The sequence below is a fragment of the Acomys russatus genome, chromosome 2 (genome assembly GCF_903995435.1).
Source record: "Acomys russatus chromosome 2, mAcoRus1.1, whole genome shotgun sequence".
Taxonomy (NCBI): domain Eukaryota; kingdom Metazoa; phylum Chordata; class Mammalia; order Rodentia; family Muridae; genus Acomys; species Acomys russatus.
The window spans coordinates 23682348-24835780 of NC_067138.1; the positions used below are offsets into that span (position 1 = coordinate 23682348).

Sequence of the window (1153433 nt, forward strand, 5' to 3'; positions counted from 1 at the left end):
AGGGGAGTAAGGGGAAAATGGGAGGGAGAGAGGAATGGGAGGATACGAGGGATGGGATAACCATTGAGATGTAACAAGAATAAATTAATAAAAAATTAAAAAAAAAAGCAACAAAACTGCCAGGCCTTGAATAGTGGTGGACAGCAGCCAGCTGCAAAAGCTTGTTGGATTTTATACTCATACATGTAGGGCGTGCGTGGTGTGTGTGTGTGTGTGTGTGTGTGTGTGTGTGTGTGTGTGTGTGTGTGTGTGTCTTGAGAGCTAGAACAGCCAGGTCACTGGTATGGGGACATTTTCAGATAACAGAGGGGCTGACAGTCACAGTTAGGAGCAGTCAGCCAGCCCTTAAGGGCTTCTGTGAAATGGTTTTAAGTTTCTGTTTTCTGGCAAAACCCAGCCAAAGTTTGGGCCAAGCCCTTACTCTAAAACAGTGCTACCAGCGCTGCCATTTTGGGGTCCCACTTTCTCACCTAACAGTAACCTGACTCTGGAGGTTTGATACAGCAGTTCTTGAAGCTTGCACAGTGTCCCAAGTACTCCTGTGCCAAGATTTACAGGACTTTTCTGTCATATTAAAATTTTTTAATGTTTTATTTATTTATTTATTTTTAAATTTTTTATTAATTTATTCTTGTTACATCTCAATGGTTATCCCATCCCTTGTATGTCATATTAAATTTTTTTTCCCCAATTGAAACTTTTTTTTTTCCTGGAAGAAAATGGAGGTTCTGGAACTTTGTGTTGTGTGGTAACTATAAGTAGGCATGCCAAGGAAAAAGTCAACAAAGATACGCTGTGGACAGAAAACAGTTTATTAAGAGCATAAAAAACTGCCAGGCCTTGAATAGTGGTGGACAGCAGCCAGCTGCAAAAGCTTGTTGGATTTTTTTATACATATACATGTGACGCAAAAGGTCACAAGGGCAGGAGAACAGAAACACATCACATCATTGAAGACTGCTACCCAAAATAAAACGAAGTAAACAGTTGGTGGAGAGTCTGATCAGCTAATTTGCAGAAAGAGATGCTTCTATCCTAACTGTCTATTTGCCTTCAAGCTGGGTGGAGAGCTCCAGGTTTGCATGTTACCAGATTTACCTGTGTTGACTTGGGCTTTTTGTGATGCAGCTGAATTTGAGTTATCCATGAACCTTGTAAATAGCCCCTCACTCACACTCTTATTACTAACTACAATAAAAACCTCATTGGTTCACCACATTGGACATTGTTGTAGCCGTTACTTTGGTCTGCAATAGGTTCTCTTCTGTGGTGTGTTGTGTCTCAACAGGAAATGTCTGTAATGGCACAGGCACACTCTGATAATTGTATCTGGGATTGTGCACTGCCCAGAACCAGCCTCAAAGGGACACAGCAGAAGGCTGTGCAGGTTGCCTGCCATCTTACAAAGTATCAACTGGCATTTCGACTTTTCATCTTCAAAATTGACTATTTCTGTTTACTCACATTATGCATTTGAAGAATTCCTTTCTGAACTTGAATTTTCCTGTAGGTTTGGGTTGTTGTTCAGTATTAGAACACTTGCGCAGTGTGCAGAAGGCCCAGGGATTTACCCCTTTACTAAAAGAAGAGGAAAAGAACTGCCCTTCTCTGAGCCAATGTCCTGTCCGACCGATTCTCTTTCCTCACATATCTCCAGTTCCATGTGAAATTTATTTTTTCTAAATCATGTCAAGAATTTCCCCCTCATAGCTAGACATTATTTCTTTCACCCTGTTCATACCTGCAGGTCTACCTTAGGTTCTTTGATTTTTTTCACTGAGGTGACCACAGTTTCCTCATTGATTTAGTTATTTCTGCCAGGCTTCTGAGGAATTTATCTTCCACCTTTACACGTCTATGCTGCTCCCTTTCTCCATTATCATAAATAATGCACCTGGGTTTCTCCAGGGATTTAAATTCAGAGAAAATTTGTACAAGTATATCCACTCCATTAATTTCTTCAATCATTCCATATAACATGTACATTAAATTCTTAATTTTCTTAAAAATATATCTACCATAGCATTTGTCTGGTACTAACCATAGTTCAGAGATAAAGTCTTAGGTGGATATAATTATTTCCATTAATCTAATAATTCAAGCAATATCTAGAAATTGATTAATTTTTCAAAATTTGTATAAATAAATGTGTGTGTGTGGGTACACATATGTGTGTGTATGCATACATGAGTGCACTATCTCTCCACCTTTTTTAACTTAGGAAGAACCTGGACTTTTGTGGCAGTCATTTTCACAGATGTGATCAATATGGATAAACTTATTTTCATGTAACATTTTGTCATAGTCACTTCTTGTTTTCATATGACTATCCTGAACCTTTTCATAATAAAAGCATAATTTTCAATAAAAATAAATACAAACTCAAAACTTTCTCACATTCTGTATTTGATGCATGTTATATTTTTATTTTAGAGAATTCTTATTTGCTTTATAAGTAATAAATGCATTAGTAAATTTTTTAATAAACTTTAAGTTTTAGACTAGTTTCTCATTCTCAAAAGTTGAGATGGCAGAGAGACTTTTTACATACCTCACATTAGAATCCATGTTGTTGAATTACCAGTTCATAATTTCTCAGATTTCTCCAGCTTTTTAAAATTTTTTTTTATTAATTTATTATTGTTACATCTCAATGTTTATCCCATCCCTTGTATCCTCCCATTCCTCCCCCCCATTTTCCCATTATTCCCCTCCCCTATGACTGTTCCTGAGGGGGATTACGTCCCCCTATATATTCTCATAGGGTATCAAGTCTCTTCTTGGCTACTTGCTGTCCTTCCTCTGAGTGCCACCAGGTCTCCCCCTCCAGGGAACATGGTCAAATGTGAGGCACCAGAGTACGTGAGAAAGTCGTATCACACTCTCCACTCAACTGTGGAGAATATTCTGACCATTGGCTAGATCTGGGAAGGGGTTTAAAGTTTACCTCCTGTATTGTCCTTGGCTGGTGCCTTAGTTTGAGCGGGACCCCTGGGCCCAAATCTGCCTATCATATTGTTCTACTTGTAGATTTCTAGGACCCTCTGCATCCTTTTATTTTGCTGTTCTCCCATGCGTCTCTCATTTAGAGTCCCAATAGGATGCCTTCCCCTCTGTCCCAGTTTCCTGGTAAGTGAAGGCTTTTGTGGGACATGCCCCTTGGGCTAGTATGCAGATATAAGTGAGTATATACCATTTGATTCTTTCTGCTTCTGGGTTAACTCACTCATTATGATCATTTCTAGCTCAATCCATTTATCCACAAATTTTGGGAATTCCTTGTTTTTAATAGCTGAGTAGTATTCCATAGTGTATATGTACCACATTTTCTTTATCCACTCTTCTACTGAGGGACACTTAGGCTGTTTCCATGTTCTGGCTATTATGAATAAGGCTGCTATGAACATGGTATAGCAAATTTTCTTGTTGTGTGCTGGAGCATCTTCTGGGTGTACTCCATGGAGTGGGATAGCTGGGTCTTGAGGAAGCCCTATTCCCATTTTTCTGAGATAGCACCAGATAGATTTCCAAAGTGGCTGTACTAGTTTGCATTCCCACCAGCAATGAAGGAGTGTTCCTCTCTCCCCACATCCTTGCCAGCATGTGGTGTCGCTTGAGTTTTTGATCTTAGCCATTCTGATGGGTGTAAGATGGAATCTCAGAGTTGTTTTGATTTGCATTTCCCTGATGACTAAGGAGGTTGAGCATTTCTTTAAGTGTTTCTCAGCCATTTGATACTCCTCTGTTGAGAATTCTCTGTTTAGTTCCAAGCCCCATTTCTCAATTGGGTTATTCGGTTTGGTGGTGTTTGATTTGAGTTCTTTATATATTTTGGATATTAGACCTTTGTCAGATGTAGGGTTGGTGAAGATTTTTTCCCAGTCTGTAGGCTGTCGCTTTGTTCTCTTGACAGTGTCTCCTGCCTTACAGAAGCTTCTCAGCCTCATGAGGTCCCATTTATTAATGGTTGACATTAAGGCCTGGACTGTTGGTGTTCTGTTCAGGAAGTTGTCTCCTGTGCCAATATGTTCCAGGCTCTTTCCCACTTTTTCTTCTAAGTGGCTTAGTGTCTCTGGTTTTATGTTGAGGTCTTTAATCCACTTGGATTTGAGTTTTGTGCAAGGTGACAAATATGGGTCCAGTTTCATTTTTTTACCCATAGACATCCAGGTAGACCAGCACCATTTGTTGAAGATGCTATCCTTTTTCCATTGAATGGATTTGGCTTCTTTGTCAAAAATCAAGTGACCATATGTGTGTGGATTCATATCTGGGTCTTCGATTCGATTCCACTGATCAACCAGCCTGTTGCTGTGCCAGTACCATGCTGTTTTAATTACTATTGCTTTATAGTACAGTTTGAGATCCGGTATGGAGATTCCTCCGGAGCACCTTTTATTGTACAAGATTGTTTTAGCTATTCTGGGTTTTTTGTTTTTCCATATGAAGTTCAGAATTGAACTTTCAATGTCTTTAAAAAATTGTGTAGTTATTTTGATAGGGATTGCATTGAATCTGTAGATTGCTTTTGGTAGGATGGCCATTTTTACTATGTTAATTCTCCCGATCCATGAGCAAGGAAGATCATGCCATCTTCTCAGGTCATCTTCAATCTCTTTCTTCAGAGTTTTGAAATTTTTTTCATACAAGTCCTTCACTTGCTTAGTTAGGGTAACTCCTAGATATTTTATATTGCTTGTGGCTGATGTGAAGGGTGTGGTTTTCCTAATTTCTTCCTCTGCAAGCTTGTCATTTGTGTATAGGAAGGCTACAGACTTTTTTGAGTTAATTTTGTATCCAGCCAATTTGCTGAAGGTGTTTATCAGCTTTAGGAGTTCTCTGGTGGAATTTTGAGGGTCACTTATGTACACTATCATATCATCTGCAAAGAGGGATAATTTGACTTCCTCCTTTCCCATTTGGATCCCCTTGATCTCCTTTTGTTGTCTTATTGCTCTGGCTAGAACTTCGAGTACTATATTGAAGAGATATGGAGAGAGTGGGCAGCCTTGCCTTGTTCCCGATTTGAGAGGAATTTCCTTGAGTATCTCACCATTTACTTTGATTTTGGCTATTGGCTTGCTGTATATAGCCTTTATTATGTTGAGGAAAGTGCCTTGTATCCCCGATCTCTCTAAAACTTTAAACATGAATGGGTGTTGAATTTTATCAAATGCTTTCTCTGCATCCAAGGAGATGATCATGTGGTTTTTTATTTTCAGTTTGTTTATATGGTGGATTACATTGATGGATTTCCGTATATTAAACCATCCCTGCATGCCTGGAATGAAGCCTACTTGGTCATGATGAATGATATCTTTGATGTGCTCCTGTATTCGTTTTGCAAGTATTTTATTTAGTATTTTTGCATCTATGTTCATAAGAGAAATTGGTCTGAAATTCTCTTTCTTTGTTGAGTCTTTGTGAGGTTTAGGTATCAATGAGACTATGGCCTCATAGAATGAATTTGGTAATTTTCCATCCATTTCTATCTTTTGGAGTAGCTTGAAGAGTATCGGTATTAGCTCGCCTTTAAAGGTCTGGTAGAATTCTGCACTGAAACCATCTGGCCCTGGGCTTTTTTTTGGTTGGGAGACCATCGATGATTGCTTCTATTTCTGTAGGGGAAATGGGACTATTTAGCTTGTTTATCTGTTCTTCATTCAACTTTAGCAAGTGATTTTGTTCGAGAAAATCGTCCATTTCCCTTAGATTTTCAAATTTTGTGGCTTATATGCCTTCAAAGTAGGATCTTATGATTCTTTGAATTTCATCAGTGTCTGTTGTTATGTCTCCCTTTTCATTTCTGATTTTGTTGATTTCAATACTGTCTCTCTGCCTTTTAGTTAGTTTGGCTAATGGTCTGTCTATCTTGTTGATTTTCTCAAAGAACCAGCTTTTGGTTTTGTTGATTCTTTGGACTGTTTTCTTAGTTTCTAATTTGTTAATTTCAGCCCTGAGTTTGATTATTTCCAGGCGTCTACTCCTCTTGGGTGTTTCTGCTTCTTTTTTTTCTAGGGCTTCCAGTTGTGTTGTTAAGATGCTTATGTGCGATGTTTCCAATTTCTTTTTAAAGGCACTTAGTGCTATGAATTTTCCTCTTAGCACTGCTTTCAATGTATCCCACAAATTTGGGTATGTTGTTTCTTCATTTTCATTGAATTTCAGAAACTCCTTGATTTCTTTCTTTATTTCTTCCCTGACCCAGGTGTCATTTAGCAGAGAGTTGTTTAGTTTCCACATACGTGTAGGCTTTTTGTTATTTCTGTTGTTGTTGGATTGCAGCCTAAGAGCATGGTGATCTGATAGGATACAAGGTATTATTTCAATCCTCTTGTACCTATTGAGGCTTGCTTTGTGACCTACGATGTGATCAATTTTGGAGAAGGTTCCATGGGGTGCAGAGAAGAAGGTGTATTCCTCCTTGTTTGGGTGAAAGGTTCTATAGATATCTGTTAGATCCATTTGACCCATGGCATTGGTTAATGATGTTATTTCTTGGCTTAGTTTCTGTTTCAATGACTTATCCTTCAGTGAGAGTGGGGTGTTGAAGTCTCCCACTATTATTGTGTGGGCACCGATGTGTGGTTTAAGCTTTTTTAGGAGATCTTTTACAAATGTGGGTGCCCTTGTATTGGGAGCATGGATGTCCAGAATTGTGATGTCATCTTGGTTGACTTTACCTTTGATGAGTATGAAGTGTCCTTCCTCATCCCTTTTGATTAATTTTGGTTGAAAGTCTATTTTGTTCGATACTAAGATGGCTACACCTGCTTGCTTCTTGTGACCATTTGCTTGGAATATTTTTTTCCAACCTTTTACCCTGAGGTAATGCCTTTCATTATGGGTGAGATGTGTTTCTTGGATGCAGACGAATGTTGGATCTTGTTTATGTACCCATTCAGTTAGTCTGTGTCTTTTTATTGGAGAATTGAGGCCATTGATGTTGAGAGATATTAATGACCAGTGACTGTTAAAAGTCTTAATTTTGATGTTGTTTCCAGTCGAGCGTTTGTGTAGTTGTGTTTTTGCCATGGGATAGTTATCTATTTCCTGGGTAGTTTTGGTTGTAGCTTGACCCTTTGGGATGGAGTTTTCCTTCTAGTACCTTCTGTAAAGCTGGGTTTGTGGATAGGTACTGTTTGAATTTGTTTTTGTCATGGAATATTTTGTTTTCTCCATCAATGGTTATTGATAATTTTGCTGGGTAAAGTAGTCTGGCCTGGCATCTGTGTTCTCTTAGGCTTTGCAGGATCTCTGTCCAGGCCCTTCTGGCTTTTATGGTCTCTGCTGAGAAGTCGGGTGTAATTCTGATAGGTTTACCATTAAATGTTATTTGGCCCTTTTCCCTTGCAGCTTTTAATATTTTTTCTTTGTTCTGCATGTTTTGTGTTTTGATTATTATTTGGCAGGCAGTTTTTCTTTTCTGGTCAATTCTATTTGGTGTTCTGTAGGCCTCTTGTATGTTTATAGGCATCTCTTTCTTTAGATTGGGGAAATTTTCTTCTATGATTTTGTTGAGAATAGTTTCTGGGCCCTGGAGTCTGATGTCTTCTCTTTCTTCAATGCCTATTATCCGCAAATTTCTTCTTTTCATGGTGTCCTTAATTTCTTGGATGTTTTGTGTCAGGAGTTTTCCAGATTTGGCATTTTCTTTAATGGTTGATTCAATATCTGTGATTGTATCTTCTAGCCCTGAGATTCGTTCTTCCATCTCTTGGATTCTGTTAGAAAAGCTCACCTCTGTGTTGCTCGCCTTCTTCTCTGAGGTCTCACGTTCTCGTTTTTCTTCTGTCTGTGTGTTTATCATTGAATCCATTTTCATTTTCAGATCTTGAACTGATTTTTTGATTTCTTTCATCTGATTTTTTGTATATTCCTGAGTTTCTTCCATTGCCTCTTTATAGGTCTTCAGAGCTTGAACCGTTTTACTTATTTCTTTCATCTGGTTGTTTGCATTTTCCTGCAATTTTTCCAGTTCCTCTCTATGTGCTTCTTTTATGTCTCTCACCTGTTTGTCTGCGTCTTCCTGCATTTGATTACGAATTTTATTTGTTTCCTCCATTATCATCCTCATTACTAAGGATTTGAGGTCATTTTCTTGTATTTCCATTGTATTTGAGTTCTCTGGGTTGTTTTCTTTGGGATAGCTGGAAACTGGAGACGCCATGTTGTTTTGGGTTTTTTTGCGTATGCTTTTGTGTTGTCCTTTAGACATCTTGCCGTCTTTCTTTTTGTTGGGTAGCTTCCAGAGTTGAAGGGAGGGTGTCTGAAGATAGATTCACTTGTTTTCTCACGATTTCCCTAAGCTGGGAGCTCAAAGCTTCACTGGTGTGGATGTTAGGAGGTTAGCCCTGTTGTTCTGGTCTCTCACAGCCAGTGATCCTCAGCCCCCCTCTGCTGTGGATCTTGCAATTGTTCTGGGTCTCTGAATGAGCGTTGGGTCAGGCCAAGGTATCCACAGCCTTCTGTGTTCCCTGCCAAGTCCAGCCAGGAGCACTGGGACCGAACCACGGGCAGAACTCAGCTAGATTCTCAGGGCCTGAACCGTCTGCCAAGGTCAGCTAGGGATTTTGGGCCCAAAATGCACACAGGGTCCAGCCAGAATTTTTGGGCTGGGACTATGCACCAAGCTCCGCTAGAGCCTTTTGGCCCAAAGTGCGTGCTGTGGTCAGTTATTGACTCAGGGCCCGAACTGACCACCAATCTCAGCCAGGAATTCTGGATTCAAACTGCACACTGTGTCCAACCAGAGTCTTAGAGCTGGTGGAACCGAGAGTTTTGTCCAGCCTGCGCCACAGCAGGAGAACTGCGGCTGCTCTGAGTTAGCGCCAATGGTGGAACAAGTGCTCCGCCCGGACTGTGTCACCGCAGGGGAGCTGCCGCTGAGCTGAGATGGTGCCTAGGATGGAACCGAGCACGTCACCAAGCCTGCGCCACAGCAGGAGAACTGCGGCTGCTCTGAGTTAGCGCCTGTGGTGAAACCAAGTGCTCCGCCCAGACTGTGTCACCACAGGGGAGCTGCCGCTGAGCTGAGGTGCTGCCTAGTGTGGAGCAGCAAGCTCAACTAAGCCTGTGCCACAGCAGGGGAGCTATGGCCACGCTGAGTTAGTGCCTCAGGCAGAATTGCTTGCTGGGCCGGGCCAATACCCAGGACTCTGGGGCCGAACTGTCCGCCGAGTCCAGTCTGGGTCCAAAGGCTCCACGCGACCCAAATCCTGCCCTGAGTCCCCTCTCCTGCAGCAATTCCCACCAGCCACCACACCAATCGCCTCCACCGGAAGGCTATGAGCTGCAAACCTCAGCCGCCGCTGCTGGTGCCGCTGGTGCTGCTGCCTCTGCCGCTGCCGCTCTGATCAGAGAAAAACCACGCTCCTCCCGTGTGCCGGGGCACGCAGGTCCTCCGCACCCTGGTCCCTCCGAACCGTGGAGCACTCCCGCTGCCGTGATGTTCGGACCTCGGTGTTCCTGGCTCAGAAATCTGTGCAATTCCCTGAATTGTTCACTGGAGCCTCCAAACGCGGTCCACACTGCTCGCCGCCATCTTGGATCCCCCTTTTTTAATTTTTAAATTTATTCACATCACATCCTGAATGTTAACCCCTCACTCTTTTTTCTCATTAAAATTTTTTTATTTTTAAATAATTTAGTCACATTACATTCTGATTGTTATCCCTCATTTGTACCTTCCCATTCCCCCTCTTTCCCTCTTTCACCCTAGTCTCCTCCGCTCGGCCTGTGACAGAAGAGGGCCTCCTCCCTCACCATATGGTCATAGTCTATCAAGTCTCATTAGGGTACCCTGCTTCCCCTTCCTCTGAGTGCCACCAGCCTCCCCACCAAGGGGGAGTGGTCAAATAGGGTGCACCAGAGTTCACATCAGAGGCAGTTCCCACTCTCCCCACAACCGTGGAGAATGCGCTGTCCATTGGCTAGATCTGAATAGGAGGTCTAGGTTTTCTGCATGCATTGTCCTTGGTTGGTACAGCAGTTTGTGCAGGTCCCTCTGGGTCCAGATCCACTAGCCTTGATGGTCTTCTATGGTTCCTGGACCCTCTGGGTTCTTCTAGCTCCCCATTCTTCCTTACCACTCTTACCTGGAGTCCCAACAGCGAGCCCCAGCATCTGTCCAGATCTCCCACTGGATTTCTCCAGCTCTTACTCCCATTTTTTCTTCTTTCAGCATCCCACAAAGATCTTGTGTTGCATTTATAAACCTAGTGAGATATATATGGGGTATACATTTAAGAGAAAACATTAGTAAGTCTTCCCTTTAGAAAAAATAATATACATGTTAATTTATATCGCAAATGACATCTCTTGATGTCAGATGTTACCACAGTAAAAAAAAAAAAAAAAAAAAAAAAAAAAAAAAAAGAAACACAAATACACTACTCAGAGTTGACTAGGCCCCTACATGGAAATTCGAGACAGTCAATTCTCAAAATAGTTGGACTTGAGTGGATACTGGAGCTAGGTGTATTTTAGTTCCTGTGTCCCTCACTGTATCACAGGCAAAAAACATCAATTTATGGATTCCTCCAAGATACCACATGGACTGGAGCAGTACAGGTAAAGGGAAAAGGACAGTCTAGCCTTTGTGGTACTTCTGTTTTCCTAGCTACGTGTCGAAGAACAATGTCCTATTGCCACACCTACTCCGCTGGAGTCTGTGTGACATGCAACCTTATCAGCTCGGAGGATGCTCCGACATCGATCAGGTGATGGGCAACCAGATTCGCAAGGGTCCCTGGCAGAAGCCCAGGTATTTGTTGAGACGAGCATCCCGAGTCCTGGGTGTACAGAGCCTGGTTATTGGCCTACTTCTGCTTTTCCTCCTTCCTTGCTCTATAATCACTCACGCATTCTTATTAAGTCCACCTCCAGGGCAAGGCCGTTCTTACCCTCTGAACATCTCAGTAACTGAGAAACCTGATGTGAGTCCATCGGGAAATGAACCAATGGTGGCCATGGATGAAGTAGTTCCGCAGAAAACTGAACGTCTCATATTAAACATTACCAGAAGCATGACTGTAAATGAAACTACACCTTGGGGGTGAAGGTGTTTGTGCAGTTGATACAGAAAGAAAATGCAACTGTGCAGGAGGCACTTGACAAATGGCAACAGCTGGAGTATAGGCTAAAGAATTCTAGGAAGAGAAGGCATATCCAGGAATGTGAGGATAGCGAGGAGAGTGAAGCAGTCCTGGGAGTTCCCAGTAAAACAGAAAATGGGACAACTTAGGACTGGATTGAAGGGAAATGGTGGCAGAGACCCAAATACAGAAGACCCTAGCTCTAGGAACCACTCCCTACCCTCCATTACCATATATAGGAGTGTATGATGAGGATTTAACACGATGGGTTACTAAGGATGGTAAAAAGATAAGATATTAGGACCTGAGTCCCTGGGAAAGAATCTTGAGGGCCAGACCTCCATGGTGCACTTTAACTGCAGCAGAGAAAAATGACATAATTATACAACTCACCAAGGTGGTAGTAAAGTATGGCACCCCATGGGACTGTTTTGGTTTACAATGTATGGGACTACCAGAAAGATTAAGATGTGTAAAGGAATGTAACAACTTTATCTAAGTATGGGCTACAGATGTGCAGACTTGTACTTCTCTCATGGGTAAAAACTGTTAATAATAACATGCCTGAAAAAGGAGCCAGCTTCGCCTAGCTGACTGCAAATTCTAAGAAAAGCTCATGCCACCTTCTGAGGTGATTAACCGCAGTCTGTCTCTGGCCCTTGTGCATAGCCAGAGGACCTTGTTGTACTTTTAGTTTCTGATTATTGCTGTACTTTGCACTTTGTAACCTGATCTGTATCTTTTAAACTGTGGTTTGTAGCTAGCAGAAGTTCCTGTCATGACTGTATAAACCACTGTGCTCAAGTAAAGATTTGGGCAGCAGCATTGAACCTCCCTTGTGTTCGTGTCTGTCTGTCGCGCAGAATCTGTCCCCACCCGATATCCTAGGACCCTTGCTCTCCACGGCTAGAAGCCCCGTCGGTGGTCCGTGGCAACCTATGACCAGACCAGCTGCCTGCTCATCAGATGAGCTCTGTTCCCTGTCAGTATGACATTCCTCAGGAGGAGGGCTGAGCAGGGTACGTGTATTTTCAGCTCAAAATTCCAGCCAGCCACTCCTCTCCTGTTAGGTACCTTTAGGCAGTTCTGCCCTAATTACACATGGCTTCAGGGGCTGAGGGCTCCGATGTGGTAGAGTCTGTGAGCTTGGAGAAGTTAACTGAAGTGGGACTCCGTCTCTGCAGCTTTGCAGACTCCATCATTCATGATGAATAAGGAGCTACTACTGTGTCAGCTTTGGGGTCCCCCATGTGCCCAAGAGTAACCACTCACCCATGCTCTATATGTAAGACTAGTAAACTCAGTGATTCTCTGGAGTGAACTTTGGTTTAATTGCACTTTGCTTTGTTGTTGAGACCTCATGAGGAGGAGGTGGACATTATTTAGGTCTCCTCAGGGAAGAAATTCCTATAACATTTGATGTAATCAGCAGGACAGACAAAGGTGCACACAAATATGGGAGGGGGGAACAGTGTCATTGATCACACTATTGGGGACACATAGAAAACTGAAGCTGTGCTGAGGGACACTTGCAGTGAGATCTTGACATGCCCAGTGATCCCCCTATGATATAAGGAAGTGTGTGATGCAAAGTAATTGGGTGAGCTAAGACTGAGTTAACGAGAGGATTGAGAAAAGGACAGTACAGCAAGGATCTCAGGACCTTGTTGTGGCTTTAGAGGCTTTGATGGTCTCTACCATGTGGCCTGCTGTGGAGGTGAGAGCTCTTGTGAGCCATTTCCCTAAGTAGGCAGCCAGAGGTGCCTGTAGGTGAGGACCACACAGGGTTGACTAGGCTGCCACATGGAGATGTAAAATAATCAGTTCTCCAAATCCCTGGGCTTAAGTGGCTACTGGACCTAGATGTGTTTCAGTTCCTGCCCCACCCCAACCCTTAATATCACAGGCAATAAACATCAGCTTATGGATTTCCCCCCAAACATCACACAAACCAGAGCAGTACAGGTAAAAAGTGTTAAGCCTGACCCAGCAGTGGACAGCAGTTTCCCTTGAATAAGTCATGTACATTTATCTCCTGGAGGTAGAGATTGTTTTCTCAGCCAGGGCCCCTTTCAGCAGGTAGGTGTGGCCAGTGGAGACATATAAGCTGTCTGTAGCTGCAGTGCAACATCAGCCAAGTGTCTCATAGCCCTGGGTGTTGGAGAGGCAATGCCTGGACTGGCAGGTGAGTACAGACTGCACTTGTGGGTAGGGAAAACTGGGCCAGAGCAGCTGTGGCAGCCAAGTAGATGCAGTGGTGCTACTGCTATTCCACATTAGCTTTGGATCTGAACAAATAGCTTAAGCCAGTCCCACTGTGATCATCCATCAGGAGTGGTCAAGTGCACAGTGCTTCCTTTGAAGTGTCTCAAGGAAGGAGACACTAAAATAAACTGTTAGTAAGGCATGACACAGCATGAAGAGCTTGTGTCTATTGCTATCACCCGGGGCTTGCTTGGAATGGATGACAATGGATTTTCAGAGTGTTTCAGCAAGGTCATCTCCCTAAGCCCACTGTTTTGTCATGGCCTATGCCAAAACCTTGCTTGGTTTTCCTACTAAGTCTCTATGAACAGTTTTTCATTGTACTGATGACATAATTCTAAACTATGAATATTTTATAATTTTTTATAACTCCTTCGAGAGGCGTATAAGTGTACCTAACAGAACAAGGAATTGTTATATCAGTTCACAGAGGGTTCAGGAGGCAGGCACAGCTGGAGGTTTGGGAGCTTTACAGTTGGGTAAGGCACAGAAGGTTTCCACCAAGGTGACTCAGAAAACACTGCAACAGTCTATATGTGTTCATGTTAAAAGTAAACAAAGGGAGGCAGGCGGATCACTGTGAGTTCGAGGCCAGCCTGATCTACAAAGTGAGTCCAGGACAGCCGAGATAACACAGAGAAACCCTGTCTTGAAAAAACCAAAAAAGAAAAAAAAAAAGTATACAAAGATAAACAAAGGTTAAAAACTGATGCTCTTGGAAGCCATATAGTTGTTGAGATTTCCATTGCTTTGGCTTTCTAGGATTGTTTATTTGAGAGTTGTTGGCCAAGGAGGCCTTCAAAGCCCCCCAAACAATAGAGGATATTACAATCGCTGTTCTTCGCATGCCAGAACTATATAACGAGTCCCTATTTTTGAAGATATTATATGCTGTGGTTGAAACACTTAGATAAATCAATTTAAGACTGAACTGAAAGTATCCACGTGCTGTGGGCTAGCTTTTGTATTGCCAGAAAATGTGATGAAGACTACTGGGGTGAATTACTGTCAAAAGTCCTATTTAGTTGTGGATCCTGTGTGCTTCATGATGGAAGTTCCAGGAAAGATGAGCCAGCTAGTAAAATAACAGCATGAGCAGCTATGGGTACAAATAACTTTCAGATTGAACTTAAGGCCCATTCCACAGGGATATTCACATTTGGTACTGTGAGCTCAGATAAAATCCTATGGCTGGGACAATCATAGGACTCAGTAGGGAAGCAATTACTCCTGTTTTGTAAAATGAATAGCTGTACAAGATAAGGTACTTTCCAAACATTGTGTTTAAGCCTATCAATAAACTACTGTTAACTTCTGTTAGGATGTATTTTGTTTGCCCTCCCTCATTTTCTCACTTTAAAATTAAAAAACTTTTTTTATTTAAATAATTTATTCAGATTACACCTAGATTGTCATCCCCTCACTTGTATCTTCTCATTCCCCCTCCCTCCCTCTTTCATCCTATTCCCCTCCCCTAGGCCTGTGACAGAAGGGGACCTCTTCCCCTATCATATGATCACAGCCTATCAAGTCTCATCTGGGTAGCCTGCTTCCCCTTCTTCTGAGTGCCACCAGGCCTCCCCAACAAAGTGAGCACCAGAGTTCATGTCAGAGTCAGTTCTCACTCACAACTTTGGAGAATGTACTGTCCATTGGCTAGATCTGAATAGGATGTCTTGGTTTGCTGCATGCATTGTCCTTGTTTGGTACAGTAGTTTGCGCAGCCCCATCCCCTGCCCATCTAGATCCACCAGCCTTGTAGGGTTCCAGGACCCTCTGGATCCTTCTATTTCCCCATTATCTCATACCTCTCTTACCTGGAGTCCCAACAGCAAGTCCCATCATCTGTCCCAATCCCCTGCTGAGTAAAGACTCTCAGAAGACATCCATGTTGGGCTAGTATCCAATTCTAAGTGAGTATATACCATGTGTATCTTTCTTGGTCTGGGTTGATTCACTCAGGATGATCATTTCCAATTCCGTCTATTTGCCTGCAAATTTCAAGATTTCCTTGTTTTAAATAGCTGAGTAGTATTCCCTAGTGTAAATGTACCACAGTTTCTTTATCCATTCTTCAACTGAGGGAAGTTTAGGTTGCTTCCAGATTCTGGCTATCACGAATAAGGCTGCTATGAACATAGTTGATCTGGAGAAATGGGAACAGTCCTTCATTGCTGGTGGGAGTGAAAACTTGTACAACCTCTTTGGAAAATAATCTGACACTATGCTAGAAAATTGGGAATAGGGCTACCTCAAGATCCAGATATTCCACTCCTTGGAATATACCTGAAAGATACTCCACCACACATCAAGGGCGATTTTTTAAATAGTAGAAAGTCTGTCTCTGAGGCTCACCACTAGTTATGCTTTTGAGATAGAGGTGTTGATGAGAGGGCACAAGAGTTCTGTACCACAGGAAACTTGGAAGAACATAGCTAGAAATCTGTGTTACCCCATCCAAGGTTCAGGAACCCATTGCAGAATAAGGGGGTGGAAAGAATATAAGAGTTGGAGGAGGGAGTGGTGTATTGGAGAATGAGATCCTATGAGTGGAGCAGCTGCAGTCTCTACCATATTGTCTGCCTGTTTGTAAACCCATCATGATCCAGCTTGTTGAATTCCAGAATAATGCATTTTATTATAGAAGGTGTGCCACTGAACTCTCACCTGAGATTACGTCTGTTTCTTGAAGACATTTGTGTGTCAGTTCTCCCTAATTATGTATGGCCTAGCAGCCTCTGGAGGTGCTAGACTGTAGAGGACTGGGAAAATCAACTGAAGAAGGGCTCCATTTTTGCAACTATGGAGAGGCCATCATCTACATTTCATGAAGGTTTACAAGTTCATCTGCTTTGGTTCACCTAAATGTAGTCCCTCAGTCATGCTCTAGGCAAATACACTCGTTGTTTTCTCCCGGGTAAAGTTTGGAGAAGCTGTACTGTGGTTGGTTGCTGGGTATCTAGTGAGAAGTTGGTAGCTATTGCTCAGGACTTCCTGGAGAAGAAATTCTCTCTACATTTCATGGTATCTGAGAGGTGTCATCCAGCAGTGGATGGAAACAGATGCAGAGAACCACAGTCAAACAATAGGCTGAGCTCTGGGAGTTCTGTGGAAGAGTGGGAGAAAGGCTAGAGGGAGCTGGATGGGCTCAAGGACACCACAAGAAGACCTACAGAGTAAACTAACCTGGGCCCATGGGGGCTTCACAGAGACTGAACCACCAAGCAAAAAGCATGCATGGACTGGACCTAGGCCCCTGCACATATATAGCAGATGTGCAGCGTGGTCAACATGTGGATCCCCTAACAATGGAAGTAGAGGCTGTTTCTGACTCTGTTGCTTGCTTCTGTATCTCTTCCCTCTAGCTTGGCTGCCTTGTTAGGCCCCAGTGGGAGAGCATGTGCTTAGTCCTACTGTGACTTGAGTGGTCATGGTGGGTTGATACCCCTTAGGGACTTCCTCTTCTCTAAGAAAAAGGAGAGGAAGGGATAGGGAGAGGGAATGAGAGTGGGATTGGGGAGGAAAGGAGGGAGGAGGCTGGAATAAGGCTGTAAAGAGATTAAATAAATAATGAAAAAAATGAGTGGATTAAAAGAGTAAAATAAAAGAAGAGTATCTTCACCATCAAGTTAAAAGATACATAAGTTTGTTGGGACTAAGTTGGACACCATTATTACTCATAAAAAAGAGAATTCAGCTCTGCTGTGATGTGCATAAGACAGGAACCTTCTAATGATATGGCCTAAGTGCAGATCTTCATCTCCTCCTCATCTCTTCTAAATACAACCCCTTAGTCTCACCCTTAACTCTGTAGGAGACTACCTGCTGCATATTGCTCCTCCTCTCTGCTCCCATCTCCTGTGGATCATGTAGATCTTCTCTTCTCCCCACATATTCTGTTATCACAGCCTCCAAATCCATTAGGCATTCTCTGAAAATACAACACCAGCCCTTCCAAAGAGGCAAGCTGGCCAGCAAAGTAGGTATCTTGGGTTCAGATCTCCACACTCCCTCTTTTCCATACTCAAGCACCCAATCTCATCCTCAGCTCTGTAGCAGATTAGTTGTGGGCACTTCTCTGTCCCCATTTGCAGGGAACTGAGCATATCCTAGTAGAACACCCTGTTTTCTCTCCACCAGTAGAACTACTTAGTTTCCCTCTCCTAGGCCACCCCCCACTCCTAAGTGTAATCCCCCAATACGTAGAAACACATTTTACTAGGAATTGTCAGTGGCACTAACTAGCAGGATCTCAGATGTATTTTTTTTTGTTACCAGACACACATGGCTACCACAACCTTCTAACCATCAGAGAGGAAACAGAAACAAATGAGCAAAACACACACTCAATAAAGATCAGTACCTTGAGTTACAATCTTCCCAATCCCAGATGCCTAGATACTAGTATGAAAATTTAATCAAAAACAGTCAGAAAAATATGTCTCTACTATAGCCCAGCAACTCTACCACAGTAGGCCTGTGTATTGCAACATAGATGAATCACAAGAAAAAGATCTTGAAATAACCTTTTATCTATATAATAGAGGTCCTTAAAGAGGAAATGAATAAGCCAGGTGTGGTGCAGAGGCAGGTGGATTGCTGTGACTTCAAAGCCAGCCTGGTCTACAAAGCTACTCCAGGACATCCGAGGCTACACAGAGAAACCCTGTCTCGAAAAACAAAAACAAAAACAACAAAAAAGGGGAAATGAATAAAACTATTCAAGACCTAAAAGTGGCAATAGAAACAATAAAGAAAGTCCAAACTGAGGGAAATTTGGAAAGAAAAGAATTTAAGGACCCCAACACAATCTTGAGAGGCAAGCCTCATCAACAGAATTCAAGAGATGGAAGAAATAATCTTAGGCATTGAAGACAAGTTAGAAGAAACAGAGACCTTGGTCAAAGAAAGTGTTAAATCTAAAAAGTCTAACCACAAAATATCCAAGAAATATGGAATATCAGAAAAGATATTCAACAAAATCATAAAAGAAAATTTCTCTAACCCAAAGAAGGAATTGTAAGAAGGATACAAAGAATCAAATAGGATAGACTTGAAGGGAAATTCCTATGGCACATAATAATCAAAGCACTAAATGTACAAAACAAGGAAAGAATGTTTAAATAGAAAAAGACCAAGAATCATATAAAGACAGGCTCATTGGAATAATACCTGAGTCATCAATGGAGACTGTAAAAGCTAGGGGGACATGAACAGATATTCTACAGACTACAGACACTGGCTCAGTTTACTATTTCCAGCAAAACTTCCAATCACAATAGATGAAGAATACAAGACATTTCATTATAAAACCAAGTTTAAGCAATATCTAGCACCCTACAGAAGGTACTAGAAGGAAAACTCTAACCTAAAGAAGTTAACTACATCCAAGAAATCAGAGGATATAAGCAATCTCAGACCAGAAGATCAAATGAAGGAAACACACATACACACACACACACACACACACACACACACACACACACACACACACACACACACCCCACCACTACCACCACCACCACCACCACCAACATGACCAGCACTACAACAGAATAACAAGGATAAAAAATGCTACACATTGACATCTCTCAAGTTTAGTGATCTTAATTTCCCAATAAAAATGGACCTAGTAAGAATCTGAATATGAAAACGGATCCATCCTTCTGCAGCATCCAAAATAAACATGTGCACATCAAGGATAAACATTAACTCAGGGTAAAAGGATGGAAAAAGATTTTCTAAGAAAATGGACCTATTTTTTTTTCTTTTTTTATTAATTTATTCATATTACATCTCGATTGTTAGCCCTTCTCCTGTTTCCTCCCATTCTTCCCTCCCTCCCACTTCCCCCATTCTCCCCTCCCCTATGTCTGTGATTGAGGGAGACCTCCTCCCCATATATATGCTCTTAGAATATCGAGTCTCTTCTTGGTAACTTGCTACCCTTCCTCTGAGTGCCGCCAGGCCTCCCTGTGAGAGTCAGATCTCACTCTCCACTCAACAGTGGAGAATATCATGTTCGTCGGCTAGGTCTTGGTAGGGGTTCGAAGTTTAATGCCTATATTCTCCTTGGCTGGTGCCTTAGTTTGAGGAGGACCCCAGGACCCAGATCTGCCTGTCATAAAGTTCTTCTTGTAGGTTTCCAGGACCCTGTGGGTCCTACTATTTCCCCACTCTTCCATGCTACTCTCACCTAAAGTCTCAATAGGATGTCCTCTCCTCTGACCCACTTTCTTGGTAAGTAAAGTTTTTCATGGTACATATCCCTTGGACTAGTGTTTTGATATGAGTGAGTATATACCGTTTGTCTCTTTTTGCTTCTGGGTGAACTCACTCATTATGACAATTTCTAGATCAATCCATTTGTCCACAAATTTCGGGAATTCCTTGTTTTTAATAGCTGAGTAGTATTCCATAGTGTATATGTTTCTTAGTTTCTTAGTCCATTCTTCTACTGAGGGACACTTAGGCTGTTTCCATGTTCTGGCTATTATGTATAAAGCAGCTATGAACATGATTGAGCATATGTCCCTGTTGTGTGGTAGGGCATTTTCTGGGTATATTCCAAGGAGTGGGATAGCTGGGTCTTGAGGAAGCCCTATTCCCATTTTTCTGAGAAAGCGCCAGATAGCATTCCAAAGTGGCTGTACTAGTTTGCATTCCCACCAGCAATGAAGGAGTGTTCCTCTCTCTCCACATCCTCGCCAACATGTGGTGTCATTTGAATTTTTGATCTTAGCCATTGAGAAGCCATTTTTTAATATTTGACAAAATAGATCTTACATCAGAACTAATCAGAAGAGATAGAGAAGGACACCACATACTCATCGAAGGGAAAATCCACCAAAAGCAGATTGTGATTCTTAGCTCTTTTCACATGTGTGTCTGTAGGTGGCAGACATGAGAGAGGTTAATTCTATGCTCAGTGTGAATATCTGACTGATTAGTAGCCTAAAACATTCCCTGAAAAAAAAAAAAAAAAAAAAAAAAAAAAAAAAGCAACCCTGAGACAACCACCAATCTGGTGCCAGGGCCCAGACAGGGAGATAGGCTGAGACAACCACCAGTCTGGCACCACGCAGGCCTGGATAGGCTCCCAGGATTGGGAGCAATCCAGAGACTAAAAGAACCCCATTTGGGACTGTAGTAGGTCCCAGGCCAGACTGAGCCCAATACAGACCACACTCATATGAGACTTCTTAGGTGGGCTGAGTGAGAAGTGAGCCTAAGACAACCACCAGACCACTGCAATGGGGCCTAGAGAAGGATCTAGTCTTGGTCCGTGGCCTTGCAGTATCATGGGTCTGTTACCACCAAAGGCCAGGCAGGTGTCGCTGGTCTAGGCTGCCACCTGGGGAACATGTTGACGTCTGAGGGCTGTGCAGAACTGCCCCACCCCTTACATGGGCATCATGGAAGAGCTGGCTCTGGAAGCATGAAAGCAGGAGTGCTGACTCCCATTCCTAGCAGCTATACTTAAAAGAGCAGTGAACCGACCCCTCTCTCCTCCCCCCGCCCTGCCCCATTGCAGAAGTTGCTGGAAAGCCATCTCTGGATGATACAAGCACAGGGGAAGACCTGGACCTAACACTGGTTTCCTGCTGTGGCAGAGTGGAGAAGGGGGAGATACTATTCTCCCCACTTCCCCCTCCCCCTCACCACCTGTGGTGGAAGAGAGACCTGGCTCTGGGTCCATGAGAGCAGGAGAGCTGTCCTGACCCTCACCAGCTGTAGCACTAGGGAGAGCAGGCCTTGAACCTTTCCTGGGCAGCACAGCAGACCTGACCCTGTTGGTGGGTATAGGGCAAGTCAGTCCTGGGGAGAGCTAGCCCCAACATTTGTTTGGCATGCAGTGACAAGGGAAAGAAAGAGATGTCTCCTCTTGCTCCTTGCCACCTAGGGAAAGCAGGAAAGCTGGCCCTATCCTTCTCTTTCTGTAGCACTCAGGAGAGCAGGCCCTGCACCTTTCCTGGACTGCACAGTAGATATGGCTCTGGATGTGGTGATGCAGGTGAGCCAGCCAAGAAGGTGTGAGTACGGGGAAGTCTGCACCTGCTTCTTGTCTACTTCATGTGGCACAGTTGAGGGATAGATGGTCTCTCCTCCTCCCTTGTCCCTCACCACCTATGGCAGGTGGGACAGCTGGCCCAGGGTTACAAAAGTGGGAGAACTGGCCATGTTCCTCACTGGCAGCAACACTCAGGAAAGATGGCTCTGCACTTTGCCTGGGTATCAGGGTAGAGCAGGCCCTGACTGTGTGTTGCTGGTGAGCTGGACTGAGGATTTGAGAGTGTGGGAGGTGGCAGGCTGACCAGCTTGGATACCTCTCAGGCCCAGATGCAGGGTTTGAATTGGCCCACCCCAACATCTACCCCATTGTTGAGCTGCTGGAGGCATGAAAGGACCGGTCCTAAAGAACCAAAAACTAGAGGATCTCCATGATATAGGGCAACAGTCCAAAGTAGTTCCATTGATATTTCAGTGTTGGTAGAGTAGCAGAAGCCAGAGGCCTTGTGCCAAACCAACAAGTCATTGCAATGAACATTTCTAAGCAAAGGAGTGTGGACAAAAGGGTGTACTGTGAGACACACTGTGACACACTACATGAGATTTTTTTTCTCTGCTGAGGGAAGTTGCAAGGGTGCATGGAGGTATGAGAGGAGGAGGATGGGGTGCATGATGAAAAATTCACAAAGAACCAACAAAAGTCTAAAAATACCCAACATTCCTTCATAATAAAGGTTCAGAGAATTCAGAGATATCAGGGACATACCAAAACATAATAAGGGCAGTTTACAGCAATTTCACAGCCAATATCAACTGCAGTGGAGGGGCACTCAAAGCAATTTCACTAGGATCTGGAACAAGATAAAGTTGTCTACTCTCTCCATACTGATTAAAGTCTTAGCTAGAGCTATAAGACATAGAAGGAGATCATGTGGAAACAAGTGGGAATGAAGAAGTTAATATATCTTTATTTGTAGATGACATGTTGGCAAACATAAGTGACCCTAAGAATTCCACCAGGAAACATTTACAGCTCATAAATACTCTCAGCAAAGTAGCTGGATTAAAACAACAACAACAACAACAACAACAACAACAACAACAACAACAACAGACCTCACAGAAATCAATAGCCCTCTCATAAATAAATAAAAATGGCCCAATCAAGAAATCAGGGAATCAACACTTTTTACAATAGCATCAAATAATATGAGATATCTTATGGTAACTTTAACTAAGCAAGTGAAAGAACTGAGTGATAAAATATTGAAGACATTGAAGAGAGAATTTGAAGATATCAGAAGATAGAGAGATCTCCTATGCTCATGGATATGTAAGATTAATACAGTAAAAATGCCCATCCTACCAAAGGCCATCAGTGCTATCCCCATTAAAATCCCAATAAAATTCTTCACAGATTCTGAAAGGATCATCTTCAGCTACATATGAAAACACAAAAATCCCAGGGCAGCTAAAACAAATCTTAATAATTAAAAAAAAAATCCTGCTTGAGGTATCAGCATGCCTGATTTCAAGTTGTATTAGAGAGCTATCATAATAAAAACTGTATGGTATTGGCACAAGAAGTGACACACCAATAAATGGAATCAAACTGAAAACCCAGACATAAATCCACATATAGGCAGACACTTGAATTCTGATAAAGAACCCAGAAGTACACACTGGAAAAAAGACACCATCTTCAACAAATGGTGCTAGTAAAACTTTATGACCGTGTAGAAGAATCCAAATAGATACATGTTTATCATCCTGCAAAAACTCACCCCCACAAGTATCAAGGACCTCAACATAAGGCAAGATACAGCAGATACAGCAGAAGAGAAAGTGGGGATAAGTAAGGATAAATCAGCAGGTTTTAGAATAGAAAAAGATTTCTACTATATATACATTGGATAGAGGGATAAGACCTCAAATATATGAAGAACTAAAAACACTGGACACCAAGAAATTAAGTGAATTAAAAATGGGTAGAGATCTTTATATATTTTGGATATTAAACCTTTGTCAGATGAAGGGTTGGTGAAGATCTTTTCCCAGTCTGTAGGCTGTTGCTTAGTTCTACTGACAGTGTCTCCTGCCTTACAGAAGCTTCTCAGCCTCATGAGGTCCCATTTATTAACTGATGACATTCAGGCCTGGGCTGCTGGTGTACTGTTCAGGAAGTTGTTTCCTGTGCCCATGTGTCCCAGGCTCTTCCCCACCACAAAACCAAACAACCCAATTGTGAAATGGGGCTTGGAACTTAACAGAGAATTCTCAACAGAGGAATACCAAATGGCTGAGAAACACTTAAAGAAATGCTCGTCCTCATTAGTCATCAGAGAAATGTAAATCAAAACGACACTGAGATTCCATCTTACACCCATCAGAATGGCTAAGATCAAAAACTGAAATGACACCACATGTTGGCGAGGATGTGGAGAGAGGAACACTCTTTCATTGCTGGTGGGAATGCAAACTAGTACAACCACTTTGGAAAGCTATCTGGCGCTTTCTCAGAAAAATGGGAATAGGGCTTCCTCAAGACCCAGCTATCCCACTCCTTGGAATATACCCAGAAAATGCCCTACCACACAACAGGGACATATGCTCAACCATGTTCATAGCTGCTTTATACATAATAGCCAGAACATGGAAACAGCCTAAGTATCCCTCAGTAGAAGAATGGATTAAGAAATTGTGGTACATTTACACTATGGAATACTACTCAGCTATTAAAAACAAGGAATTCCCGAAATTTGTGGACAAATGGATTGATCTAGAAATTGTCATAATGAGTGAGTTCACCCAGAAGCAAAAAGAGACAAACGGTATATACTCACTCATATCAAAACACTAGTCCAAGGGATACGTACCATGAAAAACTTTACTTACCAAGAAAGTGGGTCAGAGGAGAGGACATCCTATTGAGACTTTAGGTGAGAGTAGCATGGAAGAGTGGGGAAATAGTAGGACCCACAGGGTCCTGGAAACCTACAAGAAGAACTTTATGACAGGCAGATCTGGGTCCTGGGGTCCTCCTCAAACTAAGGCACCAGCCAAGGAGAATATAGGCATTAAACTTCGAACCCCTACCAAGACCTAGCCGACGAACATGATATTCTCCACTGTTGAGTGGAGAGTGAGATCTGACTCTCACACGAACTCTGGTGCCCCCTTTCTGAACACGTCCCCTGGATGGGGAGGCCTGGCGGCACTCAGAGGAAGGATAGCAAGTTACCAAGAAGAGACTCGATATTCTAAGAGCATATATAGGGGGAAGAGATCTCCCTCAATCACAGACATAGGGGAGGGGAGAAGGGAGGAAGTGGGAGGGAGGGAAGAATGGGAGGAAACAGGGGAAGGGCTAACAATCGAGATGCAATATGAATAAAATAATAAAATGGAGAAAAAAAGAAAAGATGATAGAGATATAGCAAAATAATTAGCAACAATAAAACTTTACTCAGCAGTCTAATTAAATTCAATTTGGTAGTTAAAAAAAATGGATAGAAATCTAAACAAATAATTCTCAAAAGAGGAAACTCAAATGCCCAAGAAACACTTAAAGATCCAACATGCTTAGCCATCAGGGAAATATAAATCTGAACACTTTTATATTTTATCTTAACACCTATCAGAATTGCCAAGGTCACCAAAACAAGTGACAGCTTCTGCTGGTGAGGATGTGGAATAAGGGGAGCAGTCATCCTTTGCTGCTGGAAGTGCAAACTTGTACAGCCACTATGGAAATCATAGTGGAGTTTCTCCAGGAAGATATGACTCAATTTACCTCAAGACCCAGATATATCACGTTTGGGCATATACCCGAAGGATGTCTTATCTAGCACAGAGACATTTACTTAACCATGCTCATTGATGCTCTAGTTTTAATAGCCAGAAACTGAAAACAACCTAGATTTTCTTCAACATATATGGATGGATAAAGAAAATGTGGTTATTTGCACAATGGAGTATTACTCAGAAGTTGACAAAAAATAAAATGGATGAAGTGAGAAAATATCATCCTGGGTGAGATAACCCAGACCCAGAAAGAAAATTTGATATTTATTCTCTTATAAGTAGCTATTAAGTCAATGATAACCATACTACAATCCCTGCAACTACAGAGGTTAGGTATAGAGTAAGGGACTAGAGGACAAACTGATAGATAGATAGATAGATAGATAGATAGATAGATAGATAGATAGTTATGTGTGGATTAGCAAATCTGAGACAAGAGGGCCAAGTGCGGAGGGGGGTGTGAGAGAGGGCATATGGGAGGGGGAGGGCAATTAAGGCTAACCTGAGAATAGTATGGAAAAATAATATAGTAGAAGGATCCTAAAATATACACGTATATGAAGAGGTTCTATGTGTATTAATATTTTCCTGCACATATGTTTGTGTGCCATGTGCATGCCTGGTGCCTGCTATGAAGTGGTTCTAAAAAAATTAAATCATCAAATACTATCCTGGACATCTAATGTCACCAAGTGATGCTTCCAGTACTAGGATTGCATTGCATCTAATTAAGATGTTGGCCAAAGAGGTCACAATGGAGTCCCCAAACAACCCAGACTTTGACAAGAATATAAGTTGCTCTCCACAAGTTGACTACAAGGCACCATTGTTGACGAATATGGAGAAATCAAGCTGGTGCCTACATAAGGCCTTCACCTCTATGTGCTAGGATCTTTGGAACTAGGATGTACTCTGCATGCCACCAAAGGAGACACACAAACACCAACTCAGCTACAGACCCTTTGATCTACAATGCTGTCCTACCTGCAAGATATGCTTGTGTAATGGTGGCACAAAGCTTGTGAGAGTAACCAACCAATATCTGACTTATCATAGGACTCACTCCACAAGATGGAACCCCAAAACTGACATTTTTTGGGTTACCAAGAACTTGAGAACATGGTCCATGGTCTTGGGGTGATAACAAATACTATTGTTCTAAAACAACAAAAAAGTAGCAACAAAGTGACTCTTACTGACAGTCTGGTATACTCATAATCAGTGCCTTGGTCAGACATCAGTGCAGAAGTTTCCTCTGTTGTGGCAGATGTGGAGACTTTCAGTGACCCACAGCCAGACACTATGTAGATAGTGACACCTTGGAACATTCAGCCCAAAACAGGATGTCTCTATCAAATCCCTCCCCTCAGAGCTCAGGGAATCCTGTTGAAGAGGAGATAGAAAGAGTGTAAGAGCCAGGTGGGATTGAGGGCATCAAGAAAACAAGGCCCTGTAAATCAACAAGGTTGAAGCGCATACGAACGCACGGAGACTGAGGCAGCATGCTCAGGGTGCTTGGGTCTGGACCAGCTGGGCTTCTAGAGCTGAAAGTTGAAAGGGACACATGTCCTTCTTCCTGACCTAGAAGCTATCTTCACTTGATAACCATTGGCAAATTAAAATTTTGTTTTCTTCAATGAAGTCTCATTGGGGAAAATATCCCTTTCATCATCATCATCATCATCATCATCATCATCATTATTATTATTATTATTATTATTAATTTTTACCCCACAGGTCATTTGTGTACATATTATGGCTTGTAAGTGCCAGTGTTTTACTTAAGTCAGGAATATCTGATTATGAAAACCAGGCCAGAATGTAGGGGTCTCAGCAAAACTGAGGCTGAGACGAGTTTACTGAAAGCAATCACACTTTTTTATACCTTTATCAGAAACAGAATATGGTGGTGGTTGCCAGGATGAATGCAATTGTAGTTGTTAGTGTTCAATGATATTTGTGAACTATATAGGGTACATAAGATTAATGTCTAAGGCCAATTGCCCTGTCACGCCTCCATAAGTTTCACTGACTTTTAGGGAACACAGAGATACAGAAGGGCCTGAATGCCTGGACGAGGGCCCCAGTTTCTCAGGAGCTGAAAGGCACACAAGTGCCCCAGGAGCCACAACTCCAACCTAAGAAACCTATGATGCATACCTCTCAAGGCAGCTAGACCAGGCCAACTCTGATACCTGACAATGGCTCCAGTTTAGTGTTTTTATGTGACTAACATAAAAAAAAGTGTGTGAACAAGTGGGTCTCTGCATCGGTACCTGTTTAATGTGCCTTTTCTTGTTTTCTCCTGTTTGTCTTGTCCTATTCCAATGCATTAGTTTTTGTCTTATCTTACATTGCATTTTCTTTTATTTTGCTACTATCCCTTCCTTATAAGCCTGTTTGGAAGGGGAAACCATAATCACAATATATTATGGGAGAAAAAATATTTTCAATTAAAGGGAAAAGAAAGATGGTGACAGTCACTAAGGAAACTCCCCCCCTCATCTCCTCATTGTTTTTCTCTTCTTTCCATTCCTCTAACCATAGGTTTTCCTTCTCTCTGTTTTTCCCTTCCTCCTTTTTCTTTCTTCCTCCCCCATCTCCTTCCTCTTCCTTTATCTCCCCCTTTCCCTGCTGTCCACCTTCCTCCTCCTTCTTCCTTCTCCTCCTTGGAGGTAACTTTTTTTTTTTTTTTAACCACAATAAGGTGTAGTGATTAGCATTCACTAAACCACACTGATAAATGGGGGATAATATGAATTTGAATGAAGAATAAATGGTTTCACTTGCAGCGATTTCTTATAAAGTTTAGCACATTTTACCAAAGTTAATGTAAAAAGACACTGTTCCTTTTGATCTAGAAATAAAACCCATCGAGATTTTAATTTTATTTTTGTGCGTAATTAAAGACATTTCAAAATATCATCTCACTCCTCACCACAGTGATGACATTTCTCAAATGAAGCAGACTTTATTAAATTGTGTTCTTTATTAATCCACTGTTGGTTCTTGTTTAATGTAGTTAGGAAGTACTACTAAAATTAATTTCAGTTTACTGTGTGCATTTCAGAAGGGGAAGCACACCATGAAGAAAGGCCTTAAAATTGACATTTGTTTTAAGACATGAATATTAAGAAGACTCTTATTAAACTGACGACATTGATGAGAGAGACATCAGAATGCAGACACTTCTGGGAATTAACTGGCCTGCCAGGGACAGGAAGAAGTTCATTTTTGAACTTTTTCAGTATTCATGAAGTGAGTAGAGATGGAGCCACAAGAAGGAGTGAATGGCACCTTTCAAATTTGTCTTTGTTTCCATATCCTGGCTATTATGAATAAGGCTGCTATGAATATGGTTGAACATATGTCCCTGTTGTATGCTGGAGTATATTCCAAGGAGTGGAATAGCTGGGTCTTGAGGAAGCACTATTCCCAGTTTTCTGAGATAGTGCCAGATAGATTTCCAAAGTGGCTGTACTAGTTTGCATTCCCATCAGCAATGAAGGAATGTTCCTCTCTCTCCACATCCTCGCCAGCCTGTGGTGTCGCTTGAATTTTTGATCGTAGCCATTCTGATGGGTGTAAGATGGAATCTCAGAGTTGTTTTGATTTGCATTTCTCTGATGACTAAAGATGTTGAGCATTTCTTTAAGTGTTTCTCAGCCATTTGATATTCCTCTGTTGAGAATTCTCTGTTTAATTCTGAGCCCCATTTCTCAATCGGATTATTTGGTTTGGTGGTGTTTAATTTCTTGAGTTCTTTATAAAGTTTGGATATTAGACCTTTGTCAGATGTAGGGTTGGTGAAGATCTTTTCCCAGTCTGTAGGCTGTCACTTTGTTCTTTTGACAGTGTCTCCTGCCTTACAGAAGCTTCTCAGCCTCATGAGGTCCCATTTATTAGTTGTTGACCTTAAGGCCTGGGCTGTTGGTGTTCTGTCCAGGAAGTTGTCTCCTGTGCCAATGTGTTCCAGGCTCTTCCCCACTTTTTCTTCTAACTGATTTAGTGTCTCTGGTTTTATATTGAGGTCTTTAATCCACTTGGACTTGAGTTTTACGCATGCTGACAAATATGGGTCTAAATGCATTTTTCTGCATGTAGAATCCAGTTAGACCAGCACCATTTGCTGACGATGTTATCCTTTTTTCATTGAATAGATTTGGCTTCTTTGTCAAAAATCAGGTGACTATATGTGTGTGGGTTCATATCTGGGTCTTCAATTTGATTCCATTGATCAACCAGCCTATTGCTGTGCCAGTACTGTGCTGTTTTAATTACTATTGCTCTATAGTACAGCTTGAGATCCTTTACACGATCTCTGGTGCCCCATATTTGGTCATGTTCCCTTGTTGGGGAGGCCCAATGGCACTCGGAGGAAGGATAGTAGACTGCCAAGAAGAAACATGATACCCTAGCGTCATACTCAGGGGGAGGAGGTCCCCCTCAATCACAGTCATAGGGAAGGGGAATGGGGTGAAAGTGGGAGGGAGGGAGGAATGGGAGGATGCATGAGATGGGATAGCAAATGAGATGTGATATGAATTGTTTTATTTTTCAATAAAAATGTGTTAAAAAATTAAAAAAATTGCTTTTTTCTTTAACAATTTCACACATGCATACTACAAATTTTAGTTATTTTCATCCCCTCTTAATTCTTTCTTCTGATAAGTACACATGGAACTTGAAGTCCATCTGATAAATGTGGATGCCTCAGGTTGTATGCTGAGTTCACACAGGTCTAGCACTGAGAAGACAGGCTTGAGTCATATAATTGACAAATTGAATGGCATTGAGATGCTGTTTTTAGCTCACTCTTTTAGGGCTTGGTGAGAAAAAGCATTTTAGGAAATAGGAAGGTATTTATATAATTTACTTTTCAACCCATGGCACTTTTAAACTAAAATGAGGCAATTTTTATTAATCTAGGATGAAAGGTATAAATCAGGGCTCTCTTTGTCCCTGATTTAAAGAAAAAGAGCTAGAGATTTGGGTTTTATTAAATATGTGGGCTCTGTGTGTGTGCCTTGATGAAGTGTGGAGGAGAAGCTGAGCATTCCTTTCTGGAAGTGCTGCTGGGGAGACAGATGCATGTGCACACTTTGTTCAGATGCCAGCTGCAGGGCTGGGCGTAGAGTGCACTGCTGACAGCCTGTATTCCGGTTCTGCTTGGGCTTCTCTCCTTAACCTTCTAAAATAGTTGAGCCGCACTTTACAGCTTTATATCCCAAAGTCAATGAAGAAAGAGGAATGCTAAGGAACAGACTATAATTGACTATCTTAAAATTCATTGCTTTTACATACATTTTTGTTTGCAATCTTGTTTACATATGCTTGGCTTGCCATTTAAAAATTGGAATAAGAAATATGTACAGTGACTAAGTTTGATTTTTTTTCTTTTTTAAAAAGGAACTCCAGTGATATTTGGAAACTCTGTCAAAATTAGCACTAGCATTTAGAATTTCACAAATATCTACTCTTTAAGAGATAAATCTAGAGTTGAAAAAATATGTTCAATGAAAAGCAGTTCTGAATTACTACATTTCACTATAAGCTGAGGACAGAAATTCAAGGTGATGACATGTACTATTGAGTAGTGATGGTTTCTTAGTGTTCCTTAAGAAGTAACACTGATAACTGATTTTTTTTTCCATTAAATTTGGAATTTAAAACTTAGGAACAAACTCATGTATTCTAGCCTTACCACTGAGCTGCAGTCCTAGCCCTTAGAAATAAGAACTTTAATTCCTGTGTTTAAAAGTATCTAGCTGGGCCGTGGTGGTGCACACCTTTAATCACAGCACTTGGGAGGAAAAGGCAGGCGGATCGCTGTGAGTTCGAGGCCAGCCTGGTCTGCAAAGGGAGTCCAGGACAGCCAGAACTACACAAGAACCCAGCCCCCGCCCTAAAGTATCTCAGTGTGAGTTTTGACCTTCCATGCAGTCTTTAAACATCAAATTGCTGTGTACACATATTCAAATAGTACATTGCAACCATCACCACTAACATACAGTAATGCATGCATATGAGAAAAGTAAATGATTATAGACCACATTGTGGAAAGTCATTTTATTTCTCAATATTTATGAGAGATTGGTACATAAATACATTTGATTAATTTGTCAAAAAGATTACTTTAACAGAGAAAATAATAATATGATAATATCAAAACTAATGGATCAAATAGGTTATTAAAGCATTAGAACCATAAATTTTAATAGAGTAGAATAAATCACAAAAATAATAATGTATTACAAAACTGTCTTCACAAGGTTTAGTTGCAACAACATTTACATAATATAATTTATGTAATCATAATGAAGTGCATACTTTATGGCATAGTCATAAAACTAAGTAGGCAATCACTCCATTTTATGAAAAATAGATGAACTCTTTTTAGATGAACTTTAATTTTTATCTCAAATGCCATAATTTGTCTCATAACTCTTTTTCAAGTCACTCTTCTATCTCTTTGTCTGCTGCAATGTCAGCTTATTGTCACTAATAGATTTGTATAACTGTATTTCATTGCCAAGTGTCATCATTTTAAAAAACCCTAAGACCACTTTATACTTAAAAAGTCTCCTGATATTTATCACACAATATTTGTTTTATATAACTAAAACTTGACACAAGTTAGTTTCCCTATAGCATTTATAAACAACAGAAAAACTTGTAGGTTGTCTTCTGTCACTCAGTGCTTTGGCCTTCATCATGGCTTTCATACCACCATCATCATCATTATCACTATTATCAGTTATACTCCACTGAGTAGATTGTATGGCTACTTTCTGTTTGTGATTTTTATATCTTTATATCCTGGTGGACATACCCCTTCATGTAGACCTTTGATGACATTGAGTTATCTAGAGTCTTGTGAAAAGAGATTTATTCCTGTAGCATTAGAAAAGAGATGAAGTACTCTACATTGTCACAATTGAGAGGGAAAATTAGTGTCTGACTTCTTTTTAGTGAAATGTTAGTATAAAAAATAGTCTTGAGAAATCTTAAGACATGAGTTCTGATAGCTTACATGTTATAAAGGTATAAAAGGTACACTAAGAAAGCAATGAACACACTGTAGGTAAATAAGCAGACATTTTAAATTCTGTCTACAATGCATAAACCATGAAGAACTGATGACCAGTTAATCTAAGGGTCCACTAGGATCAGTCAACACCTTCCACAATGACGTGATTTTGGAGGTGGATGAGTAGAGATCTTTTCGATAGAAGACTGTAATTAATAAGTGTATCTTGGCTTCACACTCAGATGTTTGGGTTTCTAGAAAATGTTTCATATTCTTTGCCATGTGCCTGCTGTCCAATGAAGCCAACTGGACAATTTCTTCAGTGTTCTGTCATAACAGACATCCTCAGTTTGTTTATGGCTGCCTAAGGCTCTATAATGATTGCCACTTTGGTACCCTTTCCAGCTCTCCTTGAGGTTTAATTGAGCAAATCAGGAGCAGTCTCCCAAAGGCCATATTGGAGGCTTGGTTCCCAAAGGAGAGGGAACTTTCTAAAGCCTTGAAGAGATGGAGCCAACAGGAAAGAAATTAGGTCATTGCCATATGTGTCCTTCAATATGATATCATGGCCTGAGTCTGTTCTCCTATGTATGTATGTATGTATGTATTGTATGTATGTATCATCTATCTCTCTATCATCTATCTATAATATCATATCTATCTATCTATTTATCTATCTATCTATTTATCTATCTATAATTTTGCATGCTGGCTACCAGGAAGTAAAAATATTTTTCCATCATACAACCCTGCCATTTTTCTTCCTTTTAATGAGCTCAGAGTTCAATGGTCATTGCAATTGGACTGTAACTATGAGACAAAATGTCCCCTTCCACTAAATTGATTCCATCTTGATATTTTATTTAACATAAATGTCTTTCTATTTTAACTTCACTTGCTAAGAAGAGTAGTCATATGGTTCCCATATATGAGGACGTCATTCTGTGCATTACAACCAATGTCTGTTAAAGCCTCCCTATAGAAACAGAAGAATGTGGTAGATCACAAGACATTCCAGAGAAGCACTGTGGTCTCCCTCTAAGAGTGAAGGGGTGACTTTATTTGAAATGGGATCACTGGGCATGGTGGTACACACCTTCAACCTCACCACTCAGGGAGGCAGAGATAGGTGGATTGCTGTGAATTTGAGGCCAGCCTAGTTTATAAAAGAGTCCAGGATAGCAAAGGTTATACAGAGAAACCTTGTCCGGAAAACCAAACCAAACCAAACAAAGAAATAGGATCACTATCACACACTGTCTCCCGTAGCTGTTGGGAGGTTTTTGGTATTAATAATCTTCCTAGAAGCAAAGCTTCATGGACTCTGCTCAAGAGTGTTGCTCATTGTTTACACATCCTTAGTTAGCACCTCTGCATCCTATTGTTCATGTACAGAAAGTTAGGAGTGTGTTTATTCTCAGGCAGTATAGTCCAGGCAAAGGGCTAAGGTTTGCGATCATTATCACTCACAGTTGCTGCATTCACAGTTGGATTTGCAAGAACAGATTTAAATGGAAAATATTATTGAATACTTTTGGCTGATCAATATAAAGAAAAATACAGATTGAGATTCAGTCAGTATAACTCTCAGGCTCTCTACCTTTAGGAGATAAAAATGCAAACAATAATAGAATCAGCAAATGCTTTTTGAGAACTTACATTGTGTTAGCACTACACAACCTGTGTTATGTGCAACAAAGTTTTTTTTTTTTTTTACTGTCACCATTAATGCAGATCCTGTAATGAAGGTTTTATTGTTGTTGTTGCTGTGGCAAAATATTAGAAAACTGTTTAACCAAAGAGTGGCTTATTTTGGTAAGATGGGCAATTCTTGCACCATATTCTTCTTTCTCCCCCTTTCATTCAATCATATTTCTAACATATTGGATGGTAGTTTTCATACTGAGGGACTATCTCCCTTAATCCTCTCTTGAAATGTCCTCATGAACATTTCAGAGATGAACTACAAATCTCTTAGACTGGTGAATCTCAATCTAGTCAAGTTGACAACCAAGATTAACAATCAGAATACTTACCCACACACCATTTGTGAAATGAGATGGGGCTCAAAGTTAGAATGAAAACAGTAATAGGATTGGATCAGCATTCAGTTTGATGGTATTTTTGTTTGTTTTTATTGTTGCTATTTATTTTATTTTCAAGACTGCATGTTTAAGCTGCTTTGGAACTCATGATTCTCCTGTTTTTGCTCCTAATTCTTTTTTTAAATTTAATTTTTTAATTAATTTATTCTTGTTACATCTCAATGGTTATTCCATCCCTTGTATCCTCCCATTCCTCCCTCCCTCCCATTTTCCTCTTACTCCCCTCCCCTATGACTGTGACTGAGGGGGACTTCCTCCCCCTGTATATGCTCATAGGGTATCAAGTCTCTTCTTGGGAGCCTGCTATCCTTCCTCTGAGTTGCTCCTAATTCTTGAACTTACAAGGATGTGACACCATACTGGGCCAATGGAGCTGGAATTTTGCTGCATGCTAGTCTATGCATGCTGCATGCTAGTCCATCAGAGCTCTCTTAACCACACCATTCTAGAGAACATTAAACAAGAAATAAGATTTTGGCACTCATATTGACTTTAGATATTATAATTTTACATAAATTACCTTGTGACATTCATCAAAGGATTTCTTAGATGCCAGACTATTTGAGGAGAGTATATTAAAACTGTTTCTTGAAAACTAGATGATTTGAAATAAAAATGCTTAGACTTTAGTTCCTCATATTCACAAGCTATTTCAGTATATGACTATATACATGTGTGTTTTAAATACGGTATTCCCATATTAAAATAAAAGTTCTGCCTTTTTTCATGGTAATTCTCTTAAAACTTAACATAATAAAGAGGAAAATAGACAACCAGGTAGACCAGGAGGTCACTATAAGTAGAAGCATTATGTTGCACAGAACATTTTTCACTGAGGGTATTGATGGCCAAGAGACAGCAGAGGACTCTGCCTGCAGTACTCACAGGGAATGGAGTGTGGCCAGGCCAGAGTGATGATTCTCAATGCACTCTTATACACAAAATATGCTGAGTGTAACAGTTCTGTCATGATATATGCTGGTGCCAGTTTGGAACAGCATGTATTGCTTAATAAAAATGAAGATCAGAACTTTTGCCATTCACAACAGTGTTTTTATTGCATTCATAAAATTACAGGTACTACTAGTTTGCAGAAGAAAAATTAAGTAGATTTTGTGTGTTGTCATTTGGGAATTGGACCCATTTCTCAATATTGCAGGAGTCATGATAGCAGCTGCATTAAAAAGCACTTCAGCCATCAGAGGCATCCAACTAGACCACAGGGAAGCAGGTACTTGCTGTCCATGACCACAGCTTAGATGAAAGAGGCTAAATCTTGCAATAACAGCTGTCTAGAGAAAAAAAAAAGGAGAGTGGCTTCTATGTGGAGGAGGACTGAAAGAGCTTAGAGCACAGGGCTTTTTCCAGAGGAGATGCCTTAGCAGAAAGAATGCATGTTACCTGGCCATCTTTCCTACTGAAAAAGTGGATGGAGCCTTTAATATGGTACTCTCATATGAAATAATAGCTATGGCTTTTATTACAGTAACTCTCTTAAAACTTTGCATGATAAAGGGACCATAGACAACCAGGAAGGCCAGGAGTTCACCATAAATAGAAAGCCTTGACCTCACCAGCACGATGCTGCATAGATTTTTCTTTACTGAGAGTGCTGATTTTGCTCATATTTTATTGAGTATTTTATAGCTATTTTAATAAGGGAATGGTCTACACTTCTCTTTTTGGCAGGATCTTTGTGTGGTTTGAGTATCTGGGTGGCTGTTGACTCATAAAATGAATCTGGCAATAGTCCTCCTGTTTCTATTTAATGGAATAATTTGAGGAGTATTCACATTAGCCATTCTTTGAAAGTGTATTAGAATTCTGTGCTAAAACAGCCTGCCTCCACTTTGAGATTTTTAAATTTTATTTCCTTAGGGGTTATGGTTCTATTTAAATTGCTTATTTGATCCTGCTTTAACTTTGGTAAGTGGTATCTATCGAAAAAGTTATTAATTTCTTATAGATTTTTCAATTTTGTGGAGCAGAAGGTTTTTGATTCTTTTAATTTTTTTCATTGTCTGTTGTTATATCCTCCTTTTTGTTTCTGATTTTGTTTATTTGGATATTCTTTTTTTTTAAAGAAGTGAGCAGTTTTTTAATTATAATTTATTCAGATTACATCTACTCACGTGCTTCTTCCCGTTCCCACCTTTCCTTCCTCTTTAGCCCTCCCTTAGACCTCTGACAGAAGAGGACCTCCTCCCCCACCATGTGACCACAGCCTATCAGGTCTCATTTGGATAGCTTGCTTCCCCTTCTCCTGTGTGCTGCCAGGCCTGCCCACTAAGGGGAAGTGGTTAAATCGGGGCCACCACAGTTCATGTCAGAGGCAGTCTCCACTCTCTCCACAACTGTGGAGAATGAGCTGTATATTGGCTACATCTGAACAGGATATTCTTTCTCTGTCTTTTAGTTTGAATACCTTTTAATCAGCTTTGTTGATTTTCTCAAACAACTGACTCTTTGTTTCATTAATTCTTTGTATTGTTCTCTTTCTAGTTTGTTGATTTCTACCCTCAGTTTAATTACTTCCTGAAGCCTACTACTGTTTGATATGCTTGCTCCTTTTTTTCTAGTGCTTTCTAGTGTGCTGTTAAGTTTCTAGTATGAAATAGTCCCATTTAAAAAAAATGTACGCACTTAGTGCTATGAACTTTCCTCATAGAACAACTTTCATTGTGGCCTGTTATATCAGGTACTCATTTTCATTGATTCTAGAAAGACTTTAATTTCTTGACCCAGATGTCATTCAGTAAAGAATTATTCAATTTCTGTGAGTTTGTAGGCTTTTTGTTGTGTTAGTTGTTCTTAAAATCCAGTTTTAATTTGTGGTGATCTAATAGGATGTAAGGAGTAATTTTAATTTTCTTGTACCTGTTGAGGCTTGATTTGTGACCAAGTATGTAGTCAGTTTTAGGGAATGTTCCATGAGGTGCCAAGATGAAGGTATATCTTTTGTGTTTGGGTAAAATGTTATGTAGATATCTGTAAGGTACATTTGATTTCTAATATTTGTTAGCTCCAATAATCTCTGCTTAGTTTTTAGCTGGATGTCTTGTCCATTGGTGAGAGTTGATTATTGAAGTCTCCCACTAACAATTAGTGATGGTCAACCTGCGATTTAAGGATTAGTACTAATTCTCTTACAAACATGGGTGCTTGAGTTTGGTGAATAGATATTAAGAATTAAAAGATCATCTTGGTGAAGTTTTCCTTTGGTGAGCATAAAGTACCCTTCCCTGCCTCTTTTGTTTAATGTTAGTTTGAAGGCTATTTTGTTAGATTAGATACACCAGCTTATCTCTCATGTCCCTTTGCTTGGAAAATATTTTTCTAAGCCTTTACTCTGAAGTAATGTCTATCTTTGGTATTGATGCATGTGCTTTGTGCAGAAGGATGGATCCTGTTTGCACATCCATTTTGTTACTCTGTGTCTTTTTATTGGGTAATTGAAAGCATTGAGAGAACTTAATAACCAGTGGTTGTTTATTCTCATAGCTTTTGTTGTTGCTGTTGGTGTGTGTGTGTGTGTGTGTGTGTGTGTGTGTGTGTGTGTACACATGCATGCACACATGTGCATGTCTCCTTCTTTTGTTAGGAGTTAGATTATTATTTTTTGTGTTTCCCTGGGTGTAGTTTGCCTCCTTGCGATGTAGTTTTTCTTCAGTACCTTCAGTAGGGCTGTGTCTGTGGATAGATGTTGTTTAACTTTGAATATATCATAGAATATCTTTCCCCCACTGTTGTGATTGAAAAGTTTGCTGAGTATAGTAGTCTGGGATGGCACCTGTAGTTTCTTGGATACTGCAGCACATCTTCCAGGCCTTCTAGCTTTTAAGTCTTTATTGAGAAGTTGGGTGTAATTCTAATAGGTCTTTTAAAAAAATGTTACTTAGTCTTTCTCCCTCACAGCATTTAATATTCTTTGCTGTTGATCTGAATGTTTAGTGTTTTGATTTTTTGTACAGCAGAAGGACTTTCTTCAGGCTCAATCTATTCGGTAATGTGTAAGCTTCTTGCATCTCTGTTAGCCCATACTTCTGTAGATTGGGAAAGGTTTCTTCTGTGATTTTGTTGAAAATACTTTCTGGGTTTTTGAACTGGGATTCTTCTTCAATTCATGTTATTCATAGGTTTGGTCTCTTCATAGTACCCCAGTTTTACTGGGTGTTTTGTGTCAGGAATTTTTCAGATTCAACATTTGTATCAATTTTTTTTCTATCATATCTCCAATGCCTGAGATCCTTTTTTCCATCTCTTGTATTATGTTGCTGATATTTGCATCTGCAGTTTCTGTTCCCTTAGATTTTCATATCCAGAATTCCTTATTTGTGTTTTCTTTATTGCTTCTCTTTCTATTTTCAGGTCTTGAACAGTTTTATTTGCTCCCTTCAACTGTTTGTTTTTTCTTTGCTTTCTTTAAGGGATTTAATTATTTCCTCCAAATATTTGTTTGTCTTTTTCCTTGATTTTGTTAAGGGATTTACTTATTTTCTCTTTAAGAACTGCCATCATTTTCACAAGTTTGGTTTAAGGCTGTTCTCTTGTGCTCCAGCTGTGTTGAAATATTCAGGGCTCGCTGTACTAGGATAGCTGAGTTCTAGTGGTGACATATAGCTTTGGCTGTTATTGTGTTTTTACATTGAAATTTCAGCATCTGGGTTTGGAATGGTTATAGGTCTAGGTGCTGATTTCTGAGGTTATCTTCAATCAATTTATGTTTTGTTCCTTGGTTTCTATTTCCTTTCTGGTCTTCTGGCTGGTGTGGTCTGTGGTTGAGCAAGGGTATTCTCCCAAGTTTGGGACTGGACTTCTAATGGCTGGGTGGCCTCTGGTTGAGCAGATGGTCTCTGCTCAAGTTGGGGCTTAGGACACAGAATGAGGATGGGTTAGAGGATTAGGGTTAGGGGGAACCGAGAGAGTGAGGTGGGTCACCAGGCTTCCTACCTGGACTTCTGGCATCAGCTGTAGCCTCTGGTCAGTCAGGGTGTCTCTACTGGAGGTGGGGCTCAGGACACAGTGAGGAGAATGGGAGCAGAAATTGGGGGGTAGGGTGGATGAGTATTGAGAGAATGGATATGGTCCTCAGGCAGGCATCCTATCTGGAGTTCCAGGAGCTGGTGTGGCCTCTGGGTGAACTGGCATTTGGGTTTATGCTGTTCTTTAGCTCTTGGGAGAGCATTATCACCCTAAATGACATAACTTTAATTTAAAATGTAACTGTATACACTTACATTTAAATGCATTGTATATGTATTTTAAGCACACATAAAATATTTTTATAAAATTTTCATTCGTTCTTGATATTCTTTATCCCTCCTAATATGCTTTACCTCAGTGTTTCCCTCTGTTTACTTTTCCCAGATAAAGTTGAAGACTTTCAATCCAAATAGTTAAATAAGCTAGTATAGCAACAAAATCCTAAGGTTATGAAGATGAACTATTTTGAAGTGTTAAGTGATAAATGTTGAAGAAGCTGAAAGATGTGGTTCAGAGATGAATGTGGTAGTGAGGGAATTCATGAAAGAAAAAGGTACTCTATACAAAACTCTAGCTGATAGCTGTCAGTGCATCAGAAGTCCCTGGCTGCTCATCTGAGGGCTTAGCCCTACATGACAACACTTCTGTGTGCTGGGAAGGTCATGCTCAGCCTTGTCTTTGAGGAGAGGGAGCTGAACCAGTGACTGGATCACTTCTTGTGTGTAGCTGGAAATAAGACTGAAATGCTTAAAAAGGTGAGCTCTTGGAAAAGACTAGGCTTGAATTCGGACTGCTACTGGTCTTGGGACCCTTGGAAGATTAAACTTTCCACTTTTCATGTGTAAAATGAAAATAAAATCATCCTTTACATCAGAGAACTAAATGTAAAATAGAGTGGTTGTTGCTAGGAGACAGAATCACATAGCAATGTCCCTCATCCTTTGAATCTAATAATCTTTCTGCCACCTCTTCCCATTGCTCAGTGAGCCTTAGGTGTTAGAGTTGTTTGTGGATTTGTACCATTTTGGGACTGAGCTCTACAACTCTGCATATTGGTTAGTTGTAGTTTACTGTAACAGTTTCTATCTGTGGCAAAGGGAAGCTTCTTTGATATCAGCTGAAGACTACACTTGTCTGTGGTCTAAAGACAAATAGATTCATAAATTGTTGTCTGTGAGTATGCTGGTTTGGTAAATTAGTAGTTTTATATTTTCCCATAGTAATGAAAATTTCACTAGAACTAGTTAGTTAGGTTTAGAGTACCAGGAACAATATCTGTCTTGAATGGATCTTAAATCTAATTAGAGAGCTATTGGCTACCACGAAGATTTGTGTGCTATAAAAGTACTTGTATCATTAAAAGTCTCACCAACATGACTACCCAAACAGGAGCTGAACAAAGATAACACTAACGAACATGCCAAACTATGTGAAGAAAATCCCATAAGGCCTGACTCCACAAAAGAACTAAAGAAAATTGAGTAAATCTGGGAACAGGACAGGTAGCCCTCCCTAGGGAAGAGAACATTGATTGATTACCTAGTGTTGAACAGTCAGTCCTGAAACAATATATTCAAGCAACCTTTTATGGAGTCAGAAGGATATATATATATATTAACAACTGATGAAAAAAAAGACCATTGATTTGAAGGAACTTGGGAAGGAGTATATGGAATAAAGTGAAAGGAAGAAAGGGAAGGGAGAAATATCACAATTAGAATACAATTTCAAAAATAAGCAGGCAAACAAAAATTCTTAAAAAACAAATTGGTTGCACAGATAAATCACTTAGAAGAGGGCATATTTTGATGCAAGCATGCTATTTACTGCTATTATTAGCCAGGGAAAGAAGGCCCTAACTGTCTTTTAAAAAGTTTTTTATATTTTAAAATTTTAATTTATTATAATATATTCAGATTACAACTTGATTGTTATCCCCCCATTTGTATGTTCCCATTCCCACCCTCTGTCCTCTTCTACCCTATTCCCCTCACCTAGACCTCTGACAGAAAGAAACCTCCACCCACAACCTATCAGGTCTCATCCGGATAGCCTGCTTCCCCTTCCTCTGTGTGCCCCCTGGGACTTTCCACCAAAAAGAACTGATCAAATTGGGGGCACTAGAGTTCATGTCAGAGGTAGTCTCCACTCTCCTCACAACCATGGAGAATAAACTACCCATTGGCTAGATCTGAACAGTGGGTCTAGGTTCACTGCATGTAATGTCCTTGCTTGGTGCAACAGTTTGTGAAGGCCACCTTGGGTCCAGATCTGCAGGCCTTAATTGTGTCCTCATGGAGCTCCTGAACCCACTGGGTCCTACCATTATCCCATTCGTCAATACTATACTCAATGCTCCATTCAGAGTCTAGCTGCAAGTCTAGCATCTATCTCTATCCCCACCCCTGCTGGATGGAGTCTCTCAGGAGACATCTCTGTTTGGTTAATATCCACTTATATACCATGCCTGTCTTTCTGAGTCTGGGTTACTTCACTCAAGATGATCATCTTTGGTTCCATCCATTTGCCGGCAAATTTCAAGATTTCCTTGTTTTTTTAATAGCTGAGTAGTATTTCATTTTATAAATACACCACAGTTTCTTTATCCATTTTTCAGTTGGTGGAAATCTAGGTTGTTTCCAGATTCTCGTTATTATGAATAAAGCTGTCATGAACATAGATGTGGAAATATCCTTGTCTTATGGTTGAGCATCTTTTGGGTATATGCTCAGGAAAGATATAGCTGAGATCTTGAGGAAGCACTATTCCCAATTTTTTGAGAAAGGCCCAGATTGATTTCCAAAGTAGTTGTACAAGTTTGTACCCCTACCAGCAATGGAGGAGTCCTCTCCTTTCTCCACATCCTCACTAACATGTGCTGTCACTTGAGATTTTGATCTTAGCCATTCTGATGGGTATAAGATGGAATCTCAGAGCGATTTTGATGTGCATTTCATGTTGAACATTTCTTTAAGTGTTTCTAGACCATTTGTTATTTTTCTGTTGAGAATTCTTTTTTTAGTTCTGTACCCCTTTTTTAATTGGATAATTTAGTTTAGTGGTGTCTAATTTCTTGAGTTCTTTATATATTTTGGCTATTAGCCCTTTGTCAGATATAGGGTTGGTGAAGATCTTTTTCCAGTCTGTAGGTTTTGTTTTGTTCTGTTGACAGTGTCCTTTGCCTTATAGAAGCTTTTGAGTTTCTTTTTTTTTTTTTTTATTAATTTATTCTTGTTACATCTCAATGTTTATCCCATCCCTTGTATCCTCCCATTCCTCCCCCCCCCATTTTCCCATTATTCCCCTCCCCTATGACTGTTCCTGAGGGGGATTACGTCCCCCTATATATTCTCATAGGGTATCAAGTCTCTTCTTGGCTACTTGCTGTCCTTCCTCTGAGTGCTACCAGGTCTCCCCCTCCAGGGGACATGGTCAAATGTGAGGCACCAGAACACGTGAGAAAGTCGTATCACACTCTCCACTCAACTGTGGAGAATATTCTGACCATTGGCTAGATCTGGGAAGGGGTTTAAAGTTTACCTCCTGTATTGTCCTTGGCTGGTGCCTTAGTTTGAGCGGGACCCCTGGGCCCAAATCTGCCTATCATATTGTTCTACTTGTAGATTTCTAGGACCCTCTGTATCCTTTTATTTTGCTGTTCTCCCATGCGTCTCTCATTTAGAGTCCCAATAGGATGCCTTCCCCTCTGTCCCAGTTTCCTGGTAAGTGAAGGCTTTTGTGGGACATGCCCCTTGGGCTAGTATGCAGATATAAGTGAGTATATACCATTTGATTCTTTCTGCTTCTGGGTTAACTCACTCATTATGATCATTTCTAGCTCAATCCATTTATCCACAAATTTAGGGAATTCCTTGTTTTTAATAGCTGAGTAGTATTCCATAGTGTATATGTACCACAGTTTCTTTATCCACTCTTCTACTGAGGGACACTTAGGCTGTTTCCATGTTCTGGCTATTATGAATAAGGCTGCTATGAACATGGTTGAGCAAATTTTCTTGTTGTGTGCTGGAGCATCTTCTGGGTATATTCCAAGGAGTGGAATAGCTGGGTCTTGAGGAAGCCCTATTCCCATTTTTCTGAGATAGCACCAGATAGATTTCCAAAGTGGCTGTACTAGTTTGCATTCCCACCAGCAATGAAGGAGTGTTCCTCTCTCCCCACATCCTCGCCAGCATGTGGTGTCGCTTGAATTTTTGATCTTAGCCATTCTGATGGGTGTAAGATGGAATCTCAGAGTTGTTTTGATTTGCATTTCCCTGATGACTAAGGAGGTTGAGCATTTCTTTAAGTGTTTCTCAGCCATTTGATACTCCTCTGTTGAGAATTCTCTGTTTAGTTCCAAGCCCCATTTCTCAATTGGGTTATTCGGTTTGGTGGTGTTTAATTTCTTGAGTTCTTTATATATTTTGGATATTAGACCTTTGTCAGATGTAGGGTTGGTGAAGATTTTTTCCCAGTCTGTAGGCTGTCGCTTTGTTCTCTTGACAGTGTCTCCTGCCTTACAGAAGCTTCTCAGCCTCATGAGGTCCCATTTATTAATGGTTGACATTAAGGCCTGGGCCGTTGGTGTTCTGTTCAGGAAGTTGTCTCCTGTGCCAATATGTTCCAGGCTCTTTCCCACTTTTTCTTCTAAGTGGCTTAGTGTCTCTGGTTTTATGTTGAGGTCTTTAATCCACTTGGATTTGAGTTTTGTGCAAGGTGACAAATAAGGGTCCAGTTGCATTTTTTTACACATAGACCTCCAGTTAGACCAGCACCATTTGTTGAAGATGCTATCCTTTTTCCATTGAATGGATTTGGCTTCTTTGTCAAAAATCAAGTGACCATATGTGTGTGGATTCATATCTGGGTCTTCGATTCGATTCCACTGATCAACCAGCCTGTTGCTGTGCCAGTACCATGCTGTTTTAAGTACTATTGCTTTATAGTACAGTTTGAGATCAGATATGGAGATTCCTCCGGAGCACCTTTTATTGTACAAGATTGTTTTAGCTATTCTGGGTTTTTGTTTTTCCATATGAAGTTCAGAATTGAACTTTCAATGTCTTTAAAAAATTGTGTAGTTATTTTAATAGGGATTGCATTGAATCTGTAGATTGCTTTTGGTAGGATGGCCATTTTTACTATGTTAATTCTCCCGATCCATGAGCAAGGAAGATCACGCCATCTTCTCTGGTCATCTTCAATCTCTTTCTTCAGAGTTTTGAAATTTTTTTCATACAAGTCCTTCACTTGCTTAGTTAGGGTAACTCCTAGATATTTTATATTGCTTGTGGCTAATGTGAAGGGTGTGGTTTTCCTAATTTCTTCCTCTGCAAGCTTGTCATTTGTGTATAGGAAGGCAACAGACTTTTTTGAGTTAATTTTGTATCCAGCCAATTTACTGAAGGTGTTTATCAGCTTTAGGAGTTCTCTGGTGGAGTTTTGAGGGTCACTTATGTACACTATCATATCATCTGCAAAGAGGGATAATTTGACTTCCTCCTTTCCCATTTGGATACCCTTGATCTCCTTTTGTTGTCTTATTGCTCTGGCTAGAACTTCGAGTACTATATTGAAGAGATATGGAGAGAGTGGGCAGCCTTGCCTTGTTCCCGATTTTAGAGGAATTTCCTTGAGTATCTCACCATTTACTTTGATTTTGGCTATTGGCTTGCTGTATATAGCCTTTATTATGTTGAGGAAAGTGCCTTGTATCCCCGATCTCTCTAAAACTTTAAACATGAATGGGTGTTGAATTTTATCAAATGCTTTCTCTGCATCCAAGGAGATGATCATGTGGTTTTTTACTTTCAGTTTGTTTATATGGTGGATTACATTGATGGATTTCCGTATATTAAACCATCCCTGCATGCCTGGAATGAAGCCTACTTGGTCATGATGAATGATATCTTTGATGTGCTCCTGTATTCGTTGTGCAAGTATTTTATTTAGTATTTTTGCATCTATGTTCATAAGAGAAATTGGTCTGAAATTCTCTTTCTTTGTTGAGTCTTTGTGAGGTTTAGGTATCAATGAGACTATGGCCTCATAGAATGAATTTGGTAATTTTCCATCCATTTCTATCTTTTGGAGTAGCTTGAAGAGTATCGGTATTAGCTCGCCCTTAAAGGTCTGGTAGAATTCTGCACTGAAACCATCTGGCCCTGGGCTTTTTTTGGTTGGGAGACTATCAATGATTGCTTCTATTTCTGTAGGGGAAATGGGACTATTTAGCTTGTTTATCTGTTCTTCATTCAACTTTGGCAAATGAAATTGTTCAAGAAAATCGTCCATTTCCCTTAGATTTTCAAATTTTGTGGCGTATATGCCTTCAAAGTAGGATCTTATGATTCTTTGAATTTCTTCAGTGTCTGTTGTTATGTCTCTCTTTTCATTTCTGATTTTGTTGATTTCAATACTGTCTCTCTGCCTTTTAGTTAGTTTGGCTAATGGTCTGTCTATCTTGTTGATTTTCTCAAAGAACCAGCTTTTGGTTTGTTTGATTCTTTGGACTGTTTTCTTAGTTTCTAATTTGTTAATTTCAGCCCTGAGTTTGATTATTTCCAGGCGTCTACTCCTCTTGGGTGTTTCTGCTTCTTTTTTTTCTAGGGCTTCCAGTTGTGTTGTTAAGATGCTTATGTGCGATGTTTCCAATTTCTTTTTAAAGGCACTTAGTGCTATGAATTTTCCTCTTAGCACTGCTTTCAATGTATCCCACAAATTTGGGTATGTTGTTTCTTCATTTTCATTGAATTTCAGAAACTCCTTGATTTCTTTCTTTATTTCTTCCCTGACCCAGGTGTCATTTAGCAGAGAGTTGTTTAGTTTCCACAAACGTGTAGGCTTTTTGTTATTTCTGTTGTTGTTGAATTGCAGCCTAAGAGCATGGTGATCTGATAGGATACAAGGTATTATTTCAATCCTCTTGTATCTGTTGAGGCTTGCTTTGTGACCTACGATGTGATCAATTTTGGAGAAGGTTCCATGGGGTGCAGAGAAGAAGGTGTATTCTTTCTTGTTTGGGTGAAAGGTTCTATAGATATCTGTTAGATCCATTTGACCCATGGCATTGGTTAATGATGTTATTTCTCGGCTTAGTTTCTGTTTCAATGACTTATCCTTCAGTGAGAGTGGGGTGTTGAAGTCTCCCACTATTATTGTGTGGGGATCGATGTGTGGTTTAAGCTTTTTTAGGAGATCTTTTACATATGTGGGTGCCCTTGTATTGGGAGCATAGATGTTCAGAATTGTGATGTCATCTTGGTTGACTTTACCTTTGATGAGTATGAAGTGTCCTTCCTCATCCCTTTTGATTAATTTTGGTTGAAAGTCTATTTTGTTCGATACTAAAATGGCTACACCTGCTTGCTTCTTGTGACCATTTGCTTGGAATATTTTTTTCCAACCTTTTACCCTGAGGTAATGCCTTTCATTATGGGTGAGATGTGTTTCTTGAATGCAGAAGAATGTTGGATCTTGTTTATGTACCCATTCAGTTAGTCTGTGTCTTTTTATTGGAGAATTGAGGCCATTGATGTTGAGAGATATTAATGACCAATGACTGTTAAGAGTCTTAATTTTGATGTTGTTTCCAGTCGAGTGTTTGTGTAGTTGTGTTTTTGCCATGGGATAGTTATCTATTTCCTGGGTAGTTTTGGTTGTAGCTTGACCCTTTGGGATGGAGTTTTCCTTCTAGTACCTTCTGTAAAGCTGGGTTTGTGGATAGGTACTGTTTGAATTTGTTTTTGTCATGGAATATTTTGTTTTCTCCATCAATGGTTATTGATAATTTTGCTGGGTAAAGTAGTCTGGCCTGGCATCTGTGTTCTCTTAGGGTTTGCAGGATCTCTGTCCAGGCCCTTCTGGCTTTTATGGTCTCTGCTGAGAAGTCAGGTGTAATTCTGATAGGTTTACCATTAAATGTTATTTGGCCCTTTTCCCTTGCAGCTTTTAATATTTTTTCTTTGTTCTGCATGTTTTGTGTTTTGATTATTATGTGGCGGACAGTTTTTCTTTTCTGGTCAATTCTATTTGGTGTTCTGTAGGCCTCTTGTATGTTTATAGGCATCTCTTTCTTTAGATTGGGGAAATTTTCTTCTATGATTTTGTTGAGAATAGTTTCTGGGCCCTGGAGTCTGATGTCTTCTCTTTCTTCAATGCCTATTATCCGCAAATTTCTTCTTTTCATGGTGTCCTTAATTTCTTGGATGTTTTGTGTCAGGAGTTTTCCAGATTTGGCATTTTCTTTAATGGTTGATTCAATATCTGTGATTGTATCTTCTAGCCCTGAGATTCGTTCTTCCATCTCTTGGATTCTGTTAGAAAAGCTCACCTCTGTGTTGCTCGCCTTCTTCTCTGAGGTCTCACGTTCTCGTTTTTCTTCTGTCTGTGTGTTTATCATTGAATCCATTTTCATTTTCAGATCTTGAACTGATTTTTTGATTTCTTTCATCTGATTTTTTGTATATTCCTGAGTTTCTTCCATTGCCTCTTTATAGGTCTTCAGAGCTTGAACCGTTTTACTTATTTCTTTCATCTGGTTGTTTGCATTTTCCTGCAATTTTTCTAGTTCCACTCTATGTGCTTCTTTTATTTCTCTCACCTGTTTGTCTGCGTCTTCCTGCATTTGATTACGAATTTTATTTGTTTCCTCCATTATCATCCTCATTACTAAGGATTTGAGGTCATTTTCTTGTATTTCCATTGTATTTGAGTTCTCTGGGTGGTTTTCTTTGGGATAGCTGGAAACTGGAGACGCCATGTTGTTTTGGGGTTTTTTGTGTATGCTTTTTCGTTGTCCTTTAGACATCTTGCCGTCTTTGTTTTTGTTGGGTAGCTTCCAGAGTTGAATGGAGGGTGTCTGACGATAGATTCACTTGTTTTCTTATGATTTCCCTAGGCTGCGAGCTCATAGCTTCACTGTTGTGGTTGTTAGGAGGTTAGCCCTGTTGTTCTGGTCTCTCACAGCCAGTGATCCTCAGTCCCCCTCTGCTGTGGATCCTGCAATTGTTCTGGGTCTCTGAATGAGCGTTGGGTCAGGCCAAGGTATCCACAGCCTTTTGTGTTCCCTGCCAAGTCCAGCCCGGAGCACTTGGACCGAACCACGTGCAGAACTCAGCTAGATTCTCAGGGCCTGAACCGTCTGCCAAGCTCAGCTAGGGATTTTGGGCCCAAAATGCACACAGGGTCCAGCCAGAATTTTTGGGCTGGGACTACGCACCAAGCTCCACTAGGGCCTTTTGGCCCAAAGTGCGTGCTGTGGTCAGTTATTGACTCAGGGCCCGAGCTGACCACCAATCTCAGCCAGGAATTCTGGATTCAAACTGCACACTGTGTCAAACCAGAGTCTTAGAGCTGGTGGAACCGAGAGCTCTGTCCAGCCTGCGCCACAGCAGGAGAACTGCGGCTGCTCTGAGTTAGCGCCAGTGGTGGAACAAGTGCTCCGCCCGCACTGTGTCACCGCAGGGGAGCTGCCGCTGAGCTGAGGTGGTGCCTAGGATGGAACCGAGCACGTCACTAAGCCTGCGCCACAGCAGGAGAACTGCGGCTGCTCTGAGTTAGCGCCAGTGGTGGAACAAGTGCTCCACCCAGACTGTGTCACCGCAGGGGAGCTGCCGCTGAGCTGAGGTGGTGCCTAGGATGGAACTGAGCACGTCACCAAGCCTGCGCCACAGCAGGAGAACTGCGGCTGCTCTGAGTTAGCGCCAGTGGTGGAACAAGTGCTCCGCCCGGACTGTGTCACCGCAGGGGAGCTGCCGCTGAGCTGAGGTGGTGCCTAGTGTGGAGCAGCGAGCTCAACTAAGCCTGTGCCACAGCAGGGGAGCTATGGCCACGCTGAGTTAGTGCCTCAGGCAGAATTGCTTGCTGGGCCGGGCCAATACCCAGGACTCTGGGGCCGAACTGTCCGCCGAGTCCAGTCTGGGTCCAAAGGCTCCACGCGACCCAAATCCTGCCCCGAGTCCCCTCTCCCGCAGCAATTCCCATCAGCCACCACACCAATCGCCTCCACCGGAAGGCTATGAGCTGCAAACCTCAGCCGCCGCTGCTGGTGCCGCTGGTGCTGCTGCCTCTGCCGCTGCCGCTCTGATCAGAGAAAAACCACGCTCCTCCCGTGTGCCGGGGCACGCAGGTCCTCCCCACCCTGGTCCCTCCGAACCGTGGAGCACTCCCGCTGCCGTGATGTTCGGACCTCGGTGTTCCTGGCTCAGAAATCTGTGCAATTCCCTGAATTGTTCACTGGAGCCTCCAAACGCGGTCCACACTGCTCGCCGCCATCTTGGATCCTCTCCGCTTTTGAGTTTCAATAGATCCCATTTATGAATTGCTGAAAAAGAGTGTGAGCTGTGTTCTTCTCAGGATGTTGTTTCCTATGCCAATGAGCTCAGGGCTCTTCACCACTTTTCTTCTAATAGATTTAGTGTGTCTGATTTTATGTTGAGGCCTCTAATCCACTTACACTTTAGTTTTCTTCAGGTTGATAAATATGGATCTATTTGTACTTTTCTACATGTAAACCAGCACCATTTGTTGAAGATGCTATCTTTTTTTCGTTGTATGGATTTGGCTTCTTTGTCAAAAATCAAGTGTCCATAGCTGTGTGGGTTTTTTTTCTGGGACTTTTATTTGATTCCATTGATCAACCAGCCTATTTCTATGCCAGTACCACTGCTGCTTTTATTACTGTTGCTCTATAGTATAGCTTGAGGGCATGAATGGAGATTCCTCTGGAAGAACTTTTATTGTACAGGATTGTTTTAGCTATTCTGATTTTTGTTTTGTTTTCTTTTCTCATGTGAAATTGAGAATTGATCTGTCAAAGTCTGTAAAGAATTACATAAATATTTTGATAGGGACTGCATTTAATCTGTAGATTGCTTCTGGTAAGATGTCCATTTTTACTATGTTGATCTACCTGATTTATGAGCATGAGAGATCTTTCCATCTTCTTATATCTTCTTTTCTTTCTTCAGTGACTTGAAATATTTTTTTTTTAATACAAATCTTCCACTTGCTTGGTTAGAGTTACACCAAGATACTTTATATTATTTGTGACTATTGTGAAGGTTGTAGTTTCCCTAATTTCTTTCTCAGCCCATTTTTCATTTGCATACAGAAAGGCTACTGATCTTTTTGAATTAATCTTGTATCAGGCCACTTTACTGAAGGTGTTTATCAGCTGTATGCATTTTGTGGTAGAATTTTGGGGTTCACTTATATACGTAATTAAATTATATGCAAATAGTAATACTCTGACTTTCTCTTTCCCATGAGGATCCTTTGATCTCCTTTTGTTGTCTTATTGATCTAGCTAGAATTTCAAGTACTATATTGAAGAGATATGGAGAGAGTGGTCAGCCTTGTCTAGTCTCTGGTTTCAGTGGAATTTCTTTGAGTTACTCTCCATTTAATTTGATGTTGGCTGCCAGATTGCTGTATATAACCTTTATTATGTTTAGGTATGTGCCTTGTATCCCTGATCTTGCCAAGATTTTAAACATGAATAGGTGTTAGATTTTGTCAAATGTTTTTGGCATCTAAGGAGAAGATCATGTAGTTTTTTCCTTTCAGTTTGTTTGTATGGTGGATTACATTGATGGCTTTCCATATATTGAACCACCCCTGTTTGCTTGGGATGAAGTCTACTTGGTCATGATGAATTATATCTTTGATGTGTTCTTAGATTCAGTTTGCAAATATTTTATTGAGTATTTTTGCATCAATTATCATAAGAGAAATTGGCCTAAAATTTGTTGGGTCTTTGTGTGGTTTGGGTATCAAGGTGAGTATGGCCTCATAGAATGAATTTGGTAATGTTTCATTTCTATTTTGTGGAGTAGTTTGAAGGATATCGGTATTAGCTTTTTGAGTGTTTGGTAGAATTCTGTACAGAAACCATATGGCTCTGGGCTTTTTTTGGTTGGGAGACTTTTGATGACTGCTTCTATTTCTATAGGAGAAATAGAACTATTTAATTTGTTTACCTGATTTGATTTAACTTTGGTAAGTGGAATTAATCAAGAAAATTGTTCATTTCATTTAGATTTTTCAAATTTTGTGGTGTATAGGATTTTGAAGTAAGACCAAATGATTCTTTGGATTTCTTCGGCATCTGTTGTTATGTCTCCCTTTTCATTTCTAATCTTGTTGATTTGGATAGTGTCTCTCTGCCTTTTAGTTAGTTTGACTAAGCATTTGTCTATCTTGTTGATTTTCTCATAGAACCAGCTCTTAGTTTCATTGATTCTTTGTTCTGTTTCTAGTTTATTGATTTCAGCCCTGGAGTTAGATTATTTCCAGCAATTTACTCCTTTTGGGTATGTCATCTTCTTTTTTTCCCTAGGGCTTCCAGTCTTCCAGTGTGCCATTGTTACTTGTATCAGATGTTCTTAATCGTTTTATGGTGGAACTTAGTGATATAAACTTTCCTCTTAGCATTACTTTCATTGTGTCCCATAAATTTGGGTATGTTGTACCTTCATTTTCATTGAATTTTAGGAAGTACCGAATTTCTTTTTTATTTCTTTTCTGAACAAGTTATCATTGAGTAGAGAGTTGTTCAGGTCTATGTGTATGTACACGGCTTTTAAAAAAAATTTTGTCATTGTTGAGGTCCAGCTTAATCTATGTTGGTCTGGTAGGATACAAGGTATTATTTCAATCATCTTGTATCTGTTAAGGCTTGCTTTGTGACCTACTATATGGTCAATTTTGGAGAAGGTTCAGTGAGGTCTGAGAGGAAAGTATAACCTTTTGTGTTTGGGTCAAAAGTTCTGTAGATATCTGTTAAGTCTATTTGATTCATTACATCTGTTATTGTCATTACTTCTTCATTTAGCTTCTGTTTCATTGACCAATCCTTTGGTGAGAAGAGGGTGTTGAAATCTTCCACTATTAATGTGTGGGGATTGATGTGTGGTTTAAGCTTTATTAATGTTTCTTCCATAAATGTGAGTGCCCTTATATTTGGGGCATAGATATTCAGAATTGTGATGTCATCTTGTTTGAATTTTTCTTTGATGAGTATGAAATTTCCTTCCTAATCTCTTTTGATTAATTTTGGTTGAAAGTATATTTTATTAGATATTAGAATGAATACTCCAGCTTGCTTCTTGTGTCTGTTTGCTTGGAAGACCTTCTTCTAGCTCTTTACTCTCAGGTAATGTATATCTTTGTGGCTGAGGTGTGTTTCTTGTAAGCAACAGAATTTTGGGCACTGTTTACACATCCATTCTGTTAGTCTGTGTCTCTTTATTGGAGAATTGAGACCACTGATGTTAATAGACATTAATGACCAGTGTCTGTTAGGTCCTTTTATTTTGATGTTGGTTTTGGTAGTGTGTTGGTGTGCTTGTCTAATTATTGTTTTTCTAAAGTGAAGTTATCTAGTTCCTGTGTTTTTCTGAGTGTAGTTAGCCTTCCTGAGTTGGAATTTTCCTTCTAGTATCTTCTGTATAACTGTATTTGTGGATATATACTTTTTAAATTTTTTTTTTTCATGGAGTATCTTGTTTTCTCCATCCATGGTTATTGAAAGTTTTGGTGGGTATAATATTCTGGACTGGCATATGTGGTCTCTTAGGGTTTTCCCAGGCACTTCTAGCATTTATGGTTTCTACTGAAAAGTTGGGTGTGATTCTGATAGGTTTGCTATTGTATGCTCCTTGCCCTTTTTCCCTTGCTGCTTTTAATATTTTTCTTTGTTCTGTATATGTAGTGTTTTGATTATTATGTGGTGGGAGGATTTTCTTTTCGGTCTATTCTATTTGGTGTTCTGTGGGTCTCTAGTACTTCTATAGGCATCTTTTTCTTTAAATTAGGGAAGTTTCCTTCTACGATTTTGTTGCAAATATTTTCTGGGCCTTGAAGCTGGGCATCTTCTCTTTTCTCAGTTCCTGTTATCCTTAGGTTTGTATTTTCATGGTATCTTTGATTTCTTGGAAGTTTTGTGTCAGGAATTTTTTAGATTTAACATTTTCATTGATAATTGTATCAAATTCTTCCATTGTATTTTTTACGCCTGAGATTCTTTCCTCTGTCTTTTGTATTCTGTTGACAATACTTACCTCTGCAGTTCCTGTTTTCTTCTCTGAGTTCTCTCTTTCCAGGCTTTCCTTAAATTGTGCTTTTATTATTGTTTATATTTTCATCTTCAGATCTTGGGCCATTTTACTGATTACCTTAATCTGATTGTTTGCATTTTTCTGAATTTCTTCCAGTGATTTCTTCATTTCTTCTCTATAAGTCTCTGTCATGACCTCTCCAGGGGCCTCAATCTGTTTGACTGTATCTTCTTGTATTTCTTTATAGATTTTATTAGTTTACTCTATTATCATTGTCATAAGGAAAGATTTGAAGTAATTTCTTGTGTTTAAGTTGTATTAGAGTTTCCAGGGCTGATTCCTTTGGGATAACTGGCTTTTGGAGATGCCAAATTATTTTGGCTTTTGTTGTTTATGTTTTTACTCTGGCCTTTAGCATATTGCTGTCTCTGGCATTGGGTGGTAGTTTCTGGAGTCCTTCATTGGCCATTGAGATCAACTCATAGGTGAGTGGCTAGAGGTTGAGACCCTTCATCTGTGGAGATCAGGGAACTCTTCAGGTGGATCAGGTAGGTGACTTGAGATCATATCTGGGAACTTTCTGTGGATCAGCTGAAGTACCTGAGGTCAGATCTACCTGTGTTCCACACTGTGGTGCCTCCTCTAAGCAGGGAGACTCAGAAACTGGTATTTTGAAGCCCATAATTCTTTCTGAGACATAGATTACAGGTGCTTCATGCCACATCAGGTGTGTGGTTAGACTTTAGAGCCCATGCCTATACCTGCATGGACCCAGGAACTTTCCTTGAATTGTCCGGGTACTTCAGATCAGATCCACTTGTATTCTAGCTTATTGGGACTCCTCTGGTCTAGAAGACCCAGGAACTGGTGTTTTGTAGCCCACAGTTCCATCTGAGACCCAGAGTTCAGGTTCTGTGTGTCTCACCTGGTATGTGCCTAGACCTTGGAGCCTGAGCCTGTGCCTGCTTGGAACTGGGACCTTTCTGTGGATTAGCTGGGTGACATGAGATTGGATTCACTTGTATTCCAAACTGTGGGGTGTCCTGTGGGCTAGAAAATCCAGACACTGGTGTTTTGTAGTCTCTAGTTCAGTCTGATACTCAAAGTGCAGGTGATGCATGCATGTAGGCTAGACTTTCATAACTGCAGAAGTCTGCAGGGACCCAAGAACTTTCCTGTGTATTAGCCAGGTGGCCCAAGGCTGGACCCACCTGTGCTCCACATAGTGTGGCCTTGTATCACCTGGGAATCACCAGCACTGGTGTAGTTCTCAGCTTGGTCCTTAGGTCGCTGTGTAGTCACTGCTGTTTTGCTGATCAAACAATGTGTGTGTTTGGTGCTTCCATCTTGGATCCCCATTCCTAACTGTCTTTTTAAGAATAGATTCCAGTGAAAGAAAAAACGGTATTTATTTAGAACCATGCCGAAAATTGTACTTATACAGCTTAGATAGTCATCACACAAAAAATAAATAAGAATAAGCATAATTGAAAAAATACTACACTAGGAAAAAAGAGAAAAGAGAAAAAAAGAAAAAAGAAAAAATACTACCCTAATTCAACAGTTTCTGATAGGTGACCATGTATTGTTCCAAAGTTTCTAAATTCTAGGCATAGTATCCTGTTTTAAATCCACTTATTTTTTTGGAGGGTGAATAAATGAGGATTAGATTGATTCTGATTCTTCTCCACACTGAGTATGCAGCATTGCCATGAACTGTCACATATCTTTCTTCTTTATTGGGGACTCTTCTATTTTCATTCCCCCAAATGTTCCGCATTGCTAGGAGAGCATTTGCCCAACCAGCTTTTGGTCCTTCACATCCTTTTGAGAATGAAGACAATGGGCACTTTTCAGGCCTACTTGCATCTCAGAGACTGGCTTACAAACCCACAGGTCAGAAGAAAGAATAATCTTAAGACATGAATTTATGGGATGGTTTAAAAAGTCAATTTTATTATGTGAACATATAATAATGTTAAAATATGTGAGAAAGCAGTCTAATATTTTTCTCTGGATGGTCAGTGGATGTATGAATTTGGCATATATTTGTAATTGATTTTAAAGGGCAATCTAGTAGATTTTTGTGAGCTATACTTTACTTTTGAATTAACGCTAGATCATATCTCACTTAAAAGTGAACATAGCTGGAGATGGCTTCAAATATGGCAAACCAGCTACAGGGCAAAATGTTCTCATTGCAACCACTGACTGAATTCTGCCTAAAACTTGGCAAGCTTGGATGTAGGCAGGGTCGATGGCCAAATTCTGCCAAGATATGGTAAGCAAGTTCTCACTGGTTCCTGCTCCACAAATATGTCTGTCAGATATCCTGGGCTAGAAGGTAGAAGATGATGCTCCAATGTTTTAAAGAGCGATTGGTGACTCTTCAGGCAGCAAACTATCTCTGCCAGTTTTTTTCTCTTTTTATTAAATTAGGAAGCTGCTAACCTGCACTTCCTGTTTACTCAGGTAATTAATTTTACTCCTCAAGTCTCTGATTGGGTTGAAGACCAAATAGTTGAATGTCACATTTGAGCCTAGTTGTTTGGGAATTGAGATGTCTTTAGGTCTAGATAGATGTTTTAAGTTAATAGAAATGAGATATGATAGATACTGATTTACATTTAGAATTTTAGACTCACTGAGATAGAAAAATATTTTCTTCAAGGTTGCCAAATACAAACAACCAAAACACTATGAATGTAACATGAATGTAACTCCTGAATGTTCTGTGGTTCTTTTGCTGTATGTAGTTTGTTTTATGTAGGTGTAATAATATAGATGTACATGTAAAAATAAAAGAAATTAATAAAAAAGTGAGCATAACTGAAATAGTTGAATAGTAATTATACTAGCTGTGATATACTAAAAATTCAAACTTGGTTTCTTACTAAAGACAATAAAAGATGAAATTAAGACAAGAAAATATTGAATTATTCTTAAGCCTTCTTATAAACTAAATTATGAGACCAAAATTCCTTTAAAATAGTCATCTAAAGTTGCTTTTGCTAGGAGGGCACTTGCTTATTAGAAAGCAAGAACCAACAAGAAAACCAAATGATGCTTGTCAGTAAGTTGGTTAGTAAATACTCGTAAATAAATTCAGTGTCTCAATAACAACCAAGAACATGCATGTTAAGGTACATTGGCATGCTTTATATAGACACTGCATTTGCTGAAACTTAAAAATTGTCAAAGTAATACCGAACAAAGAAAATGGTAAGAATGGTATTTTATCATATACACAAAATTCACAAATCCAGGTCTAAGAAATTCCACTTGGGATGTATGTTGAAAGAAACTATTGTGGTGTTAGTCATTTGTTCCAACATAAACTTACCACCCATGGTGGACGTTTAAAACAGCACACACTGATGTTCTCACTTGGCCTTCAGTCAGGAACCTGGAAGAAACTTCACTGTCTTGTCCCTGTTTAGAATTTCCCACCTATTGACAGTTCTGCTTTCAGAGTATGACAGTTACTATCCCAGGCTCCACTTTAAATCCATACCAAAAAATTAGTTCCTCCCAAGGTGGTCTTACCACCTCCATGGGTGCTACCCTCAGTTTGCTGGGATTAAGGTTCCTTTATAGACTTGCTTACAATGTAGCAATAGGATCATCTATAGAAAAACACTAAAAACAGAAAACAGAAGTGATGGGAGAGGAGGGGAGAAGAGGGGATAAAAGAGGAGAAGGGGGGAGAGAGGAGTGGTATATTCAGAGCAGATGAATCAGCACCAGTGAAGACATTGATTATTGAAGTATGTCCTTACTTGTGTCCAGAATACAAAGTATGAAAAGGAAGAAAAGGCTTACAGGTAGGACGATATCACCAGACAGTAAAAAGTGGTCCATAAGCAGCAATATGTTGGTCCTTCTCATCCACATAGGTTGTAATAGACTCAAATTAGAGAAATCTAAATGGCAGTCAGTAGGATGAACCATCTCTACTATCTTCACAGATTATATTATGCAGCAATGAAGCTAAAATAAATTCTTTTAGACATGATCTAGAAAGAAATACATGAAAAAGAGTTTGATTGAAATCTATAAAGTAATAAACAGATAACTCTATCTGACTTTAAATTATATATTTCTCTCTATATAAATTTTCTATATATTTATATATAAATTTATATAATTTCTACATATTTATATATAAAAATTTCTTCATATATATGAGAAAAATTATTAAGATATAAGGAGTTAACTATAACAGTCAAGATAGAGACTATATCACTGAGGTGGGAAAGAATGTTTTTGAAAGAACAGATTCATTTCTGAGAACTGGTAATGTACTTTTAAACCTTGGTTTGGAGATAAAAACTCTGATATTATGATGCTTATCCTTCTCCCCAGAGACATCGGAGATGTTAAATTTGTCCAACTCACGTGAGTCACATATACTCTAGTCTTCCTGTTAATAGAGAAAGTCTCTGACACATCCTTGTGGTTAGTAGGTCACAAAATCCTCTACACACAAAGGGCTAACATTCTGTGTTTAGAAAAAATGATAACAAAGAAACCAGGAGTGTATGGGCTGTTTATGTATCTCAGTTGGTAAAACATGTATATAAAATGCATAAAGCCCTGAGTTTGGTCCCCAGTGTCATACATACCAGGTGGCACATTCCTGAAATTCTAGTATTGAGGTGGTAGGAACAGGAAGATCAGATGTTTGTGGTCTGCTACATAGCAAGTTCAAGGCTAGCCTGAGCTACATAAAACCCTTTCTAAAAATTAAAAAAAAAATAGATATGAATAGGTAACCATTCTGAACTTTACAAAGCAATCTGCTGACCACCACACTTTTACATCAAAGTCCCCAGAGAAACCTGGAATCCTGAGCCCTTCTGGATTGCTGAACATGAAGGGTTGCCAGGAAGGAGACATGTCCAAGAGATCGGGGGAGTGCTGCAGGCCTTCAGATCCAGCACTCAGCGTATCTTTTTACTTGAGCCCATTTCAGTAGTCTTTTAAATAAAGGTAGTAAATGCAAAGAAATGTTCTCCTGCATTGTGTGAGCTACTTGAGTAAATTAACATGAGTAAAGTAATGGAAAAGCTTGTAAACTTGATTTTTGATCAACTCTTACATGGACAAAACTCACCTGGGGCTGTGGCTGGGATCTGAACTAGTCTCAGACACCGAGTCTCCAGCTCATAGCACTGCTCTTCAGGTAAGCAGTGTCAGCATTGCACTCAGTCAGAGGATACTCAGCTCGCATTGCATGTCCTGTGGACTGTTTGTTGGGGTCTCCAATGCAACCCAGGCTTTACTTTCAGAGCTTCACACATAGGCTCACAGGGCTTCCATATAGGAACTCTCCTGCCACAGGCCTGGACTCAGCAGCTCTCCTCAACCATGCAGGAAGACTTCACAGCCTGTATTCACACTCCTGTATTCTGCATGACTCTAAAACCAGAGCAACACAGGCAACACTGTTAAGTTTGACTAAATTCTCCAGACCTTTCTTTTTCACAGGTTAAAAACTGGCTGGGTGAGGTGTCGCCCTGAGGCATCCTCCATTTATTCCATTGATCAAGCTTCTCCTTATCTCTTTTAACACACGCGTTGTCCCTAGCATTAAATGTATGGCACTTATTTTCACTTCAAACTGTACATTTTGTTCAGTTTTTCAGAAAAATTAATTTTTTTATCTTACATTATGCCAAGAATTCTCCACAATGTTATTTGATGGGAGTCTAGATAATAGCCATTACTCTGCTTTGGGTTAAGCCTCCCCTCCACTCCCCCCCCCCCTTTTTTTTAGCAAGAGCTAACATTTTCATATTGAAAACCCACGTAAAATGGGAGAAATTAATGGTAGTATAAAAGTTGCTTTAAAATGCAATTATTTTCTCATTTATGAGGTTGGCAAGGTTTGCTGCCACTGAAGAGTAGCCCCCAAGGAGGGAGAGGAGTGTTTTCAGAAGTTGACAGAGCACATAGAACTGACTGATAAAGTGCATATTGCTGATTTCTTACAAGCCCAGAGTGAAAAGAACAGCATCTTTTCTGTTGCATTTACACAAGACATATTTTTTCATTTGTGCTCAATTTAGAACGGAAGAAAAAAAAAAAAAAAGGAGACATTGATGCAAGCACCAACACCAACAACCACATGCAGCAGGGATGCCAGCATATAAATTGTCAAAAACGAAGCAAGCATGCTGTTAGAGAATACTATTTCTCTTCAAAAGAATCTTTACAGGAACATGTTCGTCAGCCAGACAGCAAGCTATCAATGCCAGGGCCAGCTGTAGCTGAGCACTCAGTTCTTAGAATTATCACTCAACTTTTACATGCAATAGCTATTACAGTATACATTTTAATGGCAGTTGTAGGAGGTTTGTTTTGTGGTATTCCTAGTTCATTATGTTTAAAATATCACAAAGACTGGTGTGTATTTTCCCACAAATGACTCTGGAAGTCTGTCCCTTCTAGACTTGGATATGGCAGGGAGGATAGAAGCAACAGAGGCCTAAGGTGACAGTATCACATGTGGCTCTTGACATTTTGGAGCTTGACTTTATAATTATACTTCTTTTTCTTTCTCATTAATTATCTATTCACTTTATGTCTCTATCTCAGCCCCCTCCCTCTCCTCCCAGCTCCACTCTCTCACTCTCTTCCTCATTCCCTCTCCCTCCCTTTCTCTTCAGAAAAGAGGAGCCCCTCCACTCCCATACCCAGGCACATCAAGTCGCATTAGGACTAAGTGCATCCTCTTCCACCGAGGTCTGACAAGGCAGTCCAGTTAGGGGAAAGTGATCCAAAAGCAGGCAATAGAGTCTGGGTCAGAGCCAGCCTTGGCTCTGATTGCTAGGGGATTCTCATGAAGACCATGCTGCCCATCAGCTATATATGTGTAGGGGGCCTAGGTCCAGAATTCCAATGTTTATTTTCTATCTATCTATCTATCTATCTATCTATCTATCTATCTATCTATCTAGTTGATTAAAACACTGCTAAAATACACACACACACACACACACACACATACACACACACACACACACAGCATTACCAGGTTTTTGATGATCCAATTTTTTTTTTCAGGAATTCATTTAGCCTAGAGTTTGTATTTGGTAACACTCTGATTTTGATCTATTGTGATTCTCTGGGTTCTGCAAGTCGGTTGAGAAGCACAGTGCTAGTGCAGCCCATGGCTCTGGGATTCCTCTATCTTGAAGGACTGATGGTCTTTGGGACTGATGGAATATTACAATCAATAACTACTTGGTTAAGAATGGGGGCCCTCTGAAACCCTCCCCACTCCACTCTACAGTGTTGACTGGCTTGGTCTTGTATAGGACTTATTCGGAAAAGCACAGATTCTCTAAGGTCATGAGTACAGTGGTCCTGTTATAACTAGATGGCAATATTTGTTCCTGTCCCCTCTGACCTGTGGCTCTTGCAGCCTCCTCTGCTTGCTCCATCTTCTTCCATTCTAACTGAAACTAAGAAGAAGAGGGTGTGACATATAACTCCTATTTGGGACTGATCATTCCAGAGACAATTATTCTCTGCACTTTGACTATTGTGAGTTTCTGCATTAGACACTATCCACTGCTCAAAGAAACTTCTCTGATGATGTTTGAAAGCTTCATTAATCTACAGGTATAAATATATGAATTTACAGGACAACTGACAGTGTGACCATTTAGCAAAATAATAATAATAGGTTTAGCTCTAGGAGTTATGAGCTTCTCACTGTAGGTTCTTTGCTGTATTTAAAGTATAAGGCATTGGTTTCTGCCATGGACCACTAGTTCAGTTGGGGAATTGGTCCTTGGGATTGGGAGTTTTTGGAGCATTGGTGAGCGGAGATAAGGTGTTGTGACAAACAGAGGTGACTTAAGTTTGAGTTTTTATCTGAGTGTTTTTTTTTTATTTGAGTGTTTTATCTTAGTATTTTTTAGTCAAGCAATCTAGTATTTTATATATATAAATATATGGAGTTTGGTTACATTTTTTCACAGTACTTTTTTACAGAGCAGATTTGTGGAAGTCAGTGAGTAATCAAGGATACATGGTACAGGTACAGATAGTTTTGTCATCTGGAAGACAGACTGGATTTCTTTGTTCCTCTTTTCAATGTGTTCACATTGAATAAATCTTCCCTTTCTTCTTTTCACTTTAATTTGGCTTTTTAAAATTGGTGCATTGAGGTAAAGTTTGTTAGGGTACAGGATAAATCAAAGTTTGATAATAAAATAGAGACCATAAAGAACAAAGATCCATTTTAGGGGGTGGGACCTGCTACTCAAAGAAGGCTTCTCCAGGTGGAGAGGAAAGGAAGAAATGTCCAGCCTTTCAGGAGCCATTTTACACCATGGACATTTTTCTGTTGAAGGACTAGGAGTTAAACAGACTCATTGGTAGGAAGTCAGACAGTAGGAGTGGCCATGATTAGGTGGCTGGATTCTCCCTCATCCTTTTAACCTGAGACAAAAGTCTGGCAGCTTAACACAAAGGCATTGTGGGCTTTTCCTTCTGTCAGTAGGGAGCTAATAAGGGGCTGGCTCAGCAAGTCCAAGGTGAGAGCAGAACAACAGTTGGGGACTATTGTTTTAAAATTATCTCCATTATCTGTAGGCCTGGCTAGCAATCAATCAAGACACAGACACTTGTTATATTTTAAAATAGCCTTAGTTAACCTAGGGCAGGGCAGATATCAATCTTCTAAACTACCTCCCATAGTGGGGCAAGCATGGGATCCTTGCCTTAATCCCATGCCATCTGCTTCCAATAACTTCTATCAAGCTACCTCCCATCCATAATCCCAAATACTTGTTAATGTTCTTTATCTGGGCTGAATTCTCCATCCACACCAGCCATGTGCTTCTCCTCCAGCTAACCCAAGGTGGCCTTCCTCTCCTCTCCTCAGGTCTCCTTCTTCCTCGTGTCCACCTATTTTTTTCTTTCCAGGATTCCTCTTTTTCTAAGCCCCACCTATCTCCTTTGCCCTGCCTAGGTGGGATGGCTTTATATTAAACAAAAGGTGGGTCACAGAGAGAACAAACAGTAATTAGCATAAAAATACATCAGACCATCCCCCAACAAGGGACCAATCAGCCATTGAATCTTTCTTCCAACCAACCAAACCTAAATCAGGGGATGAAACTTTTTCAAAGACTCTAAGACCACCACCATCAAGGATAAACAGGGTTTTGGCTTGTTGATTTACACCACCTGCTGCAGTGCACACACCTTTGTAGAGGGTCTTTTTCTCTCTGTGCTTGTTGTCTGTGAGAATTTCTTCAACCTTAATAAAAAACCTTTGCTTACTGCTTGATTCTGTCTGTGGTGTTCAAACATTTCTTGGCACTACTTGTTGTGTTCAAGAATTTTCCTGCATTTTTATTCTTTTACTGGAAGAAAACAAACAAACAAATAAACAAACAAACAAACATGGGCTAACTTTGGAAATACTTGCTAAGAGTTGATACACTGTATTGTATATAATGTATTCTAATAACCAGATGCATTGCTAGGGTTCGCCTTTCTTGGTTTTGAGTTGCCTTAATGTCAAAATTTGAAAATAGAGATGGGGGTAAGTCTTGAAGACCATTTAGTTTGAATAAGAAAAGTGGGGGAAGGAGACCAATGAAGACATGTTGTTGGTGCTTGGAGGTCTTACTACTTGAAGGCACCATCATTGATAGAGAAGAGAGTTTCCTGGCTTGGGAAAGTGGATTAAAGACTATATGCAGCACCCACTTTCAAAATGGGAAGTAGTCCCAGGAAATTTCATGGGGAAAATAAGTTAAATTCTTTTTAATGTTTAGGTAAGTCCTCATTCTTCATTTGAGGTTCCTTAAGGGTTGAAATTTGCACTGACTCTCCTGGATTTTCACAGGCAAAAGGAGGATATCTTAGAAAGGTAGAACACTGGGCAGGAAACAAATAGTTGCCATATCAGTGACAGTGTCAGGTGAATCAATGGGTAAGCTTATGAGTTTGTTTCCTTTGAGTATCAATGGTTAGTTAGCAAAGGAGACAGATTTGCTGTCAGATACATTAATTAAAATTTTATTTTTGTCACTTTTAAATATTAATCTACCCATGTTATAGTAAAAAAGAAAATCATTTACAAAAGAGAGAGAGAGAGAAAAAAAAAAAAAAAGAAAGCTCCTCTAGTTCATATCAGTTCCCTGGAGGGAGAGGATCAGGGAAGTTCCAGTATTTTGCAGGCAAGACAGGGAGGGGTGCTCACTCACAGGACAAGATACTGTCTGTGCAAAATCACAGCACTCATCTTAAAGGGACTAAGAGATAGCTTATGCTGAAGCCATTTTTTAAAATTTTTTATTAATTTATTCTTGTTACATCTCAATGGTTATCCCGTCCCTTGTATCCTCTCATTCTTTCCTCCCTCCCATTTTCCCCTTATTCCCCTCTCCTATGACTGTTCCTGAGGGGGATTTCCTCCCCCTGTATATGCTCATAGGGTATCAATTCTCTTCTTGGTAACCTGCTATCCTTCCTCTGAGTGCCACCAGGTCTCCCCCTCCAGGGGACATGGTCAAATATGAGGCACCAGAGTACGTGTGAAAGTCATAGCCCACTCTCCACTTAACTGTGGAGAATATTCTGACCATTGGCTAGATCTGGGTAGGGGCTTAAAGTTTACTGCCTGTATTGTCCTTGGCTGGTGCCTTAGTTTGAGCGGGACCCCTGGGCCCAAATCTGCCTATCATAATGTTCTACTTGTAGGTTTGTAGGACCCTCTGGATCCTTCTACTTTGCTATTCTCCCATGCTTCTCTCATCTAGAGTCCCAATAGGATGTCCTCCCTTTTGTCCCAGTTTCCTGGTACATGAAGGCTTTCATGGGACATGCCCCTTGGGCTAGTATGCAGCCATAAGTGAGTATATACCATTTGAGTCTTTCTGGCTGAAGCCATTTTGAATGATCATGACCTTGGAACACAGATTTAAGTTACCCTAAATTCCATATTCCAATGTGAAAGCAGTTTTATATTTTTACATGACAAAAAAGAGTTATAAATCAAGGTAAGTTTAAAATATATTGGTGGGTACACCAGAGAAGCAGTTACAGAAAGATATGGGAAGCTTTTCCCTAGACTTTAGATACTATTGAAAGATCCCCGAAGGGAGACCCTCACTCAAGCCTCGGGATGGCGTGCACCCAAAGACCCACAAACGACCGTCTTGCTGTAAACGCACGAGGTAGTTTATTGGCGGAGCTCTGGGTCGACACATATCTCACGCAGGAGACAGAGGAGTCGACCCAGAAGCCCAGGAGCTTAGGATTTATATGCACAAGGGTCGGGGGGAGCGGGAAGTTTTGGCAGGGCCACACACGATTGGTTGTTTCAAACAATTGAATATCAGCAAATTGCGTAGGCAGATCTGGGGTAAGGTTAGACTTAATCATGCGGGAACAGTCCTTGGTTCCTGTTTTTCTCAGAACCCGAGGGTAGATGTTTATCTGAGCTAATGACACATCTGGTTAAACTCAAACCTGGAGCATTGTGTGCGGGCTTCAAGGGGGGATTAAGCAAACACCATAAGATCGGATGAGGGGACTTGGCTCATTACTCACTCGATCATGTCCGATACCTGTTTCTCTCTGGAATTTGTCCTTGTGTATCCTCCCTATCTTTTACGGCCAGCCGGTCCCTGGAACACTCAATAGGCCTTTGTCTCCTAGCTCCGCATTCTTTGTGACTTATCATCTGGGGCCTTGGGCTAGCATACCTGCTGACCTACACCTCAACTATTTGGGCTTATGAGTTAGAGAGCTCTGCTGTTCTGGTTGCTTTAATGCTAATTAAAAATTTTCTCTCTCACTATCTTGTGTGGGAGCTAGTAGTGTTCTAAATTAATAGATTGCCAGAAGTTGGTATTTGTTAACCACACTATGCTAGTTCCAACAATAGAAGTGGGCAGGAAATGGCTATTCTGGAGGGCTAGAGCCAGCCCTAGATGAGGTACTTGGTCTCTAGACATGCAACAGTACAGTCTTTGCACAGTACTTCAGTTCTAATCAGTCTCTGCAGACACAGCTTCTTTTCGGTAGTTTTTGTTCATAGCTATTTCCACTGGACAAGTATCACATCTTATGCATACAGGGGCCATGCATTAGTTATTAAATATTGTATGATCCCTTGTAGCTAGGAAGGCTCATTCCTAAGGTCTGGAGTAGGTAAAGCTCCATAGTAGGCAGGAAGGTAGACTTTAGAAGAGAGAAATGGCTGATAAAGCACATTTAAAAAGTGGGTAATTTCAAAACTGTTAGCCATCATGATCATGATATGAAAAATTTCCCCCTCTTCTGTATCTAAAAATTTAATATATACAACTCTGTCTATAAAATTAAGTACTCAAGAACACAACTTGAGTGAAAGTATCATGAATCAAACATATCTAAAATAATCAAAATTTACATGTTTTAACTAGATTGAAAAATGATATATATGTAGCCCCTATATTTACAGTTATTTGTGCTCTATGAGCTATCTCAGTTATATTTAAACAGTTAGAAATAGGACTTTGGAAGAAATCACTGTAGTATTGTTCACTTTATTTTTTTTTAATTTGAATGATAAGCAGATTTGGGCCCAGGAGTCCCGCTCAAACTAAGGCACCAGCCAAGGACAATACAGGAGGTAAACTTTAAACCCCTTCCCAGATCTAGCCAATGGTCAGAATATTCTCCACAGTTGAGTGGAGAGTGTGCTACGACTTTCTCACGTACTCTGGTGCCTCACATTTGACCATGTCCCCTGGAGGGGGAGACCTGGTGGCACTCAGAGGAAGGACAGCAAGTAGCCAAGAAGAGACTTGATACCCTATGAGCATATACAGGGGGACGTAATCCCCCTCAGGAACAGTCATAGGGGAGGGGAATAATGGGAAAATGGGGGGAGGGGGGAGGAATGGGAGGATACAAGGGATGGGATAAAAATTGAGATGTAACAAGAATAAATTAATAAAAAAAAAAAAAAGGAATCATACATGACAAAAAAAAAAAAAAAAAAAGAAAAGCATAAATACTGTTTAATTAACTTTTCAACTCCAGATAATTGTTCTATAAGATAACTTTATATTAATTACATCAAGAAAAATCAAAACTTAAGATATAAACCATCACAAATGTTGTTGTTATTATGTCATAGAAATAATATGCTTTCCCAATGAGAAATCACCTCTCATCTTTAGAAATTAATCAAGAAAAATATCTTTAATAGTACATTTCTGGTTCTGGCTTGTTGAAAGAATATTAATACTTAATATGGAATTATTATTTTAATGAAATCAGTGGTTACCCTTTAACTAGCTTTATACCCAAATAACCACACAGAGAGACCAGGATCTATTTAATTAGCCTATAGCACAATGCTGTGCAATAATTACTCCATCCTAAACCTCCATTCTAGTATAGTTTCCTCCCATTCTTATTTCCCACTTTATCCTTGCCTCTAAATCATCTCTTAAGCCCAGTTCAATTCTCCTGATACTCCCCAGTCTTCTCCTACTGGTTCCATCCTCTCCTTCCTGCTGTTTCTCCTCCGTTCACTGACCAGGATGTTCTACCCTATTCTCTGTTATTGCTCAGCATGGGCTAGTTTGTTTTATCAGCAACACAGAGAACAAATGGTGACATGTTTACACAAAACTGAAACAGAAGATACTTAGAATAAACATCACAGTGCAATGTTGGGATTGATCCAGATAGTGTGGTAGAGAAATCAGCATTTGAATGATCAAGGGTAAACTGTACACAGCCCACAAGAACATTATGCCAGCACTGGCTAATGTTCAAAGGGAAACCAGCCCCACACAGGAGAATCTATTAACTTATATATTTTCATCTTATATGTGTATATTATTCTATAGCTATTATAAGTTATTCTATAGCTTCTATATAAACCTCGAGCTTATATGTTCCTCATATGCTGTCATCCTTAAATTTCTTTTAGGTTCTTCTGGCTTTGGTTAAATAGAGGTAGGCGACTGAAAGTCTGGTCACTTGGGCAGATGGGAGATTCACACAGCACAGAAAACAAAACAAAACAAAACCCAATCTTATTCTTTTATAATAGTTATTACCCACGTTACCTGTCCACCGGGCAGAATTATGCTTTTTCTGATAAGAACAGAAGGGACTTAATGGCCATCCAGGCCTTGATGATTGTTGTGATCTTGCACTGACCCCTGGAGTTCCCAGCTTGAGGAATGTTCTTTGATAAAGAGCTGTAGCTACTGGCTGGTGATACCTCAGGGCTGTCTCCTTTTGTGATGGGAATGATGCATAACTGGAGGTCAATCTTGGGAAGTAAACAGTAGCAGAAACTCTTTCAGCAATCCTAAACATCAATTATTGTACCAAAGTTTCTTTCTCTCAGTTCCTAATGAGCCTGGTTAGTGTACAATTTATCTTCCAGTTGTGTTGGATGCAGCACTCCTCAGCTAATTTCTACTTCATGGAGCTTAATATTTCCTAAGCAGTTCATTAGAAAATCCTTTATAGCATCAATTTTACTGCTTCACATTTCTTTTGCATCAATTAGAGGTTGATGTCATTCCTATAATTAGGATAAGAAGAGTTAACCCAAATCTTTGAGTATCTCTAGCTAGAGTAAATGGAGTTAAAATTTAATATATAAACCATTTTTTTGGTTTATACAAATTATACTGGATAATGAAAAATATATGCATAAACTTAATCTTTCTTTGAACATTAATTTTAAATAAGGGAGGAGTTTAGGCTAAGCAAACATTACAAAAAGGCACGATCAAATGAAAAGACATATTTTCATCTGTAACCTCATTAAAATCAATGTTATTATTATTTAGAAATATATCCAGTCCAATATTAGATGTTATAAACAATTTAAAAATTGAATTACAAAAATATTTAAGCAACATAAACAGTGACAGGAATGTTTGGTTATTGTGAGAATTTGATTGGCAGTGGCATTGAAGATGACTATCAGTGAGCCAGTTCAAAGTTCATATAAATACGCTCTGAGACAATATCAGAAGGCTCACTGCCTCCTAGGAGTGAGTCAGAAGTACCTGGAAACAGTCCTGACTCTTTAATCGGAATAGAGTCTTTGATGTGATGTCTCTGCTTTTCTTTTTTCTTTTTTTATTAATTTATTCTTGTTACATCTCAATGTTTATCCCATCCCTTGTATCCTCCCATTCCTCCCCCCCCCATTTTCCCATTATTCCCCTCCCCTATGACTGTTCCTGAGGGGGATTACCTCCCCCTATATATTCTCATAGGGTATCAAGTCTCTTCTTGGCTACCTGCTGTCCTTCCTCTGAGTGCCACCAGGTCTCCCCCTCCAGGGGACATGGTCAAATGTGAGGCACCATAGTACGTGAGAAAGTCATATCACACTCTCCACTCAACTGTGGAGAATATTCTGACCATTGGCTAGATCTGGGAAGGGGTTTAAAGTTTACCTCCTGTATTGTCCTTGGCTGGTACCTTAGTTTGAGCGGGACCCCTGGGCCCAAATCTGCCTATCATATTGTTCTACTTGTAGATTTCTAGGACCCTCTGTATCCTTTTATTTTGCTATTCTCCCATGCATCTCTCATTTAGAGTCCCAATAGGATGCCTTCCCCTCTGTCCCAGTTTCCTGGTAAGTGAAGGCTTTCGTGGGACATGCCCCTTGGGCTAGTATGCAGATATAAGTGAGTATATACCATTTGATTCTTTCTGCTTCTGGGTTAACTCACTCATTATGATCATTTCTAGCTCAATCCATTTATCCACAAATTTAGGGAATTCCTTGTTTTTAATAGCTGAGTAGTATTCCATAGTGTATATGTACCACAGTTTCTTTATCCACTCTTCTACTGAGGGACACTTAGGCTGTTTCCATGTTCTGGCTATTATGAATAAGGCTGCTATAAACATGGTTGAGCAAATTTTCTTGTTGTGTGCTGGAGCATCTTCTGGGTATATTCCAAGGAGTGGAATAGCTGGGTCTTGAGGAAGCCCTATTCCCATTTTTCTGAGATAGCACCAGATAGATTTCCAAAGTGGCTGTACTAGTTTGCATTCCCACCAGCAATGAAGGAGTGTTCCTCTCTCCCCACATCCTCGCCAGCATGTGGTGTCGCTTGAGTTTTTGATCTTAGCCATTCTGATGAAAGACACTTTCTTTAGGCATGAAAGTTAAAAGAGAAAAAAAAAGCCACTCAAGAAAAACTATACAATAGGTAAAATATAAAGAAGCAAGGCCAGAGAAGGAGAAGAAGTGGGAGTTATTTTAGAATTTATCATTAGTTTTGAAATAAGTTCTAAAAAGTTTTTAATTACTTTTTATTTTAACCACAAATTTAACTCACCTGTAGCTTTTTTTGAAGAACTCTTTTTCATTTAAATTTTCAATTTTATATTTTTTGAGATCATTTTCATTTAAGTTATAGTAAGGTATGTATTTAAGTTTAAAATTTTTATTGCCTAGAACTTTTGTTAAGTGCACAAGTTAAAGCACTTTGAAGGTAATAATGTTCCTCCCCATTTCCCCCAGTACTTCCAAGTTAGTAATTACCACACATAAAGCCAGCTATTATACCAGATGGCTCTAATCTTCAAACCTTTTCTCCTTTTTGCAAACACTGGAAATGCACTTCGGGTCACTTTCATGTGTTACTCTTGGGATCAGCTTTCTTAGTTTTTACTCTGACATCATTTTCTCCCACTGGGACTCAGGGTTATCTTGCCCATTCATGCAAATGTGAGGGACTCAAGACCTCTCATGTGCCAAGGAGAGCCAATATGGTTCCTTCTGACCCAAGAATGATATTTGTGGTTTGGGTTTCTCTATGAGCCCATTGCACATGGTGAGGTGTTTTCTCTGACATATCCATACTTTGAGGTAGGAGGAAACAGATGCCTTTCAATGTTTTTATAATCAGTCACCCATAGAATTCCTAAGCTAAAGGTTTAACAAAGTCACAGGAGAAACTGCAGAAAAAAGCAGAGTGTTTAAAGAGGAATGGTAAGGGTAAAAGTAATACTAAGTCAGAGTGTTTCGAGGACAAAGAAAAACAAGACAAACAAAACAAAACCTCAAATGCATCAAAGTTAAAAAAATCAAACAAAATCCAAAATACCTTTAGAGATCTGAATGCAAGCAAATAAACAAATAAATTGAACAAAATGTCTAGACCAAACTGTTTTCAAAACAAACAACAATAGATACTTTAAAACAAACATTTGGAAAGTAAACATAGTATCCAAACAAACACTCTAAACTTCAACTCAGAATAGTGGATGATCTACCAAGTCAAGAGAAGGCCAGAGCTCCAGAAAGATCTCACCAACTATCTCCCTGGAGGAGTAGACGAGATAGCTTCAATTGGCCCATGGATGTACCTGGGTGGTTCCTGTGGTGAAAGATCATCATTCTTGGAGTCCTATGTTATGGTGCCATAATTATCAACATAAAGCCCACAGGTCTCATCTTAAAGGAAAAAAAAAAAAAGAAAAAAAGAAAAAAAGAAAAAGCTTATTTTGGAGCCATTTTGAGTGACCACGAGCTAGGAACACAGATGTTCCAACATAGAAGCAGTCTTATAGTTTTGTAGAAAACAAAAGAATGTCATGACTCAAGGCAAGCTTAAAACACATTGGTAGATAAGTCAGAGAGGCCATTGCAGCAAGTTGGGGAAAGCTTTCAATAAGCCCAAGCCAGAATTTTCTGATCAGGTTCGTAGGCCGTTTTTAGTTGCATTGTTTTCTTAGTATCCAGGTTTTACTTTTGATTATTTACACATTTGGTATGTTAGCCATCTGTAGTTGGTAAAGAAAAGGATCCACCTCTGTAGGCTGCAGTTGTGTCTGAATTGATGCTGTTCTTTGTACTAAAAAAGCTTTTTAATTTCATGAGTCCCATTTATTAATTGTTGATCTTAGTGCCTCTGTTAACAGTGTTCTGCCAGGAAGTCTTTTTCTGTGCCAATGAGTTCAAGAATATTCTCCACTTTCTCTCTATCATGGTCAGTGTATCTGATTTTATGTTGAAGTCTTTGATCCACTTGGACTTGAGTTTTGTGCGGGTGATAAATATGGATCTATTTGCACTCTTCATCTTGCGGGCATCCAATTCAACCAGCACTATTTGTTGAACATGCTGGTTTTTTTCCAGTGTGTATTTCCGGATCCTTCATAAAAAATAGGTTGACTTAATTTCAATTCCACTGATCAACATGTCTGCTTTTGTGTCACTGCCCTGGTATTTTTATTACTATATCTCTGTTTTAAAATGTGATGTTTGGGTGGTGATATTTCCAGTTTTTCCTTTATGGTTCAGAATTATTTTAGCTATCCTGGATTTTTGTGTATCTATATGAAGCTGAAAAATGTCCTTTCAATATATGCATAGAATTGTTGGGGTTTTGATGATGATTGCATCGATTCTTGTTGGCCAAATGGCCATTTTTACTATATTAATCCTACTATTCCATAAATGTGAGAGATATTTCCATCTTCTGATGTCCTCTTCAATTTCTTTCATTACTGTTTTTACTTTTTTTAATGAGAGACATCCTAAGATGTTTTATATTTTTGAGGTTATTTTGAAAAGGGGGTGCTTCCCTGATTGTTTTATCCACTTTTCATTTTTATATAGGAAGGGCACTGACTTCTGTTACCTAATTTGTATCTGGCTGCTTTGTATCTTTGCTGAATGTGTTTATCAGCTGTAGTAGTCTCCTGGTGGAAGTTTTGTATACTATCATATCAATAGAAAATAAAGATACTTTGATTTCATCCTTTCCAGTTTGTATCCCCTTCATATCCTTCAGTTTTCTTATTGTTAAAGCTAAGCTTTCAAGTACTATATTGATTGGGTATAGATACTGGAAAACCTTGACTTGTTCATGATTGTCATAGAATTGCTTTTTGCTTCTAATGAGATGACCATACAGGTTTTGTCTTTCAGTTTGATTACATGATAGATTATATCTATTGATTTACAGATGCTGAACCATCCCTGCATCTCTGGAATACAGTTTACTTGATCAAGATATTTTTTTTTAATGTATCTTGGATTTGTTTTTCACAGTATTTTATCAAGTGCTTTTTCATTTATATTCATGAGGGAAGTTGGTATGTAATTCTCTTTCTTTGTTCTTTCTTTAAGTGGTTTAGGTACCAGTGTAACTATTGCCTCATAAAACAAATTGGGCAATGTTCCCTTCAGTTCCATTTTGTGGAATAATTTGAGGAGTATTGGCTTCAAATTCTCCTTTGAAAGTCTTGTAGAATTCTACATTAAAACTCTATGACTCTAGGCTTTTGCATTGGGTCATTTTTAATTACTGATATTTTAGTAGGAGTTAGAGGTCTGTTTAAATTGCTTGTCTGATATTGACTTGACTTTCTTAGACAGTATGTTTTAAGAAGGTTATCCATTTCTTTTAATTTAAAAATTATGTCACTATGTTGCTCTGGATTTTCTCAGTGTCTATTGTTATGTCTTTTTTATTCATTTCTATTTTTGTTAACTTGTACATTTTAGTTAGCTTGGCTAAGGTAATCTTAGTGATTTTCTCAAAGAATCAACACCTTTTTTTGGTTCTTTGTATTTTGTTGTTGTTGCTTCTATCTTGTTGATTTCAGCCCTAGATTTATTTTGCTTTTCATTATCTACTCATTTTGCATGTGATTTTTTTCTTATTGTTCTGAGCTTTCAGGTTGATAGTTATCACTGAGCAATATTTGTTGATCTCCATTATTTTGCTGTTGTGTGTGTTTTCTTCCTCTTTTGATTTGGGATTATTTATTTCTTGTGGCATTTTCCTTGACTAGTTATTCTCCTTAGGTTGGAGTTTTCTTTCTAGTGCCTTCCATAGGACTAGACTTGTAAACTGACATTGCTTAAATTTTGTTTTATTACAAAATGTCTTTTTCTCTTCATCTATTATGATTTAAGGTCTTGCTGGCAATAGTAATCTAGGCTATTGTCTGTGGTCTCTTAGAGTTTGTAGAATTCCTGTCCAGAACCTTCTAGTTTTAGAGTGTCCATTGAGAACTGTTTTTTTTTTCTAATGAGTCTGTGTTTATATGTTACAGGGTCTTTTTCCTGTGTAGGTTTTAATATTCTTTATTTGTTCTTTATATTAGCATTTGGATTAGTATGTACCAAAAGAAATTTCTTTTCTGATCTGGTCTATTTGGTGTATGCTTCTTTGACATTTGCCCACATCTCTTTCTTAGATTAGTGAGATTTTCTTCTGTGATTTTGTTAAAAATATTGTCTATGTCTTTGACTTGGGTTTCTTTACCTTACTCTGTCATTCAGTGTCTAGTAGGTTGGCCTGGGTTCCATGACAGGAGGGTTGGTACAGGTGCTGCTTGCCTTTGGACAAGAATGGAGGGACCTAGGGACTTTTGGTCCCAAGGTCCAGTTTCTTGCTCAGGGGCAGCATAGAGCACTCAGGGTGAGGCTCATATCCTAGGCACTAAGCCAGCTTCCCTGATCTTTCTGGGGAAGGTGGAAAGTGAGTTTTCCATGGGGGTGTTACAGTTTAACCCTTTTAGAATGAGACTGAAAAATCTCAGAAGGCAGTGGAGACTCAGGAGTACCACAAGCCCATGCTGATACCCAAAGTCATAGCTCCTTTTCGAGCTGCTGTGCTAAGCATGGCAGAGAAAACAGGCAGATGTTTGAAATCTGCTGGTAGGCAGGCCCAGTGAGACACAGACCCAGCAGCCCCTCTGGGTGCTTCACCAGTGGTCAGCACTGCAATAGTGCAGTGAATCAGGCCCCAGTGGCTGCAAAGGCAGTTCCATCATTGCTGCTTGACCCCCAGGCATCCAACAGTGGTTCTCCCTGGAATAAATGGAGTCTCAGATGGTGGAGAGATGAAGAGCAAAACTGTGTGCACCTGAGCATGCCAGCCAGACTTTATTTATGAACATTGGGAAGTGTGAGGTGGTGATAGAGTTTGAGGGTTAATATGTCTGATTCAATGGGGATAAGGGTGCCAGGATACTTAGTCTACATATAGTAGTGCAGTACGTCATTTACATGCAGTAACAGAGGGTCCTATCACAAGAAGTAGAAAACAGAATTTAATTATTCTAGGCTTGAGCAAAAGACTTCTAGGTATGATTAAAGGTCTTCTGCTGGAGGCTAGGATATTTTCAGGAATTCTCCGTGCTTGAATAAGTTCCTTATCAGGAAAGGGTAGGGCTTGTAATCTTTCTTGAGGGCTATGTTATACTCCTTACAAGATCTGGGGTTACCAGACCAGATAGAGTGGGAACCCTGCTGAGAAAAGGGTGCCCACCAACATAGACCAAGCACAAATGGCTATCCAGAGAAGTCAGACTTCATCCTTATACAGCAGAGCCACATTACTCTATTACTATTATTCTTAGATTTTATCTTTATTTTTATAGTGCCCCATATTTCCTGGATGTTTTGTGCCTAGACCCTCTTATATTTAACCTTTTCTTTGACCAAGGTATTCATTTTTTCTATTGTATCTTCTGAGACCAATGACCAATAGCCTCTTGGAAAGGAGAGGGCATCATCACCACTCCCCAAATCATGAAAGTTGACACATTCTAACTTGTGCATATCTTATGTACACAACAGAAGCTGCAGTGAGTTCATGATTGCAATAGCTATGTCAGGTCCAGAAGATGTTTTTATTTAGCACACTCCCCCATCCTCTGGCTCTTAGATTCTTTTTGTCATATATTCCATGATATTCTCCAATCCCTGGGGAGGGTTTGCACAGTTGTTCCTTTAAGGACAAGTAGTCATCCATCACTCATTTTTGGCCCTTGATTAGTTGTGAGACTCTGTGTTAATCTTCACTTGCTGTAATAAATAGCTTCTCTGACAAAGACAGAAGCAGTAATCTGTGGATGTGATATGAGTATTTATTTAAAAGGGAATTTGGCAATACGTCCAATTAGAATAATAGCAGTACAGTTTTTCCCTAGGGTCTATACCTCCCTAATCTCAGGATCTTCACCAAGTTTACAGTAAACATACATTCTCTCTCCTGTGTAAGAGCTTCAAATGCAAACAGAATGCAACAAATGCAAACAAATGCAAGCAGTTTGTTATCCTCATAATAATTGTGTCACTATTGTACTTGTGAGCATATTTTGCCTTAAGGCAATTGCTATGGAGCAGAGGGTTTACAATTCTTTAACACTGATGGTGATCTTACGCTCCTAGCTGCCTGTCCAGCACATTCTAGTACTACGAAAGTGTAACTTCCCACCGGCTTTATTTCACTATGTCCTGGGACTAAAGTATAAAGTACTTTATCCATACTGGGGGGCCTGTCCATGCCATTTGACAGGATGTATTGAGAGGAGATAAGATGTCGGCAATGGAGGGGTGACTCAGGCATAGTGGTCAGGGAAATCTTGCCGTTCTGACTGACTGGCAATCAGGTTGGTTGCCTCTTTATTTATATACATTTCACAGAACAAAGACAGACCAATAATTATGTAAGAAATGCAGATTATGTCATTTTGTCTCTGAGCATGTGTTTGATTTTCCATTATATACTCGGGCTTACAAGTTCAGTCACAAGTACAAAGTACAGGGGGATTCCAAGATGGCATCGACCTGTATGCACCATAGCTGATCTACTCCGAGGAGACCAGGGACATAAATGGAGCCACAGACTGCTGGATTTTGAGAACTGTGGGGAATGTCACTACAAACCACCTCCCAACATCAGAGTCACCAAAATGACAAGAGGACAGCGAAAGAATGCTAACAAAATCCAAAACAGGTTGGCATCTCCAGATCCCAGCAATCCCAATGAAAACAACCTGGAGAACCCAACAACAATTAATATACAAGAAAATGACCTCAAGTCCTTAGAAAGTAAGATGATAATTGAAGAAACAAATAAAATCTGTAAACAAATGCAGGAGGAGGCAAACAAGAGGACTGAGGAATTAAAAGGGTCATATACAGAGGCATTTGAAGAATTTCAGAAAAATACAAATAACCAGATGAAGGAAATCATTAAAACAGTTCAAGACCTGAAGATAAAAATGGAAGCTATCATAAAGAAACACATGGAAGAAAAACATGATCGAGAAGCATCAGAAAAGAAAGCAAGCGTCTCAGAGGTGGCCTTATCTAACAGATTGCAAGAAATGGAAGAATGAATATTGGGACTTGAAGATACAATCGCAGAACTGGAAACATCCATCAAGGGAAATTCTAAATTTGAAAAGTGCCTGACACAGAGCATTCAAGAAATCAAGGACACCATGAAAAGATGAAACTTGAGATAATAGGGATAGAGGAAAGAGAAAGCAACCAACTCCACAGCCCAGAACATATCTTTAATAGAATAATAGAAGAAAATTTCCCCAATTTGAAGAAGGAGATGCATATGAGCATACATGAGGCATACAGAACACCAAATAGAATAGACCTGAAAAGAAAATCTTCCCGCCACATAATAATAACAACACAAAATATATAGAACAAAGAAAAAACATTAAAAGCAGCAAGAGAAAAAGGCCGAGTAACATATGAAGGCAAACCTATCAGAATTACTCCTGACTTCTCAGCAGAGACTGTGAAAGCCAGAAGGGCCTGGACAGAGGTTCTGCAAACCCTAAGAGAACACAGATACCAGGCAAAATTACTATACCCAGCGAAATTATGAATAACCATTGATGGAGAAAACAAGATATTCTATGACAAAAACAAATTCAAACAGTACCTAGCCACAAATCCGGCTTTACAGAAGTTATTAGAAGGAAGACTCCATCCCTAAGGGTCAAAGTACAACCAAAACTACATAGGAAATAGGTAACTATAACATCGCAAAATCACAACCTCACAAAATCTCGACTGTTACAAATACCAAAAATGAAGGGACTTAGCAATCATTGGTCATTAATATCTCTCAACATCAATGGTCTCAATTCTCCAATAAAAAGACACAGACTAACTGAGTGGATGCATAAACACGACCCAACATTCTTCTGCATTCAAGAAACACATCTCAACCACAAGGACAGACATTGCCTCAGAGTAAAAGGTCGGGGAAAAATATTCCAAGCAAATGGTCACAAGAAACAAGCTGGGGTAGCCATTCTAATATCTAATAAAATGGACTTTCAATCAAAATTAATCAAAAGGGATGAGGATAGACACTTCGTACTCGTCAAAGGTAAAGTCAATCAAGAAAACATCATGATTTTGAACATCTATGCTCCTAATACAAGGGCTCCCACATTTGTAAAAGAGTTATTAACAAAGCTTGAACCACTTATCGATACCCACACATTAATAGTGGGAGACTTCAACACCCCACTTTCACTCAAGGATAGGTCTTTGAATCAAAAACTAAGCCGGGAAATAACTTCATTAACCAATGTCATGAATCGTATGGATCTAACAGATATCTACAGAACTTTCCACCCAAACGCAAAGGATTATACCTTTTTCTCAACATCCCATGGAACGTTCTCTAAAATTGATCACATAGTTGTCTACAAAGCAAACCTCAACAGATACAAGAAGATTGAAATAATACCTTGTATCTTATCAGATCACCATGGTCTAAGGCTGGACTTCAACAACAATAGAAATAACAAAAAGCATACTAACACGTGGAAACTAAACAACTTTCTACTTAATGACACGTGGGTCATGAAAGAAATAAGGGAAGAAATAAAAGACTTCCTGAAATTCAATAAAAATAATGGAACAACATACCCAAATTTGTGGGACACATTGAAAGCAATGCTAAGAGGAAAATTCATAGCACTAAGTGCCTTTAAAAAGAAAATGGAAATATCCCACATAAACAACAACACATCTGGAAGCTTTAGAAAAAAAAAAAAGAAGCAGAAACACCCAAGAGGAGTAGACACCTAGAAATAATTAAACTCAGGGCTAAAATCAATAAATTAGAAACAAAGAGAACAATCTAAAGAATCAACAAAAGCAAGAGCTGGTTCTTTGAGAAAATTAACAAGACATACAAACCGTTAGCCAATCTAACTAAAAGACAGAGAAACACTATGCAAACAAACAAAATCAGAAATGAAAAGGGAGACATAAAAACAGACACTGAAGAAATACAAAGAATCATAAGAACCTACTTTAAAGGCATTTATGCCACAAAATTTGAAAATCTAAGGGAAATGGACAATTTTCTCAACTGATTCCATTTGCCAAAATTGAATCAAGACCAGATAAACAAATTAAATAGCCCTATTTCCCCTATAGAAATAGAAGCAACCATTGATAGTCTCCCAACCAAAAAAAAAAAAAAAAAAAAAAAAAAAAAAAAAAAAAAAAAAAAGCCCAGGGCCAGATGGTTTCAGTGCAGAATTCTACCAGTCCTTCAAAGAGGAGCTAATATCGATACTATTCAAGCTCTTCCGAAAGATAGAAATGGACGGAATACTACCAAATTCCTTCTATGAGGCCACAGTCACATTGACACCTAAACCTCACAAAGACCCAACAAAAAAAGAGAAATTCAGACCAATTTCTCTTATGAACATTGATGCAAAAATACTCAACAAAATACAGGTAGGCTTCATTCCAGGCATGTAGGGATGGTTTAACATACGGAAATCTATCAATGTAATCTGAAAGAGAAAAACCACATGATCATCTCTTTAGATGCAGAAAAAGCATTTGATAAAATCCAACACCCATTTATGTTTAAAATTCTGGAGAGATCGGGAATACAAGGCACTTATCTAAACATAATAAAGGCTATATACAGCAAACCAATAGCCAACATTAAATTAAATGGAGAGATACTCAAGGAAATCCCTCTAAAATTGGGGACCAGACAAGGCTGCCCATTTTCCCCATATCTCTTCAATATAGTTCTTGAAGTTCTAGCCAGAGCAATAAGACATCAAAAGGAGATCAAGGGGATCCAAATGGGAAAGGAAGAAGTCAAATTATCCCTATTTGCAGATGATATGATAGTGTCTATAAATGAGGCCCAAAATTCCACCAGAGAACTCCTATAGCTGATAAACACCTTCAGCAAATTGGCAGGATACAAAATAAACTCAAAAAAGTCAGTAGCTTTCCTATATACAGATGACAAACAAGCAGAGGAAGAAATTCGGAAAATTACTCCCTTCACGATAGCCACAAGCAATATAAAATATCTAGGAATAACCCTAACCAAGCAAGTGAAGGACTTATTTGAAAAAAACTTTAAATCTCTGAAGAAATAGATTGAAAATGACATCAGAAGATGGTGGGATCTACCTTGGTCGTGGATAGGGAGAATTAACATAGTAAAAATGGCCATCTTACTAAAAGCAATTTACAGATTCAATGCAATCCCTATCAGAATACCTACAAAATATTTTCAAGATATTGAAAGAGCAATTCTCAACTTCATATGGAGAAACAAAAAGCCCAGAATAGCAAAAACAGTCCTATACAATAAAAAATCCTCTGGAGGAATCTCCATACCTGATCTCAAGCTGTACTATAGAGCAACAGTAATTAAAATAGCTTGGTACTGGCACAGAAATAGGCTAGTGGATCAATGGAGTCGAACTGAAGACCCAGAGATGAATCCATACACATTTGGTCACTTCTCTATCTCTTCTGATTAGTTGTGATGTAAGATCTATTTTGTCAAATATTAAAAATGGCACTCAGAGGAAGGACAGCAGGTAGCCAAGAAGAGACTTGATACCCTATGAGAATATATAGGGGGAGGTGATCCCCCTCAGGAACAGTCATAGGGGAGGGGAATAATGGGAAAATGGGGGGGGCGAGGAATGGGAGGATACAAGGGATGGGATAAACATTGAGATGTAACAAGAATAAATTAATAAAAAAAAATTTTAAAAAATGTCTTCTCAATGGCTAAGATCAAAAACTCAAATGACACCACATACTGGCGAAGATGTGGAGAGAGAGGAACACTCCTTCATTGCTGGTGGGAATGCAAACTAGTACAACCACTTTGGAAAGCTATCTGGTGCTTTCTCAGAAAAATGGGAATAGTGCTTCCTCAAGACCCAGCTATTCCACTCCTTGGAATATACCCAGAAGATGCACTACCACACAACAGGGACATATGCTCAACCATGTTCATAGCTGCCTTATTCATAATAGCCAGAACATGGAAACAGCCTACATGTCCCTCAATAGAAGAATGGATAAAGAAACTGTGGTACATTTACACTATGGAATACTACTCAGCTATTAAAAACAAGGAATTTCTGAAATTTGTGGACAAATGGATTGATCTAGAAATTATCATAATGAGTGGGTTCACCCAGAAGCAAAAAGAGACAAACGGTATATACTCACTTATATCGAGACACTAGTCCAAGGGGTACGTCCCCATGAAAAACTTTACTTACCAGGAAAGTGGGTCAGAGGGGAGGACAGCCTATTGAGTCTTTAGGTGTGAGAAGGCTGGGAGAATGAAGAAATAGAAGGATCCAGAGGGTTCTGGAAAACTACAGGCGGATCTGGGTCCTGGGGTCCTCCTCAAACTATGGCACCAGCCAAGGAAAATATAGGCAGTAAACTTCGAACCCCTACCCAGACTAGCCGATGGACAGGACATTCTCCACCGTTAAGTGGAGAAGGAGATCTGACTTTCACACAAACTCTGGTGCTCCATATTTGACCATGTCCCTTGGAGGGGGACGCCTGGTGGCACTCAGAGGAAGAAGGCAGGTTACCAAGAAGAGACTCGATACCCTATGAGCATATACAGGGGGAGGAGGTCCCCCTCAGTCACAGACATAGGGGAGGGGAGTAGTGGGGGAAGTGGGAGGGAGGGAGGAATGGGAGGATACAAGGGATGGACTAACAACTGAGATGTAATATGAATAAATTAATAATAAAAAAACAAGTACAAAGTACAAATAAACAGATTTTATTTTTATTATTAGCCCTATAATTCCAATTCAAAGAAGCTAATGAATATCTGTACCAAAGCAAAAACATTTATTATTTGACAGACTGCTTTTAGGCTGGTAGTATTTGCAATTTGTTTATTAATTAATTAATTAGTATATTTATTTTGGTATTTGCAGTTTTAAAGCACTCCAGACAAACAGAAAATATCTGAGCCTGTTTTTTTATGAAAAGAAAACATAAATATCGAATTCCCTTTACCATATCATTTCATCACCTACGCTATAAAGTAGGATAGGGTTATTTTAGTCGATCTATCTTATTTACAGGGTTCTATTCCTCCAGGGGTGTACCCCATACCACTCCTATCTTTAGACTACATTTTCAGGAAGCACTCAAGCATACTGTAAAAAAAAAAAGCTTAAAATCTGTTACTTCTTGCCAGTCACAGAGTTTGTCAATTGCCTCTGTTTACCCTGCACCAATTATACTGTTTGAATTTGCTTAGGGGCAGATACCCCAAAAAGATTCCTGGAGTCATAGCCTCATTTAGAAATTCCCAGTTTAGTGATTATTTTACACAGTCTCCAGGACATAAGGAAGACTTCCAAATAAAGCCAGATAAAGTTATTTTCCTAACAGCAGACAGGATAGAAAGTTTAGGACTGTCCTAGAAAAGACCGAGACATAATTTTCTTAAAAGAGATAAGACGAATCATAATGTAGAAAGTCCTCAAGAATGCAGCATGCAGAGACCAAAACCCAAAAGTCAGAGACAGAATGATAGTTACTACAGCATTTGGCTCAGCTTTATAGGCATTGTGTTAATGAACTGTGCTGACTTAGTGACTTTTGCCATTTCCAGAGGATATGGCTGTGCCAGAGTCCTACCACTAGTTCTGGAATGTAGCCAAAAACAATAGAATACTTTATTATTTGGGGGACACCTGGGACCCTCTGGTTAACAACTTACAAAGAGGTATCTTGCACCAATCCTGGGATTTTCATTTAATAAACTTGGGAAGAATAGTATCTACTCATGCAGTATATCTTCATTTAAACTAATTTTTAAATTGTATTTTTAATAAATCTACAAAATTAAGGCTTCCTTATGGCTTTTTCTGACTTCCTTCATTCTGCTTACACCTTCTATTTTCCTCCTCTTATCTCCACTCTTTCATCATCTCCCATTTTAAACCTTTACACTCTCAGTACTTTTCTCCATTTTAATGTCACATGTTTTCTCTATCACTCCTCCATTAAGGACTCTTTTATTTTCCTCTCTTTCTATTGGTCTCTTTGTAAAGAACATGTGTGTGGTGTTTCTCTTTCTGAGTCTGGTTTATTTCACTCAGCATACTTTCTAGTTCTATCTACATTCTTACAAATGTCACAATCTCATTTTGTTATATGTGTGAAAATTTTATTTTATATATGTAGCACATTCTATTATCAAGTGATGGAAGTATACACTGTTTCCATTTTCACTTTATGTATAGAGCCACAATGATTGTGATTGTTCAGTCTCTGGTTATTTAGTTTTGCTTTTGTGGTCCAGTTTATCTGTCTAACAGTCCTAATGATGTATCAATGTCATCCACCATTACTTTGTTGGAGTTAATTGGTGTCTTTGTATATAATGGTATTTTTGTTTTTATGAAACTAGATCAACCTATGTTTGGTGTATATCTATACATTGTCTTTTGAAACTAAATGACAGGATGTTAGTAAAAAACCAATTACCCACGTTTCAGTTTTACACTTCCAATATTTTAAATTTGATGTTCTTTCTAAAATGGCACAAGGACTTGCAGCTCCGTGAATTTGTATTTGATTAACCCCTCTTTGAGAGGTCAACTTTTGAAATCTCAAGGATGAAAGGAAATTATTTTCTCTGCATTTTCTTTTAGCAAGATTAATTTCTCTTTCTAGTAATTCTCTCTAATCTAGGTCCATGAGAGCTTTTCTCATATTTTATCAGTATTTCTACTTATTTTTACATTTGTATTTTTTTCATTTCTCTTTCTTACTTTTAAATTTGTATTATTTTTTTCAGACAATATATTTTGATCATATTCTCCCCCCTCTCTCAACTTCTCTCATATTCTCCGTACCTTCTTACCCACCAAACTTCATGTTTTTAAATTTCTCTCAAAGCAATATCTAGGAAAAACACCAGCAGAAAAATAAAAATAAAAATAAAAGAGAGTGAGAGAAAAGAGAACCAATAAGACAAAGCCATAAATAAACAAAAAATGCTACCCAAACCAGACAAAACAACAAAAACAAAAAAGCGTGTGGCCGCTGCACATGACCTGTACTAGGCTGTGGTTGGTACACTTAGTAACACTCTATGGGAGAAAAAACCCGATGTCCTCTTTACCAGCAGGCATTAATTGTAAGTATCTTCTTAGTTCAGGTTGGAACTTTGTGTACACTTCCTTTTCCCAGTCTTTGTGTTTTGTCTGGTTTTACTGTGCAGGTCTTGTGTGAGTAGTCACCATCTTTGTGAGCTCATGTGCATCAGTTCTGTTGTGTTTGAAAGGCACCATTTCCTTAGAATCCTCTGTCATTGCTATCTCCTAAAATCTTTCTGCCTCCACTTCTACATAGATCCCTAAGCCTTGAAGGGAAGAGTTTAATAAAGATGTGCCCTTTAGGGCTCAGTTCTCCAAAGATTCTCACTCTCTGCATAGTGTCCAGTGTGGGCAATTCTGATAATATCGTCTGATGCAGGAAGAGGCTTCTCTGATGAGGGACGAGCAGTACTGGTGCTCAGTCCTATGGGTATATCACTATGCTATGCCATCATGTTAGTGCTGTGTTCTGTTAGCAGAAAAACAGTAGCAGGCATTTCCTAGGCCCATGGCCTACTAGCCTCTGGGTGTTTGTCACATTAGATTATCAGGTATGGATTTTATATCAAGAAGTAGTTTGTGCCATGATTGTACCAGTATGTACAGTACCCTTGTATCCTCCTATTCCTCCCTCCCTTCCATTTTCCCCTTATGCCCCTCCCCTATGACTGTAACTGAGGGGGACACCCTCCCCCTGTATATGCTCATAGGGTATCAAGTCTCTTCTTGGTAACCTGCTATCCTTCCACTGAGTGCCACCAGGTCTCTCCCTCCAGGGGACATGGTCAAATATGGGGCACATTCTTCACTTTTTACCCTATTGAGAGGTTGAGTTCTGAAGGTCAAAGTCTTAAGTGTGAGCAATGACTACTTAGTAGCTGCATGAACCTTGACATGACAAGCAATTTCACTCTACTTCTTTGGATGCAGTTTTGATCGGCATCGGTAACAAGGAGATAATGGAAGGTAGATAAAAATGGTTGGCACTCAGAAAACTCCAGCATAAAGGGGCTAGTGTCACCATTGTAGTGATTTTTAAAAATTTAGTTTTTTATTCTCTTTATATCCCAATCATAGCCCCTCTCCTCCCAGTCTCATCTTCCTTCCCTCTTCCCCATCCTCCTTTCCCTACCCCTCAGTTAAAGGGAACTCCCTCTTAGTAAGCCACCCCAGAACATCAAGTCATATCAGGATTGAGGCATTCTCTTCCACCCTGGCCTGGCAAGGCAGAAGGTGCCAGGGAGAAGTGATCAAAAAGCAAGCAATAAAGTCCATGTCCACTTACTAGGGTACCCACATGAAGACAAAGGTACTGATTGGTTATATATGTTTAGGGGGCCTAAGTCCAGTCCAGTTTCTGTAGGTGGGTTGGTGTTCCATTCCCTCAATTAGGAGTTCTATCTAGTTAGAGGGTAGCCTGTTCAGTCTCCATGACCCCTGCTACTATGGATCTCAGCTAGAGTCACCCTATATCCTTCCAGGAGCCTTTCCTGTTGCAGGTCTTCAGCTTGTCTCAGAGATGCTTCCTCCCATGGTTTCTGTTCTCTCTGCAAGCCCTCTGTCCTCTGGCCTCCACTCTCCCTGTATTGATCCCCACCCTTATTTCTTTCCACACTCAGTTTCCTATCCTTTCTGTTTCTTCAACCACTTCCTTTCTTTATTCTATTTCTCCTTCTGAGTGTGATTCAAGCGTCCTTGTTGGGCCTCTTTGTTACTTAGCTTCCTTGGGCCTGTGAATTATAGTATAGTTACTCTGTACTTTATGGCTAATATCCATTTATAAGTGAGTACATACAATGTGCATCTTTCTGGGTCTAGATGACCTCACTCAGGATGATCTTTTTGACTGCAAATTTTATGATTTTCTTGTTTTCAATAGTTGAGTAGTATTCCATTGTGTAAATGTACCAGTCTTAGGTTGAGAGACACTTGGATTGTTTCTAGTTTCTGGCTATTACAAACAAAACTGCTATGAACATAGCTGAGCAAGTATCCTTGTTGTATAGAAAAGCATCTTTCAGGTATATGCTCAAGAGTGGTATAGCTGGGTCTTAAGGTAGAGCTATTCCCAGTTTTCTGAGAAAGAACCAGATTGATTTCCAAAGTGGTTGTAGAAGTTTGCACTCTCTCACCAGCAATGGAGTAGTGTTCCCCCTTTTCCACATCCTTGCCAGCATGTGCAGTCACTTGAGTTTTTGATCTTAGCCATTCTGATGTTTGTAAGATAGAATCTCAGAGTCATTTTGATTTGCATTTCCCTGAGCATTTATTAAGTGTTTCTTAGCCTACAGTGATTATTATTGCTGTCATTTTTGCACTTAAGCAGCAAGTACATGAGAAGTCTTACACTAGGTGAATTTAGAGCAATTGAGGCACTTCTTAAAAGTCAATGATAATTCTTGAAATAAGGGTGTTTGAATGGCATAGTATAAATTGAGTAATGAATTTATTTCATGGTCTTATCATGGCTATTTTAGAGGCTCACAATTGTGTCCATTTTTATCTAGAAAAAACATACAGTTGTTATCTAGAAATTCATTTTTAGACTCAAGGTGTTCATAAAATTCTCAATTGGGAAATTTACCTGGAATATGTATTTGCATGTAGCACACACTTATGCTTTACCATTTGGAATAACTTTAAAACCTTTGTGGCAGACTGTGACCATAAGTAATTACTGATCAGAGTAGGAGAGTGTCAAGCTGTAACGTCAAGTGCTGAGCAGTCCTTGACTGCTTGTTCGGCTTCGTGTTGAAACTGTAATTACAGGTAACCATTTTGCTGTTAAGGAGAGCAAACACCTTCTGAGCTTTCACCAAGAATACTTTGAGGCCAGGCATGGTGACACATGTCAGTCACTAAGCACTTAAAAAAGAGAAACGATGATGAATTCCTGGACAACCTGATTCCATGTCATAAAACAACAGAAAAAAAAAATCAATTAAACTCACAAAAGCTTCATGGGGTGTTTTAGCAGTGACATATCTTTTTTCAAATCTCAGCGACTATCACCTGTGTGATATTCCCGTTTGACTATATTTTCATTTTTTCCCTTTGCATTTCTTTACATACTCAGCTAAAAAAATAAAATTCTACTCAAGGTTGTTATTGTAAATTAATCTTAAAAGGAAGTAAACAAATACATTTTATTAATACAATTATATGATCATACATTTCAGAGAATGATAACTTGGGCTAGGACATATGTGATGACATATTGAAAATGACCTTTTTCTGGGAGTGCTGGTGCATAAATGTAACCCCGGCAGCTGAGAAGTGGAAGCAAAAGAGTCTGGAGTTCAAGTCCAATTTGAGATACATCAGTATTTGAAAAAGAAGACCTTGTTTATCTCAAGAAAGATTTTTTTTTTCTCTCAAAACCATACACAGTAACCCAACAGAACAGATGGAGTTTTTTCTAAGTTAATTTTTTGTACATGACTTTTATTTTCTCAGAGGAAAGTATGAGATGAGAGCTGTACCCAAGTTTTTCAAATTCATGGCTTCAGCTGAGCCCTCACATTTCTGTCTAACTATCCCTAGGCTAGGCTTAGAATGTTTCAGCTGCTGAGACTTGCTGCTGAATAAGCTCACCCTTTCTAGTTCTTTCGGAACTCTGGCTGGCTGGTTCAACTTGGATATTCTGGTTCAGAACTGCTTTTCAAGCTGACTGATTCAAAATGACTTTTTTTCGCCTTCTGACTGAAGTGCTCTGCTTGGCCTCAAACTAATTCTATCTTTTGTCTCCTCATTCTCTGGCTCATTTCGTCTTCACCTGTGTCTAGCTTGTTCCCTCTCTCCAACCTGTCTCTGTACCACTGTCCCAGTAAAAATTGCCTCTGAACTCCACCAACTGAACTGTCATGAACTGAATTCTACTCTACTGCCTCTCAAGTAACAGACTGTCTCACTGAATTCAGCTCCATTGAACTCTACTGTGAACTGACTGATTCCCAACTTTACTGTACTGTCTCCACAAACTTTACTTTATTTCTGTACTGTATTGTCTTCTCTACTCTCTCTTTACTGTACCCTACTCTTAAGTACTCTCTTTCCTGTCTGCTTTCTTAAGAGTTGGGAGTATCCTAGTCTGTCAAGTCTTTCTCTGATTCATCACTTTGGCTGTCCGTCAACTAGACACCATTGTTTGGGATTAAAACTGTATACTCAGAGTGTGTCATTGTACATCAGCCACGGGGACTAAAGGTTTGTGGCCTGTCTTCATTTTAGCTGGATCACACAGACCTAAGTCTTTGGGTGTGATGTCTTGCCAGAGCATCCATGTTTAAAACTTTAGAAAACTATACGTTATGGGAAATTTCTCTTCTAGATAACTTTTATATCTATACTTCAGTGGATTTCACACTGTGCAACACACACACACACACACACTCACACACACAAAATAAAAATGGATTAAAATACTTTATAAAAATCTTTTATTCCTTTCATGATTGACACTGCAGAGCAAAGAAGATACATGGAAAAATGTGACAGAAGGTGAAATTACCCAGGAGACTGTGTGGTGCTCCCAATCCTCAGCTCAGACCTCTTTTTACTTACCTGGCTCAATAGATGGCAAACAGGATACATTTCATCTTCATATTAAGTTATTTTTTATTGAGATTATAATATAATTACATCAATTCCAGTGGTGATAAGGAAGTAGAGGAAAGTAATGGTATAATATAATAGATTTATTTTCTAACTGTTCTAGTATGAATGACTCAGTAGCTATCTGTACAAAAGGATTGAAGAGGAACCAGTTCTTCTGTGAGACCTAACCAAATATTTTAACTCATGAGTTTTGAGGGTTTTTTTCATGGTGGAATGATTTAGATTCAGCACTTTTAAATGCTAATTCTGTAAACTAAAGCTAGGTAAAAAAAAGTTTTGCAGAATTAACAAGAAGTAGCTGATCTTATAAAATATGTATTTTAGAGAAACAGAAAGCAACTAAAATAAAGTTGGTGTAAACCAGCATTTTTCTGGAGACATGAAACTCTTGCTAACTTTCAAAATTCTGTACCACGCACATAGATTTAGTTTAGGATTTTCTTTATGAAAGGATTTTAGAAATTATTTATATATTTATTGTAGCAGTCAAAGTAACAGGAAACAAAGACATTAAAAAGTATCAGTAGTATCAGAACGATGTGATTGTAGGACGTTTGGTTATAAAAGGACCCAATAGTTTTACAAAGCTATGAGCTCTGCAATCTGTTCTATCACAATGCCAGGGAAGATGTGGCCAGCTACGTGAGCACAACAATAATGAGGATAACAAAGTGCACTGTGAGGGGACTTGAGACTCACTATACAGGAGGGGATCCAAGCTTGATGCTGTAAGTTCTTGTCAAAAACTCCTTGACTGTGGAAGTAATAGATCTTGAGGCAGAACCCCTTAAGGTTGTGTAGCTAAATTGACACACCTAAAACTGTTTTATTTGCAATTGTTTGTTTCTTATGTCTTGCTATATAGCCTTGGCTGGCCAGGAGATTACTACATAGATCAGGCTGATCTTGAACTCAGTGATCCACTTGCCTCAACTTCCTGAGTGTTGGGACCACACCTGGATTAAAACTGTCTTCTAATTATTTATGTATAAATCCTACTCTCAGCCTTAACAAGTGATTCAGGGACAAACACTGCTCAAGGTGCTATGAATAAAGGAAAGTGGAATGATCTGTCATAAAAAAGACATTTATACCACTCCCTTTAAGGGTCAGGAAACATTTCCATAAAGGAGGAACAAAGAATTGAAGAATCAGGGGATAAGAAGAAGAGATAAAATGCCTCTTTCTGGGCACTGTACAGTCATTTCAAATATGAAGCCAATGCACAACAAGCTTACTCAAGAATGGGTCTGTCCATGGCCAATCATGGGAGGGCCTCAAGGGACAGAGCTCCAGGCTCTTAACCTAGTGGTTATTGGTAGCTTCCTGGACTTGGTGACTCACTGCCACCAGTGGTATATTTTCTGATGGACCCACCAGGTTCCAATACAGAGTTCTAAATTCGTGGTCACAAATGTGGCCCTGGCATTAAACTCACTGTATCTAAAAACAAAACTGTAATATATAAATGTGGAAAGGGGACTTTTAAAAAGAAGAGGTGGTTGGTAAGGCCAGAAGGAAGTAAAGAGGTAGGGGATGGGGTAATAGCAAAGTTATATACATTTTTGGAAATGTCAAATAACAAATTTAACTTTTTAAAATCAATTTTCATTCTATCTTTAATTAACCACCTTACTTTTCTTTCTTTTTAAAATTAATTTATTCATATTACATCTCAATTGTTAGCCCTTCCCTTATATCCTCCCATTCCTCCCTCCCTACCATTTTCCCCTTGCTTCCCTCCCCTATGACTGTGACTGAGGGGGACCTCCTCCCCCTATATATGCTCTTAGGGTATCGAGTCTCTTCTTGGTAATGTGTTATTCTTCCTCTGAGTGCCAAAGGGAATCCCCATCCAGGGGACGTGGTCAGAAAAGGGGCATCAGAGTTCATGTGAGAGTCAGATCTCACTCTCCACTCAACGGTGGAGAATATCCTGTTCATCGGCTAGGTCTGGGTAGGGGTTCGAAGTTTACTGCCTATATTTTCCTTGGCTGGTGCCTTAGTTTGAGGAGGACCCCAGGACCCAGATCCACCTATCATAAAGTTCTTCTTGTATGTTTCCAGGACCCTCTGGATCCTTCTATTTCCCCATTATTCCATCCTACTCTCACCTAAAGTCTCAAAAGGATGTCCTCCCCTCTGACCCACTTTCCTGGTAAGTAAAGTTTTTCGTGGGGACATACCCCTTGGACTAGTGTCTTGATATAAGTGAGTATATACCATTTAAGTCTTTTTGCTTCTGGGTGAACCCACTCATTATGACAATTTCTAGATCAATCCGTTTGTCCACAAATTTCAGAAATTCCTTGTTTTTAATAGCTGAGTAGTATTCCATAGTGTAAATGTACCACAGTTTCTTTATCCATTCTTCTACTGAGGGACACTTAGGCTGTTTCCATGTTCTGGCTATTATGAATAAAGCAGCTATGAATGTGGTTGAGCATATGTCCCTGTTGTGTGGTAGGGCATTTTCTGGGCATATTCCAAGGAGTGGAATAGCTGGATCTTGACGAAGCCCTATTCCCATTTTTCTGAGAAAGCGCCAGATAGCTTTCCAAAGTGGTTGTACCAGTTTGCATTCCCACCAGCAATGAAGGAGTGTTCCTCTCTCTCCACATCCTTGCCAACATGTGGTGTCACTTGAGTTTTTTATCTTAGCCATTCTGATGGATGTTAGATGGAATCTCAGTGTCATTTTGATTTGCATTTCTCTGATGACTAACGAGGACGAGCATTTCTTTAAGTGTTTCTCAGTTATTTGAAATTCCTCTGTTGAGAATTCTCTGTTTAGTTCTGAGCCCCATTTCTCTATTGGGTTGTTTGGTTTGGTGGTGTTTAATTTCTTGAGTTCGTTATATATTTTGGATATTAGACCTTTGTCAGATGTAGGGTTGGTGAAGATCTTTTTCCAGTTTGTAGGCTGTCACTTTGTTCTTTTGACAGTGTCTCCTGCTTTACAGAAGCTTCTCAGCCTCATGAGGTCCCATTTGTTAATTGTTGATGTTAAGGCCTGGGCTGTTGGTATACTGTTCAGAAAGTTGTCTCCTGTGTCTATGTGTTCCCCACCTTACTTTTCTATTAATGTGATAAAACACTATGACCAAGAGAATTTTTTTTTCAATTTTTAAAAATTAATTTATTCATATTATAAATAAATTGTTCTCCCATTACTTGTATCCTTCTGTTGCTCCTACCCTCCCACCCCCATCTTATTACCCTCCCTTAGGTCCATGTCCGAGGAGGATCTCCTCCCCTACTTTATGGTCGCAAGCTAACATGCCTCATCTTGCTTGTCTGCCTATTCTTTCTTTGAGTGCCACCAGGGTTCCCCTCCTAGGGGAGGTCGTCAAATATGGGGCCCCAGAGTTAGTCCCTGCTCTCCACTAAATGTCCTGTATATTGGCTAGATCAGAGTAGGGGTTTGGTGTTTACTAGTTGTATTGTCCTTGGTTAGTGCAATAGTTTGAGCAGACACCTCTGGGCCCTGACCCACCTGTTACAATGTTATTCTTGTAGGTTTCTAAGATCCTTTGGATCATTCTATTTCCCCATTTCCTATATTTCTCTTACCTAGAGTCCCAGTAGGATGTCCTCACATCTGTCCCAGTCTCCTGGTAAGTGAAGACATTCATGGGACATGCCTTTTGGGCTAGTGTCCAATTATAAGTGAGTATATACCATATGAGTCTTTCTGTTTCTGGGTTGACTCATTCAGTATGATTGTTTCTAATTTCATCCATTTGTCCACAAATTTCTGGATTTCTTTGTTTTTTTAATAGCTGACTGTTATTCCATTGTGTAAATATACCACAATTTCTTTATCCATTTTTCTACTGAGGGACATTCAGGCTGTTACCAGATTCTGGCTATTATGAATAAGGCTGCTATGAACATGGTTGAGCACATGCCCCTGTTGTGTAGTGGAGCATTTTCTGGGTATATTCCAAGGAGTGGAATAGCTGGGTCTTGAGGGAGCCCTATTCCCAGTTTTCTGAGAAAGCACTAGATAGATTTCCAAAGTGGTTGTACCAGTTTGCATTCCCACCAGCAATGAAGGAGTGTTCCTCTCTCTCCACATCCTTGTCAGCATGTGGTGTCACTTGAGTTTTTTATCTTAGCCATTCTGATGGGTGTAAGATGGAATCTCAGTGTCATTTTGATTTGCATTTCTCTGATGACTAACGAGGACGAGCATTTCTTTAAGTGTTTCTCAGTTATTTGATATTCCTCTGTTGAGAATTCTCTATTTCTCAGCCCCATTTCTTAATTGGGTTATTTGGTTTGGTGGTGTTAAATTTTTTGAATTCTTTATATATTTTGGATATTACATCTTTTTCAGATGTAGGGTTGGTGAAGGTCTTTTCCCAGTCTGTAGGCTGTTGCTTTGTTCTCTTGACCGTGTCTCCTGCCTTACAGAAGCTTCTCAGCCTCATGAGGTCCCATTTGTTAATTGTTGATATTAAGGCCTGGGCTGTTGGAGTTCTGTTCAGGAAGTTGTCTCCTGTGCCAATGTGCTCCAGGCTCTTTCCCACTTTTCTCCCTAACCGATTTAATGTCTCTGTTTTTATGTTGATGTCTTTAACACACTTAGACTTGATTTTGACCAAGAGAACTTATGAAAGAAATCATTTAACTGGCTTACAGTTTCAGAGACTTAGAGCACACAGTGGAGTAAAGGAATAGCTGAGAGCTAACATTTGGTTCTGCACATGAGTCTTTTAAAACCTTAAAGCCCTCTCTCTTGACACTCATCCTCCAAAAGTGCCACATGTCCTAAATGTTACCAAATAGTTCTATTAACTGCTAACCAAGACTTCAGACATATGAGCCCATAGGGGACGTTCTCACTCAAACCAGCACATTCCACTGCTGGTCCCCATAGACTCAGAGTCACATTATAATGCAAAATGAATTTAGTCCAACTTCAAAACTCCCAATAGTCTTTTACAGTCTCAACACAGTTGAAGAGTCCAAATCTCTTCTGAGACCTAAGGTAATATCTTAATTGTAACATTAATTGTAAAATAAACAAGGCATATCACATACTTCCCACATAGTTTGGCAGAGAATACACATCACCATTTCAAAAGGGAGGAATCAGGTCATAGTGGGGAACTACCTGACCAAGGAAAGATGGAAAACAGGGCAAACTCCAAATTCCACAGCTCCAGGTCTGATGTTACAGGGTTTGTTCAATGGGTCTTCCCTTCCAGCTTTGTTGACTGTAGCACACATCTCTCTCCTTGGCTGGCTCTATTCTCTGAAGCTCTTGCAGGTACCCCATGCCTCCAGCAGCTCCAACATCTTGGGGATTCCAACACAATTCTGGCTTCACTTTCACAGCTTCACAGATGGCCTCTCAGGGCCTCTACGCAGGGATTTTCCTGCCACATGCCTTGCCGCAGTGGTCCTCCTAATCATGAATCAATATTCCTAAGCCCTTCACTCTTAGGTCTCTCATGATTCTAAGGCCAGAACCATGCGGACAACACTGCCACGTCCCAATGTCTGCTTTTGGTGGAAGGTCGCTCCCTACATTTGCAGAAGATTTTCTTTGTTGTTACTTTTTAGAGCAGAACATTCCTCAGGCTTCTCCATTTTCCATGTTAGAAGCTCACGTTGGGTGTGTCTTTCCCTGAGCACACCCTTTCCTTTATTTCATTTTAAATCTGGCCTCTGCTCTCATTATTTATTCACCACAAATCTTTGCTCAAACATTAAACTTTTTGGTGTTGTTTTTGTTTCAAAGTACATTTTTGTACTTCTTTTTAACATTGTAGGAGAATGGTCTATTAAGCCCCACTTACAGTGTTCAACCATTTTTCTATTCCTAGTCCCACAGTTTTTCATATTTCTCCAAAGCCAGCCTGGCTAGGCCTGTCACATTACCAGCCCACTACCTGGTATCAAGTTGTGTCTCAGTTACTTTTCTTTTGTTGTGATAAAATAACATCATCAAGACAATTTATATAAGAATCTATTTAATTGGCTTATGGTTTGTTGGGGTTAGAGTCCATGATAGTGGAGTGAAGGAAGAGCTGAGAGCTCATGTTTTTTCCCCCCAAATAGCAGGCAGAGAATCACTGAGAATGGCGTTAGTCTTCAGATTTTTTTTTTTTATTGTTTCATATACTACATCCTCGCTGTATCTTCCCTGCCTTCACTCCCTCCAGTTTCTTCCCCCTTACTCCCTCTGAAATCCACTCCCCCTCCACTCAGGTTAGGGGAGGGAGAGAGAACATATTGAGAGAACTGCCTGGAACTGGGGCCAAGATAGACACCTAGTGCAATGGAAGCTTCATGGAGTCTATGAAAGTGACCTTAGCAAAGACTCCTAGTAAAGGGAGACACAAAGCCTGAACCAGCCGTCCTCTATAACCAGAAAAAGTGAGTCCAGGACAGCCAGGGCTACACAGAGAAACCCTGTCTCAAAAAACAAAACAAAACAAAAAAACAACAACATCAAAAGAAAAGCCTCAAGTGGAGGGGATTAGGACACCAACCCAGCCATAAAACCTTCAACCTGCAGTTTGTCCTGCCTCCAAAGTGTTCTGGGACCAGAGCCTAGAGGAATCATCAGAGAGACTTTATCCAGGAAGGGATAGGAGCAGATGCAGAGTTGCACAGCCACACATTAGGTAGAATTTGGGGAGTCCTGTGGAGGAGGAGAAGAAAGAATTAGAGAAACCAGACGGGTTAGGGACACCACAAGAACAACAGAATCAACTGACAGGGGACTTGCAGAGATCAGAGAGCCTGTAGGGGTCTGATGCAGGTCCTCTGCATACATGTTATGACTAAGTACCATGATGTTCTTGTGGGGTTCACAACATAAGGAGAGGGGCTATCTCTGAGTTCTTTGTCGGCTTGTGGGATCCTTCTCCTGTAGGGTTGCCTCATATAGCCTTGATGTGATGGTATGATTCTTTTGAAACCTTGAAGTCCACCCCAGCCTATGACACTCTTCCTCCAACAAGGCCATACCGCCTACTCATTCCAAACACTTTTATCAGCTGAGGACTAAATATTTAACTATAATGATCTTGAGGTGGTGAGGAATTCTCACTCAAACAACCAACTAGGGAAACTTAAAATGTGAATTTAAATGATTCATTTTATGATTGGTTTATACGTATAGGTAGTTGTATTTGATTTGTTACCCTTGGTCCATATGAAGTACATATATATGTTAGTGTTGAAATAATGCTGATTGGTAATAATTTTTTTGTAAATACTATCTGATCTGGTGTGTTTATATAATTGTGACTTCTATAAAATTATGTTTCCTACTGATTTTATCAGGTTTGTTACTACTTAGAAAGCTGTCTTTAAGAAGCCAAAATTTATGTAAATATTTTTTCATGTTAAAGTCCTTTAAATGTCTACCTTATAAGAAACCATTTATAAATAATTTCAACTCTGGTTAGTTTTAATTGTCAGATTGCCACAACCTGTAATCACCTGGGAAGAGTCTTAATAAAGACTTTTCAAGATAATATTAGCCATCAGTAATGTCTGTGGGGGGTTGTTTTGGTTGTTAATTGATATATAAAAAGTCAGCCCATTGTGAATGATATTATTCTGCAGGTACAGTGTCCTGAAACGTATAAGAGAGAAGAAAACTAGCTGAAAGCAAAGAATTCTACAAGGAAATATTTATTTCCTTTTCCTCTTGGCTATTGATGTGAAATGAATAGCTGAGTTTATGCCTAGATTTACAGAACTTCAGTGACGGATTGTAACCCAAACCTTTTACCTCCTAAGTTGATTCTCCTCGGGAACTGTCACAATAACAGAAATAAAACTAGATTGAATTACAGATGTCTTGTTTGGGCAATGATCATCAGACACTCTTGAACTACAGTGATTCATAATATATTGGACATTGTTCACCTAAGGAATACATCTATAAGCAAGTATCTAATGCCCAGAATAGTTGTCTTGGAGACTTTTTTCTTTCTTACTGTGTTTGTATAAAGCTTTATATTTTTTGTTTTATTAAAATTCTGAAGAAGTAAAACCTCTGTCAAAAGAACCCGAGTGAGATTTTTTTTGAGATGCTAGAATATTATTCAGAGAGCAGATACAATTAAAAATCAGGAATAGACTCTAGGTAAAAGAGACATAAGAGCCACTACTTTCACACTTCTCAGTTGCTTAAAATCTCATATAAAATATTTTAGTGGTAGTAACTTCTTGAGGTCTGTCATTCCTACACAACCCTAAAGTGAACTCAGATTGGACCAACAAGGTAAGATCTTATCACATAAACAAGAGACAGGTTACATCAAACTATAAGACTGTTAATCGTTGATGTCCTCAGAAAATAATGTTCTGAGACAAAATAGGGAAGGTTTTAAACTTGAAAACAACTCTTACTGAGCAGGGAGAACAAAGCAAATGGATTATAAACTCCAGTCCAGCTTACCTATCCCTTCCAAAAATAACTAAGCCAGAAGGTCATGAGGTGACAATTCTTGATTATTATGCATGAATACTTAGCAGTAACTGAATATTTGTGTTTCCTGTTTACATATTTGTAATAGTTGTTTTCAGACATCAATATTTTCACCTCAAGATTGAGATGTTAAAGCAAAAATTAGGGAAGTGTAACTACTCCCATAAGATAAAGACAGTCTGGATACTTATGCTTTCCCTTTGACCATCAGACTGTTGAAAGAAAGTTCTTCAAGAAATTGAAATGTCCCTAGTAGTCTGTTGCACAGAGAAGAGGAAGCTTGGGGCTCTGCTGCAAATCAAAGAGGAAGCTTGTCTTTGAGAAAGAGTTTTCTCAGTTCTATCAGCTTATGAGACCATGTTGCAGGAGAGGGCAAAGCCAGACAAGGGCCGTTGGTAACCTATACCTGTTTCCCGCTCCTTCTATTGTCACTGTGCTGAAAAAGGCAACCAAGAAGACTGGGTTCCTGGACCTTTGTGTCTTGTCTACCCAATGTGGCCACATTGGATAAATTCCTTTTCTCTGTCATTATTGATTGTGACTTTAAGTGGCCTGTTGAGGGTGTGTAGCTCAATCTAGCTTGTTGGAGCTGTCAAGGTCCGGCCTGAACCACTAACATCTCCAGTTACAATATCACTATTGGGAAGGACTAAATTCAAGAATTTTCTTCCATCAAGCTTCATTAGTACAGTCTTCCAAGAGGTTTGTTATACAGTTATTCCTGGAAAGATTGTATTAAACAAAGGCTGTTGCCAGACCTATAGGAACTCTATGAAGCATATTTAGAATGGGTGGTGTGTGTGTGTGTGTGTGTGTGTGTGTGTGTGTGTGTGTGTGTGTGTGTGGTGGAGGGACTTATCAGGTTCCATTTGTGTGAATCCATCTTGAACAAAGGTACAGAATAAACGTGACTCACATATCATACCTTAAATGAAAAAGAGAGGGAAGCAAGCACCCATATCTGGAAAATAAAGTCTTTTTGATACCAAGTCTGTGTTTCATTTTGGTTTGGGGAGACTGCTAAAGATCCATCACCTGAAAGTTTAGTTGCGCTATCAATAGGAGAGGGCTTCAGATATTTTCCTTTTGATATGATTCTTAAAAGCCAAAACAAGGCAGGGTAAGAAAAGGTTAAAGTAATACTTTAAAATTTTAAATTAATTTCCACTTTATAGTTTTCACACACAAGATTCACACTTATGGTTACTTTTCTGTCACCTCTGATACAAAAGGGTTAATGGTTGAGAGAATAACATATATATTGTATGAATGCAACACCTGTCAATAAAAAACTGATGTCCTATAGCTTAGGTAGGTAATAGGAGGTGGAACATATGGCAGGTAGAAAGGATTTTGGGATAGAGCCAGGTGAACAAGATTCTCTTAGCAAGATGTGAGGAGGACATATCCATAGTACCTGAACAGAGGTAACCAGCCATGTTGCATAATGTAGATTAGAATAAATAGGTTATTAAGTTATGAGCTAGTTAGAGAACAGCCTAGCTATATGGCCTACCTATTTGTTATATATATTTGTTATACATATATATGTAACAAATATATGTCTCATGAGTCTTTATTTTGGGAGCTTAGGACCTGAGGAAAACCAGATTACTATATAATGGCTTACTGACCATGGGGCTTGAATCTGAGTTTACAACCAAAGCAGTCCCCATGAAAAGGTAGTTTCTGAGCCTAAGAGCAGGAAACTGAAACTGAGTGCATTTCGGAGGAGTAACCCACTTGAGAGAAGCCTGCTGCCTTGCAGCAAAGCCGGTAGGGGGTAGTCTGGTGCTGTGGTCTCTGTCAGACTGGAGCTTGAGTGTACAGCAGCCACAACTCCTCCCAAGCACGGCACAGTTCCAGAGAATGGTCAGAGAGAGCTAGGTGGCCTGTGGAAAAATCGCAGCCCAATTTGGGTCTACTCCAGAGAAGTCTACAGCTGTGTCTGGGTTGAGACAGGCACTGACTTGAGGGGTGCAGAGCCAGCAGCCTACTCAATGAGCTAGCTTAATACCTGGCTTAGGGATAAGGACAGCACTAGATACAAACTGAGAAGCCCCAAATGTCTGAACCAGTAAGGTATTGAGTTTAAAAATCAGTAAAAAAGAAGGGAAACTGGGTAGAAAAAAATCATAGGAAAAATATTTGGTTTGAAAACTGGGAAATTAAACCTTTGTCATGATATTCTCCACCGTTGAGTGGAGACTGAGATCTGACTCTCACATGAACTCTGGTGTCCCTTTTCTGACCACGTCCCCTGGATGGGGAGGCCTGGCGGCACTCAGAGGAAGGATAGCAAGTTACCAAGAAGAGACTCGCTATTCTAAGAGCATATATAGGGGGAGGAGATCTCCCTCAATCACAGACATAGGGGAGGGGAGAAGGGGGGAAGTGGGAGGGAGGGAAGAATGGGAGGAAACAGGGGAAGGGCTGACAATCGAGATGTAATATGAATAAATTAATAAAAATTTTAAAAAAGGTAAATTGTCATGTGCTCAGCTGTTTGTACAATTAGTTAGGAAAGGGGTTGAATATTATCAAAGACATTGATTTGAATTAGCAAAAATAATAAAATATCCTTAAAACATGAAAATAAAAATAAAAATAAAAGCAAAAAAAAAAAATGGGAAAATAAAGTCCTTAAGAAGAGAATTAGAGATTAAAAAGAAAAATATTGTCTTTGTTAAAAAAAAAAAAAAAAGGAAAACATACCGGGTGCAGTGGCACAGGCCTGTAATCCCAGCACTCAGGGAGGCAGAGGCAGGCAGAGTTCAAGGCCAGCCTGGTCTACAAAGGGAGTCTAGGGCATCCAATGCTACACAGAGAAACCCTATCTTAGAAACCTAGCAAACAAAGAGACAAACAAACAAACAAAACAAACAAACAGCCCAAAACAACAAAAGATGGAAAACACAAGACACAATGCATCTGGATTACTTACAACTTTGTGTTTGCTTGTCAGCATACGAATGGTCATTTATTTTCAATGATGATTACAGTTTTATATATGCTCTTTAAGAGAAATAAGAATAAGTAAGGCAGATTTGGAATAAGAAGAGACTGAAGAAATAGATGCTGGATTAAGGGCAATAGAATAGATGCTGGAGAATCTTTGAGTCAAGGTAGGAAACCTTCAGAGGAATCCAGTCTGGAACTTAAGAGAACATTGAAAGAGGTGACGAAAGTCTACAAAGGCACTTGAGGGATTAAAATGGAAGATCATAGAGATGATAGATCAAACGGCTGCAGTTATAAAACAACATGGAAAGACTGGATATTATATTTATATTGTCAAGGATCAATTACTAGGTAAAGGTCTGTGTTCTGAGTTCAGAGTACAGATTACATCTGATGCTACCTTAGAACAATGTTATACAATAGATTATGTGTTTCATTTTTCAGAGTTTGGAGAGTTGAGATATGTACAAATATTGATGCATCATATTGATACATATTCAGAATGCCAATGGACTTTTGCCTTGAACCTTGAGGAGGATGATACTGAGATTGCATATTTGTTGGAAAAACCTTGCAGATTGGTGCCTCATCATGTGTATCTACTGGAATACAAGCATTTTTGGACATTATGGCACAGAAAATATTACAGGTATAATTTACAATCCTACAGGTCAAACAATTATGGAGAGATCTAACAAAACTTTAAAAGAGATGCTCATAGAACAGAAAGGGGATAAAGACTATCCCAGAGACAGATTAAATGGCTCTTTGTTGACTTTGACATTTTAAAAAAGTAGTGAGACGGGTAGTACAACTGTTTAAAAAAACCTGGAGTTTAGAAAGGACTGCTGAATTAGATTATCATATAAAGGTACTAACTTCAAAATGGAAGAAAGAAGGCATGTCATGTTGGGAAAGTACCTTTATGTTTATGCCAATAAGGAAAGAAAAATGATACTAAAAGTGTTCCGTATTTTAGTGGACCAATTCTAAGATTTTTCCCATTCATTTTTTTCAAACAAATATGTTAAAACATTGACGATACTAACATTAATATGTATTTTCTTCTCAGACAGTAAGTTCAAGGCTATTTCTCATTTTCTCTTCTGCCAGGCTCAGTGTATCTGGTTTTATATTGAGGCTTTTGATTGATTTTTGTGTCTTTGATTCTTGTGCTTTCTCTTGGGACTCTTTTACTTTTGTTGGGTTGCCTTCTCCATCCTCACTCTGATAGGCTTTGTTTTTTTTTTTTTTTTTTATCATTTATTTAATCATGTTTCATTAAGACGAGGAGGATGAGATGACGGGGGAAGTTTGAGAGTAACTTCACCACAAGATTGGGTTATTACTTTAATCTCATTTCTGCTCCTGACAAATCATTCATGAGCTGATAATGCCCTTAGATGTTTCAGAAAATGCACAGGATAAGATGTAAATGTGAAATTACATTGGAAGGAAGGGATTCAGGCAAATCCTTTGTGGTTTCTATACAGGTCTACCCAAAATAGATCTACTCATTTCAGAACTGGGTTAAGGTGCTGGTCCAGGCTTCATGGTTCAGCTGTGTGTTATTTCTAAAGTGGCTCTTTCTTTCTTTCTTTCTTTCTTTCTTTCTTTCTTTCTTTCTTTCTTTCTTTCTTTCTTTCTATTATCATGTATACAGTGTTCTGCCGGCACATACACCTGTAGGCCAGAAGAGGGCATCAGATCTCATTATAGATGGTTGTGAGCCACCATGTGGTTGCTGGGAATTGAACTCAGGACCTCTGGAGGAGTAGTCAGTGCCCTTAATCTCTGAACCTTCTCTCTAGCCTTGAGTTCTTTCTTATATTCACTTCCCTCACCCTCAATTTTTGGAGGCCAGGAATCTTTAAGGGCTTGGGAATGTGGCAAACTCTTGCTGATGGAGATATAAGAGATAATAGAAAATAACTTTAATGACTCTGTTTTGCATTCCTCACAGATGGCCATATTAAGATCTTATATAATTTTAGTTTAAATTAATTGACATTTAAACTATGAATCTAATAAAAAAATTTTCCCACTGAAGAATGCAAGCATCCTATGAAATATTTATTCCTGATAATTTGTCATTTTAGGAATTAAAATTTTTGTGGTTAAAAAAAGACACATTTTCTCTAGATAGAAAATATATAGGCTAAGGAATATTTAACCAATGTCTGGCTCAACTGAAAACCACCCCATGGGAGAAAGGCAATTCCTGACACTATTAAAGATACTTTGCTACGATTACAGTTGGGAGTCTTGCATTGCTGTTCTCTGAGAGGCTCCACCCAGCAGCAGATCAAAAAAGATACTGAGATTCACAGCCAAACATTGGGTGGAGCCCAAGGAGTCTTGTGGAAGAGTTGGGGGAAAAATAGAAGGACCTGGAGGGTACAGGAGCTCCACAAGAAGACCAAAAGAGCCAACTATCCTGGGCCCCTTACATATATGCAGCCTATGGGTAGCTTGGTCTTCATGTGGGAGCCCCAGAAAAGGGAGAGGGGCCTGTCTGTGACATGGACTCTGCTGCCTGTTTTTCAAACACTGTTTTTAGTCTTCCCCTTTAAAGACCAGAGGGGAAGAAGATGTGCTTAGTCATGATGTGACTTGATATGCTCATATAGGTTGGTGGGGATGGGTTTCCTTTTATCTGAGGAGTAGGGGACAGAGGGGAGAGGGAGGGAAGGTGAGACTGAAAGGGGTCAGACAGCAAGCAGTAATTAACATCAAAATACATCAGATTATCCCCCAACACTAAAGTCCTATGTAAAAACAAAGAGCCTTTATTCTAGCATGCTGGGGTTGAGTGCTCAAACAAAATGGTTGAAACCCTTATGGGAACTTGCAGGCCTCTTTTAAAGGCCAGAAAGGGGAATTTCTACTGTGGCTACATGATCTCAATTGAGATTGGCCAGTGCCCAAGGAGGCTACATGACTCTGGTCAGTAGTTAGGGTTTGTTTTTTTTTTTTTTTTAAGCCAGAGCTAAGCAACTTTATCTTCCTCAGGCCAGGTATCCTGATGGTCTCTGGTTGGCTGTCTGTTTTCTTGTGGTATTTCCAGTAACTGGTGAACTCATTTCTGAGGACTGGAGGCTCAGGCCTGTTCCAAGCTAACAAGAAACTGAAGCCTGTCATGGAGTTGGCTAGACTTATTTAACCAGACCTCTTCAGACATACAGGTGACTAAAGAAAGAAAGCTTTGCTGCATGCAGTGGTTTCACAGATTTCATGAAGCTGTTTTCCATTTTTAATATTTTTCAGAAACCAAAACATATCTTAACTATAAATTGAAAACTTACATTTTTGGCTTTATTGTAAAATGTAATCTTAAGTTCAAATTTCTAAATTTTGGAAATGATAAGTCTCAGAAACAGCTGTTTTGTGTTAGGTACAATTTCTGTTGCCTTTTGTGGCAGTTTGGATGAGAATAGTCCCCATAATTCATATATTTAAATTCTTGGTCTCCAGTTGGTGAAACTGTTTGAAAAGGATTAAGAGGGAAGCCCTTGTTGAACTATGTGTACTTTGTTTAAAGGAAGACCTGATTCAAAATGGTACACAGAGTATTGTCTCCTCAGGGCAAGATCCACCCAGCTAAGCTTCCAATTCGTGAAAAGGAATTAAAGGATAGCTTAAGCATTGCAATTCAAGGCCAGGAGGCCAGGTTCTATAACAAGCAGGCTATGACCTTGGCAGCTTTGCCCACAAGATTCTGAATTTACAGTTAAAAAAAAAAAAAAGAAGATACGGAGAGGGCACTGTAGACTGTTTCTCTGAGGTTAAGGAGAGCTGCTGAGAAAAGACATGTGATAGAGGAGTGCCTGCACGGAGGCCTGGAGAGGACACTGAAACTTTGAAGGTGAAGCATGGATTTTGTTGGAGACCCCAAGAAGATATTGGAGATGGCAGAGCCGTCAAGCAAATAGCTGTCAACTAGAGCAGCTAACAAGATGTGAAACTAGCCCAAGGGATAGAAGTGTTTCAGTCAGCGAAGCTGGAAAGGAAGAGGCATCTTGTAAACCCTTTAATACCAGATGTGGAGTTATGGAATGTGGAGTCTGCCCTTGGTCTTGCTTTGGTCTAGTGTCTCCTCACTATGGCCACAGTCTGGAGGGGTATTGTATTATCTGTGCTATTGTATGTTGGAAAAATGGCTACTTCCCCCAAATACTCTTTTTGTATAGGTTATAAAAAAGCGTCTAGGGTCGTTTTTACTCTCACACGTGTGTCTTTCTTATTAATGCTTCTCTTTCTCCTTAACCCTTTTGACTTAGATTCATACTAAAATATCTTTAATAAAATCTACATCTCTCCTCTTAATAAACCAGCTAGTTCTAAAGATACCAATCTTGATTGGCCTGAGTTGAGGTTTTTAAAAGATTGGAGAAATTCCTCAGGCTGATGAGGGAGGAAATGTATTGCTGTGTCTTCCTCCTCTTGCTGATGATAGTTCCTGGAATTCTAAACACATTGTCTAACACTAGTGGAGACTTTCAAATAAAGAAACAATATAATATTGGTCCCTCTTGTCAGAGTTATTTATAAAGGGCCTCACAATTATCCAGGTGGGAAAATATCCTTTAAGGAAGCTTTCTGTTCCATAGATTTTAGGAGTAGCATACCATCTGCCTAAGATATAGTTTAGCACAGCTCTGGATTCCACAATTTTCTTCCTGGATGCCTCAGAGCTTCCTCCACAATGGCCTCTCTGTTTACTGCTCACTCTTATCCCTTTAGAGTATTCTTCACAATGATCTTTCTAGCCATTGGCCACTCTTATCCCTTGGGAATATTCCCCTTCACAAGTCTCTCCAGCCATTGGTCACTCTAATCTCTCAAAAGCTTTGGCCTCCTCTATGATCTCTCTTGCCACAGATGACATTATTGAGAATATTTCCTCCATAATGGTCTCCTTGGTCATTGCCTGCTCAGATCTCATGAGGCTGCTCCACCAATTCTATAGTGGCGCGTGTTCTTCTAAACTACCTTCTGTGTGCTATGCTTGGATTCTTTTCAGGAAGATCTCAGGACTTGGAAACAAGGTAAAGTCACAGCATGATCCTTTCAACACTGCTCCCTGCCTCTTAGATATATTTTACAAAAAGAATCTGATTCACTGTAGTGTGATAGTGATATTTTACCACTTAAGCCTTTTCTTTTCTTTCTTTCTTTCTTTTTATTTTTTTGAGACAGGGTTTCTTTGTGTAGCCTTGTCTGACCTGGGCTTGCTTTGTTCAGCAATCCACCTGCCTCTGCCTCTCTGAGTACTGGGCTTACAGGCATGTTAAGCTTTTCTTTTCAAAGCTGCAAGAATAATTTGGATCCTAATATATGTTGGTAGGAGGGTCCGGTCTTTCTTCCACTGTTTTGCAAATGCTTAGGATGAAGTTTCTCCTAAACTATGCAGTAAGGTGGTAAGCAAATAAAATCGTCATCTAGAATAAACTGTACACAATTGAGAATAAAGAAAATTACATTTCACCTGAGGCTAATAAGGATGAAAATTCAGCCTGATGGTCTAAGAGGTCTTGAAAGTGTGCTGTAATACTTTACAAAATGACAAGTGTATTTATAGCTTTAAACACTAAGGCAGTTGGAAATAAAATGTATTAGACAGAAATTATGACTGCGGCTAGTAATTGTTGAGATCTTGTTAGAAAGGGAATGAGTACAATCTGTTTAGGGGCATTTGTGGGGAAGAAGTTTCTTTTCCAAGTCATCAGAAGTTAACAGTATCTCAAACTCTTAGAGTATGGGCTGCCATTTTACAGTTTAGAGTCATCTTCTGACTAAACATGTCCTCCTAATTTTCACTTAAGAGACTCAACAAACGATACAGTTACTATAGAGTCATGATACTGTTAACTATTCTGGCAGGAAAAAGAATATTCTAAAAATACATTGTGGCCTACCTATTGGGTGTTAGACTATTGAAACAATGGCCCTCAATATACAGGAATTTTCCATGATAAAAGAAGATAAAGTCTGAACCTGTTGCTAGCCCAGAGGAGAAACTTATTTTACAGATATAGATATAGATACAGGTACAGATACAGGCACAGATAGAAATGCAGATACAGATTCATACACACACACACACACACACACACACACACACACAGGTAGAGGTAGAAATACAGATACAGATACAAATATAGATACAGATAGAGATTTCATTCAGCGCTCATAATTTGTCAGATCACCTTGCAGGATAGACTGGAACATAGACAATTGTCCCAGCATGATTTTCTGTTGCTGCGATTAAATACTGACCAAACCCAACTTAGGGAGGAAAGGGTTTATCTCAGCTTACAGGTTACAGTTCATTGCTGAAAAGAGCTCAAGTAGGAATCTAGAGACAGGAACTGAAGTAGAGGCCAAGGAGGAACACTGTATTGGCTTGCTTTCCCTGGATCATCCAATGTCTTCCATATTCCAGGACCCCCTGCCAGAAGGTCACATTACCAATAGTGGGTTGGCCTCCCCAGGTCAAACATTAATCAAAAAATTATTCCCAAAGACATTTCCAGAGTCCAATCCGATGAAGGCAATTTCTCAGTTGAGTTTGCTTCATCCCAGGTGACTCTAGTTGAATTAAGTTGACAAAAAGTAACCAGAACAACAACGATGTATCAGTAGTTTGTATAGCCATACTTAGACCAGGACAGCTCAGCTTTACATAATTTTTCTTTCTACCCATATATAAATCTCTGGTCATGATCTGGAAGGTTGTGTGTGTATGTGTGTGTGTCTGTGTGTTGTGTAACCACATTAAGTACATCTCTTTTCTGTGTTTTTAGTTCCTTTCTCTTTAGTAGGAATATTGAGGACAGGTGACTAAACCTCGTTGTTGGGTCATCTATGGTCCAAGCTTTGTCTCATGACTCCATTCTATTTGGAGGTTTTTCTTTTACCAGTAGGTCCAAAAATATTCACTAGATGAATTTTGAATAAAATCATGAAAGAATCAAATAAATGTTCAACACACATTGCTGCTTCAGCCGAGGAAAATTTCCAGTCATTGTATCTCTCTTGTCTAGCAGAAGGCTCACTCTGCACAGTATGTTTTGCTCTGCCAAAGTCACCATGACTTCTGATAACACAAAAGTCACAGAAATATTTTGGTCTGAAAGTATAAATCTGCATTATTTATGAAGCATATGATGCATTTGAAGCAGAGGTGGGGGATGTAATTTATTTTCCCAACTTTCATAGGCTTTTAGTCAGAAAAGAGTCCTGTTAACAAAAGGTAGATTAACAGGGGAAAAAAACCAGGCAATTTTAATAACAGATGCATATGAACAGATGCATACTGAAGCAGAATTGCTTCCTTGAAAACTAATTTCCTCTCAAAACAGTGGCTTGGAATTCTGTCTTAAGTAGGATTCCAACAAAGAGCAATGTATCTTAGAATGACAAAGGACCAAAAGATGCTAGCCTCAGAAGGAATGTTCTAGAGCCCACATTGGATTCTATTGGCTATTGTGGTCTAGCCTCTAAGAGGCTATATAGCCTCCCCTCACCCCCTGTGGAGCATGGTGACATGGGGGCTGAGGGGTGGGGTTGTGGGGTTGGGGGAGTTGAATTTCTTCTATGGAAAGGAACTGGAACAGATTTGAAAGGCCTTTTGTCTCTATGAACCTCTGTTCTGTAATTAGGTAAACAGAAAGGAAGAAAGCTCTTTCACACATTAACTATCTTTTTATTCAATGGTGCTTAATTGTTTTATTTATAACTTATTTTCATTGTATTGAGGACAGAACCCAGGCAGGGCCTTGCACATTCTAAGCAAGTATTCCTGTGCTGAGCCCCATCCACAGCCCCACATTTTAGGGAGAGAGAGTTTGTTTCCATCATATATTTCTATACTTCACCCTATAGAAGAAGAACTGAAAAGGAGGGCAGAAGGAAGAGAAGAAGATGAGAAAAAAAAAAAAAAAGGAATGAGTAAAAAATTGAAGTCTAAGCAAAACCTGGGGAAAGAAAACCAATATATTCCATGACAAACAAATATGGCCAATATTTGTGTAGTCTGCTTACTGCAGCTTTAGGGATTTGGGAGTACAGAAATAGTAATATTTACTCAAAGAGCCAGAAATAAAAACATTTCTCCCTGAACATATGAATGTTTTATATCTGTTGATTTATAAAACTATAATATTTAATTCTCACATACCATAAATAAGTGTTCTTCTAATGTTGAAGCAATATCTGGTCTTCAAGTGTGAGATTCTGAAATGTAAGACACTGCTTTTGCAGGGATGAAACTATTCCTTTTTATTATGAAGGGTTTCTTTGGACTCCCCAGTGGAAATTTCTTAGGTGATAAAGAGGAGGTGGTTCTGAGATTCACTAGGGGGAGCATGGGGACTCTGGGCCTGTAGCTAGTCCCATTTGTGGGATTTGATTGAGAGAGTGGTATGCTCTCAGCTGATGACAAGAGTTATTACTGAATCTAAGGAGTCTAACAGCCTGCTGATTTAAACCAAGAAGGGAGGGAGGTGGATACATTGATGAAAGGAAGTGGATTTAGTAAAAGTTGGGCCTGAGGAAAACAGAGACTTTTCTTTTTTGAGTTTCCGTTGTGGGTAGTGGTGGTGATGCGAAGTGTGGGGTGTGAAGGGCTTTTGTGGGACACAGTGCACTACCAGGAGACAATGGACACAACTAAGATCTCCACCTTCAACAGAGCTCTTTTCTCCAGAGTGTTGTGTCTTGTACTTCTTTTGGAAAGTCAACTAAGATCTAGAACCTTGACCTTCTGGGACAGCATACACATTATATTTTCAGAAAAGTTAATTATTTCTAAATGTCAATTCCTATGAGCTGAGGCAAAAAGAACATACTACGAAGAGGTCTCAGGTTAAAATTTATAATTATTTTTAAGGAATGCAAAAATGACTGTTTTCATCCACCTTGCTACTGAGAGACAACACATACATACACATCATGTAGAAAACTTGGGTGAGCATCTGTGATGAATAATTTGTGAATCTATAGCTCTACTTGAGATTCAAAGATCCTCAGATTCCAGCTGTCCTTCCATTATTTCTTAGTGGGCACAATATAAAAATAATAAATACTTTTCAGGTGGGCTTGATGAATGGGGATCTAGATCTAACTTTGCCTTGTTATTTAATTAAATGTTTGGAGAAGCTAGTCAACTCAGAGAAAGATTGGACAACACAGAGTGACAATATCTGTACTAGACTTCAGCCCTTAGCACATCAAAATTCCTGGACCTGTTTCTCTGGAATTCTCAGATAGAAATGATAACGCAGTCACCTATTTTATTTTTCAAAAATGACAACAGAAGTAAAGGAGTGATAACTGATGTGAAACATATTATATTATCATGTATTTGGGTTCATTGCATCCATGCATTTTATTCAATTTCTGTACAGAAAAAAAGAGGGGAAAAAGATAGTGAGGGAGATTGTGTTCTCAATCAGATTGTTGCTAAAGGATTTGTGGCAGGTCGTGAAGATGGTTCAGCAGGTAAAGGTGCCTGTCACCAAGAATGGCAACTTGGGTTCAATCCCTGGGATCCACACGGTAGGAGAGAACTGACTCTCACAAGTTGCCCTCTGACCTCCACACATGCTCCATGGGTACTATGTTCACACACATGCACACTGGTACATGGGATAAACAGATAAAATGTAACAAAATGCTTTGAAGGCTTAATGGGAAATGTGTAAATATCTTAAAAATATGAGTCTCACTCATATAATCTCAGATGGGTTTGTATGTCAATAGTAAATTGGAGAACTGATGTGTAAGTGTTTTGTTTTTTTGTTTTTGTTTTTGGTTTCATTTTTTTTTTTTTTTGGCTAATCATTTGGGAAAACAGAACACTGCTCCTTTTCACACCTCATCTTTGTAGCAGGTTTTGTGGGAAGAGGTCTGTGGGAGAGCTCAACTGTCCGCATCTTGCTATACTGTGCTAGGAAAAGCAAATTCCAAAGCTACACTGAGTCAAGGGGTGAAGAAATAGATCACACGCATATGGAAACTGCAAAGATTCATTGTAGAATGTACACAGAGTCTATTATTAATTAAATTTATTATTTCAATCACTCTACAACCAGGGGATAGAGATGGAAACCGATACGTAGATACATTTCACACATCTGTGTGTCTGACTAGCAGACTTTCACACGATGTGGCACAAAGGCAGTCAGTCACAACAGAGCAGATAGTTGGGTCCCTTCAGCGAGTTGCTGCTTTCCATGTGTGGAGGCAGAAACAGCAGCGAATCAGCATTAAAAGGGTATGATATTTACACTACATGCAGCAAACAGTTTTGAAATTCATCACAAATTTATATTTTCATATGCTGCACTCCAGATAGTGATTCCAACATTTCTGAAGAAATAAATATATTTAAGTATGTTCCACTGCTCCCTTTTGAATAAGAGTGCATACTCTATGATATTGGATGTTAGCTTAATGTAATTTAAAATTTTTTATAGGGGTTCACAGTCATGAGATTGCCTAGGGTCTCAGAAGATACTTTGGACTTTGAAATGTTGAGACTTTTAAAAACTCTGGTTATTTTAAAAGTTAGATTGAATATACTGTGCATTGAGAAATAGTGATAACCATGTAAGAGCCAGGAGTGGATGCTTTAGTTTGAATAGTAAGTGTTCCTGATAGGTCCATATTTCAAAATTTGGTCCCCAGATGGCAGCACTGTTTCTGAGGATTTCAAGAACCTTTAGAAGGTGAAACCTCAATGGAGGAAGTGGTCAAGTCAAATATTGAGGTGTCAAATACGTAGCCTCTCTATATTTGTAGCTCAATGGCTTGGTCTGATGGTGTTGTTGTTGTTTTGCTTTTTTTGTCAATCAAGTTGTTTATGTCGTATATGAATTGTATTTAAAAATAATGGGAAATAGAGCATGGTAGTGTATATCTGTTATTGCAGGAGGATCAAAAGTTCAAGGTCATCCTTGGCTGCATAGTGGTTTATGATTTGAAAGCTAGACTGGTATACATAACAGTCCACCTCAAAAAAAAAAAAAAAAAACCCAATAAAAACAGTGGGATAGGAACAGCATACATAATTTTAGCCAAATGCAGGTAAATAAAAACAGAGGGGTAAGAAGCATCAAAGACCGAGGGAAACATCTTTGTGTAGGTAAAGAATCACCTCGGAGAAGAGAAGAGTGCTTTAGTGAGGAGGCAGTGACTGGCAGATGTGTTAAAAGTTGACTGCAATCAGGTAGAATGCAGTGTATGGGGAGGACAGAAAGCGTTTTGGAAACAGTGAACTCATCAGGGTCCCTGACAAAGATGCCAGATTAGAAGAGTCTAAAGAGGAAATGGTGTTATAAGAGGTAAGGAAAAATAAAATAATACAAGACACATTTCAGAAACCATTTTCCAAGTTGTTTTTTTACCCTTTGGAATAAATGACTGGCAATTACCTGGATGCATATCCCTAAATATCCATATGGCATTCATTTATTTTTGTTTATATATATCTGCATGCACAGTCACACAGATCCATGTAGAGACACAGATACTTACACATGTACACATGCAGAAATATAGAAACGTCTTTTCTTAAGAATTTTGATAACAAATGGTTGTCTATTAGAAGATAAAATGCTACAAATCATTTAATAAATATTTAATGAAGCTTGGCAAAATTGGTGATCTGTCTCTTGTTTTCTTTTTTTTTTTATCGATTGTTGGTAATCATTGTTTATAAGCTATAAAGGCATTTCCATTGTTCTAAAATCAATCACGTTATGACATTTCTACCCATCTGTGCTTGGTGCTAAGGAACCCAAGATGTACATGGAGGCATAGTTCCTGCCAAAGAGATGTAGAGAAATGCTTCTGTGAAGCTGTTTCCTCCAGTATAAAACCTTTTATCTCAGAGGGAACCTTCTCAAGGCATAGGATTCCCTGGAGTGGAGAACACATCCTATCCTTCATGGAAGATCTTTACGATTTGGGATGTTCTAAAGGGAGATGACATCCCTTCCTTTGAGGAAGCTCAGATAATTAACTACTCAATGACTTCAAGAAGTCCCAGAAATGACAATATATACTAGGCGTCTCTGTTTCCAAGCTTATATAAGCAATACGGACTATTGAGAGACACTCTCAGGCAAATTTATTAGTCTAGAAGACTCCTGGACAAGACAAGCTGCCTGGAAGAGGCGGGTCACCTTTGCTGCCTTGAAGCAGCTGAGATCATCTGAGCTGCCTGGAAGAGGCTCAAACCAACTGTTGTGCCTGGATAAAAACACTCTGCAACCTGTTGAGATACCCTCAAGTTGTACAGTGCATTCTGTTTTCAGCTTTTGTGAACTGTCACCCATGCTGGATTGGGTTTTTGGTGATAGTTGTTTTTCTCATGCTATCTGCTGCTGTAATGAACTTCTCATCCATATTCCTGTAATTAACCCTGATAAAACTAGTTGTCTCATTAATCTGGACTTGGGTGCTAGTCATACTTTGGTTTGTCCTCATCTTGTTTGGCGTGAGTAGACAGTTGCTCATGTCTACCCAGAAAGAGTGCCACATGCTAAAGATGCATAATGTACTATTAGGAGCTAGTTCACGACCTTGGTCCATATGCCATGTGCTAATTCTATGAAGTGTGTTGCATCATTTCCATTTAAGAATAATAATAAAAAAACACAGCTGGAAAAACTGCTTACTTAGTTAAGTGCCCATCATTGCAGTACCTACCTTTAATCCTACTGCCAGGGGTCAGGGTCAGAAGGCTTCTTGAAGCATACTGGCCAGCAAATCTACCTGAATAGGTCAAATCTAAGTTCAGTGAGAGAGTCTCAAAAATTGTGGGGGCTGATAAAGGAGGCCTGCATGTCTACTTGGCTTCCACACACATGTATATGTGTACCTGTACACACACATGCACACACACATGAATTCATCCTATTAGGTCATGAATGATGGAGGTGACATGGAAATAAAATATGGCAGATGGTCATATTCAGAAGCAGAGCTGTCCTTTTAATTAGAACAAGTGAAGGGATGGGTGATCTCCTGGGAAGTAGAGACTGTGAGCTTGTGGGGTGGGGGCCTTGGGGCTTTACAAATGAAAGCGGGGCACTTTGGAGGCAGAAGAGCACATTTGCAGGTCAGTTCCCCTTCAGGCTGGAAGTGGTAGGTACCGGCAGGTTTGGTATGTGGATCTCCTTATCTGAATCTTCCATGTGTGATATCAGTCAAGTCAACTTTCCTGTCTGGAGTTTCTCTGTTCACACAAGGCTTTTAAGTAATGAACTCATCGCACACTAACAATAATAAAACAGAATGGAGAAATAGACTAAAAAGTTTACACAACTTCAAGTCAACTTTCCTGTCTGGAGTTTCTCTGTTCACACAAGGCTTTTAAGTAATGAACTCATCGCACACCAACAATAATAAAACAGAATGGAGAAATAGACTAAAAAGTTTACACAACTTCAAGTCAACTTTCCTGTCTGGAGTTTCTCTGTTCACACAAGGCTTTTAAGTAATGAACTCATCGCACACCAACAATAATAAAACAGAATGGAGAAATAGACTAAAAAGTTTACACAACTTATTTGAGTGGCAGAGACTAGCACTCATTTTTCAAGTGGGTCAGCACTCAAGTCAGAGCTACTTAAGAGAAAACATAAAAATAAAGCAGTATGGAATGGAATCTCATGGATCTTGCTGGTGGCTGTGGCTGGGTGATTGATTTTCTTATACTTCTCTGACTGCAGCTTGTCATTTGACCCGTTCTACCCACAAACAACATCAAGCAAATTGGACTGAGTTTTGTACCTCAGTCAATGTGGTCCCTTTGTCTTTATCTGAAACCAGCTGTGCTCACTGCTCTAAGCACAAGCACACAAGAAGTCCTGAGGCTTACCTGGACCAGTTCCTACACAGAAAAGGAGTAAAGAATGCAAAACGCTGCAAGACTTTATGGCAATTGTTTCATTCCAGAAATAGTTGCCTACAGGTAGTTTTACTTGCATTTGATACAATAGAAACAAAGAGACTAGAATTAAACTGAAAACTTTCAGTTGTGCATGGTGCCAGTGTAGATGCTGCTTCTTCAGCTTGAACTCAAAACAGGAACACAGATATGGTTGCAAATATCTGTTGACACAAATAAAGTCCTTGAATTGCCTGTCCTTTTAATCAAGTGTAGAAGCAGCACGTAAGGGCCATGCAAGGGATGATAATACTCTGTTCTTTCCAGAAATATGCAAAGCATATGACAATTTTCACAAACATTGGTTCCATAGGGCAATGAAATCAAGAGAGCAGAAATCATCACCAGTTCATCCATAAGACCAAGAAGACTAAATAGTTAGCAGGGTTAGAAAAACTGTGCAGACAGCAGCGAAGGTTATAGTAGTCTGTCCCATTGAGCTGTCACTTTGCATCCTTGACATGACTTGATATTCCTTGTTCCCAGAATGTGCTTAACTACGCGATGTTTTTGCAGAGTGAGGCTGTGCCTACATTTTGTAAATTGAGGATTGACCAGGCCAGTTGAGGACTCTGGTCACTGCCTGCTCTTTACAGGTTGCTCTTCTGACTTACCTTCTACACTTTACATATGCACTTCTGTATACGGATATTTTAGAACATAAAAGTAACATTTTAAGAGTAAAAGTGATTTAAATGTTTTTCTTTGACAAATCCTATCCGTGAGAAAATTTTCTTAAAATAGCTTTTAATCTGGCTCAGCCTACCTGGCCCTGCTTTACTGCACTTCACACTCACGCACAGCATCGGACGATCTGCTGCATTTGCTCTTCATCATCTTTACTCCACAATGCTTTGCACAGGTTGATGAAGAGAAACGTCCAACAGATTTGCTTCTTCCAGAAAAGACATCAAACTACCATAATCTGTTAGTTCTGACAGCTCAAATTAATCAACCCTTTCTTTTTCCTAGGTGGCAGGAAGAGAGGGAGGAGGGGAGGATTGAGAGGGAGGCTCTGTATTAACATGAATCTGTGCTCTACAAAGGGAAATCTGTCCCTGTGGTTGGATAATGAAGTGCATATGCATTCAATTAGCGACATCTTTGTGCCTCACTTGAAGGCTCTTATTTGTTGTGCTAATTTCCTATGATGATTCATGTTTCTATATGTACAAAAAATAATTTAAACAATTACTTGAATCAGTTGAAATATGCATGTCACACAGCAAAGAAAGCCTGTTTATTTACAGTTGGCTACAAGAGACAAACACAGCCTTTGAAGAAGCTATTTTCATCCTCTGACAAAAACGGGATACCTTCTGAAACTTATTTGGATGAACACGTATTTGTTTGCGTGGACGCAAGAAACACGTGCTTGCATTAGTGGAAGGAAGTGGAAAACATAATTTACCACAATCCTGCCTGGAGAATGTATTTCCCCAGGAACCGGAAAACAGAAAAAATCCAGCTCTTTTAAAATTAGCTCCTAGTCCCAAATTACATCTTTACGTCCTGTATTCTCTGGCCTGTCACTAGCCATGGCCTTTGGACTCCCAAGTTATAACGCACCCTAGAGTCAGGTTCAGACTTGGAGAGAGTGCCTGGTCCCTTGTGCTTTTTCCTGTGAGGATAGCTCCAAACATCTTCCCTAAATGAGCTCTGTGCTTTGCTCAGGCCTCTCCCGGTGCGAGCGAGGAGGAGCAGCTGCTGCAAGGAATGGCCCCAAGCCACAGAAAGGAAGCCCCCACCCCCCACCCCCGCCCCGCCAGAGGGAGGACCCTCCTGAACTCTTTTCTGGACTCCCTAGTTCTTCTCTGGGCAATCGCCCGGTCCTTCGTAGCGCTGCTGCCTCCGGCGCTCATCCTGCATCCCAGTGAGCCCCGCAGAACGTCGACTGACGACTCTCGGGACCAGCAGGCACAGAGGCTCGAGGCTCCGGCGGAGGGGTCGCAGAACCACGGCTGGCACGCGCGTGTAATTATCCCAAGACTTCCCCAGTGCGGTTGGAGGCGGAGAGGAGCAGTGCGAGTCGGAAGCGGGCATCTAACAGCACCGGATGAGCCCTAGTGCTCACTCGGTGCCCCTGCACTCTGGACTGCACGCCCCCTAGGTCGGAACAAACTCGGGGTGTAGAAGTCTGCCCTGCACAAGTTCTTTGGCTGGGCGCTGCCCAGGCTCACGTTAGCGGGTGCTCTTCAGTTTTACCATGGTCACTAGAAGCTCCGCAGGGGCGCAGTTTTAAGGAGCTTGCCCCATTTTCCATGCTGTGTATTTCAATACCCTCCCCCTCCCCCCCGTCTCGCTCCATTCGTGCTGCACCAGTTGCCATGTGTGGGTGGTGGAGCCCTCATCGGTCTCCTATAGGGCCACCAACGCGACCCCGTGTCCAGCCCCACAGAAAGCTCCTCTGGTGGAGAGGGGTCTGAATGAAGCTTCCAAGCGTCTCGGCCCTGTGCCTAGGCCTTGCTGGAGTCTTTTAGGGATGGCCCGACTTACCTGATCCACTACCCTCATCTAGGCTTTTGTGCGGCGACGCCCCCGCCCCTGCGGGAACCCGGGCAGTGGGCGGTGGGAGGGCCGGCGCTGGAACGCAGTCTCCTTGGCCCAGCCGCCCCCGCCTACTCTCGCGGCCAGGGCCAGCTCTCCGCCACGCAACAGCCTCTCGGAAACAAAGGTATCCCTAGCCTTTTCCTGTCCCTTCCTCCGGTATCTTCATTCTTTTGCAAGAATTTGTCTGTGTGTCTGGGAACTGAGCATCCTTACTCTGTCATCTCGGAATTCCACAAGGGGCTTTGAAATGTGAATGTGTCTCCGCCCAGACTGGGAAGCAAGATTGCAGGAGCCCTCCAAAATAGCCCTTCTCGTCTTATGTAATTAAGAACCAGGAGCTTTCCAAAGCACCTCTACAGTTTCCACAGTGCTCAGCTTCTCTGCTCTCTTCCCTCTCCTCCCCCCACTCTCTCCCGGTCTCTTTCTCTCTGCCCCCCACCCCGTGCGCGCCTGTGCTGCGCGCCCATGTTCGTGCGTTCTTTTTCATTTCTACCATTAGGAAAGCCACTCAGAGCCACTGTGAACTCAGAAGAGGCTCAGATCTTATTTCCCACGGATTCCTGCCTCTCCAGAAACGCTGCCAACGTATACATATGGGGGTACCAAGCTGAAGAGACCATTAATCCCTGAGAAATGTGACAAGCTAGAGGAACTGAAAAGCTGGACGTCTGGAAGCAGCGTTAGCGGGAGTGTAGGATCTGGAATTGGCAAAGAGGGTCCCCGTCCCCTCGCTTCAGCACCGGAAGGAATGGACAGCGTCTCCCAGCTGGGCCGCAGCCTCTGGGACCAAACTGTGCTCCCGCTGCTGCCGCTGCTGCCTCTGCCGCTGTTCTCAGGGCCACTGTCATCCACAAGAGCTCTTAGCAGCTAAAAGGCGGTGCCAGTGCCTCTGGTGCCCTTCCTTGATGGACGAAAACCAGCCCTCCTCATCCTTTGCCTCTCATAAGAAGCCGGCTCCGCGGAGTTAAACTCTAGGCAACAACTTCAAGATTAATTTTCTCTACGGGGCTGGAGGGTACGCAGGCAGAAGTGTGGAATTGAAGTTCTTAGAAGCACCAAGGAATCATGGGCGCTGCAGTAGGAGTTGAAATACTCAAAGGCCCACAGTTTTTAAAATAAGAACGTCCCAGAGTGGATTGCAGCTGTTGTGGAGATAGCTTTGTGAGAGATTGGAGATCCTAAACTCCAACCTTCCATTCGAGAAGCTGCAAAGACTTCAATTCCTCTGCTCAGCAGGTATGTGATAATACCATCATGTCCATTGTTTCAACACACACACACACACACACACACACACACACACACACACACACACACGACAGAAAAGATACAAACATTACATGTTGAAGATTAAGGAAAATGAGTAATTCTGGTTGTTTAAAAATAATTATTTCTAGATTGGTATCTTAGGAAATCTCTTCCTTAATAAATTAGTCTGGAGTTTTACTTTTCTGGAGTCTCTTATGTGACAGAAGTGACAACAATGTGTAGCTGACTTACATTAGTTTAGCAAACTTTTGCTTGGACGTTTTCTTCCTGCTCAACTAATATCTTTGGGGAATCTGTGTGTGTCTTGTTATTTTCTTTAGAACTAATGAGCATTAGTGTTCAGTGATCATAGGCATTAGGTTAAAAATGATTCTAGTTGTGTCATATTGCATCTGAAACTCAAAAAGTTGGACATAGCCCAATCATCTCTTCCAATATTTTAGACAGTTATAATTTGCTAAAATGTTTAGTGGCACAAAATATGTATATATTAATATCTTGTCCCTTTGGAATCAGGGTCCCCAAGTGTAGCTAGACCTGTAGACTTATCAGCAGATGTATCAAGGCTGCTCTATCAGCCTTGACCCTCTAGAAGGCAGCTTTCTGTACATCTTTAAGAGAGTGGGGTTTCCCTTAACGCACTCACTGATTAGCTCTGCAAAACATACTTGTTTCTGAAATCAAGTGATAAAGATGAATCAATTCTTAAAAAACATAAATCGTAGCATGGCAAGTTTTTTCCCCCCTTGATACTTCTTTCTAGACTCCTTCTCTAGAGCTTTAAAATTAGAGCTTCCACAGTGACCTTGATAAAAGCATTGTGCTTTAATGAAAGGGGCTTTCCGTGTGAAATCAGTTATACACATGTATAGTCCACGCCTGGCATTTCAGAAAGAACTCATTCAATCACAGTGAGCACACTCTCCTCATCTGAGAGCGTTGGCTCACAGGAAGATTTCTCATAGTCATGACGCTATATGCTTAACCAAGTCTGTGCAAACAGTTTGCCTCTTGAAAAATTGCAGGAGTTCAGAAGATTTCTTTTAAAAATAATAAACTACATATATCTGCAAATAAAATACCTTTATGTCATACTCACACGGACTCTCACTTTCTTGATTTGAATACCTAGTCCTGTGAGCCAGGGTGGTACTTGTTGGCAGACTAATAGCTGCCAGTTTTATATTGGCTGAGAGTAACGATTCTTCTCTGAGGAATTGCCATTTTTAACTGTTACTCACCACTCACCAAGAAGCTGCTTGCATCACAGATAGAGAGCAGAACCTCCTTGGGGCATGTTTGCCCTAGATAGGTCAGAAATGATCACCAGAGGACTAGAAGGCTGCATTAATTGATGTGAATCCCTCCAGTGTACCCCTTATAGAATCCTTTTCTTTTTCTAGTCCAAGAAATGTGGAAGCAGATTACCACATGGAAGATGTAATCACATTTTAGGAGAGTTACAGCATGCGAGCAGACTGTTATTTTGGTTATTAATTAATTCATGTAGATCAACTCCCCCAGTCAGTGGAGCATAAGATGAAATGTGGGACCGTGTTCTGAAGTGTAGCCTGTGTGTCTTATGACCGCAGTTCTCTCCAGAGTGGTGGAGGGGGCAGGCTTTCTCTATGTGGAATAGAAACTAACTGGGTTAGGTAAAAATTACCTTTGGCTAGTCCTTTGCAGAATTGGTTATTGAAATAAATAACTTTAACTCACCACTCCAAACCCAAGAAAGGGTACTGAAGCTCTTGGTGGCTGCTGCCCCTGAAGAAATGTAATGCTGAGATAGAATTTTTGTAAGCCTATTTAGTAGCTGTCCTAAAGGCTAATAATCTCTAACCATAATTAAATGAATAAACAACTGGCCAAGCAAATAAGTGAAGCAAGAGAGGAGTAATAGGGTTACTGGAAATCAGCCTCCATTTTGATTCCACTCATCTCTGAAAAGAAATCAGCACTTTCAGAAAGTGTCTCCCATCCTTGGAAGCAGTTGCTGCTTAGTGGATACTTTGTTTTACAGTGTAAAAATGATGTCGGATTTTATGAACATCAACTCAATTAGCATCTCAGTACTAAGAGGTGGTTTGAGCCATAGAATTTGTTCCAGTGTTTTCCTTTTCATGCCTGGAGATAGAGTGATAGCAGGTTGGAAAGAAATTTTGACTTGTATTTAAATTACAAATTATTATAAAAACAGGACATAGATGCTGGGAGTGGTAAATCATACTTTAACTTAAGCATTGAAACAAGACAATTGTGGGAAGTCTGAGGCCCATGTGGGATACACAGTGAGCTGCAGGTTAGCTTGGGCAGAATATTGACATTCTGTCCCAAAAATCTGTAAACCCAAACCCAAATACAAACTAAGCAATACTACTAAAAACTATTTGGTTACACTTTTCTGTAGGCTACCTAAATTTTAATAAACTATCTCAAGGTAATTATCACTAATTCCATATCATTTTAACTTTGAGTTTTCATGGTTTGACTTTAATGTTGTTCATTTACTTGAGTCTTAATAAATTTGAAAACGTTTAAAATATGAGACTGTTGTTTTGGAGATTTAAGAAAGTTCTTTGATAATTGGCGTTATTTCAACATTTAAAAGCTGTGAGTTATAGACAATGAATCTATTCATTTTAGCCTGACACATGAAGCAAAAGCTACTAATTAAGAAAAGAATATTCTTAGCCAGAAATTGTTCATCATACCTGCCCCAAACCCTGTACAGTGAGCAATAGTAGAGCACTCAGATGGAAAGCACATTTACTTAGCATTTTCTTCCTCTGTAGCTGAATGTGATAGACATGGCGTACTGCAGTGTCAAACATGCTATGTGCAGTGATGAAGAAAAACTAGTGCTGTTTGGCAGTAAGATGGCAAATCTTCCTGAAATACTGATTTGAGGTGTAGGACAAATCAATCCACTCATGCTTCATTTTCTTCTCTCAGTTGGGTAAATTTCATCAGTCAACAATAAGCAGATCTTTACATATAGACACGTATATTTCTTCACTGTTAGTGAACTGCTTAAATGATATTCATTTTATGAAAAATTAGGAAGTGTAAATATGATGCTCTGAGAGTCTCCTGGGAAGTTCAGGCTGTATCTGGGTGTTATTATAAAGGGTTTCTAACAGCATCATTCACTCATAGAAAAGTTCCCTGCAAATGGATACATATCAAGAATGTAGGTTAAAAATTATCTTGCTGAAAATGTAATGTTTTCTTGATAATACTGCTGATTTTTTAAACTTATTTTTTTGTATAAATATTTTGAAGTAGGCAGAATTTGGTTTAAAAATATTTGTTATTCAACATCAGGGTCATGTTTTCTATTAATTGGTCAAATTTAGGTCAACACAATCCTACTTCAGTATAACAACTTTTATTTTGACTTTTGATATATTATTGTCCTTGTGTCATGATTTTCTTCATATGAAGGATTAATTTTTATCACTAATTGTATGGACATAGAAACTCACAAGACTAGGTGGCCTTTGAAACTACCTGAAAATATGCGGAGAGTGCCTTTGGTTTCATTGCTGGTCAGTGGGCATGGAGTGGAATGCAGATTCTGTGGAGCTGATGACTGGGACTAAACTGCAGATGCTATGAGAGTGCAGTCTTCATGTGGCCTGAAGCCTATGTTATGGTCATATGTCTCCTCAGGACTCTCAAGTTTCAACACATGGCACAATTTGTTTTTGTCAGATGTCATTTTGTATAGTATAACACATTAGCATTTTTATTTGTATAGACTTCTAGACTATAACTAAAATATACTGAACTTATGTTTAAGAAACATAAAGTATTGTTTGGCACCATAGTTATTTCTAATATGTTTTGTGGTCAAACTATAATTGGTCCAGAAAACAAAAATGTTGTAATTATTTGGACGTAGTATTTTTAGTTGTGAGAGTTGCCTTGTTCCTTACATAAAACAGAAGGAATAGATGATGAAGATCTAAGGAAAAGAATAGAAAGTGAAATGAAATAATTCCTTGTGCCTGAGAATTTTGTCTCTTATCATTGTGAAGCTTGCACTTAAAGAATTAGAGATCATTTTGGTTTTCAGTAACTTGACCTTCAACTTGCCAGGACAGTCAAGTACTGAAGTTTATTAAACAGTAAAATCTGCATTAAACAATTCATCAAATAATTGACATTTATCAACTTTAATTTACATATGTGTATATAGCTAAAACAAACATTTACAATGTAATTTCAGGTTTATTACTATATAATTATTATACTTAGCAAAATATATTACCATTCATTCAGTATTTTAGCTAAAGATTTCCTTTTTTTGGCAAAGGATACTTGGTACTTATTCATAATAAATGAATAAGAAATAATCTTTTATAGATTGTACCTGAATTTAACAGCATTGTTTTAAAAACCTATAAAACATGTTGTAAAATGCTTAAACAAAAGAGAACAATGCATCTTATCCTCAAAGAAATCTGTGGTAAAGGATAGGTATCAAATGTGAAGTGCATTTAATGGTAGAGGTGAACAAAGAGTGTGGCATGATGGAAACCACACCAAGGTCACACCACTTCTGGGTCCCAGCATGTTTTTATTTCATTCATGGCTATGTGGTCTTGGGTAAATTAACCTCTTTACTAGCTTATATGAATTCTTGATCTTGTAGCAAAGTAACCATTGTGCCCATAAGGAAAATCCATGAAAATCCATAGGTTTATGTGAACTCACATTTTTCTTCATGTTCTAGTATTCTCATGGTGGGCAGAACATAAGCTTAGGATCCGTTGGCCTTTTCCTAGCTAGATTATACTGTGTGTAACTGGATTCAGTTGTAAAGACACCACTTCCACCCCACAGTCCTGTCTTCATCTCTCTCTCTCTCTATCCCTGTTTTACCTTCCTTCCTTTTTTACATTTATTTGGCTTATTCTAGGTCAATGTGATTTTCATTTCAAATCCACTTTTCTTCTTTTCTTTTCTTTTCCTTTTTAACTGCCCAAGTCTTACATACCAAGACTTGAGTGCGGAAGGCTCTTCCAGAACCACACTGATTGAGGGACTAGGTGGTCTTTAACTGAGTGTCATGGTGCGTTTGTCAGAAGACAGTGCAGCACAGGATGTGATAGAAAAGAGTCATGCCCTGAAATCCTCTTGACGACTCTATCAAAGATTTCCAAGTTACTTATATTTACTTGTAAGCAGCAAAGGCAGTTTCATTTGTTGTCATATCTCTGGAAAGTTTACTGATCTTAGTGAGGAGTTAAGATGAAATTCTTAGTGTGGCCTTCTCTACATGAACCAATGCTTTGTGGGTTTCCATTCGCTTTGTTATTCAGAAACAATAGCCAGAGGTACAGAAATGGAAAATAGACAGTAAGGACAAGAGTAACTAATCTTGAATAGACTTTTGTCCTGTATTAGTCTCTTTAACCATCAAGTTCAAATAATAATACTTAATTTGTTATATGTGAGACCTGTTGAAAATTAGCTAGACGATTGACCCTTTGATGTCCTGATATCTTTTAAAATTTGATATTAGACCCTAAAAATAGATTGATCTCATTGCCTACACTTAACACCAAGGTGTAATGTATAGGTTGAATTTACAGTCAATCTAAGTCAGCTTGTGCTAGTCTAATTTAGTAAATTGCTTTTTACACTAAGGGTAAGGGCTGTTCTTTTTTCTTTCTGAGCACATAATTAAAAAAAAATTAAGAATCATTCTCATGAATTATAAAATAAAATTCTGTTCACCCAATCAGTTTATTTTTAATTTATATATTGTATTTTCATTCTAGTTAGTCTCTTAGAGTGAGTACATCTTATTGCTATTGAACATTTCATTGAACATAATAAATAGAATCCAGAAAACTTAGCCCTATCTTTCAATCAAATCATTCCATGGTATTTGGCACAGTGTTAATGACTTCTAGAGCTCAGCTTTAGGGCATCTCATGCAGTTCTGACATCAGGACTACGAGGCTGACTTTCATCACTAGTTTCAAATGTTATGACTGAAACTGAGACCAGGGAGTGGTCCCAACACATACGCCAACCTTACAATTTAAGGACGCCTTTTCATCCTTTTCCATTTTTTTTTTTTTTTTTACTTGTGGCTTAAGAACTCTCTCTTCTCTTGCTTATTACATTAGCCCTTTAAGTTTTTATTTGTATTACTTCAATTGCACGTATATGTTTGTTGAGGGCGTTATATGTACACATGGATGCCAGTGTTTGTGAAGGACAGAAAAATTAGACCCTTTTGGAACAGGTGGTTGTAAGCCACGTTTTGTGGTTGATGGGAAACCTTATATCCTTTGTAAGAGCATGCTCTCGGCTGCTGAGCCATCTCGCCGGCTCGCATTCTTCCCCTTTTCAGATTGTGATAATATTTTTTTAAATAACAAAAGGAATGAACACACAAAAAATGCTATTGTGACCATATTCTATTGAGTTTATATCTGGGTGACTAAGTCGCTGGAGACGCTGAGATGTGCAAGGATCTTGAAAGGATCATGTGCTATCTTGGCTTTAACAACACGATCAAGTCTTGAAAGTGACCATTCAGGGGCGTCATCCAGTCACAGTGAGCCAGGCTTAGTGCTGTTGCAGAGTCCAGGTATGGGACGAGGACACACACACACACACACACACACACACACACACACACACACACCTTTGTAGGAAGGAATTTAAATATACTTTGTTTTCTCTGAGTTGAATGCTCATTTTTAGGTAGTCGTGTAAAATACATATGAAGGACAAAGAAATTATTACTATAGTCACTAAAGCACTTGTTTTACTAGTAACACATAAGATCCTATTGACTTGAGAAGTTAAAAATAATCTGGAAAAGTAATGTGTCTCGTTTTTATTATACATCCCCATTATAAACACACATATGCTATTATTTTTCTTTGTTTCCAATGCGGAAAACTTAGAAAAATTCTGAACATACAGAATGCACCCAAAGAGAGCGACATACTAATCTCAATTCCTGCAACTTTGTTTGCTTTAAAACATTTATTACTTTTATTTTATTTATTATTTGTATGGGTTCAGGGGGGGAATACGCAAGTCTATGAATATGTGTTCATGCATTAGTGGAAACATGAAACATGCCTCATGGGAAGTTAGGGAACAACTTAATGTGCAGAAAGGGATTCTCTCTTTCTGTCATTTGGGCATCAGCGATAATGAACCCTGATCCTCAGGTATGGCAGTAAGCATATTTGCCCTGTGACCCAGAAGGCCAATAGAAGCTACTTCTATAGGAATGGCTAGCAATCCCCAGGTGGTTCATGCAAAATGCAAATTTCTATTTGTCTGATGCTCAGGTTCTTTTCTTGAGCCACTTAGACTCTCTGTGTAACAGTCTGGCTTTATCATGAATCCTGCAGGAGTAAATTATCTACTTTTCTTAAGGCCAATTAAGTTTTCTAAATCAACAATGTACCATTTAGCAAATTGCCTTTCAGTACACTAAAAGACTCCCCAGTAACCCAAAAGAGTTAATGTACCACCAAGCAGTGGGAAATTTATTCCATCCTTGCTGAGAGACCAGACAGCTGTAAGCATTAATGGGACCTGTTGCAGATTACCACTGTGGAGCACAAAGTCACTGTCTAAGCCATGTAAGGTGGGGAGGTCCTGATGGGTGTGGAAGGGTTTGGGGAGGGGGTAGAAGGTGTAATCTTCAGATCAAAAGCTAGCTAGGTCTCGGTGGCACCCCCACAGGTCGTATGCACACCACCTGTAATCATGAAAGCATAGATAAGTCAGCAACCTGTAATCTCAAAGTCTTATCTGGTTGTAGATTTATATACAAGTGCTCCTTTTGAAATAATCAGCACCCTCATTATTCTTGTAGTGACAATTGGCTATATATATTTTCACCTTGTGTGAGAAATGGAATAATTTATTCTCTCTGAATTAAAAATAATTACATGTAGATGAATGTACTAAGTGTAGTCCTTTTGTATACAACCTTTTCATAAACTTTCTGAAAAATGTAGTGACTCTGGCCTCCCTGCCATTAGTTATTATTGTTTTTTATTGCTATTGCCGTTCTACTAGAAGAATCTGGAAATCTAACTAGAAAAAGCTTTTCAGTTCTTTTTTCTCTTAATTATGGCTATTATGAGAAAACATGAACATAAATGAGTATCAGATATCTGGCCAATTTTATAATTTTGGAGCAGTTGTCAGAATTATGGAGGAATGCTGAAAAATGTAATTAGGTATAAAGGGAAGTAAGTGTGTTGTGACACAAGAATTTCTATTATACTCAATGGCCTTTTTCTCAACAATGAAATTTCTTGAGAATATTGTCCTACTTTCATTTTGATTTGAAACTTTTGGGAGAGGATATGGATAAGTAAGGCATAATCATAGAATAACAAATCAATCAAATTCTAGAAACAATATGCATTACTTTTACATGCATATAAAGCTTTAATAGGGTATTTTTTTCATACCACAAAATTAATGAAATTACAAACCACATAGTTTTCTTCTTTGGTACGCAGCCTCAGAGTATTTGCATAGGAACCTTAGTGTAGTATGCTCAGCTAAGCCAATTACTGTCTTTCTACATGTAGAGGAAGGCTGCATTTTAAGAGCTTGAACCTTAGGAGCAACATGGCAATCAGATTTTAAAAAAAAGTGTCAATCTGAGACTACATCATAATTATTCCTGATGAATGTGGACTTTGAACATTTGGACCAAGGCAACTATGTGGGAAAAAAAAAGGTTGGCACGTGATGAATTACTTAGCATTTCTTTTTGTAAAGAATAAAAGCTTCCTGGCTGGCAATGAAGGATTTGTGGTCTGTATGGCAGTATTTTGAACAAGGAGATCTTTTATAAATGCTGTCCTTGTACTTAGGAAATAATTATGGGACGCAGCTGCAGGTTTTAATGGCTTTTAATAAAATATGCTATAAATGCATTAGCAATAAATGTATAACATGAGAACCAAGACATTATAAAGCATCATTAAATGTACCTATTGGTGTGCATCATTAGATGTACATATGTAGCATAAGTGCTCTAGTAACACTAGTGGGTCTGTAAATATCTAGGGTATTTTGAAGAAAATTTCAAGGCAAATAAACTTTAGTTATTAAGATTAATATGGAGATGAAATCTTCTAAAAGTAATACAATTTCAGATATATGTCTGATAAAGGATTGAAACATTCAAATTACAATCATATGTAGAATTGTAATTATCACATGCAGAACATCAAATTATAATATTTCAGCAGTTTTTGATTAGTTAGTCTTTCATTAAGAAAATGGGTGTACTTCATAGGAGAAGGTAACTTACTTAAAAAAAAAATCTTTGTTTAATACTTATCTTGTTTTGCTTACTGCAATCCTTGTTTACAATATCAAGTTGCCAGAATACTAATGAGAAGGCAAGCACAGCTCATCACTCAGGGACTTCCTTTTGGTAGTTATTTATTTATACAGTAAAGATTCATTTTAAAAACTAAGGTTGGTCACCAAGTTCAAGAAGACTGGAGTATAAAGAAGCATGGCACAGCCATTGCTCAGTCAAGACGTCATTAACAGACAGAGCTGGAAAAGTGCTTATTGATTGTCAGAGCCAGTTGACTCTCAGGGAGTAGTTGATATTTGTTATAATTTTCAAGTTTAGTTCATCAGATCCCAAGAGTAAACAGAACCAGTTACTTAATGATTACGTTAGAAGAATGGTGAGAGTTGACTGATTATCAATGGGCACATGCTTTTAACTTATAGGATAGAAAAGGTAGCTGAGTAAAGGAGCTGGAAAGGAAGCAAGATGGGGCACACACTTTCCTAAGCAAGGATGGATGCAGACAATTGCTGCACTTCATTTTCTCGTTAAATTTTGAGATCATTATAAACTTTAAGGAAATTATAGAGATAGTTTCTTGTGGGACCTCATCCATCATGCCCTGATGTACTATCTTATGCAACTAGAGTTTGGAGTTAGACCCAGGAATTGATACTTGTGCAGTACTGTAAAAATAGATACAGCCCTTCTTTGGGTTTCCCCACTGTTCATCTGGACTCATGTGCATCTGTGAGTATGTGTTTCAGTATAGTTACTTCACATGGAATTCTCTAGGACCATGCTAATAACCAAGATACATGGTGCTTTGTCAACACAGAAATTTTCTCTTTATAGTGTGGCTCAGTCCACACTTCTCTGTCTCTCTAACTCTGCTACTTTGATGTGACTAAATTAATGGGATCATTTAGTATCTAACACTCCATACTTACTAAGCTACTGCCTTTGAGACTCAGGACTTTGCACATGTAAGTAGCTTGTACTTTAGTGACAGAGAACCTTCCAATATGTGGATTTGCTAGTTTGTATGCCTGTTTACAGTTGAAGGACATTTGCATTGTTTTTAGTTTGAGGTTAATACCTAAAAAGGTGTCAAACATATCCACACAAAGTTGTTTGCTATATAGTAACATAAATAAAAGTCTCCTTTCTCTCTCCTATTATTTCAAAGATGGTAGGAATATACGTTGAACAGGTTAGCAATGTACTCAGAGCCTAGACTTTGACCCAGTCATGCTATGCATTTCAAATGGTGACTTTCCACCACTCAATGGTAATTTCATGCAATGCTAGTTTCTTTTGGTCTATAAGCACTGATTTCTGATATGTAGCAAGTATAAAACAGAATAATTTTTAAATAAAAGCCGGATACAAATATTGTTACATTGGTATCTTGAGATTCTAAGGGCCATATTTTTTCAATTTCATAATCTACATATATTGCAACAACAAAAGAGGATGAGTTTGTTTAAAAATCTGTACATACTGTGTCCAAATAAATGTTATTTACAATGTATATTCTTAGGAATCTCACAAATATCTTTATAAAGTTGAACTGTATATTTTTCTATAAAATAAACTGTGTCAAACTTAAAATTACTGCAGTACTAAGGCATAGATTTTCATCAAGAGTCCTGTTATTTCTCTTCTGGGGATTGACCCAGAGCCTCTCATATGCCAAGCAAAGGCTCCACCTTTGAACTCTTGCTAGTTCTCACCAAAAGACTTGTTCGTTTACAGATAGCGCATGCCAGGGTGGTATGAAATTCATGTTCCCTCTACCTCAGCTGAGATTACATATTTATATCAAAATAGGACTTATTTAAAAATAAAATGAAAATCACTAGTCTTTAACAAATGGCTTTGTACACCTGAACATCCACATGCAATAACAAAAAGGATTCTGACCATTACCCTTTCCTGTCAAGTCAGCTTTCAGTGAATCATCCACCTAAATGTAAGGCACAAAGATAACAAACTCTTTAAATTAATGTAGGTGGAAATCTGTACAGCCTTGGATATGTCAGTGACTTTTCTTGGTGTAACACTGAAGATACCATCTGAGCAAGGACTGAGCAAGATAACTTGGATTCATCCAAATTAAAAGCTTCTCCGAGAAGCCAATGTGAAGAGAAAAGGAAGGCCAGACACTATATGGGAAAGAAAATTTGCAGTACTACACCTGATAAAGGAGTATTACCCAACACACATAAAGAACTCTTAAAATACAACAACAACCAAAAAAAATCAACCCAATTAAAATTATGTAAAAGAACTTAAAAAATAACTCAAGAAGATATTGTAGATGGCACATAAGCACATGAAAATGTTTTCATATCACATGTAATTAGAAAAATAATTAGAATAGAACTCTAAAATAATAAATACTAGTACAATTAAAATATTTACCTGAAATAAGTAAAACTAGAAAGTTAAAACAGCCAGATTCCACAGCACTGACAATACAGGAGAGGCCATACAAAAATGGGTGCCCTCATTCAGTGCCCTCAACCCAAATGAATGGAAAACTTACCTACACACAATATTTTCATAGAAATATCTATAGCATCTTTATTCATAAATGAGCTTTGGGCAACCAATATACCCCCAACGAGGTTAATTGATCCATAAAGTATAGCACAGACAGACAAAATACACCAGGCGACACTAATAGTGCACACATGTGTTTATACCCACAGATTGGTGCAGCTCTTAACTGTTGTCAGCAAAGCTTCTTTTTGTATTGGGGATAGTTATTACAGAGAACATTCTGTTCATTGTGGAAAACAATCAACTGTGAGTCCTGAGCCTTAGATGGTATATCTATATCAAGTCCCCACCTTCACAGCTTAGGGAACATTGAGTAAAAGGTGCACAAAGAGCTGGAAGGGTGCTGTGCAGTGCTGTCACCCTAACATCACATGTCTGTTTTACACAGGGACCAATAGCAGCAGAGATTACCTGCACAAGATCTTGCCAGTCAAAGCTTGCAAGCATGCAGAAGTGAAGGGCTCCCAGGGCCACACCCTGGCTGAGGAGCTATTGGCAGTTGATGACTGCTGGATGAAGGAGAGCCACGCCACATTTATTTAGGAGTAAAGTCCCTGGAAGGCTGTCCATGCTCCGGTGGATGGTCGAATGCATGTTGGTTCAGCAAGAGGAGGAATGATAATACAGAGCACAGGGATAAGACAGGAACTTTTGAGGGCAGTGACACCAATCTGTGGGACTGTGATTGTAGACACATTTTCATACATTGTCTAAGCCCATAAAATATTCAATGCTAAGAACAAAACCTAGAAAGCACCATCAACTGGAACAAATAGGTGTTCCCGTTAGTGGCAGACATCAGTCACAGGAAGGTTGTGATGGGAGGAGAGCACTTATGAGAACTTCATATTTTCTGCTCGGTTTTTCTGTGAATATAAAACTGCTCAGTTGGTAGAGCGCCTACCTAGCATGGCAAAGCCCTGCATTCACTGCTAGCACTGAACACTGCCCTAATTCTGCACACCTGTAATCCTATCACATAGGAAGCACACACAGGAGGATTAGACATCCAAGGGCAGCCTAAGATTCATGAAACCCTATCTTAGAAAGAGCCTTTAATTTTTTTCAAAACTAGAAAATTCCCATATGTTTAAAAATGAACATGTTACCTGTAGCACAACAAAATCTTTTAAACAGGACAATAATAAACACCATACATAAGACATTATAAAGTACAGATAATTTAAAGGTAAATTTCAAGCCTTAAAATATCCTTGGAAAGTAAAAAAAGGATAAGAATGACTAAGAACACAAATGTAAATTCTAAATACATGAAAAGTCACATGCAAAATTGAAGAAAGACTATAATTAATATCAGAATTTAATTAATATAAACAAAGAAAAACATAGTATAAAAAAGCCAATACTGGAAAGATTGGTTTTTTAAAACACTTTAAGGACAACCTGTGATTTGCCATTAAGAAAAAAGAGAGTGTAAATGAATAATAAGGGTGCTGAGAATGAGCGCACACTGAGGCTAAATGCATTCTGTAGGTAGTAGTGGCATAAGAAACAGTTTACAACACAGTGGATCTCTCATTTGCGACTTGCAGATTGTAAGAAAACATAATTTAATGTAGAAGAACAATGAACATGCAATTCACTCCTCTGTTGACTGCACGTTGTTGACTCATTCTGGTCACTTCATGAGCAGGCAGGAGTCCAGCCTCCGCAGTGCCGTTTGTTGGCAGAATGCTGCACTTGTGGAGGAGCTGCCCTGAGCTAGGACTGGCTGGAGCAAACAAGCGTGGTGGCCATCATCGCATTCACTGAGTTCCCTCGCACTTCAAGATCTCCCGTACAGTGGTCTAGTGAGTGGCCGCTATAAAAAGAAGCAATCGACGCAGGCAGGAATAAAGCCATTTCGCGCCCGAGACTCCTGATTGAAGCTGTCATGGCTGTAGTTATTAGAGCTTGAATCTGGCTGAGTTGCCTTGGCCGTGGGTATCTTATTAAGCAGCTCATCCCTTTGTTTTAACTCACCTAATGGAGTGTTTCATGAAGAGGCAGAACATTGAAAACCTGACCAAAGGGAAACATAAATCTCTGTGGGCAAAACCAGAATTGAATTCTTATGGAGCGGGAAATAAAACTCCCATTCTATATAGCTTTAAAATTAAGTTGCACTGTGTAGTTTAAGAGAATATCCCAGAGAATATAAAAGGGAAGGTTGTCGTGAACGGTATACAGGTGTTATGGCTGACTATGACATGTCTCCAGCAGGTTTGTGCATTATAATCTTGCCTCCCAGCTAGTGGGGCTGCATTCCTAGCTGGCGGAAACATTGAGAAGTGAGGCCTTGCCTGAGCAAATACGGCACTGGGCTGTGCCTTGAAGCTTCTTTGTGGTCCCCAGTCCCCTTCCCTCTAGTGGCTCCTTGTTCTCCATGAGATCTGTATCTGTCACATACTGCTTTGCCATGATGCTCAGCTTCTCTAAGGCCAGAATCAATTGAGCAAAGGACTACACACAGACTGAACCTAGGAAGCCATTAGCGAAACAAAGCTTTCCCCTCTCTAGGGTGTTCTCCCAGGTACTTCAGTCATAGAAGGATAAAGCTGACACATACTTTAGATGTGAATTTTGTCTGCTTACTCATGAAAAGAATCAAATGCAGAACGCAGTACAAAAAGTATTAACACATCAAACCCAAGAGCATAAAGCAGGATTCTTATGACCAAATTACATTTGGATCAGTAAGGAAAAACCATCTCAGTTATTTATAAACTCACAGTGCTCTTAATAATTGTGAGAGGGCCAGCAAGATTGGCCCGTGGGTCGAAGCACGCGCCTCCAAACTTGATGACCTGAGTCTGACTCCTGAGACTCACATGGTACAAGGAGAAAACTGATTCGGACAAACATTCCTTGACCTCCACATGCACATTGACAAGCATATGTCAACAGATATGCATGCACACACACAGTGGAATAAATTTGCTTGCTTAATGTGATGAGGTATATATAGATACATGCATATTCATATAGTTAAGTTATTAGTGGTATATTGTATATGGGGAACATATATTCATAAGTATTATAGCAATCAGTCTAATTAGTTTTCAGGCGACCATAGGAATTAATAGATGTTGTTGTGGTATTTCCACATGTGTGTGTGATCGTATTTTGTCCTCATGGGTTTCCCATCCTCACTGTCTTCCTTGTTCCATCTGTCTTCTTCTGGTTGTTTATCTTTCTTCAGATAGTCCCATTTCCTGCTTTATTATTATTTGTGGTACATTATCCTCATTTACCTTTTTTGTTAAACTCCTTGCTCCACATTCATGAAGTTATCTTTGGTTTTATGCTCTCATATGAACACACACACACACACGTTTTTTTGAAATATTTTTATTGAAAATATTTTTCCAGAAATATACTCTGATTATAATTTCCCCTCCTCCAAGTCCTCTCCACCTCCCTCTACACCCAATTCTATGCCCTTTAAACCAAACCAAAAATCACAAAACCAAACTAAACCAAAGACCAAGAACACACACACACACACACACACACACACACACACCTCAAGAAAAAAATCTAGAAACCATAATTTACAAGCAAAAAACCTGGAAGAAAAAAAAAATACCCAAACAAAGCAATATGAGACAAAGACTCTATAAAAATACACTTGAGTCCAGTAATTGTTTTGGTTACCTAATGCTGAGCATAAGTCCTACCCTGAACTGTGATTAATATAGTCAGGGAGAATGCACTGGAGAAAATTAATTTTCCTTTGCCAGAGGGTACCCATTGGTTAGGGGTGAGAGCCTCTGACCATGTTCCTTTCTCAGTGGTGGGACCCAATGTGACTAGAGCCTGTTCAGGCCCTGTACATGCTGCCACAGTCTCTGTGTGTTCATATGTTATTGGTCCTGTTGTTTCCGGAAGACATTGTTCCCTAGAGTCTTTCAGCACATGTGTCTCTAATAATCTTTGTGACACCTCTTCTTCATAGATCCCTGAACCCCGAAGGGGGATTTGATTTAGGGTTGAGTTTTCCAAAGTCTCTAACTGTGTACATTTTCTAGTTGTGGGTCTGTGTGATCATTCCTATACACTGCAAGAATAAGCTTTTCTGATGACAGTTGAGTACTTAGCTATGGGAATAGCAGAATGTCATCAGGAGACTTTTTATAGCATTAAGAGGTGGCCTTATCAGAATAATAGTATTTGTTTTTCCTAGACCCAGGTCTATCAAGTCTCAGGTTCTTGGCCACCCTAGAGGTGCCAAGCGTGGGTTCCATCTCATGAAATAAGCCTTTAATACAAGAGAGTGTTTGGTTACTCACACAGTGTTTACTCCACTGTAGTGACAGTATATTTTGCAGGCAGGTCACTGCTGCAGATCACAGTGTGTGTAGCTGGCTGGCTGGCTATCTTTCTCCTTGGGGAAGAGTAACTTCCAGTACCATAAATGTTTGCTAGTAGGGTTGAAACCTCTAGTTAGGTTGGTGCCTCTGTTTTTTGTTGAGATTGTAAGTGGTACACACAGAGAATTTTTAATTTTTTAACCATCTAAGAGCAACCATGGAGTTTGCCTTCCTGAGTCTGGCTTATTTTACTTAAAAGACAATCCTTTTCATTCTATCTACGTCATACAAATGTCATAATTTCATTTGCTTTACAGCTGAATAAAATTTTAATGTGAATATGCACTACTTCTTTCTTATCTGTTAATCTCTTGATGGATGTTTAGGTGGGCTCTCTTCCATGGCTGTTATGAACAATGTGACATTAAACATGGGTGTGCTGGTATCTCTATGCTACATCGACTTAAGAGTCATTCTTGTACATAGCCCAGAGTGGTACAGTTGGGTCACACTGTCACTCTATGTTTCACTTTTGTAGCAGCACTGCACTGATTTCCTCAGTGAGTCTTGAGGCTTGCATTCACTTCTCTCAGTTTTGAAGAAGTGGTCCTCTTTCCCCATCGGCCTCAACAGAACTTGAGGTTTATTTTCTTGATGATATCCCTTCTGATTACAGTCAGATAGTCTGAAAGCTATTTTAATTTGCATGTCTCTGATGGCTCATGGTACAAAATGCTTTTCAGCTCTTTATCAGCTATTGAAATTTTTTAGTTATTTAATATTTTATTGTTTGACTGTTTAATACCTTTAGAAGATTTTATTTATTTTCACGCCCTCATTTTTTCTCTTACTCCCCTCCCCCTACCACTGGAAACTCTGTGTGTGTGTGTGTGTGTGTGTGTGTGTGTGTGTGTGTGTGTGTGTGTGTGTGTGTGTTCCAATGAGTTTAATTAGAGTTTAATGCAGAAGCATAGGTGGGGCAACAGCAATGAACAAGATGGCAACTCTTCCCCAAGAACTGTTAGTTGCCAAAAGTCTCTAGAAGGGGTTGTGGCCTCACTGGACCCTCGTTTGCCCTGATAATAGGTCAACAGGCCCTGTTTGGTGCAAACACTGTAGAGATAATGACAGACATTTACTGTGTATCTCCCTATCCTGTGGCTCTTACATTATTTCTACACCCTCTTCCTCAGTGTTCCTTATACCTCAGAGGGAGTGATATAACTGACCATTAAAAAAGTAACACTTCACAGTCACTTATTCTTAGAACTTTTGGCCAGTTATGGCTTTCTGCTGTAACTGCCTCCCACTTCAGTAGAAAGCTACTCTGGGCTCCTAAAACAATGCAGGCTATTTCCATTGCTCTTGGATGATGAGACATGGAGAAACCAAGCTGGATCTGAGCTGAAATTTTCTTCCTACAGACATTTAATGACAAAGTTCATGGGAAAACCAGCTTCTACTCATTCCAGACTGACAACAGATCAAAGCACAGATGTTATCCAAGAGCAACTTGGAAGGCTGCAGTTACAGGAACAGAAATTGTTTAAAAATATCTGCATTACCAAGGCCCAGACCAGCATGGTGACAGCTCTTGAAAGCTGGAAACCTGGAGAACACTGCACGACTTACAGGCTCTGCAGGTGGCTCGGCTGGTCTCAGCATCTTCTAGGTGGTCAGCTGGTCTCAGCATCTTCCAGGTGCTCAGCTGGTCTTAGCATCTTCCAGGCACTCAGATGGTCTCAGCATCTTCCAGGCGCTTAGATGATCTTTTTCCTTCTAGTCAGTTTGACTGCTCTGTTTCTCCCAGGCTGCTTTACTAGTGTTTTCCAGGTGGCTCTTCCTGGTGGCTGGTTTGGGTTGAACCTCTTCTATGCAGCTCAGCTTGTCTGAAGATGTCTCTCAGAAGCCCTAACTTCTTATGTATACTCAGAGAGGAAGGGTCTAGTGGATCTGGTCATTTTTCAGTGACTTTCTGAAGCAGTTTTACTTTTCTACCTTCTGAAGATAAAACTGTTTCATTTTCTCTTGGAATAATCTGGTTGTTTCAACTCCCTGTAAACATCCTATTTTAAAAACTCTGATCTTCACTCCCCCCCCCCCCCTTTAACATCCTGTGTCTTAAAGATGTTCCCTCAAAGATACAAGGTTTTACTCTTTTAAGGGAACTGATACACAGCTTAAGCCTTGTAGTTCCCGAAGGAGAAAGGTCATTGTCTGAACAAGCTGTGAGCTCAGGTAGCAGCACGCTACTACTATGAGAGGGTGTGCCCTCTAGTGCAGTACTGGCCTGGCAGTTGTGTTGTGGGTCAGGGGTACTTCAGAGATTCACCAGTCTAAGTTTTGGCTTTTATAAATTAGAGGCTTTTTTTTTTAAATATTAAAAAGAGGCTGGCAAGGACCAAACCATAACTAGTTCTCTAGGTAAGGCCAAAGGATTATAAAAGCAAAAATGATGAAGTTATGATTTTGGGGAGGCAAATTAACTTATATCCTGTCTGGGTGCTGCTCAGACTTGATTTTGTAACAGACGTCTACCAGATGCCTCAGCCATCCAAGCTAGCATTTCATACAAAAGCAAAACTTAGTGTTAGCTTGTTTAATCTTCTTTTACCCTGTAGGAATAGCTGAGGCAACAATTTTTTTTTTTTTTGCAACAATAGCAATCTTTAAAAGAATAGCCCAACCACACCAGGAAATGCTTCATCTCTGGCCAGCCAACAGGGTACATTCAAGGTAGGAGCAACTTTCTCATGGCTTATACAGGTTAAAGACAATTTTGTTTTTACAAGCCTAACGTAGTAAATTTATCCTCTAAACATGATGTTCATCGTCAGAACTGTGGGATAACCAACCACTTTCTGATTATATTTGAGTCTTAGCCAGTAAGAAAGATCTCAAGATGAGCACGGAGAACCTGATCAAGGGCCTCAAAGCTGGGGAGGTCATAGGTCTTAGTGAGGAGCCTGCATTTACTGTTTTGTTAAATGGTCGTGTTGTCAAACTGCGTTCTAAATATACGTTTATGCCTATAGATAAGTGATACATTTATTCAATTACTGAATTTCTTGTTTGGGGGAAATTTCTCTTTAGTTTATTAGTCCATGGATTGATGGTATGACATTTTAGAGTTTGTCCTGTCTTATTTTGTTGGCTTAGTTTTATTTTTTTAATTTTTTAAAATTTTATTTTATTAATTTATTCTTATTACATCTCAATGGTTATCCCATCCCTTGTATCCACCCATTCCTTCCCCCCTCTCATTTCCCCTTACTCCCCTCCCTGAGGGGGACTTTCTCCCCCTTTATATGCTCATAGGGTATTGTATATTCTAGATATTAATCCCCTGTCTGATATGTGGATGATGAAGACTGTTTCCTCGTTCTGTAGGCTGTGTTTTCACTCTGGTGATGGCTTCCTTGGGTGTCCAGAAACCTTTCTCTTTCAGGTAATTTCATTTGTCAGTTCTTGAGATAATTTCCTGTAGTTTTAGAGTCTTTTATGGAAAAATCTTTGTCTATGTCTATATATTGAATTGTTTTCTGTGTCTTTCTTAAAAACCTCCAATATTTCAGGTCTTAAGATCTTTGATCCAAGCTGGGCTTGGCGGTGCCGGCCTATAATACCAGCACTCAGGAGGCAAAGGCAGGCAGATCACTGTGAGTTTGAGAGCAGCCTGGTCTATAAAGCAAGTCCAGAACAGCTAGAGCTACACAGAGAAACCCTGTCCTGAACACCCCTAAATAAATAAATAAATAAACAAATATCTGTGATCCATTTGGCATTGATCCACTTCAAGGTGTGAGATATGAACCTAGTTGCATTTCACATTAAAAATTCAGTTTTTGCAGCAGCACCGGTTAAAAGAAGCTGTCATCTCCTAAGCGGGTGTTAGACTGATTTGTGCAGTGTTGTGTGGCTGTAGCTATAGCTTGTTGCAGTTATTATTATTGTATTTTCATTTTAATAAAACTGTTTTTCTCTTAGTTTATTTCTTTTTTTAGTTATTTAATTAATTTTTTCAGATTACATATCAATTGTTATCCCATCCCTTGTATACTCCCATTGCTCCCTCCGGTTTCATCCTATTCCCCTCCCCTATGTCAGCGACCAAGGGGGACCTCCTCCCCCACTATATGATCATAGGCTTTCAAGTCTCAACTTGGTAGCCTGTCTATCCCTTCTCTGAATGCCACCAGGCCTCCCCACCAAAGGGCAGTGGTCAAATATGGGGTACCAGAGTTTGTGTCAGAGTCAGTTCTTGCTCTTCACTCAAGTGTGGTGAATGTCCTGTCCATTGGATAGATCTCAGTAGAGGTTCACGGTTTACTGCATGTATTGTCCATGGTTGGTACAGTAGTTTGAGCAGAACCCCTGGGCCCAGTTCTGCTCATCCTGAAGTTCTTCCTGTAGGTTTCTAGGACCCAAGGGATCTTTCTATTTTTCCATTCTCCCATACTTCTTTCATCTAGAGTCCAAATAGCATGTACTCACATCTATCCCAATCTCGTGGTAAGTGAGGACTTCCATGGGACATGCCTTTGGGCTAGTGTCCAATTATAAGTGAGTATATACCCCGTGAGTCTTTTTGCTTCTGGGTTAACTCACTCAGTATGATGGTTTCTAGTTCCATCCATTTATCCCCAAATTTCTGGATTTCATTGTTTTTAATGGCTGAGTAGTATTCCATAGTGTAAATGTACCACAGTTTCTTTATCCATTCTTTGACAGAGGGACACTTAGCCTGTTTCCAGGTTCTGGCTATTATGAATAAGGCTGCTATGATCATGGTTGAGCATATGTTCTTGTTGTATGGCAGAGCATCCTCTGGGTATATTCCAAGGAGTGGAATAGCTGGGTCTTGAGGAAGCCCTGTTCCCAGTTTTCTGATATAGCGCCAGATAGATTTCCAAAGTGGTTGTTCCAGTTTGCATTCCTACCAGAAATGAAGGAGTGTTCCTCTTTCTCCACATCCTTGCCAGCACATGGTATTGCTTGAAATTTTTATCTTAGCCATTCTGATGGGTTTAAGATGGAATCTCAGAGTCATTCTAATTTGCATTTCTCTGATGACTAATGATGTTGAGCATTTCTTTAAGTGTTTCTCAGCCATTCAATATTCCTCTGTTGAGAATTCTCTGTTTAGTTCTGAGCCCCATTTCTTAATTGGGTTATTGGATTTGGTGGTGTTTAATTTCTTGAGTTCATTATATATTTTGGATATTAGGCCTTTGTCAGATGTAGGCTTAGTGAAGATCTTTTCCTAGTCTGTGGGCTGCCATTTTGTTCTGCTGACAGTGTCTTTTGCCTTACAGAAGCTTCCCAGCCTCATGATGTCCCATTTATTGATTGTTGACCTTAAGGCTTGGGCTGTTGGTGTTCTGTTCAGGAAGTTGTCTCCTGTGCCAATGTGTTCTAGGCTCTTTCCCACTTTTTCTTAATTTAGTGTCTCTGGTTTTATGTTGAGGTCTTCAATCCATTTGGACTTGAGTTTTGTGCATGGTGACAAATATGGGTCTAATTGCATTTTTCTACATGTAGACATCCAGTTAGACCAGCACCATTTGTTGAATATGTTATCCTTTTTCTATTGAATAGATTCGGCTTCTTTGTCAAAAATCAAGTGACCAAAGGCTGTGGATTCATTTCTCAGTCTTCGATTCAATTCCATTGATCAACCAGCCTATTGCTGTGCCAGTAGCATGCTCTTTTAATTACTGTTGCTTTATAGTACAGCTTGAGATTGCGTATGGATAGTCTTCCAGAGGATATTTTATTGTACAGGATTGTTTTAGCTATTCTGTTTGTTTTTTTTTTTTGTTGTTGTTGTTGTTGTTTCTCTATATGAAGTTGAGAGTTGATCTTTCAATGTCTTTAAAAAACTGTGTGTTTATTTTGATAGGAATTGCATTGAATCTGTAGATTGCTTTTGATAAGATGGTCATTTTTACTATGTTAATTCTCCTAATGCATGGAAAAGGGAGATCTTTCCATCTTCTGATGTTATCTTTGATCTCTTTCTTCAGAGGTTTGCAATTTTTTTCAAACAAGTCCTTTACTTGCTTGCTAAGAGTTACTCCTAGGTATTTTATATTGCGTGTGGTTATCGTGAAGGGTGTAGTTTCCCTAATCTCTTCCCCTGCCCAATTGTTCTTTGTATATAGGAAGGCTACTGACTTTTTTTTTTGAGTTAATTTTGTATCCAGCCATTTTGCTGAAGGTGTTTTTCAGCTGTAGGAGTTCTCTGGTGAAATTCTTGGGTTCGCTTATGTACATCATCATATCATCTGCAAATAGGGATAATTTGACCTTGTCCTTTCCCATTTGGATTCATTTGATCTTTTTTGTTGTCTTATTGCTCAGGCTAGAACTTCAAGTACTATATAGAAGAGATATGGAGAGAGCTTGTCCCCTATTTTGGAGGAATTTCCTTGAATATCTTTTCATTTAATTTGATGCTGGCTATTGGCTTGCTGTATATGGCCTTTATTATGTTGAGGTATGTGCCTTGTATCCCCGATCTCTCCAAAACTTTAAACATGAATGGGTGTTGGATTTTATTAAATGCTTTTTCTGCATCTAAGGAGATGATCATGTGGTTTTCTTCTTTCAGTTTGTTTATATGGTGGATAACATTGATGGGTTTTCATACATTAACCCATCCCTGCATTCCTGGAATGCAGCCTACCTGGTCATGATGAATGATATCATTGATGTGTTCTTGTATTTGTTTTGCAAGTATTTTATTGAGTATTTTTGCATCAATGTTCATCAGAGAAATTGGTCTGAAATTCTCTTTCTTTGTTGGGTCTTTGTGAGGTTTAGGTATCAAAGTGACCGTGGCTTCATTGAATGAATTTGGTAATGCTCCATTCATTTCTATCTTTTGGAGTAGCTTGTAGATTATCAGTATTCTCTTCTTTGAAGGTCTGGCAGAATTCTGTGCTGAAACCATCTGTCCCTGGGCTGTTTTTGGTTGGGAGACTAACAATGGTTTCTTCTATTTCTGTAGGGGAAATGGGACTATTTAGTTTGTTTATCTGATCTTGATTCAATTTTAGGAAGTGGAATCAATCAAGAAAATTGTCCATTTCCATTAGATTTTCAAATTTTGTGGCATATATGCCTTTAAGGTAGGACCTTATGATTCTTTGTATTTCTTCAGTGTCTGTTGTTATGTCTTCCTTCTCATTTCTGATTTTGTTGATTTGGATAATTTCTCTCTGCCTTTTAGTTAGTTTGGATAATGGTTTGTCTATGTTGTTGATTTTCTCAAAGAACCAGCAGCTTATTTTGTTGATTCTTTGGATTGTGCTCTTTGTTTCTAATTTATTGATTTCAGCCCTGAGTTTATTTCCAGACGTCTACTCTTGGGTGTTACTGCTTCTTTTCTTTTCAGGACTTCCAGATGTGTCATTAAGTTGCTTATTTAGGATGTTTTCAATTTCTTTATAAAGGCATCTAGTACTATGAATTTTCCTCTTAGTACTGCTTTAAATGTGTTCCACAAATTTAGGTATGTCGTTTCTTCATTTTCATGGAATTCCAGGATGTCTTTAATTTCTTTCTTTATTTCTTCCCTGACTCAGGTGCCATTAAGTAGAGTGTTGTTTAGTTTTTATGTATGTGTAGGCTTTTTGTTATTTCTGTTGCTGTTGAAGTCTAGCCTTTGACCATGGTGATCTAATATGATACAAGGCATTATTTCAATCTTCTTGTATCTGTTGAGGCTTGCTTTGTGACCTGCCATGTGATCAGTTTTGGAGAAGGTTCCATTGGGTGCTGAGAAGAAGGTATGATCCTTTGTGTGAAATGTTCTGTAGATATCTGTTAGATCCATTTGATTCACGCTGCTGGTTAATGTAGTTATTTCTCTGTCTAGTTTCTGTTTCAGTGACTTGTCCTTTGGTGCAAGTGGGGTGTTGAAGTCTCCCACTATTAATGTGTCAGGATTGATGTGTGGTTTAAGCTTTGTTAATAGTTACAAATGTGGTGCATTACAAATGTGGTACAAATTGGGAGCATAGATGTTCAGAATTTTGATGTCATCTTGATTGACTTTAACTTTGATGAAGTTTAACTTTCCTTGTCCTTTTTGATTAATTTTGGTTGAAAGTCTATTTTATTGGATATTAAAATGGCTACACCAGCTTGTTTCTTGTTACTGTTTGCTTGGAAAAAATTCCAGCCTTTTACCCTGAGGTAATGTCTATCCTGTGTCTGAGATGTTTTTCTTGAATGCAGAAGAATGTTGGATCTTATGCACCCATTCAGTTAGTTTCTGTCTTTTTATTGGAGAATTTGGTCCATTGATGTTGAGAGATATTAATGACCAGTGACTGTTAAGTCCCTCAATTTTGATGTTGGTTACAGTAGGGAGTTTGTGTGGTTGTGTTTTTGCAGTGGTGTAGTTATCTATTTCCTGTGTAGTCATGGTTGTAGCTTGTCCCTTTGGGTTGGAGTTTTCCTTCTAATAATTTCTGTAAAGCCGGATTTGGGGATAGGTACGGTTTGAATTTGTTTTTGTCATGGAACATTTTGTTTTCTCCATCAATGATTACTGAAAGTTTCACTGGTCATAGTAGTCTGGCCTGGCATCTGTTGTCTCTTAGGGTTTGTAGGATCTCTGTCCAGGACCCTCTGGCTTTTATGGCCTCTGCTGAGAAGTTGGGCGTAATTCTTATAGGTTTGCCATTAAATGTTGCTTGGCCCCTTTCTCTCACCACTTTTAATATTCTTTCTTTGTTCTGTATATTTTGTGTTTTGATTATTATGTGACAGGAGGTTTTTCTTTTCTGGTCTATTCTATTTGGTGTTCTGTAGACCTCTTGTACGTTTATAAACATCTTTAAATTGGGGAAATTTTCTTCTACGATTTTGTTGAAAATATTTTCTGGGCCTTGGTGTCTGGCATCTTCTCTTTCCTCAATGCTGTCCTTGATTTCCTGGATGTTTTGTGTCAGGTATTTTTCAGATTTAGAATTTTCTTTGATGGGTGCTTCAAGACTTACTATTGTATCTTCTAGTCTCAGGATTCCTTCCTCCATCTCTTGGATTCTGTTAGAGAAACTCGCCTCTGTGTTGTTTGCTTTCTTCTCTAAGCTTTCTCTTTCCCGTTTTTCTTCTGTCTGGGTCTTTATCATTATTTCTATTTTCATCTTTAGATCTTGAATTGTTTTATTGATTTCCTTCAACTGATTGTTTGAATTTTCCTGGATTTCATCCGGAGCCTCTCTATAGGCTTCTTTTATATCTTTTACCTGTTTGGCTGTGTCTTCCTGCATTTGTTTATGGATTTTGTTTTCTCCATTATCATCTTCATTACTAGGAATTTGAGGTAATTTTCTTTTATTTCAGTTGTGCTTGTGTTCTCCAGGTTGCTTTCTTTGGGATAGCTGGGAACTGCAGATGCCATATTGTTTTGTTTTGGTTTTTTTGTTCATGTTTCTATGCTGACTTTTAGTCATCTTGCTGTATCTGATATTGGGAGGTATCTTCTGGAGGCCTTCGCTGGTCTTTGAGAGCAGTTTTTTTTTTTGGTGATTAATCGTAGGTCGAGGTCCTTTGCCCATAGTGGTCAGGGAACTCTTCCCTGGGACAGGCAGGTGCCCTGGTTGGCTCCTGAAGACTTTGTCCCACACTCTGGGCTCCCAACTGGGTTGGCCAAGGTATGTGCTGGTGCTCTGCAGCTCCAGTATCAGTTCTAGGCAGTGTATGTAGAGCCAGTTTTCCTATCTTTGGCTGAGCTTTGAATATCCTGTTCTTAGTCCCTGGGGCTTTGGGTCCTAGACTCTGATCACCCTAAAGTGTCTGAACCCTTGCTGGCTTCTGTAAGATGTTTAGGATTCTGTCTGCTCCAACCAGGTAGTGGGGCATACATTCTGCTTGCCATGGAGAGAGCAGCTATTGCCTTTTGATTGTTGTTATTGGCTAGATTTTTTCTCTATCTCCTCTGACCTGCCTAGCCACTCCCAAGAGTGTAAGAATCCGAGCTAGGCTGTGGAGCCTGGATAGGCTGGGTCCATTGTGACCAGTTGTGCCAGGGTAGTCCTCTGGGGCTAGCTGTTTGGCTTCTACCCAGCCATGCTCAGAGGGCTGCTGTGGTCCTTGACTCCTGGAAAGATCTCCAGTCTTAGATCACAATGCTGTGACTGTGTATCCCTGGCTTCAGCAGCTCGCAGCTTGCAGGTGGGGTCCTGACAGGTGCTGGGGACTGGATTGCTGTCTGGAGATTCTCCTTCTCAGAGTGCACAGCAGCTGTGGAATGTACCCACAGCCATCTGGGTGCCCTTGTGGCACCTAGTCTTTCTTTGGATTGGCGTGAGGCAAGTTGGGGGGGGAGGTCTGTGGCCCCAATCCACCTGTTTACCATAGATTTCCCTAGTCTAGGTAATTTGAAGCACACCCACTGCAGTTTCAGTCCCAAATCCTGAGTTTGCCTGCCAAGGAAGGCCTCCGTGTGTCCTTCTCAGATTGTGCAGTCGCTGGGGACCATACTCATAGCTGACTGGGTGCCTGTATGGCACCTTGGCTTTCTGTGGACTGGTATGGGGTAAGTGGGGGTCTTAGTCCCCACCCCACCCGTTTCCCAGGGCTTTCCCTAGGCCAGGAGGTTTTAAGCAATCCTGCCACAATTTCAGTCTCTAGTACTGAGTTCGCTAAGCAAGGCTCACAGCTCATCACTTACAGTCTGGGTTCTGTCCAGGCCCTGGGGACGGGTCTGTTGTCCTTCCTGGGACCAGAGGTCTGACTCATCTGTAGTCCATACTGTGTGGATCTTTCTCAACCAGTTATCTGCAACTCTCTTGGTCCATGGGTCCAGTTAGTATCTGTGGTCTTTCCCCTGCAGATGAGAGAGCGTGCGTGTTTGTCGCTGTCATCTTGCCACCCCCCCAAAAATAATTCTTAGTTTATTTCTTAACCTGGCTATCACACAAATAATTGAGACTCTTTTATATTTGTTTATAATGCTTTACAACACAATCTTGAGCAGTTTAACTCTGCTCTTAATTCTCTATATTATCCTGACTCTATCTTTGCCAAAATCCCCAAGTTACTTGCTTTTTAGTTCTTTCTTTGCTCCAGCTGAATCTTCTTCATCAGTCCTGCACCTCTGCCTGTGGCTGAACTCCCTGGCTGCATCCCCTACTTCCACTTCCAACTCCTCCTCCCCTGACTGTCAGGAAGTCCAGTCCTATTCTCTCCCCTGGTCATCGATTGGCTGTAAGTTGCTTTATTGACATATCAGGGGGACAACTGGGGAGAAGAATTTATACAACATTTAAACAAGAAATTTTCAGAACAAGGCTTGCAACCAGATATGGGGAGGGTAACAGAAATCGAGATTTGAGTTACACAATAACCTTATACTAACAATAGCTGTGTGATTTCTTTTTGGTACCTCTTGACCTTTTGTTATATCGACTTATTGATCTGTTTCCATGCCAGTATCATGCTGCTTTTTACTAGGAAAGGGTTGTATAATTTAATATCAAGTGTTAAGATACATCTGGCATTTATCTTTTTCTGTGAGGTTGCCACGACTATTCAGGATCCTTTGTCTTTCCATGTGAATTTTAGAGTTGCCTTTTCTAGTTCTGCAAATAATATTGTTCAGGTGGAGGGATGTGTTGAATTTGTACACTGCTTTATGTGATATAGCCATCTCATATAATGCAAATTTTGCTCATCCATGGGTGCCTTCCTCATTTAATTTATTCTGTAGCACATACTTCATCATAAAAGCACACCAGTTCTTTGGCTGAGTTTATTTCCAGAAAATTTTGAAGATATTATAAATGGGATTGTCCTCTGGTTTTTTTTCCATGGCATGTTTATTGTTGATATAGAGAAATGCTACTGAACTTGTATGTCAATGCTGTCTCTTACTAATGCTGAAAGTGTTTGTTAGGTATGAGATTTTTATTCTTAAAATTTTATCGTGTGTGTGTGTGTGTGTGTGTGTATTTGTAGAGGACTACTTGTGTGTCATGGCATACATGTAGAAGTCAGAAGACATTCATTTCTGGAAGTCAGTTTTCTTCTTCTCCTGTGATTCCAGGGATTGAACTCAGGCTGTCAGGTTTGTTTGGCTAGAGACTTCTACCCTGAGAACCATCTCCTTGGCCTGTATAAGCGTATGATGTTTGGAGATAGGGACAATATGACTTTATCCTTTTCAATTTCTTTTGTTCATTGGAATCATAAAACACTGGAACTAGTCAAGGCAATCATTCACAAAAAGATTGATGACAGACTCAATCTCAAATTATATTACAGTGCCATAGTAACAAAAGGAGAGATTGTATCATAGGAATGTAAATTAAAACAGCAAACAATAGGCAATTAAAACTTTAAAACATGAAAATTGGAATAGATGATGTTGGATGGACATTATGATAAATGAAGTGAACCAAGAATAGAAAAGACAAGTATTATATACTTGTACACAGGACCTGAACAAGCCACAAATCATAAAAACCTAGAGTTGGGTGTTGTCTTCAGGATTTCTAATATGGGAAATAGGTAAATATTTGTATGAGCAGGTACAAAGCATTAGTTGTAAGATGGCTGAGTAGCCTGTGACAATGTATATACTCGAATCTGTGAAGAGTAAAAGTATTATATATTCTTATTGTGTGCATACAAGTTAGCTTTATGAGGCTCATTAGTTGGTTATGGTAATGTTCACCCTGGGTGCACCGCATCGTCATGCTATATACTTAAAACAATTTATTTTTAGCAGCACTTTTTCATTTATCCTTTCCTCCAGCGACCAAACTAATCTATATTCTTTGTCAGAATTTGCCTACTCTCATCATTGGATATGATTGAATCATAAAAATTTTAAGTATCTTCTTTCAGTACCCATACTTTTGCCAAGTTTCACTCAAATTATAGTATGAATGAGTATTTCAATCATGTTGTAGATGGGTAATATCCTATGTTATGATTTTACCCGTGCTGGCTAGTTTTATGTGAACTTGACATAAGCCAGATTAATCTGAAAGAAAGGAACCTCAGTTGAGAAAATATCTCCATAAGATCTGGTTGTAGGACAGTTTCGTCATCTGTGATTGATGGAGGTTGGTTCAGACCATTATGGGTGGTATTATCATTGTGTGCTGTAAGAAAGCAGGGTGAACAAGTAATGATGAGCAAACCAGTAAGTTTCATGTCCTCTTCATCAGCTCCTGCCTCAAATTTCCTGCCTTGTTTGAGTTCCTGTCTGGACTTCCATCAGTGATGGACTGTTAATATAAAAGCAAACACAAGCAAAATAAATTCTTTCCTCTATAACTTGATTTTAGTCATGGTGTTTCATCATACCCAATCTAGGTTATTAGCCATATAACATTTATACCTCTAACTCTCTATTTCTTTTGTTCAATTTTTATCTATCTATCTATCTATCTATCTATCTATCTATCTATCTATCTCCTATCATCTATATCTATTCATCAATTGATAAACTTTTGGTCTATTTATTTTGGTTTGTTTTTTGGTATTTAAACCAGTAACTTGTACATGTTAGCCAGGGTAAGGAGGCCTCCACAGTTACTTTTCTTTTTTACTATTATTATTACAACATTTTATGTAATTACATAAGTTTTAGATAATTATATATTTTCAATTTTGGGGTATAAACTTAGCTGGATCATATAAGTAGTATTTTAAAAGTGATCTTTCAGAATGTTTTAGCCCAACTGATTTTTATCAGTTCCTCCACCTTTATTTGGTATTACTTCTGTCATTAGTTTGACTTGATCTTGGAGGCAGATCTTTGAAGGTCTCTTATTCCAACAGATATTTCACAGTAAATGTCTGTTCACATTTCACATTTTTCTTATTAAAAAGGAAAAGTGGAGGGCAATGCATTACTTGGCTTTGTGGTGCTTTCTGTGGGCTGAGTCTGGAATTCTACTGAAACATTTATTCAGTTCACTACTCCTCTTTGACAGGTTAGGAAGAAATGATGAGAGAAAATACCTGTGACTATTTTAGCATTTATTCTCAAATTTCTAATCTGGATTTTAACTTTATTTGTATTGTTATAAAATTCTAACATTACAATCTTAATTTCAGGAGCTTGAGAGACAGCTCAGTGGAGAGTCCCAGGTTATAGTTTTCAGCACTCTATGGTTCATAACATATGTAACTCCAGATCAGCATATCTAGCACTTTCTTATGGTCTCCAGAGGCATTGCACATGCCGTGTGTGTGCACACACACACAGACAGACACACACACACACACACACACACACACACACACATACACACACACGTTGGAGGTTGGTCTGATGTATTTTGGTGCTAATTGCTGCTTGCTGTCTCTGGGTCCCACCTAAGAGCCTAACCTATTTGACCAATAAAAGGCCATCACGTTGGACAGGGCAAATGGGATAGGTATGGCTAAAGGATAAACATTATTAAGCCATACTAGTAAATTAACAATACACAGATGCGATACCCATATGCATAAATAAAAATAAATAAAAGTTAAAAATAATTCAAATGTCATGCAGTGTGCTCACATGATATAATAAGTGTTAAAATAGACAAGTAATAATTAAGAATTTGTTACCTTACTTACAGTTTATCAATTTATTCCATCTTTTGTTATAATGTTAAATTACTAGAAGTTCGCTAAATTAATTTTTGTCCTAAAAGGTGCAACACATGCACATGCACATATACTCACAGGCTTATGTGTATTTGTTCTTTGTAAGGTTCTCCTTCCCATGTAAGAAACTGGAATCTAACTAATGACTAAGTTCTCATTCTTGGAATTATTTCTCATGTCTTTCTCTAGCATTTTCTCTCTGTGTGTCTTCTTTTTCTTTGCCTCTCCATTGAAAACAGCATTTCAGTCTTATCTGTCATTTTTCTTACTTTTCTATCATTTCTTTGTATACACCTATCCATCATTTTATGTCTGTACAGTCATCTTTCATTTATTTTTAAGTGCTGGAAATGGACTCCTAAAGCTTTGTTTTTCTTCAGCTTTACTGTTCTGTCAAATTATTTTCAGCATCCCATCACTGGGTTTTTTTTCTTATAAATATAACTCCTAGCTACAGTAGTCAAAATTATTCCAGACTCTTAAAACTAGTAAAATTTATTTCTACTGAGTTTATCATCATATTAACAGAATAAATGTTGCACAGAATTTGGTCCACAGTTATATTGCCTATTGAAAGGTCGCAAACTATATACTAGCAGAGGTTTCAAGTGTTCCTAAATCCTCTGATGGTTCTTGAAATTTTTTAGGTACTTCAGACACTGTCCAAAAAGTAACCAGTGCTAATCTGTTGCAAAAGTCAAGAGGAGCTGATTTAAAAAAAATCCATTTTATCACAGAAAATATTTTCTTTTACTTCATTTAAGACAGAACTGAATGTTTCTTTTTCAACAGGGAAGAAAGTGGCTTAAAATTGAATTAACTTTCACAATATTCATTTTGGCTTTTAGATATAATCAGAAATGGTCACGCTGGTGAAAAGTAGTCATTATGCAACATACTATTTTTATCTAGATATGAAAAGGCCAACCATTCATATCCAGGGTATAATGTTTAGAAAATTAGATTAAAATTAATATCAGCAGCACAGCATTCTACTACTTAAATGGAAATGTTCGTGGCTTTACTTTTCATGTAAGAATTTCCATTTATTATGTTTACTACTTCATTAAATAGACCTCAGGTGTTATTAGAAGTATAAAAGTGAATAAAAATTAATGGTTTCTTTCCTTGGTTAAAGTCATAACTCTTTCTGAGTCATAAGATAAATATAATGAACGGATGCTTCAATGAAAATTGTCACATAAAAAAAGAATGAGAAAATTACACCTTGATTGGTTTGGTCACAAACACCATTTCCTGTTGAGTCCTGGAAAAGTAGCTATCTCTTATAAGTTTCATGTGACTCATTTTACTAAAACTATAAAGTTGTTAGAAATTTGTGACAAGGACACAGACTGATGATTTTTCTGTACAGATTTCTACTGTGGGGATGCTTAGTAAATATTAGCTTTCTGTGAGCAGTATAATGCATGTGTTTCCTGAAATTCAAAGCCAAGAAATGTAGATGAGAGTGTAGAGTACTAGCAAGGCTTTGATTCCTAGAGTGTATCCATAAATTACTAATATTTATATAAAACTAGTCATCAAAGTCATCATAAACATGAGTCAAAGCAGACGTTTCTGAACTCATGTTACAGGGACTTAAATTTAGGTATATTTATAGTATTAATATTTCTAAGTATTAAAATTTTGAAGCATTACTTTTTCTTTGAAAGGCTGACTGCAGATCTTCATCTTTTTCCTCTGTTCCTCCAAATCCAATTCCCAAGTCTCATTTCCAGCTCTGCGTCTCTGCAGCACAGCTGCAGGCTCTTGTACCCCTTTACCCCTATTCCAAGTGGATCACACAGATCATCCCTTTCTAATATCCTTCTCCTGACTTATTGCTCTATCCTAGACCATGGAAGCAAGTAGGTTAGCTGCAGATCTTCAGCAGAACACCTGCTGTAGCTTTCCTTCTCACCTGTTTCCATCTTCATTGGATCACACAGCTCCTCTCCTTCTAATACCTCCCTTCCCCACTAATTGCGCTATCTTAGCTCCCACCTCCAGCAGACAAGCTGGGAATGCAAGAGCACTCTCACTAAGGAAGGAAGCAGACTAACTGCCGATCTTTACATCCCCTTTGCTCCTCTAAAGATGATCGCACAGTCTTATCCCCAGCTCTGTAGCTGACTTTCTGCTGTGGCCCCTCTTCACTCTATGCCACCATAACCGGGGGACTAAGCAGATTTGATGGAACACACTGCTTTCCTCCTTCATGTGGACCCCATCACCCATCCACAGCTCACCCTCATTTTTAAGTATTAGTGCCCAAAACCCAGAAACACATTATAACTGGAACCCCCAGTGGTCAAACACATCTGGCTCAAAGAATTTCCTAGCAGACAGCACACAGCAAAGACACTAAACTAGAGAGGGCAAAGAATCTACACCCACCCAAAAAAGCCAAGACCAGATAGCAGCATATAGAATTATGATCTTCCCAGTCACAGATGCCTAGACTCTAGCATGAAAAGACAATAAAAAATGAAAACAACTAGAGTTCCACTAGAGCTCAGCAACCCTAGCAGAGCCGCCCCCGAGTATTGCAACATAGTGGAAGCACAAGAAACAGTAGCCTTTATCAATGTGATAGTGGTCCTTAAAAATGAAATGAGTAAACCCTTTTACAAATTAAAAATACCCCAAATAAACAGAGGAAATAAATGAATAAAATAGTTCAAGACATAAAATGTAAATAGACTCAATAAAGGCAACCCAAAATGAGGGAATCTGGAAAGGAAAAATTTAGGGACTCTAACAGGAAACAGAGAGGCAAACCTCACTGACAGGATACAAGATATAGAAGATAGAATCTCAGACATTGAAGAACTGATAGAGGAAATGGATATGCAAAGAAAACATTAAATATTAAAAAAAGAAAACAAACTCCTGGCAGGAAACTCTAGCAAATCCAGGACACTATGAATAGACCAAATTTCAGAATAGTAGGAAGTGAGAAAGGAGAAGAAATCAAGATCAAAGGCACAGAAAATATTTTTATCAAGATGACAGAAGAAAATTTTCTTTTTGATTTTTGTTTTGTTTTGTTTTTGTTTTTTAAATTTTATTTATTTATTAATTCATTCACATTATATCTCAATTGTTGTCCCATCCCTTCTATCTTCCCATTTCTCCCTTCCTTTCACTTTCACCCTATTCCCCTCTCCTATGACTGTGACTGAGGGGGACCTCCTCCCCCTGTATATGATAATAGGGTATAAAGTCTCTTCTTGGTAGCCTGTTATTCTTCCCCTGAGTGCCAACGGGGCCTCCCTATCAAGGGAACGTGGTTAAATATGGGGCACAAGCGTTCATGTGAAAGTCAGTCCCCACTCTTCACTCATCTGTAGAGAATGGCCGGTCCATTGGCTAGATCTGGGTAGGGGTTCAATGTTTACTGCACTTATTGTCCTTGGTTGGTGCCATAGTTTGTGCAGAACCCCTGGGACCAGATCTGCCCATTATAATGTTCTACTTGTAGGTTTCTACAACCCTCTGGATCCTTCTATTTCCCCATTCTCCCATACATCTCACACCTAGAGTCCCAAAAGGATGTCCTCACATCTATCCCACTCACTTTCTTGGTAGATGAAGACTTTCATGGAACATGTCCCTTGGGCTAATTTTTAGTTGTAAGTGAGTATATACCATTTGAGTCATTCTGCTTCTGGGTTAACTCACTCAGTATGATCATTTCTAGTTCAATCCATTTGTCCAAAAATTTTGGGAATTCCTTGTTTTTAATACCTGAGTAGTATTCCATAGTGTAAATGTACCACAGTTTCTTTATCCATTCTTCTACTGAGGGACACTTAGGCTGTTTCCATGTTCTGGCTATTATGAATAAGGCCATTATGAACATGGTTGAACATATGTCCTTGTTGTGTGCTGGTGTATCTTCTGGGTATATTCCAAGGAGTGGAATAGCTAGGTCTTGAGGAAGCCCTATTCCCAGTTTTCTGAGATAGTGCCAGATAGATTTCCAAAGTGGTTGTACTAGTTTGCATTCCCACCATCAATGAAGGAGTGTTCCTCTTTCTCTACATCCTTGCCAGCACATGGTATTGCTTGAATTTTTGATCTTAGCCATTCTGATGGGTGTAAGATGGAATCTCAGAGTTGTTTTGATTTGCATTTCTCTGATGACTAAAGAAGTTGAGCATTTCTTTAAGTGTTTCTCAGCCATTTGATACTCCTCTGTTGAGAATTCTCTGTTTAGTTCTGAGCCCCATTTCTCAATTGGGTTATTTGGTTTGGTGGTGTTCAATTTCTTGAGTTCTTTATAAAGTTTGGATATTAGACCTTTGTTAGATGCAGGGTTCGTGAAGATCATTTCCCAGTCTGTAGGCTGTCACTTTGTTCCTTTGACAGTGTCTCCTGCCTTACAGAAGCTTTTCAGCCTCATGAGGTCCCATTTATTAATTGTTGACCTTAAGGCCTGGGCTGTTGGTGTTCTGTTCAGGAAGTTGTCTCCTGTGCCAATGTGTTCCAGGATCTTCCCCACTTTTTCTTCTAACCGATTTAGTGTCTCTGGTTTTATGTTGAGGTCTTTAATCCATTTGGACTTCAGTTTTGTGCATGGTGACAAATATGGCTCTAGTTGCATTTTTCTACCTGTAGACATCCAGTTAGACCAGCACCATTTGTTGAAGATGCTATCCTTTTTCCATTGAATGGATTTGGCTTCTTTGTCAAAAATCAAGTGCTCATAAGTGTGTGGATTCATTTCTGGGTCCTTGATTCGATTCCATTGATCAACCAGCCTATTGCTGTGCCAGTACCATGCTGTTTTAATTACTGTTGCTTTATTGTACAGCTTGAGATTCCTCCGGAGGATCTTTTATTGTACATGATTGTTTTAGCTATTCTGGGTTTTTTGTTTTTCCATATGAAGCTGAGACTTGAACTTTCAATGTCTTTAAAATATTTTGTAGGTATTTTGATAGGAATTGCATTTAATCTGTAGATTGCTTTTGGTAATATGGCCATTTTTACTATGTTAATTCTCCTGATCCACAAATAAGGGAGATCCCTCCATCTTTGTTGTCATCTTCAATCTCTTTCTTCAGAGATTTAAAGTTTTTCCAAACAATTCCTTCACTTGCCTGGTTAGAATTATTCCTAAGTATTTTATATTGCTTGTGGCTATTGTGAAAGGTGTAGTTTTCCTAATTTCTTCCTCTGCATGTTTCTCATTTGTATATAGGAAAGCTACTGACTTTTTTGAATTAATTTTGTATCCAGTCAATTTGCTGAAGGTGTTTATCAGCTGTAGGAGTTTGCTGGTGGAATTTTGGGGTTCACTTATATATATTATCATATCATCTGCAAATAGGGATAGTTTGACTTCCTTCTTTCCCATTTGGATCTCTTTGATCTCCTTGTGTTGTCTTATTGATCTGGCTAGGACTTCAAGAACAATATTAAAGAGATATGGAGAAAGTGGGCCACCTTGTATGGTCCCCACTTTTAGAGGAATTTCTTTGAGTATCTCTCCATTTAATTTGATGTTGGCTATTGGCTTGCTGTATATAGCCTTTATTATGTTTAGGTATGTGCCTTGAATTCCCAATCTCTCCAGAACTTTAAACATGAATGGGTGTTGATTTTGTCAAATGCTTTCAGAAGAAAATTTTCTAAAGAAAGAGATGCTTCTCAAGGTATAAGAAGCATATGAAACACCGAAAAGACTGGACTAGAAAATAAATTCCTCTCGGCACATAATAATCCAAACTTTACATATACAGAACAAAGAAAGAATATTAAAAGCAGCAAGGAAAAGAGACCAAGTAACAGATAAAGGCAGACCTATAGAATTACACCAGGGGCTTGACTGATGGCTCAATGGTTAAGAGCACTGTCTGCTTTTCTAGAGACCCTGAGTTCAATTCCTGGAAATTACATGGTAGCTCAAACTCATCTACAATGTGATCTGATGCCCCCTTCTGACATGCAGATGTACATGCAAATAGAGGACTCATAAACATAAAATAAATAAATCTTTAAAAAAAGAAAAGAATTACATCTGCCTTTTTTATTAATTAGTTTACATATTCACTTTACATCCCAGTTGTAACCTCCTTCTTCTTCTCCTCTTAGTCTTTCCCTCCTTCCCACTTCCCCCTCTCCCCTATATTTTAGAAAAGGGAGACAGCCCCACCAACACACTTCAGCTCATCAAGTTGTATCAGTCCTGGCAAAGAAGTCCCTTCAGAGGGAAGTGATCAAAAAGCAGGCAGTAAAGTACATGTCAGAGACAGCTCCTACTCCCCATACTAGAGGACACACATGGAGCCTGAGTTGCCCATTGGCTACTTCTGTATTGGGGACCTAGGTACAGTCCACGCACAGTCCCTGGTTGGTGCTTCAGTCTCAGAAAACCCCTCTGGGCCCTGACTAGTTGGCTCTGTTGGTATTCTTGTGGTGCTCCTATCATCTCCATATCCTTTTCTCCTTCTTTTCACTTTTCCACAAGACTCTCTACACTTTACCCAATGTTTGACTACGAGTCTCAGCATGTGATTCAAACTGCTGTTGAGTGAAGCCTCTCAGAGGACAACTCCTCTAGGTTTCTGTCTGTAAGCATAGCAGAATATCATTCATAGTGTCAGAGGTTGGCTCTCTTCCATGGGGGTGGGTCTTAAGTTGGGCCAGGCATTGGTTGGACACTCCCTCAATCTCTGCTCTACCTGCTCTATCTTTATCCCTGCATGTCTTCTAGACAGAGTAAATTTTGGGTTGAAGTTTTTGTTGGTGGGTTGATGTTTTCCTCCATCTAGTAGGAGACTTGTCTAGTTAGAGGGTGTCCTCTTTAGTCTCTATGGCCCCTGCTACTAGAATCTCTTTCATATACCCCAGGGAGCCTACCATGACTTAGGCCTCCACCTTGTCATTAACATGCTCACATTTTTTCTTTTCTTCTGCATGCCTTCTGTCCTCCTGACCCCGCTTCCCCCGGGTCTGCTCTTCCCCCTTATTTTTCTCTGTATTTCCCCTCATAGCTTGTCTCCTCTCTTCAACCACTACATCCGTCTGTTCTATTTCTCATTCTGAGTGAGAATAAAGCATCTCCCTTGGGTTCTCCTCGGTACTTATCTTCTTTGGGTCTGTATATTGTAGTATGTTTATCCTATAGTAAATGGCTAAAATAGACCTATAAGTGAGTATATACCATGTGTGTCTTTCTTTGTCTAGGTTACCTCACTCAAGATGATCTTTTCTAGTTCCACCCATTTGCTTGAAATTTTCATGATTTCTTTGTTTTTAATTGCTGGGTAATATTTCATTGTATAAATGAAACTGTGGTACATTTATACACCTGACTTCTTAATGGAGACTCTAAAGGCCAGAAATACTTGAATAGATGTGCTGTAGATTCTAAGAGACCACAAATGCCACCCCAGACTACTATACACAGAAAAACATTAAATTATAATAGATGGAGAAAATAAGACATTCAATGTCAAAAAACAAACAAATATAAGCAACCTATATCTACAAATCTAACCATACAGAAGAAATTAAGCTGGAAAACTAATACCTAAAGAAGCTATCTACACTCCCAAAACACATGGATCAAATAACCTCAGATTAGCAAATCAAAAGAGATCATACACACACACACACACACCCCACCACCACCATAAACAACAACTAATGATAATAATAATAGTAACAATAACAATAACAATAATAATGATAATGATAATAATAATAATAATAATAATAATAATAATAATAATAATAATAATAATAAAGTCTTTGGTCATTGATGACTCTCAACATCAATGGTTTTAATCTCCTATAGAAAGTCACAGACTAAGCAAAATGAATACAAAAGCAGGATCTATCCTTCTGGTCCATGCCAGAAACATACTTTAACATCAAGGATAGACATCACCACAAGGTAATGGGTTGAAAAGAGTCCCAAGCAAATAGATTTATAAAATTGATATAGCCATTTTAATAGCTGACAAATTAGTCTTCAAACCAAAAGTAACCATAAGAGGTAGGAAAGTATACTACATACTCATCAACAGGAAAATCCACCAGGAGTTCATTTTAAATCTTAAAATCTATGGCCAAAACACAATTATGAAAATGCCTCCATAAGACTGGGCTATAGGCAAACATGTAGGTACTTTTAAAATTAATTATTAATGATTAATGATGGAGGGTTCTGACCATTGTGGGTAGTGCCATTCCTGGCCTAGTGGTTTTGATTTCTATAAAAAATCAGGCTAAACCATTTCATTGACTTTTTTTGTTTTTCTAGTCATGTTTGAGTCTATCCCCACATTCTATTATACTCATAGATTGGCCCATGGTCAATTGTCATCAGAGAGGCTTCACCCAGTAAACAGATGTAGAGACCCACAGCCAAACATTAGGCCAAGCTTGGGGAATCCTGCAAGAGAGGACAAGGAAAGATTGTAGGAGACAGAGGTGTTGTGGTTAATTTACCAGCAAGGCCTAATAATGTTTATTATTAGGCCTATAATTATTATTATGACAGTATTTTTTAACCCACTAGGAATCAATCAAAACACAGACACCTGTTATTCCTCTCCTCTTGTCTTTCTTCTTAAGATTCTCTGTCCCTCCTAGCCCTGGAACCTTAGCCATGTCTATCCCATTTGCCCTGCCCAGGTGTGATGGCCTTTTATTGGTCAAATAGGTTAAGCTCTAGGCAAGATACAGGTTGGGCAGAGACAGTAAGCATTAATTAGCATCAAAATACATCAGACCAACCTTCTACACAGACATGTCAAGGACACCACAAGAAAATCCACAGACTCAAATAACCTGGGTTTATAGAGGCTCACAGAGACTGAACTACCAATCAGGGAGCCTGCGTGGGACCAACTTACAGTTGTGTGTTTTGGTCTTCTTGTGGGGGGCTGCTAATAGTGGGAGCAGGGGCTATCTATGACTCTGTTGCCTGACTTTGGGACTATTTCCTCCTACTATAGAAGAGGTTCCTAGTCTTGCTGCAACTTGGTATGTCATAGCTGGTTGATATCCACTGGAGGCCTACCCTTTTCTGAAGAGAAAAAAAGGAGGAGTGGACTGGGAGGAAGGAATGTAATGAGGAGGGACTGGGAGAAGAGGAGGGAAGGGAAATTGAGGGTGGGGTGTAAAACACACACACACACACACACACACACACACACACACACACACACACCTACAAAAGCCTACTGAACAAACAATGATGAGTAAGCCAGTAAGCAGCACCCTTCCATGGTATCTTCATCAGCTTCTGCCTCAAGGTTCCAGGGTTTTTTTGGTTCTTACCCTGGCTTCCTTACATGATGGGATACAATATGGAAGTCTAGGCTAACTAAACTAATTCCTCCACAACTTGCTTTTTGGTGATTGTGTTTCATAGAAGAAATAGAAATTGTAACTAAGACAGTGGTTTACTTTCTACATACCAATTCAATACAGAACTTGATGTTTTGGCAAGAGTAATAAGACAAACAAAAGAGATAAAAGGAGATATAATTTGGAAAAGAAGAAGTCAAAGTGTCTTTATTTGAGCATGATATGTAACTAGGAAAATTACTGGGAAAATTCTACAGCTGATAAACAGTTTAATCAAAGTATCTGAATACAAAATAAACTCACAGAAATCAGTAGCCCCTCCCACAGACAAATGACAAGTGGACTGAAAAAGAAATAAAGGAAACACCATCTTTCAAAATAGTCTCAGATAATAAAATGTATCTTGGGTTAACTCTTAACCAAGCAAGTGAAAAACTTGTATGAGAAAAACATCAGGACAGTGAAGAAATAAATTGAAGAAGATATCAGAATATGGGAAAATCTCCCATGCTTAAGAGTTGGTAGAATTGCCTGGTGGTGGTGGCACACGCCTTTAATCCCAGAACTTGGGAGGCAGAGGCAGGCAGATCTCTGTGAGTTCAAGACCAGCCTGGTCAACAAAGTGAGTCCAGGACAGCCAACGCTACACAGAGAAACCTTGTCTTGAAAAAAAAAAAACCCAAATACAAACAAACAAACAAAAATGGTAGAATTAATATAGTAAAAATGGTCATTCTATCAAAAGATACAGGTTCAATGCAATCTCCATCAGAAATCCAATGCAGTTCTTCACAGATATTGAAAGGACAATGTGTGAAGGAATGCTGAGTGGATGTATCAACCATCAATAAAGCACTGTTTAGCCAATCAGCTGGCAGAAGGACAGGAAGTGGAAGGTGGAGCTTTCTGGGGAGGAAGAGCAAGTTTGGCAGTTGGGAGAGAGAGACAGTTGACTGGAAGAAGGACGAAAGAGAGAATGACCGGATGAGTACCTTAGTAGCAAATGCTTGGGGTATTTGTATTATATATCAGTTTAGAGTACTTTGTTTATCAAAGTATAGGAATTGATTTGTATTAGTTTAGATTTCTGCCCAGTGTAGAGCTGACAGCTTTAAAGTACTATGCTTCAGACTCTGTGTCTTTATTTAGCATCGTAAGCTGAACCAATACATTTTTACTGTAACAACAATGTTCAGCTTCATATGGAAATGCATAAAATGCAAGATTGCTAAAACTATCCTGAATAATAAAAGAACTACAGAATGTATCACCATCCTCGATTTCAAGTTGTACTACAGCTTTAGTACTAAAAACAGCGTGGTATTGGCATAAAAACAGACACACTGATCAATGGAATTGATCCGAAGACTCATACATAAATCCCTATAACTATGGATAACTGATTTAAAAAAGGAAACTAGAACTACACACTGGAAAAAGACATAATCTTCTACAAATGGTATTGATCAAATTGGATGGTAGTATGTACAAGAATTGAAATGGGTCCTTACTTATCACCCTGTAAAAAAACTCCAAGTGGATCAAAGACCTCAACAAAAACCAGATACACTGAACCTGATAGAAGAGAAAGTAAGGAGTAGCTTTGAATTTACTGGCACAATAAGAGACTTTCTGAACAGAACTCCATTAACACTAGGGTCAACAATTAATAAATAGCACCTCATGAAGCCGAAACATTTCTGCATGGCAAAGGACACCATTTCAAAACAACAACAACAACAACAACAACAACAAACCAAAAACAACAACAAAAAAATAAGATATCAAGAAAACAAATACAATTAAGGAATTGGGGCCAGAACTACAGAATTCTCAAAACAGGAAACTTAAATGTCTGGGAAACCCTTACAAATGTTCAAAGTCTTTGACCATTAGGAAAATGCAAATCAAAACTACTTTGAGATTTTATCTTATACTTGTCAGGATGACTAAGACCCATAAAACAAGTGCTAGCTCATGTGGGGGAGTATATGGAGCAAGAGAGAGACTCCTCCATTGCTGGATGGGAAAGCAATCTTGTAGAGCTACTAAAGAAATTACTTTAGGAAAATAGGACTTGATCTACCTTACGAGCCAAAGAGGCTTCTTTTTTACTATAGAGACATTTGCTGAACTATATTCATTGCTGCTTTATTCATAATAGTAAGAACTGGAAAAAGCCAAATGTTTCTCAAAGAAGAATGGGAAAAGAAAACATGGTATATTTACATGACAGAGTATTACTCAGCCATTAAAAGAGTGGCATCAAAAATTTTGCAGGTAAATGAATGGAAAGGGAAAAATCATCCTGAGTTAGATATCCCAAAGGCAAACATAGCATGTATTCACTTATGCATGTACATTAAATATTAAATCAATGATAACCAAGCCCCAACTATTAGAACCATAGAGTTTAGGTATAGAATAAGGAACAGAGAGAACAGATCGATCATGTTGGGGAAGGGAAATGAAATAGATAATTATGGATGTATAGGAGGGTTGCAATGAGAAGATCATTTGGGCATGGGAAGGAGAGAGACAGATGAGTGAGGGAATATGGGGAGACACAGCTAAAATTAATGACCATTTGAGGGGTAGTATAGAAACCTAATACAATGGAAGCTTCCTAAATTTTATACATATATGAAAGCAATCTAAATGAGGTTGCAAAAAGGGGGGATATTGACCATATCTTGTCACAAATTGGAATTTTCAATATTGAATTACATCTAGTTTTTTTTTTTTTTTTTTACCCAAATGGGGTCTATGGGAATTCTCAAACATTGACAATTATTGCCAACACTATAGATTGTTCTCAACAAATGATGGCAATGCCCTATTCCTAGAGACAACACTCCTACAACTCAATGGACAAGAAGATGGTGTCTAAATAGAACCTTCACCGCTGTGTTCTAGCGTCTTTGGTACAGAAAGGTACCTTGCATGCTACCAAACAAGAAATATAAATACCAAGTCGGCTAAAACCCCTTTTTGTCCTTTCTACAGAATATGCAGTCAATGGTGAGATAAAACTTATTAGAGTAATATCTGATTTGACTTAAGGCTTATTCCATGAGAAGTAACCCATATCTGATACTGCTTGGGTGATCAAGAGCCAGAGACAATATAACCAGGATAAAACCAAATATTACTATTTAGAAAAACCACACAGATATTAATGACAAAATTCATAGCAATAAATTGACTTTCAATGACATTTTCTATACTCATTGATCAGTACCTTGCTCACCCATCATCAGATCAGAGAAACTTCAGATCAGAGAAGCTTCCTCCTCCAGCAGATGGAAACAGATACAGACGCCCACAGTAAGCTATTATATAATAGTGAGGGACCCTGAGCACTCATCCCTAAATGAGATCTCTCTATCAAACTTCCCCCCTTAGAGCTCAGAATCCTGTATACTACAGGAGCATGCTCTGGCTTAGATCTCCAGCTTGTCACAGAGATTGCCTCCCCCTAAAGTCTCTCTTTTAAGGCCTTTTGTCCTCCAACTTCTGCATTCCTAGGTCTGATCTGCTCCCTCTTATCCCTCTGTGCTCCATCTCCTACCTTGTTTCATCTCTTCAACCACTATCTCTGTCTATTCTACTTCCTTTTCTGAGTGAGATTTAAGTATCATCCTTGTTATTTATCTTCTTTGAGTCTGTGCATTGTAATATGTTTTAATTTTTATTTTGTTCACTTTACATCCCAATTGTGGCTCTGTCTTTCATCACCTCTCAGCCCCATCCTCCCTCTCTTATACCCCCCTTCCTGCTCCTAGTCCTCTGAAAGGGGAGCACTCCTCCCATCACACATGACCTCAGCTTATCAAGTCTTATCTCGACTGCTTGTATTCTCTTCCTTTGTTGCCTGGCAAGGCCACCCTGCTAGGGAGAAGTGATCAACATGTGGGGTCCAGAGTCCATCTCAGAAGTAGTCCCTACTCCCCATATTATGAGACCTACAAGGATACTGTAGGGTCTAGGTCATCATCATGCATGGTTCTTGGTTAGTGCATCAGTCTCTGCAGCATCCCCTCCTCTGTCTAGAACTTCAGGTACTATATTGAAGAGATATGGAGAGAGTGAGCAGCCTTGTCTTGTCCCTGATTTTAGTGGAATTGCCTTGGTTTTTTTTTTTTTTTTTTTGTATTTAATTTGATGTTCATTAGTGGCTTGCTGTATATAGCCTTTGTTAAGTTTAGGTATGAGCCTTGTAAGTGTGATCTCTCCAAAACTTTCATCATGAATGGATATTGGATTTTGTCAAAGGTTTTATGTGCATCTAATGAGATGATAATGTGATTTTTTCCTTCATTTTATTTATGTGGTAGATTATTTCATGGATTTTGCATGTTGAACCATCCCTACGTAACTGGCATGAAGCCTTCTTGATCATGGTGTATGATGCATTTGGATCATCATGCTGAATCCTGGACTCACTTAGAGTTTTTTGTTGAGTATTTTTGCGTCAATATTCATGAATGAAATTTGTCTGAAATTCTTTCTTTTTTTGAGTCTTTGTATGGTTTTGGTATCAGGGTAACTGTGGCTTCATAGAATGAGTTTGGCAATGTTCCTTCTGTTTCTATTTTGTGGAATAGTTAGAGGAATATTCATATTAGCTCTTCTTTGAATGTCTGGTATAATTCTGCACTAAAACTAACTGGCTCTCCACTTTTTTTTGGGAAGGGGGAGCTGGGAGAATTGATGAGTGCTTTTATTTCCTTAGGGGTTATAGAACAGTTTAAACTGTTTATCTGATCTTGATTGAACTTTGTTAAGTGGAATCTACCAAGAAAATTGTCCATTTCCTTTAGATTTTCCAATTTCGTGGAATATAGACTTTTGACATAAGAACTAATGATTCTTTGGATTTCCGCAGTGTCTGTTGTTATGTCCCCATTTTCATTTTTGATTTTGTTGATTTGGATACTCTCCCTCTGCCTTTTAATGAATTTGTCTATCTTGTTTATTTTCTCAATGAACTAGCTCCTGGTTTTGTTAATTGTCTGAATTCTTTTCTTTGTTTCTAATATATTGATTTTGGCCTTGAGTTTGATTGTTTCCGGTGGTCTACTTCTCTTGGGTGTGTCTGCTTCCTATGTTTCTATGGCTTCCAGGTGTGAAGTTAAGTTGTTTGTATGAGATGTTTCCAATCTCTTTATGAAGGCATTCAGTTATATGATCTTTCCTCTTAGCATTGCTTTCATTGTGTTCTAGAAGTATGGATATGTTGTACCTTCATTTCACTGAATTTTAGGATGTCCCTAATTTCTTTTTGTTTTTATTCCTTTCCTGACCAAGTTGTCACTGAATAGAGAGTTTTTCAGTTTCCATGTGTGTGTAGGCTATTTGCTATTTCTCTTGTTATTGAGTCCCGCTTTAGTCAATGGTGGTCTGATAATATACAAGGTATTATTTCAGTCTTCTTGTATCTATTGAGGCTTGTTTTGTAACCTGCTATGTGGTCAGTTTTGGAGAAGGTTCTGTGAGGTGCTGAGAAGGTATAACATTTTATGTTTTGGTAAAAGTTCTGTTGATGTCTGTTAGGTGCACTTGATTTGTGACAACCCTTAGTGTCATTATTTCTCTTTCCTTCACCTATCCTTTGGTGAAAGTTGGGTATCCTAGAGCTTGAGGTGTGCTGTTAAGCTGCTAGTATAGCTTTTCTCCAATTTCTTTATGAAGGTGCCTAGTGCTATGAATTTTTCTCTTAGCACTGCTTTCATTGTGTCCCATATGTTTGGGTATTTTGTGTCTTCATTTTCACTGAATTCTAGAAAGTCTTTAATTTAGTATTTCATCCATGACACAGTTGTCATTTAGTAGGGAGTTGTCCAGTTTCCATTAGTTTTTAGTTTTTTGTTGTTGTTTCTGTTCTTGTTGAGTTTCTTTAATCTATGGTGGTCTGATAGGATACAAGGGGTAATTTAAGTGTTTTTGTATCTGTTGAGGCTTGCTTTGTGACCAACAGTATGGTCAATTTTGGAGAAGTTTCCATGAGCTGCTGAGAAGAAAGTATATTCTTTGGTGTTTGGGTGAAAAGTTCTGTAGAAGTCTGTTAGGTCCATATGATTCATGATGCCTGTCAGTTTCATTATTTCTCTGTTTAGTTTCTGTCTCAGTGATTTATGCACTGGTGATTGTTGAGTGTTGAAGTTTCCCTCTATTAATGATGGGGTTTGATATGTGATGTAAGCTCTACTAATGTTTCTTTTATGAATGTGGGTCCCCTTGTGTTTGGGGCATAGATGTTCAGAGTTGAGAAGTAATCCCAGTTATTTTTTCTCTGTGAGTACCAAGTCTACTTTCCCATCATTTTTGAATGATTTTGTTTGAAAGCGTATTTTGTTAGACATTTGAATGCCTACTCCAGATTTCTTTTTGGGTCTGTTTGCTTGGAAACCTTTTTCCAGCCCTTTACTCTGAGGTAATGTCTATCTTTATTGCTGAAGTATGTTTCTTGTATGCAGCAGAATGATGGGTCCTGTTTTTGTATCCATTCTGTTAGCCTTTGTCTTTTTTACTGGTGAGTTGAGGCCATTGATGTTGAGAGGCATTAATGACCAGTGGTTTTAAATTCCTGTTATTTTGATGTTGGTGGTGTTAGCAAATGTATGTGTGCTTCTCTACTTTTGGTTTTGCTGATGTGGCGTTATTTATTTCCTGTCTTTTCTTGGATGTAGTTAGCCTCCTTGGGTTGAGTTTTCCTTCTTGTATCTTCTGTAGGGCTGGATTTGTTGATGGGTACTGTTTAAACTTCTTTTTGTAGTAGAATTTCTTGTTTTCTTCATCTAGAGGGATTGAAATGTTTTCTAGGTATAGTAGTCTAGGTTGACATCTGGAGCATCTCTTGGTGCATGTATGATATCTGCCCAAGCCCTTCTGGCTTTCAAAGTTCCCTGTCAGAAGTCAGATATAATTCTGATAGGTTGGCCTTGTATGTGAGTTGGCCTTTTTCCTTGCAGTTTTCTATATTTTATTTTACAGTTTTTCTATTTTATTTTTATATTTATTTTTAAATATACATTTATATTATTACACACAAATAAAATAAACTACATAAAGCAAGAAGAACCATAAAACAATTAGGAATTTTATTAATGTTACATAATAGTTTTGGCTATTTGTATTTGGAAATCTTGAAGAAAACACTTTTCCTATCTTGGTGAGTCTAAAATTCTGAATGTAAATCAATATCTATCATATCTCATCTCTATCAACTTAAAACATCTATCTAGACCTAAACACATCTTAACTCCTAAAGAACTAAGCTAAATTGTAAAACTAAATTATCTGGTCTTCAACCCTGTCAGAGACTTGAGAAGGAATAAAACTAAATTATCTGAGTAAACTGGAAGTGCAGGTTAGCAGCTCCCAAAATGAAAAAAAAAATGACAGAGATGGTTTGTTCCTGAACAGTCACCCAAAACTCATTATAACAACTTCAGCCTCCCGGCCCAATATATCTGACAGACATATTTTTCAGTCAGAAACTATTGAGGACTTGCTTACCCTGTCTTGGCAGAGTTTGGCCGTTGACTCTGCCTGTATCCAAGCTTGTCCATTTTTACACAGAATTCCATATGTGGCAGAAATGAAGACATTTTGTCCAGTCTCTTATTTGCTGCATTTGAAGTCATCTCCATAAGGAGGTTCTTTGATACCTATCATTTTATTTGAGGTGGGCTGGGTGTTTCCAGGAGTTAACTTGTTTTGTGGTCAAAGAATCTCTAAAATAACAAAAACATCTTTAAATGCCACATTCTGTAGGTCTTTGAGACTTTTGAAGACCTTATCTAACTATTTTACCTTATGTATCTATAGACTCATATCTATCTGTTAGATCTAGGATGTATATTCTTGTGATAAAAATAGACTAGTAATTAACACTATCATGGTTTGACCAACTAACAATTTGCTTGTATTATTTAATTATCCTAAATAGCATGCAATAGCACTTTCAAGGCTTTGGAAGTAAACCTTGTATTATAATTGAGTTATATGGACATAATACCTCATATTATAGTATAAATAAATATATAATGTATGAAGAATAATCTTAAACTTGAATTCTATACCAATGTATTGAAATTCAACTTATTTTGCATCAATCTACAAAATTCTATACCAATGAGTTAAAAATTACCTCATTTGTGAGTAACAATTAAGGTCTTAATTTGAGGAGTAGATTCAATAATCTACTTTTTGTCCTATAATCCCTGTATATTTCTATATCCCCCTTCTTTATTTTCAAGCCCTTTCTCCATACCTATGAAAGAAAGATAAAGGAAAAAGAGACATCCCTGTGTCCAACCTTTTTTCTCTCTGAATAAGGCCAATAAGAACTTATAACCAACTCCCGATGAAAACAAACATCCCTAGCACAAGAGAGCAAACAAAAACCTAACCAACCCTCCTTAGGGAAAATGGAGTTCTTAAGGATTTTCCTGGCTGATTTGGGGCAAACAATACCTTTGTAAGAGCCCAAATAAATTTGTGAAAAATGGTTAAACAAGCCAGTAACAGCATTTGTGATCCAGTTTCTAAATATTGAGAAATTCTAGGCTTAAATAGTAGTCCTGTTCCTTGCAGCTTTTAAAATTCTTTCTTTATTCTGCACATTCAGTGTTTTGATCATTAGGTGTCATGGGGATTTTCTTTTCTGGTATAACTCTGGTGCTCTGTAAGCTTCTTGTACATTTATAGGCATCTCTTTCTTTCAGTTGGAAAGTTTTCTTCTAAGATTTTTTGAAAATATTTTCTGGGCCTTGGAGTTGGGAGTCTTCTTCTTCCATTCCTATTATTCTTAGGTTTTGTCTTTTCATAGTGTCCTGATTTCTTGAATGTTTTACAGGAACTTTTTAGATGTATCATTTTCTTCGACTGATGTATCAGTTTCTACAATATTCTCTTCTATACCTGAGATTCTTTCTTCCATCTCTTGTATCTCTTAGTGGTGCTTGTGTTTGTAGATACTGTTCTCTTCCCTAGGGATTTTTAATCTACAGGATTGCCCCAGGTTGTGTGTGTGTGTTTTATTGTTTCTATTTGCCTTTTTGAGTCTTGAACAGTTTTATTCATTTCTTTCTTCTGTTTGAATTTTCTTGTATTTCTTTAAGGGGTTTATTCAATTCCTTTACCTGTTTGATTGCATTGTCCTGTATTTCTTTGAGGGATTTCTTTTCCTCCTTGAAGGTCTCTAAAATTTTCATAGCTACAGATTTAATATAGTTTTTATGTACTTCAGGTGTGTTAGTATCTCCGGGGCTTGCTGTGGTACAATAGCTGGTTTCTCATTGTGTCACATGGCCTTGGATTTTGTTGCTTTTGTTCTTATGCTGACCTCTAGCCATTTGGTTGTCTCTGGTGTTAGCAGACCTGGTGGTCCTTGATGGTCAGACAGTTCTGGAAGAGGCAGTGAGGGCTCTAAGCTGAGTGCTGTTTGTGGCCCCTCAAAGGCCTCCTCAGGATGGTGGTTGGATCTGTGTCAGAGTTCGAGTTCAGCTCACTTCTTCTGACCTTATCCTTGGTGGGTCAGGAAGATCAGGATTCAGCAGGGAGAGGGCTCTTTACTGAGTGTTGCTTGGGCCTTCCACAGAGGGACCATGACCACATTCTGGAGGGTAGATTATAAGTACCTGTTAGTGGGTCAGGTGGGCCATGCTTTAGAATAGATGAGACAGTGGGAAAGCAAAAATCACAACAGAGAATCAACCAAAGACACCATGTCCAGAAATGTGGTTATTATCTTAAATATCATAATTCCACCAGCAGAATACAGCCAGAGGTTTATCAAATAGCTAAGTGACTTGTGATTTCTTAGCAACTGGGCCAAACATGAAAGTCACCACCAGCTCTCTACTGGAATTAGTGTAGGCTGTAACACATAAGAATCCCATCAATCAGAGCCAGCCTTTACATATTGTTATTAAAAGTAATCAGTTTGCATTTTCCTAATTCTGTGTTGTTTTTATGGGAAAACATAGAGCCAAAAGCCAAACTAAAATAATTAGAAAGTTTCTTTCTTTCTTTTTTTTTTAACTTTCCATCTTTAAGACATGATTTTGTTGTTTGGTTTGCCCTTGAAGTAGTTCAAAACTTTGCCACAACAGAGCAGGGGGAAATTTTGCTGTTCCAATTTCAGCGTGATTCTGAGACGGTCATTCTACCAGTAGTGTTTCTATTTGTTTAAAAAGAAAAAGCCTATGAATTTATTCATGTGCAACATTGTTTTATGCAGTATATGTTTTCACTCTCTTGCTCTAAAGAAATTCATGAACTACACTATTTTCACTAGTGCTCCAGCTATGCTGATTTAGATACACAGTAATTCGTTAGGGAGAAGTACTCTTTGTCATGCTCCTTGTCAGTGTTACCAATGGCTACAGAAACGCAAACTCTTGAAGAGTTTCCATGAACAACTAAAGGGGAATTATTCTTGCAGTCACTTTAATTTTTATCTTTACTTTTCTAATTTTGAGACTTGGTCTCATATTTCCTAGGCCCACTTCCAGCGCATAATACTCTTGTGTGGGTCATGCCTCTGCTGGGACTAAAGTTGTGTCACCATGCCCAGCTCTTTGAACCTTTTAAATATTATGTGTGATTTGTATTCTTATCTTTTTGTGGTTCACAATACACAAGTGCCAAGAATTCTCAGCTGGAAGATATAACTTCCCTTAAAGTTCAAAGACCCCACAGAATGTATTTCAATGTATGTTACATTGTCTTCTGAGCCCATTGTGGCCTTTGTCTAGAAAAATGATACTTTGTTTTTTAGCTAGCCAAGAGAACAGTAAACATCCATGGCATGCCAACAGGCACAAGAGTACTTTGCTTCTGCAGCAAGGCTACAGGGTTCAGTGGCAAGCGTGTTTAATGTTAATTCTGGTAGGGGATTGTCCTGATGTCTCCATTGAGGCAAAGCTCTTCTCTTCCATACAGCCCAAGTACTTTATGCCTTTACTGCATATTCAGGTGCACAGAGAGAAGAATCTCAGGGGTATCTTTCATCATTTACTTCTCTCTAATGTGAAATGAAATAATGTGATATTTACCAGAACTTTTGTCGTATTCCTTGGACTTTAATGAATTTTCTGTTTACAAATGTTCACTCACAAGAAAAAGTAAAGTTCTTAGCATTCCCCATATTCTCTTTCGTAAGTAGAGCCAATTGTTATTTGTTCTGGCCTGAGACACTACCAGGGCCTGTGACACATACTGATTACCAAAACGAGGATGGTCACTCTATATACTCCAGTTCAACATAGACCTTGACATTATAGCTAGAGCCATGAAACAAAGGAAATTATTGCCTGTGGGGATCCAGATAAAAAACAAAGAAGACAAATATATTCATTCATAGATTATATGGTTCTAATACATAAATAACCAAAGACTTTATCAGAGAACCCCTAAAGCTGATAAATATGTTCATCAAAGTAGCAAGATACAAAACATACAAAAATTAGAAGCATTCTTAAATGCAATAAACAATCACACTGAAAAATAAATCCAGAAAACGATACCATTCACAATAGTAGAAATGTGTCATATATAAATGTCTTGGGTTTTATTACATATTTTAGGACAATTACAGCACATCATACAAACTTGACTAATAAAGTTCCTAATAGTCTTATCATTTATATTAACTAGAAAACTGATTTTAAAGTTTAGTTTGAGCCCAAGACTGAAAATATGGCAATCAAAGCTCCTATTATATATACAAATTCTATTTCAAATGGTTCTATAAGTTACTTGTGGTATTCACACACATGTACTGTCATATGATAAGCAAGGGCAGATGTTCACATATGTCCCCTGTTACGGGGAGGTTCAGAATCAGCTGTAGAAAAAAATTATGGCAGGCACTGGCTCTCATTCCATTTTTTTCTATTTAAGAGCTCAGAACCAACCTAAAATCTAACTATATTTGTATAGCTAGGGTTAGGCTCTTCCACATTCTCCCACAGTGCAAGGGAACTTTTATCTAAAGGGATGTATGGAAGAGTGGTTAGGACCCATCACAGATGTCATTATCAAAAGAAAGAATGACCAGTTTTCACCCACTCTGGAGGGGATCATTTAATGTTGCTCTTGGTTCCCAATATAATGCTCACATAATGTACAGAACCTTGATGGGCTACAAATGAAGGGGGAGAATTCTGTAAATTCTCTACTACAGAAACCCATTTAGGTGTCAACAATCTTGACTTCTAGATGGAACAGCACATCTAAAAGGAATAGTGATGGCATCTATGTCATAATTATAAGAAGGAGCTGGGAGAAGCTGCTGGTGCCAGCTCAAGCTATTGTTGCCACTGGGAACACTGCTGACATAAACATTATTTCCTCCAGGAACCCTGGCCAATGAGCCATGCTAATATCATCAGAGCCATTCCAATTGATACCTGCTTCACTCCTAGGACCTTCATTAATTATATCCAAGAAACTTTCAGGGAGCCATATGTTCAGGTGGTGACCACTCCTAGGGCTGACCACCAGCCCTTCAGAAGGGTCTTCTGCAATCTGCCTGCCCTCATTCTGCTCTGTACAACACAGATTCCTTTCTGCAGTATCTAACATTATCATCCCATTCAACAGTAACAGAATTCACTCAGTGGGTCTGATATGGTGGATGCTGGCCATGGAATTTCTGTGCAGGTATGACATGAGTATCCATGGGAAATGACACTTGAATTCTACTTCTGCAGAGATTTTGAAGAGATGGAGAAAGAAGAGTAAACTGCTCCTGAAAAGGCTGTAACCAAAGAATTATTTTAGGGTGGATGGATTGCTGTACCACTTTCTAGTTCACCCCTGATAAATTAGAAGAGGAAGGCTGATCATGTGCAAGTGCCCTCTGTGCCTATCTACTAATTCTCTAGTAAAGACTAATGGCCATCCATCCACTAAGGACTGATCTGCAGCTCTCAGAGTTCAGGACACGGGATGGATCAGAAGCACCACTGAGTGTTTCTGAGTACTCTGAAGACATGTTCAAAGGGAATGGTAAATTAAAATCAAATACTTTCTGAAAAAATGAGAGATTTTCTACCTCTAAAAAACTTTTGTTTTTTATTTCACTGGATAGTCATTTCCTGTATCAGCAAAGAGGTGCCAACATGGACAAGATAGAGCAATTGGATCAGGGGCCAGCCTGCTTCAGCTGAAGCTGAGTCATGTGGACCTACGTAGGTCCTGGTTTCTGCAGGCTCCACTTCACAAACAGCGGTCTCTGTCCTCTGTTCAGCTATGCCAGAGTTCTTTCTCCTTTATAGTGAACTCTGCTCATGTTTATTGGTTAAGCAAGAATAGTTTGTAGAAATACTACATATTTAATTCTACCAATATTATCAATAATGAAAATAGTTTCTCAGTTATTTGTGACCTTCTAAAACTTGACAGTACAATCCTTTTTCTAAAATCACCATGGATTTGAGGCAAGACAGCTAGCTTTTGTAGTTCTTGGAGATGTTAAGCAATCAATCAGAGGAGGATGTAATCCATAGGCCTAACTTGGTTCAGAACTCTGAGAGTTACAGTGATGATCAGTCTGGAAAGACATGCTGATTTTTTGATTGTGGAAGTTCCATAGGATGAAACTCATACCCTACACCATAACCAGGACCAAAGACCTGTGGTTAGATTCCTGTGAGGGAGAATCTGTTACTGTTGTTTTTGCTAAATGGCCGCAGTATTCATCTGACTCCTAGTAAGTTTTTTTTAATATACTCAAAAGTTAGTGTATCTCTCAACCATCACCAGACATATCTTTCTTCACTAGATGGCAATTTACAGAGATCCATAGCTGACCCAGCTGAAGAGAACAAAAGACTGCAGAATATTTCACCCTAAATGTACCATCTATATCATACCCATCCTACCAAAGCTAAAACTTCATTGCAGAAAGATTTGTAACAGAGGTAGTGGTTGACTATAAGGAAACAGTATTTTCTGCACACAACAAGGTAGTTGCACATATGAACTCCCAGGAGTTATGGTGGTATGAACAAGATCCTTGTGAGCTTAAGACAGAACAAATCTCAGCAAGGAGAGACGAGGTGGGCATGACATCATAACTCTTGCTAAGGAGCTGTTGGCAATTGGCAGCTGCTAGGAGAGGGAGAAGGAGTTTTGTTTAATAATGTGGACACTAGTGGCTTGACCATGCTTCTGTAGAAGGCCACACATCCAAGAGTATATGGACCATGTTGTTTGGACTGGATGGGCTTTAAAAATATGACAGAAGGATAAGAAGTAGAGGGTATATCTGGGTGAAGTTGGAGTAAGGGGAGTATGATCAAAACACTTTGTATGAATATAACTAATAAAAATTGAAAAGAACAAAAGAAAGAAAAGAAGAAAGAAAGAAAAGAAGGAGGAAAAGAAGCCCAATTCTCACCAACTCCAATAGACCCGGTTTCCATTGTTAACTGGAATCTACTAGTTGTGTGAACCAGAACAGTTAGGGCTTTCCAACTTGCAAAGCCATGGAGACAACTTTCAGTCTATAAGAACAAACTGTTCTTAGATTCTGAACCTTTCTTTCCTGAAATAAAACTTTTAAGTTTTACTTTTAGTTGTTGATGTTAACAAAGTTATTTTCTGTGGTAAATTATAATCAGAAATCCCTTCACTCCCATGATGATATTCTACTGGGATTCTTTGCAGTAAGAGTCTTTAGAATAAATCACTTGTCAGATGCTTGATAGACTAGATAGCAGCACTGGCCACACATTGGTAGAGGCACTGTATGGTTTAGGTGTCCTCACTAGTCAGTATCCCAAGGATCACATTTACCTTCTGAATCTGGGTCTCCTGTCACCTCTTTCCAATGTAGAACAGTAACACTTGGTAAGGCTCTATGATTTGCTAGAGCTGCGGAATTAAAATATCAACAGTTCACCTCTTCATATTACACCAGTTGTAGAAAACAGTGTATTTTCTACTGAAGTTTTCAACAATAAAAAAGCATGATTGACTTATTGGGATTCTGAGAATGGAAAGGAAAAGTATTCTGCCAGCATCCAGGCAGTTCTTCCCAACCTTCCCTTTGCCAGGAGCTCCATTCCAGGGGGCCATGCAGAAGCAAAGAAAGTCTCATGGGTGTGCTGCTGATGCTGTGGATTCAGGGAAGAAGGGGAAGGTGGGCATGACACAGGCTTGGTCAAAGGAGGGGCTTAATGGTTCAATCAGAGTAGATTAGTTGGAGTCCTAAAAACTGAATGTCCCAAATATCATGCTTTCTGGACCATTTGTGATGAAAAAAGAGCAGAGCAATTTCAGACATCAGATAGCACATCCATGATAGACACAAAGCTGGGTGGAATAGGAAGCATTTGATAGAAGCTTCTGTGCTTTCTCTCACACACTTCTGCCACAGTTGTGTAGTAGAAGACTAAAGAATAGGTGATGAATAATAACCTAATAAAAAGGATTAAGGAACATACTTCTTTCTCATCCTTCACTGCCTCCCTGATTGGCGCACACACCTGCCAACATGACACACTGTGAACAGCACTCTGGAGCTTGAATGACTCCTGGGAGGAGAACCAGTTAGAACTGGAGATGGGGAATGACCGGTTCTTAGGTTCTTACCTTGGCAGAGATGGTTTGGTCTTGATTCCTGTCTTACTCTTTTAGTATTCACGTATTTGCTAAACATTCCCATCATTTGTTTTGTGTGTTAGTGTATGGGTACATAACAACCACAAAACATGTGGATGCCACAGACAACTTGCAGGACTGTTTTCTGTTTCTACCATGAGAGGCAACAAACTCAGGGCGGCAGTCTTGATACTTGCTGTGCCATCTTGCTGGCCTTCAATATTTATTTTATGCTGCTATTTCACGATCTTGTCTTCACTCTTAGTTTGTGCCCCTCCCTCCCTCCTTTCATGCCTCTCTTGCTGACTTGCTGCTGGCTTTCTGGTGTTTGGTATGTTGTCCAAAAGAAATTAAGAATCACTGGGTGTTGGTGTCTCACACCTTTAATGCCAGCACTGGCGAGGCAGAAGCAGATGGAGCCCTGAGTTTGAGGCCAGCCTGGTCTACAGAATGAGTTCCAGGATATCCAGGGGCTGCACAGAGAAACCCTGTCTTGAAAACCAAAAAAAAAAAAAAAAAAAAAAAAAAAAAAAAAAAAAAAAAAAGGCAAAACAAAAAATCATTGATCTGATTTCTTATTTCCTGGGGAGTGTTTCTGACAAGTTGATCATGCCTCTTATCATGTCAGAGGAGAGACTCAGGGCCAAGTCCTTGCTGGCTGGGGTTTCATTTTTGGTAGTCTGTAGTTTCTGTTCTATGCTTTCTGTGCCTATTGGAGCTCATGCGCTTGTCTTAGTGGTGGGAACAGAACAAACCCTGCCTCACTGATTGTAAAACTTTTGTAGTATGAGGTCACATGTAGTATGAACTCACATATCATATGAGGTCACATGTAGTATGAGCTCACATGTAGTAACACTGCCTTCTTCTTTGTTCCCCAGGGCAGATGAAACAAAATACTATTGTGAACTTGTTAATTAAAAAGAATTTCTCCTTGGATTTCCACAAATATTTAATTTTAACAACCTATTCCTGAAGATTAAACTGTTGAAACAATCTTCAGTCAGTTCAATTAAATGCCAGGGTTTATGTATCAACCTGCTAAATGGAAGATGTGTTTCACATGTGCTCTGCTCACTGCATGTATGACATGTTGAAGCCCCCCATTTTTTCCCTGACTTTGTCCTGACTATTTTTTTTTTTTTATCATCTTTCATTTTCTTACATTGGAACCAACATGAGTCACTTTACTGAGATTTTGTTCTGGCTTTGTGGTGTTTCTCAGATTGAGTTTCCTGCATTTTTGTATGTCTTTCCTGAGCAACTTCTCCTTTTGTTACATCCTCCTTAGAATATGTTAGAGTTATAAATTGGCTGGCTTAAATTCTTTTAACCTGCAGAATAGCATTTTAAATATTTAGCTACCCTCATCATTTTTCTTGTTGAAAAGTCTATTGACTATTTATCATCTTCAAATAATTTACTTTGGGTTTATTCCTGTGATAAGTTTTTGTGATAAACGCAGAGAATGATGAGTTGGGAAATGGTTTTCATTACTATTTAGTCATGTTTTGCATATGCTGTTCTGTGTGCACCTAGCACACACTAAATGGTCAATGAATAAATGTGTTAAGATTGTTCTTCAGTGCAAATCAATAAATTATGGAACACATTTAGTATCACAACATGATTGTCAACAGCTTCTTTCCAATATTTCTATATAAACAGTGCCAATGCTTATTTTTGTACCCTATTGACTAGGGAGACACACTGAGTGTTTAAATGACCTACTGCTATGTCACACCCCTAATGAAGTGGCATAGAACAACATGGAGAGAAATAGCCTTGTTTTGGTTCTATGTTTCTAATGATGACTCTTCACACACATGGCAAAGCCTCTGTCTTCAGAAAGATTGCGATTTTTCATGCTGTGGTATTTGTTATTACACAGCATGGCTATTTATTGTATCTCATTCGTTGCCTTATAAAAACCTATAGTTCTTGCTATGAAGCTAAAAAGTTGCCTTTGTTTAATTTTAATTCTGATATACAAACTCACTCATTTCCTACTTGTTATCAGCACTTGTTAATTCATTATAATGTATGGACTTTTGCTTAAGTTCCAAGGGGCGAACTTAAGGATGCAATTTCGAGGTGTGCTCGGCCTACCGTTGCCATGTTAGCAGCAGATGTTCCGAGTCCATCCCTTTCTCTGGAGTATCTTTCCCTTGTAGTGAGAATAGTTAGGTGTTAATTATCCCTGACAACAAGGGTAAAGCTCTTAAATGTTCCATTCAGCAGAATGAGTCACTGTGTTGACATTTTGCTGAAAGGGTTTAAGCAAATACTATAAGGATCTTCTTACGACATTTTACTAATATTCTCTGTAGTTTAAGAAGTGGTGATTAAATTCTGGTTTTTCATGACCTCTTCCCTCTAATTGTCTGTGTGGGAATGCATTTCTTTGCTTTTGGCTTTGTACCACATATATACTGTAGTACACAGCAGTATCACCCAACGGATGGTCATGTCTTTTGATACTCTTATCTGTGGGAAAACATTATTTGTTTTATATGTTAAAGAAATGGAATGGTGCTTGTCTCATGTGTATTTTTTCTATCTGTAGCATTTTTTTCTGGAAGAAAAGATATCCCTGGAAGGCAGGACATGATTGACATCCTTTTTGTTTTTATTTTCTCCGTGTCTAAGTCATACCTCACACATGCCACTGACACAGAAGATTTGAGATTTATTATTAATATTGGTGGCATTTAACACATCATATGCTACTTTCTAGAATGTCAGCGTTATATTGTACCCAATCATCACAGAACAGAGATTTTAACCCCACCTTATAACACTTTTTCCTTTTGTAATTATTTTGGAATTTGATAATACCAATAAAACACACACACACATACACTCACACATACACACACACACACAGGAGAGAGAGAGAGAGAGAGAGAGAGAGAGAGAGAGAGAGAGAGAGAGAGAGAGAGAGAGAGAGAGACAGAGACAGAGACAGAGACAGAGACAGAGACAGAGAGACACAGAGAGAATAAACAACCCCCAGAACTTCTGGCATAGTAAATAAAAGTACATGAAATTTTAGCCACAATATTTCAGGAAAAAATAGACTAGTAGATGAGTAATAAAAAATGCAAAGTAAACTTTATGTTACTTTTGCCTTGTGAGAAATGAGAGAGTGAAGCATGCAGACTCTCCCAGCTGAAGCCTTCTTCATAGGACAACACATGGTTTCTTTGGACTCGGATACATCTTGGGGGCAAGCAACATCGACTCAAGATCTGAGGGGACGATGACTGTATCCTCATTGGAGAAAGCCTCCCACCCCAGGAGAGCACCTCTATTCTGATAATTTATGAGAATTTCATTCTTAGTTGAGATTTACTATAGGTAATGTGCAGTGTTCAGGCAGATGAGCAAATCCAGGCTGCATGGGAAACTGGGGGGCGGGGGAGGGGATTGGCTGCCAAGCGAATGTGTCTGGACAATTCTGCAGGGATGGGATGGGGGAGAACATTTCCAAGACTCCAAATGTCAGTTTGAACCACGTTCTTCAAGTGAGTTGAAGCAGAAGAGGAGATGAGGTATGCGGCAGTTTGTCCATCTAAGTAACTAATGGAGTAGCATCTTGGATGGATGCTGCTTACCTGAATTAAAGTCTTTTGTTTTGATTATTTTTCTCTGTAATGAGATGGTGAACTATTTTTTTTTAACAAGCTCAGTTCGCTTTTCAATTTCCTTATTTTAATTAGTTTTAAGACTACAGAAAAATTTGAGAAACATTAATACAAAGAAACTCTGAGTTTCTTTAACCACAGGGCTCATCAACTACATTATGGGGACTTGAAGACCCTAGAGTGATTCTCAAGAACAAGGTTGCTTTAAATCACTTGGTTTTCAAAATTCTCTCTGCCGTATGTGGTACGAGGGGCACGTTCAGAGAAAAGAAAACAGTGCGTTATCAAGTCAGAGACCTTACAGTAGTGCTGATTCAAGCTTTCAGAAGTTGGAAGGTAGTTTTCCTTTGCATCTCTTCAGCCACACTCCACAAATCGCCACTGAGCTATGTGCTAAGAAATGTTAATTACCGATGGGAGGAGCTATTTGTGTTTTTTTGCATGACTGAGGACTGACTTCAGAGTTTACTATTTATTTTAACCAAACTGCTATTACATTTACTGATCCTTGAGACCACCTGCAAAAACCATGGGAAGATTAGAGGCTGGAAATGGGTGGTATAATGCTGTTCCTAGTCTAGACAATGCCAGGTTATTAAAGGGTTCAGTGGTTTTAACAACCCTAATAATAACATCTCCATGTCTCCCTTTTTTGAAAAAGTTCCCAATGACTGATTGGTGGGGAACAGAGTCTGCATAGCCATTAGGCAATTGTGAGTGCCAAGGAAGAGGGTCAAGCATGCTTTCCATCAGTGGGCTCTGTTCTAAGCCCTTGCATTGGCATCCTTTCAGAAGGATGCCTTGTTTCGATTTCATTAAAAATGAGACCTTGTTGATCCTGTGTGATCTGAGCACTGACTCTCTCTCTCTCTCAGGACACATAAAGCTGGTTGCTTCTGTCCTTAAGCATCCAAAATAACCATTGTTAAATTGTCCATGTTATTATAAACATAAACGTTCACTTCCTTAAATTCCAAACTTGCACAGCTCCTCCATGTCTCTTGAGAACATTCTGCTGCCCTAGATTCTGCAGCTAGTAAGCTCAGAGAAGAGCTTATTTATAAATGCTAAAGACTCCTTTCTTCCACCTTGAACAGTTGGCAGCTGTAGTTAGGGAGTGATGCCAGGTACAAGCAAAGTTGATTTAAAGGTACAGCAGATCTGGCAAAACCAATAGTGCTCAGAATGCATGGAGAATCCAGCTCCCAGCTTGCTGTAGAAGGAACAAGACTGGCTATGCTTCAGAGGAAAGGAAATGCTCTGCTTCATTTTGACGAGTCTTGGCTTTCATAAAATATGTACCAGCATATCATAAAGAATTCACATAATTCAAGCAAGGTCTTAAAATGTATAAAAGTACATTAGAAACAGGAGTATTCTTTCAAATTATCTAGCATACATCAAATCACTTGAACTTAGCACTTTGGAATGTAAAAATCAGTGACTCAGAGGTCACTAAGGAATATTTATAGAAAGTAGAACTGCAAAGAACCATAATAATTCTGACCCCATTTGATAACCTATATAGCACTATGTATTGCAGTTGCTCTAGCATCTACACTGGCTCCCGGTTTCTGTCTGAAGTAAGACAAGAACCCTGATATCTATCCTGTCATCCATAGCATCATTTAGAAGAACCTGATTTCCTGTGAGCCTGTTTGGTTGACTACAGTTTGGATTCACAGATTTTATCTTCCAGGTCCTATCTTTATGCTTACACTGGTGTGTATGCTTCTCTTCACAGTGAATGAGCGTGTGCACCAAAGTTCCAAACTGTTCCTCTTTTCTAACCTACAAGCACAACCCCATTGCCAAGCAAAAACTAACTATGGGCTGAGAATATTAATTACTAAAACACATATTTTTATTTCTCGATGGTTGGAGGTCAGTAAAATACCAGAGCCTCCAAATTCTCCGTGAGGAGATGGGTATGCTTCTTGGCCTTATGTCATGCTTTGGGCTGATATACTTTTCACCTCTTGGAACCTCTTAAGAATTCTGAAAGATTAATAAAATACAACTAACTCTTATTTATTAATCTAAGGAATATGTATACCCAGTTTAAATATATTTAACAAAGAGTACAATTGTCCTCATATTTTTTTTGAGCTCAAATTCTATAACTGTGTCAACAATGATGGCCTGGAGAGTTAAAAGGCACAGCCCTTTTGTGTCTGATCAGCTCACCCACATGTGTGAACTTATGGTTATCCTTAAGTTGTAGAAGGAACACTTTGAACCAAATCTTTAATTATGTCCAGCTAAGGAGTTCAATGATTTTACTTAGAATAATATTTCATAAAATTGCAAATAAAATATTATAGTGTGTTTCTCAGGGTTGCTTACAATATATTTTGTAGACAACAGCAAAATGTGTCTTCATATGTATTATGGGAATGATTGTAGGCATATGACTTTGAGAAATCCAGGTTAAAGAATGTAAGATCTGTCTCTCCCTAAGATACAACTTTTATAGACAAACTTAGTTTCTTTCCAAACTGATTTTGAACTAAGTGCTATGTATTTAATAACATGCTTGATTAAATGGAACTATTACAATATCTTCAGCTCTTTCAGTGCCCCCTCAACTGTCCAGAATTTTAGGCAATATTCAAAAGAGTTTTTTTCATTTATCTCTACTTTCAATAGTGTCCCTCTGTGCACATCACTTTCAGCGAGTTCAAAAAGGTGGTCATTGTCATAGTTTGAGTACAGCTTTGGCCTGCCTTCTGTCGTTACAAAGGCATATACAGCATGCAAATGCTCCATTTGTTGGCACGTAATTTGAATACTTTTTGTCTTTTTGAAAGAATCATTCAGTGGAAATTTCACTACCAGTCCTGTATTTCTGCATTTCATTATTTAAATCTGTTTATTAGATTTATAGAATTGAGATTGACTTATTTTTCAATTAACAAATCCGTTCCTTCCCCATGAGTTATTTATTACTTGTATTTTTATTTCAGAAAATAGAGAAAAGGAAGACTAGAAAGAAAACCAACTAGCCTTCTTGACAACTGTTATTGATTTTCAAGATGAACACTCTAATTTGCTGCAGAACAATTATTCAAATAGATGTACCTTGCAATCAGAGACAACTTTAATTAGATTTTCTATCATATTTAAAATCAAGTATAAGTTTCCTTGAAGGCACAGTGTTGAAATATTTATATAAAAATAGAAAGGAATAGGGAGAGAACTGGTTCTCTGTTTTGCTTTTGAAGGGCAATTTTACATAAACCTATTCTGGCTGAGCCGCTTTTATAAAGATAGGCAGTTGGGGTGGCAAGGTTTGCTGTCTGTGCTTCTGCATTTATTTGTATTCCCTAAATAAGCATAAAGCATACTTTATGACAGTTCAGGAGGATGAATAAGTCTGTTTTTGTTTCCATGAAGCATATATCCTAGTGTATAGGATTTAGATTTAGATTAACCAGAAATAAACAGAATTAGAATGCAGGTGGTTTCATAAAAATGATGCAGAATATTTATAAATATCAGGCAAAAAAAGAAATAACATAAATTTGCCCAGGAGATCCTTATTTGAGGAGGTAGGTTGAAAACTGGTGTAATTCACAAAACAAAGCATCCATGTGAGGATCAGGGGAAGAAGTAAGGAAGCATAGAAGAAGTGGGAAGGAGGAAGCGAGTCCACAGGTCAAAGGGACAGAAGTGGCAACCTGGGCCCTGATCATGTGGAAAACTGCAAGCCAAGAAAAGGATCTTGACTTCAAGTGTATGTATAAAAAGCCATCCATCATTGGGTGTTAAGATTAGGTGGTATTCTGTCATCTACTTTTATATTTTCTCAATTGGTTTCTAAAATTTAAATTTTGAGGTTGTCATACAAAGTGATGACCTTTATAATGGCATGTCACAACCTGTGTGTACATGTACATATTGCATTTGTTTTTCTCCTGTCCTCCCCATCACCTTCCTTGGGGTTACTTTCCTCATGCTAATTAATTTTCCCTTTTCCACTTCCTGTCACATGTGTTCCATTACCCTCATATCCCTCACTTTCCTTTGTCTTTTCTTAACTATTATGCTCTCCTTTCTACTTTCATGCCCTAAAATTAACATAAACATGTACACATAACTTTAAACATGGCTGTCACATATGACAAAGAACATGTAATATTTTGTGTTTCTGAATCAGGCTTATTTTGCTTGGCATAATGGTCTCTAGTTCATCTGGTTTCTAACAAGTGCCATGATATAATTCTCCTTTATGGCTGAAAACAATTCCAAGCGTGCACCCCAAGTGTGCACCCCATTCTCACTACTACGTGCAGAAGGATCTCATGGTGACAAGAAGGCTGTTGACAGTGGTGGGAGCATATTGCTGCGACCGGGGAAAGACCTGGCAGCTTGCGGTTCTCACTGGCAAAGAACAGTGGGCATATCTGGCATTTGATTCCTTAATTAAATGGTGAACTATGGAGAGGTACAGGCCAGGTCATACAACCTACCCACTTAAAGGAGACTTGAGACCAGACTGAGATGGATTGGAGAATAGACCTGGACCGAATTGGTGGGCCTGTGTTCTAGAAAGTTTAGGTAAATATGAGCTTTAGTTCATCTTCAGTAGATCACGTTAGAATGAAAAAGACATAAAATTGGGCACACAATTACAAAACACTTGTGAGGACTTGTAATACATCTCTAGAAATGGCACTTTCCTTTAGATATAGAAACCACGTTCAAATATAGCCTTGAAGGAAATGCAAGTGAGAGGGAGCTTGTGGCAAAACTAATCTCCCTATGGGTAGAGTGAGAAGGACAAGAAGAAAGAAGACACTGCAAGCAAGAGGATCTGGAAACTTGTTTCTCCTTTTGGTTCATGGAAATTTTTACACCCAAAGAGGCTCCATAGCACATGATGTCACCTAGCCAGGCCCCTAAGACCCAGGCCAGTTGGTTAATGGTAAGATTTCACATTTCCAGACTGTGTAACATTAATGAAAAGGGTTTTTTGTTTGTTTGCTTATCAAAAACAGGCATTAGAAAGGAAATCGTCGCAAGAAGACACTGGAGTTAAGAGGCTGGTTATGCTAATGTGGGCACTGATGACTACAACAGTCTTTCGAGGGGGGGGTGTCAGCTGTCACTTTTCTTTCACCAAAGGAAGAAAATAAAGAGATAGCTTTTTTTTCTTTTTCTTTTTTTATTAATTTATTCTTGTTACATCTCAATGTTTATCCCATCCCTTGTATCCTCCCATTCCTCCCCCCCCCCATTTTCCCATTATTCCCCTCCCCTATGACTGTTCCTGAGGGGGATTATGTCCCCCTATGTATTCTCATAGGGTATCAAGTCTCTTCTTGGCTACCTGCTGTCCTTCCTCTGAGTGCCAGCCAAAGAACAGAGAATCCAAAGAGAAGTGCTGAACTTAAAGCTATCTCTTTATGTCCTGGTGGCACTCAGAGGAAGGACATAAAGAGATAGCTTTAAGTTCAGCACTTCTCTTTGGATTCTCTGTTCTTTGGCTGGCACACGGCTCTTGGACTGGCATTCTCTCCAGTGCCGGGTCTCCACATGTGACCTGCAGTTCTGCATCTTCACATGTCACCTGTGTGAGCCTATTGGGTGTCTACTGTCTGCAGACGTTAAGATCAGAACTTCACCTTGGTCTTTCTGCTTCTTCCTCCCCTGCTTCACTACACCATACCTGCCGCCTTGCATTCCCTCATTCTTCTGTTTCTGGGGGACCCAGCATGTAGCTTTTCTTGATACTTGATAAATGTTATGTAATGGGTTATTCAATGGCCTGTTTTCAATTTTATTCTATCTGTACATGGGGTGGGGGAGTCTATATTTGTTAGCTATATGGAGACTATGCATTTAGTCAGAGAAGTATAAAGTGTCCACACTCAGATTGAAAGAGCATGCAAGGAGTGTGGGACTCAGTATTTAGAGCATGGTGTTTGTGCATGAGCTCCTGTATTTATGAATTTGTGAGTATCCCCCCACCTCTCACCTCTCTCTCTGCATGTGTGTATATACGTTTATATGTTTACATATATTTTTGTGTTTGTTGGTATAGACAGCTATGACTGGAAAAATGCATATAGTTATTTTTATATATCTTCACATTACTTCCATGGGTAAATTCTCCACTGGTAATGGAGCCAGCTGGAAAATAATCACTGTACTCATCTAGAAGGCATAGAAGTCACAGGGTATTGTTGGATAATTATATGTCTTAGTGTCAGGTTAAAAGGAGGCCAGAAGCCACTTTGACATGCAGATGGCAACAGAGCCAATAAAGGGAAAAACACAGAACAGGAACTTTTTGTATTGTTCTTAAGTTGTTTAAAGAAATATATTTCTTCTTTTTTTTCTTATTCATTCTTTGAGAATTTCATATGTTGTGTTTTGATCATAGTCATGCACTCCTCAAATTCTTCCTGACCTACTCCCTCCATATCCATTCAACAATGTGTCCTCATTTTGTAAATCCATCAAAATCAATTTGTGCTGCGGTCTGCCACCACATGTGTGGTCTGCCACCACATGTGTGGTCGGCCACTGCATGTGTGGTCTGCCACTGCATGTGTGGTCTGCCACCGCATGTGTGGTCTGCCACTGCATGTGTGGTCTGCCACTGGAATGTGTTCTATTCCAGGGTCCACACTCTGACTACTGACTCTTTATCTCCCATCTCCTAACACTTGCCGATAGTTCTTTGAGATATCATGTCAATCTCCCGTCTTCAGACTGAGGTTTGTTCTAGCTTGAACTTATACTGGTCTTGTACATGCTGTCACACCTGCTGTGAGTGCTAAATTGACCTACAAAATTCGCATCTTCCTAATGTAAGTTGTCCTGTTATGTTTAGGGGATGCCGCTTTCTTGTAGTAATTTACCACCCCTGGTTTTTATAACCTTTCCTGCTTCTCTTCCACAATTATTTGTGAGCTTTAGGAGGAGGAGATGAGCTATTGATAGCCCACTTAGGAGTGAGCCTTCCACAGTCTCCTCTTCTCTGGATCTGGCCAGTTGTGAGCCTCTGTGTTAATTTGCTTCAAACGAAACCTCTCTGATGAGAATTGAGAGATGTATCAATCTATGGGTACAGTGATAAACCACATGATGTTCATGTGACAATTGCACCAGGGGATGTCTTACCACACCAGTCATTATTTTACCTTAAAGGGTTCATGACAGAGGAATATGGAATATACAAATAACTCAAAAATAATACCGAGGGAATTAAACCACTCAATTAAAAATACAGTATGGGTCAGGCAGTGAAGGTCTATGCCTTTAGTCCCAGCACTTGGGAGGCAGATCTCTGTGTGTTTGAGGCCAGCCTGGTCTACAAAGCAAATTCAGGAAACGAGGACTACACAAAGAAACTCTGCCTCAAGAAACCAAAACCCACCAACTGAACAAAAAATATAGTATGGGAATATAAACAGAGTCCTCAGAAGATGAAATACAAATGGCCAAGAAACATTTTTTAAAATGTTCGGCATCTTTAGCCATCAGTAAAATGCAAATGAAACTGCTATAATATTTCATCTATCCTAGTAAGAATGGTTAAAACAAACCAAACCAAAAAAGACCAATAAACCCCACAATAAATGAAGACAAATGTTGTCATGGATACTGGGAAAGAGGAACACTTATTCTGGTGGGAGTGCAAACTGGTGCAGCTACTACGGAAATTACCGCGAAGACTCCTCAAAAAACTGAGAATGAATCCAGCACATGACTCAGCTATAATAGTCCTGGGCCTGCATCCAAGGAATTTTTGTATCTTCCTGTAGAGATACCTGCTCATCCTGTTTAATTGGTATTTATAACCAGGAAATAGAAACAGCTTTGATGCCCACCAACTGATGAATGAAAAATGAAAGCATAGTATATTTCACCATGGGATATTATTCAGCTATTAGGAGAAACAAAATGTGAAATTTACTGGCTAGAAGATGGATCTGGAAATAATCACTATGAATGGGGTAACCTAAACAAGAGTATTTTGCAATTAAATTTCTAATCTCCTTAAATTTGTAACATCTTTGCTGGTGTTGGATCTAGACCATTATGTTAGGACTGAAATCTCGTTCCTCAGTTTAGTTTTATTTTTAAAACAAATTTTGTTAAAAGTACAAGTGAAAAACACACACAGAGTAAAATTTACTAACTTCACCATTTTAGGTGTCCAGTGAAGTGGTATTATTATATTCAGATTACCATAACACAAGTTTCCATAGTGGGTGATCTCACAAAACTGAAGTGGTACATGATGAAGCATCAGTTCCTCTTCTACCTCTCCCCTAGGAGCTCCTAGAAATCACAGTTCTGCTCCCTGTCTCTATGTGTTTATTCCTGTGAGAGTGCTTTGTGTTTTCATTATAATGTGCGTGACTTCTTTTAGCCAAGCAACCCTTCTCCGATAAGCAGCTGTGCTCCAGGCACCACTATAAAACTCCTGGTAGCTTAAGCTTCAGCAGCCTAAGTTCTTTTTTAAAAAATTAATATTTTATTAATTTATTCATATTACATTCAATTGTTAGCCCATCCCTTATATCCTCCCATTCCTCCCTCCCTCCCGTTTCCCTCCTACTTCCCTCCCCTATGTCTGTGACTGAGGGGGACCTCCTCCCCCAGTATGTGCTCATAGGGTATCAAGTCTCTTCTTGGTGACCTGTTAAAGCCCTCCTTTCCCCCTATCTTTTGCTCAGGGTTCCTGCTTTGTTTGTCCTTTTGTCCCAGATAATACATTGTGATGCAAGCTCTTGGTCCACACCTATGCTGCCTCTTCTCCTGGGCAGCTGGACTCATGAAGTGCAGCAAGTACAGTGGGTCATTCTCAGTGAAAACTAAAACTGACATCAATATATTTATATCTGGGCATTATTATTATTCATACCCGTATGCTGTTGAAGTGGCATTAATTTCAGGTATTTTTTAATATAACATGGTTGTGTGCCTCACACCAAAAAGTGAAGAGTCAATAAAAGACTCTTTATCAGAATGTGTTCCTATACCTTTTAGATTAAAAAAAAAAAACACCTAAATTCTGGTGTCATATACCTATCCAATATCTAAATAAAGCATTGAATTGACTTTCCTGTGTCCCAATACCAAGGCAGATGCCAGCACTTGAAGCACAGTGAGCAAAATTTCTAAAAATTAAGAGACTATCAGCTAGCTGGAAGGATCAACCAGCAGAGAGACCCTTGTGCATACTGGAGGTGACACATGGCACAAAGGAAAGCACAGAGCCTTGTCTCTAAGCTCCAATCTCTGTCCCACAGGTTTTGAGCTCCACGATTTCACCCATTTCTTTGCTATACCCTAGAAGTGTTTGTTCTGTTTATGTTGGAGGCAGCTAGAGTAGGCTCATAGAGAGTGAGCATGCTATGACATGCAGATTTGCAGTGCTAAAGGGTTGTTTTTATGTACATTAATGATTACAGCAAGACAAAGAACTGGGCCAATATAATTTAATTTGGTTATGTCTGCCATTCATCACTTGTTTATGTAGATTGCCATCAACTGTGGTAAACATCACCTCAAGAAAAATAATATGACTATTATTGTTGTATCTTAAAATAAATGAAATTGTTTTATAATTTGGGGTGCATATTATTAGTTGAAATAATACTATGTGCATTTATATGTATGTATCTTCTTTCCTTAAGTAAAAAATCAAACACACTTTCCTGGCTAGTTTTATGACAACTTGACAACCTCAATTAAGAAAATTCCTTTCTATGAGTGACTTGTAGGCCTGTAAGACATTTTCTTAATTGATAACTAATGGGGGAGGGCCAACACCATTGTGGGTGGGACCACCCCTGGGCTGGTGGTTCTATAACAAAGTAGGCTGAGCAAGCCACGTGGAGCAAGCCAGTGGGCAGTACCACTTCATGGCTTCTGCATAAGCTCTGGCCTCTACATTCCTGCCCCGTTTGATGTCTTGTCCTGACTTCCTTCCACAACAAACAGCAATATGACAGTGTAAGCCAAATAAACACTTTCCTTCCCAGTTTCCTTTTGGCCATGGTGTTTCATTGCAACAATAGAAACCCTAACAAAGATGTACAATATAAACCAGATGTAATACCCTTACCTCAGGACTCTTAGGAGACATACAATTGCTAAATATTTTTGTAGTGAAATAATAGTACCAAAAAGTGATATTCTGCCTTTAGAGTATCTGTATGGCTGCTATAATAGTGTGTTTATTGTTGGGATGTAGACAATGTTTGCATTCTTACTACAGATTATTGTAAAGAAGGTAACAAATAGACATTATGATCATCAGAGAAAATAATAGCTTTAGAAATAGTCTTTGGAAAAATGTATGATTTTAAAACACCTTGGCTCAATTAAAATATATTTCTTGTAAAAAGCATACTAGGTGCCCAGTTATGTATGAAATAATTTATAGCAGTAAAAACATGTCTATGATCTGGAGAGGTGTTTGACAAACATTTAATGTTTTTAGTTGTAACAAGTGTGAGAAAATGAAAATACCCAGTCCTTCATGGTGTTCATCTGCTCAGCAGTTGGCATTTAAATATTTCATGTTGAGGGTTCAAAATATTGCAGATTAAAGTTATCTTATTTTTTTAGCAGATTTTTACACATTTTCAAATTATTGAACCCATCCTAAGTTTTATAAATGGGAAAATACAAATTGAGCCATGATTGTTACATAATATTGATGTATATATTCAAATATTTCCTATTGAAAAATATTATGAACACATATTTACAAAATATTGTTTGTGATTATAAATATAGAATTATATGCATGTTACCATAACCTCTAATTGCCTTGAGAAATTTGATAGCAGATTTTATAAAAGCAATCAAATGGATATTCATCTGGGAACACTGTGCCTTCAAGTGTCTCATAGTTATTCAGATTCTGTTAGAATACTTCAGTCATTGTTAAATAGCAAGAGAAGGAAAATACAGTGTCATTGGTATGGTTTAATTTAACTGAGTTAGATTTTTTTAATTAAGAAGAAAAAAATTAAACAATATGCACGATTTGATGATATCATAAAGGCTGAAAAGCCTGTCTAAAAGCACTTCATAGATACAGATCTCTCTCCTTAGCTAGAGAATGGTGCCAGAAAAGGAGGATTTATGTCATACTGTTTCATGGGCCATAAAGCTTTCAGTAGCTGCACAGCTCTGCCATCACTCTGAGGCTTGGCCACTGTCTGTGATGGATAATTTTCCTTTATGGGAGCTTAACTCTAACTGACAAGGGAAACATTTAAAGGAGAAACTTCTGATTAATCTTTATAAAGAGAGAGTTGTCTACACATCAAGTAAATTTCAGATGGCCTCAATAAAATAAAATATTTTTATTTTTAAAGTGAAATAACCACTCTACAAAATTACATTTATTGTGTGACCCCCATATAGATGATACAATGCATTTTCTGGGTAGTTTAAAGGACTGGACTCAATCTTCAACAGAGTGAGTATGACTGTTACATATTTAAAGATTCCTTTAATGTTTTGTTTCAGTGTTCTAAAATTTTAAAATAGCCTTATTTTACCCTTTTTGCTGGATATTTATGAGCAAGATAAACATAAGTAACCCAATGAGATAACATATATTAGAGCACCAAGTGTAGTGCCTGAATGTCCAGGAACTTGACGTCTTCTTGCTGTTTCTAATGGAGGACAGCATTAACTTTTATCTAAAGAAGAAAGGCTGCAGTGCAGGCACGGCTGCCCAGAGTGGCCACTATGGTTTCCCTCCACCTGGCTAGTTTGAGGCTTTTCTAGGTTTGCAGAAAAGCAACACAGAGAAGAGCTGGAGTTATACACACCCCTTTCTTTGTCCTCCTCCAAAGAAATCAGCACACACTGGTCTAGTGAGCATCAGATCTATGTGTCTAAACTTATGTATGCAATTGTTCATCACAGTTAGATGGGTGGGACTGTGGTGTCGTGGCCCTGTAGGGTATGGCTTTGGAGTGTGTGCAGTGTACAGCTTGGGCAGTTCTATCTCAGTTTCTTCAACATTGATGGTGTCTAATTCTTGATGTTGCCAGTTTCCTTTGGGGTATGTTTTATCTTCTAGATAGTAGATTGAAAAGCTGACTTGAACTAATGTATAAACATGGTAAAACTCGTTCTATGATAAACCCTTGCTCTTTCATTTCTACGCAGCATATTTCTCTTGGAGGGGAGTGAGATCCATTTTGAATCATTGCCAACAATATCAGTGATGCCTCAGCTCTCAATGCACAATCTGTCTTACTCAGTTACTATAGTGGTTAGTTCCTTTGTTTCATTCTTTTTTTTTTCAGGGGAGGAAAAGGTTTATTTCATTAAAAATATTTTATTAATTTATTCATACTACATCTCAATTGTTATCCCATCCCTTGTATCCTCCCATTCCTCCCTCCCTCCCACTTCCCTCCTACTCCCTTCCCCTATGACTGTGACTGAGGGGGACCTCCTCCCCCTGTATATGCTCACAGGGTATCAAGTCTCTTCTTTTAACAGCCATCAGGGTATTCCATGAAAGAAAAACCGAAGTACTGATACTTTGTAACAGGGACAGGGTCTCATTCTAGATTGAGTACAACTTGAAGAAATTCCTGCCTAACTGATTTCACTAATGAAATGGCACACGGCCCACAAGATACCATTAAAAATATTTGGCTGGAGGTGTGCCACCAAAGCTTAGTTGCCTCTGTTGAGTTAATCTCGTTAGCATGTCGTTGGAGTACCATTCCCCACTCTTGCCTTTGGTACTTCCAAAATGGAAATTGTCTCAAACGCATTTTTGATTGAATTGTAACTAATCAACTTTTCCCTCTGGTGCTCAGGATTAGATTCCAAAGGAAATAGAACCCCAGAACAATGAACTCAGGATGGAAGGTGCAGAGGCACAGATTGATAGCTGGCACACACCCAGCCCAATATGAAAGTGGAAGCAATCAGTGCTTGGTTCTTCCAATACAAAATATCAAAGGTACAATTCCTATTATTAATCACAAATGTTATCTATTTTAACTGAAGAAAATTTTATCCTTACACTTAAGGGTTGAGTAGTTAATGTCTCAAGATATTTTATATAAGTTATAGAACAGACTAAAGTAACGAAAAAACACATTCAGGAATAATAGCAGCTTTTGACAAAGTAAGTCAAGTATTTCCAATCGCCACACAAAAGGAACACTGGCCTCCAGTTCTCAGTGGCTTGTCTCTCACCCCAGGGGCCATGTCTTTATGAGATTGCCTTCTAAACAAGCTACATGCAGCTCCTTGTTTGATAGCTTCCCCTCTGAATACAATATTGGTGTCCCTTAATCTGAGACAGTATTTTATAAACATATATATTTTTGTGATAAAAATCTTATGAAATTCACTAAAGTTATTCATTTTAATAGCAAAGACTCCATCAGAAATGTTATATGGTTAATTGATCTAGAATAATTTGCAGTTATTGACATGAACCTTATTTGGGGTCTAGATATAGCCCGCTACTTTACGTTCTAAAACACACAAAGAAATTTCTAAACAGTTGGTGTAGTGGTAGATGTCTAGAAGTAATTTTCTGGATTTAGTGTTATGCAGAGCTGTGAGTCATTTTTACTAGTGACTTTGTTTCAGCCTAGAAATCTTACTGTAATTACTATGTGTGTGTGTATGTGTGAAATACATACATACATATTAAGCATTTGCTGTAAACCAATAAGAATTTAATTTAAATAAGTCACTATGTAAAGATACAAATTTGTTGTTCAGTTAAAATGAAAGAAAATGTACATACAAATAAGATACATATATTTTTAATTATTATACAAAAACTTATGCTTTGGCACAATATCTGGTGCTTTAGGGTCCAAGGCATCTGCAACATTTTTCAGAATTGAATGAGTTTTTTAATGCTAACGGTGCCACTCACATGAATATGTTGCAGAAGATGGCAGAAGCATATTCAGAACCATTTCAGAAGCTGTTTGAGCTGGGCATGGTGGTGCATGTCCTTAATATCAACACCTGAGAGGAGGGCACAGAGGCAGGCAGGGGAATTTCTAAGAGCCTGATGCCAGTCTGATCTACTTGGTGAGTATACATTCTAAACTGTATATATTTCAAAAGCTCACAACGTACCTCGCATACTCATATTTTTATGATTTCATATATCAGTTAAAAATAAATCTAAATTTTGTGAATCTGAATAAGATCCCAACTGTTAACCAGATCATCTATGCTTAAGCTAACCATGTCACATGCATTCTGCATGGACAAAAATAGATCCATTTGCCAGGGGTGGTTTAGATCCATAATCCAAGCACTTATGGTTTACCTTGTAAAATTATGAGTTTAAGGCAAAACTGCATTATAAACTTAAAACATATCTCAAAACAAAACAAAGTCTCCACTGAAGACTTTTCATCAGGAAAAGGGAAGCAGGTGTAGCTCCTACTCAAATGGCCTATAAAAGATAGCCAAGAAAGGATAAAAATATTTTTTTATTGCAACTAAGATTAAAAAATCCAGAAGTGAAAAATAAATTAATTAATTCTATTTGCCCTTAGCTTATGCTAGAAAGGAGAAATGGGCTGTGTGTAGGGAGACATGAGCAATTGTGCTAAGGGAACGTTGAACTTGAATCACATGCCTGCACTCATGAGGGAATACAGTCACACTGAAATGAGCTGTCTGGCCTAGAAGAAGCGGAGTCATGTCTATATGGAGTGACTATGTAGATAGAAAATAGTATAATACTGTATATAATGAAAAAGCATGAGGTGTTTGAAAGTTGGTATACATAAAGTCACGAGACTAAGAATGTCATGACAATGACTTCCAAATGGCACGATTAAATAGTCATATAGGGGAACTAATGAAATAAACATACAAAAATAAATAAATTTTAAAAAATTTCTGGAAATTAACCTAGGTGCCATGAAGCCAATGAGGAAACACGTCAGACGTTTGCCAGATCGTTTGTTTTTTTTTTTTTTTTTTTGCCTGCATAGTTGGATTTACTGAGAGTAAATAGAGAAGGTCTTATTTTGTACCCTGTTACATAGTCACACAGCAGAATATTGGGAAAAAAAACCCTAGAGACTCTCCACATGAAAGTTTAATATTTTCTTCCCTCTAAACTCCATTTCTTTTATTCTAGTTTAAACTGGTAAGGTTCCTACTTGGATCCTGCAGTACCAGTTTTTTTTTTTTTTTTTTTTTTTTTACTGTTTTTCTTTCTTAAACAAAGACTTTAAAGGACCTGTCAAGTTCCTTGTCTGTGGTCTTTACTCATCTGTGTTTTCTGAATGGTTGCGCTGCACAGAGACCTTCTTCCATAGAATGCCTTGACAGTGAAGCTGACAGACAGGGACAGGGCATACATGTACTGAAGGGTCTGCAAGAGTCATCTTACTGAGTTATCATCCCAGGCACGCAAAAGGCAGACTCAGTTGGTATTATAACTTGCAGTAATGTCACATAAACAATCATGGAGCATCTTTAGTTTGTGGGGATATAAACATTGTTTCCTTTGTTGTGAACATGTTTTCTTTCTTTTTCTCCAATAGTCTCTCACTGTGTCTTCTCATATCAACGAATTCTTCTCTAGTCCCCATGTGCCATAGTGGCTGTTGTTATTTGGAAAGCATCCTGAGTATTGTGATTTCCTTAAAGAAACTCAGAAGTGTTTTCCCACTGATGTTAGGGTATAGAGATTCATACTAATGCTGCAAGAACTGCGTTTGCCAGATCTTGATAACAAGATTGGAAGTCTACATTTGGGTAGTGACCAACTACTCTATCACCCTACTACACAATAACAAATGCTTTACCTACCCTGGCGCAGCCAGGAATACAGCTCTCTTTCCACCTAGCTCCAATCGTTCTCCTTTGGAGGCACAGACAAACCACATTTCTCATCTCCTGCAGCTGTTTTCTGTAACAGCTCCATTCTAGTCAAGAAAAACTTCAGGTCTGTGTCTCATTTTCTCTATCCACCCCTACAGATTTGGTCTAGAAATTCCATGTAAAATATTGCTGGTCCCAAATACTGGGACCCTGATTTTTTTCAGTCCCAGGCTTGTCCTCATCATAAGATCAGCACCTCTTTCAGAAACCAAGAAGGGACTGCAGAACAGTTATGTATCAGAAGGGGACTGCTGTTCCCGTCTAACTGCTGGTGCAGTGGCACACTGGATTTCCAAGGAAGACATGAAACCTTGAGGCATCATCCCCTAAGACATTTTAAAAGGGCATTATTCCACTTTGTACAGAACAGGGACAGGAGAAACCTATGTTCCAAAATATTATTGAAAGGCATAAAGATGTTAGTTGCAAGCAATTAAGCAGACATCGGGAGCTCTATAAAAACAAAAATCTAGAGCTGGTGTTGCTTAAAACAAAGAGACCTAAAGGCTTAGAAGGACCTGCCTGATTCAAAATAATGTGAAAATATTGCCTAAAATCACTGATGTTGATTTGTTCAAAGTAAGCATATGTGGAAATGTCACAATAAAATTAATTTGTAAAATTAATATGCACTAATAAAAATCTGTGCCTCCCTAATTTTAATTGGAATAAATTATGTAGTAATTGGTACCCAGGGGCTTTTTTTGTATAATGGAGAGATAAATTTAAGAAGAAGTGCTTTCACTTATAAGATGCCTTGGTCATGGTTCTTTGTCACAGCAATACAAAAGTAAATAGTAAATAAGGCAGAAGTCGGGACGAGAATTAGGTTTTATTTGGAGTTCACAGTTTCAGAAGTTTAGAGCCCATGAAGGCAGAGCCAAGTCACGGCAGCAGGAACAGATAAAAGCTTATAATCTGGTGTTCAAGTTGGAGGCAAAGAGTAGAACGGTACACGTCTTTTGAAACATTAAGGCCAACCCCCAGTAATATATCTATCCCAACAAGGCCATACCTTCTAATCATTCTTAAGGAATCTTCTGCCAATTGGGAACCAAGTTTTCAAATACTCAAACATATGAGCTAATGGAGCCTATCTCACTCCAACCACCAGATGTGCTCTATGTTTTGCAAATGGGGAGGGATGTTATGGGAGGCATTTTATACTGAAAATCCTACTATTTTTAAATCTTTGCCACATTCTGTAGCAGGGTCACTTTTCAGCACTTCTTATTAAGGGGAAAGTACCAAGGGGGTAAAAAAAAAAAAAAAAAAAAGAATATTCACATGTGTAAAGCTGTAGCCCACTCCAAATCACTGAATGAAGCCCACTGTAAACTCAGGTGGTTAGAGAAGTGACCCCCCCCCCCACCAAGTGGAGGTAGCTTTTAGTATAAACAGGTGTGGAAGGCTATTAGACTGTTTAGGAGGTTTCCCAAATAAAGGACATTAAATTTGGTACTTGGGCAAGGGAAAACACCAATGAGAAGGGCTAAGATAAAAGTAAGGGGTGTTTGTCACATTTCTATTCTTTGGGTGAAAACCATGGGCCACGCAGAATGTGGAGAGAGTTAGCTATATGATTGCACTTTGAAGGAGAGGTTGAAGAAGCATAGAAGTAAGGGGGAAAGAGTTCAGCTTCTTCAGTTCTCCAGTTCTTAGACCAAGTTACTGTAAGGAAAAGTGTGTGGGGGGGGGGTTTGGAAATGTAGGTCCCATAGGCTTTGCCCCAGACTCAACTTCCCTACGTGGATATAATTAAAAGACACATTAGAAACATAGCCACTGTGTCATTCCTTGCTCTTGTTAATTTTATGTCAACTTAACACGGGCTGGAGTCATTTGTGAAGAGGGAACATTAATTGATAAAATGCCCTTACCACATTGGCTTGTGGGCAAGCCTGTGGTACATTTTGTCTTTCCTTCTCTTTCCTACCTCTGTATGTTCCAATAGACCTTTCCCCACTCTCCTTCAAATCCACTGCCTCATTTTCACTAATTAGTTATTGTATGCATATATGTATATATTCCTAAATACAACCTGATGAGTTCATATAATTTTACTTGCCTGACCATTTGGCACTAGACAAGGAGTAGGTGTGCTTTTTCCTGGAGAAAGTCACCCCCTCCCCACGAGTCATAGCTTTTCTTGTTGTCTATAGTACTCTGAGTAGAACTGCAGCCTCATGGCCTTTCCCATGTCCAATTTGACATATTCACTGTTGTGATCCTTGGTACACTGAAGACTTTGTCAGGGTGACCATCCCACAAAGAAGCGATGCCATCTCTGGGTCCTAGATTGTATAAGAAAGCAGGCTGAGAAAAACACTGGGAGCCAACAGCATTCCTCCATGGTTGGTCTCTGCTTCAATTCTTGCCTCCATATTCCTGCTTTGAGTTCTTACCCTGACATTCCTTAGTGATGTATGTCACCTGAGAGTTATAAGTTGAAATAAACCCTTTCCTCCCCAAGATGCTTATGATCATGGTGTTTCACTATAGCAATAAAAACCCTAACTAAAACATACATTAACACAGAGCCTCATGCTGTTTTCCCTCTGCCATTTGTTTTGGATTCTGTGGGTTAGATCACTTGAACATGAAAAATCAGCCTTCTCCCAAGTTTCTCACCCTAAATATGGTTAGCTGTACAGAAGTGAGTTTACTTCCCAGACTCAAGATAAATTTGGCCATGAGTTGGGTGACAGGGTTTTCATTGTCACTTTCCTCAGTATCCATGTCCAAGCTATCAGGCAAGTCAGGCCAAGTATGACACATAAATCCAATCTGCATCTCTGTCTCTACAGGTAGCAGGGGCAGTATCAGAGCAGCAGCTGTTTCCTCCTTCTTCATCACCATAGTAATTGTCTCTTGGAGATAAGGACTCAATTGTTTATACTCAAGGGGCAAGAAGTGTGAAGCCAGTGTTCACCTGGATCCAATTTGACAAATTCATTTTTATGAGAAAATGGTCTCAAATCTATAGAAAAATGTATAAGATGCCATAAAACAGAAATAAAAATCAGAAAATATCTGGGGTCTTCAGCCATGTATCATTCCCTTAATTTTCCTTTAGTTTCCCCGCAAGCATCCAAAGTTCTTGTCCTTCTTTTGGAAGCTAAGCGATGTCTTCTGAGCATAGTCTAAGAACTGAAGAAGCTGAACTCTTTCCCCCTTACTTCTATGCTTCTTCAACCTCTCCTTCAAAGTGCTAATCATATAGCTAACTCTCTCCACACTCTGCGTGGCCCATGGTTTTCACCTGAAGAATAGAAATGTGACAAACACCCCTTACTTTTATCTTAGCCCTTCTTGTTGGTGTTTTCCCTTGCCCAAGTACCAAATTTAATGTCCTTTATTTGGGAAACCTCCTGAACAGTCTAAGAACTGAGGAAGCTATAATGTTTCATTTTTCCGCCATAGTTCCACAAAATGTTCTCCAAATAATAAACATAACCCAATGCATAAAAGTATTCTCCCTTACTTTCATTTGATGCTTCTCACAGGGCTTTCTGCACAGTCATGGTCCTTGTTCTGGCCCCATTTCCTGCTAACTGCACAAAAGTTGACCTAACTGGGGTGATGGAGAATAAATACATGACAAAACCAAGTAGCATAAAGCTGGGGTGGGGTGGACCATGTGCTCAGATTGAGATGCACCAACAGTAATCTGAAAACTCGGGCATTTCCATTCTTATGGGTCTAACACATTGGTATCCTTGAGGTGGCCACACTCATATCAACAATAGGTATTTAGCCAGGACTTCATCACACAGACATTGAAAAAATGAGAGCTTGGCAACATTCAGGTAAGTGTGAAAGTCAGCTCCCAGTGGGTACTGATCTGAGCTTCTTTCTGAATTGTTGGAATGCATTTAGATGGCCTCTCTAAAACAAACAAATTGCAGCATTTTAATTGGTGGTCATTAGGGTATATGTGTATTTTCATTTCCTGATTTTATTTTATTTTATTTTTTTGTTTTATGGAGATAGGGTCTTACTACATACTCCAGGCTGGCCTCAAGTGCTCAGTATTCTTGCTTCAGCTTCCTGAGTCCTGATATTATTCACATTGTGGCTGGAACATTATGTGAATTCTATTTGATTACATCTGCAAAGAATAAAGGAATCTGAAAGGAGAATTCCTGTATTCTTTCTTTTTCTTCCTTCCCGTACTGTTGTACTATATTCCTCTGCCCTAGGTACAGCAGTATTTCTGTACAGGAACAGACTTTGAACATCCCACAGTTCCCACTCTAAGAATCTAGAAAAACAAAGGACATTTAGAAATGGTGCTTTATTAGGAAACAGAGAGTCCAAATTGAGGAAGCGTAAGAGTGACCCAGCACTAGGCTACAATGACCTAGCCTATCACAATAATCTTTAGTGATTTTGTTTAATTTACTTTTTAGAATTTGATGTATTTAAACCTTTTTATTTTGTATCTCTGCACCATATGGGTGCACATGGTACCCAATGGAGGCCAGATGAGGGTATGAGATCTCCTAGAACTGGAGTTATAGATGGCTGTGAGCCACTGTATGGCCTCTGGAATTGAGCCTAGGTCCTGTGGAAGATTATCCAATCCTCTTATCTGCTATGCCATCTCTTCAGCCCCTTGATGTATTTTTTGATTAAGAAAATTCTGTTGGTTCAAATACAGATTGAAAACAACTATTTAATTCTATAAGGTTGTATACATGGATTTGAAGAACGCTTAACGTGAAGCCTGTTAACTTTTAGATTACTGGCCTCTTGCTACAAAAGGGATAGTCAAGCAGGAGAATCACAAATTCAAAACCTACTTAGGCTGCAGACAGAGCAGGTTCAAGACCAGCCTGGGAAATTTTGCAAGACTCTGTCTCAAAATAAAAAGTAAGGTCTGGGTATACACCCCAGTGTAGAGCACTTGCCTGGCAAGAGTGAAGTCTTTGCTCTGAAGAACCCGATGAACCTTGTGATTATTTGAGGCAGGCCCTTAGCACTTAGGTAAATCTTAGTGAAGAAAACATAGGCACATACAATCTCAGAAAGCTTGCCAATGGGAATCTAATTCCACATGTCCGCATAGACAAATGGCAGTGTCAGAAAAAGCTTGAATTGGTTTCATGGAAGTGCTCACCATCATCATAAAACTTGAATTCTAAGTAGAAATTTCCCCTGATCTCAATAGTTTTTCATCCCTGGTAGGGTAAAAGAGGGTTTCATCTAGCCATAAGCCCCTTAAGAGCAGTTACATTTTGTTTACTTCCTTAGCCATTAATTTATACACATAATGCAAGGTATAATTTTAAAAATATATTCTTAGTGAGTATAAGCCCCATAGAAATAGTTCAGCCTGACTTATATAAATGCAGTTGGTGATGTTTACATTATTGTTTTGCATTTACTCACTTCCCTGGCCAGTGCTCAACTACACACTGGGGAGTTGAAAATAAAGTGATATTTTTTTTCTGAAAAATGCCCATGTGTAATATTTTCATGTTGGAAATCACTGGATTCCTGAAAAAAAAATCCCACTAGTTATTGCATGCATATGTGTGTGTGACTTTGTGCGTGTATGTGCACATGCATGTATGTGTGCATATGCTTCCATTCACATAAACTGTGGCTTTTACATCTGTGGCTGTCACATCTGTGGCTTTTAACAAAACCAAGGCACCTAGGTGAGGAGTCTTTGCCACCGTGAAGGTAAGGATGCTGACTTCTCTGGGCTTTTGTTGAGGAGAATGAAGACAACTCAGGGTAAGGAGTGCATGTGATCTTATTGAGAACCGAGAAAATGTGAGGAAATTCACTTATATCTGGTTCTCTTTTCTTCTATTAACATGGTAGATCCATGTGTCCTAGCATAGTCACTGATCACTCCTGATCTTGCTACCTATCTTTAGTGTTTGTTTTATATGTGTACTTCTGTCCATATATAAATTATATAATATAAATACACATTATAAACTTTCTCTTAGCATAATTAAGACACACAGAAAGGTACTTTTTAACTGTCTGGCTGCTGAACATAAAATATCGACAAGATTCTTTTTCTTTTCTTTTCTGCTCTGTATTTATTTGTTTGTTATTTTTTTACATCCTGACTACAGTTTACCCTCCCCTTCCCTACCCCTAGCTCTTCTCTTCCCCCTTCCCCCCCACCTCTTCTCTTCTCCCAGACCCATCCATTCCTCCTTTCTCTTCAGAAAGAGAGGCTTTCCATAGATATCACCCAACCCTGGCATATCACGTTGCAATAGGACTAGGTGCATCCTTCCTGTTAAGGCTGGATGAGGCAACCCAGTAGGGGAAAAGGGTTCCCAAAGCAGGCATCTGGGTCAGAGACAGCCTCTGCTCCCACTGTTAGGAGGTCCCATATGAAGACCAAACTGCACAACAAGTATAACATATGTGCAAAGGGCCTAGGTTAGTCCCATGCAGGCTCCCTGATTGGTGGTTTAGACTCTAATGCCCTATGAACCCAGGTTAGTTGATTCTGAGGGTTTTCTTTTGGTGCCCTTGACCCCTCTGGCTCCCATAATCCTTTCTACTCCTCTTCAGCAGAATTCCTCCAGCTGCACTTACTGTTTGGCTGTGGATCTCTGCATCTGTTTTCATCAGTTGCTAGGCAAAGCCTCTCTGATGACAATTGGGCTAGACACCAATCTATCAATATAGCAGAATATCATTAGAAATCATTCATTGTCTTGTTTGCCGTTTGTGTTTAGTTCTATCCTAGGCCTCTGGGATATCTAGCCTCTGGTTCCTGTCCCTCCAGGCAGTGTCAAGGGTAGGCTTCCTTGCATAGCATGGTTCTCAAGCTGGACCAGTCAACGGTTGGCCACTCCCGCACTTTTCTGTGCCAATTTTACCTCAGCACATCTTCTAGACAGGATAAATTATAGGCTGAAGGTTGTGTAGTTGGATTGGTAGTCCAATCTCTTCATTGGGACAAAGGAGATGATCTGTTCAGGTTCCATATTCCCTGTTGCTAGGATTCCTCACAGAGTCCTGGGAGTTTTCATTGTCTTAGGTTGCCAGGTAGTCCGAGAGATGGCTCACAATTCCAGTTGTTTCTCCCAGTACTCTCTCCCTCTTTCCTCCCCCAACGTGATCCCTCCATGTTCCCATCCTCATTTCACCCAATCCAGTTCCCTCCCTCCATCCATCCTCAATGTCTATTTTTTCCCCCATTTCAGTGAGATTCAAGCATCTACCCCCTCCCCCTGGGCTCTCATTGTTACATAGCTTCTTTAGGTCTATGCATTGTAGCATAGTGATCCTTTACTTTATAACTAATATCCTATTATAAGTGAGTGCATACCATGTTTGTCTTTCTTGGTCTGAGTTACCTCACTCAGGATGATACTTTCTAGTTCCATCTATTTGTCTGCCAATTTCACAATGTCATTGTTTTTAATAGCTGAGTAATACTCCATTGTATAATCATACTACATTTTCTTTATCCATTCTTCAATTGACAGGTATCTAAGTTGTTTCCAGTTTTTGACTACTGTGAGTAAAGCTTTTATGATCATATTGGAGCAAGTGTCCTTGTGGTACAGGGGAGCACAATTTGGTTATATGCCCAGGAGTGGTATAGCTGGGTTTTAAGGTAGATTGATTCCAAATTTTCTGAAAAACTGCTATGCTGATTTCTAAAGTGTCTGTTCAATTTTGCACTCCCACCAGAATTGGAGGAGAGTTTTTCTTGTTCCACATCCTCACCAACATGAGCTATCACTTTTGTTTTTGGTTTCAGCCATTCTTACAGGTGTAAGATAGAATTTCAGAGTCATTTTTATTTGCCTTTCCCTGATTACTAAAGATGTTGAAAATTAAGTAATTCCTGACCCTTAGAGATTCTTCTGTTGAGAATTCTTTATTTAAATGCTCAGAGTAAAGTTTGTAGCCCTTAGTACCTTCAGAAAGAAGTTAGTGACCTTTCACACTAGTGACTTAACAGCACACCTGAATGATTTAAAACAAAAAGAAGCAAACACACCCTAGAGTAGTACACAAATAGACAAGAAATAATCAAACATGGGAATAAAATCAATAACATAGAAGCAAAGAGAACAATACACAAAGAATCAATGAAGCAAAGAATTGGTTCTTTGAGAAAACCAACAAGATAGACAAACCCTTGTTCAAACTAAATAAAAGGCAGAGAAAGAAGACCAAAATTAACAAAATCAGAAATGAAATGGGAACATTACAACAGACACTGAAGAAACCCAAAGAATCACTAGGTTTTACTTAAAAAACCTATACTCCACAAAATTGAAAAATCTAAAAAAATTGATGATTTTCTAGATAGATACCACTTACTAAGGCTAAATCAAGATCAATTTAAATAAGTCTATAACACCTAAGGAAATAGAAGCAGTCATTAAAAATCCTTCCCTCCTCCTCCCTCCCACCCACAAAGCCCAAGGTCAGATGGCTTTAACACATAATTCTACCAGACTTTCAAGAAAAAGCTAATACAAATTCTCCTCAAACTATTTCAGAAAACAGGAACAGAAGGATCATTTTCAAATTCATTTTGTGAGACCATAGTCACCTTCATACCTAAACCACACAAAGACTCAACAAAGAAAGAAAATTTCAGAGCAATTCCTTTCAAGAACATTGATGCAAAAATACTCTGTAAAATATTTGCTAACCAAATCTAAGAACACATCAAATACATCATCTACCATGATCAGCTAGGCTTCATCCCAGGGATGCAGGCATGGTTCAGCATACAGAAATCTATCAATGTAATCCACCATATAAGCAAACTGAAAGAAAAAAATCCATATGACCATATTATTAGATACTGAAGAAGCCTTTGACAAATTTTAACACCCCTTTATGTTCAAAGTCTTGGAGAGATCAGGGATACAAGGCACACATGTAAATATAACAAAGGCAATAAACAACAAGCCAATAGCCAGCATCAAATTAGATGATGAGAAACTTAAAGCAATTGTACTAAAATCAGGGATAAGACAAGGCTGTCCATGCCTTGTTGATTATTTAAACTATATTTACATAGGCTATACTTATTGGTAGAACAATAAGAGAACTAATGGAGATCAAGGGGATACAAATCGGAAAAAAAGACGCCAAAGTATCACTATTGGAAAATACTATGATAGTATACATAAGCAACACCTAAAATTCTACCAGGGAACTCCTAGATCAGATAAATATTTCAGCGAGGTGTCTGGATACAAAATTACTCAAAATATCAGTAGCCATCCTATATACAAACAACCAACAGTCTGAGAAAGAAATCAGGGAACTAACATCCTTCACAGTAGCTACAAATAATATAAAATATCTTGAATTAACTCTAACCAAGCAAATAAAAGGCCTGTATGACAAGAACTTCAAGTCTCTATAGAAAGAACCTGAAGAAGATGGAAAGATCTCCTATGGTCATAGATCAGTAGGATTAACACAGTAGAATGGCCATTTTACCAAAAGCAATCTACAAATTCAATGCATTTCCCATTAAATTCCAACACAATTATTTTACAGACCTTGAAAGACCAACATTCAACTTCATATAGAAAAACAATAAGCCCAGGATAGCTAAGACAATCATGAACAATAAAAAACTTCTGGAGGTATGATTATCCCTGAATTCAAGTCACATAGTTGATCAATGGAATTAAGATGAATACCCAGAAGTAGGGTTGGTGAAGATCTTTTCCCAGTCTCTAGGCTGTCGCTTCATTCTGTTGACAGTGTCTCCCGCCTAAAAGAAGCTTCTTAGCTTCATGAGGTCCCAGTTATTAATTGTTGACCTTAAGGCCTGGGCTGTTGGTGTTCTGTTCATGAAATTGTCTCCTGTGCCAATGTGTTCCAGGCTCCTCTCCACTTTTTCTTCTAACTGACTTAGTGTCTCTGGTTTTATGTTGGGGTCTTTGATCCACTTGGATTTGAGTTTTGTGACATCCTATTGGGACTCTAGGTGAGAGAAGCATGGGAGAATGGGGAAATAAAAGGATCCAGAGGGCCCTAGAAACCTTCAAGAAGAACATTATGATGGGTGAATCTGGGCCTAGGGGTCCTGCTCAAACTATGGCACCAGCCAAAAGACAATACATGCAGTAAACTTCGAACCCCTACCCAGATCTAGCCAATGCACAGGACATTCTTCACAGTTGAGTGGAGAGTAGAGTCTGACTTTCACACGAACTCTGGTGCCCCATATTTGACCATGTCCCCTGGATGGGGAGGCCTGGTGGCACTCAGAGAAAGGATAGCAGGCTACCAAGAAGAGACTTTATACCTTATTAACATATACAGGGGAAAGAGGTCCCCCTCAGTCACAATCATAGGGGAAGCGAGTAAGGGGAAAATGGGAGGGAGGGAGGAATGGAGGATACAAGGGATGGGATAACAATTTAGATGTAATATGAATACATAAATAAACTACATTTTAAAAGTTTACATCCTTAAACAGAAAAAACCCCTAAAATTCTTGATTCTACAAAGTCCATGCCCAAGACTACTGAGTAGACAGACAAGGGAGACAGGCCAAGTAGAAATCTTAAGAACAGCAGTGGGGACCACAGGGACCAAAAACTGTTAGAAAACAGGAGATGCATGCTAACTCATTTACTGTAATTTAGCATTTCAGTCTCTCTCTCTCTCTCTCTCTCTCTCTCTCTCTCTCTCTCTCTCTCTGTAACAGGGGTGCCATTAAGAAAACCAAGTCTGAATGTACCACAGTTTCTTTATCCATTCTTCTACTAAGGGACACTTAGGCTCTGTCCATGTTTTGGCTATTATGAATAAGGCTGCTATGAACATGGTTGAGCATATGTCCCTGTTGTGTGCTGGAGCATCTTCTGGGTATATTCCAAGGAGTGAAATAGCTGGGTCTTGAGGAAGCCCTATTCCCAGCTTTCTGAGATAGCACCATATAGATTTCCAAAGTGGCTATACCAGTTTGCATTCCCACCAGCAATGAAGGAGTGTTCCTATCTCCCCACATCCTCGCCAGCATGTGGTGTCACTTGAATTTTTGGTCTTAGCCATTCTGATGGGTATAAGATGGAATCTCGGAGTTTTGATTGCATTTCCCTGACGACTAAGGATGTTGAGCATTTCTTTAAGTGCTTCTCAGCCATTCGATATTCCTCTGTTGAGAATTCTCTGTTTAGTTCTAAGCCCCATTTCTCAATTGGGGTATTTGGTTTGGTGGTGTTTAATTTTTTGAGTTCTTTATATATTTTGGATATTAGACCTTTGTCAGATGTAGGGTTGGTGAAGATCTTTTCCCAGTCTGTAGGCTGTTGCTTTGTTCTGTTGATAGTGTTTCCTGCCTTACAGAAGCTTCTCAGCCTTATGAGGTCCCATTTACTGATTGTTGACCTTAAGGCCTGGGCTGTTGGTGTTCTGTTCAGGAAGTTGTCTTCTGTGCCAATGTGTTCCAGGATCTTCTCCATTTTTTCTTCTAACCGATTTAGTGTCTCTGGTTTTATGTTGAGGTCTTTAATCCACTTGGACTTGAGTTTTGTGAATGGTGACAAATATGGGTCTAATTGCATTTTTTACATGTAGACATCCAATTAGACCAACACCATTTGTTGAAGATGTTATCCTTTTTTCCATTGAACAGATTTGGCTTCTTTGTCAAAAATCAAGTGACCATAAGTGTGTGGATTCATTTCTGGGTCTTCAATTCAATTATTTACACAATGGAATACTACTCAGCTATTAAAAACAAGGAATTCCTGAAATTTGTGGACAAATGGATTGAACTAGAAATGATCATAATGAATGAGTTAACCCAGAAGCAGAAAGACTCAAATGGTATATACTCACTTATATCTGCATACTAGCCCAAGGGGCATGTCCCATGAAAGTCTTCACTTACCGGGAAAGTAGGACAGAGGGGAAGACATCCTATTGGGACTCTAGATGAGAGAAGCATGGGAGAATGGGGAAATAGAAGGATACAGAGGGTCCTAAAAATCTACAAGAAGAACATTATGATAGGTGGATCTGAGACCGGAGGTCCTGCTCAAACTATGGCACCAGCCAAGGACAATATGTGCAGTAAACTTTGAACCCCTACCCAGATCTACCCAATGGACAGGACATTCTCCACAGTTGAGTGGAGAGTAGGGATTGACTTTCACATGAACTCTGGTGCCCCATATTTGATCATGTCCCCTCAATTGGGAGGCCTGGTGGCACTCAAAGGAAGGACAGCAGGTACAAGAGGAGACTTGATACCCTATGAGCATATACAAGGGGAGGAGGTCCCCTTAGTCACAGTCATAGGGGAGGGGAGTAGGGGGAAAGTGGAAGGGAGGGAGGAATGGGAGGATACAAGGGATGGGATAACAACTGAGATGTGATATGAATAAATTAAAAAAAAAGAAAACAAGTCTGTGACTTTTTAATTATGGGGGGAGTTTTAGCAAAAACATCTTCTTTTTTAATTAAAAACTTTTTAAATTTTTTATATATACATTTATATTAGTACACATATATACAATAAACTATCTATAGCAAAAAGAACCATGACACAATCAGGAGTTATATAAATGTTACATTCTTAGGTTTTTGGCTATGTGACTTATTTTTAGTTTTTCATGCTTTGAATTCTTTTTTCCAATTTTGCTAATGAAGATGGATAAAGTAGAAGGACATAGTTCATATTTTACCACAATCACTTTAATCTCTCTAGCATTTCAGGTAATTCTGAAGACAGCTGTCAAGGCCTCTGCTGCACTGAGCATCCATGCTGTGAGTGCAATGCAGTTCTTACTTCACAAACCTACAACTAAATGAAAAGTTGAAGAGGCAGCAACACGTCGCTCTTTTCCCTCTGTAATACTTGTTGAAGCACACTTGTAAAGAGTGAACACTTTGGCCTGTGTGCGTTTACCCTTCTACATTTCCTTTTTATGATTTTTAAAAAAATTTTTATTATTAATTTATTCTTGTTACATCTCAATGGTTATCCCATCCCTTGTATCCTCCCATTCTTCCCTCCCTCCCCTTTTCCCCTTATTCCCCTCCCCTATGACTGTTCCTGAGGGGGATTACCTCCCCTGTATATGCTCATAGGGTATCAAGTCTCTTCTAGATAACCTGCTGTCCTTCCTCTGAGTGCCACCAGGTCTCCCCCTCCAGGGGACATGGTCAAATGTGAGGCACCAGAGTATGTGTTATCACTAAGAAACTCATATTGCATTCTATAGAGGATTTCCTGTCACTCCAAAGCTTGAAAATAAAAACAAACTTGAAAATAAAGAATCACCTCTCTGGAATTAAGTGTTAAAATACACTAGTCAAAAAGCATTTTGTTTGAAAAACGGTTGTGGCCTGCCGAAATCCCTTAGCAGATAAGGGCATTTGCCTGTGTTTGGCTCTCAGAGCCCAGCCAAAAATGAAGAGATAGAATAAACTCCACAATATTGTCCTCTGACATCCATGCAAGTGATAGCATGCTCACACACATTTTTGAAAAAAAAAAATCTATTTGCCCCACCTTGCTCTGCAGCCAAAGAAAAGAGAAAAAAGAAACAGTCCAGACAGAATCTTTAAAAATTAAAACATCTGGGTGTGGTGGTATATGCCTTTAATCCCAGTACTCAGAGGAGGCAGAGGCAGGTGGATCTCTGTGAGTTCGAGGCCAGCCTGGTCTCCAAAGCGAGTCCAGGACAGCCAAGGCTGTCCTGAAACAAAACAAAACAATTTAAAATAGTGATGTTGAACTGAAGCTCTTCCAAGTTTATAGCTTCTGATGGAGGTATGGGGGTGGGGAATGGGGCAAGATTCCGTTTTCTTTAAGGGACTGGACACTCAGTTGACTGTTTTTTGGTGGTGGGGAGTTGTGGGAAAAGCAAAAGGATAGGAGTGTTGACTTGGAGCAATGGGAAGCAAGTATGGTTGAGGTGGCTAGCATGAAATTCTCAAATAATTATTAAAAATATTATGTTGGGGGAAAATAGCATCAGGAAAATGTAAAAAAAAATTAAAAGAAAAAGATGGACAATAAAAAAAGCCAGCAGAGTTTCTTTTGTTTTCCTATAATCTCTCCAGTCACTCTCCAGTTATCATGGTAGTTCATTTAGTGTGGAGCACGTTGATCCTGAAGTCTTGTGACGTCCCAGGACTTAGTATTTCAAGGGAAGACATTCCTTCCACTTTTGTGGCCATGGAATTTTGTTGTCACCTCAAATGAGGTGCAGCTGTCCTGTGAGATAACTCAAAACCTCAAGACTGGATTTCTAAATATTTCCCTTTGAAAGTTTTTACTTGCATTTTTTTTTCATTTTTTTTTTTTTTGTCTACTGAAATCTTTCTTTTCTATGTTTCCTTCGTCTCCTTGTGTTTCTTTGAGAGATCAGTTCATCCTTAGTCCTAGCAGAATGCACATGTAGCTCACTGCTCATATCCCCACATCCTAATCAGCCTGAGCCTGGTCATTACTGCATCCTCCTGGCTAGAGGCTTGGTGTCTTTCCTGTCTAGGCCCTTAGCCACCCTTTCCTACCATTTGGTACCTTTGCATCTCCCAGAGAAGACAGATTCTGGCATGGCCTCTAATGAGTTTGGCTGCCTATCCCTTTGCTCAGAACCCTATGTCCTTCCTACATAGCATTACAGTCTCTATGTGGCACTTTGAACTTACTATCACCTCACATTTGACACTTTGCTCTGACACATTTACATGGCTCTTGCCTTCCCTCTTCTTAGGTCGACTTTAATGCCACCTATACAGACAGCAGTAAGCAGCGTCATTGCTGAAATTGAGTTTCACTGCCCTGTCACACCATGACATACCATTTCCATACTGCGGCGTATTTTCTTCTTTGCACTTATTACTACTTTGTACAATAGCAATGCTAAACACTGCTTAATTTTATCTGTAACTCCCCAAGGAGAACTCAAGTTCCCAAAGATCTGGAATGACCTTGGCTGTCTAGTCACTGTGCAGAATACACAGAGCTGCAGCAGAGCTGTGGAATGGGGCACACAGATATTGATACACTGACGGCCCGTCTCTTTCTTACACAAAGTGTTGTGTTTGCACACAGCTATGATACCTTCTTAAATACTTGACATCAACTTAAGATGCCCTTACACCTCACCAGATGCCAATACTTCTGACCACGGGCAAAAGAAAGATGGGGAAGAAGAGTTTATTTGGCTTTCTATCATAGAAGGAAGTTAGGACAGGAATCCAAACGGGATAGGAACCTGGAGCCAGTAGCTGATAATGAGGAGTCCATGGAGATGTCCTGCTTATGAGCTTGCTCCTCTTGGCTTGCACAGCCTGCTTTCTTATAGAACTTATAGGATTACTAGTCCAATTGAGGCTTCCTCCTTTCCAGATGACTGGAGCTTGTGTCAAATGGATGTAAAACTAGCCAGCGCAGCTGGTAAATAATTGTACTTTACTGTTTATAAAGCAATGCCAAAATGTCCACATGTATTCAAAGTGAGTTCAGTTTTTCTTTGTTTATATATTATTGGTGGCCAAATCTATAAATAGACTGTTAATGAAGGCCCACTGTGCTTTGTTCTCAGCTGTGTCCCAGGAGTCACTCTACTGCTTCGATAACCATAGCTGGTGTGAGTTTTCAATCATCCCCTGGGCTGAAGCAGGAAGGCCTTCCCCTGGGCTGCACAAAGCATGTGTGCATTCTCCTCACACCTTTGTAGTTGAGTGCTGGCTGCTGTCTGTCTGTGCATCAAGCTCCCCGCATTGCTTCTGTTCTTGATTCCTGCCATTTGTCCTGAAATGATCAGTTGCCTGGCTCCCAGAGTTAGTGTTTGGAGGAAAGCATCCAAGTTCTTTCCTCGGCTGTATTCCTAGTACAGGTTTTGAGCTCAAATGTTATCGTATCTGAAATGGTTTCAGTGTCAGTTTCCCCAGGCTCTTAAATCCATGAAATGATGAAGTGCCAGGAGCCCCCATATGCGCCGATAACCCTTACCCTTTCCTGTTAATCCACAGTGGTTTTCCTTATTGTCACTTTAGGATTCCCCTCTGCAGGCCTTATTCTCAGATATGCCTGTTTTAGCTGTTGTGAAAGCTTGAGGGAAAAACTCTTGCCTTTTAGCAAAAATAAATAAACTCGAATATTGAGCCTTATCTGAAAGAAGCCAGCTCATAATGCAGATATCACAACATACTGCTTCTCAAGAACAATCTCAAATATTGTCCTTGGTGCCAATAAACGGAGCTTTGCTTTTTCTGCTCCTAAATATCATACAAGACAGCAGAGAACACCCTTGGCAAGCCCTTGATACCTGCCCCTGCTGCTTATGAAATGCCTTCCGTTCTGTTTTATTAGAGCTTTGTAGATATGGACCCAAAACTATCCCTCATACCAATGGCAGGCAGATTTATTTCAGGTGACTGAGTGATATTTGTCTAGCCACTTTGAAAGCATCGGAGCTCCCTGGCTGAGCCACAGTGCTCAACTTGTCTCAGCAGTAAGAACAGGACTTGGGATGAAGGGGGATCCCAGATGTTAATGTGTAGCATGTCTCTGCACTACTGAACTCATCAATCTCAGACTGGGCAGGGATGATGCAGGATTAGGAATGCCACCAGAAGGAGTTCAGGAGAGTCAAGTGTGTGCATCAGCTTCCAATTGCAATTAAAAAAAATTGCAGAGACAAATCAACTTAGGGAGAGGAAAGGTCTGCTGTGATTCAGTTGCACAAGGTTCAGTCCACTGTCATTTTGCCTGTTGAACTGAGCATCACACATTGACTCACACCAAGAACACTTGTCACCCCAGAGAATTATCTGGCCTTATAAGGGCCAAAAAACAAAACAAAACAAAACAACAAACAAACAAACAAAACAGAGAAGAGGGTTGGGCATCCCATAAAGCTCTTCCACAGCATACCTCCCATGACTTACTTTCTACCACTAAGCTCCACCTCTCAAAAGGTCCATCACCTCCTACCAGTACCAAAGACTGAGGACCAAGTCTTAAATTCCAAGCAGATTTAAGCAACACAACAAGGGACATGAAACCTTACCCAAACACGGCAGTAGGAAGGACTTGGTCATGGCTTGAGTCTGGAGCATGTCCATTGGCCTCACGCTTTGATTTAAGCTGGTGCCTCTTCATGAAGACTGTGGAGACTTTCGGATAGGGCCTGGCTGGTGGCGGTAGTTCCTTCTAGGAGCAGGCCTTTGAAGGGTGTCTGAGCTTATATGTCAGGCCTGCTTTGTCTGCTTCTGAATCTGTCACAAGAGGAGACTGGGCCACGTGCTCTTGCCACAGGGAAATTCTTCACACCCAGCAGGGCTTTGCTGGTCATTGGTCAGGGGGCAATTGGTGTTACATCCCATCAACTATTTTTGATACTTCCTGCTTCCCACTTCCACTAAGTAGCTAGCCAGCCTGGATCTTCTGCAATTTCTAGCAAGCCCTTCGAAGAAAAAGACAGGTCTCCTAAAAGCCAGCAGGTTCCAAGACTTCTGTGTTAAGTCCTCGCAGTGTACAGGACTTCTGCAAATCCTTTACTTCTTATGAACATACAGTCTTGGCCTCCCTCTCCACTGAACACCACACCTCTTCTCCAAGTTGAACAATGATTTTTTTCAGTCAAGCTTATGATTTGTAAAGTAATTTTGCAAGTATCAGTGTAGGCTATTTAAGCAAGCTTTCTGGGACAAAAGCAGGGGCCAGGGCTATGTTTTACAGGAAGGGCACTCACCGAGTTCAAGGCAAGTGCATGGCAAAGGTAACAAGGCCCTTAATGTAGGGACATCTGTGGGGATAAAATCTAGGTTTTATGGCCTATAGCTGTTTCCAACTTGGCATCATCTTACATCAGGCTCAGCCTGTGCTTGGCTTCTTCATCCTTAGATGCGGTTAGTCACCGTTAAAGCTTCTGTCAGTGAATGCTGTCTGGAAGCTATGAGAAAGCTTCTGGCACATTGCATAAGGTTACACAGTTGTCACAAAGTGATATGTGACAAAGGGTGTATTTAAAAGGTCCAATTTCAGATCTTTTCTTCCTCCTTTAAACCCAGAACTACAACGTCAGCTCTGTTAAGCCTACACAGCCTTTCTCTCGCCCTCCTCTATGTCTCTGTTACTTTTCTAGTTTGAGATCTGAATATATGTTATATTTCTTTGTATGTTATTGCTATGGATTTATTTATATCTTACTTAAAATATTAGGAGAAACTTCTCTTCAGGGCTATCTAACTATCAATATTGTGGAATGTAAATTATTTAGGTTAAGAATTACAATATTGCCCACAAATTAGGTAGAACTGTGCATAGCTTGTATAATAAACACACAATACAGTTCAGATATTTCACTCCTGATTATATATCCAAAAATTTAAAAATGCAACCACATAAAACTTGTACAAAACCTTATGCAAATTATTGTAACAGCATTAATCATAGCAGCCATTGCAACAAACCAATGTTCATTAATATATGTTGTATAAGCAGATATAGTACATCAACCATATAATATATATGTATGTATGTATGTATGTATGTATTACAAAGCCATGAAAATGCAGAGTTGATACATGCTACAGTAGTTATAAACCTTAGCAGCAGTATGCTGAGTGAAAGAAGTGAGTCACCAAGGACCACATGCTGTAAAGCCCATTTGTATTCTATACTAAGAACAGATAAATCCAGGGAGAGTAGGTATAAATTTATGTCTTTCCTGTGTTGGAAGGATGGGAGAATGGGACGTGGTTGTTTGTGGAAGATTATTGATTTCCTGGCATGATGAAAAATTTCTGGGATTAAGTTTAGTAGTAGATACACAATATTGTCAATTTAATAGCATTGTAATTACAACTCTTGCATTTAAAAAGATAGTTACATTATATATCTGTTTAAAGGACAAGAAATTTACCATTTATTGTTATTTAAAACATAAATGAAAGATACACATTAGTGTTTTATTCCCAGCAGACGTCTGAATCTTTTGGGAAATTGAGAAAGTTTAGAAGAACCTTGCAGAGCCTACCCAATGTTGATTTGTAGTTAATTGTTCAAACCAAATGTGTACAGTTTTGTTAAAGTACACATTTTGAATTCAAGGATTGATTAATATATCTCAAACATTGATGTAATTAAAATATTTCATTTCACTTTAATCAAGTTTTGTTGATTACTTTTAATTAAAAGACTAGATAATAGCATGAAATTGACATTTTCCCTAAAGAACCTCTGAGGAGAAAAACTCTATTTTATAGCTGTAATTGATGGATTTTTTTCCAAAAGGAGCTGTCTGTGTATGTATTTAAACATTGTGCTAATGTATTTAGAGGGAGTAAAGATGATTTGGTCATTTTCTTTCTGAAAAACACCTAAAGGAAAGCTACTTGCTTACTTGGCACTAGCAGTTAGAATTGAGTCAGCTTCCAGGTGTCTGCTTATTGCTGAAGTCTAGCCAGGACCCAGACCCCAGGGAGTATATTGGGGGTGGTGAATTTTACTGTGTTTACCCTCAAGTTATTGTTTTAGCTCAGACATTTTGCCAAAAACCAAAATAAAATTTTGTTCTTATGTTGATCTTGGAGATTGGCCAGATGATGCAGAGGATGTTGGGTGAGCCTTGGGTACACTGGGGTCGGGAGGATGCTCTGCTGTGTCATCATGGCAGGCTGCTGCTCAGTTGCTGGATAGAAAATGAAGCTACTGGCAAATATTTTTAAGGTTTAAAAGCAAAAATGGACCAGAATCCTTAGCACTTTTAATATTGGGGCGTGGGGCAAAGACTTCGATTCTATGCATTCTGTCTGCAGGGGATTCTTTGTGTGTGTTTAATTAATTAATTAATTAATTAATTAATTTTAAGTCCCTATTGCTGCCTCATCCCACCCACCTCTTTCTCCTTTCTCTCTTCCCCTTCTCCTTAGAAAAGGTTAGCCCTTCCTCTACCAACCTGCAACGGCACATCCAGTCACATCAGGACTAAGTGCAATCTCTTCCACTGAGGCCACACAAGGCAGCCCAGCTAGGGCAAAATGATCCAAAAGCAGGCAAGAGTCCATGTCAGAGACAGCTCCTGCTCCAATTGCTAGGGGACCCACAAGAAAAACAAGCTGTCCATTGGCTGCATACCTGTAGGTCCAGACCATGCATGCTCTTTGGTTGTTGGTTCAGCCTCTGTAAGTCCCCATGGTCCTTGGTTAGTTGGGTTTGTTGGCCTTCTTGTGAATCTCTTGTCCCCTGTGGGTTCTTATGTCCCTCCTTCAACTCTTCCATAAGATTCCACGAGCTCTGCCTAATGTTTGGCTGTGGGTCTTTGCATCTGTTTCAATCCACTGCTGGGTGGAGCCTCTCAGAGGACAGTTATGCTATACTCTTGTCAGCAAGCATAGCGGTGTATCCTTACTAGTGTCTGGGGTGTCAAACTGGGCCAGTCATAGTTTGGCTTTTCCTTCAATCTCTGCTCCATCTTTATCTCTGCATACCTTGTAAGCAGGGCAAAGCTTTGGCTGGAGGTTTTGTGGGTGGATTAGTGCCCCCTCCCTCAACTTGGAAGTCCTGCCTGGCTACTTCAGTCTCCATATCCATCTGCTCCTAGGAGTCTCAGCTGCAGTCACCCCCATGTCCTCACAGGAGCCTACCCAATTGAAAGTCTCCAGCTTGTCCCAGAGAAAAGCAATGGGGAATTGGCCGGAGCCATAACGCCCAAGTTAAGAACCACTGCTCTAAAGGAACAGAAGTAATAGACTGAATATATGAATACATGTATAGAGGGGATTTATTAGAGTGGCTTACAGGCTGTGGTCTGTGTAGCTCAACAATGACTGTCTCCTGACTGAAAAGCCAAACATCTGGCGTTCTTCATTTTACAAGCCCGGGAGACTCAAGTACCAATCTGGTGATGAAGTCTCAGGGAAGTTCTAGAGAGCTTCCTGAAGAAGTAGGTTCTAACACGAGAGAAGGAGTGTCTCAGCAAAGGATAGATAAACTTCAAAGAGAGGGAAGGCAAGGAGGCTAAAAGCCAATGATGTTTTGTTCCATGTCTTTTATGTGGACTACCACCAAAAGGTGTGGCCCAGATTTAGGGTAGATCTTGCCCCCTCAAATGATCCAATCAAGAAAAGCCCTCACAAATGGAACTAGTTGTCACAGTTGTTAAATAAACATCACTGAAATGTATTTTCATTAAAAATGAATGTATGAAACATGAGATAAATACATCATGTCTCCTTGCATCATCATCTTGGGAGTTAATGAGTGTGGTGTGGACGTTCACAGGTCCTCCGTCAATACCACATGCTAACTACTTGACATTCAGTACAGAACAACCTGAGCGGTAGGCATCGATTTGCTCCCTGGGTGGTTGCTGTTAGTACCCTTGGGTTTCTGATTCTGTATACACAGGGTTAAGTCACTGCTTGGCTGAAGGGACCAAACTCCCCCACCCCCAGCTCCCTCCAATGATGCCCTGCTATCTCACCCTGACACTGAGCCAATCCATGTACAAGGTATGTACATTTCCACTTTTCATTCTTAATTTCAACATTGTGCATTTTATAACTTATCTTCTCAGTTGAAATGTTCTGTTGTAATAAGACTTGAAATAACTTGAAATATGTTTTGTGAAAGTTCTTTAAGCATTCTGTCTGATTGACATGTGTAAGTCTAACAATTGCTGTTAGATAACCATCATTTCTTCTTCCATATTGTAGCTTTCCTAGTTGTCAGTGAACCGCAAATTTTATTGGCTCTGTTCTTTGTACTTATTATGCTACAGCACTCTGGGTCACAATTAACATGCATATACACGTGCACACACGCATGTGGGCTGCGGGGACAACACGGCTTCTAAGGTATAGTACTTTTGTAGGTGTCCCTGAGCAATGGTGCCTTAGGGGAGGGATCCTAAAAAAAAAAAGACGTTCACTCCCAAAGGCTCTTTTTTTGTTTTTGTTTTTGTGGGTTTCTCTGACCAGAGGCTTTTAATGTAATGACTTACTGTTTAGTACCATTTACTGTTTGTTCATAACTTGCCTGGTGCAGGGTGGCTCCATCTCTATCCAGTAGTGATGTGAGCCTGGCTCATCTGCTCTCTGTTTTTAGGTTGGGGGTGGTGAGATGCTAGGCCTGGGAATCTGTCTTTTGTTGAGTAGTGGGATAAGGAGCCTCTCCTATGCTCTACTCATTAAGTTCTGCACCTACTGCCCCTTTCCCTTTCTGCTTCTGCAGGGTCTATAGTACAGCTTATAGATAGGATCAGGGAGTGCAAGTCATTACCACATTGCCTGGAATTGAGTTTCTTACTTTTTTTTTCCAGCATTGCTATTCCACTTATACTTTAGCAACACTGCATAGAGGGAAAATAAAATAAGTGATAAGATTTGGGGACCTAAGCTTCTGAAACCATGTTAGACTGAAATTCAAAGGAAAGCAGAGCAAACATTGTGCAATGCACATTTACGACTCTGGGGGTAGTTCCAGGTTCTAGTGCACTGAGTGGCAGCTATGACAGTCCCCAGTGACCATAGGAATAAGATGTGCAATACTGTGGGAAAAAGAAATAGAACAGTGGGTTAAAAGAGCAGGGCAATTTTATTGAAGAAATCCATTTCCATTGGAAGACGTTCCAAGGAACAAAAAAGCATCTCATAGGATGTGTGAAAGAGCAGCAACATTATTTTTTAATGTAGAAAACAGTAATTTGTTGTTAAGTTCAAGAGAAGAAGCGTGAAGATTCCCGGATTACAACAATGCACATCCTTCTCCCAGTGTATGGTGACCTGAAGAATTTTACTAATCCCTCTACACATCAGCTTCTTTGCATGAAAATGAGCTCATATGCACATCTGCCTCAAGGGCTGCTTGGGTAATTAAATGAGCCAATGTGTTCACATTTATTTTATTACATTTTAACATTTTTATTTACATATTTTTTGTGATAGCAATGTGTTAAAGAAAGTCGTTTATATACAAGTTTATGCTGTATGTTAACAACATACCCATTGACCTCCCAGTGGTCACTTTTTGTATGAGTACCATCCGTGGATGGTCCTTCATGAGTCAGGCTATGTATGCTGTTCACATCTCTAGCTAGTCCTTCCAGGGCCTGATGCAAATAGTGTCCTGACCTTTGCCCATTGGTTTCCAAGTCTACATGCTTGGCTTGGAAGCTGTGTTCATATTATGCAGACTCTTTCTTTGACCAGGTTTCCACCTTGCTGAGTACCGCAACATTATGTTGCAAAGTTTCTTTCCTTGCGGTCTAAAGATATTCCCCTGGCCAGAGTTTTGCAGATCAGCCCCTGATACCTGCTCTAAGCATCCAAAGAGTGATATTTATATAATGTCTGGGCCACCAACAGAGATCATTTGGACATAACACCTCACCATTGCTTCTGCTTAGTGCTGAAAAATGTTTTCTGGCCTCTCTTCAAGCCCATCATTATCTCCCCTACTCATCTTTTCCTCTTTAAAATGTGTTAGTGAGAGTCCTGTGCCAGTTCACCAAGGCTATCCCTTATGCATGGTTTCGGAGGTGGAGTGCTTCCAACTTGCCACTCCTAGTAGGTAGACTGAATTTTTTTCATGTTTTAATTTATACTAGATATTCTTGTCCATCATCTGCCTCTTCTAATAGTTGTTATCCAGTTTACTCCAGAGAGTCTAGCCAACTTTTAGAATATCTATGCTCATAGTCCTTAATTCAAGATTCTGAGTAAAATCTGATGATTGATATATTTCTATTAGGTATATCGTGCAGGAGAAAGCACTTTATTTTTGTATCTAAAGCTCATGGATCTAAAAGTTTTTGTATCTAAGGCTTCTGGGGTGGGTGATTAGGAAGACGGATGAATGATTGGATGGATGGATTGACACTGAAACATTCTATTAGCTTCACAGTAGTTAATTCAAGAAAATGCTTTGCTTCTTAAGTTACACCTAAGCTTATTTCAGTAAATAAAATCACATTTCAACCACCTGTTCTGCCCTATAGCTGATTAATCAGAATGATACATTGGATTTTTAAAATAGGATTTGAAGATAAGTGTGCTAAGGTTTACCCATATGCATTGCTTAAATGCATATTGTATGTAGTTCCAGTTGCTAATTAAAAACATATCCACAGGCAGAAAATTAAATAGGCATTGTGGCATTTTCTCACATGTACATTCTTATTTTGGATATTTTTCAAGTATCTTTAATTTTTGTTTTTCTCCTCCACAACTTACCTCTTATGGAGAATCAGTTTTCAATTTGTGTTTCAACTAATTGTTAATTATCATAATTTAAGTCAAATGATAATTTGTTATGTTAGGTTACCCAGTTCTCCCTCTTTGACTCCTGTGCACCACCAGTTTGTATGGCTTGCATGCAAATAGCAAAGGCTGATTGTGAGATGGCACACAGCTCCCATTTACAGCTACCACTTGGTTTATTTGCCATTTTCTTATTTAACAGTGAGCTCCATGGAGTTTTGTACTTTCCACAGAATAAGTGAGATTGTGCCATGGTCAAGAACCCTGGCTGATCTGCAAGAGGACCTGGGTTTAATTTTTAGTACCCATATGGCAAATCACAACCATCTAGTCCTCAATTTGGTTATCTGGCATCTGATTTTCTGGCGGTTGTAGGCACCTCATTCATTTGTGGCATAGACATACATGCAGGCAAAATTCTTACACATGTAATATAAAAAGGAAGAAAAATGAATCCTGTATTAGAACGATGCTCATTATTCCTTTGTGTCAAAAGTACATGGGCACATGTCTGCTATCTTCCCCATGAAAACACTCTTACAGGAAGTTCTACAGCCTGAGTGATGTCAGCATTTTGCTGATAGTTTTGAGGCACGATATTGTTTCACTGTATACTGTGGTCTGAGAACCACTTCTTGTCATAACTAATTGTATATATTTGATTATTTTAAACAATTGATCATTTTTTTTCTAAGAAATATTATGGGGCATGTGTATATGCATGTTTTCATATGTGTGACAGGCGCACATTTGTGCATGTGTATATGGAGATTTGAAGCTGATGTCACTATCTTTCTTGATCACTTTCTACTTTAGGCACTGACTGAGGCAGTGTCTTACACTTGAACCTAGAGCTTGCTGATACAGTTGCTTTGGATAGCCAGCTTGCTCCAGGGATCCTCTCTAACTACTTTCTGATTACAGGTGGTCACCATGCTTACCGAGACTTCAAGTGATGCTGCTGAGCCATCAGCTTGGCCTCTGCTATTGCATATATTTATCTAGAAAATCCACGTGAACACTTTTTTGTTTTATATAATATTCAAAAATCTACAAAAAGGTTATTTTAGTATACCAGAAAAATATATTACAGTGTGCTAGTCACTACTTTAGAAATGAGTATGTGGAGCACCTGAAAGCTATTACGTATTTTTGATCTTCCTCTTTTTTCTTTTTTTTATCAAGTCTTTTCAGTTAAGCTTACAATTTTATGGTGTTTTATGTAATTTTTATTATCTTATTATTTGAGAATTTTATATAATGTAATTTGATCATTATTCACTGCTCACCTTCCAAGATATCCACAGTTTGAACCCTCAGTTTTCTACCCAACTTTGCCTTCTTATCTCCCAACTATGCCTATGGAATACAGTTGTTGCCCTAGCATTCTCTGGAGTGGCGCTTGATCTAGGGTGTGGTCTACCTATCAGGGCTCATGCCATTAAGGATACCCAACATTTCCTCTCTCGTCAACAGACACTCAGCTGGTTGGATCCCACTCCATGCTGGGGTTTTGTCTAGTTTTAGTTGTGCAGAAATGGTAGATACTGTCATAATCACTGTGAGTTCACATTTGTAGCTGTCCAGTTATATATATATATATATATATATATATATATATATATATATATATATATATATAAAACTATTTCCTTTATAGAGATTTTTCCATTCTGTATGTTAGAATATTTCCACTTCTCTTCCACTAAGTCCAATGAGAACTGTGGAGAAGGGTGCCATTTAGGGACAAGATTCTGAAGTCTCATATTCTTTACATATTAAGCAGTTGAGAGTCTGTTAATTGCAATCTACTGGAAGAAGCTTCTTTAATGTGGGTTGTGGGACATACTGATTTGTGGATATAGAAATGTGTCACTAGAAATAATTTTACTATCATGTACATTTAACAAAATAATACTATAAGGCTATCTACTAGACTTATGACCTGCTTAGACATAATTCTTGTCTCTATTAACACTGTCTGGAATAGGCTCATATCATGGAGCAGGTCTCCTAACCAGTGGGATAGTGGTTGGTTATTCCCTTAATGTTAGCGTCACTATTGTACCAGTGATCATATATTTTCAGGAAGACAATTGTTATATCTTGTAGGATTCATTGCTTGGTTAATACTGATGTTTACTTTCCCTTTCTGTCACATCAATTGTAAATTTTGCACTATATTATCCAGTCGGTAGGGATGAAACTTCAGATGAGTATCAGCTTGATTTCTCCATCTTTAATAAATCTATTATGTGATATTATCAGCAATAAAGACTTATCTTCAAGTTCTATAGGATAACCAACAGCATTGACAACAGCTAGCACTGCTTGGGACTCTATGGAATCCCGTTAGCCAGTAACTAACAAAGAGGTAATCCATTCTTGCCACTGGAATTTTTATTTTCTAGCATACAGTGTCTACAGTGTCTAATTGGAGTATTGTTCCCACAATGTAGGGTAACTTCATTAAACTCTGTTTATATATGTATATGCATTGATATATACATATATATATACATATGCATATATATATATATATATATATATATACACACATATTTTGAGAAAGCTTATACAGTAGTGGGATTCCATATGAGTTTGCCAAAAGGCCTTTAGTATGAGTTATATGTTCCCATATTCCCTTTACCTTGCCCTCCCATGTCCCACCCCAATTTAATCCTTTGTGTTTCATTATTCCTCTTTTTCCCTTTTATATCACTGTATTCTGTCTGCCTTTCCTTGAAAGCCCCCTACATGGATCCTTACCAATTTCCTTACCCTTATAAGTATTTCAAATGTACAAGACAACTGTAGATTCCAAGGTGCTATTCACAAAATGATAGTATACATGAGCTATATGGCTTTCCCAGCTACCTCACTCTGAAATTTTTTTCCAGCTCCATCCACTTATCCACAAATTTCATAACTAAGTTTTCTAGTATCTTAATAATAATAATAACAAATTGTATAAAACACATTTTAATTATCCATCTATCAGTTGATAGACATATAGGCTGTTTTTATTTCCTGGCTGTTATGAAAAGTGCAGCAATGAACGTGGATGAGCAGATATTTCCATAGTAGGATAGAAAATCTTGTGCTTATAGTCCCAAGTGATACCTTAGTTTGTTTTCTACTGCTTTTGTAGGACATTGTGACCACAAACTTGAGCAGGGAAGGATTTACTCCAGTTTACTGCTTATCAGAAAAGGAAGTCAGGTCAAGAATATGGAGGCAGGAACTGAAGCAGAGGTAATGGAAGAACTCTACACACTTATTTTGTCCACATGGCTTGCTCAGCCTGCTTTCTTATACAACCTAGGACAAAATGTTCAGGAATGATAACTCACAGGAGGATGGGCCCTCCCATATCAATCATCAATCAAAAAAGAAAATGCCAGACAGAGTTTTCCAAAGGGAAATCTGATAAAGGCATTTAATCAATTGAGAGTCCCTCTTCTTAAATATATCAAGTTGACAAAACAAAACAAAACATCAAACAAACAAACAAACAAAAATCCAACTAACCCAAACAATCAAGTCATCATCATCTTGTCACATAAACATAGCACCATCAAGCGATAAACTTTCCTCTCTTGTTTGTTCCCAATATGTGACATTAACATTAATATAAAAATATAAAACAGCATAATTTTAACAATTTTACCATCTTTAAAAGATTCTAAAATAATCTATAGAAATATTATGTATGAAAAAATCCAAAGCCCTATAGAATTTTATATCCATATTTTCTTCAAATATGTTAGAAAATTAGAGACTTGTTCAAAAGAGTGTTTTTAGTTTACCTGATGCAAATGCAAATCTGTGAATTTATAGCAAATGACAATTTAAGTTTGCAGTAAGTTATTATACAGTGCATAAAGCAATGGATAATAAACTTGAAAAGCACATAAAAATACAAGATTCAGACACTTTAAAAGTTATGGCTCTTTAAAATATTCATATTCTGTAAAAGCTCAGTCTCCCTAAAAGTCTAAAGTCTCTTAACTAACAACTTCTGTAAAAAAAAAAAAAAGTTGTGTATTTCTTATTGCAAAAGGGAAGAAACCAGCTATGGTGCCTCACATTTGACCATGTCCTCTGGAGGGGGAGACCTGGTGGCACTCAGAGGAAGGACAGCAGGTAGCCAAGAAGAGACTTGATACCCTATGAGAATATATAGGGGGAGGTAATCCCCCTCAGGAACAGTCATAGGGGAGGGGTGCTGGTCACAGCTGATTTTTCTGCCCCCATGTAGTCAGCACTGACTGTCCCAGTAAGGTGAAGATTTCATCTCAGTGGTGCTGGTCTTGTATTAGTTGATTCTGTAGACCCAGGTAATCAGAAGTCAACCTTTTCTTTCAAAGTATCAAATTAAATACAAATGGTCTTTGTAGGACTCTCAAATTTTTGATATATCATAAGGCAGGCCTCCATCATGTACATTGCTCTCAGAATCCTTGCTTTTTTTTTGAGACAGGGTTTCTCTGTGTAGCCTTGTCTGTCGGGACTCACTTTGTAGACCAGGCTGGCCTCGAACTCACAGAGATCGGCCTGCCTCTGCCTCCCAAGTGCTGGGAATAAAGGCATGTGCCACCACCTCCAGGCTGCTCTCAGCATTCTTATCTTCAAAGTTCCCATGGCTCATTAAGCTCTGGGTACTCAATGACTTCAAGCATAAATTTTCAAATTCCTTTTCCAATCTTCTCCAAAACAATAGGATCAAGTCAGTCACAGGAATCAATACTGTGATCCTCGTGCCAATTATTAACTTAGTTACTTTTCTGTTGCTGTGATAAAGCACCATGACCAAGGCAATTTATAGAGCAAAGAGTTTACTTGGGCTCAGGATTACGTAGGGATTAGTATGCCATGACAGGAAAGCGTGATAGCAAATGACAGGCATGTTAGTTGAATCAGAATGCTCACAGCTCATACTCATTGCCAAAGCACGAAGCAGAGAGAGTGAACTGGAAATTACACAAGTCCCTAAATGCTCAAATCCTGTCTCCAGTGACATGGTTCCTCTAATGAGGCCACAGCTCTTCAATCTCTCCATACAGCTCCATCAAGTGGAGACCAATTATTCAAACACATGAGCCTAAGTGTGGAGGGGGCTGAGGGGTGGGATTATTCAAGCCACCGCAAATGGGATAGCTGGATCATGCGATCAACCTATTTCCAACTGTGGAGGATTATCAGCCCCAGCTTCTTCAGTGTTTTGTTTTGTTTTTTTGTTGTTGTTGTTCTTTTTGGTTTTCTAGTTTGCCTCCAAGAGAGCAATGAATGACTGCTGCTTCCCATTTCAGTGCCAAAATCTACTGTCATTGTTATATATGTTTATATATCTTGGCCATTCTAACTAGGCTTATATGAAGCTACAACTTTGAAATCTTGTTTTCTTTAAAACCACAAAATATGTTTTCATTTAATCCCAGGTATGGGGATATGGGCTACTTCTCAGTAGCTGACTATGGTTTGCTTCATGCTTTAGCAGAGGCATGATTTTTGACAGCTGTAGATAGTTTCTGAGATTGTTTGATATTTGGAATTCTGGGAACTTTTCAGGGATATAGAAAGGCTATAGCCCTGATATGTGGGTTGTTGGTTGATTGGTTGCTGTTGGTCATGGTTTGTTAAGTAGTTGTGAGCAAAGAGGAAACAATAACAAGAAGAAATTATATATCCTGACAAATAATCTAATCAAACTTGCCACAAGGAACACAATGTTCCTAATTAGCATAAAGTAGTTTAATGATAAGGCTTCCTGTTCTTGACCCTGACTTTATTCAGGGATCTCTTCCCTTTCATCTCTATTCTGTTTCCTCTTTTATGTAGTGTTAAGGGTTTGCAGGGTGGAAGAAAAGGGGTGGAGAAGGATGGAAGAAATAAGAACCTACAAAATATCTAACACCAGCTCCAAAACTTTACCTCTGGATTTTCCTGATGTGGAAAGGTGATTAACATATTTACACTTGTTTCAGGGAACTTGGTATAATCTATGCCCCACATTTAACTCTGTTGTTTTTTTCCTTGATGTTTTATTTTTTGATTGTTTAGTTTATTCTAGATACTAACCCTCTGTTAGATGTGAAGCTTATAGATAATTTTTTCTATTTTAAAGGCTGCTTCTGATGGTATATCTTTTGCTAAATTGAAGATTTTTAAGCGTATGAGGCCTCATTTATTAATTGATGGTTTTAAATTCTGCAGAATTATGGTCCAGTTCACAAAGTATTTTCTTATGGAAATCAATTTCAATGTATTTCTCTTTTTCAGAATATTTTAAATGTTCCTCTTCTTATATTTCACGCTACTTTCCATTTTTCAGGTTCAGAATATCAGGGCATATTTAAAGGTCATTGATTCATTTTGAGTTAATTTATTGCAGACTTAGAGATAAACTTCTATGTGTATCTATTTAGTTTAATCAGAACCATTTGTTGGATATATTATTTCTTCAATGTGTAATATTAGCCTCTTTGTCAAAAACTAGGTCTATGTATATGTATATACTTCCATTTTGTTCTTCTAATATATTCTACTGATCAATGTGTCTGTTTTTATGTCAGTAACATGGTACTTTTACTACTATATCTCTGTAGTATAATTTAATATTGGAGATGGTAATAGTTCTGGAATTATTTTTTGTTATTCATGGCTACTTTGGCTATCCCGGATCTCTTGTGTTTTCAAATAAAATTTGAGATTATTTGTTTCAATTTCTGTGAATGAGCGAGAATTTTGATAAATATTGCATTGATTCTTCAAATTGCTTTGATAGGACAGCCATTTCATATATTAATCATAACAATCAATAAGTGTGGGAGATCTTTACATCTTCAATACTCTTTACTTTCTTTCTGCCATGTCTTAAAGCCTTTCAATTTTTTCTCTTAGATTTATTTCAGGACTTTTATTTATTTCATTTTAGGCAATTGTTAATGGGATTAGTTCCCTGACTTTTTACTCCATGTGATTTTTTTTTTTTTGTAAATGGGAGGGCTATTTATTTCTGTAGGTTTGTATCATGATACTTTGTTGAATGTGTTTATTAGTTCTCGGATTTTTCTGCGGGAGACTTTGCATGTTTTTTGTTGTTGTTGTTTTTGTTTGTTTGTTTTTTTCGATACAGAGTTTCTCTGTGTAGCCTTGACTATCTGGCCTCACACTTGCAACGATCCGCCTGCCTCTGCCTCCCAAGTGCTGGGATTAAAGGTGTGCGCCACCACCGCCCACCTACTTTGTGTGTTTAAGTATGGAATCATATTATCTTTGAATGAGGATAACTTGGCTTCTATTTTTGTGTTTTATTTCCTTATTTTTCTCTTCTTAGACACCAAATATTATATTGAATAGGAATGGTGATAATAGGCATTCTTGGCTTATTCTTAACTTTAGTATAAATGCTTTGAATTCTTCTCTGATAATCAAGGTGGCTATAAGCTTGTTGTATATAGCATCTTCATTATGATATGTTTGTTCTATCCTGAGATATTGGATTTTGTTAATTGCATTTTCTGTACTGAATTAGATAGGCATGTGGTTTCTGTCATTTATTGATGTGGTGGGTTGTATTTATTGATTTAAGTTGTTTGAACAATCTTTGCATCTCTGTGAAGAAGTCAACTTGATCACAATGGATAATCTTTTTGATGTGTTTTTGAATTCAGTTTGCAAGTATTTTATTAAGAAATTTCACATCTACGTAATCCACCATAAATATCTATTTTATTTCCCATTCTAAGTGAGATTCAAGCAGATTCATTTTTAAAATTCAATCTGTTAGTGTCTTTTTGTTGGAGAATTAAGACAGTTAATAATGAGAATTATTCTTGGGTGCTTATTAATTCCCATTAATTTATTGTTATATTGTTGCTTTCTTAAATATAATTTGATTATCCATTCTGGGATTATTTATTCTTTGTGCCCTCCTGACCATGTTTAATTTTCTCTTCAGTCTGATAGTTTTTATTATAGTATCTTCTACAGAGCTTAATGAACATAAAATTCCTTAAACCAGTTTAATCATGGAAATATTTTCTTTCTTCTTTCATTATTACTGGTAGTTTTTCTGGAAATAGTAGTATAGTTCGTCATCTGTGTGTGTGTTTTTTAAAAACAGAATCCATAGAACTTCTGTCCATTTGCTACTGGCTTTCAAGGTTTCTATTGTGAATAGAGGTGTTATTCTGGGGTCTGTTTTATATGTCACTTGATCTTTCTCTCTTGCCACTTTCAGTATTCTTTCTTTGTTCTATTCATTTGTTGTTTTGATTATTATGTGACATGGAAAGTTCCTTTTCTGCTCCTGTCTATTTGGTGTTCTGTATGCTCTGTATGCTCTGTATACCATAATAGGCATTTTTAAATATGTACATTTCTCTATAATTTTGTTGAAAATATTTTATGTGTTTTTGACAGGATTTCTTTATTTTTGATGCAGCAATATATATATATATATATATGTGTGTGTGTATATTTGAATTTAAGGTTTTAATTTTTTACATATACATTTATATTATTACACATATATACAATAAACTACCTATAGCAAGAAGAACCATGAAACAATCAAGAAGTATATAAATGTTACATTATAGTGTTTGGGCTATTTGTATTTGACAGCCTTGAAGAAAACATCTTTTCTATCTTGGTGGGTCTAAAATACTGTGTGTAAATCAATCTCCACCACATCTAGTCATTATCAACTTAAAACACCTATCTAGACCTAAAAACATCTTAACCCCTAAAAAACTAAGCTTCATTGTAAAACTAAGCTACCTGGTCTTCAATTCCATCAGAGACTTGAGAAGGAATAAACTTGATTATCTGAGTATGCTGGGAGCTCAGGTTAGTAGCTTCCCAAATGAGAAGATGACTGAGACAGTTTGCTACCTGAATAGTCACCCAAAACTCTCTATAACATTGGAGCATCTTCAGCCTTCTGGCCCAATATGTCTGACAGAAATATTTTGACAGGATTTCTTTCTTTCATATTGTCTACACCTATTACTTGTAGGTTTGTTTTTTTTTTTAAATGTCACAGATTTCCTGCATATTTCATTCTTGGGAAATTTTTTTAGTATTTAACATTTCTTTGATCAAGTTATTAATTTTTCCACATTTTCTTTTCAAATTTCATTTCATTTTGGCTCTACATCAGAGACTATCTTTATTAATTTTATTTTTATAACTTGATTTTTTAATTGTTTCATTCAACTGTTTATTTTCATTTTAGGTTCATCGTCTAGGAATTTGTTCATATCCTCATTGAGTTCCTCGGGTATGTTTTTAATTTCTGTTTTGAAATCATTGCCCTGTACATCACCTGAATTACTTTCCTCAGGGAGCAATACAATGCTTTGTTAATTCGTTTTGTGTTTTTGCTATGGGATCTTTGCATCTGGAGTTAGGTTATTGGGAGTGGCTTGCCTTTCATGAGTAGTCATTTGGATGCTTGTTTGTTATTACCTCCAGGTTGTCAGGACTCTAAACAGTGCTGGCATCAGTTGGGGTGGTGGATGGATGCCCAAGAATCACAAATTTGGGGAATTTGTGGCCTACCCTAAGTTAAAAGGCAGCCTCTGTGTGTTGGTAGTGTCAGATGGGGTGGTTGATGGAATGAGAGTCAGATGAGTGATGGGACTGATCCAGATGCGCTTCCTGGAGTTCTGGAGCAAACTTTATGCAGTACCAGTACTGGGAAGTGTGGTGAATGGTGTCACAGGTGTCTGGTATTGAAGCCTAGATAAGTAGGGTAGGTGGGCAACATTCAGACTGTGAATCCAGGAAGGAGGAGACCGGCTGTGGAGCAGTTGCTTTGCAAAGGAGAAATGGTGTCACATGAATGAGTTAGTTATTTATCACAGGTAAACAAAAAGGGAGCTGGGCATACCTTTTAGCATTGGAGCTAAGTCTCTGTTGTTATAGTATTCAATAGACAGATGTGGACAATGTGAGCCCAAGAATTTTGCTCAATAAGTGACTATGGAATGCATGAATGGATTTGATTCATTAGTCACTATATTGCAACATTATAAATGTTTAATCCTGGAGGAGAGGAACAGCATTATTCTTGAACAGAGCATTAAGTGTACAAATTGCAACTCTTAAAAAAGGTTTTTCTTCCCACAATGAAAACATCAAATAACAAATTTCAATTTGGTTTCTCAGAACAATTTCTCTAAGAATATATTTGGCTGACTTCTATGAACTTTTCTGACTTCTTTTTAAGTTTATATTTTTTCTTTTAGTAAATGTAAAACCTTCATAGTATATTAAATATATGCATTATTATAAATTTTGTTAAAATAGGTCCCAAGACAAATCAGGTAAATATAGTTTTAATTGTGTTTGTATTGAGTTCTATAAAACTTTCTGTGTATTTGTTGTATTTTTCTGGGGCAATTGTAAAGAGAAAAAATGGCCATAATCATGATGTGAGTAATTTTATGGATAGGCATATTAATGAAGACAGAGTTGGCCTCTAAAACTGCTGCCTGGAAGGGTGAGGGAGGATGGGTGTACCTCTGTTGCCAGCCAGAACAGGCATATCAGTGGGGTAATGGATGTTACAGTCAGATCATCTTCATATCTGAAAACGCATTTTGGAAATTCATCAGTTACTAAACAAACTTGTACACATCCAACCCCAAAAGAGTATGAGCAGAATTACTTTGCACGGGTGAAGAATGTCGCTTCTAGAAGATTTGGATTATTAATTAAAAGTTGCAGTACAAGGCAAGAAATACCTTGTCTTGTCACCAAAATCACCCAAACTGTTGCTATTACCACTGTTATCCACTGTAACTACAAGGTATAGACATCGTGGAAGATAGCATACATTTTGGCTTTATGCCATTGAAAAATACAACTCAAACCCACTGGGAAACTTCTTTCTTCGTACCTAGCTTTCACAGTGCTGAAGGTACTGTAAGGGAAAAAAAAAGTATCAAAGCAACAAACAAAACAAATTGTTTTTACTGAAGTGTAATATTTCATACATTTTCTTGACAGTATTTCTGTGCAGCCAACAGTCCAAATGATGCAAAAAGACAAATGGAAATATTTGTATGAGCATTTTAAAATATAAAAGTACATTCATTCTTACCCTTCCCTGACACAAAATAGAAACCAATTTCACATTAAAGAGGGTATATTCATTAATTTATTTATAATTAAGTTTATCATTTATCTTAGTCCTCATTCATGTAAACTTCTAATTCCTATGTATATTTTTCAGTACTTTTTTACTGTGCACATCTGTGTCTGTCAAGCTACTAATTAACTCAGAAGCTAAGTATATCCTGTTAAAATTGATGGAAAGAAAAATATTTGGTTCTGTGAAATATTTAGTTCTTTTCAGGAAGTGTGTTTTCCCTTACTAATGACACCCATACACATACAATATAGTAAAGCAAAGAACTATGAAATGAGGGTCTGAGGGAAAAGTATGGGCAAAATAATGCCCCCAGCAGGACAAATCTATCCTGGTAGTTTTGAACCCTTCAACAGCATTTGAAGTTTTCTAATAGTTTAGAAAATACTCTATCTTCGTAAATCACACCGTATTAAAAATTTTATGGCAATTTCAGGTTGGTAAAAACAGTAAGCTCTTCTCTCAGTGATACATGGCCCTCACTCCTATTCATAGATTCCATGCTGTGCTGGGCAAAGGACTTGTCACTGGCTACATTGAAGCCACTAACTGCATCTCATACATTGATAAAAATGATGGCATAGTGCTTATGTAAGCACGACTGCAGGCAGCCTGGATTCCTCCCCAGAACTCTGTATTTAGGTTTGTGGCCCAGATTTTCTTAAAGCTGAGGCTGCTATATATTCAGAGTAGAATACAAATGAGTTTCACAATATAAATTGCCTAAAGTTGAACTGTACCAAAGGTCACTTATTTATTCTCACGTTTTATTTGACCCTGTCGTGACATTGTCTGCCAGCTTGAATTTTATTATGGCCTAATATAAAAGCTCCATTACATTTTTCCAAGTCTGATTTCTTTTATATTTTGATACATGCATGTTTTATCAAGATGGTTTTGCCTTATGTGTAGAATTTTAAAAACAGTATGTGCAGAGGAGTCTAGTACTGACTTTCTGAGTCTTCTCTCTGGGATATGTTTTCTATTTTAAATATGCAGTGTCCTAGAGCATGTGTTATGTGCACAAAAGAACCTGACGCACTTTCCTTCTCTAACTGTCGTGTGCACTTCCTTCCTGTAAACAGAACAACATGTGTGGAGCTTTACCAGAGACAATACTGGACTTCTAAAACTGGAGATGGTTGAATGCTGTAATGTGGATGCCAGGGATTGAACTCAAGTCCTCTGGAACTGAGTCAGTGCTTGCTGCTCTTTCCTTCCAGCTCCCTCCCTGTCCCCTCAACAATGGAAGCTCACCTCCTTTTTGCATTTCTCTCTTCATATCACTCATATACTTTTATTCCTCTCTCTAGTGATCCTTCCCTGACTCAAGAACACAGATTTTTTTAAAGTATGACCTTATGAGTCTCTCAATTTCCTCACTTTCTACTTTTGTGTTAATGAGTTTGAGGCCTCTATTTTCTCTGGTTAATTTGGCTAAAAGTTTGTGAATCATGTTGACCTTTAAAAAAAACAAACTCTCAATTTTATTGATTTTTTTTTTGTCTTCTTGTTGTTGTTTGAGTTTAATTATTTCATTCTATCTACTCTTTGGGTGTTTCTTGGTTTTATTTCCTAAGGTTTTCAAACACATCATTAAGTTATTAATATGAGATCTCTGATGTTGATACTTAGAGCTATGACCACTATTCCTAGGACTGCCTTTATTATATCCTGGAGATTTGTGCATGCTGTATTTTCATTTTGATTCAATTTTAGTTTTATTCCTTTCTTAATATCTGACTCCACTCAATTTTAATTCAGTGATATTTTATAACCATGGATTTGTGTATTTGCTGTGATTTCTATTGATATATGGCCTTATCCCCTTGTGATAATGTAGGCTGTAGACCCAAAAGAAGTCTCAACAAACATTGGAAAGTTGATCTTATTGTTTATATATTTAAATAACACAAAATTTGGGTGTGTTTTTGTAGTGGGAGGAACCAATAAAAGGTCATTTTCATACTAACGTGTGAGCTCATCTTATGGAACCATATGCTGTCTACGCCTTATTCTGGGATAGAAGTCTTGTTTACATCTTTCTCTCATCACTATTTCCCCATTTCCTTTTCAGTTGGAAACTAAGTGTGAGCACTAGTCATATTCAGATACTTCCTATAGTTTTTATGTAATTATACTGGCTCCAATAGTGTCCTTCAAAAGTCCCTGTCATCTTAGGATCTTCAAATATGTCCCACTCAGAAATAGAGTTCAGAGACAGATGTAGTCACACTGAGACAACAATTATTAGGGTGTGCTGTACAAGCTAAGCAAAGACACGCAGGAGAATTGTGATAACAACAACAGGGGATGATGTGAAATAACTATAAGCCAAGAAATGGCAGGGCTTTTTGGCTAACCAGATTTTGGCAAAGGTAAAGAATGGCTTATCCAGATGAAAAGAGGTGGGTGGGTCTTTGCTATGCCTTGCTGATTCCAGACCATTTGTCTCTATCGTGTTGAAGGGCTACAATGTGATATGGCTCTCTTGATTTCTCTACGGTTCCTATTCTGAAGCTGAAGTCAATCATCAACTATTGAAATAGGTGGCACTCAGAGGAAGGGGAATCAGTATACCAGGATGAGACCTGATAGACTGTGATCATATGGTGGGGCAGGAGGTCCCCTTCTGTCACAGGCCTTGGGGACAGGAATAAGGTGAAAGAGGGCGGGAGGGGGAATGGGAAGATATGAGTAAGGGGATAATAATTGAGATGTAATCTGAATAAATTATTTAAATAAAAAAAGAAATAATGGGAACTTTAAAGTGCTGTTCAGAGACGAGATGATTAAGAAGTGAATGGTATTATTTGAGATCTTCATGGTAGGATCTCCATCACGGAATCTTGTAAGACTTTTAAGAAAAAGACTGCTATGTAGATAAATAACATACTCAAATTTCCTGTCTTCTGTCCTATGATTCTATGCGGCCTGAGGCTCTTGAGTTCTAAAAGGGCATCATGAAATATAGCCCTTTGAAACTGGAAGTTCATAGTAGGTATTCAGTAATTAGCAATGAAAGAACAGACCTAAGGGAATATGATTTTTTTGTTCATTTTTGAGACAGGGTTTCTCTGTGTAGCCTTGGCCATCCTGGACTCTCTTTGTAAACCTGACTGGCATCGAACTCACAAAGATACGCCTGCCTCTGCTTCTCGAGTGCTGGAATTAAAGACATGTACCACCACATCTGGCGATTTATTTTTTGTCACAATAGACATGCATAGTTCTGTATACCACTTCTCAGTAGATAACTTAACTAGTTATTCTCCTATTCCCTACTCTCCTAATTCATCCAATAACTTCACTAATTAATGTTAGACTTTCTACTTTGATAAAATATGAAGTAAGAAAAAGTCACAAAAATAGTATGTGTGGCTCCCATAGTTTTCCTCCATTTGCCTTGATGGTTATGTCTTAGAAAGTAAGGTGTGAGTGAGCTGTATCAAATTGCCACTAACTCTTTATTCTTTTCTTCGTTTTGATTACCCTCACTATATATGTCACTGTATTGATATCTCTGAAGAATCAACTTTAATTTTGTTTTCTATTATTTTTGTAAAGTTTTATCATTTGTCATTTTTGCCAGATTAGTGCCTGCTGTGCTCTTATTTTAATTTCTTGTACCAGAAGCTTAGATCATGCGTTTGTGATGTTTTCTCCTTTTGAAATGTAAATATTTAGTGCTATAAATTTCCCTTTCAGCACTTCTTTAGCTGTGCCTCATATGTTTTATGCTATTGTTAGTTTTTCTCCAGTTTAACTACTGAAATACTCAAAGTATATGTTTTAGGAATCTTCCTTCTATCTTTCTGTTCTGGATTTTTGCTTTTTGAATCCACCCTTATCATACAGCATGCCATCTAATATTAAAATACTTCCAAATTTATGACTTTTTAAATCTCTTTTTTTCATATCCAAATTCTTTTTAATATATTTTATTAATTTATTCATATTACATCTCAATTGTTATCCCATCCCTTGTATCCTCCCATTCCTCCCTCCCTCCCATTTTCCCCTTACTTCCCTCCCCTATGACTGTGACTGAGGGGGACCTCCTCCCCCTGTATATGCTCATAGGGTATCAAGTCCCTTCTTGGTAGCCTGCTATCCTTCCTCTGATTACCACCAGGCCTCCCCATTGAGGGGATGTGGTCAAGTATGGGGTACCAGAGTTCATGTGAAAGTCAGACCCCACTCTGCACTCAACTATGGAGAATGTTCTTTCCATTGGCTAGATCTGGGTAGGGGTTTGAAGTTGGTGGAAGACATAAGAGAGGCCTATAGAGAGTCACTGGAAGAGCAGACTTTTAAAATCTTTAAATGTGGTCTATCTTGGCATCTTTCACAAGCTCTTATGTGAGTCTGTTATGAAGTGGTTTGGCATATTCTGTTGGACACATTGATCACGTTCTGTGACTTGATGAGTTGAGGAAAAGCTGTGTAATTGTCTCCAAACATAGATGTAATGACAGCCTGCCAATCAGGCTTATTCTTCATAGACTTTGAATCTTTAGTTTGATATGCACACAGAAAGAATGGCACCTGTTTCCTCTTTATGACAGTGTCATCGGCAATTATCTCTATCTGTTAGCATCCCATCTACCTTCGTTCTATTTTGATTCCTGATTTCATGACATTCCTTTTCCAGAAAGTTCTTAGTTTGGTAACTTTGTTGTTATTTTTAAACATACAGCCTCTCTTTGCCATTTGTTTTTGAAGACATGTGCTCATGTAACTCCATCTGGCCTCAAATTTAGTTTGTAGCTGAGGATAAATTTGAACTAAACCTCTAGGTTTCCTCCGAGTTATCAAAAACCAGAAAGTTTGTTTTGTTTATTTTTGTTGTTGTTTCTTTAATTGGTCTCTTAAAAAGTAACACATGGAAAATATAAACAAAAAGAAGGGACATTATATTTTCAGGAACAATAGTGTAAAGCTTATTGTATTACTTCATTATGGAAGTCAGAAACCAACAAAGGGTAGATTGGGGCTATAAACTTTTCTTCAGCCCATTTACCAGACAGCATAGAAATCTATAATAGTCAGGCATATCTACTGGACTTGGACTCTGAAAAATATTATCATGATTTTCCTTCCCAGTCCACATAAATTCAGATATCAGATCACACACATCTTGCAGGAACATTTATAAAACATGCTTGCTCTCATTCACTTGTTCAACTCCATCATCAATGTGCTTTTCTTCATGATGACACTGCTGTCTGCAGTAAGCAGTTCTTAGGACACTTACAATCATGACCCTCACAGCCTTTTTGTGTCTGTCTACTCTCTAGGTGAGAAGTCACAGTGTGAGGGGAAAGAACCTCACTTGCTGGTCATCATCAGCTCACCATTCTCGAGGAATGCAATGCGTCTCAAAATGTGTGGCATCTCTGCAGACACAGTGTGCATGCTTATGTGTCTTTATATATAACCTGGCTACCCCCAAGCTTATTTTCTTTAGTCAAACCAAACTTTTGCCCCAAAAAGACTGCGGTTTCTTTCTCTCTTGATGAAATGTCATCTTTTATTTTGGCTAAAAATGTGTTATAACAATAGGTTTTGTTAACTAAGGGGCAGACTATTATGAGACTACACACTTATAAAATATACAAAAACTATGTATGAAAAGTAAAGATTGTATAACCTGCAACATTGGTTCACACATATCTGTGCAAAGTGAATGATGTAAGTTCATATGTTTCTGGACACCTGGAGCTTCCTCATCTTGCCCTATTCATAATGCTCATAATTTTTGTCTTGGATCATAAATTTTGTCTTGGTCCAGATTTTTTTTTAAAGTAAGTACATATGACAGTGAGCTAAGAGAGCTATCATGTTTGTTTTCTAAGCTTAGAAAACAACCAGCATTCTGTATATTTTTGCAATTGGCTCCTTGGCAGCTTTTTAAAATTACCTTTTCATTTGTATGATTTTACTGCAGGATATTTTTGAAGTACTTTCTGAGTCTATAATCAAGGATCTTCTTGCTAATCCTCTGACTCACCCATGTCCTCCTCCATCCTTCTCCTCCTCCTATTTTCCCCTTCTTCCTTTTCCTCTCCTTTCTTTTACTATGGGAGTGTTTTGCTATGTAGGCCAGGCTTTCCTCAAATTCACCATCTCCCTGCCTTGCATCACAACCCCATGTGCTAAGATTGAAGGTGTGTATCCAAAGGCCTTGCTAACCCCTCCTAATCTCCACATTGTTACAATCAAATAGAAGCCTTGCACAAATGAGGCAACTATTTTGTGACTGAACTACAACCTCAGCCCCTAAAACTACTTTTAGTTAGTCAAAGAAGGGAAATGGGCCCTAAATTTAAGACTATCTTAGTAAAATTAGTTAAAAAGCTGGAAGAGATGCACCAAGGGACTGCATAACCTTGCTCTTTGAAATCATGTGTAAAGCACTATCTGCCCTGCATTCTCTTGCAAACAGTTGTGAGGAGAGCCTAAAATATGTATTGACTTCATATCCTGGGCCATACTGTGAGTGTGGTCAGAGACTGAATGCTTCCTCTGTGCAATTAGGGCAATAGTTTTGCATCAAGAGATGAGAGAAATCGACTGAAACCTTGCTGTTGACTGTCACAAACTCATAGGTAAGTAAAGTCCTAGGCAGACACAGAGAGTGGGAGGATGAAGCTTACTGGGAGAAAGTAGTTGCTGTAAGAGAGTGGCTCTACGTCTTGACAATGAATGCTGAATTCACAGCTCCTTGAATCCCATCTTAACATAACAAGTGTTACAGTAGTGCTTTATGCTTAACTGAAGTATATTGGACAAGACTGTTCCCTGAACACTTGATTGGGGTTACTCAAAGTGCTGGTCTCCTGCCTATCCTGATTATAATTTTTTAGGTTTCATGAAATCATGTGGGATCTGGCATAAGCATCCAAGACGAGAATACATGTGCACTTAGTAGCCTGAGTCCCATGTTTTCTGGGATTGGACTGTAGTCTTAAACTTAATGAAAATCTGTGCCATGAGCTTAAAATGGGTACAGCTGTTCTGTGTATTTATCTTAATCTCCAGCTGAATATGATCGTTTTTTTTCATAAACTATTCTCAGAATGAACATTCAGCACAATTAGCAGCCAGTCCTTGTCTAAAGTGAGATCTCGCACACATGGGACCTGGTAACTGGAGCATATTAACTGGTGCTTAATCAGATGACCACATTGCCATAGTTCTCTGTTGTTAGAGCATCAAAGACTGCGCTGTTTATTAGGAAAAAATTATAGTCTCCACTTCTGGAAACAGGGAAGTAGGTGGTTCAGAGGCCACATCAAGCAACAGCCTGGTGAGTATTTGCAGTCTTCAGTCACTGTGCATTGGCATAGGCAGGTAGGCACTTACAAGATGGTTTTCCCTCAAGGTCAGATCAATTATGAATGCATGACGTAACCATTTCAAGGCAACACAGCGTCATCACCCAATCAGATGACCAATCTTTGAATAACATCAACATATGTATTTGAGGATTAAGTTTACAACAAACATTATTCCAAAAACATGTGGCATCTTCCTTGGTTATTTTTCAAGTGATTTTTAATTCTTATTAATTAGTAAAGTAATCAATATATTCCCTATTAACTATGACAATTCTGTCATTGGAGTCTCATACACTTCAACAGACAAAATTTTCTAGTTTCTTTGCTTGTGTTTTAGCTTAATTGGCTATGCTCCATGACTTTTCTTTTCTTTCTTCTTTATTTTTAATTATGCGTATACCTGTATGTTTGTATGAGCTTATATATCCATGTGTGCAGATAGCAACAGAGGGAGGAAAGCCAAGGGTGATAGATCTCCCAGAGATCAAGACTCAAGTGGTTATTGGCTACCCAACATGAGTCCCAGGAACCCAAAGAAAGCTAAACTCAGGTACTGTGCAAGAGTAGTACTTGCTCTCAACTGATGAGCTATCTCTACAGCCATGATGATATATCTTTTCTATCCACATGAACAGATAAGGGTAATCAGCCTGGCAGAAATTAAGATCTTCTAAAGAACCACTTCTGTTTCTCAATCTGACTATCAGACCACTGAAACAGTGGACACTGGGTAAATTACAGGTGCAGAATCCAGCAGTTGAAAAGGCCTTAATTTTACCTTTCTTTACAAATGAGAGGTGAGCATAGAGTGTATGTGGTCTTTGCCTTTGCTGACAGATTTCAGGGTGAGGTCATGGCATGTCTGTGAGGATGAAGCCAATTGACAAGCAAAGTGACTGCCTCACAAACACAGGGGTACCTGCAAAAAAATCTCTGAAAGAGCACTAATGTCTTCTGTGCTGCTCACAGGATCACTAGATTGCAGCATTGACTTCTCACCCTTGCCTCAGATAAGCACTGCATCTCATCTTTTCTTGAGTTATGAACAGGCTATGGTCTTTCACCCCAAACATTGAATCCCAGTGTATATTACTCCATATCTCTGTTTTTTTTTTTTACAAAATCATTTGCTTTTATTTTATTTTTAATATATTTTATTAATTTATTCATATTATATCTCAGTTGTTATCCCATCTCTTGTATCCTCCCATTCCTCCCTCCCTCCCATTTCCCCCTTACTCCCCTCTGCTATGGCTGTGACTGAGGGGGACCTCCTCCCCCTGTATATGCTCATAGGGTATCAAGTCTCTTCTTGGTAGCCTGCTATCCTTCCTCTGAGTGCCACCAGGCCTCCCCTTCCAGGGGATGTGGTCAAATATGGGGCACCAGAGTTCATGTGAAAGTCAGACCCCGCTCTCCATTCAACTGTGGAGAATGTCCTGTCCATTGACTTTAAAAAAAGGAAAATAAACCCTTCCTTTTTGCTATGAAATTTGACAAAGTATATATATATATATATATATATATTATATATACATACATATACATATAACTAAATATAAATATTCAACAATATATAATTACATAAAGTGTATATATATAACCAATAACTAATATATGTTATTAATCATTAGCTTTCTTAATTAGTATAAAATTAATATTACAGTTCCAGTTGTAATTTGGCAATCATCAATTAAAATGTTTTAAACTTACAAAATTAAAATTGTAACATTAGATGAGTGGTGTGGAGCTTAGATAGAGGTCACAGAGAAATTGCCAAGTTTTCCATCTGGGAAATATGCATTGTGAGTTATGCTAAAGGACAAAGAGCATGATTTTTTTCAAATGATACATAGCACAAGATAAAAGAGGAAGATTGGCCTGTGCGAGAGCTCATTTGTCCGTAAACCTGAGGAGCTGAGTCAGATCTTCAGAACCCAGTAGTCCTGGAAGTAAGAACTGTCTCCTACAGTTGTCCTCTGACTTCAGCATATCCACACTGCACCCTCTGTCTCTATAGTCTCTCTTCTTCCCTTCCCTCTCTCATACATACCATACAAATAAGTAAGTACATGTTAAAAACTATTTATAAAAAGAGGGAAGGTGATGATTATCACATGGTTCTTAAGTGACAATGTAAACAAACATAATGCATCGACATTGTTTAGATCTCAATTTAAGCAACCATTTTAAAAAGAGATCTGGGAGATTAGGAAAAGTTTACAGGTGAGCTAGGTATTTGATGGTATTAAACAACTGTTACTGATTTTATCATGAATTTCATCACATTGTAGTTGTTTCATTTAGACACAAACCAGGAATTTCCTATTTTAAATATAGTGGCACTACTGCATTACTTTAGCATTTAATGGACATTGTTGGAGGAGGAAGGCAGATGATAGACACATGAAATAATGGGAACAAGCGGGGGCACCAGCTCATTCTAATCTATAATTTTTGAAAAAAATTATATATAATAGATTAACGGGGATATTATTAATAGCTTTAAGTATTGAATTTTATAAAACCAGTGACAATTACTCCTTCTTAATGTGCACACATCTTTCAAAGCTTATGAATTCTTTTATCTGAGCATCTCAGGGAAATGTCATCATTTCTGGTCCCTTAAGAAGCTGTGGTGCTAACTGTGCACTTTAGTTGAAGGGAAACTGCCCCCACATTCATTTCTGTTTGTCTACTGAGAGTAGTTTCTGCATTTAGAATTTGATGGCTTTCTGAAGGTGGGTAAAGTACACTGGCTCTATAATGCATTTGTCTACATGCAAAATGAGATGATCTCCCTCTCCTGGGGACCATGTCTTTCAAGTTCTTAGCTGTACCTGAACACTGTCCTGTTATCATTTCCAGGTTTGATCTATATTTATGACTTCTATTTTTTTTGTTGTCGTCAGTGTCTATATATGGTGTAGCTCATTGACATTCAACTCTCTTAGTCTCCAATATACAACAATTAAATACGATATTGTTTTTATTCTCCCTACTCTAAAAAAATTGAAATCACTAAGTTTATATACTTTATCAAATTTTAGTATGCAAAATAACAACTTGTAAACATCCCATTGAAATAGAAATTTTGTGTTATCATTAAAGTCTATCTTAGTTAGCTGGGAATGAAGCCAGGGATCCGATATTGTTTTGAGTATAGGAAGTTCATGTTCTTATCCAGAGGCCACTATCTCAAAGCCTATTACAATCATTTACTACATATTAGGAAATTTTATTTATTTTTTTGAAAAAAATCTTTAAATACATAATTTTTTACCACAGAATATCACCACAGCAAAGATAAAAACATTAAAAAGAGAATAACTTAAACTCTTTATATTGTTTTGGATACTTATTCATGTGATGTTAATAAAAGTAATTATATTAAGTGATTTTCTTCTTTTATAGAATACACATTTTTTTACTAATTTATTCAGATTACAACTCAATTGTGCTCCCATCACTTGGATCCTCCCGTTCCTCCTACCTTCCACCCCAACCCTATTACCCTCCCTTAGGTCCATGTCTGAAGGGGATCTTCTCCCTCACTTTATGGTCACGGGCTAACAAGTCTCATCTTGGTAGTCTGCCTATTCTTTCTTTGAGTGCCACCATGGCTCCCCACCAAGGAGGGGTTCATCAAATATGGGGCACCAGAGCTCATGTCAGAATTAGTCCCTGATCTCCACATAACTATGTAGGATGTCCTGTCCATTGGCTAGATCAGAGTGGAGGCTCAGTGGTTACTGCTTGTATTGTCCTTGGCTAGTGCAACAGTTGGAGCAGATACCCCTGCCCCTGATCCATCATTATGGATCATTATGATGTTCTTCTTGTAGCTTTCTAAGATCCTCTGGATCCCTCTATTTCCCCATCTCCTATATTTCTCTTACCAAGAGTCCCAGTTGGATGTCCTCACATCTGTCCCAATCTCCTGGTAAGTGAAGACTTTTGAGCTAGTGTCCAATTATAAGTGAGTATATACCATGTGAGTCTTTCTGTTTCTGGGTTAACTCACTCAGTATGATCATCTCGAATTTCCTCAATTTGTCCACAAATTTCTGAATTTCCTTGTTTTTTTTTATAGCTGAGTAATATTCTATAGTGTATATGTACCACAGTTTTTTTATCCATTCTTCTACTGAGGGACACTTAGGCTGTTTCCATGTTCTGGCTATTATGAATAAGGCTGCTATGAACATGGTTGAGAAAAGTTTCTTGTTGTGTGCTAGAGCATCTTCTGGGTATATTCCAAGGAGTGGAATAGCTGGGTCTTGAGAAAGCCTAATTCCCAGTTTTCTGAGATAGTGCCAGATAGATTTCCAAAGTGGCTGTACTAGTTTGCATTCCCACCAGCAATGAAGGAGTGTTCCTCTTTCTCTTCACCAGCATGTGGTGTCACTTGAATTTTTGATCTTAGCCATTCTGATGGGTGTAAGATGGAATCTCAGAGTTGTTTTAATTTGCATTTCTCTGATGACTAAAGATGTTGAGGATTTCTTAAGTGTTTCTCAGCCATTCAATATTCTTCTGTTGAGAATTCTCTGTTTAGTTCTGAGCCCCATTTCTCAATTGGGTTATTTGGTTTGGTGGTGTTTAATTTCTTGAGTTCTTTATGTATTTTGGATATTAGACCTTTGTCAGATGTAGGGTTGGTGAAGATGTTGTTGCTTTGTTCTGTTGACAGTGTCTCCTGCCTTACAGAAGCTTCTCAGCCTTATGAAGTCCCATTTGTTAATTGTTGAGCTTAAGGCCTGGGCTGTTGGAGTTCTGTTCAGGAAGTTGTCTCCTGTGCCAATGTGCTTCAGGCTCTTCCCCACATTTTCCTCTAACCAATTTAATGTCTCTGGTTTTATGTTGAGGTCTTTAATCCACTTGGACTTGAGTTTTGTGCATGGTGAGAAATATGGGTCCAATTGCATTTTTCTACACGTAGACATCCAGTTAGACCAGCACCATTTGTTGAATATTCTATCCTTTTTCCATTGAATAGATTTAGCTTCTTTGTCAAAAATCAAGTGACTATATGTGTGAGGATTCATTTCTGGGTCTTCAATTCAATTCCATTGATCAATCACCCTATTGCTGTGCCAGTACCATGCTGTTTTAATTACTATTGCTCTATAGTACAGCTTGAGATCAGGTATGGAGAGTTCTCCAGAGGATCTTTTATTGTATAGGATTGTTTGGTTGCATCCTCCTGCAGTTATTTACAGACTTTATTAGTTTCTTCTATTATCATCTTCCTTGAAGTCATTTTCTTGTATTTCGGTTGTGTTTGGGTTCTCAGGGCTGTTTTCTTTGGGATACCTGGGATCTGGAGATGCTGAACTGTTTTGGTTTTTGTTTGCATTCTTACACTGTCCTTTTGTCATTTTGGTGTCTCTGATGTTGGGAAGTAGCTTCTGGTGTCCTTCACTGGTTATTGAGTGTGTATAATTGGTGAATGATTACAGGTCTCGGGCTCTTGCCTGTGGGGATCAAGGAGTTCTTCCCTGGAACAGGCAGGTGACCTGGTTTCCACTCCTGGAGACTTTGCTCTACACCTTAGGCTCCAGACTGAGTCAGCAGAAGTAGGTTTCTGTCTGGACCCTTTCACTGTACTGCTGTGATTCACATCAGCTGTTTTGGAAACAAGGCCATGGTTGGCACACACTCTTGTTGGGCAGGTTGGTCCCAGCTGCCTGTCCATTCTGCCTCCTTGTAGCCAAGATGCCACCTGGGTCAGACCCTCTGAGCTGTGGTTGCCTTTTAGATCAGTGTCTAGACACTGCAGGGGTATCCAGTCCCTTCTGAAAGCATGGGAATCCTGCCAGGCCTGTGGGACCTGATGCAGTTATGTTCTGTCTATTGGAGTGTGCAGAATCAGTATACCGGCCGAGAGACAGGACAGGACCATGGGCTGCATGCTATGGTTTTGTAGGTCATTTCAAGCTGCCTGCACTTCCTGAGGCCCTATAGCCAAGACCCCATCTGGGTCAGACCCTCTGAGCTGTGGTCGCCATTTAGCTCAGCGTCTAGACACCACAGGGGTGTCCAGTCTCTCCCAAGAGTGTGGGAGATCCTGCCAGGCCTGTGGGAACAGTCCAAGCTGGGTTCTAACTGCCCGTGTCTGTGGGCTCAGTCCATTGTGTATGACTCTAATTTGGACCCATTCCACCCTGCGAGCTGCATGTGTGCTCTTGCTATTTTAGGTGGGCCCAGCTGCCTGTGTTTCCTCTAGGCCCCGGGCCCTTCACAATTTGGCATGGGGAGGGTAGAGGGATCCAAGGGCAGTTTCAACCATTTCCCTGAGACTCGTCAGGCCAGGGCTCTGGTGTACCACCGCCCCACACAATGAATTTGTGCTTTATAGGCCAGCTGCAGCCACAGGTGGGTTCCATTCGAGGGTCTGGAGAGTGGGTTCAGGACCTCTGTGGTATGTTGTTTGACCTGAGGCCAGGCGCGCTGGTGGTCTGCAGTGTGTGGGACCCTACTCACCTACAGTTCTCTAGATCCAGCAGTCTGTGGCTCCATTCAAGTTCCTGGTCTCTGTGCAGTAGATCAGATACAGTGCATACTGGGTGCCGCCATCTTGGAACTCCCCTATTAAGTGATTTTCAAAGGTTGTGTTATATGGCAGAATAGTTGAAGTGAAGTGTGATGATGATGATGATGATGATGATGATGATGATGATGATGATTATGATGATGATGATGATTTGTCTTAGTTATTTCAAGTGACCTGGGCAAAATCTCCAAGGTCTATTATGTGTCCCTGCAATTAAGAAACCAGACAATTCCCAAACTGGCATATGGCTATCTCGTCAACAGCTGACTTGAGGCTGCTATGGACCACACTGTAAAGTGCCTGTAGAGAAAGAACACAATACTCAGCACTAAACATCTGTGTGTTCACAGCATCCATATGTGCACACCCCTAGAGACCAGACTGAGAAGACAGGATATTGTCTTCTGGAAAGCCAATTTGCTACAGTAACATAAGTTCAGAAAGACCTTCTCAGTGAGAATTTATGAAGAATACTCCCAGGCATAGGGAAGAGAAACCATATAGTACAATTCCAACCAATATAATTATTTTTCTTCCTCTGGATGCTTCCCTGAGCACTAGCACCACTACTGAACACCAAACAGATTTTTTTAAAAAGTCAGTTTGAAAACTTGAGACAAGACACAGGAGAAAAGGCTGCAAATCTCCCATATTAGGGAAAGAAGTGGCTGTAAGATTAAATCATGTTCAGTATTAATTCATTCAATCTATTAAGTTGGAAATGAGTCTAAGGTGAAATACTCATAGAATTTCAAAGCAAACAATCTGAGAATTCTTTACATTGTTAACATGTTTATCTAATAGCAATACAAGAATTTATCTGGTTACATTTAAGGGAAAATTATAGTCACTGACTGCTACTATTTCTAGATAAAAATATCTCCAATCATAGTTGTGTATTGTGTACTTTTAATCACAGCACTCAAGTGGTAGAGACAGGAAGATCTCTAAGAGTTCCAGGGCTCCACGCCACCCAGGGTTATCAAGTAAGACTCAGTCTCTCTCTCTCTCCCTCCCTCCACCTTCCCTCTCTCCTCCTCCTCTCTCCTCCTCTCTCCTCCTCTCTCTTCTCTCTTCTCTCCTCTCTCCTCTCTCTCTCTCTCTCTCTCTCTCTCTCTCTCTCTCTCTCTCTCTCTCTCTCTCTCTCTCTCTCTCTCTCTCTCTCTCACCCACACACACACACACACACACACACAAATAAATAGCCTTTACCTGTTTGGAAAGCATATAACAAAATTATATTAATGTTCTCTAATGAGGAAATGAGACAAACAAATAGCAAAATAGAATTTAGACTGATAATTTGCTACTAGAGCCTGTGAGTTTTGTTGCTGCTTTAAGTATAGTCTTCCATGACCTTATCCAGAATCACCCATGATTTAGGGACTGTGGCAAGTAGCCCAGAACCTGTACTTCTTAATAGCTCTTAAGTAAACCAAAATGCACTCTTAGTTGAGAAATGTGATTTATATAAAGTTTTAGAATTAGATTTTTCTTCTATTGTTATAATAACCATATATATATATATAAAATTAAAAAAATACAGTTAACAAATTGTTTCATCAAATTAGTCATTAAAAACACGTAACCTTCTAAGGACAGAAAGAATTGTTGAATTATCATGACCATCTGAATATTAAAATTTAATAACTGTCTTTATATCCATAAAGGACATTTGTAATTGATCAGCGGGTTAAACAAGAATATGCTTATCAAACAGAATACTGTCAAAAATATCGACAGTGTTTTACTAGCTATATAGATAGGTGAGAAAAAGCACAAAGATAGTAGATAGTTAGACAGATAATAGAAAAAGGTAGATATTCACAGTCTGATGATAAAATCTAGATGTAGTATGCACCTCTCTCTGGGCCCTATAGATAGAGACCGAATGTGCAGAGGTATAGGACATGAGACTGCATTGACAGCTTTCATGCCAAACCCCCTGCCTAGGTTGAGACTTCTTTCCATTTTGAAGCTGTTTTTGTATTATTACCAACACATGTAATGATCAAATTAAGTAAGAGACATACTTCAGACAATGGACCATACAGTAGCGTAAATGCTGAGCAGAATTCAAGATTACCTTCTGTCACTAAGTTCCATTGCTATGTAATTTCATCAGGACTAAAGAGATGAAGGGTCATCACAGGATTCTAGAAAGTTCCCAGAGACAGACAGATCGGAAAGACTCTGACTACAATCCTGGTAGCAGCTGTTTGCAGGATATTGGACAGTTCAGCATATCTCTGAAATGTAAGCAATTTAGTGAAAACTTCAGTCAAAGACCAAAGTATTCATGTTTTGGGTGACACACAAAATTTGTTTCAGTAACTTTAATTTATCACTCCAAGAGGAAGCAAACCAGCATTCTGGGGTTCAAAGAACTGGATAAACAGATGCTGAACTATGTACAAAACTATTGTTGTTAAATGGTGTGTTGCTTGCATTTGATCACAAATATAGAAATGCAAAGGAAACACACAAAAACAAAAATAACTTTTTTCTTCCCTTGCAGGCCATTAACAAAATAGATAAATTCCATCTAGTGTTGAAGCTGAAGTTGTCTTAACTGAAGTAGATTATTTCCAAAAGTCATTGTCCTCTTGAGTTTTCAATCCTGTTGTGACTCCACACTGTTCTTTGACCAGGTTCCTTTATTCTCCTCACTAATTCAATGTTTGTATATTTGTCTGATATTATTCTAAAAAACCTTGATAGTTGCAAGATAAAAGTTTCCCTAGGGCAGTAACCACCCCAAAGACCCATTCTTTTTACATTTAACTCCTACATATTCATTAGATAATTACTGTTCATTTTTGAACAACAAATATAAAGGCTACTTAGCTAAATACTATCAATAATTATTTTGTCAGTGTACTAGAATCATCAATTGAAAGTCAGAGACAGACTGGTGCAGATACCTCAATCCATGGTATGCATGCAGTGCAAGCATAAAGATGTGATTTTGATCCTAAAATCCACATAAGCACTTGGGAAAGGTGCTACACATTTGTGATCTTGCATTAAGGAGAAAGAAACCTAAAGCTTCCCAGTGATCTCAACAAGCCCTAGGGAAATTAAAGACCCTGTCTCAAAAACAAGATGAGGTCTGGGGCTTGGTGGTGTATACCTTTAATACCAACCAGCACTCAAAAGGCAGAGACAATTGGATCTCTGAATTCAAGGCCAGCCTCGTCTACAGAGTGAGTTTCAGGACAACCAGGGATAACCAGAGAAACAAAACAAAACAAAACAAACAAAAACAAAACAGAACAAAGCAAGATGAGTGGTTGAAGAGGTAACTACTCTGACCAAGACAAAAGTTCAGTTCAGAGCACGCCACTGAGAGGCCCATAACCACCTATAACACCAGCTTCAGGAGATCCAGTGCCTTTTTATGGCCTATGTGGTCACTTTCACTTACATGCATATACCTCTTCCATATACACCACACAATTAAAGATAAAAACAAACCTAAAGCATTTCAAGAGGGGTAGGTCCTGAGGAAGGACACTTCTAGTCTCCACAGGCATGTGTACCATGTGCACACTCATCTACTTACTCCCAAACAACCACGTACGCATCCAAACCAGCACCCCTCTCCCACTGAGGCTCACAGAAATGAAAAACAAGGCAGACAAACAGAAGAGGTAAAAAAAAAAATTCTCAATGTAGTGTTACTGACCAACACTGCTATATGGATTCAGGAAGCTATACTATGCTAACACTAATCAAAGGGTTGTGAACGTAATAAATTATTGTATGATAAAGCAGTTGATTACCCAGAAGATGTAATGATTTTTAACGTACATGCACTTAAAAGTAGATCAGAAAAATCCATGAGAGAAATCTGGAGAGAACAATAAGGAGAAATTGATAAGCTCACTATTGTCTTTGGCAGCTCACTCTTTTTTCATTTTTTATTAAAAATTTTTTATTTTTACATATACTTTTATATCATCACACATATATACAATAAAATACCTACAGCAAGAAGAATCATGAAACAATCAGAAATTATATAAATGTTACTTTCTGACTGTTTTTGCTATTTGTATTTTGCAGCCTTGAAGAAAACATCTTTCTTATCTTGATACATCTAAAATTCTGAACGTAAATCAATATCTATCATATCTCATCATCATCAATTTAAAACATTTATCTAGACCTAGACATATCTTAATCCCTAAACAACTAATCTTCATTGTAAAACTAAAGTATCTGGTTTTCAACCCCATCATAGACTTGAGAAGGATTGATTACCTGAGTATACAGGGAGTATACAGGCTTAGCAGCTTTCCAAATGAGAAGATGACAGAGACAGTTTGATACCTGAACAGTCACCTAAAACTCTCAATTACATTGGAGAATCATCTTGAGTCTTCTGGCCCAATATATCTGACAGACATATTTGTGAGGCAGGAACTATTGAGGACTTGCTAACCTTGTCTTGGCAGAGTTTGACTGTTGCCTCTGCCTGCATCCAAGCTTGCCTTTTTAAAGGTAGAATTCTGTCTATGTTAGAAATGAAGACATTTTCCCCCCAGTGGCTGTTTTGCCATATTTGAAGCCATCTCCGTAAGGAGGTTTTTTGATGCTCATCTTCCTCTGTGAAATAGGCTGAGTGTTGCCAGGAGTTAACCTGTCTCATTGTCAGTGAATTGTTAAAATAATAAAAACATTTTAAAATGCCATATTCTGTATGTCTCTCATGTTTTTTGAATATCTTATCTAATTATTTTACCTTATCTTACTGTAGAATCATATATATCTGTTGCACCTAAGATGTATATTCTTGTGATAAAAATAGACTAGCAATTGATATGACCATGATTTGATCAACTAACAATTAACCTGGGTAACTTACTTATCCTAAACAGCCTGCAATAGCACTTTCAAAGTATTGAAAGTAAACCTTGTATTATAATTGAGTTATATAGGAGAAATTAATAAGCTCACTATTGTCTTTGGCAGCTCACTCTTGCCACATCAGGATGTACAATGCAGAGAATGAGGGGAGATTGGAACTAAGCCACTGCATCAGTCACATGGGGCTGACAGACTTCTATAAAGGACTTCAGCCAAGAAAGCTTTAGCTCACATAGAAGGCTCTATAAACTGATTGCATTCTGGGTCACAAAGCACATTATAGGAAATATGAAGTAGTCAAGTCATGCAAAGAGTACTTCAGACCACAAGAAAATTAAATAAAAATCAGTAACAGAAAGACAACTAGAACACCAAAAAATTTGGAGGCTAGTCAACTTTTTATAAAAATGGGACAAAATAAGATGTCTTGGAGAAATTTTAAGCCATTTTGAATTAAATGAAAATGAAAAAACTACTTGTTAAAATCCTTGGGATTAAGCTAATAATGCTAGAAAGAAACTTAAATCAAACTTAAATGTACTAGAGAAAAAGAAATATGTAAATTCAATATCTAAATTTCCATCTTAAGAAATGACAACAAGAAGAATCAACTAAATAAAAAATGAAGGTAGATAAAGAAGTAATAAAATTCTATCAGAAATTAATTAAATTGAAAACCAGAAATCAACAGAGAAAAAATCCAATAAATTAGCAAATGGCTATTTGAAAAGATGTATAATTAATGAAGTACAGTTATTATAGGAAGAAAATGGAAAAATATAAAAATTAAAGAAAATATCTGCCAGTTAGAGTTATCAAGGGTGTAATGGGAGTTATTCAAATCAACAACCATAAGATAACCCAACTTTGGAAACTAAGGGGTTTGAATGGATAATTCTCCAAAACTGATATAACAATGAATCATAAATAGGCGAACATTGCTTAAAATCACTAGTCATCTCTGAAACGAAAATAGAAACTACATTAATATACTGACTGCTATTCATTAGAATAATTACCATAAAATAATTAGACATATATGGAGGTCAGCATGCAGTGGATGGATTGGAGACTTCCTATTTTTCTGGGGAAAATACGCAAAATGATGTAGCTACTTTGAAAAATTGTTGGCCATTCCTCAATTATCAGCTCCAAGTTCTTTAGGACTTAGGAATCTTACCATTGTAGTAAATGAAAATATATCCAATGGGGAGCCAGCACAAATGGCATGTGCAAAAACTACTACTACAGTATAGCACTACTACAGATAGTGCTTTAAAGGAGCACTATCTATAGAGTCACAATGTGTCTTGAGGAAGCCCTATTCCCATTTTTCTGAGATAGCACCAGATAGATTTCCAAAGTGGCTGTACTAGTTTGCATTCCCACCAGCAATGAAGGAGTGTTCCTCTCTCCCCACATCCTCGCCAGCATGTGGTGTCGCTTGAGTTTTTGATCTTAGCCATTCTGATGGGTGTAAGATGGAATCTCAGAGTTGTTTTGATTTGCATTTCCCTGATGACTAAGGAGGTTGAGCATTTCTTTAAGTGTTTCTCAGCCATTTGATATTCCTCCGTTGAGAATTCTCTGTTTAGTTCCAAGCCCCATTTCTCAATTGAGTTATTTGGTTTGGTGGTGTTTAATTTCTTGAGTTCTTTATATATTTTGGATATTAGACCTTTGTCAGATGTAGGGTTGGTGAAGATTTTTTCCCAGTCTGTAGGCTGTCGCTTTGTTCTCTTGACAGTGTCTCCCTCCTTACAGAAGCTTCTCAGCCTCATGAGGTCCCATTTATTAATTGTTGACATTAAGGCTTGGGCTGTTGGTGTTCTGTTCAGGAAGTGTTCTACTCCTTGGAATATACCCAGAAGATGCTCCAGCACACAACAAGAAAATTTGCTCAACCGTGTTCATAGCAGCCTTATTCATAATAGCCAGAACATGGAAACAGCCTAAGTGTCCCTCAGTAGAAGAATGGATAAAGAAACTGTGGTACATATACACTATGGAATACTACTCAGCTATTAAAAACAAGGAATTCCCGAAATTTGTGGATAAATGGATTGATCTAGAAATTATCATACTGAGTGAGTTAACCCAGAAGCAGAAAGACTAAAATGGTATATACTCACTTATATCTGCATACTAGCCCAAGGGGCATGTCCCATGAAAGCCCTCACTTACCAGGAAACTGGGACAGAGGGGAGGACATCCTATTGGGACTCTAGATGAGAGAAGCATGGGAGAATGGCAAAGTAGAAGGATCCAGAGGGTCCTAGAAACCTACAAGTAGAACATTATGATAGGCAGATTTGGACCCAGGGGTCCTGCTCATACTAAGGCACCAGCCAAGGACAATACAGGCGGTAAACTTTAAACCCCTACCCAGATCTAGCCAATGGTCAGAACATTCTTCACAGTTGAGTGGAGAGTGGGGTATGACTTTCTCACGTACTCTGGTGCCTCACATTTGACCATGTCCCCTGGAGGGGGAGACCTGGTGGCACTCAGAGGAAGGACAGCAGGCTACCGAGAAGAGACTTGATACCCTATGAGCATATACAGGGGGAGATAATTACCCTCAGGAACAGTCATAGGGGAGGGGAATAAAGGGAAAATGGGAGGGAGGGAAGAATGGGAGGACACAAGGGATGGGATAACCATTGAGATGTAACAAGAATAAATTAATAATAAAAAATTTAAAAAAAGAGTCACAATGTATAAATGATTTAAATGTGTATTCAGTTGTGAATGGAATAAAATTACAGTATGTTCATATATTGGAACGAAGACAATTCTAATAAGATGAACTTTGACAACATTAGGATAAATAAAGGAATTAAGGTTCTTGTGCATGAAATGCACAGAGCCTATGGTTTATATATTTGAAATGTTCAAAAACTGCTCCATCAAGACATAAATAGATTAAGGTCTTCAAAGAGAAAAGGTAGGAATGACAAGAGAGTGGCTGCTAATTGGCTAATGGCTCATTAGATCTGATTTCATCACCCTTGGGAATGTACTAACAATTACCAAAATTCAAGCTTCAAAGAATAAACTTAATTCATTTTATGTGATCTATCTCAACAAGGCACTTTTTAAAATTATGCTCTATGTGTGTGTGTGTGTGTGTGTATGTGTGTAGTATATTCCCATGTCTTTGTATTTGAAAATTTGTGGGCTTGTTTAAGTTTTCTCAACTCATAACACTGAAGATGGTCATTTGTTATCTTTAAAAATAAACTCAAGTAATTATGTTCTTGTGACATACTCAACCAGAGTAGAAGATGTAAACAGTTTTTTCATGAGAACCCAGATATTAACAGTCCATGTTGCCTCTTCAAACTAATTTGTAAGACACTAAAACTGTTGAGTTGTGTTGGATGAATAAGCAATTTCAGGAACCTCTATGAGGCATAGTGTTTGTGTCTGGCATCTCAACCAATCTAAGAAAATCTAGATGCATTGTATGGGTACTGTTGAAAAGAAAGTTTCTATTCTTGCTTTTGATCTGTTTCACTTCCTAGAATCTGGACTCTTCATAAAGAAAACAAAAATTTTTGTCAACATTATGCTAGGTATTTTCAAATGTCAATGTACTCCTCTGGCCTCTTTCTTGAGTTATGGTCATAACTCCACTTGTACACAAAGTGACTTCTTCCTGGAATCTGGATTACCTCTTACCAGGTGGCTCCCAATTTGCAAACACTGGAAAAACTTGACTACTCCCTCTTTTTATTTAAGGCCTATACCCTGTCACCATGTCCTGAGACCTTTATCTTCTGAAGAGGTTTTGGATTTTTCCATCTTTCTCTTTACCCACAACTTCCATGGTAACTCAACACTAATAACGCGTTTTTCATCCTATTACACAAACATCCATACACATCAATGTATTTGTTCATTAGCTTCCAATACTCAGAGAGATCCAGATTCTGCAGCATGTTCTTGAATAAACTGTCCCATGTCTAGGATTTGGGCTCAGCCAAAACCCTTCTTTCACTGCACATGGCTGAAGCACTCCACTGTCTTCTGAAAGAGGGCCGCAATCCTCCCAACAATCCAACCCACCCACAATCCATTCCCTTTTTCTCACATTGACATCAATCGCTTTTATGCCCAACGGGCTAATTCAACTGAATATGTGTGAATGTCTTCTAAACTTAAGCGGCTCATCAGGATCATTCCTGACATTCCTAGCTTGGTGGCACATTTTTTTTTTTGCTGTGAATTTTTCATGTTTTTTTTTTTTTTTTTTTTTTTTTTTTTTTTTTTGTCATTGTGTGTTCTATTTTTTAGTTTTTCTAGTTAGTAATGTTTGTGGAGCAGGAATGACTCCTATTTCACAATACCTTGTTTTGAACATAAGATACTACACAGTAACATTTCAGATTGATCTGACATAAGTTATTCTGAAAGATTTTCTCTAAATTCAGGAAACTGAGAAATATGTTATTGCTCTTGTCCCTTACCATCTTATAGTGAAGAAGTCCATCATACATGACTGCACAGCAGAAGAGAGAATGAGAGCAGGGAGAATAGGTCGTGTCCTTGTTAGCAAGTTAAGAAGTATGTCTGAATCACTACTTCCTTTTCTGTAGAAGGCATGGTAATGCAAAAGGATAAAAGAAATGTTGTATAAAACATACTAATTTAGTGGACATCTCTTTTCTCCTGCCTCTGTTCAATGGCTCTCCTCTCCTAGCTAGTCTTAACAAATGGTATTTCTGGTATGTATGGGGAAATGAGTCATTTGTATTATTTGTAAGAAAAGTTATAAAAATAATAATTATATATTCTGTCATTTAAAAAAGTTTCATTTTATATATTGGATTGAACTTTTTTCCGTAGAAAATATGCATGAGCATCTTTTTTATCAAGAACAATGAATAATGCACAATGACGTGCAATTTTCTTTGACCTCATCTTGTCCTTTCTGTTCTCAAGAGCTTGGAATCCCTTCCAAGGGCAGGGAAATGAATCATCAGCTTTCCATACACGCATCTCAGATTGTCAAAGTGGTTTTGAAAATAGCCCTACATTGTTTTATTCCACAATAGCTAAACCATGGGTTTCTACCAGCCTCGTGATCTTCTTGGTTCACTCAGTACACCTGCTTGAGTGTAAGGATTATTTGTTCTTGGCTCAAATATTGGTAGGGCTAGAGAAAGGTTATAAAAGACTAAATGTCCTACAATGTTCTGCGATATCAGTTCTGGTGTGAAGGTTAGACCTGCACAGGAATGGTGATATTGGACCTAGAACTAGCCTTAGGCACTTTAATTGTTTTTAAAAAAAGTGTACCTTACTTGACTTGAGGCTACATAGGCTACCTCCTCCTGTTACTATGGAGCTTTTCTCATTTATTTTTCAAGTACATCAGCCAGCCAAATGACACAGCAGGAAAGCAGAGGTGAATGGTGGTGTCAGCAGATGGGAAATACACCGTGTTTCAAATATACACCAGCCTATGTACCAAGCACACAAGGTTTGTGTACTCATTACATCCTACAGGGAGGAGGAGAACTGAGAACTGTGCAAGGATCTTCTTGGAGTGTGCTATGGGGCAGAACGTTGTATATAAGACATTGATTAGAACAATCTATTTTAGTTGTTGTTATCAACTTCTCCCCACCCCCACCAAAAAGGTCAAGCAAGACAAATGAGTGTGTTTGCCACATGGAGGGGTATAAGACTGATATACAACAGTGCCCTGGACAGTCTGCATGGTGACCAATTTTATGACAGAGTAATGAGTAAGCAAGCATATTCCCAACTGAGCCTCCAGGCTTAAGTGTGCAGAGAGAAAGCTTGTCATCTCCACTGCACTTTATATTTATCTTCTAATTTACTATATCTTACCTAAATAGCTTGTCATAAATGGTAATGCAGTAGGTCATATTTCACCATGTGTTCCTGAGTCCTGTGGTGATTCAGCCATATATAATTTTGAGGAAATGGGTATTATTATTAGCAATCTACTAAGAAGTAGATTACTGAGATGACTGGAAGAGTTCTCTTTGTTTCTGTCTCCTCCCCTCACCTCTGTCTCCATCTCTGTCTCTCTGTCTCTGTTTCTTTCTCTCTGTCTCTGTCTCTGTCTGTCTGTCTGTGTGCCTGTCTCTCTCTGTCTGTCTCTCTCTCTGTCTCTGTCTCTCTCTCTGTCTCTGTCTCTCTCTCATGGGTGTTGAGAGGAACTGGTTTGCTTAGTATATGCTGTTTTCTACCCTAGGACATTGATTAATGCACAGATTATATTTCTATGGTATGTGTCAGGTCATTCTCAGTGGAGCTGCGGCTGTCCCAGACTCATCCAGCCAGGACACCCGAAAACACCCAAGATAATGATGACTATATCGATGTGAAGGGATGCCTGAATAGTGTTTGTTGATTTTCTATTTTTGACATCTTGAAGTTATTTTTATTTTATATTATTTTAATTAAAATGTCTTACATCATATGTGCCCCCTTTTCCTCCCATCAACCCTTCCTAGGTCCCCTATTCATTCTAAAATTCATGGGCTCTTTTCTTTAATTAGTTACATACACTTATACACACGTATACATAAATGTATAGCTACAACCTAGTGAGGCCATTTAGTGTTGCATATGTGTTTAGGGCTGATCACTTGGCATTAGAAAACCAATTAGGGGCTTATCCATTAGAAAGACCAATTTCTCTTCTTTCAACAGTCATTAATTGCCTGTAGCTCTTAATCTAGGAACTGTAGCCTCGTGTGATTTTTCCCCAATAAACATTATTATGCCAAGTAGTTGTGTCAGTAAAGATCTCATTTAGGCAGCCATAGGCTCAGATTTCATGGGTCTGTTTTCCTCCATGTTGAGAAAACACAATCTTCCAGCAGACTTCCTCTTCCTCTGGTTCTCACAGTTGTTCTATGCCCTCTTCTGTAGTGCTCACTGAGATTTTCGTATAGGCATAGTGTTGTAGACATATCCATTAGTGTCTAACAGCTCATAGTAAATTGTTCTCTGTGATGGTCTCTTTTTATAGCAAAGTGAAGCTTTATGAAGGGCTACACTTAGTTGTGGGTATAAGGATACATATTTAGAATACAGTTAAGAATCATGAGGTTTTGGGAAAGTAACAATAGTAGGTTTTCCTCTAAGATTCACAACCTACTTAGCTATTAATAGTTGGCTAGATTTCCAGCACCAAGGATTATTTCTGTTCTGTTGAGCAGTCCTTCAGTCCATTTAGACAGCTGTTGGTTAGCACTAAGTTTTAGTTACCACTATTTTACCCTTAGAGATACCTTGTCCTGCTCGTCAGAGCTGTGTCTTATAGGCATTATAGCTGGGTAAGACTATTTATTGTTTTTTTTTCCCCTTTGGCTACTTGCATACCAGCTCCTCAACTATTCTTCAGTCAGGAGGCTTTCAGGTATGTTCCATCTCAAATTGTTGTAGTTCTGTGTCATAAGTGTGTACTGTCTTTAGCAATAGAAACTTAACCTTCAACCTCTGGTAGCCAACAATAGCATATATTGTTTTGGGAATTGCTTTGACTGTTGTGACCAATAAATCAAACTGAGGTTTCTGATGATTGGTACTGAGGATTTTTGGGGGTAGCATCGTGAGCCCTAGTAGCTTGACTTTGTTTAAAGATATATTCATTTTATTATGTAATTAATATGTAACTTTAAGTGAATAAAAATGATTCCTTATGGGTTTTTCAAACATTCTTGTGTTATTTATCCTTCATCTGTCCTTTCCTTTCCTTATATATTATCCTTCCCTCCAGTTAAAGCTCCCCAATCTTTCCCATTCCTCCTTCATATTGCTTGTACCATGCTATTCTCTTCTCTGTTGCCTCTCCTCTCATGATCCCTTTCTTCTTTCCTGGATTTTGTGGCCACTATGTATTACATTCTCATAACTTACTATTCAGAGCTAGGAACCACAGATAAGAGAGAACATGTGACATTTGTCTTACTGGGTCTTGGCTTGCTCACTAATATAATATTTTCTCACTTCTATTCTGAAATTTCAGTTTTGCAATAAACATGTGGTGATCACATTGAGAGAGAAAGCAAGTCAAATCCCATATACAGTACGTACCTGTGAAAATTACATGATTTCTCCAGTATTAGAGCTAGTATTTATGAAGCTAGGATACTCTTGAATGGTGAGGAATGCTTTAAGATTATGTGATGAAGTAAATTCTATGTTTGTTCACAGCAGGACGGGCATCTCATGTGTCATAAACATGAACTTCCTACTCTCATGTTTTAGAATCAAGTTATTTTGAGGCGAAACAGTGGCCATTCCTGCTGTCTTGTTCAGCAGCAGTGGTTGTGCCTTTCCACCATGTATAGATTGAGGAGCCTATGATCCTATTCTGGTATGCATGATCATTTCAGTTTAGGGAATAATATGTTCAAAACACTCCTGACTGATGGTGTGGGCCTTGAGATAATAGCAACATCTGTTAATGCTTTCTAACCTGTAGGTATAATCAGCTTACAATTTGTTAGTCACTTGCAGATGTTGTCAAATGCGAGCCATATACAAACTACATTCATAGACCATCAGAATTTTAATGCAGTTTTATAGTTGATAATCCACAGTCCCCCTCCATAGAATTCTAGCTTTGAAAACAACCTATAAGTTATTTTAGCCTATCTTATTGAATTTGTAAACAGTGCACTGTGAGCCTTAAGGGGTTGAAGAATTACAGCAAGGGAGCTCTTGGCCAAGCAGGCTGCAAGAACACAGACATTCATAGAAGAGTTCATTTTAAATGTGAAAGTCATCATTAATAGATCCTAAGCAAATAAATATGCTTGGGTGCTTTGCTAGTGGTGGAAGCAGCTATAAAATTTTTTGCAACATAATTATTTACCATACAGTAGACATTCATCACACCTTCTATCTAATTCAGTTCATTTTTTGGAGATGATGATGAAGCCCAGAAAGGTAAAGCTGTTTTTGAGACAGTATAGATAAACACATGCAGAATAGAATTTATAAGCCATGTCTTCACACACAGCCCACTCTTGCTTCCATAGGTATCTTGTGTTTATGCTCTTTATTCAAGACATTACATGTTCATCCTTGCTTCTACAGTATAAAAACAATGACATGGAGGCGGCCACATGGACCTCTTACTGAGTTACAGCTTTACTTAAAGAGGTCTATGAGCACCTGAACGTGACTGCATTTCTGTGACTGTGTATAAGTGCAGGAGTTTGTGTGAGTGTGTGAATGTGAGTGTGGATGTGAGTGCATGTGTTTGAGTGTATCTGTACGTGAGTGTGAGTGTGTTTAAGTGTGCATATGAGAACGGAGATGGTAGACATAGACAGTATAGATAGATGACAGATAGATGACTGAAAGGGAGAAAGAGTGTGTGATACTGTACAGTTTTATCACAGGCTTAATGGTCTTCTTGTCTCTTACTGTGTCATCAGCTCTCTATCATTATACCAAATAACCTGGTATAATCAACCTAATAAAATAAAAAATGGACTCTGGCACATGGTTTTGAGTTTCTCATTAGTTGGGTCAATGGGTGTGGTTGTGTGTTGAAGCTGCTAGAGGTGTGCCAGAGCCAAATGCTCACTCACCTCAGGGCTAATTGAAAGAAAAAAGAAGACTTAATCCAAGAAATCCCCCTAAGGGCAGTCTCCATATGACCCCCGAAGATCCCACTAGACCCCACACCTCTGAAAAACATCTCCCAATAACAACAGACTAAGGACTAAGACTAAGACTATTAGAGAAATGCTCTCAGCTCTTTCTAATTTTGTGAGCTGCTTTTGGCTTTCTAGAGTATGAACTCTGAAATGTTTTGAGGTAAAACAACTTCCATTTTTCTTAGTACCTAGTTAATTCAGTCTGGTCTTTCTGTCTTTTGTACTCTGCCTGAGGAATTGTTGTCATCATCGTCATGTACAGTAACATTCTTCATTTTCAGTTTTACTCTTAGATCCTTGATCCACTTTGTATTCATTTTTTTTAGGCAGGAAAGATAAGAGATGTTTTGCTTATGCTTTCTTATTGTTATCAGAGAAGAGGGAACATAAAAGACATTCCTTTAAATGAACTTTGTAAGTGCAATAACACTTGCCTGCTTCTGATTTATACCTGGTAGGGCTGTATCTTTTGCCATCAAGTGAATTGTTAGCTGCCAGGTTTTTTTTTTTTTGATTATTTATGTATTTTATATTTTATTTACATATTTTCCTTTCTTGTTTTAGTTGACTACGAGTTTTCCCACCAAGTATGTATTTAAAGGTTTTCTTAAAATGACATCTTCAAGCAGTTGAAATAACCATTACTTTTCTTTCTTAGCCTGTGCACATAGTAGCTGTTTTACATGCAAAAGCCATCTGATATAACTGTAACAAGTACCAGTAGGTTTCAGTTGGTGGTTCTATTTAAATGTTGTTAGATTAGATTCAACTATACTTAGCTTAAACTTTATCTGAGAAAACTCATGACAAGCATTGCCCGGTGTGGGATATCACCCTTCCAGTTGCTGGGCAGATATGTCTCAGAGACTCCCACAACAATACAGTCTATTGCCACTACCCCTTGTTATCCACCAGAATTTGAAGTAAAAAGTGTTGCTGACCTCACCATGTACTTTGGCTGTAGAACATGGACACAGCAAGTCAATATTGACCAGGAAGATTTCTTCCTGTAAGGTAGCCCTCATAGAACTAGAAGTTGCTGTGTAGGCTCTGAAGGGAAAGCTATCAACATTCTTAAAAAGCTAGGAACCCTGTGTCCTGCAATAGCACCTGTGTGGCAGGATATTCCTATGAGTGCAATAGTAAATAGATATTGTGTGGTAACTAACTACCTTCTAATGAGTTTTAAGAGCTGTCCCACATACCTGTCACCATACATATGGCTAAGAACCCATGCTTGAGGAGCTCGTAGGATCCAGCTTTGACACTTTTGCCATTGTTTTGCTAAGTCAATATAATAATAAACAAGTGTTTAAATTTATATTTTTGTACATGTACATAGTTCAACACTCAGACTTCAACAGAAAATTTTCTTTGTGCAGTGGATAGTAGTTAACACAAAAATTCACAACTGGCCAAATGGCCCAGAATAATTGACTAAGACATGCTAAGACACAAATAAGACATCTCTATCACATCCCCTTGACAAGGCTCCTGTACCATTGTGAAAGAGGAAGTGGAAAGGTTGTCAATGCCAGAGTACAGGAAGGACTAGAATGAAACAATGTCTTCTAAAATAAATAAGATCTTGGCATCCATGAACTCACAGAGGCCTTGGATGTCTGTATAAGATTTGCAAAGGATTAAGTCAGTCAATATTCTAGCATTGAGGAGCTATACCCAGTTGATAGCTTGAGAAGGAAGAATCAGTTTTCTTTATTATTATTACTATTATTATTATTATTATTATTATTATTATTATTATTATTATTATTATTATTGTTAATTTATTCAGATTACAACTAAATTGTTATCCTATCACTTGTATCAGTTTTCTTTAATAGTGGCTCCTGGCATGTTGACCAAACTCCAGAGGATAGTGTCACACTCAAAATTCTATGGATAGTATAAATTGTAGCCAATGAGTTTTAAAAGAATGGACATAAAGTTGGGAGGTTAGGGAGGCTGGAACAGATTAAAGGGAAGAGTTAAGGAGAGAAATCAGAGGATAAATATGATAAAAATATAATGTATTAAATTCTCAAAGGATTATAAAAATATTTTTGAATAAGTCAACAAATTTTTTATTTTTGAGGACTGATTTGCAAAACTATTGTAACTATTTTCTAGTGTTTCATTGAATTCAAAAGTGAGAAAAGTTGGCTTTAGAGAGTTTGCCAGGAGTAAATATGATTTTAGTACAATTTATTAATGGTATTAAAACTATTAATGGCACTAAAACTTTGGTTTGGTTTATACTTTTCAAAGATATGATCATCTATTTTTATTTGCACAGTTAATGAGCATGAATTTGTGTATTTGTTCCATTATTACCCTATTTATAAGCTCAGTATTTATTGTAATCAGCTATGCTTCATTTTTGCTTTTAGTCATTTGTGACATTTCTTTGTTCTTTCGGCTTTGTTGGTAATAAATCTTTTCATTCTGTTATTTATACTTTTTATTCTTTTTGTTGTTTTCATGCTCTTAATTGCATTTACTTTCCATCTTATCTTCATTATTTCATATCTTATATTTGATTTGTCAGTTTTTATTTCTAACCTTTAAATTTTGAACTTAAACTATAAATCTGAGCTCTTTCTATATTTTTATTTAACCATTTACTGATACAATTTTCATTTTTATCAAAATATTTTCAATCAGTTTTACAGAATTCTTTTTGCTTTTAAATATTTTTATTACATATATCATTTTACTATTTTTTTTTAATATATAAATTTTCAGAAACTTTTCTATCAGAGACTTTTGGGTTATATTTTACAACCTTGCCCATGGATTGCATTGGTGAAACTATCATGCTCTTTTATTAAGTTGGTATAAAGTAACTGCATTCTTTGTCTTGTTGAAATGACATTCTTACATAAATCTCATTATGCATGTTGTAATGCACATTTCTTTCTGTTTTTTGCTAGTGATTTATTATGTGCTCTTAATTTTTGTTCTATATATGGAAATGATCTTAGAAAGCAAATATAAGTTATTTTCTTATTCTAGTTCAAATGGCTACATCAGCAACATATGTGAGTCAGAAATTGCTATGGTAGTGGTTAAAGGTGTTTTGCAAAGGAGGTAAGAACCTGGCTGGGCATTTGAAATTGACAATGATTACTTTAGAACAGTTATTAAGCCTGAGTCTCTTTGAGGTTGTCATAAAACACAACATGGATGTGGACCATACAATAGTCACTTAGTGTTTAATGCAAACTGGGAGGGTGGAAATGCTCAGTAAGTTCACTTCATGAGTTGAGTGAAAATTAAACAACCCCCTTTTATTTTTTAAGTATTGTCTTATATTATTTTACTTAGTAACAACAGACAATTTTATAAGTTTGTAATGGTCAGTGAAAAATTCATTGTATGGTTATAATGAGTGGTTGGAACCAGGAAGCTTCTAAATACTTCCTATAGCTAATCTTGTACAAAAAGCATGGCCATGATCACTGTTTGGTAGTCTGCTCTAAGTCAAAGCTATTAGAGCTTGCTTAATCTTAGCTTAATCATCTCACCCCCTTTTTTTTTTTCAAGACAAGGTTTCTCTGTGTATCCTTGGCTAGCCTGGACTCTCTTTGTAGACCAGGCTGGCCTTGAACTCATAGAGATCTGCCTGCCTCTGCCTCCCGAGTGCTGGGATAGAAGGCTTGTACCACCAGGCTTGGCTAAACTGTCACATCTCTGAAGTTGCTCAGAAAAATTGTTGAGATACTCTTAGAACTCAAGATTTATATCTGTAAAGTGGTCAGTGAAATGGTCCTAATTTTTTTGTCATACAGCCCATACTTAAAAAACTGAACAAATTGTGACTTGAAGCTTTGTTTCCTTCACCATATTCACTGGGCCTTTCACCCACCAACTATTCTTCTTGAAGCATCTTGAAAACATTTCAGAGGCAAGATGATTTCACAACCAGTAGGATGCAGATGCTTTTCAAGCATTCTTCTAACCCTAAAATTAATATTTTACACTTTAGGAACACACTTATGTATTGTTGACCAAAAAATGTATTGATTGTATGATTTTTATTTTGATTAAAGATGATAGGTTTGACTTCAGTTATAATGATTTAATATTCATGGCCTGACTTCAACTGTTCTGGCTGTCAGCTCTATTTCTCCTGCCTGCAAGGTGTGAACACATAAAAATAGAGCAGAGATTGATGGAATGTCCAACCAATGCCTAGCCCAACCTGAGATCCATGCCATAGAAGAGAGTCATCTCACCCTCCGACACTATCAATGAGGCTTGCAGATGGAAACCTAGCATAGCTGTCCTCTGAGCAGCTTCACTCAGCAGCAGATCAAAACAGGTGCTGCGACTCACAGCCAAACATTGGTCAAAGTGTATGGAGCCTTGTGGAAGAGTGAAGGGGGCAAGGCTAGAAGGACCTGGAGGGGACAGGAGACCCACAAGAAGACCAACAGAGCCAACTAATCAAGTCCCAGAAAGGCTTGCAGAGACTGAAGCACCAATGTAGGACCATGTATGGACTGGACCTAGGCCCCCTTCACAGATGTAGCAATGGGCAGCTTGGTCTTCACAAGGGTCCATTAATAATGGGAATAGTGATTGGCTGTGACATGCACCCTGTTGCCTGCTTTTTGATCAGTTACCCCTGGCAGGACTGCCTTGCCATGCCACAGGGAAGAGGACAAACTTAGTCCTGATGTGCCTTGATGAGCTGGGGTGGGTTGAAGGAGGCTCTCCTTTTCAGAGGAGTAAGGAAAGGGTATAGGTGGAATAAGGAGGGAGTGTGGGGGTGGAGGGAGAGAAGGGTAGGAGCTACGATCAGGAAGTAAAGTGAATAAAACACTCATAACCTGAAACCACAATTTCTTTTGCATCAACAGAATCAAAATCAAAGAAAAAATTTAGATCATGTTACACACATTGAGAACAGTTTGTGATTGTGTTGTCTTCCTCTACTTATTGTCTGTTCTGTCAGTATCACGGAGATATAACACAATGGTTGTGAATACACCAAAGCCTGGATTCAGAGCCTCAAAACCTAAGTTCTAGATACTCAAATTTATCAATTTATCATTACAATTAGAATATGTCCATGTTAGATGATGGAAAGAGTAGACAACCTTGGGTGTGGACACATAAAAGCAGTGACTGTTCGATACTGACTGTCTTCAGAGCATCCAGGATACTGATTATTGTAAGGATACACACTTGTGGATTTATGACAAATCACATTGTGTGTCTATATCAGTACACAAAGAGGAATATTCAGAAGGAAAAGAGGAGAGTGAATGATAGGCTTCAAGTGATCTTATCAGGCTGAGAAGTAGCCTGCAGGATTGGCCTTAAGTCTCACACTAAGCTGAGGCTCTACTGGTATTTGACAGCTACCAGGAAAGGCAGTTTCCGTTTTCATTAACAGCATGACATTGATCACATGCCAGGCTGACTCACACCCAAGAGCAACTAGACAACAGAAACTGGACTTGATGGTTTTTTTTTTTTAAGAAATAGGATGATGATTAAAATGGAGTCCAACTCTTTAGAGCACCTGGTGCTCTTTCAGAGGACCTGGATTAATATGGGAGCTCAATTCTAACCCCAGGGGATCACTTTTTCCATCATCTTCAGGTATCAGGCAGCATGTGCATACTACCCTGAAATACACGTAGGAAAAACATTCATGATACATAAAGTCTTTTAAAATAGAGACAGTGGGTGTGTAGAAACAAGATTTTAGGACAGCCTGGGCTAATCCAAGAAAGCTTGTCTCAAAAACAAAACAAAACAACAACAATGCATGAAGCTGGATAGGCAGGGAGGAGGTAAGGGTGGATCTGGGAGGAGAGGAGGGAGAAAAAGTGATATTATCAACATTTCCCTGAGAAACAATATAAGCGTTTTGAAAGCTCACAAAAATAATGTTTGCAATAAAAATACAATGACATTTGTAACAATAATTGATTTAAGTTTCTTTACATTTTTCTCTCTTCCATTTGTGCTTATCAACATGATTATAGCAATTGAAAAATTCTTAAATTCACAAATGATTGAAGATCATCAAGCAATTAGCTGTTTATTTATAATTCTGGCTCACTCCATGGTAAGCATGTTGTGAGGGTTAAAGAGAAGCTGTATTACTTTTCGTGTTTAAAATATTTAAAATTTTAGTAGGAGTTTTCTAATTGAACGATTTCATATATCTGAATGGGTGACTTTCTGTGGTAAACTCTGTCCAAATACCTATGTCCTCCTAAATTCTAGCTCTTACTAATCTATTAGAACTCCCCTGAATAGAAGTAAAAGTTAGAAAGAAAATTATGAATTAATTTATCCAACCTAACTGGGACAACAGAAAAATGAAATCCATACATACTTGTACATGCATGAGATGAATGAAGCTGAGCAGCAGTCTTCTTTTTTTTTGCATGTTTTCTTTGTAAAGGCAGAGTCACTATTGTCAGGTGTGTCCACCCTGCCCATTTCCATTGTTTTCTGCTATGTGTCAGTGTTAGTCATTTCAAAGATCTTTTACAGAGCTGAAAGCATTCTTATTGTCCATATACATGATTTTCACCAGTTTATTGCAAAATCCAAACTAATGCCATTGCTTTAACAATGAAACTATTATTTTACACACCATTTAACTTCCAATTGCGTTCTGAACCTAATTTAACTTTAAATTTACCTTTAAGCCATTAGGAGAATAAGATTAGAGGAAAGAGAATTGAATCCCATATGGTTGTTCCAGGTCTCTCTATTTTGATGCAGAATCTGATTTCAAATGGGCTTGTTTACTTAGCTTAGTGTGGATGCAGTCATTTTCTGAAACTACCCTTCCAGCCCTTACATTTTATTAAACCTTTTTAATCTTCTCTTTAACCATTTGTAATTCGTTTTCATTTGAATCTTAAAAAAAAAAGCAATTTCCTTAATCTCCATTCATGTCCTATCTTTCCTTGGTGGCAATCTGCATTGACCCACTGTCTCTTTCTGTCAGAGCTCAAGAATTTGCAGTTTGAGGTTTATTGCACGTAAATGCACAAAGTCTTACACAGGTTCACTAGCAGTCTAACCACTGATGAGACTTTAGTCTGTACAATATTTAGGGACCTCGTGAACCTCTGACACTTGGTCATACCTGATCATGGGGGTGCTCAAGGCAGCATCTGTATCACCAGTTATTGCTTGAAGGTTAGCGAAGATCCCTCTAGAAATGGTCATCTTCTTCCTACATATTATGGCTAAGCACACCTAAATATTCCTGACACACAAAAGCCAAATTACATAGAAAATGTGTATGACTAAATCTTGGGGTTTCATGTGTGAAAAAATGCAAAGCTTTGATGATAAAAATAGAGGAGGCAAAGAAATGTAGAATGCTCTGCTATGTGCCCATGTACATTGTCACAGTTTTCAAAGAATTTTCACTGTGAGCTGCATGGGGCCTGAAAGTAGCAGAGACAGAAGTTCCATCCAATTCTTTTGTCATGGCTTAGCAGCAGCATGTGTGTCCATCACCTCCCATCACAGCGTCTCTTGACACTTGACTTTCAGCTTCTTTTCTTTAACAGGGATGTGAAGCTACAGTAGTCCAGTCCTGAGCAGAAGATTCCTTACAAGTGTATCCAAGGACAAAGAAATCCTGAGGTACTTGCTATGGCCACCATTAAAATGTTCAGATGCTTAGAACTTCTGTCAACTAGGACAGTTTCTGGTCTATTACTTCGGAATTATGATTTTTTCCAGAAGCACAGGGGCTTCTTAATATATTCTGTGCTAATTCATCATTTTTGATACCTCCTATCTCTCCCAGAAATGTCAGATCATTTTCAGTAGATTCTTTGCAATGTCTATAGTACCTGAAACTGCCTGATAAATAATGGTGAGAAACTGAAAGAATGACTCTTGCTAATGCTCACTGTCCCTTTCTCTTAATCCTGCCTGCCTTTCCTAAATGTAGTCATAACATCCTATTAGTTAATAAGTGATATTTAGATTTATTCATTTTACAAAATTATCGCAGTCTATAGTTAATGACAGAACAGAAAATAGAACAATAGAACACACTTTTTTTTTTGGTCTACAATGTACAATTTTCCTGTTTCTTCCAATTGCCACCACTTCTTATGAGGTTTTATCCATGCTATCCTTCAAGTGTCATTTTTGAGGGAATTTTTTTTTTTGTATAGAGCAAGCAGGGAACGTTTGGAAATCAGATTTCAATAGCATACGCAAAGGCAGGCCTGCCCTTAGAGCTGAAAATAACCTCGGTACTGTGGAGGATGACTTAGATTGGCTCAGAAGAGCTGTCCATGGTACAGCATCCTCCCTGAGTTCTGTTTCATGACCTAGGCTGATGGAACCTCGTCATTGAACTTGAGGATCACAACCCATGCCTCAAGCCATACCTGGCAACTGGTTCTCAGGAAGTCAATAAAAAAAGCCAAAGTAATATTGAAAAGCAGAAAAAGGAGATTTGCATAATGTGTCTACAGTGGGCCAAAGAGCAAAGAGATCAAACAAATAAGTTCAAGTTCGTCTTGGAGTTCTAAAGTGAGATGGAAACTTGATTACAGGCACAAGGATTTATGCATCTGAGCTGGCCCAGCCAAAGTCCAGTCACACCCACCATTGCCCCATTGCTATCTGGGTTAACTGTCCTCTTATAAGGTATTACGATGAGTTATATGAATTGTTTGGAGTATCTTTCTGGAAGACAGTTCATCCTCTGGATGGTGTTCCTTTTCTATTCCTTGCTTGAGATTCCTTGGAAAATTACCCTTTATTTGGGAGCCATTGTTTAAAATAGTCTGATAGTCAGATTGGGAGACACAAGCGTTTTTTTGGAATATCTTTATTTTTGCAAGAGCAGTTATGTGGAACTGTATCAGTCACACACACCACAAATGCTGCAGATCAGATTTTCTCCCTCAAAGAAATAAATCTCATCTTTCTTTTGTCCACTACTAATTTGGTTCTTTTTATTGATTTACTGAGGACTAGTGGCCCAATATGACTGGGGCATGGGTTGTGATCCAAGGCTGCGTTTGATTGGTGATATGGTAAATTGTGAAATATTTGCCACAGGGTTTTCCAGGATGCTAATGAAATTAATTCAGTCTCTCGAATTGCTTTGCACACAATATCAGACTGGTGTGAGACAATGTTTACTATAAAAAATACTGCACAAAATTAAACTGCCAAATTTGCTTATCAGAACAAGTGTTTTAATATGGTACTGGTATTGCTCCACCATCTGTCCTCATCAGGCTAATTAAATAAAGCTAATAGTGAAAGTTGAACACAGAGATTTAGTTGAGATTTTTGCCATGTTGGGTAAAGTAATGTACAGGTCAAGTGTCTCCTTCCGACTATCTATCCTTGTGGTGGAGCATAAGGTTTTACAGTTAAGCAGAAGACAAGAGGTGTGCATAACTAAGTAGTCTGCATCAGTGCTGTGCAGCTCATCATTGATCTATTGCTGTTGATGCTCTACCATCTTCTGAAAGGTGATTTGATAACTTTGCAAAAAGTTTCCACCTGACCATTGCTAAACTTTAGTTTTCTCCCCTTCCCAGCATGAACTTCCTGAGAGAAATTCTAACTTCTTGTGTCCCATTGTCCTAGCAGTTGGACATCCAACCAAGAGGGGTACCAGCATCTCTTAGGATATCTTCATGCCTACCAAGGCAGGTACACTTGTGAGTCTCCCTGAGCTGTGCAGTTAGGTAAAATATTTAGTTTGTTTGTGCTGTTTCTTCTTATACAGAAATGCACAGTCTCCTTTAATTTAAAAAAGCCCTTCTTTCATCTGTTAAGTGCATGGTGTGCGCTTTCTTTTTCTCTCTATCTTTCCATGGTACTCCCATGAACACCTGGTATGGTCTCGCCTGTACTTTATCCCTGCCCTGTTATTTACTCCATGTCCAGATTAGTGTCTAATACCCAAGACTTATTGTTGCTGTGCTCAGGATTCTCTATGCAAAGCTGGGGGCAACAACACTTACCTCCTCCTGTAAATCTTCATTATGGCAAACACACACACACACACACACACACACAGAGAGAGAGAGAGAGAGACAGACAGACAGAGAGACAGAGAGAGAGAGAGAGAGAGAGAGAGAGAGAGAGAGAGAGAGAGAGAGAGAGAGAGAGAGAGAGAGAGAGAGAGAGAGAGAGAATTGTTTCAGGATCTGCTCTCCTGACAGTACATGTACCTGGAGAGCAGGTGTCTATTTTTCAACTTGTCATTTTTCCCCTGTGATTGACAAGCTTGATGCTGAATCCTAGAAAATGATCCAAAATGCAAAGAGTACCTTATAATGCTTGGCAAAAACATGAGCAATTAATATATATGTCTGTAAAAGTATACTCATTATATTAGTTAATGCTTTATAAGGTCTATCTTTTAATAAATATTATTAAAATTAAAATTAAAAAGAAATGAAAGTGGATATTGATGACCTTAATCCACATCTGTACTGATGTTTCTGCACCCTGACAGACTACAAGTTTCATGATTATGTAGATGAAATACTACCATATGAGAGCCAAGGTGATCTCACACAAGTACTTTGTGGATGGCCCATGGTGTGAGTGCCAGGTTCTATGTATTGGAGCAACAGTTTGGACAGAGACATGTGGATATGTGGATAGTTACAGACAAGGAGGAAGTTTATTAAGGAAGACAAATACTTCCTAACTTGGAAATGGGTCTGTTCCGCAGATAGATCAACCCCAAAAGTTCTATGAGCCTTTCTCTGGTAAGGGCCATTGCCATATTATGGAGAGTTTTTGTATTTGTTTTTTTGGTGTGTGTGCATGTGTGCGTGTGCGTGTGTGTGTGTGTGTGTGTGTGTGTGTGTGTGTGTGTGTGTGTGTGTTGTATGTGCATGTTTTGTTTTGTTACATGTAGTCTACCATGAGGGCCATCAGAGGGTTTCAGACTTCCTCTGCCATTGGTGTTTTGATGTCTTGATGTCTTTGGAGTTTCCTTTTCTCCTCGTCTACCTCACAAGCTTTAAAAATACTTAATACTATTAGGTAAAACCCCTGTGATGTGATTACACAAAAGACTAATAGCTTTTACAAACCAAAAAAAAAAAAAAAAAAAAAAAAAGCTAAGAATATCATTCTATAGCATCTGAAAACTGCTTTGATGTAACCTAACCTTCTAACATCCCCTACAGTTTATTTGATAAAATATATTGCTTTGTGACATTATTTTGTCACCATAAAAGTTCTTGTGATTTTTTTTCTCTGGGTTCCTTGACTCTATGTTCCTTTGGGTATGGTTACTCATGTTTAGCTCATAATAAATTATTCTTTACCTACTTTAAGCAAAGGGATATCTAGTAACAGTGAGATAGTTAAAAGCCACTTTTAGAAATTTCTGGGTTGATTTTCCCCCCCTTCACTTCAGGAATTGGGAAGAGAAAACAAAATTATTCTTTTGCTGTTGTTCTTATCATCTGTAAATAACAACAGCAGCAGCAGCAACAACAACAATAGAAATATAATTTTTGGTGGCCTTATTTTTATATGGTTTGAAAACTTCACTGAAAATTTATGTAACTAGACCTTAAAGCATTTATAATCTTCTTATAAACAGGTACAACCATAAGCTCAATCTGTTTTTTTCTGTTACTAATGGCCTATGAAATCAGACAACTGTACATCTATGCAGGCATAAATGACTGGTCACGTCAAATGAGATGTCTCTTTAGCTGGAGCTCAGGAAAGCAGACAGGATAGGGCTTTCCAGAGAAGAAAAGAAGAAACCTGAAAACTGACAGTACAATGTCTTCAATGACATTGTGCAAATTACCTTAAATATTCAAGAAGATTCTGCACTGCTCTATAACAAGTTATATTTCCATGTTGCAAGTTAAAATCTTTATTTTACTTCATCGAGTGAGGTTGTGGGCCATGGATTCAGGCAGGGCATTGGTTGTCTATTTCTCCTGTCTTTCGTTTTGTCAATTACGGTCAAAATCTGACAAGTTAGTCACAGACTATGTTAACTGCGAGATTAGCCAGAAAAATGAACTCATTAATTTTGGGCCAAATTTAAAGCAAGCTTTATTAAACATTAAATACTGACCAGGTGATGGACTTTGATCAGGGCCATTCTTGGGAATTTCCCACCAGAGAATGGCCTTAAGCCACGTGTTGCAGGGGCTTATAAGGACATCATCAGGCATTGTTATTTCCCAAGAGCTACAACTCCAAGCATTTAGGAGGTTATCTGTTTCCTAGGAATGTGGGGCTTATAGGTTAATTTGGGCATTACAGCTAGAGAGAGAACTACAGCTTTGCTTTCATGTATGTGGGTCTATTAGAGAAGCTGGAGTCTCTGTCTCTCCATCTTACTTGTGTCTCTTTGTGTCTCGTGTCTCTGTCTATGTGTCTCTCTCTAGTCTCTTTGTAAACCTGGGCTTCCCATACTGGTCTTCTTAATGAAACATCATAACTATAAACGGGTATCACTTGAGAGAGATTGCAAGTGGAAACCACCTGTGTGGTCATTTTTATCACTCCTGATTGACTGGTTACATTAATTTTAGAGTTGGGACACATCATGTATACCTGGAAGAACATCATGCAGGAGATAGCTGCTTACTTTATGGAATCCAGGAGGCAAGAAGAAGAAGAAGGTTCTGGAAAACCAATATCTTAACAAGAGTTCACCAACTCAAAGTGTCTTCTTTCAAATAGGTCTCATATACTAAAGATTGCAGTAGCATTCACAGACTGGGGACTAACTCGGAGGCACATGACTTTTGAAGAACGTATCACATGCAAACCATAACAACCCATGAATGCAACTCTGAAGATATCATGACTATTAAATTATTCTTTGGGATGCCTCAAATGACACTAAGAACCTTATAATACTGGATACTAGGGCAAATATAAAAATATTCTGCTATCTTGTGGAAAGCAGAGCTTCTACAGAATATATGTCTATCTTGAGATCTGTAAATGCCCATTCAAATAGGCTTTATTTCTTGCTCCTTATGGGAAAAAAGAAATGTGATAAATTGAGGTTCAAACCTATATAAAGTAATCAGCAAAGATGAGCTGAGGGGTTTCCAGCATAGCCAGTTAGTCTCCATGTATCTAGGAATTGTTTTATACTTGTGGTTGGCCTGTGCTCTTATAAGGAGTTTAGACATGTCAGTCTAGGGTCTAATCAGTAGTTTTATGCTAAGTCAGGAATGGAGGAAGACATGATTATTTGTAGAAAACTGATTCTTTGCTTTATTGAACACCAGTGAATTACAGGGAGGATAAAGGGTTCTGAAACTTTTAATCAAGTAAAAATGTTTTGGGCCTAGCTGAGAGATATACAAAAGTGGGGTTAAATAAAGGGAAGTAACTTTTGGCTCAAGCCCCAGATGTGGACATCTGGATGAATGAGATGTCCAGAGTCTAAGACAGGACCAGCATCCTAATGAATCAAGAACTGCTGAGTGCAATGAAACATTGTTTTCAGGCCTTGAGATCTGGAAGAATTTAAGCTAGTAGATATTAGACTTTAAGGAACACATGGCCTGTTTTTAATTTTGTCAATTCCCAATTGGATATCAACTCTGTGCCAGATCTACTACTCTATTTCAGAAGCAAAGTCCTTGTCCAGCCCCTCAAGGTCACGTATAGAGAAGACTTTGTCTGTAATAAAGCACATCCTGAGCGTCACTCAAAACTGATTAAAATGTGCTTGGCCAAAATCGATTTTATATTTTATGAGTTGAGTGGATTTATGTGCGTTTTTGTATTTAGATTTGATGTTGGGTTGTAGGGGCATTCAGACTGGCTGAAGATAGTTTTCGTCTAGGGGAGCATGAGTCTTGAGAAGCCAGCAGTGAACATCCCCTAAAGAGAATACTAAAGCCCCAACCCAGCTAGAGACAAAAGCTTGTTGAATTGAGAAAAATAAAACAGGTACTTCATTCCACTCCACTCTCCACACCAGCCACTCCATGGTGCCTCTCTGTTTCTCTACCTCCATGTGGACTTCTCTCCCTTACAGAGAAGCTAGTCATATTAGATTAAGCCAGCAGATGATGGCCTCAGATTATCTTGGTTCCATATTCAGTATCCTATTTCCTAATAAGGGAAAGGTTTAAAAACTATGAGTTGGATTTCAACATATCTTTTTTCGGACTTCCTTATAAATATCATATCTATATGTGGGGGTGAAGTTCCATGATGATTGAGGCTTTTTAGGGGAGAACAAGTGTCCAGTGAGAATCCCTCACCAGGCATTTCTCCGTCTTTCATTAACTTCATCTTCAAGGACAATATCCTCTGTCACAGTGGTTGATATGTATCGCCACATTATGTTACCTCAGCCCTTAAGCATGTGGTACAAACTAAAGAATGCCCCAAGCCCTCCATCTTCCATCAATCTCAAACCCACTGGAGACAGGTTAAGGTTTTAACATTCTGTCTTTACCCCATTATCAATTGTATAAACAGTTTAGATTCTGTTCTTGGGTTTGCTATTCACTTGAAAAGGATTTTAGAAAAACAGATCTGTCTGGCTGACCACTGTCAGCTGACTTAAAGACAGTGTACAAAATCATATTATTTTAATTATCATTAAAGCAGTATGACCAGTTACAAGAAAAACAATAAAGCAAGAGTGAAAATGAACCTAAGATCAGACCCACATATTGCAGGATAAAATTACTAAAAAAAATTCTATGTGTCTGACCAACCATTCTGAGACCACCACATCTTGAGATCATCAATCCCACTATCATTCAATTCTTTTCCTGATGCTAACATTAATAGAACATGGAGTTCTTCAGGGATTTCTAGTGCCATCCACAGAGATGGTGATAGGAGCTGTTCTTTACCTGGTGTAATAACGTGTGTTCCCTCCCATCTCACACTTAGTGGAAACCAATTCTAATCAGCGCAGTCTTCTAGAACATGATAACTTTGTTATGGTTGCTAGCTTTCACTTCATGGGACATTTTGAGATATACATATTCAGAGTTCATTCTGGTAGCCATCGTAACAGCTTTAGGCTATAATTTATTTAAAATACCATTCACCCATTGTAGTGATCAATTCATAAAATTCAACAATTTTTGGATTGCTTTACAAAGGAATTCTTGAAATGACATTTGAGATTAATTATGCTTATTCAGAAAGAGTCTTGTACTCACAATACCAAATCTTTGGTATATATATCTAAGACTCTCTTCCTGAATAAATACCACAGTGATTTTCCTGTGTGTGTGTGTGTGTGTGTGTGTGTGTGTGTGTGTGTGTGTGTTACATACACATATTTTCTTCTTGGAGTTTTATAAATTTAGCTCTGGCCTGTATATCTTTATTTTCATTATCTTTTGTTAAATAGCTTATAAATGTATTGATTCTGAATATTTATACATTTGTAATATATATATATATATATATATATATATATATATATATATATATATATATATATATATAATCACTGAAAGGATTTCTTTTTATTCATGGCACATTTGGCAAAACTCATTTGAAAAATAACATAATGTGTTGCTGAACTCAATTCTATTCACTGATTTTCAGCTTTAGAGGAGGCCACAGTCTCTGTTGCTGCAAGAAAAGCAAGCCTAAAGACTGGGGATTCGCCTTCCACATTTATTCTCATCAAATTTTCTTTTAATTGCTCCTCCTTTGCATTCAGAAGTAAGCTGTCAGTCCACCATGCATGAGCATCTGTTGGGCTTGGAGTAGAAACTGAATTAATTCTGTGGGTGCAAACGCAGAGGAATACACTTAGCGATACTTTATGACCGGAAGAGCATTTTGTGTTTATTTCAGTTTTCCTTGATATGTCTCAGCAGTAGTTTGTGTTCTTTAGTGTGCAGCTGTAGGTTTCTTTCCTGGTATTTTGTATCTTGATTGCTGTATGAAAGATTGTTCTTCCAGCCTCCTTTTCTAATACCCATCCCTATTATTTGGAAAAACGACATGCGCTTATGGGGTTCTGTGAATCTGAGCCTTTATTAGTAATGTTTATTGAGGGTTAATTGTGAATTCCTCAGCTTTTCCTGTATTCTTCTGTCACATTAACAAGTTAATAATTACAAAAAATGTCCTGTTTATTTTTTTCTTAAATAGCTTAGATAATTGTTTGATATGGATGAAGCTGTTTCTGGTCTCAGATAGCTGTACCACTTTCTGGCCTTTTATCTTTAATCCTCAATTTATTTATGTCCTTTGATACAAGCTGTATCTCTTGTTGGTGACATCTAATCACATCTTGGTTTTCTGCTAATGACAGGATCACTGATTCACTTGAACTTAACGTTGCTTTTAATATGTTTAAGTCTGCCATTTCCTCACTTTACAAAATCAAACCTCATTTCCCTCAGTACCTCTTTCTCTCCATTTCTGTCCTGCTTTGTACTAAATCAGCACTTTTCTTGTGACATTTCAATTTCTCTGTTTATAACTCACCTAAGTTATGTTGACTTGGGTTCTTTAATATCTATAGAGAATTGACAGGTGTTTTTATAAAGGGAATGATGATACAGAGTCTGTGGCATCTTTAGGGCATCTGCTCATGTTTCCATTGACCAACTCTGTGGCTGTGGTATGAAAAAGTCTTCAGACAAGGAAGGAGCAAACTCTCCTACCACTTTCCAGGAAAAAAATTCAAACAGGTTGCAGACCAGCTTAGTCTAAGAACCATAGCTTCCTCTAACTTGTTACAATCTACTGCTGAATCATAATGACTTAATTTGGGTTGGATATGAAAATTATGTTATGCATCAATATGGCGGTTTTCTCCCACATTATTTGGGCTAATATTGTTATATGTGTTATAGTTATAAAATGTAAACTCAAAAATATGGTGTTATAAATATTGACTTATGTCACTTTATATATTTTAAGGAAGTTAATGAGGACATGACAAAATATGATACTACCCTTAGTTTCCATTAAAAAGCAAGTTTCATCTGATGATTAATTTTTACCCTAGAAGATTGTAATTCTTGTACTTTCACTACTAACAAATTAGTTTTGTGTTTCTTTGGACTTTATGTTGGTTCTCTTGGTTAAAAAATTCTTCATGGGTGAGTCTTTTCAGCTGCCAGTTTGGGAGCACATTATTTTCTGTCTTATTTCAGAGATGTCAGGCATCAATCATGTTTATGATTGCTGATCTATTTCTGCTAAGAACTCTTTTTGTCTCAGCTTTCAGAAACTGTACTATTGTGTGTGGTGTGTAGTTTCTTCATTTTAATTTTATTTGCACCTATTGGATTTTCTATTTACAGGTGAAACATTGTGGTGAGATTTTGCAGATTTTTGTCTTTTCACCTTTTTCTCTCCTCTGTGCTATCCTTCTCTTCTTGGCTGTTTTGTGATGTTGTTTTACATTTTCTCATACATTGTGCAAGTTGGATTTTACTTTAATTTATTCCTGTTCCAAAATTGGATAATTACTTAGTGTTATCTTTGAAGTTTAGTGAATCAAATTCATGCTAAACTCCTCTAAAATTTCATTTATTTTTCCATTATTTTCATCTGATCCTTTTTAACAAAGTATATACCCTTTGAAATTGCTAGATGAATCACTGATTTGATTCACTGCTCTTTAACTCTTTAGATATGTTTTACCCTCTTTTCTTTTCTTTTTTTTTTTTTACCCTCTTTGAAACAGACCTAACTCTCCTTACTTTTTGAATCCCCATCCATTGAAAAAGAAAGTATCTGTGGGCCTTATTTTTATAAACACCAGTGTTCCTTTCTAATCTGCTTCTATAAGCATTTCAATGAACAAATTCTGGATTCTGACTTCCATTCTGTGGATTGTCTTGTTTATTGACTTGTCTAAATTATTATAAACATTTTGTCTTTTTAATTTTTTTTACATATACATTTAGGTTATTTTTCTTTTTTATTAATTTATTCATATTACAACTCAGTTGTTTTCCCATCTCTTGTATCCTCCCATTCCTTCCTCCCTCCTGCTTTTACCCTATTCCCCTCCCCTAGGTCAATGACTGAGGGCGACCTCCACCCTCACTATATGGTCATAGGCTTATTACACATATACAAAATAAACTACATAAAGCACAAAGCAAGAAACAATCAGGAATTTTATTAGTGTTACCTTCATAGTGTTTTGGCTATTTGTATTTGGTAATGTTGAATAAAGCATTTTCCTATCTTGAGGAGTCTAAAATTATGAATGTAAATCAATATCTACCATACCTCATCTCTATTAACTTAAAACATCTATCTAGACCTAAAAACATCTCAACTCCTAAACAACTAAGCTTAATTGTGAAACTAACCTATTTGGTCTTCAACCTCAGAGACTTGAGAAGGAATCATATTAATTACCTGAGTAAACAGGAAGTGCAGGTTAGCAGCTTCAAAAGTGAAAAAACAGACAGAGACAGTTTGCTGTCTGGACAGTCACCCAAAATTCTCTGTTATGTTAGAGCATCATCTTCAGCCTTCTCTCTCAATATATCTGACAGACATATTTGTGAGGCAGGAACTACTGAGGAATCACAAACCCTGTCTTGAAAGGTTAAGGTCGTCACCTCTACCTGCATCCAAGCTTGCTTATTTTTAGGCAGAATTCTGTCAGTGGTCAAAATGAGGACATTTTGCTCATTGGCTGGTTTGCCACATTTGAGGCCATCTCTATAAGGAGTTTCTTTGATGTTCATCATCTTCTTTGAGGTAGGCTTGGTATTGCCAGAAGTTTACTTGCTTATTGTCAAAGAATCCTTAAAACAGTAAAAAAATCTTTAAATGTCATATTCTGTAGGACTCTGATGTTTTTGAAGACCTTATCTACCTATTTTATCTTAGCTATCCTTAGAATAATACCTATCTGTTACACATAGGATGTATATTTTTGTGATATAGACTAGTAATTGACATCACCATGATTTGATCAATTGACAATTAACTTATCTAACTTACTTATACTAAACAGCCTGCAAAAGCACTTTCAAGGTATTGGAGATAAACCTTGTATTGTACTTGAGTGATATGGCTACAATACCTCATAGTAGAGGAGAAATATATAGAATGTGTGTGAAGGATAATTTTAAATTTGAATTCTATACAAATGTATCAAAATTAAACTTATTTTGAATCAATATACACATTTTTGTACCAATGAATTTAAAATAACCTTGTGAGCACAATTAAGGCCTTAGGTTCAGGAGTCAACTCAATAATCTACTTTTTATCCTATCATCCCTATATATTTCAATATTCCCCCTTCTTTTTTTCAGCCTCTATCTCCAAAACTAAGAAAGAGAAATAAAGGAAAAGAGAGACATCCCTGAGTCCAACCTTGTTTTCTGTCTGGATAAGACCAATAGTAACTTATACTCAACTCCCAATGAAATAAACATCTATAGCCCAAGAAAGCAACCAAAAACCTACCCAAGCCCACTTAAGCAAAATGGAGTGTCATCCTCTTAGGGTTTCTTCTGGCTGATTTGGGATGAGTAATACCTTTATAAGGGCCCAAACAAAATTGGGAAAAATGGTTAAACCAGCTAGGAATAGCATTTGTGATCCAGTTCTAAATGTCCTGTGTGGACAGTCTGAAATTCAGGGCCAATTGGGAACTGAAGCTTTCTCCTAAGCTGTCCTGGGAGCTGTCCTATTCTGATTGAGAACAGCAACTGAAGCACTTGGAGCTGGATCAGGAAGGATGTAGGATGTCAGCCTCCAGCTTGCTGAGAGGAATGAATTCTGTCATGTCTGATCCAGCTTCAAAGTTCAGTTCTTTTGTTTTGAAAACATATAATGTCTCACATGCATTATTTAGTCTTAAAATTATAAGTATATGAGGTGTGCAAGGTGCACATAACAATTAAGGCTAGTTCTCTGCTCTTTGCATGAACAGAGGAAATACATATGTAAATCTTCATTCATGCCATAGGAAGAGTGGCCACACAGTGGAGGGGATGCAGACTATCCTGATGAGACATAATAGGCTGTTTCCAGAGATCTAAGGGGAGTGGAATAAACAGAAGAGGGAGGGAGTGTGGCCATGGGAAGATAAGAGGGAGGGGAAAGCAATTGGGAGGTAATGTGAATAAATTATAATAAATAAAATATACATTTAAATAATCTGGGTGGATAAGGTGGTTGCTGAAGAGAATGATGCACCAACCAAGGACCATGCATGGCAAGGACCTAGACACTCTGCTCAGTGACAGTGCGTAGGCAGCACAGTGTCCTTGTGGGTCCCACAATATGGGACTGCTTCTGACATGGCCTCTGGTCCCCCAATATGTATTGCTTTCTGATGGCTGGGTGGCTTGGCCAGGCCACAGAGAAAGAGGATACAGGGAGTACATATGAGATTAGAAGAGTTGAGGTCAGGTATTAAGGGAGGAGGCCCCCCTTTCTGGGGGCTAGGGGAGGGGAGGAGAGAGGATGAGGGAGGGAAAGTCAGCTCAGGAGATGATGAGGGAGGGGACTACAATCAAGATAAGAAGAGTTAAAACTGTAGAACAAGCAGGTAATTTATATTTCTAATCACACTACATGGGAATAGCCCTAAGACTGGCTGAGACATGAATGTCTATGCACAGACAATGCTTCTTATTGGTTATAGAATCCCTGTGATTTAGGATTAGATGCCATTCTTCCTATATCTTTTGTCTTTTTTGATTATTTTGTGTGAATATGTGTTTTGTTTCATGTATATCTGAGTAGCACATGTGTGAAATACTCTCAGAGGTCATAAGAGGGCATCAGACACCTGATATTGAAGTTACAGATGATTATGAGTCAACATATGGGTGCTAGAAATTGAACTCAGGCCTCCTGAAAAGCATCCAGTACTCTAACCACTAAGGCATTGCTTTAGCCTCACAAAGCCTTTTAAAAATAGTGTTCAGTGAGAAGCTTCTGTAAGGCAGGTCACACTGTCAAGAGAACAAGGCGACAGCCTACAGACTGGGAAAAGATCTTCACCAACCCTACATCTGACAAAGGTCTAATATCCAAAATATATAAAGGATTCAAGAAATTAAACACCACCAAACCAAATAACCCAATTGAGAAATGGGGCTTGAAACTAAACAGAGGATTCTCAACAGAGGAATATCAAATGGCTGAGAAACACTTAAAGAAATGCTCAACCTCCTTAGTCATCAGGGAAATGCAAATCAAAACAACTCTGAGATTCCATCTTACACCCATCAGAATGGCTAAGATCAAAAACTCAAGCGACACCACATGCTGGCGAGGATGTGGGGAGAGAGGAACACTCCTTCATTGCTGGTGGGAATGCAGATTAGTACAGCCACTTTGGAAATCTATCTGGTGCTATCTCAGAAAAATGGGAATAGGGCTTCCTCAAGACCCAGCTATTCCACTCCTTGGAATATACCCAGAAGATGCTCCAGCACACAACAAAAAAACTTTGCTCAACCATGTTCATAGCAGCCTTATTCATAATAGCCAGAACATGGAAACAGCCTAAGTGTCCCTCAGTAGAAGAATGGATAAAGAAACTGTGGTACAGTTATACTATGGAATACTACTCAGCTATTAAAAACAAGGGATTCCTGAAATTTGTGGACAAATGGATTGAGCTAGAAATGATCATACTGAGTGAGTTAACCTAGAAGCAGAAAGACTCAAATGGTATATACTCACTTATATCTGCATACTAGCCCAAGGGGCATGTCCCACGAAAGCCTTCACTTACCAGGAAACTGGGACTGAGGGGAGGACATCCTATTGGGACTCTAGATGAGAGAAGCATGGGAGAATAGCAAAGTACAAAGATCCAGAGATTACTAAAAACCTACAAGAAGAACATTATGAAAGGCAGATTTGGGCCCAGCGGTACCGCTTAAACTATGGCACCAGCCAAGGACAATACAGGCCGTAAACTTCAAACCCTTACCCAGATCTAGCCAATGGACAGGACATTCTCCACAGTTGAGTGGAGAGTGGGGTATGACTTTCACACGTACTCTTGTGCCTCATATTTGACCATGTCCCCTGGAGGGGGAGACCTGGTGACACTCAGAGGAAAGATAGCAGGCTACCAAGAAGAGACTTGATACCCTATGAGCATATACAGGGGGAGGTAATCCCCCTCAGGAACAGTCATAGGGGAGGGAACTAAGGGGAAAAGGGGAGGGAGGGAAGAATGGGAGGACACAAGGGATGGGATAAACATTGAGATGTAACAAGAATAAATTAAAAAAAAAAAGGATTAAAAAATGCAATAGGGTATCAAGTCTCTTCTTGGTAACCTGCTGTCTTTCCTCTGAGTGCCACCAGGCCTCCCCCTCCAGGGGACATGGTCAATTGTGAGGCACCAGAGTACGTGAGAAAGTCATATCTCACTCTCCACTCAACTGTGGAGTATGTTCTGACCATTGGCTAGATCTGGGTAGGGGTTTAAAGTTTACCACCTGTATTGTACTTGTCATAGGGGAGGGGAATAATGGGAAAAATGGGAGGGAGGGAAGAATGGGAGGATACAAGGGATGGGAGAACCATCGAGATGTAACAAAAATAAATTAATAAAAAATTTTTTAAAAATGCAATAGTTAAAGTAAAAAAAATAGTGTTCAAGTACAGCCTGTGCATATTTATGTCAGGATATATTAATATTTCTGGTCCATGAGATACATCAGTCACCAAGAAGATGGAAATTTTTTGGTTATTCTTCGTGCACTTTGCTGCACTCTTTTATTACTCAAGTCAACAGTCATGCAATATCAGATTATTCCAAGATGTGGGTCTTCACCTATAAAAGTCATCACACAGTTTTCTTATTTTGTAATTACCATAGAAATAAATATAACAGAGATTTGAGAAATGGGTTAGGGGTTAAAATCACTAGCTCCTCTTCCAAGAGACCCAGATTTGAATCATAGCACCCACATGGAAGCTTACATGCTTTTGTATTTCTGGTCCCAGGGGATTCTATGCTTCTTCTGTAGTATTCAAGAACCATAAACAGGTGGTATGCAGACATACATGCAGGAAAAATATCAATACACATAAAGATAAAAATAGGAATTTTCTGAGGTGAGAAACTGATGTATATGCCAACTTATCATGACCAAACAGTTCTTTCAAATCATGATCATGGTTCAGACAAGCATCACAAGGCAACAGATATGGAGTAACACCCTAGATGGAGGAACATTGGCAGCTACACTTGGTTTGAGGTAGGTCTGAAAGAATTTTTGGAAAATTGTCAGGCAATTTGGCAAAACCGGAACTTCAATGTCTGTCCCCCACTCTAGTGTCAATGCAGAAATAGTCATCAGTGTGGGGGACCATAGGGACGCTGCAGGTGCAGACATCATTAAGAAGTACAATGCATTTAATTCATACATTTGGAAGAAATAAGAGGCAGGACCATAGACAGGAGAGATGCATAGGAAAATGAACAATAAGAGTAGTTACTGGGTAGTGTTACTGAACATGATATAGAAAATAAAGTTCACAAAAAGCAAGCTAGTTTCCTATTTAAGTAGATAAATGAATCCATCATTTGTGGAGACAGAAAGTACCACCGTAAAGAAGAGCCTGGAGGACAATAACAAGGGTAATGATTGAAGTTCCCAAGTCATGCTATAGGTCCATGTCCAGAGGAGAAGTAAAGTAATGGGAAAGAACTGGGCATAGTTGCAAGGTGCGGATATCTGTGTTGAGTGCAGGAATAGGTGAAAATATAGGCATAATACCCAACTGCAGAAGAAAAACAACTCATGTACCTTGTTTAAAAGCTTTCAGGACTTTTATCCATCTTAAGAATTATGAGTAGGTGGGGGAAAGGTTGGAAAACCAGTAATGGCAGGTTTTAATGTGGTTGTGGCTGGGGCTTGGTGGAGTTCTGAGAGTGGTAGTTGGAAGTTTGTTGAGAACACTGTGAGACACAGTGGGATCTTTGATGTGTGCTTTTTTTCTTTTTCTTTTTTCTATTATATTTTATTATATAAACAATTTTAAAAAATTAATATGTTTTGATCATATTCTTCCACTCCCACTAATCTTTACAGATCCTCTCCCTCTCCCTCCCCACCTAATTTAAAATTATTTCTTGAAAATCTAATAAACAAAGCCCTCCAAATCCAAGAAAACAAAATAAAATGACAACCAAGATGAAAAAAACAAAACACCAAACTCTAAATAAGTAAACACACACACACACACACACACACACACACACACACACACACGCACACACCATGGAGTTGCTAATATGTTGTTAAACTACTCTTTACCATGAGGTCTGCCCTGGAGTAGTTGATATACCCAGTGTCATTCCATTGGAGAAAACTATTGTTTTCTCCATGTCAGCAGGTATAAATGGCAGTTTAGTCATTAAACTTTACCCTAGTGGCTAGGTTTTTATTCATTCACTCACTATTTATTTTCCTAAATATAACAAAAGAAAAAATAATAAGATAAAACAAAAACCATCACATTGCAGTTGAATAAAACAAACCAACAGAAGAGAGGGCACAAGAAGCAGAGACCCTCTCATTTGTATGTTCAAGAATCCCATAAAACCACTAAACTGGCGCTGTAATATGTACACAGAGGATGTGATGCAGAGCTGTGCTGGTCTTGTGCATGGTGCTTCAGTCTCTGTGAGTTCACATGAGTTTTGGTCATGTTGATTTGGAGGCTTTTGTTTTCTTTGTGTCTTCTATCCCCTCTGGCTCTTGTACTCTTTCATCCTTCCCCTCTGCAGAGTTCCCTGAGCTCTGAGGAGAGGGATTTGATGGAGCTATCCTATGTAGGGTTATGTCAAGGTCCCTTACTTTGTGCATAATGTTTGACCGTTGGTTTCTATATTTCTTTCCATCTGCTGGAGGAGGAAGCTTCTCTGATGATGGCTGAATGAAGCACTGATCTAGCAGACTTTCATTAGGAGTCATTTTACCACTACAGTTTTTTTCTACTTTTAGACCAGTAGGATTTGATTTTACCCTAGGTCCCTGGTTCATGGTCACCCCAGCAGTGTAGGGGATTGGTTCCATCTCACTGAGTGGACATTAAGTCCAATTAATTATTGATTGGCTACTCCCACAAGCTTTGTGCCACAACTCGTCTAGCATATCCTGAGGCAGCACACCATAGTAGATACAGGTTCTGTGGCTGACTTGGTGTTTATCTTTTTCTTTAGAGAGCAGTGCAGAGTATATTCCTGTACCAAAAATGCTTGAACACAGGGGAAAAGGTTCTATGTAGGCACCGGCTTAATAGTTTCATGTCCAACAAGTTGTGTAGATATTTTATTCAGCATTGTGACCTAGCTGTCAGTTATGAGAAGGAAACCTGGTCTCGGCAACAGCCTGGGATATTTAGAGATTACCTTGGGGCCACATCAGTCAAAACCTTGATTAGAAATAATCCAATCTAATTGGCATTGAAAGCGTCTTTGATGACAACACATGGCCACTTGGGGCTCGGTCTCCTCCATTATTAGGAGATTTTACATAGATTGTCTTCTCATGTGCATATATTTTAGGAAGTTTATACTATATTAGGGTTCCAAATTACCCTTCAAATGGCACTTAATTTCAGCTGTTTATCGCTACATTCTCTCCTAAACCCTCCTCTTTGCTCCCGCTTCCCACTTAATTTTCCCGTTCTAGTTCTTCTCTTTCCATCCACATCTGTCTATTCTATTTCATTCTAGTCCCTTACTTTATACTTTATACACATCCTCTGTGGTCCTGTCCATTGTATTTGGTTATCATTGACTTAAGAACTAACACCACAATATAAGTAAATACATACCACATTTGTCTTCTTGGGTCTGGGATATCTCACGCAGGATTTTTTTTTCTATTTTTATCCATTTACCTGTAACTTTTATGATCTGTCTTTTTGTTAACATGATAAGTAATACCCCATCGTGTAAATGTACCACCTTTCCTTTGTCCATTCTTCTGTTGAGTGACATTAGGTTATTTCCAATTTCTGACCATTATGTATGAATATAGAAGCTATAAACATGGTTGGGCATAGGTCTCTGTGGTAGAATGAAGCATCATATGCCCAAGGTGCCCAAGAATGATATTAGCTGGATCTTGAGGAAGATCAATTCTCATCTTCCCAAAGGAACTGCCACACTGAGCACAGTTCTATCATAGCTGTACAAGTTTGCTGCTGTATTTTTTAAAATCCCACACAGTAAACCCTTCCAGATCTTGCTCATATTAAGAATACTTTGGTAAGTGAAGACTTTCATGGGACATGCCCCTTGGGCTAGTGTCCAGATATAAGTGAGTATACACCATTTGACTCTTTCTGTTTCTGGGTTAACTCATTCATTATGATCATTTCTAGTTCAATCTATTTGTCCAAAAATTTTGGGATTTCCTTGGTTTTAATAACTGAGTAGTATTCCATAGTGTAAACATACCAGGAAAGTGGGACAGAGGGGAAAACTTCCTATTGGGACTTTAGGTGAGAGAAGCAAGGGAGAACGGGGAAATAGAAGGATCCAGAGGGTCCTAGAATCCTACAGGAAGAACATTATGATGGGTAGATCTGGGCCTAGGGGCCCTGCTCAAACTATGGTACCATCCAAGGATGATATGTACAGTAAACTTCGAACCCCTACCTAGATCTAGCCAATGGACAGGACACTCTCCACAGTTGAGTGGAGAGTAGGGACTGGCTTTCACATGAACCCTGGTGCCCCATATTTGACCACGTAGCCTGGATGGGGAGGCCGGACAGCACTCAGAGGAAGGATAGCAGGCTACCAAGAAGAGACTTGATACCCTATGAGCATGTACAAGGGGAGAAGGTCCCCCTCAGTCACAGACATAGGGAAGAGGAATAAGGGGAGAATGGGAGGAAAGGAGGAATGGGAGGATACAAGGGATAGGATAACAACTGAGATGTAATATGAATAAATTAATAAAATACATTTTTAAAAAAAGAAAAGAAAAAGACTTGGGATAGATGAAGGAAAAACTTCCTGATAATTGGTTCCGTGCCACACTGAAATGGAAGACAAGTAGATGCCATGAGTTCTCCATTCTGGATGTCCTCAAAGCAAATTCAGGTGGAGAACATTGAAAAAGATACCTACACTGAAGGCAATTACACTGAAATTATTTTGGGTTATTTTAGGTATTTAAAAAAATAAAACATTTTTTTCTCAAAAAAAAAAAAAAAAAAAGAATACTTTGTAGCAACACAACATTATTTATTGGGTAGCTTTTGCAAAATAAGTGAGGTTGTCGTGTCTCTTTTCTTTTCTTTTCTTTTCTTTTTTTTTTTTTTTTTTTTAACTTCCCCCTGTGGTTGACCTATTGTGAAAAGATGTTTTAGAAAGATTTAAAAATTCTTATCTCAAATGCTTCCCTCTACTGTGATTTTCTGGGGGAATAGAGCTTCTCCTGAAATGGACAAATTTGCTTCTATAGCAAAGCTGCTGCTGGAATAGCCTTCCACCCCCACCCTTACTCTGATATCCCAGGTAGATTACTTCCCAGTCCTCAGAGGTCTGGAAGTCTTAGCTTCACTTAAGTTTCTACTATAGTATACTGATGATTTTGTCAGACATATCTTTCACATCACTACGTGTCATCAAATAGAGTCAGGCTCTACTATATCCTGGTTGAAGGAGATAATTTTTTTTTTTTTTTTACAAATTCTCTTCTTCTGTTTATTTGTGTTTTTATGTGTTTATAAGAAAGAATTTTCAGTGGATATAGTCCTTTTAGGTTTATGAAAATATATGAAGAACATACAAACTTTAGATTCTTTGCAATTGTGGAGTATATAAGTATATGGATATTATTAATTGTTAGTCTATGAATCCAAATCAGGAACACATCTATGGAAAGTTATGATATAATTTCAAATAAAGCAGAATGTCTCCTCAGAGGGGAGAGTATGTGTAATTTCAAGACCCATGATACTTCTTTATTCAGATGATAAATATTATCTAAACACAGTATTTTAGAAAAAATCCAGTTACATAAATAATTGTCCAATTATTTGCATTCTTCTGCTTCCTCTGAATAACTGATGAATAATCATTTATAGTAACTTTAATATTAGCAAATCCATCATGAAATCATGGAATTCACCCCAGTACATTGGCTTATTTGGATCTAAGGCATGAAAAAAAAATGCTTGGTGTTTAGTAGTGCTTCCTATAGCTTGTTCAGTAAAATTCTGGCTTGAATCTTCAAAGAGACGTAGGATGCCTAGGATGCCAGTCCCTCTGAAAATTGCTGTAATTTATCCAGAATACTTTGACTAAGTGTCATGAGCTGTAATGCTCAGACATTTCTTTCTTTCTTTTTCTTTTCTTTTTTTTTGTTTTTTTTTTAATTTTATATTAGTTTTTACATATACACTTATATTATTACACATATATACAGTAGATTACCTATAGCAAGAAGAACCATGACACAATCAGGAATTATATAAATGTTACATTTTTAGTGTTTTGGCTATTTGTATTTGACAGCCTTGAAGAAGACATCTTTCCTATTTTGGTGCGTCTAAATTTCTGAATGTAAATCACTCTCCATCGCATATTGTCATTATCAACTTAGAACACCTATCTATACCTAAAAACACCTTAACCCCTAAACAATTAAGCTTCATTGTAAAACTAAGCTAACTGGTCTCCAACTCCCTGAGAGACTTGAGAAGGAATAAACTAATAATGCGTCTCTTAGTTCCTCTACCTCTCGCTGAACTTTGTAAGGGTTTTGAGCCTCTATCTCATGGTCATTTATTGTCCATTTATTCATGCAATCTCTTTTAAGTGACAAAGCCACTTCTAAGTAGGCTTGAACACACACACAGACACACACACACACACACACACACACAGACACACACACACTCCATATAGGGTGGATAGAGACAGAAGGTACAGTGGAAAACAGTAACAACCATTAATGTCCAACTAGCTATGGGGGATGGCGACTACATTTGTTGCTTTTCTTGTTTCTGTGATCAAATGTGATAAAAGCAACTTAAATGGTTTGTTTTGGTTTATAATTCTAGGGAAACAGTCCATCATGGTAGAGAGGGCATGAGTGCAGGAAGAAGACACAGCAGGTCATGTTGCATTTAAAATTAGGAAGTGGGAGCAAAGGAAGTTGGTGCTCACCTTTCTGACCTCTTTTTTATTGTATCTGGAGTACCAACAGATGGGATAGTGTTATCCACGTTAAGTAGGGAGATCTGTCACACCAGTTTACTTAATCTAGATAATCCCTCACAAACATTCACAGAGATTTGTTTCCACAGTGATTCTAAATCCCACCAAGATGACAATCAAGATTAACAGTCACTACAATTAATTGGATATTCTAAATAGCTTGTTTGAGAATATTCCAAATAATTCAACACAAACTATATAGACTACCCTGATCTGATCAGTGTATATTGTGTAAACATATTGATCTGCCACAGTGCATCCTATATTGCGTACAATGACTACAAGTTAAGTATAAGAAAAAATAGTATAGAAGCTATAGAGGCAACAATGAATGAAATTTACTAATAAACAAATAGATTTGAGCATGTTGTCATGTGCCTGTAATCCTGTCACTTGAAAGGTGAGAGTAGGATGACCAGGAATTTGAGATGATCCTCCGGGGCATAAGAAGCTCAAGGGTCACATGAGACACTATCTCAAAAATAAATAATTAGGAACAGAAGTAACTAACTAATAAAATGAATTGTCTTCAGCTAAAGTGATTGCCTTGTGATACTTGAGAGTTTAGTCACCAAGCTCCATCTATTCATTTTACACGAGGCTGAATGAAGAACACGTGACTCCACTGGGTCTAACCTCCTCTGCCTAGCTCTTCTCCTAGATGGCTTAGATGTATTCTCACAAATCCAAGCACAGCAGGGCAGAGAGGCCCAGTTCTTAGAGCACGGGACAGCAGTTCTTGAATAGAATTCAGAGTCTTTTGAATGCCAGGCAAGTGGTCTACTGCTCAGTTGTAACTCTTATCCACTTTAGTTCTTTGTCTCTACTTGTTCATTTTAACCTCTTTGAAATGTAAAGCTTTAAGCAAGTGAGTACTTTCAAAATAAATGAAGTCTTTTTATTCACTATGAAAATTTCAGACTGGATCCAGGCAGATTTTTAAATTATGAGCAGGGTCAGTTGATGACAACACACGAATTGCATCCTGTACAATAATTTGGGTGCTCCCTTTCTTCTAATTATTCTGATTGATAGCCGAGAAGGAGATGAGCTCCCAGACCTACTCAGAAGAACCTATGTTTCTCATGGTACATCATGTGCTGCACAGTGATGCAGAGAGTATGAGTGAAGTGTACTGAATTCAGGGAAGGGAATGAAAGAAAAGTGATGCATTGTTTTAAAACCATATTTTCTGTGCGATACTTTAAGCTATTGACCCATTTTTCCAAGACTGGTGGTAACAGTTTTCTGGAGAGCATGAGAATATACTCCTTTATGCCTTTGGTTAATGTTTCTTCATTTTTCTCTGCTGCAACAGCTGTTTAGGACACTCTGCTCTGTCACTTTCTTCCTTTACCTTAGAATAGATTGGATATCCTCAGCCTTCCTAATGTTGCAACTCTTTAATACATTTTTGCCATGTTTTAGTGACCCCCCCAAAATAAAATTATTTTCACTACTACTTCATAACTGTGATTTTGTTGTGGCTATGAATCTTAACATAGTATCTGATATTCAGGATGGTCTTGTGAAAGCCCTGTGGAAAGGGTCATTTGATTCAGAGGAGTCATGGCCCACAGGTTGAGAACGGCTGTTCTAGACTTGCTGGGATTTCTTTACATTTTCTCATGTCAGTTGTTTCATGATTAAACTTCTGTAGCATTTGCTTCTTAGAAGATCTGGAAAAAAAAGCCCAGCCAAAATCAGATCAATGACAACCTCTGCGAAATTATAATGATTACAGAAGTGTAGATATGAGAAAGAAAAGACACCAAATGAAATCTTACTCTACTGGGAGAAAGTGCTACTCAATCTAATGAAAAAGTGATACCTCATACTGCACAGATTATCAAAAGGGAAATGTGCATTGTGTACTGCTTATTCATATAGCAATATATACCTGTGGAGCAATGTGCGTGACTTTAGGACTATATTTGAAAGAAAATCTAAAATCTATCATTCTTTATAGTAATTGTAAAACTTTAATATGAAAATAAACAATGTGAGTTCTTACAAAAAAACTCAGCTGAGCTTCCATAAGAAAAAGTGGGGAAGAGCCTGGAACATATTGGAAAAGGAGACAACTTCCTGAACAGAACACCAACAGCCCAGGCCTTAATGTCAACCATTAATAAATGGGACCTCATGAGGCTGAGAAGCTTCTGTAAGGCAGGAGACACTGTCAAGAGAACAAAGCGACAGCCTACAGACTGGGAAAAGATCTTTACCAACCCTACATCTGACAAAGGTCTAATATCCAAAATATATAAAGATCTCAAGAAATTAAACACCACCAAACCAAATGACCCAATTGAGAAATGGGGCTTGGAACTAAACAGAGAATTTTCAACAGAGGAATATCAAATGGCTGAGAAACACTTAAAGAAATGCTCAACCTCCTTAGTCATCAGGGAAATGCAAATCAAAACAACTCTGAGATTCCATCTTACACCGACTAGAATGGCTAAGAGCAAAAATTCAAGTGACACTACATGCTGGCGAGGATGTGGGGAGAGAGGAACACTCCTTCATTGCTGGTGGGAATGCAAACTAGTACAGCCACTTTGGAAATCTATCTGGTGCTATCTCAGAAAACTGGGAGTAGGGCTTCCTCAAGACACAGCTATTCCACTTCTTGGAATATACCCAAAAGATGCTCCAGCACACAACAAGAAACTTTGCTCAACCATGTTCATAGCAGCCTTATTCATAATAGCCAGAACATGGAAACAGCCTAAGTGTCCCTCAGTAGAAGAATAGATAAAGAAACTGTGGTACATTTACACTATGGAATACTAGTCAGCTATTACAAAGAAGGAATTCCCGAAATTTGTGGACAAATGGATTGAGCTAGAAATTATCATACTGAGTGAGTTAACCCAGAAGCAGAAAGACTCAAATGGTATATACTCACTTATATCTGCATACTAGCCCAAGGGGCCTGTCCCATGAAAGCCTTCACTTACCAGGAAACTGGGACAGAGGGGAGGACATCCTATTGGGACTCTAAATGAGAGAAGCATGGGAGAATAGCAAAGTAGAAGGATCCAGAGGGTCCTAGAAACCTACAAGTAGAACATTATGATAGGCAGATTTGGGCCCAGGGGTCCCACTCAGACTAAGGCACCAGCCAAGGACAATACAGGCAGTAAACTTCAAACCCCTACCCAGATCTAGCCAGTGGACAGAACATTCTCCACAGTTGAGTGGAGAGTGGGGTATGACTTTCACACAAACTCCGATGCCTCATATTTGACCATGTCTCCTGGAGGGGGAGACCTGATGGCACTCAGAGGAAGGATAGCAGGTTATCAAGAAGAGACTTGATACCCTATGAGCATATACAGGGGGAGGAAATCCCCCTCAGGAACAGTCATAGGGGAGGAGAATAAGGGGAAAATGGAAGGTAGGGAAGAATGGGAGGATATAAGGGATGGGATAACCATTGAGATGTAACAAGAATGAATAAATTAATAAAAAATTTAAAAAAAGACCTAAGAAAACCATTTTGCTAAGATATAATTGACATCTCTCGAGTTAACTGGTCAAATACATAGTTCTTTGGTGTTAGTATATTCAAAGTCCCACATCATTATTCTTGTGTGACATTAAAGGGTATCCATCAGCAAGTTACATCTTTAGTACCAAAGGTGAAAGTGTGTGGCTCAGCAGTCACTGCCAAGTCAAAGAACTCCATACTAAAGAGGTTTCCCTGAGACCAAGCATGGAAAAGCCCAGAGTTCCACATGGAGCTGGCCTCAATAGTGCTAGAACTTTCCATCCTGGACTGCCTTTTATTCCAATCCTTTAGTGAGAGTATGGTGAACCCAGAAAAGGAGGGTTTGTTCAGGATGAAATGAATTCAGTTGGGAGAAAGGAAATTCCTTTTGGATTTAGTATAAAGCTCTGGAGATATTTTGGCATGGAAGAATATGTGCTTAAAAACCTGCAAAATGTTCACTGCTGGGAAAACATGTCAGTGCTTCAGAATTCTGACAAGGAATTAACTTTAATGAAAACTTAGGCTGCTTGTATTTTGAAGGCATTTTGGTCTTTATCTGAATATGAAGAAAGATATATATGCTTAGCTATTACAAGATTAAAACCCATTGTAGAGAGGTCAGAAGGCTAGAAGATTGTTATTTTAAAATTGGGATTATTGCAGCAAGATCAATCAGATATGTTTTCCAGCAATCAGAATGTAATTGTAAGTCCCCTGATAGTCCAACTGCATTTCACTTTTTAAAAAAGTGTTGTGAGTGTTTGAACCTGGCTAAGACTCAAAAATATGTGTTATTTATAATTTAGTTATATATTTTAGGGGGCTATTGTAAATAGTACTATATAGCTTGAATATTTTTTGGTCTGAGTCATGCCGATAATGTGTCACATCTGAATTGGTCTGAGACACAAAACTGTGCTCTTTTCAGTGGGCCTTGTCCTCAGAAGCCATTTTTTAAAAACAGAACAAAGTCACCCTCATATCAAGGAAAGAGATATGGCCTTTTTTCTATAGCAACAGGGTAATTTTTTAATCCACAGTAAATGTGATATGTAAAACACAAGAGTCATGTACAACATTCAGGAGCCTGTTGTTGTTTGCAATTGTACTGAATCCTCAAGCAGAGAAATATGTAACTCAGCTGTATACCAGGATCTGTTCTTCCCATTTGTTTTGTCTGTGCTGGTTGATTGCCATTAAATGAAAGGGAGAAAATAGTCTCTTAGTTAAGACTTAGCTTTTCAGGATCATTCCTTGGTGTGTTATTGTTTTTAACTGGTCTACTTTTCAAAATTTCCCAAAAGAATAAGAGCATATCACAAACATTTGCATTTGATACAAAAATATATGTATATGTTATCTTGAAATGTGAAACAATACAAGCCTGTAAGTTGATATCTTAATTATCATTATTCAAAATATAAGGAATAATTCCATACATTACAGGCAACAAAGTCTTTTTAGTCAAGTAAGTTGTTAAATGTAATGATTTCAGTGTAATGCATTTTATCATTTTAATCTTTGCACTGAAGTTCAGTTCCATTATCTTCCCTTCTCAAGGTCAGATGGCTAGAAATTTCCAAGACCAAAGTTAGGCATTTAAATTTCAATGCATGTCACTATCCATCTCCATCAGCAATGCTTCTTGACAGTATATTACATGTGAGAGAATAAATAATTATAGAGGATGTCAGCAAAAATTTTAAATTATTATACTTAACTTTGCCACATTGAAAATCTGGCATCACTCTGTAGAGAACAAAGTAGAACCTTGTGGTATCAACCATTTCATAAAATGAAACCTAAATGATTCTACCTTGAAAGAAAAATAAGACAGACTTTGGGCATGTTCATAACATCTTTGCTTTAATCTTACTAAAAATTAATATTATTTCAAGTAAATAGAAAGCTATATTTGCTCATTCATAATATTAAGCACTGAAAAAGGTCATGAAATTTGCATAACAAAATACAGAGATATAGTACAATATTTGTGAACCAGATTAGACCATGTATATTTTAAAGTTAGTACTTTTCGCTTTGTGTACATTTGGGTTTGTTTTCAGGTCAGCACATGAGGAAGTCTTGTGAGATGATATACAGTGACTTCCATGGCAAGGCCTGTGATCACATTCAGAGCAGCCATTCAGGATATAAATGGACAAACTTCTCAGACATTTATATGTGAAGATGGAAGTAATAACAGTAGCAGTGTTGTTCCTTAAAATAGTCAAATGAAAGGCACATTGCAATATAGAGTTCTTACTAGATTAAATTACTTATATAAAGGTTAGGACAAGGTTAATAAAGGTCAATACATTTAAGTTTAGTTAAATTTGATATAGCTTATGTTCAAGAATTACTCTCTGGTAATTCCTAGTAGTTTTAGAAAGATCTGTCATTTTGGAAACTAAAAAAATGTAACAGTCTGCTTTTGACAATGTCTTGAGAAACATATTCCTAATCACACTCTTCCTTCTTCTTGAAATTATTTAGTTGTAAAGTCTCAAAAAGTTGAATTTTTAAGACAGAGAGAGGTTTTCCTACAATGTGAATTATATATACTTTCTATAATATACAGAACACTAGGTAAATTCAAAATGAATATGGGAAAATTAAAGAGAGTTCCCACCTGTCATAAACTTTAGCAATTAGCAGAGTCAAACCAAACTTATCTATGGCAGATGCATCATGCTTTAGTGTTCAAACTTGCTCACAATACAGCTTCAAATGATTGCACCCATCCTGCCAAAACATTTGGGAAACTCAGCCTGAATACTTTGAAAGCTATTAATACTTTATCTGGAAAGACTGGATTCTTTCTCTCATTATTCTCTCCAAACCTCTAATTGCCACCACTATTCCTCATATTGCAGTAGGAGAGTTTCTATGAACTTAAACACAGTTTTATTTCAAGGCAAACCTGGGACGAAGGCAGATCTTTATCTTTATCATTAGGAACACTAGGACTCATAGTGATCACATGATATCACTGCCTTGGTCTTACTAATCAAAAAGAGGCTGTGTGCCGTACTGACCTAATACAAACCAAAGAGAGCAAAAGTCCTTCTATAGGTATTGCATTTTGAAAGGAATAAATAGGATGCTTTGTCAATGACGAGGTGTGGACTTCGTACTGAGGCAATGAGATTTGTGTAACATTGGTGTGAAGATGCTATTTTTTTAAGCATCAGTTCTTATTCAGAAATTATACATATTGGGGAAGGTTTAACAAGAATATGTGCATTCACTCACTCCTCAGTACAGTGGGCTTTGGAATACTATAGAACAAAAGTTCAAGTTCAAGTTCAGTATACAGATGGCTGCTGGGGTCCTGCCCAGGGATGAGGAAGGGCTTGAAGAAGGGTGGATGCAAGAGCGAGGAGGGAAGAAAGGGAGGAAGAAGCCAGGCATGGGGGTCTGGGGAGTTTTACAGCATGATTGTCTGGCAGTTAGAGTGCTTCCGTATTTATACAGAACTCAGTAGGCAGGGATGGATGCATGCTGTTCCAAAACATGGAGCATATCATTTTTTTGTGCCCAAATACATGTTTTAACTTCTATTTAGTCATAAGTTTAGTCATCATTGATAAACTGTAACAGAACAAACTTATTTTTTACAGCAATTTTTCCTCATTAACCTTATAACCCAAAATTTAACAATATTGAATTTTCAAGGGCATATTTTGTCAAAACATGACAGCCTGTTCTCAGGCTTGTAACTCTTGTGGTCTCAAAGGCGGTAGACTGAAAGAAAATCTCCAAGCCAGCCGGGGCAGATTGTTATGTCCCAAGCAGTGTATTATCAATTTTTCATAGTCAGAGTACAAATTGTCACTAGACCCTAGAAACTACAGGCCAAGTTGCTGCCGTTATTATTCAATTTCTGCCATAATGCAATGTTTATGTTTTATATATTTGTAGACTTTATTTACATGCCTAATCTTGGTATGCTTTGTTGCTTGGCCATACAGCACCACAGTGGCCCTGTGTGAGTTAACTTTTTCTAAGAAAATAAGGCCTCAATATTTTATTCTTTTATCATTTATCCACTCCATTCTTTGTCCATCATTATAAGGAAGAGGCTTTTAATTTGATCTGCTGCCAACTTCTCTAGCCTACCACTGGATATTGTTTACCTTTATAAGTTTGCTTTGTTTTGATTATCTTATTCCTGAGTAAGAAACATGCAGGGGCAGATGTGCCAATGGGCATCTTTGAGTCACCACCTCATAGGAAGTCTCTGCATAATTATTTGAGTCACAACCTCTAGTGCATAAGGAAGATCTCCAAGTGGGACCAGATAAGGATATTTCCTTAAAAATGGGAGGGGTTTTATGGTCAGGGCATTCCCAGGGATGTTTAGAAGCAATGTTTCTCAGAGAGGGCATAAATGATTCATAAGAAATACTTTGCCAGTCCAATATACCCAAGTTGGACAAATAATACAAGCCCCCAAAGCATTCAATGAATAGAGATCAAGGCCAAAAAGTGGGGGACTACACCATAGTGATTGCATCATTCAGCTCAGCTTTGCTGGACCTTTGTCATACCGCTACGGTGACCTTATGACTTTCATGTTCCCATTAGATATAGCTGTGGCAATTGGCGTTTACACACAATACTGTATAAACCACACTACCACACTACGATAGAATGGATGCCACCATCTAGAGAGTACAGATGAGTTTCTAGGATTGTCGACATGCTATATTCATCTTCTTTCAATTTTAATAGTTACATTCTCAGAAACACATAGACACATAGCCAGACATACACACAAACTCATTTACACACACACATATAAACATATATATACACAAGTGCATGCATACACACACACACACATTATGACCTTTTGTTCTCACAAGATAAGTAACTGGTTGAAGAGAAAATTTTCTAAAGTGAAATGGTACCAAAATAAGTAGTTGATTATCATCACAAAATTATAATTATATAGTTAGTCTTTTTTAGTAATTCCTTTTGTAGTAAGCCTATGTCATTTAAAAACAGAAATTTGTTTATTAGAACTTTATCTCTCTCCTATATTTTTCATTTTCTTGCATATATGGTATATTTTTTAAGGAATTGGGTTATTTTGGGGGTGAATTTATGTACAAGTCATAGATTCTTCTAAAGAAATTTAAATATTGTTTATTTGTTTTATAAATTTTACTTAGAGTTTGATATCATCTGTGTTTGACACTTGTGTCTTTTACTTCTATGCAAATATATTTATTACATAGTTCTCTCTCTACCATAGTTGCTAATCTTGTGTTTTGAGTATTGTGTATATGTGACTATACCAAGTCAGTAAAGCATAAAAATATTTAGCAAAAAAATCACACCATACTAATTGCTGCTACTCTAATGAAAATTTTATGATTGACATTAATGGAGTGGAAGTGCATTATTGGCAGGAATCTTACAGTACTCCAACACATCCTTCAACAAAATTAAGACCACTTTAGAGTTTTAAAATTTTTTAATTAACATAATTTTAATTAAAATTTAAATTTTAAATATGTTTAAAAAATTACTCTTAGTGCCTTTATCTTCTATCTATCTTTTCCTTCTAAGAACCACTTCAGAGTGTTGTAAGGTTCCAAAACAAATTATAATTTGACTGAAATATAAGGAAATAAGTACCTCTCCCACATCTCTATTAATACAATATGCAGAATATTAGCAGCATGCAGAATTAGATATAAAGACAGATGACAACTGTTATATTTCCACACATTGATATTAATTAAAGGTTGAGTTCTTATAAGATAAAATTTTATAAACTCCATTAGTATTCTTTATCACTTTTATCACTAATTCTTAAGTTACCTTGAGGGTTATTTTAAAGTTTAAAATAACATAAATTAAGGTCCATATTTTTAAAAGAAAAATTTCACTAGCAGTTACCTAAGTTGAATGAGTGTATGTGTGTCAGTATCACACAAGTAAATTCCCTTATACACAATGGTTTCTTTGCATTTTCCATAAGCATGTCTCAAAGTCAGACTACAAACAGTGCATCAATGTCCATGAAACCAATCACATCATAACTAAGATATTGACATTTAGTCTTTGCCACAGGTGAGCTTCCAGATTTGACCAGGACAGCCTAGTCCATGGCTCACACAGATCCCAGCTTGCATGGTTTTCTGTCTTTCTAAGTAGTACCACTCTCTTAGTTAGATTATCTGTCTCTGTGATCAAACACCAAAACCAAAAGTAGCTTGTTGGAAAGGATTGATGTTACCTTGTAATCATCTGGGCCAATTAGGGCAGGAATTCAAGGCTGCAGCCTGAAGGTATTTACTAGCTTGTTCTTTATGGCTTTTCCACCCTCTCTTTTAATAATATCCAATGCCAAAGTGATCGGAAACTTCCCACATCAATTAGCAAGAAAATGTAACATAGTTTAGCTCACAAAGCAGTATGGTAGAGGCACTTAATCAATTGAAGTTTTTATTTTTCAAAGTGACTCTGGTTTGCCAAGTGGAAATAAAACTAACGAGCACAACCATTTCTTTACTAAGTGCAACTCTTTTCAAATTGCATTGAAGCAAAACAGAGCATTAAAAAATTGAAAACAGCAAGATTAAACAAACATATAGGTCATTGTCATTTATTGAATTTACCATGCTGAAAAAACATCAGGTTTCCTTCAGCAGAAGAAAAAAATTTCATAAAATGGATCTCAGGTATTCTGGCATTTCAGAGGGCAGGCCAAAGGGCGGTTCAAATAATATGCATTTGACAATGCTAGAAATAAGTTCACATGGAATTTAGGATTGGATATCATGTTGTAGAAAGCAAAACAGTAAGAGAAAAGAATGTAGAAGAATTATCAGTGATACCAAATGGCAATCTACAAAAAAAAAGACTTTTTTTTGACAAAATATGATAAAATTCAAGGTAAGATTTGCTCCCAAATAAAACTATTACAACAATGACTAGGTAGTTCATTTCTTCTCTCAAAATAGCATGCATTATAAGCTATTGTTTCATGTGTAGAGTAAGTTGGAAACCTGTGTGCCACCACTGCAGTCATTTATTCATGAGGTGAAGTCTGGTGACAGAGTGGGAGAAATAATGTTTCTTCAGTGTTGCTGTAGACAATGCATTGCTCAGGAAACTCTTACTTGAAGTCTGAGAGAGACTTTGTCAGATCAGCGCCTGAGTATTTACCAAGTTTTAGATGATACTTTAGGATTACTTCTGCAAACATGCATTGCCCAGAGGTGGGTGAAGTCGTGAGACTTGGATACACCTGTCATAGGTCGAAAGGACTCTAGCTAAGCACTTCTGTCAACCAACAGCTTAAGCATCCCCCACTGCTGCCTACCACTGTGAATGCCTTCCTCTTTGCCTGGTCTTAGGACGCTTCCCTTCTTCTAACTACCAGGACCATAGGCCTAAAAGTTTCAAGTGTATACCCAAAATAAAATTTCTCCTTAGTTCCTTTGCTATACCTTTTGTCTTTGGTCTTAACCTGTCCCAGCAGATTCCAAGCAACTGAAGGCCAGCCCTAGGTGCGTCTGATTGAATTTCTGGGCAGCCAGAGTCTCTCCATCCCAGACTGCTCCAAAGCAGCTAGCCCCAGGTCCTATACAACATAGACAGAGGGAAAAACAAGTGTCTCAACCCCACACTCCTCTCTCAGGTTACTACAACTTTTCTGGTCCCTCCTGGATGTCCTATTTGGGGCTAAACAACTAATAGCTCCATATTTTCTATATTTTCTGTAGTTGTTGATCCAATAGACTTAGCTTGATGTAAAAGGAAGACACATGTCCAAGAGTATATGGATGAGGATTTAGAAGGTATTTGGAATCTATTTAACTTATTATCGTTGTACTAGTTTCTACGCTAGGGTCTATGAAATCTCCAACCATGGGTTTGAGGATATATTTACAGTATCAGGCATGGGTTCCCACCTACTGAGAATTAGACAGCTGTTAATTGTTTCCTAGACATGAATGATGCTATTACACTGTTGGAGAAATATCTCACTCTTTTCATCATTGTTGCACTTCTCAGGGTCTACAGCTGGGTCCAGAAATTGATAACTTTTCTCACCTGTCAGCTTGCATAGAAACTTCTGATATTCTATTACTAATACCCAAGGAGAATGATTTATACACTTCATGAAATTTTTTGATGAAGAAGAGATGAATACAAGGATAAAATCCTACTTATAAAAACAACAGGTTAGGAGATAGCTCATCAGCCAAAAAAATGCTTGCTATGCAAATATGACTATCAAAATTGGATCCCCAGAACTGGTGGTAGAAAGAAAAAACCAATTCTATAAAGCTCTCTGACCTTTACACGTACACACACACACACACACACACACACACACACACACACACACACACACACCATGAGCACACCCTGATAATTAATAAAATAAAAATTTAAAGGGTGTATTATTTTAAAATAAAAAACAATGAAGGATATATTGTACTATTTCAAGCAAAAAACTTCAGGTAGTAGAAAACACAAGTGAAAAAAGACCAGAGAGAGAAGAAATGCTATGGTTAGAAATAGGAGTAAAAATGGAAAACTAGGGAAAAAAATTAAATACCCATCGATGGTAGAGTTTTTTAAAAGGAAATCAATTACAAGGGATACTATAGCAATAAATTTAAAAAGAAACATGTATTAGTTCAAGAAAATTATACTTTATCAAAATATATAAATAAAAGAAGAAAGCTTTTATAAAAAATAATACTTAAAAATGATCAGATAGAAAAGATGAACTTTGTCTTTCAAGTAATACACAATTTCCGATGATTTTGATGTCATCGTACTAAGACATGACTATGAGCCCACGACACGCAAGGCTATGCAAAGGAACCCTATTTTGAAACCACAACAATAACAAAAAGACATGACTAAACTTGCACGTTATTTAATAATTTATATGCAGTAGTCCTATTTGTAATGCCAATAAATTAAAAGGATATGATAGCAATCCCAGAAGGCTTATATGGATGATTCAGTAGTAAATATTGAAAGAGAAGTGCAAAGCAAATATACATTTACCAAGTCCAAAAGCTAATATGATGCCAAAAACTGAATAGAGATCAGTTGTGCCTGAGATTGAAGTATAAAATTTTAATTAAAGCGCTAATTCATAAAATAAAATATTATCAAAATACTTTTACAGAATTACCAAATATTTAATTCTCAGTATTCATAGTCATCTCAATTTCATAGAATTCATCATAGGAAAGTCACAACATACAGTAAAGAAAGCCCCAGCTGGTGAAAACACAGAAAACAAGGGTTCATGTGGTGCTTGCCTTTGCTACGAGGCTGAGTATCCCAGGAGTGGCATAAATGAACCCATGATGCCTCATCAACATGACTGCCCAGATAAGACCTGAACAACAACACAATCAATAGATATGCTAACCAGTTACTTCTTTACCTCTCCTCCTTTTCTTTTTACATTGAATTTTTTGTTAAAATTTTTATACTATATTTTGATTGTGTTCTTTCCTTTTGCCCAATGCCTCACAGTCAACTTCATGGATCTCCCCCAACAATGAAACCATAAAATAAAATCTAAAAAATTTGGATTGTAGTTGATATACTCGTTGACACTCCATTGGAGAAAAGATTTCCCAGCAGATATCAGTTAAAAATTGTTTCTTGATTAGGAGTGGAGTTTTGTGTTTATTTTTCCTTCTCAGTGCTGGTGTTTTTTTCCTAGTTTGTGCCTTGTGCTGCCACAGTTTCTGTGAGCTCACATGTGTATCAGTGTGTCTAAAAGATGCTGTTTCCTTGGAGTCATCTATCATATCTGGTTCTTACAGTCTTCTCATGTCTTCCTCTGCACAGAGCCTAAGCCTTGAAGGAACAGCTTTATGAACACATTCTATTCAGATCCTACTGCCCCAAATCATCTTACTCTTTGCAAATTGTGCTGTTGTGGGTGTCTGTGTTAATTCCCATCCACTTCAGGAAGCTTCTTTTTTTTTTTTTTTCTTTTTCTAACTTTTTTTTTTTATTAATTTATTTTTGTTACATCTCAATGTTTATCCCATCCCTTGTATCCTCCCATTCCTCCCCCCCATTTTTCCATTATTCCCCTCCCCTATGACTGTTCCTAAGGGGGATTACGTCCCCCTGTATATTCTCATAGGGTATCAAGTCTCTTCTTGGCTACTTGCTGTCCTTCGTCTGAGTGCCACCAGGTCTCCCCCTCCAGGGGACATGGTCAAATGTGAGGCACCAGAGTACGTGAGAAAGTCGTATCACACTCTCCACTCAACTGTGGAGAATATTCTGACCATTGGCTAGATCTGGGAAGGGGTTTAAAGTTTACCTCCTGTATTGTCCTTGGCTGGTGCCTTAGTTTGAGCGGGACCCCTGGGCCCAAATCTGCCTATCATATTGTTCTACTTGTAGATTTCTAGGACCATCTGTATCCTTTTATTTTGCTATTCTCCCATGCGTCTCTCATTTAGAGTCCCAATAGGATGCCTTCCCCTCTGTCCCAGTTTCCTGGTAAGTGAAGGCTTTCATGGGACATGCCCCTTGGGCTAGTATGCAGATATAAGTGAGTATATACCATTTGATTCTTTCTGCTTCTGGGTTAACTCACTCATTATGATCATTTCTAGCTCAATCCATTTATCCACAAATTTCGGGAATTCCTTGTTTTTAATAGCTGAGTAGTATTCCATAGTGTATATGTACCACAGTTTCTTTATCCACTCTTCTACTGAGGGACACTTAGGCTGTTTCCATGTTCTGGCTATTATGAATAAGGCTGCTATGAACATGGTTGAGCAAATTTTCTTGTTGTGTGCTGGAGCATCTTCTGGGTATATTCCAAGGAGTGGAATAGCTGGGTCTTGAGGAAGCCCTATTCCCATTTTTCTGAGATAGCACCAGATAGATTTCCAAAGTGGCTGTACTAGTTTGCATTCCCACCAGCAATGAAGGAGTGTTCCTCTCTCCCCACATCCTCGCCAGCATGTGGTGTCGCTTGAATTTTTGATCTTAGCCATTCTGATGGGTGTAAGATGGAATCTCAGAGTTGTTTTGATTTGCATTTCCCTGATGACTAAGGAGGTTGAGCATTTCTTTAAGTGTTTCTCAGCCATTTGATACTCCTCTGTTGAGAATTCTCTGTTTAGTTCCAAGCCCCATTTCTCAATTGGGTTATTCGGTTTGGTGGTGTTTAATTTCTTGAGTTCTTTATATATTTTGGATATTAGACCTTTGTCAGATGTAGGGTTGGTGAAGATTTTTTCCCAGTCTGTAGGCTGTCGCTTTGTTCTCTTGACAGTGTCTCCTGCCTTACAGAAGCTTCTCAGCCTCATGAGGTCCCATTTATTGATGGTTGACATTAAGGCCTGGGCCGTTGGTGTTCTGTTCAGGAAGTTGTCTCCTGTGCCAATATGTTCCAGGCTCTTTCCCACTTTTTCTTCTAAGTGAGTTAGTGTCTCTGGTTTTATGTTGAGGTCTTTAATCCACTTGGATTTGAGTTTTGTGCAAGGTGACAAATATGGGTCCAGTTTCATTTTTTTACACATAGACCTCCAGTTAGACCAGCACCATTTGTTGAAGATGCTATCCTTTTTCCATTGAATGGATTTGGCTCCTTTGTCAAAAATCAAGTGACCATATGTGTGTGGATTCATATCTGGGTCTTCGATTCGATTCCACTGATCAACCAGCCTGTTGCTGTGCCAGTACCATGCTGTTTTAAGTACTATTGCTTTATAGTACAGTTTGAGATCAGGTATGGAGATTCCTCCGGAGCATCTTTTATTGTACAAGATTGTTTTAGCTATTCTGGGTTTTTTGTTTTTCCATATGAAGTTCAGAATTGAACTTTCAATGTCTTTAAAAAATTGTGTAGTTATTTTGATAGGGATTGCATTGAATCTGTAGATTGCTTTTGGTAGGATGGCCATTTTTACTACGTTAATTCTCCCGATCCATGAGCAAGGAAGATCACGCCATCTTCTCAGGTCATCTTCAATCTCTTTCTTCAGAGTTTTGAAATTTTTTTCATACAAGTCCTTCACTTGCTTAGTTAGGGTAACTCCTAGATATTTTATATTGCTTGTGGCTAATGTGAAGGGTGTGGTTTTCCTAATTTCTTCCTCTGCAAGCTTGTCATTTGTGTATAGGAAGGCTACAGACTTTTTTGAGTTAATTTTGTATCCAGCCAATTTGCTGAAGGTGTTTATCAGCTTTAGGAGTTCTCTGGTGGAGTTTTGAGGGTCACTTATGTACACTATCATATCATCTGCAAAGAGGGATAATTTGACTTCCTCCTTTCCCATTTGGATACCCTTTATCTCCTTTTGTTGTCTTATTGCTCTAGCTAGAACTTCGAGTACTATATTGAAGAGATATGGAGAGAGTGGGCAGCCTTGCCTTGTTCCCGATTTGAGAGGAATTTCCTTGAGTATCTCACCATTTACTTTGATTTTGGCTATTGGCTTGCTGTATATAGCCTTTATTATGTTGAGGAAAGTGCCTTGTATCCCCGATCTCTCTAAAACTTTAAACATGAATGGGTGTTGAATTTTATCAAATGCTTTCTCTGCATCCAAGGAGATGATCATGTGGTTTTTTATTTTCAGTTTGTTTATATGGTGGATTACATTGATGGATTTCCGTATATTAAACCATCCCTGCATGCCTGGAATGAAGCCTACTTGGTCATGATGAATGATATCTTTGATGTGTTCCTGTATTCGTTTTGCAAGTATTTTATTTAGTATTTTTGCATCTATGTTCATAAGAGAAATTGGTCTGAAATTCTCTTTCTTTGTTGAGTCTTTGTGAGGTTTAGGTATCAATGAGACTATGGCCTCATAGAATGAATTTGGTAATTTTCCATCCATTTCTATCTTTTGGAGTAGCTTGAAGAGTATCGGTATTAGCTCGCCTTTAAAGGTCTGGTAGAATTCTGCACTGAAACCATCTGGCCCTGGGCTTTTTTTGGTTGGGAGACCATCGATGATTGCTTCTATGAAGATTCTTTTTTTTCATGAGTGCCGAGTGGTGCACTGACCTATGAGTACAGAGATGTATCACTAAGAGCCATTTTATTGCTATGTTCCCTCAGAAAAATAAGGGCAGTAAGTTTCCCCCTCGCCTATGGCCTATCTAGTCTCAGGTACTTTACATATTATTGAGTGGGCCTTGAATCCAGTTAAAAAGTAGCTGGTTACTACTGTAACATTTGTGCCACTATTACACCAGTATATTTTTCAGACAGAGTTCTATTGCAGGACAAAGAATTTATAACTGGGTAATATTGATAATTACCTTTCTCTTCTGGTAATGTGCAGAAAACCTTCCAGAACCATGAACACTATTAAATAGAGGTGGAACTTCTAGTTAGGCACCAGTTCCCTCTCTCCATGTTTGACAATTTAAGTAAGTGTTGTCCTCAGCAATAGAGTAATGGAGAGCATCAGATGGTAGACAGTAACCAATAAGCTTTGTGATAGCCTGTGCTGTTAGGAGGGATAAAAGTGCTGTTTGGAGGGATAAATTCCTTCTGTGACTAATTTTGGTCAATGATATGTAACTCTCTCCTGACAGTGGAGGTCTCAAGTAGTTGCCAAAGATATTTCCATGTATTTACAATTATAAAGCGATTCCATTTAAGTTCCTTTCATATATGTATTAGGAAGCCTCTACAGCAGTAGGTTTCCATATGGGGTTTGAATAGTCTTTTACTGTTAGTTGCACTTCTTTATATTCTCTCATTTTCCTGACCTTCCACTTCCTTCCCCATATAATCCTCCTATTCTTGTTCCTTCTTTATCCACCTCTTTATAATACTGTGCTATATTTACCCTACCTTGGAAGATCCCTCCTCCTCTCTGGTTCCTTGCCCAAGGCGATGACTCATCAGGTAAAAGTGCTTTCCCTTGCAATCCTGACTACTTGAACTGGATCCTTGGAATCCAGGGTAAAAGGAGAAAATTAACTCTACAAAGTTTATGCTTGCATGCATAAACACATAACAATAACATAACATAATAATAACATAACAATAATTAATGGAATTAAATTTAAAAGACTGTGTTAGTCTTTCATAGGGAACAATGGAAAATACATGGCATATATATTTTTATTCTTCAAAATGACAATCGTAGAGAAGCTAGTTAAAAAGCAAGAAAATCCTAGTATTTAAGGCAACACATAGCCCAAAGGACATTGTACTAAATGAAAATTTTCTTTAAAATTTTTTCTTTTTAATTTATAAAAATTTATAAAAATAATTCTTTTAAAAATTTTATTAATTTATTGCAGATTACAAGTCAATTGTTATCCCACCATTTGTATTCTCTCATTCCTCCCTCCCTCCCTCCCACTTTCACCTTACTCCCCTCCCCTAGGTCTAAGACTTAGGGGGACCTCCTCCCCCACTATATGGTCATAGGCTATCAAGTCTCATCTTGGCAGCCTGCTTATTCTTTCTGTGAGTGCCACCATGTCTCCCCACCAAGAGGAGGTGGTCAAATATGGGGCACCAGAGTTCATGTCAGAGTCAGTGCCTGCTCTCCACACAGCTGTGGAGAATGTCCTGTCAATTGGGTAGATCAGAGTAGGGGTTCAGTGTTTACTGTTGTATTGTCCTTGGTTAGTGCAATAGTTTAAGCAGACCCCCATGGGCCCCGACCCACTCCTCATAATGTTCTTCTTGTAGGTTTCTAGGACCCTTTGGTCCCTTTTATTTCCCCGTCTCCTATATTTCTCTTACCTAGAGTCTCAGTAGGATGTCCTCACATCTATCCCAATCTCCTGGTAAGTGAAGACTCTTGTGAAACATGCCTTTTGGGCTAGTGCCCAACTATAAGTGAGTATATCCCATGTGAGTCTTTCTGTTTCTGGGTTAACTCACTCATTATGATCATTTCTAGTCCCACCCATTTGTCCACAAGTTTTGGGAGTTCCTTGTTTTTAATAGCTGATTAGTATTCCATAGTGTAAATGCACTACAGTTTCTTTATCCATTCTTCATCTGAGGGACAGATTTTAGCTACTATGAATAAGGCTGCTACGAACATGGTTGAGCATATGTCCTTATTGTGTGGTGGAGCATCTCTGGGTATAGTCCAAGGAGTGGAATAGCTGGGTCTTGATGAAGCCCTATTCCCAATTTTCTGAGAAAGTGCCAGATAGATCCCAAAGTGCTTGTACCAGTTTGCATTCCCACCAGCAATGAAGGAGTATTCCTCTTTCTCCACATTCTCACCAGCATGTAGTGTCACTTGAATTTTTGATCTTAGCCATTCTGATGGGTGTAAGATGGAATCTCAGAGTCATTTTGATTTGCATTTCTCTGATGACTAAAGATCTTGAGCATTTATTTAAGTGTTTCTGAGCCATTCAATATTCCTCTGTTGAGAATTCTCTGTTTAGTTCTGAGCCCCATTTCTCAATTGGGTAATTTGGTTTGATGGTGTTTAATTTCTTGAGTTCTTTATATATTTTGGATATTAGACCTTTGTCAGATGTAGGCTTGGTGAAGATCTTTTCCCGGTCTGTAGGTGGTCATTTTGTTCTGTTGACAGTGTCTCCTGCCTTACAGAAGCTTCTCAGCCTCATGAAGTCCCATTTATTAATTATTGACCTTAAGGTCTGGGCTGTTGGTGTTCTGTTCAGGAAGTTGTCTCCTGTGCCAATGTGTTCCAGGGTCTTCCCCACTTTTTCTTCTAACTGATAGTGTCTCTGGTTTTATGTTGAGGTCCTTAATCCACTTGGACTTGAGTTTTGTGCAAGGTGACAAATATGGGTCCAATTGCATTTTTCCACATGTAGACCTCCAGTTAGACCAGCACCATTTGTTGAATATGCTGTCCTTTTTCCATTGAATAGATTTGGCTTTTTTTTTTTTTTTTTTTTTTTGTCAAAAATCAAGTGTCCTTAAGTGTGTGGATTCATTTCTGGGTCTTTGATTCAATTCCATTGATCACTCAGCCAATTGCTGTGCCAGTACCATGCTGTTTTAATTACTGCTGCACTATGGCACAGCTTGAGATTGGGTATGGAAATTCCCCCATAGAAGAAAAATACTTTATAAGCTCATTTATGCTTGGAATCTTAAGAACTTTTGTAAAAGCAGTAGCTATCAAGATTTGGGTGTAGGAGAGTCAGACCTTGGAGTTAATTTCTGACAAGAGACAGATGAGTTGCTTTTGTGAATATATTAATAAGATGCATAATTCAAAATTTGAGCATATAAAATCCTTACAGATTTAATATTTAAAAATAAAACAGGTCTGCAAAGATAAACAAATAATGAAGAATAATTATACTGGAAATATCACTGCTTATATTAGAAGACTTATGTTTGAGACCTTGTACTTGAAGTGAAATCAGTCATATTATAGCCTGATTTCTTTTCCTGAAAATTGAGGTAGTCAGCTAAATTGAGATAATACTGGAAGATATGATGAGTTGAATTGAGTATGTGGCTTTGTTACTGAGGTTTCTAGAATTCTTCTATGATGCATTTTCCTATTCTTTGAGTCCTGGGCAAATGACTGAAGAAAATTCAAAGACCAGCAAAGCATGTGTAGCTTTATTAAAAGTGATAAAACAGAGAGACTCACACAATGGAAGGACTAGGAATCATGTACATCTACAACCCTGACTATTTTCTAGGTTATTTTTTATGAATTTACACAGAAGGTTGAGGCAATTGCAAGAGCACAATGGACGGAGCCTTACTTCTTACCTAGAATGACAGACAGTCAGCTATTGCACAACTTTGAGTGATATATACAGGTGTGGGGCATATATCCAATAATCTTAAGCATATATATATACATCATCATGCATATGCATGAGATAGTAAACAGAGACTTCATGACAAGCTCTGCTTGAATGCAAGCCTTGAATTCAGTGTGAACTGAAGGTCTTTCTTACTCTCTACAAGGATGCATCTGAACACTTATTACTAACAGGAGAGGCAATGCTGGGTGTTGCTCCAGAGTAAGAAGTATGTGTGTGTGTGTGTGTGTGTGTGTGTGTGTGTGTGTGTGTGTGCGCGCGCGCGCTCGCGCGTGCGTGTGTTTGAGGAGAAAACTCTAGAGGAGACCTCATTTTGTTGTTCCTATATCATGACTACCAACAATTACTAAGAATTAAGGACAAACAAGAGCTGAGAGATAAGAAAAAGAAGCATGGGAGGTCTCTATCGGGTCATGGGGCAACCCTGTGGAAGAGGGAGAGAAAAGATTGTAGGTGTCAATGAGGATGGAAGAAACAAGAATATGGGCCACTAAATCAATTAAGCAGGGCTCACATGGGTTCACTGAAACAAAGCAGCAGGAATGGAGCCCACGTGGGTCTGCACCAGGTCCTCTGCATATGTGTTATAACCGTTAGCTTGGTGCTTTTGTGGGATTCCTAATAGTGGGAGTGGCTGTTCCTCTGACCCATTTGCTGGCTCTTGGGACTATTTCCTCTTATTGGGGTTGCCTTCTGCAGCCTTAATAGTAGGACTTTTGCCTTGTCTTATTGTATCTTGTTTTGTCTTGTTTGGTGGTCCTCTAAGAAACAGAAGGAATGGAGCTGGCATAGAAGGGAGGTAGGGAGGAAGCTGGGAAGAGTGAAGGGAGGAGAAACCATGCTCAGGATGCATTGTATGAGAGAAGAATCTGTTTCAACTAAAAGAAAGTCATAGTGGAGCATAATAATAAAAATAAGCAAGCTTAACTTTTATTCTGTCCATAGCATTTTAAACTATACTTATACATCTTTTTTTATTTTGGTAAATTATGAATCAAGTTGATAGGTGCCATTTTAATCCATGTTTTATGTCAAAGGAAGCAGCATGTGAGCAGACATTATTAATTTCCAATTAAATCTTGTTAAATTTTATGTGTCTATGTGATTATATAACACATGTGTACCAGTGCTCACAGAAGCCAAAGTGGGGATCAGTTTCTTTGGAGCTGGAGTTATAGACATTTGTGAGCAACCTTACTTGGATGCTGGGAACTGAACTTGGAACCTTTGAAAAAGTGTCAGATGCTCTTAACCACTGAGCCACTTCTCCAGACCAGCATAAATTACTCAAAGTGATTGCACCAGTTTCCAGACCCCATGCTTAAGACCACCAGTCTAATCTTTCTAGCATTTTACACTTTGCATGTGACAAGTATAACAAAATCCTTCGCATGATGTAATGAAATAGGATTTTATTCAGAAATATTTTTAGCACAAGATCAGTCTTTCTACTTGATCCTCGCTGATCAAAGGTTTTTCCATCTTCCATCTCAGTTCTGGGGTCTCTGACATTTTTCCTGCCCTTCACTCTACTTTGTTTGTGGTTTTAATGCTTCATTAACTCCCACAGGATGAGATTCTTACCCATCACTTCATCCTCAGTCTGTAGGATGAAACTTCTTTTAAGTTTCAAAGCATATAATAATTTTGAATTTACAATTCTTGTAGGAATAGAGGTTGCCTCTGGAGTGCATGCCTATTCAAAATCTTCTATTTTTAAATTTTAGTCTGCGTTTTACTTTTATCATGACGTTAGGTCGGTAGCATGCCAGGCTTTATTTTAACCTCATTCCCCTGCACATTCAGCCAGAGGCTAATGTGACTTCTGATCCTATTCCCACACAGATGCAGGAGTCATGTCTTAATATATCCTGAGTGCACTTTGGAATGCTGCATTAGAGTCTACCTTAGCATGCACTGGTGGTGTCACTTGCAAAATTATGAAAAACCATTCACATAACATAGGCACATGGAGTCCTATCCCCTTGAGAGGCACACTCTTGTAATCCCTATGTTGTGTATAAAAATGTCCAACTGTTTATACAGGGCCATGCAGGAAATATATATTACGTGAGCTGACTTAAGGGTTCTATTCTTTCCCTATTCCACACAGCTGCATAGATGCCTGGGATCCATGAACAACAACAGCTATGATTTGAAAGCAAACACAAAGTTAATAAAAAGCTAGTTTTCAAATGATAAAATAAGTCATTTTTTTATAGTAGAGAATAATATGTGGCATAGTACTGCAACTATATTCATTTAGGAAAAACAAAAAAGACTCCAGAGGCAAAGCCATGACTCTAGAACCCCTCTGTGTTCAATTCACAGAGGCTCCTGTGTTCTGCCTGAGAGCATAATTATACCTCCAGCTGGCTCAGAAAGAGTCCAGATGAAATGGCCCCCAAAAATAATGAATGAGAATTCCTTGGATGGCTGGAAGTGTGTGGAAGTACACAGTGAGGCCTCAGAAACAATGGCAAAGGAAAGTAAAACATACTAGAGGCCATTTTACAGTCATCATTCCTGGATTTTTTTCTCTCTCTAAGATTGGCCTTTTTCTATCTCACACTACCTTCTCTATGTGACAGAAACACAAAGCCAGTGAAAGTATACCATCTCACTGCCACCATAGAAACAGGAAGGAATCTCTTTTTCTAAGCAGCAATTTGGAAAAGTTTTCAAAGGCTCTCAGACTAACAGGTGAAGACAGACTCCCAGATTAACCAAATGCTCTTCAAGGTTACACTAGACAAAGAAGCTTTGGAGATGAGGTTGGCTCCTAGGAGCCCTGTCCAGGAGTTGGGGGAAGTGCACAGAGAAGAGCCAGGGCACTGTGTTCTGTAATCTAGCAGAGCTAACACAATCCAGCCAACAGCCTGGATTAAAGAGATATTGAAACAATAATTGAAATTTCCATCCAGCTAAACACTCTGTGGCATTGTCAAATTCCTCACTGTGCCCTACTCCAGAGCAACTGATTCATCCATAAACTGTTGCCAGAAACAAGGCAACCGAGAAACAAGCAGTGACTAAAGCTGGGAGGTGACTTAGCTTGACCAGGCTTATGATGAACACGCAGCCTGTGGAATGGAGGAGTTAAACGACCCTCTCATAGATTTATATTTGAGAATCCGTCAGTTAACATGGCACATGTTCAAATAGATTTGCCCTTGGATAACATGAACTTGAGTAACAATGCTCAGAGGGATTACATAGTGCATGCTCCTGTGAGAAGGACTTAGACATACCAGGACTGTAAAAGGCCCTCACTAGCCGTCTATCCTGTGCTTGGTCACAGAACATCTACCTTGAGAAAGGGAGAACCTAAAAGTAGGCATTCAAAGCTATTCTTCTGAGTTACTATAAAACAACAATGAATGAATACTTGTAACAGTTAAAGTGATAGCTGGTCCTTATTAAATCCTCAAGAATTAGGGTCTGATCACCAGTGGCCCCCAACACTGTCCCCTCCATTTTCACTGACATCAATGTGGAAAGCAGTAGCATAGTTTTGTATTGTCACCTTCAACAACCTTAGTTATTCCCTTAGTCTTCTAAAGACCTCAACTCTGGCCAAACTAGGATGCATGGCATTCACATATTAACTCATTTTATTTTTGCTAACTAAGGGTTTTATTGAAAAGAGAGAAAGATATTCAAGAGAAAAAGAACACAATAGTGCTTGCTTGTGGGCTATTCAAAAAGTTATAGTTTATTAGAAGCCATTTAAAACATAGATTTAAAGAACAAAGGTTTAGAGAAAAAGAGATGCTTGAGGGAAGACTAAGGCACATCTACATGTGAGTATGAGATTTCCAAAGAAGAGTTACATTCATTGACTTAAGACATTTTCTATACATACTACTTTGGTGCCTCTCAAGTTACATGTCAAAAAATTGCCAAGAAACCTCTCTATCTTTGTCTCTATGTCTCTGTCACTATTTCTTCTTTTCATAAATGAGAATATAGGGTGGCTCTCGAGGTACCTTGGGTGTGACTTTAATCTGATAAGGCAACAACAGGAGCTACCAGGGTTGCAGCAGGGATTTCTGATGATATTCCCAGAAAATGGCAGATTGAACACTGGAAAGTGGGGAAGGCCTGAAGCACAGATTAGCTGTGTGTAAGAATTCTTATATCTCAACTTGTGAGAGGTTTCAGTATGACTTCTGAGGTACAAGTCCATCCTCTTTCTATAATTTTTGTCATTTTCCCCCTCTCTCTATCCTGCTTCACCCATTACAAGTACTTCTCATAACAGTAACAATACTGTCCAACACTATTTCCTCTGCTGCCAGTGATTTTCTCATCACTAACACTAACATTAGTACCATCACAGCTACCGCTACTACTGTCACTTGTATGTGCAACACCACTGGTACCAGACCACCACCATAGTGTTAGGACACCCTTTTCTGTGATCATCGCCACTGCACTGCTATGGCTGCCTTTCCTACCAACATCACTATGACACTACTGCATCAGCGTCTCCTGCCAGCATCACCACTGCCATGAAAGCCCATCCTTCCAAACTTAGCACTGCAGTGTTATGACTTCCTTTTCTTCAAGAATCACTAGTGGACTACTGTGACAACCTTTCCTGGCAGCATCACTAGCACACTGCTACGACAGCCTTTACTATTGCTAAATACTTGCTCACTATCTGCCACTACAACTGCTTCTCCTACTCTATTTCCTGAATATCTATAACATTGCTGCTACCACACCCTCTGTTGATATAGTCATGAGCTACTTTTAAACCTACAATGTTCTCATCATGCTTTCACTTCCACATACTGATTTAATCTTTATACCTGGAATTTTATGGATGTCTACGACTACATGTCAGCTTTGAACCTATACCACAATGATAAAGAAGAAGTGTTAGATATGTTAAAGACACAGAGTGTTTCTGGGCAGCTTGTGGTTTCATTTGAATGTGTTACGAGGGAATTTGACCTTTGAGAATCACCGAGTTGCACCCTCAACCCTCACTGCCTTCCTATATGCTATCGTTTCATGAGCACATCAATCTCTAAATATTAAAATGATACTAACTTTTTACCTTTTCATAGTCTGGTGATATTAGGCCACCCTACTGCCTTATTGCATCTACAATATATACAGTTTCCAAAACTATTATTTCATTTGAAAAGTAGGTCTACTTTCAGAGTTAGGTTTCTATTACTGTGAGGAAACACCATGATTAAATGCAAGTTGGGGAAGAAAGGGTTTATTTGGCTCATAAGTTATACCGAATAAATTATCAGGGAAAGTTGAGCAAGAGCATGGAGATAATAAGTGAAACACAGACTATGGAGGAACACTGTTTAGTGGCATGCTCAGTTACTTTTTGCATACAGCTTAAGTCCACCTGCTTGGACTTGGCAGTACGCAAAACCCCATAGACAAATCTGTTGGGAAAAGCCAGCTTAAAAGGGTCTCCTTCTTCACAAATGACTATTTTAAAGAGACTCTATATTTACAGAAAACTGTTCAGCATACCCCGTGTCTTATGTTAGAGTGAAAATTCTACATGCTGGATACTCAAACTCTCCATTGAGATTCCATCTTTCTGAGTTTAAGCAGGTTATAAGTTCCAAGGCCTAGTTTTATGAGACAAAAGACTTCAATTTGATGTTCTTTAAGTCTCACTGGAGTCTCTCCTAATCATATACACAATGCATAGAAAACAATTAAGTAAATAATTCTTCTCTTGAGTTTAGCAGATATTTTCATAGTGAACTAAACAAGAGGAAATTCTAATTCTGCATATTTACTAGACATGTTCATGAATATTATAAACTGATTTCTATTTAAAGAAATTAGCTTTATCTAAACAACTTAGGAGCAGAACAGTTTGCTTCACTTCACAGATTCAGAGAGATGTCAGTCTTCATGGAGAGGAAGGTATGGTATGATCCAGGAGCTAGCCTGTGGTGAAAGCTTCTATCATCATGACCAGGAAGCAGAGTTCAGAGAAGAGCAAAAGGGCTGAGTATAACCTTGGAAAGCTGTACTCTAATGGGCTACTTCCAGGAGTGAGGTTTTACCCATTAAAGGCTCCACAACTCCATTCCTCTAACATACACATGTTAGCACTGTTGTGGGGAATAAGGACTCAGAAAAAGTACCTTTGTGGTGTATTTCAGATTCAAACTATAACAGAGGCCTACCAATTTTTTTTTGTATTATGACTAGATTTTAATAAACACTCATAGCTAAATAATTAGAAATCATAACTTCAAACATTTATCTAGAACTATTTGGAAATAAAGGGATATCATATCTGTTGTGCTTTGTTGTATTTTTCTTTTTTCTTTTTGATTTACATTCCAAATTTTATTTTATTTTTCATTATGACATTTTCTTTTTTTTCATTTTTTATTATTTATTAATTTATTCATATTACATCTAAATTTTTATCACATCCTTTTTATCCTCCCATTCCTCCCTCCCTTCCACTTTCATCCTATGCCCCTTGCCTATGACTGTGACTGGAGGGGGTCCTCCTCCTCCTATTTATGATCATAGGGTATCAAGTCTCTTCTTGGTAGCCTGCTATCCTTCCCCTGAGTGTCACTGGGCCTCCCCATCCAGGGGGCGTGTCAAATATGGGGCACTAGAGTTCATGTGAAAGTCAGTCCTCACTCTTCACACAACTGTGGAGAATGTCCTGTCCATTGGCTAGATCTGGGTAGGAGTTCAATATTTACTGCATGTATTGTCCTTGGTTGGTGCAGTAGTGTGAGCAAAACTTCTGGGCCCAGATCTGCCTGTCATAATGTTCTTCCTGTAGGTTTTTAGGACCCTCTAGATCCTTCTATTTCCCTATTCTCCTATACTTCTCTCACCTAGAGTCCCAATAGGATGTCCTCACATCTATCCCCCTTTCCTGGTAGGTGAAAACTTTCATGGGACATGCCCCTTGGGCTAGTGTCCAGATACAAGTAAGTATATACCATTTGAGTCTTTCTGCTTCTGGGTTAACTCACTCAGTATGATCATTTCTAGTTCAATCCATTTGGTCACAAATTTTGGGAATTCCTTGTTTTTAATAGCTGAGTAGTATTCCATAGTGTAAATGTACCAAAGTTTCTTTATCCATACTTCGACTGAGGGACACTTAGTCTGTTTCCGTGTTCTGGCTATTATAAAAAAGGCTGCTATGAACATGGTTGAGCATATGTCCTTGTTGTGTGCTGGTGCATCTTCTGGGTATATTCCAAGGAATGGAATAGCTAGGTCTTGAGGAAGCCCTATTTCCAGTTTTCTGAGACAGCACCAGATATATTTCCAAAGTGGTTGTACTAGTTTGCATTCCCACCAACAATGAAGGAGTGTTCCTCTTTCTCCACATCCTCGCCAGCATGTGGTGTTACTTGAATTTTTGATCTTAGCCATTCTGATGGGTGTAAGATGGAATCTCAGATACTGCATTTATAAAAAACCCAACAACTTGATGTTTGTAGAAACTCTGTTCAAGTGATTCTATAGGGACAACTTTTCTGAAATAGCCCTCACTTCCTGCCTGATGTCACATGTTGATAAATCAGAATACTGCAGGCTGTCATTATTATATCTCTTACAGTGGTCTCCTATCAGAAATCTTTGATGCTACTGTGGTTCCTTTGAAGTATTGTAAATATGCTCATATAAAATGGTTGCAAACTTAATAAATACTTGTGTTTTCTATAAATCAGCTATTCCATCTAGAGATGAGGCCAATTAATAATCTCATGTTAAGCCTTTATGTAAGAAAGTCATACATCTCTTACTTTAAAAGACAAGCTAGAAATGAGGAATCTTAGTGAAGAGGAGCAGTGCTCAAAGTCTAAATGCCAGGTCCCTTGCACTAAATCAGTGTGACTCCAAAGGGCACATTCTTGAAGGGACTTACCAGTGCTCTACTACATGATAGCACATTAACAGTAAGCAAACCGTGGCCCTATCTCAGTTTGGAGACTTTTGATGGCCTGGATAGAAGCTTGAAGAAGCCACTCCATTCCAGTAAGCTAAAAGTTAATCCAAAGCAGAATTTTCACTTAGATTCTGTGAATCTGAGGGTCAGGAAACTTGGGACCATAAGAGTAAAGCCAAGCTGAGGCTGTGTCTGTGAGATTTAGCGAGGAAGGCATTTCCATAACACAAAGGTGCAAGTGAGTTAGAATGGGCTGATGTAGAAGCTATAGGTGAGCTATCCAGAAGATCTAGGTGAGAGAGTTGATGTGTGTGGCTATAGTACATAAGATCTTTTCTTTATTATGGATAGCCTAATGTTGGAAGGACTTTCATATTTGGGGGCGAGATGCCAACAACTGGCTTCAATGCATCAAAAGACAGGCTGACCATACAATGGTGGGTTTGAGTCGACTCCCAGGACCGTTTAACACTGAGAAAATACTACAGCCTTTAATAACTGGGAAATCTACTCAAGATGGTGTTTTATAAATATAACAATAAAGCCCAAATGGCATCATTGATATATGTATTGCTCAGAGAATGGTTTAAAAATATTACTGTTTCTTTATCCACTCTTCTACTGATGGACACTTAGGCTGTTTCCATGTTCTGGCTATTATGAATAAGGCTGCTATGAACATGGTTGAGCAAATTTTCTTGTTGTGTGCTGGAGCATCTTCTGGGTATATTCCAAGGAGTGGAATAGCTGGGTCTTGAGGAAGCCCTATTCCCATTTTTCTGAGATAGCACCAGATAGATTTCCAAAGTGGCTGTACTAGTTTGCATTCCCACCAGCAATGAAGAAGTGTTCCTCTCTCCCCACATCCTCGCCAGCATGTGGTGTCGCTTGAATTTTTGATCTTAGCCATTCTGATGGGTGTAAGGTACATATACACTATGGAATACTACTCAGCTATTAAAAACAAGGAATTCCCGAAATTTGTGGATAAATGGATTGAGCTAGAAATGATCATAATGAGTGAGTTAACCCAGAAGCAGAAAGAATCAAATGGTATATACTCACTTATATCTGCATACTAGCCCAAGGGGCATGTCCCACGAAAGCCTTCACTTACCAGGAAACTGGGACAGAGGGGAAGGCATCCTATTGGGACTCTAAATGAGAGACGCATGGGAGAACAGCAAAATAAAAGGATCCAGAGGGTCCTAGAAATCTACAAGTAGAACAATATGATAGGCAGATTTGGGCCCAGGGGTCCCGCTCAAACTAAGGCACCAGCCAAGGACAATACAGGAGGTAAACTTTAAACCCCTTCCCAGATCTAGCCAATGGTCAGAATATTCTCCACAGTTGAGTGGAGAGTGTGATACGACTTTCTCATATACTCTGGTGCCTCACATTTGACCATGTCCCCTGGAGGGGGAGACCTGGTGGCACTCAGAGGAAGGACAGCAAGTAGCCAAGAAGAGACTTGATACCCTATGAGAATATATAGGGGGACGTAATCCCCCTCAGGAACAGTCATAGGGGAGGGGAATAATGGGAAAATGGGGGGGGGGGGGAGGAATGGGAGGATACAAGGGATGGGATAAACATTGAGATGTAACAAGAATAAATTAATAAAAAAAAAATATTACTGTTTATTGGCAGTGCATCTGGCCACCAAGGATTCCATATGGAGATGTATAAGAAAATGAATTCTGCCTGTAAGCCTGTGAAGACAACGCCTATTTATTAGCCCATGGGTCTCTGGATTCTTTTTATACTCAAGTTTTATTTAAGAAACATTTTGTGAAGTATTGTTGCTGAAATAGGCTAAGAATGGGCTCATCATTGTAGATACCATTGAGAACATTTATGACTCATGGATGAAGTTAAAATAGCCAGTAAGTTTAGGAATTGACTTCAACACACATAGATGACTTCGAGTCTAGAATTTCAATGAAGAAAATAACTACACATGTGGTTGAAATATCAAAAGAATCATAATTAAGAGTGAACCATGGTGATCACTGAAATCTTATGATAAAACTTAAAACTGTGCTCACCATCTCATGGTTGATCACAGGAAGTGATCTCTGAGGTGGTGTCTCATGGCTGAATATGCTGTGAACATTGGTGAACTTAAAGTAAGAGATCTAGAATATTACATAGGTTCAAATTTAAAAAGTGGCTGGTTTTGATTAGTTAATTCTAATTTGGAAATGTTTAGGATCAGCAGAAAGAATCATGACAAGGGTACACTCTGACTGGCCACATAACTTTTGATGTCACGACCTAAGGACTATTGTGTGAATCCACCATAATGTGCTCATGTCAGTTGGCTTTGGTTAATATACCAGCAGACAATTGGATCTGCACTGTAGAAGGAAAGAACAGAGGCTGGAATGACTAATGTAGTTTATGTATCTACATTACTTAGTACAGAAAATCATCTTAAGGTTTAGAAGGGCCACATGGGTAAATATAGAGGACTACAAAGTAAGGTTTTTAGATTCACATTGATTATCTTCAACAAACTGTAATTTTATGAGGTCATTTACAATAGGAATCAGAATATAAAATAGAAGAAAAATGGGAGTTTTGTTTTCACAATAGTTCATTAAAATGTACATAAACTTGTTTTTAAAAGTAGCAAATAATAAAATAATAGTAATTTTATTAGTATATTATTTTAAAAGCTTGGAATTGATATAAAAGAAAGGAATGAGAGTTAATTCTGGAGGATAGATAGTCATGGCATCTGTTATGGTATCTGTCTGTTACTTATATACACTCTACCCATCCTCTTCCTCTCCAGCTTCCTCTCCCTCCCTTTCTGTCTCTTTTCCATTCTCTACCCTTTTCTATCTATGTTACTCATATCTCTCTAATAGATATCAATATTGATGGTAGTCAATGGGCTATATTGGAAAAGGGTATATTATTGCCATTATAGTTTCAAAATAAATAACAGAAATATCATCTTAGATATAAATGTGAGTGAAAACTAAAATATTCATGAGATAGCTAGACCAGATGCATAATAAATGTCAAAGCCAGGCTCTACAATGTAAAGCAGAGAGTTCTGGGGATAATGTGGTTTTGAATTAATAACTTCATTTTGCATCATGAATGTGTATTAGAACCTCTGCATCAAGGAGAGACAGTTTAGACATACTAATTGAATGAATATTTAACATAAACACATCAGAGAGATGTGATATGTCTTTCTTTTTTCTTTTGTTTTTTTTTCAGACAGGGTTTCTCTGTGTAGCCTTGGATGTCCTGGAGTCACTTTGTAGATCAGGCTGGCCTTGAACTCACATTGATCCACCAGCCTCTGCCTCCGCAGTGCTGGGATTAAAGGCCTGCGCCACCATGCCTGGCTGAGATGCTCTATGTCTTCATTCATCATATGACAATTGCTTGTAAAAGAATGAGAAGGACCCTGAAAAATAAGGGAGCAGGAGCAACTTTTAGATAAAAAAATGTGAACTGAGGCCCAGTCTCACTTCTCAGATTGTGAAGCTCATGATCTAATCAATGGAGCTCTTTGTAATTCTCTTATGTTTTGTTTCCTCTCACAGAACAGGATAGAGGCAGTCCATGGACTCCTCACAGCAGTGTGTTCCCTTTCCTCACACTTCCATAGAACTTTGGCCTTAAGTCCCACCCTCCCTCCTCCATTCCCCTCTCCTATTTCCCAGAAAAGGGGAGCCCCCCCATTTTTTGTGAGCAGAAGGCTTATCAAAAGGCATTTAATACATTGGTTTTCAACAAGCCCTTGGTGGTCCACATCAAGGGGAGCCCTTTTATGAACCCACCCCAGCTGATCAAGTTGCACCAGGGCTGATTTTTTTCCTCTTCCCCTGTGGCCTGGCAAAGCAGTCGTATCAGGGGGAAGTAATCGAAAAGCAAGCACCAGAGCCCATCTCAGAAATAGGCCCTCTTCCCCTTATTAGTGGACCCATATTAAGCTTGAGCTGCCTATTGGCTACATCTATGTGGAGGACTTAGGTCCAGTCCATGTCTGGTCCTTGGCTAGACCTTCAGACTCCACAAGCACTGTTGGTCTTCTTGTGGAGCTCTTGAAATCTCTAGATCCATTTCTCTTTCCACCCACTTTTCCATTAGCCTCCCTATGCTTAGCCCAATGTTTGGCTGTGAGTCTCAGCATCTGTTTCAAAACACTGCTGGGTGGAGCCTCTCAGAGGACAACTCCGATAGTCTCCTGTCTGCAAGCATAACAGAGTATCCTTCATAGTGTCATGGGTGGCCTCTTCCATGAGGTGAGTTTTGGGTTGGACCAGGCATTGGTTGTACATCCCCTCAATCTTTGCTCTATCTGTTCTATCTTTATCTCTGCATGTCTTATAGGTGGGGTGAATTTTGGATGAAAGTTCTTGTAGCTAGGTTGGTGTTCTCCTCCCTCCACTAGGAGTCTCATCTAGTTAGAGGATGTCCTCTTCAGTCTCCATGGCCCCTGCTACTAGGATTTTCAGCTATAGTTCCCCTCATATCCTCCCTGAGGCCTGTTCTGACTTAGGTCAACTTGTCACAGAGAAGGTCTCACCCACAGTTTCTTTTTTCTCTGCAAGCCTTTTGTCCTCTTGAAGCACATTCCTCCCTTTCTCTCCAATCTGATTTCCACTTTTATTTCTCTTTGTGTTCCCTCTCCTACCTTGTTATCTACCTCTGTCTATTCTATTTCCCTTTCTGAGTGAGATTTAAGCATCCTTCTCTGAGTCCTCTTTTTACTAATTCTGTGCATTGTATTATGTTTATCCTGTACTATATGGCTAAAATCCACTTATTAGTGAGTACATATACCATTGTGTGTCTTTCTGGGTTTGGTTTACCTATGTCATGGTGATCTTTTATAGTTCCATCCATTTGCCTGAAAATTTCATGATTTCCTTGCTTTTAATAGCTAAGTAGTATTCACTATGTAAGTGTACCACAGGGCAGGAATCTGAACAAGACAGGACGCTGGAAGCAGGGCTGATGCAGAAGCCAAAGGAAGGCACTGTTTCTGGATTGCTCCTTATGGCCTGCCAAGCCTGCCTTCTTATATATCTGAGAACCCTCTGTCTTCAACTCAGAAATCATACATTTTCCACTGTTTCTATATTTATCTGTTCTAACTATCTAAACTTGCCTGTCATGGTATTTTGGGCATTACCTCCCTCTGAACACCCAACTTTCTTATAGCTGTTTGCAGACTACCACTGATGAGCCTCTCTTTCTTTCCTTGACCTCTAAATTAGAAAGCATCATTCTCTTATCTTACGCATATTCTAACTTGTAACAGTTGTCATCATCTCTAGCTTTCCTGTCCTGTAGGATTTTCATTCTGTCAAATTCTGGAAACATTTCCTTGACTTTACTTTGGTTTGTTTTTGTACTCTTATCTATAGCCTAAGAAGCTGTAAAAGGAAGTCTGTGTTTCCTGGTAATGGTTTTGTTATGTTCCAAGAGCAGCCACACTGGGGACCAGGCCTACCACACTGGGACCATTTCAGATTCAAACTGTAGCCCGCTCTAAAGAAGTTATTGTTCTCCAGTGTGCTGCTATATCCAAGCTCTTTTCATGCGCTTCTTTTGGCAGGCCTGAATTTCACTTGTTCTAAGTCTATGCTTCCTTAGTAAAGTTGAATGGTGTCTGTTTTAAGTATCTCTCACCTAACCATGCTCAAAATGGCAAGTCCTCTGTGCCCCTTGTCTTTGCTATGAGATATATAGCCTGCTCAACATGAAATCCTTGAACTTGAGAGTAAGTCATTCTTTTCTGTAGGCTTATTATATCTCAGGCTTACAAATAACAGTACTTCATGATAATAATGGAAATGTGAATATAAATATTAAAGTTAAGGGGAACAGAAGGCAGAGAAATGAGAACAATGGGTAGAAGATAAAGGAAACAAGAGGAAAGGGAGAGTGGTTATTGAAATGCTGTAGCCTTATGACATCATTCTTGTAGAAGATGGAGATTATAAACAAGGGATGTCAAATTACTCCAAATATGGGTCCTATCCATGGCAGAGTGGGAAAAGCAGGAAGTATTTCTATACATGGTGCAAAAGATGAGCCAGGAAGCTTGGAAAGGAAAGGGTTCCCAAGGAGGTAGTATTCCAATGGTCAGACATTATTTTTAAAGAATTCAATAAGATAATCTTTCCAAATAATCAAACGATCTTGAAATTAGTTATATTTTATTGTTTAGAGATAATTGTTGAGTTTGAGAGTTATAATTTTCACAGAATATAAAGACTTTCTTTTCTGTGAGTGTTATCATTTTGTTCTATTTAAGTAAAATCATTACCAACAAAGACTTTTTAAATTATTTTTTTAATAATTATTCACTTTACATTATGGTCATAGCTCCCTCACTCCTCTTCCTCGAGTCCCACCCTCTATCCCTGTTTCCCCCATCCCCCTTCCCCTACTCCCCAGACAAGGAGAAACCTCCATGCACCCACCCAGGATATCAAATCACATCAGGTCTCAGGGCATTACCTTTACCTGTGGTCCAGAGAGGTAACCCTGCCAGGTGAAAGCAACAAAACTAAACAGAACAAACAATAAACAAACAAAACAAAACAAACAAAAAACAGACAGCAGAGTCCATGTCAGAGCTAGTCCCCACTTCCCTCACTAGGGTATACACATAATGAAGCTGTGCATCAGATACATCTGTTCAGGGGGCCCAGGTCCAGTCCATGCATGATCCCCAGATGAGGCCACAGATTCTGCAGCCCGCCTTGGGCCCTGGTTAGTTGGATCTGTTGGTGTTCTGTAAAGCTCCTGCTCCCTCTGAGTCATCCATCCTTTCTCTGTGATCCCTCTCTTCCCATGTTCCCTAGCTTCAACCACTTCTTTTGCCTATTCTATTGCCACTTCAGGAGTGAGATTTAAGCATCCTCTTTTGGGTCCTCCTTGGTCCTAATCTTTGGGTCTGTGAATTGTAGTATGGTTATCCTGTATTATATGGTTAAAATCCACTTATAAGTAAATACATACCAAGTATGTCTTTCTGGTCTAGGTTACCTCAGTCAAGATAATCTTTACTAGTTCCATCCAATTGCCTGCAAATTTCATGATTTCCTTGTTTTTAATAGCTGAGTAGTATTCCATTGTATAAATGTACCAGCTCCTTATCCACTCTTTGGTTGAGGGACATCTGGGTTGTTTCCTGTTTCTGGCTATGATGAATAAACTGGCTATGAACATATCTGAGCAAATGTCCTAGTTGTATGATGGAGCATCATTTGGGGATATGCCCAGGAGTGGTATAGCTGGGTATTGAGGTGGAGCTATCCCAATATCCCGAGAAAGCACCAGATTGATTTCCACAGTGCTTGTACAAGTTTGCACTCCCACTAGAATGGAGGAATGTTCCCCTTTCACCATGTCCTCACCAGCATGTGCTGTCACTTGTGTTTTGATCTTAGCCATTCTAATGGGCATAACATGAAATTTCAGTCATTTTGGTTTGCATTTACCAGATGACTAAGGACATTGAGCATATTTTTAAGTGCTTCTCAGCCATATGATATTCCTCTGTTGAGAATTGCCTGTTTATCTCTGTACACCATTTTTTTTTTTACCATTTCAAATGCTTTTATTAGATAATGAACTATCCACATGAAATCAATAATTTCAGTGATACTATTGATATATTATTTTAAAATTAATTTTTAAAATTTAACATACAAGTAATATTTTTCATTGTGACACTTTCATGTATCTGTGTCATTATACCTTTTTCTTTTTTCTTTTTTTTTTGATGTGTTATTTTTTTTATTAATTTATTCTTGTTACATCTCAATGTTTATCCCATCCCTTGTATCCTCCCATTCCTCCCCCCCCCCGCATTTTCCCATTATTCCCCTCCCCTATGACTGTTCCTACTCAGCTATAAAAAACAAGGAATTCCCGAAATTTGTGGATAAATGGATTGAGCTAGAAATGATCATAATGAGTGAGTTAACCCAGAAGCAGAAAGAATCAAATGGTATATACTCACTTATATCTGCATACTAGCCCAAGGGGCATGTCCCACGAAAGCCTTCACTTACCAGGAAACTGGGACAGAGGGGGAAGGCATCCTATTGGGACTCTAAATGAGAGACGCATGGGAGAATAGCAAAATAAAAGGATACAGAGGGTCCTAGAAATCTACAAGTAGAACAATATGATAGGCAGATTTGGGCCTAGGAGTCCCGCTCAAACTAAGGCACCAGCCAAGGACAATACAGGAGGTAAACTTTAAACCCCTTCCCAGATCTAGCCAATGGTCAGAATATTCTCCACAGTTGAGTGGAGAGTGTGATATGACTTTCTCACGTACTCTGGTGCCTCACATTTGACCATGTTCCCTGGAGGGGGAGACCTGGTGGCACTCAGAGGAAGGACAGCAGGTAGCCAAGAAGAGACTTGATACCCTGTACACCATTTTTAATTGGATTTTTTGGTTTGGTGGTATTTAATTTCTTGAGTTCTTCATATATTTTGGATATTAGCCACTTGTTAGATGTGAGGTTGGTGAAGATCTTTCCCCAATCTTTAGACTGACATTTTGTTCTGTTGATATTGTCTTTTGCCTTATAGAAGCTTTCCAGTTTCAATGGGTCTCATTTATAAATTGTTGATCTTGGAGCCTGAGCTACTGCTGTTTTGTTCAAGAAGTTGTCTCCTATGCCAATGAGTTCAAGGCTCTTCTCTACTTTCTCTTTAATAGATTTAGTGTTTTTGATTTTTATGTTGTGATCTTTAAGCCACTTGGATTTGAATTTTGTGCAGGGTTATAATATGAATCTATTTGCATTTTTCTACATGAAGACATCCAATGAAACCAGCACCGTTTATTGAATATACTATCTTTTTTCCATTGTATGGTTTTGGCCACTTTGTCAAAAATCAAGTATGTGTAAGTGTGTGGGTTTATTTCTGGGTATTCAATCTGATTCTATTGATCAACCATTCTATTTCTTCGCAGTATGATGCAGTTTTTTTATTACCATTGCTCTGTAGTATAATTTGAAGTCGGGGATGGAGATTTCTCTAGAATTCTTTTATTATATAGGATTGTTTCAGCTATTCTGGGTTTTTTTGTCTTTCCATATGAAGTTTAGAGTTGATCTTCCAAGGTCTATAAAGAAGGATGTTGATATTTTGATGGGAATTGCATGGAATCTGTAGGTTGCTTTTGGTAAGATGACCATTTTTACTATGTTAATCCTACTGATCCATGAACATGGGAGATCTTTCCATCTTCTGATATCTTTGTAAATTTCTTTCTTCAGAAACATGAAGTTATTTTCATACAGTCCTTTGACTTCCTTGGTTAGAATTACACCAAGCTACACTATATTATTTTTATGGCTATTGTAAAGGGTGTATGTTTTCCTAATTTTTTCTCAGCCCATTTGCCATTTGTATACTGGAGGTTTACTGAATTTTTAAAATTATTCTTGTATCCAGCCAGTTTGCTAAAGGTATTTATTATCTGTAGGAGTTCTTTCATGGAATTTTTAGGTGACTTATGTATACTATCATATCATCTGGGAATAACATTGTTTTGGGTATTTTAACTTATTCCTTTCTAATCTGTATGCCCTAAATCTCCTTTAGTTGTCTTATTGCTCTAGCTAGAACTTGAAGCCAGAACTATATTGAAGAGATATGGAGAGAGTAGGAAGCCTTGTCTTGTCCCTGTTATCAGTGGAATTGCTTTGAGTTCCTCTTCATTAATGGTGATATTGGCTATTAGCTTGTTGCATATAGCCTTTATTATGTTTAGGAATGAGCCTTGTATACCTGATCTCTCCAAGTCTTTCATCATGAAGGGGTGTTGGATTTTGTTAAAGTTTTTTTTCTGCCTCTAATGAGATGATCATGTGATTTTTCTTTCAGCTTGTTTATATGGTATGTTATATTGATGGATTTTTGTATGTATATCTTCCCTGTATCACTGGGATGAAGCCTACTTGATCATGATGGATGTTGTATTTGATGTGTTTTGGATTTAGTTTGCAAGTGTTTTATTGAGTATTTCTGCATTAATGTTCATGAGTGAAATTGGTCTGATATTCTTAGTTGAGGCTTTGTGTATTTAGGAATCATGGTGACTATTGCCTAGAATGAATTTGGCAATGTTCCTTCTTTTTCTATTTTGTGGAATAATTTGAGCAGTATTGGTATTAGCTCTTCTTTGAATGTCTAGTAATATTCTGTACTAAAACCGTCTTGCCTTGGGCTTTTTTTTTTTTGTTGTTAGGAGAACTTTGATGGATTATTCTATTGCCTTAGGGGTTATTAGACTGTTTAAATTGTTGGCTGATCTTGATTTAACTTTGGTAAGTGAATTCTATCAAGAAAATAATCCATTTACTTTAGATTTTCCAATTTCACAGAATATAGGCTGTTGAATTAAAATTTATTGATTCTTTGGATTTACTCTGTGTCTGTTGTTATGTCCACCTTTCCATTTCTGATTTTGTTAATTTGGTACTCCCTCTGCCTTTTAGTTAGTTTGCCTACAGGTTTGTCTATCTTGTTGATTTTCTCAAAGAACCAGCTGATTCTTCATATTGTTCTCTTTGTTTCTAATTTATTGATTTCAGCCTTGAGTTTGATTACTTCCTGTCATCTACTCTTCTTTGATGTGTTTGCTTCTTTTTGTTCTAGAGTTTTCAGGTGTGCTGTAAAGTTGCTAGTATAAGATCTCTTCAATTTCTTTATGAAGGCAAGTGCTATGAAATTCCCCCTTAGCATTATTTTCATTGTGTCCCATTAATTGGGTATGTTGTGCCTTCATTTTCATTGAATTCTAGAAGGTCTTTAATTTCTTTATTTCATCCCTGACCCACTGGTCATTGAGTAGAAAGTTGTTAAGTTTCCATGAGTTTGTAGGCTCTTTGATGTTTCTCTTGTTGAGCTCTATCTTTAATCCATAATGGTCTGTTAAAATAGAAGGGATTATTTCAATCTTTTTGAAAGGAGGAAAGCTGTGACCAGGTGAGCTGGCCAGCCCTACAGCCAGTGAAAGAGAAAACAGGACTCTCACAAAATGTTAATTTTTAGTATGACAATGTGAAGAAAGAATTGAAATTGTGGAGCTGATTCTCAATAAGATCATGGAAAACATCCAGTTCCAGATCAGACACACTCTCTTTTCTTTTCATTGTAAATATCATGAAAGAGATCTTAAAATATTTCTCACAACCATTGAAAAAGTATTATCAAAGCCAGATAATTTTTCACAGTAGCTTTGAATGCTGATAGCCCACTGTGCAAGGAACCTTCTGTATCTGTACTCTGTATGTGTCACAGTTTTTGCAAGGATCATATTGCATTCTTAATTCATTCATGCCCTTCATTTGTTTATTCCAACTCCTCAACCGTGTCTTAACCTTATCTCAGTGCCTCTCTTTTTGAAAATATAGAAAAACGAAAAAAGGAATGACTCAATCAATCAGGTTCTCTAAGTAATTTCTCTCTTTTCTACAGAACAAAGATTGTTGACATTGATATTTGCGTGCTGGTAATTCCATGAAACAATTCTCCATGAGTCAGGAAAGCCCATCTGTTATGCCAAATACTAGTCTTTCTGTTAAGCTACTATCTCTGTCACCTGGAATCATGATGGGCTAATAGTGGCAGTTGTTTTTAATCTGTATAGATAAACATGGTTATCATATTTTATATTCAATGTTATTTCTTTAAATATATTGCCTGTATTTTGCATGCAATCATTCAAACATCTGATAAGAAATTATTTATATATTTCAGAATTTGTATTTTGCTTTTATTCTTACCTTCAGTAAAGCCAAGTTTCAGGTTTGCCTCTTGCTATGTTGTGTGTAATTTTTGCTTATGATTTGCAGAATTACATTTGGTTGTAAGATTAAGATTCATAAACATGTAAGTTGGACATCATTTAATAACACAGTGTGTGGGATTTTAAAGAATGAACTATTTCTCTACCAGTAATGTGTAGAATTTCAAAATTGTAAATATTATGATTTATGAACACTATCTTTATGGTTTTGTGGTCTATATTTGGCATTTTTGAGACTGCTGTCCTTAAAGTTATAGTTCAAAATTATATAGGTGTTGATTTTTTTTAACCTTCAAATTGTCAATTCAAAGCTAGGTTTTCTTCTGCTTTGTTATAAACCATTGGAAGAGGAATTCATTCTGACATCTGTGTTTAACAGAATACTTTACATTCTATTGGATCAATCATCCTCTACATTAAAGTAACCATATGAAATCTTAGCAATAGTAAAAAGCAATTTTTACTTTATTCATTTATCTGTTCCTAGTACCTATATAATATTTCATACTTCATAATCATTGAGGAATATTAATTACATAAATAAACCCTTCATGTCCTAAGTTATGGGTGATTTCATGGATTAAAGGGGATTTTTTTGTCTAATATTCTATTCAGTTGTTTATAATTTAATGACTGTAAATAATATCTTTTGGTTATAACTAATCCCCACTTCCTGTCAAACCCTTCTCTAACCATGTTTTCCATGTCTCAATCCCAAATGAGTCCATTCAGAATAAACTGAATGTAAATGAGTGTAGCACCATTAGCTGAGGTATGGACACTTTACCAGGGGTCACTTCCCTATGCAACACTGACTCTCCCTACCCTAGCAGTCTTTATCTTTCAAATCTCTTTAATTAGACATGGGATCTGTGATTCCCTTCCCCATCAGTGTTGGAATTATGACTGATTTCATCTTGTAAAATCTTGTGTATGCAAACATAACTTCTATGAGTCCATGAGTACAATGAACCTATCATGTCCATTAGACACTGTGTCACAGCAATCTTCATTAGCTTCTAGCGCTATTGTCTTCCTGTTGTTTCTTTTGTAATGTCCATTGAGCTATATAGGGAAAGAGTATGATACAAATGTCCCATTTAGGGGCAAGCATGTCACATTACTCGTTTTCTGTACTCTGACCAGTTGTGAATTACTGAGTCATTTTATAATTTTTGTCCATTGATAAAGAAGCTTCCTCAATGCCTTGTATACTGGTGAGTATTAAGAAGGTAGTTATATATTTATGCCTAGAAAAATATTAGTCCTAAGTTCTCTGTTAGGGTCTCTGACTTCTGTTGTCACAGGTTCTTAGCCACATCTATAATACCAAGTATGAGGCCCAATCTGGGATTAAGGTTGAGCTGTAACAGTCCTTAAATCTGAAAAGACAACAGCTCTAAAACTTTCAAGCTACCATTGCACTAATGGGAATATTTTGCCAGGTTTGCATTATTGTAGCTTTCATGAATCAGTAGCAGGCAAGGCTATAGATGTCTCTTCTCTACTAGAAACCTACATAATAGTTTCTAGCACTATAAAAGCTTGTCTTTAGAAATAGCATCTTATCATCTATCATAGCATCTTGGACTACCAAGAACGATGTCTATGCCTATATGGTTTAAGGGAGTCTATGGAACTCCTTTGACCAACAACTTAAAAGAAGGTATCCCACACTTTTTTACTTGGCTTCGTGTCTGAAAATCTTTTCACATCACGGGGAACTATTAGCTCCTCCTTATAATAAATCTATTATACATTGAACACATGTGTGCATAAATAAATAAAAGCTCCTGTAATATTTCCATATAGATTTTCGACATCCCTGGTATTTGTTAAGTACTGAGAAATTTGAGCTGGCATAGCAGTAAGAATTTGTAACTACATGTACTAAGTGAACAACTTTTAGGTGTGTAAGAAAAAATATGTCTCATTAAGTGGATAAACATTTCTTCCATTAAAAAACTATTTGTATAGAAAGTAGCTGACTTGCTGATGGCATACTCATGAGTATGGTTGGTTCTATATCCTATCTTATCCAATCTTCCTACTTTCCCTACTTTTAGCTTTCCCCTAACACATATACCTCCTTACAGTGTAATAGCTGATATATTCCCTTGTCTTCTTTACTTCTTCCCTTAGCATATCTTACTCTGAGTCACATTGGCCCCTTTCTAGCATTTTTTTTGCATTTACTCATATTGTACTCTCCTAATTAAACATATTTAATAATTACCTATGGTTCACATATAAAAATGTAGGAATTTGTCTTTCTGTGCCTATTACCTTGCTTGGTCTACTTTTTCCAACTCCATTTATTTAATTGCAATTTAAAGACTATTTTTTTATAATTTATACACATTAAATCCCAATTTTTTGACCCTTGCTCATATTCTCCCGATCATACCCTTCCTCCCTCTTCTTCCCCCAACCATCAGCAGGGATATCCCTCCTCTCTCACCATCAGACCACAGCCTATTAGGTCTCATCAGGATAGCCTGCATCCCTTTCTGTTATGGTCCACAAAGTTGCCCCACCAAGGGAGAGTGATCAAGTCATGTGCACCAGAATTCATATCAGAGGAAGTCCTGGCTCACCATATACCATGCTTGTCTTTCTGGGTCTGGGTTTCCTCACTAAGAATGACCTTTTCTAGTTATGTCCATTTTCCTGCAAACTTCATGAGTTCCTTGTTTTCGATAGCTGAGTAATATTCCATTGTGTAAATGTTCCAATTTCTTTATCAATTCTTTGGTTGAGGAACATCTGCGTTGTTTCCAGTTTCTGGCAATTATGAATAAGTGGCTATGAAGACAGTTGAGCAAATGTCATTGTTGTAATATGGAACATCATTTGGGAATATGCCCAGGAGTGGTATAGCGTGGTCTACAGGAAAAGCTATTCCCAATTTCCTGAGAAAGCACCAGGTTGATTTCCAAAGTGATTGTACAAGTTTGTCCACCCACCAGCAATGGAGGAGTACTCCCCTTTCTCCACAGCCTTGCCAGCATGTGTTGTCACTTGAGTTTTTGATCTTATCCTTTGTTATAGGTATAATATGAAATCTCAGAGTCATTTTGATTTGCATTCCCCTGATGACTAAGGACACTGGACATTTCTTTAAGTGTTTCTCAGCCATTTAATATTCTTCTGTTGATAATTCTCTGCTTAGCTCTATACATCATTTTTTAACAGTATTATTTGGTTTGTTGGTGGTTAGTTTCTTGAATTCTTTATATATTTTGGATATTAGTCATCTATCTGACTAGGGTTGGTGAAGATCTTTTCCCAGTCTGTAGGATGGATCTTTGTTCTGTTGACAGTGTCCTTTGCCTTACAGAAGTTTTCAGTTTCATGAGGTCACAATTATTAATTGTTGACCTCAGAGCCTGAGCTGTTGTTCTGTTCAGGAAGTTGTCTCTTGTGCCAAGGAGCTCAAGGCTCTTCTCCATTCTTTCTTCTAACAGATTTAGTGTGTCTGGTTTTATGTTGAGGTCTTTAATCTACTTGGACTTGAGTTTTGTACAAGGTGATAAATATGGCTCTATTTGCATTTTTCTTTTTCTTTGTGGTTGTGGTTCTTGTTGTTGTTGTTCTTCTATTTCCTCTTCTTCTTCTTCTTCTTCTTCTTCTTCTTCTTCTTCTTCTTCTTCTTCTTCTTCTTCTTCTTCCTCTTCTTCTTCCTCTTCCTCTTCTTCTTCTTCTTCTTCTTCTTCTTCTTCTTCTTCTTCTTCTTCTTCTTCTTATTCTTATTCTTCTTATTCTTATTATTATTATTATTATTATTATTATTATTATTATTATTATTATTATTATTATTATTAATCAGAGACAGAGTTTCTCTGTGCAACCTTGGCTGTCCTGGATGCACTTTGTAGACCAGACTAGCCTTGAACTCACAGAGATCCTTCTGCCTCTGCCTCCCACGTGCTGTGGTTAAAGGTGTGCACCACCACACCCGGCAGTTCTATTTGCATTTTCCCACATGTAGGCATCCATTTGTTGAAGATGCCATCTTTTTTCCATTGTATGGTTTGGCTTCTTTATAAAGATCAAGTGTCCATAGGTGTATAGATTTATTTCTGGGTCTTCAGTTTGATTCCATTGATCAACCAGCCTATTTCTATGCCAGCACCATGCCATTTTTATTACTGTTGCATTATAGTACAGCTCGAGATCAGGTATGGAGATACCTCCAGAAGATTTTTTTTTATTGTACAGTATTATTTTAGCTACTCTGGGATTTTTTGTTTTTCCATATGAAGTTGAGAATTGATTTTTCAAGGTATGTAAAGAATTCTGTAGGTATTTGGATAGGGATTGCATTGAATCTTAGATTGCTTTTAGTAAGATGGAAATTTCTACTATGTTGATCCTTTTGGTCCATGAGCATGGGAGATCTTTTATCTTCTGATATCTTCTTCAATTTCTTTCTTCAGAGTCTTGAAATTCTGGTCATAAAAACCTATCACTTTCTTTGTTATAGTTACATCAATATACTTTATTTGTGGCTTTTCTGAAGGGTATGGCTTCTATCATTTGTTTCTTAGCCCATTTGTCATTTATATACAGAAAGACTACTGTTTTTTTTTTTTTTTTAATAATCTTGTATCCTGCCATTTTGATGAAGGTGTTTATCAGTTCTAGGAGTTCTCTCATGGAATTTTGGGGGTCACTTATGTATACTCTCATATCATCTGAAAATAGTGATACTTTGACTCTTCCTTTCAAATGTGGATCCCCTTAATCTCCTTTTGTTGTCTTATTGCTCTAGCTAGAACTTCAAGTGCCTTTTGATATTTGTTGTGGTAGTGTGTTTGTGGGATTGTCTAATTTTTGTTTTTGCTTAAGTGAAGTTATCTAAATTCTGTGTTTTTCTGGGTGTAGTTAGCCTCCTTGGGTTAGAATCATTCTAATATTTTCTGTAGGGTTGGATTTGTGGATAGGTATTGTTTAAATTGGTTTTGTCATGTAATATCATGCTTTCAACATCTATGACTATTTGTTGTTTTGGTGGGTACAGTATTCTGTACTGGAATCTGTGGTCTGTTAGGGTTTGCAAGACATCTGCCTAGGCCCTTCTGGCTTTTACGGTCTCTGCTGAAAAGTCAAGTGTGATTTTGATATGTTTGCCATTGCATATTATTTGGCCTTTATCCCTTGGCACTTTTAATATGTTTTCTTTGTTCTGTACATTTAGTGTTTTGATTATTATGTGATGGGAGGATTTTCTTTTCTAGTTTACTCTATTTGATATTCTGTAGGCCCCTTGTATGTTTATAGCTTTCTCTTTCTTTAAACTGTGGGAAAATTTCTTTTATTCCCTTTTGCTTTCCTTGAGTTCTTGGATGTGTTGTATCAGTAATTTTTTTTTAGATTTAACATTTTCTTTGATGGTTGTATCAAATTCTTATATTCTATCTTCTACATCTAAGATTCTTTCCTCTGTCTCTTGTATTCTGATGATGATGCTCACTTCTGCAGTTCCTGTTTTCTTTTCTAAGGTCTCTGTTTCGAGAATTTTCTCAGTGTGTGCATTTTTATTATTTCCATTTCTATCTTCAGATATTGAACAATTTTATTGATTTCCTTCACCTGATTGTTTGGATTTTTCTGAATTTCTTCCAGTGATGTATTCATTTCCTCTCTATAGACCTCTCTCATGGCCTCTCTAGGGGCCTCAATCTGTTTGATTGTATCTTCTTGTATGTTTTATGAATGTTATTTATTTCCTTCATTATTATCTTCATAAGGATAGATTTGAGGTCATTTTCTTGGGTTTCAGTTATGTCAGAGTGTCTAGGGCTGATTGCTTTGGGATAACTGCCATAATAACTTGGCTTTTTTTTGTTTGTGATTTTTTTTTTTTGCTGGCCTTTAGCCATTTGGCTATCTCTGGCATTGTATGGTAGTTTCTGGTAACTTTTGCTGGCCATTGAGAGCAGGTCGTAGGTGAGTGGCTCTAGTCTGAGGCCCAGCACCTGTCGAGACCAGAGAACCCCTCAGTGGATCAGGTGAGTGACCTGAGGTCAGAACTGTCTGTGTTCCTCTCTTCTTGGGAGATTCAGACACTGGTGTTTTGTGGTCCATAGTTCAGTCTGAGACAGAGAGCACACGTGCTACTAGTAGGCAAGTTGTTTAGTTCGAGGGTGTCTTCTTCAGACACCATAGCCCCTGTTACTGGGAGTCTCTGCCAGAGTCTTTCTCATATTCTCTGATGAGCCAATCCTGACTTAAGTCTCCAGCTTGTCACAGAGATGCCCCCACCGACAGTTTCTTTAACATGCCTTTTTCCCTCCTACCCTAGCTTTCCCCAGGTTTGATCTCCACCCTCATCTCTCTCTGTGTTTTCTCTACTAGGCTATTTCCTCTTCTGAGTGAGATTTAAATACCTTCCTCTGGATCTTTCTTGTTACATATCTTCTTTGGGTCTGTGCATTTTAATATTTTTAGCCTGTACTGTATAGCTAAAATCCACATATAAATGATTACACACCATGTGTGTCTTTCTGCATCTGGATTACTTCACTCAGGATGATCTTTTCTAGTTCCACCCATTTGCCTGCACATTTCAAGGTTTCCTTGTTTTTAATAGCTGAGTAGTATTCCATTGTGTAAATGTACCATAGTTTCATTACCCATTTTTCAGTTAAGGGACATCTAGGTTGTTTCTAGATTCTGGCTATTATGAATAAAGCTGCTATGAACATAGTTGAGCAAATGTCCTTGTTGTATTGTGGAGCATCTTTCAGGTATATTCCCAGGAGTGGTATGGCTGGGTCTTGAGGTAGAATTATTCCCAATTTCCTGAGAAACTGCCAGATTGATATCCAAAGTGGTTGTACAAGTTTGCACTCCTACCAACATTGGAGGAATTTTCTCCTTTCTCCACATCCTTGCCAGCATGTGTTGTCACTTGAGTTTTTGATCTTATCCATTCTTATAGGTATAAGATAGAATCTCAGAGTCATTTTTATTTGCATTTCCTTGATAACTAAGAATATTGAGCATTTCTTCAAATGCTTCTCTGCCATTTGATATTCCTCTGTTGAGAATTCTGTTTAGCTCTGTGCCTAGTTTTTTAATTGGGTTATTTTGTTTGTTGGTGTCTAATGTTTTGAGATCTTTATATATTTTGGATATTATTGCTTTGTTGGATGTAGGATTGGTGAAGATCTTTTCCTAATACGTAGACTATTTTATTCTATTGACAGTGTCCTTGGCCTTACGGAAGCTTTTCAGTTTCAAGAAGTCCTATTTATTAATTGTTGATCTTAGAGCCTAAACTGTTTTATGTTTATTTTTAGAATCCTCTAAACTGATTTTCATAGTGACTATACTACTAACATTCCCACAAACAGTGGATAAATTCTCTTTCTCCTCCATATATTTGCCAGAATTTTATTTTTTGTACCATTTTTTTTTTCATGTAGCAATTCTAACTAGGGTGAGATAGGCTCTCAAGATAGTTTTCATTTGCATGTCTTTGATGACTAAAATGTCAAATACTTTTGAAAATGTGTATTTTCTTTTCATGTTTCCTCTTTTATGAATTGTCTGTTCATTGGCCTACTAATTGGTTGGCATCTCTTTCTTTTTGGTATGTACTTCCTGCAGTTTCATATATATATTTTTATATTTATAATATGTTTGAAATATAGGTAATAAAATTATACTTTCTATTGTGTTGGCTCTGTTTACTTTTTTGATAGTTTCTGTTGCTATGTAGACAACTTTAAATTTCATGCAAAATTTACTCATTCTGGAGCTACTGGGGTTTTATTCAGAAATGTATTTCCTATATATAACACAAGAGTAATTTCTTTATGTTTGCTTTTAGCTTTTTTAGTTGACCTTTTTCAATGGTGAAAGATATGAATCATCCTTCTGAATGTTTTGCAAACAATATTCATAAAAAAGGGTATTTGAAGAGTGTGATTTTAAGTCATTAAAAAAATTAGGTGCCTACATTTTTAGAGTTAATTACTGGGTCTTCCTCTAAGTTTCACTCATCTATGTGTCTGTTTTTATGAGAGTAGTATGTTGTCGTTAACATTAGGACACACACATACACACACACATACACACACACACACACTGCTCATCATGATGGGGTGCTTTTTTAGAAGCCATAGGCAGACAGCCATCAATCATGGAGTGTAACATGTGAAGCAACATGTTAAACACTGATATTCTTCCTTTAAATTTATAATATCAGATATTATGCTATAATAGCCAGAACCTGATTATTAAAGATGTCAGTTTCAGCAAAGTTCTTGTCACATGGTTCCCATATGGTGCTTGGAGAGCTGGGAATATTGTCTCAAGTTCAAGGGACTTGAAATTTTTCCCTAAGCAACGTGAAGGATAGACTTGGTTAGGATTAATGAGACTGTAACATTGTATTGTATTACATAAATAAGTACAGTTAACTTAATATAAAGAATAAAATCTATGAAGAAATGAAATGAGGAACCTAACATAAAATCTTCAATCTATTTATTCATCTTTAGTCTCTTGCACCTGACTAGATCTGAGTTCCTCTGTCTCACTGTATTTGTATACTTTATTTACAACTGGTCCTCCTGTCCACATTCTACCTCCTCCAAAAGCAGATCCATTAAACATCCTACCCCCTGCAACAATGTCCTTCTTTTTAAAATTAAAAAACCTATCAACTCCTGTTTATGCTGTCCATATAATTGTGGGTGTGGGACCAACTGTAGGAGTGAGGTTGATTTACCAGGAAATATATTATTCAAAAAACTCTCTTCTACAGAAGCCATCAACTGGCTATATGTCCTCAGTTAGGGGTGGGGTGCTCATGAACCCTTTCCCTTTCTGTGCTAGAATGTTGCCTGACTCAATCCAGTGCAAACAATCACAGATGCTCTTATTGCTGTGTGATTGCTGTGGTTGTGTCATGTCAGAAGAAGTTTATTGAGCTCTTCTCTAACCACTCTCTTCACTATTCTTCCTTTCCCTTCTTTTGTAATGCACCCTAAACCTTGCAGGGGGAGGAGTAACAGATGATATCAATGCTCCATTTGTGCCTTAGATAGCTGTTGTCACTTATTCTCTGTACTTTGACCTGTTATGAAATTTTGTGTTAACCAGCATGCACTAGATAAAAATGGTGCTCTGATGCGGCATGGTAGCTGCACTAATCTATGTGTAGAGAAATAGGAATTTAGATGTCAGTTTCATACTATGATCATTTAGCAAATAATAGTATTTGGCTTACCCCTGGGTTGCCTGAGCTCCCTAATTATGAGTTCTTAGACAGATTCTCAGGGTAAAGCATGTGTTTCCTTCTTGTGTAGCTGAAAAAATTTCCAATTCTCTAGGCTGCTTTTTCTATTAGTTAACAATTTTCCTCACAGTGCAGAAGCTCTTTAATCTTACCAAGTCTTGCTTATTGATCGTTGATTTTATTTCCCAGGTAATTGGATTTCTACTCAGAAATTCTTTTCTGAGCCTATATCCTGAAATGTATCCCCCTCCCTTTCTTCTAGATAATTCAGGTGTAATATTCAAAAGCGTATGTGGAACTATGTATGGACATATACTGTATGTGTGTATGAACATGCATGAATGCATCATTGTTCTGTGTGCTTCATATGCACTTTGTGGTTATGTATATATGAGGTATAAAATATATGTGCAAGCTCTGGTTTGCGTGTATGTGTGCCTATATGCAGAGTGTGGACTTAAGTGTGTAAAGTAGTATGGTATGTATCAATTTCTATGATTTTATGTAGACAAATATAATAAAAATATCACACTAACCTGAAAAGCCCCAATGCTATGTCTACCTATCTCTGAATTTAAATACTGAAGCATTAAGTTCACATAATAGCACATTGCTTTATATGTGTGCTTTTACCAAAGCATGGCCATTTCGGGGGAATTAAGAAGACTTTTTTTGTGGTGCCCTGTTGAGTCCTGCTTCTAAGGCCAGAGTGGCCATGGTGCTAACACCAAGTAAATGCTCAGCTAAACTCAGGTAAAAGCAATAGTAATGAAACATAGTTTCCATCTTCCTCAGCAACGTGGCTCTTGACTGCCAGTGAGGTCAGAGGGATGCTGGAGGGTTTGGGAGTTGTCCATTTTTATAGTAGTAACATTCAAGTTAAGATCACTGTGATGTCTTTGCTCAGCTTGGTTTAGCACTAAGATGCCCATTTCCGCTTGGTGGTTAAGAGAACTGTACAGTCAAAAAAAAAAAAAAAAAAAAAAAAAAAAAAAAAAAAAAAGACTTTTTAAAAATTAAATCATAGATACCACTGTAAAAATGTTATATGTAAATGTGCTATTAAAGAGTGTGGATCAGGGGATTAGGGATATTTTAAATCAGTGGTGCTGATTGGTTACCAAGGCAGCCATTTTAATATAGCCTGAGGCCTTGTTAGAAATTCTAGTGATTATGTGTATCCACTGCACCCATGCTCACATAAACAGTGAACTTATCTGCATATCTGTACAGAAATGAGTTTGGTAGATTGGGAATTAGCCTTCAGGAAATATTCTATGTGGAACTTCTTGTAGGTTTATGTCTCTCTCTCTCATTTAAATATCTATGAATGGGAAGTTGAACTTTGTGATAAGCATATGAATTAGTATGGATTTTCTAAAGGAACAGGATTTATGGAATGGATATATTTATATCTATTTAATATCTTTAGTAGCACCTGAGTAGCTGTTGCTCATTGTCACTAACTCATACTCTACAATTTTTGTCTACAATCATATATACATATGTGTGTGTGTGTGTGTGTGTGTGAGAGAGAGAGAGAGAGAGAGAGAGAGAGAGAGAGAGAGAGAGAGAGAGAGAGAGAGAGAGAGAGACCGATCAAAGTGGCTTACAGACTGCAGTCAAGGGAGTCTAACAATAGTTTCCTGACAACCAAAAGGCTTAAATTCTGGCACTTGAGTCCATAAGGTTGGGTGTCCTAGCAGTCTCATTCTGACCGTGGAATCCTGGATTTCTGGACAGTTGCTGATCTTCAGTCTATATTGGAATCCAGAAGGAGTTGGAATTAATACATGTGGCAACAGGATAGACTATTTTGTCTGCAGGAGTTATGGCAAGCAAGCAGAAGATGTTTCCTTCTTCCACATCCTTTTATTTGGATTGTCACTAGAAGGTATGGACCAGATTTAGGGTGGAACTTGTTACTTCAAGTAGTCTAACAATGAAAATTCCTAGCAAAAGTGCTATGCAGCTTGGGTTTTAGTTGATGCAATTAATCATGGAGCAGGAAAGAATATGGGCAAATATATTGCATAAAATTAAATTGAAAAGGAAACCCTGCCAGCAGAGATGAACAATACAGTATGTTATATAATATAGTAATATAAATTTCATAGCAATTGTGCACAAGGAAAGCTGTGAGAAGAGTACGGGGCTTTTAAAAAATTCATAGTGAATATTCATAGGAAACAAATGTTTAGTTTTAAGAAAATTCAATAACAATATCAGTAAGTATTATTATTCATGTTTCCTTGAGGAAAGCCGTGCATTGCAAATGAAGACGTTGGTAAAGGAATACAATTTCCTAATGACATATTTTATTATGGAAACTGGGACAGAGGGGAAGGCATCCTATTGGGACTCTAAATGAGAGACGCATGGGAGAATAGCAAAATAAAAGGATACAGAGGGTCCTAGAAATCTACAAGTAGAACATTATGATAGGCAGATTTGGGCCCAGGGGTCCCACTCAAACTAAGGCACCAGCCAAGGACAATACAGGAGGGTAAACTTTAAACCCCTTCCCAGATCTAGCCAATGGTCAGAATATTCTCCACAGTTGAGTGGAGAGTGTGATATGACTTTCTCACGTACTCTGGTGCCTCACATTTGACCATGTTCCCTGGAGGGGGAGACCTGGTGGCACTCAGAGGAAGGACAGCAGGTAGCCAAGAAGAGACTTGATACCCTATGAGAATATATAGGGGGAGGTAATCCCCCTCAGGAACAGTCATAGGGGAGAGGAATAATGGGAAAATGGGGGGGGGGGGAGGAATGGGAGGATACAAGGGATGGGATAAACATTGAGATGTAACAAGAATAAATTAATAGAAAGTAGAAGCATTTAGTTTGATAGAGTTAATTCATCTTTTAATGTTTTCAGTGAAAAATTGTAATCTTGCAGCATGTTAAAAATGAAACAGTGCTTCACTGAGGGCACAGTGGCACCCGGTTCCTGAGCGAGGGCATTTCATGGGGAGGAAGCTCACAGTTCTTATCTGTAATTCCGACTACTACTAGTACAACTCCAGTCTGGGGCAATCAAACCTTTCCTGTTGAGATTTTAAGGTTTACCTTAAACTCCTATGTTACTTAATTATTTTTAAATGAAAGTGTTGTCATTGTTCAACTTCCTACTTTGAAATTGCAATGACGGATAGAAAAATACGATACAACTTAGTGCAATTGTATTTTAGCAATGTAACATTTGATTGTGTGAGGTACTTCCTTTGTATTAGGGCCAGTGGATTGCTGAGTGACAGGAAGTGATCCTATCCAGTGCATATGTATTACATCGAAGACAGCCCTTTAAAAGAACCCCTTTCAAATGCTTTTGAATCAATGCAATTATAGATGCAAATCACTTATAAGAGAGCATGTGAAAGCGATTTTTGCAAACAGACATGCCATCGTTTGGGTGCACAATGCTCTGGTCCAGTGGATTTTCAGGGTCCATTTTAGTGTAGTTGAAATAAAGGAAGCACATTCTTGAGAAAAAAAATCCATTAAGAATACCTTTTGCTTTTCTAGTTATAAGGCATAAAATCTCAAGAGTTGATCTCTTAAAATGGGGGGAATAAACATTTGTTCTTTGGTGCTGTTCAGAAGTAATACCGCAACCAACACTAAAGTTTGGGGCCTCTTTAACAAGGACTGAGGTGTCAAGAGAAATGTACTTGTATAAACTTAAATTAATCATGTGAGAAAACTTGACCCACAGTTGGACAGGACAGAAATGCTGACAAGTGAACACAGACCTCACATATTGGTCTATGCACACATGAGCCTAGAACATCTAAAATTTTTTTATTTAATTAATTTACTAAGATTACATCTCAATAGTTATCCCATTCCTTGTATCCTCCCTTTCCTCCCTCCCTCCTGCTTTCACCCTATTCCCCTCCACTATGTCTGTGACTGAGTAGGACCTCCTCCCTCATTATATGGTCACAGCCTATCAAGTCTCATCTTGGTAGTCTGCCTATCCTTTCTCTGAGTGCCACCAGGCCTCCTCACCAAGGGAAAGTAGTCAAATGTGGGGCACCAGAGTTTATGTCAGAGTGTCAGAGTCAGTCCCCACTCTCCACTCAACTGTGGAGAATGTCCTGTCCATTGGCTAGATATGAGTAAGGGTTCAACGTTTACTGCATGTATTGTCCTTGGTTGGTGCAGTAGTGTGAGCAGAACCCCTGGGCCCAGATCTGCCTGTCATGATGTTCTTCTTGTAGGTTTCTGGGACCCTCTGGATCCTTCTATTTCTCCATTCTCCCATGCTTCTCTCACCTAGAGTCCCAATAGGATGTCCTCACATCTATTCCCATCTCCTGTTAAGTGAAGATTTTCATGGGACATGCCTCTTGGGCTAGTATCCAATTATAAGTGAGTATATACCATGTGAGTCTTTCTGCTTTTGGGTTAACTCACTCAGTATAATCATTTCTAGTTCCATCCATTTGTCCATAATTCTGAAAGGGGCATCATCTGTTTAAAATACAAAGGAAACTCTAGGTGAAATATCAATTTAGTAAAAACCATACATATAAGGACACTTACTTCAGATAGTGGTAATTTCTAAGAGGAATAAAAGTAGAGCTCAACTTTAGAGATAAGAAAGAAGTCAGCTGGGCATAGTCTAGGCCACTCAATGGGCCACTCCTCTGAGGTATTGAAATTGAAGTGAGGAGTGAGTGATGGGGCTGAGCCTGCTATGCATGCATTTTCAGGCAAGAATATTTTGTGCAATAGAAGGCACTAAGTGCAAATGTTGAAATGGGAATAAATAAAACTATTTTTTTAAAGGTAATAACACAGTGAACAACATAGAAGTGTTTTCTGCAGAACTCAGGGGTTTGAGGTGTTTAGGTAAAGTAGCAAACTTTTACCACGTAGTCAAGATGGCACTGGAGCCATTTAAGGCAGGGAGCATGCTAACATGACTTCCATTTTTATGTTGGTAATTGTGATCAGGTGTCACATGATGGTGGGGATCACTGTGATGGAGAGAACATGTGCCTCCAGTTCTGCTGCATGTATGAACAAATCAGAAAGAAAGCACTGTAGTTAAGACTGGGCTGAGAACATGGTGTGTCTTAGTTAGGGTTGCTATTGCTGTGAAGAGGCACCGTGATCACGGCAGCTCTTGTAAAGAAAAACCTTTAATTACGCTGGCCTACAATTTCAGCGGTTTAGTCCATTATCATCATGGTGGGAAGCATGGTAGCGTGCAGACAGACATGGTGCTGGAGAAGGAGCTGAGAGTTCTACATCTTGATCTGCAGGCAGCAGAAGGAGTCTGCCATACTAGGCATAGCTTGAGCATATAAGACCTCCAATCCCATCTCTACACTTGACATACTTCTCCCAACAAGGCCACACCTGCTCCAACAAGGCCACAACTCCTAACAGTGCCACTCCCTGTGGCTAGACATTCAAACACAGGAGTCTATGTGGACCATACCTATTGAAATTACCACATGGTGTGCTTTGGGAGTTAATCAGTGGGTCAGTGGGTGGGTTGCAGTTCTATTTAAACACACACACACACATACACACACACATACAGTCACACATGCACACGCATGCATGCACACACACATTCTCTCATTTTATATGTATACCCTATTTATCTCGGTAGTCACCCTAGGAGGAGCAGAATAAAGTTTATACTATTACAAAAGGAAATGTTCCCATATATTAAAGTGGTGGTATAAAGTTAGCAGACCTAATAATCTTGAAGAGATCTCAGAAATGACAAGAGGACTTAGAAACCCCTGGCATATAGGACATATTAAGTTACAGACCTGTGGTAATTCTTAAAGAGCTAGACAGCACTATTTGGCCCCATCCCAATGTTTACCAGAATTTAGACTCAGGGTTAATGTTAAAAGTTACAGAGACATCAAACAAGGCAGGAATAGCACAGTCACGTGACCCCCTCAGTCCCTCAAAAGGCTTCAGGAGCCTTGAAGCAGAAACTGAAGTGGAGGCCTTGACGGAGAGCTGGTTATTGTCTTGCTCCTCATGACCTGCTCAGCCGGTTTTTTTTTCAGAACCCAGAAACCACCACTCCCAATGGGCTGGGCTCCCCCACATCAATCACTAATCAGGAAAATGGCTGACAGTCTTGCCTATGGGCCAATATTTTAGGTTTCATTTCCCAGATAATTCTAGCTTGTGTCGAGTTGCCATAAAATTAATCAGCACATGATGATAAGAACTATAGCTAAATCTCAGTAATGTTTAACACAGATAAATATGAAACTCAGTCACACAGCTCACTAAAGGAAATTATTGACTTTTGTTTGATTTGTTTGCTCTTTTATCTTGGAGAAGAGACCTGATAGAAATTTTAATATGTTAAAAGTTTACTTGTACAACAATTCATTCGTGACTGTTTATCATGCAAATAAATTAACACCAAGGCTAGAACATATTTTCAAAGCTTGTTAAAGTCAGAGTTCAGCAAGAATTTGGTACAAATGTTGGAGCCCATTTGTGCATTTACTGACATTAAACATATATGTGTGTGGTCTAAATGCCCAGACCACATTAATCATTAGATAAATGAAGGCATAGTACAAGATTTTATTGAGAAACTAGTGCTATGGAATCTAGATAAGTGTATGGAAAGAATAATTAAAACATTCTTTTATTTTTATTTGTTCTTTGATTATTGAAAATAAATTTTTCTCATATAAAATATCTTGATTTATGGTTTCCCCTCCTTCTAGTCCTCCCAGTCCCTCCTCACTTACCCTCCTTTCTAAATTCACTCTATTTCTTTCTCTTATTAGAAAAGAGCAGGTTTCTGTGAGATAACAAACAAAGATGACTACACAAAATATAATAATATAAAACAAAAAAATAACATTGTACCGAGGCTAGAGGAGGCAAACCAACAAAAGGAATGAGGCCCCAAGAGAAGGCACTAGAATCAGAGGCCCACTTATTCACACACACACAGGAGGCCCATGAAAAAACTAAACTGAAGGCCATAATATATAACCAGAGGGACCTGGTGTAGACGCATGTAGTCCCTGTGGTTTTTGCTTTAGTCTCTGTGAGTTCACATTAGATTTTCTCAGTTGATTTAGAGGACCTTGTCCTCCTGGTATCCTTCAACTCTTTTGGATCTTACACTCTTTTTTTTTTAGCAGTTGGAAATTTTTATTTTTTTAATTTTTCTCTCTTTTTTTAATTAATTTATTCTTGTTACATCTCAATGTTTATCCCATCCCTTGTATCCTCCCATTCTTCCCTCCCTCCCATTTTCTCATTATTCCCCTCCCCTATGACTGTTCCTGAGGGGGATTACCTCCCCCTGTATATGCTCATAGGGTATCAAGTCTCTTCTTGGTAACCTGCTGTCCTTCCTCTGAGTGCCACCAGGTCTCCCCCTCCAGGGGACATGGTCAAATGTGAGGCACCAGAGTATGTGAGAAAGTCATATCCCATTATCCGCTCAACTGTGGAGAATGTTCTGACCATTGGCTAGATCTGGGCAGGGGTTTAAAGTTTACCGCCTGTATTGTCCTTGGCTGGTGCCTTAGTTTGAGTGGGACCCCTGGGCCCAAATCTGCCTATCATAATGTTCTACTTGTAGGTTTCTAGGACCCTCTGGATCCTTCTACTTTGCTATTCTCCTATGCTTCTCTCATTTAGAGTCCCAGTAGGATGTCCTCCCCTCTTTCTACCTACTCTTCCACAGGAGTTCCCTGAGCTCTGATAGAAGGATCCTTGTGGAGAAAACTGTGTGTTACATGGTTGCTCTTTTTGTGTGTAATGGTTGGCTGTGGGTCTCTCTCTCTATATATATATTCCCATCTGTTGCAGGAGGAAGGCATTTTGATGATGGCTGAATGAGGCACAAATCTATGAGTATAGCAGAATATCATTAGAGGTCATTTTATTGTTTCTTCTTCTTCTTCTTCTTCTTCTTCTTCTTCTTCTTCTTCTTCTTCTTCTTCTTCTCCTTCTTCTTCTTCTTTGTCTTCTTTTTTGACTGGTAGTATTTGATTTTACCCAAGGTCTCAGGATATCTGGTCTCTGGTTCTTGATCACCCAGTTTTAGGTATCAGTTCCTTCTTGTTGAAGGGAAGTAAAATAGATTTTATGTGTGGACTAGGGGTGAGTAATGACACAAATGGGAGTATCAGGTGGGGAGGGGGAGGAGAAATAAGGTTGAGGGAGAGAATGTGGAAAGACACAGCTAGAACTGAATGGTATTTGAGGGATGGTACAGAAACCTAGTGCAGTGCATACTCCCTAAAATATATGAAGATGATCCTAGTGAGGTATCCTATTAATGGGGTGATAGAGTCCCAACTGGACATCTCTTGTGACAAAATAAGTCTTTCAGTACTAGGGCTGGGTTGCATTCAATTGAGTTGTTGGCCAAGGGGGTCCATGGAAGTACTCAAGCAACCCCAGCTGTTGCTAAATAAAGGGTTGTTTTCTGCAGAACGACTACAGGGCTTCATTGCAAAGGACAACACCTGGATAAATCATTGAACATGGAGAAGTCAAACCGGTGCCTAGATGGGGCCTTTGGTAAAGGAGGTACACTAAAGACTTCTAAAAGAGAAATGCAAACACCAACCCAGCCAGAAAACCTTTGACCTACAGTCTGCTCTGCCTTCAAGATGCACTCAGGCAATGGTGGCCCAGAAGTTGAAGGAGTAACCAATACATGATTTATTTAAAGTATTATTTCCACTAATTTACTTCAATTCAGAGAATGGAAAAATGATTTCTTGTTCTAGAATGATAAAAAGCATGGGCTTTTATTTGGACTTCTTTGTATCTCAAAACTTGCAAAGAAGTTTTGTTACTTAAATAATTTGAAAGTATGAGTTTAATTTCCAGTCAATAGGTAGAAAAATCGACAGGCAAGAAATTTAAATGTCTTCAAAGGGCAAACAAAATATGCTTATTTAAGTACAAATATATACTTATCTTTATATGGAATGTTAAGGGGAAATTAAGTGAAAATAGATAAACATATACAATGATTTAGCTGATTTTATTAAGGCACTTAAAAAAGAAGCAGAACAAACACTACATTTAAAACTTTTTTATACAAAAGAAGCTTTTAATGGAGTTTTCCTATGTTGATATATGCACACCAGTATTCAGTTCACGCATGTGAATGGCTAAGCAGATGCCTGAAATCTGGCTCTGAAGGCTGGTGTTATTGACACAGGGTGCTGCAGTCATATTCTGTGGTTAGATCTTTAGAGCTTTAGATTCCTAGGCTATTTTCCTGTTGAACTTCAACATGTGTTTAGTTATTCTGAATAGAACATTAAGAAACATATGAGATATGTGATTTCCAATTATTTCTCTTAGTATATGACTTTTCTTAGCTTTTTAGCACTGTTTTGCTGAGCAAAAATTTCATACTTTCTTTTGATTGTCTGGGTTTTTGCTTTGTTGTATTTTGCTTTTCTTATTACATTTGTACTGACATTGGCTATAAAGCTAAAAATAGAAGTGGCTGGACACAAGCACAGGGCTTTGAACATGATAAGCTATTATGCTGTAGGTGGTGTTTTACTGATAGATAACTTCATGCCAATGCAAATAGTGAACTTACAAACCAAGTAAACTGTCAGGTACTGTTGCATTTAAGCAAGAGAATACAAAGCAGAGAAATGGATGATTACTCAAATACTGTACACACACACACACACACACAGAATAACATATCTGCACAGCAATATATAAACACATGTAATATATAAACACACACAGTATATGTATATGTATATGTATGTGCCCCCATGCATAGCATGAGAGGGACTGAAGGAGAAAACCTTCAAAAAATCCCTCCAGAAAAAAGCAACCAGTAGAAAAAGGTCATGCCGACTTTTATAGGTTTTAAGGGAGTGATGGTAGTTTCCATACTACATGATTTTGTCTGGCCTGGTCCATACAGCAAGGGACATAGACCATAAATATCTGACAGTGGTAAAAGGTAGATGCTGGGGCTGGTTCCTCTCGCAGTCAGATGAGTTCTGGGTACCTGTAGCAGGGCCTGTCAAGGAACAGACTATAGGAGTTATGCCTTGCTCTGAGTGCCACCAGGTCTCCCCCTCCAGGGGACATGGTCAAATGTGAGGCACCAGAGTACGTGAGAAAGTCATATCACACTCTCCACTCAACTGTGGAGAATATTCTGACCATTGGCTAGATCTGGGAAGGGGTATAAAGTTTACCTCCTGTATTGTCCTTGGCTGGTGCCTTAGTTTGAGCGGGACCCCTGGGCCCAAATCTGCCTATCATATTGTTCTACTTGTAGATTTCTAGGACCCTCTGGATCCTTTTATTTTGCTGTTCTCCCATGCATCTCTCATTTAGAGTCCCAATAGGATGCCTTCCCCTCTGTCCCAGTTTCCTGGCACTCAGAGGAAGGACAGCAAGTAGCCAAGAAGAGACTTGATACCCTATGAGAATATATAGGGGGACGTAATCCCCCTCAAGAACAGTCATAGGGGAGGGGAATAATGGGAAAATGGGGGGGGGGGAGGAATGGGAGGATACAAGGGATGGGATAAACATTGAGATGTAACAAGAATAAATTAATAAAAAAAAAAAAAAAAAAAAAAAGAAAGATACTCGGGAATCCAAGATGGCAGCGAGCAGTATGGACCGCGTTTGGAGGCTCCAGTGAACAACTCAGGGAATTGCACAGATTTCTGAGCCAGGAACACCGAGGTCCGAACATCACGGCAGCGGGAGTGCTCCACGGTTCGGAGGAACCAGGGTGCGGAGGACCTGCGTGCCCCTGCACACGGGAGGAGCGTGGTTTTTCTCTGATCGGAGCGGCAGCGGCAGAGGCAGAGGCAGCAGCACCAGCGGCACATAGCAGCGGCGGCTGAGGTTTGCAGCTCATAGACTTCCGGTGGAGGCGATTGGTGTGGTGGCTGGTGGGAGTTGCTGCGGGAGAGGGGACTCGGGGCAGGATTTGGGTCGCGTGGAGCCTTTGGACCCAGACTGGACTCGGCAGACAGTTCGGCCCCAGAGTCCCGGGTACTGGCCCGGCCCAGCAAGCAATTCTGCCTGAGGCACTAACTCAGCTCCAGCCACAGCTCCCCTGCTGTGGCGCAGGGTTAGTTGAGCACGCTGCTCCACACTAGGCAGCACCTCAGCTCAGCGGCAGCTCCCCTGTGGTGACACAGTCTGGGCGGAGCACTTGGTTTCACCACAGGCGCTAACTCAGAGCAGCTGCAGTTCTCCTGCTGCAGTTCTCCTGCTGTGGCGCAGGCCTGGCCTAGCACTCAGTTCCATGCTAGGCGCCACCTCAGCTCAGTGGCAGCTCCCCAGCAGTGACACAGTCTGGGCAGAGCACTTGGTTCCACCATTGGCGCTAACTCAGAGCAGCCGCAGTTCTCCTGCTGTGGCGCAGGCTTGATGACGTGCTCAGTTCCATCCTAGGCACCGCCTCAGCTCAGCAGCAGCTCCCCTACGGTGACACAGTCTGGGTGGAGCACTTGTTCCACCACTGGCGCTAACTCAAAGCAGCCGCAGTTCTCCTGCTGTGGCGCAGGCTGGACAGAGCTCTCGGTTCCACCAGCTCTAAGACTCTGGTTGGACACAGTGTGCAGTTTGAATCCAGAATTCCTGGCTGAGATTGGTGGTCAGTTCGGCCCTGAGTCAATAACTGACCACAGCACGCACTTTGGGCCAAAAGGCCCTAGCGGAGCTTGGTGCGTAGTCCCAGCCCAAAAATTCTGGCTGGACCCTGTGTGTATTTTGGGCCCAGAATCCCTAGCTGAGCTTGGCAGGTGGTTCAGGCCCTGAGAATCTAGCTGAGTTCAGCCCGTGGTTCGGTCCCAGTGCTCCTGGCTGGACTTGGCAGGGAACACAGAAGGCTGTGGATACCTTGGCCTGACCCAACGCTCATTCAGAGACCCAGATCAATTGCAGGATCCACAGAAGAGGGGGGCTGAGGATCACTGGCTGTGAGAGACCAGAACGACAGGGATAACCTCCTAACATCCACACCAGTGAAGCTTTGAGCTCCCAGCCTAGGGAAATCGTGAGAAAACAAGTGAATCTATCGTCAGACACCCTCCATTCAACTCTGGAAGCTACCCAACAAAAACAAGACGGCAAGATGTCTAAGGACAACGAAAAAGCATACACAAAAAAACCCCAAAACAACATGGCGTCTCCAGTTTCCAGCTATCCCAAAGAAAACCACCCAGAGAACTCAAATACAACGGAAATACAAGAAAATGACCTCAAATCCTTAGTAATGAGGATGATAATGGAGGAAACAAATAAAATTCGTAATCAAATGCAGGAAGACGCAGACAAACAGGTGAGATATAAAAGAAGCACATAGAGTGGAACTGGAAAATTGCAGGAAAATGCAAACAACAGATGAAAGAATAGATAAAAACGGTTCAAGCTCTGAAGACCCTAAAGAGGCAATGGAAGAAACTCAGGAATATACAAAAAATCAGATGAAAGAAATCAAAAAATCAGTTCAAGATCTGAAAATGAAAATGGATTCAATGAAAACACAGACAAGAAGAAAACGAGAACGTGAGACCTCAGAGAAGAAGGCAAGCAACACAGAGGTGAGCTTTTCTAACAGAATCCAAGAGATGGAAGTACGAATCTCAGGGCTAGAAGATACAATCACAGATATGAATCAACCATTAAAGAAAATGCCAAATCTGGAAAACTCCTGACACAAACATCCAAGAAATTAAGGACACCATGAAAAGAAGAAATCTGAGGATAATAGGCATTGAAGAAAGAGAAGACATCAGACTCCAGGGCCCAGAAACTTTCTCAACAAAATCGTAGAAGAAAATTTCCCCAATCTAAAGAAAAAATGCCCTAAAACATACAAGAGGCCTACAGAACACCAAATAGAATTGACCAGAAAAGAAAAAACTGCCTGCCACATAATAATCAAAACACAAAACATGCAGAACAAAGAAAAATATTAAAAGCTGCAAGGGAAAGGGCCAAATAACATTTAATGGTAAACCTATCAGAATTACACCCGACTTCTCAGCAGGACCATAAAAGCCAGAAGGGCCTGACAGAGATCCTGCAAACCCTAAGAGACCACAGATGCCAGGCCAGACTACTTTACCCAGCAAAATTATCAATAACCATTGATGGAGAAAACAAAATATTCCATGACAAAAACAATTCAACAGTACCTATCCACAAACCCAGCTTTACAGAAGGTACTAGAAGGAAAACTCCAACCCAAAGGGTCAAGCTACAACCAAAACTACCCAGGAAATAGATAACTATCCCATGGCAAAAACACAACTACACAAACACTCGACTGGAAACAACATCAAAATTAAGACTCTTAACAGTCATGGTCATAATATCTCTCAACATCAATGGCCTCAATTCTCCAATAAAAAGACACAGACTAACTGAATGGGTACATAAACAAGACCCAACATTCTTCTGCATCCAAGAAACACATCTCCCATAATGAAAGGCATTACCTCAGGGTAAAAGGTTGGAAAAAATATTCCAAGCAATGGTCACAAGAGCAAGCAGGTGTAGCCATTTTAGTATCGAACAATAGACTTTCAACCAAAATTAATCAAAGGGATGAGGAAGGACACTTCATACTCATCAAAGGTAAAGTCAACCAAGATGACATCACAATTCTGAACATCTATGCTCCCAATACAAGGGCACCCACATTTGTAAAGATCTCCTAAAAAAGCTTAAACCACACATCGATCCCCACACAATAATGTGGGAGACTTCAACACCCCACTCTCACTGAAGGATAAGTCATTGAAACAGAAACTAAGGAGAAATAACATCATTAACCAATGCCATGGGTCAAATGGATCTAACAGATATCTATAGAACCTTTCACCCAAACAAGAAAGAATACACTTTCTTCTCTGCACCCCAGGAACCTTCTCCAAAATTGATCACATCGTAGGTCACAAAGCAAGTCTCAATAGATACAAGAGGATTGAATAATACCTTGTATCCTATCAGATCACCATGCTCTTAGGCTACAATTCAACAACAACAGAAATAACAAAAAGCCTACACGTACGTGGAAACTAAACAACTCTCTGCTAAATGACACCTGGGTCAGGGAAGAAATAAAGAAAGAAATCAAGGAGTTTCTGAAATTCAATGAAAATGAAAAGAAGAAACAACATACCCAAATTTGTGGGATACATTGAAAGCAGTGCTAAGAGGAAAGTTCATAGCACTAAGTGCCTTTAAAAAGAAATTGGAAACATCGCACATAAGCATCTTAACAACACAACTGGAAGCCCTAGTAAAAAAAAGAAGCAAAACACCCAAGAGGAGTAGACGCCTGGAAATAATCAAACTCAGGGCTGAAATTAACAAGTTAGAAACTAAGAAAACAGTCCAAAGAATCAACAAAACCAAAAGCTGGTTCTTTGAGAAAATCAACAAGATAGACAGACCATTAGCCAAACTAACTAAAAGGCAGAGAGACAGTATTGAAATCAACAAAATCAGAAATGAAAAGGGAGACATAACAACAGACACTGAGAAATTCAAAGAATCATAAGATCCTACTTTGAAGGCATATGCCACAAAATTTGAAAATCTAAGGGAAATGGACAATTTTCTTGAACAATTTCACTTGCCAAAGTTGAATGAAGAACAGATAAACAAGCTAAATAGTCCCATTTCCCCTACAGAAATAGAAGCAATCATCGATGGTCTCCCAACCAAAAAAAGCCCAGGGCCAGATGGTTTCAGTGCGAATTCTACCAGACCTTTAAAGGCGAGCTAATACCGATACTCTTCAAGCTACTCCAAAAGATAGAAATGGATGGAAAATTACCAAATTCATTCTATGAGGCCATAGTCTCATTGATACCTAAACCTCACAAAGACTCAACAAAGAAAGAGAATTTCAGACCAATTTCTCTTATGAACATAGATGCAAAAAATACTAAATAAATACTTGCAAAACGAATACAGGAACACATCAAAGATATCATTCATCATGACCAAGTAGGCTTCATTCCAGGCATGCAGGGATGGTTTAATATACGGAAATCCATCAATGTAATCACCATATAAACAAACTGAAAATAAAAAACCACATGATCATCTCCTTGGATGCAGAGAAAGCATTTGATAAAATTCAACACCCATTCATGTTTAAAGTTTTAGAGAGATCGGGGATACAAGGCACTTTCCTCAACATAATAAAGGCTATATACAGCAAGCCAATAGCCAAAATCAAAGTAAATGGTGAGATACTCAAGGAAATTCCTCTCAAATCGGGAACAAGGCAAGGCTGCCCACTCTCTCCATATCTCTTCATATAGTACTCGAAGTTCTAGCTAGAGCAATAAGACAACAAAAGGAGATAAAGGGTATCCAAATGGGAAAGGAGGAAGTCAAATTATCCCTCTTTGCAGATGATATGATAGTGTACATAAGTGACCCTCAAAACTCCACCAGAGAACTCCTAAAGCTGATAAACACCTTCAGCAAATTGGCTGGATACAAAATTAACTCAAAAAAGTCTGTAGCCTTCCTATACACAAATGACAAGCTTGCAGAGGAAGAAATTAGGAAAACCACACCCTTCACATTAGCCACAAGCAATATAAAATATCTAGGAGTTACCCTAACTAAGCAAGTGAAGGACTTGTATGAAAAAAATTTCAAAACTCTGAAGAAAGAGATTGAAGATGACCTGAGAAGATGGCGTGATCTTCCTTGCTCATGGATCGGGAGAATTAACATAGTAAAAATGGCCATCCTACCAAAAGCAATCTACAGATTCAATGCAATCCCTATCAAAATACCTACACAATTTTTAAAGACATTGAAAGTTCAATTCTGAACTTCATATGGAAAAACAAAAACCCAGAATAGCTAAAACAATCTTGTACAATAAAAGGTGCTCCGGAGGAATCTCCATACCTGATCTGAAACTGTACTATAAAGCAATAGTACTTAAAACAGCATGGTACTGGCACAGCAACAGGCTGGTTGATCAGTGGAATCGAATCGAAGACCCAGATATGAATCCACCACATATGGTCACTTGATTTTTGACAAAGAAGCCAAATCCATTCAATGGAAAAAGGATAGCATCTTCAACAAATGGTGCTGGTCTAACTGGAGGTCTATGTGTAAAAAAATGAAACTGGACCCATATTTGTCACCTTGCACAAAACTCAAATCCAAGTGGATTAAAGACCTCAACATAAAACCAGAGACACTAAGCCACTTAGAAGAAAAAGTGGGAAAGAGCCTGGAACATATTGGCACAGGAGACAACTTCCTGAACAGAACGCCAATGGCCCAGGCCTTAATGTCAACCATTAATAAATGGGACCTCATGAGGCTGAGAAGCTTCTGTAAGGCAGGAGACACTGTCAAGAGAACAAAGCGACAGCCTACAGACTGGGAAAAGATCTTCACCAACCCTACATCTGACAAAGGTCTAATATCCAAAATATATAAAGAACTCAAGAAATTAAACACCACCAAACCGAATAACCCAATTGAGAAATGGGGCTTGGAAGTAAACAGAGAATTCTCAACAGAGGAGTATCAAATGGCTGAGAAACACTTAAAGAAATGCTCAACCTCCTTAGTCATCAGGGAAATGCAAATCAAAACAACTCTGAGATTCCATCTTACACCCATCAGAATGGCTAAGATCAAAAACTCAAGCGACACCACATGCTGGCGAGGATGTGGGGAGAGAGGAACACTCCTTCATTGCTGGTGGGAATGCAAACTAGTACAGCCACTTTGGAAATCTATCTGGTGCTATCTCAGAAAAATGGGAATAGGGCTTCCTCAAGACCCAGCTATCCCACTCCTTGGAATATACCCAGAAGATGCTCCAGCACACAACAAGAAACTTTGCTCAACCATGTTCATAGCAGCCTTATTCATAATAGCCAGAACATGGAAACAGCCTAAGTGTCCCTCAGTAGAAGAGTGGATAAAGAAACTGTGGTACATATACACTATGGAATACTACTCAGCTATTAAAAGCAAGGAATTCCCGAAATTTGTGGATAAATGGATTGAGCTAGAAATGATCATAATGAGTGAGTTAACCCAGAAGCAGAAAGAATCAAATGGTATATACTCACTTATATCTGCATACTAGCCCAAGGGGCATGTCCCACGAAAGCCTTCACTTACCAGGAAACTGGGCCAGACGGGACGGCATCCTATTGGGACTCTAAATGAGAGACGCATGGGAGAATAGCAAAATAAAAGGATACAGAGGGTCCTAGAAATCTACAAGTAGAACAATATGATAGGCAGATTTGGGCCCAGGGGTCCCGCTCAAACTAAGGCACCAGCCAAGGACAATACAGGAGGTAAACTTTATACCCCTACCCAGATCTAGCCAATGGTCAGAATATTCTCCACAGTTGAGTGGAGAATGTGATACGACTTTCTCACGTACTCTGGTGCCTCACATTTGACCATGTCCCCTGGAGGGGGAGACCTGGTGGCACTCAGAGGAAGGACAGCAAGTAGCCAAGAAGAGACTTGATACCCTATGAGAATATACAGGGGGAGGTAATCCCCCTCAGGAACAGTCATAGGGGAGGGGAATAATGGGAAAATGGGGGTGGGGGGGAGGAATGGGAGGATACAAGGGATGGGATAAACATTGAGATGTAACAAGAATAAATTAATAAAAAAAAAAGATAAGTATAAAAAAAAAAGGAGTTATGCCTTGATTTGGGTAAGTGGGACAGCTAGAGGGAAAAATAAAAGAACATTCTTTGAGGAAAGAGGAAAATGTAGATCATGCATGATTTACTCCATTGTTATGCTGATATTACACAGTATCTTGCATTGTCATGTGTTGTGTGAACCTTAAGGAGAGCTGGGTCTAAATTACAGGGGAATGTTCTTCATTATCTTGGAAACTTTTCATGTGATCATCTCTTCTTCTTCTTCTAAAATGAAATATAATTTAAAACAATTTAAAAATATTTTGTGAAGGAGCTTGAAGTACCTTTCAGGCAAGATATATTAACTGAAACTAAATTTACCATCCCAGAAGAAGCAGTGTAATTAGACATCCCATTTCAAAGCATGATAGAAAGCAAAGGAAACGAAGACCATGCCATACTGATGGGTAGACACATAAAAAGATGACTCTGGTTTGAATGCAGTGCTTCCTCCTAGATCCATGTTTGAATGTGTGACCCTTAGTAGATCGCATAATAGTCACAATTAATGACCTTGGGGTTAACACACTGCCTGTGGACATTGTATATTCCTTTTTTCCCTCCACATTGGCATAATGTGATGCCTAAATCATTGGAACAGATTAGAATGACTGAGTTAGAACCACATTCTAATGACAAAGCCACACAGCCAATTCACTGAGGCAAGGGTCATTTTCACCCAGTGCTAATGGAGTGCTCAGCTCTCCACAGGCCAGTAGGATGAAGCTCAATTCACAAAGTACTCCCTTTTAAATAGTAATTCAACTCTACTAGAGACCAATGCATGCCCTTATAGGATAAGAATAGAGAGAATGCTTGTGACTTTTGGATCTATATCTATATCTATCTATCTATCTATCTATCTATCTATCTATCTATCTATCTTAGGATTTCAGAATTAAGTAAGAAATAAATATCTAGAAAATTCTGTAAATTATAACTCACAAAAAACACTTGACTAAAAAAAAGCAACTAAAAGTCAATTTTAAAATCATAAGTCCTTTGGGATGCATCTGAAGTAATAATTAGAGGGAATGATTTATTCTCAGTTTTTAAATATAAGGAAAAATCTCAGCTTTCTTTTCTTACATGTAAAAAGTCTAATAAAACATGAGGAAAACAAGTAGTAGTGATAACAGCAAATAACCAGCTATTCAGAAGATTTTATCATGGAATATTTTTTCGTCAAAGCACACCTCACAACCCATAAAAGGCTAATACCTCATGGTTGTTTTATCACCTCTTCCTGTTTCTGTGATAAAATCCTCTGACAAAAACAATGCAAGCAAGCACAAAATTCCAGATTATAGTTTATCATTGTGGGGGACATAGTGTGGCAAGAACTTAAAAGCAGTTGGACATACCACATCTCCAGACAAGAATTGAGAACAATGAATTAATGGATGCATGCTTACTAGTGCTCAGCTTGCTTGCTAGACTCTTAAACAGACCAAGATCCTCTGCTTAGATGAAGGTCTGGCTTGCAGAAGGTAAAGTGTCCTATCTCAGTTGACAGTGATCAAGATAACACTCCACAGGCATCCTCTCAGGCCTTCGCAATCTAGACAATAGTTCACTGAGACTCCCTTCCTAGAGTCTAGAGTATCACAGTTGTCAACGTGACACACAAACACATTACATTTAAGACATACTCTTTCACCACATTTCCCTACAATTTCATGCTTTTCTCACAATCTAAAATATAACATAACTCTTAAAGTCTCTGTAGTCTTTGAAGATCCCCACACTTTCAAAGTCACTTAACTGTGAGCTCCTATAAAATAAAATAAAAATGGTATATACATACAGTGCATAGTATTATAGAATAAACATTACTGTTTCAAAATAGAGCTGTCTGGGTACAAGGAAGGATCAATCTAAGCACCAGACTCAAACAGCAAAAACAAATCTGGAGGCTTTGTCTCCCTGTCTGGAGCTTATGATGAAGAATTCTGCTGGGCTCCAAAGGGTGAAGTATCCCTACCTCTCCAGCCCTGCGATCTACAGGGCACACAGCTTCTCTTGTACACTCATGCTGCTTCCTCCTCGCACTTGCAGCTCATGTTGTCAGATATCTCCTGGTTTTGGCATTTTCAACTTCCTGAGGTTGCCACTGCAGTTTAGCTTTCACCTTCATAACTTCCCACAATGACTTCTCAGGGCTTTCTCTGCAGGGACTCCATTTCTGCCATGAAGTGCCTGGCCTCGGCTGCTGTCCATGACTCCTTCAGTCTTGCACCTTCTATGCCTCGACAAGTTTGGCCAGTGGCTGAGAGCCATCCAGCCATACAGCCTTGTCAGCATTTGTGGGGGATGCTCAGGAATCATTTTCTCCATGGAAAAGCATTGGATTTCTCTTTAAGGACACTAATTACTACAAGACTAATCACTTCTTTCTTGTCTGCACTTTGTCCAAAACTTAAGCTTGCTCACATGCTCTTACCCTTCAAATCAATTAATCCATTATCTCTAAATGCAATTTCACATAGGTTCTTAATATATATGCAGAAGAAAGCAAGATTCTCTGCTAAAATATTACACACAGAGTCAGTCCTTTGCTCAGTTACGGATAGTTCGATGGTTCTCAACTTTCTTAATGCTGCACCCCTTTAATACAGTTCCTCATGTTGTAGTGGCCCCACCATACAAATATATTTGTTGCTACTGCTTAACTATAATTTTGCTACTGTTATGAATCATAACATAAATGTTTTTGGAGATGAAGGTTGGCTAAAGAGATCATGACTCACACATTGAGATCATCTGGGATAGAGCATCTTCATTCCTCCTCGAAGCCTCATGTGCTGGGCCCCCCAACATGTTTTATCAATATATTTGGAGTGAGTTTGCAGGATAAGAAAAGTCACTAATAAAAAGCAAACAACTGAATTAAAACCAGACAAGGTCAAGGATTTAGACATACCATAAAGAAGATGTACACCAGATGAATAAACACATGAAAAGATGCTGAAGATTTCATCATTAAGATGAATGCGAATTCGGCCATCCTGAGGTTTCCCTTCTCATACGTGAGAATGAGTAAAATGGAGAAAGATATTATCAAATATGGCCAAGGATATGGATCTACTGAGCTTTCAATCATTGTCTGGAGCATGTTCTTGAGCCTTTTCCAGAAATAATAAGATCAAACGTTCATGACTTATACGAGATCCACTCCAGGCTTTTATACTATAAATTAAATAAAATTACATTAAAAGCCTCACATGTACAAATGAATGGATAAATACATTATGTCATATGAGATACTTTCAGAAGCAAAATGAGTTAGTGAAATGTGAAATGTCTCTCAATCTCAAAGCAAGTTTGTGAGGCACAAATGTCATATTGAACCATAAAGGTAGATTAATGATGGTTGAGGCAAGATTGTTTCTTTTTTTTTTCTTTCAGTGTAAGCTAAGGGGTGGTGGTGATGATGACGATGATGATGATGATGATGATGATGATGATGATGATACTATATTGGTGTCAACCCTGGTAACATTGGGAGTATAAACTATGGCTCTTTAGAAAGCTTTAAATGATGGAATTTCTCCACATTTGTAGCTACAGCATTTAAAAGAAATGATATTTAGGAGTTTTCATTATCATCCATAAAACCAGAAGACAGAGTGTAAAAATTCAGGAAGGAAGAAAGGAAATTTTACACATTTTGGGTGGGGGCATGGCATTGGTGCATTGCTTTTGCCCTGAATTTTCATGCTTGAGATAAGCAAATCAACAGAGATGAGCATGATGGAAAGGTAGAAAATCAACATTCTTCAAAAACCCAGGAGTAATATTTATTGTATAAAACCAAAACAGCAAAACATGTGATTGTGAGTGTTGTGTAAGTTAAGCGTATGTTCCTTTCCCCTGGATGTCCCTGGTTTTTAACTGTTTTCTTGACAGAGAAGCTATGCCTCTCATCATCAGTGGCCTTATTTGGGTTTGGGAACCATGCCTGGCTTGGAAAGGCTGGCCTATTGTAGGTATCAATGTGGACCCTGTTGATGGATGTGTATCTTCATTAGCAATGCATCTTCTCACTCCAAGGTGAGGTTATTGCGAAATCATTATAACCAAAGTTGATCTCATATTTTAGTGTCATATAAATTAAAATTTAGAACATATAGAAATCATAAGCTTTATATGAAATTTATTCATTCAGGAAGACAAAAGCATGCCTTTAATCCCATCATTTGGGAGGTAGAGGCAGGCAGATCTCTGAGTTTGAGACTAGCCTGGTATATAGAATGATTCTAGGACATTCAGGGCTACACAGAGAAACCCTGTCTCAAAACAACAACAACAACAACAACAACAGTGGTGAGGAGGAGGAGGAGGAGGAGGAGGAGAGAGAGAGAGAGAGAGAGAGAGAGAGAGAGAGAGAGAGGAGGAGAGAGAGAGAGAGAGAGAGAGAGAGAGAGAGAGAGAGAGAGAGAGAGAGAGAGAGAGAGAGAGAGAGAGAGAGAGAAACAAAAACAAAACACTCTATACATTCACTCCTGTCCATGGTAGCTTTTTTGGCCAAGTTCTAGGTAATATCAAATGAGTACATTGGCTTTGCTAACTGAGCTGAGAGCATCTGCAGAGCACGAGGATTAATTACAGTGTTAACAGCCCTCACTGATGTGATACGAGAGTGATCATATTAGTTGTATTTCTTTTTTGTATAGAGGAATTAAAAAATAATTTATTCATATTACATCGCAATTATTATCCCCTCACTTGTATCTTCCTGTTGCCCCCTCCCTCCCTCTTTTGCCCTATTCCCCTCCCCTAGACCTGTGATAGAAGGGGACCTCCTCCCTACTATATGATCACAGTCTATCACATCTCATGCAGATAGCCTGCTTCTCCTTCCTCTGAGTGCCACCAGGCCTCCCCACCAAGAGGAAGTGATCAAATTGGTGGCACCCAAGTTCATGTCAGAGGGAGTCCCTGCTATCCCCAAAATGGTGGAGAATGAGCTGTCTGTTGGCTTGATCTAAGCAGGGGGTCTAGGTGTTATTCAGAAGTTTGTTAATTTTTTAAACACTGAAATTGAACAGTTGTGGGCATTCTCACATCCCTGCACGGATCATGGTCCCTTCATTCTCACATGGCGATCAAAATTGCAATGCCATAACATTCTATGATATGATTTTTCTATTATTTAAGCCATAGATTTTTTTCTAGTGTTTCACTATGATAAAAATCATTTGAATCTGACAATTTATAATCCTATTAGAGGAGTGGTTCTCAACCTTCCCAATGCTGTGACATTTTAATATAGTTCTTCAAGTTGTGGTGACTTTTGACCTTAAAATTACTTTTTTCTTAGTTCATGTGTGTAATTTTGCTACCATTGTATCATAAAAAAATATGTTTGGAATAGTGGTTTGTCAAAAGGTTCATGACATACAGGTTAATAACACTGTATTAGAGGTTAAAAGTCAGTGCTGGAAGCCTAGTGATCAATGAACACACAGTTTTGACATGATTACTGGGTTCTCCCTTTTATTTTCTTCTCAGGTTAGATTATTTAACTATTTATTATTTTCAGAGGACTGTCTATTTAAATACCTCTCTCAATAAGTTGCGCTTTATTGCAATCATTTTCCATGACTTTATTGCTATCTTGCACTTAGTTTTGCTTGTTCAGTGTTTTCAGAGACATCAGTTTCTGCATTTACTAGTCTTCTAGGAGTTGTGTGCTGTAATCATTTTATTTCCACTCTTAGGCAGCTGTTGGCCTGGGGCAGATCTCAGCATTCTTCAGCGTTCTAGAAGAGTTTTTCATGATTCATCTGATTCCCTAAATGTTGTTCTACTATTTCCCGTTCTTTGAAATTTCTTAGTGCTTCTCAATGGCATTTTGGATGATGGTAAAAAGAAGTTTTGTAACATTAATTTATCATACCATACTTAGTTACAAAGTGCTTGCACTCCTTAACCAACATGTCACAAAGAGACCTTAATTGTCATTGTTTTGAAGGTTTGAGGAAGCTGTAGGCCACCTGTCCACACATGAAGATTTGACCCCGTCCATATTGTACTTCTGTGACTTCTCCTCAGACATTTGCTCAATCCGCCCTATTATAAGCCTCCTCAATGTTCTTACCCATGAGTTCTAAGGCATATAAGGACAAAGCATAACTGAAAATTCCAATTGTCCTGACCTGATACATTGTTGGTCATGAGGGCCAAGCAATGAAAAAACCTTTCAGCTTCTTTTGAAAAAATGCGCCCAAAGACCTAAAATCAGAAATTCTCCAATAGTGAGAAATCAGCTGTGAGCAATTGTAATGCACAACAACAACAACAAAAACAAACCAGAAAAAATGTGTGTTTGGTATTCATGTACCACATTGTACTGGACTACATGTTTGCTGATGTTTCTCTCTATATATAAAGTCATGCTCCTTGCCAAGGCACTTAAGTTTTGTTGCAGTTTGCTCCAAGTAATTTCAGGGCATCCATTAATCTTTAGGTTCATGAGGACTGTTTTTTAGATCATACTTATCTGGAGCCTTATGAGATTGAATTTATTGTTTGACACACAAACTTAGTTTCAGCAATTGACTTTCAATGATATGGGAAAAAATTTTGTGTGCAAGAAGTGATATAAACAATATCTGTTCTAATGGGAATCACTGACCTTTTGTTGACTTCTGAAATGATTTTCAAAGAGAAAAGTCTAATGCTATAAAAATCTACCTCCTTCCCAAATGAAAATCTCTCTGCTTTCCTTAAGAGCCATAAAGATTATTCATGATTATCCCTACTTGAACAATTAGAGATTCTAATCTGTTTATTTTTTTTTCTTTCTTGTAAACCTTGAAGACAAGAGTGCTATTTAGATTTTACATTGCCTGATATATGACATGTAAATAAACTGTCATATCATATCACTGTTTTCAGAAAGAGGAAAGGTGTGATTAGTGATTTCGTTAATAACAAGATGACTGTGATACCTTCATGAGAAATTTTGAATGAAACTCAGCACTGTTTCTAAGGTGTCCTGTGTATTGAAGAAAGGATCACAAATATACATGAGTTTACTGTCTTGATACTTGCGGGGCCCTTGTAAAAGTACAGACTAGATGAAGTATTTCAGAAATGTAAACTGCGAATGGAACATATTCATTTTTTGGTGGAATTTTAAGGAACAAGTAGGTAGAAGCCTAAATGAAGGAAAGAGATCTGGCGATGCAGGGACAGAGGTGAAGCAGATACACCAAAACTACTAAAAAGACTCTTGATGTGACCAGAGCCCATCACTTGGGAGGGTGAAGGGACTCCTGAAAATGCTGGCAACAACGTGGGAGCCCAGTGCTGAGTTCAGAAACACCATGGTGTTCAGAACTTTTAAATCATGCTGTAGTTCAACAAGTTTAGGAAACCTTGCTTAGCATTTTTTGCCTGGGTATCTGGGAGTGATCTATTATTCACTCTGGAAGACCTTGACAGGCACTCAGAATGGAGCATAAAGGGGACATTCTGTATATGTAACACACCTGGCACTTTTATTACAGTATTATGCAGACGAACATTAAAGTACATATCGCAGAGAAAAGCATACAAACTTTTCTGCCAGAGACAGTTAAAGAGATAGAAGTGTACAGCACCTCACTGTTTAATCAACTTGTGCAAGCAAAAAATAAGAGGATAAACTGTTTTTTTTTTAATGTGTACAACTAGACACCTCAAACAACGTTTTCTGATTTATTCAGATTATAAGATTTTATCATGGAGTTCATTTCTTATAGATCATGTTCAATTTTGAATAGCTTGAAGATAACAACAAAAGGTAAAATAGAAAATCCAAGATTTTGGGGGATAGAAAGTGTCTGTGATATGAAGGGTGTGTGGCAAATGTCAAGTGGGCATTGTTGGTCTCTGTGCCCACTGCTGCTGCTGGGCAGAAATGCAAGTGGGTGATTCTCTGGTGGAAAAAGATGAAGTTCTGAGTGGAGCTTAAGCCAGGCAGCAATGAGAACCTGACCTGACTTGGGCGGATCAGTGGCTGCTTCATGGGCAGCCAGTAACAGAGGCTTGCTCAGAGCTCCGAAACCAGGAGAGGCAGAGAAAGGAGCCTGGATTTGTCTGGGTGGACAAAATGGCCGCTTCAGGAACAGCTGCTTGCTTAGGGAGGAGGGAGCCCTTCCTTCCTGATCTCAGATGGCTGTGGTGAAATAGATGATGCTGGTCACCTTTTATTGAGTGTGAAACAGGGAATTATAAACCTTGGAAAGTGGAAGGGGTTTTGAGGGTGAATGTGTTTGATTCTGGGGCTAGAGGTGCTAGGGATACTTGATTTACATACAGTAACACCGTCCTATTATAAGAGGGGGAACACAGTATTTAATTATCCTATGAGTGGGGGAAGAGCTCCAGGTACAGTTAAAGGTCATTGGTTGAGAACCGAGACACTAAGACATCTTATTATCATAGAGTGGATATCTCCAGAAATCCCCAGGTGCTTGCTGAACACATTTCCTATGAGGAAAATGTTAGTCTTGTGATTTCCCTGAAGGCTATGTGATGCACTTTAGAGGTTTTGGGGTTCCCATATTAGGCAGAGAGAGAACTTTGCTGAGAAAAGGAGTCCATCATCTTATACTGAGCACAGGGGCTATCCAGAAATGTTAGACTTCGACCTTACAGCATATTAAAGCATTGGTTACCATAAAAGAGTCTGTTGTCATCATTTGCTGCTAAGAAATAAAACACCTGTTGCTGATGTCCTTTGGAAGGGTTTGCCACTCTACGTCATAGATGTTTGTGACTGTACTGGTGATATTATCTACTTCAACGTACCTTGGGGAATTGATTAAGTTTAATCTCTGTATTTGTAACCATTCTGTGTTGGTGCATGGCTTTAATCCCATAACATGGGATTCAGAGACCAGCTGATCTCAGAGTTCCAGACCAGGCTGGTCTATGGAGTGAATTCTAGGAATACACAGAGAAAACCTGTCTCAGAGAAAAAAAGAAAAAGGAAGGAAGGAAGGAAAATGCTTTTGGTAGACCAATGGGGAGAAAAAAATCAATACAATATTTTACAAGGTACACATCTTTTTCAAAGGTATTAGTAGTGAACTATCAGTAGATTTTGGAGATTAGATTTTTAAGAATGGTAGAAGAAATCAATACACAGGGAATGTCACATAGTCATTCCCTCCAAATTGATATGCCATTCCTGGAGGAAGGAGAAACACTCCTAGAGTCAGGAGCTAAGGAAACTTATGAAGACAAAGAAACTGAAAATGGTACAGGATGCCCAAATTTCCACAAACATTAATAATTGCTAAGGATAGGAGACTCTTAGTGGACCTGTTTGTACATTGGCCATGGAGCTCCAAGGATGCAAATTTTATGAGTTGTTAATCTTGCTGGGGTGAAATTTTCAGCTATGGAGCTACCTCTGAGTCATTCGTGTTTATACATGTAAATCACCAGCCAAGTTCCTGTATGTAACTCCAATAAAATAATTGGTTTACCATACAGACATGGGTAGAGACATTCATTTGCTCTGTGGATCATATCTTATTAGTGGCTGCCACAGTGGGATACAGTTCGGCCCTACTTCCCCTTAGCCTTGAGCTGGGTTTATCAATGCAAGCTGCTTCTGCCAAGATCAACAGCAGTAAAGATTTTCAGCTGCACCACATGAAGATTAGGGAGGCTGGATGGCACCTGGAAATGAATAGTGAGACTCTGAGGGGATAAATGGGGAATTCTCCCATCAGTGATGCTCTAATCATCATCAGAGGCATGATGGGACTTAAAAAATCCCAGCAGACCAAGAACATTCTATGGTTTTTCTTGTGGGAGAAAGCATAAATGTAGTAATGGCTACTGATCAAATTATTACTTCAACATCACATTAAATACACAATCTTTAACCTAGAGTCCAAGCTTGCTCCAACATGAATGTGACATCATGATGCATTAGTTTGTTTGTTTGTTTTAAAACTCATCACCAATGACTACATTTTAAAATATTAAGAAACTACCATCTTATTATTACTCTTATTCTTTCTTATTATTCATCTTATTATTCTTCCTTCTCCGTCTCCAATGTCTCCTTTTGAACTACATAGTAGCCACTTTACTCTGCAGAGTCACATGCTTGGTTATAACATGACAAATTAAAATATCATAAGATATATGCTATATTTTTGTACATGTCCAAAATAATATATAATGCATGCATTATCCATTCCTAAAGGGTAATATGTTTCAGTGTAGGGCCTTATGATGAGTTTAAAAATAAAAGAAACAAACAAATACACAAACATGCAAACTAAAGGATCATGCTGTCATACTCATGTGAAAGCAAGCTTGGACTCCAAGTTAAAGAACAGTCATAGGGTAGGGGAATAAGGGGAAAATTGGAGGGAGGGAAGAATGGGAGGACACAAGGGATGGGATAACCATTGAGATGTAACAAGAATAAATTGATAAAAATTTTTTTTAAAAAGATTGCATATTTAATTTGTTGTTGAGGAAATCCTTACTCCTCATTATTGGTGGACATTACTACATGATGCCACCTAGCTTGATCATCAACATTTGTGGAAGATACTGTCTCTATTTCTAGTGTGTATTTATTGACTATCAAAAACCAGGCATGCACAGTAGGCAGATTTATGTCTGGGTCTTCATTGAGATTTCATTGATCAGTATGTTTGTTTTGTGCCATGTTGTTTTAATTAATATAGCTTTGTAGTACAATGTGAAATGTAGGATGTGCTACTTTCAGTTGCTCTTTTATTTATTGAGGATTGTTTAAGCAATCGGTTTTGTTTTTGTTTTGTGTGTGTGTGTGTGTGTGTGTGTGTGTGTTTATGTGTATGTGAGTATGTATGTGTATCAATATTAAGCTGAAGATTTTCCTTTCACAATATGTGAAGAGCCTTTCCCACTCCCAGCAATAGGCAAAGAGATATCTTGCTGATAACAGTCAGGGACAGTCCTTTGTTCATCCTAGGGTAATGCCTGGCTTAGTGGCCAAAGCTGATTTATGCCTTGGACACATACAAATCAAATCATCAAATCAAATTCAGGCAGCACATGTTGTAGCATGTTATGCAATGTAGTCAAGGGAAGACTCCTACTGACCTGTCCTCTGCCCCACAGCACAGGAGGGCCATAGACACACAGAGCCTTGCCTACCACCACACAGTAAGAACTTGGGAGGAGGAAGACAGAAAAAGACATGATGACCATCATGCCACTCCCGGACCTCTTCTCCAGTGCAAGGTGGATAGAGGAGATCACCTAGAGGCCCACCAACTGGGTGGCCAGCCTGTAGCAGGAGCCACTGCAATGTGCGAGTATGGGGTGATCAGATGGAAGAGAAGGAGATGTGGAGGAGCTTGAGCACTATGAAGAGAAATGGTATTGGAGACTCAAGGGTTGAGAGAACTAGCCTACTGTGAGTGGCCAGCTCTGCCACCTGGAGCCATGTTGAAGTCCCCACCCTAGCTGCCACTGAAGGACATGTCTGGGCCTGTGGCTATGCAGCAGCTGGAGTTTGTGTCAATGTCCTTGGCTCATATTACCACTACAGAACATGTGGATGTCTTTGGTCTGGGCACCTAATATGGGACCATATGTATTTGTGGGGGAGGAAGGTGGCTGTACAGACCTGGCCCCATCCCTCACTGGCTGCAGCCCTCTGGAGACCAGGCTCCATCTCTCACTGGTGGCAGCACTCTGTAGAGCAGGTCCTATGCCTTGCTCAGGTAGCACAGTGGAGCTGGCCTTGGGACAGGTGAGCCAGCTGCGAGAGCATGAGCACATGTCATGAAGTTGTACAGGCACAGAGATGATACGCTCCCCCCACTCCAGGAGCTGGCCAAGCCCACAGGATCATGAGTGTGGGAGAACTAACCTTTCCCACAAATTGCAGCACTAGTGATATCACCTGAGCAATACAGGACAGCTATTCTTGGTGGAGGGAGTGCAGTTGAGCCAGGGAAAACCTAGAATGTGGGAGAACTGGCTATACCACTCCTAGTGCAGAGGGCAGTACCCTTCATCCCCACCTGCAGTAGTTGGGAGAACAGGTCCAGAGGGCATGAGAGCAGGAGGGCTATTCGTAACTTCTCACTGGCTGTAGCACCTGGGAGAGTGGGCCCTGAACCTTCCCTGGGCAACACAGTGAGTGATCTGTCATGGGTGAGCCTGCCATGAAAGTGCAAGTGCAGGGGACCTGTCCCAGCCCTTCCTCTAGTGCAGGCTGTAGCATATGGGAGAGTAGGTCCTAGGCCTTGATTGGGTATCACACTGGAGCTGGCTCTGGAGACATGGGTGCAGCTGAACAGGCCTGAGAGCTAACCCTGCTTCCTGCCAATGGAATTGCTAATGGTCCTGGGCAGCCCAGCCAGAAAAATGCTGCAGAGCTTGCTCTGGTGGTTGTGGATAAAGGAGAGTTGGCACTCTAACCAGATCCAGGGCTCTGACTCTGAATTGGCCACCCCCAAATCTATATCATCTGTTAACAGTGGGGACTTGTGATAGAGCCAGTCCTGCTGATCCAAAGCTGCAGGATATCTATGACATAGGGCAACAACAGGATAATCGAGACGAGTTCTGGTGAGGATCCAATATGGATTATGTCACAGAAGCCAAAAGTCTCAACCAGAGCAATGATTCATTGCAATTAACATTTGCATGTGAACATGTATGAATAAAGCAGTATACTGTAGGGCCTACTGTGACATACTACCACTTCCACAATGACATTTTTTCTATGCTTTTTTTTTTTGTTTGTGTTTGTTTGTTTTTTGTTTTTTTAATTTGAGAGGAGGTTGCAAGGTCAAAGGGCAGATATAAGGGGACTGGAAGATGAGTAGGACTGGGGTGCATGACATGAAACTCACAAAGAATAAATAAAAGTTTAAGAAATCACGAAGATATTATAAAGTTCAGACTTAGAATGATCTGGTGTTAGGGATAATGTGATAGTTATTGTGTGTCCAAATCACATTTTTGGATGAAGATGGATATATCTTCATCAAATAAAAAAATCACATGGTCACATATTTGAGAGTGTAAAAGTTTGTTAGTCAAAAAGACAACTTCATCAGCAGAAGATAGACAGATTCAAGATTTCTGTACTAAACACTGTATGATCAGTATTTTTATAATGATGGAAATATAAGCAATGCATAAGAAAATAGATTAAATCGTCATCAAAGGTAATAGGAAGATTTAAGAAATATGTAAATTTTTGAAGGTATGTATGGAAAGGATGTTTTTGTTTTTGTTTTGTTTTAGTTTAAATCATATTTGGCAAATATTTTATACTCCTAGCCTAAGGAAGAGATTTTAATGGAACTTGATGACTCAGTGTGGCAGCTGATGGAAAGAAAAAGACAGCTTTGAAACATTTTCGTAGTATGGAGGATGGGCATATGACACCATTATTGATAAGAGACTGTGGATGTGGAATGGTGTAAGTTTGGATTGGGGAAGGTAAACATCCCATTTTCTCATCTTGATTCTGAAATATTTCTCTAAGGATCTTCCTGGACACAGATAACATGAATCTCTAGAATTGAGAAAATACTTTTACTGAGAGGTGTTAGCCACTGACGTATTGTTGAGTAACGAGGCAATGCACACTATTGATCTGAAGCCTGGTATAGTGAGAGGCAAGAGATGAATTCCCAGAAAATAGGTCTGAAAAATCAGGGGAAAATGACTCAAAATCCTCAGTAGCAACAATATTTAGTGGACAGAACAAAGATTCAAGTAAAAGCAATGGGGGCTCACCTTTTCCAAAAACCCAATTCAGCATTGTGCATATATAGGATGCATTATCCAACCTAGATATCTTAAAGTTTCATCTGCCGTAAATTTTCATCAGGCTTGGCCAACATAAATGAGAGGGAAGTGAAAGTAAAAACAGAAGGAAGGGACGAGGATGAATAGGGAGGATAACAAAGGTTGTGTGGTTGATCTGAGTTGTGGAAGCAACTGACAGGGAAGGTGAAGAACTACTAAAATATTTAGGATATTTTAGGTCAGGAAATTAGTAACTGTAGTTCTTATCAGGACACCTCAGTAAGAAATGAGGCCCCCTTAGGATGACTCCTGTCCCTGCTAGTTATTGAAAGCCATCAGTTCACTAATAGACATTTCCCCCTGTCACTAATCTTCCCCACAGCCTGCTCAGTTTCTCTCCAAGTCTTTACTGTGTCTGGAAAGCCAGGATGCGAAGGAGCATTGATACCTCCTATGTGAAATCAAAGCCTTCTAATACGAACAGATAAATTCTGCCCTTCCATAACACTACAGTAGCTTCTGCCACCTGCCTCACTTTCCCATGAGAAGAGATAACTTCTATCCCATTTTTCTCAATGATGGCATCTCAGACATAGTATTTTCTCACATACTCCACTTCCAGAAACAAATAAGTTCTTCAAAGATTTAGGATGGCTGAATCAAAGGGATGAGCAAAGGGGGTAAAGAGGGTGTGATCAGACTACTTTAGGTTTTGTCAACTCAGTTTCCATGTGAAATTTTGAGCAAGGGGATTCCAGATTCAACTGCAAGATTCTTGTGACCCAGTCTTCCACCTTAGTGTTCCACAAAGTCTTTCCACCTCTCTCAATTCTTGCTAAGTCAGATCATGCTAATTGAGAATAAAATGTTTCCTCTCAATGCAACCGAGTATGGCCCCTCTGCTTTGTATCACAGATTCATTTTGGACAGTAGACCCATATTTTCAAGTTTGGCCTTTTAATGGGTATATACTTAGTTATCAACTACAGACTCTGGTTGCAGAGTATTTTCTGTGTTTCTTCTGTTACTTAGCCAGCTTCCTAAGTAGAATTTTTTTTGAAACATGACTCTTGGTTTCTCAGAGATTGCAAAGTGTTACAAGTTGGTTTCTAGGTCTCCTTGTGTTTTTTGTTGCTCTTTCTTCTCTTTCTATATTTACATTTTTGTTGACTTCAGAGGCTTTAGTGGAATTATACGGATTGCCTTCTGTGCTGCACATCATCACTGGCTTGCTGACTGTGTTTAAATAGCACCATAAGAAAAAACTAACAGAAGTTTATTTGTAAAGCAACTTTTATTTGCCTGATGTAATTGTCATCTCCAAGGCTTACTTCCTCTCTCTTCTAACCTAAGCTTAATTCTGGAAGCTTCTACTTTACGTACAATCTAATCTAGGCTTAGAATGTTTTCAGCCTCTGAGACTTACTGCTGAATAAGCTCATCCTTTCTAGCTTTTACTGAACTCTAGATGGCTGGTTCAAGTCAGCTGTTCTGAGTTAAACTCCTCTACAAGTTGACTGATTCAAATTGGCTTCTGTCAGTTTCTCACTGAATTGCTCTGCTTGGCTTCAGACTGACTCTAGCAATCTGTTCTAACATTTGGCTGCTTCTCACTCTCTGGCTTGTTCTCGCCTCAAGCTCTTTCTGTAGAACTCTCCTGGTAAACTCTGCCATGAACTCAACTCCATCGCACTGCCTCTCAACTCACTCTCAACCAAACTGCCTACACAGTATTCAGAGATCTGCCTGCTTCTGTCTCCTTAGTGATGGGATTAAAGGTATGTACCACCATACCTATACTATGCTTCTCTTTACCTGAAACTTGTTCTATACCAGACTGGCCCTGAAATCAGACATCTGTTTGCCTCTGTCTTCTGGGAATAAAGGTGTGTCTGTATTCCAGTCAGATCCTACAGACCTAGAAGGTCCTTGCCTGTGATCTCTTGCCAGAACAGCCATGTTCTGAATTAAAACTCTTCTACAGTTTTTTTTGTTAATACCAGGTTAAAGTGTTTACCATTCAGATATTTCATATGGCTAAGTTAAGGAGATGTTCCTTTGAAAGGAGTGTCATTTCTCAGTTACAGCTCAATTCATCCAAGCCCTTATTCTAAAGTGCATGCTATATTCAGCCTTTGTTCAGGTTCTTGGAGGCAACCAAAGGCAACAACAATGCCCTTCACTGTTTTGGGAGTTTCTTAGAGTCACCGTGATCAATAAATCAAATGTAGATTTTTCATGTCTGACAAAAAAGCGTTTGTTGGTCTGCAGATTTTTGTGAAACACTGGGACCTAGCTCTCTTAGTATCTAAATATGATATGCAAGCTGTCATTGGAGGAAATTAATCAAAAGTCCTACCCATCTGAAAAAATACTATTCATCTTAATAAGCACTGAGCTGGTTAGAATTCCCAGTAATGCAATAGGCAGTTTTATCTTGAGGTAACCAAGAGCTATATAATTGGACTTAAGGAAGGCTCATCCATTCAATAAGAGGGCATTTCTTCCTGGTATTACAAACCTACCTAATTTCTCATGGCTAAGGAGGTGATAGACTCTAGAGAAGAGCAAGTACTGGCAGTTTCTTAAACAAATATTATTTCTAAATTTATTCTATGTACCTATTTTTATACCTACAGATAACTGTAGTTCTCATCACTCATCAAAAAAGCATCTCTTTACAAGAGATGTACGTGGCTATAGAGGTCCACACCTGGTCAAAATGCACAGAATATGTAACTATGTGGTTCAGAGCCCCAATTAAAAGATCTACAATAAAACCTCTACATCTTAGGATGAGAGAAAATTGTGGAAGAAAGAGCTGAGGGATTGTAAGAGCCACAGGACCAGGATGTCTACTGCTAGGTTGTGTTTCCTCGAATCTCAACAATTTTGTTGCCTAAGCAAAATCTGCATAATGACATGACAACATGGATTGTGGAAATTGAACAAGGCTCTGTCCCTAAATGAATAGTAACAGGGCAGCAGTGGGTGCTAAGGGACGAAGGAAGGATTAGATTTCCCAGGGAAAAACTCCCTGATAGTTTATCTGATCACAAGTGATAAGTGATAAGTCAAGTACACGCACAAAATTGTTCATTTCTTCAGTAAATTGTGTGTGTAATTAAAGAAGAAATGGGCATGAGAAGGACACAGGAGGACTTGGAGGTGGGAGAGGAAACATTGAAAATGATACAATGCAGAATTTATGTATATTACATTCTCAAGAAAACTTAAAATTTTAAGTAAAAGAGAATGTTACACATGAAGATATTCTGCTTCAGTGTCAAGACATGAAGGCGATGCCTGTCTAGAGAAATCTCCTGGTTCTCAGCTCACAAGCATGCAGCATGAGTAGAAATCCACACTGGCAGGGTTAAGTGGAAGGATATTTCAGACACGAAGACTCTTAAAACTATATTGCATTTCAACTGAATCACACGATCATACCTTAGTCATTAGATGGTACTTGGTTGCAATTTTCTTCATGCTATGTCACATAGGACATGCCGTGGCACAAGCCTTATAGGTATTTTTTCTTTGTCTATTTTCTTTCCTCATCCCAGCATAGACTCCTAGTTTCCCAGTAGCAACTCAGGTTCGCCAATATGCAAGTAGAAAAAACTGTTCAAAGTATACAAACTGTTTCATCATTTATTCTTTAGCTGTATTAAAAGAGTGGCCATGTGACCTCAGGGGATATAGCTCAAACTTCTGAGCGTTTATTCTAGTATTCTGACCAAGCAATGAGTCATCTCCCCTTTACAGGTTTTTAATTTGCCTTGACCTCATTCATGTGTACCATGAATTAAGAAAATAATGATTATTGCAACATGGAGAAACCACACTTCAATTGTGAGAAAACTATAATTCCTCATTCTTAAATATCTCTTGAACTCTGTGTTCAATTTATAATATTTAGCAAAAAAGAAAAAATTCTTTACGTTTTGCTTTAAGTGAGCTTTATAGGCAAGGCCGTGTTTACGGAAATGGAAACAATTGACTTAATATTTCTGATTCAATTAATAGACATCAACCTCACTTAAAGGGGGCTCTCTGTGTCCAGCCAGGTCCTCCCATTCATGAGGTGCTAACAAACTGTACAAATGTCACAATGACAAAAATGAGGCCAGAGTGACTGATGCATCGCTGGCAAGACAGTGCTGCTGGGGGTGATAACTCAAACAAGGGCCAGGTCAGAAAGCTCTTTTAAGCACAGAGGGGTACTCTTGCCTTCACAAAGCAACCCTTAGCTCACCAGTGGATTTCTCTGCATAGCTTGGAAATTGTTGCCGTTATGCCTGTGGCACTTTTTTTCTCCATTCTTGGTCACTTAACATACATGGGCTTTAGAATGTAAAAGCAGCTCAGAATTGGAAAATACCAGAATATATGAGAGTATCCTGTAGTTGTTGTTTTATAACTAGTATGGCTTTGCAAGTTCAAATTAAAATGAAATTTAATTCAGCAGCACTCAGTTATGCAGCGTGAACTGTTTTTCAAATCCAGCAAAACCCAAGATGTTCTAATTTTTGTGTATTTATTAATCCGAACTGTATAAATACAACCTTTTTTGGCTTGCTCATTAAGGTTTCTAAATATAAGTCATAATTTAGTATTATGTGGCTAATACTTATATTTCATTTTTTCTTATTAAAAAAAAAAGGTCTTTTTAAAAACCTCATCATAAATTTAGGTAAATCATTTACACGTGTATTTTCTAAAATATGCCCAACTTTCTCCCAGTTCAATGCATCTCCAGGATCTATTGTTTCACCTTATTTAAAGGCCTTGTTTTCCTGGTGTCCTCTATCCCCTCTTGCTTTTACATTTTTTTCTGACTCCTCTTCCACATGGTTTTCTGAGATCTGAGAAGTAGGATTTGATGGAAACATTGCTGGAGCTGTATGTTCCAAGGTCCTCTCTCTCTCTCTCTCTCTCTCTCTCTCTCTCTCTCTCTCTCTCTCTCTATCCCTCTCTCTCTCCCTCTCCTCTCTCTCTCTCTCTCTCTCTCCCTCTCTCTCTCTCTCTCTCTCTCTCTCTCTCTCTCTCTCTCTCTCTCTCTGTCTCTCTGTCTGTCTGTCTCTCTTTCTCTCTTTCTCCATAATGTCTGGATGTGAGTCTCTGTATTTGTTACCATATGTTTCAGGAGGAAGTCTCTCTGATGATGGCTGAATAAGTCACCAATCTATGACTATAGTAAAATACCATTAAGCATTATTTTATTATTACTTTTTTTCTTTAGACTAGTAGTATTTGGTTTTACCATAGGTGTCTGGGCTATCTGATCTGTGGTTCTTACTCACCCAAGCAGTGTTTCATGTGGGACCCATCTCTTAGACTGACTGACCCTTAAATGAAATTATTTGTTGGTTGTTTACTCCCACATGCTTTGTACCACCATTGCCCTAGCATATTTTGCATATAGGACAGATTTTAGATCAAAGATTTTGTGGTTGGGTTGGTGTGTATATTTCTATTTTAGTAGCCTGCAAAGTACGTTCCCTTACAGACACTAGAATGTAGGGCTTAAGGTACTATGTAGGCACCAACTCTACCTCTCCATGTTCAATGAGTTGTATGGTTATTATCTTCAACAGCAGCACTTAGCTGTCCATTTATTCTCTATGCAACTGGATTGTTTGGTGATTTCCATGGGACCCCTGTGGTCAACAACTCAATTGATTTTTAAATCTGACTAGCCTTGCCTACTAGGGTGCTTATGATCAGCACGTCACATAATTGTCTTTATCCCTTTATACATTGTTAGACTCCTTTGAAATTTACTTATGAAGACTTTTGTACATGTAACAGGTACTGCTTCTAGTGTGTGTGCATGTATGTGTGTGTGTGTACATGTGCATGCATGTACATTTTACTGTGTATAATGACTTTATGTTAGATTTTTTTTACTCTTGAAAAATCATGAATTCAAATTATGTATTTCAGTTATCTTAAATTTGTTATTGTTGGTTTTATGTACTATGGTGTGACTTCTCTTGATCATTGTTGTGTGGACATAAAAAACAAGTCTATCTGACTTCACTAGGGTGCCTTTGCAAATCCATGGGGTCCTATTTTTTTGATGGAACTATTCTCTTTGCAGGGTTTTATTTTGTGTAAGAAGTGAAGAACACAAGTCCTATGCTGTAACTGTGGATTTATCTACTTCAATCATTAACTCTACTGGGACATTAACATGGGATAATATATTTATTGTCCCTCAATTGCTTGATGATTAGCTGATTTTCACTTTTGTTCCTGGCAAAAGCTTGTTCTGAATTCCAGTTAATCTAATGACAGAACCCCTCCAACATTTTGTCATTTTCACTTTACATTGTTGGCTACATTAACTTCAATCAAGCTAATCTTTCTACTTGGGTTGCATTTAAATTTTTTGACAGGATTTAGTGTATATATATATATATATATATATATATATATATATATATATATATATATATATATTTATTTATTAAAGGAAATATCTCTAGAGGTAAAAGAGGCAATACATAATATTTCTGTCTGAGGGAATCGTTTCAGGCATAAAATATTTGCTCTTTCAAAATCTAGATTTTAGTTGAAAATAATAGTAATAATAATAATAATAATAATAATAATAATGATAATAATGATAATAATAATAATAAATTCTCCATGTAGAAGGGTCAGAATAGAAGAAAGACATTTTTTGAAGAGTACAATTTCTTCCCCAGTGAATTTCTCTTTCACCTATTAGTCTCTTGCTCATGTTTATGCATCAGTCACTCCAGGTTAAGAGTGCTTTACCAACAATTATGCCTCAGTGTGTCAAAACTCCAAGCTCAAGTTTTTGTTTCCACTACTAATGCACTGAAAAATTGCACTGAGGACAGGAGGATGAAGTAGTTGTTGCCTATAATATTCCTTGTCGTAGTGCCAGCAGTAAGAGCCACCACAGTACCAAAGAAACAGATCCTTAAAGCTCCAGTCTGGATAAGGTATTATTGGTCAACACAAATCACTTTGTAAAGATGAAATGCAATTGTGAAGGCAAGTATAAACTTTAACCAATGAGGAAAAATTTTAGTAACCAATATCATGACCCAGTGCAGAAGGACATTCACAGAATGTGTATATGTACCACAGTTTCTTTATCCATTCTTCTTTTTTTTTAATTTTATTTTTTTTAATTTATACTTGTTACATCTCAATAGTTATCCCATCCCTTGTATCCTCCCATTTTTCCCTCCCTCCCATTTTCCCATTATTCCTCTCCCCTATGACTGTTCCTGAGGGGGATTACCTCCCCCTGTATATGCTTATAGGGTATCAGGTCTCTTCTTGGTAACCTGCTGTCCTTCCTCTGAGTGCCACCAGGTCTTCTACTGAGGGACACTTAGGCTGTTTCATGTTCTGGCTATTATGAATAAAGCCGCTATGAACATGGTTGAGCAAATGTTCTTGTTGTGTGCTGGAGCATCTTCTGGGTATATTCCAAGGAGTGGAATAGCTGGGTCTTGAGGAAGCCTTATTCCTAGTTTTCTGAGATAGATTTCCAAAGTGGCTGTACAAGTTTGCATTCCTACCAGCAATGAAGGAGTGTTCCTCTCTCTCCACATCCTCGCCAGCATGTGGTGTCACTTGAATTTTTGATCTTAGCCATTCTGATGGGTGTAAGATGGAATCTCAGAGTTGTTTTTATTTGCATTTCCCTGACGACTAAGGAGGTTGAGCATTTCTTTAAGTGTTTCTCAGCCATTTGGTATTCCTCTGTTGAGAGTTCTGTTTAGTTCTGAGCCCCATTTCTCAATTTGGTTATTTGGTTTAGTGGTGTTTAATTTCTTGAGTTCTTTATATATTTTTCACTTTAAATTTCTTTAGAGGGGAATATTATGCCTCTCTAAAGAAAATGATATCATAAAATTTCCTGGTGAATTAATGGAGTCTAGGATATGTAATGTTAAGTCAAGTGACCCAATGCCACAGGAAGAGAAGAAAACCAGGCACTCTTCGTCATGTACTCATCCTAGCCTATGTATACACACAATGTAAACAAATGTACATGTGGATAGTCTATAAAAATTAAAAAGGTGGAAAGAGTAATATTAGGTGCCAAGGAAGGAGAGAATGTGACTAAAAAACATATGAGTCATGAAAGAGGATATGAAGCTTGTTTTTGTTTTTGTTTCAGTTTTAATTCTGTAGTTTTTTCTTTTTCCCACTCTGGAGGGGAAGTTCATAAAGATGTAACTGATAGCAAAAGTGCCCCAAGTGAAGCCCAGTGACTTCAGAATGGCCACACTAACTATGCAGAGCTTCATTAAGTGACTAGAGTTCTAGGCTGGCCAATTGTTAGTTTGCAATCTAGCCATGTGAGGTTTTATCCTTTATTTGTGAGTTCATTATAATAAAGTGGGTCTCATATTAAATTTGTTCTTTCAAGAGAATCAGTAATCATTTAACCTTTTCAAATCCATTTGAGTATTTTTTATCATTTGATCAATCTTTGTGAATGTCAGATCATTTGTGATGGCCCTAGGCATGGTGAGCTCATTTTTATTATATAACGAGCATTTTATATAATATGTAGGGTAGGACTGATTCTGTTTAAATCTTCTTTTCCTTCAGACAACCACTTTATTCGGTATGTAGGTTGTATCCATTTTTATGAGTCACATGTGGAGTCTGTGGTTTTTAATTTCCAGAGTGAACCCTGTTCGGATTGTCTTATTTCTCTGGTGTACATGCTTAGAATCTTGAGTATAGTATCTGAGAGCTACTTTCCTTGGTTGGGACTTTGGGACTGGTCACTAAAACTTGGTGAATAGGGCTCACAGGCATTTTAGGTGCACTGGCCTGGTTCACCTGGAGTTGTAGCAGTAAAGCCTGATGTTGCCTTTGTGAACTGGAGCCCCTCCCATGCTGTCTTCTCAGCAGACTAAATCTATTGCTGTCATCATTGCCGAGAGGCTATCTCAGTAAAGATCAGCAACAGCAAAGCAGATTGCTGCTGCTTCATACAAATAGTTGAAAAGGCCTCTAATACTGGCTCAATTGTGGTGACGATGTCGTAGGTCAGTTTAAAATTGTTCATGTTTGAGGCAGAGCAATCTGATATGTGAAGGGGACTGGCCTTCTGTGCAAGAGTAAGTAGGATCAGCCCTGACTTCATCACAGTTCCTATCACACTGTCACTGTCAGGGATCAGAAAATTGACTTGTGAGGCCGCAGACACCCCCTGCATTAGACTTCCTGTAGGCAGCCTGCAGTGCTGCCACACAGTAGGTTCATGGGTCTACCTGTGACACTTCTGTTGCACTGATGATTTTCAGCTCTCTGGATAAAGGGAGCAGGTGTTTTCTTCAGACTGTTTGCTTTATTTGTATTGTATATGCCAGCTGAATTGGTGGTTAGGCGTTAGAGATTTGTCTTGCACCCCATCTAGAATATATAAAACACTGTAGTGTTCCAAAGGCTCTAGATCCCTAGAAACTCACTCTTTCCTATTTTCTACTTTACTATTATGATTTTAGACTGAATTACTTTGGTGAAATTTAGTTGCATATAAAGGGATCATCAGGGAAAAATGAGTCTACTCTATTGTGTTCAGAGTAGCAAGCCTTCCTTTCAGAAAGTAGCTCTTTCAAAGCTTGTTAGTTTTCAATTTCCTTTTGTTTTAAACATACAAAAAGGTTATTAGAAAAAACCAATTTCTAAGGATATGATATTTCTTTAACTTTATTTTGAAAACCTAAACAGTGTCTCTTTGGGCTGCTTATCTTTTTGTGTATAGATGTTCTGCATATTATTTTTATATTTGTCTCAGTGTTTTCCAAACACTAACTCAAGAACATAGAAATGAATCTATCTGATTAATGAAGAAAATTGACGTCTGACTTTTGTTATAATTATATGCAAATTTATTTTGTTGTGGTACTGATAAAAATATAAGACCTAAGCATATACAGTTTTAATATCTTGATATGTCATAGATTGACACACACACACACACACACACACACACACCCATATATATAATGTACTTTTAGATACTGCTCTTTTCTAAAGGGAAATGCACTGCTCTTTTCAGAAGGGAAACAGGATCAATGGATTTAGGGGAGGGGAGGTGGTGGTGGGGAAATTGGGAGGAGTAAACAGAGAGGAGCACGCAGTCCAGATGCATTGTATGAGAGAAGAATAAATATATAATATTACATACACATACATATAATCATTGCTCACCAACAATTCCTCTCAGCCGTGAGTTCTGTGATCTACAATAACCCTGACAAGATAGACCCATGGATAAAATAGTGTCATGGTTGTTATGAAGGTAGCTAACTGCTTTTTGATTGATTTTGAAACTTGCTCCATAGGAAGAAACCCATGGCCAATATTTGTTGAATCCCAGTTGCTAGATGAGCACACCTTCCATACTACTGCACATACCTGACCCAGCCTTGTTCAGATGTACTTGACATGCAGCTGGGCAATGCTCTGTGAAGTGCCATGTGGGAAGCTGAAGCTATCGCCCTCACTAAGATGGCACCTGGCAACCGGCCAGGCAAAAGGACTTGCAATTCTGCTCCTGGTAAACAAGTCCTTATTTGGGTTGTGGGCTGTGCTTTGCTCTGACGTATGCATCCCGCCTTGTCGGGAACCAATTGGAGCTACCGACGTAAGGGCTGCTGATTGGTTGAGGCAGAGGATATAAAGGGGCACGGAGGTGTTGGGGGAGGAGAAGCGAGAGCGGAGAGAAGCGCGAGCGGGAAGAAGAAGCTTGCTAAAAAGGTTCCTGAATAAACTGCCTAGAGAAGAACGCTCGGGTCGTGTCCTTATTTTCCGCTGGTAAGCAAGGGACAGGACAAGTGGTGGCCCGTATGGGGACACTTGTCATTTACGAGCGCTCAGAACTCCTGGTGGTCAGGACAGTCGACTGAAAGGTTCCCTGGTAAGCAAGGGACGAATAAAGTTCTCGGATACAGAGACTATAAGGTTCCGGTTAGGACTATAAAGACTCGGTACGAGCAATAAGGTTCCCTGGTAAGCGAGGGACGAATAAAGTTCTCGGATGCAGAGACTATAAGGTTCCGGTTAGGACTATAAAGACTCGGTAAGAGCAATAAGGTTCCTGGTAGAGGACGGAGTGAAACAGAAAGTAAAATGGGAAATTTACCATTCAGCCCTGTGTTTATCTCACTTAAGGACTTGTTAGGTGCAAAATCTGTAACATCATCAGATTCAGAGGGGGAGGACTCAGAAGAGGAAGTAGAAAAGCTAATCCGGAAAATGGAGAAGCTGGAATCCGGAGTGGAGCCTTCGGCTCCTGGGCCGCCTCTATCTGAGTTGCCTCCTCGGCCTCCTCCCTACGTTTGAGAGAACGGCTCGGGGACAGGACAGTAGATAAGGCCTCCAGGCCGGTGGCGCGGCAGGCTGCCCGCGGGAGCGCAGCGGCTGGCGGCGCGAGGTGTCTCTGCTGAGAAGATGCTCCCCTTGTTGTTGCTGAAGACAACACAGAATCACCCCATGCTGGTGGAGCTGAAAAATGGGGAGACATACAACGGGCGCCTGGTAAACTGCGACAACTGGATGAACATCAACCTGCGGGAGGTCATCTACACGTCCTGGGATGGTGACAAGTTCTGGAGGATGCCTGAGTGCTACATCCGCAACAGCACCATCAAGTACCCACGCCCCTGAAGAGGCTGGAGATCAGACCTCTACTCCCGCCTGTTGCATTTTAAAATAAAGAAGGGAAGCTGAAGCTATCGCCCTCGCTAAGATGGCGCCTGGCAACCTGCCAGGCAGGATGACTTGCAATTCTGCTCCTGGTAAACAAGTCCTTATTTGGGTTGTGGGCCATGCTTTGCTCTGACGTATGCATCCCGCCTTGTCGGGAACCAATTGGAGCTACCGACCTAAGGGCTGCTGATTGGTTGAGGCAGAGGATATAAAGGGGCGTGGAGGTGTTGGGGGAGGAGAAGTGAACGAGCGGGAAGAGAAGCGAGTGAGTGGGAGAAGAAGAAGCTTGCTAAAAAGGTTCCTGAATAAACTGCCTAGAGAAGAACGCTCGGGTCGTGTCCTTATTTTCCGCTGGTCGGAAGGGTCGCGACAGTGCCACAGAGTCTTATTCCATTGAGGTCTACAGACAGGTAAAAAAGTAAGAATGTGACTATTATTATTGGGCAGATTAGGTTTTTTTTTTTCTTCCAACATGACACAGTTGGAGTCACTGGAGAAGAAAGATCCTCCATTGAGGAAATGCTTTCAGCAGATTGGATTGTAGGCAAGTCTATGAGGGCATCTTCTTGATCAACTGCTGATGTGGAAAGTTGTAGCACACTACAGTCAGTGCTACCCATGGGAAGGTGGTTCTAGGTTGTATAAAATGTAGGTTGAGCAAGCCTTGAGAAGACAGGCAGTAATAGCATTCCATTGCTTCAGGTCCTTTCTCCAGTTCCTCACTTCCCTCCACGACGGACTACTGTAAGCTAAAAGCAATGTTTTCTCCCCAAATTGTTTTCTGTTGTGGTGTTTATAACAGAAATAGAAAGAAAGCTATGGCACTTATAATTTCCTCTGTGACTCTGGAAACATGATATTCCTTATTTATATGAGTAAATGACAGATCAACTTATTCACATGGCATAATAATCCTCCAACAAAGCAGTCTGACATTACAAATCAATAAAATATAATCAACAACCCTTTTAAATTAAATATTACAGAATAATATTTGCTATTCTAAGAGAAAATTCTTTAAAACCATTAATAACATTACTATAATCTTCTAATGTGCAATATCTTTTAGCATGTAGCTTCCTCTGGTCCCCTGGTATCCTTATCTTTTGGTGACATAGGCCAGCAGGCCATTCTCAGTGAAAGGGTCTTGAGAGAAAGGACCAGGAGATCAGAAGAGAAAGAGGATATAAGTTACAGAATATAAGATTGTTTGATATTGCAATGTCTTGCACAAGCTATGCCTTATGCCAAGCAAGCTTATTTAAGAAGTGAGCATCTTACATGCTCTATCCAGGGAGAAATGAGACTGAGTTATGACAATACAAGGGGACTAAGTCAGTAGGACGTTAACCAAGCAACACTACACAAAGAGAGCACAGCATATCTCAAGAGCATTACAGACTAAGCACACAGTGACCTCAGAACTGATAACCAGTGCCACCTATGGTGGGAAGAGTTGAGCTTTCTGGATCTGAAGCCATAGTTTCCCCCAAGTTGCTAGACACGAGGCAATACTGCCTCTGCTGAATCATTTTTCTGATTTTCAAGAGAAGTTATGTTCCTTTCCATATATCAGAGACTCAAGGAAAGCCTTAGTTGATCAGTTCAGCCTCAACACCCTGGTCTTAGCCCTAAGTTTTTAGCCCAGTGCAGTATGCATACTTACATGAGGTCCAAGACATTATGTCCTATTTTTAATAAGGTGACGAAGCTTGGAAGACATATATATATATAGATATATCTCCATCCATCTATCTGTCTATCTATTATCAATCTGTCTATCTATCATTTTATCTTTTATGACTGAATAAATAGAAACTCTCTGTCTCTTCATCTCACTTATGATCTTTGACATCATCTTGAGAAGAACACACAAAGGCTTGGGAAGATTGGGATTCAAGAGACACAGCACTTGGAAGGATAGTGGCTTCTTTCATTTATGATATTTATATATTTAAAAACCCATAGCCTGATTGGAGAGAAACTGTGACTTCCCCTACTTATTGTTTATTAACAAATTGATTAATATATTTACTTTCTTCTCAAAAAATAGATTTTTATGTGTATGGATGTTTGCCTGCATGTATGTCTGTGCACCATGTGCATGCAATGCATGCAAAGACCAGAAGAAGACATTGGATCTTTTTGTTTGGAGTTATAATAGTTGTAAGTTGTCTTGTGGGTGCTGGGAATGGAACCTACATCCCCCAAAAGAACACTATATGCTTTAAAAATGATTTATTTTAGTTTTTTGAGATTATAATATAATTACATCATTCCCCCTTTGGCTTTTCTCCCTCCAAATCTCCTGCTGTCCTTGTTCTCTCTCAAATTCATGGACTCTATTTTTTTTATTAATTCTTGTTATACACACACACACACACACACACACACACACACACTGAAAATCTAAATTCCTAACTACATAGGTACAGCCAGCTCATCTGATCAGTCTGTATAAAACATACAAATAAATTCTTCATCACTGAGCCAACTTTTCAGTCGTGGATTTTTATTTGCTTTCTTACTAGAAGTGAGGTTTATTTCCTTTGTCGGTATTTTTTTTTTTTAAAGCATGGATACTTTGCTTGATCATTTGTTTTCCCACAGACTGTGCCGTGTTACATGTAAGGCTTTGATGAACTCCCAACAACTTCTTAAAGCAGAACATAAGTGGGAATTATGAGATTGAGTCTTAATGTGCAAGATACGGGGAAATGTTGAATTGAGGCTGATAAATATGTGGATAAGAGACAGGAGCTAAAACATTCATTCACTGAGTTTGCTTGTCCTGTTTTGGACTTCAGGTCTGACAGCGAATGCACCAGAGGCTGTAAGAACAAGCAGTCAACCTGGGTTCCTGCAGCCAAGGTAAGGCCAGTTGTCCTCTGTGCCTGTGGGAACCAGGCGTGGGCAGAGAATGGGGTTTTGGGTGAAGACTTCTCAATCCACACCTCAGCTCTGAAGATGGAAAGGGGATGTTTCTTTTTTAAACTGAAGAGGTTTAATGTGCCCCTGAAATAAACCCTGTTGGATTACTGTAAACCAAATAAGGAAATAACATTGAATTAGACCTAAATTGCTATTTCTTATAACTTTGTCTAAAAAAGCAGCCCTGACAAACCCTTCATCTAAAGATAAAACAATGGCAGTGGAGATACAACTAATATTATTTTGGTAAAATAAGTAATTCTGATCACTTCATTTATAGTTTTTAGATAGTTTAAAAAGTCCTGGAGCCATTTTGAGTGACTATGATGCAGGAACACAGATTTAGGTTATTGCAAATCCCATGTTCCAATGTGGAAGCAATTTCATCAAGTTTTTATCATTTTTCCAGAACAAAGGAAGCCATAAAACAAGGCAAATTTAAAATACACTGGTATAGACATCAGAGAGGCAGAGAGGTCCTTGATGCCATCTGACATCATTCTTAGCTTTTATGTTGGTGGACACTAGTAGTCGGCTAAGTCGAGAGATTCTAAAAGATTTTGTTTATTATTCACAAGATATTAGTTCTAACATGGGTGTGCAAAAAATGACTGTTTCAGAGGGCAAGAGCTAACCTTTGAACCTGCGACATTATAATTTCACCATAGTACTGAAACTCTAACGAGCAATTAGTCCCTGAAGAGAGCTTCTTTTCAGAACTTTTCATTCCTAGCTACACACAGCTTCTTTTCAGTTTTTCCTCATATGTTTATTTAGCTAACCACCATATTTTGTGCATGCAGGGACATTATACTATTTAATATTTAACAAATAATATGTGGCTCATGTATGCACAAAATGTGATTGAGGTCACTCATAGCTAGGAATGGCACTTCTTAGCATGTGATGTAGATGAGGCTGAGTTGTGCTCAGAGAAAACATCTTCAGAAGAAAGATGTCTATGAAGGCAATTAAGAGAAAAATTTGTCAGTCATATCAAAACTATTAGCCTTCATGGTTTTGCTCTGAATTTTTCTATACACTCCTTGTATCTGACATAACATTTATATGGGAGAGGGATTACTATATTTAAATTTAAATAATCAAGAACATATTTTTGTCCTAGTGAAGTGAAGATTGCAGGTGAAGTAAACATCTACAATTACCAAAAATTTACATAGTTTTAACAAGATTGACCATATAGTTTCTCTTGTGTGTATAGTTATTTGTGTTATATGAACTATCTTATATTTAAATGATTTAAATGACTAGAAATAGAACTTTAGAAGAGGCACTGCAGTATTCTGTCCCATTTTATTACTAAAATACAAATATTGTTTAAATAATTTTTTCCTATAGCTAACTATATTATGGAACATTTAGATACTAATTAAATCAAGAAACATCAGTGCTTATGTTATAAGTCATTATGAGTGTTGTTATTAGACATTGGTTTCTTTTTGTATAGCTCAACTCAGACACAAAGAATTAACCAAAATCTTTGGGTATCTCTAGGTGGAGTAAATGAAGTTAAAGTTTAATTAAAAAAAACTAACTATTTTTGTTTGTTTTATCCAAATTATATTGAAAATTTCAAACACTGCTTTTGAATATGTCAGGGGTTTAGAGTAAGCAACCATCTATAACAAAAATGTGTGGTCAAATGAAAAAATATGATATCTTCATTTGAACTTCATTAAATGTAAGACTAACATCATTTCATCATTTAGATATAAAAGAGGCTAACTATTATAGATCATAAACATGTTTTAAGACCTAATTAAAAAGTATTTTAGAAACAAAGAGGGAGAATGTTTAGTTACTCTGTGTCAGTAGTGTGGAAATTGAGCATCAAGAACTTTGGAAGTCCACACGAATGTTCTCTCGGATGATTTGTGAACGTCCACTGCCTCCCTGGAGGGTGATAGATGCACCTGCGTGTAGTCTTGGTTTTTAAATCGTGATATGGTCTTCAATGTCAAATTTTTTCTTTTAGACATTGGAAATCATCTAGCGTTTTATCCTTTGAAGAAAACTCTGTAACTAATTTTGAACTTTAGTTCATAGTTTTACAATATTGTGCATTGTTTATCGAAGAGACCAAATTTTATAAAGAGATTTAAATATTTGTACAATAAGCAAGTTTTCAATCACTACATAGACTAGTAAGAATATTCTAAGTAGGCCTCACTCCCTAAACAGACGTTTAAATTACGATTAAAGTAATGACTGACTATGTAAAAGGTAAAAGTTTGTATGGTACGAAAACATTTAATTATGGGCTTTAAATATTCATTTAGAAAAAGAAAACAAAAACAAATCAATACTTAAGAAAATATTGTTGTAGAAATTCAAGCATTATATCTCAGGGTATTGAATTAATCTATAAAACTTTTATATTAGTTACAATAATATTTACTTTTAAAAATAACCATTTCCTAAATACTTTAATCTTAACATTATTTTTTTGTTATAAATTTTAGAAAACAGTTTTAATGAGATAATTTTATGGACTTAGAATGCACCTGCTATGCCATGTGACTACTTCTAATGATATAATTTTATTTGTATTATTATTTTATTAAATTTTACAACCTAAAATATAAGATTTGATTATGTAGGAAAGAATATAGATTTTTACAAGATGTATGATATTATATAGCGGGTAGTACTTTTTTGTTATAACATATACTTGTGGCAAACTAATTTTATGAAGAGAACATATAATTCCTCTTGCACTCTGCAGCTTGGATATTACCCTGATTTAGTGAGGACCGTGTCATGGTGCCTCATGATGCCAATAACAAGCTTAAGATTGAGCAATCATACCTTCAGTTGAAAGCTAAAGAGTGACTGCATTGGTGACAGATCTGGCTCTCCTCAATCTGTTGTCATGACAGTCCTCTTCTTCCATGTGTGAGGAGACTTTTCACTTCTGTTAATACAGATTCCTGAAATCTGAACGCTTTGTGAATAATGTTTATAAGACTAGAGCTGTTACCATGTCTTCCTTTTCAGATCTGCCCTTGGTGTCTTTTGTCATTCACACATACATTTTATGGTGCTGGACTGGAGCTATTGTCCATTTGGTTTAATTATCAGTAGAAACAGCATGTTAGATATTCACCAGTTTTCTGTTGCCATGCCACAAATAAAAGCAAAACTATTAAAAATATGCAGATTTATTACATTGAAGCTCCTGGGAGTCATACGTGGAAGAGCTAATTCATTAGTTTAGATTTAAGGTCTCAAGAATTTGTAGCCATAGTTATCTAGATATTAGCAGGACATCTTCCACATTTGCATGAGCAGTTGTTAGCAAGATTAGTTTTTCAATAGATCTCATCTATAGACCTCATTTATTTGTCAAATAGGCTGTTACAGAACTCCAATAAATCTTTTCTATTTGAGTTGTCATGTGACAAAGTAATGGAAGAGAAAGGAAAATTACCCTGTTAGAAGAATTGATAAAAGAAGACTTCATTGCTTAATCTATGAAGCCACGCCATTGTGCTTTATTCCTCTTGATATTCTACTTTAGCTCATTGATGGTACCACAACAAAGTGACACAGACAATGCGATTCATAGGGAGTAAACATTTACTTAAAATTCCATGCAGGACCAGGTGGTTCGCAACAAGTGCTTTCCTGTACTGTATCATCGACAGGGTGAGAAGGTGAGAGATAGATAGTCAATCTAAATTTGTCCTTTTGTGCTGCACATTTTCATAAAATAGTAGTTGCAATCCATTCATGCTAATGCTGCTGTGGTGTCAGTTAGGTACCCTAATTATATTGGTCTGTACTGACATCCAAGTAGTCATTTTCCAGGAACTCAGGATCAGTGAGGAAAATGAAAGTATGAAGATGCAGTGATCTTTGAGGGCAGTCTTGGGGTGCTTACTGCATTGAGCTAAGCAGTGTTCCTCTCTAAGCTTCTGCAACAGACCAAATTGCTAGTTAGATAAGTGATTCCAGAAAAGATAGAAGCCTTCTGATATTTCAGTTTCACATGTCAAGAAATTTGTGACACAAGTTCTGATGACTGCTAGCAAGGATTCATTTTTGTGAGTCATTGAACTTAACATAGATATTTTTCTTAAAATAAAGAGACTTACTTTTCAGAATAGAATGTAGTGAACAGAAACTATAAGGCCTAACCTATTTTAGTGTTAGACTTTCTATATTGGTTTTAATAAGAGTCAATGTTACTGTGAACTTACATACAATATAAATATTAAACACAGGCTGACTTTCCTTCTGGCCATGTGCATTTATAATATCCCAGTTGGATTGCTTTAAACCTCATGAGTCATTATTTTTAATTATTTTTATATTTATGAAATTGATTTTACTTTCCAGCATAGTAAATAAACACTTTAAAGGACGCCTACATGAATATGGGATTGACTGGACCTGTGAGTCTTGTAAAAACAGAAGTGTGTGTGTGTGTGTGTGTGTGTGTGTGTGTGTGTGAGAGATATCTTATACACCATATATAATTTTAAATAAAATGGTATGCTTCATAATTTAGAAGATAATTATAAAAATCAGCTATCATAACCTGCGCAAGATCTGCCTAACACAAAGCCAAAGTTCCAGAATCAATGGGAGAGAAAGTTATCAGGCCCCACCTCTAACTGAAGAGCTATTGGCCACCGATAGTCACTCTGTAATGGATCATCATTCTCCTTTTAGTGTTTGGTTACTGGAAAGAGGCTTGTACTCTTGTGCATGGCCCAGTGCCCATGTAAAATTGATAGTGGGCTGGTTTTCTGTTATTTTGTTTTGGTTTGTTTTTAAGGTTTTTTTTTGTTTGTTTGTTTTTTTGTTTTTGATCTTTGATTCAAATTCACTTAAAAAGCTACACTCAGGGCATCAAATTTGGTATATGAGGGATGTAGTGGATCTGAGAGGATATATTAAAAATACATTGTATGAAATTCTCAAAATGCTTAATGTTTTTTAGATTTTGTAGTTTGTATGAGCTTTGCCCAGTTGATTTAGAAGACCTTGTCCTGATGTCATACAACTCCTCTGGCTCTAACACTGTTTCCACCTCCTTTCCCACAGGGGCTCCCTGAACTCTGAGTGGTGGGATTTGATGAAGACATTTCATTTAGAGCTGTGTGTTCTAAGGTGTCTCTGTGTAATGTCTGGTTCTGGGTCCTTGTATTTTTGTCCATGTGCAGGAGGAAGAAGCTTCTCTGATGACGGCTGTAGAGGGCACTGATCTATGAGCATAGTATCATTAGGAACATGTTATTGCTACATTGCTTTCCTAAACCAACAGTGTTTGTTTTTTCAAGGTTTCTAGGCTAAAAACCAGAGACTGGACTGCTTGGCTCCAAGGCCTAGAAAATATTTTCAACAAAATCATACTAGAAAATGTCCCCAGTTCGAGGAAGGAGATGCATATAAGCATACAAGAGGCCTGCGGAGCCACCACATAATAATCAAAACACAAAATGTACAGAACCAAGAAAAAATATTAAAAGCAGCAAGGGAAAGGGCCAAGTAATATATATTAGCAAACCTATCAGAATTACATCCCACTTCTTAGTGGAGACCATAAAAGCCAGAAAGGCCTAGACAGAGGTCCTGCAAACCCTAAGAACCAGAGATACCAGGCCATATTACTATACCCAGCAAAACTTTCAATAACTATTGATGGAGAAAACAAGATATTCCATGACAAAAACAAATTCAAGCAGTACCTACCCACAAATTCAGCCTTACAGAAGTTACTAGAAGGAACACTCCAACCCAAAGTGACAAACTACAACCAAAATTACACAGGAAATAGATAACTACACTGATGCTAAAACATAACCACACAAACACTCTACTGCAACCAACATCAAAATCAAGGGACTTAACAGTCACTGGTCATTAATAGCTCTCAACATCAATGGTATCAATTCTCTAATAAAAAGACACAGACTAATTGAATGGATGCATAAACAAGGCCCAATATTCTGCATTCAAGAAACACATCTCAGCCACAAGGATAGACATTACCTCAGGATAAAAGGCTGGAAAAAGGTATTCCAAGCAAATAGACACAGGAAGCAGGCTAGTGTAGTCATGTTAATATCTAATAAAATAGACTTTTAACCCAAATTAATCAAAAGAGGTAAGGAAGGACACTTCATACTCCTCAAAGGTAAAGTCAACCAAGATGACATCACAATTCTGAACATCTATGCTCCTAATACAAGGGCACCTATATTTATAAAAGAAATTTAAAAAAAGGTTAAACCACACATTGACCCCCACACAATCTTAGTGGGATCCTCAACACCCTACTTTGATCAAAGAATAGGTCAAGGAAACAGAAACTAAATCGAGAAATAATGACACCAATGTAATGAATCAAATGGATCTAACAGATATCTACAAAACTGTTCACCTAAATACAAAAGATTATACCTTCTCAGCACCTCGTGGAACTTTCTCCAAAATTGATCATAGAGTAGGTCACACAACAAGCCTCAACAGATACCAGAAGTTTGAAATAATACCTTGTATCCTATCAGATCACCATGGACTAAAGCTTGACTTCAACAACAGAAATAACAAAAAACCTACACACACATGGAAACTAAACAACTCTTTACTTAGTGACAACTAGGTTAGGGAAGAAAGAAAGAAGGAAATTAAGGACTTCCTAAAATACAATGAAAATGAAGGAAAAACATACTCAAATTTATGGGACATATACAAAACAGTGCTAAGATGAAAATTCATAGCACTAAGTGCCTTTATAAAGATTTTGGAAACATCTCATATAGGCAACTTAACAACACATCTGGAAGCCCTAGGAAAAAAGAAGCAGAAACACCCAAGAGGTGAAATCAATACATTAGACACAAAGAGAACAATTCTTGGGAAAAGGTAGTATGTTCAATGCAAGAAACCATTGCTTCCATTTTGAATACTTACAAGGACTACTATTTCTTACTCTTCTTCTTCTCCTCCTCTTCCTCCTCCTCTTCCTTTGTCTTCCTCCTCCACCTTCTTCTTTTTAATTTTTATTTAGGCTTCTAATCTGTTCTCTAGGATGTTGAAATTGCCCAAGAAGTAAACCTGAAAAATAAAAATACCACTATAAGTTCAAGTAAGATATCACCTGCAATAAAATACCATGAATGAACTTGAATTAATAAAAAATCACTATTTTCCACATCTCTCTAAGACAGTCATTATCTTGGATATTATACTTTTTAAAACATCACTGGCTGCTTTGAATAAAAATCTGGGTGGTTTCACACTTGTTCTGGTGTGATAAAGACAGTGGTACTCTGAACATACTTAGATTTTAGACACAGTATGCATTTGGATGTGTTTTTCTATGGTACGCACTGAGAGAACAACATTGGTTGTCTTCCTTCCTTCCTACCTACCTTTGTTCCTTTAATCATTTTACATCCTGATCCCAACCCCTGCACTTCTCTCTTTCCAGTCTTACTCTTATACTCCTTTTCCCATTCTCCTCTCTCCTTCTCAGAGGAGAGAGTCCCAAGGGTGCTAACTTACTCTGGCACATCAAGTCTCAGCAGGACTAAGCACATCCTCTCACATTGAGGCCTGGCAAGGCAGCCCAGCTAAGGAAAAGGGATCCAGAGGCAGGCAACAGAGTCAGAGACAGCCCCTACTCCCTTGTTAGGTGACCCACATGTTGACCAAGCTGCACATCTGCGACATATGTGTAGGTGGTGTAGGTCTAGCCCATGAAAGCTCTTTGGTTGGTGGTTCAGTCTCTGTGAGCCTCATGGGTCCAGGATAGTTGAATCTGTAGGTCTTATGTTGTCCTTGACCCCTCCGGCTCATGTTTGCAATCATAGCAGGGTATCATTAATAGTGACAAGGATTGGCTCTCTCCCATGGGGTGGTTCTCAAGTTGGGCAGATCATTGGTTTGCCATTCCCTCGATCTCTGTTCCATCTTTACTCCTACACTTCTTGTAGGCAAGACACATTTTGGGTCAATGGTTTTATGGTGAGGTTGGTGTTCCCCTCCCTCCACAGGAAGCCCCTCTTGGCTATAGGAGGTAGCAATTTCAGATTCTTTAAACCCTGTTGCTAGAAGCCTCAACTAGGGTCACACCATAGACTCCCTCTTGTTGTATATCCTGAATGCACATTTTAAAATCCTGCACACATATACTCATATACAAAAGAACATGGTTCATTCTTTGATGGAGTATGGCTCCTGAACAGTAGCTGCTTGCTGTGAATAGCTGTCCACATCACCTGACCTCCCTGTGTTCATTGTTCTTTCTGCTTGATGAGATGGTCACTCTGACATCCTCAGCATCTTCCCATTGTCAGAACAAGATTATTCCAGGGATCAAATATTTTAATTATCAGATTTTATGTTGCTGCTCCCTTTGTGCTGCTGGGGTGTTTGCAGCATATATGTTTTCTTTGCTTTGTTGTATCACAATCTTTTTTTTTTTTCTTTCTGTGTACAAAAGAGGTGCTCACAGGATGGTTCTTCTCTTGACTCATTTGTCACTAGAATTGTTCAAGTTTGTGATCATTTCCCATATGTTAATGATTCTGGAAGTCACTGGTTTTCCTGTGAAAACATATTTGTTTATAGTCTGGCTGACTGGCTGTTGTTCATCTTGGAGAAAGTGGCATATATTTAGTATAAACAATCTTAGCTTGTGGTACTGCATTCATGTCCTGTGCAACTTCCTTTTCCCCTCTTAGGGAGGGTTTCTATGGATAGCCCTGTCTGCCCTGGAACTCACTCTGTAGACCATGCTACCCTTCAACTCAGAGATCCACTTGTCTCCTCCTTCCAAGTGCTGGGATTAAAGGCATGTGCCACCACAGTCCTGCTTTGTGCAGCTTTCCTAATCTCTTGTAAATGGCACACTGTGTAGGTGCCTTGTTGACAGTACTTCACCAAGCTTCTTAAAAGGAATGCAGGCACAGCTCCTGGGCAGGAGCTGAGGCCTGTCAGGGACTAGAATTAAAGACGCCAACTCGGGCTTCAGTTGTTTGCTTTATTTTTATCTCCATGAAAGTTTAAAGGAAGACCTTTAGTTTCCTTTTGTGATCTCGGGACTTCCCATTATTCCAAAACACGTAGCGACCCTAGCAACATGGTAGGAAAGTTAATGAACTGACTGTAGAATATTTAGTTATAATCTATGCATTTCAAAGATTTTTCTTTAAAAGTTGCAGACACTGACTATATTTAATTTTAAGAATGATCTTGCTCTTGTAGAGTCTGCTTTAGTTGACTTTCTGAAAATTAATGAAATTTCCTCCCTCACTAAGTAAATTCATCTATGCTACTTTGGGACTTATTAAATTCCCTTTTCTTAGAAAAAATGGCCAAAAGGAGGTCTCCATAAGAGACTTCAACTGGCAGCCTTTTAGAACAACAATGGTCTATTTGAGTATTTGCCCATGGGGATTTATGATTGCACACTTTTGACAATATAGGAAAAGCAACGAAGATTTCTAAAGAAGTTTGGTTTTTTTTTTTTTTTATAAATATTACATTGAATATGAGTTCAGTACTCAAAATTGAAGAGCAGAATTAGTAAAACTCTGGAACAAGCAACCAAATGATGTGCACATAGATTGTTCCTGTGCATGGGGACCAATCCATCATTTCTCCACTTGCCACCTCTGATATCTGCCAATTTTTCAGCCTTGTTGTAGTGTGGTGCTAATGCACAGGATAGTGCTGTAATCATACAGACTCACTGCAGGGAAGCCTTCATGTTAACATCTTTACTATCCTTTCTTGTGGACAGCAAGGCCAGCCAGTAGCAAGAGTACTAGATCTAAGCTGGCTGAGATCACAGAAGTCCTGCTTTGTTCAGGGCAGTTGGTTATTTAAACAGAAGTTTAGGGCTTTGGAGTTCATGGATCAAATGCTAACAGTAAAGCAAGAGAAAGGCTGCCTGCATGGGAATATCACTGTATTTTGAAATCCTGAACCTTAATGAACAGCTGTTTTGCTCTTTTTAGGGCATTAGGTTCTTCAGAGAGCATCATCATTTATTTCCTATCTGTGTAATGGAGGCAGGGGAAACTTCAGACTCAACAAAAATCTCACATACACCCTGATATTGCTTTATTACTACTACTCTTCTTCTTCTTCTTCTTCTTCTTCTTCTTCTTCTTCTTCTTCTTCTTCTTCTTCTTCTTCTTCTTCTTCTTCTTTTTCTTCTTCTTCTTCTTCTTCTTCTTCTTCTTCTTCTTCTTCTTCTTCTTCTTCTTCTTCTTCTTCTTCTTCTTCTTCTCCTTCTATTCTTCTCTCATACATTAAATCCTGACTGCAGTCTACTCCCTCAACTACTCCCAGTTCCCTTCCCTCACACATGCCCCACCTCTCTCCCTCAGATCCACGCCTCCTTTTTTTCCCTTTATAAAAAGCAGGGATATCAACTGAACATGGTACAAGTTACAGTAAAATGAGGTGCACATGTGTGCATGTGCGCGCGCGCACGAGCGCGCACGCGCACGCACACACACACACACACACACACACACACACACACAAACAAGACTAGGCACAAAACCATCATATAAGGCTGGACAAGGCAATATACTAGGAGAAAAATTCTGTGTAGTTATCCTGCCTAATATTATGCAAAAATGTAAGCATAACAAAAGGACACACATCTCTTAATGGTTTTCTGTCCATTTCATAGACCTTTGTTTTGTTTGTGACTTTCAGACATGTTTGTAATGACTTTTGATCAAAGACACCCTATTTCCTCCCTCCAACTCCTGCCAGCTCCACAATTTTTTTTAAATTTTATTTTATTATGAGCAGTTCCACAATTTTAACTCAAAACTTTTCATGATATTTTCGTAAACCCACTTAGAGGTGCTGTAAGTGCATGCATGTATGATTACACTAGGGCATCGGTAAGGATACATCTTTCAAGGGCTATGTCATTGAAAACTGACATACATACCCTCAGCATCCATCAGTCAGTCAGCAATAACTGCATAGCCAGGGGTGAAAATTAGTAAATGCCTCCAAGCATGCTGGGATTTTGTTTGGCCTGATCCAGGACAGGTATTGTGAGTATAGTCAGAGCCAATGTGAGCTCATGTGTGTAATGGTCCTGTTATGTCAGGAAAATACTGTTTAGCTTTAGACCCTTTACCTCTTGCTCTTACCATCTTTCTTTTTCCTCTTCCTCAGTGATCCTTTGAGGAAAAGTGTATGTTATAAATTTTGTATTTTTAACTGAGTCTCTAAATCTGTGCATGTTGACCAGTTTCCAGCCTCTGCATTAACTACTATCTTCTGCAAAAAAACAAAAAACAAAAAACAAAAACAAAAAAACCCAAAACAAAACCAAAACAACAACAACAACAACAAAGCCCAACCATCTGTGATATCAGTTGAGAGATGTAGTAATCCATGGATGTAGCAGTTAGAACTTAGGGTGCAGTTTATTTCTATTTCAAATTAGTGGAATAAGAGTAATAAGTTCTCTCCTAGGATCTATGACCTAGACAGCGAGGAGGTTTGGTCCAGTTAAGTTTCCAAGTCAGTAAACATTTATTGTTTGCATGTTCTATGACTCAACTATGCGTTCTTTTTTTTTACATATACATTTACATTATTACACTTATATAAAATAAACTATATACAGCAAGAAGAACCACAGAACATCCAAGAATTAGATTTGTGTTACATTTATAGTGTTTTGGCTGTTTGTATTTGGCCACCTTGAAGAAAACATTTTCCTATCTTCATGAGTCTAAAATTCTGATTGTAACTCAATATCTATCATATTTCATCTCTTTCAACTTAAAACATCTATCGAGACCTAAAAACATCTTAACTCCTAACAACTACGCTTAATTGTGAAACTCAACTCTTTGGTCTTAACCTCATCAGAGATTTGAGAAGGAGTAAAATTAATTACCCAAGTAAACAAGAAGTGTGGATTAGCAGCTTCCAAATTTAATTTAAAAAATGACAGAGAAAGTTTGCTGCCTGAACAGTCACCTGTAGTTCTCTAAAATGTTGAAATATCATCCTCAGCCTTCTGGCCCAGTATATCTGATAGACACATTTGTGAGGCAAGAACTCTTGAGGACTTGTTTACCCTGTCTTGTCAGAGTTAGGCCATTGACTCTGCCTGCACTCAAGCATGTCAAGCTTTAGGCAGAATTCCGTCAGTGCTCAAAAGGAGGACATTTTGCCCAGTGGCTTGTTTGCCATATCTGAAACCACCTCCATGAGGAGGTTCATTGATGCTCATCATCATCTTTGAGGTAGGCTGGGCGTTGCCAAGAGTTAAGCTGTCTTGTTGTCAAAGAATCATTAAAACAATATAAACATCATTAAATGCCATATCCTGTAGGACTCCGAAGTTTTTAAAGACTAACTATTTTACCTTATCTGTCTGTAGAATCATACCTATTTGTTACATCTAGGATGTATATTCTTGTGGTATAAATAGACTAGTAATTGAGTATATGTTGTCTTAAGTCAAGTTCTTACTGTCAAGTTCTGGAGTGTAATCAAGAACAATGACAGCAGCCTGTGGTATTTGGTGGTCTATGGAACCCCAGTGACCAATAACTCAACAAGAGGTACCTAGTATGCAGCACTGGGCATTTTCGATTGATAGGCCATGGTGTGTCTTGGAAAGGCATTGTCCACCCATCATAGGGTAATTCAACTTAGGCTGTATATATTATATATCATATGTTATATTATAACATATGTGATACACATATATGTGTGTGTACCTATTTATATGCATACATACATGTTTATGTATTTTACAGACTTTCCACAATTGTAGTTTCCATATGGCTTTTGTACTAGTTACACCTCTCCAAACTCTGTTCTCTACCTTGTTCTCCCATTTCACACCCCATGTAGCCCTCCCAGTTCAGTATTTCCCATTCCATTTTCATTTTACTTGTGTTCTATTCCTATATCTTAAAATTTTCTTCATGGATCTTTATTAATTTCCTGACTCACATGGGCACTCCAATTTAGCATACACATTTGAATACTCAAATCTGTCATCAACATAGAAGGGATAACATTTGTTATCTTTTTCTAGGTCTAGATTACCTAATTTGGAGTTATTTCCAGCTCTGTTCATTCACCTAAAAATTTATTTACAGCTGAATAGTATTCCATTCCAAATATGTAGTGTATTTTTGTGATTCATTCGTCTATATTTCCTGGATATTGTTAACAGAGTACCAATGAACATGAATGAATGTATACATTACATATACATTACATACATACATACATACATACATACATGTAAAATATATTGAATTCTTTGAGAATATGCCCTGGAGTAGAATAGCTGATGACATGGTGAATATATTTTCTGTTATTTATTGACAAGTTTCTGTATCTATATAGTAGTTCCACCAGTTTGCATTCACATCCAGAATGAATAAATGTTCTGCTTCCCACACATCTATGCTAGCATTTACCGATTTGCTGTGAGGCTTTTTTTTTTTTTTTTAATCTTAGTCATTCTCACTGGGATGAGATCAAAAAAATAGATATTGGAGAAATGGTAGCATCTTACACAACTGTTACGGTTCCAATGGGATAGTTATTTTTAAAAGAATGAATTTCTCACCCTATATAAAACTCAACTCCAAGTACCTCCAAAATAAGACCTTAAACACAGAAAAATCAGAGCTGCCTTTGAAGTTATAGGCAAAATAAAGGTCTTGAGGAATAGGTTCTCAGTGACACAAGTACTGAGAAAGACAACTGATAAATGGGAGCTCATTACATGACATAGTTTTTGTACAACAAATTATACCTTATTTGACTGAAAAGAAAGTCTAGAAAATTGGGAAAATAATCTTTACTAGCTATACCTCTGATGGGGGTTAATGCGTACAATATACAATAAACTGAAAAAAAAATGTAATCACGCAGAAAACAAATAACTCAATAAAAATCAGGGGCTAGTACTGGACAGAAGCTTCTTAAGAGAAGGAATACAAATGACTGGGAGATGGTTTTTTAATGTTCAGCATCCTTAGCCATCATGGAAATGCAAATCTACTTTCACTTCCCTTTGGATACTGTATTGGGCAATTCACCTTTTAGTAGTTAGTTTTTGCATTTTTTCTCTCAGGATTGTGAGAATTTGTTTCTTTTAATGTAGATCTATAGGATTAGTACCCTCATTGACATTTAGGATTATGGCATTTGGAACTATGTTTTGGGAATCATAATTGACACTATAGTTCCTGCACTTGATTGTATATTCAGACATTATTGAGGTTTCTTACTTAATATACATTATTATTGACTTGGTACTATAAGGCTCTACAGGATTTTGCAAATATATAATGTCAAATAAGAGTGACTGCAATCCACTCCTCTCCTTATTATGTATGCATGGATCTCTTTGGTTAGTTGGAAACATTTTGTTTCTCCAAATGTTGAATAAAGAAATATATTGTCTTCCAGGCTGGTTCCCTTCATTCGTTGACACATATGCTACATTTATCTACAATCCTTCCTGGTTTGATAGGTAATGTGTTTAATATTGAATTCTTTGGCAAACCACAGTATATTCATTACTCCTCTCAAAGTTTTGAATAAAGCTCCTGTGCACACTCATATTGGGGCTTTATATAGTCTTCACATTTGTTTTTTGAACTAGTGGTGCATCATAGGTAAGGTCTGTAAGAAATGGCTAAACTTTTGCAAAAGTGAAGCTAGTGTTAAGAATTCTTTCCTATAACCAGGCAGTGGTGGTGCACATCTTTAATCCCAGCACTCAGGAGGCAGAAGCAGGCAAATCTGAGTTCAAGGCCAGCCTGGTCTACAGAGTGAGTTCCAGGACAATCAGGGCTACACAGATGTAGTGACAATTCAGACATTTTAGTTTCTTAAAAAACCCCACAGAAATATTATAAGAATGATTTTATTTTAATCCCGGGTATGAAGATTATGGTGCTGCTTCAGCCCGTCAGAAGCAGCTGACTGTGATTTGCATTGTGCTCTAGCAGATTTGCCAGCTGCAGATAGTTTCTGAGATTGTGTAATGTTTGGAATTATGGAAACTTTTCCAGAGCATATATAAATGCTAGGGCCCCGAGAGGCAGAGTAGGTGGCTGTTGGTCATTTAGGGAACTTGGTTGCTGTTCATTAACACTCATGCTCAAAAAAGAAAGAAATTAGATTCAGGGACCTGTCTCTATCTCTTCCCTCTATCCTTTTTTCTCTCTTATCTGGTGATAGGGGGTGAAACTGGGGGAGGGAAACTGGGTGGGAAAATAAAGAACCAACAAAGTAGCAAAGACCACGGACACCCAGAGAAATCCTGTTTAGAGAAACAACAAACAAACAAAAAATTCTTTCCTTGTTTTTATTTTTTCCCTTCATTTCTTTTATCAACTGCCTTTCCTACTTTCTACACACACACACACACACACACACACACACACACACACACACCACCACCACCACCACCACCACCACCACCAACTGAGAGAAGTGAAATTTGAGAAATTCTATGTAGTTTTATCTAACAAGTAGTTAACCTGACATGCAGATTAGTTTTAGAATTACATTTTAAAAATTCTATTACAAGTAAGAATGCAGACAGCAAAAGGCCAATGTACCTACTGTTAGTTAAATAAGAACCACACAGTCCAGAACCAGGTGCTTCACCATCCCCCACGATGCCTTTAATCATCACCATCACTAAAGGCTAATGTGACAGGTTTCCACCTTCACCATTGTGTCGCATATTTTCCCCCTATAAAGCCTCTGCCATTAAATTATTGCCTGTTCTCTCTCTCTCTCTCTCCCTCTCTCTCTCTCTCTGTCTCTCTCTGTCTCTCTCTCTTTCTCTCTCTCTCCCTCTGTTTTATGCCCCCCAAAGATGGCCTTTGTGCCCCCCTCATTCTTCCCAATAAATCTCTTGAATGAGGTCTGTTGTATGGTATGATTGTGTGTATGTATGTGTGTGTGTCTTTCTGATTGCTAGGATACTCTTTCATGGCAAAACGTTTCATTGGTTATATGACTTAGATAGGCTTTCCTGGTGCCTACACTCTCAGTCACAATGGGACTCATCTCCAGTCCTCCTGCAAAGGACCTCCTTGTGGCTCACTAATGCCTGGGCCCTCCATCCATCACTGATAATTGGTAAGTTTCCCCTTTGGTCAGTAAAAATGCTTCCCTGAGACTGAGGAAGTGTCAATTGAGTGTCTGGTACCCCTTTGATACTCTGAGATGGAGATAACCCCGGCTACGGTCTTGAAGGCCATAGGTGACCCTCTTCACTGACACCCCACTTCCTACCCTTTCCCTTTGTTGACAGCAAAAGTTCCAAATGTCATAAACAATATTTCACTGTTTTTATTCACTAGAACTAAAGGCTAAGATCCCATTGCAAAAGATCCCAGTGCACCATTCACTTTGTATATAGGACATAATGAAATCATGCTAAAATATTTTCCCTGCTGGCTAGCTTTCACTGTGTTGGAAGTTGATAAACAGGAAATCAGAAAAGAAAAAAAATTACTGTTCTTTCTCATCTGTAGACCTTGGATGACATACTGCCAACCTGCCAATCAAGACATGCTCATTGGTGTAATAGTGGCATGAGTGTCATGGGGGAACTGTGTTCTGTATGCAATTGAGGCCTACTTCTCAGGATCACGTTCATGGATAGTATTGAAAAAAAGAAAGCCCATCATTGCATTCTTCTGTTGCTTAATGACATTTTGTTAAAGTACCTGCTAAATATGTATGTTTATGTCCATAGAGTAACTAGGCCTACAGAATTATTCAAAGAAGCTTTTTATTGTAGTAAATGGTGGTTAGTCAAAGTTACTGAAATTAAATGACTATTGAGTGCTAAACTCTCAACTGAACATCCATAGCAGGAAACATCTTGGAAAATGGGGTGGCTTGAAAAACATAAGAGCCAGATGATGGCAAATATGGCTGTGAAACCCTGTATTCTCAGTGTGGTATGACAGCTGTCCCCATAATTCTTAGAGACTGCATAATACTGGACTCTTTAACATTCAATTTTAGATAAAGAATGGGTTCACTGGTCTGGCCTCTCTCTGGAGAGATATTGAGAGTTGGTGGATGCTGGAGAAGGGTAGTCATTGTGTTTAGTGATGAATTACCAGTGCTCCAGAGGACACCTCAATAAAATTCAGCATGTCATAAAACAAAACCACACACACACACACACACACACACACACACACACAGAGAGAGAGAGAGAGAGAGAGCAAAATGACATGATAGTTGTCTTGGTTACTTGTCTTTTTGTTGTCAACTTAACACAAATCAGAATCACCTGAGAAGAGGGAACTTCATTTGAAGAATTGCTTCCGTCAGACTGACTGTGTGTATAGGAGATGGTCTTTGTTGATGGGTGGTGTGGGAGAGCTCAGCAAACCAAAGGCAGTACCATCACTAGGCAGCTGGGCTTGAGCTTTATGAGTGAACATGGGAGAATGAATTCATTTTATGGCTTCCGCTTCAGTTTCTATTTGAGTTCCCATCCTTGACTCTCCTCAGTGATGGACTGTAGCCAGGGAGAATAGGCTGAACAACATCATTTCCTCCTTTAAGATACACTTGGTCACGGTGCTTATCCCAGCATGTAAAAAGGAGAGCAAAGCAACAGCGAGAGGAAGACTTTTCAGGAGGAAGAAGGATTAGTGATTGTGAGACAACAGAGGATGGTATTATGAAATGTGATGAAAATGTTTATAAGAAATCATAAAAAGAAAATAAATTAATAAAATATAAGCAAAATAGTTTTATTTCAAAACCACTAATCAAGAAAACTCAAATTATAGCCTCACTGACTATTTTTAACTCTTTAGGATCCCGATGGTTTGTGAAGTTTGTTTGTTCAGCAGTACCCTGAGAAACTTCATCCTCTGACTTTTACCGTGCATCCCAGCTTTGTTTGAGGGAGGTTTCGGATCAGTGATTTAACAATCTCCCAAAACCACAATAATAGGGGTACTCTTAGAAAACACTCCTAAAGATGAACCATTTCAATTGAAAAGGAAATCATGCAGTTATGAGGATCAGCATAGAAGTTGGGGTTTTAAAAACAAGGAACTGCTGGACTTAGGGAGAGAAGTATATAATGTGACCTGTTGGAGGAAACTGTGGAGAGGCTTTCCTTCTCCCCATTAAGTGCTGGGTATTCGTCCTTCAAGAGAAGGCTGTATCACCTTAGGATACCAGGGCCCTGAAAATCAGAAGAACTATACAAAAAGATGCACAGATCCCATAACAGAGTCACATGAATCATGAAAAAACAAGGTAATGTGACTCCTCCAAAAGACCATAATGCTGCACCTTCTAAACTCAAAGCTACTAGAGTAAAAAGTGAGGTGAATATTTCAAAAAATTCAGGAGTGTATTTTAGCTGGTAAAATGCTTACCTATCATGCTCAAAGCCCTGTGTCTAAAACAACAGCATGGTTGCATATGACTGTAATTTTGGATTTTAAAACATAGAGTCAGGAATATCAGAAGTTCAAATCATAACTGGCTACAGTGCTTGTTCAAATTCATTCTGGTCTATATAAGGCCCTGGATCCAAAACATTAAATTATTTCTTTAAAAAAAAAATGACACAAAAGAATTTTTTTGTGTAAAAGAGAGAGTATTGTCAGACCAGGGTCTAGAGAAGAGAATCAACAACATAAAGAAAAGATTTTAAAAAGAAAAAAAAAAACAGAACAAAAGAAAGAAGAAAATTTAAAAAGTTTTTAAAAACATGGAAAATAAAGTTAGAAAAAGATCAGTATTTTTGAATAAAATTCTTTAAGTAAAAATGCTGATAATAATAATACCTAAACCAAACCAAAGAGTCACCAATATGTTAGACCAAAGAGCGCAAGAGCACCAGGAATAGAGAAGAATGATTAAATATTGCATTAAAATATTAATAAGGGAGAGAATAATGAGCATGATCACTCACCTTATTCTTCAGAGCTTGCTTATTTTCCTTCTCTATCTCATGCCTTGTGCTGTGTGTCCTGGCATCATGGAGTCCTTCAAACATTTACCTGCAGAGACTGACATCATCTACTGAACACCTAGTACGTCCTGTTAATTTGCTAGAGATTTTATGCCCCAACTCACCATGTGAGTTATGGATGTACATTGCTGAAGTGCTCATGCATCAACAGGCATGTAGCAGCACCCTAGTTCACAGCTATTGTCACTTTCTCCTTGTCTGTCTGTCCGCTCATCTACAGTTGTGTTCTAATTCCAGCCTGCGACTGTGGTCTATGGATTCTTGGTATTTCAGCTGCGTGTGTGATCACCCTCATAACTCTTCTGCTATGTTCCCACTGCTCTGGAGTCTAAGGATTTGTAGTCCATCATCCCTTTTCCTTGTCAGCATCCTCAAGCCTTTTTGCCTCCAGGCCATTCTTACAGAGCTTATATCCCATGACATATCACCATAGTCACCACCAGCAATACATCATCCTCTTGCATTCCCCCCAATTAATGCAGTCTTCAATGGAAAGCTTTAACTTGTGAAAGGTGAGATTTCCACCTACTTATGTCGTTAACTGATGATACTATAAGGAAACATAGAATAACATGGAGCTCATGACTCTATGCTCCCAATTATTAATTGTCTACTCACCAAAATGTATTTTAAATGCCTGTCCATGTTTTTTGTAGATAATACTTACAATATTACTTGTCTACTAAAATTAAAACAAGAACACGGACACCCTCAACTGTCAGACAAGGAGTCTGCTCCACTGCCTGCATGGATACTGTAGTGTCTTGTAACTGAGCAGGATACAGGTGTTCTACATCAACCAACACTTTTCCATTTATCTACTGGTTTTACAATTCTGTATCGCCCTGAGGACGTAACTTCTGAATCTGCACCCTAAGATCTTCTGTATCACCAAGTGTCCTCTGTGTTTCCTCTAGTCCCATCACAACATAAGCCTAATTATTTTTTAATATTACACTTTAAGTTACTTTACCTCTACTTATCTTTAGCTTTAAGCCTAAACCTTCTGCCTTCCATAGTACCAAACTCTCCATAGTGTTCATAATTGTTCCATGTTTCTAAGTTTTCATGGTTTATTTACTCTTAATTCTGTTTAATTCTGCTCAAGCCTTCATCCATACACTCTACAGCAGCCATTCTCATCAGGGTGGCTTATGGAATACTACACATGTCCAGCTCTTTACCCTCCTTGTGTAGGCTCACCTAATGCTACTCATGTTGCCTAGGCAGTGTAAAATAATATAACAAATTTAAAAATAAAGTTATTGAATGTAAAAGTGATCTGGCTGCAATGTCTGTCACTCCACTGATGGCCAAGTTTGATACAGTTGATTTGAATGATTAGGCATGTTGCCTCCTCCTCACTCACCACTCCACAGGCTTCTTCTTTGTGGTGCTTTGAATGAGAATGGCCACCATAGGCCCATATGTTTACTTGGTCCACAGTTAGTGGAAATGTGTTGAAAGGAGTAGGAGGTATAGCCTCACTGGGGTGTCAGTGGAGTTGGGCTTTGAGGTTTCAAAATTCCACACCAGGCCCAGGATTTCTCTTCCTGTGGATCAGATGTGAGTGCTCAGCTAGTGCTCCAGTGCCATGACTGCTTGCCTGATGCTATGCTTCTTGTCATGATAACCATGGGTTAACCCTCTGAAATGGTAAATGAGCCCCCAATTAACTGTTTTCTTTTTAAAATTGCCTTGGTCATGGTGGCTACTCATAACAATAGACAGTAACTAAGACACCTCCTTAAGCTGCATGTGAGCAAATGGATGCCTTCCACAAATGGAGGACACGTCTTTAGTCAAGGGCATATGAGTAGCTGTGCTTCCCTGCTAGAACCTCTAAAAGTACAATTACTCTTTCTCATGGCACCTCATAGGTGGACAGTTGTGCTTAGATGGAGCTGAATATCTCTTTTTCAACCACCAGCTTGTTAGAACTCATTGAGTGAATGATGAATGCTAGCTTCACACTCTGTGTGAGAAGTGCATATCCTCAGAAATAAGTGCTAATGCACGTAGAGGAAGGATAGCAGGCTATCAAGAAGAGACTTGATACCCTATGAGCATATAAAGGGGAAGGAGGTCCCCCTCAGTCACAGTCATATGGGAGGGGAGTAGGGGGAAAATGGGAAGGAGGGAGGAATGGGAGGATACAAGGGATGGGATAAAAATTGAGATGTAATATGAATAAATTAATAAACATTATTTAAAAAATAAAAGGGGGAGGAGAAGAAAAATGCTCTAGATAAAGAGTAGAAGGGCTATTTGGTCTGAATCAGTGGGAGTGACAAAGTTTTCCATAAACCAAGGTTTCTTCCCCCAGGGCAGAATGCACCTTCTGTTGAGGAAGGGAACTTCTTATTAAAGACCAAAGAGAACGGAAGAGAAGAAGCTCAAGTATGTTCCAGGATGTTACTTTTTTCCTTTACATTTTTAAAATTAATTATTCATTTTACATCCTGATCATAGGTCCCTGGCATCTCTTCCCCATTTCACACCTTCCCTCACTATTTTCTCCATCCCCATTCTACTCTGCAGAGAAAGCAAACCCCTATTCACCCCAGTATATCTAGTTGCATCAGAACTGAGGGCCTGTGGCCCCTGTGGCCCAGCAAGGTAGCCCTGCCAGGGGAAAGAGAAACAAGGGTAGAAAGCAGAGACCATGTCAGATCCAGCCCTTACCTCCTTTACTAGGGTACCCACATGATGACCAAGCTGCCTATCAGCTACATCTGTGCAGGGGATCCAGGCCCAGTCCATGAATGGTCCCTGGATGGAGCCCCATTTTCTACAGACCACCCTGTTGGCTCTTCTGTCCTCCTGTGGATCTCTTGTCCCTTCTGAGTCCTCTACCCTTATCACCACTCTTCCCCAAGGCTCCATGCACTCCACCCCATGTTTGTCGGTAGGTTTCTATGTGTTTTCTTCCATCAGCTGCTGGGTAGAGCCACCCAGAGGGCAGCCATTCTAGGCTCCCTTCCACAAGCACAGCAGAGTATCATCAATAGTGCCAGGGGTTGGCTATCTCCCATGGGTGGGTCTCAGGATGGGCCTTGTACCTGCTGGACATTTCCTCAATCGCTATTCCATCCCTGTCCCTGCACATATGTAGGAAGAGGAAGTCCTGGGTCTATGTTTCCCTGGTTGGTTGGTGTCCCCCTTCTTCCGCTGGGCATCATGTCTAGTTAGAGGATGTTCTCTTGAGTCTCCATGACCCCAGCTCCTAGGAATCTCAGCTAGAGTAACCCTCACATCCTCCTGGAGCCTACCCTGTCATAGGTCTCTAGCTTATCACAGAAAAGCTCTTGTTCAAGGGGTCTCTTATCTCTGTGAGCCCTTTATCTGCCTGCCACCACTCACTCAAGGTCTAATATCAGCCCTCCTTTCTCTCCCTGATCCCTCTCTTTAAACACCTAGGCTATTGATTCTATTTCCACTTCTGAGTGAGATTTAATCATCTTCCTTTGAGTTCTCCTTGTTACTTATTTTTTTTTTTCAGTCTGTGAATTGTAGTGTGGTTATCCTGTATTATATGGTTAAAGCCATTTATAAGTGAGTACATACCATGTGTACATTTCTGGGTCTAAGTTACCTCACTCAGGATGATCTTTTCTAGTTCCATCCATTTGCCTGAAAATTTCAGGATGCCCTTGCTTTTGATAGCTGAGTAGTATTCCACGGTATAGGTGTACTTCAGTTTTTTAATCCATTCTTTGGTTGAGGGACATTTGGGTTATTTCTAGGTTCTGGATATATAATATGCTATATAATAAAGCTGGTATGAACATAGTTGAGCAGATGTCCTTGTTGTATGATGGGGTATATGCGCAGGAGTGGTGTAGCTGGATCTTGAAGGACAACTGTTCCCAGTTTCCTGAGAAAGCCCCAGCTTGATTTCCAGAATGGTTGTACAAGTTTGTTGACCCACTGGCAATGGAAGAGTGTTGCCCTTTCTCAGCAACCTTGCCAGCATTGCTCTCATTTGAGTTTTTGATCGTAGTTATTCTGATGGGTATAAGATGAAATCTCAGAGTTCTTTTGATTTGTTATTTCCTTGATGAATAAGGAAGTTGACTATTTCTTTGTGCTTCTCAGCCATTCAATATTCCTTATTGAGAATTCTGTTCAGCTCCATACCCCATTTTTTAATTGGGTTATTTGGTTTGATGGTGTTTAATTTCCTGAGTTCTTTATATATTTTAGATATTAGCCTTTTGCCAGATGTTGAATTGGTGAAGTTTTCCCAGTCTGTAGGCTGCTGCTTTGTTCTGTTGGTAGTGTTCTTTGCTTTAAAGAAGCTTTTCAGTTTCATGAGGTTCTATGTATTAACTGTTGATCTTAAGGCCTGAGCTGTTGGTGTTCTGTTCAGGAAATTATCTCCTCTGCCAATGAGTTCAAGCTCTTCCCCACTTTATCATCTAAAAGATTTAGCATTTCTGGTTTTATTTTGAGGTCTTTGGTCCACTTGGATTTGAGTTTTGTGCAGGGTGATTGATATGGATCTATTTGCATTTTTCTACATGTAGACATCCGGTAAGACCTGCACCACTTGTTGAAGATGCTTTCTTTTTTCCCCATTGTATTATTTTGTCTCCTTTGTCGAAAATCAACTATCTGTAGGTGTGTGGGTTTATTTCTGCATCTTCAGTTCAATTCCATTGATAAACCAGTCTATTTCTATAACAGTATCATGCAGTTTTTATTACTCTTGCTATGTAGCACAGCTTGAAGTCAGGGATGGAGATACCTCCAGAAATTCTTTTATTTTATAGTTATTTTTACCTATTCTGGATTTCCTGTTTTTCCATATGAAGTTTCAAATTGTTCTTTAAAGTCTGTAAATAATTGTACTAATATGTTGATGGGGATTACATTGAATCTGTATATTGTTTTGGTAAGATGGCTATTTTTACTATGTTAATCATATCAATCCATGAGCATGGGAGATCTTTCCATCTTCTGATACCTCATTCAATTTCTTTCTTCAGGGACTTGAAGTTTTTGTCATACAGGTCTTTGATTTTCTTGACCAGAGTTACAGGAAGATATTTTATATTATTTGTGGCTATTTTATTAAGTAGTCTGGTAGTCAATAATAATATGACTCCTGGAAATCAGTTTTAAATGCATAGCAATTATTGATTTAAAAGTTTCTTCTGGCAAAAATAAGAATTAACTATCAGTAATTGACCTGTTATGCTGTTAATGCTCCAAGAGAGGAAAGTGACAGAAAGTTTTCTTTAAAAATATTGCTAGTGGCTTACAGAGGTAAATTGTTTCAATAAAGCAACTTTCACAATCTTATAGAAGCCTTAGAAACCACTTCATCATATCCTATTGACAAACAGCAAGGTGCTTTCCCCAGCATAGGGGTGACATGCTTGGTAATTTTAGGACAAGCAGTCCAACTGACTCAAGCAACAGGGCAGCCACCTGTCCCTTCTTTATACACAGGGAGAAAAGCAGCTTGAGGACATGAAGGGAACAGGTGGCCTGACAAGATCATAAAGGTAAATTGGGCTGTGAGAAAATGGTGCAGTTGTAAAAATGGTGTCTGCTATTTCAGTGAAGCATCTGTCTGGCAGTGGTTTTTTGACAAGCATTTCATTGTTGTTTTCTTTCATGTTTTTTTCTTTCCTTTGCATGTAACTGTTTTAATATTTCCTGTCAATATCTTTCTTGCTTAACTTCAAAATGTTCTTTTTGTCAAAGATAGTATGTCAAGGGTTCATTTGTTTATTTTGTGCATGCTGTGTAGGGCTATAATTTTTTTTCCAAGGACAAAAGCAAAGCCCTCTACCCTAAGCATGTATGGACAGCCTGTGCCATTTTGATCATGGTTAGACAACTAAGATTTTCTTCTAAAGAATTTTTATTCTCATTCTCGATCGCTACAAGAAACATTATGAATAAGAGCAGAACAGTATTTGGTAAATGATATTAATTCTGAAACATTAAGGACTTGATACATCTTGGTCCAAACTGCAAAATGAATCTGCATCCTTCCATGTTGAGGAGAAAATTATTTCTGTTAGCTCAGCAAACCTTGCTGTCCTAAAAGTTCAGCCTTATACGCAGTTGTGAAGGACAGCCTCCACCCACGAGGCTCCAGAAACCAGTTACTGTTCACTGTCTAGCCTTTATCAGTGCATTAGGCTATTGTGACAGAAGGGAGTTTCCAATTGTCCCCCATACTGTTTTAATTCCTTAAGCTCTACAGAGATAGGGGCACAGAGTCAGAGAACTTGAAAGAGGCTAGGTGGCATTGGGCCATCAAGTCAGGGGCCTAGACTAGAAGAGGCCCAACCACTAATCTCCTCATGAACATGAGAAATTTACATGTTCACTTGCTTCTTTATAGTTTCACTGGTGAAATCCATGGTTTTCTCCTTCCACTACTAGATCCTCCAATGCCAACCTCCTCTTAGGGACTTGAACAAAAAGTTCCTTCCTGCTGAAAGGAAGTATTCTCCTTATCTCTGGCAAATGTGAACTCTGGCTCTTTCATTAACATATGCCTGTAGTGCCTACTAGCATAATAAAGTCTATGCTAACTTCTAGGCTTGTACAAGCCCTGCTCACAAATACCTCCACTTCAGTTTACAGGTTTCCCTCCTATCAGGTATCCTTTCCTTTAAAAATAAAATCTGAAAATCTCACCTCCTCTTTTTCCAAAAGATGGCCTTGGCTGTTGAGAATAAACTTTTCTCTTTTTACCCACGGAGCAGCTATTTTGGTTTCTTTAATGCACCAATCTCATTCATCATGGTCTATGGATTCACCTACAAAATCATTTTATGGAAACATTAAAGGGACTATTTTGATATTAATAATTTACATGTAAATCTTAATCCATTTGATATATGAATGTTTATGTTGTTGGAGTTCAAATGGGTATAAAGTTGCTATCTTCACTACTGACATTTTAGCTCTTAACACTTCTGAATTTGCTGGAATTGTTCCAGGAAATCATAGTGGACACCTACTTGAGAGGCCCAGTATTCATGAAAGTTTTGAACAAAGTGTCATGAGCTGACACAGTAGTCAGACTTTGATAACTTTTGATGGCAAATCAAATTTACAGCCCCCTAATTAATGTGGACATGGATTCTTATCAAAGTTGAAGGATATGATTTTGACAACTGAAGTGCTCTGTTGACCAATTATCTATTACACCTTTTAAGACTTAGAACATGTCTGAAAATGACCTTCAAACTAGTTTTACCTCTTTTGTGATGCAGACAAGGCAGGTTGAAAAATCTATCCCATATTAGTGATAAATTTTTATAAGGAAATACATGTAATCATCTTAATACGCTTAGACTGAAGAAAAGCTCCTGGGGACCAGAGGTTGCAAGAAAGATGAAAAAATATTTAAAGTACAAGAAAACGTGGAAGTGGAAGTGCAAGTGCAGGGATGGGCAAGCAAGGAAAATAGGGAAGGAAAGAGGAAGAGAGAAAGAAAGAGAAAGAATTATCTAATCAAGGTAATTCAAAGTTATTTTCTTGAAGATTAAGCATTGTGTGATTGCACTATAGCAAAAGGATTGCTATTTATTTGTATATTTATTTTTTTAATATGGTTGTCAGTTGCAAAACTTAGATTCATTTTGGTCTATGCACAAAATCACTTCTCAAATCTTACTTGAGTATGTATATCTGTTTAGTGTGACTATGTAATACATATGCAAAATATTAATATATACATTTGAATATAGCTATGGTTTGAATTATTAATTGTCCTTTAAAATCTCCTGTGGTATAAATACATGATACCTGGGTATTGGGAAATGGTGAAGCCTTTAGGAGCTGGGGACTAGTAGAGAGTTCAAGTAACGGGGATTAGGTACTTGAAGGGAAAAGTCGGCTAATAGTCTCCTTGTGTCAATTCCTGGCCATGGTGAGTAACTCTGTCACACCACACACACACAAGTTATACTTAATACTGTTTTACTTTATTTTTTTGTTTTTAGTAGCTGTATACTTGAGATTGAGTCACTTATAAATGGGGAAGTGAACCCCTCTTATGGTTGGGGAGTTGGAACAAATGGGTGGCCTGTAGTGAAGACCCTCTTGTTGCCCTGTAGTAAAAGTTTGTGTTTAGCTCTTTACTTTGCCATATATCTGCATTTTTGTTGCATGCAGGGCAGAAGATGAAGCAAGCCTGCTTTCCCTGTATCCTTTCCAAACCATCGTATTGTGACGCTTTCCTATTGCCCAATGTAATCCTATTTTTTTCTCAATCTATATAGCATCATCATTTTAATTTGGGGGCATCTTCTAACACATGACATTTGGGGGTTTACAATCAAATCTTGTCAGTATTCAAAATTTCTTCACATAATATTCCCAGGATTGAACTCTGGAGCCTGTGGACTAATGTGTCTCTTGACCTCATCAGAGAAGTTTCCATTTGTAGATGATCATTAGCACAGCAACCGTCAATTGGCAAAATTACACTAGAATAAGAGACTGTGGAACACTCTTCTCTAAATAGGATATTTGTGTCTTACCCTTCCTCTCAAGGTATAGGAATCACTGCATAAAGGGGACGGAAAGAATGTTAGATCCAGAGCTGGTGAATGATGATTGGGACACAGTAGGGCATCTGGACGTGAGAGCTCACAGAAGTTATGACAGCAGGCAGAAGACCTGCACAAGCTCAAGGATGACCAAATCCAAGCGAAAAGAAAGGAAGTGGACACAGTGCCCATCTTTAGTCGAGGAGATATTGCTAAATGATTGTTATTAGGAGGAGAGTTAGTTTTACTTAAGAAAGTGCCCCCTGACAACTTGTTCTCCTGGTGAGTAGGCAATATATCTAGACTGTATAGAACAATCATCCTGTGCATGATGACTCCTTTGGGGTCAAATGACTCTTTCACAGGGGTTGCTTAAGACCATTGGAAAACACATATGCTTACATTATGATTTATAACAGTAGCAAAATTAGAGTTATAAACAAGCAACAAAATAACTTTATGGTTGGGGATCACAACAACATGAGGAAGTGGATTAAAGGGTCACATCATTGGGAAAGTTGAGAGTCACTGGTATAGAGTACAGAATGGAATTCTAGGTTTAAAAAGAAGTTACACAAAGGCGGTCAAAGAAAAAAGTAGAAGTGGGTCTAGGAGTGATTGGAGTGATGGTAAATATGATCAAGTCACATTGTATTAGAGTCTCAAAAAGCTGAAGAGAACAACAAGAACAGAAAGTAAAAACAAAACAAAACAAAAACTCAAGGGAAGCCATTGTGTGGCATATTGAACTAAAATGGTATACAATGATATCCTCTGGTTCAAATAGATACGTTATTAAATAACAGTTACACAGCTAGAATTGTAATATGTATGTTTGTATAGTATTCTCTGTGAAGTGTGCCTCAGTTCCTGGACCCATTTCAATGTACATTGCTTAGTTCTGGTATTTTAGCAACTCATTTTAAGGGTTTGCAACCAATTTTTTATCACCCAGGGGTATTACTAAATTTTACTAAGCTATACAGCTATACTTAAGTTCTCAATTTTTAATAGAATCTTTCGAAGGGCAAAAGTTTCAATTTTAATAGAAAAGTCCAATTTTGTAATAGTTCTTTTCAACTTTGGGAATTATATTTAAAATCTCATCATCAAATTGAAACTCACTGCTTCCTCCTGTATTTTCCTGTGGCAGTGCCATGGCTAAATTTTTTATGCAGGTGTGTCCCCTAGTGTGGTAGTTTTTGTCTATTAGGCATTGTCTCTTTCTAGGTCTAGGGTTTTGTTCTTTGTATCTTTGAAGTGCACATTACATATCATGGACAGTGTTGTTGAAGAGACTGTTCATGAAATATTTACTACTTGTCTACGAATTAGTAAAAGTAGTAGAAATAGACTGTTGAGTCTATCTCTGTGTTTTAGTCTGCTTTATTGACCTGTGTCTGTTCTTTTGCTCTGACCTAGCCTTCCTGATATAGCTTTATATGAACTTTATATAACTTAATATGAATCTTTCTCTTCCTCCACTTCCTCCTACATTATTTTATCTACTCTATCTCTTTAATCTTTTCATATAAACTATAGAGATTTCATAACTACTTATTAAAGAGTTCACAGGGAGTGTTAAATGGAGTGTTTTGATTGAGTCTGCAGACTGCTTTAGGAAAAGTAGCATCTCAGAAAGTTTAGGACTTCAAGCCCAGAAAGACAGAGTGGGAATGCACAACTCTTTTACCATAGTATTTTACTTTACCTTCTACCAATGTGTATATGTTTTGTTAAAATCACAACTAGATATTTCACTTTTTTTTTCTGCTTTATCTAAACATGCAGTTGTTTCTTTCATGAACAACTTAAGAAAGGAAAGATTTATTGTGGCTCATAGTATCAGAAATTTTACCCATAGTTTCATGGCTTTCTTGACCCTAGACCCAAGCAGAGGCAGAACTTCATGGAGAAAGGAATCTATGGCTGACTGGAAGAAGAAAAAAATGAAGGATCAGGTCTCAGTTAAATCTGTTAAAGGTGCTTTTCACATTCAGGAAGGCTCCACTCGTCAGCTTGCACTTAATACATTCCAGCTCGCTAGCTACTGCCTTCAACAAGCCCCAACAGCTGGGATCACAGATCCCATAGCTCCATCTGCACAGAACATTTTATATTTAAACTATAAAACTAAATTTTTTTCTTGTGATTTTGCCTTTTGCAAAGTTTTAGTTCCAGAATATTTTGCAGAGGGGAAAAGGGTCAATTTCTTGTAACTGGCTAATTAATTATATCATTGGAAAGCAGAAACAATTTTTAAAAATTTGAATCTTATTACTAACTCATTGTCTATTTGTCCTAAACCCATAAGGCTGAAAAATTACAATAACAAAAGATTAAATCACTCATTTGTTCCTTATAATAGTGGAAAAAAATCCATTCCTTTCACCCAGAACCTACCATTTCTTGCATGTAATCTTTATTGTCATGAACAAGTGTTAGGCATTTATTGCTTTGTATTTGTATTCTGCCTTGTCATTGGAATTTTCAATGTCAAGTCTAATGAGGCTGTAGACATTATTACTTACCTTCTTATGTAAATAAGCCTTTCATTTGACAATAGTGGTTCATAGTTCTTTAAGTTATTGGGCTTTATTGTTGATATTTGTGTAAAGTTAAAATCTATACTCATAGGAGATACTGACTCCTGGGATTCCTTCTTGGTCCAACTGATTTTGCTACTAAAGTAGTCCTCAAGGAAGCCTTAAGAAATCATGTTTATGCTTTAATTTTCTGGAGATTGTAGAGATTTGATTTTATTTGTCATGTGGTAGACTGCCCCAGAAACAATTTTTTTTAGAAAGTGATGTGTTACTTCAGTTTCCCAGTTATTTGTGTCTATTTAGCATATTTCTCACAAAAAAATAAATATGTATTCTCTATTAGTTTTATTGTATTGTGTATTTCAAGTTTTGATTTTTTACCAAAATCGTCAGGGTTATGAGTATATGTTCAACACATACTCCCTAGTTATTCTTTGAGCCAACGGATTAATAAGCCTGCCTTTATGTCTAACATTAGACACTTCTTTCTTGTCCGTGTCCTTGAGTAATCTGCTCACAGGATTATTATGCTGCCTAATTTTAGAGTCATTTCTAAAGAAGGAACTTCAATTGAGAAAATTTTCTTACTAGATTGGCCTGTGCACAGGCTTGTGGTGCAGTTTCTTATTTCGTGATGAAGAAGGTCCCAGCCCACTGTGGGTGGTGCTCCCCCTAGGCAGGCGATCCTGGGGTACACAGTGAGAAAACAAACCAAGAAAGGCACTTTTGGTCATGGTGCTTTATTAGAGCAGGAGAAGCCACAGACAGTCATAAATTTCTTCATGTTTCAAAGAACAAGATGCCAATTATATTCTATCATTTTCCTGTTTTCTGCTCCACTGTTTTTTGGCTCTAATTTTTATAACTACTTTTCTTAAATTGCTTTAAACTTATATGGGTTGTCCTTCTGTAATTTTCTCAGGTGCACATTTAGGCACCACTTTCTGTCATTCTTTTTTAATCAATGCAATTTCATGCTATAGTTTATAAATGCTATAAATTTCTTTCTTTTATTTGCTCCATATAATACTTTATAGTATCTGGATAGGGAAGACAAAGGATATTGCTTACCAAAAACTGAGAAAAATTTATGCATCTTTGTATTATAAAGATGTTATTATGATTTCAATATGATCTGAAGGCATGCTTTTAGTGTTTTTAAAATGAATCAAATGATATGTCTGTCTTTGTGAGTGTTCCACAATAACTAGGCTAGAGTGGGTACAGTTTATGCCAGCACCATCCATGTCAATGGCATCTTCCCTGGACCAGACTTGTGAATTTCTAGCTGTGGAAAGAGGGTGCAATTGTGAAATTAAGTTTATTTTCTATTTGGTGTTTTTGAAGCTTCATAAATTTTCATATTAGGTATTTAATTTTGAAGAGCAAGTGTGTTCTTCAATAAGTGACCTTAGGAAAAACATGGAATTTTTAATCATAACTTCCTGTTGTTTTTAATTTTCTGTATTATAAGTAATATTTATTATCAGTATTATCAATATTCCCTTGCTAGCAATCCATAAAGACACAGACACCTGTTATATTTTAAAATAGCCTTAGTTAACCTGGGGAAGTGCAGACATTAATCCTCTAAACCACTTCCCATAGTGGGGCAGGTATGGAATACCTATCCCAATCCCATGCCATCTGCTTCTAATAATTTCTATTAAGATACCTCCCATCCATAATTCCAAATACTTGCTAATGTTCTTTATCTGGGCCAAGTCTTCCATTCACGTTGCCTCCACCTAACCCATAATGGTCTTTTTATTCTCTTCCTCAGGCCCCTCTTCTTTTTTTCTTCCTCTTTTTCCTTTTTTCCCCTCTTTTTCTTTGTCCGTCTCCCTCTTAGCCACACCTCTGTCTCATTTGCCCTACCCAGGTATGTGACCTTTTATTAATTAGCATCAAAATACATCAGACCATCCGCTAAGAACTTTACTTTTTGATGAGTGTCTACACATCCATGCCATCTTTCCTCTGATTCACGGCAGTGAGAGAATTTCATTATTACAACTACCAATGATAGCCTATTACATTGATTTATGTAAGATAATATTTTCATAATTTACAGTTGAGTTTTTGTTTGACTGTTTGTGTTTGGTCTTCTTTATGCAGTTTTTTACTTAAAAAAATTAGACCAATCAATCATAAAGCGACTGTTGAATGTCTTTCATTATGTGTACTGTCCTTATGGTAATTTGGCATTCATTGCTTTGGGTCTTTTTTTTTTTTTTTAATTGGGGTTTCTCTGGTTTCAGACACACATTTTAAAAATGATTATATTTTCCTCTCTTTCTAGCGTTCCTAATTTATGTTTGCAATAATTTCACAGGCTGAAATACCATCTGACTTGCCAGTCTTGTCCTGCAGAACAGTGTCTCCCTTCCACACACCTACCTCTAGATCCATACTGTTCACTGTACTTCCATATAGCTTGTTGTCTCCAATGGCATTGTCACAGTATTTTACATCAAATTGTACTGGACTAGATGAAAGGTTTAGTAGGAAGTGTGCCTCACCTCCATGCTTTTTGGCTCATTTTCCCCCTCATCTTGTGCCGTTCCCACACGATCCTCTTATAACATACTGTACAAGATAGATTTGTTGCACTCAGTTCAGTCTCTTCTTTCATTGACTTGATCTTTTTCACCCTCCCTTTTTTGTAATATGTTTGTCTTTTACTCACATTTGAAGGAAAAATTTCCATGTCACAAAGCCAAAATTTTTACATTTTTTCTTTAAAAATCTAAATATACACGATGACAATAGTAATGCACAGTTTTGTGTGAAAAACAAAATATAAATCTTACCTTTGCTTTTAAATTCTTTTTTTACCTTTACATATACATTTTTATTATTACACATATATACAATAAACTACGTACAGCAAGAAGGACCATGAAACGATTAGGAAATATATAAATGTTATATCCATAGTGATTTGCCTATTTGTATTTGGAAACCCTGGAGAAAACATCTTTCCTATCTTGGTGAGTTTACAATTCTGAATGTAAAGCAATATCTATCATATCTTATATCTATCAACCTAAAATCACCTATCTAGCCTTAAAAAACCATAACGCCTGTGGTACTGAGCTTAATTGCAAAACTAAACCAGTCTTCAACCTCATTAGAGACTTGAGAAGGAATAAAATTAATTATCTGAGTAAACACGAAGTGCAAGTTAGCAGCTTCCAAAATGAGAAAATTAGAGACAGTTCGCTGCCCGGACAGTCACCTAAAACTCTCTACAGTGTTGGAGCATCATCTTCAGCCTTCTGGCCCATTATATCTGGCAGACATATTTGTGAAGCAGGAACTATTGAGGACTTGCTTACCCTGTCTTGGCAGAGTTTGGCCGTTGACTCTGCATCTTTCCAAAGTTGCCCGCTTTTAGGCAGAATTCAGTGTCAGCGACAGAAACAAAGACATTTTGCCCAGTGGCTAGTTTGCCTACATTTGAAGCCATCTCCATAAGGAGGTTAATTTATGCTCATCATTTTCTTTGAGGTAGACTGTTGTTGCCAGGAGTTAACCTGTCATATTGTCAAAGATGCCTAAGATCATAAAAACATCTTTAAATGTCACATTCTGTAGGACTCTGAGGTATTTGAAGACCTTATCTAACTATTTCACCTTATCTATCTATATATCTATTTGTTAAACCTAGGGTGTATAGTTTTGTGATAAAAATAGACTGATAATTGACATGACCATGAGTTACCTTTGTTCTTAATGATGAGGGCCATTCTCTATTTCCCAGTTGGTTTTTTTTTTCAAGACTCTCCCTTTTAGCTTTTGTGTAAGATTCTAAACACTGCCTGAGTGTGAATACTTTTGGTTTTGTTTGTTTGTTTTTTGTCTTACTCCATGTTGGCTGTGCCTGTGTCTGTGACTATAGGTCTGCGCATCACTAACTGTGAACATCTCACAGACATTTAGCTTCAGATCAATTTACTTATTTAACACAGCTTATTCTCTCAACCACAAGATTCTGATAAGTGATCATAGGCATATTTATTTTGCAGGTTTTGGATCTGTCATTCCTTTGATTCTTCTTAAAGGACTTCTTCATGTCAAGTGCCCCATTATGCTCCCATTATGCACAGCTTCTTTAAAAGAGTCCCAGACTTGAGTCCACCAGTATCTCTCCAGTTGGATTGACCTTTCTGCATCTGCTCATCTCTCCAGACTTAGAGAGGCATTTCTGAGATGGTGCAATGAGCCACTGATTCCAGTGTACTTTAATTTTTTTTAGAAGGATGGAAATGATTTTTAAATTTTATGCATGTCAGGGCTAAAGAAAAGCAGCCATTAATTTTGAATTGTTTATTTACTTAGAGATATTACACACAAAAGTGTACTTGTCAAAGCATCTAACTACTATTAGTGTGGTGAGTCTAATTAAATAATTTATTTATTGATTGATTCACTTTACATGCTGATTGCAGTCCCTTCCCAGTCTCCCTCTCATATACCCCTCTCCCCATTCTTGCCTCTCTTTCCTCTTAGACAAGTTGGAGGTCTCCCATGGGTACTAATATGCTCTGGCACGTTAAGTCCCTACAGAACCAAGTGCACCCTCTCCCACTGCGGCCAGACAAGGCAGGCTGGTTAGGTGAACAGGGCAAAAAGGAAGGTATCAAAATTGGAGAGGACATTGGCTTCAGTTGGCAGATCTACATAAAGACCAAGCTGTGCATCTGCTACATATGTGCAGGGGGCTTAGGACCAGTCTGTGCATGGTCTCTGGTTTGTGGTTCAGTCTCTTGAGTCTCCGTGGGCCCAGGTTAGCTGACTCTCTGGGTCTTCTTATGCTGTCTTTGATGCATCTAGCTCCCTCAATCCTTCTTCCCCACTCTTGCATAGGACTCCCAAAGCTCTGTCTAATGTTTGGTTGTAGGTCTCTGCATCTGTTTCCATCAGCTGCTGGGTAAAGCCTATTGCAGGAGTTATGCTACACTCTTGTCTACAAGCATAGCAGAGTAACATTAATGATGTCAGGGATTGATTCTCTCCTATCGAAGTCTCAAGTAGGGCCAATCTTTAGTTGGCCATTCCCTCAATCTTTGTTCCATTTTTGTTCCTGCACATTTTATAGGCAGGACAAATTTGGGGTCAAAGGTTTTGTGGCTTATTATCCTTATCCCTTTTTTAAAGTCCTGCTTGGCTACAAAGATGACCCCCCCCCATAGATTTTCTGGGGCCTCCCCTATTCCAGGTCTCTAGCAAATCCCAGAGATGCTTTCTGTCTCTCCCCTCAAAGATTGGTCCTTGAGTGTTTGGGACCAGCCTTCTGGGTGATGAGTTTGTTTCATTTTATATCATTACTTTTTATTTTAAAGTTTTGTTTGTCTTTTTGGTTATTTAATCTACATTTTAATTTTTTATTTTATTTCAAAAGTATAATTATATCATTTTTGTTCCCCTTTCTCCATCCAAACCATCTCATATACCCTTCTTTGCTCTCTATCAAAAATGTTGCTACATGCATATAGGTATATTTATATACATATGTATTCCTAAATATACCTGTTCAGTCTGAACTGTGTTATTTGTTTGTTTGTTTTCAGGGTTGACCATTTTGTATTGGATAACTAATTGGTATGTTCTTCCCTGGAGAAGACTGTTGTCCTTCTCTCAGCATTCTGTAGTTGCCTTTAGTTCTTTGTGTAGGGTGAAGGCTTCCTGGCCTTTCCCTGTTCACATTAGCATGCCTTTGCTGTCATCCTCATTAAGCTCATGTTTAGACAGTCATATTGGTGTCTCTTTATGAATGTACTTTCTGACATTACTGGGAGACACAGTCTCTCACCAAACTCCCTGATTCTTTGGTACTTGCAATCTTTCTTTCCACTCTTCTGCAATGTTTCCTCTGCCTAGGGTTCTGTCGTCTTTTGTAGATGTATCCATTGGGACAGAGCCCCAAAACTCTGCATTTTGATTAATTATGGTTTCCTCTAATGTTCTCCATCTCTTTAAAAAAAAAGAAGTTTCTTTGATGAAGTGTGAGGATTGCACTCATCTGTGGGCAGAGGGACAAACTTTGAGAATGTACTTAGGGATTATGTTGGTTAAGTAAAATGGTGACTGTAGGTTCTCCACAAAGATCTTGGACTTAACTATGTATTTGCCTAGGTTTTTAGGCCAAAATATGATTAATTTCTTGTTGAATGGGCCTTAAGTTTAACTGAAGAGCTTTTGGCTACTACCAAGGTGGTATTCATGCCACTAGTGCATCCAAAGGACTATGGTTCCATGTTGGGCATTGTTGTGGCTCCTAGGCGTCATACCTGGGTAGGACTGTTGGTTGTCTTCCTCATTTGAAAGCTGGCATGTTGCCTTTTGAACTGAGACTCAGGGAGGAGGCATTCAAGTCAGTTCCTGCTCATGTTCTCTGTTACCTGTGCCATGTCCATGGTGTCCACTGCACTGAAGAGTTACCTGTTTCATCTTGGGGGCAATCACAGGCAATAATAATAGAGTATATGTTTTTGAAGTCATTTTGACAATCCTGATCAACAATACAAAATATGGATTCTTTATGTTGAGTTTTTGTTAGGTGATCATTAGCTTTTGGAGGAGGCACTTTCCAACTAGATGAGAAAAGTTCACTCAAACTAATCATGTTAAAGAACTGGACACTGACATTAGATCAGACCTGACAGGATTCATTCTTCTCAGCATGCTGGACAGTGACATTCTGCATCATTCATGTTCTAGCACCAAGTGCTTCAGTTGCTGTTCCTCATCAACAAGACAGCTCCCAAGACACCTTTGAAGAAAGCTTCCAGTCCAGTCCCATTTGACCCAGCATTTAAGACTATCCTACACAGGACTCTAATTAAGCCTGAAATTTCTCAACATTTAGAAACTGGACCACAAATGCTATTACTAGCTTATTTAACTACTTCCCCAAAATTATTTGGGCCCCTGGAAAGGCATTATTCATTCCAAATCAGCTGGAAGAAACCTTAAGAGAATGATGTCCCATCTCCTTTAAGGGGGGCTTGGGTAGGTTTTTGGTTGCTTTCTTGGGCTATAGAGGGGTATTTTCAATGGGAGTTGGTTATAAGTTATTATTGATTTTATTTAGAAAGAAAACAAGATTGGAATCAGCTATTTCTCTCTTCCATTCTTAGGATTAGAGATAGAGGTTGAAAAGAAAGAAGGAGAAATATATAAATATGTAGGAAAGCTTGAACAAAAGTAGAATAGTGAATCTAGTCCTCAACTTAGTGCCTCAATTGTCACTCACAAGGTTATTTTTAATTTATTGGTATAGAATTTTGTATATAGATACAAAATAAGTTTAATTTAAAATACAGTGGTATAGAATTGAAATGTAAGATTATTCTTCATTATATATATATATATAACTACTTTATTATGAGGTATTGTGCCCATATAACTCAATTATAATACAAGGTTTATTTCCAATACTTTGAAAGTGCTATTACAGGCTGTTTAGGATAAATAAGTTAGAGAAATTAATTGTTAGTTGATTAAATCATGGGCATATCAATTACTAGCCTACTTTTATCACAAGAATATATATCTTAGGTGCAACAGATAGATATGATTCTATAGAAAGATAAGGTAAAATAGATAAGGTCTTCAAAAATCTCAAAGACATACAAAATATGGAATTTAAAAATGCTTTTATTATTTTAAAGATTCACTGACAATGAAATAGGTTAACTCCTGGTAACATCCATCCTACCTCAAAGAGGATGATAAGCATCAAAGAACCTCCTTATGGAGATTGCTTTAGATGTGGCAACCAAGCCAATAGGCAAAATGTCCTTATTTCTACCACAGAAAGAATCCTTCCTAAAATAGGGCAAGTTTGGATGCAGGGAGAGTCGATGGCCAGACTCTGCCAAGGCAAGGTAAGCAAGTCCTCAATAGTTCCTGTCTCACACATATGTATGTCAGATGTATTGGGCCAGAAGGCTGAAGAGGATGCTCCAATGTTATAGAGAGTTTTGGGTGACTATTCAGGTAGCAAACTGTCTCTGTCATCTTCTCATTTGTAAAGCTACTAACCTGCATTCCTGGTATATTCAAGTAATCAAGTTTATTCATTCTCATGTCTCTGATGTAGTTGAAAAGTTTTACAGTTAAGCTTAGTTCTTTAGGGGTTAAGATGTTTTTAGGTTTAGATAGATGTTTTAAGTTGATAATGATGAGATATGCTAAATATTGATTTACCCCCAGAATTTTAGATGCACCAAGATAGGAAAGATGTTTTCTTCAAGGCTGCCAAATAAAAATAGCCAAAAAAGCTAAGAATGTAACTTTTATATAATCCAGATTGTACCATGGTTCTTCTTGTTATAGTTTATTGAATATATGTGTAATAATATAAATGTATATGTAAAATAAATAAAATATTTAATAAAAAATAAAAAAACTAATCATGTGTATTTATATGCAGACTTATGTATATTATAAAGCTTTTTTTAGGTAAATAGTCAATAGTATGATTCCTTTGGAATTTTCAGATAGCATTACTCTAATTTCACCATCTTCTTCTGAACTTATCCTCCATTCCACTCCCTAACTAAAGCCACTTTTTTTCATATTTCCCAGACCAGATCACCTATACCCTGTTATTTCCCTCTCTATTGTTCCCCAACTCCTGTACCCGGCAATGATCCCTTTGTACTTTCATGGTTTCTTCAGTTACTCCATGCTGTATGTAAACATATGAAATTTGGAGCTAGAAGTCTCTGATGAGAGACAAAATTCAGCATTCCTCTCTCTAGCTCTGGGTTACCTCACTATGATCTATTCTAGTTCTATCCACTAAGCTTGTGATTCTTTTCTTTACAGCTATTATGCATAGAGTAACAATGAACATGCCTGTTCCAGTATCTGGGGAGTGGGATATTGAGTCCTTTGAGTATATGCCAAGGAGTGGTATGGCTATGATTTTTTAATGGCAGCATTTATAGTTTTCTTTGTGAATGCATTCTATCTGTAAAACCTAAGCAGTATAAATGCAAAATGTATACATATCAACCTATATTCTATTGGTTCTTAGAACTAGAAACCAAGGGTTTACCTGGGATTAATTAAAGGTTTTATTTATTGCATGATTCTTAAACTATTGTCTGGTAGATATTTGTATATCTATTTGCTGCAAGCCTATTCATAATGTATACATGTGTATGATTTAAGTTTATAATTAAATCATAATAATTTTAGTGAAGAATAGAATAACATTTTGAGTTTTAAAATGAATTATAAAAAGAAATAAGATGACTAGAATGGCTACAAGATGTCAATACAATGTTGCAGCAAATTTATAATTTTTCAACCTAATAAATTTGTTGTTATTGATGGTCTCTATAAAGGTCAATCCTGCCTTCGTGACCTTTCAGTTTCAAAAAACTCTGAAAACTATCATGATAGTGTCTGAGGAAAAAGTAGCTTCTGTATTTTGTGTACAGACATAACGTGTAAGCTAAATCCAACAGTATTTTAATACATTAAAGAAAAAAACATGAATATCTGGATTCCCTGATTTAACGTTGCCCAAATGGAATAGCAATGACTCTCCCAAATCCCCTATAAATGTCTACAGTTGAGTCTTTTTTCTTTCAATGAGGATATGCTAATGTTTATATATTATACTCTGTTACATTCTGCACTATGTATGTAACAGATAGCCTTTTGTTATTAGTGAATGTAATTCTGAGATGAACTCAAGCGAGCAATGCATTTTCTGGATTCAAACATTGCTCTAGTGGATTATTCTGATACTATTCATTTTCCTTTGCCACACAGATGTGTCTCTAACCTCACAGATGTGAATGACCTATACCTCTAGCATTTTTTTTTTTTGGAAATTATCAACATAGAAATTACATGAATATAAAAACAAATGTTGGAAATCATTTTATTTAATTGTATAATCAAGTAGACTTTTTAATGATATATGTAATTTTAAAATAGAGCTAGAGCATGTGCAAATGATAGGAAAATTTCTGTACTTGAGTTTGTAAAAAATCCCAAATGTTAAGAAATATCTCAGATGAGTAATGTGGTTTTAGAAACACAGCTTAAGAACAAAATTGAATTTGTGGTGCTTTGATTAATATAAATGACAGGATAAAAAACAGGCCAGATTATCAGCCATATTATACATATGCAATGCTGACTTTGTACATGTTTAAAATTATCCTTTCTAGATGTCGCTGGCATTGTGAAACATTCAGCAAACAGAGGTTTCTCACTGACAGTTTATGGCCTTATTCACAAGTTAATATTGTAGAATCTATTACTTGTAATGTCAAGTGGGAGGATATGGTAATAAAATTTATTTTAAAACTACTTAAAATGAGCTACTAAAAAATTTAAAAGCCTTTACAAAGGATTTGTACAAAGTTTTCATTAGTATATGCTAATCTCAAATTATGTAAGTTTCATTATGAATTTTCTACAGATATATAATGTGTTTTTAATTTTCTTATTAAATATTTTATATTTTACATCTACATTTATATTATTATGCATATATACAGTAAATTACCTATAGCAAGAAGAATCATGACACAATCAGGAATTATATAAATGTTATGTTTTTAGTGTTTTGGCTATTTGTATTTGGCAGCTTTGAAGAAAACATCTTTGCTATCTTGTGTGTCTAAAATTCTGAATGTAAATCCGTATCTATCATATCTTGTCATCATAAACTTAAAACATCTATCTAGACCTTAAAACATCTTAACCCCTAAACAACTAAGCTTAACTGTAAAACTAACCTATCTGGTCTTCAGCCCTACCAGAGACTTGAGGAATTAAATTGGTTACCTGAATATATCAGAAGTTTTAATAATACTCATGTCCTCATTATTTTCATTTGGTCGTTCTCACTTTTTTTTTTCTGACAAGCCCTCTTTCATCTTTTTTTTTTTTTTTGTATGTTACTTAACTGATTTTCATCAGTGCTATTTACTGCCATGTGTGTGGGAGTTTGTTTTCAAAATATTTTCATTATTATGGCAAAGTGAAATTCAGATAAAGTTCTGCATTAGTTATTTTTCCTGGCCTTGTTCAAAATTTATCATAAACAACTTAGAGACTGATTCCATATATCTTCACATAGGGGGATAACAAAGTAAAAGTCCTAGCAGCCAAAAAGAAAGGGCAATGTTGGTTTTCAACAGGCTTGATTCTTTTTCTCTGTCTCTCTGTCTCTGTCTGTCTCTGTCTCTGTCTCTCTGTGTCTGTGTCTGTGTCTGTCTCTGTCTCTGTCTCTGTCTCTGTCTCTCTCTCTCTCTCAGCCATTTATTTATCTCATGACCTCATTCCATAAAACTATCCTCACTCAAGGCAGTTCTTCATTTATTTAGTAAAGCCTGTCTGATGCATACACAACATACCCAGATATCAATGTAATCATAATCAACAATCAAAATCTGGGCATTTCTTTTTTATTACAGTTGTTGACTGTCATTTGTATTGATTTTGATAAGATTGCTATTGCCAGGATAAGCGCTAAGTTCTATTTTCTCTACATAAATATGCTCCTCTGATATTTAAGGCTTGGAAGCAGACATTGTACTGTGCTGACTTCCCCATATTAACTCCAACGGTAATACTATGTAGTCAGGGCTCTGGTTGTCCCACATCACCAGGGAGGCTGACCAAGCTATTGGAATCACAGAGGACACCAAAGCCAGAAAATATGATCCAGAACTGTTATCTGTTGTTGTTTATTAATTAAGATCTGTTCTAAATTAAAATTCAAAATCCATTTTATTATATTTTTGTTTGTTTATTTGTTTCCTGGATGTTTAGTAAATACAGCTGTGGGCAAGATCAACATTAATACTTAAGTCTATGGAAAAGATTTCACAGGCTTTTCTCAGATATCTGTGTTTCTAAAGTTGAAATAGATAAAGAGCTTGGTAAAAATGACAAGCTGCACTCTGGAATAAACTACTTAGTTTCTCCAGAAATTTCAATAATATAATAATATAAATGTATGAGGATTATAACTTGACAATATTAAAAGCAGTCCTGAAATTTTACTTTCATTCAAAAGTATTGGATTTTCCATTATTCTCTCATAGTCAAATTTAATAGGAACTCAACACTTTCTAGCACATTTTTGCTGTCAGCTTTTGTTGTAATAATCAGGAAAGTCATTCAAACCAGGCAGCTCTGTTGCCTTGGTAACATGTTTCCTTCCCCTGTTCATCCCATTACAGATAGGGGTCCATTTAGCCATACAGAGTCATGTGGATTGTGTTCTCTAAAGGATGCTTGGAACCTGTCATACCTGAGGAATGAGCATCACTTGTAGAAGAAATATCTCTGTATAGAACAACATAGGGCAGAGAGTGAAATGTGATTGCATAGACCCTGGGAAATGGTCACTCCCGGAACACTGAGCATTCTTGAAGCAAGCGCTTAGATGATGCATGATATGCACAGGAACAAACACAGCTCAAGCCTCACACAGATTCATGGTCTAGTAGGAGAAAAAAAAAATCAAGCCAAACACAGGCTGATAATAATTTCCCATGATAGAAACAAAAGGTATTCTGTTTTCCTGTTACAGTGAGCCACGGTGATATGAGACAGTTCATTCATATGTCTAGCATACAATGTGCTCACCAAAGCCTTAGTATGAATATGTGCTTGTGTCTGTGTATATGTCTGCATGTGCTCTGTGGCAGAAAATTTCAAATTCTAAAAGTATGTTGGGTGGAACAGATGTTAGTTTGTCAATGAGGCAGTTCACTTGGTCAGGATTCAAAAGCACATTCACTTGTTTTGAACAGCTGTGTTGTAAAATCAGGCTGCCCAGTTTGAATAGAAGTTTTCTCTGGAATATTCTCAAATGTCCCTGTCGAAGGACATGTGGGCAGAAGTAGCCAGGATTTTAGGCTGCTGACAGGCGTCAAAGAATGCATGTTGGAGCCTCAGCGTGCTCCAATCAGAAACAAGTTTGCCTTTCAGTTTTGGGCTGCCAATGCCCTGCATTCTTTTGAGCACTTGAGGCATGCACATACAACTCCTTTACAATTAGAGTGTATGTACCACAGGACTTCAACAGTACCACACCTTCTTGCCTCTGCACAGAAGCCATGCAGTGTATGTGCCCAGGAATAAAGCTATCATGCATATGCACAGGTTCCAACAGCTTAACAACTAAATAGCAATTTATTTCAAATGGATTTGTTTTACTGAGTTATGATCTTGTGATTAATTGTCAAGCAATAAAAGCAAACTCAAAGAGAACATGAGTAGTGTTGATGTACTAATTTAAATATTAGATAAGCTATCTCTTCATATGAAAAAATGGAATGATTAGGACTCTGCCTTGGGCTGAGTGATAACCAGTTTGTGAACAGTGGGACATATGTCTTTTTATTTTCTAGGTGTCTGGAGATGGCTTTGAATATACTCTTCTACTGCTTCCCGTTTTCTGCTTCTGAAAATTCTATCATTTTTATTTAACCAGTAAGACTTTTCTATCCTAATTTAATAGTATGCCATCTCTATGTCTAATTATATTTTGATTTGGGGACCTCTTTAGTATGTTTACTCTAGGATTTTGACACTTACACAGCAAATAGTACTTGACAACATGTCAAATAATAAACATTTTGCTAGAGGGGTAGGCTTACTACTAAAACCCATACAAAGCTGAAGATTTCATATGGCGTAGACTTTAAATGTCCTCTAAGGCTGACATATGAATGCTTGGTCCCAAGCCCTTGGAGATGGTAGAACTGTTAAGAGGTGGAGGCACAGTAGAACACATTAGGTCATTGCAGGAATATCCTTGAAGGGTCACAGGGGCCTCTGCTCTTTCCTTTACTTTTTTCTTCCTGAATGCATCCCATGACATGATTAGATTCCGCTACTGTTTACTTCTGCCCTAGTACACCTTCCCCCACAAGATTGACCACAGCAGTAACAACCAACCATGCACTGAAAACCTTTAATATTGTGACCAGGAGAAGCTCTGAGTCTCTTGTTTTTGGCACTTCCTCTGGATATGTCGATGAAAGAAAAAAGTCTCTTGCTCCAGTCTTACTTGTGAAAAGAAAAATGTAGATGCTTGGATTTTCTCTCAGGCCCATTATATAGGCATGGAAGCCCTTCTATTGCTCCATCACTGCTGGATGTGGTTTTCTGTAGAGCTTTCCCTTTGTTATGAAGAGATGTGGAGGGAGTACTTTCATGATGTGGCAAGAGTACTACACTTATCTGGGGATATAAAGACAAGTTTTCAGAACGTAGTTAGGGATTCTGCTGGCTTAGTAAAGAGGTGGCTGTAAGTTTCCCTCTGAGAGTTTTCCAGCAACAGACAGGAATACTCTCTCATGGAAAAGATCTTAAGTCTAGTTTTAGAGCTGTTGGGGAAAGTCCAGGAGGCCTTAGCCCTACATAAAGAACTAGACACAATTCAGGAATGTTGAGAGGGGAAGAAAGTAATGAAGAAAGAGACCATGAATTTAAGAGTAAAAAGAGGAATTTGAGAGGCTTGGTGGGAGAAAAGGGAAGGGAAAAATGATGTAATCATATTAGTCTCTCAAATAAAAAAAGAGAACTAATTATATAAAAAAGCAACAACTCAATACATTGCAATGTTTTAATGGCGTTCTTATACTATATTCTGTAATGAATGTATATTCTGTGATTGGGCAAACACAGTGTTGGTACTAGTTTGTAATATTTTGAAATGCTTCTAAAAGTGACATGCAAAACAACAGTAAGGCTCCTAACACAGACCAAAAAAAAAAAAAAAAAAAAAAAAAAAAAAATTGAAGCTTATTTGTAAAACACTGTAAAAAGAAAAGCATTATCATTCCAGACTAACTATTGAAAACTCAGTCATTGGTTGAACGTAACGTCACATTATGAGAAAACAGTGACACACAGAGCTGTCTCTTATGGGGCTTAGAAACCAATACTGGCCAAATACTCTAGAGAAATTTTACAGGGATTTTCTTATCTCAAGGAAATGAGACTTATACCATGTAGGGCATAGGAATTGTAAATATTGCTGTGAGACTCCTGTTTGCATTACACGACTGACCAATTTCAAGCAGGCTACAGTTATTTATAGTGAAAACACATTATCACATACACTCACTAATATTAGTAACAGTAATATCAAGAGTGTAATTTTATAGGATATTGAGATTTCCATACTCCTTCAAGAGCATTTGTGTCTATTTTACCTTGAGATAAGTGTCTGGGTTTGGGTTGAGCAATGGCTAGAGCACCTCTCATCTAGTGATTCCTTAGATAGATGCTGAGACGGGCTTGTCTAGAATAATGTTCCCCTTTCCTTTCTTTCTATGTTAGGAATTTACAATAGCTGTAAATGGACAGACACGGTTTCAGATAATCCAAAGTGATATAATTGGCATCATTTTCATTTTTGAAGTCTTCATTAGATATGTATCACGTCTTTCTTCTTGTTGACCTACTGTCTTTCTAAGAAGACCACACATTTTGTCAACAATCTGCGGGATAGTTAAATTTTGTTTGTTTGCTTGACTGATTGATGTTAAGACATCTTAAACAATGTCAGCTAGGTTCAAACTATGGAGCTAGAAGATGATCTTGGATTTCTGATGCCCCTGTCTCTCCCACCAGAATGCTTGCATTATCAGCACACACCCAGCTCTATTAAATGTGCAACAGCTTACCTATCAGGTTTTTGTTTTTAATAGAAAACATTTTTGGAAAAAAATGAAGTTAATAACTCCTTACTTTTAAGAGTTGCAAAAGACTGGGGGGTAAAGGCGCTGATACCTAATTTAACATGTGTGTTCTCTCTAAGTTACTAAGCCAAGACTACTTCATAGATGTCCTTAGTTAGTGGTTATTATAACAAGGAATTAAAACTATATTTTAGTATTAATAATTTCATGTACTTTTTGAAAATTTACAAAATGCGTGAGTGTGTATGAATGAATGAATCATAATATTAGAATGTATAGAGTGCATGTCAGCATAGCATTTGACCAGTTGTCATTGAAGGTGCAAGGGGACAGAGTTGATCAGAACACCAGAGTCCCTGCTTACAACAAGGAGAGAACTTGATTACTGAAACACATTCACCCTGACAACTCTAGCAACCAGAGACCAAGACAGTTGCCTTCTAGTATTTGCAGAAGAGTGAGAGGGAGGTTCTGAAGCTTCTCTGATTTCTATCCCTGAGCTGTGACTATATAACTGAACCAAAAGTAGAAACTGCAGGGGTGAGGATGCAGAAAGAAAATAGAATGCAGGGGAATTCCTCCTGGGCTTTGCAGAAAGAAGGCTCCTAGGCCAGTTTCAGTACTTAGATTCTTTGTGCTAATGTTGCTATTAAATGCTACTCTTTGACTGATATCAACTATAACAAATTCTAAACCAATGCAATCCATGATATGGGAGTTTTTATTCATCCAAACTTGGAAATTTTATTTTATCAGGAAATAATTTTTCATATAGTTTGGACATATGGCTTTTGTCATTTTTCCTATTTTTATTTTAAAATAGTCTCCAAATACAAATGTCATTTTACTGAATAAGAAGAGTGTTTCCCACTGATTATCATGCACAATGTACTCAATAACATCCTTGAAAAATATAAAGAGTATAAAGACAGTTGTAGAGTACTACAGGATTATAGATCTGAAAGGATAGGTAGAGTTGGAATTTTTTCATTGCCTGTGGACACCCTTTACTCATTCCATGTTCAAAGGGCTCATTCCCATTTAACTACATTTACAGCTCAGAACAGAGGAATAACCACATTGTGATGATTATCCACATTTATCTAATACCCATAAGTATGGGTATTATGCCTTCTTAGAGGAATAAGAGCAGGTTCTTAGAAGTGTTAGATCTCAGAGTTCTTGACACTACCACCTTATTTCAGTAGTATGGGGGTTGAAATTAGGTTTTTAAAAATTAAATTAGTGTTATACTATTTGAAATAATTATAATAACAACATGTCTCGGACCTGTAAATTAAAAATAAAAATAAAAGGGATGCAGACAGAATGGTAACATCCACCATTAATAGAGCAATGTCCTTAATAAGGGACATGATAAACAGATACAATGGCTATGATACGGCAAAGGATGCAGACACAATCTCCTATGTCAAGAGGGTCTTTGAATAATGGCTATGATATGGCACATGATACGGAGACACAAACACCTCTGTGCAGAGAGCAGATTTTCCAATAGTGAGTGAAATTCCCCAGAGGGAGAAACAGTTACTCCAAGTGTTAAGAAGCAGCCAAAGTGGGAGATTGCTATGCGATTGTCTGTGGCTTTCTACTTCAAAGGATTTCTTCAGGAAAACAACTAGAAAAAACTTTGCATTCTAACCAGGTGATAAATTATTCCAAGAACCTTACAAAACAATCTCTAAAAGGCATGTTTAAAAGGAAATATCAACTTATAAAAGTGAGTTTCTGATGAGTAAGACAGAAAACATCTGTGGTTATTGGCTTCATGTGGAAGCAAAGGAGACTGGCTTTAACTAAGAGTCTTGTATGGGCATTGGGCTATCTATACCCTTTATGGGGCTCTCCTGTAGCCTTCATGGGGCTTTCCTGTAGCCTTTATGGGGCTCTCCTATAGCTTTTATGGGGCTCTCCTGTACCCTTTATGGGGCTCTCCTGTACCCTTTATGGGGCTCTCCTGTAGCCTTCATGGGGTTCTCCTGTAGCCTTTATGGGGCTCTCCTGTACCTTTTATGGGGCTCTCCGGTAGCCTTTATGGGGCTCTCCTGTAGACTTTATGGGGCTCTCCTGTAGACTTTATGGGGCTCTCCTGTAGACTTTATGGGGCTCTCCTGTAGCCTTATGGGGCTATCCTGTAGCATTTATGGGGCTCTCCTGTAGACTTTATGGGGCTCTCCTGTAGCCTTATGGGGCTATCCTGTAGCCTTTAGAGGAGAGTCCATCCTTTTTGCACTGATCCTAAAAGAGGCTAGTCTAGAATTCACAGATTTTGTCTTTGTTATTCTCAAGAATGTGAGAGAAAGAATCAGAGGAATTCATCAGCGATCAGAGTTCGAAACCTCCCATGGATAGAGAAAGTCTCATCCCTCATGATACAACTGTCATTGCAGGCAAGTACAACACAGAGTATCATGAGCAAGTGTACGAAGAAGCAAAACCAACAAAGAAGGAACAAAGATTCTTGGTGGAAAAGTCTGACAAAGAAAGATAATAGCAGAAAAGTAGTGGAGTCATATTGTTAAAAGACAAATTAACTTTAGCCCCGAAACTCTGTAGAGACCAGACATGGAAGTTAAATTCACCAAGAGGAAATTACTCTTTTTGTGTGTGTGTGCTAAGACTCATATTCAGAGCCTTGCACATGTTAACCAGAGGGCTCATCAGGTGAAGACAACTGCTGCCAAGCCTGAAGACATAAGCTGGAGGCCTGGGACCCACAAAGTGGCCAGAGAGATCTCACCCCTGCAAGGCTCCCTCTAACACTCAGGCACACTCATCACAGACAAGTGGGGTGCACAGGTGGCTTCTGAGTCAGCACTCGCCTCTCTGGTGGAAGACCGAGTTTGGCTCACAACTACCTCTAAGTCCAACTCAAGGGCATCCAACGTCCTCTCTGGCCTCCTACACATACATGCACAAACACATGCAGACACACAATAAAAATAAAGAAGTAAATCTTAAAAAAGAACTACTGCTCCTGCTTTTTCTTAACAGATGATCAGACACTGATAAATTGCACTGATAGATTAAGATTATAATTATGCTATCATTTATCTGGGGTATTTTTTTTTTTTTTTTTTTTGTGAATCTACAAACGTTTTACGTGATTGTAAGTAGATTTCTCTAGTAGCAAATGACATATAGTATGCTGTATATACAATCTGTGTAATAATATTTTTAAAATTCAGGATGTTTTTAACTGATGAAATATGAACAAAGCATGAAATCGGTACTTATAGAACTAGATCTGTTTGCTCCAATTTAGGATGCCACTCACTGCAATGAATGGTGGTAAAGACAGTTTGATCAGGAAGGCCCAGCATTCATGGAGACTTGAGCTCTAGCTCTAGCTTCCTTAGGACAGGCCTAAGGTTATTTATGAGATGACGACTTAAGCACAGAGAAAGGTGACAGAAGGGGAAGTGGTTACTGCTCCGTTCAGGTACAACCAAACCTTGGAGTCCTTATGGGATACGTGTTTGGTTACGGCGTCGCAAGCCAGGAGCTACCACTGAGATGTTGCATGGTACAAGTTTTATTTATGGTTGGACCGAACTTACAGTTCCCATGGTAGAAGAAGAAAATAGCCCAGACCAGAAGTAGAAAGGTCCTTTTATGGAAAACCAGCAAGTGATTACAAAAGTAGAATTTTGCAGTTATGTTTTACTATCATGAGAAAAATACATATTATGGGTTTATGGTCAGACATGCTTTAGGTTTATAGTCAGATAGTTAATGTACTATGAAATATATTTATGGACAGTCAATTCTTAGAATAATGAAAACAATTTGCAATAGGTAATTCATAAGATTATTGAGAACAAACAAACAAACAAACAAACAAACAAAAACCAAGTTGACCTTTAGCTAACTTCATGATCAGAGAGGAGAAAAAGAAATAAATCAAACTCTACACTGCTAAACTAAAAAGAAATTGCAGTCAGCTATTCCTTGACAGTTCAAGACTGCAAAATTTACACAATCTTAGGCTGGTGTGCTTCATGCCTACGACAAAAGGCCAGCCCCTGACTTGTGTATAGCCCAAATGAAGAGTTGCTGGTATACTCAAAGTGTTTTTCAAGTCCTTGAAACATAACATCTCACAAGCACAATCTACAGCTGAGACAGTGAATTACTAATAGTGTTTAGCTCAGCATGTGTCCTCCAGAATCAGTTACCTTTAAAGACAAGTGAAGCTAGAAGGTCAATACAGTGATTTTTCAGTTTCAGTTACCTTTTCATTTGTTTGTTTTTGCTGTTGTTGTTGTTCTTGAGACAGGGTTTCTCTGTGTAGCCTTGGCTGTCCTGGACTCTCCTTGTCGATGAGGTTGACCTCAAACTCACAGTGATCCGCCTGCCTCTGCCTTTCTGAGTTCTGGGATTAAAGGCATGAGCCACCAGGCGCAGCTTTCAATTTCCATTTTGCATGTTGATCTCTCCCAGGGCTGAGGAGGTGCAATAAATTCCTTCTTCAGTGAGCTACAGTCCCAGTCATGCACATGATTATGATAAAGAAGGTGATTTGCTGTGCTGCTGAGCTATGATGGTTGTAAGGTGGGACATTCATTACATGTTTTTCCGTTGATATTTTGATCTTATAATGCAGTCATCAATAGCAAGAACATGGTAAATCAAAGAGCCTTTGAAAAAACAGGTATTTAGTTTAAATTTTCTGAAAACAGAGCAGCTAACTTAATGGAAGGAAAAAAGAAACTAATAAAAACACCTATACATTTAAAAATCAGGAGAAGTAGTTCAAAAAGAGGATATCATAATGGAAATATATGCAAATCTATACAAGTTGTCAGTATTTTAATATAGAAAATATGAGGAGACAAAGAACTGCATAGTCCTTAATGTGGTGGGTAAAAATGTAAAACTGGAAATTGGCATGAATGTTTTAAAAAGTGTAGTATAATAGAAAACAATGAAAACATGGATTAAAACTGTAAGCAATTGTACAATGGGGCTTCTATGAGGACATAGTAATTAAGGAAAAGGTTGAGAAAGCAAACACTGATTAAAGCATGGCTATTACTGAAAAGATTCTCAGTTCTTCTCTACAGTCACACACACACACATACACACACACATACACACACACACACACACACACACACACACACACACACACACACACACACACACACATACCAGAAAGACTGACCAAGCATCAGGAGAGAACTAGTATACTCCAAGGCACTTCTGCTGGAAGGTTCTCAGGCAAGGAGAATCTGTGCCTGAATTTTCCTCTGTATTTTCTAATTTTGAAGGAATACAAAATCTCTGTTAAACTTTAGAGATCATTTGCAGGTAGGGCTGCCAAGCACTGGGATACTGAAAGGTTATATATCAGGTAACAGTAAACTGGGACAAACAGATCCCCAAGGTAATAATCCTCAGCCCCAAAATGGTCTTGAATGTCAAAATTAGTTTAAATGTTCCAGGATGTTTGTGGTCACAGATGTATAGACAAAAGCAAGCATGAATCCTCTCTTGAGGTAAGAAGCATTACATCAGACATTAAGCTAGGTGTGTTGCATTCTTTTCCACCGTAACTGACACTCCCAATAAAATAAGAGCAAGAAAATATCAATTCAAAATGAGTAAAGCAGTAATTTTTCTATACACTAGACAATCAACAAGAGCCACAACAGCAAACCTGAACAATTGTCAGTACTCAGGTAGATCAAGTATTAGTTACTTCTTCCTTTTGTGTGAAAAGAAGAAACTTAAGGGAGCAGAGATGATTTTGGCTTTTACTTTGAGAGGACATCAGCCATCATGCAGGGAAGGAAAGACAGCAGGAAGCTGAGGCCGATGTTCACAATGCAGCCACAGTCAATAGGAAGGATGGGGATGCAGGCTATCCTGATGAGACCGGACAGGCTGTCGCCATTCAATGGGGGAAGATCCCCCCGTCAGAGGTCTAGGAGGATGTAATGTGAATAAATTATAGTTTTAAAAAAGAAGCAAAGTGATACATACTGAGTCTCAACTTGTTTTCTCCTTTTTATAGAGTCTGGGATTCAGATCACTAAATGGTGCCCTCACTTTCAGACTGAGTCTTCTCATCTCACCTGATCTAGTTTTGAAAATATTTCAAAGATATGGCAAGAGATTGACTCCAGTGATTCTAGAACCTGACAAATTGGCAGACTTAACCATCAAGGTTGACTATTTGTCAATTTGACATCCAGACATAACATTTTAAACACATGCATCTCATCTCTTCTCCACATAGGCTTATGAAACTTTTGAAATGCTAAATATATTTGGTCTAACTTTAAAAGCCCCCAGAGTCTATAACAAGTCCACAATTCTCTAAAACTCCAAAATCTAAGTTTATTTTGAAAGTCAAGCCAATCTCTTAAACTATGAGATAGTATAAAAAAATCAAGTTACATAGTTCTATCATACAATGGCACTTCCAAAAAGAAAGAAATTGGGTATCACCAAGTAGTGATTGAACCAAGGCAAAAACAAAGCCCAGCAAGACTAACAGGAGAAGCTGCAGAGTCCCGCAGGTATCTGGGACTTGTGATGGATTCAGCTGTGCTCCGAATTCTTGAATAGACTCTCTCCTCCAACCCTGTTGCCTACAGCACACTTAATCTTCATTAATCTGGTTCCATTCATGCTAGTAGCTTATTATTCTTGAACCTCTTATGGTTTCACAGACATTGTGGAGTCTCCATTTCAACCTACACTTCACCTATCCAGCTTTGTGTAATAGCTCCTTGGGACTTCCTTCCAGAGATTCTAATATTGCTTTCCGTATCCTGGCTTCAGCACATTTCAGAAACCTTAGCATAACCCTCCATTACAATCCACATTCTTCCATTTTTTCATGCCGATAAAACCAGAGCCACATAGCAATCCTGCCATATTCTACTGCCAGGTTGAGATGCAATTTGTTTCCCCTAGGCCAAGTTGCTGTGGTAGTTTCTTTCTGTAGAGGCAATTATTTGGTAGATCCTCTGAGTTTTATTCTCATTTCAGCAAATCTCTTGTGAACTGTGTTTCTATTTCCATAAGCTAGAGCTTTCAATCAGTGGAATCTTGCACTCCACACCAAGTCTTAATGCATGCAAAGATGATGTATTTTTAATGGTTCTAATACTGTTATCAACCACAGGAGCTTTGTTATCTGAGATCTCCCCTACTTTAAACTTGCTCATACTGCCTTTGTCAGCTATTTGGTTACAATCATAAGAAAAGTAATTAATATAAGAATGGCAGTGGGATTGAGGTTGTTGCTGTGAAAAGGCTCATATAAATTTGCTTCTAACCAAATGTCACAGTTTTTAGCGTCATTTTGCTCTCTCCTTATAGCCATAAATAAAGAGACCAAGCATTAGCATTTCATGACCTGAAATCCATCTTCTCTTAAAATTTCTTTGAATTATGAAGTTAGCGCATTGTTTTATTATTTTTCAATGTAAGTTCTCAGTAAATGGACAGAATACAGACTGAATGTACCTCAATCACCTTCTCCTATTTCTCTATAGGATCCCCATTCTGCTCAGAAATCTCATGAACCAAGGCTTTAATATTTATATTTCTTCTGGCCTTCAGGTCTTCCAAACACCAGCCAGGGAATGGCCCATTCACCTGTGCTTACAGAGTTGAAGGGGTCATCTAGTCCAAACTTCTATACCCCATCACACTCCTCTCTTAAATCAATTCCAAAGGTTTAGAAAGCACAGGGTCAGTTCTGTCACAGTAACAACCTCTATCTCACTGTCAATTCTTATACTAACCCCTTTTCTTATTTTTTCATTTTTAAATTTATTCACATTACATCCCTATTATTATTCCCTCACCCATTCCCACCCTCCCTCCCTCTTCTGCCCTATTTCCCTCCTTTATACCTTCCACAGGAGGTATCTGACCACAGCCTATCAGGTCTCATCAGGATAGCCTACATCCCTTTCCTCTGTGTGCCGGAAGGCCCACACTGCCAAGAGGATCAAATCCCAGCACCAGAGTTCATGTCAGAGGCAGTGTTTCTGTCCCCCACACCACCAATCTTGGAGAATGAACTGTCCATTTGCTATACTTGAACAGGGGTCTAGCTTCTCTGCATGCAGTGTACTTGGTTGGTGCATAAATTTATGCAGATCTGCTGGCCTTCATGGTCTCCCTGTAGGGCTCCTGACCCCTCTGGGTACTTTCATACCCTCATTCTTCCATATACTTCTCAGAGCTCCACCCAGAGTCCAGCTAAAAGTCCCAGCATCTGTCCTGCTCCTGTGTTGGGTGAAGTCGCTCATAGGATATCTATGTTGGGCTAATATCCACTTATAAGTGAGTATATACCATGTGTATCTTTCTGGGTCTGGGTTACCTCATTCAAGATGATATTTCTAGTTCCAACCATTTGCTTGCAAAATTTAAGATATCCTTGGTTTTAATGGCTGAGTAGTATTTCATTGTATAAATGTACCAGTTTCTGTAGCCATTCTTTGTTTGAGGATCATCTAGATAGTTTTTCAGATTCTGGCTATTACGAGCAAAAGCTGGTATGAACATAGTTAAACAAATGCTCTTGTTGTGTGGTAGGGCATCTTTTGAGTATATGCCCAGGAGTGGTATAGCTGGGTCTTGAGGTAAAGCTATTCTCAGTTTTCTGAGAAAGCACCAGGTTGATTTCCAAAGTGGTGGCAAAAGTTTGCACTCCACACAGCAGTGGAGGAGTGTTTCTATTTCTCTACATCCTTGCCAGCATGTGTTATCACTTGATTTTTTTTTTTTAATCTTAGCCATTCTGATAGGTGTAAGATGGAATCTCAGAGTTAGTTGATTTGCATTTTCCTGATAATTAAGAACATTGAGGATTTCTTTAAATGTTTCTCAGCCCTTTGACACTCCTCTGTTGAGAATTTTCTGTTTAGTTCTGTATCCCATATTTTAATTGGATTATTTGGTTTGATGGTATTTAATATTTTGAGTTTTTTATATATTTGAATATTAGCCCTTTGTTGGATTAGGGTTGGTGAATATCTTTTCCAGTTTGAAGCCTGTTGTTTTGTTCTGCTGACAGTGTCCTTTGCCTTACAGAAGCTTTTCAGTTTTAAGAGGTGCCATTTATTAATTGTTGATATTAGAGCCCGACTTATTGGTGTTCTCTTTGGGAAATTGCCTCCTATGTCTATGAGTTCAAGGCTCTTCCCCATTTTTCTTCTAACAGATTTAGTGCGTCAGGTTTTGTGTTGAAGTCTTTATTCTATTTGGACTCGAGTTTTGTTCAGGGTGACAAATATGGATATATTTGTATTTTTCTATATGTAGACATCCAGTTAGACCACTACCATTTGTTGAAGATATTATCTTCTTTTCCCATTATATGGCTTTGTCTTGTCAAAAATCAAGTGCCTATAGGTGTATAGGTTTATTTCTGGGTCTTTGATTCTATTCCATTGATAAATCAACCTATTTCTATGCCAGACACTCAGTTTTTATTCCTGTTGCTCTATAGTACAGCTTGAGATCAGGCATAGAAATTCCTCCAGAAAATTTTTTATTGTACAGGAATTTATTTTTAGCAATTCTTGGTTTTTATTTTTCCATATGAAGTTGAGAATTGATCTTTCAAAGTCTGTAAACAATTGTGTAGGTATTTTTCTAGGGATTGCATTGAATGTGTAGATTGCTTTTGGAGACCATTTTTACTATGTTAATCTCCCTGATTCATGAGCATAGGCAATCTTTCCATCTTCTGCTTTCTTGTTCAGTTTCTTCTTCAGAGACTTGAAGTTTTTTTCATACAAGTCTTTCACTGCTTTGTTAGTGTTTCACCAATATACTTTTATATTATTTGTGGCTATTTTGAAGGGTATAATCTCTCTTTTTTTTTTTTTCTCAGCCCATTTGCCATTTGTGTCCTGGAGGGCTACTGATTCTTTTGAATTCATCTTGTATCCAGCAAGTTTGCTGAAGTTATTTATCAGCTGTACAAATTCTGTGATGGAATTTTGTATGTCACTTATGTATACCATCATATCATATGCAAATAGCAATACTTTGATTTCTTCTTTTTGACGTGGATCCCCTTAATCTCCTTTTGTCTTACTGCTTTAGCTAGAACTTCAAGTAATATATTGAAGAGATATGGAAAGAGTGGGCAGCCTTGTCTAGTCCCTGATTTTAGTGGAATTTCTTTCAGTTTCTCTCCATTTAATTTGATGTTGGTTATAGGTTTGCTGTGTATAGCCTTTATTATTTTAGATATTATTTTTAGATATTTTTAGATATCTTTTAGATATTTTAGATTTTAGCCTTTAGATTTTTAGTTTCAGATTTTAGATATTATTTTTAGAGATAAGTCTCTCCAAGACATTTAACATGAACAGGTGTTTCATTTTGTTATCTAGGGAGACGATCCTATGGCTTTTTACCTTTCAGTTTGTTTATATGTTGGATTTCATTGATAGATTCCATATATTGAACTGTTCCTGCATGCTTGGGATTAAGACTACTTGGTCATGGTGAATGGTATTTTGATGTGTTCTTGGATTTTGGTTGTGAATGTTTTATTATTTTTGCATCAATGTTCATAAAAGAATTTGGTCTGAAATTCTCTTTATTTGTTGGATCTTTGTGTGGTTTAGCTATCAAGGTGATTGTGGTCTCATGGAATAAATTTGGTAATCTTTCTTACATTTCTATTTTGTAGAGTAGTTTGAAGAGTATTGGTATTAGCTCTTTTTTGAAGGTATGGTAGAATTTGTGCAGATGACATCTCTCTCTGGCTTTTTCTTTTTCTTTCTTTCTTTTTTTTTTTTTGACTGAGAGATTTTGTGTGTGTGTGGTGACTTCTTCTATTTCCTTAGGAGAAATAGGACTATTTAATTTGTTTACCTGATCTTGATTCAACTTTGATAAGTAAAATCTATCAAGAAAATTGTTCATATCAGTTAGATTTTCAAATTTTGTGGCATATAGGCCTTTGAAGTAAGACCTAATGATTCTTTTGATTTCCTCTGTGTTTGTTGTTATGTCTCTGTTTTCATTTCTGATTTCTTGGTTTGGATAGTGTAACTTTACTTTTAGTTAGTTTAGGTAAGGGTTTGTCTATCTTGTTGATATTCTCAAATAACCAGATTCCAGCTTCTTTGACTTTTTAAATTGTTCTCTTTATTTCTAATTTATTGCTTTCAGCCCTGAGTTTGATGATTTCCAGCCATTTTTGGTGTATCTGCTTCTTTTTTTTTTCCTATAGCTTCCAGATGTGTAATTAAGTTGCTTATATGAGATGTTTCCAATGTATTTATAAAGGCACTTAGTGCTATGAACTTTCCTCTTATCACTGCTTTCATTGTGCCCCTTAAGTTTGCTTATGTAGTAACTTCTTTTTCAATGAATTTTAGGAAGTCCCTAGTTTCTTTCTTTATTTCTTCCTTGACCCAGTAGTCATTGAGTAGAGAATTGTTCAATTTCCATATGTATGTAGGCTTTTTATAATTTCTATTGTTCTTGAAGTCCAGTTTTAGTCAATGGTGGTCTGATAAGATACAGGGTATTATTTTAATCTTCTAGTGTCTTTTGAGGCTTGCTTTGTGACCTACTTTATGGTCAATTTTGGAGAAAGTTCTATGAGGTTCTGAGAAGAAGGTGTAATCTTTTGTGTTTGGGTGAAAAGTTCTGTAGATGTTTGTTAGGCCTATTTGAGTCATTTCATCTGTTTGTTAGTGCCATTATTTCTTGGTTTAGGTTCTGTTTTGTTGACATATCCTTTGGTGGGAGGGGCATGTTGAAGTCTCCCACTATTAATGTGTGAGGATAAATTTGTGGCTTAAGATTTGTTACTGTTTCCTTTACAAATGTGGGTCCCTTGTGTTTCTCTATCTATGGTTATTGTAAGTTTTGCTTGGTATAGTAGTCTAGCCTGCCTCTGTGGTCTCTTATGTTTTGGAAGACATCTGCCCTAGCCATTCTGGCTTTTATGGTTTCTGTTGAAAAGTCAGACATGATTCTGATAAGTTTGCCATTGTGTATTACTTGGCCTTTTTCCATTGCTGTTTTCTTTTTCTTTCTTTCTTTCTTTCTTTCTTTTTTTTTTTTTTGGTACATTTTGGGTTTTGGTTTTTATGTGGCAGGTAGATACTCTATTTGTGGTTCTGTAGGCCTCTTGTTTGTTTATATACATCTCTTTCTTTATATTGGGGGAATTTTTCTTCTATAAATTTGTTGAAAATATTTTTTGGGGCTTGGAGCCAGGTATCTTCTCCTTCCTCAATTCTTATATTCTTAGGTTTCATCTTTTTATGGCATCCTTGATTTCTTGGATATTTTGTGTCAGGACATTTTTAGATTTAACATTTTCTTTGATGGTTGCATCAAATTCTCCTATTGTACCTTCTAAACTTTAGATTCTTTCCTCCATCTCTTGTATTGTGTTGTTGATGTTTACCTCCATACTTCCTGTTTATTTCTATAAGTTCTCTCCAAAATTTCCTCAATTTGTCCTTTTCTTTATGGATTTTTTCCTCCATTATAATATTCATTAGGAAAGATTTGAGGTCATTTTCTTGTGTTTCAGTTGTGTTAGTGTGACCAGGGCTGATTACATTGGCATAAAACATTTCTGGAGATTCCATATTATTTAGCTTTTGTTGTTTGGGTTTTTAAGCTGACCTTTAGCCATCTGTCTGTCTCTGATGTTGTTTGGTATTTTCTGGGGTCCTTCACTGGGCATTGAAAGCCGCTCATATGTGAGTGGCTATAGGCTGAAACCCTTTATCTGTAGGGATCAGGCAACTCTTCCATGGACTAGCAGAGTACCTTGAGGTCAGATCTACCTGTATTCTGCACAGATACTGGTGTTTTATAGACCACAATTCAGTCTGAGACACAGAACACAGGTTTTGCCCCAGGCAGGCTAGACTTTTATACTGTGCACTGGCCTGCAAGGACCCAGGGACTTTTGTGTAGATTAGCCTGGTAGTTCGATGTAGGACCCACCTGAATTCCACACCATGTGGTTTCCTCTCACCTGAGAAACACCAGAACTGCTGTTTTGGAGCTCTCAGTTTGGTCCTTTGGTAGCTTGTGCCGTCAGTGATGTCCTGCTGATCAGATACTGTGTGATCAGTACTGCCATCTTTGATCCTCACTTTTCTTATGATAGTACCAAATAGCCAAGAAAGGCAACTTAGAGGAATGGTTTTTTTCAGCTTATCGTTTGAGTAGACTTAGTCCATCAAGGAGGGAATGGCAGAAAGTACATCATGACAGATGAAATATCTGGTCACATTTCAACAGTCATTCCAAGAGTAATGAGTACTTATGATCGGCAGCATCCTCTTTTCTTCTTAAGTAGTCTTGAGCAGTAGGCTATAAAAGTTTTCACTCAGCATACTGTATACCTCTTCTCAACTGACCTGTCTAGCCAGTTCCTCACAGACATGCCTTGAGGCTTGTATCTTTGTTAATTCTAGATATTGTCAAATAGACAATATTAACCATGAGATATACTTAAAATTCAACACCATTTTATTCTAACATTTCATACAACTAAAAACTTCTCCATTATTAGAGTAATCACTCAAAGCACAATATTTGACAATGACTGATGACAGAAACCAGTGAATAATTTTGGAGTGTGACAACAGTCTCGACTTAGATACTGAGGAAAAATGTATAACCTTTTAAACATATTAACAACACTGATCTTTAGAAATTAAATATGTATGTATATATATATATATACATACACACACACATATATAAACTTTATACCTCTTCTCAGAAAGAGCATTTTTAAGACAGTCCTGTCAGCCAGGTAAACAAAGGATAATTCTATTCTTGTAGTAAAACTTACAAGAAAAACAGAGACAATTCTCTAGTTCAGTATGTTTATTTATATGACTTGAGAGTCCAATCTGAGAATTCTTACACTCTTTAGAGAACTCGGACACATAGTCTTACAATTGCCTTATTTGGAACACAGGGCTAACCTTACTCATGTTAGAGAATTTGTTCTCAAAATGGGGAAATGCTAGCAACAGCTATCTCAGACACTGTCAATTACATAAGAGCAGTAAAAGTTATTAAATATTACTTATTAAAATGGATTAGGATAATTAGTACACATTTTTAACATAAAGCTGACATTAGAGTGATTGTGCCACTGTTAGAATAGAAAGAAATATAGTATCAGGACACTTCATACTCTGTGTTTAGTCATCAGGGCTTGAGTAAGACTATATCCAAAACCCGGTTGCAGAGAAGATCTTTACTCCTTCATGGTTCTACATCTAAGTCTGAGCTCTAACAAGGCTGGTTCTTTATGAGGGCTGTGAGGAAAGACTGTTTGAGGAATCGCTTTGCCCTGATCACTTCTATTTCCCTATCTCATCACATCATCTTCCCTTCTGTATATATGTTTCTGTTTCCCAATTTTTTCTTTCAGTAGTAGACACAAAACAATCAATTAACAGAGCAAACAGAAGAGAATAAAATAAATTAAAAAGAGGACATTAAGGTCCTAATGATTTTGTCATGTTGCTAGTGATGCCTCCGGTATATTGGGAACTTTCTATATACATGCACATATCAATTGAATTACTAAGTCTTTTCTGGTTGTAAAATAAGATATGGTATAATTTGGATAAATAACCTGCCTCATTTTGTCCAGCAATTAAAACTTGATCTGAGATTGAAGCATATAAGCTTTTAAATGTACTTAAACTAATTAAAATGTTAAGTAGCTATGTTGTCAAGTGTCTTTCCAGCACTCATGCTTCTATTCAATGACTAGTTCTGTGTTCAGCCTTTATAAGAGAGGCTTCTTGTTGCATCAAGCTGTGTTTAGCTCAGAAACCCAGCTGACAGAAGGAGGAGACGGTCCAGTGCTCTGCCGTAAGTGAGACTGTTATATCAATTTCTCAAGCTACACTCAGAAAGGAATTGTAAAGAATGTACAAACCAGAGAATAGAGATGTGTAGTAACAAGTTATCTTAAGGACACAGCTTAGCTATAGCACCCATAGACGCACTGCAGCTTTGATTACTGTGTAAGACTTTCACAATTTTGGTCCTGTCAGCATCTCAGCTCAGTCCGGAGAATGCTTGATGAGGCCCTACTGATCCCAAAGGGATTATTGGTACTTAATGTTTTCTGCAGGAGGTGGTATCATTTTTCTCAGTGATGTGACCACTGATAACCTCCAATGTGAACTCATGCAAAACCTCTGATTAATTAAACTCATGTGCCACATACACAAAAAAAGACATGAAGATAGGAAAAGGTCCTGTTTGGAAGAACAACATATCCAGAGAGATGGCAGTGCATGTGACAGGGGTCGTGTTATATATGTGTATAAAAACTGTCAAATAAAAAAAAGCAAATAAAGAATAAATAACAAGACCCACATGGGATCTTTATGCTTGATGCCACAGCTTATTTTTTTAGAATTCACCTTTATTTTTTTCAAAACCCAAAGATTACTAAAATTATCTCTAAAATTTTATCTTCAAGATTTCTGTTGGAAACTAGAAAGTCCTAAATAATTTTTTTCTCTAATTTTGTATTTAGTTTACAATTGCTCTTTTTCTTTTTCCCTATGTTCCCAGTTCCTTTTATTGATAACTTAATATATTAATATAATGTGATTTTTTTCATTGCTTATTGCCATTCTTGTCCCAAAATTCTTCTTCTATCTCCCTCACCACTATTCCCTACTAATTTTTGGAGCCGAGTGCAGTTACCTAGTGATGATTACATGTTCATCTACTGGATAATGTGTAGCTTCTCAGGGCCTGTATGCTTGAAGAAACCTTGACTCTTCCTATTCCAGCAGCAATCAGTTTCCAAAAGACCCTCAGTTAAGACTGGTCCTGCATGATAATTGTCTTCCTCCAAATTGTGGTTTTGGTTTGGCTTGATATTATGTAGGCCTTATGCATACTCTCAGAGACACTGTGAGTTCATAAGTGGAACTATGCTGTCGAGTCAAGAAAACACTATTTCCTTGTAGTTATTTATGTTTCTGGAACTTATTATCTTTTTGTTCCATCTTTTGTGACAATTCTGAGACACACACACACACACACACACACGCACACGCGCACATGCACATGCACACACGCTGATCACTCCACAGTCTTTATTCTTCTTCATGTTACCTAGGTCTGTGTATCTATTTTAATTACCATCTATTGGAAGAAGATACTATTTGCTGATGTTTGAGAGATCTTTGACTGGTGTCATAGTTTGAGGAGGACCCCAGGGCCCAGACCCGCCTGTACTTTTCCAGGACCCTCTGGATCCTTCTATTTCCCCATTCTCCCAGGCTTCTCACACCTAAAGTCTCAATAGGATGTCCTCCCCTCTGACCCACTTCCGTGGTAGGTAAAGTTTTCATGGGGACGTACCCCTTGGGCTAGTGTCTCGATATAAATGAGTATATACCACTTAACTCTTTTTGCTTCTGGGTGAACCCACTCATTATGATAATTTCTAGTTCAATCCATTTGTCCACAAATTTCGGAAATTCCTTGTTTTTAATAGCTGAGTAGTATTCCATAGTGTAAATGTACCACAGTTTCTTTATCCATTCTTCTACTCTGGGACACTTAGGCTGTTTCCATGTTCTGGCGATTATGAATAAGGCAGCTATGAACATGGTTGAGCATGTGTCCCTGGGAATGCAAACTAGTACAACCACTTTGGAAATCTATCTGGTGCTTTCTCAGAAAAATGGGAATAGGGCTTCCTCAAGACCCAGCTATCCCACTTCGTGGAATATACCCAGAAGATGCAGTCCCACAAATCTTTAACATTGGAAATGTATAGGTTTGGGACACCTCCTCACTTTTCAGACATGTTTGGTTATTCGGTTACTTTGAGGGCATTCTAAGCACCTGGCCACTGGCCCCTGTTTTTGTTTTGTTTTGTTTTGGTTTTTTAACCTTTTTCTGTCCTCAGCCCATTATGGGTCCCAAATTTCCATTCCAAAATATAAAACTTCAGCCTAGATGCAAGCTTATTTAAAATAAAAAAACTCCATTTTGGAGACATCATACCAAATTTTAATTCCACAAGACAGAATGCTAGTGTGGTCGTAGGCCCTCCCTGATAAAACTCACTATTGTAAATCAACAGTAGCAGCTCTGAGACCCACACAGCCAACTATTTTGTCTTAGTGAACAGTGCCTTTGCCTTTGTCATCTTGTGATTTTTGGGCTCTAATTTGCAGTCATATTGGGAATATCAAAGTAGACATGATGTTCTGCATAGCTGGTACCTAATCTTCCTAGCTTCCTATTCATTACTCCTTTCAGCCTGCTCAAGCCTCCACCTTCACTGTGCCCACTGAATGACTCTGGGTAAGCAGCTGCTGTTCCTATTGATAGCTCTGCTACATGGTAATTGTGTGCAAAGGTTTGGGGATACAGGTTCAAATTGCAGAGTACCAGGCCTAGACTGGTCATACCCAAGCCGTTCCTTGCCTATCTACTGTTTATGAATTCAAGCCTTTAGCCCTAATGATCAGGAATGATTGCTTTTTTCTGATATAAAGAACAATGGCACTAGGTAGAAATTCAAGTATCAGGATTAGTTAAGAGCTCATTTTTAATAGCTCAGTAAATCACTAGTTAATCCCATCTAATTTCCAAGATAGCATAAAATTTTAAATTCATGAATAGTTCTTAAAAAAAAAACAATTTATTCAGAATACAACCTGATTGTTATCCGCTCATTTGTATATTCCGGTTCCTCCCTCCTTCTTTCACTCTATTCATCCCCCCCTAGACTTGTGGCAGAAGGAGACCTCCTCCCCACCATATAATCACAGCTTATCAGGTCTCATCCTGATAGTCTGCTTACCCTTCTTCTGAGTGCCACCAGGCTTCCTTACCAAGGGGAAGTGATCAAATAGGGGGCACCAGAGTTTGTGTGAGAGGCAGTCCCTATTCTCCACACAACTGTGAAGATGCACTGTCTATTGGCTAGATTTGAATGGGGGTCTAGGTTTACTGCATGCATTGTCCTTAGTTGGTACAGCACTTTGTGCAGCACTCCACACCCACCCCTGTGCCCAGAGCCACTAGCCTTGATGGTCTTCTTGTAGAAAGATATACATAGTATATACTCATTTACAATTGGATTCTAGTCCATCATGGGTAGCCGACGATAGTCTTCACTCAGTGGGGGATTGGGACAGTTGTTGGGACCTGAGATTGGGACCCCAGGTGAGAGTGGGATGGGAAAATGGGGAGTTAGAAGGACCCAGAGTGTCCAGAAACCCTACAAGAAGACATGAATAGTTCTTAAAATACATTAGCATATACTCCTTAGAGGATCCAAATACACCAAAAGCTTTCAGATGAAAGTCTTTTTGATTTTGCTGAATGAGGAGAGTGTAACTGAGTTACATAACCAAGGAATTGTTTTTAAAATTTAAAGTAACAGCTTGTGATGCTTAATTTTGGTTGCCAACCTGCGATTATTAAACACAGATTTGTGCATAATTACTGATAAAAAAATAAAAAGGAAAGAATATGACTGCTCCCCAGGATGGTGGTGGCGAAAGTTTATTATAGATTCAAAGGAAAAGCATAGCTAGAGGCAGACATATTTGGGAGAGTCTGAATAGCCATGACCCTGAGCCATGTGTGAAGATGGGAGACAGGAAGGGAGAGAAGAGAGAGGGAGGCAGCATCTAAGAGGGCAGAGGTACAAAAAGGGCAAATGATAAAAATGGCTGGAAGAGCAGCCCAGCCCCCTGGCCTGGGGAGTTCAGGGTAGAGGCAGGATATGCAAGCTAGGAGGACCCTATAATAGGTAGGGAATGAAGGATGCTGGGAGAACCTGGTTTCCAGGTGTGGTTTACTATGTTAAATAGGCACCTCAGCTCATTTGTCCCAAGTTCTGAGACTTAAAGATCACATTTCTAGAAGGCAGAAAGAAAGAGGGCAGCCACTTCCAGTTATAGTGTGAGGGTTTGCTTCTTTTTTGCTTGTTGTGGTCAAAATGATCATTAGTTTCTGATGCCAAGGGTCTTAAACATTTCCCTTTAGTATATTGATGTTGTGGTGGCCGTTTACTGGAATGGCAGGATATTAACTTTTAATAAGAAAGGGGCACAATTGTGCCACTGTGGTGTTTCTGTTTGATCAGGGGCAGATGTGGTGTCTGTGTTTAAGGGGGAGCAGAATGCCCTTAGGGATAGCAAGAAAGTTGTTCCTGTAAGGACCATGCATACCTGAGGGGCAGGCTGACATCAGTTTTAGCCCATGGTAGGGCCAGAATTCAGCAAATATGTTTGTCTAACTTCAATGCTATTTTTTTTTCATTACCAGATATTTGCCTGGGGATTGAATGTTCTACAGATTTTGCAGTGTTCTGTTTCCCTATTACATATTAAACATATGAATATCTGTACCATTTCTCACATGCCATCCTGCTCTAAATCTCACTGGTATTTACTGGTGATATTAAAACAATGTGTATAAAATACTTTAATGTGTTTATTTGTATCTACTAATTGATTTAATTAGCATATTTTAATCTTACTGCTGATTATGGAAGTCACATAGTCAGGATTTACATTAATCCAATCCACCCAATAAATTCTCTTTCACTGGACATTGTGGCCCATAACAATTCCAAAGCCCAGCAAGTCACTGGGTTATTTCTGGTTTTTAGCTCATTGAAGTTGAAGAGACATTTGTTCTCCTGGTTTTGTGTTTTCTTCTTTCTTTTGGCTTTGACCTTGTAGTGTGTTTTATATTTCACTAAAAATATTACAAGGAGCTGTGCTTAATTGAAATGGAAATCTCTTCCAACCTCCCCAGAGTGGATTTATTGTGAACCATTAACAAGGGCTCTTAGATAAACAAATATCTGCATATTGATTCATGCTTAAATGTTCTGGCTGTTATAAGCTACTTATTTGTCAAATATCGTGTCCCATTTTAGTATTCTATCAATTAAATGAGTGTTCTGGGAAATAAGTAACAGCCCCTAAATCAAAACATCTCATGCATGAAGTAAAAAGGCCTCTGTGTGGAGAATAAAATGAAGAAAAAACTAGATGAGAAAAAGGTAGAATTTTTTAAAACTATAAATTAGATCAAATAAAGTTAGGTTCCTAGGTAGCTATTTTCATTACCCTCCATGTCTTTAATGTTTATCATCTAAAGCTGATTTTTAAAAAATGCTTTACTATTGGAGAAGACAGTTTAAGATTACTTACTGCCATTTTCTCTTGTACTAGATCCAGGAAATGTGTGTTGCATTAGGGAAACATCCTGAGAATCAAGACTGTCACTGAAACAAAGTCAAAGTGGTGACCTCAGGCACTTAAAGCTGGAGTTCAGATGTCTTTCTTTACTGGCTTCATATAGACAGCAGAATGATAGCATCCGTACCCGGATGACTAAAATGGGAGTGCAAGCCTAAGATGTTACTTACGGAATAACGAGTTTTTACGAAGTACTGAAGGAGTTCAGGAGACCTAACCAAAGTACAAACTGAAATCACTGACAATGTGGACAACAGCATTAAAGAAGCCCTATAAAATTTTTATTTGTCTATTATGCTTCTTGCTAATAAATCTAAAATAAAAGCCCTAAAATATAGTTTAAGAAATTTTGTAAAGGGTAGCTTTATGAAGTTTTCCCTAATAAAGCTTTATAGGCTGGTTTCAAAAACAAACATTTATTTATTTATTTATTTATTTTGGAGGTTGACCAAGAGGTTCTTCCCAGTGGTGCCTGTTAGCCTGTAGGTTTCTCTGTCCTATCTTCTCAGTCTTTTCTTACTGTACTGGTCCGTTTCGTGATCTCCTATTCTCTCTTTTTAAAATTTTTTTTATTAATTTATTCTTGTTACATCTCAATGGTTATCCCATCCCTTGTATCCTCCCATTCTTCCCTCCCTCCCATTTTCCCCTTATTCCCCTCCCCTATGACTGTTCCTGAGGGGGATTACCTCACCCTGTATATGCTCATAGGGTATCAAGTCTCTTCTTCTTTTAAAGCTACTAGTCCCTCCCTGTGGGTTACATCACATTCACATATCCTTGTTTTAACTCACCTCCTGAGACTTCAAAGTATGGTCATGCTCCCTTGATATACATGGTACACATTTCAAACATGTGTGTTTTGGAGGAAAAAACTGAGCTTGTAATAGTCAGATAATATATGTCTATATATATATATATATAGAGAGAGAGAGAGACATACACACACACACACACACATACACACACACACACACACACACACACACACACACACACACACACACACATATTCCATGTTTCGCTTTTGGTTGTTGCTGTTGTTTTTTTGCTTGTTTAGTTGTTTAGTTTCTTGATATTAGAATGTACTATGTATATCAGGCTGACTTCAAATTCACAGACATCCACTTGCCAGCCTCCAGAGTGTTGGGACTAAAAGGTGTACACCACCCCACCTAGTTTATTTGTCCTATGTTTATAGAAAGTATAACTAAACTTTAATTGCTGTTAAGTTACCACATAGAAAATACTATGAGATATCTTGACCTCAACAATAATGATACCTTAATGTGACCCTTATTAAGAATATGGAAGATTGGTTCATGCTAAGTATGTACACATACACTTTAATTATCAAACACACGAAACAATGAATGGAAGATAATGGTACAGATTGCTACAATATAAGAGTTAAGAAAAATTTAATATTATAAAGAAGATTAATTCCTCAATGTAAGAATGTCATAAAGACCAACAGGAACATCTTAACCCTATGTTTATTCAGGAACGTATGGTGTTAGTCTAGGCTCTCAATAGATATAATAAGAAAAAGTGCCTAGGATTACACTGGATGCTTCAGAAAAGCAATGTTTGACAGAGGTACAAAACAAACAGGATATAAGTCTATAGAAATAGATAGAGGATTTGGCTCAAATACTCATAAAAGCAGCTAAGCCTTAAATCTACTGTATCTTAAAACCACCAGTCGAGAGTATTGAAAAAGAGTGACTGTGACAGAATTTTGCCTAAAGAAGGGCAAGCTTGTTTTTAATAGCTGAGTAGTATTCCATAGTGTAAATGTACCACAGTTTCTTTACCCATTCTTCTACTGAGGGACACTTAGGCTGTTTCCATGTTCTGGCTATTATGAATAAGGCTGCATTCTCCACAGTTGAGTGGAGAATGGAGTCTTATTTTCACACGTACTCTGGTGCCTCATATTTGACCACGTCTCCTGAGTGGGAGACCTGGCGGCACTCAGAGGAAGGATAGCAGGCTACCAAGAAGAGACTTGATACCCTATGAGCATATACAGGGGAGGAGGTCCCCCTCAATCACAGTCAGAGGGGAGGGGAGTAAGGGGAAAATGGGAGGGAGGCAGGAATGGGAGGATACAAGGGATAACCGTTAAGATGTAATATGAATAAATTAATAAAATTAAATTAAAAAAAAAAAAAAAAGAAGGGCAAGCTTGGATGCAGGCAGAGTTGACACCAAAATCTGGCAAGACATGATAAGCAAGTCCTCAAAAGTTCCTGCCTCACAAATATGTCTGTCAGTTTTATTGTACCAGAAGGCTGAAGAGATGTTCCAACATAATAGAGAGTTTTGGGTGACTATTCAGGTAGAAAACTCTCATTTGGAAAGCTACCAGCCTGCATTCCTGGCATGCTCAGGTAATCAAGTTTATTCCTTCTTAAGTTTCTGATGGAGTTGAAGACCAGGTAGCTTAGTTTTACAATGAAGCTTAGTTGTTTAGGGGTTAAGATGTTTTTAGGTCTAGATAGATGTTTTAATTTGATAATGACAAAAGGTGAAGGAGATTGATTTACACTCTGAATTTTAGACTCACCAAGAAAGAAAAGATGTTTTCTTCAAGGCTGTCAAATCCAAATATCCAAAACACTAAGAATATAACATTTATATAATTCCTGATTATTTCATGATTCTTCTAGCTATAGGTAGTTTATTGTATATATGTGTAATAATATAAATGTATATGTAAAAAAAGAGCTAGTGTGCTTTGTAAGCTCAAAGGCTCTTGACTAGCAAATGTAGGAAGTTTTTTAAAAAGTTTATTTCATTAAATAATTTTACATAAGCATTTATATTATTACACATATATACAATAAACTACCTACGGAAAGAAGTCTTTATCCCTTTTCTTGGTTTCAACTGATTGAATGAGGACCACCCACATTGTGAAAGTAATCTACTTTCTAATTCTACTTGTTTAATGTTAATTTCCATTCAGAACATCCTCCTAGAACATAACTAAAATTAGACATTACTGGAAATCGGAGCATCATGGTCCAACCAATTGTATTGATAAAATGAGAGGCAGCTTAGCAATTTAATTCTCCCTTACCTTCTCTGCATGCACCATGACTGTCCGGTAGCAGATATGGTAGGCAAGGCCATGTGGTCACTACCTTTAGGAGAGAGAGAGATCTCAGAACTACACAGGGACTACTAAGTCCTTTTGCCATAACTACCAGGAGAGAGTTGTAACCAGTCACCAAATCAGAGCACCAACGACACAAAACACACTCTGAAACATGTAGGGATGTCTGACAGAGGAGGACTAAGGCAGTCTCTACCTCCAAAACATTTTTCAAATTAAAAATATGTGCAACTATTTTTGAAGACTACCAATTAAACTTGAATTTGTTGGTTAGTGGTAGAATCCCCGTAAAGTATATAATGTTTTCTAGATTCAGTTCCAAACATGACAATTATAAAAATTTAAATAATAGGTAACAAATGGCCATACAACTCCAGCCTCGATAAACAGTGAAGCAAAGGATGTTATTTCTGCTACCAAAATCTATCTCAATTTTCCAAAGGTCCAGTGGAACATACTTATTACAAAAATATGTCTATCATTGATTCATTTTACTGCCTATGTTAAGGAGTGCTTTTATGCTTCTATGAAATACAAGAATGTTTTCTTTCAAAAGAAAAATTTGATCTAAATTGAACAGTGTGCCTCTGACTGTCCTTGCCTCTGTTTGAATAAGAAGTCATTTCCTGTCTGGCATTACAGACTTGATTGGAGTCACCAGTGTTTCCAAATCACAGTTTACTGCTTTTGGTGGCAGTTTAAAAGGAGAAAACATCTCTGCCAATGAGTACTCATGTAGATGAATAACATTTCGGAAGGTTAATTATTCTCATTGCTGTAGATTTTCTTTAATTACCACAGCTAGCATTTGCTTAACTGCTCAAATGGCAATTTAAGAGAGATTTAAAAACAAGATTCCCCATGTAGAAAAAGAAAATAAAAAGCCAAGGATATGTTTGGGCAAAATGTTCTCCAGTCAGAACCGAATTCCATTCTGAAGATTTTGATTCTTATGACTGGCAAATCTGGAATGGAAACATAGCTATACTGTAGCTGTGGTGGCTTTGGGGGATGAGCTTGTCTCATGTCTGAAACTGGGAGATTCACACCTCAAGACACTGAAAGCTCAACTTATTTTGTAGTAGGCCACAAACTCAGTGTGTATTCTACAACTTGCTTGAGGGAAAAAAGACTAGGGATGCAAAGTAGAAGCTGCCAGTTATAGTGTAAAACAACCAACCAACCAACCAACAACAACAACAACAAACAAACAAACAAACAAGCAGAAGCCCACAAGTTCCTTCTGAGGCTTTTACATTGTATTCTGGAAATAAGACATTATATCTGTACGGTAGTAACCATTCTTCCATGCTCTCCTAGCTCAGCAGACAATTTAAAGTTGACTCTTCTTTAGCTCAATTCAAAATTTCCTGAGAACAGAGTCCTCCTAGCCATCATGAATTTCTTAGTGCTGGGCTGCAGCACCCCCACATGGTCTTTAATGTCTTAGATGAAAATGGTTTGTTAAACTGAGAATGGATGCTTTAAGAAGGGGAAACTTTTGGCCATAAATGCATGAGACCAGCATACTAGTGGCCTGCTGCATATAGGAGATCTGGTTGGTATATATTTTATGTTGACAACAATCAGTTAAATAGCTAGTTGTGTCTGTTATCTGAGACAGTCAACTAGGCAATGTGAAAATAAGCACAAAGTGTCCAATGTGTTGATTTAGAAGAAACAGGAAGAGAAGTTCTGTATAAAAGGTTAAAACAAATTCCAAAGTAGGGGCTGAATGTTATAACCAGAACAACTGACCCCTTATCAATGTGACACGCCATCACATCCCTATACAACTGTAACCTTTCCTTTTTTGTTTGTCTTCAACATCTGATATTAATAATAATATCACAATATCAAACATAAATAACTCTAATAGTTCAACAATCTTTAAAATTTCCAACCCTTTTAAAATTTAAAAGTTTCTCTAAACCTTTTTAAACTGTAGGTTCCTGTGAAGTCAAAAAGTAAGTTAAATATTTTCTTACTCCAAGAGCAAAACACAGTCACAATAAAATAAAATCTAATAAAATCTAATTTAACAATATAAAAAGGTCAGTGCTTGATGTTGGTGATTTATTATTTTCTGGTCTCTAAAGGGCTCAGGCTGCTCCACTATTCTGACTCTGCCATTCACAGCACACACAAGCTCTAGCCAGCTCTACTGTATGGCTGTTGCTGTCCTCTGTGGTCATCCCATGGTGGTGTTATCTCAACTATCCTGTGGTCTGTACTGAAACCAATGGACTTTTTTCCCTCTTCTCAGAGACTACAGCCCTACCATACAGTTCAGGCCTCACCTGTTTTCCACGACCCCTTCAAAACTAACACTTTCCAGTTCACCTTCCAGCATGAGATACAGCCTTGGTCATTTGACCACACACTGACCCTGATTAAACACTCCCTGACAATTTCCCCTCAGTGATTCTAGTTTCTTCTTAATCACTGCCAATTTCCCAGTATCAATCATTCCAGAAAAGCAAGTTTCACTTTAGTGGTGCTGATCTCCTGTTAATCACAGCTAAGTCTAGCTTCTTCTGACTAGTCACCATTGGGTATTAATTAAAAAAAAATCACACAAACAGTATGGTTTTTGCATTCCTTGGAAACTCAGTACAAGCTTCCACTCTGTGCATTAATCTCAACATTCTTATCTTGTAGGTTTTTACAGAAGAGCCTGTTGGGCTATGAGCACTCAATGGATTTTCTAGCTCAAAGTTCTAATGCCACCACAGTTCTTCCTGGTGTATCTTGGTCTGTCACAGAAATCACCCATGAACCTGATCCAACTTCTGTCTTAGTTTGGTTTGTGTTTATGTGACAAAGACCCTGACTAATGAAACATAGGGAGGAAAGAGTTTATTTGGTACATATCCCTGGCCAAACTACAGTGAGGGAAGCTAAGTCAAGAACTCAAGGCAGGAATCAGGAGACAGGAACTAAAGCAGAGACCACGTAGACATTATAATTCCAGGCTTGCTCCCTATGGATTAATTATCTTGTTTTCTTATACAACTCAGGACCATTTTCCAGGATTGATATCACTCACAGTGGTATGGGCCTCCCCACATCAATCATTAATAAAAAAAAAAATGACCTACAGATTTTCTTGCAGGCAAAATGATGAAGACATTTTCTTAATTGATGTTCCTATTTCAAGACAATTTTAGCTGTGTCACATTAACAAAAACAACGAGCAAGGAAACAAAACTTCATTGAGTTGCTCTAAATCAAATATGTATGAGATGAATGAACTTATTATATAGCATTTTTAGAAATAAGCAAGAAAGTGTTTCTCAGGCAAAGTGATCATCATTAAAAGATACACACAAGCGTGAATAGTATGGTTATTTCAGAGCCACATGACTGGGGATAGTACTTAGTGATTCAGTCAGAAGACAGAAGACCCTAGCAAGGAGAGCTCCTTGTTGCAGGTGTTCACAGGGGAGGGTTCTGTTTTTTCCTGTGCTTTTTGTTCACATTCATTAGTTATTTCTGGAGCTGAGCAACAATAAATTCCTAAATGGCCTCAAACTGTAAAAGTTTACAGAACTACAGAGGATAGATAAACAGATTTGTGAAACAGGTGGCAGGAATTGAAAGTGACCTGCTGAGTAAAATGGCCTCAAGGATAGTGTGAGAAATGTCCATTTTTCACTAAATCTGTTTTGATTGCACACATGAAGTCTTGACGCTCTTATCCACAGGAGCCATGTTCCATGAGTCCCTCTCAAAGACTGTACATTTTATATAAATATAAATATATAATTAAATTTAATCCAAAGGTTACTCACATTCAGATAAACAACAATTACTAATAAAATAGGACCCTTAATGTATAATTACTTGGTTTCTGAAAATTCCCACATAATAATTTGAACTGGAATTGATGATGAGTAAGTGAAATCTCAGAAAGAAAAACATATGGATAAAGGAAGATGAATGAACCACAAGCGATAGAGCAGGACGACAGCAGCCCACAGCTTGGCCCTTCCCTTAGGCTGTGAGTGTAGCAGGGAATGTGTGGGACCAGAGGCAAGTTCAGTGTGTAGCCACAGCATAGACATATCACAGACTTTCTAATTAGCAAGCAATGCTGTTCACAGTGTTTCTCTTAAATGGCTCTGAGTTACAGTGGACCCCAGTCCTAACTCTGACAATTGACCCAGCATAGCTGCATATATTTGGATGCTTCTCACTTACAGTTATTTGCAAATTTCTAGGCATCCTTTGTCTTCAAAATATAAACACATAGAGAGGCATTTACTTTAGTGTTGTGATATTTGGAGGCATAGCTTGATGGCTTCTGACTATTTGACTATTTATTACTCATGTGAGAGGAAGATGTATATGGAGAGTGAAGCCAAGACTTCCCTTTTTTTTTTTCTTTAAGATTTCCATTATTTTTATTCCTGTGTGCCTATGTGAGTGTCTGCTGTGTGTTGATGTGTGCAGGAGCCAGAAACAAGGTCTGATTTCTTGGCGCTAGAGTTACAGGCAAGTGTGAGCCCTGCAACATGGGTGCTGGAAACAAACTTAGGAGTTTTGTACTCTTTTTTAAAAAAATTTTTTATTAATTTATTCTTGTTACATCTTAATGTTTATCCCATCCCTTGTATCCTCCCATTCTTCCCTCCCTCCCATTTTCCCATTATTCCCCTCCCCTATGACTGTTCCTGAGGGTGATTTCCTCCCCTGTATATGCTCATAGGGTATCAAGTCTCTTCTAGGCAACCTGCTGTCCTCTTAATCACTAGCCATACCCTCAACGTTTCTCTTTTTATACAGATCAATTATTTGTCAGAAATAAGGGATTTTTCCATAAGCTCTGAATCAAACAGGAATCCCCTCCCCCTTTTTTTCTTCACACAAAAGCTTCACTGTTTCGTTGATAGTTTTAGATCCTTTAAAAAATTAGATGAAAAGACTATTAGTTCTTTGGGAATTTCAAATAATATGACTTGATCATATTCCCATCTCTTCTATCCCTTTCAGTTCATTTTACTCCCTGCCTACCAACATTGTATCCTTTTAAAAGTTTATACTTAAAAGCTTAAATAGGTGCTGTCCATATCCTCTTGGATGTGTTGCCTTCCTCTGGAGCATGATCAACCAGTCAGGAGCTGCACTGCTGGAGAAACTGGCTCCCTCTGCTAGCAGCTATCAACTGGTAATAGCTCCTTGGTTAAGGACAGGATTTAGTATGTTCATTCTGAGATTCATAAGGGAAAAACCAGTTCTACTATTTTGAGCCAATTTAATATTGGCCAATCTAATAGAGCAGCCTTTATTAAATATTGACCAAGATGGACTTTAGTCAGGACTATTCCCTGGAAATTCCTGCTGAATGGCCTTGAGACAAGTGTGGCAAGGTCTTTTATGGACAAAACCCATAGGTCACCATACTTTCAAATGAGGAGTTGTTATTTTCCAAGAACTACAATTTCCAGCATTCTAGGAAGTCACCTTGTCCTTGAGCAGGTGGACCTTACTTGTTAATCTCAGGTATTACATGTGCCCCCGCCTCCCCTCTCCATTTTGTGATTTGGTCTACCTTGAGTTTGCACAAGTCTTCTGCATGCTGTCAGAACTGCTGTGAGTTCTTATACACAGCTGCCCTGTTGTGTCTGAAAGAGGAGTTTCATTGTAGCCATAGCAACAGTGCTAATCCAAAGAGTTGGTAGAATTTTATGTTTTAGAAAGCAAAGATATCCAGCTGGGTTTAAATACATGCTTCAAAGTGAAATATCATATATCTTGAACTTGCACTTGTGTGTGTGTGGGCTTTAATTAATTAATTAATTAATTCACCTTACAACCTGATTATGGCCCCCTCCTTTCTCTCCTCCAAGTCCTACCCTTACCACCCATCCCTCATCCTCTTCTTCTCAGAGGGTAACCATGGGTACTATAAATACTATGGGTATCAACTCACCCTGGCACATCAGGTTGCAGTAAACCAAGTGCCTCCTCTCCCACTAAGGTCATATAAGGCAGCCCAGCTAGAGGAAAGGGACCTAAAGGCAGCAACAGTTCCAGAAATATCCTACTCCATTTTTTAGGTGACCCACATGATGACCAAGCAGCACATCTGCTACATATGTGTAGAGGGCCTAGATCTGGTCCATACATGCTCTTTGGTTGGTGGTTCAGTTTCTGTGAGCCCCGTGGGCTCAGGTTCATTTATTCTGTTGGTCATCTTGTTGAGGCATTCGGAATTCCTGTGGTGAAAAATCAAGTTACATAATTCCAAAAATAATTGCTAATATTAAGTATTATAAAAATTAAGTTGTTTCCTCCTCCAAACTTAGTGCACATTTTGTCAGCTTTGCTCTTTGGTTGGTGGTTCAGTTTCTGTGAGCCCCGTGGGCCCAGGTTAGTTTATTCTGTTGGTTATCTTGTTGAGACACTTGGAATTCTTGTGGTGAAAAATCAAGTTACATAATTCCAAAAATAATTGCTAATATTAAGTATTGTGAAAGTTAAGTTGTTTCCTCCTCCAAACTTAGTGCACATTTTGTCGGCTTTAAGATCCAATGTGTAGATAAAAGGTACTGTAACTCTGAGAAACCCCGATGTCTTTTATATTCTTCTCCAATCCTTCAAAAAATTTCCATGTATATTCATTGTATATGGTACCACATTTCGTAAGGACACCGTTTTTTAATATGTAACAACCCAAACATTATTTGGGTAACAACTGCATTCTTTTCAAGTGAATTTAACAGTTTACATATCTTCTTATTGTGGTTCCAGTAGCATTAGACATTGGTTACTCTGTACTTTCAACATAAGGTTGAATCAAAAAAAAAAAAAAAAAAACAATAACCAAAATGAAGAATTTTGTTTGCTCACCAGCAAAATGTTCATTTATCTGACTGCTTGTTAGGGGTTCTAGTTTGTTCTTTGTGTCTCTCTATCTCCTCTTCTTTGGCTTTCACTGTTTCACTGCTTTCTTTTCCCCATTTTAACTTTTCTTCTTTATTGTGGTTCTTGTTATCCTTATTGCGGAGGAGAAGAAGGAAAATAAAATAATGCTTATATTGAGCATGTGGCACAAACTAGGAATTGGCAGGCATTCAGAGTCTTAGGAAGTTTTCAGATAATTTGATGAAGAGACAAAGTAGCTTCAGATCTTATCCTGGGGCCAGATCAGTGTCAGAGAGAAATATGTGAGCCATCCAAAAGCTCCTGATAGTCACATTTAAAAATTAAAGACACAGGTGAAATTAATTTTAATAATATTTTAATTTTACTTAGTAGAGCCAACATATAATTTTAGTTCATACGCTATAAAAGCACTGTCAAAAGGCTGCAGAATTTTGACCTGGTTATTTTTTTTAAATGATCTATATCTTGTTTTGTGCTCTGTAGTTGATATAACATAACCTTTTATTTAATTATTTGAGGATTGGTTTAAGTTTAGTAACCACAGATGATTTGAAGTCTGCAATAGGAGGTGCCAAACTCATAAATTATCAGGGATATTGTCTAATAGCATATTGCCTTTTCCATCTTGGGAGCATTCTTTTTATTTTCATCCTTGTTTAATTTTTGTTTCTAGAAAATTTGACTTCCTTTTTTGAGATTGAACCAGTACAGTATATACTGGTCATAAATTCTTTGGACCCTATTCTTCCTACTCTTGTAGCCTCCCAGATACATGTGTCCTTTTTCATATAATCTTTATATAATACATTAAAACTTGATTTATACTGTCTCTCCAATTTGCAGGCTTTGTTCTTTTAATCCGGGTCTTGACTTTTTACTGAATCACATAAACTAATTACATACAGTTAGTTTTTCTGTAAGCACAAATCTTTTGCTGTTTTTGTTAATGTTATTCTATTTTTCTTTTCAACCTGGCTGTGTATTGATTTCTGGTGAATAAGTCTTGCTTAATGCACAGACTTTAAATTCTCAGATGGTCTGCTTAATTGGCTACTCAGTGGGTTATTGCCACTGAGTTCATGAGTGAGTTGAGAGCATATTCCATTGAATATTGTGCAAGTTTGGCTTGAATTTAGTCTCTGAAGCAAAGCCAGCCAGCTCTGCCCCACACTTGCAACACTGTGTATTCTAGTCTTATGCTGAGAGAAAGTGATCCCAGCGTGGTGGAGCTGTCGATTGTGTCAGAGAGTGCCGCAGTAGGTTTTATTCACAGGTCTCCCTGTGACTTCCTGACTGCTCTACTGCTTGTGTTTATCACTTCAGATTCACTGTTTTTGTCCTTCCATGGTTGTCCATAGTCAGTTCAAACTTGAGTTCCACATGCTGGGGAGCTCAGTTTTTAGACACACACTAGAACGTGAAGTTGAAAGCCACTAGAGACACAGGAGTGACCACTCTACCTGTCCTCACCCAGTGTCAAGACATTTTCTGGAATAAAATGCCTCTTAATTTTCTTATTTATTTTTGGTGAATCTGTAGTGTCTTGAAATAAATGCATTTGATAATTTCCCAATCACCATGTTCTCCTGGTTGAAAGCTATCCACAGGGACTCTTAGCATCTCCAGAGTAGTGAATACATTTTGATAATGTAAATAATACATGTGCTTGTAAACCACTTTACACAAACCGTGTTTTAAAGTGGAAATTTAAACTTGAATGTCTAATATATTTAGAGGTATTTAAGTGGCCATTTTATAATTTCAACAAATGTTCTCTCATATATTTTATAAGTTCTCTCAATATTGTTTATAAGTTACCAACTTTCCAAATTCTGAATTTTAACTACAAAATTAAGTCACTTTCTGAGGATGGTGCCTTTCCACATTGCAGCTAAAATTTCTCAACTCATTGAGTTTTTCTTTTTCAGAATTATACATCAAATAAGCAAAGACAAAAACAATAATTTGACATGGGCCTGAGAGAAAGTTTAATGGCTAAGAGCACTGGGTGCTCTCCAGAAATCTCAGGTTCTATTCCAAGCAACATGTGGTGGTTCACAACTGTCTATAACTCCAATTGCAGGCAATTTAGTGCTCTTTTCTTCACATGTAGACACTGCACATGTATGGTGCACACACTTTCACATAAGTAAAAAATACACATAAAATAAAAATAAATAACTTAGAAATGTTTTGACACATCCTCAAGGAAAATAACTATAATTTGCAATCCATACTTATAAATGCTCAAAAATAGTATGAAATTTAAGGATAGGGCAAACTTATTCCTTATTGGTATTTATAGAATAATAAATAATAGAATGCAAATTTTGTGGAATATTCTTTCTTATGTTTGCGAAATATATGGTTTTAACTATTTTCAAATTGAAAAGATAAAGATTTTCTTTTGCTCTTCTAAAATATGTTTGTCTTTTGTTAAATATGCAAAGACACTGTAAGTTTCTTCCTCACATTCTTATGTGCTTTGAATATATAGAAACTGGAACAATTTCAGAGTTGAAATTTATATTTTCCAAAGCGACATTCTTATCTGGCTATTTAACTCCTATAGTTTTAAAATGCAGACTTTTAAAAATGTCTAAACAGCCTTTCTCTAATACTGCTACATGACGGGGGATATTGATTTACAATATAATTCTGCTAAATAAATATGTTGTGTTTTTGCTTTGAAAGCTGCCCTTGTCCCTGTCTCTCTAATAACATTACAATTTTTCAATGAATGAGATAACCTTTGGATAATCTATAACTATTTTTTCTGTAGTGAAGTTGACATGCTTTTGAAAAATATTGACAGTCAAAATAAAAATTAAAATATAGAAAAATACTTCAGGCAAATACAAAGAGAAAGAGAGGGATCATACACTCAATACCCAATGGTAGCTGATGAGATTTAATAATGAACTTGTATTTGAAATGAGTTAAACATTTACCCTGTTCTCAGTGGTTTGTCAAAGTGTCCAGCTGTTTTCTATTATAAGCAGCCTTTTTAGCAATATTTGACAGTAATGTGTAGAATTGACACACCATATTCTCTTACCTACTAGTCCCTCTATTCTCATTTTCATATTTCAAGATTTGTTTTCTGGCATTTCCGAGAAGTCATTACAGGAACATGTCACACAGCTCTTATAAGCTTGTTGCAGTTGTTTATGACTTTTGTACTTCAAAGGCAATTGCATAGGTCACATTTTTACAGAGTATCATAAATGCATTACTCCACTTTCTTTTGACACAAAGAACAGAAATTGGAAAGGAATACCCAAGGGCATTTCAGTTTGCTTTCTCATATAATTGACCTCAATTTTTCTTCACTTCATGAATAGTCTTTTAAACTCTCTTTGTCTAAATTCTAGTACTTCTTTACAAGAATATGTCATGATGGTAGTCACTTAGATTTCTTTTGCCAAGCTTGATATTCATTAATTTCCAGTTAATTTTAGGTTTACCTTTTCATTTCGTTTTGTATTGTTTCCCAAGACAGGACTTCTCTGTATAGTCTCTCTTTACACTGTGGGATACAGAGATCAAGTTAAAGACTTGTTAAAGTTGAAGTTATCAGACTTGTATGGTAGATGGCTTTGCCCACTATTTAATCCCTCTGACCAAGAGTATAGAACATAGATAAACCATCTATTGCAATTTGATTATTAATGTCACTGAAAAGTAATCACTTTAAAATTAGGACTCCTAAATATTACACAACAATATTATAGCATGTTTTTATTTATTCAACCATATTTAGACAGCACCATCTTCTTGAAATCACCACATTGTATTTATCCAATGGTTTTCCTTCAAATGTAGTGTCTTCTTGAGTGAAGATGCCACTATTTAACTGCTTATTTTACTTATAATTGAGAATAGGTTCTCCCTGAATGACTAACATGCCTGCCGGTCTCTTGATTACTGTATGAATGTGCTGTTGTGCTCCTGTAAGTAGGTATGGGATTAAGGTATTTTCCAAAGCCTTGTATCAACAAGTATACACATTCAGCTGTTATTTGGCATGTTCACCATATTGTTATTGAATATAGAGCACTGAATATTGTTTATAATTTGTATTTCCTTAATTTGTTTTGTGTTAAAAAATATTTTAATCCTTCTAGCTTCTATTTTGTCTCAAAAAATACCATTAATTTTATTTATATGAGTATTTTCTTAGTCACTACTTTGAAACACAATATATTTTATTTATAATTCCTCTGTTTTATAGCATGTTATGATTAATTCTTTAGTGTACAAAATGTTGCTAAGCTATTTTAGCTCATTTGAAATATTACACCATCATTTTTAGATTTTTAGGGCATGCCCTGTGCTACCACTCTCTTTTTGAGCATAAGTTGTTTTCTTGTCATTTTCTTGTAATAGGTTTTTATTTTCTTGCATATAAATATAATTTGTTTCTGTTATTCATGTCTTGGATGACAGTTAGCTTTTTTTTTTTTTTTTTTTTTTTTTTTTTTTTTGAGACAGGGTTTCTCTGGGTAGCCTTGGCTGTCCTGTACTCACTCTGTAGCTCAAATTCATAGAGATCTACTTGCCTCTGCCTCCTGAGTGTTGGAGATTTAGCCTTTTATGGACTTCCAGGAAGGGGTATTTATGAGTTTATTTTTCCATCTTCATGGTCAAATGGAAACTTTTGTTCACAGATGAGATACTGAATGAGATGTCTTGTCCTTCCCTTTTGTCCTTACTCTCCTAATCCCATCACTGTGGTTCCTCGGAGGTCGAGCACTGACCTGTGAGGAGTGTTCTGGGCTAAGGCAGGTCAAGTAGTACAGTCCTACTATCAACACTTGTACTTCTCTTCCCTTCTTCAGTTTTCCACTATTGACCTTAAATTATTCAGTCTGATTTTCTAAGAACTCCTGATAGCCATTAGCATTTGTCTTTTTAAAATTTTGTACAGTTGCTAGAACTTTATTGTCTCTTCTATAGATATTTTCTTCTTACATTTGTGACTGGCTGTCTCAGGTCCCTTTGTGTTGTCACTGTGGTAGTTGCTCTCCACTCATAAGTATATACAATAAGTATGTATATAAACACATATTAAGTAACATAATACATTATCTATATATTATACATATTTTATATTACACATATACTCTATTTTATACTAATACAATATAAATATAAACATATAATATGTTTGTTGAAGATGCTTATCCATTTATTCATGGGGAGTGGCTTTAAGGTCACAAATCATGCATTGGCACTACTTCCATGTTGGTTTCTCTTCTGTCAACTTGACTGTGTTTGTAATCATCTAGAGGTCACACATCTGAGCATTTCCAGAAATATTTAACAGAGAAAGGAGTGCCAAACTTCCATGTGGGCAGCACCATAGGTAGGACAGCAGCCCCAAACTGAATGATCATGGAATAATAAAGGCAGCTGAGCAGCAGCTCTCTTCCCTTTGCTTCCTGAAGAGTTATGGATCAGGTGTCTCATCCTCTTGCTGAAGTGGATTTCCCATTCTGAGTGATTTTCATGTCTCTAACTGTGAGGCAAAATAACCTTCACTTCTTTTGGTTGCAATCTATTCATAAGCTGAATTTTTGTCCTGCTAAAACTATGGCACTAGCCAAGGACAATACGTGCAGTAAACTTTGAACCCCTCCCAGATCTAGCCAATGGACAGGACATTCTCCACAGTTGAATGCAGAGTGGGGTCTGACTTTCACACATACTCTGTTACCCACCCATATTTGACCACATCTCCTGAATGGGGAGACCTGGTGGCACTCAGAGGAAGGATAGCAGGTTACCAAGAAGAGACTTGATACCCTATGAGCATATACAGGGGGAGGAGGTCCCCCTCAGGAACAGTCATAGGGGAGGGGAGTAAGGGGGAAATTGGAGGGAGGGAGGAATGGGAGGATACAAGGGATGGAAAAAATTTAGATGTAAATGAATAAATTAATAAAACACATTAAAAATAAAGATATTGAATAGATTTCATGACAAAAGGCAAATGTGTATTTATGTACTTTTTACATTTATAGTCATCTGTAAAAAGCTGGTGCTAAAGAACAACAAAAATACCCCTTTTCCCTGAAAATGCTGTATGGTGTTCTTGGCCATTTACTGAGTTTGATTAATCTCAAGTTCAGGAGTTGCAGAAATCCAAGTAATTTTGGTGATTGTCCTGTGCTTGGAAGTTCCATAGACCTAAGCTGCTTGTGCCCTCCTGTGTGCCTCTCTACACTATAACAGACAGTGTGCCATTATGGGTGGGGAGAGCATGTTCATTCTTATCTCCTGTATTTTAAGCTTCTAAATGTGGAATGGGCCATGCCTCATTTTATTTTAATTTTTTTGTGTGTGCGGAAAAAGAAAATGTTCTGTAAAACTATGCTTACTACTGTAACAAGAAAAACTTTGGAGAGTTTCATTTCTTTTGCTCATGTGGGACAAGGCAGAGGAAGTTAGCTGTGTAGCACGGGTTCGGACATCAAGAAGAATTTTGAAGAATTTTGGTTTCAAGGAGAATACATGCGCATTGCATTCATTTGTTCATTTATTTATTTATTTTGGATACTTCTTTGAGACTTTAGGGGGATTATAAGTTTTAAAAGACCTACCCAGATAGCAGAGGACAAATTTAAGCTGGAACAAGGATTCTCCATCACCTCATGTAACTGAGTATCTAGCTCCATGAAGGCTGACATTGGCTCATAAATGATGACCTGGGAATTTAATGCACTTATAAACCTAACCCACCTAACCAAATATCTTCCCTGAAGCTTTAGATGATGAGAGGCAAGGAAATTTAATAGTTCACATCATATATATTAAACCTTTAAAAAAAATTAATACCGTGCACGTATGAATTGATTTCCCACAAACTTTGTTTTTTGTTCAGTGTCTAAGAAGAATGTGACAGGGTTGGAATTCACATGATAAACTAGAATGTATTATTTTTAAAAGGTTTGTCTCAGTGATATTAAAAGTAAAAATTACGCAACATGTGTGCAAGCAGGCAATCCATGCACTTATGGGCATGAGTGGAGCCTCAGTGTATATGTTGAGCATTCACTGTTTGACACCTGTACCAGTGGTGAATTTGCAGTTCACAGTAAAGGCCAGTGAAAGTCAGCGAAGGGTTTTCTTGCTCATGATTTACTATATTGGCTGAACAATTAGGATTATGAGTGAAAAGACATTAATGTAAAAGACATGTCTCACATGTGAAGATGAGTGTGTGTTTGTATGTGTGTGTGATGTACGTACATGTGGTGTGTAATGTCTGTGTATGTAGTATGTTCGGATGTGTGTGTATGCTCACACATATGCACAATTGAATCATGGATCACAATAGCTAAATAAGTCTTACAAGTAACCAATTTCAACTCTCAATTGTTACCTTATATCTTTAGACAAAAGAACAAAAATGTCCAGAAAATTCTTTCCCAAGTACTCAGAGCTAAGATTCTGGTAACTTGTGATTCATCATTCTCTTAAAGAATGTTTTTTTTTTTTTTCCTGAAGGAAGTGTTCATGAACTCACAACCATGGCATCTAAATTTTGTGAATGCTAATGTATTTCTCTGACTTTGTAAGTGGATAGCTACAGTTTATGCACTCATTTTTCCCATTTCCTGATTCCCCTGACACTGGCTAAGGCTGCAGCCTTGCCTGAGTAATTAGATACCAAAAGCCAACCTTCATTATCAGGGTCTGCAGGAGTTCAAGAGCTAAGCCACTTTAGCAAAGGTTATGATCCATTGTGGACAGCAGTACACTGTTGATTAGCTTTCTAACTTCATGTTTTAATGTTGAGCCAAGTACTTTAATGATTACATTGTGATGCAATGTGTGCTTGCATGTGGTTTGTGAATAAAAGAGAATTTAATCTTTTATTACCAGGGGGCCTTCAAGTAGTAACATTGTATAAGACTCTTGCCTAGAATTACAAATAACCTTTCCGACTTAAATGTCATGCTTTAAAAATGTATCTTTTTTATGCAGAACAGAGTGGAAAATACTGATGATTTTGGTCCCGATGCCCTTGGTAGCCTAAATGCACACTTCATAGTCTGAAAGTGCTGTCCATGCAATTGAATCCATTCCCCCTTACAGAACTCTTAATGGAATTTATAGGGAAACATCTTTAAAATAGGAAAGAACTGAAAAAATTTCATCTTAAGATTATTGTGTAAAATATGCTGTAGAAGATGCACTGAAAGACACTTATGTCTTTTGAATTACTCAAGAGTAATGTGTTCAATTAAGAAGTTGCCAGGGTAACCAGGTCTACACCTTGAACTTGATTTCTCTTGCCCAGGTGTTTGACATTGTGCTTCATCTATAATCTTGAGATCACCATGGAGTCTGTGTCATCCCCACTAGTAAAAAGAGTTGGAAATTGTTTCTCTATAAAGACAGTGCTTTTGGAACATATCTTACAAGCCTATAACAACTGTTTGGTAATATACATGCTATTCATGCATGGTCTCAGTCTGTCTCCAGTGTTCATATCTTGAAAATGTGTGCATTTAATTCAATATTAATTACTAAATTATTACGATGTATACAAGCTGCAAACTTAAATAAAGCCCAATTATGTCTCCAAAATAGAGTATGTTTAATCATTTTTTTTCTTTTTTTTTATTAATTTATTCTTGTTACATCTCAATGTTTATCCCATCCCTTGTATCCTCCCATTCCTCCCCCCCCCATTTTCCCATTATTCCCCTCCCTTATGACTGTTCCTGAGGGGGATTACCTCCCCCTATATATTCTCATAGGGTATCAAGTCTCTTCTTGGCTACCTGCTGTCCTTCCTCTGAGTGCCACCAGGTCTCCCCCTCCAGGGGACATGGTCAAATGGGAGGCACCATAGTACTGAGAAAGTCATATCACACTCTCCACTCAACTGTGGAGAATATTCTGACCATTGGCTAGATCTGGGAAGGGGTTTAAAGTTTACCTCCTGTATTGTCCTTGGCTGGTGCCTTAGTTTGAGCGGGACCCCTGGGCCCAAATCTGCCTATCATATTGTTCTACTTGTAGATTTCTAGGACACTCTGGATCCTTTTATTTTGCTATTCTCCCATGCGTCTCTCATTTAGAGTCCCAGTAGGATGCCTTCCCCTCTGTCCCAGTTTCCTGGTAAGTGAAGGCTTTCGTGGGACATGCCCCTTGGGCTAGTATGCAGATATAAGTGAGTATATACCATTTGATTCTTTCTGCTTCTGGGTTAACTCACTCATTATGATCATTTCTAGCTCAATCCATTTATCCACAAATTTCGGGAATTCCTTGTTTTTAATAGCTGAGTAGTATTCCATAGTGTATATGTACCACAGTTTCTTTATTTACTCTTCTACTGAGGGACACTTAGGCTGTTTCCATGTTCTGGCTATTATGAATAAGGCTGCTATGAACATGGTTGAGCAAATTTTCTTGTTGTGTGCTGGAGCATCTTCTGGGTATATTCCAAGGAGTGGAATAGCTGGGTCTTGAGGAAGCCCTATTCCCATTTTTCTGAGATAGCACCAGATAGATTTCCAAAGTGGCTGTACTAGTTTGCATTCCCACCAGCAATGAAGGAGTGTTCCTCTCTCCCCACATCCTCGCCAGCATGTGGTGTCACTTGAGGTTTGATCTTAGCCATTCTGATGGGTGTAAGATGGAATCTCAGAGTTGTTTTGATTTGCATTTTCCTGATGACTAAGGAGGTTGAGCATTTCTTTAAGTGTTTCTCAGCCATTTGATACTCCTCCGTTGAGAATTCTCTGTTTAGTTCCAAGCCCCATTTCTCAATTGGGTTATTCGGTTTGGTGGTGTTTAATTTCTTGAGTTCTTTATATATTTTGGATATTAGACCTTTGTCAGATGTAGGGTTGGTGAAGATTTTTTCCCAGTCTGTAGGCTGTCGCTTTGTTCTCTTGACAGTGTCTCCTGCCTTACAGAAGCTTCTCAGCCTCATGAGGTCCCATTTATTAATGGTTGACATTAAGGCCTGGGCCGTTGGTGTTCTGTTCAGGAAGTTGTCTCCTGTGCCGATATGTTCCAGGCTCTTTCTCACTTTTTCCTCTAAGTGGCTTAGTGTCTCTGGTTTTATGTTGAGGTCTTTAATCCACTTGGATTTGAGTTTTGTGCAAGGTGACAAATATGGGTCCAGTTTCATTTTTTTACACATAGACCTCCAGTTAGACCAGCACCATTTGTTGAAGATGCTATCCTTTTTCCATTGAATGGATTTGGCTTCTTTGTCAAAAATCAAGTGACCATATGTGTGTGGATTCATATCTGGGTCTTCGATTCGATTCCACTGATCAACCAGCCTGTTGCTGTGCCAGTACCATGCTGTTTTAATTACTATTGCTTTATAATACAGTTTGAAATCAGGTATGGAGATTCCTCTGGAGCACCTTTTATTGTACAAGATTGTTTTAGCTATTCTGGGTTTTTTGTTTTTCCGTATGAAGTTCAGAATTGAACTTTCAATGTCTTTAAAAAATTGTGTAGGTACTTTGATAGGGATTGCATTGAATCTGTCGATTGCTTTTGGTAGGATGGCCATTTTTGCTATGTTAATTCTCCCGATCCATGAGCAAGGAAGATCATGCCATCTTCTCAGGTCATCTTCAATTTCTTTCTTCAGAGTTTTGAATTTTTTTTTCATACAAGTCCTTCACTTGCTTAGTTAGGGTAACTCCTAGATATTTTATATTGCTTGTGGCTAATGTGAAGGGTGTGGTTTTCCTAATTTCTTCCTCTGCAAGCTTGGCATTTGTGTATAGGAAGGCTACAGGCTTTTTTGAGTTAATTTTGTATCCAGCCAATTTGCTGAAGGTGTTTATCAGCTTTAGGAGTTCTCTGGTGGAATTTTGAGGGTCACTTATGTACACTATCATATCATCTCCAAATAGGGATAATTTGACTTCCTCCTTTCCCATTTGGATACCCTTGATCTCCTTTTGTTGTCTTATTGCTCTGGCTAGAACTTCGAGTACTATATTGAAGAGATATGGAGAGAGTGGGCAGCCTTGCCTTGTTCCCGATTTGAGAGGAATTTCCTTGAGTATCTCACCATTTACTTTGATTTTGGCTATTGGCTTGCTGTATATAGCCTTTATTATGTTGAGGAAAGTGCCTTGTATCCCCGATCTCTCTAAAACTTTAAACATGAATGGGTGTTGAATTTTATCAAATGCTTTCTTTGCATCCAGGAGATGATCATGTGGTTTTTTATTTTCAGTTTGTTTATATGGTGGGTTACATTGATGGATTTCCGTATATTAAACCATCCCTGCATGCCTGGAATGAAGCCTACTTGGTCATGATGAATGATATCTTTGATGTGCTCCTGTATTCGTTTTGCAAGTATTTTATTTAGTATTTTTGCATCTATGTTCATAAGAGAAATTGGTCTGAAATTCTCTTTCTTTGTTGAGTCTTTGTGAGGTTTAGGTATCAATGAGACTATGGCCTCATAGAATGATTTGGTAATTTTCCATCCATTTCTATCTTTTGGAGTAGCTTTAAGAGTATTGGTATTAGCTCGCCCTTGAAGGTCTGGTGGAATTCTGCACTGAAACCATCTGGCCCTGGGCTTTTTTTGATTGGGAGACCATCGATGATTGCTTCTATTTCTGTAGGGGAAATGAGACCATTTAGCTTGTTTATCTGTTCTTCATTCAACTTTGGCAAGTGAAATTGATCAAGAAAATCGTCCATTTCCCTTAGATTTTCAAATTTTGTGGCCTATATGCCTTCAAGGTAGGATCTTATGATTCTTTGAATTTCTTCAGTGTCTGTTGTTATGTCTCCCTTTTCATTTCTGATTTTGTTGATTTCAATACTGTCTCTCTGCCTTTTAGTTAGTTTGGCTAATGGTCTGTCTATCTTCTTGATTTTCTCAAAGAACCAGCTTTTGGTTTTGTTGATTCTTTGGACTGTTTTCTTAGTTTCTAATTTGTTAATTTCAGCCCTGAGTTTGATTATTTCCAGGCGTCTACTCCTCCTGGGTGTTTCTGCTTCTTTTTTTTTTCTAGGGCTTCCAGTTGTGTTGTTAAGATGCTTATGTGCGATGTTTCCAATTTCTTTTTAAAAGCACTTAGTGCTATGAATGTTCCTCTTAGCACTGCTTTCAATGTATCCCACAAATTTGGGTATGTTGTTTCTTCATTTTCATTGAATTTCAGAAACTCCTTGATTTCTTTCTTTATTTCTTCCCTGACACAGGTGTCATTTAGCAGAGAGTTGTTTAGTTTCCACGTACGTGTAGGCTTTTTGTTATTTCTGTTGTTGTTGAATTGCAGCCTAAGAGCATGGTGATCTGATAGGATACAAGGTATTATTTCAATCCTCTTGTATCTATTGAGGCTTGCTTTGTGACCTATGATGTGATCAATTTTGGAGAAGGTTCCATGGGGTGCAGAGAAGAAGGTGTATTCTTTCTTGTTTTGGTGAAAGGTTGTATAGATATCTGTTAGATCCATTTGATCATGGCATTGGTTAATGATGTTATTTCTCGGCTTAGTTTCTGTTTCAATGACTTATCCTTCAGTGAGAGTGGGGTGTTGAAGTCTCCCACTATTATTGTGTGGGGATCGATGTGTGGTTTAAGCTTTTTTAGGAGATCTTTTACAAATGTGGGTGCCCTTGTATTGGGAGCATAGATGTTCAGAATTGTGATGTCATCTTGGTTGACTTTACCTTTGATGAGTATGAAGTGTCCTTCCTCATCCCTTTTGATTAATTTTGGTTGAAAGTCTATTTTGTTCGATACTAAAATGGCTACGCCTGCTTGCTTCTTGTGACCATTTGCTTGGAATATTTTTTTCCAACCTTTTACCCTGAGGTAATGCCTTTCATTATGGGTGAGATGTGTTTCTTGGATGCAGAAGAATGTTGGATCTTGTTTATGTACCCACTCAGTTAGTCTGTGTCTTTTTATTGGAGAATTGAGGCCATTGATGTTGAGAGATATTAATGACCAGTGACTGTTAAGAGTCTTAATTTTGATGTTGTTTCCAGTCGAGTGTTTGTGTAGTTGTGTTTTGCCATGGGATAGTTATCTATTTCCTGGGTAGTTTTGGTTGTAGCTTGACCCTTTGGGATGGAGTTTTCCTTCTAGTACCTTCTGTAAAGCTGGATTTGTGGATAGGTACTGTTTGAATTTGTTTTTGTCGTGGAATATTTTGTTTTCTCCATCAATGGTTATTGATAATTTTGCTGGGTAAAGTAGTCTGGCCTGGCATCTGTGGTCTCTTAGGGTTTGCAGGGTCTCTGTCCAGGTCCTTCTGGCTTTTATGGTCTCTGCTGAGAAGTCGGGTGTAATTCTGATAGGTTTAACATTAAATGTTATTTGGCCCTTTTCCCTTTCAGCTTTTAATATTTTTTTCTTTGTTCTGCATGTTTTGTGTTTTGATTATTATGTGGCGGGCAGTTTTTCTTTTCTGGTCAATTCTATTTGGTGTTCTGTAGGCCTCTAGTATGTTTATAGGCATTTCTTTCTTTAGATTGGGGAAATTTCTTCTATGATTTTGTTGAGAATAGTTTCTGGGCCCTGGAGTCTGATGTCTTTTCTTTCTTCAATGCCTATTATCCTCAGATTTCTTCTTTTTATGGTGTCCTTAATTTCTTGGATGTTTTGTGTCAGGAGTTTTCCAGATTTGGCATTTTCTTTAATGGTTGATTCAATATCTGTGATTGTATATTCTAGCCCTGAGATTCGTTCTTCCATCTCTTGGATTCTGTTAGAAAAGCTCACCTCTGTGTTGCTCGCTTTCTTCTCTGAGGTCTCACGTTCTCGTTCTTCTTCTGTCTGTGTGTTTATCATTGAATCCATTTTCATTTTCAGATCTTGAACTGATTTTTTTATTTCTTTCATCTGATTTTTTGTATATTCCTGAGTTTCTTCCATTGCCTCTTTATAGGTCTTCAGAGCTTGAACCCTTTTATTTATTTCTTTCATCTGGTTTTTTGCATTTTCCTGCAATTTTTCCAGTTCCACTCTATGTGCTTCTTTTATGTCTCTCACCTGTTTGTCTGCGTCTTCCTGCATTTGATTACGAATTTTATTTGTTTCTTCCATTATCATCCTCATTACTAAGGATTTGAGGTAATTTTCTTGTATTTCCATTGTATTTGAGTTCTCTGGGTTGTTTTCTTTGGGATAGCTGGAAACTGGAGACGCCATGTTGTTTTGGGGTTTTTTTGCGTATGCTTTTTCATTGTCCTTTAGACATCTTGCCACCTTTGTTTTTGTTGGGTAGCTTCCAGAGTTGGATGGAGGGTGTCTGATGATAGATTCACCTGTTTTCTCACGATTTCCCTAGGCTGGGAGCTCAAAGCTTCACTGGTGTGGATGTTAGGAGGTTAGCCCTGCTGTTCTGGTCTGTCACAGCCAGTGATCTTCAGCCCCCCTGTGCTGTGGATCCTGCAATTGTTCTGGGTCTCTGAATGAGCATTGGGTCAGGCCAAGGTATCAACCGCCTTCTGTGTTCCCTCCCAAGTCCAGCCAGGAACACTGGGCCCGAACCACGGGGTGAACTCAGCTAGATTCTCAGGGCCTGAACCATCTGCCGAGCTCAGCTAGGGATTATGGGCCCAAAATGCACACAGGGTCCAGCTAGAATTTTTGGGCTGGGACTACGCACCAAGCTCCGCTAGGGCCTTTTGGCCCAAAGTGCGTGCTGTGGTCAGTTATTGACTCAGGGCCCGAACTGACCACCAATCTCAGCCAGGAATTCTGGATTCAAACTGCACACTGTGTCCAACCAGAGTCTTAGAGCTGGTGGAACCGAGCGCTCTGTCCAGCCTGCGCCATAGTAGGAGAACTGCGGCTGCTCTGAGTTAGCGCCAGTGGTGGAACCAAGTGCTCCGCCCAGACAGTGTCACCGCAACTGAGCTGCCGCTGAGCTGAGGTGGTGCCTAGGATGGAACTGAGCACTCCACCAAGCCTGTGCCACAGCAGGAGAACTGTGGCTGCTCTGAGTTAGCGCCAATGGTGGAACCAATTGCTCCACCCAGACTGTGTCAGTGCAGGGGAGCTGCCGCTGAGCTGAGGTGGCACCTAGGTTGGAACTGAGTGCTCGGCCAAGCCTGCGCCACAGCAGGAGAACTGTGGCTGCTCTGAGTTAGCGCCAATGGTGGAACCAAGTGCTCCGCCCAGACTGTGTCACCGCAGGGGAGCTGCCGCTGAGCTGAGGTGCTCCCTAGTGTGGAGCTGCGAGCTCAACTAAGCCTGCGCCACAGCAGGGGAGCTGTGGCTGAAGCTGAGTTAGTGCCTCGGGCAGAATTGCTTGCTTGGCCGGGCCAGTACCCGGGACTCTGGGACCGAACTGTCCCCCGAGTCCAGTCTGGGTCCGAAGGCTCCACGCGACCCAAATCCGAGTCCCCTCTCCCACAGCAACTCCCACCAGCCACCACACCAATCGCCTCCACCGGAAGGCTATGAGCTGCAAACCTCAGCCGCCACTGCTAGTGCCGCTGGTGCTGCTGCCTCTGCCACTGCCGCTCCGATCAGAGAAAATCCACGCTCCTCCCGTGTGCAGGGGCACACAGGTCCTTCGCACCCTGGTCCCTCTGAACCGTGGAGCATTCCCGCTGCCGTGATGTTCGGACCTTGGTGTTCCTGGCTCAGAAATCTGTGCAATTCCCTGAATTGTTCACTGGAGCCTCCAAACGCGGTCCACACTGTTCGCCGCCATCTTGGATCCTCCTGTTTAATGATTATTTTGAAATAATTTAAGAAACTGGGCTTAACAAATTTTCCTTTAAAAATCTTAACAGAATTTAACATTACTTTTCCAGTGATCTTTGTTAAATTATTTCTATTGCTTTCTAAACACTTAAAAATGTAGATGTCTATACTAAATTTAGAGGTCTAAAATATGGAGTTTTGTCTATATGACTTAGAAATGGTGGATACCAAACATTATTTTTTGTACATAACACACTTCACAAGTACGGTAAATAAGAAAGCCACATAAGAAGAAAAGCAGGAAATAGAAGCTGTCTGCAATTATCATGTAGAAGCAGACAGGACCTTCTACTTCTTTCAAACATCTGAGTTAAGAAGCACTGTAATTTATACCTATCTCAAATATATATGAAAATAGAGAATACAGTTTAATATATGACCGCACCTTGTCACTAAACTAAACAGAAACAGTTTTTGTGTAGAACTTTTTCATTCTTAATAGTATATTTTGATTTATTTTTATAAAAAGGAAATAAAAAAGACAAAAAACCAACAGGAACATACAATTTCTTCTATAAGGTTTTCACTAAATATATAAAAACTAGAAGGACTTTAAACTATAGGCAATAAGATATAAGTGTATTACCCCAAATCAATAATATCTATACCAAGTTTAAATGTGTGGACTTTAAATTTTACCAGTCATGTGAACCAATTCAAAATCCCAGTTGACATATGTTTAATGCAATCTCTACACATAAGGTCAGGGAACACAGAAAAGAGAGCAGAAATATTTTAAAAGTCAAAGAATTTTTACATCTTCTAGGAGATACTATCTTTGATATATGACAGAAAGTTGCACTCATACAATCTTAACAGTTCATTACTTAATCTATATCTACTTGATGACATCCCAACATGGAACTCTCACAGGAGCTGACCTCTGATTGAAGATCTATAGGTAATCACTTGCGGCTAAGAGAGGAAGAATAATTCTAATCCAAAAATGAGGCCCGCACATACACATATGGGTAACATTAAATGAAATCAGTGTGTGTGTGTATGTGTGTGTGTGAGAAAGAGAGAGAGACAGAGAGACAGAGAGACAGAGAGACAGACAGAGACAGACAGAGAGACAGAGAGAGATGAGAGATAGAGAAACAGAGAGAATAATTAAAGAAGAGGTAATCAAGTTAAGAAACAGTAGGAGTATAGGAAAAATTAGGAGGGAGAATGTGGGAATGAAATGAAGTATATACAGTATTCATAATTAACATTCTCCTAAAAATAACATACATGTTAAAAATATGTAGTGTCATAACAGCAAATAAAGGAACACATAACAATGTATAGGCTATCTTTTATGTAGTTCTAAAAGGAAATGGATAAAAACTACAGATCTTTATGTTCAGCAAAATGAGTCAGGCTCAGAAAGACAAATATCATAGGTTTTCTATCATATGTGGAATCTATATTTAAAATTGTATATTTATACTATGGAAATATGAAGGAGACTGTGAGAGGGCAGGGAGAATTCTAAAAAGTAGGGACGATGGAACTAGAAGGCAATGGGCAATTGTTCAGGCAGCAAACTATCTGTCATTTTTTCCACTTTGGAAGCTGTTTATCTGCACTTCCTGTTTTCTCAGGTAACTGATTTTATTCCTTCTCAAGTCTCTGATTGGGTTGAAGACCAGATAGTTTAATTTTACAGTTAGGCTTAGTTGATTATGGGGTAAGATGTTTTTAGGTCTAGATAGATATTTTAAGTTGATAGAGATGAGATACGATAGATAGTGATTTTCATTCAGAATTTCAGGCTCACCAAGGTAGGAAAGATGTTTTCTTTAAAGTTGCCAAATGCAAATAGCCAAAACATTATGAATGTAACATTAATATAATTCCTGATTGTTTTGTGGTTCTTCTTGCTGTATGTGGTTTATTTTATATATGTGTAATAATATAAATGCATATGTTAAAAATATTAAAAAGAGTAGCAAGAAGATTTAAAGAGTCATAATCTTATCTGAAAACAATAATACTATTTGGTTTTACTCGTTAACTTGTCATCTTATTACAAACTAGAGTTACTTGAAGGAAAAACCTCAGTTGAAATGTTGCCTCCATGATATTAGTTTATTGGCATTTGTGAAAGACCTAAAATGTATTATTAAGGATTGATATGAGAGGACCTGGACCACTTGGATGAGGTGACCTCTGGTAAGATGGTTCTTCTGTGTTGCGTAAGAGAGCAAACTACTAAGCACTATAACCACATGGTTTCTTCTTTAGTTCTTGTCTTTGAGTTTCTTTCTTCAGATCTCTCAGTGATAGATTGTTGACTAGGAGTGTAAGATTTAAATACCCTTCCCCTCAGAAAATATAACCCAGGCTCATCAGTCAGAAGATTTGAGATGCTAAAATGCCCACACTCATAGATAACGGTTCACAATCATAAAAATCCTGTTATTTATCTTCAAAGAAACACAAGGAAAAAATGTTTAAAAAATATTGTGAGCAACTGCTTATACCTATGAACAAAAGTGATAATGGACCCCTGGTCTATATATAAGAATCATCTCAAGATTGATTAAAAAATTCAATTTGAGATGTCATACTCACAACTCACTTGAAGAAGACATGTGTGGCATGATGTGGAAGGGACAATGAGCTCTTAGATAAGAGCAGAAAAACCCAAGGAAAAAATAAATACTTGGGATCTCATTAATATGGTAACCGTTCTCTCTCTCTTTCATTCTCTCTCTCTCTCTCTCTCTGTCTCTCTCTCTCTTTTTCATATAAAAAATATATAATATATATATATATATATATATATATAAAATATATATAAAATGAGAGACAGATCAGGCCAAAAACTTAGAGAATTATCTGCAAATCATAGCATGTTAGAGGTGTAATAAATAAAATATAAGGATCCATGTCAAGAAATACTCATTAAAGAATAATAAAACATGGGCAGGAGAGATGGCTCAAGGTTAAAAGCACTGTAGCTCTTGTCTTGGTTTAGACCTCAGCATTCACATCAAATATCTCATGACTACTTATAATAATAATAGCACCAACAGAGCTTTCTTCTGGCTTCTCTGACAACTAGCATATGCACATGTACATACACCACAGGCATACACACATACATGTACACACAAAAATACACACACATGCTTGCACATGCATGTGTACATATGCACACACATGTTTTCCCAGGCATTCATAAGCATGCATGAACATTCATACACACAATATAAAATACATCCTAAAAATGAGAAAATACCTTGATGAAATATTTATCAGGATACATGCAAATGGCTAAAATATATATGGAAAAATTCCCAACATCAGTCATCATTAATGAAATTCAAAATAAAACCATGAGATATTGTCTTATACGTGTTAGAATGTCTAGTTTTACAGTAATTATTTTATATCCCAGAAAACCCTACCCTTTTATATATATTAAAGTGATTAGATTCTTGATGTTGAAGAACTGTTTACATATCCATGTTCATTATGACATAACTTTCAACAGCCAGCCATAGAAGCAATCTCAGGGACTATCGACAAATGAATAGAGAGAGAATGGCATGTTTTATGCAATGACGTAGTATTTAGTCTGAAAAAATTAAGTTTCACTTTTTATAATAATATATTAATACATAGGACATTATGCCAAATATAATAATATAGTTACTGACTAGTGTTATTTATATGTGGAATGAAACCAAGCGAAACTCAGAGAAGTAATGAATACAGGCTTGGAGGAAGCTTCCACAAGAGAGATTTTGAGACAGAGCATAAGGTTAATATGACCCTTATAGTGTGCTGACTCCTGACGTTATTGCTGTATTATATATTTTACAATTACTGATAGTGTAGACTTAAAAGACTCTCACAACTATGGAAAAAAGTGGTATGTTTGCTGATTAACCTGATCTAATCATCCCTCAGTGTATACCTACATTATATCACTTCATTACATTTGTCCCTAAAAACACCTAGAAGTCATCAATTGGAAATAAAAGAATCTCAAATTTTAATAATACTGGTGTCATTGATGAACTTTTGTTATATTTTCCAGGAAATAGTTTCTTACAAAGACATCAAGGTTAACTAAACTTTTCCCACATTAATACATTATTCCAAATGACTCAAGACTCACTTTACTAAAACCATTGTTCTGGATGAAAATTTCTAAAGAGAAAAACCATGTTAAATGGAGTAAGACTCACAGGAAAATACAGTATTCCACTACTAAATTCTCATTCTGAAATTTTAATCTGTTCCTTCAATAATATTGATTTGCATTCATCAATTTGAGTACAAGAAAACATCCAACTGCACACACCCACCTGTCCAGGCAAGTGGTTTCTGATGGATATCTAGTTTATCTGTTTGGTCTTTCGCCTGATTTGAAGCACTGTGTTGACGGGCTTAGCTGTACACATGGTGTACATTACCTTGTGTATTATTGTCTCCAGGGTGTAGTAGTAGCTATACTGTCACACCCCCTTGACACTTCTCTGCTTTATAATAGAAAGAAAGTGGGAAATTGTTATATGAAAGTTTACAATTTTTGTTTAATTATGACATTGGTACTTTTTTTATTAATTATACTAAATTCTTTGTTCGTTCAAATGTTTTTCTCTTCACATTTGAAATTTTATTTATTGTAGCTTTTGCATTTAAATTAAAAAAAATTCTGTACTTTTGCAAATGTGTATATATTTGTGTATGTGTGTGTTCGATTGCTTCCTCTTGGTCTACAGGGCAAAATATTAAGCGAAATTATTGGGGATCTGATGAATTGCCGTCTCATGTAGTTCACTGTAGACTAACAGAAACAGGAATGTTTTTCTGGACTTAGTGCTACTGAATGCTGATGTTCACATTCAGGTCAGTACTTGTCCATGTAGAATTTCATCACATACCAGCACTTCCATGAGCTTTGGTGCAGATCTAGGAACTCACTTTGTATGCTTTGGCCCCAATACAATGATCAAAATGTAGCCCAATGTTTTCAAAATGGCTTTCCAACACCATGCAAGCAGTACAGATTGTTGCTCTTTCACAGCATGAATTCCAGCATGGATGTCTTCCATCATAGCCTATTCTGTCAGAATATTTTGGAACCACTGCCTCAGAAGGCTCTTCACATTTACCAGGATTTATACATGCATCAAATGCCCGAGTTTTAAGCCGTAATCCAGATACAGTTGAAAGGTTCTTAATTGATATATTGCCCACAGTTGATGGCCTCAGTTCAGTTCAGAGAAAATCAATTTCTCCTTCAAATTTTTCCTATGAGAGTAGAATATTTTAGAATAGTTAAGAAGTACAGGAGAGTTAAAGCCTTTGCCTTCAGCTGCAGCTCCCCAGAGCGAACCAACACTCACCACAATTTTTACCTTAGATGCTTGATTAGGAATATCCATGAACACAAAATACTTTACTGGTCAGTAGTTATTTCAACAAACCGGTGAATTATAATATGAGATAATTATAATATGTAAAAATGGAGTAAAATATTTAAATAATGCATTTAAATGTATATTTTTACAATAATATTATTTATGAAACGTGTAGTAAAACCATGTTTTAAAACCATTAATGTATACCTGATTTCATTTTTATTGAAATATAAAAAACTATGAGGGTAATAATTTAATGAATCAACCCAGATTCACATCTTCTTTCATCTCATCCCAATATAATCTATGCTGTTTGTTTTGAGAGTTTCCCACTGTGCACCTGAGGCTATCCTGAAATGTGTGATCCTTTTGTCTTGGACTCTCATTAACTGGCATTACAGAAACCAGAGACCCTTCAGATCCTCATTTCCTAGGATTGCAAGCATGATCTCTTCTTCAATAAGCAATTAACTTAGATTAGAGGCGCTCCCTACTGTGTCCTGATGCAACAGTGTTCTTTTTTTTTCAGAGATATTTAAAAGTAAATCTGAACTTGCCATCATTTTCATTGTAAATATGTCCATATCCAATATTCAGTTACAAGAGTAATTAATTTCTTTCACTGTATAATCTATTTATCAGTAACACAAATAAAAATTGTAGATAAGAAAATTGAAAATATGTAAGAAGCAATAAATTTTTATATATTTTAGAATTCTTATAACCTGTTTTTTCATCCTTGTATTCTCAATTTCAGGACCACAATATGTTTTAAGCTACCATATGTTATGACTAGGACCATTTGTGGATTATTCTAGTCCTCATTTGTAGAAATACAAATGTATTAAATTTGAAATGGGTATTTAAAAAATATTATTAAAAGATTTTGTTTCTTGACAAAGGCTCATGATCCACCCTGGTGCTGGTCTTGAAATCACCCTCCTTCTGCCTCCACCTACCCAGTGCAGGGCTTTGGGCACATACATCCATACCAGTTGCTGTGACTTTACTTAATTTTTGAATGATAATTCCAATTTTATATCTTGACTAAATGAATATTTGTCAGGAGCCATAGGACCTTGCCTGACCTGCCCCAGTGGCTGAGAGGCCCTGCTGGCTGAAAGCCACAGCTGTCTGCATACTTGAGATAATTATTCTGCCTGGCTACCACAAAGATCCAGCCTGACCTTGAGAAAGAGAACATTCGGTGTATCGAGACTTCTGTGTAGTCGCCCCACTCCACACCTGCTGTCCTTGGGCCTGGCCCAGAAGATTTTGTAACTTTCCACTGCATTCCTTCTCACCCCCGCCCTTTCAGAAGCTTATTATAAATTTGGATACCCCCCTTATAATAAACGGCCCTCGATAAGCAAGTTTTTCCTGGGCCCATGTCTCTGTTCTCGTCCATTCTTTATTCACAGGTCGCGACCCTCCTCACCACTCCACGAATAACCGAACCCGCGGATCGGGAACAAATATTCTCACAATATCCTGCATTGTGCTATTTTTAAAAATTTATTACACACACACACACACACACACACACACACACACACACACACACACTCACACACACACTGTTCCAGAATTGACTGCATGAGGTGGAAAGGTCCTAGGGGAATATGCTCTACCACTGGGCTACATCTTCAGTCCCTACAAGTATTTAAAGCTATATAAAAATAGTGGTATCCCGGATGAAGCTAATATTGAAGAGGTATTGATGTAAAAACACTTTTATAGCACTTGCAGATTCACTTGTGATTGCAAAGAGAAGAGAGAATGATTGAGAAAAGAAGTTCATAATTATGAGAGATTATTTCTCAACTGGCATTTTGTTTTCCCCATAACTATAACATGGCACCTACAACACCCAGAACCCAGCTGTATTTTAATTTTTAAATCATGTGTATTTGTGTGTGGGCATCCCAATTGTAGCCCATCCCTCATCCCCTCCTGGACTCACCATCCCTCATTCCTCCTTCCATAGTCCTCAGAAATGGGGAGCCCTCCTCCCCTATCATTTGACCCTATCCATTCAAGTCTCATTTGGCTGCCTGCATCCTCTTCTTCTGTGGCCTGCCAAGGCTGTCCTGCCAGGGGGAAGTGATCAAGGAGTGGGAGTTCATGTTAGAAAGAGTAACCCTTACTCTCCATATTATGGGGTCCACAAGGAGACTGTGCTGCCTGTTGACTACATCTGAGCAGGGCATCTACATCCTCACCATGCATGGTCCTTGGTTGGTACATCAGTCTCTGCAGCAGCCACTCCACCCTTGACCAGCCCGGATTTGTTGGCTCCATTTGTCTCCTTATGGAGCTCCTATCCCCTCTAGCTCCTTCTATCACCCAGTCCTCCATACGACTCCCAAAGTTTAGCTCTGAATCTCAGCATTTGCTTCGATCCCCACTGGGAGCTGTCTTTAAGAGGACCTCAGTGGTAGGCTCTCATCCTGTTCTTCACTTCAACTACTTTTGGTGTCTTCTCTTAGCCCTTCTGAATGAAAATTAAGCATTCTCTAGGGTCCTCCTCATTACTTATCTTCTTTAGATCTGTGTATCATAGTGTGGTTATCTTGCATTATGTGCCTAATATCCACTTTTAATGAGAACATACCATGTGTGTCTTTCTGGGTCTGAGTTTCCTCACTGTGGATGATCATTTCTAGTTCCATCCATTTACCTGCAAATTTCATGATTTCTTTGTAGCTAAGTAGTATTCCATTGTGTAAATGCACCACAGTTTCTTAATCCATTCTTGGATTGAAGGACATCTAGGTTCTTTCCAAATTCTGAATATACAAATAAAGCTTCTGTGCAAATAGTTAAATAAGTGTCCTTTTTGCATGGTGGAGCATCTTTTGGGTACATGTCCAGGAGTGGTATAGCTGAATCTTGAGGTAGAACTATTCTGAATTTTCTGAGAAAGCACCAGATTAATTTCCCAAGTGGTTGTACAAGTTTGCACTCCCACCAACAATTGAGGAGTGTCCCCCTTTCCCCATATCCTCACCAGCATGTGCTGTCAATTGAGATTTTGAGCTTAGCCATTCTGACAGGTGTAAGGTGGAATATCAGAGTTGTTTTGATTTGCACTTCCCTCATAACTAGGGATGTTGAACATTGCTTTATATGTTTCTTGTCCACTTAATATTCCTTTGTTGAGAATTCTCCATTCATTTCTGTACCCCATTTTTTTTTCATTTTATGACATATAAACAGAGAGAAAGCACATCTCAGTATGGCTTGACCTGCTCTGACAACCTGTGTCTCTTGCAAGCTGTATTTATACACAAAATCCTGTATATCAGTTTAAAATAGGATTATTTTGTTTGGTGGTGTTAAATATATATATACCCTCTGTCTGATATAGAGTTGGTGAAGATATTTTCCCAGTGTAAGCTATCATTTTGTTCTGTTGACAGTATCCTTTTTCTTACAGAAGCTTTTCAGTTTCATGAGGAACCATTTGTTAATTGTTAATCTCAGAGCCTGAGTTATTGGTGTTCTGTTCAGAATGTTGTCTCCTGTGCCAATACACTCAAGGCTCTTCCCCACTTTTCTTTCTAACAGATTTCGTGTGTCTGGTTTTATGTTGAGGTCTTTAATCCACTTGTACTTTAGTTTTGTGTAGGGTGTTAAATAAGGGTCTATTTGCATTTTTGTATACAGAGGAATCCAGTTAGACCAGTACCATTTGTTGAAGATGCTTTCCTTTTCCCAATGTATGGGTTTGGCCTCTTTCTTAAATATCATAGGTGTCCATAGGTGTGTGTGTTTATTTCTGCATCTTCAGTTTGATTCCATTGATCCACTTGCCTGTTTCTCTGCCAGTACCATTTAGATTTTATTACTGTTGTTCTATAGAATAGCATGACAATAGAGATATTTTATTGTATAGGATTGTTTTAGATATTGGGTTTTTTTTCCATATGACATTGAGAATTGTTTTTTCAAGGTATGTAAAAAACTGCATTGGTATTTTGATGGGAATTGCACTGAATCTGTAAATTGCTTTTGATAAGATAGCCATTTTTACTATGTTACTCCTGATCCATGAGCATGGAAGATCTTTCCGTCTTCTGATATCTTCTTCAATTTCTTTCTCCAGAGACTTGACTTTTCTTCATACAAATCTTTCACTTGCTTGGTTAGAGTTACACCAAGATACTTTATATTTTTTGTGGCTATTGTGAAGAGTGTTTTCCCCCAAATTTCCTTCTCAGCCTGTTTATCTTTTGTATAAAGAAAAGCTACTGATCTTTTAAATTTTGATTTTGTATCCAGCCACTTTGCTGAAAGTGTTCACCAGCTGTAGGAGTTTGTTGGCAGAATTTTTGAGGTCACTTATGTATATTATCATATCATTCATTAGTAGTGATACTTTGACTTCTTCTTTTTCAATTAGTATCCCTTTAATATCCTTAGTTGTCTTATTTCTCTAGCTAGGACCTCAAGTACTATATTGAAGAGAATGGACAGCCTTGTTGTGTTCCAGATTTCAGTGGAATTGCTTTAACTTTCTCTCCATTTAGTTTAACATTGGCTATAGACTTGCTGTATATTGCCTTTACTATGTTTAGGTACGTGCCTTGTATCACTGACCTCTTCAAGTCTTTTAACATGAATGTGTGTTGGATTTTGTCAAATGCTTTTTCAGCATCTAAGGAAATGATCATTTTTTTCTTTCAGTTTCTTTATATGGTAGAATAAATTGATGGATTTCTGCATATTGAACTATTCCTGCATGACTGGGGTAAAGTTTACTTGATCATGCTCAATGATAATATTCATGTGTTCTTGAATTCTGTTTGCAAATTTTTTATTGAGAATTTTTGCATCAATGTTCATAAGGGAAATTAGTGTGAAATTATCTTTCTTTTTTGAGTCTTTGTGTGGTTTAGGTATACCACACTGAATGTACCCCGTCTTGCCTTTGTACTATATTTGAGTCTCAACTTCGACTTTACTTTTTATTACTTCATTGTAGCTGGTTTTGTGGAAAATTTTCTCATGTTTCTGGTATGTTTGGTATGTTAATTTTCTTGCATTTGTGGGTTTACACATTTCACCAGTGATGTTTCAGAAGTTTTTAATTTCTTTGCTTCTTTTTTACTGTAAGCTCTCTAGTTTTGTTTGTATTTGGCAATTCACAATACTCTATTCATTATTTTATGATATTTTTCTCTGTTGTGTTTCGTGAAGTCATGTCTATGTCTTCTGTGTCTCTGCGGTGGTTTAGAAAAAAATAGCTCCTGTAGGTGTGACCTTTTTGGAGGAAGTATAGCACTGGGGTTAGGCTTTGAGGTTTCAAACGCCCAAGCCAGACCCATTGGCTCTTTCTTTTATTACTGCCTGTGGATCCATATGTAGAACTCTCAGCTTCTTTAGCACCATGTCTACTTGTGAGCCATCATAGTCTCTCCTATGATGACAATGGACTAAATTTTTGAAACTGTGAGAAAGCTCTGATGAAATGCTTTTTTTTATAAATGTTCTGTGGTCATTGTGTCTCTTCCCAGTAATAGCAAACTGAATTAGATCCTCACTAGCTCACTATCTTTTTCTTTGTGACTTTATTTTTACAGTTTTTATTTTAAAATTTTAATATAATGGTATTCATTAAGTTCTTCTATGTCCTTGTCCTATTCAGTCTTAAACTGATAGCCTCTTTTTCTTGGATTCTTTTCTCTCTCTTACACACACACACACACACATACACACACACACACACACACACACACAGAGGGAGAGGGAGAGAAAGAGAGAGAGAGAGAGAGAGAGAGAGAGAGAGAGAGAGAGAGAGAGAGAGAGATGTAAAAGTGTGCAAGACATATGAATACAACTAATGAATTATTTTTGTTTTTGTGCATATATGGTTTGAAAGATGGTCATTTTTATTAGGTAACCATTTAGGGACCTTATCTCTGAAAGAGGCTAATTTTCCCTCTCCTGGAAGTCATTAGTTGCCCATAGTTCTTTGTCTAGGGGTGGGACTCTGTAAAACCGCCTACCCACACATTAATATGGCTATTGGAGATTGTTTCAAAGTAGATTTCCTGATCCTCTGTTTTTACAATCTTTTTGTCCTCTCTTCTGAGGTGTTCCTTGAACCATAGGTGCTGGAGCTGAGATGTAAGTGTTCCATTTGGGATCAGCTCCATTCCTGGATTGTTTTTGTTAACTTGTCACAATCTAAAGTCATCAGAGAGGAGAGAGCCTCAATTTTGAAAACGTTTCCTTAAGCTTGGGCTGTAAACAAGCCTGTGGAGTCTTTTCTTAATTAGTGTTTAATGAGGGAGGGCCTAATACACTCTGTGGGTTACTGCCATAGGTGAGTTATCTTGGGTTTTATAAGAAACCAGCCTGAGCAAGTCATGGAGAGCAAGCCAGGAAGCAGCACTCCATATCAGCTCTTGCCTCTGAATGACTGGCCTCTTTCAGTTCCTCATGGTCTTTCATCACAGCAATGATAGCTCTAATTAAGACAGCTTATCATCATCCATTGATCTCTGAACTGCATCCTGTTGTAGTTTTCTATGATGCTTTCATTTGCTGTAAGGAATGGCTAAAATATATGATGTATAAAATATAAAGTGGAATTTTATTGAATTCTTAAGAAAATGAATATGACAATATTTAAATTGATACAAAAAAGAAGTAAGAATTTTTAATTTAGTTCTAGTTTGTTTAGAATTTTCATCATGAAAAATTGTGATTAGTCTTTGTTAAATATGTTTCTGTATGCCACAAATATCAACATGTGTGCTTTGCTTATTATCTCATTAAAATAAAAGGTGCAAATATTGAAACAAAACATTAGGTGGTAGAATGAATTTCTCATGGATTTAGAGTACTAAAATTTTATACTGTTGAATTTTGTCAGTAGTAATTTATGGAATTTTGTATCTACATATTTAATAGAGATTGGTTTGAGTTTTAACTACTTATTATAGTGGCTTGCTATGATCTTAGTATTAATGAGATTCCTCAAACAATGGGTTGGAAAACATTTTCTTATCTCCATGGCTGTCCTTTGGAGATTCTTGAAGAAAATGTGTAAAAATATTCCTGGAATGTCTGGAATAACTCATCATTGAACTATATAGGCCCACTGTTTCTATTTAGAAAGAAAAGTGGCAGTTATGGCTTAACTAATTTAATTTAATTAACTAATTTAATTTAGTAATTTAATAGTCTTGGTGTTACCTCTTCTATGGAATATTTGGTCATCCATGGAATTCCTTAATTTTACTTAGTTTTCTCTGCCTACTATAGGTTTAGTTTGCTCTTGCTTATTTTATTTCCTTTGTTTTATGCTTTACTTACTGGCTAGAGTTTTTGTTTTTGTTTTTGTTTTTTTTTTTTTTTACCATTCTTATGTATTATTTCTATAAACCCTGCAGCATTTTGCCTTTCTCTATCCCATAGATATTAACAGGTTGCATTGTTTCTATTTATCTATATGATAGATTCCAAAAGCTTTGGTACCTACTCTGCTTGCTGTTTTCTATGATTTTTTGACTTGTTTTGCTGCCAGATATTAATTTGAGAAAAATTTTCGTCACTTTTGCCTCAAATAACATATTCTCATCTATTTGGTTAGTTTATTTTGTCTTATCCTTAAGATCAGATATTATTTCCTCAGCTGAATAAAGCTGCCTAACCAGTCCACCAAAAGCTTTCCAATATTTGTCACTGTATTGTTTTTGTTTGCAGAATTTTTATTCCTGTCCTCACCATCTCTTAGAGTATAATGCCATCTCTGTGTGATAAAAATATACTTTATCCTTAGAGCTCTTACTATATTTATGGTTATTTTAGATTCTTATCTGATAAATCCAAAATTGCAATCATGTCTCACTATTTCTGGTTACTTCGCTTTTATTAGAACTATGCTACTGGCTTTAAAAACAAAGGATATATTTTTTGTCAGAATGAATTCTTAAGTAAGTGACTTTATTTATTTATTTATTTATTTTTATTGTTTTTTTGTAAGTGACCTTATTGCATAGTCTTGTAATAATGTAAAGTATGGCAGAGAGGGTGCCCTATGGTTACATGCCAGTTTTTTTGGTGTATCTCTTTCTATATACTGTGAGCCTCACCAGTGTTCCTCGGTTTCTTGTCTTCTTGAGTGGGTCAAGAGTACCAGATGGCTGCAATGATGTGTCTGCATTCACTTTGATAGACTAGAATTTGGAAAACCTAATAGGTTAGACAGTGTTACAGTAGTTTCTCATGAAATTAGTCTTTGTCGTTGTTTGTTTGTTTTTAAAGCAGACTACTCCATTACTTTTACTTTTGTCTGGCTACTTTCTCTCTTTGCCTGAGCAAAACAGGAGGATATCTTTTTCCAGTTTTCGGTACAAGTACCAGAGGTAAACAAAGTGTTACCACTCTCCGGTAGGAGCCATCAACTGCAGAATTCAATGCATGTAGTGTCTGCACCAAGCCTCTGTGACTGAGTTGTTCAGTTTAAATTCCCTACTTTAAAACTGAGTATTGTGAGCTTCTTTTCAAGAGTGAGTTATTGCTGTCTTACTAAGTTGTGACCCTCTTACCTGCTTATCTGTCTTTGTTTGAAAGATAATTGATTTTCCTTAAAAACCTCAATATCCTGGCAGATCTAAGAAACACTGACCGTTTTATTTTTCAGTAGTTCAGCTACCCTGTTATGATAGAGGTGTGACTTTTAGGCTTTGTATGTGCCAGTCCAGAAACTGAATTTATGTCCATTTCTTTTTATCAGTGCCAGCATATCATAGTTTCTTGTTTTTATTTTTAATGTTTCTATGTTTCTGTTTTAAAAGCAAGGGTAATCTTTTTACAGACACTATAGAATCAGGTCTTATATCAACACAAAAGAAAACTGTCATTGTCTTTCTTTTAAAAGTATATGTTTAGATTGATGTGAATTCTTCAAGTAGTTGGAATAATATCTATGATAGTTGTGGTTATTATTTATCCATTGGTCTTTTAAAATATCTGCTTTTCTGTTTGATTCTGAAAAGCCAAAGCTTGACATGAGCCTTTCATCATGAGTACACCACAGGGCTAAGATATCTTACAGGTACATGTGCGGTGTAGAATTTTCTTTATTTTTAACCCAGACAACTTATGAATTAATTCAGAAAATGAAAGGCTAGAAAATTATGTTTAAAGACATATTTTCTTTTTATAAAGATTACAAATTATGTGAGACATATCAAATTCTTTTATTTAGTAGATTCAGCTTTTGTCCACAAAAATAAAAATTTCATGCACAGATTTGTTAGTACCAAAGTGATTCATATAGTATGTAATACAAGTAAAGCACTTGTACTCATATGTTTTAATATTGCTAATTGGTGGTTTCACTTAGAGCCTTTTTTCAATAAGTATAGGATGACAGAAAATATTGTTCTAAAACAGTGACTGTGTCTTTCTCAGATTAAATTTCTGTGTGGTTTGATAATTTTGTTGTATCTTGATATTGAATATCTTTGTGTCCATTAATATATATTATTGTTTTGACAAATTTAATAGAATATGCTAATAGAAACATTTACATTCCTAGAATAAATTAAATTTTATTTTACTCAGCTTTATGTCTTTATTAATAGATGCAATTTAGTTCCCATTACTTTATGTATTATGTGGAAATCAATCATAGGAATATATTGTTGTGATAAATTTAATTATCAATTCCCTTGTGGTGGATATTTAAGTTACTAAACATGCTATTTTGTAATGCAGAAATTTTTCTAAACCGTATATATCAGTTAGTAAAATATCATATAACATAGACAACAATTCTATGTGTCCTAGAAAACGTACTTCTAAACTGCTATATAGAGCATGTGTGGCAATTTTCACTATGACAAAAGTGCCTCAGAATTTATTTCAAATAATCATTAATCTAAGTAAAAATACTTGAAGATAGCAATGTGTTCATATGTGCATGTATGCTCATGTTACATAATTTCAGGTACATAATATACTTGTATAGTGGAAACCCCCAGTGGAAGAGTCTGAATGATCACTTATGTCAAAACAGCAGAGAATGAAATAGGGCTTTGATGTGCAGTCTCTGTGTGTGCAGAAACTACAAACCACAGACACTGGACTTTCCCTTGCCCACCTCCATCAAAAGAGGATGAATCACAAAAATTCATAACTTTGTATGGTTTGATTTATAAAGATACCTATGGATTTATAAAATACCTATGAATTTTTATTTATAACAATAGAATTATTCTAACATAGTCCTTCTAGGCTAACCACTTACTAATTTCTTTTAAAAATAGAATTATGGCTCTGGAAGGGATCACCAGGTGATTAAATGCTTGACTTGAGAGCATGAGAGCCTAAGTTTAGTCTCCAGCACCATAAAAGTTTGGGCATGATAGTGCATGCTTTGCAGTTCTAATGCTGAAGTGAAGACAGGCAGATCGTTGGGGCTTCTTGACAGCAAGCCAAGACCAGTAAGCAGGTGCCAATCTCATTGAACCTGTTCAAGAAGAAATGAAGTGTCTATGCCAGAGACAGACCCTGTTTCTTTTGCTAGGTGACACACATGAAGACCAAGTTGCCCATAAGTTAAATATGTGTCAGGCACATAGGCCCAGTCCATGCATACTTTTTTTATAGAGATAATTTAGGTACAAAACTTTAGACTCATCTAGATAGGATAGATAGTATTTTTCTCAAGATAGCTAAATAAAAATAAGCTAAACATCTTGAATGTAACTTTTCCTGAAATTTTAATTTATGAAGATTGCATCCTAATTGTTATCTCTCCCTTGTATCTCCCCGTTCCCGCACCCTCCGTTTCCCACACTATTCTCCACTCTGAGACCACTGACAGAAGGGACCTTGTGCCCTACCATGTGACCACAGCCTATTAGGTCTCATCTGGAGAGTCTGTTTCTCCTTCCTCTGTGTACCACCAGGCCTCCTCACCAAGGGGAAGTGATCAAATTGATGGCACCAGAGTTAATGTCAGAGACAGTCCCTACTCACCCCACAACTTTGGAGAATGAGCTGTCCATTGGCTAGATCTGAACAGCCATACAGATTTGTTGCATGCATTGTGCTTGGTGGTACAACTGTTTGTGTAGGCATCCTGGGTTGAGATCTGCCAGCCTTGATGGTCTCCTTGTGGTGCTTCTGAACCTTCTGGGTCATTCCATCCCACCGTTTTCCCATACCACTCTCACCCAGAGTCTAGCAGCAAGCCCCAGCAACTGTGCTACTTCCTCACTGGGAGAAGTCTCTCAGAGGACATCTGTGTTGGGCTGACTTCTACTTTCTCCATACAAATGTGCATAATTTGTGCAGACACATCCATGCTCATCCAAAGAAATACACACACAAACAGTGTTAAAATATTTTTAACCATGTCCATTTTTTTTATTCCGGTGTAGTATGTGCATGCTCTGTAGTATTTAATTTGCTTTATGAATGCTAAAGTGTTTGCATTCTCTATACCATATCCAACATCTGGCCACAGCTGGAGCAAATGGTTTCCTTCTTTTCGGGAGACTAGCTCCAGACCTGGGCCCATTCTTCTGGGATCCCTCTTGCTCCCAGTAATCACTCTACATTTCTTCTAAGGTTCTGTCTTGACAATCTTGATTTCTTGTCTTCTCAGAAAAAATACCAGTGATCTAAACGCTATTCCAGAATTGTTCTGCATTTGTTAAGGAGATGTCCCAATAGAGTTGGGGAAAACAGATAATTGCGGGTACTGAGTGCACCAGAACCCTGCTTCTCTTGGTAATATAATGTTTTTATTATACTGATTTCATTTCTCTCTCTCTCTCTCTCTCTCTCTCTCTCTCTCTCTCTCTCTCTCTCTCTCTCTCTCTCTCTCTCTCTGCCTATGGTGGCCAAATGCTAAATTGGGTGTTTTTTCCCCATTCATAATCAACCTGTTTATTTATTGGAGACAAAGTCTCTCACTGCCTTGGGACTCAATGATTAGGCTAGGATGGATGCTCAGCATGTCCATGGGAACTTTCTGTCTTGGAATTCCAGGAATGTCATCTGTTTTATTATATGGATTCTGAGTACTAGACTCAGGTCCAGGTGCAGAGCAAATACTTTGCCAAATTACCTGTCTCCATATGCCTCATCTTTATTTTCTGCAAATCTAGCTCTCACCCCAAAGCAAAATGTTGGTATTTGTTTTCTGTGCAAAAATACAACCAGTTGACGTGACAAAGCTATAACACTGTCTGCTTTTGGGTCAGATGAGTGTGAAAGCATAGGCAAGGACACAAAGACCCCTTATATTTAGTGGCCTCAAGGGATGCTGAGAATCTGGCCTTCTTTAATGAACTTCTCAGCCTTACTTTCCCAGGGTCAAAATAAAGATTGGAGATTCCTGTTGCAAAAATATTGAATATTTGAAAACGAAAAAATAAGATCAAGTTAGAAACAAAGAAATGAGACAATTTGTAATATTATTTGGGTGCCCATTATTTTTGTCCTATTTTACTTTTGGTTGATTTTTAATAAAATTGTATGTAAAGTAACACACACACACACACACACACACACACACACACACACACACACACACACACCATGATTCATGCCTCAGAGTTTGGTTATCCAGCTGAAAAGATAATAAAATTAAGATTACTAAAATAGTCGAGCAAATGTCCTCATTTGCACTCCCACCAGCAGTGGAAGAGTGTTCCCCTTTCTCCACATCCTCTCCAGCTTGTGCTGTCACTTGAATTTTTGATATTAGCCATTCTGGTAGGTGTAAGATGGAATCTCCAAGTTGTTTTCATTTGCATTTTCTTGATAACTAAAGACACTGAGCATTTCTTTAATTGTTTCTCCACTATTTGATATTCCTCTGTTGAGAATTCTCTGCTTAGCTCTGTACCTCATTTTTTATTTGGGTTACTACGTTTCATTGTGTTTAATTTCTCGAGTTCTTTATATATTTGGATATTAGCCCTTTTCTGATGTAGGGTTGGCAAAGATCTTTTCCTAGTCTGTATAGGCTATTGTTTTGTTCTGTTGACAGAAACTCTTCAGTTTCATGAGGTCTCATTTATTAATTTTTCATCTTAGAGCCTTAGCTATTGGTGTTCTGTTATAGGAAATCATACTGACATGCATGGTGTATACTCATTTATAAGTGGATGTCCTCTGAAAGACTGCACCTAGAAGGAGAGAGAGACAAATTCTGGGACTCACAGCAGGACTCTCTGAGAGTTTTGTGGAAGAATGGGGAGATGGAAGGACCCACAGGGTTTAGGAGCCCCACAAGGAGACCATTAAACCAGAAGATCTTGACCCAAGGGGCCTGTACAAATTGTTGCATTAGTCAAGGACAATGCATTTAGTAACCTAGACTCCCTGTTTCAGTCTAGCCAACAGACCACTATGGTTATGGTTATGGTTATGGTTATGGTTATGGTTATGGTTATGGGAGAGTGGGCACTGCCTCTGACATGAACTCTGGTGCCTGTGATATGATCACTTTCCCTTGTTGGGGAGGCTCTCTGGGCACACAAATGAAGGGGGCATGCAGGCTATCAGGATAAGACCTGAAAGACTGTGATCAGGTGGTGGAGTAGGAGGGCCTGGTCTGTCAGAAGTCTAAGGGCAAGGAGGGACGGTGGTAACTGGAAGATACACGTGAGGGGATCACAATCTGGATGTCGTATGACTAAATTATAATAAATTAAAAATTAAAGAGATTACTAAACTACATTCATTTTGTAACTACAACTAGAAGGCCAAGGCATAAATATTTTGAGTTGAGGGGTAGCCAGTGCTAATAACAAGTTCAAAGCTGATCTAAGCTACAGTAAAAAAAAAAAAATTAAAGTAAAACTAAATAAAAGATAATGCTATAAAGAATTATAAATGGAACCAAACACTATACTAGATTGCTTTCTTAAAATATTTAAATATGTTATCTAATGCTCCCTCAGACTGTTCCATTTATCAGATGTTATCTGCCCCTTATTACAAAAAAAACTAAAGCACTGAGAGTCTAAGTACTTTTGGAAAATATCCATCCATTCATATATAAATTTTTAAGGCATACAGACACATATAAACATTTAGACAAAAAGTCTAGAATTCACAAAAGAAAGAAACAACTTTCGTGTTTGGCTAATTTTCTTGGTATGATTATCACAACTTGTATAAATTTCTTGGAAATGAAAACTTTGTCCTTTTTATGGTTGAAAAATTCTAACCTTTATTCACGCCACAATTTTCTTATCCATTCCTCTGCTTCTGGACAGGTGATCTGTTTCCACAATGTAACAAATTTACAAGGTGCTGAAGTAAACATGGATGTACAATTATACCTATGCTGTGTAAACTTAGAGATTTGGGTCAATACACAGAAGTGGTAGAGCTTAGTCATTTGGGAGACTTGTAAGTTTTTGAGAAACTTCTATGCTGGTATGTATAGTGGTTTCATTGGCTTACAGGCTGACTGGAGTGAGTGCTTAAAGCTTCTCTTTTGCTGGTAGATCATTTTACAGTCAGTGTTCTGAGCCAGGTTCAGTCACCCTGTGGCTTCAGCTATGAGCCTCTTGGAGCAGGTGGAAAGGATTCCTGGCAAACCCAAAGCAGCAAAAGTCAATGAAGGAATGTAAGCTGACTTTGATTAAGAGAGTCAAAAATGGGGATTTCTTATGAACCAATATTAAATTGAGACCACTAGGAGCCTTGGTTTTAAACTGTAGTCATGCTTCTCAGTTAAAAAAATCATATGTCAGATTTGGAAACTGAAGGCTGCCAGAATGGCAGATTAGAAAAACATCTTCAAATAGCCATACTAAGGAGTCACGTACTATGACTTAATCTTAGGCTTCTCTGACTCCTGATGCAGGTTGTTAGTTCATCAGTGCCTTCCCAACATGGAGGGAGGAGGATGGAGGGAGGTAGGGAAGGAAAGGGAGGAAGGGAGACGGAGAAAGAGAGTTTAATGCTACCTGAGAAGTTCTCTTGGTGACCAAGTCGAATGAATGATGTTTATGTGTCATAAATCAGTATGTTGAGTCTAGTCTTTACCACACCCTACAGGTGGTCTATACAATTTCTTTTTTTTTTTAAACAATAGAAAATTGAGTTTCACAGAATTAAAAAGCAGTGCACCCTCTTGTTGTCTAACCTTTCTCTACAAACTTCCCTTTAGCTCTTCCTTGACCTTCACTAGATTAGAATAAGGGCAGTCTTCAGGAAGAAATAACAAAGTATGCCTTGATTTTCAAAATACAAACTGTATACTCCTATCTTAATAGCTAATAATAAAATAAAATCCATCTAAAAAGAAATCAAGCAGATTTACAACATGAAAATATTAAAACGTGTACCATTCTATAATAACTGCTGAGCCATGATGTGACTATCTCACACCTGTGGTAATAATCCCTTGCTTCAGCAGTGTGGTGTTAAAATGATTGTTAGCAGGTCTATACTGGGTAGTCAGGATAAACTGATGGATGAAGGAGTGGACAATTGCCCTTTGCATGTCAGGGCAGAACACAGCAGCCAGGAAATGACACTGACCAAGAGCAACAGAGTGGAACAGATAATTTCTCTTACAGCAGCTTACTCTGTTCTCGGAATGAATGTAGCCATTTAAAACAGGTCCATTTCTCTCTCATGTCAAATTGCAAACTCATGTCTGTGTATAGGCTCATATAAATATGGAAGACTGTTGTATTTAAAATTGTTAGAATCAGTGAAGAGTAGCTTGTTTATGGCTTTATAATAAGGATATTGCCTGTAAGTGAACTAAAATATTGGTAGGAGAATTTAACCTCATACATAAAGACAATGAAAAGAACAAAAAAGGAAATGAAAAAAGACATGTGAACTTTGTGAAAATGAAACATATTCTGTAGTGTTGTGTCTTCTTTCAATGCTTCCCCTAATGCATACTTTGCCAGAATAACTGAAATAATTTCCTTCAGATTTGGGTTATGTAGTATAGGGAGCCTTTTAAGCCTATTTTAAGTGATGGTTAGTGCTGCACACTTGTAGGCATATTATAAATATTGGGTAAGGGGTAGCCCCAGAGTCAGACTTCTGGTCTCTCCTCTCAGACATGAACTCTCAGCTCTAGGACTTGTGTATACCTGCTTAACCTCTGGGTGTCACTGCTTCATAAATTATAGAGTGTGTAGAGCACAGTGCCTGCTTTATAGGGTGTCAATGACTAATATCTCCTACTCCACCTCAAGGTGTGCCCTAGTTTGATTTCTATTGCTGTGATAAAGACCATGACCAAAAGTAAGTTGAGAAGGAAAGCATTTATTTATTATTACAACTCTCAGGTCACAGTCCATTAAGGAAAACTGTATAGGAACTTGAGTCAGGAGCCTAACGGCAGGAATTGAAGCAGACACTAATGAGGAACACTGCTTACTCGCTTGCTCCCCACTCACTCAGTATCTCCATCAGGAGGTACTATCCACAGCAGGCTGGGCTCCCTTACATCAGTTAAGAAAGTGACCTACAGTTTTGCCTGTAGGCCAATCTAACTGAAGAATTTTCCCACTTGAAATTGCTTCTTCCCAAATTACTCTAGCTTTTATCCAGTTAATAAAACACTAACCAACATAAGACACCTTGCAAATAATGGAAACTATATTAGAGTCTTTGTTTGCAAGTGTTTTCCTAACAACTTCTTATATAAATGTGCTTTAAATGGTCCATATATTTTGTGTGTTGCTCACATAATTTATTCTTGATAATGGATAGTGTGAATTCCAAGGTAAATAACTGCTGTCAACTTGACAATATTTTGCCTCATTATTCCTCATAAAATCTATCTCTTTAATGATTTCTTTGTGTGTGTGTGTTTATGTGAGTATTTTTCCAAACTGCTATTGAAAGTCCCTTTGTTTGAGAATAGAAAAAATATAGAAAGAATGAATGTTTTTTACTCTAGTTGCAGAATCTCCTATGTTAAATTCAAAATAAGAATATTATGGGAAAGACACTACAAGACCAAAGAGAAATAGAATTTGTAGTTCCACAGAGCTTTCAAACATTTTTAACTTTTTCTTCATATACCAATATAAATTAACCAAGGAAACAAACAAAACAACACAACAGCACAACAACAACAAGCAAAATCCCAAATTTAAGGATGAATGAAAGGAGAAGGCAGAGGTGATTACAGGACATCTATATATGATGGTTTTTCTTCATCTCCACTAGAGCATTGTTCAAATACGTCTAGCCTTTTTGGAATAGGGTGCACATGTTAAATTCTTTTCAGAAGTAATATGTTTAGTAAATATTATATTAAGTCCATGTTTTATGTATTTTTAGAAGCATAACTTATATTTTAGGGGAATTGAGAGCATGTTACAGTAACTGCATCCTCTCTTCTTGGATCCTCATGTTTCTCCAACACCTCTTTATTTTATGTTCTACATCCCCCCTTGTCATTAAGCTAGAATTTGTGTCTTACTAGGAATTGGAAGTTAAATACAGTGGTGTTCTCTTATGTAGAACATCTTCTGGAGAGTGGACGGAATTTGAGGACAGAATGAGATATGACTTCCATGACATTACCTAATAAAAAAGGGGATATTAAGATGTTTAATTGGATCTCCTGTGTCTATTGCAACAGATTATTCTTTAGCTATTTGGCAGAGGGAAGGCAATGTGAAGTTTGTGGAGGGGGGGTGGCGGAGCCAAAGGAAGTTTTGCTATGGCTACAGCGGAGACAAAGAAGAAATTTCTGTTCTGGAATTAGCTTTTACTGCAGTTACATGAGGGTTCTAGAACAAAGGAGGAGTCAGGAGGGAATGACCATCCATTCAACCTGAGACCCACCCCATGGCAGAGAGCCAACACCATTAATGATACTCTGCTATGTTTACAGATAGAAGCCCAACAACCTTTCTCAGAAAGGTCCCACCCAGCAGCTGATTGAATGAGATGCTAAGACTCATAACCAAGCATGAGGCAGAGCTCAGGAAGTCCTGTGGAAGAGTGGGAGAGATGAATAAAAGTACCTGGCGGGGACAAGAATGCTCTAAGACCAACAGAGTCAACTAACCTAGAGCCATGGGAGCTTACAGAGATGGAAGTACCAACCAAAGAGTTTGTGTGGATTGGACCTAGGCCCCCTATACATATGTAATCAATGGGCTGTTTGATCTTCATATGGGCCCCCTAGTAAGTTGAGCAGGTGGTGTCTAGACATGGACTCTGTTGCCTGCTTTTAATCACATAGCCCTAACCGGCCTCCCATGCCTAGTCTCAGGAGATAAGGAGGAGCTCAGTCCTTATGGGACATGTTCTGGGGTGGGTTGGTAGTAGGAGACTCCATTTTTCTACGAACAAGAAGAGAGAGCTTGAGGAAAGAGGGTAGGAGGGATAGAGGGGGCTACAATTAGGATGGAAGGTAAATATATAAATTAAAACTAAATTTAAAAATCTTTAAATTAATTAATTTCCTTGTTTACTTTGTGTGTGTGTGTGTGTGTGTGTGTGTGTGTGTGTGTGTGTATCTGTGTCTGTGTGTTTGTGTAAATTAGAAGACAACTTGTGGGATTTGATTCTTTTCTTCTACCATGTTGGTTCTGTGACTGAACTAAAGTCCTCAGGCTTGGTGAGCTAGCCACATCACTAGCCCAAAGTTGGCTATTATGATTGTCTCTAGAACACTACACCTGTAATGTTCTAGAAAATCATGCTATTTGTATCTGTGCTTAAACACATCATCCACCAGTTTTAGGAGGCACAGCTGTGTAAAATTAGTTTCTTCTTTTGTTCTATCATTCTCTTACAGTTACAGATATCATTGACCATATAATTTTTGGCTTAAAAATACCTACTTACTACCTACTACCTACTTACTTAAGTCTATAAAACATTTCTAAGGCATATATTTGACTATCTGACTATGCTTTTGAGTTGCCCATAGTTTTACATCTATATGCTGTGTACTGTTTGAAAAGTCTGAGAAGGCTGTGACTCTTTCAGATTCAGTCCTGAGTATACAGGTAAGACTGTTAACAAATAAAATCTCAAAGTGAGTTTGGTTTTGATAAAGCTGAATCATATAACTACCAATGAAACCTCTCTTTACAGTCAATTTTCCTAGCTAAAAATGGATGGCTACAACAGTTGTACACTGGACTGGAAGAGTTTACTAGTACTTTGCCTAAAAGAAGTTTAAAAGTATATATATACATACACACACACACACAATTCTTTTTGTTTATGTCCGTATAGCCTCTCAAATGTTAAAGAAAAATGACAAGTATTTCTCAACAAACATAAGAGCTCATATTCTGGAACGTGTTTACTTAGATAAGAGTAAGAAAGATGATACTTGAAATTTTTGAAAATGTATGTATTTAACACAAATCTTCAAAGGCCGGTCTTCTTTAAATAAATTTAAGGAAGCTATAATTTTTAAAAATTTTTTATTAATTTATTCTTGTTACATCTCAATGGTTATCCCATCCCTTGTATCCTCCCATTCTTCCCTCCTTCCCATTTTTCCCCTTATTCCCCTCCCCTATGACTGTTCCTGCGGGGGATTACCTCCCCCTGTATATGCTCATAGGGTATCACGTCAAGACCTGGTGGCACTCAGAGAAAGGATAGCAGCTATAATTTTTTGAGACAGGGTTTCTCTGGGTAGCCTTGGCTGTCCTGGACTTGCTCTGTAGAGCAGGCTGGCCTCGAACTCACAGTGATCTGCCTGCCTCTGCCTCCCTGAGTTCTGGGATTAAAGGCATGTGCCGCCATGCCCATCTAATGATCTTTTGAGTCTAGATGCTTCCACTGTTCTTGTGGCTTACAGGAATTTCCAGGCCGTGTCACCACCTTAACGAACAGTAAGCAGTGAGCACTGCAGTGGTTAAGCCTTAAGTTGCCTGGAGAGATTGCCTTTATACTTTTACTTTTTAAGCTGAGCTACTCTTGGTACCCACAGGAAACAAAAATTCAAACTACAAAGCAAGTAAAATAAAGGAATGTTTTCTCTTCCCAGTTTATTGTACCAATCCTAGTGACTATTTACCCTAGATTTTATATGAGTAATATTGATTAAATGTTTGTAAAGTTTATTTAAGAAATGTTTATGTAAAGTTATTCCACAAGTTCTTATGAGAGAGTTATACTGCTACTGAACCTCACATATGAGTGATAGTTTGTAAAATATTGTTAAACAGTGGTATATGACGTGAGCAATGAGGAGTGGAGAGGGTATTTCTTCTTTTATACTCATTCATTCACTTGTATTATTTTGAGTACTGAACACTGGGCTTGCATTGCTAACCACACAGGATATCACTGGGTTCACTGGTCCTTATTCCTGACTCCTAGGAATGAATTTAGATTGGAGGGATGGGAAAAATTAAAGAGATAGAAATAAAAGATTTTTATAGGTTCTGTTACCCAACTGGTAACTGGTGCTGATGGAGGGAAGTGCTGGATGCTGGTACTGATGGAGGGAAGAGCTGGATGCTGTACTGAAGGAGGGAAGTGTTGGATGCTGGTACTGATGGAGTGAAGAGCTGGAGGCTGGTACTGGTGGAGTGAAGAGCCGAATCTGGTACTGATGGAGGGAAGTGCTGGATGCTGATACTGATGGAGTGAAGTGCTGGATGCTGGTACTGATGGAAGGAAGTGCTGGATGCTGGTACTGATGGAGGGAAGTGTTGGAGATGGTACTGATGGAGTGAAGTGCTGGATGCTGGTACTGATGGAGGGAAGTGTTGGAGCTGGTACTGATGGAGTGAAGTGCTGGATGCTGGTATTGATGGAGGGAAGTGCTGGATGCTGATACTGATGGAAGGAAGTGCTGGATGTTGATACTGATGGAGTAAAGTGCTGGATGCTCGTACTGATGGAGTGAAGTGCTGGATGTTGGTACTGATGGAGTGAAGAGCTGGATGCTGATACTGATGGAGGGAAGAGCTGGATGCTGTACTGATGGAGTGAAGAGCTGGATGCTGGTACTGATGGAGTGAAGAGCTGGATGCTGATACTGATGAGTATAGTGCTGGATGCTGGTACTGATGGAAGGAAGTGCTGGATGTTAATACTGATGGAGTGAAGTGCTGGATGCTGGTACTGATGGAGTGAAGTGCTGGATGCTGGTACTGATGGAGTGAAGTGCTGGATGCTGGTACTGATGGAGGGAAGTGCTGGATGTTGGTACTGAATTAATGAAGTGCTGGATGCTGGTACTGATGGAGGGAAGTGCTGGAGCTGGTACTGTCACAGTATTCCCTAACATGCATAAAAAACTCACAAACTTGGAAATATCATGTCAACAACGAAGCATAAGTTAGGGTAGCTGGTGTGAGAAGACTAGGGTTAACTGAAGCCTACCATTGTTAATATGATCTCTAACCAAATATGAAAGCCAGTGAAAATCCTACAAAAGCCTGTGTGGAAAACAGTAGCACAAACACTCTAGTGTATGCCTGAGGAAAACTAAATGGTGAGGCTCCGGGACCATGCTTTTCTCTATCATGTCTTTCATATCCTCATAAATGTTATTTCTGAAATAAAAAAATGAATAGAAACTGGCTAAATGATCCACAGTCTTCAACTTTAATTAAAATTACACAAAAACTTTTGATTTCAACACAGTTTCTTATGTGATGTTGTTAACTTGAATGTGAGAGTTACACATAAAAACAAATAATAAACAAATGGTTTTTGAAAACTTGGTAAAAATATGTTCTAAATATATTATGTGTTGAATCTAATGAATTCCTAGAAATGCTCACCTGAGTTCCATTGTCAGACTCACAGCCGGCCTGGTTATGAGCTGACACCTGCACTCTGTACTGTGTAGGTACCAAGCCAAGCACTGCCACCAACAACCACTGAAAGCTCCTCACAGATTGGAGACTACTCTATGCTGTGAATGGTAGTGTTTTATTGTGAATCTGAAGGTCTCAACTTCTGTAGAAACATAATAGTTTCATGATGTACCAGATTAGCATGTCTTTGAACAGTAATGCATTAGAATGCTTAATATAGAACTTTTCATTTGAGTTTTCTTGCGTTTCATAAAGTATTGTTAAGTTAATGCTTTGGGAATGGAACAGGATTTCCACTAATTTCTAAATTGGCCTTAAATATACCTATGCCATATATTTTTCACTGTGTACTTACATGAAGTGATATCCTCAACACCGGTGATTATTAAGTCAAAGTTATGATCAACTTTAAAAACTGTCAGAGATGTCCAATAGTATCAAGCCTTCAAGCAATATTTTAAAGAATTTATACAAAATAAAAAGCATAGTCACATCATTAGATGCATTTGATTTAGTGATTAATAAATAGTAAATTGTATGAATACCAAATATCTGTTCTGAACTAAATCTCTTCATTATTCATTATAAGTAAATCTTTAATTTGCATACTTAGTATTCCTACCTGTTTGGGTTATGTTAAAATATCTGACAGGAAAAGGGATTATAACTGGAAAAATATTTAAGAGGCCTTGGTTTAAAACAACTACAGGAAGTTTATTTTGCTAAGAAATCTTCATTTTTGCCAGACAACTCTTAATAGAGTCAGCTTTTGCCTGGTCCTTGTGAATAAGCTGAGACATGCTATAGAGTCAGTCTGACTGTCATTTCACCTGTGAGCCTGGCTAGGGACTTAGTTGAGCTATAGTTGGAGAGAAAGCAAGCGCTACTACACTATTGGGTAACCCAGGATGACATTCAGCATTATTTTTGCCTTATTCTGTATCTCCCCCCCTCTCATATTTTCAACTCAGGGCATCTCTATAATAGTTCTGTCTGGCCTCAAAGTCACAGAGATCTGCCTGCTTCTCCCTCCCAAGTCCTGAGATTAAATATCTGTGTCACCACTCTTGGCTTGTTGTTTTTTTGTTTGTTTGTTTTGTTTTTTTGTTTTAATGGTAACAAAATTAGCTTCTGTTTTAAAGAGATGATGAGAATTGAGGACTTTTAAAATTTCCACTATTCCATATAATGGTATCTTGCACTGAAGAAATGCAATGAAGCACTAGAAAATTAGCAATAAAATGACTAACGGATTAAGGAGAACTCTCAAAAGTAATTCAAGTTGTGTCTTTCAAAGTAGGGAGGCAGTTGCTTAAATAACTAGTATCATGGAGACACGCCACTGGGATTTCATGGCGAACTGTTGTACCGAATATTGAGAGCCTTCAAGGTAAGTTCCCTGAACCCTGAGGGAAAGATAAGAAAGGACATGCCCAGTCATGGAGGGGAAATACATGCTCATGTCTGGGTGGCAATTAGAGGGCAGCTCACACATTTAAGGACAAAGTAAGGTGGAGTGCTGTGGTAGCGAAGGATGACAAGTGGAAGGTCTAAAACCCATCGTGGTAAACCATACATCACCTCTGAGACTCAGCTTCAGATAGCAAAGCAGACCCCATGGCTTCTAGCAGGGCTTTTCCCAAAGCAGGAATCTCTTGTGGGAAAGCTGTCTCTTCCTTGGCAGATCCAACAGGTAGCTCTTGTTCTTTATTAACTATTTTTAAAGTAAGCCTTGGTTCATGTTAAAATAAATGATTAAAACTTATAGACAGTTTTCTATGCCTGCAGCAAATAAAGATAACATATTTTATCAAGAAATGATATCACCTTTGAGAACTGAGGCATAAGCAGCCCAGTTTTAAATTCAATATATACAAATATTCGCAGTGCTCTTAACATCACATCTAATATGGAATATTCTGTAGGATATTAATAACAGTGTTTCTTTCTTTTCTTTGGGAGCTGAAGATCATATTTGCATGAGTTATGTCAACCCTGAGCCTTCTCTACTGTGGTTAGAAAAGTAATTATAAGTCCATGTTTTCACCTAGCCTTGGAGACCAGTAGTGATTTTCAGGCAAACCATGACACCTGGACCGTCATATGGTACTCTCTGTAGCATTTCCCATTGTTCTATAGCAAATCTGACAGCATATTGGCTTGAGACAGCCACACAGTTTCTCATAGTTTCAACATATGTGTAGTGCAGAAGCAGCTCAGCTGCCTGTGCAGCTTAGGGACATTCAGGACAGTGTTTCCTTCCAAAGTCACATGGTCATGTCAGACTTCCTTTATGGTAGGACTGACCACCCTGTTTTCCTTCTGAGTAAAAGTAAAGCAAAACAAAACAAAAACAAAAAACAAAACAACAACAAAATAACAGAAACAAGATAAAACCCCAACAAAACTACAGAGAAATACTCATTTAGAACTATATATTAGCTGGCTGACTGCAACTGAGCCACAATGTTGGTGCTACTAGGCTTTCTCCGGGCTAAACTACATAGGAAAATAAAGTGAGAGATGAGCAGCAAGTTCCTTTTATCATCCTCATCCTCATCATCATCATCATCATCATCATCATCATCATCATCATAATCAACAACAACAACAACAAATAATGACATTGCAGAGGTATATTTCAATCTAGGACACCTGAGGCCTAGAACTGTAGAAGAGTTTAAGTGTATGTCTGTTTGCTTTCATCTCCTGCATTATTTTCAACAATCATGACTCACAGAGGGCATAATTCAAATGCTGCATTTTATGCATAAAGAGGCAAAATTTTTAAAATTGAAAAATGGGTGTCTTCCCGTGATCACTTATTGATTTTCATATAAATAAGATGGCAACTTCCGCCTCCATGATGCGTCCACATTTCTAATTGTGATGAAGCAGGAGGTGATGTTATGCATGGAAGAAGAAAATTTAGCTCACTTAGATTCTCTACTCAAGGCACCTACCAAAATTCACAGTTATAATATTATTTTTAGGTTAACTTGTAACTTTTAAGTTATGGCCTCATTTTGTACCTGCTTAATTTAATATTGAAACGATCCAGAACATCTCTGGAAGATATGCCTGTCTCCAGACATTCTGGCCGAGAACCAATTTTTTTTCCTAGTACTCTGAAAAGCTCCGTAATACTTTAGACAATGAATCTAATATTCAAACATCTCACATTTGCACAAGAATCAATTGGGAAGAGTGAAGTAAGCCCCTGGGATTCCTCTGCTCTGCAGTGAGATGAAAAATGATAATAGGTTCATCTTAGGCCTTCATTGTCTCTCCATACAGTTTTGTCACAGTTGGTATTTTGGCTGCCAAATGATTTCCAACGCTTGAAGCCTTTCGGGTCTTGTGCAATATTTGGAATATTGTGGCTGTAACCAGTTCCCCACCCACATCCAGCCTTCATCTGAAGGTTTCTCTCTCCCACACTTTGGTGTTAGGTTTATTCCACAGAGTGGTTCTGATCCAGTGCTTGCTAAGTTTGCTTCTTTGTTTATAAGACAGGATATCTTTATATCAAGTGGGCTGGCCTCAAACACACCATCCTCCTGTTTCAGCCTCTCAAGTGCTGGTATTACAGGTGTGCACCTCTGAGCCCTGGTGCTAATTTGCCACCTTGGCAAGGCTACTTCAAGTCATCTGATGCCAGGCTGCTTCATTATGCTTTCAGTGGAAGATATGATACAGAATCTCACAGAAACCCAGGGTGAAGCATCACTCTGAGGGCATCCTGGTGGTGAAGGAGTCTACGTAGCATAGGAATGTTCATGTGGACTGGACCCATGATTTACAACCCACAGGAAATGTCCAATTTCAGAGACAATGGAAAGTGATATTATGCTTGAATGGTGTCTTATTTTATTTCAGAGACTAGGTAACTCTCATGAAGAGCAGGCATTTTTTCTCACAGTTTTGGGCCCTGAGAAGTCTAACACAAGGCCACCTGGGGTTTGGAGAGGGCATATCTGCTGATAGAAGGTGGAAGGTAAAAAGAGGCTGGACTTTTTATGCCCAGCACTGATTTTTAAATGTACATAATCTCATTATTGAGGGAAGTGACAGCTATAAATCTCTTCTAGAATGCCATCACACAGGGCAACAGGTTCTAGGAACAAAATACTCCTGAGTCTGTTGCTTTATCTTACTGTAACTCAATGGAAACCAATGGGCTGGTTCTGGGTCTGCTTCTTAGGTCATTGTAAGCATCAGGGAAGGGGCTGCTTGCTGCACTCTATTTGGTTCAGAACCAACCAAGCACACGACCTTTCTTTTCTCTTAGGCAGCACTGCTTGGCAGTGCTTCACAATTTGGCTTCAGCTCAGAGAGACAGACTCTTGCTGATGTGCCCTGTCCGGTGTTCTCTAAGCCTGAGTGTCACTGTCTTCAGTGTGTGCTCCTCTCAGTAACCTCAGTGAAAATGAGTCCATAGGTCACAGTCTCAGTCCTTGAATATGCAATCCCTCACTGGGTGGGATTGAAATTATTGAGTATCCATTTTTCTGGACCAGGTTTTGAGGATGCTTTCATTATGGCATGGGAGTAGTTCTAATTCTCTGAGCACTAAGCACAGTCATTTTCCAAACTAAGTACAAAATTACATTCTGAAGTCAATACAAGTTCTTCTGGCATTTGGAAATTATCACCTCTTCTTTCATGACCAAGATGGATAGATGGTATAATTCACCATCATCAGTTTCTGGGTGATAAGAAGGATCTGAAATGGAAATTGACTCACCGTGATCCGGAAGCTGGTTGTATGCTGCACCTATTCATTATCTTTGTCCAGACCCAGCTGTCTGTATTCCAGAACAGTTTTGCCTTGTCACATAGATTAGTTTCTAGTGAATAGCAAGTAATTTTAACTTAGGTAGCTTACAAATGAAGAAATGGTCCTAGTAGGAAAGTGAGGAAATGTGTGATGACTTCCAGAACCCAGCACATGGTTTCAGCTCCCTTCCAGAGCTTGGCAGACACCAGAGTGTCTGTACACAGAGTGCATGCAACTGACAGGTGTTTTCATTTCATTCTGAGTGCCTAAGCCCCACCTTATCCACGGACCATTTCCAGCTCCCTTGACATGACATAGAACTCTTTCAAGTATTCCCTGTGTCACAATGTGTGGTAGGCTGCAAACTGAGTGTAAGGGATAATGTGATGAGCAGCTGGAGTAAAACACAAGGGAGTCTATGTGCTATTTTCAGACACACGTTGGACTTTTTAGGAGAGTTGGATGTCAATGTGAAGTGAAAGAGTTTTGCCATACAGGCTTTTTCCAGGTCACTGCACTTTGCTTTGAAGAATGATCACTCTCTTGGCTTGGTTCAGGCTAAGGCTTTTGTTATGGTTTTGTAAATAGCATTAATGAGTGGAAGACAGACGGAACAGCCCCATCATTTAGCTGCATACATCTTCAGGAGTCTCAAGGACTACACTACAAACACTGGCACATTTACGCTGAAGGAGCAAATTAAACAAAGTGGAGTAGTGAAACTTGAATATACAGCTTATATTTCAAGATAACGACTTGCAATTATTTATGCCACAGAAAAATTGATTCAATAAAGTTGTAAGGTCCCTTGTGACAATAATTACTTCTTCTAAAGTTCTGTTAACTAATCACTTTTATATATGTCATAATTGTAAGTTGCTGAATGGCTGATGAAGGGAGAATTGCTTCTGTTAGCATGGGATTGATGTTGTTGTTGGCGAGCCCCGAACTCTTTCAGTAAACTAGCATCACATACTAAGGACAAATACTGGTTTCTGTGCACATTCATGATATTTCAAGGCTTAGACCATTCACTTTGAAACCATCAAGATTGACATGTTCCTGTTTGATGCTATACTTTCCGTTGTGTCATCTTGTTCTCTTTCAAATTTATAGTGCCTACACTGGCTCCCCCATACAGTTGCGTGCTCACTAAATAGAAGAATACACCCTGACAAGTCTCTAGTTACATGTATGTCTTCAGGGCTAACAATTTAATATTGGGTAACTAATTGGTTTGCTTACGTATAAGGAAGACTATCTCTCCCACTCTCAGTATTTTTTAATTGATATTTTTGTGTAGAGTTGAGGGGAGGCCTCCTGGGATTTCCCTTGTCCATATTAGCATGTCTATCATTTTCTTGTTCAGGTCATGTTTAGGGAGCCATATTGGTCAGACTTTATGGAGGGATATTCCGATGTCCCTAAAAGACACAATATCACAGCAACTTCCTTGTTCTTCTGTCTTTCCATTCCTTCTATAGTGACCTCAGAGTCTTTGGTGCAGATGCTGATGCTGTTATTTCTTATTGTGCATGTGTATACATTCACAGTATGTTATTCTTTTATGCTTTAATATATTAACATATTAAGAATATATTAATATATTAAGAACTCATAATACAAGTACTCTGTAGCCTCAAAAAAAAAAAATATCCCTGCCAAGATCTATAAATGCATTGTCACAATACACCTCTGTTCTTCCCTCTCTCTCTCTCTCTTTTTATAGCCAAAGCTTTCTTTGGGACCATGAACACCAAAATTCCCCAATTAGACATGCTTTTGATTCTGTCTGTTTCTGATTCCACTGTCTTCAATCACGAAATCTGTCTATTCAATACACTGCCAGCATGCACACCCTGCAGACTCCCCAATTAAGATTTCAAGTTACACTCAGATGCCCTCACCAGCATGCATTTGATATCTGGGCTGGGTCTGGATCATGCATTAGTCTATGAAATCAATGTGTGTGTGAACATTGTAAAGTGTTGGAATTGAAATGATCATCAGTGAGTTAATGTATGCTTCATAAAAGAGCGCACAACCTTAATGTACCTCTGGATTTTGCAGGATAATTGTTCTTTTCTTTCCAATATGAAATTTGTTTCACAGATCACTAGTATTGTATCATTCATACCAATAATGCTTTTTAGCCTTAAAGTGATTGTATGAGTCTATCTGAAACAAGCTTCCATCTTGCCAGTGAAAACAAAATGAATGCTAAATTAAATGTGTGGAAGAAACTTGGAGAGACCTACCAAGTCCCCTCACATCTTCTTAAACACATTTTAATATGATGGAAGTAACTTTAGAGCTTAATGCATACAGATTACTATTTTACAGTATATTTGCAGTTTCTTCTCTCTTCTCTCCCAGTTTCTTTAAATATTTGTTCTAAATTTAAACTGCCAGTTTCTACTCTTGTTTTTTTTTTTGTTTTTTTTTTTGTTTTGTTTTTTTTTTGTTTTTTTTTTACTTATTTCTTTTTTGACATTAAATTTAAATTCCTTCCTTTTTCCATATGTACTATTACAGAGTTTCTGATTACTCTATACTCAGCTGGTTCATTTAAATCTTGGTATGAAATAAAAAGACCATTTTACTAGAAACTTCTGCCTTTTCATAAACAAGAACAAATAGTTGACACAATTTTGAGTTTCAACACACGTGGTGATTAACTAACCTTAAGTAGTATAACCATTCAGAAATGTATCCATAACCGCACAAGACCTAATGAATCATCATTATTACAGGTTGCTAAGAATAGCTGGCAAGCTGTGTGTCTTCTAGGATATCTATAATGGAGATTCTGGTCCCTTCACTTCAGTGGCATCTCCTTAGTAATCAAGTTTTCTATCAGGGTAGGACAGATAATGTTTTCTTTGGGTTTGGTTTTTGTATTTCTTTGTCTTAGAGGAAGGAGTGCTACTATATTCAAAATATTAATGGCTTGTGATCAATTTTCTTCTCTGATACATACTGTCTCCTTGTTTTCCCATTACACCAAGTATGTTTACTGCCATTTGACTGAGATTTTTTTCCCAAAGCTCTTGGTACGTCAAGAGCTATAGAAGAAAAGGCATTTCTTCTTCCTTGATTAAAGGATAAGCATGATTAATGTTGAGCAAAAGAAAAATGATTTAAATTTATTTGATGTCTCATTCTGAGAATTAGCAGACAGTTCATGTCCCACCTAAATAAATACCCCTCCATGTATGCATGATGGTCTTTCTGGGAGGCAAGGGTGGAGATCAGTGAGTGGCTGGTGTATAGACATCAGACAGCAGGGATATTCATGGTAATTGGGATGCTCCATATAATATTTGCTTTTAAAATAGGATTATCCTTAAGCTTGAGGTTAGAGAAAATCATTGGGGGCATATGTGTATGAAATAATTAACTTTCTAAATATTTCATCACAATGTGATTGTGAAAAAATGAGAAAGTTGCAAGACTCCACAAACCATTTTAGATTTTTAATTTTTCAGATATCAACAAGTAACATCTACTCTTATTATATTTAAGCCAAGATACATTTTCCTACTATAAATTTTATGTTATATTGTAGGAAAAGTGTAAACAGAGGTAAGTATTTTTAAAAATTGTGTAGATCTGAATAAAAGCAACAACAAACTCAATTGTTTTGAAAAACAATTCCTTTAGAAGAAGGATCTCCAGGTGTCCAGATAAAGTCTATCCAAAGGAACTATCACTTTGAAATTCATGTTTCAGCACGGATAATACACACAATATAAAACTATTTAAAATTGAAACAAACAGCCACATATTTAATAATGTCTGTTTTCTTTAACATATCCTGGAAAAAATAAGCCACTTCTTTCTCTTTGTTTTTCTTCATTTTATGTAGTAGATAAGACAATTTTTCTTGCAACAAGCAATTCTTCAATTATTGGCGAACATCAACATGTGTCTTATAATTCAATTTAATGTGGTCCACTTGGGATCAGTCTCATATTCTACAAATTAAGGGCTTGCTCAGGCCCCCAGTACTAAGACTAAATCTCCCTTATCAGACAGGATTTGCAAGCTCAGGTGTTACTTGCATTGTATTTCTGTCCTTAGGGCTTTAAGTCTGAAGTTCCCACAAACCCCTCTTTGCATTTGCTGACTTATTAGAACATCTCATATAGAGTTCAGAAAACAACTCAGAAATAGCTTCCCCAAATTTCCCAAGACTTTCCCTTCACTCCAAAAGGTTAGCAATCAGCCAGAAACAGGAACATATAGCAAAGAATGAGGAACAGCATCTCTGTATATAAAACTTCATAACAATGTATCAAAATAACATTATTTCTGTATCAATATATATATAACTCTATAACAACATATCAAAAACAAGCCTAATTTTGGGGGGTTATTTTTAAACTTTTATTATAATTTATTCATATTACACCTCTATTGTTATCTCCCCTTGTATCTTCCCAATTTCACCCTCTCTTTCTCTTCTACCCTATTCCCCTCCCCTAGACTTCTCATGGGGGGCCTCCACCCCCACCATTTGGTCACAGTCTATCAGGTCTCATCAGGGTAGCCTGCATCCAATTCGTCTGTGTGGCCCTCAAGGCCTCCCCGCCAAGGCGCAGGGGTCAAATTGCAGCCTTAGCATTTATGTCAGAAACAGTCCCCTCTCTCCCCCTCCCCATATACATGGAATATGTGCTGTCTGTCAGCTACATCTGAACAGGGGGTCTGGGTTATGTGCATGCGTGTCCTTGGTTGGTGTATTAGTTTGTGTAGGGCCCCTGGGTCTAGATCTGCTGGCATTGGTGGTCTACTTGTGGAGTTCCTGACCCCACTGGATGCTTCCACCCCTTTCCCCCACCCACACTCTTCCATACAACTCTCAGCTCTCCTACCAACGTCCTGCTGCAAGTCCCAGTATCTGTCCTGAACACCCACTGGGTAGAGTTTCTCAGAGGACTCAATGTTAGGCTATTATCCACTTGTAAGTGAGTATATACCATGCATGTCTTTCTGGGTCTGGGTTATCTCACTCAAGACGATCTTTTCTAGTTCCATCCATTGGACTGAAAGTTTCAAGGTTTCCTTGTTTTTGATAGCTGAATAGTGTTCTGTTAAATAAATATACCACAGATTCTTTATCCATTGTTGGATTGATGGCCATCTAGGTTGTTTCTTGTTTCTGGCTGTTATGAATAAAGCTGCTATGAACATAGTTGAGCATATGTCCTTGTTGTATGGTGGAGCATCTTTCAAGTATATGCCCAGGAGTGGTATAGCTGGGTCCTTAGGTAGCACTATTCCCAATTTTCTGAGAAAATGCCATATTGATTTCCAAAGTTCACACTTCCACCAACAAGGGAGGAGTGTTCTCCTTTCTCCACATCATCCCTAGGATATGATGTCCCTTGTATTTTTTATCTTAGCCATTCTGATAGGTGTAAGGTAGAATCTCAGAGTAGTTTTGATTTGTATTTACTTGATGACTAAGGATGTTGAGCATTTATTTAAGTGTTTCTCAGCCATTGGATATTCCTTTTTTGAGAATTCTGTTTAGTTCTGTATCCCCTTTTTTATTGGTTTGGTGGTTTTGAATTTCTTGAGTTCTTTATATATTTTGGATATTAGCCCTTTGTCAGATGTAGAGTTTGTGAAGACCTTTTCCCAGTCTGTAGGCTGTTGTTCTGTTCTGTTGAGCGTGTCCTTTGCCTTACAGAAGCTTTTCAGTTTCATAAGGTCCAATTTATTAATGGCTGATCTTAGGGCCTGAGCTGTTGGTATTCTGTTCATGAAGTTGTCTCTTTTGCCAATGAACTCAAGGCTCTTCCCTACTTTTTCCTCTAACATATTTACTGTGTTTGATTTTATGTTGAAGTCTTTAATCCCCTTGGACTTCAGTTTTATGCAGGGTGATAGATATAGATCTATTTTTATTTGTCCACATGTAGCCATCTAGTTAGACCAGCACCATTTGTTGAAGATGCTATCTTTTTTCCATTGTATGGATTTGGCTTCTTTGTCAAAAATCAGGTGTCCATAGGTATGTAGGTTTATTTATGGGTCTTTGATTTGATTCCATTGATCAACCAGCCTATTTCTATGCTGGTACCATGCTGTTTTTATTACTGTTGCTCTATAGTACAGCTTGAGATTTGGGATGGGGATTCCTCCAGAAGATCTTTTATTGTACAGGGTTGTTTTAGTTCTTCTGAGTTGTTTCTCAGTATGAAGTTGACAATTGATCTTTCAAGGTCCATAAAGAATTGTGTGGGTATTTTTATGGGAATTGCACTGAATATGTAGATTGATTTTGGTAAGATGGCCATTTTTACTATGTTGATTCTCCCTATCAATGAGCATGGGAGATTTTTGCACCTTCTTTCTTCAGAGATTTGAAGTTTTTTTCAAAAGAGTCTTTCACTTTCTTGGTTAGAGTTATACCAAGATACTTTATACCCTTTGTGTCTATCATGAAAAGTGTATTTTCTCAGCTGGTTTGTCATTTGTATAGAGCAGGGCTACTGTTTTTTTTTTTTTTTTTTTTTTAATTGACTTTGTATCCCGCCACTTTACTGAAGGTGTTTATCAGATGTAGGAGTTCCTTGATTGAATTTTTGGGGTCATGTATATGTACTATCATACCATCTATTAATAATGACAGTTTGACTTCTTTTCTGATTTGTATTTCCTTGATTTTCTTTCATTGTGTTATTGCTTTAGCTAGGACTTCAGGTACTATGGAAGAGTTACTGAGAGAGTGGACAATCTTGTCTTGTCCCTGATTCCAGTGGAATTGATTTAAGTTTGTCTTCCTTTAGGTTGATGTTGACTACAGGCTTGGTGTATATTGCCTTTATTATGTTTAGGTATGTGTCTTATCTCCATGCTCTCTCTAGGACTTTTAACATGAATGGGTGTTGGATTTTGTCTAATGCTTTTTCAGCATCTAAAGAGATGATCATGTGGGGTTTTTTTTCTTTTACTTTGTTTATATGATGAATTACATAGATGGATTTCCATATATTGAACCACTCTTGCATGCCTGAAATGAGGCCTACTTGGTCACGGTGAATGATAGTTTTGATATGTTCTTAAATTCAGTTTGCAAGTATTTTATTGAGTATTTTTGCATCAATGTTCATAAGAGAAATTAGTCTGAAATTCTTGTTCTTTGTTGAGTCTTTCTGTGGTTTAGGTATCAAGGTGACTTTGGCCTCATAGAATGAGTTTGGTAATGGTCCTTTGTTTCTATTTTATGGAACAGATTGTAGAGAATTGGGATTAGCTCTTCTCTAAAGGTCTGGTAGAATTCTGTGCTGAATCCATCTCATCCTGGATTTTGTTGTTGCTGTTGATATTGTTGTTGTTGGGAGATTTTGATGACTGCCTCTATTTCCTTAGGTGTGATATGACTATTCAATTCATTTACCTGATCCTGACTCAATTTTGGTAATTGGTAGTTATCAAGAAAATTGTCCATTTCATTTACATTTTCAAATTTGTACCATATAAGCTTTTGAAATAAGACGTGATGATTTTTTGGATTTCCTTGGTGTCTGTTGTTATGTTCTCCTTTTCATTTCTGATTTTGTTGGTTTGAATACACTCCAACTGCCTTTTAGTTAGTTTGGCTAAAGGTTTCTCTATCTTGTTGATTTTCTCTTGCGAACATTTTATCTATTTTCTTTCTCCTTTTCTTTGGAGAGTTACTATGTGCATTTAGTTATCTTTATCTCTCTTCTACCACCATTTAGGCTAACCTCCTACTCAGTATTTAACTTTATTTAAACTCTTTCCCATCTTTATGTGGCTTATTCTATTTATTTAATTACGTATTTAAGGATTTTATTTTATCAAATTCAAACCAGTTGTATGTGTATATGATTCATTACATATAGGCTCGTCTCCTCTCTAGCATTGAAACACAAATTTAAATATTTTTTACCTTGTTGACTGAGACTGGAAATTGTGTGTGTGTCAAGCCTTCCACCATGATCTAGCAGATAGGAAAGTGATGGAGGGGTCAAGTCATGTTATGAGCTATTCCATGGCTTCTCAGTGGTATCTGCTAGCCACAGCTATGCTGGATGTTCCAGATAACTGAGGTCTTCACCTGCCACAAGTGCCTGAACTTGCACAGGAGACTGCTGAGCAGCTCCAGGCTCTGCCCTCTGTGCCGTCTGTCAAGAGGCTCCCTTTTCACTATCAGCAGGTTTTTTTTAATTTAATTTTATTAATTTATTCATATTACATCTCAATGTTTATCCCATCCCTTGTATCCTCCCATTCCTCTCTCCCTCCCATTTTCCCCTTACTCCCCTCTCCTATGACTGTGACTGAGGGGAGACTTCTTCCCCCTATATATGCTCATAGGTTTTCAAGTCTCTTCTTGGTAGCCTGCTATTCTTCCTCTGAGTGCCACCAGGTCTCCCCATTCAGGGGACGTGGTCAAATATGAGGCACCAGAATACGTGTGAAAGTCAGACCCCACTCTCCACTCAACTGTGGAGAATGTCCTGTCCATTGGCTCCCCATTCTTCCATACCACTCTTATTTGAAGTCCAGCAGTGAGTCTCAGCATCTGCCCTAATCCCTCTCAAGATCCATCTATACCACTCCTGGGCATATACCTGAAAGATGCTCCACCATACAACAAGGATATTTGCTCAATTATGTTCAAAGCAGCCTTATTCATAATACCCAGAATCTGGAAACAACCTAGATGTCCCTCATCCAAGAATAGGTAAAGAAACTGTGGTACATTTACACAATGGAATACTATTCAGCTATCCAAAGCAAGGAAATCTTGAAATTTTCAGTCCAATGGATGGAACTAGAAAAGATCATCCTGAGTGAGGTGACCTAGAGCCAGAAGAAGTGCATGGTATATACTCACTTAGAAGTGGATATTAGCCCAACATAGATGTCCTCTGACAGGCCTCTTTTCTTAGAGATAGAGCTTAGAAGCTGTTTTGTTACTGAGAGGTTTTGTGCCTCAACCCAGGATTTCCTCAGGTTCCTCAGGTCATATGTTGTAAGATCTCTCCCCCAACCCATAGCTCCCACCATAACAACTCATCTCATGAGACTCATTAAGTATAAATAAATACCTAGGCCATATAGTTAGGCTCTGCTCTAACTAGCTTATAACTTAACCCATTATACTGATCTACAATTTTCCATGTGTCTGGTTACAATGAATCTATCCTCCTCACATCTTTCTGGCTGAGTCTTTCCATGTCTGTCTCTTATCCTGGTAGAACACACTGTCTACCAGATATTCCACCTCCTATTTCCTGCCTAAGCTCTAGGCTATAGATATTTTAATTGACAGGTGTTCAACCATATCATACACAAGAGATTCCTTCCACAACTTTCAGATTGTGTGTGTGTGTATGTGTGTGTGTGTGTGTGTGTGTGTGTGTGTGTGTGTGTGTGTGAAACCCAAGGATTTTAGATAGGATTGCTTGTATGAGTGTAGATGAGAGACTCTTTACTAGAATATAAACGACATTTCAATATAGTAGTCTCATTAAAACCATTACAATACAGATTTGAATAAAAGGAATAGAAATGGGGAAATAAAAATATAATGTATTCCGAGTTGCAAATTATATGATTCTCTACATGAAAGACTCTAAAGATTCAACAAGAAACTCCTAGAGCTGATAAAGTGATGGGTTATAAAATCAACAGCAAAATGAGAAAAACCAAATTCTTTAAAAATGTACATATGTCAAAAAAAAAAAAAAAGGTAAAATACTTTGGAACCAACCTAATCAAAGAAATGAAAAATATCTGCAACGAAACTTTAAAATGCTGAAGAAAGCAACTGAAGTTACTAGAAGATGGAAAGACCCATCGTGCTCATGGATTCAGGTAGGATCATGTTGTGAAAATGGCCATATTACCAAAAGCAACGTTACAGGTCCAGTGCAATTACAGTCAAAATCCCAATGCTATTATTTCCTGAAATATAAAAACAAACTCATAAAGAATCACAAATGACTGAACAGCCAGTGTAATCCTCAACAATAAGAGCACAGCGGAGGTATCACCACACCTGATTTCAAGTTAAAGATCAAAGCCATAGTAATAGCAATAACTACCTGATATTGAATGGAAAACAAAAAAAATATATTGAAAGAAAAGAAGCCTCTCCAACATGTGGATGGGAGAATTGGACTTCTACATATAGATGACTGAATGTAGATCTTTTCCCCTTCAACATAAAATTCTGATTTCACACAATGTATACTGAATTCCATTCCTCCCTTGTCCACCCTCTCACTCTTGTGCCCTACCAAAAGAGAAAAATACATCAAGTACATGTGTGTGGTGCTAGTGTAAATAAAAGATCAAAAACATCAACATGGCCTCAGGAGGTGACACAGACCATGTACACCAACATGGCCTCCAGACTACAGGTATCTACTAGTCATTATTGTGGTGTCCATCCCGACCTCACACCCTGACACCTCCCACACACCAGCATAGACTAAGGACATTTTTATAGCCTCCAGTAGCAAAATGGTTCATGAGAATCAACATGGCCTGTGGCTGCAGCATGGACAACAGACACTGGCACAACCTTAGTTGTATCATAGATCACAGACCACATACAGCAACATGAAGTCCTGTGGATGCATGGAACATGGAGATTTTCTGAGGAGACCCAATCCAGAAAATGGACCATTCTCAGTCAGAGACATCTCGCTGGTGTTCCAGCTCCAGGCTGGTCACCATGATGACCCTGCTTGGCAACTGCATGCTGCCCCTGTCCACAGCCATGATCACACTGTCACCATTGCAAGTGTGACATTCTGACCTCCTTTCCCACCTCCCCATATCACCTTTATTCATAGAAGTATTATAAACTACAGTGCGTCACACTACAGTATATACATGTATATAATACATGCAGATACTTCAGATACTCATTGCAATGAGTCATCGGTCTGGTTCAAATCTCTGGTTTTTGAAGTACCATACACACTGGATGTTCCTGAGACCTGCCTTGGGCATTCTGTTGTCTTCCAGTATCAGGGTTCTCTTTTGGCTGGACAGGACATCTGGAGCAGGCTCCATGAGAGTTCCAGGCCACTGCACACCCCAGCCCTTGGTGAAGGCCTTCCTGCTGGCTCACATATATGACCATCCTGCCTATGACCTGCTGACAATGCTGCACTGTACTCTCCTCTCCCAGTAGGGTGAGCCTTTCAAGCTACAGCTGCTGGCTGGGTCCACTCTTCCAAGCATGCCAGGGGATTGAGAACCCACCAGATGAGATTCTCCCTGGTCCAATGGGTGGCAGAGGGCACCACCTTCACGAATCTATTTTTGAAAACTTTTTAGAAGGTTCTGTTAATGAAAATTATGGGTGTGCCTGGGGCAAATTTACTGGAGATACAGCCGTTCCTTCCGAATATCTTAGGCAGGGCAGTGCTTGGGATCAGGCTTGGGTTCTGCAGCAGCTGTGACAGCAGCAAGTACTGCAAGGGCAGGACGGTACACCAGCTTGCCTGAAGCGTCTCTCATTCATGCACACTGCACCACATTGCCATAGTGTGTCCTCAGCTGCAGCATGGTGAGGGATACACGGAGCTGCAAAGTGGAGCCTCTAGCAGCCACAGGAGTCCTGCTTACTGCAGTCATCTTGGCATCATCCTCCATTGTAGATCTCTCATTCAGTATCAAAATAAACTCCAAGTGGATCAAAGTCCTCGATGTTAGACCCGAAATGGTGAAACTTCTAAACGAAAACGTGGAGAATACCCATCAAGTTATAGGCACAATAAGAAGCTTATGAATAGGATTCCAGTCACTTGGGAAATAACAAGAACAACAAATTGAAACACATGAAGTTAAAGTTTCTGTACAGCAAAAGGAGCTGTTTTGTGATGAGGAAACCCCTGGCAATGGAAGACAGTTTCAAACATGTACCTCATCCTCAGTGGGCTCAGGAAGGGCTTTGCTGTCCTCTGTGGTCAGTGTGTGTTCTCGCCTCTTTGACTAGATGCACATTAAACGTTCCCTACTGCCATGCCTGTTCTCCACTCCTTCCATTTCAATTTCTTTCACCAAATTTGCTCCCTATAATTCCCCTTTCAGAAGGAACAGTATTTCTGTCAGCTTTCCAAGTGGCTCTGCCTTCTGAGGAGAGCACTAAGGACAAAATCTCATACTTTATTTTATTCAGGATTGTGTTACTTGAATGTTCCATGAATCCTCACAGCTAACTGTAGGCTGAGGTTATATTCATTTTCTTATTCAAGTATTTTTTTATTTATGCCATTTTTGGGGTTATTCTTTTTTGGGTTATTCATGTATATAACTGTGGAGTACTTTATTTGAATTTATTGTTCTAGTTTGCATGTATCCTCACTACTGTTTAATGCCTGTTATAAAGAGATATCTCATCGTCTCTTTATCTGTATAGTCCAATGGTGTCCTAATCTGTCCTTATAGTAGAAATGATTATCCTAAGAGATTAAATGAGGAAACTAAGTCTTACAAAATTTAAATAATTACTCACAACTTAAAGCCAGCAAGTAAGTGCTCTGAATTCCACCCTCAATATTACTTTCTTCCTAATATTAGGTTTAATCTTTTTTACAACCAGAGACAATGACCAATCTCTGTTTGTACTTTACTTTATATCTTATCCTAAACCTTTAACATAGCAAGCCTTAAATAAACATCTGAGAGACTGTGAAAGCAATAATTTACATAGACTTGAAAAAATAGTTATATTCTAAGTTTAGAAAGATTCCTTGACATATTTAGAAAATGAACAACTGCTCCTCTCATTTTTGTTAGAAAGAAAACATTGAATTGAAATAATTTTGGAAGCTCCACTTACCTTACCATTTTTATTATCTATCAATTTGATTGGATGTTTAAAGGAGTCTTAACATAAGAATTATCTTAAGGGACTTAGTGGATAGAAAGTGTGTTTATAAACATGATTTAATTACTGCTACCATGAAATTATTCTTCTGTGTCTTACCTAGTATATTTGACTTTTTAATTAGTGCTACAGTTTTTCTCAAGGTTTTCTCTATTGAACTTCAGTGCACACGGTGAGGTGTTCAGAGTGATAGAACTACTTCAAAATAGGATGCAAATGTGAGACCTTTGGAAGATGATGAAGTTGGGTGAACTCACCTGCTGTTACTGAACAACAGAGGCTCCACAAAACAAAGGAAGTAGGGGCCACATACTACATATCCATCCTGCCACCTATCTCACACACACACACACACACACACACACACACACACACACACACACAGACACGCACACAATGTCTTTACCACTAAATCATTTTTTATGAGAAATGGAAAAACCTGAGGCCTCAATAAGAAGTGTGATAAAAGGATGAGCAGTGCTTCCTTAATGTCTCAGAAGCATGTTTTCCTACGAAGCGACAGCTAATTAGGAATCTGTCTGCTAACATAACCCCATGGAGATTTATTTTCACAGTAAAGTTTAAGTTATATTTCCGTGAAATATGAATCGATTTCTACCCTAGAGAGTTTTATGAATAAAGCAGTTGTATGCATTTTATTAAATATTTTTGTTAGTTTGTTGAGGTTTTGTTTGTTTTGGTTGTATTTGCCTACCCTCCACTAACTCTTCCTAGATCACTAGCCTTCTCGAGATTTGTGTCCTTAACAAACAATGTTGATTTGTGTTCCCCAAACCTTCTTGAATATGTGTACTTCTACTGGGGGATGATTGACATCAGAGGCTATACTCTTAGAAAAATCAATGCTCCCTCTCTAAGTAGCTATCAATTGATAATAGCTCCAAAGTACTTAGTGTCCACTTATCCTCTTCATGCTAAGAATTTGTCTACCTGGATTGTGCTTGTTATTGCAACCACTATGGGCTTATTTGTAGAGCTGCCGTGTTGTGTTCAGAAGACACTGTTTCTTTCTAATCATCTACTGCTTTGGTCTCTTTTAGTCTTTATGTATCATTTTCCCTAAGGAACCCTGACCTTTGAGAGGAAGGACTGTACTGTCTATGAAATCATCCATTAAAGGCTAAGCATTTTTTTCCTGCATTTTGGCTAGTTGTGTGTCTCAGTGTTAATTAACATATACTTAAAACAAAAGCTGTTGTGACATAGGTTGAGAGATACATTAATCTTTGGGTATAACTATAAAGTCACTAGAAGTCGGTTTAATACTATGTCTATTTAGTAGAATAACAGGAGTAGGTTTCCCATAGGATATGTGACCTGTCAAGCCATAGATTTCTTGTCTTGATATTTGTATCCGGTTTAGATTTTAGCTTCTGGATTAGGACTTAAATCTAACCAGAAGATGGTTGCTTACTCCCATGATTTTCATACCTGTATTAAAGCAGTATACTTGGCTTGACAGGAAGGTCATTAGTGTAGCTGGTGAAGGTCACATCTGCTTAATATTGGTGATAATTTATCCCCCATGCAGTAGTGTGCATAGCACCTTCCAGAATCAATCAATGGTAGAGAATCATGCAGACAGCCACACAGGAGGCAACTCGGGTGGGGAGGAACAGTGCTGAATAACCACAGTCCTGAGCATGGTAAACATTAAGGGTAAGTAATCAAAGAAAATAAAAATACTTGGCTTTAATCATTTAATAAATTGTGAATACTGTTAAGTGCATAAACATGGCATGCAGGTTTAGAGTATTATTCCCATTATGGCATGTCTTCAGAATCTTCTTACAGTGTGATAGGTAATCAGAATTTTATATAAAACTCTAGTAACCAAAGTCACTCACATAGATTCTTGTTATACTATATTTTGAAATAAAAGACTATTTAATAACAAAAAATATAGTGCTGTGTTAATGTGTGGATACATAGTGGAACCTCTAGAGAATGCAGGAAGGTTGTTTTGGGTTCCAGCTTATATGGTACTTGAAGAGGGAAAAAAGATATTGGTGGGGGGTGGTAAGTGAGGAGGGAGGAAGGGAGAAAGAACAGCATACTTTTGACAGAGAAGTGACAGGGTAACAAGACAGAAAGTGCACTTTTCATCTTTATGATCAGAGTCTAGGGAGGAAGTCCCATGAGTGCTGATATTTAACTTGGCTCCTTTATGTAAATCTCAAGAATCATATGCAGAACAGTGAGTGTCTGGAGTTTGCTACACAATTTAATGCAGTTCTCTGAGGAGAAGGTGGAGGCAAGGTGAATTTTGGCTTTAAAAACAATGTTGTATCTGGCAAATGGAAGGAAAGTAGAGAACCCTTTACATATGCTTCTGCTTAGTTTTGTTCTGTCCAGTCATCTTCCACAGTCCATAGAGAGTTCCACTGTTTTCTCACATATGTTCTGCACTCATACTCTTAACCAAACCAGTAGTTCCTAAAAAAGATTTATTCAAATTGAGAGTTAGTGTTCTATCTCCTAGAATGGGTAAAACATGCTTCTAATCTACTCTGATTATTCATAACATTGCTAATAGGCTTTACAACCATATTCATATGAATTTATTCTTCTAAAATACTAATTGTATCTACGTTTTATCTTATCCTTCAGAAAAATGATTTTTTTATTGTATACATTAGAGTATTGAGGGCTAGAAAAATGGCTCAGCAGTCAAGACTGAATACTGCTCTTGCAGAGGATCAGAGTTCATCCTCCTGCACACGTTCTGAGTGGCCTAGAACTTGCTATAACACCAACTCTATGAGATCTAATGCACTTTTCTGGTCCTACACTCATGAACACAAGCATAGTGTATAGACATATTCTCTCTCTCTCTCTCTCTCTCTCTCTCTCTCTCTCTCTCTCTCTCTCACAGACACACACACACACATTTAAATTAAAATAAATATTTTAAAAGAAACAAAAGGAAGACTAATTTAAACACACAGTTCAGCTACTGAGCTAACACAGGGCAATCTTGTCCATTTTCAGCCAGCACTTTTCTATCCTGGATACTTTCTGTCTTCCTCCTTCGATTATAGAATATCTTGTCAATCAATTTCACAGTTATTTAATGAAAAAGGTGTTTCCTCAAGCGTTGGGAAAGAAATTTGCCTTATTTTACTATTCTCTTCATCTTCCTTTTCTCTTTTAATTGCATTGTGGGACCCTCTTGAACCCTTTTCCTATACTTCTTTGGGCTCAAAGCCTAAAACTCTGCTCAGAACTGCTGAACAGATGAAGCAGCAGGTCCAAGTGCACGGAGCAGGCCTGCAGTCAGAGAGAGAGACTGCAAGTCCCTGAATTAACAGTTGACTTTAACAGAATTAGTGTTCTTCCTCAAACATCTCCCTATCACAGATGGCATCTTTTGTGCCAAGAAATACCTAAGTGTGCTACCATGAGACACCTATCATAGACACCAGACAACTGTTTCCTTGAGACAAGAGTAAGTAGCTAGAGAAACAGAACTGAGCTGAAGCTCCTGATCTCTCATGATTTTGAACAGAGGGACAGAGTTTTCTAAACACAAAGAACACATGCAAAGAAGAAACATCTTGAGGGCTTTGGGAGTGTGCATATGGAAAGACAAAAGGAGAGTTGAATTGGGAATGGCATGCACAAAGGCTTGGCTGACATTTTGAAACTGTAAAATCTAGCGTTCTGAGAAGCCCATATCGTCATGAATAAAACTAGCTGGTAGGGGATGAAAGAATGTGTGTCAATATGTGTTCTCTGCACATGAGAGAATTAAAGCTTTGTATTTAACTTCTTCTATTTTATCTATTTCATACATATGAAGAAAATAGTTTCTGCAAAGCAAAGGCTATCATTCAAGGGATTTCAGCACAGAAACCTGCACATCATCTTGCTTATCCTCTGATTTGTAAGTTGCAGTATAAGTCACCAACGTAGCCATGAGTTTGCAGAGTTCAAGCTTTTCGCTTTGAATAGCAGTTGCTGAAAAAGACTTTTTGCTGGGTGTGGCAGTTTATGTTTGTAATCCCAGGTTGAAATTGAAGGACTGCTAACCTGGACTAGAGAATGATCAAAAATCTGAAACAAAATGACATTAAAAAATGCTTTATATTATCAAACTGGTATAAGTATAAACTATATATTAACAATATGAAGAATGCTTGTTAGCCAAAAATCTATTTGTACATAAAACTCCCCAAACAAAAGAATTGTCCTTTTTCTAAAAGAACAAATGTAGACCTCAGAGTGGCCAGGACAGGTTTCTAAAAACATGGACATAAAGTTGCTGTCCACAGCAGCCTCACAGCAAAAGCTCCTGTCTTAGGTATCAAATTCCCATCCCAGTTCATTTCTCACACAAAGAGAAGCAATGGACAGGTCCCTCTCATGCTCCCCAGTGCTGAATTTGCCTGGTACAAGGGCCAGAGAGTGTCTGGGTAAGTAATGGTAGGTGGAAACAAATCAATAAAATCAGGCCGAACCAAAAGCAACAGCAACAACAAAAAAATCCTATCACATATAGAAAGCCATAATATTTTCAGATGTAAATAAGAATAAACACACAAAGAAGAGGATGCTTGAGGAAAACACCCAAAAGTCCGTATTGATTTGTAGGACTATGTCTAAATTTCAAAATTTCAGTGCAAGTATTGAATTGTGATGCTAATGAACCAGCTGCAAGATGAAGTGTTTTTCTATAGTTCTCTATAGGATACATAGGATATATTCAGTAATTCCAGAAACACAGTGGTGCATTTTAAGTAATGCATCACTGAGTCCATCTCTATGCAAATGCTGTAACACACACATACACACACACACCACAATTGCCTAAGAAAACAAGTTACTTACTATTTTTACATTTCTATGTTATCTATGTTCACTGTAGGTAACAAAATTTTACGGGACCATATCAGTATTTATGGACCAACATTCACCAAAATATTGCCATATGGTGTACATCTCGATCATGTACACAATGCACTATGCTACTAAATTGTTGATCATTACATGTTATGTTTAATGGACATTTAATAAGATCTAGACACATGTTATTTTAGGTTTTGTCAAAATAATGTTAAATATTACCAACAAGAAACTTTGAATGACATAAGCCACTATATCAGCTAGGTTTCTCTGCACAGGAAATCAGGGGAATAATTATACAAGTATATACATATTTGAACAAATTGATTTATGCAGTTGTGCACTCTGTCAAGTCTGAAATCTGTAGGAACATATCCAAGATTGAAGAATAGTTTTTCATTTAATTACATGTCAGTATCTCTTTCAGGTTGTGTATAGCCACAGGACGTGTGTAATAATCAGGGGGAGTCAGTTCTCTCCTTCCATGATGTAGATTCTGGGGATCAAACTCCAGTTGGCAGTGGGTTAGGCATCAGCTGCCCCTTACTGAGCCATCTCACTGGTCCAGTGTGGAGACAGTTGAACAAGCACTGGGGCAATAGTACTTAGTAATCTTCAATTTTTTGGTCATTTTTGGTGGCTGTACTTAGCTTCTGGAGCAGTCTTTTCCCAGGTACAAACTATATTACACATTCCAGGGAGCCAACATGGGCATTCTTACAGTTGCTGAGCAGATATATTTCTGTTATGAATTCAAGATCTGGGGAAATAACTAAGGGCTGAACTCATGGATCCACTAGATTCATTGTGAATTGAGCTTCAACTAAAACTTGGATGCTCAGTTCATTTGCATGGCCTCTGATCTGTGTAATAGAACTCCATTTCTTTAGAGACATTGTTGCTAGTGGAAGTTGTGCCAACCAGTATCTGTATTTCTTTAAGGGTTTCATGAGAAGCCTTGCAAGCAAGTTTTGGCCAACATGGCTGTCAGGGCTCATGACTGAAATATTCTCAGGCCAGGAGGCCTGGAACACTTGGCCAGAAGTTGGTATTTCAGTCCTGAAACAGAACTTCTTCCTTTGAAAAACTTGTGTACAACAAGGATTTTAAAATTAGCTTGTACCACAGTTTCTTTATCCACTCTTCTACTGAGGGACACTTAGGCTGTTTCCATGTTCTGGCTATTATGAATAAGGCTGCTATGAACATGGTTGAGCAAATTTTCTTGTTGTGTGCTGGAGCATCTTCTGGGTATATTCCAAGGAGTGGAATAGCTGGGTCTTGAGGAAGCCCTATTCCCATTTTTCTGAGATAGCACCAGATAGATTTCCAAAGTGGCTGTACTAGTTTGCATTCCCACCAGCAATGAAGGAGTGTTCCTGTCTCCCCACATCCTCGCCAGCATGATGTAGAGTGGATAAAGAAACTGTGGTACATATACACTATGGAATACTACTCAGCTATTAAAAACAAGGAATTCCCGAAATTTGTGGATAAATGGATTGAGCTAGAAATGATCATAATGAGTGAGTTAACCCAGAAGCAGAAAGAATCAAATGGTATATACTCACTTATATCTGCATACTAGCCCAAGGGGCATGTCCCACGAAAGCCTTCACTTACCAGGAAACTGGGACAGAGGGGAAGGCATCCTATTGGGACTCTAAATGAGAGACGCATGGGAGAACAGCAAAATAAAAGGATCCAGAGGGTCCTAGAAATCTACAAGTAGAACAATATGATAGGCAGATTTGGGCCCAGGGGTCCCGCTCAAACTAAGGCACCAGCCAAGGACAATACAGGAGGTAAACTTTAAACCCCTTCCCAGATCTAGCCAATGGTCAGAATATTCTCCACAGTTGAGTGGAGAGTGTGATACGACTTTCTCACGTACTCTGGTGCCTCACATTTGACCATGTCCCCTGGAGGGGGAGACCTGGTGGCACTCAGAGGAAGGACAGCAAGTAGCCAAGAAGAGACTTGATACCCTATGAGAATATAGAGGGGGAGGTAATCCCCCTCAGGAACAGTCATAGGGGAGGGGAATAATGGGAAATTGGGGGGGGGGAGGAATGGGAGGATACAAGGGATGGGATAAACATTGAGATGTAACAAGAATAAATTAATAAAAAAAAAAAAAGAAAAAAAAATAAAAGAAAATTAGCTTGAAGCTCAATTAGAGTTTTGAGAATAAAAATCTTTTTATTAAAACAAGCTGATTAAAAATATTTACCATCTTGACTAATGAATATATTATCTTTGTCTTTTAAAATCTTTCATGCTTCACTTTTAACTCCTCTTTTTGTTTAGTTTTCTTTTTTTCCATTTTGGTGGACCATGTGTTCTTGATCAGATCCAACACACAGTGATTCACATACTAGCTAAATGTTCTACTTTCGAAGTATATCATTCTGAGAATGAATGAAATCTATTATACCAAATGCAAAAATATATTATAGTTACCAAAATTGTGTTATATATTGTGACAAGACAACAATATGGATTTGGCTATCTATATATGAGATTATATGACAGACTACATGAATGACAGTTTCTTCTTGTCAGTCAGACCTCAGAAAAGTTAAAAGGAGAGGGAATTAGATGGCATTGAAGGGTAAATGTGACTAAGAATTCCAGTTTACCATACAAAGCTACAAATGACTATGCATAGAAAGATGTATATATGCATAAACACACACATATACTACCTTACACTACCCGATGTATAGGCTTATAGAAAACAGTGGGATTAATAAATAGGAAAGACCAGACACACATACTCTAGAGAATAACTCTAGAGACCATATAGTTCATCCACCTTTCAAGGATGGGAGAACTGCTCCTAGCAATGATCCTGCAAGGAGCAGAAGGCAGAGACTTAGGGAAGAAAGGCTTTACATTAGAGAAATCTATGCACGTTACCTCTGCCACTTGGTGGGTAATTAATGATGCCTCTGATTAGAAGAGATAATAATAATGTGGCACATTGTGCTCTTGTCCCCAGTAATAAATAACTGTAATTTAATTATGAAAACATTCAGTAATGCTTTCAGTGGAATTGCATTGATAAGTGTCTGGAAAATTCTTAGCATTGTCAAGTTCTTTAAGCACAAGGAAAGTGTAAGAAAGGGTTCAAGCAAGAGGAGGCTGAGAAGATAGGAGGAATAAATGCCATATGATGCCCTGGATGAAATTCAAACACAAAGGGAAATCACAAAGGGAAACCAAGGAAGTATTACTAAAACTTTTCTTTAGGCAGCAATGCATCAGCCACTTCAGAAAATATAATAAACATGTTGTGCCTATGGAAGGTGTTAATACTATAAATAAATGAATTTGTCTAATTAGGAAATCTGTTCATTTCAATTTTTTCTATAAATCTATAACTTTTAACCTTACAGCCATTAAAGTTTATGTAATAAAATAAAGAAAATGTTTAAAAGACTCAATTCTTGTCCCTTTGGGGTAGAGTTTTCCTTCTAGTAACTTCTGTAAAGCTGGATTTGTGAAAAGGGACTGTTTGAATTTGTTTTTGTCATGGAATATTTTGTTTTCTCTGTCAATGGTTAATTGATAGTTTCACTGGGTATGGCAGTCTGGCCTGGCATCAGTCAAAGAAAGAATAAGCAGGCTACTAAGATGAGACTTGATAGCCTGTGACCATATAGTAGGGGAGGGGATTCTCTGCATTCTTAGACCTAGGGGCAGGGAATAGGGTGAAAGTGGGAGGGAGGGAGGAATGGGAGGATACAAGTGATGGGATAACAATTGATTTGTTATCTGAATAAATTAATTAAATAAAAAGACTCAATGCATGTTAGATGTTTTAAAACTTATAATCACTAAAAATAGTTTTATTGCAAATATACTATGATTGCATAGTAATTAAAATGTTTGGGATCCCACACTAAACTTCGTTTCTGAGTGAACAACTGAAATTATGATCTAGTGTTTTGATGAAATATGGTGGAAGACTTGAATTTTAAAAAGGAAGCTGTGTACTTCTGCCAGGGAAAGCAGGTAAAGTAACTGCAGATCTTCAGCTCTCCCTCCATTCCTCCAAGTCCAATCACATAGTCTCATCCTTGCTCTTTATCAGAGCACCCGAAGTCACTTCCTCCATCTCAAAGATCCACCTGATCTCTAATTCCTGACTTCAAAGCTCTGTTCCTCCCCTCATGGCAGCAGGCACTCCCTGCTATAATGCTAGCCACTCAGGGAAACAGGTAGGTTAATGGCAGGTCTTCACATCTTCCTCTTTTCCTCTAAGTTAGCCTCCGAGCCTCACTCCAGCGCTGCCGCAGAACACGTGATGCAGCCTTCCTTTCCCTTCTGCCCCCATCTCCAGTGGAACACACAGATCTTCCCCTCCAAACTTTCTTCCCACAACTCACTGCACTGTCCCAGGTCCCACTCCGTGGGAACCCACAGGCCACTCTGACCAGGGAAGCAAGCCGGCTAATTGCAAAGTCTCACCTCTCCCTTTGTTTCTCCAACCTTCCAATCTCATCCCCAGCTCTGTAGTGGACATTCTGCTAAGGCCTTTCCATACTTCCTGCTGCCATTCCCAGTGGACTAAGAAGATCCATATACAATACCCTGCATTATTCCCTCTTGTGAAGCATTTTGATTGCCACAAGCTCATGTGTATTCTTTTTAAAATATATATTTTATTTACTTGAGATCCATCCAGTTCATAGTTTCTCCTTCCTTTTCTCATAGTACCTCCTTCTCCCTTATCTTTGCTTCTATTCCTCCTCCATTTATTCTCTGAGATGGGACGCCTCCCATGATTATCAACGCAGCTTGGCATAGCAATTTGAAGTAGGACTACGAACATCTTCTATTGAGGTTAGACAAGGCAGTCCAGTTAGAAGAAAGGGATCCAAAGGCAGGCAACAGAGTCAGACACAGCCCCTGCTCCTGCTGGTAGTGTTCCCATGTGAAGACAAAGCTGCACTTCTGTCACATATGTGTAGGAGTTCCAAGCATGCTCTTTGGTTTGGGCGATTGAGTCTCTGTGGGCCCAGCTTGCTTGATTTTGTGCATTTTCTTGAGGTGTTCTTGACCTCTCTGGTTCCTTTAACCCATCATTCCTCTTTGGCAAGATTTTCTTAGTTCTTCCTGATGGTTGGCTGTTAGTCTCTCCATCTTTCCATCATCTGATGAGTGAAGCCTCTCAGAAGACAGTAATGCTAGGCTCCTGTCTGCAGGTATAGAAGAATGTCACTAACAGTGTCAGAGGTGGGCTCACTCTCATGGCATGGGTCTCAAGTTGGGCCAGTCATTGCTTGGTCCTTCTCTCATTTCTGCTCCATCTTTATCCCGTTCATTTGGTACTCAGAGAAAATTGTAGGTTTAAGGTTTTTGTGGGTGAGTTGGTGTCCTCATCCCTCCATTGTAGGCTTTTCCTGGTTACAGATGGCAGCTCTTTCTGGCCCCATGTCCCTTATTCCTAGAAGTCTTAGCTAGAGTCAGCTTCATTAACTCCTGAGAGTTTCCCATGCCCTTGTTTTCTAGATGTTCACAGAGAATCCAGTGCTCTCTCCCTCTGTCTTCCCCACACTGAACCCCTCCTGTTCCTCTGCCACCCATCACATCATATGCTCCCCCTCCACCCTTTAATTATACGTTATTTCCCTTCTCAGTGAGATTCAATCATCCTTCTTGGACCTTCATTGTTACCTTGTTTCTTCGGGTCTGTGTACTCTAGGATGGTTATCTTGTACTTCACTGCTAATACCAACTTATAAGTGAGTACACACCATGAGTGTTTTTCTGGGTCTGGCTTACCTCACTCAGGATGATATTTTGTAGTTCTATCTATTTGCCTGCAAATTTTATGAGGTTCTTGTTTTTAATAGCTGAGGAGTAAGTATTCCATTGTGTAAATGTTCCACAGTTTACCCATTCTTCATTTGAGGGACATTTAGGTTGTTTCTAGTTTCTGGCTATTATGAACAAAGGGGCTATGAACATAGTTGAACAAGTGCCCTTGTGGCATGATTGAACATATTGTGAGTATGTGCCCAGGAGTGATTAAACTTGGCCTTTTAAAAATTATCATAATTTATACATAGTACATCCCAGTTGTTATCACCTAACTTATATCTTCCCATTCCCACCCTCACTCACTCTTCTGCCATATTCCCCTCCCCTAGACTTTTGTTAGGGAGTCCCTCCTCCCCCACCTTCTGAACACAGCATATCAGGTCTCATCCTGATAGCTTGCATTCCCTTCCTCTGTGTGCCCACAGGGCATTCCCTACAAGGGGAAGTGATCAAATCACAAGTAACAGAGTTCATGTCAGAGGCAGGACCCACTCTGCCCCTTAACCTTGGAGAATGAGCTGTGCATTGGCTATATCTGAACAAGGGGTCTAGGTTGGTGCATCAATTTGTGCAGCCCCCCTCAGGCTCCAGATCCTCCTGCCTTAATGTTCTTCCTGTGGGGCTCTTGACCCCTCCAGGTCCTTCCATATCTCCTACTCTTCCATAGAATTCTCATCATTCTAATCAGAGACTGGCTGCGAGTCTCAGCAACTGTCTAGATCCCCCACTGGGTAGTCTCTCAGAGGACATCTATGTTGAGGTAATATAAGTGAGTATATATCATGCGTGTTTTTCTGGGTCTGAGTTATTTCACTCATTTGTCTGCAAGTTTCTAGATTTCATTGCTTTTGATAGCTGAGTAGTATTCCATTTTGTGAATGTACCTCAGTTCTTTTATCCATTCTTTGGTTGAGGGATATCTAGGTTGTTTACAGGTTCTGGCTATTATTAATAAAACTGTTATGAACATAGTTGAACAAATGTCCTTGTAGTATGGTGGAGCATCATTTGGGTATATGTCCAGGAGCAGTACAGCTGGGTCTTGAGGCATCACTATTCCCACTCTTCTGAGAAAGCACCAGATTGATTTCCAAAGTAGTTGTACAAGTTTGAACTCCCATCATCAGTCAAGGAGTATTCCCCTTTCACCACATCCTCACCAGCATGTGCCATCACTTCAGTTTTTGATCTTAGCCATTCTGAGAGGGTCAGATGGATTCCCAGAGTCATTTTTATTTGCATCTTTTTGATAACTAAGGACACTGGACATTTCATTAAGTGTTTCCTGGCCAGTTCAATATTATTCTGTTGAGAATTCTCTGTTTAGTTCTGCACTGCATTTTTCTTTTTTGCCTAATACATGGTTCAAATTTATTGACTGTAAGTGATATACACTGTAGAAATGATGTAGAAAGGCAAAGGGACAACATAGGTTCAAATCTCCAGGTCTGATGAGAAAGTAGCCAAGTGGCCTTCATAAACCAAGAATGCTTCTCAAGTCTTATTGTTCTTCTCTTCTGCCTGACAATTGAGCTATGCACCACATTTTTTAATTGAATATTTTGGTTTGGTGATTTTTAGTTTCTCGACTCCACATAACGATGCTATGAAGAAATAGCATTAATAAAGACAAGTCTCCTTCATGAAGATAGATGAAAAAATACTCAAAACATACTTGCAAGCCAAATCTAAGAATACATCAAAAGTATCAACACCATGAGAGGGTAGGCTATTGTTTCTCACAAAATCTCCATCATTCAATTTTACCAATAAAGACTGAAGAGCCAGATGTTGAGGAGAAATCCTGTTAGCTCAGAGAGTAAGCTAAAGCAACCAACTAACCTTCTTTCCCCTCAGTTGCCCTCCCAGAATCTACCCTCCCACATGCCACCATCTCAAACAACCTCCTTCCAACTGAATATCCCTCTCTTCTACTTCTTGTGGATCTTTCCATCCATTTTCCTGACTTCTTCCTCTATTTTTTTTTTCTTAGTAATCCTATTTTCACTTCTTGTCAACTGGTTGCTTGCTCCACTTCTTCACCTATTTATGTTTGATTTTATTTAATACTATTTACAATATATAAGCATAAAGCTCTTGGATTAAAGGTGTTGCCAGGGCTGAGCCACACCACAATTAAAATCATGTTTTTCTCTGAAGAAAGAGATTGAAGATGACATGAGAAGATGGCATGATCTTCCTTGCTCATGGATCGGGAGAATTAACATAGTAAAAATGGCCATCCTACCAAAAGCAATCTACAGATTCAATGCAATCCCTATCAAAATACCTACACAATTTTTTAAAGACATTGAAAGTTCAATTCTGAACTTCATATGGAAAAACAAAAAACCCAGAATAGCTAAAACAATCTTGTACAATAAGAGGTGCTCCGGAGGAATCTCCATACCTGATCTCAAACTGTACTATAAAGCAATAGTAATTAAAACAGCATGGTACTGGCACAGCAACAGGCTGGTTGATCAGTGGAATCGAATCGAAGACCCAGATATGAATCCACACACATATGGTCACTTGATTTTTGACAAGGAAGCCAAATCCATTCAATGGAAAAAGGATAGCATCTTCAACAAATGGTGCTGGTCTAACTGGAGGTCTATGTGTAAAAAAATGAAACTGGACCCATATTTGTCACCTTGCACAAAACTCAAATCCAAGTGGATTAAAGACCTCAACATAAAACCAGAGACACTAAGCCACTTAGAAGAAAAAGTGGGAAAGAGCCTGGAACATATTGGCACAGGAGACAACTTCCTGAACAGAACACCAACGGCCCAGGCCTTAATGTCAACCATTAATAAATGGGACCTCATGAGGCTGAGAAGCTTCTGTAAGGCAGGAGACACTGTCAAGAGAACAAAGTGACAGCCTACAGACTGGGAAAAAATCGTCACCAACCCTACATCTGACAAAGGTCTAATATCCAAAATATATAAAGAACTTAAGAAATTAAACACCACCAAACCGAATAAGCCAATTGAGAAATGGGGCTTGGAACTAAACAGAGAATTCTCAACAGAGGAGTATCAAATGGCTGAGAAACACTTAAAGAAATGCTCAACCTCCTTAGTCATCAGGGAAATGCAAATCAAAACAACTCTGAGATTCCATCTTACACCCATCAGAATGGCTAAGATCAAAAATTCAAGCGACACCACATGCTGGCGAGGATGTGGGGAGAGAGGAACACTCCTTCATTGCTGGTGGGAATGCAAACTAGTACAGCCACTTTGGAAATCTATCTGGTGCTATCTCAGAAAAATGGGAATTAGGCTTCCTCAAGACCCAGCTATTCCACTCCTTGGAATATACCCAGAAGATGCTCCAGCACACAACAAGAAAATTTGCTCAACCATGTTCATAGCAGCCTTATTCATAATAGCCAGAACATGGAAACAGCCTAAGTGTCCCTCAGTAGAAGAGTGGATAAAGAAACTGTGGTACATATACACTATGGAATACTACTCAGCTATTAAAAACAAGGAATTCCTGAAATTTGTGGATAAATGGATTGAGCTAGAAATGATCATAATGAGTGAGTTAACCCAGAAGCAGAAAGAATCAAATGGTATATACTCACTTATATCTGCATACTAGCCCAAGGGGCATGTCCCACGAAAGCCTTCACTTACCAGGAAACTGGGACAGAGGGGAAGGCATCCTATTGGGACTCTAAATGAGAGACGCATGGGAGAATAGCAAAATAAAAGGATCCAGAGTGTCCTAGAAATCTACAAGTAGAACAATATGATAGGCAGATTTGGGCCCAGGGGTCCCGCTCAAACTAAGGCACCAGCCAAGGTCAATACAGGAGGTAAACTTTAAACCCCTTCCCAGATCTAGCCAATGGTCAGAATATTCTCCATAGTTGAATGGAGAGTGTGATACGACTTTCTCACATACTCTGGTGCCTCACATTTGACCATGTCCCCTGGAGGGGGAGACCTGGTGGCACTCAGAGGAAGGACAGCAAGTAGCCAAGGAGAGACTTGATACCCTATGAGAATATACAGGGGGAGGTAATCCCCCTCAGGAACAGTCATAGGGGAGGGGAATAATGGGAAAATGGGGGAGGGGAGGAATGGGAGGATACAAGGGATGGGATAAACATTGAGATGTAACAAGAATAAATTAATACAAAAAAATTAAAAAAAAATAAAATCATGTTTTTCCAGTACGTAACACATCTTAGAATCGAACAGAAAGTTCAATATACATATGTCAATAAATGTAACCTACTATATAAATAATATGAAAGAGAAAAGCATAAACATCTCATTAGATACAGAGAAGGCTTTGGACAAAATCCCGCATCCTCCATGATATCATAAATCTGCCAATGACTTATTGTGTAAGTGAATGGCAACAGTTATCTTATGCATTTTAGCAAAATAAAATTAAGGTGAAAATCTCCAAAACATATTCTGCATTCTTTATATGTTACATGAAATATTCTGTTTTTTACTGGAAATGGCCAGTTTCAATCCTATGGGAGCCAATAATCAGGGACAGTTAAGGCTGTTCCTGTATTGCTTTTCTGAACTTACTTGACCAAGCATTACTTAATCTCATACATAAACTGTGTTAGAGGAGGAAGTGCTTTAGCCTTTCAAAGACAGAGTAATTTTTGAGCAGCATATTTTCCTAGTTTGAAGACTATATATTTTTCTGTGAAATTTTCTTTATGTAATCATTATGCATAGATGGACACTGCTTTGTTTTACCGTATAGAGATGCTATTTTTGACAATGCTTGGATTTTTATGCTTAAAAAACAGTAAAAACAAAATGCTAAAATAAATGTTATAAAACATACATATTTAAATCCATAATTACTACTTAGTTACACAGTGACCTCTAAGTGAAAATGTTTGTTGGTTATTTCTATTTTCAACTATCTTATTTTTGTGCAAACTGATGAATAACTTGCTTTATTACATCACAATGCTTGTGAATAAAAATTTAGTTCCAGAAAGAATTATTCATGCATGGAGCTTTTTAATTAAAAAGAGTAAGGTTATTTAACTTCTCATTCAGAGATAACCAGATAAAAGGCAACACTTAATTAAACTTTGATTTTCTTCCTCTCACAAAGTCAGGTTTCAAAACAAATGGTTCAGTTGGGTAAGAACCTGAGAAAAGAGACTTGCCACATGTCCAATCAGCCTGTACAAAAGCAGGTGGAGAGGCCTGGCATGTCTCCATCACACTCGATGACTGAAAATTGTCCGTACTTTGCCAAAGCTTGAGATGAACTTTTTTGATGTCTTCTTTCCCCTATTGTTGTGTTTTCTTTTAAGAAGCTGCCTATATTGATTTCCCACAGAAGTATCTTGGTTTATTATGCTAAGTCTGTGTTCTGTGTTGATCTCCATGCTGCTTATAACAACTTAATCTTTCTGTCTTTGCAGACCTCATCCTTCACAGTGCCACAGCACATGGATTTCAGAACTACCTGTGAGGAGGTAGGTCAAAGATTTTCTACTAGTTATAGATTGTTACAGCAAACAACTTGCCAGACTCTATGGACAATGAAACACTGCTTCCCCCCCCCCCCGAAAAAAAAATGAGTAAAAGGCTCATTACAACCAAAGTACATTTACTCTTTAGAGGTAGAAACCCAGGCCACTTGGGAAGCCTTGCATCCTAACTCTTTGTAGAGTATGTGAGCATCACTCAACTGCTCTTCTCCAGGAGCAACACACTGCACAATGATGCAGAAGAAAGCTACTGGAAGGTGCTGTCTGCACATATGCTGTTTTAACTTGAAATAGATTGTGATTCATATCATCACTAATACCTTAGGATTTCATGATCCTGTTTAAGTATTTCAGGCAACCAGAATTCTATGCAGCACTGCACTTAAACTTTGGTATGAGTTAGAAACTTGGATATGTGGTGAGATACACTGTGACACACTACAGCTGCCACAATAAGATATGTTTCTTTGTTGGTAGGAGAAGTTTGCAAGGGTGGAGGGTGGGTATAAGAGAAGGGGGATATGAGTGGATTTGGGGTACATGATGTGAAATTCACATAGAACTAATTTAGATTTTTTAAAGCTAAAATAAAGTGAAGTATATTTCTTTCAGGGTATGAGAGTCCCTTTATGGGTGTATTTCCATTATGTATGGACTTGCACATTGTGGAAAATAACATTATAATTTAGGAAAATGACTGTATTTTTCTCATTCTGTAAGATTCACTCGAAATGTTATTTTTTATATTTTTTAGAAAAAGGGTAAATTTTATAGATAAACATGTTTTGCTTATCCTAAGAATTTTAGGTATTTTATTCTACAGACAAGCCTCCACTACAAACACAAGTTATAACTCAGTGGCTGTGTTAGTGTTAAAATCAAACAAAAAGATCAAAATCTTTACTTATAATATGATTTAAAAATTGACCTGTAATATTTTAAATGACATATAGTTTAAACCTTTCCATGATTTATGAAAAATAATTCCTGTGATATTATGAAGAAATTGTAAAAGTATCTGATCTAATAATTCTACATGGTCTTGCCAGCAAGGAGAGGTGATTGTATTGGGAACACAAGAGTTCATGTCAGAAGAAGTCCACAACCGTGGAGAATGAGCTGTCCATTGGCTATATATGAACAGGGGTCTAGATTCTTGGCATACATTGTCCTTGGTTGGTGCAACAGTTTGTGTAGGCCACCATGCATCTGGGTTGGCCAGTCTTGATGGTCTACTTGTGGTGTTTCTGAACCCTCCGGGTCCTTTCATCCCTACTTCTTCCATACAACTCTCAGGGCTCTGCCCAGAGTCCAGCAGGAAGTCACAGCATCTGTGCTGATTCCCAATTGTGTGGAGTCTCTCAAAGAACATCTATATTGGGCCAATATCCACTTGTAAGTGAGTATATAATATGAATGTTTTTCTGGGTTTGGGTTACCTTCCTCACGATGATCATTTCTAGTTCCATGCATTTGCCGGCAAATTTCAGGATTTCCTTGTTTTTAATAGCTGAGTAGTATTCCATTGTGTAAATGTACCACAGTTTCTTTATCCATTCTTTGGTTGAGGGACATCTAGGTAGCTTCCAGATTCTGGCTATTATGGATAAAGCTGCTATGAACATAGTTGAACAAATGTTCCTTATTATATAGTGGAGCATCTTTCAGGTATAATCCTAAGAGTGGTACAGCTGGGACTTGAGATAGCACTATTCCCAATTTTCTGAAAAAGTGGCATATTGACTTCCAAGATGGGTGCATTCTCACCATCAGTGGAGAAGTGTTCCCTTTTCTCCACATCCTTGACAGCATGTACTATCACTTGAGTTTTTGATCTTAGCCATTCTGGTAGGTGTAAAATGGATTCTCAGAGTTGTTTTGATTTGTATTTCCCTATTCACTAAGAATTTTGGGCATTTTGTTAAGTGTTTCATGGACATTTGATTTTCCTCTGTTGAGAATTCTCTGTTTAGTTCTGTACCACATTTTTTAAAATTGATAATCTGGCTTAGTGGTGTTCAATTTCTTGAATTCTTTATATATATTGGATATTCACCCATTGTCAGATAAGATTTGTGAAGATCTATTGTTGAATCAACCTTAGTAAGTGGAATCTATCAAGATAAATGTCCATTTCATTTAGATTTTCAAATTTTGTGACATATATTCTTTTGCAGTAATATCTAATGATTTTTTGGATACCCTCAGTCTCTGTTGTTATGTCTCCCCTTTTATTTCTTTTCTTTTTCTTTTCTTTCTTTCTTTCTTTCTTTCTTTTTTTTTTTTTTTTTTTTCATTTGGATACTGTCTCTCTGCCTTTTAATTAGTTTGGCTAAGGGTTTGTCTATCTTGTTAATTTTATCAAAGAATTATCTCTTGGCTTCATTGATTCTATGAATTGTTCTCTTTCTAATTTATTGATTTCAACCCCATGTTTGATTATTTCCAGCTGTCTACTCCTCTTGGGTATGTTTGTTTCTTTTTCCTAGGGCTTCCAGATGTGCCTTTACATTGCTTGTATGAGATGTTTCCTATCTCTTTATGAAGATACTCAGTACTTTGAAATTTCCTCTTAGCATTGCTTTCATTGTGTCCCATAAATTTAGGTATATTTTATTTTCATTTTATTTGAATTTTAGGAAGTGCCTATTTTCTTTATTTTTTTTCCAACTCAGTTATTGAGTAGAGAGCTGTTCAGTTTTCATGTGTGTGCAGGATTTTTGTTATTTCTGTTGTTGTTGAGGTCCAGCTTTAGTTCATGGTGACATGATAGGATACAAAGTATTATTTCAATCTTCTTATATCTGTTGAGGCTTGTTTTGTCAATTCTCAAGAAGGTTCTGTGAGGCATTGAGAAGAAGGTCTAATCTTTTGTGTCTTGGTAAAATGTTCTGTAGATATTTCTTAAGTCCATTTGATTCATGATATCTGTTAGTGTCATTATTTCTCAGTTTAGGTTCTGTTTTGTTGACCTATCCTTTGACAAAAGTAGAGTGTTGAAGTCACCCACTACTAATGTGTGGGGATCAATGCGTGGTTTAGATGTATTAATGTTTCTTTTACAAATGTATGTGCCCTTGTATTTGGGGCATAGATGTTCAGAATTGTGATATCATCCTGGCTGAGTTTTCTTTTGTGGAATATGAAGTGTTCTTCCTTATCTCTCTTGATTAATTTTTGGTTGAATGTCTATTTTATTAGACATTACTTGTTTCCGTTTGCTTGCAAGACTTTCTTCCAGCCCTTTTCTCTCAGTAAATGTCTCTTTGTGGCTGAGGTGTGTTTCTTGCAAGCAGCAGGCTATTGCATCCTGTTTATATCCATCCATTCTGTTAGTCTGTGTTTCTTCATTGGAGAGTTGAGACCATTGATGCTGAGAGAGATTAATGACCAGTGACTGTTAGATCCTTTTATTTTGATACTGGTTATAGTAGTGTGTTTGTATGCTTGTCTAATTTCTGTTTTGCTAAGGTGAAGTTATCTAATTCCTGTTTTTTCCTGGATAGAGTTAGCCTCTTTAAGTTGGACTTTTCCTTCTAATATCTTCTGTAGGAATAGATTTATGTACAGGTACTAGTTAAATTGGTTTTTGTCATGGAATATCTTGTTTTCTCCATCTATAGTTATTGAAGGCTTTGCTGGGTATAGTAGTCTAGCCTCTCATCTGTGGCCTTTTAGGGTTTGTAAGACATCTTCTGAGGCCCTTCTGTCTTTTAGGGTCTCTGCTAAAAAGTCGGGTGCGATTTTGGTAGTTTTGCCATTTTATGTTACTTGTCCTTTTTGCTTTGCCACTTTTAATATTTTTCTTTGTTCTGTACATTTAGTGTTTTGATTATTCTTTGGTGGGAGGATTTTCTTTTCTTATCTATTCTATTTGGTGTTCTCTTGGCCTCTTTCATCTTGATAGGCATCCCTTCCTTTAAATTGGATAAATTTTAATTTTTGATTTTGTTGAAAATATTTTCTAGGCCTTAGAGCTGGGCATTTTCTCTTTTCTTGGTTCCTTTATCCTAGCCTATCTACTATCTTCTGACTTTGAAACAGGCACTCAAGTAATACACAAGCATACATGTGGTAGAACATTCAAAGTATAGAATATTACCAAATGGAACCATATCTCTTTCTTGTAAAGAAATTGAAGAAACTTGATAAGACTGTTTCCATTTGAAACACTTTAACAAATATTGATTTTGTTTCTCATTTTTTATTTTTCCCTTTTATTTTTGAGATTATGACTTAATTACTAAATTTTTCTCTTCTCTTTCCTCCCTCAAAGTCCTGCTATATGGCTGTCCCTACTCTTCTTTAAATTAATGGCCTCTTTTTAAAAAAACTAATTGTTATTGTATGCATATCTGTATATACACATATATTCCAGTATACCTTGTAAAGTCCCTTTAATATTCTTTGCATGTTGTTTTCCAGGATGACTGACATTGGACAATTGATTGATGTGCTCTTGCTTGGGGAAGGCCACCTCCCTTTTTCAGCTTTAGTCATTTAACCTGTAGCTTTCTGTGTAGAGTTGAGGCCTCCTTGCATTTTCTCGATGCCATTTGTCATGCTTATTAATGTCCTTGTTCAGCTCATGTTGCTCACTTGTGTTGTTGAAACATTATGGGTATAGATTCTGCTATTGCTAGGAGATACAACCACAATCTCACAACAAAGTCCCCTGGTCTTTTGTCTCTTAAGCTTTTTCTGCCTCCTCTTCCACAATATTCCCTGTGCCTTAGGTGTGGCAATGCTTTGCAGATTTGGGATTAGGCTTTAGAATTCTGCATATTGATTGGTTTTGGTATTCTGTAGTAATCTTCATCTGATACAAAGGAAAGTTTCCTTGATGAAGGATGAAGACCACACTTATCTATGAGTATAAGAGTAAATGATTATAGATATTTAAATTTTTATTTAATTATTTTTATTCAGTATTCTGCCCACATGTGTGCCTGCATACCAGAAGAAGGCACCAGATCTCATTATAAATGGTTGTGAGCCACCATGTGGTTGCTGGGAATTGAACTCAGGACCTTTGGAAGAACAAACAGTGTTCTTAAACTCTCAGCCATTTCTCCAGACCTAGATTTTCTTTTTAGAGAATATGCTGGCTAAACAAACTAGTGGTTGGTTTATACTCTCTCAAATAAACCTTACTTCATTAGCACTCAGTAGTTCTGGTCATGGTCAATCTCCTTCTTTTGAGTAAATCTTAACTTCAATTAGTGAACTATTGATTACTGCCAAGATATATTTGTTTCTAATATATCCTTAGAGCTATATTTCCATGATATTCATTGATGTCTTTCATATATAGCTTTTTGGGTAGGACTGTTGATTGCTTCCCTCTTCTGGAAACTAGAATTGTGTTTTTGGTACCATAAATGTAGTTCTCAAGGAGTTCAGATATTTCGCCTTGCTGATTCCATTGGACATCCTCTGTGTACTCTTGATACCAATCACTTATCTCGGTAGTCCTCTGTAGAGTCAGATCACAAACTATCTTATAAGGGAGAAGAAACCCAGCTCAAAGGCACAGGAAAATTTTCAAAGAAATTGTAGAAGAATGTCTTCTCTACCTAAAGAAGATGGTGCTTATCATATAGTACAGAAAACATACAAAATACCAAATATACAGGACATGAAAACAAGTTTTCTACAACATGTAAGAATCAAAACACTCAATGGACAGAACAAAGAAAATATTTTAATAGACACAAGGACACTAAAACTAATAACTAGGATAGCAAGCCCATCAGAAGAACACCTGACTTCTTACTGGAGAATCCAAAATCAGGAGACCCAGGGAAGATGCTACAGAAGCTCCAAGAAACCGAAGGTTTTAATCTAGGCTACAATACCAAGTAAAGTCATCAGTTACAATAGACAGAGAAAGAAAAACATTGCACAATTAAATAAAACTGAGCAATTTCCATCTATCAGTCCAGCTATACAGAAGATCATAGGAGAAAAACTTCAGTCTGAAGATGTTAACTATACATCTAAGAAAACATACAAAAAAATCTTAGGAAAATCAAACAAAGAAGAAAATAGCACACCATAACAAATACTTCTCATTGATATATATCATATTAATAGTATCAATTATTCAATCAAGAGGCACAGAGTAAAAATTAGATTAGAAAACAGGATCTATGAATTAGAATCCATGCTTGACACTGCTCAGTTGTCTCAAAACCTGAGATGGATAAGTCATGGTCGTAGGGGAAAACTATATACTATTGTTCTCCTAAAGAGTATAGCAATAAATTGATTCCTAATGACAAATGACTATGCACATAGATCTATACTGATAGATCAGTGCCTCAGTTAGTCATCATTTGGGAAGCATCTTCTTGAATTATATAGGAACTAATGCAGAGACTTACAACTGGACAATGAATAGAGTGAAGCATATCAGACCACTCAGTGTTAAGTTGTATGTCTTCATTAAACTCCTCCCCTCATGGCTCAGGGTTCTCTGTAGAAAAGAAGGTCAAGGGATAAATGCCTCCAAGGAAAAAATACCCCTCAGACGTAACAGGACTGATGTAATTAATGCACAGATGACCTCACAGAGACTGTAGCAGCTCACATAGTGCCAATACAAAAATAAAAATAAAATCCTCAGTAGATTTTTGTGGTCACATATATCTTTTTTGGGGCATTTATTTTTCTTATTAATTTTTATTGCATAGTTTAGTTTCTGATTTTTTGTTTATGTTTGATTTTTCTTCTTTCTGTTTATTTATGGGTTTTTTGTTCATTGAAGAGAGAGGGAAAAAATGGTGTAGAGCTGTGTGGGTAAGGGAGGTAGGATGGATCAGGAGGAGTTGGGAGATTGGAAATTGTGATCAGAATATATTGTAGAAAATCAAAAATTTTCAATAAGAAATGTCCTTATAGAAAAAATTCTGATGTATAGATTTGTGAAAGACCCCTATGAAAAGTTTTTGTTAAATTTAAAGATTTATAATAATCTTTCTGTACATGTCACATACATTTTTCAAAGTTTGGAGATAAATGCTTGCCAATGACCTTTATGTCAACAAAGAAAAAGGATGAACATATGTCATGAGAGTATACTAAAGTGTTGAGCCATCAATACATCGTGGTTTTTAATTCATACAAAATTTGGATTTGGTATATTTGAAGGCTGCTGGACAAAAGCAATCACGGGGAAGGGGAAAGCAAACCTCTCTATATAATAGTTAATCCTAGTCCTCCAGTTGTATGGCTTTAGGGGAAAATGATTCACTAGTTACAGAGGAGTCTGTTACTGAGTTTCTCCTCCATTGACAATGTGTTTACACTTGATGGGCATCTGAGCTCATAATATTTCCTGAGACTTGTATCAGTTAAAAGGGTGCAAATAACATGATATTATTTGCAAGATATGTGGAGAGTCATCCCTATTTAATTTGTACCTGAAAAAAATGAGGGCAAGCACTAGGGAGCATGGAACTAACTGTCTCCCAGTCCGGCTTCAGTCTGGCTTCTGCTTCTTTCAGGTTAGAGTTGGCTGTATGAGAGTAAAGTGAATTACTATTTCTCAACACACATTAAGCTACATGCAATTGATTATCAAATGATAAAATGCACACCCAATTTTTTCTTGAGGTTATCCATCTCTCTGTGTTATTGGTGCATCATTAGGCTCCCTTACAATTTGTTCCCTCAGTTTTCTTAATCCACAGAGGAACACTGAGTCCAAGGCTTCTATCTACCATTTTCCTGTGTGCTTTCCTCAATATCAATACTTTTTTTTCAGCAATATATACACTTAAAATTCCCACTTCCTCTACATCCTCTAATTTAAGAAAAAAACTTAAATAAGGTATGACTCTTGGGGATATCATTGATCATCCCATGTGGTATTATTTAATATATATATATATATATTACTTAATATATATATATATGATAACATTGATTAAATAGATGCAATGAGCTATTGGCAACAAAGCTATAATATATAAATGCAGGTTTATTGGAGAGGAAGGGAGAACATGTGCAGGGAGTGGGAGGAAGGGAAGGAGAGAGGGCCAGGAGATGGGAAAAGGGCAAGGGCAGCAAGGGCAGCAATGACAGCAAAGGTGACAAAAGAGTCACTGAACCCCAAATGTCTGGTTTATATAGTGAGTCTCTGGGAGAGGGGAAGCCCTGACCCTAGGTAGAGGGTAGGTCATACCAGCCACACCATGCCTCAGGACCTTACAAACACTATGATACATAAGTACATTTGAATATGCATACGTATATTATATAGGCATTTAAGTAAGCTTGTAAAATAATGTTTCCCTACTGTTTTCAAGCATACTTAGTGTTATTTATCTCTCCTCTACTCTGCCTCTGTATAACACTTCCTCCCTCTTCCCTAGTTAAAGTCCTTCTCTCCCCACTTTCCCTGTTATCACCTTCCTAGCACATGTCTCCTACTATCCCCATCCCTAAGGGACCATTTCCCTCCTCCATTGTTCCTTTTTTATTTCCTCGTTTCTTAGGTTATTTCATACTATATACTAAAACATAAAGATTCAGAGTTGTGGTCCACAAATTAAAGAGAACATGATGATTTTCTTTGTGGTTACTTTTTTCTGTATAATACTTCAAGTTCTATCAACTTAACAGTAAATTTCATTATTTAATTTTTATTTACAGTTGCATATGCAATGCTTTTTCATTATTCATTCATTAGTTGAAGGGCATTTAGTTTGTTTCCATTTTCTCTCTATTATTATTAAGGAGGCAATGGCTATACAATTATCTCTGAGGCAGAATATCAAAAAGTTTGAGTATATGTCCAGAAGTGGTATTTCTGGGTCTTATGGTATGTCTATTTTTACTCTTTTAAAGATTATCCACACTGATTTGCATAGTGGCTGCACCAATTTTTAATCTCTTTCAACCTAATACTTTTGGTCAGAGAGAATACAAGAGTCTCCCAAAACTGTACTGGCTTTTTACATTGACCATGCTTGTTTTCCAGAAGGCAAGACCCTATTCCTGAAATCAAAACAAAGCAAAACAAAACACGTTTTAGTAACAAATTGGAGTAATCCAACTGGAATGGATCTCAGAGTCTTCTCCATGAGAATTGGTCCTCAGTATTGAAAAGTGCTATGCTTTGCCAAAGAAGATGATCAGTAGTTCTGCCCAGCTATAAAGCCTATGATCACAAGTATGATTGGCTCATCAAGGTATCTCCTGTAAAAGTTGTTTTTATTTCCTCAGATGATGGGATGAGATGAGTGCTGTACCCAAGCTTACTAACATATGGCTTGAGATGAGCCCAAGTTGTTTATATATAACTATCCTCTGGCCTAAGCATGGAGTTTCTAGACTCCATACAGTCTAATCTTCTGCAAGCCCAGACCTTGAAGCCTTTATCTTCAGGCCTCTGCCTGCTAACTCAGGCCTAGAATGTTTTCAGCCTCTGAGACTGGCTTCTGAATAAGCTCACGCTTTCTAATTCTTTCTGAATTTTGGGTGGCTGGTTCAAATTAGCTGTTCTGGCTCAAAACTTCTCTTCAAGCTGACTGATTCAAACTGGCTTCTCTTGGATTTTCCCTGAATTGCTATGTTTGGAAAAACTGTCTCTGAGCCCCATGAACTGTATTCCTTTGCTGTACCCTTCTCTCTCTGCACTACTCTTAATTAGCTTCTCTTTCCTGTCTGTTCTTATGAGAGTTGCATATATTCTATCTCTGACTCATTCTGTGAAACTTTTCTGATTCTTCACTTTGTCTGTTCCTCAGACATACTTATTTGGGATTAAAGTTGTGATTAAAGGCATGTCTGTATTCCAGCCAGAGAGATTAAAGGTGTTTACTCCAGGCAGATCATACAGTAATTCAGAGTATGTCTGCATACCAGCTGGATCACATGGATCTAGAAGGTCTTTTGATGTGATCCCTTGCCAGAGCAGCCATGCTGTTGCATTAAAATTTCTCTGGGATCTCCAATGGTATAATGGCAGATGGCTTATCTGTCTAACTAGATGTAAAGCTTGCTTGATGGAAAGAAACTCATGCCTTGTAGGTAAACAACTGCTCGAGTAAGATATGTTCATAGGTACTAAATATTTACCAATGCAGTTTTCCTAAACTAATGTGATTTCTTAATTATATTTTAAATACTTCTCCTTATACCCACACTTACATGTAGCTTTCATTCCTCATCAAACAAAAAGTGAAAAACAAAACAAAAGAAACAAAAGACCACAAAAGTTTCTTTATGCAACAGAAGTCCACAACTAGTAACAATGCAGAGAATAAGTGTCTGTGGGATTCCCAACACAACACAGGATTAGCATATTTATTCTATATTTAGCATACCACTCTACTAAAGATCATGAAGTGGTGCTGCTTACTGGCTTGGTCCCGATGGCTTGCTCATCCAGCTTTCTCATAGAGCTCGGGACCAATACCTCAGGAATGGAATCACCCACAGTGGCTGAACCCTTTTCCATCAATCAATAATTAAGAAAATGCCTTACAATCAGGCCTTATGAAGTCATTATCTAAACTGAAGTTCTCTCCTTTCATATAACTTTCATTTGTGGTCAAATTGACATAAGACTAGCCAGCACCACAACATATTGACATAGTTGGGAAAAATTCCATAAGGTTCCGACATTGGATGAGGAGCTAGAGGTGCTCAATGACTGCAGAGAGAGATAGAGATAGAGAGATAAATAAAGAGAGAGAGAGAAAGACAGAGAGACAGAGAGAGAGAGACAGAGACAGAGACAGAGAGACAGAAAGACAGAGAGACAGAGAGAGAGAGACAGAGAATATCAATTTCTTCCAGAGGTGAGCTCACATATATAATCCTTAGTGGTCAGGCATGGACATGTATATTAGGAGTAATGCCAAATAAAATCATTAGTTTGTATACGCAGAAGAGACAATACATTTGAAACAAAAAGAAGTTGGAAGTAATTGAGGCCAGAAAAGAGTGAGAATGATTTAGAGCGGGTGCTCATGTTTACAGTCGTCAAAAACATGAAAAAATTTAAAATAAATAAGTTTAGCTGTGTATAGAAGTGCATGTTTTTAATCTTAGCACTCAGGAGACAGAGGCAGGCAGATGTCTTAGTTTGAGGCCAGCCTGGTGTACATAGTGAGTTCCAGGACAGCCAGGGCTATACAGATAAACTTGGTCTAAACAAACAAACAAACAAACAAACAAACAAACATTAGAAAACATAAGGTTAAACATCCTGCTTAACCTCTCACATCTCTATGACCCTAAAAGCCCTATAACATACAGTACACAAGGGTCTGAAACTTATCCTCTTCCAACATTCTTTGTCCTGTGACCACTTGATGTATCAGACAGGCTCAGTTTTTTTGGATATCTTCTGTCTTACCATTCTTGTCTCACATGAGCTATGCATTTCACCCTTCCATATCTTTAATCACTTCCCCTTCTTCATCAAAATGCATCTCATTTCTCACAATTGTTTCTTCAAATTATGTCACTTCTTGAATATGTATTCTGCTCGAAATGCATAGCACCTGTTTCTATGATACTTTCCACCAATTATCACCTGCATCTTATTTACATATGTATGTTTTAAAATAGTATGAGTATTGTAAAGTATTGTAAAGTGTTATTGTATAATTTAAGCCCAGTTTTATTAATGTTACTCAATATGTGAAAAAATAAGGACAATACGTGCAATAAACATCAAATCTCTACCCAGATCTAGCTAATGGACAGGACATTCTCCACAGTTGAATGGAGAGTGGGGTCTGACTTTCACATGAACTGTGAAGCCCCATATTTGACCACATCCTCTTGATGGGGAGGCCTGGTGGCACTCAGAGGAAGGATAGAAGGCTACCAAGAAGATATTTGATACCCTATGATCATATACAGGGGGAGCAGGTCTCTCTCAGTCACAGTCATAGGGGAGAGGAATAGAGCGAAGGTGGGAGGGAGGGAGGGAAGAATGGGAGGATACAAAGGATGGGATAACAACTGAGATATAATATGAATGAATTAATAAAAAACCACAAACAAAGCAAAACAAAACAAAGAGAAATGAGATTATTTTTAATTATGAACTGTTGTCTTACAAACAGAAGAATGGACAATGAAAATGTGGCATATTTGCACAATAGAAAATTATTCTTATTTTTTAAAAAAGAAACCATGATGTTTGTAAATGGATTGATGGAACTATAAAAAATTATCCTGAGTAAGGTAACTGAGACCAAAGAGATAAATATATACATTATCTTAAATGCATATGTTAGCTTTTAATCCATTTATACATATTAATAATATATATATATACATTCTTTAAGTTTATTAAAATATATGCATATAAAGAATACAAATAAAGTCACAAAATGATGCTGGCAACAATTCCCCAAGTAGGCATATTTCATCATCAAATCCAGTGTCAAGACTGATGTAATTAGATTGATGTCTAATTGAGTTGTTGGCCAAAGAGGCACCATGGAAACCCCTGACAACTAGGTCTATTGAGAAGACTATTAGTTGCTCCTCACTAACTAGATGTTGGGCACTATTGCTGAAGAATATATTTATGTATCTTATTTAACACAAAGAAGTTGAAGTGGTGTTTAACTAGAACTTTCACCACTACTTAACTACTGTTCAAAGAACTGAAAGGTACCTTGCAAACTACCAGAGGAAAAACCTAACAACCAAGTGTACAAAAACAAAACAAACAAACAAACAACAACTAAACCAAGCAAAATCAAACAAAAACAACAACAAAAAACCCTTTTCATTTACAATGGTGACTTGTCTACATTATAAGATGGTATAACAGTATCACAAATGTTATGAGTGTAAGCAACCACGCTCTGATTGGATTTAATGCCCAACCTAGAAGATGAAATCCATGGCAAACACTGCCTGATTTGCCAAAGATTTGAGACTAGATGGTCCATGGTTTTAGAGGAAACCTAATACTGTTCTTTTGTTAAAAAGAACATACCAATAAAATGGTTCCTAAGATATTCTGCTATGCCCGTATATCACTGCCTCACTCAGAAATGGAGAAGTGTCCTCTTGTAAGTAAATGGGAGCTAATCCAAATCCAGAGACCCACACATACCAAACACACAGAGTGAGAGACTTTAAACCAGTCAGTCCTAATTGGATGTCCTCATGAAGCTTCTGGTCTCAGCAATCAGGGAGCTATGTAGAAAGAGATGAGAAAAGATATAAAAGTCAGAGCAGATATATGGAAACAAATCAATGCAATCCACCATATAAACAAACCAAAAGAAAAAAAAAACCCACATGATCATCTCCTTAGATGCTGAAAAAGCATTTGACAAAATCCAACACCCATTCATGTTATTAGTCCTGGAGAGGTCAGGCAAACAAGGCACATACCTAACCATAGTAAAGACAATATACAACAAGCCTATGGCAACATCTGTTCTCAACTTCATATGGAAAAACAACACAACACCTGAATAGCTAAGACAAGTCTGTGCAATAAAAGATCTTAGGCAACACAGCTTCTCCTTGTGGGGTCTATAACATAGGGAGTAGGGACTACCTCTGACATGGACTCTGGTGTCCACTTGCTGATCACTTACCCATGGTGGGGCTGCCTTGCCAGGCCAAAGAGGAAGAGGATACAGTCATTCCAGATGAGACTTGATAGGTTGGGGACAGATCATAGGGGAAGAGGGCTTCTCCTTTCTGAGGACTAGGGGAGGGGGCAGGGGTGTTGAGGGAAGGATGGTGGTGCCTGGAGGAGATGAGGAAAAGTGGCTAAAATCTGGATGTAAACTGATTTAATTAAAAATAAAAAAGGAAGAAATGGTCAGAGCAGATGGACAACTGCAATAAAAAAGTGACTTTCAGATGTAAGGGGACTAATGCACAATAGCCTTTACAGAAACCTTAACAGTATTTGTAGGTCCTGCACAGGTTACCCTAACAGTATCCCAGAGCTGAGAGGGGGCCTACAGACACGAGCTTGCACTCCTAAGAAGGTGTTCCAATGGGCAACTGCTTGCAAAAGTAAATTAAGTTTTCTCCAATAGAGTCTCAATGAGCAAATAAACCATATTTTAGGGCTGGCTCCATGCCCAATAGTAATGGCCAACCCTCTAAAAACTCACTGTCACTTCTGTAGCGTTTTCTTTTCTTTTATCTCATATTGCTTTCCTTGGCCCTTTTAAGAATTGTATTAGTCCTTTGTATATTACATTTTATGACTCTGTTTTTATGTGTTTGTTTGTTTGTATTGTGTATGTGTTAATATATGTCTATGTATGTATATGTGTCTTACTTTCTTAAATTCTTGTTTCTGGTTTGTTGTCTAAAGAGAGAAAGAAGATATGGAGGTGTAGAGTTGGACAGCTGGAGAGTAAGGAAGGATCTGGGAGGAAATGAGATAGGGGAAGCTGTAATCAGAATATACAGTATGATACAATAAAATAGTATGGTTTAATTACCCAGAATATTGATCACCATTCAAAGGGGGAAAAACGGTTTGTGAGTCACTGGCAAACAAAAAATCAATTCCATATCTAAAGCACACATAATCTGAGGTGTTTATGGCAGCTGCTCCTGGAAGCTTTGTGAGACTTCACTGAAGACTTGGTTCTAACATACAACAAAACACTTTGTACTACATGTACTGTCTTATCACAGAAAGCCAACGCACACTGAGTGAAAAAATTAACTCACATTCCCAGCTACCATATGTAACAGAATGCAGAAGTTTTCACTCTACATATAGAACTATCTGTTCCTATAGAAACATAAAGGCTTAAATCTAGGAAAGAAGGCTGTTTAATATTTTATATTACCATACTTTAGTGTATAAGCATAACATTAATACACCTCTAGATCATGTGTGTCAGGATCGGTGATTATTTGAGTTGCTGACTTCAGTTTCACAATACATTGCGTGAACTTCAGCTTGAGATTAGAGAAGAATATACCTAATAGATTTGAAATGTTCATAAATGGTCTGTCAATTTTCCCCATGGTGTTCTCAGAATTGGCTGTTTCAATATATCAGTAAACTCCAAAAGAATCTGAAGATCTTCTGTGTCCTTAATACCAAATAATCAGCTGAGATTTAATCTTTGTGTACAAATAAACACATCCGTCTGATTACCATGCCCTTCTCAAAAAGAATAGTCCTGTAGGCACTAATGTTAAACATTAAATGTATTTGTGTAAACATTATAAAGAAATGAGCTTCAGCTAATTTTCTTGGATACGTATTCCAAGGTCATGCTTGGCATTTCTTATTTAACTACACACGGTCCTTGAATAAGGTGAATACACATTCCTGTGGATTTACCCACTAAGCCATGTACAGCTCAGTCCTTGTTAAAGGAAAGCAGCACCTTTGAAATGGTCATTGTTCCTGGTGTCTTCTTGACTCACACTAAGTGTCAGGAAGAACAAATTCAGAAGTTCTCAGTCTGTTTGCACAATTTCCAAAAAAGTGTATAAGCAAAATCATGAGTTTACAAAACCTCTCTTCTAGCTCATAATAAAATCTGTTTTTAAATATTTCTGTTCATTTATGTAGTTTTTAAAACCCTCATCTTCAACATTTTAAAAGTACAAGTGTGTGTGTGTGTGTGTGTGTGTGTGTGTGTGTGTGTATACAAATGCATGCTTTCATATGTGCTCACAAATAGAGGTGATAACAGTGGAAACGTAAATACTAAGCATGAAGTTTCAGTTTTGAATTTTATGTCAGAAACAGAAAGTAGCTTCATTCTTACTGAGGCAATGATAAGGAATGAAAATCAGATTTTAAGAATTATTCTTTTTTATCTTTCATTTTTATGGATATATATGTGTATCCAAAACTATAACTTACAAACGTTAAAAGGTTGAATTTTATGGAATATGAAATGTATTTTGATGGACCTGTTACCTTTATATTTAAAGCCTTACACGATAATTTCATTGTTTCTCAGTGTGAGGCAGCACCTTTGATGTGGACTTCCCCTCTGTGTCTCAGTGTGGTCTCTCTGGCATGGTCTTCATTATCTCAACTTGCATATTCCTTGAATTGATTATCCATCCTCTAGTGCCTCTGTGAATTCATGTGTGAATGACTGAGTGCGGTGCCCTTAGCTCTTAAGTGTTATCCACCACATTTTTTCTATACATAGTTGTGAGAAATATAACCTGTGGATTGAGTATTCTTCTCTCTCTCTTGCTTTTTTGTATCTGAAGACGAAGACAGGGGTTTGCTTGCTACAAGATGGTAATGAGGAGCCTTTTAAAGTTCGGCTACATCTCGCCAGAGACCTGCTGATGCTCCAGGAGCAGGATGTGCTGTGTGTGTCGGGTGAGCCTTTCTATTCTGGCGTAAGTAGCTCTTCCATTGGCATTATTTTGATTCTGCTTTTTGATGATGAACATACTTGCTCATAGAAAGATTTGAACATATTTTCTCATACTTTTACAAGCCAGTAAATGGTCCGATAGGTAATTTTTGTTCACACTGCTCAGTAAGCTATGCCCCCATTTAAGAACACTGTGCCACAGCACACTATAGAGACCACTCTCTTTGTTTACTGAGTTTTTGCTGCCATATGAGAATGAGTGATTTATGCATTTTCTTTTATGAGAGAGTACACGTTTGATTTAGAGTAATAGATCCCAATGGCCCCTGCTCTGGTCTTATGACAAAAGCACTAATTTTTAGGAGTGGTGTTGTATATAATGGTAGAAATCATCTTCTAGTGTCCTTGAAGAAAAAGACTCAAGGTAGTGCTTACTGATTTAAATGTAAATTATTTCTCTCCCAGACTATATCTGAATGGGTCTGCAGAACCACAGGATAGAATTATACAGGAGTAGTAAGTAATGAGCACTCACTGTTCTAAAAGATGTGTAATGCTCTGCTGACTCCAGCCTCAGGAAAAACTAAACCCAAAACCCAAAACCCAAAACCAAAAAAAAAAAAGTTTTTATAAACTCCATTGGTGTAGCTCTTAGTACTATATCGCACTATGAAAGACAATCCCTAGGTGAGATTTTCTTTTATTAAGTAAAATATTAATATAAAGCAGTAGACATTCTATAGGTCATCATTTGTTATGGACAGCATTACAATAGTATTGAAATATGTCCACACAAGTGGAGGAAATACATAGAAAACATGCAGGTACTCAGCACAGAGATCTAGTCTATGTTTTGCCGATAGACTAACCTTGCAGAGTGCTGAGGGTTGTGAACAGCAATGAGTTGGGGCGGAGCTCATATCTTTTCTTACTAATACCCTTTAGGAGTCACACAAAGTCTGAAATCAAAAGTTCTTTGCTAACTTAAGATAAGAGACATTCTGCAAACTGTTAACTAGTCTTTCTTTCACAGGCCATTTAAATAGTCCTAAGTCATGGGCTTGATGTCAAGGCTGATTAAACTGTTCCCATGAGCTTGCTCTTTTCCACTCTTGTGTCTTAAGAGAGCAGTACTTAATTTCTTTCTTTTTCTTTTCTAGACAGGAGACATGCTTCTTTTAACTCTGCAATAAAAATATTTTAGAGGTCCTAGATAATTATTTAAAGTTAGTTAAATTCAATAATTTAATGATGAAATTATAGGATTGATTTGTAGTTACAACAGCTGAAACACATAGATCCACTCTATTTTGCATGAAAATAGCAATGGGAAGTACAAAATGTAGTAAAGAACTCAGATTAAAGGAGAAGTTTCTCATAGCAATGCCAATAAAGGCAAAACAAAATGTTTGACAAAATTCATCAACCATCTATTAGAAACACTTTCAGTGAAATATGACAATGTTTTTGATGCAGGGTTGTAGTGATCATGACCAAGGAACTACAGAAAACCTCTACTTAAGACTGAAATCAGTTGGCAATCATCATGAGCCCTTGGTGCACCAGCTGGGGCAGCAATTCAGAGTGGATACATTTGCAGATTTATGATTTGGTACAGAGAAATTTCTAGGAAGTCTATAACAAATGGGCAATGCAAAATTTCCAAGCTTTTGAGGGAAACAAACAGTATTTTAAGATAATTATGTTTTTGTAACTAGCAACAAGCAATTAAAAACTGAAAGAAAAATGTAATTCACAACTTACCAAACTACAGTGTATTTAAGGATGAATTTGACCTGTGCATATTATCTATCCTGAAAGCTCCAGAACATAATATCTATCTATCTATCTATCTATCTATCTATCTATCTATCTATCTATCTATCTATCTATCTATCTAGGTAAAATAGTACTTATGGTTATTCTTTGTTTATATTTAAAGGGATCATACTTTTCTCCACAGTAGCTATTGAATAATAAACAATAATCATTTCTACATATTTCATGCCAAGCTTCTTATTTTCTGCTTTTGATAAGAGCTATATAATTATTGTGGTTTTCATTGCAATCTTTTGTAGGTCATGTTGAACATCTTCTGGTGTGGAGTGTTAATTCATATGATTTGCCATTTTTCAAATTTGGTTATATGTACGTGTGCTGAGCTATAAGAATTATTAGCATGGTTGCCTAAAGAACATCTGAACAATTATGATACCAGTGGACATTCTAAGAAGGCAGAGTGAAAGATCAAGGGACCTCAACCTTAGGCAAAAGTGAGGGCAAGTGGGGAATTCTGAGAGTAGGAAAAATGTTTTTTCTCAGAGAAGAGCCTCCTAATTGGTTATCTAATACTAAGTGGTCAACCCTGAGATCATATACATAACAGGTAATATTATACAAATTTAACAGATTGAATTTATATATTTAAGAGTGTGTGTGTGTATGTGTGTGTGTGTGTAACAACAATTAAATAAAAGTAGGTTATGAATTTGAAAAGAGAAAGAAGTATGCGTATTCCAAAAGAGTTCTTTACATGTTTTACAGAGTAATTTCTTGTCAGAGTATGACTTACAAACATTTTACTCAAACATATGGGCCTTGTTTTACTCTGATGAGATATCTTTTGATAAACCAAATGTTTCATGTTAAATTTGTCTAATTTTCTTGTAACAGACTGTCAAATATAATACGATCATTTCTTTCTTCTATCTTTCCTTTAATATTTATAGTTTAACTTCTATCATGCTTTGGCCCATTCTGAGGTAATCTCCACATGAGTGTATGGTATAACAAGTAGTGTAACAATATTCTTCTGTACTTGGACGAACAGCTTTTCTGACAAAGTTGACATCACAACACTTATTAATGGTTTGAATGCAAAAACCATTATAGTTCCTTCATTTAAACCTTTGGGTCATGAAACCTCTAGAATCTGAAGGGTAAACAGAAGATGTTCCCTGGGGTAGGCTTTAGGAAACATTCTCTGACTTTACTTCCTGTGTCACTACTGCTTTTTGGTCTAGTGAGATATCAGCCAGCTATGACATCGATCTCTCATATCTATCCCACTATTATGGTCTATACCCACACCTCATAAACCAAAATCAATTGTTCTCCGTTAAATTGTGTCGGCAGGTGCGATGGCTAATCTTGGTTGTTAACTTGAGACACCAGGAAAAAGAATCTCAGTTGAATCATTGATTCTATTAGATTGGCTATGGACATGTCTGTGGGGCATCTTCTTGATTGTTAAGTAATACTGAAAGGTTCAGTCTAATGGAAGATGTACCATCCCTGGGTAGACGAGCCAGGGATATATAAGAAAAGTTACTTAAGAACTATGTATGAATGTTGCAACAATTAATGGAAATAAAGAAGTCACGAATTTGAAAATGAGCAAGGAGGGGTATATAGAAGGACTTGGAGGAAGGAAATGGAAAGGGAGCAATGAGGAACTTATGGTATCAAAGAATAAAACAAATAGTGAACGAGAAAGGGAGACAAATATTAGCCCGGAAGCTGTATTCTCTGCCTCCAGATTCCTGCTTTGAGTTTATGCCTGGGTTTATCTCTATTAGGTCAAATAAACTGTTTCCCAAATTGCTTTTCGTCAATATTATATCCTAGCGATAGTGATGCAAACTAGGGCACGAGGAGTATGTTCATGGCAAAGGAAATAGTTACTAATGGGGCAGAATGATTAAAGTTAGTTGCACCACAGTCACCCTGGCCTCTTAAGACCCAGTCTGCTGTTTCATGTCACCAACACACTTTTTTTTTTTAATATAATGTGGGTTTGTAGCAGGTTTAGATATCAAGAGATGTGTGGCATCTGGTTTTGAAAAATTACTTTGGGTGATGGGTTCCTTAGTATTTCATACACATTATAGAATGAATCATTTTATTTGTACCAATAAAGCCACTATAGTGTTTATAAGGAACCACTGATGGCAGATCAGTAAGGGTTGTGTATAAGCCTTTGGTCCACTAACATGTGATATGTGCCTATGTCTTTATGTTTTATTTCTTTTTACAGTATCTTTTTGTTTTAGTGCGCAAGTCTTTGACTTCCTTGCTAAACTACTTACTGTTTTTTCTTCTTGGTTACACTGTTGAGATGTTGTGATATTAATTTCCTTTCTGGAGTTTTCTCTTATTAGGATTCTAAGTAATATTTGCTTGTTGATTTTGTATCTTGCTCCCTTGCTAAATTTACTTGTTAGGTTTAATAGCTTTGTGTACTGCTTAGGGTGTCCTACAGAGAAGATAATGTATGGTAAGACAGATAATTTATCGTTTTCTCCTATCTTTGATTTTATTTAATCTCTACCCTGTTTACAAGTATTTCCATGAATATATTTAACAAAAGTCGTAAGAATAGAATCCATGCCTTGTTATTGAAATTACAGAGAAAATTTCAGCCTTTAATCTTTTGAATATGGCATTTTCAATAGATTTTTCATATAGTGTCTTTACATTTGAAAATGGATTTTAAGTTAGCATACAAGATAATTCGATTTATTATTGAATTTTTTCATATGATACTTTACTTTCAAATGTTTTCCTCTTCTCTGTCCTCTTGACGTTGAATTTTTTCTTATGTTGAGGAAGTCTTCTTTTTTTCTTAGTGCCATATTCCAAACATACTTTATTTCCATTCATCTCTCTCTACTCCCTTTCCTCACCAAATAACACTGTGTGGTCCCCTCCTTCCCACTAATACTCCCCTTCTTTGTTCACATCACCAGCTTTCATTATTGATCTTTCTATCTTAAGATATCTTTCTCTGAATATGATTGGGATGAATAATGTATAAGAGAAGAGTCTACTTTGAAAAAACTAATTTCTTTTATTACTGGATTGTTGAGTTCAGAAATTGTTAAATTTTGACATGAACGACTTTAGGGATTTTTCAGGCGCATTTCTTCAGTGGCTCAAGGGACTAAGTGTTGTCATCACTTCTTTGCTATCCAGCAATCCTTATCTGAAGAAGCCTCTTATAAATTTCTTCCAAATAACACTCTACTTCATGAGTTTTTTTTTCCTGTAACAGCAAATTTACATAAGGAAAAGCAAAATCATACTTTTAATTTCTAGTTGTTACCTGGGACAACTCTGTCTTGCTTTCAAGCTTTCCATGATCTGCAGCCCTAATATAACTTAAGAGTACTTGGATTTAATCTTTCATAGTAGTCTTTGTTGTACTGTCACAGTGTACTGCCAGTGTGCTCCCTCTACAGTGAAAAATTCAATAAGAACCACATTGGAACAGTTTGAGAGTAAAGGAAAAAGACAATAGCAGTTTTCCACCTTTTGAGAGCAATAAATATCATACTGGCGTATTACAAGCATAATTTTGGTTCTGTTATTTAGGTGGTGACATGGTTAGAAGAGAGTTTTAAGGACAAAGTAGGTGGAGATGGCAGCCACTCATTACCATTAGTTAGTACATTTTGAACTCACCCTAATGTATTCCATAAATGTGATGAACTATAAGATCATAACATATTCAGAAGGCCATGGTGTTTCTGAACTCAGTGCTGGACTTCCAAGTTACTGCCAGGCTTTTCAGGAGCCCCTTCTCCCTCCTAAAAGGCATTCTTCATCTTTGGAAATATATCTGAAATTCCACAGTAGATGATGTTTAGGCTTCCATGCTAAGTGGTTATTTCTTTTCCTTATTGTAAAATATTTGATTAATTCTAGGCTTTTGCTTAGTTAGAAATCCAGAATTGAAAATTTATATGTATAAAGATATATTCCCATTTAAAAAAAAGAATACTACTTGGGAGGGTAAAGGGGCTCCTGAAAAGCCTGGCAGCAAAATTGGAACCCAACATTGAATACAGAAACACTGTTGCCTTCTGAAAATTTTTTATCATCAAGTTTGAGAAATACCTTAGTGAATTCATAGTGGAAGAGGTGTCACATTAACCTAGACCAAACAGATATTGTTTGCCAGGATATCTGGGAGTAATCTATTATCCACTTAACTCCTGAACAATTAAGCTTAATTATGAAACTAAACTATCTGGTCTCCAACCCCATCAAAGACTTGAGAAGGAATAAAATAATTACCTGAGTAAACCGCAAGTGCAGGTTAGCATCTTCCAAAAGGAAAAATAAAATGGCAGAGATGTTTTACTGCCTGAACAATCAACCCAAAGCTCTCTATAACATTGGAGCATCATCTTCAGCCTTCCCGTGCACTATATCTGGCAGACATATTGTGAAACAGGAACTATTGAAGACTTGCTTACTCTGTCTTGGCAGAGTTTGGCTATCAACTCTGTCTGCACCCAAGCTTGCTCAGTTTTAGGCAGCATTCTGTCTGTAGAAAAAACTAGGACATTTTGCCCAGTGGCTTGTTTCCCACATTGAAGCTATCTCTTTAAGGATGGTATGAGACTGGCTGAGACATGAATGTCTATGCATAAGACAGTGCTTCTTGTTGGTTACAGAATCCCTGTGACTTACTATTAGATGCTATTCTTTGTCTGGTATGAATGAAGATTTACAGATGCCTTTTGTTCTGTTCATATAAAGAGCAGAGAACAAGCCTTAATTATTCTGTGCATCACACCCATCTCATACATTTATTATTTATGTTAAAAAATGTAGTAGCTTATAGGTTTAAACTTTCTTTGTAAGAAAGAAAGAAAGTAAGTAAGAAAATGTGCACTAGAAGTTTATGCTGTATTTTCATTTTTTGTTTATTTTCAGGGATTTTTGATGCTTTAATTTTGTCTTTTACCCACTCATCATTTGATATTGAGTTTTATAAGCTCCTGCATGAGTGTTTGTTTTTTCTAGATACTGTTTTCAGTCAAGTTTTACCTTTTAATTACATTTTTATAAGATAGGATAGACTGAAGTATTTGGATTCTTTCATTTTTTTCCCCTGAATTTGTTTAGATTGGGTTCATTTCCCAGGATATGGTGCATTTTAGAGAAGCTCCCATGAGCTGCTGAGTAGAATGCATACTTTCTGTTGTTTGAGTAGAATGTTTTAAAAATATTCAAGCCCATTTGATCCTTCTCTGTTTTATTTTTGCAAGATGACCTGTCAATCAGAGAATGGAAAGTATTGACATCATATAATGATGGGTTGGTGTTAATCTGTGTCTTTGATTATGTATTTTATTAAACTGGACAAACTGGTGCATGAATGTTCAGGATAATGACGTCTTCTTGATTAATTTTTCCCTTGATTAGAACGAAGTATCCCTCCTTATCTTTTCCAATTAGCTTTTGTTTAAAGGATAACAATGCTAGCTTTCTTCCTGGCCCCATTTGACTGGAATATATTCATGCATCCATTTCCTGGAAAATGGTGTCTGTCTCTAAAAGTAAAATATGTTTATTGTAGACAACAGACAGATAGCTTTTGTTTCTTGATTCATTCAGCTAGCTTCTGTCTTTTTATTAGACTTGAAGCCAATAATATTTGGAGTTACTATTGAAAAGTTTATGTTGATTTCAGTAATTTTATTATTGAGATTTTATTTGTTTCTTTGATGTTATGGTCTTAGTGTACTCTCACATTGCTAATTACGGGTTCATTTGGTTTTGTTCTACAGTCTCTTGGCCGTGCTCTCTACTTTCTTCAGTCTGAAGGATTTCTTTCATTACTCTCTCTGGGGCTGGTGTGTGTGACTGGAATACTTTGAGACATTTTTTTTCATGGAATTGTTTTTCTCCTTCAACTAAGGCAGATATTTCTGTTAGATACTGTAGTTTAGGTTGGCAGTCATAGTGTTTTAGATATTGGAGTACATTGTTTCAGGCTCTTCTGGTTCTTAGTGTTTCCATTAATAATTCAGCTATTATTCTGTCAGTTTTTTATATATGAAATGATTTGTTTTGTTTCTCTTTTTCTTTTCTCTTGCTGATTTTCTTGTTCTGAATACTTAAGGTTTTAAATGTTATATGCCATGAGAATTTTTTTTTCTGATCCTGTCGTTATGTGTTCTATATGTACTTCTTGTGTATATTTGTTATGCCTTTACTTAGTTTTGGAAAGTTTTCCTCCATTATTTTGTTGAAGACATATCTATGTTACTGATTTCAATTCCTTTTTTTTATCACCTATTCCTATAAGTTTCACATTTGATCTTTTCATGGTGTCTCATTCTCTCTCTCTCTCTCTCTCTCTCTCTCTCTCTCTCTCTCTCTCTCCTCTCTCGCTCCTCTCTCTCTCTCTCTCTCTCTCTCTCTCTCTCTCTCTCCCTCTCTCTGTATGTGTGTGTATGTGTCTGTATGTGTGTGTATGTGTGTGCATTTTTAAAAATTTTCAAACTCTCACACGTGTGTTTTGATTTCTCCTCTTTGTCTTTAATTCCTTATATTCTGTCTTCCATTTGATCCATTCTACTTTTAAGGATTTAAGTTTTTATCATCACTTTAGCTTTACTTATATTCAATAAGTTTATCTTTATTGAATTTAGTTTTCAAATTCTTTATTTTCTATTTATTTACTATGCTGTGTGTTTGTGTTTTCTTAGGTACCCCTCATGTGTTTCTTGCTGATCTCTTTATTAAACAACTCATTATTGCTCAGTGAGCTCTTTGTTTGTTCTTTCTGTAAATTGCTTGAATGCTTTGATGAGTTTAGTGTTGTTCATTTAAGTTATATGTCCTGGGTTCTCTAGGTAGTTCTCACTAGACAATATTCGTATAACACTGGTGGGTTTGGGGAAAGATATACTTTCTTGGTCTTTATATTGTTTATGTTTTATGATAATGTCTGTGCATGAGGATTTCTTTCCTTGGTTGTGTGTCTGAAATAAGATTTTATGCTTTCCCAATCTAGTCCAGATCATATGGCAAAGCCTGAGTATATCAAGATGGCATTGATAGGACTGGTTCTAAAATCTCATCAGGATGGATCCTAGCACAGATGGGCTAACCCTAAAATTTTGATATGGAGTAGATAGGCTAGTATTTGGGAGAAGGAGATTACTATACGTGACCTGTGTAAAGAATATGGAACTAAGTCTAGATGTAGATACTGAGGAGGGTCTAGATTGTTTTGGGTCATGGAGTGCAACAGACAAGACTTGGGCACAGTCAGTGATAGGCCAGGTAATTGGTAATTGGTGGTGATAGAAGCGAGGCCTAGTGTCAGACTAGTTGATCAAGCTCAGCTGCTCATTTTTTCAGGATGGGCCAAGCATGAGAGAGGTGGAGACAGTGAAGTTTAGACAGAAACAACTGATCCTGAAAATAGCGTGTGTGACTTGGGTGAGGTCTAAGGTGAGTACAGGCAGAACAGAGGTCAAGAAACTCACTGGAATTTGATTGTTCTATCTCAGCACAGGGTGCTAGGTTTCAGCATGACCTCACATGTGACCCAGGCGGCTGGAGTTGTCTAGGAAGGAGAGAGAGTGCAAATATCCTATCGGCGTCCCTGTCACATGTGTTGGCCATCGACCTTAGTTAGGAAGCATGGCTGAAGTCATCACTGATTCCCAAAGGAATGGAGATGTATGCTAAAGATGCCTGCAGCATGAGGAATATGTTAGGGATAAAAGCATCCTAGGAAAAGAAGAATTGATCAGGGAGTAAAAGAGCTGGTCATCTTCATGAACCTGTGCTATGTGTGGACGCTATGGGAGACTTGGTATAAAGCAGCCTTTGGTGATCAATAAGTTTAAAGGAAATGGGGACTGACTGAGGGGGAGAGCTGAGACTGGAGGTGACAGAACCAGGGATATTCTAGTGAGAGCAGAATGGAGTAAGGGAATGAAGGGATAATAGGTATTAATATGCAAAATTTATATGGGACAAACGAAGAATGATGCTCTATAGTCTGTTTTGTTCTGGAAGTAATACACAGGTCACACTACGAGAGTGAAAATGTGAAAATGAGGTCAATGGGATTTATATGAGTGTTCCTATACAAGGTAACATGATACATCAAATATTGAAACATTCAGTAAGAACATTCATTTCTATTAAGAATGTGCTTGTGGCTACCACTTATAGAAATCTTTACCATTAGATTCTGTATTGGAGACAGGAACACTTTATTTTTCTCCAAGTCTGTTTAGATCTCTCTTTCAGGTTACAAGATGAAATCATCATGTGCCTAGGGTAACAGATTAGAGTAGAAATGTGAATTTCAGGCATCTTAAAGAACATGACTCATGATGCATGGCCCAAGGTACAGGGTTGATTTATATGGTTCACATCTTTTAATACCATTGCTAATGTATGAGGCTTTGGTTTATCTAATTATTTTGAATTTCAAATGTTATCATGTCTTAAATTTGCTTAATACTGTATAATTCACAGGACAGTCTGGAGATATTACTTTAGATTTATTCACATCATTATTTGGAAGTAAGTATTACTGTTTCTTTTGTTGCATAATTGATGATATTGAGGACTAGGTGGTTTGTTTTGTAAGGCCTAAACACCTTTAAATAGAGTAGCTGGCCCTACAATTCCATTTATAAAAAATTCATTAAGTTGAATGAAAATAAATTTACAGTATATCAGAAATTGTGAGATTCCTGTTAATAGGTTACAAATTAACATGAAATGATAGATTTCTAGGAGTTTTCCGAGGAAAGAGCCCAAAATGATGCAGCCTGTCTGTGCAAACACCTGGATTTTTGTTCAATTATCTGAAAAGCTGTGTTAAATGACTTAGTTTTCTTAGATGACATACCATTATTTTCTTAGAACAAGGGCTCAATTCTAAATTACATCATTCATTTAAAAATAATACCAAAATCACTATAATTTAACAAAATTGCAAATTTACACTCTAAAAACTGAAATAAAAAAACCAAGTTAAAGCACTGCATCAGAAGACCTAAAATGTTAAAAAACAAGCTACTTCTATAAATTAAAAATATAAATATTTTTCTTTAGAACTGTTCTTTAGGTTATATACATTTCTTTTTTTTAATTATTATTATTAATTTATTCTTGTTACATCTCAATGGTTATCCCATCCCTTGTATCCTCCCATTCTTCCCTCCCACAGCCCCCCCCCCATTTTCCCATTCTTCCCCTCCTCTATGACTGTTCCTGAGGGGGATTACCTCCCCCTGTATATGCTCATAGGGTATCAAGTCTCTTCTTGGTAACCTGCTGTCCTTCCTCTGAGTGCCACCAGGTCTCCCCCTCCAGGGGACATGGTCAAATGTGAGGCACTAGAGTACGTGAGAAAGTCATATCCCACTCTCCACTCAACTGTGGAGAATGTTCTGACCATTGGCTAGATCTGGGTAGGGGTTTAAAGTTTACCATCTGTATTGTCCTTGGCTGGTGCCTTAGGCTGAGCGGGACCCCTGGGCCCAAATCTGCCTATCATAATATTTTACTTGTAGGTTTCTAGGACCCTCTGGATCCTTCTACTTTGCTATTCTCCCATACTTCTCTCATTTAGAGTCCCAATAGGATGTCCTCCCCTCTGTCCCAGTTTCTTGGTAAGTGAAGGCTTTCATGGGACATGCCCCTTTGGCTAGTATGCAGATATAAGTGAGTATATACCATTTGAGTCTTTCTGCTTCTGGGTTAACTCACTCATTAAACAGCCTAAGTGTCCATCAGTATAAGAATGGATAAAGAAACTGTGGTACATATACACTATGGAATACTACTCAGCTATTAAAAACAAGGAATTCCCGAAATTTGTGGATACATTTCTTTTTTTATTTAAGTAATTTATTTAGATTACATCTCAATTGTTATCCCCTCATTTGTATCTTCCCCTTCCCCCTCACTCTCACTTTCATCCTATTTCCCTACCCTACATTTCAACTCTCATTAAATCCTAACTTTTTTTCAGAGAAACAGACAAGCTAACTGTAAAATTCATAGTGAAATGTGTGACTTAGAATAACCAATATTATCATGAAAATGAATTTTAAAAGTTGGAGGATTTACAATTTCCTACTTAAAAAATTGATATGAATAGATGTTAGTTTGACAGTGCTGGTTTTTTTGACAGGTGTACATATAGATTGGATGGGGAGTCATACAATAAACTTCCACTGGCAATCAGTTGCTTTTCATTTTCTGAAGCCACAGAGGACGCTGCCTTACCCTACTGCAATATGTCCAACTAGAATAATAGACAACGTCAGGGACAGAGAGGCTGTGTGGAAGCTGTAGTCTTCAGACAATGTAAAGGGAAGGCTAGAGCCTCACTGTCTTGGGAAGCAGTTTGATTTCTCAAACATACACCTTGGTACGCAGCGAAGAGAAATGAGTCCCTGTGCCCATCCAAAATTTCATACACAACTCATAGCATAACAGTCATAACTACCAAAGGGGAGAAAAAACTCAAGCACAGGTCCCTAGCAGAGTGGATGCATAAACAATGGTACACCTGCAATAGTCATGGACTTTCTTATGGACAAATATAAGTAGATTTTTAAGATGAATCCTTCAGTGAAAGAATATGCCTGGGTAATTACCTCTGACAATATTCTGTATGGACTGTGCCTGACTCTCATCCTTCTACTCTCCCTACAGTGACTTCCCTTCCCCAGCCAGGTGCAGGGTGACATCATGTCACCACTCATCTATGTCTTACATGAGCAAACCTCCCTAAACCCTAAGAAAGAGGGTCCTTAAGCATACTGGCCTCATGACTAGTGGACAACCATAAGACCTGTAACCCCACAGGAGGACTTCTTTCTCTCTCTGATTAGAGCCTACTAAATCTACTGTGTAGTTACTGCCTCTTCTGCCTTTCCCAAAACTCCTGCCAAGAATTTCTACATCTCATAAAAGCCTCCATTCATTAAAAGATATATAACCCTTTGTTTTTTATGCCTCGTTTCTATCTCTTATTGTTGGGTCAAAGTTTCCCCACACCCTGTATTTCACACATACAGTAGAACGCTGTTTATGGAGGGGTTAACACTTGTACAACCACTGTGGAAATCAATCTGGAGGTTTCTGAGAAAACTGGAGATATATCTACCTCAAGAGCTACCTATACCATTCCCAGGTATAAATATTCTAATGATGCTCCACACTACCACAAGGACACTTGCTCAAGTATGTTCATAACAGCTTTATTCATAATAGTCAAACACTGGAATCAAACTAGATGCCCCTCCATTGAAGCGTAGATAAAGAATGTGTGGTACATTTACACAATGGAATACTACTCAACTATTAAAAAGGGAAAATCATGAAATTGACAGGCAATTGGATGGAACTAGGAAATGTTATACTATATTTATTATATTCCATTATGTTATGTTATAAGTGGTTATTAGCCACCTAGTACAGGATAAATATACTGTAATCTAACATGGGTCCATGGGGGCTCACAGAGACTGAACCTCCAACCAAAGAGCTTGAATAGACAGACCTAGACATCCTATACATATGTAGCAAATGTGCTACTTGGTTATCATGTGGTTCCCCTAACAATAGGAGTAGGGGCTGTCTCTGAATCGACTACCTACCACTGGGTCACTTTCCTCTAGCTGGGCTGCTCTGTCACACCCCCCCCCCCCCGCCGTGGGAAATGATATGCTTATCCCTGCAGTGACTTGAGATACCAGGATAGATTGGTACTAATGATTGCCTCTAATCCTTTGGGAGGAAGGAGAAGGCAGAATGGGAGGAGGGGGTCAGGGTGGGACTGGGAGAGGAAGAGAGAGGGGTCTGGGATCTAGATGTAAAGTGATTAAATAAATAAATAAATAAATAATAAAAAGACTAACAAGGAACAAAGTATTGATGCACTGATACATAAACAAAAGCCAAAAGGACCACCTCCTGTGTTATTTTCATTTCTGTGACTGTCCAGTGTGCAACATTAGAGAGATAGAAACAGGATGGGTGGGTGTTGATTTACAGAACGGGGATGGTACATTTTAGAAAAAATGAACAGATTCCTAATAAATAGTATCCTATGTTAAGAGGCACACAGACATAAGAACATGGACATTTAAAATAATTACATTATTTTTTTCACATTGGCTTTCATGCTTGGACTCTGTCAATAACTTCATACACAGTATTGGAAATAAGCAGGGCATGATCTGTGCTCTAAAGTTGCATGGTTTTGACCAATGCGTGAGTTATGAAGCCACCACTGCAAAGCGATAAACAGCAAGGCCCCTGCCCCAAACATTCCCTGTGCTTCACCTATTTAGACTTTCCCTTTCTAGCATCCCTATAGGTTTGTCTCCTTAGAATATCAAATGAAAGGAACCAAAGTGTGCCACCCTTTCTCCTGGCTTCTTTCAAACTCCAGCATGTGTTGAGGTCCCATTTTGTGTTCTAAGTCTATCTTTAAAGGAGAAGTTTGAGTGTTACTGAAAGAAAAAATAAGGCATTAATTTTATATAGAAGGGTTTGAAAGGAGGAAAGGGAAGGTTGAGATATAGTAATTATAACCTCAGAAATATTAAACTGCAATAATAAAAACAAAATTTGAGGACTACAAAGTTGAGAGTAAGATGGGGCAGGGGGCGCCTTATGTTCTGCTTGCTCCTGAATTTGCTTATCTCTAGCACCAGTGAGAATTTTTCTGTGAGTGACAGACCTGCAATGAGATGCCATCCCATGCTTGTTATCAGCTCCTCAACTCTCTTCTTCACTGCTGAATATCATTTCACTGTACAGCAGTCTTCTTCTATTTGCCAATAGCTTTACCTCTTGCAGACTTGCTAAAATAAATATGCCTGCTACTGTAGCAAGAATATTTATGTAATACAATTTCAAACTGAATGCAAAGTCATTTAAAACTCCATTTCTTGGCTTCCTATGCATAGAAAAGATCTACCTTATTGTTCATTAACCTGATTTCCCTTTATCCCCCCCCCCTCCCCACCACCACCAATTGTCACAGTATCTTCCGGGGAAATATTTAGCTAACTATATTAATTTATTTTTCAATTAACACATGACTATTGAGGTCAGAGCTTTGAACAAGCCATGGTTTCATTTCTTAGGAACCTGGAGTGGAGAATTTATCAAGGTGTGCCTCAGGGAATCATTGTTGGTGCTTTGTGAGCTAGAAGTGAACGTATTGAGTGTACAAGATGGATGGGAATCTGACACTAGCACGGGTCTTTATTATTTTACTATGTTTGTTTATTATTTCTTAATTGTCAAAAGAGCAATGACAGTCTGTTTTTTTGTTTAACCAATATGTTTGGGTTTTTTCTCCACACAAATTCAGCAGGATTTTCTAAAGAATAATCTTTACAGTCCATTATTATCCTTACTTCATAATATCCTTAACATTTTAAATCCACAACTTAAGAATTTTTGTACCTTTAATATGTAGCTTTCAAAATATGTGGGTTTTTTTCTGTTTGTTAGTTTTGGTAAAACTTTTTGCCTTTTATAAGGATTTCATATTCACTCATGTATTTTACTCACATTCATAAACAAATATATAATGTATTCACATATGTGTATGCATGTGTTTGTGTGTATGTGTGTGCATGTGTGTGTTCAGGAACACTAGAATAACTTTTGTGTAGCAAAAATAGAGAAATCAACACTATCTTGGTTCATCAGTGACAAAGCTTTGCCACAGCACCTGGGACACTGGGGATTTAAGTAAGCACACTTTCAACTGTGTTCTGGTTGTTCTCTGGTTTGTGATTTTAGCAAAAGAGGTGATCAGAATGACAGGGACAACAATTTGGAATATTAATATCTACAGTGTACCCAAAAAGAAGATATTTCTCGTGTTGTGCTTCCTACCTACTGTCTAAAGTAATCTAATTAAATTAAAATTTTAGAATACAGGTAATTTACTTGCCCTATCTCTTCTAACCCTTATCTTTGTCAATAGTAACTGAACTGACACCACAGAAAAATAGCAGCTGGCGTGTGTGTGTGTGTGTGTTCATGTTCTTGTCTAAATTCTGTATGGATGTGTGTGCATGCCTGTGCACAATGTGCATGTATATGTGTATGTACATGTGCACATGCTTGCATGTGTTGGTGTGGGTGCACATGCATGGGTGTGTGTGCATGGGTGTGGCAAGTACGTATGTATATGTGTTGATGTTTTAAAAGCATTAGAATAAGTACCACTGTTGGACTCCTGGCTACCTCTTTCTGCTGCCCTCAGAACCACTCTTCTTGTGAGAAGTTTGCATGTGATTTGGAGTTTATTTTAAATATTAACCAACAAAGAAGGGAAGTGAGACTTGAAGATCACAACAAATGTCACTCAAGAAGCATTGATTAGCCTGGCCTGGTGAACTCCATGTAGTGTGAAAGGTGTAAATGTCACTACCTACATGACCTTGTGCTATGAGCCAAGTCTAGAAAAAATCAGGTGATGTGTTCAATAATAATATGTGTGTTTTGGTAATCATCATGTTTCTATCTCTACCAGATCATTTCTAAATATTAATTCTTAAATCAAAATTGTTTCTGTGTATTACCTACTAGCTTTTTGCACACTTGAAACTAGTGGCTTACAAGGCTTAAATAATTTGCCAATCAATTATGGAATCATGGCTCCTGGATACATTCTCCAGCTATGTTTTCAGTGCTTTCCTACCTTCCGATAAAAGTCTTTAATTAGAAATAATCAAAGATTAATTAATTTTGACAGACTGATGTTGAACTATTAGGAAAAGTATTTTAAATAAATATTTATTTCATTTAAATTACAGTTTGTGAATATATAATGATAGTTCAATTCATTTTTTATTGGTACATACTGTTTCGTTAAAGCCCTTATAGGAAAATTAAATGACAGATAACTAAATTGGGCATCTGTAGAAATACAGGCACAATATCACAAACATCTTTCCTACATACAGAAGACAACACAGTCAGGGAACAGCACATGGAAAAGATGCAGGATATAGATATAACTTCTCACTCTTTAACTTTCTTCACAAATATGTGTAATGCAAAAACTATTTCCTTAAAACATAAAAAATTTATTTTTCTGATGAAAAATTGTAAGATGTGTCCAAGTATGTCTGCAGGCTCATGCCATGGTCTCTGAATTGCTAGCTTTGTAGCTGAGTTCTTGCTTACACTGTGGGGAACTAGTGTTGGGTACTAGCAATAACACTGTCATTATTGTTGTGTAAGTTAATTTCCCAGACATATGATGAAAGGACTTGAATACAGCTTCCTCATCATGCCTCTCACAGGCATCACATGGCATTCTCAATGGCTGAGCTATGGAGGCCCTGAAGTTTAGCTCTTACATGAGAAATCTATAACTTGGTGGTACAGCCAAGGCCTCAGCTGAGGGCGGCTTGCCATGGGTGTTGAGATACAGTTAGGCTACGTAAGAATGACAACATGAAAATGAGAGTATAACTTCCAAAATATCATAGAAAAGATAAAAAAATTTTCAGAAATTATGAATTTAGTAGCATTTATTTTTGTCAAATAAGTTATTGACCTTTGACTTAAAACTGTAAAAATTTCCACTAATTACAATCATTGAGGTCTCCTTTGCTGTCAAATGTTCTTCTCCAAAATTTAAACAGCAATTACAAAATCTACAGGAAAAAAATGGCATTGATGTGAAGAAACACTTACCGCTTTTAAATCTCTTATCTTTCAGGAAAGAACGGTGACAATCAGAAGACAGACAGTAGGCGGATTTGGATTAAGCATTAAGGTAGTCACTTTTCCAGTCTGTCTTAGCAGAGGCTGACCTGTAAAGGGTAACTTTTCTGTGTCCTTGGGTGTTGGTGACTCAGGACTCCACAAGCATGGCCCCACAACGTTTAGAGTGGGCTATAACCTGGGATCTTGATCTTACAGAACCCTGACTATCCATTATCTTCTGGTTTAGACATGAAAGGAAAGGACGGGGGTCAATACCCCAGTAAAACTCAGTAGTTTGCTTTATGTGGCTTCCAATAAATATAAACTATTCTGGTGGCAAGAAGCTTTTCTTTCCCCTTCATCAGCATAGAGAATTGGTGGGTGCAGGAGGATCACGTCTCATATGCAGAGAACTAGAACTATGTGAAGAAACGGCTCTATTATTTTTATCTTTGTGCTTGGTTTTTCACTTCGTTAAAGAGAATGCTAAATTTCTTTATCCACTTCAAGTTTTGATCATGATATTTAAGAGCTTTTTAATCTGTACACTGTTGGATGGTAAATATGCACAATGTATGTAGTTTGTCATCATCAAAATGATTGGTAAAATCGAGAAAATTGCCATGTACTTGAATACTTAACTCAACAACTTTAATTCTTTCATTGACTTGACCATGTAAATACCTAAATAGATGTTGTTAATCATAACTCTTCAGTTTGTATTTACTTATTTATGTTACTTTTGGTGTGTATTTAAATACATTTTACCCTGCTTCTGTTATATATGTCAGGAAAGGGGTATTTTGATTTGTAACTATCACCTCTAGACAACTTTGTCAAAATTAGTTAATACAATGACAGATGTACTGATAAGAATATCAACATTTAAATAAAATAAATATACTTCATTTCTATTTATCATCAACCTAGACAAGGGACACATGCAGAATACATTATAAGCTGTATAAATTAGGTCATGGAAGCATTTTTTTCCTTGTTTGCTTCAGTTATAATCAATCTTGGCACACACTGGTGTCATAGGGAGACCTGCTAAGGGGAGCTTAATGTCTTAACTAAGAATAGCAGAGAGTCGCTGTGGTACCCACTGCTCACTGTGTGTACAAATTACCCATTAGATCTCCTTGCAATAGTCCCAGGAGCATGATATGTGTAGATGACTCTTGGGTCTCCATGCTGTGGGCTCCACTGTGCAATGTGTGGATGAATCCTCAGATCTTGCTTGTTGTGGTGTCCACTGTGCATTGTATGTGTTGGTATCCCTTCAGTTCACTATTTGTAGTCCATGTTTAAAACTCAACAGGCAGTGATGCCAGCAACACTTTACTGTCAGCATTTTTTCCAGCACTTATTTATCAATGTACCTTAGACAGGATTGACACTTTAAACATACATGTCAGGTAGTGGATCCTGAGCTAAGACCATGCCATCTTAGGACACTGCATCTTTCTGCGTTTGGTGGAGGCTAGGATAAATGGCCATAGGGATGGTTGGTAGGAAGTACTAGGTTTTTAAAAAAATGAGCTGATCAGTCGCTTTGAAATTCAACTTAAGTAAGACTATAGTTTTATTGTCTTATTTTTACTTTCTCAGTAGTAAAACCCAAATAAATAAAAGTTTAAAAAATAAAGTTGAATATAATGCTTTTTTTAAAAAGTGATTTTTTTTTCTGTCTCACATTTAATTCTAAAAAGTGTTGAAATGAATGTTCATTAGTGAACATGTTCTCAATGCTGTGTTTCAGCTGATGGGTAGCTTTGGGAGCAGCACCAGAGCTTTTCGATGGCCCCTTCGACCTCCTGTGTAGAAATTGTGCACTTTTTCTCCACACATTACTTCACACATTGATATATGGACTTGGTTTTTAACTACCACATTCAAACTTCATACACTGTAATGGTGAAGTAGGATTTTTTGGCAGTTTTTCTAAGAATTTGTTTTATTTTCCTTTATCAAAAGTTTGATTCCTTATTTACTTTCTTACTTTCATATTTGAGCCAGTAACCAAGTGTTGCTCTTGGATTCTTGGATTTGTGTTTTATGATGACAACTGGGTAACCTATGCTTTCTTACATGGGAGCCTAACACTAGTTAGAAAATAAGATAATTCTGTTCCCATCATGCTTAGAATTTCTTTATCCATTTGTGCTGGTAAAGAGTCTCCTGGTTATTTAGCATTCAGAAGGTATGCCTGAAAGAGTGCCTGTTTGGCAGAGTAGAGTAAATTAGTCATAGAATTGAAATGTATAAATATCTGTTGCCTGGAATCCCAAGTAACAACTGTCAAGATGTCTTGCATTCCTAAAATAGACTTTGAAGAGCATGCCATTACTGATGCTATCAATCTTACATGAGAAATAACATTTTTATAGTTGATTGTTACTAATTAGCAAATGTCATCACAAAACTTCTATGTAGTCAAGCTTCATGGAAATGTTACCTACTTAAAAGAAATTATACAAATGTATTTAAATTCTGCCTGATGTTTACTAGATGCACTATTTGTAGCTTGCAGTTTGGTTTTTGTTTTGTTTTGTTTTTTTGTTTATTTTTTGTTTTTTTGTTTTGTTTTGTTTTTTAGCTAAAAGCTGACATTTGAAGGGTTTTTAAAATATGATATGACTGTCTCTTTCTAGGGAGGTGCAGAACACAACATTCCAGTTGTAATTTCCAAAATCTCCAAGGAGCAAAGAGGTAATGTACATATGTAACTCTGTTGTCCTCTGAGTGTCCTTGTCCGGAGGTGATTCAGTGATTGGTCTGTGAAAGGCTTCCCTGGATCCCCAGCCTCAGGAAGGGAGGGGCTGCATTGGATTCTACAGAGCTCCTGCATCCCCCTACAGTGGAGAAAGGGAAAAGTGATGGGTCTAGTAGTCAAAATGACCACAAAGGAATGGAGGTCTGCACAGCTTCTGGACTGTTCAATAAAGAAACAAAAATCAAGTCACATTTCCTGGACTTATCCAGATTACAATCATTTTTCTCAATTTAGTCACTTCCTAGACGCTTCATCTAAAACATGATAAAAATACAAATCAAATTTTCACTGACAATTAGGAGGAAAACAACATAGTGTTTCCCTATAAGTGTAGAACTGACAGACTAAAGTCTGGAGCTCAAATATTTGCACAAAGATAATATAAACATACAAAGAAAACTGATAACCATTAAGAAGAGTAACCAATTTTAATAAGGTTGCATATATGAATACATATATATAGAATTATATATATATGTATATTAGTCTTGAGACTTGTGTACAACATGTTTTGATCACTTATTCCTTCCCCTAACTTTTCCCAGATCCAACCATTTTTCCCAAAGTGATTCCCCTGAGAAGTTGACCATGCTCCAATGGAAAGCCACACATAGATGTATATTTGGCCAGCTTATTTTGGCCTTGTTGAAAAAGAAAAACAGACACAAAGTTGGGGGGGTGATTGTGTTTTAAGGAGTATAAGATCAGAAGTGCTAGAATCAAAAGTAAATGTCTGCCTATATCAGTAATTGAAAGGATCTAAATCATATTATTGATTTGACTTTACACTCTTTGTGGATCCTATAAAATGCTAATCATATAAGATATTTATAATTTGTTTACAGTTTTACATTTAATTAAAGCAAAAGCTTTTTTTATTTGACAAATGCCAAGATGTGTTCAATTGTTCTCATTCACAGCGGAGTTGTCAGGACTACTTTTCATCGGGGATGCAATTCTACAGGTATATATTTTATTATTATCTACGTGGATGTAGACGAAATCCATTTTACAATATACTATATGAAACTATTTCCTTTCATTGCAGATAAATGGAATTAATGTGAGGAAATGCAGACATGAAGAAGTGGTGAGTTTGCTTATTTCTGATGCTATAATTTCTCAGATTCAAGCACAGGTTTGATGAATTGCTGAAACCATAATCTTGTTAATCATGAGGGTACAAAATTATGGAGCATCCTACTGATCTGTCAAAGGACTTCCAAACAATTTTAACTTTAAGAAATACAGTTAAAAACTGACTCAATGAAACCTATTTCAAGGTGAAATATATATCTAAAGTTCTCAATGCTTGAAAGCTTATGAAAAATGATTTATGTAAATTTTAGTAGCATTGGGATCAAATGAAAATGTTTGTGTGTGTGTGTGTGTGTGTGTGTGTGCGTGTATCTTGTATACAGGATGTGTAAAAAGGAGAGACTGGGAGCCTGGCATGCTGGCACAAACCTTTATTCCCAGACTTCTGGAGGCAGAGTCAAGTGGATTTCTGTGAGTTCGAGGCCAGCCTGATCTATAAAGAGGGTCCAGGATAGCCAGGGCTGTTAAGAAACTCTATATCAAGAAACAGCAATAACAAAAAACAGAAAGAGAGAGAGAGAGAGAGAGAGAGAGAGAGAGAGAGAGAGAGAGAGAGAGAAAGAGAGAAAAGAAGAAGAAGAAGAAGAAGAAGAAGAAGAAGAAGAAGAAGAAGAAGAAGAAGAAGAAGAAGAAGAAGAAGAAGAAGAAGAAGAAGAAGAATTATTACCAAAAATTTCGTTGTGGCATTTTTCTTGAATGTTTTTAGATGTATGCATGCAACAGATATAGAAATTCTATCTTAGAAACCTGGGATATAGAAGCTGAGTTTTACCAACTATCATAAATGGTTAAACCCTAGAAGTCTTCTAATACATAATTAAATGGAAAGATTAAAGAGCTTTTATTGCAGATAATTAATTGTTTTTAGACAGAATGACAGTGTGAGACATTTTGGAAGATATTGGTCATACTTGACTAACTATCATGGATAGCTTAGTGGATTGTGCACTAATTCCTACTGAAAGAGATTGAGAAAACTAACTTAAAATATGCTCAAGGATGAGAAATCAGTTACTTTGATACATTCATACATTTAAAATCTCAGATGTGAAGCTGCAAGTGTCAGTGTAAAACTCCCAAGTCACAAACAGTACTGTTTCAGAGAGCTGGGCAACATGCTTACCAATGACTTTGTAGACAAAAGGTTATCCTTTTGCTGCTATGTTATGAAAATGCTCTACAAGCCTTGGATTTCCTATGAATCCGTGCAAAAGAAGATAATACTTAAGAGGACAATTTGTAGCAGAAGAGAGACTAGCACAATGCCTGTTCTGTGGAACCACATAAGCTAGGTAACTTTACCTTCAGTGTTACAACTCATTATCCAGAAAGAATAAAACAAAGTGTGTTCTCTTTTCAAATCACATGCTGTTAGTTGAAATCATGCTTGCAGTTTGTTCCTTAAAGGCAGGCAGCTTTTTTAAACTAACTGTGCTGGAGCCTTAATTAAACAGATAAGTTTAGCATGGAAGATTAATACTAATAGCCGGACTAAGGATGGTATATATTCAGAACCTAAGGAAAGTTGTTTAAACATTGTATTACTAATTATACATAGTTATTCACAATAAAGACATCCTTGGTGAAGCTTAGTTATTGGCTTTGAGCTAAAGGTACCATTTTTATTTTGTTTTTTATTGTTTGTTGTAAAAGTTACTTTTATTGGCCAGATGTAATTGCCATTTTGGAGACTTACTGCAGAATAAGCTCACCCTTTCTAGCTCTTTCTGAACTCTGGCTGGTTGGCTGAACTCTGGTTCAACACAGCTGCTCTGGTTCAAACTCCTTCCCAAGCTGACTGATTCAAACTTGCTTCTCTCACTTCTGACAGAATTGCTCTGCTTGGCCTTAAACTAACTAATTCTAACAATCTGTTCTAATCTTCTAGCTCCTTGTCATTCTCTGGCTTATCTGTCTTCACCTGTGTCTAACTAGTTAGATAAGGTCTTCAAAAACCTCAGGGACATACAAAATATGGCATTTAAAGATGTTTTTATTATTTCAAAGATACATTTACAATGAGACAGGTTAGCTCCTGGCAACACCCAGCCTACCTCAAAGAAGATGATGAGCATCAAAGAACCTCCTTATGGAGATGTCTTCAAATGTGGAAAACATGTCACTGGGCTAAATGTCCTCATTTCTATCACAGACAGAATTCTGCCTAAAAATGGACAAGCTTGGATGTAGGCAGTGTTGATAGCCAAACTCTGCAAAAACTCTTGAATTAACTCAACTGAACTGCATTGAACTTACTGCATTTCACTGACTCAGCAATGACTTCCAACTGACTGACTGAACTCAACTCTCCACACTTACTGCCTCTCCCACAACTCTCTCCCTGTGCTGTGCATCTGAGAGTTGGGTATATCCTATTCTGTCAGCTTTTTCTCAGATCTATCACTCTGCCTGTCCCTGAGTTAGATGTCACTGTTTGGGTTAAAAGTGTGTACTAAGGGTATGTCTATATTCCAGTAAAAGGAGTTAAAGATGTGTATTGTAGCCAGATCACACAAGCCTAGAAAGTCTCTGGGTGTGATGAGAGCAACCATGTTCCTGGGTAAAATTTTCTCTATAGTTTGTTGTTATTTTTTGAGATATAGTCTCTCTACATAGTCCTGGATGGTCTAAAGCTCACTTTGTAGGCCAGGCTGGCCTTGAACTCACAGAGATCCACCTACCTCCTGAGTGATGTGAATAAAGGTGTGCACTACCACATCCAACTGTACTAAGGTTTTTATTTAATTCTAATTTTTGACTTTACAAAAGCAATTAGATATTTTCCTTCTATTTTAATGCCTTCGTGATTGTATACTACATAAGGGGAATGGAGGTGGAGGTGCTAAATACATATTGATGAGCAAATGTATATGGGTCAGTATGCACAAAACTTGAAAGATGTGAGTAATTATGAATTAGAATGCACATATAAACACTCTTTCTGAAGTTCCAGTTTCCAAAATGAATTGGAGAGTCATGACAACAAGCTGGTTTGAAGGAGCCTTTGTTCAGTTCTTTCCTGGTCCCATTAGAAATAATTGGCTCCGCCCCGCTAGCAGATCAGTTTCATTCTGTTGGAGGCTTTGGTGGCAGATCTGCTTCTGTGTTTGATTTGCAGGTCAGAGTCTGTTTAAAAGGATCATATACTGTCAATTGGGATCACTCAGATGGCATCCTTTAGCTGAATAATACCTTAAATGAGCTCACTGCAGCACCTGTCTCTCTGTTTCTTATGATCTTATGATACTTAAGTAAGTCACACATTGTCCTGGGCTTATTTTTGTCCTTGAAACCTGGAGATGGAGTGGACATTGCTGAAGGAGAATTGCAGTTTTTCACTAAAAAAACATAGAACCAGTTTGTGGTGTCTCCCTGGGTGGAGTGACATAGAATGAACACTGTGTCCTAACTCCGAGCAGCAGCTGTGTACAGATCCTGGCTAGACTTCTTGCTGATGGTACCATCTCAGCTGAGTAAATTTGCCATGTCTGTGCCTCTGTCATTCATCAGCAATAACAATGATGATCACTGCCAAGGGGCCCAAATGTTAAAACACGTGATTCTCCTAACTAACATAAGCACACAGAAAGCAATGTTCCACATTTTGACCACACACATCCCCCACACACACTCACACACATGCACACATGCTCACACACATGCACACGTGCTTGCGCCCACATATGTTATCCACACATATGTTATCCACATCCACACACTTACATGTTATGTATGCGTATATCTACTCTTTCAACAGATTCCAGTCAGAAATCAATTAGAGCATTCCTGAAAAGGGCATGGCCTTTTGAGGAATGAGAGTTTCTTTTTCATCTTGGCAGAACTTCCCTTTTGTGGCTGATGCTCCACTTCCTTCATGTCTCCAGGGATTCACCTGACTGTGGCAACAAGGGAGTAAAGAAAAGACAGAAAAGCTGGATTGGGTGGACAGGGCTCTCTGGAGCAGAAGCTGAAGAACCCAGGAAGCTCAGTGTATTTATTATATACAACTGAAAAAGGAGATGGGGTTATAGCAGAGAACTGAACAGAGAAGTGGAGTTCATTGTTACACAGCCGAGCAAGGAGGAAGGAGCCGAGCAAGGAGCAAGGAGCAAGGAGGGAGGTTTAGCCCATCTTTGTAGGAGCTGTCTTCATGCTGCAAAAATCTGGGGAAAGCAAGCTCTCCAGACTCACACTCTGAGCAGAGAAAGACTTTTCAATCCATTTGAGCCAAATTTGTGGAGGCCTTGGCATTTTCATGAGTGTGAAGAATTGGGGTCCTTGATATGTGCCCATGTCAACAGCACCCATTCATTCGCTCCACATACTGGTACGAACATGATCTATCACCTTGAAAATTTGCCCCATAATAATACAAGTCCCTGATGTTAGCTATTGCCTCACTATCATTGTTAAAATCATGTGGCCTAGGTAGGAGTGGTGGCACACACACTTAATCCAAGTACTTAGAAGGCAAAGGCAGAGGATCTCTGAGTTAAAGGCCATCTGGTTTATGTAGCAATTTCCATACATTTTTTTAAAAACTGTGGATAAAAACAAAGAAAGGAAACTAAAATTGACCCTATGTATTTGCCAACAAACCATAACTGCATTAAGCTCATTGCTGCCTTACATCTAGCTTTTTACATGTATCTTTCCTTAATAAGATCACATAGAACTTCATTGTGAGGCACTGTGGATAGTCCTGTCACTGAGTTCTTTGTGTTTCTATTCTGAGAACAGCTCTATGTGGCTCGATCCTGATGGAAATGTCAGCAGTTTCTGTTTTGTTTCATAGAATTTGATAACTAAGAAAACAAGCAAAAATGGGAGAAAATTATTAAGAAGAGGCAATATAAAAATAGTGTTGATTTACAGTAATCTTTATAATGTAAGAGTAGGGAACTATTTACAATTATTAGTTGTGAACAAGAATGCCCCAAAATACTTAATAATTATGAAATATATAGTAGGAATCAATATCAGAAAAGAGGTAGTCAATTAGAAGGGGTCTAATCTTGTGTTTAAAATTTACTTTGATTTGTATGTATATGGGTGTTTTGCCTTCATATATTTCTGTATAACCCTGTGTGCCTGGTGCTGGTGGAAGCCAAACAAGATTGATATATATGCCCTGGACCTGAAATTCCACAGTTATGAGTTGCTGCTATGTTGGTGCAGGGAATCAAACCTGGTTGTCTGGAAGAGCAGCCTGTGCTCTGAGCACTCTTAACCACTGAACTATCGCGCTTTCCCCAAGAATCCTGATCTCGACAGAGAAGACAGTAGCATAGTTGAGGCTTCTATACAATAGGACTTTAAAAATTAGTAAATCATCACTATGCAGGCCCAAATGAATGGAGGAGTAACTTTTCCCAGAAGTTTAATTCTAAATAAGCATTTCTGCCTTAAAGTTTGTGAATTCCAGAAACATGTGTACCTTCTTTCTTTTCCCATGACTCTTACAATGAGAAATTATCCTCTAATTTGAAATGCAAATACTTTTTATCTTTATTCTAAATGTGTGATATTTGATGAATCTAAAATATAATTCATATTTTCATGAGTCAAATGAGAAGCTAAAAATTTTATACTTTTTTTTAAAGATTTCTTTATTTATTATGTATACAATATCCTGCCTTCAAGCCAGAAGAGGACACCAGATCTTATTATAGATGGTTGTGAGCCACCATGTGGTTGCTGGGAATTGAAGTCATGACCTTTGGAAGAGCAGTCGGTGCTCTTAACCTCTGAGCCATCTCTCCAGCCCAAAATTTTATACTTTCAAATGACACATTTTATAGGTAAAATAAATATTTCAAAAAATAATAAAAATGTCAATTACTAACATTTTAGCTGTCTTAATTTATGCTTTACTGAATTTAAATTTTCACATGGAGATAAAACAATGTTTCATTGCAACTGAGGTTAATCAGAAAACAGTATTTCAGCATTTACACCAAACACTTGAGAATGCAGTGTTTGTGTGTGTGTCAGCAGGTGCAGGGAGTGTGTAGCACCATACCTAAGGTGTGATCTGAACACACAGGCTATTTTCATAATAACAAACGAGGGGTGTATATTCCAGCCCCATATCATGCTTTAAGTGCTAACGTGATTCAAAGTTTGGAAATTCATTTTAAAACATAATTGATCAATAACTTCTTTGAATTTGAACAATAGCGGTCAGTTTCCTTTTGAATTAAATTCTGCTAAGGAAAGTCATCTGTGAAATTACTTAATTTTAATATTTTCAAATAGTTTTGAAATGTTAATAGCCAAGATTTGAATGTCAGAATTGATGCCCATCCAGTCTAATCTTGAAAAAGAAAGAAAAGAAAGAAAGAAAAAAATATACAAGATTTTTGCAGTATTTGTTATTTAGATTTAATTAGTACCTATAGGAGTTTTCTTCTTTGAATTTGTTTGTCACCACTTAGGTTTGTTGATAATTATCAGGGAACATTAATTCCTGAATCTTCTCTTTACTTCTATTTTTCATCAAATTCTCATTTGTAGTCATTTTTTCAGCAAATATAAACAATAAACCACAAAGCCACAAAACTTCAACTTCCTTAATATTGGGGCAAATCTAAGCCTGAAAATCTATCGTGTGGGTAAGCATTGCCAGTTTATTATACTACAATAATTTATTCTTTGAATTTATGTATATATATGTATACATATATCACATTTTCCAGTATATAAGACAAATTTTTAACCCCTCTCCCCAAAAATGCATGCCAAATTCGGGGTTGTCTTATATGCCACGTATTTACCTGCAGCTTGTTTCCCCATGCTTCATATGTTCAGTGCATATAGTGTGGGTGCCCTGGCCATTCCCCTATCTGTGGGGGGAGGATGAAGCAGGTCCACCCTTTCTCCCTCATTCTACCTTCTCCCATCCCCTAGCACTCAGAAAGGGGGAGCCATTTTCCCATATCAACTAACTCCAACTTATCAAGTGGAACCACATAGGAAATGAGGAAGTCAGGGTATCTCTATTCACAGATGATATGACAGAATACATAATTGACCCCCAAATACCACCAGAGAACTCCTACAGCTGGTAAACACCCTTGGCAAAGTGACCCTGGCTGGTGAGGGTGTGGAGAAAGGAGAACATTCCTTCATTGTTGGTGGTAGTGTAAACATGTACAACCACTTTGGAAATCAATCTGATGCTGTCTCAGAAAACTGGGAGTAGTTCTACCTCAAGACCCAGCTATACCACTCCAGGGCATATGCATGAAAGATATTCCAGCATACAATCAATGTATTCTCATCGTATTTGCCTCCATCTGAACTTGTCCAAGATTTAATCCTCCTCTGCCCACCATATTTTCTTCTTCTGTTGTTGAATATGGTGCTTTCCAAGGGAATGTGCTAGATCTACCAAGGAACACATTCTCAAGGAAAACTGAATCTACTTTCCCAACATGCTTTGCTGACAGCTCCATGGGATTTTATGCCTACCTCCCCTCTTCATGCTTGAGCTTGTATAATTCTTGTCTTAGCTGCTGCACTCACTGTGTGACTTTACATGTACAGTTGCCCTGTTGTGTTCCACAAACACTCTTTACTTGTAGTTATATACATTTCTAGGTCTTACAATATTTTTATCCCCTCTTCCACAGTTATCATTATGCTCTTGGATGAGAAGGTATGATATCGATTTAATGAAGAACATCCCACTGTCTCTACTTCCCTCAACTGCGACCAATTGTGGGTCTACTTGTTAATCAATAGTTGAACATCAGTTAATGACTGCAGACAGAGATTAAAAAACAACATAACAGCTTTGTCTGGTCAGAATAGGAAGGACACTAGGGGTAGGAGTCCTCCAAATGGACTCTTGCTGGTTTTATTGTTGGGTCTCTGGATCCACTTTCACCTATTTATTCCAGTTTATATAACCACATCCATGTCTTCCTGTCCTTTCTCTTCTTGATGTCTTCTTGGAACAACAAGGTGCCATCTCATAGTTCTTGCTTTTTATTTCCCATCCACCAATATCTCTCTATCCTTTTAACTCACTATCATGAAGTTTGATTGCCAGCTTCCACATTACAACATGGTGTAACTCCATCTCCAGGGAATCCAATGCCTGTAGACTCTGAAGAAACCTTTATTCAAACGCACACACCTAGGTTTATACACATGTAAGTGAAAATATAAAAGTAAATATCATTAAAAATGAAAAGTAAATCATATGAGGGTCATATGGTTACCTTTCACTCTCAAGTGAAACTTATAAAAAGAAAAAAATTCTTGAGACTATAAGAAGTTTATCATGGACTGTAGTTAACACAAAGCCATCTAGAACTCCCATCTAACCCTGAGTTCTACTGAAAGTGTTGCTATAAGGAATCTGGAATTATGGGATCTGAAATCATTTTAAGTTACCTCAGGGTAATATGAGTTAGTATAGGAATATAAAGGAAAGCAAATCCCCCAGGGTCTATTAGATATCCATGTATCTGTGGACACCCACATAAAGATTGGAATGCTGATAGCTTTACTGCACAGTGGTTTCTATGAAATTGCCCAAATTCTTTTCTTCTCTTTTATTTTCTTTTTTAAATGATATCTTGGATTCAAAAGCAGCTTCTAGTGAAATGTCTTAGAGATATGTTCATGGGCTTCTTAGCCATCTCAGCCATGAGCATACCTTCTGATCCTCTTTTGGAAATTATCAAATTCAGGGCCTTGTAAATGCACAATTTTAAGAAACCAATGTAAATTTGGAAATAATGATCTGTTTTATTATTATATCTTTTTTCCTAAAGGAGATTAATTAATAAGACATTCATTTATAGGTTAAAACTAAGAGAGAGAGAGAGAGAGAGAGAGAGAGAGAGAGAGAGAGAGAGAGAGACAGACAGACAGACAGATAGACAGAGACAGAGACAGAGACAGAGAGACAGAGAGAGATGGTGTTGAGCAGGAGTTGCTGGTAATTTTATATGAAAACAGTGATCAGATGAATGGAGACTGTTGTGGAGCCTGTAAAAGCTGTAGAAAAAGCCAGCATGTAGCAATCCTCAGGAGTGATCTCAGAGGGCTTGAGATGGCAGGCTTGTTAAAAGCCAGAGGTGAGGAGGGATGGTGAATGGCAGGGTTTGGAATAGAGTTCAGTCCCTGAGGCACAGTGAAGGGCTCGAGTGAGTTGTGTATTCTGCATTAAAAACACACATTCTGTCCTGCCTCTGCCCCTATGTCCTCTCAGAAGAGCAGTGAAGATTTTCTTTCCCTTTTTTCTTCTATTAGGAGGGGACATTAGAAGATTTTTCTTGAACAAAACTAGTATCAGGGAAATAGCCCACAAACTGTCCACTGGGCTTTCTAAAGCATATTGATTTCCCACTAAGAACAGGGCTCTGGAGCTCAGCTGTACATAAACTCTACATACCACACTAAGATGTCAACCTTTGCTCCATTGTTTCATTCTAAAATATTCTAAAGAGCATTCATATTTGAAGAAAATCACCCATATCAAAGGCAGAGTTTGAAGTATATGGAGAAAAATAGGGGAAACAGTTGAATGACAAAATAATTTTATAAGACAACAGTACCGGAGTTATATGTAAAAGGAATATAAGGAGAAACTGGAAGAGCATATGAAGATTAATTTTGACAACAGTATTGAAAATAAGAGAGGATATAGCAATATAAAACAAGTCATGGATCCCTAATGATTAAGCAGGCAGCTTGAAAGAAGCTGAATGTGAGCAGCATTAAACAATGATCATAACAGATAAACCTAAAGAAGAAAAAACATGAAGTAAAAGAATGAGCCGTTATTGAGAACTAGTGCAAAAAATAGTATATGGGCTTGGAATGCATCCTTTCAAACATAAGCAACACCAGATACAAGAAAACTAAAGGCAAGCTTGACTATACCTCACAGTTTCTTGGGAGACACATTATGATATGGCTTTACTTCGCCTTACTATTCATTGGGAGGACTAAACATATTCTGTGGGTTTTAGATGTTCCTGCATCTCTTGTGTTAATTGTTCTTACTCCTCATTTTTAAAAGAGTTTGTGATGCTGTCTACAATTCAGACTTAAGATTTGTAAACCTATTTCCCCAGGCTATGGCTTGTAGCTCAGTTTTCATCATAGCATCCTCTAAAACTTAATGCCTTTGATTGTTATCCCAAATTTTGACTATTTTTTATTTAGTCATGAATGTTTACTACTATGTTTTATACTAAGGTTTTCAATAGTTTTAATTTATCCCTTTATTTTGGTCAATACTGAGTCAATGTTTGTATATGGCATGAGGTACAATAGGATGGGTAGGCAGGATCCTAGAGCCAATAGTTGGATTGAAATGTTGATTATTTCCTTATTAAATTCCTTTGAGAATTTTGTTGAAAGAAAAATGCCCTCTTATGAGCTTCTTCCTCTAGTCTTTATTTTCTTTTATTTATCAGTTTGTGCATGCTTATGCAAATATCATATTTAATATTGTAAATTTGAACTACTTTAGTCCTTCTTAGGATAAAGAGTGGACAAGCCTGTTTATGTGCACATGCAGTTCATGCAACTATGATATATCTCCACATCTACTCATTATTTTGTGCAGCACTATGGCCTCTTCCCTTTGCTTATGTATACCTTTGCCATCAGATGACGACATTCCCTGCTGTTTCTCTTAGTTGGTCTAATCAAAGACTCATATATTAACCTGTTTACCAGTGGAAATATCAATCAAGATTATATATTTTAACCCAGTTGAAAGTTTTTGTCCAGTCCTTTTGTTCTTTAGACATGCAGATTTGTTAATTCTGTAAAGTTCCCTAGGATGAGATTGCCAATAAAATATAACATAAATAGAATCTCTTGTTATAATTTGCATGTAATAGTGCCTTTCAAACTCATGCATGAATGTTTTAAAATTATTTTTTTAAAAGATTTTCACACATCAGTTCACTCTTCATCGATTCAATGCAATTTAAAGTGGTGTACTAATCATTATCATAATAAATACAATGATTTCATTGTTCTAAAAAATTGTGTCTCATCTCCACCACATCCTCCTCAGTAGTTCTCTATGAATCACTTACCAATTTACTGTTTCTAGTTTTGGCTGACCATAATGCACCATTATGGAAATTTTCAAAGAATAAGGAATTTCAGAATGTCTTCTTCCACTCAGCAATGCACATTTATGGTTGATCTTTCATAGAAATGTTCTTTTCTGAATTGGGAGTTTATATAAAATGATTTCTGAATAATTTTCTGTGATGGGGTGAATTTTGTCTTTTATAACTATATACTTATTTAACTTGTTCAGTCATTCTTATTGTCCTTATTAGGAGTGTTTGGTGATTATTTATCAACCTAGGATAGATATTTCCATACAGGTTTTTATGCAGATATATCATTCAAAATAAATAGAATCTATAATAGTTATGAAATAATTCTGTGACAATTTTAGTTTCATTTTTAAACTATCTGTACAATTTTGAGTCCCTCCCAGTAGTGAATTAAGGTGTTGCCTTCATATTTTGGTGAGCATCTGGAGATATCAGGTTTAATGTTTTTCCAAAAAAATGTTGATTTTCATAGTTAGAATTATATTTATATCCTGATCCCTCATTGCTATTTTGATCTATGAGTCCTTGATTATAGCTGATTTCCAACACCTTGTCATATATTTATTTTTTTCAATTTATATTTTACTTATTTGGTAATTTTTAATACTTTTGTACATTGGATTTTGTTGAAAACAAGGTTCTTTTCTTACAATATATTCAGATGAAAGTTTCATCCCCTCATCTCCTCCCAGATCCTCCCCACCTCTTCACCCTTTTAACTTAATGTCTCTTCTCTTTTTCTCTTAAAAAAACAAAAAACAAATGAACAGAAAAGGAAGAAAAGAGCAACACACACACACACACACAGAGAGAGAGAGAGAGAGAGAGAGAGAGAGAGAGAGAGAGAGAGAGAGAGAGAGAGAGAGAGTAGAGAGAGAGAGAGAGAGAGAGAGTCAGAAATCATAATACCCAAACAAAAGACCAGAAAGGGAAAAGGGGGAAAAAGATGCCTAAACAAAGCAATATGAAATTAAAAAAAAAATTTTAAATACCTTTGAATGTATCTGTGTTGGTGATCTATCCCATGAGACTCTCTTGGAAAAACATTTTTCCTTTGTGAGCAATTGTAAACTGGAGATAGCTTCTGGCTGAGGGATGAGGGCGTGTGTCTTCTTCCTAATATCAGTGATAGGACCCCACCTGGGTGAACCAGTTTAGGCCTTGTGATGCTGCCACAGTCTCTGAGTTCACATGTATGTTAGCCTTGTGTCTGGAAGACATCGTTCCCTTGGTATCCACGCCCTATGGCTCTTACCATCATTCTACCTCCTCTTCCACAGAGTTCCATAGGCCCTGGGGGAATGGATTTGATAGAGACATTTTATTTAGGACTGAATGTTCCAAGGTTTCTTTCCTGAATTCTCTCTCTTTCCGGATTCTCTCTCTGAACATTGCCCAGTTTTGATCTCTGTGTTATTTACCAACTACATTAAGATGAAAACTTCTATGATGATGGCAAAGTAAGACATTTGTTTATGAGTATTGTAGAATGCCAGCAGGAGTCATTTTATTGCTAAGTTCCTCTAGGAGGACAATAGCATTTGGTTTTCCACTAGGTCTATGGCTTACCTAGTCTCAGATTCTTGGTTCCTTGGGCAGTGTGAGGCAAGAGTTCCATCTCATGGAGTGGGCCTTAAAGCCAATTAGATACCGTGTAGTTACTCTAACAGTGTCTGTGCCAGTATTCTACCAGTCTTAACATGCAGGCAGTTCATCATTGTAGAATTACAGATTTGTAGCAGGGTTGGTGGTTACTTTTCTATTCTGATAGAGTGCTGAGTACCTTCCAGTATGACAAGACTAGTAAGTAGGGGTGAAGGATTTATTGAGGCACCGGCTTGATATCTCTGTGTTTAGTGAGATATGTAAGCATAGTCTTAAGCAATAGGACATTACCATAATACCTTTAGAAATAACCTGAGTGGTTTGGGGAGATTCCATGGGACCATTTGACCAAGAAATCAATTAGATATAACTCATTCCTGGTACTGGAGTTTTAACATAGTGGCAAGAGTTGTCTACTTGGGGCTTGAAGATATATATATATATATATATATATATTTTAGTAGAGCTCTTTAGAACATCTCAAATGACACTTAATATTAGCTATTGTTCCCCATATGTCCTCTTTTACTACCTTCTTCCCTTCTCATCCCTGTTTAAATTTCTGGTTTTAATATTCCACTAATTCTTTCTAACTGTATATTCTATTGCCCCTTCCTTGCAAGATTTTCCCCTTAAAAGCTAACTTTCATATCCATATATAAAATAATGGGTACCATATTTGCCTTTTGGGGTCTAGGTTACCTCACTTGAGATCATTAAATTTAAATATATCACATTTTTCTTGGTCCATTTATCTGCTGGTGGGACATCTAGGTTGTTTCCAATTTCCTTCTATCATGCATAAAACAACAATAAACAAGGTAGATCAATTACATGTGAAGTAGATTACATAGTTCCTTGGGCATATGCCTGAGAGTAATATAGTTGGGGAGAAGAATTTATTCTGCTTACAATCCCACATTACAGTACATCCTCGATGGATGTCATGGCAGGAACTCAAGGAGCACAGTAAGCTGGAAGCAGGAAGTGAGACAGAACTACAGAGGAATGCTCCTTATGAGCTTATTTCTCATTCCTTACTTACCTGATTTTCTTATATTACCCACCAGCTCATGGGTGGCGCTGTGCACAGTGTACTGCCTCACCATATCAATCACCAAAGGAGACAATGCATTAGGGGCCTGTCTAAGGGTCACTCTAGTAAAGACATTTTTTTCTCAGCTGAGGTTCTCTCCTCTTGTGTCCTATAAACTAGCTAGGGTGCTATATAAACATTAAGAGTAACTTTGAGAGTATAAAATGTGTTTTTCTTTTTCTTTTGATGGATACTTCATCAAACTGATTGGCTCATTTGCAAGCAACAACACAGGAAACAAGACAAGAAACAACACTAATTCCTTTAATGTAGGAACAAGGCTGATTGGTTGGTGGAGCTGTCTGTGCTCTGTCATCATAGCGTTGTTGTTTCCCGTACAGAATCCTGTGCATATTTTGTTGGATAAAGACTGGCACATTTAAGCTCATCTGTATCCTTTTGAAATGTATTTCTTTCTACATTCAAATTTCAATTGTTTTTAGTAAATGAGGCAGCAATTAATTTTTGTGTATGAAATATCAAATATGCCAAGATTTTTTGTTTATTTTCCTTCTGTAGATTCTTTGCTGATTTCTACAAGTTCTATCTTTATGCATTTATTTTGTAGTCAGTACAGTGCCAAAGTTTTCATTCAATTTGAAAAGATGTTAGAAACAACTTATGCCTTTCCATTCATCCTGATATTCACAGTGAAGTTTCTAATTTTTGTCAGTAAAACTAAAATTAAGGAAGTTTTTGTAGATGGCCTTACTACTATTGGATGGCCCTGTGTTACTAGTTCATACAGAGCTTTCCACTTTGGTGTATACTATAGTTTTTTTAGCTGTCCTTTCATCACTGATACTTTTATGACTTGTTTTCTTTGGGTTTTGACACAGTAGGTTATTGAACTTTCCTTATAAGAACATACATACATATCATACATTACTTTTATTAATTGTTGACTGTGATTTGCAAGTGTTTTGAGCAAAAACATGGTAGCTACATTCGTTGGGAATATTTTTCTTAATCTTTTTATAATACTTAAATTAGTTGGGGTGCATAGTAAATGTACCATTGAATAAGTGAAAACTTATATCTTCTCTTTTTTTCCAGAAAAAAGTTATATTTACATAAGTCCTACATAAATTCTGGACAATTCACTAGAGAAATGTCTGGCATTAGAATTTTCTTAATTTAGTTTTTCTATTCACTGGCTCAGTTATTTTGGTGAAAAGGCCATTTTGTACCCTCTATTTCTCCTGATCTGAGTTTTGTAAATGGATTTCATCATGTACATTCTTAAGACTTTGGACACAGTGTTGTTTATGGTGCACCTTCATTATTGTTTCAATGCCTTGCATGGTCAATTAGAGTAATCTATCCCATGTCTTGGTTAGTCTTCAGGAATATTACCAGTTTATTGGTCTTTCAAGACAGGATTTACTTTTACTTGTTTCTCTTTTAGATTTTAGAATATTATTTAAAGTCCATTTAAATTTTCCAGTATTTTATTAAAATTTCTCTAGCAAAATAAAAGTTAAATTAAAAAATATTCCTCTCTTTATTCTAATAAATTATTTAAAGTCAACGAACTTTAAATCATTAACTTGCCAGGGAATAGAATTTGCTTATCCATTGTGTGCTCAACATTAGTCATAGCTTTCCAAAAATACGCACGACCCTAAAAGTTACATTCATCACTAGAGTGATTTTTAGGTTCTTGTGTGTAATTTTACACACACACACACACACACACACACACACACACACACACACGGAATCCAGAATCATTTACAATGCATGCATAAGCTCTGTGCTTAAGCTACTTTCCCCAGCCCTGAATGAGTTCCTTAAGCTCCAGAATTCCCCAGGGTAAATCTTCTAAAATACTATATGCCATTATTCTTTGACAAAAGAAAGAACATTTACAGAAGTAATTTGAGTTTGGTAGCTATTCCTACAGAATTTTAAATTAAGCTTTGACTTTTGAAATAGTGATCTATTGGAGTGAAAATTAAACACTAAACCAAAAGATAGGTGCACCTTTATCTGACTTCCGCTTCCCAAGGATAATACTTAGACAAAATATTAGCTACCGAATCCAGGATATTGAGTAATGTTAATATAGCATTTCAGAGAATACTTAGATCAGCATGGGTACCACACTTTAACCTTTTTATGGAAATAGCCACTCACCTCCCAACTAAGTGCCTCACTCCCGCTTGGGTAACAACTAATGTGCTTTCTGTTTCTCAAGTTTTCTCGCTTTAAGAAGGGCATAGCTTCACTCAGATGGGGAAATAGATTAGACAGTAGATATGGATGTAGAGAGGGAACTGGCTTAGGGAGAGTGTGGGAAGAGGAACAAGAGGAGGAGGGGATGACATGTGGGCAGAGTTGGGAGGGGAGGTGAGAAGGCTTGGAGAGAAAAGGGAAACTGAAGGTGTGGGCACCTCTGAGACAAGCTGGAGTCTGGCCAGCCACAGAGCAGGCTACAGGGAGGATATGGAGATGTCTCTAGTTGAGCCTCCTAGCAACAGGAGACATGGAGACTGAGGAGGGCACCTCCTAACCAGGCAGGATTTATATTGGTGGGAGTGGAACACCAATCCACCTACAAAAACTTCCACTCAAAAATTTCCCTGTCTACAAGCTGTACAGAGATAAAGATAGTAGACACTGAAGGAGTCTCCAACCAATGCCTGGCCCAGCCTCGGACCTACCCTATGGGAGAGAGGCAACCCATGACACCATTAAGGACACTCTGCTTTGTTCAGGCAGGAGCCGAGCATAACCATCCTCTGAGAGGCCCCACTCAGAAGCTGATTGAATTAGATGCTGAAACTCACAGCTCAGGAAGTCCTGTGGATGAGTGAGGGCTGCGGGAGGATGGAAGGACCCAAGGAGGACACGGATGCCACAAAAGCACCAGGGAGTCAAGTAATTTAGACCAAGCTAGACCCTTGGTGGTTTGTGGAGACTGGCACACCAACCAAGAAGCATGTATGGACTGGACCTGGTCCCCTACACATGTAAAGCTAATGGGCAGTTTGATCTTCCTGTCAGACCCCTAGCGAGTTGGGCTGGTGCTGTTCATGACATAGACTGTGTTACCTGCTTTTGATCACTTCCCCTACTTGGGGCACCTTGCCTGGCCTCAGTGGATGAGGATGAGCTTAGTCCTGACGTGACTTGATGTGCTGGGGTGGGGTGGGGTAGCTCCCTATTCTGAGGAGAAGGGTTAGGGGATAGAAGTAAGAGGGTAGGGAGGGCCCTGGAGGAGAGGAGGGAAAGGGCAACGATTGCGATGTAAAGTGAATATATGAATTAAAAATACATTTTAAAAAAGTAATAAATAAACAAATAAAATAAAAAATTACATATATTAAAAAGGTTGTTAATTTTGTTATATAACAAGAGAATGAAATTTGATTATGCAAAGCTATGCACTAAAATGTCCTTAGTAGCTTTATCCATAATAGCTTAACATTGAAAATTGCAACAAGCTCCAGACATGATGGCACTCACCTTTAATCCCAACACACAGGAGGCAGAGGCAGGCAAACCACTGTGAGTCCAAGGCCAGCCTGGTCTACAAAGCAAGTCCAGGACAGCCAAGGCTAACACAGAGAGACCCTGTCTCAAAAACAAAACAAAACAAAACAAAAACAAAAAAGAAAATTACAACAAGAAAAATTTATTTAATGATTAAGTAAACATTAACACTATGAGATACAGCTAAGAAACTAAAGCTAGTGACATATTGACTAAGCCCAGATGATTATATGATAGACAAACTTTTATTCAAGGATTCTAGGAGGTTTCTTTAAGCTAGTATAGTATGGGCACACAAGTTAGTATATAGTAGTGGAAAGCTTTTTTGTCTTTCAGTGATTTTCGAAAAGAGACAAATTATAGTAACCTTTTTTCTTTAACTCATGGAAAACTAATGTGTTAAAAAATGACTGTTACATTCAAGCTTGTCTTTTGTTGCTGTGATGAAACACTGAACCAAAGAAACTTTGAGAGGAAAAGATTTATTTCATCTTACATGTCACATCCCACAGAGACATGAGACCAGAGCCTAAGCAGGATCCCGGGGACAAAAACTGAAGGAGAGGCCCTTGAAGAACCCTGCTTGCTAGCTTGCCCAGAGGACACTCTTTATCTTCCTTTCTCACACCTCCTAGGACCACCTGTACAAAGGTGGCACAACCCACATTAACCAACAGTAAAACAACACACAGGCATGTGCACAGGCCACAGAGGCAATTCCTCATTGAGCTTCCCTATTCCAGGTGACTCTAGCTGGTTTAAATTGACCAAACCAAGCAATGCACTACTCATAATTTTATCAGCAGTATTTTTGGAGACCTCTTGAAATTAAAATATAAGTTCCAGGTATCTTGACATCAATAGCATTTTTGAGCAAATATGTTTCCATTTATGCACTTCATAATTATTCAGTAATTTTTGAGTAAGTAGTCAATCTTTTGTGAGCAGTTATATAATAAAACAAAGTTATATGAAAACAAATTAACCCAGATTCCATAAAAATATTTTAAATAATAGACAAATTCTACAAAATTGTGAGATACAAAGCCAGTCAAATCTAGTTTTTATAACAATACAAATGCTGGAAAAATACTAGGAAATGAATCAATTTGTAGTGCTGTCAATAATGAAAAATTTATAAATAAATTTCATGAAAGAATGGAAAATATTTACATATAGAAAAATCCAAAACATCGCTGAGATGGGAACACATCTCATATTCATAGGTTGAGAGGCATAACTTTGGTAAGATGTTCAAGGCTGTCTACAGATATGACACAATATCAGCAAAACTCCAGGAGTGCCTTATTAAACATGGGGAAATCCTATAGATATGCCCAAGGTATCTAAAGAAACTTTATATAACCAAAACATTCTGAAACAATAAAATTAGATATGTCACACTTTCTATAATTTTATAATTTATTACAAATCTAGTAAAAGCAATGTCAACAAGTATTGACATTCTTGATGTGAATGCTTAGACTGATTGAAAAGAACATAACACAAATACCTTACTTTTTTATGACAGTTCAGTTCTAAAATGCTATTTCAACAAATAAGTTTGGGAAAACTGAATATTCATATAAGAAAACATTACACTGGAATTTTAAAATGTGCTAAAGCAAATTACTTATACTAATCATTACTGTAACCAATTATCTAAGAAGGATAACCTGAAGAGAGGGGAGATTCGTTTTGGTTTACAGACTAAGTGTGCTGTAAATATAGCACTCTTGTATGAAATTCTCAGAATATAAAATATTTAAATAAAAAAATCGGACACAGTCCATCACAGTTGGGAAGGCATGGGGGCAGAAACCTGAGACAGCTGGTTATACAGTGTCCATAGTCTGGAAATAGAGTGGACAGGAAGGAACCTCAAAGCCCTTTCCCCGCTATTCTCTCTCTCAAATGAGGCTCCAACTGCCAAGGGCATCACAGTCTTCCAACATAGAGATCAGATGGGAACTGAGATTCCAAACACAGCTTATATTCAAGCTGTAACAGGGACCTAACATTGTTGTGATAGAAGATTGGAGAGTTAAGACAGGTATATTGTAAATCAGCATATGGGAAGACAAAGGGGACAAAATAAGCTTGTTCCAGCCAGCTTGGAGAAAAATATGGGGAGCTCTTCTTCACCTGGGCTCAGCTAATGAACAGAGCATTTGAAACAAAAGCCTAAACCAAACAGTGAGAAAGACAGGTTCTATCTAAATGCTCTAAAATTGTTCATACCCATGTAGGCCCAGTGGTTTTCAGGGTTCCCTCCCTCAGCTTACCAGCCCACTCTACCCTTCAGAGTGCTTTCTATTTATTAATAAACTGTCTACATTTCTACTTATAACTATACATACTAGGTATAGATCAACAATGGACCCCATAATACTCTAGTAAGTGGCCCCAGGTTTCAGATCCTTAGTAAGTCCTATATAATAATAAAGTCCTAGAAGAAGATGTAGGAAAAAGTCAAAGTTAGCTATGACACCAGTAGTCAGACAACAATATAAGCAATAGGTGAGCTGTACTGAATTCAAATTTAAAATGGCTGTTGTTAGGTAAGACAGTCAAAGAATCAAGGAGGAAGAAGAGTATGATATGGTGAAATGAATTAAATATTTTAAAATTATATATGTATATATATATTGTAGGCAACTAATATATAAAGTATCTAAGTAATATATAATTTAACAAAACCCCTCCTAATTCAATAACAATAAAACAAGTATTCTAAAGGGGTGTTTCTTCAAGGAAATTTGGATATGGTAAGCAATACAAAAGGTGATAATTCTCATGGAAAATGGAATCCAAACCACAAAATACTTAGCTTGGCAAGTAGGAAATCAGTGTCAAAAAGCCAAGGGTGTGGAGTAATTTAATTCCTATGCACTATCATGGAAAAGAAAGACAGTACACTTCTGTTGAACAACTGTGGGATGCCTCAAAATATGAAAGGTAGAATCGTCCCACTGTCCACTAATTGATGTGTGCCTAAAGAACTGGCTGCAAGGTCAGTATTGCTTGCCTACCGACTTCAACTAATATAGTTCTCTTTCTCATTACAAAAGCAGACACTTCTTCAGTAAACACGTAGTACTTATCTCTTCCCCAAGCATCTTGCTGGTAGCAAATGCATAATTTTCACAAGTCTGTCAAGTTGATATGGTTATTACCACCATTTCAAAGATAAGAAGATGTAATCAGTTGCCTAGGGCTACGCAGCTGTTAAATTATGAAAAACACAATTGAAAGTAGTAGAATTGAATGCAGAGTGCACACTTAAGAAGGACTTGCTATTTGGAGCAACAGAATTGGGACTGGGTTTTAAAATATAATCTCTGTTGTGATAAGAGGGTGTTTTCTGGTTGTTCTGTGGTGAAGGACCCTTGTGATTGTTCAGCTTTCTGCTGGGAATGAACTCCTTCAGTACAAACAGCAAGAAGTGTTGTCAACTGCTTGAAATCTGCTGGACTCACAGAAAAAAAAAAATCTTTTTTCTTTGCAGAATGTGCACTGGGCTTTCTCAGTTTGTTTTCTGCCTATTTTCCACCTGAATGGAAATTTCTGGCTTCATTTGCTTTTTTCCATTTTCACTTTATTCAGTATTCCTAGCACCCATGGACTGCAAAGAATTTGGTTACAGGACATGACTGGTTTTGTTTTGTCTGTCTGTCTGTTTGTTTGTTTTGTGATAACTCTGTATAGGCACCTCACTGTCTGCTGAGTGCCTGTCTGATTTAGTGTTCCTGGGCTCACTAGAGCATTAACCTCAGATGTCCTAATCAGGTGTGGTCACTACCGCTGTTTCCGGTTTTGGGTTTTTTAAAAATATTTTTTAATAATTTATTCATATTACATCTCAATTCTTATCCCATCCCTTGTATCCTCTCATTCCTCCCTCCCTCCCATTTTCCTCTTACTCCCTTCCCCTATGACTGTGACTGAGGGGGACTTTTTTAAAGATAGCTGATAATATTTTTCTCATTTGGAATGCCCAAACTGACACTTTCTGATTAGACTCAACAACTACAGTTGTTTTTCTGTATTTCAAGTTTTCCTCTGCTCTTAATGATTGCTGCTCTATTTTTTATTTTAGCAGCCCAGCATATGTTGATTAGGACAAAAAAATTGGATGAGGAAAGACTTAACATGAAAGGCATCGTTACTGTGATATTTATATAACAGGAAAATAACTCCCAAATGAGGGCAGAGAAACCCTAGCTAAGAATATACTAAATATGTTGAATCATAATACTAATAGTTTCTGTTTTTTTAAAAAATACTTTGCATCTCAAAACTTTTAATGCAGCATACCTCAGAAAGTAACTGTATAGCCAACCTAGTCCACACGGACAAACCATTTTGATTTGTTGAAAATCACATCTCCAGATAGACTTCAGAGGGCAGGTTTCAAGTGCTGTTGTCACTCTGGGTGGTCCTTTGAGACGTTCGGAGACAGAGGCTGTGGACCAGTGTTCCTTTATGGGTTATCCCACAGATACTACTTATCCCTCTAGGTGCTCCCTCAAGATTTTCTGAATTTTTCTGAATTTCTTTCTGATTAAAAAAAAAAAAAAACAAAACTTTGTTTTAAAAAGTTCTATTATCTTTGCTTACTGTGAAGTGTTTTCCAGCGGGTAGAAACGTAATCTGGGACCTGATGTACGATTAGGGGTGAATAGTTTCCTTTGGAGCAGGTGACTCCAAATTCAAATTGCTGATTGGACATACTTCAAATTCACACAACAGAGAAACTGGAGCTGTATGCGCAGGATCTCCAAAGAACCCTTGTTCAATTTCCAAAAACGACACGGTGATCCCTTACTGATACCCTCCTCTGTTGTCTGAGTACAACAGGAATGCAAGCATGTGTGCAGACAAGGTATTCATACCTATAAAATAAAAATGAAAGAGTGTAAACAAGAAACACTGGATGATCCAAGATTGTGGATGATGAGCAGGCAGGTCTGTTAGACTCTCCAAGAAACAAACTAGAGAAAGCTGGATGGTGGATACTAGAAGTGGGTGATTGTTTAAAGTATCTACTTTAATAGAGAAGCAAAAGAGGAAACCATGTAGGTCAAAGGAGGAGAAATACAGTCCTCTAAGGGGGATTGCTGCAGTGTGGAGTGTTCCCACGCTCAGTGAAAGCTAGTAATGAGAGCCATATTTATTTATTTATTTATTTATCCTTGTATTTTATTGACCAGCTGAGAAGACTTGAATTAGAGTCTAGTTTATAGTGTCTAAATTTTAAATTTTTATTTATTTATTCACTTTATATCCTGAATGCAGCCCCCTCCCTCCATGTGTCAGCCCATGAGACCTGGGGGCTTATTTAACTAATCTGGTTGCATTTTTTTCCATCCGTTCATTCTAGTGATTATGAATTGGCAGGTAATACAGATAAAAATTAGAAAATACATGACTTACATGGCATCATAGATCTAATGGACCTAACAGACATTTATCAAACATGGAATCTATGTCCCAATATCATATTTTACTGTCTCTGAAACAAATTATATGATAGGACACAAAACAAGTCTTTAAAAATATAGAAAATATAGAAAATACCACCATATTCTATTCTATCTGGAACATGCAATTAAGTGGAAACTGACAGCAAGAGAGATGGAAAAGCATATACAGTCCTGTATAAGATGAATAGCATGCTTGCATAATGATGTGTTAATTGAGGTTCTCTAGATAAACAAAACTGGTGAAGTAAATATACATGTGTGTGTGTGTGTGTGTGTGTGTGTGTGAGAGAGAGAGAGAGAGAGAGAGAGAGAGAGAGAGAGAGAGAGAGAGAGATTAAAGTGGCTTACAACCTGTAGTGTAGCTATTCCAACAATGGTTACCTCACAAGAGAAAGTCCAAGAATCTAGTAATTTTTTAGTTCATGAAGTCAGATATCTCATATAGTCTTTAGTATCTATTGGAATCCCAAAGAAGTAGGCTCTAATACCAGTGAAGGAAGGAACTTGCCAACAGGAAAGAGGACAAAGAGCCAAAAAGCAAGTATTTCTTTCTTCAATGTCCAATATATAGGTTGTCACCAAAACGTGTGGTCCAGACTTAAAGGTACCTTGCCACATCAAAAGATCTGTATTTAGGATGGTTTCCTCAAATGATCCAATCAAGAAAAATTACCAATGGGTATACCTAGCCCCTTGAGTTTTTGTTAATTCTAGATGCAGTCAAGTTGACAACAAGAATAGCCAGTAAAGATTAACAAGCCACTGGAGAGATGGAAAGGAATATGATCATTGTAAATTAAGTAAGAATATTGGCATATCATATAAAAACATGGGTACAGTAATTTCAACATTAAAATGAAAGTTGATATCTGCAACTAACAATATTAAAAACGAATCAAAGAGATAGCATGTCATATCATGGATCCTATCTCTGTAATAAAAACCAAAGCCAAAAGCAACTTGAGTGGGAAAGGGTTTATTTGGATCGCATATCCTGGGTCACAATAGATTGAGGGAGACCAAGAAAGAATTCCAACAGGGCATAAACCAAGAGGCAGAAACTGAAACAGGGACCATGGGGGAGTACTGGTTTGCTCCTCTTTGCTTTCTCTGTCTGCTTTTCCATACCACCCTTGACTCCTGCTTCAGTGTGATGTCATCTCCAGTGTGCTGTGGGGCTTCTACCAAAGAAGACTACTTGCATGTGAATTTAAGCCAATAGGAAGTCTTCATTTGCCAGTGAATGACCATACTGGGTGTTTGGGATTCCACTGTAGCACTTAACCTTTCTAATGGTGAGCTTTTAAGCATAAAATCCATGTTCTGGGTTGATATACTTCATTTAACAAGAACATTTAGACAGAAGCAAAAAAGCAGGGTCAGTACAGATAGAGACTTTCCTAGAAATATGGTCTTTCATAGGCTTTTTTAGTTTTGGCAGAAGGTGATGTCTATGGGCTGCATTTTACAGCCTGAATGGTACTTCCATCATGAAGTCAGTTATACTAAGGCTTGGGCTCTGTTACAAATGTGCTGAGCCCTTCCATGCAATCATTAACCAAAAAACGCCCCCACAGATTTGCTACAGGCAATATAATATAGTTTCTCAATTACATACAGTTCTCCTTTGTAGATAATCTTGCTTGTGTCAGTTTGACAAAGGAAACAAGCCAACAAACAAAACTAGTTGTCATACATCATGTAACCTAGTGATGGAGCTTAAGGCCAGGAAAAAAACAAACAAGAAAAAGCCAAATCTGAAATAATTAGATAAAAAGCAATAACTGATATATGCAGAAAATTAATGAAGTAATAATAAATAAAAAGTTACAAAACTAATCAGCTAAACCAATTTAATTCTTTATAAACATAAACAATATAGACAAGTCCTTAGCAAGGGGAAGAGAGAGGAGATTCAAATTATCAAAAAATTAAAGATGAAACACAGGTGTCAATGAAATCAAGAAAAGATCTAACCAATGGGCAGAACATTCTCCACAGTTGAGTGGAGAGTGGGGTCTGACTTTCACACGAACTCTGGTGCCCCATATTTGACCACGTCCCCTGGATGGGGAGACCTGGTGGCACTCAGAGGAAGGATAGCAGGCTACCAAGAAGAGACTTGATGCACTATGAGCATATAAAGGGGGAGGATGTCACCATCAGTCACAGTCATAGGGGAGGGGAGTAAGGGGAAAATGGGAGGGAGGGAGGAATGGGGGGATACAAGGGATGGGATAACCATTGAGATGTAATATGAATAAATTAATAAAGTATTTTTAAAAAGTAAAAAAAATAAATATGACACATCGTAATGACATATTATAGTAAATTAGAAAGCCTACTATGTAGATACATATCTAGATGTATATGATTGTCTAGGTTAAGTTAGCATGATGTAAATAATTTAAACATATATGTAATAAGCAGTGAGATTCACACTAGATAGTATTGTAGAAAGCTTCTGATCCCAATTGGTCCAGCATTTCAGACTGTCATACACAGGACTCCTATTAAGCCTGGAATTTTGCAACATTTGGAAAATGAACTACAAATGCTATTCCTGGCTTACTTAACCATTTTTCCCATTTTGGGGGTACCCTAAAAGGTATTATTCACACTAAATCAGCCTGAAGAAATATTAGGAAAATGATGTCCCATTTCCTCTATGGGGTGGATAGGTCTCTGTTTACTCTCTTGGTCTACAGATGCTTATTTTCATTGGGAGTTGGTTATAAGTATTATTGGTCTTTTCCAGAGAGGAAACTAGTTTTGATTCAAGGACATTTCTTTTTTCATTTATTTTTCTTTTGTAGGTAAGGAGATAGGAGCTGAAAAGAAAGAAAGGGGCATATTGGAAATATAGAGGAAGAATAAAACAAAAGGTAGATTATTGAATCTACTCCTCATTTCAGGGCTTTGTTATTCACAAATAAGAGTATTTTTAAAATCAGTGGTATTGAATTTTGTATATTGATGCAAATCATGGTCACGTAAAAAACCAAATCTAATTTTATCACAAGAGTATATATTCTAGGTCTAATAGATAAATATGATTTTATAGATATATAAGGTAAAATAGTTAAATAAGGTCTTCAAAAGCCTCAGAGACCTACAGAATATGGCATTTAAAGATGTCTTTATTATTCTAAAGGTTCTTTGAAAACAAGACAAGTTAACTCCTGGCAACACCCAACCTGCCTCAAAGAAGATTATAAGCATCAAAGAACCTCCTTAGGGCATGGGCTTCAAATTTGGCAAAACAGCCACTGGGCAAAATGGCCTCATTTCTGCCACAGACAGAATTCTGCCTTTAAATAGACAAGTTTAGATGCAGGCAGAGTTGAAGGCCGAACTCTGCCAAGACAGGGTAAGCAAGTCCTCAATAATTCCAGTCTCACAAATATGTCTGTCAGATATATTGGGCCAGAAGGCTGAAAATGGTTGTCCAATGTTATAGAGTGTGTTGGCTGACTGTTCAGGCAGTAAACTATCTCGGTCATATTTTCATTTTGGAAGCTGCTAACCTGTACTTCTGTTTCACTCAGGTATTTAAGTTTTATTCCTTCTCAACTCTGATGGGGTTGAAGACCAGACAGTTTAGTCTTTCAATTAAGCTTAGTAGGTTAGGGGGTTAAGATATTTTTAGATCAAGATAGGTGTTGTAAGTTAATAGAGACAAGATATGATAGATATTGATCTTCATTCAGAAATGTAGACCCAATAAGATAGGAAAGATGTTTACTTCAAGTTTTCCAAATACAAATAGCTAAATCACTATGAATGTAACATTTATATAATTCCTGATTGTCTCATGGTTCTTCCTGCTGTATGTAGTTTATTTTAGTCATGTGTAATAATATAAAGGTATATGTTAAAATAGAAACATAATAAATAAAAAAAATCTCTCCCAAATAAAAATGAATTCCAGTTCTAGATCTGATCACCTTTGAAGTCTAACCATCTTTTCGGAGAACTGATATCAATTTTTTAGCATATTCCATAAAACATAAAAGGGACACCACAGAACCATTTTTATAAAGCTAGTGTTGTCTTTATATAAAGCCGGGTGAAGACACCAGTGTAAAAGAAAAATGTGAGTCAATGTGTCTGGGGAGCTAGGTTGCCAAAACTGAAAAATGCTTGCAAATAGAATTTAGACTAAGTTAAAAAGAGAAGAAGAAGAAGAAGAAGAAGAAGAAGGAGGAGGAGGAGGAGGAGGAGGAGGAGGAGGAGAAGAAGAAGAAGAAGAAGAAGAAGAAGAAGAAGAAGAAGAAGAAGAAGAAGAAGAAGAAGAAGAAGAAGATCATGATGAAGTTGGCTGCATTCCAGAGTTTTGAGCCTGTCAGATAAAACCAACCAATTTGGCACATATATGCACATATGGCTGCAAATCACAGGATAATTTCAGTAGACACAGCAAAGGCATTTTGATCAAATCCTACACTCATTCATGATAAAAAAGCCTTGGAGAAACTAAGAAACATATCATGGCAACAAATGCTATATGCAAAAAAACTTGTTGCCAGCATTTACTGAGTGTGGGAAATATCAAAGCATTTTTACTATAATACAATTTGAAGCATGTGCTAGCCTAATAGTGACAAGGCAAGGAATATAGATACAAATTAGAAAGAAAGAAGTACCCTTGTTTGTGGAGGATATGATTATACATATACAAAACTGTAAAAGGTTAGCAGAAAACTCTTAGATCTCATAAACACCTTTGCAAAGTTTTCACACACACATACAGAGTTAATGTAGCAAAATTAGCATGTTGTTGGAGAAGTCCAGGGCTTCTTTCCCCTTTCCTACAGAGAGCAGTGTTAAAGAGAAGGCACAGTTTGTTGCTCTTAATGATTTTCATTTAAATATAATGTTTGTTGAGATTTCTTTCAGTAGTGGAACTAAAACTGTCAGGTACATCAATGAACAGAGCACACTGGCTTGAGAGTTTTCAGCCTTGCATGCAGTGGGTTCTGCAAGTATTTATTCAGTGCCTAGTTCAGGGAGCTGAGGCAAAAATGCCTCTGCAAAGTTACATGCATTTCCCAACACTATTGTCCTGAGGAAGAGGTCAGTTTGTCCTTCTCTGCCTTCCTCTTCCCTCCCATCAACTTGTCCTTGTACAGTAGGTGTTTGTGTTGCTGCAGAAATCGGAGTCATAATTAATGAGGAATGGAAAAATGGGACCTTTTTACTCCTATTATTACAAACAACTAGAACTCGCTCCATACAAACCTTCAAAAAGAAGAAATCAGATGGATGGAGAATATAAAGATTCCATAACCTTGGCCTTGTATTTTTTATGTTACTTAGGAGAGAACACAGCCTTCCTTGTCCTTTAGACAGCTGCTGTCCTCTTTCCTGAGGCCACCTTTTAGACTCAGTACATTCCAGTAAAGTGGTTTCCTTTGAAATTGTTATTACCCAGCACACACACTCCTAATGAGCAATTATTTTCCAGCATATCTGTATCTCACTATTTCTTTGCTTATTTTAATTAAATTGTTTCTCCCTTCCCTTTTCTTCATCCAAACCCTTTCAAATACCCCTTGTGGAAATCCTTCAAATTCATAGCCTCTTTTTACATTAGTTGGTATTAAATGCACACACACACACACAATGTGATATATATTCCTAAATATAACCTTCTGAGTCCATTGAACGTAGTTGTATATGGTTTTACGGCTAACTATTTGTGCTCTTCACTAGAAAGGACAACCTCTCCCACTCCCAGTTTTACTCAGTTGCCTGTAGTTTGTGTGGAATTGAAGACTCATAGTCTTTTCCTCCAATGCAGTTTGTTGCACTCATTGGTGCCATCCTTATTCAGCTTATGTTGGGCTGTCATGTTGGTGTGACTTTTGGGTATAGCTACTTACATAAAGAAACTAAAGTTTCCGGTTACTGTGGTGATTTATGGGGCTCATGATAGATTCCAGATAGCTCGGGAATGATGCAGAGAGACAAGATAGAGACTTAATATTGACAACGAAATTTTTGTGATGTTTTTGTACAGAGATGTCAGTATTTTTTGTTTTTATTTGTGTGACCCCTTCCTGCATACTCCTGTGCTTTCTTTTACTTTTCTGTGGCACACATTCCTTTAACCTCTGGTTAATCCTCTCCTCCCCATACTCCAAAAGCATACTCTTTCCCTTCTTATGGCCCTCTTTTTCCACTTTTATCTTGAAAAGAAATCCACAATACACACAGAGATACACACACACACACGCAAACACACCCGCACACACACACACACACACACACAAATATACGCAAACATAGATGGAACTCCTAATGTTTCCTCACCAAAATCTAGAGTCTCACAAATGGGAGGAAATATTTGGTGTTTATTGTCTAACTCTGGCTTATTTCAAATCAATCCACTTTGCTAAGAGTGTCATAATTTTCTTTTTCTTTTTTTTTAATTTCATTTTTTTTGTGCCAAACTACAACTCGATCAGATATATGTGCCTATTAATGCAGTGTCATTGATGTGTTTGCTGCCTATTTAGATATTTTTGGTAGTAAGATAAAGATGCATTTTGTTTGGAGAGATTTGTAATGATACTGATCTCTGAGCCTGAAGCCCACAGCATGACCATGTTAAAGTTCCTGAAGGTATCCCACCCTTGGACAACTATGAACCAGAAGAAATGGAGGCTGCTTCAAAATGCCCCCGATAAAGTAGTGGACTAAACTAGCCAGAAGGAAAATGAAGGGACAAGATAAGTGATGATGCCAGGACAGATCTGCTCAGTAATTTCTATTAAGCATGCCACAAGATGATTTCCAAATATTTATTAATTTTTTGGAATCTGATAAGATCTATGCATCTTTCACAATTTAATAGTTGCGGTTTTTTGTTTTTGTTTTTTGTTTTTTTTGGAGATAAGATTTCTCTGTGTAGCCTTGGCTGTGCTGGAACTCACTCTGTAGATCAGGCTAGCATCAAACTCATAAAGATCTTCCTGCCGCTGCCTCCCCAGTGCTGGTACTAAAGATATGTGCCACCAAGCCTGGATTTAAAAATTAGTTTAACATTTTTACAATGAATGTATATCTGACATTTCATGTGCATAATAAAGTATTTCTGAAGATTATATATAGTTACTGAGTGAAAGAATCAATACAGTTTCGTTTGCTTAGCTGTACAAATTAACTACCTTTTCCATCTTATTAAAAACCAATGTATTTGACACATACTTGTTGAAGTATTTGGAATTTGTGCACTTTCACAGATACCACTCTTTTCCAGAACTGACAACGAAGGCTTCCTGTGCAGACTGGAGCTGTAAGCTATGTGGTCACAATTACACTTCACAATGTCTATACCATGCACTGTATCATGGTATCACAATCTTTACACTATGCTTAGAACAACAGAAAATTAGAATTCTAAATAACATCTATATGTCTCACACAGGAGACCAGAATAGCAATATAATAAGGTGAAAGCAGAATAAGCATTCTGAAATGTTTACTTCCTAGTTCTCTGTTGAACAAACACTTTTGTGATAACACGCATAAACAAATATTGAGAATCCATATTTGGCAGCTGCAGTTGTAATGTGGGTGTGATAGTGTTTGGTGTTGTTTTACATATCTTGACAGTTCAATATGCTTGAGATAATCTTATACAGAATTCACAAAAATAATGAAAATGTTGATTTCTATCTTTTCTAAGAACTTACTTAAATCTACTACAGAAATCACAAATGACGCATTTTAGGCTATAGTTTCATTGTAATGTTTTGTAGGTAAATACATGTATAGCTACCGTGTGACTGAATCAAGTTATCATCTGTGTGAGATCTTCAATTTTTACATATTTTAATAACACACATCAGTTATTTGCCTACTGTGTAGCTATCTCATTGTATAAGATGTGTGTTTCAAATCTGGACATGGGGGCCATAAGCTTGAAATCCTCCAGTATGGAAACTGAGTTAGGAGAATCTTGAGTTTCTGGATCAGCATATACTACATAACAATACATCAATTCTCTGAAAAGAAAAAAGAAAGACATTGATCAAAATTAATCTACACTCTTTTCACAAAAGGTTATGTTTCTCTCCCATTTCCAGTAGTTATATAGTCATGTAGAGCTGGGCTCCAATGTCCTTTTCCTGTTCAATGCTTGCATCTGTGAATATATTTCCCATAACTGAAGAAAGACTGGGATACGCTTAATAAGATGATCTGCTTTAAATGTTTCAGGGTCATATTAAACATCTGATTACATTTTATATGACAATGTAAGCTCTTGTTTTCTGTTGTGTAACCTATGGGGATTCTGTGGAAGGTGACAGAAAACCTTCCTGGATGCTCTTTGGAAGTTTAGGATCCCCCAAGCTACTGCCTATTGGCATCATACTCAGTCCACCAAACTATGGTTGCTTCCCAAGATTGTTAGCTATAAGCGACTGCTGGAGGCCCTGACTTACAGCCTGAGAGACTTTGGTTTGAGTGCTAAGCAAGTGAAATTTACTTCTCAAAGGCCTTGCTTATGTATTTCTTTCTTATTAAGTATATGAAAAGGAAGTTTAAAGGAGTTTCGGAGCTGTTAAACACAGAAGGGCTGTTGCATCCTTTCAACATTGCTTTTTCTGTTACTTCATACAGCAGTGAAGCACACTGCAAGAATTTGAATTTTAAATGTTTATCATCATTGATCCCTGGAGAAAATATACAGAGGTTTATACAATGGCATCAGTGTTAACCATACAGAAAGAAATACCCCTTTGGCCTTATTTTGTATGTCTAAAAAGATTTGTGTTAAAGGATTATCACTCCCTTCTCATAACTAAAGATTTCTCATTGACTTTTATTTTTGAAATCACATTTTATACAGCATTTCTCCCTTCCCTTTCCTCCCTCCAAACCCTAATCCTTCAAATTAATGAAGAAAATATACAACGCTATTTTACTAAATCAGCAGATGTGCTAATTATCTATAAACATTTGTCATAACTAAGATTCAGGAAATATTCCAGAAAAGCGAGAAGAAATATTATAAAAGCAGGAGGATCATGGGGTTTGCTCTGAGATTGTATCTCTTAGTAACATTCGAAGTTATATACATAAATTCTTTCATTGAGTTTTTAAAACAAATTTTATTTAAAGTATATTAATTAGCATACAAAAAATTTGAACATATGAGAACTGGGTACGTGTGTGTGTGCACGCACACACAGGCACACATGCACACTTCAACATGGCAACAGTTTGATGATGTTTTTATAGCAGCAGAACAAAGAAAGCAACAAATCCAGGCTCTTTTCAAATACATCAGAAGATATAATAGGTAGATGAGTTATAGCAAAACATAAAAATTTCGGCTACAGGCCTCAGATGCTATCTGAGGACACTCAGCCTTTTGGTTGGCAGAAACTATTAGCGTATCAATGCATTCCCAATAGACACCAAGTGCCATGTATATGACACACAGAGGTGGGCAAAGAAAGTCTATTAAAGAGAATAGAGAAAGCTCAAAGTGAATTGTAAGCAAACTGTGGTTGCATAAATAAAATAAAACACTGTGTTGAATGTAAGACTTCAATGAAACAAATCAAATCAATAAAATTTGTTACTGAGAAAATGTCCAATTATCATTTAGAAAATGCCATTCTATTGATTTATTAAGTACATTTACAGAAAGTATTTCAAATGTATGAAGAATGTTGTACCTCTGTCATTGTATTCACTGATATTATGCTGTTGCCTCACTCCACAGTGAGTTAAAGATGAAAGCAATGTGGGATGGGAACCTGTTGCTATACAATATCCTGGACACAGACTGACTGCCACATTCTGTTTAAAATTGGTTTTGGTAATCTTATTGATGCTAAAAATGTTTGATGAACCCTCTGTAATGATAAGATAGTTCCCTGGGCTTTATGACATATCTGGGACCAAGAAGAAGCTGGCCTCCTCTAGGCAGCACTTATTGTTGAGAGGCAAAGAAGAATCACACACAGAAAGGACGAATTTTTATTAGTATGTGAGTAGACAGTATAAACTCAGGATAAGATGGAGAGGAAACTAAAGAACATGATTCATGACAAGCAAACAAATTAAGGAAAGACAGGGGTATGGGGAGATCTGTTTGAAATAAGTTATGGCAGTAATATGATTGCTGAGATATATTAGAAGGAGAATGATGTTGTCCATGCAGACATTAGGGCAGCATGCTAGTTGGGGTTCTTCTAAGCAGTGTTCAGTCTAATGAAAATTCTGGTTTAATCTTTATGGGAAGTGTGACTTTGTTTGTGTGTAGGGTATCTGTGTATGTATTTCAGTTCAAGATAAAACATGTTAAAATGAATTTCTGACATTTAGGATTTATTTAGTAATCCAACCCATTTAATTACAGCACAATTTCATTCTCCATTTGCTGTAATTGTAAATACTATGTGTATAGATCACTATTTATATAATATTACTTGCATGTAGGTTTTCAGGGATGAACACTTGATATTAGATAAGCAATTGGTGTGCTCTTCTCCAGGGAATACTATTTCTCCTCCTTTCAGCATTTCTTAGTTGCCTGTAGGACCCTAATGGGTGATAATACGGAGTGAACAGCTTATATTTAGGAATATGTATATTCCTAAATGCATAAGTAGATAAACAAATTAGAAATATAGATAGATGATAGATAATATATAATAGATAGATAAATGTGTGTATGTGTGTTTTAATGTAACAAAAATTGATGAAAGATGAGGGAAGGAATGTGAATCACAGCATAGAGGGGTGTATGAGATGGTTTGGAGGGATTAAAGGCAAGATAAAAATGATATAATAGCAAACATAAAAAAACCATGTATATATATGCTTAGTAATGTCCTCTCATTTTTCATATACTCATATAAATATTTTCACTTACTTTGATAAAATAAATATGAGACCTCAATTATATTGCACTGCAATCACATATTCTTTAAGCAATAGCACTTCATAGGACAAAATTTCTTAGAATTCAATTTATTTCTGAATAACCTACTATTTTCGCTAAATAGTATATTTTTCAATTGTAAAACTGAATTTACACAATAGATTGTAAATTTACAAATTGAGCATGTAACAATAGAAAATAAAATTAAAGACTGAATTATTGAAGAAATGATATTGGAATTTAATCAAATGCTTTGAGGTTACTTACATAGTTATGTGAGTTAGTTAGCAACATATCCCAGCTGAGTCAAAAAAAAGGCATAATTTTTGTAAACAGAAGGACCTCTGGTTTGTGGACAACTTGAGCTATGAAGCAAATCTTTTACTTCTTTCTTCCCCACCTCTTTTATTAAACATAAATTATCTCTGTATATAATATAATCTGAATGTGGTTTCCTCTCCCCTCTGTTCTACCCAACCCTCTCCACATTCTCTCCCACCCATCTACCCCCTTTCTGTCTCTCCTCGGAAAAGAGGAGGCTTGTAGGAGACAGGAACAAAACATAACAAGAGAATATAATACTACAAGACTAAAACTACTGTACTAAAATGGAATAAAACAAAGCTACAGTAAGAGTCTGAATAGAAGGCACAAGAACAGAGAGGACAGAGATCAACTCCATTACACATGCAAGAGCCCCTTAAAAGTACTAATCATAAAGCTATAATATATATGCAGAGAACCAGGCGCCGACCCCTGTTGGCAATGTGCTTGCTGCTTGCGTTTTTGTGTATTCATAAGAACATTAATCTGTTGATTTATGCCTTTTCTGCATCTAATGAGATGATCCTGTGGATTGTTTTTCAGATTGTTTATATGGTAGATAATATTAATTGGTTTTAATATATCAAACAATTTCTGAATTCCAGGATTAAGCCTACTTGATCATGGTGAAGGATGCTTGTGATATGTTCTTGTATTTTTAGTTTGTGAGTATTTTTGTGTCTATGCTCATAAGAGAAATTGTTCTGTAATTCTCTTTCTTATATGGGCCTCTTTGGTTTGGGTATTAGGACAACTGTGGCCTTATAAAATAAATTGGGCAATGTTCCTTTGGCTTCTATTTTGTGGAGTATTGGGGTTAACTATTCTTTGAAAATCTGATAGACTTTCTGCTTCTATTTCACCAGGGGTTATGGGTCTGTTTAAACTGCTTTTTTGATCTTGACTTTACTTTGGTAGGCTGTGTCTATTGCAAAAATTATTCATTTCTCTTAAGTTTTCCAATTTGATGAAGTACACTTTTGTTTGTTTGTTTGTTTACAACAGGATTGTAGCCTCTTCCCTCATCTCCTCCCAGTCCTACCCTCCATCTTTCCTTTTCCCCCTCCTGCCTCCCCTATTCCTCAGAAAATGGGAGTGGGAGTCACCCTATCCATGCCCTTTAGCTCATCAAGTTGCATCAGGACTGAGCATGCCCTCTTCCCCTGTGATCTGGCAAGGCAGTCACACCAAGGGGAAGTGATTACAAAGCAGGCAACAGAGTCCATTTCAGACAAAGCATCAGCTCTCCTTACTAGAGGACCCACGTGAAGCCTGAGCTGCCCATCTGCTACATCTATGTAGGGGCATAGGCGCAGTTCATGCATGGTCCTTCATTGGTGCTTCATTCTCCATAAGTCCTATAAGTTTTAAATATATTTTATTAATTTATTCATATTACATCTCAATTCTTATCCCATCCCTTGTATCCTCCCATTCCTCCCTCCCTCCCATTTTCCCCTTACTCCATTCGCCTATGACTGTGACTGAGGGGGACCTCTTCCCCCTGCATATGCTCATAGGGTATCAAGTCTCTTCTTGGTAGCCTGCTATCCTTCCTCTCAGTGCCACCAGGCCTCCTTATCCAGGGGACATGGTCAAATATGGGGCATCAGAGTTTGTGTGAAAGTCAGACCCCACTCTCCAATCAACTGTGAAGAACTTATATCTGGACACTAGGCCAAGGAGCATGTCCCATGAATGTTTTCACTTATCAGGAAAGTGGGACAGAGGGGAGGACATCCTATTGGGACTCTAGGTGAGAGAAGCATGGGAGAATGGGGAAATAGAAGGATTCAGAGGATCCTAGAAACCTACAAGAAGAGCATTATAGTGGACGGATCTGGGCCCAGGGGTCCTGCTCAAACTATGGCAGCAACCAAGGACAATACAAACAGTAAACTTCGAACCGCTACCCAGATCTAGCCAAAGTCCTATAAGTTTTTAAAGAATGTCCTTATGGTATCCGGATTTCCTCAGTGTCTGTTGTTAGGTTCACACTTCATTTCCGGTTTTGCTCATTTGGTTATTCTCTATGCCTTTTAGTTAACTTGGTTAAGGTTTTGCTTATCTTGTTGATTTTTCTCAAGGGAGCAACTCTTTGTTTCATTGATTATATGTATTGTTAAGTTGTTGTTCTTCTATTTTATTGACTTCAGCTATGAGTTTAATTGTTTCTGGCCATCTTCTCTTGGGTGTTGTTTATTCTTTTTGTTCTAAAACTTTCGGGCGTGCTGTCAGATTGCTACTATAAAATCTCTAGTTATTTTATGTAGGCATTTAGTGCTATGACCTTGCCTATTAGCAGCACTTTCATTATGTCCCATAAGTTTGGGTATGGTATGTACTCATTTTATACCATTATAGAAAGTCTTCACTTTTTTTTCTTTATTTCTGTTTTTTTTAAATTTTATTAATTTATTCTTGTTACATCTCAATGTTTATCCCATCCCTTGTATCCTCCCATTCCTCCCCCCCCCCATTTTCCCATTATTCCCCTCCCCTATGACTGTTCCTGAGGGAGATTATGTCCCCTTATATATTCTCATAGGGTATCAAGTCTCTTCTTGGCTACTTGCTGTCCTTCCTCTGAGTGCCACCAGGTCTCCCCCTCCAGGGGACATGGTCAAATGTGAGGCACCAGAGTACGTGAGAAAGTCGTATCACACTCTCCACTCAACTGTGGAGAATATTCTGACCATTGGCTAGATCTGGGAAGGGGTTTAAAGTTTACCTCCTGTATTGTCCTTGGCTGGTGCCTTAGTTTGAGCGGGACCCCTGGGCCCAAATCTGCCTATCATATTGTTCTACTTGTAGATTTCTAGGACCCTCTGGATCCTTTTATTTTGCTGTTCTCCCATGCGTCTCTCATTTAGAGTCCCAATAGGATGCCTTCCCCTCTGTCCCAGTTTCCTGGTAAGTGAAGGCTTTCGTGGGACATGCCCCTTGGGCTAGTATGCAGATATAAGTGAGTATATACCATTTGGGAGCACATCAAAGATATCATTCATCATGACCAAGTAGGCTTCATTCCAGGCATGCAGGGATGGTTTAATATATGGAAATCCATCAAGGTAATCCACCATATAAACAAACTGAAAATAAAAAACCACATGATCATCTCCTTGGATGCAGAGAAAGCATTTGATAAAATTCAACACCCATTCATGTTTAAAGTTTTAGAGAGATCGGGGATACAAGGCACTTTCCTCAACATAATAAAGGCTATATACAGCAAGTCAATAGCCAAAATCAAAGTAAATGGTGAGATACTCAAGGAAATTCCTCTAAAATCGGGAACAAGGCAAGGCTGCCTACTCTCTCCATATCTCTTCAATATAGTACTCGAAGTTCTAGCCAGAGCAATAAGACAACAAAAGGAGATCAAGGGTATCCAAATGGGAAAGGAGGAAGTCAAATTATCCCTCTTTGCAGATGATATGATAGTGTACATAAGTGACCCTCAAAATTCCACCAGAGAACTCCTAAAGGTGATAAACACCTTCAGCAAATTGGCTGGATACAAAATTAACTCAAAAAAGTCTGTAGCCTTCCTATACACAAATGACAAGCTTACAGAGGAAGAAATTAGGAAAACCACACCCTTCACATTAGCCACAAGCAATATAAAATATCTAGGAGTTACCCTAACTAAGCAAGTGAAGGACTTGTATGAAAAAAATTTCAAAACTCTGAAGAAAGAGATTGAAGATGACCTGAGAAGATGGAATGATCTTCCTTGCTCATGGATCGGGAGAATTAACATAGTAAAAATGGCCATCCTACCAAAAGCAATCTACAGATTCAATGCAATCCCTATCAAAATACCTACACAATTTTTTAAAGACATTGAAAGTTCAATTCTGAACTTCATTTGGAAAAACAAAAAACCCAGAATAGCTAAAACAATCTTGTACAATAAAAGGTGCTCTGGAGGAATCTCCATACCTGATCTCAAACTGTACTATAAAGCAATAGTAATTAAAACAGCATGGTACTGGCACAGCAACAGGCTGGTTGATCAGTGGAATCGAATCGAAGACCCGGATATGAATCTTTATTTCTGTTTTAACCATTTTTTAAATTCAGTATACAGGTATTCCGTTTCCATGATTTTGTAAGCTTTCGGTTATTTCTGTTGATTTTGATAGTCAGGTTTATACTTGGTGTTTTGTAGGATATAGGAATTATTTTAATATTCTTGTATCTTTGAGACTTGCTTTGTGTCCAAGTACATGACCATTGTGGAAAAAGTTTCATGAGTTTCAGAGAAGAATATATATTCTTTTCTGGTTTGGTGAAATGCCCTGTAAATATCTGTTAGGACCATCTGTTAGTTTCTGCATTTCTCAATTTTGTTTTTTCTGGATGACCTATTAGTGACAGTGGCATATTGACGACTCACACTATCAGTGTATGAGGGCCAATACATTATTTCAGCTGTAGTAGTGTTTCTGTTATAAATTTTGATGCCTTTGTGTTAAGATGTTAAGAATTGAAATGTGATGTTGGTGAATTTTTCATTGAAGAGTATGTGGTGTGTTTTTCTATCTCTTGTGATTAGTGTTCTTTTGAAGTCTATTTTGTTGGAGATTAAAATGGCTAAACAAGCTTTTTTCTTAGGTCCAGTTCTGTAGGATAGGATATCTTTTTCCAACCCTTTACCCTGAGGTATGTCTATCTCTGATATTGAGGTGTGATTTTTATATTCTGCAAAAGTATGGGTCCTATTTTCGAATCCATTAGTCTGTCTTTTTACTGGAAAATCAAGACTATTGATATTGAGAAGAGAAGGTATCAATGACCAATGATTGCTGATTCCTGTTATTTTTATATTGGTGGTGGTGATGTTGGGATGATGATGATGATGATAATGATGGTCATGGTGGTGGTAGTGGTGTGTGTGTGTGTGTGTGTGTGTGTGTGTGTGTGTGTGTGTGTGTGTGTGTATGTGTTCCTCTCCCTTTGTTTTTGGTGGTCTGAGATTATTTATTGTTTGTGTTTTTATGTATGTGGTTAACTTCCTTAGCTTGGAGGACTTTTGTTGTTGTTTATTTGTTTTTCTAGCTCCCTCTATAAGATTGCATTTGCAGATAATAATTTCTTACATTTATTTTATCATGAACTATCTTAAAGATGAAATTAATAAATCCCTTAAGGAAACCCAGCAAAAATACAAACAGTGCCAGAAAGTGAATATCTTTTCAAGACCTGAAGAGAGAAGTAGAATCGATGAAAAACAAACAAAAACAAAACAAAATAACAATAACAGCAAAACGGACATTGAGGGAATGCTAGAAATGAAAAATGTCAGAATTCAAACAGGAACTACAACAGCAAACTCTACCAACTGCCTTCCTCAGGGAAGGCTGTCTTAAGTATTCTGCTGCAGAGCTGACTGGAGGGTGCATCTGGGGAAGCAGAGGAGTAAGAGAGGTTTACAGGCAGCCAACTTGGTTTTCCAGCAGGCATGGACTATGAGTTATCTGGGTGCCTGCTGGGGCTGGAGGCTGGGGTAATGAGACAAAGGGGAGATATTAAAAGAAGATAGTCTGTGGGATCCACTGCCGATGTGCAGGTGGGGGTGGGATGCAGCTTGTGTTTTGTCACAAAGCATTGAACTTAGAGGGAAGGAAAGAGTGTGGAAGGGCTTCCTTAGGCTTACCTCATTCTCTGACCTGCTGGGCAGACATGTTTCCAGTGAATACCTGCTGGCACTGGATGTTGGGATAATGGGATGAGCTGGAGATGGGAAAGTTGGAGGAGAAGATCTTTGGGCTCCCTTGAGGGTGAGGCCAGAATGGAAAAGGAGATTGCTGCAGGTTTTCTGCTACAGAGCTAGGGGTGAGACTGGGAAAATTGGTTTTGGATGAGCAGAAAAAGTGATGCTGATCTTCCATGAGCCTGTTTGTTGGCCTGGCAGGAACAGCCCTTGGGTTAGCAGGAAGTGCCAACTGAGATTAGGAGGCGCAGAAAAAGGAATGAGTAGGAGAAATGAGGTTAGAAGGGGGAGATATGTGGGATCTACAGGAGCTGGGAACAGAAGGGCACGCAAGGCTTTCAGAAGTGTTCTTCTTCAGAGCAGGGAGTGAGACTTGGGGGTTTAGAATCTGCAGAACAGAACAAGTGAAAGGCTGCAGATAGTCTATCTGGCTCTTTATCAGACATAGTCTGTGGATTGTATCAATCCTTGGATTAAATGGAGAGAAACCACTCCCACCATTTTCAGCCAAATTTAAAGCAAGGCTTACTATATATTGAATGCTGACCAGAAGATGGAAGTTGTTCGGGAACATTCCCTGGAATTTCACAGATGACATGTTTCCAAACCACATGTTGCAGGGGTTTATAAGGACAAACCTAGAGGCCACTGTATTTTGTCAGAAGGCTTTGTTATTTTCCAAGAACTACAACTTCCAGCATTTCAAGAAGTTACCTGGTCCCTTGGCAAGTGGGGCTTACAGGTTAGTTCTGGCCGTGATTCCCCCACCCCCCGCCTCTCGCCCTGGAGTTGCAAATCCTTAATGTTATGATGGGTTTGTGTTTGTTTTTGGGCCCAATAGCCATCATTATAATGTTCAATTGGTTTATAGGAAGCCATTTTGTCCCCTGTGCCAGGGAGTTTCCTTCTGACTTAGCATTTCAGTCTATTGGGGGCACTGGAGTCAAGGCTTGACATGTTCTCTTCTGTAACTACCAGTAGCTGACATCAGGCCCAGCTTGCCTAGGGTCAGAAAGGCTGGAAGGCTGGTCAAAGGCTGGGTAATGGGGCATGTCTCAGAAACATCTGTTTAGCTGATTCAGCGGAGGAGACAGGGAGCAATCACATTTTAGCTAGTCCAGAGCTCAGCTGTTTGCAGTCCGCAGGTGATCCCTGGATGAAGTCTGTCAGCCAAGTGAAAATCTGGTGAGACAAATATAGACTAGGGATGAAAATTAAAATGTCCTAGTAATTGGAGAAGGGCAGGAATCCAAAGACCAAGGGAAAATCTGACTCTCTGAAACAGGTAATGAAAGTTGGGCTGTGCTTATCTAGAGTCCTTTTAACCTGTGGCAGGTGGATCCAGGGTTTATGACTTCTTTGATTCCCGGAAGCTTACATGAATTTTTTAGTTTACAAAAGGAGATATACATAAGGAGTATTAATGTGGTATTGAAATCCACATTGTAGAAAAAACAGTTAACAGGGATAGGTTCGTGACTTTGATTATTAGCAAAAACTATAGTTTCAGGTTAAAAGGCATGAACTTTTTTTATGTCCAGAGAGACAGATTACATAGATCTTGTTTTAGCCTGATAAAAGGCATCTTTAAGTCCATATTTAGAAGACAAACAAAGAAAACTCAAAATCTTGAGCTTGTGACTGAAAGTAAGCAGTCGGTGTTCTATCAACTTTGAGCCTTTGAAATATTACAGTAATAATTAGCATGTAAGGGCAGAGAAATCTGAAACACCTTAAAATTTTTTCATATACCTTAAATCACTTTTATTGACATTGGACCTTGTATGTCTTCTATCCTTTATAAGTTGTATTTACCTATTTTAAGTTATAACTGGCATTTACATATTTTGAAATAACTTCTTAGATACTAAAACATTTTTACATTTTTGTATCATCAGAACTTTAATAAACTTTGTATCTTTTTTATTCAGTCATTTACTATGAGACACAGGCGGTTGATTATTGGGAACAGTAATCCTTTAGTGTGAAGCCTGTGAGCAGTAAGAGACCTAGTAGCTCTAACTAACGAACTAACATGGTAATTGATTGTCTTGGGGTAATGAGCTAGTTGCCTTTTGTTCCTAAGCTACCAAAGGTACAGTTAGCTTAATCATCAACACTATCAGAGACCTGAGAAGGATGAATTTCATCTGAGTATGCAGAAAATATAGACCAAGCAGGTTCTAAATCTATTTTTATATACTGCCCAACGTCAGAACACCCAAGACCAGACAGACACACAATACAAGATATAATGCAGGGACACAGCAGAGATGACAGTAACAATTGAATTGTTGGCACACAAAGGTCTCACGAGTCTGACCAGGAGAATTTAATGAATAGGAAGCTGCTTAAGACTCCTCCTTGCACAATCCCTGACTGGCCTCTTCAAACTCTTGGTCTGCCCCCCCCAGAGTCCTGGGGAGTCTTTCTTTGCCTTTGTTATGCAGCCTAGGTATGAAAACCCTGCTGATGGTGCCAAGGTGCCAAGGTTCCATGGTGCCAAGATGCCAGCATTCCAGGAAGTGACTTGGTCCCTGGGCAGGTAGAGCTTATAGGTTAATTTTGGGCATTACAGTTGCAAAACTTTTTCAAAGCAAAACTATAACAGCAATAATAACAAAAACTAGGAAACATGTAGTCTGTTTTGAAGACTGGTAGATACCTCTGCTTTGCCTGCAGCATTTCTGGATGTGAGCATTCACACTTCTAAGCTGGCAATGAAGGATAGTAGTAATTTCTCAATCCCATCTACCATGTGGACTCCTTTATAAACTGAGTGTGAGAGTAGATACATACTAAACTATACATAATGGCTCTCTAGCTTCATTGTAAAAGTCATCACCTTGTAGTTTCATCTCTGTCACCCAATAATGTTGTTCATAAGTCAAGGTCTTATTTGCCCCAATTAAAAAAATATTTAGTATCCACATGTATTCATTATTTTCTAGGAAACAGACATTAAAGTGTGATATAAAAAATTGTTAGCTAAAGACATGTTTAAAATCTTTCTAAACCTGGATCCAGAATGTTTAGTGTTAAGGTTTAATTCAAGGTCACAGTACTATATTGTATTCATCACTAAGAAGGATACTTACTCATTTTATATCTAAATCTTATTTGATTGTCCTGACATCCTGCAAGCCCATAAACAAGGTTCTTTCAACGTCTGCCTTCTGGCTCTGCTGCCACTGAAGATGAAAGGTGCATTAATGTATGCTTGTTTGTGTGCATGTGTGCGTGCACTGTTTGTGTGTATGTGTGTGTGTGTGTTGTATGTGCATATATGCCTGAGTATGTGCATGCATGTGTTTATGTGTGTATAACACTTGATTTTACTCAACTGAGCTGTAGTAGATCTACAAATACTTCTTCTGAGTCCTATTAATTATGATGTCCTTTAAAGACACAGAAGAAAAACCAAGAACAATGAAGGTAGGGTGACAAAGATCCACTTTTGACAAATGAGTGGGAAGTAAGTGATTAATACTGGATAGGTGAACGGTGATATTTAGGTAGGATCTGTACTCAATTCATAGAGTTGTTTTAATGCTATTTCTTCCTCTGTTCTGATTGATTGCTATAATGTAATAGCCAGATCTTTTTTCCCTCAGGTACATAAAGCAAGGTAATTTTGAGATAATAGCTGTGCTTTCATGTCATGTGTCTAGAACTCATAATTTTTAGTTTGAATCATGAATTGACTTAAAATGAAAAGAAGCTGGATTTTCTAGGGCTGAGCTCTAATTTGATATAGAAATTTTATTTTCCAACCTGGTAATGTCAGACTAGTGAAAATATAATTGAAAGCAAATGAGGAAACAAACATAGAGTAACACATACTATTTTGATGATGATATTCAAAGAAAATATTAAGATCTGTATACTAGGTTGGAAATGTATGTCTAAAAACAGGTAATGCAGATCACTGGTACAATGTTGCCTTAAAACTATGAGAACTTTTATTTAAACAAGAGCACAGAAAATAACAACACAAACAAATCAAAACAAAAAACAAATTGAAAAAAATAAACAATAAAACAACAATTAAATGATCACTGATTGTCAACCAGGGGTGATCAAGAGACCTAATCTAAGAGTTCATGGGCTGTCAAAAGGGGTGACAAACCTGAAGGGACAACAACAATAAAACCTACTTAATTAAATTGTAACAAACACTTTCCAACTACAAATGAAAATGGACACCTGGAGACACTTAGAAACATAAAAAAAATACCATGGAAGAACCTGCCCGTGATACATTAAAGTTGAGATGCTGAATAAACAAAACAAATATCGATAAATATAAGAGAGAAATGTCACACCACTTATGTGTCACACACAAATATATGAGGATGAAAATAACCTTTCTTTTTAAACAGAAAGTCCACTGAGGCAGGAAAGGATACATTTTAAGCACTAAAGTATATAGTGGCCAGACAAGACTGCTATATCCATGAGTTTTATATCTAATTTATTAAAATTTAGGACACTTATGAACAAATATGAGTGATAGTAACTTTGGACCATCAAGATAGCATTACAAAATACAACTCAAATAGCCAGAAACATAAATGAAAAAAAAAAAAAAGCTGTTTAGATTACATGGTATGGCAATAATACATTTATAGAAGGAATAGATAAAAAAATAATCCATCATTAGTCCATTAGAGTAAATAAAGAAGAAGACCTTAAATAGATGTAGGAGTGGAGAAAAATATTCCAAAGACTCAAATAAAAAAGGTCGGTATTAGAAAATTAGTAGACCTTAATCAATGATAATCTTAAATGTAAATGTCCTTAACGCTCTAATTAAAACACACACACACACACACACACATACACACACACACACACAGAGGTGGGGGAGTGAAGGGGGCGAGTGAGAGAGAGTGAGTGCTGTGGGAAACATGAACTAAAGGGGCCAAGATGCCATTGATGAAGGTACAGCTTCATTTACAGTGGAGTCCACAATATGGAAGATGTTAGGGACATAAAGTGAATATCAAGTATACTGCCAACTATGAAGTTGAGCCAGCCTAAATATTAGAGACAAGTTGCATAGATTATGGATGGCAGAGCAAAAGAGTTGGAGCTGACAACACCCTTTTATACTTTTAAGGTGTTTGAATTTTTAAAAGACTGACACCTTATAAAGTTATAATATATTTTTAATTTAAATTTATTTTAAAAATTATTCACTTCACATCCCAATTGTAGTCCCCCTCTCATTTCCTCAAGGTACCACCCTCCCTCCATCCTTGTACCTATTCTTCTTCCCTAGTCATCAGAGAGAGGGAGCCCTTCCGCCCATCAACTGACTCCAGCCTACCAAGTCTTATCAGAACTGACTCTATCATCACCCTCTGTGGCATGATACGGCACCTTGCCAGGGTGAGGCAATCAATGTGCCAGCAATAGAGTTTATGGCAGGGACAGGCTCTGTTCTCCTTAATAGGGGCCCATATGGAGCCTGAGCTGCCTTTTGATTACATCTGACTGGGGGTACCTAAGTCCCCTCCAGCCTTGGTCATTGTTTGTTGCATCAGTCTCTACCAAGATTTGTTAGCTCTCTTGATCTTCTTCTGGAGTGCCGTCCCCTCTGGGTCCTTCTATCCCACCACTCTAACATAGGACTCCCTGCATTCTGCCCTGCATTTGTCTGTGAGACTCAGCTTTTGCGTTGATCTCCTGCTGGTTAGAGTCTTTCAGAGGACAAATATGGTAGGCTCCTGTAATTTTCCCTCTCTTCTACTGCTTTCAGTCTCTATTCTATTTGTCATTCTGAGTGGGAATTAAGCTATACTATACTTCACACTGTGGCGTCAACATGACATCTTGGCGACAAGCAAAAAGGAAAGGTTATGGTCAAATAATAATATAATTGTTAATTTGGTAACGGGTCAATTGTGCTAGTTAGTTTTTGTTAATTTAACACAGACTAGATGTACCTGGAAAGAAGGAACCAATTAAGTAATCGCCTCCATCAGATTTGTCTGTTGGCTTGTGTATAGGGCATTTTCATAGTAAATGATTGCTATGGGGAAGCTCAAACTAATGTGGGCAATGCTCTTCCTGGACAGTAGTCCTTTTTGTATAAGAAAGCAGGCTGAGTAAGCCATGGAGAGCAATCCAGGGGCCATTACTTCTCCATTGCCTGTAAGTGTCTGCCTCCAGGTTGCTATCTGATGTTCTTGCCCTGGTGCCCCTTGACGATGGACTAAATTAGTAAGTTCTTCACCTAACATGACACTTTCGTTTAGTTCCTCGTGTTTGATGACCTCCAACCATAAAATTATTCTGTTACTACTTCCTACCTGTAGTTTTGTTACTGTTATGAATCATACTGTAAATATCTGATACACGTGATATCTTGTATGTGCTTCTGTGAAAGGGCCATTCAACCTCCAAAGTGGTTGTAGCCCACAAGCTGAGAACCACTGTTGTGAGCTGCATAAACTCTTTCCTCTCTAAGTTTCTTTTGGTTAGCAGTTTATTATAGCAAGAAAGTAGAGTAACATCTAAGAAATAATGAAAGAAAAATATTACTACTCATAAAATTTGTACCATACACCAAGTAAACAATCTGTTAATTTCATTTACATCTTCAGTCAGTTAAATATGGACTAGACATTCATATCAGAACACCATATAACTTTCTGTAGAAATAGATCACATTTTTAATATAGTATAAGATTTAATGAATATCATAAAATGAAACATTTGCCTCTTATTAGGCAACTTTAAAATAAGAACTAGAAATCAACAGTCATCGGAGCCAGCAACTACACAAACAGTAGAAAATATGTTACCCAAAGAAGAGTAGTCAAAAGCTTTTATAATTCCTAGAACTTTAGTTTGACCACCTCCCCTCAATGGGGAGAACTGGTAGCACTCAGAGGAAGGATAGTAGTTTTAAGAATTCTTAGGGGGAAAAAAGCACAAATAATCAGAACTTTTCAGACACAAGAAGAGTCCTAAGAGCACAGATTATGGCTGTGTGTGCTTACATTAAAGTTAGAGTTCTCAAATAAATAATACAATGAAGACCTTTAATGTAGTAGAAAAATAAGGACAAATAGAAGAAACAGTAGCAATCACAGAAGAAACTAATGAAATGGAGTATATAAGAAGAATAAAAAGAGTCACTTAAACAGAGCTGGTTCTTGGAAAGTAAATACAATTGCAAACTGTTCTACAAATTCAGAAAGAGAAAGTAATAGAAGGAAATGAATTTTGTGGCTAACATCAATGCAAGAAGTACGAAATGAATATGCACCTTTAGCCAAGTTCCACTTTTTGAAAGTGTCTTAGTTCCTTTTCTTTTTAAAAATATTTTATTAATATATTCATATGGCATCTCAATTGTTATTCCATCCTTTGTATCCTCCCATTCCTCCCTCCCGCTTTCCCCCTACTCCCCTCCCCTATGACTGTGACTGAGGGGGACCTCCTTCGCCTGTATATGCTCATAGGGTATCAAGTCTCTTCTTGGTAGCCTGTTATCCTTTTCACATTGCTGCAAGAACATGCCTGACAAAAGTGACTTAAGGAAATTAATTTAGGCCTTCAGTCCTAGGGATTATAGGTGTGGCTGTTCACATTGGATATACCCACTGTCAGTAAGCAAAGAACAAATGATTAATTATTCCCACTACTTATTATTCAGTGCTGAACAATAGACTGTGTAATGGAACTGTCCACTTTTAAGGTTGGTCTTCTCTAATTAACCTAATCTAGAATATTCCTCACTGACATGCCTGAAAATTAGTTTCATTGAGGAGTCTATATAATACCAAGTTCATCATGATTTTGAAAAATCTATTTCCATACCTTTTAAACTTGATACTCAACATACAGTAGACTTTTAGGGACTCAGTCATTAATCACATTGGTCTCTGGGAATATGGTACAAGATTCTGTGACACCTCAGAGTGCTGTGCTTTTCATACCTGAAAAACAGTATCACATGGATGATGCTGGCAGATGCTAGTTTAGCTCAGGATGGAGCCTGGTTTCTTGGACCAAAGCTGATTATCTTTTGTCTGTCTACTCCAAGGTGACACTTCTTTAGTTGTGTTTGAGAGGCTGGGAAGGAATACTGGTGTTATTAAATTAAGCTTTCTTTTGTCAAATTGATTTATATTTTTACAAGATTAAGTCTTTGACTGTAGGGGTCTTGCAATCAGGACATCTTTCTTTTGCCATTGGTAAAAATTTATCCATTTTTTAATGGTGTTAATCTCTTTAAAGATCACATCTCTTTTCACAAAACAGCCTTTTCTTCAACTTTAAGTCACCACCTTTCTTTTTTTTTTGTTTGTTTAATTTTTTATTAATTTATTCTCGTTACATCTCAATGGTTATCCCATCCCTTGTATCCTCCCATTCTTCCCTCCCTCCCATTTTCCCCTTATTCCCCTCCCCTATGACTGTTCCTGAGGGGTATTTCTTCCCCCTGTATATGCTCATAGGGTATCAAGTCTCTTCTTGGTAACCTGCTATCCTTCCTCTGAGTGCCTTCAGATTACAACTTAATTGTTATCCCATCACTTGTATCCTCCCATTCCTCCCTCCCTCCAGCTTTCACCCTCTTCCCCTCCCCTAGGTCTAAGACCGAGGGGGCCTCCTCCCCCACTATATGGTCATAGGCTATCAAGTCTCATCTTGGTAGCCTGCATATTCTTTCTTTGAATGCCCTCAGGCCTCGTCTTCACTTACCAGGAGATTGGGATAGATGTGAGGACATCCTACTGGGACTCTAGGTAAAAGAAATATAGGAGATGGGGAAATAGGAGGACCCAGAGGGTCCTAGAAACCTACAAGAAGAACACTGTGTACATTTTATGAGTTAATTTGTATTGATATTAGTTCTAAGTTCTTTTGGAATATATCTACTTGGGAATTTTGATGACATCAGGATGGACTTTCTGTTTCATCATTGACTTGTGATTTAAGATATTTTAACAATCTTGCTCATATGTCTTGGAATGTGTCTTAGGTATTTATCTAAACAGAGCCCAGTTTGGGATTTTGTTCTTGTTCTTGTTCGTTTTTCAATATCAGTTTTTCTGTTTTTCTATTAAGTCTTGAAGTAAAACAATGTTCATCAGTCAACCACATCCTCTATTGTTTTGGTGTTTATCCTAAAATTTTTGAACTTCTATCTGAATAATTTTCAGAATCAATTTGACAATTTCTCTAGAAAGGTTTTCTGGCCCTCCATTACAACATACTTCAATCTCGAGATCAGATAATGATATAAGTCATATCTTAACAATATTGAGTAACACTTGCATAGATATGTTAAAAAAAACTACTAGTAATGTTCTATGTATCTAAGTTCATAGCATTGTCATAACTTCTGTCTGATTCATATCTGAGTGCTTCATAATGTTGTTGGGTTTAAATATGGTTTAATTTTTAAAAATAGAACTTCTGATTGCTGGCACACAGAAATGCAATTGAATCTGCATTGATTCCATATCATTAACTTTTTGGACTTTTTAAAATTAATTTTATTTTTTAAATGTATTTACTTTACATTCTGAATGTTGCCCTTGCCTTGTGTCCACCGGGCCCCACCCGCCCTACCCCTTCTCTTTTACCATTAACCTTACTCCTCAGAAACAGGGAACCAGTCCTCCTCCCCTGCCAACTCACCCCAACTTATCAAGTCTCATCAGGCCTGCCTGTGTCCTCTTCCTCCATGGGCTGTCTCAGGCATATAATGAACTTTATCATCTGTGACTGTTATAACTTTTAATTCTAATATTTTGCCTATTGTCTATGCAAACCGTCATGCCATCTTCAACTGAAGACAATTTTATGTCTTCTTTTTGAATTCACATTCCTATATTTTTTTATACCAGTATTCTAATTTAACACTTCCATTAAATTTGACTACAGTAATTATGCACATTCATTTCTTTTTTTCTATGCCTGAGGGATTCTGGCTTTCAGTCTTTCTTCACTTGGGAAGATGCTATTCATACATTTTCATATGTTACATGTACCAATTCCAGCAAGTTTGCTTCTGCTATTATTCAGTGTTTTTCACAAACATGTATTTAATTTTGTCAACTGTTTTATATTCTGGATCAGCTTAATTTTTCATATGGTTAGTTGCATAAATTCATTTTTATCAACATATTTCTATTGGATCTCTGGGAAATTCACATCATTCACCCCAATCCCACTCATGTCTCAGTCATTTCATATCTGCTCACCACACTGGTAATCTCCATGGCCAAAAATAAATAAATAAATACATAAATAAATAAATAATAAATAAATAAATAGTAAAAAAGAAAGATTAGAAAAGCAAAGCAAAACAAAACCCTATAAAAAATTTCACTAACCCCTAGGCAAAGACCTGCTCCTCTTTCAACCACATACCATTCTGCTCCTTCATCTTTCATGCTTCTCCAACACATATTCTTTTGTTGTAGTACCATTAGAAGTTATATCACACAATATACATCATTTCCCAAACAGCTGTATTTGCTAATGTTTATTGCCATGAGTCATTAGCTTAGTTCACTGCATTTGGCTTCTGCTGCACCAGCAGCACTGAGCCCTCACAGAAATTCTCTAATATCCTGCTCTTGCTTGAAGATATGGAGATCCTGTGGCTATGGGTTCACAGGACCAGTCCCTTCAAACACTTCATCACGTCATAAATGGGGAAGATGTAAGGGTGAGCCAAATCAAAGCCTTGGATCTATGCCTGTGTGGCAGCTGAATTGGTCAGCCTGCCAGCTCCTCTGTGCCTACACCACCAGAACTAGCTGTCCAAGTGAGTGGTGAGTCCAACTCTCCCATGCTTAAGCCTCTGGGCCCAACTATTCCCAACCAACCTAGTGAGGAGAATGGACCAGCTCTCTGTTGTAGCATCTGGTGTGGGGTGGGGACCAGTTCTCCTGCACTCTTGCCAATAGGGACAGCTCTTCCAGTCACATCCTCACCACCAGGGCTAGCTCCCTAATGCTGCCCTGGTGATGGCCAGCTCTCATTTCCATTGGCACCACAGTATATTGGCCCAAAAAGGGTAGAGCCACATCAGTGTTGCCCTTGAACACTCATATGGCTTCGGGATACAGTACAGGCCATGGACATCAACCCAGACCTCAGCTGTAAGACTAAGGACCCAGACATGTCCCTCAGCAGTGGCACAGGTCTGGACTTCACCATGGCCTCAGGTGGCAGCACAGGCCTCTCACATCAGACTTTACTCCCTGCATTTGTATCTCCACCTCTTTATAGCACACAAACCACATTCTTCTCTTCTTCTCCCATGTTTCCACCACATACTTGCTCTCTTCCACTGAGCCCGCCCAGCAGAGGCCAGACCTGGCTCAGTGTCTCAGCAAATTCATTATTTAATGTTAAATAATATATTTCTAGATTAAATCTCATCTGATCAAGATGTATTATCTTTATATATTTTTGGATTCCATTTATTAAAATAGATGTTCACATATGTTCAAATTGCCTCCCTGTCACTAAAGCTTCAGATCTCTTGATCCTCCAGCACTATTTTTCTTTTCTTTAACCCAGGAAATGGTCTATTTATGTCTTCATACTTTTCTGTTCTTTGAATTCCGTTTTAATGTTTTTATAATTTGACATTTCTTTTCTAAGAGCTTATAATATTTCAATTGGTTTGCAACTTCTTGCTGGTTATTTTTTAAAATTAATTTACTTATTTGTTACCTTTACATCCTAACCATAGTCCCATTCTTTCTCACTCCCAGCCCCACCCTTCCTCCCACCCTCTCACTCATCCCCATCCCCTAGTCCTCAGAGAATGGAAACCCACTACCAGTCCACTCCAGTTCATCAAGTTGCATCAGGATCGATTGCTACTCTTTTCCTGTGGCCTGGCAAGGCAGTCCCACAAGAGGGAAGTGTTCAAAAAACTTGCAACAGAGTCCATGTCCGAGAAAGCCCCCACTCCCCTTACTAGATGACCCACATTACATGAGCTGCACATTGGCTACATCTTCTTAGGGGGTGTAGGGCCAGTCCATGCATGGTCCTTGGGTGATGCTTCAATCTCAGCAAGCCTTACTGGGCTCTGGTTAGTTGGCTCTGTTGGTCTTCTTGTGGAGCTCCTGTCTCATCTAGGTTCTTTCCTTCCCCCTACTTTTTTAACAACATTTCCTATGTATCTCCCAATCTTTGGCTGTGAGTCTCAGCATCTGTTTTGAAGAGCTTTTGGGTAGAGTCCTTCAGAGGACAATGCTGCTAGGATCCTGTCTGCAAGTACAGTAGGGTATTATTAATAGTGTCAGAGATTGGCTCTCTTCCGTGAAGTGGGTCTTGGGTTGGGCCAGAGATTGGCTGGACATTCCCTCAATCTCTGCTTTATCAGTTCTATATTTATCCTTGTTCATCTTGTAGGCAGGGTGACTTTTGGGTTGAAGTTTTTGTGAGTGAGTTGGTGTTTCTCTTCCTCTACTAAAAGACTTGTCTAGTAAGAGGTGTACTTATCAATATCAATGGCCCCTGATGCTATGAGTCTCTGCTAGAGTTTGCCTCATATCCTCCAGTCAGGGTAGGCTCCTTGCTGGTCATTATTAAGGTTATCTTATGGTCCATGTCATAGAATTCTAAGAGGTAGTTTACCTTGTGGTCACTTTTTTCCCAAATTTGTATTTTTTGCATAAATAATTTTATTTCATATTTGTCATCATTTTCTTTAAGCTAGATAATTGTTAATAAATATCCTATGTTTGTTTTCTATGTTCTTTTCAACAAGGGATTCATGGATCCTTTTAGACTATGTGGTACTGAGTTTACTTGTAGCAGTCTGTTCTGGTTGATTAATCTTTTGTCACTGGGAATATCACTGCTCTCTGCTGCTGTTATAGCTTGAAGAGATGAAAGAGCTTTCCAGATTGGCCTCCTGATGTCACTAATTAGGAAAGAATTGCTTCAATTGGAGATTTCCCTTGCTATGGGAGAGCAAGCTGATGTGGATTGTGGGCCTTACTTACCTTACTAGGCTTTTTCTTCAGAGTGGGATGTCTGGAGAGTCAGGATGAGAAACCTGACCTTTGTTGTTACAGTCTCTTTGGTTGGAAAAGAGGATTTTCAGAACAATCGTGAATTTCCAGGATGAATGTTTCTGAGCAATGTGTGTTTTTGTGTTTCTTTAACTACTTCTTAAAGATTCTTAATTTTATCTGTGGTTTACATCAAAGTTTAAAATCATACACACATTTGTGTAATTTGCTGCAACTACATTCAGATTCTTAGAATTCCTTTGGAATTTTTGTTTATTTGTTTTGGTTTTGAGACTTAGTTTCTCTGTCCCATACTTGCTTTGTAGACCAGGCTGGCCTCTAACTCATAGGAATCGCCTGCCTTTGCCTCCCTGAGTGCAGGGATCAAAGGCATGTACCATCACACCTAGCTTTTACTTTCTTTCTTAAATAGAGTCCATTGATTACTTTTTATTGTTTTGATTTTTAAGAAAACCAGAACTGTTTTGGTTCTAGCAGGTAAAACTAGACCTAACTATTCTATAATTTCAAGTGCTGAGAGTTAGTGCTGACACCAAATTTCTTTATTTTCTCAGCTCTTCAGAGAAAGGAAAATTTTAATCATGTTTTGAACAAAGGTTTGAATAAATTGATGCAGCTTTCTTTATAAGTATTTCTTTGGTCCATATCTGCATGGTCATTTTTATTTTACTAGAAAAAAATTAATCAATTTTACATGACAAAATACCCAATAAGCAGTCACAAAATTAATAGATATAATGGTTTCAACATTGCTTAACACCCGTCGTTCTGTAGACCTTGTAATCTCATCTCTAATGCTGCCTAAGTTTACCATAGCTCAGGAGGTGTTCTGTGGATGTGACTAAGAGGTTCTTAGCGCATCCTTTCAGACTGCAGTAGAAGCACACAAGGATGAGGAGCATTAAGTCTATGGCAGCACTGTTGAAGAAGTCATCTGTTTTACCTTTCACTAACTGTTTCTGAGCACAAAAAAAAAAAAAAAAAAAAAAAAAAAAACAAACAAACAAAAAAAAAAAAAAAAAAAAAACAAAAAAACAAGAAGAGGGAAGCAACCAACAATTCCCAGGATTTATAATTATAAGAAATTGTATGACCAATGATGGCTACATTATTCGAATCTTTTCTGTTTGCAGGTTCAAGTTCTTCGGAATGCTGGGGAGGAAGTCACCCTGACAGTTTCCTTTTTAAAAAGGGCACCTGCTTTCCTCAAACTCCCACTGAATGAAGACTGTGCATGTAAGCATTTGTAGAGTGGAACAATAACCAGAATATTGAATTTGCTCTTTCCCCCATTTCTTTCCAACCAGTAATTGGCATTTACTTCTTAAAATACAGTTGGATCTATTAGTACTTATATACTGCATGAAGTCACCAAATCATGGCATTCTCTTCTCTTGAAAGTAATACACACACACACACACACACACACACACACACACACACACACATATATATATATATATATATATATATATATATATATAATTTCTTATGTGGTGAAAATATTCCTTTCTAGTGATTTTGAAATCAACCACCTAATGAATTTCCACTAGTTGGTTCTCCACCTGCACTTAGATTATACTCACCTGCACTTTACTCTACCCATCATTTTACCATGCTCCATATGCTCCTTATCCATTCTTTTTTTTTTTATTGCTTTTGAGATACATTTATATTCAGACCATTTTCCCAATATTTAGAATTTTTGTTTCTATTGAGTCTCTCTCTCTCTCTCTCTCTCTCTCTCTCTCTCTCTCTCTCTCTCTCTCTCTCTGTGTGTGTGTGTGTGTGTGTGTGTGTGTGTGTGTGTGTGTGTGTAATGCATGGCGGAACTTTGTCTTAGGGCAAGATATTATTTGTTGTTAAGACTGACTAAAAATTCCATCATATTTGAACATTTATCAGCTAATGGACATTTTGTTGGTTCCAATGTTTTGTGATTGTCAATAAGGCTGTATTCCTATAAGTATCATTTTGAGATCATGCTTTCTATTGTTTGGGATGTGTAGCCAGAAGTGGGATTTCTGGTCATGAGTTGTCTGTGTTATGTTTTGAATACAAGCTATGGTACTTTCAATGGAACCACCACCATTTCACATTTTCACCAACATTGTCAACATTTCAAAAAAATTTTAATAATCTGTAATTATTTTTTGCTGTTATTTTTATAATAGGTATCATAAAAATTATATACTGATCTTATGGTTTTATATTTTAACTCCCTTAATCATTAGTGATGGATAGCATCATTGCACATGTTGGTTGTATTTTTGGTATTCAAATTTGCATGGATGTCATCTGAGTGCTGAGATATTTTCTGGCTTGATCTTGTGCAAATTTAGTGCATGCTGTGATAATTTCTGTGAGTCCTATATGCCTCTGTCCTGCTGTGTATGAAAAGTATAACTTTTTTGAAGTTATCTACTACCTCTGCCTTTTACAATCTTTCTGTCTCCTCTTCTGCACACATCCCCAAACCTTGAAGGGAATGACTTATTATAGGCATCATATTTATGAGTTACATCTGATGTCTTATGTTCTTTGTACACTGATCAGCTGTAGGTTTCTATGTTAGTTGTTATCTACTAGAAGAAAAAATTTCCATAATGAGGATTGAGCAATGTATTAATTTAATGGATATAAATATAATTAATTAGGAGGTTGTTTTTACTGTTATCTCCACTTACCAGAATATTACTAGGTTTTACTCAAACGCCCTTGCTATACCTAGCCATAGGTTCTTGAACTCACTAGAATTCTCAGACATGGGTTTCTTTTCATTGAGTAGGACTTACTAAGAACAAAGGGTGGTTGTCCACTCATAAAATTCATGCCAATATTGCACAAGCAGACATATTTCCAGAAAGGTCTTATTGAAGGGTGTATAGCTTTACCACAGGATTCACATCTGCATGAGATTTTTTTTCCTTTTCTTATAGTGAATATAGTATCTTGAAGAACTATAAAGACTAAGCAGTAGGGACAAAGATTCAAGTAGAGTATCAGCTACATTTCTCCATGTTCTATATCACAGAGAAAGTGGTATCTTCAGTAATAGTCTCACGATACAGTTCTGGGCAGGGGTAAACAGTAGTGTTGGAAATAGCTTAAAATGTTTCAGAGAGGGTCTCTGAGACCTCATTGGCCAAGAATGCACAAAAGATGTAACCCATTCCTTATACCAGGGGTTTTATTTGGTAACATATGACAGCTAACTTGAGCAGTGTTTTATCATTATAGAGTGACTCTATTATAACATGTGTGTGTGTGTGTGTGTGTGTGTGTGTGTGTGTGTGTGTGTGTGTGTGTGTGTGTTTAAGCTAGGTTTCTTGTTGGCTTTCTCAAAAGGACCCTAGTGTTATCCATCCCCTAGTCCTTCCTCTACCATTTCTTCCTATCCTTCAACCAATTTAATTCTTCCTTTTCTGTTTTTCTTCTTTCCTTCTTTACAAGACTACTTGTTATTTAAATTTTCTTGAGAGATCTCCTATACCTACAAGGAGATAGCTGGATCTGGGTATTCCAACTGAAACCCTTGTGTCCAAATATTTAGAGAAAAGATGCAGTGGTTGTGTTTCTAGGTTTAAGTTACCACACCAAGAGTGGTTGTTTCTAGTTTCATCCATTTACCTGAATATTTCATAATTTCATTTTAAACAGCTGTTATTCATTTTATAAATGCATCATATTTCATGTATGTGTGCATATAGGCTATTTCTCTTTCCTGGGTATTTTGAAATGAGAAGCAATGAACATGGAGAATCTAGTATCTTTGTAGCAAGATGTAGAATCTGTGTATGTCCTATTGAGAATATATTATATGTCCTGGCTTACAATTATATTTTGTTCTTGAATTGTTGTTTGATTTGGGTATTAGAGTAATACTGGTTTTGTAAAGAGAATTTGGAAATGTTTTCCTGTTTCCCATTTTACAGAATAATTTGTGGACTGTTGATGTTAGTTGTTCTTTGAATAAGTGATAAAATTCTGAGCTGAATCTATGTGACCCAAAGCTATTTTATGATACTGATTATATCTCATAGTATTATGTATGTATTTAAATATTTTCTTCAACTTGATTTAACATCAGTAGGTTGTATATATCCATAAATTAATCTATATCTTTTAGGTTTTCTAGTTTGGAGGAATACAGGTTTTGTACAACTTTATGATTCTCTGAAAATCTCAGATTCTCTTGTGATATTTCCCTTTTGAACTATAATTTCCCTTTTGAAATCTAATTAATTGAGATTTTTTTCATATTTTCCTTTGAATAATTTATTTTTAAAGTTTGCCATCTTCTTTCATTTTTCATAGAAGGCATTCTTTATTGTTTTCTTGTATCTTCTCTTATATCAATTTCATTCATTTCAGCATTGATTTTGAAAACTTTTACCATTTATTCTTTTGGGGTAATGTTTCTTCTTTTTAAAAAAATTATGAATATGAGATATTTCAATATGTTGATATAAACACTTAGTTCTGCAAATTTTACTCTTGTGACCCATAGTTTTTGGCATTTTTTGTTTTAATTTTAATTTAATTCTCATAATTTTTTATTTTTCTTTTGACTTATCCTTTGACGTAGTTTCTATTCAGAAGTGTGTTGTTTGGATTCCATGAGTGTGTGTACTCTTTGCCATTCCTATTAAGCACACAGAAAGATAGTTAATTTGATTTTCATCTGAAATTCATTGACTAATTTTATGACATAATCTGTTAACTAAGAGAAAATTAATGTTCACATGAAAAGACTACTATTGTTGATGGAGTGGCTTTTTTCAGTGTTTTAAGTCAAACATAGCTATAGGACTGTTCAAGCTCAGTTTTAGTATGTTTTTTCAGTACAATTATTCTTTTGTTTTATCCATTATTAAACTTAAGTACTAAATTTTATGTTATTCCTATATTAATTTATTTTTATTTTAATTCCCATTAAAAGTAAGTTATATAAACAAGAGAAAGCACAGTTGAATTTACTATATGTGATCTGTTTAGATGCTATAAATTATTTAAGAGGCCTGTGTTTGACTAGCATATGTGATGATATGATTTAGATTCCAAGAAATACAAACTTACATAAATCCAAAACTTTTACTGTCCAATGAATGTAAAATTTAGTTTGTAGCTTTATTATCAAATAAAACTGTATTCCTTCACAAGTGCTTTGTTTTTATTGTTTCATTATAAAGTTCCAAGCTTTATAACAATTAGAACAGGTTTATAAGTATAGCTTTTGGTTCTTTTAAAATAACTTCATAACTAAGAATACCTGATATATGATGACTTGAAGACGTTCTTAAAATGGTATTTATTTACCCATTTATTTGTCAACACAGGAAATGTTGTATTTTAAATACATTTGTATTAGTGGCTACTGATCATTCATTTTAAACTGAAGAATCTCATCATTTTGCAAAATTCAAAGCTAGTGGAGATTTTTCGCTCAGCGTTTACCTAAGAAGATCTGCATTTCTACATGCCTTTTTATATCCTTTTCTAGATATGTTTTTCTTGGTTGCCTTGTTAGCCTCTCCTTCAGCACTTACTATTATGTTATATTATGTTATGTTATATTATATCATAGTTGCTCTGATTTAATTTTTTTGTTGTCTTTTGAGACAGGGTTTCTGTGTAGCCTTGGCTGTCCTGGACTCTCTTTGTAGAACAGACTGACCCCAAACTCTGAGAGATCTGCCTGCCTCTGGAGTGCTGGGATTAAAGCATATGCCACCATGCCTGGCTTCAGATTTCAATTTTGAAATGTTATTATTATAACATGTAGGCTCTAAGGACATCTATGCCTTCTTCTGGAACTGCCATAATATATTACATTGTGGATGTATATAAGATAAGGGATTTTACACTTCCCTCTATTTTTATTTTTGCTGTTTTCTTCTTCATTAGTTTCACATGAATATGATAGAGCTCTTGTCTTTGATCTGTCTTCGCGATAAAATCTGCTTTTGAAAAAAAATATATCCCATTTTCAAAGCAATTGCACAATCAGCTTCAGTGAAGAGATCTCCATTGCATCTATTATCCTACCTATGAAGATTTCTCAATTTCTCTGAACAGTTAGACAGTATGCCATTATAACAAGAATCTGAGCTCTTAGTTTTTGCTTGGCCTCTCAAGCTTTCTAAGAGCTGATCTTACCACACCCTGTCAGATGAGATGGAAATATGCCACTTGAACTGGGGTGCTGGATACATGTTTTTTCTTTCTTTTCATTTCAGAGTGAAATAAAAGTTAGGCCATTATTTCACTACCATCTGTCAGCTTGAGGAGTGAGCTCTTGCCCACGAATTGTCATAGCTTTCTTTTTACTCCAGTGTAACTCTCTTTGTCTTTAAGCTTGCTCGAGGTACCAAGACTTGACTGATTTCTGCAATGTTCATTAAAGCCTTTGGATTTCCTATTGTTACCAACTTGGTTTCTTTGGGAACAAAATCTTCCTTTCCGTGTTGTTGATCTATATAAAAGATGGTATATTTGTAAAATCTTTCCCCTCAATACTCCAGGAAATTATGCAGCTTGTGTCTGTTCTCCATAATCTTTCCCATATTTATACTGGTTAGTTTTATGTCAACTTAACACAAGCTATAGTCATCTGATTTTAGGGAGCCCGAATTGAGCAAATGCTTATAGAAGATTCAGGTTGTAAGCACACATGCCTGAGGGGTATTTTTCTTAATTAGCAGTCAGTGGAAGGATAGCATTTTGGATGGTATCATCCCTGAGCTGGCGGTCCTGAGATTCTATAAGAAAGCAGAATGAGCAAGCCCTAGTGAGCAGGCCAGTAAGCAGTGCTTCTCCAGGATGTTTACATTATCTCCTCCCTGCAAGTCCCTTACCTATTTGAGTTCCTGTCCTGATTGCCCTTAGTGATGGACAGTAGTGTGGAAAGAACATGTGGAAAGTAATGTAATGTAATTCAATGTAATAGTAGAAAAACATGTCAATAAAACATGGGAAGAAACTTGAGCAGTCATCTTATGAAATAAAATAAGAAGACTGTGACCATCCATATTATAGGCAATAATTATCATTGGTCACTAGAAAGTGTTACAATTCATAGTGAAGCTAACATACTCAATATAATGCCTGGAAAAAGATTGTCAGCCATTATCTTAGTTAAAGTTACTATTGATGTGATAAAACACCATGAGCTACATGATCCTTTCCTTGAGTCATGTATAACAAATTCTCATTTTTGGTTTGTTTGGTTTGTTTTTATACATTTTTGGAGGGGTTCTAGGTAGCCTTGGTTGGCCTGGAGTTCTTCTGTAGACCAGGCAGACCTCAAACTTACAGAGATCCGCCTGCCTCTGCATCCTTGAGTGCTAGGATTACAGGCATGTACCACCCAGTCAGCTCAATTTCTCATTCTTAACATGAAAGATTTTTTTTTTAACCTGGGAATATCTTTTTTGGGGGGTAAAGTTTTGTTTTTATTGTTTTGTTTTTGTGTTCAAATAACTTGATTAATGTACACTCTTGCTGCTTTTTGGCATGTGTGAATATTGATTGACGTATCCTATGTAAGTAAGTAGTATTTGGCAACCTAGAGATTTTAGGGTTATTTACCTACTTTGGTCATAGAAGATTGATTTTATATTTCTGTTTCAATTAAGAATATATATTAAATAATTTCTGATGCAGAAGTAAAGGAATCACTGTGTGTGTGTGTGTGTGTGTGTGTGTGTGTGTGTGTATGTGTGTGTGTGCCTGTGTGTTGTTTAACCTTGGTGTTTGGACCTAGTTTTGAACAGTTTCTTACTTTCTTCTACCATTACTGTATGTGCATGTTTTCACCAACTCACAGTGCTGATTATTGTGCCAATAGAATGTCTTTAATTCACTTCTATAGGTTGTTTAACTATAATTATAATTCTCATATTCAATTAACTTGCTCTAGTTTTCCTTTTGCTTTTGTTTTTATTTATTTCAACAGTATTTTGATTTAATTCATAATGATTTGTTACCCATATTTTATTTAATGTATGCATTTTTATTTATTAGATTAAAATATTTAATTGACCAACACATAAAAATATGGAAAGCTTCATGAATTTGCATGTCATTTATGTACATTTTCCAAGATTTATTGTAAATATTTTAAGTATCATTTTCCAAGTATCTATTGTGAACACAGAATTTAGACTAATTTTATATGCTGAAATTCATCATGATAGATGACAATTTTTTTTATTCTTTAATAGAAATTATTGTAGAATGGAATTGTAATATTATTTTGCATTACTTTGTTTCTTGAATGAATATAACACTGTCTATAGTCATATTTTGTAAACATTGACCAGGTTCTTTTCATCCTATTCCGCACTTCAGTGAAGTTATTGATTTATTTACAATAACTTACTCCTCCTATATTTTCAGTACTTGCTTTAGTATCTATTAGCCTTCTGTAGTAGCCTCACTTTTATTTCTGGTACTTCTAATTTGTACTTTCTCCTTTTTTTCTAAGTAGTTCTTACATTTATTTTATAACATTTTTGCTTATTTAAATGCTGCTTCCACTATATTTTTATGACACAAGTAGGCAATTGAATTTCCAGTTAAATTCTTTTTGTGTGTTCATTTATACATTTTCTATATGATATTTTAAAATCCATGCTCAGAATTTGATCTTTTGCATTTTTACAAAACAAGAGTCATTTGATAATATTATATTTAAATCTGTAAATATATTCAGTATAAATTATGTTCTAAAAATAAAAATGAACTTCAACTTCAAGTGAAGTAGCAAAATATAGTTTAAATATTTAAAAACAATTATTATTTATTCTTCTTTTGTGGGTCTGTATATTTGTAAGCTTGTATGTAAGTGTACCATGAGCTTGAAATACTTAGAAAGGTATAAAAGGTCATCATATTCCCGGGAACTGGCTACGAGTTGCCATATGGGTCCTGAGAACTGAACCCAAGTCCTCTGCAAAAATAGCATGTGCTTTTTAAACATTGAGGCATCTCCTGACCTCAAACTACAAATCTCTGCATTTGGATAATGAAAAAAAATTAGTCCAGGTGAATGACTTCTTAGCGGAAAAGAGAAAAAAAAAAAAAAAAAAAAAAAAAAAAAAGAAGAGAATGAGTTTGGATATGTCATGTTTAGAACTAAAGCCTTTCTAAGAAATCTTATGCTTAAACTCAACTGTGAGCTTTACAAAAATAAGTGGTGGTCAAATACATTAGAAACTCCAACAAAATAATGCCTGGTTACCTTGAACACTTGTAAGTCAAGGCATGTATGCTCAATCCATGCCTCTAACTGTTTCTATGCTGTGACATCCTTGAACATTGTGACTCTAATTGTAAATCGTCAGTTTTTAAAATGATATATGTTGCTACATTTCTCATAAGTCTTGAATACATATTTTTGCCTTGTGATTTCACAAATTAAATAGGATTGATGAATATTTTTGAAAATATGAATACACACTGAGGACACATGTAAAACTTCAGTTTCTACTGATAGCGTTGGTCCATACTTTGGATGGAAAGAGAGAATTGAGCTTTGCAGACTAACAAAACATTTCACTATTAAACAGCTGGCTAGAGGGGTTAGAGAAATGGCTGAGAAGTAAAGAACACCATGTGTAACTCCAGTTGTTCCTCTGTGGCTTCTTTGGGCATGAGGCATGGAAAAATAATAAAATACTTTTAAAGAAAATCTGACGTTTTTGAAATTCAAAATAGGCTGTTTTACTGTACCAAGACTTATGAACAATGACATTACTTGCCCAGATATGGCTTTAGCATAACTTAAATTTCTTAGTATTTTAATTTCTAGGTTTATATATTATTGAAAATATTTGAACAAAGTCATTCTATAACAGTGGACATTTTAACCTGTGAGATATTATGCTTTTGTCTCCTACAGGTGCTCCAAGTGACCAAAGCAGTGGTACCTCCTCTCCTCTTTGTGACAGTGGCTTGCACCTCAACTACCATCCAAACAACACAGTAAGACAACTGGCCAGAGTCGACAGTAATAAGAATAGCCTGAGAGCAGAATATATCTGTATTTGTGTTTGCTAGCATTGATGTTAGGTCTAATTTATCTGATGAACCTGGAGTCCTTGATTACTTCACCACCCTTTAAGTGATAAAACAAGCCAGAAAGAAAAACAGGCAGCCAGTTACTTTATGTGACATTCTTTCCTTTAGGCCGGCATTATTAAATCCTCTGGAAGTGCTGGAGACTTTGGAGTAGAAAAGATGGCTCAGGAGTCACAATATCATGCATCACTTCAGAGCACTTCATGCCATGCAGAATTTCATGAAATACATGACTTGATCTTTATCACTTTTATTTTGATACCTGTTAGCTAAATATAGCCATTATTTGTTAATTTTTGCAATATTTATGTATATTATGGAATTACTGCAAAGGGAGCAAGTTTAATTTATACATTATGACATGGAACAAAGAATGTTAACTATATGTATACTCAAAAAACCAAATTTAATATTAATTTTAATTATTTGCATTTTAATGTTTATTTTCTACTTACTCTTTGAGTATATTGGTTATCCTTATTAAATATTTTTGAAATGTCTTATTTTAACACTTAAAATATACACTCTAAAGAAAACTTTTCTGATTACGTGTAGATTCCAGTATCAATTAGCACAGTTAACCTGCACCACAATTTAATATTTCTTATCTCCAATAAAGCACAATTCATTCTCTATTAGAAATTGTTGAATAATTGCCAGCCCAAACAACTTTTGTTACTTCTGATTACATTGACATTATTCTACAGCTGGATGCCATAGGTTCTCAGGGTACCTACCATAGACCTTTGTTTGTTTTTTAGGAACATTCTTAAGAGCAATGGCTATTGATGGAAATGTAAAGTTCTTATCAAACCAACATATTTGGATATAATTTATTAAATATTACTTTAATTTTATTTAAAAAATTTTTTTCACTAATGCTGAAAACTCAAAAAACACAAACCCCAATATCCTGATGATACCAAGATTTGAGTGACTTAAAACTCTGGTTTTCCAGTGGGGGGAAAAAACCTCACACACAGCAGCAGTGATCTAACCGACTCCTTGTTTTATATGAATGCCTTACATTGCCCAGTTAACAGCTCTCTCTCTCTCTCTCTCTCTCTCTCCTCTCCTCCTCTCTCTCTCTCTCTCTCTCTCCTCTCTCCCTCTCTCTCTCTCTCTCTCTCCTCTCTCTCTCTCTCTCTCTCTCCCTCCGTGTGTGTGTGTGTGTGTGTGTGTGTGTGTGTGTGTGTGTGTGTGTTTGTGTGTGTGTGTTGCTTGGTTGGATCCAGGGCCTTAGGCAAGGGATTTTCCACTGAGTTTCCCCAGCCCCATTTTTTAAATTCACATCCCCTCTTATAAATGATTACTCAACATCTTTGGCTAAATTTATCTTTTTTTGGTGCTCAATATCCTCCTTTACTGTTCTGGGGGATATAACTATCTGTATCTTTTCATAGATGGCAGCTCTTTTCAGGTGTTTGTCTGAGATTCACAGACCCCTGAGTCCATGCATGCTGTGTGATTTGATAGGGCAAGGACCAAGACAGGCCTCCTCTGGATGACCAACAGAGGAAATGGAACACATCTTTACCAAAATGTTGCCTGGGTTATATGTTTTCTCTGGCCTTTAAGGTTTTCTTTGAGAATTCACTCACTACTTGTAATTACAGAAGAATATCTGTATAAGTTATATTCATAAGAAAGAAAGAAAGAGTATATCATGTATTTCAGAACTGGAGAAAGCTGCTTAGTCATATTCTTTATTTTTTCCATTTATTTATTTATACATTCGTTTATTTGTTTGTTTACATTATAGCTTGATTCCCATCCTTCTCCCTTCTCTCCTCACAGACCCACCCTGATGCATCTCTGCCTCCTTCCTTCTTCTTCTTAGAAAAGAGGAGGCCCCGAAGGGTACCAACCCACCCTGGCATCTCAAGTCAGGACTAAACATAACCTTCTTCCCCTAGGGCCTGTTGAGGCAGTCCAGATAGGAGAAAGGGATCCAAAAGCAGGCAAGAGAGTCAGAGACAGCCCCTGCTCCTATTGTTAGGAGACCCACATATTGACTGCAGTGCACATTTGCTGCATATGTGCATAGGGTCTGGTGCAGCTCATGCTTGCTGTTTGGTTTGTGGTTCAGTTTCTGTGTGTCCCCTGGAGACAGGTTAGTTTGCACTGTAGGTCTTCTTGTTGTGCACTTGACCACCCTGGCTCCCTCTGCTTTCTTCCCACTCTTCCACAACACCCCCTGCCTATTGTTTGGTTGTCAGCCTCTGTATCTGTTTCCAGGAACTGCTGGGTTGAAGCCTCTCAGGAGACAGTTACAACAGGGTCCTCTCTGCAAGTATAACAGAATATTAATTGGGACAGGAATTGGGTCCCTCCCATGGGGTGGGTCTCAAGTTAGGTTAATCATTTGGTTTGACATTCCCTAAATTTCTTCTCCATCTTTATCCCTACACTTCTTGTAGGCAAGACAAATTTTGGGTTGAAGGTTTTATGGGGGGAGGGTTGGTGTCCCCCTTTCTCCACTGCAAGTCTGGTTACAGGAGGTGGCAACTTCAGGCTCCTTAACCCCAGGCTGATAGGAGTCACAGCTAGGGTCACCTTCATAGACTCCCAAGAGCCTTTCCTGTCCCAGAGAGAACCTCCACTCCTTTCCATTCTCTTTCTGAGTCAGGTTTTTAATTTAGAGTTTGTCTAAAGTCCTTGTAGTCTTTTTTAGTAATGGCAAGTGCAGAAGTCAGAATGAAAGGTTTAAAGGAAGTAATAATCATGACTTGATACCCTATGAGCATATACAGGGGGAGGTAATCCCCCTCAGGAACAGTCATAGGGGAGGGGAATAATGGAAAAATGGGAGGGAGGGAAGAATGGGAGGATACAAGGGATGGGATAAACATTGAGATATAACAAGAATAAATTAATAAAAAAATAAAAAAGGGGAAAAAAAAAGAAATAAAAGGAGGACATGACTACTCCAAAAAAACAAACCAAAACAAACCAAAACAAAAAAAAACATGGTTTGTTTTTAACTCATTCCATTGCTTTATATGAAAATAATGATAACTCATTCTTTAGAACAGTATAATTAGAGCATAATAATTACTTCTAATTTTGCAGTTGACTGTTTTCAGCATAGACCATTGTATGGAATTCCAATATCACATGCCATATATATTCCATATTGCGATAGGTTCACTCACAGTTTTTTTTAATCATTTTCAGCATTAATATATTGTTACATTTGCTGGATATGTTGATATGTTCTAGTATATTGAAAGCTCATAATACTGATGTAAAGAAGAAAATTCAACATGCAAATTCAAGCAAAGCACGTGTACCATGACAAAATGTGTGTTTCCACTAAATGAAGTTTTGCTGAACACTGCAGAGGTACTTTATGGGGCATTATAGGTGAATAGTCAATTATGGTTTCTGATACCCAGATTTTAAATCCAGAACAATAAATTAATATCTAAAACCAACTTTAGTGTAAAAAGAAAAAGAACTAGAGGGCTGTAAAATCTCTGCATATGAATATAGTTGAGATCTGAAAGTTGGGCCATGACAAAGCAAATGTGGCTCTGTTCCCCTTGGGGGCATCTGCTGATTCTGCCATCAAACCCGAGTGATGCTGGCTCAACCTAATTCGCCTTCTATGCTGTGAATAAGCTTCAGCATAGGAGGAGAGGCTAGAAACTCTCCCAACTCTCAGATTTAGTTACCATAACTAGTATTTAAAAACAGATTGTACAGAACTGCAGTTTAAACATCTATATATTATATTTAAACATTTTTAAAAGATTCATTTATTTATTATTATGTATACAATGCTTTGCCTGCATGTACACCTGCAGGCCAGAAGAGAGCATCAGATCACATTACAGATGGTTGTAAACCACCATGTGGTTGCTGGGAATTGAACTCAGAACCTTTGGAAGAGCAGGCAGCACTCTTAACCCCTGAGTCATCTCTCCAGCCCCAGTAACTGGATATTATTTTGCTGAAAAATTCTTTCTGTATTTTATGAAAGCACTTAAAACCCTCAGGGAATTCAAACTTAATAAATGAAATTTTAGTTGCTACTCTTATATGTCTACTTTTTCAAGAACAAAATGTTGCCAATTTCAAGGACACAAATATCACTTAATATTCTGAGACTGTGTCTCTTGAGCCAAACTCAGATGCTGACCACCCCTGGAGGTGAGGTTCCAAGTTCAGTGGAAGATGCTTACACAGATATCAGATAACACAAATTTGAAAACATTTTCCTCAACCTTACACCTCAGAGTCTGCTTTCTGTGCCAACTCCTTTTTAAAAAGTGTCTGGACTGGCATTTTCCCCAAAGACAGTTCTATTTTGGCAATTCGATTGTTTTCAGAGCTGGTATCTGATTTGTATTAAGTGTTGAGGAAAACTGTGTTGTAAAGCATGCATTATATAAATGCTCCCTTGTTACATGCAGTTAGTTAATATTTTAGACAATATTCTTGATATTGCAGAGTAAGTTTCTGAGAAACATGCTTCTCAAAACCATTTAATTATTGTTTTCTACCACTATATATGTTACCATAAGTAATTGATAATTATTAGCAAAAGAATATATGAAATATGTATCTTCATGATTAAAATAAGCAAAAATTATTTTTAAATGGTTTAATTATTCAACAATAAATATGATTTATAATATGGTCTATATCTGGCCTGTTCATTTAAAAGTTGAAGTTGTGTGTGTTTCATATTTTTTACAAAGAAGTATAAAATGAGATTGCCTTTTCTATATTAATTTATAAATTATTAAATTCCAATTGTAACATATTTTCAGATGTATGAATCCTAACAGTGCTATGTAAATATCATACAAATTTATTAGCTAACATCATCCTCAATTACACATTACTTTAACCATTTAATATTATTTTGTATTTCTATTTTGTTTATTTATAGAAAACAATAATCAAAGGAAGTAGTTACTAGTCATAGAATATGGAAAATCACTGTTAAATAATCTACCAAAATATATTATGAAAATTTGAAATAATCAATGAAAATATCTGGATCATTCTTTTCATCTTTGAAACACCTGCTTTAAAGTATTAAATGTGCTGTGACAGATGTGTGTAGTGTGACATCAAAGAAGGATTAGTTAGAATGAAGGAATGATCCCTGGAGGTCATGGAATGGATGGGCTGGCCAATGAGTTTCTTAGAAATTTCCATGCGCACGGAATTGCGCTGTCCTGATGTAGGCTTGAGCACCCATGGCATGTAAAGGATGTATTGAATCGTACCCATTCTTTGGCATTGTACCTATGACTTCTGACAGTAGCACAGTAGATGTATTGACATGATTAACTGGGAAGCTTTTTTGGACAGACTATGCCACAAAGTATAGCCATGTTCATATCTGTGATTTTAAATGACTCGCTGCTGCTGCTAAACACAGTCTTTGGTATTCACTAATTAAGATGAACATATCTTTATCTTGAAAAAAAAAAAGACACAAAATACTTAAGTAATGCAGAGAAAATATTATAAATGATAATTATAAGCAGCAATGGCAATATATTGTGAGGCTGTCAATATTTTATAGCAAGATATATTTAGAAATAAGTTTGTCAATTACTAAAATTGTTTTTCCTCTTTTATTTATTCATTCTAATCCCTCTCATGTTGACAGTTATTCGTTTTTAAATTCATAGCCTCATTTTCTATGCTACATACATGTGCACACCCACACATGTGAGGGGGAGACAGAAACAGAGAGACAGATTAAGGGAGACAGAAATAGAGATAGAGAGCGGAGAGGCAGAGAGGCAGAGAGAGGGAGAGAGGGAGAGGCATACATGAATACATTCAACCTGTTGAGTATGTTTAATGTTGCTTGTTTTTATATGATTTCAGGGATGACCCCTTGATATCAGTAAATTAATTGAATACATCATCATTATGGTAGATTAATTCTCCCACTTTCAGCATTCCTTAGTTGTGTATATTTGGGGGACGTATAATCTTTTCCAACATTAGCATGTCTATATTGTCATTGTTAGGGCTTGACTAAACAACCACATTGCCAAGGTTTCAAAGTTGAAGGTTCCATTTTATTTCCAGAAGACACTATATATAGGTTTCCAGATCCTTTTGCTCTTAGAAATTTTTTTTTGTCCCAATTTTTTGATGGGGCCTTCTAGTCCTTAGAAGGAGTTGTATTGTAGGTGAATTCACTGGAATTGAACAACCCATGACTAGTTTTTCTATATATTGTGCCAGTTGTTGTCTGTAATGATCTTTATATTTAAAAAAACTTCTTTGATAAGTGATGAAAACTACACTTACCTGAGAGTACAAGGATGAGCATTTAGAATGTAGTTAAGAGTTGTGCTCATTTATGAGACTGATGTTCTCCGTATTGCGCTAAGAAGGCACTGATGAGTTGTGCTCATTTAATGAAGTAGCAGCAATATGTTCTCTTAGATCCATGGCCTAACTAGCCCTAAGCTCTTGGCTAGAGTTCAAGTACTAGGCATTATTTCCTTCTTGTTGAGTGGATCTTAGACAGCTTTTGGTTATAATCAAATGCTATTAGACAGCTTCTGGTAACAGCCAAAACATGAGCTCCATTACCTCACCTTTAGAGATAGCTTGTCATGCTGTTTGCTGTGGTGGTTAATAGGTTTCACAGCTGAATAGGACTATTGTTTGCTTTCCTCTATTGGAAGCTTGCATAAAACCTGGTATCACAAATTCTACAACTCAGAGAGGAGGTTTTCCAGTCAGATACAGCTCATGTTCTCTGAGTGCTGTGTCAACATGGGCATGTATTCAGCAAGAAGGACTTGATTTCAACCTCTGGAAGGAAAATAAGGGAAACAGTCATTTGGACTCATCAGATTAACTGTTCAAATTGAGTTCTTATGTCTAGTGCTGGTGTTCATGTCAGATGATCTATGACTATTCTGAGAATAGTATCAGCCTGGGTAGCAATGTCAGTCCAGGTAGTATAGTTCCATTTTTAGTGTGTGTGTGTGTGTGTGTGTGTGTGTGTGTGTGTGTGTATGTGTGTGTGTGTTTGTGTGTGTGTAATTTTTTTAGAATATATAGTATTCTAATCTGTTGGCTATTTTGAGTAAATATATAATTTCAATTAGCTTTTTGAAGAGAGTAGAAGTAGCATGAAGCATGATGCTGAGTTATATTTTAAGCATTTCTCTGAGTTTCCTATCTAGAATCTTACTAGTTGTTAATATTCTTCCTGCCACTTTGTAAAGGGGACCAATTAGACTTTTGAAAATAGAAATGGAGTAGTTAGTTGGTAAATTTTGGATTCTGACCTGGAGGAGTCTAGTTCTGCTTTAGTATGTAACACCTCAAACCTTTGTTGTTTTTATTCATCTGACCCTTTTGTCATATGTAGAAAATAGGTGGCATACAGCCTAATATATAAAGAACTGGCCCCACATCACATGCTGATATGAAATGGCATCCCATAGCCTATTGTAACCTGATGGCTAACAACCAACAAAAAGATTCTCATAAGAGAACGTGTATCCTATATATGAGGTTCGTAAGTCACGGGCACATCTGGGTAATTTGCCACTCTTACTTCCCTGGTACTTTAAGCAGCTTCATAGATTTAATACCTTATAAATATTCTGTTTCTTCTTAAACTGCAAAAATTAGTTAATAATGTAAGGTAATCCTTAACATTAATTCTACAATATAGTTTCAAGTATACAGTATATATAGGCAACAAAGTCAACAATTCTCAGGCCAAACTGAACTGGACATGTGACTAATATTGGCTCGTGATGTTGACAGCCAACAAAGCTTCCAGCACATCTGAGGGGAAATAGAAAATGGGAAGGCTTATTCATTCAAATATATTTTCTTCAATATATGAGGGAAAATACTACTTGAGCTACTGGCATGGAAAGGGAAAGCTTATGATGCCTTGATCCTAGATAAGGAACTGCAGGTAACTAAGGAATGCTGAGAACAGGAGAAACAGTTGTGTTTGGGAACGTCATTCCAACTGCTTATCTAACACCAAATGGTCAGCCCTGAGAACATACACATTCTAATGAGATCATATAACCTGAGCAGGTTGTATTCATGATACATGTATTATGAAATGCATAATTACACACACAGCAATTAAAGAAAAAGTGGATATGAATTTGAATGAGAGAAATTTAGGGGGTATACAGAGGAGTTTTAAGGGAAGAAAGGAAGAGGAGAATTATAATCTCAAAATTAACAAAAAGTATTTTTAAAATCTGTACCTAAACTAGAAGCATGTATAATTTTAACTCGGCAGTCATGGCCTTGTTATGACATGAAAGCAATATAAAAACAACCTAAACATTTTGAAACTGAAATGAAAACAATGATCAAGACTTCCATATTTGACCACTTGCTCTTGGTGGGGAGGCCTGATAGCTCTCAGAAAAAGAATAAGCAGGCTACCAAGATGATAGTCTATGACCATATGGTGGGGGAGGAGGTCCCCTTCAGTGACAGACCTAGGGGAGGGGAATAGGGTGACAGGGGGAAGGAGGTAGGAACAGGAAGGTAAAAGTGAGAGGGATACAATTGAGATGTAATCTGAATAAATTAACTAAATAAAAAATACAAAAAAACAAAGCAAAACAAAAAAGAAAGAAAAAAATTGCATGTGTATCTCTGGAGAATGATGTCCTTAAGAATTTAATAAAGCATATGTTAAAAGGTTTTAAAAAAAAGACTTCCAGCAGCAGGGTGTTCTAGATTCATATGCAAGACTGTCCACTAACTCAGAAGTGTTTACAATATTCATAATGAATGTGATCAGGCTGCATTTACACTGTGGCTTTTAAAAAGCTATTTGCAAGTATGGTGGTGTTCAGATCCTTGCAGGCTCTCAAAACTCTTAGTCAATTAGACAAATAACTCTATTTCCATGAGATTTTTCTGTTGCTTCCCTGTGGTGGTAATTTTGCTCATTTCTTCCATTCTTGAACTGATTCTACTCTGTCACACTTTCATGCTTTTCTTCCTCATCATCCATCATTTTCACGTGTTTTCCTGGTGAGTGTTTCTGAGCCTTCTTACAGAGTTCTGCTAATAATCATGTTTTGAACTAGAACTCCGGGTTTAAGTGTGGGGATTACTCAGGCCTACAGTACTATTCAAAATGTTCAGAAAAAAATTTCCATCCCCCAGTGGTAAGTCTGAGAACACACGGAAGCACAAACCTTCTGAACGTATTGCTTTTTTCAGGACACGCTCTCCTGCTCCTCGTGGCCCACATCTCCAGGCCTGCGGTGGGAGAAGCGGTGGTGTGACCTCAGGCTCATTCCCCTACTGCACGCCCGCTTCTCCCAGTATGTGCCCGGGACTGACCTGAGTCGGTGAGTCTGTTTGTAGGTTCTAAACTCTAACTAGAGGGAGGCCTACGCTCCAAGTTTCAGCATGATGTGCCATGTCATTCTTATTATAGCATGTTTTTGAAAGCACAAAAGAAGAGTCGCAAAGGAACTTGATGCCACTGCTGAACCTCTAGAATATGATAAATATGGGGACCAAAAATAATGGACGTCTTGGCTCTGTTATAAATGATTACAATGGATCTGACATGTGTAATACTATATTGGACTTTATATTTTTCTTGAGTGAATGTGAATAAATTGTTTTATTTCCAATGTAGTGGTATAGCTTATACATTTATCCTTTTGAGTGGTGTCAGAAACTAAGCCAGGGCCATGAGTGGAGCCCTGGACCTCTGTAGCTTAGCATCTACCATTCTCCCATTTTTAGTTTTGTAACTAAGTGTGACTTTACTTTTCATCTTTTTATCATAATAAATATTGCTAGGGATGTGGAATGAGTTGTTTTTCAATAGCATAACTGGGGCTTTGTGGATCTCTTCTTTCCACAGATTTTAAATCAAAAGTTTCTACCTTTTTCCTTGAGTTATTTTGTTTGTTTCTTGTGTGCCTTGGTTTGTTATTTTGCCCCCTGCCCCCCTTTTTTTTAGTTAGGTGTCTTAGGGCCCAAGAAATCTCTTTGGGAAGAAGGCTTTTTGTCTGAAACCCCTAATCAGCTCACACACACACAGCTGGCAGCTACTCACTGGATCAGGCAGGCTCCCAAACTGAACTCATGGTGGTCAATAGCTCCTTCAGTCCTTGAGCTTAGCAATGTCATTTATGTAGTTTGTGGCATTCCTGTGTTCAAAGCATCTTCTAGGCCCACCAAAGGATGGATAAGATAAGGAAACCCAGGGGAACTGCCATCTCATAGAACTGCCCTTGGCCAAGTGTCTTCAGTTGTCTTAGGAGATCTCAGAAGATTTGGCCAGTTTTTCCACCTCAGTATTTAAAATTCACTTGTATAGATAATCATGTCTTTCCATCAACCAAATAGTATTTTTAAACTGTGTACTAAATACGTGTATATTGACAGTTTTCAAAAGACTTAGAGATTTTAAGTATTTTTTTCAATTTGGATTTCTAGCATGATTTCATGCTAAATAATTTTAATCCTGTGATATTTGTTGAATGTGAATATTTCTCAGAATGTACATTACTTGAAGAAATATTCACCTATTTTTCTTGTTGTTTGTTTCTTTGAGACAGGTTTTTCCATTAGATCTAGCTTTCCTAGAACTCTCTGTAGACTAAGCTGGCCTTGAATTCACAAAGATCTGCCAGGCTTTGTTTCCCCAGTGGAAGGACTAAAGGCCTGGGCCAAGACTTCCCAGCACCACATGTTTTTACAAAAGCAGAGGTATTTTCATTTTGCTACAAAGCTCTACATATTTTATCTTGAGCATATTCATTTATGAGTATTTTGATATTCTCCATTATTAATGATGATTCCATTTATAGATTGTAGGATATAGACTGGCTGAGTTAGAGTCCTTCATCTTTATGTTACATATATTTACTTCTATTTTTAGTTTGTTTGAATTTGCTCTATATATTTAATTTTAAGTTATACAACACAGAAGATTTTAATTTCTTATTTATGTTTGTCAAAGTTCTATGTCTGTTTTCTTTCCTTCAAATGTATTTTATCTATATTATAGTGATGTTAATTACCAGATTGTTATTAATTGTTAAGCGCCTTTGTATTTTTCTTTCTTTCAATAATTCTGAGTTTTCTAAAATGTCTCTCCATAGTTGCAAATGTTTTAATGTTAATTTGTATTTTGTTTTGATTCCAAAAGAACAAATTAAATTCTTTATCTAGAGTATTTAGTCTAGTTGCTTTAAATTTAACTAATGAAACAATTTTTATATTGACTATTCTAATATGTTCAACAATAAATACTATTTTTCTGGTTATATTGCTTTTGTTCTGAATTAATTGTGGGATAGCATTCAGTTTGAAGAATGGTACATAAGATTTGTTGTACCATTAGCTGTTTATATAACAGCTGGCAAAAAAATGTAGCATGATTTCATAGTCAGAAAAATGACATTAATAGTATCTGTATTCTATTTTATTTTGCGTGAGTATCTTAACTCTATGGGATGGTATTAGCTGTACATATTCCTATATGTACAAGTACTGTCAAGACATTAAACTTCTCCTTCTTCCTATGAATTACTGCGGTCTCTCACAGCATTCTTGCATCCCCTATCACTACTATCTTTATGGTTTCTAAGCTCCCAACAATTGCAAATCTGTTCTTTGTCTCTATTATTTCTTCATTTGGGTACTATTTATTAATGGACTCATTTACCTTCTTGCCTTATTGGGTTAGATATTGCTTAGTATAATTTCCTGGAAATTTATTAAGGTATCTTTCATTTTTTTAACTGTTCAAACACCCTCTATTTTTCCCTCTCAAAATAGTTTTAATCCCTTTAAAAACCAATTAACTTTTTCAGGTTAGTTCTTTCTTTCTTTTCCTTCCTTCCTTCCTACCTTCCTTCCTTTCATATCCCAATCTTAGCTTCCCTTCTTTTTTCCCCAGTTCCTTCCACTCCTCTATCCTCCCATCCTCCCTTTTTCCTCAGAAAATGGGAGGCTTTCCATAGATACCAACTAGCCTTGGCATATAGAGTTGCAGTAGGACCAGGACATATTCTCTGATTGTGGCTTGACAAGCCAGTCTAATTGGGGAAAAGAGATCCAAAAGCAGCAACAGAGTCAGAGACAGACCCTGATCCTGCTGTTCAAGTTAAACATGAAGACCAAGCTGCACAACTGCTACATAGATGCTGAGGGCCAAGGTTCGTCCAATGGATGCTCTCAGTTGGTGGTTCAGTCTCTGTGGGCACCAATGGGGCCAGGTTAGTTGATTTTTGGTTTTCTTGTGGTGTTCTTGACCTCTCTGGCTCCTTCAGTCCCTTGTCTCTCTCTTTCACAGGATTCCTCAAGCTCCACCTAATGTTTCGTTGTAGGTCTCAGCATCTGTTTCCATCAACTGCTGGGTGAAGTCTCTCAGATGACAATTATACTAGGCTCCTGTCTCCAAGTATAGCAGAATTTAGTTAATGGAATCAGGAGGCATGGCTCTCAAGCTGGGCCAGACATTGTTTGGCCATTCCTTCAGTTTCTACTTTATCTTTATCCCTGCACATCTTATAGGTAAGACAAGTTGTAGGCTGAAGGATCTGTGGCTGGTTTAATGTTCCAATCCCTCCATTGGAAGTCTTTTCTGGATACAGGAGATAGCTGTTTCAGGTTCCATATCCCCCATTTCTAGGAAGCTTAGCTAGGGCCACCCTCATAGATTCCTAGGATTTTCCGTTGTCCATAATGACCATTTTTAAGAACTTAGGATTTTTTATGAACTTACGGTAAACAACACAAATGGTATGAATAGTGACATATATACATATATTTGAAAATTAACAATTAAAAACTGGCTGGGTGTTTTGTAACAGTATGTCAAGTCTTTCTAGCATCACCCTGCTTATGTAGCTTCCTATTACAGGTTAGTGAGTTCCCTAATTCTCAACATCATTGCCAGAACTTGGCTTGTCCTTGCCTTATTCCCGGGGATGTGATGACATGCCTCCTGATATGCACATTCTAATGAAGTTAAATATCTTTTGATTATATATATCAAGAGAAAATTTCACTTTAATGAAATGTCTGGTTTAGGCTTTGCTCCATTGTATATTTGCTAAGTTGTTTGTTTCTACTATTTACCGCTGTAAGCCCTAAATATGGTCAAAAATGTTCCTTCTCTGAAAAATTAAACATAATAATATATTCTATTTTTCCATTAATTTTAAAAATAATTATTCATACTACTTAATTTTCTCAACATTACACTGTTGTATATTCATATATTCTTTTATTGCTATTTTAAGTTGGGCTAAACTAGACACAAGCATGGCTCTTTAGTGTAATATAATACATCATTTTCACTTTTTTCTTGGAAAACTGTAGATATTTAGCAAACTGAACTCTGAATTTTTCTTGACTTTTCAATATTTTGTAAAAATTTAATGACAGATATTTCAGTTTACTCAAGACATACTACTGATTTCGTAAGTCTGTTTATTTAAATATACCCTTCTTGTAATCTATCTGATTTTTCTTCATTCTTCACTGGATTCTGAAATTTCTGCTTTAAGAGTTCTCCTGATATTTCCATTAAAACCTGTTTTTTAAAAGTAGTCATTTGCTTAATGTAGTTAATATCTTTTTAAAAATAGACATCTAGCATACATAAATGTCTATATAATTTCTATCACCTAATTTCTATCAAATAGAATTTTATGTGAGCCCAAATGACTCTACAATTTTATTTTCATAATTCTTCAGCACTACAATGAGTTTTAGCTACTGAATTAATTATACTCATTTACATACTAGTCACAAACAAAACATTACTCATAATAGAATTCTGCACCAATTCAGATCCTAGAGCTAACTTACCATTCACTTATTCTCTCAGTAAAGGCTAATTGAAAACCTCCTTCTGTGGAGCTCACAGGCTATGCTGCAGAAATGGTAAGTCAATTTCCTCTGTGAGGAGGATAAACAAAGAACTGCACACAATGGCACGTAAATTTTGTTGTGCTGTCTATAAATCTAAGATATCATATGCATATATATCAGTGATGAATACTTCTCATATTTAACTGCAAATTAAGTTGCTTCTCTATCTTTAATTGTTTTGTTGATATGAACTAACACATCACAGTGTTATTTTTGTCAGAGATAGATAATATGTATCTATTGTGTGTGGAAGATTCTGATTCAGAAGTATTCTCTTGAAGCCCTGAAGCACTTCAGAATATCACATGCCACTGCCAAGGGTGTTCCAATTGGAAGCAGAGGTTATGGGAACATTCCATGCTCTTTCCCCCTGTTTAAGCTTTATTGTTATTATATAAAAAAACATGCACATGCATAACCATGTGAATTTGAAAGTGTAACATTTATTTCTTTGGAGGCATATGTAGAACCACACTCAGAGCTTCACAATGGACACCCAAGTGATATCTGTCACTGGGCTGTGCTTATCTCTGTACGTAGTTTTTAGCATATTTTAATGAAGGAATTTTAATGAAGCAGAAATTCATCACTTACTTTACTATTTAGCAGGAACATTATCTATTCTATTCTATTTTGTTAACTTTGAAAGTTAAGAGTATTGAATGAAATTCATCCATATTCCTACCAATACAAAATACAAAAAATATAGTTTCTTGCACAAATGCACACCTCGCTCAACCCATCCCCTTGTCTAAGCCACAAACCCTCAAGGTACTCTCCCTGGAAATCACTAGCCATGCAGACCAGAGAATCAGATAGGTGGTTTTAATCCTCCTCCCCATCATCAATTTTCAATTTCCTGTCTTGTTCACAGCTTTGATACAGACACCCTGATTCTGCCTCTCCTTTTTCTTTGTTCCCAATTCTTAGGATGCCAGGTACTTCTTCTCCTGCAGCCATTTTCCTCATCCTATCTCTTTGTCTCAGTCACCAGTACCTGAGAGACCCTCTGGAAATCCATTGGCCACTCCAGACAGGGAATTTGATAGACAATCTGGAGACTCCTTTTCTTTCTTCAATTACCATTCCCCAGTCTCATGCCCTGCCCCTCTCAGAGATAACAGTTTGAGACTTGCCTTTTTTCTTTTCCTCCATTTCATGGGGACTCCACAGATTGTCTTGGAAGACACAGTATTCCTCTCTTCTGGGACTCTGTTCATCCCTACACCTTGTGGAACTATCCCATTGCTTCAAGTCTTTTCCTAATACAGAGAAAAACATTCCTCCCAGGACCCCAAGTGGCTACACTTGGCAGGAACCCAGAATACTTCCTACCAAGTAACTCCTAGTTACCATACTCTTCTATGATCAGAGAGGGTAACAGAAACTAAGGAATGAGAACCCATTAAACAAAGACAAAGCCAGATATCAAAATCTAGAATTATACTAATTTCAAATCCATAGGCTTAGAAACCAGCATAAAAAATTCAGTAGTGGCCAGGATGATATGTGTCCACTAGAGTCCAGCAACGCTACTATAGTAGGCCCTAAGAAACAAAATATAATTGAAGGACAAAACAAGTACTTCAAACTAGCCATTATAGATATATTTTAGGATCTTAAAGAGGATGTGAATAGAAATATTACTCAAATCTATGAAAACACAGTGAAAGAAAATGAAAAAAACTGTTATGTAACTAGAAATGGAAACACACACACACACACACACACACACACACACACACACAAACTGATGTAAAATTGAAAATAAAAAATTTAGGAACTTGAATATGAACTTCAGAGTCAGGTCTTATCAACAAAACACAAGAGATGGAAGAGAGAATCTCAGTCATTAAACATAAGATAGACGAAATGATACCCCAGTAAAAGAAAATGTAAAATTATTTTAAAAAAAAAGAAAGAAAAAGTGAAAAAATCAGAAACAAAATATCAAGGAAAACTTAGATAGTTTGAAAATACAAAAATCTACAAATAACATGAATAGAAGAAATGAAATAGAAGAGGAGGAGAAGAAACCCAAGTCGAATATTTATTGAAAATAGATTTTCAATAAACCATAAAACACAATTTGTCTGAAAAGAACATGCTTATCAAATTTTAAGAAGCAAAAAGAACATCAAATAGACTGAAGCAGAAAACATACTCCTCATGATGCACAAAATAGCCAAAATACTAAGCATATAGAGTAATGACAGAATATTGAAAGCTTCAAGGGAAAAAGACCAAATATAACATAAAAAGATAGTATATTAGAATAACTCTTGACTTTTTGGTGGATAATTTAAAAGTCAGAAGGGTTTGAATAGACGTTTTATAATCTGTAAGATAACACAGCATAGTGGAGAGCCCACCAGAGAAGACCACCTGGAGACAAGCTAGGAGCCAACTGAAAGTCTTTGTTCTAGGTGGCTACTGATTAAACATGGGTATGTAGGACCCAAGTCAACCCCAAGCCTTTTTCAGGGACCATATTAAATATCAAAATCACATCTTGAACAGAAATTCCCCAGGGGTTCCTTTCTGTGGCTGTAAACTAAGCTGACAGTTACAAACCAAAATATAAGATTAGCAAAAATAGCAAGGTCAGGCTGATGGTTACAAAGAACTTGCATCTTTGAGTTGATTTTGTTCCCAGAATTATGTTTCTTTGGTTTCTTCTTATGGTGAACCTTGGCACATTACTCAGCAAGACAAAGTTCATCTGAGGTACAAAATGGAGTCACCATATTCAACTTGCTGTCTTTGTCACAAAAATGCCAGCTGAGACTACTGTGCTTAGCAAAAATTTCACAGTCTTGTAGAAAGAAAGATGGTCCACCAGTATTTATTTACAATTCCATCTCTACTAAAGTGCTAGAAGGACAACTTTCATTTTAAGAGGTTTAATACACTCATTAAATGATAAGAAATATAGTATCTCAGACCAGCAAATCAAAAAAAAAAAAAAAAAAAAAAAAAGAAGCCACACCACCACAACAAAATACTTGGAATAATACTCCTAGTCTATAACTCTGAACACCAATATTCTAAATTCCTCTCATAAAAAGACCAACGAATTGGATATGAAAAATAGGACCCAGGAAATCAAAGATAGAAATCATCTCTGGGTAAAAGGAAAGAGAAAGATATTCCAAGCAAATGGACTCATGAAACAAGCTTCTGTGAACATTGTAATATATGACAAAATAGACTTCAAACAAAAATAAATCTGAAGAGAAATGGGAGGACATTACTAAGTGGCTAGTTCATAGCACTAAATGCCTATGTAAAAAATTAGAGAGATTTCATATCAGTAACTTTACAGCATTCTTGAAAACTCTAGAACAAAAAGAAAAAAAAAAACACACCCAAAGGAAAAGACAGTTAAACATAAGCAAACTTAGGGCTAAAATCAATAAACCTGTACTTCCTGATTAATCAGGTAATTAATTTTATTCCTTCTCAAGTCTCTATTAGAGTCTCAAGTCTCTGAATACCAGATAATTTAGTTTTACACTTAAGCTTAGTCGTTTAGTGATCCAGAAAGGTGTTTTAAGTTGATAGAGATGAGATGTGATAGATATTGATTAACATTCAGAATTTTAGATGCACCAAAATAGGAAAGATGATTTCTTCACAGTTGTCAAATACAAATAGCTAAAACACTATGATGTATCATTAATATTGTTTTTGATTCTTTGTGGTTTTTCTTGCTGTATGTAGTTTATTATATAGGTGTGTAATAATATAAATGTATATATAAATACATAAAAAGCAAACAATTAACATTCTAAATAAAAATGACAAATGGATTGAGAAAGAAATTGAGGAAACAATATGTTTTACAATAGACTCAACACAAACAAGCAAACAAATATGATCCAGATAAGCAAGTGAAAGATTTATAGAACACAAACTTTGAGACATTGAAGAAAGAAACTGAAAAAGATAACAGAAAATTGAAATTTTCCACATGCTCAACAATAAGAAATTAATATAGTGAAAATGGCACTCTACCAAAGCCTATGTACTACAGATTCAACATAATCTGTATCAAAATTCCAACACAAGTTTCCACATAAATTGAAAGGCGAATTTTCAGCTTTATGTGAAACTTCCCCACATAAAATGGCAGAGCTCAAATAGTTCTGAATAATAGTAGTAATATTAATTATAATATTAAATGATGACAATGATGATGCGATAGCACCATCTCCAATTGCAAGTTTTAAGAAAAATCTATACTAAAAATAGTATGGATCTGGCAGAAATACAGACAAGAAATACTCAAATTAAAGATCCAGGCATAAGTCAACACACGTATGGATGCCTGGTTTAGGGTAAAGAAAACAGCAATACACACTGTAACAAAGACAGAATTAAAAATGCTACTTCTTTTCAAACTTACCAAACTGGATGGCCAAACATATGCATATGTATCCCCTTCTATAAAACTTAATTCCAAATGGATCAAATATCTTAATATAAGGGTTTATACACTGGATCTCATAGAAAAAGAAAGTGGGAAATAGTCTTGAATTCATCGGCAGAGGATGATAAAACTTTATGAAGAGAACACCAATAGCACAATCATTAAGAACAACAATCAATAGATAGGACCTCATGAATCTGAAAAGCTTCTGTAAGGGGAACTGAAGAGACTCTGGCCAGCTCAAACTTGACAATCATGGCTCTGGCAGACCTTAACCCACTCTCTGATTCCCTCTGTCTTGCTAAAACCCATTAGATTATATTACTAAAGCTAGCCACCAAGGTCTATTCCCTTACTTAGCTGATTCCTCCTCCTGAGGCTGACTTCCGAGGTCCAGCTATCAAAGTATTGCAGTCCAGCAATCAATAGCTCCTTTGACTCACCTAGTTACTATGTCTAATTAAAGTTAAACACCTCATCCTAACAAGGAGTTTCTCTTTTTACCTTTATAAACTGCCATTTTCCTATGTGCCAAATCTGTCTCCTCTCTTTTCAGAGGCAGTCCTTTGTCCCCTGGGACAAATACTCTTCCCGGCTCTCACTTTCTCCCTTCCCTCTCTCCCTCATCCTTGCTATCTTGTCTTTGTGTCTTATTCCCTACCCTTTGCCCCTCTGGGGCAAATATATCTCCTTAGTGCTGAAAAATTTCATCTTGGAAGTCTTGGACTGATACCAATCCTTACAGAATTCATAATCAAAATATATTCTATGAACAAAATTCTGCTTTCAGAAAGAAAAAACAAAACAAAAAGAGCGCATCCCTCTTTATATTGAAGATAAGGCATATGAGTACTGTCTGGGAAATGGAAGACTGCACACAAGCACTTTATATGGTGGGCCTCTAGTAATGTAGCCTGAAGTGAAGCTAGTTTACTAAGGACATTGTATTCATGGCCGCTTTTAATGATACAAATGCTATGGATGCTTCAGACTAAAAAGAAACAAATAGGCTGAACAATAAAAAATAGAGATCTATGATACTTCAGAATCTACTCTAAAACAGGGCTTAATATAGATGATGTTTGATCAAGTCATTCATGAAAGGAAATACAGAGAAGCAAGAACGGTGGCTCAAGATGGTGTAGTGGTAGAGAGAATAATTTCAGTAGCAAATGGATGGAAACATTATTTCTTATAGGGATGTAGTATTGAAAAATATTGAATGTAAAGAGTGTACAAAAATAAATTATTAATCCTGGTCATTTCATAGTACCATGGACGGTCAGAAGGAGTTCTTAAGGATGGTTTCCTTCACAGTCTTCCCACTGCTGTAATGCATCCTAAGATCTAGAATGATAATCACACTAGCATTTTATTGTTTTCTTTTCATTTTGTCTTTGCTTGTTTGTTTTGCTTAGGATTGTTTTGTGTATACTGTGTCTATTGTTATGAATTTAGAAATAGTTTTATTTTCTTTCTGTGAAGAATAAGATGGAGATGTTGATTGAAATTGCACTGAATCTGTAATAGGATTCTGGAGAGTAATCATTTTCACAATGTTAATTTTTCAATTAAAAGCATGGGATGTCTTTTAATTATCTGCAGTCTTTCTTTAGAGGTTTAAAGCTTTCATTATAAAGGTCTTTCACTTCCTTGATTAGGATCATTCCTACATATTTAATTTTCTTTGAAGCTATTGTTAGACAGTATGCCTATGAACTCCTCTGTGTACTTGTTGATGCTGTGTAGAAAGCTATTAATTTAAGTTTAATCTACATCCTGACACATTGCTAAATTTTCTTATAGATTCTAGAAGAAAGTGTATAGTATCACATTATATGCAAATGGGGATAGTTTGACTTCTTCCTCCTTTATTTGTGTCCCTTTAATTTTCTTACCTTGTCTTACTGCTCCAGCTAATACGTTGAACATACTGTTAAAAAAAATAAGACTAAGGATAGTGGATATCCCTATTTTCTCTTGACTTCAATTTTATTGCTTCAACCTTTTTCCATTATGATGACTGTCATTGTAGATTTCTTGTATACAGCTTTGATTATGTTGAGGTAAATTCCCTCTAGCCCTACATTCTCTGACTTTTATTATGAATGCATGTTAGTTTTTTTTGTCAAAGGATTTGACTGTGTCTATTGAGATGACCACATGATTTTTTGTCTTTAAGTCCATTTATAGTATTTGTTACATTTATTTACTTGTATAGATTGAATTATACCTGCATTTAAAATGAATTTAACTTGGCTATGACGTATAATCTTCTGTATATATGTCTACATTCTGCTTGCAAGCATTTTATTTAATATTTTTGAGTCTAGGTTCATTAGTGAAATTGGCCAGAAGTTTTCATTTTTGTTGTTGTTGTCGTCATTGTCATTGTTGTTGCTGATGGTGTTGGAGGTCAGAGTGGTGGTGGTGGTGGTGTCTTTACTATGTTTAGTTATTAGAATTATTCTGACCTCATAGAATGAGTGCTCCTTCTGTTCTTATTTATGAAATAACACAAGAAGGACTGATGCAATTCTTCTATGAACATCTGGTAGAATTCTGATGTGGATACTTCTGGACATGGACTTTTCTTAGGTAGAAAGCTTTTTAGTACTATTTAATATCCTCATTTGTCATGGATCTATTTAGCATGTTGACTTCTTTGAGAGTTAATTTTGATAGTTTAACTGAACTTAGAAAATAACCCATTTTGTTTAGAATTTCCAGCTTTATGGACTACAGGTTTTAAAGATTTTCTTCTATAATATTGAAACTTTCTTTGTCATCTATTAAATTTAGTTTTTTGTCATTACCGTCAACCTTATGTGTTTCCTGGGCTTTACTCAGGCATTTATTTCCTTAAGCATTTTATCTCTGATTTCATTTCTTTTTGTCTTCTTCAAGCTCCGTAAATTCTTTGAGGAGGTATATGATCAATTAACTTATGTGTCATAGATTTCATCTAGGTAATTCTCATTGGCAAGAATTTTTACAAGACTGTTAGACTTTGGAAATAAAATACTGGTTTGATATATTGTTGGAATTCTAGTTTTGAGAGTCCCCCACCCACCCACAGAGCACACCCAAGTTATTTTTAATTATTTCCAATGTTTGAATAGTAACAACAACTTTCCCCTAAATCCATAGAGTAACCTCCTTGCTCTGCAAGAGTTGGTTGAGTGCTCTCCTATGGTTTCAGTCCTATCATGGGGAAGTGATGGAAAAGTGGGCAACAGAGTCCTTGTCAGAGACAGCTCCTGCTCCCCTTAATAACAGACTCACTCGAAGCCTGAGCTGCACATTGACTACATCTATGTAGAAGACCTAGCTTCAGTCCATCATGGTCCTTGCTTGGTGTTTCAGATTCCACAGGCCCTCTGGGCCCTGGTTAGTTGGCTCTGTTGGTTTTGTTTTTGAGCTTCTGTTACCTCTAATCAGAACACAGGGCAACTAAGGATACCAGCCTCTGATAATGACTGTCAAGTTGGCATCAAAATCTGGCCAGAGACAAGTAATCCAAAGACAGGCAGGTACTGGGGCTGATATATTTTTTGAGACAGCTTTCTTTCTGAAGCTTTCATACTTGGTTCTGCTTCTGGCAGCATTTTTTTGTCTTGAAGCCTTTAAATGGATTTCTCAGGCCTATTCCTCTGGGTCCTGAGTGGGCCATTCCTTCCATTAACTCACTTATGTATCTTGGCATATGACTCTATTTAAAGTGAAAACTTGAATTGATAAAATTATTAGGAGAATATCTGCATATATCAAACCACTGATACTTCCAGACCCAGTGAATTTTGAGAACATTCAAGAACGAACATTTTTTTTTAACCCAATGACACTATTCTGAGATAAAGCTGACATCTAGAAGGCCTGCTATTTAGCCATTTTTTTTAAAGAAGAGTTATTGAATATAGCAAACAAAACCTCATTTATGTTGCCATGATTGAAAAATTAATTATATTCTTAATCATCATAGCCTTTCCAGTGTTGTGTCCTATTTTTTTTCAAAGTAAACTTTGTTTTGTGATTTTTGTTTTTATGTATTATTCTTATTCTCAGAACAAGGATCACAAAAAAAAAAAAAAAAAAAAAAAATCCATCCCAATCCAAAATGGACCCGCTGCTATCTAAAACACCATTTCTTTTAAACAAACATTGAATCCATGTTATACACATGTTATGCTGTAGTAAATTAAGATTCCCTAAATACAGATTTTTGACTATCAACCTTCCTACTATAAGTTATAAATTAACTTGTTACAGATTTCACAGATCTTTAATCATACTCGAGAAACTTACAAATCTTAAGGTGGAGAAAGTTTACATAATAGTCTCACAAATTTTGACATAAGTTTCATACTTTAGCAAAAGTTTAAGAGAATTAAATGAAATAAACCAAAACAGAATATGAGATGAGTGGAAATAATCTCCATTAGGAATCGTCTATTCTTTTGTTTTGCTTTTGTTCTTTCTCCATCACATAATCATGTGGCCTGTCTGGTACAAGACAGAGATTTTGGAGGAAACCTTTAACCAAACATGTTTGGGTCTAAAGGAGGGGAAGACATAGCTCAACTCTAGAGCCAACTTTGCACGGAAAAAGAACAGCACAAACCATTGTAATATTATCCATACCTAAAAGACACCTGAATCTCTGTAAAACTGAATCTGTGACCAGGCAGAGGGATCAGAGTAGGCTGAGAAGAAAGAAGGCTGAGAGATACGGGGAAAAAGTTTTTCAAGCCGTGGTTTAGACAGAGGACACTACCACAAAGAGATGAGAGATGTACCACGGAGCCAGGAACCTCCGTGCACCACAGGTGTACCTGCGCCTTCTCTCTGATCTGGTCCCTGGCTCCCACATCTGCAAAAAAGTTACGAACACACCAAAAAAACACAGATCATCAAACAGCACCTCAAAAAGACAAAATATTCCACATGGTCATGGGGGATCCAGTCAAAAAGAAGCTTTTGGTGACGACCTTTTTTCATACACCCGATTTCCATCTTGGCTTTTTCAACAAGGCAACCAACATCCAGGTGTTCCCTCTAATGTAGGAATCAATGCTATGCCCAGCTTTTCCATGAGTCCCACAAATGTGCACTACAAACAGAATCCGTATCTACAGAGCAGGAGGTTTTCTGATACCTTTTTTTTTTTTTTTTTTTCAATCTGTATGTTGAGAATCTGCCAGTGGCTGTCCCAGACTCTGGACCTATCTTATTTCTTGGGTCCCGGCATGCCGGAAACACTCAGGGTCAGAGCTCTTCTGTAAATTCTGGCCATTCAAGAGCCTGAGATCCCTCCCAACACTGAGACTGTAGGGTCTCTCAGCTCCCAGTATGCTGGAATCCTCCCAGCCTCCCAAAGCTTGCCAAAAAAAAAAAAAAAAAAAAAGATGTATCTAGCTGAACTTCCAAGTCCTGCATGAGCTACCAATGTTATGTGTCTGGGGTTACTCAGAGAGTCACCAGTCTAACAATGAATAGAGTTTAACAAAGAAGAGGCTTTTATTCACATATGGAGGCAGGTTTAAACGGGGACTCTGAATTCCTGAATTTAGTGTCCAATCACTAAAGTTAAGGGGTTATAAAGGCCAAGAAAATAAAGTTACATTCCTCTTTTCCTGAAAGCAGGAGGTCCTCTCATTCACAACAAACTTTTGTTTACATAAAAAGAAACAGTGGTCCACCAGCCATTGACCTTGTGTAAATAACAGTTCTGTTAAAAGTATGCATGACCAGGCAATTACAAAAACCAACCTTTAGTAGCTCTTAACATATAGACGTCCATTTTGTTTTATAGATCTCTTAAGCACAGTAATTTTAAACTTTTAAACATAGTTAGCCATCATCATATTAGCCATCATGTCATGACTGTCTTGTGTATTACAGTTAACCCTTTTCACATCTCTCTTCTGTTCTATTCTTTACCTCCTTTCTCTCCTCCCTCCCTCCCTCCCCCTCCCCCCCTCTCCCTCCTTAGTTACCAAAGAAATATTAAGTACAGATATGGGGTTTTAGTCAAATACTGTGATGTGTTGATAATGGCTATTCCTGACTCAGGGATGACGTAAACATATGTGGAATGATTTGCAAGCTCTTACTAATGTTGCCTACTGTAATGGACCCAGCAAACAGTGTTTCTCAAAATATGCCATGTTTTTCCGGCCTCTCATTTTTGTTTTTGGATTTCTTATTTCTGTGTAAGGATTATGCTTTCCCTTGCCATGGAAAACCTAACTATTCTACTGTTTAGTTTCAAAATCCTGGAACAATATTGGTTTGGTTGTCTCTCAGTGTCTATTTTTCATAACGGACTTTCATCTGTTCAAGTGTCCTAATCTTTGGAAAGTACACTAATCACATTATTTTTTCTAATGTCGTAATAGGCTTGTCCACGCTGCTTATCTATTCCATGATAATCACACAAATACTTAAAAATGGATCTATTCCAGTTTTCATTGCCTGCAAAGCCCACAGATCCTTCCTCAAGTTTATCTCCCTTTTCTGTATTCAGGTTTCTACTTTTAGTGGTGGCATTCATTTCATAATAACCCTGTATATTTAGCCTCTGAAACTCTTATTTCTAATGAAAAAAAAAGCCATTCTCTATCTCATTTTTTTTATCAAATCTCACAAAATAAGCATATTTATGACATAGGATCAATTATTTGTCAAAAGAGGAATAATCACTCTCCATAATTAGAAATATATATGTATTTTAGTTCATTACACAGAGGATAAAAATTGTTTTGTATTCAAATGAATGTCTGGGTGTATAAAAATAGTCTCCCACTGGGAGGTAGAGGCGCATGCCTGTAATCCCAGCACTCAGGAGGCAGAGGCAGGTGGATTACTGGGACTTCAAGGCCAGCCTGTTCTACAAAGTGAGTCCATGACAGCCTCGAAAAACCACAAAAAACTAGTCTCCCAGGTTTATTCTACCAGGGATTATATAAAATATAATTTTTACATAGAGGTATGAATTAATCTGAACGCATTGACTTTACTTAGCTAAAAATATCTAGCTGTCGAAAAAAAATTAAAAAAAAAAAAACAAAAAAAATATCTAGCTGTCATGCTCTTATTATAGTTCAAGAAGTGGTCATAACATCATAGAGTAGAAAAATACAAATTGATATGCTCAAATTTGTCATAACTTTCCATAGATGGTTGTGATTTTCTTTGGACTTTTAAAAATTATTTATTCACGTACCTGAGTGTTTATCATGCATATATGTTTGTGCAACATATGGATACTTGGCTCCCTTGGAATCGAGAAGAAGGACTGTAGTTTAGAGATGGTTGTGAACTTCCATGTGGGTGTTGGAAATAAAACCCAGGCTGTCGGGAAGAGGAACATTTGCTTTTAACTGGCAATCCATGCCTTCAGTCCCATGTCTCGACCTTTTAAATGCTTTATTCGCTGTTGAACGTTAGAATTAAAGATCAAGATAAGAAAAATGGCTCAAGCATTAAAGGCTAAGCTCATAAACAACAATAAAGGAATTAAGGTGAATTTTTCAAATATACGTTTTGCATGAAGCACATTTTTATCATAAGTTTAAAATCACTCTATTAAAAAAGCATATATTTTAACAGAAAATAAGTAATATTGTTATGCTCAGATCTCAAGATGCCCAAAGACCACTCAGGAACTACTTCTGATGCAAGTGCATGAGGGTTGTTTGGTTGTTCATTCAAGCCCAGGCAGGGACTCCCTCCCTCACTGACACAGTAGATTGGAAATGAGATGCCCTATCTTAGAAAATGTGTGTTTTTAAATAGATTTTTAGACAAAGAAATGAGCTTTACAGTATGTGATTGCATGACATTTGAACAGACAGACATGTCTGTCCCTGATTGGCTGTTGTTATGTCCCATACCTTTTGCAATCAGCTTGAATCAGGAGAAAGTATATTTAGACTCTGGATACGTTCCCAAAGCAAGCTGATTGGATGTCGCTAAGTAAGAACATAGGGAATGTAAAATTGGGTTCACTTGTGGGTAAAGTAACCTAGTGCAGGGACTTTTACCCAAACCTGGAGGTATAAACATTTTCTTTCCTAAGAACAAAAGTATTGACTCTTAGTCAACTTGACTTCATCCAGGGAGTTTTTCCTAAGCTAGAGTTGGAGGTCTTTTGTGATCCAATATAGTCCGGTAGTCCTTTTAACAGTATGGAGTTGGTCAGACTCCACATTCCCTTGAAAATGGGGTTTCCTTTTTGGGAAATGATGTTACACAGGCTTCCCAATACATGTTTAAGCACTATCCTGTCTTCAGTACCAAGTGTTAGGTGTGAAAATTGGTTTCTCCAAAGCTGTTAATAATTTGCAAAAGCAGAATACTTTTGATGCCAAAACCTGCATCAGGTGCTGCTTTTAAAGACTGGATCTGGTCTAGAAAAAAAATAGACAGAGGCCTACACATGACTCTGAGTAAAATGTGTGCACTCTGGGTTTGTCTTTGTTTCAGGAAATGCATAATATCTAGTATCCCTATATTCCCAGCTGTGAAACTGGTGAAGCCAGACAACTATGGAAATTGTCTATCATTCCATCATTGGCGGATTTAAATATGATTGAGGGGCTGGAGAGCTGTCTCAGGCGTTAGAATCACTGTCTGCTCTTCCAGAGGTCCTGAGTTCAGTTCCGAGTAACTACATAGCACCTAACAGCCATCTATTCCCTCTTCTGGCATGCAGACATATATGCAGAAAGAGCAATCATATAAAATAAATAAATAAATCTTTACAAAATAAATATGACTTATAAATGTTATCTTTGTATATTTTATTGATTATAATTTACTCACGTTACATCCTGGTTGCTGTCCTGTAGCTCTTATCTTCCTGTTCCCACCCTCCCTCCCTCTTTTGCCTATTTCTCTTTGCTAGACCTCTGATATGGGGTCCCTCCTACCCCACTGTCAGGCCACAACCTATTAGATCTCATCAGGATAGCCTGCATCCTCTTCTTCTGTGAGTCCACAAAGCCTTCTTGCCAAAGGGCAGTGACCAAATTGTGGGCTCCAAAGTGTACATCAGACGTTCATCAGAAGTCTACCCCCCCCCCCACGGGGAGAAACAGGTGTCTATCTGCTGCATCTGAAGAGTGGACCTTGGGTCTTTGCACGCATTGTCGCTGACTGGTGCATCAGTTTGTGCAGCCTCCTCTGTATTCAGATCCTCAGAACTTGATGCTCTGTCACTGGAGCTCCTGCTTCCTCTCTGACCTTTCACCCTCACTCTTCCCTGCAATTCTCAGTGCTCTTCCCAGAAACTAGATTTAAGTTCCAGTATCTATTCTCATCACCCACTGGGTGAAGTCTCTCAGAAAAGACCTATTTTGGACTAATATCCACTTATAAGACACCATGGGTGTCTTTTTGGGTCTGGGCTACCTCACTCAGGATGATCATTTTTTAGTTCCATCCATTTGCCTTCAAATTTCAAGATACCCTTGTTTTTAATAGCTCAATAGTATTCACTTGTGTAAATGTACCACAGTTTCTTTATCCATTCTTTGGTTGAGGAATATTTTGGTTGTTTGCAGTTTCTGGCTATTATGAATAAAACTGCTATGAACATAGTTGAACAGATATCCTTGTTGTATGGTGGAGCATCTTTCAGGTATATGCCCAGGAGTGGTAAGGCTGGTTCTTAAGTAGCTTTATTCCCAATTTTCTATGAAAATGCCAGACTGATTTTCAAAATGGTTGTATAAATCTGCACTCCCAATAGCAATGGAGGAGTGTTCCCTATTCTCCACATCCTTGCCAGCATGTACTGTCACTTAAGGTTTTTATCTTTACCATTTTAATAAATGTAAGATAGAATTTCAGATTCATTTTAATTTGCATTTCCCTGAGGACTAAGGACTAGAGCACTTCTTTCAGCATTTCTCAGCCATTCAATATTTCTCTGCTGAGAATTTCCTGTTTAGATCTGTACCCCTTTTTTAATGGATTATTTGATTTGGTAGTATTTAATTTCATGAGTTCTTTATGTGTTTTGGATATTAGCCCCCTGTCAGCTGGGGAGTTGGTCAAGATCTTTCCCCAATCTGTATGTTGTTGCTTTTTTCTGTTGATGGTGTCCTTTGCCTTACAATAGCTCTTTAGTGTCATGAGGTCCCATGTACTAATTGCTGACTTTAGAGCCTGAGCTATTGTGGTTCTGTTCAGAAAGTTGTCTCCTATGCCAATGAGTTCAAGGCTCTTCCCCCTTTTTCTTAAATTTGAATTCTGTACAAATATATCAATATTAAAATAATTTTGCAACAATAAAAAATTCTATATCAATGAATTAAAAATAACCTTATTTGTGAGTAACAATTAAGGGCTTAAGTTGAGTAGTAGATCTACTTTTTGTTCTATCACCCTTTATACTTTTATATTCCCCCTTCTTTCTTTTCAACCCCTATCTCCACACCAATGAAAGAAAGATAAAGGAAAAGATAGACGTCCCTGAGTCCATTCTTGTTTACTCTCTGAATAAAATCAATAATAACTTATAACCACCTCCCAATGAAAATAAGTATCTGTAGCCCAAAAGAGCAAACAAAAAGCTACCCAAACTCATTTAGGGGAAATGAGGCATCATTCTCTTAAGGTTTCTTCTGACTGATTCAGGGCAATTCATAGCTTTGTAGGGGCCCAAATAAAATTAGGGAAATAGCATTTGTGACAGGAATAGCATTTGTGATCCACCATATAAATGTTTTATGGTTTTATAGTTTTATGTTGAGGTCTTTAATCCACTTGGACTTGATTTTGTGCAGGGTGATAAATATAGATCTATTTACATTCTTCTATATACAGATATCCAGTTAGATCAACACCATTTGTTGAAGATGCTGTCTGTTTTCCATTGTATGATTTCGGCTTTCTTGTCAAGTGTCCATAGGTGTGTGGATTTATTTCTTGGTCTTCAGTTCAGTTACATTGATCAACCAGCCTATCTCTCTGCCACTACATGCCTTTTTTATTGATGTTTCTCTATAATACAGCTTGAGGTCTGGGAAGGATATTCCACTGGAAGATATTTTATTGTAAAGGGTTGTGTTAGCTATTCTGGGTTTTTCATGTTTCTATATGAAGTTTAGAATTGATTTTTGTAGGTCTGTAAAAGTTTTGTATGTATTTTGATAGGGATTATGTTGAATCTGTAGATTGTTTTTGGTTAAGATGGCCATTTTAACTATGCTGATTCTCCCCATCCACAAGCATGGGAGATTGTTCCATCATCTGATATCTTCTTCAGATTGGAAGGTTTTTTTCCATATAAGTCTTTCACTTGCTTGTAGTTACACCAAGACATTTTATGCTTTTTATGGCTGTTGTGAAAGGTATAGTTTCCCTAATTTCTTTCACAGCCTGTTTGTCATTTGTATACAGCAGGGCTACTGACTTTTTTGAATTGATTTTGTATCCAGCCATGTTGCTGATGGCATTTATCAGCTGTAGGAATTCCTTGGGAGAGCTTTTGGGGTCACTTATGTATAACTATATCATCCTCAAATAATGATACTTTGACTTCTTCCTTTCTAATTTGTATACCCTTGATTTCCTTTAGTAGTCTTATTGCTCTAGCTAGGACTTCAAACACTATCTTGAACAAACAGAGAGTGGACAGCCTTGTCTAATCCCTCACTTCAGTAGAACTGATTTAAGTTTCTCTCTGTTTAGTTTGATTTTGGCTATAAGCTTGCTGTATATTAGCCTTACTATGTTTAGGTATGTGCCTTATATCCCCGATCTCTCTAAGACTTTTAACATGAAAGAACTTTGGATATTGCCATATGCTTTATTGGCCTCTAAGGAAATGATCATGTGGTATTTTTCTTTCAGTTTGTTTATATAGTTGACTGAATTGGTGGACTTCCATATATTGAACCACTGTGAGCGAACACCTGGGATAAAGTCTACTGGTCATGGTGGATGGGATTTTTGATGTGTTTTGAGGTTTGGTTTGCAAATATTTTATTAAGTATTTTTACATCAGTGTTCATAAGGAAAATTGGTCTGAAGTTCTTTTTCTTTGTTGGGTCTTTGTGTGGCTTATGTATTAAGGGGACTGTAGCTTCACAGAATGAATTTCGTAGTAATCCTTCTGTTTCTGTTTTGTGGAATAGTTTGAGGGCAATTAGTTCTTTGAAGGTCTCGTAAAATTCTGTGCTGAATCCATCTGACCCTTGTGTTTTTTTTAGTCGGGAGACTTTTGACTGCTTCTATTTCTTTAGAGGATATAGCACTATTTAATTTGTCTGCCTGACCTAGTTTCAAATTTGGTAAGTGTATTGTATCAATAAAACTGTCCATGTCTTTTAGATTTTCAAATTTTGTGGCACACAGGCTTTTATTTTTAAAATATATTTTATTAATTTATCCATATTAAATCTCAATTGTTATTCCATTCCTTGTATCCTCCCATTCCTCTCTCCCTCCCATTTTCCCCTTACTCCCCTCCCCTATGACTGTAACTGAGGGGGAACTCCTCTCTCTTTATATGTTCATAGGGTATCAAGTCCAGGCTTTTAAATAAAGAACTAATGATTTAGATTTCCTCGGTATCTGTCTTTATACTTACCTTTTCATTTATGACTTTCTTGATTTGGATACTCTGCTTTTTCTTTTAGTTAATTTAGCTAAATGTTTGTCTATTTTGTTGCTTTTCTAAAAAAAAAAAAAAAACAAAAAACAAAAAACAAAAACAAACAAACAAACAAACAAACAAACAAAACCAGCCTTTTGTTTCTTTGATTGGTTGAATTACTTTCTTTGTTTATAATTCATTTATTTCAGCTCTGAGTTTGTTTATTTTCAGCCTTCTACTCCTCTTGAGTGAATCTGCTTCTTTTTTTCCTAGAATTTTTATTTGTTCTATTAACTTGTTTGTATGACGTATCTCCAATTTCTTTCTTTTTTTAATTTTTAAGTTGTTCACATTACATGCCGATTGTAGCCCCCTTCTCTTGTTGCCTTCTGATCCTACTCTCCCTCCCTTATGCCTTCGCCCTCTCTTCTCTAGTCTTCAGAAAGGTGAGCCCTCCTCCCCTAACATCTGACCTCAGCCTATCAAGTCTCGTTTGTACTACCTGTATCCTCTTTTTTTCTGGCCTGGCAAGGCTGCCCCACTACAAGGGAGTGACCATGAACATTGATGCAAAAATACTCAATAAAATACTAGTAAACTGATTCCAAGAACACATGAAAAATATCATCCACCATGACCAAGTAGGCTTCATCCCAGGAATGCAGAGATGGTTCAATATACAGAAATCCATCAATGTGATCCATCATATAAACAAACTGAGAGAAAAAACCACGTGATCATCTCTTTAGATGCTGAAAAGGCATTAAACAAAATCCAAAACTTATTTGTGTTTAAAAAAAAAGCTCTTGGAGAGATTGGAGCTATAAGGCAAGTACCTAAACATGGTAAAGATAATATATAGCAAGCCCATAACCAACATCAAGCTAGGTGGAGAGAAACTTATATCAACACCACTGAAATCAGGTACATGACAAGGGACATCCCACTCTCTGTATATCTTTAATATAGTGCTTGAAGTCCTAGTTAGAGCAATAAGACAACTAAAGGAGATCAAAATGATACAAATTGGAAAGGAAGAAGTTCAGTTATAAGTATTCACAGATGATATGATAGTATACATAAATGACCCCAAGAATTCTATGAAGGAACTCCTACAGCTGACAAACACCTTCACCAAAGTGGCTGAATTTAAAATCAATTTTAAAAAATTAATTAAGAAAATCTCCAATTTCTTTATGAAGGCACATAGTATTATGAATTTTCATTTTAGCACTGCTTTTATTATGTCCCAAAGGTTTGGATATGTTGTGCACTCACTTTTATTGAGTTCTAGGAAGTCTTTATTTCCTTATCTCATCCCTGACTCAGTTGCTATTGAGTAGAAAATTGTTCAGTTTCCATAGGTGTGCAGGATTTTTGTTATTTCTACTGTTGTTGAAGTTCAGCTTTAGTCCATGGTGGTCTGATAAGATGCAGGGTATTTTTTTCAATTTTCGTTTATCAGCTCAGGCTTGTTTTGTGAATAATTATATGCTCAGTTTTGGAGATGGTTCTGTGAGGTACTGAGAAGAAGGTATATTCCTTTGTGTTTAGATGAAAAGTTCTGTGGATGTCTGTTATATACATTTGATTCATACCTCTGTTAACTTCATTATTTCTCTATTCAGTTTCTGCCTCAGTGAGAGTGGGGTATTTAAGTCTCCCACTATTAATGTGTTGGGAAAGATGTGTAATTTAAGCTTTAAAGGTGTTTCTTTAACGAATGTGGGTATCCTTGTATTTGGGGCATAGATAAACAGGATTGTGATGTCCTCTGGGTGAATTTTTCCTTTGATGAGAACTAAGTATTCTTCCCTATATTTCTGGATTAATCTTAGTTGAAAGTCTATGAATGGCTAACCCTTCTTGCTTCTTGGGTCCATATTCTTGGAAAACCTTTTTCAGCCCTTTATTCTCAAGTAATATCTATTTCTGCTGCTGAGGTGTGTTTATTGAATGCAGCAGGATGTTGGATCTTGTTTCCTCAGCCATTCTGTTAGTCTGTGTCTTCTTATTGGGGAGTTGAGGCCACTGATGTTGACAGATACCAGTGGCCAATGATTGTTAGTTCTTTTATTGTGGAGTTGGTGGTGATAGTGTGTAGTTGTGTACTTTTTCTTTTAGTTTTGCTGTTGTTAGATTTTGTATATACTGTATTTTCTTGAGTGTGGTTGTCCTTACTAGATTGTAATTTTCCTTCCAGTGTCTTCTGTAGGGCTGGGTTGGTGCATCAATATTGTTTGAGTTTGGTTTTGTCATGTAATATCTTGTTTTCTCTATCTATAGTGGTTTAAAGGTTTGCTGGATATAGTAGTCTGCGTTACCATCTATGGTCTTTTGATGTCTGTAAGACACCAGGCCAGACTCTTCTAGCTTTCATGGCTTCTGATGAAAAGTCATGTGTGATTCTCATGGGTTTGCCTTTAGATGTACCTTGGTCGTTTTCCTTGCTTCTTTTAATATCTTTTCTTGCTTGTGTAGATTTAGTGTTTTGATTATTAAGTGTCAGGAGGAATTTCCTTTCTGGTCTAGTCTAGTTGGTGCTCCATAAGCCTCTTGTATGTTCAAGGGCATCTCTTTCTTTAGGTTGGGGAAATTTTCTTCTGTGATCTTCTTGAATATATTTTCTGGTCCTTGGAATCTGGCATCTTCTTTTTCATCTATTCCTATTATTCTGAGATTGAATCTTTTAATGATGTTCTTGATTTCTTAGATGTATTCTGTCACAGATTTTTCTGTTGTAATGTTTTCTTTGAGACATGTATCAATTTCTTCAATTACATCTTCATCTCTTAAGATTCTGTTCTCCATTTCTTGAATTCTGTTGGTGATACTTACCTCAAAAATTCCTGGTAAGTGAAGGCTTTCGTGGGACATGCCCCTTGGACTAGTATGCAGATGTAAGTGAGTATATACCATTTGAGTCTTTCTGCTTCTGGGTTAACTCACTGAATTTGATCATTTCTAGCTCAATCCATTTATCCACAAATTTAGGGAATTCCTTGTTTTTAATAGCTGAGTAGTATTTCATAGTGTATATGTACCACAGTTTCTTTGTCCATTCTTCTACTGATGGACACTTAGGCTGTTTCCATGTTCTGGCTATTATGAATAAGGCTGCTATGAACATGGTTGATCAAATTTTCTTGTTGTGTGCTGGAGCATATTCTGGGTATATTCCAAGGAGTGGGATAGCTGGGTCTTGAGTCCGTGGAGCGGGAGACCTGGTGGCACTCAGAGGAAAGACAGCAGGTTGCCAAGAAGAGACTTGATACCCTATGAGCATACACAGGGAGAGGAAGTCCCCCTCAGGAACAGTCATAGGGGAGGAGAATAATGGGAAAATGGGAGGGAGGGAAGAATGGGAGGATACAAGGGATGGAATAAACATTAAGATGTAACAAGAATAAATTAATAAAAAATTCCTGATCTCTTCTTTCAGTATTCCATCTCAGTTTGTATTTTCTTAATTAATTCTAATTCTGTTTTCATGTCTTGAACAGCTTTAATCATTTTGTCTGTCTGTTTGACTATGGTTTCTTGTTTGTCCTCTATGGCCTCTCTTTGTTTGTTTGTATTTTGCTGTAATTCTTGAAAGGATCTATTCATTTCCTCTATATTTCTCAAATAACTGCACAGTCATAGTTTTAAGGTTATTTTCCTAAGATGGAGCTGCATTAGAGTGTCCATTATTGTTTGGGATTTCTGGTGGAGCCATGCTGTCCTGGTTTTTGTTGATTGTGTTTTTAACACTTTCTTTAGCCATGTGTTGAGGGGTTCAGGCTTTCTAAGCTGGTTGCTGAGGAGGCAAGTCCTTCAGGAAGGCAGTTGCTTGGTTTACTGGCTTATCAGACACTGTCCTCCTGGAACTTAGTCTGATGTCTACTTCATAGGATAAGGGATTTTGCAGGATTCCTCTGACTACCTTTTCTCATCAGAGGGATCTACAGCAAAGTAGAGCAGTGTCTTAGTGCCCAGAGTGCTGTAAATGGGATCCAGATGCTGTTCTTCAGGGCTCTAGGATTCATTGCACTGATCCTCCATTCCCCAGGAGGCCTGCACTCGCTCCAGTGTTCATAAGAGTGTATGAAGCTCAGAGTTTGTGACTCCTGCACTCAGGTACTTCTGGCTGAAATGTGGGTGGTGGGGCTCAGGATCCTGAGTTCTTCTCTTCAGTCTGTTTTATACCCTCTGATATTCTGATCCCTAAACAGGGAACACACTGGGTGTTACACCTTGGAATCCACCTACTTGTTAATTTTTTCAAGTGCCCCACATCATACACCAGCATAATTCTCAATGTCAGGGCCTTGGTTCCTCCCATTCATGTTGTGATTTCATGTACTCCTGCCCTAAATGCCTCTATCCAAATAAGGCTCAGGACTCCACGTGAGAGAAGCATGAGAGAATGAGAAAATAGAAGGATCCAGAGGGTCCTAGAAACCTACAAGAAGAACATTATGATGGGCATATCTGGGCCCAGGGGTCCTGCTCAAACTATGACACCAGCCAAGGACAATACATGCAGTAAACTTCAAACCCCTACCCAGATCTAGTCAATGGACAGGACATTCTACACAGCTGAGTGGAGAGTGGGATCTGACTTTCACAGGAACTCTGGTGCCCCATATTTGACTAAACACCCTGGATGGGGAGGCCTGGTATCACTCAGAGGAAGGATAGCAGGTTACTAAGAAGAGACTTGATACCCTATGAGCATATAGAGGGGAAAAAAATCCCCCTCAGTCACAGTCATAGGGGAGGGAGGAATGGGAGGATTCAAGAGATGGGATAACAATTGAGATATAATATGAATAAATTAATAAAATATATTAAAAATACTTTAAAAATTAACATGAGTTGTACCGTGTAGTACTTAATATTTGCTTATGTTTACAATTTTTACACAGTAAGTCTGAAATGGAGTATCAAAGGTCAAGAAAGTAAAGAATCATAGACTAGACATGTTTGGCAAAAAGGAAAAGAATGCCTACACCCCCTACTCAGGAGTCAAGGCTGTTCAATATTGCATCCTTTGTTTCATATCTCAAAGGTTGTCCACATTTACCTGCATTAGCTGGGGTGGGTTGATATGGGGGTGGGGTTCTCCCCTTTTCTGAGAAGGAAAGAGGGAAGAGGGTAGGACTAGGAAGAGAGAAGGGAGAAGGCTGTGTTCAGGGATATAAAGTGAATAAATAAATAAACTTTTGAAATGGCATGTAATTATTTGGAAATGCACATCTTTAAAATTATATTTATAAAGGGGGTAACTAAATTTGAATCTGGAAGCTGTGTTTCCTAGTGTATGAATATGGAGCTCTTCACCACGTACTGGACTGAGCTGTGAATGGCTAACTAACATCGGTATTTGGTCTGTTCTCTTCTAATGAATCCTTAGGCAGAATGCTTTCCAAGTTATTGCTGTGGATGGAGTCTGCAGTGGAATTCTTCAGTGCCTCTCTGCTGAAGACTGCATGGATTGGCTCCAAGCAATAGCAGCTAACATTTCAAACCTCACAAAGCACAATGTAAGTACCGATTCAAGGAAATAAATATACAGCCAGGAAGTCTTTTAGCATTTGTAGGTTTATTCAGTGATATTTAGCTTTGGTTAATCTGCTTAGTAAAATTCCAAGAATGAGTTTCTTTCTACTTCCTTAGAATACTCTTCTGAAACACAAGAGAAAAAACATCTCACCATGAAAGGGCATGCACAACTGACCTGTGGGGGGAAAAAAAACCCACCCAGAGGATTCCTTTGCCCAATGCACAAAACAACTGATTTTAATAAACATGATACAGAATTTGGTGTAGAAATGGTACAATCAATTAAGAGCCTCCTAGACAAATAGGCTACTGAATGGAAATGTTATTGATTTGTCTTTAGTGACCTTAGGACTGCAGCTGAGACTTTGTGAATGAGAAAGCTCCAGAGATAGATGTTAACATGGACACTGAAAGTTTCCCATGGAACTCTATGGGCGGAAGGATAGTGAGTGGATGTCCTTATGGGATGCAAGACCTTGCATAGCACAGCCAGGTCTCTATCAATAGAAATAGTTTCTTTCCTAACTGTGTTTCTCTTGCCCTTTTTTTCTCCCTCAGCTCCTGTACGTTTTTGTGGTCATCATGTCCTTGTTATCATTACTTTGAAATAATTTATTGCTTCTCAGTATTAATTCTAACTAGTCTAACAAAGTTTGAAAATCATAAACCAGGAGAATGTGGAGAGCTTAGGCTATAAATTGCTTTTTGGGTAAACACTTAGGACTTCAGCTTGATCCCTAGAATCCATGTGAAAAATCATAGTGTGCTACATGTTAAATCAACCCTGGGGAGAAAGAAACAGTCAAATCACTGGCACTCACTGGCCCGTATGCTTAAGCCCCTTCGCAAGCTTCAGAGAAGTGGATATGCTGATAAGAAGGCATGAGTAACATCTGAAGTTGCTGTCTAGCATCTGTACACATGTGTGCACACTTGCACATAATTCACATGCATTTACACACATACCCATTAGTGTAAGATTGTTTATTGTGGATAGTATTATGGATCATTCCATTTTTTGAAAACAAATGTGGACACCAATTCCTTTGTCTCTGTTACTTTATGTATCCTCCTCTGTTTCATAATATAGTAGAATATTTGTGAAATACTTGGGGAAACTCAGAAGCTAGAATTCAGGAGTCAGGTAAAATTTACAATCTCACCAATTCATAAAATCACAACTCTTTCTTAAAGCAAATGCCTCTCTCATCCAGGGGAGTGCTGTCAATTTTTCTTTGGGTCCAAAAAGATATTAGTAAATATATCATATCTTTCTTCAAAATACAATAGGCCAACTTTTTTTTTTTTATAACCAACTGCCTAGTATTTGTGTTTCTTTTTAAATATCCTGGGTGCTGAGACTATGCATGATGTTGGTGTTAATACAGACAGAGAAAATTTAAGTTGTGTCTGAACAAATACAAAATGTCCGAGTATCCATAAGTCTGACCAAGGAACATGGTATGACCAAAAGTGATGCTCTATTTTCCTGTTGATATTTGCTAGTTTGGTGGTGTCCTGATAAAGCCAAGTTGTTGAGGATTTAATTCTTTCCTACTTGTGTTTCTGTGCCAATGTCTTATGAGAAAATGACATCCTGTATCATGGCAGCAATGATGAGAATGCCGTACTCATGAACTATGGTTCCGTATGTGTGAGAAACATTTTGTAAAAGAACAGAATACTAAACTTTAAATAATTTCTTTCATCACAGCCAGATTCAAATTGTAAATGGCCTAGATCCTAAGAACACTCATAGAAAATCAGCTCCTTACAAGAAATGTTTTGTTAGAGGAACATGATTCTTGTAAACTAGGCGGCACATGAAAACCCAGCACTGAGATAGAGAAAATGTGAAGATGCAGAAACTGTTGTAGGAAACAGATGCCAGCTTCACGGTGCCTGTACCTGTGATAAAACACTATGGCTACAAGATACTTGGGAATTTATTTGATCTTTTGCTGCTATTATTCAATAATCTTTGCCAGTATGCTGAGGGATTGTGGCTGTTAATAACTGATAAATGAGTGCATTTCTATAAAAGACAAAAATTGGAAGTTGATATGTAAGAATTCCACACAATATATTATTAAACACAATCATAAATTGAAAGATATCAAAGTGTATGAGAAATTATAGCTTTTAAAAGACAATTGAAATGGTATAAAACATTTGTGCATGTTTATATATACTTATTACGCTTCATAAGTCATATATCAGATTAACATTAATCAGAAGACAATACCATTGAATATTAGTACAGGATATAGTTTTCCAAGAAGATATAGAAGTTCTACATCTATATGTTTTGGCATTGGGGTACCCGTTTCTCTAACAACAAAAGACTACATAGAATGAAAGTTCTCAGTACACTACTATCATCTTTAGATAGGCCATTGAAACTAAACTTCCAAGGAGAAATTTCAGAGTTGATTCATGCCATGCATCATATGTAATTAATACAAATCTACAGCATAGTATTCAATATTCAATACTCACAGAATATACATTACTTCAAAAGCAAATGGAACACTGTCTAAAACAGAATACATTTGAAGCCTATAAGTAAACCTTTATAATTTCAGAACCATAATGTACCTTTCTGTATCTTATAGTGTCCTAGTGTGATAAGTTAGAAATCAATGGGAAATAAACTCACAAAGTTTATGGAACTTCTTAGAGGCTGAAAAATATACTCTTGAGTGATCCATGGGTTAATGAAAAATAGAGCAATTAAGGCTTAAAAAGTAAACTTTTAAGTATTAAACCTATCTTTTTTAGAATTGTTGTTAATAATGATTGTTTTTTCATCTACAGTTTTTTGTGGTATATTATATTGTTTACTGAGAATATATTTTTCTGTCATACAATACATCCCAAACATCAAAACTTTTCTTTGCAGTGTGTGTCACTGAATCTAGACTTTCTTTTCTTTTTTTAGTAGGGGAAACATTTAATTTTTTTATTACTTACATATATATTTACATTATTATACATATACACAACAAACTTCCTATAGCAAAAAAACTACTACACAATCAGGAATTATATAAATGTTACATTCTTAGTGTTTTGGCTATTTGTATTTGACAGCCTTGAAGAAAACATCTTCCCTATCTAGATGTGTCTAAAATTCTGACTGTAAATCAATATCTATCATATCTCCTCATTATCAACTTATAACATCTATCTAGACCTAAAAACATCTTAACCCCTAAGCAACTAAGTTTCATTGTAAAAGTAAGCTATCTGGTCTTCAACCCCATCAGAGACTTGAGAAGGAATAAAATTGATTACCTGAGTATACTAGGACTTCAGGTTAGTAGCTTTCCAAATCCTCCAACATTGTAGAGAGTTTTAGTGACTATTTAGGTAAAACCTATACTTTTCGAACATTTCCTATGTCTAAAGTTGTTTTATGCACTAAGTTTGTCTCCATGTGTTTCACAAAAAATTGAGATATCTCAAATAAAAGACTTAATGGTGTGTCTCAAGAAATACAAACAAATAAAGAATATAATAGTAGATAGTAAGAAACAAAAATAAGATCAGGGCAGAAATTAACTAAATGGATGAATAGAACTTGCAGAATTGGTGAAAAGAGGAATTGTTTCTTTGTGAAATAATCAAGATGTATAAACTAAAGTAATGAAAAGGAAGAGAAGACACATATTTTTAAAATAGGATTAAATAGCAAGTGGTACAACACACTCTAACACAATCCAGAGAGGTATGAATAAATACTTTGAGACATATTTTACAGAACTAGAGGAATATGAAAATGCACATGAAATTAGTATTGACATGTGACCACAAATAATTAAATTAAGAGTATATAGACAATTTACATGGGTGCATAACCAGCAACAAAGAATTTCAGATATAGCCCAAGAAAAGATAGATTGACTGCTGAATTACAATTTTTAATTTTTCTGTATAGTTGAAAGAAAAGAAACAACTGAAGACCTAAAGAACTGTGATATGACAGATATGTTTTCTGTTTGTGAATTTAATAATGTATGAAGTTTGTACCTCTGCTTCTGGTGCCATTTCTACACCTTCAGATAGCTCTTAGCTGGGCTGCTGAAGTGACCAACGCACCACTGCACAAGGCGCAATGGAGCCTTCAGCAGCTCCACATTAGGTGGTTCTTCTATATCCTCAATAGAAATCCTAGTTTTGTACCTTTCATACATTGATATTCATTCTGCCTAGGGAAAGACATGTTAAGTTTTTCTTTGACTTTGTAGTATCTTGGCAGTTACTCAGATATGAAGATGAGGCTCCAGCGTTATAAAGTGTATTGGGTGACTGGTCAGGCAGTAAACTGTCTTAAGTCAATTTGTACATTTTGGAAGCTGCTAACTCACACTGCTGGGTCACTCAGGAATTTAAATTTTATTCCTTCTCAAGTCTCTGAGGGGCATTGAAGACAAGATAGTATAGTTTTATAACCAGGTTTATCTGGTTAGGGGACAAGATTGTTTTAGATCAAGATAAAAAAGTTAAGCTGTTAGAGTTGAGATAAGATAGAAATTGACTCTCATTCGGGAATTTAGACCAAACAAGTCAGGAAAAACACTTACTTCAAACGAGATGAATGCAGATGACCAAGTCACTATGAATGTAACATGTATAGAATTCATTATTCTCATGATTGTCACATGGTTCTCCCTGCTGTCTGTAGTTTGTTTTATACATGTGTAATAAAATAAAATTATTAAAAATTATAACAAATTAAAATTAAAAAATAAAAGAACATCCCCAAACCGACAGAGTTAGAAACACTCAGGGTTACCATCATAATGAAAATAGCAACACATATATTTTCAACAGCAAAATGTAATAAAACAATCAACATTTAAAATTTTGGACTAATAGCAATTAATGTTACATCTTGAAAAGAATTTGTCTATATCTTGTTCATGTCCTGAAAACTTGAGTGAGGTTGAATTAAAAAGCAATGAATTAATTTTAAAAAACTCAAGTGACAACACATGCTGGCAAGGATATGGAGAAATGGAACACTTATCCATTGCTGGTGGGAGTGAAATCTTGTAGAACCACTTTGGAAATCAATCTGGCACTTTCGCAGAAAATTAGGAATAGTGCTTCCTCAAGATCTAGTATACCACTCCTGAGCATATATTCAATAGATGCTCCACCATACAACAAAGACATCAGCTCAGTTATGTTCATAGCAGCTTTATTTGTAACAGCCTGAATCTGGAAACAACCTAGATGACCCTCAACCAAAAAATAGATGAAGAAACTGTGGTACATTTACACAGTGGAATACTATTCAGCTGTTAAACACAAGGAAATATTGAAATTTGCAGGCAAATGTATGGACCTAGAAAAGATGATCTAGGTGACGTAACCCAGACCCAGAAAGACATACTGGTATGTATTCTCTCATAAGTGGATATTATCCCAAAATAGATGTCCTCTAAGAGACTCCATTCACTGGAAGATCAGGACGGATACTGGGACTTGAAGCTGGACTCTGGGCAGAGCACTGACAGTTGTATTTTATAATTTTTATTTTATTTATTGAGAATTCCATATATGAGACATGAATTTTTATCATTTGCCCCTTCTTTTTTATACATCTCTCACACATTCATTAGTGTCTTTCCATTTACTTGTTTATTATTATTTTTACATATATACACATAGATGTATAAATAAAATCTGTTGAATCTACTTAGTGTCTCTCATGTGTATATGCACTTAGGGCTGACCACCTGAGACTGGATAGCCTTTCAGGGAGCTCATCCCTGGGCAAGACTGATTCTCTCTATGTGTACAGCTCTTAATTGCCTGTAGCTCTTAATCTAGGTGTGAGACTTTATGAGACTTCCTCATGGTATGATGTATTTTTGGAGTATACAATGCCCTTACAATATTAAATATCAAAGGCTCCCAAATGCATTTTCTTTTTATGATGATTATTTTAGAGTATTTTTTTTAAAGTTTAACTATGTATCTCATACTTAAACAAACTTAAAAAAAAACCTGGTCTACTAATGGTTATACCAATTGCAACACTTAGTGAAGCAAGCCAAGCATTAAGCAGTTCACCAGAAGTTCATGTTTTAAGACTGAAATAGCACTGTTCTTGTCTTTCTTACTAGTACATAGTGATATTTAAATAAGGTACTTTATATAAGTGACAAATATCCTAGTTCACAAGGTATTGCTTTCAAAAGTCAGTGAATCATTAGCATTTATAAGAAGCTAGTAATTTGTCCTATGTCTTGAGGAGGATGTTATAAAACAGAGAAATCAGTTATAGGTTTTGGTTTATATAATAAACATTCACAGATATTGAAAGTATCTTTTCTGTATTATTTAGCTCCTTAGTATATATGGAGATCTTTTGCATTGTACATGTTGGAAAGAAATTATAACAGTGTCTAGTAGTGAGTTTTATAGATAAAGGTCAAAAAAGTGAGCAAGAATAACAGCAGCAATAAGAGTTGAGATTGTGTTTATGTGAGATCTAACAAAAATGACACATTAGCTATGTAGATGTCGCTCAACAACCTGTGATATCAGTTTCCATATGAAAAGATATCACACAGATGGTAACTAATGTACATTCTGGAATTATTATATCCACAACTGGTAGGAACTAAAATCACTTCAGCAACAAAGCCATTTAGAGGAGTTTTATAAAATAACTGAAACTGAGACATGGCAAAGTGTGTTCCCTAGAAGTGGTCTGGAAAACAAACAGGTATTTGGAAAATCCAAATAAATGGAACTAGCAGATGGATTTTCCTTCAACAATAGTAGTACATTACTGTTGACTCGCTCTTGTACTCAACCGTCTTTAGTAGGGCATGTATGATGTTCTAGTAATAAAGAAAATTATTTGGGTGGTATGTAGGTTTTTTTCTGTCATTTGTGTAATTTTTCTATAAAGTCAACAATGTCTACAATAAGTTTTTATTTAAGTATATATGCATGTTAATCAAGATATGAGCATGTTTTGATATAATTATAGGCTTTATGACATTTTTTACCCATTTTTGCATTCATGCTCTTTCTAGAGACCTACTACATTATTTTGTTAAGTACTAGGATGTAATATTGAGAAATAATAGGTTATGTCTGCTCTTGTGGGACCAGAAGCCAAATGAAGACAGAGGACAGGAATCAAGCACATAATTGAGGTAGAAATTTTTTTTATGGGAGTGAAGAAATAATAGAGGCTCTGTGTAGCGACTTCAGCATGTTAGGAATAATACGTTGATACATGGGCTGTGAGCATGGATGAGAGGTGATCAGTGTGCAAGAACAGAACAATAGAATATGTATCTATGCAGAAGTGACAATTTATGGGTTCTTGTATAAAAGATATATAACAGGAAATGCAGACATTTTCACTAGTATGGGCTTAAATAAAAATGTTTACATCCTCACAAGTGAGTGTTCCTGAAAATGGTTTTCTTTAGGACATGTCATTATTTTAATTTATTGTATTACTAGATATATGCCATTAAATATTTCCTCATGAAATGATAACAGTTATAATTTTAATTTAGTTTGTATTCTTGTTTTATAAAACAAGGCAATGCATGAACAGTAGTATGGATTTTAAAGAATTTAATGCTCAAAGATAGGCAAATTTAATTAAACTAGAACCTTATAAGAAAGAATCTAGCCAGTCTGGATTCTACTCAAAGTAACTAACATGCTTGAAGGCATTAGCACCAATCACTGAATTCTGTGCTTTTATTGTGGCAGTACAATATTATGAAAATATTGCTTATATCCTAAGAGAGTGGAACTTTTGCTGAAGCTCACTGCCAATGTCAGTAACACACCTTCAGGTTCTTTAATACTAGGTGTGCCATACTGCTGTGTACTCAGACTGTTTGTTTAACTTGCTTTCAAGAAAACAATATAGCAATGAAACTTAATTGTCTGGCATTTCCCATGTAATCAACTTTTACAACTTTAGCTGTAGTATTAAGTAATGTATTCTTACATCTGCAACCCAGAGAACAATGTATGTGTATGTGTACTCACGATAATGTAGTCATTTGCTAAAAGCAACAAATAGGTTGAAAAGAAATTTTATATAATAAATATGCACCATAAATTATGGAAGCAGCATTTGGCTATTACTTGATAACAATTGTTTGTTTGTTATCTAGGTCAGTTGGAGTCCATGACTTACTCAATCTTTTGGTATAAATTTCTGTAACGGACAATGCTTCACCATATGATGATTTCTATTACATGTTTTATTTAGAGAAAGTGAAAGAACTATGTTAAGGGCAGACACAGACACAGCGACAGACATAATCCAAGCAGTATCCAGATTCATAACTCCGATTATAGATAAGAGAGACAATGTTAGATTCAGGAAGAGAGAAATACAGAATTTATTTTTGAGTCTGTTCTAGGTAAAATGACTCCAAGGGAAAGTGCTCATAATTTATTTTCCTTAATGTAACACTGATGAACTTGGGTACTGTGAAGTTATTATTAATTCATTCAAACCAATGAATGTGAGGAAAGGATATTGTTGTTAATAGAATATTAAAACATTATGCAGAGGTCATATTTTAGAAAAACAATACAATCGAATACTCATCACTTATAATTACTTTACAAAGTGAGTAAGTGTAAGAGTGTGTGCTCTGTGTTACTACACATGCACACACTTGAACTATAATAGAAAAATGAGTGTTTGTCACACAGTATAGAAGTGGAAGTCTGCAATTTGTGTGATTGCTGTTGGAAGTGATAAAACAACCATTACTGCATGAAACTTTCAAGTATGTCAGATTTGAAAGAAATATATCTTTAGAACACCCCTTATTCACCAGAGTAACAGTTCCTGACTTTTCAGAGGTATTTTTGTGTTATGGAATAGCATGAGATTTGGTATCATTAAATATGCTTAAAATTACAATTTCTTTTAAAATTAATGTGAATTCGAACCCCATACTCATAAGTAGGTATTAAGTCACTTTAGTTCACTTTAATGATTTAATTTAAAACAAGCCCTTCACATTTTGTTATTTACATGGCAGCAAGATTTTTCAATTACCCTTCTTTCTAAGTGCCTTCAAAACTAAGTGATATGGTTCACAAGTCAGTTGTGAGTGACAGCATCCGTTCCCTCTGTGTATGTATGCATCTTTGGAATAATCACTGCGATTTTGAAAGGTAATTGTTTGGGTATGTGCACATTAAAGAAACTGAGGAAACTCATTAAAGTGAAAATAAGTAGTGACCAAAATGTCAAGAAGCTGCATATCAGCATCCAAGCTCCGTCTTATGTGAGATACGTGGGGAAGCAGGTAACACATAGGTCCATCTGTCAGGTACTATGCTCACTTAGTTCTTCCCCATAATTCTTTCCTTCTATAATTTAAAAATTATCATATCAAAGGGATCTGAGAAAATCAATCTGATATTGTTGCTTAACTACCACCAGGAAAGAGGATCATCCTCTTATCATAGACTCAGACATAAGTGTCCCATGCAGGTTTTTAAAAATATTTATTAATTTATTCATATTTCATCTCAATTGTTATCCCATCCCTGTATCCTCCCATTCCTCCCTCCCTCCCATTTCCCCTTATTCCCCTCCCCTATGACTGTTCCTGAGGGGGACCCCTCCCCCTGTATATGCTCATAGGGTATCAAGTCTCTTCTTGGTGACCTGCTATCCTTCCTCTCAGTGCCATCAGGTCTCCCCATCCAGGGGACGTGGTCAAATATGGGGCACCAGAGTTCATGTGAGGGTTTATTGTAATCAAATATTTCATATTAAACTATATGAAATATGTGTGCACACAAATATGCTAGCCTAAAAATATACATATACAATGAGTATGCAATATGATCTTTATTTACAACAAGACGAATGGTATGTGTGAATTGAGAAGACCTTTTTCTTTGTTCTGTCTGACAGAGCTTCTGAACAATAGTAGCTTCTAACTGTCTCAGTGGTTCTGGAATGCTTTCAAAAACTGGAATTGGTAGTGGTTTTTCTGACACTATCTTTATTCAGTACTGTCATACCTCATCTTTGTTACTTTTTGGTCCTGCCATAGGTGGACGGCAATATGTCAAACTAGAACTTCAGTGTTGAGTGAAAAAGAGAAATGAATGAGTGGAGCCAAGCATATCTGTCTCCATTTCATCAAGGGAAAATATAATGTCCAGAAGCTCACTGTACAGTATTCAAAATGTAATTCTGTGAAAAATCTTGGAGGTTTAGAAAAAGGACTAGCATGCACTTTACTAGCACTTATGGTGGGATAAATAAGCTAAGGAAAGTTTCTGAATAATGATTGAAAAGGAATCAATAACCACCATCTTGTTTAATACAGAACAGGCTAAGGGAAGCGCAGGATAATATAAGCCCTCAGAAGAATGGGTGAATCCTTTTAACATTCACAAAAGATGCAGTGAATATTAATTATGCATTTGAATTTGTTCAGTAGTTATTTCAACTTTCTTCCTGAATTCTTTATACTTAATGGGTTAAGTATCCTTTATCCGCTTTGAGTGGGTTTATTATATTAGGGCAAAAATACAACTTGGAAAAATAAAGCATTATTCTCCATAAAGATATTGATTGTAAAAAACTAACACAAAAGTAAATAGAAGGTCATTTGTTGAACCAACAACCTTGTAGGTGAATTGAGAGTTTTTCAGAATAAAGCCATTTAGATAGCAGGTTTCCTTAAAGATAAACTGAGTGCTATGATCAGAGCCTGCAGAATAAGGTTCCAACAGGAATGGGTGTTGTTTAAGTTCTTCCATTGTTTATTCCATTGTATAGCATGGATATGTTGAATTTTTTTTGTACAAAACATTTAAGTTTTCTCTCTCTCTCTTTCTCTCTGTCTCTGTCTCTCTCTTTCTGTCTCTCTGTCTCTGTCTCTCTCTGTCTCTGTCTCTATGTCTCCCTATCTCTGTCTGTCTCTGTCTCTCTCTCTCATCACTTTACCGCCTGATCCCAGCCCCCTGCCCCCTCCCCCCAGTCCCACCCTCATGTTCCTTCCCTCTATTCCTACCCTCTCCCCCTCTCCTTCTTCTTAGAGAAGGTCAGGCCTCTAAGGGGTACGAACTCACCCTACCATCTCAAGTCACAAGAGGACTCAGTGTATCTCTTCCACTGAGGCCTGACAAAGCAGCCCAGCCAGAGGAAAGGAATCCAGTGGCAGGCAACAGAGCCAGAGCCAGTCTCTACTCACATTGTTAGGGGAATCACATGTTTACTAAGATACGCACTTGCTACGTATGTGTAGGGGTCTACATCCAGCCAATGAATGCACTTTGGTTCATGGTTCAGTCTCTGTGAGGCACCATGAGCCCAGGTTAGTTGACTTTGTAGGTCTTCTAGTGGTCTCTGACCTTTCTGGCTGCTTCTATTCTTCCTCCTACTCTCTACAAAGTCCCCTGAATTTAGCCTAATGTGTGACTATGGGTCTCTGCATCTGTTTCTATCAGCTGTTGGATGAAGCCTTTCAGAAGACAGTAATCCTAGGCTCCTGTCTGCAAGCATAGCAGAGTATCCTTAATAGTGACAGGGGTTCACTCTCTCATGGGGTGGGATTCAAGTTGGGCTAGTCATTGCGAATCTTTAGATGAACCTTCTAGCTAATGTGTTATTCTCAGCTTCATTTTCCAGATACAGCAAAATGCAATTGTCAGACATGCAGGTTTCAGCTAAAAATGTGGGTTAAGTCAAGTAAAATCAAATAACTACAGTCACTTAAGTCAGAGTGAAAGCAAGAATCTGTTAGGTGGTGCATTGCATGCAAATTGTGGTGATCGATTTTTATTCCTTACATTGACAACTTTGCCAGGAGGTATTTTATTAAAAAAGACCAACATATCTCGAGTAAAGCCAACAGTAGTAGTTAAAGTTTTGTTGCTTTAAAGTAAGTTTTATACTGGAAATTGTCAGGTCTAGTGAAGATTGTACCCTTGATCAGTTGGCTTAACTTATCTCCTTGCCTCTTTCTGTTCAGAGTCTATCCAATTGGATATATCTCATTCCTCTGAAAGCTATAAGCACGACACCAGGCCCTCATTCAATACACTGGCCCCAGAAATCTCCTAATTCCTAGGGTTCCACTTAAACACAGCTCATAGTGTGGCCACATGGCAGAAAGGACTTCAGCAGAACATAGCACCCATCAATAGAATATGGAACAGTGACCCCCCCATAAGAATTCCATGTGATGACTAGCATGACACTGAAGAGAAACTACAAAGGAGCCCTGCTGACTAGTGACACAAAATATCACATGGAACTTCTGGTAAACATCCATGTGACTTGCCAGTATTTCAGTGGAATGCATTTTACATATCATTTGTTCTAAAATAGAATTGCAAAGCTAAGGATACCTGAGTAGGTAGTAAAGGTGGTCAGTCCCCAGTTCTCATCCAAAACTCACCATACTTTTCTTTGTTTAGTATGCCACGTCAGTGTCAGCAATAGTCGATTATTTTCTTCACTTAAGACTGAGAAGTAATTTAATTTTGTTTTTCTGACACAGGATTTTATATGTAGTTTTTCTTGTACTGGAACTCACTCAGTAGACCAGGCTAGCCGCCAATTCACTGAGATGTGTCTGACTCTGCTTCCTAAGTGCTGCGATTAAGAGCATACACCACCACCACCAGGCTTTTTAAAAATATTTTAGTTGAAATAAATTTGTATCAGTTAGCTGGGTGATGGTATATAACTCTTTAATTCCAGAATTTGGGAAGCAGAGACAGGAAGATATCTGGATTTGAGGCCAGTGTGGTCTACAGAGTGAGTTCCAGGACAGCCAGTGCTACAAAGAGAAGCCCAGTCTCAAAAAATAAGCGAAGAGGCAAAGAAGCTTTACATCAGTCCTCCTCCCTTTCCTTTGTCTATCCTCTCTCAGTGACCTCTACTAACCAGTTGATGACCTCTTTTCTCTGTATTTGTTTTACACACACACACACACACACACACACACACACACACACACACACTCATACACACAAGTATTAATAAAACCTGCTGAATTTATTTTGTTGTTTGTGTGTGTAAGGTTTCAAGGATGATTGCCTGTGACTTCATGTGATGGTCTCTATTTGATGTAAAAAAAATACTTCATTGATGTGTAGTGTTAGCTACATCTCTGAGTATAAAAATATAAATTAGAATAGATTGACAGATTATGCTGGTGCAGCAAAATAGTGGTAATAGATTATCCTTTAAGATCCATGACCTTGCTAGTCCAGAATGCTGACTAGGTTTCCAGTCTGAGGTATGATATCCTTTTTGTTAAGTGGGTTGTGCGTCTAATTGGACAGCTGTTGTTTGCTACAGTCACGCAAGTGCCACTTCTGGCACCTTTATATATGTCTTGTCATGCTGGTCATTGTTATGGTTTATAGGTTTTGTGGCTGGATAAGACTGATATTTGCTTCCATGCCTTGGAAGCTCGCATAACATTTTCTGGGACAAAGAAAGTTACACCAGAGGAAATAGGAAAGAGGCTTTAATGTTAGATCCAGCTCTATTCATGGGACTCATGTGTCCAATGCATATGGTATCTTCAGCAACAGGGATCCCCATTCACGGCCTAGGAGGCAACCAAAGGCTGCATGGATAACTACATTGCTTTGGAAATTACTGGGACTATTCTGATCAACTCCTCAAAAAGAAATTTCTCATTCCTGGTGCTAAGATTTTTGTTAGTCCATGGTTCCTTGGAGAATATTGTCATCCCAAAAGGTTTACTTTTCTTTAAACTATGTATGTGTGTGTGTGGGGGGGTAGTGTATAATTTTAGGTAAGTACAAAATAATAGGATTCCCTTGGGGCTCTATTAAAGAACCCTGATGTTATTTGTCCCTCTTCCTTATGTTCCTCTCTTTTCCCTAGTTGGAATCTCCTACTTGTTATTCTGTTTCTCATTTCATTATCACCATACAGGTAGCTTTTATGCCATCATCTAGTGTCCCTTATGACAGGACTATGCATATGTACCATATGCACAGGGGCAGTCTCTCTGTTTCAGTTCTTCTATTGATTCTTGGTATTTTTAATCTAAGATTTTGGAGTACTTATTGCATTTTTGGAAACTATCCAAAATGAATCTTCATCATATGCCCCAATTACCCTGCAAGTCTACATTCTTGATGTTAGTGAAACAAAGATGAGAGCTTTAAAAAAGAACTTCAGAACAGGGGTTGTTTGGATGGCTGTAGTGTACTTCAGAGCTATCAGTCACACTGTTGGGCAGCAGCGGGAGTGTAAGTGTGCATGTGTGAGTATGGCCTTGAGTGCTTTGGAATATATATGAGTGTGTGTATGTGTGTGGTGTGAGTGTGTATGTATAATAATCATGAAGATGATAAGGCAAACAGATGCTACTGAAAATTGTTCTGAACTAAGAAAAATAAGATGTATAAAAGTTCAATAAGAAAACCACCACATATCTAGATATGTTTACTGTTACTTTTTACATTTATAAGAAGAACACTACTTATTTTCATATGCAGTCCTGGGCATTTTCATGTAGTTTTAGCATAAGAAACCACTGGAAGAAATATGAGCTCATCTGTGGGCTCATAAAGCAAAATATTTTTTTTCTGTTATTCCCTATACTTGAGAACAGCAGAGGGTTAGCAGCAGCTTGTTATGAATGGCACATCAGATAAAGGCCAAAGACTAAAGTAATTTATTTTCATGTACATTTGTATCTGGAGCAATATTATCCCCATGTCCTCATAAGTCTTGCTCCATACCACAGAAGCTGTTTTCTACATAAAAAAACAAAACAAACAAACAAACAAAAAAACACCACGAAGAGCCACAAAGTGCCAAAGACAACTGACCATGGTCCCAACTCTGATTGCTACATCTACAATATAGCACTTACTTGTAAGACTCAGGGAACACTGTATAAAATGACACAGATAGATTTATAATAACCATAGGAACAGGAAGTTTTCTGAAAGATTGTAACTCCTAATTATGCGAGAAAAGCCAAATCCATAAAAATTTAACAACCTGGCTTCCTGAACAGGACCAAAATAATGACATGAATTGACATGAATTTAATCCTGCAGAACCCCATGCCTAGAGGTAATATTGAAAACTAATGACTGTTGGGGGAGAGAGAGAGAGAGAAAAGAGAGGGGGGGGGGGAGAGAGAGAGAGAGAGAGAGAGAGAGAGAGAGAGAGAGAGAGAGAGAGAGAGAGAGAGAGAATGAAATAGTCTTTTTCAGAAATGAGCACTAAAGACGCTCAATCAGAGGGTTTGTTGTTGTGGAGTATTTATATATGTATAACAACAATAAAGAATAAGAGATCATGAGTCTAACGAGGGATGAAATAAGGATAGGAAGGGGAAGTGATGTATCTATACTAATTAAAGGAATATTGGCAGCAAGTGCTAATGAGGTTGGGAGTGATGCTGCTCCTTGATGACCATCTTGTTAATGTTTATGAATAAATAACCCTTGTTGGTCACGGTCACCTAAGGACCATGCAGCCCAGTGCATCAACCTGGCTTCTATACAAAGTGTGAAAATTCAAAGAGGAGTAAGTTAGAATACATTCAACGTTTTCTTCCTTTGGGCCTTCTGAATGCATGTAGTCCTTTGTGGAGCTGTAGCTGGCAGCACTTTCACTACGCAAAGCTTCAGTGCAGTTAACCTTACCGCTGACAATTAATAGATTTATCAACAGAAAGTCTTCAGTGACATCACGTTTTCACATTATTTTCACTGTTCTGTAGGATATATATAATTTTCTAGTTTGGGTGGTTACATTTAAAGTTTAGGTACACTTTCAGCTAATTTTTGCATATAAAAAGCATGATTGAAATCCATTCTTTAGTATATGAGTTTTTAGTTTTCAATATACATGAATGAATTTGGCACCTACCTGAGCACATTCGCTTCATGGATTTCAGAGTGTATGCCAGACTGACTTCCATGAATCCATATGCTCAGTCATAGGTTCATATCCAGTGGCTTTGATAATGCTTGTGGTAAATTTGAAGTCAATATCTGGAGTCCTAGAGAGGTAAAATGAAGAACAGCTTCACCTGCATCATCAACAACTAGATGGCACTTTACAAAAAAAAAAAAAAAAAAAACCAATGAAATGAAAGCTGTCAAACATCACTGAAAGAGCCCTTTTAGATTTCCTTTGAATTCAAGGATGTTCACCTTTTTTCCTCCTTTCTAGTGTGGAGGATCAAAGCTAGGCTTTACTATAGGATATGCTACACCCCTGAGCTAAGTCCAACTTGAGAAAGGGTTTCTCTATTTCTTCAAAAAAGAAAAAATATATATGCAGAATTTCACTGAATCGGCATAATTTTTGCTAAGATACTGATCCTGAAACATGGAGTTATAAAAATCATAGAAAGTACCATAGAATGTTGTCATATTTCTTTATATTTTCTTTAATTTCTTTTGGTGACATTTAACAGCTGCCTTTTATGTTTCCTTTGTTTTTGATGACATTTCATAAGTACTTGTCTTTACGATATTATAATGTCATCATATATATTATACTATGTTTCTTTTTTACATATACATTTACATTATTACCCATATATACAATAAACTACGTACTACAAAAAGTATCTCAAAACATTCAGGAATTATATAAATGTTACATTCATAGTATTTTGGCTATTTGTATTTGACAACCTTGAAGAAAACATTTTTCCTATCTTGGAGAGTCTAAAAAGCTGAATGTAAATCAATATCTATCATATCTCATCCCTATCAACTTAAAACATCTATCTAGACCTAAAAACATAGAATCATTTTCAATTAAACTTTCCAGAGTGTCCAAATAAGCATTTTCAGTCTATTTTTCAGATTTAAATGTCATTATGACTTTTGATAGTCTACTCTTAAGGATAATAAAAGCTCCATATAAAATATTAGTCCATTTCTTTCAGTATTTCTAAAAATCAAATAATTAAAGGATGTAATCCCTCTCAGGAACAGTCATAGGGGAGGGGAATAATGGGAAAATCGGGGGGGGGGGAGGAATGGGAGGATACAAGGGATGGGATAAACATTTAGATGTAACAAGAATAAATTAATAATAAAAAAAGATATAAAAAATGTATAGGTTTACTGGTACTCAATGAGATTTCTGATTGGTTAGAATGTTACTTTTAGCAGTGAGCCCTTTCTACATTTCCAACTTGTAATCATTGTTGAGAAAGAAATAGGAAACCTGAGGATCTGTCAGAGACACTACCTTGGAATTGGGGGGCAAAGACAACAGGGTTAGGTTAACATTTTAACAGTGGAGGAAGGATAGGGTTTCTATATAATCCTACTCAAAGTTTGTTCAAAGTATATTCATCTGCAAAATTTCTTTCAGTTCTACATTTTACATGACAAATACTTAGAAATCCAATTTGTACTGTTAGAGGACAGTTTGATGGTTTTTCTGACTTTGTGCCTATAGGCATCTAAATGTACATATCATCCTTCACAGAGAGTAAAGGGAGTCTAAAAGGTCAAAACACATGTCAATAACATAATCTATCATATAAAGAGTTTATATTTAGTTTGACCTAAACTTTTGTGCTATGAACCTGGTCTTGAGATTTCTCCATAAATTTGATGGAGATTAGGATTTTACTAGCGAGTAGACTGCTGCACATGTATTTCTTCTTTGATCATCTACTTCTGTTTGGTTTTTCCAATGTATGTCCAAAAGTTACTTCATAGGAGATGCTCCTGGAGATTTCAGATTCTTATGCAATGTAATTCATTGAATTTTCTTAAAGTAAAAATTATTCTTTGAAAATATATATTATACTTTACTGTTTGACTGCTGTTGTTTTGAATATTGAAGTAAATTTGCTATTTACCAATGTCATAGTGTGAAGTTATATTGTAAGCCTGATTTTTAAAAAAATTCTTTGCAGATGCGTATGTATAACACATGGGAGAATGTCCATTTCTTATACATGAGAGATTATTAATAAGTTTTCACAATCTTTATATTTGAAACTGGGCATGACCTCTAATTAAAGTGGTTTTATGCAATGGACTTTAGTATCTTGAGGTGCCTTTTTATTATAGCGTAAGCTACTTCCAGCCATTTTTGAGACTAGTTCCCACTATGTAGCCTTGGCTTCCCTGGAACTCACAGCCTTTAACTTACAGAGATTATCCTCTTCTGCCTCTTAAATACTGGGATTAAAGGTGTCCATAATCATATCTGGGTCATAAAAAAATAACTCTTAAACTATATCATTAGAAATATTCAGGGACCTTTTTCATTATCTTTTTTATTCTTACTGATTGATTGATTAATTTATCATTGCAGATAAAAAAAATCAACAGAAATTTCCCTGTAAACCAGCAGGTAAGATCAAATAATACTTGAAACAATAAATCATTCCTCGTTTCAATGTGTCTTTTATAGAAGGTAATCTTGGTGTCATCTGATTCTTATATAGAAATAAGTGGCACTACAATCTCTCTTCAGGGAAAATTATTTTCATATATCTACTTCACTGAATATATGAACAATAGGTTTTAAAGATTTTTAATATAAAACAACACCATTTTGCCAAAATAATCATATTGATTCATGTACAGTGCTGAGGATCTAGGCATAGTATTTTCTACAAAATAAATAGCATTAGTGCATCTCATGCATGCTCCACCTACAGGGACCAGAAGAGAATCAGGGCCCTACAGCTGTGTTTCCAGATGTGTGCGGGTGTCATCCAGATGTGTGCGAGTGTCATATAGGTGCTGGAAGCTGATCCCCTGTCCTGCGGAATAGCAAGTGCTCTTAACTGCTGAGTCCTCTCTCCAGTGTCTAGTATATCATATTTTTTAATGATATCCTTTAAATTGACCTCAAAGCCTAATGTGTTGACAGAATTCCTGATGAGTTTAACTTAATGCATAAAATGAAAATAATGTCTGATTGATCCAACAGGTTAACAAGCTTCTGCTCTTAACATGAAGTTTTATTTAAGCCATCACTCACACTCTAAGCATGCATCCTTCTTAAGATGCTAAAAGGTTTCAACTGTATTTTACTTGCAAAACTTGAAAAGATTCAGTATTCTGCTCTGAAACATTTGTATGAAAGGACAATTTTCAAATATATTTTAAAATTAGATAATAAATCCATATCTTTGATGTATACCTTTACTATAATTAGAATTTTAAAAATGTTTTTAATTTTAATATTTTTCAGAATTGTTAAAATCTTAAACATACATTATTCTATAAACAACAGCATCTTTTTTTTTTTTTTGTAAATACCCGTGGTGGTACTGGCCAAGATTAGGCCACAAAGCTGTTTGTTCATAAAGGAGATAGTATGAACGCAGTAAAGCTCTGGAACATTCTGTGCATCCACAAAGATGTGATCTACATATTCACTCTTGTCTACCTACCCAGACCCTCACTTATGAGCTTTTTTAAAATAATGGACAGATTCAGAGAGTGAAATGGTGCAAAATCTTGATTTACATTTTCTAAAGCATATTAGAGATACTTGATTTCAGTGATGTCTAAGTTTGTAAGAATATCTTGGTTGCTCCCTGTGCGCCTCTATCCTCTTCAGAAACATGTTGTGGTGTTTCACAAGAGACAGCTTTGCAAGAACATCAGTAATTTCATAGGACTGTGGTAGTGGAAGGAAAATTAATAAGAGAGTGTTTGAATACAAAGAAACAGCCATGGGAGAAAGTCAAGATTGCCGTCTAGGTGTAAGACATATAAATCTTTAGTTGTAAGACATATAAATCTGTAGACTTTGTATAACTTACAAAAGTGAAAACAATATCTCTTTCTTTGATGTATAATGCCTTTAAGAGGTCTCCCAGACTTGCTCTTCCTAACATCATCATGTGTTTGATTTATTGCATTTTATAAACAAAACTATCTCATAAACTTTACTTACTTATAATCATAACTGCATTTTACACTACTGCTAATAGTAAAATATAAGACAAAAGATAAAATGTTTTAATCAATTCATTTTAATGGGAAACTTCATAAGCGAGGAAATCACAAAGTATAGGAAGTTGGTGTTTTATAACATTAATGGGGACAATTATATATGGTTAAATGATAAATGGAGAGAAATGTTTGCTTTCATATTCAAATGAAGTTGCTTTATTTGGTATATCTCAGTGGAATGCTCCCAGTTACATAACAGCACCAATGGCCATTTATTACAGGTTGTCTTGATTAGGGTTTCTAATGCTGTGATGAAACATCATGACCAAAAAGTACGTTGGAGAAAAGTAGTTTACTTGACTCTCCCTTCCATAATTGAAAGAAATCAGGACAGAAACTCAAACAGGGCTGGAACTGGAGGCAGGAGCTGATGCAGAGACCCTGGAAGAAAGCTGCTTAATGGCTGTCTTCTTATGTCTTGTTCATCCTGCTTTCTTATAGAACACAGGACCACCAGCCCAGGGATGACACCACCCACCATGGGCTTTACTCTCCGCCAATGATCACTAATAGTGAAAATGCCTTACAGCTGGATATCATGGATGGCTTTTCTCAATTGAGGCCCCTCCTTTCTGATGACTCTTGTGTCATATTGACATGTAAAACCACCAATTACGCTGACTGAACTTAAGTTTTGTTTTTATTTAAAATAAGAATTTATAAGGACTAGATGAAATTGACTCATACATATGGATTTAAATAAAATAAGGCTTTGGTAACTTGTAAAGCAAACTTTAACATAGTGTAGTGGCTGTGTCTGCTGATAGATCTTCTCGTTACATTTGTATCTATCCAGGCTACAGTAATGCTGAGTGAATTAAATAAGAATCACATATTGGGAACTTCAGTGATAAATTGGACAGGAAAATAGTTGTCACAGACTAGAAGATCTTGGTTAAGTCTCCAGAATCCACTTTAAATACAAACACAAAACTATACTAACATGTCAACTGGTATAATTATTCTAGTCTTGTTTAAGTAGCCATATTGTTAAGGCTTCATGAGTATACTTTCTTTGACATATCTAGGATATATAATTTCACATCAGAGTGTCTGATTCTCTGGCTCTTGCAATCTTTTTATCTACTCTTTCACCAGTGATCTCTGAGTGTTACATGCAGAAATTGTGTTGTAGATGGTTTGGTCGTGGCTGGACACCACAGTATTCTTTGTTATCTCCATTTTGATAGGTTGTGGTTGATAGGTTCTTTGCCTGTTGCAAAGAGATGTCTCTTTGAGGAGGATAAAAATTACACTTCTGTGTGAGTATGAGGGTAAATATTTAAACTGTAACTAGGAAATACCCTGGTTTAATAAAATGGAAGCTGATGATTCTCCTCCAAGATGTCTGACTTTACTGGCCAGGAGAACAATAATGGTCATGCTAACAAGGAAGGAACTAAGAAATTAAAGGAAATGGGAAATTCCAAGTGAGGAAAAATTGGTTGTTTTCCCCAGAAAAAGTCCCTGAAACTTGTTATGTGATACCAAGTGGTCATACCTGATATCATATATATAATACATACAGGCAGCATTGTAAGGATTGGGAGCTGTATTTCTGAATTTAGAATATATATGTATATATGTGTATATATATACGTAATGCACATACACATATACATATATATACACACAAATATATCTATGTGCATATGCATATACGTGAAATGAAGAAAAAAAGGACATGATTTTGAAAAGTGCAAAAGGGTACATGGGAAGAATGGAAAGTAAAAAGGGAGAAAGTCATAATTGTATTTAACTTTAATTTTTGAAAAAAATTATATAAAATAAAGCAAATTTCTGGGCATCATAGTTTAGGCTTTTAATCACAACACTGTGGAGATGGGAGTTCCCTGGAACTCATTGTTCTGGCAACTTTGATGTGAGCCTCAAACAAATGGAGACCTTGCCTCAGAAATCCAGACAGCTGTCTCACTAGAACAACACCCGAGTTCCTTTACATGCACCTGCACACATGCACATATATACAGTCACCGATAGGAGAAACAACAAAACTGTGACACTAAATACATACTGTTCTAAGATGCATTCCTCAATGGAAGCCACCGATGTGGATTAGTGTGTGTACTGGTTAATTCTCCAGTAGAAACCCACACCTGGGTAGTGTATAGGAGATTTACTTAGCTGTCAGTTTTAAGTCCATGCATCCCAATGACTCAGCCTCTGTTGAGGGTAACCTTGGTTACATGGTATGGTGGCAGATGATATCATGTCAGGAACTGTTTTACAAGTGAGAAATGGGTCAGTCTTGCTTTTTTTGGTAACAAGTCTGTCAGAAAAACCAAATAGGGTCCAAATAGAACTACATCAATTTCCAGATGCATTACTTGGCATTAGGATTGCAGGCTGTAGCAAAGCAAGGAAGTCTCTGGTACTGGTCTCAGATGACGTAGTTTCTTCCCTTATAATACACTTCTAAAAGTATTCTCTTACCTCCTACGAGTTTTTTTTTTTTTTGCATAAAACTTGGGGGATAGAAGTATGCCAATTTAATTTAAGGTAGAATGCATGTTTTCCTCATTATTTTAATATTACTAATAATACTGATATTTTATTTCAAGTTTGAGATACATAAATTTTAAAATTTCATAATGAATTTTCCAAGATTGTGAAAAAGGATAAAATGAGAGTTGACAGATATTCTCGTTATTACCCTTAATCATATAAAAGAATAATTTCAGAAAAATAACTTTTTTCTTCCATCTTCATATTTATGCTCATAGGACTCCCACCTGTGAAGTGTGACAGCGTGTAGGCAAAGTGGCACTCATACTAAAGGGAATATGAATTTATTCTGAGGCAAAATGTGAGTGGCCATGACAGAAACACGAGTCTAGGGGTGCATGAATGCTTTATAAAGTCATAAATAAATTCAATTGCCTGATGCATTATTGTGCATTAGGAATGCAGGCTACAGCAAAGCAGGGAAATCTCTGGCATGCATCTCAGAAAATACTGGTGAATTTCTTAACTTCTGATTGATGGAAACTCCTGGTCTGATAAGCTAATTCATTTCACACATTTAACCATATAGCCAGATGCTATGTCAGATATAGATATGTGTGATAAATACATAGGAATAGATTAGAGATAGATGAAGATAATTTGGCTGTGAATGAGACACATATTGACACTCTTTAACCCCAAAACTTTAATCTGTCAACCTTCAGGATTTTTACCACAGATTTGAAGTTTTCAGAAAATTGCAGGTCCCGATAACAAAGCGTAAGGAGAAGAGAAAGAATTTCTGCTTAACAAAGTGAGAGCCAAAATTTGCCCTGCCAACAAGATGTACAGGGACAAAGATGGAGCAAATATTGAGGGACTAGCCAACCAAAGACTGATCCTACTTAAAACCCATGGGAGAGAGCCAATCCCTGACACTATTAACGTTACTCTGCTATGCTTGTAGACAGGAAACTAGCATAACTGTCCTCTGAGAAGCCCCCACCAGCAGCTGATGTAAACAGATAAAGAGACTCACAGCCAAACATTAGACAGAGCTCATGGTGTCACATGGAAGAGTTGGGGGGGAACTACTAAAGAACCCAGAGGGTCAAAGAATCCACAACAAGACTTACAGAGTCAATTAACCTGGGCCCACGGGGGCTCACAGAGACTGGACCACCAACCAAAGAGCATACACGGATTGCTCTTTGCACATATGTAGCAGACGCATAGCTCGCTCTTCATGTGGGTCTCTTAGCAAATGGAGCAAGGGCCCTCTGATTCTGATGGCCACCTGCATTTAGATCTTATTCTCCTAATTGGGCTGCCTGGCCTGGCCTCAGTGTGAGAGAGGATGTGCCTATTCCTGCAAGGGTTTAATGTGCCAGGCCAGGTTGGTACCCATGGGGCCCTTTCCCCTTCTCTGAAGAGGAGAGGGGAGAATGTGTTTGTGGGGAGTCCGGGGGGAAGACTAGAAAGGGCAGAGGAGGGCTGAAATCATATGTAAAGTGATGAATAAATCACGGAGAAAAAAGTAAACGCAGCTTGAATTGAAATAACTGCATGCCATCCCACAGCTGCAGCATCCACTATGATTTCTGCCTTAACTTTGACCTTGCTGAATTGTTTCATCTCGGTTTTTTCATAAGTTGCTATTCACTGTGAATAATTAGTTCAAGATACCCACCAGTGGAAACTCTTTGCCCCCTGTGAGATTTACACACGTCTTTTCACCTATAAGAGAAACTCAGAGACAAAAATGAAAAACAAACACAAACACAACCATAAACAAACAAACAAAACCCCAAAGTCCTTAGGAAGTTGAAAAGCACCCATTCCACTGCTGGACTTTCCCACTACCAGCAGGAGCTAGACATTCAGGATCCCACTCTAAGCCAGAGCTTTACAGCAAACTCAAACCATAGAGGAAATAAAATATGCCATATGCCATCTACTGACAAAAGAAGAATCCATTAGCTAAATTACATAATAAGAACAGGACTCGAAATCAAATTGTGGATTTACAGATGATCCAAGTAAATGATCAAAACGAAAAAAACAAAAACAAAAGCAAAACTTAAAGTCCATTAATCAATCACATATGCTCAGTTGCTTTTACTGCCTGCAAAAGCTTTCATGTGCCTCTTGGGCTCAAATTATGTTACCTTGCCATAACTTAGTGTAACTGGGCATATCCACCCTGTATCTTGAGATATGTTCATTGAGGCAGATAACATGATTCAAGCCCCCATGAGTAGGGGCGAGGAAGACAGATGTGTGGCTGGTAAGCTCAGCAGTGGTGCACACAGTATCATGTCGTGTAGCTGTCCTGGTGCTTAAGTCTAGTATTCACATGATAATATTCTTATTTGACTATTCATAATCATTTAGATAGACTTACTGGGGGCAGCAGAATAGAAGGTAAGTTTCTGGCTTTGAATAGATGAGAGAAAAGACAGCAGTAAAAGGGCACCAAAATTCTTTTATGGGACTGCCATGAACGCAGAAAGGAGTGTGTGTACTTTGAAATTTTGGCTTCTTTGTAGAAACAAACCTGATTTTAAAAAAATATATTAGTAAAAAATAATCAGAGAAATGAGAGATGCATGGGAGAATAGCAAAATAAAAGGATCCAGAGGGTCCTAGAAACCTACAAGTAGAACAATATGATAGGCAGATTTGGGCCCAGGGGTCCCACTCAAACTAAGGCACCAGCCAAGGACAATACAGGAGGTAAACTTTAAACCCCTTCCCAGATCTAGCCAATGGTCAGAATATTCTCCACAGTTGAGTGGAGAGTGTGATATGACTTTCTCACGTACTATGGTGCCTCACATTTGACCATGTCCCCTGGAGGGGGAGAGCTGGTGGCACTCAGAGGAAGGACAGCAGGTAGCCAAGAAGAGACTTGATACCCTATGAGAATATATAGGGGGAGGTGATCCCCCTCAGGAACAGTCATAATGGGAAAATGGGGGGGGGGAGGAATGGAAGGATACAAGGGATGGGATAAACATTGAGATGTAACAAGAACAAATTAATTAAAAAAAATTTAAAAAAATAAATTAAAAAAAAATCAGAAATCAACGTATCATGAAAATGGAGTCCATATGGATGTGCAAGCTTAGGGGAAAAATATGGACGGCACTGAGAAAACTTAAAGGCTTCTGGTGCTGTGGCTTAACCTAGCCTTATCTGCTCCTTATGCTCATCAGTCATTTTATTTCCTCCCAGGTACTGTGTGCATCAGCATTGCATCCTACTCCTGCACAGTGGTTTCTGGTAAAGGCTACACCAACATTCACATATAAATGCACTTCACAGCTAGCATTTGGTCTGCTGTAAATCCTGATTATTCTTCCTATGTGTTCTGTGGAATGGCACTTGTTTTTATTCCGTTTGAGGAAATTATATAGTAGAGTACCTAGATAGTTTATACTAGACACACATGGCTGGTGTTTCAGAAGTTATGAACCACTTTGTGAAAGCTTTAACACTGAATGTCCATATCAGCAGTACAAACACAACCCTGTGGTACAGACGGCCTTTGAAACTTCAGCCACTCTGACACAGCGTGATCTCTCAAGTTTTCATTTCCCTAGTGAATAATGCTGTTCAGCACATGGTTATATGTTTACTGGCCATCTGTTGTTTTCTCTAAGATGCACAGTCAATATATTATTGAAGAGTAAGAATTCTTAATTTTTATGAAGTTCAATTTTCAAATATGATACACTGTAAGCATTATATTTTATAAATCTTTTTCTAGCCAAAGATATTAATTTTCAGAAATAATATTTCCTAGGTGTTTCACAATATGATTTCTTTAAAAAAAGATTAATTTGTTAATTTGTTAAATATACAGTGTCTTGCCTGTACCAGAAGATGGCACCAGATCTCATTGTAGATGGTGGTGGTTGTTGAGAATTGAACTCATGACCTTTGGAAGAGCAGGTCATGCTCTTAACCTCTAAGCCATCTCTCCAACCCCTCATAGTATGCTTTTAAAATCATTTTACATATGATCCAATTTGGAATAATATTTTTATTACTTTGCTTTATTTAAAAATAATTTTTATAAAATTTACTTTAAAATATTATAATATGATTAAATAATTTCCCCCTTTTCATCCTTTCAAAACCTCTCTTTTATCATTAATTGTTGATACTTACATTTATGTACATGTAGGTATGTATGTGCATATATATATATATATATATATATATATATATATATTCTTAAACACATAAATAAAACCTACTCAGTCTGTATAATGTTTCTTCCGTATATATTTTTTTCAGAGCTAACAGTTTGACATTGGATAACCAAATGCTATACTCTTCCCTGGAAAGACTATTTATCCTGATCTCAGCATACTTTCTTGCCTGTATGTTGATGTTTCCAGTTGCCATTGTTCCCCTCATGTTCCGGCAGTCTTGTTGATGAGACTTCGTGAGTGTTAACTTCTGACATGGCCAGGAGACACAATCTCACAGTGAACTTCCTGATCCTCTGGCTCTTCCAAGTTTTCCACTCAAAATTCAGAAGTTATACCTGAGCCACAGGTGTAGGAGTTATGTTGTAGATATATCCTTTAGGACTGGGTTCTACAACTTTGCATTTTGAAAGGTTGTTGTTTTCTGTAGTCTCTGTCTTTTGCAAAAAGACATTCGCTTTGGTAACAAGTGACTTCTACACTTATCTGTGAGCATAAGAATACTTATTAATTTAAAAAATGTTACATATACATTTGTATTATTACATATATATATATATATATATATATATATATATATATTAAACTACCTACAGCAAGAAGAACCATGAATCAATCAGGAATTACATACATGTTACATTTTTAGTGTTTTCACTATTGTATTTGGCAACCTTGAAGAAAACATCTTTCCTATCTTGGTGTGTCTAAAATTCTGAAGGTAAATCAATATTTATCATATCTCATCATTATCAACTTAAAACATCTATCTAGACCTAAAAATATATTAACACCTAAATGACTAAGCTTAATTTAAAAACTAAACTATCTAGTCTTCAAGTCCATCAGAGACCTGAGAAGGAATAAAATTAATTACCTGAGTATACAGGGAGTGCAGGTTAGTAGTTTCCCAAATGAGATGACAGAGACAGTATGTTACCTGAATAGTTACCCAAAATTCTCTATAATGTTAGAGCATCATATTCAGCCTTCTGGCCCAATATATCTGACAGATATATTTGTGAGGCAGAACTAGTGAGGACTTGCTTACCCTGTCTTGGCAGAATTTGGCCATTGACTCTACTTGTATCCAAGCTTGCCCTTTTTTAGGGAGAATTCTGTCTGTGGTAGAAAAAGGACATTTTGCCTAGTGGCTTGTTTGCCTTATCTGAAGCCATCTCCATAAGGAGGTTCTTTGATGCTCATCATCCTTTTTGAAGTAGGTTGGGTATTGCCAGAGGTTAATCTGTTTTATTGTTAATGAATCTTAAAATAATAAAAACATTTAAAATGCCACATTCTGTATGTTTCTGAGGTTTTTGAAGACAGTATCTATTTTATCTTATATTTCTATAGATTCATATCTATCTGTAGCCCCTAAGATTTATATTCTTGTGATAAAAATAGACTTGTAATTGTTATGATCATGATTTGATCAACTAACAATTAACTTGTATAACCTGTTTATCCTAAACAGCCTGCAATAGCACTTTCAAAGTATTGGAAGTAAACCTTGTATTATAATTGAGTTATATGTGTGCAATAGAAATTATGCTATTTTAATAATTCAGTGTTTTCAGGTTTCACATTTAGAACTTTAATCCATTTGGAGTTAGGTTTTCGACAAGATAATGGTGCATATGGGTCTTATTTCCCTTTTCTGGATGCAAACATCCAGTTTTCTCATTACCATTTTTTCCTAAAATTTTTTTCATGTTTGTTAAATAATAAATAAATATGTCTTTGATTTTCTTTTATTTTGTTCTATTGGTATACATGCTGTTTGGTGTAAATATAATAATGTTTTTATTACTTATGGTACCTCTGTAATATATCTTAAGTCATTTTCACAATATTAACTCTACCATTTCATGTACCTGGCATGACTTTCCATTTTTTAGTATCTTTCATTCTCTATTCAGAGGTTTTCATTGTAGAGGTCCTTTACTTTCTTACTTATGTTTATTCCTAATATTTTGTATTTGCATTGAGGCTATTGTTAAAGGGACATTATCTGATATCTCATTCTCTGAATGTTGTCGGTGTATAGAAAACCTACTGATGTGTGCAAATTGAATCAGTATCCTGCCATACTCCTGAATTTATTTATTACTTCTAGACATTTCGGTAAAATTTTGGGAATTTTTAATGTATAATTATCATGCCATCTGCAAATATGACTAATTATATTTCTGTCTTATTTGTATGTTTTTGATTTTTTATAGTGCCTTATTACTCTAGCTACTTCTTTGAGAAAGAGGGTAGTAGAAATCCCTGTTTTGTTCTTGAATTAAGTTGGACTGTTTCAAGTTTTTCTCCACTTATGAAAACATTCATTGTAAATTTCTTATATATGGGCTTTATTATGTTGAGGTGTATTCTCTTTAGCCATGTAGGCTATCTAATGTCAGAAATGGGCTATATCTTGTTGAGGTGTTAGCTAAAAGTGTCCCATAGAATCCCTCAAAGATCGCAGACCATTGTCAAAGATATTGGTTGTTATCAGCAGCCTGATGTTCAGTCCCTAATCTTGAGGACAACACTTAAGTGTCATCAAATAGAGAAAAATCAGGCTGGAGCCTAGTTAGAAGTGTCAACCCTACTTACTAGCATTAATGTTGCTGGAATTTTACTTCGCATGGTCCTGGAGGAAAAAGGTAATCATCAATGTCCAACATTTAAGAACACTACTGCCTGTAATAGCAAGCTTGTGCAAGATACATTGATGTACTATTTGAATGAATTTTAAGTAACCATTTCCATTTTTATTGGATTTATAGCCCACTCCACAGGTATAGCCCACTCCACAGGATGTAACACACACACACACACACACACACACACACACACACACAATCAGCTGAATTAAGTTAAGGAGAAAGAACTTGAGAATAATAAACACCGGCGTAATGTCAAGTAGCACAAATATAAGGCTGATGGAAAGGATACTTGAAACTGAATTTAATAATGATCGAAACATTGAAGAGGACTCATGCTGCAATGAAGATGAAGTTGAAGAACCCAAGTAGAAAGCTCAAAGGAAATCTTACAAGTAGAATGAATTGAGCAGAAGACACAGTATCAGGACTCAAAGATTAACCAGTCTAAATAAACAAGGAATATGAAAAAATATTTAAAACACAGGAAAGGAACATACAGGAAATTTGAGACACCATTAGTGTTACTGACTTTTCTGTTGTTTTGAAGAGACACCATGACCAAGGCAAGGTATAAAATAACATGCTTACCAGTGTCACATTTCCAGAAAGTTAGAGTCCTCAGAGGAAAAACTGGCAATGGAGGAATGATGCAAGAACAGTAGCCACAATAACTCAGAATTTACATTGGTGATACACAAAGCACAAGGGAAGTAGCAAGAAGAGACAACTTGAATGACAAGGAGCCTTTTGAAATCTCAAAGGCTGCCCCGAGGAGCATGTAGGATTTTGATTGGAATTGAAGTTCGTGGAAATCCATTGTAGTTGTGTATTTTATTCCAAGCAAACTTTACAGTTATATTTTTTAGCAATTTGTGCATTTCATTTGTTTCCTGAAAAAACTGTTTACATATTATTTCTCATATTTTATAACACCAGTCTCAACACACCTGGATTCTTAATTTTGGTAACTGGCATCTACTCTATTTTAAAATCAGTGTGAGTAAATGCTTATCTTTTTACTCCCACACAGAACTGTTTGATTCTTGACTTCTCTTTTCAGTTTCATCAGTTTTAATTCCAATTTTTTTATATAACCATAAACATTGCTTCTTTGATATTGTTTTCTTTTACTTTATTCATGTCTGGTTTCTGAAGAACACCATACAGTTTAAGTCTTTTAAGCATATACTTTTGAGTCTACATTCTTAAAATACTTATTGGGGTGAATGTATTCAACTTAATGTTTGCCTTTATAATAATAATAATAATATATATATATATATATATATATATGTTTTAATCCACACATTTATTCTATACCACGACTCCCACATGAATCCAGAAAGTAAAGGTTTGTGATGGATGTACAATCTGGCATCACAGAGTCAGAACAAGATGACAGGCATCACATTGCCTTTGGTGGGGTACTGTGGACACATAGCACACTTTCTAAGCTCTGTCTGATTCCACTTCATTTTTCAGTCATCACAATCAATAGGAAATTTATTTCAGGAGACAAATATATGACAATCGTGCATTTACCATGTCACACTCTATAGGATGCCCTGTACATACCATACTAATAGAGGTCATATTTTTTGCTGCTGGGATAACCTTACAGTGCTGAAGCAAGTGGTGGTATGATTACAGTATATACATACGCCTTCTGTTCTGTTATATGCCTTTTAGGTTTTTTTTTGGGGGGGGACTGTTGAGAACCATGATATCAGCAGTTGTTTTAGCGATCATGAGCTGTAGCTTCATATATTTTTAACACATAGAACACAGAAAGAGTTAAAAGACACATGTTCATAGCCTTAAGTAATGTATTAATTCTCATGAGTGACTAAATACACAACCTACTCAAACTCCCTGAGTTTCTACTAGAAAGTATTGAACTTCAGCTAATGACAGGGAATTCACCACTTCCCTCTGTCACTTGCCATCAACCCATAAATATGGTGGGTTATATATTAGAAAACAATGACTCATCTACAGCTCTGTATGTGAATGTGATAGTAGAATGGAAATGAGAGAAGAGAAGATGAGAAACAGAATTTGGAATTATTCTCCTTGTTATGCTTAGGACATTGAACATGGCCACTCATGCCTGGTTATGTAAACTTGACTTAAACTATACATTCACTCAACTTTTAACTCAGATTGTATAACTTCTTTTTTTTAATAAATTTTTTTATTAATTTATTCTTGTTACATCTCAATGTTTATACCATCCCTTGTATCCTCCCATTCTTTCCTCCCTTCCATTTTCCCATTATTCCCCTCCCCTATGACTGTTCCTGAGGGGGATTACCTCCCCCTGTATATGCTCATAGGGTATCAAGTCTCTTCTTGGTAACCTGCTGTCCTTCCTCTGAGTGCCACCAGGTCTCCCCCTCCAGGGGACATGATCCAATGTGAGGCACCAGAGTATGTGACAGAGGGGAGGACATCCTATTGGGATTTTAAATGAGAGAAGTAAGGGAGAATAGCAGAGTAGAAGGATCAGGAGGGTCCTAGAAACCTACAAGTAGAACATTATGATAGGCAGATTTGGGCCCAGGGGTCCCGCTCAAACTAAGGCACCAGCCAAGGACAATACAGGCGGTAAACTTTAAACCCCTACCCAGATCTAGCCAATGGACAGAACCTTCTCCATAGTTGAGTGGAGAGTGGGATATGACTTTCTCATGTATAGCTTCTTTATAAGGAAGTTCAAATGGGCAGGTCCTCCACATCTCAAAGAAGATGTGTTGTTATCTGACAGATTTGTACATCAAGCTGTGGCTGTGTTGCAGCAGATGCTGCTCAGAGTCAGGTTGAGAATTCAGTACACAGGGAGACTAGAGGAACAGGAACTGTGGAAGAGACACCTAAAATAATAGCCAATTATTAAGGATGCTCTTTGGGTGCATAAAGCAAGAAAGATCCACTTAAAAATTAGAAATTAGAGAGAAACTGCATTTTTCCAAATCTAACTGTAATGAGAGACAAGAAGATAAAGTTTATGGCAGTACTGTTTTTATTTTTCTGCCACTAATGCCCATGATTCCCGGGAGAGGCGTACACTTGAGGACAGGCTTTTCAGGGTGAGATGTGAAAGGCAGCATTCAGATGGTTCACCGTTCCTTCTGTTTAGGTTCAGTTTATTTTGAAATTATTTTATTTTATTTTGAATACTTATATTTGCAACAACTATAAAGGATTAATTTGGCAAATTGTTTTAAAAAATGAACTTCTTTAATCCATGCTACCAATGGAGTGATTGTGTAGTGAGCAGCAAGTTTAAATAAGCTATTTGATAACCCAAAAGAATACTACAAATTCATTATGTATGATTTCACTGTGGCGAAGTCATACAGGTGAGGAGATCACAGTGAGGGAAATTGTGTTCTGAGTTTGACCAAACATTGGTAAGCGGTAACTGTAGATATTGTAAACAACAGATAATATCAATTAAACCAAAAGAATTAAGTTATATTTACAAAATCTTTGTTTATCAAAAATTACTCTAACATGGATACATGTTTAGACACATATGCTATTGGATAGTCTATTATGCCATTTTAGAGAGTACTTTTGTACAAAATATCAAATTTTCAATTATACGCTCCATTTGTACATATCAATTGTATAACAGTTCTTTCTTCAAATGAACACTTTCAACAGAAATGCTGTGTAGTGTAAAACTGAATGCTACATAACTGCTCCACCAGTTTGTGACAAGACAGTTGAACTTTTCAGTGTTAACATAGATGTAGGCATTCCAGCATACTTAAAGGCATATGCACGTAACCCAGGGACTGTGACAGCTGCTCAATCTGTCCGCATGTGTAGAACTACAATCTCTAAATTAAAATAAACACAGATTTACAAAATTATTCAGTTAGGTTATTTTTGTATGACTTTTATGTGATGGTTAACACTGAGTAGTGAAAACAGAGGTGAGAGCACAGAACAGGCTTATCAAATTTTACTTTCTTTTTTTTATTTTATTATAATTTCTTCATACTTCATCCCGATTGTTATCCCCTAACTTATATCTTTCCATTTGCACTCTCCCTTCTTCTCCTACCCTATTCCCTTCCCCTAGACCTCTGACAGAAGGGGCCCTCCTCCCCCACCATATGATCATAGTCCAAGCTTATCATGTCTCATCCCGATAGTCTGCATCTCCTTCATCTGTGTGCTCCACAGATGTGCTCCAGAGTTCACGTCAAAGAGAATTTACTTTCTTTTGTACAATTTGTTTGTACAGATTACTTTAGAAAGGATTTATGTCATTGCTATATACTGATAGAAATCCAGATAGGATATTCATGTTTTGTTAAACATAATTTCTTATGCAAAAGAAGAAACCTACAGGGAATGCAGGATTTTGAAGATTAAACTTCTAACATTTTGAGGAAGTTTCAACACTTAATTATATTACCTTTAAATTATTATGTATATCTGAGGTGTAGAAAAGCAACATTTCACACAATTGAACCTGGTGCAGAATAATTCTTTCTAGAAAAGGATTCTTTCTAGACATTTCTGCAGCAAGGAAAGCCTGCCATTTGCTAATTTCTTTCACCAAATGGAGATTTCTTGGTTTGTTAATTTTTATTTTATTCCTCGAAGTGAAATCAGATACCTATTAGAAGAATATATTAGTCAAGCTTCAAAGTAAATTTTGACAAATTGACAGACTCGCTATGGCATGATAACATTTGTAGTTGCTTTTAACTATTCAGTAACATTTGCATTTTAACTACATAATCCTACAGACTGACGCATGAGTGAATTTTAATCACAGTTTGAATAACAGGCAATTTTAAGAATAGGACAAAAATTTAATTAATATGTGCTTAACTTATTTTAATGACTAACACATTTTAATACAATTTATTTGATTTCCAACAATATATAATATAATAGATTTTGTTCTCTGAAAACTGAGTATTATTATATGTTAATTATTAATCAATAACATTTTAACATTTGTTAATAATGCTTTTTAAGAAAATCAGAATATTTAGCTAGTTTTCTCTACAGAAAATGATATAGCAGTTAATGATATTGAATGTTATGATAACTAAGAAATGGATTCACAGCATGCATGGTATATACTCACTCATAAACAGATATTAGCCACATAATACAAGATAACTACACTACAACATAGAGACTGAAACATCAACTAAGGACCATGTATGATATGGATCTAGACCCACTGCTCAGATGCAGTAGCACAAATTCCTTGTGGATTACACGTGTGGAAAGTAGGTACTACTTTAGACATGTACTCTGGCCACCAAACTTAGATCAATCACTTACCCTTGGCAAGGCATTGCCAGGCTACAAAGGAAGAGGCTACAGGTAGTACTGATGAGACTTGATAGGCTGAAATCAGATGTTAGTGGAAGAGGGCTCCCCTTTCTGAGGACTAGGGGAGGGCGGGAGAGGGATGAAGGAGGGAAGGGGGATTGGAAAGGAATGACAGAGGGGGATACATTCACAGTGTGAAGAATTTAAACTGCAGAACAAGCAGGTAAATTATATGGCTAATCCACACTGTATGGGAATAGCTCTGAGAATGGCTGAGAATTGAAAGTCTAGGCAAAGACAATGCTTCTTGTTGGCTACAGAACCCTATGAATTACTATTAGATGCCATTCTTCATATGTCATGAATGAAGATTTACAAATGTCTTTTTTCTGCTCATACAAAGAGCAGAAATTCAGCCTTAATTGTTCTATGCATCACACACACCTTATACCTTTAATTTTAGGACTCTATAATGTTTGTAAGAAGTTATATGTTTTCAGAACTAAAGAAGAGGATGCTGACATTAGATCAGACCTGACAGTATGCATTCCTCACAGCATGCTGAACACTGACATCCTGTATCCTTCATGTTCCAGCATGAGGTCCTTCAATTGCTGTTCCTCGTCAGAATAAGACAGCTCCCAGGACACTTTCAAAGAAAGCTTCGAATCCCAATTGGTCCAACATTTTAGACTATCCCACACAGCACTCTAATTAAGCCTGGAATTTCTTAACATTTAGAAACTGGACCACAAATGTTATTCCTAGCTTGTTTAACCATTTCCCCAATTTTGATTGGGCCCCTACAAAAATATTATTCATTCCAAATTAGGCAGAAAAACTTTAAGAGAACAATGCCCCATTTTCTTTAAGAGGGGTCACATAGGTTTTTAGTTGCTTTCTTGAGCTATAGAGGGTTATTATCAATGTGAGTTGGTTATAAGTTATTATTAGTCTTATTTAAAAAAGAAAAAAAAGGTTAGAATCAGCAATGTCTCTCTTTTCCCTTATCTTACATTTTTAGGTTTGAAGATAGGAGTTGAAAAGAAAGAAGTGGGGGAATATAGAAATCTATAGGGAAGCTAGAACAAAAAGTAGATTAGTGAATCTATTCCTCAACTTAATGCCTCATTTGTCACTCATACGGTTATTTTTAATTCATGGGTATAGAATTTTGTATATAGATGCAAAATAAGTTTAATTCTAGATACAGTGGTATAGAAATCAAATATAAGTTTATTCATATATATATAATTATATAATTTCTATTGTAATGTGAGGACTTGTACCCATATAACTCAATTATAATACAAGGTTTACTTCAAATACTTTGAAAGTGATACTGCAGGCTCTTTAAGATAAATAAGTTAAACAAGTTGATTAATAGCTGATCAGATCATGGTCATGTCAATTGCTGGTCTACTTTTATCACAAGAATATACATTTTAGGTGTGGCAGATAGATGTGATTCTATAGAAAGATAAGGTAGGACAGTTAGACAAGGTCTTCAAAAACCTCAGAGACATGCAGAACATGGCATTTAAAAGTGCTTTAATTATTTTAAAGATTCACTGATAATGAGACAGGTTTAATCCTGGCAACACACAACCTACCTCAGAGAGGATGATGAGCATCAAAGAACCTCTTTACGGAGATGGCTTCAAATGTGGCAAACAAACCACTGGGGAAAATGCCCTTGTTTCTACTACAGACAGAATTCTGCCTAAAAAGGGCAAGCTTAGATGCAGGCAGAGTTGACAGCCAAATTCTGCCAAGACAGGGTAAGCAAGTCCGCAATAGTTCCTGCCTCACAAATATGTTTGTCAGATATATTGGGCCAGAAGGCTAAAGAAGATGCTCCTACATAGTAGAGTGTTTTGGGTGACTATTCTGGTAGAAAACTGTCTCTGTCATCTTCTCATTTGGATAGCTGCTAACCTGCATTCCCACATACTCACATAATCAAGTTTATTCCTCTTCAAGTCTCTGATGGAGTTGAAGATAAGGTAGTTTAGCTTTACAATGAATCTTAGTTGTTTAGGGGTTAAGATGTTTTTAGGTCTATATAGATGTTTTAAGTTGATAATGACAAGATGTGATGGAGATTGATTTACATTCAGAATTTTAGACACACCAAGATAGGAAAGATGTTTATTTCAAGGCTGTCAAATACAAATAGCCAAAATACTAAGAATGTAACATTTATATAATTCATGATTGTGTCATGGTTCTTCTTGCTATAGGTAGTTTATTGTACATATGTGTAATAATATAAATGTATATGTAAGAAATAAAAAATGTTTAAAATTTTGTAAAGAAATTATATCATGTTAGAAAATTCCAGATTTTTTTTTTAAAAAGCAGGTCACAAGGCAGAGCTACAAAAGAGCAATACTTCCTTTGGATTTTTGTTTTCTCTATTTTGGCTTGTGGCATTGATTTTAAATGGTCATTGCCAGTATCAACTATATTATTTGTTATTTGTAAAGTACATTAAGGCAGAGAAGGGATGTGCCTTATGGAAGTGTGGTTAGAATGAAAAGCTAAAAGTGTACACCAGAAAGGAGACTACAGGACAAAAAAATTAAGTGAATATCAAGCTTTATGTAAGTGTCTCAGCAAGCAAAGGGAAACTATATGTTTTTATAATGTTTTGAATTTTAAAAACTTAAACAATCTGTTTTTATTGACATATCAAAACAAAAAAGTTGTTTTTATGTTAACAAGGTTTAAAAATAGAAATGCATTCACAGAAGAATGAGTTGGGGAAGAAATGTAAAGGTTTGTTCATTAGATATCAGCTTATTTTGGCACTTAATGTATCATAGGCTTTCTGTGTAGAGAAATTATCAATGAGACATTTATAAATGTGTGTGTAACAGGAAGCCTAGCTGACAGAAAAGGCAGCACATAATCTGTGTTTAAGCTTAAAAAGATTGATTTAAGCACGAAAAGGAGATTTCCTTCTACAAAGACTCCTCCAGTGGCCTCAATCAATTTGAATAATATCCCAAACCACTACAGAATGTGATAGTCTCACCAAGATACAGAAGTGACTTTTAAAAATCATTTACTGTGAGATGGATGTGCTGAATCTACACATACTTACCAAGTATGAAACAATGATTTGATTTGTATGTATACTGTATAATATATATATATAAAACATTATATGTACAGTAATAGTTTACTCAAAATAATTAACAGATTAACCACCTAATCTTTTATCATTTGTTTATGGTATGTATGAACACTCAAAATCCTTAATGTTGTATACATCTCTCTTGCGACTACTTTCATGTTTGCCATAGAATTTGGTATGTTGTGGTTTTAGATTCATTTAATTTTAACAGTTTTGTGATTTTTATCTTGTTTCTCCTTTAAGCCTATTATTATTCAACCGTGTGTTTTTTTCTTTTACAATGAGTCTGTGCTCATTCTATAGATTTTATTTCTCTAGATACCCAACTTTATTCCATGGTGGTAGTATAGAATATAGTATGTAATGCCAATGCTCTAATCTTTGTTGGGTGTTGCTTTGAGTCCTAATACATGTTTGATTATAGTGACAGTTCCATTGGGTCCTGAGAATATGATGTACTCTTTAATGTTTGGGAGTAATTTTCTGTAGTTATCTCCTTGGTACATATGATAGATGATGTTCTTTAACTCTAGAGATTTTCCATTTAGTTTTTCTCTGAATGGCCTATCTATTGGTGAGAATAGGATATTCAAATTATCCACTATTAACTTCCTGTAAAAATGTTTATCATTCTTTTCAGATTTAAGTATTTCTTCTGATATCTTTTGTAGAGCTAGATTATTAGTCAGAAGTTCTTTTAACATGTTCTATCACTGCTGATAAACTGGTGAGAACTGGTGTATTCATTATGGAAATAAGTGTGGCAATACCTCAAAAAGTAATAGGTCTACCATATGACCCAGGCACAACACTCCAAGTGCAGACGTAGAGGATTTTGTAGCCTATTACATAGGTAAAATCTCACTCATGTTCATTATTGCCTTCTTCAGTAATGGAGTCATAATTGATATACATCAACTGATGGATAGATAAGGAAAATGTTTGCACAATGGAAACTTACTTCACTATTAGGAAAAAAAAAAAAAAAACGAAACCACAACATTTTCTGTCAACTTTGTCAAGGAGGGTAACCTAGACCCAGAAAGACAATCATTTCATGTTTTCTTTTAGTTTTGAATATTAGCTTTAAATCTTCATATATATGTATTTTATTTATAATATACACAGAGGACATAAATTTAGTAGTGGGAGGTAGAAGGCAAAAGTATAAAGGCTTAGAAAGGAGTAGTAAAACAAGATAGGTTACATTGGGGTAGAAGTTGAGAGGACAGGCTAGAGCAGGGGAGTGTAAACTAATTTAAAAGCCTCTCAGTAAATCCATATGATAACCTATTACTGCAAAAGTTTTCTAAGCTATATCTATTGTTATGGTAAGGTGGCAATGCTCCTTCTATACATCACAGGCTAACAAATATAAATTTAAGTGCTAGAAATAGGTTATATCTCTTTAGTATAGTTTGGCAGTGACATCCCATAGATGCCTAAATATTACAATGTATTGCCAGTGCTGTTAGCTACCATTCAGTACTTGAAAATAAGACCTTATTGATCAAGGACACAACATACTTACATCATTGTAGAACTCAGTCGGGTATTAGCCTGGTATCTTTAACTGTGATGCCTAGCTTTAATAGTGTTAGAAGTGCCTACAAATGCTGGACCAAGGTCCCCTATGCAGATGTAGTACATGATCAGCCCAGTCTTCATGTGAGTCCCCTAGTAACTGGAGCAGGGGCTGTCTCTAACATGGACTCTGCTGTTTGGTCACTTCATCCTGACAGGGCTGCCTCTTCAGGTCAGGAGGCAAGATGAGACTTGATATGCTGGGATGGATTGTGGGTAGGGGCACCCCTTTTCTGAGAAGTAGGGGAGGGGCGAGAGTGGAAGAGGGAGGGAAGATGGGACCTGGAGAAGAGGAGGAAAAGGGCGACAATAGGGATGTAAAGTGAAGAAAGAAGAAAGGAAGGAAGGAAGGAGAGAGAGAGAGAGAGAGAGAGAGAGAGAGAGAGAAAGTGTTTGTTACTTGAGAAGCAAATTATTCATTCACTTTACCCAGCTGTGAACCTTGAGAGCTACAATAATGAATAGCAAAATATGTCTACTGGTGAATCATGCTACTAATATCATGATATTAGCCAAACATTTATTTACTTATTTATTTATTGAAAATGTTATTTTCATACAATATAATCTGACAATGGCTTTCCCTTACCCAACTCCTTCCAGGTCCTCCCACTTTCTCCACCCAAATCCATACACTTTTTCTCTCTCTCTCTCATTATAATATAAATGAGGAACTTAAAAAAGACAATACTTTAAAAAAAAACTAGCATAGGACAAAACAAACAAATAACAATAGAAAAGCATAAGAAACAAATATAGACACTAACACATACACATTTACACATAGATAAAACCCATAAAAGTCAAATTCGATAACTTCTTTAAAGAAATAAGAGGACCAGTGAGTAGTTCATTCTGTGTTGCTTGCTCATCTACTGCTGGGCATGGGACTACTGTTAAGTGTGATTTGTATTCCAAGTGAGACTCCTTTGGACAAAATTTACTTTTCCTCTGTGAGCAGTTATCAGCAGGAGGTCACTTCTACTTCCCTACTTAGTACTAAGATTCCATCTGGTTTAGACATATTCAGGCCTTGTGTATCCTGCTATGGTCTCAGTGAGGACACATGTGCATCAGCACTCTTGTATGCAGAAGGCCTGGCTTCCATTGTATTTTCCCATCTCCACTTTATCTTAAAGTCTTTAATCATCTTCTTCCACATAGTTTCCCAAGTCCTGAGGAGAGGGATTTGGTGGAGTTATCCCATTAGGGACTGTGTGTTCCAAGTTCTCTACACATTGTCAAATTTTGAGTCTCCATATTTTTTTCCTATGGATTGCAGGAGGAATGAATCTTCTCTGATGATGGCTGAGCAATATACTAATCTATGAATAAATTAGAATGCCATTAGTGGTCATTTTATTGCTATGGTCTTTAAGCTGCTGTGAATCTATTGTTGGATAAATGCAGTGACAATGGTAGAATTTTTATGATCATTCACATCTCCAAGGTTGTACACAAAGCTTCAACACATGTGGTTAATTTAGCTGTGGAAGTTATGGCAAAGAAATTTTATCAGGACACTTTATCACACCATAAAAAGCCAATCCTAAAGGAAGAAATATTTAGCACATTTTTCATTTAAGGGCCTCTGGACTCTTCTCTGAAGCTTCCAAACAAAGGAGGCAACCAATGGTCCTACCCATCTATGATGGCTATGAACCACAACAAGGACCAGATTAGCATGGTAATGCTAACGGAGCAGCAGTAGCAGCTTTAGCTCTTCTACTGAATCCCTCCATTTGTAACTTTTGGCTCTTCTGAGCTGCCATTCTATAGTTTCTCTGCAATTACCATATGTTTCCACATCCACCTTGCTTTTAGCAGCTTCCTGAATGAGACCCAAGCTGCCAAATTTTACTGAGACCCAAATACAGTGAGATTGAAATCAGTTAGTGGGGAAGCCACAACCAGAGTGCAATTTTTTATTAGATTTTTTTTATTTTATACATATACATTTATATTATTACACATATATACAATAAGCTACCTATAGCATAAAGGACTATGACACAATCAAGAATTATATAATTGTTACAATCTTAGAGTTTTGGCTATTTGTATTTGACAGTTTTGAAGAAAACATCCTTTCTGTCTTAGGGCATCTAAAATTCTGAAAGTAAATCAATATGTACCATATCTCATCATTATCAACTTAAAACATCTATCTAGACCTAAAACCACCTTAACCCCTAAACAATTAAGCTTCACTATAAAACTAGACTACGTGGTTTTTAACCCCATCAGAGACTTGAGAAGGAATAAACTATCATAGAATTCTCCCTAAAAAAGGGCAAGCTTGGATGCAGGCAGAGTCAATGGCCAAATTCTGCCAAGACAGGGTAAGCACGTCCTTAATAGTTCCTGCCTCACAAATACATCTATCAGATACATTGGGCCAGGAGGCTGAAGATGATGCTCCAACGTTACAGAGACTTTTGGGTGACTATTCAGGTAGCAAACCATCTCTGTTGTCTTCTCATTCAGAGTGCAATGTTATATACACTTTCTAGATTGTTTTCTGACCTCAGATAATAAGGAGTTACACTGTGTCTGAGTTACTCAGCACAAGGGATGGCATGGTGTGAGCATGATGCTATACCAGTGATGGCTACGATTTTCTATGCAGCTTTTACTTCATTTATTATTGATTTAGATGTGGTAGATTTGTGGCTAATTTCTATAGGTTCCTTGAGCTAATTTAGTAATTATCTGAATGATTTCATGAGAGAAAGATTGTCTTGGGCTACCTAGTCATTACTATTGATACTATTGTTTTCATGTTTTAAAAAATTATGAATTTTAGTTTAAGAATTGGGATAGGGTAAATTTTAATATGTTTTTATTTATAAAATAAATTGAACTAAATTTGTATCTCCCAGTTCTGTAAAATGCAGATAGCAGAATTGTAGTCAGGCAACAATTTTAAGAAAGTAATTTATAAATGGAAAATTACATGTATAAATCTAAGTAGATGACTGTTGTTTATATAATACCCTTATTTTAAAAATATAGTTTATTATAATAAAATTTATAGTACAAGATTTGCGCTTAAGTAACCATTATCGTATAGGACGTCTCATATGCAAATGCTAACTAATCCGTATTTTACATCCTTTGTAGAGTTATTTGCTATTTGAGTGTTTGTAACCCAAGGCACACTGTATAATTACACTCAAGGCATCTGGTTGTGGAGCTTTATCAAAGTTGAATTACTCAGTTTGTGTTCTTTCCTATACCATGAAAATATGAACCATACTTCTTCAGGCATATTTAAGATATAACCACTTCATATATACCAGGACTTTTTAAACTTTTTTCAGTTTAAATGCTAGTTTTAAAATGAGTATGTTCAAAATAAGGAATTTTGAAATAAATCAAAATGCAAAAAAAAAAAAAAACAAAAAGAAAAAAAAAAGCAAGAGATTATACAGTCTTGATGTGTGGCTGTGATTATGTGCTTACAATCACAACTGTGCATAAATAACTGACCATTCTTTCTGGGTCATTCATCTTTCCAGGTCATTAGTGTGCATTCCATGTGCTCACCCATCTCATGTGGGATGCTTTTTAAAAAAAATTATTATAACAAAATTATGCTTAACTATTTATTAAGAGATTTTCTGTATTATTTGATTGTCAGTCTTGTGGTGCTTTGCCAGCTGTGTGAAAGCAGACTTCTATTGGTGTAAATCTGCTCTTTCCTTAATACCCATTACAAATATCATTGTACATATTTGCTTGTGTAAATTTCTGATTACTACTCTACTAGATACATCTCTGTATCTTGCAATTCTAAGGGAGCATTTTGTCATCACACTCAATAACTTCTGTTTATTATCTCATCCACTTTGGCAGTGTATTAACTCTGCTCATCTTTGATAGGATGAGCAAAACAGAGCTGGAGGACATTTTGATTCATGGTAAACAGAAACAAACAGTGCAATACTTCAAATCTTCAGGGAGAATTAAGTCAGGACCAGTGCAAAGTTATCACTGCTGCATGGCTATTAGAAACATGTTGACTGTGACAATTTGTTCTGTGAGGTAGTAATGGTATCGTCCCAAGAGCTCCCCAATAACTCCAAACTCAGCTTTGGACAAGGCCGTATCTATTTTGCAGTGCAACTTTTGTTCCTTGACATCACTATATTTTGTAATTGACATCATTCAGTTTGTGCAATGTATGTTTACAGCTATCCTCGCTGGTAGTTAACTTTTTGATAGGCTGTTATCATATTGGGGCGGGGAGAGATCTCTTCTGTCACAGGTTTAAGGGAGAGGAATTGGGTGAAAGTGGGTATTAGGAGAGACAGGAAGATAAAAGTGAGGGGATAACAATTGGGTTCTAATCTGAATAAATTACTTTTTAAAATGTTCGTGATTGAAACCTCAATACAGCGACATAAAACCATGTTCTTGGAATTAAGTATACAATTGCCAGTCATCCAATGGCGACTGTGTCTCAACTAAGTGTAACTGAGTGCCAGCTAAGACCCACAAAGTGTAGAGACTGTAATAGAAGCAAAACAGTCTCTCATGCAGTTTCTTCTCTATGATGCGTGTTTCTTTGTGGGCAGTTGTAAGAATCTTCAACCACATCTCAAGACACAAAACAAACAAAATTATTCATTTTTGCTATTAAACTAGAAGGAATATATATTTTTAACCATTATACACATTTTATTTGTTAGGTAACAAATGTGAATTAAAGTCTCGTTTTATATCTTCCTGTAGTTTTTTTTTTTTTCCAGCATTTTGGCCATTCATGAGTCTCTTCATAACCAATATTTGGTGCAATGGAGAAGCTTTTCTGGCTATGGCTTCAAGAAGATCTATCTAAGTTTATAAACATAAGTATTTAGGAGCCAGGATATTTAGGATCACTCAGGATGATCATTTCTAGTTCCATCCATTTGCCGGAAAATTTCAAGATTTTCTTGTTTGCAATAGCTGAGTAATTTCCACTGTGTAAATACACCACAATTCCTTTAACAATTCTTCTGTTGAGGGACATCTAGGTTGTTTCACGAAGCAAGCCTGAGCAGATACAAGAAGACTGAAATAATACTTTGCATCCTATCACAGCATCATGAACTAAAGCTGCACCTGAACAATAACAGAAATAGCAAAAAGCCTACACACACATGGAAACTGAACAGCTCTCTAGTCATTGATAACTGGGACAAGAAGAAATAAAGAAAGAAATTAGGGATCTCCCAAAAATCAATAAAAATGAAGCTACAACCTACCATAATTTATGGGACACAATGAAAGCAGTGCTAAGAGGAAAGTTCATAGCACGAAGTGCCTTCATAAAGAAATTGGAAACATCGCATACAAGCAATTTAATAGCACATCTGGAAGCCCTAGGGGAAAAGATAAAAGCAGATACACCAAAGAGGAGTAGATGGCTGGAAATAATCAAACTCAGGGCTGAAATCTTAAACTAGAAACAATGAGAACCAATGAATCAATGAAACCAAGATTGGCTCCTTGAGAATATTAATAAAGTAGACAAACTCTTAGCCAAAGTAACCCAAAGGCAGAGAGACACTATCCAAATCAACAAAATCAGAAATGAAAATGGAGACATAGTAACAGAAATATGGAAATAAAAAGAATCAACAGGTCTCACTTGAAAAGCCTATATGCCACAAAATTTGAAAATCTAAATGAAATGGACAATTTTCTGGACAGATTCCACTTACCAAATTTGAATCAAGATCAGGTAAACAAATGAAATAATCCTCTATCTCCTGCAGTCATCACAAGTCTCACAACCCAAATAGCACAGGTGGTTTCAGTGCAGAATTCTACCAGACCTTCATAGAAGAGCTAATACTAATACTCTTCAAACAATTCCACAAAATAGAAACAGAGGGAACACTACCAAAATCATTCTATGAGGCCAAAGTCACCTTGATACCTAAACTACATAATAATCCATCAGAGAAATAGAGCTTCAGACCAATTTGTCTTATGAACATTGATGAAAAATACTCAATAAAATACTCACAAACCAAGTTCAAGAATACGTCAAAGATATCATTCAACATGACCAAGTAGATTTCATCCCAGGCATGAAAGGTGTTTCGATATACAGAAATCCATCCCTGTAATCCTCCATATAAATAAACTAAAAGAAAAAACCTACACCATCATTTTCTTAGAATCTGCAAAAGCATTTGACAAAATAAAACACCTATTCATGTTTATAGTCTTGGAGAGCTCAGCTATACAAGGTACATACTTAAGCACAATAAAGACAATATACAGGAAGCCTATAGCCAACATAAAATTAAATAAATTAGTAAATTACTATGTCTTTTTCACAGATCCCTAGCTTTAGTTGGCCCTTTCCAAGTTGCTCCCCCCGGCCCGAAGCCTCTCAGTCCTGATATCTTCAATTGCCTTAACTTTGTTCCTATATCAAGTGTTGTCTATCCCTCTCAATGGCTCATTATGGGTCCTTGATAATTTCATGTCTCTATAGGTTTTCCAAACTAAAACATCGATTTAACAATCCTAAACTATGATCTGCATGTGGGGGAGAGAACATGAGTTGACCTCATTTAGTGCATTTTTCTGTTCTGTCTTTTTCCCTGTGTTTTAAATTTTCATTTTTGTTTGCATCAGAATAAAATTAATTTTCAATACACATTTATTAATTGATAGACACCTAGGCTGATTATCTTTCCTAGCTACTGTCAATAGAGTGAGACTGAGCATTCCTGTAGTAGGACATAGTCCTTTGCTATATGTGACTAGCTGTGTACAGCTGGATCATATGGCTATTCTAATTTTACTTTTGAGACAAGCCTCTAGAATGATTTCTAAAATGGCTGCACCAATTACATTCCTACCAAAAGTGTATAATTGTTTCTTTTGCCCTACATCGATGCTGCCAACACTTTCTGTTATTTGTTTTCCATGTCCCTATTCTTCACGGAAATACCAAGTAAAACCTCTTAAGATATTCCATGTCCCGCCCTGAGAATGCTCATCATCATTAAAGGTTTTCTTTTGTACCTGCTTCACTTTGTTTCATAGGACTGAAGAGAGCTAGAGCTATTCTCTGGAGTAAGTTTTGGCTAATATGGAAGTTGGAGCTGTTTTAGTTTTTTTGCCCATACCATGAAGCATTCTTACTATAAGCCATATGTTTGTTACTCTAAGTGTGTTCACTAAAGTAGTATTTTTATTGCTCCTAAGAATTTGTACTTTCACATCTTTGCTAAATGTTTGTCATACAAGTCCTGTTCAGCAAACTTTGCTTTCCTTACTAAATCTAATAATTTCAGGGTTAGATTCTAGATGGTCCATTTCAACTTTTCCTTCCATTTTTAACATTTACAGTCAAACACAAAGTTAATAGTTGGACTAATTTGAGTACTTCTGTATTGCAAGGAAAGGGCACGTCAAGGAGAAGGCAGCTCACTTGGTGGAGAAGTCAGGACACACTAGTAAAGTAACACTAGAGATCATAGATCATCATACTATTTGTCAGAATAATTAGACAGCCTGAAATTTTTTAAGATGGACAAACAATGACCCAGCCACCGACATGCTTATGCCTGGGGAACCTTGCCTCTGGGAGATTTGCCTGAGGCTGGGTAGCCACACACTTTCCATTTGCAAACATTGTTGACTATGCAAAACACAGTATCATGAAGCACAATCAACTGGAGTGTGCTTGCATTTCTGACAGCACCACTCCTTCTCAGCTTAGGTTAACTTTCTATTGTCTCCAAGAACTCCAGGAGACATGCCATTTCTGTCTGCCAACAAAAGGCCTGGCTGAGGGACAGAAGCAAGGACAGACAAATACGGAGGATTTATGTGTGTGGAAGATGCCATTATGGGAGAAGGGGGGAGAATGCTGTTACCCCCTTGCATGTTGGTATTCTCCACAGACTATGCTGTCTTGAAGCTCTACTTGCTCTTTAGTATTTCAATGCATGTTTCATTACACAGGCAAGATCGCTTGCATCAGAGGCCACTGATAATCAAATCAAACTCATTTCTCCCTAGAGAAGGAGGAGGTGCCCAGCTCATAGCCAAAGCCTGCAAGCGTGGCTTGTTGATTTTGAGTGTTGTTTCCCATTCTGTTGTATATTCCAGGGATATAGCGTGAACATGGGGCAAATACCACATACGTCTTTCACGGTTATCAACAATAACTGGAGATTTTCTTTACAGCATATCTCAATCTGTGGATCATGATTCCTTTAAGGGCCAAATGGGCCTTTCACAGGGGTAGCCTAAGGCCATGAGAAAACACACATGTTTTATTACATCTGTGACAACCAATAAAATAAATGATATAAAATTATAGTTATGAAGTAGTGACAAAAATGATTTTATGGTTTGGGTCATCACAACACGAGGACCTAACTGTATTAAAGGGTGGAAGCATTAGGAAGCCTGAGAAGTGCTGCGTTAGAACATTAAACTTCTCATGTAAGCTTTTGCAGCCTATGTTGCTAAACTGAACTCACTGGTTTTGTTTGTTTTCTTGCCTATATGAGATTTCTGTGTTGACTTTGCTGATAATTAAAGTTTGCATTTCTCATTCTACCATTTGATTAATTCACGATGCAGAATTGATTACTGTTTGGAATGTTCACTGGAGTTTGCTTAATAAAATGAAAGTTTTCTAAATTGGTATATTTACATTACAATAGGTAGGTATTACTGATGAACTGTTAGCTCAATTAATATGTAATATCTTCCATTACCTATCCATACAAATAGTGCTTGAAAGCCAACTTCTTGTAACACTGATGTCTTCATTTTCAGCTCTATTTGGTAGATTCTTTTTTTCCCCCATCATTCTCAGTGTATGCATCTTTACCAGTGAAATGTTGTCTTACTTGGCTTTCTACTCATCTACTTTTTTTAGAGAAAAGGGAAGTTTTAGGACCTTTTTTTTGTTAAAAAAATATTTACTAAACAAAATAATTACATATCTAACTCTCAAGGACTGTGAAAATATAAATGTTTCTAGTGGGAACAAATGAGAACATTTTTAGCATCTGCATCCAGAATGCTGAGGCTTTATATAAGAAAATTCAAAGCTCAGTGAGTTCTTTTCTTATCCAGAGGCTATAAATAGGCACAGTAAGTTTAAATGTGTGAGTAATGTTTTTGTATTCTTGTATTATTTTTATCTATGTATTTATTTGCTTGTTTATTTATTTAGAGACATGTTTTCATATACTCAAAGCAAGTCTGGAACTCAGGTTGTAGCCATGGATGACCTTCAACTATTTTTTTCTCTTGCCTCTGTCTCATGAGTTCTGGGATTATGATTATGTGCCACTATGCTTGGTTTTCAGTCATTATTTTCTTAAATCAGTCCTTTAAAGTTACCACTAATGGTCTTGGTTGTATCACCTTTGTATGTTTGCCTAAGCAGTATTTTTCACATACTTTGGAATAGACTATAACATTTCACTGAGCTCATGAAATTAATAATAGCATCTATAAATTCCATAACAAAATTATTTTCCAGAGAATAGTTACATTTATATAGACAGATTAGGAAATAATACAACAAGAACTACAGAGGAATATATTTGTGATTTTAAGTAAGATGAGCCTAAGACGCATGCTTATTTTTGTTTCCTTTATTACTTCTTTAAGTGTAATTTGTCCAAAGTAAATGATCTATCTCCCTTGATACCAGGAGGGAAATATGAATGATCAATGCCAGAGACACACATAGTAACAATGTTTGGCTACAAGGACACATTTATTCATTTGTGGTTTACTGTGTTGACTGTAACCTCCATAGTGCTACTGCTATAGAAGTTTCTAAGTGGTAGGAGTCTCTTCTGGCTCTTCGTGCTTCAGGCACTAATGCAATGCTTGTGTTTTCTGTATTTTACCAATCTAGCATTTAGCAGGACCTGAAGCATAAAAGTATAACTCCGAATATATAACTTATATGTTAAGTGATCTGTCCCAGGAAACTCTTTCACATGAACTCCTGAGAAGCAGAACCACATTGCTGTTTAGGATTTGCAGTTTTCAACAGCAGTTAATTTTCAGAAGCAGGGTATAATGCCATTAGCTGAAGGGCAAAGCAGGTTAAAACTCACAAGTGTCTCTTAAACTATATTTATCTGTATGGTTCTACCTGAGGTGTAAAGGTGAGTGGAGGATTGGGAATTGAATGAATGGATAATGAAATATTAATCACACCATGTGCTTTATTGTTATCACCTTTTATCAACTTAAAATATATCTTGTGAACTATTTCCTTGTACAAAAAAAGTAGGACCACTAAATCAAGAAGAGCTGTAAGCCAAATACTGTAAAAACATGAATAAATTCAGATTTTAGAATCTGAAATAAGCTGTCAGGCTCAAAGACAATATATGGGCATGTAACCAAGGAAGGCTAAAGGTGTTAGGTCTATAAATGAAGAACGGCCTTGAGGAGGAGAAATGGAGCACATGTGAGCTAGATCCGCATTTAACGGAGGCTACTGAACTGTGAGAGAAAAGAAGAAAAATTATGCTGAGAAATGAAGAAAGGGAAAAGTAAGAGTTTTCACCTCAGCTTGAGGAGAATTGTGGCACTCCTGTGTTTCATGCTAGGTTTGGTGGATCTTTGTCACAAGTAGGGTAGACGCCCCCCCCCCCGAGTAGTTCTAAAGTGAAGGCAAATGAAAAGTGTTACATAAAAGAGGAACAGACAGGCTCGCCCATAGAGACAGACACCATCATTTTACAAGGACGATTGTGAGGTTCATGTTTCTATGACGTCTGTCAAAATAAGGCATTGGAGTGCATGTATCAATGCCCTGTAGGGTACAGAGAACCCACACCTCTGGCACAACTTGTCCTGGATTCAGATTTTAGGTTAAACACCAATTCTCTACTGGAGCTGTGGCCAGTCTTTGCTTAGCACCTGTTTATTCTGCTTAGACCTCTCTGTGCTTCTGCTTCACTCAGGGAATTTAGCTGTTTACATGTTTCCATTGTTAAAATTAGAAGCGCAGCAGTTTGATCACTTTTTTCCCCTCTTGGTTTTATTTTTCTTAGTCTGTTGCCGCAAAGTCTACTGTCTGGTCATAGTCTGCAGGAATCACCATGCTATGTGAGGTGACGAGGCATTTAAGGGCCTCTCGGTTCTAATTTTGTGAACAAGCCCTATGTGATCTGCGTTAGCTACTGAGAGAAAGTTGTTGCATCGTGAGGCTGCCTCTTGTGTTATACCTTTTTCTTTACAAGTCAGGGAATTCAGAAATGATTTCTGACCCAATAGAAAAAAGAAAAAGGCATGCTTATAGCCATTATAAATTTGGAACCCCAGGCTTGTGGATATGGGTCAGCAGGTAACACAGTTGCCAAAGACTAGGGGGTTTGAGTTTGGAACTAAAGTTCTCTGTAAAGCCAGAAACAGTAGCATACGTCTCTCTTTCCATCACTTCTATGGTGACAATAGAAGCAGATATAAGTTAATTCTCGGAATTCCACAGGCCAGCTACTCTACCATGAACATCATTAATCAAGAGACCATGTTTCTAAAAAGGTAGAAGGAAAAGACAGACACAAACTTTGTCCTTGGAGCATTTTGTTGCACACTGAACCTGTAAATATGCAAACATGTATCTCCACTCATTTCTTTTTAAATATTAAAATGTAATAGTATAAAAGATAAACTAACACACACATCTGAATTTGGAAGGATAACAGTGTCTAAGATAAGGCACAAGAATCAAAACTCCTTCATCCACATACTCAGGAATCCCATAAAAACACTAAACTGGAAGAATCTGTAATGTATATGCAGAGGACCCGGAGCAGACACATCCAGGCACTGTGCATGTAGGCTCTGTAAGTTCGTTTAGCTTTGACAATCTTGATTTAGAGGACCTTTATTTCTTGGTATCCTCTATAACCCCCAGCACCCACCAGGCTCATCATTCCTGAGGTAGGCTGGATGCTACAAGGAGTCAACCTGTCCCATTGTCAGTGAATCTCCAAAACAACAAAAACATTTTAACTGCCATATCCTGTATGTCTCTGAGGTTTTTGAAGACCTTGTAACTATTTTACCTTATCTTTCTCTAGAATCGTATCTATCTGTTGCACCTAAGATGTTTGTTCTTGTGATAAAAATATACTAGTAATGATATGACCATGATTTTATCCACTAACAATTAACTTGTATAACTTACTTATCCTAAACAGCCTGAAACAGCACTTTCAAAGTATTGGAAGTAAATCTTGTATTTTAATTAAGTTATATGGGTACAATATCTCATATTAGATAGAAATAATGTGTGTGAAGAATAATCTTACATTTGAACTCTATACCACTATATATAAAATTAAACTTATTTTGCATCTATACACAAAATTCTATATCAGTGAAGTAAAGTTAACCTTGTGAGTGACAATTGAGCCATTAAGATGAAGAGTAGAATCACTAATCTACTTTTTCTTCTATCCACCCTATATATTTCTATATTTGCCCTTCTTTCTTTTCAAATTGTATAGGATTGTTTTAGCTTTTCTGGTTTTTGGTTTTTCCATATAAAGTTTAGAATTGTTCTTTCAAGGTCTGTAAAGAACTGTGTGGGTATTTTGATGGGGGTTGCACCAAATGTTTAGATTGCTTTTGGTAAGATGACCATTTTTACTATATAGGTCCTACTAACTCATGAGCATGAGCATGCAAGACCATTCACTCTTCTAATATCTTCTTCAATTTCTTTGTTCAGAGACTTGAACTTCTTGTCATACAGGTCTTTAAGTTGCTTTGTTAGAGTTATACCAAGATGCTGTATATTATTTGTGGCTATTGTGAAAGATGTGATTTTTCTGATTTCTTTCTCACCACATTTGTCATTTGTATACAGGAGGGATACTGATTTTTTAAATTAATCTTGTATCCAGCCACTTTGCTGAAGGTGTTAATCAGCTGTAGGAGATCATGGGTGGAATTCTGGGGTCATTTATGTATACTATCTTAATATCTGTGAATAATGATACTTTGACTTCTTCCTTTCCAATTTATATTCCTTTTATCTCCTTTAGTTGTTTTATTGCTCTAGTTAGCACTTCTAGTACTGTATTGAAGAGTATGGAGAGAGTAGACTCCTTATATTGTCCCCATTTTAGTGAAATTGTTTTGCGTTTCTTTCCATTTAATTTGATGTTGCCTATTGGCTTGCTCTATGTAGCCTTTATTGTGTTTAGGAATGGGCCTTTATATCCCTGGTCTTTCCAAGAGTTTTATCTTGAAAGGGTATTAGATTTTTTTCAAAGGCTTTTTCTGCATCTGATCAGATGAATATGTGACTTTTTTTTCTTTCAGTTTGTTTATATGATGGATTACATTGATAGATTTTCATATGTTGAACCATCCCTGCATCCCTACTTAATCATGGTACATGATATTTGTCATGTGGTCTTGGATTCTGTTTGCAAGTATTTTAATGAGTATTTTACATCAATGTTTAAGTGAAATTGATCTGAAATTTTTTCTTTGTTGAGTCTCTGTGTGGTTTAGGTATCAGGGTGACTGTGGCCTGATAAAATGAATTTTACAATATTCATTCTGTTACTATTTTTGGAATAGTTTGAGGAGATTGACATTAACTCTTCTTTGTAAGCTTGAATGCTGTACTGAACCCATCAGGTCCTGGGCTTCTTTGGTTGGGACACTTTTGATGACCATTTCAATTTCCTTCGTGTCTATAGGAATGTTTAAACTGTTTGCCTGATCTTAATTTAGTGTTGGTAGGTGAAATCTATCAAGAAAATCATCCACTTCTTTCAGATTTTGCAATTTTTTGGAGTACAGGATTTTGAAATAAGACCTTATTATTCTTTGGATTTCCTCAGCATCTCTTGTTATGTCTCCCTTTTCCTTTCTTATTTTAATAGTTTAGGTACTGTCTCTCTGCCATTTAGTTGGTATGGCTAGAGGTTTGTCTATCTTGTTGATTTTCTGTAAGAACCAGCTCTTAGCTCCGTTGACTCTTTGCATAGATCTTTTTGTTTCTAATTTATTGATTCAGCCATGAGGGGGTGTTAGATTTTTAAGGTCCTTTTTGCATCTAATGAGATTATGACAATTTTGTCTTGACATGTCTTTATATGGTGGACTACATCTATCAGTTTACATATGTAGATCCATTGTTGAATCTCTGGGATGAAGCCTACTTGATCAGGTAGGTGATTTTTTAATGTGTTCTTGGATAATGTTTTCAAATATTTTATGAAGAATTTTTACACATATGTACATAAGCGAAACTAGTCTATAATTCTCTCTTGGGATTTTATGTGGTTTGGCATCAGAGTTAACATGGCTTCATAAAATGAAGGGGGAACTGTTTCTTTTGTTTCTGTTCTGTGGAATAATTTGAGGGTATTTGGCACTAACTCTTCTTTGAAAGTCTGGTAGAATCTTGCACTAAAACTACCTGGCCCTGAGTTTTGTTGCGGGGGGTGGGGGTGGGGCACGAGCTGGAGACTTCTCATTATTGTTCTCCTTCACTATAGAATATAGTTCTGTCTGCATTGCTTACCTGATCTGGATCTAACATTGAAAGGTGGTAGGCATCAAGAAAGATATCCATTTCATTTAGATTTTCTAAAACAAGTAAGGTTGTTACTTGTGTCTGCTATGTTGTAAATCCCACGCCTGATGTGGTGGGCTTGCTAGGCTCTAGTGAAGACATACTCTCCTGGCTGTTACTGAATATGTTTTTACAGTCTCTAGACATATGGGTTTGTTTGGGAATACTGTGATTCTAGGGCTGATATCTGCTTTTGTCTTTGTTGAGTGTGTTTGTTCCTTTGTTTCTGTTTTCTCTCTAGTTATTAGGAGAGTGTGTGGTATCTGTGTGTTACCTGGTATTACATTCTTCTGTGATCCTGATAGGTGTAACTACTGGGAATTCCAGGCAAAATGTGTCTCTAGGTATTTGAAGATGACATTCAGGAATGGAGATAGGCTCATAGGAGTCAGAGCTGAACTTGTACGGAGGAATAAGGAAAGCAGGGACACGAGGATTTATTAGTCCCTTGAGAATGGAGACAAAGGGTGAGTAAATGTCACAGCAAATGGCCCACTACAAAGACGGGGATGAGACTTGGACATGGAAGATCTGCAGTTAGCCTACCTACTTGTCAGCTTGAAGTTGTCTTTGACTTCCCATTGAATGTCTATTAAAATTGGGAACTGGATGGGCAGATCTGGGCCCAGGGGTCCTGCTCAAACTATGGCACCATCCAAGGACAATACATGCAGTAAACTTCAAACCCCTACCCAGATCTAGCTAATGGACAGGGAATTCTCCACAGTTGAGTGGAGAGTGGGGACTGACTTTCACATGAACTCTGGTGCCCCATATTTAAGCACTTTCCCTGATAGGGAGACCTGGTGGCACTCAGAGGAAGGATAGCAGGTTACCAAGAAGAGACTTGATATACTATGAGCATATGCAGGGGGAGGAAGTTCCCCTCAGTCACAGTCATAGGGGAGGGGAGCAAGGGGAAAACTAGAGGGAGGGAGGAATGGGAGGATACAAGGGATGGGATAACAATTAAGATGTAATATGAATAAATTAATAAAATGTATTTTAAAAAGTAAAAAAAGAAAGTTGGGGACTGGAATAAAACAATATGTGGTATAAAGGAAATTAGGAGTGGAAGGTCTGTGTGATCCATTGGAGATGGGTAAAGAGAGAAAGCAGAGGCTGCATGTGGATGAGACTGGGGTGTTAGACATGAAGGAGAGGAGGGAGAGGTGAAGGTGTGCACTTAGCCTACCTGATTCAGAGTAGCCTGTGGGTTTCCATGGAGTGCTTGATGTAAAGTCTAGAATAAAGAAATATGTATGGGGAGGGAAGATCTGCCTGATCCTCAGTAATTTGGGGCCAGAGGTATAAAGAAGAAGGAAGGACAAAGCAAATCATCTGCTGCAGAGACTGGGGGATCGGTTTCGGATGAGTGAACTTTTGGGCTTAGCCTATCTGCTTCCTTACTGCCTGAAGACACATTCACAAAATCTCTGTTTTTCATATCCACACGATCATATTAAGAATTGACAGGTTCAGGGAACCTGTCGTATGAAGGAACGTAATTGTGTACTAGATACAATATGCTAATAGTCATGGTTTGTGATGAATACAAGTCCTTTATTTCTAAATTTAGAATACTGTGATGGTATCCATAGACCTGCAGAAGGCTAACTCCTTCCCTTAATAATTCTTTAGTCCATTGTGGATCATGAGGTAGGGAGACTGTGCTGAGCATTGAGAATTCTTCTTTGAAATAAATAAAAAGAATGACAGTGGCCTGGATAATTAATTTGGCCTGAAAGAAATCAATAGACAACTACAGCAAATACAGTGATCAAATTGGTTGAACAAGTAGGCCCCAAAGTTCTTAATTTTGTTGTATTGATAAGTAGCTTGAAAGGAACTAGAACAGGAAAAAAATGGATCCAAAACAGCCTCAGGAATGGATTTGGATTTTCTCATTGCTTCTCAGATTGTTATAGCCATTCTAGTAATGTATCATTTAGAAATACCAAGGTTTGTCATGCACTTGACAGAAACTTGTGGCCTTACAAGGCATTATGGCACATATAACCGCATACTGAACAGTTAAAGACTGGAAATTTTAAAATCACTGCAAATGAGAACCATGGGAAGTATGAGAACTCTATCTAATTCATGTGAGAGATACAAGTGAGATAATAATGATGATATTATGAATAATTAATTAAGAGCCATACTTCAAAATGTAAACTAGTGCACCTTGCGTATAGTACACTGTGAATTTTCCTTACTGTGTGAGCTTTAATCCTTTCTCTATCTTATCCATGGAAAATCCTTTCTCCATTTTTCTCAACAGAAAATATAAGTGGATAGCTAGCTCTGTTCTCAAGAGGTTCAATATACAACTACCCAAAGATAGTGGAGATTATGGGTAAAGATAGGAATCAATATTTTGTTCTTTCTGACACAAGTTCCCATGCTTTCATTAAGCCTGTCTATTTTGGGCATAAAAAAAAAAAAAAAAAAGGACAATAGTACAGATTTGTAGGAATAGGATAGGACCAAAATGTTAAAATATTCTGAACTGAGTTGGTAAACTTTTTTTGATATGTTGATGTCTGAATGTATTTTCAAAATTGATTAGTATATCTTTGTCCTTTTTTAAAAGTAAGCTAGAGTAAATGTTCTCAATTGAGTGTGGTTGCATGTACAGAAGAATCTAGACACTTGTAGATATACCCCCTGATGGTCTTATTACATATTGGACTGATAACTCTGATTTTAAAAAAAATGGCTACCTATACCCACAGCTTTCCTTTGATGATTTAGACTGCTATTTGCCTCAGCCATCCAACAAAGACCACACCTGTAAAAATGTCTGGCAAGATGATACAATTATACTTATGTCTCTGACATAAAAGTTTCATTTCAGAACAGGTCAGCTCAGACTTCTCGGCTAAAAAGGTGGGAAGGATACACATTGTTAAGTGGAACATGGGACATTAAGAATACCATGATCTGGGTCTATTTATATTTCATAATTGTATAAAAGAATGATAGCTCATAATTTGAGGTTAGCCCACTCAAAGTTACAAAGTGACTGGAGCCCAGTGTTCATAGATATGGCCCAATTACCTGAACTTGGCTTACTGATGTGTTAGCCAAGTTAATCTGGATGTGCTTACTGGGCTCCTTAGTTGGTCAGCCATTATACTTTTAGACTTACATTCAGGCTTTTTAAATTAGATTTTTATAACTGCTGTGCTGTCTTATTGAATGACTTATCTACTGAATTTTCTATTAAACAATTGTGAATTTGCTTAGAACTTAAAAATCATAAAGAACATGTTTGCTATTTGTCTATTTCTTCCCTGTTTGAGCAGAACCATCATTCTAAACAGTTTTTTAAATTACAACTGTAGAACATTTCACCCCTTGAAGAAGATGCTTTCCCTAATTCAAAGTCAGTGTCCCTAAGAAGCCGAGGATCAGGGTCTCACAAGACTGCAGGGTTAGAACCAGATGAACCTCTCATCTATAGCATGGAATCCTCTTCAAGGACACACTCCAGACTGAGGGACAGAGACTGGGATTCCTGAAGCTGCTGTCAATATCTTATACGGAACACTTTCTATAATGGACAGTTGTTTTTTTCTTTGTGGCCTGTAAGCCTGTGTCCATAGTATTTCTAATTTCCTTAAAATGCTTTTCCTGATTAGTCCTCTCTAAGATAATGCTCCTTTTAATTAAGTTAAAGTCAGCTGATTAGAAACTACATATTCAGTATCTCTTTAATGTTGTGTTCTTTGGAACTTCGGCGTAAATTTACATAATTATGGACAGAAAGCTACCAAATAGTGGATTATCACTAATGTTCATCATGACTGAATTATGCAAGGGGCTATTCCCCCTATAAATCCCTGGCTGCCCTGGAACTCTATATAGATGAGGCTTGCCTTGAACTCACAGATATCCACCTGCCTCTGCATCTTTAGTGCTAGGATTAAAGACATATGCTACCATGCCTGGCGTCATATCTATATTTCAAAGGAATAAAAATGTCTAAGAATACACAATGCCAAGAGATTTTATGTCTTGTTTGGATCTGATTTTTGGTTCACCTATGATCATCTCATTGTTTAATGATGCAGAATATGAGAGAATTCTGTGATGTATCTAATCTCTTCCTCCACAAGAACTTAAGCTTTACGACATCATCACCTTCCAAAGGCTCTTGAAAATGGTTTCACATTTGACAGCAGTATTTAAAATATGAGTATATGTATATATATATATAATCTCAAATATATATATATATATATATATATATATATATATATATATATATATATACGAGATACCCACTAAGTGGTATGTGGGGGAAAGGGAAGGGTATGATTGATTCTTACACCAAGAACTCCATATTTATATGCAAGAAGCAATCACTCCCACCCCCTCCCCACATACCACATACGAAGCATCTTTTTTTATTAATTTATTCATATTACATCTCAATGGTTATCCCATCCCTTGTATCCTTCCATTCCTCTCTCCCTCCCATTTTCCCCTTACTCCCCTTCCCTATGACTGTGACTGAGGGGGATTTCCTCCCCCTGTATATGCTCATATGGTATCAAGTCTCTTCTTGGTAGCCTGCTATCCTTCCTCTGAGTGCCACCAGGTCTCCCCATCCAGGGGACGTGGTCAAATATGGGGCACCAGAGTTCAGGTGAAAGTCAGACCCCACTCTCCACTCAACTGTAGAGAATGTCCAGTTCCAGACAACCAGCACAAAAGTGACACAATAAGGCTTGGTAGAATGGATATAAACTTACTGTCTACTTAACAAAGTAACACACTAACAGAAAATACTTATTAGCTATTGGACATAACACTGTAGTAATTATAATTCTCTTGGAATAGGACTTAAATTCAGTTCAGCTGCTGGTTATCCCAAGATGATAGTGCCATAGTTGCACTATTAGGGCTATCATGTAAGACCAGTTATCACTGCTGTTTTTGTGCTTTGCTTTTCTCCTTTAGCAGCTTACATAGTACCATCTGATACTATGAGAGAGAGGCCATCCTTGTGGAGGGACATCCAGTTCCTGCTCAACTCCTCCAAGTCTAGCGTCCAAAGCATGTAAGGTGTGCAGCAGTGGAATCTTTTTTACCTTCTGTTTCTGTAGGGAAAATAGCAATACTCTGCACTCTTCTAGGAAATTTCAAATTCCTTTGACCATGAATTTTAGGGGAAGTTTCCCATGCATGCCTCTGAGGGGAATGACTCTGTTAAATGCCTGTGCTATATGAAACCATACCATTACTGCACTGGCTTATTATCTCAACAGCCTAATTCCTTCAATTTTGCTTTTAATAAACAAATTGTCAATAGTGTATTTATTAGATTAATATTCCAAATGAAATGCATACATCCTAATCCTGGTCACCATTCACATTAAAAGACACTTTTCAGGTCTATTGAGAACATGGAAGGCTGAGTTATGAACATTATCTTCTATTAAACATGCATCTAATTTAGTGACATGAGTCCTTAAAGGCTCATGAAAATCTTGTCAGGCTAAAGGAAAGAGAGAGGGAGGGTGTGAGGGACTGGAGAACACAACTAACATGGTAATGAAGTATATGTTACTATGGTCAATTAATCATGAAGCATAGAGGCAGAGCAGGCCAGCCCGTGAAGAGAGATATGACAAAAAGCTGGGAACACTCAAGGAAATGTAGGATTCCCAGAAGGCAATGCAGCGCGTTGCTCTTTTAACTTACGACCTATGAGATTTAAGTATGTCACTTTAAAATACAGTGGGAGAACTTGTTTTAGAAGCAATAACACAAAACCGTACATATTTTGTTATCTGGGAGTAAGTTGCTGCTATAATCTAATGGAACTTGCAACTCTAAAAATTAGTGTAGATTCAAAGTATTACAGGATAATATTGATTTATTTCTGCTTTGCTTCTTGAGCAGTAGAGTATCAATAATTTTTCCAAGAGCACTGATATTTATAGATGGTAAAATAAAAGATTGTTCTGTGATTGTCTTAATGGAAAATGGTTTTTAACATACTAATATGTTCTGATAAGGATGATAACCAGTTATTCCTGTGAACCTTGGTGTTTATAAGGCTTCCCAAGATTTTGTGAATAACCACACCTTCCACATCCAGGAGTAGCCCATCATGAGTCTCCTGCAGAAGAAAACAGCATTTGTCATCTTTACCTTTTTATCTCACTGAAGATTTGTTTGAAAATTAAATTTAGAGTTTACAGTGAAGCAAGCTAAAACAGAAGCAAGTTTTGTTTTTCTTTTTGTTTCTTTTGTTTTTTCCCACCAACAGCTAATGGCATGTTGTGAAGAGAAAAGTGTCACTTTGGGTATGGACTACATTGACTAACTAGATTCTTTTTAAGTATCATTATGTGCTTAATGCTTATTAGATGTTGCCTATATGATTTGTTTGTTTCCTTTTATTTTTTCCAGACAGAATTTCTATGTGCAGCCCTGGCTGTTCTGGAGCTCCCTTTGTAGAACATGGATTGAAAACCACTAAAGCCATTAAACCTTTTCTTTGTTACAGCTATAACCTTAGAACTTCCTGACAGTGATGGAGAGTTGACAGTTGCTCTCTTCCCCACTGACCAAGCTCAGCAGTGTTCCAACACTAAAGAGATATTCATAATTTTGATCTATCTCTTTTAATTTGCTTTATCCATCGTTCACTACTAACCCAGCTTAAACTCCATGATCTACTCTCTATCCCACAGCTCATATTATAAAAGCTACTTCCTTCCTGTAATCTCCTGGATAACATAACTCAAAATAAATCCATTTAGTTGAACATGGCTGAAGGGAGACACATAAGTATGGAGTCTTGCCTCATATTAAACACATGTTATGTTATTTGACTTCATTTATGATTCCAAAGCTGGTTATTAGCCTTTTTTATCTTTCCCCAGACACCTACCACTCTTTCTTACATGAGTGTGTTCTATATGCCATTAAAGATCCAATACTACAGCCATCATGCTGCTTCCAAAGACAATGCATTCTGAGAAAACTGATATGATCAGAGAATTGAAAACTACTGCTTCCTTCTTGCACTTCTGCTTTGCTGTGTTGAGGGTCCTGTGTGTGCTCAGAACAGAGGTGTCAGTCAAGTACTTGCTCACTGGCACCTTTCTTCTGCCTTTCTTCCTGTTACTATATTTTCCCTCTCCATCTAATATTTCTTATGACATCCCCTTTCTCCTCCTTTCAGAACTAGATTAATTCAAATGGAAGCTGTATATGCTACCCGTCATCAGCCTCTGTGTGTCCTGTCTTGAAACACATCCACTTCACTCACAGTATTAAATGGCAACTATGTTTCTCCCAGTCACAGAGGAACAGCTTCTTTTCATGAATCCAATGTGAATTCCCACCTCTCTGGAGGTTGAGTCCTCCACAACATTGGTTAAAACTGGTTGTCTTATAGTTTCCTGTGAGTAACATGAGCATGGTTTGGACTTTCCTTCATTTGTTCTCTGTCCTCTCTACTGATTAATATACCAGCAATTCCAGGACCTTGAACATTTTTGTTCATATATATTTAGTTTCATGGTTTTGAATTATGAATCAATATTCTATATGACAAGATTTGACACTTCTCTTAAAACCAAGCAGTCTTCACTCCTCATCAAGGAAATGTTCCTTTGCAAAAGAGACTACCACATACAACCACAGCCAATCATAATGCTGGATTGTGAAGCCTAGTCCAAGCTGAAAATCTACAGACTGTTATAGCATCTAAGGCTTCAGGAACACTGTGGGAGAGGGGAAGAAAGATTGTAAGAGCCAGAGGATGCAGGAGTCGGCTGTGACATTGTGTGTTCTAGTGACATTAGAAGTTCTACCTGCCATGTCTTACCAATATGATTGTCCAAACATTAGATGAATAAGGATGACACCAATGAATGTGCGGAACCAGATGGGGAAATTCTTACTATGCCACAATCAAATTCAGAAAACAATAGTCAATTGAGTAAAGTTGGGCCCAGTACAGTTAGTTGGTCCTTACCAGGGAAAAGTACACCAATTGGTTGTCAAGTACCAAGTGGCCAGTCCTAAAAATGTACATAAAAGCAACACTATAAACCCTTGATACGTTATATTTAGGAATATATATGTATGCACAAATACTTATTGCCTTCAATAACAATTAATGAAAAGAGAACTCAGTAATTGATATGACCATGATTTGATCAACTAACATTTAACTTGTATAACTTACTTATACTAAACAGCCAGCAATAGCACTTCCAAAGTATTGGAAGTAAAATTTGTATTATAATTGAGTTATATGGGTACAATACCTCATATTAGAGTAGACATAAATCTAATGTGTGTGAAGAATAATCTTACATTTGAGTTCTATACCACTGTATCTAAAATTTAAATTATTTTGCATATATATACAAAGTTCTATACCAGTGTATTAAAAATAAACTCGTGAGTGACAAGACATTAAGTTGAGTAGATTCACTAATCCTCTTTTTGCTCTATCTTACCTATATATTTCTATATTGCCCTTTCTTTCTTTTCAACCTCTATCTCCAAACTGAAGTATGGAAGATAAAGTAGAAGAGAGGCATTCCTGAGTCCAACCTTGTTTTCTATCTAAATAAGACCAATAATAACTTATAACCAACTCCCATTGAAAATAGTCCTCTATAGCCCAAGAAAACAACCAAAAACCTACCTGAACTCCCTTAAAGGAAATGGGGCATCCTTCTCTTAAGTTTTTTTCTGGGTGATTTGGGACAGATAATACCTTTGTAGGGGCCCAAATAAAATTGAGGAAATGGTTAAATAAGCCAGGAATAGAACTTGTGGTCCTGTTTCTAAATGTTAAGAAATTCCAAGATTAATTAGAGGCCTGAGATGCTGGACCAATTGGGGTCAGAAGCTTTCTTCAAAGGTATCCTGGGAGCTGTTTTGTTCAAATGAGGAACAGAAATATGGTGCTGGAACATGAAGGGTGCAGGATGTCAGTGCCCAGCATGCTGGAAGGAATGATTCCTGTCAGGTCTGATCCAATGTCAATGTCTTGTTCTTTTGTTCTGAAAACATACAATTTCTCACAAGGATTATACAGTCTTAAAATTATAAAGGTATTATATCAATTACTAGTCTGTTTTTATCATGAGAATATGCGTTTTAGGTGCAACAGATAGATATAATTCTATAGAAATATAAGGTAAAATAGTAAAGGTCTTTAAAAACCTCAGAGCCATACAGAATATGACATTTAAAAATGTTTTTATTAGTTTAAAGATTCATTGACAATGAGACAGGTTAACTCCTGGCAACACCCACCCTACCTCAAAGAGGATGATGAACATCAAAGATCCTCCTTATGGAGATGGCTTCAAATGGGGCAAACAAACAACTAAGTAAAATGTCCTTGTTTCTACCACAGACAGAATTCTGCCTATAAAAGGGCAAGCTTGGAAGCAGCAGAGTTGACAGCCAATCTCTGCCAAGACAGGGTAAGCAAGTCCTCAATAGTTCCTGTCTCACAAATATGTCTGTCAGATACATTGTGTCAGAAGGATGAAAATGATGTTCCAACATTATAGAGAGTGTTGGGTGAGTGCTCTGGTAGCAAACTGTCTCTGTCATCTTCTCATTTTGGAAGCTGCTCCCATGCACCCCCTGTATACTGAGGTCACTAGTTATATTCCTTCTCAGTCTCTGATGGAGCTTCAGATAGATTAGTTTTACAATTAAGCTTTGTTGTTTAGGGGTTAAAATATTTTTAAGTCTAGATAGATGTTTTAAGTTGGTAATGACGAGATATGATAGATATTGATTTACATTCAGAATTTTAGACTCACCAAGATAGGAAAGATGTTTCCTTCAAGCTGCCAAATACAAATATCCAAAACTCTAAGAATGTAACTTTTATATACTACCTGATTATTTTATAGTTCTTATTGATGTACGTAGTTTATAGTGTAATAATATAAATGTATATGTAAAAAATTAATAATTAAAAAAAGAAAGCTTATGTGTTTGAAGGAGAGCAGGGACATGCAAGTTTTGGAAAGAGAAACTTAATTCATTCTCAAAAATGACAAAAAATACACATAAAAAACAAAAAGTAATTCAAAATGGTTAAAAACATTTAATTTTCATATCTTTTCATTAGTTTAACTTTTGATAATTTTATACATGAGTACTCTATTTACACTAATTCTACCTCTCCATATCCTCCTGTTCCTCCTGTGTCTGTATAACTCCATCTCAAAGTCATGACTTCTTTATTTTATCTATGTATCTATGTATCTATGTATCTATCTATCTATCTATCTATCTATATACACACACACCCATTTAATGTACCTCATGTGTCTATTTGAGTATATATATATGTATATATATATATATATATATATATATATATATATATACACTTCTCATAATATTTGAATATATAAAATAGGATTCTGGCTTTCCCTCCAATGTAGGTTTTCTCAAAATCTTTACATTTTCATAGTTGTACCTTTCACTTTTCTGTTCACAAGTAATAAAACATATGTATCATTTTGTTTTCACTTTTTACTTCATTCTACAAGTTAAAATTTTACTTTAAAAATATTTCTAGAGTCCATGTACTTCCTAGATCCTCAGTAGATGTGAATGGTCTCTAACCACCATCATTTTATTTAGACTCATTACATGAACATTTAAATTGTTTTTATTTTAAAAATTGCTTTATTTTATGATTAACAATGTACTTACATGTTACAAAACATTATAAGGCTAAATTTTAGGTTAAAAAATCACTTCCACAGAATAATTTCTTCTTAAATGACTTTTCTTACTGGATCAATAAATAAATGTATCCAGTGTTTAGTCATTTCTTACCGCTATTGCACAATGAGAATTGACATTAAAGGGAAAGCCTGATTGTCAAAGGAAGAACAAAATTTTTTCGTGGCACTTCAATAATAAAAAGTTGAATACACGCACACACACACACACACACACACACACACACACACACACACACACACACAAACAAACACACACACACACCAGGTAAAAGAAAAAACTATGAAGGAGTTAAAACTTCGAAACAAAAAAAATAGCTTTGTATCTACTTTCATGAGTTATGAGTCCTTCTGCCTGTATTTTGTTCTTCATCATGACTATTTCCCTCTTTTGATCTATTTTCTAAACATCTACACCTTATTTATACTTATGTACATATATTCATGAATCTATTATAGGAAAGGCTCTGCATATGAAAAGAACATAGATTTTTTCTTTCTCTGTCATCTTATTTAATATTAAACTTTCCAGATCCATTCATTTTTCTGTAAATTCCATGGCCTCATTTTTCTTTATAGTTCAATAGTATTACATGTATATATACTGTATTTTCATTAACCAGTCTTCTTTCGATGGGCAATCTAGTCTGTTTTCATTTTTTTTTTTTCTGTTCTGGATTCAGTAGCAGTAAACATGGACATGCAGTTTTCTTTGTGGTAAGATATTCTGTTCTTTGAACAAATGCTCAGCAATGGTATTAGAAGGTCATGATAAAGGTCTATGTTTAACTCTTGGGAACTACCATACAGATTTAAAGAATGACTGTATTAATTTTCATTCCCTCCCACATTTCTTGTTTGATTTCCAGATGATAGCTGTATTTATTAATTTATTACTTTTCTATTCCTGTGATAATACACCAGGATCAAACATGGCTTAGAGTTTCAGATCATGAGTCCACGGCCATCATGGTTGCTGGCAATCATGGCAGCAGGTGAAATTTTGCATTATGATACAAAAGCACGAAGCAGAGAGACGGCACTAACGTGGAGCTGCTTGAGCTTTTTGAAACCTAAAACCTTACCCCCAATGACATACCTCCTCCAACAAGGCCAACTTGCCCAATCCTTTCCAAACAGTCCTACCAAATGGGGACCAAGCATTTAAACATATGAGCCTATGGGGAGCATTATCATTCAAAGCACATTATTAGCCATTGTGACTAGGGTGAGGTATACCTTTAACTAAATGATTATCCTAAAATAATAATTTTCCTGATGGCTAGGGAGATTGAATATTTTTAAAGAGTTGCTGATCATTTGCATTTCTTCTTTTGAGAACTCTCTGTTCATTTCAGTTACAAGCTTTTGATTTGGCAGTTTTTGATTCTTGGGTTTGTGTGTGTGTGTGTGTGTGTGTGTGTGTGTGTGTATGTATGTATGTGTGTTGTGTTTCTATGTGAATCTAACTCTTGTATTTTTTTGTAAATTTTTGAATATTAAGTCCCTGTCTGAAATATGGTTGATAAAGTTTTTCTCCTAGTCTGTGATTTCTGTTTAATTTACTGGTGATTTCTCTTTCTGTACAGAAAAAAATTAATTTCATATATTCCCATCTGTTGATTATTTTTGCTAGTTTCTGCACTATTAAATATTACTGAGGGAGCTCTTATTGACACCAGCACATGGAAAAGCTTTCTTTGTGCTTTCCTATAGTAGCTTCAGTATTGCAGGTTTTAAATTGCGGAGTTTGGTTAACTTTGAGTTGAATTGATGGAGGATGAAAGACATGAATCTAGTTTCATTCTCATGCAGGTGCATGTCAAGCTTTGCCATGGCTACTTCTTTAGTGTTAGGTTGGCATAGCTCAGTCAGTTGCTTTTGGCTTCCTCTATTCCGTTTCACTGTTAAAATTATGATTAGGAACTAAACAAAGGTGACTAATCTCCCCTCTGTTGTTTAAATGTAGAGCTGGATGAACATTCTTTTTTTCAATAATTAATTGATTTTACATCCTGATCAGAATTTCCCCTCACTCCTCTCCTCCCAGCCCCCTTGTCTCACTCTCTCTCCCTATGCCTGCACCTTCTGAACCACGGAACAGAGAGCATCCGTGGTGTGGGATGGATGTAGCCCCAGTCCTACATAGAGAACAGATGCACAGCTTGGTCTTCATGTAGGTCCTCACAGCAGGAGCAGAGGCTGTCTCTGGCTCAGGAAGAACATTCTTAGAGGATCACTTTGCTTTTTAGGGGGGAAGGTGAGGGATGAGGGTTCCTCCTCAATAGAGTGGTCTGGCCAAACTACAAATCAAGTTATCTCCTTGTCAAATCCTCCAGTTGCACATTCCATTTTTACTTAATTTCCAGCCATTTTTAGTGAAAATAAACGTGTTTGGTTAATGAAAGTTGCCTCACTGTACCTCCTACAGTGGCTTTCCCTTATATTGTTCTTGTTGCTTTGGCACTATCTTTCCAAGTATGTGTATGGTTAAGTCCCTCAGTTTTTCAAAAAAAAACTTTCTCTGAGACTCCGTCACAATCAAAACTAAAATTACTAACTATTCCCAACGCTCCTTACTTCCCTTCTATAATCCATTTATTTTCTTGTTATTGCTTTAATATTTTGCTCAACATAATACATATGTACTATTTTTTCACTCTTACTCTTCCAAAACAGGACTTGAATGAACACCAACAATTTTTATTGCTATATAATCCAGTTAGTGTTTCTGACAGAGGCTTGGGGAAATTACTTTATTTTTTATTCATCTTAAAATGTTTTCATAAACGCTGAACCAATGGATTTCATGATATCTGATATACTTCTCTTGGCCAAAAGATAAAATAACCTGGCTTTTAATCATCAATTATGAAACTAGAGAGTCTAAAGTGTTTCAATTGTCAAAACATTTTGTGCAGGACAATTTTTCAAGGTAACACTAATGCATGTGCCCAGAGAGTATGTATCTAATTTCCTGTCAGTGTATTATGCCCTGCTGACAAGGCTACCTTGTTTTTTGTTTGGAAACTGGTGTGACCCTTTCCTACCTCAATTGCTAGTGTCCAAATTGCCCTAGCTTATCCCAAACTACCTAATTTCACTGCCTTGAAAGAAGCCTTTGTGGTTAAGCATTTACAGTGACAGATCAGGGTAATTGCTCTGGCCTCCATTTTAAGGGATTTGTGTGGAAGCAGTAATTGCTGCTCAGCAGTGGTTTTCAGGGAGCAGCTGGCAGGAGGGAAAGGACATCTCCACAAGCTGATAGAAAGATGACAATAGGCTCATTTGCAAATTCACAATCAACCTTATGCTCTTCTACCTAAAGTGAAGATATTCCTTCAGAGTCTGGGCACTGATGCTGTGTTTAGCTCATCTTGCCCCTTTGTTCCCATTTACAGTTCTCTGTGAAGTTCATTTTAAGATGGCTTTTACAGAAATACTCAGCAAAGGGCTTATAAAATACTCCAAAAAAACCAAAATAACCAAAATTGGTCAGTAACAAATTACTCTAATCAAGGCCAATTGATAATGGGTTTAGTGAAAGAAGTTTTCGGGAAGAAAGTATGTGGGAAATGTTTGATTTCTATAATAAGAAAGGAGAGCTGAAGCCAGCTCTCCTTGAATGTGAACTTGAATGTGAGATGCTATCAGAGCCTGGGTTATATGTGAGCTGGCCTCTTGCCTGGAGCTAAATATTCACCCACCGTACTACCACGGGATGACACAGTGGACAGAGAACAAAATCTACATCAATATTAGTAAACAGATGAACAAACTCTTAGTAAAGCTTCAGTGTCTTTCCTACACAAGAGGCAGCAAAAATGACATAGAGAAAAGGCACAAAGGGAGCGAATGGTGAACATAAAGCCACACTGTGTCACCAGCGTGCTACTCTGCCAGGATCCTAGAAACAATAAAAACAAACAAACAAACAAAAAACAACAATAAAACCAACCAAACAAAAACAAAAAAAAACAAAACAAACAAAAACAAAAAACAGGCATCTGGATTTGTGATGGAGACACTGTTCTCTGACCAATTATAAGCAACCTGAGATGTAAAGAGGATGCCAATCTTGGGGAACGCTTCTGACTTTTCCTGAGTTCAGCTGAGAATGTGGAGCTCCAGTAAGGATGAGCATCTTGGCAAAACGGTATAACCAGATGAGGACTACTCAGCATATAATGGGAGTACATTTGTCTAATGTGGTCTAGATGTGTCTTATGTAACCTCAGCCTAGAAAACAGCCTCTACTGAGAACAACTTTTACTATAAGATGTAAGCTTCAGTGAGAGGCTGTGCAAACCCATACCAAGGATCAGGAAAGCAGATTTTTAGTAAAATGTTTTAAAAATTCTTGGTAGATTTCATACATAATGACTCTTATGATCACTTAATTCTGTAATATAATCTTTAAAAAGACCCAATGTGTTAAATTTATAATTTTTATAATTTTGTTACTTGATATCTATTTTATTATTTTATAATTTTATATGGCTAGTTGTAAGAGTCTTGATATATTAAGCATACCTTTTAAATATCTATAATTATTTAATTCCTTGTGCAATTATTTCAACATAATAAATTTGAGCCCTGGCTCAGAATCCTCCCAGCATTCTGTCCTGTGTGGCAGAACCTCCCTGCTCTGCCACTGTCAGCTCTTGTTTTTCTAAATTATACTTTTGTGCTTCATAAACATTGATTAAAAAAATAGGCGCTATATAAAATGTATAAAAATAATTCAAAATGGTAATATTACCCCTGAAAAAACTTAGATTTATTCCAAACCAGATAAAATTTTGGGCAGTATTACTTTGGCCCCCAGTCAAGTCTGAACACCTTTTCATAGGCCTCCTCTGTGTGAGTCATGGCCTGTCACTTAATTTTTCTTCAGTATGAATTCTTCTGATTCTGTTTTGCTTTTATATTTTTCATTCCTCTATGCCTCCTGCCATCCAACATTTGATTTTTAGCATCTTGAGACTGCAGGGATTCATATTCCAGAAACAACCAGCTAACTGGGGCAGTAAAGTGACCTGCTCTTGAGCTTTCTTGCATGTTTAAGCCTTTGTTTTCTTGGTGACCCTTTTATGCTCTCTAAAATATTTTACCTTCTGTTTGAAATGTTGTCCTGCTTATTTTGTTTTCTATTCCTAGGTGTAGAATTAGTCTACAATAAAGGAGCATATCACTTTTCTATTTGGAAATGTTCTGGGCATCAACACCACACCTTTGTTGCCTTCTCTTTCATGTCCCTGAGCACTCTTGCAGTGTTTCTTCTGCTTAAATACAAATATGGTCTTTGTTAATAGCTAGCTACCAGCTGTTGGATTTATAACATAATTAGATGACCTTTGCCATAATTTAGGAATAGATATCATTCCAAGCTATTGACGCTATCACCATTACATGGAGGGCTTGTTAAAATAATGAGAGCTGACCTGTGACATTTTCTTTCTAGTTCAGCAGCTTTGGGACAGACTGTTAGAAATTGTACCTCACAGTTTCCAGATGATACAGGACCAGGGTCACATAGTCAAAGGTAGACGAGATAAAGCAGAAAGATGTGTCTTCACTTTGTCTAAGAAGAAAGATAGATTGATGGGACTGTTTCAATTAAACAACTGAGCTAGATAACCATTAATACTTTTTCTGCCAGGATTTACCTTTTTTACTTTTACTTCAGTTGGTATCTGTTCTGGAGATGCCTTTAAAGGCTGCATTCATTCTACTTTGTCAATAACTTTAAGCATTTTTTTTGTTTTTGTTTTTGATTTTTTTTTTTTGCTTATCAAAATCTAGAAATAAATATACAAATGTAATCATTATAAAATTATGTCAATGCTAATCAAAATCCTAGTTACAGTCGCTTCTAAAGTTTGCATGGGAAGGCAAAAGGATTCAAACTACCCAACAGCATTCTGAATAAGAACAAACATGGAAAATAAGGCGTGGCATCAAAGAGGATTCAGACATTAGATCAGTAGAGCATATTAGAGGGCCCAGGAAGAGCCACACAAAGACAGCAGCGAGCTTCTGACTAAGGTAATAGTGCTGCAAGAGAAAACAATTGTTCCTCTAAAAAACACCAATGAAAATAGAATATCCCTATTTAGTGATATGCAACACAGTTTATGCCCTACATAAAGTACAACATGGGAAAGTGACCTACATGTAAAATATGGAACTATGAAACTCATAGTAAATAACAAAGGAGAAAATAGAGATGACCTTGGGTGTTGTGAGTGATGACTTTAGACAATCAAACAAAAGCAAAGGAAATGACCTTCGACACAATTGATAGACAAGGCTTCTACGAGAATGAAGTTCTCTACATTGTGGAAAATGAGATTAGAGAAAGCCTTTCCCAAACAAAGCCAATAATTGTCTGTCATGAAAAAATGCCATGAACTCTTGAAACCAAAATTGGCATAACATAAAAAAGAAACTTTCTAGCTGGGCAGTGGTGGCACCTGCCTTTAGTCCCAGTGCTTGGGAAGTAGAGGCCAGCCCATCTCTGAATTCCTGGCCAGCCTGGTCTCAGAGTGAGTTTCAGGACAATCAGACTTACACAGAGGAATGCTGTCTCAAAAAGAGAAAATGTAAAAGATAAAAGGAAAGGAAAGAAAAGAAAGTCTGAAAGAAAGAAGCTTCCAGGAAAGAATAAAAATAGCAATAGTGATTGCCAGTTTCAATAATCGACTTGGTTGGATTTTGGCTAAATCAGTACCTTTGAGAAAAGATTAACTGGGATAGAGCATACATCGTTAATGGGTGGTTCATTCTCATGGGCTGGGAGCTTAGACTGAATGAAAATAGGGATATAGAAAGGCTTTTTCTTTGCTTCTTAATCTGCTCAAACTCAAGCAAGCAGCTTCACACAGCTGAGCTTTGTCTGTCACTGTACAGTGCATCCCTTCCAGCTGTGTTCAAAATGCAAATCATTGCATCACGGGACCTTGAAACATGCCTGAGCTGCAGAAGCAAGCAATGTTCCCAGGATCACATTATCTGAGATGAACTTTTGAGTGGGCTGTTTCTAAGGCAGTTAAGCTAAAGCCAAAGTTGCGGTGGAGAACCCAAGATATTGAGACATCAGAAATGTTCAATGTCCTCTGGTACAGACAATCTCAAAATACACTAACAATTCTTGCAGGTAACATGGATGGAAAGATGGCTTTAATAATTCCAACATAGACCAAGATCCTTTACATAGAAACCTGCTAGGTTTTTGTTTTGCTATACTCATGTTCTTGTTTTTTGCAATGGAAATTTTTATTCTGTAATTGTATATTGAAATTGTGCTTGCGGATTTTGATTTTTATCACAGACTATCTTGAATATCAGAAAATATTTTGTTTTTGTACTTTAGAAAGTATTGATACAATTAAGTCTGTGAGGTAGTTTGAAGTTGTATTGAACAGATATTTGCAGTGTGATGGCCATGAACTTATGAGAGCCAGGCAAGGAATGTCACCCTTTGAATGTGGACCACCCTCAGCCATCTCATGTCTTGGCCAGCTTACTTAGCAGCTTGAGGTCCTATTCTGCGAAGTCATGGAAACTTTCATGATGGAAGTAGGTCACTGAGGAGAGGGGGACTTAATCTTCATGCTTGGCCTCTCCTTTCTTTCTGTCCTGCCTTCGATTCCTGTCCTGCTGTGATGTAAGCAACTATCTCCATAAGCTTCCACTAGGACTTCCATGTGCCTTGTACTCTCAAGCTACAAGCAAATAATATATCATTCTATTAATTTGCTTTTTGGTCACAGCAATGAGAACAGCAAGCTTCTATCCGGTAGAGCTTCATAGTGGGGTAGAACATACAATTGTGAGAGAACACTTTTGGTTTAATTTTGTTGTGAACATACAGTGTTGCTGAGTAATGAGGATTTCAAGCACAAAATATTAAAACTGGGAGTGTAGTAGAGCGGTGGTGTGTATGTGTAGCATGGGTCATGCCCTTGGCTTAACTCCCAGAACTACAGGAAAAAGAAAGGAAGGGAAGAAAATAAATAAGGCAGGGGAAGAGTGTGGGATGAAAGAAGTGAGGGAGGGAAGAAGGAATATAATAAAGTAATATCAAACAGAAAGTTGTGACATATAACTTGAAAAGATATAAAATAATAGCTCAATCATTTTTGTGTAGTATAAGTGCCACACATGTGGCAACTGTTGTATGATAAAAACCTCCCCTGGGGATATATAACATATGTCTACTCATCTTAAATAGGCCACACATGGCAGACCAAATTAGGAATAGCAATTCTGGTGGTTTGGATAAGAATGGCCCCATAGGATATTATATTTGAGTGCTTGATCATTAGGAAATGGCCCTACTTGAGAAGGAATGGAAGGTATGGCATTGTTGAGGTAAGTGTCACCTCATTGGAAGAAGAGTGACACTAGGAGAGACTTGAGGCCAAGCCAGGCCCAGTATTTCTTACTCTTCCTGCTACCTCCAGATCTAGATGTACAACTCTCATCTATTTCTCCAGGACTATGTCTGCCTGCATGCTACCTGCTCCCCACCATGATGAAGATGGACTAAACCTATGAGACTGCAATAAAGCCCCAATCAAATACTTTCTTTCATAAGAGTTGTTGTGGTCATGGTGCCTCTTTAAAGCAACAGTGAAGGGACTCTGCCCAACTCAAGCTTGGCAAGCATGGCTCTGGCAGAACTTGCCCTTCCCTTCCCTATTCCCTCTGCCTTCATAAGAACCCTTAGATTGTGTTCCTAAAGCTACCTGCCAAGGTATATTCCCTTATTTGGCCAATTCCTCCTCTTGAGCCCAACTACCAAATTCCAGCTATCAAAGTATTGAAGTCTAGTAATCAAAATCCTCCTTTGGCTCACAAATTAAGAAGCCCAATTAAAATTAAACACTTTTCTCTAATATGAGGTTTCCCATCGTACCTTTATAAACCACCATTTTTGTATGTGCTATGCCTGTCTCCTCTTTATCAAGGGTTAGCCCTTTCTCCTCTAGGACAAATACCATTCCTCTCTCTTCCTTTTCATCTTCCCCTTCTCCCACATTCCCTGTCTCCTAAAAGCCTGAATGAATGTAATGCTTACAAGATCTTCTCACTCCAAGCATATGGGAAACTACTTCTTGTCATTCTTCTTGCTTTTGTATATGTCTTTTATAGTATTTCCCTGTTAAATAAAGCATCATTAAAGATTAAGTGGAGCAGCTTCTCTTTTAATTTGTTCTTTGCTGTGACCAATAGGAGGAATTTTCTGAGAATGCCTTGTCACTTCAACCATGTAATTATTTCACATAGACATGAGCCATTATGAAAAAAATGAAATGGCTCTTCCTCTCTTTCAGCAGTCTACACAAGTCCCCTTTTCTCGTTTTTAGTGGGAGTGAAACATGGAAATTTGAAGTGGAAAGTAATTATGTGGGCCAGAATGCAGGGTTAGAGTGTTGTGAGGCAGTTTCCTCTGTGATTAAAATATTCCAACCTCCAGGGAAGCTCTTTAAGACAGAAGGCAAACAGTACAAAATAGCTTCAGGAAGTTCTCAAAATTAACCAAATTCACTGGGACCTTTCTTCCCAACAGTAATCCATAAAAACTGCTGAGAGTCACTCTCAGAAGAATAAAACTGCAAACAAGAAGCAAACACAAGCCAAGCAATGGGGAAAGAAGCAGAGAACAGCCAAGCTGCTTGAAAGAGATGCCATCCAACTGCACCACTTAAAAAGGACACTCCAAACCTTTGAGCTGCTTGAAGCCTGTGCAGTGTGCTCTATCTAGGCTCCCAGACCTGTGATCTGTACTGGGGAGGGCTGTTAGTGATACAGCTGTCCTTGAGTAACCTTTGTTCTTCTAAGTAATCCCTCATCTAATAATATTGATAGTTCACCAAATTGAACTCTGATGTTATCCATACATTGGTCTATCATGGCTTCTTTATATGGGCTGAGTAGATATGTGTTATATCTCACCAGAAAATATCATGCCACACAATATAATTGACCTGGACAGGGATACAATGGCGCCAAAGATGAATAGGAGAGGTTTTGGCAGATATAAAGAGTAAAGAGTTCCTGAAAAGTCAGAGAACAACATAGAAGAGAGGAAAGGCAAAGCAAAGGAAGCACTTTGGTGGGATTCATACTTTGGTCTTTCATAGGCTTCCTCTCTTGGGTGACTAGTTATGTTTGTTGTGTCTCCTCATGAAAAGTCTTGTCATACTACAGACAGAAAGCCATATCATATGGGCCAATTTTACTCTGCACATCTATACCTTACTCAAAGTAATTTTATCTAGTATGATCACTCCTAAAATGAAAGTATACTTTGTCAGCATTTTGGCTTCTATAAAATCATTGAGGTCTGAAATCACAATAGATGCAAAGGTCAGTCTGGAGAGTCTTTAATCCTTCCTATTCATGATCAGATGCCCTGGGACCTCGCAAAGACCCATGTAGGCTGTATCAATATCTGTGAGCCCCTATGAGCTCTGATTAGTTGATTCTGTGGGCCATGCCCTCCTGTATCCTCAACCCCTCTTGCTCCTACAATGCCCTTGTCATCCACAGGGTTCCCAAGCACTGCTTAATATCTGGGTGTGTGTCTCTACATCTGCTTCCATTAGCTGGCACTTGAGCTAAGCACCAATCTATGAATATAGCATAATAGCATTAGGAATCATTCCATTGACATTTTCATTTTTGTCATCCATATTTAGTTTTACCCTATGGCCTCAGAGCTATCCAGTTTCTGGTTCCTGGCCATCCAGGGAAGGTTTGGCATGGATTTACTCTCATGGTTTGGCCTCAAGTTAGAATGGATATTGGTTGGTCACTCTCATAAACTGAGTCACTATTGCCATAGAATACCTTAGAGGCAGGACAGGTTTAGATCAATGATTTTGTGTCAGGATTGGCATCCAGATATTACCATTGGTAGCCTTGTCAAGTTACCAAGGATGGTCAGTTCAGCATCTTTTTCCTCCATTACTAGAAGTCCTTGCTAGGAGTCCTAGGTCACTCTCATAGTTTCCAGGAGTTTCCACTGTAGTACATTTCCACATCCCCCAGCAAATGTCCTCTATTCCAGTTGTCGCTCCCTGTATTCTCCCCCTCCATCCCCTCCTCTGCAATCTGATCCCTTGTTTCCAATCCATCCCTATCCCCAACTCTTGTTCATCCATAAAATCTATTCTAATTCTCCTTTCCAGGGAGATCCATAAGTCCTCCCCTCTTTGTTGCTTATTCATTCTGGGTCTGTGGATTGTCTTGTGATTTTTCTTTACCTAACAGCTCATATTAACATTTCTGTGTTCAGATTACCTAGCTCAGGATAATTTTTCCTAATTCCATCATTCGCCTGCCAATTTCATGATGTCATTTTTTAGCAGCTGAGTAAATCCTCCATTACATAAATGTATCACATTTTTTTAATCCATTAGTGGTTGAAGGAAATCTAGATTGTTTTCTTTTTCTGACTATTATGAATGAACCCTCCATGAACATAGTTGAGAAAGTGTACCTGTGATAGGATGGAGTACCTTTTGGGTATATGCCCAAGAGTGGTATAACTGGGTTGTGAGGTAGATGACTCCAGTGTATATTTTCCCATGGTAGCTAAAAGGATGAAGTGTCAAATTTTGGAGAGGTACTACAATGTAAACATTCATATAAGGGAGAGTTTAGCAGTTCATATATGTGGTATCCATTTATTTTCAAAGGAATGTAGAGGCCCTGGGGCCCATATGCAAGAGAGCCTATAGAAGCTGAGTAGTCCTGACTGCTTACCAGTGTGTGAAACTATTAAGAAGTTATATATCCACCAGTAGATATTCTATGTATGAATATCCTAATATCTGTGGTTTAATATTATACAAGTTAGATTGTTAAGTTATAGTTACATGAAACATGAATGATTTCATGGAACATGTTAGTTGAAAGAATTAGACTTATAGTAAAACATATTTATAAATTAATTAAAATGAACTACAGTGTTTATAAATGCATTATTATAAAAAGGAAAAGAAGCATAAATCAAGACCATTATTAGACAAATCATCAGTGTAATGGCTCCCAGAAGACAGAAAGTCAGATATGACTAGGGAAGACTGAAAGGTACAGGTATCACCTTGGATGTAAGAAATGCAATGTCTATGATAGGAGGGTGCTGACACAAACAGACCTTTCACTTTTAATAATCAAAGTACACATTCAAGTTTTATACACTCACTACATGTGTGTGTATGTGTGTGTGCATGTGTACATATATGAAAGTATAGCACTCAGTGCAACAAAAGTGAATAATCATAAGATCTTTGTAAGGTGGAAAAGAAGAGAATGATACAATAGAGAGCACTATTTTCAGAAGGAATTGATGCTCATGTCCTGGTGGTGCCTTTGGTCCCTGGATACTGTCTGTTTACAAAGAAAGCACTATTGTGTTGCAAGCCTGGCTCTGTCAGCTTGTTTTCTATTCTTATCTCTAACAGAAGACCATCTGCCATGCTTCTACACAACAGGAGTTGTCAAGGGGAAAAGCATTTACCATTCTCTAATTGAACTAGGCCCTCTAAATAGCATTTCTTTGCTACCAACTTTGGTTGCATGTTTTCTAGGCTCTGAATTTTCACACTATCTCAAGACTATCTCATTAATACTGCTGCTCGCTTTGCTACTTTTCTGTTTCTTATGTTTAGTTTTTTGTGTGTGTGCCTATCATTAATTTCCTGATATCACATTTTCCAGTTTTCTAGTATTGTTTAGGATCACAGTAATATAATTTATTTGAATTAACAATTATAATTCAAGAAACATTAATAAATGTATATATAAGTTAAATTATTTGTTTAGATTTAGTATTTTCTATATCCAAATTTATATTATCAATAAAATATGATTTTAATGTTCTTTCTAAAGCAAATATCTAATTTTCTGTGAATCTTTATATAATTTAATTCCTCACAAAGTACATTATACCTTTAATACTAATATCCTTATGTAGAAGAAAAATTTCTTCTGTAGTTTAAAGTCTTTTAATGGATATGTGTTGAATAATATAGAGTACTAACTTCATGCTTTGATATCATTATGTAATCTTAATTTTTACCATTTTGAAAATGTGAAGGCTGTGATGATCTGAGCTCTTGAGGATTGGTCTGGTGAAAGAATTTAGACCTTTATGTAGAAGATGACTCAATTGGTATTTGTCTTTCAATCTCCATATTTGGAGGATTATTTTTCTTGTTTAACATATGTTGACCACCTTTCCATTTCTGGGATGAAACCAAAATGGTCACGATGAAAATTGTTTTTGATATGTTCTTGATGAATTTGGTTTGGAAGTATTTTATTGAGAACTTTTGCATCTATGTTCATAAAATATATTGGTCTATAATTTTTTATATTACCACCCTTTTATTTACAAATGTATATAAATTATTTAACTACTTACAGCAAGAAGAACCATAAAAAAATCAAGAATCATATAAATGTTACATCCATAGTGTTTTTGTTATTTGTATTTTTAAAATTTTTTTACATATAAATTTGTATTATTATACATATATACAATGGATTGCCTATAGCAAGAAGAACCATGACACAATCAGGAATTATATAAATGTAACATTCTTAGTGTTTTGGCTATTTGTATTTGATAGCCTTCAAGAAGACATCTTTCCTATCTTGGTGCATCTAAATTTCTGAATGCAAATTAATCTCCATCACATATTGTCATTGTCAACTTAGAACACCTATCTAGACGTAAAAACATCTTAACCCTTAAACAATTAAGCTTCATTGTAAAACTAAGCTACCTGGACTTCAACTCCCTCAGAGACTTGAGAAGGAATAAACTTGATTATTTGAGTATGCCAGGAGTGCAGGTTAGTAGCTTTCCAAATGAGAAGAAAGCAGAGACAGTTTTCTACCTGAACAGTCACCCAAAACTCTCTATAACGTTGGAACATCTTCTTCAGCCTTTTGGCCCAGTATATCTGACAGACATATTTGTGAGGCAGGAACTATTGAGGACTTGTTTACCCTGTCTTGCAGAGTTTGGCCATTGATTCTGCCCACATCAAAGCTTGCCCTTTTTTTTAGGCAGAACTCTGTCTGTGGTAGAAATGAGGACCTCTTGCCGAGTGGCTTGTTTGCCACATTTGATGTCATCTCCACAAAGGGGTTCTTTGATGCTCATCATCCTTTTTGAGGTAGGCTGGGTGCTGCCAGGAGTTAATCTGTCTCATTGTCAATGAATCTTTAAAGTAGTACAAATATTTTAAAATGCCATATTCTGTGTGTCTCTGGGTTTTTGAAGACCTTATCTTTCTATAGAGTAATATCTATCTGCTGCACCTAAAATGTATATTCTTGTGTTAAAAGTAGAATAGCAATTGACATGACCATGATTTAATGTACTAACAGTTAATTTGTATAACTTATTTCTCCAAACAGCTTGCTGTAGCACTTTCAAATCATTAGAAGTAAACCTTGTATTTAATTGTGTCTTTGCTGGTTTTTGTGTCAGGGTAACCATGACTTTTTAAAAAAATTACAAAACGTATCTTTAGTTTCTGATTCTGAGAATAACTTGAGGATCATTAATATTATTCTTTGAAAGTTTGGTAGAATTCTGCATTGAATCCATTTGGCTCTTGGATGTTTTCAGTTGTGAAACTTTTAATTGCTGCTGTTATGTTACTAGATGTTATGGAACTCTATAATTATCTTATTTTGTATAGTTTTGTTTGGTTATATACACCAATAAATTCATCAGTCTTTTTTTTTTTTTTTTGGTCTTCCAGTTTCATGAAATACAGATTTTACTTTGTCCTTATGATTCTGAATTTCTCCAGTCTCTTTCATAATGTCTCCCTTTTTATTTCTAATTTTATTAATTTAAATATTTTCTTTGAAATTTATGGTTAATTTTGCTAAGGGTTTATCTGTGTTACTGATTTTTTTCAAAGATCAACTATTGGTTTGATTTATTATTCATATTAATTTTGTTTATTTTTATTTCATTAATTTCGACCCTGAGATAGATTATTTCTATCCAATTATTTATTTATTTATTTATTTTGTATTAATTGTTCTTTTATAGAGCTCTCATGAATGTTATTGATTTACTAATATTAGAAAGCTCCAGGTTTTTAAAAAATATAGGTATGTAGTACTATTAATTTGCCTGTTATAATTGTCATCATTTTGAAAACAGTCATCTTATCAAAAGGAGTACAAAGAATCAATGTAATCTCCATGAGAATTCCAACAATATTCTGCACAGAATACACACACTCACATACATGCACAAACACACACAAAGAAAGATAGCTAAACAATCTTGCATGATTAAAGAACTGCTGGAGATTTCACCATCCTAGATTTGAAGTTGTATTCCAGATCTATAGTAATCAAAAATAGTGTAGTATTGGAATAAACCCAGAAATAGAATTGAAGACCTAGTCATAATTTCACACACCTGATTTTTTTTTAGAGAAGCAAAATATACACACTGAAAAACAGCAATCTCATCAGCAAATCAGACCAATTGGCCACATTAGAAGAATGAAAATAGATCCATATCCGTCAGCCTTTTCAACATTCAACTGCAAATGAATGAAGGACCTCAATATAATCTGAATGTGGTAGAAAGTGAGCAAATAGGCATGAGCTCATTGGCCTGGGATAGGACTTTTTGAGTAGGACACCAATGTTATAGGAACTAAGAAAAAAAGTTAATAAATGAGACTTCAAACTATGGCACCAGCCAAGGACAATATGTGTAGTAAACTTCAAACCCCTACCCAGATCTTGTGAAAGGACAGGACATTCTCCACAGTTGAGTGGAGAGTGGGATATGACTTTCACACGTACTCTGGTGCCCCATATTTGACCATGTCCCCTGGATGGGGAGGCCTGGTGGCACTCAGAGGAAGGACAGCAGGTTACCAAGAAGAGACTTGATACCCTATGAGCATATACAGGGGGAGGTAATCCCCCTCAGTCACAGTCATAGGGGAGGGGAATAAGGGAAAAATGGAAGGGAGGGAGGAATGGGAGGATACGAGGGATGGGATAACAATTGAGATGTTATATGAATAAATTAATAAAATATATTTAAAAATAATAAATAAATGGGACTTCAAGAAGTTAAAAAGTTCTGCATGACAATGGAAACCATCATTCACACAATGTGACACCCTAGAGATTTACTAATTATACATCTGATGTTGCGTTAATATCTAGAATATACAAAGAAATTTTTTTCAAAATCTAAAGAACTAACCGAATTAAAAATGAGACACAGAAGTGGTATAGCTGGGTCTTGAGATAGAACTATTCCCAGTGTTCTGAGAAAGCACTAGATTGATTTCCAAAGTGCTTGTACAAGTTTGCACTCCCATCGGCAATGGAGGAGTGTTCCCCCTTTCTCCTCATCCTTGCCAACATTTGCTGTCATTTGAGCTTTTGATATTTTTTATTCTGAGGGGTACAAGATAGAATTAATTTCTCTGATGACTAAGGTCTCTGAGTTGGAACTGACTTTGACCTGAACTCTCCTGTCCCCAATGTGGTCTCTTCCCTTTGGAAGGGAGACCTGGAGGCACACAGAAGAAGGGGAAACAGTCTTTCCAGATGAGACTTGATAAGCTGGGGTCAAATGGTAGGGGAGAAGGTCCTCTTCTGCCAAAAAGTTAGGGTAGGGTAATAGGGATAAACAGGGATGGGGTGGAAATGGGAAGATAGAATTGAGGGATAACAATAGGGATATAATCTGAATAAATTATAATTTAAAAAAGGGAAAAAAAACAAACCAAAAAAAGGGGCACACATCTAACAAGTTCTTAAAACATAAAACATCTATGTTTGAGGCATCTTCAAAGAAATATTCAACACCCTTAGCCATCAAGGAAATGCATATTTCAATATACTTTGAGATATCATCTTACCTTTTTCAGAACATACAATATTAATCAAGTGAGAACATACCATGGGTATCTTTCTGGGCCTGGGTTATCTCATTCAGGATGATGTTTCTGGTTCCATTCATTTGACTGTAAATGGCCTGATGCATTTGTTTTTAATAGGTGAGTAGTATTCCATTGTAAGTGTAACACATGTGTTCTACCCATTCTTCAGTTGAGGGACATCTAGGTTGTTTTCACTTTCTGGTTATTATGAATATGGCTGCTATGAACATAGTTTAACAAGTGTCCATGTGCCATCTTTTGAATATATGCTTCAGAGTGATATAGCTGGGTCTTGAGATAAATTTATTCCTAGTTTTCTGAGAAGCATCCATAATTTTTTTCTAAAGTGGTTGTACAAATTTGCACCCTCACCAGCAATGTAGGAGTGTTTTCCTTGCTCCACATCCTCACCAGTATGTTCTGTCACTAGAGTTTTCATCTTAGCTATTTTGACCGCGTTTACATGGAATCTCATAGCCCTTTTGATTGACATTTCCCTGATAACTAAGGATGATGAGTATTTTTTAAAGTTCTTCACCATTAGAGTTTTCTCTGTTGAAAATTCTCAGTTTAGTTTTACATGCCTTCAGTCCCAGCACTCCGGAGGCAGAGAGAAGTGAATCCCTGTGAGTTTGAGGCTAGCATGGTCTACAAAGAGAGTCCAGGACAATCAGAACTATACAGAGAAATCTTGTCTCAAAAATCCAGAGAGAAAGACACACACACACACACACACACACACACACACACACACACACACACACACACACACACAGAGAGAGAGAGAGAGAGAGAGAGAGAGAGAGAGAGAGAGAGAGAGAGAGAGAGAGAGAGAGAGAGAGAGAGGTTCTCCGTTTATCTCTGTACCCTATTTTTAATTAGGTTATTTGGTTTATTTGTGTTTATTTCTTGTGTTATTTCTATATTTTGGATATTAGCCCTCTCTCAGCTGGAGGGTTGGTAAAGAACTTTTCCCATGCTGTAGGCTGCCATTTTGCCCTATTGACGGTGCTGTTTGCCTTGCTGAAGCTTTTCAGTTTCATGAAGTCGCATATACTAATTGTTGATCTTAGAGCCTGATGGTTTTGTGCTCAGGAACTTGTCTCTTGTGTTAATTGAGTTCAAGGCTTTGTCCCACCTTCTCTTCTAATAGAGTTTGTGAATTCAGTTTTACATTGAGGTCTTTGATCCACTTGGACTTGAGTTTGGGGCAGAGTGATAAATATGGATCTATTTGCATTCTTCTACATGCAGACACCAGCACCATTTATTTATTGAAGATGCTTTCTTTTTTTCCATTGTATGGTTTTGACTTCTTTGTCTAAAATCAGGTGTCTGTAGATGTGTTAGATTATTTCTGGGTCCTGGATTTGATTCCACTGATTAACCTGTGTGTTTTCATGCCAACACCATGTGGTTTTTATTATTATTGCTCTGTAGAACCACAATCCACAGATCTAAAGAAGCCCCAGAGGGCAAAAAGGAGAATCCCCAGATCTTACTCAAAAGCAGAAATAAAATAGACATTTGCAGTAGATGGTGGGTGGGAGCTGTGTGGGAGGGGCAAAGGAGAGTAAGGGGGTGGGGATCATGTTGTGGGAGAGAGGGGGGAGTGGGGAGCAAGGGTAGGAATGAGAGAGCATCTCTGGGACAGGGAAGGCTCTGGTGAGTCGATGAGGGTGACCCTAGCTGAGAATCCTATCTTTAGGGGTGTTAAGGCTCCTGGAATAGCCACATCCTATAGCCAGGAAGGACTTCTGCTGGAGAGAGGGGGACACCAACCCACCCATAAAACCTTCAATCCATACATTGTCCTTCTCACAAAATATGTAGAGGAGCAGAGATTGAGGGGATGGTAAAGCAATGACTGGACCAACCTGAGACCCACTCCACTGGAAAAAGCCAAGCTCTGACACTATTACTGATATTGCCTATTATAACTGACTTCCTAGAGGCTTCATCTAGCAGCTGATGGAAAAAGATGCAGAGCCCTATAGTCAAACAATAGGCTAAACTTGGTGAGTACGGGACTCTACAAGAAGACCTACAGAGTAAACTAACCTGGGCCCATAGGGCTCACAGACTGAACCATGAAACAATGAGCTTGCATGATTGGGACCTAGACCCCCTACACATATGTAATAGATGTGCAGCATGGTCAAGAATCGAGTCTCCTAATAATGGGAGTAAGGCTTGTCTGTGACCCTTTTCCCTGCCTTTGGTTCCCTTTCCTCTTGTTAAGCTTTCTTGTATTGCCTCAGTGAGAGAGGATCAACATAGACCTTCTGTGGTAATGAGGTGACATAGACTCTTGTTGCCTGGTTTTGGATAACTTTCTTCCAGCTAAGCTGCATTTCTGGGCCTCAGTGGAAGAGAATTGCTTAGTTCTGATAAAAGTCTAGTGTGTCAGGGGAGATTGTGGCTGAGGACTCCCCTTTTCAGAGAAGAAGTGGAGAGGGAAAGGAGGAAGTGGTTGGGAGGGCAGGATTTGGAGGAGAGGAGGAAAGGAACCGCAACAGCAATGTAAAGTGAATAAATAAATAAAAAGTATTTAGAAAAAGAAAAATAAAATTAAAATATTTGTAGGTAAATGGATGACATTAGAAACATCCTGAATCAGGTCACTCAGACCCACAAAAGACAAATGTTGCATTAAAAAATAACTTTGTAATACATACTATTACCATATTTGTACAAATGTTATAGGAGTAACTAATACTTTTTGACAGAATTTAAAACTCACTCCAAGAAATGACATGATAATTGCATAAAACATGAGATTAGATAAATCATGTGCATAGTGGAAAACTCTCTGCTATGATTCTAGCTATTATGAATAAAGCTGCTATGAACATAGTTGAGGAAATGTGTTTGTTGTATGGTGGAGCATAGTTTGGGTGGTATAGCTGGGTCCTTGAAGTGAAGGTATTTTCGAATTTCTGAGAGAGTGCCAGATTTATTTCCAAAGTGATTGTACAAATTTGAGCTCCCACCAGCAATGGATGGGTGTTCTCTTTTCTCCACATCCTCACCAGCATGTGCTGGCACGTGATTTTTCTTTCTTAGCCATTCTGATAGGTGTAAAATAGAATCCCAAAGTCATTTTGATTTGCATTTCCCTGATGACTAAGGACATTGAACATTTCTTTAAGTTCTTCTCAGCCTTTCCAGAAAAGTAGGAATCAACAGAGAGCTCCAAAATTGTGCAATGTGCAGATTGAGCATCTTTGGAGCACTCATTCATAAATGAAATGTCTTCATCAAATCATCCATCTGAAAGCTCAGGGATCTATGGGGGAAAGAGGCAGAAAGATTATAAAAGCCACATGTGATGATAAACTGCAAGGAAATAGTTTCTTCAATACATAACAAGATGGATGCTCATATGAACCCATGGAGACTGTGGTAACAAGCAGAAGACCTGCACAGCTCTGATCCATACAAAATTACACAGTGGATGCAAAGTCCCACTCCCTAATCAAGAAAATATTTGTAATTGATACCTGCTGGGAAATATAAAATTGATTTTTTTCAATGCAGTCTCACTGGGTTGTATCAACCTTGCTTTAGTCAGATCCTATGATAAGCAGCAGGTGACTAATAGAAACCAAATGCTATGTTCTATTTTGTTACTTTATTGATTTGTTTTCCTTCAAATTGCTTTATCATTCCATTTGTGATTTACCCTTTCATCTACATCATGTTGCTTGGTTTTAATATATTTGGCCAAGGAAAGACTTTCTACTTCCTTGTGAATTCCAAATTCTACTTAGAACACAACCTGAGCATTTGAATGATGAAAGTAACTTGACTGTTTTCTAGTATCCAAATACAAAGATTTAATGATTATATATGATTCTACTAATTTCTTGAAGGATACACTAAAACTGAAGTCACCTTGTTCTATATTTTGTTGAATGTTCATCATTTTAGGTAAAAGAAGCTACTTATAACTTACTAACATGTGTGTCTGGATGATTTTTGAGCCTTATGTGTCAACAAGTAGATTGTGACAAACAAGATTTCTCCATTTGACTATTGCTTTGTCCTTTTTCTTTGAGGATTTTTAATTTATACCATTTAAATGAGCTTCATAAAAAGAGAAGCTTACCCATTACCATGTCATATTGGAGCTGCGATCCTACTGCCTCCAAGAATGATTCTCTTGTCTTCTAAAACTGCTTTTTACTCCGTGTAGAATTCTAATATGAGCAACACTGTGGCAGCTTATTTTTGGACTGTATTTGTATTAGTATTCCAGTTTAGATGTGCCCTATAAGCAAAAGAAAAGTTTCTCTTTGTTGGTTGTTTTGTTTATTTATTGCTCAAAAGATGCAGTGTGAACATGCTTATCAGAGCCACCAATGTCATATCTTGGGCTGGGTACACTGCACCTCTTTGGTATGCACGTCCCATTTCTCTCTCTCTCTCTCTCTCTCTCTCTCTCTCTCTCTCTCTCTCTCTCTCTCTCTCTCTCTCTCTCTCTTTCTCTCTCTCAAGGTTGACCAACACTGATAAATATTTGAGTTGTTTTCTTTTCTTTATTTGGGCATTTTGCCCCGTTTGCTTCAGTGGTTTGATATTAAAATAGCCTGAGAGGTTTCTAGAGTGTTTGTCACAGTGGTGACTGTGGTTCTTGAATTTTCTTATATTTGCTTTGTCACAAGTGTAAAGAAAATGTGTCCTGGGTCAAAAAAGATATGTAACACCAACATATTATTGCAGAGGCAAATATTGGAAATCAGTTGGCTTCTGTTATAGCAAATATTAATGTAATCACTGCTGCCCATCATCTTGCTAATTTTTTTTGAGAATTTTCTCATAAAATACATTCTGTTTCATTGAGCTACATTGACTTTATTATTTATCTGAAACGAACGTGTGTACATATTTTAATTATTGTTTTATTTTCTATTATTACTTCTATTATTATATCTATTTTTTTGTATAACTACAATTTAAATAACACTTATGCTCCTCTAAAAATGTAAGACTACTCAGAGTGCATTGTGCCAGGATGGATTCTTCACTGAGCAGCTCGGTAGGACTTTCAGTATGTGGACTTGACAGCTGAGATGTGCCGAATGCTGCTGATGTCATTTTTACAACAGACCATACAACTGTATTATCATCACCAAACCGCTGGTTTAATTTTGATGTTGTACTTTTGCTGCAATTAGAAGAAAAGCGCAGTCTTTTGGTCCATTAACACCTTGATTATCCCTTAAGTTGGTTTTGCTTGTTTTTCTGGGACGCTTCTCTTCTTTCTTGGGTTTGCCTCCCTTCTTTTCTCTGGACACTGCTGTGCTGGCTTCTCCAAGACTCTGCAGGCCTGTGTGATACAAAAACCCAAGTTTCATCTTAAATAATAATTGGTACACATATAGAACAGTGTGTGTCTGATCTTTTCTGTTGTTTATATTGAAGTACATGATATGTAATATCTTGTCTTGTGTCCAATTAGAAGTCAGTAATTAATCTAGCTTTTGTTTATTTCAGCATGATAATTGAGTTCTGATACAGCTTACTGTTAGAACATTTGCCTATCATGTATTTGGTCCTGGCTTCCACCATTATCGCTACAGAAAAGTAACAACTTTCCCTGATTCTTGGCCATTTTTATTATTTTTGTATCATCTCCAATATTCTGAAAAAATTATGATGATATACCTCTGTCCATGTGTAGTTCCTAGGGGACTGACCTCTTTCTATATGTCTGAGAACCCTTTTGTGTACAACCACTTTTATGAGTCTCCTGTTTCCTTTTCTCCTGTCACTTGGAGATTAGATTTTAAGGGCTTAATTCTTTTCATTGAAACATCCTTTTCAAACCCCATTTATTTATTTTTGTGTCCACTTTGATCTCTCTGATCATTATTTTAGAATGCTTCTACTAAACCAACTTCTAAACTTTCAGTTCTACCATCTTTTTTATTCTCTTTTATTCCTAAAACTTCATTATATTTAATAATATCCTTACTTATGTTTGTGATCCACAGAAAGAGTGGTATAAGGTGTATGGGAATGGATGTGCCATCATGAAAGGACTTCCATCATAACTATTATGTAGGGTCATGTCAAACTGTTACAAGATTGACTTTTCTGCTCTCTAGCTTATGCCTGGACTCAGTCTACACATGAGCCTGATGCCTTCTACCCCAGCACTGTTGCTAAGGCAAAAGTTTTGTCATCTACTTGTAAGGATGCTGCACTATGCCCTAATGTTACTACTGGGTGGCAAAAGAAGACCCATGTTTAGATTCATATGTAACATGGGTGTAAATGCCATAAGACTAGGGACTCTCTGTCTATTTCTAATACTCTGTTAAGAGACTAGAACTTTGATCCTAGTCACCTTTCCCTGTCATCTGAAACAACTAGGATTGGTGGATTTTCTGAATACTTTAATATAAAAATACCAAACATAGAACCTGATAATCTGCTTCTTTTATTATAACTCAATTGTTCTGATATAAATAAACTAGTACACCCATTTATAAGTTTTATACGATATGATAAAATACATGACCCAAAGCATCTCAGTGAGAAAAAGAATCTAGCTCTGTCCATCATTACATGTTGAGCAGGGTGTAACAGACACTTATCCTGGCGGACTTTGTCATGTTTCATATTTCACCGCTCATAGTGGGTATTATCGTAAACGAGACTGAGGAATCAGTGTCTGAAAATCAGCAAGCAAAACATAAAACATGTGACATAAGTGTCTGCATATGGAATAAATAAAATGTGAATCATAATTCAAAACTAATATTTAACACAATTTGTATGTTTGAGTTCATAGCAATTAAATGGTGGAGCATGGGAAACACTGTATAGCACATGACCTTCCCTTAGAAATTGATCTTTTATGGTAAACAAGACCCCAAGTGGTTATCAGTCATTGCAATTTGATGTGTAAAATAGGAGTCTCAATTTTTTTTAATTTAAAATGTAGCATATCCTTTACCACTTGAGGTCAGTGTTCATAATGAAGACCTTCACCACCTCATCTTGTGACATTCAGAGGATGAGGGTCTTCATTCTAGTGGATAGGCTAGCAAGAAAAGGCTTTCATAGATCACTTGAATGTTTTGTATATTGAGACATTCAGGAATAATAAATATAACTAATTGGGAAAAGAAGAGGTGAGTTAATAGTTAATAGTCTGTTATAAATAAATATGTTTAAGAGCAGAAAGAGAGAAAGGGAGAGAGGGAGAAAGTAACTCACATCTACTAGAATAAGGCAACACTTGAAAACTTTGTATAAATAATTCCCTCTCAGTAGTTCATAGCCACTAGTGATGGGAAGGCTGGTTTAGTGGATTTTGGCATAGACCGATTAGGTAATCTTACATGAAATTATATCAGTATAAGACACAAAAAGAGACTATAGTATGTAAAGTGTAGTTTGGCAGTTAATAGCACTTCCTTTCCTTACAGATAGTCTACATGGGCTGGTGTGAAGCGCGGGAGCAGGAATCCCTCCAGGACAGAGTGTACACACCGGTGTTTCTTGCTCTGAGGGGTTCTTGTCTTTACAGGTTCCTGTCACCTCCAGTAAGTGTTTGTGTCCAATGTTTGAGTTCTCAGATCTGTTGGTAGCCGAGTGACATCCCCTGAGGAACACTTAAATGTCAGTGCATCCTGAGAAAGACACAGGACATTTAGGAAATTGTTAGACTGATTAAAATATTTTGTAAAAGGTGAAGCTTTGAAAAAAGTAGATGCCATTTTTGCCTAAGAACCTGATGAAGGGAGCAAATCTTAATATTGTTAAAAATTTCATGAAGACGTGGGAAAGGGTTTAAGATATGTCCCCAGATATATATCAAGGTATTTAATAAATTGGATGTAAAGATAGAGTAAGATGTTTAAATTTTTATTCTGTATTTTGAGTATTGTAATCATTTTGTATTTGTGGACACTTTGAGAGTTCTTAGTCTTTATTTGAGTGACTCATTATCATCATTAAGTTTTTCACTTGTTTTTAATTTACACTGACACATAAGAAGTAAAAATCTCAAAAATTAAGTAGGCATATTAAATCCAATTCTATGATGTTAAAACTTTACAGTGAAAGGCAGGTATGATGGGCCATGCTTGCAATCCCTGTGTTTGAGAGACTGAGGCAAGAAAACCAGGTGGTAGAGGCTGGTCAGATGTAAAAAGTGAGACTGCACCTCAAAACAAGCTACTATAGCACAGCAAAATAATGGAAAATATAAAAATCCCCCCAAAAAAGTTTAAATGAAATTATATCACTCTTGGAGGAAAGAGAAATATATTCTGGGGAAATACATTAGGTTTTTCCCTGATGTAAAAATCACGTAACTAGATAAGTCACTAAGGAAAAAAAAGTGTTTGTCTAGTCTCACAGTGAAGACTTAGTCTATGACCATGTGGCCCAGGCTATTTTCCAGGCTAGAGCAGCACAGTGCAGCATGGCTGTAGCATATGCCAGAGGAGGAAGCTTACATCATGGCAATCAGGAAATAGAGAAATAGATGAAATTAGGATATTAATACTCCGTGGAAGTTCATGTCCCTTTATGACTTAACTTCCTTGCATCATAACCCACCTTTTAAATGTTCTGCCAGATCAAAAATATAACACATCAGGGGAAAATCATTCAATACATAGGTCTTTGGGGTTATTCAAGCTCAGCTACAGCGGTAAGCTATCACAGTTCAATATATAACGTTCCATACTGTCCACCTCTTCTGGAACCTAATCAGTTTGCAATATATTCTGATTTATATTCTATGTGCATTAAATATGTCTGCACAGCTATTCTCTTGAAAGCCTTAAATTGGAAACATGTGCTTTATGGAAAAGTAACACCCAATACATATTTATTGACTGTGGTAGAGAAATTTTAATTCAGAACATGGCCGCTCTGACAAGAAATCATATCCAACGAAATCTAGGTCTGTGTGATACAGCTGGAATATAGACATGTGTTTAATCCCAGGAGACAGAGGCAAGCAGATCTCTGAGTTCAAGGCCAGCCATTTCACTGTCAGGTTTAATAATATAAATGAACTTGGAGTTCTCAAGACTTGATCATTAATATTTTTAATGTCAATGCCTAAACAAAACTCATAATACCAAAAATGAAAAAAAAATTATGTTTATATTTCTTGGTGTATTACTACCCTGAACAATGAATGTCCTGTGATTGTAGAGATAAAATATTTCAAAATAAGTAAAGGAATTAACTTCACAGTGGAGATTACATCTTTATAATATCTTAATAATCTTGGAATGACCTTTAAATATCAATAATTTATTTTTAAGTAATTGAAATCAATGTTGATATATTATGTTCTTTTCTGCATCTTACTAAGAAGAAATACATATTTAGTAATTGAAAACTTAATATTTGTGTTTAGAGAACACACAAATCATTTTAAACAAATAAGGAATTTTTTGCCAAATAGAAATTGTTACAGACAACATGAAATGTTTCCTGAGAAAAGGGTAGGCAAATGCTGACAACTTTTGAATAAACCCAAATGATATGAAAGGAACTTTACATGAACTACTACACAGATTGGGAGACTAAAGAAAGACTTTTGTGATATTGTCATTATCCATAAGAAGCAGAAGGAAACTGAAATTCCCTAATAGCACAAATGTTATTTCTTATCTCTTAAAGGTGACCACGTGGGACTGGACGAGAGCAGAGAAAACCTTCTCTGTGTGTGAGATCATGTGCAAGGTTCTCAAGGTATGTGCAGTGAGGACAAACATTTCAATGGAATGTCTTCCAAAGGGTGGAAATGTGAACACTTGAACAATTCCTGAAAACAAATAACCCATGAACAGAAGACAATGTGGAAAGAGATAGTAAAATGAGAAGTAAAGGAGGGAAACTGGGATGCACAAGAAATGCACAGATACATGGAGAGTGAGTCTTTGAAATCAGAAAACATGACAAATGTAGAAATGACTTATTTTGCTTTGCCTTGGGAGTTGACAGTCACTGTGTATCACAGTCAACAGAAATCTCACAGCATCAAGTCATCAGGAATTCTGAAAAATTGAGATGACTTATACATTCCATAGTAAGAATTAAAGGGTCATTTGAAAGAACCATCAATGCAAATTTTCTTAGAAACGTTTTATTGTACAGATTTAATGCCTACATCATGATGCTGTGGGGAATTATATTAATACATTAGACAATATGAAATAATACTAACATGAAGTAAACCTGCATAGTCTTTATTTCACAAGTTAATTGTTTTTCTTTCTGAATCTAGAACAGGTGAAATCTCACATTGCTCTTCAAAATCTAGATTCCCTCCTCCTGTGTATCTGCCACTTTGTTGGCCACTGACCTATGTCTGCCTGGTTCTCCCGTTGCCAACCTGTTCCTCGAGTCTCCATGTCTATGTATTTACATTGCACACTTTAATTTTTTCTAGATTCCATAATCAAAGAAGTTCATATATTCTTATATCTGACTCATTTCATTCAGGTCATCTCACCACTTGCCTGTGTTATGATAGATGGCAGGATTTAAGTCATTGTTAGGGCTGAAAATATTACATTGTGTTTACTATGTGCTGCGGTTTCTTGATCACTCCGTCTTTTGACAGTCTTCTCAATATCTTCCATATTCTGGCTACTCTGAATAATGATGCAGAAGACACAAGAGTACCCATGCCTTCATCGAGTAATGATTAGATTTCCTATGGTATATGCCCAGAGCAGAATTGCTGGCTGAGTTATATTTCAGTTTCATTTCTAAATCCTATAGCAATACGTGCTGCTGCATGTGATGAGTGAGTATTCTCACTTAACTCTCCACACAGCTGTATGAAGCATTTGTTTTCCTCAAACCTGTGTAACAGCTGTAGTCGTTTTCCTTTTTGAAAATAGCCATGCTATGTGATAGGAGGTAATATTTCCAAGTGATGTAGGTATGAACTTCTCTGACTAGTGATGTTTGTCATTACTGCATGTGCATTTTGGCCAGGTTTTTTTTTTTTTTTTTTTTTTTTTTTTTTTTTTTGATTTTTTGAGACAGGGTTTCTCTGTGTAGCCTTGGCTGTCCTGGACTCACTTTGTAGATGAGACTGTTGGCCAGGTTTTTATCCTCTTTAGAGAAATGATTGTTGAAGCCTTTAGTTCTGTATTTTAAATTTCATTGAGAGTTTTGTATTTTTAACTGTGGCTTTTAGAAACGTTTTCTTGGTGTACACTGTGATGATGCATGTGAAATATATGTAGTTAGCAAATAAAATCAAGTATTTCCAATAGTAATGTATTAGTAAAAGCGTTTGCATCCTTTTCCGCTAACTATATCAGATATGGAAATGCACACCTCTATTCCCGGCAGACAGGAGACAAGGGCAAATGAATCTTTGTGACTATGAAGCCAGATTCTACATAGCAAGTTCTAGATTAGTGAGAGTTTGTTTTAAAAACAGGATTCTTGAAATACTGCTGTATAGACACTTTCAAGCAGTGGTGACCTTGCTGTGCTATAGCAAAGCTTAAAGCAGTTCCCAGTCTCTTATGTGCGCTCTGGGGCTGCCTACATCTTCTCTCCCCTTCCTCCTTGTGCGTCACAGTCTGCAGTGACAGCCACTCATTTGTGTGCTCCCATGAGATCCACACAGGAAAGGGGATGTGCAGCATTTGACTAGTGAGCCTGTCTTATCTCACTTGCTACAGCATTTTCCAGTTTCACTGGTCATTTGCAAAGTTTGATTCAATACTTTCTACAGATTAATAAAATCTCATTATATATGTGCCATCTATTTTTGTTCATTTCTCAACTGGTGGGCATCTAAGCTATTTACATTACCTAGTTATTCTAAATATTTCAGAAATGAACGGGATGTTGAAATGGCTCTGTAGTAGGACATGGTGAGCTCTGTGTGGATGTATTCCAAGAATTGGCAGAGCTAGGCCATAAAGAAATTTTTTTCTAGATTTTGGAGAAACTTGAAGTCAGTTTTGATAGGAGCCATACCAGTTTGCACTCCCATCATTGTGGAATGCAGGTTTTCTTTTTCACATACCCTGCCAACATTTTTTTCTTAAATAATTGACCTCTTATAAATAGCCATCCCAACTGGTGTGAGGTAGAACCTCAAAGTAGTTTATTTGTATATCCCTGGTGGCTAATGATGTTAAACATTTTTTCATTTTTTTAAAGATACACTTATCAGTCATTTGTAGTTCCTTTGAGAACTCTCTGTTCAGTTTCATAGTACCTTTTTGCTTTTAAAATTCCAATTGAGTGATCTGATATAATTCTAGTGGGCCTGTCTTTATGTGACTATGTATTTCCTTCTTGTCATTTTTCAATGTGAGTTTCAATATAATTTCTTTGTCTTGTGTATTTAGTGATTTCTTTCCTGGCTTTATCTGTTCTGTTTCCTAAAGGCCCTTTGTATATGAATTAACATCTCTTTGCCTCAGTCTGGGAATTTTTCTATTAAAATTCTTTTGAAATATTTCCTATGCTTATAACCTGTAGATTTGTTCTTTTCAGCATCTGTAGGATAGAGGTGCTCTCTCTGTCCTGTGTAGCATCAGGTTTCAATGCAACTAGTAACCAGAGCAGAAAAGATAGTCTTTTCCATGAGTGCAAAAGACTGTAGAAGTAGATGATTATTCTGAATGGGTGGGTGGTGATGGAAGCCAAAGAAGATGGTTGTGCTTCAGTTAAGAAGGTGGATATTCTGTTTCAAAGTATATATCTTTTTCCATTATATATTTCTCATCTTTACCTGTATTTCTTTCCATATTTCTATCTCTTCCTCCATAGAGATCTCTGTTTCTGTCTTTATCTCTTTCTCTGTTTATCTCTATCTCACTATCCATGTCTATATATTTCCCTCCTTCCTCTTCTCTCTTTCTTTTTTAAAAATTTTTTATTATTAATTTATTCTTGTTACATCTCAATGGTTATCCCATCCCTTGTGTTGTCCCATTCTTCCTTCCCTCCCCCTTTCCCCTTATTCCCCTCCCCTATGACCGTTCCTGAGGGGGATTACCTCCCCCTGCATATTCTCTTAGGGTATCAAGTCTCTTCTTGGCTACCTGCTGTCCTTCCTCTGAGTGCCACCAGGTCTCCCCCTCCAGGGGACATGGTCAAATGTGAGGCACCAGAGTACCTGAGAAAGTCATATCCCACTCTCCACTCAAGTATGGAGATTGTTCTGACCATTGGCTAGATCTGGGAAGGGGTTTAACGTTTACCGCCTGTATTGTCCTTGGCTGGTGCCTTAGTTTGAGCGGGGCCCCTGGGCCCAAATCTGCCTATCATAATGTTCTACTTGTAGGTTTCTAGGACCCTCTGGATCCTTCTACTTTGCCATTCTCCCATGCTTCTCTCATCTAGAGTCCCAATAGGAAGTCCTCCCCTCTGTCCCAGTTTCCTGGTAAGTGAAGGCTTTCGTAGGACATGCCCCTTGGGCTAGTATGCAGATAGAAGTGAGTATATACCATTTGATTCTTTCTGCTTCTGGGTTAACTCACTCATTATGATCATTTCTAGCTCAATCCATTTGTCCACAAATTTTGGGAATTCCTTGTTTTTAATAGCTGAGTAGTATTCCATAGTGTATATGTACCACAGTTTCTTTATCCATTCTTCTAATGAGGGACACTTAGGCTGTTTCCATGATCTGGCTATTATGAATAAGGCTGCTATGAACATGGTTGAGCAAATTTTCTTGTTGTCTGCTGGAGCATCTTCTGGGTATATTCCAAGGAGTGGGATAGCTGGGTCTTGAGGAAGCCCTATTCCCATTTTTCTGAGATAGCACCAGAGAGATTTCCAAAGTGACTGTACTAGTTTGCATTCCCACCAGCAATGAAGGAGTGTTCCTCTCTCCCCACATCCTTGCCAGCATGTGGTGTTGCTTGAGTTTTTGATCTTAGCCATTCTGATGGGTGTAAGATGGAATCTCAGAGTTGTTTTGATTTGCATTTCCCTGATGACTAAGGAGGTTGAGCATTTCTTTAAGTGTTTCTCAGCCATTTGATATTCTTCTGTTGAGAATTCTCTGTTTAGTTCCAAGCCCGATTTCTCAATTGGGTTATTTGGTTTGGTGGTGTTTAATTTCTTGAGTTCTTTATATATTTTGGATATTAGACGTTTGTCAGATGTAGGGTTGGTGAAGATCTTTTCCCAGTCTGTAGGCTGTCGCTTTGTTCTCTTGACAGTGTCTCCAGCCTTACAGAAGCTTCTCAGCCTCATGAGGTCCCATTTATTAATTGTTGACATTAAGGCCTGGGCTGTAGGTGTTCTGTTCAGAAAGTTGTCTCCTGTGCCAATATGTTCCAGGCTCTTCCCCACTTTTTCTTCTAAGTGGCTTAGTGTCTCTGGTTTTATGTTGAGGTCTTTAATCCACTTGGATTTGAGTTTTGTGCAGGTGACAAATATGGGTCCAGTTGCATTTTTTTACACATAGACCTCCAGTTAAACTAGCACCATTTGTTGAAGATGCTATCCTTTTTCCATTGTGTGTGGATTCATATCTGGGTCTTCGATTCGATTCCACTGATCAACCAGCCTGTTGCTGTGCCAGTACCAAGCTGTTTTAATTACTATTGCTTTATAGTACAGTTTGAGATCAGGTATGAAGATTCCTCCAGAGCACCTTTTATTGTACAAGATTGTTTTAACTATTCTGGGTTTTTGTTTTTCCCTATGAAGTTCAGAATTGAACTTTCAATGTCTTTAAAAAATTGTGTAGGTATTTTGAAAGGGATTGCATTGAATCTGTAGATTGCTTTTGGTAGGAGGACATTTTTACCATGTCGATTCTCCTGATCCATGAGCAAGGAAGATCATTCCATCTTCTCAGGTCATCTTCAATCTCTTTCTTCAGAGTTTTGGAATTTTTTTCAAACATGTCCTTCACTTGTTTAGTTAGAGTGACTCCTAGATATTTTATATTGCTTGTGGCTAATGTGAAGGGTGTGGTTTTCCTAATTTCTTCCTCTGCAAGCTTGTCATTTCTGTATAGGAAGGCTACAGACCTTTTTGAGTTAATTTTGTACCCAGCTAATTTGCTGAAGGTGTTTATCAGCTGTAGGAGTTCTCTGGTGGAATTTTGAGGGTCACTTATGTACACTATCATATCATCTGCAAATAGGGATAATTTGACTTCCTCCTTTCCCATTTGGATAACCTTGATCTCCTTTTGTTGTCTTATTGCTCTGGCTAGAACTTCGAGTACTATATTGAAGAGATATGGAGAGAGTGGGCAGCCTTGCCTTGTTCCCGATTTTAGAGGAATTTCCTTGAGTAACTCACCATTTACTTTGATTTTGGCTATTGGCTTGCTGTATTATGTTGAGGAAAATGCCTTGTATCCCTGATCTCTCTAAAACTTTAAACATGAATGGGTGTTGGATTTTATTAAATGCTTTCTCTGCGTCCAAAGAGATGATCATGTGGTTTTTTTATTTTCAGTTTGTTTATAGGGTGGGTTACATTGATGGATTTCCGTATATTAAACCATCCCTGCATGCCTGTAATGAAGCCTACTTGGTCATGATGAATGATATCTTTGATGTGTTCTTCTATTCATTTTGCAAGTATTTTATTTAGTATTTCTGCATCAATGTTCATAAGAGAAATTGGTCTGAAATTCTCTTTCTTTGTTGAGTCTTTGTGAGGTTTAGGTATCAATGTGACTATGGCCTCATAGAATGAATTTGGTAATATTCCATCCATTTCCATCTTTTGAAGTAGCTTGAAGAGTATCAGTATTAGCTCACCCTTGAAGGTCTGGTAGAATTCTGCACTGAAACCATCTGGCCCTGGGCTTTTTTTGGTTGGGAGACTATCATTGATTGCTTCTATTTCTGTAGGGGAAATGGGACAATTTAGCTTGTTTATCTGTTCTTTACTCAACTTTGGCAAGTGAAATTGATCAAGAAAATTGTTCATTTCCCTTAGATTTTCAAATTTTGTGGCATATATACCTTCAAAGTAGGATCTTATGATTCTTTGTATTTCTTCAGTGTCTGTTGTCATGTCTCCCTTTTCGTTTCTGATTTTGTTGATTTCAATACTGTCTCACTCCTTTTAGTTAGTTTCGGTAATGGTCTGTCTATCTTGTTGATTTTCTCAAAGAACCAGCTCTTGGTTTTGTTGATTCTTTGGACTGTTTTCTTAGTTTCTAATTTGTTAATTTCACCCCTGAGTTTGATTTTTTCCAGACGTCTACTCCTTTTGGGTGTTTCTGCTTTTTTTTTTCTAGGGTTTCCAGTTGTGTCGTTAAAATGCTTATGTGCAATGTTTCCAATTTCTTTTTAAAGGCACTTAGTGCTATGAATTTTCCTCTTAGCACTGCTTTCAATGTATCCCACAAATGTGGGTATGTTGTTCCTTCATTTTCATTGAATTTCAGAAACTCCTTGATTTCTTTCTTTATTTCTTCCCTGACCCAGGTGTCATTTAGCAGAGAGTTGTTTAATTTCCACGTACGTGTAGGCTTTTTGTTATTTCTGTTGTTGTTGAATTGCAGCCTAAGAGCATGGTGATCTGATAGGATACAAGGTATTATTTCAATCCTCTTGTATCTATTGAGGCTTGCTTTGTGACCTACGATGTGATCAATTTTGGAGAAGGTTCCATGGGGTGCAGAGAAGAAGGTGTATTCTTTCTTGTTTGGGTGAAAGGTTCTATAGATATCTGTTAGATCCATTTGACCCATGGCATTGGTTAATGATGTTATTTCTCAGCTTAGTTTCTGTTTCAATGACTTATCCTTCAGTGAGAGTGGGGTGTTGAAGTCTCCCACTATTATTGTGTGGGGATCGATGTGTGGTTTAAGCTTTTTTAGGAGATCTTTTACAAATGTGGGTGCCCTTGTATTGGGAGCATAGATGTTCAGAATTGTGATGTCATCTTGGTTGACTTTACCTTTGATGAGTATGAAGTATCCTTCCTCATCCCTTTTGATTAATTTTGGTTGAAAGTCTATTTTGTTCGATACTAAAATGGCTACGCCTGCTTGCTTCTTGTGACCATTTGCTTGGAAAATATTTTTCCAACCTTTCACCCTGAGGTAATGCTTATCATTATGGGTGAGATGTGTTTCTTGAATGCAGAAGAATGTTGGATCTTGTTTATGCACCCATTCAGTTAGTCTGTGTCTTTTTATTGGAGAATTGAGACCATTGATGTTGATAGATATTAATGAGCAGTGACTGTTAAAAGTCTTAATTTTGATGTTTTTTCCAGTCGAGCGTTTGTGTTGTTGTCTTTTTGCCATGGGATAGTTATCTGTTTCCTGAGTAGTTTTGGTTGTAGCTTGACTCTTTGGGATGGAGTTTTCCTTCTAGTACCTTCTGTAAAGCTCGATTTGTGGATAGGTACTGTTTGAATTTGTTTTTGTCATGGAATATTTTGTTTTCTCCATCAATGGTTATTGATAGTTTTGCTGGGTAAAGTAGTCTGGCCTGGCATCTGTTGTCTCTTAGGGTTTGCAGGGTCTCTGTCCAGGCCCTTCTGGCTTTCATGGTCTCTGCTGAGAAGCTGGGTGTAATTCTGATAGGTTTGCCATTAAATGTTATTTGTCCCTTTTCCTTTGCAGCTTTTAATATTTTTCCTTTGTTCCTCATGTTTTCTGTTTTGATTATTATGTGACGGGCAGTTTTTCTTTTCTGGTCAATTCTATTTGGTGTTCTGTAGGCCTCTTGTATGTTTATAGGCATCTCTTTCTTTATATTGGGGAAATTTTCTTCTATGATTTTTATTGAGAATAGTTTCTGGGCCTTGGAGACTGGTATCTTCTCTTTCTTCAATGCCTATTATCCTCAGATTTCTTCTTTTCATGGTGTCCTTAATTTCTTGGATGTTTTGTGTCAGGAGTTTTACAGATTTCTCATTTTCCTTAATGGCTGCTTCAAGATCTGTGATTGTATCTTCTAGACCTGAGATTCATTCTTCCATCTCTTGGATTCTGTTCGAAAAGCTCACCTCTGTGTTGCTCGCCTTCTTCTCTGAAGTCTCACGTTTTCGTTTTTCTTCTGTCTGTGTGTTTATCATTGAATCCATTTTCGTCTTCAGATCTTGAACTGATTTTTTTATTTCTTTCAACTGGTTGTTTGCATTTTCCTGGAATTTTTCCAGTTCCACTCTATGTGCCTCTTTTATGTCTCTCACCTGTTTGGCTGCATCCTCCTGCATTTGATTACGAATTTTATTTGTTTCCTCCATTAATATCCTCATTACTAAGGATTTGAGGTCATTTTCTTGTATTTCCATTGTATTAGAGTTCTCTGGGTTGTTTTCTTTGGGATAGCTGGAAACTGGAGACGCCATGTTGTTTTGGGGGTTTTTTGCGTATGCTTTTACGCTGTCCTTTAGACATCTTGGTGTCTTTGTTTTTGTTGGGTAGCTTCCAGAGTTGGATGGAGGGAGTCTGATGATAGATTCACTTGTTTTCTCATGATTTCCATAGGCTGGAAGCTCTGATACTTTACTGGTGTGGATGGCAGGAAGTTAGCCCTGTCGTTTTGTTCTCTCACAGCCAGTGATCCTCAGCTCCCCTGCGCTGTGGGTCCTGCAGTCGTTCTGGGTCTCTGAATGAGTGCTGGGTCAGGCCAAGTATCCACAGCCTTCTGGGCTCCCTGCCAAGTCCAGCCAGGGACACTGGGCCCGAACCAGGTGCTGAGCTCAGCTAGATTCTCAGGGCCTGAACTGTCTGCCGAGCTCAGCTAGGGATTCTGGGCACAAAATGCACACAGGGTCCAGCCGTAATTTTGGGGGCTAGGACTGCGCACTAAGCTCAGCTAGGGTCTTTTGGCCCAAAGTGTGTGCTGTGGTCAATTATTGACTCACGGCCTAAACTGTCCGCCAAGCTCAGCCAGGAATTCTGTATTCAAACTGCACACTGTGTCCAACCAGAGTCTTAGAGCCGGGACTGTGCCAAAAGCTCCGCTAGAGTCTCTGGGCCTAATCTGTCTGCCAAGCACAGTTAGGGACTCAGGCCCCAAACTGCACGCCGAGATCCACCCGAGTCTCCGGGGTAGAAATTGTGCACCGAGGTCAGCCAGGGACTCTGGACTCACACTGCACGCTGAATTCAGCCCAGGACTCCAAGCCTATACTGCATGGATAGTCCAGCCAGAGTCTTGGAGCCGCCAAGCGTGTGCGCACCGCTCAACTAGAGTCTCTGGGCCCAATCTGTCCGGCAAGTCCAGCTAGGGCCTCTGGGCTGAATCTGCGTGCTGACCACAGCCTATGTTAGTGCCCCAGAACTGCCCACTGAGTTGTGCTAGTGTCTTGGGCAGAACTGCTCATTGATGTGAGCTAGTGCCTCTGGTGGAGCTGAGTGCTCCGCCCAGCCTGCGTCACAGTAGGAGAACTGTGGCTGCACTGAGCTGGTGCCTAGGGTGGAACTGATTGCTCTGCCCAGGCTGTGTCACAGCAGGGGAGCTGTGGCTGAGTTGAGCTAGTGCCTAGGGCACAATTGCTTGCTGTGCTGAGACAGCGTCTCCACGGCACTACGCACTGAGCTGAACCCGGGACTCTGGGGCTGAACTGTGCGCCAAGTCTAGTTTGGGTCACAAGGCACCACGTGACCCAAATCCCGTCCCAAGTCCCCTCTCCCGCAGCAACTCCCACCAGCCACCACACTAATCGCCTCCACCAGAAGGCTCAGAGCTGCAAACCTCAGCCACTGCCACTGCTGCCGCTGGTGCCGCTGGCGCCGCCGCTGTTGCTGCTGCCTCTGCTGCTGTTGCTCCGATCCGAGAAAATCCACGCTCCTCCCGTGTGCAGGGGCAGGCAGGTCCTCCACACCCTGGTCCCTCCGAACCGTGGAGGACTCTCGCTGCCGTGGTGTGGGGACCTTGGTGTTCCTGGCTCAGAAATCTGTGCAATTCCCTGAATTGTTCACTGGAGTTTCCAAACACGGTCCACACTCCTCACCGCCATCTTGGATCCCATCCCTCTTCTCTCTTTCAATGGCAAGTATATGTACGGAGATGTGCACCTGTGTGTTGTGTGTACATGTATGCACATTAAGGTTAGTGGCCCCCAATTCTATTACTAACACTGAGGAGAAGAGACTTGATACCCTATGAGCATATAAAGGAGGAGGAAGTCCCCCTCAGTCACAATCATAGGGGAGGGGAGTAAGGGGAAAATGGGAGGGAGGGAAGAATGGGAGGATACAAGGGATGAGATAACCATTGAGATGTAACAAGAATAAATTAATAAAAAAAAGAAAAGAAATTATAATACTAAAAAAATAAATAAAAATAAAAAAGTTTAAAAAAAGAAAAGAAAAAAAGATGAATAAGAAAAGAGATAAACAGAAAAAAACCACTCTGTATTAAAAAAAAAAAAACAATGAGAGATTTGTGTCTTAAAGACACAGATCAAATATATTCATATACCCTATATTTTAATAATAAGGTCTACTATTCTTTTTACCACTACTACCAGCATTTGGAAGAGGAAGTAGATACTACTAGTTAGAAATATCTCATAATGATGTTCAAATTATTGCTTTGGAGAATTTTTTCTTATTCATATAGTTATCGTTTTGAAAAAATTCTTCTGAGTATTTTAAATCTATATCAGGTGCTATTGTCTTCTATGAAAGGCTTGCTTGGGAATTGTTTCACAGTTTAACTCACTTGAAATACTTAATAACAGCCTTTAGTTATGAATGTAACTTTGTAGTTAAATTGCCACAATATACTTAAGTCTTCCTAAAATCCTCAGCTTGAGAATTGTTTCCTCTGATAATACCCATCTGTTTCTATGGTGATTAGCAAGGGTTTGTTTGGCCACAAAGTAAGTGTCAGCATGGCTGCTCTGTGTGAAAATGGTGCTCATTTACTCTGAGGATTGACAGCAGGAAGGAACTCATCAAGCTGGGATGTGATGTTTGCTTTAGCAATCCCAGAACCCTGAAGCAGGAAGGCCCAGAGTAGAGGACTAGCCTGGGTTTTGCAGGAAGTTCCAGCAGAGACTGAGCTACATAGATAGAGCCTGTCTCAAAATAAGAAAAAAAGAAAGAAAGAAAGAAAAAGAAATTGTAACAGGGAAAGTTATTCCCATGGACAATGCCAAGCAAGGTGACTTCAGATGCAGCCTATTGTCACAATACAACACAGAGACCTAATCATTATTCATAATAGAAACATGAAACAAGATTTTATTTTTATTTGTGTACTTTCTTATATATTTGGATTTTTAAGCATCTTAGCTTGAAGTGTCTTGGGACAGTGAATTTCATACATCTGCCATATGCTATGTGGAACACTTTGCTGTTTTTCCAAGACATCCTTAACACTCCAAGGTCTTAATTAAATTGCATTAAAAACATTTACACAGTGGAATACTACTTAGCTATTTTTAAAAAATCATGAAGTTTGCAAGAAAATTGAAGGAACTAGAAAAGATCATACTGAATGAGGTAACCCAGACCCAGAAAGACACACATGGTATGTCCTAATTTGTAAGTGGATTTTTAGCCGTATAACACAGGATAAACATACTGCACTGTACAGACCCAAAGAAGATAATTAACAAGGAGAATCCGAGGGAGAATGCTTAAATCTTACTCAGAAGGTGTAATAGAATAGTCAGAGGTACTGGTTGAAGAGAGGGTACAAGGTAAGAGAGAAAACACAGAGAGATATGAGGGCAGAGATCAGATCTTGGGAGTGCAGGGGCAGGAAGACAAAAGGCCTTTAGAGAAAAGAGAAAGGGCAACTCTGTGACAAGCTGGAGACCTAAGTCAGGGTAGGTTCCCAGGGCCATATGAGAGGGACTTTAGCAGAGACTCCTAGTAGCAAGAGCCATAGACACTGAAAGGGACACCCTCTAGCTTGACACGCTCCTAGTAGAGGGAGGGGAAAACCAACCTACCCACAAAACCTTTGACTCAAAATTCACCTTGCCAGATGTACATGCGGTGATAAAGATAGAGCAGAGACTGAGAGAATGTCCAACCAGTGCCTTGTCCAACCCAAGACATACCCCATGGGAGAGAACCAACCCAGACACTATTAAGGATACTCGGCTATGCTTGCAGACAGGAGCCTAGCAGAGTTGTTGTCTGAGACGCTCCACCCAGCAGTGCCTCAGAACAGATGCTGAGACTCAAAATCAAACAGTGGGTGAAGCATAGGTAGTCTTAGTGTAAAAATGGGGTGAAGGAAAAAAGAACCTAGAGGTGACAAGAGCTCCACAAGAGGATCAACAGAGCCAACTTAGCCAGGGGTTAGACAGTCCTGCTGAGACTGAGGCACCAACCAAGGATCTTGCATGGTCTCAACCCAGGCAGCCACAGGGATGTGGCCAATGGGTAGCCTGGGCTTCATGTGGGTCGGCTATTCAGGCGACTTGGGGCTCTGTCTGGCATAGGCTCTCTTGCCAGCTTTTCTACTTCTCCCTTGTGGGACTGCCTTGCGAGGCCACATGGAAGGAGGGCGTGTTTGGTCCTCACACAACTTGATGAACTGGGGTGAGGGGGATCTCCTCTTCTGAAAAGCAGGTAAGAAGGTGTGGGAGAGGAGAGGCTAGGGTTGATAGGTGAGGAGGGATGGGCTGCTACATGGATATGAAATGAATTTTTATTTATTTAATTAAAAAATTTTTTATTAATTTATTCTTGTTACATCTCAATGTTTATCCCATCCCTTGTATCCTCCCATTCCTCCCTCCCCCCCCCATTTTCCCATTATTCCCCTCCCCTATGACTGTTCCTGAGGGGGATTACCTCCCCCTGTATATTCTCATAGGGTATCAAGTCTCTTCTTGGCTACATGCTGTCCTTCCTCTAAGGGCTGGAGAGATGGCTCAGCCGTTAAAGGCTAGGCTCACAACCAAAAATATTTATTTAATTTTTAAAATATTTTTTATTGAAAAATAAAATCATTCATATTACATCTCAATTGCTATCCCATCCCGTGCATCCTCCCATTCCTCCCTCCCTCCTGCTTTCACTCCATTCCCCTTCCCTATGACTATGACTTATGGGGACCTCCTTCCTTTAAATATGATGCTAGGATATCAAGTTTCTTCTTGGTAGTCTGCTATCCTTCCTCCGAGTGCCATCGGGCCTCCCTATCTAGGGGACATGGCCAAATAAGGGGCACCAGAGATCGTGTGGAAGTCAGTCCCCAGTCTCCACCTTACTGTGGAGAATATTCTGTCCCTTAGCTAGGTCTGGGTAGGGATTTTTATAACGATTGCACATATTGTCCTTGGTTGGTGCCATAGATCAAGCAGACCCCCTGGGCCCAGATCTGCCCATCATAGTTTTCTTCTTGTAGGTTTCTAGGGCCCTCTGGATCCATCTATTTCCCTATCTCCTATATTTCTCTCACCTTAGGATGTCCTCACCACTATCCCATTTTCCTAGTAAGTGAAGACTGTGAAATGAATTTTTAAAAAGGGTTTCACTGACCTGTACACTGGCTTGCAAGCCCCATTTGATGCTTTCATCCTCATCTCCCATTTAGGTGAAAGTTTACCAAAAGCTTAGCACCTAAAGAAATAAAAAGTCCTTCTTAATGTAAGGTTGCTTTTCTCGTGGATGAGGAATGTTATGGTAACCACAGGACCCAATCCTCTTGCCTCATGGCTAGCTTTGTGATTAGCCATAAACCAGTGATGTGGCATTTGCCCATCTGATTCATGGCAGAGCCCAGTTTTCATTTGGAGAAAAGTCATGGAAGAAACTGCTTTTCAAACTTCATATTGTAATTTACATCTGTAATCTGAATAGAATTGTATAGTATTAACCTTAAAAATCCCACAAACATATTATAAAAATTGTAATAAATGAAGAATTTAGAAATCATCTATGCAACTTAAACTCCTTCAGATATATTTCAAAGCTTTCAAGAATTGAGTTAGACTTAGTACTGTTGAAACTTCAGATAATAAAAATTTCTACTTTACAAATTCACTATCGTATCTGCTCATGAAATCACCTGACCTTAAAATTCCATAATATTCTTTTACTTTAATTTCACTTTTAGTATTAAAGAAAACCACCTACTTTCTCCTTCTGAAGATTTTATCCTAATAGAATAAAAATTATATAAAACTATAGAGATATTATTAAAATTTATTTAGAATATCTTGTTAAAATGACATGCTACAGTTTGTATGCTGTCTTTGCTCTATTGTTGATCAAATTAATTGTACTTTAGATACATATTTATAATTTATCTTGCTATTTTGAATTTTTAAAATGACATTAGATAATATGGTTACTATTTCTTATTTATATGCAAAAATTACACTCATTGTTACTAATATAATTCTCTATAGCCTTTATGTAGTCTCAAGAATGAAATAGCTGTTCTACTGTGCATCAACCTCTTTGAAGAGAAAAAAATGTTCAGACCGCAGTTATGTCAGGTCATCATCTGATTGTTGCACAGGAGAAATGCTGATTTTTCCATGTGCTATGCTCTTCTTACAAAATGTGATGCTTACAGTGTTTTATGTAAGCTTAGGAACAATTATTTCTTTTCCTATTCTTTTGAATTGGGGAAATTTTAAAGTTATATAGACAAAATGAGGTCCTGATGAAGCATCAAGAAATTGAAAGTATTTTCAATTGAAAAAGTATTTTTTTAAAAAAAATAAGAGTTAGCAACATTAAAATTCTATGTCTGAGAATATGTCCACCTAGTTTGTTCTACCCAAAATTTATAATTCATGTAGTATATAGAATTCAAAAATATATTTTGCCTCATCCTCCAAAAGAGCATAATCCCAGAACTTTCCTCCACTCTCAATGAAGAAGCCATTTATAGCATTCTTATTTGTGTTTCTCTGTCTCTCTGTGTCTCTGTCTCTCTGTCTCGTTCTCTCTCTGATATTAAATTCATATAGCCTTTACAAATTCAGGAAGCCATTATGCTTGTTAAATAAAACTGTCTTAGTTACTTTTCTATTACAGTGATAAAACACCATGACCAAGGCAATATATAAAGGAAAGCATTTGATTTTGTTTATAGCTTTAGAGTTGATGAGAGCAGACAAAGGCATGTGAACAGGAACAGTTGAGAGGCTACATGTTGGTCACAAGCAGCAGAGAGCACACTGGGTATGGTACGAGTGTTTCTGAAACTTCCAAGCACAATTGCAGTGACTCATCTTCTCCAATAAAGCCATGTTTCCATACTTCCCAAATAACTCCACCAACTCTTCAAAGAAATATCTTTGTGGCAGTAACTCTTACTCAAATAACAATAGCTATGGACTTTATACTCCTGATAACTGTTAGCAATATACTTTTGGTGATATATTTTAGAATACTTTTTATTTTTATTCTGTTAGTGTGTTGGCATCACATTTTCATTATTTACCAAGTATTATTTTGTTTCTGAGCATTCGATTAGTACAAATTCTACAAAAACTATTAGACAGAAAGACTTGTGATCCAGCAATATCATGTACAAATGTCAGGTGGACTGGATTGGAATTTTGGCACCAATAATAACCACAGCCTTGTTTTGCCATATTTACTATCATTACTCCATAATCTTCATCAGATTGCTTACAGTATGTACCCAGTATTCACTGCATGCTGGTGATTTAAGCTAGAAGCATTGCTAACATGTTCTGTACAGTGATGTTAGCCATATGCACTTCCTCCAGTGTCGCCCCATACCAATTTTCTTTTTCTTTTTTCTTTTTTAGATGGATATGTTTATTGTATGAGCATGGGGAAAGAAAGAAAGGAGGAATGGTATTCCAGAGAGAAACAGAGAGACAGAAAGATAGGGAGAGAGAGAGAGAGAGAGAGAGAGAGGTGAGATGTGAAAGAGAGGTGAAGTGGGCCTGTCCCTTTATATACTTAGTAGGGCCATGTTCAGTAGGCAAGTAGGCAATGACACCAAATATAGGCAGACTGGGTCAGAATCCTAACATTCCTCCCTTTTTCTATAATTAAAAAATGATGACATTGGATTGTTTTTCATATAAAATAGGATAAAGTATATAAGTGTAGGTAAGGGGGGAAAAGAAAGAGAAAAAATTGCAACAAAATGTCCAGATGATACGATGAATGAGAAGGAAAAACTATGCCCTGGAAACTTCAGGGTAGAGGGCAGGTTGTATCAGCCATGTCCTGTAGCAGATAGGGACCAAGGAGTGCTGAGAGACCCAGCAGCTGTTCATCCTGGGCACATCATTTCAGCCTTTTGCAAATGGATAAAAGGAGAGAGAAGTAATCAATCATCTTTGACTGCTTCCTGCTGACTTTAAGGTGGTGACAGGTCCTGGAAGAGCAGGCTGCTTTCTTTGATGTCCAGGGTCTGAGAACATATGCAGGTAGAAGGGGCAATGTGGGTCCAGCTGGAATGATCTGTGATGTTTGGCTGGAGCACCTGCGGGGAGTTGTTTTGATGATGTCCTGGGTGTTGGAAGTCTGGCAGGATACTGGAATATATATCTGGGCAGAAGACAAAGTTAGTAAGTTAAAGAGAAAATTCCCTTTAGGTGTACATTTGAAACTTTTGGGAAAGCAAGGAAGAGACAAGGCTTGAAAATAAGGAGAGATACAATGCTGACAATGTTTTAAAATTTTGGGTGAGCAAAAGGTTTGAACATGGCGACCTTCCTTCCATTTTACCTGACTGCTGATGGTAAACTAAAAAGTCTCATTTTAGATCTGTCCAAGTTTGGTTGCAGAGTATGTAATCTTAGCAGCCCTTAATGTGGGCATAAGGATTTGAAATTCTCTATAAGGCATCCCAGAGGTGCCTGGAGAAGTGGTGAAAATACTGTTCCCATTGGAGGAGTAGAAGGTTTAACTTGAGATATGGATGTAACTGTTCCAGCCACTCTTCAGCACTGATCAGAGACCAAGGGCATAGCCCAAGAGCAGAGATGGTTACCTAGCACTAAGGAAACAATTTTCTTTTAAGTCTAAACATCCAGATGTCCCTTGCATGACCCAAATAAACATTTGTATTAGTTGATCCTTCTGTACTTTGATCCAGAGAACAGATTATTTTATTAAGAAAGTGCTGAAGTCGGAGGCATGGATTTCTACTACTTTCTTTCTTTTTTGTATTCCTTCCTTTTTTCTGAGACAGTGTTTTTTGTTTTGTTTTGTTTTTGTTTTTTGTTTTTTTGTTTTTTTTTGTTTTGTTTTGTCCTTTATAACTTTAATACTTCATTCAGATACCCTTCAGCATCTCCTTGTCAGGAGAAATGACTCTAATACACACACTCTCATCAGGACCATAGACTCTTCTGCCTTGGAGGCCAAGAGTGGTTTCAGGTTCATGTGTCTTTGGAGAGATCAGACATGAACCCATAACTGGAAGGTGGCCAACGCTCCTTGTCACACTTTCTAATGAAGAAAGCTCTGCAGTTTCTCTCAGATTGTCACTTCGGTAACATTCTGGCCCCTCTGTCTGTTATTAATTGGTTCTTAAATGTTTTTCTCTTGTGGTTTTTTTATGTTATTATTTTATTTTTTATAGCATTTTTGTAGACGAGGCTGGCCACAATTCAGACACTCACCTGCCTCTGCTTTCCTGAGTGCTGGGATTAAAGGTGTACAAAACTTCTTGATAGGGATGGCATTTGACCATCTTTGTAATTCTTTACTGTTATTTTTTTCTTCTGAGTCTTGTGCATTCTTTTTTTTTTATTAATTTATTCTTGTTACATCTCAATGTTTATCCCATCCCTTGTATCCTCCCATTCCTCCCCCCCTCATTTTCCCATTATTCCCCTCCCCTATGACTGTTCCTGAGGGGGATTACCTCCCCCTATATATTCTCATAGGGAATCAAGTCTCTTCTTGGCTACCTGCTGTCCTTCCTCTGAGTGCCACCAGGTCTCCCCCTCCAGGGGACATGGTCAAATGTGAGGCACCATAGTACGTGAGAAAGTCATATCACACTCTCCACTCAACTGTGGAGAATATTCTGACCATTGGCTAGCCCAGAAGCAGAAAGAATCAATGGTATATACTCACTTATATCTGCATACTAGCCCAAGGGGCATGTCCCACGAAAGCCTTCACTTACCAGGAAACTGGGACAGAGGGGAAGGCATCCTATTGGGACTCTAAATGAGAGACACATGGGAGAATAGCAAAATAAAAGAATACAGAGGGTCCTAGAAATCTACAAGTAGAACAATATGATAGGCAGATTTGGGCCCAGGGGTCCCACTCAAACTAAGGCACCAGCCAAGGACAATACAGGAGGTAAACTTTAAACCCCTTCCCAGATCTAGCCAATGGTCTTGTGCATTCTTTACAGCTTCCTTCCTAGAGAAAAGAAATAAAAGTGTCTCGATGCCACAGGACCCATTTTTATTCAGAGGCAGACCTTGTCAGTGTCACACTGCATTTTGAGGTCTCATCTCATACAATTGCCTCTGTCTGGACATATGGAAGTTCAGGTGGCATCTTTTTGTGCCATGCAGACAACAGCAAAGAACTGTGGCTTGATGCCCTCACCAGTGTGTTACATACACATCCTATATTGTTTGCTCTGGTCAGACTTTTAAAGACAGTGCTGATTCTGTCCTTTGCAACCCTTTTGCCTTTACTCTCCATCTGCTAACTTGAATGCCAATGATAGGTTGAAGCTAGGTGTCCCATGATGATATGCCCTTCCACAAGCATTGAATGCAGTGGCTAATGTTATTAGAAATACTGAACAGTTAAAATAACAAATCAAGTAATATTCACTGCTCTTGATATTATGTCACAGAATTAAGAGATCAGTTATGAATCTCAGTACATGTACTAGCTGTGTGCCTCAATGTCTTGACATAAAGGGCAAATGTTATTGACGTTACTGTTGGCTAATCCATATAGTAGAAAAAAGCAGAGCATAAAAGTACTAAGAACATGCTGTTCTATTTTTCATATTGGGCTATGAATTATGCTTGTAGCCATTATTATAAGATTTAGTTTCACTTAGGGAGACTATCAGGTGGCATTCACTGGAATGTCTGTGGACCACATACTTCAAGCTAATAGGTAATTGCTGGTGACAGTTCCTCTATCTGCTACATTTGTTAATGTCTTTTAAAGCCATCTTCCTTTTAATCTTCCTTCTTCATTAATCAGCACCTGTTAAATCATGGTCCACAAGTACAGTCTCTTACATAAATCCTGGTGACAGGAAATTCCAGACTGCAGCACAGAAGTGAGAATGGAGAGGCCGAAAGGGGTCTGGAGGCCTGAACCCAACTAATAGACTCATACACCTGGAAACATCCTCTGATGACAATTGTCTTCTCTCTACTGACACTCCCAGATACCCCCCAATATGTTGTCTGTGTGTGTTATTTGTTAATGGACAAGAATTTGCATATAAATATGTAATAAGATTTCCATTTTCTTTAATTTTTCTCCTTTCCCATATTATTTTTGTTTCAGGAAGAATGTTTGCAAATAAGCAGAAATCAAAACCATCTTGCTAAAAGATAAATGATACAGAAAATATAGACCAATAAATCTGGTGATGTCAAAACAAGATGTGATGGAGACTGATTTACATTAAGAATTTTAGATACACCAAGATAGGAAAGATGTTTTCTTCGAGGCTGTCAAATACAAACAGACAAAACATTAAGAATGTAACATTTATATAATTCCTTATTGTGTCATGATTCTTCTTGCTATAGGTATTTATTGTATATATGTCTAATAATACAAATGCATATGTAAAAAAATTAATTAATAAAAATACTATATATTACATGTTATAGACTTGAAAGAAATTTACCAAATTTTTATGAAGAAAATAAAGTTTATTTTGGGCAGAGGAATATGTGGGCATTTATAGTAGTTTAAATGGAAAGAGCTCCAATAGGCTCTTACATCTGGATGCTTGGTTCCCAGTTGGTGGACTGTTGAAAAAGATTACAAGATGTGTCCTTGTCGTAGGAGTGTATACTTAGGGGGGGGTTTGAGGTTTCAAAAGCCCATGTTAGGCAGCTCTCCCTCCTTCTCCCTGAAGATCAGGCACTCCTGCAGCACTATGCCTCTCTGCTTTGCACTATGATGATCACAGACTAATACTCCGAAACTGTAAGCAAGAATCCAACTAAATGCTTTGTGTTATTAAAGCTGACTTGGTCAAGGTGCCTCTTTGCAGCAATAGAATACTGAGACAGAAGTCAGTTTCAGGAATGTGGTATTGCTGTGACAGGCCTGTCCATGCTGCTGTTTGGAGGACTGGAGATTTTGAGAGACTGAGCTAGAAAAGCGGTTGGATGCTTTAAGTGGGGTCTCCTGGGATTTTCTGGTAGGAACATGACGACAGTACTGCTGAGGAAAATGTGCATTATAGAGGCCCAACTCAAGAGGCTTCAGAGGGGAAGAGTGTTAGTAAAGGGCTGAAAAACCATTTCTGACATAGACTGCTGTTGTGGTATATTGACAAGAATATGGCTGCTTTTTTTAAAAAACCTTTTTAAAAGATATCAGCACTACACTGTGGTTCAAAACCACCTATAACACGAGTCCAGGTAATTCATGTCCTGTTTTGACATCTTTAGGTAAAACACTTGTGAAAATATTCAAAATATAACTCAAACAAGCTTCTTTCCAAGAGACAGTTATCATGAAAGAATGTATGTAAGAGTATTGAAGAATAAAATTCATACCCCAGGCATTAAATGCTAAGAATTGCAATTCTATTCTTTAGTTTTATATGCTCTAAAAATATGAGATTGCTTGTAGTTTGTTTTCAAGACAGGACCAAATATCCACCTAGAGATTTTATTGCTTTTGCCCTGTGATGTTCTCATTCACAATTTCAAGTAATATAGAATTTCTGCATTGTGTGACTATAGAAACCTATATCCCCTTTAGCCATTTCCTAATATTATAGGATTGCTCTCAGAGGTACAGTATTAGAAGTGAAATAGATAACTCTTTTACCTAATACTTAAGATCATTAATCTCATTAGGCAAATTTGAAAATCATCTCAATGGTTAGTTCTGAAATAGATCAGTCATACTGTTTCATCATCCTTATTTGTTTACTTATCCAGTCTTAACAATGCTAATTTTGACAACAGAGTTTCTGTTTCCCTCTATCAGTATCTTACAGAAAATTCATTTGCATACTATTCAAAATAATAACAAAACTGACTAACTCATGTTAAATAAAAAATAAAGAATGTAATCCAAGTATAATACTACAATATTTCATCTACCAATTCTCTCCATTATGACTCCCCTTAAAAATATCATGTGTAATTGTTTTCCATCTGAATGTGAAAAGCCCATTCCCACATTGATCAGACAGATTTTTTTTCTAAAACAAACTCTCCTTTCTTTGCTTCAATTTTCTGCACAATCAAGGACATTATTTCAGCAAAGGAACTTAAGCCATTATGTGCTGGGACACTTATTAAAAGTATAATTATCAATGTCATAAAGAGGGAGGCATTGAGGAAAGGCAGGCAGTTGGTGGGGTCAATTTACATGCTGCTCATGGTAGGTATGAAAAATAACCTTCATCCTACTTAAAGTTATCAGTTAATACAGTAAACCTATAATGACTTGACATGATGACATTTAGACGCCTCTGAAAGTGCAGTCTTAGAGCAATTATATTATTAATTTCAACTCTGATGATGAGAAAAATCTGCTGGTGTTAACTATATATTTAAAAATAGATTGTACCTGTATATTTTACATTGTATTACTGTATCATACAACTTGTTCCAGTCTCTAAAACTTTAATTTATTTGTTTTGCTTTCCTTACTTATAACTACATTTGTTGCTCAAATGATCTCTAAATAATAAAAATAAATACTTTTACATAGCAATATGATGCTTCATTAAATCTATACATTCACTAAAGTTTAACTCAGGGTGAACATCTACTCTTTATTTATTTTTTAAAATGTAAGCTTCTTGATTTTTTTTCACAATGTCGTACATGAGTACTGTGTTTACATATTTTCTATCAACTTCCTCTCCCCATCCAACTTCTGCCATGTTCTCTCCTACTGTGCTTCATTTTCTCAATTTCATGACAACATTTTTTTTTACACTTACTGTTTCACACATACATAGTGTATGCATTTAAAAAACCCAACTGGGTCCATTTAGTGTGGCTCTTATGTACATGTATTTAGTACTGCAGTTCAGCATATAATAACTTTTCAGAAGAACTATCTCTAAAGAAAACTGATTCTCCTTCAAACAACCATGGTTTGCTTACAGATTTACTTCTCATGGTAAGGTCTTGTGAATTTTACCCATGCCATTTTGGCCTGTGGTCCATGTCATTATGCAAGTCTTGCTGAGATTTCTTGTGTACACTTTCAATGTCATGTTTAGAAGACAGTGTCTTGCTACAGGTGTCCTGGTCTTCTAGCTCTTACAGTTTTCCATGCCTTCTCTGAAAATGTGCTCTGATGGTTTCATGATTGTGAAGAGACCCCATGATCAAGGCAACTCTTTTAAAGGAAAATATTTCATTGGAGCCGGCTTACAGATTCAGATTTTTAGTCCATTGTCAACATGGCTGGAAGCATGGCAACATCCAGGCAGAAATAGTGCTGAAGAAAGAGCTGAGAATTCTAGATCTTGTTCATCAGGAAGCAAGAGGACTGTGTGGCTGGGCACAGCTTGAGCATATATGGCCTCAAAACCCACCACTGCAGTGACATATTTCCTCCAACAAGGCCAGACCTACACAAACAAGTCCACGCCTCCTAACAATGCCACTCCCTCTGAGCCAAGCATTCAATCACATGAGTCGATGGGAGCAATTCCCATCTAAACAACCACGTGTGTAGATTATGAAGGTGTCAATTGGGACTATTTCCCTCATGGCCACTTATCTACGTTTTGACTAGTTACAAATCTCTCTTATAGTTCCTATATGTTTCAGAAAGAGGCTTTTTTGGTGAGGGGCAAGACCTAAACTAATCTATGGGTACAAGGATTAGTATTACAATTAAATTAGATATTATATAGATTTATGAAAATTGCTATAATAGATGTACTCTTTGGTCTATGTCTACTCCAGCTGTGAGTAGTTGGCTAGCTTTAAAATACAAGAAATGAATTCCTTATGTTGAGCAAGGCTTAATGTGTTTTGGACAAATGTTGGTTAAGCAAGGCTTAAAGTTCAACCTCTACATTTTTGGTGCATTATACAGAGCCAGTCATTGTTGTGTTTCATAGGCTTTATAAATTGGTAGCTTTAAATTTGTATGTTTTGCTTTTCTCCCTTGTCAACTGGCATACCTTTAGGTTTTTCAGTTCTTAAGGAGATATTTCTTAAATGAATTTAATGGTGATTGCCTTGTGGTTCTTGTGAAGGCTAAATACTCAGCTAAGATCCATATATAAAAGAGAAGCTATGGCATTTGTCTTTCATGGCCTGGGTCACTCAATATCATATCATTCATATCACTCAATATGATATTTGTGAATTTCACAGTTTTGGGGATTTTTGGAAGTTGCATTGTATACAAAGGACATTTTTATTATCCACTCATCATTTGAAGGACTTCTAGGCATATTCCAAATACTTCGTTTGTGTGAACACATTTAAAACCATTTCTTAAAACTGCTGAACTATGTAGAACATAATTACTGCCTTTGTTCTTGCTCTTTGATATAAGCACACAAGCCTTTCTCTGTCGTATTTTACTGCAGCTTAGTATCCTCTTATCACTTTGATGTCTCTCCCTACTTTTCCTTGCATCTTGCATCTGGGACCAATATCCTACTCTCAATTCCTAAGAAATCATTGACTTTATATTCCTTGGAGAGGTGAGGTCATGGTTAGCCCATATTTCTGTGTCTGGCTTATTCAATTTAATATAACAATTCTGACCTTCCAAAACCTTAATTTACATAGTTATAACATGGAAAATACCCATCATAGCATTTCATAGTATAAGTGATATTCTTAAAGAAGACAGCATATTAATGAGAAATGATACACATCTCTATGGAGTAGGCTTTAGCACTTATATAACTATTTTGATCTGTGACAGTTTTTCCTTTATATACATACATACATACATACATACATACATACATACATACATACATACATACAATACATAGAAAGTAGGGGGAGAGAAGTAAGGGAGTAAGAGAGAGAGAGGGAGAGAGAGAGGAGAGAGAAGTGAGCAGGTACATGTTCTGTTAGTGGTGATCCTGAAGCTGTATTGGAATAAGATCAGATCTAGTTCTTAACAAAAGTCAATTGTGATATTGATATTGCAGTTATAAATGGTATTATGCATATTATAGTGATATACAGCAGTCATGTCCCCAAATGACAAATGTGAATAGGGTATTTAGCCTTCAAAAGAACCACAAGGCAATCACCATTAGGTTTATTTAAAATCTCTTTAAGAACTGAAAAATGGTATTAGCCCTTTCTCAGACGTAGGGCTGGTAAAGATCTTTTCCCAATCTGCAGGTTGTTGCTTTGTTGTATTGGCAATATCCTTTGCTTTACAGAAGCTTTTCAGTTTTATGAAGTCCCATTTATTAATTGTTTATCTTAGAGCCTGGGCTGTTGGTGTTCTGTCAGGAAATTTTCTCCTATGCCAATGAGTTCTAGGTGCTTTCCCACTTTTTCTTCTAACAGATTCAGTATGTTTGGTTTCATGTTGAGGTCTTTAATCTATCTATTTGCCTTTTTAACAAGTAGACATCCAGTTAGACCACTGCCATTTCTCGAAGGTGTTGTCTTTTTTCCATTGTATGAATTTGGCTTCATTGTCAAAAATCAAATGACCATAGGTGTGTAGATTTGTTTCTGGGTCTTCAATTTTATTCCATTGGTCAACTGACCTATTTTTATGCAGTACCATGCTGTTTTTATTACTGTGGCTCTATAGTACATTTGAGATCAGGAATGGAGATTTCTCCAGGAGATCTTTTACTGTACAGGATATTTTTTAGCTATCCTGGGTTTTTCATTTTTCCATATGAAGATGAAAGCTGATCTTTCCAGTTCAGTAAAATATTGTCTTGGTATTTTGATAAGGATTGCATTGAATCTCTAAATTGCTTTTGGTAGGATGTCCATTTTTACTATGTTGGTTCTCCTAATCCATAAGCATGGGAGATCTTTCCATTTTTTGATATCTTCTTCAAATTCCTTCTGCTGAGGCTTGAAATTTTTTCATATGAGTCTTTCACTTGGGTGATTAGAGTTACACCAAAATACTTTGTACTATTTGTGGCTATTGTGAAGGGTGTGGTTTCCCTAATTTCTTTCTCAGCCCATTTGTCATTAGTATACAGGAGGTCTAATGACTTTTTTTAGTTAATTCTGTGTTCTGCCACTTTGCTGAAGTTGTTTGTCAGCTGTGGGAGTTCCTTGGTAGAATTTGGGGGGTCATTGTTGTATGCTATCATATCATCTGTGAATAGTGAAATTAACTTCTTCCTTTCCTATTTGTATCCCCTTGATCCCCTTTAGCTGTCTTATTGTTCTAGCTAAGACATCAAGTACTATCTAGAAGAGAAATGAAGAAAGTGGACAGCCTTATTGTGTCACTGATTTCAGTAGAATTGATTTAAGTTTCTCTCCATTTAGTTTGATGTTGGCTGTAGGCTTGCTGTATATTGCCTTTACTATGTTTAGGTATGTGCCTTGTATCCCCGATCTAAGACTTTTTAACATGAAAGGGTGTTGCATTTTGTGAAATTCTTTTTCATCATCTAAAGAGATGATCATGTATTTTTTTCTTCAGCTTATTTATATGAAAGATTACATTTGGTGGATTTCTATATGATGAACCACCCATAAATGCCTGCAATGAAGCCTACTGGTCATGATGGATGAAACTTTTGATGTGATCTTAGATACAGTTTGCCAGAATTTTATTGTACTCTTTTGCATCTATGCTCATAAGGGAAATTGGTCTGAAATTCTCTTTCTTTGTTGGGTCTTTATGTGGCTTAGGTATTTGAGTTTGTTAGTGATCCTTGTGTTTCTATTTTGTGGAATAGTTTGAGAAGTATTGGTATTAGCTCTTCTTTTAAAGTCTGGTAGAATTCTGCACTGAATCCATCTGGCCCTGGGCTTTGTTTGTTTGTTTGTTTGTTTGTTTGAGAGACATTTGATGACTACTTCTATTTCCTTAGGGTATATAGCATTATTTAATTTGTTTGCCTGATCTAAATTCAACTTGGTAAGTGGAAAATATAAAGTAAATTGTCCATATCATCTATATTTTCAAATTTTGTGGCATATAGGTTTTTGAAGTAAGACCTAACGATTCTTTGGATTTCCTCAGTATCCAATGTTATGTCTCCCTTTTCATTTCTTATTTTTTTAATTTGGCTATTGTCCCTGTGCCTTTTAGTTAATTTGGCTAAGGGTTTGCCTATCTTTCTCACAGAACCAGCTCATGGTTTCCTTGTTTCTTTGAGTTGTTTCTTTGTTTCTAATTTATTGATTTCATCTATGAGTTTGATTATTTCTAGCAGTCTACTCTTCTTGGGTGTGTCTTTTTTTTTCTAGAATTTTCAGGTGTTCTATTAAGTTACTTGTATGTGATGTGTCCAATTTCCTTATGAAGGCTCTTAGTGCTATGGACTTTCCTCTTAGCACTATTTTCATTGTGTCCCAAAGTTTTAGATATGTTGTGCTTTCATTTTCATTTAATTCTAGGAAGTTTTTAATTTCTTTCTTTATTTCATTCTTGACCCAGTTGTCATTGAGTGAAACAGTTTTCAGTTTCCGTGTATTTATAGACTTTTTGTTATTTCTATTGGTGTTGATGTTCAGCTGTAGACATGGTGGTCTGATAAAATGCCAGGTATTATTTCGTTTTTTTTGTGTCTGTTAAGGCTTGTTTTATGACCAATTATATGATCAATTTTGAAGAAGGTTCTGTGTTGTGTGCAAAAGAAAGTCTATTCTTTTCTGTTTATGTGAAAAGCTCTATGGATGTCTGTTGGGTACATTTGATTCATGACCTCTGTAAGATTGATTATTTCTCTATTTAGTTTCTACCTTGAATATCTGTCCATTGTTGAGAGTGGGGTGTTGAGGTCTCCCATTCTTATTGTATTGGGGTCGATGTGTGATTTCAATCAACTTTAAAAGTATTTCTTTTACAAATGCAGGTGCCCTCATATTTGGGACATAGATATACAAGATAGTAATGTCCTCTTGATGAATTTTTTTCCTTTGATGAGAATAAAGTGTCATTCTCCATCTTCCTTGATGAATTTTAATTGAAAATCTACTTTATCAGATATTAGAATGGTTACTCTTGCTTGCTTCTTGGGTCTCTTTGCTTGGAAAATCTTTTTCCAGCCCTTTACTCTGATGTTATGTCTATTTTTGTTGCTGAGATGTGTTTTGTGAAAGCATCAGAATGACAGATCCTTTTTTTACATCCATTTTGTTAGCCTGTGACTTTTTACTAGGGAGTTGAGATCATTAATGTTGAGAGATATTAGTGACCAATGGTTGTTGGATCCTTTTTTTGTGGAGTTGGTAGTGATTGTGTCTTGCTGGGCCTATTTTGTTTTTGCTGTTGTGAAATTATCTATATATTGTGTTTTCTTGGGTGTGGTTGACCTTATTATGATGGAGTTTTTCTTCTATGATCTGTAGAGCTAGTTTAGATATAATTTAAACTTGGTTTTGTCATGGAATATTTTGTTTTCTCCATCTATGGTGATTGAAAATTTTGCTGGATATGGTAGTCTGGGTTGGCATCTGTGGTCTCTTAGTGTCTGGATGACCTCAGCCCAGGACCCTCTTGCTTCCATGGTCTCTGTTGAGAAGTCAGGTGTAATTCTGATGGCTCTGCTTTTATATGATACTTAGTCTTTTCCATTGCTGCCTTTAATATCTTTTCTTAGTTGTGTACATTTAGTGTTTTGGTTATTATGTGGCAGGAGGAATTTCTTTTCTGGTCTAGTATATTTGGTGTTCTTTAGGCCTCTTGTGTGTTCAAGGGCATCCCTTTCTTTAGGTTGGGAAAATTTTCTTCTATGATTTTCTTGAAAACATTTTCTAGTCCTTGGGACTTTGAATCTTCCTTTTCATCTACCTATAATCCTGAAGTTATGCCTTCTTATGATGTCCATGATTTCTTTCATGCTTTGTGTCACAGATCTTTTCTGTTTTAATATATTTTTTGAGACGTGTATCAATTTCTTCTATTGGATCTTCAGGCCCCGAGATTCTCTCCTCCAATGCTTGATTCTATTGGTTATACTTGTCTATTCAATTCCTGCTTTCTTCTCTAATTGTTCCATTTTGAGGGTTTTCTCAATTTGAGTTTTTTAAAATGGCATCTAATTCCATTTTCATGTCTTGAAGACCTTTGCTCATTTTCTTTTCCTGTTTCATTGTAGTTTCTTGTTTCTTCTCAATGTCCTCTATTTGTATTTACTGAAATTCTTGGATCTATTCATTTCCTCTTTATAATTCTCAAATAACTGTATGAACATTATTTTAAGGCCATTTCCCTGAGATTCAGCTGCATTAGAGTATCTGCTGATGTCTGGGCTTTCTGGTGGGGCCATGCTGTCCTGGCTTTTGTTGTTTGTCTTCTTACCTTCTCCTTTAGACATCTGCGGAGAGGGCTTGGGATTTCTAAGCTGGCAGTAATGGAGGTGAGTACCTTTGGAAGGCAGCTGCTTCATAAACTGGGTTGGCAGACGCTGTTCTCCTGGATCTAGATTTGTCCTAGCTCTGCCACCTATGATCTCTGATTTCATAGGGTTCCTCTGGCTACTTGTTCTCCTCAGAGGAATCAACCACAGATTAGAACAGTGGCTTATATGCCAGAATGCTGGGTTGCTTCCACTCTGTTGATCCTTTGATCTGCTCTAGTACTCAAAAGAGTGCAATATGCTGGAGCTTGTGATTCCCAAACCCAGGGAAGTCCAGCTGTGATAGGAGTGGGAGTTGGGTGGGGCATTCTTTTTCTCATCCACACTTGTTTAGTCTAAAAAAGTCCCTAACTGTGTTTTGGATATAGCTCTTTTGTTCACCTGTTTTGCTGTGCCTGGCCACTGCCTGCTGCTGCTACAGCTGCTGCAGCAGACCTTCTGTTCCCCAGGGTGTCCATGTTTTCTCTCATATTTGGAGAAGCACAAAGTGTTTGAAGTTTGTGGCTTTCAAACTGGGGCTGTCCAGCTGCAATGGGGGGGCAGCTTCGTGCTCCTGGTTTGTCCCCTTAAGTCCATTTCCCAGCCTCTGTTCCTCTGCCCCGCAGACACTGTCTATATTGCAGATAGATGTAGGAAGGGAAGGGTGGTTGCAGCAGGTGGTCAGCTACAGAGTTAATGAATACTTCTTAAATTTGAAAATTGGGGAAAAGGAAGAAGAAGCCCACTATTAGCCTACCTGCTTTCCCCAGTAGTGTGATCTGTGTGTTCCTATGTAATCAGAAAATACTTATAAAATATTTTTATTTGTGTAGAAATCATTATATGTGTAAATATATATATAAGATTATGAGTGATGTAGGCTCTCATTTGTCAAGCATGGCCTTGAACCCACTATATAGTTATACATAATCTTGAATATCTGACCCTCCTTTCTCCATCTCTAGAGAAGATCTTTATTTTCATAAAAATAAAATAAAGTTGTAATAAGTCATGGGATTCACATTTCATTTATTGGACCAGATATTGATTTGATCTGGTGTTTGTGCATGTGATTTGCCCTTGACATCTACTGCTAAATAAGATTCAAGTTTGAATTTAAATACATATTAATTTTCTGGTGTGATTACTTATAACAGTTTCAATGATTATAATAACTGCAAAAGGATGCCAATAATTATTTTTAGTGGAGGAATATTTTATGCCTGATAAATTTTCCTTAAAAATAAACCACAGTGTTTGTTTGATTAAAGCAACTCTGTATCTAACTGTTGAATGATTTCCTTACCCAATAAATGATCAAGTAAACGCAGTAGTAGCAAATGGCAGATAAAGTGAGAGCGTTTACAAGCAGCTGATATTTAGTAAAACATACAAAATTTATCTTGTTGTGGCCATTTATTTACTCATTCTAACATTAAAAATAGCATCAGCTTGAAGGGAAATGGTTTCTATGATTAGTGCAATGATAAGTGAAGGAGGGAGGAGCCATACTGGTACATGCAGAAATTGCCACCCTAGCAATCTGTTAAATTTCAATGATTTTTCTGCTTCATCTTACACATTTTCATCAAAATAGAAAAGTGTGGCAGGTATATGCTCAAAAATATTTAAAATCTATGATGGTAAAACATAATTTTATAAAACTTTAGAAAGTACAATTCATTAGCATTCATAAAAAGCTGTACTTTTGTCTGACTGCTCAGCAAATGGCCACTGTCAATAAAAGGGTTGTAGTAATTGAAGTGGATATTTCATTTGGAGAAGTCATTCATGAGATAGAATGTTAATACTCATGATATGGCTTGCTATTTTTATTATAATCACCATTATTAAATTGTACTTTCTAATGAATGAAAAATCACATTCTGAGAAAATATAGATCAATGTGTCTCCTGGGCCAATTATAGAAGGAGAAATATACAGATATATTTTATTCCACACCCACCTTAATAGTATAGCAGTCTGTTATTAATAAATAACTACTATGTATCAAAATAAGTTAAATTATATAATTTTAAATAATTAATGAGGCATCATCATTTGTATCACCTTGATAATGAGTGAAGATTTTCAAAGAGAGGAAGAAATGGTGCATAATGCAAAGATGGAAATGCAATCAGCAGATGCTGACCCTCTACTGAATGTCATTATTCTTGAAGCAAAGCTATGCTTTGAGGGCTACAGACACTTTCATTACATGAATTAGTCAGAATGTGTCAGGTGATGATGGTGCATGCCTTTAATCTCAGCTCTTGGGAGGCAGAGGCAGGCAGATCCCTGTGATTTTAGGCCAGCCTGGTTTACAGAGTGAGTTCTGGGACAGCCAGAGCTGTTAAACAGAGAAATCCTGCTTAAAAAAAAAAAAAAAAAAAAAAAAAAACGTACAAAAATAGCCAGATGTATCATCAGTTCTCTGCCTTTATACATGTCTTCCAGTCTTGCTCTCCTGTTTACCCCTCTCTGTAACAGCAGTTCTGCTCATCAGACACCCCATCCTGTTGTTTTCAATGGATCTTGGCAGTGTGCTAGCTTCTTCCAGGCTTGTGACAACAATGAGTCTTGATGATGCTACAGGCTCTTCTAAAGACAAAACGTTCTCTTTTTTTGGATTCTCTCTTAGCCTTTCCTTGACTCTTAATTCACAGCACTCTTATAATGTGATTGCTATTTCCACCTGTGTGCTCAATGCCTGGATGCCCACAGAAGTTCACAGTGTGAGACGTTTTCAAATGACAACAGCTACTATTCATAAATGCTGAAATGAAGTTTGTTGGCATGATTAGAGAAGACGTGTTCCTAAGGAGCTCAACACTCAGCAATAAATGATGCTTTGTGTGGTTTGAAAAGAGTAAGGTCATTAAGTTTTATCAAGAGACTATAACATATGTCCATTAAAATCACTTTAAGATTGTGTTCTCATTATAAGAATGAAAAGATTGCAGGGATAGCAATTTCCCTGATGAACATTTTAGATTACAAAGAAAATGGCGGGTTTCAGAAGATAACTGAGATGATAAAGTGCCTACTGGACAAACATGAGAACAATGTGAAAGCAAAGATGTCAACACACTGGCAAAAGACGTGGCCTCTCAGCAGTGAAAGGGCAAATATGGGAGGACCCCTGGGCTACCTTGGCCTCCAGCCTAAGCTAATGACTTAGTTTCAGGCCAATAGTAGATCTTGTCTCAAAAAATAAGGCAAAATAGAAAAATATTGACATTGACAGTTCTTAAGTCACAATACCCAAGGTTGACCCCTGGCCTCCTTAGGTATTCAAATGTTTATATCCACCTCTGCTCATATATGCACCAGCAGTGTCCCTGTCCCATTCTACAAAGAAGTTAAGACCAATATAGTAACTAGTTAAATCAACAATTTCTGAAAACTGAAATGTTTAGTCATAATTTTGTGCCATAATTAATTTTAAAAACTTGAAGTAGAAGATAAAGTATTGGCAAAACAGACGAAGGATTCCAAGAAACATCGTTGATAGAGTGGCTTATAATTACACTTAGGTTCAAGTTGAAAATCAGTGACCTCATCTCCTACCCTGAGCTCTACCTTCCTTGTGGGTTTCAAAATGTTCCAATCCTCACCTAAAGCCTCAACCGACCCTGTCCTTTTTCTGGAAGAACCTTGGAGTTTATGTTAAACATTAATCTACTTTTCAGCACTGTTCAATTCATGTTTATTACTTACCAATCCATAAAGATGCAGCATATAATACAGTTTTACATTTGCACTCACAATAATTTGTACCAGTGTATTTGGTGTTCTATTGTTATTCAATCCTTCATTGAAACACTCCCCAGATATAATATTCACTCCAAATCAACAAAAACCCCATGCCACCTACTTATCTTTGTGGTGTGCTCACACTGCATCCTTAGTATTCTCCCTCTAGACAGAGCATAAATCATCTTCTTAGCTCTCAGACCCAATTCTACAGTATTCAAAGTAACTGCCAGAAAATAGCTGCAAACATTAAACTGGGACTCAAGAAAACTAGATATTCTTTAAATTTCACCGTGAAAGCCAAAAAATTTGATCGATTTTCATTGTTAAGAGATGGTCTATCTGTGCATGTTCCCCCATCAAAGAACATAATACCAAGGATTAGCTCTTGACAATTTTAAGTATACTAAATAAATATTTCAAATTATATATCTTAGAAAGTAGTAGAACCTGTTGTGCTGTTACTTAAACATGTCACTATACTTTTTTCATATATTACATCTCTGAATTTGGAAAGTGCATTGGAAATGAAATGTGTTGGGCTTATAAACACCTTAGTAAAAAACTTTCTAGGAGCAAAATCACTTGACACAGTGAAATAAAACAACACAAATAAAGAAAATGTTGGCTCCCTGGGTGGGGACACAGTGTATTTGGTGTAGACAAATTACACTCATTTTCCCCCTAATTTCCTATGGGTTTATGATTTTTAAATTATTTAAAACATCTCAGTTAAAATATCTTTTGCTTATGAATGATGCCAGTATTGTCATTTGAGGTCCAGACAGCTTTGTAAGGAAGTCAGGGAGTTGTGTATCAGTCTATTTTGCAAACAGAGAGAGCTTATATGTTTTCAGCACTTTGTTAGTAAGAACTAAACTACAGTCCCTTCTGGTGTGTGTGCTTCAGGAAATGGTGTGTTAGGTGTGGACATTGAAATGTGGTTGCAGTGAATATTCTAAATTAAGACTAATGACAAGTATGAATTCTGTATGTGTTGAGGAATCTACACAAATGTTTTAAGCAGCATTTGTAGACTTTTGCTGTTCTGAGTATGAATTGATGTATGCCAGCCTGTGTAACTCCAGGTTTTCATCAGGACAGTGACCTGCTGGATCGGAGGAAACATTGCTTTACTATGCAGTCGGAGTGTGGGGAAGACCTCTACTTCTCTGTGGAGTTAGAGAGTGACCTTGCCCAATGGGAGCGAGCCTTCCAGACAGCCACCTTCCTGGAAGTGGAGCGGATACAGGTGAGAGCCTGTGAAGTGCACTAGGCATGAAACCTAAGGAGATGGAGTCACTCGCTTGGAGGTCTCCAAGAATATGAGACAGTTCTGTGAGGTTGCCTTTCATTTCAAATGCGTGTTATGTTTAACTGTCATTAAAAAAATGAATAATCAGCCTTTGAAGTTTTTTTCATAATTTTCCCTTTGTAGGATACCTTTTATTAAATATTACTATAATTCAAATATGGTACAGAAAATGCTCTGGCCTTAGTTCACTATTTATGAGGTTGTTCTGATTCTTCAGACATGGTCACCTAGGTTCTAGAAGCCTCTTAGTCTTCTCTGTCTTTCAAAAGCATGAACAATATGTGAAGCTTTCAAGGGTCACATGATCCATGGGCATCCTCAAGGTTTCTTCTACTACCTAGCTGATACCTCCCACAGCAGCGGTGCTGACTGTCCCTTCTTCCCACTGTAGCAAACAATACCACTTTCCTGCATTGTTTTCTTTTGATGGCTCACACAATAACGTTGGGCAAACCCATTGTTTTAAGGTAGCTTATTTTATTCTGTTATGGGTAGAAGTCTAATACCTTTTGTAAATCACAAGTCCCCAGGGGTATTTACCAAAGCCATATCTAGATCAATCTTCATAGAGCCTTTCACCTCTTAAACACATGAGAATTTGAAATGAAACACCCCACAGAGTTGCTTCTGTGGTTGGCCTGGAGCAAGATACAGCAGAACTTGAAGTTAATTACATTGTTTTCCCTTGCAGTAGATCAAGTAGATCAAGGCCAACATACATGAACACTCATCTTAAAAAAAAATGGTGACAAATATGAAAAAAGTATTTGTATTCTGTTCAAGTTTTGGCTTGTCTCATATTTCATAATTTCTCTTTCAACTACACTAGAAATTGGTACAATTATTTAAAAGGTTTGGATTTGTCATTTTCATATTTGAAAATGTCAATATGCTAACATGAAAAATATTGTTTAACTTTTATATAAGAATGACCCTTTTGTTAAAGTTAGTAAAAATTAAAGAGATGGAGCTGGCGATGTATGCTTACAATTTCAGGATTTAGGAGGTAAAGGCAGGGGAAGGAGTTGAGTGGCATTCTCAGCTGTATGAAAAATTTGGGTTTTGTCTGTGCCACAGCAGATCCTGTTTCAACATAGCAAAATAAAATAAATAGAAAAATATGACCTAATGAAAAGTGGGCAGAAAAGAAGAAAAGTAATAACTTGATTAATACCATTGAAGAAATTATGAATAAAATTGGTTTATTTTGAAATAGACTTGTACTGCAAGGACTACAAAGTAATGTTTTCTGCTTTCAAATATATATACTTATTGTTTTATATATTTTGTTTTGAATCAGTAATAAGCAGCTTAAATACTAACATATTTATTTGAAAGGCTAATACATGGAAGCACACAGTTTGAGTATATTCTACATTATCATTTGAAATTTCAATTAAACTTTAGAAAATGTAGTCAATATTGAAAAATAAAAGTCACAACTTATGTAAATAAAATGTTATACTTTCTAAATTAAAAGAAATGTGAGGTGTAGTTCACTTAGGCTTATTTTACTGACTTTATAATTTTCTGTGGTCAGTGAATTTTTACAGTAAAGGGCTCCATTTGTTATATAACTGTATACTAATACAGTTCAAAAATTACCTCTTTTAATATAATGTTTTAGAGAGCATATATTTTCAAAAATTATTACATTTATTTATAATTCTTTTGAATTAATTCTGTATTTTTTCTGGTGGCAAAATATATCCTATATATATGTACTTAAATATTTATGCAAAATCTTAAGTGATTCATTTTTTGAGCATTCCTAAAACAGTAATTTTGGTTATCACTTTTTCAGACTATAATTCCCTTTTTATTACATAAATATTTTAATTAAGCAATACATAAACATTTTATTACTTAAACGTATTAAATACACTAATTACATGTATTGACATGGTTAATTATAGAGTAAAATTATAGTGGATTTCAACTCATCCCATTTATTTGCTTCTTTTTAATGATTATTGAGGCAATGTAATTTAATTTGTAATGTTGAACTTAATGAGAAAATTCGAATGCACTATAACAAGGGCATTTTCACCTGAAATCTTCTTTTTAATGGTTGTACATGGAAATAGCAAACAATTAAACCTAAATGAAAAGAACGCAATGTGTCTTGAACACTCTTTATTTTTGATTGTAGTTTTCATAAATTACTAGTGCCTGCATACAGCTGTCTAAGATATCCATGTATTAAACAAATACTATTATACCTAAACATGGACTTTTAAAGCCAATTAAGTATGCTTTCTATTCTTCTATTTTAACTCCAAATAAACATTTTGTCATGGTTATGAGTTTTTAATGCAAATTAGGTGTTGCTTATATGAATATAACATTCTGATAAAAGCAAGTTGATATGTTCATTCATAATTTTTGCTAGACAGTGTATTTTATATAAATATAACAAAAACAAATGCCATATAAGCAAAAATGCTGAAGAAAATAGCTGCCTCATATATGAGTTATAATTATAGCTTATATATAATTGCTACAATATAACAATGTGGACTGGAATCAAAATCAAATAAAAGTAGACATCCAGATGTAACAATGTGTCATGTTGTCTGTAAGGCCGAAGTTATTTCATATCTGATTTATTTTACTTTTCTATTTTAGTGTCTATATTTATCCATCTTCTCAATATATTTACAAGTAAAATTATAATGTTGGAGGTCACACCCAGACCCTTATTCATGTTAGGAATGTATTCTATTACTGAGCCACACTATAACCAATTACTAAATATTATCTTCATAGAGAGGATAATCTATGTATTCTCCTTGTCCTTTAGGATATACCAATCACATGGAAACTGACAGTATTCTCTGTTTTCTCCAGTGCAAGACTTATGCATGTGTGCTGGAGAGTCACCTAATGGGCCTCACTATCGACTTCAGCACAGGCTTCATCTGCTTTGATGCAGCAACAAAGGTAATATGTTCCAGGTGGCAGGAGAAACAGGATATCAAAACTGTTAATGAGAGGACAAACCTTTGAGCTCTGCAGTATTTAAAATAATTGTATGTTGCATATAAGATCTTCATTTTTATTTATGGAACAAAAATTACATTTTAATCTTGTTTTCCCAGAGTTTGAAATTTAATAAAACACCATTAATGCAAATAATTAATATACTGAGGTAAATACATATGCATTGAGAATTTCTGGTGACTCAATATCTAGTGCCTATGATTGTCGTTCAGAAAGTTCCTATTGTCTAAGGACTCCTAGTGGTGCTTTGACATTCACAATAAAATCCAATATTACACTCTAGGAAATCAGATTCTGTCGCACAGTTTGTGGTTTCTGTGTGATGCCTAAAGAATACGTGGTAATTGAGAATCCCATATGTAGTAATGCTTTTGATAATTTCAGTAAGACTATTACCAGATCAAAATAAGCCTGTGAGTGTCAATTTAATGAATTATATAATTTACTGACTAATTAATTAACCTCAGTATTAATTTGCTAAATAGATTAAGCAATAAATTAAAATGATTTGGAAAAAATTCTAAAATGGGATTTTTTATTTTTATTTAGTCTGAGTGATGAGTATATCCACCAGGCATGCCTTAGTCTCTCAGAAATATTAGACAAAGTTGATGATTTACATACTGCTTCAGAAGTGAAAAGTAGCAGCCTTTTAAAGAACTCCACGTTGGTGTTATTAAATACAGTCAGAGAATGCTGCTATTATCACTAAACCTACTTTGGAGATCTTTCCTCATTTCCAGGAAAACCTTTCTATTTATTAGTGCTTACTCTTTGAACCCTTTACATTTTTAGAAAACTTAAAAAATTATATATTCATTTTGTGGTTGGACATTTGCCTATATGTGTATCTATCGACAGCATGAATGCAGTGCCCATGGAGTTGTCAACTTGATTGACAGCATGAACTCAATTTCTGGATGGTTTTTGGCTTCCATGCGGGTGCTGGAAACCAAACCCAGGTCCTCTGCAAGCGCCACAATGCTCTTAACTGTTGATCCATATCTCCAGCTCAGATAAAATTTTTAATTAACTGTCATTATATCATTTACATTCTCTTTCTTTTCACTGCTTCCTATTACCACCCCATTTCCTTTCGATCTCATGGTCTTTTTTTTTTTTCCCCTTGAATTGTTATTCTTCTAAACATACATACACACAGATACACCAACACACATGTATATAAATCCATAAATATATAAATACAATCTGCTGAGCTTGTTGCCTTATTTGTATGTATATAATTTTAGGGCCAATTACTTGGTATTGGGTAACCCATTAGGGGACTCATCCCTGAAGAAATCTTTAATTGTGCAGTAGATGGTTATAATATCTGTTGACTGTTGGTTGTTTACATCTCTTTGTCTAGGGATGGAGCTCCATGATACCCTCCCTTTCTCATTAGTATGTTTCTTGATCGTGTTCAGGCAGCCATTTTGTTGACATTATCATGTGTATACCTTCACTGTCATTTATAAAAGATATAAATTCTAATCAGATGTTCTGATCCTCTGTTTCTAACAATCTTCCCACTCTCACTTTCAGGATATTTCCTAAGTGTTAGGTGTTGGAGTTGTCTTGTAGATTTATCGACTGTACTTGAGTATCTCATGATGAATTGGTCTCTGCATTTTAACCAGTTATGTCTTTCTGTAATGGTGTCTACCTGATGCATAGAGAACTTTCATTGATGGGGACTGAGAGCTACTCTTATTTGTGGGTGTAAAATAATTTATAATGTGGTTATAGACTCTACTGGTCAAGTAAACAGAATGTTCTCCTCTTAGGTCCGTAACCTCATATATAGTTGAATAAATTCATAGTACCAGATATTATTTGCTTCCTGTTGAGTGTCTCTTAAGTCCAATTATACAACTCTAGATTACCACTGAAATATGAGTGTTACTATTGTCTACTTAGAGATTTCTGCTATTCTGGTCATTGTTGTGGTTCACAGTTATAAAATCTGGTGAATGCTGGTTGTTTTCATCTCTTGACAATGTGTATGGAATGTTCTGGTAGTTTGAAAGCTAGTCCTCATAGAGGAAGCTTTCGGAACTGTCAGAATGTAGTGCAAATTGAATCGCATTTCACGTATACTACGGAAGACTACTCTGACTGAGATTCAGAGAGCATGGGTTGGTAGGAGCATATTTGCTTTTCTCTTCACTGATACCAAACAGCATTAAAATGCTTTAGAATATATTTTTGAAATGTCTTTATATCAAGGAGAAGACTGATGAACTGATAGGATCGCATGATCGACATGAACATCCCAGGAGTCTAGCTCTAACGCTTCCCACACACTCCTCACCCAACTCACAGGAACAATTTTTACAGACAGGAGTATTTATGCTGCATAAATGCCTGTTAAAGGATTAGGACAGTATAAGTCTTCATTCTTCAACACGAATAAAAGTTCAAGTCATTGTTACCTGTTATTGCTGTTTTTCTGATAAAGGACTCTGGGACCATCAGCTGTCAGACATTAGTCTGTTAGGCTTTCATTATTGATGCTGCTGCTATTGCTTCATGCTTGCATTAATAGTATTTGAATACCACTCATATGAGCTATTTAAACCATTTTCTTTTGTATGAGATATCGCCTAGCCAGTAATAACAAATAATATGTTATGACTAGATCTTAACATCATAGTTATATCTATTAATATAATAACCATAAAATAACACAATTTATAGGTATTAGTTCTACCAAATGTTAGAAGCTAATGTTGTATAATCTTATATTCTTCCTTATCCCTGCCATCAAACATAAAATGTAAACTTATTTTTGAGAACATGTAAAATATATGTCACGAATAATGGACTCATTTATGGAACTTTTATCTTGTACAGCAAAATTTGTGGTGGGGGCACCACATACAAAAGATGCATGCTTGCAAAACCAAGCTGGAGTTGACCTGGGAGCGTGCTCACAAAGGAGAAACTCTCACCATAGAAAGGTGAAATGCAAGTTTCCATAGGAGAAAAGAAATCGGTAGTCTTTCTCAGCTATAATGCCTACAATCACATAATACGCTCAACAGGACACATGCAATGGTGCAACCATAGAACTTTTTATCTTGTAGGTAACCAAGGGCTGTCTGATTGGGTTAAGGCCTATTTAATAAGATAGGATCCATGCCTGTAATATTAACCCAGCCTACTATGCATGAAGGTGAGATCATAGACCCTGAAGAAGAACACACTAGTGTTGTTTTTCTAAATCAGTACAGTTTAGGATTGTATTCTAAATAATTATCCTAATATTCAGAACGATGATTATCTTTCACCCCTCATCAACAAAGTTTATTTTTGTAGTAAGTTAAGGCTACTACAGAGAAACTTAACTTAAAGATGCAGAGAATAGTGACATTGGGATTCTCCAACTGGTACATCACAGCAGAATGTCTTCAACTAAGGGTCAAGGAACATCCCAGAAGACAGATACCTAAGAGCCAAAAATAAAAAACAAATAAACAAATAAGTAAATAAATATAAAACAAAGCCTAAAACAAAATAGGACACCTTCAGTAATGTTTTCTATAAGTGACAGAAAAATTATGTCCATGAAATCTCAACACTATGGTTGCCTAAACAAGACTTACATAATGACAATTCCAGAAAATATGTCAATATTTGGGAGAACCATTGTGTGTGTGTGTGTGTGTGTGTGTGTGTGTGTGTGTGTGTGTGTATGAGATAAGGTTGTCAATATGAGTGGGAGATGGGCCACCTAGCATGGTAGAAGAGGAAGAGAAAAGATAAAACAGATTATTCATGTATGAAATCCTCAAAAATAAAACTTCTGAAAATAATGCAAAAATAAAATAAAAGCAGGAAAAACTATGATGGCATGAGGCAGAAAAGTACAGAATTAGAACGATTACAAACTGTAGTTAAAGTAAAAAGTTATGAGCACCCAACATTAGGGAGCACATTTATGTTTTGCTGTGTTGTTTTTTTTCCTATGGTGTGTTTATAAAAATATGGTGTGTATATAAATTCTATCATATTCCTTTTATGCTACTTATTCTATAACTCTTAAATATCTTACATTAATTCAGTTATTAAATATCTTATTATAAAATTGAAGTATTAAAAGGTAATACTTCGTTAGTAACTTTACCCTGCACATGTAGGCATGTGGTTATGACAGTTCTCATATGAAATTAGTAACCTTACCCCTGCACATGACACCATGTGGCTATGAAAGTACTCATGAAGTTTGATGTCTTCCTTTTCACATCTCGATCCCATAACACACATATATTAGAAGAAAACAAGTTATTTGTTTGTTGGTAATATTTAATGTTACTTTTTAGATGTCATTCCATTTATATTTGGGGAGAATGAAGATCACTGAATTTATTGTACAACGAGCGTAAAACCTCACACATTCACTGAAACAATCCCCCAGGCAATTCTTTTCTAGGACTCAAGTACTTTAAATAGGACCTTATGTAAACACTCAAAGAGATGTGTTAATCCAAAGTTTATGTGAATATTATGCAGATAAAATCATAAAATGCCCTGAAATTTTATTATTTGAATAGATAACAGAGTAATTTGAAAGTTAATATACACTTTACTATCCATATTAATTATTCAAACTATATAATGACCCAAATCAGGTAAAAGACATAACAATCTTGAAGAGTAATAACTACTTTCCATATCTACTTACTTAATATCTTTATTTTTCTACATCATTTAAAATTAAAAAATTTTTTAGGCATGTACAGTTGTGTATGCCTTTAATCTTATCACTCAAGAATGTAGAGAAAGGCAGATCGCTGTGAGTTCAAGTCCAGCCTGGTCTACAAAGCTAGTATAGGACAGCTAAGGCTACACAGATAAACTCACTCTCAAAAATTTTCTTATAATTATTGATACATTTTGCTTTTTAATGTGCTTTTTTTTATTAACAATACTTGACTTGATTGTTTTCAATGCATTTTGGTTAGTTTATATTAAAATTATTAATTTTGTTTAAATACAAGTGTTTTATTAATTTATAGACCAGTGTTGAACACGTCACATATTAAATGAATGAATAAGAACTACTCTTCAACCTTATAACCTAATGCTGACATTAGAAGTATTTAAGCATTATTTCTAAGTATCCCATATATATTTAAGCATTATTTCTAAGTATCCCATATATATTTAAGCATTATTTCTAAGTATCCCATATATATTTCAGTAGATTTTGTCTTGATCACTTATATGCTACCTCCTTTCACCTAGGAATCTTTAGAAAACATTTTGTTCCAGAGGACAAGCAATTTTGTTTCACAGTTTAAGAGAGGCTCTAGTCCATGAGTGGTGCTTCTTTTATTCTGGGCTTGTTGTGAACAGCACATCATGGACAGGAAGAGAAAAAGATGAGAGTCCTGATGTAGGTCCCGCCTCTGACTATCACAGCCCCTTTCTGTAGTGTGGTTTGTGGGCTGAACCTTTAACATCTGGGATGTTGAATGACTTTTCTTCAAACCATAGCTAAATCCATTGTGTTTGTTCCCTGTTTTGATTTACCCTGAATATGCTGCTCTTGTTCTTTGAAACACAGTACTTGCAGGGCCTCTACTTGTGTGACAACCAGTGTGAACCTTATTCAATTTCACTTCCAAGAGGTGCTTATGAGCAATACCATTCCCACAGAGCTACTGTAAGGTTTGGCAGTGTGCATGGAATATGGAACAGTGAGTGCCAACAATAAGCCTTTACTGGTAGCTAGATGCTTTCCTTGCATTGTCTCTACAGAGCTGGGCAGTTCTGATCATAGCAGGGCTTGGGCACCAACTACAGCAATCTCAAGATATCAAAAAGTGGTCCTGTTATTTATAGGACTCATGAGATTGTTGCATCCATTCCCAAATTACTGTTTTTGGGTGTCATTTTAAAATTGCATTTTGTCCTTTCATTACTCAGTAGAGAAGAACGACAGTACAGTTTAATAGTTTCTTGCAATTTAAGGATGGCATGGAATGGCATGAAATAGAATGGAGGGTCGTGGGAGATTGTTAGAAAAAAATAATTTTCACTGGAGATGTTTTGGCCCCATTGAAATAGTTAGGGACCCAAGAGAGGGATATTGCATTGTGTGATGTTCCCATTACTGGTATGGGTAGTGCAAAGTAGCAGTATTGGGTGCAGAACAGAATTGGGGACTAGCAGACACGAGCTGGAGACTTCATATTAAAATGTGATTTGTGAATAAATTTGCTGTGGTTCTTTCATTACACTGGATGTCAACCGACCAACCACTTTCTATCATTGAAAGGTATTATGTGGCACTCTTCTAGTATTTAAGGGTTGATCCAGAGAGAAGGCTGTCTTTCAGCCATCTGTTTGGTGTAGTTGAAGCGTGTAGGTCTGTCTTGCTCGTTCCTTAACCTCCCATGAGAGACAGAAGAAAACCTACTTATGTTCTGTTTCCTAGACTTCAAAGATGAGAGAGAAAGGGCTATGAAGTGAATCATACTTTAATTTCTGGCCTTGGGAAAAAAATGAAGACTTGCACATGTTAAACTGTGCCACCCAGAATGACTGGGGACAAAAAAAGTCAATTAGGTGTGATTTGCCATTGAAAGCTATTAATTATTTTAACACAAAGTAACAAGGACTTCTTTGGACACTTTGGCAATGTAGTGGGAAGCTTATTAGCATCATATAGCTTAGGGAGGGGCTTTAGGGTTGCAGAGCAGTGAGAAAGTGAACAAACAACCCTAGGGACATACTGTGAATAGATCCCAGACAAACAGAATAGTATTAAGTATAACCCCAGATTCCTGGGCTGAGGTGGCTTGCAAGGAAATGTTCCTTACTAGAGAACTGGATTCACAGTGTATCTAACTATTTTGTGAGATTTACCTGTGTAGAGGTTACTAAACAGTTACCTAATTCAATGTAAATATAAGGGACAGGCAATCTTAATTTTCTTCTAATATAAAAAGCATGGCATATATTTTTGTATCACTTAAAATGAACTTGTAGAGGTTTTGTTGGGAAAGCACCTCCAGAATAATATTGAAAACAACAGGGCTTAGACACTATGAATAGCAATAGGTACTATAATTACAAACACAGGTGTGGCTCCAGCAGTTTCTACCTGTAATGGGATCACATGCAACTCACTGCCTTTGTGCACATCATAAATTCAATCCCTGGAGCCTTCTGTTTCAAATGCAATTCTTAGCAGTTAGAGTACTTCAGGAAAGTCACTGCAACAGGAATCACCCAAATTTGAGAGAACACAATTTAAGATCTATTTGGATCTCCTCAATGAAATTAATACTACACAAACCTATTCAAGCATACAGTTTATACACTCTGTTACTGAGCAACTCACTCTCAGTTTCAAGTAGATGGGCTATCATACAACACTTCAAACAAACCAAGATGATGTAGGCAGTTATACAACACAGTAGTATTGCACATGCTCATCATGTACGAAGCTCTGGGTTCCACTTAACAGTACCACACTCATAAAGGAGGATTCAGCAGAGAGAATTTGAATCCCAGCATAACCACATATATATTTAAAATAATACAAAGTCTTATAAATTATGTCATTTACCCTACAATCAAATGTTAACAACCAGTTTTCAGAAATATAAACTTCTTTGAATTTTAAGAATATGCTGACAAAAAAATTAAATAAGTTCTACTGTTGGCACATAAATACAGCTCTCACCTCAAAAGAAATTTTTAAAAAGTTTCTTCAGTAACCAAATAGGAGCAATTATGGCCAAACAACATGGATATGATTTCCACCAAATTTCATATTTCTATATTAAAGCAGTTTAATAAAGTTTTATGGTAACAGAAAAAAGTAAGTTAACAAGACACTTTTGAAATGCATTGGTATAATCATCAGAAAAGCAGTTACTCCAAGCAGAGATATCTCAACTATATGCCTCAGTGGCTTTAAGATAGAATATTTATCCCTTTTGTTTGTGGAAAATGGGTTTTGTTTACCTGTTTTGTTTTGTTAGTCATAAGATGTTAGGTCCAGTACAGAGGTTGCCAAGGAACTATTTATAAGTCTGTATTAGTCAAGGCTCTCTACAGTAACACAATTTATAGTATGACTTTGTTTCTATAGACACACACACACACACACACATGCACATGCACACACACATATGCACGTGCACACACACATACGCACCCACACATATGCACACGCACACAAGGGGATTTTTCATTTTATTTTAATATATTCTTTAAATCGTGCTCTTTACATCTTGATCATGGCCCCTTCCCTCATCACCTCCTGGACCTTCCCTTCTCCTCACTCCCCTATCCCCTCCTAGTTCTCAGAAAGGGGAACCCTCCTTTCCTAACATCTGACCCCAGCCTATCATGTCTCATCTGTACTGTCAGTATCCTCCTCCTCTGTGGCCCGGTGCAGATATATCCATAAATATGTATGAATACAACCTTCTCTGTCTATGCAAGGCTCGTATGTATTTTTTAAAATCTTGAGTGCAAGAAATTTTAAATGCAAGAAAAAAACCCAGGCTTCTTTTATTCTTTTTTCTACTACAGTACTATAGATTACTATTTCACAATTTTATACAATTATAATGAGAGACCTTATTCAGATAAAAAAAGTGTGGGAACTGTTTTAATTACTTCTCTAATAAGGAAAACGAAGCTTAGAATAGCATCAGCATTCGTATAAGGAAATAATGACACAGAACACTTTGAGGACATTGGTTTCTGGTTTGGTGTCTTGGCATAAGAAGATCCAGACACTAAGATGAAGGATATTATTAACAATGGAAACTCAGTCATAATAATGGTTAATCAGTGGGTAGCTGATATTTGATTAAGTAAATAGTTCCAGAAAATCAAAAAAGCAAGTGAAGATAAAAGAAGCAGCAGTCACAGATAATAGCCATAAAAAAAAAAAAGAAAGAAAGAAAAAGAAAAGCAGGGTTTACTCTTGCTTCTTAGCTGTAAAATATGAAGAATGATGTTTTTAATTATATCATATAAACCACTGGCAATAACTTTAGCTATTACAGGTCTCTTGTAAGAGCTAGAGTTGCAGTGTGCAAAGTCTTAGCATGATGTCATTCTTATTCCCATCAATCGCCAAGGCAACGCTCCAGCAAATCTCAAGGATGGACTACAAGATGTTTCCCATATGCTCACTGGAGTGTTTAATGAATATTTAGGATCTATACTCATCTCCAATGCCTACCAATTTGTCTTCTGCAAGAAATTACACAGTGTTGATCATACTCCTCAATTTCTTCACCCAAAGTGATATTTTATTACCAGTCACACATGCATTATTGTTGTGTGAGATCACATTGAAACTGGAGTACTGACCTAAGAAAGAATGGTGACCTTAAAACTTGAAACACTTTTTATAGTAAGATCTTTAACCTCTTTGTTTAGGCATAGTCCTAGGTATTTTTGAGGCTACTGTTGATAAGCATGTTAAAATGATCTTCTTCTCAACATATTTATTACTAGAATGTAGAAAAGATGCTAAATTTTGTAATTTGTTTTTTGTCTTGCCATTGTGGGAAGTATAGATTATTTCTAAAAGTTTTCTGATAAAAATTTTGATATATTTCAGAGATAATACTATACCATATGCAAATAGAGATAGTTTGAGTTCTTTTCCTATTTGTATCCCTTTAATGTCCTTTTCTTATTGCTCTGGTTGGGTAGGGTGAATGGTATTCCATTCCAACATACCGTTCCACAGTGTGGTTGGGAAAATTTTCTAGCTATGTATGATGATGTTGGATGTAAGTTTGTTATCTATAGGCCTTCTTAATTTGAGGTATAACACCATGTTCTCTCATGGACTGTTGTCACAACAACAACAAAAAAAATTGCATCTACTGATATGATTATATACCTTTTGTTCTTAAGATAATTTTTTTTAATTTACTGCTTTAATCTATACTGAAGAAATCATGCAGCTCTGAGATAAAGCCAACTAGACCAGAATGAATGATCTTTTATATATATATATATATATATATATATATATATATATATATATATATGTTTTGTTTGCAAGTATTACTATTTAATTGAGACGTTTTGTACTCCTGTTTATGGGTTAGACTCTAATTTTTAATTTTGTTGTAAATGTTAGATTAAAAATCATTTTTTAATCTCTCAATAAAGACACTGAGTAAACACTAGAAGATAAAAAGACTTCAAATGTTCATGGGATGGTAAAATTAATATTGCTAAAATGACAGTCCTGCCAAAAGCCCTTTATAGATTCAAAGTAACTTTAACAAAATATGGCAAAGATGTCAAATATTAATAGTAATAAAGATGTCAATGTAAAACCAAATGCTTCCTATCATTCTGAAAACAAATCAATTTCAAATGGAAAAAAACAAAATGCCTGAAGTGAAATCTGAAATGTTGCAACTACATTCTCAGGAATTAAGGCCAGTAGTTCATAAATGGGTCCTCAGGAACCTAAAAAGTTTATAGACAGCAAAAGAATCAATCTAATGAAAAGAAAACCCACAGAATTGGAGAGAATTTTGCTGCCTATACAATAAATAGTGGATTAATATCCAGAAAAATGAAGACTAAAAAAACTGCAAGGAAAATAAACAACCCAACTAAAGATAGGTTATAGATCTGAACAGAGTTATCAAAATAAGAAAAAAAATGTAGCTAAGAAATACTTTTAAAAGTGTGTATCATCCTTAGCAATTAGACAAGTGCAGATTAAATTTAATCTGATGCTTTATTTCTCCCCAGGGAGAATGGCTAGGATTAAGAAAACCACTGAAAGCAAATGTTCCATTAGTGTTGCTGAAACTGCAATTTCTTGCACCCAATTAAAAAGCAAATCATTGTGTAAAATTCTAGAAGAATTGAGAGCAAATCTACTATATCACTTTGTGGTGTTAGTCCTGAGCATACATGCTCAGCTATGTTACAAACTGCCCTATTCACAATAGCTTAGACTTAAAAAAACCAAATGAATGAGTAGTGAAGATACAGTATTCTATTCTATTCTATTCAGATACAAATAGAAATGAAATCATGACGTTTGTAGGTAATTGGATGGGACTGGAACATATAACAAGTGAGGTAGTCTGTTCCCAGACACCGAATGCTGCATTTTTCTTTCCTATTTGTGGAACCTAGTTCTGGATCTTTAGATTTATATATATGACCTGAAGTAGTCAGCAAAATCGAGAAAGTAGAAAGAAACTATAATGTGAGGTAGGAGAAAGGGATTTTAGAAACATGCATAATATGAGTCAGGTGTTACTAAATTTGTAATGGTAAAAACAGGAAGCTAATAATTGATGAAAAGAGAAGAAGGGAAACACAGTGTAATAGGGGAGAGAGAAAATAAAAAGGGTGTGTGAAACTCTATCATGAAACATTTATTTTGTACACTTATTTAAAAGACATACATATTATGTGTATGTGTGAACATGTATACAGCTTATGATACATGTATGATGGTGTTTCCTTTATGAGACATGTACTCTCTAATAACAAAAACAACAGCAAAGCCCTCAGGGTACGAACAACTTCCCTCAAATCTCTTGATCAGATGGTTATAAGGAATTCAGGAAGCTGTTCATGTGGCCCTCGGTTTATTACCAGAATATGAAGGAGAGGCCTTCTGCTGGGGACACTCCACACTGGACACAAGACTTAAGAAAATTCAAGCAGGAATTTTTCTGTAAGCATCTGCAGACTTGCACTCATGTGTCTGATTTAAGTAGTCAAAATGCAAAGAATAATTGACCAGTGATTGTCAATCCCAATTGATACATATGCACTATAACTCCTACAATTTGAAACACTGAAGAAGAGTGGAAAAAATGATGGTTAAAAGCCAGAGGACCAAAGTACCTGCTGCTAGTTAGTGTCCCTTAGACATGACAAGGAAATGCACCTATGAAGTCTCCACAATAAGGTTGAGTGGAGATTAACATAATAGCAATACCATTGATAGATGAACATAAGAGAACTCCCACTAGAACACATCCTAGAGAAAGATGAGGTAATGGCTACTGTGGTTGAGAGAGAGGCATTTTCCTCCAGGAACAAACTTCTGTAGAGATTATCCTATCCCAAAACATTAGCCCTGAACACATGTATACACAACAAGACTAAAAGGACTTAATAGGTTTTATATACATACTTGTATATAGACAAACATATAACACATACAAACACACACACGCACACGCACACACACACACACACATATATATATACATGTATATATATACACACATATAATGTGTTTATACAAAAGAGAAGTATGTAATAGTAATAATTACAGAAGAAAAAGTCAAGCGTTGGGGAGGCATGGGGACATGGGACATATCTGTGGAGCACAGGGAGTGTGTCATGTGACATAGTGCTTATGTATAGACTGTTCAAAATACATTTAAAATCCTTTAGATAGCATCTGATGCCATGTTCTTTAAAATTCCCATCTATTTGCATATGTGAACTAAAAACTTCTAGTATTCTGATATAAACAATTGTTATTTATACTTATTTTACTACACCTTCTTCAAGCATTAATAGAGTTTGGTCAATATGAATGATTATGTTTGTCACTTTCCTTCCCACCAAGCATCTTGAATTACCCCTTACTATAGTGAAAGTGTGGCCCCATGCTCTATGCTTCTCCTTGCATCCTTATTTGTGTATTTAAACTGTATCACATATCTAATCCCATTTCTAAATGCTAAAATTTAAAACCTTTCATTTCATATTACTGAGAGAAAACTTTTTGTGACAGAAAGTTTTGCAAATATTGATGTTATTTTTGTTTATATTTTTCTTCTGTTTGTAAACTTCATCATCATCAAGCAGAATCTGATAAAATTCAGAATTATCAAATTTAACAAGTGAAAACTATCATGGCTAGCAAGAAATATTTAATGAATTAGCAAGGTTCCATTTCATATTACTGAGAGAAAATAGACAGCACCAGACTTGCACACTTGTGCATCACACATACTATAAAGACAGGGTTTCACAGTACTTTACAGATTTTTATATATTTTGACAAAGTATTCTACACTTTGCCTTTTATTGAAAAGAGATTTTTTTTCACATTATATATCTTGATTATAGTTTTTCCTCTCCCTCTGTCTGCCAGTTCGCCCCACAAAAACAGTCTACTTCTAATTTGTCTCTCATTAGAAAACAAACAGGCTTTTAAGATGTAATAATAAAATATAATAATATATTGTGATAAAATAAAAACTAACACATCTATCTGAATTGGATAAAACAAACAGAAGGATAAAATCCCAAAAGAAAGCAAAAGTTGTTCAAACACTCAGGAAACCATTAACAACACTAAACTGGAAGCAAAATTATACATGCAGAGGACAATGTACAGACCAGTGCAGGCCCTGTGCTTGCGCTTCTTTCTCTGTGAGCCCATATTAACTTTGATCATGTTGGTTTTGAGGGTCTTATTTTCTTGGTGTCCTCCATATCCTCTGGCTCTTACATTCTTTCTACCACCTCTTCTGAAGGTTTCCCTGGGAGCTGAAGAGAGGGAATTTATGGAGACATCATTTTAAAATATGTATTTTATTAACTTATTCATATTACATCTCAATTGTATCCCATGTATCAATACATATCCCATCCCCATCCCTTGTATCCTCCCATTCCTCCCTCCCTCCCATTTCCCCCTTACTGCCCTCCCCTATGACTGTGACTGAGGGGGACCTCCTCCCTCTGTATATGCTCATAGGGTATAGGATATAATATTCCCCCCCCCTCTCTCTCCATAATGTTTTTTTTTTATATCTCTGTATTATTTACCATCTTCTGCAGGGAGAAAATTCTGATTGTGCCTGAGAAAGGCACTTATCTAAAAATATAGCAGAATGTCATTAGGAATAATTTTATTAGTTCATTTTATTTTATTTTTTAGAATAGTATAGTAGTATTTGATTTTACCCTATGTACTTGGCTATCTAGTCTCAGAATCTTATTCAAACATGGTGTCAGATATGGGTTCCATCTTATTGAGTGGGTCTTGAGTAAAATGAGAGATTGTTTGATGACTTCCATAGTTTTGTACTACAATAACCCTAGCATATCTGCAGACAGGAAATCATTGTAAAAAAAAAAAAGTTCTTTTCTCTGGGTTTATGTTTATTTTCCTCTTTTGATATCATGTAGAGGACCTTCCTGTACCAAATACACTGAACATATCTATGAAGGCTTTATATAGGCCCCAGATCAATTTCTCAGCATTCAATATAGGTATCAGTTTGTGGGGAGTACACAGTAGTTTTGGAAACAGCCTGGATTATTTGCAAAGCATTATGGGACTCCTTTAGCCAAAAACCCAATACTGATATTGAAAACCTCATTTGATGACAAGAGACTTCCAGATGGGACACACACACACACACACACATCTATGTAATGCTTTAAATTTCTTTGCTACAGCTAAAATGGCCTTGATTTTTAGCTGTATCTCCCTTTATTTCTCCATGTTTTCCCTATCTCTTCATTGATCATGTAATACCCTTCATCCATCCATAACTATCTATTCTATCACCTTTTCTTAACAAGATCCATCTGTTTCCTCTAGGACTTTATATGTAACCGCTGTAGTCTTAGCTTTGTTATAACCAACATTGTACCTTGGTTATCATTAATGTATTGGCTAACATCCAATATAAGTAAATACACACCATATATGTATTTCTAGGTCTGGATCATTTTTTTAGTTATATTTATCCAAAATTTTCAAATTTCATAATTTTTTATTTGACTTTTTTTATTAATTTATTCTTGTTACATCTCAATGTTTATCCCATCCCTTGTATCCTCCCATTCCTCCTCCCTCATTTTCCCATTATTCCCCTCCCCTATGACTGTTCCTGAGGGGGATTACCTCCCCCTGTGTATTCTCTTAGGGTATCAAGTCTCTTCTTGGCAACCTGCTGTCCTTCCTCTGAGTGCCACCAGGTCTCCCCCTCCAGGGGACATGGTCAAATGTGAGGCACCAGAGTACGTGAGAAAGTCATATCACACTCTCCACTCAACTGTGGAGATTATTCTGACCATTGGCTAGATCTGGGAAGGGGTTTAAAGTTTACCTCCTGTATTGTCCTTGGCTGGTGCCTTAGTTTGAGCGGGACCCCTGGGCCCAAATCTGCCTATCATATTGTTCTACTTGTTGGTTTCTAGGACCATCTGTATCCTTTTATTTTGCTATTCTCCCATGCGTCTCTCATTTAGAGTCCCAATAGGATGCCCTCCCCTCTGTCCCAGTTTCCTGGTAAGTGAAGGCTTTTGTGGGACATGCCCCTTTGGCTAGTATGCAGATATAAGTGAGTATATACCATTTGATTCTTTCTGCTTCTGGGTTAACTCACTCATTATGATCATTTCTAGCTCAATCCATTTATCCACAAATTTTGGGAATTCCTTGTTTTTAATAGCTGAGTAGTATTCCATAGTGTATATGTACCACAGTTTCTTTATCCACTCTTCTACTGAGGGACACTTAGGCTGTTTCCATGTTCTGGCTATTATGAATAAGGCTGCTATGAACATGGTTGAGCAAATTTTCTTGTTGTGTGCTGGAGCATCTTCTGGGTATATTCCAAGGAGTGGAATAGCTGGGTCTTGAGGAAGCCCTATTCCCATTTTTCTGAGATAACACCAGACAGATTTCCAATCATTGAATAATGCTACACTGTGTCAATGTGCCATATTTTTAGCCCATTTATCTATTGAAAAACATCTGGGCTATTTCCAGTTCCTATTATGAGGAGAGCAGCAACGAACATTATTGGTGACTGTCTCTGTGGTAGGATGAAGTGACTTTTTGGGAATATGCCTGAGAGTGAGAAAGCTAAATCTAGAGGTAAATCGATGTCCAACTTACTGAAAAACTAGCACACTGATATCCACAGTGGCTGTTCAAGTTTGTGCTCACTCAATGGAAGAGTGCTGTCTTGTGGCACATCCTCCCCAGTCTGAGAATCATCTGTGCTATTGCTATTAGTAATTCTGACTCTTATCAGAATGAATCTCAAAGCAGTTTTGGCTTATGTTTCCCCATTGGCTAAAGGTGTTAAACATTTATTTAAATATTTCTCAATCATTTGAATTTCCTCTTTTAAGAATTGTCTATTTAGTTCTGCATCCCATTTTTATTGGGTTATTTACTTTTTTATATCTAGTTTCTTGAGCCCTTTCTATATTTTGGATATTGATCCTCTATTTTTTCCCATTCTGTAGGCTGATGCTTTGTCCAAATATTCATGTCTTTTTACTGTGCATCATGTTACATTTATTAATCATTGATCTTGGTGCCTGTGCTAATAGTGTTCTGTTTCAGAAAGACTTTTCTTGTGCCAATGCATTCAAGGATACTCCCCACTTTCTCTTCAATCAATTCAGAGTATCTAGTTTTCTTTTGAGCTTTTTAACCCACTTGGGCATGAGTTTTGTGCAGTGTGATAAGAACGTGTCTGTTTTAATTCTTCTACATGCAGACATAAAGTTTGAACAGCACCATTTAGTGAAGAGGCTGTCGTTTTTTCAACATTTATTTCTTGCTTCTCTATCAGAATTTTGGTGTCCCCTATATATGTTTAATTATGTCTGGGTCTTTAAGTTGATTTCATTTATCAACATGTTCATTTTTGTGCCAACACTAAGCTGTTTTTATTAGTCTGTAGTACAACTTGAAATCAGAAGTACTGATACCTCCTGAAGGTCTTTAATTATTCAGTACCCTTTTGTCTTTCTATGGTGTATTTTCATTTTTCCTTATAAGCTTACCATTGGCCATTCAAGATCTGTGAAGAATGTGTTGAAAGTTTAATGGGGATTAAATTGACTCAGTAGATTTTCTGGTAAGATGACCATTTTTTTCTATATTAATCCTAATGAATCATGATGACAAAAATATTCCCTGACTTTTCAGTATGTTTCTCATTTGTACATATGAGGGCTACTGATTTCTGTATCCTAATTTTACGTCTTGCTACTTTGCTGAGAGTGTTTATCATCTGTAGGAATTTCCCAATGGAATTTTAAGTTCACATGCATCTAATAATATACAAATAAATACATTTTTACTTCTTTCTTACAAAGGTGTATCCTCTTGATCTCCTTAATTTGTCTTATTGCTCTAACAAAGAGTTCAAGTACTATATTTAATAGGTAGAGAAATAGTGGTGATTTTAGTGGAATTGCTCTGGATTTTTTTCCATTTAAGTTTTTGTTGTCTTAATTATATGCTTTCAAAACATTAAAATCTAACATATGAAAGGGAGAGGGAATATAAATTTTAACTTTTTTATTTCTCTTCCTTTATTTTATTTTTTAAAATATATTTTGACTATGTTTTCTCTCACCCAACTCCTGTCAGAAACTCTCCTAACTACCCAAATTTATGTTCTTTCTTTGCACTTTGAAGAAAGAAAAAAAAACACCAGAAAATTAAAATTAAAGTAAACAAACAAAAGACCAATAAGATCAAAAAGGCTAAAACAAAACAGCCACTATAAGACCTGCCAGGTTCAATTCAGATGGGGTTCTTAGGGTTCCACTCTTAACCATGAGACTGTTTGCAATTTATACCTACTGGTAGACGGACTATCAGTTTTCTCCTCTGGAGTGTCATTTATATTTACACTCCAGGAAGGCTTCATAGTCAAGGGTAGTTGACAGCCAGAATATTTTTAGCTTTATTAAAGTTTTTCTCCTTTACTTCTTTCAAAATATTATGTTTGCTGCTCATGCTGTCTGTATCTCAAAGCACATGGAGCAAGAATAGCCTGAAGCACTCCCACAATGGAGGGCAGGGATGAAAACAGTGTGCATTATTACCACAGGTCTGTGAAGGGATGAAAACAGTGTGCATTACCACAGGTCTTGAAGCGATGAAAACAGTGCATTACCACAGGTGTCTGTGAGGGAATTAGCTCAGTGTACATAGAGCCCTTTAGATAAAAATCCAGTAACATCCTAGTGAGGTTTTGAATAGACAGCTTATAAACAAACAGAACTGGAGAAAAAGAGGCATGGACTTTGAGAATAAACTATTATTATGATTATATTGTAGACTTGCATGTTCTACTGTATTGTTCACAACTAACATCCCTTTGGTACTTTGTGCAATCTCAAATAGGAGGAGCGTTTTTCATATTTGGTGTTTTGAGAAAGTAAGCCACTGTTTAAAAATAAATGTCAGAGTTCGTATAAAAAATATAAAAAGATGCACCAAGTAAAAAAAAAACAACTGAGTTTCTGTGCTCACCAAAGTGAAGCACAGAAAACAAGTACCGTGAGGACTTGGGAAGGGTCTACGGAGGAGGACCTCTGAGCATGACACTCTCCTGGGGCTTCTCTGAACTTCTGCTGGAGCATCGTCTCTCCATTTTGACAGGAAGTGAGTTGTCACATTTACCATCTCAAATATGATAACAAATAGTAGTTTTTCAAATGGTTTTCAGTCTTGGTTGATTTACACAATACTTCTCCTTTGATTTAGTGTAACCACCAGACATAGTGAAAATTTCTATAATTTTAACACTCAGAGATGAAGCGTGGCATCAAATTTCCAAGGCAATCTGAGCTTTGTAGTGACACCCTGTCAAAATTTTTTTGAAAAAAAAATTTAATAATGTTATCTCTGAAATATAAATGTACACTGGGCACAGAAAAGGGACTATGTGGAATTTCTTTGAATCACTAAAACTTTAATGAGTACAGTGGCTGTGTTGTACTCAGCACTCACAGTGCAGTATCACAGTGTGGGCTGCATTATGAAACGTGCACTCACAAAAACCAATTAAAGCCGTCTTCATTGTGTGTGCTCTTTGATGCAGTGTAAGAGTTGCATTTATCCATAGATATAAGTATAGGCATATAGAATATACTTGGAAAATATTCCAATTTAGAAAAATGGGAGTTGTAAGATCTCCTCTAGATTCCATGACCTCACTAGGCCGGAATACTTTGCTAGGTTTACAATACCAAAAATGAATTCCCTCCATTGAGCAGCTCTTAGGTCCAATAAGATGTGTTTAATCACCCACACATATAAAGACATGGTAGCATCCTTGGAGATATCTTGTCATATTGATCATTATCAGGATTTGTAGGTTTTACAGCTTGGCAGGATTACTGATTGCTTTTCTGCCCTGGTAACTAACATAGTAACTTACAATTCCATGAGAGCTAATTTTTACTCCTTATGGGCAGTACAACAATATTTCCAAAGTATATGGAGTATAAAAAGGTCATATAAATAATAGATTTCCAGAAATGTTAATGGTATCAAGAAAGTAGAAGAAAAGGTGCAACCTACAAAAGAAAAAATGTAAGTATTAAGAATATTGAAACTCTTTTCATAAGCCTTTAAAGAAAGAAATCCCTGAAACCATATGCCTGTAATGGTGAATATTGCCAATTTTTTTTTGAAAATTAAAACCAATCCTTCTCAAAGTCTTACAAAATGCAGACAAGGTGATAATACATCCTAACTCACTCTGAGTCCAGCCTTACTACACTACTAACAAAAACACTAAAATTGCCGGGCGTGGGCACACGCCTTTAATCCCAGCACTCGGGAGGCAGAGGCAGGCGGATCACTGTGAGTTCGAGGCCAGCCTGGTCTACAAAGTGAGTTCAGGATGGCTAAGGCTACCCAGAGAAACCCTGTCTCAAAAAACAAAACAAAACAAAACAAAAAACCACTAAAATTAATAAAGAGTAATATAAGAATGAATAAAAACTTTGTAATAGAAATTGCTAAACAATATTTATAAATATAATAAAAAGATTTATTACCAGAGTGCAAGAAAGTTTCAACATCTTCCAAATAGGCCTCAATGATATAGTCAAGATTAAACAAAGCTTGCATAATTTCTTTACGAAACATATTTAACATAATATACCAGCTTTCCTTAAAAAGATCCTATAATTAGAACAAATGGAAAATTTTCAGAAAATGGTCATGCTTGAAAACACTATCAGACTCAGTGTTATAAGTATGAAATATTCCCTTTGTCAAATGTGATCATGACAACTTCATAATCTGTTATTTGGCAATAATATGAGAGAAAAGGCAATGAAAATAGAAGATAGAATGAGTAACAGTTTCTGTTTCCATGACATGATCTTATATTGTATCTGTAGAGAACTCCAAAGACCACATACTCACATTCACACATATAGAATACTTATAGGCACCAATGGACATTTGTGTTATACGAAATTTGCACATAATTTTCAGTTAGATTTATGTTTTCTAACAATGAGTGATGGAATTAGAAAAAGAGATTACATCAATTTCTGTGATATTTGTGCTTAAAATATATTCCATTAGTATGAAAAATCTGTCCACAATTGGAATTCATGTTTCCAATTATGTGCCTGATAAATAGTTAATATCCAAATTTATTTCATGCTCCTACAAATCATCTGCTTGCCAATAAGCCAAGTTAAAGTTGAAAGGCAGAAATAGACTTCTTTCCAAGAGAGATGTGCTGAGAAAATGGTGAGCACTACAAAGCAATGAGAAAAATGCAAGACTCAGCTACAGTGCTGTCCATTTCAACCCCAATGTGATGGCAAGTAAGCAAAACGCAAAGGAAAAAATGGTTGTGAGCAAGTGGAGAATTTGTGACCCTTTCTTCTACATTGCTCTTAAGAATGTAAAATTGTGTAGCTTTTGTGGAAAACATTTTGAAGTTCACCATAGTAATGCACATCTTAACAAATAATCCAATAATACTATTTCTGGACATATATCTCAAGAACTGATAACAATTTCTAATAGACACATAAACACCAATGTCATCAGTATAGAATTTATGATAGAAAGTAAATCCAACTGCCCATTTATAGAAAAGTAGGCAAAATTTTTCCATATCCATGATGGAATAGTATTCAACTCTAAAAAGTGAATGCAAATCATACATGTAATCTCAGTATTTGAGCATGAGGCTGAGCCAGTAAGATGGAACTATCTAGGTCAATCCAAGCTATATAGGATATATATAACACGTGGATGAGTATTAAAGTATTCTGATAAATGAAGCAAGCCAGACACAAAAGAAGAGGTATTTTTAAACTCCTAGATAGGGATAACTTAAGGATAGAAAACAGGATGAGGGATGCTAGGGAGCATGGAAGGATCATGGGAAGAACAGGAGGCTGTAGCACCTGCACATACATGCGTACCCACAAACATGGTGTAGACATACAAACATAAAACACACATCTCCTTAGCTATTCTTGCAGGTGTGAACAGATGCTCCTCCATTTATTGCAGGACTGAATTCTGATAGGCACATTGTAAACAAAAGCAACCATATATCCAATAATAATTTAAAATTCCTAAGTGTAAAGCATCACAGTTTGGAACCTCTGCACACAGCCAATGTTTTTCTACAGCCCAGAAAATCTGTACTAGAGCCATGTGGCAGATCTCTCGTCTAGTCCTTCCTTCAAAGTAACCATCTACTGCACTCATATAACATTTTACCATATTTAAGGTCGGTAAGTCATTAGTTAAATTTTGCTAAATGAGAAACTGTCCCTGCAGATATTAAAAAAAAATACAGAAACAAAATATCCTGGGAAGATACTGATGTTGTGTGAGAAAGAGTTTGCTCTGAGGGTGTCTTAAGTCATGCACTCATTAGAAAGCTATCTGTGCTTTGGGTATTCTTGAACTTTTCCATGAGCAAGCTACAGGCTGCTTTTAACTTCAAGCTTTGATTTCCATGATCATGCTTGCTACACATATGCTTTCATGGTCAAGCACAGGTGCCTAGGATCATGTTGTACACATACTTCTGAATTCCAGTGCAGGTGCCTATGATCACACTACACATGTACTTTCATGTTTATGCTAAGATGCCTATGATCAAGCTACACCCATGGTTTCAAGTCCATGCCCAGATATCTATTATAATTACTTATATTTACTTTCATGCTCCACCCCAGACGCCTATGATAACACTACACATGTTTTTTCATGTTCATGTCCAGGTGCCTCTACGATCATGCTACACCAGTTGTTTCATGTTCGTGCTCAAGTCTATGATTGTGTTTTTACACATGATTTTCAGTATAGCATCAATTTCCTATAAATTATAAATCGAACAATTATAGGTAATCTTGTGTTTTATTTTAAAGAGCTAGCGTATGGAGTAAACTCCAACAGACACCATCGCGAGTATCTTCACATTTGTTAGATATCTAATCTCAGGTCTAGCTCCAGATGCATTACAACAAACTTACCACTAGAGTCCATCAAATTAATTTATCAAGCCTCCAGATTACTCAGATTATGAGGTGACATATGGAGTTAGCTTAAGCAAATATAATTATAGTAAGCGAATATATCTCATGTTATATCTTAGCATAATCAATGATCATGTGAAAAGAGCCAAGAATATTCTTTGTAGATCTTTGCTTTTCTCACTGAGTTAATGTGGATATAGCAGAGATTGCCTTCGAGATTTTTCTTTCAAGTGCACTCACTTGTCATAATTTATACAATCATTTCTAAAAGGACACCTTGAGGAAAGAACAATCTGCATGGTACCCCATCCATAGTTCACAGTAAGTTCACAGCTTCCTTACACAGGCTCCTAAAAATTCCTATTTTTATTTTTCAGTATGTCAGAGAACAAACCAGATATATGAACAGATATCATTAGATTTAGCAGCAAAATTTAAGTACAATAAACAATTATTGGCAGCCACATAATTATTAATAATATTAACAGGGAAGAGTTCACATCCATGTAAGACATCATGGGCAATACATAGGAGTTATAGAAATTTTATCTAATTACTTGCATGCATACAAAATGTAATTGATCATGTACGTTATAAGAGAAATCTGAGAGATTAAAGCAGTACATGTCAAGAAATTATCTTTTTAGCTGTAAATAATCAGTTCCTGCTTGATTTTGGAAGATGGTACTTTTCTCTTTTTTAAAATAAATAGCTAGGGTTTTATTTGTCTATTGTCTCAATAAAGTTTTTTAAACAAAATATAATTTAGTAAGATAAAAAAAAAAACCATATTTAATTTAGACAAGGTAAACCAATGGAAGGAAAAAAGCACCAATAAAAGACACACAAGAATCAGAGACCTACTTAAGCACATATTCAGGAATCCCATAAAAGTACTGAACTGAAAGCTATAACATAAGCACAGGAGACCTGGTACAGGCCTGTGTAAGCTCTGAGCTTGCTACTTCAGTCACTGTGAGTTCATATAAGCTTTGATAAGTTGATTTAGGGGAGCTTGTTAACCTGGTGTCCTTCATACCCTTTGGCTCCCACATTTCTTCCACCTCCATAGGAAAGAAACAAGAGCACATGGGTAAAAATTCTATGTAGGCAGCGCCTGTACCTCTCAATAGTCAATGAGTTGTGTAGGTGTTGTCTTCAGCAATGAGTCCTTCCTATAAGTTTGTGGATAAAAATCTATTGACTTGGCAACAGCCTGGGTTCTTTGAGGATTTCCAAGAGACTCCTTTGGCCAACACCTCAATTGGATTTAACCCAGTCCCAGGACTAGAAGCCTCACTTGGTGACGTGAGATGACCAATTAGATCTCTATCTTCTACATTATTTGGAAACTTCATCAGGATTGCTTTCATACATTTTGGGAAATTTTCACTGGACTAGATTTCCCTACTGCCCTCAAATACCGCTTTATCCATATTTTCTTACCCCAAATACCCTGCCACGCCACACCTGATTCTTCCATTCCCATCCAATTTCTGGCCTCAGTCCACCCATAAATTCAATTGTATTTCTTCCTTCCAGAAGGATCTATGTGTTACCTCCCTATTCTTTTCCTCTATGCCTATCAGATTATAGCATTGTTATATAATGCCCAATATTCGTATGTAAGTGAATACATAGCACATTTGTTATTCGGGGTCTGGGTTACCTTAATAAATATTTTTTTCTAGTTCCATCCATTTGCCTGAAATTTTCATGATGTCTTTTTCTTTCTTTTTTTTTTTTTTTAAGAGCTGAGTAATTCTCTATTGTGTAAATTTGCACTTCTTCATTGTTCTTTTGTTGCTTTCATTTGGGGCTATTATGAATAGAACAGCAATGGACATGTTTGAGCAAGTGTCCCTGTGGTAGAATGAAGCATAACATCCTTTGTGTATATGTTCAAGAGTGGTTAGCTGGATATTGAGGTAGATCAAATTTTGTCATATGAGGAACTGCCACACTGATTTTCATAGTAGCTGTACAAGTATGCACCATCGCCAGCAATGTAGGAATGTTTCTCTTATTTCACTCTGAATTAGTTTTTCAATTAATGTGAACTAAATTAAATGACAATACAGATTATATTATTTATATTGGCATGTATACTTTGGTTATTAATGTGTTTGTTCACTCATTGTTATGTACTATTGGGTATACCCTTAAAACTTTTACTAATCTTATTTTCTAAGGACAAATATAAGATAATGATAGAGGACAGGTGTTTTTACCAGGGATATTTTTCATTTAGCTGAGGAGGAGCTAATACTATCTCATTGAAGAATCTGCTTAAACAAGTTATGTCTCTGAGAAACATTGGAAACACCTGGTATATATGCTGAATGACACATTGAATATTAAAAGATAGCCTTTGGTGAATGCAGTTTAATTTATATGTTGATATTAGGACATATTAGTAAATAAAATTAACTTACATATTTAAAATATACAATTTCTTTACTTAACAGCAGGAATTAACCTTGTTTACTTACATGTTTCCCTTTCTGTTTCCTTTTAGGCTGTACTTTGGAGGTATAAATTTTCTCAGCTTAAAGGCTCATCAGATGACGGCAAAAGCAAAATCAAATTTTTATTTCAAAATCCAGATACTAAACAGATTGAAGCAAAGGTAAACACAAGAAACCCATCACATAATACAGCTCCAATTACATTAGTGACACTAAGATACAGTGATGAAATAGTTTAGGACAAATTAACACAAATGTTCTTTCCTTGTTATGAAATAGCTCTTCCACCCTCAGGAACTTTTAATTTATGGCTATACTTTAAGGCAACAGATTTTCACTAGAAGGCATCACTCCAGATAAATTGTTTTCAACTGATTCTGGGTCTTAGTCTTAGTCTTGTATGAACTAAAATTTTGTGGGAATGAGACAGCATGCTAATAGCTGAAGGGGACATATGGAAGTAAAAAAATTAAAATACTTTAAAAACTAGCAGCTTCAGGCTGGGCATGTTGGCACATGCCTTTAGTATCAGCACTCAGGAGGCAGAGGCAGGCCTGTGATTTGAGGCCAGCCTGGTCTACAAAAGCAAGTACAGGATAGCCAGGGCTGCATACAGATGAAACCCAGTCTCAAAAAACCAAAACCAAACCAAACCAAAATAACAACAAAAAATCCTAGCAGCTTCATAATAATCCATCACTCCTTAAATATGGGTAGAAATTTAAAAAATGGTTTTAAACACGTCTTGAGAAATTGTTATGTAATTATGAGTTAAAGAAGATCATTTAGTTGATAACTTTTCTCATTGCTTTATATACTTTTTATTATTCTGGAATACATTAGCTATGTTGTTAACTCAACAGAAAGTTTAAACACATTTATATTTAAAAATACTTACACTTGTTACAGTTATTTTTATATAAATGTTTCTCTTAGTTTATTTCTTAACCTGGCTATAACACAAATAACTGACTCTTTCGCATTTGTTTATAAAGATTTGCAACACAATTGTGAAGAGTTTAAGTCTACTTTTAACCATCTATGTTATCCTGAATCCATGTTTGCCAAAACCCCAAGTCACTTGTTTGTTAGTATTTTCTTTGCTCCAGCTGAATCTTCTTCATCTTTCCTATTCCTCTTTTTGTCTCTGAATCCCTTGCTGAATTCTTGGCTTCTTCTACCTCCTCCTCTCATGGGTAATAGGAAGTTGAGCCCTATTTTCTCCCTTGCTCAATGATTGGCTGCAAGCTGGGTTTTGACATATCAGGGGATGACTGGGGAACAGAGTTTATACAACATGGAAAAGGAGTTTCTTAGAACAAGACTTGAAGCCAGATATGGGTGAGGGTGTACACAAATCAGCATTTGAATTACAGACAATAACTTTATTCCTACATATAATTGTAAAAACTAAAAATTTCAGTTATTTCCATTACTTTATCATGAAATCTATAGCAACACTGTGAGTTTAAATAAATCATGAAAAATAATTTTCTTTTGGGGAAAAAGGAGGAAATAAATATCAAAATGAGAATTTAATCCTGTGGCATGGAATCCCAATGTACTGTTCACCCCTATGAGGTAAAAATACCACAATTTATTTCTACAATTAATTACTTAAATTCAGGGTTAGCCTTAGGCTGACTTTCAAATCCTTTCTAAGGATGGCCTTGTGTGAGGTTCTATGCAATCTCCTACATCCTTACCAGAAACATTTCTTTAGAGAAGGTGGCCTAGCTTTGCCTTCTATGTCTACCCATGCCTTTTTTTTCTACCTTTCTTCTCTTATGTCTACATCCTTCTAGAGAACTCTCTCCTTTCATTTGTATTAGTCTTGGTTGAAGTAGAAGCTGTGTTCTTCTCTGCAATGTACTCATTCCTTCTCTTTCACATCTCCAAACCATGGAGGTAACCACATTCTTGCCTTGCATTTTATCCCATCTGCTTAGGGAAATATGTCTCATTGGATGCCTTTTCTTATGGCTTACAGTTTTCAGACCTACATTCTGCTTGCCCTCCTCCCTGCATAGCTCTTGCTTTTGTTTCGTGCCTTTTCTTTTCTCCCTAGCTACCTATAACACATCATTGTGCTGACACTTATACTGCTCTTTCCACAGACTTTCCTATAAAATGAATATTAATGTAAAATTTATTTATTATGGTTTTGGATGCATTTCTGCGTGTATTCTAATGTGGGTGACCTTTCAGCAATGATTTGATTTTTAGTTGTTACATTTTTGCATGTTTAGTGATAGAGCACAACATTTTCCAAATGAGTCAGGCTTGTAAAATCAATCCAATAATTGCTATTCAGTTTTATACTTCAACTGACTGTATTTATTACATGTATTTATTACAAAGTAGTCTCACCTTCTTTTGCATTGGTTACATGTCAGCTCCATACATATTTATTATCTGTATCCTTTTGTTTTCAAACATAATTATAAATGTAATTCCTTAATACAAGGTTTTTTTTAAAAAGATACTTGGTTGAAAATGACTCTGAAATTACATAAAAGCCTTTATGTAACCAGAGAAAAAAAAAGCTGTAATTAATGTAAGGCTTTGTCTTTGCCCAGTGGATAAAGTTCATTAAGAGCAACAGCTTCCAAAAGTGAAAAGAGTACTTCTTTGGAGAATACTGAAAGTATCACAGAGAATGAAGAACACATGCATAGACAGAATGTTAGGCTGGTAGTCACAATGCTGGAGTGTCAGAGTCTGGACTGGCAACACTCAGCATCCTCCATAACACTTCTAACAGAAAGGATAGTGTTGTGGAGACAATTGCATGGGAATATTTTATTTTATCAGATAAAGGCCCAAAATTACAAATGATGAGAGCACTTGTTTAATTTAAAAGAAAGAAAGAAAGTAGATAAGATTCACAGTCTCTGTATCATTTTATATGCCCATTAGCAATGTTGGGAAGAAGTTTCTCGGAGTCCCTGCCAGTACCATAAACTGAAACTACATTTTTATTTTACTTTTCACTCATTACAATCATAACTTGAATTTCTCCAGTTGCTTGAACGTAAGCAGATGTTTGTTGCTTCTATTTTACAATTGTGTTGTTTTGATAAAAGGTTTTATGTGTTTTGCCCATTTTATAACAGAGCACTTCATTTGTTTTTGTTATTCATCGTCCTTCCATCTCAGGAGGATAGACTTTGTTTATGCTTACTTGTGGCTTCTTTAGTTTCTTTCACTATCTTTAGTGGTTTGTACACATATCTTCAGCCTCCATGATTAAATTTATTCCAGATTACTTATTAAAAGCTATTGTAAGTGGAAGCATTTTCTCATTTTTTTCCCCACAGAATTCTGTTCATATATAGGAAACTACTGAGTTTGTCTACTGATTCGATGTTTTACTTCATTGCACTTGATGCTGTGTTCTATAGAATGAAGGCAGAGGCTTTTCAATATAGCAGGACCATTGCCTCATTGCCTTCATATATTTGTGACAGAATCTACTTGAATTGGTTTTTTTTCCTTGCTCAATCATAATTACTTTGTTCATTATGCTACTCTGCTTTTTATAACTGAACATTTCTTTATAAGTACCATGTCTAGGTTCTAAGTACTCAGCAATGTATCTTATAGATGTTTTGTCTAAATCTTTTAAATATAATCTATGTTTACATGTTCTCTTTTTCCCTCTTTATACATTCCTGTTCTATCCTGATCACAGCCCCCTCCTTTCTGTCCTTTTAGTCTCACCCTCCCACCCTATTCCTTAATTCTCCCTCCCCTTCTTCTCAGAGAAGGCTGCCCCACTGCCACCATTGTGCCCCATGTTGCATCAGAACTAAGCGCATCCTCTTCCACTGAGGCCAGACAAGGCACCCCACCTAGGGGAAAGTGATCCAATAGCCGTGAACTGATCCATGTCAGTGACAGCCCCTGCTCCAGTGGCTAAGGGAAAGACCAGGCTGTTTGTTAGCTTGTTAATTGTGAGGGCCTAGGTTCAGTACATGCATGCACTTAGATTGGTGGTTTAGTCTCTGTGAGCCCCCGTGGGCTGAGATTAGTTGACTGTTGGTTTTCTTGTGGAATTTTTGTACCCTTTGGATCATTCTAGCCTTCCCCCAACTATTCCACAAGATACCCAGAATTCTGTCTAATGCCTCAGTATCTGTTTTAATTTCCTGCTAGGTAGAGCCTCTCAGAGGACAATTAGCTAGGCTCCTGTGTGCAAGCATAGCAGAGTATCATTAAATAGTGACATGGGTTGCCTCTCTTCCATGGGGTGGGTCTCAAGTTGGGTCAATCATTGTTTGGCCATTTCCTCAAACATCTGCTCCATCTTTATCCATGCCCATCTTGTAGTCAGGGTCAAAAGCTTTGTGGGTGGCTTAGTGTCCCCCTCCCTCCACTAGGAGTCCTGCCTGGCTATAGGGGTTGTCCACTTCAGTCTCCAAACCCCCTTTGCTAGGAGTCTCATCTAGAGTCACCCCATAACTTCCCAAGAGCCTACCCAGTTTCAAATCTCCAGCTTGTCCCAGAGAACTGCTCCAATAGCTTTCCATCTCTTTCCCATCTCTACCACCTCCCAACCCACTTTCCCACACCAGATCACTATCCTCCCTCATCTCCTAAACCACTCTCCAACTAAGATTCATATCTTCATCTATTCTGATGCCTTTTATTTTCCCCTTGAGTGAGATTCAAACTTCCTCCCTTGGGCCCTCCTTGCTACTTAGCTTCTTTGGGTCTGTGGATTATGGCATGGTTATTCTATAATACAAGGCTAATACACACTTATAAGCTAGTACAAACTGTGAGTGTCTTTATGAGTCTGGGTTACCTCACTCAGGATGATCTTTTCTAGTTCTATCCATTTACCTACAAATTTCATGATTTTCTTGTTTTTAATAGCTGTGTAGTGTTCCTATGTGTAGTCCAATGTTCTTTATCCACTCTTCAGTTGAGGAATACCTAGGTTGTTTATAGATTCTGGCTATTACAAATAAAGCTGCTATAAACATAGTTGAGCAAGTGTTCTTCTGGTATGATGGAACAGATTTTGGGTATATGCCCAGGAGGAGGGATATAACTGGGCCTTGAGGTTACATCTGAAACATCTCCTCACTGTCCCACCCTACCTCACTCTCCTTGCTATGTACCTACCTTAGTCCTCAGAGAGTGGAGTCCCCTTCCCCTAGTCTTCAGAGAGGGAGAGTCCCTTCTCCCCTTTCAAATGACCCTAGTCTACCAAGTCTCATCAGGACTGCCTGCATCTTCTTCCTCCCTGCCCTGGTAAGGCACCTTGTGCCCAGAGGGAAGTGATCAAAGAGCAAGCAACAGCGGCCATGGTGGGGACAGACCTTACTCCCTTAACTAGAGACTGAGCTGTCTATTGTCTATATCTGAGGAAAGGGCTTAAGTCCTCTCAATGCATGGTACATCAGTATTCACCAGCACCCCTGGGCCCAGATTTGTTGGTTTTGTTGGTCTTCCTGTGGAGTTCCTGTCCCCTCCATGCCCTTCTATCTCCCCACTCTTCCGTAAGACTCCCTGCCTCTGCCCAAAGTTTGGCTGTGAGTCTCAGTTTCTGCTACAATCACCTGCTGGGTGGAGTCTTTCAGAAGACCTCTATGGTATAGGCTCCTGTCCTCTTCCATCTCTTCAACAGTTTCAAATATCTATTCTATTTGCTCTTCTAAATGAGAAGTAAGCATCCTCCCTAGGGTCCTCCTTGTTATTTAGCTTCCTCAGGTCTGTGGATTGTAATTTGGCTTTCCTGTACTGTATGGTTAATATCCACTTATAAGTGAGTATATACCATATATGACCTTCTGGATCTGGGTTACTTCATTCAGGATGATCTGTTCCAGCTCCATCCATTTGCCTTATCTCCTAAGGTTGTCTTAGTACTCTAGCTCTAATGTCAAGTACTGTCTTGAATAGACATGGAGAGGGCAGACATCATTGTTTTGTAACTGATTTTCGTTGAATTGCTGTGCATTTACTCCATTTAATTTTATGTTGGCTATTGGCTTGCGATTTATTGTCTTTATTGTGTTTAGGTATGGGCCTTGTGTCCTTGATCTCTCCATGACTTTTACATGAAGGGATGTTAGATTTTGTCAAAGGCTTTATCAGCATCTAATGAGATGATCAAGTAGTTTTTCTCCTTCAGCTTGTTTATATGGTAAATTACATTGATGGATTTTCCTAGGTTGAACCATCCTTGCATCCTTTGAATAAAGCCTACTTGATCATCGTCATTGATGTTTTTGATGTGCTCTTGCATTCAGTTTGTGGGTATTTTATTGAGTATTTGTATCAGTGTTCATGAAGGAGATTGGTGTGGAGTTCTCTTTTTGTTTAGTTTTTTGTGTGGTTCAGGTATAAGGGTGATTGTGGCCTCAAAGAATGAGTTTGGCAATGTTACTTCAGTTTCTGTTTTGTGAAATTGTTTGAGGAGTATTGGTATTAGTTCTTTTTTTGAAGGTCTGGTAGAAAAACATTGTAGCTGAGGATATAGATTCATTCAACTGGACAAGGGATGTAGTGATACATAGTCCTCTTTTCTCTTGATATAAATGCCAGATAAGAGTAATTCAAGACCGCAAGATCATTGCAAAATATCCACAATCACACAGTTGAATAAATGTTCAACAAAACCATAAACAATTCAACATCATGAGAAAGAACAATTATTTGATTTAATGAGATCTAGTGATGTTTCACTACATGGAACCCATTAACTAGCTACACCATATTAGAGAATCTGAATCAAACCCCTATGTTCATATATTATTAGGGATAAAAAATGACAAAATTCAATAATCTTTCATAATAAGTTCTTGCAATATATTTGTTACTGAAGGAGTATACCTCAACCAAATAAAAAAATAAAGAGGTGACAGGCTAGCAGGTAATAGTCTGGTCAATAGGACCACTTGAAAACATGAGGACCCTAACTAAGGCAGCCATGTTTATGCCTAACACCTCATTTTATACTCAGCTGATGCTTCCTTATAAAAGAGTTATTCAAAACAAGACATATAGATACTGAAAAAAGAATGTATTTCTGATGACATGACCTTACATGAAATGAAATCCTAAAGACCTCATCAAAACCATTTAGAGCTCAGAATCACATGAAGTGAAGTAAGACATCAAATCAGTAGAAAAATTACTTGTTTTCTATATATTAACAGAACCCTGTGGAAAAAAAATTAAGAAAATGCTTCCATTTACAGTAGCTTTCAAAAAGTAATTAAGAATATATTTAATCAGTGAGGTAAATATTTTTGCATAGAGCATTAAACTATAGTGATCAAAGAAAAAGTAAGCATAAATATACTCTGTATTCCTGAGATGGAAAAGTTAATATTATGAAAATATCATAAATGAATGAAATATAAATATAAAGATTCTATATTTCTACAAAAATAATCATTACTATCATCACAGCAAAAAAGGATAGATGACTCAAGTACATTAGCATAAAAACAAAATTCAAACACACAAAATAAATCCTAATGAGCCAAGACAAACTTGAGTCCAGATAGCAAAGCCAAAATAATACTCTGCCTGGATACAATTACAAGCAAAATGACTACTCATCACATACGATCATAAAAAATACAAATAGACACATTCATTATGGTAATTGTACAAGAAAGAATTCATGCATTTAAGCCAGTTGACTTTTGACAAGGATGACAACACTGAAAGATAGAAAAGAGACTGTCCAGTAAATATTAGGAAAATGTTAATCATGTGCTAGATAGTGAAACAGATCTTTTATCTTGTTGTCAGCAAAAACAAAGTCAAATGGATTAAATTTAATGTAAGAAACCATAAAATTATGGGAAAAGCATATTAGACATTACTTTAGGCACTTAAGTACACATTTAAACTCAAAAGATGAGCCAACAGAGGAACAAATGAAGGATTACATAAAACTAAAATGTTCTGCTCAACAGAGGAAGTTAACAGTATGAAAAGGCAACCTACATAATGGCAGAACATTTGACAAGCAATGAATGACAAAGAACTCATAATCAAAGCATATAAGGGATTCAGAAAAATACATAGCAAAATGCACAAATTAAAGCATTGATCATAAGCAAAAGGGTACTCATGGATGTTTCTCAAAATGGGGCAAGAAAATAGCAACAGTTGTTAAAGACAAGGCTCAACTTGATCCTTATGACTGAACTTCATAAAGCCACAATGAGATAAAACTTTACAAATCACTACTAAGAAAATGGATGAAGCTAAACGTCAGTGAAGATATTCAGAAGCAGAATCTTTGTATACTCTTGATTAGAATACATATTACATATTGCATATGTATAATTTAAAATCATCATGTTTCAGGTATATCTACACTCACATGTTTGCCACAAAATAATATATAAGTTATATGTAAAGGAAGCCTACAGGTTCCTAAACCAATGCATAGATATATATGTATTAACATGATAAGGCAATATTTAAACATAGAAAAGACAAGTTTTGTATACAACAGAACGACAGCAACTGTATATAATACTACTCACACATGGATATAAAAGAATGTAATGGTAGTAACAAAAAGAATATTGTAAGAATAAAAGCACACTAGGGAGCAAAGCTGTGAGAGGGTCCTCAATGGTATTATGTTTCATTTAGAAAGAGGGATAAAGAGTGTGTTTTAAAGGTAGGCGAACAAGTCTACGGGCTTTTTCAAAGTTCGTCCTTAAAGAACATGGCCAATGAGGAGCAACTTCTGTTTCAGAGATTTTTGAAGTGACACAATTACTTGCTTTCTGGTGTGCATCTATTGGTAGGTTCTGAGGAATCTACTTTTGAAGCATGCCCAGCGAATTTGTCGTTCTGTTGTTCGACTGTTCCCGGAAGTTGAAAGTGTCTCACTGTCATTCTTCTTTTCTGAATGCCCTTGTATTTTTCTTGTGTATATCCTATGGGATTATCTCTAACTTTTATTTGGGGAAAAGAATTGGCAAAAGAAATCTACTCCACCATCATTGAACTAGCAACCAATCATGCTCTTAAGTACTATTAACACTAATTCTAAAACACTTGCCTATTCTATTCCTTGTTTCTACCCCTCATCAGGTGCTAACCTGAACCCCCTGTATTCTCGGGTAATTAATTTTATTCCTTCTCCAGTATCTCATGGGGTTGAAGACCAGATAGTTTAGTTTTACAATTAAGCTTAGTTGTTTAGGGGTTAAGATGTTTTCAGGTCTAGATAGATGTTTTAAGTTGATAATGGGAATATATGATAAATATTGATTTACATTCAGAAGTTTAGATGCACCAAGATAGGAAAGATGCTTTCTTCAAGGCAGCCAAATACAAATAGCCAAAAAATTATGAATGTAACATTTATATAATTCCTGACTGTTTCATGGTTCTTCTTGCTGTAGGTTGTTTATTGCATATATGTGAAATAATACAAATGTATATGTATAAAATAGAAAATCTTTTAAAAATAGCTCCAGAAACTTTAAAAATGGGATTATAGATTATGTTATAGAAGTGGCTTAATTTCGAAACAATCTTTCCAGGTCGTCCTGACTAGCCTCATGTATTTATGCCCCAGTCTCTCAAGTAGTATAATTAAAGTCACTTGAAAACACACTGGAAAGACATGGTTTTTGTTCCAGTTTGCAAAATGTAGTTTAGCAGAAAATAGTGAGAAGAATTACGACTATGTAAGAAGAAAGATATTTAGGGCTACTTTGTAAAACATTAGCTATTACATAAAATATACTTCTAGTTTTCACTTTTTAAAAAAATCTGGTTTATATCATTATAGTTTACAGATGATTCAAATGCTAAATAATTTACAAACAAATTTAACACTTTAAACATTTTATTTACAATCTCTGAGGTTAATGGTAAATCTCATTGGAACTTTTGTGGGATTCACCAAAGGAGATGGTGAGAAGTACTCACTCAGGGGTCTGGAGAGATGGCTCAGTGGTTAAGAGCATTATCTGTTCTTCTACAGGACCTGGGTTCAATTCCCAGAACCCACATGGCAGCTCACAACTGTCTGTAACTCCAGTTCCAAAGCATATGACACCTACACACCAGTGCACATAAAATAAAAAACTAAATAGATTATTTAAAATAAAAAGATATAGCTGCTTCTCTCTACCCTCCTTACTCTATGACCATCTGACCAAACATTTTAAAGCGTAAAAATATTAAACAACAGACATTAATCAAAGTCAAATTTTTCTCTGACCATGTTTTGTGAAATATGAGGAAGTAGGTCTCTATAGCTAATGTCAAAAGTGTTTTTAGGACAAATTCTTTGTTATTCAATATTTTACTAAGTAGGTCATTATTTTACGCTTGAATATTTTTAGTGTGGGAATAAAAACTAAAGCTAGGAATTTCACTTAACTTTGCATTAACATATGCCCAAAACTTTTATCAGAATATACCGTCAATGAAATCTCTGCATCCTTGAAACCCAGTTACCAAGACAGAAGAAACCATTTTCCTTGAAAAGGAGAAAATGTTTGCAATTAATGTTGAAAGCTTTGGATTCACACATGTTACCAGATCAAGAAATAATTCATAAGCCTTTGGTTTTATATATATATTATATATATATATATATATCACACATGTACCACATATAATAAAAATAAAGTATAGATATAATAATATATGAATAGAAGATCCTGTCTTTATAGGAATATGAGATTGGGTAATTTATAATCAACAGAGATATACTGACTTTGCTTCTGAAGTCTGGGAAGTCCAAGATACTGGCATGGATGGACATTTAGTGTGATGGAGGATAGAGGTGGGAAAGAAGAAAAAGAAACAGAAATAGAGAAAAGTATAGAGAAAGTGAAAGTCAGTGATCAATACAGAGAATGTATTCTTTAATAATAAAATAACTGAAGATAACAGTGAGGCCTCATAAGCCTATTCACTTTTCATAGGTTCCTGACCATCACAGTGACAACTAAATTTTATTACAATTCTAGTGGAGGAATTCAGCTAAAGTCATACTATTATGCTGTACTTCTAAGTAATGACTATTGTTAATAATATTCAAATAGTGCTGTATGTGGTAGTACACGCCTTTAATCCTAACACTCTGGAAGGAGAGGCAGGCAGATCTCTGTGAGTTTGAGGCAAGCCTGGTCTACAAAGTGAGTCCAGGACAGCCAGGGCTATAAAAGAAACATGAAAAACTCAAGAACAAAAAATAAAAAACAAAACAAAAACAAACAAACAAAACAAAAAAAGGAAAGAAAAGGAATAATTCAAATATATTGAGTAAGACTCAAAACAGAAATTGAATGTAGATAACCTCTACCAATCTGCATTTTCTTATTATAAATTATGGAGAGAAGTACATACTTTAATGACTTGCAGTACATAAAATTGTTCTGCGAAGCAAACAAGTCATGAATATGTAATCTAGATGACAGGTTCTCAGAATTCATGATGTGTTGAAGTAATCTAAGTGAAGCTTGCTTGGCACTTCATGGCTGATAAATAAGTCTGCTTAAGGTTCATAGGTGGGGTGAATAACTAGGATCCTGGATCTCTCTGTCAAATGTAACCAAAGGGTCAGTTCCTTAACCATTCTGCTGATTTCAATGCCTGACTCTTTCTAGAAATGAAGATTCCCAAAGCTCAGAGACACATGATTACTTCCTGTCAGGTACCTCTTATATCTGTATTTGATACTTTATTTCCTACTGCAAAACAATAGAATAATAAACAAGCAAGCAAGTAAGCTAGAATCCCAAAGTTGATGTGACATTATTTTGTATGAAACTTACACATCATCTTGTTTGTTATTGTCATTGTTGCTGTTCTTAAAGTTCACTGCTAACTACCAGAACAGGCTATGTACCAGATGTGGGGCACACATCTTTATTCACAGCACTCCCTAAACAGAGGCAGGGAGACGTCTGTGAGTTCTGGGCCAGCATGATCAAAGTCAGTCAGAACAACAAAGTAAGACCCATTTCCAAAAATAAAATAAAATATAATAATACTAATACTACTACTAATAATAATAATAACAATAATAATAACAATAATAATAATAATAAACAAACAACAGCAATCAAAATTAGTTTAAAAAGAATAGGCTTTGTGATGAAATAGGTAGTTGGTCTAAGTGCTGTATTATAATTTTCGAAGAAGAAAGCACTAGTGTATACCTAAAACTAATAAAAGCATTTTCAAAATGGAAAAAGTTAACAGAACTTTAACCTAAAAAAAAAAAAAAAAAAAGGTTAATTAGATCAGTACTATGCAGGACTATCAGGATTATGCAAAAGCAATGCATACTTTGGTTTAGAGTAGTTGCATGATACAAGAGCTTTACCTCTTAGTTTAGGCCTTTAAATGCTACAATTCTGCAGTGATATTTGGTATTCCCAGTTGTAAGCCCCTAGATTCCACTCCTAAGGGCCTTCAAGCACTAGGTTCCACCCATAGAACACTCTAATGACTGCAAGGCCTAGCTCAGCCCCTCCAGATTCAGGCAGCCAGGTTCTACCTCTCAGAGTAAAAAGTCCAGGCTTGGGGCCTGAAAGACCACCAATCACCCCATGGAAATCTCCACCCTAGAAAGCCCCCTACTCCTCAAGAAACTCTATACAAATCTTGTCTTCTGCTCAGTTCTCTGATGCTTCTTACCCAATCAGATGCAGCCATCCTCCTGATTTTTTCCATTTTAAGTACTCTCTTGTGTGCAGTTTGTTGTGCAGTTTGACTTTGCAATATTTCTTAGCTATCAACTACCAGAAAATGTTCCTCTTCTGAGCTATAACACTTGCACTTGGAAACATCCCTTCAACAGAGCTGTGTAACACTTGTCCTGTTGAAATAGCCCTTACCCTCATCCTGGACAGGAACCATCACACTTGCAGTAGGGAAGCCTGTCCCCTCAAGACTGTAACACACCAGTGTCCAGACGTTGTCTGACAGTGTTCTCAATGAGCCACTAACATGAAAGTAATTATGCAATTCCAATATCTATGTAGAACATTCCAGTTCCACCAAAGTCCTCAAAATACGTAAGATAATTTAAAAGCAAACATGAGAGTATAAATCTACAATTTAATGTGTTTCTACTTTTCTTTAACAAGTTCTAATAGATGTCAAGAGATAAAGTTTAGTGGTGAACGAATTACCCAAATCACAGAGAAGTAAGCTCTATTGTCACTGAGATTTTGAAATTCCCCCCCCCCAACAAAAACAAAAGAAAATAAATATGTATCTTGGGTTAGAATCTATATTGACCTACTAGCACTGAAATGTTATTATAAATACCCATGTAAATTCATTGATATTAGTTGAACACACAGTTTCTGAAAATTGCTGTACATTGGGCATTTTAAAAAGATTATAAATCAATATGGGTTGGTCTTTAGAAAGGGAAATAAAGAATTCTCAAATTCTACATGTCTGGAAAAACAATAAGAAAATATTCAAAATAATCAGAACTATATTCAGAACTCTGGAAATTAATTGAATGTTTAATGTAATTGTATTTTGCATGAAATCTCAACAATAGGGTTGCCGATGCAGAACACATTCAATGCAACATCAACGTGCCAATATGTATGGGGAAAATCTTAAAAGGCTCGGGAGAATGGGGAAATAGAAGGATCCAGAGGGTCCTAGAAACCTACAAGTAGAATATTATGATGGGCAGATCTGGGCCCAGGGGTTCTGCTCAAACTATGGCACCAGCCAAGGACAATACATGCAGTAAACTTCGAACCCCTACCCAGATCTAGCCAATGGACAGGACATTCTCCACAATTGAGTGGAGAGTGGGGACTGACTTTCACATGAACTCTGGTGCCCCATATTTGACCACGTCCTCTGGATGGGGAGGCCTGGTGGCACTCAGAGGAAGGATAGCAGGCTACCAAGAAGAGACTTGATACTCTATGATCATATATAGGGGGAAGAGGTCCCCCTCAGTCACAGTCATAGGGGAGGGGAGTAAGGGGAAAGCGGGAGGGAGGGAGGAATGGGAGGATACAAGGGATGGGATAACAATTGAGCTGTAATGTGAATAAATTAATAATATATATTTAAAAAATAAAAATAAAATAAAATATAACTAAATCGAAAAAAGAAAGAAAGAAAGAAAAGCTATAAGCAATCAATATCAATGACTACTAAGAAAGGGAGAATACTCTTTTCTAGAGACAAGCCTTCCCTCCTGCTAGGTTATCAAATACTAAGAAGTCATCCCTAAACACATACACGTAAAAACAACACTAAATGGACTTGGCAGATTGTATTAGTATATACATGTGTATGCATTTTCTTATTATTGTATGTATATCAGTTTATCTATTTACATGCAAAAATAGTAAGTAAAGAAGAGGTCTTGAATTGGAGAAGAAGTGGGCTACGTGGGAGAAGTTGGAGGGGTCTAGAGAGAGTTAGAAATGATATAAATCTATAGTTGTTAAAATTCTCAAAATATTAAAAATAAATATTAAAATAATATAGCTATAGCTGGGTGTTGAGGTAGAGCGGGGACTGCCTCTGACAGAACTCTAGTGCCGCAGATTTGATCACTTCCCCTTTTTGGTGGGGAGGCCCCGCAGTATACAGAGGAAGGCGAAGCAGGCTGTCCATTCAGATGAGACCTGATAGGCTGTACTCATATGGTGGGGGAAGAGGCCCCCCTTTATCAGAGGTCTAGGGGAGTGGATTAGGGTGAAAGAGAGAGGGAGGGTGGGAAGGGAAAGATACAAGCAAGGGAATAACATTCAGGATGTAATCTGAATAATAAATTAAAATTTAAAAGTAATATAGGATTTATTAAACCAAAACAAATGTGATTTTCTTTAAACAAATGGTGTTTTATAGGATTTTAAATTCATTATCCCTGTTGTCATTTTCTGTGTTTCATTGTTGCCTTAAGAATATTCATCTGAGGAGAAAATTCCCTGCCCTGAGGGCACCTTCACAGAGATTGCTGAGAGCTCACTGGGCCCAGGGGCCCAAAGCATTAAGCTGCACTAGCAAAGAGAGTTGCTCAAAAACCTCAAATGCAATTAAGCCCTTGAAAGGGATCATGACTGAAGTTTTCAGAAATCCTTACAGAAACCAGATTTCTCAAAAGTATAACAAACACTATCCAGCTTCAGAGTTAATTGTGAGAAGAAGGATAAAATAGCTCAGAAAATGTTGTGACAGAAACAAACATGCCATGCTACACGAAGTAGAAACAGCAGGAGAGTAGAGAGGGGAGCGAGAAAAAAGAGGATTCAGAGCTCAATTTTTTAAAAAATGTGTTGCAAAGCTGTCCCATTATCCAGAGAGCTGGGTGAACCCTCGGTAAGGGCAGAGAAGCAGACTGGCACTGTCAGCTACTCTGCTGAGGTTCCTACAGGGAAGCTGGAAAGCACCAAGTAAGACATGGCGGGTTCACAGTGGCAGCTCATCTCTCATCAGGAAAATCAGGAGGAAAAGAATGGCAAACGAATACAATTCTTAGGCAAACAAGCTATACTGTGAATAGCAGCTTACTTTAAGCTGAAGTGACCTACCTATTAAAAATAAAATAAGAATATAAGACAGTACTTTATTAGAATAATAAGTAGAATTTTTGTCTAGATAAGGACTATGAGAGAGAGAGAGAGAACTTTGTTTAGAAATCAGAAAGTTGATATCCTCAGGTGTTTTATATTGACTGAGTTTCATTTATGCCTTATGAACTTGTCTATTACAGATGAAGCTTCAGAAATTTGCAAATGACATATATAGTCTATCTTTGTTGACCAATGTTTTCTAAGTGTGAGTTAGACTGATGTGTATATGGAGTTTTACTAATTCTCTATTTGTGCTGGGATTTTCACTGCTTTTCCCTTTTAACAGAAGATATTGAAATATTTGATTTAACATTTATTCTATATATTCTGCACTACATTCTTGGTGCAGGTATTTAGCTACAGTTCTATGTTGTATATGTGTTTACTTTTGCCATTATCCAACACCATTATTTGTGACTTTTCCTGCTACAGAGTTGAGTTGATCCAGCATAAGGACAGTCTACCATTCTTCTTTTTTAAATGAAAATTGGTATAATTTCTGTAATTCTTTTACTGTAAACATGATATTGTAATTGAAGGTTTGATAGATATCATATGTTTAACTAGTATATTAAACCTATATATTTGATGTGTAGTGACTGATACACTTAACTTATTTAACGTAATTACTGCTATATTAGAAAATTTTCATATGCGTTGATCGAATTGGAATTTTCATTCTCTTTTATTTTATGCCATTGAATTTCCTAAGTATTTTATGTAATAAATGTTTCTTCAGCTGTAGAAAGTTTGAATTGATCATTGAATTCAATGGATCTCTAGAAATTATATATTTATTTAACCCGTGCAGCACACATACACACTATTTACTGTAGTAAGAAATCTATCAGTTCAAATTCAGTTGAAAGATTTGAAATCTCTTTCCCTATTCATTGCATTTTACCCTTTATAATGTGTAATTAATGGATTTTGAAATTTAAGTTCTAACATTGGCATGTTCATAAACATAGTTGAATTGTATCTTCTGAGTATGCAAATGCTCCATATTGTTTCATAGATCATTTAAAATGCATTCTCTACATGCACTGGGCACCACACCAGATATTGTTATAATGTTTTAAAATATTCAAGCATAACATAGGAAACTCAAAAGAGCAGTATTTGTGGATAGTTTTTTTTTTTTTTTTGCTGTATCCATCTGTTTTCATGCTGTTCAAGGTCTTTTTACTAAAACTTTCTATGTAATTTTTTAAACCATTTAAAAAAGTTATCTCTTCTGGTTTGTCTTTTTCCCATTTAAAAAATATTTATTAATTCACTATATGTGCTGGTTGTAGCCACCTCCTTCCTCTCCTCCCAGCCCTACCCTCCTCCCTCTTCCCTCATGCCTCCCTCCTCTATTCCTCAAAAAAGGGGAGCCCTCTCCCCACCCATCCCAACACTGAAGTTGCATTAGGACTCAGAGTGTCCTTTTCCCCTCCGGCCTGTCAATGCAGTTAGTTTTCTGAGAGTATCTTTAGGTATCTTTAGTTCTGAAGTCCTATTGCTGATGGTCATAGATTTCAGAAGTTGCAGCTCCTCCCTTTCAGCAGGAGTTCTCTGTCACTTGAGTTGTGGCCCTTCTAGGTAAGGTTCTGGTTGTTGTCTTCCCTTTTCAGAAAGGTGATTCTAAAGAGTCTTGGATCAGATGGCTTTTCTTTCTTCCTTTTGTTTTACAGAGCAACTTCAATTATAAATTGTAAATATTTAGCCTCCCATCAATTTTGGCAATTTTCAATTATGATATCTTTGCATATTTTTTCATTTACCCCTCACTGCTTTTCAGTATTTTACAGAGTTTCTGTAGATGGTTGATTGGCATTGATTTTTCCTCTGGTTATTTCTTATTTTTTTCTTGTTCTGTTGAGTTTTTTATGTTTTTTATTTTTCATTGTGTCATTTCTTTTAAAGTTTTCATGTGGATTTTCTTTGTGTTGTGTTTATTTGGGAGGGTCTTCAACATTAGAGTTTTGACTATTTTATCTGTTCTAAGGATGCTGGCAAATATTCATTGCGTCAATTTTATTAGAACTACAGAGAAATATTTGACAGGTTAAGTCAAGAACCAGTGTAGCTTCAGTGTTAGTAACAGCTGTTGTTGTGTCTTCTTTTTTTCCTATTCAGCCCAAGATTTTACCATTTCTTGGTATAAGTGATTTTCTGTCATTTGTGGGGGACACTAGACATTTCCTCAATTTGTTTAGATACTCATTTAGTTAAATCTTGTCTTTTGCCTGGAGTTCATTTACATTGGTTTATCGATGTAAGGGTGGTGAGTGAGTGCTCTTGTCATATAGGGGAGAATTACAGGCATTCTCCATCCTCCTTTGGGCATCTTCACAGTGGGATCTTGGGGAGAGGGATTTTCAGATCTACAGATGTAATCCACTGAGAAAAAAAAACTCCTTGCCTTATTATTTGAAATCATGTTGATATAAAAAGCAACAACATAGAAATGAAATGGTAACTATGGACCACATTCCTGAGTAAGACTGAAGCAATTCTTTTTTTATTTTTATTTTTTATTAATTCATTCACTTTACATTTCAATAGTTATCCCATCCCTTGTATCCTCCCATTCCTCCCTTTCTCTCATTTTCCCCTTACTCCCCTCCCCTATGACTGTGACTGAGGGGGACCTCCTCCCCTGTATATGCTCATAGGGTATAAAGTCTCTTTTTGGTATCCTGATATCCTTCCTCTGAGTGCCACCAGGCCTCCCCATCCAGAGGACATGGTCAAATATAGGACACCAGAGTTTGTGTGAAAGTCAGATCCCACTCTCCACTCAACTGTGAAGAATGTCCTGTCCATTGGGTAGATCTGGGTAGGGGTTCGAAGTTTACTGCCTGTATTGTCCTTGGCTGGTGCCATAGTTTAAGCAGAACCCCTGGGCCCAGATCTCGTAATGTTCTACTTCTAGGTTTCTAGGACCCTCTAGATCCTTCTATTTCCCCATTCTCCCATACTTCTCTCGCCTGAAGTCCCAATAAGGTGTCCTCCCCTCCATCCCACTTTCCTGATAAGTGAAGACTTTCATGGGACATGCCTCTTGGGCTAGTGTACAGATATAAGTGAGTATATACCAGACTGAAACAATTCTTAACAAAGTGCAAGATAGCTATTTCAAACAATTAAAAAAAAAACATTATCAAGAAACATCTTAGGAATGTACAAAGAATATTTATTTAAAGAGTTAGGACAATACAGTAAATTAATGAATCAGAGTATATAAGTACACAAGATTTCAATATATGTAAAAATATGACCTTCTGAATGAAATTCCTCATTTCTCTTTTTTCTAAGACATACAGTTTCAATATTTGTATATTTTAGTCTGTAGCACTTTATACAAACAGTTTACACATATACTATGAAACCTCTTATGCTTGGTGATGCATGTTCTATGATTTTATTAACCTGTGATCAATAGTAGTCTGAAAGCAGTAGATGGTAAATGTCAGATATAAGCTATTCATGAATTGTAAAGAGTGTACTGAGTTGTGTGATGAAACTGTGTGCCAATCTATTATTATATCATGAACCATCATTTATATATGGAATATCCATGATATATATTCTACGCAGTGATTGACTGATTTGGAAATATTTTCAAAGGGACGAAACATTTTAAAAATTTTATTATATACATATATACATTTTAAATACATTTAAATTATGTAAATACATGTATGTGTGTATGTAATATATAGTATAGATATAAAAATTTTTATTTTAGCAACTTTTGCAGGTTAGAAATTAGAAACAGAAAAATATACATGCATGTCACAGTGCTACAGCAAAACTTAATGAATATGTTTTTATATGTAAATCATATCTCTTAAACCATAGTATATTTTTTTTTACAGTTTTTTAAACTATAAAGGAAGGCCATAGCCTGAAATTGCAGTACCATCAATTGACCCACAGAGAGTCTGAAATGCTGAACGAATATGCACAGTATATAGAGTAATAAGCCCATTTTTTTTCACATCTTTCCTATCTTGGTGTGTCTAAAGCCCTGAATGTAAGTCAGACTCCATCACATCTTGTCATTATCAATTTAAAACATCTATCCACCCTTAATAAACACGTTAAATTATTTTAAATTATATTATTTTAAGGGGTTTATTAAGGTATTAAATTAAGATTAGCTGGAAGTTCCTTTTTTTTTTTTTTTACTTGTTGGTTTCTTAACTCTGAATGAGTTGAGACCACACCTTCAGAAACCCATACTTTCTGTGGTTTAAGCACGTATTGAGAGATCTTACATTATCTTAAGAACAGGACTAATGCATTGTTCACCAATTGCTTAGACAAACATTCTTCTTTCTTTCTTTATTTATTATTCAGTTTCAAAGTACAGCTGCTTAATTTGGAGTAGAAAAATCCTGTTCAGTTTTTAAAACATAATGTCCCAGAATAGGAATTTACAATATATATAATTTGAATATAGAATCACAGGAAATACATACATATCTCCTCTGAATAACATTCTCTGAAATCATTCTGCAAGAAATGGTAATTACAAGACATTTTCTTAGAGGCTGTGGCATATGAGTCTGACTAGAAGTTCATTGCTACCTGTTCAGTTTGTGATGTGGCCATTTCCTAAATAGTTGTAGTTATCACTTCCAAGTATAAAATGTTATGAGAATGCAATGCATAAAACCCTGCAACTCCAGGCAAGTTCCAGGCTTCTGTATCCTTAAATAAATAGTTGAAAGAAAGCCCACGGATACAGCAGAAGCAGGGGAACTTGACTGGATAAAGATGCACTTTCAAGGCAGTAAACAGGCCAGAGCAAAGAAAGATCCTTAGTTTCTCAGCAGCCACTATACACAAATGTAGGGATTCATGTCACGCACCACAGGCATTTTGGCTCATTGCATAGCATGTGCTTTCTCAGGTCTTCTGGTACAGGCACTCTAAGTATGACTTCATTCACTTCATATCTCAGCAGCATCTTAAAACTCCACTAAGGTGTGCACATTTTTCCACTGAAGTGAGCCTTAGGTCATCTCTAGTAACCGTGTGCCCTACACACTTAGCCAGGTGTGCTCAGACTTGGCTGAGGTTATCAGACTTCTCTTTTGCCAACTAGTTTTCTAGTGTGTTAATTTTGTGCATGCTTTCCTGATTTCATTCATCTTCCCCCTGCTCCTCTTCCTCAAACCTAAACACCACACAAAAATATACCAAACATTTCTTACACCATGAAGTATTTCAGAGTTGGCCTAAATACACAAGTCACTGCTACAGAAAATACAGCTCCATGTTGATAATTCCCCCTGGTTAATTACAATATGGGATTAGAGTGTGAGAGAGAGTATGGTACAGTGATGGGTATGAACATAGACTAAGAAGTCTAATAATGCAAGACTAAACCCAGCCATGATAGTGTGAAAACAAGGCCAATAATCTGTGTCCACTTGAACTGAAGAAGAGAGACCTGGGAGAACATCTTCTCTGAAGACACACTTCACTTATGTTCTCATTATATTGGGTGACATTTAAATCACATAGTTATTTCCCAGATCTAGCCAATGGTCAGAATATTCTCCACAGTTGAGTGGAGAGTGTGATACGACTTTCTCACGTACTCTGGTGCCTCACATTTGACCATGTCCCCTGGAGGGGGAGACCTGGTGGCACTCAGAGGAAGGACAGCAAGTAGCCAAGAAGAGACTTGATACCCTATGAGAATATATAGGGGGACGTAATCCCCCTCAAGAACAGTCATAGGGGAGGGGAATAATGGGAAAATGGGGGGGGGGAGGAATGGGAGGATACAAGGGATGGGATAAACATTGAGATGTAACAAGAATAAATTAATAAAAAAAGAAAAAAAGAAAAAAAGAAAACCTGAACATGATCATTGTGACCCAATAAGAAGGAAAGATGAGGTGAAGGTGGCAGCCTTGTGCCCCATATCTCAGACCTTGGACAATTCCAGTCGCCACAATTATTACCTCCAGCATTAATTCCATCAATTCATCTCTGCTCTTCTCAAAAATCACACACACTATGAAATTCTTGTGTCTGATTCCTAGTGTCACTCATTTCTTTCAATAGCTCCACATTTTATATGGAGAATTTTCAGTATGACACATCTTGTCACTTCTGTCTTCTCTTTCAGTGATTCCTACTATGTTTACAGTAGTCACATGCAGCATATATGGTATGTGGTTCCAATTAAATAACAGACATGTACTTTTTGTCTACCACATAATTGCTTGAATGGACTATTTCTTTATGGCTCCTTTGAGTGAAAACTACTAATTACCATGTCTTTTTTTTTTTTTTTTTTTTTTTTTTTTGAAGAGGACATGGATATACTTGGCAAATGTATCTGTTACCACTTGGCATTGTTGAAATTATGGCAGGAGATGTATGCTGGTTACTAGAAACCTTGTTCTATCTGTACGTCACTGTCATTACTGTGAATAAATTAATAAAATGTATTTTAAAAAATATTCTCATAACATCCCTAAATTCCATGTTCAATCTCTCAAATCTTCCTAGAATACCTCTATATCATGGTCTCCAGGACTATACATGTCCTATCTGGGATACTTTCTTTTTTTTTTTCCTCTGAGTGCCACCAGGTCTCCCCCTCCAGGGGACATGGTCAAATGTGAGGCACCAGAGTACGTGAGAAAGTCATATCACACTCTCCACTCAACTGTGGAGAATATTCTGACCATTGGCTAGATCTGGGAAGGGGTTTAAAGTTTACCTCCTGTATTGTCCTTGGCTGGTGCCTTAGTTTGAGCGGGACCTCTGGGCCCAAATCTACCTATCATATTGTTCTACTTGTAGGTTTCTAGGACCCTCTGTATCCTTTTATTTTGCTATTCTCCCATGCGTCTCTCATTTAGAGTCCCAATAGGATGCCTTCCCCTCTGTCCCAGTTTCCTGGTAAGTGAAGGCTTTCGTGGGACCTGCCCCTTGGGCTAGTATGCAGATATAAGTGAGTATATACCATTTGATTCTTTCTGCTTCTGGGTTAACTCACTCATTATGATCATTTCTAGCTCAATCCATTTATCCACAAATTTCGGGAATTCCTTGTTTTTAATAGCTGAGTAGTATTCCATAGTGTATATGTACCACAGTTTCTTTATCCACTCTTCTACTGAGGGCAAGCAAGCAAGATATATTGTAAGGGAGCAGATATAAAACCCACGTATGAATGGAACATGGGGAATGAGAGAGAGAAGAGGGAGACCATCGTCTATGAATGCATACAGCTATGACCAAGGAAGCCATAGGCATGGCAGTGGCTGTAAGATCTACTTATAGAAGCAGAAAACTGGGGAGGTGACGTTGAATTAGGGTCAAATCTATCAGCCTCCTTCTATTGTTTATAATTGTCTATTTCCTCCCACAATCCAGTACAAACCCCAAAGTGGTAAATATATGACCTTTTTAATGTCTTGATCAACATAAACATCAAATTATTGAAAACTACTGCACTATGTGGGTTGAATAATTAGAAAACTTAATCTTACTTAAAATGCCTAAATATTTAGGCGTTTGGAGAGCTTATAAAACAAATTATAATCAACTTAATAGGAATACCTTTTGAAAAATATTGTTTTAATGTTTGTGCTCAGTGACATTCAAAAATATTATTCTCCCAAACCAAATGAAGTCAGCAGGAAACACACACATACACACACCCAAAAGAATATATATATATTTGGAGAAGATGAGCCCATAAATTTAAGAAGGATTAATGGGCTTGAGAGGATGGAGAGAGAGGAGACGGTACAAACTGGACAGAGAAAAAAAAAGAGAAGGAGAAATGATATGATTGAATTTTAATTAAGTTTTAATTACAATAGACTAAACTTTATATAATATGACCAAATTTTTTAAAGACTTCCTTGCTAGAATCATTCTTGAGAACTGCACTAATGAAGTGAATCCCTAGATGAATCCTATTGGTTTCCTATTGCAAAGCTCCAAAAAACACACTAAATTCTGTTAATTAAGCAGGTCTCTGATGTATTATAAACTCTTCTAAAAGGCTGGATATCATCATATAAATTGCAAACATCAAGAACAGTATGCCAGTTGTAATTCTTTTTTTTATTTTATTTATTTTTTATTAATTTATTCTTGTTACATCTCAACGGTTATCCCATCCCTTGTATCCTCCCATTCTTCCCTCCTTCCCATTTTCCCCTTATTCCCCTCCCCTATGACTGTTCCTGAGGGGGATTACCTCCCCCTGTATATGCTCATGGGGTATCAAGTCTCTTCTTGGCAACCTGCTGTCCTTCCTCTGAGTGCCACCAGGTCTCCCCCTCCAGGGGACGTGGTCAAATCGTTCACCGCAAACATGTACTTAAATCACTACAATGTGTCATTAATTTCAGTGGTTTCCTACATACACCTTATCTTCACTGCAAGGGTAAATCATATGCATATGAAGCTCACTAAGCATGTAAATCTATTAATCAGTGCCAGTCTTCTTAGCATTATATGTCTATGAGAGTACTGCATTTTCATATTTCACGTATCCTTGATTCCAAATGTTCTTCACACATAACAATGACCACTTGTTGACAGTTTTGTCAAGAAATTGAGTTCCCCCCTGATCTATTTCTCTTTTTCTTTCAGGAGTTGGAGTTTTCCAATTTATTTGCTGTTCTTCACTGTATTCACTCGTTTTTTGCTGCCAAAGTAGCCTGTTTGGACCCTCTGTTTTTAGGTAGTCAGGCTGCTGCCGCCGCTGCTGCCGCCGCTGCCGCCAGCTCTGCTTCTACAAGCAAAGCAAAACATATGACTTGACATGATGATCTCTGCCAGACCATCCTCGGGGTCACTTGTCACTTCTATCCTGGGGAGACCATGCTATCACAAGGTCAATGGTGGAGTCAGACTGCAACTGCTGCAGGAGAAAGATGAGGAGACACCTGCCACTGACCTAACCCTGGCAGCCTTCTGCAGGTGACCCTGGAGGGACAGAGCAGCCTATTCTTTCTGTACTGATGTCCTATCAGGACATCTCTATCACCATGTATGGTGACAAAGAAATGATTGGTGTAAAGTATGTAAATAATATAAAAATTGTAAGCTACCTATAAATAAAAATATTAATTAAATGGTTATTTCTCTATTTTAGGTTATTTTGTATGACAAATGCATGTTGGGCGAGCTCATGGCCCCATGCCCTATCATTGTATTATGAGTGTAAAGAAGTTAGAAAATTAGAGCAAGGCAAGTAGCATGCAAAAAACAAAAACAAAAACAAAAAACAAACAAACAACAAAAACCAAATGCCCTCAAGGACAGAAGTACCTTAAATTACCCACGTGAATCCCTTCTTGTCTTTCCATGCCATGGTTTCATATTAGCATCCCAGTTTACTTTTTTCCCTAATGGGGCTTGTAAACAAGGTAAACTCTCAACAACGTAAATGACCCAAAAACCTTACAGAGAAAATAATATCAATAAACTCTGTATAAGGAACAAGTCTTTGTAATACTTTTCTATTTAGTCATGAACCAAAAGATTCTGGAAAAGTAGACACAGGAATTATGAGACATGGTAATATTTTCAGTTTAGTGTATGTATGAGTAAGTTAAATGAGATTTGAAAACAAAAACAAAAATGAAAATGTATGTCATGGAACTCCATGGAGAGTGATTCAGTAGTGTAAAATAAAATACTACCCTGCAGTAGCTAGTTTGGAAAGTGAAAAGACGAAGATGTACTGTGTAGCGTTGGGCACTCACAGCTGGGAGTCGGAGCTGACTAGTTGCACAAAGCAGGGAGCATTTGTTATCTTTCACTAAGACTCTGTTCATATCTACTTTTAAGCAACTAGCTATTTATTGAAAGTAAAAATAAAACCCAGTTTTATTGGTACACATTTTAATTGGACATTGTTTGATCCCTTTTTAAATAACCAGGTTTCTTCAATCTCTTTCTTCAGAGTTTTGAAATTTTTTTCAAACAAGACGTTCACTTGCTTAGAGTGACTCCTAGATATTTTATATTGCTTGTGGCTAATGTGAAGGGTGTGGCTTTCCTAATTTCTTCCTCTGCAAGTTTGTCATTTATGTATAGGAAGGCTACAGACTTTTTTGAGTTAATTTTGTATCCAGCTAATTTGCTGAAGGTGTTTATCAGCTTTAGGAGTTCTCTGGTGGAATTTTGAGGGTCACTTATGTACACTGTCATATCATCTGCAAACAGGGGGAGGTACTCCCCCTCAGGAACAGTCATAGGGGAGGGGAATAAGGGGAAAAGGGGAGGGAGGGAAGAATGGGAGGACACAAGGGATGGGATAACCATTGAGATGTAACAAGAATAAATTAATAATAAAAAAACTGAAAAAAATAACCAGGTTTCTAATAAACAGTTCAATATTCCTTCCAGAAATATAAGACTGAAGAGAAAAAAATTATTTGTATAAAGGAACATTTATCCATGAAAGAGAAGCCAGCAAATAGTGAGATGTTTTCATAATCATTATAAATATTAATTCATGTTGCATTAGGTTAAGTGAAATCTCTTAATGAGATATTAAAAGTATAAGTTGGATCTAAGATGTCTGCCAAATGAACAGAAGATTTTGAGAATATAGGTTTATAAAGTCTATTTTTACAAAAAAATTCAATCTATACCCATAATAACCATTTTGGGATTACCGCTTACTATAACAACCAAACACAAAGGTTATGGTAAACTTTTAATAACACTAAAATCTTAGTTCTGTCTTTATAATAAAAGAGAGAAAAGGAAAAGAGGAACACAACTTACTATCTCTTCTGAAAGCTCTGCTATGGCATATGCTGCCGCCCCATGGGACATTTGACATGGGACTGTCCTTTAACAGCAATGTAAGTAAGAAATAACCTGGAATTTAAAACTATACAGAGGTTTCTGGGAATCATTTAAAAGCCTGGAGAGATGGCTCAGTGGTTAAGAGTTATTGTGGCTCTTTCCTGGGCCCTGGATGATTCCAGCACCCATGCAGTGACTCACAACTACAGTTCCAGGGATTCTGACGCCCTCTTCTGAACTCAGTAGCAGCAGGCACACAGGTGAATACATACATACAGGTGAAATGCCACATAAGATAAAGCTAAAAGTAGATTTTACAGAATTCCATTGAAACAAACAAAAAAATGAGTTAAGTCTTTATTAATTGTTATATCAAATATCCCAACAGTGTTCATGTTGTGAAAACAGTAAAGGTAATGAGATTAGATCTTGAGTGTCGATCTCGTGTCCTATGTGTACTTACAGGCACATGAATATATGTATATGGACAAGTAGAAAATACAGAGCTTAATTATACTGAAAGACAATGTTTCACCTACATATATAGCATATTTTAAATTCAGCTGTAAAATATTTCTTGAATTAAAATCTATTAGAACAACCTTATTACTGTTGCTTTTCATAATATTGGTTAAAATAGCACCATGCTGAAATTGATATTTAACATTACTAGTAGAATAGGCACCAATTAGGAAAGGACTGTTCTGATTTTCATCAGTTTAACAGTTAGTGTTCAATGCTTTCTTTATGGTGATTAGGCTTTGTCATTTGCTGTGATGTGGGATACTTGCATGAAATTTAGAAATTAATCAAAACACATATATTAATTTCTCATTAACTTAGGTTCGGACACCAGATATTTTTTCAACAATCCCAAGTTTGAGTATTAAGTACACATAATGCTTAATGATGGGTTAACTCCTCCAGTTTTTGCTGGATGACTATGAACATACATGAGTATGTATAGATCATCAAAGGGCTTATTACAATGTACACAGTACAATCTTAAAGAAAAATGTAGTTATGTGTGCTGGGGACATGTGTTTAACATGACTTTTAAACTGCTAAGTTGAGAGTGTCTTTTCTGTGATAAAGATAACATGTCATCTGAAATGAAATGTATCAAAGCAGGGACATTTGACTTTGTTAGGGTACACCTCAAAATTATCTTAATAGATGATTTAAACATAATAACTAACCAATGCTTCCAATCCAGTGTTGTTTTTAAAGAGCAGGATGAGCTGGTAGTTTCTCACTCATATTTCAAGCATGAATTGATTCGCTGTTTTTAAGCCCTTGCTCATAAAACCGTTATTCATGAAGCAGAAGAGAAATTAATGTAAAGTTAATATTGGCAAGTAGAGAAAGCAAGTCCATGTAGGCAGTGTGGTTGCCCTCTAGACGCATTAGCTGATGAATCCACACATCCCTTATTTACAATGACAAAGGTTGTTCATAATACAGTCCATGCGGACTTTGGTGAAGGCTGACTTATCACTGAGAAAAAGTAGTCTGACCAATTCCTTCACTTTACTGTTTCAAGACAGCAGTATGGAGAAGCTTTGCCAGTGAAAGGACAAGATTGTGCTTAACTTTGGAAGGTAAGTGTCTGTGTTCCAACTAAAAGACAAATACTTTGTTCCTGTGGGCTGTGATGTGTTCATAAGTTTAAGAACGCTCTTGATCTCTAAAATTGCTGTTTGTGTTTTGTTCTGACTCATTAATACATAAAAATTGTGTTACATTACATTATAGATTACCTTTAAAGATGAATAAAGTATTACAAATGTTACATATTTTATATATATTATAATGCAGTTAAAAGGAAAGATAAAATGTAAATATATTTATTTCTTATTTAAATGTTTCGATGGATGTTTGTAAGATGTTAATTCAGATCTGTGACACCATGCCACTTTGTCTTTGAGTTCTTTAATGTACTCTTACTAAAATAATATACTTTTTTAATGAAGCATACTAGAAAATTAAAATGAAAACTTTTACTACACTCAATTTTGTATTTCCTTGTCTGGCTTTGTTATGTACATTTAATATAAATTCACAGCATAATCCTTACAGAATGAACTCTGAGGTAAGAGGGAAAATCAGACATCTCTACCAGAGGACTAAAAACCATTTGGAATACAATTTGCTCTGACTCATTAGTATTCATGAATGTTTGATTTCTGACATCTGAGAGACTGCATGGACCTAAGAAAGGTGCTATATGCCAAATTAGTTAAAAACCAAGGAGTTACAACTTTTTTTTAAAGCATTACAACTTTGATATCTATGTAATGATCCATTAGAGATGGGATCCATATTGATACGCTAGGTCGAGGAAAAGGTTGTCACTAATAACTGAGGAGCAGTTACTGTAGTATCATGTGCCATTCTCCAAGATCACAGTAGTTTTCCATGTGACACCAGTGTCATAAGAGCATGATCACAAACATCACTTTAAAACAGTTCTGATATTTATTTTGTCCTTGTTACTAAATGTACTTTAAAACCTGTCTTACTTGTTGTCTTCCAGTTTGGAAACAGAAAGACAATTAAGCCTTCTCTGAAAAAATAATAACTACCCATCATGTATAATAACAATAACTGAAGTGAATACTAAGGGGGAAAAGATACAATAAGTCTTTTTCTTTTTTTCACTTTTTACTGGTTCTTCCTTAATTTCACACGATGGACCCCAATCACAGTCATCTCTCCTTCCTTTCATACCCACCCTCTACCCTTGCAACCTCCATTCCCAAAAGAGATAAAAAAAAAATCTCATCGTGGAAGCTGTAGTGTCACAGTGTATCCCTCAGTATACCCCTTTGTACACACTACTTTGATTAAAAATGTTCATTGCAGTGATTTGTTGGTCTGGCTCCAGGCTTATGGCTTCTGCCACTATTATCAATACTTGAACCTCACTGGGCCACCCTTGGGATATCCTGAAGTTGCCCTGTGTAATGGAGATCCCATAGTTTCGGATCTGTAGGACCAGCTCCTTAATATATTTTACCAGTTCACAGATGAAGTAGATGTTCGCGTGGGACAATTCAAAGCCCTGGGCTCCTCAGGCCACAGGCTTTCCCGGTTTAATGCCCTTAGGGCCAGCTCACCAGAAACCCCTGAAACCAGGGTCAACTGTGCCCTGTTGCCCAGGCTAGGTGTAGGGCTGGCTCTCTGCACTGTTGTACCTGGTGAGGGACATGACCACTTCTCCCACATTCACTACCCTGGGGCCAGCTCTCCATCCTCCCACAGACAAGAGATATGACCTGCTCTCCTGCACTTACTCACTGTAACCCCCACACCCACAGTCAGCTCTTCTGTGCTTCCCAGGAGAGGCCTGGATCTCCAGAGTGTTGCAGCAGAAGAGCAGGACTAGCTCTCTTGCTCTCATGACCCCACTGCCAGGTCTCCAGTCTGCTGTAGGTGGCAAGTGGTAAGGGTAGGAGAGGGTATCTCTCCTTCTCTCACACTGCTGCATGTCAGACAAGTTGCTTGGGCAGCTCTCCCTTGGTCTTGTGCTCAGGGCGACTTACCCTCAACTCCTGAAATGTGCAGCCTGCGTTCCCAGCACTGCAGCTTGCAAAGGGTGAGGTCAGCATTTCTGCGCCTGTGCCGTGAGGGCCCACTTTCTAGCTCTCTCAAGATGCTCAAAAGAGGGGTGAGGCCAGTTCTGCACAGCCTTTAGACATCAACATGTCTCCAGAGAGCAGCCTGGGCCTTTGGATGTAACACAACCCTGCTATTGCAGGGCCATGGACCTAGATGTGGCTTCCGGTGGTAGCACAGGCAAAGACGTCATCATTGTCCCAGGTGGCATCACCAGCTACTCACATCAGTCTGTTCCTTACACCCTTGAGTCTCCAGTTCTGCCTCTCTTCATTGTGCCCACATCCTTCTGTTTCTCGTTTTCTTCCATTTCTCTGCCACTTACATGCTCCTCTTAGTGGTGCCTGGGGTCTCTGAGTGTCTGGGGTTGTATCAGGAGTGGTCTTAGGATTTTATGCCCTGGCAAAGGACATCTCAGGCATTTTCTGCCCTTCCCATCCCCCACTCAGCCTGTGCGGCCCTGGACTGGTGGTCATCTCAGGCTAGCTCCCTGTCCATGCCCCCTGGAGCCAGACTTGTCATCTCAGGCCTGCTTTTTTTCAGGGAATGTTAGGCGACTAATTATTCAGCCATTCATGGGACAGAACTCTGAGTTTAGACATAGCTTCCTTCCTCTCGGGCACCTACTGATATGCGTGAGACAGCAGCCATGCCTGTAATGTTTCTAAGGGCAGGAAAGGGTAAGTCAACACCACTAAAAGAAATAGACACAAATGAAGTGTTTTCAGGTGATACACACACAAGTTCATTGAAGTGTCTGTATAAAAACAATCATGTTGGTTAGACGAGTGCAGTGCTGGTTTAGCTTGAATAATGTCATTGGTTTTCTCTCTAGCACAATAGATAGTAATTATAATTAAGATAAAATATTCCAGCATTTTTTAAAAAAGCAATGAAAAACAGTAATTCAAAAATATATGAACAAAGTTAACACAAAACAGATGTTTCCTTTTAAAGGCATTTTATTAATCCTTTAAGAGTTTAGCCAAGAAGAGACTTGATACCCTATGAGAATATACAGGGGGAGGTAATCCCCCTCAGGAACAGTCATAGGGGAGGGGAATAATGGGAAAATGGGGGGGGGGGAGGAATGGGAGGATACAAGGGATGGGATAAACATTGAGATGTAACAAGAATAAATTAATTAAAAATAAATAAATAAATAAATATGAAAAAAATATAAAAAAATTTAAAAAAAAGAAATGGAAAAAAAAGAGTTTCAAAAAACACTTTCATATACCATATTTTTTTGATATTCAGTCCCTTTTTCCACTTCTCCATAATCTGCCCGTATCTTCCTACATCATTTTTCTTTATTTTTTTTATTGTTTCAAATTTACATCCTGATTGTAGCTCCCTCTCTTCTCTCCTCCCATTTTCACCCTCCCTCTTTTCCCTCCATCCCCTCATCCCCTCCCCTAGTCCTCAAAAGGGGAGCCTCCTCCCCGACCATCCCGCTAGGGGAAAGTGATCAATGAGTAGGCAATGGAGTCCATATCAGAGACGTGTGTGTGTGTGTGTGTGTGTGTGTGTGTGTGTGTGTGTGTGTGTGTATGTGTGTGTGTGTGTAGCCCTGCTTGTCCTGGACTCACTTTGTAGACCAGGCTGGCCTCAAACTCAAAGCGATCTGCCTGCCTCTGCCTCCGGAGTGCTGGGATTAAAAGTGTTCACCACCACACCTGGCTCCTCATTTTAAGATACCCACATGTAGACCAGCCTGCCTACAGACTACATCTGAGCAAGGGATCTAGGTCTTCTCTATGCATGGTCCTTGGTTGGTGTGTCAGTCTATGAAGTGATTCATAAGACATTAATGCAACAAAAGTCAACATGTATTTTCATAATACAGTTACTAACATAAAATAGTATAATAAGATAGTATTAATATGGTATATATTGAATAGTATCCATTTTGCACATTGTTATATTAAACCACAGTTCAAATATATTGATTATAGTTTAATACACAACAAAATATATCTTGTAAATGCTATATACATGCTATATATTTATGTATGTACATTGTTATAACAGCTAGAAAAAACATTATATTATTAATATAAACATGCTCAATCAAATTGGCTCAACCATTGTTTGGTTATTTTAATTTTAAAAATGGTGCTTGTCTCCCAGCTCACTCTTCCATTACTTGAATAAACTATTGATATGGATTAAGTTCCTGCACTGTTCTTAACACATCAAACCAATAGAATTAGTAACCATAGCTGAGTGTTGTTTATTGCTAGAGACTTTGCAACTAATTGACAAGTACACCATTACCAACCTTTTCTCATTGCTTACTTCTATCTAGTAAATGCTATTACCATGTGTGTAAGCATTCATTTCTTTAGTAGTTGTTTGATTTCTTTCTTTCTTTCTTTCTTTCTTTCTTTTTATGTTAGTTCTTTAAGTGCCTTTTCTCAAATAAACTGTACTAAAGTTAATTTGCTGATGAAACATTGTTTTCAACAGTATGTTGGTGATTCAACTTCTTAACACACTGTGGATGATTGGTACATTAATGTTTACATGGGAAAGAACGTTTGTTAAAGCTTATTTTCTGTTGATATTCTCATACACTTTTGGCCATCAGGATATAATACCCCCAATACACACACTTTCCAGATTGTTTTACTGTTGCTGTGCACATTAACAATTGTTGACTTTCCACCAGAGATCACAAATACATGTAGCCAATGTTAAAACTTCTTAATGCTTTTCTAAGAACTAATGAAATGTTTCCAGAAATTTGTTTAGTAGTGCTGTGAATGTTGAGGCACAGCCACCTATCCCACTGTTTGATAGAAATCTGTCAATGTCTCCTTAGCAGTCCTTTCTTTTGCATATTCTAGTATTTCTCTCAGGCGGGAGAACTGCGGCTCCGCTGAGCCAGCACCACTGGTGGAACCAAGCGCTCCGCCCAGACGGCGTCATTGCAGGGGAGCTGCCGCAGAGCTGAGGTGGTGCCTAGGGTGGAACTGAGCGCTCTGCCCAGCCTGTGCCACAGCAGGGGAGCTGTGGCTGCGCTGATTTGGGCCTTGGGCAGAATTGCTTGCTGAGCTGAGCCAGAACCCGGGACTCTGGGGCCGACCTGTCCGCTGAGTCCAGTCTGGGTCCCAAGGCACCACGCGACCCAAATCCTGCCCAGAGTCCCCTCTCCTGCAGCAACTCCCACCGGCCACCACACCAATCGCCTCCACATGAAGGCTCTGAGCTGCAAACCTCAGCCACCGCCGCTGGTGCCGCTGGTGCTGCTGCCTCTGCTGCTGCTGCTCTGATCCGAGAAAATCCGCGCTCCTCCCGTGTGCAGGGGCACGCAGGTCCTCCGCACCCTGGTCCCTCCGAACCTGTGGTGTGGGGACCTCAGTGTTCCTGGCTCAGAAATCTGTGCAATTGCCTGAATTGTTCACTGGAGCCTCCAAACACGGTCCACACTGCTTGCCACTATCTTGGATCCGTCGGATCTATATTCTTGTGCTAAAGTAGATTACTATTTGGTGTGTGTGTGTGTGTGTGTGTGTGTGTGTGTGTGTGTGTGTGTGTGTGTGTGTTTGTGTGTGTGTATGCATGTGTGTGTGCAAAATGACATTTTGAATTCTATTCTAATGCATCAAAAATAAACTTACTTCGGGCTTAATATACTAATTTCTACGATATGAATTAATTAAAATAACCTTATTTGTGAGAATAATTAAGGCCTTAAGTTGAGGAGTAGATTCAATAATCTATTTTTGTCCTATCATCTCTCTATATGTTCTGAATTTCCCCTTCTTTCTTTTCAACCCCTATCACCATACCTAAGAAAGAAAGTAAGAAAGATAAAGGAAAAAAAAGAGAGAGAAATACTTGAGTCCAGCCTTATTTTCTCTCTGAATAAGACAAAATAATAACTTATAGCCATCTCACAATGACAATAAACATCCAAAACCAATAAAATACCTACCCAACCCTCTTAAATGAAATGGAGCATCATTCTCTTTTTAAGGCTTCTTCTTGCTGATCGGGGACAAATAATACATTTATAGTGGTCCAAATAAAATTGGGAAAAATACTTAAGCAAGCTAGCAATAACATTTCTTGTGCAGTCTCTAAATATTGAGAAATTTATGTTTATTTGAAAGCCTGTTTCTTTAGTCTGAAACTCTGGATCCATTAAGATCTGCAGCTTTCTTCAAAGCTCTCCTGGGCATAGGCTATGATGAAGCATATCAATCAAAGCATTTTAGGCAAGAACATGCAGGATGTTGTAACATATTTGCCAGTGTCTCAGTATCCTATAGGATGAATCCTGTCAGGTCTGATCCAGTGTCACTAGTATCAGGTTTTTTGTTGTTGTTGTTGTTCTGTAAATATACAATTTCTCTTTTTTTTATTAATTTATTCTTGTTACATCTCAATGGTTATCCCATCCCTTGTATCCTCCATTCTTCCCTCCATCCCATTTTTCCCTTATTCCCCTCCCCTATGACTGTTCCTGAGGGGGATTACCTCCCCCTGTATATGCTCATAGGATATCAAGTCTCTTCTTGGTAACCTGCTGTCCTTCCTCTGAGTGCCACCAGGTCTCCCCCTCCAGGGGACATGGTCAAATATGAGGCACCAGAGTATGTAAGAAAGTGATATCCTACTCTCCACTCAACTGCCCGTTGGCTAGACCTGGGTAGGGGTTTAAAGTTTACTGCCTGTATTGTCCTTGGCTGGTGCCCTAGTTTGAGCGGGACCTCTGGGCCCAAATCTGCCTATCATAATGTTCTACTTGTAGGTTTCTAGGACCCTCTGGATCCTTCTACTTTGCTATTCTTCCATGCTTCTCTCATCTAGAGCCCCAATAGGATGTCCTCCCCTCTGTCCCAGTTTCTTGGTAAGTGAAGTCTTTCGTGGGACATGCCCCTTGGGCTAGTATGCAGATATAAGTGAGTATATACCATTTGAGTCTTTCTGCTTCTGGGTTAACTCACTCATTATGATCATTACTAATATATATATACAATTTCTCACAAGCATTATATAGTCCTTAAGTTATAAGTGTGTGAGATGTGCAGAATGCACCAATCTATCAAAGATGGTTTCTGCTCTTTGTGAGAGCAGAAGGAAGAACATTTGTTTATAGGTCTGTTTTATTTTGACCCTTCTCAAAGAGGATGTATGATATTATCATTACCAAAAAATATAAAATCATTATTGAATCGAAATCAAAACCAGATTGTAAGATCTAAATGTAAAAGTCTCTTCTTTGGGCTGTATTGTGCCTGATGTATAGACCAAGCAAGTACCTGTTTCCCAAGAGAAAGTCTCCTGTTTTAGAGACATGCCAATTGCCCTGAGCAATGGAAAATGCATTATGTTTTAAATTAACTTCATACAAACTCTTTTTCATTTTAGTGCTAAAGCATATGCTAGGCATCTTGTATCTGTTTAGAGGTTGGTGCCTGATTTCCTATATTGCTATTTTTATTCTTCCATTTTCCATATGGGATGGGTGGTTATGTCTTGATCACCAAACTTTATGTAAAATCCTTTAATTTTAAAGTTTAAGAATACCATGAACATCTTGTGCTTAGTTTTTTTACTTTTTGTGGCTATCTTTATCATGTCCTCTTTTCAATATGGAATGAGTGGTTACCTTTTTTACACCTTACCTTAATCTGCATTCAAAAGCTTATGACACCTTTTGCCTATGGGAAGTATATAGCTTACATGACGTCTCCCTGCCTAACCTTCAGCAGTAGGAACATTTTAAATTACTTTTTTGTACCTTGAAGAATTCAAAAAGTGGCTTTCTCAACAGAGGATTCCTGTCTTATCTCTATTGTGTGATCAGGCTTCAAAGAACTCAAAGATCTTTAAATTTCTCATGTTTTAGCAATATCAAACAATAGAAATATCTTCCCTCATTCCACTGTAGAGAAAAAGAGAACTTTCAAGCAAAGAGAAGAAAATTCTAAGTTTGTGGCCCATTGCACCATTTCAGGATGCAGTGCTGGAGCTCTGTCTATAGTTTCTTGGAATTTAGTTGATGCTAAAAATGTATAAGCAATCCTTTCGCAGAAAGAGGTGACAAGCATTTTGCAGTCAGAGAGCTCAGAGTTTTAGGCCCTACTAATCTAATTTTTACTGAAAAGAGCACCTTTTCTTTCTCTCTTCCTATTGTCTATAACTTAGCCTCATATCTCTTGGTTTTCTCCCTGAACTTTCCTAGAGAAATGTGACTACCATTAAGTACATTGCAACTAGGTCTCTAACAACAATAGCCAAAACAAAGCCAAAACAGATTCAATCCCCCTCTGACATGGAACTTTTCATTCTAGGTGTAATGTTAAGACCAGCTTTATTTAGAAAGCTTTCTGTTTCCCTGTTTCATCTCTCCAACCTGCCATGTGTCCATTGCTGCCATGGTCCTGTAGGAGCTGAGCTGAAAGCTATAGCTGGCTTTGCTGAGTTAAGTGTGCTCCCATCTGCCTGCAGTGGGCTACTTTTTGCTTGTGGTCATGTCTAAAAGTCTTTCTTAAAGAGACATGTAGGAGACAGTTTTAAACACTGGACTTTTTAAGTTATAAGCTTGGGTTGTCTTGTTGGGTGTGAACACTTGAATTTAGTTGGGTACTGTACTTGAATGGTTATTAATATTTATTATTGGATTATTATTTTAGTAATATCAGTGGTTACTCCTTCACTAGGTTTATATCCAAATAACAACACAGAGAGACTAAGATATATTTAATTAACCTATAGCACAATGCTATAAAATAATTACTCCATCCTAAACATCCATGCTAATATAGTATCGTATTCTGAGCTCCCACTTTATACTTGTTTTTTACTCATATCCTAGGTCTGACTCATTCCTCCCATTGCTTTCCCATCTTCTGCCCAGGGCTCTGTCCTGTCCTTCCTCTTCTTTCTATTCCCCTCACTCACCAGGATGACCCACCCTATTCTTTTGTTATTGCTCAGCATTGGCTAATTGACTTTTATTGACAATACAGAGAGCAAATAGTGACACATTTATACAAACATGAGCCTGGGAATACTTAGAATAAACATCACAATGCAATGTCCAGATTGAAACTAGATCATGTGTAGAAAAATCAGCATTGGAATGAAAAAGTGCAAAGTGTACACAATCCACAGGAACATTATGCCAGCTTCTGAGATAGGTAACCCACACCTAGAAAGACACATATGCTATGTACTCTCTTATAAATAGATATTAGCTATATAATACATGATAACTATCCTACAATTCACATACTCAAAGAGCTAAATAACAAGGAGGGTCCAATGAAGGATGCTTGAATATCTCTCAGAATGTGAAATAGAATGGACAATGGAACTGGTTGAAGAGTGGGAATAGGAAAGGAGAGAGAGTATAAAAGAAATTTAAGGTGGGGTTAATTATGGAAGAATGGGGACAAGATGAGAGGGGCTTTCAGATAAATTAGAACCCACGGGCAATGTCATCTCTGAGTCAAGCAGGAGAACTATGATTGGGTAATGTCATGGGAGGATATAAGTGTGACTCTATCTGATACTCCTAGATGTGGGTATCATGGAGACTAAAGAGGCCACGTTCTAACCAGACAAGACTCCTAGAGAAGAAAGGAAAGACCAACCCAGCCACAAAACTTCAACCCAAATTTACCATATGCACAAAATGTATAGGGATAAAGATAGAGCAGAGATTGAGGGAATGTCCAACCAATGTGTGTCCCAACCTGAAACCTACCACATGGGAGATAGCCTACCCCTGCCTAACTCTTAACAATACTCTGTTATGCTTGAAGACAGAAGACAGAAATTTCTCCCCCAGGACTCTGTTCTTCCCCATCTTTGGTTTAATATAATAATTTCTGTGTCATAAAATTATTAAATGTTGAAAATAATGTATTCATTGCAAATATCACCCAACTGTAATTCAACTCTAAATATAAAAAATACAAAGAAGAAATTCTCAGAAACATTGAAAAACATTACATGATGCTTGATAAATGGTTGCTTCTGGCAATTCATTAAATCTTGTCAAGGAAAGCAACTATTTAATGAGACAATAGCACCTCAAGCAAGTGTGAACAGGAATTGAGAAATCTTTGATTTAGCAATATTCTAATTAGATTTTACACTCCTATACTCAATTTTATCAGACCTTAGAGAAAGCAAAACTGATCGTAACTGGAAATACAGTATACTAGATAATTATTATTTTCTGGAGTAATGATAAAATCTGAAGTTTATAGAGAAGAAAAATCTTTAAAGTTTATTTAAGGCACAAGTTTGATCAGTCTATTAATTTATTTAATGTTCATTAATTTCCATGGGGGATGATGCTGTGAAGTACATCTCCACAACATATATGAGCCAAGTGCTATAGGCTCAACAATCCATGGCAAAAAGCCAAATAATTGCAGTATACCAACATCCTATGAGCAGGGGCTCCAGATAACAGTTCCTCTGCAAAAAGTGATATCTGCCAGGCAAAGTAGTTGTATGAACCAAGCATTCCGGCTTTATTTCAAAGTGGATCTTTTATGCATGACTTCCTTCAAGAATTCAACATACAGTTTCCATTATTCAAAATTAATGCTTTATCCAAGTAGTGTATATCAATCTAAAATTTAGTATCTAAAAACTATTATTAATGCAATTAGGTGAAAAGTTTAAAGAGTTACCACTTAAATGTGTGGCATAAATTATTCTTTTTTGTCTGAAAATAGCAATTTGATGAGCAGATGGGTGGGTAGGGAGTGCTCCCCTTTTCTGAGGAATAGGGGAGGTGAAAGCGGGGAAGAAAGAGGATAAGACTGGGAGGAGAAGAGGAGGGAACAACCAGTTAGTAAAATGAATAAATTAATATTATGTGCAAAGAGCTATGCTTTGACTTCTTCATTTCCAATTTGAATCCCTTTTATCTCCTTTAGTTGTCTTATTGCTCTATGTATTATTGCTATGGAGAGAGTGGGAAGCCTTGTCTGGTCCCAGATTTTAGTGGAATTTCTTTGAGTTTCTCACCATTTAACTTGATGCTTGCTATAGGCTTGAGGTATGTAGCGTTTATTATGTTAGGTATGTGTCTTGTGTATGCTGATCTCTCCAAGCCTTTAAATATAGGTGTTGTATTTTGTCCATTTTTAGGAATCTAAGGAGGTGATCATTTGGCTTTTTTCTTTCAGTTTGTTTATATGGTGGATTACATTGTTGGATTCCCATATATTGACCCATCCCTGCATGCATGGGATGAAGCCTACTTGATCACGGTAAATGGTATCTTTGATGTGTACTTGGATACAATTTATGAGTATTTTATTGAGTATTTATGCATCAATGTTCATAAGAGAAATTGGTCTGAAATTCTGTTTCTTTGTGAGGCCTTTGTATGGTTTAGGTATCAAGGTGACTGTGGCCTCAGAATGAGTTTATTACTTCCATTTCTATTTTGTGAAATAGTTTAAAGAGTATTGGTATTAGCTCTTGTTTGAAGGTCTGGTAGTGTTCTGCTCTGAAACCATCTGGACCTGTGCTTTTTTTGGTTGGGAGACTTTTGATGACTGCTTCTATTTCTTTAGGAGATGTAGGGCTATATATTTTGCTTACCTGATCTTGATGCTGGACTCTGGGCAGAGAACTGAGAGTGCTGTGGAAGAATGGGGGTTATGGAAGCACCCAGAGGATTCATGTAACCACAAGGAGACTATCAAGCCAGTGGATCTGGACCCAGGGAGGCCAGCATGAACTGTTACACAAGGGCAGTGTGTGCAGAGAAATTAGAGCCCTAGTTCAAATCTAGCCAATGGACAGCTTGTTCTCCATGGTTGTTGGGGAAGCAGAGACTAACTCTGATATCAACTCTGATGCCCCAATTTGGTGAGGTGGCCCATTGGGCACACAGAGGAAGAGGATAGGATGCAGGCTATGTGGATAAGACACGATGAGCAGTGGTCATATGGTAGAGGAGATGGTTTCCTTTTGTCAGAGATCTAGGGGCAGAGAAGGACAGAAGGGGGAAGGTGGGATCATGAAGATAGAAGCAAGAGGATAACAATCTGGATGTAATCTGAATAAATTATAATAAAGATTTTAACTTGGCATACCAAAAATAAAAATAAGAATGTCTCATTTAATCTCTACTTACAACATTTAGTAGTTTGCTATACCAAATACTCAAAATCTTCTAGCAAAACAGCATGGACAGGCCTGTCAGAGCAATAGCATATTCCTTAGTATGATTTCTATCTTAATTTTTTTATCATTGTGCCCAAATAAACACCATAACAAAGGCAACTTTTAGAATAAAGGGTTTCTTGGGCTTACATTTTCAGAGGGTTAGTCCATGACCAAAGCTGGAAGATAGCAGCAGGAAAGCAGGCATGGCACTGGAGCAGAATCTCAGAGTTTTTATGTTGAGACAGTAACCACAAGTCAGAGTGAGGGAGAGACAGCTAACTAGGAATGATGTGGACTTTTGAAATCTCAAAGCTCTCCCCCAATGACAAACCTCTGCCAATGAAGCCAGATCTCCAATCAATGTGAGACCAAATATTCAAATATATAAGCATATGGGGGCCATTCTCATCAAAACCACCACAATAAGCAATGACTTAAACACAAATTTAAAAACAAGTTTTGACACAAAAATAAAAGAAATATGAAAGCCAAGGTAACATGTTCTCTCACCAGCATTACTAATTTTGTGAAATTTGATGAAACCTCAAAAAGAAAAAGAAAAAGTAAAACGTGGTTATAAATATGCTCAAAACATAAAATATTTTGAAAGATTATTAAAAGGTAGCTCAGTAAATTAAGAAAGCCAATATAAAATATGAAAAATAAAATTAACGTGGTGGTGTAAGCCTTTAATATCAGCACTAGGGAGGCAGAGACAGGCGGATCACTGTGAGTTTGAGGCCAGCCTGGTCTACAAAGTGAGTCTGGCATGGCCAAGGCTAACACAGAGAAACCCTGCCTCAAACAAAACAAAACAAAACAAAACAACCCCCCCCAAAAGAAACTTAAGTAAAATGAAAAAGATAATTTAAAATTAAGTATTAACAGAAAAAATTTAGTAAGTCCAACAAGAGGCTCCATGGACAGCTTCACCAGTAGTGTAAATTAGGTGAAGGAGAGAATACGAGGCAAAGGAACAGGAATATTTTGAAAACAGAACAATTCTATGAAAAATTATGAAATATCTAATTACTACTGAACAATATGAGAACACTAAATCTACAAATTTTAAGTATAGATTTTTTAAGTGCGTGGTGGTTTGACTGAAGATAGCCCACATAGGCTCATAGGGAGGGACACTATTGGGCAGTATTGGATTTTTGAAGGAAGTGTGTCATTGGGGATGGGCTTTGAGGCTTCAGATGCTCAAAGGGGTCCCAGTGTCATGCTCTACTCCTGCTGCCTTTAGATCTGAATGTAAAAACTCTCAGCTACTTCTCCAGCATTATGTCTGCCCACATGAAGTCATGCTTTCTGTCGTGAAGCCAAAGGAGTCTAAGCCATTCTCCAGTTAAATATTTCCATTTATAAATGTTGCTGTGGTTGTAGTACATCTTCACAGCAATTGAAACCATAACTAAGACAGAAGCAGGTACCAGCACTGGAGTACTACAGTTATAGGACGGACCACGCTATTGTTTGGAGGAATATGGAACAATTTGGGACTTCGGAGTAGAAAAGTCAGACATGTTAAGTAGGCCTTAATGAGACCTTGTAGGTACCCAGAAGACAATGGTGGTGAGGGTAATTTGAAGTGTGGCACTTCACATGGAAAGGATATGAATATATAGACAGAGAATGTTGTTGTGATATTTTGGAGGAGAATGTGTTTGCCCTTGTCTAAAAAAGTGTGCCTGAGACTAAATTGAATAGTCATGGATTAACATCTTGGGCGGGGGGCGACATTTCCAAACAACCTAGCACGGACTGTGCTGTGTGACTACTAGTGTTAGTGTTTTGTCAGTGGCTAGTCATTATAGGATTATAATAAAAAGGAAAAATCAGAGCAAGAAAAATCACAAAAGATGAAAACTGGAGGAGAAAAGAAGTACTAGGAGTTGTAAGCAGATTCAAGAAAAGTCTGGTGCTAAGTGGAATAAAGGGAGTTGTGACTTCAGAGCAAGGCCCCACCAAACTAAGCTTCCGAATTGTGAAAAGGAATTTTTAAAAAGCCTAATACTGGTTATTGAATCCCAGGACTAGTAGACAGATGGATCCCTGAGTTCAAAGCTACCCTGGTTTATAGAGCAAATTTCAGGACAGTCAAGTTTAGGCACTGAAAGAAACCATCAAATATAGAAAGCTGGTGAAAATGTATTTGATCAAGGGGGCCAGAAATGGTCATGCCCCAGCAAGCAGAAGAACTTGGTAGATTTGGTAACATGGTTCTAGCTTGAAAGTCAAGGATGCAAGAAAGGGGCTATGAAATCTCCATCTTTAATTAAGGAAAGATGCAGAGGCCAAGCTTATGTGAGGTTGTCCTTACATGGAGGCCTAGAGAAATTGTTGTGTGAAGCCTTTAGGTGAAGCCAGGTTTTCCTCAGAGACTCCAAGATATTGGAGATGTCGGAGTCCTATGTTGTGAAACCTACCCAATAGTGCTACTAAAAAGGGAGTGGAAACAGAAGAGGGGAAAGAACTGTGTTGCACTCAACAAAACTGGAAGGAGTTTGAGATCTGGAGTGCTTTGACATCAGCCGTGACGATGGAGATTTTGGAGTTTACCTAGCTGATTTTCAGTCTTTCTTTGGGCCAGTGTTTCCTCATTGTGCTCCCTTTTCTCCTCTTTTGGAAAGATAATTTATATCTTGTGCCATATTGGAAATATATGATCTGCTTTTTTTATTCAGATTTTATAGGAAATCACAGTTAAGAGATTAGATGAGTCTCCAGACAAAGAGGCGTTAAACTTTCAATGTTTCAACATTGTTGAGAAAGTGATAGATTATATGGACTTTGAAAATTTGACTAGTGCAGTTATGCATTATGATACAGCTGCCATATCATATCATACGGCTGCATAATAAAAAGTGGTGGTTTGAATAAGGGTTCTTCCCATAGCCTCATAGGGAGTGGAACTAATAGGAGGTATGACCTTATTGGAGTTTGTGTGGCCTCGATGGGAGAGCTGTATCATTGGTGATGGGCTTTGAGGTTTCAGATGCTCAAGCCAGATCCAGCGTGACTCCCCCTTCCTGTTGCTTTTGTATCTAGATGTAGAACTCTCAACAACTTCCCCCGTAGACTGTCCATCTGCATCTGCATGCTGCCATGCTTTCTGAAAGATGACAATGGTCTTAAATCTCTGAACTGTAAGCCAGCCCCAATTAAACTTTTTCCTTTATGGGAGTTGCCTTGGTCATACTCTCTTCACAGCAGTAGAAGCCCTAACTATGAAAGTATGCTAACCGTAGAGAAACATTTTCAGAAATCAAATTATTGCAGAGAATGTCTAAAACCAAGAGAAATCATGCTATTAGATCAAGAAGACAATCCTCATATCAAGCACACAAGGCAGAAAATAATTTCTTCATGTTTTACTGTAGTTAAAAGACTAAATGTAAAGAATTAGTAAAGTATATTGAGGGCTTAAATAAAGAAACAAGTCAAGACAGACCACCATCTATAACAGCTATTTCTCAACTAAAATTTTTTTTAAAAGCCTGACAGTTTTTAAGAATGTGCTTAGAAATCTGAAAACTAGCAGCAAGGTTTTTCTACTATACCCAAAAAATCTGTAAGTCATAACTGAAAGAAATAAAACCTTGCAGGACAAAAACAGAATAATGGGATTCAGGACCATGAAAGTAACTCTATAGAAGATAACTTATTGAGTCCTTGGCTGAAAAGAAGTATTAATATATACAGAAAGAAAACAGGAAGTATAAACCATGGTAGAGTGTAGTTAAATGAAAGAGGATTAGGGAACTATGAAATAACACAAAATCAACAAATGATAGGAATTAATGTACATCTTTTAATCATAACCCTGAAAATATCTAGATACTCAATTCCAAATCAAAAGCCACAGACCTTTGATTCTTAAATATAGCCATTCTTTGGTTCAGAGAATCTCTTCTTATAAATAAAGACAAATGTAGCTTATGAGTAAAATGATAAAATAAAATAATTCAAGAAAGCTAAGCATGTAACTAGTATAGTATGTGACAACACAGTCTTCAAAACAAAGTAGACTTTTAAAGGAATACTTTGTAATTAATAATATGTAATATGTGATAACATATTACAATTTTAAAGATATATACACCAAATAGAAGTTCAGCAAACTTCTTTTTTATTTATTTAATTACTTTACAACCTGATCCCAGCCCCTTCACTCGTCTCATCCAAGTCCTACCATTATACTCCCTCTTCCTACTCCTCCTTGTCCTTCTCAAAAAAGGTAAGGCGCCCAAGGGGTACCAACCTACCGTGTCACTTCAAGTTGTTGCATGAGTAACTAAATCCTCATCTTCTCCCACTAAGGCCTGACAAGGCAGCCCAGCTAGAGGAGAGAGATCCAGGGGCAGGTAACAGAGTCAGAGACAACCATTATGACCATTGTTAGGAGACCTATATGTTGACCATGTTGTACATCTGCTATGTATGTATAGGGGATATAGATCTTGCTTGGTGGTTCAGTCTCTGTGAACCACCATGGGCCCAGGATAGTTTACTCTGTAGATCTTGTAATGTCCATGACCTTGCCCATTCCCTCAGTCCTTCCTCCCATTCGTCTGCAAAGCTCCCAGAGCTCAGCCTATTGTGTAGCTGTGGGTGTTCACATTTGTTTCCATCAGCTGCTGGGAGAATCCCCTCAGAAGACAGTTATGGTATGCTCCTGAGTGTAACAAGTGCTACTAGATTAAAAATACAGAATAAACTCACAAAATAATAGTGAGAAATTTCAGTACTCTACTCGCAGCACATTATTCATTAAAAAATAAAAAGATCTGAGTTAACGAATTTAACTGAATCCTACAGAACAGTCCATGCAAATGCTACAGAATATAATACTTCTTCTCAGTAGATCATGTTTTCTCTAAAGCAGTGATATAATAGGGCAAGAAGAAGTCTTAACACACATAGGAAATGTAAAAATAATTTATTGTATTCTATATGACCACAAAGGGCTATGATGAAAATCCATATAAAAAGAAGCTAAAGAACATATACAAAGTCATGTGAATTAAACAGTATGCCATTCATAACGAATGGGTCATTGAGTAAATCAATAAACAAATAAAATCGCTTCTATGGAGATGAAAACATACTATACTATACCTATGAGAGACAATAAAAGTAGTCCTAAGAGGGATGGTTAAGCTAAAAGTGCTTACATTAAGCAATTAGAGAAATACTAAATAAAAAAATAATAATACATTATATGACCTTGGAATATCTATAGAAAGGTAAAATCAAAATCAACAGCTACATGGAAATAACTAAAATAGAGCATAAATTAATCCAACAAATCCCCAAATTTATAGAGACTCAAAGATTTGATTCCTTGAAAATATAAATATGGCCAAAAATTACTACTAGGCCAAACCAACCAATGAAAACACAGGGAAAACCCTGTATTGTTTTAGAAGTCTCTAGGACATTCATGACTAAGAACTCCAGGAGAGGCATATCACATCTGGCTCTAGGTTTTTTATTTCGTAACTTACAGCTTATAGAAGAAACATTTTTCTATGTGTAGGATAGTCAATGAAATTGATTAAATTTCATCATTTTCCATTGGATTGTGTTTTCAGCTTTGTGAAAAATCATCTGACTGTCTTAGACAGTCAATTATTTCTTCTCCTTTGTTTCATTAATTTATTTCTCTACATTCTTCTCCTATGAACATAAAATATTTTAATTATATCTAAATAATTTTTCTTTGGACAAGTGCCATTCCACATTTGTTCTTACAATATTGTATGCCCACAAAATGTGAATTTCCAGAAAACATTAATAGATAGCTATGGAAATGGGACTCAGACTGCAAGAAGCAGTGACTATACACAGGTACTTTGGGGAAGCATATTACTGTAGTTTGCCTCAGGTTGGGAAGATATTATCAATAAAACAAAACAAAACAATATAAAACAAACAAACAAAAAACCCAACCAATGAACCAACCAACCAAAATAAAAATAAAAACCCAAAATCAAATCATTTATGGTGGAGCATGTGCTTAAGACCTTAAGAACATTCATTCAATTAATTAGAATATGATTATAATTATGAGTTATAAGTCCCAAAAGTATCAAGTACTCCAATGTAAAAAAAAAAATCTATACATTTTAGAATAAACCATTAAGGATATCTCTAGGAGTTATGACTCAGTAGAGATTTATAGACTTCCAATTTAATGTGTAGAAAGAATAACAAGAATATGAACTCTTCCAAAATAGTTATCAGAAAGTCTTTTCTTGTATGAAAACTGCAACTGACAAGATAAAAGCAAACAGTGGACTATCAAGATATTTGCAAACAACCCCTGTAGTGAAGAACGACATTGAAACTATGTACAGAATTCAAAACTCAGTATAAAAATTTCCAGATGAGAACTGGTCAAAAGACGTCTCAGTGAAGGAAATAAGTAGATGGGAAATAAATTCATGGAGGTGAATTCAGCTTTACTAGCTTAGACAAAATGGAAATTTACACCATTAAGATAGAGCATAGCATGCTCTTCTTCACTAGTTTTACAAACAAGAAAAAAACACCACTTTACATTAAAACCAACCATCATGTGCTAATCATCAAGGTCCAATTTTTAAAAGCTAACCTTCACAGGTTATGTTCTTCGTGGCTTCCTTTACATGGAGTCATTGTGGCAATTGTTTCTTTCAGTAGCTAGAGCAGATGAAGACTTTGAAGCTGGCTTACCACTAGATCTTTGGGAGGATGGCTGCAACAGTTATGTTTATTGGTCATCGTCACTGCTTTAGAGGAATGGGGACATGGGCAGATGAGCAGATAAATGATATGTGTCCAATGCCAACTACAATGGAGCTATTCAGCGCTTCAGATAATTTATATTCTGAGGATTAAGAAAGATCACATGAATAAATTTCTTTTTTTTAATTTTTTTATTAATTTATTCTTGTTACATCTCAATGTTTATCCCATCCCTTGTATCCTCCCATTCCTCCCCCCCCCCATTTTCCCATTATTCCCCTCCCCTATGACTGTTCCTGAGGGGGATTACGTCCCCCTATATATTCTCATAGGGTATCAAGTCTCTTCTTGGCTACTTGCTGTCCTTCCTCTGAGTGCCACCAGGTCTCCCCCTCCAGGGGACATGGTCAAATGTGAGGCACCAGAGTACGTGAGAAAGTCGTATCACACTCTCCACTCAACTGTGGAGAATATTCTGACCATTGGCTAGATCTGGGAAGGGGTTTAAAGTTTACCTCCTGTATTGTCCTTGGCTGGTGCCTTAGTTTGAGCGGGACCCCTGGGCCCAAATCTGCCTATCATATTGTTCTACTTGTAGATTTCTAGGACCATCTGGATCCTTTTATTTTGCTGTTCTCCCATGCGTCTCTCATTTAGAGTCCCAATAGGATGCCTTCCCCTCTGTCCCAGTTTCCTGGTAAGTGAAGGCTTTTGTGGGACATGCCCCTTGGGCTAGTATGCAGATATAAGTGAGTATATACCATTTGATCCTTTCTGCTTCTGGGTTAACTCACTCATTATGATCATTTCTAGCTCAATCCATTTATCCACAAATTTTGGGAATTCCTTGTTTTTAATAGCTGAGTAGTATTCCATAGTGTATATGTACCACAGTTTCTTTATCCACTCTTCTACTGAGGGACACTTAGGCTGTTTCCATGTTCTGGCTATTATGAATAAGGCTGCTATGAACATGGTTGAGCAAATTTTCTTGTTGTGTGCTGGAGTGTCTTCTGGGTATATTCCAAGGAGTGGAATAGCTGGGTCTTGAGGAAGCCCTATTCCCATTTTTCTGAGATAGCACCAGATAGATTTCCAAAGTGGCTGTACTAGTTTGCATTCCCACCAGCAATGAAGGAGTGTTCCTCTCTCCCCACATCCTCGCCAGCATGTGGTGTCGCTTGAATTTTTGATCTTAGCCATTCTGATGGGTATAAGATGGAATCTCAGAGTTGTTTTGATTTGCATTTCCCTGATGACTAAGGAGGTTGAGCATTTCTTTAAGTGTTTCTCAGCCATTTGATACTCCTCTGTTGAGAATTCTCTGTTTAGTTCCAAGCGCCATTTCTCAATTGGGTTATTTGGTTTGGTGGTGTTTAATTTCTTGAGTTCTTTATATATTTTGGATATTAGACCTTTGTCAGATGTAGGGTTGGTGAAGATTTTTTCCCAGTCTGTAGGCTGTCGCTTTGTTCTCTTGACAGTGTCTCCTGCCTTACAGAAGCTTCTCAGCCTCATGAGGTCCCATTTATTAATGGTTGACATTAAGGCCTGGGCCGTTGGTGTTCTGTTCAGGAAGTTGTCTCCTGTGCCAATATGTTCCAGGCTCTTTCCCACTTTTTCTTCTAAGTGGCTTAGTGTCTCTGGTTTTATGTTGAGGTCTTTAATCCACTTGGATTTGAGTTTTGTGCAAGGTGACAAATATGGGTCCAGTTTCATTTTTTTACACATAGACCTCCAGTTAGACCAGCACCATTTGTTGAAGATGCTATCCTTTTTCCATTGAATGGATTTGGCTTCTTTGTCAAAAATCAAGTGACCATATGTGTGTGGATTCATATCTGGGTCTTCGATTCGATTCCACTGATCAACCAGCCTGTTGCTGTGCCAGTACCATGCTGTTTTAAGTACTATTGCTTTATAGTACAGTTTGAGATCAGGTATGGAGATTCCTCCGGAGCACCTTTTATTGTACAAGATTGTTTTAGCTATTCTGGGTTTTTTGTTTTTCCAAATGAAGTTCAGAATTGAACTTTCAATGTCTTTAAAAAATTGTGTAGGTATTTTGATAGGGATTGCATTGAATCTGTATATTGCTTTTGGTAGGATGGCCATTTTTACTATATTAATTCTCCCGATCCATGAGCAAGGAAGATCATGCCATCTTCTCAGGTCATCTTCAATCTCTTTCTTCAGAGTTTTGAAATTTTTTTCATACAAGTCCTTCACTTGCTTAGTTAGGGTAACTCCTAGATATTTTATATTGCTTGTGGCTAATGTGAAGGGTGTGGTTTTCCTAATTTCTTCCTCTGAAAGCTTGTCATTTGTGTATAGGAAGGCTACAGACTTTTTTGAGTTAATTTTGTATCCAGCCAATTTGCTGAAGGTGTTTATCAGCTTTAGGAGTTCTCTGGTGGAGTTTTGAGGGTCACTTATGTACACTATCATATCATCTGCAAAGAGGGATAATTTGACTTCATCCTTTCCCATTTGGATACCCTTGATCTCCTTTTGTTGTCTTATTGCTCTGGCTAGAACTTCGAGTACTATATTGAAGAGATATGGAGAAAGTGGGCAGCCTTGCCTTGTTCCCGATTTTAGAGGAATTTCCTTGAGTATCTCACCGTTTACTTTGATTTTGGCTATTGGCTTGCTGTATATAGCCTTTATTATGTTGAGGAAAGTGCCTTGTATCCCCGATCTCTCTAAAACTTTAAACATGAATGGGTGTTGAATTTTATCAAATGCTTTCTCTGCATCCAAGGAGATGATCATGTGGTTTTTTATTTTCAGTTTGTTTATATGGTGGATTACATTGATGGATTTCCGTATATTAAACCATCCCTGCATGCCTGGAATGAAGCCTACTTGGTCATGATGAATGATATCTTTGATGTGCTCCTGTATTCGTTGTGCAAGTATTTTATTTAGTATTTTTGCATCTATGTTCATAAGAGAAATTGGTCTGAAATTCTCTTTCTTTGTTGAGTCTTTGTGAGGTTTAGGTATCAATGAGACTATGGCCTCATAGAATGAATTTGGTAATTTTCCATCCATTTCTATCTTTTGGAGTAGCTTGAAGAGTATCGGTCTTAGCTCGCCCTTAAAGGTCTGGTAGAATTCTGCACTGAAACCATCTGGCCCTGGGCTTCTTTTGGTTGGGAGACCATCGATGATTGCTTCTATTTCTGTATGGGAAATGGGACTATTTAGCTTGTTTATCTGTTCTTCATTCAACTTTGGCAAGTGAAATTGTTCAAGAAAATCGTCCATTTCCCTTAGATTTTCAAATTTTGTGGCGTATATGCCTTCAAAGTAGGATCTTATGATTCTTTGAATTTCTTCAGTGTCTGTTGTTATGTCTCCCTTTTCATTTCTGATTTATGAATAAATTTCTTATGAGTACAATCACAAGGATAAGTTGCACATATAAAAGCGTGTTTTTTTCATTCAAGCATATAAAAATAGTTAAAACATTCAATCAAATAATAGCAGCAAGAAACAATAAATAAACTAAATTCACTCCTATCTGCTATACCTGGAAGAAGCATGACAAAACATTTCAAGAACCAAGTCATGTTTTGAAGAACCTGAAACCAGAAGACTCTGGTCTTGTTTTCTTAGAGTGTTCTCAGAAGCACTCGCAATTCTCCTCGTCTAATTCCACTTTTAGACCATGTTCCAATGTCTCCCACTTTTATTATTTTTAAATGAAGGATATCAGGGGGGGTTTGATTTGAGATGTTTTAGTAACTGTCATATGATTTATATGTATTCTATAGGCATGAAAATTATAAGCATAATGAATAATATTAGAACAGAAAAAGCACCATTTGTAGTGCTCTGCCACCAAAAACAAGGATCCAAGCTATGTCCAGTACTTTTGCTTACATTATTATATTAATCAGAAAAGTCGATACAAAAAAAATCCTTCCTAATTCCAAGATGGTGGTGCCTATCACGCACTGTAGCTGATGTACTACAACATGCAAACTGTTTTTCAACCTTGGGGACAATTTTATACAGTTACAAAGAATAATTTCAAGGGTATACAAACTACCCATTTAAATTTCACATCATCTTAAAATGTAGAATTGTGACTAGAAGAGGGCATAAAAATTAGGCCCATTGAGACAACCTGGTGCAGAATGCAGCCAGCCACAGGATAGTGGCAGCCACATAGAGGTTGAGAGAGAGAAAGCTTTAAAAAAAGGGTATGGAAAGCCAAATTAATGGAGAAAGAATGACTAGAACAGAGACAGGAAGAAGCAAAGTATTGTACTATTCTTAATAATTCAGAAGAGTAGGTAGACTCCTGTAGCATTAAAGCTAGACTCTCTAAGTGACTAAGCTAGGGGTTGGAGATTCTTGAAAGGAAAAGTAAATAATATCCTTAAGGATGTAATTATTCTACCTATATTTTTAATATGGCTTAAGGCAATCCTGCTTTCCTCAGGATGGTTCTGAAATCCTGAATAGCGATACCTTGGCCAGATCATGGGTCAGCCCAACTGGATTGACTCCACCATGATGGAAATTAATTAATTGCCATAAAATTCTGTCCTCTGAAAAGGAAGCTCTAAAGTCATTTAGAAAAAGGGGAAGAACATACATTTGCCCTGAAAATCAAGAGATCCAGTTCCAACTCTACCTTCCAGAAGAGATAACTGTCTAACTGGTTTCCCTTCCCGTTCTCATGTATAGTCTTCAGACAAGGGAGTTCTTTCGGGAAGAATCTGGTACAGTGTCCTTGCATCTCTGCCCTGAGGTATCCATACAAACTCTATTTCCTGTTCTCCATCTCCCCTCTCTGAAGAGGTAAACCTAATTGGGGTGATTGTTGATTTGACATTTCAGAGCTGACTAGGGGTATCTGGCTCTGTGTGTGGTCCCCACCAGTTGGCTTATCAGAAAGACCCTCAAGACTCAGCATAACAGCCAGTTTCACAGTCCCTGGATATTATGTTTAAACCCATGAGCTTCTGTTGAGACAACTATTTCTCACTAATGGTTTTCTTCATTAACAAATGCTGTCCAGGTATAGAACACTGTAACCTTGGCTCCATTAAACACTGTAGCACTTACTGCCAGCCATAGAAGACAACACTTTTGTTTTATCCTAAATATTCAAAGCCAGTTAAAAGTATTGTCTCATTAAAAGCCATCTGGGTGGATCCTAACACTGTGTTTTAGCCACTGCAGCACTTACCAAGTTAGTAGAAGAAAAGGAAAAGGAGCCCAATAGATGGATGATCTTGTGAGATGCCATGAGATTCTAACAGCCTTAAGGCCACTTAAACTCAGTCTTTTATATGGCTTCTCTTGACTCATTGCCTAGGACTTATAATGGCAGCAACTTTACTTTTTATAACTTAATTTCTAACATATCTATGCAGTCACCACTCAAGGACTTGCATTTTTCTGTACAACTGCTTGTCACACAAAGATAATGGTCTTTTATTTTTTAAAGACATCTTTCTGCAAAACTTTCAGAATTTTGCCAATTTTGAAGTGAAGTCCTAATTTCCTATGCATCAGTCAACTTGCCTCTCTAACAGACTAAAACCAGCACTATAGTTTATGAACAACATGAGTAATTTCTTAATTATGAAGGCCAAGAAACTCAATATTGGACTGGAAGACACAGTGTTTATTGAAGACTGGTTTCTGATTCATGTGGTGCTTTCTTGTTCTGTTCTTCTATAGTAAAATCCCTTACTGAGATGAAGCTGGCTTCTTACAAAGTTCTGCCTCATACCTTTACTTTGAGCTCTAGGACTTAAATATATAGAATACATTTAGATATTACCAACCAGAAACATGCTTTTCTTGAAAGATAGAACTGATATCTTCTTCTAAAACCGAGGTCAACTTAATGAAGCCATTGTAAGCCTCTTATGTGTTTATCATAATGCAGTGTGGTCTGGCCCTCTTTCAATGCTCTTTCAGAATTGAGAGTCAGAAAACAGCACAAAACTAGTGATGCCATGGCATGACACATTTGCTATCTCTCTGTCTCTTACACACTCTTTCTCTCATGTGTTTGTGTGTCAGTGTGTCTATGTATGTGTGTGTAGCATTGTTGTGATTTATAACTATCATTTTTTGACTAATATGTTCACCTATTTACCAATACATACACAGTTGTGAGCCTGAAAGCAAAAAAATCCTCAAAGCCATCGTGTCCTTGGCCAACCCAGTGCTTTACGAGCTATTGTCTGTTCCTTTCTTCTCTTTGGAACATAGCACTTCAGTGTAATTGTTCATTTCACTACCCCAGTGACTTGGCTTCCCCCACCTTCCTCCCCCCTTCTTTCTCCAGGGTTTCTCTGTGTAGCCTTGGCTGTCCTTGACTATTTGTAGACCAGGCTAGCCTTGAACGCCTACCTCTGTCTCCACTAGTGCTGGGACTGAAGGTGTGCGCCACCACTCCTGGCTGGCTCTCATTTTTTAAGTTTACTAAACTTCCTCATAAATTTGGGAATAGTGCTACCTCAAGACCCAGCTATTTCACTCTAGGCGTATACTAAAAATATGCTCCACAATACAACCAGAACATTTGAACAACTGTGGTTATAGAAGCTTTATTTGTAATAGCCAGAATCCAGAATCAACCTAGATTTTCCTCAGTCAAAGAATGGGTAAAGCCACCAGGTCTCCCCATTCAGCGGACGTGGTCAAATATGAGGCACCAGAGTACATGTGAAAGTCAGACCCTACTCTCCACTCAACTGTGGAGAATGTCCTGTCCATTGGCTAGATCTGGGTAGGGGTTTGAAGTTTATGGCCTGTATTGTCCTTGGCTGGAGCCATAGTTTGAGCGAGACCCCTGGGCTCAAATCTGCCTATCATAATTTTCTTCTTGTAGGTTTCTAGGATCCTCTGGATCCTTCTACTCAGAGGAAGGATAGCAGGCTACCAAGAAGAGACTTGATACCCTAGGAGCATATACAGGGGGAGGAAGTCCCCCTCAGCCACAGTCATAGGGGAGGGGAGTAAAGGGAAAATGGGAAGGAGGGAGGAATGGGAGGATACAAGGGAGAGGATAACCATTGAGATCTAATATGAATAAATTAATAAAATAAAAAAGAATGGGTAAAGCAACTATGGTACATTTACACATGGAATATTATTCAGCTATCAAAAACAAAAAATATTGAAATTTGCAGGCAAATGTATGGAACTAGAAAAGTTCATCCTGAGTGAAGTAACCCAGACCCAGAAAAACAGGCATGTTTTATACTCACTTATAAGTGAGTACATTAGCCCAACATAGATGACTTCTGAGAGACTCCACCAAGCAGAAGATTGGGACAGATGTTGGGACTTTCAGCAGGACCCTGGGAAAAGCGTTGAGAGTTATATGGAAGAGCTGGGAGATGAAAGGACATGGAAAGGTCAGTAGCTCCACAAGGAGACCATCAACGTTGGGAGATCTGCATCCATGGGAGCCTGCACAAACTGATGCATCAACCAAGGACATTGCAAGCAAAGAACCTAGACCTCCTACTCAGATGTATGCAATGGCAGTTCATTCTCCACATGGAGGGGGGGTTGTGCTTCTGACATGCTCTCTGGTGCCTTTTATTTGGTCACTACCACTAGGCCGGTAGACTTGTGAGCACAGAGATAATGGGGATGCGAGCTATCCTGAAGGGACCTTATAGGCTGAGGCCAGATGGTGGGGGAGGAACCCCCCTTGTCAGAGATCTAGTGTAGGGGAATAGGGCAGAAGAGGGTAGAAGGGTGAGAAGGGGAAGATAAGAGTGAGGGGATAATAATCAAGATGAAAAATGAATAAATTATAATAAATAAAAAAGTTAAAAGAAATAAAAAGGTCAAAGCTGGTACAACCAGACCAGACATCTCAGGTTCAATTTTCCTCTGACAATTAAATGTTGTATGAAATGGAGTAATATAACCTCTTGACTTCCATGTAATTCCTATAAAGTTCTATGTAGTGATACTTCTTCACAAAACGCTTGTGATAGTTCAGTGAGATGCTGCATATAAATTACCTGGTATGTTGCACAGCATCGCTGTGTTGAGAATCTCACATTTATTTCATTATAACATTAACTTACCTGTCAATAATTTTACTGTCCTCAGGAAATACTGTCTTTGTACTGAAATGAAAACCAAAAAACGTCAGTGTAAGATCTCTTTGAGCTAGAGTTACAAGCTGGGCTAATCAGCACGGGTATCCTTCTAGTTCAGGAATTTGCTTTTTTCTATGGCTCCTTAAGTCTATTGCTGAATGCAAGCTAATACTTCGCAATCAAAGAACGCTACATCATGCCTTCTCTTGAAAATATGTATGTTGAATGAGCTTTGTGGGCATTCCTGACTAAATGCCACTGGAGCTCATGGCCTGGGACAATTACCTCCTACATACAGCTGAGGAAGTGGTAGGGCAGAGGTTGACCAGATATGAGCATCTATTGGCTGGCTTAGAGATGTCGTGGATGAATCTAATTGGTCACCCAACCCTATATAGCCTGTTGTCTTCTTTCGCTTCAATAGCAAAAACAAAATGATTGTTCAGCCAAAGCTACTATGTATTAGCACTTGCTATTATAAGATGAATATAAACTGAGTGACTATTTTATTCTAAAAATAAATATTATAAATTTGGAGCATTCAGAATTGATGAATCTTTTTTTAACTTTTTTGGTTTTTTTTCTTTTTATTAATTTATTCTTGTTACATCTCAATGTTTATCCCATCCCTTGTATCCTCCCATTCCTCCCTCTCCCGCCCCATTTTCCCATTATTGAATCTTAAATCAAGAAACACAGTACTCTAATTTAATTTTCTGCTTGATTTGTTTGATTAAACTATCTGATAGGACTCACACACTAATTTTGTATAACCAGAAAGTAACCTCTGAGGTTGTGAGGCTTGTCTTCATAAAGAAAGCATGATGGCCCCATGTTCCTGAGTATGAAGTTCGTCAAGTATCTTATCACTCTATACTCTCTGGTCTCCTAACAAACCACTTGGCTGTCTAGAGCTCTGTGTGAAATCAAGTGAAACAACTTTTCTGTTTTTATTATTTTGTGTGGGAACTCCAACTTTTGATGATAGGTATAATTGATAGGAGTAATTAAACAAAAATTAGCAAATAAAAACAGATGACATAACCACAGGAGCTGTAATTGTGACAGCAGTAAGGTTTATGGTAGTTTGTGAGTTTGTGAATATGCTCCATGGCTAAGTTGTTGTTTTGCTGCACATACATTGAATATTGGGAAAGTTTCAACCAACTCCCTTATGACAATCTTTAAAGTAAGCTATCATGAAAATACTGAACATCTTTTGCATCTTTAAAAAAAATATTTAAGTAAGATGGCATTGGATCTAGAGAGCTAATTCAGATTAAGTATCTGCTCTCACAAAAAACTCATGTTCCACTCTCTCCATACACACACACACACACACACACACACACACACACACACACACACACACACACATAGATAAATATTTGTCTAGGAGGGTATTGGATAGTAATACTAATAAAAATTATCGCTTATGTATATTTCTGTCTGTACACACTATACAGAAATGTTTATACTGGGAGCTGTTATTGCAAAGTCTCTTTCCCAAAACAGAATGTTGAAAGTAATAACCTGATAAGCTCATGTCTGAATGCAATGATACCCAACTTGTAATAGTTTGATTAATGGCTTGCCAATTTATTGCAGTGCAAAAGTGATATATTCAGTACAAACTATGGTGCCAATGTTGATTGTTGTTCTCCTGGAAGGCTAGAAATGTGTGATCTTACGTCCTTCCTCTGATACTAAACGCTGGGAGCTCTCAGTTTGCCCGAAAACCATAAGGAAACAGTCAATGAGTAGTGGTGACCACTTCAAGCCATGACTCCTTTCATGCTAAGGCACACCTACGCATGAAAGTAAAGCCATATCTCTTTCATGCTAAGGCACACCTATGCATGAAAGTAAAGAGCCATATCTCTTTCATGCTAAGGCACACCTATGCATGAAAGTAAAGACTTAGCTGGTGTATTTGTGTTCTTTATATCAACCATTTTAAGTGATCATAACAGATCAAACATCACAATTTCAAGTCTGTATTATAACTGTATTTTTGTTCATAAGGTGGTCACATTCTCTCATAAGTTTAATATCCAAAATACAAATATAAAAAAGCAATTTCCATTTCATATGGACAAAGAATATTTTCCCTTCAAACATATTTTATTTTACTAAGTGAAATAATTTGAACAATTCCCCTGAACTATTACTATTTTGATTAATCATATTCATCACATTCCACAGTTCTGTAGATTCCCCTTGAGTAACACAAAGATATCTCTATTAATCATTAAAGAGAGCCAAGAAATAGCTTTTTCTCCAAAGTAATCACAATAACATGAGAAGCGATACCCTGAAGACCAGTCTCTAAGATGTAACTAAAAATGGAATTTCATGCTCTACAGGTTTTCTATGTGCTGACTGATTTTTATTTTAAATAAATAAGTAAAAAAGAAATAAAAACTTCAAAGAAGGACTCTCATAGTCTAAGCTCAGAATTTCCTCAACTCCTTCAAAATGACAATAAGATAATGTTATACTCTATTTACTTAATGCCTGGGCATTTTCTTCTTAAAAACATAAAACCTGAACATTTTCCAAAATGCAAATGAATGATTTTATCTTCAGCAAAGAAAATGTTAGCAAACAGAAAATCATGTGCTTAAGAGTCATCAGCCACAAGCCAACCATGTCAGATGCATTTCTAGTCTATCTGTGAATTGCCAGGTGACTTATGGAAGTACTCTCTGATCTCTCCTTGTGTGTTCTAAGAAAGTACATGCTAATGTAGTCTAACATCCTGATGTGTTATAGACATGGAACCTATTTGTCAGCAAGTGCTATTCTCCTTTCTGTTTAAGTTGATATATTTATTTGTAATGATTTGAGATATCCTTATTGTCTTATTAAACACTTAAGTAAAGCTATTTCACTCAGAACATGTGTGCTAGATTTTTCCATTCCTTAGGAATCCCATCTGGGAATTGTCTTCAGATACAACCTCATGAGACCAATGCTAGTATCATCAATCCTTTTTTTTTTTTTTTTTTTTTTTTACAGATATCAAAATAGATTCTGAAGATTAATGTGCCTCTGAGTGATAGAAGCAAGCAATGCTGATGAGTTTTAAAATTCCTTGCTACTGAAATGCTTGATTCTTAGACAGGCAGTTGTAAATATCTAACTGTTCATGGTATAATTAATGTAGACTCACAATGTCCTTACTCTTTAATAGCCAAAGCAGTCTTATCAAAGTGTAGTATTATTATACTATACAATTCCTAGTGATGAATAATACAACTTCAGAATTTAGTCACATTCTGAAGAGATCTTCACCTGCTGACCTGCTGTGTTCAGCCTACTACTGAGAGGCATTGCTTTTTGATGGGATAATTGCAATGATTTGTTGAAATTAGCGAACCAAATACATTTGTGTGCTCAGTCACATGTCTTTCGTTACTTTCTTGAGCCATTAAGCAGCTCAACTCTTAGGACACTGTGCTTCCCCAACACAGAGTCACCTATGTATAGTTGACACATCATGTCCTGGTTGCTGGAGACTCAAAGATGCTGAAGACGTCGGAGTCTTGGGAACTCTGCAGAGGAAACCTCCTAACAGGAAGTGTAGCCAGACCTCTAGAAAGAAGTGTGTTGAAGTTAACAAAACTGAAAGGAGTTGGAGATCTGATATTAAACATGGAGATATAGTGTCTGGATTTTAATAGCTTGTTTTCAGGTTTTTTTTTTTTTTTTTTTTTTTTTTTTTTTTTTTTTTGTCCAGGATTTTGTCATTATTCTCTCTTTTCTTCCTTTAGGAAGGGCAATGTATATCCTGTGCTATTATATGGTGAAAGTGTGTGATCTGTTTTATTTTTATTTTTATTTTGTAGGGGATTATTGTTAAGAACCAGCATGAGTCTCAGAAAAGACGTGGGCTTTGGAATTTTAAATAGTGTTGCGACAGTGGGAAATTTTGAAGTTATACTACGTGCAGTTCTAAATTGTGATATGGCCACAAGTCAGTTGGAGCCAGGGAGGGGAATGTGATGGTTTGAATAAAAATAACCCCCATAGGCTCATAGGTTGTAGCGCTATTAGAAGGTATTGGAGTAAGCGTGGCCTTATTGGTGAAGTGTGTCACTGGGAACAGGCTTTGAAGTTTCAGATGCTCAAGCCATTTTCAGTGTAGCACCTTCTTCCTGCTGTCTAATGATCCAGCTATAGAACTCTAAGCTACCTCAGCAGCACCATGCCTGCCTGTGTGCTCCATGCTTCCTTCGATGATGACAACAGACTAAGCCTCTGAACTGTGAGCCAGCCCCCAATTAAAGTTTTCCTTTTTCTAAAGGCATTGCCACGGTCATAGTTTCTCTTTGCAGCAGTAGAAATACTAAGACAACTATTATCATTATTTCTGCCAATTAGACAGCCACTCCCAAACAGAGATGGCTTTAGGATTTTCCTGATGATGACCCATCCTCGAGTTTAGTCACCCAAGTGGAAAATGATAACATGTAGCACATCTGTTCCTTTAGACTATTCCAGCAAGGTTCAGGCAAGTTAAACAAACATTCACATGACCATTTTGATTTATTTATTTACAAATTATTTTTGTCAAAAATGGATGTTCTTGTATTTTCATTTTTTATTTTGTAACTATTGAGGTATGCAAATAATTTTCCTAATTTGGTCTGTCAATATGGTGACTTCAACAAATTGATTTTCAAGCATTGATTCAGCTTTGCATTCAGCATTGTATATCCTTTGTATACGTTTATAAGACTATACTTGTAAGATGCAGCCCAAAACATTTGTTTGTAATACCATCAGACTATCATATTATTATCAATTTCTTCCTGAAAAGTATGTATCTCAGTGGCAAACTGCTTCCTTCAGCCTTCACTTTGTGCAAAGCTCTGAGTTCAAGAGACAGATGTGCTTACAACAACCCACACAGAAAAAAAGTGCTATAAAATAAATACTATTTGGTTATTCTCAGTGTTGTGTCTATCATATCTCTCCTCCCTTCATTTCTCTACAATCATTCTATGCCACTCTTACTTTCTGTTTCCTTTATTTCCTACCTGTCCCTATTCCTCTACCTCTCTCTGTCTCTCTCTTTCTCTCAGTCTCGCTCTAGTCCCCCTTTTCTTCATCTGTCTCTCCCTAACTTCCTCTGTCTCCTTCTACATAAAGAACCTGAGGTCCTGGCCTGTAAGATGGTGAATATATTAACTAGGGCACAATGCCTCTGTGGTGCAGGGCAGGTTTGCCCTCCTCCACCCCCTTTCCTTTATCCTGTGAAAGTCTTACAGTGATTATCACAAAGATAAGATGATAGTAAGTCAACCGGCCTTGCAGGAAAAAAAATGATTTTTATGTTCATATACATTATGCTTTATGAAAGTTTTAGAGAAATGAAAAGTATGAATGTAATTCCTCAGTGTTCTCTCTTAATCCACAGGTAATTGTGGCCATGGATTTTAACTTTCCTTTCCCAGTGCAGCCCTCACAGTAAGGATTTTTCATGAGCGTGCTTGAACCTGAGCAGGCCCTGTGCAGGCTGCCACAGCGTCTGAGGTCAAATATACATCAGTCTTGTTTGTCTAGAGGATACTGTTTCTTTGAAATCAGCCACCACCTCTGGCTTTTACAATCTTACCGTTCCTCTGCTCAAAGAATGCAGCAACAAATTCACGCCAAGAACATTCTGAAATACCCAGAGATCACTGTCTCATGCAGCTATCTTCATAGAATTTGCATTTTTTAGTAGATGCAATCTAGCACAGAGATCCACAATGGAACACTGTACAGAAACTAAGAGATATTGGAGCATGTGGGCCTAAAGCGATTATCTTCATCAAGCCCTCCACTCAGGGCTCAGAGACCGATTTAGAACTGGTGGCATAAATGCTGTACATCTTTCTAGAGCACTCCACGATCTAATTTCTGCTGTGTTATTTAGAGTCTCCATGTGTGGTCCCTACTGTGTATCTTTTGTCTAAGCCTTGGCTACACAGTGAGTGCTAGGCCTTCCTTGGCTACATAATGATACCATGTTTCAAATAAACAAATAAACAAAATACTCAAAATGGAAAAGAGATGTTCAAATTTAAGACTCAGAGTAATTAAAGAAAAGCCATTTGTACTTTTTGTATACAAGTATTTAATAGTGCAGAAGTGGGTATCATAGTTCTTAATGTGAGCACAATGTCATATATGTTAAAAGTTATGTGACAAATGGTGTGATTTTATAGGCACATCAGTCCTAAAGCACATTATTTTTATTAATTATTTATTATTATGAATTTTACTTTTTAAAATGATTTGGGTTCTTGCTAAAATGAATAGATCTTGCTTTTGAATCTATATGGTATAAAATTAAATACATTCTATCTCATTATGTCAATCATGATGTCCATGCATTTTAACTTCCCTTTTCCACCCCACCCTTCACAGCAAGGATTTTTCATAAGCAGTTTTCAGTGTATTTGGTCAGTTTCTATAAAATGTACCTTTGTTTCTCTTTACTATATACACAAATGAAGCAATAATATTTCTTAAAGACTCTATGAGGCTTGCCTTATATTCTTAATTTGACATATCCAAAATGCCTTTGCCATTACTAAACTCTCTGCTGGAGAGAACAATAAATCTCAAATGGCTTGGTGTCAGTAACAAGAGCTAAAATTAAATGGTACTGCTTAATTATTTGCCTTTGGTGTTACAAACCCTATTGGTTATAGAATGCCCTAGTTCTTATTGAACTAGTTCCTCCTCTGGCTTAGTCAGTCTACAAAACATGATAATTGATGCTCAAAGGCTTTAGAGAATTCAATGAAATGATGAAGATAATGCCTTCCCTTTTTATATTGTCCAATTATTTGCTTCATCCCCCCATAGCACTAAGTATATATAATGACTACAAAGAGAGGAATTGGATTTCTCAAAGTAAATATTCAGAGCTAGCTAACTGATTAATTTCAGTTTAGCAAATATTTGTTAGACCAGTATTGTACCATCACCCACTTATTAAGTTAGCTGTCTTATAACATTAAAAGGTAAGACTCACCAAGACAAAAGATCTAGCAAAGTCAGTTGCTTAAATATGGCTTTTCCTGGGCATTATCTTATTTACCATTTTGAGTTATTTTTTTATCTGTTTACAATATGACAAATTTTTCATGTTTCAAGTTATGCTACTTGAAAATTCAAATGAAAGGAGAGAATATTATTCTGAGACAGAATTTTCTCATAGGACTTTAATTTTTTTTCCATTCCAGAGTACAGAAATGTGTAAAGGTTAATTCAGCTGCTCATAAAACCAACTTCAGTGTATGCTTGCATTTTCTCTATCAGTAAAGGAGGCATTATAAAAAGAGTCACTGTGTCCCTACCATTAACTACCTCACTTTTAAATTGATGGACTTCAAAGAATTAAAACTTTTCCAGTAATTTAATGCTAGGAAATAGGAAAGAGAGACAAAATGTTTATACGTCCTGGAAAGACTGCAAAAACTTCTGACAACTTTTTAGCCCTCTTCGTGGACATCCCGGAGCAATGGTGGATCAGAATTAGGTGGAACCATACTTGACCAGGATTTCTTCATCATGTATATATCTTTTGCAGTTTATTTAAATCCAAGTTTCATGCCAGGACCCCAAAGATTTACTTGGTATGTCACTGGACCTCTTTGCTTATTTCTATTTCAGTGGGGCCACACGGAAACGCATTGTTTCTACTTTTCACTAAAATTCCCTCTCTGTTTTTTTTTAACTGAGCACGGTGGATTAGCCTAGCTCATTGATACTACCAAGGGTCTAGCTTTCCCCTTACAATCTCTGGTAGTATGGTAACCTAAAATAAATTTTTCATGAGCTAAAATGTACCTGATTTTGTAACAGTTTTCTAAAAAACATTCTTGATCTTGCAAAAATTTTAACTAAACCTTGGATGAGAGGAGTCTGATAAGTATTTGAGAAACATGGCATATGAGGGTGTGATCAAATGCTATTAACTTGTAACATGTAAATGCTACCTTGTAATATGTATGTGGCCTGATTGATCTGAGGGGATAATGAGCAGGCTCTAGAGAAGATGAAACTATGATTGATGTATCAAAGTGCAGGCGCAGTTACCCAGCAACTGCTAGAAGCAGATGGAGAGATCCACAGACAAATATTGGGCAGACCTTGGGGAGTCCTATAGCAGATGGGGAGGAAGGATTGTAGGAGTCCAAAGGGTCAAGAAAACCCAAAGAATAAACTAACCTGCACTTATCGGGACTCACAGAGACTGCACTGACAATCAGGGAGACTGCATTGTTTTGACCTCTGTGTAGATGTTTGGGTTGTGTAGCTTGGTCTTCTTTTGAGATTTCAAGAGTGTGATTCTTCTGTCTGCTTTTGGGACCATTTTCCATCCACTGGGTCACCTTATTCAGCCTCAATATGAGCGGAGATGCCTAGTATTCTTGCAACTTGATACATCATAATTTTTTGATATCCCTGGGAAGTCTGCCCTTTTCAAAAGATGAAAGGAGTAGGAATGGATCTGGAGGAAAGCATAGTTGAGCGAGAGGGAATGGGAGAAGAGGCTAGAGGAAAACTGCAGTCCAGATATAAATGAGAGAAGAATTCATTTTAAAAATTAAAATATAAAAGTGCAGAAGCAGAAAAAGAGCAACTCCTGCTTTAATTATTTCATGAAAGCAGCTGTTTGCTCATTATAGGGCAGGAATGTCATTGCGAGCATCTGTCCTTACTTCACAGATAGAGAATGATGTCTCTAGTCACCAGGGCAGAGTTGTTTTTGAATCTCATGTTTCTGACAGAACCAGCAGCTGAAAGCTTCTGTGACATTGGTGAGCTTGTCAGGAGGCCCTTGAGGACTACCCTGTGGGACAAGACTATTCAGTTTATGAAAAATATATGGTTCATAACTCTCCTTGGGATTCTGGCCCTGAATGGCGCCTTTCAGAGGTCCTTTCCTCTGTGCTTATGTTTGTGAGAGGCAGAATGAAGTGCATCTGTATGGTAAGTCCCTTAATGATCCTAAGTTGGGCAGGCACACACTTCATTTTCTGCTGAGATAATAAATACTAGACTGTTGACCAAAATGACTTCTTCAAAGCAGGCAATATACTCTAAAAGTTATCTGCCTTTATGAGTTATGAGAAGAAGTCTATGAACATTTTGTATATTTGTTGAGTATCTGTTAATTCCTTGCTGCATGTAACTAGCTGTGACACTAATGTTTCATACATTATCTCTGTATATAAGTGACTTAGAAATCACCAAACTTTGCATTCCATCCAGCAGTATAGGAGAGTGGCAATCCCTGAATAACCCTGTCAAAATTTGCAATTAATGAAAAGTATTACAGCCACACTAATGGTTTTGAAATAGTATCACACTGTTGTTTTATTTGCATTTTCCTGCTAACAAATGTAATGGTTGTCTTGACAGTCAACTTGACTAGCATGAGAAACACCTATAACTAGTAAAGTGTGCCTCTAGATGTACATGTGAGAATATTTCTGCACAGATTGACATGGTACAGTGACAGGTGAAGCACACATCCCAAGAGAAAGCAGTATACTCTTACATGCAGAGACCCAGTGTAGTAACGTCGTTGCAGTGAAACAGGTGCCTTCCTTGCTTCTGTATCTCACCTGGCCATCAGAACACAGAACGGTCTTCAGCAGAATTTCAAATAGACGTTCTCCAGGAATCTTCATTCCCAGATTTGGACTGAATTATTTTTCCCTTTTCTGAATGTTTGAGTTTCTTTAACTGAACAGATACCAAGTCCTCTGCTTCCTCAGGATGTCAGTGGCTTATTTTGGTCTATCACCTAAGCCAATCCAACAAAACCCTTTGTGAAACCATATATTTGTGACTAGAAAATCGTACCTGAGATAAGCAAAAGCACTGAACCTCTTTTAACTGCATGACAACTCCTTGTGTGTCCATGTAAAGAAATTTCTTTTCAATTTCTTTGCCATACCCACAACTTAGTGTTGAGATACAAATCCATTATATGTTCTGGACATGAGACCCTTCTTGTTAAGTATGAAAGAAAAAGAATAGTAATGATATGTCCAGAAAGGAAGTTGACACATAGTTCATTAAGGTACTAGGTTTATTGGAATGAGGTGGCCTTAAGGCCATTACTGATCTAAAAGTTGAGAGGGTAAGTGTTAAATAGAGACAGTACACCGTATATTGATATAAACAGATAGCTGCAGACAGATGAGTAAGCTGAGTCAAAACAGGATATCTAGACAAGCCATAAAATCTTGATCCTTGAAGCATATATCAGGGAATTGGCTGGGGTGGACCTATGTCACCATGATGATAAGTACTGATCACTTCACATAGTCTTGGGAATTTTCTTTAGTCTGATGTGTCTGATAACTTCTTGGACCTGGTGTCTCTGACAGGATTAAATTTAATACTCACATGCATCACAGTTCTGGTTCACTGAAATAATATTTTTAAGGTGACTCCATTTCTACTCCTAAAAATAAGTCATTAATCAAGCCTTACTTGATGAGTTGTGGCTATATCATCCTTCTCCCTCTAAATGAAGTTAGCAGTTGCTTATAAAATGAAGTCTTCTAGGCCCAAGCACAGTCTGAAAAACCACTGCTTTATATACTCTGGGATAGCTTAGAGTATATTGTAGCCTGATTTCAACAGTCAACTCCAAGCATAGACCACTTAACTCCCACTTCCAGAGAGAGAGAGAGAGAGAGAGAGAGGGGAGAGGAGAGATGAGAGATGAGATGAGAGAGACGGAGAGAGAGAGAGAGAGAGAGAGAGAGAGAGAGAGAGAGAGAGAGAGAGAGAGAGAGAGAGATCCAGGGAGACATGGCCTAGTTCAGTCTGTAAGATCCAGCTTAAAGGTGCAGGAGGATGACCTAACACTTATAAAGTTTAAATTTGCAATAACTTTCTTCAAATCCATTGATCTGCTTTTTTTTTCCTTATGTCCTTTTGTAGACACACACATAACTCAAATACACATACTCTCACATACACAACATACTCATGCATACATGCAAATCCATATGTGTGTGTGAGCGCACACATACAAATATACACACATGCACACAAATTAATTTTAATTATGATGAAATAAAAATATTTTCTTTATATGTTAACATATAGTTTTGAGAAGATATATAAATCGGTTGTTAAACTCAACATAATAAAGATTTAAATAACATTTCCCATAAGAATCTTAGAAGCTTTAGTTTTCATGTTTATATCTTTGGTCCACTTTTTAATAATCCCTAGAGATCCAGTTTGCTTGGCTTTTTCTTGAGTAATTACAACCCAGGAGTTGGTGCACTGGTATCTGTATCCTTTATTGAATGACTCTGAAGATTAGTCCCTCAGAAGAGAAATCTAAAATTTGATGCATCTTTATCATATATGAATGAATGCCTTCTGAGATCATAGATAGATGGGAGAATATTGAAAACCAGAATTTGATTATCTGGAGGATCGCAGGCATCTTTAAAGTTAATGAGATGCCTTGACTTTACACTGCCACTGCTAAATGAATGGAACTGAATAGGGAGGCAAACATGAAACTTTACTTGAAGGTATCTCCTCTCATATTTAGTTATCAGGTTCCTCTAAGTAGAAGATTAAGATGAATTCCGGTGAAATTTGTGGCCATTTGGAGAAGATAAACACTATTATTCTGGGTATTATGCTAATCAAGAAGAAACCCATGCTTCAATATGAGTATATTTTCATATTCAATAATGTGACAATACTAAATTTTACCTGAATACATATATTTGAAGTTCACTAACCTAGCTTTCTGCTATTTAGATGAGAAATAGTAATAAAAAGATGTGATTTGTACATAATCAAATGAGACCAGAAAGAAGTCTGCAAAGCAGAAAATAATCTTTTTTTAAAATTTATTCTTGTTACATCTCAATGTTTATCCCATCCCTGGTATCCTCCCATTCTCCGCCCCCCCCCCCATTTTCCCATTATTCCCCTCCCCTATGACTGTTCCTGAGGGGGATTACCTCCCCCTGTATATGCTCATAGGGTATCAAGTTTCTTCTTGGTAACCTGCTGTCCTTCCTCTGAGTGCCACCAGGTCTCCCCCTCCAGGGGACATGGTCAAATGTGAGGCACCAGAGTATGTAAGAAAGTGATATCACACTCTCCACTCAACTGTGGAGAATGCTTTGCCCATTGGCTAGACCTGGGTAGGGGTTTAAAGTTTACTGCCTGTATTGTCCTTGGCTGGTGCCTTAGTTTGAGCGGGACCCCTGGGCCCAAATCTGCCTATCATAATGTTCTTTGTGGTGATTTGAGTCATTAATAACATTCCCAGATACTCAGGACTATACTGAAATGAGAATAGTATAGTTCACGGATTTTTAATCACTTTGGTTCAGCATTGTAAACCTGTTTGAACTTATAGAAAATGTAAAACAGGATACATATAACTTTTAAGTATCTGTAGTTTGGATAGCACTCTATATAAAATATTGCTCTTTGTGACTTTTCCTAAGGAAATATTATAATCTCCACTCTCTGCATAGCTTGCTGAGAGTGATCTACCTTAAAGATTCTACTCACACCCTTTCTATCTCATGGCTGAGAAGTTTCTACCTCATTCTTAGTTCAGAAATTTATAATTATTCTTTTTTGTGAAACTGAAATTCATTTTAAAGCAGGATTTCTCAGGCATAGAGATAGATTTGTTCATGATAGAAAGTTCAGGGTTTTCTTTGTTCAATTATGCATTACCATTATAAAACAGTGAAAGGAATCCTTTGGGTTTTGTGCTGTAACCAAATAGAGAAAGCTTTACTTATTGGTAACTACGCAAAGAAGCAAAAACCATGCCAATACTTCATCAGTTGCTCATTCCCTGACATAAATGTTTGGTGAAAAATGATAAGAACGGATAATTTAAAATTCACTTGAACTTGAAAAGTGTTAAAAAAAAAAAATAACACCAAGTAAGTCTCACCAGAACTCTGTAAGCTGTGTGGATTCAGATTTAGCTTGTTAGCTCCCAGCTTGGCAGCATGTATCTGCTGTGTGACTGTCATTGCCAGTTTCTGTGACATTGCTAGGCAGACGTAAGTCATCACCAATGGAAACAAATTATTAAGAGATGAATAAATAATCATAAACATAAATAATTTTGCAGAGACAAAGGTCAAAATTTAAAAACAAATTTGCCACACTCTAAGAATCAGATCTGTCTATTTTCAGCCTGACATACGGTGACATAGATGTGATACAAGGGTATTAGAGCCCAATCGTCCTCACCAATTTAGACACAAATGTCCAGGGTTAAGACAACAAAATATTATGCTGTGACATTTTCTACTGTACACAAAAGCGGATGGCAAAGATAAAGCCAACTGACTTGTCCTCCGACTGCAGTAAAATTTACTTGCCTTCTTATCAATATGATGACCTTTCTAGGTGGAAACTGGCAGGCTACTTCCTTGCAGTGCATATTTCAAAGAATTCTTTATTTCTTATGTCTTTGATAAAGTCTTTTATTGACTGTGTCAGTTGGCCTTCTATATGCCGTTGGTGTATATGTTCTTGATCATGCCTGTAACACTGAGAACATAGGAAGCCTGAGAACATAGGAAGCAGTGATATGGACTATATGAGAAATTATGGGATATAAGATGAGAAGGAGAGGAAGAGAGACAGAGAAAGGGAGAATTCCGAAAAGGGAGGAAATTTTAGATCATATGTCATTTCTCACTCTATTAGCGAACTCTCAGAGAGATCTAGACATAAAAAACAAATTTTTTACTATTTTCGCTGGAACACTCTGACTTTCAATGCTGCTCTCAATATTTTCAAGTAGTCCATACCTTCCATACTGTTACAACAGGCAAGGGAATAAAAAATACACTTTCTGAGGGTCCCATGCTTGATGAAAATTTATTTTAGTACTTTTCTTTTACAATATTTTATCACGTAGCATATAACACCCATGTAACTGTAAACGCATAGATGCATCCCAAATAGCTTCATATTCAATTCTAGCCATTTCAAGATGTACTCGGAACACAATCATGTGACGAGGTGAAATTGAGATAACCTGGTACTGAAATAGTTGTAAATATTGAAGCTAGAATAAAGCCATCAGCAATAAAAACTGTCAGAAAGTTGGGAAGAGGAAAATCCCATAAGTTAAGGCATTTTCTTCTCTTGCAGAACATTTAAGTTCAGTTTCTAGTACCTACATGGTAGCACACAAAAGTCTATAGCTGCAGGTACAAAAAAAACCTCATTACTGTCTATGGGCTCCAGACATATAATGAACATATAACAGACATATAACATGTGTTGAACAAACATACATGTCAGCAGAATATACATATGCACATAATAAAAATAAGTAAATCTTTAAAATATTTGTTGAAATCATGGCAAAGAAATAAATTATCTCCTCCCAGCTAACTGTAAAGAAAAAAGAAGAGTGTTCTTACCCACTGTATAAAATTGAAAAACAACCAAACAAACAAATGAACAAAACTAAATGTTCTAGAACGGTGTGACTGTTGCAGCCACGAGAGGCCTCCTGGCTCTTTTCTAAATCTGAACTATGGTAAAACAATTTTCAAGAGTATGACATAACCATGAGCCATCACAGAGCAGAGGTTAGTGCGGTGATCTGTGGAGTTCTTGGCCAAGTAGTCACAGCAATCTAGTAATCCAAACCACATAGTGGAAGCTAAGTCTATGGTAATGGTGATGGCACTGTAAATATTTTATCTTACAAGGAAGAGGGGAAAGTCATAGAATTTCTTCCTTGGGATTCTGTGAGATTTCGAAGGGCTGTAAGGTCATCTGAAGGAGAGGTTAAACCGACTATCATGGTGTGGGCTTTACACTGATGCAGGCATTCCTGACCTCTCCCCCACCCCACCCTACCCTGCACACCTTGCTTCTTCAAACAATTGCAACCTCAGGATCCTTAAGTCAACCCAGTCAACTTACTGGTTCACAAGTCTGAGTCTGGAGGGAATCATTACTTTTATTTATTTTTGGTACACAATCTGCAGTTAGTATACATTTTTAATGTCTTCCTAGAAAATGTCATGCAACAAAGAGTGTGTTACTTTCATTAGTATAAACAAATAGGAGGGTAAAAATATGAAACAAAATAGAGTGCAAGTTTTGAATCATTTTTAGGTCATGTGTTTCCATGTGCAAAGTCCCCAGGAATCTGAGAGCTGGTCTGTTACCAGACAGAGGGCTCTTTATTCCCTTCTTCAAAACAATGGACAACTATTTTGAATGACTATTTTTTATTGCAGTTGTGCCTAAGTTATATTTATAGCAAAATTAAACCGTAACAATGTACAGCAGCATAAATGTTTATATCATTTCCTTCAAACACAAAGTTCATTCGTTGTTTTATCCAGTAAGCAAAAGAAAACCTTAACTGAAGCATACTAGATAAAACATGTTACTACAATTTACGTTCATTTTTTTTATATGTATGCCGTGGATAGATCCAAATGTATCTAAAATACTTTACAGGTCTAAAACACCGTACATTGTTGGTAAATACTTCTGGATTGTTCTTGGTTTAATATTCTTTACACTTTTATGAGTATGTAAAATAACTTTGAAATTCTCCCAAATTTTTTGAGGGGTTTGTTCAGAATTTTTAAATTTCCTTTTCTCCTTTGCCTTTCAATTTGGGGATTTACTCTAGTATCTTTAGAGATTACTGAATGTTTTGGGGGGCTCTATCTGTTCTGTTGATGACCCTATAAATGACTATTGTGTAACAGACCAAAATATGAATACTACCAAAGCCCAACTTGTTGACCCATGAGTGTAATTTGAATTATTTAAAGGAATAGTAGTGAGAGGTTGCTTAGAGTAACAGAAAGTACTCAAAGATAGGCGAGTCATCAAAAATCCACCCCGACACAGGTGACATTTCACAAAACCTAGGAGCCTCGAGCTCACTGAAGGCAGCTCAACAGATAGGAATAGTTATTTTCCTGTAGGTCAGTTGATCTCAGCATCTTCTAGGAGGTTGGAATGGTCTCTGCCTTATCAAGGATGCTCAGCCTGAGGATCTTCTAAGCACCACAATTTGTTTGAGGCTTTTCTTTCAGTTTGTTGGGTCTGAGAGTCTGACTTGGCAGTGTTTACTTTTTATACATCCTAGGCAATGACAGAGCCCATGTGGTCAGTTTCAGGGACTTCCTGGAGATATTTGGTATTGTTTACCTCCTATTCTAACAATCTGCCCTACAGGATGAAGTTTTTTCCCCCTTCCTTTTAGAGCAGTGGTCTCAAACTTCCTAACGCTACAACCCTTCAATAAAGTGCCTTATATTGGTGATCCTCAAACAAAAAATAATTTTCATTGCTGTTTCACAGCTGCAATTTTGTTACTAGTATGAATAATAATATAAATATCGGATAGGCAGCATATCTGATATGTGACCCCTGTGAAAGGGTTGCTTCATCCCCGAAAGGAGTCATGAACCACAAGTTGAAGATGCTATCTTAGAACATTCTCTTGCTTTACCTCCTTGTAACTATCCAGTTTGAAAATATCCAGTTATTTCACTTTTCTTTTGCATCATGCCTCTGAAAACATTTTCAGAGAAAACTGCTACATTCTCATTTCTATTTACACTTAAATTTTTTTCTTTTGATTGTTTCTTAACATTCCATGTCCATATACCCACTACCCACTTGTTCTTGCAGATTATATGAATATTTCTATACCAATACATCAATGAAATCTGTAATTAATAGATTGATATGTAAAATATTAATGCTATCTTCTCTCTTTTTTTTTTTAATCCTGTTTCTATGATTTTTTGAGAAGTGGCCTTATTCTAAAGCTCTGGCTAGCCGAAACATCATTATGTTGCCCAGGCTGGCCTTGAACTGTTCAGTCCTCTTACCTACACAATGTACTAGAATTAAAAGCATGAACTATACATTTTTAAAATTCTTTTTGCACTCTCCAGGGCAGCACAATAGAGCTGGATTTGGACATGGAGTGTGCAGATGAACAGCTCCCAAGATACTAGAGCTGCCTGCCTTTTGTGGCAGGAGATAGATAGATAGATAGATAGATAAATAGATAGATAGGTAGAGGTGCCCTCTTCCCTCTACCAATCTCTTGTCCCTTGCCACCTCTGGCCAGTGGGAGGTCCCTAGGGTTATAAGAGTAGGAGAACTGGCCCTGTCCATCACCAGCTTGGAGAGCAGGACCTGTACTTGCTTGAGCAAGAGAGGAGAGCTGGGGTTGTGGGTGAGCTATTACAGCCCCTCACTTGATGCAGCACTCAGGAGAGAAGGCCCTGCACCTCCCTTGGACAGCATAGTCAAGCTGGCCCTGATGGTTTGGGTGTGGATGATCCAGCCTCAAGATTCTAAGCCCGGTAGAACTGCCTTTGCCCCTTGCTGGCTATGTCATTGGATGGCCCAGCTGGGGAAGGACAGAAGAACTTGTCCGGGTGGTGTGGTTATGAGAGAGCTGGAGGACTAACCAGTGCAGATACCTCTCAGGCCAAAATTGATGAACTGCTAGGGTGTGACAAGAGGCCAGACTTACAGATCCAAAATTACAGGATGTCCATTATACAAGGCATCAACAGGTTATCCAAGAGGAGTCACAGTGAGATTTCAGGATTGATAGTGTAGCAGACATCAGAGACCTCATACCAGACAAAAGAGCCATTGTAATAAGCATTTGCAAGCAAAGAAGTATGGACTGAAATGTTATGCTGTGAGATACACTGTGAGACACAGGCCCACAATGAGTTTTTTTTTTTTTTTTTTTCTCTATTGGCAGGGGGAGGTTGCAAATGTGGAGGGCAAGTATGAGGGGAGAAGGGGATGAATAGGATTGGGCTACATGATATAAAATTCACAAAGGACCAATTAAAAGTTTAAAGTTTTTAAGTTAATAGTAAATAATAAAAGAGGATTTCTATAATTTTGAAAGATTTACAGTTTGTTAATACTTTATTAACTCTTCCATTTCTATTTATAGATAAAATTATAAATGTGTTTATTCCATTAAATTTCAGAATTGAGACTGGGTTCTTACACTACACTAGCCGTCTTCCTACACAACATTCCCCTACTCACATAGCTAAACTGATGGCATCACTGCTGTGTTGTCCAGCAATGGGAAGTACTATCTTTTGTTTTGTTTTGTTTTGTTTTGTTTTTTGAGACAGGGTTTCTCTTTGTAGCCTTGACTGTCCTGGACTTACTTTGTAGACCAGGCTGGCCTTGAACTCACAGCAATCCCCCTGCCTCTGCCTCCTGAGTGCTAGGATTAAAGGTGTGTGCCACCACACCCAGCAGTGAAAAATACTTTAATGAGTACAATCAGCATATTGTATGCAAACTTGAAATTATCATTGTTGTGTACATCTGAAGAAGCCTTCTCTTTTTTTGTTACTGAATAGTGTCTAATAGAAAAACAAATTCCTTGAGTGTTTACTCCAAAGTTGCATCATGATTGAATCTAGTTCTGATTTTTGCTTTTTTTTTTTTCTTTAGACTATTGCTTCTCCTCAGTGTGCCATTTATGTTTATTTGCCTCATATTTGACCATGTCCTCTGGAGGGGGAGACCTGGTGGCACTCAGAGGAAGGTTAGCAGGTTACCAAGAAGAGACTTGATATCCTATGAGCATATACAGGGGGAGGTAATCCCCCTCAGAAACAGTCATAGGGGAGGGGAATAAGGGGAAAATGGGAGGGAGGGAAGAATGGGAGGATACAAGGGATGGGATAACCATTGAGATGTAACAAGAATAAATTAATAAAAAATAAAATAAAATAAAATATGCCTGCTGGTAAAAATAACGGGGAGAAGATAAATTTTCAATATTAGGGTTTATGTGTAGCTGACAAGAAGCTGGCCTATATTTTAAGGCTGATGCATTGTAAGTGGAACAAATTTCATCATCCCATGTTTTCTCCCATGTTTGAAGCCTAAGAAGTCCTTCCCAGAGATTTTCATACACCATATATCTTCTAGCTCAAATACGTTATTTCATTAAATCCCTTTTGGTGTGGTTAGGACGTGGGGTGGGGTATTCTATCCCTTTATGTTAAGCATTAGGCTTCTAGTGGCATATGTACCCATTTTCTGAAGTCTTCAAAGATTTGTTGGAACAGAAGCTGAAAGTCAAACATGTACTGTGTTACAATATGAGTTTTCCAAGTGACAGAATAGAAGTGATGGACACAGATAAAAGGGTCAATTACGGACCCACCCCTGCCATGCCGGGCGAGGCACCTGGAATAAAGACTTGCAAGCACTTATCACTAGCAAAAGCACAATGAATTCATATGTGATAGAAAGATGGGAAAGGTGGAATACATACTGGAGAGGTGGAAGAGAAAGAGAAACAGAGGGATTTATAAACTGTGGAGAAGGATGGAACTGGAGACTTGATGACAGTGAGGAACAGGCAGATATGAGGTTGTCATGATTAGGTGCTGGCACAGGCAACCACCAAGGACCATGCTAAGTCCTTGGTTTGGACGCAACTGGGATCCTTGTTGATGTATGTGGCCTGAGTTACCATCAAAGGCCAAGTTAAGGAACATCATTGGTCTGGGATGCCCACAGAGATGTCCTGAGGAACATGCTGCCCATGGGGACATGCTGATCTGAGTGCCTATATTGCCACCAAAGACAATGGAGACATTTTGTCCCAGGCTACTGCCTAGGGAGCCATGCCTGGGTCTCTGGTCTTATTGCAATCAGAGTCTGTGTTGATATCCCAGGCCTGTGTTACCAACAGCGTTCATGTAGATATCCCGGGACAGGACTGCCGCCTGCGGCACTGGGATTAGCTTGCCCTGCCCTTAGCCTGGGCAGTATAGAAGAGCTGACCATGGTGGCTAGAGTGTAGATGATTGTGGAAGAGCTGGCCCCACACCTTGTCTGACATGGTGTGGCATGGGCAAAGGAGAGATGCCCAGTAGCTGTTTGCTACCTGCAGCAGGCACAGAAGCTGGCCCCAAAGTCATGAGAGTGGTAGAGCTATTCCTGCCCCTTATTGGCTGCAGGACTCAGGAGCTTCAGGACCTCACCTGGGAAGCCTAGTAGAAATAACCTGGTGCTGTAGGCATGGGTGAGCTGGCCAAGAGGACATGAAAGCGAGAGAGTGACCCTGCACCTCGATGGATGCAGAGATAGGTGAGATAACTGGGGAAGTGTCGGAGATCTTACCCTAGTGGTGAGGGCACATGAGAGCTCATCTACCTCCAAGGCTCAGAGCCAGGGCTTTGAGTTGGCCCACCCTATATTTACCCTATCTATGATCTGCTAGCATGTGAAAGGGCCAGTCCTTCAGATTTAAAGTTGCAGAATCTCCATGACACACCGGGCAACAACCGAATATTCAAGAAGAGTCGCCTTAAGGATCCACAATAGCTAGTGTAAAGGAAGCCAGAGTCCTTGTTACAAACCAATAGCTCATTGTAATAAACATTTGCAAGTAAAGATACATGAAAAAAAATGATATACTGTGGGAAACACTGAGACACATTATAGCTTCCATGACAAGTTATTTATTTTTATTTTTTATTCTATCTTAGTTTAATTTCTTTTGGGGTAAAGGTTGCAAGGGCAGAGACTGGAAACAAAGAGATGGGTAGATGAGTGGGACTGGAGTGAATGATGTGAAATAAAAAAATCTTTAAACTACTTCTATGTTGGGTTATTAGCCACTTATAAATGAGGATATACCATGTGGTGTCTTTCTGAATCTTGGTTACCTCACTCTGGATGATCATTTCTAGTTCCATCCATTTGCCTGAAATTTTCAAATTTTCTTTGTTTTTGATAGCTGGATGTATTCCACTGTGTAAATGTACCACAGTTTCTTTATCTATTTTTTGGTTGAGGGACTTCTAAGTTGTTTCCAGATTCTGGCTATCACAAATAAGCTGCTATGAACACAGTTGAGCAAATGTCTTTGTTTTATCCTGGAGCATTAATTGGGTATTTGCCCAGGAGTGGTATAGCTGGGGATCCTGAGGTAACCCTATTCCCAATTTTCAGAGAAAGTACCAGACTGATTTCCAAAGTATTTGTACAAGTTTGCACTCCCACCAGCAATGGAGGAGTGTTCCCCTTTTCCCGCATCCTTACCAGTATGTGCTGTCACTTGTGTTGTTAATCTTAGCCATTATGATAGGTGTAAGATAGAATCTCAGAGCTGTTTTGATTTGCATTTCCCTGATTACTAAAGACATCGAACAATTCATTAAGTGTTTCTTGGCCATGCGATATTCCTCTGTTGAGAATGCTCTGTTTAGCTCTATACCACATTATATAATTGGATTATTTGGTTTGGTGGTGTTTCTTTTATTGCGTTCCCTATATATTTTTTAATATTAACTCTTTGTCAGATGTAGGGTTGGTGAAGATCCTCTCCCAGTCTGTAGGCTGTTGTTTTATTCTGTTGACCATGTCTTTTGTCTTAAAGAAGATTTTAAGTTTCATTAGGTCCCACTTATTAATTGTTGATCTTAGAGCCTGAGCTATTGGTGTTCTGTTCAGGAAGTTGTTTCCTGTGCCAATGAGTTCGAGGCTATTCCTCATTTTTTCTTCTAACATATTTAGTGTGTCGGGTTTTATGTTTAGATCTTTAATCCACTTGGACTTTAGTTTAGGGCTGGGTGATAAATATGGATCTATTTGCATTTTTTACATGTAGACATCCTGTTAGTCTAGCACCATTTGTTGAAGATGCTTTCTTTTTCCATTATGTGGATTTGGCATCTCTGTCAAAAATCAAGTGTCCTGGAACTTCAGTTTGATTCCATTGATCTACCTCCCTATTTCTATGCTAGTACCATTCTGTTTTTATTACTGTTCCTCTATAGTAGAGCTTGAGATCAGGGATTAAGATTCCTCCATAAGATCTTTTATTGAACAGGATTGTTTTAATTATTCTGTTTTCCCCCCATATGAAATAGAAAACTGAGTTTTCAAGGTCTGTAAAGAATTGTGTAAAAAGAAGATCACTAAACAGTTAAAAAAAAAAATAAGGCTCATATATATTTATGTCATACCTTTCCTCTTTTTGCTTTAAAAATTATTCATTATAAAAAATGTTAATTTGTATGTGTAAAAGATGGCCTCTACTTTGTGTTATACCACAATATAGGCATATTATCACAGCAATATCCTAACATTTGAGTTTTCTACTAAAATATAGAGAGTAGTTATAATTTTTTTTAAACTATATAAAAATGTAAAAAGTCCAGCCAGTCCTTTCTTATATCCTCAGTGAAAATTCTTTGGGATGATTTATTTTAAGTTTGAAAGAAAGGAACACTCTACAGATAGTCTTCTAAAAGAATTTAAGCTGATATAAATCTGGAATTATATAACCTGTCAAGATTAATATTTGCAGTGCCTTCCACTGAGGAATTAGTGATATTGAGATTGGACCATTTCTCTGCTAAGGTTTCTACTGTTATGTTTTGGTTTTATTGTAATAAAGTAAATGAATTTTCCAAATAGGACTACCTTCTTCTGTCCCACACTATACATTAGTCTAATTAATATTATCTTTATTGATGTAATTTTCATCTATATTTGAATTTTAAAATTGAAAAGCATACATTATACCAATTATTTTTTAAATAACATGTACATGAAAGCAGTACTGTGTAAAGCAAAATAGGAGAAAGCAAAACCAAAAGATCTGGTTAAATAACAAACATCTTTCCATGGGAATGAGGAGAGAATTGAACTGTAACAAATTGAAGCATATATAGAATGCACTGCGTTTTAAAATCTATAACCTCATTTTTATTGTTTGAGGATCAACATGCACAGAAATGTGTTTTGATCTGATGTCTCCACCATCCCCTACTCTACAGTCCATCTTTACCACAAACTTTACTTTTTTCTCTCAACTTTATGTGTCATGTGTTTTAGAATCTACCAAGTCATATTAGTGCCATGTATATCAGTGCCATCAGTGTGGGTTTAAGACCATTTACTGGACCTTGGGTAGCGATCTAAGTCTTTCATCCTTGAAGAAAACTGACAATCCCTTCCACAAGTGGCATTACTTGCCAAATGTTCCTCAACTAGGAGTGGAACTTTGTTACCATCTCTTTTCATGTGAGAATTTTGTATAGCTGAATATGTATAAGTCTCCTAAGCATTGTGTTACACTGTTGCCTTTCGTATATGCTGTTACCATGTCTTTAAAACACAGTCTCCCTATTCATCTACCAATTCCGGCTCTTATGATTTCTGACTCATCTCTTGCACTTAGATTGCTGGGACTTGGGAAGAGGCAGTCTCTTATTCTCTGCACCACACTGACCAGTTGTGGCTCTCTGGGTTAGTCACTAGCTATAGTAAAAGAAAGTTTCTTTGATGAAGGTTGAGAGATATACTTACCGAAGAGAAAAATAAGTAATTAAAAACCAGCTTAATACTATCATATAGCAAAATAGGTTCTTTTCCAGGGCAAAAAAAACTCCCTAAACACACGTTTGTGGCCTTGGTAATGATGCCAGGCATGGCTTCCAACTTGTGCAGTGAATCTTAAATTTAATCTGTGTTTTTATACAACCATGAAGTTTTTAGCAGTATGGAAGTAGTGGGAATGTCTTGCTAGACCAGTCACTGTAGCTCATACGATTCACAACTATGAAAACCCAATAATTAAATTTCTCCTTTGATAGCATGTGATTGATTAAGTATGAGCTAATTGGCAATGAAGCTATAATATACAGGTTTATTGGAAGTGGCACTGGAGGGACAGGGGAGGAAGAATGCATGCTGGGAGGGCAGGGTAGAACAAAGGGCAGGAAGGTGGGAAAAGGGTCAAGGGTTAAGTTCTGAATCTGTATTACCTATTATCTGTCATCCACTTCAAAAAGTAGTTTATCTGATGAGAACTGAGAATTTGCCTAATCAATATCTAAAGAGATAAGCATTAAGAAATCATTTTGAAATTACCTTTTGTATCAGGATCACTCAAGAATTCTACATTTCCCTTGTTATTAAAAAAAAAAAAAAGTAAGGGTATAAGAGATTGTTTCTTTGAATTAATGTCAATTTGACTTCATAATTTTAGAAAAATACTAGTTAAGGTTTTCTCCTAGGGCATGTGTATGCCCCAGGCAAAAGTACTAGCTCAGCTTTACAGTATGAGGGATAAGTGTTCATCTGTGGCCTTGAACCAAGTCAGAATTTCTTAATCTTATGATATTCATTACACTATTTCTCTAATGGTCATATTTTGTCAGGAAGTTATTATAGCTCACAATGTTGACACATAGATAAAACTGCTGAGCATTTTTCTCCTGCAACCGTTTGACAGATACCTTCTGGTGTTATGAAAGCTACTGATCAGAGAACAAGAGACCATATTAGTACCTATTTGTTTTCTTTATATCCAGTGATAAAAGTGTGTCTTCAGCTACAGGGTCTTACCATCAAGTTCTGGTGGAAAGCCAAGAGAAATGACAGTAGGCAGTGTTGTTTGGCCAATTCTGTAGCTCCATGAGCAACAGCTCCAAAAGAGGTAGCCCACTCTTGGTATTAGAATTATTGTTTTTCAACTTATGCTTTCTGGCATAAGCAGTAACTTGAGTCATACACTCTATCTATCTATCTATCTATCTATCTATCTATCTGTCTGTCTGTCTGTCTAACTGAGGCATGATGTCTCACTGCCTTAGAACTTGCCAAGTAAGCTAGGCAACTGGATAGGAAGCCCTGCCACAATGCTTTGCATGTCCCCACATCTACAATGCTGGAGTTATAGGCAAACAAGCCCCATTCTTAGAAAATAAGCATTATACTGACTGACTCTTTTCCATATCCTTCTCTCATGTTTGAAAAGAAGTCAGATGACTTTGGTTAAAATAAAGTGCTTCTGAATTCCTAAGAATTTTGGTGGAAGTTATAAAATTATATTGGCAGTAAGTTAAGATAATCTCATACACCCCAACAGTGTTTTTATAGCTATCAAGATGCACAATATATGAATGATCCTAATACAAAGTTCTGTGTACTTTCTCCTCTCAAATTACACCTATGCTGAAAGTCATGATTGAAATATAACCTGTGCTTATATTTTCAAATTGCCTTAAGCATTTAAAAGTAAAATATGAACAGTTTTTAAATTGTTATATATTTTAGTTTAGATATTAACTAAGAAAAGGGCAGTATAAGAATAATCTTTAAAATTTAGAGTTGTTTTTTAGGTTCTCATTTAAGTAACATAATATTCAACAGAATTGTATAACAGGTCATATGTATAATATATATGTGGCATATATCATGTAACCATGCATTTGTTGAGATCCTAGATACTTCAGTGAGACTATTTCAACTGGAAGGAGGAGTCAATAAAGTAAAACAGACGGAAATAAAATAATCTCCATAGTCAGTTAGTTCACCAATAAACTTAAATAAAATAATTTTACTTTAAACATATTGATAGCCCTGATTCCAAATAGAAAGTGAAATAGAATTTCTTAATTTTGTTGAACCAGCATGTGTATTACCTATTATTCATTCCTGTTTTATATGCCACTGACTGGAGATTTCATATGATAACAAATTGTGAGATAAAAGCTTATAATTACATTTGGAAGGTGATGGCTCAGAGAATATTTATGTTAGCATTCAGAATTTCAGATGCAGAGTTAATTTCCAGTCATATTAAATAAATGACAATAAATGAATGACAATCACAGATTGAATCTTTGTGCTTTTATCCTATTTATTTTCACCCCATTTCCAGGGATAAAACCTAACTTGGACCACTCTTACTGCCCTTTTTGGACTGGAAATGCATTGTGAGTATAATGATACTTTCCCAATTATGTCCTGTTGGCCTAGTGTTGAGTCAGGATAGACAGGTGGGAAGATCATGGGAGCATGGAAAGAAAGAGGAGCCACTAGCTCTGCAGTCTAATTGGAGATTTTTACCAACTGGGAGTCAAGGACACTTTGTATTTGCTATGTAGATTGCTTACACAGAAGTAATGTTCACTTAATATACTCATATCTTATGATAAATCAGTATGACAAAAGCTTGTGTCACATTCAGTATGGCCCTCCTGATTTCCAGGATACCTTCTCTGTGCCTCAAACCAGATTAAGGAGACATACAGTGAAGAAATCTTGCTTTTTTTGTGAGACTGTGAACATTAGTTTTACATTATCAGTTGTAATCCTGTCAGATGAACCTGAGAAAATACCCTGTGATTGCTGTAAAATGTTCTAACAGCCAAAGTATGGTCATAACAGAAGTGACCCCAAGTCCTATTTGTCACCACTGTGAAGATCATGAAAGCTGATTTTGCCATGAGATGCTAATGATCATTCCTTCTGGATTGTATATAAACATGTCCCTGTTGAGATCCTGCTTCCCTCACTGCGACTGGCTCAACTTGTAGGATGAAACAATCAATTAAAACTCAGGAAAAAAATCACCAAATTAAATTAGTTCAAAAATAAGACTTTTCATTTTTTATATATGCATGTCATCTTAAAAGGTAAGGTCTTACTCAAATATTTTAACTAAGGATAATTAATGACTTGATACCCTATGAGCATATACATGGGGAGGAAGTCCCCCTCAGGCACAGTCATAGGGGAGGGGAATAATGGGAAAATGGGAGGGAGGGAAGAATGGGAGGATACAAGGGATGGGATAAACATTGAGATGTAACAAGAATAAATTAATAAAAAACATAAAACAAACAAATAAATAAAAAATAAATATTTAAACATTTAAAAAATAATCTTTGAATTATATATACAATTTGCAAGATTAGAGAAACACTATAAACATCACTCTGACATGTTAGCATACCTTTTGCCATGAAATAATACCTCAGAATACAATACAACATAAATACTTGTTATTTTTGATGGAATTCACCATTCAATTGCATATTAATTTGTATCTAAAATAACTTTACTTCCTTACAGATTTCACAGAACAGTCCTTTTCACACGCTTGCACTTTCAAGTCTTGTGCTCCAGTGAACACATATCCTATAACTACCATTATTTAAAGAAACAATATTTTGCATACAAACCCAGCCAAACTCAGAGTTATAAAGTATAATAGACCAAAAATCTGTCTATTTAAACCAGATTTATGCTGACAATTATGCAGTTGTTTCCAGAGTTCATATTTAAGATGAAAACATTCTACTGATCATGTATTAAGTAACATGAATTTAAATGCCTTAATGAATAGAGTGACTACACTTTCTTCTTCTTCTTCTTCTTCTTCTTCTTTTCTTCTTCTTCTTCTTCTTTTTTTTCTTCTTCTTCTTTTCTTCTTCTTCTTCTTTTCTCTCTCTCTCTCTCTCTCTCTCTCTCTCTCTCTCTCTCTCTCTCTCTCTCTCTCTCTCTCTCTCCTCTCTGCCCACACACTCCTCTTCATGGTAGCTTCCCTGGCACCATCCTTGGGACCAGTGAACCTGCATTTAAATACTTTAACTTTCTGGGTCTGGGTTACCTCACTCAGGATGATCATTTCTAGTTTCAACCATTTCATGAGGTCCCACTTATTAATTGTTGATCTTTTCAGGATGTTGTCTCCTGTACCAATGAGCCGACATAGAGGTGACAAGAGTGACACTAATAGTGCCAACTAACCAGGTCCCAGAAGGTCTTGTGGAATCTAAAGCACCAAGGTATGACCACTCTGGGACAGAACATAGGTTCTCTACATAGATGTAGATGATGGGCAGCTCAGGCTTCATTTGTGTCCCCTAGTAAGGGGAATTGGGGCTGTCTCTGACATGGACTCTGTTGACTGCTTTGTGATGACTTCCTCCTGGTGGGATTGCCTTGCCAGGTTGTAGGGGAAGAGTACTGACTCAGTTCTGAAGGGACTTGATGAGCTCAGATGTGTGGGTAGGATCCCTTTCACAGAGATATGGGGATGGGTGGGAGGGAGGGTAGGACTGGGAGGAGAGGACAGAGGGGGTTAAGACCTGGATGTAAAGTGAATAAATAAATTAATTAATAAAAAGTGTCCACAAACAAAATCTAAACAATCAAATGGAATAAATTTAGAAAAGTAGAAAAGGGGTCAGTAAAGTCGTTCACTTAATTTCTGAGAATTAATCTGGGCCTTTGTGTAAACAGCTACTTCTATTTGGTGTGGGAACTGAAGTATTTGCATAAAAGTCTTTCATGGCAGGAGACATAAAGAGATTTTAATTCAAACCAGAGGTTTTATAGTGTTTGTTAGAAAAACCTCATTTTTAATGTTTCTTTACAATGACAGTAGGTTCTTCTTAAAGGGGCTTTGGGAAGTCTTAGGGGACCTTTTTGGTCTGTGAACTATATTTTGAAGACTATTCTCTGAAGGAAATTGAGTGAATAGAATGTTCAAATACAAAGCGTGAGAAGTTATTCTGGGATATAAGGAAAGATGCTGCACAACCCAAAGCACTCCAGAAGGAAAAATTCTATTTCTGTAGAATGGTGTGTAGCCAAAACTTAATCAGGCAAGCACACCCAGTGGGTTCCATGGGATTTTAACTCCTAAAGCAAAGAGTTTCTAATTCTCTCTGTGTGAGGACAGAGCAGTGCCTCAAATTCTTATGGGTTGCCTAACTTAAAAGTATTATGGTAGATAAGCAATGTATAATTCTTTGAGAATAGAATTCAACTGTGAGCACATATTTTTAGTTTAGTTTAGATAAATCCTACATGTGAGAGGGACTTTGAATATACATTTTTCTTTTTATGTTAAGACAGAGGACTCTCAGTTCCTTTTAACCCAGAGCTTATTTCCTGCAAAACATTCCAAGATCTATTCTAGAGCTGGCAGGGTCAAGCTGGGAAGGGAGTGAAGTCTGTAATTTCTTTCAAGGAGGGTAAGAAAGGCACAGTCAACATGAGGAACATATACATGCCCTGAGTCCAGATGCCGCTGAAGACAGAAGGGATGACAGGAGAAGACGGAAACATGCCAACACAAAGGACACACAGCCACACACCACTGAATTTCACATTCCCTTGTATATGACCAGGAGGATAGGAGAAAACAAACTGAGTTAGAGTAAATCTCCCAATACTATGGAGGAATATAATGTGTAACTAGATCATATATTATAGTAGCACCCATAACCATGGAGTAAAGTAGAAAAGACCAATCACTAGGCACTGACTCATGATTTATTTAGTGATTTACTTAAAGCACTGTTTGTATTACTTATTTGCCAAGCATGACTTTACTTGCTACCTGGACTAGAATGACACAGAGTAACAGCTGAAATAATGACTCATTGCCTACTGACTGCTACATACTCTTCTGTAAAACCTTGTTTGCTTGCTCATCCCAGCTTGTGGCTCTAGAATGTAAAGTGAGAATGCACACTGCACCTGGACCAAGGCCTTCCAGGAGCTATCCTGCTCTCAGTCCACCTGTGATATGTATTCTTCCTCACACTCTCATTCGTGTTAGAGTACATATTTCAGAAAGATTGCCAAACAGGAGATATTATTTAAAAAATTAAGCCACCCTGTTGGCCCCTGGGGAAGTTCATTGAGTCCATCTTGCTGTTTGCCCATGGAGAGCTATGAGCCTTCCCTTTATAGAGGTTAAAAAAAAGTTGAATGTCCTAGTTGTTCTTCCACCTTGATTTTCCCTCAGTGCCCTTGGGACAGCTGGTTCTCTTATGTTGCAATCAGCAGCTGACAGAGAACTTTCTATATAACTTGTTAAATATGGATTTCCCTTTGTTCATCTGAGAGAAAGAACAGCATATTCCAGTACCACATCAAAAAAAAAAAAAAAAACCTGAAAATAGAGGAGTGACTTTTATATAAGTCTTCCAAAATAGCATGCAAGAACTAGATACTGAACTCAGTTGTAGAGTGCTTCCTTGGCATGCATTAGACTCTGGATAAAGCTCTTCTCAAAATACTAAAGCCTATGGAGGTTGCGATAGAGGGGAATCCTGCCCCCTGCCCATATTTCTTAAGATCCCACGTCTCTGGGCCAATTATATTCTACCATGACAGCAGAAAATATTGCTATATTATTAAAAAGGTAATTATTTTCTTGAAGTTGTAGAACGTTTAAAAAATTTAAAAAGTGTGAGCATATACATCTTTCATAGAAATGTTATGATTTTCTGGAATTTTCAAATAAGAAAAGGCTTTAGACACTAAATTCCTTGTACTTCTATTTACACAATTCACTGATTTTCTTAATTGGACATTTTATATCTTGTCAATCCCCAAACTAATTAGTAGTTGCTTTAATGTATAAAATTCACATATCTTTCTATCTGCCAAGGTGCAGATTGTTGCTTTCCTACCATATAATTTAATTATACTTATATAGTTTGTGAAAAACACAACTGCACTAAATTTAACAGAGTATTGTACATTTTATATAAGAATTCCATTTTTTTTTTTTTTTTTTTTTTAATTTATTCTTGTTACATCTCAATGTTTATCCCATCCCTTGTATCCTCCCATTCCTCCCCTCCCCCATTTTCCCATTATTCCCCTCCCCTATGACTGTTCCTGAGGGGGATTACGTCCCCCTATATATTCTCATAGGGTATCAAGTCTCTTCTTGGCTACTTGCTGTCCTTCCTCTGAGTGCCACCAGGTCTCCCCCTCCAGGGGACATGGTCAAATGTGAGGCACCAGAGTATGTGAGAAAGTCGTATCACACTCTCCACTCAACTGTGGAGAATATTCTGACCATTGGCTAGATCTGGGAAGGGGTTTAAAGTTTACCTCCTGTATTGTCCTTGGCTGGTGCCTTAGTTTGAGCGGGACCCCTGGGCCCAAATCTGCCTATCATATTGTTCTACTTGTAGATTTCTAGGACCCTCTGGATCCTTTTGTTTTGCTGTTCTCCCATGCGTCTCTCATTTAGAGTCCCAATAGGATGCCTTCCCCTCTGTCCCAGTTTCCTGGTAAGTGAAGGCTTTCGTGGGACATGCCCCTTGGGCTAGTATGCAGATATAAGTGAGTATATACCATTTGATTCTTTCTGCTTCTGGGTTAACTCACTCATTATGATCATTTCTAGCTCAATCCATTTATCCACAAATTTCGGGAATTCCTTGTTTTTAATAGCTGAGTAGTATTCCATAGTGTATATGTACCACAGTTTCTTTATCCACTCTTCTACTGAGGGACACTTAGGCTGTTTCCATGTTCTGGCTATTATGAATAAGGCTGCTATGAACATGGTTGAGCAAATTTTCTTGTTGTGTGCTGGAGCATCTTCTGGGTATATTCCAAGGAGTGGAATAGCTGGGTCTTGAGGAAGCCCTATTCCCATTTTTCTGAGATAGCACCAGATAGATTTCCAAAGTGGCTGTACTAGTTTGCATTCCCACCAGCAATGAATTCCAAATACAAATGTGGGTGCCCTCCATTTTTTTTTTTTTTTTTGGAGCACAGATGTTTGAATCGAAGACCCAAAAATGAATCCACACATATATGCTCACTTGATTTTTGACAAAAAAGCCAAATCTATTCAATGGAAAAAGGACAGCATCTTCAACAAATGGTGCTGTTCTAACTGGAGGTCTACATGTAGAAAAATGCAATTAGACCCTTATTTGTCACCATGCACAAAAATCATCAAGTCCAAGTGGATTGAAGACTTCAACAAAAAACCAGAGACACTAAATTGGTTAGAAGAAAAAGTGGGGAAGAGCATGGAACACATTGGCTGAGGAGACAACTTCCTGAACAGAACACCAACAGCCCAGGCCTTAAGGTGAACAATTACTAAATGGGACCTCATGAGACTGAGAAGCTTCTGTAAGGCAGGAGATACTGTCAACAGAATAAAGTGACAGCCTACAGACTGGGAAAAGATCTTCACCAACCCTACATCTGACAAAGGTCTAATATCCAAAATATATAAAGAACTCAAGAAATTAAGCACCACTAAACCAAATTACCCAATTGAGAAATGGGGCTCAAAACTAAACAGAGAATTCTCAACAGAGGAATATGGAATGGCTGAGAAACACTTAAAGAAATGCTCAACCTCCTTAGTCATCAAGGAAATGCAAACCAAAACCACCCTGAGATTCCATCTTATACCCATCAAAATGGCTAAGATAAAAAATTCAAGTGACACCACATGCTGGTGAGGATGTGGGGAGAGAGGAACACTCCTTCCTTGCTGGTGGGAATGCAACCTTCTACAACCACTTTGGAAATTTTTCTGGTGCTATCTCAGAAAACTGGGAATAGGGCTTCCTCAAGACCCAGCTATTCCACTCCTTGGAATATACTCAAAAAATGCTCCACCACAAAACAAGGACATATGCTCAACCATGTTCATACCAGCCTTATTCATAATAGCCAGAACCTGGAAACAGCCTAAATGTCCCTCAGTTGAAGCATGGATAAAGAAACTGTGGTACATTTATACTATGGAATATGACTCAGCTATTAAAAACAAGGAAATCCCGAAATTTGTGGACAAATGGATGAAATTAGAAATTATCATACTGAGTGTGCTAACCCAGAAGCAAAAAGACTCACATGGTATATACTGACTTATATTTGGGCACTAGCCCAAAAGGCATGTCCCACAAAAGTCTTCACTTACCATGAGATTGGGATAGATATGAGGACATCCTACTGAGACTCTAGGTAAGAGAAATATAGGAGATGGGAAAATAGAAGGACCCAGAATGTCCTAAATACCTACAAGAATATCATGATGGGTGGATCAGGGCCCATGGGTGTCTGCTGAAACTATTGCACTAACCAAGGACAATACAAGAAGTAAACATTGAACCCCTACTCTGATCTACCCAATGGACAGGACACTTTCCACAGTTATGTGGAGAGTGGGGACTGACTCTGACATGAACTCTGGTGCTCCATATTTGGGTACCTCCCCTTGGGAGGGAGGCCTGATGGTACTCAAAAAAAAGGACAAGCAGGTTACCAATATGAGACTTGATAACCTTTGACAATATAGTGGGAGAGGAGGTTCTCCCTTGGTCTTAGACCTAGGGGAAGGGAATAGGGTGAAAGCAGTAGGGAGGGAGGATTGGGAGGATGCAAGTGATGGGATAACAATTGAGTTGTAATTGGAATAAATTAATAAAATATAAAAAATAATAGAATTCCAAATAAAGATACCCCTTAAATTTGTTTAAGAATCTTAACAGTGTCACTGTGAGTGCTTTATTTCACTACTGTTTCCTTTGGTTCAACACTGATGGCTACACATGGACATCCCGGGAAATTAGCAATTAGTACTATAGGGTGAAAACACAGAGGTCTTTGATTATGTTCCAATCTAGCCTCTTGCCTGGGCATAAACATATCATCTTCCATCCACAAACCATGGTATAGTCCAGAAGGTAGCCTGCATCAACACAGTATGGATCAACCTACAAACATTGTACTCTTATTCAGCAATCAACTGTCAACCATGCCATCTCATGCATCATGTCAGTCAGCTTGAATCCTAGTACAAAAATAACAACAACAACAACAACAACAAAAACATGTTGACTGAAGAAAAGGCTTATTTTGAGTCATAGTTTTAGGGATTTCAGTTCATGATCAATTCTTCTCTTGGCTGAGGTCTTGTAGTAAAGCCAAATATCATGGTTGAAAAAATACAGAAGTTATCTAAGCTACATACTTCATAGTGGGAAGGAGATAGATATTGGTAGTTAGATAGATAGACAAATAAACAGATAGATAGGAAGATAAATAGATAGGTATATGCATAAATAGATACATAGATAGATAGATACATATGCATAAATAGATACATAGATAGATACATATGCATAAATAGATACATAGATAAATAGATAGAGATAGATATGTGGTAGATAGATGATAGATAGATAGATAGAATGATAGATGGTAGATATAAAGATAGATGATTGATAGAAGATAAATATATGATAGATAGACAGATAGACAGACAGACAGATAGATAGATAGATAGATAGATAGATAGATAGATAGATAGATAGATATGAGAGAGAGAGAGGGAGAGAAAACAACCAACTCCAAGAGTGAGCTGCTATGGGAGCTGAATCTAAAAGCACTTATTGCTCATGCAAGAGGGCCAATGATTGGTTTCCAGATCCCACTGAGTGGCTCACAGTCATTTGTAACTCCAGATCTTGGCAGGTACCAGGCAAACAAGTGGTGTTCGTATATACTTACAGTCAAAATACCCTCATGCATAAAATGAGCTGAAAAAAAAAAAAAAAAGCTAATTTTAAAAATACCGTAAATGAGAGATATCACTTGAAAGGGTTTGTCCCCAGGGACATATTTCCTCCAACTAGCTCCCATCTCGTACAGCCACCAGCATCTAATAGAACATGCAGTTTTTGATGATCAAAGAACAAAGCTGATGAAATCAGAGCACTCCTGACCCCACCCATTTCCCACAGTGTCACCTTTAATTATCGCTGTAGAGGGGGATAAGCTTTCAACATATGATACAGTTGAACATAAACCTATCTCTGTAGGCACATTGTTTCAAGAAAGTTGATCACTTTCCTAAATCCATGAAGCTTGATTATCATTATGCATATGTAGTTCACCCACTTACATGTAGTTGGTTGGAGAATCAGTCTTTGCCACTACCATCTATCCTGCCTGGATTTGTTGGCTCCATGGGTCTTTTGTGGAGCTCCTATCCCCTCCAGGTCCATCTGTCTCCCAACTCTTCCATAACACACCCTGTGCTCCACCCTGAAGTTTGGCTGTGAGTCTCAGTATCTGCTTCGATTCCCCTTTGGGAGGAGTGTTTAAGAGGATCTCTGTAGTAAACACCTTTCCCAATTCCTTCTTTTCAACTCCTTCGAGTGTCTATTCTATTTGTCCTTTAGAATGAGAATTAAACATTCTCCCTAAGATCCTCCTTGTTATTTACCTTCTTTAGGTCTGTGTATTGTAGTTTCTGTATCCTGTATTCTGTGGCTAATATCCATTTATCTCAGTACATACAATGTTTGTCTTTCTGAGTCTGTGTTACCTTACTCAGGATGATTATTTCAAGTTCTATCCATTTGCCTGCAAATTTCAAGATTTCCTTGTTTTTAATAGCTGAGTAGTATTCCATTGTGTAAAAGCGATAGGTTTGCTGTATATTGCCTTTACTCTGTTTAGGTACCTGTCTCATAATCGTGATCTCACCAGGAATTTTACATGAACAGCTGTTGGATTATGTCAAATGCTTTTTCAGCACCTAAAGAAATGATCATGGTTTTTTTCTTTCAGTTTGTTTATATCATGGATTTCATCGATGGATTTTCATATATTAAACTACCCCTGCATGCCTGGGATGAAGCCTACTTGGTCATGGTTAATGATATTTTTAATGTATTTTTGGTTTATGTTTATGAGTATTTTATTTATTTTTGCACCAATGTTCATAAGTGAAACTGGTCTGAAATTATTTTTCTTTGCTGGGACTTTCTGTGGTTAAGGTAGCAAGGTGATTGTGGCTTCATGGAATGAGTTTGGTAATATTCCTTCTGTTTCTACTTTGAGAAATGGTTTGAAGAGAATTGGTATTAGCTCTTTTTGAAGGTCTGCCATAATTCTTTACTGAATCCATCTGGCCCTGAGCTTTTTTAGGTTTTGAGATTTTTTTGATGGCTGCTTCTCTTTCCTCAGGACATATAGGATTATTTATTTTGTTTATCTGTTTTTTATTCCATTTTGGCAATTGGTGGCAATCAAGAAAATTGTCAATTTCATTTAGATTTTTAAATCTTGTGGCATATAGGCTTTTGAAGTAAGACCTAATGATTCTTTGGATTTCCTCAGTGTCTGTAACTATATCTCCATTTCCATTTCTAATTTTATTTAAATGCTCTCCCTCTGCCTTTTAGTTTGTTTGGCTAAGAGTTTGTCTACCTTATTGATTTTCTCAAAGAACCAGCTGTTGTTTTTATTGATTCTTTAAGTTGTTCTCTTTATTTCTAATTTATTGATTTAAGCCCTGCATTTTATTATTTCCAGCCATTTACTGCTTCTGGGTGTGTCTGCTTCTTTTCATTATAGAGCTTTCAAGTGTGATGTTAAGTTATTAGTATGGTATCTCTCCAAGTTCTTTATGAAGGCACTTAGTATTATGAACTTTCCTCTTAGCACAGCTTTCATTGTGTCCCATAAGTTTGTATATGTTGTTTCTTTATTTTCATTGAATTCTAGGAAGTTTTTAATTTCTTTTTTATTTCTTCGTTGGTCCAGAGGTCACTGAGTAGGGAGCAGTATAGTTTTTGGGATTTTAGGGTTATTTGTTGTTTTTTGAGTTCTACCTTTAATCAATAGTTAGGTAAGATGCAAAGTGGTTTTTTTATATCCTTATATCTGTTGAGGTTTGCTCTGTGACAAAGTATATGGTCAATTTTGGAGAAAGTAACATGAGGTGCTGAGAAGAAGGTGTAGCCTTCTGTGTTTGAGTGGAATATTCTATAAATATTGGGTAGGTCCATTTGATTCAGGATGTCTATTAGTTTCATTATTTACTGTTTAGTTTCTGTCTTAATGATCTGTCTACTGGTAATAGTGAGGTTTTGAAGTCTCAAACTATTAATCTGTGTGTTTTGTTGTGTTATTTAAGCTTTAGTAATGTTTCTTTTATGAATGTGGGTTAACCTATGTTTAGGGCATAGATATTCAGATTGAGAAGTCCTCTTGGTGTATTTTTCCTTTGATGAGTATGAAATGTCCTTCCCCATCTCTTCCTATTTGTTTTAATTGAAAGTCTATCTTATTAAATATTAGCATGGGTATTCCATCTTGCTTCTTGGGGCCATTTGCTTGGAATACATTTTCCAGCCCTTTACACTGAAGTAATGTATATCTTTATTGTTGAGGTATGTTTCTTGTATCAGCAGAATGATGGATTCTATTTTCTCATCCATTTAGTTAGCCTATGTCTTTTTATGGGGAGTGGAGACAATTGATATTCAGAGAAATTAATGATCATTGGTTTTATTTCTTGTTTTTTTATATTGGTCATTGCAGAATGTGTGTGTGTGTGTGTGTGTGTGTGTGTTTGTGTGTGTGTGTGTGTGTGTGTGTGTATGTATGTATTTCCTTTCCTTTGGTTTTGTTTTGTTGATGTGGAGTTATTTATTTCCTGTGTTTTCCTGAGTACTTTTAAGAAGTTCAACTTGAAAGAAGTTAGACAATTGAAGGCATGTCTCAGAAGAGAATATTAGGCCCATTTCTTCTCTTTGCCTCCCAGTAACAATGAAATGATCTTACTGTTTCTTGATCACCAAATTCTCTCTATCCATGATGTTCTACATTTCTAGAGGACAAACTGGAAATCAACAGAGAAAACTGTCTTAAAGTTAAACCTCTGAACTTTGAGTCAAAAGAATTCCTCCTTTCAAGTTCATTGTCTTAGATGCTTTGTCCCATGACATCATCCATTTCTCTCTCTCTCTCTCAATATATATATTCAGTTTAAACTTTCAACACCCTAAGAATAAACCTGTAACTAGAGACAGGACAGCAGAATGTGAAATGCAAATAGAACATCCAGTCTTTGCTTCTTTGATGTCTTCCAGCTGGACTTTCCAGATTTTGTTTATTTGTTTGTTTGTTTTGGGGGTTTTGTTTGTTTGTTTGTTTTTTATTTTTGGCTAACACATATTTTTTTCTGTTTTAAGCTTCCTTGGAATCTCAGTGTCTGAAACATTGGCTAATACAACTAGAAAATAAACAGATGTAATTAATTCAACTACTACTTGAACTGAAAGATCTAAATAAACCTTTCTCTGGGTGGGTTACAGGGTTGGCCCAAGAGACCAATATTTCTTATAGTATCCAATTCTCATATATAGATAAAATAATATATGAACCACTAAACAAGGCCAAATACAACTATAGTCATGGGATGCTTATCTTAAACTCAATAAAATTAAAGTTAATTAATACTTATAGTGAAAATTCAGTGTTTATATGAAAATTCAAGATTATAGACTAATTTAATATCTGAGTAGAATGTGGTCAAAAGATATTGAGGCAGGCTGCATACTGTATATAGAGTGTGACTGGATATAGGATATGATTGTGTCTAGAAGTATGCTATGGAGCAGCCCTATTCTGGTGTTAAGTAATCAACTGCATAAAAGGAGGGAAATGTATAGAAATATAGCTGGAATGTAAAGCTCAAGTCATAGTGTGTAGGGCATTGACTGCTACGTTGAAACACAAGGAACATTTATAGATCAAGGAGTGGCTGTGGGTCCTATAAAAAGAAGAGTTTTATTATTTGTCTTGATTTTAAAATCTAGGAGAAGAATGTATAGAAAAACCCAGTGGGAATGAATTGGAGAGACTGTGGTGGTATTTCAGGTGAAACTCAGATTATTTTAGGGACAGAAGTGATTTATAGTCAAAATGCCTTTCAAGCCCCCACCCACAAAATGACACTCAAGGAGAGGCCTACCGAATCTGTACATCTCTCACAGAACCCGTGAGACATTTCTGTTGAGAGACTGTTGAAAATAGATGGGCTGATAAGGTGGACATTTGGGTATTTCAGAGAGCTACAGGAATCACTGTAAAGCCAATCACTATTTGACCACTTCCCTTTGGTGAGGAGGCCTGGTGGCACTCAGAGGAAGGATAAGCAGGCTACCAGGATGAGACCTGATAGGCTGTGATCATATGGTAGGGGAGGAGGTCCCCTTCTGTAACAGACCTTGGGGAGGGGAATAAGGTGAAAAGTGAGGGAGGGGGAATGGGAAGGTATAAGTAAGGGGATAACAATTGAGGTATAATCTGAATAAGTTACTTTAAAATAAAGACAACTAATAGTCAAAAAGCTACATGGATCTTTGCTTCCTACAGCCATGAAGGAAACATTACATTTTCCCCAGGATTTAAACACTATTAATAATTGTCTTAAATGTATGTCATCTCATTTCTTTATTTGCTTTATGCACTTTTAAGTTCTATTGGAGGTCCTCATGGCAGTTATTGTGAAGAAGTAAACTCTTCAATTGTGCTGCCACAAAATGTGATGAGAGCAGGGTTGAGAATAGAGGTATGGATGCCAGAAACACTGAGGAGGGTACATATTCTCTTCTCACTTCAGGTATTACCATATTGTGGCCTCAGCATGAAATGATGTACATGTAAGGCAGAGGGGAATAAACTGAAAATTGCCTGATATCTTCTGGTATGCTATCACCTGGTTTATTTTAAGCAAAAGGATAAGAAAGGTTCAAAACAAACAACCATATGGTGATATATTTATATTTATTTAAAGGATAGCATCTTAAATACTGAAAGATAATTACAAATTTTAGTAGAATATGTGAGGAGTATCATCTTGGACCTTGGTGAAATTATATTAAATCACTTTTTTACTTGTTTGTTTTGCAGTCCTATAGGCTATAATTAGTTGACCTTTGTTGAGTCCTGCTGAGCTTAACTGACCTTGGTTTATCTTCCTCTTTAAAAGACACAAAACTGAGGAGAAAATGCTTTGAGGACATGAAATTCTTATACAAGATGCAAATGGTATTGGACCTTAAAGGTGATTCTGAACTGGAGTTTTACCCATAACAGTTGCCTGAAACCACAGAGGGAGTGCAACAGCAGGCATGCACATGTGCATGTACACACACAGTCACAGATATTGAGATGTAGACAATGTTTGCATACAAGTCATTGGTTTGTATTTTTATTATTAATAAGATGAAAAGTGTCATCCTTACTTTTCTATTGCTGAAAAGAAGCATCATGACCAAAGCAACTTTTAAAAGGAAGCATTTAATTAGATACTTGCTTACAGTTTTGTAGAGTGAGCCCATGGCAATCATGATGGGGAATGTAACGGCAGGCAGGAATGCATATTACTGGAGCAGTAGCTAAGAGCTTACATCTGATTTATAGTCAGGAGGTAATGTGTATAAGACTTTGGAATCCTACAATCCTTAAGATACCTTAATGCACCTCCTCCAACAATGCTACCTCTCCTAATCCTTCCAAAACTGATCCAACAACTTGAATCAACATTCAAATGTATGAGCCTGTAGGAGTCATTCTCATTCAAACTATGACAAGAACTTTCAGAAACAGTGTTCCACTCAACTTGATTATGAGATTACATTTTCTCCTGAGAAACAAACTCAGCTCCATCTCCAACAAATCACAGCCAGAGCAAATATATAAGACAGATATAAATTCAAAATCTTTGCTTCTGCTCCTGCCTATAGATTCCTGCCTTCACTTCCTCCTGGCCTAGCTTCCTTCAGGGATTGCATGGAACTTGTGAATTTGAAGCTGAGGTAAACCTGCTTATTCCCAAGTTCTTTTATCACAGCAATAAAAACTGTAACTGACAGAAATTGGTACTGGGTTGCCATATTGCTGTGACAAACTTCACCATGTATTTGGGAGGGTTCTGGAAAGACTTTGGAATATTAGGCTAGAAATGCCGCTGTCACAGGAGGCTATTGATAACAGTGCAGTCCAGTTGCAGTGCAAATTTCAGCACTTTGTGGATACTAGAATCATGTGATGATCACCAGAGACAGTAGAAGCTTGGAAGTGGAGCCACCCTAAGCTTATAAGAAAATTGTGTCAAGAGTTGAGGGCTAAACCTGTTCAAGCGCTTTGGAGATCATGAGATCAGTAGGCTCAGGATTTTTTGTTGTTATTTTGCTTTGATTTGAATCAGAAGTATGACACAGCTGTCACATTATAGCTACAGATAGAAAACATGATTGATTAATTGTGGTCTTCAGCTAGCTTTCTCCTTTTATTTACTTGGATTCTAGACATGGAATAATAATGAAGATTAAGATAAGTTTATACATGTAATTGATGGTGCTATCCTTCTGACTTGCATGTGAGAAGATTGTTTGCATCTATTCACATTGACCTAGTGTGATAATAAATGTCTTTAGATGAGAAAAAGTAAGGCTGAGTAGAGAAACAGATAGATTGTGGAACAGAAGGGAGCTATGAACAAAGAGAAGCCTAAAGAAATAAAAGATAACAAAGCCTTCGTTTCTTGTAGGCTTATATCTAGTGATAAGGTCTTTCATCAGGTATTAGTAATCAGCTTCAGAGTCACTGTATGAAATTGTAATTGTGGTACCTGTATGAATGAGAATTTCCTAAATACTTTTTCAATACACACAAATGCACAAATGTTACCTTGAACACTTTATAGATAATATACATTTACTTACATAAAATATTTGTGTGTCTATTTATATGTATATATACACATGTAATACATTATGTACACACATATATATATATATATTGGTATGTCTAATATATGTATACATTATACATACACATTCACATAATATGTAACCCTATTAAAAATGTGATTCAGATCTAAACACACTTCTCCACAAAAGAATCTCTAGTGGATAAGAAGCACCTAAAAACATGTTCATTCTTTAGCCACCAGTGTAACGCCATTCAATAAAAATGGCACTGAGAATCCAAATTACACCTATCAGAATGGTCAAGATAAAAAATTCAGGCAATAGCTCCTGGTGGTGAGTATATGTTACAATAAAATGTCTCTGTTTAGCCTAGGAAGCCAGTAACTGACACAAAGAGACTGAAACATAATTCAAAGCTGAAAGCACTATGCTGGGCAGAACTAAAATAAACTACTCTAATCCTCATCACCTACATATATCTCAAGCACTTGCCAATCTGTTACTTCTCGGCTGCTTTTCTTCTCCAACTCCCATTCAACTCCCAACTTTGTACTCTCTCAACTGTCACCTCCTCCCCCTCTCCAGGAAGTCCCATCTTCCACTTCCTGTCCTTCTGCCCAGCTCATTGGCTAAACAATGCTTTGTTGACAGCTGTTACATCCACTCAAAACATTGTTCCACAAGTATGTGGAGCAAGAGGAACACTCCTCCATTACTGGTGGGTGTGCAAACTTGTACAGCCATTCTGGGAATCTATTTGGCAGTGTCTCAGAAAATTGTGACTATATCTACTACCTCCAGACCTTGCTATTCCACTCCTGAGCATATACTAATAGGATGCTCCACCATACTAAAAGAATACTTGCTCAACTATAATCAAAGCAGTTTTATTCATGGTACCCAGTGACTGGAAACAACATAGATATCCTTCAACTGAAGAATGGATAAAGAAAATGTGGGACATTTACACAAGGGAATACTACTTAACCATTAAAACACCGACATCACAAAATATGCAGGCAAGCGGATAGAACCAGAAAAGCTTATCCTGAGTGGAATAAGCAGACCATAAAGACAAACCATAAAGGAAAGAATAACCATGCTATAATCTACAGACCCACAGAAGCTAAGTAACAAGGAGGGCTCAAGGTGGGTTGATTGACTCACTAGGAAGAGAAAATGCAATAGAAGTGAACAGGACGGAAAGGACACCGGAAATGGGAGGGTGTGCATATAAGAGAAGGTGGGATCAAGAGGGGAAGGACAGAGGAAAAGAGTAGAGACAACTAAAATGGGGGCAGGGAGCATCTTTGGGTTGGACAAGAAAACTAGGGTAATGAAAACCTCCAGGAATCTATGAGGGTGAAACTACCTAAGTGTCTGTGCATTCAGTGATATGGAGCCTGAAATGGCCATCTCCTGTAACCAAGCAAGACTTCCAGTGGAGATATTGGAGAATCGTTTCAGTCACAAAACGTTTGATATATGATATGTCCTGCCTACAAAATGGGCAGGGGTAAAGATGGAGTAGAAATTAAGGGAATGACTAAACAACAACTGGCCTAGTTTGAGACCCATGCCATGTGAGAGAGCCCACCCCTAACACTAATAATGATATTTTGGTATACTTTCAGAGAGGCACCTAGGATAATTGTTATTGGAGGGGCTTCATCCAGCAACTAAAACAACCAAATTTAAGTGTAGCTGGTAGAATCCTTTGGAAGATGGAGAGAAGGGATTTGCTTTTAAGATTTATTTATTTTATTTATTGCATATGAGTGCTATATCTGCGGGAGAGGGCATCAAATCTCATTATAGATAGTTGGGAGCCACAACGTGATTGCTGGGAATTCAACTCAGGACCTCTGAAAGAGCAGGTGGTACTCTTAACCACTGAGCCATCTCTTCAGTCAGGGAGAAGGGATTTTAGGCGCCAAAGGAGTAAATGACACTACAAAAAAATCATACAGAATTACCTAACCTAGACCCATAGGGGCTTACAGGAACTGAATGACCAGAAAGCATGCATGGGACTGACCTTGCCCCTCTGCCCATATATAACAGCTGTGTATAATGGTCCTCGTGTGGACTCCTAACAGCAGGAACAGGCACTATCTTACTCTGTTGCCTACCTTTGGGACCCTTTCCCCTAACCCGGGCTGCCTTGTCTAGCATCAATAGGAGAACATGCACCCAGTCTTACTGCAACTTGATATGAAAAAGCTTGTTGATACCCATGAGTGCCCTACCCTTTTTTAAGAGAAACAGAGAAAGAGTGGATGGGGGTGAGTATAGAGGTGGCAGGCTAACTAGGAGGAGAGAAGAGAGGAGAAACTGTGATCAGGATGTAAAGTTAATTATTAATTAATTAAAATAATTGTAATAAAATAAAATAAATTGTGTTATGGAAATATGTAAGTGTTCCTTGATGGCATAGCAACTAGCAATGAAAACACTCCTCAAGTATTAGAAGAGACTCTGCAATTAAACTTTTGAGCCTGACTATACAGTGCAATGAAACGGTTATGAGTCAGTGTTGAGATGACAATGGTGTAAATATATAGATTAAAGTTTATATACTTATAGATCCAGAAATGCAGCTGATTGCTAAACTGCTCCCTAGAATCCATGTATCCCTGAGTTTAAAGTCCAGGACTACAAATAACAGGCTTTCAGAGGCATGCTTAAATTTTTAAAGGTAGACTCATGACGATTGGAAGTTCAAAAAAATCTTGATCTACAATACAGATTCAATGTCAGTCTAGGACATATAAATGCTGCCTCAGAAAATAAGTTATTATAAAACAAATGGTATGTTTTCAGACCATACAAACAAGGTTAGACTTATAGGTGTTATTGTTGCTTATCAACATTGTAAATGTCTCCTAGAGTCACCTAGGATACGTACATCTGTGAGAAATATTTTAGATGAGGTCAACTGAGATGGAACAAGCTACTCTAACAATAGAGGTCATGTTCCCTGTATTGGAATCATAAACTGAGTAAAAAGAGAACATGAACTAAGTGACAACATTTGTGTCTCTATGCTTGCTGAGAAGATAACAAACAATCATAACCATGCATATTGTCTAACATTTCCATGGCTCTGGGTTTAGAAATTTGACATCCATCTTTCTGTATAACATAAAATATTTCTAAGAAGTCATAAGTGTCTAATCAGACTATTTGCAGCATGTCAAATTAAATTAAAACCCTTTTCTTGATAATTGAATTTCAGTAATTTCTGTCATGAATTCTGTGCTGAAATACATTGTAGAATTAGTGAGGTAAGGTGATAGTAACTCCAGAACAATTCTTTCGTCTGAACACTGCCCTGCAGTACAAATAGAAACATATATTCATTCTGTTCATAATGTTACTAGAGTAATTAATGCTTATGTATATTGTAAATAAAAAATTTGATAAAAGAAACTGATACAGTTGGAGTTCAGCATGTCAATATGGTTTAAAAATAAAAAAATAGCAAAACTGATGATAGAAATGAGTCTCTAAATGTGTTGTCACTGGGAAAGTGTACAGCCATCCTGTGTTTTTGGAATCTACATGAAAACTTTTATCTCCTGACTAAAGTATATTATGCTTCAACAAATTTTAAAGTATAACTATCCTGAGAAAATATGTTTTTAAAATTTGCATTACTATCTTGGTTCATCAGAAAAGTATTTTAAAAATGAATGGATGTGTTAATTTTGAAAAGATAGCAGTTTCAAGGGACTTTTTTAAAATTAATTTATTCTTGTTACATTTCAATGTTTATCCCATCCCTTGTATCCTCCCATTCTTCCCTCCCTCCCATTTTCCCATTATTCCCCTCCCCTATGACTGTGACTGAGGGGGATTACCTCTCCCTGTATATGCTATAGGGTATCAAGTCTCTTCTTGGCAACCTGCTGTCCTTCCTCTGAGTGCCACCAGGTCTCCCCCTCCAGGGGACATGGTCAAATGTGAGGCACCAGAGTACGTGAGAAAGTCATAACCCACTCTCCACTCAACTGTGGAGAATGTTCTGACCGTTGGCTAGATCTGGGTAGGGGCTTAAAATTTACCACCTGTATTGTCCTTGGCTGGTGCCTTAGTTTGAGCGGGACCTCTGGAGATGCTCCAGCACACAACAAGAAAATTTGCTCAACCATGTTCATAGTAGCCTTATTCATAATAGCCAGAACATGGAAACAGCCTAAGTGTCCCTCAATAGAAGAATGGATAAAGAAACTGTGGTACATATACACTATGGAATATTACTCAGCTATTAAAAACAAGGAATTCCCGAAATTTTTGGATAAATGGATAGAGCTACAAATGATCATAATGAGTGAGTTAACCCAGAAGCAGAAAGACTCAAATGGTATATACTCACTTATATCTGCATACTAGCCCAAGGGGCATGTCCCACAAAAGCCTTCACTTACCAGGAAACTAAGACAGAGGGGAGGACATTCTATTGGGACTCTAAATGAGAGAAGCATGGGAGAATAGCAAAGTAGAAGGATCCAGAGGGTCCTAGAAACCTACAAGTAGAACATTATGATAGGCAGATTTGGGTCAAGGGACTTTTATATGATGTATATAAGAGTTTATTTTTTCTCATCCTTATCAATTAAATATGAAGTGTATCCTTTATGTTGAGGGTATGAAAACAGACAAAAGCAGTATTTGTAGTGTTCATAATTTGATTTTTGTTAGGGTTAAGTGAATTAACAGTGTTGAAATATAAAGAAAACTTTAGCAAAATAACAGCTACAAATGCTGTCCTCTAGGAGGAATAATCATAGATAGCACATGCTATCTTGTACAAATGCACATGTGAATGTTTTGTATACCAAGAGAATAGTCACTTGGCAATGTTTGAAACATTTCTTGGTAGTAAAAGGTACATCAAATGCTTTTGTATGAACTCTCATTTTCTAAACACTATTTCTTATGTAAACTCCAATGAATTTCTTTTAGACTTTCAAGGTTAATATTTTTGCTGAAAACAATTTATCAACCCATTCAGATTTGTGAAACCAAAGATAAATCATGTAAACCCACTAACACTGTTTCTCTAAAAATAGTGCCACTTCAATGAAGCAGCATCTATTTATTAAATATTTTCCTCTGCACACACTAGAGAAATATGTCTTAAAATATTTTAGAACATTTGTGGTCTTATATTACGTGCTTTATTTCTGTCACATTTATTCATAAATATATTCAAGACTTATAAAGCAGGCCTAAGGTAGGGGCCTGATTTGAGCAGGATAAAACTCACACATGAGAAAATCTTCAGATTTACACAGAAATTTCTGAGATGACCGGCAATAATTCTCACAGGCAGTTGGGACCTGAAGTAATTACTGATAGACACTGGGTCTGAACCTAAAAAGAAGACAAGGAACAAATCCTTTGGTTTCAAAAACCAGTCCAACAGAGGAAAATGAAACCTCAGCCCTACTACAACTTACCATATTCCTGAACATTGTAAATGTACTGAAAAATATTTTAATTTAAACCAAAATAAAATGCGGAAGAAAGACAGGAAAATGAACTCCAAATGTGAAAGTCCTAGCACAGAAACAAAATCAGCATGACAAAACACAATCTCATATGTTATCCCAAAATGCTGACATCAGAATAATGATTCTTTGTAGTAATAATTGTGAAAAAGTTCTTGGCCAACAACTTAAAAGAATAATTTCATATATCTACAAACTTTTAAAAGGGCACTCTAAGAGAATGAAACCAAAAAGGTAATTAATAATGGGAGAAAATCATTAATGAGAAAAGAATCAATAATACACAGAACTGATGAAGAAAAATTAAACTTAAATGATGCTTCAAATGAAAACATATAGAAAATCCAATTACAGTGTAGACAAGAGTCTATGGCAGAACATGGACACGTCTATGTATGCAAGTCTTAAATAGTTCCTGCCTCGCAAATATGTCTGTCTGGACATATTGGGCTAGAAGTCTGAAGATGCTGCTGCAAAATTATAGAGAGTGCTTTGTGACTGTTCAGGCAGTACACTATCTCAGTCATTTCTTCATTTTGGAAGCTGCTAACATGCACTTACTATTTACTTGGGTAATTAATTTTATTCCTTCTCGAGTCCCTGATGAGATTGAAGACCAAATAGTTTAGTATTACAATTGAGTTTAGTTGTTTAAGGGTTAAGATGTTTTTAGATCAAGATAAATGTTTTAACTTAGAGACCAGATATGATAGATACTGATTTTCATTCAGAAATTTAGAACCAACAAGCTAGGCAAGATGTTTACTTCAAGTTTGCCGAATACAAATAGCCAAATCATTATGAATGTAACATTTATATAATTCCTGATTGTCTCGTGGTTCTTCCTGTTGTATGTAGTTTATGTTATTCATGTGTAATAATATAAATATATATGTTAAAAAAGAAACATAATAAAAAATCAATTAATAAAAAAAGAAAGAAAAAGAATAGATGGTCAACAGAATGGATCTTATAAAGAACTAAATAATCAGGGCTGGTAGAGGAACTTTAAAATTCATGAAAAATCAATAATGATTAAAATATATATATGAACATGGGTGTAGGCATTAGGTTATTGTGTAATTCAAATGCTGTTGTCTGTAAACCCCTCCCATATCTCCTCCAAATTCCTGTTCTGAGAATCTCCTGTCTCAACGTTGTATAAATGCTGTTTCTCAATTGTCCTTTGATATGTTAATAAAGAAGCTTATAGCCAGTTGCTGAGCATGGAAGGGAATAGGGCTAGGTTTCCTGTCAGCCAGGGGAGGAGGAGTTAGAGGAAGAAGTAGGGGAGTTAGCCATAGGAGAGGTCCAGGAAACCTATGGAGAAAAAGTTGGAATAAGAAGCTACAAAGAGCAAATATCTCTTGAATGTAAGGTGGGAGGAAGCCAAATTAGCCTAGCAGGTTAAGAATAGGGTAATAACTGCTAAGTTCTTGTGATGTGAAGTTTCTTTAAATAATATAGTAGCGTTTCAATTATTGGTGTGATAGCTGAGTTAAGAGAGAAACTGAAAAACACAGTTACAGAAAAATAGCTTTAACACATGGGAAACTCTGCAACACCATCTAAAGACAAAATTCTGAAGTGTATTTACTTACATCATAGAGGTCTATAATGCCACCTGCTTGTCTTACTCTTCTTGCTGACTTAGTATATTGAGAGGATTTGATGTGAACAATTATGTAGATTTGATCTTTGTTGCATTATATTACCCTTAAGTAACAATCAATGTTTAAGATCATTGCATGACTTTATGCAATTTCAAATTTAGTTTGCAAGTAACTGTGCAAGAATAAGTAAGCTAAGGGATTTGTCCATATGAATTGAAATTGTGATCTCAAAATTTGTTCAACTTTCTCCCATTCCACAAGCAGACATTTATTTTACCGAAAGCTCACCTAATGGGTTAGGGTGGATTTGGGATCCAGATATTCACCAATTTAAAAATAATTCTGTTTCCTCAGACAAACAACTATAACTTGCTATTTTGATTCATTTATTACAGTTAGCTAATAAACTCTTAAATATTGCTTTAGATTCTGCTTATGTTGTAGACTTATTTCCAGCAGAACTGCTTTATTTTCATCTTTATATCCTATTATGTGCACATGAATACAGGAACTATAACAAGTGGTAAAGTCCTATATACACACTTTTTGTTACTCATATCTATTCACAGTATAACATATTAGGTTTTATTGCAGAAGGAAATAGACAAGCTGATTTATTAATTTGCATTATATTTCAATCTCAAGAACAGGAAGATTACTATTGGGGCCATGCAGGAGGAACAGCAAAACTGCTTTGGAACTCATGGAATGTGGCCCACTGGTTAGCATAGACAGGGTAGATAGACATGTTTGGGAAGCAGAACCCAAAGGACCAAGTGTCCTGAGTACTTTATACTGTTATGGAGCATAGCTCAGCTTTTTGTCCTTGTGGTCACCACGTCACTCATAATACATGAGTTCTATGAAAGGGGCTTCCAGCCCTTCACTGGACAGTATCACTGGCACTCACAATAATAATGCTCAATCACTTTAAGGCACTGCGGTTGGAGCAAATTAATGAGTCAACCAAGATTCTTAAAAAGAACTTAGAGATATAACATTGTTAGCAGTGACCACCACCATTAGAAGGAATTTGGAAAAATAGATTGTTTAACAAGGGTAGGTAAAGGGTGCTATTTTCTGGTGGTTCTGATGTAAAATATCTTAGGGAACAATTTGAATTTAAAAAGTACACTCATAGTAAAGGTAGGGAAATTTTGAGGTTGTCTAGTGAGGACAATAGCCCAGAATAATACTCCTGATGTGACTCAACTTAAGCTGGTGACTGAGATGATGATTAATATTCTCTTACACATTTTTACTCTCAGCTTCCTGATAAGCTTTAATAAAAATTATTAATGTGTAGATGTGCTTCTTTGAGGATTTAATGTAGAAATGGCTGATTGTTTTTATATAAAAGTTTAGATGTGTGATTCTTTTAAGATTTTTATGAGATTACCATTTAAAATAATTGATTTTTCTCTGTAACTGCAAATTGCACCCTGCTAGTAAAGGAAAAAAATGGCTGAAAAATTACCTTACTTGCTCACACTTTGTTAATATATAAGAAGTTGCTTAGCTACAATGTATATGAGTTCTTGGGAATAGTTTGTTTTTCGTATTTGTTTCTCACCGATAATACATAAAACATTTGATCCTGTGAGGGTATTGGGAAAATGTTTTTCTTATGTGTATTCACTGTAATCATTCACTTTAATGAAAATAAAATGTAAGTCCATTGTGATTTTTGTACTGCTTGAAAGATCTTGTTGGGATATATAAGCTGTGGGAAAAAATTAAAGATGTTGGAATCCTTTTCTATCAAGAAAAGACGTTGGAACTTGCTCTTTGTAGTTTGTTCCATCCACCATATTTATATATGTATATATGTGTATATGTACAGACCTGGAGATTTTGGAGCCTTTTTCCATCTGCAAAACTGTGTGTATGTGTATGTGTGTAAGATTATGTTGGAAGTCACTCTTTGGAGTATGCTTCACCCACTCAATGTGCGAATGTGTGTTTGTGTGTGTGTGTGTGAAGTTAGAAAAGCTTGTAAGAAGAAGTTTGTTGTAATCCAGCTGCTGAAATGTTTACTTCATCATCAAGGGTGTGTGTGTGTGTGTGTGTGTGTGTGTGTCTGTGTCTGTGTGAGTGGTTTTTTACTCTCCTTCTTTCCTTTTTAGATGCTTGCCACCATCAGGGAAAGCCCTCACTAAGGGTCATCAGCTCTAGCCACCCACGTGCCAACACCAGTGGATGCCCACAATAAGAGCCATCAGTACTAGGCCCCACTTGTCACAGTCAGCTGGAAGTCCCTACCAGGAAGGTGCCAGCTCTGGCCTGCTGCCAAGAAGAATTAGTTATGCCCCCTCAGCTTACCAGTATCAGTGGAAGCCACTGTCTGCCACAATCAATTCCAGCCTGGAAATTCAAACTCAGAGAAAGTCTCCCGGGTGATCAGCCAGATGCTAATCTATACCTTGACTCAGTTTACCCTGTGGTGTCAAAGCTGGTCATATTACAAAAAAGAATTATTAAAAGTTAAAAGAGTCCTGCAGAGCTACCGATTTTTCTATAGTTATAGGGAAGGACCAAAGTTTTCATTTTTTGAAAATGGTTACATAATTGTCCAAGAACAATTTTTTGCAAGTAAAATTCTCTCTATTTCCATCTAATTATAAACAATACATTTGGCAAAAATCAGTTGACCATAATATAAGGGTATTTAAGTTAATTTTTGTATATCAAGCAATGTAAGAGCTTGTGTTCATTATTTTACATGTCAGGCTCTCTGGTAAAGATTACACTTTCTCTAATAGATTGCTTTTTCATCTTTGTTGAAAATTAGTGGATTACAAAGTGAAGGTTTATTTCCAGACATTCTGTTCTAATTCCACTGATCCATGTGACTATGGCTATGACAATAACACACGTCTACATAAGAGTGGCCTTATGATAAGTTGAGTGATTGCTAGTGTAGTCCCCCCAAATATTGTTTTTCTCTTTCAATGTTATTTTTTGGATATTCTGTTATTGGCATCACCATAGAAATTTGAGTGTTCAGTCCTGGCCATTGCCATCTTGGAAGCCCCTAGCCTCAGTTTTCATTAAAACATATAACAATTTTCATCTTATCCATAATGAGTGCGTGGAAAGAGACAAGTTGATATATAATACCAAAAATAAGTAATAAAGTGCCAGTGGGAAATGACGGTACAGAAAGTAAAAGTTCCCACACAAAAGTAAGGGAAGACATTGAGAATTAAACACATCTTCCCACATCCCAGGTGAAACTGCAACAATATTTATAAGTTTAGACCCTGTTTCTAGCATTCTTTTATGTAGTGCATTATTGTCGGGCTTAGGACATGCCTAAAACAACTGGCGTTAGGCCTGCCCATGGTATTTAAAGGGGAATAAACTTCTGAGGCAAATGCACATTGGCACATACCTAACACTCAGAAATCGTAGTGTGACAAAAATAATTATACTTTAGCAATACAAATTTCTAATTTTCTTCGGTTTTAAAAATAAACATTAATTGATTTTAACAAGAATTTACTGATTTAAATTATGGATAGAAAACTCGTTTCATTTCAATTCTTGATTATGTTTAAAGAAGCGACAGCCTACAGACTGGGAAAAAATCTTCACCAACCCTACATCTGACAAAGGTCTAATATCCAAAATATATAAAGAACTCAAGAAATTAAACACCACCAAACCGAATAACCCAATTGAGAAATGGAGCTTGGAACTAAACAGAGAATTCTCAACAGAGGAGTATCAAATAGCTGAGAAACACTTAAAGAAATGCTCAACCTCCTTAGTCATCAGGGAAATGCAAATCAAAACAACTCTGAGATTCCATCTTACACCCATCAGAATGGCTAAGATCAAAAACTCAAGCGACACCACATGCTGGCGAGGATGTGGGGAGAGAGGAACACTCCTTCATTGCTGGTGGGAATGCAAACTAGTACAGCCAGTTTGGAAATCTATCTGGTGCTATCTCAGAAAAATGGGAATAGGGCTTCCTCAAGACCAAGCTATTCCACTCCTTGGAATATACCCAGAAGATGCTCCAGCACACAACAAGAAAATTTGCTCAACCATGTTCATAGCAGCCTTATCCATAATAGCCAGAACATGGAAACAGCCTAAGTGTCCCTCAGTAGAAGAGTGGATAAAGAAACTGTGGTACATATACACTATGGAATACTACTCAGCTATTAAAAACAAGGAATTCCCGAAATTTTTGGATAAATGGATTAAGCTAGAAATGATTATAATGAGTGAGTTAACCCAGAAGCAGAAAGACTCAAATGGTATATACTCACTTATATCTGCATACTAGCCCAAGGGGCATGTCCCACAAAAGCCTTCACTTACCAGGAAACTGGGACAGAGGGGAAGGCATCCTATTGGGACTCTAAATGAGAGACGCATGGGAGAATAGCAAAATAAAAGGATCCAGAGGGTCCTAGAAATCTACAAGTAGAACAATATGATAGGCAGATTTGGGCCCAGGGGTCCCGCTCAAACTAAGGCACCAGCCAAGGACAATACAGGAGGTAAACTTTAAACCCCTTCCCAGATCTAGCCAATGGTCAGAATATTCTCCACAGTTGAGTGGAGAGTGTGATACGACTTTCTCACGTACTCTGGTGCCTCACATTTGACCATGTCCCCTGGAGGGGGAGACCTGGTGGCACTCAGAGGAAGGACAGCAGGTAGCCACAAAGAGACTTGATAACCTATGAGAATATATAGGGGGACGTAATCCCCCTCAGGAACAGTCATAGGGGAGGGGAATAATGGGAAAATGGGGGGGGGGGGAGGGAGGAATGGGAGGATACAAGGGATGGGATAAACATTGAGATGTAACAAGAATAAATTAACAAAAAAATATATATATAAAAAATTGTATTGTATACATATAACTGCTATGATAGCAGTTTTCTAAGGAATTGTCAAATTTGTTCACTGACATGAACAATTGAACTAGAAAAGACTACTATAGAGAAAGAGAAAGTAACAGCTTTATTCATTTGCGTGGGAGAAGCCTAAGGCTAAAATTCCAATGTAAGGATGCTGGATAGGAAATTTTATAGAGCCCCTAGGTTCTCGCCTTTCCTTTATTGGCTCTGTTTAGATACCCTCCCACATTCCTTCCTATTGTTTATCCTGGAATGTTTTTTGGAAACAAGAAGCAGTCTTCCCAGGTAGCCCGCTCTTCTTTTCATTGTCTACCTATGTCCCTCTAAATTTATACTTTTCTTTTAGTTGAGTTCTACATGCCCAAAATATAGTCAAAGCATTTTTCTTAAAAAGATAAATGCTGATGTAATAGAATAGCTTTGGCTTCCAGTTATCCTACTGCAAGCAGCCCCAGAAACCCTAACACTACTGCAACATAGAAAATGGCTTTAAATCTATACTTATGAAAATTACATAAGCCTTTAAAGAGAAGATGAAGAAAGGGTCACTTAACAAAATACAAGAAAATACAAATTGGCAAAAAGAAATGAGGAAAATTATTTAAGACCTGAAAATGGAAATACAAATAATAAAGAAAACACAAACTGAAGAAATCCTGGAGATGGAAAACTTAGGGAGGAAAACTACTGTGGTAAGCATCATTAACAGAATACAAGAGATGGAGGAAAGAATCTTAGACATAGAAAATACGATTGAAGTAATTTATACATCTGTCAAAGAAAATATTAAATCAAAAAAATCCTGACATAAAACATCCAGGAAATCAAGGACACAATGAAAATAAGAAACCTAAGAATAATAGGAATAGAGAATTCCAGCTGAAAGGCCTAGAAAAATTTTCAACAATATCAGAAAAAAAATCCCCAATGTACAGAAAAATATGCCTATAAAAATACAAGAGTCCTACAGAACACAAAATAGATTAGGCCAAAAAATAAAATACTCTGGCTACATAATAATCAAAGCAATGAATGTGCAGAACAAATAAAAAATATTAAAAGCTGCAAGAGAAGAAGGCCAAGAAACATATAAAGGCAAACATATCAGCATCATACCTGATTTTCTCAACAGAAACTCTAAAATCCAGAAGGGCTTGAGAAGATGTCGTGCAGAAACTAAGAGACCACAGATGTCAACGCAGACTACTATACCAGGCAAAGCTTTCAATCACATAGAAAGAGAAAACAAGGTATTCCAATGCAAAACCAAATTTAAAACAATATCTATTCAGAAACCAAGCCCTACAGAAGATGTTAGAAGGAAAACTCCAACCAAAGGAGGCAAACTACACCCAAGAAATAACTTCACAATAATGGGGGAAGGGTGGAGGACATGGGGGAACAGATGAGCACATGAACACTATTACCACAACACCCAAATAAAAGTCATAGCCTATCTCTAAACATCAAAGGGTTTAATTCCCTAATAAAAAGACACAGTCTAACAGAATGGATGTATAAACAGAACCTATCTATGTGGACAGTGGAGACTGACTCTGACATGAACTCTGGTGTTCCATATTTGACCACTTACCCTTGGTGGATAGGCCTGGTAAGAAGGCTACCAAAATGAGACTTGACAGCCTCTGACCATATGATGGGGGAGGAGGTCTCCTTCGGTCACACACCTAGGGGAGGGGAATAGGGTGAAAGTGATAGGGAGGGAGGAGGAATGAGATGATACAACTCAGGGGAAAACAATTGAGCTGTAATCTGAATAAATTAATTAAATAAAAAAATTTTATTAAAAAAAAAAAGAAACATACTTCAGCAAGAAAGATAGACATTACCTCAGAGTAAAGGGTTGGAAAATGGTTCTCCAAAGAATCAGACCTAAGAAAAAAGCTAATAGACCTACTAATATCTAATAAAATAGATTTCAACCAAAATCAATCAAAGAGATAGGGAAGGACACTTGAATCTCATCAAAGAAAAAAATCCACCAAGAGGACATCTCAATCCTAAACATCTATGACCCAAATACAAGGGCACTCACATTTATAAGAGAAACATTATTAAAGCTTAAATCACGCAATGATCTGCACTTCAACACTGGACTCTCACCAATGGACAAATCATCAAAACAGAAACTAAGTAGAGAAAAATGAAACTAACAGACGTCATGAATCAAATGAATCCTATAGATGACTATAGAACTTTTCACACAAACACAAAAAAATATCTTTTTTTTCTCAGCAGTGCACAGAATCTTCTGCAAAATTGGCCATATACTCAGTCACAAATGAAACCTCACCCAGTACAAGACAATTGAATTAAAGCATTGTTCTTTATCAGATCACCATGGATTAATGGTAGATATTAACAACAACAGAAAAAGCAAAAATCCAACACACTCATGGAAACAGAAAAACTCCTTGATCAATGACCACTGGGTTAGGAAAGAAATGGAGAAAGAAGTTAAAAACTTCCAAAAAGTCAATGAAAACAATGGTGCAACATACTCAAACTTATGGGACACAAGGAAAGCAGTGGAAAGCACTAAGAGCTTTCATTAGGAAATTGGAGAGATCCCGTACTAGAAACTTAGCAGGTCACCTGAAAGCTTCAGAAAAAAAGCAAACACACCCAAGAAGAGTATATGGCATGAAATAAACAAGCTCAGTGCTGAAATCAATAAATTAGAAACAAAATAATACAAAGAATCAACAAAATAGAGTTGTTTCTTTGAGAAAATCAACAAGATAAACAAACCTCTAGCTATATTAACTAAAAGGCAGACAGACAATACCCACATTAACAAAATCAGAAATTAAAAGGGTGACATAACAATAAATACTGAGAATTTCCAAAGAAACATTACATTTTACTTCAAATGCCTGTGTTGCACATAATTGGATAATTTAATGTAAATTGATGACTTTCTTAATAAATTTAACATACAAAAGCTAAATCAAGATAAAATAAAAAGTTCAAACAGTCATTAAATTGAAGCAGTCATCAAAACTCTCACAACCAAAAAATGCCAAGGTCCAGATGGTTTCAGTGCAGAGTTCTACCCGACTTTCAAGGAAGAACTAAATCTGAGACTCTTCAAACTATTCCACAAAATAGAAACAGGAAACATTGCCAAACTCATTCCATGAGGCCAAAATCATCCTGATACCTAAACCACACAAAGATTCAACAAAGAAAGAAAATTTCAGTCCAATTTCATTCATTAACACTGATGTAAAAAATACAATAAAATACTCACAAACTGAAAGTAAGAACACATCAAATGCATCATCCACCATAATCAAATAGATTTCATCTCAGGGATGCAGGGATAGTTCAGCATATGAAAATTCATTGATGTAATCTACCATATAAATAAAGTGAAAGAACATTCATATAATCATCTCATTAGATACAGAATAAAGTGTTTGACAAAATCCAGAACCTCTTCATAGTAAAAGTCTTGGAGATATTAGGGATACAAAGTCCATACCTAAACATGATAAAGGCTCTATACAGCAAGCCAACATCAAATTAAATGAAGAGAAACTGAAATCAGAGACAACTTAAATCAGGGACAAGACAAGGCTGACAATTTTCTCAATATAGCACTAGAATTTTTAGTTCAAACAATGAGACATCTAAAGGAGATGAAGAGGATACAAATTGGAAAAGAAGAATACAAAGTAGTGATATTAACAGATGATATAATATTATACAAAAGGGACTCTCACAATTCCACCAGAGATCTCCTACACCTGATAAACACCTTTAGCATAGTGGCTGGATAAAAGATTAATTTTAAAAAATCAGTAGCCCTCCTGTATACAAATAAAAAATGGACGGAGAAAGAAATTAGAGAACCTTCACAATAGCCACAAATAAAATAAAGTATCTTGGTGTACATCTAGCCAAGCAAGTCAAAGAACTGTATGATAAGAGGTTCAAAACTCTAAAGAAAGAAATAGAAGAAGATATTGGAAATTGGAAAGATCTCCCTTGCTCATGGAATGTTAGGTTTAACATAGTAAAAATGGCCATCTTATCAAAATCAATCTACAGATTCATTACAATCTCCATCAAAATACCAACACAATTTTTTAAAAACCATGATAGAACAATTCTTAACTTCATGTGGAAAAACAAGATACCCAGAATAGCTAAACTAATACTATACAGTAATACCTCAAAAAAAAAAAAAAAAAAAAAAAAAAAAAAAAAAAAAAAAAACTTCGTAGATACCTTCATCCCCGACTTCAAGCTGTACTACAGAGCAATAGTTACAAAAAAGGCATGGTACTGGTACGGACATAGACTTGACCAATGCAATCTAATCAATGACTCAGAAATAAGACCATATGGCTATGGATGCTTGGTATTTGACAAAGTAGCCAAAACCATACAATGGAAAAAAATCAACATCTTTAACAAATTGTGCTGGTATAACTTGATGTCTACATGTAGAAAAATGAAAATAGATCCATATTTATCACCCTTTAAAAGCCTCGAGTCCAAGAAGATCAAAGACCTCAAAATAAATCCAAATACATTAAATCTATTATAAGAGAAAATTGGGAAGAGCATTGAACTCTTTGGCCCAGGGAACAACTTCCTGAATAAAGCATAAATAGGGCAGTCCCTATGGACAATAATTAGTAGGCGGGTCTTTTGAAACGAAGAAGCTCTTCTAAGGCAAAGGACACTATAGTGGATGTAAACATGTTTTTGTTTTGATCCCAAGGGTGGGATAGGAAACAGACTTATGTGAGGATGTGTGATGTTTGCCCTCTGGAAATAGACTTGTGAAAGGACATGTGGAGTTTGTTCCTTAGAAGAAGATCTGCCCTTTGAGAGGACATCAACTTTGCTAATTGATAAACATCCTAGTACAGATTCTGAGAGGAGATATAAATACATGAGCCCAAAAATAGAGGCTTAGATTTTTGGTTTTCATACCACTTCCTATCCTTTGGCTGTTCATCACTCAGCTTCAAGATATTCCTGGAAAGAAATGCTCCAGAGAATGCTGTGAGGTTCCAAGTACCTTCTGCCTCTCTGGGTTCTGGCTGTTGCAGTTGCAGTGACTTTACTGAATTGCTGGTGTGATATTTAACCAGGATTCTTGAATCCTGAATAACAAAGAGTGGAATTGCTCCAATGAACTGAGGCTAAAAAGATCCACTTCTCCAGTCCATCTTATCCTATTTTCTCTCTTAACTAGGGTATATGGATTGGAAGGGGAGATATAGGCATGAAAAAGAGAGAGAGAGAGAGAGAGAGAGAGAGAGAGAGAGAGAGAGAGAGAGAGAGAGAGAGAGAGAAACAAATAAAGTAGCCTTGTAATGGTTAAAATCTATTGGACAGTATCAGTAGAACAAAACAGTGGTCTACAGATTAAGAAAAGATCTTACCAATCCTACATCTAACAAAGGGCTAATATACAAAGTATATAAAGAACTCAAAAAAAAAAAAAACCACACACACACACACACAAACACAAAAGCTACCACCAATTAACAAAATAACCCAATTAAAAAATGGGGCACAGAGGAAAAAAAAAAACAGAATTCTCAACAGAGGAATCTTGAGTGATTGCAGAGCTGAGAAGCACTTGCAAAAATGCTCAATGTTCTAAGTTATCAGAGAAATCTGAATCAAACTGACTTTGAAATTCCATCTTACATCTGTCAGAATGGCTATTAAGCAGAAGTTTTATCTTTTTTTAATTTCAAATGCACATTATGTATTCAAAGCAAGAGCCTTTTTTATGTCAAGGTTTTTCCAAGAAACAAGTGTCTGTCTTGTCTTGTAGAGCTAACCATTTAGTCTTTGTTTCTGTATTCATATAGAATATTCATATGGTCTTTCTTATTTTGATGTATATACCTGGGCTTTATCCTTGGACTAAACCTAGAATAAATGTGTTTCCTTGATCATTAAAAAAAAAAAGATACACATGGTATATACTCACTTATAATTGGATACCAGCCCAACAAGATACATGTCCTCTGAGAGTCTTCACTCAGTGGGGTTTTGGGACAGATGCTGGAAATTGCTATTGGGATTCCAGGTAAGAGTGGGTATGGGAGAATGGGGAGATAGAAGATCCCAGAAGTTCCAGGAACCATACAAAAACACATCAAGGCTGGCAGATTTGGACACAGGTGGTAACTGCACAAACTGCTCCACCAACCAAGGACAATGCATGCAGTAAATCTAGAATCCCCCTATTCATATCTAGCCAATGGATAGTGCATTCTCCACAGTTGTGTGGAGAGTGGGGATTGACCCTGTCATGAACTCTGGTGCCCCCTATTTGATCACTTCCCCTTGGTGAGGAGGCTTGGTGGCACTCAGAGGAAGGGGAAGCAGGCTCTCTGGATGAGACCTGATAGTTTGTAATCATATGGTGGTAGTGGAGGTCATGTTTTGTCACAGATCAATGAGAGGGGAATAGGGTGAAAGAAAGAGGGAGGGGGGAAAAGGAGATAAAAATGAGATGTAATCTGAATAAATTATTTAAAATTAAAAAAAAATTAAAAATCTCAATGACAGTACATACTGCCAAGGATGTGGAGAAAAGGGAACACTTGTCCATTGCTGGTGGGAGTGCAAACTTGTACAACCACTTGGAAATCAATCTGGTGATTTCTCAGAAAACCAGGGATAGCTCCACCTCAAGACCCAGCTACACCACTTCTGAGAATATACCCAAAAGATTCTTCACCATAAAGCAAGGATATTTGTTCAACTATGTTCATAGCAGCTTTATTTATAATAGACAGAACCTGGAAACGACATAGACGAGACACCCCTTAAGTGAAGCATGGATGAAGAAACTGTGGTACATTTACACAGTGGAATCCTACTCAGCCATTAAAATCATGAAACTTGCAGACAAATAGATGGAACAAGAAAAGATCATCCTGAGTAAGGTAACCAAGACCCAGAAAAACATACCTGGTATGTATTCACTTATAAGCTGATTTTAACCATTTAGTACAGATAAACATACTACAATGCACAGACTCAGATATAATAAATAACAAGGAGGCGTGAAGAGAAGATGCTTAAATCTCATTCAGATAGAGAAATAGAATAGACAAAGATAGTGGATGAAGAGAAGGAACAAGGTGGGAAACGGAGTGTGGAAAGAAATAAGAGTAGAAACCAGACCTGGGGAGAGCAGAGGCAGAAGCACAGAAGGCATGCAGAGAAAAGAGGAACTGTGCCTGGGATCATATCTGTGACAAGCTGGAGACGTAAGTAAGAGTATGCCTCTGGGAGGATATGAGGGGACCCTAGCTGAGACTCCTAGTAGCAGGGGTCATAGATATTGGAGATGACACCCTCTAACTAGACAAGACTCTTGGTAGAAGGAGGATAACACCAACCCACTCACAAAATCTCCCATTCAAAACTTACCCTGCCTACAAGATGTTCAGCGATAAAGATAGAACAGATAGAGCAGAGCTTGAGGAAAAGTCCAAGCGATGCCTGAGCCAACCCAAGTACCACGCCATGGAAGAGAGCTGACTCCTGACACTATTAAGGATACTCTGATATTCTTGCAGACAGGCACCTATAGGCGGTGTTTTCTGAAAGGATCTACCCAGCAGCAGCTCAAAACAGATACTAAGACTCACAGACAAACATTGAGCAAAACATAGGAATTCTCATGGAAAAGTGTGGGGAAGAACAAAAGGACCTAGAAGTGACAAGGGCTCTATAAGGAGACCAACAGCGCCAACTACCCAGGGCCCAGAGGGGCCTGTGATGTCTGAAATACCAACCATGGATTATACATGGACTTGACCTAGGTTCTTTACATTGATGTACCTGATGGTCAGTGTAGTCTTCATGTGGGTCCAGTATTAAGGGGAGCAGGGGCTGTCTCTGATATGGACTCTGTTGCCTGCTTTTCAATCACTTCTCCCTGACAGGACTGCCTTCACAGGCTACAAGGGAAGAGGAAGAACTCAGTCCTAATGAGACTTGATTAGCTGAGGTGGATGGGTTGGGATGGGGATTAGGGGATGGAGGTGGGACTGGGAGGAGAGGAGGGATGGGACTATGACAGGGATGCAAAGAGAATAATCAAATAAATTAATAATAATAATAATAATAATAATAATAATAATAATAATAATAACAATACTCTGAAGTTAGACGATATTTTCAGAGTCTTATTACATATATTCCCTAGAGAATAATCTATTTTTTGTTTCTTTTTATTTTAATTACAAATAAAATGAACAAAACTGAAATTACATAGTACAAAAGTTAGTATATAAGAAATCATGCATGGCAGAGTTCTCAGTTAATTTCAATGCAGTAATAATACTCATTTCTATTGGTGGGTTTTAAAATTTTAAGCAATGTATTAATTCTTCTTTTGAGAATAATCTATTTAATGGCAGCCTTTTTGGACCAGTTTGATATTCAGAAGTCGAGTCAGTAAGAGAGAACTGTAACTGCTACACATGCTTCAGTGTTGCTGTCACAAAAGCTCTAATTACTAGGGTCTGATGCCTTGTTCATGATCAGCTACAGGCCCATCATTTTCATGTTTTATCTTATGATTTACATCAGGTAAGATGTTTCCCTCTGTAGAACTTCCTTGAAAAATATTTTCAGTTTTACAGATTCTTGTAAAGATGAGGATGGAAAGTAATGAGCAAAGACACTCATGATTTTCCACCTTCTTTTTTGTTTTGACAGCAGACTACTTTTTTCAGTAGAACCATAGATATGCTTGACATTTTTAATTATTTTCTGTACATAAATGGAAAATATTAAGTTTACTTTTAAAAAGTGCCATGTATTATATATGAGGTTATATATGCATAGATTAAGCCCCTGATATACAATTGAGTTCCATGTGATTTATGCACTAAATAAAATCCACAATTTTTTACCTTAAATTCTTCCTTATCAAGCAAAAATAATGAAGCTATAATGGTGAAATGAAAGATGGAACAACACGTGTAGACCAAATAGCAACCAAAAAATCACTGCCACTCATTTCAGAATACATCACTGTGCTATGGAGCTATGTGTGCTGATATTTAACATGGCATTTAATAGATGTGAGATGACATCTGTAAGGGCATTTTATGGCCTTGTTTTGACATGTGTGATGACATTTCACAGAGGTGTGTTGACATATGTAATGGTATTTTACAGACGTGTGCTGACACGTTTTATAGAATTTCACAAACAAGTACTGACATGTGTGATGACATTTCATATATGTGTTTCTGAGTAGATGATTAATTAGTTGTCTATTAGCTTTTCTTTTTTACTTCTTATATTATTTTTGTATTGTATTTTAAGTTCACTTTTATTTGTCCTTCCAGTTCAAATACTCTTGATATTTTAACAGACTTTTTGTTTAAGGAAAATACTTATTGTCTATGTCTATGTTGTGTTGGTGGGGAGGCATATATGCCACACCTACATGAGAAGGGCAGAAAAATACTTGTAGGACTCAGTTTTTTATTTCCATCAAATGGGTTTCAGAAAGGAACTCAAGTCCATAGGCTTTGAGGTAATCACTTTTCTGCTGAGTCATCTCATTGGATGCTGGCTGTAAATCTTTACATAGAGAATTTTTAAAGATCCAGTAACTGTACCTTGCAATGTAAGACTAGATAAGGAAATGTTTAGCTTAGTACCAAAACATGTAATCACTAAAATCCCTCCCATTACAGAGGTTTTGTCTGTCTCTGTGGTAAATCTTTTTTACTATGGGATGTCCTCCCCTCTGTCTCACTTTCCTGGTAAGTGAAGACTTTCATGGGACATGTCCCTTGAGCTAGTGTCCAGATATAAGTGAGTATATACCATTTGACTCTTTCTGCTTCTGGGTTAACTCACTCATTATGTTCATTTCTAGTTCAATCCGTTTGTCCACAAATTTCGGGAATTCCTTGTTTTTAATAGCTGATTTGTATTCCATAGTGTAAGTGTACCACAGTTTCTTTATCCATTCTTCTACTGAGGGACACTTAGGCTGTTTCCATGTTCTGGCTATAATGAATAAGGCTGCTATGAACATGGAGAGAGGGGAGGACATCCTATTAGGACTCTAGGTGAGAGAAGCATGGGAGAATAGGGAAATAAAAGGATCCAGAGGGTCCTAGAAACCTATAAGAAGAAGATTATGGTGGGCAGATCTGGGCTTAGGGGTCCTGTTCAAACTATGGCACCAGCCAAGGACAATAAGTGCAGTAAACTTTGAACCCCTACCCAGATCTAGCCAATGAACAGGACATTCTCCACAGTTGAGTGGAGAGTGGGGTCTGACCTTCACATGAACTCTGGAGCCCCATATTTGACCACATCCCCTGGATGGGGAGACCTGGTGGCACTCAGAGGAAGGATAACAGGCTACCAAGAAGAGACTTGATACCCTATAAGCATATACAGGGGGAGGAGGGCCTCCTCAGTCACAGTCATAGGGGAGGGGAGTAAGGGGAAAACGGGAGGGAGGGAAGAATGGGAGGCTACAAGGGATGGGATAACAATTGAGACGTAATATGAATAAATTAATAAAATATATTTAAAAACTCTTTTTGACTATGAAGTAATTCTTTCTCTGAAGTAGAGACCTTTTGGTCAGGCTATAGGAAGTGTAATCAGGCAGTAACATTTCTCTCGGGCCATTCACCTCACCATTCTCTCTCTTGAATGTGTGTGTGTGTGTGGTCTATTTTCTATCTCTCTCTTAATTTATATATCTCTGTAGATTCACAAATAAGTTAGCTCACAGGGATAGATATCAACCCCTTCAGAAAAGTAGACATATTTTAGCCTACCAGAGATCTCTTAGAAGAGGCCTGCTTATGTGCAACCTAATCCCCAGATCAAAGAGATTTTTCTTTTTAACATCCCCTGTTGTTTTTGGCTAGAATCTGCTTTTTGCAGCCTGGGCTGCAGGAAAAGAGCGGTCAGTTTAAGTTTTCCTCATTAGCAGCAGCATAGCCAGCTCTCAGTCGCTAGAGAAGGAAACTTCCCCTTCCTCTCCTTGATCTTGTTCATTCTTTACTTTTTATTACTTTATAGATATATTCACTTTACATCCATGTCATAGTCCCCTCCCTCATCTAATCCTTGTCCAGCCCTCCAATGCCCACTCCCTATACCATACTCCTCAGAAAAGGGAGCCCTCCTCCCACCCATCCCTGCTTAACAAGTTACATCAGGACTGAATTCATCTTCTTCTCCTGTGGCCTGTGAAGGCAGTTTCATTGGCGGGGGGGGGGGGTGGGGGTGGGTGGTGTACAGCGGCAAGGGGAGTGATCGAAAAACAGGCAACAGCGTCTATGCCAGAGTCAGCCCCTGCTCCCCTTACTAGTAGACCCGCATGAAGTCTCTCTTACACATAGGCTACATCTATGTAGAGAACCTAGATTCAGTCTATGCATGGTCTTTGGTTGTACAGTTGGCTCTGTTGGTCCTCTTGTGGAGCTCTTGTCACCTCTAGATGCTTTTCTCTCCTCCCTCCACCCTTTCCCACTAGTTTTCCTGTGCTTCACTCAGCATTTCTCTACGAGTCTCAACATCTGTTTTCAATAGCTGCTGGGTGGAGCCTTTCAGAGGACAACTCTGATAGGCTCCTGTCTGCAAGAATACCAGAGTATCCTAAATAGTTTCAGGTGTCAGCTCTCTTCTGTAGGGTGGTTCTTGGGTTAGGCCAGGCATTGATTGGACATTTTCTTAATCTCTGCTCTATCCCTTCTATTTTTATTCCTGTGTGTCTTATGTGTCTTTTAGGCAGGGTAAGTTTTGAATGGACGATTTTGTGGGTAAGTTGGTCTTCCACTGGGAATCTTGTCTTGTTAGAAGGTGTCATCTTCAGTTTCCATGGCCCCTGCTCCTAGGAGTCTCAGTTAGCATCCTCCTCATATCCTCCCAGAGGCCTATTCTTACTTAGGTCTCCATCTTGTCACATGATCATCTAATTAGATGCAGAAAAGGCATCTTACAAAATCCAGTACTGCTAGATGAGAGAAGCATGGGAGAATAGCAAAGTAGAAGGATCCAGAGGGTCCTAGAAATCTACAAGTAGAACATTATGATAGGCAGATCTGGGCCCGGGGGTCCTGCTCAAACTAAGGCACCAGCCAAGGACAGTACAGGCAGTAAACTTTAAGCCCCTACCCAGATCTAGCCAATAGGCAGAACATTCTCCACAGTTGAGTGGAGAGTGGGGTATGACTTTCATACGAACTCTGGTGCCTCATATTTGACCATGTCCCCTGGACGGGGAGACCTGGAGGCACTCAGAGGAAGGCTAGCCGGTTACCAAGAAGAGACTTGATACCCTATGAGCATAGACAGGTGGAGGAAGTCCCCCTCAGGAACAGTCATAGGGGAGGGGAGTAAGGGGAAAATGGGAGGGAGGGAAGAATGGGAGGATACAAGGGATGGGATAACCATTCAGATGTAACAAGAATAAATTAATAAAAAAATTTTAAAAATCCAGTACTGCTTTATGATAAAGGCCTTGGAGATATCAATAACACAAGGCCCATACCTAAACATAATTAAGATTATATACAGCAAGCCAGTAGATAACCTCAAATTAAATGGAGAAAAACTCAAAGCTTTCCACCTAAAGTCAGAGACAAGACAAGGCTGCCTACTTCTCCATATCACTTCAGTATAGTACTACAACTTCTAGATGACTAAGGGAGATCAATGGGATACAAATAGGAAGGAAGAAGTGAAGGTGTTGCTACTCATAGAGACATGGTAGTATACATAAATGACCCCAACCATTTCACTGGAAAAGTCCTACACCTGAAAAACGCCTTAAGCAAAATGCCTGGATATAGCATTAATTTAAAGAAAGATCAGTATAAAAGTTACAAACTGACTGAGAAAGAATTTAGGATAATCACGTCCTTCACAATTCCCACAAATAATATAAAGTATCTTGGTGTAGCTCTTTCTTGTTCTTTCAATCCTCTATCTTAACCATCAGCTGTGAGACCTAAGAGCTACAGGGAACTATGAATTCAGCTTCCTGTTCCTTCCCAGTCTCCCCCCCTGGACCTTGACACACTAAGGTTACTGATTGCAAAGTAGAAAGATACTAGGAATCAGTTTGTCAGTTAGTTTCTCCATCTTGAAGCTGTTTGTTATGCCACTTAGACTATGGAACTATTTGATGCTATCTTGAGCTATTAAGAAAATAACTGGTATATCCATTCTTTTTTTCTATTTTTCTTCCATTTAAATTATAACATTATATATATTAATAAATGTTATAAAACACATGTAATTTCTGCATATTGTGTGTCTAACAGTTGGCTAGTACATTGATTAACTTAAATTTTACTTCTTATCTTTAGATTAACCACTCGAGTAAGCTTTTGTCAAATAATTCCTTGCCAATGATTATACTGTATTCCCCGCCCCCAATTTTGTTGTGTTATTTAGTTCTCAAAGTCTGTAGCAAGTAGGATAATTAGCTGACTCTTGACACATTCCTAGTGAGATGCAGATTTAGAATATTTTTCTTAATCATATATGATTGTTGAAGATTTTTAGATCATTCTAATAATATACTCATAAATATTTTTGTGATATGCTTGCTTTGAATATTTTCACATATTCTACACTCATTGAGATAATACTATGTTCTTTTATCTGATATGAGAACTGAATATAATTTGGGGGAAATAGTTGCACATTAATTTAAAGTTTTATATACACGAGTGATAGTTCTAGACAGATATATGAACATTGTATAGTTCTTTGACACATAACAATTATTTTTAACTTGTCATAACCACAACATTTAAAATATTTTTTGATGAGTAGATGGAGTATGGCACACACGAAGAGTTATGATGACAACCTGGAAGAATTGCTTCTCTTCTTTATTGTCATGACCTTTTGTGATCAAACTCAGGTCTTCAAGCAACTGAACCTTCTGAGACATCTCTCCAGCCTTCATTAACTTTTAATATTAAGCATAGATTATTCACTGGGTAATGATGCAGCTCATTTGGAAGTGTTTATCAGACACTGTCTCAAACAAAGCAAAAGAAACAAAATTAAGTAAACAGTTTTAAAAACTCATAAATTTGGTAGTGGGAGGTGTTTCAGTCTTTCCTATCATTGAGAGGACTGGATTTTTTTCTTTAATTAAATATTTAAATAATTTGCCCAAAAATTCATGTGAGCATGACATTTTTTTAAGCTTGTGGAATAATTTAATGACATCTTCAATTATTTTGGACAATCAGTTTGTGTATTTACCTTTGTATGTATATTCTTTCTTAAATCCACTTTACCCAGTGCTATAACATTGTTTGTGATAATGGTGTTAAACAGACTTTATATTTCATACAGCCACATATTTTAGTTTTACGTTATGCATAGGAATGTTTTTCATATATGTATTTTTTATACCACATTCCCAGTTGCAGCAAAAGTCAAAATAGGGCATTGGATCCCCTGGAATTGTAGTTACAGCAGTGATGAACTATTGTGTGGCTGCAGGCAATCAAATCAAGGTCCTTTAGGAGAACAGCCTAGTTCCTTACTGATGAGAATCTCTCCAGTCTCAATAATTATGACATTTAATATTAGGTACTAGTTTTATGACTCTTTTTATGTGACTTCTGTGGTCAGAAAAGAGTTTTAAATTATTGTTAGTGGTCTTACTGAAGAGTATGGGAGTGACTCATAGGGCAAATTGTGTGTCTTTTTTTCTTTGACTGAAGTCATTTGTGTAAATTATAACTACTGTTTTGTTGATAATAATGATAGGATAAATTGAATATAATTCTGAAGTCAATTTTTCACTGTTAATATTCTGGAAAATGATAAAATGAGTCAGAAAGAGTATTCAGAAGACAGTGTAAAGCCATGTCTTTCAGGTTGAAGGGTTTTTCCATCAGTGTACTGTTGAAAGAAAATAGATTTTATTGTTCACCAAATCTGTGCAAATGATTCTAAGACACAAGAAAAAGAAGACAAAAATAATAAACTGAAAAGTAAAAAATGTTAATTACAAACTTCAGAAGCATTTAACTGCCCTGTAACTCTGAACACTGAAACAATGTCTTATTTTATTGGGACCAACAGGTAAAGTAACATAATTTAAATTTAAACTTCAGAAAAAATGCTAGAGAACAAAATTTAACCTTGGGAAGAAAAGAATTTATGAAATAAAAAACATAAAATATAATAAGAAGATGGCTATCTGATTTTAGAATTTCATATAAAATCACAGACCAATATTTGGTAGGTTATATTAACATGCTATATAAAATTGTAATCTTTACTAATAATTATATTAATAGGCATTGATGTAACAGATACTTTGCATATATTTGTTTTATGCTTTGTTCAACATGTTTGTTATGTTAATACTGTATCAGTGTACAGAAGTTGTGTATAATGACCAATAAATTGTCCATAGAAGTGGGAGGCAAAGTCTAAAAGTGATAACAATTCTCCACGGAAAACAATTGAAGCACATAGACTTTACACTGTAAAAATTTCTCTAATGCCAATGGTATCTTTCTGATCATGTTGTTATTTATATAAAGAGTTCCTGAAATTTGTGGACAAATGGATTGAGCTGAAATGATCATAATGAGTGAGTTAACCCAGAAGCAGAAAGACTCAAATGGTATATACTCACTTATATCTGCATACTAGCCAAAGGGGCATGTCCCACGAAAGCCTTCACTTACCAGGAAACTGGGACAGAGGGGAGGACATCCTAGTGGGACTCTAGATGAGAGAAGCATGGGAGAATAGCAAAGTAGAAGGATCCAGGGGGTTCTAGAAACCTACAAGTAGAACATTATGATAGGCAGATTTGGGCCCAGGAGTCCCGCTGAAACTAAGGCACCAGCCAAGGACAATACAGGTGGTAAACTTTAAACCCCTACCCAGATCTAGCCAATGGGCAGAACATTCTCCACAGTTGAGTGGAGAGTGGGGTATGACTTTTACACGAACTCTGGTGCCTCATATTTGACCATATCCCCTGGAGGGGGAGACCTGGTGGCACTCAGAGGAAGGATAGCAGGTTACCAAGAAGAGACTTGATACCCTATGAGAATATACAAGGGGAGGTAATCCCCCTCAGGAACAGTCATAGGGGAGGAGAATAAGGGGAAAATGGGAGGGAGGGAAGAGTGGGAGGATACAAGGGACGGGATAACCATTGAGATGTAACAAGAATAAATTAATAAAAAAATTTTTAAAAAGAGTTAAAAATTAAATCTTATTAAGATAATTTTTTTAACCATAGAAATGAAACTGGAAATATGGAAACATTTTTAAAGAAAAGACTGTGTGCATAAGAGTTGAAACAAATTTGTACATTTGAGAGAATTACTGCTTGTTACAAGTTTGACATTTTTATCTCTCTTACATTTTTGAGAGTTTCTAATGGATAATAGCTCCATCACCAGCTCTAACAGGTTTTGAAAATCATCATTGAAAAGATCAAACTGACCTGAAAGGAGCTTAGCTTTCTGGTAATAAAACTCAAAAATTATTTGAAGAAAAGAAATTAATTTTAAAATTATGAAATAGAAAACCTTTAGATAAAATGAAGATACAAACATTCTCTTTCTGAAAAGCCTATTATGTCATAATCAAGACATATCCTGATGTGAGATTCCTAAATTATGTTCTCAAGAGCATGTGTGTTATTTATGATCCTCCCTTTACCAACAATACTGAAGAATAAACAAATTTTCTGAGTTTCTTTTTCAACTGGGTGTATCAAATCTATTTGTGTTTGAAATCTTTGCTATTACTATTCTGTTGATAATATTGTTTCTCTTATGATCTTCTAGTCATTTGTGAATTAAGCAGAAACTTATAGAATTGTATCTATTTACCAGCAATTGTACCTAATTTGATGAGGCAGTAGGAATTTAGAAATGTGAAGGTTCCCACACACTGTTTTCATATGTAAACAGAAAACAACCTAAGATATATATCAGGCCATGATAAAACATTTTGAAAACAAATAGAATAGTGTTTACTTTTTGATAAGAAAGAAGTGTTGCTAATTACAAGAGGAGAGGTCAACAATGGTGATTGTCAAGTGACAGAAAACCAGGAAAAGCAGTGATGGATGTCACAAATTATCTGAAAGAATCCTACTTGGAATACACACTATGTTGTTATGTTTTCAGTCTACAAAATTATTAAGCTGAGGTCTTGATTCTATGATAAGAAGGTATGGGGTCTCTGAGAAGTCTTAGTTTTAAGAAATGTTACTAGAGATTTCCAAGATGGAAATAGCATCAATAAAGTTAAAAGACAAGGATGAAAAAGCCTCACTCTTCTGCTTTTGGGAGGTGGCAAATCCTCTTTGTTAAACAATACCCTCTGTGTGTATTTAAAGAAGTAACAAATAAAATGAGCATCCATACTGACCTTGACCTTTCCATCCACCAGACTTAGAAAGAATGTTTATTTGTCATATCACCCGGCTTATATAAAGTTTGGTTAATGCAGAATAAGAAGACACTTATGGAAGTAAAATAGTGTTACATTAAGACAAAATGGTATCTTCTATAATTGTATTAATTATGGTTTTGATCACAGCAGTAGAAAACTAATATATAAGATGGTAGTAGAGAGTGACCCTTAACTCCAAAGAACCTGACTGTTGATTTTGGAAGACTGTGAAAGACTATGGAACTTTGAACTAGAAAAGCTGTAGAGTGCTGAAAGCAGTGTTTATTGTACATTCCTAGAAGGAGCTTGGATATCTCTGTTTTAGGTATTTGCCAGGGAGGCTCTGAATACTCCCAAAGCAACACAGGATATTGCCATTGATGTTTGTTGTTCACCATAATTATGTGGTAATTCTCTATTGCTGAAGACAGCATGTAGTTTGGTTGCAAGACAGAGAAATCAACTTAAAATTGACAAGGGATCATTTTTCCAGCCGGGTGCTGCACATGGCATGAAAAGAAATAGCCTCAATAATAATATTACACAGCTTGAACCCTATATACTACAAGCCAACCTGGAAATATATGGCAAAATACTCAATGGTGTCATTAAAATTGGAAGCATAGTAAACAGTTTTCTGATTGTGTATGAGGCCTGCACTAAAGGCAGGTATTCAAATATGGTACTGTAAATCTGGTCGATAAACATAACTGGGACATTAGTTACTCTAGGCTAGTAAACAATATTTACTATTGTTATTTGGCTGAACAGTTGCATTCTCAAAATGTTTTTCAAATATTTATCTTTTCTCCCTTGGTCAGAGAAGCTTATCTTTTGTAGTGGACACAATTACGGTGGTAACTCATAACTGGTCAAAGCACTAAGAATAAGTGCTCTCAAGTGCTAAGTCCTAAACAAGATACCTATCTTATCCTCCCACATTGATAATAGATCATTGAAGAATTGGAGGCACAAAAAAATAGTATAAGAATCAAAAGACAGAGAAAAATTTTGTGAAATGATGTTGTGGACACAACATCCCAAGGCTTCTGAACTCCTCAGAAGCTTTGGTTGTTTGTACAAAATCAAGTCAGTTAGTATTCCAATATGGTTTGGGGATAGATTCATGAGACACAACTCCTAGCAGATTAACTATTGGAAGTTGGTGGCTCCTAAGAAATGGTGATCCATTCTTCTATGTAAGGATGGTCACAGTTTGCCCCAACTTCAGTGGATTGCCACAGATCTATCTGAATAAAGACATGAATTAAATGCACATAGTAAACTATAAAAAGAAACAAATGAAGTCTTTAGAGGGCTGTGTTAGGACTCTTGGTGGTGTTCAGAAAAAAAAGTGGGAAGTCAACATGATCAAACTATACTGTATACATTCACAAAGTTGTAAAAAATAAATAATATTTCAAAAAAGTACAAAGAAGGTGCATCTAGTAGGGAATATACTTTACACATTTGTAACTATTGTTCTTAGACTGAAGTTTCAGAAAAAATTGAAACATCATGAAGAGAAAATTGATGGCACAACAAAGAGAAAATATACTTCTTAGCGCTTAAAAGTATTACCAAAGCTCAAACAAATAAGTACACTCTATTATACTAGACATAAATAAAACAAGGTTTTCTGAATAAAAAGAAGTTACAGTAGAAACAAGCTGACCTGAATTTTAATAAAAAATAACAACTTGAGAAAAAATGAACAATGCTTCAATGCAACATTCTAATATATGCATAACCGGGCTCTCAGCAATTAACAGGATCCAAGAAAGGGCAAATCTATACTAAGTTTTGGGAGAGTGCATAACAGTAGTCTGCATCTGTGAAAATCAAGACTCACATTATGAAGAACAGGTCAAAAAAATCAAATTAAAACACAGGCAGGCCATAAACAAACATTCAATCTAATAAAGAGAAACAAATCTTAAGATCATTCAGATATTAGGAAAAAACTACACATTTTAAAACCCTATTATTACCATGTCTCATCATTTTATTACCGCTTAACCCACCCAAGATTCAAGAAGATGTTCATTTTATCCTTTCCTTAGAAGAATATGAGGAAATTATTTAACCTGCATTTCTTTGACAGAAAATGCCAACTTCTCCAAAAGCAAATGACAAAATTGTGAACATTAATAAAAGGTAATCATCACCATCAATTCTTTCATTTTTAATTTCTGATAATGCATCTTCTATTTTGTGATTCATAATTATATTTCTAAAGTCATGCATTCAATTCTGAATGGGCTAATTTCTGAAATAATTTAATCAATATTTTCAGTCTAATATTTTGTATCATTAAATATTATTTTAAGCTTTTGTAATTTTTACTCATGAATACTGTATTCAGATTATTTCTATACCCCCTCCCCTCTGACAACTACTTTTATATCCCCCAAACTTTATTCAAATTAATGACTTCTTTAATTAGGTTTGTAACATATATATGTATACACATACACACATACATATGTATTTATGAATATAATTTGATGAGACCATTTAGTGTCATGTGTACATCTGTGTTTAGAGATGACCACTTAGGAATAGGTAAGCTAGCAGGAAGCTCATCTATGGGGATTTATATTCCCATTGTTACTATATGACAATAATTAAAATAATAGTATCATAAAAACAATGTCTGGCCAGGTTTTAGAGGTCTGGTCTGAAACAGATGGTTGGCTATTCACAACCACCCTTACAGTAATGGAATTAAAGGATTCTCATGTTTTTCTTAACAATAAGCATACTGCTGTTTGTATATTTTGAATAATTCTGCTTGTTTCTCCTTTGCTTTACAAAGTCTACAAAATTAGGCTGAGACTACATGAAACAGCATCATCTCATTAATTCATTTGGAACTCAAAATCTGATTTTCACAATAAAATGAAATCAGTCAAATACCATCTTAATAGCAATACCGGAACCAATATAATAAATTGCGGTTTTAGTTTCATCTGCTCTCTACTTTCATTTACATTTAGTCTATACACAGATGATCCTGTTACAATCTAGTTGCATCTATCTGAGCCCTGTGACCATCCTCCAATGCCCTAAAGTAACCAAGAGTAGAGACTTTATGTCTCTCTACATATCCACTGTCAGATGGAAAAACTCAGATTAAATTATTATAGGACCTGAACATTTGATTGGAGAATGTTAGATATCTCCATAGATATTAGCAGGGTTTGTGTGGTGGGAGGAGGATCCTTGAGAAACAACCCATTTCTCACAGCTTTGTGACTCTCAATAATTTTGGATTCCATAGAGTGTCAAAAACTCCTTGATGAGAGAACCATCACTGTTCTGCATGAACGAACTGTAAAATTGATGGCTAAGCCCCCTTTTTACAAATGACAAAATGAAAAACAGGAAAGTTATGTAAGAATAGGTCATTTTGTTTTAATGGTGACAGTTTGCAGAAACCAGTATTAACTCATAAATCTCTTGGTATTTCAGAACAATGTTTTCCCCCCTAAACTTGTGTCCCAGCCCCAGTCAGACCAAGCACAATGGCCATCCCTTAAAAATATTTATCAACACCTGACATTCTGTGTAGTAATGCATAACCATGGTCTAAATAACAAAAGCAATGCAGCCTTCATCCTCATCTTCCCATCTCACTCAATTACAGAGAGCTCTTCTGCATGTTTTCCCTCATATAAATGCCTACACTCTCAAACATTCTATTTAAAAGGTATAGGATCAGAAACACCTAAAAATCTAAATATGCCAAAGTAACAGCCTACAGACTGGGAAAAGATCTTCACCAACCCTACATTTGACAAAGGTCTAATATCCAAAATATATAAAGAACTCAAGAAATTAAACACCACCTAACCAAACAACCCAATTGAGAAATGGGGCTCAGAACTAAACAGAGAATTCTTAACAGAGGAATATCAAATGGCTGAGAAACACTTAAAGAAATGCTCAACCTCCTTAGTCATTAGGGAAATGCAAATCAAAACAACCCATCAGAATGGCTAAGATCAAAAACTCAAGTGACAGCACATACTGACGAGGATGTGGAGAGAGATAAACACTCGTTCATTGCTAGTAGGAATGCAAACTAGTACAGCCACTTTGGAAATCTATCTGGTGCTATCTCAGAAAGCTAGGAATAGAGCTTCCTCAAGACCCAGCTATTACACTCCTTGGAATATACCCAGAAGATGCTCCAGCACACAACAAGAAAATTTGCTCAACCATGTTCACAGCAGCCTTATTCATAATAGCCAGAATATGGAAACAGCCGAAGTGTCCCTCAATAGAAGAATGGATAAAGACACTGTGATACATTTATACTATTGAATACTACTCAGCTATTAAAAACAAGAAATTCCCAAAATTTGTGGACAAATGGATTAAACTAGAAATGATCATAATGAGTGAGTTAACCCAGAAGCAGAAAGTCTCAAATGGTATATGCTCACTTATATCTGGACACTAGCCGAAGGGATATGTCCCATGAAAGTCTTCACTCACCAGGAAAGTGAGTCAGAGGGGAAGACATCCTATTGGAAATTTAGGTGAGAGAAGCATTGGAGAATGGGGAAATAGAAGGATCCAGAGGGTCCTAGAAACCTACAAGAAGAACATTATGTTGGGCAGATCTGGGCCCAGGGGTCCTGCTCAAACTATGGCACCAGCCAAGAACAATATGTGCAGTAAACTTCAAACCCCTACCCAGATCTACCCAATGAACAGGACATTCTCCACTGTTGAGTGGAGAGTGGGGTATGACTTTCACATGAACTCTGGTGCCCTATATTTGACCATGTCCCCTGGATGGGGAGGCCTGGTGGCACTCAAAGGAAGGATAGCAGGTTACCAAGAAAAGACTTGATACCCTATGAACATATACAGAGGGAGGAGGTCCCCCTCAGTCACAGTCATAGTGGAGAGGAGTAAGGAGAAAATGGGAGGGAGGGAAGAATGGGAGGATACAAGGGATGGGATAATAATTGAGATATAATATGAATAAATCAATAAAATATATTTTTAAAAATCTAAATATGCTTTATATATATTAAATACATGTGTTATTAAAATAGCACAACAAGAATAAATCAAAATATTCTCAATCACAAACAATAGTTTCCTTTTTTTTTAATTTCATTATTGTGGAGGACCCATGTTCTATTTCTGACGTTCATGTAATACATTTTCACTGTTTGTAACTCCAGTCCCAAGGTATTCAATGTCCTTTTTTTTTTTTTTTTTTTTTTTTTTTTTTTTTTTTGCGTCTATAACCACTGAACACTCTTGGTACACCGACATACATGTGAGGGATCTGAAAACACTATGGCCAGCTGCAGAACTTTGTGAGACAAGAAGGAAGTGAGCTTCAGCACAACTTTGTAGCGGTTATTGCTTTAAATCTCGAGAGTCTGATGCTAAGCAGTTTGGTTTGGACATATTTAAGCATAGCATAATTTTGGAAAAAAGTGTTTCCCAGTAATAATTGACTCAATCCAATGTGTACAGGAAAACTTAAGGCATGATTACCTTGAAACTCTTCAATGTATATGTGACCTCATCCATACACACATGCAAAAAATGGATTCTATTGACTGAAAAGCAACGCTTAAAATAAGGGTTTGTGGAGGATGACTGAGATAAACATAAGAGACCGGAGAATCTAGATGTGGCCTGACAATACAAATAGCACAGAAATAACCATGTTATTAACAAAAATCTACTTTCAGCCTTTTGTGTGGAAAAAAGCTATTCATCTCTTCCATTAATAAGACAACCTTGCGTACAAACATTCTTGGTTTCCGTAGTGATCAAAATGACTTTATGTTCTCTTCACACACATGGAAACAACACACTCATACACATAATTTTTAATGAGTTATGGTTTGATGTTTTGACCTAAATGCATAAACAATTTCATATGTGTATGTATACATATATATTATATGTAACTTTTCTGTGATGCAATAAAAGCATTTTTATTCAAATATTGAAATAATTTCCTAAATGACAAAAGAAGGATCGAAAGTTAGTACTGTGGATTTCAATATGAAAACCCATCAAGACAAGAATATTAAAACATAACAAAAATGATCCATAACCAGAAATTTATGAAAATTTATCAAAACACATTTATATTAAATACAATGTTTATAATATAAGGAATGACAATATGCACAATTCTAGATTAGAATGAAACTTCAAATGTAAACAATTAAGGGAATTCTATTGCTAAATACATAAAAATAAGAACAGATTGTTCTGAACTAAAATAATCTCTATGAATAGGATTAAATTTTTCTCAAACTTTTACACTGCCCAAAATCATTAGATGTTGAAAGAATAATGCATTCCAATTGCCTGAGATTTGTTTTACAAATGGAAATCTTTTTTTTTTTTTTTTCAGATTGAAAGATATTTATTGAATGCTTAACCAAGAACTGAATGGCCAGGGGTACAATCTGAACTTCAGAGTCCAACTGTGCCATTGAGCCATTTTCAAAGTGAGTTTTTAAAGGAAAAAAACCACAACTGGGCTGAGAAAATTTTTTCCAGGTACATTGTGTTCACCTAACTGAGAAGAATTATTTTCCATTGTGTTTAGGTAGCTAGACAAATCACCTTAAGTTGATTGGCTGGGATTTAAGGTAGGGAAGCACCCCTGGGGCTTTCTAGCTGTCTTGGAGTAAGAAACATAGCAGAATGATGTAGTCTTAACTCTAATAGTACATTAATTTATTTTAACTCAACCAAAATATGCATTTATAATCTATTGTTTTATTCTAAGCAATAAGCTTTGAAACTTCCTGGTTTCAGACACATAGGGAAATCTTATTTAACATTAAAAAAATCAGTAATATTACTGTTATTCAATAAATACCTTCCCACTGAGAATCAGTTCACACACTTAGATATTAATAAAGAAAAATTATTGACTAATAGAGTATGACTGGGGCCATGTAGTGAACAAAAGGAAATGACCATCATATAGGATATTTGATGAGCTAGTATTCGCAGGCTTATGCATTCCATATATGCTGCCATCTTTACATCACCTTCAATTTCCAAGCCCAGGTTACAATTTGGACACTTTATACAGAGATAGGAGAATGAAATGTCTGGCCACCTAGCCAGATGGGAGACTTTCACAGCAAGGATATTGTCAGAATTATATTTTAAGTACATCAGTGTTGCTAATAATTTTTACCCAGGTTCATCTTGCAGAATTATATTTTTCTTGATAAATGAACAGGCTGGCCCATGACTTAATGGTGGTTATGACCCTGCTCTGTCCCCATGAGCTGCTCCTCAGAGGCATGTTATTTGATGTGAGGATAGGTCTAATTTGTGGTTGTTAGTCAGGGTTATGTTCTTTTCTTATGGAATTGGTGGCTAATTAGAGGTCAGTCTTGGTGAATAAATGTTAGCAGAACTTTCTCAGAATCCCCAAAATTCAATTATGGTACAAAACTCTTCCCTGCTTTTTCTAACAAGCTTGCTTAGTAAGTTATTTATCTGCCAGTCCAATTGGGGGCAGTGCTCCTTTAGCTAAATTCTACTTTGTGTAAAATAATATTTCCTAAGCAAGTTAATGAGTAAATCCTTCATAGCACTGGTTCGCAATCTGTAGTCACAACCCCTTAGGCAAATGTCTATCTTCAAAAATACTTATATTACAATTCATAATAACAGAATTATTGTTATGAAGTAGTAACAAAAATAATTGTATGGTTGCTGTCATCATAACATGAGGAACTGTACTAAAGGGTTGCAGCATTAGGAAATTTGAGGATCATGGCTTTAAATCCTCAATTTTATTATCCCAAGTATTCCTGCGTACTTGCACACACATTTAATATCAGCATTTGGTAGGTAGATGTAGACAGACCAATGTTAGTTAAACACAACTTAGTCCACATACTTTCAGCTTAGTCTACATGTGAGTTCAGGTTAGCCTGGTCTTACATAGTAAGACCTCATATTTAAGAAGAGGTACTATTAGAACAATATTATGTTTGAGGTTTTAATTACTCTGCCTAAGAGATCCATGAAACAAAAATGCCTCTAACCTGTAAGCCCCTTGCCCAAGGACAGGTACTTCCTGAGATGCTGGAGGCTATTGCTTATGGGGGATGCCAAGCCACATGTTTCACTCCCCAACTACAGAGGATGTGCTTGATCATATGTAGATAAGGAGGTACATGGGCAGAAAATATGTCAGTGTGTATGTTTGCCCCTGACTGGACCTGATGAAAGCCCTGTGGTTTTGCCTTTTTAAGCCCCTGAAAAAATATGACCCCTCACCATTTCCTGGGAACCCTGGAATGGATCTGGCCAGTCCATCAACTTGGCCAGTATTTTAAAGCCTGCTTCAAATTTGGTTTAATATTGTAGTGGTGGTCTTATTCTCACTTGGTAGGATGAATGTAATAATTTATATTTTAAATTACAAATAATATCATTATATATCTCGGGGATACTTTTCTATCCTGCTTATGAGGCGTGTTAGTTACCGTGGTAACCAAAACAACTTAGAGAAGGAAGGGTTTGTTTGGGAGTCACACATTCAGAGGAACAGGAGCCCATGCCTTCTGTGATGGGAGGCATGACAGGAGGCAGGCAAGTATGGCCCTTGAGCATCAGCTAGCAGATGACATCCTTACCCACAAGCAGGAGTCAGAGGAACCATCCTGGGCATGGTGGAAGGCTTGTGAAGCCTCAAAGCCGACTCCATAACATTCCTCCTAGAAGAAGATCACACTTCATTATTTTCCAACTATTTCTACCATTTAGGAATCAAGTATTCATATGAAGACCTGAAGGTCATTCTCATTCAAACCAACACAGACACACACACACACACACACACACACACACACACACACACGTGCATGTACGTGCATGCATACATGCATATGTATATATATTTCTGACTTCTTATAAACTTATTTCCATGTATTCATTGTACAGAATGATGACTTTCATAGCTTTTTTCTTATAAATTGATTTTGACCATGTTTAATTTCTCAACCTCTGATTTTTCTCCTCCCCTACCATCCACTATGCCATCATTTTCTCATATTGTAGATCTGTGATCTACAAATGAGAAGAAACAAGTAACATTCATTTGCTGAGTCGAAAGCACACTGGTTAATTTGGATCACCAGTTCTATCCGTAACTTTCTTGTAAACAAAACCATTTCAGCCTACTTTATAAATGAATATATTCCATATTGTTTATATACCCAATGTCTGTAGCCATCCATATATTGATGGAACTTAGACTGTTCCCATAATTTGCTTATGACTAGTATTTGCATTAAAATAGGTATGCAAGAATGTCTGTTGACTAGAATCCTTCAAGTATTGGTTAGAAATTGAATAGTTGGGTTATTTAGTAAATCTCTAGAGTTTTTGAAAAACCTCCTTACTGACTGTGGTGATGCAGAACCTAATACTTTTCTTTAGCATTTTCCTCATAACTAAGGATGTTGAGTATTTTTCATGTGATATTGTTCTAATTGTTTAATGTCTTCTGAAACCTCTCTGCTTGCTTTCTCACTTGTATATTCATTTGGTGATTTGGTGTTTACTTTTTTAAATTCCTTGTATCTTTTAGATAATTTTTTTGTCAGTATGTAGGTAGCAGAGATGTTGTTCAAGTCCGCAGGCTATCTCTTCACTCTGGTAATTATATCACTTGCTCTGAAAAAATGTTTTAATTTTCTGAAGACTTTTGTTGTCTGGCTTTCTTTCTTTCTTTCTTTGTTTTGTTTTGTTCTTTTGTTTGTTTATTTGTTTGATACAGGGTTTCTCTGTGTAATAGCCCTGGCTGTTCTAGACTTGCTTTATAGACTGGGCTGGCCTTGAACTTATAGAAATTTGTCTGCTTCTGTCTGCCAAATGCTGGGATTATAAGCATGCACCACCACTGACGAGTGAAATATTTTAATTTTATACAACTCATTAGTTGCATAATATACGCAGTTCCATTTCTCAAGGTATAAAGTTCTTTTCATGAAATCCTTTCTACAACTAAATCTTGATGAGTTATCCTTGCTTTCCTTAAGTATTTTTAGAATTTGAGGTCATATATTAAGGCATCTGATCCATTTTGAATTGGGTTTTGTACAGAGTTAGATACAGATTTATCTCATTCTCCACTCCTTAGTTATCCAACATTCGTAGCATCAGTTGTTGAATAGACTTTTTCCCACAATATACATTTTGAGATACAGGTTAAAGTGAAATAAGTGTAGCTGCCTGGGTTTATTTCTAAGTCCTATATGCTTTTCATTTCTCTAATTCTCTGAGAGAGAGAGAGAGAGAGAGAGAGAGAGAGAGAGAGAGAGAGAGAGAGAGAGAGGGAGAGAGAATCATGAATTATGCTGATTGACTTACATGTTCCTGTAGTGTACCATAAAATCAGACATATGATGTTCCCATCATTTTTGCTACTGGTTATGACTATGATTACTATCATTACTGGATAATGTTTACTAGTATTTTGCTGAGATTGGTTTCGTTATTGAGATCTTTTGTGAGTCTAGATATATTTAGTTTAATTTCTATTTTTTTCATTTTAAAATTTGAATTTATTATAATTTATTCAGTTTAATTTTACTATTAAGCTTAGTTTTTTAGGGGTTAAGATGTTTTTAGGTCTAGATAGATGTCTTAAATTGATAATGACAAGATACGGTAGATATTGATTTACAATCAGAAGTTTAGACCAAGATAAGAAAGAGGTTTTCTTCAAGGTTGCCAAATACAAATAGCCAAAACACTATGAATGAAAAATTTATATAATTCCTGATTGTTTTGTGGTTCTTCTTGCTGTAGGTAGTTTATTGTACGTATGTGTAATAATATAAATGTATATTTAAAAGTAAATAATGTTTAATAATAATAACAATAAATAAATAAAATGGATCAATGAATTTGATTAAGTCCTAGCTTAAAATTGAGAAAATAGCTTCAGTTTAGTAAAAGCTGTTAGCATTCAGGCATCCCTGTCAAACTCTTGTGAATGTTAGACTGAAAACAATTCTCACTAATCTGAAGCCTATTTTCAGCTCTGGCTCAGCCATTAAGGGCACACACTGCTTTGAAAGGACCCAAGTTTGGCTTCCCAGAACTCACCTCAGGGAGCCCAGAACTTTCTGAAACTCTAACTCTTCTAGGTTGACCTAATGCCTCCATGTTTTATGCAAAAACAAAAGAATAATGACAGGAATGAGAACGCCATGAGTCAGTTGGTAACTGTGGCCATCACCGAACACATCTTTGTTGGTGCTCTGGAGGGAGCTGGAAACCAAGCTCTCACACTGTGAAGCTACACTGAGCACTCCTCTCTTGACCACTAAGCCTCTGGAAATCTCTTGCTGAGAAGCTTTTTAAAAATAGAATTTCTGAGCTTGTCCCAAAATTATTCTTGTTTCCTTTTCTTTGCAAAATTGAGAATGAATTTTCTTCCAATCATCTCTGGGAATAGGATGCTCTTCTTAGAAAAGCTTTCACAAAGGCTGGCCTTCCTCAGGCCTAGAGACCTGCAGACCTCACTTTTTAATATGTGTTTTGTGAGCTTCCATGTTCCGCAATTTAAAGGTAAGCTTTCCTGCCACACTCTTTACTCTCCACAGGTTTCTACTCAGGTTGGTTGGGCTCTCCATTCCTACCCGCTTGTGATGCTCAGTTTATGCGGCAGTAGTGTGTTTGGTCACCTAAATTCCCTTGTGTCTCTGAAATGACTTGTTGGTTTTCTTTAGATAGTTGTTTTCTTGCATAAGACACAACTTACAAACACTTTTACTGTAATTGGAAAATCAGATGGACCCACCTTCTATTTTAGTCTCCCCTCACTGTCTTCCTATGAATGAATTTCTTTTATTCAGGCTTCTTCTTTAGGCCAGATGACTACTTATAGATTAAGAAGATACAAATTCCTGTAACCCTGTCCTACCACAGGGAAGCCACATTTTCTTAAACCTTTCCTTTTAGTAATTATAATTTAAATATCCGTTTGGTAATCTGTTTTTCATGCAATTCAACATATTAAACTTCTGTTGCTTTTACATACTTCATATTTAAGTGTTACTTTGATGTATATATTAATTTACATACCACACATCTTTAGTGTTTTTTACTTTAATTTCTGAGTATCTGATAATTAATCATTTTCTATGCAGTTGTACTATAGAGATTTAAATATTTAAAATATTAGAATCTAAAGATACTAATCACAATTTTCCTATTTTGTACTCAAATAGCTTTGTTTTCTCTGAAATTTCTTGTCTTAGATTGCAGCTCACTTAAAGCTCCTGGTGAGCATTGTTCCCCGTTCATACAGAACAGTACATGGCAGAAAAGCGGCAAGGAGGGCAGGGCTGCTCAAGACTGAGGCACCAGTACACAGGCAAACAGCAGCTGCATCGCATAGAAGGCTGCATTCCTTCTCTTTTCTGCCCTTGGACGACTGCCCCAGCACAATGTGTCAGGACCGATTGCATGCCAGGTCAGTCATGAATTTAAGAATCCTGTCACTGTTTCCCTTTCACTTAATCTTGATGACTGAATTGTGAAATCTCATTTAGAGAAAGAAAAATGAAAGCAAGGTTTGCAGAAGAACCCTGAGGTACTTGCCGAGTAATGAAAGGAGCTTTCGCTACTTAGGCACTGTTGCCAGCAAAATACTGCTCTATCTGACTCCTTATGAATAATACCACGAACTGCACATCACAAGCAGGTAGGAATGGCGAATCTAGCCAACGTGACTAGAAACCTGTGGATAGTAAAGGGTGGGGCAGGAAGCTTACTTTTATTTTTTTATTAAATATGTTTATTATATATATTTATATTATTACACATATATACAATAAACTACTTGTAGCAAGAAGAATCATAAAACAATCAGAAATTATATAAGTGTTACATTCATAGTTTTTTGGCTATTTGTATTTGGCAACCATGAAGAAAATATTTTTCTTATCTCGGTGAGTCTAAAATTCTGAATGTAAATAATAGTATCTACCATATCTCGGCATTAACAACTTAAAACAACCATCCAGACCTAAGAACATCTTAACTAAGTTTATTTGTAAAACTAACCTATCTGGTCTTCAACCTCAACAGAGACTTGAAAAGGAATAAAATTAACTAACTACCTGAGTAAACAGGAGGTGCCAGTTAATAGCGTTCCCAAATGAAAAGATAACAGACAATTTGCTACCAGAACAAATACCAAAACCTTTCCATATCATTGGCGTATCTTCTTCAGCTTTCTGGCCAATATATCTGACAGACATATTTGTGAGGCAGGAACTACTGAGGACTTGCTTACTCTGTGTTGGCAGAGTTGGCCGTCAACTCTGCCTATTTCCAAGCTTGCTTTTTCTTGGGGGCAGAATTATGTCTGTGGTAGAAATGAGGACATTTTGCCAGTTGCCTTTTTGCCACATTTGAAGGCATCGCCATAAGGAGTTTCTTTGATGCTCATCATCCTCTTTGAGGTTAGGCTGGGTATTGCCAGGAGTTAACCTGTCTCATTATCAATGAGTCTTTAAAACAATAAAAACATTTTAAATGTCATATTCTGTATATTTCTGAGGTTTTTGAAGACATTATCTAACTATTTTACCTCATCTTTCTATAGAATCATATTGATCTGTTGCACCTAAGATGTGTATACTTGTGATAAAACTGGACTAATAATTGATATGACCATGATTTGATCAACTAACAGTTAACTTGTATAACTTACTTATCCTAAACAGACTGCAATAGCACTTTTAAAGTATTGGAAGTAAGCTTTTTATTATAATTGAGTTATATGGGTACAATAATGCATATTAGAGTAGAAATATATAATATGTGTAAAGAAAAATCTTACATTTGAATTTTACGCCATTGTATCTAAAGTTAAACTTATTTTGCATCTATATACAAAATTCTATACCAGTGAATTAAGAACATCTTGTCAGTGACAATTAAGCATTAAGTTGAGGAGTAGATTCACTAATCTACTTTTTGTTCTATCTTCCCTATATAGTTCTATATTCTCCCTTCTTTCTTTTCAACCCCTATCTCCAAAGCTAAGAATGCAAGATGAAGGAAAAGAGAAACATCTCTGAATTCATACTTGTTTTCTCTCTAAACAAGACCAATAATAACTTACAACCAACTCCCTTTGAAAATAACCCTCTAAACTGGGCATGGTAGCACAGTAAGTCCAGAACAGTCAGAGCTACATAGAAAAACCCTGTATCAAAAAAACCAAAAATAAAAAATAAATAAATAAAAAAGAAAGAAAAGAAAAGAACCCTCTATAGCTCAAGAAAGCAACCAAAAACCTACATGATGCCATTAAAGAAAATGGGGCGTCATTCTCTTAAGGTTTCTCATGGCTGATTTGGGACAAATAATATCTTTGTTGGGGCCCAAATAAAATTGTGGAAATGGTTAAAGAAGCTAGGAATAACATTTTTGGTCAAGTTTCTAAATATTGAGAAATTCTAGGCTTAATTACAGTCCTATGTGGGACAGTCTGAAATGTTGGGCCAATTGGCATTGGAAGCTTTCTTCCAACATGTCCTGGGAGCTATCTTGTTCTGATGAGGAACAGCAACTGAAGCACTTGGTTCTGGAACATGAACGATGCAGGATGTCAGTGTCCAGCATGCTGGTAGGAATGAATCCTGTCAAGTCTGATCCAATGTCAGTGTTTGATTCTTTTGTTCTGAAAACATATAATTTCTCGCAAGCATTATACAGTCCTAAAATTATAAATGTATATGGCATGCGTGATACACAAGACAAATAAAGCTGGTTCTCTGCTCTTTGTATGAGCAGAAAAAAGACATCTGTAAATCCTCATTCATGACATATGAAGAATGAAATCTAATAATAATCCATAAGAATTCTGTAGCCAACAAGAAACATTGTCTATGCGTAGACATTCATGTCTCAGCCAGTCTCAGAGCTATTCCCATATAGTGGGATTAGGAATATAAGTTACCTACTTGTTCTGCAGTTTAAATTCTTCACCTCCTAATTTTCTCCCCCTCCTTCATCCCTTCCTGAGCCTTCTCCCTCACTCATCCTCTTCCCTTCCCTCCCCTAGTCCTCAGAAAGGGGAGTTCTCCTTCCCTAACATCTGACCTTAGCCTTTCAAGTATCATCTGTACTACCTGTAACCTATTCCTCTGTAGCCTGGCAAGGCTGCCCTGCCTGGGGGAAGGAGTCAAACTTTAGTGGCCAGGGTCCATGTTTGAAGTAGTCTCTACTCTCCACATTGTGGAATGCACAAGGAGACTGTGCTATTGTATCTGAGCAGAGAGCATATGTCCACATCATACATGGTCCTTGGTCGATGTATCAGTCTCTGTATTGGAGTGTAGTTATCCTGTAGACATCATGAGACAAATGGACCTAACTGATATCTACAGAACATTTCAACAAAGAAATAGAACTTGCTGTTAAATTGGGGGCTATAGAAAGTCACAAGGATATATATTTAAGAGTAAGAACCCCAAGGCTATAGGCCTGAGGAAGGTTCAAATTTTTCTAAGAAGAGCATCCTATTCCTACAGAGATGATTGGAAGAAAATCCCTTCTCAATTCTTCAAATAAACAAATAAGACCTGTATGCCTGATATGTGTCTAAATTTCTTATCTACAAAATTATTATTGATTTGGATGTTATACTAAGCCAAAGGAATTTATATGATTATAGTTATAGTATAGATATGGATAAATAAAACGACTGCCAAAGCGCATACAGGTAGCATATGCATACATGGAATTCATACTTCGATCCATTGAAGTTAAGCGCCTGAATTTTAGATCATCACTAGGCATTTTAAGTGCTGAGGCATGTGTCGCATCAGATGTACTGAGCCATTGTGAAACTCAATTTTATTTTGCAATAAATGACACATGAACAAAATACAATATGCTGTATGAATGAAAAGTATGCAGGTAAAGAAGGAATAGATTCACGAAGACGAGGAAATAGATGACCACAATTCCCGTATTTCCACCTCCTCTGATATCCTTGGGACCCGTCCCATGTACCACAATCAGTGCTTTTCCTTGAGTGATATTTGCTGTGGTGGTTTGAATAGGTACGGCTCCCATAGATGTATATGTGTTTGAATGCTTAGCCGTAGGGAGTGGTGCTATTAGGTGCAGCATTGTTAGAGAAAGTGTGTCTCCTTGGATGCAGGCTTTAAGATCTCCTATGCTCAAGCTATACAGAGTGTGACACACAGTCTCCTTCTGATGCCTGAAGATCAAGATGTTAAACTGCCAACTCCTTCAGCACTACATGGCCCTCCCTGCATGATGCTGTGCTTCTTGCCATGATGATAATGGACTAAACCTCTAAAACTGTAAAAAAGACTCCCTTAAGTGTTTTCCTTTATAAGAATTGCCCTTCATATCTGAAATACTATTCATTTGTAAATAAAAAATAAAATCATGAACTTTGCTAATAAATGTATGAGACTAGAAAGGATCATGTTGAGCAAAGCAACCTGTATCTAGAAAGACAAATGTCACCCCTCCTTTTTTGGAAGTTTCTAGCTCCAAATCTTCTGATGTTAGTACATAGCCTATGGGTAACTATAGAAGCCAGGAAAATAAAACAGGAACTTCAGTTACATAGGTGGTTTGAGCTCAATGGAGAGAAGGATAACACAGTACTAGAAGTCTGATCAAGGAAATGGAAAAGAGGAGCTTCTTGGGGATGGGGAGAAACAGAAATGCAGAAGAAGATGGAAGAATGGCAAAGGGAAGTAAGTGACTGGACAGAGGCAATCTGAGAAAGGAATTTGGAAAAAGAAATCTCTTTGCAGAAGCAAGAGGAGACATATGCACAAGGAAGGAAGGAGGTCGGTAGAATAACATATGGATGCTGAAAAGCCACAGTGAATTGTACTACTAAAAACTATTAATGTCTACAATTCTGTTTATAAATACACTTATATAGTTTCCATGAACTTTTCTCATCTGGGATTCCAGGGCTTCCTATGAGAACTAGAGAATATCAAAACAAAACAAAACAAAACAAAACAAAACAAAAATAGTACCAGACATGAGAAAGCTATTTTGGAGGTATTGGCCAGTATTTGTAAGAGACTCCCAAAATGCGTATAGCCTATTGTGGTTGCCATTGGTTATCATCCAGTTGTTGGTCATAAGTCCCGATTCATGAAGACTCTGTGCACTCTAGACAAAGGACCTAGATGCCCATGATGTGGAAGTGACCTGAAATGGCCTCTCCTTCTGAAAATTAGCTTTCATGATACCATGAGGCAGCATGCAAGCTTCCAAAGGAGGTAGGCAATCAATCATCCTACCCATCTATAATGCTTGTGAATGACATCGAAACCCAGCACTGCATGACAGCTTTATGGATACAGTAGTGACACACATATCACAGCAGGGAGTTTATAGCTCTCTAACTGGACTTGAGACATTCTCAAAAATAGGAGGACCATGCCTGGTACTAGAAGCTTTGCTAATCACTCAGTGCTAGTGAATTTGTGGTTATTGGAGAACAATCTAGAACCACTAATTTACTATACCAGCAAAATCCCCAACAACAATCAATAAGCATTTGTCCTTATACCTACATGTAAGTGTACTATTCACCCTTCACTAGGGAGGCTTCTCTTTCCAACAGATGGAGATCACTACAGAAAACCACAGTCAGCCATAATAAAGAGCTGTTTAGCCAAGTCCCAGTTGATATATCCAAAAAACACACCTGCCCCTAAGGCTTAGGGAACATTATGGCAGAAGAGGTGGAAAGATTGTAAGACCAGAGGATCAGGGAGTTGGTTGTAGGGTTGTGTTTGTGTTCTAGGACCATCAGAATCTGTACATGTAATGTTGCATCAACATGACAGCCCAAATATGAGAACACGGATGACATCCAACTTTATCAGGCAAAGAGAACAAGGCCCCAACCCTACATGAAGAACTGTAGGTAATGGAGTAAGGCTGAGAGAAGTGCTGGTTTCCTGACAGGAAAGCACATCATTTGTCCAGTGTCAATTGCTACATCCTGAAAACATACATATAAGTAACATTGAATGGACTTAACAGAATTTTTAAGAAAAACCATATATATATTTGTGTATGTGTGTGCGTGTGCATGTGCGTGTGCATGTGTGTGTGTGTGTGTGTATGTGTGTGTGTGAAAAAACAAACTGAAAGAAGCCATGAATATGAAGGAAGGGATATAGTGGAGGTTTTTGGAGGGATAAACACATTATTAATAAATCACAATTAGCAAACAAATTAAAGTATATAGACAGAAGATAAATGGAAAACAAAAACTGTGGCCAGAGGCAGGGTCTCAGGACAATTTCAGTGTTTATGATGGAACACCAAATACTTTCCCATCAGGCCAATGATGACATTTACAGGTTCCTTGATCAAGTATGTCTGAGAATATCACCTGTTTTTTCATAATCCATCCGGCCCTCGTCCACATACATAAAGTTCTCAATTTAAATGTCTACTCTATTTTATTTTGACTTATTTTCTCTTACTGTTTAAATATGAGAATCCAAAGGATAGGAGATATGGAAGGAAGACATGTCTTACAGATGTCACTCAGATGAACTTATCAGGGTTTAGTGATCTCTAACCAAAGTGACGTTGTTCTCTGAGTGCTGTTTCCTCTCAGTTTCAAAACGCTCATAGACCACTAGTGCCTACAACAAGCCAGAGTGTGATTGTTCTAAGCAGGACTAAAATGAGGGTAATATGCAGATACTTTCCCAAAGAAAACTCAGAAAATGCTGAACAGTTTAGTACCCAGCTTATACAGCCATTGTGCGAGCATATACAATCTGGCAAGTGCTGTAAAAGATAGGGGAGTTCAAAAAATGAAAAAGGACATGAAAAGTGCTGGTCCCTGTGCAGGAGGAACAGCAAAACTACACTAGAACTCATGGACTATGGCCCACCAGTTAGCATACCCATGATGTGCCTGTCTCGGCGAGGCGTAATTCCGAAAACTATGTGGCCTGGGGACTTCATGCTGTTATGAGAACTTCACGGCCCTCACAATCCTCCTAGTATATGAATTGTGAGAGTACTACAAAGGCGCTTCCAGCTCCTCACTGGGCAGCATCATTGGCAAACACAAGAACAATGTTTGATCTCTTTCAGGCATTGATACTGGAGCAAATTAACGATTCAATCACCACCCTTGAAAATTCTGCCTAAAAATGGGCAAGCATGGATGCAAGCAGAGTTGACAGCCAAACTGTACCATGATGGAGTAAGCAAATCCTCAATAGTTCCTGCCTCACAAATATGTCTCTCAGATATACTGGGCCAATATGGTGAAGTTGATGCTCCAACATTATAGAGAGTTTTGGGTGACTGCTCAGGCAGCAAATTGTCTGTCATTTTTTTTTTTTTTTTTTTTTTTTTTTCATTTTGGAAGCTGCTAACCGCCACTTCCTTTTTACTTCGGTAATTACTTTTATTCCTTTTCAAGTCTCTGATAGGGTTGAAGACCAGATTGTTTAATTTACAATTAAGCTTAGTTGTTTAGAGGTTAAGATGCTTTTAGGTCTAGATAGATGTTTTAAGTTGATAATGCTGAGATATGATATATATTGATTTACATTCAGAATTTTAGACTCACTGAGAAAGGAAAGAGGTTTTCTTCAAGGTTGCCAAATACAAATAGCCAAAACACTATAAATGTAACATTTATATAATTCCTGATTATTTTGTGGTTCTTCTTGTTGTATAGTTTATTGTATATATGTGAAATAATATAAATGTATATGTAAAAAAGGAAAAATAATAATAAAGAAGAGAAAAGAACCTGCTGATGTAGATTGCCTAAAATGACCCTTAGAAAGGATTTGGAAAAAATAGATTTTTCAACAAGGTTAGGTAAAGATGTTTTTGCTAGTGGCTTTAACATAGAAATTTTTAAGGAAAAATAGATTGTTTAGCAAGATTAGGTAAAAATCTTTTTGCTAGATGCAGAAAATCTTAAGGAGCAATTTTAAGTTAAGAAACAGTATACTCTTAATAGTAAAGCTAGAAACGTTTTAAGGTTTGTCAACAAAGATAATACCCCAATTAGCACTACTTGGTGTGACTCTCACTGATGCTGGACTTCAAGGTGACTTATTTCTCATACTTAGTTTTGCCCTTAGCTTACTGATATGATTTAATAGAAAATAATAATGAGTAGATAAGCACTTTAGGATTTAAAGTAGAAATGGCTGGTTATTTTAATTTAGAAATTTAGATGTGTGATTTTTTAAAAAATCTTTAGAAGATTACCTTTTTAAGATAATTGATGCTTTCTTTATAACCTTGAATTGTAGCCTGTCAGTAAAGAAAAGCTGGCTGAGAAATTACCTTGCTTTCTTATTCGCTGTTAAAATGAAACAAGTTGCTTAGTTACAAGTGTATGTGGGTTCTTGGAAATAATTTGTTTTTCATGTATGTTTCTCACTCATAATACGTAAAACATTTGACCATGTGAATTTATTGAGGAACATGTTTTTCTTACACATACTTATTGTATTCAGTCACTTAAAGAGAAAGAGAAACAGACGGTAAACACATTGTGATTTTGGTACTGCTTGAAAGATTGTGCTGGGATATATAAGCTATGGGAGAAATAATTAGGTTGTTGGAATCTTTTTCTATCCACCAAAGTATATATGTATATATACAGTAGCTGGTTGGGGCACACTCTTCGGCGCTTGTTCCATCCATGAAGATGTGTATGTCTGTTGTATGTATGTGTGTATATGAATGCGTAAAGTAAGAAAGCCCTGAAAGAAGAAGCTGGTTGAAACCTACCTGCTGGAGTCCATCTTACTTCATTGTCAAGTGTGCGTGCGTGCGTGTGTGTGTGTGTGTGTGCATGTGTGAGTGTGTTTGTTTCTGTGTGTGGTGTTTGTGTGTTTATGTGTGTTTATGTGTATGTGTGGGGGGTTCTTTTCTCTCCTTCTTTCCCTTTCTTTTTTAGATACTTACCTCCATCAGTGGAAGCTACTCCTGGTAACAATCAGTTCCAGCCTGGGGAGATGCCTTCAGAGAAAGTCTGTAGGGTCATCAGCCAGCTTTGGGAATCTATGCCCTGCCTCAGTTTCCCCAGTTGATGTTGAAGCTGCACTTAGATATAAAATATGTTCCAAGGAAATATGAACTATAGCTATGAAAGAATACAAACTATTTTTCTCCTGATTAGTCAGCACACTTTTCTTTTTCATTTGTTAATACTATTTTAGGAATAGCAGTGAACTTTAGTGGCACTCCAGTGGTAAGATGGGCTTGGTGATAGGTGCCTCTTATTCCAACACAGTAGAGATAGAAATTCTCAGGAAAGAGACCACCCACTGCTATGTAGTGAGACTATATAGTGAGAAATCAAAGCATAATAGTCAGCTGGTCTCAAAAGCATAAGTACCCATGTAAATACTCACATAAGGATATCTAAAGCATAGCTTTGGCACTAAAATATTGTGCTTGGGTCACTAGAAAATCAGAAACATGGGACAAAGACCTGAGTGATGCTGTAGAGCCCTGGATAAGCAAAGTTCTGTGTTTGCTCTCTAGTGGCACGCGCGCGCGCACACACACACATGCACACGCACACACACAAACACACACACACACAAACACACACACATACACACACAAACACACACACACAAACACACACACACACACACATACATGCACGCATGCACACACACATACATGCACACAGATGTAAATCTCGTTCTCTCATTGATCAAAATAAAAACAGATGCCAAATCACAGGCCTACTGAAACATCAACTTTTGAGAATTTTGCATAGATTGTTCAGATTCTTATCTTGATTTAGTACTTCTAAGCTGAATGAACTCCTGGGACTCTCTCTTTTTTTTTTTTTCTTAAGTATTGACTTTGATTGTGGTGGTACTCATATATAAAACACCTCAAATTTTAATGCATGACATAGTTAGGTAGTCCATAAATTACGTCATTTGAAATTAGAGCTGTGTTCCTTGCATTAAAGATGATCAGTTCAGGTGCTAACTATCATATTTTCTTCCAGGATTTTTCAACAAATGCAGGAATTGCATAACATACTTAATATTTATGAAAAGGACATTTTATATACAATTTGTAAAACTAATAGTAAGGCTATTTAAAGATTAAAGAGACAAATAGCATACTTCTTTAGAATTTTAGGTGTTACAAACAATAGTGAAGTATTCAGTTAGTATCAAATCCTAAAAATAGATACATGGAGTCCAGTAACATTGCTTTAGAAAATAACCAATAATTCGTTTACTGTGTCGAAAAGAATATCAAAACTTAGGCATACTAAAATAGTAGACCTGAGTCATAACAAGGACAGAGGTGAAATGCCATATTTGTGATTAAAATCAGGTGTTATGATATATAATGCTGCAGCAGCAGTGGGGTGGTACCATGGCAGGCCCATGACAAGGAGTAACCTCTTGAGGAATTATGTGCCACTCAACAGTAGCCTATAAAGAGCACAATGCCCCAACTCCTCTCCTGCTCTACCATCTTTCTAGTCCCTTACTTTTGCCTGTGTGTGTGTGTGTGTGTGTGTGTGTGTGTGTGTTTTATCTATTTGTTCACTTAACACCCTGGTTGTAGGTCCCTCCCTGCTCAACACTCACCTCTCAGTCTCACTTTCCTTTCCTCACTCCCATTCCCCTATTCCTCAGGATAGGGCAGCCCTCCTACCCCAGGTCATTAACTCGCAACAGAACTGAGCTTATTTTCTCCCCCTGCTGCCTGGCAAGGTAGCTGTACTAGGGAATAATGATCAAAAAGTAGGCAACAGAGTTCATGTCAGAGACAGTCCCTGCTCCTCTCACTATAGAATCCACATGGAACCTGAACTTCATTGGCTATATCTAGGTCTAGTCCATGCATGGTACTTGGTTGGTGCTTCAGTCTCAGCAAGACCCACTGGGCCCTGTTTAGCTGTCTCTATTGGACTTATCATAGAGCTCTTGTCACCGCTAGGTTGTTTTATCCCTCCTCCCACTTTTTCACTAGATTTCCTATGCTTCATCCAATGGTTGGTTGTAAGGCTCAGCATTTGTTTCCAATGGCTGCTGGGTGGAGGCTCTCAGAGAACAACTCCATTATGCTCCTATCTGCAAGCAAAGCAGAATATCACTAATAGTGTCAGGAGTTGGCTCTCTTCCATGGGGTGGATCTTGGGTTGGGCCCGGCATTGGTTGGACATTCTCTCAATCTCTGCTCTACCTTTATCCCTGTATTTCTTCTAGACAGGGTAAGTTTTAGATTGAAGTTTTTGTGGGTAGATTCTACTAGAAGTCTTATCTAGTTAGAGTGTGTCCTCTTTAGTCTGCCTGGCCGCTGTTACTAGGAGTCTCAGCTACAGTACTCCTCGTATTCTCCCAGAAGTTTTTCCTGACTTATGTCTCCAGCTTGTCACACAGATGCAGCAGCCCACAGGATTAATATAGTAAAACAGTCTCTCACTTGTAATTAAACAAAAAGGGAGGAATGTTAGCATACTGTCTCTGTCTGTCTGTCTGTCCGTCTGTCTGTCTGTCTGTCTGTCTGTCTGTCTGTCTCTCTCTCTCTCTCTCCTCCTCTCTCTCTCCTCTCTCTCTCTCTCTCTCTCTCTCTCTGTGTATGTATGTGTGTGTGTGTGTGTGTGTGTCTGTGTGTCTGTGTGTCTGTGTGTCTGCCTGTCCTCACGTCTCACTCACTATTTCTATCCCTTCTCAGGGTTCCCTCTCCCCTCCCACCATAACTTCCTTATATCTGATCTGTTGCCATGGTGCCATTCAGCCACTGCTACATCATCTTTATGGATCATAACAGTAAAAGTTTTAAAATGAAAACTTTGGAAGAACTATGAAAATGTTTATTCTGTAGAAAGTTTGATGGCTAGGATTAGTATATAAAGAGCTCAAGTCCATCTTATCTCTACAATTCTATCACTGCATCCCCAGTCCCCATGGGAAAAGTATACTCAGTGCATCAAATAAGCTGGAAAATGCCCTCAGTATTCCCAGTCTCATTGAGAACATGGTTTCATAATAAAGCAAGGAGATAGGTTGACAAGCTGTGGAAGACAAGTTTAATGAGTAAATGGTGTCCTGTCAGCTAATGATAATCTTGAATAAATTCATTATAATGGCAAGTAGGGCTACTGCAGGAAAGTAGACAGTGGATGTAGGAGGATTTCATTTTGGGGAAAAAAGTTGGGAAAGTTTCAGTCCAGTGGAAGTGTTGGGGGCTGGTCTGTTGCTCTGAGTATTCAGCTGCTAATTACTGCCCCCTAAGATCTGGTTGATTCTCACATATACTGAATGATATTGTGACAGCTTTGATCCCCAATAGTCTCTGATTGGTTAAATAAAGGCTGAAGCCTGTAGCCAAACAGAATAGAGGTAGGCAGAGATTTGGTTCCTGGGCTGGAGGAGTCTCACGAGGGACCAGAAGGCAGAGAGGAGAAGGAAGAAGATGAAGAAAGGGGATGTGGCATGATGGAGCAGATCCAGTCCAGACACAAGCTTATTGCCAAGTCACCTGGGGAACGCTGCGGGGAAATAGCCAGACTAGCTTAGAAAATTGGCTTAAATTGTACCTGCCCAGTTATTGTCCTAAAGCTGTTTAAATAAAGTAATAGGTCTCTGTCTTCATTATTTCAGGGCCTGCCTAGCCAGGTGTAGTAAAAGCCCTAAAGAGTCTAATAATATACCATACTGCAACATGGAAACATGGGGAGAAGACACACAAGAGATTTGTGAAGTAGGAACAAGATAAGTGTACCAGGAAAATATTAAAAACATGCTGTACTGCTGTGAGCCAAAAGGCATGAAGTGCATGGGGATACAGAGGCACTAAAATGGCTGGTGTGAAATGCTTCAGAGCTTGTATTGTGAAGTAACATGAAAGCATCACAGTGAAAAATGCATGACTTAGTATATTAATAGAAACAACAACAACAACAAACAAGGCAGAAGAGGTGTCTCAGCAGTTAATGACATCCGATGCCCTTGAAGACGACTGGGCATCCATGTGAAGTGGCTCAGGAAAATCTCTAACACCAGCTCCAGAGGATTCCATGTCCTCTTCTGACTCCTTTGGGCATTCTACTCAAGTGTGCTTAGCTTAACTGCCCCTCCCATAGCACATATACAAACGATTTAGAAAAATGTAATTTTAAGATAAAAATAAAAGCAAACCATAGAAAAATCAGTAAATTGTATGTAAATCAAAATCATATACAGTGTAAAAAGTCTTAGTGATGGCGTTTCTGAGGCTAAACACAGTAAGAGTACCTGCAAGCTTTACTGTGTTGATTCTGGGTTTGCTTACCGTGATGTTCACTTTTAAAACTGTAACAAAATCTAGGAAAATTATTTTATTTTTGTGTTTGTATTCTATATGTTTTAAATGCTTAAGCAAAAAAATTAAATATTAAATAAAGCTATTTGTTGCAAAATGGTATCATGTATAAATTTTATCTACTTTGATAACATAAAATAATTAGAAATGGCTTAGTGAATGCCTTTCATGTAGATTTTAACTATAAATTGAAATTAAAAGATTTAATGTGGTCTGATAATTGTCTAATCCTTCTACATAGTTGTTGATTTTTGTTCTTCAAGTAAATGCCTTCATTCTAGTATAGCAGATGCACAGAGGGACAAGGTCAACAGTGAATCATATTTCTTGGATTATTTCAAACCACCATGAGAATTCAGTTTCCTGGAAGCCTTTGTGATCACCACCCACATTACAGATGTTCCTGTCTCAGAACAGGCCTGCCTCACCAGGCTTCCTGCTTAGAGGTGGCCCATGCTGACCAAGACAGGACCCTTTTTGCAAAACAGAGGGTTTGCCACAGAGAGTGAATTGTCCAATAAGACACAGAAATGGGTGTATAGCATTTAATTAGCAGTTTTCATGGAAGCATGTGGATACATGAGATACAAAGGAGGTAACGACTGTGGCTCTGGGGTGGTCAGCACCACGAACTGTGTTTAACTAACTTGGGATGTAAGGAGGTGACACCTTCCTCTGCTCACCTGTTCACACATGAACTTCCATCTACTCATCACTCACACTCTCTGCACTCATACACCATTGTAGCAATCAGGGAAGTGATCATTTATTCACCTGTAACTCAGTGACCAGGGTCAGTTAGCTAATTGTTTCATAAGAGTGTCCCCAAAGAAACTAAAATATGTTTTATTTTTCCAGATATTTTATTTTCCCGGGAATGAAATTTGTGTTGATTTTTTTTCATGATGCTAATCTCAGCAATGATGAAAAACCAGCCATGTATTTTGTGTTCTATACTCTCTCCAGTAACTGATGTGTTTAGCCATCAATGTGTGGCACTACAAGGAAGTGACATACCATTTGAGGTGATATTTGAACACTGGTCAATTCTTCTCACCCTACACCACTTCTTGAACATGCATATGGGTGCTGCATGCTCACCAGATTCCTGAGCACCCCAAGGTGAGCAGAGTTAAACTGATGCTGTGACCTATAACAGCTACAAAGACAATGGAGCCAACAAATCAAAGCCTGAAACATCTGAAAACAAGCTGAACATCTGTCCTCTTTGTACATTGTTTACATGCAGTATTTAGTTACAGTAACAAGATGGATACCTGATTTCATTTTTACTTCATGCCACTGTGCTCTCTCTAAAGGATAGCTTGTAACATTTGCTCTATTTGATACTTTGAAATTGTACAAAATCAATCTACTCATTCTCATCTGTCTCCACCTGCAACCAAATATGACCCAATTTTGAACACTTTATAACCTACATGAATATCTAAGAGATTCTATTCCTCATCAAAGCAATGATAAAAAACATAGTGAGGCTTGGGACAACTTTCGACTGTTGGTGCCATAGGTCAATATTGCTCCTGAGTCAGAGTTTCTCCCCCATGTAACTCTTGTACTCAGTTTATAACCTTCTCTCATTAGAGATCCCATTCAGGACCAACACACCATCACTAGAACATTGAAATGTCTATTATTTCCTTTCTCATAGGAGTTTCTCTCTGAGTCTCTGTGGCACCCGCACCACCACGGTACCAAGTCGAGGGCAAGGGACTGCGGATTTAACTCATGCACACACACACAGGCACACACACACACAATAACACAGCGGGTCCTTCGTGCTAAGAGAGCAGCAGCCACAGCGATAGCCACGGCAGTGGTTTATTAATCTCCTTCCAGAGTTCCAAAGAGCCTTCTTATAGGCAGCCAAACAGGAATCCTCCTCCCAGGTGAAATCCCTCAAGAGGTATTCGCACACAGGAGAAAAAGTCTCGAGGAGGGGAGGGGTGTGTTCTCAGAGCAGTAAACACGACTAGCCAAGATAAACACAGATGTAGAAGCTGCTAGAAACAGGACATGAAACAGCAAGACAGGCAGGCAGCCCAGTCGGGCCTGGTTCCTATAAGTCTCTCTGTCTGTCTAGATCTCTGTGTATGACTGTCTCTTACTCTGTCTCTCTGTCTCTGTCAGTCTGCTGTCTGTCTGTCTGTCTCTGTCTATCTCTCTCTGTCTCTCTCTGTCTGTGTCTCTGTCTGTCTGTCTGTCTGTCTGTCTGTCTGTCTCTCTCTCTCTCTCTGTGTGTGTGTGTGTGTGTGTGTGTGTGTGTGTGTGCTTGTCTGTCTGTGAGTAAGGGTGCCTGTGAAGGCTAGAGAAGGGTGTTGGGTCCCTTTAAGCTGGAGAAACAGGCAGTTCTGAGTTTCCATATGGGTGTGGGGATCAAGTGTTTCACAAAGCTGAACTATCTTTGCAGGTTTCTTTCATGGGTGTCTAGATAGCATTAAAACTATAAGTACAGAGAATAATCATCTCAAATGATAAAGACTCACTCCAGGCAGGGAATGTTAATCAAAGCAAACACCTTTGAAAAAAAAGATTTAAAGACAAAGTAGTAAGGACAAAACAATTAATCAAGCCTATTATTTCCTGTCCTGAACCTACTAACTATGCCATACAAAGGAACATTAGGAAAATAGTGAGAGTTCACTAGTGTCAAAGGGACTGAAAAATCAAAGAATAGAGGTGAAGGGAAGAGACTCCCATCATCAATGAAGAGAGGCAGGTACTCCACCAACAAATCACTTTGTGAACATCATGTTTGCCTCAAGTGTCTGATTTGTGAGTGTGGCCTGTTCCCTTTTTGTTCAGTACTGCTTAGTTAGGAAACTGATGGCCATAACAACCCACTCTGTGACCATGGATAATACCTCTCCTGTTTCCTCTCTGACAATCTGTTCTACAATATGAAATAATATTTTGATTTCAAACTATGAAACAGCAAAATACTTTTATGTCCTCAAGTAATGATCTCTACCTTTCCTTGCCAGCGGGATTCGGGAGACAATACCTGTGTTGTGAGATAACATTGGGTTTATTACTTTATCTGTGGGGGGAAATGTTCAACCAGTGAATCAACTTATCTGCTTCTAGGGGCTTTAAAAACAGCTTGAAGTATTACACCACATTAAATGATTTTAAAGACATTTTAAAAATAATATGAGCTATGAGTTTATGCTAAAAGAGTTATGATTTTTAAATTTTTCATTTTCATTACGTGATATGACCATATTATTTCAAGTACTATTTATCTCTTAAAGGTTAAAGTAATTTTCTTCATTGCCTTTATCTGGCTTCATATTTTAGAGTCTAAATCTTATAGAAGACTATGCTTCAAAGGAAGCCAAGAGGTTGATGCACTGCAGTTGGATCCCATTTTCGGCTCAGGTGTTCCTGTCATTTGGAGGTGTCAGCAGCTCTCTGCACCTCAGGAGCATAGCATCTGAGTGTGTTTGAAGCACTCAAGGGACTGAGTGGGCATAAAGGATTTCCAGTTACAAATCTGTCTCCTTTACATCATTGTTATTTGTATCCCTAGTGCTCTTCTAACAAGCTGCAGAATTGTACATTGTTCTTTATTTTAAAATAAAACAAAAATTTACATGTAGGCAATTATCATTTCCATCTAATTTTACAACTATGCCCTCAAAAGTAGTGACCTTCTCCATCTGCCCTAATCCACTGAACTTCCAGCAGTGACTTTCTCCATCTGCTCTAATCCACTGACTCCCAGCAACCAATTGTCAGCTTTTATTTCTTGTAGTTTTCTATACTCTGGTATTTTCATGGATATTGAGTCACAAAATAATGAGGGATTTTTAAATCAATATTCTTCACAATTTTTACATGTGATTTATTTTGTTCTACCGTCTATGCCATTGCAATTCTAGGCAGCGTTCTTTCACCCTTCCATATGTTTATGGGCATCTTGGCCCGTTCTACATTCTGACTATTGTTATAAAATAATGTGGTAACATTGTTCAAATATTTTTGTATTAGTCAAATCTTTTTTTCATAAGCTAATATATTTTGTATCAAAACCTCCCTCATCAGCAATTTGTGAATATCCCAGTTTCACCTTAACTTATAGCACTCAATATATTTTTTTCTGTAGTTGTCTAAGAGGTATAAACTTCAATCCTATAGTTTGGTTTGCATTTCTCTGCGGTTTGATAACACTAACAATCATTTTTTTATGTTGAACACTTAAAATACACGTGTATTGTAACTTTGCTACGGTGTCTTTGCAAATCCGTAGTGTCCTGTTGGTTGGTGGGGCTATTATCTTTGCAAGGCTTCTCTAACTGAACGCCCTACTGTACTGCCTTCTCTGTTCTTGTGAGTGTTTGGCGTATCATATTCTGTCTCTGCTGCTCTCCTGGTGCTTTCTCTCAGGAGCCTCTCACCGACACTGACGTGCTAGCCTAGCTCACCAAGACACAAGGATACCTAGGGGCAGGGAGAGTTCTACGCTAGAGGATGCGGTATACTAGAAGAGTATGGGGATGCTAGGCATGGTTTCCAAGAGCTTTTCTCTTAGAATAGCAAAGGTTATTTTGTAATATTTATAAAATAAGTTGCTTGATTTTTTTTTAGTTCCAAATTGTGTTTTATAGCATTAGTATGCCAGATGAACAAGTTGATCTGTCATTCACTCACATAAATAAGAAATTACACGTGTTTCCAGAGTCATGGAGTTTTGAAGTGGCCTAGTTTTCTATCTATTTCTGTTATAGACATCACAACAGAAAGCAATTTTGGTAAGAACAGTTTTTCTCGGCTTATAGTAGTCCATCAGGGAGGGAAGTGAGGAACCTGGAGGAAGGAAGTGAAGCAGAGGTCACAGAAGAACACTGCTCACTGCCTGCCTTCTCAAGGCTTACCCAACCTACCTTTTATACAAGCGAGATCAACAACCTTCCAATGACAACAACCTGTCATGTACTGCGACTTTCCACATCAGTAAGTAACCAAGACAATACCCTCTCAGACCTGCCCACAATCCAATCTTTTGGAAGAAGCATTTCTTCTACTTCATATCTATACATATGCATATAGGACTGCTTTATGACATATATGATAGACATAGCAGTTATATTCACCAGGTCTTTTAAAATAAGCTAATATATTTTATGTCACAATCTTCCTCACTGGCAATTTGTGACTTATATAAATGTGTGTGTGTGTTGTTTAATGCTTAACTTCTCTCCCCAGTTATAATTTTGTTTGCTGCTATAGTTATCCGCCCCCCCAAATTCAGTTTTAAATGTGGTATTTGTAAAAAGGAGTACCTCTGGACAGCACCCTCATGAGTAAGTCAGTGTTCCTGTAAGAAAGGCTTCAGAAAGTCTCAAGATTTTTGCCTGGATCTGCTCTCTTATGTGAGAAAATAGCAGCCTGTTGATCCCAAACCAATATATAGAAACTGCTAGAATTTCAGTTTTGCACTTTAAGCTAAAAGAAATCTAATAAATTAAAAAAAAAACTTGAACCATCAAGGCTGTGGGATTTTGGCACTGTAGCACGAGCACTGAAAATATTCTGTACGCCTTTTAATGTAAATTGTAAAGTAATAGAAATGGAGGCAATTAAAACAGTATCAATATTCAGTTAATTGAACTAGGAGATGATGCTTTCTGTATGGGACATAGAGCTCAGAGTCATCAACTTTCTCTAATGTTCTTATTTTTGTCTACCATTTCAGCTGTGCACATCAATAGAACATTTGCCGAGTTTTCCCAAAAGATCAGCACACAGACATACAGGGTGAGGACAGAGAACAGGCAGGTGTATGCACGTACATATAGAGAATAACAAAAGTTAGGCATACAGAGAATAGCCATCAAATCAGACATACAGAGAATAGCCAAAGACACAGAAAAGAGACCAGACAGACAAGAGAGACATACAGAGAATACACAACAAGATACGTGTACAACGAGCAGGCAAAAGACACACAGAGTAGCCAACAGGCATACATACAGCAAGATGGACACAGAGAATAGACAATACTCAGGCACACAGAGAATGACCAACATGAATAGTACAGAGAATAGACAGACAACCAAAGAGTAGGCCACAGACTGACACACAGAGAATAGACAAGACAAATATACATATGGAAAAGAACAACGGGCAGAGGTAAGTTAAAGGAAGGAAAAAATAGGCAACAGGGAAAACATGTATGTCTGTGCGCAGTAGCCTCTCAACCCTGACTACACTGAAACCCCGTTGGTGTGGTAGAAAGGCTCTGGAGTAGCTTTTCTTTAATGTTCCAATTAAATCCTCCTGCTTTATTTCACCTGTTTCTTGGGACTATGATCTTTATTAGTTTTATCCAACGGTGATGTTTCAACCATCCTCAGACCAGGCTTCTTTCCTCTTCATTGTAGCATGCCCAAGGCATTTCCTGGAATTGCTAATTAGTGGAGATTTATCTCCTCCTCTTTCCAAATGATAAATGAAGCAAGAGAGGGAAGATGGATACATGCCTGCATGGCTTTCCTGATCTAACCAAAGATAACGCTTCTGTGTTGTGTGCCAACATTGTTTCCAACAGGATACTGTCCTTTGTCACAAATAAACAATTTTAATCCAATCTGCACTGGTTGTTTTGGATCAAGAGAAGTTTTTCACAGGTTGAACTTGATAGGATGGAGGAAAATAGAGCACATTAAGCCATGCTTCCAAGACCTTTCTCACACATATCAGATCAGTTTCAGACATCAACTAGTCTTCAATGTAACCTATGACCATTAGTCTCCCTCTCATGACTTTAGCTTTACTTAAACAGACATTTGAGTCTCTGAGTACACCTCCTTAGACATGACTGAATCAGTAGTATGCTTGGTATTGTAGGGTGTTGGATTACTAGCTTTTAAAATGCTTTCTGAAAACTCCAACAGCATTGATTGTAATTACAGCCAGCTAAAGAGGGGTGAAAACACAGCAGCAGCTTCTGAAAACTGATCCATATATAAAGGGAAAGAATCTAGCCACTGGAAGAATGCATGTCCATCATTATGTGCTAACACATTTTGCAGGCTTATTATGCAATTTGAAATATGTGCATTATGAAAACAGTTAAATTCTAGTCTGCATGGTATTCTTTCTATTAAAAGTCTCTAGACTAATTCCCTATTCCAATTGCTTTGCTTGTCATTTTAAAAATAATTTGCACATGTTTTAATTCACTTTGAATGACGTTAGAAATTTGTTGGTTATCATTAGGTTTCCCACTTCCAAAACATGTGATTTTGGTCAGCTATATCCTGAAATTTGAAAGGTAAACATAATATGTTTTCCAAATATTTACTAGTTTCTTGCCAGACTGATTTAGAAATTCTATGCTTTGAAGTTTTGAGAAAAACAGCAGACAAAGTGTGAGACATTTAGCAGCTTTATTAAATATAGAGGAAAGATTAACATTTTCATATGTGTTAAAAGAAAAGAAGTTCTTATTCAAATGTTGAGGTTGTGTGCAGGATATATTTAATGCTCTTGGTACTCATAAAACTCAACTGGCCATCAAGATAAATATTTCTGGTCTCTCTGTGAATCAGTCACTGTCCTCTTTGGGTTTTTTTTCCCACCAAGACCATCATGTGGAAAAATACCCCTATACACACAAATAATGTTAAGAAGCCTGTGTGTCATCACAGAAAAAGAATAAAGTTAGATTCCATGCACATTCAATATATAAATTAATCAAATGTTTCATCAAGTATACATGCATATCCTGATTACCAACACTTAGGTACCACAGAGCAAATCTTCATGATATTTCATCCAACAATGATACCAAAAACCAAGGGAATATCTTCAGATATTTTCTTTGACCATTTTACCTAAAAATGTGAGTGTGAACAGTGACAGCCTCCCCAATTTACTTTGTGATTATTTGTCTCCAGCGAAATCCACTTTGGTTTAAGAAAGGCACATTTGAAGCAAGAGATTCATAAAAGACCTCCAGAAAGCTCTGTTCATCTTTATAGCACAAGCCTCAATATCTGTCATATTTCTGCACCTGATGTAAAAAAAATACACAGAGTACAAGACTCAAATGAAAATAATTATATAGGGACTACTTGATCATTAAAATGAAAATAGGTAAATCATAAAAAATGACTTTCATTGTATAAGTGGGACTACTCTGCATTGTTGTAGTGCCACATATTATATGCTTGGCAAAGAGTACAGCCGTGCCACTACTGTGACACCAATAGAACATTCTGGAAAACAATAATTAAGTTTTTGCATTGGTACATAATCTGTGTTATTTCATCCAGTTTTGTAGCTGACTACATAATGAAGTAAGAGGCAACACAGTTGAATAAAGACAGCTATATTTAAAATGGCAAACATAATTTGGTGACATAATAGTTTAAGATTGTCTAAGACAACAGTTCTCAACCTGTGGTTCATTACATGTCTGTCTTAGGATTTCTGTTGCTGGAAAAGATGCTATGACCATGGCAACTTTTATAAAGGAAAACATTTAATTGGGGTCAGACTTACAGTTCAGATGCTTAGTCTACTGTCATTATGGTAGCAAGCATGAGGCAGACAGACAGATATAGTGCTTAAGAAGGAGCCGGAAATTCCATATCTGGGTATCGGGTAGCAGCATGAGAGTTTGAGGAACTAGGACACTGGACACGGCTTGACCACTTTGCTTTGCCAATGAAACACTGACCAGCCAATCTGAGCAATAGATGAAATGAGGGGGCTCTGATTCCAGTGAGGTGGGAGAAAAAGTAAGAAAGTGGGAGAGCTAAGCCATAAAAGAGGTCCAGGGAATATCAGAAGAGGAGGACTGGAGCCAGGCAAGGATTTTTTAAAAATGCAAGCATTATGGGTATTTGGGCTGGGATTAAGTTAGATTAGCTATGGGCGAGTAAAATAGATTTATAATTACCAGCTACTGTGATCTTAAACTATAAATAAATCAAAGGCTGTGTTGCATTTTGAGTAAGTAGCCAGCCAGATAAAGACAAACTATTGCCATAACAATTTTAGGTATTTATATCCATATTAGTAGTCATTTAACAGAAAATTATGCCCTTTGTGCCAGTGAAAAGTAAATGATTCTATAGATAGACAACTGAAGTTTTCTTCACATGGTGGTCCAGAAAGTATTTGTACTGAACCTAAGGGATCCTTGGAACCTGGTAAAACCAAACCTGATCCCACCCACGCACATGATGAATGAATCAACTACACAAGAAATACATCATAGGATGCTTATCTTTAAAGAGTGACAAGATGACCATATGAGAATGAATCAGTATGTCTAATTCACTTATAAACTACTTTTTGGGTTAGAGTTTCTTGTGGAAAGCATTAATTTAGTAATAATAACATGAAGTGCTTTTTGTTTTTGTTTGTTTGTTTGTTTTGTAGTTTCTATGCATCTGGGGTTTGGGTTTTTCTTTAAACAATTCTGATGAGAGAGGAGAAATGAAATGCTGTACCACATCCAGCACAGCTTGGTCCTGAAATGGGGTGAAGAGGGACTGGAGAAAGGACAAACACCTGTAAAAAAGCATTAGATAATTTGTGTGAACTGATGGAGATGTATTACCTTGTCAACAACTCAGAATCTCTGTGTATTTACTATTTACCGCACAGGAGAAGGGCTTAGGGAGTCTTAATAATAAAGGGACCAGTCTCAGGCTGTAAACATCAGAGAAAAAGAAACTTCAGTTGACGCTTTCTGTGCCATAGATTTGGGGTTACAAAACTGTGTGCTAAATTTATCTTCTATCTATATATTTATCACCCTTAGGTATTCTGTTATGGCAAGTGAAAACTAAAATAAGCATTTTGTTTATACTTGTAAAACTATAGGTTATGTGAAAAAAGATAGAAGAATTAACCAATGGATGTGTTCATTAAACTTGTGCATAAACTTTAGATATTGATCTAGATTATAAATAAAGTCCTTTTGAGAGTTTAAAAGAAAACATATTACTTCTGCCAGGGAATATTATAGACTGACTGCACATCCACATCTTTTCCTCTTCTCCTCTAGATCCAGTGCCTCTGTTTCAACCACAGTGCTGCAGCCGAACACCTGCTGCAGCGTTCTTTGCCCACAGGCTGCAATATCCTTTTGACACTGCAGATCTTATCCTCCTAAACTTCTTTTCCCCATGTCTTGCTTTTGCCTAAGCTCTAGCTCCAGCAGGCACCTTCTGCTAGGCCAAAACCCAATCCAGCCAGGAAAACAGCTACTCTGACTGCAGAGCTGTCTCTCCAGGACAAATTGCCCAGCCTCATCCCCAGCTCTGTAGCAGAATGACTGCTGAGATCTCTTTTTATCCTCTGACCCAGTTCCCAATGAATCACAAAGATCTTCATCTTTCCCCCCTCCCAACCCACCCAATTATTCAGCCTCAAACACCAGCAGCCATTTGCTACAAAGACAATAGTTAACCAGGCCAGGGGTAACAGATCCAATCCCCCATTCTCATACCCAATGAATGCTATTGCTGACTTTCTGGGGTGACCTCCCTTCACTGTCTCCTCCTGGTCCAAGAAGGCTAAATGAGAAGATCTTCGTTGAACACTCTGCTCTCCATCCTTCTGTAAACCCTTTTATTGACCTATCCTATCTCCATTCCTAGGTGGCAGTTACCAAGACCCAGAAATATATTTTACCTGGAACCCCCAGAACATGCTACCAGATCCGCAGAAAAAAATGTAGCAGATAACACACAACCATAACAATCTCCTAAAACCAAGAGAAGAAACAGAAACCAAGGGACAAAACACTTGCTCAGTAGAGACAAAACCAGGATTCATCATCTAGACTTGTTATCGTCCCAATCCCAGATACCTAGATGCCAGCATAGAAATGCAACAAAGATTACCCAGGGGAATATGTCCCCACGAGAGCTGGCAACCCTACTACAGCAGGCCTGGGATATTCTAATATGGCTGAAGCCCAAGAAAAAAATCTTAATATACCCTGTATGAATATAATAGCTGTTTTTTTTTCCATCAGAAATGATAAGGGGACCGGACATAACAGCAGGTACTGAGGAAAAGCAGAGAGACACAAAGACATACTTTTAAAAACCCCAAGATATGATAGATATTGATTTACATTCAGAATTTTTAGACATACCAAGACAGGAAAGATTTTTTTCAAGGCTGCCAAATACAGATAGCCAAAGCACTATGAATATAACATTTATGTAATTCCTGATTGTTTTTTTGGTTCTTCTTGCTATAGTAGTTTATTGTATATATGTGTAGTAATATAAATGCATATGTAAAAATGAAAACATGAATAATTTTCTCAATAGGTCCTCTTACTAAAGTTAAATTAAGATCAGAAAAACAATTTAAATAGACCTATAACCCCTAGTAAAATAGAAGACACCATTACGTTTTCCAACCAAAAACCACCAGGAATAGATGGTTTTAGTGCAGAGTTCTACCAGACTTTCAAAGGAGTGTTAATGCCAGTACTCCTTAAATTATTCCACAAGATAGAAACAGAAGGAACAGTGCCAGATTTACTTTATGGTGCTATAGTTACTCTCATACTACGAATACATAAATACTCAAATAAGAAAGAGAATTACAGATCAATCCTCATATGAAAATAATATAAATATACTCAATAAAATACAAGCCAAACCCCAAAACACATAACATATCCACTATGCTCAAGTAGCCTTCATCACAGAGATGGTTCAATATAAAAAAATGTAATATAAAACACCATATAAATGTAATTTGCCAAACAAAAAATAAAACAGAGTAATTATCTCATTAGATACAGATAGGCCTTTGACAAAATCCAACATCCATTCATGATAAAAGTCCTGGAGAGATTAGATATACAAGAAACACATCTACAGATACAGAAGGCAATTTATAGAAAGCATACAGAAAGATACAGAAGGCATAAGGTTATTGCATAGTTTAAGTTTGGTTTCCTGTCTAAATATTGTGTAAACTCTGGAGGGGTCAAGAGGGAGGGAGAAAAAAAAATACCTCTCTCTGGAAGCAGGAGACAAAGACAGACTGAGAAGCCTCAAGCATCTGAGCTGGTAAGATCTAAAAGGGAATCTGAGTCTAAGTAAGTAAAGTTTTTGTTTTATTTTATTTTATTATCACTATTTTATTTATTTATTTACTTTGGTTTTTAGAGAGAAGGTTTCTCTGTGTAGCCTTGGTTGTCTTGGACTCGCTTTGTAGACCAGGCTGGCCTCAAACTCACAGCGATATACCTGCCTCTGCCTCCTGAGTGTTGTTATTAAAGGCGTGTGTGCCACCATGCCCAGCTTATAAGAAAAGTTCTTAAAGAGAGGTTTTTAGATTAAAGAAAATCAAGGAAGATGCAGTGATACTGTGCTTCTGAATTTCATGTGTTTGTATACCTTTGCATACAAATAATTCTTTCAGTGATGATTTTAGTTTTGTATATTCTCTTTGGAAGAGACCAAAATAAGACAGACTTAGAGAAAGAAGGGATTGAGAAATAAGGTGCTAAATTAAAGGACATGGAACAGAGGTTGGAGGAATCTTTAAATCAAAATATGGAACCTTTGGGGAAATTCAACTTCTAAATTGCAATAAACTAAGAGATATAATTCCAGATAAGGAAAATCTACAAAGGCTTGAAGAAATGGTAGAATGGCAGCCCACTGAGATTCTGGATAGAAAGGATACAGCTATAGGCCAACATGGCCAAAGTACATATTATGTGTGTACTGTCCAGGTTCAATTACTGGATGAAGGTCTATATGCTAAAGTAGAAAGCAGACCCTGTTTTTCTTGCCTTGAAACAAGGTCATAAAGTGTTTTATATGTTCTATTTTTCAGAGTTTAGAGAACTAAAAGATATGCACCATGCCATAGGTTCACATTCAGAATTCGAATGGGTTTTTGCCTTAAAATCTGGAGAATATGATTCTAAGGTAACACATTTGTTAGAGATGATGACTGTCTTGGAGATGCCTTGGCAAATTGGAGCTAATAGTACTTCAGCATGTGTATCCATTGGAATACAACAATTTTTAAGACATTATGACATAAAACATGACATAGATATAAGTTATAATATTATAGATCAAACAATTATAAAAAGATAAAACAATAATTTTTAAATGGTGGTCATACTGCAGAAGGGCAATATAATATCTCTCCAAAATGGATCAAGTAATGACTTATTGATTTCAAAATTTTAAAGATGCAAATAGTACACATGCTAAGATACATTGGATTTTAGAAAGGACTGCTGAATTAGATCAACATATAAAAATCATAATTCCAAAATGGAAGGTAATAAATGTGTTGTATTGGGAAGGAGAATATATTCTCTTCTCAACAAGAGACAAAATGCTATGTATTCCACCAAAACTGATGACAATAATATTTGACAGGTGGAGACTTCCTGAAGATTTCAGTTTTAGACAGAAGAAAAGAAATTAAGAAGACCAAATAGGATAGGGAATGTAATTTGCCAGTCCTTCCACAGTGGGACAACTCTGAGATTGACTGAGACATGAACATGTCTCCAGCCAGGACTTCAACTGGTTGTCCTGTAGATATTTGTCTACAAATTCCTCCGGACTTATCATTTAATTCTTTTAAATGGCATAGATACAGATTTATTTTACAAATAATCACATTTAACTGAACTGTGTTCAGTGCATAACCCATACACATATTAATATAAAAAATTGTATATTACCTTTGAAAGTTAATATTTTGCAGAGCAGTAGGACCAGACATCAAAAAAGTCAGACAAGTAGTCCAGGTGATCCTACCTCCAAGATGACCTCAATGACAATGTTTCCTTGAAAATCTTGATCTGAGATAATTTCAAAATAGCTATCTAGAGAGACCTGCACCACAGACTGTTCGAGTCGAGAATCCAGTTAAACACTTTACTTTCTCAGCATTCAGAGACTGGGTGGCAAAAGTTTCAGCTAGTTTCCCTAAGACTGGACAATATCCCAATTTTCATGACCCCCCCAAAATAAAACTATTCTCCTTTCCCCTGGTGGTGTGTGTGAACGTCTTTGGGTTATTATATGAGTGATAGAGATGTTTGTTTTTGTTTTAAAGGGGTTGGGTATGGGAATGATAAATAGAAAGGTAAGGTATTGAATCTACTCTTAGAACAAGGAACATTAATAAGCCAAAAATATTAAATTGGTATAGATCTTTGTATATTAAGACAGATTTAAGATTATGTTTGATGACTATAAGCTGAGGTAGTGTACGTATGTAATTCTTAAAACTGCAGTGTTAAGTTCTAGTCCTTTTGAATGCTACTATTATGAACTGTTTAGGATAAGTAAAAAATGTATATTAGTCAGACAGTCAAGCTTATCGTCACGTTAGATACTAGTTTAGTTAATTACCAAAATGTTTCCTAGATTGATGGATGGAAAATACCTAAAAAAGAAATTGTGATAAGACAGATAGATAGATTGTCTTTAAAAAAATCTCACAGATCTACAGAATATGGCATTTAAAGATTTTATTAACTTATGGCATTTTTGACCATGGGACAGGTCTGCTCCTGGCAGTATCCTCATTCTACTTCAAAGTGCATCAAAGACTTTATATGTGGCAAGCTAGCCACTGGATGAGAAAATGTCCTTGTGTCAATTACAGACACAATATTGTCCAAATAGGACAAATTGGAGGCAGGAGAGTTGACTTCTGAGTTTTATCAGGACAAGGTAGGCAAGTCCTTTATAATTCTTGAGTTATAAGAAAGTCTGTCAAATATTCTGTGCCAGAAAGCTGAAGGTGATGCTGCAACACTATAAAAAAATCTGAGGGACTGTACAGGCATATAAATATCTTTGTCATTTCTGTACTTTTGGAAGCTCCTTCCCTACATATTTAAGTAATATTTATCCCTTCTTAAATCTCACATGGGGATGAAGACTAGATAGCTATAATCTTATTAAACTTAAATTTAGAATAATAGATATTAATAGATAGTAAAATATTGTATCCAAAGACTTCTAAATATACAAATGTAAGTGTTATCTAATAATCTTCGTAACTGTTATACTACATATAGTTGTTATTGTAACAAATGGAACCTTTTCTTAGACTAAAATGTAGACATAAGATTATTGTGTAGTTTACTTTCTGATTTCCTGTCTAAATGCATAAACTTTTCTCCCCAATTTTCCTCCTGATATGTCAATAAAGCAGCTAAAAAAAAAACCAATTGATGAGCAGGGAGAGAATAGGACTGGACTTCCTGCCATCTAGGAAAGGAGGAGTTTGTGGAAGGAGAAGGGAATTCAGCCATGGGAAAGGTCCAAGGAAGATGAGGAGGAAGGAGCTAGAGGCAAGGAAAGCTACAAAGTACAAGCATTAAGTATCACTGGGATATTTGCTGGGATTAAGACAAAATAGTGTAGAGGATGAAGAACAGACTTAATTTGCTCAAGAATGTGCTGTGAAGCTTTGTATTATAAAAGAATCTCAATTATTTGTATGATAGCCAGGTTAAGAAATAAGCTAAGGAAAACAAACAGTTTTATAAAAATAGTTTCACCAAAGTGCACAGCCAACATGAAACAAAATGAAGAAAAACTCAAGGCAATTTTACTAATATCAGGATGAAGACAAGGTTTCCATTCTCTCCACTGTTATCAATATAGCAGTTAAACTTTTAAAGCAATAAGACAGCAGTAGATCAAAGGAATACAAATTAGATAGGAAGATGATATGATGATATTTGCAGATGATAAGATAGTACACTTAAGTGAAATAAAAATGTTCACAAGTGAACGTCTACAGCTGATAAACACCTCCAGTGAGGTGGCTAGGTACAAGATTAACTAAAAAACGATCAGTAGCCCACAGATATATATAAATGACAACCAAACTGGGAAAGAAATCAGAGGAACAACACCTTTCACAGTAGCCTCAAATATTATAAAATATCTTGGAGAAATAACCAAGCAATTGTATGCTTTAAAAAAAGAAGACAGAAATTGAAGGTGATACCAGAAGATGGAAAAATCTCCCCTGCTCATACATCTGTAGAACTAACACAGTAATGATAGCCATCTTATGAAAAGTGATCTACGTATTCAATGTAATCTGCAGATTCATCACAAAAACTCCAACACAATTTTTACTAGATATTCAAAGGTCAATTCTCATATTCATCTGAAAATACAAAAAAAAAAAAAAAAAAAAAAAAAAACCAACACAGGATAACTAAAACAATTTTGAATAGTAAGAAAATTCCTGGAGGCCTCACCATTTCTGACTTCAAGATGTACTACAGAGCTATAGTAATAAAAAGCACAAAAACAGACATGTCGATTAATGTAATTAAACTGAAGTACCAGACATAAATTCACACACCTATGGACACTTCATTTTTGACAATGAACACAGAAATATACAATAAACACAGAAAGCATCTTTAACAACTGATACTTGTCAAACTGGGTGTCTGTATATAGAAGAATATAAATAGTTTCTACCTATCTCCCTGCACAAACCTCAGCGGATGTGGATCAAAGACCTTAACGTAAAACCAAATACATTGAACCTGATAGAAAAGAAAGTAGGGAATAGCCTTGAATTTACTGGCAGAGGAGACAGGTTTATGAATAGAACACCTATAATGAAGGCACTAAGCCCAATAATTAATAAATAGGGCCGAATGAAACTGAAAAGCTTAAGGCAAAATTCACTGTCAATCTGACACAGTAGTAGCCTACAGAATTGGAGAAGATTTTTACCACCTTCAAATCAAACAGAGCAATAATGTTTGAATATATAAGGAATTCAAGAAACTAGATATCAAAAAACCCAAAAAAAATTAATTAAATGGGGTAAACACCTACACAGAGAATTCTCAATAGAAGAAACTCAAATGACTGAGAAACACTTAAAGAAATGTTCAACAACCTCAGCCATCAGGAATGCAAGTGAAAACTACTTTGAAATTCCATCTTACAGTTGTCTGAATGTCTAAGACCAAATAAGAAAATGGCAGCTCATAAAAGCAAGGATGTAGAATAAGGGTAGTGTTCATTCATTGCTGGTGGGAGCACAAATTTTGTACAGCCACTATTGAAAGCAGTATGGTGATTCCTCACTAAGTTAGGAATAAATTTACTTTAAGATCCAGCTATATCACTCTTGTGAGTACACCCAAAGGACACTTCATTCTACCACAAGGATAACCATGTTCAACCATATTCAACCATGTTCACTGCTGCTCTATTCATATTATGCAGAAACTGGGGTGGAAACTAGATATCTTTCAACACAAAAAAAGATACAGAAAACTTGGTACACTTCCACAACAGAGTATTAGCAGCTGTTAATGAAATGAAAATTTGCAGGCAAATGGGTTGAACAAGAAAAAGATAATCTTGAGTGAGGTCATCCAAACCCAGAAAGATAAATGTGCTATGTATTTGCTAGCATGAGGATATTTGTCATTAAATAAATGATAACCAAGCTACAATCCAAAGACAAAGAGTGGTCAGGATCTACCTTATGAACTAGGGGAAATACACGGATATACCTTGGAGGAGTAAGTAGAGTAGAATTTATGGGTAGACTAGATAATGGAGAGAAAACAGGAATAGCAGGATCAGTTGAGGAAGGGAGTTAGGGGTGAAGCAGGGTATGCAGGGAGAAACAGCTACAGTTGATGGGCATTTGAGGGGTGGTGAGATACTTCCAATTGAGTTGTTGGTCAAAGAGATACTACGCAAATACCCAAACATCCCATGCTGTTGCCAAAATATAAGGTTGCTCCACAAATTGACAACAAGTTTCCACTTCTGAAGATAACTCCCACAAAACTCATTGAACACAAAAAGAAAATGTCTTGCCTTCATATAGTCTTACCCCTATGTACTAGTGACTTTGGTAGGAGAAGGTACTCTGTAGGCTACCAAAAGTGGAATGTAAACACTAATCTAGCTTCCAAACATCTGTACTCTCTTGCTTGCAATACAGGGTAGGACACAAAGATATACATTACCTGAGAGTATGGGATTGGAAAAAGATTTTCCAAGAAAAAGGACCAAAGAAGAAAGCTGGAGTAGCTATCCTAATATCTAATAAAATAAACTTTCAAATAAAATTAATCAAAAGAGATGAGGGAGGACACTTTGTACTCGTCAAAGGAAAAATCCACCAAGATGACATATCAATTCTGAACACTCATGCCACAAATATAAGGGCATCCACATTTGTAAAAAGAACATTACTAAAGTTTAAGTCACATATAGAACCCCACACACTTATAGTGGAAGATTTCAACACCCCACTGTCACCTATTGTTACTTTTTAAAAATAAATGTCCAGTAGTATTTGGTTTTGCCCTAGGAATCTATCTGGCCTATTTAGTCTCTGGCTCTGGTGTTGGGTATGGGTTCCATATGGAGGAGGGGCACTTAAAACAAATCAGACATTGATTGGGCACTACCAAAATTTTAGAATCTGAGAATATAGATGTCCCATAATGGGAAATGGATAAAGAAAACGTGGTACATTTTTAACAACGGAATATTATTCATCTATTAAAAACAAAGAAATCTTGAAATTTGCAGGCAAATGGGTGGAATTAGAAAATATCATGCTGAGTAAGGTATCCCAGACCCAGAAAGATATACATGGTATATAATCACTTATAAGCAGATATTAGCCATATAATAGAGGATAACCACACTACAATCCACAGACATAAAGAAGCTAAATAAAAAGGAGGACCCTAGGGAGGTTACTTAATTCTCATTCAGAAGGGCAAATAGACATTGGAAAAGCTTGAAGAGAGGGAACAGGGCAGAAGTCTACCATAGAGGTCCTCTGAAACACTCCACCCAGCAGGGAATTGAAGCAGATTTTGAGACTCACAGCCAAACTTTGGTGGGTAGAGTTCATGGAGACTTATGGAACAGTTGTGGGATAGAAGGACCTGAAGGGAACGAGAGCTCCACAAAGAGAACAGCAGAGCCAACAAATCTAGGCCCAGGGGTACCTGAAGAACAACCAAGGACCGTGCATTGAAAACCCAGAACCCATGCTCGATGTAGTCAATAGGCTTCACAATCTCCAGGAGGTGAGTCCTGTAATATGGGGAGTAGGGACTGCCTCTGACAGGGGCCTGTTGTCCATTCATTGATCACTTCCCCTTGGCAGGGTGGCCCTGCTGGAACACAGAGAAAAAGGATGCAGGGAGTCCAGATGATTCTGATAGGCTGGGGTCAGATGGTAGGGGAAGAGGGCTCCCCATTTCTGAGGACTAGAGGAAGCAGGGAGGCAGGAAGATTGGGAGGAAGCATCAATTGCATTGCAAAGTGAATAAAGTATAAATAAACAAATTTAAAACTTAAAAGTAACAATAAAATTACTTCTAGTGAAATTGTTATGCCCATAGAGCAATGCCTTACTCAGGCAAAATCAAAGAAAGTTCCTTTTGCATCAGATGGGAGCAAATACTGAGACTCATAGCCAGACAATACAGGCAGAGTTCCACCTTGGAACACACACTCTAAATAAGATGTCACCTTCAAATCCCTCCCACTCAGAGGACAAGGAACTCTACAGACCAGCAGGCAGAAAGAGCATAAGAGACAGAGAGGAAGGAAGACACCAGGAGAACAATCCCACAAAATTAACATCTGCAAAAGCCCATATGAACTTACAGAGACTGAAGCAGCAAGCACAAAACCAACATGGGACTGCACCAGGTTCTTTGCTTTGTGTGGCATACCTTTCTATTTAATATTTTGTGGAACTCCTGAATATGTGAACAAGTGGGTCTCCCATTCTTATGACTTCACTTGGGTATTTTCTCCTTCTATTAGTTCTCCTTGCCCAACTTTGATGTCATGGTTTTTATTTTATATTATTATATTTCAATTTGATATATTTGGTTGTTACCTGTTAGAAACTTGCTCTGTTCTAATAAGAGATAAGAAGGAAGTATGCTCAGATATAAGGGAGTGTGGGGAGAAAAAGGACAAGCAGAGTGAGGGGAAACTGTAATTAGAATATATTGTATGAGAAAATAATCTATTTTAATAAAAAGGAAATAATAATCTCTTTTGATAAAAGGTGAAATAATAATAATTATGATAAATGTAGAACTATTTCAAAAAAGAGAAAAATATGTTATTGAGGTAAAAGTTATGAAAAACTTGAGCACATTGAAGGTATTCTTGCTTTTTGTGATCATAAAAAATTATAAAAGATGAATGCCATCTATTAAAAAGAAAATAAAAATGTAAACAGCATGTCCTTTAGAAAAAAAGAATATAAAAATGTGCATTTTACCCATTTTATTATGAATATATGTTTTAAAGATCATATTAATAAAATATTCAATTTACTGACCTTTTGAGTTTATTTCCCACCACTTTATGTTTGGCATGTGGAGTTACTAAGAGCTTGAAGAGTGACTTTGATACATGCACTCTTGACCAAGCATAAGTCCACATACCCTGTCACACAGTCTTTCCATTCTCTTCAACTTCTTGATCCATTCACTTAGAGTAAGGCTTAAATATTGAATCAAAGTAAAGGCTAAGGTAGTGACATAACTCTTGTGCTTCAGAAGAGTCACCTTCCAATGATGAACTCAAATCATTACCTATTTACTATTCCCTTGAAAATACACATATTTGAAAAAATAAACTGCAAAAACTCTCATGGCAATGCTTTTATTTGTAACTTTCATACAGTAAAACAGCTTCTTTAAACATCTAGGATAAAGTGCATTGCTTCTAGTACAGTCGAAGCTAAATGTCTCCACTCTTCCTGAAAATAAGGGTAATTTCCTCACAATTATGATGACCTGGAATATAGTTTAATTTTCCTCCATGCTCCTCCACTCCACCTCTATTGTTTTATTAAGCTTTTTCTATTGTGGCTGTTTCTGTCTTCTTGTTACTCTATAATATAAATGCTTTAAATTGTGGATAGTAAAGATGTCACAAGTCCTTATCAGAAACCAGAAAAAGCATAACTTCAATTTTTTACTGTGCTATTATATATATGATATATATACTATATATGATATATACTAAATACATCTTGCATTTAGAAGTTAGCACTATATTATTTTTTGTTTTCACATGCTCTTTCACATTAAGATCAGAAGTCTGTGTACATTTCCTAAATATCAGATTATAATACATTCTATGCAGCTCTCATTGCAAATCACAAGCAAGATTCACCCCAAGAGAAGGATGTAGGAAAGAACACAGGCTGTGTGCCAGGGGCTGAAGACAAATTTAGCACAAAGATGAACACTGCATTGAGAAGCTTAGCAAAATATACCAAGCACACCTGAAAACAATCTAAAAGTATTCTTCTTCTGTCTGGTCATAAATTATCTTAAGAAAGAACAGTACCTGCCATGGATAAGATAATACATTAGCTTGAATATTGTTTTATTGTGCACATATAACCATAAATCTTGTTCCTGTCAGGTCAAACTCAAAATGTATACCTAGTGAGCACTTGTATTGTGTCTGATCTAAATAGTGAGAGGCTGAAACAAAAGACACGGTGAGTTTCTAATATTCAAAGCAAAACACGGAATATAAAATAATATTACCAAAGCTCTGTAGTTTTGCTAATTGTAAAATAACAAAATTATATATCTGGGGCAAATAAATATAACACCATACTGAACTTAATTTTGCTCTTAAAAGCTTTCAGTTAACAAGTGGATTGAAAATTACATGTGTAACAATTTCCCTTCTAGACACCACAGAATAACAATGAAAAGCCTTTGCCAACAATGGGTTACTTCTTTAGGTGTTACCGGCCAGTAAAATCACATAGAATTGCAAATATTATAGACTATTGTTAATAGTGTTACCCTCCAGAGTTTGATGTTTAGATCCTATTATTGACAACACTCCATACTTGAGTCAGAGAACATGAGAAATTAAGCTGGAAATTCATTCTTAATGACTAGCTTTCATAATGCTAGAAGGTGTGATTCACAGCACACACATACACACACACACACACACACACACACACACACACACAAAAGAAAGGAAAAGGAAAAGAAAAGGAAAGGAAAATAATCACCAGTCTTAGATAGACATGAACTCTGAGATCTACAATAATAACTGGCCTCTCAAGACATGTCTACTCAAAGAATAGTATCAAAAATTTCATAGAAGAGTAACCAACACTATTATGATTGGACTTAAGACCCATTCTGCAAGATGAAACTCATACCTGGAACCTTTATTGAGCCAACAATGTATATCTAGACAGGTTATAGACTGTCGTAGAGAACCTACTGCTGTTATTCTGCTAAACAGATAATGCATTAAATTAATTCATAGAGGCTCCTTCTCTATCCTTAACATTTTTCTCTTTTTCACTGAGTTGAAAACTTGGGAATCCCATCTCTGTATTTCTTTCCTTCCATTCTCTGCCCATGCTGGTGGAGTCTCCATGGACACTAGCCTTCAGCTACCTTTGCAAAAGCTTCCTGTAGATCCAAGATGGCGGCGAGCCGTGTGGATCGTGTTTAGAAGCTCCAGTAAACAATTCAGGGAATTGCACAGATTTCTGAACCAGGAACACCGAGGTCCCCACACCACGGCAGCAGGAGTGCTCCACTATTCGAAGGAACCAGGGTGCAGAGGACCGGCATGCCCCTGCACACGGGAGGAACGCGCATTCTCTCGGACTGTAGCAGCAGCAGCAGCAGCAGCAGTAACAGCGGCAACAGCAGCAGCAGAGGCAGCGGCTGAGGTTTGCAGCTTGGAGCCCTCCGGCGGAGGCGATTGGTGTGGTGGCTGGTGGGACAGGAGAGGGGACTCTGGGCAGGATTTGGGTCGCGCAGTACCTTGAGACCCAAACTGGACTCAGCGGAGATTTCAGCCCCTGAGTCCCAAGTTCAGCTCAGTGCCGCAATGCCCTGGAGACCTTAGCTCAGCTCAGCAAGCAGTTCTGCCTGAGGCACTAGCTCAGCTCAGCAGCAGCTCCCCTGCTGTGACACAGGCATTACGATAGGCATTACCTCAGGGTAAAAGGTTGGAAAAAATCTTCCAAGCAGATGGTCACAAGAAGCAAGCAGGCGTAGCCATTTTAATATCAAACAAAATAGACTTTCAACCAAAATTAATCAAAAGGGATGCAGAAGGACACTTTATACTCATTAAAGTAAAGTCAACCAAGATGACATGACAATTCTGAACATATATGCTCCCAATACAAGGGCACCCACATTTGTAAAAGAGCTGCTAAAAAAGCTTAAACCACACATCGATCCCCACACAATAATAGTGGGAGACTTCAACACCCCACTCTCACTGAAGAATAAGTCATGGAAACAGAAACTAAGACGAGAAACAACAGCATTAACCAATGCCATGGGTCAAATGGATCTAACAGACATCTATAGAACCTTTCACCCAAATAAGAAAGAATATACCTTTTTCTCTGCACCCCATGGAACCATCGATCCCCACACAATAATAGTGGGAGACTTCAACACCCCACTCTCACTGGAGAATAAGTCATGGAAACAGAAACTAAGCTGAGAAACAACAGCATTAACCAATGCCATGGGTCAAATGGATCTAACAGACATCTATAGAACCTTTCACCCAAACAAGAAAGAATATACCTTCTTTTCTGCACCCCATGGAACCTTCTCCAAAATTGATCACATCGTAGGTCACAAAGCAAGCCTCAATAGATACAAGAGGATTGAAATAATACCTTGTATCCTATCAGATCACCATGCTCTTAGGCTGCAATTCAGCAACAACAGAAATAACAAAAAGCCTACACGTACGTGGACTACATGTACGTGGAAATTAAACAACTCTCTGCTAAATGACACCTGGGTCAGGGAAGAAATAAAGAAAGAAATCAAAGAGTTTCTGAAATTCAATGAAAATGAAGGAACAACATACCCACATTTGTGGGATATATTGAAAGCAGTGCTAAGCGGAAAATTCATAGCACTTTAAAAAGAAATTGGAAACATCACACATAAGCATCTTAACGACACAACTGGAAGCCCTAGAAAAAAAGAAGCAGAAACACCCAAGAGGAGTAGACGTCTGGAAATAATCAAACTCAGGGCTGAAATTAACAAATTAGAAACTAAGAAAACAGTCCAAAGAATCAACAAAACCAAGAGTTGGTTCTTTGAGAAAATCAACAAGATAGACAGACCATTAGCCAACCTAACTAAAAGGCAGAGAGACAGTATTGAAATCAACAAAATCAGAAATGAAAAGGGAGACATAACAACAGACACGGAAGAAATACAAAGAATCATAAGATCCTACTTTGAAGACATATATGGAACAAAATTTGAAAATCTAAGGGAAATGGATGATTTTCTTGATCAATTTCACTTGCCAAAGTTGAGTAAAGAACAGATAAACAAGCTAAATTGTCCCATTTCCCCTACAGAAATAGAAGCAATCATTGATAGTCTCCCAACCAAAAAAGCCCAGGACCAGATGGTTTCAGTGCAGAATTCTACCAGACCTTCAAGGGCGAGCTAATACCGATACTCTTCAAGCTACTCCAAAAGATAGAAATGGATGGAACATTACCAAATTCATTCTATGAGGCCATAGTTACATTGATACCTAAACCTCACAAAGACTCAACAAAGAAAGAGAATTTCAGACCTATTTCTCTTATGAACATCGATGCAAAAATACTAAATAAAATACTTGCAAAATGAATAGAAGAACACATGAAAGATATCATTCATCATGACCAAGTAGGCTTCATTCCAGGCATGCAGGGATGGTTTAACATATGGAAATCCATCAATGTAATCCACCATATAAACAAACTGAAAATAAAAAACCACATGATCATCTCTTTGGATGCAGAGAAAGTATTTGATAAAATTCAACAACCATTCATGTTTAAAGTTTTAGAGAGATTGGGGGATATAAGGCACTTTCCTCAACATAATAAAGGCTATATACAGCAAGCCAATAGCCAAAATCAAAGTCAATGGTGAGATACTCAAGGAAATTCCTCTAAAATCGGGAACAAGGCAAGGCTGCCCACTCTCTCCATATCTCTTCAATATAGTACTCGAAGTTCTAGCCAGAGCAATAAGACAACAAAAGGAGTTCAAGGGTATCCAAACGGGAAAGGAGGAAGTCAAATTATCCCTATTTGCAGATGATATGATAGTGTACATAAGTGACCCTCAAAATTCCACCAGAGAACTCCTACAGCTGAAAAAAACCTTCAGCACATTGGCTGGATTCAAAATTAACCCAAAAAAGTCTGTAGCCTTCCTATACACAAATGACAAGCTTGCAGAGGAAGAAATTAGAAAAGCCACACCCTCCACATTAGCCGCAAGCAAGATAAAATATTTAGGAGTTACCCTAACTAAGCAAGTGAAGGACTTGTTGGGAAAAATTTCAAAACTCTGAAGAAAGAGATTGAAGATGACCTGAGAAGATGGAATGATCTTCCTTGCTCATGGATCGGGAGAATTAGCATAGTAAAAATGGCCATCCTACCAAAAGTAATCTACAGATTCAACACAATACCTATCAAAATACCTACACAATTTTTAAAAGACATTGAAAGTTCAATTCTGAACTTCATACGGAAAAACAAAAACCCAGAATAGCTAAAACAATCTTGTACAATAAAAGGTGCTCCGGAGGAATCTCCATACCTGATCTCAAAGTGTACTATAAAGCAATAGTAATTAAAACAGCATGGTACTGGCACAGCAACAGGCTGGTTGATCAGTGGAATCGAATCGAAGACCCAGAGATGAATCCACACACATATGGTCACTTGATTTTTGACAAAGAAGCCAAATCCATTCAATGGAAAAAGGATAGCATCATCAACAAATGATGCTGGTCTAACTGGAGGTCTATGTGTAAAAAAATGCAACTGGACCCATATTTGTCACCTTGCACAAAACTCAAATCCAAGTGGATTAAAGACCTCAACATAAAACCAGAGACACTAAGTCACTTAGAAGAAAAGTGGGGAAGAGCCTGGAACATATTGGCACAGGAGACAACTTCCTGAACAGAACACCAACAGCCCAGGCCTTAATGTCAACCATTAATAAATGGGACCTCATGAGGCTGAGAGGCTTCTGTAAGGCAGGAGACACTCTCAAGAGAACAAAGCGACAGCCTACAGACTGGGAAAAGATCTTCACCAACCCTACATCTGACAAAGGTCTAATATCCAAAATATATAAAGACCTCAAGAAATTAAACACCACCAACCGAATAACCCAATTGAGAAATGGGGCTTGGAACTAACAGAGAATTCTCAACAGAGGAATACCAAATGGCTGAGAAACACTTAAAGAAATGCTCAACCTCCTTAGTCATCAGGGAAATGCAAATCAAAACAACTCTGAGATTCCATCTTACACCCATCAGAATGGCTAAGATCAAAAACTCAAGTGACACTACATGCTGGCGAGGATGTGGGGAGAGAGGAACATTCCTTCATTGCTGGTGGGAATGCAAACTAGTACAGCCACTTTGGAAATCTATCTGGTGCTATCTCAGAAAAATGGGAATAGGGCTTCCTCAAGACCCAGCTATTCCACTCCTTGGAATACACCCAGAAGATGCTCCAGCACACAACAAGAAAATTTGCTCAACCATGTTCATAGCAGCCTTATTCATAATAGCCAGAACATGGAAACAGCCTAAGTGTCCCTCAATAGAAGAGTGGATAAAGAAACTGTGGTACATATACACTATGGAATACTACTCAGCTATTAAAAAACAAGGAATTCCCGAAATTTGTGGATAAATGGATTGAGCTAGAAATGATCATAATGGAGTGAGTTAACCCAGAAGCAGAAAGAATCAAATGGTATATACTCACTTATATCTGCATACTAGCCCAAGGGGCGTGTCCCACGAAAGCCTTCACTTACCAGGAAACTGGGACAGATGGGAGGGCATCCTATTGGGACTCTAAATGAGAAACACATGGGCGAATAGCAAAGTAGAAGGATCCAGAGGGTCCTAGAAATCTACAAGTAGAACAATATGATAGGCAGATTTGGGCCCAGGGGTCCTGCTCAAACTAAGGCACCAGCCAAGGACAATACAGGAGGTAAACTTTAAACCCCTTCCCAGATCTAGCCAATGGTCAGAATATTCTCCACAGTTGAGTGGAGAGTGTGATATGACTTTCTCACGTACTCTGGTGCCTCACATTTGACCATGTCCCCTGGAGGGGGAGACCTGGTGGCACTCAGAGGAAGGACAGCAGGTAGCCAAGAAGAGACTTGATACCTTATGAGAATATACAGGGGGAGGTAATCCCCCTCAGGAACAGTCATAGGGAACGGGAATAATGGGAAAATGTGGGGGGGGAGGAATGGGAGGATACAAGGGATGGGATAAACATTGAGATGTAACAAGAATAAATTAATTTATAAAAAACAATAAAAAAAATAAATAAAAATATTGATGATTACTTTTCTCTTTCAGTAGAGTGCAGAGTACCTTCCAGCACTATGAAAGCTAGCCTGAAGTGGTAAAGCGTCTAGGTCATTACCACCTAAATTTCTCCATGTTTATAGCTTAAGAATTTGATGTCTTCAACTATGAGATCTTTCAGTCAAGTTCTAGGGAGACAACCAAGAACAATGAAAAAACATATAGAACTTTGGTGCTTTATAGAAACTTACAAATCAATAACAACCACAAAAAACAGGGGTTTCATTGCTGGTGCTGAGGTTTTTATTTGGTAGAATATTGTGTCTAGTAGCAGTACTGTCCCCTATGACAGGGCAGTTCCATTTACAATATATATTTTAGGAAACTTTTTCAAAATGCATTTAGTGTAAGTTATCCCTCCCCATACTTCATCCTCTCTCCTGCCCTCCCAATTTTAAAATAATGTTATCCTTAGTGATACTCACCTTATTATGAAACCAAAGAAGCATTTTCCTCTTATTAATTTGTTTTTTAATAATTTTGTATATTATATTCTGATGATAGTTTTGCCTTCCTAATCTCTTCCCACATCTTCTCTACCTACCCATCTATCCAATATCATGTCTCCTTTCTCTCTCTCTTTTTAAAACAAACAGGCAAATTAAAATAAGAATAACAAAACATAGGGAAACAATGGGGAACACATGTAAAAAGAAACATACACATACTTAGAACCCACTTTAGATTTTTTTATTTTAAAATTATCTACTTTGTTTAATTTTGCTCTGAAACACTACCCATTATGCTCAATTGTCCTTTTAGATTAATATATACTAAACCTAAGAATTTTCAATGAATAATTTACATATTCAAACCACTTCATAACTCTGCTCTTTATGTGTCTTACATCAATTTTTAACTGTGAACCCACACTTACTTTTAGGTAAGTCTCTGATGGTTTTGATTCACAGTAAACTTACTTGATGAACATTGGTTATTCATCTTAAATAACTATGTAAAGAATTAGATGGTATTATTCCCCGTGGCTTAATATTCATTTAAAATTAGTTTTCCCAATGTCAGTACAAGTGATATTCAAGGCAGTTGGTTAAGTTTCTCATAGGTCCTGTTAGTTTTGATAGAACTACAAATTAGAAAACAGAAGAATTTTCCCACTGCAAATCTTTGTGCCTTGCATCCTCCATGAATGCATAATTCACTTTGATTTAACTATCATGTCTGTTTGGTTTACTCCGGTTTCCTTTGGGTGCTTTCTTATGCTGTCTTGAGATGAGGTCTTGTGATTCCTTTTTAATTTTCTGTAGCCATGAAGGCTCCTGTTATGTTTTTCCATCTATTTGTACTGGAGGAGACAGAGACAGAGAGAGTGAGTGAGTGAGAGAGAGAGAGAGAGAGAGAGAGAGAGAGAGAGAGAGAGAGGGAGGGAGAATATCAATCTCAGATTTATTACTCTGAGGGTTTTGTGACTGGAGCCTATGCCAAAATCTATAGAATGCATGATGTAATCATACCATGTCTGAGAGAAAGCCCTGAATTTAGTGAAGAAGTTAGGGAAAATAAAAAGCCTGAAAATCCAGAGTCTTACGTGACAAAATGATCTCTTGGGAATCTTTCCAGCTAAGCCAGAAGGGATTTGTACTTTAAATTAATTTTTATTTTTATAATGCTGGGGATCAAGCAAAGGCCTCTGCTTGTTAAGCAAACACATTTTTCCCATTAAGCTGCACCTGCTTACCTGAAGTCATTTTTAAATCAACCTCTTCTGCAAATGTCTTCACAGTAACAAATATTCTACTGACATTTGGTTGTTACAAAAGTTTTTTGTTTCAAAGTATTCCTTGTGTTTCTTAAATGTACAGCTTTGCTATACATTTTAACACTTACTCCTTTGTTTGCTTCTTGAACCTAACAGATATTTCTGTCTTAAAATCCACTGTTCCCTATTAAAACTCACTTGTTTATTTGGCTGTCTCCCTTTACTATGAGGCAGGTACTAAGGATTTACATATTTACTTTAAAATTTTATATCTGAAGCACAGAAAAATGAGACAAACTATAAAATGTCTCACATAAAAGTTAAGGCAGCAGAAGCAGACCAGTGTATAAATCTCATTAATTTGTCTAACAGTTTTGAAAAAGAGGATCCTGGTGGAAGCAAAAAGCCATATTCCAGTTTTTGGTTCTGGTTTGACTACCTGCTACGAAATTCTCTTAGATTCAGGGGAATTTTTCACTGATTTCCAGAATATAGTGATGTGACAATCTTAGAACTCTTACTGTCAAGGAGAATATTCTGTTCTTGGTGCAAGGAACTTAGTTTTTCCTTTTGCATAGAAGCCATATTGCTTGAATGTAGCTTCTCCTAGATAGGTGAAAAACAAAACACTAGATGATATAAAAATGATATCCCGGATTGACAAGTTTTCTGATTGCACAGTGTTCCAACGAAATCATTTTAAGCATCCTGTTAACATGTACTTGATTCCAGAATACTGGTGAAAAGCAGCGGTAGGCACAGCATCGCTCTCGTTCTTTGCTGGTTGACTGCTATCTCCAAAAAAAATGTGTTCATATTTCACGTTGCTCCTTTGACAGTTCTATTTTTTCCTGTTTTCCCCTTGTCAGATAAACTTAGATAACCAAAATTTTTCTTCTCATAAGGTAAGTCACACTAACGTCCCACAGTGTGGAGGTGCACCACAATGGCTGCTCCCTCTTATCTTATACACATCACCATTGGAGAGTTTCTTAGCAAGATGTATTTTACACATTTATGAAATGGTAGTTTTCTGACTTCACTGCCACACATGAAATACGTCATATCTAAAACAAACAGAATACAAACCTACCCATGCCTCTCTTTTCACAAGTCCTTTTGTCCTGCATTTGATCTAACTCACATATATGAAACATGATATATGGATAAAAACAAATAAAAATAAAATGTCTAATATTTTTCCCAAATCCAGGGAAATGTGTTTTTAACATCTGTGTGAGATTAGGAAAATATTCATCAAATAAATAAAGCTAAGGAAATATGAAGGGAAGCATTACAAACACGCAGATCTGAGTTTTTGATAACTGTCTTATTGCCATGCAGATATTTCTTTTTCTATTTCCCTACTGTGTGGTCATGCAGAAGAGAATAGAGCAGATTTGCCACCATTCTCAGGTTCTGTTTGCAAGGCTTTCCAGGTATTATCAGTCAATTGAGGAAGCTGAAAGTTTTCATTTTGATTTGTGTTTTAATACTAAAATTCTAGTTCACCATCTCCCCCTTTGACATGTTGACAGCTGTTTTCTTGGACTCCTAGTAATGGAGGATATGGAACCTGAACCAGCCATCTTCTGTAACCAGGCTAGGCTCCCAGTGGTGGGCCTAGGACAGCATCCACCTGCATTATCTGCTCTGCCTGTAAATGCACTGGTGCAATGGTCACTTAGATCTTGTAATAATAGATAAGCAATGACTGGTATAACCTGAGATCCACACTACAAAAGGGAACATGTGCCTTACACTGCCTAGATGGCCAGGATCTGGAAACTGATTGGCTCAGAGACCTAGGATAGAACCAAATATGACTGAAGGAAAAGAAGCCAATGAAATGACTTCTAGTAATATTCTGCTACACTCATAGGATCAGTGCCTAACCCAATTATCATCAGAGAGACTTTCTCCTGCAGCTAATGGGAGCAGATGCAGCTACTCAAGACAGACCTTAGGAAGAGCACAGGGATCTCCAGAGAAGAGGGGACAAAGGATTGTAGGAGCTAGAGAGATCAATGACCCTGAGAGAACATGGGCCACAGAATCAACTTAGTAGTTAGGCTCAGAGAGAATGAAGAGACAACCAGAGAGCCTGCATGGGTCTACAGCAAGCCCTCGTGTTGTTCCTTAGCTTGAGATTTTGTTAGACTCCTAACAATGGAAGTGAGGCTGTTTCTAACACTTAACCTGCTGATGGGGCCTTCCCCTTCCTACTGGAGTTCCTCATCCAGCCTTGATTGAGGGTATATGCCTAATCCTAATGCATCTTGTTATGCTGAGTTTGGTTGCTATCACTGGGAGGCCTTCGCTTTTTTGAAGGGAAACAGAGAAGCAGTGGATTTGGGGAAGAAGGAAGGTTGGGGAAGGAGCTGCAGGGAGGGGAGGCTACAGTTGGAATGTATTGTATTAATGAAGAATAAATAAGATAAATAAAACCAATTTTTTATCAGTCAGTTGGGAGTAGCAAAACCAGAGGATAGAATGTAGATTTTTGTGAAAAAAAAATAATGCATTGTTGCTCCTTGGTAAGACCTTGGTGAGTCATTTGTGAAAAAAATTGCCAGTAAATTTTATATTAACTCTACAAAGACTGGAACATTAACTGAAAGATTGTCTGGCTAAATTTATAGAGAAACAGGCAGACTAATATTTCTGTGGCAAAAGAAGTTGAGATGATTGGAGAGAGAGAAATAATGACAATAATAAAAGAACTAATTATACAAAAGCTTCTATTTATATCTCTCCTGATTATAAAGAGTGGTGTCCTTGAAGGTGAAAATGGGATTATGGGAATCTAAAAAAGGGATAGAAGTGCCTGTCTTTATGGAAGCAGAGTACAGGTAATACCAGCTCCCTGAGCCTGGTGTTGGTGGGCTTGCAGTTGGGACCCCTGTCCTTGCAATCCATGGGAAAGCAGTCTGCTCTAGCAGCACTGCTCCCCTGGCAGACATGCTACAAAGCAGCAAGGAAGAGAAGCATTATTTTTTGTTCTTTTTCATGGGGATCAGTTAAGGAGCATCATGTGTCACTGCATTAAATAAACGGCTGTTCACCTCCGAACTACGTTCTCTTGTGCCCAAGTTCTAAATGTTCACAAATCACCATCTTGGCCTTCTCCATGATGAGGTTTGGCCTTGATTTAACTTATTCAGATATTGTATGTTTTGTCACATATTTTAAATCACTGACCTTGGTCATAGGGTATGACCATTCTGGAGAAGTTCTGTGGCAAGACCTGTCTCTCTTTACCTTTGTCCACACAGACCTGGACTCACTGTTAGGATCCCTGAAGCAGACAGAGAGACTAGAAAATGCAGAGTAGAAAATGTCTGTTCTTCTATGAAGAAAGTCATGTCCTCAGATGAACACGGCAGATGCCTGCTCTTCCATGAACAAGGTCATTTCCTAAAATGGACTGTGGTAATAACTATGGTGGATGTTTATAATCCAAATAGGTTTTGCTTTCTATGCCGTTATCCTAAATTATCTTTTAAAGTAACTCAAGTGAGAGATCATTATTTTCTCAGTACCAAAACTCTCTTATTTCTCTTCATTAGGTGTCTCAATTACTTTGAACTTATCCAGTAATTTCTCACTGAAAAATCCAAATCTAGTATATATGATACATAATTTGATGGCAGAAAGCATCCTATTAAATTTTGTGAAATTGTATTTTGTACATTAAAACTCCCATGTTTGTTTGTTTTTAATTATTTCATTTATTTGAGGCAGGATGTTAGTATATATGTAAGGCTGGCTTTAATTACCATCCCCCTGTCTTAGCCTTCCAAGTTGTGGGATTATGAAGTTTACAACGCCATACCAGACAAAAGTCAAATTTAAAGAGGCTGTTAAATTAAACGCTGTGCCTGGAACATTGAAATTGCATGATAATATAATATTTTATAAAGATCTGATTTGAGCCTCTCTAATTCCCTATAGTTAGCATTTGTTAACCCTATTTACAGAGTTCTACACATTAGACGACTGCTAAGTCAAAAGAATGTGGACAGCCCAGCTAATTCATTAAAACATAATTAGAAATTTAAAAATGCATTATATATTTTAGTTATTACATATTCTCTCTCAAGAACAACATATTTTAAGAGATTTTCATTATGATACAAACTACATTTGAAAATTTTAGAAAGTTTTAACATTGAAAATGTTCTACGACATTGACAAAAGCAAAGGTCTTAGTTGCCTCCATTACAGTCAACTGCAAATACCTACTTCTTCTAATAGTTATTTATATAATAAACACATTCTATTACCGACACTAAAGAATGTTTAGTCTCGCTGAGTTTTTAAGGTTACCAAAATCGAACAAATATTTCCTTATTCACTGATTTTTTTTTTTTTTTTTTTACTGTGATGATCTTTTATATGTCAGTTTAGTGGTTACCAAAACTAGTAGGCCCTGATAAGTGGTTATGTGAATTTCTATACACCTAAAATGGTGACAATTTATCATTCTTAAGTGAACCAAGGAAATCAATGTTAATGACATAACATGCTAAACTATAGACAACCAGGCTGTCTTTGAAGTAGTTTTTGCTGTTAATTAGAGAAGAAAAAGGGTTGACTTTTCTAGACATTGTCAGATTTCTTCATTTCCTTTATTTCTTTTCCTCCTTGCTCCTAATCCTCATCTTTTCCTTCTCTTTTTATTGACAAGCATTTGAGAGTAAAGAGATAATTTTAAAAACTAAAAAATTCAATTGTTGCAATAAAAGAAATGTATTTCGAATTCAACCTGGCTGATTCCAGCTCCCTTGTGTCCCACAGTGTGGCATCTATGTGTTTAAGATGGATGCTGCTGTGGGCAGGGGAAGCAGGTCAACAAACTGTATAGCTGCCTGCAGTGCTGCAGAGGACATGTGTGAATGGAATGAAAAGATATCTGTTCCCTAAAAACACTTTAAAGTCAATTGTGATCATAGAACCCCAAGAAAACAATCCAGCAATTGTCATTTGCACCTTGAAGGCAAGCAGAAAATAAAACAGGCCATTGCTACTGTGTCCAATGGAGAATTAAAAGAATAAATTCCCAGCCCTGTGGGATGCAGAGTGGCCAGCTCCAGAAATGTGTGTCTGGGGGTGAGGGCTGCTGTCTCACAGTCACAGAAGAACTTATTTATAATGGTACAAACTGGATGCACAGGATGGCAGGGGGCAAGGAAAAGTTGGCTTTTGCTACAGTCTCTTTCAATACTAATTATGTGGGAAATGCTCTCCTCGCCCATTATTAAGAAAATTCCTAAGGTACAGCTTATAGTCCAAAGCTAAAACAACAGCTGTCACCCTGAAAAGAAGAGCAGCTTCTGAGAAAGATTCAGAAGGTATATATGATGTCATTGCAAGCATATTCAACACAAATATATGTGTTTGTAGAAACTTACTATCCACAATCCGAAAGTTTGAAGAGAAGACAAGCCTGCTTAGACTTAGTTTTTAGAAAATAAATATTTTTGTTAAAATCCCATTTTTTAATCAATTGATATTTATTTATTTGACAAAATGTTTATTTGTTACCCAGACTGGACTCAAACGTCTCCCCTAATCTTTCAAGTACTGGGATTAAAGGTGTATATCCTTGCCCAGCTAACTTTTTCTTTTATGTGAAATCTGCCACATCTATTATAAATATTTCCTATTTATATTAACATCCAAGAATATTATAAAAATATCTCTCATCTACACATCTGTCTACCATGTATCTGTCTCTGTTGTCTCTCTGCCTGTCTCTGTCTTTTATTTAACTGTCTATCATCCTTCTACCTAGCTTCAGGAGTCTATCTGCTATGGAATTTCTAAGTAAACACACAGAAGTTCATACTTTAAATAATAAAATAATTATTATAAAAATAAACCTTGAATGAGATTAGATTCTACACATGCTGATCTGCCAACTGAATTTTCTCAGAAGCAGTCTACATGTATATCCACCTGCCTCAACCTCTCATCATATCTTAATTACAATTAGCTTTTATTCCTGTCCTACTTTTCTCCAAGCATTAAATTGATGAAAATCAATGGTGCTATGGAACATTAATACCAAACCAGTAGAAAATTATATTACTATTTCTATAGTATGGTTTACCATATTTAATTTTTAAATATGCCACATACTAAGTGCCTTTCATAGGTATCATGGTTAAATTTACACAGCATGTAATTTATATTTAAACATGATCATATTTAACTTACAGAAAAAATGCTCAAAAGATTTTTTGGGCATTTTGTGTATAGTCTAATGAAAATTCTTATCATTATATATTTATTAAAGTCCACAGAATAAAATAATACTTAATTTTGTTCAATCATTCTAGGTAGCCATAGAGATTGGAACATTTCACCTGTATTATTCCTGTTTTTTGTTTGTTTGTTTTGGTTTTGAGGGTTTTTTTTTTCTTTTTCTTTTCTTTTTTCTTTCTTTCTTTTTTTTTTTTTTTTTTTTTTTTTTACTAGACTGAGGTATTTAACCCAATGTATTTTCTCAATCTATTTCCTCCTACTTAGGTCTGTGAAGATCATCTGTGTCTGCTGGACCAGTGGAAATAGACTGTTCATTTTGGGAGTCATTTATAAGAAGCTATGGGAATTTTGTTGATTTTACTTTAAATGTTTTTTATTTTAATTAGGGATAGTATTTTTAAAAATTTACATTATATTTCTAAAGCTATGACAGAAATTTCCATCTATCTGGACTGTTATTCCCCTTTAATTTAGCTTTTTTAGCAGCCTTAGACATTTTTTTCACAAATTATGGGTAATGACGTTTAGTTACCTACAGCCCATGCTCCATTTTCATATACTTGCTCACTTCAGTGTCCCACCAGACACTGCATTGCTTTCTGAAGCTTCTCTGTGGCTCCCAAGTGTCTCTGATTCAGATTGCACTGATGGCCTTAAGAGACCTGTCAGGTAAGTACAAAATGTCTTTACACTGCAAATTGTTCTGGTATTAACCATAGAATCTTAGTTTTGTGAGTTCTGTGGAAGAAAACTGCAGTTAAATGTCATTTTTAACACATCACGATGGTCAGCAGAGCCAGCACAACTGACACTGCCAGTGCTGAGCTTGACCACTATCAAGGAAAGGCCATCTCATTTCTCCCTTTGGAATTATGCCCTCTGTGAGTTGAATTTTACAGGTGATGTGCTGTTTGTTCCACACTTGCAGAGTGTGGTGCAGAAGATTCACTTAAACTATTGGATTTCCTTCAGCAAAGGAAATGTGTCTCTTCTCGAAGCATATTTATTTAATCATTAACTCATATCTGGGTAGATATGTATTTACATTTCAAATTACTACAGTTTGGATCACTGATAAACTTTTTTAAAATCTACTTTGGTGCCCCTTTCTTATAGTGCCATTCTGTTTTGTTTATTTTTCAGGACTTTGTTAATATCCACAGTCACAGGCTGCTTCATTTTCATCTTGTATGTCTTATTCTTACTCCAAGACAACTTCTCTCCATTATCCTAGTATCTTGGATATTGCTTTCATGTATGAATAATATTTGCCTATTAATCATTCAAAATTTAATTTATTTGCATATTTCTTCCATATCTGGCCTTATTCTTAGAGAGAGAAAGTTTTTGTCAATTTTGTCTTTTATCTATGGGACCTCAATTCTTATTTTATTTTTATATAATCTTTGGTTCATGGAGTTAAGAAACTAAAACATGTACAGTAGACATGCTGATTGCTATGTGGGTAAATGGGCTTCAAGGGCTGACTGAGCCAATGGAGAAAATAACACATTTGCACACACAAGACTGCATACATAGCATATATATGTATTTGTACTTATTCAGGTAAACATAGGCATCTGCATCAGAGCAAAGATAAATTCATTCTGCCAGCTCAAATTCTAAATCATCATCATAGGAGCAACCCGACCTTCTCCTACTGACTAATGAGTAAATTTGTATTCCAACAATGAAAATCTGGTTCACATCATCTGTAATAAATTTGGTTAATTGCTCAGTTCCTTATGCATCAAAGTGCCATCATATTTATTAATTTACACCCATATGGAGTGGATGTGATAATTCTAACTGTATTCATCTTGAAAACTCCTCTGGTGATTCAGACTTGCTGGAACCTTCAACTTCCCCTCATATAAAGTCATAGTTTTGATCTTGTTACTTTTGCTTTTCAACTATTTCACTTTTCATCTCTATCTCTGTCAGTCTGTCTGTCTGTCCGTCTGTCTGTCTGTCTGTCTCTCTCTCTCTCTCTTTCTCTCTCTCACTCTGTGTGTGTGTGTGTGTGTTTGAAAAGAGACAGAGACAGAGAATGTGTGTTGTATGTATGCCTATACTCATCTCTATGTGACTGTCTGTGGCACATACCTGCAGAGACCAGGGGAGGATGCCAGATGTCCATTATCAGACACCACTTTACCTTTATTCAGTGAGACAGGATTTCTCACTGAACCTGGAGGTTTCTGCTTTTTGCTGTTGTTGTTTTGTTTTTTTTTTTTGTTTGTTTGTTTTTTGTTTTGTTTTTACCATACTGGTAGACAGTAACAGAAAAGATTCATTGTTTTAAATAAAAATAAAAATGACAAATACTGCCATTTTAATACCTCAAATAGTTGGGAATTAAATTATTTTATCTTAGCACTATGTTTTGTGAAAAAATTTTAAATTTCTTTTCAAATTGTGTCCTCTCCATGATTCTTTTTCTAATTTCAGCACATAATATTCTCTAGAAGACATACCAAATAACTCAAAGATGAACCATGATGTGAAGCTTTGAAATGTTTGATGGGAAATTACATGGTTTTATATTAAAGTACTTGCAATTGTCAGTCTCCCGTGAAAAATTAATTTTACATTGCCATGAGGAAAAGATTGCCCTCACTCAACAAACTTCAAAAAAAAAAAAAAAAAATCAGAGTGAATTTTGTGGCTTCTCTTACCTTTTCTATCCAAAGAGGTATATTAATAAAAGTGTATTGAAAATATTTAAGATGCAACAGCATTTTAAATTATTATTTAAAGTCTTCCTAAAGTTATGCAGGTAGATTGTCTGGGTGCCACACTCTGAAGTGCATGTAGATGCAGTTAGCCCATTGCCTTTGGCCCTCCAAACCACAGTGAGTGAAGGAAATGAGGAAACGGAGATTATGGGCTACAATGCTATCGCCATGAAAGCTGGAGCTGGTCAGAGCTAGAACTCTGCAGCTGGAGATACATACATGAAAGAAGGATCTTCACATCTGTGTTAGCTTTGCTCATTACAGGAACTGTGGTGTGCGTGTGTGTGTGTGTGTGTGTGTCTGTGTGTCTGTGTGTCTGTGTGCCTGTGTGTGTGTGTGTGTGTGTCTGTGTGTCTGTGTGTGTGCTGGGGAGAAATGGTTATCATAGCTGATGAGCTACTCTATTGCTATTCTGTCTGAAATAAGGATTTTGCTTCCTTTTCTACCTGCTTTACAGTAAAAAAAGCAGAAATGAAGTCGTCGAGTGTCAGTTCTGTGTATGCGCAGCTGCTTTCCAAAAACACACACAAACATTTCTGTAATGATTGCTAAGGACATGATGACTCATATTCAAAATTGTCACTGGGGCCATCCGAATCAACAAGATGTGGTCCTGTGCTGGGGCTGACAGGCTCCAGCAGGTATGCGTGGTGCCTTTGGGAAACCCCAGGGCACAGTGGCCAGGGTTCACATTGGCCAGGTCATCATATCCATCCGCACTGAGCTGCAGAATAAGGAGCATGTGATTGAGGCTCTGAGTAGAGCGAAGTTCAAGTTCCCTGGCGACCAGAAGATCCACATCTCAAAGAAGTGGGGCTTCACCAAGTGTAATGCAGATGAGTTTGAAGACATGGTTTCTGAGAAGCGGCTTATTCCTGATGGCTGTGGGGTCAAATATATTCCCAGTCGTGGTCCCCTGGACAAGTGGAGAGCCCTGCATTCCTGAGGAGGGTTTCCACTGTGATGATCTTCTGTACCCTACCAAATCATGTTCAGTAATAAATCTCACAGCCAGTAAAAAACAAAAAACCAAAAAACCAAAATTGTCACTGGATAATACCTTGAACATGGTATTATATTTTTTTTTTTTCTGTAAGAACAAGGTACGGTGCTGAGAGAGTGAAGACTTGCTGAGCATTCAGGTTTGTTTACTTGAGTGGAAGGTCATAGTCGTGATAATAGGTTATGTCTAATAAAACCTATTATCAGGTGTGTTGCTTTGTTAGCCAGGTGAGAAGTTCAATAACTGCAGTTAAATAAAAGTTTTATCTCTTTCCAACAGAGGCGTGCTCCCAGCATTTGCAGTCTGAGAACAATAAATGACAAGAGTATGATTGACTAGGATGGCCCTTTATCTCATATTTACAACAGTGCATAATCAAAGCTAATAACAGCCATTGTTCAAGGATTTAACCAGAAGCAAGTAATAGTGTGGACATTTTATGATATTAATTTAACAGTTTACATGGCAAAATATTCAAGACCTAGCATATGCCTCACAATATTCCCATTAGTGCTGTTGGAAATGATTATTAATATTTACTATTAATACCTATAATTATTACAGTAGCTATTATTGAACCTGCTATTAATCAAACAACTGTTAGACAATCAGACAACTGTTAGATTTTTAATATGTCTTAAATTTTGGCGCTGGGTAGAAACTACACACCTAAGCTATTTTTAACTTCCAAGCCCCGCTTCCAATGGCGATTCCTACATGAATTGCTTCAAGTGTAATATCCCATAAATACTTGTACATGCCCATGTGTGCCATTTGGACTGTTTCTCTCCATCACTGATCCTCAGATTAGGCTCCTCACAGACACGGTGGCTCTGTCTCTTCTCCTTCCTCCTCCCCATCTCTCCTGACCCCCTCCCGTGATGCTTCTATCCTTCCAGCTCATGAACCTTAGCCCACCTGCCTCTCTTCTGCCCTGCCCAGGCAAGACTTTTTATCTAACCAATCAGGGATAATATACGAGGCAAGGTTCACTAATGTCATTTGTGGCATGTGGCAGTCTGCTCATAAAAGACAGCCAGCAAACCTCAGGAGGCGAAATAATTAACAATCAAATTCAAAGCACCAAACCATGCTGTAGCACACTGGAAGTAATTTTTTTCCTTCTCTTCACAATGTCTTCATAATGCCTACCCCATGTGCACAGTGAAGTGTCTGACAAGCAGAAGCAGAGATTGCACACAAAGGGATGAAAATCCTCAGGTCAAAACCTTCAGGGGATAGGACAATCTGAACCAGGCCTGCCTAGAATGTCAAAGGGCCCTAAGGTCATTTTTAAAGTCATGTTTAATTTCTGATTGGGTCTGATGTCTACTACATGGTAGGAAATCCGTTTCTCTTTAAGTCAGTGGGTATTAGATGACATCAATCTTTCCAATCCTCCTGGGAGCTACTTAATATGCTGCTTGGGGTGATGCTCCCATGTTATGGTTTGCATGGTTAAAATGCCTACTTAAAATGCTGAAATTCTACCATAGGACTATGTGACCTGAGCTAAACTTGCAAACTCAGTGCAAATAAAGTTTGTGCCTTGGTGATTTTTTCTGGTTTGCTGAACAGACTGTCTCATCAATGGAAAAGTTATAAAATGGATGTTGGGCTGCCCCGTTTTGATCAAAAGATCTTACAATTCACTAGACTCTGCATCATTCCTAGAACTTGAATGCTATAATATTTACTTACCAGACAAGATGTGCCCACTGGGCCTTAGAGAAATGAATGTTAAGGGGATTAACCAACTGCTTTCTGATTTGGTCTGACGTCTACTCCATGGTAGGAAATCCATGCTTACTACTGCACAACTGGTTAAAAGCTCAGGGCTTGGGAGGCTCTTTGGGGAAACTAATATTATTACTATTTTTCTAAATGGACATGTCACCAAACTGCCTTCTATGTATTTGTGTGTATTTCCATAGGTTATGGTCTTGACCATACAAGCCTCTTTTGCAGTGGAAAGCAGTCAGTGCAGAGATTGATAACTGATTAATGGGCTGTTAGTGTCTGCTCATTGCTCAGTTCTAAATTACTGGTCCCCATTCCCCCAGGACATGGGGAAAGAGTGAGTAAATATGAAACGTTGTTTTGCATATGACATGATCTTTGCACTCACAAACTCACGGCAGTTATGGCTAAGGTGAGCAAGAGTTACAAAGAGTCAACAAGATCAGTCAACATTCCAGCAGGCAGCACTAACTAATGGGGAGGAATATTTTAAAAAGGAAACAATTGCCAGGCATGGTGGCCCACGACTTTAATCCCAGCACTCAGGAGGCAGAGGCAGGTGGATCTTTGTGAGCTCGAGGCTAGCCTGGTCTACAAAGAGAGTCAAGGACAGCCAAGGCTACACAGAGAAACCCCTGTATCAAAATAAATAAATAAAAAATAAAAATAAAAAAGAAACAAGACAACGGAAAGTAAGTGAGAGAGGTGTCTAGGAGTACTTACAGGGTAATTGGGAATAGAGTGGATACAATCACGATACAATGTATACATATATGAAATTGTCAGAGAATAAATACAAATATTCTAACAAAAAAACAAGCAAAGATACCTGTGGTGACTTGGAAGTTGTACATCCCCTTTGGCTCAGAAAGTACAATTAACTCATCATTTTTCTCTGTAATTGGCACCTTCCATCTGTTCACCTCTTCTTAGGCCATGTCTGTGCTAGTCATTATCGCTTCGAGTTCTCTCTTATAACTCTGCCCCAAGACTTACACTAGTTCCATTGTCTGTTTTCTAAGATGTTAAACTGCATCTAAATAGTCACCACTGAACAGACGATATCTATTTATTTAATTTTTTTAATTAATAACTTATTTGTAATATTTAAAATATTCACAACTTCCATAATCATCTATTTTTACATATGTTCAGCATTATATTCTGATTGGTGTTTTAATTTTCTTAGATACGCTCTTGGATTTTGTATCTCAGAAGCCAACTTTAATATACACAATCCTGTACTTGTGTGCTATGGGGCATTAACTCTCAGTTATTTCTGATTCAGGCAATTTGCCAACCAAGAGTAATTATCAGGGAAATCTTTTTATTTTAACAATTTTGACCTTTATATTCATATTGATGTGTAGCTATTTAGTCAATTTTGCCTTTTTTTTTTTTTTTTTTTTTTTTTTAGACAAGATAATTCACAAACTTTGTAATGAGTTTGGAAGTGCGACCTTCTTTTTTAACTTAAAGAAGCATTGAAAGACCTCTTTAAAAAATTCAGCAGATACTAAAGTTTCATAGGATGATGAGTTCAATTTCCTTTCAGGTTACAAAGCTGCTCAAATGATCCATTGCATACCAGGTGAGTTATGGCTGCTACTGCTTTTCAGGATTATCTATTTTGTATTACTTGTGAATTCGTGTGTATGTGTGTGTGTGTGCTGTTGTTGTTGTTGTTGTTGTATTTACAGTGTCTGATTATTTGTCACTTGTGGGTTCTCTCTTGGTCATTGTCAGATTTACTAGGGTTTCTCAACTGTAATGATATTTCTAGGGAGCCATTTGTTTAGGAATTAATTTTATTTGTTGTATACAGTTCTCAGTTTTATAAACTTCTTCTCATACCGGTCTGCAATAAATTTGTATTGTCTTCATTCAAATTTGGTGTTGTGGTGATGCTGGCCTTATGGAAAGAACTTAAGGTATTTGTCTTCTTTACTGTGTTGAAAGAAATTGCGGAGCATTGAAGCTAATTTTGGTTCAGTGTTAGAAATTGCTGCTGAGGCAAACAACTCCCAGGTGTTCAATTCTTGGCAGGATTTTTGAGTACTTGTTTTATCTTTTTACTAAATGTAATTCTTACCAGGTTTTTTTCTTTATGATTGTACCCATAGGTGATGTGCTTTACTAGAACTTTAACTCTTTTTTTTTAGGTTATTAAACATATTGGTATGGTAGTGTTGATAGTATTCTCCTTCTAAAATTTATTTTGTATTTTTAAAAATTATGTGTATGAGTTATTTCCTGAATGCATGCATGTGCATTATGTAAAAGTAAAATTATTCTCCTGGTTCAATTGCTGTCTGGGAGGCTTACTACCTCCTTCTGCTGTGCTAGGCCTAGTCCTGGAAGCGTCTAGCTTCTATATGATCTAACCTAGGCCTAGAATGTTTTCAGCCTCTGAGACTTACTGCTTAGTGAGAAGACCCTTACTTGTTCTCTCTAAACTCTGGCCTGACTGGTTCAACTCAGCTGTTCTGGCTCAAACTCCTCTTCCAGCTGACTTATTTACTCTAGCGTCTCTCAGCCCAGAATTGTGCTGCTTGACCTCAAACTAACCCAATTGGGCATATCCTATTCTGTCAAATTTTCTCTAATTTGTCACCTTTCTGTCACTCAATTAGACATCACTTTACAACATGGGTACTTCCTTCCACAAACTAACCTTACCTTCATTTGGGATTAAAGGCATGTTTCACCACACCTGGAACTAAGCTTTTCTTTACCTGATACTTGCTGTATACCAGGCAGGTCTTGAGCTCAGATCTGTTTGTCTCCTGGATTAAAGTCATGCTTATATTCCAGCTGGATTACACAGACCTAGAAGATCTTTGGAAGTGATCTCTTGCCAGCCCGATCACATAGAACCGGAAAGTCTTTGGATGTGATCTCCTGACAGAACAGCCATATTCTGAATTAACATTCCTCTACAGCACAATGTCCTCAAAAAATTCAGAAGGTGATATTGTATTCCCTGTCACTGGGATTCCAGATGTTTTTGAACCACCATTGTGAGTGCTGGGCACCAAACCTGGGTCTTCTTCAAGAGTAACAAGTACTCTTAACAATTGAACCATCTTTCCAGGTCGATAGTATTCTTTTATGACTGTATTTCCATTGGCATTAGTTAAAATGGTATTATATCCAATTATAATTTTCCTTTAGTCATTTTTTTCAGGAACTAGTATTTATTACCAAAATCGTATTCAATTTCAACAAGATTCCACAGCTACAAAACCAAATGTGCACACTGAAATCTCAGTGCAAACAGTCAAATGGAGCCCCAATCATTAAAAAATTAATTGAAATTACCCGTGAAACAATTGTATTTTTAAAACATCTTTATACATCCATCAGAAGAATTAAAATAGTTAATAGGAAAAAATACAAATTCAGAAGTCTAATATTGATGTTTTAAAAAGGCAAGTATTTTAAAAAGTATTTTTAAAAGGTTTAAGTATTTCTATTTGAATGTCAATTTCTCAATCACCCAATTTTATGCCATTCATCATCTGGCAGGATCTCTCAGCCACCTATGGGTCTACCTAAAGGTGTATTTTTCATAATTTCATAAAAACTGTTTTTAATTTTATTAATGTTTGGCATTTTTAATTTCATTTATGTTTTCTCTCTATTTTTTAATCATTCATACAAATTATGATTTGTGCAATGTCTCTTTCTCTCTATGTATGTATGTGTGTATGTATGTATACTTGTATGTATAAATGTGATGTGTGTATCATGTTCAAGTAGATAGAGAAATGTACCTACCTGTGCCTGCTTATGTGGAAGCCAGAAACCAACATAGGGGTGAAGGAGAGAAACCTATTCTTTAGGATCCCAAGATGTGATCGAACGGTCTAGTAAGAGAACAGGTGATGTTAATTTACTAGAAGAGCAACCACCTCATGCAGGAGCTTAATTGCTACCAGATGAAAAAGATCCTGTGAACAGACTCTGGGAGGAGATATGTAAATGAGCCCAGAATTGGTGGTGGTGCGGATTGGAGACTAGGGATAGGTTTGGCTGTTCATCGCTGCCCTTCAAGATGTTCCTAGAGAAATCTGCTTGAGGGAAGGCTTCAGAGCTCTGGCTTCTGCTGAGGCTCTGGGGTCTGGTTACCCCCGGTTCCAGTGGAAGAAATCCTGCGGCTCTGGATTGGAGAATCATTCCTCGGGACTGATATCCTTAAGGTTTTGTTGTGTCACTTAATCTTCATTTCCTACAGTTTTGGTTAATCAGGTTATAATTGACGTAGGCTCGGTCAATAAGTTGTTAACAAAATATTTTGGTTAAGAAAATTGAGCCTATATAGGTGTTTGCTATCACTTTCTACATATTTATTTGACAGTGAGGCTCTTGCTGAATCTAGGGCTCGCCGTTTTAATTAGATGTGTAACTAGTGAACCCTAGGATCCCTCTCTCTCTGCCTACCCCCAGCACTGGCATTAGAGGTGTGTAACACCATGTTTGAATTTTATATGGGTTCTGGGGATCCAAATTCAGGCTTTGATGCTTGTCCAGCAGCACTTGATGTGCAGAACCATTACTCTGCACCTCTTCATCTAGTTACTTGAAGCAGAACTTTGGGATGAAGATATTTCACATTTTTAATGTGTTTTCACTGATCAACTTCCTTCTACTCACTGATTTTGTTGCTAGTCATGTATTGTGACAAATTAAGTTTTGATTTTCAGGCATTCAGTGTTTTCTGTTTCTTAATTACCTCTTGATATGCATGTCTGTTTAAGAAGAAAGATTCTAAGTATTTGAAGATTTTCTATTTTCCTCCTGCTATTTTTATTGGTTTCCATTTTCATTCCAAGCTAATTATAAAAGGCACTTAGAGGCATTGTAACCTTTTCAAGTTGCTAAAACTTATTTTGTGACCAGAAATACCCAACCATAAAGATGTGTTGTATACTTTAGACCAGTGTGCTCCCTGCTGTTGTATGAATTGCTGTCCACATTGTCCATTTTGTTTTTTCATTTTGTATACTCATTATTTATCCTTATTTATTTAGCTTCTATCTAATAATATGTCCTTTATAAAAAGTAGTATTATAACAAGAATTGTAAGTTCACTATAGTAACTATATTTTGGCACCTTAGATGAACTGATTTTGTCTGGATGAATAAAGTGCCAGAAACTGTAAGAGAGGACTTAAGAAAAACAATTCAAGGGAAAAGAACAATTCAAGTACATTGCTCTTTGCAAAGGTCAGTCTGACCTTGCTATTTTTGCTAATTTCATATTTGGACTTCTATAACTATCTGCTTAGCTCCTAGCTTTGAGAAAGGAGGGAATCTTGAATTTCACATAGAAGGGAAAATCTAATAGACAATAGATGGATAAAAGGAGGGACCTTAGTGAGGGAGGGGTTGGGGAGCAGAGCAGGTGGGATCAAGTAAGAGTAAGATGGAGGGATAGAGAATGTGGAGAAAGAACTGGAATTGGTGTGGAGTTAGCATCTCTGGGGCAGATAAAAATCTAGGAGAATGGAAACTCCCAAGAATCTATGAGGGGTCATTTCTTTCTTTTTAAGATAGAACAGAGATTGAGGGAATGTCCAAACAATGCCGAGCCCAATGCAAGACCCACCCTACGGAAGACAGCAAACTTCTAACACTATTGACAATACTCAGCTATGCTTTTGTACAGGACCCTATCAAAGTTGTTCTCTGAGAGGCTCTGCCAAGCAGTGGTTTGAAACAGGTGCTGAGACTCACACCCAAACATTTGGTAAAGCATAGGGAGTCTACTGGAAAAATAGGTGGGAGGGTAAAAGGACTTAGAGGTGATAAAAAGCTCCATAAGAAGACCAAAAGAGCCAGTTAACAAAGGCTCAGATGAGTCTGTGGAGTCTGAAGCATCAACCAAGGACCATGCATGGACTGGACCTAGGTGCTCTGCATAAATGTGGCAGATGGGAGGCTCAGGTTTCACATGGGTACATTATTAAGGGAAGCAGAGACTGTCTCTGACATGGACTATGTTGCCTGCTTTTTTATCACTTCCTTGACCGCTGATGGACTTTCTTGCCAGGCTACATCAGAAGAAGATGAACTCAGTCCTGATGTAGTCCTGATGTGACTTGATGGGCTGAGGTATGTGGGTAGGGGGGCTACCCTTTTCTGAGGAATAAGGAAGAGGGGCGAGAGAAGGGAGGGTGGGATTGGGAGGAGAAGAGGGATTGTAAAGTGAATAAATAAATAATTTTTAAAGTAAGAAATGTCTTTCTTTAAAAAAATCTGTGTATAGAATGATTGGAAAGAAGAAATTAAAGAAAATATCAGGAGATGGAAAAATCACCCATGCTCATGGATTGATAGAATTAATACAATAAAAATTATCATATTACCAAAAGTAATCTACAGAGCCAACACTCTCGCTATCAAAATTTCAACACACATTTTCTGAAAAACAAACAAAAATCAAACAAAGTTTTCAGCTTTATATGGAAACAAATAAATAAATGACAGGATAGTTCTAAAACATCCCAGATAATTAAAAAAAAAAAAAAAAATGGCTTGAAGTACCACCTACCATCCCTGATTTTAGCTATACCATGGAGTGTTAATAATAAAAGCAGCATGGTGTTGGCATAGAAAAGATAGTGGTTGATTTTTCTGATATGTTTTTGTACACAGTTTGCAAAATTTTTATTATGAATTTTTGCATCTAGGCTCCAAAAGGAAATTTGTCATAATTCCTCTGTTACAGGATATTTGATCCCATTGTGAACCTCAAGATTGTGAACTGTAAAACCCTGTTTCTTGTTTGGTGTGGTTCAACCATAACACAAACCTTAAACCCAAGAACTTTCTGTTTATTGTAAGCAGGTGATTATGGTGTGGTTCAGCCAGCCCTTGCATACCCCTTTAATCCAAGAGCTTTCTGTTTACAGAATTTAATAAAGTTAACCCTAGGTCAAGATGTAGAGCAAGAAACCAGCTGACAGGGATTAAAGAGTAGGAGTGACTTTGAGTTTACGGATATTTAAGACAGCATGGATAAGAAAGGGCTTTTGATCTTTGAGGTAGAAAGTTCTTTGTCTTTTAGTTTTTTTGGCTTTTCCTCTTGGGCTGTGAGCTGAGCTAGCAAGCTTTTGGCTTTTGGCTTTAGACTTTCTGGTTTTTCCTCTTGGACATGATCTGAGTAGGAAGGTCAGCTGAGTGCTTTCTCTGCCTCTCTGAGCTAGCAGGTTTTCACCCCATTATCTGGCTGCTGAGTCTTTATTGATAAAATCGGCAGTCTGGGATTTACTTTCTTTAAAACAATTCTCTTTCTTGTTTGGTCTTTATGTGGCTTAAGTATCAGGTTACCTATAACATTGTATTAAAAATGGAAATATTCAACTCTGTTTCTACCATGTGAAATAATTTTTCCCATTGGAAAGGTTTTTATTGAGACCCCACCAACTGTGCAAATTTCTCCTGGCATTAAGCACCTTCCTAGTTGGCAATGTAGTCTTTCTTGAGTGGTCCCCTGAAAGCTTTCTTCTCCTCTATGGTCTGGAATTGACTGTGGCCAAACTTGGAGGTGGTGTCAACGAACTTCAGGTCAATCTTCTGCAGAGCTTGCTGTTTGGTCTGCACCAACAAGGACTTATTCCCTTCTTGGCTCCCACCACACAGGCTTTGAGCATGACAAAGTCATTGGTCACCTCACCTTAACGGACAAAGCCTCCCAGTGGGTTGATGCTCCTGTCAGATGAGTCATAGTCAGTAGATGCATTCTTGATTGGCTTATCATCCCTGATGAGGTAGCCTTGACCAATCTTGTACATCTTCTTGTTAATCTTCCTTCAAAGAAGGTAGCCTTTCTGCCCAGCTTGAGCCACAGAGAAAGATACATGGGCAGGGTGCCAGGTTCTAATACAGGCAACTCTATTCAGCCCTCTGTGAGTCTTGTGGGGTAGTTTCTATATAAGGAAACAACTGGTTCCCAGAAACCAGCTGGTCTCTCAGCCACTCTGCTACCATGCACCTGAATCTCCATCAACTGTGCCTTCTTCTGGCACAGAGGAAGCAGACACAACCAGGTATGGGCAATTATGTGGAAAATGGCAGTTCTTCATGCTGTTGAAGTCCTCCTCCAGCTGTTTCTTGCCATGCCATCCTGCCATTTCTCACAGTGTTTGGTAAAGGGCTTCTTCTTTGATTTGTGCCAGTTATTTTTTAAATATATTTTATTAATTTATTGTGCCAGTTTTTACAGAAGTGCCTTTTACCCTCATCTCTGATATGCTCAGCAAATGTTGCCTTGAAGGTCCAGAGGCCTTTTGGGGTTTCTACACATCCCACAATGCCCACAACCAAAATGGATGGGGTTTCCACAATGGTTACAACTTCCACGACTTTCTTTTTCACCTTAGATCCTGGCATGCCGATTTCCTGGATGGCTGTGAGGTGAATGGGCTTGAAGGGTGAACCTTGGGGAAGCTCTTCACTTTCTCCCGATGCCAACTGCTGTGCTTCCGAGGCAAGAAGTCCAGGGACCAATGCCTGGGAGCAGAGAATTTCCTGTGAGACATTTTGACCATCACATGCCACCAGCAGAGCTAAGTGAAATATTTTGAGGAGTATTGACATTAACTATTTTTATGAACATTAGCTCTTAGCCATTCTGATGGGTGTAAGATGGAATCTCAGAGTTGTTTTGATTTGCATTTCCATGATGACTAAGGAGGTTGAACATTTCTTTAAGTGTTTCTCAGCCATTCGATATTCCTCTGTTGAGAATTCTCTGTTTAGCTCTGAGCCCCATTTCTCAATTGGGTTATTTGGTTTGTTGGTGTTTAATTTCTTGAGGTCTTTATATATTTTGGATATTAGACCTTTGTCAGATGTAGGGTTGGTGAAGATCTTTTCCCAGTCTGTAGGCTGTCACTTTGTTCTCTTGACAGTGTCTCCTGCCTTACAGAAGCTTCTCAGCCTCATGAGGTCCCATTTATTAATTGTTGACCTTAAGGCCTGGGCTGTTGAAGTTCTGTTCAGGAAGTTCTGTTCAGGATCTTCCCCACTTTTTCTTGTAACTGACTTAGTGTCTCTGGTTTTATGTTGAGGTCTTTAATCCACTTGTACTTGAGTTTTGTGCATGGTGACAAATATGGGTCCAAATGCATTTTTTACACGTAGACATCCAATTAAACCAGCACCATTTGTTGAATATGCTATCCTTTTTTCATTGAATAGATTTGGCTTCTTTGTCAAAAATCAAGTAACCATGTGTGTGGATTCATATCTGGGTCTTCGATTCGATTTCACTGATCAACTAGACTATTGCTGTGCCAGTACCATGCTGTTTTAATTACTATTGATTTATAGTGTGCTAAGTTCATGTGGTCCTAGGCTTTTTTGGTTTGGAGATTTTTTAATTCCAACTTCTATTTCACTAGAGATTATGAGTCTTTTAATTTTTTAACTCATCTTGATTTAATTTCGGCAGGTGTTATATATCACGAATTTTATGTATTTCTTTTAGATTTTCAAATTTGGTGGCGTACAGGTTGTAAAATATGTCATTATTCTCTAGATTTCCTGATGTCTGCTGTTATACCTCTCTCTTCTTTCTAATTTTGCTAATTTGGATATGTTCTATCAACCTTTTATTTAACTTGAATAAGGGTTTGTGAATTTTATTGATTGTTTTTGTCCATGTATCGTTTGTATGTTTTGTTTTTGTTACTATTTTACTGTTATTCCTTGGCATAATTCTTGGCATCTACTCATTTTAGTTCTGATTTTTTTCATGAAAAGCATTCAGATATGGTTTTTAGTTACTAGTGTGATATATTTGCACTTGTTTAAAAATGTGGGCACTTAGTGTTGTGAACATTCCATTTAGAACAGCTTTCATTGTGTCCTATAAGTTTGAGTATGTTGCATATTCATTTTCACTCATTTTATAAAGTCTTTAATTAAAATTTTCTTTTTTTCCTTTTTTTTTTAAATTAATTTATTCTTGTTACATCTCAATGGTTATCCCATCCCTTGTATCCTCCCATTCTTCCCTCCCTCCCATTTTCCCCCTACTTCCCTCCCCTATGACTGTGCCTGAGGGGGATTTCCTCCCCCTATATATGCTCATAGGGTATCAAGTCTCTTCTTGGTAACCTGCTGTCCTTCCTCTGAGTGTCACCAGGTCTCCCCCTCCAGGGGACATGGCCAAATTTTCTTTATTGACTTATTTTTCATAAGTTTGTAAGCTTTCTGATATTGTTGATATCGAGCTTTAATCTGTAGTGCTCAGATAAGATGCAGGGTGTTATTTCAATTTTCATGTATCTGTTGAGACTTGCTTTGTGCCCAAGTAAGTGGTCAGTTCTGGAGAAAGCTCAATGAGGTGCCAAAAAGAAGACATATTCTTTTGTTCTTGGGTAATGTATTCTGTACATATCACATGTTTGCACCCATATGGTAATGCAAATGCTTTTTGTACAACTTCAAAATATCTCATACTCTATCAGAGTCTCAAAGGTGTTTAAAAGTCTGAAGTTCAAAGTTTCTTCTGAAACTCATGGCAATCTCTTAAGTGCAATCCCTTATAGAATAAAATAAAAATAAAAATGCCAGTAACACACTTCCAACATGCAATGACAGAGAATATACATTAACCATTCTAAACAGGAAGAAAGGGGGCATAGTGAGAAAATAGTGGACCAAAGCAAGTTCCCAAAATAAGAAGGCTAACCATGTCTGTACTTCCATATTTGATGTCAAATTCTATCAGCTTTGTTGACTGCAACACACTTCTCTCTCTTGGGGTGGTTTCATACTTAGCAGCACCTTTTGGAAGATATTCCAAGATTTTAGAATTTCCAACATGTACTAGATCCCAATGCAACCTAGGCTTCACCTCAACAAATTTACAAAATGGCTTCTTAAGGGCTCCATGGAGGGACAAACCTGGAAAACACCCAACTTCAGCAGCCTTCCCTAAACAAGGGAAGAAATTCCACAACTTATCTTTTGTATTTTTTATATTAAAGCCAGACCCACATAGCTGTTTTTCTTCTTCCTACTCTGGAATTGTCCAGCTTGTTCAAATACATTGTTATCAGCTTTCTGGTTTTGATGGTTTCCTTCACTACATAAGCTTCTTTTTATTCCTTTTCATAAGTTTTAAGCTTAGCTGGATGAGCGCTTGTCCTGAGATCACCATTCTCTTTATTTCATTTAGCACCAGGCTTTTCTTTAAGTATTTAATCACTTTGACCACAGGTCTTAGCTCCATTTTACTTCCCGATGCTCTCTTTCTCCTCAAACTGTGTTTTGTATTTTTTATATAGCTTAAATATTTTTATGATTAACATATTATATATTTTATTTACTTGATTTTATAGTTTTTGCTGCTTTTTATTATTAATCTCAATAAGAGTAGTCATAGTAAACAAAAACTTAATCAATACTAAACTATCTTGAAATCTCAACTTCTAATACCATTAATCCAAAATTTTCAATTTAACCCCAGGCACATTCTTTTTTTGGTAAGTACAAAACTCATACACATCATTTGCCAAAATATCACAAGAATTGTCTATAGACCACTTAATAGTATTCTTACTCATCTTCATAACTTCTTAAGCTGGGACTCCCACAGTTCAAATTATCCTCAGCACTATCTTCTGTGTTCCTACTACTAGGTTCCATTAAGCTCTGCTTAAAGATTTCAACTGCTTTCCTAATCCAAAATCCCAAAATCACCATTTAGCCAAAAAGCAGCATAGTCAGGCCTGTCACAGCTGTACCATGCTTCCTGCTATCAACTTCTGTGTTAGTCAAAAGTCTATTGCAGTGAACTCACCATGACCTTGTAAATTCTTATTTTAAAAAGTATTTAATTGGGGCTTGCTTTCAGTTTCAGAGGTTTAGTCCATTGTCACCAGAGATGGTGCTGGAGAAGTAACTGAGAGTTGTTCATCTGTATCTATGTGGAGAAGGAAGAGAGAGCCTCAAAGCCCCCACCTCTAGTGACTTACTTCCTTTAATAAGGCAACATCTCTAATCCTTTCACAATATACCCCTCCCTGGTCACCAAGCATTCAAATCTATGAGTATATGGGGACCATTCTCATTCAAACTACCACATAGAAACAGTTACTATACAATTATGTAGCTGTTGGGGGTTGGTCTGGTTTTATGTATTCTGATGCTAATTGCTGGATACCAAGATCTAGTTGCTGCCAGAGGAACAAACAAGTAAATAATCCAAGACTAGCAAAATCAAAAGAGGGGAAACAAATTTGTATGCATGCAACACACACACACACACACACACACACACACAAACACTCACACAAACACCATCTGCAAAAACAAAATAACAGGAATCAGCAATGAGTGTTTAATGATATCTCTCAACATCAGTGATTTCAATTCCTCAATAAAAGGAAACAGAAACAAGAGGAAATCAGGGTCCATCCTTATGATGTATGCAAGAAACACACCTTAACATCAAAGGTAGACATGACCATAGGGTACAAGGACTGAAAAAAATTCCGAGCAAATGGACCTAAGAAATAAGCTGGTGGAGTCATTTTAATATCTAACAAAATAGACTTCAACCCTAAACTAATCAGAAGAGATAAAGAAGGACACTAATACTCATTAAAGGAAAATCCAAATAGAGAACATTGCAATTTTATTTATTTATTCATTCATTCACTTTATATTCCTATCATACCACCCTCACTCCTTCCCTCCTGTCCACCCTCACTTCCTCTTCCCCCTCCTCCCTTCCCTACTCCTTAGAAACAAGGAGCCTACAATCCCCTACACACTTGGGCGGGGTGCATTAAGTCGAATCAGGACTGAGTGCATCCTCTTCCTCTGTGACTTGGCAAGACAAACCCTCAAGGGGAAAGTGATCAAAAAGCAGAAACAGAGTCCATGTCAGAGACAACCCCTACTCCCCTTACTAGAGGACCCACATGAAAACTGAACTGACTATTGGCTACATCTCTGTCCAGACCAGGCATAGTCCTTGGTTGGTGTTTCAGTCTACATAAGTGCTGGTTAGTTGGCATTGTTTGTCTTCTTGTAGGGCTCCTGTCCCCTACCTTCTATCCTTCCTTCCACTGTTCTACAAGGCTCGCTGTACTCTATTCAATGTGTAGCTGTGAGTTTTATCATCTGTTTTATCCCATTGCCGCTCAGGCGACAGCTGTGCTAGATTTCTGCCTACATGCATAGAAAAGCATCATTAATAGTGTCAGATGTTGGCTCTCTCCTATGGGTTGGGTTTCAGGTTGGGCCAGGCATTGACTGGTTATACTCTCATTTATGCTCTATTTTTATCCCTGCACATCTTGTACGTAGGGTAAATTTTGGGTCAAAGTTTTGCAGATAGGTTTGTGTTTCTCCTCACCTCTAATAAGAGTCCTGTCTAGTTATAGGCTGATCTCTTCAGTCCTCATGGCTCCTGCTATTTGGATTCTCTGAGTCACCACCATATCCTGCCAGGAGCCTACCCTATCATATGTCCTCAGGTTATTACAGAAATGCCCCTGCCCATGGTTTCTCTTTGCAAGCCCTCTATCATCCCAGTCCTATTCTTCCCGGTGTGATCTCCACCCACATTTCTCTATGCTTTCCATCTCCTACCCGATTTCCTATCTCCAGCAAAATGAAAAACCAAACAAGACAACAACAATATACATGGTATTAGTACAAAAACAAAATCATTAATCAAAGTAATTAAAGTCCAAGGCATAAATCAACACACCTATGGAAATCTGTTTTTTGTTTTGTTTTGTTTTTGATAAAGAAGCCCGAAATCAACACTGGAAAAAGACAATATCTCAACAAATTGTGTTGTTCAAACAAGATTGCTGCATTAAAAACAATTTATATAGATCCATACTTAATCAACTAGTGTCACTAAGTAGAAAACACCACTGTAAATAGATCAAAGACTTCAACATAAGAACAAATACACTGAACCTGATAGATGAGAAAGTGGAATATAGTTTGAACTCATTGGCACAGGAAAAAACCTTTCAAATGGGACATTTTTAACATAGGCACTAACTATGTTATCTGATAAAGGGTTAGCAGTCAGTATATATAAAGAATTTAAAAAACGAAATAACAAGAAAGTAAATAACTCAGCTAAAATGGCTTATAGATCTAAACAGAATTCTCAATATAGGAAACTCAAATGGCTGAGAAACACTAAACGTATTTAATATGTTTAGCCATCAGAAAATTCAAATCAAAACTACTTTGAAATTTAATGCTATAACCTGTAAGATTTATAAGATCAGTAACACATGTGCTAGCAAATCCTGGGGAGGATGTGCAGCAAGGGAAACCTTCATCGGTTTTTCATTGGATTGCAAACTTGTGCAGCCACAGTAGAAATCAATATAGAGTTTCCTCAGAAAGTTGGCATCCAGCTAACTGTCTTTGGGCATATACCCAAAGCACTCTACATCCAACTCCAGAGGCACTTATTCAATCCTGTTCATTTCTGCTTTCTTCATAATAGAAACAACCTGAATGTCCTTCAACACAAGAACTAATTTACAAAATGTGGTATATATTTACAATAAAGTATTACTCATAAGTTTGAAAATATGATATCATGAAACTTGCAGTTAAACAGAGAGATAAAAAAAATCATCTCAAGTGAGATATCCCAGACCTCAAAAGACAAATATGGTATATACTCACTTATAAGTAGATATTAGTCATTAAATAAACAATAACCAATCTACAATCTGTTGAATTACTGAGGTTATGTATAGAGTAAGGGACTAGATGCTACAGTTATATCTTGTTAGGACAGGAAAATAAAGTGATAGTTATGGGTGGATGGAAATACTGAAATAGGAGGTTGAAAGGGGGTTGGGAAGATGAGAGAGATGTGGAAGAAAATATGGGAAAAGGTGGTTAAAATTAACTGTCATTTGTGGAGTAGTATGAAAACAATAGAGTAGAAGCTTCATATTGTTGAAGACAATACCTACACAACTCAATAAACACAGAGAGGTTGAGTTGGTACCTACTTGGAGCATTTACTCCTACAATCTAGAGCTTTGGTACAGAAGTATTCTGCATGCCACCAAAAGAGAAACAGAAACAACAAGCCAGCCACAAGCACTTTTATATACAATTCTCTTTTGCCTGGAAGATACACAAGAGCAATTGTGGCACAAAGCTTATGAGAGTAACCAACGAATATCTGATTTCATATTAGGCCCTCTCCATGAGCTAGAACCCAAACACAACACAGCTTGCAACACAGCTTGGTTGACCAAGAATTGAGACTAGATTACCTAAGAATCTCAGGTAAACTAAATATTACTTACTGTTCTAAAAAAATAAAAACACAAACTAAAACAACAAAAAATATAGCAATATAATGAATCCAAATGACAGTATGCTTTACATATAGATCTGTGCCTTGCTCACCCCTCATCGGAGCTTCCTCCTCCAGTAGATAATAAAAAATACAGAGACCCCAGCCAGACATTATACAGAATAAGAATCATAGAATACTCAGCCCTAAGTGGAATGGATGTCTTCGCCAAATCTCTGAGGGCTCATGGAATTGTAAAAAGGTGAAAAGAGTGTAAGAGCCAGGGGGAGTGGGAACAACAATTAAACAAGCCCTGTAAATAAGCAAGCCTCATATAAATTCAATGAAACTAAGGCAGAATGCACAGGCCTGACATGGTTCTGTACCAGGTCCCCTGCATATATGTTATAGTGTTCAGTTTAGTATTTTTATGGGAACCCTGGCTATGTGAATAATTGCATCTCTGATGATTGCGTCTTTTCTTGGACTATTTTCCTTCAGTTTGTCTTTTTCAGCTCCAATTTGATAGTTCTGTTTTATCTTACTATATTTTATTATCCTGTAGAAGCCTTTTTTTCTAGAAAGAGACAGAAAGGAAAATGATCTGGAGAGGAAGGAAGGTGGGGAGGACCTGGCAGGAGGAGACAAGGGGAAAACCATAATCAGGATATACTCTCTGAGAAATAAAAGTCTATTTTCAATAAAAGGGGTAAGAATGAACCAAGTGATAATGGGATGGCAGTGCTTAGGGACACTTCTCTTACTTATTTGGAAAGTGGGAAATAGCAAAAGCTTCTATACTGGAGTGATAGGAAAAACAAAACAGTGGGCCAAGTGTGAGCAATCTCTTCTTGTGTATTTTCCTGATCTCCTAGGGAAAAATGTCTCTCAATAGCACAGGAAGAAAATTGCTTCTTTAACCCCCTAATGATAGAAACAAAGTGTTTTGCGGCTCTGGGAACAAATGTCACAAATATGCCAACCAGACCTAGTATCCTGGAAACTGAGCAGATAGGCAACATACATATTTAGGGAATTTGAAAGTGATCCTCAGAAGGGACATTTTTAATTTATGCAAAGCTCCATTTTGAGAGCTTAACATGCTTAACATGCTGTGTTTATATGTGTGAAGGCAAAGTTAAGTTTTAGTGTTGTTACTCATTTGCTGTAATTCTCATCTCATTCAAGGAGAGTTTACTTTTATATATACCAACATAGTTTGTCTTTTTGTTTGGGTTTCTTCAAGACAGGATTTCTCTGTACAGCCTGGGCTGTCCTGGAATCACTTTGTAGGCCAGGCAAAGATCCACCTGCCTCTGTCTCCCTGAGTGCTGTGGTTAAAGGTGTGCAGCCTCATGTACAGCTTCAACATAGTTTGTGAAATAGCTACTTCAGATACTGTTTAACATAAAACATACTTAAAATTACATAGCTCTTTATGACAAATGAGGGGATAAGGCTTAGTGACTTTGTCAAAAAACAAAAAATAAATATATAAATCTTCAGATAGTTACCATATAGGTATCGATTCCAGGCATGCTATTTGGATGTCATATCAAAACACAAGTATCTCTTTTAGTTAATGTCTTCCTAAGAAAATTATTACATTTTCTAAGCCTTAGAATTTTTCCTATATAAGGGAACCATTCCATATTTAAAAAGAAGCATAGTTTGCACATTTGCACTAGTTCTACATGCATTACTAAGCAAATTTCTGCAACTTGACACTCCTGCTTCCGTAGCATATGCATCTTTCAATGTTTGTTTCATGATTGTGATTGATGAATGTCTTGAGTTTACTAATATCAAATATTCAGCTCAGCATTTATTTCACACATTTCTAACTGCCAATCATAAGGAACATTTTAAATTATGTGTTAAATATGACCATTATATCTCTGTGTGTTTAAGAAAAGAACTTCAGATATTGTCTTACTCACTCACATCTGGGTCAACTGAACACCGAGATAATTCAGCCTTTTAACACGAACTATAATCTAACCTTTTAGGATATTTAAAAAAAAAACATCATTTAAAGTACAGTTAGTGTTTATATCAAACAATTTTCCTTTGTGTTTTTCTATGGCAATCATTAATTTCAAATGAGTAAATCTTACAAGTCCTCTCAAAGTTCTAGAAAATCTTATTATAGTCATCTGTAAACAGTCACTGGCCCCACCTCTGTTGACACTCATGTTGAGGAGACCTATAATCCACACATTTTATTCTTGCACAGCCTGTGCCTTGGCTTCCTGGCATTTGCTTTTCTCTGCTCTGAATGTTAGGATCCCTTATCCCCCATCATGTCACTGAAGTGTTCCTGCTTTGCTTACATAAAACTACATTAAAATTTCCTCCCTTGAAAAAACAGTCCACTCATATTACTGTTTCATTTTCAGTGAGAAACAAACAGCTGTGCATTTTCTTCCTAAGCTGCAGTGATAGAAATATTCAAGGGCTGTCTGAACTGCTTCCTCATACACATAGATGGCCTTGTCAATAAGACAATAGTTTACAAAACTCAAACTATCATAAATAAGTCTGACCTGACCACTCACAACTTCTCATGGATAGAGTGAAAACTAAGACTGTTTGACATTATCTACCTGTAATAAAACTCTCCCATAGTCTCATGGTTTGAGAATGTTTGGCTTGTACTTTCATGTGTTAATAATAGTGTGGTGTCATAAGGTCAGTGGAAATGATGAAGAAGGAAGATATTTACCATTCCTGACACTGTAACTGACATGTGAAAGGGTTTCTCCATGTAGACCTGGCTGTCCAGGAACTCAGGACCTCAAACTCAGAGATTCACCTGCTTTCGTATCTGCCTACTGAACAATGGGAAGAAAGGCATGCAGGACCAACACCTAGCATTTTGCCACACTGATTGTTAACATTTCATAAATGTGGCTGTTTGTGTCATGTGCTTAAGAAGCAATACTACCCTCCACCTCAAGCAGGTACCTCCTGCCAATCCAAAGCCCAGTCCTACAAGAGAACTAGGCTGACTGCAGACCTTCCCATCTCTCCTAGTCCTTCAGTCCTGTACCTAGCTCGGAAGTAGAACAACTGCTGTGGTCTCCATTTTCCATCTGATGCCATACCCAGTGGGTCTTAAAGATCTTTTCCTCCAACCTTTCTTCCACTAACTCATTCCATTACCACAGCCTCCAACACCTGCAAGCATATTAAACAATTGAACAGGCCAGAAAAAAAGATCCACTCCCCCCGTCCCATCTCCAGAGGTAAATAAAACCTTGTGGGAGTAACCTTCCTTCACAATCTACTCCCATTCCATGGAGAGCAACTAGACAGATTCTTGTTGCGCAATATTCTCTCCATCCTGCTGTGAACCTTCCATACTTCCAGAGTATCTTCATTCCTAAGTGTCGACTTCCAGAAATGCATTTTACCTGGAACATCCAGATGTCACATAAAATTTCCTAACAGGCAATGCAAAGCCATAATATTCTCCTAAAATTCAGAGAGGAAATAGAAACCAAGTAGCAAAACACACAACCAACAAAGACAAAATCAGAAATCAGTACCTTGATCTTTAGTTATTCTAAACACAGATGCCTAGAAGCCAGCATAAAAACATAAACAATATCATCAAAGGTAAAATGTTTGTACTTAGAGACCAGTACAACAGACTTTGAACAGTCCAACATAGCCAGAACCCTAGAACCTTAAAATGGCCTCTAAAAAGATGATAGAGTTGTTAAAATGGAAACACATAAATCCCTTAAAGTAGTCTAGAAAAACAAAAGCAAATAGTGGAGGAAATTAATATAACCTTGAAAGAAACCCAGGAAAACAGTGGTAGGATTGGATTGTATTCAATTGAGTTATTGGCTGAGGGTGTCCCATGGAAATCGCCAAAGAATTGAGGGTGTTGCTAAGACAATAAGTTTCTCTCTGCCAACTGGCAGTGGAACTCTGTTGCAGAGGACAATACCCCTATAACTCATTGGACATGGCAAAGCCAAACTGTTGCCTACATGGATCATTCACCCTACTTCTAGTGTCTTTGGTACAGTAAGTTACCAAAAGGGAAACATGGACACCAACACAATGACAAAATTCTTTAACCTAAAATCTGTCTGCCTCCAAAATATGCTAGGGCAGTGGTGGCACATAACTTGCTGAAGCAACCAATCAATGTCTGATTTGACCAAAGGATGACTCCAGGCGAAGGAACTCATACACAGTAATGCTATGGTAATCAAGAACCAGTGACTAGATAGCCCAGAGACCTAGGGTTAAACTAAACAGCACTGGTCAAGAAAAACAATTACAAAAAAATGCAACAATGAAATTATTTCTATGAATGATATCAGTGAAGTGAATATCTAATAATATTATGCTGTACTCACAGATCTTAGCCAGCCATCATCAGAGAGACTTCCTCTAGCAGCAGATGGGGACAGATGCAGAGACTCATAGCCAGACATTATATGAAGAGAGGGTCTAAATGGGAGGTTTTTCTTCTATCTCTACCCCTCAAAGTTCAGTGACTCTTGTGGAAATCTTATGAGCCATTGGGTTTGGAGTACACCAGGAGAACAAGGTCCTCTGAAACAACTAAAGAAATCTCATTTGGCTCATAGAGATTGAAGCAGCAAGCACAAGACATGGTTCTGCACCACGTCTTCTGTGCACATTTTATGGCTATCCGTTTAGTATTTTTATAGGACTCTTGATTGTAAGAATGAGCTTGTCTCCATGTCTTGAACCTTTATTATATTTAGGTATATATCCCTGATCTTTCCAAGACTTTAAACATGAATGGGTGTTGAATTTTGTCAAATGATTTTTCTGCATCTAAGGAGGTGATCATGTATTTTTTTCTTTCAGTTTGTGTATATGATGCATTAAATTGATGGATTTCTATGTATTGAACAACACCTGCATGCATGGGATGAATCCTACTTTATCATGGTGAATGATAGCTTTGCTGTGCTCTTGGATTTGGTTGAGATTATTTTATTGAGTATTTTTGCATCAATGTTCATAAGAGAAATTGGTCTGAAATTCTCTTTCTTTATTGAGTACCAAGGTGACTGTGTCCTCACAGAATGATTTTGGTAATGTTTCTTCTGTTTCTATTTTGTGGAATAATTGAAGAGAATTAGTATTAGCTCTTCTTTAAAGTCTTGTATAATTCTGTGAGAATCCATCTGGCCCTGGGGTTTTTTGTTGTTGGTGGTAGACTTTTGATGACTGCCTGTATTTCCTTAGGAGATAAAGGACTATTTAATTTGTTTACCTGATCTTCATTCAATTTTGGTAATTAGTGGCTATCAAGAAATTTCTACAATTCATTTAGATTTTCAAATTTTATGGTATATAGGCTTTTAAAGAAGGACTAATGAATCTTTGGATTTCCTCAGTGTCTGTCCTTATGTCTCCTTTTCATTGCTGATTTTGTTTATTTGAATACTCTTCCTTTGGCTTTTAGTTAGGTTGCCTAAGAGTTTGTCTATCTTGTTGATTTCCTCAAAGAACCAGCTCTTGGTTTTGTTAATTCTTTGAATTGTTTTCTTTGTTTATAATTTATTGATTTAAGCCCAGGATTTGATGATTTTCAGCTGTCTTCTCATCTTTGATGAGTCTTCTTCCTTTTGTTCTAGAGCTTTAAGGGGTATTGTTAAGTTGCTAGTTTGGGATCTCTCTATTTTCTTTATAAAGACAGCTAGTGATATGAACGTTCCTCTTAGCAAGGCTTTCATTGTATCCCATAAGTTTGGACAAGTTATGGCTTCATTTTCATTAAATTCTTGGAAGATTTTAATTTCTCTTTTTTTCAGTTCATCCATTACCCAGAGATCATTGAGTAGGGAGTCTTTCAGTTTCCATGAATTTATAGTCTTTCTGTTGTTTCTGTTGTTGTTGAGTTCCAGCTTTAATCCATGGTGGTTTGATAAAATGCAATGGATTTTCTTGATTTTTTTTATCTGTTGATACAAAACCTATAGTATAGCACCCTAGGTTGCTTTGTGGTCAGTTTTGGAGAAGGTTCTGTGAGGTGCTGAGAAGAAGGTGTACTCTTCTGTGTTTGAGTAAAAAGTTCTGTATATATCAGTTAGGTCTATTTGATTCATGTCATCTATTAGCTTAATTATTTCTACAGTTAGTTTCTGCCTTGATGATCTATCTATTTATGAGAGTGGGTTGTTGTTGTCTCCTACCATTAATCTGTGGAATTAGATATGTGATTTAAGCTTAATGGTGTTTTTTTTTATATGAATGAGGAAGGATTCTCATGCATTTGGAGTTAGATGTTCAGAATTGAGACATCATCTTGATATAGTTTCCCTGTGGTGAGTATGAAGTGTTCTTCCCCATCTCTTTTGTTTAGTTTTGGTTGAAAGTATTTTATTAGATACTAAAATGGCTACTCCAGCTTGTTTCTTGGGTCTATTTGTTTGGAATAACTTTTTCCAGAACTTTAAGGTAATGTTTATTTTTATTGCTGTGGTGTGTTTCTTGTATGCAGCAGAACGATGGGTCTTATTTTCACATCCATTCTGTTAAGCTATGTCCCTTTATTGGAGATATGAGGCCATTGATGTTGAGAGATATTAACAATTAGTGCTTATTGGTTCTTTTTTTTTTTTTATGTTGGTAGTGGTAGAGTATGTGTGTGAACTTCCTTTCTTTTGGTTTTGTGGATGTGGGGTTATTTATTTCTTTTGTTTTTGTGGGTAAACTTGGGTTGGAGTTTTCCTTCTAGTATCTTCTACAGGGCTGGATTTGTGGTTAGATACTGTTTAAACTTGTGTGTGTGTGTGTGTGTGTGTGTGTGTGTAATATTTGTTTTCTCCATCTATGGTTATTGAAACTTTTGCTGGGTATAGTACCGTAGGTTTGCATCTGTAGTCTCTCTCTCTCTCTCTCTCTCTCTCTCTCTCTCTCTCTCTCTCTCTTTTTTTTTTTTTTTTTTTTGCTCTTTCAATGTATACACTGGGATGCTTTTATTAGTTACATTTCTTGTAGCTGTGACAAACAGCACTTGACAAAATAACTTGGGGCCAGAAGAGTGTGCTTTGGCTTACACTTGCACAGTGCAATGCATTGTGGTAGATAGGTGAGGCAAGTCATGTGACATTTGTGGTCAGAGATAAGGGAGTGAAGCTCTTTTCCACTCTTTCTTTTTAATGAAATTATGCAATCAAGCTCAGAGAATGGCACTACCCTCCATTAGGGTGGGTGTTTCCTGTCATTCTCACCAAGATAGTCCCTTGATTAGACATGGTCAGAGGCTAACTTAGTTAAACTAAACCATTAAGAGTTTTACCCAGAAGTTTTTTACTATGTGATTGCAGAGTTTATGGAGTTGACTATACAGTATTAAATATTAAAGATTTTACTATGTGATATTTTAAGCCAGAACTTTCAAAAGCTAGGTTGAACATGGTAGCATCAATTGCATATTACTACCTCATGTTTGTGCATGTTGGTATGTGATAAGATTAGCTAAAAATCTAGCCTTTTGCCAAAAGTCAAGTGATACTCATAAAAGAGTATATTAGGTCTATAGAATTTATTCAGTTAGAAATACAACTTTCAACTCTTTGAGCAATCTATAAATATATCCACCTCTTGTCATGAGGTGCCTCACATTTGACCATGTCCCCTGGAGGGGGAGACCTGGTGGCACTCAGAAGAAGGACAGCAGGTTACCAAGAAGAGACTTGATACCCTATGAGGTAATCCCCCTCAGGAATAGTCATAGGGGAGGGGAATAATGGAAAAATGGGAGGGGGGAGAGAAGAATGGGTGGATACAAGGGATGGGATAAACATTGAGCTGTAACAAGAATAAATTAATAAAAAAATTTTTTTAAATTAGCATTAGGGAATAGCTTGACACATTTAAAAAGAGCATCATTCTTTACAGATTTACTACATTATATAGGTGGTGTTCATTATCCTAATAGGCTATGTATGTTTAAGCCTCAAATAACTATTTGCAAATAAAATTCTTATTCTCTTAGTGCTCCTCTGGCAAATAATAAAAAAGGGAATAAAATCATAAATTTGTTAATTTTAGATACTTATTACCTGTGCACTCAGTTGATCCGACCCGCGGGTCCAGTTATTCGGGGGGTCGAAGGGGGTCGCGACCTGTGAATGAAGAACGGGCGAGAGAGAAGGCAGGGCTCAAGGAAGTATAACTTGTCAAGAGTCGTTTACTGAAAGCGGGTGTTTGAATTTAAAGCATGGTTCGGGAAGGGCGGGGGTAGGAAGGAGTACAGTGGGAAAGTACAGAATCTTCTGGGGTAAGAACCCCGGGGTAATGTGTGGGGAGGGGGAGGAAATAGGTGGCTTCTCTCAGAAGTCACGGTACGCTGAATGTTCCTCTTCTCAGGGGCAAGCAGGATGTTTGATAAGTTCTTTCAACAGTAGGCTTGAGGCCAGCTGGAGTCCGGTTCAGCCAGGGGTCTCTTGGCTCCCAACACTCAGTGAATAAAGAAATCACACACACACACACACACACACACACACACACGCATCCAAACACATGCATACTAGACACCCATAGAAACACTAGTTCTGCCATTAATATACCTGAATAACACTATGCTTAATAAAAGAAGATAGACAGAGAAAAATAATGACTTCATGCCCTTACTCATATATCAAAGCATCTGTGGTCTCTTAATGTCTACATGACATCTCTCGCAGCGCTTCTGGCTTTCATAGGCTATGTTGAGAAGTCAGGTGTAATTCTAATAGGTTTGCCTTTATATGTGCCTTGGCCTATTATTTTGCAGCTCTTAATATTTTTTCTTCTTTCTGTACATTTACTGTTTTGATTATTATGTAGTGGGAGGATTTTCTTTTCTGGTCCAATCTATTTGGAGTTATGTAGGCTTCTTGTATATTTATGAGCACTTCTGTTTCTTCTATGATTTTGTTGAAAATACTTTCTAAGCCTTGCAGGTGGTAGTCCTCCTTTTCTTCTATCCCTTACTTTTCTTAGGTTTGGTCTTTTCATAGTATCCCAGATATCTTGGATGTTCTGTGTCAGAAGTTTTTTAGATTTAAGATTTTCTTTGTCCTTTCTATTCATTCACTCATATATTCTACTCTGGAGATTCCGTGTTCCATCTCTTGTATTCTGTTGATGATGTTTGTGTCTGTAGATCCTGACCTCTTTCCTAGGTTTTCTGTTTCCAGGATTGTCTCAGATTGTGGTTTTTTTTTCATTGCTTCTATCTCCATACTTAGGTCTTGGATTCTTTTATTCATTTCCTTTTCCTGTTTGATTGTAGTTTCTTGTTTTTCACTAGTTTCTCTAAGTGATTTGTTCAGTTCTATCATGTCTTTCATTGAGTATTCATGTTTTAGTTTGAGGGATGCATTTTCCTTCAAGTCATCTATCATTTTCATAATCTCAGATTTGAAATCCTTCTCCTGTGCATTGGGTGCGATTTTGTTTCCAGGGCTTGTTGTGGTAGTGGGATTCCTGGCTTTTGGTCATATCAAATAGCCTGGGAATTGTTGTTTGTATTCTTAGTTTGACCCCTTTCCATTGTGATATCTCTGATGTTAGAGGTTTGGTAGTGTCTGATGATCAGAGGGTTTTGTGGTAGGTATAGATGACGGGGCATTGGTCCCATACCCTCTTCACTTCACTATCTCTGTTGGCTCCCTGTTAATGACCCAGATAGGCCAAGCAGCTTGGGAGTGGGCAGGAAGTTACAAAAGCAGTGAACTGCTCTGATAGGCTCACCTAAAACTTTGGTCCTGTGGCCAGCCAAAATCACCTTGCTGAGTTCAGTGTTTCTGTTGGCTACCTGTTTGAGAACCAGGTATACCAGGCAGATGGGGAGCAGGGAATAAGATACAGAGCATAAAGTTGCTCCTGTGGGCCTGTTTGCCTCCTAGAGGTGGAGGACAATGAGGGATGCTGGTGGTTTTGTAGCCCAGACCTCTCTGAGGTCCAGAGTTCAGAAACTGCCTATGAGCCAGGGGTGTGGCTAGTCTTTGGAGCATGAACCCTGTGGCTGCCTAGACCCCAGAACTTTCTGTGGATTTTCCAGGTGAACTGGCATCAGATCCACTTGTGTTCCATACTGTGGTATGTTTTCTGTGCTAGAAGCTACAGATGCTGCTGTTTTGCAGGCCACAACTCCTTCTGAGCTCCAGAGGTTCAGGAGCTGTCTGCCAGGCAAGCATGTGGCACTATTCTTCAGAGTGTTGTGTCCATGCCTTCAGGGACCCAGGACGTTTCTGTGGATTAGTCCAGTGGCTGGACCCAACTGTGCTCCACACAATTCGGAACTTTTCACCCATGGATCACCAGTATTGGTGTTTTGTGGTCCTCAGATTGTTCCTTATGTTGCTGTACAGCCACTGCTGTCTTGCTTTCAAATAAGATGTGTGTGCAGAGCTGTCATAGTGGATCACCTAGCATTTATTCTTAATAAAACAATCACATAGTAAATTAAAAAGTAAACTCTAATCAAAGTAGCACAAAATAAGACCTTCAAGAATCCAGTAACATTACTCATAATAGAAAATCCTTCATAAAAACCATCTTCAATTCCACAAAGGCACTCTGAAATAAAAATCAAATAAGGTACACCTATCTCCAAAAGTAATACTATGCTATTGGATCCTGCAGTAGGTGTTTACAAGCCATGGTTTCTTTTTTTATCACATGTGCCATAATGATCCAAGGAGAGGATGTAAAGGAAAGACCCATTACAGAGAGGCTGATGTGTGGGAGGATGAAGGAAAGAAGTGGAGGAAGGAAATGTTTCTCACAGTAGGGATTTACAGCAAAGAGGGAAGTTTCAGATTATAGCCTTTCTCTCACCAGGATAGTTTGAGGAGATGTAAAGGAATATGTTTAAAAAAAAGAAGCTGAAGGAGTGCACAAACAAACAAACAAAACAGAAAACCACAAACAACAGAAATAATAAAAAACAATCCTCATTACTTACTTCCTATTTGTATATCCAAGGAGAAATGACTTTACTTTTTGTTATTTTTATCCAGTATTACTTGGTTCTTAATAGAACTTCAGTTCTTTAGAGGAGAAAGAAATCAAAGCACAAAACATCAGAAAGTATTTTCCATTAGCCTCTCTGAAGTGTCTCATTGCTGGAAAAGAGGTCACTCTCACAAAAGAGAATACAGCCAATCCTGTTCCAGGAGCATCCATGACCAGCAGCTTGAAAGACCAGAGGGAAATTGTTGTGTGCATTGTGTACTCTACCCACACTTTTCCCTCAACTCTTTGTGTCTCAACTACACTCTTGCAGAATGTAAATATTGTTTCATGTCCTGGATCTCAGCTTCCCAGTTATCAGTAACACTGTCAAGGATGGAAGAAGTATACATCATCAGTAGTAGAATCTTTCTCATCCTTTTTCCCACTAAGCAAGCCCTGTTTTTCCCATAGACATCTCATAATGCTTATGTGAAAAGGAAAAGATCCTAAGTCTGAAGAGATTAAGAAAGGAAATGGCAGAATGATTAAGAAACAAGATAAACTATAGTACAGCAGTTAGAGTGCACTAACTGAGGAAGTAGACCACCCTACCTACTGGAAATTTAGGCAGACTCCAGGATTATATGAGTCTTTGAAATATCTTTGTCTCCTATCATAGCAGAATGTGTGTGCTTTCCAGGAGCAGCTTACAACTCACATCAGTTTCCAATGTGAATGGTACTTAGTGTAGTAATTACTGTGCTCATCCTTATGATGTAGTGTGAGACAAAAGAGCCTCAGGAAGGAAGGGGTTGTTTTCCCTCATACTTCCAGGGTACAATCCAATGTGACACAAAGTAACTGCAGTGGGGATTTGAGGCGGTTGGTCACATTTAATCCAGATAATAAATTTTTCTATATAATAATAGAAGAGAAACATACCTCATGTTCATGTACCTAACCTAATACTAGTTAGATTATTAATAAATGAGTTGGGTAAATGATTTGGTGGATTTTAGAAAAATTAAGAAGGAAGAAAAATTTAGGGAAACTTTGAAAACTGACAAGTTATAATTAAAATCACTAAGTCTTTATGTTCAGCTTTGCATGCCATTATCGACAGATCTTGGTGCCTACCTAGAAGCAAAAGAAAACAATTTTAAATTCTAATGTCCCTTTACAGGATTACAATAAAGACAGAAATTACATTGAGGTAAAAGCTCATGATGAGGTTAAAGGAAGACATTGGAAACAATCCTAACGTCCTAATAGTCTTTTCTTCGTTACAAAGATACAGTTGAGATAGAAATTGTATTATTATAGAAGTTCAAGACAAAGTCACCAAGACAGGCACGTTGTCTCAGTGAACTGCCTGCCCTTCTGAGTAAACATGACATGCCAGGACTTTCCTGATGTTATCGAAAGACATAAGGACAAGCTGCTTCCAAGTAAAAAGGCTACTTAATATTTTAAATGATTACTTTCTTTTAAGTATAAAATGTGGAAAGAAAGGATTAACTAAAGGCCAGGAAGACAATTTAGGGTATCAGGTGGAGGGATTGATCTTTGATCTATTAACTAGATGCCAACTTAAAATAAAATCAAATAGAGTCGCTTTATTTAATACCTTTTGTAAGCACAAGGCTTTATGATACCAATCATAAGGAAGAAAGTTTTAAGTTAAAAGAAATCTGATTTTATCCTAAAGTTAATTTTTAGTTTTCACGAAATTTGCTGGTCACTTGCTTTGATCTCCTTGTTTCTACATACTTATGTAATCAAAAAGATTTCAGGCTGTGTAATCAATGACTAAAGATTTTAAGGAAATGATTTTGTGTATAAATAAAGCTTAAAGGATACTCAGGTTGTCAGAGTAGGTAAAGCCATTAAGGCTTCCTCTCTGTCCCATCTCTTATCAAAAGAATTGAATGGGGTCCCATGTCTGATTTTTTCTTCCCTCATCACTCTACATACACCCTTCTTTGGGGCCCAAGCCTCATCCTGAACTGGACTCTGGTAGGTGTCCAAAGGTGAGGAAGAGAAGTAACTCAAAGGTGGAACTCACCACTCCAGTTGAGAGAAGGAACTCAAAGGTGGAACTCACCTTTGCAGTTGAGAGATCAGCCCCCTTTCAGGAGCATGGTGCTCATAGCTTTGACTATTTTCCAGGCTCTGCTGGCCTGATCTCTCTGGCATTCTCAGATTCCTTCTTTAGACACGTAGTAAACTTCGGCAGACTCTTTTCAAGCATTCTTCTTAAAATAAGCTTTCATTTTTTGAATCACTCCATTCCCCCAAAAATATTTTCCTGCAGATTTCAGCTATTATATGTGAACTTCTGAAAATAGAGTCCAGAGTTCCACCCCACTCAGTGAGCACAGTCTCAGGCCATTTGACCAGTTTTTCTTCACACAAAAAGCATGCACATTTTTGTTAAGACTATAAAGGGCGTCTATAAAGACAGAAATTATTTTCTTTAATAATATGTTTTACTCTTCAGTTTCACTTGTCAAAATGTCTTCAGGTTAACCTCTCATTCAATTTTGACTGTATTCTATTCATTCCATGAAATCTGTGTCATCTCCATTGCAAATTATATTATTCTCAGGCATAGCACTCTTTCAATAGGAAGGTGATATTTTCTTCACTCACTGCCAGACTCAGAGGCACAATCAACTGTCACATCTGCAATATACTGCTCATCTATCCTTGGGTGTTCTCTCAACCATATATTTCTCCACTGTACTCAGTTGTGCAGAATCCATGTGTAACTGAAGACCATGGGTTTGCAGTATACAGAGTTCAAAGCCCAGACAAGCATAGCCAACACATGAAAGAAGGAAGAAAGACAGCAATAGCAGCAAGCATGGATAATTTGAGAGTTATGGCTCCTTTGAACAAAAAGTCATGGAAATTTATTGGGGTAGGAGAGGATGATGGAAGTGGACACATTTCTGAGAACATGCTCTGGGTAAATGCATTCTGTAGTATGCTCAGTTTAAGTTCATAATTTAAAGATAAAACATAGACCTATTTTAGACATTCCTATCTCAAAGCAACTGTTTTGTTTTTAACAAAACTAAAATGGTAAACAAGGAAACCTCTATCTATGCTCATCTTGAATAATTGCATTCAAGATGAAGGAAAGGGAACTCTTAAAAATATATATTGCAGAAATTTGATCATACATGCACTGTATCCTCCATTCCCAGAACGTGCTATCTAGTTTCTGTCTGCTGAATACAGAGATGATTATATCTTAAATTTCCTAGATAAAACATAATTTCTGTGGGTTTCCCTCTAAGTATGTAAACAAATATCACAATGTATATTCTCCTTGGAAAAATTTAAAAAATGGTTCTATTGTTTGATGTTCAATAGAATTGGAAAGGTAACATAAATCCAGAATCCTGATTCACTCTGTGTCTCTCAAGGGAAGCAGGAAGATCATGACCCCCTCAACAGTGAACTGGGAAAAGACATCCAGGAATTATGTTCCTCACATGTTTCCTCACACTTGACTTCTGCAGCCATTTTTCTCTTCACTTGGTGTCTGTATCCATCTGCTCACTGAGAGTCTGAAGCCATCTCCTTACTAAGTGGCAGTCATCTCATTAAACAGCTGTGATATTTTCCCTTCTTCCAGATCTTCTTGTCTACAGTGTTGAGGTAAATTATCCCTCCTCATAAGAACAGCTAATGTACAAGTTCATTGTGTGTTGAACTCATTTCTGTCAGGTTGGAACTATGTTTGTTGTTTGATCCACATAATTTTCCAGTACCTATGTTAGTTTACACATATCTCCCCACCTGTCCTTTATCTTCCACATCAACTCATTCTGTTTCTTTCTATGTCTTTTTCTCATTAAAGAGGTGACTAACTACAGCCTCCATTTCTCTCAGTGAGATGCTTTCAGCTCACGGGTGTAGAACAGGGACTGTCACTTTATACTGATCTTACAGTTCCAATGACAAATGAAGCCAATGAAGCCCGTGTTCTGTCTGAAATATAAGACTGTCAAGATTTGTTTACTATATTGAAGTACTGAAAATTTATTATCTTAAATATATTCTTTAAAGATTTCACAGAAATACATTTTATTTTCTAATATACAATCCAAGTGTCAGTTCTAATTTAATGAATAAATGTAATATTTTATGGCAATTTTGTTAATTTTGCCTTCCTCTTATTATTGTCATTAAAATGTCTTTGAACTCTATAAGCCTTCATTCATAAAGCTTCAGATTTTGTAAAGACAGATAATTCTGTTATAGTACTAGTACAGAATTTTTTAATCTGAGATTAGTAATTCACAAAGAAATGAATGTTTAGAAAATAGTCAGGAGATGTCATGACCATTTTCTAGGTGAATTTAATTTATTCCTGACAGTTAATGAATTGTCTTGTCTTTGAAATGTCATATTTTATTTTTCTATTTTTAAGTGAAATGCTTGCCAGTGAACTTGCTTAGGATATCCCTTATCCTATAAGTAAAGTAACAGCTGTTACTACATTGTGACATTGGTTGTAAGGTGAAGTGTAATTGTGTAATGCTTGTCTGAATCTTTAAACTATTAAAATAAGAAAGAAAAATTCCCTTCTAAGAGACTAAGAATGATGACGTACAAAGGATGACGGCATCCTCTAGAGAGATAAAATACCATTATAATAGATGACTCAGATACTCCCAAAGATAAATAGCAATTTTCTGATGTCATCTTTTTGTCTTTAGACAATCCTTAACTGTGCTTCTCTTTAGATAAATGAATAAGTAAAGGCTATTGAATTAGTTGTGCTTCATCATGTCAGTGTGTAGTGTCCCACTGTATTGAAGTAGACCCTATATTTGGGGATATTTGATAAATATATGAGGTCAGCAGAAAAATAAGATGCTATAAAAATAGAAATTTAATATTTCATAACTTAGGAAAAGTTTTAACTACAATGGACCTATTTGCTAGGTCACTTTAGCATGATTCCAAACAGAGTCTGCTGTTTTGGAGTACGCAGAGGCATCTCTCACTCTTTTCAGAGTGAGGATTAAACTTCTCTGTGTAACAGTAAAACAAAGGACAGGAGAATTCATACTTCAATCAATTCAACTCCCTATATACAGGGAATAAAATGTCTTCAGTGAAAATACTATCAGCCCTCAGGTGATCCTTCAAACACTCAGTGAATCAGAGTGCTGACAAAGGGGTTAGGAACAAATATGTTTTTGCTTTGGAATGCTTCCAGAGGGTCAAGGGAGAGGAGACACTATAAATTAGCAAATATTTCATGAATAAATGCAAGGGATGATTCTAGGAGAAAGTGGACTGTACTAGGGAGGTTATGTTTTCATGCCAAGGTGGTGAGAGTACAACAGAGACTAGAGGGGATAGTACAACTTTCAATACATAGGGACATTTGCGTGTTTCTATGCCACCATACATTGATCCAAGCTTTTACAGCTGCATAGTTATGACTGTCATATGAGTTGATACCAGTTGCAGCTGCCAAAGAAGGGTCTGTCTTTGGAAACAGGATTATTTGTGGATTGTTTACCTACCTTCTGTCAGGAACCAGTAGTCAGATTAAAGAGCTACCACCATTATGTGTTCTCTCCTTGACTCCTTTATGTCCTCAGCTATAATTCAAAATTATAAAATTACAACATAATTACATGGAAAAAAGTTTTAATCACAATGTAAAATGTTAAGACTCCTCCGTAGCTGTGTAGCAGAACACCTGCTGCAGTCTTCCTCTCTTCTAACCCTATCTCCAACAAAACACAAAGATCTGCTCCCTTACTTTTTCTTCCTGCAGTTCATGCCATTGTCCCAACCTCCTGTATCAGGAGGAATAACAAGATCTGGTATGTCCCACCAGGAGCAGAGTCTCAAGTTAGACTGCATTGATCCCCCACTGCCATGTACAGGACATACATTGACAGAATTCGGATGGTATGACATACTGGAAAAAGAGTAAGATATCAGGACATTCTTTTCCTTTGGGGAGAACAGACTCATATTATAAGACTAAACTACATGGAAACACAATTAAGGAACAGCTCAATTTTTGTTACATTACATGGTACAAATACTGCATTATGCCCCTTGAGGAATACAAGTTACTTTTTATGGGTTTGTTTCTCAGTATTCAATGTCTGGAATCTCCTGATCATAGATGCTGACCACAAGGCAAAGAGGGCAGAAAGCAATGTAAAACGGCACCTGGTGGAGTTGATGGACCTTAGAGAACAATAGAAACTTAAATGCTTGCTGAACCTATTGCTTTTGCTTCAAAGAATATTACCATAACAGAGTTGATTACATCTTTCATTCTGTATGCTGAAAAATAGATTAACAACCACCTGTGAAAAGATCATATATCTTTTTAGAATCATTAAGTCAGCATTCAATATTGTCTTTAAGTAAGATACTATGCAAATACAAAGTATAAATGGTGTAGCTTTTTTTTCAATAAACACTAGATATCTCTACTCACCCTCAGATCTTGTCAGTATTTTTCCTTTGATGACTCTATACCTCCTTTTTAGGATCTGAATCCATGACAGGCTGTACTCTACTAAAAACCCTTAAAGGAAAAATAATAAACTAATAAAGCTGTTCAAAAAACTGAAAATGCAAATAAAAGCAATTAAAAAAACCACAAACTGAGGGGATTCTGGAAAGAAAAATATTAGGAATTCAGACAGAAACTAGAGAGAAAAGCTTCATCAACAGAATACAAAAGATGAAAGTCAGAATTCCACACATTGAAGACACATTAGAAGAAATGGACTCATAGTCAATGTATAAAATCTCCTGGCATAAATCATGAAATCTGGACACTATCAATTGAACAAACTTAAGAATAATAGAAGCAGATAAAAAAGAAGAATCTAAGCCCAGAGAATATTTTCAATAAAATTATAGAAGAAAAATCTCCTAATCTAAAGACAGAGATGGCTATAAAGGTATAAAAGGCACATAGAATATCAAATAGACTGGGTTAGAAAAAAAGTTCCTTCAGCGCATAATAATCAAAACACTAAACAATTAGAACAAAGAAATAATTTTAAAAACTGTGAGAAAAAAACACAAATAACATATAATGGCAGACTTACTAGAATTACACCTGCTTTTTCAATGGAGACTTTAATAGCCAAAATAGCCTAGATAGTTGTCTTGATGATCTTTCCATTGGTGAGAGTGGGGTGTTGAAGTCTCCCGCTATTAATGTGTAGGGCTTAATGTGCTATTTAAGCTTTATTAATGTTTCTTTTATGAATGTGATTGCCCTTGCATTTGAAGTATTCTGAACTGAGATATCCTTGGTTTTGTGTATTTTTCCTTTGATGAGTATGAAGTGTCCTTCCCCCTCTCTTATTAATTTTGATTGAAAATCTATTTTAGTTGATACTATAATGGTTACACCAGCTTGCTTTTTGAGTGTATTTGCTTGGAAAACTTTCCCTTGGAATCTCATATATATATATATATATATATATATATATATATATACATACACACACACACACACACACACACACACACACACACACACACACACACACACCATATTTTGGGCAAGCCCCATGCCAACATTGGTCTTTTGCATATAGGTACATAGGAGGTAATATGGCCTGAGATAAGGTTGTCAGATATGCATAGCAATCACTCTACTTGAAAAACTTTTGTGCTTCCCCAAAGTTCTTCAAATAGTAAAACATAAGAGCATACAAGGCATAACAAAATTTTCTGTGTACTTCTTTGTCAGATGTTTTAAAAAATATATGTGGTTATCTTCTCATTCAGTCAGCTTTGATATTCTTTTTTTCCTTTCTGTCTTCTTGTCCTCCTCTGAAATTTCATCTCCTAATAACCTACTTACCATATTAAGCCTAGAAATGATTGAATGCAATTAGATTAAAATTAGATATATCATGGGATAGGACCCATCCAATGGAACAAAGCTTACATAGCCCAAGGTTTTCAAACAAACTGATTGAATACTAGCACCTCACCCTTTTCAACCAACTCACCCTCTAGAATGCAGAAAAGGAACCACTGACAATCTATTTTTACCTTAGAACTGCAAATGTTTCTGGAGACTTCTCTCACATTGCAGACTGCATTTGATGCCTTACTCTGTTTTAATAATCCCATAATTCCTCTACTACGATTCTATGTCTTGTTCAACTCTCTGTTTGAAACAGATACAAATATTTGAATTGCCTTGCTGAGAACCCTAAGATCCTCTCCACTATAACAACATGATTGGCAATAGTTAAAAAGCAGAAATCATTCAGTGCCCATAATCAGTGAATAACTAGTTAAGAAATCATGGTCTGCAAATACACTGCTGATGTACATCTACAAGGCTATAATAGAAGAACTTCCAAAAGTTTGCTAAGTGAAAGAAGAAAAATACAGGATATCAGTGATTGCTGATACTGTTTAGATGAATCTACGTAGTCAAAATTCATATAGGGAGAGAGTGGGTGAGCAGAGAGACACAGTAGAGCCATTGTTTGGTCATTGGGTAGTGAGGTAAACCATTTTATATTAGACAGATGTGGAAGTGGTAGAACATTGTCTTGGCAACTTGTTTAATTATTTCTTTGTAAATGATCATTTTAATATTATATGACTTTTATAATAATAAAACTCTAATGTGAAAAAATATGTATGAATGGACTGGTGAATCAAAGGGAAAAAAGGAAGTAGAACACAGGAAGAAAAGCAGCCCCAGCATTCATTACCTGAGTGGAACCCTGGAAGTAAGCCTAATGAAGTAACTAATAAAACTACAAGAAGAATCGTTGCCATGACATGATACTGAGAAAGTAAGAATGCTGACTGCCAAATAGGCACAAGATGCTAGGATATTAAAATGTTTCATATTGAGCATTGCAAAAAAGTATTCTGAATTGATTCTAGAAATACTGATTGATTATACATGTTCCATGTGCAACTTCGCCTCAGTATTGATTAAAACAGAGACAAATACTATGACTTCTTACAGTATAGACAAAGATATAGGTTTGTGCCTATTATATTCCATTCATTTTTATTTTTAAACTTGTCATAATATAAGAAAAATTTTAAAGATGGAAATAAAAACACCAAATCCACATCAGAATGCTCTTCCTGAGTTTTAGTTAAGTAATTAATAGAATCAATAGTGATTACATTTTCTAATGAATACTTAATTGACTCTCTGGGAAATTACTTATGATTACAACTCATTACCAAATAATTGCATGCTGTGTAGTGAGTTGTGTCATGCTGTTAATTCAGATAGCTGAATAGAACAAATATTTCAAACTCTGCTTTCATCTTCTGTAGAAATACAGTGCTTTCTGTAAGGAAGCTGGACATCAGTATCAGTCATTGTACTTTCACAATTGTCCAAAAAATTAATGATGAGGTAACATATACAAGGGGAGAAGGTCCCCCTCAGTCACAGTCATAGAGAAGGGGAGGGAGGGAGGAATGGGAGGATACAAGGGATGGGATAACAATTTATATGTAATATGAATAAATTAATAAAATATATTAAAATTTTAAAAAATTATTTTTTCCAAGACATATCAATATTTTGAAAGCAACCAAGTTACATTTTCCTTTGCTTAGGTTGTAGGCAGCCCTCAGTGGAATACCCAACTATAGTTGAAGGCTCAATTTTGATGACATAACTTAATGTGTTTATATACCATTTTCCTCTATGGTGATTCAGGAAAATATCTATTTTGATACACACAGATATGCAGACATACACACAAACTCACAGACACATAGAGACACACATACTTCACAAAATCTTTAACAGAATACTTGAGGGCAAGAATTGGTAGAAGGGCCAAGACAAGATGGCAGACAAATATGACCTAAGTAGTGGTGTGTCTGTGTGTGTGTGTGTGTGTGTGTGTGTGTGTATGTGTGTGTGTGTGTGTGTGTGTTGTGAGATTCTGGTGAGAGGGGTCCATGTGACCAAGAGGGTCATATTGAAGACATTTGGAAAAAACGCTGATTGAGACAACACAAATGAACATGTCTTGAGAGCTCTGTAACACCATTTTAAAGTTTAAATACCAAAGCTGACACAAAACTACTTCCTCTATGGACCTTCAAAAACAAAGAAACAAACAAACCATTTTAGGTGTCTTAACAGAAGAGTATTTCAAAAAGTAAATAGGAATGAAAGACAAAATAATTACAAAAATGAATGTTTTTTATCACTATCACTAAAGTTGGATTATTAAGGACATCAAATATTTTGAATATCTTATTTTTATTGAAAATAGATTTTTTTTTTCTAACACAATATATCCTGATTACAATTTGCTCTATCTCTAGTCTGCCCAGTTTCTTTCCACCTTCCCTCTCATCTGGGTCCAACACCTTTCATTCCCTCATTTAAAAAAATAAACAGACTTCTATGACCATGTGATACATATGACATAATAATATAATATAAGATAAAATCCAACATATTTGAACTAGACAAAATAAAAAAAAAAAAAAAGGAAAGGATCCCAATATTAGCACAAAAATCAGAGACATGCAATTCACAAGTTCAAGAATCCTATACAAAACACTAAACTGAAAGCCTTTACATATATGCAAAGGACATGTTATTTTTTATTTTTTAAAGATGCTTTTTTTTTAACATGTATGAGTATTTTACTTGAATGTGTGTATGTGCACCACAGGTGTGTCTTGTAGCCATGGAGGTCAGAAGAGGGTGACTGGTCCCTTGAAAGTGGAGCTATTGCTGAATATGGACCACCATATATGCCTACTAGGAATCAAACCCATGTTCTCTGCAGGAGTAACAAAGCTCTTAACAGCTGAATCATCTCTCAATCATCAGTTTCTGTGAATGTGTGCACGTGTGTTCTACTGAAAAAAATAAAATTCTTAAAAATATTCCACAGTGTTAGAAACAAAACCTCTTCAGAAACACACATATGAACATCCCAGTCAAACACACAGATCTTGTTGTATTATTATAACTTCCTCTAAAACTGTGTCAAACATAATAAAGTTATGAATACAGTAAATATAAACTGGGCTGAACTTACTAACATAGCACCTGCCTAGCATGTGAAAAGCCCTGAACATCATTTCCAAGTCCCCAAAATGAATGAGTTTTTAAAAAATTATGTAATATAATATATGTGTATATGTATATGTGTATGTGTATATATGTATAAACTGCTTTGAAAATTCTATACATAATAAATACTTTATGAGTATTATATATATTTAATGAAAATGATTAGAAAAATAACAAATAACAAAGATGTAAAAAAAGAAAATGATTAGAATAAATAATCTTAAACTAACATGATATATCTATTTTTTCAAAGTAGCAACAAAAAATTAGATCTGAAAATCTCATCTGTATGCTGTCTCCAAAATTCACTGGGTAGGTCCACAATAACATGACAGATTCACTGATGCTACTTACATTATTTGGATTTCTACAAGCAGGTTTGATAAATCTCTTGTCACACCAAGTAAAGAAAAATCAACTTTGCAAGGAGTAGATAGATGTTCAAAGTGACAGCAAGTGTATTAATAAAAATGAACGGTGATGCAAAGTCTGTGAATCATATATGCTTGCTGTTCCAAAAGTGTTCGTCCTTCCCCCATCCTTGTATTTTGTCACACATCTTACTCTTAGGAGGTACATAAATGAACCTGTACATGCCTAAGTCACTTAAAGTTTCAATTCTAAATATTTGACTTCAATAACAAAGATATGAACTAAAACATGATTTAAACAAGAAATCCAAGTTAATTAGTGGAGTGTCCCCAATGGATATATGCCTCTTAAACAATGTATCAGAGAATAGAAATGTTGCAGAAAGTGAAAAAGATCATTAAGCTCCACTCCAGAATACAAACAGCAGCCTAGTGCATAAGTATTTGCAGGCCAACAAAGCTATAAAAGTGACCCAAACCATTTGTAGGAACACAGAATATCATGAGTGAATCCCAGACATTGAGTATTGTACACTTTCGGAGTTGGCCTTTGCTTTGTTCAGATTGTGACAGTGCCCTAGTTCTTCCCTCCTCAACTAAAGTATTATAACTCATTTTGATAGGAGTCCACTATTGAGTGACTTTGAATTTTTAAAGAGATTTTAGAATTTTACAAAGACCTTGGATTTTAGGATGCAAACAGTCTTGTGAGGCATGATAGGCTAGAGTCACTTGTTAGGGGTGAAGGTCTCCCCCTCTCTGAGGACTAGGGGAGGGTCATAAGGGATAAGAGGGAGGGAAGGTAGGACAGGAGGTGACAAAACAGGAGGCTACGATTGGGATGTAAAGTGAATAAATTTTTTTTAAATTTAAATAAAATAGCATAAGAGAGACTGAATATTTTAAGAGGCTGTTTTGAAATGTGTATTTTAAGAGTCTGTTTTAGACTGTGGGACTTCTAAAAATTGGAATGTTTATATTGTAATGCTGATGTTCATGTGTGATCTTGGGGAAGATGAAGAAAGGAAATATTAGGGCTTAGTAATGTTTGGGTCAAGGTGACAAGAGATTAGTGCATATAGATTATTGTAAACATTTTTTGAAAGAAAGGAAAATTAAATGCTTTCAAGGTCACTTATACATGGTCCACAGCATGGAATGCTTTCATTGTAGTTTTCTCTACTGTCCATCTGGAATTTATTATTATTCCACAAGGGCTTCTATGACTTTCATTGAATATTAGAGAAGATAAGATATTAAATCAACAACAACAGCAACAATAATTATAAAACAAAAAGAACAAGCAACAACTATGAAAGAATCATGGAACCCAGGTGATAGTGGGTGAGAACAGCTTTTCCTGCTGACAGGATAAGTACAGCATATCAACCTTCGGTTTTGTTTCTGGGGACAATCATGTGTGTGTAGGGCAGGTTGTCTGTGACACAGAGGAAAAGACCCCACCCATTCATAGACTCTACCTTGTGAAAATGCAAACCTATTTAAAAGGAGAGCTCCTGAACTGAGAATGGCACTGAAGGCATATCTTCTCCTTCAAACATCTTGCTAGGAAAGTGGTCCGCAAAGGTCAGCACACAGAAGCTGATAAACTGTAGTCAATGGGGAAGCAGCATTTGTATTTCAGCTGGTTCTGGAATTTGTCAGTGCCATCCACATAATACTTGTTTTGCAAGCAGGAAAGTTGCAAGAATGGAACACTGATGTGTATCAGGGTTGGAGTCTCTACAAAGAGGTCCTAAGTGCTTAGTCCATTATGACTTGTGAAAAGGAAGTCGAAGATGCAATGGGTCACCAGCATAATGGAGATGCCAGGACAGTGAGATGTTCACCAAGGAATGCTGCAAATATGGAATAGAGCCAACTGAAAAGAGAGGTTATGTGTGCTACAGGTAGCAGAGACGAAGATATGGGAGCATTCAGACATTTTGAAGTACCGAAGATTTTATCACAGGCCCAGATCCAGACATGGTAATGCAGGACTTGATGTTTTCTTTCCTGTATTTTCATCTTACATTGGTCAGTCATACTTTGCTATGCTCCATTTCTTCACATTTTGAGTGTGGATGCTTATATCTTTTTTTTTTTTTTTTTTTTTTTTTGTGTTTTTTTTTTTTTTTTATTAATTTATTCTTGTTACATCTCAATGTTTATCCCATCCCTTGTATCCTCCCATTCCTCCCCCCCCCCCCATTTTCCCATTATTCCCCTCCCCTATGACTGTTCCTGAGGGGGATTACGTCCCCCTATATATTCTCATAGGGTATCAAGTCTCTTCTTGGCTACTTGCTGTCCTTCCTCTGAGTGCCACCAGGTCTCCCCCTCCAGGGGACATGGTCAAATGTGAGGCACCAGAGTATGTGAGAAAGTCGTATCACACTCTCCACTCAACTGTGGAGAATATTCTGACCATTGGCTAGATCTGGGAAGGGGTTTAAAGTTTACCTCCTGTATTGTCCTTGGCTGGTGCCTTAGTTTGAGCTGGACCCCTGGGCCCAAATCTGCCTATCATATTGTTCTACTTGTAGATTTCTAGGTCCCTCTGGATCCTTTTATTTTGCTGTTCTCCCATGCGTCTCTCATTTAGAGTCCCAATAGGATGCCTTCCCCTCTGTCCCAGTTTCCTGGTAAGTGAAGGCTTTCGTGGGACATGCCCCTTGGGCTAGTATGCAGATATAAGTGAGTATATACCATTTGATTCTTTCTGCTTCTGGGTTAACTCACTCATTATGATCATTTCTAGCTCAATCCATTTATCCACAAATTTCGGGAATTCCTTGTTTTTAATAGCTGAGTAGTATTCCATAGTGTATATGTACCACAGTTTCTTTATCCACTCTTCTACTGAGGGACACTTAGGCTGTTTCCATGTTCTGGCTATTATGAATAAGGCTGCTATGAACATGGTTGAGCAAATTTTCTTGTTGTGTGCTGGAGCATCTTCTGGGTATATTCCAAGGAGTGGAATAGCTGGGTCTTGAGGAAGCCCTATTCCCATTTTTCTGAGATAGCACCAGATAGATTTCCAAAGTGGCTGTACTAGTTTGCATTCCCACCAGCAATGAAGGAGTGTTCCTCTCTCCCCACATCCTCGCCAGCATGTGGTGTCGCTTGAATTTTTGATCTTAGCCATTCTGATGGGTGTAAGATGGAATCTCAGAGTTGTTTTGATTTGCATTTCCCTGATGACTAAGGAGGTTGAGCATTTCTTTAAGTGTTTCTCAGCCATTTGATACTCCTCTGTTGAGAATTCTCTGTTTAGTTCCAAGCCCCATTTCTCAATTGGGTTATTCGGTTTGGTGGTGTTTAATTTCTTGAGTTCTTTATATATTTTGGATATTAGACCTTTGTCAGATGTAGGGTTGGTGAAGATTTTTTCCCAGTCTGTAGGCTGTCGCTTTGTTCTCTTGACAGTGTCTCCTGCCTTACAGAAGCTTCTCAGCCTCATGAGGTCCCATTTATTAATGGTTGACATTAAGGCCTGGGCCGTTGGTGTTCTGTTCAGGAAGTTGTCTCCTGTGCCAATATGTTCCAGGCTCTTTCCCACTTTTTCTTCTAAGTGAGTTAGTGTCTCTGGTTTTATGTTGAGGTCTTTAATCCACTTGGATTTGAGTTTTGTGCAAGGTGACAAATATGGGTCCAGTTTCATTTTTTTACACATAGACCTCCAGTTAGACCAGCACCATTTGTTGAAGATGCTATCCTTTTTCCATTGAATGGATTTGGCTTCTTTGTCAAAAATCAAGTGACCATATGTGTGTGGATTCATATCTGGGTCTTCGATTCGATTCCACTGATCAACCAGCCTGTTGCTGTGCCAGTACCATGCTGTTTTAAGTACTATTGCTTTATAGTACAGTTTGAGATCAGGTATGGAGATTCCTCCGGAGCATCTTTTATTGTACAAGATTGTTTTAGCTATTCTGGGTTTTTTGTTTTTCCATATGAAGTTCAGAATTGAACTTTCAATGTCTTTAAAAAATTGTGTAGTTATTTTGATAGGGATTGCATTGAATCTGTAGATTGCTTTTGGTAGGATGGCCATTTTTACTATGTTAATTCTCCCGATCCATGAGCAAGGAAGATCACGCCATCTTCTCAGGTCATCTTCAATCTCTTTCTTCAGAGTTTTGAAATTTTTTTCATACAAGTCCTTCACTTGCTTAGTTAGGGTAACTCCTAGATATTTTATATTGCTTGTGGCTAATGTGAAGGGTGTGGTTTTCCTAATTTCTTCCTCTGCAAGCTTGTCATTTGTGTATAGGAAGGCTACAGACTTTTTTGAGTTAATTTTGTATCCAGCCAATTTGCTGAAGGTGTTTATCAGCTTTAGGAGTTCTCTGGTGGAGTTTTGAGGGTCACTTATGTACACTATCATATCATCTGCAAAGAGGGATAATTTGACTTCCTCCTTTCCCATTTGGATCCCCTTGATCTCCTTTTGTTGTCTTATTGCTCTGGCTAGAACTTCGAGTACTATATTGAAGAGATATGGAGAGAGTGGGCAGCCTTGCCTTGTTCCCGATTTGAGAGGAATTTCCTTGAGTATCTCACCATTTACTTTGATTTTGGCTATTGGCTTGCTGTATATAGCCTTTATTATGTTGAGGAAAGTGCCTTGTATCCCCGATCTCTCTAAAACTTTAAACATGAATGGGTGTTGAATTTTATCAAATGCTTTCTCTGCATCCAAGGAGATAATCATGTGGTTTTTTATTTTCAGTTTGTTTATATGATGGATTACATTGATGGATTTCCGTATATTAAACCATCCCTGCATGCCTGGAATGAAGCCTACTTGGTCATGATGAATGATATCTTTGATGTGCTCCTGTATTCGTTTTGCAAGTATTTTATTTAGTATTTTTGCATCTATGTTCATAAGAGAAATTGGTCTGAAATTCTCTTTCTTTGTTGAGTCTTTGTGAGGTTTAGGTATCAATGAGACTATGGCCTCATAGAATGAATTTGGTAATTTTCCATCCATTTCTATCTTTTGGAGTAGCTTGAAGAGTATCGGTATTAGCTCGCCCTTAAAGGTCTGGTAGAATTCTGCACTGAAACCATCTGGCCCTGGGCTTTTTTTGGTTGGGAGACCATCGATGATTGCTTCTATTTCTGTCGGGGAAATGGGACTATTTAACTTGTTTATCTGTTCTTCACTCAACTTTGGCAAGTGAACTTGATCAAGAAAATCGTCCATTTCCCTTAGATTTTCAAATTTTGTGGCGTATATGCCTTCAAAGTAGGATCTTATGATTCTTTGAATTTCTTCAGTGTCTGTTGTTATGTCTCCCTTTTCATTTCTGATTTTGTTGATTTCAATACTGTCTCTCTGCCTTTTAGTTAGTTTGGCTAATGGTCTGTCTATCTTGTTGATTTTCTCAAAGAACCAGCTCTTGGTTTTGTTGATTCTTTGGACTGTTTTCTTAGTTTCTAATTTGTTAATTTCAGCCCTGAGTTTGATAATTTCCAGGCGTCTACTCCTCTTGGGTGTTTCTGCTTCTTTTTTTTCTAGGGCTTCCAGTTGTGTTGTTAAGATGCTTATGTGCGATGTTTCCAATTTCTTTTTAAAGGCACTTAGTGCTATGAATTTTCCTCTTAGCACTGCTTTCAATGTATCCCACAAATTTGGGTATGTTGTTTCTTCATTTTCATTGAATTTCAGAAACTCCTTGATTTCTTTCTTTATTTCTTCCCTGACCCAGGTGTCATTTAGCAGAGAGTTGTTTAGTTTCCACAAACGTGTAGGCTTTTTGTTATTTCTGTTGTTGTTGAATTGCAGCCTAAGAGCATGGTGATCTGATAGGATACAAGGTATTATTTCAATCCTCTTGTATCTGTTGAGGCTTGCTTTGTGACCTACGATGTGATCAATTTTGGAGAAGGTTCCATGGGGTGCAGAGAAGAAGGTGTATTCTTTCTTGTTTGGGTGAAAGGTTCTATAGATATCTGTTAGATCCATTTGACCCATGGCATTGGTTAATGATGTTATTTCTCGGCTTAGTTTCTGTTTCAATGACTTATCCTTCAGTGAGAGTGGGGTGTTGAAGTCTCCCACTATTATTGTGTGGGGATCGATGTGTGGTTTAAGCTTTTTTAGGAGATCTTTTACATATGTGGGTGCCCTTGTATTGGGAGCATAGATGTTCAGAATTGTGATGTCATCTTGGTTGACTTTACCTTTGATAAGTATGAAGTGTCCTTCCTCATCCCTTTTGATTAATTTTGGTTGAAAGTCTATTTTGTTCGATACTAAAATGGCTACACCTGCTTGCTTCTTGTGACCATTTGCTTGGAATATTTTTTTCCAACCTTTTACCCTGAGGTAATGCCTTTCATTATGGGTGAGATGTGTTTCTTGGATGCAGAAGAATGTTGGGTCTTGTTTATGTACCCATTCGGTTAGTCTGTGTCTTTTTATTGGAGAATTGAGGCCATTGATGTTGAGAGATATTAATGACCAGTGACTGTTAAGAGTCTTAATTTTGATGTTGTTTCCAGTCGAGCGTTTGTGTAGTTGTGTTTTTGCCATGGGATAGTTATCTATTTCCTGGGTAGTTTTGGTTGTAGCTTGACCCTTTGGGATGGAGTTTTCCTTCTAGTACCTTCTGTAAAGCTGGGTTTGTGGATAGGTACTGTTTGAATTTGTTTTTGTCATGGAATATTTTGTTTTCTCCATCAATGGTTATTGATAATTTTGCTGGGTAAAGTAGTCTGGCCTGGCATCTGTGTTCTCTTAGGGTTTGCAGGATCTCTGTCCAGGACCTTCTGGCTTTTATGGTCTCTGCTGAGAAGTCAGGTGTAATTCTGATAGGTTTACCATTAAATGTTATTTGGCCCTTTTCCCTTGCAGCTTTTAATATTTTTTCTTTGTTCTGCATGTTTTGTGTTTTGATTATTATGTGGCGGGCAGTTTTTTCTTTTCTGGTCAATTCTATTTGGTGTTCTGTAGGCCTCTTGTATGTTTATAGGCATCTCTTTCTTTAGATTGGGGAAATTTTCTTCTATGATTTTGTTGAGAATAGTTTCTGGGCCCTGGAGTCTGATGTCTTCTCTTTCTTCAATGCCTATTATCCGCAAATTTCTTCTTTTCATGGTGTCCTTAATTTCTTGGATGTTTTGTGTCAGGAGTTTTCCAGATTTGGCATTTTCTTTAATGGTTGATTCAATATCTGTGATTGTATCTTCTAGCCCTGAGATTCGTTCTTCCATCTCTTGGATTCTGTTAGAGAAGCTCACCTCTGTGTTGCTCGCCTTCTTCTCTGAGGTCTCACGTTCTCGTTTTTCTTCTGTCTGTGTGTTTATCATTGAATCCATTTTCATTTTCAGATCTTGAACTGATTTTTTGATTTCTTTCATCTGATTTTTTGTATATTCCTGAGTTTCTTCCATTGCCTCTTTATAGGTCTTCAGAGCTTGAACCGTTTTAGCTATTTCTTTCATCTGGTTGTTTGCATTTTCCTGCAATTTTTCCAGTTCCACTCTATGTGCTTCTTTTATGTCTCTCACCTGTTTGTCTGCGTCTTCCTGCATTTGATTACGAATTTTATTTGTTTCCTCCATTATCATCCTCATTACTAAGGATTTGAGGTCATTTTCTTGTATTTCCGTTGTATTTGAGTTCTCTGGGTGGTTTTCTTTGGGATAGCTGGAAACTGGAGACGCCATGTTGTTTTGGGGTTTTTTGCGTATGCTTTTTCGTTGTCCTTTAGACATCTTGCCGTCTTTGTTTTTGTTGGGTAGCTTCCAGAGTTGAATGGAGGGTGTCTGATGATAGATTCACTTGTTTTCTTACGGTTTCCCTAGGCTGCGAGCTCAAAGCTTCACTGGTGTGGATGTTAGGAGGTTAGCCCTGTTGTTCTGGTCTCTCACAGCCAGTGATCCTCAGTCCCTCTCTGCTGTGGATCCTGCAATTGTTCTGGGTCTCTGAATGAGCGTTGGGTCAGGCCAAGGTATCCACAGCCTTCTGTGTTCCCTGCCAAGTCCAGCCAGGAGCACTGGGACCGAACCACGGGCAGAACTCAGCTAGATTCTCAGGGCCAGAACCGTCTGCCAAGCTCAGCTAGGGATTTTGGGCCCAAAATGCACGGATGCTTATATCTTGCCATTGTGTATGAGAAAGGTATAACAGGTTTTCTAATTATACAAGGTTAAGACCTTGTAAGAGATTGAATTGAGCCTCAGGAGACACCGTGAACTTTTAACAGTATTGTAACTCTTAACGTCTATGGTGACTTTCATTATAACATAGCTATGAACCTAAGTATCTCATTGAAGTGCTATACTTTTAAAATGATGTGTTTGGGTGTCAAGTTGACAAGAAAGACTTTGTGATACTTAGCACTGATTATCATTTTGATAAGATCGAGAATCACCTAAGAGAAAAGCCTCAGGGCATGCCTGTGCAGTTTAGTTTCTGTTCAGAGCCCTGAGGGATTATCTTGATTAAGTCAACTAAGGTGGGAGGACTCAGCCTAGATGTTTGGAGGACTGTTCTGTGTACTCAGGTCCAAAACTAAAAAAAAAAAAATGTGTAACGAGAGCTGAGCACAAATCTTCATGCCCCCCTGCTTCTTTGCTGTTGGTACAGTGTGAATAGCCACCTCAAGTTTCTGTCACCACGATGGCCTTGATGTACTGTTAAATATTGGTCATAGCAATGAGAAAAAGTAACTAATACCACATCCTTACTGTTTTCATGTCCCATTTGTTTCATTACGTGTTTGTTTTAAGATGTTTTTAGGTCTAGATAGTTGATAGAGATGAGATATGATAGATATTGACTTACATTCAGAATTTTAGACTCACCAATATAGGGTAGAAGTTTTCTTCAAGGTTGCCACATACAAAGGGCCAATACACTATGAATGTAACATTTATATAATTCCAGGTTGTTTTGTAGTTCTTCTTGTTCTACACAGTTTATTGTATATGTGTGTAATAGTATAAATGTATATGTTAAAACATTTTAAAAATAGTTTGGATTTTAATGTAATACTCCTCAGTGAGAATGTTCAGAGTTTTAAAGAGGGAAACCAATGGATTTCAATCAATACTTCAGATTTCTACTCCCATTTGAGAAAATATGAGCTTAATGTCTTTTCAGCATTATTGATTGTGGCACAAACTCACTAAAGTGACAAGTGGTTTTCTGTAAAATGAGCATCATGATGTCTGTTTCAAAATGTCCCATACAGTTGACTAGGGTAATACTCTTGCACACTGTCTTAACCCTCACAATATCAAACAATAGATGTTTTAAGCTTTTTTCTGCTTTCAAGAACTTTTTTGCATCTTAATAAAACATCATATATTATTATCTAATCCTCTTTAAAAATAAAAAAATTTACAAGAAATACAAAAGCTGATATGGCATTAGGGTGAAATGAAAAGCAAAGACCAACTGTTGTATTTTGTTCTAACAATTTTCATTGACCCCATCATATATTTATTATTTTAGACCTTGAAGATGATCGCTAATTTGCTCAGATTTGGACTTACAAATTCAACTAGCATCCATGTGTTCATCTATAAATTTGAAATCACAGTTTCCTGTTTATTACTAACTGGAAATTTGACCATGTAAATGATTCATGAATGATAACACAGAAGACAAGTTACTGGCAATATAAAGAAAAATACACTGACTGTAGTGGTATCTTCCTAAAAATCCAGCACTAGACAGGTGGATACATCAAGATGGAGGATTTGATTCCAGTTCCAATTACAACAATAAATAAATAAAATCGAAGCCAAAAAGAATGAAAAGGAAATCTCATAGTAATAACAATTAGCATTCAAATATTTTTGTGTATAGAAATGTTCATTTCAGTTTATAATGTATAATCTATTATAGAGGGAAGTCAGGGTGGGAACGAAAGGCAGGAATATAAGCAGGTCAAAAAGAAGATAGCAAACACCCAAAGATTGGAAAAAAGTTTTCACATTGCTACCAAAATATACTGGGTTGTTAAAGCAGTGCCCAAAGACATTGCATAGATTTTTAGGGCACCATGTCCATCCTTGAGTGACCTTTTTATGCTTGCATCAGAAAAGCTTTTCTCTGGAGTTAAGCAAATTTTACAGAAATTGAAGGTATGTGTTTCTAGAAAGAACCATATCATCTTTAGCAAACAAAACTTTCTATCCAAGCAGATAGCAGCCATGGTCCTATCTCAAGAAGGGAAAAGAGAAGGCATCTTCTTGGAAGTGGAGAGGACATGGAAGATCACTGCTGCTCCTGGTTCACTCATTAAAGCTTGTTTAGCCTGATTAGTTATAAAATGTAGGACCAGCTGCCCATGCTTGCTCCTCCAATACTTGGCTGGGTGCTTTCTTATCAATAATTAATCAAGAAAATATCCCCCAGATTTGACTAGAGGCTAGTCTGTTGGAGAGATTGTCACAATTAACATTCCCTTTTCTGGGATGACTCTGTATTATGTGAAGTTTATGAAACAAAAACAAAAACAGCACACATGATTTGTTTATGTATTTATTTTTTAGTGAATGACCAATAACTAATGTCTACCATGCCATCCCTAAACCCAACAGCAAGTCTATTGAGTAGGTTGGAAGACACTCTTTCTCTTCTCTCTTTCTATCTTTTTATTAAGAATAGATTCTTTTTCATACATTATATGCTGGTAAGAGTTCCCCTCCCATATGAAGTTGAGAATTGATCTTTCAAGGTCTGTAAGAAATTGAGTAGGCATTTGTTGATAGGGACTGCATTGAATTTGTAGATTTTTTTTGGTAGAATGGCCATTTTTACTCTGTTGATCCTCCTAATTCATGAGCCTGGGAGGTCATTCTGTCTTCTCATATCTTCTTCAGTTTCTTTCTTCAGAGACTTGAAGGTACTTTTTCATACAAATTTTTCACTTGCTTTGTTAGAATTATACCAAGATATGGAAAAAACAGATTAGCTAAACCAATCCTATAGAATAAAAGCTCTTCCAGAGGAATATCCAGCCCTGATTTCAATCTGCACTGTACAGTAACAGTAACAAAAACAGTGTGGGACTGTCATAGAAACAGGGTGGTAGATCAATGGAATCAAATCTAAGACCTAGAAATAAACCCACACACCTTATGGACCCTTAACATTTGACAAAGAAGCTAAAACCATACAATGGAAAACACATAGCATCTTCAACAAATGGTACTGGTCTAACTGGATGTCTACATGTAGAAAGATGCAAATAGAGCTGTATTTATCACCCTGCACAAAATGGGAAGTCCAAGTGAATTAAAGACTTCAACATTTGATTCTTTCTGCTTCTGGGTTAACTCACTCATTATGATCATTTCTAGCTCAATCCATTTATCCACAAATTTCGGGAATTCCTTGTTTTTAATAGCTGAGTAGTATTCCATAGTGTATATGTACCACAGTTTCTTTATCCACTCTTCTACTGAGGGACACTTAGGCTGTTTCCATGTTCTGGCTATTATGAATAAGGCTGCTATGAACATGGTTGAGCAAATTTTCTTGTTGTGTGCTGGAGCATCTTCTGGGTATATTCCAAGGAGTGGAATAGCTGGGTCTTGAGGAAGCCCTATTCCCATTTTTCTGAGATAGCACCAGATAGATTTGCATACTAGCCCAAGGGGAATGTCCCACGAAAGCCTTCACTTACCAGGAAGCTGGGACAGAGGGGAAGGCATCCTATTGGGACTCTAAATGAGAGACGCATGGGAGAACAGCAAAATAAAAGGATCCAGAGGGTCCTAGAAATCTACAAGTAGAACATTATGATAGGCAGATTTGGGCCCAGGGGTCCCGCTCAAACTAAGGCACCAGCCAAGGACAATACACGAGGTAAACTTTAAACCCCTTCCCAGATCTAGCCAATGGTCAGAATATTCTCCACAGTTGAGTGGAGAGTGTGATATGACTTTCTCACGTACTCTGGTGCCTCACATTTGACCATGTCCCCTGGAGGGGGAGACCTGGTGGCACTCAGAGGAAGGACAGCAAGTAGCCAAGAAGAGACTTGATACCCTATGAGAATATATAGGGGGACGTAATCCCCCTCAGGAACAGTCATAGGGGAGGGGAATAATGGGAAAATGGGGGGGGGGAGGAATGGGAGGATACAAGGGATGGGATAAACATTGAGATGTAACAAGAATAAATTAATAAAAAAAAAAAAAGACTTCAACATAAAAGCAGTCTCACTAAATCTGTTAGAAGAAACAGTGGGGAAGAGCTTTGAATTCATTGGCACATGAGACAACTTCCTGAATAGAATACTAACAGCTCAAGTTCTAAGATCAACAATTAATAAATGGGACCTCATGAAACTCAAAACTTCTATAACGCAAAGGACACTGTCAATAGAACAAAACAACAGCCTACATACTGGGAAAAGATCTTCACCAACCCTACATCTGATAAAGGGCTAATATCCAAAATACAAAAGAATTTAAGAAACTAAACACCAACAAGCCAAGAAATCCAATTAAAAAATGGGGTACAAGCCAAACAGAATTCTCAACAGTGGAATATCAATAAGCCAAAATGCACTTAAAGAAATGTTCAATGTCCTTAGCCATCAGGAAAATGGAAATCAAAACAACTCTGGGATTCTATTTTACTCCCATCAGGATGACTAAGATCAAAAACTCAAGTGACAGCACATGCTGCCAAAGATGTAGAGAAAGGGGAACACTCCTCCATTGCTGGTGGGAGTGCAAACTTGCACAAACACTTTGGAAATCAATCTAGTGCTTTCTTAGAAAACTGAGAATAATGGTACAAGACCCATTTATACTACTTCTGAGCATATACCCAAAAAGATGCTCTATAATACAACAAGGAAGTTGGATGAGCTATGTTCACTGCAGCTTTATTCATAATAGCCAGAATCTAGAAACAACCTAGATGTCTCTCAACTGAAGAATGGATAAAGAAACTGTAGTGCATTTACACAATGGACTATTACTCAGTTATCAGAAACATGGAAATCATGAAAATTTCAGTCAAATGGATAGAAGTAGAAAATATCATCCTGAGTGAGGTAACCCAGACCCAGAAAGAGATCCATGGTATATATTCACTTTTGAGTGGATATTAGGCCAATATAGGTGTCCCCTGTGAGTCTCCACCCAAGTGGGGATCCAGACAGATGCTGGTACTTGCAGAAAGATTCTGGGCAGAGCACTGAGAGTCCCATGGATGAATTTGGATATGGAAAGATTGGAAGGGTCATGTGTTCCACAAGGAAACTGATAAGCCGGCCGGATATGGCGAAGGGGTTGGGGTGAGCTGCACAAAGTGATGCACCAACCAAGGATAATGCATGCAGAGAATCTGGAACCTTCTACAGAGGTAGCCTATGGACAGCTCATTGTCCATGTGGGTGGAGGGGAGCAGGAACTAGTGCTGGCGATTTTATGACTTTCCCTTCTTGGGGTGGCCTTGTGGGCACACAGAGGAAGGAAACACACAGGAAGAGCAGAGCAAGCTACCCTGATGAGACCTGATAGGCTGTAGTCAGATAGTGGGGAGCAAGGTTGTGACACCCATTAGAGGACTAGGGGTGGGGAATAAGGCAGAAGATGGAGAAAGGGTAGGAACTAGGATATAGGAGCACGTGGGTAACTATTGGGATGTAAAGTGAATAAACTATAAAAAATTTAAATAAAAAGTAAATGAAGGTGTTAAGTGATTATGAACTACCAAAAAATGCTTTCCTTCCCTCTACTCCTCCCAATTCCTCCCCACCTCCACTCTCATCCAGATGCACTCTCTATCTCTGATTATTAAAAAAAATGCTTATAAGATATAAAAATAAAACATAAATTAAAATATAATCAGATAAAACAAAATCATCATATCAAAGTTGGTAAAGAGAAGAGAAGATAAAGAAACCCAAGAATAGGCACAAGAATCAGAGACTCACTCTTTCACAAATGCATGATTTTCATTACCTGTGCTGGCCTTGTGCTTGTTGCTTCAGTCTCTCTGAGTCAAATAACCTTTGATCAGTTGACTTAGAAGACCTTGTTCTCCTGGTGTGCACTATTCCCCCCCCCAGACTCTTAAATTCTTTCTTCCTGCTCTTCTGTAGGGTTCCCTAGGCTATGGGGGGGGGGGGGGATTTGTGAGAGACATACAATTTAGACCTGAATGTTTCAAAATATCTTTTTTTCCTTAAATCTATTTGTTTTTAATTTATATACTTTACATCTGGATTGTAGCCCTGTCCTGCATCTCCTGCCAGTCCCTTCCCTCTCTCTCTCCCTTTCTCTCTCCCTCCCTCTTTTTCCCATCCCACTCCCCTAGTCCTCAGCGAGGGAGCGCCCTCCTCTTCTACCAACTGACTCAGTCCAGTCAAATCTCATCAGGACTGCCTATATCCTCTTCCTCTGTGGCCTGGCAAGGCCTTCCTGCCTGGGAGGAAGTGATTTAAGAACAGGAAACAGTGTCCATGCTGAGATAGTCTCTGTTCCCCTTACTGGGGGACACACACAGAGACTGAGCTGCCTATCAGCTACATCTGGACTGGAGGCCTAGGTCCTCTCCATACATTGTCCTTAGTTGGTGCATCAGTTTCCACAGTCCTCCCTGGATCCAGATTTGTTGACTCCATTAGTCTTCTTGTGGAACTCTTCTCTTCTCTGCATCCTTCTATCTCCCCAGTCTTCCATAAGACTTAATATCTCCCCCCCCCTCTCTCTCATATCTCAATGTAGGCCTATGTTTCTCTTCCTATCTGCTGTAGGAGGAAGCTTCTCTGATGATATCTGAATAAGGCACTGACCTATGATAAAGCATCCTTTGGATATATGCCCAAGAGTGGTATAATCAAAACTGGAGGTAGATTAATTCCCATCATTCTGAGGAACCACCACACTGATTTCCATAGTGAGTGCATAAGTTTGTACTCCAAACATCTGTTCTTCCACATCCTCACCAGCATGAGCTGTCACTTTGTTACTGTTCTTAGCCATACTGAGAGGTATAGGATGGAATTTCAAAGTAGTTTTGATTTGCATTTCCCTCGATGGCTAAGGATGTCAAATATTTCTTTAAGTGTTTCTTAGCCATATGAGTTTCCCTGTTAAAAATATGTTTATATCTACATCTCACTTTTTAATCATATTATTTGGATTTTATATCTAATTTCTTGAGTTATTTATATATTTTGAATAGTAGCACTCTGCTGGATGTTGATTAAAAAAACCTTTTTCTCCATTCTATAGCCTGCTTCCTATCTGAATGCCTGTGTCTTTTGCCTTACAAAGACTTTTTACTTTCCCGAGGTACCATTTACTAGTACTGATCTTTTTTTAAGTCACTTTGATATTTATTTATTTATTTATTTATTTATTTATTTATTTATTTATTCATTCATTCATTCATTTTGTATGGATAATGTTTTTTAATTTATTTAATTAATTTATTCAGATTACATCCCAATTGTTGTTCCTAACCCTTATCCTTCCATTCCTCCATCCCTCCTGCTTTTACCCTATTCCCCTCTCCTATGTCTGTGACCAAGGGAGACTTCCACTCCACTATATGATCATAGGCTATCAAGTCTCATCTTGGTAGCCTGCTTGTCCTTTCTCTGAAAGCCACCAGGCTTCCTCACCAAGAGAAAGTGGTCAAATATGGGGCACCAGGGTTCATGTCAGAGTCAGGACTCAATTGTGGAGAATGTCTTGTTCAGTGGCTAGATCTGAGTAGGGGTTCAATGTATACTGCATGTATTGTCCTTGGTGGGTGCAGCAGTTTGAGCAGAAACCCTGGGCCCAGATTTGCCAGTCCTGATGTTCTTTTTGTAGGTTTCTAGGATCCTCTGGATCCTTCTATTTCCCCATCCTCCCATACTTCTCTCACATAGAGTCCCATTAGGTTGTTCTCACATCTATCCCATTGTCCTGGTAAGTGATGACTTCTATGGGACATGCCTTTTGGCCTAGTGTCACTTATAAGTAAGTATATACCATGTGAGTCTTTCTGCTTCTGGGTTAACTCACTCAGTGTCATCATTTCTAGTTCCATCCATTTGTCAACAAATTTCAGGATTTCCTTGTTTTTAATAACTGAGTACTATTCCATAGTATAAATGTACCACAGTTTCTTTATCCTTTCTTCAACTAATGGACATTTAGTTCGTTTCCAGGTTCTGGCTGTAATGAATAAGGCCACTATGAACATGGTTGAGCATATGTCCTTAATGTATAGTGGAGCATCTCCTGGGTATATTCCAGAGAGTGGAATAGCTGGGTCTTGAGGAAGCCATATTTCTAGTTTTCTGACATAGAACCAGAAAGATTTCCAAACTGGTTGTACAAGTTTGCATTCCCACCAGGAATGAAGAAGTGTTCTTTCTCCATATCCTCAACAGCATGTGCTATCACTTGAGGTTTTTATTTTAGCAATTCTGATGGGTGTTAAGATGAAACCTCAGAGTTGTTTTGATTTGCATTTATCTGATAAGTAATGGTGTTGAACATTTCTTTAAGTGCTTCCTGGTCATATGATATTCTTCTGTTTAAGAATTCTGTGTTTAGCTCTGTACCCAAATTTTTATTTGGATTATTTGGTTTTGTTTGTGTTTAGTTTCTTGAGTTCTTTATATATTTTGGAAATTAGAACTTTGTCAGATGTAGGGTGGGTGAAGATCTTTTCCCAGTCTGTGGGGTGTCTCTTCGTTCTGTTGACAGTGTCTCCTGCCTTACAGAAGCTTCTCATCCTCATGGGGTCCCATTTTTTAATTGTTAACCTTAAAACCTGGCCTGCTGGTACTGTGTTCAGGAAGTTGTTTCCTGTGTCAATGTGTTCCAAGCTCTTCCCCACTTTTTCTTCTAACTTATTTAGTGTCTGTGGTTTTATGTTGATGTTTTTAATCTATTTAAACTTGAGTTTTGTGCATGGTGATAAATATGGATCTAATTGCAATTTTCTATATGTAGACATCCAGTTAGAACAGCACCATTTGTTGAAGATGCCATTCTATTTCCATTGAATAGATTTGGCTTCTTTGTCAAAAATCAAGTGGCCTTATGTATGTGGATTCATTTCTGCATCTTTGATTCAATTCCATTGATCAACCAGCCTATTGCTGTGTCAGTACCATGCTATTTTAATTACTGTTGCTCTATAGTACAGCTTGAGATCCGGTATAGAGATTCCTCTGGAGGATCTTTTATTGTATAGTATTGTTTTTATCTATTCTGTGTTTATTGTTTTTCTATATAAAGTTGAGAATTGATCTTTCAATGTCTTTAAAAAATTGTGTAGGTATTTTGATAGGGATTGCATTGAATCTGTAAACTGCTCTTAATAAGATGGCCATTTTTACTGTTGTTTCTCCTGATCCATGAACAAGAGAGATTTTTCCATCTTCTGATGTCATCTTCAATCTCTTTCTTCAGAGATTTGAAGTTTTTTTCAAAGAAGTCCTTTACTTGCTTGGTTAGAGTTACTCCTAGACATTTTATATTGCTTGTGGCTATCATGAATGGTGTAGTTTCCCTAATTTCTTCCTCTGCATGATTGTCATTTGTATATAGGAAGGCTATCCAACCTTTTTGCTGAAGGTATTTATCAGTTGTCGAAGTTATCTGGTGGATTTTGGGGGTCACTTATGTACACTATCATATCATCTGAAAATAGGGATAATTTGACTTCCTCCATTCCCTTTTGGATCCCCTTGATCTCCTTTTGTTATCTTTTAGCTCTGGATAAAACTTCAAGTACTATATTGAAGAGATATAGAGAGAGTGTACAGCCTTGCCTGGTCCCCAATTTTAGAGAAATTATCTTAGTGCCCATGTTGGTTGTGTTCTGTTCAGAAATATTTATATTTATTTGTATTATGCTACACTCAAATATCCAGTTTGACCAGTATCATTTGTTGAAGATGCAGTCATTTTCCCAGTGTCTATTTCTGGCTCTTTTAAAGTAAAAAAAATCAGTTGTCCATAAGTGTGGATTTATGTCTGTTTCCTTAATTAGATTTCATTGATCAATGTGTTTGCTTTTATGCCAATACAGTGTTGTTTTTATTATCATAACTTGTAGTATACCTTGAATTGTGAGGTCTCCCTAAGTTCTTTCTATTGAGGATTTTTTAGCCTCCCTAGTTTCTCTCTCTCTCTCTCTCTCTCTCTCTCTCTCTCTCTCTCTCTCTCTCTCTCTCTCTCTCTCTCTCTCTCTCTCTCTCTCTCTGTGTGTGTCTGTGTGTGTATGTATGTGTGTATGTGTGTGTGTATGTGTGAGTTTCCATTATAGGTGAAAATTTTCTGCTCAATATATGTAAAGAATCATGTTGAATTTTGATGAGAATTTCATTGAATCTGTAGATTTCTTTTGGTAAAAGGCCACTTTTACTGTGTTATCCCTACTGATTTGTGAACATGGAAGATCTTTCCATCTTGTCATACTTTTTTTCTTAAAAGACTTGAATTTTTTAATCATACAAATCGTTTACTTATGGAGTTAGAGTTACTCTAATATATTTTACATTATTTTATTTTTTTAAATATTCAACCTTTTTATTAGCCTTTTCAGTATTATTTCCAATGGCAACAAAGCATAGAAATAATGAAAATTCCCTTACATATGGGCTTGAGGGAGTAAATGATACTACATGAAAATAATAAGATATTATACAGATATCAACATTACGATCATGAAGATGTGTGGAAAAATTTTTTCTTTATTAAATATATATTTATTTATTACATATACATTTATAATTTTCAAAATATATACAATAAACTACCTATAGCAAGAAGAACCATGACACAATCAGGAATTATATAAATATTATATACTTAATGTTTTGGCTATTTGTATTTGACAGCCTTGAAGAAAACATCTTCCATGTCTTGGTGTGCCTAAAATTCTGAACGTAAACTAGTCTCCATCACATCTTATATTATCCACTTAAAACATCTATCTCAACCTAAAAGCATCTTAACCCCTAAGCAACTAAGCTTCATTCACTCAAATATTTTAAACCTGAATATCTAAGAAGAGTTAAGTCAATTCTAACAAGAAGTAAAAGGTATTTTCATTCCATTATAGTTTCTATTTATATGATACTACATGGTTGTAAGAGGTGAATGGAAAACAGAGGCTATAGTAATTGATACTTCCAAAAGAGTTACTGTTACTTAATTATGAAAGCTAATGTGTACTAACTCCCAAATAACCAGTAGGTCTAGGGGCCTGAGAGGGAAGTAGGAATTTAAAATCTAATGATAAAGGATAGGAAGAAAAGTGAGATGGGAGGAATGGCTTCTCTACCTCTGTAAGGACTGTCAGTGGGCTGAACAATACAAGCAAGGAATACTGTCTCCAGCCCCCTACACAACCAAGAACTTCCCTACTCCCACTGTCATCATCAGGAAAGCACTCCAGTTAAGTAGGAAAATCAGGGTATCAATCAGAGCAAAGGATATGTAGGTGATAATTTCATGGGAATATTCTTCTTTTTGGATGAGGTTCTCCTTTCTACTCCTTTGCACAGTCAACTACATTAAGGTGTAACAAATGCCATAGAATCTCACTTAGCTTGTGTTATCTATTTGATCCTCGCTGACACATTTACTGAGGAAGAGTTCCAATATATATTTTTCTTAGACATCATCATGGAGAAGCCTACTATATTTACATTCTAAATGTTTCTGGAAATACTGCCGAAGGAGTTTTGTGTCTATTTCCTTAAAGAGAAAAATTGAATCTCACTGGACAAAGAAATAATTCATATTTGTATGGGAATTATAATAGGTAGTATATAAATAGCAGGATTAAATGCATGTTGATAATCATCAAATGAAATAATCTAACTGATGTATGAAACATGATTTTTCTATATCATATATATATATACTTGATTATTTTAATTACGTAGGTACTATTTATTTATTTTTTTCTTTTTTTTTTTTTATTAATTTATTCTTGTTACATCTCAATGTTTATCCCATCCCTTGTATCCTCCCATTCCTCCCCCCCCCCATTTTCCCATTATTCCCCTCCCCTATGACTGTTCCTGAGGGGGATTACGTCCCCCTATATATTCTCATAGGGTATCAAGTCTCTTCTTGGCTACTTGCTGTCCTTCCTCTGAGTGCCACCAGGTCTCCCCCTCCAGGGGACATGGTCAAATGTGAGGCACCAGAGTACGTGAGAAAGTCGTATCACACTCTCCACTCAACTGTGGAGAATATTCTGACCATTGGCTAGATCTGGGAAGGGGTTTAAAGTTTACCTCGTGTATTGTCCTTGGCTGGTGCCTTAGTTTGAGCGGGACCCCTGGGCCCAAATCTGCCTATCATATTGTTCTACTTGTAGATTTCTAGGACCCTCTGGATCCTTTTATTTTGCTGTTCTCCCATGCGTCTCTCATTTAGAGTCCCAATAGGATGCTTCGGAAGGCATCCTATTGGGACTCTAAACGTAGGTACTATTTATAATAAAACATATATTTAACTATATAATTAAAGCAAGTAGATGATATTTTGTAGTCAATCACAAGAATATATTTGACTTTAAAATGGTTGGGTTTCTTAGCCATCTTCTCCTTTAGAAAAAAGTCAAGAAGATATTTAAAGAGATCAATTTATCCTAGGCAGAGATGCCAGATTTATAACAGCACCAAATATGTACTAGTGGTACAAATATATGATAAAGAGAAAAGAAAACAGTAACTAACTTGAAGATAAACTATAAGAATTTGGACAACCTGAGATGACTCAGTGGGTATGAACTCTTGCCCCGAAGCCTAACGATGGGAGTTCCCTTCCAGATTCCACAAAGTAGGACATAATCAATTCCCTCAAGGTGTTTTTTGACCTCCATATGTATGCCATGGCACATGTACACATGTTCACAATACATATACAAACACACACACATAATACATATATACATACAAACACCCACATATTCAGATAGACACACACAAATACACACATTTTAACAAAAATAAATAAATTTAAGGACCTACTTTGGAGAAGAAGGCTCTTTAATACAATTCTTTATTTCTGTTTTAGGAAAAAGGTGATAATGGAAAGAAAAATAAAGGCCCTCCTAGAAAATTTTCTGAAAACGGAAGAGAATCTTGAGCAAGAGAAAGACAGTACATGTGGGAACAAGGGTTGGGAAGATGCCTCAGATGCTGTTGCCATGCCAAGGACCTACTTAAAAAGCACTTCATGGTAGAATGCATTTGTAATCTAAATTCCAAGAAACTAGAGACAGAAATAAGCCTGTGGCTTCCTGGCTATCTAGTGTACATAATTAGGGGACCTAGTGAGAGACTGTTTCAGTGATTGAGGTGGAGAGTGAGTCATATTCTGGACCTTAGTTTTATTCCACCTGCAGCCATATGAAATGGAAGCATCTGAAGGTGGCAGGTCATAGGTTTTGGGTGGCTTTGAGCACTGCATTTTCAAATGTGTGCTTCTCACAACAGGAGCTCCTGACCTGAGATTCTGTGGCATGGAAGAACGGAAAAGAAGAAACTGAGGGCCTGAGGCCCTGAAATCTACTGCTTCCCAAAAACAATTTCTGTTGCTGATAAACTGACTGAGGGTTGTCTGCTCTGAGGCCTGATCCTCTTTCTCTGTGACCCAAGTTTCTATAAGGTGGATAATCTGATTTCAGAAAAAGAATAAAAAATTACACCGACAAAACTGGGCACAAACAACACATATGAAAAATGACCAAATGAACTAAGACCCAAGTTTCCATTTCCCCTGGTGTCTCCAAGAGGTTTATAATAAATGTTCAATAGTATTCCTTTATGTCTCAGGCCTTCGGTTCTAACCACATGGGCATAGTGCCTTGCAGGTTCCCAGAGTGCCAAAGAGAAGTTCCAATTCCCACTGCAACCTTGAGTAATGTGCCTGTCTCTTTTGCTCCTGTTGTTCTTAGTCTTGTTATTTGAGAAGAAGGCATCATTAATATTATCTCAAGACACATCTTAGCTGAAATCACTTATTCCAAGACGGAAAGAGTAGGTCAGGCTTTAGTAAACTAAGGAGGCTTTAGGATAACTTGCCTTTAAACGTCACCTTGTCCTTGGAGGAAAAGATCTATTCAAATTCTTTACCATAATCTTACATGACTGATACCCTTGTTAATGGGAGCAGACACACACACACACACACACACACACACACACACACACACACACACACAGAGAGAGAGAGAGAGAGAGAGAGAGAGAGAGAGAGAGAGAGAGAGACAGACAGTGATAGACAGAGACAAACAGAGACAGAGAAAGAGACAGAGACAGACCTGTGCTGCCACAAGCCAACAACTGTAAGGGCTGCCAGAAGCTGTAAGTGGGTTGGTAAGCCCCTTTCCTCAGGCCTATGTCTCTGAACTGGCCTTCAGAGCTTTGGAAATAATACTCTAATTTTCAACCATCCAAGATGCTGGTATGTTGTACAGGTTCTTGAACCTTTATAAAACTAATGAGTCTACAGATATAAGTGAGTATATACCATTTAAGTCTTTCTGCTTCTGGGTTAACTTACTCATTAGGATAATTTCTAGCTCAATCCATTTATCCACAAATTTCGGCAATTCCTTGTTTTTAATAGCTGAGTAGTATTCCATAGTGTATATGTACCACAGTTTCTTTATCCATTCTTCTACTGAGGGACACTTAGGCTGTTTCCATGATCTGGCTATTATCCATACTAGCTCAAGGGGCATGTCCCACAAAAGCCTTCACTTACCAGGAAACTGGGACAGAGGGGAGGACATCCTATTGGGACTCTAGATGAGAGAAGCATGGGAAAATGGCAAAGTAGAAGGATCCAGAGGGTCCTTGAAACCTACAAGTAGAACATTATGATAGGCAGATTTGGGCCCAGGGGTCCCGCTCAAACTAAGGCACTAGCCAAGGACAATACAGGCAGTAAACTTTAAACCCCTACCCAGATCTAGCCAATGGTCAGAACAGTCTCCACACTTGAGTGGAGAGTCTGATATGACTTTCTCACGTACTCTGGTGCCTCACATTTGACCATGTCCCCTGGAGGGGGAGACCTGGTGGCACTCAGAGGAAGGACAGCAGGTTACTGAGAAGAGACTTGATATCCTATGAGCATATACAAGGGCAGGTAATCCCCCTCAGGAACAGTCATAGGGGAGGGGAATAAGGGGAAAAGGGGAGGGAGGGAAGAATGGGAGGACACAAGGGATGGGATAACCCTTGAGATGTAACAAGAATAAATTAATAATAAAAAAATTTTTAAAGAATATTCTTTTTAGGAACCAAGAAAAAAAACTAATGAGTTTCTCACTGCTGTCCATCATGAAGAGATGCCATTCCTACATGTCTGTGACTTGATCAGGGACACTGCAGTAAAGGACAGCATACTATTCTCCTGCAGCCTTCTTCCCTGGTGAGTTCCTTCTCTCATATGCAGACAAACTGTCTCTAAATGGCAACAGACTGCATTCTTTAGATTAGAATGGGGTTTTATGTACCCTATCTATATGCATAGGATATATCATACTTGAACCTAGCAGCTTCCAATACTTGAACACGAACAGCAGGCCTTCATTCACTGCAGTGTAGGGAGTAGTGGCAAGGAAATGAGAAAGAGAGAGAAAATAGAAGACAAAAAATAGAGGAGAGATGGGAGTCAGAAGATCTTACACAAGCTATATGTTATGCCAAGGGTGTTTATTAAGAAGTATAGTATCTTACATATAACTCTTCATGATAGGAAGAAATGAGGCAAGGTCAGCAAAATATTATCATATAATGAGATAAAGTCAGCAGGAAGATAATCAAGCAATGCTGCACAAAGGAAACACTGGGTATTTCAGAAACATCACAGATCCAGTACATAAATGCCATGGTGCTGAAAATCATATCCCCTTAGGATGAGAAGAGTTTGATCTGAAACCACAGCCTTGCATGCAAGCCATAACTGGCTCTGCCAAACGTGCTCCTGGTTTTGAGAAGAAACTGTTCCTTCTCTATAGATCAGTTCATCAGAGAAAAGCCTTGGAACAAGTGGTTCTCAGAAGTTGAATGTTCTTCTTATAGGTTTCCAGGACCCTCTGGATCTTTCTATTTCCCCATTCTCCATGCTTCTCTCACCTAAAGTCCCAATAGGATGTCCTCCCCTCTGACCCACTTTCCTTGTAAGTAAAGTCTTTCATGGGACATACCCCTTGGACTAGTGTCTTGATATAAGTAAGTATATACCATTTGTCTCTTTTTGCTTCTGGGTGAACTCACTCATTATGATAATTTCTAGTTCCATCTACTTGTCCACAAATTTTGGGAATTCCTTGTTTTTAATAGCCGAATAGTATTCCATAGTGTAAATGTACCACAGTCTCTTTATCCATTCTTCTACTGAGGGACACTAGGTTGTTTCCATGTTCTGGCTATTATGAGTAAGGCAGCTATGAACGTGGTTGAGCATATATCCCTGTTGTGTGGTGGAGGATTTTCTGGGTATATTCCAAAAAGTGGAATAGCTGGGTCTTGAGGAAGCCATATTCTCATTTTTCTGAGAAAGCACCAGATAGATTTCCAAAGTGGTTGTATTAGTTTGCATTCCATGCTTAAACTATGGCACCAGTCAAGGAAAATATAGGCAGTAAACTTTGAACCCCTACCAAGACCTAGCTGATGAACAGGACATTCCCTACCATTGAGTGATGAGTAAGGTCTGACTTTCATATAAACTCTGGGGCCCCATTTCTGACCATGTCCCCTTGGTGGGAAGGCCTGGTGGCACTCAGAGGAAGGATAACAGGTCACCAAGAAGAGACTCGATACCCTATGAGCATATACAGGGGGAGGAGGTCTCCCTCAGTCACAGACATCGGGGAAGGGAGTAGGGGGAAGTTGGATGGAGGGAGAAATTGGAGGATACAAGGGATGGGATAACAATTGAGATGTAATATGAATAAATTAATTAAATAAAAATATACATTATTTTAAAAAAAGACATTAAACATGAAACAAAGTTAAAGGTGGCATTGTTTATCAATTGTGAATATGACACATACTTTTTCTCCTCATTCTGGACCATACTTGCATACCAAAAAGGGTAGTTGAGGGTTCATTCCTAGATTTTAGACATTCTCCTTCTGCAAATGAGCACTGCAAAGTGTTTACAAAAACCCAAACACACAGTCCTCCACATTTCACTGCTCTTGCCTATCTAGATCATTTGGCAAGTGAGTTGAAGAACACTTTTATGCCAGTGGCAATTGCAATTCCAGTTTAAAAGTCCCATCTAAGAGCCGGGAATGTTCCATACCCTTTCCTCTCTCATAAGATGTCATTCCCACACACATTCCAGTGGAAAGGATGGTCTGAGAGAATGGTTACCATTCTTTCTCTTATGTATATGTTTAGCACTCCAGTTGGCAGCATCAACCTAGGACAGTAGGGCTTAAAAGTGAGGCAGACGAAAGTCTCATTTAACAGCCAACTTTGTTCCGAGCATCTGACAATTCATACTGTGAAAGATAAGAAGAATCATCTGAGTAAAGTGTACAGTCACAAGGACAAAATGACTCTGGCTAAAACATCTTTTTCCATAAAGGCATGTGAATAACAACAGGTAAAAGTAAGCTTATTCTTATCTGCTATACCTGGGAGATCCACAAAAGCACATTTCAAGAAAAGTTCTGAAATATTGAGAAACTGAGGTCACAAGACCCTTGTCATTTTTTTTCTTGAAGTCTTCTCACAAGCACTCATAATTCTCACAGGACTCCATTCTTGAACTGTGTTCTGACAGGTATGGTGTACACATGTTAATGCTCTATGCCCAGTACTGAGTCGCAAGAATCAAATTCAGAACTTTGTCAATTAATCTGCTAATGTAAGAGTTATCTAGTAGTGAGGAATACACCATGCTGCAAGTGAATGAAGCTTGAATGTGGACGGTATAACATGAGTAATGGTACCTGGTGCCCTACCCAAGAAAGGTTGTTGAAACCTCAGATTATGAGTATTTTTTCCATGATGCCAGAGACATGATAATATAAATATCACTTCACTGTCAGCAGAACAGCATTTATTATTTTATTCACTGGACTGTTCAATTTTCTGGACCCAGATATTGTCTAGGTTGTCTCCTGACAATGCCTCTAATTCTCAGTTGACAGAAAGAGTTAACACTTCAGGATTCAGAGAGCACAGTACAATTGGGATAATTTACCTGTGGAATTATGGTTCCACATCTTGTCTAAAATGGGGTGGAGCTAAAATGTCCACATGGCCACAAAAAGAACTGCTTTTTCTTAACTCACCAACATGTCATTGTGAAAAGAGAAATATACTTTTAAAATCAGGCATAAAACCAAATGCCTTGCTTTAGTACTATATAACTTTGAAATATGTAGTAAGTTTGCATCCCTCAGTTTCCATTACAATGAGCAGGAAAATATTTGAGATACTCAGCTTAGAAGGAGTAAGGTTTGTCTGTGATCATGTTGCACACGATTCAGCCCAGGGTTATTCACCCTGACCCTATGGCTTTACATATGTGGCACTATACTCTATTGTGGCATGAACTGGTAATCTAGAGGATGCTCCTCTGCCAGAGCAGAGACTGGCAGGAAAAAGCTGAGGTCCCAACACCTTTCAAGGCTATGTCCCAATTACACAATTCTTGACTCTGGGACCTACCTTTTGTAAGAGTTCACCATTTGCTAACATCTGGGAGGCATTTTTTATACACCTGTTTAATGTATATCTGTCTGAGTTCAGGTTCTACACAAAAAGGACTTATAGTAACTCCCATCATGGTTCATTATCATCACTCAGTAAGACAAATGCTCAGAAAGTGGAGCACACATATTGTCACTAAATCCTAATTTCACTCTTTTATTCTTGTCTCTCTAATATTTATTATTCTGCAACAAAACACCCCAAAGCTTTTGATATTGGGTTAATTTCATCTAGATTTGCCGAAGGAGAACTTGCATGAAGGGATCTAATTTTCTACACACTACCTATTTTCATCAAAGTAATTAGATCTAAAAATCTATTTCTTCATAGAAGAGTACTGAGTGACAGGTGGAAATTAAATAAGCTAACAAAAATGCACATTGTGTATTTTATAACCAAAAGAGCACTTTAGCACAAAGAGAACCTTTTAGTGTAATGGAAAAGAAATGATCACTTTTTTCTTTTTTAACAAATTGAAACATATGAGAATATCAAGACAAATATGAAACACAACAATATGAAATATCTCAAATATGATCAGTCACATAAAAGAGAAGAAAACACATCAGTAGAGTATAAGGAGCCAATAGTAGTTGAAATTTAGTGCTAACTATCTCATTCTAGATCCCTTCATGGTTAAAGAGAACAGGGGGCACCTATGACTATGCTCTTATCTGGAGGAGCAGGGAACTATTATCTCTGTCATTCAGGTTTCAGGCTTTTGTGTTTCAGCCTTATTCCTGTCTCCTTACCATGTGATCATCTAAAAACATCACAGTCAATAGATCTTCTGTGATGTCCTTCACCCTGGGCATATGTGATTCTTTTTATTAAATTTTTTTTCATTTTTACATATACATTTATATTATTAGACATATATACAATAAACTACCTAGAGCAAGAAGAGCCATGACACAATCAGGAGTTATATAAGTGTTAACATTCTTAGTGTTTAGGTTATTTGTATTTGATAGCTTTGAAGAAAACATGTTTACTATCTTGGTGAGTCTAAAATTCTGAATGTAATCAATATCTATCATGTCTCATCATTATCAACTTAAAATGTGTATCTGGTGCTAAAACATCTTAACCCCTAAATAACAAAGCATAATTGTGAAACTAAACTATCTGGTCTTCAACCCCATGAGAAATTTGAGAAGGAATATAATTGATTATCTGAGTATACTGGAAGTACAGGTAAGTAGCTTTGCAAAAGAGAAGATGACAGAGACAGTTTGCTACCTGAATAGTCACCCAAAACTCTATAACATTGGAGCATCATCTTCAGCCTTCTGGCCAAATATGTCTGACAGACATATTTGTGAGGCAGGAACTATTGAGGAACTTTCTTACCCTATCTGGACAAAGTTTGACCGTCAACTCTGTCTACATCAAAGCTTTTCCTTCTTTAGGCAGAGTTCTGTCAGTGACAGAAATGAGGACACTTTGCCCATTGGCTCGACTGCCACATTTGAAGCCATTTCCATAAGGAGGTTCTTTGATACTCATCATCCTCTTTAAGGTAGGTTGGGTGTTGCCAGGAGTTTCTTTAAGTGTTTCTCAGCTGTTGGATATTCATCTGTTGAGAATTCTTTAGTTCTGTACTCCATTTTTAATTGGCTTATTTGGTTAGGTGAAGTTTAATTTCTTTGGTTCTTTATATATTTTGAATATTAGTCCTTTGTCAGATGTAGGATTTGTGAAGATATTTTCTCAGTCTGTAGTCTGTTGTTTTGTTCTGTTGACAATGTCCTTCACCTTATAGAAGTTTTTCAGTTTCATAAGGTCCAATTTATTAATGATTGATCTTAAGGACTGAGCTGTTGGTGTTCTCTTCAGGAAGATGTCTCCTATGCTAATGAGTTCCTCTTCTGAAATTTTGTCTTCTAACAGATTTAATGTGTCTGATTTTATGTTGAGGTCTTTAATCCACTTGGACTTCTGTTTTGTGCAGGGTGAGAGATATGGATCTATTTTCATTTTTTTACATGTAGCCATCTGGTTAGACCAACACCATTTGCTGAAGATGCTATCTTTTTTCCATTGTGTGGATTTGGCTTCTTTGTTAAAAATCAAGTGTACATAGTGGGGTTCATTTCTGCATCTTTGATTTGATTCCACTGATAAACCAGCCTATTTTTATATCAGTACCATGCTGATTTTATTACTGTTGCTTCTCTTAGCTTCTGACTTGGCCTCATACTAAATTTGTCAATATGTTCTAATATTCTGTGTCCTCTTTCTCTTTCTTGTTCTGTCTTCACCTATGACTAGTTTGTTTTCTCATTAACCTGTTTCTGTAAAACTCTGCCAGTAAAACTGCCTTATAGTCTATGAACTAAACTATCTTGAACTCAACTCCACTGCATTGTCTCACAACTCACCGACTCAACAGAACTAGATGAACAGAACTGACTAGAGCTTAGAGATATGAGATCTGCAAGCGTCTGTCTCCTTGGGATTAAAGACACGTATCACCACATCAGTACTTAAGCTTTTCTTTGCTGGAGACTTGCTCTATACCAGGCTGGCCACAAACTCAGAGATCTGCTTGTCTTTGTCTCCTGGCATTAAAGGTGTGTCTGAATTCCAGACAAAACACACAGATCTACAAAGTCTTAGGATATGACCTTTTGCCAGAGAGCCATGTTCTGGATTAAAATTCCTCTACACTGCCTGCTTTATGTTTAGTTAGTGGGGATTAACCTGCAATCCATGTTTACTGGCAGGTGAGCTGAGCATGAAATGTGCAGCCCCCCTACTCCTTTGTCTTATGAGCCAGTTGAGTGCTTCTTATGACACAGTTATGAGCTGTGTGACTGCAGTGTGTGCAGGAGAGAAGGGGCATTCCTCTACATCTTCAGATCTCAGGAAGATGAAGAGCCACGACTAAAACACAGATCCCAGGTTTCAACAGGCTTCCCTCACTGCCTGCTTCTACCAAAGCCAGTCTTTCTCTGGCATTACTTAATTCATAACAGCAGAACCTTCCTCATAAACCACTGTCTTTGCTTTATAATTATGATGAGCAAATCATTAAAAAATGTGATGAATTCCATGCCTTTCTGATTGTGTTGTATTGTTTTTAGAGACAGGGTTTCTCTGTTTAGTCCTGACTGACTCCCTTTGTGACCAGCCTGGCCTTGAACTCACTGAGATGAAATTTAATGTCAGTTATTGGGAAAGATGCCAATTAAGTGAATTCAAGTTGGTGCTTAGCTGTAACCTAAGTAGTGATTTTGGAGAGCAGGCATATCATTTTAACAGCCTCATGAATGGAATTTCAAGATCAGAGTAACTAGATGCTGCATATGCAGAACATAGGAAAACTTATTAGCCACAAGAAGCAGCAGATTGGGGGGTAAATTGCACTAGTAATAGGTATTCTAGGAAAAATGAACTTGGGATGTGAGGGAAATCTCCTGTGAAGGCTCATGAAGAGGATTGCTTTTGCAATCCGCAGGAGTGAATGGTGCTGCTATAACTGCAGAAAGTATGTAAGGAAATAAGCCTATTTTTCACATCACTGCAAAGACTGCAAATTAACTGCTAAAAAATAAGCCTGTCTTACATATCACATTAAGCAGCATGCCTAGGTGAACTGAAGACTCTCATTCACACAGTCTTTGCCTAGAGAAAATGTGCAGCTCAACATGAATAAAGCCTACAGTGAAGTGAGTTATAGGTAAAGAAAAATCAAAGAAAAAATTTTACACAATTATATTAATAGTTGTTTTGCATTTATCCTTTGAATGATCCTGGAAGTGACATAGGGACTGAAAAATATGATGAGCTTTGGAGCTGTAACTCAGCTGAGATCAGCAGTCGGGTGTGAGGGGGAGAAGCAGGTTTTGTTTTCAACAGACACTGTCTGGGAGCATGTTACCTCAGCATCACTGGACTGTTCTGTCACATAAAGAACTGAAGATGGTTATTATGGAAACTATTCAATTTTCATTGAGAATAATTCAAGTGAAATTGAAGGTTCTACATGTAGAGATAGCTTTGTAGCTTGGTTTTTCTTCTTCCTGGTTTATGTCTTATTGTTGTTGGTGTTTGTTTGTTTGTTTGTTTTTCCAAAATATCATAGCAGCTAGCTTGAAAATGGAAAGCCAATATAAACCCCATTCTTGGAACCTTAGGGAGGTTTCTGTTTAAACTCATTTCAAGGAACTGCTAAGTCCTATGGGCTGAGCAGAATTATTAGGACAAAGTGTTCTGGAATGAGAGAATGCTCAGTAAAGCTGTTATGATTGCTCAGTGCTTACCCAGGACTCATCACAGCACTGAGAAAAGTAAGTACATCAGGAAATATCAATTTGTAGTGCTGAGATTCAGGAAATGCTGCTAAGTTCTTTCTTGAGTGACCTGCTATGGAAGGAGACAGTTTTCTTGGGACCATCCAGCATAGCACTTACTTCAGACTTTTCTCACTGTGGGCTTTCTCAAGCTTTACCAAGAGGCAGAAAAGGGAGATGGGAAAGATGGTTGTCTTCAGCCAGAGGAAGCTGCTGTTCTTGAAGTGTCCAGGGGAAGAGATGGGAGAATGCCATGAGCCCCTAGAAAGAATGCTATGAATACAAATTCTACAAATATTTGAGTCCCCTGTTATCCAGGGCCACAGACTTAGAGAATTGGTGAAGTGTGATTTTGGCTACTGTATGAGGAAATATCAAGCTGATGAGTATAGAAACATACTATTCATGTTCAGTGCTTTGGCAGCACTGGATCTGAGGTACCTGCCCACCACACTCTAGTTATTTAAAGCCTCAGACCATTTTCAAGTAATCTTAGCAATTTCTGCCCTGATAATATGACTTTCTGGTTAATTTCTGCATTCTTAACAGCACACTGTAATTTTTATTTTTAACTAAAATAATTGGTTGTTGACTGAGATAATGTGGATAGATTTAAGGGAGAGGGTATTCTCAGAGAAGGAAGGATAGATAGCCTTTCTTTCTTACTTTCTCATGTATGCCTGGACCCCGTCCTCTTTGTGTGTTTTCTTTCCTTGTGGTGTCTGGTACCACCACACTTGACTGTGGTATCCAATCAGACAAAATGGCAACCAGTCGACTTCTGCTACAAAGCACTCCAGCTAGAGGGTCGAGTGATTTCAAGGACATGTGGCATTGGTGTGAGATGCTCCAGTGATTTTCATTGCTCATAAAGCAGTGATACTCAGCAACCTTAAGATCAAATTTATTAGTATATTATTTTAAATACTGAGGTGGACCAGGTGGAGTAGCACACCACCATAACCTCAGATACTCAAGATAGTGAGACAGGAGAATCCTAGGTTTACAACTAATGGAGGCTACATAATAAGACACTGTCTTAAAGAGGATAAAAATAAGATTCAGGTAGATATGAAAAGTAAAGTACTTTGACAAACAATGAGCCTATACTTGGTACAAGATGTTTTCACTACACCACAGAAACACAATTTTATCTGTAGCTGTAAAGGACATTTGTTTACATAGATGTTAATTGTTATTAAAAGTTTATTTATATAAAATATTTGGCCTGCTAGTTTGTTTCCAAATAAATAATTTCCCTCATTTTTATTTTATCTTTTCTTCCAACTATGCTGTGTCATAATATTAGAAAATGGAGCTTTGATTGGGTTTATCTTCTTCAAAGAGCTTGTTCTTTCTGGTATCATCCATGACTCTGTCTGATTGCAGCTTTTCAGTGCTGACTCTGCACTTGATATGTTACCAGTAGTTTTTAATCTAGTGCCACTCAGTAAACTCAGTAAAGCTTTCAATTCCATTATATCCTACAAGATTATAAATTTCATGGTCTTTTAATATGTACTTTGTTCACATTTATCTTATCTTTTTCATCTTCATCCCTCCTGTTCTGTCTTGTTGGTTTATTCCTCTCCCATAATAGCATGCTTTGGCTCTTGTATCACACATATTTCATTGCCCTTTTGTTGTCCTCCTCTTTAAGATAGCTTCTTCCCTTGTAGAATAATCTTTCTTTCTTTTTCATGACCTGTAGCTCACCTCAATAGCCAGATAGTCTGGTCAGAAAATCCTAGAAATCTCTTGTTACTATTTCTACAGCCCTGGATTACAACTGCCGTAATGTCCCATTGCATTTTACAGGGGCTCTGGGGATTGAATTCAGGTCTTCACACATTTGTGCCAAGCAATTTACTTCATTAACTGACCTATCTCCTCAGCCATAGCACCATATTTTTGGTTTGTTTATTTATTTACTTACTTATTAATTTATTTAATCCACTCATCTATTACTGGACACTTAGGTTGGTTCCATGTCATAATATAAAAAGTGCCACAATAAACATGTACATCTATTGATCTTTGAATAAGATCTAGAATCTTTGGATGTATAACCAGAACATATTTTTAACTTCTATTTGGATGTGATGTTAATTGAGAAAAAAATAAGTGTGTATTTACAGGTAGGGCTATTATTATTTCATGCATTTTAATAACTATAGGATATAGAACAAAGTTTAAAATATATTTCATGACTCAGTGAATATTTTAAATATCTGCGCTTCCTTCTCGATGAATGCCACTGCATGGTGTTCAAGAGTTTCTTGTAGGCTGGCCAGGTGGCCTATATGTCCTTTGGGCTTCATGCTAGAAAACTGGTCATGATTGTTGATGCTATTGATCAGAACAGGGCTCTAGTGGATGAACCCTGCACTCGGGTGAATAGACAGGCCATGCCTTTCAAATGCATGCAGGTCACTGACTTCATCCTCAAGTTCCCATACGGTGCCCATCAGAAGTATGTCGAAAGGCTCGGAAGAAGGCAGATATCAATACAAAATGGGCAGCCACAAGACGGGCCAAGAAGATTGATGTAAGAGAAAAGAAAGCCAAGATGACAGATTTTCATCATTTCAGTATTATGAAGGAAAAAAATGAAAAACAGAATAATCAAAATGGAAGTCAAGACACTTCAAAGAGCCACTATCCTGAAAACTTCTCCCAAATAGCACCTGTTTCTAAGGCAGTAGCAGCTGCTTCTAAAGCAAATGTCCCAGCCAGGAAAGCAACGGGACCAGGCAAGAAGACTGCATCCCAGAAGATCCCTGCCCAGAATGCAGTGCCTCCTGACAAAGGTCAGAAGGGTCAGAAGACTCCAGCCCAGAAAGCAGCTGCTCCAAAGTCAGATGTCAAGTAAGGTTGAGGTGATATAGGGAATAAAGCTCCTTTTTGACACATTGGGAAATCTAATGAGCGGACTCTATGCTTGTCACCAAGCAGGAAGTAGAAGACTGGTGGGATTGTAAACAAGATCTGTTATGTAGACTTACTCTACCCAGGCTTTAACAATCAAACTGACACTGTGTCTTATGCAAATATTTATTTCCCACAAAAAAAATCTGTCAAGCAAAATTTTAATTTTTCTACCAAGATTATCAAAGTTGGCAGGAAGATTAACCTTTCCTACTACAAAGACATAGCATATATTCACTGAAGGACAGGGAATAAAACATAATCTAGTTGATGGGGCAGTGAATGGATCAGTAGGGATGTGTAGGCACCAATATCCATTATTCTGAATGTAATATATGAACCAGCAGACCTCATCATCATAGATCTCTAACAAGCCTGACCCCATTTAAAAAATGATATTCTTCAACCAAGAACCTTAAAGAAAAACACTGCAGCTATTTGTGTGTGTGTGTGTGTGTGTGTGTGTGTGTGTGTGTGTGTGCGTGTGTGTATGCTTCCTATAATTAGCAGCACTTGGCACATCTGCAAGATCAGAAGTAGCAACATCAGATAACAACAAATGATTATCAAGTAGCCAAGGCCAAGAACTAACAAGCAGAGTCAAAAGTGAGCAAAGCGGACATCAGTCATCTTTAACTTGATGTACAGCACATAAACTGCACATGACCGTCTTCCTGGTTAGACTAGTGGGACAAGCATAGAGCATGTGAGTTATCCATGGGTTTGGGTTATGAAAGCCCTGAGAAGCAAACTATCTCAAAAGAGTTTATCTAAGCCTTTGTACAATTTCTGCCATTGACTTATAAAACTACTAGACAAAGAAAATCCAATGACATTGACTTCTCTTGGAACTCCCTCAAATATGTCAGTGACTACCCTCTGTATTTATTTTTTTAATATGTTATTAATTTATTCATATTACATCTCAATTGTTATCCCATCCCTTATACCCTCCCATTCCTCCTTCCCTTCAATTTTCTCCTTACTCCCCTCCCCTATGAAACCTTAATTTTTCTGAACTACTTCTTTTTTGGTTGATTGATTTTGTTTGCTTTTGAGGAAGGGTTTCTTTGTGTCCTGGAAGACCAAACTGACCGCAAACTCACAGGGATTAATCGAGTGTGCCTCCACTGTCTGGGTTTGTAATGTTTTCTTTTAATAAATCACTTCCTTTTCACATATTCCCTTGATGATATGCTTTACTTTTGAGTGGCAAAGTGACTGTCCCATTTAGATATATGATGATGGTGAGTATCCAGTATATTAGGCCATGCATAATTGGGTTATGAAGAATTCCATTGTCTTCAGAAGCTACATCAATAACAGAAGCCTGGCATTAGATATTGCAACTGTAATTTCCAGAAATTTTCATCTCCATGATAGTGGATTTTACATGTAAGCTATGTTATGTCTTTATTCTGTTTAATTTTTGAAATGATACTATGGTTGCTTTTCTCTAAACTCCCACATACGCATCTTCATTCCCCTTCAAATTCATGACCTCATTTTACACTAATTGTTATTGCATGCATGCATGTATATACATATATATTGCCATGTATAACTTATTCAGTAACTATGCCATTTCCCTGCTGTTTCTAGAACACAAAAGCACACAGTAGTTTTCCAATTATCTGACTCTTACAGTCTTTTTGCTCCTTTTTCAGAGATGATTACTGAACCTTAGGTGTAAGAGCTTTGTTTAAAGTAAATCCACTGGGGTTCTACAGCACATGTTCTATTGTTCTCTGTATTTTGGACACTTACAGTTTTCTATAACGGTCTCCATCTGTTCAAAGAGAATCTTCTTTGATAGGAGATGAAAACTACACTTATCTGTGGATATTAATAGCTTAAGTAGTTTGAATGCAGTTAGGAACTATACATATTTAATTAAATGTTGGTAGTATGTTCTCCTGAGACCCATGCCCTCATTGTTTCTGCTAGGATTAATACCAGGCATGATTTCATTCCTACTGAGGGGACCTTAAATTTCAACTAGATACCTCTTACTTACCCTCAAGGTATGAGTGCTATTATTGCACTCTTAAGAATTGCTTGTGATGCTGATCATATTGTATCCCATCGATGTCACAGATGTGTAGGACTACTGGTTGCTTCTCTACCTTAGAAGCTCATAGAAGAACTTTTGGTACAATGGAAGCAGGTGTTCAGGGGGCATTCAATTTATTTCCAGCTCAAATCCTCTGAGTCCTGGATCAGAAGTACATGGTGTCTAGAGCAATAAGAGCTTTCTTTAAACTTCTAGGAGCAGATGAAGGCTACAGATAATATTTTATATTTTTGGAATGGCATGCCTCTTTGGCTCTTCTGACCAACAACTTGAAAGACTTTGTCTGGTATTTGTGTTTTTGTTAGATAGCCTATGGTATTTTGCAGAAACATTATCAGCCCAAATGAGATAACATCATTTAATCTATATAAGCATATTTAAAAAAATACACTTATATGTAATTTGGAAAAACAAAGAATTATATGATTCTTTATGTTTTTAAAATATCTTTAGTGTTATTTTTCCTCCTCCCTTTCTCCCTTTAACTTTTCATCTCTCTCCTTCCTAATTATTCTTCACCCATTTTCTCCATTTACCTTATTATATAATCGAAATCCTGCTACTTACCAGTCTAGTCCCCCAGAAAACTATATTTTTACTTTTGTAGATTCTATGGTTACTCCAGGTTACATACTCACATTTAAGTATTGGGAGCTAAGAACCACAGATGAGCTAGAACATGTATTGTTTTCCTTTTGGATATATGTCTCCTTATTCAATATAATATTTCCTAATTGGTTGAGTCAATTGTGGGAAATCTATGACTATTGTCTTAATTAAGGTCTATATTCTTGTGATAAAACAATGTGATCTACTGTGGAGAATGTCCTGTCCATTGGCTAGACCAGGGTAGGGGTTTGAAATTTACTGCACGTATTGTCTTTGGCTGGTGTCATAGTTTGAGCAGGGCTCTTGGACCCAGATCTGCCCATCATAATGTTCTTCTTGAGGGTTTCTAGGACCCTTTGGATCCCACAAACTCTGGTGCCCCATATTTGACTACATCCCCTGCATGGGGAGGCCTGGTGGCACGCAGAGGAAGGATAACAAGCTATGAAGAAGAGACTTGATACCCTATGAGCATATACAGGGGGAGGAGGTCCCCCTAAGTCATAGTCATAGGGGAGGGGAATAGGGAGAAAGTAGGAGAGCGGGAGAAATGGGAGGATACAAAGGATGGGATAACAAAACAATGTGATCAAATCCAAGTTGGGAAGAAAGGTCGGTTTATCTCATCTTATAGCTTGCATTCCATCATTCAGAAAAGAAACTCAAGGCCTGAATCTTAGAATTAATGTAGAAGCCACAGAAGACTGCTTCTTATTAGCTTGCTTCTCATGGATTTTTCAGTGTGCTTTAAAAAAAAAAAAAAAAAACACATCCAAAACCACCAATAAAATGATGGCATTGCCCTAAGGTAGCTCAGCACATTTGATCAATCATCAATTTAAAAAATTCCACACAGGCTAGTCTGTTGGCTTCATATTTTCAACAACGTGCTTTTTTATACAATCCAGACCACCAGCCAGTGGGCAACATTGCCCACAGTGAGCTGGGCCCTTTTGATCAATAATCAATTTTTTAAAAATCCCCATGTGGAAATCCATTGGCTGCATTTTCTCAATTGAGGTGCCTTCCAAAATTGTTCTAGCTTGTGTAACATTGACATAAAACTAGCTATGACAGTTAATGTGGCCCTGCTGTTCTGCCATAGTAATATAAATCTCACTTGGCAATGTTACATTGATCTAAAATTCTAATTTTCATCTATATAATTATAACCTCCACAGGGAACCAGTTTTTTGTTAAAATACTTGTAGCTTGTATCATTGACTAAGATACTTGTATTCTGGCTGGATGATAGTGTGCTGGACTCATCATCTGCTTATTGCCAGGTGTAATAATGCATTGAATTCCTGCAACATTTCTGTGAGGCCATGTTCAAGAATCAAAGACAGGAAATCTTTTGTTTTGTTTTGTTTTGTTTTGTTTTTTCTTCATCAACATGAAACAATGTCATGCACACTCACATTCCCAGCTGAGCCTCTCAGAGTGACAGCCTAGAGTGTAGCCTTGAGCTTTTGCAGATGTTAGTCACTTCCTTCCCGCCCCCGCCCCCGAATCTACTCATCTTATCATGTTTCTTGAATTATTCAGCTAGGAAGAGAGGAGTGCTGTCAATTCTTTCTTTTTTGACAAGGCCACATTCTTTACAAACCAAGCTTTTATTTAGTTATTTAGTGATGCATCTGCAGTTTACATGCTCTCACCAGAGCCCTGTCTGCTACATTGGTATTTCTCCTTTAAATGTTTTAAGGTGTGATGATTGTTCTTCACAATGTTGGAGGTTTAAAAATATAAGAGAAAATTTTAAATTTTAAATTTAAGTTTTAAATTATCCTAATAATTTAGAGGGGGTGGATACTAGCTAGCATCGGTTTTTAGCATCTTACATGAATGGATGAAAATCTCCATGTACTTATCAAAATAACTTTCTTCATAGATTTTCTATTCCTCTGTGACTACTGGGTCTATATATGTGACAATAAGAGGATCATGATGTACTGACTTGGTTTGTTAAAACATAAAACAATGAGAACTTGCTGATATTCAAGACTGAACTTTTGCTCAGCAGCATCAAATGGCATCTATTCTAGGGTTTTATCCAAGGAAAGGTGACTTTGAGTAACTATTCTTCAGATATGTCACTGTGTTGTTTACTGCTGGGATTTGTCAGTCATCTCATAGTGTGAGCACGGTAAAAAGAAAGTATTCTTAAGAATATGGAGAAATTATTCAGTGTTTAAGAGTACAGAAAAAGTGTTCATATACATAAAATAAAATAAGTAAATCTTTAACAAATGAAAAATGAATCATTTAAGAATTTAAATAGAAGATGAAGTATGGAAAGCACATGCAGTATAATCACAAGGACAGAAGTTCAGGTGCCCTGAGCCAGTCTAAGGCCCAGGTCCATTTAGGAACTGCCTGAAATTCCAGTGCACAAAAGACAGAGCCAAAAGATCTCAAAGCAAGCTGGCAACCAGACTGGCCAGTGATATTCTCCCGTAATATGCAAAGTTGATCAGAATCAACTAAACATTGTTGGTCCTCCACATTAATATGCACATACATGAACAAGAAGCTACTCAGACACATGTGAGCACCCACCTGCACACACACACATATATATCATCCATATATACATGAGAACATACCACATACACATATAAAAAAAAACAATTTTAAAAGCAAAGAAGGTATCCTTTGATCAACTGCAAAAATGCTTGGTTATTCACCCAAACCACTAGGAATAGACTATTTATAATGTAGTAGAAAAAAGAGGGTTTTTTAGAAAAAATAACCCTAAATTTAATTAAATGAAAAGCAATGTTCTATAGTTTTCTGTTTATTGTCAGTTACATGTATGGCTTCTGACAGAGGCACCTGTATCTAGGCTTTCTTTTATGGTGCTATTGGTCAATTAAGTATGGACTTCCTTGCTTACGTGACTCCTTATACCGGCATGTGAAGTCTCTTCAATGTCTACAATTTCCTTTACTTCATTGTTATATTTAGAATTCATAAAATAGCATATTGTTTTACTTATTATTCTCTCAAATGTTACATCCTAACTGCAGTTTTCTCTCCCTCCTCTCTACCTGTCTCTCCCCGCAGCTCCCCTTTCCTTCCCCCAGATCCACCTTCTTCACCTCCCCTCAGAAAATAGCAGGTATCCCTGGGACCTCAATTAAATATTGTATAACAAGCTACAATAAGGCCAGGTACATATTCCCACATCATGATTGAATAAAGCAGCCCTTTAGGAGGAAAAGGGTCCTGATGGCAGGTAACGGAGTCAGAGACAAATTCTATTCACTCCCATAGATCCCATGGAGTTCTTTGCACTAGATTTCTACCTCATCCTCAAAGTGCTTCCCAATTCCAAATGCTTCTCAAGTTGTCTCTCTTAGTTTTCTCTTTCTCCATCTCCTTCAGACATGAGGCCTTTTGTACTTGTCCCCACCGGACATCAGTTAACCTATGACATCTATTCCCTTTTCCCAGGGAGAGTACATGTGGTTCTCATTGTTACTTAGCTTCTCTGGGTATGTGGATTATAGCATCGTTATCTTCTACTTTATTGCCAGTATACTTATAGTGAGTACATATCATGTTTGTCATTCTGGATATGGGTTATCTCACTCAGGATGACTTCTTCTTGTTCCGTCCATTTGCCAGCAAATTTCATGATGTCATTTTTTCAGCAGCTGAGTAGTACTCTATTATGTAAATATACCAGCTTTAAAAAAATTAGCGGAGCAGTGTAGACCGCGTTTGGAGGCTCCAGTGAACAATTCAGGGAATTGCACAGATTTCTGAGCCAGGAACACCGAGGTCCGAACATCACGGCAGCAGGAGTGCTCCACGGTTCGGAGGGACCAGGGTGCGGAGGACCTGCGTGCCCCTGCACACGGGAGGAGCGTGGTTTTTCTCTGATCGGAGCGGCAGCGGCAGAGGCGGCAGCACCAGCGGCACCAGCAGCGGCGGCTGAGGTTTGCAGCTCATAGCCTTCCGGTGGAGGCGATTGGTGTGGTGGCTGGTGGGAATTGCTGCGGGAGAGGGGACTCGGGGCAGGATTTGGGTCGCGTGGAGCCTTTGGACCCAGACTGGACTCGGCGGACAGTTCGGCCCCAGAGTCCCGGGTATTGGCCCGGCTCAGCAAACAATTCTGCCTGAGGCACTAACTCAGCGTGGCCATAGCTCCCCTGCTGTGGCGCAGGCTTAGTTGAGCACGCTGCTCCACACTAGGCACTACCTCAGCTCAGCGGCAGCTCCCCTGCGGTGACACAGTCTGGGCGGAGCACTTGGTTTCACCACAGGTGCTAACTCAGAGCAGCCGCAGTTCTCCTGCTGTGGCGCAGGCTTGGTGACGTGCTCGGTTCCATCCTAGGCACCACCTCAGCTCAGCGGCAGCTCCCCTGCGGGGACACAGTCCGGGCGGAGCACTTGTTCCACCACTGGCGCTAACTCAGAGCAGCCGCAGTTCTCCTGCTGTGGCGCAGGCTTGGTGACGTGCTCGGTTCCATCCTAGGCACCACCTCAGCTCAGCGGCAGCTCCCCTGCGGTGACACAGTGCGGGCGGAGCACTTGTTCCACCACTGGCGCTAACTCAGAGCAGCCGCAGTTCTCCTGCTGTGGCACAGGCTGGACAGAGCTCTCGGTTCCACCAGCTCTAAGACTCTGGTTGGACACAGTGTACAGTTTGAATCCAGAATTCCTGGCTGAGATTGGTGGTCAGTTCGGGCCCTGAGTCAATAACTGACCACAGCACGCACTTTGGGCCAAAAGGCCCTAGTGGAGCTTGGTGCGTAGTCCCAGCCCAAAAATTCTGGCTGGGCCCTGTGTGCATTTTGGGCCCAAAATCCCTAGCTGAGCTTGGCAGACGGTTCTGGCCCTGAGAATCTAGCTGAGTTCTGCCCGTGGTTCGGTCCCAGTGCTCCTGGCTGGACTTGGCAGGGAACACAGAAGGCTGTGGATACCTTGGCCTGACCCAACGCTCATTCAGAGACCCAGAACAATTGCAGGATCCACAGCAGAGGGGGACTGAGGATCACTGGCTGTGAGAGACCAGAACAACAGGGCTAACCTCCTAACATCCACACCAGTGAAGCTTTGAGCTCGCAGCCTAGGGAAATCGTAAGAAAACAAGTGAATCTATCATCAGACACCCTCCATTCAACTCTGGAAGCTACCCAACAAAAACAAAGACGGCAAGATGTCTAAAGGACAACGAAAAAGCATACGCAAAAAACCCCAAAACAGCATGGCGTCTCCAGTTTCCAGCTATCCCAAAGAAAACCACCCAGAGAACTCAAATACAACGGAAATACAAGAAAATGACCTCAAATCCTTAGTAATGAGGATGATAATGGAGGAAACAAATAAAATTCGTAATCAAATGCAGGAAGACGCAGACAAACAGGTGAGAGACATAAAAGAAGCACATAGAGTGGAACTGGAAAAATTGCAGGAAAATGCAAACAACCAGATGAAAGAAATAACTAAAACGGTTCAAGCTCTGAAGACCTATAAAGAGGCAATGGAAGAAACTCAGGAATATACAAAAAATCAGATGAAAGAAATCAAAAAATCAGTTCAAGATCTGAAAATGAAAATGGATTCAATGATAAACACACAGACAGAAGAAAAACGAGAACGGGAGACCTCAGAGAAGAAGGCGAGCAACACAGAGGTGAGCTTTTCTAACAGAATCCAAGAGATGGAAGAACGAATCTCAGGGCTAGAAGATACAATCACAGATATTGAATCAACCATTAAAGAAAATGCCAAATCTGGAAAACTCCTGACACAAAACATCCAAGAAATTAAGGACACCATGAAAAGAAGAAATTTGCGGATAATAGGCATTGAAGAAAGAGAAGACATCAGACTCCAGGGCCCAGAAACTATTCTCAACAAAATCATAGAAGAAAATTTCCCCAATCTAAAGAAAGAGATGCCTATAAACATACAAGAGGCCTACAGAACACCAAATAGAATTGACCAGAAAAGAAAAACTGCCCGCCACATAATAATCAAAACACAAAACATGCAGAACAAAGAAAAAATATTAAAAGCTGCAAGGGAAAAGGGCCAAATAACATTTAATGGTAAACCTATCAGAATTACACCTGACTTCTCAGCAGAGACCATAAAAGCCAGAAGGGCCTGGACAGAGATCCTGCAAACCCTAAGAGAACACAGATGCCAGGCCAGACTACTTTACCCAGCAAAATTATCAATAACCATTGATGGAGAAAACAAAATATTCCATGACAAAAACAAATTCAAACAGTACCTATCCACAAACCCAGCTTTACAGAAGGTACTAGAAGGAAAACTCCATCCCAAAGGGTCAAGCTACAACCAAAACTACCCAGGAAATAGATAACTATCCCATGGCAAAAACACAACTACACAAACGCTCGACTGGAAACAACATCAAAATTAAGACTCTTAACAGTCACTGGTCATTAATATCTCTCAACATCAATGGCCTCAATTCTCCAATAAAAAGACACAGACTAACCGAATGGGTACATAAACAAGACCCAACATTCTTCTGCATCCAAGAAACACATCTCACCCATAATGAAAGGCATTACCTCAGGGTAAAAGGTTGGAAAAAAATATTCCAAGCAAATGGTCACAAGAAGCAAGCAGGTGTAGCCATTTTAGTATCGAACAAAATAGACTTTCAACCAAAATTAATCAAAAGGGATGAGGAAGGACACTTCATACTCATCAAAGGTAAAGTCAACCAAGATGACATCACAATTCTGAACATCTATGCTCCCAATACAAGGGCACCCACATATGTAAAAGATCTCCTAAAAAAGCTTAAACCACACATCGATCCCCACACAATAATAGTGGGAGACTTCAACACCCCACTCTCACTGAAGGATAAGTCATTGAAACAGAAACTAAGCCGAGAAATAACATCATTAACCAATGCCATGGGTCAAATGGATCTAACAGATATCTATAGAACCTTTCACCCAAACAAGAAAGAATACACCTTCTTCTCTGCACCCCATGGAACCTTCTCCAAAATTGATCACATCGTAGGTCACAAAGCAAGCCTCAACAGATACAAGAGGATTGAAATAATACCTTGTATCCTATCAGATCACCATGCTCTTAGGCTGCAATTCAACAACAACAGAAATAACAAAAAGCCTACACGTTTGTGGAAACTAAACAACTCTCTGCTAAATGACACCTGGGTCAGGGAAGAAATAAAGAAAGAAATCAAGGAGTTTCTGAAATTCAATGAAAATGATGAAACAACATACCCAAATTTGTGGGATACATTGAAAGCAGTGCTAAGAGGAAAATTCATAGCACTAAGTGCCTTTAAAAAGAAACTGGAAACATCGCACATAAGCATCTTAACAACACAACTGGAAGCCCTAGAAAAAAAAGAAGCAGAAACACCCAAGAGGAGTAGACGCCTGGAAATTATCAAACTCAGGGCTGAAATTAACAAATTAGAAACTAAGAAAACAGTCCAAAGAATCAACAAAACCAAAAGCTGGTTCTTTGAGAAAATCAACAAGATAGACAGACCATTAGCCAAACTAACTAAAAGGCAGAGAGACAGTATTGAAATGAACAAAATCAGAAATGAAAAGGGAGACATAACAACAGACACTGAAGAAATTCAAAGAATCATAAGATCCTACTTTGAAGGCATATACGCCACAAAATTTGAAAATCTAAGGGAAATGGACGATTTTCTTGATCAAGTTCACTTGCCAAAGTTGAGTGAAGAACAGATAAACAAGTTAAATAGTCCCATTTCCCCTACAGAAATAGAAGCAATCATCGATGGTCTTCCAACCAAAAAAAGCCCAGGGCCAGATGGTTTCAGTGCAGAATTCTACCAGACCTTTAAGGGCGAGCTAATACCGATACTCTTCAAGCTACTCCAAAAGATAGAAATGGATGGAAAATTACCAACTTCATTCTATGAGGCCATAGTCTCATTGATACCTAAACCTCACAAAGACTCAACAAAGAAAGAGAATTTCAGACCAATTTCTCTTATGAACATAGATGCAAAAATACTAAATAAAATACTTGCAAAACGAATACAGGAGCACATCAAAGATATCATTCATCATGACCAAGTAGGCTTCATTCCAGGCATGCAGGGATGGTTTAATATACGGAAATCCATCAATGTAATCCACCATATAAACAAACTGAAAATAAAAAACCACATGATCATCTCCTTGGATGCAGAGAAAGCATTTGATAAAATTCAACACCCATTCATGTTTAAAGTTTTAGAGAGATCGGGGATACAAGGCACTTTCCTCAACATAATAAAGGCTATATACAGCAAGCCAATAGCCAAAATCAAAGTAAATGGTGAGATACTCAAGGAAATTCCTCTAAAATCGGGAACAAGGCAAGGCTGCCCACTCTCTCCATATCTCTTCAATATAGTACTCGAAGTTCTAGCCAGAGCAATAAGACAACAAAAGGAGATCAAGGGTATCCAAATGGGAAAGGAGGAAGTCAAATTATCCCTCTTTGCAGATGATATGATAGTGTACATAAGTGACCCTCAAAACTCCACCAGAGAACTCCTAAAGCTGATAAACACCTTCAGCAAATTGGCTGGATACAAAATTAACTCAAAAAAGTCTGTAGCCTTCCTATACACAAATGACAAGCTTACAGAGGAAGAAATTAGGAAAACCACACCCTTCACATTAGCCACAAGCAATATAAAATATCTAGGAGTTACCCTAACTAAGCAAGTGAAGGACTTGTATGAAAAAAATTTCAAAACTCTGAAGAAAGAGATTGAAGATGACCTGAGAAGATGGCGTGATCTTCCTTGCTCATGGATCGGGAGAATTAACATAGTAAAAATGGCCATCCTACCAAAAGCAATCTACAGATTCAATGCAATCCCTATCAAAATAACTACACAATTTTTTAAAGACATTGAAAGTTCAATTCTGAACTTCATATGGAAAAACAAAAAACCCAGAATAGCTAAAACAATCTTGTACAATAAAAGATGCTCCGGAGGAATCTCCATACCTGATCTCAAACTGTACTATAAAGCAATAGTACTTAAAACAGCATGGTACTGGCACAGCAACAGGCTGGTTGATCAGTGGAATCGAATCGAAGACCCAGATATGAATCCACACACATATGGTCACTTGATTTTTGACAAAGGAGCCAAATCCATTCAATGGAAAAAGGATAGCATCTTCAACAAATGGTGCTGGTCTAACTGGAGGTCTATGTGTAAAAAAATGAAACTGGACCCATATTTGTCACCTTGCACAAAACTCAAATCCAAGTGGATTAAAGACCTCAACATAAAACCAGAGACACTAACTCACTTAGAAGAAAAAGTGGGAAAGAGCCTGGAACATATTGGCACAGGAGACAACTTCCTGAACAGAACACCAACGGCCCAGGCCTTAATGTCAACCATTAATAAATGGGACCTCATGAGGCTGAGAAGCTTCTGTAAGGCAGGAGACACTGTCAAGAGAACAAAGCGACAGCCTACAGACTGGGAAAAAATCTTCACCAACCCTACATCTGACAAAGGTCTAATATCCAAAATATATAAAGAACTCAAGAAATTAAACACCACCAAACCGAATAACCCAATTGAGAAATGGGGCTTGGAACTAAACAGAGAATTCTCAACAGAGGAGTATCCAATGGCTGAGAAACACTTAAAGAAATGCTCAACCTCCTTAGTCATCAGGGAAATGCAAATCAAAACAACTCTGAGATTCCATCTTACACCCATCAGAATGGCTAAGATCAAAAATTCAAGCGACACCACATGCTGGCGAGGATGTGGGGAGAGAGGAACACTCCTTCATTGCTGGTGGGAATGCAAACTAGTACAGCCACTTTGGAAATCTATCTGGTGCTATCTCAGAAAAATGGGAATAGGGCTTCCTCAAGACCCAGCTATTCCACTCCTTGGAATATACCCAGAAGATGCTCCAGCACACAACAAGAAAATTTGCTCAACCATGTTCATAGCAGCCTTATTCATAATAGCCAGAACATGGAAACAGCCTAAGTGTCCCTCAGTAGAAGAGTGGATAAAGAAACTGTGGTACATATACACTATGGAATACTACTCAGCTATTAAAAACAAGGAATTCCCGAAATTTGTGGATAAATGGATTGAGCTAGAAATGATCATAATGAGTGAGTTAACCCAGAAGCAGAAAGAATCAAATGGTATATACTCACTTATATCTGCATACTAGCCCAAGGGGCATGTCCCACGAAAGCCTTCACTTACCAGGAAACTGGGACAGAGGGGAAGGCATCCTATTGGGACTCTAAATGAGAGACGCATGGGAGAACAGCAAAATAAAAGGATCCAGAGGGTCCTAGAAATCTACAAGTAGAACAATATGATAGGCAGATTTGGGCCCAGGGGTCCCGCTCAAACTAAGGCACCAGCCAAGGACAATACAGGAGGTAAACTTTAAACCCCTTCCCAGATCTAGCCAATGGTCAGAATATTCTCCACAGTTGAGTGGAGAGTGTGATACGACTTTCTCACATACTCTGGTGCCTCACATTTGACCATGTCCCCTGGAGGGGGAGACCTGGTGGCACTCAGAGGAAGGACAGCAAGTAGCCAAGAAGAGACTGGATACCCTATGAGAATATATAGGGGGACGTAATCCCCCTCAGGAACAGTCATAGGGGAGGGGAATAATGGGAAAAAGGGGGGGGGGAGGAATGGGAGGATACAAGGGATGGGATAAACATTGAGATGTAACAAGAATAAATTAATAATAAAAAAAAAAAAAAACTAAAAAAAAAAAAAAAAATTAGCTCTTCAGTTGAAGAACAGCTGGGTTGTTTCCTATCGACTGATCCCTGGAGCTAATCAATGTTATTAAACAAATGTACTTGACAGATATCTACAATACATTTCACCCAAACGCAAAAGAAGATACCTTCTTCTCAGCACCATATGTAACCTTCTCCAAAACTGACCATAGAGTTGGTCACAATGCAAACCTCAACTGATACAAGAAAATGAAAATAAGCCCAAGTATCCATTAGACTACCATAGATTAAAACTGAATCTAAACAAATATAGAAATATTACACTATCATCAAAACTGAGCAACCTTATATTGAATAGCTACTATGTCAAGGAAGAAGTAAAGAAAAACATTAATGACTTCCTAGGATCCAACAAAAATGAATGCACAGCATACCCAAACATATGAGACACAATGAAAGCATTACTAAGAGAAAAGTTTGTAGCACTGAATGTCGTCATAAAAACATTGGACAGATATCATACTAGCAATTTAAGAGCACGGCTGAAAGCTATAGAACAAAAAGAAGCAAGCACACTCAAGATAATCAGATGGTGGAAAATAGTCAAATGGAGATCTGAAATCAATAAAATAGAAACAAAAAGAACAATACAAAGAATCAATGATATAAAGAGTTGTTAGAAAAAAAATCAACCACATATATCATAGTATATTGAAAATAACTAAAATGCACAGATTATCCAAATTAACAAAATCAGAAAAGGCAATCCAAACAAGCATTAGATTTATACTTCAAAAGCTTGTACTCCACAAAATTGAAAAATATAAAAGAAATGATCACATTATTTAATAATTTCAATTACATTTAACCAGAAAAGAAGGAATTTGGGACCTATAGAAACGAAGCTGGTAAATAAGTTTTTGCATTTTAGTAGTGCTTAGTCAAAATATTGTATGCAGAGACACTTCAGAGTTTGCTGTTGTCCTTTTGTTGGGAAGAAGGAGAATATTTGCATCAAAAATGAAACACTTTGTGGATTAAACATTAATATAAGCACTATGTACAGTGTAAACATAGGTAAGTAGGAAAGCAGATAGGTACATATGTTTGCATCTTAAATCTCTAACCTCAAGGTAATTTTATTCAACTTTTCATGAGGTTATATTGTTGACTGCTACTTATTGTATGGAATCAGGTGGAATTTTCTAGTTGCAGCAATATTCCAGCTCCTAAAGCTTAGGAATTTGAATAATTTTAGATTTTTGACAGTTTGTCTAGTGATAGTCAGCTCATGTGTAGTCCAGAAAAGATAAGCAGAAAATTATGAGGCATGTTCTTAGGAGTGAAGTGAGCAGACTAGTGGTTGCCTTGAGTGAAATACAAGGGTTTTGGATGGATTGGGTGTCTCCTATGGTGACAAGGTGGTCCATGAAAAGGCCAGAACGTGGAACCCACTGCTACATTTTTCTGAATTATAGAACATGTTATTGTATGGAGTAAAGGGCGAAACTTCACTTGTACATCTGAATTATAGAAAAATAATGTCTTTTTTAAAAAATTCCATTTAAAAATTTTGGTATGACCTGAGTTTTTAGTGCAATCCAGAGTTCTGAATTGGAAGTTATCTAGTGCCCTGTGTAGGAGATCCAAGATGTTGTTAAAATGACAGAGAACTCACATGTCTTAGTTTCTCCATTAACCCAGTAAGTATATCACCAATGTTGTAGTTGAGAGAACAGAAACCACCTCAGTCAGAAATGATATTGTCACTCACAAACTATTTTTCAGGTGCAGTCTTCAGCTATCCGATGTACCTCCATACAACAGATGAGCTTCTTGGCATGTCTGATGAGCTCCAAGATTCACACTGAAAGTATTCTCATACAATATTTAAATGATTTGCCCCAGATAATGTAACCACTGCATGGGTTGGCTTAGATGATCTAGGGACTCACCAAATCCCACTTACTTTTCAGTTAGCTAGATTCTCAATACAAAAAAAGTGCTTTAGAAAGCATAAAATTATTTGTTTCTTCCTACAACCTAATTTAAAATGAGAAACTGATTTCACCACGATAGTCATCAATGATTCACCAATGTTGACAAACATCATTTATATTTTTATAATTAATATGTAAGCACATGACAATTTAATCAAAGAGCAGAACTAATCAGTGATTCACCGTTTTATTTAAAATGAGTCTATAATAAGCTGCATAATTTGGGTTCTTATCTGTTTAAGAATGATGAAAATGATGAGTAATTTTATAAGATGTTAGAAACTTACATGGGAACATAAAATAATGAGAATGTTAGGAAAGTATGTTTAATGCATAATAAGCTGCTTCTCAATAGATTTGTCTACTCAAAAGCATTTACTCTCTGACATTTGAGTTTAACTGAGACTTTTTCTTCCTTATGCATTAAGAATATTTATAATCAGAGAATATTTTCTGTGAATTTTTGCCTCAAGAAATAATTGAAAACATATTTAATTTACAATACCTCTCAAATGATTTTATGAAAGTCTATTGCCGAGGGCCATAGATTGGACTATGCTAGACACACCAGCATTGTGCCACTCTGAGAACTAGTTTGAAGTGTAAATTTGAAAACCTAACAATACTATAAAGTTCATGATAATGACCCCTAACCCTGACAGTATAATGCACATTAATGGAAGATTCCAAGATCTGGAATAAGACCAGGATATTCACTTTCAGCCTTCATGTCACAGAGCTTTGAGTGTCCTATCCAGAGCAATTAGGTTAGAGAAAGACAAAATATGTACTAATTGCAGAAGATCAAGTAAATCCCAGCATTTCCAAATGCTGTGCATAAAATCTCAAGAGATCTACCAAAAAGTGATTGGAATTAATACATACTGTAAGCTGTGTATAAAAAAATCAACATATAAAGAATGACTATTATTTAACTATAATAGAGTATTTAAAGATAAGTGAAAATATAACCTCATTTTAAGAGTTACAGAAAAATAAAATAACAAGAAATGTGTCATATATCTACAGTGAAACATATAGACCATGGAAGAAAAAATTGGAGCAGAAATTATGAAGCAACGGGAAAAAACCTGTGTTAATAAACTGGAAAAACCAATATTGTTCAAAGGTACAGGCTACTGCAAACATTCTCCAGAGTCTGTACCATCACATTTTACCAAAACTGCAATATTAAAATTGCAATCACATCTCAACAAAATGTTGAAAATTCTATCATAAAGTTTGTCTGTTCTTGCAAAAACAAAAACAATAGAAACTATGAGTCAATCATCGTAGGCAATCTTAAACAAGAAAAAAGAAAACAAGAAACAAACTAAAAGAATAAGTAAGACTTCAGAGTACATGTTACAAGAATACATGTTGCTGCATGAGGAAAACAATAAAAACAGTGGGACAAAATTGAGAGTGCAGACCTCACCATCTATCATTTAGCTGCTCCATAGCAAATACAGTAAGAAACAGTAGGAGACAGCCTACAGTATAGGACAAATATTCTCTTGTTTTTTAAAGATTTATTTATTTACTATGTAAACAGTGCTCTGCCTGCTTGTATCCCTGCAGGCCAGAAGAGGGCACCATATATCATTATAGATGGTTGTGAGCCACCATGTGGTCACTGGGAATTGAACTCAGGACCTCTGGAAGAGCAGTCAGTGCTGTCAACCACTGAGTCATCTCTCTAGCCCGAAAAAAATATTTTTAAATCATACCTTTATTCATAGGTTAATGACTGGAATACATATAATGAGCATAAAGAGCTCAACAGAGAAGACAAACTCATAACAACAATCATTGCAGCACTAAGCTTTTCTACGTGGATGCTGAGGATTCAAACTCTGGTCCTCACGCTTGCTTAGTAAACTCTTTATCAACTGAACCATGTTTCTAGTCCATTAGAAACATATTTCTAAATAATATCTATTCTGGTCAATTAAATCTACTTCCATGTAATGGAAGTTACTTCCATCTAATTGAATTTCAAGTGGCTATGCTACTACTGATGCTTTTAGACATCCACGGTAGCAAAGGCTCCCAGAGTGCCTCTGTCATCTTCATTGTTTACTTCGACTTTGCTCAGATAAATCTGAGTTTACAGCATCACACTGATAAACATGATAATCCTACCTCTTTCTACAATATCAAATCATGTATGTGTGTGTGTGTTTAAAAGAAATAAAAACTAGGTTTATGAAAAATGTAGGGAGTTCTTTATAAGAGATTTAAGGTGTTCTCTTTCCAATTACAAAAAACAAAAGGCATCTACTAAGCACCTAATAAGTTCAATAAGTTATACTGAACATGAAATGATTAATTATTTTGGATCAAATAAATTCTAAAATATTTTATTATTTAATTTTGATATAGAATATTTTCCTTTTTATTGGGAATTTCATACATATACATAATGTGTTTTGATAAGATCCCATTCTGTGCCCTCCAAGTTCTTCTCTGTGCCTCAACATTACTTTCCCTATCAACATCAAGTACTGTGTTGTTTTAAACTCATTAGTCGGATTTAGAGTTGACATATGTGAAGAATATGTGAACATTTAATGAAATAAAGGTACCCATCATATAACACATTCTTGAAGAAAACTTACCAAGCCTCTCACAGCAATTATCAAATGCCAATAGTTCCTTAGTTGACGTAGGACCATCTTCCTCCCTCTCCTCTCCATGCTTGTATTTTTCCCTGGCTTAATATCATGCAGCTCTAAAGTATGGTATAATAACCACTACCAGTTTGTATGTAGAAATGCCCCCATTTAATCTGGGAGACACTATATTGTTGTAGTCATCCATTGTCTTTAGCTCTTACAGTTATTCCATCTCTTCCTCAATGGTTTCTGATCCTTTGGAGGAGAGGGTATGATATAGATCTCTGACCTCTTGTCCTCTGCATACTGACCAGTTATGAGTCTCACAGGGAATGTGTAAGCCTTGGAGTTATTAAATTGACCAAGTATGAAGAACATTATTTAAAATAAAAACAGAAATAATAAAAATTAGCTAGATCTGGGAAGGGGTTTAAAGTTTACCTCCTGTATGGTCCTTGACTGGTGCCTTAGTTTGAGCGGGACCCCTGGGCCCAAATCTGAGATTCCATCTTACACCCATCAGAATGGCTAAGATCAAAAACTCAAGCGACACCACATGCTGGCGAGGATGTGGGGAGAGAGGAACACTCCTTCATTGCTGGTGGGAATGCAAGCTAGTACAGCCACTTTGGAAATCTATCTGGTGCTATCTCAGAAAAATGGGAATAGGGCTTCCTCAAGACCCAGCTATTCCACTCCTTGGAATATACCCAGAAGATGCTCCAGCACACAACAAGAAAATTTGCTCAACCATGTTCATAGCAGCCTTATTCGTAATAGCCAGAACATGGAAACAGCCTAAGTGTCGCTCAGTAGAAGAGTGGATAAAGAAACTGTGGTACATATACACTATGGAATACTACTCAGCTATTAAAAACAAGGAATTCCCGAAATTTGTGGATAAATGGATTGAGCTAGAAATGATCATAATGAGTGAGTTAACCCAGAAGCAGAAAGAATCAAATGGTATATACTCACTTATATCTGCATACTAGCCCAAGGGGCATGTCCAACGAAAGCCTTCACTTACCAGGAAACTGGGACAGAGGGGAAGGCATCCTATTGGGACTCTAAATGAGAGACGCATGGGAGAATAGCAAAATAAAAGGATCCAGAGGGTCCTAGAAATCTACAAGTAGAACAATGTGATAGGCAGATTTGGGCCCAGGGGTCCCGCTCAAACTAAGGCACCAGCCAAGGACAATACAGGAGGTAAACTTTAAACCCCTTCCCAGATCTAGCCAATGGTCAGAATATTCTCCACAGATGAGTGGAGAGTGTGATATGACTTTCTCACGTACTCTGGTGCCTCCCATTTGACCATGTCCCCTGGAGGGGGAGACCTGGTGGCACTCAGAGGAAGGACAGCAGGTAGCCAAGAAGAGACTTGATACCCTATGAGAATATATAGAGGGAGGTAAACCCCCTCAGGAACAGTCATGGGAGAGGGGAATAATGGGAAAATGGGGGGGGGGAGGAATGGGAGGATACAAGGGATGGGATAAACATTGAGATGTAACAAAAATAAATTAAAAAAAAAAAAAAAGAACCCAATGGCATCCAAATAATCAACTGAATATGACATATACCTTTTTGAAGCCCATCAACAGGCATAAAAACATGGTATTCTCTTCACTGATCTATAGAGGTCATTGGTTCTCATTTGTTCATGACCTCACAATCCTTTAAGACCCTAGATCAACTTGCTTCCATTCATATCTTGGCCCCCAGACATGTTGAGAAAATTTCTCAGATGAGCTTGCCAATAGCAATGGAGTTTGAGGGTGGACCAGTTGGGAACTCCTTCCTATTTCATAGCTCTATCTGGATACCTTGTTGAGGCTCTCTTTTCTTGAGTTTGTTGTTTGTTTGTTTGTGTTACTTTTTAATGAGCTAACAAATAACATATTTATGTAGACAGTTTTTATTGATATTTTGATTTCTAATTCTCAAGGCCCCATTTCTCCAGCCATCTGTCTGTTCATGTTCTTCTGCTCCAACTACTCCCTTTGCAGTTTGATGTCACACATGTTCTATTGGCCTCTACCTTAATTCTCCCACCCAAAAAATGTTTTTATCCTCTCATTTATCCCTCTCTATGGCCCATACTTACACAAAAATACATACTTAAAATTACAAATGAGGATGCCCATATAAGAGACACCATGCAGCGTTTATGTGAGCCTAAAATGATATTTTTCAATTTTATTTTTCTTTACAGGTGAATAAAATTCAATTGTTTACACTTTCCAAATGTATTGGCTATCACTCTGTCTGGTTCTAATATCTGATTATTGTAATAAAAGGCATCAATAAACATAGATGTACATATGTATCTCTACAAGGTTATGGAGTGCTTTGAGTATATGTCTACAGAGTCATACCTGGATCACATGGTGGATCTAATTTTAGATTATAGCTTTTGGAGGATACTTCATCCTGGTTTCCATGGTGTCTGGGCTAAGTTAGAGTCACAAGAGCTAAGTATAAATGTTCTTCTCAAAATATTTATCATGATTTGTTGTCATTTATTTTCTTAATGGGGACCATTCTGAGTGAGACGAGATGGAATCTCAAAATGGTTAAAATGGTTTGAATTTTCATTTCAATATGACTAAGTATATGAAATACTTTAAAATATTTATTGGTCATTTATATCTCTGTTCAGTTCATCAACCAATTTTTTTTCATGGTGTGTGTGTGCACATGTCTGTGTATGTGAGTGTGTTTACTTTTTATGTTTCCTTAGGTCTAAGTATTAACTCTGGTCTGGAATGCATCTGACAAAGATTTTTCTTCCACTATTTCAGCTGATTGTTCAATTTGATGATAATTTCTTTGGATATATAATTATTTTAATTTAATTTAATTCAATTTGTGAGCTTTTAGATCTCTTTCTTGTGATGCTGGGGTTCTTATTCATAAAGTTCCCACTCCTTGTATTTTAATGTTTGTCCACATTTTCCTCTAAAATTCTAGGGTTTCGAGTTTTAAGTTATCTTTGATTCCCCTTGATTTGTGTGTGTGTGTGTGTGTGTGTGTGTGTGTGTGTGTGTGCACGCGCGCGCGCGCGGAGAATTAGAGATGCTGATTTGCTTTTATTTTTCATCAAGTGGATATCCAGTTTTGCCATCACCTTTGGTTGTATAGGCTGTAGTTTCCAAAGCACATTTTTAAAAATATTTCTGTCTAAAATGAGGTAACCATGTTTTTTTGAGCTATTCCTTGGTCCTCTATTATGTGCTATTGGCCTATATGTCTATTTTTTTCCAGTAACATAGTATTTATCATTATGACTCTGTAGTATGGTTTGAATTCAGAGGCTGTGTTACCTCCAGGAGATTTTTTTTTCTACTCATGTTTGTTTTGGCTACATGCAGTCTATGGTGTTCCCATATCAATTTTAGAGTTAACTTTTATTTCCATAAAAATGAAATTTTAATGAAGATTTCATTCAATCTAGACATTACTTTCAATAGATTACTCAGTTTTAGAGTATTAGTTCTGAGAATTTAGGAGGTAGGAGGGCCTTTCTTTAATCTACTGTCTTCCTACATTTGGTTTTTCAGTGTCATATAGATTTCATGGCATATAGTTTTCATACTACTAATCCTCATATTTTTAATCTATAATAAATGTTACATTTCTCCTAATGTTTATGGCAACAGTTTATTGTTGATTACACACACACACACACACACACACACACACACACACACAATATCAATGTTTGCAAGAGTGTTTCTTATCCTTCAACCTCACTGAAAATGATTGCAGAGTCTTATTTTTTCATTTATTTGTTTTTAATTTCATTAATTATTTATTTACATCCCAATTGTAGCTTCCTTCTTCCTCTCCTCCTGGTCTTATCCTCCCTGCCTGTTTTTCCTATTCCTCCTGCCCTACTCATCAGAAGAGTGGAGGCCCTCCATAGCATATCAAGTTGCATCAGGACCAAGTGCATCCTCTATTCAATCATTTTACAGCCTGACCCAAGCCCTATGCCTCCTCTCCTCCTGGTCCCACCCTTCTATCTCCTTTCCATATTGCAACATGCCGTGACACCTCAAGTCCTACTAAAGCTAGACAAAGCATACCAGGTAGGGGAAAGAGATCCAAAGGCAGAATATGGAGTCATAGACAGCACCTGATGTGTCTGACTTTTAAGTAATCCATTATTCTTTAACTGTGACACTCTTGTGGCTGCAAAGAAGAATGGTGAAATAATTTTTTCAAAATTTGCATTTTTACAGCTCTCTTTTCACTTCTTATTATAGCATATTCCACACCAACTTTCCAACTCAAATTCCTGCTATATAAGATAATTCCCTTTAGTCTAAAATTTCTACCACCACCATCATTACCTTCTCCCTATGGATGATGACAGTATAGTACCAGATTATGATCTAATAATTATCTACTTCAGAGCTTGAAGTACAAGCACATTCTTTTCCCATATTATAATTATGCTTGTATTCTGTATCTCATAGTTATATTTTTATATTTCCTTATATTACAAGATATGAGTGCATCTATTAATATTTTTATTGACTGTCAAGGTCAGGAAAGAACTACAAATGACAGACACTTTGGATTTCCTAAGGGTTTTTGGTAAGATCAGTATATATACATTACACTCTCTTCCAGGCAATGTCTCATCCTGGAATCAGCTTTGTCTCCTAGGAAAAGTATTCTGCCCAAAAGGTTACCAGAAACCTTCTTTCCTAATCCACATGAAAATTTGAAATGTATAGTAACTTCCCTGGCTAGTTTTTATGGCACCTTGACAGCTAGAGTCATCACAGAAGAAGAAGCCCCAAATAAAATGGACATACAAAGTAGATGGAGGGAGGGAGCTGTTTGGGAGAAGGGGTGGGGAAAGAAAAGATGGTGGGGAGAGCACGGAGAGAGGTGGCTGGGAGAAAGAACAGGAATCACTGAAATGGGGCACCTCTGGAACAAGCCAGAGACCTGGGATGGCAGACGATCTCAGATGTCTATGCAGGTGACTCTAACTGAGACTCCTAGAAGCAGAAGATATGGAGCCTGAACATGGCCACCTCCTGTAGCCAGGTGGGACTCTCAGTAGAAGAAGGGGGACATCAACCCACCCATAAAACTTTTGACCCAAATTTGTCATACATACAAGATATGCAGGGATAAAGACAGTCATAGATTGAAGGAATGGCCAAACAAGTACTGGCCGAATTTGAGACCCACCCTATGGGAGGGAGCCAACACTTGACATTATTAATGATACTCTGCTATGCTTGAAGATAGGAGCCTAGCATAATTATCTCTGAAAGGCTTCATTCCAGCCACTGATGGATACAGGTTCCAGAGACTAACAGCCAACAATTAAGCAGAGCCCAGGAGCTTGTGGAAGAGTGGTAGGAAGGATAGAGGGAGCCAGAGAAGGACACTACAGAATACCTACAGAGTCAACTAACCAGGGCCCATGGTGGCTTACAGTTACTGAACCACCAACCAAAGAGCCGGCATGGGATATAAATAGGCCTCTTAAATATATGTAGCAGATGTGCAGCTTGATCATCATGTGGGCCCCCTAAAAATGGATCAGCGGCTGTCTTCGACTCCGTTGCCTGCCTTTGGACCCCTTTCCCCTAGCTGGACTCCCTTGTCTGGCCTCAGTGGAAGAAGACATACTTAACCTTGCTGTGACTTGATGTGCCTGGGTGGGTTGGCCCGTCCCTTCCCTGAGGAGAACAGGAGGAGAAAATAGAGTGAGGGGTTTAAGGGTGGGACTGGGAGGAGAGTAGGGAGTATATAAAGTGACCAAATAAAATAATGGAACAATAAATAAAGACAGTAGATCTGTAACAGGAAAAAAGAGAAAGATAAAGAAAATGCCTCTATAAGATGAGATGTGGCAAGCCTGTGGGACTCTTTTAAATTAGTGATTGATGTGGGTAGACCTAACCCATTATTGATGGGGCCACCCTTGGGCTGGTGGTCCTGAATTCTATAAGAAAACAGAACAAACCATATGACCAAGCCAATAATCATCACTCCTCCATGGCATTTGCATCAGCTCCTGGCTCCATGTTGCCGACCTGCTTGAGTTACTGTCCTTGCTTCCTTTGATGATAAACAGTGATATGATGCAGAAGTATAAACCAAATAAATCATTTTGTCTCCCTTTTCTCTAATTGTGGTGTTTTATCATATCAATAGCAGCACAAACTAAGACAACAAACAAGTATTTTTCTAAGGGACTTCTCCTTTGAATGTGTGTATGTGTGTGTGTGTGTGTGTGTGTGTGTGTGTGTGTGTGTGTGTGTGTCATATGTGTCATATGTAAGTGCATGTATCCACATGCCAGAATGGATTTGTGGAGATCAGATGACAATCCAGGGTGGAAGTCCTCATCTTCTATCTTGTATGAGCATAGTATATGTTGCTGTTCATTGCTGCCTGAGCCAGCAGTCAGCCCCATGAGCTTCTAGGTGTTGCTCTGCTTCCCATCTTGCCAGGTGGGCACTAGAATTACGAACATGAATTACCTCATCACATAGACTTGCCTGGGTCTTGAGTTCTCATGCTTGCAGGAAAAGCACTTTACCCACTGAGCCACCTTCTTGGTCTGCTTTGACTAATGTTCAACAGTAGATTACAGGGGGAATGGCAACATAGTCTGGTCAGTCTTGGAATTCAGAGGTTTTATTAAAGCACTCTGTTTTACAGGCTTGTGGAACCCAGGGCATCCAAATGCTAGAATCTACCACTGAGCCACAATCCTAATTCCGAGCATAATGTTTATCACTTAGATGTAAAACAATTTTTTTCATAGTTATCTATCACAGAGAAATAAAACCAAACCATGTATTGGTGTCAGGTTCTTCTGACTGCAATAGCTTGTTGAAATCATCCCCAAAGAAAGAAAACTGCTTATCCTACTGAAATCACCGAAAAAGGAAATCTTCCCCAAGATAAATCACCAGTCTAGTGATAAGGAGATTTTGAATAAGTTGTTTTTCTGTGTTAATGTGTGTTTGATTAATTTTTTCATTTATTACTGTATATCATCTCACACACTAAGCTCTTGCTCATAAAACCGACCTCAATCCCCATTATATATCACTGCGCTACTTCTTGCATAATCAGTGAAGCCATTCTCCCTTTGTAGTAATATGTGTTGAGAGGATTTTTTGCTTATTTAACTAACTGCCATTGACAATGTACATTTACAACTGAAAATTTACTGTCATTACATGAAATAAGAAATCTTATTCCATCAAACAAATAGTAGATTTTTCCTGAATGCTAGTAGTAAGCATACATGTTGTGGCCTGACAACACTCATTGTGTTAAATCAATATTAACCTACTACATCATTTTAAAAGCATAGCAGAACAGTGGCCTGTTTAGTGGTGTGAAACCATTCACTTGCTTCTGTTTTCCATTCTTCTGCTGACTATAAACTTCTATTTTGATTATATTATACTCAATGATGTAGCTGTCAATTCTAGGTCACCGGACTCTTCTGTTCTTTTCCTACATGACAGAATAAGAAAGAGAAATGTTATTCTGTGTTGTAGCAAATGCCTTTATATTCTCAGGTAGTTTTGTAAAAAAAAATTCTGGTATTCTTTGAACCATTAAAATATTGGCTTTGAAAACCCATCAGGCCCAGTAAGTGTTTATACTTTTGCTCTAAAGAGTCCCTCAGTTGTATTCTGAAACATAAAGTAAGCAAATCGAACCTGAACTGGACTTGATTTAATTAGTTTTGCTTATTGGAAATCATGAGAGACTTATAAGGATCCTCTGGCTTCCTCCAGGCTTTATTACTCAGGCTGAGCACAGCATGCATTTTATGTATCAGGTTATAGGGGGAAAAAACAGTTTAACTACTTGGAATCATACTGTTTTTCAGGGTAATCCAAGTGACATTGTACAGAGATATAATGACTCTCAGCAAGAAGAAATGTTTTATAATTTTGATCTTTGAAACTACAATGGAAAAGATCAAGGACAAACTGCTTTCTAAGACACTCCTTTATTTTCAAACTCAGTCTTCACTGACACCACATAGAGTGATTTCTGAGATTTGCTGAGAGACATTTTAACACGCTTTATAGTACCTATACAACATTAAGCACATAACATAGCCTTCTCTACAACAATCACCTTTAATAGTTCCTATCCCTAGTGTTTTCAGAAATTGTCTATGATTCTTAATATGTGTATCAATTTACATTAATTTACTCATTTTCTTTTAGTTATAAGATTGCCTCCACAATCTCTTATAACCACTCTGTATGGAATAAAAAGTCAACTCCAAGCACGTCACACATCTGAATGTGAAAGGCATAGCAAAGTGCTTTTCATACACGAAACTGGGAAATGCATTAAGGGATTCTGAATAAAAAGAACAAGTAAGAAATATATTAAAATACTAATTATCAACAAATATTCCTCAGGACTGTGAAAGTTTGTGAGTTTTTGATCTCCACATTTTTTCCCCCACACTGTCTGATACAGAGCAGACATTCACTTATGTTGTAGCAAGTACTGTAACATCCAAGGCGAGACTAGTAACTTCAGTTGCCATACATCTGTAAAAGATTTGTGTCTGCCATAAAACTATTGCTAAGTAGGGATCCATTTCTTTTATGTTCCTTTCAAACTCTCCCAAAAGTGCACACTGCACAGTCTCCTTTGGGACCTATGTTCACTCATAAATAAGTCTTTTTTCTAGAAAGAGCCCACACTGACCCTGCCTGCTCTACTTCCTTTCTGCTTGATGGATGAGAGTGAAAGTCCATGTTGCAAAGCCTTTGTTTACAACAGAAGAATTTTGAAATTAAATCAGTAAAAGAAAGCTGGTTCTTTTTAACGCAGACTTTTTCACTGATTTTCTGTGGTGCTTTCTTGTCTTTTTTACAATTTTCTATTTATTATAATTTATTCACACTACATCTAAATTGTTATCCCCTCCCTCTTATCTTCATATTCCCACCATCCCTCCCTCTTTGGCCTTATTTCGCTCCCTTAGACCTCTGGGATGGGGAGATTCTCCCCACAGTCTGACCATAGCCTATAAGGTCTCATCAGGATAACCTGCATCCCCTTCCTCTGTATGCTCAAAGAGTGCCCAGCTAAAGGCCAGTGATCAAATCCAGGCCACCAGAGTTCATTTCAGAGGTAATCCTACTCCCTCCCCACCCCGTGTGGAAAATGAGACACTTCTGAACAGGGGTCTAGGTTCTCTGCATGCATTGTCCTTGGTTGGTGTGTGAGTTTGTGCAAGTCTCCCTGGGTCCAGATCCAGCTGCCTTGATATTTTCCCTGTGGGTTTCCTGACAACTCCTTGTCCTTCCATCCCCCCACTCTTCCATAAGACTCTCAGTGCTCTGCCCAGAGTCCAACTGTCAGTCCCAGTCAATGGTTTCTCTCCCATCTAATTTCAGCCTATGGAATAAGCATCTTTTCAAATAGCTCTAGGGCTCTTACTCACTGTTGTAAAGTGACAACATGACTGCTCCATGGTATGGTTAAGGGGAAGGCTTTTTATTGTAGATATGAAAGAGAGAACAGCCATATGCATCTAGAAAACTCCAGAGAAGGGAGACAAAATAGAAGGTAGAGCAGGGTTAGCAGGCTGGACCTAGACACAAGAGAAGCAGGAGCAGAGCAGAGAGGTCCAGAAACAAAGTAAGAAGGGAGGCATAGAGAGAGAGAGGAAGGGAGAGAGAGAGAAGAAAGAGAGAGAGAGATAGGGAGAGGGAGAAAGAGAGAGAGACACTTAAAGGCATCATCTTTCTCAATCGCTAAAATGCAGAACATACCTTCCTATTTTCCTTCAGTTAACATTGTTTTGTTTCTTGCCATTAGATGCTTGTTTTCTAGGGGGTCAAATATACTAATTGGTTTTTTAGTTAAATATTGAACAGAGGTATCTTAAAAGCTATGAACCAATTGGAAAGGAGAAGGCCATGCCAAATTCTGTCAGCATGTTGTGTGAAACAATTTCAGTGTTCCTAGATTTTCACTGGGTGAAATTAAGTCTACACAGAAAACCACCTTTTCCTCAGAAAAGTGAGTTACTGGTGAGAAAATTTTAACAAAATTTGATTAATAACCAAACCAGAACTAAATAACATTATTATGTAGAAGCTTAATAATAAGTACCAAAGTTAATAGAAACATTTACTATTGAGGCAAAAAAAGGCGGGGAGATGCATGGAAGCCAACTCTTCATTAAACACTGCAAAACCACACAAAGGCAGAAGAACCATTGCTCCCTTGTAGTTTAAGGAAAGTACATGAAAATATGAATCAGTATTAGATTGATTTATTTTATTATTTGTTTATTTATTTATTCACCTTACCTCCTTATCCAGTATCCTCCCTCTTCTTCTCTCAGTCCCACACTCTCACCCTCTTTCTGCATTTCCCATTCTCCTTCTCAGAAATGGGGAGGCCCCCAAAGGGTAGCAACCCAACCTGGTACTTCTAGTTGCATCAGGACTAAGCACATCCTTTTCCACTGAAGCTAACAAGGCAGTCGAACTAGGGGAAATTGATCCAAACACAGGCAACAGGATCCAGGTTAGAGACAGCCCCTTCTCTATTTGCTAGGGGACCTTCATGAAGACCAAGCCTCTCATCAGCTATATATGTGTAGGAGACCTAGGTCCAGTCCATGCATGCTCTTTTGTGTGTGGTTTAGTCTCTGCAAGATCCCATGGTCCTCTGTTTTTTAAAAATATATTTTATTAATTTATTCATATTACATCTCAATCCCTTGGATTCTCCCATTCCTCCTTCCCTCTCATTTTCCCCTTACTGCCCTCCCTTATGACTGTGACTGAGGGGGACCTCCTCCTCCTGTTTATGCTCATAGGGTATCAAGTCTCTTCTTGGTAGCCTGCTATTCTTCCTCTGAGTGCTGCCAGCCCTCCCCATCGAGGGGACATGGTCAAATATGGGCACCAGAGTTCATGTGAAACTCAATCCCCACTCTCCACTCAATTGTGGAGAATGCCCTGTCCATTGGCTAGATCTGGGTAGAGGTTCGAAGTTTACTGCACATATTGCCGTGGTCCTCTCTTAATTGACACTGTTGGTCTTTTTATGGAGTTCTTATCTTCTCCAGGTCCCTTTATCCTTCCCCCACCTCTTCCACAAGAGTCTCTGAGCTCCACCTAATGTTTAGTTATGAATCTCTGCATCTTTTATAATCCACCACTAGATGGAACCTCTCAGAGGACACATTATGCTACGCTTCTGTTTGCAAGCATAGCAGAGTCTTGTTAATAGCGCGAGGGGTTGGATCTCTCCAATGGGGTGGGTCTGAATTTGGACCAGTCATTGTTCTACCCTTCCTTCCATTCTTCCAGATTTATCCCTGCACACCTTGTAGTCAGAGTAAATTTTGGGTGGAAGATTTTGTATGTGGGATGGTGTCCTCCCTCCACTGGAAGTCTTCCCTAGCTATAGGAAGTATCCACTTCAGGCTCTATATCCCCCACTGAGGGGATGGGAAGAGGAAAGAGGGTAGGGATCAGGTGGGTGGAAAGAGGGCTGCATCAGAGAAGAGATAGTGATGGCTGGGAGCATCTCTGCAACAACATGGAGACCTACATCAGGGTGGGCTCCTATCCATGGGGTGACCATAATCATAGTCTCTTAAGGCGAAGTACTCACTCAGAGTTTTTCAGTAAGTGAGAATAGTTTTCATGTTTGTTGAATGATATTGTGACAAACCATGCAGGAAACTGAAATTATATTTTAGATAAGACTACATTTCTAGGCACAATAATACCTGGCCTTATTGGCAATCAGTTAGGCTCTTGAATGAGCAAGCAATGCAAGGGAGCAAATTTCAGACTAAATTAACAAAGGACAGGATTGTGATCTGATGTGGCCGCTGGGGTTCACAGTTTGTGCTCCACTGAGAGGTCAGGTCCATCTGATAGTGGCTTGTCTGACCAGTTGACATCTCACAATTAACTTATCAACACAAGAAATTCAATTTTCAACATTCTGAGGGAAGATATTTCTTAATGAATTTGATACATTGAAAAATGACCCAACCTTGGAAATAAAATAAAGTCATGAATCATTTCAAGACCACATCATGATAAGTCAGTTTTAACCAAGAACTCATCCAGAGACATCCTAGTCTTACTCAAAGAAATGGTAAAGCTGCAGTTTTCAACATTCCCTACTGGTCCTCCTTGAAAGACACCTGCAATGTTTCTTCAGTTATAAAAGTCTGAGTTTCCAAGACTGATCAGCAAAATTCAGAGAATGCTCTTTATTTCCTCAAGTGAGCATGAGTTAGAAATGCCTGTTTTGAACAAAGATTAACTGAGAATAAGACATGAAGAACTCTTATTGCTAATACTTTCTTGCTGGGGCTTTGTACATTAAGCTTCTAAGAAATAAGAACAGTTTCCTAACATACATGCACATACACACAGACACACACGCACACACACAGAGGAATGCACACACATGCAAACACACACATAGACACACGTGCACACACACAGAGGGAGAGAGAAAGAGAGAGAGAGAGAGTATTGTTTTCTTTAATTTTTCCTATATGGAATTAACCTGACTAAATGACTTAGAAAAATAAAATATTTTTAAAAAATAACTTCAAATTCCAATTTAATTTAATTTTTCTTTTGCTATATGCATTTTAATGCAATTAATAATGGAATGAATACTCATTATTTAATTAAATATAAATTAGCAAAGTATAATTCACTTTGAAATTAACAGTTCAAACAAAGTAATAACATTTGTTTTATTTTAGGATTACCTTCTTATTACTTAAAAGACAAAAGAAGTAGTTACAGAGGATACTTCTAATCTTCCATGAATTTCCCTAATTATTAAGAAAATAAAATATTTACCTGATCAAGCACATCATAAGAATACAGAATGCATAGGGATTATGTTGGTATTTTAACCTAAGAAGCAAAACTCATTTAATATGAGTACAGAAGAGACACTTTCTACTTTACATGCTTTGTGTAGAAAGCCAGGGGGTATGTTAAATAAATCATAACATCCATTAAACTGGCCTAGCTTAACCCAGATTCTCATAGCTATTTGTGTTCTTTACATAGGTAAAAATTGCATATTATATGTGTGCAATTAATATGTGTTTTCAGATCTTCTAGATTACAATATACGAGTGCAGAAACAAGACTTCATCGTGGGAAAAGCCAATCTGACATTTTTGCGTTTGTTTTCATTGGGGATGAATTGCTTGGATTGAGGATGGCTCTTTCTACAGTTGGGACAGCGTCTGAACCATAAGAGAAAGCATCTTCTGTAAAGTAAGGAAGTACTAAAAACACAATAGCAATTGGTAAAAAAGGAACCAGGATCCCACAGAAAGAGCACTAATGGCCACAGTTGGAAATGTTTGAGTTACAAAATAAATACAGTAATACTGGGCAATAACCCAGAACATGAACTATGCATGAGGCCAAAGGACAAAGAACACTCTCAGATGCAGAACAGCAAATAATTTTTGCAGATGCTGTGCTGAAGAGCCAGAAGTGGAGCATGAATTTCCAGCGCAGAAACCTGCTCTAACTTCACTTCTCTCCAATCCATGATGATCACGCTGACATGAGAATACTTGAAATATGAGAAGCATACTTCCTTCTGTCAGTTTCTGCATCAGACACAAGACCCCAGAACCCCAAATGGAAGAAAATTCTACTGACCACAAAGCCAATACTCCCCCATGCTGTCAATGTTACTGAAAACATAATCAGGGAATTGGAAACACCCCATAAAGCCTGAAGAGAGGCAGGGACTATTGAATATTCAGGAAGTGGCCTGGATCTAGAGCAGCTAACACACTTGAATGAACGATGGAGGTCAGCTAAGAAAACAACCCCAAAGGCCAGATGCTAAAGTAAAGAGAATGATAACAGGGCCATGTAACTGCCAATACTACAGTCATTGACCTTCTATTTTGACAGTGTACTGAGCTGTATTTTTTTTTCAGCCTTCCTGTGTGAGTTATGTAGAACCTCTAAAAGATCTGTGTAATTGGCTCTATTTCAACTGGATGTCATGGTCTCACTTCTTTCTACACTGAAATACTGATGTGATAGAACTAGCTTTAGCACCCTTTGTGAGATACATATAGACCACAGGATGTACTTATTCATTAAGAATGATGAAACCAGCTGAGTAGTGGTGTGCAGTCTTGTAATCCAGCACTCAGGGAGGCAGAAGCAGACAACTCTGTCAGTTTGAGGCCATCCTGGTGTACAAAGCAAGTCCAGGACAGCTAAGGTGACACAGAGAAACCCTGCCTTCAAACAAACAAACAAGCAAATAAACAAAAGAATGATGAAATATAGGTGAGGTGGACTATGATACTACAGAACATCACTGCAACACCAATTATACTGGATAGTTTTCTGCCAATTTGGCACAAGCAGGAATCATCTGAGGAGGGAACCTTAATTAAGAAAATGCCTCTATAACATCAGGCTGTTGGCAAGCCTGAAAACCTTTTCTTTTTTTCTTTGTTTAATTTATTATGAATTATTTACATTACAGTCCATTGCTATCCCTTCCTTTCCTCTTATCTTCCCATTCACACCCTCCAACCTCTTCTGCCCTATCCCCCTTCCCTAGACCTATCCCCCTCTTAATGGCCACAGCCTATCAGGTCTCATCAAGATAGCTGCATCCCCTTCCTCTGTGTGCCCCCAGCGTCATCTCCCCTCCCCAAGGGGAAGTGATCAAATTATGGGCACCATATTTCATGTTAGAGGCAGTTCCTGCTCCCCCACCCACCCATAACCATGGAGATTAAGCTGTCTATAGCCTATATCTGAACGGGGAATCTAGGATCTCTGTATGCATTTTTACTGGTTGGTGCATCAGTTTGTACAGGCCTCATGCCTCCCGACTTCTCCATCTGGATCCCCCTGCCTTGATTGTCTTCCTGTGGGGATCTTGTTGCCTCCTGGTCCTTCCATGCCCCTATTCTCCCATACAACTCTCTGCACTCTTCTGAGAGTCCACTTGTGAGTCCCAGCATATGTCCTGATTCCACACTGGGTGGAGTCTCTCAGAGGACATCTATGTTGGGCTAATATCTACTTATAAGTGAGTATATACCATGTGTGTCTTTCTGAGTCTGAGTTACCTCACTCAAGATGATGTTTTATAGTTCCATCTGTTTGCATGCAAATTTCAAGATCTCCTAGATTTTAATAGCTGATTAGTATTTCATTGTGTAAATGTGTCACAGTTTATCTGTCTTCAGTGAGGGACATCTAGGTTGTTTGCAGATTCTGGCTATTATGAATAAAGCTTCTATGAGATTATTTGAGCAAGTGTCCTTGTTGTGTGGTGGAGCATCTTTTGGGTATATGGCCAGGAGCAGTATAGCTGGGTCCTACTGTAATGCCATTCCCCGTTTTCTTAGAAAGAGTCAGATTGACTTCCAAAGTGGTTGTACAAGTTTGCACTCCAGCCAGCAATGGAGGAGTGCTCCACTTTCTCCACATCCTTGCCACCATGTGTTGTCACTTGGGCTTTGATCTTATCCAATCAGAAAGGTGTAATATGGAATCTCAGAATCATTTTGATTTTTTATTTCCCTGATAACTAAGAATGTTAAGCATTTCTTCATGTGTTTCTCAGCCATTTGATATTCCTCTGTTGAGAATACTCTGTTTAGCTTTGTACCCCCCGTTTTAATTGGTTTATTTGGTTTGGGTGTTTAATTTCTTGATTTCTTTATATAGTTTGAATATTAGTTCATTTTTGGATTTAGGGCCAGGGAAAATTGAAAGTTCAATTCTCAACTTCACATGGAAAAACAAAAAAAACCCAGAAAACTTAAAACAATCCTGTACAATATAATATCTCCACCCATAATCTCAAACTGTATTATAGAGCAACAGTAATAAAAACAGCATAGTACTGGCATAGAAATAGGGTGGTTGATCAATGGAATCAAATCAAAGACCCAGAAATAAACCTACTCACCTATGGTCACTTGGTTATTGACAAAGAAGCCAAAACAATACACTGTGTAATGATTAGAAATCAGATGCCAGGCAACAGATATAATATAGAAAGGTTTATTTTTAGAAGCATGAAAATGCAGGAAAAAGAGAGAAAAAAAGGAAGTACATAACATTTGCTTGCTTGTGTTCTATAGATTTTCTCACTCTGCTTTATCCTTACTATTATCCTAAAGAGTCAAAATTATATTTAAATCATAGTTTCCTATTAATACAGATACATTAAAAAAGAACACGTAAATATCATCATTACTAATGGAGTTTCCTCCTGCAGTTTTTCAAAAAAAGATAACTCTGTAACTGGTAGTTAAACAAAAATATTTTGAAAAATGGAAATTCTGATTTTCCTTTCCTCATTGCTTTGAGAATGCCAAATAGTTGTCTTATGTGCCAAAATTTCCTAGAAAATTATCACATCTTCTAATTTGATTTTGTTAACTTCTTATCATCCAAAATATGTAACCAAATTTGTATATAAGGAAGAACAAAACCTGACAATCAACTTGAAATATATGTATTTGAAGGATATTGTAACAGAATAAATGAATCAGAGTGAGTGGTAAAACCTGCCCTTTAGTTAATTGATTAGAAATGTGAACTTTCTGACACCTCTGTGATTCACCTAGCTTGAGGAAACCATCAAGAAGAATGTATGAGATTATTTTACTATAGTCATTCCCCTTTGTAAGCTCTATTATGTAAGGCAATTTCACCTAACAAATGCCATTCATTTTCACAAATTCTCTCCTAGTTGCATCATAGTTGCTAATCTCTTCAAGAATGTAGAAGCAAGTGAATTTATTCTTCACTCCTCCAATAAGTAGAGGTCATTGGAGGTTGACTGAGCCATAGTAGCTCCACTTTTATAAAGGGATTGTTTCACCTTGTAGGAGTGAATCAGACTTTGTGTGACTGGATTTGGTTTTTCTGGGTGAAATTATTTTACAGCAGGTCTGCATCATCTGTCTTCCCTTCTGCTATGACTGGTTCTTTGTTCTGCATGTGTTACCACAATTATGATACTGTGGACAGAAGAAACTCACAAGAACCCAACTGATGCCAGCACCATAGTTATAAACCTCTAGCATTATGAGCCTAGTGACCCTTTTTGTAAAACTATGAAACAGGTATCATGCTATAGATCAGAAAGTGGATAATGGCACTTTGAAAGAAGGCAAGGAGGTCTTTCAAAGGCCACAGGAAACCTTAACTATATAAGAAAAGCTGAGTAAAATGGTTTAATTCAGACAAATAATCAAGTACATAAAAAGATTTGATTAAGAGAGTGAATAGATAAGACATATTAGAGAAAATAGTTTTTGCCTATACTCAGTAGAAGACTTGTCTCTGAGATAACACAAAGTCTAATGAATACTAGAAAATAAACATGTCAGAGAACATCCATAAGAGTACAGTCTACATACAACAAACAGATGTAATTATTGTAACAAGAAAGAACTTTGATGAATTTTATACTCAAACAAAGTATAAATGTAGAATAACTCCATGTATTTGACTGAGAAACTAAGTGGTTTATGCAGTTATTCTGGGGAAGTTCTCTGGAGCTGTGTCGAGTTTTGAATAAAAAAGGCTATCATCAGAGAAGTTTTCTCCTTCTGCAGATGAGAACAAGTATATAGACCCACAACCAACTAGATATTATACACACACACACACACACACACACAGAGAGAGAGAGAGAGAGAGAGAGAGAGAGAGAGAGAGAGAGAGAGAGAGCAAACACTCAGATCTATATCATGTGTTTCCATTAAATCCTGCCCCTCAGACATCAAGGTATACTGTGGAAGAGAATGTGCAAAGAGTGTAAGAGATATAGGGAAGGATACCACAAAAACTAGGTCCTATAAGTCAGCATGAGCGAATTTGTGAACTCACAGAGAGTATGTGCAAGTCCTGCATGGGCTGCACCAGGTTCTCTGGGTACATAATATGGTCCAGGTCAGTGTTTTTATGTGACTCTTGAGCACGTGAACAAGTAAGTCTATGATTCTTGTATCTTCTATAGGGCTTTGCTTCTTCTGATGGTTTGTTTTATACAACTTTGATGTGATAGTTTTTGTTTTATCTTATATTTTATTTTGTTATATTTTTAAAAGACTTAAAATCTAAAGAGTTTTGGGGGTTGTTTTTTTTTAAAGATTTATTTATTTATTAGGTATACAGTGTTCTAAATACATGTGTGCTTACATGATAGAAAGGGGCACAAGATCTCATTATAGAAGGTTATGAGCCACCATGTGGTGCCTGAGAATTGAGCTCAGGTCCTCTGGAAGAGTAGCAAGTGCCCCTAACCTCCGAGCCATCTCTCCAGTCTCTAAACAGGATTTTGGTGGCCTTAAATTTGAAATATCTTATTCCATGTTAAAAGAGATAAAGTATTACCCGAGATTTGAGAATTACAACAATCAATACACTAATCTTCACTGTACTTGCCTAAGAAAGTGAGGACTCTTTTGTAGAAAATGCCCTTCAACTTATACATAGAAATATATTTATATATAGTAAAATAATCATTATATTTTGATACACTTATCATTTTGCACAGGGATAAATGTATTAGATTTGTTAAATATATGATTTTGAATTGGTTCCCAAAATGAAAACAGTGTTTACTTATCTATTAAATATTTATTCTGTATTCAGTCAGTGAAAATAGATCTTTGTTGTTTCAAAGTCAGATATATAGACATTTTTCTCTGTGCAGCAATGCCAGCATAAAAGCCAATATTAACTCAGAATTTAATATAAATATTTTAATTTGTAGTTTGTATGTGCTTATATCTTCAATAGAAGCAAATATTTACTAAGAAAATAATTATCTACAAATGTCAGAGATATTTTCATGTCTTGTGTTAGTGGTGGTCAATAAAACCAAGTTTCTGTAACTCCAGTAATAAATAACTTTTAAAACAATGGCAGAAGCTACTAATATATAAAACAATTAAAACATTCTAAGGTACACAAATGACCTGTAATGGTCAGGTTGATGAGGAGCACTATGCTTTTGCATAGAATATGGGTTCAATTCCCAGCACCCATATTATAGGGCATCTCACAACTACCTATAACTCTAAAGAAAGATCTGATGTCTTCTTCTGATCTCTACAGATACAATCACTAGGCAGACAGATATATGCATTTAATAAAATAAATAAAACATTTCAATGAATAAAATATTTTCTTTTTATACTGAGGAATGTATACAGCAAGGATAAGAGATTTCTCAGAGATTTTGTCCCTAGTGCATTCTGCTTATTCAAACTACAACTAAGATATGGATGAATAGATTCTGCTGATATCATCCCTGATGTCACCCATGAAGCCTACCCTCCCAAGAAGGAGAGGACATTTGAAAGAAAAAATGAATAGTAATTCTACTTCAAGATGTTGAGCTAATCTTTTACCAGGAAGATCTAGATAATATTTAGTCAAAGATAGGGCTCCCCATGTAAGTTTCCTGGTCTGTCTTAAGTAACATAAGATAATTTATGTCCAGATCATGTTCTTAAATAGATATGCATATACAATATCAATAAGATAGACTGGGCTATCGAAGATTCCTGGGCCTAATATATAACTGGTTGTGATGGCTTGAATGAAAATGGCACTCAAAGAAAGTAGCATTATTGGAAGTGTGGCCTTGTCGGAGGAAGTGTGTTTCAGTGGGTGGGCTTTGAGGTTTCAGATGCTCAGTCTAGGCCCAGTGACTCACTCTCTCTTTCTGCTGCCTTCAGATATGGATTTAGAACTCCACCACCAAGTCTGCCTGCATGCCACCATGCTTCCCACTATTACAACAATAGAATGAGCCTCTGAACTGTAGGCCAGTCCCCAATTAAAAGTTTTCTTTTGTAAGAGTTGTTACAGTCATAGTGTTTCTTCACAGAAGTAGAAACCCTAACTAAGATGCTGATGCTCATTTATTTAAACTCCCAGTGTTAACATTTAGGAAATAAAGTTTATGAGAGTCAAGTGAAATAATGTATGAGGCATGAATGAAGCCATTGCAGTTGGTTGACATAAACACCTTATGCTGCAAATTCATTCAAGGATAAGAGTTCCCATCTCAGTTCACCATAAAACAAATAATGCCTGATATTTCCTTGAGATATGTGGGCAATGAAAGGACACTGGAAAGGGGAATAAACAAAGAGGAAGGACCCATTCAACTCCTGCAAATGAAAGACTTAGAATGTATATTCTAAATGTCAATAGAATGCCAAGCAACTAGAATATTTTCTAATCCTGAATAATGACTATAGTAACAGAGTAAACAGAAAACAGGCTATAGATCATTGAGGAGACATTGTGGAGATTCAAGATGGTTCCAACCATGTAATAAGAACTTCAAGATTTATATTACAGTAGAACAAAGAAGTGACACTACTAAGTCACATAGTAGAGAACAACTAACTTGTTTCAAAATGCATAAAGTATATATAATTATATGTAGCAATTAAAGTAAAAACTGAAGACATACAGATTTTTGCACTTGTCTCTTTATTGAGAATATCAGTGTGTTGTTTGATCTAAATATATTTCATCCCAATGAAATGATACAAGTCCACCAATCACAGTGAGCAACAGAAAACTATACATCTAACTGCACTGAATGCAAATAGAGAGTACAAGAAACCATAGCTCAAACACCTTACCTAGAGGCTAACAATAGAAACTTGGCAGAGTCCTAGTGCAGCCCAGCCATGGCCAGGCCCTGCTTTCATCCTAAAGATGCGTGGCTGGGAGCAGCATGAATGGAACCTAAGAATTATGCCACATAGAATGTTCCTAGTAAGATTACAAAAGTAAAGCATGGGTAAAGGTAGGATAAAACAATATTTTTTCTTCCAATAAAGGATAATATTATAATATATGGGGAAATATTTTTAAATTCTGGGGAAATAGTACATTAGATAATTATTGGCAATGGGGAAATCCTGACTGTCTACAAAAAAGTTCAGAGAGAAATGTAAGTTTTTAAAATTTCATTTCATGATTGTGTGTGTGTCTGTATTTATGTACATGTGATAATCCTCAATTCCCAAAATAATATGCTGTGAGTCAAAAGAAGACAAATTCTATATCCTGCTACTTATTTGTATAAAAGAGTTTCATATTTTAACTTTCTGAGCACCAGCATCTTGTTGATACCAATGACTGGCCCATGGGTTGCTTCTAGAAACTCTTACATGCTTCTGAAATCATTAGCTCCCCAGGTGTATAGAATGTCTTGGCCTTTAAGCTCTGGGGCCTATCTACACAGAAAAATACAGTTCCAGCCAAGGATCCAGAACACTGAGCACTTACAGCACATCCATCAAGGAATAGAAGACACTGTGTGCTCATAGCACAGTGCCAACCAAGGATCCAGGATGCTGATTGCTTATAGCAGTACTAAGTTCCTGACAACAAAGGGTGCAGGAAAATATTTTATACTCATGAAAGAGGTGTGTTGCAGTCAACAAAGATGAAAGAAGGTGGAGATCTGAAGAACATTTTGACATCATACATAAAGATGCAGAATTTGGAGTTTGCCCTGCTGGGTTTTGGTTTTGCTTTGGTTCAGTATTTTTTTTACTATACACCCTATCTGGAATGGCAGTGTTTATTCTGTGCCATTGCATGTTAAAACCATATAATCTGCTTTTTAATTTTTATTCTATAGGGCATTACAGTTAAGATATTTCCATGAGACTCAAGAGAGACTTTGGACATTTAAACAATATACAGACTGTTGCAGACTATAGGGACTTTTGAAATTAGACTGATTGCATTTTTGCATTATGATATGGACTCAAGACTATAGGGGTCCAGGACTAGAATGTGGTGGTTTGAATAGGAAAAGCTCCATAGTTTCATATATTTGAATACTTAGTCATTAGGGAGTATCACTTCATGAGAGAGGTTAGAACATGTGGCCTTGTTGGAGTAAGTGTAGCTTTGTTAGGAGCACTGTGTCACAAGGGGTGTGCTTTGAGATTTCAGAAGCCCAAACCAGGACCAGTGGCTCTCTCTCTTCCTGTTGCCTGAGGATCTGGATGTAGTGGTTGTAATTTCTCCAGAATCAAGTCTGCTTGCATGCCACCATGCTCCCTGACATAATGAGAGTGTACTAAACCTCTGAAAACTGTAGGCCAGCCTCAATAAAATGTTTTCCTATATAAAAAGCTGTCATAGCCAGGCATGGTGGCACATACCTTTAATTCTAGCACTCTGGGAAACAAAGGCAGGTAGGTCAATGTGAGTTTATAGCCAATCTGGTGTATAAAGTGAGTCTAGGACTGCCAAGGTGTTGTTATAATGTTCTTGTGGCCTGTGTACAGTTTACCCTTGTTTATTGAAATGCTGTTTTTCTTCCCTGCTAACTGGTTTCAATCCAGATTGTGATACTTATTCTAAGCATCTCCTGTCCCAAGTTTTTGTAAACATGTTACCTTTTGTTCTCTGTATTGCCAATAAAAGCCAACTAGTTAATACTGAGCAAGACAGAGAATAGGATGGGGCATCCTGTTGGAGTGAGGGAAGGGGAAAAAGCAGAAAGGAGAAGAGCGGTGTATGTGGTAAGGACCAGGAAACACCAGGAGAAATGAACCATACCCAGGAGGGGATGGAGAACAAAGTATAATGTGGGAAATCTGAATGTAAAGAATCTATACTGTCTTGGAAGTTTAGAATGGAGTCATCATTGCTCAGTATTGTGCTCTATGATGACTGAGTATATCCTAGTCTCTTTGTGTGGCTATTTGGGTATATAGCTGGTTAAGGAGTAACAACTGATTATACTAAAATTATAAGTCAACATTAAATATTAATAATCTTGTGAACATTCAGGCTACACACAGAAACCTTGTCTCCAACCACCCCTCCAAAAGGAGTTGTCATTGTATCTATTTACAGCAATAGAACACTGCCAAAGACCTGGGAGGAGGAAAATTTTAAAAACACTGTTAAGATTATTAGTTTATAATGCTTTGTGACTTGTTTCTACTTTTACCAGTGAATAATATTCACATAAGTATATGACACATATATTTAAACACACACACACGTGTGTGTGTGTGTGTGTGTGTGTGTGTGTGTGTGTGTGTGTGTGAAACAATTTGGCTATCTACTCACTTCCTCAATGGGGCCCAAGTTACTTTGAATTTTCAGCAATTATTAATATATTTCCTTTGAATACAGGCAGAAGGATTTTGTTTAGATGTATCCTTATACGTGAACTGAGAAAATACCTAGGTGTGACATCTCTGAGAAGTTTACACTGAGCTTCGTAAGAAATTTATAAACACCATTTTAAAATAGTGGTGCCATTTTTCATTGCATTGCCAATGAAACTGAGGCCCTCCTGCTCTGCATACCCAACAGATACTTGATATTGCTGATGTGAAAATTTTAACCATGCTAAAATTTGTATTCTGTGGCTGTGTTTTGGAAATATATAATTAGCTTTTGCTTCATTGGAGTGAACATATGAGATTATCTCAGAAGAGAGTTTTGAATTTTGAACAATGTGGGGACTGTCAAAAACTAGCAGCACTCTTAGAGATTAAATGGATTTTGAGACATGATAAAAATCAGATTTTAGGGTCAAGAATTAGAATTTTGTGAATGAAGCTTCTGTATCTGACTGTCAAGCTGACAACATGATGTTATAACAGTTAATCTAAGTTGTTAACACAACAGGGTTTACACCACCTAGGACAAAAACCTTTGGCAGGTGCATCAGGAAGGATTTTAGATTGGTTAAGTATTTTAGAAGAACCACCCTATCTGAGAGTTGCACCATTCCATAGCCTGATGTCTTGGGCAGAATTTAGAGAAAGCACATCAGAACCTGCATCCATCTGGCTGCTCTCTGACTATAGAGGTGTGAGCAGTTGTAAGGGTGCACCATCTTTCAAACCTATGATTTTAATTGCTTGTTTTCATAATTATTGTGCTATTTGTAAATGTATACCTCATTTTAAAAAACATACTTGCTGGTCTACAAAGCCAGTCCAAGACAGCCAAAGCAACACAGAGAAATCCTGTCTTGAATGCCAAAAACAAACAAAAATAACCAAAACCAATCACACTGTATATTTTATTCTTTCTACGAATAAAATAGTTAATAGACTTAAGTGGCTGTTGAATTTTTTTTTCAAATCAGATAATGTGAATCAACTAAATATATATATCAACTATAATACACGAACTTACTATAGCAAGTCCATATGGCTCTCTGTAATTAATTGTGCTTTTCCTTTTTATTTTTCTTTTTTAAAACTCTAAAATAAAAAGGCCTTTGGAAGATGTAGAGATGTTTAAGTGGCTAAAAGCATTGACTGCTTTTCCACAGGACTGAGGTTTGATTCTTAAAATCTGCATGGAAGCTCAAACCCATCATGATTCAGGTCGCAGGGAACCATCATACTCATCAGGCCTCCACAGTCATTGTATGGGTGCCTCGTCAAAACACATGCAATAAAAATGATCTGGATAAATGTTTGTTATTTTAAATACAATAATATATTTCTTCAGCTAGGGTCCAATTGTTTTCTCTGTGTGAAAGATAAAAAGACCCATTGCAGAAACATATTTAGGAAGTTTCCTAAGAGTGTTCACTTCAGTCACAGTCTACCATACAAGTCTCTGGTAGGTAAAAATGACCATTTCTGTTTGGGCCCTTTCACCTCAGTAGAAGAATGGATAAAGAAACTGTGGTACATTTACAATATGGAATACTATTCAGCTATTAAAAACAAGGAATTCCTGAAATTTGTGGATAAATGGATTGAACTAGAAATTACCACAATGAGTGAGTTCACCCAGAAGCAAAAAGAGTTAAATGGTATATACTCGCTTATATCGAGACACTAGTCCAAGGGGTACGTCTCATGAAAAACTTTACTTACCAGGAAAGTGGGTCAGATGGGAGGACATCCTATTGAGACTTTAGGTGAGAGAAACATGAGAGAATGGGAAATAGAAGGATCCAGAGGGTCCTGGAAACCTACAACAGGAACTTTATGACAGGCAGATCTGGGTCCTGGGGTCCTCCTCAAACTATGGCACCAGCCAAGGAAAATATAGGCAGTATACTTCGAACCCCTACCTAGACTAGCCGAGGGACAGGACATTCTCCACCATTGAGTGGAGAATGGGATCTGACTTTCACACAAACTCTGGTGACCCATTTCTGACCACATCCCCTGGATGGGGAGGCCTGGTGGCACTCAGAGGAAGGATAGCAAGTTACCAAGAAGAGACTTGATACCCTAAGAGCATATATAGGGGGAGAAGGTCGCCCTCAGTCACAGACATAGGGGAGGGGAGTACGGGGGAAGCGGGAGGGAGGAAGGAATAGGAGGATACAAGGGATCAGATAACAATTTAGATGTAATATGAATAAATTAATTTAACATCCATGGACTCAATGATTTGGAGACTGAAAGTATTTTCAATTGTGCCTCTGCTGAATGAATATATGCAGCCATTTGTGTCATTTCCTACATAATAAAATATAAAACTATTAAAAACAAAAAAAATAAAATTTGTTTTAAAAAAGGAAAGCATGCCCATTTCTAATGCTGCTGACTAGTTAAGCATGTGTAAGTCAGAAGACCACCTTTCACAAAATATTTTGACTAGTTAAGAAGTCTGATTAAATTTTTGCATAGATAGTTATCCAAAAGTAGACCTTTCAAATCTTCAGAATAAAAGCCCCTATTGATTGTCACACATGGTTCTCAATGGCTGCAAAAGTTATAGAAGTTTCATAAGAGCCACACATGAAAAGAAATTTCATCTTTCGGGAGACTCAAATTTTCCTCTCAGGGCTTTAGAACAACATGAGTTGAATGGTAATCATTTTTGAGCTGTTTGTAGTACAGCTAGGAAAATGATTTGAACCTCGATTTCTAAACCATCTGTGACACCAGAGTTCATAGTTTGATTTCAAACCATGTCATCATGTGAGAGAAGTGGCAGTTTATCTCAAGATAAAAGTCAGGAAAAGCAAGGCCATTTCTGGGCACAAAAAAAATGTCTAGACATAATATAAACTATTTCTTGTGAAAGAAAACAATATTTTTAGGAATTAAGATAGGACATTGTAAAAAAAATGCATCGTGTCCAGCTCCTTTCATTTCTCCCTTTCCATTCTCATTTCCTATGTTGCTGTGATTTCTTGGTGACATTTCAAGTTTTCTGTGTTCCTGGATATTTGGATAGAATGAGGTTCCATGATGAGTTTGTAACAGTCAGTTCTTTCTGTTAATCACATCTTATGATTTACCACTATACCCATCTCAGCATATACATCCCAAAGCTATTAATCACTATTATTTATGCACAATTTTATAAGAACTTTTACCCAACCACACTAACTCTTAAATACATGGAATAATCCAATCTCAATTAATTTGGTGTTATCCAGGCTAAGAGACAAACTGCAACACATTTATAAAAGAACCACTAGCACCCACTCTCAGTGACACACTTCCTCTAACAAAGACATACATACTTCCACAAAGCCACACCCATCAATACTTTCAAATAGTGCTCCTCTCTAAGCATTCAAATATATGATCTTCTGGTAGTTATTTTTTTTTAATCCCTGTATCCTAGTTGATTGTAGTCATGCTTAATCAAGCCCACTTGAGTTTAATTCTTTTTTCCATACAAAGAATATCATTCTCAGTTCCTGCAAGGAGCTACAGCTCAATGTCTATTAATTTCTCCACACTCACCTCATTGCAACACTTTATCAAAGCATCCATTCAAGTTTCTCAAGTCTTCCACCATGCCTACTCTCTCCCAATTTTGCTTCTTATTGTGTCAGTGCCAACATTTTTCATGTAGTACACATTCACTGAGTGTGAACTAGTTCATGAACAATTAACCAGGAAGGATGTATCCTCCCATGAAGAAACAAGAGGCTTCTACCATTCCTTTAAATGTTTGCAGTTCTCCCGGTTTTGTTAAGTAGATTCCCACATTGTGATATACAGTCCTTGTTGTTTTAAAATCTCTCCCTATTGTAGTCAGTATAGAAATATTGGTCATTCTCCACACTCCACAGTTGAGTGGAGAGTGGGGTATGACTTTCACATGAACTCTGGTGCTTCATATTTGACCATGTCTCCTGGAGGGGGAGACCTGGTGGCACTCAGAGGAAGGACAGCAGGCTACCAAGAAAAGACTTGATACCCAATGAGCATATAAAGGGGAAGGAAGTCCCCCTCAGGCACAGTCATAGGGGAGGGGAGTAAGGGGAAAATGGGAGGGAGGGAGGAATGGGAGGATACAAGGGATGAGATAACCATTGAGATGTAACAAGTATAAATTAATAAAAAAATAAAATAAAATAACATTTTGCCCAAGGGGGGGGGGAGAAGAAATATTGGCCAACACTGAGGTGATTAACTTCATGTAACATAGAATAATACAGGGTAGAGAAATACTATTGATTAAATGTCTAAGTGAGAATGGAGTTAAGATGTTGGGAGACGGAAGGAGGTATAGAAGTGAGTTAACTAAAATTTTTGGCAGCTGGATGAGTATGGATGGACATATGGATAACACTAATTAAACTCTGAGTTTTTTATTTAAAAAATAAAATGTCATTGAGAAGATGATATGTGGGAAGTCATGGTGCACAACTAGAATGCTGGCAGTTATTATCAAGATTATATATATATATATATATATATACATACATACATACATACATACATACAATTTTTAGAAAGTTAAAAATGGAAAATATGAAAGTGTAATAACAGTAAATAATATGTATTACTTATTGGAAGTTTAAATTTTAATAAATGAAATACAGTGAATAATAGAAATCATGGATACTTAGGAACTGGAAAATATAAGAATTGATGGTGGTTATATAAGAATTTATTTGCAGAAAGCAAATGCTCAAAACATCCATGTCAATCTTAGCAGCCTGGAAATACTAATTTTTGTGTTAAAAGAATTTTCAGATGTGGGCAAATGACTTTGTTTTGCATAATTCACCATAAAATACTCACATTGGGTAATTTCATAAAAAGAAACACTATTAGAAGGAGAAAATTAAAAGTAAATAATAATGCATATGGTGTCAAAATGTGACTGAAGCAAGAAGAGGCATGGATCATTAGTTTAGGAAGTCAGGGAGACTCTAGAGTTTGAAAGAAACAAGAATATAATCCTCCTAGACCTGTATAAGGAAAGCAGCCTTGCTAATTTGGTTTTACACATTTGATCTGGTGAATTATAAGAAAAAAAACTGTATAATAGTTTAAACCATGGATCTGGAAGTAAATGTTACCAGTATTAAAATTCTATAAGGAAAATGATGGATAAAAAGAAGAAAACAAAGGGACTTCAGAAGACAGTAATAAGGTCTCTTCTCACCAAGGAGTATAGGTGTAGACTGGGTTAATTGGACTTATCCTTCACATAGAAGAACTGTGGACTTCTTTCTTCTCCCTGTTGGGGTGGTATCAGAAGACTCTTGTAACACTGACCTTTATTCAGCAGTAATGAACCCACCACATTTTTTAATGTCAATAGGGGCTATGTGGAGAAGAGTAATGACGCATTCCTAAATTTCTCATCAGGGAGACTTCAGTGAAAAAAAACACAGGTAGTGGGAACACCGATGCTTTTCAAGTTGTATTAGAAAGTTTCCCTGACTCCTGTGTTTAGAAAAGGTACTAGACAATGACTGAGAAATGTAGATGATGGAAGCTTGGCTTGTCAACGTTCAAAGGGAAACTTCAGAATCTTCAAGAGACTTTATAGAAATTACTAATGTGATATTTCAAGAACCTATGTTTTTTTGGTCCTCTGGGGTTGAAGAATCAGCTATGGTTAGGAAACTAGAACCACAGAAATGAAACGTTGGCTTTACTGGGACAATCAGTGTTGGCTATCCTGGACCAAAAATTCAGCTGTGATTTTTTTTCATTGAGATAAAATTGTTTAGGTAATATTTTCTGAGGGTCAATAGAAGCCGTGGTACAGAAAGTCCAAGGCTGTATCTCAAGATAGGAGCCAAAGTAAGACTATCCTACATGATACTAGTTTTGATGACATTAAACAGTCATGTGGATCAGCTGAAACTTGTCAGTGTGAGAGGCTAGAAGAGGCCATTAATGAAGTTACAGCCTCAGTTGCAATGGATAATCCAGCATACATGAGATGCCAGGAATGTGGGTCAGCCACAAAAGGTAGAAGCAGGTATGGAATGGGGTATGCCTGGACCTACAATAAAAGGTGTGTGTGCTACAGATAGCACAACTAAAGCAGTGGGAGTGCCTGATTTGGGCTTCACAGATCATGAGAACAAGATATCAGTCAATGAACTATCCTGATGGATGTTACTTTTGCTTTGATGCAATTGTCGCTGTGCCTTGGTATTTCCTATTTAGAGTAAGACAATATTGGGTTGTTGTGGGTTTTTTTGTTTGTTTTTGTTTTGATTCAATAGGAACTCACAATTAGAGACTTACAATATTTGAAAATTACTTCAGACTTTTAAATGTATTTTAATATTTAACTACTGTATACAGTATACAAATATACATAAAGTAATGTGTTTTATATTGTGATATTAGTATTAATCCTTAAAAATTTACAAGAAAGAAAACATGGTTTAATAGTGATGAGTTTGTGTCTCAAATAGATAAAGAGTTCATTTTTCTGATTAGTTCTTGTTATTCAACTTTACAAGAACAAGAGTCACCTTGCAAAAGGAAACCTCAACAGAAGAATTTTCTCCATCAGCCCAACAAATGAACATTCCTGGGGCACATTTTCCTATTGATGATTCTGCGGGAAAGCCCAGGCCATTATGGGCAAGTTCACCCTTGGTGAGGTGGTCTTGAGTTCTACAAGAAAACATGTGTGAAGGCCATGAAGATAAGTTCCTAAGAAGCTTTCATCTTCTCCTTGAATTCCTAAAATGACTCCCTTAGTGATGGGTTGTAATATGGACATGTAAATTCAAAAACCCCTTTTCTTCCTAAGTTGCTTTTGGTCAGTGTTTTGTTATAGCAGCAAAAAGCAAACAAAGACAATGATCAATCCATGAGATGACAACTCACAGACCTGCTAATGTTTCTAAGACATTGATAATTTCCCTCAATTTGTAGGTATCTGAGTGCATACAAAAAATTTTCTGTAAAACAATCAAGATCACAAAAGTCAGAATGCCAAGGTGGGGTCCCATTGGGTTCGATGCCATCCTGGCCTATATAGTAAAGACCCTGTCATAAAACAGGCAAATGAAAATCTAAGACATGCTTCTGAAGAAATTAATAAATGGATTTTTATTATTTGAAGTTGATTTTAGTAAACTATATCCTAAAATTAAAATGCTTACCTTACTTTTGACCTCTGTAATCATTGTTTGCCTGGAAAAGAAATTAAACTCATGCATTCTCAGGAAGTGTTGATTTTATAGAGAGAAGAATAGGCAAAATCATTTGAGAAATATGAAAAGTTAAAAGCTCTGAGCCTGCACTGAAGAAGACTCCACAGCTCTGGCAATGTTATGCAAAGCCACAAGGATAGATTTAACAAGAATTCCATACAGTAGAATAGAGTGATAGTGCAGACACAAGCAAATAATGGTGAGGCTCTTAAAAGTAAAATATATGTTCATATACATAGACGGGAGAGGAAGAGAGGAGGAGTCATAAAATTACAGTACAGAAGTAGTATTGAACTAATATATAATCTAAGTAAATAATTAGTGATATGCCTAAAATCATGCATATATGTTGAAATAAACTATTCAAAACCAGACAGTGTTAATGTTGCAGGTTTTCTGTTTTGTGTACTCATGGAGGAATCAATAAGGAGAGTCACAGTGTGACTAGAACCTCTGTGTTCAAGTTGCCTTTTGCTGTCTTCTAACCAAAAGGCTCCAGATACATGGACTCAAGATTGTGGTCAGCAAGTCTAGGAGCCATTTTTTAAATGAAAGTCTTTCCCTATTGATTTATATTTTCAAGGAATATCAGAAAATGCACAAAAATAACTAACAACTAAATACTCTAACTCTGACTATACATAACTAAGACAAAAACAATGCAGGGTTTAAAATATTTTTCAGTTCAGGTAATTATACTTTAAAATAAGGATGGATTAATATCTCACTTTAGTCAATTTGCAAACCTAAAATCATTGCTAGTTAGTTGCTTCTTATCCAATAGACCCCACAATTATGTACAAATACAAACACGTCAGTAATGTGTTCTATAAATGAACGAACTCATCTCAGTCTACCCAGTTTGACTTGACTTCTCTTGTTGTAATCATTGGCTGGCCTCTAAGATAAAAGATAAAACATTTACCTCAGTTGTAGCTTTATTCTGGATGGATAAAGATATTGTTGTTGACATATAAATTAGACAGTGTGTATCAGTGGAAGAGAAAGGGATCTGAGAAGCGGCTTGATGCTTTTTGCAAGAATCAACTTTTTTGCACTTGCACTTATTTTTTCAAGTATGTGCTCTGATTTTGATGCTAGAAGTAGAAAGAAAATCTAGGCTCAAGGGGAAATGTGGGCAACTGTTCAAGACATTTATACTGTTTGGCTCTGATGACAGGCAGAAGAACAACTGATTTAATGCCCCAGGATGAGGCTTCCAAATGTGTGCCTCCACAAACTTTGAACCAAGAGACAGAAGATTCAGAGCACAGTCAAATGCTATAACAGAAATAGCAGCAGCAGCAGCAGTAGCAGAAACAGCAGCAGCAGCAGCAACAGCAGCAGCAGCAACAGCAACAGCAACAACAACATCTGGAGGGCCCTAACTCACTTCAGTTTTGAGTCAGACAGCTCTTAACCGACACACCACATCGAAATGGCTATAATCTCTTCAGCAACTTCCTTTCACTTATTGAAACAAAAAGCACCGGGCTTAAACAATGCCTCATATTCTTAAAAAGATTACATGCTCCTGTCATACTTGAGTCGTTCAGACTGTAAGGCTTTAATTCTTAAGCAATGAGCTTCATTCCCTATTTCTTCCATAGGTCCACGTCTAGAATTCACAGTGCCCATTTGAGTAAAGGAAGGACATGGTTCGTGCAAAGTTCCTAAGAACTTTATAGTCAATATCTGAACAGTGCTATTTCAAATATATGAGTTAAAATTAAGTTTCTAAGCCTGAACAACCTGCTATATAAAGATTTAGCAGAGTCAAAGAAATAAATTAATAACTGATGTCCGTATGAACCAGATGTCTGAGTTGGGTTTCTGTTGCTGTGATAAAGCATCTTGACAAAAAGAAACTTTGGGAGGAAGAATTATTTCACTTATACTTCCTGTTAGCTAACAGTCCATCACTGAGCAAAGTCAAGGCAGGAACTCAAGCAAAGCAAGAACTGGGAGTCTCTTTAAAATAGAATAGCCAGTATCCTTGTCAATGTCCAAAGTTTCTCTAAAAATCTAATGAGTCTTTAAAAGTAAAAAACCTCTCAACTATGGAATTCTGTAAAACAAAAACAAAAACAAATTAAACAAACTAATAAAAAACAAGATGCACACTTTCTTACTCTAACAGATGGGAATCAGGTCAAATCTAAGCCAAAGCTCAACATTGTAAAGCTTCTGTCAGACTTCTGATCCACTCTTCTAGACTCCAAAATGCTTGCCACAGCACACATAATGCGTCTCCCAGGCTCAGGCCAACTCTACTCCATACCTGCTGCTTTGTGTTTGTTCCATGATACTGGTATCTTCAAAAGGTTGGGTTTTCCACTGCAATTGGGCTGAAACTTCACCCATAGCCTCTCCTGAGCTCTCTACAGGGACTGACCCTGTTGCCTGGTGCCAAGCATCAACCTCTCTCCATGACTCTTTCCACCCTGGAGCTTCTATAGCAACTGAGGCTGCACTTTTACCAATGGCCTCTCCTGGCCTCTCACAGTGCTTCTGCTCATTTTCATGACCCCTTGGCTTGCAAGACAAATACCACCTGGGAACCACTTGTTTCCAAGTTCAGAACAAGGTCCCCCTGGACCACAGCTTCTGTATACTGACTCTGAGGAAACACTTCTCTGATTTTACCTAAGTGATGTTGGTCTCTTCCTAATTGGTAATTTCTCACCAAAGTAGAACAAATTGTCAAAGCAAAGCAAAGATTTGACTTTTTTCTTTCTGATCTCTAATTACAGCCAACTAACTATTTGGTCCTAGCTCACCATAATCACATATTCATCATTGAAATGGCCCCAGCAGCGTCTTTAGGGAACTCAAAACTTCCATCTGAAACTTCACCAGACATGCCTCCGTTATCTGTATTTCTCACAGCACTCTTAAGCTCCGTGCTCCTTCCCACTGAACCCTGCACACTTAGCTGTTTCCAGTTTAAAGGTCAAATCCCATCTCAGTCCTCCCAAAGACACATGATTAGGTCTGTCACAGCAATATCCCATTACCTGGTGCCAGTTTCTGTCTTAGGTGTCTATTATGGTGATAATGTACCATGACAAAAGGCAACCTGGAGATGAAAGGGTTAACTTCCCCTACATATCTTCTTAAGAGTTCATCACTGAGGGAAGTCAAGGCACAAACTGAAGGAGAACAGGAACAAGGAAGCAGGAGAACAGGAACAAGGAAAACAGGAGGCAGGGCATTGAGGGGTATTGCTTTCTGGCCTTATCCTCATGGCTTGCTCAGCCAGCTTTTTATAAAGTATTCAGGATCAGAATCTGGGGGTGGCATTGCCCACAATGAGCTGGGCCCTCCCACATAAAGCATCAATCATGAAAATGCACCCTATACTTGTCCCAGAGCCAATGTGATCAAGGAATTTTCTTAATTGTGCTTCTCTCTTCCCAAGTGACTCCAGTTTGTGTCAAGTCAACAGGAAGCTAGCTATCACACTGAATGGATAGAAGTTTGAGGTAAAAAAAAAACGCCAACGAAGCTTCACCTATTTAAAAATAACTATATGCTGTGCTAAAAAGTGAAATCTTTAAAGTACATATAAATGTAATTAAGGTCACATTAGCTATTACAGGAATTACAGTTCTTGTCTTCTGAGGGAAAACTTTTCAAGACACCACACACAGTTAATCAGACGTTTATTAAGAGAAGGAAAGTAAACATGCCAGAATGCAGTGAGCTATCCTAATGGAGAAAGGCAGAAGTACAGGGCATTATATAATACAGATTTTAAATAAATGTTATGAATATTTATGAAGTAGATGGCCTATTCTTAATTAAGATGATCTTTTTACCCTCTAAAATCATGGTGGACCAAGTCTCTCTCTTTGGGTACTCCTTCCTATGTCCCTCTAGAAAAGCCCACAAAGAACAGGTATAGGGGACCAAAACAAAAATGTTTATAACATCAAGAAAGACAACGACCTTTGAGAATGCAGTCATTTTGTCGGTACAGATGTGTGAAAAATTATTGGGTGCCTTTAGTTTTTAGTGCATCTGTGTAAGTGTGTGTCTATGTGTGTGTGTGTGTGTGTGTGTGTGTGTGTGTGTGTGTGTGTGTGTGTGTGTGTGATCATTTGGATTCTAACATTTTCACATGAAGCATTTTATCCACTGAAATATCTCTCCAGTTCTGAGTCACGGTATTTTTATATAGCGGGAATAATTTATTTGTGATTACATGATGCTTAAACATGAAGAGAAAATCTGACCATCAAGAGTTATCAAGATTTAACTGCAGTTCTCATAGTTGCCTGTTGGTTAAGACATTCTGTTACTCTGAGTTAAGACACTATCATCTTTGAAACTGAAACTTGATCACAAAAGTTTGACCTAGATTTTGCAATAGAAGGTCAATCTACACAAACAAGAAACAGGTTTCTGATACTCAAGATCTCTTTTGTTCAATTCTATTACTTATTTTATCACACTTGAATGAGTCATTTGTATTTTAATTGCTTAGATTATAGTCTAACATTTTTCTATTTGTGAATGAGAACTAAGAATGAGGGATGGGGGATAGAGGAATGGCTTTGGGTTTAAGAACACTAGCTGCTCTTTTAGAAGACTTGGGTTAGATTCCTAGTACGAACAGGTTACCTCACAATTATCTGTAACTCAAGTACCAGAGAATGTGCCTTTTCTGGCCTCTGTGCGCACCAGGAACACAATAGGGCATAGACATACATGCAAGCAAAGCACCGATGCACATAAAACTCAAAAAAATATTTTGAAAAACCAAACAAAATCAGGGAGGAAGGAGAAACTGAAACAGATATGCTGAAGAAATGTGAGAGATGTCATGGTAGGAAGCTAGTAAAACACATGACAGATTTTGACATTTTATGTATTTCAAGGTTTGTTCTTTTCTATAATTCTGTGTCTCATTCACCCAACATGTTTCACTGAAACATGTTCCATTATTAAAAACATGAATGTTATCAGGGCTCTGTTTTTGTTTACTTGACACAAGAAAAAGTAATTTTTGAAAAGGAAACTTCCATTGATAAAATATCTCAACCAGATTAATCTATAGGAAAAAAAAAAAAACTTTCATGGCCTTCTCTGAATTGATGACTTCACCAGATCAGTGGGGACAGTGCCACCCCTGAGGCCACAGTTCTGGATGATGTAAGAGTGCAGTCTTGAGGCAGATATGAGTGGTTAGCCAGTAAATAACATTCCTCCATGGCCTCTACTTTAGCTCTTGCCTCCAGGTTCCTGCCTTGAGTTCTTACCCTGACTTCCTTAAGAGATGGAGTGTGATCTACAGAAGCTACAACATATACTTTCTTCTCTAAGTTGCTTTTAGTCATGATGTTTTATCCCTCAATAGAAACTGTAGCTAGGAAAAATGGTAATGCAGAAACCTGCTTCAGAATGAAACTTTTTTCCTGAATCAGTGTGACAAAGATAACTGTCTCTGCTTTCAACAAGCTTAATTAACTCCCCAAGTGGTTTTCCTTTGTGCTGTGTCATGAGGTTTCTACTGCTGTGAAGAGACACCATGACCAAGATAGCTTTTATAAATGCAAACACTTAATTTGTGGCTGGTTTACAGTTCAGAGGTTTAGTTCATTGTCATCATGGCAGGAAGCATGGTTGCACGCAGGCAGACACCATGCTTGAGAAGTAGCTGAGAGGTCTACATCTGTATCTGCAGGCAGCAGGAAGAGACAGACAGATGCTGGACTTGGCTTGAGCATCTAAATTCTCATAGCCCACTCCCCAGTAAATAACATACTTCCTCCAACAAGGTCACATCTACTGCAAAAGGCCACACCTCCTAATAGTGCCTCTATCTATGATAATATGCAAGCCATTTTCATTCAAGCCACTACAGGCTGCAAAGCAATATCCTCTAAATGAATCATTCCATACTAGGTGGAAGCTCTTGAGACTCTGGAAGTGACAAACTCTCAAGCTGTTGGGAAGTAAAACTCTGAGGGTTCACAAGGCTTCTTTCTGAGGATACAGAATCAGAAAACAATAAAAGGAAGAAGGCTAATCAGCAGTGTTATTTAGAGGCGAGTCTCTCCAACCCGTCTAGCTGCCTGTAATTTGTGCATAGAGCTCCTGAAATGATGCTCGCATGATTTAAAGAGGGTTTTTCAGTGAATGAGGTGACTTTGAGTTGCCTCTGCTCCTTTATGTAAAACTTCACCCACATTCCATTAAGTAGCCCAATAAAGCCATTGGTTTGGCAAATTGGACATTGTTATAATTGTTACTTTGGTTGTCTTTGAATTCTCTTCCTGAGGTAAATAGACATTTGCATTGTATATCCAGAGGAAAAATGTTACAGTACATTTTGCATCAAGAACATTATATTAGCATTATTTGACCATCTGCTCCTTTGAATACTGGCATACTGAATTATTCTGATTAATTCTGTACTGATATGTAAGCTAAATTTATTTCGTATAGTTTACGGGTTCTCACTGTACACCAAGTAATATGTAGTATGCATGTTCTGCCTCCCCCTATTTTTTGTCTCATTGCCAGGCTTTCTTCATATATGACTCAATGTTGTAATTTTCACTTTTGTTCCCATCTAGAAGCTGAAGCCATAAAACTCTACCTTTCTTGTTATCATTAAATTCTCACTACCTAGCCAGGAATGTGGGTTATCTAATCAATGATTGCTAAGGAAAAGAAAAAAGAAGCCAAATCATTGCAAACTAGCCAACCAAACTGCTTTTTACAAACAAAAAATCTGTTATTTTCCACCATAATATCTTTATACTTTAGTGACTTCTATAACTATATGCAGATAGAGAAAGAAAGATATAGATAGATATATTGATAAGAAGTAATGAACTAAATTTTATAGCTGTAAAAGATGGCTCAGTGATTAAGATATGGTACTGCTCTTGCAGAAGACCCATGTTTGATTCTAAATCCAACATGTGAGGCTCATAACTTTCCATAACTGCAGTTTCAAGGAATCCAATATATCTGGACTCTAAGAGCTCCCATAAGCCCCCACTCTCCACTCAACTGTGAAGAACGTCCTATCCATTGGCTAGATCAAGGTAGTAGTTTGAAGTTTGCTGCACATATTGTCCTTGGCTGGTGCTATAGTTTGACCAGGAACCCTGTGCCCAGATCCACCCATCATAATGTTCTTCTGGTAGGTTTCTAGGACCCTCTGGATCCTTCTATTTCCCCATTCTCCCAGGCTTCTCTCACTTAGAGTCCCAATAGGATGTCCTCCCCTCTGACCCACTTTCCTGGTGAGTGAAGACTTTCATGGGACATGCCCCTTGGGCTAGTGTCCAGATATAAGTGAGTATGTACCTTTTGACTCTTTCTGCTTTCACAGGAACTCTGGTGCCCCATATTTGACCACGTCCCCTGGATGTGGAGGCCTGGTGGCACTCAGAGGAAGGATAGCAGGCTACCAAGAAGAGACTTGATACCATATGAGCATATACAGGGGGAGGAGGTCTCCCTTCAGTCACAGTCATAGGAGAGGGGAGTAAGAGAAAAATGGGAGGGAGGGAGGAATGGCAGGATACAACAGATGGGATAACAATTGAGATGTAATATGAATAAATTAATAAAATATATTTTTAAAGACAAGATCCCATAAGCATTCACACACACACACACTGATTAAATACAGTAAATGTGAATTTTATTTATTTCCATCAATCCTAGATAAACAACTACCTTTTTTTACTTTAGCCCATGTTTTAGTCATTTGGCCTATTTTATATTTGTGCTTACCTCTTACGAAGATGTGCTTTAAATGCACAAATAAGTGCTTCTATTCTAAGCACTGTGACCAAAGATGGTGTCAAGTTGTAAGTGCCTGAAGATAATTACTTAAATTACTTTGATGCTCATGATGTTGAAATTATGTGTGACTGTGTTACCATTACTTGATAGCCATTGAATGTGTTAATGTCTTCATCAGAGGATAGAAAATGTAGTTGTTTCATGAACATGCTTTCAGAAAGCCAATAATAATGTTCATGTCTCTTCGTTCAGCTGCCTGTCCTTGTTTGTAATGTTTCTGCACAACACTACAGGTTAAATTTGTTTCTGCAGAACACAGAACACAAGATATAATATTTGCTTTGAGCTTTTCTTCTCTCTGAATATACCACTTGAAAATCATTAACCTGATTTATAACTTCTTAAGATTGTTTTACTTCTACTTTCTCATTTATTAAGCTTTTATAACTTTATTATCTTTCTCTTATAAATGTCTTTCTCTTTGTCGCAAAATAAATCAATTATTTTGATGTATCAGGCTGACAAAGGAAGAGCATGCGGACCCTGGAGAATCATTACAGTATCCGTGATTAGGCTATTAACTCAATAATTTGATAAAATTTGGGATAGAAACAGTGGGATTTTCCATGAACAGGCTTCAAGGTCATGGCTAGACATAGAAGTCCTAGAACAGTGATGAGCAAATATAAATCCTCATAGTCCTATGATACTCCCTGCTCACATTATTCCTGCTATTACTAGCTTGGCTGGCTTCTGTTTTCGTAAGATGTGTCAGGTGCATTTAGCTATGGCTGGTTTTTCCTTTATCTTAGGTTAGACAAAAGGACTTCTCAAAAATCTCTCTACTGAAAGGCTTAATTAGTTTGCTCCCTCCCCTCTTACTTTTTTCATTCTCTCTCTCTGTCGTTCTCTGTCTCTCTGTCTCTGTCTCTATTTCTGTCTCTCTCTCTCTTTCTCTCTCTCTCTCTCTCTCTCTCTCTCTCTCTCTCTCTCTCTCTCTCTCTCTCACACACACACACACACACACACACACACACACAATGGTTGTGTCTTTGTGACTATTGTATTGAAAGTATATAGGTAGAGAATCATGTGGCTCTACCCTTCTCTGATAAACTCATAGCTATGATAGATTCTTGCAGAGATCAGACATGACCTTCGGTTCTGTATATTTTGGTGAGCTTGCCATGCTCCACTGAATAAGTCAAACACATTGCCACAGAGACCATTGGTCAAACTAAGGGGATCACAAAACAAAGCAAAAGAAATATACAAAAACATGTGCTCATAGGGAGGCTAAAAGGAAATTAGAGTGGTGGGAAATCAGAGAGGATGGGTATGACAGAAATCAGAATGCACAGGGTAGACATATGCGAATGACCCATACATTTATATGTTTGAATACTTGATTCCCAGTTGGTGGAACTGTCTGGGAAGGATTTGAATGTATGGCCTTGTTGAAAAAGGTGTGTTCCTGGGATGGGTTGAGGTTTCAAAAGCCTACACCATTCCCAGTGCCTTTCTTTCTTTTCTGTGCTTGTTAATCAAGATGCTAGTTCTCAGCTCCTGCTCTGGGTTTGGGCCTGCCTGCCTGCTGCCATGCTTCCCACCATGATGGTCAGCAACTCTGTAACCTGAAATCCTCCCAAATTAAAAAACTTATTTTATAAGTTTAGTTGGTCATGGTGTCTTCACAGCAATAGAAAACTAAGTAAGACAATATGCGTACCCATCTCTAGGCTTATATCTAGTCTTATACACATAGAAAATATGTAGTTCAAAATGGGTGAGATGTTATATGTTTTTCTGAACTTGCTTTCTGGATACTTCTGGCTGTTTCTATCTCTCTTGTATCAGGCACTTGTCCAAGATAAGCACAGTGGGATGTGAAAGAAGTGAAACTTTATCAGAGATATTTCTTTGTTTTCTCCAAAGCAGTTGTTCTTAAGTATCTGGTTTGTTAGCCAGTTCACAATGACTGAAAAGAAAAATTGCATTTTCCATTGTGATGGCTAAGTTTAGTTGTCACCTTAGGCACCTGGGGAGAAGGAACTTCAATTAAGACATGGCACTAATCAAATTAGTCTATAGGCATATCTGTGGGATAATTTTCAGTTAATGATTGATGTAAACAGGCATAGCCCATTATAAATAGCAGCATCTCTAGGTAGATAGGACTGTACTTTATAAGAAAAGGATCTAAGCAGCTAAAATATGTAAATTTAGTAAGCAGTGTTTCTCCATTGATTTCTGCTTTGAGTTATTCTGTTGGCCTTCCTTGATAGTGGACTGTATCTTGTAACCTGAATTAAATCTTTTATTTTCAAGTTGTTTTTACTAAGTGTTTAAATACATTTTCAAAATGAAAATTAATAGAATTGGTATCAGCAAATAGGAGGCTGCCGGTATGGACTAATCATGTGGCTTTTATGCATTGAACTGCTTTGTGGGAGAAAGTGCGAAGATTTTTTTTTTTCAATTTGGCTGAAAGCAATTGAGTGCTCAGAGATTAAAGAACTATTCTGTTGGCTGCTTGCAAGATAACAAGTCTATATAAAATGTAGATAATGGGAGCCCAGCTATGACACCAGAAGAAAGTAAGGACTATCAGGGCTCATCTTATTATGTATTTGAATAAGGAACTGTGGAAGTAAAACTTGTGCTTTACTGGGACAAAGGATGCTAACGAGGCAGGTGGACCTGAGCTGTTTAAGAAAGCTATCTTGGGGGCTCGGAGATGACTCACTGGCTAAGAGCACTGACTGCTCTTCCAGATGACCAGGGCTCAATTGCCAGCACTCACATGGTATCTCACAACTGTCTGTAACTCTAAGATCTTACACTTTCACACAGACATACATCCAAACACCAATACATATGAAATAAAAGTAAATATATTATTAAAACGAAGAAGAAGAAGAAGAAGAAGAAGAAGAAGAAGAAGAAGAAGAAGAAGAAGAAGAAGAAGAAAGCCATATAGCAGACCAGACGATGCAGGCAGTAAGCAGCATCTCTCCATTAGTTCTCACTTCAAACTCCAGTCTCCAATCCCTGTCTTGGCCTCTCTTGATGAAATATGTTTGGTCAACTGAAATAAATGCAGTCATCTCCAAGTTGGTTTTAGTCAGTGTTTTTGTTGTTTGTTTGTTTTCATCATAGCAGCAGAAAGCAAATTAATAATCCAAGTATTATATAATGAAAAAATGTCTTTAAATGGTTACTGTCTGATTCTATTTCTCAGAGTATATGACAATAGATAGTAAGCAATTCATAAGCTAAAACTGTACATAAATTATTTTTACAAAGTTTATATCATGAAAATAACTATGCCACTGCACCTATATCATGTGAAGAACAATTCCTTTTAGTATCTATCCGTGATTTTATATATTGCACACTTTCCCACTTTATACTAACATTCGCTAGTTTTCATGGTATTGAGAATTGCACTCTTTTATAAAATATGGGTTCTGTTTTTCTTAAAACTCATTTAAAAACATTCTAATTTCCCCTGAGGAACTTGTTTTTACCCAACAAACCTGTATTAATTGAGCAACCTGCTGTGTGACTATGATCCCTCTCTACTTATGAACTTTCACTGTTCATTGTTAATTTAATGGAGACATGATTAATATTCACCTGGACACCACAAAATGCTCCAAGTTAACACCGTCACTAAGCAACTAGTTCAAAGTGCTAGTGTTACAGGTAAGGCTCTCTAATTCTATAAAATTCTGAAGTGTATAGCTCATTTGCAAATAAGAATAAAGTATTCTCCTTCTTAAAAATCACATTTTTCTTTATTCTGTAAAGTTTTTAAAATTTATATTTACCTTTTATCATTTACACTTTGGTTAGGATAATAGTGAATCAAGAGATCTTTACTTGTATGATACTATTTTTATATATGTTAAATATATTTGTCATTTGTAAATATGTTCATGTTACTGATTTTCCAGGGTATGTACCATATCTTTTCAAAATATATTAAATGCTGTTTCCTTGCATACAAATAATTTAGAGTTCTAACATGGGAAAATTTGTGATTATTTTGTCACAATTCCTAAACAACCTATTTTATTATTCTAAAAACTGTTATTCATTTATGCAGGCATTGTTTAAATGCTTTAGGACTTTTAAATTGACATTATAAAATTTGAGAACTATAATTTGCTCTATTCTCTGTGGTGGTTTAAATAGGTAAGGCCCTCATAGATTCAAGTGTTTGAATCCTTGTCCCAAAGGGGGTGACACTGTTGGGAGATATGGCTTTGTTAAAGGAAGTATGCCACTGTTGGGAAGGCTTTGCAGTCTCCTTTGCTGCTATTATGGAATGCAGTCTCTTTCTGTTGTCTTTGGATCAAGATATATAACTCTTGTCTCTTCCCGCACAATGTCTGCCTACACACCACCATGTTTTCCACCATGAGAAAAAGGAACTAAGCCATCCCCAATTAAATGTTTTCCTTTTTAAAGAGTTGCTTATAAAGGTCCTGATGTCTCTTCACAGAAATAAAACCTTAATTAAGATCAAAGTTGATACCAGGAACTGAGATATTGCAGTGATAGGCCTGACCATGCTTTTGTTTGGAGGAATGTGGATTTGGAGCCTTTGGATTAGGAAAGCAATGGAATTCTTTAAAAGGGGTTTAATGGGCCATCCTTGCAGAAACAAGGAAGATAGTGGTGCTGAGGGTGATTTAGACTGGTGGGGGCCTGGCTCAAGAGGTTCCAGAGGATAGGAATTTAGTATGTTGCCTAGAGATGATTCTTGTGATAATTTGGTGAGGAATATGCCTGCTATTTGTCCTTGTCTGATAAGTCCCGCTGAGGATAAGTTGCTCAAAACAGCCTAGCATAGACTCTGTCTGTGGTTCACTCTAACAAACAACATTTTGATAAATTGGGGCAAGTTGAGGAAGGAAAAATACAAAATGTATGGTTCAAAGTATAAAAGGCACCAGAAAGTGGAATGAAACCCTAAGAAATTCACATTCGTTCTGTATGACACTTGAGTATAATTTAAAATTTAAAAGCCTGTGTTTATCTTTTAAGTATAACAATGTATATTAGCCATTTTTGCTGAAAATTAAGTTGTGACCCACTTCCTATGATTATATAATCATAAGCAACTAAAGTCAAAAGATGAACCAATCTGCCCTCTTCCTTTTATAAAGGAAGAAAGAACAATCTGAAGATTCCTCGGTTGTTCTTTATGGCAATAAGCAGGATACACTTCTGTCCTCACAATCTGTGTCTACCCCCATCCCTGAGGAGGGCTAGAGCTGAGAGGAAAAGCAGTTAGCAACAAGTCAGAAAGAAACAGGCAAAAGTATAAACCCAGGTATTAGTGTTTATGAAATGCTTTTCTGAGCAATTAAAGTAATCTTTCTATGTGATTATGATGACACATGTTTTAGACAAGAGCTACAAGAATTCCTTATTACCCTAAAGAGTGTGTACATTTCCCATAAGGAGGGAAATATACACCAGCAGGATAATACCATCTACCAATATTTACTATGCTGACATTAGAAACAGAAGAAGATGGGCATATCTGATTAGATCAGCAAGTAGAAGTGTGACCAACAGATGCTACAAACCTTTTGGGATAGTTGCTGTGTTCTACCTTTTGTTATTTTTCTTCTGCTCTGGAGCACCTCAACAAAATTATGATTGGTAGACCCCATGCCTAAGAACATCTCATTCTAAGTATATTCATATTGAAGTAGTGGTCAAAATATAAATATTAAACATGTGTGACATACCCATATCAGCAACTCATTATTGAAAAATATACAAATAAATATGTTAATAAGATTACCATTTACTTTAAAACTGCTATTATAAATAATCTCACCATGTAACATTAAAAAGTATGGCAATTTGTCAAAGAGACAAAGGTTGGTCCCTATTTTAATTACAAGTTTTCTAAGTTTATTTAGTTAATATTTAATCTGATATTCTGATTCAAATTGAATTTCAGTTATTCCTAAAATTGTACAATATATTTTAACACACTAGAAATATTTCCCACACATCTTAATGACATCTTACCTTTTCTAATGTGCGAGTTTATAAAAGGAGAGAAAATGGCAACATCATATATTATAAAATGTGAGTGATTACATTCCTAAACTATTTAGAATGTTTTTAAACTGCATACTGCCTTAGCTACAAGCTCACTTATCTCTTAATACTTTTCTCTGACATAGATGAATGCTTTTTGCAGGAATATATTAACAAATAAATTCAGAAAACAGTTGTAGAGCTAATGAAAAACCTGAGTGCCCATAGATTAAACATGACAAATGAGTTATTTTAAGATAGAAGATCAAAGGAAAACATTTTCTGAACAGGAGATCAATACCACAAATACTAAGGACAAAAATTAATAATAAAAAAAAGACCAAATAAAACTGAAATGTATGGCTTTTCTTTGTGACAAAGAATGCCATCATTGACTATGACTGAGAGGGACTTCCTCCCCCTTTATATGCTCATAGGGTATCAAGTCTCTTCTTGGTATCCTGCTATCCTTCCTCTGAGTGCCACCAAGTCTTCCCATCCAGGGGATGTGGTCAAATATGAGGCACCAGAGTACATGTGAAAGTCAGACCCCACTTTCCACTCAACTGTGGAGAATGTCTTGTCCATTGTCTAGATCTGGGTAGGGGTTTGAAGTTATGGCCTGTATTATCCTTGGCTGGGAGTAAGGAGAAAATGGGAGGGAGGGTGGGATGGGAGGATACAAGGGATGGATTAACCATTGAGATATAATATGAATAACTTAATAAAAAAAGAATATTCTAAAAAAAAAAAGAATGCCATCATTCAGGCAAAGTGGTAGCCTACCAAATGGGAAAAGATTTTTGCTAATTACATCCAATACAGGGCTAATATCTAAAATATATAAATCACTACTAATACTTAGACATCAAGAAACAAATATCCCAGTTAAAAATTGGGCCAGGCTACAGTGGTGCATACCTTTAATCCCAGCACTTGGGAGGCAGAGGCAGGTGGATCACTGAGAATTCAAGGCCAGCCTGGTCTACAAAGTGAGTCCAGGACAGCCGAGGCTACACAGAGAAACCCTGACTTGAAAACAAAACAAAACAAACAACAACAAAATTGGGCCACATAATCAAGCCAAGAAGTTTCAAAAGATGAAACACATAAGGATGATAAACAAAGAAATATTTAATATCCTTAGTCATTAGGAAAATGCAAATCAAAACAACTTTGAGATTTCATCTTACATCAGTTAGAATTCCAATATCAGTGGCAGTTTATGCTAACAAACATGGACAGATTACTCACTGCTAGTGAGAATGCAAACTGGTACAGACACTCTGCCAAGCAGTCTAATGCTTTCTCACAAACCTGGGAATAGATATAGCTATAGTACTCTTGGTCTTATACCTAAATGATTCTACATCCTACTACAGAGATTCTTGCTCATTCATGTTCATGGTTCATGGCTGCTCTATCCAGAATAATCAAAAATTAGCAGCACCCTTGAGGTCCATCAACAGTTTAGGAATGGATACTAATAATGTGGCATATTTATACAATGAAATATTATTCAGCTGTTTAAAAATTAAATTTTAAAATAGATAGACCTAAAAAAAAAATCTTGAGTGAAGTAACTTAGATTCAAAATCAGAAATACAGTATGCATTCTCTTAAATATGTGCTATAATTTGAATAATCACTGCTCTAGGAGAAAATAAGGAACTAGGAGGAGAGGAGGATGATGAAAGGAAGAAAAAATAGAAATATATATATTATGGAGAGATAAAGCAGAGACTGTAGCAGCAGGATGTACCTGGAGGAAAATAGAATAGAGGAGTAAGGGTGGCAATAAGAGAAGAGACAGTTAACATCAAGGGTTACTTGAAAGACCATATAATAACCTACTACTGTAGAAGTTTTTATTTTATACATAATATATAGGAAAGACATCTAAATGGATTCACCAATAACTGTGAAGAAAATGCCCTACTAGATAGCATTTGACACCAAACGGTACCCCCAGTGCCAGGAATATGTTATATATAGTTAAATTAAGGAACAAAAGGGCCCTATGGACACCCCTATTCAGGCTATTGTCAAGGTTACCGGTGGCTCTCCAAAAACTTACGTTAAGGCCCATATTACTGAAGACAAAGTCTACATAACCCAGTGAACATGGGGAAGTCAAGCTGATTCCTAGGTACAGCCTTCAGCCATAGTGACTAGTGTTCATGGTACTAGAGGGTACCTTGAATTCTACCAGAGGGGAAAGACAACCATCAACTCCTATACACACCCTGTGATGTAAGTAGTGACCTGTCAGCAAGATATGCTGGTATAGTAGCCCCACAAACATTATGAGAATAAGCAACTATTCTCTGGTTGGATTTAAGACCCAGTGAACAAGATGGAACCCTTGCCTGGAAGTGTTTGGGTGCCCAAGAATCTGTGAATAGATAGGCCATGGTCCCAGGGAAATACTATTGCTGATACCACCCTATTCTTTTCCCTCCCAATTTAATCCTGCTATTACAGTCTCTCCATAGCTAAATATTCTACTTTCCTTTCCTTGGGAGATCCTCCCTCCACCTAGTCCCTTGCTCTATACTTAATTGTTTTCCTTAAGAAACATAGTGATGAAATGGCTCCTTAAAATATTGTGTTATACTTACAGATCACTGCCCTGCTGAAACATATAAGAGAAGCTTCTCCTTGCAGTAAATGGTCACTAACACAGAGACTAACATTGATAAAGATATTCCTTCCAGATAGTCATCAAAGGCCTCTCCTCAAGGCTCAAGGATCTATACAGAAGAGAAAACAGAAAGCTCCTAAGTACCAGAAATGATAGATGACTCCAAGGAAATTTTCACCATACACAGCAGAACTATTGCACATATGAACTCACAGAGTTTGAGGCAACACACAAAAGTCCTGCCCAGATTTAAACCAGATAGAGTCTCAACACTGAGACAGGGGAAGTGGGCATAGTCTCCCAACTCTAACCAAGAAGCTTTCTCCAATTGAAAACCTCTTGCAAAAAAACATTAAAATTTTCTCCAATGTATTACCACTGGATATATTAACCAGACTTAAGAGTAAATGGATAACACAAAACAAGTTCAAAAATATTCTTGTAGATTATGGAAGCAGTTTTTGTCTTACTGATCTTTCGCTTGTATATTATTTCTAATTTTCTGTTTGTGTGTCCA

At 37.6% G+C, this 1153433-nt stretch overlaps 1 protein-coding gene, 1 non-coding gene and 3 pseudogenes across 4 annotated transcripts; 3 read left to right on the top strand and 2 right to left on the bottom strand.

Moving 5' to 3' along the window:
- The first annotated feature begins 116945 nt into the window (after positions 1-116945).
- Sntg1 (syntrophin gamma 1) lies at positions 116946-848650 on the top strand. Of its 3 annotated transcripts, XM_051159373.1 has the most exons (19): positions 116946-117372; positions 381015-381078; positions 533926-533979; positions 550204-550338; positions 567856-567912; positions 570497-570554; positions 571539-571582; positions 571667-571708; positions 625620-625722; positions 634391-634473; positions 643780-643910; positions 670903-671032; positions 689392-689430; positions 760200-760316; positions 762418-762489; positions 796174-796326; positions 799240-799332; positions 824204-824314; positions 848363-848650. In XM_051159373.1, the coding sequence occupies exons 3-19, from the start codon at positions 533953-533955 to the stop codon at positions 848531-848533; spliced, it is 1566 nt and encodes a 521-aa protein (XP_051015330.1). In that variant the 5' UTR covers positions 116946-117372; positions 381015-381078; positions 533926-533952; the 3' UTR covers positions 848534-848650. The 3 variants fall into 3 exon arrangements, with proteins under 3 accessions (XP_051015330.1, XP_051015318.1, XP_051015324.1); XM_051159361.1 differs by lacking the exons at positions 116946-117372; positions 381015-381078; positions 533926-533979; ... (1 more) ...; positions 567856-567912; positions 643780-643910 and having other exon boundaries at positions 570488-570554; XM_051159367.1 differs by lacking the exons at positions 116946-117372; positions 381015-381078; positions 533926-533979; ... (5 more) ...; positions 625620-625722; positions 634391-634473 and having other exon boundaries at positions 643780-643906.
- Positions 848651-854697: 6047 nt separating this feature from the next.
- LOC127207932 (small nucleolar RNA SNORA17) lies at positions 854698-854827 on the bottom strand. The gene has a single exon (XR_007833038.1). It is a non-coding gene; the product is annotated as a small nucleolar RNA SNORA17 (small nucleolar RNA).
- A 159206-nt stretch (positions 854828-1014033) lies between these two features.
- Positions 1014034-1014489, top strand: LOC127206188 (60S ribosomal protein L10-like; annotated as a pseudogene).
- A 9164-nt stretch (positions 1014490-1023653) lies between these two features.
- Positions 1023654-1024747, bottom strand: LOC127206659 (60S ribosomal protein L3-like; annotated as a pseudogene).
- A 62474-nt stretch (positions 1024748-1087221) lies between these two features.
- On the top strand, positions 1087222-1087832 carry LOC127206194 (60S ribosomal protein L14-like; annotated as a pseudogene).
- The last annotated feature ends 65601 nt before the right edge of the window (positions 1087833-1153433 follow it).

Coding starts and splice junctions, on each gene's coding strand:
- Sntg1 (XM_051159373.1), top strand. CDS start 533,953: ATGGATTTCAGAACTACCTGTGAGGAG. Junction 550,339..567,855: donor GTGAGCCTTTCTATTCTGGC/GTAAGTAGCTCT, acceptor CTTATCTTTCAG/GAAAGAACGGTGACAATCAG. Junction 634,474..643,779: donor ACTACCATCCAAACAACACA/GTAAGACAACTG, acceptor TGCTTTTTTCAG/GACACGCTCTCCTGCTCCTC.